Source organism: Penicillium macrosclerotiorum (assembly GCF_028827735.1).
Source record: "Penicillium macrosclerotiorum strain IBT 26536 chromosome Unknown utg000003l_segment0_segment0, whole genome shotgun sequence".
Classification (NCBI taxonomy): domain Eukaryota; kingdom Fungi; phylum Ascomycota; class Eurotiomycetes; order Eurotiales; family Aspergillaceae; genus Penicillium; species Penicillium macrosclerotiorum.
Genome location: NW_026643083.1, coordinates 884,555 through 1,776,337, shown reverse-complemented (window position 1 = coordinate 1,776,337; position 891,783 = coordinate 884,555). Strand labels below are relative to the sequence as shown.

The 891,783-nt window shown below is 49.6% G+C and overlaps 325 protein-coding genes across 325 annotated transcripts; 158 read left to right on the top strand and 167 right to left on the bottom strand.

Moving 5' to 3' along the window:
- Nucleotides 1–4,813: 4,813 nt before the first annotated feature.
- N7462_003536 (uncharacterized protein) lies at nt 4,814–5,203 on the top strand (the record flags this gene model as incomplete). The annotated part of the gene is made up of 2 exons (XM_057075262.1): nt 4,814–4,828; nt 4,946–5,203. 2 exons carry the CDS (start codon nt 4,814–4,816, stop codon nt 5,201–5,203), a joined length of 273 nt encoding a protein of 90 aa, XP_056934767.1.
- Nucleotides 5,204–7,254: 2,051 nt separating this feature from the next.
- Nucleotides 7,255–7,458, top strand: N7462_003535 (uncharacterized protein; the record flags this gene model as incomplete). Its single annotated transcript, XM_057075261.1, has 1 exon — nt 7,255–7,458. The coding sequence occupies one exon, from the start codon at nt 7,255–7,257 to the stop codon at nt 7,456–7,458; it is 204 nt and encodes a 67-aa protein (XP_056934766.1).
- A 4,525-nt stretch (nt 7,459–11,983) lies between these two features.
- N7462_003534 (putative serine/threonine protein kinase) lies at nt 11,984–13,921 on the top strand (the record flags this gene model as incomplete). The annotated part of the gene is made up of 1 exon (XM_057075260.1): nt 11,984–13,921. The coding sequence occupies one exon, from the start codon at nt 11,984–11,986 to the stop codon at nt 13,919–13,921; it is 1,938 nt and encodes a 645-aa protein (XP_056934765.1).
- Nucleotides 13,922–15,680: 1,759 nt separating this feature from the next.
- N7462_003533 (Sad1/UNC domain protein) lies at nt 15,681–18,314 on the top strand (the record flags this gene model as incomplete). The annotated part of the gene is made up of 1 exon (XM_057075259.1): nt 15,681–18,314. One exon carries the CDS (start codon nt 15,681–15,683, stop codon nt 18,312–18,314), a length of 2,634 nt encoding a protein of 877 aa, XP_056934764.1.
- Nucleotides 18,315–18,999: 685 nt separating this feature from the next.
- Nucleotides 19,000–19,474, top strand: N7462_003532 (Spo12 family protein; the record flags this gene model as incomplete). Its single annotated transcript, XM_057075258.1, has 3 exons — nt 19,000–19,163; nt 19,220–19,309; nt 19,384–19,474. The coding sequence occupies 3 exons, from the start codon at nt 19,000–19,002 to the stop codon at nt 19,472–19,474; spliced, it is 345 nt and encodes a 114-aa protein (XP_056934763.1).
- A 935-nt stretch (nt 19,475–20,409) lies between these two features.
- On the top strand, nt 20,410–22,123 carry N7462_003531 (uncharacterized protein; the record flags this gene model as incomplete). Its single annotated transcript, XM_057075257.1, has 4 exons — nt 20,410–20,484; nt 20,650–20,895; nt 20,998–21,210; nt 21,317–22,123. 4 exons carry the CDS (start codon nt 20,410–20,412, stop codon nt 22,121–22,123), a joined length of 1,341 nt encoding a protein of 446 aa, XP_056934762.1.
- Nucleotides 22,124–22,545: 422 nt separating this feature from the next.
- N7462_003530 (ribosome biogenesis GTPase LSG1) lies at nt 22,546–24,546 on the bottom strand (the record flags this gene model as incomplete). The annotated part of the gene is made up of 1 exon (XM_057075256.1): nt 22,546–24,546. One exon carries the CDS (start codon nt 24,544–24,546, stop codon nt 22,546–22,548), a length of 2,001 nt encoding a protein of 666 aa, XP_056934761.1.
- A 382-nt stretch (nt 24,547–24,928) lies between these two features.
- Nucleotides 24,929–26,486, top strand: N7462_003529 (ribosome biogenesis protein LTV1; the record flags this gene model as incomplete). The annotated part of the gene is made up of 2 exons (XM_057075255.1): nt 24,929–24,948; nt 25,013–26,486. 2 exons carry the CDS (start codon nt 24,929–24,931, stop codon nt 26,484–26,486), a joined length of 1,494 nt encoding a protein of 497 aa, XP_056934760.1.
- Nucleotides 26,487–26,657: 171 nt separating this feature from the next.
- N7462_003528 (HAD family hydrolase) lies at nt 26,658–27,395 on the bottom strand (the record flags this gene model as incomplete). The annotated part of the gene is made up of 1 exon (XM_057075254.1): nt 26,658–27,395. One exon carries the CDS (start codon nt 27,393–27,395, stop codon nt 26,658–26,660), a length of 738 nt encoding a protein of 245 aa, XP_056934759.1.
- A 395-nt stretch (nt 27,396–27,790) lies between these two features.
- N7462_003527 (CDP-diacylglycerol--glycerol-3-phosphate 3-phosphatidyltransferase) lies at nt 27,791–29,511 on the bottom strand (the record flags this gene model as incomplete). Its single annotated transcript, XM_057075253.1, has 4 exons — nt 27,791–28,790; nt 28,851–28,946; nt 29,006–29,202; nt 29,275–29,511. 4 exons carry the CDS (start codon nt 29,509–29,511, stop codon nt 27,791–27,793), a joined length of 1,530 nt encoding a protein of 509 aa, XP_056934758.1.
- A 152-nt stretch (nt 29,512–29,663) lies between these two features.
- On the top strand, nt 29,664–30,505 carry N7462_003526 (complex I NDUFA12 subunit family protein; the record flags this gene model as incomplete). Its single annotated transcript, XM_057075252.1, has 7 exons — nt 29,664–29,714; nt 29,773–29,793; nt 29,882–29,888; nt 29,946–30,026; nt 30,099–30,168; nt 30,247–30,384; nt 30,457–30,505. The coding sequence occupies 7 exons, from the start codon at nt 29,664–29,666 to the stop codon at nt 30,503–30,505; spliced, it is 417 nt and encodes a 138-aa protein (XP_056934757.1).
- A 385-nt stretch (nt 30,506–30,890) lies between these two features.
- On the bottom strand, nt 30,891–34,623 carry N7462_003525 (uncharacterized protein; the record flags this gene model as incomplete). The annotated part of the gene is made up of 5 exons (XM_057075251.1): nt 30,891–33,284; nt 33,349–33,947; nt 34,007–34,330; nt 34,402–34,525; nt 34,618–34,623. 5 exons carry the CDS (start codon nt 34,621–34,623, stop codon nt 30,891–30,893), a joined length of 3,447 nt encoding a protein of 1,148 aa, XP_056934756.1.
- A 324-nt stretch (nt 34,624–34,947) lies between these two features.
- On the top strand, nt 34,948–37,353 carry N7462_003524 (RIX1/PELP1 family protein; the record flags this gene model as incomplete). The annotated part of the gene is made up of 2 exons (XM_057075250.1): nt 34,948–35,280; nt 35,365–37,353. 2 exons carry the CDS (start codon nt 34,948–34,950, stop codon nt 37,351–37,353), a joined length of 2,322 nt encoding a protein of 773 aa, XP_056934755.1.
- Nucleotides 37,354–37,505: 152 nt separating this feature from the next.
- N7462_003523 (wax synthase family protein) lies at nt 37,506–39,146 on the bottom strand (the record flags this gene model as incomplete). Its single annotated transcript, XM_057075249.1, has 1 exon — nt 37,506–39,146. One exon carries the CDS (start codon nt 39,144–39,146, stop codon nt 37,506–37,508), a length of 1,641 nt encoding a protein of 546 aa, XP_056934754.1.
- A 3,479-nt stretch (nt 39,147–42,625) lies between these two features.
- Nucleotides 42,626–45,635, top strand: N7462_003522 (uncharacterized protein; the record flags this gene model as incomplete). Its single annotated transcript, XM_057075248.1, has 4 exons — nt 42,626–42,950; nt 43,009–43,196; nt 43,261–44,615; nt 44,672–45,635. The coding sequence occupies 4 exons, from the start codon at nt 42,626–42,628 to the stop codon at nt 45,633–45,635; spliced, it is 2,832 nt and encodes a 943-aa protein (XP_056934753.1).
- Nucleotides 45,636–45,896: 261 nt separating this feature from the next.
- N7462_003521 (uncharacterized protein) lies at nt 45,897–46,703 on the bottom strand (the record flags this gene model as incomplete). The annotated part of the gene is made up of 1 exon (XM_057075247.1): nt 45,897–46,703. One exon carries the CDS (start codon nt 46,701–46,703, stop codon nt 45,897–45,899), a length of 807 nt encoding a protein of 268 aa, XP_056934752.1.
- An 864-nt stretch (nt 46,704–47,567) lies between these two features.
- N7462_003520 (sialidase family protein) lies at nt 47,568–48,864 on the top strand (the record flags this gene model as incomplete). Its single annotated transcript, XM_057075246.1, has 4 exons — nt 47,568–48,103; nt 48,155–48,271; nt 48,329–48,377; nt 48,433–48,864. The coding sequence occupies 4 exons, from the start codon at nt 47,568–47,570 to the stop codon at nt 48,862–48,864; spliced, it is 1,134 nt and encodes a 377-aa protein (XP_056934751.1).
- Nucleotides 48,865–49,212: 348 nt separating this feature from the next.
- On the bottom strand, nt 49,213–53,536 carry N7462_003519 (uncharacterized protein; the record flags this gene model as incomplete). Its single annotated transcript, XM_057075245.1, has 7 exons — nt 49,213–49,339; nt 49,390–50,596; nt 50,650–50,835; nt 50,898–52,327; nt 52,380–52,478; nt 52,538–53,393; nt 53,491–53,536. The coding sequence occupies 7 exons, from the start codon at nt 53,534–53,536 to the stop codon at nt 49,213–49,215; spliced, it is 3,951 nt and encodes a 1,316-aa protein (XP_056934750.1).
- Nucleotides 53,537–53,931: 395 nt separating this feature from the next.
- On the top strand, nt 53,932–55,479 carry N7462_003518 (uncharacterized protein; the record flags this gene model as incomplete). The annotated part of the gene is made up of 1 exon (XM_057075244.1): nt 53,932–55,479. One exon carries the CDS (start codon nt 53,932–53,934, stop codon nt 55,477–55,479), a length of 1,548 nt encoding a protein of 515 aa, XP_056934749.1.
- Nucleotides 55,480–56,296: 817 nt separating this feature from the next.
- On the top strand, nt 56,297–57,592 carry N7462_003517 (NAD(P)/FAD-dependent oxidoreductase; the record flags this gene model as incomplete). Its single annotated transcript, XM_057075243.1, has 1 exon — nt 56,297–57,592. The coding sequence occupies one exon, from the start codon at nt 56,297–56,299 to the stop codon at nt 57,590–57,592; it is 1,296 nt and encodes a 431-aa protein (XP_056934748.1).
- A 166-nt stretch (nt 57,593–57,758) lies between these two features.
- Nucleotides 57,759–59,238, bottom strand: N7462_003516 (fungal specific transcription factor domain-containing protein; the record flags this gene model as incomplete). The annotated part of the gene is made up of 3 exons (XM_057075242.1): nt 57,759–57,944; nt 58,014–58,724; nt 58,780–59,238. 3 exons carry the CDS (start codon nt 59,236–59,238, stop codon nt 57,759–57,761), a joined length of 1,356 nt encoding a protein of 451 aa, XP_056934747.1.
- Nucleotides 59,239–60,135: 897 nt separating this feature from the next.
- N7462_003515 (putative SNF2 family helicase/ATPase) lies at nt 60,136–65,587 on the bottom strand (the record flags this gene model as incomplete). The annotated part of the gene is made up of 2 exons (XM_057075241.1): nt 60,136–62,905; nt 62,979–65,587. 2 exons carry the CDS (start codon nt 65,585–65,587, stop codon nt 60,136–60,138), a joined length of 5,379 nt encoding a protein of 1,792 aa, XP_056934746.1.
- A 453-nt stretch (nt 65,588–66,040) lies between these two features.
- On the top strand, nt 66,041–67,647 carry N7462_003514 (glutathione synthase; the record flags this gene model as incomplete). Its single annotated transcript, XM_057075240.1, has 2 exons — nt 66,041–66,342; nt 66,405–67,647. The coding sequence occupies 2 exons, from the start codon at nt 66,041–66,043 to the stop codon at nt 67,645–67,647; spliced, it is 1,545 nt and encodes a 514-aa protein (XP_056934745.1).
- Nucleotides 67,648–68,955: 1,308 nt separating this feature from the next.
- N7462_003513 (sugar porter family MFS transporter) lies at nt 68,956–71,162 on the top strand (the record flags this gene model as incomplete). The annotated part of the gene is made up of 6 exons (XM_057075239.1): nt 68,956–68,990; nt 69,054–69,077; nt 69,133–69,413; nt 69,470–69,614; nt 69,682–70,331; nt 70,399–71,162. The coding sequence occupies 6 exons, from the start codon at nt 68,956–68,958 to the stop codon at nt 71,160–71,162; spliced, it is 1,899 nt and encodes a 632-aa protein (XP_056934744.1).
- A 422-nt stretch (nt 71,163–71,584) lies between these two features.
- On the top strand, nt 71,585–72,812 carry N7462_003512 (DUF167 domain-containing protein; the record flags this gene model as incomplete). Its single annotated transcript, XM_057075238.1, has 4 exons — nt 71,585–71,803; nt 71,901–72,051; nt 72,099–72,372; nt 72,437–72,812. The coding sequence occupies 4 exons, from the start codon at nt 71,585–71,587 to the stop codon at nt 72,810–72,812; spliced, it is 1,020 nt and encodes a 339-aa protein (XP_056934743.1).
- A 718-nt stretch (nt 72,813–73,530) lies between these two features.
- Nucleotides 73,531–75,544, bottom strand: N7462_003511 (bestrophin family protein; the record flags this gene model as incomplete). The annotated part of the gene is made up of 7 exons (XM_057075237.1): nt 73,531–73,889; nt 73,972–74,145; nt 74,202–74,551; nt 74,626–74,751; nt 74,832–74,916; nt 74,998–75,145; nt 75,290–75,544. The coding sequence occupies 7 exons, from the start codon at nt 75,542–75,544 to the stop codon at nt 73,531–73,533; spliced, it is 1,497 nt and encodes a 498-aa protein (XP_056934742.1).
- Nucleotides 75,545–76,572: 1,028 nt separating this feature from the next.
- Nucleotides 76,573–78,235, bottom strand: N7462_003510 (MFS transporter; the record flags this gene model as incomplete). Its single annotated transcript, XM_057075236.1, has 2 exons — nt 76,573–77,748; nt 77,852–78,235. The coding sequence occupies 2 exons, from the start codon at nt 78,233–78,235 to the stop codon at nt 76,573–76,575; spliced, it is 1,560 nt and encodes a 519-aa protein (XP_056934741.1).
- Nucleotides 78,236–79,078: 843 nt separating this feature from the next.
- On the bottom strand, nt 79,079–80,434 carry N7462_003509 (uncharacterized protein; the record flags this gene model as incomplete). Its single annotated transcript, XM_057075235.1, has 1 exon — nt 79,079–80,434. One exon carries the CDS (start codon nt 80,432–80,434, stop codon nt 79,079–79,081), a length of 1,356 nt encoding a protein of 451 aa, XP_056934740.1.
- A 425-nt stretch (nt 80,435–80,859) lies between these two features.
- N7462_003508 (uncharacterized protein) lies at nt 80,860–81,978 on the bottom strand (the record flags this gene model as incomplete). The annotated part of the gene is made up of 1 exon (XM_057075234.1): nt 80,860–81,978. One exon carries the CDS (start codon nt 81,976–81,978, stop codon nt 80,860–80,862), a length of 1,119 nt encoding a protein of 372 aa, XP_056934739.1.
- A 367-nt stretch (nt 81,979–82,345) lies between these two features.
- On the bottom strand, nt 82,346–83,932 carry N7462_003507 (uncharacterized protein; the record flags this gene model as incomplete). The annotated part of the gene is made up of 1 exon (XM_057075233.1): nt 82,346–83,932. The coding sequence occupies one exon, from the start codon at nt 83,930–83,932 to the stop codon at nt 82,346–82,348; it is 1,587 nt and encodes a 528-aa protein (XP_056934738.1).
- A 211-nt stretch (nt 83,933–84,143) lies between these two features.
- N7462_003506 (uncharacterized protein) lies at nt 84,144–85,178 on the bottom strand (the record flags this gene model as incomplete). Its single annotated transcript, XM_057075232.1, has 1 exon — nt 84,144–85,178. One exon carries the CDS (start codon nt 85,176–85,178, stop codon nt 84,144–84,146), a length of 1,035 nt encoding a protein of 344 aa, XP_056934737.1.
- Nucleotides 85,179–85,607: 429 nt separating this feature from the next.
- N7462_003505 (uncharacterized protein) lies at nt 85,608–86,971 on the top strand (the record flags this gene model as incomplete). The annotated part of the gene is made up of 3 exons (XM_057075231.1): nt 85,608–85,694; nt 85,752–86,813; nt 86,864–86,971. 3 exons carry the CDS (start codon nt 85,608–85,610, stop codon nt 86,969–86,971), a joined length of 1,257 nt encoding a protein of 418 aa, XP_056934736.1.
- Nucleotides 86,972–87,525: 554 nt separating this feature from the next.
- On the top strand, nt 87,526–88,602 carry N7462_003504 (LLM class flavin-dependent oxidoreductase; the record flags this gene model as incomplete). The annotated part of the gene is made up of 1 exon (XM_057075230.1): nt 87,526–88,602. One exon carries the CDS (start codon nt 87,526–87,528, stop codon nt 88,600–88,602), a length of 1,077 nt encoding a protein of 358 aa, XP_056934735.1.
- A 1,294-nt stretch (nt 88,603–89,896) lies between these two features.
- N7462_003503 (C-terminal helicase domain-containing protein) lies at nt 89,897–90,820 on the bottom strand (the record flags this gene model as incomplete). Its single annotated transcript, XM_057075229.1, has 2 exons — nt 89,897–90,709; nt 90,812–90,820. 2 exons carry the CDS (start codon nt 90,818–90,820, stop codon nt 89,897–89,899), a joined length of 822 nt encoding a protein of 273 aa, XP_056934734.1.
- A 4,732-nt stretch (nt 90,821–95,552) lies between these two features.
- N7462_003502 (Zn(II)2Cys6 transcription factor) lies at nt 95,553–97,741 on the top strand (the record flags this gene model as incomplete). The annotated part of the gene is made up of 2 exons (XM_057075228.1): nt 95,553–95,707; nt 95,767–97,741. 2 exons carry the CDS (start codon nt 95,553–95,555, stop codon nt 97,739–97,741), a joined length of 2,130 nt encoding a protein of 709 aa, XP_056934733.1.
- Nucleotides 97,742–97,941: 200 nt separating this feature from the next.
- N7462_003501 (FAD-dependent oxidoreductase) lies at nt 97,942–99,291 on the bottom strand (the record flags this gene model as incomplete). Its single annotated transcript, XM_057075227.1, has 2 exons — nt 97,942–98,865; nt 98,920–99,291. 2 exons carry the CDS (start codon nt 99,289–99,291, stop codon nt 97,942–97,944), a joined length of 1,296 nt encoding a protein of 431 aa, XP_056934732.1.
- Nucleotides 99,292–99,642: 351 nt separating this feature from the next.
- N7462_003500 (alpha/beta fold hydrolase) lies at nt 99,643–100,476 on the top strand (the record flags this gene model as incomplete). The annotated part of the gene is made up of 1 exon (XM_057075226.1): nt 99,643–100,476. The coding sequence occupies one exon, from the start codon at nt 99,643–99,645 to the stop codon at nt 100,474–100,476; it is 834 nt and encodes a 277-aa protein (XP_056934731.1).
- Nucleotides 100,477–100,754: 278 nt separating this feature from the next.
- On the bottom strand, nt 100,755–102,298 carry N7462_003499 (uncharacterized protein; the record flags this gene model as incomplete). The annotated part of the gene is made up of 2 exons (XM_057075225.1): nt 100,755–101,718; nt 101,781–102,298. 2 exons carry the CDS (start codon nt 102,296–102,298, stop codon nt 100,755–100,757), a joined length of 1,482 nt encoding a protein of 493 aa, XP_056934730.1.
- A 1,151-nt stretch (nt 102,299–103,449) lies between these two features.
- N7462_003498 (uncharacterized protein) lies at nt 103,450–107,410 on the bottom strand (the record flags this gene model as incomplete). The annotated part of the gene is made up of 4 exons (XM_057075224.1): nt 103,450–105,716; nt 105,992–106,209; nt 106,270–106,318; nt 106,426–107,410. The coding sequence occupies 4 exons, from the start codon at nt 107,408–107,410 to the stop codon at nt 103,450–103,452; spliced, it is 3,519 nt and encodes a 1,172-aa protein (XP_056934729.1).
- Nucleotides 107,411–108,417: 1,007 nt separating this feature from the next.
- Nucleotides 108,418–109,758, bottom strand: N7462_003497 (carboxylesterase type B active site protein; the record flags this gene model as incomplete). Its single annotated transcript, XM_057075223.1, has 1 exon — nt 108,418–109,758. The coding sequence occupies one exon, from the start codon at nt 109,756–109,758 to the stop codon at nt 108,418–108,420; it is 1,341 nt and encodes a 446-aa protein (XP_056934728.1).
- An 867-nt stretch (nt 109,759–110,625) lies between these two features.
- Nucleotides 110,626–111,648, top strand: N7462_003496 (uncharacterized protein; the record flags this gene model as incomplete). Its single annotated transcript, XM_057075222.1, has 1 exon — nt 110,626–111,648. The coding sequence occupies one exon, from the start codon at nt 110,626–110,628 to the stop codon at nt 111,646–111,648; it is 1,023 nt and encodes a 340-aa protein (XP_056934727.1).
- Nucleotides 111,649–115,670: 4,022 nt separating this feature from the next.
- Nucleotides 115,671–117,024, top strand: N7462_003495 (uncharacterized protein; the record flags this gene model as incomplete). The annotated part of the gene is made up of 3 exons (XM_057075221.1): nt 115,671–116,173; nt 116,226–116,550; nt 116,614–117,024. 3 exons carry the CDS (start codon nt 115,671–115,673, stop codon nt 117,022–117,024), a joined length of 1,239 nt encoding a protein of 412 aa, XP_056934726.1.
- A 2,371-nt stretch (nt 117,025–119,395) lies between these two features.
- gatA (4-aminobutyrate transaminase gatA) lies at nt 119,396–121,103 on the top strand (the record flags this gene model as incomplete). Its single annotated transcript, XM_057075220.1, has 5 exons — nt 119,396–119,646; nt 119,722–119,757; nt 119,823–120,529; nt 120,574–120,984; nt 121,057–121,103. The coding sequence occupies 5 exons, from the start codon at nt 119,396–119,398 to the stop codon at nt 121,101–121,103; spliced, it is 1,452 nt and encodes a 483-aa protein (XP_056934725.1).
- A 629-nt stretch (nt 121,104–121,732) lies between these two features.
- spt4 (transcription elongation factor SPT4) lies at nt 121,733–122,240 on the bottom strand (the record flags this gene model as incomplete). The annotated part of the gene is made up of 2 exons (XM_057075219.1): nt 121,733–121,840; nt 121,899–122,240. 2 exons carry the CDS (start codon nt 122,238–122,240, stop codon nt 121,733–121,735), a joined length of 450 nt encoding a protein of 149 aa, XP_056934724.1.
- A 350-nt stretch (nt 122,241–122,590) lies between these two features.
- ppt1 (protein serine/threonine phosphatase PPT1) lies at nt 122,591–124,356 on the top strand (the record flags this gene model as incomplete). Its single annotated transcript, XM_057075218.1, has 5 exons — nt 122,591–122,740; nt 122,844–122,924; nt 123,037–123,472; nt 123,531–124,261; nt 124,321–124,356. 5 exons carry the CDS (start codon nt 122,591–122,593, stop codon nt 124,354–124,356), a joined length of 1,434 nt encoding a protein of 477 aa, XP_056934723.1.
- Nucleotides 124,357–124,791: 435 nt separating this feature from the next.
- N7462_003491 (damage-control phosphatase ARMT1 family protein) lies at nt 124,792–126,538 on the top strand (the record flags this gene model as incomplete). Its single annotated transcript, XM_057075217.1, has 6 exons — nt 124,792–124,813; nt 124,864–124,934; nt 124,990–125,120; nt 125,190–125,302; nt 125,376–126,235; nt 126,308–126,538. The coding sequence occupies 6 exons, from the start codon at nt 124,792–124,794 to the stop codon at nt 126,536–126,538; spliced, it is 1,428 nt and encodes a 475-aa protein (XP_056934722.1).
- Nucleotides 126,539–126,975: 437 nt separating this feature from the next.
- N7462_003490 (uncharacterized protein) lies at nt 126,976–129,174 on the bottom strand (the record flags this gene model as incomplete). The annotated part of the gene is made up of 1 exon (XM_057075216.1): nt 126,976–129,174. One exon carries the CDS (start codon nt 129,172–129,174, stop codon nt 126,976–126,978), a length of 2,199 nt encoding a protein of 732 aa, XP_056934721.1.
- A 2,867-nt stretch (nt 129,175–132,041) lies between these two features.
- Nucleotides 132,042–137,127, top strand: cpcC (putative protein kinase (Gcn2); the record flags this gene model as incomplete). The annotated part of the gene is made up of 7 exons (XM_057075215.1): nt 132,042–132,230; nt 132,300–134,342; nt 134,395–134,724; nt 134,778–135,780; nt 135,836–136,260; nt 136,320–136,758; nt 136,820–137,127. 7 exons carry the CDS (start codon nt 132,042–132,044, stop codon nt 137,125–137,127), a joined length of 4,737 nt encoding a protein of 1,578 aa, XP_056934720.1.
- Nucleotides 137,128–137,551: 424 nt separating this feature from the next.
- Nucleotides 137,552–139,060, bottom strand: cwc2 (active spliceosome conformation promoter CWC2; the record flags this gene model as incomplete). The annotated part of the gene is made up of 7 exons (XM_057075214.1): nt 137,552–138,022; nt 138,081–138,113; nt 138,171–138,208; nt 138,265–138,343; nt 138,414–138,465; nt 138,531–138,844; nt 138,920–139,060. The coding sequence occupies 7 exons, from the start codon at nt 139,058–139,060 to the stop codon at nt 137,552–137,554; spliced, it is 1,128 nt and encodes a 375-aa protein (XP_056934719.1).
- Nucleotides 139,061–139,744: 684 nt separating this feature from the next.
- On the top strand, nt 139,745–141,439 carry N7462_003487 (uncharacterized protein; the record flags this gene model as incomplete). Its single annotated transcript, XM_057075213.1, has 10 exons — nt 139,745–139,773; nt 139,842–139,870; nt 139,935–139,949; nt 140,006–140,030; nt 140,092–140,413; nt 140,472–140,581; nt 140,653–140,798; nt 140,857–140,914; nt 140,987–141,151; nt 141,232–141,439. 10 exons carry the CDS (start codon nt 139,745–139,747, stop codon nt 141,437–141,439), a joined length of 1,107 nt encoding a protein of 368 aa, XP_056934718.1.
- A 702-nt stretch (nt 141,440–142,141) lies between these two features.
- Nucleotides 142,142–143,335, top strand: N7462_003486 (FAD-dependent oxidoreductase; the record flags this gene model as incomplete). The annotated part of the gene is made up of 1 exon (XM_057075212.1): nt 142,142–143,335. The coding sequence occupies one exon, from the start codon at nt 142,142–142,144 to the stop codon at nt 143,333–143,335; it is 1,194 nt and encodes a 397-aa protein (XP_056934717.1).
- Nucleotides 143,336–143,569: 234 nt separating this feature from the next.
- Nucleotides 143,570–144,916, bottom strand: cpa1 (carbamoyl-phosphate synthase (glutamine-hydrolyzing) CPA1; the record flags this gene model as incomplete). Its single annotated transcript, XM_057075211.1, has 1 exon — nt 143,570–144,916. The coding sequence occupies one exon, from the start codon at nt 144,914–144,916 to the stop codon at nt 143,570–143,572; it is 1,347 nt and encodes a 448-aa protein (XP_056934716.1).
- A 1,150-nt stretch (nt 144,917–146,066) lies between these two features.
- Nucleotides 146,067–146,946, top strand: N7462_003484 (uncharacterized protein; the record flags this gene model as incomplete). The annotated part of the gene is made up of 2 exons (XM_057075210.1): nt 146,067–146,586; nt 146,705–146,946. 2 exons carry the CDS (start codon nt 146,067–146,069, stop codon nt 146,944–146,946), a joined length of 762 nt encoding a protein of 253 aa, XP_056934715.1.
- Nucleotides 146,947–147,291: 345 nt separating this feature from the next.
- N7462_003483 (putative C6 transcription factor) lies at nt 147,292–149,183 on the top strand (the record flags this gene model as incomplete). The annotated part of the gene is made up of 2 exons (XM_057075209.1): nt 147,292–147,405; nt 147,510–149,183. 2 exons carry the CDS (start codon nt 147,292–147,294, stop codon nt 149,181–149,183), a joined length of 1,788 nt encoding a protein of 595 aa, XP_056934714.1.
- Nucleotides 149,184–149,484: 301 nt separating this feature from the next.
- Nucleotides 149,485–151,347, bottom strand: N7462_003482 (uncharacterized protein; the record flags this gene model as incomplete). Its single annotated transcript, XM_057075208.1, has 5 exons — nt 149,485–150,278; nt 150,346–150,748; nt 150,840–150,918; nt 150,984–151,126; nt 151,198–151,347. 5 exons carry the CDS (start codon nt 151,345–151,347, stop codon nt 149,485–149,487), a joined length of 1,569 nt encoding a protein of 522 aa, XP_056934713.1.
- Nucleotides 151,348–151,721: 374 nt separating this feature from the next.
- Nucleotides 151,722–152,995, bottom strand: N7462_003481 (putative DnaJ domain protein Psi; the record flags this gene model as incomplete). Its single annotated transcript, XM_057075207.1, has 3 exons — nt 151,722–152,018; nt 152,078–152,739; nt 152,848–152,995. The coding sequence occupies 3 exons, from the start codon at nt 152,993–152,995 to the stop codon at nt 151,722–151,724; spliced, it is 1,107 nt and encodes a 368-aa protein (XP_056934712.1).
- A 1,211-nt stretch (nt 152,996–154,206) lies between these two features.
- cp1 (putative carboxypeptidase S1) lies at nt 154,207–155,934 on the bottom strand (the record flags this gene model as incomplete). Its single annotated transcript, XM_057075206.1, has 1 exon — nt 154,207–155,934. One exon carries the CDS (start codon nt 155,932–155,934, stop codon nt 154,207–154,209), a length of 1,728 nt encoding a protein of 575 aa, XP_056934711.1.
- A 2,057-nt stretch (nt 155,935–157,991) lies between these two features.
- Nucleotides 157,992–158,652, top strand: N7462_003479 (uncharacterized protein; the record flags this gene model as incomplete). The annotated part of the gene is given in 3 exon segments (XM_057075205.1): nt 157,992–158,058; nt 158,307–158,631; nt 158,643–158,652. 3 exon segments carry the CDS (start codon nt 157,992–157,994, stop codon nt 158,650–158,652), a joined length of 402 nt encoding a protein of 133 aa, XP_056934710.1.
- A 24-nt stretch (nt 158,653–158,676) lies between these two features.
- N7462_003478 (putative poly(ADP)-ribose polymerase PARP) lies at nt 158,677–160,282 on the top strand (the record flags this gene model as incomplete). Its single annotated transcript, XM_057075204.1, has 2 exons — nt 158,677–159,687; nt 159,755–160,282. 2 exons carry the CDS (start codon nt 158,677–158,679, stop codon nt 160,280–160,282), a joined length of 1,539 nt encoding a protein of 512 aa, XP_056934709.1.
- An 853-nt stretch (nt 160,283–161,135) lies between these two features.
- On the bottom strand, nt 161,136–163,871 carry N7462_003477 (uncharacterized protein; the record flags this gene model as incomplete). The annotated part of the gene is made up of 7 exons (XM_057075203.1): nt 161,136–161,539; nt 161,603–161,880; nt 162,144–162,290; nt 162,361–162,527; nt 162,603–162,713; nt 162,770–163,614; nt 163,664–163,871. 7 exons carry the CDS (start codon nt 163,869–163,871, stop codon nt 161,136–161,138), a joined length of 2,160 nt encoding a protein of 719 aa, XP_056934708.1.
- Nucleotides 163,872–165,104: 1,233 nt separating this feature from the next.
- On the bottom strand, nt 165,105–167,282 carry N7462_003476 (lipid-binding SYLF domain-containing protein; the record flags this gene model as incomplete). The annotated part of the gene is made up of 1 exon (XM_057075202.1): nt 165,105–167,282. The coding sequence occupies one exon, from the start codon at nt 167,280–167,282 to the stop codon at nt 165,105–165,107; it is 2,178 nt and encodes a 725-aa protein (XP_056934707.1).
- Nucleotides 167,283–169,153: 1,871 nt separating this feature from the next.
- Nucleotides 169,154–169,861, bottom strand: N7462_003475 (class I SAM-dependent methyltransferase; the record flags this gene model as incomplete). Its single annotated transcript, XM_057075201.1, has 1 exon — nt 169,154–169,861. One exon carries the CDS (start codon nt 169,859–169,861, stop codon nt 169,154–169,156), a length of 708 nt encoding a protein of 235 aa, XP_056934706.1.
- A 715-nt stretch (nt 169,862–170,576) lies between these two features.
- On the top strand, nt 170,577–171,530 carry N7462_003474 (glycoside hydrolase family 16 protein; the record flags this gene model as incomplete). The annotated part of the gene is made up of 1 exon (XM_057075200.1): nt 170,577–171,530. One exon carries the CDS (start codon nt 170,577–170,579, stop codon nt 171,528–171,530), a length of 954 nt encoding a protein of 317 aa, XP_056934705.1.
- Nucleotides 171,531–172,607: 1,077 nt separating this feature from the next.
- N7462_003473 (electron transfer flavoprotein subunit beta/FixA family protein) lies at nt 172,608–173,608 on the bottom strand (the record flags this gene model as incomplete). The annotated part of the gene is made up of 3 exons (XM_057075199.1): nt 172,608–172,690; nt 172,768–173,413; nt 173,555–173,608. 3 exons carry the CDS (start codon nt 173,606–173,608, stop codon nt 172,608–172,610), a joined length of 783 nt encoding a protein of 260 aa, XP_056934704.1.
- Nucleotides 173,609–174,078: 470 nt separating this feature from the next.
- On the bottom strand, nt 174,079–176,209 carry tah18 (NAPDH-dependent diflavin reductase; the record flags this gene model as incomplete). Its single annotated transcript, XM_057075198.1, has 4 exons — nt 174,079–175,576; nt 175,638–175,736; nt 175,797–175,972; nt 176,057–176,209. The coding sequence occupies 4 exons, from the start codon at nt 176,207–176,209 to the stop codon at nt 174,079–174,081; spliced, it is 1,926 nt and encodes a 641-aa protein (XP_056934703.1).
- A 455-nt stretch (nt 176,210–176,664) lies between these two features.
- Nucleotides 176,665–177,566, bottom strand: N7462_003471 (DNA-directed RNA polymerase III subunit C31; the record flags this gene model as incomplete). The annotated part of the gene is made up of 3 exons (XM_057075197.1): nt 176,665–177,074; nt 177,137–177,389; nt 177,462–177,566. 3 exons carry the CDS (start codon nt 177,564–177,566, stop codon nt 176,665–176,667), a joined length of 768 nt encoding a protein of 255 aa, XP_056934702.1.
- Nucleotides 177,567–178,032: 466 nt separating this feature from the next.
- N7462_003470 (uncharacterized protein) lies at nt 178,033–179,985 on the bottom strand (the record flags this gene model as incomplete). The annotated part of the gene is made up of 1 exon (XM_057075196.1): nt 178,033–179,985. One exon carries the CDS (start codon nt 179,983–179,985, stop codon nt 178,033–178,035), a length of 1,953 nt encoding a protein of 650 aa, XP_056934701.1.
- Nucleotides 179,986–180,206: 221 nt separating this feature from the next.
- On the top strand, nt 180,207–181,527 carry N7462_003469 (COP9 signalosome complex subunit 6; the record flags this gene model as incomplete). The annotated part of the gene is made up of 3 exons (XM_057075195.1): nt 180,207–180,477; nt 180,538–181,014; nt 181,082–181,527. The coding sequence occupies 3 exons, from the start codon at nt 180,207–180,209 to the stop codon at nt 181,525–181,527; spliced, it is 1,194 nt and encodes a 397-aa protein (XP_056934700.1).
- A 592-nt stretch (nt 181,528–182,119) lies between these two features.
- On the bottom strand, nt 182,120–184,019 carry N7462_003468 (OSTA/TMEM184 family protein; the record flags this gene model as incomplete). Its single annotated transcript, XM_057075194.1, has 6 exons — nt 182,120–182,899; nt 182,952–183,101; nt 183,165–183,290; nt 183,356–183,659; nt 183,761–183,911; nt 183,977–184,019. 6 exons carry the CDS (start codon nt 184,017–184,019, stop codon nt 182,120–182,122), a joined length of 1,554 nt encoding a protein of 517 aa, XP_056934699.1.
- Nucleotides 184,020–184,659: 640 nt separating this feature from the next.
- Nucleotides 184,660–186,381, bottom strand: N7462_003467 (SAP domain protein; the record flags this gene model as incomplete). The annotated part of the gene is made up of 1 exon (XM_057075193.1): nt 184,660–186,381. One exon carries the CDS (start codon nt 186,379–186,381, stop codon nt 184,660–184,662), a length of 1,722 nt encoding a protein of 573 aa, XP_056934698.1.
- Nucleotides 186,382–188,242: 1,861 nt separating this feature from the next.
- N7462_003466 (uncharacterized protein) lies at nt 188,243–188,604 on the top strand (the record flags this gene model as incomplete). The annotated part of the gene is made up of 2 exons (XM_057075192.1): nt 188,243–188,335; nt 188,512–188,604. 2 exons carry the CDS (start codon nt 188,243–188,245, stop codon nt 188,602–188,604), a joined length of 186 nt encoding a protein of 61 aa, XP_056934697.1.
- Nucleotides 188,605–188,615: 11 nt separating this feature from the next.
- On the top strand, nt 188,616–190,092 carry N7462_003465 (MFS transporter; the record flags this gene model as incomplete). The annotated part of the gene is made up of 3 exons (XM_057075191.1): nt 188,616–189,037; nt 189,246–189,468; nt 189,502–190,092. The coding sequence occupies 3 exons, from the start codon at nt 188,616–188,618 to the stop codon at nt 190,090–190,092; spliced, it is 1,236 nt and encodes a 411-aa protein (XP_056934696.1).
- Nucleotides 190,093–190,647: 555 nt separating this feature from the next.
- Nucleotides 190,648–191,956, bottom strand: N7462_003464 (ammonium transporter; the record flags this gene model as incomplete). Its single annotated transcript, XM_057075190.1, has 2 exons — nt 190,648–191,487; nt 191,540–191,956. The coding sequence occupies 2 exons, from the start codon at nt 191,954–191,956 to the stop codon at nt 190,648–190,650; spliced, it is 1,257 nt and encodes a 418-aa protein (XP_056934695.1).
- A 589-nt stretch (nt 191,957–192,545) lies between these two features.
- Nucleotides 192,546–193,694, bottom strand: N7462_003463 (uncharacterized protein; the record flags this gene model as incomplete). The annotated part of the gene is made up of 1 exon (XM_057075189.1): nt 192,546–193,694. The coding sequence occupies one exon, from the start codon at nt 193,692–193,694 to the stop codon at nt 192,546–192,548; it is 1,149 nt and encodes a 382-aa protein (XP_056934694.1).
- Nucleotides 193,695–195,619: 1,925 nt separating this feature from the next.
- N7462_003462 (putative amino acid permease) lies at nt 195,620–197,245 on the top strand (the record flags this gene model as incomplete). The annotated part of the gene is made up of 1 exon (XM_057075188.1): nt 195,620–197,245. The coding sequence occupies one exon, from the start codon at nt 195,620–195,622 to the stop codon at nt 197,243–197,245; it is 1,626 nt and encodes a 541-aa protein (XP_056934693.1).
- Nucleotides 197,246–197,582: 337 nt separating this feature from the next.
- met2 (homoserine O-acetyltransferase) lies at nt 197,583–199,117 on the top strand (the record flags this gene model as incomplete). Its single annotated transcript, XM_057075187.1, has 2 exons — nt 197,583–197,622; nt 197,682–199,117. 2 exons carry the CDS (start codon nt 197,583–197,585, stop codon nt 199,115–199,117), a joined length of 1,476 nt encoding a protein of 491 aa, XP_056934692.1.
- A 4,316-nt stretch (nt 199,118–203,433) lies between these two features.
- On the top strand, nt 203,434–204,468 carry N7462_003460 (uncharacterized protein; the record flags this gene model as incomplete). The annotated part of the gene is made up of 1 exon (XM_057075186.1): nt 203,434–204,468. The coding sequence occupies one exon, from the start codon at nt 203,434–203,436 to the stop codon at nt 204,466–204,468; it is 1,035 nt and encodes a 344-aa protein (XP_056934691.1).
- Nucleotides 204,469–206,402: 1,934 nt separating this feature from the next.
- Nucleotides 206,403–213,562, bottom strand: N7462_003459 (putative THO complex component (Rlr1); the record flags this gene model as incomplete). Its single annotated transcript, XM_057075185.1, has 2 exons — nt 206,403–208,608; nt 208,671–213,562. 2 exons carry the CDS (start codon nt 213,560–213,562, stop codon nt 206,403–206,405), a joined length of 7,098 nt encoding a protein of 2,365 aa, XP_056934690.1.
- Nucleotides 213,563–214,303: 741 nt separating this feature from the next.
- N7462_003458 (putative nucleoside-diphosphate-sugar epimerase) lies at nt 214,304–215,433 on the bottom strand (the record flags this gene model as incomplete). Its single annotated transcript, XM_057075184.1, has 3 exons — nt 214,304–215,094; nt 215,153–215,358; nt 215,411–215,433. 3 exons carry the CDS (start codon nt 215,431–215,433, stop codon nt 214,304–214,306), a joined length of 1,020 nt encoding a protein of 339 aa, XP_056934689.1.
- Nucleotides 215,434–216,796: 1,363 nt separating this feature from the next.
- N7462_003457 (GNAT family N-acetyltransferase) lies at nt 216,797–217,339 on the top strand (the record flags this gene model as incomplete). Its single annotated transcript, XM_057075183.1, has 1 exon — nt 216,797–217,339. One exon carries the CDS (start codon nt 216,797–216,799, stop codon nt 217,337–217,339), a length of 543 nt encoding a protein of 180 aa, XP_056934688.1.
- A 408-nt stretch (nt 217,340–217,747) lies between these two features.
- On the top strand, nt 217,748–218,938 carry N7462_003456 (putative proline racemase; the record flags this gene model as incomplete). Its single annotated transcript, XM_057075182.1, has 1 exon — nt 217,748–218,938. One exon carries the CDS (start codon nt 217,748–217,750, stop codon nt 218,936–218,938), a length of 1,191 nt encoding a protein of 396 aa, XP_056934687.1.
- A 1,099-nt stretch (nt 218,939–220,037) lies between these two features.
- Nucleotides 220,038–221,705, top strand: N7462_003455 (FAD-binding oxidoreductase; the record flags this gene model as incomplete). The annotated part of the gene is made up of 1 exon (XM_057075181.1): nt 220,038–221,705. The coding sequence occupies one exon, from the start codon at nt 220,038–220,040 to the stop codon at nt 221,703–221,705; it is 1,668 nt and encodes a 555-aa protein (XP_056934686.1).
- Nucleotides 221,706–222,182: 477 nt separating this feature from the next.
- Nucleotides 222,183–224,863, top strand: N7462_003454 (GAF domain-containing sensor histidine kinase; the record flags this gene model as incomplete). Its single annotated transcript, XM_057075180.1, has 2 exons — nt 222,183–222,271; nt 222,355–224,863. The coding sequence occupies 2 exons, from the start codon at nt 222,183–222,185 to the stop codon at nt 224,861–224,863; spliced, it is 2,598 nt and encodes an 865-aa protein (XP_056934685.1).
- Nucleotides 224,864–224,940: 77 nt separating this feature from the next.
- On the top strand, nt 224,941–225,921 carry N7462_003453 (response regulator; the record flags this gene model as incomplete). Its single annotated transcript, XM_057075179.1, has 4 exons — nt 224,941–225,206; nt 225,272–225,491; nt 225,546–225,654; nt 225,707–225,921. 4 exons carry the CDS (start codon nt 224,941–224,943, stop codon nt 225,919–225,921), a joined length of 810 nt encoding a protein of 269 aa, XP_056934684.1.
- Nucleotides 225,922–226,241: 320 nt separating this feature from the next.
- On the bottom strand, nt 226,242–227,221 carry N7462_003452 (class II aldolase/adducin family protein; the record flags this gene model as incomplete). Its single annotated transcript, XM_057075178.1, has 3 exons — nt 226,242–226,478; nt 226,539–226,909; nt 226,972–227,221. 3 exons carry the CDS (start codon nt 227,219–227,221, stop codon nt 226,242–226,244), a joined length of 858 nt encoding a protein of 285 aa, XP_056934683.1.
- A 1,622-nt stretch (nt 227,222–228,843) lies between these two features.
- N7462_003451 (retromer subunit VPS17) lies at nt 228,844–230,742 on the bottom strand (the record flags this gene model as incomplete). The annotated part of the gene is made up of 3 exons (XM_057075177.1): nt 228,844–229,712; nt 229,778–230,231; nt 230,311–230,742. 3 exons carry the CDS (start codon nt 230,740–230,742, stop codon nt 228,844–228,846), a joined length of 1,755 nt encoding a protein of 584 aa, XP_056934682.1.
- Nucleotides 230,743–231,200: 458 nt separating this feature from the next.
- N7462_003450 (mitochondrial elongation factor MEF2) lies at nt 231,201–233,930 on the top strand (the record flags this gene model as incomplete). Its single annotated transcript, XM_057075176.1, has 1 exon — nt 231,201–233,930. The coding sequence occupies one exon, from the start codon at nt 231,201–231,203 to the stop codon at nt 233,928–233,930; it is 2,730 nt and encodes a 909-aa protein (XP_056934681.1).
- Nucleotides 233,931–234,256: 326 nt separating this feature from the next.
- N7462_003449 (GTPase-activating protein GCS1) lies at nt 234,257–235,877 on the bottom strand (the record flags this gene model as incomplete). Its single annotated transcript, XM_057075175.1, has 4 exons — nt 234,257–234,667; nt 234,762–235,523; nt 235,659–235,727; nt 235,833–235,877. The coding sequence occupies 4 exons, from the start codon at nt 235,875–235,877 to the stop codon at nt 234,257–234,259; spliced, it is 1,287 nt and encodes a 428-aa protein (XP_056934680.1).
- Nucleotides 235,878–236,675: 798 nt separating this feature from the next.
- On the bottom strand, nt 236,676–238,001 carry N7462_003448 (RNA recognition motif domain-containing protein; the record flags this gene model as incomplete). Its single annotated transcript, XM_057075174.1, has 4 exons — nt 236,676–237,008; nt 237,072–237,290; nt 237,370–237,670; nt 237,796–238,001. 4 exons carry the CDS (start codon nt 237,999–238,001, stop codon nt 236,676–236,678), a joined length of 1,059 nt encoding a protein of 352 aa, XP_056934679.1.
- A 1,433-nt stretch (nt 238,002–239,434) lies between these two features.
- On the bottom strand, nt 239,435–240,433 carry N7462_003447 (uncharacterized protein; the record flags this gene model as incomplete). Its single annotated transcript, XM_057075173.1, has 1 exon — nt 239,435–240,433. The coding sequence occupies one exon, from the start codon at nt 240,431–240,433 to the stop codon at nt 239,435–239,437; it is 999 nt and encodes a 332-aa protein (XP_056934678.1).
- A 1,426-nt stretch (nt 240,434–241,859) lies between these two features.
- Nucleotides 241,860–243,984, top strand: N7462_003446 (DUF2985 domain-containing protein; the record flags this gene model as incomplete). The annotated part of the gene is made up of 4 exons (XM_057075172.1): nt 241,860–242,544; nt 242,628–243,020; nt 243,094–243,168; nt 243,263–243,984. The coding sequence occupies 4 exons, from the start codon at nt 241,860–241,862 to the stop codon at nt 243,982–243,984; spliced, it is 1,875 nt and encodes a 624-aa protein (XP_056934677.1).
- Nucleotides 243,985–244,616: 632 nt separating this feature from the next.
- On the bottom strand, nt 244,617–245,471 carry N7462_003445 (uncharacterized protein; the record flags this gene model as incomplete). Its single annotated transcript, XM_057075171.1, has 1 exon — nt 244,617–245,471. The coding sequence occupies one exon, from the start codon at nt 245,469–245,471 to the stop codon at nt 244,617–244,619; it is 855 nt and encodes a 284-aa protein (XP_056934676.1).
- A 3,111-nt stretch (nt 245,472–248,582) lies between these two features.
- N7462_003444 (uncharacterized protein) lies at nt 248,583–249,157 on the top strand (the record flags this gene model as incomplete). Its single annotated transcript, XM_057075170.1, has 3 exons — nt 248,583–248,907; nt 248,958–249,049; nt 249,101–249,157. 3 exons carry the CDS (start codon nt 248,583–248,585, stop codon nt 249,155–249,157), a joined length of 474 nt encoding a protein of 157 aa, XP_056934675.1.
- A 476-nt stretch (nt 249,158–249,633) lies between these two features.
- On the bottom strand, nt 249,634–250,228 carry N7462_003443 (thioredoxin family protein; the record flags this gene model as incomplete). The annotated part of the gene is made up of 3 exons (XM_057075169.1): nt 249,634–249,928; nt 250,008–250,083; nt 250,186–250,228. 3 exons carry the CDS (start codon nt 250,226–250,228, stop codon nt 249,634–249,636), a joined length of 414 nt encoding a protein of 137 aa, XP_056934674.1.
- Nucleotides 250,229–252,245: 2,017 nt separating this feature from the next.
- Nucleotides 252,246–253,868, top strand: N7462_003442 (uncharacterized protein; the record flags this gene model as incomplete). The annotated part of the gene is made up of 1 exon (XM_057075168.1): nt 252,246–253,868. One exon carries the CDS (start codon nt 252,246–252,248, stop codon nt 253,866–253,868), a length of 1,623 nt encoding a protein of 540 aa, XP_056934673.1.
- Nucleotides 253,869–254,536: 668 nt separating this feature from the next.
- Nucleotides 254,537–258,459, bottom strand: N7462_003441 (GRAM and VASt domain-containing protein; the record flags this gene model as incomplete). The annotated part of the gene is made up of 2 exons (XM_057075167.1): nt 254,537–257,954; nt 258,029–258,459. The coding sequence occupies 2 exons, from the start codon at nt 258,457–258,459 to the stop codon at nt 254,537–254,539; spliced, it is 3,849 nt and encodes a 1,282-aa protein (XP_056934672.1).
- A 1,296-nt stretch (nt 258,460–259,755) lies between these two features.
- N7462_003440 (uncharacterized protein) lies at nt 259,756–261,653 on the top strand (the record flags this gene model as incomplete). The annotated part of the gene is made up of 3 exons (XM_057075166.1): nt 259,756–259,779; nt 259,831–259,956; nt 260,046–261,653. 3 exons carry the CDS (start codon nt 259,756–259,758, stop codon nt 261,651–261,653), a joined length of 1,758 nt encoding a protein of 585 aa, XP_056934671.1.
- Nucleotides 261,654–262,936: 1,283 nt separating this feature from the next.
- Nucleotides 262,937–264,400, top strand: N7462_003439 (FAD-binding oxidoreductase; the record flags this gene model as incomplete). Its single annotated transcript, XM_057075165.1, has 1 exon — nt 262,937–264,400. The coding sequence occupies one exon, from the start codon at nt 262,937–262,939 to the stop codon at nt 264,398–264,400; it is 1,464 nt and encodes a 487-aa protein (XP_056934670.1).
- A 3,621-nt stretch (nt 264,401–268,021) lies between these two features.
- On the top strand, nt 268,022–270,265 carry N7462_003438 (uncharacterized protein; the record flags this gene model as incomplete). The annotated part of the gene is given in 5 exon segments (XM_057075164.1): nt 268,022–268,286; nt 268,351–268,729; nt 268,788–269,508; nt 269,520–269,687; nt 269,750–270,265. 5 exon segments carry the CDS (start codon nt 268,022–268,024, stop codon nt 270,263–270,265), a joined length of 2,049 nt encoding a protein of 682 aa, XP_056934669.1.
- Nucleotides 270,266–270,405: 140 nt separating this feature from the next.
- Nucleotides 270,406–273,406, bottom strand: N7462_003437 (uncharacterized protein; the record flags this gene model as incomplete). The annotated part of the gene is made up of 10 exons (XM_057075163.1): nt 270,406–271,186; nt 271,251–271,489; nt 271,581–271,878; nt 271,937–272,152; nt 272,211–272,279; nt 272,331–272,509; nt 272,582–272,689; nt 272,746–272,822; nt 272,890–272,997; nt 273,058–273,406. 10 exons carry the CDS (start codon nt 273,404–273,406, stop codon nt 270,406–270,408), a joined length of 2,424 nt encoding a protein of 807 aa, XP_056934668.1.
- A 1,144-nt stretch (nt 273,407–274,550) lies between these two features.
- N7462_003436 (DUF803 domain membrane protein) lies at nt 274,551–277,136 on the bottom strand (the record flags this gene model as incomplete). Its single annotated transcript, XM_057075162.1, has 2 exons — nt 274,551–276,085; nt 276,155–277,136. 2 exons carry the CDS (start codon nt 277,134–277,136, stop codon nt 274,551–274,553), a joined length of 2,517 nt encoding a protein of 838 aa, XP_056934667.1.
- Nucleotides 277,137–278,985: 1,849 nt separating this feature from the next.
- N7462_003435 (beta-glucosidase) lies at nt 278,986–281,596 on the top strand (the record flags this gene model as incomplete). Its single annotated transcript, XM_057075161.1, has 7 exons — nt 278,986–279,106; nt 279,165–279,194; nt 279,239–279,363; nt 279,422–279,474; nt 279,530–279,728; nt 279,815–280,227; nt 280,300–281,596. The coding sequence occupies 7 exons, from the start codon at nt 278,986–278,988 to the stop codon at nt 281,594–281,596; spliced, it is 2,238 nt and encodes a 745-aa protein (XP_056934666.1).
- Nucleotides 281,597–281,724: 128 nt separating this feature from the next.
- On the bottom strand, nt 281,725–283,500 carry N7462_003434 (WD40 repeat domain-containing protein; the record flags this gene model as incomplete). Its single annotated transcript, XM_057075160.1, has 1 exon — nt 281,725–283,500. The coding sequence occupies one exon, from the start codon at nt 283,498–283,500 to the stop codon at nt 281,725–281,727; it is 1,776 nt and encodes a 591-aa protein (XP_056934665.1).
- Nucleotides 283,501–283,912: 412 nt separating this feature from the next.
- Nucleotides 283,913–285,489, bottom strand: N7462_003433 (proteasome regulatory particle base subunit RPT2; the record flags this gene model as incomplete). The annotated part of the gene is made up of 4 exons (XM_057075159.1): nt 283,913–284,166; nt 284,227–285,295; nt 285,354–285,419; nt 285,487–285,489. 4 exons carry the CDS (start codon nt 285,487–285,489, stop codon nt 283,913–283,915), a joined length of 1,392 nt encoding a protein of 463 aa, XP_056934664.1.
- A 749-nt stretch (nt 285,490–286,238) lies between these two features.
- N7462_003432 (E2 ubiquitin-conjugating protein UBC1) lies at nt 286,239–287,065 on the top strand (the record flags this gene model as incomplete). Its single annotated transcript, XM_057075158.1, has 3 exons — nt 286,239–286,499; nt 286,557–286,834; nt 286,900–287,065. The coding sequence occupies 3 exons, from the start codon at nt 286,239–286,241 to the stop codon at nt 287,063–287,065; spliced, it is 705 nt and encodes a 234-aa protein (XP_056934663.1).
- Nucleotides 287,066–287,486: 421 nt separating this feature from the next.
- N7462_003431 (TFIIH complex kinase subunit CCL1) lies at nt 287,487–288,845 on the top strand (the record flags this gene model as incomplete). The annotated part of the gene is made up of 2 exons (XM_057075157.1): nt 287,487–287,804; nt 287,898–288,845. 2 exons carry the CDS (start codon nt 287,487–287,489, stop codon nt 288,843–288,845), a joined length of 1,266 nt encoding a protein of 421 aa, XP_056934662.1.
- Nucleotides 288,846–289,807: 962 nt separating this feature from the next.
- Nucleotides 289,808–291,785, bottom strand: N7462_003430 (ATP-binding cassette family ATPase ARB1; the record flags this gene model as incomplete). The annotated part of the gene is made up of 3 exons (XM_057075156.1): nt 289,808–291,076; nt 291,193–291,273; nt 291,312–291,785. The coding sequence occupies 3 exons, from the start codon at nt 291,783–291,785 to the stop codon at nt 289,808–289,810; spliced, it is 1,824 nt and encodes a 607-aa protein (XP_056934661.1).
- A 584-nt stretch (nt 291,786–292,369) lies between these two features.
- On the bottom strand, nt 292,370–293,323 carry N7462_003429 (HPP family protein; the record flags this gene model as incomplete). The annotated part of the gene is made up of 2 exons (XM_057075155.1): nt 292,370–292,954; nt 293,024–293,323. The coding sequence occupies 2 exons, from the start codon at nt 293,321–293,323 to the stop codon at nt 292,370–292,372; spliced, it is 885 nt and encodes a 294-aa protein (XP_056934660.1).
- A 3,601-nt stretch (nt 293,324–296,924) lies between these two features.
- On the bottom strand, nt 296,925–298,505 carry N7462_003428 (class I SAM-dependent methyltransferase; the record flags this gene model as incomplete). Its single annotated transcript, XM_057075154.1, has 9 exons — nt 296,925–296,961; nt 297,029–297,490; nt 297,549–297,704; nt 297,766–297,876; nt 297,933–297,943; nt 297,999–298,038; nt 298,093–298,103; nt 298,177–298,284; nt 298,347–298,505. 9 exons carry the CDS (start codon nt 298,503–298,505, stop codon nt 296,925–296,927), a joined length of 1,095 nt encoding a protein of 364 aa, XP_056934659.1.
- A 921-nt stretch (nt 298,506–299,426) lies between these two features.
- N7462_003427 (uncharacterized protein) lies at nt 299,427–300,844 on the bottom strand (the record flags this gene model as incomplete). Its single annotated transcript, XM_057075153.1, has 2 exons — nt 299,427–300,054; nt 300,126–300,844. 2 exons carry the CDS (start codon nt 300,842–300,844, stop codon nt 299,427–299,429), a joined length of 1,347 nt encoding a protein of 448 aa, XP_056934658.1.
- An 842-nt stretch (nt 300,845–301,686) lies between these two features.
- Nucleotides 301,687–303,392, bottom strand: N7462_003426 (serine hydrolase domain-containing protein; the record flags this gene model as incomplete). Its single annotated transcript, XM_057075152.1, has 3 exons — nt 301,687–302,041; nt 302,117–303,141; nt 303,240–303,392. The coding sequence occupies 3 exons, from the start codon at nt 303,390–303,392 to the stop codon at nt 301,687–301,689; spliced, it is 1,533 nt and encodes a 510-aa protein (XP_056934657.1).
- Nucleotides 303,393–303,876: 484 nt separating this feature from the next.
- On the bottom strand, nt 303,877–305,203 carry N7462_003425 (putative NAD binding Rossmann fold oxidoreductase; the record flags this gene model as incomplete). Its single annotated transcript, XM_057075151.1, has 4 exons — nt 303,877–304,176; nt 304,273–304,676; nt 304,746–304,841; nt 304,921–305,203. 4 exons carry the CDS (start codon nt 305,201–305,203, stop codon nt 303,877–303,879), a joined length of 1,083 nt encoding a protein of 360 aa, XP_056934656.1.
- A 532-nt stretch (nt 305,204–305,735) lies between these two features.
- Nucleotides 305,736–306,769, bottom strand: N7462_003424 (O-methyltransferase; the record flags this gene model as incomplete). Its single annotated transcript, XM_057075150.1, has 3 exons — nt 305,736–305,780; nt 305,875–306,627; nt 306,716–306,769. The coding sequence occupies 3 exons, from the start codon at nt 306,767–306,769 to the stop codon at nt 305,736–305,738; spliced, it is 852 nt and encodes a 283-aa protein (XP_056934655.1).
- Nucleotides 306,770–307,903: 1,134 nt separating this feature from the next.
- On the top strand, nt 307,904–308,165 carry N7462_003423 (uncharacterized protein; the record flags this gene model as incomplete). Its single annotated transcript, XM_057075149.1, has 2 exons — nt 307,904–308,027; nt 308,059–308,165. The coding sequence occupies 2 exons, from the start codon at nt 307,904–307,906 to the stop codon at nt 308,163–308,165; spliced, it is 231 nt and encodes a 76-aa protein (XP_056934654.1).
- Nucleotides 308,166–308,180: 15 nt separating this feature from the next.
- N7462_003422 (uncharacterized protein) lies at nt 308,181–309,557 on the top strand (the record flags this gene model as incomplete). Its single annotated transcript, XM_057075148.1, has 1 exon — nt 308,181–309,557. The coding sequence occupies one exon, from the start codon at nt 308,181–308,183 to the stop codon at nt 309,555–309,557; it is 1,377 nt and encodes a 458-aa protein (XP_056934653.1).
- A 1,173-nt stretch (nt 309,558–310,730) lies between these two features.
- On the top strand, nt 310,731–311,858 carry N7462_003421 (uncharacterized protein; the record flags this gene model as incomplete). Its single annotated transcript, XM_057075147.1, has 3 exons — nt 310,731–310,892; nt 310,979–311,343; nt 311,432–311,858. 3 exons carry the CDS (start codon nt 310,731–310,733, stop codon nt 311,856–311,858), a joined length of 954 nt encoding a protein of 317 aa, XP_056934652.1.
- Nucleotides 311,859–312,654: 796 nt separating this feature from the next.
- On the top strand, nt 312,655–313,290 carry N7462_003420 (uncharacterized protein; the record flags this gene model as incomplete). Its single annotated transcript, XM_057075146.1, has 1 exon — nt 312,655–313,290. One exon carries the CDS (start codon nt 312,655–312,657, stop codon nt 313,288–313,290), a length of 636 nt encoding a protein of 211 aa, XP_056934651.1.
- A 5,286-nt stretch (nt 313,291–318,576) lies between these two features.
- On the top strand, nt 318,577–319,545 carry N7462_003419 (uncharacterized protein; the record flags this gene model as incomplete). Its single annotated transcript, XM_057075145.1, has 2 exons — nt 318,577–318,933; nt 318,985–319,545. 2 exons carry the CDS (start codon nt 318,577–318,579, stop codon nt 319,543–319,545), a joined length of 918 nt encoding a protein of 305 aa, XP_056934650.1.
- A 982-nt stretch (nt 319,546–320,527) lies between these two features.
- Nucleotides 320,528–322,755, top strand: N7462_003418 (fungal specific transcription factor domain-containing protein; the record flags this gene model as incomplete). The annotated part of the gene is made up of 4 exons (XM_057075144.1): nt 320,528–320,543; nt 320,724–321,562; nt 321,617–322,242; nt 322,302–322,755. 4 exons carry the CDS (start codon nt 320,528–320,530, stop codon nt 322,753–322,755), a joined length of 1,935 nt encoding a protein of 644 aa, XP_056934649.1.
- A 310-nt stretch (nt 322,756–323,065) lies between these two features.
- On the bottom strand, nt 323,066–324,695 carry N7462_003417 (MFS transporter; the record flags this gene model as incomplete). The annotated part of the gene is made up of 3 exons (XM_057075143.1): nt 323,066–323,721; nt 323,788–324,328; nt 324,408–324,695. The coding sequence occupies 3 exons, from the start codon at nt 324,693–324,695 to the stop codon at nt 323,066–323,068; spliced, it is 1,485 nt and encodes a 494-aa protein (XP_056934648.1).
- A 440-nt stretch (nt 324,696–325,135) lies between these two features.
- On the bottom strand, nt 325,136–331,443 carry N7462_003416 (fatty acid synthase subunit beta; the record flags this gene model as incomplete). Its single annotated transcript, XM_057075142.1, has 5 exons — nt 325,136–325,558; nt 325,614–325,729; nt 325,791–326,156; nt 326,353–327,871; nt 327,979–331,443. The coding sequence occupies 5 exons, from the start codon at nt 331,441–331,443 to the stop codon at nt 325,136–325,138; spliced, it is 5,889 nt and encodes a 1,962-aa protein (XP_056934647.1).
- A 560-nt stretch (nt 331,444–332,003) lies between these two features.
- On the top strand, nt 332,004–333,496 carry N7462_003415 (2-methylcitrate dehydratase; the record flags this gene model as incomplete). The annotated part of the gene is made up of 2 exons (XM_057075141.1): nt 332,004–332,361; nt 332,418–333,496. Coding segments are annotated over 2 exons (1,437 nt in total), but the record flags the coding sequence as incomplete, so codon positions are not given.
- A 381-nt stretch (nt 333,497–333,877) lies between these two features.
- On the bottom strand, nt 333,878–336,385 carry N7462_003414 (Zn(II)2Cys6 transcription factor; the record flags this gene model as incomplete). The annotated part of the gene is made up of 5 exons (XM_057075140.1): nt 333,878–334,274; nt 334,525–334,991; nt 335,062–335,235; nt 335,294–336,119; nt 336,177–336,385. 5 exons carry the CDS (start codon nt 336,383–336,385, stop codon nt 333,878–333,880), a joined length of 2,073 nt encoding a protein of 690 aa, XP_056934645.1.
- Nucleotides 336,386–338,289: 1,904 nt separating this feature from the next.
- On the bottom strand, nt 338,290–339,930 carry N7462_003413 (citrate synthase; the record flags this gene model as incomplete). Its single annotated transcript, XM_057075139.1, has 5 exons — nt 338,290–338,360; nt 338,422–338,504; nt 338,570–339,325; nt 339,390–339,587; nt 339,644–339,930. The coding sequence occupies 5 exons, from the start codon at nt 339,928–339,930 to the stop codon at nt 338,290–338,292; spliced, it is 1,395 nt and encodes a 464-aa protein (XP_056934644.1).
- Nucleotides 339,931–340,474: 544 nt separating this feature from the next.
- Nucleotides 340,475–345,730, top strand: N7462_003412 (uncharacterized protein; the record flags this gene model as incomplete). The annotated part of the gene is made up of 4 exons (XM_057075138.1): nt 340,475–340,533; nt 340,585–340,611; nt 340,670–341,103; nt 341,181–345,730. The coding sequence occupies 4 exons, from the start codon at nt 340,475–340,477 to the stop codon at nt 345,728–345,730; spliced, it is 5,070 nt and encodes a 1,689-aa protein (XP_056934643.1).
- Nucleotides 345,731–346,441: 711 nt separating this feature from the next.
- Nucleotides 346,442–347,809, bottom strand: N7462_003411 (SMP-30/gluconolactonase/LRE family protein; the record flags this gene model as incomplete). The annotated part of the gene is made up of 3 exons (XM_057075137.1): nt 346,442–346,483; nt 346,562–347,046; nt 347,116–347,809. The coding sequence occupies 3 exons, from the start codon at nt 347,807–347,809 to the stop codon at nt 346,442–346,444; spliced, it is 1,221 nt and encodes a 406-aa protein (XP_056934642.1).
- A 459-nt stretch (nt 347,810–348,268) lies between these two features.
- Nucleotides 348,269–349,845, bottom strand: N7462_003410 (MmgE/PrpD family protein; the record flags this gene model as incomplete). Its single annotated transcript, XM_057075136.1, has 2 exons — nt 348,269–349,504; nt 349,567–349,845. The coding sequence occupies 2 exons, from the start codon at nt 349,843–349,845 to the stop codon at nt 348,269–348,271; spliced, it is 1,515 nt and encodes a 504-aa protein (XP_056934641.1).
- Nucleotides 349,846–350,305: 460 nt separating this feature from the next.
- N7462_003409 (TauD/TfdA dioxygenase family protein) lies at nt 350,306–351,639 on the top strand (the record flags this gene model as incomplete). Its single annotated transcript, XM_057075135.1, has 4 exons — nt 350,306–350,511; nt 350,581–350,891; nt 350,948–351,322; nt 351,392–351,639. The coding sequence occupies 4 exons, from the start codon at nt 350,306–350,308 to the stop codon at nt 351,637–351,639; spliced, it is 1,140 nt and encodes a 379-aa protein (XP_056934640.1).
- Nucleotides 351,640–352,244: 605 nt separating this feature from the next.
- On the bottom strand, nt 352,245–352,817 carry N7462_003408 (uncharacterized protein; the record flags this gene model as incomplete). Its single annotated transcript, XM_057075134.1, has 1 exon — nt 352,245–352,817. One exon carries the CDS (start codon nt 352,815–352,817, stop codon nt 352,245–352,247), a length of 573 nt encoding a protein of 190 aa, XP_056934639.1.
- Nucleotides 352,818–353,536: 719 nt separating this feature from the next.
- Nucleotides 353,537–354,082, bottom strand: N7462_003407 (uncharacterized protein; the record flags this gene model as incomplete). Its single annotated transcript, XM_057075133.1, has 2 exons — nt 353,537–353,757; nt 354,076–354,082. 2 exons carry the CDS (start codon nt 354,080–354,082, stop codon nt 353,537–353,539), a joined length of 228 nt encoding a protein of 75 aa, XP_056934638.1.
- Nucleotides 354,083–354,153: 71 nt separating this feature from the next.
- N7462_003406 (uncharacterized protein) lies at nt 354,154–354,622 on the bottom strand (the record flags this gene model as incomplete). Its single annotated transcript, XM_057075132.1, has 2 exons — nt 354,154–354,350; nt 354,418–354,622. 2 exons carry the CDS (start codon nt 354,620–354,622, stop codon nt 354,154–354,156), a joined length of 402 nt encoding a protein of 133 aa, XP_056934637.1.
- A 1,127-nt stretch (nt 354,623–355,749) lies between these two features.
- On the bottom strand, nt 355,750–356,781 carry N7462_003405 (oxidase ustYa family protein; the record flags this gene model as incomplete). Its single annotated transcript, XM_057075131.1, has 4 exons — nt 355,750–355,988; nt 356,068–356,286; nt 356,339–356,467; nt 356,538–356,781. 4 exons carry the CDS (start codon nt 356,779–356,781, stop codon nt 355,750–355,752), a joined length of 831 nt encoding a protein of 276 aa, XP_056934636.1.
- An 819-nt stretch (nt 356,782–357,600) lies between these two features.
- On the top strand, nt 357,601–358,246 carry N7462_003404 (uncharacterized protein; the record flags this gene model as incomplete). The annotated part of the gene is made up of 7 exons (XM_057075130.1): nt 357,601–357,706; nt 357,771–357,786; nt 357,849–357,907; nt 357,964–357,979; nt 358,047–358,105; nt 358,161–358,176; nt 358,231–358,246. 7 exons carry the CDS (start codon nt 357,601–357,603, stop codon nt 358,244–358,246), a joined length of 288 nt encoding a protein of 95 aa, XP_056934635.1.
- A 623-nt stretch (nt 358,247–358,869) lies between these two features.
- Nucleotides 358,870–359,735, top strand: N7462_003403 (uncharacterized protein; the record flags this gene model as incomplete). The annotated part of the gene is made up of 2 exons (XM_057075129.1): nt 358,870–359,090; nt 359,186–359,735. 2 exons carry the CDS (start codon nt 358,870–358,872, stop codon nt 359,733–359,735), a joined length of 771 nt encoding a protein of 256 aa, XP_056934634.1.
- A 382-nt stretch (nt 359,736–360,117) lies between these two features.
- Nucleotides 360,118–362,553, top strand: N7462_003402 (S53 family peptidase; the record flags this gene model as incomplete). The annotated part of the gene is made up of 9 exons (XM_057075128.1): nt 360,118–360,335; nt 360,407–360,670; nt 360,726–361,281; nt 361,332–361,516; nt 361,594–361,716; nt 361,779–361,946; nt 362,014–362,189; nt 362,252–362,426; nt 362,481–362,553. 9 exons carry the CDS (start codon nt 360,118–360,120, stop codon nt 362,551–362,553), a joined length of 1,938 nt encoding a protein of 645 aa, XP_056934633.1.
- A 2,022-nt stretch (nt 362,554–364,575) lies between these two features.
- On the bottom strand, nt 364,576–365,407 carry N7462_003401 (glycosyltransferase family 34 protein; the record flags this gene model as incomplete). The annotated part of the gene is made up of 2 exons (XM_057075127.1): nt 364,576–365,152; nt 365,214–365,407. The coding sequence occupies 2 exons, from the start codon at nt 365,405–365,407 to the stop codon at nt 364,576–364,578; spliced, it is 771 nt and encodes a 256-aa protein (XP_056934632.1).
- Nucleotides 365,408–369,921: 4,514 nt separating this feature from the next.
- Nucleotides 369,922–370,713, top strand: N7462_003400 (uncharacterized protein; the record flags this gene model as incomplete). Its single annotated transcript, XM_057075126.1, has 1 exon — nt 369,922–370,713. The coding sequence occupies one exon, from the start codon at nt 369,922–369,924 to the stop codon at nt 370,711–370,713; it is 792 nt and encodes a 263-aa protein (XP_056934631.1).
- A 350-nt stretch (nt 370,714–371,063) lies between these two features.
- Nucleotides 371,064–371,362, bottom strand: N7462_003399 (uncharacterized protein; the record flags this gene model as incomplete). The annotated part of the gene is made up of 2 exons (XM_057075125.1): nt 371,064–371,196; nt 371,247–371,362. The coding sequence occupies 2 exons, from the start codon at nt 371,360–371,362 to the stop codon at nt 371,064–371,066; spliced, it is 249 nt and encodes an 82-aa protein (XP_056934630.1).
- Nucleotides 371,363–372,734: 1,372 nt separating this feature from the next.
- N7462_003398 (peroxisomal copper amine oxidase) lies at nt 372,735–374,917 on the bottom strand (the record flags this gene model as incomplete). The annotated part of the gene is made up of 3 exons (XM_057075124.1): nt 372,735–373,081; nt 373,146–374,396; nt 374,464–374,917. 3 exons carry the CDS (start codon nt 374,915–374,917, stop codon nt 372,735–372,737), a joined length of 2,052 nt encoding a protein of 683 aa, XP_056934629.1.
- A 1,009-nt stretch (nt 374,918–375,926) lies between these two features.
- On the bottom strand, nt 375,927–377,484 carry N7462_003397 (CCR4-NOT core DEDD family RNase subunit POP2; the record flags this gene model as incomplete). Its single annotated transcript, XM_057075123.1, has 2 exons — nt 375,927–376,901; nt 377,014–377,484. The coding sequence occupies 2 exons, from the start codon at nt 377,482–377,484 to the stop codon at nt 375,927–375,929; spliced, it is 1,446 nt and encodes a 481-aa protein (XP_056934628.1).
- Nucleotides 377,485–377,699: 215 nt separating this feature from the next.
- N7462_003396 (NADH dehydrogenase [ubiquinone] 1 beta subcomplex subunit 3) lies at nt 377,700–378,031 on the top strand (the record flags this gene model as incomplete). The annotated part of the gene is made up of 2 exons (XM_057075122.1): nt 377,700–377,797; nt 377,860–378,031. The coding sequence occupies 2 exons, from the start codon at nt 377,700–377,702 to the stop codon at nt 378,029–378,031; spliced, it is 270 nt and encodes an 89-aa protein (XP_056934627.1).
- Nucleotides 378,032–378,502: 471 nt separating this feature from the next.
- On the bottom strand, nt 378,503–380,047 carry N7462_003395 (WD40 repeat domain-containing protein; the record flags this gene model as incomplete). The annotated part of the gene is made up of 1 exon (XM_057075121.1): nt 378,503–380,047. The coding sequence occupies one exon, from the start codon at nt 380,045–380,047 to the stop codon at nt 378,503–378,505; it is 1,545 nt and encodes a 514-aa protein (XP_056934626.1).
- Nucleotides 380,048–380,466: 419 nt separating this feature from the next.
- N7462_003394 (uncharacterized protein) lies at nt 380,467–381,590 on the bottom strand (the record flags this gene model as incomplete). The annotated part of the gene is made up of 3 exons (XM_057075120.1): nt 380,467–380,886; nt 380,936–381,287; nt 381,367–381,590. 3 exons carry the CDS (start codon nt 381,588–381,590, stop codon nt 380,467–380,469), a joined length of 996 nt encoding a protein of 331 aa, XP_056934625.1.
- A 971-nt stretch (nt 381,591–382,561) lies between these two features.
- N7462_003393 (uncharacterized protein) lies at nt 382,562–382,960 on the top strand (the record flags this gene model as incomplete). Its single annotated transcript, XM_057075119.1, has 1 exon — nt 382,562–382,960. The coding sequence occupies one exon, from the start codon at nt 382,562–382,564 to the stop codon at nt 382,958–382,960; it is 399 nt and encodes a 132-aa protein (XP_056934624.1).
- A 648-nt stretch (nt 382,961–383,608) lies between these two features.
- On the bottom strand, nt 383,609–385,690 carry N7462_003392 (acyl--CoA ligase; the record flags this gene model as incomplete). Its single annotated transcript, XM_057075118.1, has 6 exons — nt 383,609–383,935; nt 384,000–384,322; nt 384,380–384,542; nt 384,618–384,893; nt 384,961–385,341; nt 385,415–385,690. The coding sequence occupies 6 exons, from the start codon at nt 385,688–385,690 to the stop codon at nt 383,609–383,611; spliced, it is 1,746 nt and encodes a 581-aa protein (XP_056934623.1).
- A 2,064-nt stretch (nt 385,691–387,754) lies between these two features.
- N7462_003391 (uncharacterized protein) lies at nt 387,755–388,099 on the top strand (the record flags this gene model as incomplete). Its single annotated transcript, XM_057075117.1, has 1 exon — nt 387,755–388,099. One exon carries the CDS (start codon nt 387,755–387,757, stop codon nt 388,097–388,099), a length of 345 nt encoding a protein of 114 aa, XP_056934622.1.
- Nucleotides 388,100–388,209: 110 nt separating this feature from the next.
- On the top strand, nt 388,210–393,707 carry N7462_003390 (putative Rho guanyl nucleotide exchange factor; the record flags this gene model as incomplete). The annotated part of the gene is made up of 2 exons (XM_057075116.1): nt 388,210–392,667; nt 392,724–393,707. The coding sequence occupies 2 exons, from the start codon at nt 388,210–388,212 to the stop codon at nt 393,705–393,707; spliced, it is 5,442 nt and encodes a 1,813-aa protein (XP_056934621.1).
- A 912-nt stretch (nt 393,708–394,619) lies between these two features.
- On the bottom strand, nt 394,620–398,115 carry N7462_003389 (GTPase-activating protein; the record flags this gene model as incomplete). The annotated part of the gene is made up of 3 exons (XM_057075115.1): nt 394,620–396,849; nt 396,903–397,254; nt 397,311–398,115. 3 exons carry the CDS (start codon nt 398,113–398,115, stop codon nt 394,620–394,622), a joined length of 3,387 nt encoding a protein of 1,128 aa, XP_056934620.1.
- A 728-nt stretch (nt 398,116–398,843) lies between these two features.
- Nucleotides 398,844–400,152, bottom strand: N7462_003388 (uncharacterized protein; the record flags this gene model as incomplete). The annotated part of the gene is given in 3 exon segments (XM_057075114.1): nt 398,844–399,233; nt 399,245–399,841; nt 399,913–400,152. The coding sequence occupies 3 exon segments, from the start codon at nt 400,150–400,152 to the stop codon at nt 398,844–398,846; spliced, it is 1,227 nt and encodes a 408-aa protein (XP_056934619.1).
- A 1,693-nt stretch (nt 400,153–401,845) lies between these two features.
- Nucleotides 401,846–403,807, bottom strand: N7462_003387 (uncharacterized protein; the record flags this gene model as incomplete). Its single annotated transcript, XM_057075113.1, has 1 exon — nt 401,846–403,807. The coding sequence occupies one exon, from the start codon at nt 403,805–403,807 to the stop codon at nt 401,846–401,848; it is 1,962 nt and encodes a 653-aa protein (XP_056934618.1).
- Nucleotides 403,808–405,324: 1,517 nt separating this feature from the next.
- Nucleotides 405,325–406,659, bottom strand: N7462_003386 (Zn(II)2Cys6 transcription factor; the record flags this gene model as incomplete). Its single annotated transcript, XM_057075112.1, has 1 exon — nt 405,325–406,659. One exon carries the CDS (start codon nt 406,657–406,659, stop codon nt 405,325–405,327), a length of 1,335 nt encoding a protein of 444 aa, XP_056934617.1.
- Nucleotides 406,660–409,088: 2,429 nt separating this feature from the next.
- On the bottom strand, nt 409,089–410,030 carry N7462_003385 (glutathione S-transferase family protein; the record flags this gene model as incomplete). Its single annotated transcript, XM_057075111.1, has 3 exons — nt 409,089–409,194; nt 409,270–409,595; nt 409,674–410,030. The coding sequence occupies 3 exons, from the start codon at nt 410,028–410,030 to the stop codon at nt 409,089–409,091; spliced, it is 789 nt and encodes a 262-aa protein (XP_056934616.1).
- A 733-nt stretch (nt 410,031–410,763) lies between these two features.
- On the bottom strand, nt 410,764–412,710 carry N7462_003384 (NAD(P)/FAD-dependent oxidoreductase; the record flags this gene model as incomplete). The annotated part of the gene is made up of 4 exons (XM_057075110.1): nt 410,764–411,194; nt 411,267–412,254; nt 412,303–412,312; nt 412,583–412,710. The coding sequence occupies 4 exons, from the start codon at nt 412,708–412,710 to the stop codon at nt 410,764–410,766; spliced, it is 1,557 nt and encodes a 518-aa protein (XP_056934615.1).
- Nucleotides 412,711–414,371: 1,661 nt separating this feature from the next.
- Nucleotides 414,372–415,695, bottom strand: N7462_003383 (SDR family oxidoreductase; the record flags this gene model as incomplete). Its single annotated transcript, XM_057075109.1, has 6 exons — nt 414,372–414,496; nt 414,571–414,721; nt 414,787–414,986; nt 415,039–415,202; nt 415,296–415,554; nt 415,641–415,695. 6 exons carry the CDS (start codon nt 415,693–415,695, stop codon nt 414,372–414,374), a joined length of 954 nt encoding a protein of 317 aa, XP_056934614.1.
- Nucleotides 415,696–416,371: 676 nt separating this feature from the next.
- N7462_003382 (uncharacterized protein) lies at nt 416,372–417,053 on the top strand (the record flags this gene model as incomplete). The annotated part of the gene is made up of 2 exons (XM_057075108.1): nt 416,372–416,431; nt 416,556–417,053. 2 exons carry the CDS (start codon nt 416,372–416,374, stop codon nt 417,051–417,053), a joined length of 558 nt encoding a protein of 185 aa, XP_056934613.1.
- A 726-nt stretch (nt 417,054–417,779) lies between these two features.
- Nucleotides 417,780–419,464, top strand: N7462_003381 (cytochrome P450; the record flags this gene model as incomplete). Its single annotated transcript, XM_057075107.1, has 4 exons — nt 417,780–418,134; nt 418,200–418,400; nt 418,458–419,215; nt 419,276–419,464. The coding sequence occupies 4 exons, from the start codon at nt 417,780–417,782 to the stop codon at nt 419,462–419,464; spliced, it is 1,503 nt and encodes a 500-aa protein (XP_056934612.1).
- Nucleotides 419,465–419,529: 65 nt separating this feature from the next.
- N7462_003380 (transcription factor domain-containing protein) lies at nt 419,530–421,335 on the bottom strand (the record flags this gene model as incomplete). The annotated part of the gene is made up of 4 exons (XM_057075106.1): nt 419,530–419,856; nt 420,029–420,233; nt 420,296–420,402; nt 420,460–421,335. 4 exons carry the CDS (start codon nt 421,333–421,335, stop codon nt 419,530–419,532), a joined length of 1,515 nt encoding a protein of 504 aa, XP_056934611.1.
- Nucleotides 421,336–422,239: 904 nt separating this feature from the next.
- N7462_003379 (haloacid dehalogenase) lies at nt 422,240–422,971 on the top strand (the record flags this gene model as incomplete). The annotated part of the gene is made up of 1 exon (XM_057075105.1): nt 422,240–422,971. The coding sequence occupies one exon, from the start codon at nt 422,240–422,242 to the stop codon at nt 422,969–422,971; it is 732 nt and encodes a 243-aa protein (XP_056934610.1).
- Nucleotides 422,972–424,715: 1,744 nt separating this feature from the next.
- On the top strand, nt 424,716–425,490 carry N7462_003378 (uncharacterized protein; the record flags this gene model as incomplete). Its single annotated transcript, XM_057075104.1, has 2 exons — nt 424,716–424,806; nt 424,865–425,490. The coding sequence occupies 2 exons, from the start codon at nt 424,716–424,718 to the stop codon at nt 425,488–425,490; spliced, it is 717 nt and encodes a 238-aa protein (XP_056934609.1).
- Nucleotides 425,491–425,936: 446 nt separating this feature from the next.
- On the top strand, nt 425,937–427,276 carry N7462_003377 (glycosyltransferase family 69 protein; the record flags this gene model as incomplete). Its single annotated transcript, XM_057075103.1, has 3 exons — nt 425,937–426,518; nt 426,581–426,806; nt 426,861–427,276. 3 exons carry the CDS (start codon nt 425,937–425,939, stop codon nt 427,274–427,276), a joined length of 1,224 nt encoding a protein of 407 aa, XP_056934608.1.
- Nucleotides 427,277–427,492: 216 nt separating this feature from the next.
- On the bottom strand, nt 427,493–428,797 carry N7462_003376 (kinase-like domain-containing protein; the record flags this gene model as incomplete). Its single annotated transcript, XM_057075102.1, has 1 exon — nt 427,493–428,797. One exon carries the CDS (start codon nt 428,795–428,797, stop codon nt 427,493–427,495), a length of 1,305 nt encoding a protein of 434 aa, XP_056934607.1.
- Nucleotides 428,798–430,113: 1,316 nt separating this feature from the next.
- N7462_003375 (HPP family protein) lies at nt 430,114–430,900 on the bottom strand (the record flags this gene model as incomplete). The annotated part of the gene is made up of 2 exons (XM_057075101.1): nt 430,114–430,593; nt 430,694–430,900. The coding sequence occupies 2 exons, from the start codon at nt 430,898–430,900 to the stop codon at nt 430,114–430,116; spliced, it is 687 nt and encodes a 228-aa protein (XP_056934606.1).
- Nucleotides 430,901–432,822: 1,922 nt separating this feature from the next.
- Nucleotides 432,823–434,493, top strand: N7462_003374 (arylsulfotransferase family protein; the record flags this gene model as incomplete). The annotated part of the gene is made up of 2 exons (XM_057075100.1): nt 432,823–433,767; nt 433,828–434,493. 2 exons carry the CDS (start codon nt 432,823–432,825, stop codon nt 434,491–434,493), a joined length of 1,611 nt encoding a protein of 536 aa, XP_056934605.1.
- Nucleotides 434,494–434,886: 393 nt separating this feature from the next.
- On the bottom strand, nt 434,887–438,082 carry N7462_003373 (uncharacterized protein; the record flags this gene model as incomplete). The annotated part of the gene is made up of 4 exons (XM_057075099.1): nt 434,887–435,658; nt 435,713–437,400; nt 437,464–437,776; nt 437,835–438,082. The coding sequence occupies 4 exons, from the start codon at nt 438,080–438,082 to the stop codon at nt 434,887–434,889; spliced, it is 3,021 nt and encodes a 1,006-aa protein (XP_056934604.1).
- A 1,485-nt stretch (nt 438,083–439,567) lies between these two features.
- On the top strand, nt 439,568–441,320 carry N7462_003372 (putative amino acid permease; the record flags this gene model as incomplete). Its single annotated transcript, XM_057075098.1, has 3 exons — nt 439,568–440,735; nt 440,806–441,146; nt 441,204–441,320. 3 exons carry the CDS (start codon nt 439,568–439,570, stop codon nt 441,318–441,320), a joined length of 1,626 nt encoding a protein of 541 aa, XP_056934603.1.
- Nucleotides 441,321–441,477: 157 nt separating this feature from the next.
- N7462_003371 (homocysteine S-methyltransferase family protein) lies at nt 441,478–442,583 on the bottom strand (the record flags this gene model as incomplete). The annotated part of the gene is made up of 2 exons (XM_057075097.1): nt 441,478–441,618; nt 441,684–442,583. The coding sequence occupies 2 exons, from the start codon at nt 442,581–442,583 to the stop codon at nt 441,478–441,480; spliced, it is 1,041 nt and encodes a 346-aa protein (XP_056934602.1).
- A 600-nt stretch (nt 442,584–443,183) lies between these two features.
- On the bottom strand, nt 443,184–445,115 carry N7462_003370 (uncharacterized protein; the record flags this gene model as incomplete). Its single annotated transcript, XM_057075096.1, has 3 exons — nt 443,184–443,662; nt 443,746–444,328; nt 444,420–445,115. The coding sequence occupies 3 exons, from the start codon at nt 445,113–445,115 to the stop codon at nt 443,184–443,186; spliced, it is 1,758 nt and encodes a 585-aa protein (XP_056934601.1).
- Nucleotides 445,116–445,429: 314 nt separating this feature from the next.
- N7462_003369 (putative pyruvate carboxylase) lies at nt 445,430–447,498 on the top strand (the record flags this gene model as incomplete). Its single annotated transcript, XM_057075095.1, has 2 exons — nt 445,430–445,473; nt 445,530–447,498. 2 exons carry the CDS (start codon nt 445,430–445,432, stop codon nt 447,496–447,498), a joined length of 2,013 nt encoding a protein of 670 aa, XP_056934600.1.
- A 453-nt stretch (nt 447,499–447,951) lies between these two features.
- Nucleotides 447,952–449,328, top strand: N7462_003368 (putative inositol 5-phosphatase; the record flags this gene model as incomplete). The annotated part of the gene is made up of 1 exon (XM_057075094.1): nt 447,952–449,328. One exon carries the CDS (start codon nt 447,952–447,954, stop codon nt 449,326–449,328), a length of 1,377 nt encoding a protein of 458 aa, XP_056934599.1.
- Nucleotides 449,329–449,720: 392 nt separating this feature from the next.
- N7462_003367 (uncharacterized protein) lies at nt 449,721–450,812 on the bottom strand (the record flags this gene model as incomplete). The annotated part of the gene is made up of 2 exons (XM_057075093.1): nt 449,721–450,330; nt 450,610–450,812. 2 exons carry the CDS (start codon nt 450,810–450,812, stop codon nt 449,721–449,723), a joined length of 813 nt encoding a protein of 270 aa, XP_056934598.1.
- A 4,491-nt stretch (nt 450,813–455,303) lies between these two features.
- On the top strand, nt 455,304–455,722 carry N7462_003366 (uncharacterized protein; the record flags this gene model as incomplete). The annotated part of the gene is made up of 2 exons (XM_057075092.1): nt 455,304–455,381; nt 455,600–455,722. 2 exons carry the CDS (start codon nt 455,304–455,306, stop codon nt 455,720–455,722), a joined length of 201 nt encoding a protein of 66 aa, XP_056934597.1.
- A 4,715-nt stretch (nt 455,723–460,437) lies between these two features.
- N7462_003365 (putative RNA 3'-terminal phosphate cyclase) lies at nt 460,438–462,024 on the bottom strand (the record flags this gene model as incomplete). Its single annotated transcript, XM_057075091.1, has 1 exon — nt 460,438–462,024. One exon carries the CDS (start codon nt 462,022–462,024, stop codon nt 460,438–460,440), a length of 1,587 nt encoding a protein of 528 aa, XP_056934596.1.
- Nucleotides 462,025–462,666: 642 nt separating this feature from the next.
- N7462_003364 (uncharacterized protein) lies at nt 462,667–465,387 on the top strand (the record flags this gene model as incomplete). The annotated part of the gene is made up of 1 exon (XM_057075090.1): nt 462,667–465,387. One exon carries the CDS (start codon nt 462,667–462,669, stop codon nt 465,385–465,387), a length of 2,721 nt encoding a protein of 906 aa, XP_056934595.1.
- Nucleotides 465,388–466,746: 1,359 nt separating this feature from the next.
- Nucleotides 466,747–469,285, bottom strand: N7462_003363 (uncharacterized protein; the record flags this gene model as incomplete). Its single annotated transcript, XM_057075089.1, has 4 exons — nt 466,747–467,854; nt 467,932–468,620; nt 468,709–468,832; nt 468,891–469,285. 4 exons carry the CDS (start codon nt 469,283–469,285, stop codon nt 466,747–466,749), a joined length of 2,316 nt encoding a protein of 771 aa, XP_056934594.1.
- Nucleotides 469,286–472,181: 2,896 nt separating this feature from the next.
- N7462_003362 (BAR and SH3 domain-containing protein) lies at nt 472,182–473,915 on the bottom strand (the record flags this gene model as incomplete). Its single annotated transcript, XM_057075088.1, has 4 exons — nt 472,182–473,078; nt 473,194–473,310; nt 473,423–473,740; nt 473,802–473,915. 4 exons carry the CDS (start codon nt 473,913–473,915, stop codon nt 472,182–472,184), a joined length of 1,446 nt encoding a protein of 481 aa, XP_056934593.1.
- Nucleotides 473,916–474,985: 1,070 nt separating this feature from the next.
- Nucleotides 474,986–476,185, top strand: N7462_003361 (DNA helicase ZGRF1-like domain-containing protein; the record flags this gene model as incomplete). The annotated part of the gene is made up of 1 exon (XM_057075087.1): nt 474,986–476,185. The coding sequence occupies one exon, from the start codon at nt 474,986–474,988 to the stop codon at nt 476,183–476,185; it is 1,200 nt and encodes a 399-aa protein (XP_056934592.1).
- Nucleotides 476,186–476,844: 659 nt separating this feature from the next.
- Nucleotides 476,845–478,221, bottom strand: N7462_003360 (class I SAM-dependent methyltransferase; the record flags this gene model as incomplete). The annotated part of the gene is made up of 3 exons (XM_057075086.1): nt 476,845–477,533; nt 477,731–477,847; nt 478,137–478,221. 3 exons carry the CDS (start codon nt 478,219–478,221, stop codon nt 476,845–476,847), a joined length of 891 nt encoding a protein of 296 aa, XP_056934591.1.
- Nucleotides 478,222–479,342: 1,121 nt separating this feature from the next.
- On the bottom strand, nt 479,343–484,551 carry N7462_003359 (putative nuclear migration protein (ApsA); the record flags this gene model as incomplete). Its single annotated transcript, XM_057075085.1, has 2 exons — nt 479,343–484,016; nt 484,096–484,551. The coding sequence occupies 2 exons, from the start codon at nt 484,549–484,551 to the stop codon at nt 479,343–479,345; spliced, it is 5,130 nt and encodes a 1,709-aa protein (XP_056934590.1).
- A 1,011-nt stretch (nt 484,552–485,562) lies between these two features.
- N7462_003358 (U2-type spliceosomal complex subunit CWC24) lies at nt 485,563–486,794 on the top strand (the record flags this gene model as incomplete). The annotated part of the gene is made up of 2 exons (XM_057075084.1): nt 485,563–486,251; nt 486,326–486,794. 2 exons carry the CDS (start codon nt 485,563–485,565, stop codon nt 486,792–486,794), a joined length of 1,158 nt encoding a protein of 385 aa, XP_056934589.1.
- A 2,711-nt stretch (nt 486,795–489,505) lies between these two features.
- On the top strand, nt 489,506–490,543 carry N7462_003357 (DUF3431 domain-containing protein; the record flags this gene model as incomplete). Its single annotated transcript, XM_057075083.1, has 3 exons — nt 489,506–489,747; nt 489,816–490,436; nt 490,495–490,543. The coding sequence occupies 3 exons, from the start codon at nt 489,506–489,508 to the stop codon at nt 490,541–490,543; spliced, it is 912 nt and encodes a 303-aa protein (XP_056934588.1).
- Nucleotides 490,544–492,319: 1,776 nt separating this feature from the next.
- N7462_003356 (acetyl-CoA synthetase-like protein) lies at nt 492,320–495,572 on the bottom strand (the record flags this gene model as incomplete). Its single annotated transcript, XM_057075082.1, has 2 exons — nt 492,320–494,532; nt 494,588–495,572. The coding sequence occupies 2 exons, from the start codon at nt 495,570–495,572 to the stop codon at nt 492,320–492,322; spliced, it is 3,198 nt and encodes a 1,065-aa protein (XP_056934587.1).
- A 2,479-nt stretch (nt 495,573–498,051) lies between these two features.
- Nucleotides 498,052–499,701, top strand: N7462_003355 (uncharacterized protein; the record flags this gene model as incomplete). Its single annotated transcript, XM_057075081.1, has 1 exon — nt 498,052–499,701. One exon carries the CDS (start codon nt 498,052–498,054, stop codon nt 499,699–499,701), a length of 1,650 nt encoding a protein of 549 aa, XP_056934586.1.
- Nucleotides 499,702–500,163: 462 nt separating this feature from the next.
- On the bottom strand, nt 500,164–502,389 carry N7462_003354 (uncharacterized protein; the record flags this gene model as incomplete). The annotated part of the gene is made up of 5 exons (XM_057075080.1): nt 500,164–500,549; nt 500,606–501,056; nt 501,115–501,137; nt 501,204–502,173; nt 502,249–502,389. The coding sequence occupies 5 exons, from the start codon at nt 502,387–502,389 to the stop codon at nt 500,164–500,166; spliced, it is 1,971 nt and encodes a 656-aa protein (XP_056934585.1).
- An 822-nt stretch (nt 502,390–503,211) lies between these two features.
- Nucleotides 503,212–505,475, bottom strand: N7462_003353 (uncharacterized protein; the record flags this gene model as incomplete). Its single annotated transcript, XM_057075079.1, has 2 exons — nt 503,212–505,267; nt 505,327–505,475. 2 exons carry the CDS (start codon nt 505,473–505,475, stop codon nt 503,212–503,214), a joined length of 2,205 nt encoding a protein of 734 aa, XP_056934584.1.
- A 430-nt stretch (nt 505,476–505,905) lies between these two features.
- On the bottom strand, nt 505,906–508,129 carry akuA (uncharacterized protein; the record flags this gene model as incomplete). Its single annotated transcript, XM_057075078.1, has 5 exons — nt 505,906–506,247; nt 506,310–506,413; nt 506,471–507,317; nt 507,384–507,995; nt 508,067–508,129. 5 exons carry the CDS (start codon nt 508,127–508,129, stop codon nt 505,906–505,908), a joined length of 1,968 nt encoding a protein of 655 aa, XP_056934583.1.
- Nucleotides 508,130–508,506: 377 nt separating this feature from the next.
- Nucleotides 508,507–509,950, top strand: N7462_003351 (ferrochelatase HEM15; the record flags this gene model as incomplete). Its single annotated transcript, XM_057075077.1, has 3 exons — nt 508,507–508,752; nt 508,848–509,430; nt 509,493–509,950. 3 exons carry the CDS (start codon nt 508,507–508,509, stop codon nt 509,948–509,950), a joined length of 1,287 nt encoding a protein of 428 aa, XP_056934582.1.
- Nucleotides 509,951–510,474: 524 nt separating this feature from the next.
- Nucleotides 510,475–512,351, top strand: N7462_003350 (putative tetracycline-efflux transporter; the record flags this gene model as incomplete). Its single annotated transcript, XM_057075076.1, has 3 exons — nt 510,475–510,690; nt 510,754–512,200; nt 512,263–512,351. 3 exons carry the CDS (start codon nt 510,475–510,477, stop codon nt 512,349–512,351), a joined length of 1,752 nt encoding a protein of 583 aa, XP_056934581.1.
- A 382-nt stretch (nt 512,352–512,733) lies between these two features.
- Nucleotides 512,734–515,523, top strand: N7462_003349 (pentatricopeptide repeat protein; the record flags this gene model as incomplete). The annotated part of the gene is made up of 1 exon (XM_057075075.1): nt 512,734–515,523. The coding sequence occupies one exon, from the start codon at nt 512,734–512,736 to the stop codon at nt 515,521–515,523; it is 2,790 nt and encodes a 929-aa protein (XP_056934580.1).
- Nucleotides 515,524–515,640: 117 nt separating this feature from the next.
- Nucleotides 515,641–517,591, bottom strand: N7462_003348 (uncharacterized protein; the record flags this gene model as incomplete). The annotated part of the gene is made up of 2 exons (XM_057075074.1): nt 515,641–517,531; nt 517,584–517,591. The coding sequence occupies 2 exons, from the start codon at nt 517,589–517,591 to the stop codon at nt 515,641–515,643; spliced, it is 1,899 nt and encodes a 632-aa protein (XP_056934579.1).
- A 1,081-nt stretch (nt 517,592–518,672) lies between these two features.
- N7462_003347 (uncharacterized protein) lies at nt 518,673–520,239 on the top strand (the record flags this gene model as incomplete). Its single annotated transcript, XM_057075073.1, has 3 exons — nt 518,673–519,270; nt 519,410–519,812; nt 519,885–520,239. The coding sequence occupies 3 exons, from the start codon at nt 518,673–518,675 to the stop codon at nt 520,237–520,239; spliced, it is 1,356 nt and encodes a 451-aa protein (XP_056934578.1).
- Nucleotides 520,240–523,930: 3,691 nt separating this feature from the next.
- On the bottom strand, nt 523,931–524,917 carry N7462_003346 (NmrA/HSCARG family protein; the record flags this gene model as incomplete). Its single annotated transcript, XM_057075072.1, has 2 exons — nt 523,931–524,593; nt 524,663–524,917. The coding sequence occupies 2 exons, from the start codon at nt 524,915–524,917 to the stop codon at nt 523,931–523,933; spliced, it is 918 nt and encodes a 305-aa protein (XP_056934577.1).
- Nucleotides 524,918–529,078: 4,161 nt separating this feature from the next.
- N7462_003345 (uncharacterized protein) lies at nt 529,079–531,652 on the top strand (the record flags this gene model as incomplete). Its single annotated transcript, XM_057075071.1, has 9 exons — nt 529,079–529,187; nt 529,260–529,381; nt 529,457–529,605; nt 529,682–529,809; nt 529,864–530,727; nt 530,781–530,818; nt 530,866–531,051; nt 531,116–531,466; nt 531,518–531,652. The coding sequence occupies 9 exons, from the start codon at nt 529,079–529,081 to the stop codon at nt 531,650–531,652; spliced, it is 2,082 nt and encodes a 693-aa protein (XP_056934576.1).
- An 811-nt stretch (nt 531,653–532,463) lies between these two features.
- Nucleotides 532,464–533,303, top strand: N7462_003344 (uncharacterized protein; the record flags this gene model as incomplete). Its single annotated transcript, XM_057075070.1, has 1 exon — nt 532,464–533,303. The coding sequence occupies one exon, from the start codon at nt 532,464–532,466 to the stop codon at nt 533,301–533,303; it is 840 nt and encodes a 279-aa protein (XP_056934575.1).
- An 884-nt stretch (nt 533,304–534,187) lies between these two features.
- On the top strand, nt 534,188–535,056 carry N7462_003343 (YoaK family protein; the record flags this gene model as incomplete). The annotated part of the gene is made up of 2 exons (XM_057075069.1): nt 534,188–534,371; nt 534,452–535,056. The coding sequence occupies 2 exons, from the start codon at nt 534,188–534,190 to the stop codon at nt 535,054–535,056; spliced, it is 789 nt and encodes a 262-aa protein (XP_056934574.1).
- Nucleotides 535,057–536,252: 1,196 nt separating this feature from the next.
- On the top strand, nt 536,253–537,745 carry erg1 (squalene monooxygenase erg1; the record flags this gene model as incomplete). The annotated part of the gene is made up of 2 exons (XM_057075068.1): nt 536,253–537,417; nt 537,477–537,745. 2 exons carry the CDS (start codon nt 536,253–536,255, stop codon nt 537,743–537,745), a joined length of 1,434 nt encoding a protein of 477 aa, XP_056934573.1.
- A 1,849-nt stretch (nt 537,746–539,594) lies between these two features.
- On the bottom strand, nt 539,595–543,055 carry N7462_003341 (uncharacterized protein; the record flags this gene model as incomplete). The annotated part of the gene is made up of 3 exons (XM_057075067.1): nt 539,595–542,191; nt 542,255–542,326; nt 542,446–543,055. The coding sequence occupies 3 exons, from the start codon at nt 543,053–543,055 to the stop codon at nt 539,595–539,597; spliced, it is 3,279 nt and encodes a 1,092-aa protein (XP_056934572.1).
- A 5,406-nt stretch (nt 543,056–548,461) lies between these two features.
- N7462_003340 (Cytochrome P450 E-class group I) lies at nt 548,462–549,369 on the bottom strand (the record flags this gene model as incomplete). The annotated part of the gene is made up of 4 exons (XM_057075066.1): nt 548,462–548,623; nt 548,688–548,798; nt 548,857–549,171; nt 549,232–549,369. 4 exons carry the CDS (start codon nt 549,367–549,369, stop codon nt 548,462–548,464), a joined length of 726 nt encoding a protein of 241 aa, XP_056934571.1.
- Nucleotides 549,370–550,820: 1,451 nt separating this feature from the next.
- Nucleotides 550,821–552,381, bottom strand: N7462_003339 (Polyketide synthase enoylreductase; the record flags this gene model as incomplete). The annotated part of the gene is made up of 3 exons (XM_057075065.1): nt 550,821–551,985; nt 552,088–552,208; nt 552,360–552,381. 3 exons carry the CDS (start codon nt 552,379–552,381, stop codon nt 550,821–550,823), a joined length of 1,308 nt encoding a protein of 435 aa, XP_056934570.1.
- A 426-nt stretch (nt 552,382–552,807) lies between these two features.
- Nucleotides 552,808–553,989, bottom strand: N7462_003338 (zinc-binding alcohol dehydrogenase family protein; the record flags this gene model as incomplete). The annotated part of the gene is made up of 3 exons (XM_057075064.1): nt 552,808–553,016; nt 553,072–553,634; nt 553,694–553,989. 3 exons carry the CDS (start codon nt 553,987–553,989, stop codon nt 552,808–552,810), a joined length of 1,068 nt encoding a protein of 355 aa, XP_056934569.1.
- A 532-nt stretch (nt 553,990–554,521) lies between these two features.
- N7462_003337 (methionine adenosyltransferase) lies at nt 554,522–555,862 on the top strand (the record flags this gene model as incomplete). The annotated part of the gene is made up of 4 exons (XM_057075063.1): nt 554,522–554,955; nt 555,011–555,293; nt 555,349–555,486; nt 555,542–555,862. 4 exons carry the CDS (start codon nt 554,522–554,524, stop codon nt 555,860–555,862), a joined length of 1,176 nt encoding a protein of 391 aa, XP_056934568.1.
- A 1,143-nt stretch (nt 555,863–557,005) lies between these two features.
- Nucleotides 557,006–557,957, bottom strand: N7462_003336 (uncharacterized protein; the record flags this gene model as incomplete). Its single annotated transcript, XM_057075062.1, has 2 exons — nt 557,006–557,411; nt 557,473–557,957. 2 exons carry the CDS (start codon nt 557,955–557,957, stop codon nt 557,006–557,008), a joined length of 891 nt encoding a protein of 296 aa, XP_056934567.1.
- A 2,939-nt stretch (nt 557,958–560,896) lies between these two features.
- Nucleotides 560,897–564,706, top strand: nrps6 (putative nonribosomal peptide synthase; the record flags this gene model as incomplete). The annotated part of the gene is made up of 1 exon (XM_057075061.1): nt 560,897–564,706. One exon carries the CDS (start codon nt 560,897–560,899, stop codon nt 564,704–564,706), a length of 3,810 nt encoding a protein of 1,269 aa, XP_056934566.1.
- A 4,090-nt stretch (nt 564,707–568,796) lies between these two features.
- N7462_003334 (uncharacterized protein) lies at nt 568,797–570,711 on the top strand (the record flags this gene model as incomplete). The annotated part of the gene is made up of 6 exons (XM_057075060.1): nt 568,797–568,884; nt 568,941–569,090; nt 569,334–569,438; nt 569,521–569,745; nt 569,962–569,998; nt 570,057–570,711. 6 exons carry the CDS (start codon nt 568,797–568,799, stop codon nt 570,709–570,711), a joined length of 1,260 nt encoding a protein of 419 aa, XP_056934565.1.
- A 1,832-nt stretch (nt 570,712–572,543) lies between these two features.
- Nucleotides 572,544–574,052, bottom strand: N7462_003333 (DUF914 domain membrane protein; the record flags this gene model as incomplete). Its single annotated transcript, XM_057075059.1, has 3 exons — nt 572,544–573,397; nt 573,566–573,756; nt 573,844–574,052. The coding sequence occupies 3 exons, from the start codon at nt 574,050–574,052 to the stop codon at nt 572,544–572,546; spliced, it is 1,254 nt and encodes a 417-aa protein (XP_056934564.1).
- Nucleotides 574,053–576,133: 2,081 nt separating this feature from the next.
- N7462_003332 (uncharacterized protein) lies at nt 576,134–576,610 on the top strand (the record flags this gene model as incomplete). The annotated part of the gene is made up of 1 exon (XM_057075058.1): nt 576,134–576,610. One exon carries the CDS (start codon nt 576,134–576,136, stop codon nt 576,608–576,610), a length of 477 nt encoding a protein of 158 aa, XP_056934563.1.
- Nucleotides 576,611–576,638: 28 nt separating this feature from the next.
- Nucleotides 576,639–579,850, top strand: N7462_003331 (uncharacterized protein; the record flags this gene model as incomplete). The annotated part of the gene is made up of 6 exons (XM_057075057.1): nt 576,639–576,752; nt 577,002–577,136; nt 577,193–577,272; nt 577,350–578,524; nt 578,593–579,197; nt 579,257–579,850. 6 exons carry the CDS (start codon nt 576,639–576,641, stop codon nt 579,848–579,850), a joined length of 2,703 nt encoding a protein of 900 aa, XP_056934562.1.
- Nucleotides 579,851–581,019: 1,169 nt separating this feature from the next.
- On the top strand, nt 581,020–582,371 carry N7462_003330 (bifunctional triacylglycerol lipase/ester hydrolase; the record flags this gene model as incomplete). The annotated part of the gene is made up of 4 exons (XM_057075056.1): nt 581,020–581,613; nt 581,690–581,874; nt 582,010–582,233; nt 582,298–582,371. The coding sequence occupies 4 exons, from the start codon at nt 581,020–581,022 to the stop codon at nt 582,369–582,371; spliced, it is 1,077 nt and encodes a 358-aa protein (XP_056934561.1).
- Nucleotides 582,372–582,757: 386 nt separating this feature from the next.
- N7462_003329 (Dcp1 family protein) lies at nt 582,758–583,900 on the bottom strand (the record flags this gene model as incomplete). The annotated part of the gene is made up of 1 exon (XM_057075055.1): nt 582,758–583,900. One exon carries the CDS (start codon nt 583,898–583,900, stop codon nt 582,758–582,760), a length of 1,143 nt encoding a protein of 380 aa, XP_056934560.1.
- A 607-nt stretch (nt 583,901–584,507) lies between these two features.
- On the top strand, nt 584,508–587,756 carry N7462_003328 (phosphatase family protein; the record flags this gene model as incomplete). Its single annotated transcript, XM_057075054.1, has 1 exon — nt 584,508–587,756. One exon carries the CDS (start codon nt 584,508–584,510, stop codon nt 587,754–587,756), a length of 3,249 nt encoding a protein of 1,082 aa, XP_056934559.1.
- A 617-nt stretch (nt 587,757–588,373) lies between these two features.
- On the bottom strand, nt 588,374–589,942 carry N7462_003327 (uncharacterized protein; the record flags this gene model as incomplete). The annotated part of the gene is made up of 2 exons (XM_057075053.1): nt 588,374–589,457; nt 589,533–589,942. 2 exons carry the CDS (start codon nt 589,940–589,942, stop codon nt 588,374–588,376), a joined length of 1,494 nt encoding a protein of 497 aa, XP_056934558.1.
- Nucleotides 589,943–590,335: 393 nt separating this feature from the next.
- N7462_003326 (uncharacterized protein) lies at nt 590,336–590,543 on the top strand (the record flags this gene model as incomplete). The annotated part of the gene is made up of 2 exons (XM_057075052.1): nt 590,336–590,405; nt 590,428–590,543. The coding sequence occupies 2 exons, from the start codon at nt 590,336–590,338 to the stop codon at nt 590,541–590,543; spliced, it is 186 nt and encodes a 61-aa protein (XP_056934557.1).
- Nucleotides 590,544–591,931: 1,388 nt separating this feature from the next.
- N7462_003325 (pheromone receptor) lies at nt 591,932–593,488 on the top strand (the record flags this gene model as incomplete). Its single annotated transcript, XM_057075051.1, has 3 exons — nt 591,932–592,496; nt 592,572–593,082; nt 593,143–593,488. 3 exons carry the CDS (start codon nt 591,932–591,934, stop codon nt 593,486–593,488), a joined length of 1,422 nt encoding a protein of 473 aa, XP_056934556.1.
- A 589-nt stretch (nt 593,489–594,077) lies between these two features.
- On the bottom strand, nt 594,078–594,669 carry N7462_003324 (single-stranded DNA-binding protein; the record flags this gene model as incomplete). Its single annotated transcript, XM_057075050.1, has 3 exons — nt 594,078–594,124; nt 594,193–594,281; nt 594,380–594,669. 3 exons carry the CDS (start codon nt 594,667–594,669, stop codon nt 594,078–594,080), a joined length of 426 nt encoding a protein of 141 aa, XP_056934555.1.
- An 815-nt stretch (nt 594,670–595,484) lies between these two features.
- On the bottom strand, nt 595,485–596,593 carry N7462_003323 (Rag GTPase GTR1; the record flags this gene model as incomplete). The annotated part of the gene is made up of 2 exons (XM_057075049.1): nt 595,485–596,307; nt 596,400–596,593. 2 exons carry the CDS (start codon nt 596,591–596,593, stop codon nt 595,485–595,487), a joined length of 1,017 nt encoding a protein of 338 aa, XP_056934554.1.
- Nucleotides 596,594–597,530: 937 nt separating this feature from the next.
- N7462_003322 (URC4/urg3 family protein) lies at nt 597,531–599,343 on the bottom strand (the record flags this gene model as incomplete). The annotated part of the gene is made up of 4 exons (XM_057075048.1): nt 597,531–597,614; nt 597,676–598,271; nt 598,348–598,837; nt 599,008–599,343. The coding sequence occupies 4 exons, from the start codon at nt 599,341–599,343 to the stop codon at nt 597,531–597,533; spliced, it is 1,506 nt and encodes a 501-aa protein (XP_056934553.1).
- Nucleotides 599,344–605,700: 6,357 nt separating this feature from the next.
- N7462_003321 (AP-1 complex subunit mu) lies at nt 605,701–607,490 on the bottom strand (the record flags this gene model as incomplete). The annotated part of the gene is made up of 6 exons (XM_057075047.1): nt 605,701–605,781; nt 605,840–606,214; nt 606,288–606,777; nt 606,870–607,099; nt 607,225–607,353; nt 607,452–607,490. 6 exons carry the CDS (start codon nt 607,488–607,490, stop codon nt 605,701–605,703), a joined length of 1,344 nt encoding a protein of 447 aa, XP_056934552.1.
- Nucleotides 607,491–608,427: 937 nt separating this feature from the next.
- N7462_003320 (mitochondrial 54S ribosomal protein mL57) lies at nt 608,428–609,313 on the bottom strand (the record flags this gene model as incomplete). The annotated part of the gene is made up of 3 exons (XM_057075046.1): nt 608,428–608,583; nt 608,661–608,893; nt 608,947–609,313. The coding sequence occupies 3 exons, from the start codon at nt 609,311–609,313 to the stop codon at nt 608,428–608,430; spliced, it is 756 nt and encodes a 251-aa protein (XP_056934551.1).
- Nucleotides 609,314–611,266: 1,953 nt separating this feature from the next.
- N7462_003319 (uncharacterized protein) lies at nt 611,267–611,836 on the top strand (the record flags this gene model as incomplete). Its single annotated transcript, XM_057075045.1, has 3 exons — nt 611,267–611,468; nt 611,500–611,593; nt 611,725–611,836. The coding sequence occupies 3 exons, from the start codon at nt 611,267–611,269 to the stop codon at nt 611,834–611,836; spliced, it is 408 nt and encodes a 135-aa protein (XP_056934550.1).
- Nucleotides 611,837–612,082: 246 nt separating this feature from the next.
- N7462_003318 (uncharacterized protein) lies at nt 612,083–612,471 on the bottom strand (the record flags this gene model as incomplete). Its single annotated transcript, XM_057075044.1, has 2 exons — nt 612,083–612,382; nt 612,427–612,471. The coding sequence occupies 2 exons, from the start codon at nt 612,469–612,471 to the stop codon at nt 612,083–612,085; spliced, it is 345 nt and encodes a 114-aa protein (XP_056934549.1).
- A 520-nt stretch (nt 612,472–612,991) lies between these two features.
- N7462_003317 (uncharacterized protein) lies at nt 612,992–613,850 on the bottom strand (the record flags this gene model as incomplete). Its single annotated transcript, XM_057075043.1, has 3 exons — nt 612,992–613,427; nt 613,563–613,650; nt 613,718–613,850. 3 exons carry the CDS (start codon nt 613,848–613,850, stop codon nt 612,992–612,994), a joined length of 657 nt encoding a protein of 218 aa, XP_056934548.1.
- Nucleotides 613,851–615,060: 1,210 nt separating this feature from the next.
- Nucleotides 615,061–616,252, top strand: N7462_003316 (NAD(P)H-dependent flavin oxidoreductase; the record flags this gene model as incomplete). Its single annotated transcript, XM_057075042.1, has 4 exons — nt 615,061–615,103; nt 615,165–615,247; nt 615,320–616,048; nt 616,109–616,252. The coding sequence occupies 4 exons, from the start codon at nt 615,061–615,063 to the stop codon at nt 616,250–616,252; spliced, it is 999 nt and encodes a 332-aa protein (XP_056934547.1).
- A 1,215-nt stretch (nt 616,253–617,467) lies between these two features.
- Nucleotides 617,468–618,235, top strand: N7462_003315 (uncharacterized protein; the record flags this gene model as incomplete). Its single annotated transcript, XM_057075041.1, has 1 exon — nt 617,468–618,235. One exon carries the CDS (start codon nt 617,468–617,470, stop codon nt 618,233–618,235), a length of 768 nt encoding a protein of 255 aa, XP_056934546.1.
- A 667-nt stretch (nt 618,236–618,902) lies between these two features.
- Nucleotides 618,903–619,447, bottom strand: N7462_003314 (hydrophobin family protein; the record flags this gene model as incomplete). The annotated part of the gene is made up of 2 exons (XM_057075040.1): nt 618,903–618,959; nt 619,013–619,447. 2 exons carry the CDS (start codon nt 619,445–619,447, stop codon nt 618,903–618,905), a joined length of 492 nt encoding a protein of 163 aa, XP_056934545.1.
- A 4,192-nt stretch (nt 619,448–623,639) lies between these two features.
- Nucleotides 623,640–624,482, top strand: N7462_003313 (WW domain-containing protein; the record flags this gene model as incomplete). The annotated part of the gene is made up of 1 exon (XM_057075039.1): nt 623,640–624,482. One exon carries the CDS (start codon nt 623,640–623,642, stop codon nt 624,480–624,482), a length of 843 nt encoding a protein of 280 aa, XP_056934544.1.
- A 935-nt stretch (nt 624,483–625,417) lies between these two features.
- On the top strand, nt 625,418–626,183 carry N7462_003312 (ankyrin repeat domain-containing protein; the record flags this gene model as incomplete). Its single annotated transcript, XM_057075038.1, has 2 exons — nt 625,418–625,667; nt 625,756–626,183. 2 exons carry the CDS (start codon nt 625,418–625,420, stop codon nt 626,181–626,183), a joined length of 678 nt encoding a protein of 225 aa, XP_056934543.1.
- A 256-nt stretch (nt 626,184–626,439) lies between these two features.
- On the bottom strand, nt 626,440–628,303 carry N7462_003311 (putative ceramide glucosyltransferase; the record flags this gene model as incomplete). The annotated part of the gene is made up of 3 exons (XM_057075037.1): nt 626,440–627,180; nt 627,210–628,023; nt 628,164–628,303. 3 exons carry the CDS (start codon nt 628,301–628,303, stop codon nt 626,440–626,442), a joined length of 1,695 nt encoding a protein of 564 aa, XP_056934542.1.
- A 1,239-nt stretch (nt 628,304–629,542) lies between these two features.
- N7462_003310 (H3 histone acetyltransferase RTT109) lies at nt 629,543–631,168 on the bottom strand (the record flags this gene model as incomplete). The annotated part of the gene is made up of 1 exon (XM_057075036.1): nt 629,543–631,168. One exon carries the CDS (start codon nt 631,166–631,168, stop codon nt 629,543–629,545), a length of 1,626 nt encoding a protein of 541 aa, XP_056934541.1.
- A 1,165-nt stretch (nt 631,169–632,333) lies between these two features.
- N7462_003309 (uncharacterized protein) lies at nt 632,334–633,597 on the bottom strand (the record flags this gene model as incomplete). Its single annotated transcript, XM_057075035.1, has 6 exons — nt 632,334–632,883; nt 632,942–633,066; nt 633,124–633,185; nt 633,239–633,270; nt 633,321–633,340; nt 633,436–633,597. 6 exons carry the CDS (start codon nt 633,595–633,597, stop codon nt 632,334–632,336), a joined length of 951 nt encoding a protein of 316 aa, XP_056934540.1.
- Nucleotides 633,598–634,002: 405 nt separating this feature from the next.
- On the bottom strand, nt 634,003–637,069 carry N7462_003308 (Hid1 family protein; the record flags this gene model as incomplete). Its single annotated transcript, XM_057075034.1, has 8 exons — nt 634,003–634,518; nt 634,572–635,080; nt 635,130–635,373; nt 635,424–635,777; nt 635,834–636,076; nt 636,127–636,224; nt 636,277–636,898; nt 636,974–637,069. The coding sequence occupies 8 exons, from the start codon at nt 637,067–637,069 to the stop codon at nt 634,003–634,005; spliced, it is 2,682 nt and encodes an 893-aa protein (XP_056934539.1).
- Nucleotides 637,070–637,579: 510 nt separating this feature from the next.
- Nucleotides 637,580–638,453, bottom strand: N7462_003307 (uncharacterized protein; the record flags this gene model as incomplete). Its single annotated transcript, XM_057075033.1, has 2 exons — nt 637,580–638,159; nt 638,236–638,453. 2 exons carry the CDS (start codon nt 638,451–638,453, stop codon nt 637,580–637,582), a joined length of 798 nt encoding a protein of 265 aa, XP_056934538.1.
- A 572-nt stretch (nt 638,454–639,025) lies between these two features.
- Nucleotides 639,026–640,969, top strand: N7462_003306 (uncharacterized protein; the record flags this gene model as incomplete). Its single annotated transcript, XM_057075032.1, has 4 exons — nt 639,026–639,566; nt 639,633–640,021; nt 640,124–640,801; nt 640,877–640,969. The coding sequence occupies 4 exons, from the start codon at nt 639,026–639,028 to the stop codon at nt 640,967–640,969; spliced, it is 1,701 nt and encodes a 566-aa protein (XP_056934537.1).
- A 311-nt stretch (nt 640,970–641,280) lies between these two features.
- Nucleotides 641,281–642,439, bottom strand: N7462_003305 (uncharacterized protein; the record flags this gene model as incomplete). The annotated part of the gene is made up of 2 exons (XM_057075031.1): nt 641,281–642,269; nt 642,346–642,439. The coding sequence occupies 2 exons, from the start codon at nt 642,437–642,439 to the stop codon at nt 641,281–641,283; spliced, it is 1,083 nt and encodes a 360-aa protein (XP_056934536.1).
- Nucleotides 642,440–642,665: 226 nt separating this feature from the next.
- Nucleotides 642,666–643,476, top strand: N7462_003304 (mitochondrial 54S ribosomal protein bL19m; the record flags this gene model as incomplete). Its single annotated transcript, XM_057075030.1, has 3 exons — nt 642,666–642,861; nt 642,924–643,305; nt 643,386–643,476. The coding sequence occupies 3 exons, from the start codon at nt 642,666–642,668 to the stop codon at nt 643,474–643,476; spliced, it is 669 nt and encodes a 222-aa protein (XP_056934535.1).
- A 622-nt stretch (nt 643,477–644,098) lies between these two features.
- Nucleotides 644,099–645,184, bottom strand: N7462_003303 (uncharacterized protein; the record flags this gene model as incomplete). Its single annotated transcript, XM_057075029.1, has 1 exon — nt 644,099–645,184. The coding sequence occupies one exon, from the start codon at nt 645,182–645,184 to the stop codon at nt 644,099–644,101; it is 1,086 nt and encodes a 361-aa protein (XP_056934534.1).
- A 1,987-nt stretch (nt 645,185–647,171) lies between these two features.
- Nucleotides 647,172–649,213, bottom strand: N7462_003302 (putative MFS allantoate transporter; the record flags this gene model as incomplete). The annotated part of the gene is made up of 9 exons (XM_057075028.1): nt 647,172–647,190; nt 647,255–647,452; nt 647,505–647,598; nt 647,663–647,903; nt 647,961–648,049; nt 648,099–648,316; nt 648,373–648,639; nt 648,702–648,732; nt 648,799–649,213. 9 exons carry the CDS (start codon nt 649,211–649,213, stop codon nt 647,172–647,174), a joined length of 1,572 nt encoding a protein of 523 aa, XP_056934533.1.
- Nucleotides 649,214–650,424: 1,211 nt separating this feature from the next.
- Nucleotides 650,425–654,964, bottom strand: N7462_003301 (putative ABC transporter; the record flags this gene model as incomplete). The annotated part of the gene is made up of 3 exons (XM_057075027.1): nt 650,425–650,454; nt 650,510–654,537; nt 654,589–654,964. The coding sequence occupies 3 exons, from the start codon at nt 654,962–654,964 to the stop codon at nt 650,425–650,427; spliced, it is 4,434 nt and encodes a 1,477-aa protein (XP_056934532.1).
- Nucleotides 654,965–659,049: 4,085 nt separating this feature from the next.
- N7462_003300 (succinate:quinone oxidoreductase subunit C) lies at nt 659,050–659,484 on the top strand (the record flags this gene model as incomplete). Its single annotated transcript, XM_057075026.1, has 1 exon — nt 659,050–659,484. One exon carries the CDS (start codon nt 659,050–659,052, stop codon nt 659,482–659,484), a length of 435 nt encoding a protein of 144 aa, XP_056934531.1.
- An 827-nt stretch (nt 659,485–660,311) lies between these two features.
- Nucleotides 660,312–661,116, bottom strand: N7462_003299 (uncharacterized protein; the record flags this gene model as incomplete). The annotated part of the gene is made up of 2 exons (XM_057075025.1): nt 660,312–660,391; nt 660,465–661,116. The coding sequence occupies 2 exons, from the start codon at nt 661,114–661,116 to the stop codon at nt 660,312–660,314; spliced, it is 732 nt and encodes a 243-aa protein (XP_056934530.1).
- A 1,123-nt stretch (nt 661,117–662,239) lies between these two features.
- N7462_003298 (uncharacterized protein) lies at nt 662,240–663,020 on the bottom strand (the record flags this gene model as incomplete). The annotated part of the gene is made up of 2 exons (XM_057075024.1): nt 662,240–662,727; nt 662,792–663,020. The coding sequence occupies 2 exons, from the start codon at nt 663,018–663,020 to the stop codon at nt 662,240–662,242; spliced, it is 717 nt and encodes a 238-aa protein (XP_056934529.1).
- Nucleotides 663,021–665,443: 2,423 nt separating this feature from the next.
- N7462_003297 (cation:proton antiporter) lies at nt 665,444–667,284 on the bottom strand (the record flags this gene model as incomplete). The annotated part of the gene is made up of 3 exons (XM_057075023.1): nt 665,444–666,148; nt 666,202–666,977; nt 667,029–667,284. 3 exons carry the CDS (start codon nt 667,282–667,284, stop codon nt 665,444–665,446), a joined length of 1,737 nt encoding a protein of 578 aa, XP_056934528.1.
- A 1,015-nt stretch (nt 667,285–668,299) lies between these two features.
- On the bottom strand, nt 668,300–669,914 carry N7462_003296 (putative clock controled protein (Ccg-8); the record flags this gene model as incomplete). The annotated part of the gene is made up of 2 exons (XM_057075022.1): nt 668,300–669,528; nt 669,671–669,914. 2 exons carry the CDS (start codon nt 669,912–669,914, stop codon nt 668,300–668,302), a joined length of 1,473 nt encoding a protein of 490 aa, XP_056934527.1.
- Nucleotides 669,915–671,816: 1,902 nt separating this feature from the next.
- Nucleotides 671,817–673,154, top strand: N7462_003295 (zinc finger protein; the record flags this gene model as incomplete). The annotated part of the gene is made up of 1 exon (XM_057075021.1): nt 671,817–673,154. The coding sequence occupies one exon, from the start codon at nt 671,817–671,819 to the stop codon at nt 673,152–673,154; it is 1,338 nt and encodes a 445-aa protein (XP_056934526.1).
- Nucleotides 673,155–673,745: 591 nt separating this feature from the next.
- N7462_003294 (putative amino acid permease) lies at nt 673,746–675,635 on the bottom strand (the record flags this gene model as incomplete). Its single annotated transcript, XM_057075020.1, has 4 exons — nt 673,746–674,997; nt 675,056–675,270; nt 675,324–675,381; nt 675,436–675,635. 4 exons carry the CDS (start codon nt 675,633–675,635, stop codon nt 673,746–673,748), a joined length of 1,725 nt encoding a protein of 574 aa, XP_056934525.1.
- Nucleotides 675,636–676,396: 761 nt separating this feature from the next.
- On the bottom strand, nt 676,397–677,766 carry N7462_003293 (aromatic alcohol reductase; the record flags this gene model as incomplete). The annotated part of the gene is made up of 3 exons (XM_057075019.1): nt 676,397–676,774; nt 676,866–677,594; nt 677,680–677,766. The coding sequence occupies 3 exons, from the start codon at nt 677,764–677,766 to the stop codon at nt 676,397–676,399; spliced, it is 1,194 nt and encodes a 397-aa protein (XP_056934524.1).
- Nucleotides 677,767–681,565: 3,799 nt separating this feature from the next.
- Nucleotides 681,566–683,205, bottom strand: N7462_003292 (Major facilitator superfamily domain general substrate transporter; the record flags this gene model as incomplete). The annotated part of the gene is made up of 3 exons (XM_057075018.1): nt 681,566–681,837; nt 682,158–682,801; nt 683,036–683,205. The coding sequence occupies 3 exons, from the start codon at nt 683,203–683,205 to the stop codon at nt 681,566–681,568; spliced, it is 1,086 nt and encodes a 361-aa protein (XP_056934523.1).
- A 721-nt stretch (nt 683,206–683,926) lies between these two features.
- Nucleotides 683,927–685,244, top strand: N7462_003291 (glycoside hydrolase family 3 protein; the record flags this gene model as incomplete). Its single annotated transcript, XM_057075017.1, has 4 exons — nt 683,927–684,062; nt 684,113–684,719; nt 684,786–684,844; nt 684,910–685,244. The coding sequence occupies 4 exons, from the start codon at nt 683,927–683,929 to the stop codon at nt 685,242–685,244; spliced, it is 1,137 nt and encodes a 378-aa protein (XP_056934522.1).
- Nucleotides 685,245–685,888: 644 nt separating this feature from the next.
- On the bottom strand, nt 685,889–686,549 carry N7462_003290 (fungal specific transcription factor domain-containing protein; the record flags this gene model as incomplete). Its single annotated transcript, XM_057075016.1, has 2 exons — nt 685,889–686,401; nt 686,445–686,549. 2 exons carry the CDS (start codon nt 686,547–686,549, stop codon nt 685,889–685,891), a joined length of 618 nt encoding a protein of 205 aa, XP_056934521.1.
- A 953-nt stretch (nt 686,550–687,502) lies between these two features.
- On the top strand, nt 687,503–688,771 carry N7462_003289 (uncharacterized protein; the record flags this gene model as incomplete). The annotated part of the gene is made up of 1 exon (XM_057075015.1): nt 687,503–688,771. One exon carries the CDS (start codon nt 687,503–687,505, stop codon nt 688,769–688,771), a length of 1,269 nt encoding a protein of 422 aa, XP_056934520.1.
- Nucleotides 688,772–690,107: 1,336 nt separating this feature from the next.
- N7462_003288 (uncharacterized protein) lies at nt 690,108–690,997 on the bottom strand (the record flags this gene model as incomplete). The annotated part of the gene is made up of 2 exons (XM_057075014.1): nt 690,108–690,881; nt 690,950–690,997. 2 exons carry the CDS (start codon nt 690,995–690,997, stop codon nt 690,108–690,110), a joined length of 822 nt encoding a protein of 273 aa, XP_056934519.1.
- Nucleotides 690,998–692,975: 1,978 nt separating this feature from the next.
- N7462_003287 (uncharacterized protein) lies at nt 692,976–693,650 on the top strand (the record flags this gene model as incomplete). The annotated part of the gene is made up of 1 exon (XM_057075013.1): nt 692,976–693,650. The coding sequence occupies one exon, from the start codon at nt 692,976–692,978 to the stop codon at nt 693,648–693,650; it is 675 nt and encodes a 224-aa protein (XP_056934518.1).
- Nucleotides 693,651–694,111: 461 nt separating this feature from the next.
- Nucleotides 694,112–695,178, bottom strand: N7462_003286 (putative carbonyl reductase; the record flags this gene model as incomplete). The annotated part of the gene is made up of 3 exons (XM_057075012.1): nt 694,112–694,359; nt 694,433–694,816; nt 694,929–695,178. 3 exons carry the CDS (start codon nt 695,176–695,178, stop codon nt 694,112–694,114), a joined length of 882 nt encoding a protein of 293 aa, XP_056934517.1.
- A 360-nt stretch (nt 695,179–695,538) lies between these two features.
- Nucleotides 695,539–695,985, bottom strand: N7462_003285 (uncharacterized protein; the record flags this gene model as incomplete). Its single annotated transcript, XM_057075011.1, has 1 exon — nt 695,539–695,985. The coding sequence occupies one exon, from the start codon at nt 695,983–695,985 to the stop codon at nt 695,539–695,541; it is 447 nt and encodes a 148-aa protein (XP_056934516.1).
- Nucleotides 695,986–697,090: 1,105 nt separating this feature from the next.
- Nucleotides 697,091–699,766, top strand: N7462_003284 (uncharacterized protein; the record flags this gene model as incomplete). Its single annotated transcript, XM_057075010.1, has 1 exon — nt 697,091–699,766. The coding sequence occupies one exon, from the start codon at nt 697,091–697,093 to the stop codon at nt 699,764–699,766; it is 2,676 nt and encodes an 891-aa protein (XP_056934515.1).
- Nucleotides 699,767–700,155: 389 nt separating this feature from the next.
- N7462_003283 (Voldacs domain-containing protein) lies at nt 700,156–701,282 on the bottom strand (the record flags this gene model as incomplete). Its single annotated transcript, XM_057075009.1, has 2 exons — nt 700,156–700,849; nt 700,993–701,282. 2 exons carry the CDS (start codon nt 701,280–701,282, stop codon nt 700,156–700,158), a joined length of 984 nt encoding a protein of 327 aa, XP_056934514.1.
- Nucleotides 701,283–702,349: 1,067 nt separating this feature from the next.
- On the bottom strand, nt 702,350–702,964 carry N7462_003282 (uncharacterized protein; the record flags this gene model as incomplete). Its single annotated transcript, XM_057075008.1, has 2 exons — nt 702,350–702,873; nt 702,949–702,964. The coding sequence occupies 2 exons, from the start codon at nt 702,962–702,964 to the stop codon at nt 702,350–702,352; spliced, it is 540 nt and encodes a 179-aa protein (XP_056934513.1).
- A 1,012-nt stretch (nt 702,965–703,976) lies between these two features.
- Nucleotides 703,977–705,621, top strand: N7462_003281 (class I SAM-dependent methyltransferase; the record flags this gene model as incomplete). Its single annotated transcript, XM_057075007.1, has 11 exons — nt 703,977–704,003; nt 704,063–704,115; nt 704,171–704,227; nt 704,281–704,310; nt 704,366–704,407; nt 704,459–704,531; nt 704,592–704,632; nt 704,708–704,733; nt 704,790–704,976; nt 705,047–705,475; nt 705,543–705,621. The coding sequence occupies 11 exons, from the start codon at nt 703,977–703,979 to the stop codon at nt 705,619–705,621; spliced, it is 1,044 nt and encodes a 347-aa protein (XP_056934512.1).
- A 649-nt stretch (nt 705,622–706,270) lies between these two features.
- On the top strand, nt 706,271–706,953 carry N7462_003280 (GNAT family N-acetyltransferase; the record flags this gene model as incomplete). The annotated part of the gene is made up of 2 exons (XM_057075006.1): nt 706,271–706,422; nt 706,500–706,953. 2 exons carry the CDS (start codon nt 706,271–706,273, stop codon nt 706,951–706,953), a joined length of 606 nt encoding a protein of 201 aa, XP_056934511.1.
- Nucleotides 706,954–711,334: 4,381 nt separating this feature from the next.
- N7462_003279 (serine/threonine-protein phosphatase 2B catalytic subunit) lies at nt 711,335–713,305 on the top strand (the record flags this gene model as incomplete). The annotated part of the gene is made up of 5 exons (XM_057075005.1): nt 711,335–711,452; nt 711,524–711,855; nt 711,937–712,194; nt 712,261–713,171; nt 713,245–713,305. 5 exons carry the CDS (start codon nt 711,335–711,337, stop codon nt 713,303–713,305), a joined length of 1,680 nt encoding a protein of 559 aa, XP_056934510.1.
- A 577-nt stretch (nt 713,306–713,882) lies between these two features.
- N7462_003278 (uncharacterized protein) lies at nt 713,883–715,921 on the top strand (the record flags this gene model as incomplete). Its single annotated transcript, XM_057075004.1, has 3 exons — nt 713,883–714,261; nt 714,347–714,482; nt 714,550–715,921. 3 exons carry the CDS (start codon nt 713,883–713,885, stop codon nt 715,919–715,921), a joined length of 1,887 nt encoding a protein of 628 aa, XP_056934509.1.
- Nucleotides 715,922–717,899: 1,978 nt separating this feature from the next.
- Nucleotides 717,900–719,583, top strand: N7462_003277 (DUF1996 domain-containing protein; the record flags this gene model as incomplete). The annotated part of the gene is made up of 3 exons (XM_057075003.1): nt 717,900–718,095; nt 718,150–718,306; nt 718,380–719,583. Coding segments are annotated over 3 exons (1,557 nt in total), but the record flags the coding sequence as incomplete, so codon positions are not given.
- Nucleotides 719,584–720,973: 1,390 nt separating this feature from the next.
- N7462_003276 (uncharacterized protein) lies at nt 720,974–721,706 on the top strand (the record flags this gene model as incomplete). The annotated part of the gene is made up of 2 exons (XM_057075002.1): nt 720,974–721,397; nt 721,450–721,706. The coding sequence occupies 2 exons, from the start codon at nt 720,974–720,976 to the stop codon at nt 721,704–721,706; spliced, it is 681 nt and encodes a 226-aa protein (XP_056934507.1).
- A 990-nt stretch (nt 721,707–722,696) lies between these two features.
- Nucleotides 722,697–723,857, top strand: N7462_003275 (uncharacterized protein; the record flags this gene model as incomplete). Its single annotated transcript, XM_057075001.1, has 3 exons — nt 722,697–722,808; nt 722,863–723,020; nt 723,075–723,857. 3 exons carry the CDS (start codon nt 722,697–722,699, stop codon nt 723,855–723,857), a joined length of 1,053 nt encoding a protein of 350 aa, XP_056934506.1.
- A 41-nt stretch (nt 723,858–723,898) lies between these two features.
- On the bottom strand, nt 723,899–726,241 carry N7462_003274 (Oxoglutarate/iron-dependent dioxygenase; the record flags this gene model as incomplete). Its single annotated transcript, XM_057075000.1, has 6 exons — nt 723,899–724,597; nt 724,664–725,055; nt 725,266–725,524; nt 725,593–725,796; nt 725,867–726,114; nt 726,193–726,241. 6 exons carry the CDS (start codon nt 726,239–726,241, stop codon nt 723,899–723,901), a joined length of 1,851 nt encoding a protein of 616 aa, XP_056934505.1.
- Nucleotides 726,242–726,781: 540 nt separating this feature from the next.
- On the bottom strand, nt 726,782–727,744 carry N7462_003273 (cysteine hydrolase family protein; the record flags this gene model as incomplete). The annotated part of the gene is made up of 1 exon (XM_057074999.1): nt 726,782–727,744. The coding sequence occupies one exon, from the start codon at nt 727,742–727,744 to the stop codon at nt 726,782–726,784; it is 963 nt and encodes a 320-aa protein (XP_056934504.1).
- A 1,412-nt stretch (nt 727,745–729,156) lies between these two features.
- On the top strand, nt 729,157–731,017 carry N7462_003272 (Zn(II)2Cys6 transcription factor; the record flags this gene model as incomplete). The annotated part of the gene is made up of 2 exons (XM_057074998.1): nt 729,157–730,026; nt 730,097–731,017. 2 exons carry the CDS (start codon nt 729,157–729,159, stop codon nt 731,015–731,017), a joined length of 1,791 nt encoding a protein of 596 aa, XP_056934503.1.
- A 433-nt stretch (nt 731,018–731,450) lies between these two features.
- N7462_003271 (PP2C family serine/threonine-protein phosphatase) lies at nt 731,451–732,926 on the bottom strand (the record flags this gene model as incomplete). Its single annotated transcript, XM_057074997.1, has 1 exon — nt 731,451–732,926. The coding sequence occupies one exon, from the start codon at nt 732,924–732,926 to the stop codon at nt 731,451–731,453; it is 1,476 nt and encodes a 491-aa protein (XP_056934502.1).
- Nucleotides 732,927–734,450: 1,524 nt separating this feature from the next.
- N7462_003270 (putative amino acid permease) lies at nt 734,451–736,638 on the top strand (the record flags this gene model as incomplete). The annotated part of the gene is made up of 10 exons (XM_057074996.1): nt 734,451–734,555; nt 734,636–734,656; nt 734,705–734,768; nt 734,836–735,102; nt 735,160–735,194; nt 735,249–735,369; nt 735,423–735,766; nt 735,818–735,940; nt 735,997–736,399; nt 736,457–736,638. 10 exons carry the CDS (start codon nt 734,451–734,453, stop codon nt 736,636–736,638), a joined length of 1,665 nt encoding a protein of 554 aa, XP_056934501.1.
- A 2,138-nt stretch (nt 736,639–738,776) lies between these two features.
- On the top strand, nt 738,777–742,385 carry N7462_003269 (putative nicotinamide nucleotide transhydrogenase; the record flags this gene model as incomplete). Its single annotated transcript, XM_057074995.1, has 5 exons — nt 738,777–738,870; nt 738,948–741,833; nt 741,897–742,085; nt 742,177–742,251; nt 742,354–742,385. The coding sequence occupies 5 exons, from the start codon at nt 738,777–738,779 to the stop codon at nt 742,383–742,385; spliced, it is 3,276 nt and encodes a 1,091-aa protein (XP_056934500.1).
- Nucleotides 742,386–743,717: 1,332 nt separating this feature from the next.
- On the bottom strand, nt 743,718–745,223 carry N7462_003268 (uncharacterized protein; the record flags this gene model as incomplete). The annotated part of the gene is made up of 1 exon (XM_057074994.1): nt 743,718–745,223. One exon carries the CDS (start codon nt 745,221–745,223, stop codon nt 743,718–743,720), a length of 1,506 nt encoding a protein of 501 aa, XP_056934499.1.
- Nucleotides 745,224–750,801: 5,578 nt separating this feature from the next.
- Nucleotides 750,802–751,986, bottom strand: N7462_003267 (elongation of very long chain fatty acids protein; the record flags this gene model as incomplete). Its single annotated transcript, XM_057074993.1, has 3 exons — nt 750,802–751,145; nt 751,237–751,519; nt 751,579–751,986. 3 exons carry the CDS (start codon nt 751,984–751,986, stop codon nt 750,802–750,804), a joined length of 1,035 nt encoding a protein of 344 aa, XP_056934498.1.
- A 1,882-nt stretch (nt 751,987–753,868) lies between these two features.
- On the top strand, nt 753,869–754,720 carry N7462_003266 (cytochrome c oxidase subunit VI; the record flags this gene model as incomplete). Its single annotated transcript, XM_057074992.1, has 4 exons — nt 753,869–754,059; nt 754,225–754,270; nt 754,416–754,533; nt 754,602–754,720. 4 exons carry the CDS (start codon nt 753,869–753,871, stop codon nt 754,718–754,720), a joined length of 474 nt encoding a protein of 157 aa, XP_056934497.1.
- Nucleotides 754,721–755,546: 826 nt separating this feature from the next.
- On the bottom strand, nt 755,547–756,948 carry N7462_003265 (glycosyltransferase family 15 protein; the record flags this gene model as incomplete). The annotated part of the gene is made up of 4 exons (XM_057074991.1): nt 755,547–755,703; nt 755,770–756,388; nt 756,478–756,741; nt 756,807–756,948. The coding sequence occupies 4 exons, from the start codon at nt 756,946–756,948 to the stop codon at nt 755,547–755,549; spliced, it is 1,182 nt and encodes a 393-aa protein (XP_056934496.1).
- Nucleotides 756,949–757,191: 243 nt separating this feature from the next.
- N7462_003264 (uncharacterized protein) lies at nt 757,192–759,903 on the top strand (the record flags this gene model as incomplete). Its single annotated transcript, XM_057074990.1, has 2 exons — nt 757,192–757,266; nt 757,333–759,903. 2 exons carry the CDS (start codon nt 757,192–757,194, stop codon nt 759,901–759,903), a joined length of 2,646 nt encoding a protein of 881 aa, XP_056934495.1.
- A 364-nt stretch (nt 759,904–760,267) lies between these two features.
- Nucleotides 760,268–764,350, bottom strand: N7462_003263 (phosphoribosylformylglycinamidine synthase; the record flags this gene model as incomplete). Its single annotated transcript, XM_057074989.1, has 1 exon — nt 760,268–764,350. One exon carries the CDS (start codon nt 764,348–764,350, stop codon nt 760,268–760,270), a length of 4,083 nt encoding a protein of 1,360 aa, XP_056934494.1.
- A 2,641-nt stretch (nt 764,351–766,991) lies between these two features.
- Nucleotides 766,992–768,727, top strand: N7462_003262 (MFS transporter; the record flags this gene model as incomplete). The annotated part of the gene is made up of 3 exons (XM_057074988.1): nt 766,992–767,421; nt 767,474–768,409; nt 768,471–768,727. The coding sequence occupies 3 exons, from the start codon at nt 766,992–766,994 to the stop codon at nt 768,725–768,727; spliced, it is 1,623 nt and encodes a 540-aa protein (XP_056934493.1).
- A 591-nt stretch (nt 768,728–769,318) lies between these two features.
- N7462_003261 (putative C6 transcription factor) lies at nt 769,319–771,920 on the top strand (the record flags this gene model as incomplete). The annotated part of the gene is made up of 4 exons (XM_057074987.1): nt 769,319–770,172; nt 770,243–770,502; nt 770,559–770,784; nt 770,843–771,920. 4 exons carry the CDS (start codon nt 769,319–769,321, stop codon nt 771,918–771,920), a joined length of 2,418 nt encoding a protein of 805 aa, XP_056934492.1.
- A 340-nt stretch (nt 771,921–772,260) lies between these two features.
- N7462_003260 (fumarylacetoacetate hydrolase family protein) lies at nt 772,261–773,628 on the bottom strand (the record flags this gene model as incomplete). Its single annotated transcript, XM_057074986.1, has 3 exons — nt 772,261–772,802; nt 772,881–773,219; nt 773,283–773,628. 3 exons carry the CDS (start codon nt 773,626–773,628, stop codon nt 772,261–772,263), a joined length of 1,227 nt encoding a protein of 408 aa, XP_056934491.1.
- A 737-nt stretch (nt 773,629–774,365) lies between these two features.
- xanA (isonitrile hydratase-like protein xanA) lies at nt 774,366–775,073 on the top strand (the record flags this gene model as incomplete). The annotated part of the gene is made up of 1 exon (XM_057074985.1): nt 774,366–775,073. The coding sequence occupies one exon, from the start codon at nt 774,366–774,368 to the stop codon at nt 775,071–775,073; it is 708 nt and encodes a 235-aa protein (XP_056934490.1).
- Nucleotides 775,074–776,261: 1,188 nt separating this feature from the next.
- On the top strand, nt 776,262–778,424 carry xanB (isocyanide synthase xanB; the record flags this gene model as incomplete). Its single annotated transcript, XM_057074984.1, has 2 exons — nt 776,262–776,850; nt 776,902–778,424. 2 exons carry the CDS (start codon nt 776,262–776,264, stop codon nt 778,422–778,424), a joined length of 2,112 nt encoding a protein of 703 aa, XP_056934489.1.
- Nucleotides 778,425–779,486: 1,062 nt separating this feature from the next.
- On the top strand, nt 779,487–781,448 carry N7462_003257 (MFS general substrate transporter; the record flags this gene model as incomplete). The annotated part of the gene is made up of 4 exons (XM_057074983.1): nt 779,487–779,719; nt 779,776–780,046; nt 780,115–780,454; nt 780,517–781,448. The coding sequence occupies 4 exons, from the start codon at nt 779,487–779,489 to the stop codon at nt 781,446–781,448; spliced, it is 1,776 nt and encodes a 591-aa protein (XP_056934488.1).
- A 312-nt stretch (nt 781,449–781,760) lies between these two features.
- Nucleotides 781,761–785,278, top strand: N7462_003256 (MINDY family deubiquitinase; the record flags this gene model as incomplete). The annotated part of the gene is made up of 6 exons (XM_057074982.1): nt 781,761–781,933; nt 782,002–782,309; nt 782,401–782,884; nt 782,929–783,020; nt 783,106–784,118; nt 784,175–785,278. 6 exons carry the CDS (start codon nt 781,761–781,763, stop codon nt 785,276–785,278), a joined length of 3,174 nt encoding a protein of 1,057 aa, XP_056934487.1.
- A 965-nt stretch (nt 785,279–786,243) lies between these two features.
- N7462_003255 (putative extracellular endoglucanase) lies at nt 786,244–788,631 on the top strand (the record flags this gene model as incomplete). Its single annotated transcript, XM_057074981.1, has 8 exons — nt 786,244–786,319; nt 786,382–786,450; nt 786,502–786,867; nt 786,923–787,054; nt 787,103–787,453; nt 787,516–787,537; nt 787,595–788,399; nt 788,470–788,631. The coding sequence occupies 8 exons, from the start codon at nt 786,244–786,246 to the stop codon at nt 788,629–788,631; spliced, it is 1,983 nt and encodes a 660-aa protein (XP_056934486.1).
- Nucleotides 788,632–789,160: 529 nt separating this feature from the next.
- N7462_003254 (uncharacterized protein) lies at nt 789,161–791,897 on the bottom strand (the record flags this gene model as incomplete). Its single annotated transcript, XM_057074980.1, has 4 exons — nt 789,161–790,278; nt 790,337–791,242; nt 791,299–791,824; nt 791,889–791,897. The coding sequence occupies 4 exons, from the start codon at nt 791,895–791,897 to the stop codon at nt 789,161–789,163; spliced, it is 2,559 nt and encodes an 852-aa protein (XP_056934485.1).
- Nucleotides 791,898–794,649: 2,752 nt separating this feature from the next.
- N7462_003253 (cytochrome P450) lies at nt 794,650–796,388 on the bottom strand (the record flags this gene model as incomplete). Its single annotated transcript, XM_057074979.1, has 3 exons — nt 794,650–795,026; nt 795,078–796,230; nt 796,296–796,388. The coding sequence occupies 3 exons, from the start codon at nt 796,386–796,388 to the stop codon at nt 794,650–794,652; spliced, it is 1,623 nt and encodes a 540-aa protein (XP_056934484.1).
- Nucleotides 796,389–798,066: 1,678 nt separating this feature from the next.
- N7462_003252 (fungal specific transcription factor domain-containing protein) lies at nt 798,067–800,265 on the top strand (the record flags this gene model as incomplete). Its single annotated transcript, XM_057074978.1, has 6 exons — nt 798,067–798,098; nt 798,213–799,074; nt 799,129–799,189; nt 799,252–799,390; nt 799,451–799,511; nt 799,579–800,265. 6 exons carry the CDS (start codon nt 798,067–798,069, stop codon nt 800,263–800,265), a joined length of 1,842 nt encoding a protein of 613 aa, XP_056934483.1.
- Nucleotides 800,266–800,614: 349 nt separating this feature from the next.
- On the top strand, nt 800,615–801,713 carry N7462_003251 (uncharacterized protein; the record flags this gene model as incomplete). Its single annotated transcript, XM_057074977.1, has 2 exons — nt 800,615–801,179; nt 801,265–801,713. The coding sequence occupies 2 exons, from the start codon at nt 800,615–800,617 to the stop codon at nt 801,711–801,713; spliced, it is 1,014 nt and encodes a 337-aa protein (XP_056934482.1).
- A 340-nt stretch (nt 801,714–802,053) lies between these two features.
- On the top strand, nt 802,054–803,144 carry rad14 (DNA repair protein RAD14; the record flags this gene model as incomplete). The annotated part of the gene is made up of 2 exons (XM_057074976.1): nt 802,054–802,663; nt 802,729–803,144. The coding sequence occupies 2 exons, from the start codon at nt 802,054–802,056 to the stop codon at nt 803,142–803,144; spliced, it is 1,026 nt and encodes a 341-aa protein (XP_056934481.1).
- An 819-nt stretch (nt 803,145–803,963) lies between these two features.
- Nucleotides 803,964–804,533, bottom strand: N7462_003249 (flavodoxin family protein; the record flags this gene model as incomplete). Its single annotated transcript, XM_057074975.1, has 1 exon — nt 803,964–804,533. The coding sequence occupies one exon, from the start codon at nt 804,531–804,533 to the stop codon at nt 803,964–803,966; it is 570 nt and encodes a 189-aa protein (XP_056934480.1).
- A 590-nt stretch (nt 804,534–805,123) lies between these two features.
- Nucleotides 805,124–806,686, top strand: N7462_003248 (cytochrome P450; the record flags this gene model as incomplete). The annotated part of the gene is made up of 1 exon (XM_057074974.1): nt 805,124–806,686. One exon carries the CDS (start codon nt 805,124–805,126, stop codon nt 806,684–806,686), a length of 1,563 nt encoding a protein of 520 aa, XP_056934479.1.
- Nucleotides 806,687–808,441: 1,755 nt separating this feature from the next.
- Nucleotides 808,442–810,259, top strand: N7462_003247 (sugar porter family MFS transporter; the record flags this gene model as incomplete). Its single annotated transcript, XM_057074973.1, has 3 exons — nt 808,442–809,006; nt 809,051–809,508; nt 809,561–810,259. 3 exons carry the CDS (start codon nt 808,442–808,444, stop codon nt 810,257–810,259), a joined length of 1,722 nt encoding a protein of 573 aa, XP_056934478.1.
- Nucleotides 810,260–811,726: 1,467 nt separating this feature from the next.
- N7462_003246 (cell differentiation and development protein Fsr1) lies at nt 811,727–814,381 on the top strand (the record flags this gene model as incomplete). Its single annotated transcript, XM_057074972.1, has 4 exons — nt 811,727–811,832; nt 811,892–812,170; nt 812,239–814,062; nt 814,122–814,381. 4 exons carry the CDS (start codon nt 811,727–811,729, stop codon nt 814,379–814,381), a joined length of 2,469 nt encoding a protein of 822 aa, XP_056934477.1.
- A 1,131-nt stretch (nt 814,382–815,512) lies between these two features.
- On the bottom strand, nt 815,513–816,300 carry N7462_003245 (uncharacterized protein; the record flags this gene model as incomplete). Its single annotated transcript, XM_057074971.1, has 2 exons — nt 815,513–816,094; nt 816,190–816,300. The coding sequence occupies 2 exons, from the start codon at nt 816,298–816,300 to the stop codon at nt 815,513–815,515; spliced, it is 693 nt and encodes a 230-aa protein (XP_056934476.1).
- Nucleotides 816,301–816,586: 286 nt separating this feature from the next.
- Nucleotides 816,587–818,778, top strand: N7462_003244 (rRNA (cytosine-C5-)-methyltransferase NOP2; the record flags this gene model as incomplete). Its single annotated transcript, XM_057074970.1, has 2 exons — nt 816,587–816,802; nt 816,871–818,778. 2 exons carry the CDS (start codon nt 816,587–816,589, stop codon nt 818,776–818,778), a joined length of 2,124 nt encoding a protein of 707 aa, XP_056934475.1.
- Nucleotides 818,779–819,248: 470 nt separating this feature from the next.
- N7462_003243 (putative MATH and UCH domain protein) lies at nt 819,249–823,145 on the bottom strand (the record flags this gene model as incomplete). Its single annotated transcript, XM_057074969.1, has 5 exons — nt 819,249–819,825; nt 819,890–820,577; nt 820,642–821,395; nt 821,425–822,731; nt 822,812–823,145. 5 exons carry the CDS (start codon nt 823,143–823,145, stop codon nt 819,249–819,251), a joined length of 3,660 nt encoding a protein of 1,219 aa, XP_056934474.1.
- A 1,828-nt stretch (nt 823,146–824,973) lies between these two features.
- On the bottom strand, nt 824,974–826,160 carry N7462_003242 (deoxyhypusine synthase; the record flags this gene model as incomplete). Its single annotated transcript, XM_057074968.1, has 2 exons — nt 824,974–825,852; nt 825,951–826,160. The coding sequence occupies 2 exons, from the start codon at nt 826,158–826,160 to the stop codon at nt 824,974–824,976; spliced, it is 1,089 nt and encodes a 362-aa protein (XP_056934473.1).
- A 1,864-nt stretch (nt 826,161–828,024) lies between these two features.
- On the top strand, nt 828,025–833,981 carry N7462_003241 (MYB DNA-binding domain protein; the record flags this gene model as incomplete). The annotated part of the gene is made up of 2 exons (XM_057074967.1): nt 828,025–831,924; nt 831,987–833,981. The coding sequence occupies 2 exons, from the start codon at nt 828,025–828,027 to the stop codon at nt 833,979–833,981; spliced, it is 5,895 nt and encodes a 1,964-aa protein (XP_056934472.1).
- A 732-nt stretch (nt 833,982–834,713) lies between these two features.
- Nucleotides 834,714–836,509, bottom strand: N7462_003240 (cation diffusion facilitator family transporter; the record flags this gene model as incomplete). Its single annotated transcript, XM_057074966.1, has 4 exons — nt 834,714–835,114; nt 835,181–836,037; nt 836,097–836,147; nt 836,271–836,509. 4 exons carry the CDS (start codon nt 836,507–836,509, stop codon nt 834,714–834,716), a joined length of 1,548 nt encoding a protein of 515 aa, XP_056934471.1.
- A 501-nt stretch (nt 836,510–837,010) lies between these two features.
- Nucleotides 837,011–837,631, top strand: N7462_003239 (uncharacterized protein; the record flags this gene model as incomplete). Its single annotated transcript, XM_057074965.1, has 1 exon — nt 837,011–837,631. The coding sequence occupies one exon, from the start codon at nt 837,011–837,013 to the stop codon at nt 837,629–837,631; it is 621 nt and encodes a 206-aa protein (XP_056934470.1).
- Nucleotides 837,632–838,898: 1,267 nt separating this feature from the next.
- Nucleotides 838,899–840,545, top strand: N7462_003238 (major facilitator superfamily domain-containing protein; the record flags this gene model as incomplete). The annotated part of the gene is made up of 1 exon (XM_057074964.1): nt 838,899–840,545. One exon carries the CDS (start codon nt 838,899–838,901, stop codon nt 840,543–840,545), a length of 1,647 nt encoding a protein of 548 aa, XP_056934469.1.
- A 756-nt stretch (nt 840,546–841,301) lies between these two features.
- On the top strand, nt 841,302–843,044 carry N7462_003237 (cytochrome P450; the record flags this gene model as incomplete). The annotated part of the gene is made up of 4 exons (XM_057074963.1): nt 841,302–841,520; nt 841,588–842,221; nt 842,286–842,608; nt 842,670–843,044. 4 exons carry the CDS (start codon nt 841,302–841,304, stop codon nt 843,042–843,044), a joined length of 1,551 nt encoding a protein of 516 aa, XP_056934468.1.
- A 514-nt stretch (nt 843,045–843,558) lies between these two features.
- Nucleotides 843,559–845,899, top strand: N7462_003236 (putative C6 transcription factor; the record flags this gene model as incomplete). The annotated part of the gene is made up of 3 exons (XM_057074962.1): nt 843,559–843,671; nt 843,736–844,657; nt 844,712–845,899. 3 exons carry the CDS (start codon nt 843,559–843,561, stop codon nt 845,897–845,899), a joined length of 2,223 nt encoding a protein of 740 aa, XP_056934467.1.
- Nucleotides 845,900–846,138: 239 nt separating this feature from the next.
- N7462_003235 (DUF1445 domain protein) lies at nt 846,139–847,050 on the bottom strand (the record flags this gene model as incomplete). Its single annotated transcript, XM_057074961.1, has 2 exons — nt 846,139–846,282; nt 846,358–847,050. The coding sequence occupies 2 exons, from the start codon at nt 847,048–847,050 to the stop codon at nt 846,139–846,141; spliced, it is 837 nt and encodes a 278-aa protein (XP_056934466.1).
- A 612-nt stretch (nt 847,051–847,662) lies between these two features.
- On the top strand, nt 847,663–849,335 carry N7462_003234 (allantoate permease family MFS transporter; the record flags this gene model as incomplete). The annotated part of the gene is made up of 4 exons (XM_057074960.1): nt 847,663–847,888; nt 847,954–848,377; nt 848,432–848,834; nt 848,904–849,335. The coding sequence occupies 4 exons, from the start codon at nt 847,663–847,665 to the stop codon at nt 849,333–849,335; spliced, it is 1,485 nt and encodes a 494-aa protein (XP_056934465.1).
- Nucleotides 849,336–850,047: 712 nt separating this feature from the next.
- Nucleotides 850,048–851,376, bottom strand: N7462_003233 (putative xylosidase/arabinosidase; the record flags this gene model as incomplete). Its single annotated transcript, XM_057074959.1, has 1 exon — nt 850,048–851,376. The coding sequence occupies one exon, from the start codon at nt 851,374–851,376 to the stop codon at nt 850,048–850,050; it is 1,329 nt and encodes a 442-aa protein (XP_056934464.1).
- A 706-nt stretch (nt 851,377–852,082) lies between these two features.
- Nucleotides 852,083–853,798, top strand: N7462_003232 (putative hexose transporter; the record flags this gene model as incomplete). Its single annotated transcript, XM_057074958.1, has 4 exons — nt 852,083–852,252; nt 852,304–852,709; nt 852,762–853,393; nt 853,444–853,798. 4 exons carry the CDS (start codon nt 852,083–852,085, stop codon nt 853,796–853,798), a joined length of 1,563 nt encoding a protein of 520 aa, XP_056934463.1.
- Nucleotides 853,799–853,821: 23 nt separating this feature from the next.
- Nucleotides 853,822–855,444, bottom strand: N7462_003231 (amidohydrolase; the record flags this gene model as incomplete). Its single annotated transcript, XM_057074957.1, has 1 exon — nt 853,822–855,444. One exon carries the CDS (start codon nt 855,442–855,444, stop codon nt 853,822–853,824), a length of 1,623 nt encoding a protein of 540 aa, XP_056934462.1.
- Nucleotides 855,445–855,964: 520 nt separating this feature from the next.
- Nucleotides 855,965–856,672, bottom strand: N7462_003230 (NuoB/complex I 20 kDa subunit family protein; the record flags this gene model as incomplete). Its single annotated transcript, XM_057074956.1, has 2 exons — nt 855,965–856,415; nt 856,485–856,672. 2 exons carry the CDS (start codon nt 856,670–856,672, stop codon nt 855,965–855,967), a joined length of 639 nt encoding a protein of 212 aa, XP_056934461.1.
- A 545-nt stretch (nt 856,673–857,217) lies between these two features.
- On the top strand, nt 857,218–859,203 carry N7462_003229 (fungal specific transcription factor domain-containing protein; the record flags this gene model as incomplete). The annotated part of the gene is made up of 6 exons (XM_057074955.1): nt 857,218–857,918; nt 857,973–858,039; nt 858,096–858,285; nt 858,341–858,500; nt 858,555–858,704; nt 858,759–859,203. The coding sequence occupies 6 exons, from the start codon at nt 857,218–857,220 to the stop codon at nt 859,201–859,203; spliced, it is 1,713 nt and encodes a 570-aa protein (XP_056934460.1).
- A 3,349-nt stretch (nt 859,204–862,552) lies between these two features.
- Nucleotides 862,553–863,372, top strand: N7462_003228 (HNH endonuclease family protein; the record flags this gene model as incomplete). Its single annotated transcript, XM_057074954.1, has 4 exons — nt 862,553–862,764; nt 862,832–863,006; nt 863,066–863,204; nt 863,260–863,372. 4 exons carry the CDS (start codon nt 862,553–862,555, stop codon nt 863,370–863,372), a joined length of 639 nt encoding a protein of 212 aa, XP_056934459.1.
- Nucleotides 863,373–863,495: 123 nt separating this feature from the next.
- Nucleotides 863,496–864,746, bottom strand: N7462_003227 (fungal Zn binuclear cluster domain-containing protein; the record flags this gene model as incomplete). Its single annotated transcript, XM_057074953.1, has 3 exons — nt 863,496–864,323; nt 864,417–864,635; nt 864,672–864,746. 3 exons carry the CDS (start codon nt 864,744–864,746, stop codon nt 863,496–863,498), a joined length of 1,122 nt encoding a protein of 373 aa, XP_056934458.1.
- Nucleotides 864,747–864,766: 20 nt separating this feature from the next.
- N7462_003226 (uncharacterized protein) lies at nt 864,767–865,187 on the bottom strand (the record flags this gene model as incomplete). Its single annotated transcript, XM_057074952.1, has 2 exons — nt 864,767–864,955; nt 865,023–865,187. 2 exons carry the CDS (start codon nt 865,185–865,187, stop codon nt 864,767–864,769), a joined length of 354 nt encoding a protein of 117 aa, XP_056934457.1.
- Nucleotides 865,188–865,373: 186 nt separating this feature from the next.
- Nucleotides 865,374–866,102, bottom strand: N7462_003225 (HD domain-containing protein; the record flags this gene model as incomplete). Its single annotated transcript, XM_057074951.1, has 3 exons — nt 865,374–865,629; nt 865,691–865,904; nt 865,964–866,102. 3 exons carry the CDS (start codon nt 866,100–866,102, stop codon nt 865,374–865,376), a joined length of 609 nt encoding a protein of 202 aa, XP_056934456.1.
- Nucleotides 866,103–866,609: 507 nt separating this feature from the next.
- On the bottom strand, nt 866,610–867,588 carry N7462_003224 (phytanoyl-CoA dioxygenase family protein; the record flags this gene model as incomplete). The annotated part of the gene is made up of 3 exons (XM_057074950.1): nt 866,610–866,881; nt 866,940–867,158; nt 867,240–867,588. The coding sequence occupies 3 exons, from the start codon at nt 867,586–867,588 to the stop codon at nt 866,610–866,612; spliced, it is 840 nt and encodes a 279-aa protein (XP_056934455.1).
- Nucleotides 867,589–867,852: 264 nt separating this feature from the next.
- Nucleotides 867,853–868,185, bottom strand: N7462_003223 (uncharacterized protein; the record flags this gene model as incomplete). The annotated part of the gene is made up of 1 exon (XM_057074949.1): nt 867,853–868,185. One exon carries the CDS (start codon nt 868,183–868,185, stop codon nt 867,853–867,855), a length of 333 nt encoding a protein of 110 aa, XP_056934454.1.
- A 267-nt stretch (nt 868,186–868,452) lies between these two features.
- On the top strand, nt 868,453–870,375 carry N7462_003222 (uncharacterized protein; the record flags this gene model as incomplete). The annotated part of the gene is made up of 8 exons (XM_057074948.1): nt 868,453–868,624; nt 868,708–868,738; nt 868,802–868,996; nt 869,059–869,224; nt 869,286–869,387; nt 869,456–869,585; nt 869,651–869,763; nt 869,818–870,375. The coding sequence occupies 8 exons, from the start codon at nt 868,453–868,455 to the stop codon at nt 870,373–870,375; spliced, it is 1,467 nt and encodes a 488-aa protein (XP_056934453.1).
- A 2,450-nt stretch (nt 870,376–872,825) lies between these two features.
- N7462_003221 (Dabb family protein) lies at nt 872,826–873,132 on the top strand (the record flags this gene model as incomplete). The annotated part of the gene is made up of 2 exons (XM_057074947.1): nt 872,826–872,844; nt 872,900–873,132. The coding sequence occupies 2 exons, from the start codon at nt 872,826–872,828 to the stop codon at nt 873,130–873,132; spliced, it is 252 nt and encodes an 83-aa protein (XP_056934452.1).
- Nucleotides 873,133–873,691: 559 nt separating this feature from the next.
- Nucleotides 873,692–874,400, bottom strand: N7462_003220 (uncharacterized protein; the record flags this gene model as incomplete). Its single annotated transcript, XM_057074946.1, has 4 exons — nt 873,692–873,741; nt 873,776–873,988; nt 874,046–874,289; nt 874,341–874,400. 4 exons carry the CDS (start codon nt 874,398–874,400, stop codon nt 873,692–873,694), a joined length of 567 nt encoding a protein of 188 aa, XP_056934451.1.
- A 1,014-nt stretch (nt 874,401–875,414) lies between these two features.
- On the top strand, nt 875,415–877,155 carry trm6 (tRNA 1-methyladenosine methyltransferase subunit GCD10; the record flags this gene model as incomplete). Its single annotated transcript, XM_057074945.1, has 2 exons — nt 875,415–875,500; nt 875,574–877,155. The coding sequence occupies 2 exons, from the start codon at nt 875,415–875,417 to the stop codon at nt 877,153–877,155; spliced, it is 1,668 nt and encodes a 555-aa protein (XP_056934450.1).
- Nucleotides 877,156–877,477: 322 nt separating this feature from the next.
- N7462_003218 (actin-related protein 2/3 complex subunit 3) lies at nt 877,478–878,399 on the bottom strand (the record flags this gene model as incomplete). Its single annotated transcript, XM_057074944.1, has 6 exons — nt 877,478–877,525; nt 877,588–877,666; nt 877,737–877,849; nt 877,915–878,189; nt 878,290–878,335; nt 878,394–878,399. The coding sequence occupies 6 exons, from the start codon at nt 878,397–878,399 to the stop codon at nt 877,478–877,480; spliced, it is 567 nt and encodes a 188-aa protein (XP_056934449.1).
- Nucleotides 878,400–878,636: 237 nt separating this feature from the next.
- N7462_003217 (replication factor C subunit 3) lies at nt 878,637–880,102 on the top strand (the record flags this gene model as incomplete). Its single annotated transcript, XM_057074943.1, has 5 exons — nt 878,637–878,767; nt 878,829–878,916; nt 878,978–879,152; nt 879,225–879,608; nt 879,696–880,102. The coding sequence occupies 5 exons, from the start codon at nt 878,637–878,639 to the stop codon at nt 880,100–880,102; spliced, it is 1,185 nt and encodes a 394-aa protein (XP_056934448.1).
- Nucleotides 880,103–881,110: 1,008 nt separating this feature from the next.
- Nucleotides 881,111–882,565, top strand: N7462_003216 (uncharacterized protein; the record flags this gene model as incomplete). The annotated part of the gene is made up of 1 exon (XM_057074942.1): nt 881,111–882,565. The coding sequence occupies one exon, from the start codon at nt 881,111–881,113 to the stop codon at nt 882,563–882,565; it is 1,455 nt and encodes a 484-aa protein (XP_056934447.1).
- Nucleotides 882,566–883,028: 463 nt separating this feature from the next.
- N7462_003215 (Clr5 domain-containing protein) lies at nt 883,029–883,481 on the top strand (the record flags this gene model as incomplete). Its single annotated transcript, XM_057074941.1, has 1 exon — nt 883,029–883,481. One exon carries the CDS (start codon nt 883,029–883,031, stop codon nt 883,479–883,481), a length of 453 nt encoding a protein of 150 aa, XP_056934446.1.
- An 894-nt stretch (nt 883,482–884,375) lies between these two features.
- On the top strand, nt 884,376–886,025 carry cwc27 (putative peptidyl-prolyl cis-trans isomerase; the record flags this gene model as incomplete). The annotated part of the gene is made up of 1 exon (XM_057074940.1): nt 884,376–886,025. One exon carries the CDS (start codon nt 884,376–884,378, stop codon nt 886,023–886,025), a length of 1,650 nt encoding a protein of 549 aa, XP_056934445.1.
- A 432-nt stretch (nt 886,026–886,457) lies between these two features.
- N7462_003213 (Heat shock factor (HSF)-type DNA-binding) lies at nt 886,458–888,823 on the bottom strand (the record flags this gene model as incomplete). The annotated part of the gene is made up of 2 exons (XM_057074939.1): nt 886,458–888,288; nt 888,348–888,823. 2 exons carry the CDS (start codon nt 888,821–888,823, stop codon nt 886,458–886,460), a joined length of 2,307 nt encoding a protein of 768 aa, XP_056934444.1.
- Nucleotides 888,824–889,758: 935 nt separating this feature from the next.
- Nucleotides 889,759–890,767, bottom strand: N7462_003212 (putative aldo-keto reductase (AKR); the record flags this gene model as incomplete). The annotated part of the gene is made up of 2 exons (XM_057074938.1): nt 889,759–890,445; nt 890,528–890,767. 2 exons carry the CDS (start codon nt 890,765–890,767, stop codon nt 889,759–889,761), a joined length of 927 nt encoding a protein of 308 aa, XP_056934443.1.
- Nucleotides 890,768–891,783: the final 1,016 nt, after the last annotated feature.

The window sequence follows — 891,783 nt, the reverse complement described above, 5'->3', positions numbered from 1 at the left end:
GAGGCTATTTTCGATATATAGGCCTAAATATAGAATATTTTAAGGCTTTAAAGCCCTTCTAACCCTATCCCTATTATTCTTCCCTTTTAGTGTCTATTATTTATTAGCCTTAAAAGACTTACCTTATTATCGGGAGGAGAAAAAGGATTTAGCGTTAGGCTAAATATAAAGTATAACTAGGGAAGGAAACGTGAATATATATATTAAGTAGAAAGTTCGCTTAGCGCGAAGCGTTATAGAAAGATAGTAAATATACTAGTAGTATATCTATATAGTAACTAAGCTATAAGTAGCCTTGTTTAAGCTAATAGTCGTTTTATTCTCGTGCTGCTTACTATAGTAGTTATAAATCCCTTTTAAGCTAAGGCTTCTCCTACTATCCTCCGCGTCTATACTATATTAGTTAAAATAAAGGAACGTAGCTAAGTTAGCTAATCTAGTAAATATTTAGGTAGTAATATATATATTTATTCTATCGTTTATTTAACTATCAAGTTAGCGATTTAATATACTTAGCTATTAGAACTTTATAGATTACCTCCTCGAAAAGTCCTCTAAGAGGGCTCTATTAGCTAGATTCTTACGATATTAAGTAAGTTCTACCCGTAAGCCGATCTATATTTTAAGTATATCTTAATTTTCTTATAATAGTAATAGAAATTCCGCTTCTTAATTCCGAAGAGGGTAAAGAAATTTCTTCTCTTCTTACGTCCCTCGAAGATTTATATCTTTATATTAACTAATCTCTAGAATTTATTAATACCGAATCGAAGATAGCGAGTCTTATTACGTAGCTCTAAGATCTACCTATTAAGCTACTATCTCTTTATATTAATCTTGAAGGGGTAAACTTTTCAAGATATAGTTGTATTTCTATTTTATAAATCTATATCCTTCTACTTAATAAAACGTATCTAGTAGATATATAGACCCTATAGAAGAAGGTATTCCTACCAGAGACTTCCCCTAATAGCTAGAATCTTCTAAGTATACTAGAATCGCCTAAAATCCCTAAGGTCTTCTTTGATATTCGAAACGACTCGGATACACTATTTAGTTACTTTAATATTAAACTTGCCGGAGTTATTAACCTTTAATTAATATAACTAGCAACTAGCTTATTCCGTAGACGATATATTAGTAGCCTAGATAAATATATTAAGAGAGACGCTAGTCTTACGAGTTCTAAATATTAAATTTAGAAGGTATTAAAAGAAAGAGGATTAAAACTATTTAATCCTAAACGTAGTAGGAACTATAAAGTATTTAACGATCGCCCTCTATCGGAAGAGATAAAGGGATACTATATATATAATATCTAATACCTTTCTAGGCTCTAGGTATAATATAACTAGTAGATTTCCCCTACTTAGGCTAAGAAAGTTACTACTAAGACTATAAGTAGAGTTAATTAGTCCTAAACAGCTATATACGATATAAAAGGAGAATAGAAAAAGCTAGTACCTATAAGTTAGTAGTAGTATAGTAATTAGATTTTAATCTCTCCTAAATACTTAGTAAGAGATTTTAGTATTACTCGGTTTTCCCTTAGCTAGTATAAGAATATAAAACCTAAGCTAGCTTTTCGAAGTACGCGTACGATTTTATTCTTAAACCTATTCTATAAGCTAATATATAATAGACTTTTAGAACGCTTAAATAATAGCGATAGATAAAGTAAAAAGCGCGGATATACGTAATATATAAGATATTAGAAGAGTTATAAACCGGGATAGACCTAGTTAGAAAAGATACTAAGAGAGTAGTTAAGGAATAGAGGCGAATACGTAAGGATAGAAAACGTAGTAAGTATAGGAAAACGTAATATAAGTATAGTAGGTATATCCTAATACGCTCTATATATTCCTAAGTAACTTACTAGACTAAAAGTCTCCCTAGCGTTAAGCCTACTTTAAGTCCGCCTTATACGTAACTATAGTAATTATTTTTACTCTATTCCCCCGTTTTAAGGTATTCTCTATATTATAGGGCGTTAAGAAGAGGGAATAGTAGCTAACTATATCGGTTAAGCGGATTTCGAGAATAATTATAGAGTAAATTACTGCTTAACTCGTAATATATAATTAATTTTCGCTATATAGGACCTAGGTTTCGTACCGTTTTATAAGGGGTTTAGGGTCGATTCTTATCTAGGTCTAGACGCTTAACTTAAGACGATAATAAGGGTAGTATACGGTATTCCTAGATTAGTAATATCGTATAATTATAAGCTTTTATAAATTTAAGATACGTCGCCTAAAATAGGTTATAAAACTAGAATAATAATTTCTTTTTAATAATATAGGATTATATAATTAGGCTCTAAGAGAGTATTTTTATTTCCGATATAGAAGGCTATTTTACGCTACTATATAGTAATTATATAAATAAAAAGCTTCTTCCTAGTACTATATTAATAATTTAAATTAAATCGAAGGTTATATAGTCTAATTAATTAGCTACTTATTATTTCTGCTAGGAAAAACGCTATAACGCCTTTAAAAACCCCCCGCCCTCTAATCTAAAGTATTTTATATATAGGGATTACCTTCTTAACTTCTATAGCCTACTTTATAATATCCTCGACGAAACGTCGAGCGATACCTATTTTTATCCCCTTATTAATAAAGAATTTTAGGTCCTAGTCCTTATAAACCTACTTAAGGTCGAGACTATTATTAAGTATTATATTATATACTTACCGAAATACCGATTTAAGTATATTATTCTCGATATTTAATATCTACTACTTACTATACTACTTCACCGCTATATCTCTAGGACTAGGAATATCTAGTAAACTAGTAGATATTAGTTTAATCGCTGCCTTAGGTATCGAGATATTTAGGCCTTAGGTAGTAGACTAAGAGTGTAGGATATTAATAATATTATAAGGAGTATATAGTACCCCGTTCCTAACGATAGGACCTCCTTTAGGCTTATCTTTCCCCTATCTCTTATATCTCTCTTATTCTTCCCTATATAATTCGTCGTAGACTACTTCTAGCACGTCTTTATAGCCCTCTAAAACCTCTTCTTTCTTAATATAGGTAATAAGGCGTTTAATATAATAGGCTTTGATTAGGTAGTATTTTCTCCCTACTAGGTCTACCTAATAATAAGGGCTATATTAATATATTAACGAATCGTATCGTATTAAATTATAGACGCTACGCTAGATCGGCTTCTCGCCTAAAGAATATTCCTCTATATTAAGCTATATATCTCGCTTACTAAGTATCCTTTATATAATAGAAGATTTTCCTCTTTTCTCTCCTTTCCGGCTAATAGATTAAGAAGAATAATAATTGTCTATATAGTTGAAACTAATCTTTAGCGTAAGTTCCTTACCCTTAGATAAAAGTTCGGACTATAATAGAAACTATTTTTCGATAGTAGACTAAGTAATATTAGTATTATTAAATCGTTTCGTTAGTTTACGTTTAGTACGATTACTTATTAATATAATAATAATAGTATTATCGGGTCTTACTCGATAGTAGCGAGCGGTCTTCTATCGAAGCGCTTTCTCTAGCTTTTTCTCTAGTAATAGCTACTAGAAAGTACTAGGAGCTAAGACGATATCTTCCTCGGTATCTATAGATACTTCCCGATTATTAACTATTACTCGCTACTCTATACGATAGTAAATATAGACTAGGGGATTCTCGTTATAGGCCCTTCCCTCTTCCTACTCGTATAACGGGAGGAATCGGAGATAATATAGGCTACGCTTACTCCTAGGTTCGATACTATTCTCTTATATACCGGATAGAGATAGGCTTAGGGTAGACCGTATAGTATAGAGGCTAATATAGTAGCTAGGGGTAGGCGTATAATCCGAGTTACCTTCCTACGTTTTATATTCGATAGATTAAGATTTATAATCGAGGTAATATAGGCTTATTCTAAAAGTATTACAATCCTTAGAACGTCTATATTAGCTTACAGGATAAGCTATATAAGATTCGAGAGTAGTAATAAATACACGAATAAGACGCGCTGTAGGTAATAAGATCTACGGAGAAAAAGTAAATATCCTTCCCTACTAGGATTAGCTGTCTATAGTATATACACAGCCTTCTACGTAATAACTAGTAGGCCTATAGAGATAGACAAAAGGCTACTACGTACGGGAAGAATAAGGACAAAGTAGTAACCTAGGCAGGACTAGTAGGAAGGCGGAAAGCTAACGATCTTACTAGATCGCCGGATCTACTAAATAGTTCTAGGGGATTCGATGTATAATTACAAGATAAATATAATACGTCCTTAGAAGGGTTATAGGTATTACTAGCATAGTTCTGCCCGACTAATAGAGCGGTGACCCTAAAAAGCATTAGCGTATCCCGGATTTATTTTCCGGGAACCAAGTCTGAAGAGTGCAAGGTCAGACTGATTTCGAAAACTACTGTACACTGGACTCTGTTAGCTATAATCATGGTTAGGTCGAGGATCTCTACAGAGCATCTCACCAACGATCCAGCTGGTACTCCGTGTCCATCGATATAGATTTCCTCTAAGCGGCCCCTCCTCCCCCCTCCCCGGCAAAGCCCTCCCTTCTGCCCGTTTTCTGGTTGTCCGCAGCGTGGAGAAGATGGGCCCGGAGCTCACGGAGAGAAAAAAGAAAACTACAAACCAGAACAGAAGGCAGAGAGAAAGGTGTACCGGGGGCTGAGGTGGACGGCATACATAGCATACAACCGTGCATATTATGTCCCATCACGGACCTTACCTTATCCCACCTTGGTATCCCAGCCGGGTCGTCTGCATTGTCGAGCTCATCCCTCGGGAAAAGCCAGAGCATTGCCCGATGGACCTAGACAGCGTAATCAATTCCAGACGGGTGTTACATTAATCATTCTATTGACCTCACTTTGTATGTGACCACTCTTCATAATGTCGCTTCGGGAAATTGCTACTTTTTTTCCCGATTTTCTTCCAGACCTGCCCCAAGCCGACAGTCGTCTCCCCTTCCCCCAAGACCAAGACCATTAGGGTAAAAGAGGACTGGGGCACGAGACCCCGGCCCCCAACGTCCCAGCTTGGTCGTCAGTCCTGGCGGAAGATGAACCTAGGGGAGCCGAACGAGGCCATGGCTCTCGTGTTCCCGGCTGATAGGACGAGTCGTGAGGGGAGACCGACCAATAAAGACGAGGAGTCCCGGAAGAAAATCAACAAAAGCCTCGCTAGCGTGGAATAAACTTAAAAAAACAAGCAAGATCCAATTTCTGTCTCTTGCATCTCACACATCTACTGCCATCTGACGGAGAACGGAGAACATGGCGACGATGATATATCTCAGAATCCTCCAAGGGAGGAGACGATGGGAGGATGGCCTACCCCGTTCAGACCAAAATCCGGGGAAGGGGGTCCCCACTTTCTCTTTCTCTCTTGTCTCCGGGATGACTAGTTCTCTGTTCTGATAATATATCCGTAAAAGAAGACAGCGACCGAAGAATGTTTACGGGGTAAACAACATCGGTCAACTAGTAGTCACATACCTCAAACTTACTATACTATACGGAGCACACTAAGATAAAAGGGGAGCGGGAACGATTCCCCCTCGGGGACGCTGGCCGTCATCCTTCGGGGGGCCAGGGTAAGCAAATGATCTCATCATTATTTCCCAGGTCTCAGGGATGACGATGTCTTCTTCATTTTGCTTTTCCATTTTCTATTGGTCTTCTGTTGGTCTTCTGTTGGTTGTTGGTTTTCCATTACCTTTTTGATTACCCCCGGTCGGGTCAAGTCCAGTCTAGGGTCCCGGGGGGGGGACGGGGGGAAGAAGGAAAAGGAACCCATTACAGGAGTTTGGTCGTCGCATAGCCTATCTAATTTACCCTCCGCCCTTCTTGGGGCCCATTCATTAAAAGTCAACAATCGATAGTTTCACTCCCGGCTGGGAACGAGTGGACACAGTGGAAGGCGTCGGGGGAGTCGGAGCCAGGACGGGCGTGCGGGGTATCGTCTGGAAAATGGGCGAAAACGCGCGCCCACGGTTCGGGGAATTATGGTTATCGGGTCTCGCTATCTCGCTATCTCGCTATCTCGCTCTCTGGAGTCAACCCGTTGGACTCCGCTCCAGAAGTGATTCATCTCCTCTGTAATCTATCCCATGGGACCGTGGGTAAGTCGTTAAATAGAGTATCTTTGATTACGGATTACGGGCTACGGATTACCGGTCTCTTGGTCAAGACTCCACGACGTCGATAAAGGGCCCGGAGTCTACTTCCAGCATTCTCACTCAGACGATCCTGATAGGAGCGGGTCGGATCAGACTGAACGTCAAACCGAATCCTTGTTCCCTTCCCTCCTTCCCCTCCTCCCGTATTGGAGTATCAGATTGATTTAGGATCCAGTCCGATGTGATTCGCAACTGGGAACTCATATCAGGGTGGCCCTATCCGGGGTCACGCAAAAGAAGGTTCACTATCAGTCACACCCAAGGTCCAATCCCCAATCTCCTGGGACTGAGAGAGGTTGGCAAAGCGGGACACATCCCAACTCGTGCGGTCATCGACGATCATCATATGGGGGGCAAGTATGCAGCAACATGAGGAGAGTTTCTAAAAGGGCCGGATGGGGTTGATAACAGATGTATTCCGAGTCTACGAGTTTCCCAGGCTCACAGGCGCATGGTCTGGTCCAGTCCGAGTTCAAGAAGCAAAAAAAAAAAGTGCCCTTTTCTCCCGCGTGCAGGATACCTATCAAACTATCCAACCGGAAGTAGGCACCACAGGCCCGGCATCTCACTGCGCGGCCTCTGCTGGGCAGAATCACCGGGCGAGGCAGGGCATCGACGCATATCGGCCATGGTCTGCGTCTGGCTGCTACCAACATGCATGGAGCGCTATTGATCGGCGTCGGCCAAACTGAGAAAGAGAGAGAGTGGGAGTCGATCCATGAGAGTAGAATAGAATTTACTGTAACAGACAGCTGTCCCCACGTCCCTGCCGTTCTTCTCGTAGAGGCTGGAAGACAACGCCGACGGCCGATCAGCCCTGATCATCGCGAATTCTCCAGTCGAGAAAGTAAAGCCCTGTCCTTCCCCGCGAGGCCCCGGCAGTCGCTTTCCGTCAGAGCAGCTCATCGCGTGATGGCCGTGAAACCACCGTGGACCAGCACGATGAATCACATCCGTCCCCCATTCCCCCACCCCTTCATTTTTTCCCCCCCTTAGCTTCGGACCGCATCCATCGTGTAAACACCGGCCGCCACACGTCATGAGCAATGCTCGGGGCATAGGCCAAAATGCCTCGATCGGCTGCTGCAAGGACAAACCTTGCAGGCCACCTCACAGGAGGCGGTCAGCCCCCGAGGGAGGGGGCCAGGGCTTGGGAGCGGCTGGCCCTTCACCGCTGGATTCGAGACGGACGGATTGACCAGTTACCAAAGGGCGTCCGGTATCTGGTAGAGTGGAAGGAAGTGCAGCCCGTGTCGGGGCTGAGCGAGTAGAGGATCGGGACACACACACACACACACACACACACACACACACACACGTCTTCCGAGTGGAGAGAGAGCAAGCGGAAAGGGGGATTGGAACAGAAACTTAGTCGTGCGGGCGACAGAACTCTCTGTCGGGAGTCGTAGTTGGGAACACACTCCACACCCACCGTTGTGGTTGGGCAGAGTTTCGGTTTCTCATTTTTGGGATGAAGGTGTGGTACGTGTCATGATGGGATTTTGGAGTCGCCGTTGTGAATAGTTCGGGCGAACGTTGGACTATCAATTGAACGTGGCGGGAGTACGGAGAGGAACGCTGTATAGTAGAGCTAGGTCTATGAACATTGATTGGGAGGATCTAGTCACGATGGAGCAGCCTGACCCCCCCTCGGGAATATATTTCCTACGTGTCTATGAAATACTATACAGGGAAGGTAGGTCTCGAACTATATGTGCTGGGTTGTCGAGGCCGTCGGATATAGTGTATTCATTATGAGAGAGATATATATTCCTGGTGGTCAGATCTGATTCAAAATGTTCCAGGACGTCATCGGCAATCCTTCGCCGGGCGGGAATCCGACGAAGGATGGTATAGTTCGTGCCTGTCAAGAGAGGCAAAGAAGATGACAGGAGCTCCGTAGAAGATCATCAAAAATCCTAGGCCCCCCATCAATCTTTAACAGGGTCTCCGTATAGGTACCTCTCCACCGTCCTCGATGTTAGCACGTTGGCACGTTGGTCGTTCACGATCCTCTGTAGAGTGGGGTGTTAAGTTACAATATCAATGGATTACAGAGGACAAGGCCTCCTCTCGAGTCGACCCCGCTGCCGGCTCCAATGGACCGGATCAACATTTCAATATTATCATTCACATTTCCCATCGTCCCAGGTAAAGTGCAAAGTAAGATGCCGGCTGCCCCTGATAGCCCCCCCCGATCGGCGCTCCGTGTGGCCGCCCCCCCGCACTGGGTTTCCATTATGCCATTTTGGGATGCGACGCCTGGTGTCTCAGGATTCCGCGCGCCAAAGAAAATGCGTGGGCCGATGACTCTCGCCTTTCAACGTTAATGCCGCAGTTCGTGTAACAGACCGGGGGGAGGGCAGGGGAAGCGCCGATGTACGTGAAGTGTGGGGAAAGTGATATGAATATGCTGGACGCCCTCCCATCAGATATTTGATGTTTTGATGTGATGGGGAAATTGCTGTCTGCTGGACAACCAAGCTCGCAGGGACCATGTAGAGGAACGGAGGATAGAGTGACGAATCGGCAGACCCCTTACCCACTGCATCGAGGACGGGCGCGTAGGGGAGCGCTGCAGCTCCTGTTGTAGCACCACCAGCACCACCAGCACCAGGGGGGAGCAAGAGGAGCTAGTCCAGGATGGGATCTGACTGGGGCCAATTCATTCCGCCGATCGCATTTGTCCCATGGCGGGTCCCGTTGGTGTGCAGGAGCAGCAGGTGCAGGCACTTTCCGTCCACTGGCCTTTGCCCCCTTGACCATAGTGGGGAGGGGGGGAGGATTTGCAGGGCACACCTCGAGCGTCCAAGGTACCAAGGTACCACGGGGGAGGGAGGGCGAGCACGCAAGTACCGGCCCTGCAGGCTGCATAATCATCATAAAACACAGCGGCAAAGAAACTCCGGGGCCTGCAGTAGGGAGGTGCATGGGAGGGGGGGGGAGGAAGGGCAATGATTCCAATCAGAGAGTATCACGCCATGGTCGAACCATCGCGTCATGCACGCTGGAAATAGTGTCTCAGTGGCGGGCGGTGATTGGCGGTGGGTTGATGCAAGTGGATGGTTGCCCCAGAGTCCCGCTGCACAATCCACCGTGTTCGGCCTAGCGCGCCACCTTGATCCGTCTGCGCCCGTGACTTGTTCTGGCTTTTTGGGCGTTTGGGCTGGGCTTTTGGGAGGGAGTGTTTTGGGTCGGGTCTCTGGAGTACTCGGCACTCTCCAGTCCATGTCCTCCCCAAGTCCCAGGTACGATGAACGGCAGATCCCATCTGTTCCACTTGCCAGCAACGACGTCCTTACCCTTTTACCTATTACCTATCATCCTATCCGTAGCGCTTTGAAGTTTTGTAATTTATCCCAACTCCTTCGGGGGAGAACTCCCCACTTGTCAATGGGAGGAAACAGTCATGCGGACAGGGCATGCCGATCCATATATGAGTTGCTCAAACTTCAGACAGTCCGGAACGGGGGCACGGAGGACGGGAGAACTGAGTCCGGCGCCTGTTGACTGTCGCAGAGTACTCTGTTGGGATTCAGCGTGTGTCGTTTCATAGGTTCAGAGTCACTGCCGGTACTTCGGTACTGCGGTACCTGGTACCCATGGACCTATGTACCCGGGTACAAGAGGACCCTCGACGAACGATCTTCAGTCCAGCCGAGATCCTGAGAGATGGGGGAAAAAAAGCTATCGTACTTGCGAGAGACAGCCGGATCGTAGCACTTGGAAAGAGTCGACTCTGGCGTGACCGCAATGCGTTCGACCTCGGATGGTCCTCATTGCCGGGAAGGCTGGCGTGCTCCAAACAGTGACGCCGTCCGAGGTCATGGAATGTCTGGAAGGTTCATGAAGACGCGGATTGCGTGGCGTATCCGTAATCTACGAAAGTTACCGGACCCGGTATTGTGACGTTGGTGAGGGTTCTGTTTCCGTCTGCCTGGGCCGCCTGTTTCCGTTGACGACGGCCAATCCGACGGATGAAGCCCCAGCTTATCGTTCCCATACCATTGCGTATCCGTATGGATCCTGTTCTGGACGGGCCGGCACTGGGTATTGGTACGGTCACTGGGGTCACGGTGGTCGCTGTGGACACAGCCCATCCCCCATACTTTTGGCCTGTCCGGCCATGCCAGTGACTGACTCTCCGCGGCGGAAGCCAATGAGCCCACGGAGCCAACTACGCCCACGCCCCATGATTGGCGCCCCACCCATGACTCTGAGTCCATAACGTGCTTCCTGCTCTCCCCTGCTCCTCCTGTCTGCTCCTGTTATCGACCACTCGACCACCACCTTCTCTCCTCTTCTCTCCTCATACTTCTTCCCTTCGTTCCTCCCCTTCCCGTACTTCCCTTCCTTCTCTTCACTTCTCCGTCGCCTTCCTATCACCCTCAACTCCGACTCCTCTCTCTCTCTCCTTGCTACTCCTCTCACTCCCGACCTCCCTTCTCCTCGGGTTCCCGGCACTCTTCCTCGTCACTACATTCGCGACCGATCGCGGACGACCAACCACTCCCCTCGAGAGTTGCCATCCCGTCCCCTCCCAAGACCCGACACTCATCTTTGCTATCGTCTGGTCGCTGGTTTCTTCGACTTGGCACAACAGAACCTCGTCGAATCCGTTTCTGCTCGTTGACTCATACCGTCAAGCGGTGCCCTCTCCGGACCCACCCGTGACCTCGAGCTACTGGGAAACCACCACGTCACCCCCCTTCGTCCCGTCAATACTTAACGAAGGACTCGACTCCCCTTTCCAGTTGCGTACTTTTAAATACGTGCCTGGTGAGCATTACTGAGCGATTGGAGAGCTTCGATCGCGTGGGAATCTGGCATTGAGTACCCTCTGACGCTTCCGCCCCCTGGAACTGCAAAGGTGCTCTCTCTTTCCCCAGGATCCCATCAACTCTCCTCCCATCTCCCCTTCGTCGACTGTGATCATCTCATTGTGGTTACTGGCGGCTGCCTTCGACTCGATCCGATTCATCTCGACTCGGTTCCTTCGACTTCATCTCGCTTCACTATCAATCGGTGTACTCATGACTCATTAATCTCAACGCTTCTCTTCCTGAGTCACGGCCGATCCCCACCTTGAACCCGGTGTTCACAGGCTTCTCTTTACGTCTCTTCTTTGCGATACTTTTGTCCTTTTTTCGTCACGATCTTACGCAGCGCTTAAACCTGAAACTCCATTTTCGATTCGTCCTTTCATCAGGCCGCTTCTCAACAACTACTATCCTCTGATCATTCTTTCCACATTCTTTATCACCTTCCTTCGTCGTCTTATCCTTTTTTTTTTTTCAAGGCCCCTGCCACATTCACAAACGAAAAAAAAGACACCAAATGAGCACATAACGGTCTTTACACCTTTTCCTTGACGTCCATACCACCCTTCCCTCGGGTTATCTTGACAGCCGCGCCGACGCGCCTCTCATCTCTTTTCCTTGTCCATCATCTTATTGTTGTTCCGGTATATTTTTATGGACCTCGGAGCCGATCAGAAATCTGTCGCTGCTTGACCTGATTTCCATCTCGCTCTTATCCTCGTTTTCGCTTCGGTGGTCCCTTGTCGTTGGGATTACTGGCCTGATTGATTCTTTTCTTCCTTTCTTGACTATTAATCACACCCCCATTAGCCTGGTTGCTGTTTGGCACGCTACTCTCCGTGCTGTGTTTTGAGCGGTTCATAGATTGTTGTTCTCCTGCTGGTTGAACCTCCTCACATCACCTCATTCTTCTCTTTGCATTTCTGCTTCCCCCTCTTATCATCTTTGGTTCCCGAATCATCACTTCATTTCACACATGATGTCTGCCATGGAGTGCCTCAAGAACAACTTCGTCAAGGGCCGTCTCCTGGACGGTCGATTCCGAACCGTGGCTCCGCTCAATCACGGGTCCTTCGGAATGGTCTTTCTCGCAACAGACACAACGACCGGCCAGGATGTTGCCATCAAGTGCCTTACCAAGGCAACCTCAAATGACACGTCCGGCATCTTCCCCATCGACGACCGTTTTGAGGAACTGGAATGCCACCAACGCTTCCGCTACCATCCCAACTTGGTGAACTTGATTCACTCCTTCGAGACGGAGGCTCACATGTACCTCGTCTTGGAGTACTGCGCCAATGGGGATCTCTACGAAGCCATTCGGTTGAACCGTGGTCCTCTGGAGACCGAGCATGTGCGGGACTTCATGCTCCAGTTGCTCGACGCCGTCGAGTTCATGCACGCCAACGGCCTCTACCACCGTGACATCAAGCCGGAGAACATCTTCTTGACCCACGATGGCTCCATGAAGCTTGGTGACTTTGGTCTTGCCACCAAAGAGACTTGGTGTCACGAGGGCTGCGTCGGGAGCGACCGCTACATGGCTCCCGAACAATATGAACCGATGGCCACGGGCTACTCCCCTGCCCAGGCTGATGTCTGGTCTGTGGGTATTTGTCTGTTAAACATTTTGTTTGCTCGCAACCCTTTCGTTACACCCACGGAGTCCGACGTGCTCTTCTCGGACTACGTGCGAGACCGTCAGTCTTTGTTTGACATCTTCCCCAATATGTCTCAGGACACCTTTGAGATCCTGACTCACGCCTTGGCCATTGACCCCACCAAGCGGTCGCTGGCTGAGGTCCGCCAATGCATTCTTCGAGCGGTTTCCTTCACCACTGATGACGAGTCTCTGGATGAGTTCTGCACCGAGGACCGTGAGATTGTCACTGCCAGTGCCAACCGTGAACCCCTCCGCACTCCCTCCATCCAGAGTCCACACATCAACCAAGGCGATTCCTTCCCCTGGGCCAAGGCGTTGCAATCCAGCCCGCCACAGGCTATCCGACAGTTGTCTGCCATCCCCGATAATGAGAGCTACACCGAAGATCTATTTCCTCCCTCGGAGGCTGCTGGTTCTTCGTGGTTCTCAGTCCACCCAGACACTCCGTCGATGGCTTCGGTCTTGGACTCGGCCATGGGCGAGTCCTTCCGCTCGCTCAACCTGCTTCGCAAGCGCGAAAGCCCCTTCCTGCCTCGATCCGACCCGGTCCCAATCACTGGGTCTCTTCCCAGCCATGCTACTAAGCCCTTGCCATCTCTCTCCATGGTATTTGGTAAGAATGCGAACGATCAGATCTCCAAGAGCTGGAGTGATCTTTGGGACGAGGAGGAATCGGAGAATGAAGAATCTGCACTCCAGCAACGCCGTGAACAGAACGCTCGTAGCTGGAGCCAGGAAAGCCACGATGCCCGCTCCTCGGATACTCTGGCGGGATTGCGCGAGCCGGCCTCCGCTTCCCCACTCAAGAACATCCACGCATCGGATGTCGAACCTACCGCACCTCGTGCCATCCATGCCACTCCTCTCGACGTCGACAGTGACACTGGAACTTCCAATAGCACACCTCGTCCCGTTCGTCAATCTTCACCACCCAAGAAACCATCCAACGTCGACAAATGGGCCGAGCTGGGTGACAAGCGTCGCAACTTCAAGAGTCGTGAGCTCTTTGGTCCCCAACGCGCCGCCAACACTTGGCGACGGGACTGGGGGCTGGGCTCCTCCGGGTTCGACCAAGCACCCCGGGCTAAACGTGAGTCACCTCAGCTCGACCGTCGTCGCCGGATGTTCATGGAGAAGGATTGGCGTCGCGAAGATGTGACCAAGTCCTCTCCCATCAAGATTCCCTCATATGATGGCAGTGTCGATGAAGACCTCGATCTGGTGGGCGGATGGCATGACCTTCATCTGTAGCAATATTTCACCATTGCCTTTACCATGCCATTCAATTCACACACCCTCTCGGCTTTCCACTTTGCCTTTTTTCCTCCGTCGTTCCACACGTCCTCATTGCGCCGTTGAATTTCAGTTGGGAAAAAAGTTCAAAAAATTACCAACGATAAAGTAATTTGTTTTCTACTCTTCTTTTACCTTGGTCTTGTTTGTTTCTTTTCAGCTTGGAGTGTTTGCTGGTGCCTCATTTGCCTCGCTCTTCCAACCTTACCCTGCTCTGCCTGCCCACAGCCGCTTATCCTTTTCGCTTTCACCTTTTTTTTTTCAACACATTCTGTACTATATGGAGCTGTGGGCGATGGGCAGTGTCAGCACCAGAGCACCGGCAGAGGCACCGAGCACCAAAAAGACTAGAACGGCGGGGGAATTGTTTATGGAGGAAATTTTTCCATATTTTTATGCATACGGACTGAAAACGACCTGGGGGAAGAAACGCATCAAAAGCGGGGGGAAATTGGGAATTGGATTGCGTGATACTGGTGGCATTGGTCATTGCGAGGCGGAGGCGCCGACTGCGATATTCTGGATAACGCGGCCGTTTTTCCTGACAAGTGTACTGAACCCTGATATTATGTGTACTGTAACTAGCTTTCGTGGGACAGTCGAAAGGAAAACTGAGAACCATCCGTGAAGAATTTTTTTCCTCCGTTTATTGTAGACAATACGTTCATTACAACATTCTATGTATTTGGTAACTTCGTAGTCAAGTGTAGTAGGCACCTTGGAGTCACCTCGACGCTCTAGTGGTGAAGCTTTTCGTGCCGCTCTTACAAAGTAAGAATGCTTATGCAGCATGAGATGCAGGTTCAAAGGCTGCCCAATGTTCTGTACCTGACGGCCATGTCCTCACCTCTTTTTCTCCTTCAACCCATACCATCCTGCTGGCACAATACACAGCGATTCTCCCGTCCCTAGCCTCTCATATCCAGCCACATTGCAACCTAAACCCTAACCGATATGGCAAAACCGGGCTGCCGATGACCCAGGGAGGCTAGGCGTGGATGCACCGAGCCTTTAGCGGGCACAGTGGGGCTGGAGGAGCGGTGGGCAGCCCGTGCAGGGAGGGAAGATGCAGCACCGTCAAGGGTTACATGAGCCTCCATGCAAGATGACAGCTATATACACTGTCGCGTGCAACGCTTCCAAGGCAAAAAAAAGAAAGCGTCAACAAAGCCCTCGACTGATCTTACAAATAATAGCGTGGTTTCAACGAAGGGACAGGAATCGGCTCTTTGGCATGTTCCCCAGGGTCAATTGGCGGTGAAGAGGGCGGTGACCCCAGCTGTCACGCCCGTTGGGGATGCCACTGGTCCACTTCTCACCGGGCCAAGCTTCACATTTCGGCTCTTTCTCGACCTTTCGCACTGTTCACCCGTCGATAAAAAGCCCCGCTATTACGTCGACCTCATAACCTAAGCTCCTTTACGATCGCACCCTGGTCCATTCCTGCCCTTCCCTCTCTCCCTGACTCTGTGACCCTGCCACCTGTGGGACCGAGCCCGTTCACGACACATAACAGATAACACAGCTTGGTCGTGTTTACCGCTCATAACGACGATGTTCCATCCATAATTGCCAGTGGGATTGGAGTATCTTTTACTCAGCAAGGTCCTTCTCAATCCAGACCTCTGTGGTCTCCAACGCCCTCCTAGTCTGTGGCGAGGTCGTGTCTTAGGATATCCTCGTGGCTGGGTGAAATCGCCCAGAAGAAGCCGAAAGGATGGCCGTAGGTTGGTCATGGCCAGGCTCGATCCGAAATATTTCGATCTTCCTCGCACTGGCGGGCAGTGTGCTCGAGAACGGCGCCGCGCAGAACATTACACAACCCGCCGACACGGCGACTTCCGGGCAGACCACATGCCCAGTCAAAAGCGCGGGGGAGATTCAAGCGGCCATCTTTCAGTACCCGGTGTGTTTGGAAACGCACAGGGTCCAGGGCCAAGAGATTCCGGTGGTTTCGACGCAACATCATCTTCCTGTGGAAAATGATACGGCCCCCATTGATTCAGATTCTGTGACTGCTCCGGAGGGAACTGCAGACGCGTCGAGTGCGCAGAATGCGGACTTTGATCAGGATACAGACTCGTTACTGGATAGCTCCAGCTTTCTCTCATTTGAAGATTGGAAGAAGCAGAACCTCGCCAAGGTGGGCCAATCGGCTGAAAACGTGGGAGGCAGTAGACGCTCCGGGGCGGCCGGCAAAGAGGGCCGCCGACAGCCAGGGATCAACAATGCCTTGGACTCCTTGGGCGACGACGCGGAAATTGAGCTGGACTTTGGTGGATTTGGTGCTGAGACCCCGGAGGCGAGTCCTACAGCCTGGGGTACGCCTATTCCTTCGCAGTATGCTGACCAGATGGACGGGGCTGCGAACGGGGATGCGCGGACTCAGAGTGTGCCTCAGCCTGACGTCTCACGCCGCAAAGACGCCGGCACGACTTGCAAGGAACGTTTCAACTATGCTTCTTTTGACTGTGCGGCGACAGTGCTCAAGACGAATCCTGAGTGCAAAGGCTCATCGTCTGTCCTGGTGGAGAACAAGGATAGCTACATGTTGAACGAGTGTCGTGCCCAGAATAAGTTCCTGATTCTAGAACTCTGTGACGATATTCTGGTCGACACGGTCGTTTTGGCCAACTACGAATTTTTCAGTTCCATCTTCCATACATTCCGGGTGAGTGTATCGGATCGTTACCCGGCAAAGCCGGATCAATGGAAGGAACTGGGTGTGTATGAAGCACGGAATACCCGGGAGGTCCAAGCATTCGCGGTCGAGAATTCACTTATCTGGGCCCGGTACTTACGTATCGAGTTTCTGACACACTATGGCCATGAATTCTACTGTCCGGTCAGCCTGATCCGTGTCCATGGCACTACCATGCTGGAGGAGTACAAGCATGATGAGAGTGTTAGTCGTAACGAGCACGAAGCCATTGAGACGGTTGAGACTGCTGAGATTCCTGATTTGGAGACCGAGCAGATCGAGCCTCCGGTCCCGGAATCTATTCCAGAAAGCAAAGACTCTACCTTCGTGGAAGGAATGTGTCCAAACCCGCTAAGCGAGGTCATATCACTTCTTAAAGGTGACTTACCGCAAGCGTTGGTTGAGACCTGTGACATTCATGAAATTCTGTCGGTGGAAGACATGCTAGAGAAAGCCGCTTCGACAGGTCAAACCAGCCAGTTGTCGAATGCGAACCCAACCATTACCACTGGAGGTGCTGATCCTGCCACTCATGCTGGCTCCCCAGTTCCACCTAAAGCTCCTAAACCCGCGGATGATATTCGAAGGCCAGGTGATTCGTCCAAGATGGTGGTGGCAACCTCTGACGCCTCAGCCCCGGCCACAGAGTCTGCCCAGCAGAACTCTACCATTGAAACCCCCGGAAAATCTACGACCAATTCCAGAGAGGAGCCAAACAGTGCTCCTCCTGTCCCTCCCCCCGAGTCTGTTAGACCGACCTCCACCCAACCTCCCGCCTCCAATCCGACTACCCAAGAATCCTTCTTCAAGTCCGTCCACAAGCGGCTACAGATGCTGGAGTCCAACTCCACGCTCTCTCTTCTCTACATTGAGGAGCAGTCCCGCATCCTTCGTGATGCGTTTAACAAAGTTGAGAAACGCCAGCTTGCCAAGACCTCCACGTTCCTCGAGAATTTGAATATTACTGTGCTCAGTGAGCTTAAAGAGTTCCGCGAACAGTACGACCTTGTGTGGAAGTCAGTCGCTTTCGAATTTGAGCACCAGCGCATGCGGTATCATCAGGAAGTCCACTCTCTGAGCGGTCAATTGGGTGTGCTCGCCGACGAATTGGTCTTCCAGAAGCGTGTCACTGTGATTCAGAGTGTCATGGTCCTCTGCTGCTTTGCTTTGGTGCTCTTCTCTCGTGGCTCCGTGGGCAACTACATGGAATTCCCACGGGTTCAGCGGATGGTCGCTCGCTCCTACAGCCTACGGTCATCATCCCCCGTTTTCGTGTCCCCGTCAGCCAGTCCTGGGTCCACACGGCCAGCTTCTTCATATCGCGAGACTTCTGGGCACCGGCGGAACCTTTCGGATAGCTCATCTCAGGATAGCCCCCAAAGTCCGACGGTGGCTTATATTCCGCCGACTCCGACGTCAGATGCTTCGCAGGAGATGCAGGAACAAGGTGACAAGCCCGAGGAGCCTCGGTCACCGGACTCGATGTCCGTGCCTACGCTTGAGACACCCCAGTTTCGATCTCAAAGTACTCCGCCTGTGTTGCCGGGTCATACGATGGACCTCGAGCTGGAGCGGGAAGGGAATGACACTATCATTGCCCCCGTGGATCCTCCGATGCCGTCCTATGACGAACCCCCGCGGACGTCATGAGTAGCGCTATACTTGAAGTTTCAAAAAGGGCATGGGATTCGACATTGGCTGGTCCCAAAATTATCTCACATACCTACTCTCACCACCTGCTCTCTAGCGACGCTTCTGCATTTTGCATTCATCTTACGGTCGGAATTTATAACTCTATTGGCGTTGCCTGGGCATTGTACTCGCTTTCGATCTGGAGAGTGTACGTTTTCTACGACTGACTTACGACATGATTCCCACTGTTGTTTTAATTTTTGATCTTCTCTATCTTTGTTATTCAGTACAATTGAATTACTGTACAAGTGCCCGCTCGGTCCCCAGTCTCATTTCTCCTGAACCTAAATCCTTTGTATTTCATAATGTATCGCCCGTGCTCTCCATATCTCTAGTAAGACAAAAACAAACAGAGATCTCGCAAACATGATCTGGCATACAAAACCTGGAATGTCGATGCCAAATGCGTCATTTGTGGTGCGATATGGTGGTTGCCCGGTCAACAATCAAACCCGCATTTTTCCTTCGCCACCTGCACCAACAACACGTTTTTTCCTCTTATCCGATCAACCGTTCGAGTCACCATCTGCTTTTTCGTCCGAATTCACCTTGACATAAACAACCCTCTCAGACCTGACGTCTTTGCTGTCCCTGCCCTTCCTCTGCATCCCGTTTGGCTTTCGCATACACACATCTTCCTACAATGGACGCCTCGACAACACAAGCACAGCCCCTCGCGGACCGCCCGACCAACACACACCTCGCCAACGCAAACACCGGCGATAAGTCGGACCTGAAGGCCGCGGACCTCTCCTCCATGGAGCATCATCGCCAAATTCTGCAGGGCAAGCTTGAGAGCGGCGAAAAGTGAGTGTCTCTCGCTCCGTCGCCGAGACCGTGACAAGCTGCTAACCAAACCCTAGACAACCCTCTGCCTACGTCTCACCCTCAGACGACATCATGAGCCCGTGTACCAAGAAACTGAGTGACATCAAGGGCAAGCGCTTCAAGAAGTATGTTTCTCTCCTGCCCCTACCAAATCTGGAATCTGGATCTGGAATAATGTTCCTAACTTCCCCTTCTGCAGTGCTGGCAAGCCTCAATCGCTGTTCGCCAAGCTCGGAAAGAAGAGCTACGAGCAATCGACATCTGCATCGCAAGCTCCGGTGGCTGAGTAGCCGGTGGATATTGCGTGACCTGTTTTTGTTTTTCTCCGTTGCGAATCCGCTGTCTTGGGTGTTGGTGTTATCCTCCATCCGCCCTGCGACGGGGTCCTTGATACAAGAACCACACTGGCTATTCCACAGTACATAGCACCGGCGCTGGACGTTTTTGCTAGACTCTAGATGGTCGGTGGGTTTTGGATGCCGGTGTTCAGGAGCGGCCGAGTTGCTTCGCACTGTGGCGCATGGGGGCTCGTGGTTGTACTTTTGCTTTTCATTTTTTCCTTTGTGATGACCCGCAATGCCTTCTTCTCTTTATAACACTGGACTTTTTACTTTGTTTTTTTCTTGTCTCCTGGTCCGTGTTGATTTTTATGTGACTTCTACCATGGGAGAGGGCTTTGGTTAGGGCTTATGGACTCTTTGGGGGTGGGGGGAGAGGGGGGTTTTTGGGGTTCTGGTAATGGTAACCTCTGTATACCGGGGGATTATAGAAGAAATTGGATGACCAATGCCAAATGTACCTGTAGAGACCTTCTCGGTTATCGGGTTTACTTGATAGTTTCGTCTAGTAGTCGATTGATTCGGACACTTCGCCGAGGTTCAATGCGTACATCCCCCACGAAACACAACAGAGCCTGCAAGCCAATTCCCTTGCAGCCAATAATAACCGGGAATGTATTGATTTCTAAGCTGTAGAGAGTTCTCGATGGCCTGATCAGTCGGTCGTTTTAGGTGTTTTTGGGCGTAGCTGCCCTTTACCGGGGATGTTCTGGCCAGAGAGTTGCTAAACCGGGCGCTGGGCCGAGGCAAAAGGCTGCGGCGCTCGGCTTCTCCACAATCGCGGTGGCTTCTCCGCAATTCTCAATGGCCGGACTTATATTCAGCTTTCTCCAGCTCGAGACCCTTTCCCTCTCCCGCCACTGATTTCCCCTGAATCACTGCACAACATGTCTGCTTCTACTCGCATCCCCCCGATCGCTCAGCCCTTCGTCAGCGACCGGGCCAAGAAGACCCTTGATCTGGTACGACTTCTCTGACCTCACCCCTCGGGCTCCGGCTACGAGTGGGCAGATGTTGGATCCCTAGGCCGCATACTTGCCCCCCCTCCCCCCCTGGTCCCACCTTGCTGCCCATCTATCGTGTCATGTACAAGAAAGACTAATAGATTCTGATGCGGTGCTGTTTAGGTCGAGGAATTTGTTGAGAAAGACTGCGTCCCCGCCGACGCCGTATTCTCCGCCCAGCTCGGCGAGGGCGAAAAGCGATGGCAGACGACCCCGGCCGTGATGGAGAGCTTGAAGGTGAAGGCTAAGAAGCTGGGTCTGTGGAACATGTTCTTGCCCAAGAACCACTTCAACCAAGGTGCTGGGTTTAGCAATGTGGAGTATGGTCTGATGGCGGAGTTGCTGGGCAAGAGCAAGATTGCCTCAGAGGTGAGTTGTTGCCATGATCTAGATTCCCGATGCCCGAGGGCAGATGGGCATATGTGAAGTGAATGCCATTCTGATGCGAGTGTGATTTTCCTTCTTTTCTAGGCGACGAACAACGCTGCTCCAGATACGGGCAACATGGAGGTCCTGGCGAAGTATGGTAATGAGGCACAGAAGCGGGAATGGTTGACGCCGTTGCTGGATGGCAAGATCCGGTCTGCGTTCCTAATGACCGAGCCCGACGTGGCGTCTAGCGATGCAACCAACATCGAGTTGAATATCCGCCGCGAGGGCAATGAATATGTGCTGAATGGCTCGGTATGTCTCTGAATGATGCTCGCTCTCCTCCCCATCCCCGCAGAGCCTAGCTCGCTCAATCTATCAAAAAAAGGCTTGGGTATTAACGAGTTACCCCTGCAATTAGAAATGGTGGTCTTCTGGTGCCGGCGACCCTCGCTGCAAGATCTACCTGGTTATGGGCAAGTCGGACCCGAACAACCGCGACACCTACCGCCAGCAGTCCGTCGTGCTGGTGCCTGCTGGCTTGCCAGGAATCACCGTGCACCGCATGCTGCACGTCTATGGCTACGACGACGCCCCCCACGGCCACGGCCACATCACCTTCACCAATGTGCGCGTGCCCATCTCCAATATTGTCCTCGGCGAAGGTCGCGGCTTCGAGATCATCCAGGGCCGCCTGGGCCCCGGCCGTATCCACCATGCGATGCGCACGATCGGTGCGGCCGAGAAGGCGCTCGAGTGGATGATCGCGCGCGTCAACGACGAGAAGAAGCAGACCTTCGGCAAGCCGTTGTCCGCGCACGGCGTCATCCTTGAATGGATCGCCAAGTCACGCATCGAGGTCGACGCCGCCCGCCTGATCGTCCTCAACGCCGCCATCAAGATCGACCAGGGCGACGCCAAGTCCGCTCTTAAGGAGATCGCCCAGGCCAAGGTGCTCGTGCCGCAGACCGCGCTGACCATCATCGACCGCGCCGTTCAGGCCTACGGCGCTGCTGGCGTTTGCCAAGATACCCCGCTGGCGTACCTGTGGGCGGGCATCCGCACCCTGCGCATCGCAGACGGCCCCGACGAGGTGCATCTGCAGCAGCTGGGCCGCCGGGAGAATCGCGCCCGCAAGGACGCCATCTCGGCGAAGCTGAAGTGGCAGCAGGAGGAGTCGGATCGGTTGCTTATTGCGTCGGGGTTCAAGGCTAAGAGCCACCTGTAGAATGGGAATCGAGGATGTGGCTTAGCTGTTATACCTATATATACTATATGAAGGTCTGTCGACGGGAATGATCAAGCACTGTCACGTTTACTGCAATTAAGAATGAGATACCATGATCTACATCCACTTCCTTTCTCTATGGCGGCAAATCGTATGAGCGAAGTCTACATGTAGAAGGAATTGGATATAGGTAATTGTATATAGAAGTCAATGTATTTTCATTCCATGCTACTGAAAGCACCCCCGAAACGCCTGCAAATGTCTATCGAACCCGAATCAATGGGGGTATGCACAGAGGTATTCCATATCATCCATCCTCATAAGTCCCTCCTATTTCCAGATCCACACCGGGACAAAGAGTCAAGGGATTTAAAGCGTGATCACATAGCAAAGGCAAAAACAACAAAACCAAATAATCACTTTTAGTAGAAATCTTCGACATCCTCGCCGTTGTTGCGCTTAGCCTTTTCCCGGCGCTTGTTGCCCTTGAAATGCTTCTTGGAACCCGCGCTTCGCACCTCAGAAACGTCAACGCCGCGCTCCAGGGCGATCATCATGCGCTCCTTGCGGCCGGTCAAATTCTTCCGCATCTGCTCACCCTGCTGGGTATATTTGTGGTTGAACGGCATGTTCAAACGTCCGGCCGAGGGGCCAGTGGCAGTGCCAAAGAAGCCGCTGTCGATGTTGCGAGACCGCTGACCAGGCTCGGCAGCGTCGTTGTTGGGGCCGAATGACGCAACCTCGGAGTCTTCTTCAGCATCCAAGTCCACAATGCTTTTGGCCAGCTGGGCCTGGCGCCTTGCGGGCAGGTGGGCAATGTCGTAGAGGTCCTTGTTGAACTCCTGCGGGTCAATAGGCTCCTGACCCTCGGGCACTGGTGGCGGGTGGCAGAAGAGAAGCTTGCCGTTCACGTAGTCCTTCAGGACGTACCGAGCAGCACGAGACTCGTCAGGTTGACCCAGGCCTTGAGTCGAGAAACCACGGGCACGGGCGTAGGCCCGGAGGAGTTCACTAGCAGTGGTAATGCCCGTGCCGCCCTCCTCAATGGGACGAATCTTGATCTTCACACCGTAGACGTTCTCAATGAAATGACGGGGAATACGCTTGGCAACGAGGCCGGCGGGACCCGTGAACTCTCGCTGCTGGTCGATCGGGAGCACACCGTTGACAACCAGGTCGGCCTTGGTGGTGGCAAAGTTGGGGAACACCAGACCAGGGCAATCACAGAGCATGATCTCAGGCGAGAGATAGAGGGTCTGGAAGTGCTTGGTCTTACCGGGGGTGGCAGAGACGGACACCTTCTTTGCGCCCAGGAGGGCGTTGATAGTGCTCGACTTACCCACGTTGGGGTAACCGACCAGACCGATAGTCGTCTTCTGTTTCGGCTTCTCCTCTGAGTCTTGGGCCTGAGGGAGAGTCTCGGGCGAGTTGGCCAGGAAAAGCTCTTCCAGCTCCTCCACATCGAGAATGTGCGGGCCTAGCGATTGATCTGGGTCGACAATCTTGGAGAGGCTGTCTTCCTTGTTCTCGGATGACTCCACCTCATCCTCGCTCTTGTCCTCGACATTCATCTTCTTTGTTGATGTGACGAGGTCCTCATCATCGCTCTCGCCCTGTGACTCCTTCAGCATTTCAGCCTCCATCTTTTCCTTGGCCAGATGGGCGGAGAAGAAACGGAAGTTGATATTGTGCTTCTCAAAGTACTCAGCCCAGGCCTCTCTCTGCTGGAGAGTCAACATGTCGGCCTTGTTGACCAACAGAAGGTTCTTCTTGAGTGGGCTAATCTCCTTCACATAGTTTTCCAAGTCCTCCGAGCGAAACTGGAGCGGGTTGCGAGCGTCAACAATCTGAACCACAAGATCCGACCGTTCGATGACACGCCACAGCTGGCGCCAAACTTCCAGGTTGCGTTCAAATGGAGTCATCAACAAGTCGTGGTTTTCCTGCAGTTCCGCCAACCCACGTCGCCAATCCAACAGGCTCTCGCGCTCCATCATCTCGAGTTGTTGCGGCGTAGTATTCGAGTCCCACTTGGGTCGTCGCGGTACGGTCAACCGACCTTTGTTCTTCTGATGCTTCTTGACAGCCGTTTTTTCCTCGGACGCGGACAGAAGGTAAGGGTTCTTCTGGTCGGAATGGATGATCTTAACGTTGTTCATTTTTTCGGCAGTGAAGTCGGTTCCTGCAAGCTCGGCAGTGCTTAGGAACTCGTCAAGCGCAGCCTGTTCAGTGATAGAGCGCATCTTCACCCATGATGCTTCTTGGGCCTCATTTGTAATGTAGGTTTCACCATTCATGCCCTTTCGCGCAATGGCATTGTTGTGCGAGGCTTTCTTCTGGTTCGAGGCTTTGCCCTTGCCGAAGCGGTCATTCATGAGGCTGTTGCCCAGCCCCACGGCGTTCTTGGATTTAGCCAACACCATTTTGAATCCGTGTGTTGGGTGCGATGGTGTTTTTGGTGTTGTAGAGGGAGAATCCAACCCCGCCTGAAAAAGGGAAATCTTTTGGATTATTCAGACGGATAAGATAGCGCTGACTCAGCGGGTTCGAAGTGTGAAAATCTCAAATTTTGACCTATTCAACCATTTGGGGTTTAATTGATCTCTTATTCTCATGCTATTGGTTTATCTGACGCTCGCACATATATTTTATTCCGGTTTACTCGTTTAAATCGGGCTCTTTCAGGCGCCACATTTTGAGGACCCGAGGGGCTCAGGCATCGATAAGCCCCACGTGACCCTATCTATCCCACTTTTTTCGCTTTTTTTTGAAGCGCGACACTCAAGTCAATCATCGCACGCCAAAATGCCTCCTCGCCAGTGGATGTGAGTTATGCTGAAGACAACCCTGGCCCCAGGCGATAAATTTACTGACTTTTCCCCGTTATAGCGACAAGAAAAACGCGAGCACTTTCCAGCTCTTTCACCGCTCTCAGCATGATCCATTAATTCACGACCCCCAAGCGGACGATCGAGTCCTTCACCAAGTCTCTGGTCCTGCTCCTGTGCCTTCTGGTGCATCAACGACCTCGCAAAAACCGTCCCGAAACCTCTCTCAACTTCAGAATGAATTTGACAGTGAGCGCATTCGCCAGAACGAGGGCGAGGCAGCCAACTACGGCGTTTACTATGACGATTCTCAATATGATTACATGCAGCATCTGCGCGAACTTGGTACGGGCAGTGGAGACTCATACTTCGTGGAGGCGAAGGCTCCCAAGGGAAAGACCAAGGCTAAGGGCATGAAACTCGAAGATGCCCTACGTCAGGTCTCCTTGGACGACTCGCAAAGTGCCCACGGTAGCCAGAGTCTTTACGGTTCGGAGTATGGCGATATGCGCTCGACCGTGTCCTCATATGTTCGGAAGCCGACCTACCAGGATCAGCAGAATGTTCCCGATGCAATTGCTGGATTCCAACCCGACATGGACCCCCGTTTGCGCGAGGCTCTTGAAGCTCTGGAAGACGAAGCATTCGTCGATGACGACGACGATGATATATTTGGTGAGCTGACGAAGGGCGGAGAGGAACTGGATCAGGGCGACTGGGAAGATACGCTCTTCGATCATGATGAGGATGACGATGGATGGGAATCGGATGCTACAGAGAAGGCTCCTGTTCAGACACATACCACAGAAGCTCAGCGATACACAAATGCTGAGGCCGCGTCTGAGCAAAGTGTCACCAATGACTTGGCCCCTGGTGAAATGCCTGAGCATGATATTCCCGCTCCAGATATGCAACCAGCGGATCAAGGATGGATGCACGAATTCGCCAAGTTCAAGAAGGACGCCAAAGCTGGCAAGACGGCCGGTCCTGCTGCGCCAACAATTGCGCCATCCGAACAACGTACTCTTGCGTCTACTGTCTTTACTGCTGGTGGTACCCCTATTCGTCGGAAGAAGCGCAAGGGTGCTTTGACCAATCCCTCGGCATATTCAATGACTTCTTCCTCGTTGGCGCGTACCGATGGCCACCGGCTGTTGGACGATCGCTTCGAACGGGTTGAGGCTCTGTACTCTCTCGATGAGGAAGATGAATATGACGATAGCATGTCCATGGTCAGCGGTATGACCGGTGCTACAGGTATGACAGGCATGTCCACCGCTTCGTCTCAGGCACCCAGCTTGGTTGATGGCAACGGCGCGGCTGTTTCTCGCAGCGATTTCCACAATGTCATGGATGACTTCCTTGCCAGCTGGGATGACAACACTAGCGCCCAGGCCAAACGCAAGGGAGCCAAGAACAAGCGTGGCAAGAACGGCAACGAGGCTATCGGCATTCGTATGCTGGACGAAGTGCGCTCAGGTCTCGGGCCGGCTCGCTTTTCGGGCGCCTCTGGCAAAGTCCCCGGGAGAGCCTAGATGTATACACATGATATACATGATACGACATTGAATGGAAATTCCCCCCAGTCATGGTACGGCGTTTGGATTTGATTTTTCCCCCAATTTTTCTAGATGTTCTTTTTTGCATATCTGCAAGGGTGATATGATAGCTAGATCAAAAGTGATATTACTACTTGATACCTCACTCTATTCTGAGTTTTCAAGAATACCGTGCAATATTTCCCAAGATTTAATTCTCAGGTAATTTAAATCATCCAACTGGCTTTCTTGCCCCTCGTCGTAGAGTATCGCCAGGATGCTCTCCTTCTGTGCTGCCTGTACGTCCCGAACGGCGTTATCACCAAGAAAAACGATGTCACTTCGCTTAATTCCATACTTGTCCAATATCACTTGGAAAATGCCGTCTACCTTTGATTTTCCAATCTCATTTGTTGTCACCAAAATATCGACATAGGGCTGTAAGCCTAGTTTCTGAATAGTCCATTCCTGAGCATCGGCAGGGCCTTCAGTCACGACAATCACTTTCTTATTGAGCTGCTGAAGCTTATCCAAAATATCGAGAATACCAGCTTTGAGATTGAGGTTGCGTTCCAACGAAGACTTATAAATATCTAGGAAATTGTCGATCTGAATATCGGAGTCAATTCCGTGGGTCTGGAGAAGATGGCTAATGCGGTCACGGCGATATTCTGTCGAGGTTTTTCCATCTGTAAAAGCATTTGCAGTAGATTTCTGTAGAATTCCTTGATACGAGGCCTCCAAGACATCGATATCAATCGCATACTGGTCGTGAATGGCCTCGAAAACCGTGAGCGAGGCCTGACCAGTTGCTTTGCGGAAATCATGAAGCGTGTCGTCCAGGTCGAACCCGAACCACTTTTTGGATGCAAGCTCTGAGCGTATATCGGGAGCTAAATTATCCATGGCGATTCAATAAACTCCTTATGCTTCAGTTTCTTTTCATGAAACCGGCGAAGTTTTCGACCGGCAGAATAGTATACTGTAAAATAGAGCGTGTATTGCGTGCTCCAAATACTTTTGATCCATAAATGCAGGCATATGCACGTGATTTCGAGGTCTATGCTCTAATGCACTCTGCCACACTTGTCTCTTCATGCTGCTTCTGTAATTGCAGGCCTATTTGGATAGACTATGGTCTCTTGGCTCGATAACATGTTGGAAACTTTTGATACAATTGTTATAGAAGGGGTCGATGTGAAGACATGGAGGACAAGATGTAGTATTCTAGAAGTACAGGCGAGAGGATATCTCATGGTGTGTTTGCGTCTATATATACAATTTAAATTACATAGAGAGGATTACAGCGCACCGCCAACTTTCTCGACTATCCACATAGCGAGTCGCACATTCCAGCCGACACGTCTCTCTGTGCGCATCAAGTCTTCCCTGGAAACTGGACTAGAGTCCTTCTGAAGCCACTCAGTCTCCTCACCAAGCCTGAACTTCAGGTCTTGGTCATTTGTCACTACCAAAGCGCCAACCTCGAGGTCGAGACTGTAGCTCCGCTTGGTATAATTACTGCTACCAACGAAGGTGAGGCTAGGGTGCTCTTCACGTGGTAGGGCGATCCAGAGACCCTTAGCATGGTATGTCCACCCATCTGGAGTGCCAACTGTACCACGGCGCCATTCTTTCAGCTGAATGAAGTTTGTGGCCTGCGCAGCAGCGACGCGGTCGAGGAAGCGAGCCGAGAGATGTGTGTATGCAGCGGGCAGCATACCAGACACGCCTGGAGAGCCGTAGAAACCGTTGGCCCAAGGCGAAGCAGTCAAAACGGTGCCTTGAGTGGTGGAGGCTTTTTCGGAGGTGGTAGAAGTACTTGAGATGAGGAGGGAGGAGAGGACGGGATGGATATTGAAGTATCCGGCGGTAAAAAGCCAACGGGCTCCTGTAAATGCAGGCGACTCAGACAACATACGCAAGATGCTTGTGACAGCCGGAAATTCGGTAGATGTGTCGGGTTTCAGGAGCGGAGTGAATTGTGCAACAGGGTAGACGAAGGTTTGGCTTGATGACGACGGGAGAGCGGGTTTATTGTCGGATGCTTGTATGAGGGGGCTGAGAAAGTTTGATGCGTAAGATATGAAATCCTGAGGAGCATCCAAGGGCGAAGGAGCACCGTTGGAAGTCGGCCAGTCTAGAAGGTAGCCGGCATGGTTGTGAGGGTCTGGCAAGACCTGGAAGCTCAGGCTGCAAATCGCATGGTGAATGCGAGCATAATAATCCGTCAAGGCCTTAGAATCGAAGACATGGTACCGGTCTAGTCGGTTGGTGAAGTAGTCCTGGGAGAGATTTGCTCTGCGCAATTGATTAGCATGGTGTTTATCGTCTCCAAATATGCTGAAAGGGACTCCATACCCCGAAATGATGATTTCATCATCGATCCCATACAGCTTCATATGCTGCAAACCCCATCCTTCGTTGATACGACGAGGGATCCATTTTTTCTCAACCCTGTCAAGTTGGGGGTATGGAACATTCGAATCTCAACTCGCTCCGGACCGTATTCCGACACCAATGAACATAGTAGCGAGGCGCTAGAAGGATTTGGGGTCTCTCGGGTACCGCGTAGGGCATCGGTGAGGATCGACACTTTCAAGTCCGCATTGTCACGCAAGGCCGAAGATATAGTCTCGATGAGCTCATATTCGGATTTGCCGATATAAAGGGTCGAGAGGTAAACGCGGCGTTTGGCACTTCGGATTTTGTTCTGCGCAATCGCAAGTTAAATTTGACCTAGGAGTATGCAGAAGAAACAATGACTCATCTCAGAGAAAGATACCTTCAATGTAGAGTAGAAATTGGCCGGGGAATCCAAAATCGTAATCCGAGAGGCCGGGATCTCAAATCGGGGTGCGATGCGATCCAGCTCGATTGTGATGCTTCCGAGAGGTGACGGCGCGGAAGAAGGGGCGCTGGCACCAGCATGGGCCGAGAACTTGCGGCCGCATAGTTTGCGAGGGGCCGAAGGACGACGAGCTGCGCAGCGAAGCGCCTGGCCTCCAATGCGACCGAACATTGCTGGGTTGCGCGGGCAGGAGGATTTCTGAATCGGGAAATCTAGCCCTCCAAAGGATATGTGCAAACACTGCAAACACACGGACTTCGACCTCGCCCGGATCGCTCCTCTTGCTGGACTCTGACCTCAACCTCCTCAATTGCACCGCAAAGATGTCGACTATTCTGCGGACACTGCGCAATCTGCGCCGAATTGGCGTCAAGGTAGGTGGCTTGTCGATTCTCACCCGTGATAACCGGGGTTGCTAACGCGCTTGTGTAGGACTTTGGCCACCAGATGCAGGTATGACTTTCGCCGCAGATACACGAATACCAATCGATGAAACCCCCAGAAAACTGACAAGGACTCTTTTCCCTTCTGATTGGAATAGAACATCGGTAAGTCCTCCTGATCAGAGCTTCAGAAAGAGTTTGAAACTAACAGTGCGACGCCAGGTGATACCAAGGCTGGAACTCTTGTCGGAGTCGATCGCTTCGGAAACAAGTTTTATGAGAACATGGAGGAGGAGCTGCCTCGTAAGGCCTATCATGCGGAATTTTTGGCGCCAAAGGATACAGAATGCTAACCGGGGTTGTCTTCGTCGACAGTCCGCACACGCTGGGTCGACTACAAGGTTAACTGGCCCGAGTACCAGCCCGACCAGATTGAGCCTGGCTGGTAGGTTTTTTTTTGTCTTTTCAATTTGGGGGCGCGCTGCCATGCTGGGTAACAACATAAGCTAAACGTTTGACTTAGGCACGCCTGGATCTCCTACATGGTTGATTCTCCCCCGCACGCCGACAAGATCCTGCAGACTGGCGTCCGTACCTGGGAGCTGCCTGAGCATCGTCCCAACCCTACGCTCAGCCGTGCTGCCTTCAAGACGTACTCGACGTATGTGCGCTTAGAAAGCAATACCCAGGCCCTCAAATAGCAAGTTGAGCTTGACTAACGTTCTCGATGTAGCACCCGTCCCAAGTACTCCGCCTGGACCCCCGTTGCTGCGCCGCGGTAGACGAGTTGGTTCAACAAATAGAAAAATGAATCCAACTATCGAATTTGATCTACCCGTTTCGTCCGTTTACTTTGTTTTTCTGGACCCACAAGGTGCCCTAGTCGGGTGTCTTTGGGAGATGTATATAAAGTTGTGTGCTATGTGGTTTTATGAGAAGAGTTTAGTCCAGGAACTTCGATAAAATTTCCATTTTCAATTACTCGACACTAAAAAAGCTGATCATGCGAGCAAGTCCCTAATCCGCAGGAAACATGGTATCTCAAATGTTGAAGACGTAAACAGGGGTGAACGCGGGCGAGATCAGTGAGAGGGAAATCAAAAGTAGATACAAGAAGATAGTAAAAAAAGAAGAATGCGTCTTCGCTCTTTCGTTTATTTTTCCTTTTCAGAGAACATACAGCCCGGAGCCAATATTGGACCAGTGGCGGATTGGCCGCCGGTCCTCAAGCTCAATGCACCACCAGAGAACATCCTTCAACTTGTCAACCTGCTCGCCAGCCTCATAGGCTCGCGATAATGCGTACCAGGCTTCTGAATTATCCCACGAGCTCCCTTGCTTGGTCAATGCGGATAGGAGAGCATATGCGCGATCTCGAGCCGCTAGACGATGAAGGTGCTTAGGGTCAACATCGTGGGGAGACGGTGAGACTTCAGCAGGGGGTGGAATTTCCACATCAGGGGCCTTGAGTTCCTCAATGGAGACCGCCTTTGCTGAATTCGGCTTCGGCATTTCCGACAATAATGACACACGTGAGATGTCGAGATCCACATCGGCATTCGAAGGTTCAAGCGGGAGCTTCTGGTCCCAGACATCTAAGAGCAAATTGGCAAGACCGATGGTGGCGGTTGGATGATCGGGACACCGCAGGAGCGCATCCTCAAACAGCTTAATGGCCTGGTGAGGATTTGACTGAGCCTGAGAGAGCAGTGCTTGTTCAGCATAAACATCAGCCCAAAGCTCCTCTGAGCTCTTGGCATTGTCCCAACCGCGCTTGGTGAAGGCACGCGCCGAGGATTCAAAAGATGCAGTCAGTGTTTCCACTCGCCCGCTCTGTTTCATAGCCTCCTGGCAGGCCTCGCGGGCATCATCGAACAAAGAGGCTCGGCGATAGAGACCGGCAATGATAAGCCAAATCTTGACTAGCAGGCCAAGAGCATGTTTTTGCGACTGGGCGTAAGAGAATCTTGTAGTGGCTTTGGTAGGGGAGTCAAACCGATGGGAGAATGGGAGTCGGATATCTTGTACTGGTGGTTGGTTCTCATGACCAGCGGGAGCAGGTTGTTGCTTATGATGGATGTTATGCGCCACAGGTTGCAACGGCTGTTTTCCGGTTGGTGAATGAGCTGCTGATATTGGAGAAGAGTTGCCAGATACCGCAATGCCAACCATGTCTGGTGAGTCTGTCCCATTTGGTAGCGGAGGCTCTTGGATTCGAGGTCTCTCATTCCTGTGGAAGCTGCTGCTGCGCTTCTTCAGTTTCTTCGAGTCTGTCCTCCCTAGCGTAGAGGCGCGTTCATGACCCTGATCTTCGTCTGTGACCTGGATGGCCGGTGCATCGGTGCTACCAGTGTGAGCGTTAGGAATCGATGGCACAGGTGGTGCAACAGAAGGCTCCGCTCGACGATCTGGAAGTTGAGACATTCGACTGCGGCTGAAAATGCTGCTGCGGAAGCTCTTTGTGGTACCTGCAGAACTCTTTGGTGGAACTAGATGTTCAGTCTTGGGCTTGGTGCCTTCGCTGTCAAGGTTGAGATCACTGAACAGCGTGCCGAAGAGGCCCAGTAGCTGACCACTTTGGTTCACAGCAGCTTCAGGGCCTTCGAGAACCTCAATAAATGCGAGCTGAGTGATGCGGGTTTGAAGGATCCTCTCCTTCTCCCGACCTTGTAATCGACTGACTAAGGAACGCTTGGGGCCGCGTTCCTTGGAGTGAGATGACTGTCTCGATGATCGTCTATCTGAGCGTCGCTCATGAAGACTTTTTGGAATCAATTCTGAAGGGAACTGCTCGAATGCTGCTTCGCATGAACGCTCGGCGATATCGAATTCATTCTTTGCACTGAGTAACAGAGCGAGCAAATGCCACAATGGCACAAGGTCCCGCTCTTTGGAAAGTTCCGCAGAGGAATCGGAACAACCATGCGAAGTAAGAGCAGTTTTAACATAATTGATCGCAGCATCCAAATCGCGGTTTTCGGCAAGAACAAGAGAGAGCGTATATAGCGAAGAATAGCTCAGCTCATTACCCAGCTCAGGCGCAATGCTTTTGACTAAATACTGCACTGCCTCCCCGCGGATCTCATCTCGGGCCTCGTTCTGAGGAGTGTAGCTTGCCCAGTTTGCAAGTCCTACACCTACTGCGCGGTAAGCAGCAGCCAGAACCGTGTTGGCAATTTCTGGAGAGCTCGGAGAATGAGGGTCCTGGGTTAGCAGAAGTTTTCCATTCGCTTTGTCGTTAGCTTGACTGGTGGCCTGCTTTTTGATGTATTCTTTAATCAACCCGGTCAAGTTCTTCGCTTTTTCTGCTTCGTCGAAAGAGCCCAGACAGCTCAGTAAGGTGACGCCCTCGGAGAGAGTTTGCAGAAGAATTTCATCCCTTTCCAACTCTCCCAGCTCGGCTGATTTTTCGGCTCGCTCCTTGGCTGCAGTAACAATCTCTATGTAGGAATCGAGGGCTTGGATCGCCAAGTCAAAATCGGCCAACGCGGAATGAACGTGGAACAAACGCCGCAGGATCAGATGTGAATGATAAGTCTTGGTGGCAGCTCGATATAGAATCTATGATTATTAAATTGTCAGTCAAATAGCTAGACAAGTATGGATTTGTGTTCCTGGTACTTACGTCCAAAACATTGCGCCCGACAGCATTCTGGCCACCTTCACCAAGATCTGAGTCTTGCCAGTGGGGGCCACAGAGAACCTGCCAGTTTAAGATGACTTGCTCCACCCATGCTTCGACTTGAAAGTTGTTGGAACTGGCTGTAGGGAATTTGACTTCGCGCAGGAGCTGGTTTTCGCAGATGGACTCGACACGGCGTAGTTCGCTGGCCAGCTGGGGGCGATCCGGGCCATCGTTGGGCGCCGTGTAGATGAGATCGTCTTGGAGCACAATTGTAAGGAACGCATAATATGATTGATACATGGATTTGCGGGGGACTAAGTCAGCAGCCGGATCCTCATAAATGCCCTTGGGCGTGGGGAGACTAGCCCACAACCGAAACATCCGGAGAGCAATCTCCACGTGCCTTGGATCAGAGTACGGGGTCGTGCTCACGGCTTCATCGCTAGCCATAACAGCACCCTTTGAAAGCAATGCCTCAGTCCAGTTCAGAAACTGGGGGTTGGCACCCGCGTCCAGGTGCAAGCTACCTAGCCATGGTATGAGGGAAGCGAAGGTCTCCAAGGTCTCGTCAATTCCAGTCACAGTAAACTGTGCCATTCCTAGAAGCACAGTCATGAGCAAAGAACGCTTAGCCGCGGTTGATGGTGAATTGATATACCTTTTATAAAGCATCCCTTGACAAGACAGACTTCGGTCCAGGTAGACAGACCCTTGCCCTCATTTGTGAGCGCCTCTAATGTCGCGGCCAGGTCCTTGGGCAGACGTGCGGCTGCCAGCCCTGGTTCGTTCAAGGTCCAATGGATCCATCCCAAGCAGACCTGTGCCTGAAAGATCTCTTGCGGGGAACCGTCATTATTCTCAATGGTTGTCAGGAGGGCGGGGATGAGTTCGGGCAAATTAGGCGTCTCGCTCGACTCGGAGGATGTTTTCTTCTGGAGATATGCAACGACTCGGGATTCTGCTGTCGCGGTTTGAATGACACCTTTTGTTGGGATGGGGCCAGCGTTAGCGCAATCCAAGGGCACCGAGGGCACGGCAGTGGCGCGCACTTACACGTCCGTTGCGGTGCATGCTTGGTCACCTTGCGAATCAATTCGGGCACATCCTGCCATTTACCCTGAGCCCGCGCCTGGTCCAATGAAGCGATGTAGCGTTGTCCCTTCTCGGCGTTGCCTCCCTACCTCGCACGTGTTAGTTTGTTTATCGTCGCCGATCCAGCGAGGAACGAGGTACGAGGGCAGATGAAAAAGCAAGGGCAAGCACACTCACCGCCATGGTGATCAGGAGGGTTGCAAAGAAAGCGCGGAGAGAGATGCAGGAGGAGAACCCACCATGCGCAGTGAACAGCGCAATTCAAGGCCGCGATGATCGCCCAGGGGTGGAGAGGGCCATTACGTACCGCCGTGACGGTAATTTACCGAGGCTTCATGTGGCCCGAGCTTTCAACTGCGAAAAAAAAATACCGATAAGAACCTTCCTTCTTCTACAACGATATCGACCCTCGTTTTTTTACGATTTGCTCGTGCGCAATTGAGCGGACAGCGTTCGGAGAGGGAGACGATTACAGAAAGAGAGAGGAAGGCTCGCGACTTTGGCATCATGACTTCCACCACGTTGCGCGCTGTGACGCATCGGTTGACTACTACGCCGGTCGACCAATTGCCCTCGATCGCTTCATTCCTCGCAACTTCGTTGAGCGATTGTGCCGAGCTCCTTTCGGCGCCACTGAATCAGAAACCCGGCAAATCCGACTCCGATCATGCCGTGCAAATCCACAAGTTGAAGACTCGCTTGGCGAGCCTGCTGCAGGACCGCAGCGTCGAGGGCCGATGGACGGCGGTCATTTTGGTCAAAGCTGCCGTCGAAGCTGGGCAATGGGAAATTTTGCGGGGCTATGAACCCATTGTTCGCAGTTTGGTTGGAATTTTGGCGGTACGAAGCTCTTGTGATGCCGTATTGCATCTGGTATTCCATTCTTTTGAGAGCGCAATGGACTGATCTGGATCCCGATTCTAGAAACCCGACCCTGTTTCCACGAAAAAAATGTGTCTGATCACCTTGACTCGCATCTTCCACCTGACTTACCAGTATCCGACCCTTGTCCGAGAGATTACGACACCTCACCTACCTGGATTCATTACGGCGGCTTTGAATCTAGTGTCAAATCTGGTAAAATCGCCTTCTGGATCGACCCGGACTCCAAGGCCCAATTCTCCTTTCATGGAGACTGTCCTGCACGCCATGCTAGAATTGGTTCCCCGTCACCCTACCATCTTCCGTCCGTTTGGTCCCCAGCTTCGGTCCTTGCTTGCCGAGGTTCTAGGCTCGTCTGCGCTGGTGTATTTTCCCGAGCAAGTGCTGGATGTCTCAGAACAACTATTCGCGTCTCTCTACAAGTGCGCGCCAAAGGACAAGTCGGGTTCTGGTTGGACCGAGGATTGCAAGTCGGCTATTTTGGCCGCCCATAGGGCAGCCGACCATATTTTCCGATCGGTTGTGGAGCAATGGGAATCTGTGGATACTACTTTGGTCTCTACGCGACAAATATACAGCAAGGAATTGGCTGACGAAAGTTCTGACCCCTTGGGACTCCCCAGTTGGAGCGGAATTCATGCGGGGACCGACAAATTGATTAAAGTTTTGCACATTCTTGCTGGGTTTGTTTCCATGCCATCCACCGCCACCGTTGCCATTCCTCTCGGTCCGATCCTCGACTTGACTTCTCGACTCACGTCGGTGGTCGTTCCACCCAATGGTGAGGCTTCCCAGAATGGTGTTCAATTCAATTCTCAAATCAGCCGTGACGAGCGGGAGTTGCTTTGGGCAGAACTCCCTCGCATCCACACTGCATGCATGGACCTTTTGGCCCATGTGGCCAATGTGTTGGGAACCAGTACAATTCCCATCGCGCAGAACATTATCGATCAAGTCACCTGGGTTTTCAAAAACGAAAAGTTCAGTAGAGATGTCCGGCTGGCCACATATGACTTGCTCTCTTCTGTGGTCATCTTGAATGGACCTGGAATGACGAAGCAGAGCGTGGCTTCCGTTGCAAATGTTCTTCATGCCTGCTGCCACGACTTGTTTCCTCAAACCGGCGATTCTACGACTCCGTCCAAGTCTCAATCCGATCCCAAGTCGAAGTCTAAGGCGGGCCAAGGCACAGCAAATGCGGATTCTTTCTTGAACCCGGAGCTGCAGAAGAGTCGCCAATTCAAGGCTCAGTCAAAATTCCCTGACCTTGAACAGGCTGCGTCTGCATTCCTCCAAGCCTTCCTCGTGTCTGCTCCGGCGGAGCTTTTGGCGGCATCGATTCGCGCCGAAATTGATCGTACAATCATCTTGACCTCGGATAAGGATGCAATGCTTGCTAGCGTGCTGAACCCTGTTCCAGCCGCTAAGGGTCGTGGGGCGGGCTCTAGCATCATGCCGTTCCTCGTCCGCAGCTACTCTGATGAGATGGTAGTTGAAGCTTTGGTTCGCCCGAGAATGCCTGTCTTGATGACAGTACCGGAGCTTGATTCGTATGCTGACATGGAAGAGGAGGAAGAAGACGACGAGGTGGAGTATGAGACATCCAACGATGTTCCAAACACGGCCGAGTTCCTGAAGGGACCGGTCATGGCTCCCGTCGCAGCCCCCAAGTCTGAGGTCCCGGCAGCCCAGAATAAGCGGACCTTCTTTGAGGAGACCACAGCCGAAGTACAGGCTTCTTCTCCTGCGTCAGTAACGCAGCCTGTGCAGGTTAAGAAGGCTCGATTTGCAGAGCAGACTCAACCTGTGGTGCCCCCGCCAGCTACTCCATCTGCTAGGGTTGAAGCATCCATGGTTCCCCAACACGTCCAAGGGACTTCACAAACAGCGAAATCATCGAGTGCGCCCTCCAATTCCAAAGAAGGACCCTTGCCAGTAGATGATAGCGATGATGAGCTGCCAACCTTGAACATGGATCCGGATACTGATGATGACGATGAGGAGAACGACGATGTCACAATGGAGGATTAAAACCAAAAAGCGTTAACAAAATATGTTAAAAATGAATGAACTTTGTATTAAACCCCTTATAGAGCCATTGTGTGTTGGAATATATATACATATACCTTGACGTGAGTTTGTATCCGAAAAATGAGTCTATTGAGAATTCAAAATGTGTATGTTTATATAACCCGGATTCCACTGCCCCAGTAGGTTCCATCACTCCAGTACCCAAACCATGGCAAGTCCCAGCACCACCATCCTTTGTCTCGCGCAAGGCCGAGACCTCTAAGTGGACTTATGGGAACTGGCTCCATTAACCACAATCCGCCTCTTGCAAAGTCGTCTGCAATAAATCCACCAGAGTAGAGAAACCACATGATGACCCCGAATGCATTAGCTGTCTGTCCGAGCCACCGAGGAACGCGGGCAAGAGGCGTTCTCGGGACAATCACGCTCTTGAAGACGCTCTCCAAGAAGATGGCCATGCACTGAAGGGAAAAGAATAAAAATGGCCCCGAAAGAGGCTGAGTAGCTGTGAACTGCGTGAAACTGCCACAAGAATGAATGAAGCCGCTAAGGGCGAATGCAACGACGAGATGAACTATTCGCCTGATATGTGGCTTGTCCGAAACGCTTGTCGGAAGCAGTGACAGAACCCACCGCGCACTAGCAGTGAATCCGTATCGGAAAAGTTGGTGCCACCACCTTCCCCAACATCCGGCTAGCCCATAATTAAGAACAGGAAAGACGATGGGTCCAAAGTTGTCAGAGTAAAGCCAAGATTCATCCAGCGGAGCAGCTGTCAACCTGCGAGAAGCATTCGGGAAGGCTAGCGACAGCCCTAAGAAGCAAATGGGGTTAAATGATGTGACAAAATTGAGTGCCACATAGACGCCCGTCGCACTAAGGAAATACCGATAGAAGTTCACCAGAACAGGAAAAGGGATGAGGCAAGAGAATGGGAATGGCGGGCCCAGTTCACTCGAAACGTAGCCTCGAAAGTACGGGTCTCGCATCATTACAACCTTGAGAAAGTCTAAGAGAAGATAGGATTGTAGGCACATATAAAAGGCTGACTCGAGCGTCTTTCTGGGGCTCATGGAGGCGCCGTCATTCTCCGGGCAAATCTGGTTCGAGTCAAAGCCCAAATCCAATTGTGCATGTACTGACCGGGGAAGGGGACCTAGTCTCGGTGCTCTCCAATTCCACTCAGGACCTCGAAGGTTAAAGAGTAGCCCAGCACACCAGTCGAGACGATGTCTGAATTTCCGAGGATAAGATTGCCAATGAAATGTATTGTGGCTGCGCTGCTTTGCACAGTCTATGATTGTCGATGTACTGCGGGTCGCTTTTTTGCCACTCACAGGACTCGCCCGTTGGCCATTTGCCAAGATGGAATTCATATTTGACTTCGTATCCTCTGGCAATGAGGAGGATGTATCCGGTTCATGATCCGTCGCGGATCCTCGCTCAATTCGTTGAAAGTCACGCTCCAGGTCGGTAAACATGAAGAGAGTGGCGGTCCATACTAGCCACCACGCGGTCATCAAGCCGATCATATATCCATTCCCCCCGAGTAAAGTTCGGTGGCTTTTGAGAGTCTCAATTGAAACCCCTAGGCATACCACGAAAATGCCCGGCCGCACGTACCGGGTGGCTCTAGATCGTGGGATAATGAGGCCAATGATAGGTAGAAAGTGGAATATTAGAATATGATAAACAAAAACCGGCTTATAGATGCCCTGTCGTAGTAACACATCTAGCTCCTTTCCATGGGCCTGGACCAGATCCTTGTAGGACCCATGGCGGGGATCAGCCATTCGGGGAACGCTAATTGGGAGCTTGACACTCCGCGAAGGCGCTAAGAAATAGGAGGGAGAGCACCAATGATCTAGAGGGGATCTGTGCAGTGCATCCGGGATCCCCAAGAAAGAAAAAGAAAGAAGGAGGGCAAGAATAAAGGAAAAGAGAAAATGTACCTCTTTCTAACGGTGCCGGTGTTTCTATCTCAATACAAAGGTCAAAGTAAGGTCAAAGTAATACAGAATCACGTGACTGAATATAGACACGTGCTGTTTAGGTCAGCATGGTCTCATCATCTACGTAACTGTGCTCCTCAATAATACTATGTCGCCGTATAACTTTCATGTTATGTTACCATTATTGAAGAAAGTCATAACTCATCCCGCTACAATCTTCCCAGATATATTTGGCCATTTATAGCATGCTCTTGATTGGTTGTAAGTTTAGAGCATTCAATGCCAGGCTCCAGGCTCTTTCGGGTGAGCTCTTGTTAGGTGAAGAAAAGGCGTTTCGGCTTAGCTGCTTGAACTTTGATTGAAGAAAGAGATGCATCTCGCACGATCTTCATAGATTGTGTGTAAGCCGGCTTCCGCGGGGGTTTCGGGTTGTATTTCCATTGCTAGAAATCCATCGAACGAGAGGTAATTTCGATTGTCAGAGTTATCTACCCGTCATTCAGATTCACAGATCCAGAACCGAACATCGTCCATAAATTTTGAGTTTATTTGCAATCTTGCGACTTCAATAACCAGGCTTGGCCAGCGTGGTCGTTCCTCGTCTTGGGGGCACCAAGCATTATCGGAATGCCTAGCTTATGAACTCGACTGATAAGTCGCTGGACCGTACGATCTGAGTAGATTCTGTTCGAATTGGGGGCCCCATCGAGTAATAATCTGCGCAAACTCCGCAGCGGCACCGAAGTAGTATACGCTTTCAGGCATAATATCGATCGTCTGCAAGTTATAATCATAGGTTTTCCCATTTCCTAAGTTCACGCGGCACGCGCGCTTATCAAAGTACAGCTCGAAGGTGCGTTCAGTGACATGATCGAAAGTAATTTAACCCCGCCTCTTTATGCTCCTCGCAAATCCGGTCACAGGACTTGGCTCCTTGAAAACGAAGCATTATGAGGACTTTGGAATAGGGTGATCCAGACGGGATAGGCGTTCGAGGATATAGTTTAGGCGGTTGGAGAAGCGTCCACTATTAGTGCCTTACACCGCCCCCCCCCCAACCCTTCCGGGTTGTGGGTGCGCCACGCACAGATGCATAACCACACACAGACGCATAATTTTTCCTATTTCCCCTATCTACTACTGCATACCACTAGTATCTATAAAGAAAATATTACCTTCCTGACGTGCTTCCTCTGCTCTATCTAATGATGCCTGGGATTCCTGTGTAGGATCTGGTGGTGGTGATGTTCCATACGCTTTCTTCCACTGCTTCCTTACCCGCTTCCGCTCTGCCTCTGCTTCCTTCTCATTTCTTTTAGCAATAGAACGGTTTGCATCTCTAATAGAGAGTACCCCTGTTTTGCTAAGCGGTGTTTTAACCTGGCGCTTAGTGATTGGGCGCTGTAGTGGTTGTTGAGCTTCCCTAATCTTGCGAATAGTATCGTTCGCTAGATTTAGGTTCTCTATAGCAATCTTGTTATGATGAAATAACCGGTCAAGATTGCGTTGCTGCCTAGGTGTAAGATCTTCTTGTTGATATCTAGCAATCTTCCTTTAATTCTTCTCTAGATCCTGTATAGATCTAGGCGGCGATTTGTCGATACTAGAAGAAGATATAGGTGGTGGTGAAGGTGTTGTATGAAGCGTTGAATGAAGCGGTTGTAGATCTGGCGCTATAAGACCTAGGTGATCTTGGATAGGAAGGCTATTAATAACCTTTCTACTATCGACTGGATATATCCCACGATCTTTAAACGATTCACGAATGATTCGCTGGCTAAACGCTCTATTCCGAATATCACCGATTATTCGAAGGAACTCTGATCTTCCGATAGGGCTTCTACCCTAAAACGCGTAGTCGTTATTCGCTAAGCGGAAGTGTTGCTTATAGCTTAGAAACGGCTTACCGTCTAGCGGCTGGCAAAGATGTGTAGTATGTGGTAGGAATCCTATCGGTAGGATATTATTCTCTTCGCAAAGGTATAGGAATTCGAATGTAAGATGCGAACCGTGACCGTCGAATATTAGGATACGTTTTTCACCTGATTTCGTACGGTCGTATGTTGATTCTATAAAGAATCGAAGCTATTAAACTGCTATACTATCGGTTATCCAACCGTTTGGCGATGTAGTAATAGTAGTTCTTAGTGGTAGGTTCTCTGTTTGATTAAACCAAGATTCCATAAAGATGCCGTTGCCTTTAAAGATGAACCAGGGTTCCATCTGCCACCCGTCGGCAGCTATACACTCGATAGACGTAATATTTTCGCCTTGGTCTGGCTGAGGAAGGTCTACTATCTTCCTACTACTACTACTACTACTACTACTACTACTAGTAGTAGTAGTAGTAGTAGTAGTAGTAGTAGATATAACGTTTCTAGACCTTCCTTCGCCTGGTTGAAAGCCGCATTCATCAAAGTTATAGACTAGACGAGCAGGCGTTGTCTTCTTGATCGTTTGGGCTAGTAGATCGTACTAGTGCTGTAATGCTGCTGGATCTTCTGCTAGTATTCGCTTTGATTCCTTCGTATACTGCTTAGTAGGCCCTAATTGAAGATGTTTAGGAAGCCTATTAATAAAGCGATACGCCCACATCTTGCTAACCGACGGCTTCCCGACGCGTTGGCATGCACGATTCGCCCACGCTTCTAGTATCCTAGGAGTGATAGGCATATAGCAATCGTTCATATATTGAATCCAGCGAATCAAGGCTTCTTCTTGATAGGCTTCTAGGGCCTGTTTAGCATTGCGTTTAGCTGTATTAGGCCCTGATCCTTTTTTAACACGGCGATAGAGAGTGCTTTGATTAACACCAAATTCGCGTGCTAAACGCGCTATATTCGGCTTCTCAACGCGTGATGCAGCTAGGCAGGCCTCGGCCATACGAGATTCATCGAACTTAGGCATATTTAGATGGTGGTGTTGGATAGGGAAGCAAAAAATAGGAGATAGGAGAAAATTATGCGTCTGTGTGTGGTTATGCATCTGTGCGTGGCGCACCCACAACCCGGAAGGGTTGGGGGGGGGGTGTAAGGCACTAATAGTCCGGAACTGTTCTGGAGACGATCGTCCGCGAATCCCGGGCGGTGAATGGACGGAGGTATAGGGGCTGCGACCCACAAGAAACGACAACCAATTCGAAGCTGTTCTTTTGACCGACCAGCAGCTCGAAAGCTCCTCCACTTTGGACGATTGAATTCAGTATATTGATAGAAGGCAGTCCATCTCCGCGAGACTTCAAGATTGTTCTTAAATTTCTCATTCCCCCCCCCCCCCCCCCCCCCCCGGTGCTTTCGACTATTGTCCCAAATTGAGCAACTATGACGCAAGGGTCACGAAAGCGCAAGTTGGACGTGGACGTGGTGGGCCTGTCTGAGGACGGACGTGGCGACAGCCATCGCGGCTCCAAAGCGAACCGAACCGTGCTTCCAACTTTGCCAAGCTCCAGCGATCTGTTGAGTGTCAGTACTGACCAGAGATTTGGAGAGAACACTGAGTTTCTCCCGTTGAATCAGCTCGCACGAGTCTATGGGACAGCAGAAGAGGAGCGAGAGGAGCAAGAGGAGGAAGAGGAGGAGCGTGCTGCGGATGTGATCCAAGGAAGCCAGGACGATGATTCTTCAGGGTCTATCTCGACCCTTTACGGTAGTCTCTCACGCAATTCTGCAGTGGTGAAAGAAAGCCAGACTAAAGAACTCTCCAGGGACCATCGAGGGCACAATCGTAGGAGTTCGCTACTATAACGGTCGTGCTACTCCCGGAGAGCATGTTATCCTGAAGCGAGAGCCAGAGAATAAATACGATCGCAATGCGATTCGCGTTGATAATGTTATGGGCTCTCAAATTGGACACATCCCGCGGCAGCTCGCTGCCAAACTTGCGAGTTACATGGTGTGGCACCTTTAACCTTATGCATTCCCCGATTTCACTTGAATATGAACTGACTTGTTATCAGGATGGTAAAGACCTTTCTGCTGAAGGCATTTTGACTGGACTGATTGGCGCCTTCAACTGCCCTGTTCAACTGCGGCTTTACGGAACTGCTGATCCTGCCAAGAAAAATGCTCTCAAGAAACGGATGCAGGCAGATAGGCTACCAGTAAAAGAACTGATCGCAGCCGAGCGGGAACAACGGAGACTGGAAAAGGAACGAGAGCAAGCAGAGAAACAAGCTGCAAAAAATGCCCGTGCTATGGCACTTGGGAAAGCAGCGCAGAAATGGCAATCCAATGATAACCCCAACTTTGCGAATCTTTCTACTCCCACAGGCATGGGGGAGAATGAAAGCTTCGATGAACTCCTCAACCAAAGCCGCTTTTTCAACCCCAGAGAGATTGGTCAAGTGGTCGAAACTTTCGGGCAGAAGGAGGGCGACCTGGCCAAAATGCCAATGGCTGAATCTCCTGCTGGTCTATCCACGGAAATACTTGCATATCAAAAACAGGGATTAGCATGGATGATCGATCGAGAATCTCCTACCCTACCTGCCCCCGGATCAGATGACATTGTACAGCTATGGAGACGCAGTAGCAACGGTTTCACGAATGTCGCGACCAATTTCTCCACAGCAACTGCTCCACCACTTGCAAGCGGTGGTATCCTAGCAGACGATATGGGTCTCGGCAAGACAATTCAGATCATTTCTCTTATCATGGCCAATCCTAAACCCCACACTCCATATTCTAGCAACTCAACTCTGATCATTGCACCTCTTGGGCTAATGAGCAATTGGCGAAATCAGATTCAAGACCACACCCATCGCGAATCTGCTCCCCGTGTTTTGATCTATCACGGATCCGGCAAAAAGGAGAAGGGAAATTTGGCCAGCTATGACGTTGTGATCTCAACTTACGGAGCCCTTAGCACGGAGTTCAGCCCTGACGCGAAACAGCCGCCTGCCCAAGGAATTTTCTCCGTGCACTGGCGTCGTGTGGTTCTTGACGAAGGCCATACAATTCGGAATCCCCGATCAAAGTCTTCCCTGGCGGCCTGTGGTCTGCGTGCGGACTCTCGCTGGACTTTGACTGGGACACCAATCATCAACACTCTCAAGGACCTCTATTCCCAAATTCGATTCTTGAAGCTGACAGGTGGACTGGAGGAATTCAGCGTCTTCAACAGTGTCTTGATGCGGCCTCTCGCAACCGGAAACCCTGAAGCTCGTTTGCTTCTGGAGGCTCTCATGGGAACATTTTGCCTGCGTCGCAGAAAGGACATGGACTTCATCAACCTCCGTTTACCGATAATGACTTCTCGCATTCTTCGCATCAAGTTCCATCCACAGGAATTAGAGAAATACAGCGCCTTGCAGTATGTTTCTTGTTATCTTAAGCATTGATTACTATCAATTTCTAACTCAACTATAGGAGCGAAGCGAAAGGGGCTTTACTACAATTCAAAGACAAGGATGGCAGCTACTCGTCTCTGCTGGAAGTCATCTTGCGCCTTCGACAGGTTTGCAATCACTGGGCTTTGTGCAAAGATCGCATTAGCAGTCTCATGGATACGTTGGAAAAACATCAGGTTGTCCCTCTGACACCAGAGAATGTGAAGGCTCTTCAGGAGATGCTCCAGCTCCAGATAGAGAGCCGGGAGGTGTGCGCGATCTGTCTTGACAACTTCGAACAACCTGTCATAACAGCATGTGCTCATGCATTTTGCAAAGGCTGCATCGACCAAGTTATCGAGCGACAGCACAAATGCCCGCTCTGCCGTGCAGAGATCAAGGACTCCCAAGTACTTGTTCCTCCCGCTGCGGAGCTGGGAGAGGCTGCCGAGACACCCATAGGCGATCCCGATAAGCCTAGCAGCAAGATCGAGGCGTTGATGAAGGTTCTCACGGCACAAGGCCAGGCTTCAGGCACAAAAACGGTTGTTTTCAGCCAGTGGACCTCTTTCTTGGACCTTGTTGAGCCCCATCTCAAGCAACGAGGCATCAACTTTGTGCGCGTTGACGGCAAGATGCAGTCTGTGAAGCGCGACCGCTCGATCGATGCTTTTAGTAACGATCCGTCATGCACCGTCCTCCTCGCCAGCCTAAGCGTTTGCAGTGTGGGCCTCAATCTTGTGGCAGCGAACCAGGCCATTCTTGTCGACAGTTGGTGGGCTCCTGCGATTGAAGATCAAGCAGTGGATCGAGTTTATCGACTTGGTCAAAAGCGCGAAACCACCGTTTGGCGTCTCGTTATGGAAGACAGCATTGAGGAGCGAGTGCTTGATATCCAAGAGCGAAAACGTAAACTCATGCTCGCTGCATTTCGCGAGACAGCTAAGAAGAGACCTGAGGATCGAGCCACTCGCTTTGTTGACTTTGAAACCCTTCTGCGTTAATGGATACGAATCCTACGATTACGGCACTGTGTGTCAGTATCTTGCGGAAATTCAGGTCACTTTGGTGCTTCTGAACAATGTATGCCTGTTCCCACCCCTTTCTTGTACATTTGCTCAACCAACTTCGAGCTTCGCTCTTTCAAGTTGTAGTTCTTAGAATTCAGTAATTAATTTCTACATTAGTTTTTTTTAGTTACAACAATACCCTTTTGAGACATGTCCTGGCTGTATATTCAGGTCGAATCTGCAAGACTTTCGTTATCAACTTAATTCCGAGGATCCTTGCTGATAATGCGCTCGAGTAAATGATGTTAACCGCGAGAGCACCGCTATCTCTAGCTTGAGTTTCACGGTATAAAAGAAGCACTTGAGGACAGTCTGAGTGATGAACAGACCCATAAACTCCAGTGTCAAAAGTGTGATATCCAACACGATAATCAACAAATTGATCGCCAGAAGCTGGTACATGATGTTTGCTCGTCGGGCGCTCTGATTGGGATAAAGACGCAGCAATTTCGTCGTCTGGACAATAAATATCGTTGAGATAATAATCTCTTGCACAAAAAACACAGTGAGCTGCACCTTCTCCCACTTGTTGAAAAACGTCGGGAATTCTAGCCTGCAGGCATAGACAGCCCCGTAGGAAGCAATGATCTGAGGCACCTGCATCGCGATCGCGTCGAAGATGATCATGCCCAGAACAAAACGAAGGACTAATCTGTTCAACACAACAAGGTGAAGCCGTGAATACAGGACGAGCGACTGGCCCGTAACCATGATGCACCATCCCGCCGTGGACAACGTGACGGGGATCCAGATCGGGGCGAGGTCGAAGTATTTGAGCAGTAGGCCTAACGCGTCGGGAACAACGCCTAGAGACGCCGAAAAGAGAAGACTCCAAAAGTACAAGCCATGGTATCTCTTAAATGTAAGAAAGACAAGCACGACTAGCTCAAGGGCGCTGTACAGGGCGCATCCTAAGAGACTGGCAATTGAGGCCTGCACGGCAAAATTGTTGCCCTTATATGCTCCGACGATGCCTTCGACGGGTGATTCACAGCTGACCATGCTGAAAGCATTGTCCCGGGAGTAATAACATCAGGCGTGGCTTGTTAATTGAAAATTGAGGAGGATACATTATGTTGCATCGAGTCCAATTCTTTCAGACGACGTTCCCAAGTCGTGGGAGCATGTGACTTGCCACCCAAGGTTTGACGTTCCGTGGTAATGCGTGAAGTTTAATTGAGAGATCGTCCTCGATCTATACCAATCAAATTACAATGCAATCGGATTATTAGCAGAGTCTTGGGGACACAAAAGACTAATTATTGGAGTATCCTAGAATTGTTGGGTCGGAAGCGAGGGGGCTTGCGAGTATAAAAAAAGTACCCATAGAAAAGGCCATACCGGAGACAACATACTGTTTCTGGGGTGGACGTGTAATACCTGATCCTACTTTTTCTAGCAGGTTAGATATATTCTTCATATATTTCGCCGCTCCGGAGTCATTCATGATCCCGCCCGAAATTGAGCAAGAATTGCCGATAATTGTGGTTGTTGGCATATCGACGCTATGAAGCGCTGGGCACAAGTAGCCGAGATGAAGAGCATTAACTACTTTTCAAAGCTAGGAAGGAAAAGGTAATCTGCACCAAGACGCTGGCTTTGACTAAACTATTTTGCTTTTAGTGCAATTTTAGGCTAGCGGGGATAATGGGTATTCAAAGCGACGATTGATGGAAATTTCCCCGCAGATCCAAAATCAGGACAATCCCGGCGGGATGCCCAAGAAGCTAACCCTTGGCATCATATTGATCGAATGTATGATTTGATCAAAATTTCTGGACTATATAAGAATGCCATACTGCTGTGTGTAAGGCTCATGGATAACCCGCGTGGCCGAACTATAAACTACAAACCATCGAGATCGCCATGAAATTTACGGCCTCTCATTTCTTCACCCTCATCGGGGCTGCCACGGCAGCGAGTCTTCCCCGTTCCTCCCCTGCCCCACTCACCAACATCACCATCTTTGCTCCACCTTCCGACTATACGATTCCGCGGACTCTTTATGCCCGCAATGAGCAATTGCCAAATGGTGATCTTCTTGCAACATGGGAAAATTACTCACCAGAGCCCCCACTAGTCTATTTCCCCATCTATCGATCCAAAGACTACGGAAAGACCTGGTCGGAGATCTCAAAGGTCCAAGATACGGCAAACCACCTGGGGCTACGGTACCAACCGTTCCTTTATTACTTACCAGAGCGCATTGGTTCATTTAAAGCAGGCACACTGCTGCTTGCTGGAAACAGCATCCCGACCGATCTCTCCACCACTCAACTTGACCTATATGCGTCAGAAGATGATGGCGTGACATGGAAGTTTTTGAGTCACATTGCAGCTGGCGGAGAGGCAGTGCCTAATAATGGACTAACGCCTGTCTGGGAACCCTATTTACTTGCTCAGTAGGTCGGCATCAATTCTTCAATTTATGTGGTGGCTAATATAGTTTACAGCAACGGCAAGTTGATTTGCTACTATTCAGATCAACGTGCGAATACCACCCATGGACAAAAGCTGGTGCACCAAGTCACAACTGACTTGAAGAAGTGGGGTCCCGTCGTGGACGATGTGTAAGAATCTAGAATTATATACGCTCTTTCCTAGTTGATTACTGACGATATAAACAGTGCCTATCCAACTTATACCGACCGACCTGGAATGCCCATTGTGACCAAGGTTAGTCAAAGCGCCTTCCATTTCCAGAACTCCAATTGAAATTAATGATAATTAGCTTCCAAATGGGCAATATATTTACATATATGAATATGGGTCGTTCTTCAACACATCTACCTACTCCTTCCCACTTTACTACCGCTTGTCATCAAACCCAGAGGATTTTGCCTCGGTCGAGCACCATCAGCTAGTCGTTTCGAGTGGCACTGTCCCGACCTCTTCTCCATATGTGGTATGGACACCTTATGGGGGCAAATATGGCACCATAATCGCTAGCTCCGGTTCGCAGAGCACGCTCTTTATTAATCAGGCGCTCGGCAAAGGTGAATGGACTGAGATCGCCTCTCCAGAATCAATCAGCTACACGCGATCACTGCGGGTGCTCTCAGAGGGAGATGGAAGATATCTATTGATCAATGGGGGCGGAGTATTATCTGGAACCACTAACACAGTCTCAGCGAGTGTGATGGATTTGAAGAACTCCCTGTAAACCGGCAAGCTCAGAGTATATCCAAGGGGCCGTTTTCTATTTGATTATTTTGCTCCCCCTCACTTAATCTCAATGGCATGCCTGATCCATCTGTTCCTCTTGCGAAGATCATTACATAGATATATCAATCCAATCAATTATCAAGAATTCATACAAAATGTGGGAATATGTGAATGTGGATTTGAACCAGCCGATGTTCGCCGTCTACAGAGGCCGAGGAAGATGAACCATCATTCTGTAGAATTCATGAAGTAACTTTATTTGAGACAGAATACTAAATCAGAGGGAGAAGAATGCCAAAAATATCATCTCATCTCAAGTTCCACTGATGAGGTCTGCATTAGATCCTCAGGATGCTGCCTCGGCGGTTTGGTTAAATGTATGAACACTACCCCTCGCCTGGAAAGAAGCAAAGGAGGCCGTGGATGATTGTGCACCGTCAACTATTGGTTTGCCCCAGCCACCACCTCCGGGTCTGAATAAAATTAGCAATCATGTCCAGAAGAGTTTAAGTACGTGACTCACGTATGAATGATAACCCTCTCTCCTGGCTGGACTTGAAGTTCCATTTTCCCTCCAATGTTGATCATTCTCTCAGTCCCATCTAGCTCTTTCTTCAGATACAAGTTCATTCCGGCCTGGCCCGACTCGCCTCCTTCCAATCCATATGGTCGGTAGACTCGGCGTTCACTAAGCATCGAAACCGACAATGGCATTCGGAATTCCAACTCTCGGATCACACCGTCACCACCGCGGAATTGGCCCTGACCACCTGATCCAGTTCGGATCGAAAATTGGCGCAATATTACTGGATACCTGAGTTCATAGACTTCAGCATCTGTGATTCGCGTATTCGTCATATGGACGTGCACTCCTGAGGTGCCATTCCAGGATGGGCCTGCCCCTGATCCGCCGCAGATAGTCTCGCCAACACCAAATCCAGGCACTTCGCTGCCTGTCCTAGGATCAACGCCGCCCATGCCAAATGATATGATGTTACAACAGCCCTGAGAAGCCGCACAAGCTCCAAAAGCGCCAAGCACGACATCTGTGATACGCTGCGATGTAATGGGATTTCCTGCGCAGACAGCAGCGTGACCGGATGGGTTCAGCAATGTTCCAGGTGGAATTATCACATTTACCGGAGCGAGACAGCCCTGATTAAGAGGAATATCAACGTCAATCAGAGCCCGCAAACTGTAAATAATGGCTGAATGGGCAATGGCTTTCGGCGCGTTGAGACAGTTGAATGTCTCGCGGCCTGTGCCCGTGAAATCAAAATCGGCAGACCCGGTTTCAGGATCAATGCGAATCTCCAATTTTATTTCGGTTCCGTCATCCATAAAGTCAGAAAACCGGAGCGGTTGACCGGGATTTTGGCGCCCAATGGACTTGAGCAGCTCTCGAACAGCAACTTCGGCATTGCGCTTGATCGCATCCATATAAAAATGGACCACTTCCAGGGTGTTCTCGGCGACCAAGCCTTGTAGAAGCTGTGCACCCTTATGATTTGCGGCAATTGCAGCTTTCAGATCGGAGACATTGTCATTGTAGGTACGAGTACCGCTGCAACCGGCGTAAGCGGCTGGTTCGTCGTACAAGAATTTTTGAACTATCTCTTCATCAAAACGGCCTTCTGAAACGACTTTGAAGCCCATTGTCATGGCGCCTTCTTCATAAAGCATCTTGCTGTTTGAAGGCATAGACCCAGGGGCAATACCACCAATTTCAGCTACGCTTTGTTAGAACAAAACCTTTGCGAGAGACCTCGGATATTGGACTCACCATGATGACCACGAGATGCAACGTAGAAGATAATATCTTTGCCATCTTGATCCCAAACTGGAGTGATAATAGTGATATCGGGAAGGTGAGTGCCGCCCGCAAGGGGGTGGTTGGTTAGAATATGGTCGCCGGGCTTCAAGTCGCCCCCATATTGCTCATGCTGATATCGAACAGAATACTCCATACCTTGAAAATGTATGTTAGTATCAAAGCCAAATTTGATGTAAGTATTTTGAAGCAATACATACTTCCTAAATGAACTGGCACATTTGGAGCGTTTGCAACCAGCTTGCCGTCAGGTGAGAATACAGCACATGAAAAGTCCAGACGTTCTTTGATGTTTGTCGATACAGATGTCTTTTGGAACATGCGACTCATCTGATCAGCAACAGACATGAAGCGATGGCCAAAGATGGACAATTTAATAGGGTCCACAACGGTCGCATCATCAGCCTCTTTCTTTGATGACTTCACGTTGAGGATAACGTGCCGCGACAGAATTTTGGCTGTTGCATTGGGCTCCACAACGATCGTTTGGGTATTGTCGATGATCATTGCGGGGCCTTGAATGAAACTCCCTGGCTGGAGGTTTGCAAGAAAGAAGACTGGTGTGGTGACTTTTCCAACCCCGGCAAAGTATACAGATGAAAACTCAGCCTGCTCTTCGCTCCCCACGGGCTTGCTGGCCGTTGATTTGAGCTCTTTCTGCGGCGCCTCTGGAGTTGCAGAAGTAGCCTTACCAATTCCACGTACACGGATATCCTCAACGAGAATGCTGCGACCAGGGAATATGAAAGAGAATTCCCGTTGATGTTCTTTGACAAACTCGGCGATGAAGTCTCCATGGTACGGTTCCAGTACCATCAAGGTGTTATCAGTACCTTGGTAGCGCAGGTTAAGGTAGACTTCGTGATTGATCTGGGCCTCCTCAATCCCATCACTCTCTAGAGCTGCAGTAACTTTAGACTTTAGCGAAATAATGCGTTCAGCGATAGCTTCCATTGCTGTTTGGTCCAAAGCACCAGATGCCGGCTCCTGTGCCTCATGGACAACGTCGGCAAGAGCCATACCATATGCCGACAAAATCGAGGAATATCGATGGATAATCACTGTTCCAATGGATAAAGAGGACGCAATAGCACAGGCATGTTGCCCTCCTGCTCCGCCGAAACAAGCCAAGTTGTGGGCAGAAGTATCGTATCCACGAGCCTCGGTCAGGGCACGAATAGGCTTTGCCATGGATTCATTCGCGACCTGAATGAATCCCAAAGCAATCTCCTCAGGAGACTTCTTCTGTCCCGTTTCGGTGTTTATTTGATCAGCCAGCTCAGTAAACTTCCGACGAGTGATTTCAACATCAAGCGGTTCGTTTTCGTTAGGTCCAAAAATCCGAGGAAAGTATTCCGGCAAAAGACGCCCAAGGAACAGATTGGCATCTGTTACTGTCAAAGGACCACCTTTGCGGTAGCAAGCAGGCCCTGGATGGGCGCCGGCAGACTCAGGGCCAACAACGAATAATCCGTGGCGCCAGAATAGAATGCTACCACCACCTGCAGCGACGGTATTGATGTCCAGTTGGGGTGCCATGACTGTGACACCGGAGATAGTGTTTTCAAATGTATGCTCCAACTTCCCATCATAACGAGACACGTCGGTACTGGTACCGCCCATATCAAATCTGATGATCTCGTTAGCTGTGAATAACAGTGGTCGAAGTTAGAGCCACTTACCCAATAACTGGAGTTCGGTCATTTTCGTCAAAAGACGTTCCTGCGTACCCTACAACACCACCAGCTGGACCTGACAGGATTGCTCGCAAGCCGGTGAATCTACGATGTACTATTAGACATTTCAATCGTTTAATATCTCTCATGGGTCTGTGACTTACTTCTCAAAATTGGCCAAACCACCATCGCTCTGCATAAATTCACAACGTGTATTAGCCGAGCGTAGTCCATCCTTAAACCCGGATCGGAACCCCTGGATATAACGCTGGATAACAGGCGTTAAATAGGCGTCTGCAGTAGCTGATGCCCCCCGGGAGGTCATTTTAATCATGGGTAGCAGCTGACTCGACAATGAGATTTGTTCGAACCCAATTTCTTTTGCAATTCTTTCAATGACCAACTCATGTTCTTGAAATGTATATGAGTGTACCAAGCAAACCGCAATCGATCGATAGCCTTTAACATATAACTTTTTGAGGCTTTTCCTTGTGCTCGTCTCATCGAGAGGCTCTAGAATTCGAATCACTTCGCCACTGACGCCGCGTTTTAAACAAGGATCAGATTGAAGTGCCTTGGTTAGGCTTTCTTTGTCGGGGTTGGGATTTTGCTGGTAATCTTCTACGGTAACACGCTCCTCAATTTCCACAACATCTTCGTACAGGACATCTGGACGTTGAATATTGAGTGCAAATAGCTTTGGTCGAGACTGAGTTCCAATACGCAAAGCATCCTTGAATCCCTTGGTGATCAGAAGAGCATGACGCTCGCCCTTTCGCTCTAGTAGTGCATTTGTGGCTACAGTCGTACCCATGCGAATACTCACGTTGCGAAAGTCGGCAGTTGTAAGTTGCTGGTCGCGAGGGAAAGACTTGCCCGTCGCCTGCTCGAGAATACGACGAATGCCCTCTATGGGGGCATCTGCATAGTTGGCAGGATCCTGTGAAAGCAGTTTGACAACGATTTCCTCGTCACGACCTTCAATAATACCTAGACAATCGGTGAAGGTACCACCACGATCTTGTATCAGTTAGCAGAGTGCGCAAAGAATGAGGTTGGCAGGTTTCCATGTTTGTTCCATTTCATCGTTCATAAGAAAATGTTTGACTAAACTGACCGATGGCGATTTTGATATTTTGCCCATCCGCCCTATGAGGAGACATGGTGCGATTTGATTGATGTGATTGATGCAGCATGAGGGAGCGCGGGCCAAGGCCAGCTTTTATGCTTGCACGGAGTTTATTACTAGCAGGTCGGAACGATTTTGCTGCTAGCAATCTTGTGTGGTTTGCTCCGACAGGCTCGTTGGGGTTGAACCGGGTCCTCCGAACTTGGATGAGCGGATAGTCTGGAGAAGGTGTCTTATCTCGCTCCGACCTTCCCCTACCGCAAACCCTAAATCGAGATAACCCAGAGTATCGGGTCAAGAGTCCCCCGTTCCCTCGGGGGTTTCTATAAAAGTCACCAATTGACACTGTTCTCTGGATCACAATACCCATTTTAATTCGTATTGACTGTATTCTGCCATCTGTTTTCAACCATTGATTTCCATTTTAAGATGACGCCGGACGAGAAAAGAGCTCCCACACCAGATATCCAGCCTCCTCCGGACCAGGAGAAGTATGAATCCGGAGATATCATAGACGCAATAAATGGAGACCGTGGGAGAGATGTCGCGGCACAATTCCTCGCACGACTCGACCCTGCTATTGCAGTGACGCCCATTTCGGAAAGCGAGGCTCGACGCGTTTTATGGAAGATCGACCTCATTCTGATCCCACTCATCATGGTTACAGTCGTCTTGGCTGCGATCGATAAAGTCATTATATCTAATGCTGCAATCTACGGCATGAAAACGGACACCCATCTGACTGGCAACCAATATTCATGGGTGGGATCGATCTTCTATTTCGGGTATCTGGCCTTCGAATATCCTGCTGCACTCCTCATTCAGCGACTCCCAGTCGCCAAGCTCTATGTGGGGATGGTATCTGGATGGGCTGTGTTGATGCTTTGCACAGCGGCGACGCAGAATTTTGCAGGTTTGGCCACCGTTCGGTTCTTAATGGGCATGCTTGAGGCTTCCGTTTTTCCCATTTCCAGCATCCTGACTGTGATGTGGTGGAAAACCAGCGAGCAGCCACTCCGGGTTGCATTCTGGTTCAATCAGCTGTCATCTGTGTTCTCGGGTCTTGTCAGCTATGGGATCGGCCAGACAAATACTAGCGTGGCACCTTGGCGACTGCTCTTTCTGGTGCTGGGTGGATTTTCTCTCATCTGGGCCGCAATACTCTACGTCTTTTTACCCGACTCGCCCGTCCAGTGTTGGTATTTCTCCGATCGCGAGAGATTTGTATGCCTTGAGCGTGTGAAGAACAACAATACCGGAATGGAGGACAAAACCATCAAATGGTATCAAGTACGCGAATGCTTACTTGATCCCAAGACGTGGCTGTTAGCATTGTTCTCTCTAGCTCAAAACATTCCGAATGGCGGCCTGGTTACTTTCTCCGCTATCATTGTGACTGGGTTGGGCTATTCAAACTTGGTCACCACGGTGCTGGGCATTCCAACCGGTGTACTGGCAACTGTTTGGCAAATTCTATTAGGCTTCATCGCTGCCAATGTCCAGAATTCTCGATGCGCGATTATTGCTCTGGCGGACCTGGTACCAATGGTCTGTGCAATTTTAATGTGGAAGTTGCCTCGAGAGAACCAACATGGCTTGCTGGCAGCATACTACGTCTTCTACACCTACTGGGCACCCTATGTTCTTTCTACATCCCTTCCAATGGCTAATACTAGTGGTCATTCTAAGAAGTTGACCATGAACGCCATATTCTTCCTAGCTTACTGCACCGGCAACATCATTGGCCCTCAGGTCTTTCGCTCGGAAGAAGCTCCTTCGTATTCGCGAGGCTATGAGGGCCTACTCGCTTGTCTAGTCGTGGCAATGGCATCTATCATTGCATATGGAGTTCTATGCCGATGGGAGAACACCCGCCGTGACAGAAAGGAAGGGCCGCAGTCCCGTACTGAACTATCCGAGGGTGCATTCTCAGACCAAACGGATCACGAAAAACATGGCTTCAGGTATACATACTAGGCTATGCTTTCTATACAGATAAAATATATTTTAGCTAGTGCATTAGCCTGGGAGTTGCTAGTATTCATTTCCATGAATATACTTCTTATGAGCGCTGCCAGCTCCATATCACCATATGCCATTTGTACTCCATATGCGCAATGTAAAAGTACTGTAATCCATATAAAGTAGATTGTACAACCGGCTGCCCCTTAATATGAACAAATATTCTCCATCGTCTTTGAACTATCTACCAAGCTATTCTTGTCGAGAGAAAGATGCCGCCAAATAAGGCGGAGACCCACATAACCCTATGTCGTAACACTCTAGTCAACGTGGTAGTGGATGGTCAATACTCCCTGCCAGCGAGCTTAGTTAGTTAGACATCCATTATATCCCATTTTCACAAGCCTCTACAGGATTACACTACATTGACTATTGGACTTATTGCTTTCAAACGCGTAAGTTTTTGGCAATAATCTTGTGGCGTGTCACGGGAATGAATGGGGACAGGGGGGCGTTTTGGTAATGCGGGGAAGAAACATCATTGGGAAGGTCGGAACGAACTTCACCTCGGAGTGTCACCGACATCGCCCACGTCTTATCTGCGTTATCAAGGGATCAAGTGAAGGTCGGACCGAATGACACTAGATCTCCGAGATGTATGTCTCCACATGTCCTGGATGAGAGTGGATTGCTGCTGATATTCCTCGCTGCGCGCTCGAGGAAGCTCAGAACGAGCCCCGAGGCGTCAAAATGTCGCAATAAATAGATGTTTGTGCCGCGACTCCGGTGACGATTCAATTAAACAGACAGGAGTCCCGGTTGAGATAAGACAATGGACCAGGACACAAGAATTCTTATTGTCGGCGGTGGGTGCTTCGGCACTTCGACAGCTTATCACCTCTCGGAACGTGGCTACAAGTCCATCCGTGTGCTGGACCGGTATCCCCCACCGTCCTGTGAGGCTGCTTCGACCGATATCAGCAAGATCATCCGAAGTGATTATAATGAGCCGTTATATGCGCGCCTAGGAATCGAGTCGATTGCTGCATGGCGGTCATGGCCGATGTTCAGCGGACTATACCATGTTCCCGGCTGGATTCTGAGTGCCGCCAACTTGTCGCTGCCATTTGTTGAGGGCTCCATTGAGACATGCAAGAATCTCGGCGTCCAGGGCATAGAGATACTCACTTGCGATGAGGTCCGCTCACGTTTTCCTGTGGTGACGGGGAAGCTTGATGGTTGGAATATGAACGTCTGGAATCCGACCGCTGGCTGGGCGGCTGCAGGCCAAGCTTTGGAGTCGATGGCTAGGGCCGCACAAAAGAATGGCGTCGATTATATCTCGGGTGTTCAAGGCTATGTTCGACAATTAATCCTGGATGAGATTTCCAACGAGTGTAAAGGTGTCATCACAGCAGATGGCATTAGGCATGAGGCCGACAAAGTCATTCTTGCAGCTGGATCATGGACACCATCATTACTAGACCTCCAAGGTCAACTGATGGCGAAGGGCCATAGTGTGGCACATATTCAGCTCGATGCCACCGAGACAAAATATTATTCGACAATGCCGATTATGGACAACCTTGAGCTGGGGTATTTCTTCCCTCCTCAAGCGGATGGAATCTTCAAGATGGCACACAGCCAATTTATCACCAACATGCGGACCGACACCAGCTCCGGTATTACGACCTCGATTCCACACACATTTTTACAAGCACCGAAAGATGGCCTTCCCCTCGAAATCGAGGCCACTATGCGTCGTAACCTACGCCGAGTTCTACCTGAATTTGCAGATCGACCATTTTGCTACACTCGTCTGTGCTGGGATGCCGATACTGTTGACCGGCACTTTCTTGTGACGCCTCACCCAATTCATCAGCAGCTATTTGTTGCTGCTGGTGGATCTGCTCATGGATTCAAATTCCTTCCCGTCATTGGAAAATATGTGGCAGATATGCTGGAAGGGAAACTCGAACCTGCCATTGCGAGTAAGTGGCAGTGGCGTGCTGGACAAGAGATGTCGGCGAAGAATCTTGCCCACATGGATCCTGAGCTGGAGTTGGATGATCTTACTGGGTGGAGGGGGAGACAGCTCCGTGAGAAACTCCCTAATTCTAAACTGTAACCATGCTCAAAAAAGGTCGGAGCCTGTAATGTTTGATATTGCTCTAAATTATTATCCCAAGAGACGAATCTTAAAGAGATATATAGCTTCCATTGGCTTTGGTTTTTATATTTGTGCCGCAGACTTATTGATGCCTGCCAGGAATATTGATATAAATGCAAAATAATCATGTCAAGCTTACTTTCCAATCACCTAACATCGCCATCGCATGCTCCCATGCAAAACGGGCACCTTGCAGAGGATCATTTTCTAGATCCGGACTTCCATTCTTCTGGGGCCTTCTATCATCTGACCCCGCCAGGTCTTGCTGCCGCCAAACCATTTCAACAACTTCCATTGCAGGTGTTATGTTCTAGTGATTTAGATTAGTTATTTATCTCCCTTGGATTTGACGACCAGCAACCAAGAAGAAGGAACTTACCCCAAACCGACGGATGCTTTCTAGCTCTCCAAATAACTGTAACACAATGACCCTCTCTTCTTCCTCACGTGCACAGCACCCCGCGAGAAACAATGGCCATAGTGGCAGGACAGCAGTGCGCATCATGTTTGATTTTTTGGTTAGTATGAGCTTGAGTATCTGATCCACGTATTGGCTCTTTTCTTTGGAATCCAGGGAGGGGAGCTGGGTCGAGCTGGCTGAACCCGCCTTTGATGAGCAGGTCTCATGTAGAAGAAGGAGCGCTCCGAGTCTATTGGCTTCTGCTATCGAGGCACACTCGGTATCAGGGTCAATTTGTTCCGATGGGAGCTTCTGTTGAATTTCTTCTAGGCGGCGTTTCAGATCATAAACTCTTTGAGCGCCCATGACTTGTTGATCTCGTTCATTATGCCCGGCTAGTTCGGTCACCTGGTTGATCAAAAGGAGAAGCGAAGGGCTGAATCCCATATACGGGTCAATTGTGTCAGGAGTCTCGAGTAGGGTATCTGGCAGAACATATGCCTGGCAGGTCTCGGGATTGACCTTGAAAGCTGTACGGGCAAGAACGAGATGGAAGGCAAAGTAACGATTGAAGAAGCTTGATAGCTCCTTGCTATGATCAGAGCGACCTGGACGATTTTGTCGAGTGCGGATCAAATCTTGAAATCCATTTAGATGTGTCACCCATGATGGTCGACTATTATCTGAAATCTGATTCAGGTCAGTATTATGAAACATTTTGGAGCATGGTGAGGTGGTGCCTTACATCAAACCAACATAACATAAGAACCAGCCCTAACATCTCGTCCAGCTCTTTCTCTTCCCAAGTATCATAGTTTAAGAGACCTCTGAGGTGACTGAGCGCAAGATGATGATGCTCTAAGGCTGGAAGTCTGTACCGTGGATCGGACAGTCGAAGTGTATTCGCAGCAATGGCCAGAGTGGCATGGTATAGTCCCTCGGACTCCAGAGCCATAGGTAGAATGAGGTACCGATAAGGATTATAGTGAGCATTGTCCACCAGAGTGGAACTGCTACAAATTACGTGCTCAAAATATGACATGAGAACGGGATCATATTCTGGTCGTTGGCCACTCCTTGGAATCACGCTCAGGGACGGCGACAGCAGTCCGGCTCTTGGAGAGGTCGCAGCTAATCGATCAATCTTGGTCCCGACGCTGTTAAAATGAATCTCAAGGTCGGTAGTAGTTGTATTCAAGAACATCCATACTCTTGAAGTGCATTTCGCCTTCCCTGGAGCTCGAATCGGCTGGCTCTTCGCGTTTGACCCCTGACGGGCATTGCAGTCTCGTCTTCGGTCTGCATCGCCTCGCTTCGACCAAACTCCAACCCGACCATGGCATACCCCACGTGCTATCGACTCTTCCTGCCAAACAAGGCGAATTCCATATCCACAGGGACTATTGCTACGGGCACATCGGCGGCAGATGGGGTGTGTTTCTGGAAAATCCTAGTTAGAACTACTGGCAAGGGAATAGCGATATAACGCCGGCAGGGATCTTGAATGATTACCATCACACTTTATTCGGCGGGCACGGCATGTCCAGCAGCCTGTTCGAGCTCTTGAAATGGCAGCCATAGTGCATTATGCATGCTCGGGGAAAAAATGGATGAGCAATGGTCGGGGCAAAGAGGCTAAGCCAACGGACTGGGTTTGCGGGGAAGATAAGGGAAAGATAAGCGACTCCACGAGCGTGCAGTAGTACCTAACTTGACCCACTTACAGTAAAAAGCCCAAACTCTCTTAATGGGCATTGTTCGAGCATCCTCCTCTAGTCTTCTAGTCTTATGCAGGGACTTTTAGGATCAGTTGTATTTTTCACACAATTTGATTAATGCAGGTTAAATAAAATATGGATAGGAAAATCATGAGACCAGACTCATCACATCGGCAGAGTCCGAAATTATGCAAAGCAGGCCATAAGAATAGAGCAATTCGAAAAAAAAAAAAAAATGAAGCAAACGTCGCATAGGGGTATCACTAATACACCGGAGTTAAAAAGGGTAGAAAAGAAATAAAGAAAAGAAAATAAGAAGCACATGGTGGACTGATGTTGGAGAATTGGGAACATGCAAGGCAAACGATGTTTGCTGCGGCTTGTCAATCTCCATCGCTGATATCCATAGCAACAGATGAGGGCGTACGCAAGAGCTCTATCAGATCGGTGGGACTTGCTGGAATTGGACCAGAGACCTGCATGTTTTCGATGGAGGGGTCCGAAGATTTGTTTTGGCCAGTGCCAGGGCCAGCTTGGCAGACTGGAACTGGGTCGGAAACCTGCGTATTTTCAACGCTGGGAATCAAGATATTGGCTTGGCTGTTATCAATGGGCTTTTGGGAGTCAGAGCCATCGGGTTTGTCTTGGGAAATATTCGCTGTAGATGTGGTTTGCTTGTGACTGATTCCCTTGGGCAGTTTATCCGGAGGCAACTGAGCGGAGCTTTCCTGGCCCTTCAGCATCAAAGTCCCCTGACCAGAATATTCCACGTCATCTGTGCCGTCTAGACCAGTCTGTGGTTGAGTGGTCTGAGAAGGAGCAACTGCAGCAGTTGAGCTAGTACATGGCATCATCGAGGCTGTCTGTGGCATTCCTGGTGTGTGAAGAATAGGATCGGAGACCTCGTCCACCAGGTTAACGTAGGTGGCATCTATAGAATTGGGTTCCAGTGAAGGCAGGTCAGAAGGAATGTGGCGAGGTTTTTGGCTCACGGAGGTGGAGCTGGGTGCATAATATGTGGAATCAGATGCTGACATCTCAGGGAAAATATCACGCAGCAAAGACGTTGAACTTGGATGGTAGCTCTGCGACTGCGGCTGAGATTGGTCAAAATTGGGAGTCTCATAACCTGATGACATCTGACTCGTCGATCCACCCATCGGACTGGCATCATATGAATCGGCATATAGTGCTGGTACACCGGCGCTCTGATCATCTCCTGCATGAGAAATTTGGTAATCCTGCGGGAAATTTGACTGGTTTTGAATCAAAGTTGGCCCCTGTGGCATTCTTTGAAATCCCCACTTCATTTTATTCTGAGCCATCTCCTGTTGGAATCGAACTTGATCTGCAAGGTGTCGTCTCGTCATCTCAGCATCGTATGCTCTGCGATTGGAGCGCTTGAGCCGCTCGCATTTGAGCTCATCTTCAACAAGGCGGCTTTCTTCCTCGGTCAAGCGATCGTTTTCATTGTCCTGAATGTGGGACAATGTCGCCCTGAGAACAATCTCATTGCCGTCTCTAGCTAGGATTCTGTCCAGCACCTTTGGATCCTTCCCAAGAACATCACAATCTTGATCCTTCTCGACGTCTTTCACAGGAAAGAGATACTTTGTGTGCGTGTTACGTGTGCTCTGGCGCACGACAGTCTTCTTGTCAACCACGCGAACCGCAAGTTCTCTTTTGAATTTCGCCTGGTTGAAAATGAGCTCTTCGAATGTGCCACCGGCGATGAACCGATAAACATAGACTGGCTTCTTTTGACCAAGCCGGTAAGCACGTCCGATAGCCTGTTCTTCCCACATAGGGTTGAACAGGAAATCAAAGATGATAACGCGATTTGCCCCAAACATATTCAAGCCCACACCACCGGCGCGGGTTGAAATGAGGAGAATTTCTTCATCCGAATTGGTGTTAAAGTTTTTGGTTGCGATCTGACGGTTAGGTCCCAACATGGAGCCATCGATACGTCGATACTTGCGTGTGCCTTTTCTCAAAAAGAAGTCTAGATAGTCCATTGTAGGAAGGCTTTGAGTAAATATCAGTACCTTATCCCCAGACCTGATCGAGCGGTCTAGAATTTCATCCAGCAGAAGAATTCGATTGGATAAGCTGGCCATTTTGAGGTTGGGAAACTGGTTGAAAAGCTCTTCCATTTTGGAAAACAAATCTCTTGGGAGCCCGGCATCTTGTATGGACTGTGGAAGCACAGACTGGCCGTCTGAATCCTCAGGGATTTTCAACCGATCAAAGAGTTTCTCGCGAAAAGGATACGGATGGTTACAGCAAAGCTGCAAAATCGCAAGCCAGGACCATAATTTGGTGCTGATATCTGCGCTACCCGATAGTGTACTCTCCACGAAAAGATTGTAAGCCTCTTTTTGTAGACCAGTCAAAGGGACGACAAGCACGAATTCCGTTTTTGACGGCAAGTCTGATGCGATCACCGAAGTATCTGCGCGGAGAACCTTCGGCTGCAAGATTCCATTGAGGAGCTGCAAAGATTTCAAACTTTCTCTCTGTTGCATCATAGTACTGTCAATGTAAGACCCAGCTTGAATAGGCTCAACGAATTTCCGTTTGAAAGTTGTCAGATCTTCCAAATAACCCCTTGCAACCCACTCCACCATCTGAAAATACTCTGAGAGGTGGTTTGCAAGAGGCGAACCAGTTAAAGCAATGCGGCTTGTAGATTTGAATCGGGAGGCAACCTGAGAAATGGCAGACCTCTCGCCCTTCAGCTTGTGGGCTTCATCTGCAACGATAATATTGGGGCCTGACAACAGGCAGTCTTGAATCATTGTATGTTCCAATGGGTCAAGACAAGTGCCAATTTTTGTTGATTTGTTGAGAATAAGTATCCGCAGCATCTCGTAACTCATAATGAGAATGCCACCTTCTTCGTTCCAGGCTTTGATTGTGTCAATTCTTCCATTCATCTCAAGCTGTTTCCCACGAGAGATGATCTCTCTGATTGGTCCAAGGTGATGACCTTCTGGAAGCCAGAGAACGAACTCATCTGTCCAATTTTGCACCACTGAGGACGGACATAAGATTAAGAACTGGGGGCGATGGAACTTTTCTGGCACCTGTGCTCGGATCTGCGGGTTATTTGAGGCAGCACATGCAGCAATAGTGGCCAACAGGGCTATCCTATAGAGGAGTTAGTGAATAGGCCAAAGAATTTTCAAAATGTCTCATGGCCATTCCAAACCCACCAACTTACACCTGAAAAGTCTTGCCTAGCCCCATGACATGAGCAAGCAGACAACCTTGCTGATTATTGGCTTCGATCAGCTCTCTCCACATGAACTGAATACCTGCTAGTTGATGTGGCTTCACAAACTTCCCAAGATGCGGATGGAGATAAATGACAGGCTCTTTGAAGGTAACAGCTTGGCCATCTGGGTCGCTTGTACTCAGGCCTTGTAGTTCTCGCTCACGAAGGAGACGGTCTCTGGCTCTTTCTTGTCTTGCCTGCCGCTCTTGGGCCTCTCTCTGCATATTGCTGAGTGGTCTCGCACCGCTTGTTTTGATTTTAGACCCTTTCCCTTTCTTTTTTCGTTTTTGGGGCTTGTTCATGGAGCTGATATCACCACTAGGAGAGCTATGAGTCCCGTCCTCTTCATCGTCATCGCTTGGGAATCCTTGGGCAGTATACCACACTTCGTAAGCTAAATGTAGCCTCTTGAGCCTCCTGAAGAACTTCAGAAACATTCCTTCATCTTCAATTGCGTCAATGGTCCTTTCAAGCAAGCCACTTCCAACCCCCGCGGGCTTCAACTGGATACAGTGGTACCAGGACATAAACATAGCCGCCAGTCGCATAATCAGCGCGCTTTCGTCCTTGTCTCTATCTTGTAAGGATCGGTCGTTGCTAACCATCGCGTACAGCGCCTCCTCAACGATGTTTCTGTACTCCGGTTCTACCATATCGTGCAAGAAAACACGATATTCTTTGATCTCGTGAGACTTCAGAGTCATGAGAAGTTTGGCCAATAGGTGCATGCCATTTTTGCTGGTCTCAATTTCCTTCCAAGACATATTTCCCATCCTATCAAATAATTCGATATCGTCGTCGGCTGGTGCTGGGGTGTTGATACCATGGTTCTGGGGTGGGGGCGAATGACTTTTGTTGTTTCGCGTTGCGGAGCACTGGGACAGGTTGAGCTTTGGCATTGCCTGCCTCACGCGCATTAGATGGGTCGGATTCAACGGAGGAGTTTTTACCAGCATATCGTCCGGTACGTCAGAATCTCGGATATCTGTTTGGGTTGGGTTGAGAGGAGGTGTCTCAATTGATAATTCAACTGCCCTGTGAGAGCTGGGTTCCGGCGCCTCTGAAGGCAGGTTCGAATTTGTGTCTAGAGACTCAATGGTATCAACATCGACATCTTCAAGATCCATGAAAGGGCCATGGCCATGTGTATGTCGTCTGCTTTTGGCCACGTCTTGCTTTTCACTGTCAAGGACTCGGCGCCGCTTGTTGGAATGTAGATCAGTCTCACTGTCATCGCTCGAAGATGATTGAAAAACGGCCAACCAAGGCTGGCTTTTTACTTTCTCGGTTAGAAACTCCTCTGATGAATCATCGCCGGATCGAACATCGCTGTCAGTGGTTAATGATTGCTCGGAGGCAGTTTCTGTATCAGACCCGAGCGACTCTTCTTCTGCATCATCATCGTCGTCGTCGTCGTCGTCATCAGGGGGCTCTTTCCGAGGCCTTGGGGCTTTAGGTGGATGAGACACGGAACGCGGACACAGCGCAAGCGCCATGACAGACAGTTTCCACCTTTCATGAAATATTTGGTTGAGGGTGGTATCGAGGCTGCCACATGCCTTCTGGAAAGGGATTTTTGATCTGTGTTCGACCGATATTATTGCCTCTTTAAGCTTTTTCAACCGGCCCTCGAGATTACGAAGGTGGTCGGAACAGTCACGGTTATATGCCTCAAGAACGGCTTGGTCCCGGGTCTGGAGCCATAGCTCTCGGGCATAGGGTGCTTCTCGAGGCAGATAATTGATTCGCCACTTCTGATTTTGTTCCTCGATATATCTCGACAGGACAGATTTCCGCTCCTCGAGAGGGAGGGGGTTGTGAACCAGATAAGGGTCTTTGAGCATTGGGTTCTCTTCGAGAATTTCTTCCCAAGTCACGGCATCAAATTCACCTTCTGAGCCAGACTCTCCATATCCCGGGAGAGGTTGATCATCCTCGACCTGATACTTCTGAAGCAGTCTGTCATAGAAGGCATTCTCTTGAGACGTCAGCTCACTAGACTTATCTTCGGTGACGAAAATTGCTGAATTAGCCTGGCGTGGATGGGCTTCGTTGCTGCTACCATGTCTAGGGATTGAATTTATTTGAATCGGAGCCACTCGCTGAATTGGCTTTGAGCCTTTGGTTGAAGGGGCGGTCACTTGAGGTGATTGGGCCGAAACTCGACTCGGTGGTTCCAATGAAGCAGTGGCAGCAGTTCTATGAGACGGTGATCGGGTCGGTTCATGGAAAAATATGTTGTCAGCCTCTTGAGACTTGTCCATGGACATGCGATATTTTGCAGATTTGGCTCGCAGCCAGTCAACGGCCCTCAAAACGCTGCTACGATGGCCTAGCGCTTTGATTTGCAAGTCATCCTTGAGGGAATCTTTGTCCACGTGATACAAGAGTACCTCTCCATTAATGAAATTTTCACGAAGAGCTTGTTCAAGCTCGACAAGATTAGGGCGTAAGGAATTCGCAGACGCTGCCCAAGGTGCTGACACGGGGTCACAGAGGAAAGCCACTATTTCATCGACGTCCCAATCAATTGGATCATTATCACTGATGACCATTGTTCATTTTTGGGGGCCTAGGTTGTCAGTATTTATCGCAGCATTCAACTCAGTGCATTGCTAAACTCACCAGGTCCTGGCCCCCATTCGGAAACTCGCCTCGTTATGGCCAAGTTTGTGGTTGTGGATGGGACAGCAAGGTGAGTAAGTAGTTAGGAGAGATAATACCAGACTTTTGGGAAGGATAAATATGGATTACAGGAGCGGTGTAAAGAGATAGAGTGATGGGTTGGCGAACAAGATCTCATAAAATAAAGTTGAGCAGCTTGGGTCATAAAGCAGCTGTTTGGAAGGCGGTATGTATTCTGCTGGATATAAAAGGCGGTGATCAGGGCGGTGATGCGGGGTTCACTGCTGATAAATCAGCACCCCTCAGGGCACCAGTTCAACTTGTCTAGGGAGCTTGCACTTTTTACCTGCATTGATCAAGGACCTTGCAGCATCTGTGGGAAAATGGCTGAGTCAATCTACAACAACTATCCGCCTTCCCTGTCCACAGCCCAGCAGGAGTATCTGGTAACCACTATCAAGGACTGGGCTATCCAAAATGGATTGGCCGTTCGTCCCGCACCGAATATGCTACCGGAGGGTGCAGATCCAAATCGTGTTTTAGCAACCAATGCACCCGTGACCATTTTCCCTAGCCCGTTCCCTAGAGCGTGCTTTGAAGAGGCGCAGGCACTGCAAACTGCATACAACCAACTCTATGCCTCGATCACCTGTGATGAAAAATGGCTCGGGAAGGTCATGGAAGAGTAGGATAGCTATCACCAATTGCACATGAATGGGCTTTGAAGCTAACTTGTATCTCTTCTAGGTTGATTGGTGTTGATGACTTTGTTGCAAATTTGTGGAATACACATCTAGCAGTCCAGAAAGAGGGCTATGCGCAAACCCTTTCACTGGGTCTGTACCGATCCGACTACATGGCACATGTGACACCCAGCCATGCGCCTGCCTTGAAGCAAGTTGAATTCAATACAATTTCCTCCTCATTTGGAGGCCTTTCGGCGCTCGTGAGGTCTTTGCACACGGAACTCCTGGCATCACCACCCGGCTCTCCGATCAGTTATCCACCTCACCCCCTGCTTCAATCTGGGCCGCCGCCTGAGAATACTTCTGTGGAGACACTTTCTGGAGGATTAGCAAACGCACATAAAGCGTATGGACCATCAAAGTCCAGTCCAGAGCTTCCTTTGTGTGTACTTTTCATAGTCCAGGATGGCGAGCGGAATGTATTCGATCAACATGCGCTTCAAAAACGTCTAACAGGCCATCATAAAATCCCTGTTTTCCGAGTACCCAGCAATCATATATTCGATCACACCTCAATACCTAGTGATAACTCCTCTCGACCCTTGATTTATCGCCCTGCTCACTCTCCAGCATCCGCTTTTGAAGTCACCACAGTCTATCTTCGTGCCTACTATTCTCCTGATGAATACAAATCCAGTCGCGACTGGGAGGCGAGACTACATCTTGAGCGTTCTGCAGCAATTAAGTGCCCGAGTGTTCTTAACCAGTTAGCTGGCTGCAAGAAGGTCCAACAAGTCCTCGCAGAGCCTACAGGACTCGACCATCTATCAAAATTCCTCGGTGGCATTGATTCCACGGTGATCACAAGACTAAGAGAAACTTTTGCTCCTCAGTATGATCTTTCACCAAATGGACAAGGTCGTGATTTGGCTCTGAATCCGGAGACTGCTATGAACCATGTTCTTAAGCCCCAGCGAGAGGGTGGGGGCAACAATATCTATAAGGCTGAGATTCCAGGGTTCCTTCGATCTATACCTGAGGCAGATTGGAAGGGCTGGGTGCTTATGGAGCTCATAAACCCAACGCCAAATGCCGAGAACGTTGCTTTGCGAAATGACGGAGAAGTTTTACGCGGTAATGTGATTTCTGAACTGGGTATTTACGGCACGATCTTGTGGGACAATACAGGAAAGATTCTTCATAATGACCAAGGTGGATGGTTGTTAAGAACCAAAGGCAAAGAGGTGAATGAGGGTGGTGTAGCTGCTGGATTTTCTAGTTTAGACAGCATGGTTCTTTTCTAGTACAATAGATATAACATACTATATCCTAGAGGACAAAAAATACTTCATATCGTGAGGAGTGAAACCGATCCCAACCAGGACCTGCGTTGAGCGTATCCAGCAACCCCTCATTTACAAAGAACTGGAAAGTACCAGCGACGAAAAGATGTGGTCAGAGTTCATGGTTTTGGGAGGCTGCAGAGGTAATAGCAGTAACTATACACCAGTATGCAGCCGGTACAGATACAACTTAAATTTCCTAATCTGCTTCTTTATCGGCATCTAATATCACGTAGCTCAGCAGTCCAGTAAGTACTCAACGGTGTTGCCATCTCCGTGTTCCAGCTGTTCACACCTTGGACCTTGGGGAAAATAAGAGTGATTCACATGACTTGGGGCAGTTTCATCCTCAATGTCAGGAATTCTTCTTCCAAGTTCAAGTCAGCTTTCTTTCGTTTCTCCACTACCTTGTATTTCCTCCTTTATTCCCCTATTGGCCCACGTTCTCTGAGAAGCTCGTATTGAGTAGTCAGAATTCCTAAAAGTCGCCATGCAGTAGTTCGTCCAATGAAATATGAGGATAATGAGCCCAGACATTGCCGTTTTCCAACCATCAAGCCTTTTTCACACGCTCTCGGCTTTCCCCGCTCCTTCAATTTGGCTATAATTTAAGCCACGCACTAGTGCCGTCATATGATTCTATTGTGGGGTAATCCTCGACCTCTCTTCTATACCTTTTGCAGGTGGTGCAACACAATTCGGGCTGATTGCTTTCCGGTCTTATTCGAATGCTGACTGCGTCAGCTGAAATTGCTCTAGCCAAGCCACAATGCAAGTCCTTGTCCCCAAGACCCTTGGTTTCTGACAGATTTCTAGATAACATTTGCATTCGTCCACTCATATTTCACTAGCTCAGCAATACTCTAGTCATCAAGTCTACAGATTTATGACCGAATGAAGCTCATGCCTAGCTCCTTATTCGTCATGCCGAGGTGGCTGCTTTTTTTCTATGAAGGCCTTTTTCCCTCTTCAGAATAGTTGTAAAAATGCCTAGTCTCTGACGATAAATAGCAGACTCGTTCGGTAATCTTTGGATGTTACATATTAGTTCACACTACATCTAAATATCAGTACTGCTTTTAAAGACAAGCGCCCGGTCTCACTTACCTAGTGTGTTGTTCCATCCACTTCACTTCCTCCTCCACCATCACACTTTCACAACTTAGCAAACCACCTTTTCTCCAGTCTTTGTCTTTTCAAAATCTCTCAAAAATATTGTTCAAGATCTATTTTTTTTGAAAATAATCTGCAAGTAGATCGTCGCTCAATATGTCCGCTCGAGCCACGCGTGATGTGGTGAAGGGGTGAGCTTACACAGCAAACCCTCACCTATGTTGAGAAGCTAACACAAATTGACATGAATACAGCATGAATGAGAACCTGACGGGAGAGTCAGTATTGCGTTTCCAAATTGATGCGTTCACCATGCGCTCATAATATATCTAGGATCAAAAACCCCCTCGAAGGTATTTCCTATGATGAGTTGATGAGGGACGTAGAGGCATATGCCAATGAGAATGACCTCAATGATATTGTTCCGCTTCTAAAGAAGGGCGCTTTGGCGGGGCAGAGGCCAACAGACATAAATTCTATTGTCGAGTTGGACGAGGAGGATCGTCGAGTCCTCCATGACGAGGTGACACGTCGCTGGCATCACCCCTGGGCCTTGTATTACACGATCATCCTGAACTCCATTGCGGCTGCTATCCAGGGCTGGGATCAGACTGGTATGTGTGACATCGCTGTGGAAATCTATATACTTACTGGGTGTGTCCTTCGCTAGGCTCGAATGGTGCTAATCTGACTTTCGATATTCAATTCGGTATTCCAAACAGCTCACCCTACTGTAAAGATGAAGCCACTTGCAATCGGAACCAGTGGATTGTGGGATTTGTGAACTCCACGCCTTACATTACCATCTGTATCCTGTTAGTAGCCGCTTTCCTGTCGTCCTACATTGTTTCCTCATATTTCTAATTCTCATTATTTTTCAAGGGCCGGTTGGCTCTCAGACCCTCTCAACCACTGGCTCGGCCGAAAGGGCACTATCCTTATTGCTGCCATTTTCAGTTTGCTGGCGCCAATCGGATCCGCCCTCTCACAGCACTGGGGACAGCTTGTAGCTTGTCGTGTTCTTTTGGGCATTGGAATGGGTCTCAAAGAAGTTACGGTCCCTGTCTATTCGGCAGAAAATGCACCTACAAATATTCGAGGTGGCTTGGTTATGTCGTGGCAGCTTTGGACTGCTTTCGGGATCTTCCTCGGAACTTGTGCCAATCTTGCCGTTGCCAATGTCGGTAAAATCGCATGGCGATTACAGCTGGGATCGGCTTTCATTCCTGCAGTACCTTTGGTACTTGGAATCTGGTTCTGTCCCGAATCTCCTCGCTGGCTGATCACCAAGGGAAGACCACGCAAAGCCTATCAATCCCTCCTCCGCCTCCGGAACAGTCCTTTGCAGGCGGCGCGAGATCTTTACATGATCCATTCTCAAATTGTTGAGGAGAACAACATGCTGAAGGCCTCTGGTTTTGCCCAAACTGACAACATTTTCGTGAGATTCTTTGAGATATTTACGATTCCACGTTTGCGCCGTGCCACTCAAGCTTCTGGCATTGTGATGATTGCTCAGCAAATGTGCGGAAGTAAGTAGCATCATTTCTATATTAGGCAAAGTACAACCTTTATTGCTAACGATTTCAATCTCCATAGTCAACATCATTGCATTCTATTCGTCAACCATTTTCTCGCTAGCTGGAGCAAATAACATCCATTCTCTTTTGGCGTCCTTTGGATTTGGACTCATCAATTTTATCTTTGCATGGCCAGCAGTGTGGACAATTGATACGTTTGGTAGACGGGGCCTTCTTATCTTTACGTTTCCCAATATGTGCTGGACTCTTCTCTGTGCCGGATTCTGCTTCTGGATTCCAGAGAGCAGCAATGCACATCTGGGCATGATTGCCTTCTTTATCTATCTTTTCGACGCTTTCTACTCCCCAGGCGAAGGGCCCGTCCCCTTTACTTACTCAGCCGAAGTGTTCCCGCTCTCACATCGGGAGGTTGGCATGGCCTGGGCTGTGGCAACCAACAATTTCTGGGCTTCTGTCCTTTCACTCACCTTCCCAAGAATGGTGCGAGCCCTCACGCCTCAGGGTGCCTTTGGATTCTATGCTGCTCTCAATATTTTTGCCTTGGTTTTAATCTTCCTGTTCTTGCCTGAGACTAAACAGCGATCGCTTGAGGAGTTGGATTATGTTTTCGGGGTCCCGACTCGAACCCATGCAAAATACCAGTTGACTCAGGTGCTGCCGTGGTGGATCAAGCGGTACATTTTCCTCCACAAAGATGCTGTTTGCCCTGAGTTGTACAAGATCAGTGGATCAGATACCCTCCCACACGGTGAAGAAGTCCGTGCGTTGCAGGACGTCCTTGAGGTATCTGCAGACAAAACCCAGGAGATGGATGCGGCTTGATCTTTTTCCAACCTGGCCGAGTGGATATCTAGGGTTTCCTCTCACTCCATAGCTTTGATGCTCTCCCTTCTTTACTGTGCTATCTAGCCTTCTCGTCAACTCAGCTGGAGTCAGGTGAACTAACGTGTTTCGAGCCTTTGACTATTCAATATCATTATCAACGTTGCACTCGATCCATACTTCACCTGTTCGTACATCAATCGGTAGACTTCAGGAGAATTGAGCCCAATGGGCTGTAAGTAACACTGGCGAAATATATCGAAATATAATGACGCGAACCCCGGTCCCAATTGTGGACAAGTCCGGTTCAACCGTTGACGGCTCTCAATCCGCTGCGACCTGCCTTTAAAGAGCTTCCAAATTTCCTGAGCCTTTGACTTTGCCCGTTCTCTACCTCTCCAGTCCGCAACACTGTCAACACAATGGGTCGGACATCCCCCATATTGCGGTTAGTCGCCAACGAGTCCAAACTCAAAATCCCTACGACCTATAATCTCCACATTTCTTGCCATGTGAAACCCAATGCGTCCGCCCAGCGAACGGGTGTCACAGGAGTCGGGGCCGATAAGGTTGACGTGTCGGTGGCTGCGGCTCCCCGCGCTGGAGCAGCTAACTTGGCTGTGTCGCAAGTGTTTGCAGAGGTCTGTACGCATCTAGAATTGGTCTCTCTATTGTATTTCCAGGATTCTCTTCACTTCATAATAATTGTGAGCTCTTCTGATCAAATTTTGGCCCCAGATTTTCAAGGTCCCCAAATCGAATGTCGAGGTTATCCGGGGAACCAAGGCGCGTGAAAAGACCCTACGCATTGTAAATCTAGCGATTGGCAACAATAGCGAAGACGACTTCCTTCTACGTGTGCGACAAATATTGGTCCAAGCTGCTGCGGGTGATTCCCTGCCAAAATAGCAACAGCAGGCTGATGAGCTGGTGAAGCTCCTCAAGTCGCGACAATCATCCCGGCAACTCAATCCCGTGACGTAAAATTCCCGCTTTTCTGCAGTGCCCAACAACCTGCGCTCATCGCGAGTCCAATTACCTTACTCCCCCACCAGCCTCCAACAATGGCAGAGGTACACCCTCAAGAGTCAGAGGTGAAATCATCGTGTTCGGGCGCTTCAAAACGAAAGGCTCCCCTAGCGAGCGCCGATTCCAGCACGATCCACTTCACGTCGCGAAATTCGCCATGGACCTATCTCAAGCTCCAACTGTAAGGCATTTCCCCCTCTCCCATCCACCTCAAGAGCGAGGTTTATGACTGTATTCTACAACAGAATCCCACCGCCAAATGAATCGTCGCCTCAGCCCCTCGATCCTCTCTCGGCTCGTACTTATCTCTCCTCCGCGCTTTCGCAATTTCTGGGTCTCACAGGGACTGCGATTCCCATTGATATTTTGAAAGTCGAACCCAGATCTTCAACCTCTGCCACAGGTGTGCAGGACTCCGCTCCCGGCTCGATCGGTAGATCCAAATACGACTGCGTTTGGGTTCGTGTCCCCCGTGATGATGGTGCGGCCGTCGTTGCGGCACTCAGCTCATGGATTGGAGGCAGTGGGAGCGGCGTCAGTGTTGCTTGGAGGATTTGTGCGAAGGGCAATCACCTGGGCGCTCTGGTAGCGGGATCAGGAGCTGACCTGTTCGTTCCTTGAGGGAACGGGCTATGGTCGTACCTTCTATCTCGTCTAGGAGCCCCCCTCGGTTCCCACCCACTTTCTCCAAAAAGAAATCCGGGCCGCAAACATGGAATGAAGACACTTCAGCCATGTGATGTCCTTGAGTGGGATACATGAGCAGATCTGTTTATTTTACGGGCTCGATGAGTCGACAGCTCATAGCTAGCAGGTTGTTGAGCCCGCTAGAAGATTTGCCCGTGAAAACCACAAGATCCTTCCTCTTGCAACGTCTTGACGGTGCTCATTTCGTGAGCTACAGGTTGCCGGGAATCTCATATAGAAATCCCCTGAAATATTCAGTATTCCAAGAGCGGGGTTTGACTTCAGGATTCGGACAACAGGCATCTGAGCATCCTCTCGAGTCGTCTACACCTGCGGTTATCTTCGATACCGCTATCTACACGAGGGACAGATCGATGTCACATAGAGATGAATACAATCAAAATCTCAAGCAAAAGCCGTTTTCTTAATGCAAAACATAATCTCGGAATATTTTGGGGGGAGTGGTGCTTTTGTTTCAAAGCAGAGCCCGATGATAGAGAAATAAAAACGCCGTAACTCTTACGCTGCTGAACCCAAGTACAAAACAACCGGGTCTCGCTTAATTCGCTTGCAAATGCTCTGTCTTCTGCCGCCTTCAATGAACTTGACAAATGTCGGTGTCCAATTTAATGTTTTTGGTCGGGCTGACGCCTCAGACAGACTGCTTCGTCTCGACAGGAACGCTTGCGGCCATAGTAGAAGAATCAGACCCGGCAACCGCGGGGTTCATATCGGTCGTCACCACCTTCGCCCGCAGTGCCGCCCGGATGTCTTCTTTGCTGCGGTTGACCCACTCGGGAAAGCCGCTCTCACTGAGGGGGAAGAGGACCAGGTTATCGGGGCGAGCCATGAAGTCGTCCACGACCGGGGGTGGCGTAGCAGTAATGATGTCGATTTCGACAGCAATCTGGCGGCAGTACGTGTCGAGCGGAAGATCGTTCACGTCATGGCCGAAGGGGTTCTCAATTTCACTGCCGATGGTGGCGAGACCGATGATGATGTACGCGGCCACTGTAGAGCATACTGTTAGAGGGAGGGTTCTCTCTTTCTCTCCTATCTGTGGATTCGTCTCCGGGTTACTGGCTAGACTTACCCATGGAAGCAGGGATAGTGACCCATTCGAGGCTTTTCCAGAGCTGGAAGGGAAGGAGAAGGACATAGATCCAGGCGATCTGGGAGATAGCAATGCTGTACGCGGTCGGCAGAGGAGTATCCAGCACTCGCTCCGAGCCAGTCAAAATTTCGTTCAGCGTACTAACCATGGTGACTAAACAGCGGCGGTTAGTCTTGTCGAACAACATCGGCTCCTCTCGCGCGACTTACTCAATTGGCCCTGGTGCAGAGCGGAGGACAGCGTGCCGTTCTTCACACACGAGTCGACGTAGGCCGTCAGATGGTTCAGAACCTCCAGGGGCAAATGGCCCAGTGGCTTCTTCGAACGCTTGATCAGCTTGCGCGGGTTTGACTCGGCGAACGAGACACCCAGGTACTCTCCCGCAGCTTTCCACATCGATTTCGCTTTCGGCGAGACGACCTGGCGGTCATGGGCGTCACGGGCAAAGGTATCGAGGTGGCCCACGAGGCCGGCCAAGTCTTCGTATGCCACATCAGGCTCAAAGCGGAGCTTGTGCTTCAAAGACACGGCAAATGCCAGGATCAGGTTCATCGCAGTGCTGTCCCAGATCGTCAGCCATACATCCACAGAAGAAACAACGAGAGGCGATCCCTGTTGGCGGGTTCCACATACATCTTCCGAAGCAAGTCCACCTTACCCTCCTCGCCCTCACGCTCGCTCATATTGACCCAGATGGTACGAGCCATGTTGCGGGAGGTTTGAATCAGTTGGGCCCAGTATTTGCGCCCATCAGCCCATCTACCATTGTCAAGTCAGCTTGCTTTGTCTTGCTAACGGCAATGCCGCGGGTCCCAATTCATCGGAGAGGAACCGTTTACCTTTCGTACGCGGTAGAACTGCGGAACGACAATGCCAAACCCACCACGAAACCCAGCACGGTGAGGAGGATGTTGTTGACGCCGACTGGTATGCTCCCCGTTGGAGGGGGAGCCATCTGTCAGCGTACGGGGATCATGTCACGTTGCGGGAGGAGAAACAACTCACTGTTATGCACGAATCGGCAGATGCAAGTAATGAGCGTTGCCCAGCCGCCCACAATGACGATCGGCAGGATCATCTTGGGGGTGACGCTGCCATGCATCCGCATGAAGATAGGCCACTTTGAGTGCTTATCCATGTTCCGGGGCCCGTGCTAGATGGTCAAATGCCAATGTTAGCTCGCCTTTGCCGTTCTGGATCCGTTGGATCTAGTTCCCGGTTCCCGGGTTCCCGACTCGCGCGGTCGAATTGCGGGGGGACAGGATGAAGTATAGGGCGGGAGAGGGTTTCGACATACAAAGTACCGCTCGAGCTCGCTCGAGTCGCGTCGGTCGAGGTGGAACTGGGCATCCCGCGAGTGAGCCAGGTTCTCCATGAAGGTCGGTCGTGGGGTAAGTCGCTCGACGGAGTCCTGCTCCTTCAAGCTGTGGTGGGCGGGCTGGACATGATGGTCGGCGGCATGCCGAACATCGACCGGGACGGGGGCCGCACCGCTGCTGTCGCCCGCGGTAGGTGCCGGTGCGTCGACAACGGGGGCGTGGCCTTCGGTCATGATGGATTGCACAAAGCGAAGAAATTAGAGAGGGAGAAAAAAAGGAAAGAAAAGAGAATATGTGGAGAGAAAAAAGAAAGGAACGTCAAGATCGGGGTCGAGTCGGTGGTCTCGAGAGAATGATAATGCACCGGGATGGTATTCAACGAGAGTCGGAGAAATAAAAGAATCAAGAAGAGTTAGTGCAACGAAAGGAAATGAAACATAAACGGACGACGAGGAGAGCGAGAGAAAGAATAAGAATGACAGGAGAGAGGGGAACAGAAGAGCACAGGAAAATAGCAAAAAAAAAAACCTGGAGAAGAACCAGGGAATCTGAAACCCGGCCATGTCAGTCGGGACAGGGGGCGTTGTTTCACGGGGGTTCCTGGGCGTCCGACCAGGCCATTGGGGACGCATCCGGGCAGCCAGCGGGCATCTAGAACCCCCTAACCCCCCCGGCTGGACCGTTCGGGGGCGTCGACTCGCCGCCACTGGCGTGGACCCCTGACTTCGACTGGCTGTCACAGGCCCGCGCCGGTACAAGTGGGTCCTCAAAGCCACGCTCGAGGGAAAAAGAGTGGAGACGAATCCTGAGACGAAAGCTCCGGCCACGTACTACGGACTGGGACTACTCACACTCCTCACGCTACTCGGTCTGGCCGCTGATAATTTTAGACGATCGACGGGGTCTTGCGGATTTTAGTGCCATCGAACATGAGAACACGGGCTCGTCTATGGATTGTCTGTCCTGCAGTGCTACGATGCTGAAATGCAGTACTTCTATTTGACATAATACTCTCTGACCTCATACTTCATACTTCCCCTTCCCCCCTTTTCCCCCTGAAAGCCCGGACCCCGCCATGTTTGTTCCGCTTACACTTTTCCGTTTCGCCGATCGAATCGGCACCGCGGAGGGCCCGGGTCGACCCGTCGGAGCCTTGTTGTAGGGGCGTTGGGCGTCTGCATGGTTCATTTCCTCGTCCGGATCAGCCGCACGCCACATCCAACCCGATCTTCAGCCCGCTGACGCCCAATTTGACAGATCCCTACAGATCCACCGGGAACTTCTCGCGAATTCGCTGGCCGTATCGCGAGAACACGATGGGAATGGGAACGAAGGCTAGGGCGAGGAACCCCAGCAGTGAGTTCCCCCAGCCCAGCCCAAGTGAATCAAATAGACTCGGCCCGGCCAGCGGCAGCAGAGCACCTACCAGCGAACGCGATGTCGTGAGCGTCGCATTCGCCGACGCCGCGTAGGCCGGATAGCTGTCGATGATATATGTCTGGATGGGCAGGTAGATGCCCATCATCCCAAAGCCAAACGGCATCATCCCGATGATCGGCGCAATCCAGTGCACATCCTTATCCGTCGTCCACCCATACCAGAAAAAACTGATCGGCAAGAAACACGCATAAAAGATCATGGCCGGCAGTCGCATCTCCGGCTCGAATTTGCCATTGTTGCGCTGCGTGAGCTTCACCACGAGTTGGTCGTTGGTGAGCGCATTCGCGAGCAGACCCAGCAGGAAGCCGAGGCCGATGCCTAGATACGCGAGCCCGGCGAGGCCGGTCGAGAAGCCATACTGGTTCTTGAAGACGCTGGGGATCGTCGTGAAGAACAGATACAGCAGCCCGTAGACGACCGCCATATAGGCGGATAGGAGCAGGACGATCGGCGACTTGAAAAACAGCAGGAGCGGCCGCTTCAACCCGACCTTCAGCGAGTGGGCAACTGAAACCTTACTGGCATTGGTGTCATAGGCGCTACGCAGGTCATTCCGTCCGAGTTCCTTGGCTACCCGCTCGGTCTTACGGCGAATGAGGACTGCCGCATAAGTCTCCCGGTTGAGAATCTCGATGCCCGTCGACATCACACCACTCGCGATCATGACGACCCAGAACACCCACCGCCAGCCGATTGTTTCGCCAATGAAGCCGCCTGCAACCGGACCGGCCACGGGTCCAATCAATGGACCAAAGCTCCAGACGGCTGTTGCCATCATTCGCTGCTCAATTGGAAACAGGTCGGCGATGACTCCCGCGCCAAGCGTGAGACACCCGGCACCACCACAGCCAGCAAAAAACCGACAGACAATGAGCGTTTCGATGTTTGGCGCCAAGGCACAGCCGATCTGCCAGACTACGAAGAACCAGTTCGCGCAGCTGAGCACGATCCGCCGGCCATAAATTTCACTCAATGGGGCAAGAAGGAGAGGTCCGAACTAGGATAACATACCATCCCGCGTGTTAGCCTATTTTCGATTCTCCATTCAACCGTGCGCTGAACAACACAACAGGCATTGAAGGAGACAAGGACCAACGTACTGTATATCCGAGAAGGAAGATGCTGACACTTAGTGAAAGCACTGTCTCATTCGTGACCCCCAGATCGTTGCCGACGTAGCTCACGGCCGGCGAGAACATACTCGACGCCAGAGGCGAAACAAAGGTAATACCGCTCATCAGCGCCAGAAGGCCCCATTTCTGTCTGGAGAGGAAATTCTGAGGGTTCTCAGGGTCGTCCTGGCCATCCCAGCCCACGATCCCCTGGTCGAGATCTGTCTCGGGATACCGTTTAGTTTCCGGGATGGCTTTCTCCGGGTCGCACTCGACGGGCTGACTCGGGGCCGCTTCGTCCTTGGGTGTTCCCGGGTCGAGCGACGACTCTGCGATCGTCTTCTCCGACGGATTTTGATTGGCGGTTTCCATTATCGGCAAGTCGCACCGAATATGTGGGCCCGATTTATTTTGAGAGTCGGGTTTCGAGGTTATGTTGGGTTGGTACACTGGTATACTGATCTGTCCACAGCAGAATAAGAGACGAGAATTGCAGGATCGAGAGAATAATGGCACAGCACAAGAATGCTTACTTTATGAAGGGCTTATGCCCGTACGAAATCTGCCGCTGTAAGATTACTTTTTGATGAACAGCGCGTCGCCTTCATAAGACCGATAAGGCCGACAGATGCATAAGTGGCGCATAACATAAAAGCTCGCGCTCGGGGACTATCCTCGATTTGTGTGATTCGCCGTGGGTTCCAACCTAGTAATAATTGCATGGGCACTTAATTAAGCTCCCCCTCATGTCAGGTAATACTGTCAAATGGAGAATTCTCTACTCCGTACTTTGCGGCACGGGCTCCGGCGAAGTGCGCGAGATCGATAGGGTTTGTTCAGCAAGGGTCAATCCACGTTTCCCCGGATTCAGTGGATGCGCCCCACAAGTTAATATGTCACACAGCATAAAGTCCTGTTCGGCAGATCTCAGCATACATAATCCTCATGTTATGAGCCAAATAAAAATCTTAAAAAGCTATATAATTCCACAACCACCGCCTTGCGCGTTATCTTCCGGCATATGCCATCGCCGGAGTAGTATTTTTCAACGTCACCATGTGGATTGAATTGCACTGCGTCTGAAATAGATGATATCTACACTATGTTGTATCGTCCCAGGGCTCAACACAACCTGAAAATTTGTGGATATGTGGATAGATTTATTGCCAGGAAATTCTCCTAGGTGCGAGATATAAATCATTATAATATCCCTTGCTATATAGCAATTAACACTCCAGACCCTATCCCATCCGTAGAGGCAACCATCAAACCACATTTAAAACAAGAATTCCCTCCTTTAAGCTTCCAGATCACAGCATTCGTGCCCGTGTGGCAGCACCAGGCGCGTGCAAATACCTCACTAGATGGACCCCCCGTAGCATTCACAACCAGAATAGCCATGTTTGTGGAGCTGTCGCCTTTCTTCGAAACTTGCGCTAGCTCTTCTATACCTCGCACAGCAAAAGTATATTTCCTGGTCGCTTGTGGATCAACTCGATGTATGCCTTGGCAAGGTGGCGCAGCAACGAAGACACTGTTGGTGTAGAGGGTAAACGTAACAAAGGATCGACTGCGTAATAGACGGAAATCCAGTCGGGCAGTGTAGCTTTCAGCATCATTTGCATTTGCCTCAGTTTTTGGTTTCTTGGAGAGGCGAATGGTATGGAATGTTGCTGTTTCAGTGGATGGTGCTGGTGGCGTTGGGAGAATCCAGTCAGCACTTTGATCCGGTATGCCCAGCATTGCCGAGGGGGCTGTTTGTGCTGCTTCTCTACCCTGCACATCAACAGAAGGGGGTGAGTGACCGGATATAGAGACAGCAACGCCGTAGAGGCAATCAGGAAGCGAGGGAGAAGGACATGGCCCGACCCAGCCACCCAGAGAACGGATCTGGGGGCGTTCTGGGCTTGAGCTAAGAACAAGCGGTGCTAATACTTTGCCCAGGACGGACCGAGAATTCCAATAGGAGGCTTTGGCATATACGATGCCGTAGTTGGATAACCGCAGCTTAACAGTCATTGTTGGCAGATTGGCTTGTAGAGTCGGTGAGAGCCTATAAAGAACCCCGAGAAGAACGAGGGGGAAGCTTGCGCCCGGGAGAATCAAACCGCATATCCAATCGTGAACTCGTACATCGACTTTGAGGTCGCTAATTTTTGCTTTGCGCAGCTGATCCACTGTCTTCCTGACTTCATTTGCATGCGGCCACTGCATCTCGTCTGCAAATTTGACAATTCCATCAAGTTGTCTTCGGAGTACACCAGGTGAAACAGTATACCCTTGATCAGGTTTATCTGGTATTTCCATACTCCGAGCCCAAAGATCAGCTGCAGCCATATCATAGAGTACCCGGGCAGTAATTCCACCGAACCAGCGTCGCTCAGCTTGTTGGATGCGTAGCGTTGCCTCCCGTGCCAGAAGCATTTGACGCATGAAATCAACAAAATGGAATTTCGAGCTGGGCTGAATTTGATCATAGTAGGCAAGGGTACATATACTGCCATGGAGCTCGAGACTGGGTAAAGGGGAGCTGCTCATGCCTGCGAGCAGGTCCGTGATCTGATGTCGCATTTTCGCACCTTCATTTGGGTCAATCCAATTAAATCTAGAAACTTATCAGTCACGACGGTATTGATTCAAGCTGTGATTCGCGTTTAAAATCTTACCTACTGGGACCAACCAGGTCTCGTACTCTTTCGTGACCTTTCTCGTCTGTGAAGTAATCGCCAAGTCCGTGTTTGACTATATCCCTCCACTTCTGGTGAATAAATTCAGAGGTCAGTTGTTTTGAACCCATGGAGCCCCATATTCTCTCGACTTTCTTCTCGTCCTTTACTATTTTCTTCCATAAGGATATTTCTCTGCCAAACCCAATCAAAGACGTGGATCCGGGGGACCATCCGGCGTACTTCCGGTCAGCCTCGACGTCCGCTTCAAGTAAATCGTCCGCGATTTTGAGAATGGCCTCCGGGACAAACTGAAGAGCTTATTTGATGTTAGAATGCTATCTTCCAAGATAAAGGCAGAGGATATATATTACAGAATGCAGAGTCTGACCCCGGTTGAAGCTCGGAGGTGTCTGTGATCTCGTCCAGTCCAACAACCCACGAGAAGTATCTCAAGCAGTTGGGTTTATAGTAGGCTTTATGAATAAAAAGTGCACCTGTATCATCATACAAGTCTCTCGGTGAGACTGTGCGCACATTTGGATTTTGGGGATTATCCAACGTTGCAGTAATCAAGTTCTCTACAACAGACCCAGAAGCAGGGGTCAGTGCAGCTGAATTCACTGGACGCGTCTCCGGTGTGTCTTTGGGAGCTGGCGTGACATTTTGAACCTGGGGTATTTGTCTTTTGCCCCCGTGCTGGCTGGATGTTGACAGCATCTCCAATCTCAGACTGGCTGTCTCGGCGACTAAATCAGTCATGTCATCCGCAGCAGAGACGATATTTTGGAGTTGGGTTATGTTTTTGCTCTGCATGATGTCAGCACGCATTTGAACTCTTGTTCTATCTCCAATTGCTGGTAGTAGCGAGACCAGCGAGTCATTGATGGCCTTGATCTCAGCAAGAAGGGCTCTAAATTTCCGTTCATCACTTATGGCCCATGTAGCTTTCTTAAAGGCTGATGTGTTCTTCTGAGCAATTGCTGTACGCTCTTGGAACCGAGAATATGTTTTTTGAAATGAAGATAATAGTATCTCTCTTGTTGGCTTCTCTGTCCATGCAAGGTCTTTCTCTTTGCCTTTGGTTTCCTGTCGAGCAGCAAGGCCATATCGTCTCTGTAGTTCCTCTATATTTTCGAAGTAGTGCGTGAAGCAACTCAAAAGACCGATTATGGCTGGACGAAGTGCAGGGCTGCGGATTGAGTCGTCGAGGATGGCGAGGTCATCCTCAGTGATTTCATTCTCCGTGCATTCAGGGTCGATTTCGGTAATCCCAACTGACTCTCCCCAAACCATAAGTCGAAGTCGCTCTATTTCAACTTTCGTCTGCAGAATCTCCCTATCGACACCGTACCGTGCGGCTGAGGAGAGTGTGTCAAGAGTCTCGATACAGGTACTGAAAAGACTAGCTAGACCAATCACACCGATAGCCGTACTTGCGATCTCCATCAAAGCGAGTAAATACGAAGATCTTCTAAATTGCAGTCCCTGATGCAATGTGTCATAGACTCGAGAAAATGAGTCCTAGGAAGGCATATATTTCCAAAATATCAGCTACATGATTAAGTCTATGCCCTTGAGAATAGACGATCGTGGCGCAGCACATAAACGAGGCCGTGGCATCCGTGCCAACCATAACCCGGCTATCTAGAATTCGCACTAGATTTGATCAGGAAAAGTGTCTCGTATTGGAACGGGACGAAAATATTTCAACCACCTATAAGAGACTATGCCATTTTTCTGGATTGATTTGCATGCTTGAATTCCTAATCACCATATTGAAGATAGTATCGTAGCAAATTACTCTTTAAATCAACTATAACCCTGTGCAAATTACACATCCAATTGCAAGGCCACCTTGACTGGCAGCCTTTACAGCACACGCCAAACAAGTTCCATGCCCTCTAGCTAGGACAGCATGTTGCCCATTCTCAGAACACCAGGCTCGTGCCGCAAGCTCACATTCTCCTTGTCCAGATGCATCGATAATCAACACTCTTTTCTCATTATGAACATAGCCCGGCAACTGACTGACACTCAAGACATTTTGCAGCTTTTCATAATCTTGCTTCTGCACAGCATGTGGTCCGTCAACACATTGAGGAGCTGCAACAAAAATTGGGTTACTGTATAAGGTGAATTCGACCAGTTTATCGTTGATACGCAATTCCAGAACGGCCCGTTGCTCTGGCTCTGGCTGTTGCTGCTCATTTGTGTTCTGCAGGGTTGTCGTCGAAGCTTGTGTAGGTTCCGGCGAAGTGAGTCCTATTTTCCTGAGTTTAATCGCCTGAAACTCGACTTTGTCGGACAAATTGCGAGGCCCAAGAGGTACGACCCATTCTGAGCGGTCGTTAATTCCGCGTATCCAATCTGCTTTGGTTGAATTTTCTTCCCGACGCAAGAAAGGAGGGAACCTTCCCCCGTCTGCTGGTTGATCCCGAGGCATAAATCGGTTGAAAGCCACATCTCTCGCATGAACACGCCACCAACCGTCCGCAATTTCCTCCGTAGATGAAGCCACAGGTCTCGGAAATGGACCTGCCCAGCCATTTCCAGCTCTGACCCCCTTCATGCCACCAAGAACACGACCGAGTACACTCTTCACCCGCCAGTATGATCGATCTTGAAGGATTAGTCCTGACATATAGTACTGTGCCGACTCGAGATGCTGTATAGATGGAGTGGCTGCCACCAAGGCTGCCATTATCGTAAATACAAAGGCATTTCCAGGCAGCATCAGGCCATAGAGCCAGTCATATAGATGTCTATTGCAGTTCTCGCCCGCCAGTATCTTAGGATATGCCTCTTCCACGAGCCTACGCATCTCTCCAATTGCCGGCCATGCCATCAGCTCCGCAAAACGTACCAATCCCTCGGCCTGTTGCTCGTGTACGAGGCTGCGTATCTCAACATAGTCAGATTGCTCTTCGGGGTCGGGAAATTTGAGATCAACACCATTGATCCATCTTTCAGATGCATGCATAGCCGCAATAACTCGATTGTTCAAGTTACCAAATGCGATGTCAGATGCACGCTGCATGCGCATATGTAGTGCATTGGCTAGCAAAACTTGAAAAAGAAATATTTCAAGGCTACCCTCGGTTGACAGCGCCGTGGTACACAATGATGCTCCGTCCAAAACATCTGGAAACATTCTGCGGCGATTCAGAGTGGCCAGCAAATCCCTTACCTGATCATGTATCTCAGATCCTCCCAAGCGGGCTGGACCAAGGAGTTCATCAACCTCGCGATCTGCGGAGCGATTGTCAGGGTACCAGAATCGATCGCCTTGCAGTCGTATGCGACGTATTCTTTCACCCATTTCGGGGAGGGAGATCTCCGGTAAAGCTCCACCAGAGCTGTAGTAGTGCTCAGTGGTTGGATTGTTCTTGCGAATCCACATATTGAGCTCGGCAATATATCCATTCACAGTATTCGTTCCAGGGTACTTTCCCTCGGACAAATGATGGCTCTATGTTGATGTAAGCTAATTTCAAACTATTTATGTGATAGGGTACTCTTTTTGTACCTCTAGATCTTGTCTGCTGAAGTCGCATTGATCGTGTCTCTTTCTCGTAGACATATACATCAAAGCTGCTTCTTGATTAGAAAAATCATTCCATAGTAAGAAAAGACGACCTACACCATGCTTGATATGTTGGCTTCACATATTCTGCTTTCTTTTGTCTTTCGACCAAAAAGTCTTCCTCCTCAATACCATAGAAATGATTCTGAGCATAGTATTCACCTCCAACGACTCCCCAACAGGAGAAAATCAATGATCCCCGCAGCTCAGCTCGTTTGCTCATAGAAATTTCCATCCTCTCGAGCTGCCGAGCCATTCGGTCCACGTTTACATCAGGCATGCTATCTTCCGTGGCTTCGGTTTCTTTCGTCTCTGCCACACTCTTGGAATACTGAGATAACTCTGTTATGCGTAGACTCGCTGCCTCCACAAGTTGTTCACCTCCGGCTAAATCAGAGACCGCATCTTCAATCATCTGAAGGCCATCGATATCCGTTGAGTCGTTGATTTCAGTGGCCATGGCCACTCGTGTGTTCACGTCTACATCTGGAAACAATAGTGCTAGGCTGTCGTTAAAGCTGCGGAGGTCATCCACGAATCGTTCGAATCGCTTCTTGTCTTTGATTGCCCATCGTGCTGCAGTAACCAATGAGGACCCTTGCTGGATCAACGATGCCGATGCATGTAAATGAGCATATGTCTTCTTGAAAGTTGTGGTAATGACGTTCCTCCCACTTCCACGCAATGCAAGATCGCTTGAAGTCATCTGCTGTAGACCATATCTTCTAGTAAGCGAGCCGCTATCTTGAAAAAGCCGGAGCATGCAGTTCAAAATATCCGAAACCGCCCTAAAAATGCGCGGCTCCTTCAGTCTAGGATCTACAGTATGGGCGGATGTGTCAAGCTTTCCTGCTTTGGTACTTCGATCAGTTGGAAGATCATAAAGCCCGACCATACTTCCCCAGAGCGCCAAGCGGACACGCTCAATTCCAACCTTTGTTGCGAGTATCTCATAATCCTTGCTCAGGTTTCGCCCGCATTCGATAGCCTCGTATAACTCCAGACAAGTTTTGAAAAGCGTGAGAAGCGATGCGGCCCCAATAGTTATTCCAATTGGATCCATATCTGCCAAAAAGAAAATTCAGGGTGTTGACGGTCTTGATGCAAATGGTCAACGCAATATCATATTGGGGTTGGTTGAATTAAATCCATCTCTGCTCCCTCTGAAATTTGTGGCACCTGTAATCTCCCATTTCATTCTCTGTGCATCTCGTATTCAGTATGACTAGTCTCCAATTGGGAATGCCCAAGGCAATATGATTGGCGTGGTAATATCTCCCCTCCCGCTCAAGGACAAGCACTGCCCCCGCTCATACCCACGCCCACAGACAAGGGCTTACAGAGAGAAGAGGACAGATGCAAAAAGGCGCGCGCGGCCGAGCCTCTTTTTGATAAAACATCTATAATATATAGATCTAGTCATGTAAAATATTCGCAGGTGATTACAATAGAGTATTTTGGCTCCCCTCCATCCTCCGAGTTTTCACTCTTCATGCAGGTCTCTCTCCCGCTGGCGCTGCATCTTCGCAGTCCCCAAACGTACAATTTTTTGACAGACGAGCACTGGAAGCCTGGAGAGGTATTTTATTTCAAGCATGACAAAAGATAGTCATCAGAAGCTCAAGCATAAGAACAGAAATTCCATCGCCGCTCTCTAAATGATCTCGCCTTTATCGATGCCCATTCCGGCCGAATTCAAGCAACTGTTCTCTTCGCAGATATTCTGCGAGCCATTTTTGACCACCCGGACTGGTCGCAACTCTATGATTTCTTCAGCGCACGGTATTCCAAAGAGCAGGGACAGGTGGACTCTGCGATCCGCACCCTGCATCCGCCCAAAGAACAGTCGACATGGAAGAAGCCTACCGTCATTGCCATCAAAACGGACTGCAGCTCTGTTGGCCTGCCGAAAGACTTTCCAGCTCTCCTTGCGACAGCAGGCGAAACTTCGCGCTCGGGTTTGATGGGCCCAGATCCACAACCATGCGCCATAGGGCCGGCCATCGGCCTTGCTTTTGGCGTGGGGTCCTATATGGATCTGACGTACGCCAACCAACCGCCTGGCCATTACCCCGCGGTCCGGTATGTTGGTGATGAGTTATACGGCTTTGGACAAAAAGAGTACCAGGTTTTATCAGGGTCTTTTGCTGTAACCAAGAAAGGCGGCCGAGAGCGCTACTGGGCCGAATGGGCTCGTCTCTGGTCTATCATTGCCGAGTGGGTTTATGAGCACGACAGTGAAGCGCTGCAGCTTGGCTATATTGACCACTTCACCTACAAAAGTAGACTCACTCCTGAAGAGGAGCGCTCGTTTGATATTTTTGGCAAAATCCCCCGCAAATATCTCAAAACCTATGGCATCGCGGCTGCTGACGCCGTCCACGATGTCTTTGCTCAGCTTGCAAAAGAACCTGATTGCTTCCAGGGTATTGAGTGGGACTTTTTGGAACTAGCAGTACCTGTTGAGGTGCGCGACTCATTTTACGCTCGATTCGGTGAAAGGGGCTCCGACTTGGGAATCATTCGGCTCCAATTGAGCATCAGGATCGCTGGCCCAAGCGGGGGCTCTGGTGCATATGATGAAATCAGTCCAATGGCTCTGAAAAAATGTCCGAATACCCTCTGCGGCATGGACTGGGAGAGATGGCTGCTATCAATCGAAGGTGGAGATGTTATCGTCTTGGAGGCGATGTTCCAGGTGCGTATCTACCATTTTCTATGATCTGATCTAAGCTTACTTTCTGAAAGGCACTGTGGGCTGTTATGCTATTAAATCAACTTCCACTTGACGTCCAGATCATTGAGGCAGGGGGTCAGTTTCCGAAATATCGAGACCCGGGTAGTGTATACCTTTAGAGCCTTCTAATATGAATCAAGCTCTGGTCTTTCTTATAGTGCAATGCTAGTGTTCATAACGGACGGTAGTGCTTCACAAGCTAAATAATGAAATGCCAAATAATGAGATATTATTTACCTCATAGCGCTTTGGCTTATGCGTTCTTTTTCTTTTCTTACCAGCCGCGTAGGTCCTCTTTTGGAGGCCGCTGCGGGGTGTGTTGAGAATGGTGGAAACCTGCCTGGCCGCTCCAAGAGGGATAAACCCCACCTACCGGAGTCTTATTCTTCAATTGGAGGTTTGGGGTTCCTCCGACCGACTGTCGATTTCAAGTTGACTTTGTGAATCGCTGATTAATTCAACATGCATCCCGGTCGCTTCGTGATAAGACGCCATCGTGCGCAACCTCGCGTGATCTTAACTGAAAAGCATATAACCAAATCAGGCCATGTGCTGCTATTTGATTCTTATCTTTTTTTCAATTGATCCCAATCTTATAAATAAGCTTTCCAAGTTGCATATTTGACATCGACTCACTTGAAGCAATCTAAGCTGCAGTTACAGACTAGTCACGATGCCAACAGAATTCATCAGCGTCACGTTCCCCAACGCATCAACGGAGATCAATCCGATCCCCGATGCTAAGATTGACCCAGAATATCTCGTCCGGTATGCACGATCTCTGGATGACTATGGATTTAATTACACTTTGGTGCCTTATGATTCATCATACTTTGACCCCTTTACCATCGGCGCAACCATCGCATCCGTGACCAGAAATCTCAAAATTATCATTGCACTTCGCCCAAATACCCTGTATCCAACCGTTGCAGCAAAGGCGCTTGCAACCCTTGACCAACTGAGTAAAGGGCGAGCCGTCGTTCACTTTATTGCGGGTGGTAGCGACACAGAACAGGCGAAAGAGGGCGATTTTCTGACCAAAGACGAACGCTACGCACGCTTAGAAGAATACATTCTTATTCTGCGCCGTGCATGGGAGTCTGCAGATCCATTTGATTGGGAAGGAAATTATTATCAGTTCAAACAATTTAGCAACAAAGTCCGCCCATTCAACGGATCTATTCCGGTCTCGGTTGGTGGATCCTCCGACGAGGCGTATCGCATTGGTGGTTCACTAGCCGACATATTCGGTCTCTGGGGAGAGCCACTCAAGGAAACCAAGGAACAGATCGACCGCATTTATGCCGAGGCCGACAAGGCTGGGCGAAGTGAGAACGATCGGCCTCGAATCTGGGTTACTTTCCGTCCTATCATTGCAGAGACCGACGAGCTTGCTTGGGCAAAAGCACACCAGACGCTGGATGCACTGAACAAACATCGAGCTAACGGCCAAGGCAAAGTGCCGCCAAATGCCCCGCCGCCTCAGAATGTGGGTTCTCAGCGACTCCTCGAAATCGCTGCTCGTGGAGAAGTTCAAGATCGTGCCCTTTGGTATCCTACTGTGAGCGCGACTAATGCACGTGGAGCATCAACGGCGTTGGTCGGTTCACCACAGACAATTTCTGATTCCATTTTGGATTATGTTGCACTCGGTGCTGAACTTATCTCTATTCGCGGTTACGACAATCTTAATGATGCCATTGACTATGGGCGCTACGTATTGCCCAAAGTCCGGGAAGCCTTAAAATAGAAGGGGTTTAGGTCTGCAGAATTATAATTGTCAAATCTGCAATAAACTATTTCTCACATCTACTGCTATTCGTCTCAAAACTTGGTCTTATCTACCATTCTACTCTCCTATAGCACGATTTGGGTTATGAATAGCTATATTTACTGGGTATTCTTTGGTTTTTGATGAATTGAGGATCTCTCATTCTAGTTGCCGCCCCTTTAAATGGGGGCTCTCGGGCTCACTAAATTACTTTCATTATGAACTCGGGCTTACTGAACAGCTCAACTAATTAGACAGGAAGAATATCATAATATTCATCTCCAAATAAATACTGAAAATAAGTTCCCCCTTCACGTCCTGTTTTAGGCTCCCTTTTAAAGGTCTGAGATATTAATCAGAATCATTTCACGATCTTGTCCCTCCTGGGTCTTGTAGATCCTCCTTACATGCAAATCCCTTCTCGATATCTCGATCCATATCCGAAATCACATGCCCCGGCGATGTCACATGTTCATTGTAAAGTGGAAGATAAAGAGTATTGTCTGGGTCATTTAGTGCGCGGTTATCATTACCGCTGGCAGTGCTCGCGTTGAATAATATGGTATTAGCAGAGCCATGCCGCCGTTGAAAGTAATTGTAGCATATCTCCACAGTTCTACCGAGAATAAATGCAAGGATCCCTGCGATCGCTGCATTGAAGAATCTCACGAGCTGATTGCACTCTGGCTTATCTGATGCCATTGAAGCGAAATTGATGCTCAGGTGTATTGAAGTGGATGTAGAGGAAGACTTAGCTGTGTATGAAGATTGCAAAGCTAGAAAGAGAATTAATATAATAGACGACGTTAGAATTACGTAGTATATCAGCTTGTGTGTGATTCTTTGCTTTGCCGACGACTGATATGGCTTTGGTTGAAACCTTGGAATGTCTCAAGGATCAACCAATGATCCCGAAACGTTAGAGCTAGAGCTAGAAGTCTTATTCGCCCGATATAGACCTTGCAAGGGAGATAGAACAGACAGAATAATCCAAAACTCACTTGCAAACATTAATATGTCGTAGTGAGGAAAGGTGTCCTCATGAAATATATCACACCGGAACGGTTTGCCATGTCAGAATATAGACTCTAATTATACGACTTTTTCACCCATGATAATCGACTCAGGCTGAATGAGAAGTTCATGCTAGGGCGACTTTGTATTTGGCCGGGGAAAAAAAGAATTCTGGGAGGCCTATTTCTCTTTATTTGGTTGTGTAGTGAAGTTTTTGCTGTAATCGAGATACTGTTTATTAACAATTTGAGCTTTTCTCCTATAAACCACCTAGGAATCGCCCCTCATCGCCTCCATTAGGGAATTGAACATCTTTCTGCGCGACAATTCGCTCAGAGAGCGCGTCGTAGAATTGAGCGGCTACCTGAGGTAGAACCTTTGTGGTGTTGTTGTATTCTACCCAGCGCTGGATGGTGTGGTCCTGGAAGAAGACCCAGGCCCGCTGCGGAGCGGTTTGTCCGAGCCGGTGGATACGACCAATTGTCTGAAACAGGGAGTTGAAGTTCAGCGCAGGCTCCATTAGCACGACGCGGCTGCAGTTTGCATGCATATTCAGCCCCGTCGCACCGCAGTTGTACGTGGTCACGAGGACATTTGTTGTCGACACCTCCTTCGTAAACTGTGCAATTGCGGCGGTCCGCATCTCGCTGGGCATACCCGCGCGGATCGACACGAAGTCGAGCGACAGCGCGTCGAGGAACATCTCAACCACCCACATGGTCATTGGCCAGTGGCAGAAGATCAGGAACCGGCTGGGGGCGCCGGTAGCCTTCCAGAGGCCCTCCTGGTGGAAGAGGAGGAGCAGATACCGTAGGCGGGGACACTCGTGCGCGAGGTAGGACGCCTGCGCAATCCGGGTGGTGGGGATCCGGTCCGCGCGGTCGACGTGGCTGCGGGACCAGAACGAGCTGAAGCCGCGGTCGCCCCCTCGGCGACGAAGCGGCCGACGTCGGCGGCCAGCACGGCGCGGACGGAGCGCGCCACGAAGGTGTCCAGCTTGGGGTGGAAGGCCAGGTGGCACAGGCGGCGGAAGGTCGCCCAGTTCAGGATCGGTGAGCGCTCGGTTATTGACCTATTTTCTCACTTTGAACGACCTCTCACTTTGAACGACCTCTCACTTTGAACGACCTCTCACTTTGAACGACCTCTCACTTCGGCTTCAGCTTGCTCTCACCTTAAACATTGCCTCGCTATCAGACTCGTCCCCTTGTCACATTCATCTCAGTTTCTGCCGAGATGTCGACCGTATCATCCCCAGCAAAGGTGGCGAAGGCTAAAGTGATACGCCCACATCTTGCTAACACGCTGTTGACCAGTACCTTGACACTCGCTATTGGCCCGCGCTTCTATTATCCTAAGAGTGATAGGCATATAGCACTTGCTCATATGCTGAATGCAGAGAATCGGAGCTTCTTCTTGATAAGCTTTGAGAGCGTTCCTAACACTATATTAAGCAGTATTAGGCCTGATTAGGTACGCCAAATCCACGTGCTAAACCTGTGATGATACTGTTCTTGTGGACCATTGGCTGGACATGGTTTCCCACGGACCCTTTCTGCTCTATCTAGGACCTAAATCATGTTAGCTTTCGGTTGGAATAGAAATCCTATAGCGCTCGGGCTTACGGTTTACAGCAGCAATATTTTTCAGGACAGATATAAGATCATAAGTGGTCGGTCATCTGCGGGACATAGCTTGCCAAGAATGTCTACCTAGGTGCTTTTATATCGTATAACTGCCTAGTCCCTCTTTCATAGATTTTTGACCAAGAGCCTACATCTAAACCATCAAAACTTGAATAGGGAGAAATATAAGGTTTCACAGGATAAACAAAAAGATTCTATCGAAATATTGAAAAGGATATTTGGTTTGAGACTGAAGCAAGTCATCATCGAGACCATTCTCTTCTCAAATGGTTGGTAAACATTATCGTATTTTATTAACGTAAACTTATTCACTCGACTATAAGCGCTCACATTCATCCGGTCGAAAAGGGCCAGGAGTGTCCTGATCACCCTGGTAGTGGCCCCGGACGAACCGAGCCTGGAGGTTGGATAAGATCCATCTCACTAGATGAACACGTGTAGCGTTTCAAGGAGTAATATTGATTATTAAATAAAATCAAAGGCTTCAATCCTTTGCGTCCGAAATGGCGCTATCTGCCAGCCATCTTTTTATGAATTCGACCTTCTGATTCTGCAATTCGCTGTTGCTTCCGGATGAGCCTGAACTGCTAGAAACAGCTCCACTGTCTCTTCGAACGACACTTTCCAGCCATTCGTGATCCAAGAATGGCTTTTCTTCTCTTCTATTCGGACTCCTTCAGTGAAATAAGTCCACGAGAATAAATTGGGCATTGCAAGACTGGATAAACGATCACTGAAATTCACTTTTTCCATTAATTGTCGAGCGTGTATTTGCTTATTGTAAAAGACTGCGGAAGCTCTCTTCGCTGCCCAAGAGCGAAACCGTAGATATTGGTGATGTGGCCGCAGCTCTATAGGGCTCTGGAGAAGACAGGCGAAAGCAAGGCAGCTTAGAAGAGCGGGACCACAGTAGGACTTAATTACTTTGTTAGTGAAAGGAACAGAGAGTCGATAGAAAGGTTCATTTATATAGTATCTTACCAGCTACATTAAATTGATCATAGGAGGAATTTTCTTGACAAAGCTTGCATAAGCAACGCCTGTCATCATCGATAAAATGAGTACGGGTTTGGATGATAAGTCCCCAAAATCACGGAGCGATACCCCATTCTGACATTGCCATTGCCATGACCGATAAATCAGTCTATGGCCACAAGAAAGGTGCAGCCTTACTGGGAGGGACGTGGGCAAGATATCGACTTCGCCGAAGGGAGGATATGGACAAAGTGGTGGATCGCCATATGTTTCTGATAGAGTATCTGTCAAGAACAACAGTCGAAACTCGTCCTCCCGTGCGATCAAACCCCGATCATCAATCTTCCGTGTTTTGATAGAGTGATATTGAGAAGGATCCATGAATGATTGAGGAGATTTGGACCATACTGCCGCTTCCAGATTGATCCTGGGGATATAAGTCGCCGATACTTGAAATATTTGTGGTAAAAGACCGGAAATGGAGGCACCTATCCACAAAGAAGCCAATCTTGGTCGCCGTTCAGACATAGCCCGTATAACAGAAATAGCCCCTTTCGGCTGACGAAGCGCCGACGATATTTTCTCCATAGCAGGGTTCAGCCATTCGCTAACCAAGTTGCAAGCAATCCTTTCCTCCCAAAGTCCGCTAAATAGACAAGATGCAAGCACATCTGAAGTGGTGGAAAAGGCTATATACCGAGGTATTTCATGAAATCGGGTATTTGATCCGCATACTCCTATTCTGTTCGCCTTGGTGGGGAATCCCCTTTAAGTGGTCGAGGAAGAACTATGGGAGCACTAAATCTATTTTGCATTGGCAGGGTTATGGTGGCGGCTAATGCATAGATCAGTTGATCGAAAGCATCATGTTCCCGTGCGAAGTCGATGAGATACTGCTGTGCCTCTGCCGAAGAAGGAGGGCTGAGAATGGACATCAATTCAGAAGACTCGGTATGATGTAGTATTCGGAAAGGACTGCAGGCTAAGTGACATTCCCAGGGTGGGTAATATACACGGCCTTCTCGGGTAAAGATAGCCTGCCAACCACGACCACCTGCAAGGATCGCAGCCCACCATCTCGCTTCGGCGATTTGATCGGACCCGAAAATTAAATCAAATGAGCTTCCTGGTGTTGAACCCTGCATTGATTTTAATGGTGCGGCAAAATTGGTTTAGGTAACTTTATCTTCCTTCGTTCGCTGTCGTAATTCTATCATTCTCGCGGAGAGTATGTAAGACTAACTAAGCACTAGAATTGATAAGTAATTGCCGACTTCTTGAGATATCAGCTCCAGCCCCGGCCAATTGGATATGTAGTCATTTGAGAGGGTACAAGTCGATTGATCAGATACACCAATAAAGATTCTATGCAAATTTGTCTGCTTGGTAGTAGGTAGCTCACAATCATGATTCTCAGCTGCCTCTTTTGGAGAATTAGACCAGGTTGCATAACCTTCCAGAGCAAGCGATTTATCTCTAATAATCTCAATAACTTCAGGAGATCCCGGGATAGAAGGCGTCTGATTCAGAAGCGATTTAATATCAGCGCAAGTTGGCGGCAAGTAGGGCAGATTGCCAGTGAATAGTCTCTGCCAGCTAGACTGGGACTATGATAAGATCTCTAATGAAATAGATTTGTTAGGGCGTAGCGGATCATTTGTAGTGTGACTCATAATGGCAACGATATTTTCAAGCTCGCGAAGTCCCGAGTTAACGAGAAAAATAAAGGTTTTGCGATAAGTTGATGCGGCCTCAAGTCTTTTTGACCTAAGTAGGTTTTAGATCTAGGCAATTTAAGTATCTGCGCTCTTCATAATCTGGTCTATTTCGATTTTCTCGTACAGATCATGGATGTTGTTGATGTGAAGACGGTCAATGCTTCGCGATTTGACCAGTCCCCCTTGCAACACGTGACTAAATGCAAAACATCTCATATTGAGTGATTCTAGAAGTTGTGATGGATACAGGGGCATAAAAATTGGTATCATGTTGTTTTTTCTCGCAAATTTGATCAAATTGAGGTTTTAAATGATGACCGTGGCCTTCAAGAATCAATAATTGATATTTGCCTTGCGTATGCTTAGTCGTTGCTGAAATAAATAATTATTGTAGCCATTGTATACTGATTTCAATTAATTCTTCATCCAGTCAGTGATGTTTCGATTCGCCAATCGCTTGTGAGATCGTCAGATCAGCTTGCAATATAATTTTTGCCTTTGAAGGTTATACGTATATGGCGGAAGCAAATGTCCGGTTGCTGATATAGATTTGATTGATATGACCCAATCCCAATTTTCCGGTTGTAGAAGAGGTTTCCGACCGTATAAATCTCTGCTATTGACCACTTTAGTAATGGATATATTGCTCATTACGAATTCTGTTTCGTCAAAGTTATAGATATCCTCATTCATCAAATTATACGTTGCACTAATCGAATCACTCTGTAGGCTTGCTGGGTCTTCGTTTTGAGCACGCTGGTAGTGGTAACGCGCCGAGTATTGTGTGCAGAGTTCATATCGGCTTTGAATCCAGTATGTAACCCAGTTGATGCTAACGTTAGATAGAAACGGTCAACACGCGCTTTAGTAGAAAATTTGCCATATATGTAATCGTGGAGGGGCTTGGAGATGCACCTGGAGAATCCAGTGAGAGAATCCAATAGCAAAGCTTTGTTTTTTCTTCCAGTGTCAATTTTAGACGTGGCAATCGTGTCTCCTGGCGATTCTGAATGTTGTTGATTCGATCATGTAGTGTTGTAAGCAGCACGATCCATCCCTGCTGCTTGGCGTGGGGAGGTCGCTGAGCGATCCAGTATAGCTTCGATAGCTACCAATGCCTACGCCCACCCACAACGTAGGCAGTGTTAGTTAAATATGTTTATTTTTTACAAAAATTACTTACATATCTGCGTAGCTTGCTTGTACAATTTTTGTTCCTATTCAGTTTCATATCTTCATTAGCGAATTATGTTTTATTTTTTTGATCTGCTTGAGAAGACACGTTTCTTCCGTTCTTTACCTAGCGTTGGCTGGAAACATAGTGTATAAGTGGTATTTCCAGGCTTCATATTGACAGATCATACCCAACCAATCAGTGGCGTCCCCAAAAATACGCATTGTCCTAGCCTAATTCTCCTTATCGAAGCTCCTTTTCCATCTAATTCAAAAACGGTTAGGTTCATTCTACTCCGCAAGTCAGTTCCCCTTATCTCCAGGACCCGCCCATTCCCCGTCTGGTCTTCTCCGCCATTTCCTGCAACGTGCATTTTACAATCCAAGTCACATCACATCATTCATGCATGAGCGTCAGAGAGTGTGGCGTGCTTGTCAGCCATGTCGCCGCAAGAAAATAAAATGCGATGGACAGTCTCCATGCCAAACTTGCAGTCGGAAGCAATCAGCATGTGTCTATGAGGAGCCGAACAGCAAGACAGGGTCAGCGGATCCACTGTGTGTCTCTGGTTCATTATATATGTCGGCATTGCAGATAACTAACTACCCAGCTATAGAGATGTCATAAGGCTCGAGAATCGAATACAAATGATGGAGCAAACACTAAGGCTGCAGCTTACACGCCAGCAACAAGGGGAGAATAATCGGACTTCTGGGGCGCCAGTAGGTCGATCAGCATTTGTTCTTCATGACGGTGTGGGTTCTTGTTATACAGAAGAGCTCCAGGATGAGCAGTGTACAGGGTTGTCGGAAGCGCCGCTGCTAGCATCCCAGTCGCCTTCTTCTGAGGGTGATGACGGTAATCGAGTAGGGGGATCGGCTCTTGACGGCTCTGATACTCTGCTTGGGGAAATCCTGGATCCTGCCGCGCCTACTCCAGTCGACGTAACTCGATTACCGGAGCCACTGCTACAAGCTCTGGTTGACTCATTCTACTCCTCTTACTACCCGATATTCCCTATTATTGAGCAACATGATTTTCAATGGGAATACGATCGCTGGTCGTCCATGCGTCAAGGCGGCGATGGCGATGCCAGCAACTTTTCATTTCTATTATACGCACTGCTCGCCGTGGCAGCGTCAGCAATCCCGGCGGAGCACACGGTATTTGACCAACCTGGCCTACAATTTTATAAACGTGTAAACCTTGGAAATCTGCTTTACTCCCATGCCACCTCCAATTGTTCAGGACTGCCATTCCAGCAAGATGGGAAAAATTCCATGAACTCCGCCATCGCGCTGGGCCTTCTCAGCCTTTACCTGATCGGAGTCGGTAATGTGAGTGGTGCATGGGCCATCGCGGGTCACGCAGTTCATCTATATCAAGGCTTGGAACTGGAGGAGCTTGAAGACAATGCAGATGGAGTGCCAGATGCAGGCGAGACTTGGAGCCCATGTGGCAATGTCTGGTGGTGCTTATACATTTTAGACTGCTCTCTGTCAACGGCTCTGTCCAAGCCCTTGGCAATTTCTGATACGGAGAGTGACCTGAGATACTACGAGGAGGCAAATTGTCCCGCACTTGGGCTTGAGACCAAGACAGACCCTTGGTTCTCGGTCATTGCAAGCTTTCATGTTACCATAAGCCGCATTTACAGGTCGATAAGATGGATTCGCAAGTCCCATCGAGCCCATAATGACAAGATGTGGGATATACTTCGGGTATGCACAAAAAGGTATGATGACGAACTGGAAAATTACTATACCAAACAGGTTCTACCGAAAATGGAAGAGCCAAACAGGCAAGTGAGACCTCTAGCGCTACAAACCATTGCCGTATCATCCTATTACATCGGGATCGTTCTTCTTTACCGGACATCTATTGAGCACTCGAATGCTGCGGATCCAGAAGGATTTCTCCGCTGCGCGGAAGCCGCAGCAAACTGTATTCAGGCCACTCCAGGAGTGATTGCGCACGTGCCTATTAGCCATTTTGTGATACAGCAGAGCCGCGCTCTCTACGCCAGTACAAAAGTCCTTTTGCACTGTATGCGCCTGGCCAAAAACGTAGCGTTCAACGATAAAGCCTGGCGCGATGTCGAGGCAGGCTTTGACATGCTGTGCAAGATTGACATCCAGTGGCCCCAAATTAGGAAATACCAGCAGCTTATTGAGGGAGATATGCAGCGGACGCAGAGTGACTTCAATAAGCACAAGCTATTTCATAGATTGTTTGATCGTTATGAGCAAAAGACAGCCGGAAAGAGAGGAAGGGAACATAGTGAGGGCCATGAAGGTCGACCAAATACCAATATGGATCAAGATTGGCAATCTATGGAATACAAACCAACGCGATACAAGTTGCCACGGAACTTTGTCCGCGATGAGTCTGATTCTACTGCTTCCTCGGCACTGAACATTCTACGAAGTGAGGAGCCAGATGGCTATTCTGTGGTGAGACAGACGATGAACATTGGCGATTTTGTTCCCCTTGACCTTCCTTCCCTGTCAATGTCTCTAGAAGATTCACCGTCGGTAAATCTTTTTGATGATGCGACGTTAACGTTCTCCATTGGTCACATACACACATAGTGGAAAATACGATAAAGATATTTCCCGCCAATGATGGAATTTATAGGCATCTTGCCTGAGATATACATTTTCTTTTCTTTTTTTTGAATCGGATCTTTTGTTAGGATATTCTCGTAGTCACTTATTTCCTATACAAATTACCGATCCAGATGTCTGTAATAAAGGGACTCATATGAATGAGGTGATTATCTACCAAGACCTTAAGCAGCCAAAACAGGTTCACGCTCAAGCATCGGCTCCTGTACAGCAGCAGCCCTTCTCTGTATCAAAGGACTGTCATCATTGATCCTTTTGTAAGTATGCGCATCTAAGCACGCCTGCCGACTTTTCAGGACTGCTGGCGCTGTCCTCTCAACCATTCCCTGTGTGTAGATCTTACACGCCTCCCTCAGGTGCTCTCCAAGACCATCATATTTTGGCCTCAGAACTGGCAGAATCGCTGACAGGAGCGATTCCACATCCAAAATACCGTGGTTTGCAGCCTCGCCTCTGTACATAGTCATGGCATGCGCAGAATCACCAACTAGCACGACATGGTCTGATCCAGGGACAGTCGTCCATTGATCGCGTGGTGGCACCCAGTCTTCGAGCGATATTGTCTTTGGCTGCGCCTCTTCCGGTATGGATTGGACAATCTCATGAAATGGTTCAGCCCAGCCGCTGGCCACCCTCTTCATGAATGCCACACGGTCATGGCTATCTGCAGGAACGTCCAATGGCGCATCTTCACCTAAAAAGCCTCGGCGGTGCGGCCACGAGACGAGGATCTGGCAGTCTCGGCTATCATCACCCCGGCCGCTTGTCTCTACACTGTCCAGAAATGAAAACCAATGGGATGCATTCGTGAGTGGGTCGCCACCTTGGAAGAAAAAGGGATCTAATTTGCGCATTTTGGCGGCAAGCTCGCCGGGGTAGATAGTACTCACACCGAGAAGTCGGACCGGCAAACGGTAATTCTCGTGCATTGATGGGCTAGGAAATAGTGAAGCTCGAACGCGTGAATGGGAGCCGTCGCATCCGATAACTATCGCGCCCTCTATCATATGTGTTCCATTGGGAGTGGTGAAAGTCGCTTTCACAGTGCCATCATCTACCGGGCCAAAAGAGTCGAAGGTGTGGTTCCACTGGATGAGCAAGAACGATTAGAGTTGTTGAGTTAAGGCAATTTGCATACATACCTGGACTTCGATACCGTCCATAAGAAGTCTTCGGAACTTCTCACGGGCCATCCGAATTCTCTTACTGGGCGGCACTTGCCAAAGAGCCTCGCCGGTGCGCAAGTTGAAGAATAAAAAGTGTCCGTTCTCGCCGTTGCGGGTCGCTTCAGGGTCCACATATGCCTCTGGCAGACGATCGGAGATGTGCTGAGGTAGACATTCCATCAGCGAATTGAGGGCCCAATGGATGGTGATACCCCAGCCCTTACCCCGATACAACGGATCGGGGTCCCTCTCGTAGACAATAAAAGGGACGGAGTGCTTCTTGAGGGCTTGCGCCAGCACCAGACCTGTGATGCCTGCACCCACGATGATGACAGGCGGTTGCGACATTTTGCTTGCAGAAATCAATGAAACTCGCAAATAAGGTGCATAAATAAAACGGTACATCAAGAGCTGCACAGGACTGAATGTAGCCTTATCACTTATCACTGGGCCTCCGGATGCCGGGCCGTTGGCGGAGGTTCGGCCCGTAGAATCTAGGCCAATTCAGGTATTTCCGTACTATGCGCACTGCTTCAACTATTCAATAGGGAGAAAACGAACGGGTGGGCGGGCCGAATTAATTTCCCCCGGAAAAAAGACGTCGTGGACGGCTTTGGACATGACTGCTAGTTATATCACAGTTGATGAGACACCTACAGCTTCAATTCTCCCTAGCCACGAAGACCGCTTCTTGTCACCATGTATCTCACAAAAACGGTCAACGGTATCGAAATATGCTATGACGAGTCCGGTTATACCGACGGACCAGCGGTTGTCTTGGTATCAGGCTGGGCACACGACTTGCGTCTTTACGATGCCATGCTTCCCTACCTTGTTCGAAACCACCGGGTCATCCGTATCAACTGGCGTGGCCATGGCCAAAACCGGGACTATACAGACGACTTCGGCGTCGATGAGCAAGTCAACGACACTCTGCGCCTTTTACAGGCACTGGGAGTCGATCGATTCTACCTCGTCTCACACTCTCATGGTGGATGGCCAGCGCTAGAAATTGCGGACCAGCTGGGCAAGGACCGAGTCATTCGATTGTTGATGATCGATCAGATCATGACTCCCCCTCCGCAAGAGTTTGCAGCCGGACTAGAAGCCATGCAGATACCGGAGACCTGGCTAGCAGCACGCAAGAGCCTCTTTGAAAACTGGCTGGCAGGAAGCAATAATACAGGCGTTCAAGACCATTTGACCTATTGCATGGGTAGTTACGGACACCAGATGTGGGCGCTTTCGTGTCGCGTAATTGCAGCTGCTTACCAGACCTATGGTTCTCCAATGGATCGGATGCGAAGGATGGTCAATCCACCACCGATACGCCATGTCTTCTCTCATCCCCTCGACTCGCCCGAGTACCGCCAGATACACGACAGCTTTTCCAAGGCACATCCTTGGTTTTCATATACGGATTTAGAAGGCGAAACCCATTTTCCGAGTGTTGAGATGCCGCAGAAGGTGTGCGAGGAACTCGAACGCTTGATTGAGACTGGTGGAACACAGCGACGCAATGGCTCGCTATAAAATGTATTTGAGCTGCCCACTGTAGCTTTGAATTTAGTGAATGAAAGATCCAGTTTTGCATGTCTTGAACCAAATCATCACAAAATTCGTATTCGCTCCCGATTCCTTCTTGTCCCATATACAGCATGTTTACACCATAAGAGGCAAGCAATACAACGTAAAAGAACATCATGGTTTTCATATAACCAGAAAGACACTATTTCTACGGCTTGGATATTAAGCTTGCTAGGAAAGGCCGTCTTAAATGATTTTAAATCCTATGAAAATGAGACTTCTGCTCAGTATACGTAGACGAACGCCGGATTTTTGAGGTCGTTCAGATCCTCTTGCTCTTCTGTTGTAATCACCGACTCGACAACTTCACTCGCAAGTTGCTCGTTCCGGTTCCTCCTTGTGGATGCGTTGCGGTATGCGTATAGTAACCTGAGAAGGCCGGAAACAAGCAATGCGCCTCCTAGGACTGCAAAGAGGGTTATGGTGGCTGGCGTATATTTCGGTGCATCTTTAGCTTGAAAAGTCTGTGGTCCGATAATATTGGCGATGCTGAATCCAACCGCGATCATGGCGTTGGCTCCTATTTTCTTCGTATATCCGGCAGTGTTGGCTCCCACCCAGGAGTATATGAGCGCCATTGGGGCAACGGTGGTATTCAGGAGATAAATGCCAGCCAATTTTCCGCCTTGGTTGGATTGTGGAAGGAATGACATTAGACCTGCACCGATAAGCGCAGGTACTATGACGATAATTATGCTGATCCAGCGTGGTGTTTTCTTGAGGACGGCGTACGTGGATCCACAAGTTGCAATGATGCTGACGATTCCGGATGGCATGTTGAGTAGCGCAGATTGCTTGGAATTATATCCGAACCCTTTGATCAAAATTGCTGAGAAAGTCGTTATGACACCGCTTGGGATAACGGTCAGGATAGTAAGAAGGGACAATAACCAGACTTGCAGATCTATGAAAACTTCAAAAAGACCTTCCCTCTTGAATACCTTAAGTCCGTTTCCTGCTTGATCGAGAACCAGCATGCTTCGGAGCGATTCCTTCTCGATTTCTGTGAGAAATTTGGCCGATTCCAAAGTCGAAGGAAGGAAAATGATGACTACAAATGCAATGCAAATGTTGAAAACACCAACTACAATCATCATGATACGCCATCCGCTGAGTCCAGTCTCTGGACTATGCTGAGCTGCAAATGAGATGAGGCCTCCAATGATCTGGCCAACACCGAGACCACAGCTAGTGACATCTAGTGTTAGTATCCTATCATCATAGTAATAGCAAGATAATTGAGTACGTACTACCAGATCCCGTAGCGAGGAGCTGCGCAGCGCTTGGTGTACCAGGTAGATGTAATCAAGACCAATGCAGGCGAAATGACAGCTTCACAGGCGCCGAGCAGTATGCGAATAGCGAGTATTTGGCCGTAGGTCTGCGCCGCAGCCATGCAAGCGACTAGTATTCCCCAGCATAGTAAGTTAAACCCCAATACTTTTGCCAAAGGGAACGCTTGTAGAAGATAGCCTTGAGGTACCTCGGCCACTGCGAAACCGACGAAAAAGAGTGTTGCCATTAAGCTGAATTGATTTCCTGTCATGCCCAAATCTTCTTGTAGGCCCATGACGTCTGCGTAATTGATGAGCACTTTGTCAAGGAATTCTAAGAAGTAACAGGCGAGCATAATAGGGACAATATGCCAGTCCACTTTGCGAAGGATTGCTGAGTACTCCTTAAGATCCCGCTCCATGATCTGTATAGGGGCCCGTTTTGCTTCGTCAACCTGGGTGGATGGCAGCTTCAGATCATTAGAGGTCTCCATTTTTAATAAACGGTTGCAAAAGAATGTCAAAGGCAGTAAAATTGAGATACTATAAATGCTGCGGAAGTTCTGGATGGGAGAAGGTGATTAGGGGGTGCATCTTATCCGGAAGGCATCCGCGATCAACGCAAACCTTCGGTCCGTCTCTCCGATATTCTCTTATCAAAATCTGCCCTATCGTCGAAGTTCACTCGATCCTTTGAGACTCAAGGGATTGCGATGCTCAAGCCGACAATCGACGAATGATTTAGATGAGTGGGGACCGACCCACCCCGCCAAAAGCAATGATCCTCGGAAGGTGACGGGTGTCTGCGATCCCTCCTTGATACCGTCAAACTGTGTTTGTTAAAGAATTTTGCGCCTTTGCGCGTTGCTTCATAGCCATTAAACATCTATTTAATCAACGCAGCTCACACAAGCTCGTCTTCATCGTCCGCGGTCACCCACTTGCTTCCTCAAGCAATTTCGAGATCAGACGAAATCTTGCCTATCCGAGCTGACTAACCTGACTTACTACGACCTGTTAAAGAGGGAGAAGATTATTCCTTTGAATAGCCTTGCATAACATGCAAAGACAGAAAGAGCCGCTTTTTGAATGAGGTTATTCTGAACCGCGAACTTAAGGATGCTTGAACTCCGGAGCGGGTCCTCGAACACAGGATAATGGGGAAATCGTGGTTCTTTGAAGGGCTGATTGGGCCCGGTTATTTGGCGGTTTGAAACTGCGAATTCCGAGGTACCACCGCAGCACCGCCCGTTTCGGTAGTTTTGAAGAGCTCCTAGTGCGGCTTTAATACTACCCCATTGTTTGTGAGGCATAAGGTGCAATTGGTGAGGGATGTCCATCATGAATACTGTTGATATTTAATTAATTGAATTAATGTACTCCCTATTAGTTGATTGAATTAAACGCGCTGGTCCTTTCATTGCAAGTTCAACGAGAATCGACGGGACGAGGTGGAGCAGCAATTAACATTTAATTCGAAGCTTAAACGGGGCTGCAAACAATGCTGAAAACGGTGAACTAGTTTAAACAACACCTTTCGTAGTGAATTAGAGTGATTAAAAAGACTTGGCCAAACAACCGATCCACAGATTTTTTAAGACTCTAGATTGTATTCAGGTGCTACAATTAGGAAAACTGCAATGAACTACATCTTCTTCAGGTCATCCACAATACTTTCCCTGAGATCCAAATCCTGAGGATTAGCCACAAACTCTGCAATCAGACCCCTTGCGGAAGATGAAGAACCAAGTCCACCACAAGGCCAGAAAATCTTCTTGATTTCCTTTTTTCCCTCCCGGAGAAGCTCTTCTTTCAGATGACCATTTGAAAAGAATTTTCTAGGGTCTCCGGCGAGCCCCAAAGCCTTATCAACACGTGAAGTGAAATCGTTCCAAGTGCCCATCCATGCATTGTCTTTGATATGCACGGGCGGACCGATCAATCTTTCCCATTCCCGAGCTCTGTCAAGCAGATTGCTGAGTTTGCCCCATCTTTTCGCTTTCTCCCAGACGTCTAGCGATTTGATCAATCCAATGTCTTCATCACCCAACAGTCGGCTGACGTTTTCCGCCATTGCACGTGCTATCCGTCTCCAAACGTCCTCGCCAGCTGGCTTATATCCTTCCGTTAGGAAGATAACTGCATTAATGGAATGCTCGACAGGACGGTTCTGAACAACAGCAAACTCTGACAGCCTCCTCAGTACTGGCACATAAATTGAGCTGATCGATCTGAAGTCTAGAAGATTTTCCTGAAGTTTCTTCTCTTCGTCCGTTATTACGGTGGTGGTCTTCTCGAGGATTTCACTGTCGGTAATGATGGCAGAAACATATATCTCTTTCAACTTGACTGCCTCTGACTCCATCTGTGAAAGTGGGTTGCTTACGGGATTCCACCCACAAATGACCCCTCTGATCATTGGGAGCGAATCGCGGCGGATGTCCTCAATACAACCGTTAATATGTGCGTTGTTGTTCGTCCCGCCTGACACGTCGCAAGCACTATTTTCCTCTAAAGTTTGTCCAAGGCGAAACGCAAGGCGAAGAAGGAGAGCGTTTATTCCCCCTTCTTCGCACCCTAGTTCTAAAGCACGTAAAAGTCCCACCGCATTTGACAAGAGACGGAGTGTCTGATCACAGCATACTGGCTTTCGAAGGCAAGCATCAGTCAACCTCCATACAGTGCTAAGGAGTTCGGAGAATCTATCTTCAGAACTCTCTGACATATCCTTCAACCGGTCGCATAGTTGGCGTGACTCAATACCATCTTCGCAATAAGGCGAGAAACAGAGCAAACACACCAAACCACGCACGGCTGTGATTACTTCGACTTTTTGTGAGAGGTCAATCAATTTCCGTACGTGAGGGAGGACCTTGTCATCTAAAAGACATTGGTTTTCGAGTGCGGGCAGTTGCTTCTCTATTGGGATCGCAACGTTAAGGAGAGCTGCGGTAATTTGATGCCACTGTGATTTTTCCGCCGCAGTCATTCTGGCAAATGTCCAATAATGGACGAGCTGGGTTTTCGGACAATCATTAACCTTGGGCAACTCAAGAAAGTAATATTCGTTCACCAAAACGAGATGACTCACGGGGTGTATGGACAGACTCTTACTGTCAGATCTGCGTTTGACAAGTGAAAACTTAAGGAGCATACCGCGGGCTTCCATGAAGTCATGCTTGGAGTTCAAACATTGAACTAGTGGTGGCGGTATATCGAGTCCAGTTGTATCGAAATTGGAGATATCTCCTGAAGTTGACCAGCGCTCTCTCCTTGGGAAATGAAATTTCCTGAAGATACTTTCTGGTATGTGTTCAGAGTCCATGAAAGCAAAGAGCTGCATAAGGAAGGCCGCAGAGAGGTGGCTTTTCTTGACATATCTGAAGGATATCTCCCAAGTCTTGAGGACTGTATCATATTTATCATCAGGATATTCCATCTTGGTATTATGATAACGGTTTTTGGCAGACTTCCCGAGCAAGTAGCTCGCCTCATTTTTGAACAGATCAAGGTACTCATCTAAAGAAAGACCGCAGAAATTGATATACGCTGCAGCTTGATCGAGCGCCAGGGGAAGACGACCAAGTTTCTCAATCAGTAACTTTGCCGAGAGAATTTTGGCATCTGTTCGATTTTCCCAGAGGCTCGTACGCCGTAGAAGGAATTCACAACAGTCATCTGCAGCCATTTCAGAAACTTCGATACGGTCTCCAAGCTTTTCGGCCCCTCGGTTGCGAGTTGTCACCAAGACGAATCCTCTGGATAACTTTCTCAAGATCGACTCCAGAGTCTCTACCATGTCAGGATCGTCCAAATTGTCAACCACTAACAGCCAGGGAGCCTGGAGACCGACAAGCCAATCGACAAAAGTATGAGTCTGGGGCCGATTCCAAGGCCTGAAACTGGGAAGGTCTATCCGGGATTGAGAATAAGGATTCAAGCTATTTGATCTCCATGGCCTGAGGCTTGTGGTTATTTGAGAGAGTCGGTCAAGTGAGGAAAATAAGGATGCTTCAGTTGTAGCATCCACCCAAAAGACCCCAAAGAAACTTTGTCGATAAAGAGTTGCAAACTGGATTGCCAATTCTGTCTTGCCAACGCCTCCAAGTCCTATGAGAATAGAACGTTGAAGGGTTGGGCCATTGATGCAAGTTGAATCACGCAAGGCTCTGGCCAGCTTTTCTAACAATTTTCTTTGGCCTGTGAAGTGGGGATTGCTAGGTAGAGGAATATCAAAAAATTGATGTCGGGGTACCCTATCAAGTCCATCCTTTCGACCAAGGGGCAGCTGTACTCCCCGACCTTGGTAGTGGTCAAATGTATGTCCATGGGAATTTCTTTGCCGCGTAGGTCTATGTCGCAGATGCGGTAGTTGACTGCTGCCGCCTTTGTCTTGACCATAGTTCTGCGGTAGCTCATTAAAGAATTCTGATTGGCGGCCAGGCGTACGGTAGTTAGCCCTCACAGGAGGGTCTCCATGGGATCTCCAATTTCGATGAGGAGGTCGTATAACGCTATCACGGTTATACCTGTCACGGTACGTTCCTACGGAAAACATGTTTTAGAATACTAAGTTCCATCTTCAAAGGATTAATTCCAAGTGAAATGAGAATATACATACCAGTTTCTAGCAAGGTGTTGGCAGCTGGTGTGGTTGTCCTTGTAGAAGGCCCTGACTTCACAGACAACAGTTCTTTTGCATACGCTGCTGCCGCAGCAGCAGCATACTCTTGCCATTGTTTGTTCTTATGTGAGTCGGCATAGTCACAAATTCCTCGAATTATTAAACAAGGAAAGTGATCCATCAGTCCAGCCGCTTCCATTTCGAAGCAGAGAATGCCGAGCTCGCGCGCAAGTTGGTCTCGAGTCTTGCCATGCTTCATTACCTGGTTGCCAGACGCAATCAGGCCATAGTGGATACTAGGATAATCCGAGGCTCGACTTTCTCGAAAAACCAGTCTCTTGCGGTCACACATGTCGCACGTACTCTCCGATCTAATATGATCATAATCTGCCTCGAAGAGACGATCGTGTTCCTGGCCACGATGTGTAAACTGAGACAAGCTAGGATATCTAGCTGCTATCTGAGAAAGAAACTCTGGAATTCTGCTGTTTCCGATCTTATGCTCCGCCCTCAATTTTGAAAGCACCGTCAAAATATTTTGTGGCGGCTTGTTGAGTGTTCCGGTTCGATGAAAGCGGGCCTCTTGGATAGTTTTTCCAAGGTCGTACTGTACTACTCCGCCAAAGGTGCTAGTTGGGTTGCTGACCACAACATCACCCAGGCGGATGTCAATTTCTTTGCTGGGTGCTCCGCCTCCAATTCCCACCATTAAACCGAACCGGATCGCATGGAATGTAAAAAGCATATGCGTGGCCACCGTAGCTGTTGACGATGTTCCATAAACACCAGATGGCAGGCATGCAATGACAACATTGTGACCACATATTTCCCCAAGAGTGTAGCTGTTGTTATCAGTCTCGTGTTGTGGTAAGTTCGCATGTCTTTCATCTAGCATTGCCATGGCAGCTGTCATTTCAAGCGGCAAGGCGCAGATCCATCCGACCGTATAAGCATCATGCGAGAGTCTCTTAGCAGCGGCCATGTCACACAGCAGGACTGGAGATGCTATCAAACCCACAATATCCAGCTAGCTGGCCGAGACTGTAATCATGGTAAGACTATCAATACATAGAAGGCATGGAAATAAAGAGTGAAATCCTTTCGTTTCTTGTATCGACTTTTCCTTCGTAAAAGAAAGCGACTTTCTCCGCCAAAGGCATATATAAGTGAAAGATTCAGGGTGCTGACACGTCAGCAGCCCTTATGTTTAGGCGCTGAAAGGTTCACATGCAAGCCAGACCAATAAGGGGAGGCGAAGCTGTGAATTGCTGCTTCCGGTTAGCTTTGCCCTTTTGAGAAGAACGTATTTCACCAGTATTCCGCGCACCCTACTACTCACTACTTTTTGAAAACACTATATTTCCACCAAAACACTAGGTATTGATTCATCCTATCTACTAGGGCAATGGCTAATCTTATGCCCCTTATTACCACATGCAGAACACCGAAAAACACTCCTAGTAGTAGGCTGCTGAGCAAGCTCTATAGCATCGTTTTGAACAGCTTCAACAATAGATACTAGATAATATTATTCAACTAAGGGATAGTCGAAGTGTAGAGGAGAGAGATATATGTTAAGGAAATATTAGACGAGGAGTAATCTCTAATTAGAGGATATCTTTCTTAGTACATAATTTTTATAGGATATAGCGTCGCGTCTCCGACAGGAAGGGAATCAACTTTTATATATCCTTCGCTAAAGCAGTATCTTTTTCCTCTCTAAGAGGCTTCCTTGTATCGTATTATAGTATAGACTGTTAGCTGGTTCGCTGATCTATCTTATCCTGCCTGCATTCTTAGGTCTGCCGTAGAGCGCCCTAGTTCACTACGTAGTATCCATCCGCACCTGGTTCGCGGCCTCTCGAAACGGGGCTGTATGAACCATGGTAATAACTTCTAGTATCGAGATTACTGTAAAATGCTCTATACTCAGATTCCTAGGTCTAAATTGATAGATGTTGGAAATTTTTCAAATTACAACATCATCTTCTATTTGTGAAAAGTAAAGTGCTCGTCAATAACAAACTGCGCGGTCCCAGAATTCCTTCCTTCGGCAAACGCTACCCAGAGCTTCTTGACCTCTGAGCCAACCCGTTCCACGAGTTCTTGCGTATTTCGCCCACTCATCATTGGCGCCTCTTTCCAGTTATCCCATGTTCCAAGCAGAAAGGGCATGTCGATTGTGTGAATTGCACCGAACTGATTCTGATCGGGCGCCAGGCTAAACACGTAAAACCACGGCTGTCTACCAGCGTCCATGATCCTCCTAAAAAACTGCTCCGCTGGGTCCTGAAACCAATGCTTGGAGATGAAGCTAGCGACAGTTTTTCCCACGGGAATTACAGGTCTAGGCTTCATTTGATTGAACATGCCCTCGAACGCTCGGCCCTCGTCTTTCGTGTAGCCGATAAATATCGGCACGCGATGAATGGCAGACTCCAACCTTCCATCAAATTCCGACTTCTGCGGCAGGGGGTAATGCCCAATAATGGGCCCAAACGGTATCACTGCCATGGGAAAAGATGTCGCTGCAATCATGAGCCTTTGCTGTACCCTCAAAAGCTCCTCTATCGATGCAGTATCGTGATTTCTTGGCAGAAGATCGCCAGCCATCGACGAAAGTGCCTCGATCATTTTATGTCGGCTATCTTGGTCCATATACCTGAACGCCCATGGAGCACTCTGCAATATTACACGATGGAAAAGACCTTCAACATCATCCGAACCCAGTAGACAGAAGATTGAATCTGCACCCGCTGACTCTCCAAATAGGCAAACTCTCTTAGGATCGCCACCAAAGCATTGGATATTGTCTTGGACCCAGCGAAGTGCTGCAATTTGATCTAGAAGGCCCAGGTTGGGTGGGGCGATTCCTTCAATGGGCTGGTATCCAAATATTCCCAGTCGGTAAGTGATGTTAACGACCACTACTCCCATAGAAGCAAGCGGAGCGCCACTGTAGCAGTCAAGATCGCCCGCCCCGGACGAGTATCCACCCCCGTGTAGAAAGACCATAACAGGGATCAAGCCATCGTCCTTGGAGTGGCTAAGCGAGGGCGAGAAAACGCTGACGTGCAAGCAGGCTTCGTCCATCGTCCTTCTTGCAGCTATCGGGCCATTGATCATCTCAAGACGCGAAGGTAACTGGGGACATATCGTGGCCGGTTTTGTGCAGTCGATAATATCATCCCATTTTTGGGAAGGCCGCGGAGCCTCGAACCGTCTAGCTTCGGCATATTTCACGCCGCGAGCGATAACTAATCCTTCCCTTTGGACAGCATGGATGCAGCCATCACGAAGCTGAATTATGACCTTTAACTCGACAGCCATATTTTTTGGAGAAATGAGAGTGTGTCAATTTTATGCACTTATAGATGCGAGAGATGCGAGGACCCGGTATTTGAAGAGGGGAAGTCGTGGTAGAGAAGGCTTAAAGTGACTTTCAAAATTTCCGGTAAAAGGGCCAGCTCCGACGGAATCGATTACAATTGATCGGTCGCCCTATGTGATAAATATACAACAGGGCTAGTTATAGCCAACGGATAGAACGCTAGAGAGCTCGGATGGATCCGCTATTGGACGACGCCGCGGGGAGGGGAGGGTGTGTCAAGAGACCCAAATCAAAGCTCGGAAGTGTGCCATTGTGCCATATTTGGTCATAGAAATCTCCACCGATCAATTGAGTGCAATGCATTGGGATTTGACTGAGAGCTGGTGATATTACCAGCCTCCAAATCCTTTGCCATTCGATGGCAACTTACACATAGTAAACATAGAAATTGGGAGTAGTGCGGAATATAGGGAATTTTTCTCGGCAACTTCGAGCCGAAAATTTGGAGAGGAAGGGTCTTCAAGTAGGGCTGTGCGTTCTACTAGACTGAGCAAGATCACCGAATCTGAATGGGTGCTAAATTCTGCTGTGTCGTCGTAGGTGGACGCGCTCACTGAAAGGGGCCGCCCAGACAAACAAGCCTTGTCGAGGCGGGTAAAAGCGGATGCGACCCATTATTAGATAAGGGGTATCGCCGCACTACTACGAATCGGGTAAATGTGGCTATTTTGGGGCCGCTAGGTAAGGCTCTTCCGGATAGAAAACGTTGCTCCAAAAATCGACCCCTCACTCTCCTTGACACAAGCATTTTTCTCTCACTCACAACCCCGACCAAGTCCACATCTTTCCTTCAAATATGTGATAAAATGTACAATTTTTTCCTCGCTTTTTCTCGGACGCTTGCTTTAGCTGTACTCTCGCTTCTCTTCATTTCAGATCTATCCAATGGCAACTCATTAAACCAAAATCAGTCCTACATTCTCGGCCCGGAATACGGTACAGCCGGTTTAGAAAGTGTACGAGTCGATGCTTCCTTTGCAATAGCCACCACGATTCTACGTCCTGGGCCCATCCTTCCAGTTTGGCTTGACTATCATCTCCGCTGGGTACACCATGTCGTGATATTCATGGACGACCCAGATGAGCGGCCATTGTTTGAGAGCCTTTGTGGGAACAGACCCGTCACGCTCTTAGATGGGTCTCAAGTTGAGTCTAGGATGACGCCGGAAAGCCGCCTCATTCGACGCCAGATGGCCAATATGAGGCATGCAATCACTTATCTCATGGAGCGTGGCTACACATGGCTCATCCATATTGACCTGGATGAGTTGCTCTTTGGGCCTCTTGTCGAGTCACGCTCCTGGGCTAGTGACCTTGAGATAGGCCTCGTGACCTTCTCCAATCACGAGGCACTTCCAGTCGACTTCGAAACTTCAAATCCGTTCAAAGACTGCGTATATTTTTGGGTGAACGGGGTAGATCGCAACGCCAACTTTGCCGCCTACGGCAATGGCAAAAGTGCTGTCCGCCTCGGCCCAGGTGTCAAGCCAAAAGGACCCCACGCGTTCTCGGGCTACACTGGCCGTATCTTCACGCCCTCAGATGAAGAGGCGATGGTATTGCACTATCCGTACCCTTCGTATAACAGCTGGCTTCTCAAGTTCAACCACTACGGCCGGTTTCCTGACCACTGGTTCGGCGACCGCCGGGGCCCCAAGATCATTGACTTCATGTTGCAATCGCGGGATGTGGTCCAGATGGCGCATAAGACCAATGACTGGGTCAGTGCCAAGGCGTTTTTCTCTAAGAGAATCCTTGATACCAATTCAAGAAAAGAAGCGATAAACCAGGGCAAGATACGTCAATACACGCCATTTGCCGAATCTTGAAAACGACTGATGAAACGATAACATTATGTATATCTAGTGAACAACCAATTCATATACCGTATTTCCGATAGCGACGTCAATCCACCCTGTTGACCAAAAGGCTCGCAGGTTGATCTTTTTCTAGTTTTGCTTCAAAGCTCTTTGTGCGAAGAGATTTCTAGGCATTAAACAATGGTCTTTTTCGACTGGTCTTTCCCTTTTTGAAGCACATGCCACTAAGAAACCCAAGCAAAGTGGCAGACATGTTCTCGGTGGTAATTGGACGTGCGAAGAAGCCAATGGCGGCTATTCCTGAAAAGAGCATTCCAATTAGCAGCCTTTGTCATGACTCAACTGAAAAGTTCCTCTCTATATTTTGAAAGACCACTCTTCAGGTATCACTTAAGCGAATAGCGGAATCGGAAGGCATGAAATCTATCGACATCCTGTTGTACTTGGTACAGAGAGCTGCATTGCTGTCATGGATACATACTCACTCTGTATTTTTCTTCTCAAAATTTCTGAATGACGGGCACTGCGCTACCTTGTGGAGAGTGTTGTGGATATCGGTGTTGTAAGAACACTAGTCATCTTCCCAACAGAAGTTCGAAGCTTCCTCTTGCGTGGCCGAGGAAAAGGACTACTGCAAAGTTGAATTCTAAAACTGGAAATATATACACAGAGGCATGTCTTAGGTGCCTTGGGGAAGATATGGTCGAAGGGACTTTGACAGAAGCCAAGACCTTTACTACAACTCTGAGCCAGCTTGAATTTTCCATAAAATGGTTGAGCGATGTGTTGACAATTGCGATGCCGAACTGGGTGTTCTCTCTTCTCCTCACTTATAGCCTGCGTGTTCAATTGAATCACCATGGTCCATAATGATATTGTCTATCAATTCCTAAGAAACAGAAAGTTGACTTCCATCTCTTTGAGGTCCAGCTTTTGGCTTCAGCAACAACATATATGTTTCCGACACTTTTCCTTGAATGTGGCTCATCTCTTGATTCCATCTTTTCAGTTTTCTGTTGCATAAAAGAAATGGCCGGGATCTCAGCAAGTGCTTACTACAGGAAAATTTCTATCGGGAAAATATCCAATGATCTTGCAGCGCCCGTGATATCATGCAGGAACTCCACTCGGCTGCACTAGCCCCGTGCCCTTCAGTCCGGCATTGGCTGAAACATCAAGGCTATGCAGCGAGGATTTTTTGACCCTTTATGAATTTTAATTTCCACGGTGGCAGTCAAAGTCAAAGACTAATCATTGTGGGAATAAGCTGGGAATTCTTGGAAGCAGTTTATTGACGTCGTGTTCTACAGCGGAAACTCGCTGTGGGCTGCTTGTGTCGCGTGGAGTCGTAGATCGGGTTCACAATTGAACATCACAAGACTATTGTTTTAAATTCTCCAAATTTGCATGTCCTCTCTTCTTTCAGTGGTGCATGTAGCAAAAAGCACCAGGGGGAGCAGGCAGGGGCACAAGCCGGTGCCTGACGAGTCTCGTCAGAGCGTGTTAATTGGTTTCTAGAACAAGCGTTTGTGTTGTCTTAGCCCCTGAGATGTCTTGTTAATTGTCGCACACTGGCATAGTTTTTCTCATCTATTGCTCCCCAACTGAATCTGATTTGTTTGGTTCAACAAAGAGAACGATTTTTATTTTGGCTGACCGTTGCTGTCACATGCTAGCGCAGAGCTATGGGCGAGGACTGCCAAAGCTACCAGTTTGTCGTTCACAAATTTGAGCATTCGTTTGCTATATATTATCCTGCCCTTTTTATTTGTTCGAATGATGAGGGAACCGTATTTCTAGTTTCAATAAACTTACTGCCCAAAATTATGGATTTCAAGACTCATCTTAGACTACTGCACCAGTGCAAATCTCTTTTCGCGATATTCCCTATCCCAACTCCTAGTCATTGAACTACAGAGTCAAACATGCTTCGAGAATCAAGGATTCCAATTTGCCTTTAGTTGAAATCTTTCCAATGCTCCGTTACACACAATCTGTATCATTAACCTCCAACATAGCCTAGCCGACTGGAGAATAACGCGATAGCGGCTGCAGATCGCGGAGCCTGGTTTTCGGGTTCGATAAAATCTGCCCACTAGCTTGTAAAAGCCGTCCAAGATCTTCACAAATTGGGCCAGAAGCCAGCGGTCTACGAGTGATAGGGTTGGTTCACAATAATTTGGGGCTGTGATCGGCACCGCCCTACACTCCGGTGAGGCTCGGTCAGCCGTCCCCTTGGTCCAGTCTCCACTTAAAGAGTCGAGGCTGGCTTCGAGTAGCATTTTTGGTGCAGTCATCGGCCGAAAATAATTGGATCATCCGAGTGCTTGAATTAGCTTTGCATTATCGATGCCCACTCGAGAACAGGAATTGTTAGCAGACATGACAGTACTTTTACGCAGCACCGCTTGGGTGATGGCGGAAAGGAATCAAAAAATGGACCGCATGATAATTAGGATGCCTGGATGTATTGAATGCAGCAAAACTTATGAGATTACTCTCCAATGAAGGATTATAAAATAGTTCAGCGGGACGCGACAATACTCATGCTCTATACAGTAGCATACACATAAGTTGTCTCCGCTCGGGGGTTAAGTGTGCCACTTCTCAGTGAGAGAAATTCTCGGCTATTGTATGTGCCCCGTAAGCAGAGCATCTCCATCTACGGGAGCATTTCTTCCAGTGCGTCAAATGCAATTGTACAGCATATACGGACGACACATAGGATTCCGTGTTCTGGAATCAGAGCTACATCGTGAGGGGTAATTCCAAGCGGTTTGGAGTGGGCTGTGTTTTCCACTGTTGCGGATCCAGAAAACCGGAGAACCGCAACCGAGGGCTCGAATGTGGAGTTCGCGTCGACGGAGACAGTGACTCGTTGATTATGGCGCTGCCACCCCCGCATATTCGGTAAGGCAAATTAATTTTCATATCCTGTCGAGCAAGAGTTATAACAGTGGTTGGTCTCGCAGGTGTAACCAGAGGGTGTGAACAGAATTTACTGCATATTCGGTGCCGAGTACAGACGGTGGCCAAAAAAACCCTCAATGCCTTGAGACCTCGGCTCACGCCGCAAATTGGGGGGCTTCCCGTGGCATGGAATTCTCCGCCACCCATAAGAATGTTACAAGGATGCGACAGGGATCATTAATTTCTTGCATGGCAGAGTGTCGGTGGCCCTCATCGCGAACCAAAGAGAATCCGACTCATACTCCGTATTTCATGCGGGATGCTTTGACATTCCGTCCCTGAAGCGAAGCCAGGGGTCTGGCTGCCTGGTTTTCACAAGCTTCAACCTCCCACAGCGAATTGTATCAGATCAGTCGCGCTCCGGGTGGATCAAGTTGTTGAACTATGGGGCTTTGGATCTGCCTCTCGTCGCCCATCGGTCGCTTCAGCCCCCGCAAGTCCTCGGCCTTATTACTCCTTTTGAACTCGCGTCCATCGAAAGTGGATTTTTCTAATGCGGCCCAATGCTCGCCGCCCTCGGGCTTAGGGAAGAAACCATGGTGCGCGCGATGGAGTCGTCTGATCGACTGCCCTGACTCGTCGGACTCCAGCAGCCGTAAAGTCTCGTAAGGTTTAAAACACGAATCAATAGCCAGGACCTGGATGTCCCGGAATTTAATCTAATTCCCACGGTTCAGCTCGGTCGTCTGTTCGTCTTTACCGTATGCTCTAAATTATTGTAGTACATAGACCCTGACGAGCAACATCTAGACCATCCCCGGTTGCATCTGCATAATAATATATCTGTTCCCCGGATCCCTGGCGGGGTGGCCACATTAGAGGGCTTCTTTTCTCTTCTTTCTCGCCCTCTCCCTTAAAATACATCCCGACTTGAATTGACGATTCGGACTACAATCCCACAACATCAACATATATCACGTTCTCCGTTAATGAGGGATATGGCGCCATCTCTTTTCTGTGCTTGCTCATAAGTGAATCAATCGGAAGAGAGCCATTGACACCCGACTTCTTTTCGTCTATACAGATCGCATCTCCCGAAGACATCATCCCTCTCGGTCGCCATGCAGCTTCCCCCGCTCGCTGTTATGGCATCCTGGCCGACGCCAAACTATACCGATCCTACCACTCGCGGTCATGGAGTCCTCATCGTGAATATCATCTGCATAGGCTTGGCATTCTTGGTGGTCATGCTCCGTCTATATACCCGTCTTCGAATTACGTGCAGCGCCGGCATTGACGACATTCTCATCGTCATTGGCCTCGTGTTCGCCATTGCAATGGTGGTGATAACTTCGGTTGCTACTGAGAACTGGGGCTGGAATCGACATATCTGGGATGTTCCGACGGCCTGGCTCTCAATCGTCCAGAAGATGAATCTCGTGTTTCAGATTATGTTCTCATGGTCTTCCTCCATTACCAAGATTTCCCTATTATGGTTCTGCCGCCGACTTCTTGGGGCTGGAAAGGGCAACTTCGTGGTATTTAATTGGGCATTTATCGGCTCTATGATCTTCGTCGGGCTCTCTTGCCTGCTGTTTACATTTATCAGTATCTTCCAGTGCTCGTACGTATATTTTGTGATGAGACGGATGAAACCGTGCTAACATTGAACACAGGCCAGTCAAGGCATACTGGGATGTGGAACCAACATACCCGAATAAATGTATGGACAACGGAGCCATTGTCTTCTCTGCGAGCGTGATCAATATCTTCACCGACTTCATGGTGACTGCACTGCCTATGCCACTTATTTGGAGCCTCAAGCTTCCTGCCCGACAGCGCCTTGCCGTCATTTCGATCTTTGCCCTGGGAATTGTTGTCAACGTGGCTGGTTCCGTCCGAACCGTGTATGTTTGGAAGAGTATGGTAGTTGGGTACGACACGACATGGGTGGGATGGCCAGTACTTATCGCCGCTTCGGTGGAAATCAACCTCGGATTGGTAAGTTTTTTTCAACCTGTATCGGGGTCATAGTTATACGAGGGCTAATAAGTAAATCCATAGATTTGCTCTTCAGCCCCAGCCCTCCGCCCCTTGATCGCAACCTTCCTTCCCCGTCTCCTCAACTCCACCCAAAACATCAGTTACAACAAACGCAGCCACGGGCAGAAGCTCTGGTCCTCCACCGGTCGATCACGCACCTCCCACATGCCCGCCAATGATGCCCGCCACGGTGGCTACGAAAGCGACCGCTTTGAGATCATGCGCACCGTGGAAATGGAGAGTTGGACCGAATCGCGACTCGCACACCATGATGAAATTAATCCGGCCTATGGTGTTTCAACAAATACTCGCGCCATCTCGCCTGAAAGCATTGAAATGAAGCAGGGTGGCACGGTCTTCTCGTCCGCTGCGAGTGGAAAATCATCGAGCTCCCTACGACGAGAAGATCCGCACTTCCCAGGCCGCTACTAATTATGCGGTCGTTGCATTCGCCTGCTGCCTTCATTCTCTTTTTCTCTATGTAAATATTAAACTTGATATCCCTCATGATTTTCGACTATACTTGATTTGGATAGTAGGAGCAGAGCGGCTCTTTGTATATTTGTTTTCCTTGATGCCATGATCGCACTTCCGGGTTCATAGGTTTTAAATACCTTTACCAGCGTCTATGTTCTAATTGAAGTTTGGCTCTTTATACAATATGTCTGTCTTTCTATGTCCTGATATACGTCTCTGTCATATAGATATATATGTATATGTCCACGTTGCAATCTGATGCGCGTGGCTTGAATTTGCAGCAAATCGCTGGATAGGCAATTCAGCATCGAGGAATGATACAGCTCCGTGGTGATGTACGCCTGCATCGTCGTATCTCCAGCTCCGACAGCTGGCAGAGGTGGGCTATGCTAGAGATTAATTCAGTCATATAGCGCTCTATGACAGACACTACTTGTATATAGACTTTATTTCAGTGCGCAGGATCGCCAACCGGATATTCAAGCTTGGAAAGTAACGAAATCCTATTATTAGACCTAAGGCAAATAGCATTAAAAAGAAAAGTGTTCCTGGGTAGGGTGAGACGTTTGATTCGGCAGGGTGTTGAAGTAGAAACGACGCCAGTGGAGGAAGAATTACTGTGAAGTTCAAAAAAAATGGAAGGGCTTTTTGCGAATGAGAGACAGAAAAAATAAAAGCAAAAAAAAGGAAACGTGGTTCCAGAGGGGGTCGAACCCTCGACTTTGGCGTTATTAGCACCACACTCTAACCAACTGAGTTATGGAACCTTGTTGAAATAAGTCGACTGTTTTTGACATCATAACCTTGTTGTGAGGGTCTCTTATCAAAAATTTTCTGCAGAAAGTTTTTTTTCTCACCGCCTCATCAAAATCCTACCCCCACAAAAAGAGAAATAAAATTGCAGTCAACGTACGATTTATAGAGGCAACAAATCATTTACAGGGCAAAAATATGGACTCGCGGGGAATCGAACCCCGGACCACCCCCATGCTAAGGGGGTATTATACCACTAAACCACAAGCCCAATTGCTTGAAAGACCGTGGCTCTGGATGCTATTAGAGTGGAACCGCACATTGTCGAGGGAAGACACACCGTGCCGAGCCCCACCGAGTAAGTTTGGGTAGGCTAGGTGGGCTTCGCTTTGGGAATGTGTCTCCGACGGAAACGATTGCCGGGAGACTGTGTGCTCTCTGAGTAAGAGAAAAGGAACATTTCGACTATGGAGTAAGAAGACTCTTCAGGCAGCCAGATTGAGTTGTTGGTGGGTCGGTAGATAGTAAGTAGGGCTCAAAGTCAAGACGGACGTGAGCGTAGAAATTGCAGCACCTACTATGAATCGCTCAACTTTACTTAATTGCATGCGGCACTTGTTTTGAATATCGTACATACAAGGGAGGTATTGAGGTGTTGTCTCTTTAATCTTGACTCTGTAGGTATATTCATACGAAAGGGATGAACAGTTGTCAAGGTTGTGGTTGTTGAGTGATATATATATTTAGTACACAACTTTAAAAAGTCTTCGTCGGATGTTAGGTCTAGTGGAACCAAGAAAATAAAAGCCATGAGTACCAGAGTAATGTACCCTACTTACGAATAAAAAGTACAATAGTAACACCAACCCCGAAAATTTCCCATGAGCCTTCTTCTACCCCTTAGAAATCAAACAAGGACTGGATCACTGTCCATCAGTCCTAACCCTGACTTCAAAATCAACACCCCGATAAGCAAACCCCAGCCGCCGATAAGCGACCGATCACGATAAGCGGGCCGATGTCTGCATGACGTGTGGATTCTTCCACGTTCCCGTATTGGGAAGGACAATGATTGACCCGATTAACGGTGAGCTGTTACCACATCGAATCTCTGCTGGTCCTCTTCTCTGCTCACCTGACCCCATTGCAGACCATTGAAGCCATTGAAGGCGCCGACAACCCCGAAAACCCACTCTGCGTAGACTTTCTTAATTCGTCCAGTTCGGCGTTTCACCAACTTTAGCGGTATCTGATTGGCCGACGCCGCCGAACGCCAATCGTATCGACGCGGGGGAAGGAAAGCTCTCTGAGCTCCGCGGTGACCTGCCGATAACGAACAGTTGCACCGCTGATATAAATCGGATGCCCCGCGTTACCCATTGCTCGTGCTCTTCTTTCTTCCTACTCACACCTCAGCTACAGTCCCCAGGAACCTCAATTCCTTTGCCAATCGCCCGGGACCGTGCAAGAGAATAGCCCACCAGCTATTCCTCCCCGCCTCTACTGTTACCCTGGTCAATTGTCTCCCAACTCGGCCAAGCTTTCTCCAAAAAAAAAGCTAAAGAATCTCACAATGGCCTCCGTCCTCCGTTGCAGTCCCAAGCTGCGTATGGCGGCTCGTATGCCCGCCGCTCGTGCGCTTTCCACCACTGCGCGTCTTAACGCAGCCGAGAAGCCTTACTTCCCTAACGAGCCCACCGCCCCTTCGCTCTCGACCGCTATCCCCGGCCCCAAGAACAAGGCCGCCGCGGCCGAGCTCGATGAGGTCTTCGATGTGCGCAGCTTGAACATGCTCACTGACTACTCCGAGTCTGTCGGTAACTAGTATGGCAATCCCGCCCTTTCCCCATCCCCAGCTTAAAGGATACTCGGAATGATAACTAACGAGACCCTAAATAGTATCGCCGATCTCGATGGCAACAAGCTTCTCGATGTGTAAGTCGTGCAATGGAATTGCGTTGCTTTCATTGAAACCGTAGAGACTAATATCAACTCAATAGCTATGCCCAGATTGCCTCCATCCCAGTGGGCTATAACAACCCCCACCTCCAGCAGGTGGCTCAGTCCCCCGAGATGATCCGCGCCTTGATCAACCGTCCGGCTCTGGGTAACTTCCCCTCCGCTGACTGGTCGCACATCCTGAAGAGCGGTATCCTCCGGGCTGCTCCCAAGGGCCTGAACCAGGTCTTCACTGCCATGGCCGGCTCTGATGCCAACGAGACCGCCTACAAGGCTGCCTTCATGTACTACCGTCAGCTCCAGCGTGGTGGCCCGGAGGTTGAGTTCACTGAGGAGGAGCTGCAGTCCACCATGAACAACCAGGGTCCTGGCTCCCCTCAGCTGTCTATCCTCTCATTCAAGTCTGCCTTCCACGGCCGTCTTTTCGGCTCCCTGTCCACCACTCGCTCCAAGCCCATTCACAAGCTGGACATCCCTGCCTTCGACTGGCCCCAGGCTACTTTCCCCCAGCTGAAGTATCCTCTTGAGGACCATGTCCAGGAGAACGCCGCCGAGGAGAAGCGCTGCCTGGAGGAGGTTGAGCGCCTCATCAAGGAGTTCCACAACCCCGTCACCGCCGTGATGGTCGAGCCCATCCAGTCCGAGGGTGGTGACAACCACGCTTCACCCGCCTTCTTCCAGGGTCTCCGTGAAATCACCAAGCGTAATAACGTGCTCTTCATCGTCGACGAGGTTCAGACCGGTGTCGGTGCTACCGGCAAGTTCTGGGCCCACGACCACTGGAACCTCCAGACTCCCCCGACATGGTTACCTTCTCCAAGAAGGCCCAGACTGCCGGTTACTACTTCGGCAACCCGGCCCTACGCCCCAACAAGCCTTACCGCCAGTTCAATACCTGGATGGGTGACCCCGCCCGCGCCCTGATCTTCCGTGGCATCATTGATGAGGTTGAGCGTCTCGGCCTTGTCGAGAACACTCGCATCACCGGTGACTACCTGTACGCCGGCCTCGAGCGCCTTGCCCAGAAGTATCCCGAGCATTTCCAGAACCTGCGTGGCAAGGGCCAGGGTACATTCATCGCCTGGGATACCCCCAAGCGGGACGAGTTCCTCGCCAAGGCCAAGTCCGTCGGCGTCAACATCGGTGGCAGCGGCGCCCAGGCCGTTCGCCTGCGCCCCATGCTGGTCTTCCAGAAGCACCACGGTATGTACTCCAAAGAACCTCCTTGAAAACTCTCCTTGAGTTGAATTAGTATGCTGATTTTTTTGCTTCCAGCCGATATCCTTCTCGAGAGCATCGAGAAGATTCTCAAGCTCCTTTAATTCCCAGGCCTTTGATACCCGCCAATTGCCCGCGGGTTTTCCCATTTCCAACTTGAGTTTAATGAGCGGATTTTCTGATTTGACAGTATTTGCCTGCTACCTTTCCAGGCTCTTTCTGATATATTCTTTTTGTTTTCCCTTTGCTACGAATCACGCCACCAAAAATTGGGCCCCTGTACATCCATAGAAGTCTTCAATGCCAGTCAATTTAAAATGACAAATAAGTTTCAAAACAATTTATCCATGTAGATATCATTGATTGTGTGTTTCTGAATTTAGTAGCTGAAGAACATGAGTTGTCTTCAATCTTCAATCTTCTCTGCTCTATTTGAAGGGTCATCCGAAATGCTTGAAAAATTAAAAGACAGAAAGAAAGAAAGAAATAGAGCGCAATGCTTCCGACCAATAACTCCTGAAAGACTAGCAAAGTTTCATCATAAGATCGCATCCAGCCTGCCCACCTGACAGACAGCAATCTTTTGTGAGGGTATCCGAAAACAAGGCTGCTATTGACAGGGACGGTGTACGTCGCGGAGGCTGGATAAGAATTCAAGGGCTAATAGGCCAACTATTCCTCGTCACCGGTGCTTCCGTCTCGTCTAAAGAACAAAAAGTATTAGCCGCGTCTTTCAACGCGCCGGGCAAAAGAGTCCACTTTTGCTTTCAAGGTAAATGGGCACGTACGGAACATATTTGACACCGGAATCCTCCAAGCTGCTGATGATATAATCCGGAAGCTATAAATGGACAATTAGCTTAGAATATTTTCGCCTCGTTGTCGAAGAAACCGCTTACCGTCCCGGTCACCTTCGTTGCGTATGTGCCCGCCACGTAGTTGTCCAACCGCTGCCAGCGTGCCACCCAGCTGGCCGCGGGGTCACGGACGGAGATCAAGCCCTCAAACACCTGTGAAGTGCATTCCTGGATTGACTCATTGTTTCCACGGAGTTGGAGAATGTTCTCACAGTTGGGACAGCCGTCGCGCATGAATTTCTGTCGCAAGCCAGAGTCAGCACTAAGTATCGGGCTGCCAATTGCCTCAGGTTTTGGGGAACTCACGCTATGCTGCTGAACAACAGAGCAGACCATGCAAGCGCGGAGCATGCGCTGCTGGTTAGGAGCAACGTAGAAAGACATGTGTGGACGAGGTGGTTCCGCGAAGCTGGTGTAGTCTGAGAGAGGCGGAGGAGAGTCCGGGGATTGCGGCGGTCGAGGGTTCTGGAATCGTGCCAAGGCCCGTTGTGATCGGAAAAAAAGAACCTCCATCGGCCAGGAACCAAACTCGTCACGTTTCGCCCTTGGGTCTTTGCTTCTGCTCCCTTCTCTTCCTTTCCCTTTGCGCTCTCCTTCACCCGAAGCATTGGGTCTCTCACTCTCCTCTCTTCCAGTTGGGTTTTTTCTATTTTCAAAACCCGCTTTTCGCGCCCTTTCAAATCCCCGTCCCCTAACGCCGCTGTCTCGTGCCCCTCTACCAACGTCTCCGCGCGATGGCTTCGGACCAAGAGGCGGCCAACGCCCTCAAGCTACAAGGCAACAAGGCCTTTGCTCAGCACGACTGGCCCACTGCCATCGATTTCTACAACCAGGCGATCGAGAAATATGATAAGGAGCCGTCGTTCTTCTGCAACAGGGCTCAGGTACGTCGGTCTCTTCGTTAGGGCCCTGCCCGCCGGACTAGATTGCGGACTCAAAGTTGGATCTTTTTCAGCTAATATTGCGTTTCATGGTACCATTTGGTAGGCACAAATCAAACTTGAGGCTTTCGGATACGCCGTCGCAGATGCCACCAAAGCGCTAGAATTGGACCCGAACTATGTCAAGGTGAGTGGCCGCCACAAAAACACCTAGAAAAAGAACGAGTAGGAGGGAAAGCCTGTATTGGAAATATCAATTTGGAGTGAAGGATGCATGTTAACGCTGCATTTTGTTCCAGGCCTACTGGCGACGTGCCCTGGCCAATACCGCTATCCTCAGTTATAAGGCCGCCCTGAAGGACTTCAAGGCCGTGGTGAAACGCGAACCAGGCAATCAAAACGCCAAGCTGAAGCAGGCAGAATGCGAGAAGCTTGTGCGCCGCATAGAATTCGAGAAAGCGATTGAGGTCTCTGACCCGCCATCTGCGTTTGAAGACCTGGATATTGCCTCTATGAAAGTGGAAGATAACTATGACGGCGTGCGTCTCGGCGAGGAGATGACACAGGAGTTTATCGACGATATGATTGAACGATTCAAGAATGGCAAGAACATCCACCGCAAGTATGTGTTCCAGATCATCAAAGCTGTGAAGGATCTTGTCTATAACGAGCCCACTATGGTGGAAATTGGTGTGGATGCGGGTAAAAAATTGACGGTTTGTGGCGATACTCACGGTATTTCAACCCTCGAGACTTATTGATTCTTGCTGGAAAACCAAAGCTAATAGAACAGGCCAATTCTTTGATCTGCTGGAAATCTTCCGTCGGAATGGCAGCCCGTCCGATACCCACGCCTACCTGTTCAATGGCGACTTTGTCGACCGTGGCTCATGGTCTTGTGAAATTGCTTTGCTTCTCTACGCATATAAGTGGCTTCGACCCAACGGCTTGTTCCTCAACCGTGGTAACCACGAGACCGATGATATGAACAAGGTTTATGGTTTCGAGGGCGAGTGCAAGGCCAAGTATAACGAGCGCGTGTTTAAGGTCTTCTCTGAGTCCTTCTCAGCCTTGCCGCTGGCAACTCTGATTGGCGAGAAGTATCTTGTTCTCCACGGTGGTCTCTTCTCCGATGACAAGACAACATTGGATGACATTCGGAAACTCAACCGCCACAACCAGCGGCAACCCGGCCAGCAGGGATTGATGATGGAGATGCTTTGGACTGACCCGCAACCTCAGCCCGGCCGTGGGCCCAGCAAGCGTGGTGTTGGTCTGCAGTTTGGCCCCGATGTCACTAAGCGCTTCTGTGAGAACAATGGTCTCGACGCCATCATCCGTTCGCACGAAGTGCGCATGGAGGGCTACGAGGTTGAGCACGATGGTCGGTGTATCACGGTCTTCTCGGCCCCTAGGTACTGTGATTCGACCGAGAACAAGGGCGCATATATCAACATCGGACCAGAACTCAAGCTCGACTATGAGGTGTTTGAGGCTGTGCCGCATCCTGACATCAAGCCAATGGTAAGCTAATCTTTTTGCATCAACTTGAGTTGAAGTTATTCATGCTAATTGTTTACCAGGCCTATGCTCAGAACTCGATTTTGTCGACGATGTGATGAACCAACCAACCCAGTTGATTTGCAAGCGTGGGCGTTGTCTTTTAAAAGAGTTTAGAGGAGATCTATTGAGGAGATCTATTGTTGTATTTATGAGCATTTAATCCCCACTTGGCTTCTGTAGTTCGCTCAGGCGGCTCGCTACTCCAAAGTCCGATGGCTTTTATATACGCGCTATGGTCCAATGAAGTATTACGAACATGCTTTTTCCGACTGCAGAAGAAAGAAGAAGAAGAAGCAGAATATAGGAAGGTGTCATGCAGATCCCTCAAAAAGAATCCAGTAATCCAATCACAAAGAAAAGCGAGGCCAGCTGCGTCCACTTCTCTACACTGTTGGTATGTAGTTCCTCCGAGGCTCACCGCTTTTGTGCCCCGCGATTCCCCTCCAGGAGCTTCGGCTTCCCCAACTTTTAGTCGAACTCCACCAGACAAGATGGAATTCGATCCAAAGACTCGTAAGTCTTCTACCTAAATTGCAAGACTCGAAGAAACTAAGCCGGAGAAGCTCAATATCTTACGTCGGATCCGTCGAGCTTCGCCTCGACCTCGGCCAAAGAGCGATGGCCCGTTATCATAGTGAGCTTTGCGTCTGTCTGCCGTGGGGAGGTTCGGATTGCTGATCTGAAGAAAGACCGGTGCCATTGATGATCTCCACCGGTCTGTGGGAGCTGTGACAGATGAGGAGAAGTCAAAGGAGGGCAAGAGCATCATCGAGAAGCTTGCGGCGATGAAGTATGAGCTGCAGCATGACCGGAAATTAACGTGAGTTGCTATCGGAAAGGAATCTTTCAGTCGATACTAAGATATTAATCATGGAAATCTCAATTTTAGTCCCCTCGATGATGATGGTCATCCCGATATCGCCTCATACAACCAGGAGCTCGAGCAGCGCGGAAACCCTAGTTGGCATAGCGCAGCCTGGCTCTACGCCGAATGTTACCTCTGTATGCACACCACCTCGCATTCTTCTCGCAATCACAATAATAGATCAGCGCTGAACCGACGGATGAATACTAGACCGCCGCCTTGAAACCTTCTTCGCGCTTTCCAAGCACTGGAAGGGGTACGACGTATTCGCCCGCCAGAAGCTATCCACTTTCAAATCCTCTCGCCCTGCTGTTCTCGAGCTTGCTGCACGGTATCGTGAACTAGCACTTGAGGCCGAGTCTGGAAAAGCAATGCATGACAAATCTGCCAAGGAAATCGAAGAAGCTGAGCGGCTACTCTTTTCGGAGATGTGTGAGATCTGTCTGTGGGGCAATGCCACTGACCTGTCACTCCTTACCTCCCTCACCTATGAGGATATCCAGAAATTGCAGGGCTCAGAAGCCTGCAAGGCATCGGAGAAGAATATCCTTGTCAATGATCTCGATGCAGCATTCGAGACAATGCAGAAGGCCCGCTCCGAGAAGAAAGACGGCGAGCGCCGCGTCGATATCGTGCTCGATAATTCCGGCTTCGAGCTGTTCGTCGACCTGATCTTGGCCGGTTATCTCCTGTCCACCGGCCTAGCAACCAGTGTCATTCTGCACCCGAAGCGTCTCCCTTGGTTCGTGTCTGATGTCACGCCGAAGGACTTCTCGGATCTACTCAGCTCAATGTTCGACCCGCAAGCCTTCTACACCGCACCCGATGACTCGGGCAAGGTCCATCCCGCGCTTTCGGATAAGGAGGAAGCCGATGTGAAGTTTCTGTTCGAGCAGTGGAGCCAGTTCCATCAAGACGGAAAGCTGATCATTCGTCCGCATGCTTTCTGGACTACCCAAGGCTGCTACTGGCGCATGCCCAACGAGGCGCCGGAGCTGTTCGAAGATCTGAAGGAGAGTGAACTCGTCTTGTTCAAGGGTGACTTGAACTATCGGAAATTGACCAACGACGTGAGCATTTCCATATATCCCTTCTACCATGATTCCCTGGGTAAATACATCGATTACTAACCACTTGAACAGGCTATGTGGGACCCGACCACGCCCTTCACAACAGCCATCGGCCCAATGGGCCCAAAGTCCGGCATTCGTGTCATGGCCTTCCGCACCTGCAAGGCAGATGTAGTTGTTGGACTTCCTGCCGGCGAAGACGAGAAGCTGCGGGCCTTGCCCAACGGCGGCGGTCCCGACGCTCGCAAGTGGGCATGGGGTGGAAAGTGGGCTGTCGTGTCGTTCTCTGACGGCAAGGCCTAGGCGGCGGTGGAACAAAATGGAAGGTTTGAAGGGGATGTTGACGTTGGGGATGTAATGGCATGACCGTCTCCTTATGATATTTTGCGCCAGTATCTGATGCTGGATCATTCATAGATGGATCGAGAAGAATCCAATATATGACGAGAAGCAAGTACGCATGCCGCTTTGTTAGACGAATAGAAACTGGTCTTATAGTACAAAATTCTCGATTCGTCCATAAATTAAGTAAATCAAGACGTTTGTGGATGCATTGAAACGAAGAAATTGTATTTCCTCAGAGCTCGTTCCTTATGTGACTGGAGTCTCTGTACTATGGATGATTCCTTCACTTAAAAGGAAAAAAAGACCTCCAAGCCGCAGAATCAAAATTAAAGACAGCCTGCTGTCATTCGCTGCCAAACTAGGAAAAGGTTAAATTTGTTTCATGCAACGTGTGATCAATCTCTGTCTGCACCCAAGGAAGCTATTGTTCGACGATTCTCCTTGCCCAGCGCTTTCATTTTCTGGCTATTTTGCCTCTGGAGAATTCGCGACTGGGCCGCGGCAAGCCGCTCTGGAGACAGAAGCTCGCGATTCGGAAATTCTTTATTCACATCTGGAAGTGCGGTCCGCCGAGTAGTTCGCTCCCCACCAGCAATGGTGTAGCCAGCGTATACACCCGGTCGCGAGCTCGGACGCGCAGATATTGAGTCAAGAGTAGATTTGATGTGCGCTCGGGGACGGTGGGTGCCATGGCTGTATCCTTCAACAGTGCCACGGTCACGTCGATAGAGGGACCGGTATGTACGATTTTCGCCCGTGTTCAAGTACTTTGTAGTGTTACGCCCGAGTGATTTTAGGGCAGAGAGTTCTGGAGGCGAAGAAGGCGGCACAGGGTCCAGATTAAAGCGATGACTGCCATGCTGTGGCAGTATCTCATTCAGATAATGAGTGACCTCATCGTCGTCAGCCGGAATATCCCGCGAAGCCCGTTTCAGCTCTAATGTGGTGGCCGAGCCATGCAGGGCTGGCCGCAGTTCGCGAGATTTGGAGCGAGGACTTGGACTTGGCGGTGTCTCAATTTCCTCAGTGACTTCTTCGTCTATCTCGGGATGGTCCTGTGCGGCAAAGTCGTGCACCTGCACGCCTGTATACTCCTTGCGGGGACTGAGAGAATTTCGTTGTTGGGGTCGGAGAGTAGGAACGCTACATTCTGCAGCGGAGACCCTCGTTTTCAGGAGCTCAATTTGACTCTGCATGCGTCGACGCTCTTCATTGAAATTATTTCGCACCGTCTCTTCTGAGTCTCGGTGTTCTTGTGTTAGCTTCTTAAGGCGCTCACGGTACTCCTGGACACGTGCTTCAAGCTTGGCCTCTCTTTGCTTGAGTCTCGTTTCCTTCTCTTTGCGCCGGCCTTCATATCGGGACATTTCTTGCTTCACTCTTGCCAGAGTCTGTTTGAGCGTGTGGTTTTCCTTCTCGAGCTCCTGCGCCTTCTTTTCAGAGCTTTGGGCAAGGCTCTCGAGCTTGCCGAGGTCTAGGTGCTGGTGCTTCATTTCCTCAATCTTTGCATTAGCTCGTTTAAGTTCTTCCTGAGTTTGACGCAGCTCTTCCGAAGAATTGGTGGATTTTTCATCGAATTGTCGTTCTTTGGTGATGTCGTTGGACTTTCCTCCTTCGATAACGCCTGGATCTTCATTAAGGAGGTTGCGAAGGGATGTAACTTCTTGCTTATATTGCAGAGCCATCGTAGTCTGCTTTGCCAGGTCTTGGATTAATTGCTCCTTATTTGCTTTTGATCCTTCACCGGCAATTGTAGAGGCCAGTCGTGTCACCTGTCGCTCCATTTCAACGACCTTCTCTTCCTCCTCCTTGAGCTTATCCGCGAGTCGTAGAGCCTCTGAGTCCTTCTTGCGAGCGTATGACTTGGCGATGGACCGGTAATGGATGAGTTTCTTGATCTCACGGTTGGTGCGGACGCGATAATTGTCGAACTCTGTTTTCCAGTACTTGCCCGACTCCGAACGCGGTTCCTCCAGGTTGGTGGTGATGTCCTCCATACTTGTTTCCTCTTTCAGCTGAAGGCGCTTGGTAGGGGACTTCGAGTCAGAGGTTTCCGAGTTGCTCTTGGCCGACTCAGCATTCTTTGACGCGTTATCACGCGCATCCATTAGAGTCTGTGTAAGTTTGCTTCGTGGCTTGCCATCAGCCGAGCCCGACATCCACTGGGCGCTGAGGCTGCCCGAAGGATTCGGGGGCGTCTTCACGGCCCTGCTGGACTGGCTATCGCGTTTTCCCTCGTTGTCAACTACGCCTTCTCCAAAGGACACGGTCTTGCGCCGATTTGAGATTGTGCCGGGAGTGACGAGGATGCTCTTAGTCGGGGAGCCTGAGGGGTTGATGGTCAAATCCAACTCCAATTTCGCGTCTTCCTTCGAATCGATCGGGATAGGGTTCACAGTGTCGCTTCTACTGCGTTGGTGGCCGGGCTTCGGTTGCGATGCGGCCATTGATGTAGGCCCTGTTTCATGTTCCTCCTCTGCACCAGGCGTGCCAAAGAGTGCGCTTTTGAAGGCGTGAATCGCAAAGACGGGAGCTGGTGTTTCGGGGGCCTCCAGCACCTTGGATGTGTCTGAGCCAAAAGGTTCAATAAGCATATGAGATCAAAATATAATTTAGTCCCACAAACCTGCGGCGTCGGCCTCGTTCCCCTTTATCCAGTCCAACATCGTTGGTTTTCGTGATGCTTGATGGGTGGAGGGTTTGTTTATTGACGCGCGGGAGCTAAAAGATGAGGTGAGCGCTTATCGATAACGAGGGCCTGCTCGGACCCCGAACACGGCTTTGGATTTGATATACTTAGCAAATGCTGCCTGACTAAAGAGATGATAAGAGAGAGATCTTCGCCTGGGCGAAGTGGACGAGGGAATCAGAATGAAGACTGCGAAGGCCGTATAAATCTGGGGCAATTGCAGGTCTCTTAGCCACCCATCCCTGTCTCCCTACGAACGCCCACCAGCGCAAGCTCCACAGCCTACTTGCTTATTTCCTGCTGCAATAATGAACCGGTTCTACCTCAACTACCAGCTAGAATACCTTTTTGAGAATCCCGTGCCATTCGCATGATCGAAATTGGCCTCGCGGCTCCCTTCGTAGGCTGTGGCATCAACTCAATTTTGCGTCCCGACAGCGCATTGGCGATCTTCCAGTTTACCCGCTCCACCGCAAGATCGACTACTAATCAATAGTCTAATGGCGGTGTATGGCGTTCGGAACATTTCCATAGGACTCGCTATTCATGTGGCTTTGGATTGGACACCTCTCGATCCTAGGCTGGATGCTGCTGATTGCTGCCAGCGCTATTGTGTTCGAACATGGGGCGATTTGTTGGACGCATGGGCACCCGCAGTGGGCGCACCGTTGGCAGTATGCCCCTGCAATCACCTTGACTGGGAGCTTGATCCTTGGCGTTCTTGATCAAGCATGTGCATCTTCACAGAGGGCGAGACAAGAAATTGATTTGAAGGTCCTGGAGTGGACCATGTCTTGGACTGGAAGATCATGGCAGAATACTTGAACTGTTCAACATGGAGTGAGATGGATTTTTTCATTCTCATTTATTATCTATCCGAACTCAAGGATTAATCTTTACAATGATTACCAGTTAGTGTTAGAAAATAGAATACTCATTCATTTTGTTTTCGTGATAGGCTTCTTCTACTCAGTATTTCTCCTACTCAATGAACCAATACCAAAGAGCATGAATATGGTCTGACCTTTAAACTGATATTTTCAAACGGTTCCCCTATATGTCTTTTAATATATGTAGATATGGAAGACTCTATTAGGGATCTGGCGAGGAAATTGATCGGTGAGAGTGGAGTTGTGTTGATTGAGTGATCCCAGGGGGATATGAAGATAGCTGCTGGTATGGGTACATGCGCTCATACTCTATAGCTAACCGGCTAAGCCTTTTCTGTCGTTGACTTCCACCATGAATCTATATTGCCTCTTGAGTCCATAAATTTTGCTGGAACAGAAAATATGCCCCCTCTGGAACAAACACAACATAGGCCCCGACTTTTTCAATCTATGAAGCCCAACTTTTACCGATGAGATTTTGAAGCGTTTAACAAATATTATGAGAGGCTAGATACCTTTCACGCAATAAATTTGTCAGGAAACATAGAAAAGACTGAAAATGCTCTAGATGAAGTTGATCTCAAGTCAAGTGTTTGGAAGTTGTGCACTAACATCCCTGCTAGTGGGAGCTTAGGACGATGACCGATACCACTCAGTGATTGTAAAATCATTAAATAGAGATGACCACTTGCCTCACCTCATCACTCAGAGCTGCAAGTGGAAAGGCTGTCATTTCCAGCTTCGATTTCACAGTCCTCATGCTCTAGGTGTAAAAATAGATGCTCTCTTGGACCCACCAGACCTGTGAGGTAAAGCCCTGTGAGGTAAAGCATGTTAAAGTATACTATCATAAAAGATGACAGTTGGGAGTTCATAATTCGGATTTTTTGAAAGAGACAGAAACTTTCCAACCACCCCCCCCCAATCAACAAAAAGGAGTGAGGGTTTTTAATCATATAATAAGAGAAAAGCGATGGAAAATTGGAGACCAAGAAGAGAATATGGCATTCGATGGCCATTAAAATATATTTTAGCTATGTGCCAGGGATGAGAGTAGAATGCAGTAATTTGCGTGGGGTAAAGGCTACGGGATATTTTGTTCACCAGCTTGGCTATCTTGTCTCTGCCAGTTGTATTTAATGACTCGCTCAGTTAGGCAGAGAGTATTTTCAATGTCCATAAAAGGCCTAGGAAGAACATTGATTTTCCAGTTGGAGTGATAAATTCTCATTGAAAGCAAGGAATTTTAAAATGATTAATGGCATATTGTTGGTTGTTTTTTTGTCTTGTTTCGTATGAACCAACCGCATGCAATTATGTTTGTAGTTGCTCAGTTATTTATTGACACGCAAATAGGCCCACTACATAGAGACTAGAGCGATCCCAATTCGCTCGAAATACTCAAAATAGAACTGTTACAAATCTGTGGCTCCACGGGCTGCAGTAATGCCAATTGAATTTGGTTGGTGCCACCGACACTTTAGGGGACAACACAGCAGGCCCAATATCCACTCTTGGGCAGGGAGACTGTATACCTGATTGTATTCTGTTCCCTACCGAACAATAGAATTGTCTTAAAAGGCACGTACAAAGATATTGGACGTAATTGGAATTTATATAGAGCGTGTCAAATGCCTGTTGTTCAATTATACCTGCGCGAACGTGCCAACGGGACATCATCCCATACTAAGCAGCTCCACTCGCTATCGATAACCGATAACAAGAGGGCCCGCCAACGAGGCCTTGGTATCTGACCGCCTGTTGTGCACGAAAAAAGAACCGCGATCTCTCCCTCTTCTTCTCTCTATTTTGACTATTAAACCCGCACTCTATGTTGTACACCCAATCCCGGATGTAGGGCGACTTCGCGCCACGCCCCGCGATGTCTCCCAAACAGAGGAAGAAAGTCTCCCGTGAGAAAAAGCAAACATCTTCCGACTCGTCTTCCTTAACATCCCCCGTGATAGCGACAACCAATTACCGCGAGATTCACCTCAACGAGGTGGAAGCCCTGCGCTCTATATATGGCGAGGATTATCAAGATATCGAAACTCGCCGTTCTGCTTGGCAGGTGGGTGTCCTGCAGTCTTTGTCTTGTGCTCGGCCCTCAACCCAACTGACCTGATTTGTGACACCATAGCAATCCTCCAACGTGACCTTCAAGCTCAATCTGCGAGCCTCTTCGAATCTTAATGTGCATCTGGTGTTACAAGTAGAGCTGCCTGCCACGTATCCCAAAACCATACCCAACCTTTCCCTGGAGAACCTTAACGACCTCCGCGATGGAGCTCGCTCGCGGATTCAACAAATTATTCGCGAAAAGCCCAAAACTTTGCTTGGGAGTGAGATGATATATGAGCTGGCTGTCTCAATCCAAGATGTCTTGGAGGATGTAGCCCAAGCGCGGGAACAGGACAAGGATCTTCCCAGTCTGGAAGAGGAACGCATGGAGCAGGAAGCAGCAGCGATACACCGTGCAGCGCTTGAAAAGCAAGAGGAAATTCGGAAGCAGGAGGCCGCAAATGAAGAAGAGGAACGAGCTCTTCAGCTCATGCTTCAAGATAAGATACGGCAACGGACAAAAGCTCGAATTCTCAGACGCAAAAGTCGTACTGGTGGGATTGACTCACACGATCTGGAGGATCTCGCTGAAAATACCCCGGGAGCGATATCCTTTGATCCCCCGATAGCCGTCAATGATACCAATGAGCAGCCACTTGTGTTTTGTGCCATCCATGGAAAGACATTAGTGCGGTGCAAGCCAGGGAAAAAGACCTTCACAGTGAGACCAGTTGTCTCTGAAGGGCGCTGCAATGTTCCATTACTAGTTCTCAAGGAGATCAGCTTGAACGAGAAAGGTTCCGATACTCTAGCATTTCGGGAGCAAATGCGGACCAGCGAAGATCGACTAGAGGGCTTGAAACGACTTCGACATCCTAATCTAATCGACTTTGTGGGGTTTAAGATCATTCGCCCAGTCAGCCATTACGATTCGCCTGAAAACACTTGGACAATTCTCGCCCTATCGGAATTTGCGAACAAAGGCTCCTTGTCAGAGCTCCTCGACCTCGTGGGTACCGTTGCGGTTGAAATGTTTCGGGGCTGGATGATTCAACTTCTTGAAGCCCTGGAATTCTACCACCGGAGTGGCTTCGTCCATGGGAATATCCACTGTGGTCGGATCATGCTCTGCAGGAGTCTCTCTGGAGGAACTATCGTCAAGCTACAATCTAGTGTGGAGGAAGCTCTCCCAGACTCACCAGAAGTAAAACGTTCATTAACTACATCCAAGTCTCCGCTATGGTTACCCCCAGAGCTGACACAAGAGGGTGCATCGCCGACCATGAAGACCGACGTTTGGGATCTTGGCATCGTTCTTCTCCAGATGGCATTTGGAAAGGATGTTCTCCTTCGATACACTTCGGCCAACCAACTGATGGTGTCCATGGGTCTTTCCCCTCCCCTACAGGACTTGCTTCACGAGTTTTTCCGACCAGATCCTAGAAAACGCCCGACAGCCTTTCAACTTCAGCCTTCGGAGTTTTTCCGGGTCGATGCGCCATTGACCATGCGGGACAGATCTTCAAATTCAATATCATTGCAAAGACGTCCGCGTCTTGATTCATTCGGGGCCATGCCAGCGCTTTCGCGATATCACCAGGACTTTGACGAGGCTGGCCAATTGGGTCGAGGTGGGTTTGGACAAGTAGTCAAAGCCAGAAATAAACTCGATGGCCGCTTCTATGCCATCAAGAAGCTTTCTCAAAGTTCAGCTGCTGCATTGAAAGACACACTTTCTGAGATAATGCTTCTTTCTCGACTGAATCATCCATATGTCGTGCGATATTATACCGCCTGGCTAGAAGAAGATTTCAATTCCATCGAAGAAGAAGCTATGTCATCCACTGAAGGTGACCCTTTTGCAAGTCAGGATCACCGTGGATTTAGCACTGGTGGTCTTGATTTCATCAGCTCTAGCGGCTATCCGAAAATTGAATTTGCTGCCTCAGACAGCGATGAAGAAAATGAGGGATCTTTTTCAGTCCAGGGGCCCGGTGACACTCCTGAAACATACGGAGCGAACACGGATGAGGATTCTAAGTTTAGCCGGGCACGATCTGGCTCGTATGGCCGGCCTGTTTTGACTACGCTCTACATTCAGATGGAGTACTGTGAGAAACACGTAGGTTGCAAAAATTCCCGCCTTTGTGATTTTGTGCTAATTAGACCTGAAGACACTACGCGACTTGATCAAAAATGGCTTGTATGATGATATTGATCGATCCTGGCGTCTATTTCGACAGATTCTCGATGGGTTGAGTCATATCCATAGCCACGGCATCATTCACCGAGACCTGAAGCCTGATAACATTTTCATCGATGTTGCTAATAACCCTCGCATTGGTGATTTCGGCCTTGCTACCAGTGGTCAATTCACGACTGCTGTACGCTCTCCTGCAGCTGCAGACTTCGAAGGAAATTTTACACGAAGCCTTGGCACAACATACTATGTTGCTCCGGAGATGAAGTCGGGTTTCTCAGGACATTATAATGAGAAAGTTGACGTAAGTAATCAAAGTGTGGCTTGTGCTCGTAATTCGATATTAACGAGCGCTAGATGTATTCGCTGGGGGTCATTTTCTTCGAAATGTGCCACCCATTACCAACAGGAATGGAGCGAGACCAAACCCTGCGGGCGATCCGGGAAAAGAATCATACTCTACCAGCTACCTTTCAACAATCCGAAAAGGCTGTACAGGGTCAGATCATCGAGTCTTTGTTAAGTCACACGCCGAGCGAGCGGCCAACTGCTTCCGAACTTCTCTCCAGCGGGAAAATTCCTCTTCAAGTTGAGGAGGAGACTTTTCGAAGAGCTATTGTTCACCTGCTTTCTGACCCAAACTCCCCCGATTACAAGAAGGTTCTTTCGGCGATCTTTTCCCAGTCGCCCAAGAAATTCGAGGATATTGCCTGGGATATGGATTCCCATGCTGTACCAGCGGCAAATGAACTGCTTGTTCAAGGTCTTGTTAAGAAGAAGTTGACGTCCATATTCCGCAGACACGGCGCAGTGGAATCGACTAGACAGATGCTATTCCCAAGATCTCAGCATTATTCTGCAGGAGCAGTACGCCTGTTGGATGCATCGGGAAATCTTCTCCAGATGCCATTTGACTTAACAGTACCGAATGCTCGAGCAATTCCAAGACAGGATTCCTCACTGGAAAAGACATTTGCATTTGGTACAGTATACAGAGAATCAACCCATGGCAGTGAACCTCGCACTCATCGGGAAGTGGATTTCGATATTGTTTCTTACAACACCCTGGATTTGGCTCTGAAAGAAGCCGAGGTGATTAAAGTTCTCGACGAAATTATTGAAGAGTTCCCACCTCTTCGGTCTGCTCAAATGTGTTTCTTAGTCAACCATTCGGACTTACTTCAACTCATTATGGAATTCTGTCGCATCACACCTTCCCAAATTCCATTGGTCAAGGACGTCATTAGCAAGCTGAATGTTGGCAAATGGACCATGCAGAAAATCAGAAGTGAACTTCGGTCCCCATCAATAGGTGTTGCTTCGACATCATTAGATGACCTTGCCCGCTTCGATTTCCGAGGTATGCAACGCTCTCTTATTGTTGGTCAAGATTAAGCTAACATCCGGACTAATAGACACCCCAAAGGAAACTCTACGAAGATTGCAAACGATCATGGAGGGGTCGGAATATGCCGAGCGGATCCCTCCGATATTTGCTCGACTGAACATGCTGATGACATACCTGCAGAGTTTCGGCGTGAAGCGCAAAGTTTACATCAACCCATTGAGCAGTTTGCATGACAAATTCTACAGAGGCAGCATCCTCTTCCAGTGTGTTTTTGACAGCAAGCGACGGGACGTTTTCGCGGCAGGAGGTCGGTATGACCGATTGATTCAGGAATTTGCACCTAAAGTTCTCTCAAATCGACCTCAAGCCCATGCGGTTGGATTCAACCTTAGTTCCGACCGACTTGGTTCTTCAATGACCGAATTCCTGAATTCCAAGACCCTATTCAAAGACTCCGAGACTGGTACCGAGCTGTACTGGACAACTCGCAGGGTAAGTGATGCTTCATTGAATCCCACTTTCCCAATCCTATCTTTTACTAATCATACCAGTGTGACGTCCTTGTTGCAAGTTTTGACGCGACTGTTCTCCGCACGACTGGTGTAAAGATCATCGAAGATCTATGGGCAAACGGCATCAGTGCCGAGCTCGCCGTAGATGCCTCATCTCTCGAGGAATTGATGGCCAGATACAAGGAACACAATCACCGGTGGATTGTAATAGCAAAACAAGACAGCAAGGATCGTGGCTTTAAAGTGCGAAATTTGGTCCGAAAAGAAGAATTCGACATACGTAGCACTGAATTGGTCCCGTGGCTTCGATTCGAGGTACAAGCTCGCCACCACCGTGAAGGTACTTTTGATTCACGACAGGTTCGCCAACCAGGACAGCAAGATCCCTTGCTGTCTAACGAGAAGGCAAACGATGTACGCATTCTTGTTCCACAGCACCGCAGCAAGAAGACCAATCGTAGAAACGTTGTCGAGTCAGGTATGCAGTCATCTCTATGTTGAATCTTTGATAAAATATCTCTAATAGTCGCAAATTCTAGCTCTTTTCCGTTCCCGCGAAGTCGTCGAAAATGCACGCAATGGCCCCATCGCTGCTATCGATACCCGTGACGATGTACTTGACGCCATTCGAGATACGCGTCTTTCCGATCCTGACAGTTGGCGCACTGTTATTCAGAATGCACCATTGACAGAACGCAAATACCTGAGTCAGGTATATGAGCTTCTCACCGATCTAGCATCGGAGAATCGCATGAGCGATGGTACGGAAGCCTGCAGCAATGCTTTTATCTATAACTACCGTACTGGGTCCTGCGTTTATTATGATCTTGGGCCCAATGACCGATGAATTAACGATTACCGAGACAAAATTTTTACGGTACAAAGGGTTGTTGCTTGTTCTTTTTATTTTTGCATCTGCTTTTCGCTTTGCTTTTCTCTTGTTTGTCTGCATGGGTGGAGCTCAATTTATCTGCATTTTCGCATCAGCAGTAGGGAGGGTGGTGGGGTGGTTCTTTTCCTGTTTCAAACAAGTCTTATGTCACTCGTCTCCTCTCATGTTTTTTTTAGCCAAGTATTCGGGATGATACCCGTGACGAATACATTTATGAATGATACCAACATACATTGGAATATTCAGTATGGTTTTGCTGAAGCACAAATTGGTTTGACGCAACAAAGGCTGCAAGTGTTCATCTTTTTTTGAATGCAATCAGGTATCGCTGGTATTATACATGGAATATTTGAGAACGTCTCTAGTAGTTACTAATCACTCAATCACTGTCATCATCACTCCCGTAAGCCACAAGTGGACCTCCAGAGCTTTGGGGTGCCGCTTGCGTGGTCACATTACCACCTGCCAGTCCTCGCAGCGCTGCCACGGTAGAACTTGAAAAGATACCGCTCTCGGGTGCCGGCTCGGGCTCTGGCATAGCGGATGATCCTGCTTCAAGCATGAGCGGCTCCTCGGGCGCTTGGAGTTGAGCTGTAGGCGCGGCACTTTCCAGCTGGCGCGTGCGAGCGTGCCATACATCATCCGGGACATCATATCCATCTAGGCCAAAGCTGCCTTCGATCTTCTTCCTCTTCTTAGCTTCGGGGTCACGGCCCTCAATCTCTGCCACAAAGGCAGCAGGTAGAGCCCGTCGTACTGCTTCTGCAGCCTGCTCTTCTATTTTCCGCGCCTCACGTTTTTGTGCGAGCGGATTCGGATCCACTGTCGCCCAGCGTACATTCAAAATCTCCTAGATATGTAAATTAGACGATTGATCTTAAAGCTAAATTCATAATTGAAATATGTACCTCGTGGTCTAGACTTTGGCATGACATCGCCTCCTGAAGATTGTATTAGTTTCATGATTTCGAGGAGCGGATTATATGAACCATTCATACCTTTGCAAATTGGGCATTAGCCTCGTTTGTATAGGTAACTGGATCATCTCTGTTAGAATATAGCACTATCGGAGAAGGAACGGAGGGCACGAACTGAATGCGACGCCCTTGGCTGTGAGGACACGAATCCGATCTATAGATCCAAACTCTGCGAAATGACGAGCGGCAACTTCCTATTTATCTATGTCAGAGTGAAGAACGAAAATAAAGGGAAAGGCAGTTTGCGAAGGAAAGATAACGTACTTCGATATCGTCGGATACTGTGATTCTGCCGCAATACAGGGTACGGTTTTGCCTGATACCGGTCAGATCCAAATCCCTTGCGAAAAGCGTCATTTTCTCTGGATAGTAGCCTCATACCTTGAAAATGATCCAATTCCGGACATATCATCCTTGTAATCCTGGTGTTTTTGCCTTCCAAAGCAATCCTCGGTCGAAGGAAAGAGATCATAAACGGTGGGTAATGTGTGGCGGTACTCGCACTCCGATCCTTTCCAGCAAGAACCTCTGGCGAAGTGCAAACAGAAATAAGAGCCCGGGACTTTATCCGCGCGTGTCCATCCTGAGTCGTTTGCGATGTTCACCCTGTATGGCGCGTGGGCGTTGAGACCGTATTGCTGATCGCGCTCTCCTCCACTCCATTTGGCATACCAGATGTTAAATATATCACCCGTCTAGCGAAACCGATTAGATACAAATGATATTAGGAGTCAGGGAAGGGTTTGTGGTGGTGGTAGGAGAGAGCTTACCTGCGGTGGGGGCTGGGTTTTCACAGTTGAGGGATCGACTTGGACGCGGGCAGGACGCTTCTTGCGGCGAATGATCTTCTTCGTTTTCTTAGCTTGGACTTCGAGCTGTTGCTCTGGTTGAGCAGGCTGAGTGTCGCTCATGATTGTGTGATGATAATCAGAAGAACGAAACAGCTGCTTGCAAAAGTGAGGTTTAGCCTATCATGTGAGCTGACCGCCTGCCATGTCTGTAACACGCCAGTCCCAATTGGGGAATTTAGACTCCAGTCCCCGCAAAAAGACAGGTTAGTTTGTGGACTTATAATGATAAGATGAGATATATTGAAGTCAAGTGCTAGAGGAAATGAGATCTCAATAAATGTAGCGCATAATGCAGAAGGGAAAGAAAAAGTTTACCGCAAGGGGAAGAGGCCAGTGGGGGTTTCACCCAAGATACCGTCTCATCTTACCCGCGCATAGTCAGTTACACAGATCCTATAACCAAACATATTTCGGGAAACTAGAGTAAAGAGTTGTGAAAAGATAAGGTTCGGGCAGTGATTGAATAGTAAGAAGTTTTTGCATCTACGTCGCTGTGTCTGCTTATCTACTTCGCTGAAGAGCCCGAGACAGGCTGCGATGGCGCTTAGTCAGCCATCATTTGTCCGCCCACGAATTTGACGGAACCTTTTTGTTGGCGTTGATATTCTCAAGACGAGTACGATCCAGGTACCGAGTATCTGAACCGGTCTCGAGGAGTGTTTCTGGCCAGGGAGGGATCATAGAAAACGACGAAGGCTTGAATCGATTTCCGACTGCTTGGGTGAAGACCCTCCAACCGGCAAGATGGTGAACATTACGGAGAAGATCAAGGAGTACGGACTCCCTCCATGGCTCGGAATGCATGAATGTGTATGACGACTAACTGGACCTTGTATATTAGGATTGAGGATGAGATGCGCCGGACACAGAGTAAGTCGTGTCCTTCCCCCCAAAAAACCATCTTAGTTTTCAACCCCGCTAACATGCCCCGCAGAGAACAAGGCGACAGGTAAGTTGACGTTGTCCCATCATCAGCGACAATTGACAAATCTCACCATTCAACAGAATATCATCTGGGTCTATTGAAAGGGTTTGTCCTTGCCGGTTCCGCGAGACTGATTGGATGCTCTGGTGCTGACGACCGCATCTAGAAAGCTCGCTCGTCTGCGAGCACAGCTCCTGGAGCCAGTAGGCGGCGCTGGCTCTGGTGGTGGCGCCGGTTTCGACGTCAGCAAGAGTGGTGATGCACGTGTAGCGCTCGTCGGCTTTCCATCCGTCGGAAAGTCTACCTTTTTGTCAAAGATCACCAAGACCAAAAGTGAAGCTGCGGCTTACTCTTTCACCACCTTGACGGCTATTCCCGGTGTTCTGGAGTACGGAGGTGCCGAGATCCAGATTTTGGATTTGCCCGGTATCATCGAGGGTGCTTCAGAGGGCAAGGGACGTGGTCGACAAGTCATTTCAGCTGCTAAGGTGGGCGATTATCCTTCTCAGCTTTGCTTGAAGTTGTCTAATTATCTCGATCATCTAGACCAGTGACCTCATTTTGATGGTCCTGGATGCCACAAAACGCGCTGAACAAAGAGCGCAGCTCGAGGCCGAATTGGATGCTGTGGGAATTCGCTTGAATAAGGAGCCTCCGTACGAATTTTGCCCTAGCTTAAACCCTGACCAAACTCGTGAAGCTTCTTTGTCTAATATTATTGTCACAGGAACATCTATCTGAAAGTTAAGAAGGCCGGCGGCATGAAGATTACCTTCCAAACACCACCTAAAATCCTAGATGAGAAAATCATCTACAACGTGCTGCGCGATTATAAGATCCTCAACTGCGAAGTGTTGGTACGAGACGAGTACGGTACGTAGAACCTCCATTATAGGGGGGTTTATGCGGCTACTAAATCGTCCTTTGCTAGCCACCATTGACGACTTCATCGATGTCATCATGAAAGACCACCGGAAGTACATCCGCTGGTAAGTACCTCAGCTTTCGCACGAGATGATCAGTGTTTTCACAGAAGTACACGCTACTGACAATATACCTAGCTTGTATGTCTACAACAAGATCGACAGTGTCAGCCTCGAATTCCTTGATCAACTGGCACGTGAGCCGTACACAGCAGTGATGAGTTGCGAGCTCGATCTTGGCGTACAGGCGGTTGTGGACCGCATCTGGAAGGAGTTGCGTCTTATGCGACTCTACACGAAACGGTACGTTTATATGACAATGTCCATGTTAACCCATCGCCATTTCTTGCTATCAAGTGTGCCTAATATCATATGTTGTATAGAAAGGGAGAAGACCCCGATTTCAGCGAGGCTCTTATCGTCCGCCGAGAGTCAACAATTGAGGATGTCTGTGATCAAATTCACCGGACGCTCAAGGAAACGTTCAAGTATGCGTTGGTTTGGGGCGCAAGCGCGAGGCATGTGCCCCAGCGCGTGGGTTTGGGACATGTTGTTGCAGACGAGGATGTGGTATCTATTGTGGCCAAATAAAGACTTCTGGTGGCCCTGTTATCAATACAAGCCAAAATTGGAAAAAACAAACATTTCTATCAATCCAACATTATTTATTCTGACCGTAATTTTGCACATTTTAGAAATCAATCTCTGGCTTTTTCCGGAACTTCATATGGGTCTCTAATACTTGGCGTAGGGCGAAAATACTTCCATATTGAAACCCACGAGGGTGCTCCAAATGCTATATTTTCCATTTGTGGTAGAGGTTCCGATGTAGTTTGGGCGATGCAAAATGATTGGTCCGCCGTAAACTGGGGGCCATGAAGGCCACAGTGATTTCTTCTATACAAGCCATCTCTCCTGGAGTTAACCAATAATAGAGGATAATTCTCGCAACATGGAAACAATTAGGCTTGCATATTCGAAATAATTCCGTGGGGGCAAAATTGAATCATTTATTGCGAGGTTTTCGCTCAGTTTTCAGTCTTTGTAGGTCCATCTGCTGCAGTGCTTCTTGCTTTTTTTGTTTGCCTATTGTTTCTCGACAATTTTTATCAAAGCTGCATGAGTTTGAAGTACTTTAGAAAATACAGAACAATGGAAAGAATTCAAAAAGTATTGTATTACACCTCAACTGCAATCTTCATTCGTTTCAAGAGACCTAATGACCGAGTGGCTGATTAGGTTATTATCATCGGAGCCGGTCCAGCTGGCGTATCGGCGGCTCTTCAACTCAAAATGCAGCATAACATCTCGCCCATCGTTTATGAGATCCGTTCAAAGCCTACTACCCTTGGTGGTGCCATTGGAATACCTCCAAACGGCCTCCGACTACTCCACCGTCTCGGGGTTTTTGAGAAAATGAAACAGAAAGGCGCCGAGACTTCAGATATGGCCTTTCACTCGACCAACGGCGGCGACCTGGGCCAAATGTCTATGATTTCATGGACCAGGGACCAGATAGGTTTCGGGTATCTACGGATCAAGAGGGCCGATTTGATGGATGTGTTACTCAGCGCTGCAGAAGAAGCAGCCATACCGATTATTTACAACAAGAGTCTCTCAGGCATCACAGAAAACGATGGGAAGGTCACGGTATCTTTCTCAGATGAATCGTACAGCAGCGCAGATTTTCTTCTTGGTTGCGATGGAATCCATTCTGCTGTACGAAGACTTTGGGTAGACCCGGAGTGTGTTCCTGAGTACTCTGGAATTGCCAATATGTTCTCTCTTATTCCAACTTCCCAGCTATCTTCCGCTGCGCCTCTAAAAGATAAAGTCTGCATGACTTTGACCTCCGATGGGCTATTCGGGGTCTCGCCCGCGGACTCAAGTGAACATTTCCTGTATTGGTTCTTTTCTCGTGAAATACCTATCCCAGTATCAGGCGACATTCGCGATGGCTGGGAAGAGCGTGGCCAGAAGGAGATTGAGAGCTGCAAAGCCTTCATGCTGGATCTTTTAGGCGAAGAGCGAAGCGCCTGGATCGATGGTCTGCGGGAAATTGTGCTCAAAACCGCGACAATGAAGTTCTATCCCGTTTACAAGATACCGCCAGGCAGACCTTGGTCTAAAGGACGCTGTTTGCTCATTGGGGATGCTGCTCATGCGATGCCTCCACATGCCAGTCAGGGATATTCAATGGCTCTTGAAGATATATTCCTCTTTTCAAAGCTCCTTGGCACGAATGCCAACTCTTTGGCAGATGGATTACGAGTGTACAAGGAGAAGCGAAAGCTTCGAATAGACAAAATGTTGAAGATCGCGGAGCGAAATCGTACAATTCGGCATAAGATCTCACCTTTCCGTCTGCGAGCAATCGAAAAGGGGGTAGGAGCAGTCTTATGGGTTTACAAAATGATACATCTAGAGAAACTTGGCCTAGGGCAGAGACCACTTATTTATTGCGTGGACGATGAAGAGCTGAAGTGACGGATACTTCACTATCAAATAGTGATTCATGAATATAGATCCAGGGCACCAAGAACATATGTACTTGAGGAGAATTTGAGAATCATGAGAAATCTTTTATGCTTATGGAATAATTTCAATTGAATATACCAGAAGATTCAGGACTATGAACAGATAAATATCGAGGCAGAGAAAACCAGGAAAACCGAAATTTCAAACCAACCAATCCAAACTCCCAACCCAGCATGAGAACATTTAAGCAGCAGCGGCAGCGGCAGCGGCAACGTTCAGCATGCCAATAGTAGGCTGAACACCCACACGCTCCTTGGCCAGCAGGTCCACGAGGAGGGGGCTGGGGCGGCTGTCACGCTGGGGGTAGAGACCGGCCTGGCTGTTCTTGTACTTCTGAACGCTCTCCAGGTAGATATCGAAGAGGTAAGAGGAGTCAAGGGGACCGCCCTTGGCCTCGGGGTGGAACTGGGTGCTGAAGATGGGACGGGACTTGTGGATCATACCCTCATTGCTGGAGTCGTTGAGGTTGACGAAGTAAGGCTTCCACTCGGAGGGCAGGGTCGAAGCATCAACAGCATAACCGTGGTTCTGGCTGGTGATGTGGCAGCGACCAGTGCTCAGGTCTAGAGCCGGGATGTTGTGGGCCCGGTTACCATACTTAAGCTTGACGGTGCGGGCACCGGCAGCCAGAGCCAGCAGCTGGTGACCAAGACAGATACCGAAAATAGGCACCTGGGAAGTTTCCATCAGGCGCTGCAGATGGAAGACAGTGTCCTGGCAGTGGGTGGGGTCACCGGGGCCGTTGGAAATGAAGACACCGTCGAAGTGGTGAGCCACCTTGTGGATAGGGAAATCAAAGGGGAAGACCGTGACGCTAGCACCACGGCCAACCAGGCTCCGCAGAATGTTCTCCTTCACACCGCAGTCAATCACGGCAACGTGGGACTGGGGGTCCGCAGCGCTGATGTGGAAAGGCTGCTTGGTGCTGACCTGGCGCACCAGGTGAATCTGTTCCGGATCGGTGAAGGCCTCGTCCTCGTTGGCATCGTACTCCTCACCGACGGTGATACGGGCCAGGGAGGAGCCCTGCTCACGGAGGTAGGTGACGATAGCACGAGTGTCAACACCGGAGATGGCTGGAACACCCTCCCGCGCACACCACTCGCCCAGGCTCTCAACAGCAGTCCAGTGGCTGTACTGCTCAGCAACGTCGGCAACAACAACACCGGCCGCCTGCAGGTTGGGGGACTCAAAGTACTTGAGAAGACCGTTGCTGTCCTTCTCCGCCGACGGCACACCGTAGTTGCCAATCAGAGGCTGGGTGAAGACCAAAATCTGGCCACGGTAGGAGGGGTCGGTCAGAGACTCAGGGTATCCGACCAGAGAAGTGGTGAAGACAGCCTCGCCAGAGATGTTGGACCGAGCGCCAAAGGACTTGCCGGTGAACATGGGACCGTCACGGATGGTGAAGGTGGCGGGTTCGAGAGCGGCACGTTGACGAACAGTGGCCATGAAGCGAGCTTGAGTGGGCTTCATGGTGGCGAAGGCCGGGGCCCGAGTGGGCATGGCCTTGAACAGATTCATGAACATTTTGGGATTGATAAAGATGAAGAAATTGAGCGATGGATTGGTTGATCAATTCAGTTAATGGAAGCTTTCCAGAGGTGATCTAGTGAGGGTGAGATATTAGTATATTGAAACCACCGATAGGTCATTGACAGCTGAAAAGGCATACCCGAGATATAGTCCTGAGAAAGGAAATGATGTTAGCATCTCGCGGTCATTGGTGGTCATTTTTGGGGCAGGAACCAGTGAGAAACATACCTGGGAGGTGAAGATTGAGGGTGCCAAACACATAAGCGCGACTGTAAATTTACCAGTCAAGGAGGATGAGAAGAAAAAGGGGGTGGATTTAGCACGACATAGGTGAAGTTTTGGTATTTGCGGAGTTGGGACTTGGGGAAGAAGAGGAGAGAAGAAGCGGGCGAGAGAAGAGGTTTTCGTTGAGTCAGTGCGGGCACGTGCTTCGGGTCTCACCGACTCCGGTGTGGCCAATCAGCAATTCGGGCCGACATCGGCTGTGGATCGCGCCGATCGCTGACTCACCTGTCGACTATCTCTGCAATGTGATTCGTCAATCCCAGCAGGGATCTTATCGGGCTATTGTGATGTGCTAAGGGCATTTGGGCGTCGCCGGAGTAGCGCACACCGCCACATAGGGATTTGGTGGAGAAGCGAACCAGAAGTCGAAGGATCAGTCGCGATTGCAGGATGCTAGTCAAAATGAATGGAGGGTGCAGGTAATTTTGGTTATCAATGAGAATACACTTATTGGCTATAATATATTAATAACATTACTACTGTCGGTATGATGTACGTATACCTAAGATACGTATACCTAACCACATTCTTTGAGAGTTTATTGTTCTCTACCGTCGGGGCATTTTGGGTGGTGTGCTTGTGCTACTATGCAGTGACAAAAGACCCTTAGAGCCAATGGGCAGTTGAGTACCTACGGCTAATTCTAGTCAAACTGGGTGGAAGACTGATCGCCATGAATAAAGGAGAGATATACATGTTTATAGAATATATAATGGGGTCTAATGGCAGAACAAGGAAACCGAAACTATGAAGCCACCTATATCCTATTTCGACCAGACGATATTGCAATATTGGTCCAACCAATAAACAATTTTTTGGTCGCATTAAACGCACCCTCTAGTTTCCAGGATCATCCGCTATGATCTTCCTGCCATATCTTGCCGTGGCCCTGTCGATCGGGGCCCCAGCCGCCCTTGGTCGTGCCCTCGGCGATCCACTACAGCAATCCCTTACGGTTGAAGAGCCCGGATGCGATGGGTCTGGTTTGGTGGATCCCGATGGGCGTTGCAATGGAGACGGCATCATTCACGATCCAGCTCCGCGTGACCGGGAAGGATTTCACTTCGAGAATCCGTCCACGGACTGCAGATTCGTGTCGCAGATGCATATCTGGGATTCCTTTAAAGACCTCGAGAAGGACATGAGCAAGCTGTTTACGCTGATCCACAAAAATGTCAGCTTTACCGTTGTCGGCCACCATCCCATTGCAGGCCACTACCATGATCTACTACACTTCTACGTGAACGCTTTGCGCCGAGTCAGCGTGCTCTTCCTCGACCATGTGGACAAGTTCGAGATCCACCCTCAAGCCATCCATGGCGGCTGTAATAGCCAGTGGTCAGTACAGGAAATCAATTTTAAGGGCGTAATGAATTCTGGTAAGACGCTGGCGATGGAACACAAATCTGGGATCTTGAGGTCTACTGCCATGGAATCCGCTGCTTTTTACCTATAGATACCCTACAAGAACCCTCCGCATCTGACGAGAAGGTATAGGCGATGAATTCGACATTGTCAATGTCTGGGTTACCCGTTGGTTTAGGAAGCAGATGGTCGAGATCCGGACCTACATTGACGCGCCACGAATCATGGACGCTCTATACAAGAACGAAATCTGGTGGAATGGAACCACCGTCCGAGACAACGTCCAGTACATGCCGGGACCGGCGGGAATGCCGGATTTGAAGCAGCTCGAAGATCTAATGGGCTACCCGGATGGGCGCAAGTACGAGGAGTGAGCGACAGCGCGGCATTTTTGTGCATCGTACGTCGCACATTGTATACTTTACATTATAATGTACATCGTACAAACCAGAATCCGTGCTCGAAGGGCCATCCCCGAAAATTCGTGGCCTGGTCAACTCCTTCTAAAGTATCTTGTATCATGTAGTTGTCTTGTTTATCTCGAAGTGTTGTCAAAAATAGCCCACAGTGGACGCCAAACGCGCGCCCCCCGGCTTTTTTCGCGCTTGGCGGGGAACCTTAGCTCATAGTCTCTCATGAACCGAGTCTCGAACTCCACCCTGCAACTCCCCCACACTCCAGATTCTCGCTTTCCATAATGTGCTGACTATCTCTGTTCCATGGCCGAATCAACTCCTCGCAAGCGCTCCCGTGCAGCTTGCCTATCCTGCCAGTCCCGCAAGCGAAAATGCTCGGGCGAGCAGCCCTGCAGCACCTGCGCCCAGGCTGGCATCGTATGTCAATACAGCACGGCACCGCGTAAGAAACGAGCCAGATCCAATGATGTATATCGCCCTCCTCTACCAGCGCCAGGGGAAGGCCAGCAACCTCCAGATAGTTGGAACAACCCCCATTGCCGCACGTGCCCAGCGCAAGTGGCAGCGCTGCATCACCGGCGTCTTGCCTTCTCAACGACACCCGACGATTGAGTCAGTCCCTGGAAGCCAATTCTGGTGCCGCATTCGTTCGCAAGCTCGGCCTGCGGATCGACCCAGCACGCGCACCGCGACTGCATCTTTTCGCATGGAATGTTGGTGAGAGGCGCAAGTCACCAGCACTTGAGACATCGGGACCGACGCTGGCGCCGGTACCGCCATCGATCACCAATATCATTTCACAAGAAGAGATGAAGCGGTTGACAGCCATCTACTTTGAGAAAGTTGATCCGTGCTATGCATTTCTCGACTCAAAGACCGTCAATGAACGCATCGCAGAGCGTTGGGCTGCATTGCCATTATCAAGTGTTGTGTTGCCAGATCATCACCCAGACGATGTAGTTCTCCTTGGTATTGCAGCCTTTGGATATCTCTTTTCGCGGCGTCACATTTCCCCAACCGAGCTTCATCTTGTTGACTCAGCTCGCATCATCCTAGAAAGGAGCGTACTGGGCGCAGAGCCCCCAACCGTCGAGAATGTGACCGGCTGGGTTCTTCGCACAGCTTATCTGCGCATGACGGCATCGCCGCACGCAGCCTGGATGGCTAGCTGCACGCTCATGCACCTTATCGAGGCCGCTGGTCTTCATCTCGAAACCCCAAATTCCAATGGGCTTGTCTCATCTTCAGCCTCAGGAACCTGCCAAACCGAGAACGTTGCTAGTACCACTATTTCACAAGCAACTAAAAGCCCGGACCTACGCCGACGAATCTTCGGCATGGCCCGCCACCTCAACACCTGGACGTCTTTCGACCTCGGTCGCTCGCGCGTCACGCTAGACGGCGCACTATCCGAAATCCCAGCTACACACTCCAGTCACCCAACCGCACGTGTCGACCTCTTCCACCTCCTCCAGCTCACCGAAAGCCTCGATCCCACGGGCCCGGTACCGCAGGATCTCCACACCCTCGAATCAACACTCACCTCTGTACTCAACCTAGTCTACTCCGAGCCGTCCCTGATTCTCGTCCAATGCAATCTCATGCTCTGCATCTACCGGCGTATCCGCGCCCTCAATTTAAACGCCCACCCCCCACTGTCCACTCACCAGCTCGACCACATCCTCGGGCTCGCGGATCGCAGCCTGCGCGCCGCCTGCAAAATGGTCGCCGCTACCTGCCCCTGGCACCAGGTTGCAAATGTCCCCTTCCAGGTCGTCTGCACGCTGCTGGCGATCGACAACCGCGCCGCTCTGGGCCTTCTCCCGGACGCCATGCACACGCTGCGCACGGTTCTGACCGCCTATGATACGCCCGTCATGCGCGAGGCCTACTCCACGGCGTACCTGCTGATCGCGATGCACCAGCGCCGCAAGGAGGACGACACCCGCGCGCTGGCGGAGGTGTTGCGCGCGAACGCGGCAGCGGCACCGGAGGCTGAGATGGTGCGGCCGAAGGAGGCGGCGTCGGGGACCGAGGTGGAGGCGAAGCCGGTCGAGGGCTTGGGGCCCGTGTCTGAGGCGGAGTTGTCGTGGCTGGAGGATTTGGTCATTGACATGCCTAGTTTACAGAACTTTGATCTGGATCAGTTCCTGATGACGGATGTGCCGTGGCCACTACCTGAGATGGGCATTTGAGTGGAGTCTAGTAGTGTGGTGTGGCGTGTGTGTTTAAGTATGTGCTACGGTGGTATGAATGGTGGAAGCAGGCAAAGGCACTTTTTGGTTGAATGTGATACCCCCTTTCTGGTTCTATGGAAATGATATTGTGTATTGCGCGGGGGCGAGGTGAGAAGGTCGCCGCTCTGGAAAACGCCTTGTGGTAATGATCCATGTGATGAAATCCAAAAAACAACAAAATGATACTGATATACCCTCGAACGCCAATGAGAAAGATAGTCCCCCCTAATAAAGTCTATAAGAGCACTCCTGCAACCTCCTATTCCTTCTTATCATGAACACGCTCGTTCCGCGTAGAGCCGCGCGAGAAAGAAACCCGAAAAAGCCGCCATAGTACCCATAAGAAACCAAGGACAATGACAGCGGAGGTGCCGAGCTCGATATTTCGTGCTTGGAACAGACCGTCACTATCTTTGAGCTGCAGAACGGGGACATCGATTTTCTCGACGAGTTGCTCAGTTTGCGGATGAAGCTGGTAGAACATGGTCGACGGCGCGAACAGTTCGTCCCAGCCTAGACTGGTACGGTCAAAAGGGTTAACGCCCATCGTGGAGTCATCGTCTGGCGTGCAGGCCCAGAAAATGATGGGCCAGGGTACATGCGCGGCGCGGTATCCGGACTCAGACGGGCGCAGATATCGTAGGTGCAACGGGATGGTGGCGGTCCAGTTCGAGGCTGCGTCTGCGGGTTTGTGCTCGGGTGTGGAGAGCTCAAAGAGCCAGGTCGAGCCCCAGGCCTGCACGGCCCAATCTGGTGCCTCGAGATCCATTTCGCCGGCATGGGCGCGGAGGGCGACTAGGTTGTGAGATTGCAGGAAGAGGGGGTCGGTGGTGCCGAGTTGGTACTGATCACCGAATACAGATGATGGGAGAGTGAGGTATGTGTATAGAGCACAGGTTGCCTCTTCTGGTGCAGGTGGTCGATGAAGAGCAGAGCGTGACATGGTGATTGCCATCGTTGGGTGTAAGCCAGTTGGCTTGTTGAAGGAGACAGTATAGCTGGCTTCCATGGGGAGAGAGTGATGCCGCGATGGGAACGAGAACATTGTGGGCTCTGAATCATGTTAGATATTCGATTCTGAAGCTACCATTATAGAATCGATGGATTGCCGAGAGCTTACTTAGCTTCTTATCTTTACCGACAACAGCCAGCAAGCCGCCCATCTTGATGTCCTTGGCATGAATCGCTTGCTCTACACCCAAGAGCCCGAACTCAACCTGATCTTCATCCGAGCTCGGCTTGTGAATATCTTCCGTCCAGCCACCCGTGGGGGCGCTGGCCCATAGTCCTGTCACCCTTAATGTATGCGAAGCGTTGTCATAGTCGATGTCGACGGCGTCGGCGGTAAGGAGGGAATCTGCGCGGCCGTGGCACTCAGCACCACCAGCTTGAAGCTGGTGACAAGCCAACCGACGAATAAATGCGACAAGAGATTTGAGGCTTGGGAGCTCTGTGTAGTATTGAAGGGGGGCCGAGGCAGCGTGTATCGTCGTTGATAGAAGCGGGGGCGTAATGAAGGCGTCCTGAGCCAGGGAACATTGTCAGAAGCAGATTGGCAAAAATGGAAGAGTCAAACGAAGCGAAATGTCTTCATTTGGGTCGCTATCAATATACCTGAGGTCTGGCGCAATTCACAGCATATTGCCCCTCTTCAGTACCGAACGCCTTGCGGAGAAACGAGCACAGCCCTTGCCTGCTCATAAGATTCAGTAAATCGCTGATCCCAACTTGCTTCTCGATACCAAGCAATGAACTAACGATGACTTATCTGCTTCTAAGGGCGTGTAGTGTACATGTAAACCGGGCGAGATCCTGCTGGGGAAGGGCGGGACGGCGTCATAGGAGTGTTCGGACGCCCAGCGGAGGCGGAGTTCGTGGGATTTCTCAAGGACTGTGCGAACCTAGACGATAATAATGGAGGTTTGTGGTCAATAGACTATTTGTTGAGGTAGTTGGGAACTGTTCTTCTTACCTCCTCTGGAAGGTCGCTGAGGTCGAAGGTAATGCGGTCCTCCCGCGCCGCTTCGAGAGCGCGAACTGATAGCGTCGAAGAGGACAGGACGGCCTGGTGGGGCTCGAAGGGGCTCTCTGTACCCTGAATGAAGGTAATTCTCCGTTTCATGGCTTCAGTAAGTCAAAATGTTGGCAGGGAGTATGGAGGAGGAAGGGGAAAGGTCAAGATGTTGATTTCTCCAAGTCGAGGTGCTTCTCCGCATTCCCCGAATGGGTTTAGACTGTCTATGTACAAATTACGCTAAGCGGCTTCTCCGTCGCTTCACCGTCCACGTTAGAGTCCCATACCGCATGGATGTTGTGGTTGACTCGATTGCTGACGGAGAATAGATAAAATAGAATATAACAACATGGTAGAAGCGGGTGAATCAAAATAAAACAGAGTGTTGTTCGTTGCAGTCATTATTTACCACCCAATGAAACGCTCACACCAACGCCAAAATAAATGCCATATAGTCGATAGATCGCCGATTTTTGAGGATTTTAGGGAAGGATGTCTTTGAGGACTTCTTTGGTCTCGGAAGGGAGGCTGGTGGGAAATATGACATTCACACGTACGACCAACTCGCCCCGTTCGGTCGGCTTCTTAGAGTTTGGCATGCCCCATCCAGGGTAGTGTTCCTCATGCCCAGGCCGTGTGGGACCAGGTTTGGTGACGCGGATGGATTTTCCATCGATGGTGCGAACAATGCGCTCCCAACCAGTCAGAGCTTCCTTTAGACTAAGGTCGACGGTTTTCACGAGATTGTCGCCCTCACGCTTGAACTCTGGATGATCTATCTGTGGGACTGTTAGCTATAGCCCAGTTACTGGGTTCACGTCAGGGAGATGTTACATACCACTTTCACGATCAAGTGAATATCCTGTCGGCCGCCTTCTTCGCCGTCCCCAACATTCTTGTACTTGATCTTGGTGCCGGCGCGCATGCCGGGCTTGATGACCGCTTCCAGTGGGATTTCCTGTACGGTGCGCTTACCGCTGGCATCAAACGTCTTGCTCTTCGTGGGCACTGTCTTGGTCGTTCCTTTGAAAATCTCCTCCAAGGTCAACGGCAGTTCTTTCTCTGCCACTATCGGTTCAGGTGTCGGGGCCCGGTTCGGCTTCTGCGAGAAACCACTACTGGGACGTCCGCGGAAACCCCCGCGTCCACCCCCGAGACCACTGCCAAGCATCGAGAAGATATCATCGTCAAGACCACCCATGCCGCCGCCGCCGCCGCCACCGCCAGCCTTGGCGAACTCGCGGAAGATGTCGTCGGCATTACTGAACTGGAATCCGCTGCTACCACCAGGGCCGGTCGAGAAGTGAAATGTTCGTGCTCCGCCGCCGCTTGGCATACCACCAAACGAGAAGCCACCAGGCATGCCGCCGGGGCTGGCACCCCCTCTGCCTGAACTGGGAGATGGAGGAGGTCCGCCGCGAAGAAGAAATTCCAGGCCATACTGGTCGTAGACTTTGCGCTTCTCGGGATCGGAGAGGACTTCATAGGCTTGGGAAACATCTGTTGTGGCAGGTAATTAGAGGTTAGCTTTTGCTGTTTCACGAGGTATCATAAATGGGATGGGGTGGGGTTACTCGCAAGTCGATGGCTCGGGTGTGAGTTGCATACCTTTGAACTTCTCAGATGCCTGAGGATTATCCTTGTTCTTGTCCGGGTGATATTTGAGCGCAGCCTTGCGATAGGCTTTCTTGATCTCATCTTGAGTGGCACTGGGCTTGATGCTCAAAGCATCATAGAGCTTCGTCTCAGCCACCATCGTGCGTGTGGGATTGGTTGTGGGGGGTTAAATTAAGTTTCTGTTGTAATAGAATGGCCAACTCAGCGCGGGCGTGTAGGAGCCAAGCGCTGTTTAAGAACCAAGGGTCCTGTTCAACGAGGTCGATCAGAACTCCTGGGGAGAGTCGTCACTGTTTCTCGAATGACGTAGAAGCTTCCGCACCCGAGACAAAGCGGTCTGGGTGGTGGGGTGGTTAATGAATCGAGGGAATTAAGAAAAAGAGAAGATGGACCAGAAAGAGGCTTGGCAGGTGGAAATGCGAGCAATTTGAACTCTGGTGTCCGAAGTTTGAAGAGTGAAGTCAAGCGCGGGGAGGGAAGTACGACTTGGAACTTGACTCTGGTTGTTGGGCGCGCGCTTCAGGTGACGTCGACGGAGTCACCGAACAGGGCATGTTGGAAGCTTCGAGAACCTTCCACCCCTTGATCCGGTCGTCCAGTCCATTCACAGTAGACCGGATGCTCTTGGGGCCCTGAAATACCAAAAGATCTATTCATTCATTCTTGCGGGAGCTATGTGCGTTCTTTTGATGAGTTTCTTTACATTTTGACGCCCGCTGGTATCGCGATCCATACCATCATCAGCGGCCCGCGCCCCACCCGGCTAGTAAGAGATTATGTCTCTGGCATCTTGGCGCGCGGGGTGAGATCTACGGGCTCATGAGAGGATGGAAGAAGTATAGGGCAAGAGATGATGGAAAAAAATGTGCTGGCTGCCTTTATGAACCAATGATTCATGAGCCGATTAACCGTGGATCAACACTCAAGGGCCGAACGTGCTTGCAGATCTTGCGATCCGCGCCTTCACAATGGGCTTCACGTGCCCTTGATACCCGAACTCCTTCCATAGCAAGCATTCAATATCAACATGAGTCCTGGGATATAGATAGAAGAAGAGAACTGAATATCACAGCCGATGAGCCATTTTTCATGAGAGGCAATGCATCAAGGGCACCACCCCAAGGAGCAATTACGACAGCTTTTCATATAGAGTATCATTTAATTGGACGCGGCAAGATCGAGTTCGACTAGTATACTTTGAGATGATGTATCGTACAGATCCCATATATGCCATATATACATGTTATGCATGTACACGGATATGCCTGCTACCGTTCATGGTATCGAATCTAACTCAACAGAATGCGAGCCAAGCCAAGGTACCAGGCTTCTCCGTATTCACTATGGCCTCTACCAATCCACAACAACATGATCCTTGATCACCGCAGTATTCTTGACAACACTGGCGATTTGATCGGCTGTGCAAGAGGAACCGAGCGAGAGCACGTAACATAGCGGGTCCGGGCTCTCGGGTACCTTGTTTTTGATTTGCCACGTCGACGCCGGACCCCGGGTCGAGTACGATCCATGAGACGCTGTATCGGTTTTGCCCGTCGCCAGGTCTTTGTTAAATAGCGCACGATGGAAAATCGCGTAGGCTGTCTCAGGTTGGTACGCAGGCACCTCATGGCCTGCCTCGTAGACGCGAGTGAAAGAGAAATTACCATGCTGTCGTACCTGGCCGCCCACGTAGGAGGCATTCGTATGTAGAGGTGTATATCCCGCGGCCCGGAAAGCAGCTGCCTCGGCGTGGTTGACAGCGAGACTCACGTCCTCGCCACCGATCCAGTTACAGGCATAGTCGCGGTCGCCATATACCAGCGCAACTTTGATGCCAGAGTCCAGCACATAGGCAAGATCATCGAGGTATCCGCGGACGTCAGAGCGCGGGTAGTCGCCTGTCGATGTGAAACCATAGTAAACGCTGTCGACAGACTCGGTGAAGTTGATGGGCACACCAAGTGCGCCCTGGACCCAGTGCTGGTTCAGGAAGCCGAGGAAGTATGGAGGAGGAAACGGATCGGGATTTTTGTGGGCAATGTCGTAGTAGCCCCGGTCAGCATAGTTGGGATAAGCACCCTCCACTTGGTTGCTGCAGTACTCGTTGGCCTTTTGACAGGCCTCGTTCACAGTTGCATTATTCCCGTACATCTGAGGGTCACCGTCAGCGGACAAGGCCCGGCAGTGCTGGATCAGATCTTTGCAACCACCAGGCCGGCCCCAGGAGTGCATGGCTTGGTTGTAGACAGTCTTGTTGATGGTCTCCAGGCCGTACGTATTGCTATACGCCATCTTTGGATAAGAAGGTTCTTGCACAAGGAGGTCGACACATCCATTAATGATGCCCAGCGTGTCCAGATGGATATAGTAAGACTCGCTAGCTGCCGGGAGAGTCCCCTTTTCAATTTTCTCGTTCTGCTCCTGGAAAAATGCAGTAAAGGATGGACCGTAGCGACCGCCATAAGACTCGGTCCAAATGCTCACACGGTCATCATGCGGTTTGTACTCTGGGAATTCAGATAGCCAGGTCTGCAGAAAGGTCCACAGCGACCGAGCCGCATTTTCCGTGCTGTTAGCAGAAGCACTCTGCTCGTTGCTTGTCGTTGTGCCGACATAGAAAGTATTGTTCTGGATAGGGATTCCATGCTCCCATTTTGACACGTCCCAGCCGGCGCCGGTCTGATCGTAGGTGCCATTGGTGGGGATGTCATAGCTGAAACCGACCTGGTTGGGCTGGTCGATGTAGAGCATATTGACGTAGTTATTCCACGACCAAGGGTTGGGCTCAGTCGAATTAGAATCGGGATTTACGCGGCATGGGCCGTTCTCCTGCATGAGACCGATCATGGACGAACTCCCGGGGCCGCCGTTCATCCAGATAGACAATGGCGCATTTCTGGGATCATGACGGGCCTCGAAGAACCAAAAAAATGTATTGATGGGATAAGGCTGGTTCACCTGCACATTTCCAAGAGTTCCTGGGGGCAAATGAACATAGCCCGAGTACGACTTGACTCCTGGGGTGGTTTCGCAGATCCCCGGCTGCACCCGGATGTTAGTAGATGATTGTGCAACCATTTCTCCAACAGCATAGAGAATCAATTCTGACGGCTTGCCTCTTTATACGATATCTTAACCCCCTTCTCATGCTTGGACCAAACGACTTTGAGCCCCTCCGGAGCGGGTGGGAAGTACTGAGCCGTGGCGAGGCCAGCTAGCGCTGCAAAACGAATCCAATTGACAATGACCATTGCGGCTTGCAAAGAACACGTCGAATTGAGAGCAGAAATGAATCAATTGCCTTTCGCGACGACAGATCATATCGAATTAAGAAACATCAGCTGCCAAGACGTTTCCAGGCAGCTGTTTAGAGCAACAAAGAGGGACGACTTCGATGTAACGACAAAGAGCTGAAATTGGGGAAAGTGAGAGATGAGGTGGAGAAATGGGGGAACAGCCGACTACCGCTTCCAAACACTTGCGGGGACATGGCTCGCATCAGCATGATGAATACGATCAAACTAAAGAGTTGGTAAACTAGTTCGAGCGCTCTGTTGCTGACTGGAGTGAAATAGACTTTGGAGTCCGCAACGGCGCGGACTCCGGCTGAGGCCGATGGAGATCCGCCGATCCTGATCTGCAGAGGCCTCGCACGAGCCTTGTATTCAGCCAGTAAAGTTCGTAAGATCTATCACCTTCTAAGGCTGGCAATGAGGACTGTTCAAATAGGCATCCCCCAAGGACCTTCGTCAATGATTACTCGCTTCACTTTGTCATTTTATACCAAGCCAAATACAAAATATCAGTCTTGGTGGGTCATAAAGTCGTGCGCGATAATCTACTTCCTTCAAATCCACGTGGCTAGAAAAATTGACAGATTGCCTCCCTTAAAGTAGCTTCAAGTGGACTAAAAATTGTGATCGAATCCGAGAAGGTCTTGAACCAAGTAATTCTTATGGTGGAGTCCGTTGGGTTTCCAATCGGCCATTACTCTTCCAGCTTTCACGTCGGGCCTCGTAACCACTGAAGATCTGAGTGGACGCAACGGGCGGCTTGCCACTGGCAAGATTGTGTTTTCACCGAGCCCCAAACGGACAGACAGTTGGTTACCTGCATTTTATGTTGGCTATAGTGAGTCTTGTTAGGGAGGAATATTTTGGCGGCAATATTCACTTCAAAAAGCAGGCGCAGCGCTTCCCTGCTTCGCTTCCAACGAGGGCTTTGACAGCACCGGACTGACCCTCCTCCTTTGTCGGTGAGAACGTTTCATCAGGATAGTCACTAGGAATTGTAATTGGATGCTCAACTGCAAGAGATACCTCACTCAGAATTCACCGCAACGTACTTATAGGTGTGCCATGCAATAGCAGTTTTCTGCCACTAACCCCAGATTAGAGTATATAGCACGACTAGGAGAACTTCTCCACCTCAACCTGGCGCTCGATGCGAAAGATACTGAAAATCTGCTGATTTTGGATCACCTTGGATCAGTCCATTCGGGTTGTCGTTTCTAGAGCTCTGGACCAGAGAGAAAAAAAGGGACGGTGCCTTGATTACCGAATGCCCTCTCCCACCAAACCTCAAAATGTAGTCACACCGAGTCACAATTTTTTCGTGAGATATCTACGTGAATATGGCTCCTAGATATCTTGAAGTAGGAAAATTTGTATTCTTCAAATGGTGAATAGTGACCTATCTCACGCAAGACCTATAAAGTAGATAAGCTGATCACTTCTAGCCTTCTATAACTTGACTGGAAGAATTGAAGATCTGTTGAAGGAGCAATAAAAGCAAATAAGCCTACCTTCTAAAAATGTTCAACGTATTATTGGGAAAATAAAGAGATCTACAAGACACGCCAGAAAGAGCATTGTGGGAGAATGGCAGAAAGAATTATTTATTCATACGTTATGCTCAAATTATTTGTCCATTCAAACTTCAATATCCCCTTCATTTGCCAAGACCACATCGATACAGCTTCAACTTCATTTTTATTATCATCATCACTTCAACTTTGAGGTGAGAAAAATTTTGAGGCTCCATTCTTCAACTTGACTCTTCTAGTTTCCTCGAACATTCTTTCATGCTTCCAAGATCTTCTCGCTTTGCTGCGATTGTCTCATTGACGACGAAAAATGGTTCTCAAGGCCTTCTCTAGGCTTGTGATTACCTCCAGTGGCAGAATCCCTGGCCACACGCAAAGTATGTCTATTTCAGATTCCACCACATGCGAATATCATCATCCAAGGCATTTGAATGTTTAATTGAATTAAGGTGACATTGAGCGCCTGATCGAGGAGTGTGGAGCAAAATTTGAACAGTTCGACGTCAGCCAATGCACACACCTTATCACGACACAAAAATACCTGGATAATCCCACCATTAAAGGTATAAAGCGCACGATCATCATAATCTGGAATGTAAACCAGCTTATTCATTATTTTCAATAGTTGCACACGCTCTAGGACAGAAGAGCTGCAATATCGTGAGTATTGATTGGCTCCTCAGATCGTTCGAAAAGAACCGGGCTCTTTCTTCGAAGAGCTTTTGGCTTAGGCCAACCCAGAGCGAAGCTGAAAATGTCAGCCCTGTGACAAAAGAAGGCGACTCACAACAGAAGAAACGCAAATTTACCAGTGGCGTAGGAGATGAGAAAAGTTCGGTGGAGCGTGCGAAGGAAATGATCCAGGCCAATAGGGAGTACCTGGCTGATCGTGTGGATGAGGGATACCAAGGCGACAGTAAGAATATCCTTGGAGAATCAATAATTTGCATGTTTTCGGCAGCTCAATTTGATCAGAAACTCATCTTGTTGTGTGGATGGATGCCGACGAGACAGTCTGGGACACGACGATGATTCGAGGCAGGAACGTCTCCCAGCTGGATAAAAGTGCTCTTCATGCCGGAATTTATCGCATACAGCTTCTTTACGACATTGAAAAAAATACATGCTGCGTGTGGTATTGCCAGTCCGTTGCTGGGTCAATGGAACAGACAACCACAGTAGGCATCGGTGGCTTGAAATGGGGGAAAAGGAGATTTGAAAAATTATTCCAGGTTGCAACTTCTCTTTCGTGGGAAAATCGACGCTCTCTACCAGGTCAAAATGGTTGGATATTCATTCAATCTCCCTCCGAGTACGAAAAAACAACGTCGAATTCTGTTCAACAGCCAATCCCTACCACAGCTCAAGGTGTGCTTCGATTTCTCTTCAGCGAGAGGAAAAGAGAAATTTATCAACGTCTCATCAACTTGTTCTCAGGGCCTCGACTCAAAAAACCACAATATCAAATCAGAAGGCACACATTACAAACGGCGATTGCCATCCTTGAAAGGATACTCCGGATTTTAGCCGAGGGCACGGGGTCTAACTTGAAAGCAAATGAGAAAGAAAGCTCTAAAAAGACTGAGTTTGGGCTCGAATTCTTATGGCTTTTCTATCTTGATCTTCTGAGAGTCGACCAGATCGATCAGACATCGAACTCTGATCAATATGGCCCATGGAGAATTGATTCTACATCCCTTGGTTTCGGGTGTATAACCATGGATTCTGTTCTGAGGGAACTTCAGGATTTACGTTTCATATTGAATTTGAACACTATCAATAGAATAATCAAACAAGACTCACAACTCATGGATGAGGCACTAATGCAACGGGCCTTTCGCACTTTAGGTCTTGAGAAAATGAAACTAGGTATCCACAGTCTCTTGTCAACTTTTGAGATGGCCGCGCTCATTATCTCAATAGTTCAGGTTCACTCTCCGGAGTACAGCGCATTAACAGAGTATCTCAATGGATCTATCGGGTCAACACACCGCTTGAAATACATGGTATATTTTTTCTCTATGCGAAAAACTTGGTCTAGAAATTATCAACAGCATTAACAAGAAGCTCTAGGTCCATAGTATTTTCCGTATTCGCCGTCCTGGAGAAGAGGAGAGATTTGACAGGGAAGAAGCAAGAGATCGTCGACTTCTATGGCATGGGACCAGCAGTGACAATATCATTGGAATACTGAACCAGGGGCTCCGAGCACATTTATTTAACAAGAGCAAAAATGCCATGTTTGGCGCGGGTATCTATTTCGCGGACATGTCGAGCAAATCTGCAAGATACTGTGCATCTAGCGGCCCGGCATTTTTACTGCTTTGCGAAGTCGAACTTGGCTCTTCTCACATTATCCGCACAAGTAGCGATCGCGATGTGGCTGAAGAAAAAACAACTGTTATTGCCCACGGACAACTTCAGCATCGCCAACTGAGATCGGCGCAGTATATTCACCACAAGCTCAAGGATGTGTTGATGCCCGACATTCAAGCTGGAAAAACGTATGCTCAAGAACATAAACTCTTTTACAATGAATACATCGTTTACGACCCTTGTCAAATCCGACAGCGGTACCTGTTTCATATGGACATCTACTGAAAAAAAATTGACACGGATTCTATGGAAGCATGAGGAACAGAAATTGGAATACAAAGAATATCCTACTCTGGAGAGCTAGTTAATACAGTCAATTTTCTCCTTTTCCGTGGTAATGAATGAGGGAAAGCATAATTTTCCAGATTCGAGACCGTAAATCAAATGTGATATTCGATTTGTGCGCCTGAAATGCAGTGTTTCATTGAAAGCACTTGCTCAAAGAGTTTTCAACGCCCAGAAATGCTCAAAAGACCTGAAGTTTCACAGAGTAATCAAGGCGATGGGTACAAAACATTGGATGAGAGAACCAACCCATTGAGCTACACTCAAATGGGGTATTGAAGAAGCCGAGGAAAACATTGAAAATAGAAATAAGAAGCACTGTGGAAAAGGGAGAATACAAGGAAAGGGAGACATGAAAGGCAGAGAACCCAGAAAGGATATATTAAAGAGCTTCTGTCTAGCTTTCACACAGCCTTGATTATGAATGGAAGATCCTGAGCCGAGTGAATCTGGGAGCAAGTTTAAAGAAGTTCATACCATAAGCACAGCATGGAGACAACAAAAAACGACCTTGGGTATGCACGAGTATCTCATATTTAGCACTACGCTCATAACATATCCTAGTGGATTTGTGCCACGACACGGAAAAACTGCTCTTGGATATCTTATCTGAATAAAAATGGAGAAGTAAATCGACTGTTAAGAAAATATTACCACGGATGAATGGTTATTCAACTGAATATCTCTTCAATCGGAAGAGACCCGGGAAAAACGCGAAAGCATGTCATAGCCACAGAAACATTTGCGCGAGCCAGGGAAGTAATAAACCACATCACCGAAGAATCGGATCCATTTAGTTGCTGGTAAAGTAGTTGAAAGCCACAATAGGACCAAGATCGACTTTCTTAGCCCAGGCATCAAAGTCATAGCGCATGCGGTTCCAGTTACTCAGGTTCTGCCCGTTCGGAGGAGCATGCTGCTTCGCATCAAACCCGGCAGGCTCTTCGTACAGGAAGAAGATATAGCGGTGAGGAGAGCTGCCCGGAGGCGGAGCAGGGCCAATGTAGTTTGCGACGAAGGGACCAGTGGTAGTGAGAGAACCGGACTCGGATGCCTTGACACCAGGCTGGATCCAATGCAGGATGGGGCCAAGCACACCCCAGGAGGGGAAAGGGGCGTCGATATCCAAGTTCACAGCAAGATAGGTCTTGGATGAATCTAGACCCGAGAAGGAGAGCTCAGGCGGCGACTGGGCATCTGTATCGGGAAATTTAGTTCATGTACAAATTTGGAAATTCTGGTAGGTGAAGAGGTTCTCACCCGCTCGAGGAATATAATCTCCTGGCTGGACGTTTTTGTGAGTGCCCACACTGAGGCCGAGAATTTTGGACTTGTCTGTCTCGATAAGGGACAGAGCGGCCTTGGCTTGCACGCTGGAAGGCATTTTGATGTTCTGGTTGCACGATGTAGATGAGATGCGAGAGGTGGTGATGGGGGATGCGTTGACAAACTGAAGAAAAGTTGCGATGTGGTGGAAACCGTGCACTAACGATGGAAGGCGGAAACAAGAGGCAAGAGCGTTGAAGTTGAAGGCGAACCTGAAAGAAGTTAAGCAGGCTAAGCAACTTGAGCAATTTGAGTAACTTGAACTTTAAACTCGGAGATAAGCGGGGTTAAGTACATCTCGAGGGTTTTCACTCGACCACAACAAAGACTAATTCTAAATCGAGCCATGATTTGCTGGCAAAGTCCCTGTCTGTTTCCCCGGTTCCCGATCAGTCAACACACGTTCTGCTTGGAGCTGTCATTTCCACCTAACTCAGCATCATTCCATCACTCTGTCACAACTCCTTTCACCAACACTTGAATACTAGGGTTGCCCTCGTCGGGACAAGGCGTTCCAAAATCACGCGCAAATTCGAGATTCTTGATCGTTGTCTTATACAGCTCCAACTCAAACCGGCGGATTAGCACTGCGATAGTAATATAGAGTTCCGCGTAGGCCAGGCTGTTGATAAGTAAGTTTTAGCAAAACCCCTTTCTTGGTGCTAACTAAAGCATGTCAATATATATCTTACTTGAGTCCAACGCAAACACGACTGCCCTTGGAGAAATTAACCAGATATTTATCTAGCCGTTCACCTCTGGCAGCGGCCCGCGCCCATCTGTCTGGGTCGAAGGTATGGGGGTCAGGAAAGATATTAGGATCCATTAGAACAAAGTAGTTCATCTGGCTAATAGGATACTGCATTTAACATTGAATTAGCACCAGTCTTCCTTCAATTTCTGGGCTCGCATCTTCCTAAATTCTATCACTCACGCCTGCTGGGATAACATGGTCTTTATACACCAACGCCTCGGTCGGCGCAACACGAGGGGATCGGTTGGCAATTCCCGTGGAAAGACGCAAGGCCTCCAAAACGACATTGGTCTAATGGAATCAGTCAATATTTTGAAATTTTGATGCAGGATTGGAAACAAGAATACCAGATACGGCAGCTTTTCTAGTTCATTCCACGTCGGCTCGCTTTGAGGCGTCGGCATCACGGATTGCAGCTCTTCTCGAAGTTTTCTTCGGATGTTATCGTTGTTGAGAATATGAAAAAAACCAATGGAAAGAGAACGAGTGGTTGTTTCTGTTCCACCTATCACCATGGCGAATCCTTCATCGGTGAGGCACTCGACATCCCGTAAATGCGCCGGTCCGTTGGGAGCGACCAGCGTCCTGATTATTGAGGGACTGTCCAATCGCTTCCCTGCAAGCGCATCGATTGCCACATTGCGAATTTTGTTTTTCTGATCTTTGAGGGCAAAGGCAAATGGGCTAATCACTTTCACTGCCTCAAGCGGGAGGGCGTTCATGATGGTCTGGATAAATGGGAAGAAAAATGCGATATGCACCGATCGCAAGAGCGCACTGATACCATCCCTGATGCCTTGATTGAAATCTTCCTTCTCAAGATTGCCACTGTCGAAACCAAATCCATATTGGTGAATGATATCGGACGTTAAAGCTGAAAACCCCGCGTCTAGACTGACGACACTGTTCGACTCACATGCACGATGGAGATACTGAATGAACTTGTCCAAATACCGTTTGATGATATGCTCGTTGTTAGTGATTGCTGCTTTCGAGAAAAACTTTTCCACGGGCGCTCGGCGCTGCCGATGGACTTCTGGTGAGATGCTGCCGAACGAAGACTTATTGAGGTCAAGCCGAGTTACATGGATGAGGTCCTTCTCCCGTCGTCTGGCACTCGAGGCGTATATTTCGTCGTAATAGTCGGAATCCTTGATATGCACCTCCCGTGGGGATATGCGAATGATCGGTCCTTTATGAAAGATTAATGTTTATCGTTTGACTATTCTTCAGTCACGTACCATAGACTTTATGCAATCTTTCCACCTCCCAGATGAAGGTTCCCTGTTTGATTACATTGAAATAAAATTCATATAAAGTTGTAATGGCCGCAAGCTTTGGCCCCGGGATTTTGTGAAGAGGATGGAAATATAGTCGGTAGATACTCTTGACGACTACGTAGACGAGAAAACCACCGACTACGACCCCCCAAATTGCCGCACTAGCCATTGAGACTGTTGACAATTCGGACAAGAAAGAAAGAAATTATTGACTGATGACGGTGAGAAAGAAGATCCATAAGCTCCAGGCTGGGCTTTATGTAACTCGTCTGCTCTCACCCACATTTTTCAAATCCACCAGCAAATGACCCTTATCCTGCAGCTTAACTCCACTTGGATAATGTATTGGTGGGATCTATTTTAGACAGCGGGGAGCGGGGTTGTGATTGCGGCTTGGCAGAGTTGACTAAAGCATCGGCGTTACTTTCACTAGCCAAACTTGTCTTAGCACCTCTGCAAGTTCAAGTCAGCATCTTGATTATTGGACATTCTGAAGCCATGTGAAGGGCTGGACGGCACTTAGTGTTCGCTTAACGTGGAACCTTTTGTCGCGAGCCTTGTCCCATTGGCCTTGGCTGCCTTTCCTCATGGCTTTTTGGAGAGCATATTGGCCACCATCCATTTCGTGATACCGATATCACAGTTTATTAGGAAGGCGAAGAGGCGTCTGCCCATTGACCCTTTATGCAAAAAAACCACCCGGACAGTTGCCTGTGGCATTCTGTTGCATGTGCGTGATTAGGCTGAATTTGCTAAGTAAATTTTGAGCAATGATCTTCTCAAATCGACGGTTAGTTCAAGCATCTGATCATGGTGAAATCAATTGTAGAACAGGGTTCTTTAAAGTTCCGAAGGAATCAAACTGTATCACGTTAACAGTATTGTCCGACTAGGATCCTGGTCGGTGTGGCTGTGATATGCTTATTATGATCATCTTAACTAACTAGCTTGGCCTCGTATTTGTTGCAACCGCGACCCATTAATTCGTATCGCCACACAAGGAGGTGATTATGTGAAATCTTGAATGTATTTTTGAGTCTTAAATGAGCGGAATGCATATGCTATGCAGTATCCGAAAATGATAATGAACAAATACCCGGAATCAAGGGGGTTTATGAAGGATATCTTTCAAATGACACGCCCCCATTTCCTGAAATGCAAAACGCTAGAAGAAGAACGAATAAAACCAGCCCACGAACCCATACTTTTGTCCCAAACATGTTCCGATGCAGTGGCGGTGATGAGGCGAAGAGCGATGAGAAGAATACACATGGGGAGATATGCCCCAACTCCAAACTAGTCAAGCAAATATAGACGAGGTATCATGAGGATGTGTACAAAGAAAAAGGAATTCGTAGCCAATGCAAGTAGATCGTAAGAGCCAGAGTCAAGAGGCAGGGGCCTAGGAGGAGAGCGTCTTGGGGCTGATTTCGTCATCGCGGGCATTTGTCGACTGCGATTTGTCGATCTGCGGCGTGTCGAGATTAGGTTCATGCAGCTTTTCTTTGAGCTCTTGCAATGCTTCTTCAGGGCTGTCGGGTGCCTCCTCGGCTTGGTCAGCCTTGGACTCGTCCTTGTTCTGATCGACTAGCAGCTGCTCTTTCTCATCCTTGACGTCAGTCTCCTTTGTCGGGTCGGTGACGATCAGCAGAGACTGCTTCGAATCTGTGTCTGCGTCGATGGCTTGCAAAGTGGCCACTTCGTTCACCAATTCATCATCTTGGGTCGATTCCTCTTCCTGGTCGCCATTAGCCGAAAGGAATTCATCCTTGTCGGCAGTTATTTCGGTATCAGACTCGGCGAGGTCATCCTCATCGACAACTTCAGGAAGAACGGCACTGGTCTGAAGGGTCTTCACATTTGAGGGGTGAACAGTAGCATCATTGAAAGTCTCGAACGACTCCACGGGCTCCTGAGTCGCTTCTGTCGGCTGCGTGCTGTGGCTTGATTGAGAAAGGGCAGTTGGAGACGTCGAGTCGCGGCTGGACCCAGAGCCCCAAGTGTGACGAGGATGACGAGGAGGCAGCGCTGGCGGAGTTGGACGCTTGTTGATCGTGACCAGCTTCGCCCGTGTGAATGTGGGCGACATCCGGCGGGACTCGCTTGCATCTGTGTGTTCCTGTGCCGCGTTCTCCTGTTTTGTCATGGTCGCATTGGTGACTTCGTGAACCTCAAAATCGTCGTCAGATTCGACCGCTTCGTGCTCTTCAACATCGGCGTGTCCATCCGCTTGCTTCAAACTCTTCTCCTCACTAACCCCGTGCTTTTCGTGCTCCTCCTCTTGCTTCTCGCGCTCTTCGCCACCATGAATCGGAACTATGTCCCAGCGAGACCCATCTTCCTCCCACGGGTTCGGGGCCGGCACATCCGTCGATCCCTTAGCGCTCCGCGAGGAAGCTCGGCTTACTGAAGTGGTCGCAGTTAGCGGGGCATCATCCGTTTGAGTCCCACGATCCACGCTCATGTAGCTCTGCACACTGGCTCGCCAACTATTTCGCGGCGAGCTGTCGAGGCTACGTCGCGCGAACGTCGCGTACACAGGGCTGCTAGGATTGGGGCGGAATTCAAAGACATCAGGACTTGGCCTCACCTTAGTGCCGGCCTCCCGGATGAACAGGCCCTCCGCCTCCAACGCCTTCACACCATAAGGATCCGGGTCGTCCGAGGCTGGCACACCAAAGCCCGTCTGATCCTCGTTCAGCTCGAGGTCGCCGGGGGTCTCGCCCGGGGGTGGGATCTGGGTTTCATCCACGTCCGAGTCGCCCTGGGCGGCTTTGAGGGTTTGGAGAAGTGTGTTGATGGAGGCAGGTGGATGGCGGGCCTTGCCGGCCAGGATCTCGTGGACGGAGATCCGCTCCCCGTAGAAGCGCTCGTTCTCGTCGGTGCGCTCAATGATGATCGTGCCGTCGACGGCCACGCCGGCGTACAGCCCTTTGCTCTTCATGTAGGTCCAGATCGGAGCCTGGCGCTTGTGGACCTCGGAGTCCAGCACGCCACCCATTCCCACGGGCCCGGCGGCAACACTGACCTCGCCACCTAAGGTGCAGCGCACTTTCTTGAAGGCTTCCAGCGCTTCGATGGTGTTGATGATCACGACGCAATCATAGATATCCACGCCAGCGAGGAAGCCCACGCCCGCGGTGTGTAGCATGATGCCCGAGGGCGGACTCCATTCCCCGGTCTCGGGGACGCGCGCCATGAGCACGCCACTGCCCCCAGAGCCACTAATCCAGAGCCCGGTACGCATGGTCGTGAAGATGGCAATGCCCTTGGCGTTCTTGATCACTTGTGCGGGGATCTTCTTGATGACTCGCTGCTTGCCCTTGGGCCGGTTGATCTTGCCATTCTCATCGGTATATACTTCGGATTCGGGGGCATAAAAGCCGTCTTTGCAGAAGCTCCGCAGAATGCGGGCGGCCTTGTCGCTTTCTTTATCGATGGCCATGGGCCAGAACGCCTCCGCGCCCAATTTGTTGGATAGGCGATTGACGGGGGCGCCGAGTTTGTCGACGGTCTTCCAAGCTTTATCAAACCCCTGCTTGGAGACGCGCTTGGTCTTTTCCCATGTCGATTGAGACATGATGTCGTTCCAACCACGAGAGGAGGGGAGGCCCTTTATTTTCGACGGGGAACCAGGGAAACAAACCCAACGGGCTGATTGTCGCACCAATCTATAAGCGACACACTTATCTGACACGCGGCGCAGTTGCTGCGAACAGCATGGGACTGGAGAATGCTTCTCAACCCGATCCGGAATGTCCGAGACGATCGCCGATGGGGATTTGGCTCTTCTTGGAGGAATCCGGCGCAGATCGACAGGGTCGCCACTGGCGGAATGCGTGCGGGGAGGAATGCAACTCGCCGGACACAGGCTGGAACCACTCAATAGCGGATCACTACTCTAGAGAAGGAGGAGAAAAAGAAGACGTCAGTTTTGAAGAGTTCGGGGACAGCTATCAGTGGGCAAAATCGCAGGAAATAAAATGATGTCGGGCGCCGGTGGAGAGATGACGATGGCGACCAGTGGCGGACCAACGGGCTGGCATGAGAATGTACCCAAAACACTGGTTGGGAAAAAAAAAGCTTACCACAAACAGTGGAGGGCGCGGATCTGGAGATCGGAGAATCTATACGCACAAGAATATGTACAGGGGAGATTGGTGTGGTGAGAAAGTAATCGAGTAGGGAAATTGGTAAGCAGGGAAGTATAGAGGTTCGAAGCGGGGGGAGGAAAACTGGGAGAAGAAACGCAGGAAGGAAAAAAGACCAGGCACCAGGGCGCGAGGCATCTAAATTGGAGGATTATGTATGACATTCAACCCGATGACGGGTCTGACGGAAAGCCATCGCAGGCCCGAGTGGCGGCCTGTTGGCGTGGCCAACAGGCCAACAGACCAGCATCTCCAGCACATCCCCGGGTCCAGGGAACATGGAACGCGCGCGCGGACGTCATCATCGACTCGGGCGATCGGCACTTGTGCGACCAGCAGTTGGCACAGTCCCGCACGGATATCGACTAGTTCCGAACTAGATCCCTCTGACTCGGCTCGATTGCCGGGAATCTTCTATGTACCGTGGTGATTCCAAATCGTGGTGTGATATCGCATTCAAAAAAGCAGCAGGTTGTCAATAGTGCCAATGATGCGCGATCAGCTGAGCTTCCGAAGTCCCCGACTTGTCTCTTCTTCGACAGGACGATAGATCACAATGCCTCCGCCCCCCTCTCCACTCAGCCCCCGGCAATCACAGGCTCGCCAACCAAAAAACCGCCGCCGCGGCTGAAGATGGCCCTGCAGCGGTTTCAAGCAATACAATTCGTGCAGAAAGCCAAGCCGCAAATCTCCCACTTCACGATCTAGATGCTGTGGGGACTTAAGATTTGTATTCAATGTATTCGAGGAGGAAGAGAGGGTCCCCTAAATCTCCTCGATCTACATGATTGAGTATGGGATGTGCCGTGCCAATGAATGCGAAACATGGGTCTATACAGCAGAATTTGCACGCCGCCTCGTGATTACGGCGCATTACATGAACGGCTGGTCCAGACCCGGCCGAGGCGTATCACGTGATATAACCTTATTGCCTGATTGTGAAGGCGAGGAGGAGAAATTGGCCTGAAATGCCCATTGGGGACATCGTGGGTAAATCGTATCCGGATAGGCACTACTACTGACACGCTAGTAAATCTACAAGTAAAATAATATACGTTACTGGCGACCCCGGGTTGATTCTCATGGAGGAAGAGCCCCGTTCGAAGAAAAGCACATAACTTTTGGAAAGTACATTGACCCATGTTGAGGGAATAATGTGCTTTGAGAAGTATCGGTTGATGGAGGAATCGTCAAATATGCTTCCTTTATAACCTTTTCACCAAACAATTAGCCAGTAAAACGTCTACATGTTCCCGAGGCAAGCCAATTCGTCCGACTCGTTTTAAGCCATTTCGATTGATCATTTGATAGTAGTTTTTTTCCATATATATACAGGCCTAGCAAACCCCTCTTCGTCCCTCTCAACTCTCAGAATTTTTTCGAACCCTTGCGCGCTCAATTCATCCTCAAACGGTGGCTTAATCTGGATCGTCTTATACATCTCTCTCAATTCTTTATTTCTCTTTGAAGCTCTTGCATAATTGCTCATGGGCTGCGGCTCCACGACGAGATAACCCCCTTCATTCAGGATGCTCTGTATATGAGCAAATAACGTCAACATCGCGGAATCTCCGTTGTTCAGATGTATCCACTTCGTCACAGAGAGCAGTAGGACAACGTCAAACTTGCCCAGCGCGGTACCCGTGTACGCGGACGTATCCACGAAGTCAAAGTGCTCAAATGTGCAGGGCCCGTCTGGGTACGCCGCCTTCGCCTGGTCGATCAGCCACGGGTCGATATCGACGCCGACTGCAGCGGCCGCGCCGCAGTGCGCTATCGCCTCATAGGTCAGTTTTCCCGCGTTGCAACCTAAATCTATGACTCGCGCGTTGCGGAGAATATCTGATGGGAGAATGGAAAGACGCTCGTCCGGAACTGTGGGCGCCCGAAACTTGGCATAATATTGGTGGTAGTTTCCATGGCGCGCGGCGAGATGTGTAGCTTTGAAGCGCTCTGCATTGGAGAGTTCTGTTGTCGGGGTGGGGTGGTCATGGCATGCTTCTGCCATACTTTGGAGATAGTGCAAGCAGAGGAGCACGTGTTGGCAATGATTTTGTTTGAGTCAAAAGAAAAAAGGTGCAATGATAGAAAATATTAAGTTTCAGCACACTTGATAGACCATATACTAGGAGATTCAACGGTCTTGAATTTTTGTGATAATGCCAAAGTTTGATTGCGCTCCCGAGAGGGTTGTAGGGTTTGCATACTCTTGGTGCCTGAGGCAATAAATAGTGTAGTGGGGAAATAGCGTGGAGAGCAGTCGGGTTTGATTGAATGATTGGCTCGGTGTATGGTCGCTCCAGAATATGTATATAGCCTTTTCTCCAGACAGTCTGAATAACGCGGGTCCCGCTCATTGCCTGTTAATACCTACCACCTAGTCGGGATATCCTCTTATTTCATGGTCTATGGGAATCTGGCGATTGCTTCGCGCTTAGCAATGATGGGCCGCTGATTTTATATACCCCGAGTTTTGGTTTAGCGATGAGAGGAGGATGTGTCCACTGCTTACATCTATCCAGTCTCAGGGAAAGAGCAATATTTCCCAAAGTACGATGGTAACAAGGGATGACAAGGGGTGAAGGGGTATTATAAGGAGTTGAAGAACTCCAGAACCCCGAACTTTCGGGATATCCACAATATGACGTCAGCTTTGCTTACTGTTTTTTCCGTGTCTTCGCTACTTGTGCAACCCTAACATCCATACCGAGATCGTACCCGATATGCCATTCAGACAGGCGCTTCAGGGCATTGTCGATAAGGCAGACAAAGCCTGGGACGCAATAAGCCATCCCGCCGCTCCGCCGGTACCGTCGTACAACAAGCCTCCCCCACCGCCTATTCCAACCTCCAGCAAACCATCACTAGTTTATCAGGACCAGCACTCGCAACCCCAGATATACTGGCAGCCTAATCTTCATCCACAAGTACCGGTGTTCACCAACTTTGGTCACGAGCAGGGCCAACATGGCTGGGGCAACAACGAGGCGCAGAATTATATCGACAGCCCGCATAACTCATTCCATTCAATCCAGGGAGATGCCGTGATTGTGCGCGCTCTGATCAACCACGGGCATCCCGACCCTGCCCAGAAGTTCACCAGCGCCAGACTGTCGAGCCATCAGACTCTCAGCCGACCACGGGGCTGTCTGTCAGCTAGAATTACGGCGCCGGTGGCTCGAGGTATCTGGCCTGCCTTTTGGCTGCTGCCTAAGGACCCCTTCAAGTGGCCCGAGGATGGCGAAATCGACATAATGGAAGCGTGGAATGGCGATGCGGTCAACCACACTTGTCTGCATTGGGGCCACTTCAACGGCCAGGACTGGAACAAGCATCGAGTCCTCGAAACCCCCATCCCCAACATTTCCTCACCGGTAGGGGTGAGGTACGATTTTATCTGGGACGAGGATGAAACAACGGGCCGGGGGCGCATGGTCTGGTTGATTGATGGTAAACCTATCATGAGGGCTGAGAAGCCGCCTGGTACGAGGAAGATGAGTGAATTCAGAATCCTCATCAACATCGCTGTTGGAGGCAATGTCTGCCAGGGAAATATGCCCAGTGATGGATATTACGACACAGTGGTTCGTGAGTTGGCCATGTGGGACGCGCCGCCTGGGGGTTGGAAAGAGTTTGACAGGGCGTGGAGGGATGCCAAAGATGGCAATACCATGTAACGAAAGGAAGGAAATTAGATTGCAAAGTTAATCAACTATACCGGCATCCTATACGTTTTAACAAGAGTATCTCTGATTAGGCGAGTGCGATGAGTTGTCGTAGAGTGGTAGACTAAATTTAATCACTTAAATAACACTTCAAAGCGATGCATCTTGACTTGTAGTAGGTTGACCTCACTTTGGGCTGGCCGACATTTACGACGCACCGGAAAGCCAAAGTTGGACTGTAAATACATGAGGCGCACGTTTTACCTTTGGACAGCAGGACTCGGGCTTGATTGCTAACGGAGGAAAAAGGTGTGCAGAGGCACATTTGTCGTTATCAAGGTCAGGCAACATCTAAACTTGATAATTAAACAGCTTCTCAGACAAAAAGTCAAACGTTAGACCAAACTCAACATACATTGTATCATGAATCAATTGGATTCCATAATTTTGTCTATGGTCAAAGCCACAAAGCATCTTCTACAGGGCAGAAAAGTGTCTCGCGTAGAATCCACTCTTCCTGTGACAAGCGTCTTCAATAATTGATTATAGCAAATGAAGGATCTCACAATCATCTTGGATGCGGAGGAATTCGTCAATTCCCGAAAAGAAAAAGCTTCTCCATCATTATTGGGTGACTGCATAGCACGGATAGAAATGTCAGTACGAGATTGCATTTGACCTTCGCCATCCCCTTGTGGAACCAGAGAACTCAGGCTGGCCATACTAGCAGTGCCACTACACAGCTTCCGGTCCGTTATCGCAAGATAATCTGGGATGACTAGCCCGGTGGCAAAATCTTGATATTGAAGATGAGAACAATCACATTGATACGAAGAAATTGAGAAGGTCCCCTTCTCGGTTTTACAAGATAAATCTCTTGGTAATCTCCCTAAATTTCCATGACTATATCTTAAAAAAACTAGGGAGAAATCATCCCAAACATGCAGATATGCTATATCAGCCGAAGATATCATGAGAAAGGCGTTAGTGAGATTTAATAAGACAGAAACCAGGTCTAGCAGAACAGGTGGATGGTATAGAAACAAAGTATAAGAAAAATCATGGTAACCGCCCTCACGTGCATCGTGCTTACAGAGCACCCAGCTCCTTCAGCTTAGATACAAGGCCATCGACATCCTCGACCTTGCCGCCGCCCTTACGTGGTGGGGGCTCTGGAAAATTATGTTAGTAAGACATGAAAAACCATTGCCGCAGATATGAGGCCAAAATGATATTAGACTTGACTTACCGGTCACCTTGAGAGTCTTCAACCGGCGGGTGTCTTCCACACCAAAATCGGCCAGGGTCTTCTTCTCCAGCGGCTTCTTCTTAGCCTTCATAATGTTGGGCAGGCTAGCGTAGCGCGGCTCGTTCAGTCGCAAGTCGGTAGTGATAACCATTGGCAGTTTGGCGCGCAGAGTCTCAACACCACCGTCCACCTCATGGGTCACCTCGAGGGTGCCAGCCTCATCCTTCACCTCCACTTTGCTGGCCTGGGTGGCAGCGGGCCAACCCAGTAGGCCAGCCAACATCTGGCCGGTCTGACCCTGGTCACCGTCAATTGCCTGCTTGCCCAGCAGCACGAGGTTGATGTTCTCCTTCTCGACCACAGACTTTAGCATTTTGGCAATAGTCAGCGGCTCGGGGCCGCCGTTGGCCTCGGGAACGTCGATATGGAACGCCCGATCGGCACCCATGGCCATAGCGGTGCGCAGCACATCGGGAGCCTTGGGGCCACCGGCAGACAAAGCAAGGATGTTCTCAACCTTGAGTGGGCCCTTGCGCTCACGCAACCGAACGGCCTCCTCAATCGAGAGCTCATCGAAAGGGTTCATGGAATGCTTGACACCAGCAGTTTCGACACCGGTCTGCGCTTTGTTGATGCGAGGTTTGATCTGTGGATTCCAAGCACAATAGAGGTCAGCTTCGTACACGTATGATGAGTGACTGGGGGCAGATCAATCTATGGTGATGTCCTCGTGGGAGCTTCCGATGACCGGTCGCCTGCGCACGGTATTAGAGGGGGGATTGCTAACCGCATAGTCGATCACCCGCTTGATGGGGACCAAAATCCGCAGGCCGCTAGCCATGGTGAGAATATTGTCGTCGGTAGAATGGAACAAAATAGACCAATTCCGAGAGACGTTGAGGACAAGAGCTCAGGTCTGGAGTTGAAGAAGTTCGGCGGAGGAAAGAGTCGACTGCGGTGACGGAGTGCCAAGACCTCGAAAACGCCGACGCGGCCCGAGTGTAGCCCTCCTGGCACCACCGCTCCTGCCGAGGTTAAGCACATACAGCCTACTGTGACTAATAGCATGGCATCAAGCTATGCTTATGATGAGGGGAACTAAAGGGCCCTGGAGGCCATGTCTAGATATTCAACTTGACTCCACCACGTCATGACTTCATGTTTCTGTGTTTACTAAAGTGGTGACTTCGAGCGGTGCCCTGAGTGTTGGCAGAACACATTGTATACATATTTTTTGCCGAAAGCACATGTTAGAAAGTGTAAATGAATCAAAATAGACGACATTTATGCTTAAAACATCAATTCCAGCGTTTACCATGTCTCCTGTTTGTATCTACCACTCTTTTCCATCCCAATTAAGTATTCCTCCGCCTGGGCCCGATTATATGACTGCCCGGACAAGGGTGTACCTCCATTGGCAAAGGCTTCAATTAGAGCCTCCCGCACGGCTTGAGGCATACGACCGGACGAGCCACAAATGTACACAGATCCCTGCATGTCGTGGAGAATTCGGAAAAAAAGCCCAAAATTTTGACGAATTGAATCCTGCACATAGATCTTTTGCGGCTGATCACGCGAGAACGCTGTCAACACCTGGAGAGGAATGCGTTTGCTCAATTGTCCCCATTCCTCCTCGAAAAAGAAATCAGCTGTCTTATTCCGGCCGCCATAAACCAGGATCGTGGGTCCGACTGGCGGCTCAACACCTGGATTTTGCTCGTGGAAAGCTTGAACCAGTGCCGCCTTTTCCCAAAGCATGGAACGGAGGGGCGCAATCCCAGTTCCAGGTCCGATGAGGACGGTCGAGGCAGTGAGCTGCTGAACTGAGGAATTGAGTCCCCCCGGTTGAATTTGAATACGAAGTGTGCTGCCCGGGCGGAGGACGGACAGATATTTTGTGCAGACACCCTCTCGGATCCGTTTAATCACCGTTTGGTATTTCACAATGGCAATGAGGAGTTCAAATTGCGTCTTTCCATCAGCTGTTCGCTTGCGTTCCCCGCCACTGGCAATGCTGAATTGCCGCGCTCGAATCACTGGAAAGACGGAGACTGCATGCTGCCATGGAATTCTAACGGAGTCGAATTCGTGCAAAACCTCGAGAATGCTGCGTCGCGGTCTCGACGTGTAATCCCACAGTTCGTCGATATACTCCGGGTTTGTGAATTCAAATAGTCGTTCTTTGTGCATTGCATCATTTGTGTAATGAGCAATTGTCGAAAAAAATGATCTGCGAGGAATTGCCTTGATATCGAGGTAGTCTATGAGAAGGGAGCGTAGAGTGAGCCTAGGGTAGGAGTTAAGACCAGGTATGGGAGGCGGCGCATCTGTATCTCCAGTGGGAACAAGTGCAATCGGTTTATCTGCCTGCTCTTTCCAGCCCATGAGTTCGATCAGAATTTGTACATCGCTGGATGAAGTTTTAGGAGTGATGGCGACCATGTCGCCTGGGACATAAGAGACAGATTCCGATACCGTCAGAGATATACGTCTGACATCTTGCCAGTGGCCTTTGGGGGTGACGCGTCTATTCTCGACTAGCGTCGATGTGAGGGTATCAGGGAGTGGCCGAATATCATGGTCAAGATGCGGCAAGTCAGGGTGCTCGTTTGACTCAATGGGTGTGGTGGAATTTGAAGTTATTATCTCCGGAGCCAAAGTGATTTCACTCCCATCAACCGGTTGAAGGATCCATTTTGGTGGTAATTGAACGTCATCCGGAATTGGATGTTCACCGGCAGGCAAGGGGTGTATGTCCATCAAATGTTTTCGAAAGTCTGTCATCCATGGTATAAATGTGCCTTCGAGCCTGTCGTATGGAACTAAATGAGCCTTGCACCAGACATAGGAGATATTCGAGAAAAACCCACCCTTCGGGATGCTGTTGATCGGCTTCCCCTGTGGGATAAATATCATTTGCTCCAAGCTGCAGCAATCGCTTGTAGAGCTTCCGTACTGCCCAATTGAACCTACTGATAATGAGTATGTGACATCATACCCACAAGATTCAGCTCTCAATTCAATCATACTTTGGATACGAGCTATCCCCAAGACCAAATGTGGCAAAGTTGACGCCGTTCAAAAACGTCGGAGGAAGCTTCTTTAACAAGAGTAACTTCCAGAATGCCCGTGCATTCGCAGGGAGATCACCTTGTCCAGTTGTAGAGACAACGAATATAGTGAGGGTATATGAGAGGAGACCATCCTACAAACACACGTTTTCATATATATGAGCTATGACACACAGAACGCGACTCCGACGGCACTGGTATTGTCCAATTGTACTCACAGGCTTTGACTGATTCAACTCGGAAACATGAGTCGCGAAACGCAGCCGCTCCATTAGAGCGCCCAGTTCCTCCGCCACCTCCTGAGCGTTACCTGTCTCGGAACCATAGAGAATAAGTGCTGACCGTGGGCGGCCAGAACCGTGCTCATTCATGCTGGTCTGCGACGTTGAAGGGCGAATGCGCCGCTCCCCCACCCCACGTCTCGAATTCCCAAATTTGGCCGCGGGGCGATCTCGGCGGCTGATGTCATCAAGGCCGAGATCACCGAGATTTGAGATTCATGCAAAGAGGCTCTTCCTACTAGTGTGCTAGCGGTTGCTAGTTCTGTTCCAGTCTGAATAATTTCGTTCATAGTACATTCAAATAAAAAGCCTTGAGACATGCATAAAACTATCTAGAGAAAATGGATTTAAAATTCTCGAAGGTAAATTGAATTTCAAGAAAAAAAAAACGCCTGGACAGCTAAACACGGAGCTGTCCGATGCAGATCAGATTGGAGTGGTGTATCCAAGAGACCACAACGCTCAAATGCAGTATAAAGGAAAAAAGACCGGTAAAAGAAAGAAAATAAAACGAAGAAAAGGGGTATCTCAAATCGCCAACCGTCTCAATAGGTGTCTTCATCACCACCGCCTCCTCCGCCATCGCCAAACCCGTCATCTCCAAATTCGTCGTCACCGCCATCAAAGTATTGTTCGGCATTGTAATCACCGCCCAGTTCCTCTTCGTCATCCTCGAAGTCATCGTCGATGATCTCCTCCTCGGCATCTTCGTCGCCCTCGAGCAGTTCGCCCTCGTCAACCTCGGCATCACCCTCGTCATCGTCTCCCCCAGTGGCCCGTTTCTTGGCGGCCTCCTCCTCGGCATCATCTTCGTCATCTTCAAAGCCACGCTTCATTCCAGCGATCGCCATGTTCGTCTGGAAGCCGTCGATCGAGGCACCAGGTCGGAAGTTCGGCATGATAATCGGCCACAGCTCGCGAGGCCAGAATCTGGTTTCTTCAGGACCAGGAGATACTTGATCAGTCATATGTTCTTCGCCGCAGAATTCATACCACACTGTCCCCCAGGGCTCTTACCATAATTACGACCAATATTGGCGATCTTGGGGATTGTTCTCCGCTTTTTCTGGTACCGTCCGGAGTACGAGGGCATGCCGTGAAACGGATCAAAGTTGACGCGTGCTGCACTGCCCTTCTTTGCACTAGATGCAGAGGAATCGAGGACAGAGTAATAGGGACCCTCGTTGTTTTGTTCTCGAAGATGCCGGTAGTGGTTTACCTCAGCTTTTTCTCGCAGAGACAGAGAACGAGAAAGCGGAACGACATATGCCTATTCGAGAAGAGCGTATTAGTGACCATCACAGCAAGAGCTTGGAGCTCAAAGCAGATGAAAAAAACTTACAGGGTACAAGGGCGTAGGAGCTGTATCCGGCACGCCGCCGGGGTCAGCATCCCAAGTAAATTCAGCGCCAGGGGCGCGTTTGCCCTTTGCACCAAAGCGCGACATGGCGAACCAAGACTGATATATGGGAATAGCTCTCGGAAAGAATTATTGCTTGGCTTTCACCGCGCCATGATCGAAGAGACAGCGGAGCGAAGACATGCGTCGGGTCTAGAAAAATACCGCTGCTCCCGTTCTCACCGCCCGCTCGCCCGATTGGGGAATTAGGGTTGAGCACAACCCTACCCCGCCCCGTGGTAAGAACGCAGAGCAACCGGTTCGCGGAGGGGGAGAAATGAAGCATATATGATGAAATAAAAGCTGGAAAGGGCGAAAGAGCTGTATGAGATATTTTATCTCTGAACCCAAAATGTTGCTTTCGGTTATTATACTTCTATTCTTCCCACCAAGCATAGAAACCAGAAGATCAGTTACTCTGGAAGTGAGCGAATCAATCTACATACTAGGACTAGAACACCCCAAAATCTTTGGATTCATACTTCAATTTCACTTGATCATTTTTAAAACTTGGTCAGAGCCCGACCGCTTCAATTTGGGCGTTACCCTGTCGCATGGGACCCAAGGGACCTTCGTTGACACGCTGCCGTAGCGTTCGTAAGATATCCTCGAATCCTTCCATTTGTCCACCCATTTCCCGGAGCCGATTATAGAGGGCCACAAGAACTTCATGCTTGGAGGTAGCTACTTTCCATACTGCATTTTGGGAATCACCAGCACCACCACCTACAAATTCCGCATAGGATCGAGGTGGTTTGAAAAGGTAAGGCAACAATGTGGTCAGGGCAGGCGGGGTTAGAACTGCCCAGGGACCAGACAGAGGAAGCAGCCCGCTCGATGCAGGGGAAAGTGACCCAAGCCCTTCTTCGGATGGTAGCTGATACTTAGATGAGGTGTTAATAGTATGTGATGCGGGAGGGAGAGGTTGCCAATTTGACATGACAAAGGCCTTCATGAATGCTATTGCCGATAGCGCAGTGTCTTTCATAGCAATGAGGTCGGCAGCAGCCACAACGTCTGTCCAGAAATTTGGGTTGTGGTTGATATAGAGGAAATACAGAATGCGCGCAGCAGCGGCTTCATGGTGCCAATCAGTTGGAGTTTGACCTGAGGTGTTCAGATCCATCGAGTCAGGTATCCCAGTTCTTGCAGGCCCATGAAAAATTTTGCCCAAAATATCCAGAGCTTCGCCATTTGGCGGGCTGGTAGGAATATGCAACACTGGGTTTGCGCCATGCTTGCCTGCTTCGATGAGTAAAACTCGAGGTAGGGCGGCCAAGACTGCAAGATGACCCGTCGGGGTTTCCCCGTGTGCCCATTGTGTGGAGGGAATGGCAAGAGCCCGAGTAATGCGTGCAATAATGGCATCAAGTAGAGTTGAGGGGTTCTGCAGAAGGTGATTAGGGTACAACTCGGCATATTTAGACACATAGGCCATAATCGGGCCAGAGAGGTAGACTAGATCCACCGAATCCAAGGTTGACTCGTCAAGATAATACTGGAGCACCTTCGAATGCAGATTTTCGGCAATGAGAAAATCGAGAGCGGGAGAAGAAAAGGTTGATCTAGATTGCATACAGCTCCTAGCGATCAGGCCTGGAGCATCAATTCCCAACAATTCCCGATAAAAGTTCAGAAGAGTCATATGCAATAAGACATCACTGAGGTCAACCATCTGGCACGCCGCGAAGTGAAGAAGACTGTGGCTCTCGTATCTTGTCTCCACCTCCGGAACTTGAGATTTTGAGATGATGTCCCAGCGTAGATGACCAGCCTTCACCAAGAAGCCCAACAATCTGCCTTGGGCCACGGTCCGTTCGCGCTTCGACAACGTCCCGGGGGCATCTTCTTTCAGGCTGCACAATCCGAAAAGAAGACCGTAAACATCTCTGTCTGTAAACACTCTCCTCCACATGAGGCCCTGTCCGACGTGTCCCTCCTCGCTCGCATGATCATATTCGCCGTTTTCGAGGGGACTCGCTGAGTCGACTTCCAACAACGCCCACAGGGCATCAAGAGCGGCTTGTGCAACCGCTGTTGAAGATGTGGATAGCCATAACTCGATCAGGGATGCAACTAGAGTGGGGTCTCCAGCGACTATAGCAGCATCACTGGATGCGTGACCTGCCTTCGCCAAAAGTGATAAAGCAAGTAGGTTGACAGGCGCGGATGGGGCCTTAAAGCCAGCGATGAGATTGATGGGGGGTTCAACGGAACGAAGCTCGGTAAAGCTGAAATAACTGGTGGCCTTTATCGCGAGGGTTGTGAGAGGGGTAGGGTCCTCTTGTAGGACAGGCAGAAGGGTTGATATCAGTGATAAGAGAGTGGCGGGGACAACAGAGTCAGTGCTTTCGACGAGCTGCAGCTTCAGCCGGTCGATGAGTGCAATATCAAGGGCTGTTGAAGGATCGCCTTGAACCTTGGCAAGATGCGCCTTTACCGCATCAAAGGTAGACGGGACGGCCATCGTGGGCGTTGAGGTATCTCTCTCTCGAAAGCGATCGCGGCGAGTAAATAATCGGAGCGGAACAGCGTCCCACAAGCGGGGAAAGCTGTCGCTGGCGCCTCAGGCAGCAGGGACCCAAACACATCAAACATGACCGCATCGCTGGGCATTATTATGTCGGGGCAGCTCCCTTTTCAACTCCACATGCCTTCCACTTCCATTAATTCGCTAGAGGGCCAGTAATGATGGATACTGCACAGTCTCTCGTTTCCCGGAAGTCCTCTGACTCGGGCCTGCACATCCAGTTGCATCCGTTGGTCTTGCTCACCATATCTGACCACATTACCCGGCATACCGCACGGCAGCAACAAGGCCCGATCGTTGGGGCTCTCTTGGGTCAGCAGAATGGGCGCGAGATAACACTGGAGCATGGATTTGAATGTCCAGTTACTACTGGAACCAATAACGAAACTCTCTTGCCTACAACATGGTTTGAAGAACGGCTAAAGCAGTGTATGTCCAGCCCCTCATCGCGTATTGAATCTTGATGTTTCCTGACTAACGACTCAACAGTCAAGGACGTACATAAAGACCCGGCTCTTGATCTAGTTGGATGGTGGTCCACTGCTGCCCCCACAGGTCCCGATGCCTCATACCTTCCCTTGCATCAGCAGATCCTCCAGGACTACAATGAGTCGGCCGTGTTCCTGGCCTTCCACCCCTCACAACTTCAATCGAGGTCAAATGGAGCCAAGCTGCCATTGACGATATACGAGAGCGTGTTAGAGGGCGATGCAACTGGCGATGGATCCAAGGATATGCAGATAGATGGCGAGGAGCAAACGCAAAATATTCGGTTCCGCTCTCTTCCATACTCTGTGGAGACAGAGCAATCGGAGATGATTGGATTTGATACCATTGCCCAGGTCGCTGGGACCGCATCTCGAAGTGAGATTCCATCTCAAACAACTACGGCAAGCACGAGCCAACAGGGTGGTGTTAAGCAACAGAAGAGCTCCCAAGTCGAACTATCACAAGATGAAGAAGAATGTATATGCACCATGAATCTTCCCTATTTTATTGCTACCAATGGTTCTTTGGCTAATCAGCAGTACAGTGCTTGCAAACCTTAACACCCGACTTAATGCCATTCGTACCCTGGAATCGCGCATCTCGCTTATCAAATCATACGTTTCCTCCATCTCTGAATCAGGGAACGCCGAGGAAGATACACCCTCCTCCAAGCCTTCGCATGCCATCCTTCGCAACACCAACTCTCTCCTGTCTCATCTTTCAATCCTTTCCCCCGACGAACAGAGCAGCTTTTCCTCGGAAGTTCTCTCCCAAAGCAATGATGTTATGCTAGTTTCTCTATTAGGTCAAATGGGGGACAATGTAAAGGCAATGCGCGAACTCGGTCGCAAGTCAGCAATTATCCAATCTTCTCGCAACGCGACTATTGCACGCAAGAACCCTAGCCTTATGGCAAGTCGATTCGAAGATGAACTCTTTGCTCAGGGTATGATCCCTGGAAACGGTGACATTGCTGGGATGTATGCCTGAAGCTTGTCTAGCATAGACTCTTGAGCCTTTTATTGACGGAAGGATCGGATGGGATATTATCTGAAGGCAGGAGGCTTATTTTCCTTTCTCTGGCGTTATGAGCTCATTCCCCATTTTCACGACTCCACTAGACGAGATCACGAATCAATCAACTGCTGAAAATCTCTACGACTTTTGAATTTATTACACTAGTAACGACCTTCAAAAAAACAAGGCAAAGATAGGCGCCGTATTCATTTCTCTTCAATTCATGAACAAAAGTTACTATACAACTAGCGTTATACGCTGCACATAAGACTAAAGAAGGCATTGATAAAATGGCATGGTAATCAAGAGAAGTCTCCGAGAGACGTTCCAAAGGGTAAAAATGGGTATTCATGTCCGAAACGTGACTGGACAAAAAGGACAAGAAGGGCAAAATCCAAGAAGTAAATGAGATGAATAGAAATGGAAAGACCAGGCTTTCTTCAGACCAACTGCTGCTCATGGGTACCATTAATGCGAAACGGAAAACGGCCAAGTATCTCGAATCATTACACAGAATGGAGACCATGGTAAAATTATATGAAAACAATCATGAATGAATCATGGATCATGAATGGTGCGGACTCTCAGGGTAGGGTGGTGGGGGTTGATACGGCTCTGGCATTGGCATCGGAGCCTGCTCGCGAAGGGGCCCGTCAACAGGGTAGGAGTGATGATGCTCTGAAGCCTCATTGGACTGGTATCCAGTATTCTGGTGCTCGATATCATCATAGGGAGAGGTTCCCGTATGACCGTAATAGCGTGCTGGCTGCCCATTCAGGTAATCATCATTGTCATCATCCCAAGGGGAAGTGCCCGGCACACTTGTAGAAGACGGATTCGGCTGCGCGTGAGCCAGAAGGACCTCACCTTCCTCGCCCCCACCATAGCGCCCGCCTTGGACACCAGAAATGGTTGGACTGGCACCTTGGTAGGCGGTCCCTCCGGCGCTGATAGTCCCAGATTCGGAAGGCTGTAATCCAATAGTCTCATGGTTTACCCGATAGCTGGGGTCCAGCGTACGGTTCTTCCGACCCACAAACAGCCAGCGGGCGCTACGACCAATGGCCTTAATGAGATCGAGGGGATTCATCGCATCGACTAGCGCTTCGAGGCCCCATTTTCCGCCTTGGTAGGAAGACTTGCCATTGCCATAGAAATCAGTGATTTCGGTGCCTGGGCTATATGTGGCATAGTACTTCCAACTGAAGGCCCACAGGTGGAGAATTGAGAAAATAAACATCTCGATGTTGATCAGAAGATCAGGCAGGCCGTACTTGAGATCCGTCATCGCTATCTTTTTGGTTGCAGAGAGAGCCCCTGCCGAGACAAGCAGACTGATGAGAGTCTAGTCCTTGTAAGTGATATTTCATAGAAGCGTGGGACATGCATCAACATACTGATTGCCAGAAAGACAAGAAAATGACCAATTTGATAGAGAGAATCTTCAAAAACGGCTGATACTGCTTGATATCATCCTTTATTTGGTAGTAAAACTGAATCAAGCAGTACATTGCTATTGTAACCGAGACGGATTCGATGGCGATAACCTAGACATCCAGAGAGAAATCCCATTAGCTTTGTTGGGTCAAGATTCAGGGTGGTTAGCATACCCAGACATGCGCGAAAGCTGGGCTTAGTGACTCCTCGCAGTATCTACCGCCTGCTTGCGTAGCGACAGCCACAATGGTCATCAAAACGCGAATAACACAGTATTGATAGACGCCGACCCAAACGACCTAAAAGGTAATGATTCTTATCAGTCATGAATGCCGAATCTCAATTCAGAAAAAAGCGTCCGTACATTAAACCATGTAAGGCCGCTGCGAGGGTTCCGCCAGGCACCGCGCTGAGCGCCACAGCACTTCCATTTTTGAAACCAGCTCAAGGGCCAAAGCCAGGCTTTGGGCTGGATCCCACGGAAATAATCCTTCTGACTGTGCACATCCGGCGCAATATAATGACACATCAAGGAGAAAAAGGCGGCGATACAGAAAGCCTCGTAGCAGTTTCCGATGACCTCGAAATAAACCGAATCGTTGTAGAAAAGGATGCTGAGCCACGCGACAAGGGAGTAGATGGGTACCATCCATAGGATCCGGATGATGCTGTGACAAAGAAAGAAGACATTGTCAGTCCTGGTCTCTTTCGCGCCATCGCCGTTAAAGGGTGGCCCCCGGGAAGACCACTAATCTTGGTTCTCACTTACTGTCGCTGTTCGATGGGTTTACTGTAATGCATGGCATGGCCCATGATCAAGAAAATCGAGATCGCGCAAGCGAGCAGGGCACATACGCCACCAACGATCAGACTCAACTGGTGAAAGGAAATACCGCCATCCCAAAGATCCTCCTCGACGACTGTTGGCGGGGAACAAGTTAGTTTCACGGCCCAATGTCAACCGCCAGCAGGAAGGAACACACACTCTTTGCATGTTCTTCGGTCGCATTGCACACGGTCCAGCCCATATTGGCTGGCGTGCGAGAGTCGCGAAATCGAGCTGGGAGAGTTGAAAGGGGAGGAAGGCGGAGAGTGCTTTTTTCCCCGATTATCTTATCCGGGCCGATCAACAGGGGTCAGCCACCATCAACAATGCGGGTCAAACACTTGACAGTTGAGAGCACGAGATGAGGGAGAACAGAACAGACCCGGTGTGTGGTTGCATAATATCGGCTTTCTCAGTCGTCAGGCACCAGCCACGTTATGCCGATCGCTTTTTTTATTGCGAGTGGATTAGGAGATTTGGTTGTGGATCAGCGAAGCTTGGGGAGGCTTGTCCGTGTCGCGCCATGACTCCGCGCTAGTTTGACTGTGTTTGTGGTGTACGCCGTATTTCTTGGCCAATTATCCGGCTACTCTTGGTCAATTATTTCTTGGTCAATTATTTCAGCTAATGGCTTTGACTTGGGGGATTCACGGTTTGTAGAAAGATCCATTATTCTTCAACGCCGCATTTGTTATACATCATCACTATGGTACATGCTCTGGGGGGTTGCGATAGGCTTGCGATAGGCTGCACCGTCGAAAGCCGACCAGAGGAACTTTTGGGGGTGTGATTCGCTTGCGCCTCGTGGACTTCACCCCCGTGGATTACCGGCATGCCCGGCATTATCGGCGATGGGGACCTCCAGGCCGTCCACCGCGCCCCTGGCGCCGTTGGAGAGCTCGGGGGCCGTACTCCGGGCCAACATCCACGAAAAAGTCCTCATCTTCGAAGGTAATCCGGCGCATCTCATCACCGCCACGGCGGGGAAAGGGGCCCTTGTTCAAGAGATCGTCAAATTGGTCCAACCGTTTGTCCGCCACCGCGCGAGGAACCGGCAAGTAATACAGCTTGGGTTTAGTCGTGGTGGACTTAAATAGGTCATCAAGAGGCTTGAAGCCCTGCCCGGGACGCGACGGAGGAGCGGGTGGGGCGTTGGATGGGCGATGCTCCGCTTGGGCGACACTGCCACGCGGACCCAATGGCGGCGTCCGGGTGAACCCAGACTCGCGTGGCCGTGATGGAGCTGATCGAGAGCCAGGACCGCTCTCTTCTAGAATGGCAGTAGTTCCATCCTCGGTGGATTCATATCGCACTTCCCAACGAACGGGAGGTCCGGGTCGATTCCGGGCTGCTTCTTCCGTGCTAATCCATTCTTGAATCTGTTCGTCGGGGATGAAGTCGGCCCAGAGACTTTTTCGATTGCTCTCGTTCGGCCAAACGGTTCCATGAAGAGCCGACCGAACCCGTGCCGCAGCGGCGGTATCACCGAAGCGCACAAAGCAATGCGTTTTGATAGCATCGAGATAGAATTCCTGGATGACCTCTGGATTTGAAGGTTCCCCAGGGGCGGCTGCAAGATTGATGAGGTGATTGCGAAGCGCAGTTGGTTGAAAGGGGCGCATCAGGCCATTGATGTAGAGTGCCGCAGTTGCAGCATGGAGAGCAGGTGTGACATCCGCATCTTCCATTACAACATCTTGGGTTGACGAAGATGCGATGGGAGGAGCCGGCTCGACAGCGAAGAGTCCCCGGAAGCGAGCATCTTGTTTTGCTGGCACTGGAGCCGAAGCCTCTGCCATTTGGGCTCCTGGTGTCTCCTGTTCCTCCCGGGCGGTCTCCATTTGGGTCTCTTCATGAATCACAGGCTGATCATCCTTCACCATGTCCTTCGCGTTCTCCTCCTTCGCACGCGCTCTCTTATTCGCAATTGCCTCTGGGGTTGGTACGGGACTCTGGCTGCGGCGTTTTCGCTTCCGCTTATCTTCCAAAGCCTCTTCGATAGGCAGGGGGGTTGACAACTCAGTATTCGCTTCAGATGTCTGAAGCGCCGAGGGTACAGCGATATCTGCACTCTGTGAAATTTCAACCGCCGCAGGCTCGGCGTCTCCAGGAGTTTTCTCAGCAGGCTCTGCTGTGGTCTCGGTTGACTCCTCCAACGAAGCATTTGTTTCAGCTTTGAGCTCCTCTGATTCTCCTGGGACATTCTCCTTGGCACTGTCAACTGTATCTTTTCTATCTTGTACTTCCTCAGAGCTCCCTTTCGATGCCACTTCTGGTTGTGAGAGTTCTTGTTTTTCTGACACCTTTGTTTCACTTTCCACGGGTTGCTGCGATTCTGATGGTGATTCAGTTACTTGAGGAACAGGTTCGACAGCCGTTTCATGCGATAATTCCTTCTCAGGAGCTGCTGCTTCGGGGGGAGCTCCATCTGATTGCGACTTGGCGTCTTCCTCCGTGAGCTTGTCGATGAATTGCTGTTTTAGACGGAGGCCAGTTTGGGGAATCCCGCGTTTCTTGAGCTCTGCCTTCAGGTCCGTGACCTTCCATGACGTATAATCAGCCATCGCGCCGGAACATGAATCGCAAGTGAGTTGAGGATAGTGGGGATGGTAAGTGCGAAATGTCTGCACAGGGATTAAATCCGGGGACGCGACGGAATGCGCGCCGATGATGATGTAGGACGCTAACGATATCCGGCTAGCGTTATTCGAGCAACAGACACCAAGTCAAAATTGGCCAGTTGTCTTTTGCGCTGGTAGTGATCTTCAAATAAGATGATCACAAGGATTATGAACAGATTCTAAAAGAAAAGATTGACCAAGATTTGAATGTCATCAAATTCAAATAACTGAGATTTCCCGTTGTGCTTGCTAGCTATTTACTGCTACCGAAACCATACAAATCCTCCCGCATACGGACTAGGGAACTTCTACGGAAAGCGATCACAACCTCTTCCTGACACGGTGCTTTTCAGAGTCCAAATTAAAACCAAGAGAGGCGAACACGACGACAACTGAGATGCGGGGCGTGGTAACAATGCCATCGAACTACAAATGGGCTGCGAGCAGGTTTTCTGAGCCACAATCAAGTGTGCAGACGCTTTTCGGAATCCACATTATTGATGTTCCTCTTTAGAATGTACCCAAAATCTGGAAGATCCCGGCCTATCTAAAACGCTTGGCGATACATTTATATTTTCGGTGTGACTGAGGAGCAACCAAACTATGGTTGTAGACTTCCATATTACACACACTTTGGTACAGAAAAAGGATATCATTATAAAGACAGTTAACTACCCGAGTTGATGGGCTGAGATTAAATAGAGTATACTAGCGTCAAGACAAAATATGGGCAAAGACGACCTTCCGTTGCTCAAAAGAAGGGGTCTCTATTCCGAACAAAACCTGTCGAGGCGAGGGGGGATGAAACCAGGTCAAGACACCATAGAGTTCAATTTACAGTAGCAAACAACTCGTTGGCCATTTTGCTAGTATTTACATTTGTTTATCACATAAATCAGTCCCATAGACTGCTTTTTTATTTCCTGATTCTTGCAATCTTAGCGTTAACAGGAATATTTCCGACTTCAGCTGTCCCTCGGCCTTGTTGCGCTTCAGGGCTCTATTCCAGGTCTACATTGGGACCAAACAACACGCAGTATGTCGAACCTCCATAGTGAAACATTCCGAGCTCGCCCCCTTTTGGAACACACCGTCCTTTCCTGAGAGGGAGCTCATAACTGGATACTTTGCTGTTTCGATCGGTATCACACACACTAGACCGATAGAAGGATTGTCAACTTCGATATAGATAACGACTCTTGCACCCAGCGGTGAATTGAAGTATGCAAGGTTGTTTACTGCACCTATATTCGAAGACCCGATGGAGACAGCTGAGGATTATCCGAGGGTCCTGAGATCGTAATTATTTTCCGTAATAAATCAATGTTGCCCAAAAATATAACAGTGGAAAAGACGCGCGCCATGAAAAGTGGCAAAATCAAGAAATCATCAGCCGTACGTTGTGTAACCCGCACGAGGACGGGGCTTCATACGCTGATATTTCCTTCTGCATCCGTTTAAAACGTGCATTGGCTAAGATGACTGGTTCGTAAAAGCCGTACATACATACAGCGTGAGTTTATGCAATATGACCCACAACATTATTGTAAAAATGCATGGCGGAGGCTAGCTGAATCTTCGCCAGATCGCATTAATCAACCTCACAACTGAATCTAATCGTGCTCTCTGTTACGTAGTGTAATCATGAGGAAAGATTAATTTTTTTTTGTTTTATTTTCTGATTATTGTCGGTCTGTTCTGGTTCACGGCTGGAAAATCCCTGCCATAAACCCCATGGCTCCCCGTATCAGTGAGTCTAAGCTGTACCTAAATTTTGTTTACAGCTGTTGTTCTTTAGTTGATCATGCCTTCAAATGCGACAGAGAAACCTCGTTTCTTATATATCCGTTCCTCCGAGTCATTTATTGTGTTGACCGTTTCGGTAGCCCTCTTTGTTGTGAGCACCATTTTCATTTAGCTCTTCTCCAAATCTGGCCACCAATCTGATCTAGTAAACCAGGATGTTCTACTATATACTTTGGTAATACTTAAAGAATGAAAGAGGAAATCCCTGTCGAATGATGTTGTGGTTTCAGAGAGCTTTGGAAATTAATGAGTGTCCTTCATCCATAGATTATTCCTATTATACCGAAGGCAATCGTTGACCGTGCCGGAGTGCGACCAGAAGATGGTAAATTTGATTTCGTCAATCTACACAGGCCATGAATACTGACCCAATGACTTCTAGCGCAAAGTTGGGTTTCCATTCTTTTGGCAGTATATGGAGGGACTCTGCTTGTGGGCTCACGTATGCTTCTTACCCTGAGTGGTATCCCAGAATAATGAGCTTTCGGGCGCTAAAACTTTTCGCAGCTCTTTTTGGATACTTTGCAGACCACTGCAAGTCGCGGAGAGGCCCTTTCACAATCGGTCTTATTGCTCTAGGAATCTCGACGGTGTTTTTCATGCTGGCAAGGTCTCCGTTCACCTTCATCCTCGCAAGGGCTATCCAGGGAATTTCTGCTGCAGCAACGTGGGTAGTAGGAACTGCTTTAGTTGTTGATACTGTAAGCGAAGATCGAGTTGGAGAAGCTCTGGGCTATACGAGTATGGCTATGACAGTAGGAACACTCCTTGGTCCTACTATCGGTGGCTTAACGTGATTATCATCCCCTGGCTTGGTCCTTTAGTCCTTACTAACCTTTACCACAGATACCAAAGCTTGGGATTTATCGGTGCATTCATCGTGCCTTTGACGATTATTGCTATGGACTTCATTCTCCGTCTCTTAATGATTGAGAAATCAGGTACTTCATTTAATCAGGCATGGTGTTTCCACATTGCTAATTATCAAAAGTTGCTCGAAGGTGGGAGAAAGGCCAAATAAATGGTGAAGAGCAACCGAAATCTTCTCAAGCCGGTTCCAAACAAAGAGACGAACAGTCACCTTTGCTCGCCTCTCAAGACGCTTCCAACTCAACCGATCGTTCGAATTCACCCAATATTTTTCAACTCCTCAAAATGGGGCATATGCAACTTGCATTGCTAGCCACGGTGCTCTCTACATCTACATTCGGGGCTTTCGAGACAGTAAGACCTTACTCTTTGATAAGATCCCCATAGCTTAAGACGAACTCAAATGCTGATTCCACTTTACAGACACTTCCACTCTTTGTAATGGAGACCTACCATTGGTCAACAAGGGGAGCAGGCCTGATATTCCTAGCTCTGACACTACCGAACTTTGCTGCCGTCCCTTTCGGGAAGTTTGTGGATAAGTTTGGCGTTCGCATGATTGGTCCGGTGATATGTCTACTCACAGCCGTGGCAACCGTTTGTCTCCGCTACGTTCAGGAGAACAATTTGGCTTGCCAAATTATTCTTTGTGTGCTCTTGGCCATTGTAGGGACTATGTTCATTTTCGTGGGACTGGCCGCAATGACAGAAATTTCCTACTTGGTTGGTCATCCTGAAGATGGCTCTCTGGGTGAAAAGAAGTCCGTTTCGCAAGCTTATGCACTTTATAATATGGCATTTTCCAGTGGGCAACTTCTCGGGCCCATAGTTGGTGGGTCTATCAAGGTCAGTGCTGGTTGGGGAACAATGACCGTCGTCTTAGGGGTAATATGCGCACTGTGCAGCGTTCCCGTTGGACTTTTTGGGGAAAGATCGAAGCCAAATATTCACACAGAAAGACAAGAGAACGAATGCTGACGGCGAATTCGTCGGTAAAGGCAACTACTGATATATTAAATTTTTATTTTGCGGATTCAAAAATGCCTGTTGAGCCTTTCTACTAGAAGGGCTCTATGCCATATTTTATTAAAACTCGAGTCCTGTTTGTGTACGTCGTATTTTGCTTCTAGTTGGCTTTTTTTTCTCTCTAGCAGTCTCAATTTGGTTAACAATGAGTGCAGTGAGGTAATCAGGATGTGATTCTCTAGTTCATGACAAAGATACTTTTTGTTTAAGTAAGGACTAATGAAGATTTGGAATTTTAAATAAATATCTTTTACATCCAAAGCCAGTTCTCGAAGGACTCGATATTGAACTTATTGTTGGGGTTGAATATGCATACGTATGTCGCGACCTACCTCACAAGTATTTTAGTTCAATCGACACATGCCGGCGAATGGAGAATATTCTTCTTCTCCCGACCATTGTACCTCGTATAAAGATTCACCCATTTGGGAAGCATCCATTCCTGGGATTATATCACTAATAGAGTTAGTATCTTCAACGTTTGAGTACTCACGAATTCCATCAAACTTACCTGTCCTGCGCTAGGACCTCCAGGCCCGGAATACAATCGATCAGGGCATAAATTACATATGTTCCTGCAAAGCTCCATGTAAACCCAATCAGCGCTTCAAGAATCTGTATCCCAAGCTGCGCCCAGTGGCCGTCAAAGAAGCATCCTCCCAAAATTTCCATGGTACCATCGTAGGCAGCAACTTCTCTTCTAGCAAACAGCCCTGTTGCGATAGTTCCTATAAAGCCACCGATACAGTGTGTCGCAAAAGTGTCCCCATTGTCTACCCAGCGTAATCGAGCCGCCATCTTGGTGAACTTGATCCTCAGCGCCTGTCTGCAGATAAAAGCCCCAAAAATGCCGAAGAAAAATGCAGTGGGCAGATCAATAAACCCTGCACTTGGAGTAATCATCACCAATCCTGAAATAGCACCCATGAAAGTACTGTCGAGACTCCACTTCCCAGTTTCCCAGAACGTCATGCTGGCCCAGGTAATGGCACCTGCTGCAGCACAAAGATTTGTCGTGTAAGCAACGAAAACGCTCTTGAAGTTGAGCGCTAATGTTGTACCTGCATCAAAAGCGAGCCAGGCATTCCAGATAATTATAAGAGCCAGAAGCTGACACATACTATTGTGCGGCCTGTGGAGTTTCAGATGCTGTGGAGTACGAGTTGAAGATCGGCGGGAACGAAAGAGAGGCCACGAAAGATAGACGCTCATAGCTGTCGCGGAAGCTCCGCTACAGATATGAACTGGAGTTCCCCCGGCGAAATCAAGAACCCCAAGATTGTTTAAGAGACCATTTTCAGACCACACCATATGGGCAATAGGCTCGTAGATGAAGGTGCACCAGAGCTATGTTATCTGGTGAGCTGGAGTTTGAATATTGCCAACTAGGACGTCTTACAAAAATAAATGGGATCAAAGGAAGGATCCGTCCTCGCTCACAGGCACCACCGACGGCGATAATGCATACCGTGGCGCAGAAAATCAACTGAAATTCCGAGAACAGAATTTCGGGGATAGATCCAATCGGTTTTGCAAGGACATTAAGATGGAAAATCTTTTCGAGCCCCCCAAATACTCCGCCCGCATCTCCGTAGGCTAGTGAGTACCCTAAGATCCACCATTGGATTGAACATACTGCAATGACTAGAAGACTTGGATAGAACGATGCAAGCCCATTTCTATTGATCGAATATCCAGAATATCCCAGCCCAACAGCAGGTATAATCAACCAACAGAAAACACAGCAAATGAGAATGAAGAGGGTGTCAATTGGGGAACATTCCTTCCAATGGTCTAGAATACTGGCATTGGCCATTTTGAAAGAAAAAATTGCTGAAATGCATTAAGCAGAAATCTTCAACATTTTATGGGAGGACACAAAATGGTTGAAATATTAATAACAAGTCCGCTAGGGACATGTGCATGAGCACTAATTAACAACTATGGCTCTGTTGACGATTAGGTACATCTTTCATCCAATGAGATCGGCGCCGCATTTGCTTACCAAAATGAGCGACGCAAATCGCTCTTATCTCCAAGGTTTTCTCGGCTAGCTAATGAAAAAAGGATCTCTAAGTGAATAAGCGAAGAAAATATGAGCTGGCCATAATTGCTCTCATTCGCTGTGCTATCGAGAGATTATCTGCAAAGCAGTGGTACTCCGTTTATACTACCTATTCCTATCACTATGCTGTTGTATTGATTGTTGTCTCATCGTCGACAAAAAGGCCGTTTCTTTCCTAGAAATATTTATTCCAAATCATATGTAGGTAAAGGGGCTCAAGCCTTGCGTTCACATGCCTGACAGCCCTCTGGAGCAAGAGTACATCGCCCCTATCGCTTTGGGCCTCGAATAACCTATAACACACAGATAACATGCTATTATACAGAACATGCAGCACAAATCATCCGAAAAGTGATTCTAGCTGATTGTCGACCATAACATCCATCCAGCAAACTTCATTTTCATCATCCATTTGACGCCAAACTTCACGGACCAATTTGATAGCAGTAGAGATGGGTTTTGAGGGCAGGTTACGTTCAAAACAAGTCAATCTATCTAAGACAAATGTCCGGCTGCGCGCGACAACCACTTCAAAGGGTGATATTTCAAAGCTGAAAGAGCTCTCAAATTCCAGGCTTTGACATCGAGTGATTACCTTTGGAAACTTCAATCCTGCTGCTGAGATAATGAATACTAATGGTTGGGTGCAGCGAGTTCCAGAGCTTGGCGGAATTCTCTTTAGAAGATCAATTGTGTGAACAGCCAGTGAGATCAGCCATTTTTCGCTATCTTGATTTTCGTTGGCAGCATTCAGCAAACGGCTTTCTACAAGTTCGGGGAAAGCATTATAGAGTTGGAGTAGTCCAGCGTTCTTATAGGCCTCTGCTCCAACTTGAAAATGCCAGCTTGGGCTCATAGAATCAAGAGTATCTTGAATGTTGTCTTCACTTGGAACTGGCAGACGTGAAATTTGTTCCTCGAGTTTGATTGCTGAATCCAAAGCGCTTGGCTCTCTTCTTCGGCGCGTGAGTGCAATTACTTTGGTAAGGAGATCCTGAGCGGACTCAGCTAGTCCAGTGAATGGATGTGGAATGACTGGACAGACGGAAAGTGGTGGTGTCGGTAAGTTCTTTCTTCCAACACTTGATGAGGCTGCAGCAAGTTGACCGCCACGATTCATCTCGTTGTCTGGATCTTTACAAACTGGAGCCATTAGCATCTGCCAATAGACTAATGATTTCTCGCAAAAAGAGGTGCCTAGACTTTCCCCGTCAGACTGAGCTGATGGCAGAAGAGACAGTCTTTGAAAGACCCCCTTAGCAGTCTCAAAGTATATTAATCCTAGATCTTGCGAATCGTGCCATGCAGCGCTGAGACCTAACATGAAACATGCTAAGAATAGGGCGTGGTGGGTGGCAACGTCAGTTTTGTGCTCCAAGTTTTCAAGCTCATATCTCAAGTTTCGAATAGCTTCCCCACGCAATTGAATAGAGATAGAGGCAATGCGCGGAAGCTGATCTTTCACACAGGCCGCTGCCATGCTTTGCATTGCGAAGTATATGGAAGGGGAATGCTGCCAAGTGTAGTCGATGTAGTTTCTGAAAGGATTCTTCGGAGAATCAAAGGTAGAAAATACAGGACATATGCGGTTGAACCAGTAGCTCAGTAGGAATGTTGGACCATGTATCGGTTGATGCGCCAATGCGGATTGCCTTTTTTGAAAACCAATGGATTGAGCGGGTCTTGACACCACAGATAACGTATCAGAGTCTCCTAGGGCGCGAATTTCGGTCAAGGACAGTGAAGATGAGCTAAGGCCAAGCGAAGATGATATATCGGAGTATCTGGATGCCGATGAAGCCTCTTCAGCAGTTGCTGTGAATTCTAAGAGCTCGCAGCAAGAAAAATGTACTCCATTTGGGATTGACCTAATGTCTTCATCCGCATCGAAGCGACTGGGGAAATTATGTAAATGGTCATTTTCAACGGCTGCAATAGGATCTGCTAGGTGTGGAGGTGACAGTAGACTCGGCTGTGCCGTTGATGACACTCGAGTCGGGGGTTTCCACTCCACCACTGAAGGTGGAGATGGTAGCTGAGAATGAAATGGGCGACCAATAGAGGAAACCTCATGCTTTGAGGAAAAGCGAACATTAACCGAATACCCAGGGCAGTCCTTCTTTTTCCTCAGGCATTGTTGGCAAAAAGGCTTTCCCTCATCGCATTTAATCTGGGGATGGAGATGTGGGTCAGCTAGCATATCGATACATAAGAGGCCTTCGGGCTTGCCCCTGGGCCTGCACTCGATCCATACCTTGCGCAATTTGCATAGGTTACACCCATTCCGAGACTTTCTCCCTTTGTGTCGACTGATCATATTGGTTTGGGCAGGCTTTCTGTCCCACTGCTTGTTCTTTCTGTCTTTGCGCGCGCAGCCTTGCTTCGTGAGGAGAAGTGCCAAAGCAGTGAATGAGGGGTTAAGCAAGGCCTCTGCTCCTTCAGCTCGGGACGTGGAACTCAGTCGGCACTTCGGGCCACGGGCGAATTACTAGTGTAGGTTAGATGCCCTTCGTATATCGCTCAATCTGGCAAGAAAATGCGTCGAGGCACTCTGATTGGCCGTGATAAGACAACAATAATTGCGGGGAGGGAGATTACTGCATCAATAATATTCTAATCAATATCGATCTCAGGCCGTCATTGAACCTTGTTTAGCTCACTCACCACCTGCAGCTTTGTAGCTTCTTGTTTTTCCGTCTGCTCTATACGCACCCGCCGCCCTCGACCCCCCCGATCGCTTTCAGGCCCTCCAGGGGCAAAGACTGTATCATCGCTCTATCTTTACGATCTTGCAAGTTTTATCACAATAGGGTTGGAAATAAGATACTGCCCTGGGCTTTTTCGCCTCTGGGGTATGATCAAAAAATGGAGAATAAACAAGATAGCAGGAGCTCCGAGTTTAGCTTCACGCAACTGCTTTCTCAATCAGGTTAGCCGTGGCTTAACTTTGCTAGGCATTAGAATGCACTTCAAAGCAACTGTACTCGATCTTGCATGCTGTTTATCGCATATTTTTGCTTTTTGAAGCATATTTGGAAGTTTTGCCTATCTTAAAAAATGCTGAATGGAAAACGTCAATCACAAATCGGCTTATCGACTGGCGATCGGTCAGATTCCAAGCCCGCCCATTGTCCAAACTCTTCTCTTCGTACTCGTGCAACTTCCCAAAGCCCCGGTAGTGTGGCATGTGCAGCCAGGCATTAATTATGGTTTTCATGTCTTTTGCGCAAACCTATAAGCCCGAATCTGTCCGCTCAACATAGTTTTGCCCACTGTAATCGTTTTTCCCTATGCCAGGGAGAAATGAACCTGTGCATTCATTAACTGCTTATCCCCTAGAATAAGCTAACCTAGACATCATCGCGATCACGAACCTGAACTCCCTTGGCCACTTCCTGAGTACCGATGGACACAATGAACTCTCGTGACGCCGACGAGAAGGCTTCCGGCCTCATAGATGGGGCGCGGGGTCTTGATCGACCGGAAGCTGGGGAGATGACCACCGCGAACGAACTTGAGGAACTTGACCGTCTGGGCTACAAACAAGAGATGCGGCGTAACCGATCTGTCATCACACTTCTATTCCAGACCTTGGCTATTGCAGCAATTCCATATGGAGAAGGCGCTCCTCTCTTGAGTGCCATCTATGGTGGCGGCCCACTTTCCATCTTTGTCGGATGGATTGTGGTCTGCATTCTCGACCAATGTGTTGCAATGTCGCTGGCAGAGCTGGCGTCGCGCTATCCTACATCGGCGGGCCCGTATTATTGGACGTTCCAGCTCGCGGGCTCCAAGTCGAAGTCAACCATCTCTTTTATCAATGCCTGGGTCTGGCTTATTGGCAATTGGACCATCACTCTCTCGGTGAATTTTGGGTTCGCATCTTTGCTCTCCGCCACGATCGCCATATACCACCCAGATTGGAGCGCCAACAGCTGGCAGTTACTCCTTATCTTTTACGCAGTATGTCTCGGCTCTTTGGTGATATGTACCTTCGCCAATCGTTATCTACCCCAAGTCGATATAGCTTGCGCTACCTGGACCGCTCTGACCATTATCGTGGTTTTGGTTTGCTTATCGGTGAAGGCAGATGCGGGTCGCCATAGTGCCGCATATGCGCTGGGCCACTATGACAAGTCTTTTGCGGGCTGGGGCAGCTTCACCTTTTTCATCGGACTCCTCCCTGTTGCATATACATTCAGTGCGATTGGAATGATTTCGAGCATGGCTGAAGAGTGCTCGTCTCCTGCGACCAAAGTACCCCGTGCGATTGCACTAAGCGTCCCGGTGGGAGGCATAGCAGGGCTGTTCTTTATACTGCCGCTATGCTTTACCTTGCCACCTATGGAAGATATTATCAATAATTCTCCTGGTGCTCAGGCCCTGCCCTATATCTTCCATCGTGTGATGGGTTCTCCAGGGGGCGGGTTGGGCCTAACCTTTCTCGTCCTAATCATTACCCTGTTCTGCTCCATTAGCATTACTGTTGCAGCATCTCGCGCAACCTGGGCTGCAGCACGCGACGATGCCATTCCGCTTGCTCGGGTATGGGCGCGTGTGGATTCCCGTCTTGGTGTACCAGTCTGGGCCCTTGTGCTACTGACAGTGATCCAGATGCTTCTTGGTCTGATAAACCTAGGAAGCTCAAGTGCTTTCACTGCCTTCGTATCCGTCGGTGTCATCGCCTTGGCTGTTGCCTACGCATTTCCCATTGTGCTGAGTCTTTTGAACAAGCGTCAGCAAGTCAGCCAAGCGCCATGGAATTGTGGAAAACTGGGTGTGGGTTTTAATGTATTGGCGCTTGCATGGATTGCCTTTGAGCTTGTTCTCTTCAGCATGCCAACGGCCCTTCCTGTCACACCAGTGTCGATGAACTATGCATCGGTAGTTTTTGTTGGATTCATGGTCATATCAGCCCTGTGGTTCATGATATATGCTCGGAAACGTGAGTATTTCCCTTTGGATGGGTATTACTTCCAGAATCATACTGATGGCTTTGCAGACTACAAAGGGCCGCCGGAGTCGGAAGCTCTTGATTAGCCCCAAAGGCATCTGGAATAGGCCCTTGGATTATTGGTAGCTAGTAATATATGATGCAGCAATGTTCTTAGTGAAAAATGTCAAAGAAATGTCAAGAAACATTCTTTCTTGAAGCATTCTACGCCAACAATTATAGCCCGAGGCCCGAATAAGGTCATGTGATACACCGCCTTCGGCCGCTTAGCGGGCGGACACGCAAATGATTGGCTCGCGGTCGGAGCGGGACCGCGGGGTTCCTGACTCATTTTGGCGGGTCAAGAATATTTCAACTTCGCCTCGCCCGTCCTTCTCCTTCTCTCTCCATTCCCCAATTTCTTGGTTTCCCTTACCATTCACTATGGTTACCGAAACCAACAGTGCGCCTACTGCGCAATTCCGTCAGTCTACACCCCTTTCCCATCATCCAATTAACCCAGACGGCTACTAAATCCCGTAGAGAGAGTCGTTTCGCAGCCTGAGAACCCCTATGCTGGGTTGATTGAGGACCAGTCAATCGCCATCATCCCCTCCTTCACTCTCGAATCTGGCGTTACCCTGTACAATGTACCTGTTGCATACACTACGAGAGGCAAACTGTCGCCCACTGGTGACAATGTCCTTGTCATCTGTCACGCCCTGAGTGGGAGTGCCGACGTCGCCGATTGGTGGGGTCCCCTCCTCGGAGGTCCGGGCCAAGCCTTCGATGTCTCTCGGTTCTTTGTCGTCTGCTTGAACAGCTTGGGCAGTCCATATGGAAGTGCAAGTGCAGTCACCTACAAGGACGGTAAGCCTGAAAATGGCTACTACGGTCCGGAGTTCCCTCTCACCACTGTTCGTGACGACGTGAATATTCATAAACTGGTCTTGGATGACCTTGGCGTAAAGCAGATTGCTGCTGTCGTCGGTGGCTCCATGGGTGGCATGCTCACTCTGGAGTACTCCTTCTTTGGCAAGGATTATGTCCGTGCCATTGTTCCGATCGCGACATCTGCACGCCATTCGGCGTGGTGCATTAGTTGGGGCGAGGCCCAGCGCCAGAGCATCTACAGTGATCCAAAGTATGACGATGGATACTACCCATTCAATGACCCGCCCGCAACCGGTCTAGGTGCCGCTCGCATGTCGGCACTGCTGACCTACCGCAGTCGGAACTCATTTGAGTCCCGCTTTGGTCGCAATGTGCCGGATCCCTCCAAGCGGCAAAACATCAACGGCACGGAGAAGCTTCCCACGCCTCCCAATGAGCATTGGGCTATTCACAATGACGGTCACAAGGGCGGTCACTCATCACGCCCGGAGAGCAGACAGGAATCTCCGGTGCCACAAACCGAAGTCCAGTACATGGACCCGCAGTTCTCAGGCACCAAGACCTTCTCTGCCCCAACCCCAACCAAGCCGGACGGTCGTCCCCGTCCGCCGACCTATTTTTCGGCTCAATCCTACCTGCGTTATCAGGGTGATAAGTTTGTCAAGCGTTTTGATGCCAACTGCTATATCGCCATGACCCGCAAGCTTGACACTCATGACGTGTCAAGGCACCGTGCTAGAGCGGATGCCGAGAACCCAGTTCTTGAGGCCCTCTCTCGGATTGAGCAGCCCGCTTTGGTGCTTGGTATTGAGTCAGATGGTCTCTTTACTTTTGCCGAGCAGCAAGAGGTTGCCGCTGGCATTCCTGATTCGCGTCTCAAGCGTATAGACAGCCCTGAGGGTCACGATGCGTTCTTGCTTCAGTTTGAGCAGGTCAACCGCCACATCGTGGACTTCTTCCACGAGGTCTTGCCTGATATCATGGCCCAGACCAATGGAGATGCCGCTGCTGTCGCCAGCGTCAACAAGCTCACCAAGAGCAGCACTTTCGGCGAGGCCGAGGTGGAGGACATTACCGCATGGTAAATACCTCATCAACATGACCACACATTTTGGCGCAGTCACTTGCAGCCAACCTCCATGGTCCCCCGCGCCAGACCCTTGACTCCCTTTTTTGGGCTGTTTTTCCCCGGTGTGGGATTTCCTCTCCCCGCTGGAGTAGTATTCAGTCCCAACTGGTGCTCGTGTCTGGGCCGAGGCCATGGTGCAACAGGGGAAGTAGAGGTTGCCGTTCTTTTATCCGTTTCGCTAGTCAGGGAGATGTGCATCCAACTGCCTCTCTCGAATTTCACTTGGCCGTTCAGTATTGGACCCGCCTCGTCGAGAAGACTGCCAAAGAAGCATCCAACTGCTCTCCATCACGACCCGCCCTCCGGGTCACTTTTTATCTCCAGGAGAAACTCAACAAAGTCCTCCGAGGGTTGATGGGTCTATTTCGTACAATCCGATGACCAGCCTCGGTTTTATTTATAATCTCTCCGAGAGCTTGGTCATTCGCGCGACGAACGCGTCGCTTTTTAAATAAGCAGATATCAAAAAAAATGAAAAAAAATACAAGTCTTACCAATTTATGGGCTGTTTAGCCAGCTTACTGGACACAACTTGCTTTCTCGGACGTCGCCAGTGGTTATCGGTGGCTTTTCCAATTTGTCCAGAGCCACCGTAGGATGTAGAATGTTCTTGCGTCAAGTGGTTGCCGCTCTTGGTAATGAGATCCCGTTGCTTGGGATGCCGGGAAGGTTAATACGTATGATGCGGCCCTCCTCAGTCAGAACTGTGGAATGTACATGAGTACTCAAGAGTTGTAGGTTATGAATCCGCAGGGCTAATCACCAATTGCGCAAGGATAGATATTAGGAAAGGAATTGGATCGGTTGCCAACTTGAACCTGCATTGAAATCAAGTTCAATTCGAAACTATTCTCACGACCATCGACTGCAAGATATGATCATTTCAACAATCAACACTTATCTACAACATGATGTATATAACGTTTATAATCCACCTACCACCTAACTAAGCTCTATTCATCGAGACCACAATTCCCCTAACGTACTCCCCCTCCCAAGCTAAGATCGAATTTCTACCTTCCTTTACCGGCACCACCAGTCCCCTAGGGCCTGGCATCTGTTCAATCCCTGCCTGCGCAGCCTCTTGAAATCCGACTTGTTCAGATTTCCATCAACGATGCGCAGATGCTCTTCACCACCGCGATCAAGAAATGGGGGTCTCTGGAGCAGTTTCGCAATGCTCTCAGCGCGGGCATAGGAAGAGGGCTGCTGCTCGACGGGGGCTGCATCTAGTGGCAGCAAGTGGCGTGGGGATGGGAATTGGGCGGGGAACGTGGTTGGTTAGTTGGTTGTTAGTTGGGTTTCGCAGGACAGGCAAGTCCTCAGGGGCAAAGAAACTCTTCAGAATGCATTGTGGCAGTGCGTGGCTCGGTTTGGGCTGGGTCTGCTAGCAGGATTTGACGAGCAGTCGGGGGCAACATTGGGGCCAAACTGCAAGGGCGGATCATTGATAGTTCGTGATGATCCTTAAAAGTATCACAGTTGACGTTGTGGGGGTGTTCTATGTAGCACGAGCACTGAGCCGTGCCCTGCAAGACTTGGATGTTGTCAAACCTGGGGGAAATCGGGGATTTCTTGTGAGACTTGTCTTACTTCTATTGACAATATCCAGTATGTTCACTGTTTGCTTCGGAAGGAGTGTCTACCGGAAGCGTTTCTATGTGATGTAGTAATATTTTCAATTAATCGTAGGCAGCGTCACAAAAGTATAGAAGGTACCTACTCAGTGTAGAATCCTCTCTCTCTCTCTCTCTCTCTTTGCGCCGTTCATATCAGCAGATTTTAAATAGAGCGCTAACCATAAGCATAATCATAAACAACATAGAATGACACGTATAACCCCCCTTGCCAGTGAGAACGAGATAATGGAAGACGGCTTTCTATACTTTGTCGGAGAGAATATAGATCGTGATTAGGATTATTCTGTTCGCCTCATCATCCTTCTTCCTTCTTCTTCGGGGAAAATTGGAGCAAACCTTGCTTTCAGCTGGCTTTGTCCATCCTTGTCATGATAGTGGGCGCTGAGAGGGGCGAAACCCACCCTATCAACCCACTCGGTCCTCCACCCCTCCCACACCTGCACTTCTGCCACGCCGCCACCAATTCCAGAATTGAAACACCCTCCACGCTGGATGAGTCAGTGGCGGTTAACGCAAGAAAATGACTCGCTGAGCGCCTCTCTTCTCATACACAGTCTTCCTCCTCTTTGAGGGCTGCAGTGGGGTGGTCTTAATACTATTCAGAGAAGGAGCAAGGGCATCCGAAGAAGGATGAAGGCCCTAGGACCCTTGGGCGCCTCCCAACCAAGTTCGTTGCACGGACCGGGATGGCTGCGATAGTCTCAGAGCCTCGCGGGAGTCAACAGAATGTGACAGAGACAGTTATCGTGTGACGGCTCGCGTCCGTGCTCTGTTCTTGTCCGGCGCCTCTGTATGGGGTCCAGACCGAGGGCCAATTGCCCCCCTAAATTTTGGGGGCCAAGGCTCAACACCCTAAGCGAGCCCTTTTTCACCTTTCCGTACGGAGGCACTTCGGTTCGGTGCGGCTTTCCGTGTCTTTCGTTTCTCTAGCTTTGAATTTTTGTTGTGGTGTTTTTGATTTTGATTTTTATTTGTTTTCATTTTTTTCCCCTTTTTGCTGTGGTCCGGGTAGAGACATAGGAGATGAGTATGGGGACCCAATCCACGGATGATCAAGCCTAGACTGGGGTCGATGGGCCACGGCCTGGATTGGACCAGTGATTATCGCCCCAATAACGGGTGGGGGGGATTTTGGAGGGGGCGGGCAGTCCTTTGATATCCTGGTTTTGCTTTGATATTCCTTAGCGGTTGGGTGTAATAACCAAACTCCGTGGGTAGGGACAGGGGATTCCGGGCAGATGATTGGGGGGCTTGTGCCAGGGACCCCCCAAGGACCCCCCAATGGGTCGCCCAAATGGGCCCCGGGATGGGCCTCCTTCAGCACAAACTGGCCCAAGCTCGTCGGTCAGCCTTAACCGTGACGAGCGATCAACCCGCGGCCCTGATAGATGTGACGAACGATGCTCACTGAAGCCCGTCGCTGTTAACCGCCTATTCTTTCAAGCCCCATCCTCGCCGTGGCTAGTCTGGAAGCAGTGAAGATTGTCGATGGAACTAGCGTTCCCTTGTGCACCTGTTCCCATCTGCGGTATATTTGGGCGCCTTGGACCTGGCTATCATTCGTTCTTTTTCGATCTCCCAATCGCTCTTTATCTCTGGCCTTTGGCCACCCTCCGGTCCTATATCCGTCCCTGTTCCCATTCTTGTTCTTTTTCCATTTCCTCCCCCATTCGCTCTTCCCTCGACTACTTCCTGGAGTATCCTCTCACACTCTGGATATTCTGGACTATCAAACACCCTCTACTGGATCCTGGTTGGACGACACGAGAATCAACTCCCCCGAAACCCTAGAAAGTGACTTAGCGCAACAGACCCGACTCTCCTGTCACGCTTTCGACGAATCATTACGCTGCACTTGTCCAACCATTGATATACTCAAGTTCTAGCACGATAGTGCTGTTCGATGATACTGGTTCTCGGATCCAATGACTCAATGATTCTATGATCCTGGATGATCTACATACGCCTCGAGTGATCTTGATCTCAGACATCGCTCCACTTCCCATCGGCACCTCCTCGCATACTTCGGCCACTCTTCCATCCTTCCATTCCGTCCACCACGACACTTGCTCCTTGTTGCTGTGAGGAGCATCGTCTTTTTATTCGCCGCATCCCTCGTTTGCAGCTGACTTACCTCCCCCCCCGCTGCATACCAACGCCGTCGTTCGGTCAACGTTGGCCGCTGAGCCCATTGACTTCCCTCTGTGGAAAGATCATAACAACCGGCCACTGGCCACTTCTGAGCAAAGAATTGAAAACTCCACGAACGTGGACACTCGGGCAACGAGACAGCGACCCTCGCATTACTCGCAAATAGCTTCCCCCTCCTCCATTTTGGCCTCTAATTGGGCCTGGCGCAACCCGCCCTTCGCCACTGCATTACTTTCCTGCGAGACACATCTCTTGCGCGGAGTTTTCAACGGCACCGGCTTGGTCGTTTCGACAACATCTTCCCAGCCCCAATTCCCTCGTCCTGGGATCTCACACCTGTCTGCTCCCGGGGCGTGCTGTTCCTGTCTATTCAACTATTCAATACGTGCTACACGAGCTACAAGGGCGATTTGTCCTATCACTAATCTCGGTTCCCTCGCTTTCCAATATCTCACACCTCAAAGACCTACTCCTTTCCACGATGGAGCGCAAACTGTCGCAAAAGGCCCAAAAGATGCGCCAACGCTTCAGCTTCCGGGGTCGCACCCGGGCGGCCACCCTCACGGCGCCCAGCACCAGCACGACTACTCTCAACCACCGGCCTCGATCAGCCACCACGTCCGTCTCTCAACCCGATTGGGACTCTGTTGATACCTTGCGCTGCTATCAATTCATCGACGAGCCTGGCTACTTCCGCCCGGTCTCGCCCATTCTCGACCGCCAAACCCTGGAAGAAGACATGGAGGATGATCTGAAACACGCCTGCTCGCTGCTTGTCCAGAGCATCGACCGTGGCTTGCCCGTATGGCCCTCTGCACAGCCATCGCACCCCGACCCGCATCCATTCTCCCTGTACCGCTACCAGGGCGCCAGCCTGTCCCCACGAGCCCTAGACCTGGCCACGCCGGCCACGCCGCCCTCTCCCCTCACTCACCCTAACGCCGCCTCTGTCCCTGGTGCCCGCTTCTATGGCACCCGCCTGTCCACTTCTCCCCTCGAAGAAGACGAAAATGAGCCCCGTGGCCGTAGTCGCAGCCGCAGCGTCTCATCCATTGGCACCACCCCGCGCTCCCGCTCCTTCTCCCCCGAAATGTTCCCCTACAGTCCGCCCCTCGCCCACGCACCCTGGGCCTCCGCCGACATCCTCTTTGCCGACCAGGACCCAGAAGACCATCCGCTCGGCCCGAAAGCTCAGGATTGGCTCTCCGCGACTATGGACGTCGACACTCCCATAAAACCCGTCGTCAGCGTGGCCCCGCGCCGCTTCTACAGCACCCGCCAGCGTCACAAGCGCGTGTCGCGCGCGCACAGCCGCACCCCGAGCCTGTACGGCTCGCGCGCCTCGGTCAGCAGCGACGAGGCAGATCGCCCCGACTTCGACGTCCGCTTGTGGTCCGGCCCGGAGCGCGCATTCTACTCCGTCGCGGGGCCCGGCGAACCGCGCAAGCGCAAGCGGCGCGCATCGCATCTGTGGCGCAAATTGGCTGGGCTTGGAGGGCGGCGGCGGGTGGATTGAGCGTGTGGCGTTAGAATGATCGGACTGTTGTCCCTTTGTGCGGCGTTGTTTTTCCTTGCATTTTCCAGGTGCGCGCGGGTTTCATGGGTTTCCATGGGTTGCGGGTTACGCTTTCGTTTCCCGGCTTTTATATGTTTCCTGTTATCTGGTTCTTTTCATCATGATACCCCTCCGAATCCTGTCCTCGGCCTCCCTTGCATTTCTGCTATCTTGTCGGAGAGGGCGAGAGGATGGCTTCGGTGTCTGCTGTATATATAATATATACATATCCTCATTCTGTACTACATTCTTTGAAAAATGTATTTTTTTCTTCCCTCTCTCTTATATTTACATATCTTATATTATCTCTTACATGTCTTTCACATGTATTTTCCATCTATTCTGTCTAGGGATAGGGAGACCGATAATTCCTGTATATGTATCGCAGTCCTCGTGCGAGTGAGGCAGTGGGCGGTGCCTTTCATGGCTGTGACCGACGCAATCCCTGTTGGTTTCTGTTTCTCCGCTTATTGATATGCTTACCTTCGGGCGGGTATCCCAACAAGATCCGAGGCCACAATTGCCGACATGGAGTAATTTTTCATGCATGAAACATCTACAAAATACGTATATATACTCTCCCTTCAGATCATATCTCGAGTGACTTCAGTTGAGTCTCTCATCCAGAGTTCAGTTCACGATGGCCGAGTCTCCCCAGCACGCTCACGCTGCAACTGCATTCAGCGATCTAGTTACTCAGTGGCGTCCACAAGCAACACGACGTGTTCTGATGAGATTCAGGTGCATGCCCATTTGAAACTTCGCAAAGAACCAGGACCGGTGTGGCGTTGATTTTTCCAACCTGTATTTTAGCAGCGTTTTTTTTTTATTATTATTACCAGGAGTGGCCGTTACGGTCTAGGTAAGGGTAATTCTGTTTCACCGGCAAGCCCAAGGCAAGGAAACCTGATGGTTCCTGGCACCCTAGAACTCATTTTCCGGGACCTCCGAGTGTTGTTCTAGAATGTGCCAAGTCTGAAACACGACGTCAACTGATGATGAGTGTTAGTTAAGTTTTGGCTTACTGACGCCTGAAGCCAGGGTCTTGAAGTCGAAGTAGCTTTCCCGATTCTAATCAAGCCTTTGCGCATCGACATTGACAAATGGATGTTCGACGATTCACAAAAAAGATCATCACGGTGACAGGAGTATAACTGTTACGAGAGACCCAACTTTCACTTTGGACTCACTTCAGGTTTCTGGGACATCTTTCCCGCTCACGTTCGAAGAACTTGCCAGGATGAAACCCTACGGAGATCACGAATGCTCTCACCTCTCCATAACTCAATAGAATGCACGCTATACAGTGTCCGGGGTGGCACGCCTCATATTACATCCAGGACTACTAGCAAAGAAGACTGAACCTTCCCCAGCTCTGTTCAGAATTGATAAGATGTTTCCTTTGTATTTGTTTTGTCTGTTTCGAGTAGAAGGAAAGTGGGGCCTTAGAAAGAGCGCTTCCTCTATTCCTATGCAGATGTGGAAGCATACCGAAAAATGGTTGTATTTAGGTTGATGTTCAGCGAGAGAGAGAGAGAGAGAGCAATTGAAAAATATAGAGAAATATTTCAAGTACAGACAGCGAAGATGTACCCAGAACACCGGCCACGATGCAACATGCAATTAAAGCATGAGGTGAAGCGAGAGAAAAAAGGGAAAAAAGAAGACAAATTTAGGAAACAGGGGAATCTTCATCCGAGACACACAAAAAAAAAGAGAAGAGAGAAGAGAGAAAAGAAAAGATTAAGATGCACCCATCCACCGCAAATTGGAATCGTAACGTGCTCTCCAATGAGGACTTAGTTCTACAGCAGTCCAGGCTCATGTAGTCTTTGGATAAACTCCGTGCAGAACACACGCGCTCCTTGAGGTAGAGTTGTCTCCAGAGATGCTTCTCATGCGCCCCGCCGGGGACGCTTGATCTCACTTCCCAGCCTGGGACCACGGGGGTTACCCTCACCACCGGGATTCTCTTCGGGATTAGGACGTCCGCGTTTGCGATGCCCAGTGCCAGTACTGCCGGTGCTCTCGCGATGGTGATCGCGATCACGGCCGCGGTCGCCTCGGCGCTCACGTTCTCGGTCTCGGTTGTCGGGGCGATGGCCACGGTCTCCGCCAGGGCCCCAACGACGAGGAGTAGTGTTATTCGTCTCGTCGCCAGGTATAGGAGGAGGTGGAGGTGGCGGCGGGGGAGGTGGAGCTCCCATGGAGGTTGGAGGACGGAGACGGCCTTCATTCTCATTGGTATTGCTGGTGTTGGGGGCAGGTCCTCCCATCTCCGGCGGTCCGTCATCCCGATCTCGTCGGTCTCGGCGTCGGTTTTCTTCGCGGGTGCTGGGATTTCGGCGCAGAGCCTCGCGGGACTCACCATGACTTGGTCGGTCACGCTCTTTTTCCTCGCGACCAGGCCCGGCACTGCCGATATCACTGCGGCGGCTTCGCTCACGGTCACGACGGTCCTCGCGGCGAGGGCCAGTGCTGTTGGCATCCTCTTCGGGATTCCCGCCACGACGATCGCGCTCGCGGTCACGATCTCGATTTCGGTCACGGTTTCGGTTGTCTCGGTCGTTGGTTCGGCCTGGACGACGATTGTCGGGAGTGGAAACAGCAGCGACGTCGTCCATCAAGTCACCTCGGCCATCAGGCCGCATGCGAGAGGAACCGTCATCCTCAGAAGCGGGACCCGTGGGAGCGCGGATTGGAGCCTGGGGCGAGTCGGTATTGGACACGGTCGACTGTCGGTTGACGCCCCGTCCACGGACAGGAGGAACAGCATTTCCGCGCTCGGGAGGACCGTTAGTCTGCTGAAGCATATTGTTAATACCAGCGAACCGTTTGTCACTACGCCCGCGCTCTCCACCGGGTCCTCGAGGTCCAGATGGCTGGGCCATCCCGCTGCGGGGCCCTGAGGGAGGTGTCATAGCCATCCCAGATGCTTGTTGAGGTGTTGACTCATTGAAAAGGTTCAATCGATCAGGATGTATCCCGGAGGCATTAAGACGTTCCTCGCTAGAGCCAGGTGTTGAGGGAGGAGGCTGAGAAGGGCCACCTCGTCCGCCACCCTGACGGCCTGAGCTAGCTGCAAGCTGACGGTCGGGAGTTGGTGCTTTGCCATTGCTGAAGTTCTGTGCTGCTTGCTGTGACGAGGGATTGCGTCGACCCCGACCTCGAGGTCCAGATGGAATATCGGAAGGAGGCTCAGCCTGGCGTAATCGACCGTGGCTGGAATCCGGGCCCAGGCCCTCTCTCGGGTCTATACGAGGTCCTCTGGGAAATTCATCCTGGCGAGGACCTGGCTGAGAGAAGCTGCCAGACCGTCGGTCTTCAGGGAAACGTTCGGGACGGGTAGGCAAATCGGACACTGGTGGTGATAGACCGCGTCCAGCATAGGGGCGGCGATCCTCCTTGTCCGGTCGCATAGGTTCTCCACGACGAGGACCATCACCTGGACGACCGGGGAAGTCGGGCATGAGCTCACCACGGACAGGACCGTCCCGGCCATGGAAGGGCTCATGGCGCATACGTCCAGGTCGATCGGCTTGCCAGTCTGGATCTCGAGGAATGCGTCCTTCTCTATAGGGCGGCCCACGCATAGGATCGTCGGGTAGGGATCTCATCGCGAAGTCACGATCACGCTCGTTCAAACGTCCATGGCCTCGAGGGTCGTTCACAGGGCCATCAAAGGACCCTGCATGACGGTTACGCGGGTTGAATTCAGGAAGTCTTTCACGTCGATCATCCATGATATCGGGGCGCGGAGGAAGCCGGTTGTCATTGCTATGGCGAGGAAGACGAGCTTGTGCACGCGGGTTCACAGCCGGCGTAGAGCGCTCAGCATCTGGTCGCTTGGGAATATCGGGCTGTCGACCAGAATCAGAGGCCCGAGAGCCTGGTCGCGCGCGCTGGTCTGCACCATCAGTACTGATATCCATAGCATCGGGAGAAGTTGCCGCGTCAGTGCCTGCTGTCGGCTCGGTATGGGATGGGGTTGCCACTTTAGGCTCATCTGTTCCCTTCACAGACGCAACATCAGCCATTTTAGCATCTTCAATTTCACCATCCTCAACATCGCCTTTTTCAGATCTCGAGATTCCCATGGCACTAGTTTTGAAAAGTTAGCTTTGAATAATATTTTGGGTTCTTTCTTGGTTGAATCAACTCACATCTGAACACCCGGCTTGAACTCTGTGGCAGCACCATTCAATGGCAACGAGTCCGATGATTGCGGCTTTGGAGTGCCAGTCTGATCGACAGGCGGTTGGGATCCTGACTTGAACTGACCACCCTCCGACATGTTTTTGACCATGTTGAACTCTTGCGGGAGCATCCACTTCTTTGACCGGCGGTTGAGATCGCCGATCAACGACGCGGCAGGAATCTTTACATCGTCCCTTTCGTCATTATTGCTAAGGTCGTTGACACATTCCAGCATCTGCGTACCAATCCAGTTGACGGCAGGGAAATGCTGCACAACTGCCTTGAGAACACTAATGGCATTCCGGATATGCATGTACTCGCCACCTTTGAAACAAATTTTGAGTGCACTGAAGAGCAATCGGTGCCATTTGTAAAGAAGGCGACGGAAGTCCTCAAATTCCAAGAAGGTGACTGGTACTCCTTCAGGGTCGACGTTCTTGGCAAACCCAGGCAGGTCCTTCTTGGCACCAAATGCCTCCTTCTCATAGACAGCCTTGTCACCATGCCATCTGGTCAGATCCCGCAGAATTTCATTCAAGAATCGGCCAAGGTTATCTGCCTCCTTAGAGGTGCACAGGAAGATCAGTGCAGTGAGTCGTTGTTCGCGGAAGAGCTGGTCGATCAAACCGACAGTACGGAAGTTAGGCGTTCCGGCGCTGTGCAGGAATTTGAGCATCTTGAAACAGAAGAAAGCATCGATAGGTGAGAGAAGCAGCCGCGGAATGAAGCACTGCTCCAGCAGAGCAACATTCAAAGCATCACTTTTAAGCCGCATGCCGGCAAACCACTGGTCCTTTTCTTTCTGCAGTCGAGTTCGAGTGTGTCCATACGCATCCAGGTGAATCTTCAGCTCCGCTAGAAGTTGGTCTTGGAGCTGAACAAGCTGCTTCTTCTCACGTTCCTTCCGCTGTGTTCCAGCCATGCTGATGTCGGACCGATCACTGTTAATGGCAGTGACCCGTTTTCGAAGCCGTCCACGCTCCTCTTCGTAGTACTTTTCAGGGATGTGCACATCATAGAGAGACAACTGCCAGAAAGCTGCATAAAAATGAGGACCGACAACCTCCCAAGTCTCGGCCGGCAAGGCAGACTTTACGTTCTCAATCAGATCCTGCATGACAGGGTTGGCGACCAATGGACTAATGTTGCTGGGAATTGAAGGAACCATTGTGGGCTGGTCTTCTTTGTCGACATCCATTGAATCATCGACCGGGGTGTCTACCGATTTGGAAGGCAGCTCTTCGTCGTCTGCCACGTCCATCACGTTCTCGTCATTCCGCTGAGAGACAGGAGTGGTATTTTCGGCATTCTCAGCATTTTCCTTCGAAGATGCCTCTTCCGCCCGCCTCGATTCGTCCACATCGGCGATCTTGCGAGAAACACTAGCGCGCCTGATCCAGAAAGCAATCTCTGGTTGGATACCAAAATCCTTAATGAGAGAGACGAAGTCGGGAACAAAAGAGTCAAACTCGTCAGTAGTGAGGTTGCTGCGCAGCAAATCAAGGTACTGCGTCAGAATACGATGAATTTCGTCGAAAATATTGCCAAGAAGCTTGAGCTCCGAGGACGACTCGTTGAAGACACAAGTCAGCCGTTCCTGGGCAATTGCAACCAGTAGCTGACCTGCAAGTCGTGTGTGAGTCAATGACTTCAACAGTCGCTTGGAGGTGGTTTTCGATTCATGACGCTTGTCCAAAAGCTGGAGGATAGTTTGCGACTGAAGAACTTCGCCGCCAGCCATAGCTTGGATCTGGGCATCATTGAAGTTGGTGTCGGTAATAATCCCAGCCATCGAGCTGATCATCTGCTCCAGCACAATGAGGTCGGTAGAGTTATTTCGCCGCAACTGTTCCACGACATACTGCAGAAGAGGCGTCGGGTCCATAACAGAGTATCGCTTGAAAGTTCGGCCAGCAAATGTGGCCAGAGCATTTAACCATCGACTTGTGAGCAAACCACCCTCCTGCACGCGACTTCTACCTTTCTGGCCGAGAGAATTGATGAGAGACCAGGTTAGAATGTCGTAGCCCAAGTAGGTGAAATAGCGAGCACATTCCACGACAACCTCAATAAGGTTCTCGTAGGATTCAATTTGACTAATCGCAACGTGAATAACAATTCCGGGGTTGGCGTAGGCAATTTTTGCCAGAGAACGAGCCATGGGCCGAATGTTGGTCTTGCTCAGGCGCTTGAGAACATCCTTAGTCTCCGCTCGGGCCTGATCAAATGCTGATTTGATATCTGGGAGTCTCGATGTTTGGCCCGAATACCATTCGGCATACATGTTGTAACGAACCTCGCGAGGGAAGAAACTGATAAGATCGAATACCTCGTTCACCACGCCGGGGTTCGCCTTGGTCAAGCTGACAGCTGGCAGTAGGAGGCGTTTGCATAGATCCCGCCAGCGAGTCCTATTCCCATCTGAACTGTCATTCGCCAGACTATCTTTACCAATGCGCGCAAGCTTCGTGAGCAGAGAGGCATCCTCGCCAATTTTGTGACCCGAGAGATTGAGGAATGATGAGCATAATGCGAACACATCATCAACGGACTGGCAGACTGGAATGTTATCTGCCCAGTCGTCCCAATAGAACCGGTATGCGATTCCCTCATCAATGTCTTCCTTGTCCAGTTGTGCCCATCGCAAAGCTCGCTTCGGGGGAGGCTGAACAAGACGGAGTTGCCCCTTGGCTACACCCGCCTGGTCAGCGCTCAAAATTTGTTTCTCGCCGGGCAGACCCTCCATAGATGCCAGGGGCCGTAACTTTGAATAGACTTTGCTTAGAGAGTGATGCAGAATGCGATGGATGAACTCGGTAAGGTCAGGGTAACCATCCATCAGCCAGGGAAAACGGCTTATGATGAATAATGACTCTGGAATAGCGCCAATGGCTAAGAGACTCTTTAGAAGTAACACTTTTTGATCGGAGGGGTCAGGAAGCTCATTTTCAGATTTTGCAGTGGATTGTTTGTCGGTCTCCTGGTCTTTCGATGGTGTAGCCATTCGCGACTCCGTTTCACGAATCCGAGGAGCTGGAATTGTATCGTCGGACAGAGCCCCTGCCAGCATCAAGGCATTTATACCACCTCCGGGTCTAGCAGCCTTCTCTCTTTCGGCCTTTTCCGCCATTTTCTCGGCCTTAAGAACGTCCATGGTTTCATCGGGCCTCCATAAATGAGCATATAGATCTCGGAGAGATATGAAGCCAACTTTGATAAGTAATGCAGCCAGGAAGATGAGGTTGTTGGGAAGGGAGTCCGCCTTGGAACGAGCGGAGGAAGAATAGAACCGTAGCTTGAAACCAAGGAGTTGAGCGGCCACGCGATTACCCTTTGGTGGCAGTGTACCAGTCTCCTCAATCCAGATCCGTGTCGCTGCCTCTTCTTCGGACAAGTTGTTGGTTTCCGGGAGTGCCTGTTGCTTTTCTTTCTCAGAGAGTGGCTTGCGCCCGATCTCGAAGAAAGCCTGAATTCCCAGTTGACGTGCTCGATCCCAGAAATCACGATCACGCTGTTCATTCGATTCTGCGATTCTGACTTGCTCATCCTCTGTAGTAACCCAACCAATTGACCCTGGAAGAGCCCAGCTAGGTAGTCCTGAATTGAGCTGGGGCCCGTCAAGGGAGCGGAGAAAGTTTTCTTTGGGCCACCAAGAGCTGGCTCGCAGTAGTTTCACGAAGAACCGGTACTGCTTCACGAGCACAGCCGCGAAGACATCCAGGGTCACGTCCAGCACGCGACCAACGTCCATATCAAATGCACCGATCATCGCTTTCACCCTCTCGAAGGTATCCTCGACCACTTCGCTTGATGGAGGTTCATTGTTACTTGTAGTGAAAAGTTCAGTGAGAAGTTTGGAATATCCTTCAGACTCTTCTCGGAGCAAGTTATAGTTCGATTGTCGGTAGAGCAGGTTTGTCTGCTTGCGGATTCCCATCCGTGCAAACGTTTCCCGTACCAGGCCCAACGACTGCAGAAGAGGGGTATCAAGCTGGAGACGCATAAGTGCCGGCGGAATGGCAGTCGCAAAAACGAGTGGTTTCAGAGCAGGGTTGGACGTATCGGCGTCCGTCATAATCGAGAGAGTATCGAGGAACAACGAACGTGGGTCGAGCTCTGAAGTTGAAGCTTTCCATGTTTCACCTTCCGTTTCCATATCTTCGGACGCTGTGTCTTCACCAAGGATTTCTTTCACGGCAGTCCCTGCATTCGATGGCGGAAGTCGACCGTAGATCGCAGAGCGAATGAGTTCTTGATAAACCGCTGCCAGACGGTGGGAATCAGATTGCAGGCGAGCGGCCGCTCCTTCTTCCACGACTTGCTTTTGTCCGGAGGCTGCCCATTCTTCCACGGCGCTGTCCGTCACGTACTCGTAATTGTAAGGAGGAGGAGGGATGGCAGGAGGAGCGACGGAGGTCTCGAATTCAGGTTGTGATGGAGGTTGTTGTTGCGGCTGCGAAGCCGGAGTGTTCGGTGCCGGGGAAGGTGTCGGTTGAGCTGCTGGAGGTTCACTATTTGATTGTGAGGTCTCTGTGGCTTCTCTCGACTGGGCGCGTGGTGGAGGAGACATTGCGCTGGGTTCTCTGCGCTGCGGATTTGAAAAATTCTGCCCCTCAAAAGAGCCCCGACGAAACCCGCCTCGACTGCCTCCGCCACGGCCTGAATATCGACGTCCTCGGTTGCGGTTATCATGATCTCGTGATGGGCTTGATTGATATCCCTGTTGGACAGGATGCTGAGCCATGTTGAGCGTGCCGGGGCGATGAGGAGAAGGTCGCAACCCGTCGTTGTTGTTCGCTGAATCACCAGACCACGAGCGCTCGTTGCGCTTCCTCTTGCCGCCCTGCCCGGGGGCCATGGCGGCAGAGAATGGCCGGATTAGAAGCAGAGGGCAGAGATGGTGGTTTGTGATGAGGATCCAAGCCCATGGGAGTTGACTCTGAAGAAGTGGCGCAGGGCGATTGTCAGCAATTGAGATCAGTGAAGATGATGCGTCCCAAAGGACAGTGTATGATTAGAAGAGTCATACCAGCGACAAAAATTCATCAAGAAGAGGGTAGAGAAAGTCGCCGAGCAGTGAGTGATGGAAATTGAAGGGCAATGATGGCAGGAAGCTTGTTCGGATCCAAGATGGGTCCTGTGGTGTCCTCAGGTGTCGAGGCTCGGGTGCACTGTTTATTCGCCGGCCTCGCAACTGAACATGTATTTATGTGCTTCTTGTGAGCCCCATAGTTCGTTAATACTACTCAACTTGAATAAAGTAATATTGTAATCTGTAGTCAAATAAGATTGTCTATGCGATGAGATTGCCTTCGGTTTCAATTATGCTCTTATATGTATTAATATATATTTGAGAACAGAATAGGCTGCAGCTAGCCAGCCACTCATATCGAGACAATAATTGTCCAGGATTGTTTAGAATCCTTTCCACTTATATCATTACATAGTAGGGCCATCATAGTCATTCATTTATTAGTAAATCTATTCTCAATAAAGCAATTCTTGTCGATCAAGATTGGATTCAGGAGTCTCTGGATTTCATAACTATTCCATGGCCGTCATTAACATCCTACGTACGTACAACGAACGGATCCATATTTTAACGTTGGCTTGCCTCAAGTGCAACAATTTCGGGAATCAACTCAATCAGCTTCGGCTGCTGAGGGTTCCAGCCAAACAATTTGCGAGCACGGATGGCATGGCCACGGGAATTGGAGCCCCAAGCATAAAGACCGACCGACAAGACCTCCGTAGTCTGGGCTGCGTCGAGTGATTCGATTTCAGCGGATTGAATGAGCTTTTGTTTCAAAGCCTCCTCTGCAACTTTGCGCTGAATATCTCCCCAGACGAAAGAGCCATTCTCTGCTAGATAGTAGCCTTCGTCGTTCCAAGTGGCCTTGCCTCCTCCGGCGGCTGCCGCCTCACCTAGAGCTAGATAGACATTGCTCAGGTCTTGGACGTGAACCTGATGCCAAACATTTTCGCCCTTTCCAACCAGGAAGCCCTTGCCGCGCTTTAGGACGGCTGCAGCCAGCAGATAGGCTTGGATGCTTTTGGTATTGCTGGGGCCGCGACCGGGGCCATAAATGGTGGGTGGGCAAACAATCGCTGTGTGCACGCTTGACGGATCACGTTGACCCGCATTAATAATGATCTCGTCAACATTGCGGTGGAAAGCATCCTCGGGAAGATTGAGCAGTTCGCTGACACCCTCCCAGTCGTTGTACTCCTTGGGGCGCTCGATACCAAACGTCTTGGCACGCTGGTCCTCGACAGTGAGGATACCGGTACCCGAGGTGTGGATGATCCATACAGGATGCTCGGCCGTATGATGCTGAGCACCTTTAGCGATCGCCTCCGCTGCTGGGACGTGGTCACAGTCGGCAAAATCTAGTGATGGCTGGGTCAGTGATAAAAGACCATGGGCCAAGCAGATGAATGCGCTTACGATAGACAATATCCGCATTCTTGACCTCCTCTTCGATGATCTCCGAGGAGTCCAGGTCCCCAACGACGAGGCGGATCTGAGGGTACTTGCTCACGAGCTGAGTGGCCTTCTGCTGGCTACGCACCAAAGCAGAGAGCTGCCAATCTGGATGAGCATTGGAAATGGCGTACAAGCCATCGCCACCAATGTACCCGGTAGCACCAGTCCTGGTGATGGTCAGTCTATAAGTCCGAGATCAGGAGTGGGGGTTTTGATTACAGGAAAACTTTGGGAGGAGTCATTTCGTAAATCCGGAATGATCAAGGAGTAGTGAATGAAAGAACACGGCTTTAAATTAGCGGCTTTGAGGGATTCAAGGTAGGTTAAATGATGTACGATGCCGTTGATTTGAAATCAAACGAATACAGCAACTTGGTCCGAAATGGAGGCAAAGTGGGGGTTGTGAGGTTTGAGTGCCGAGGGGTCAGTTCTCGTACGTCACGGGCCCAAATTGACCACGGAGAGCCTCCACAGAATATCTACTCGACGGGTTTACAGATTAATGGTACCTGAAAGGTCATAGGAGAGAAAAGCATGGCATATGAGCGTTATCAGTCAAAGCCTCATTTTTGTCGTCGTTGAATGAAGTATGCCACCGAAAAAGCGCCCCGCATGATGTCAACCTCCCACTCAACAAACAGCATGTATAGAGAATGCAAGACATTAGTTGTGTTTGCATTCGCCAACCATCTTTTGAACACGAAGAACCTCGCCGGGGAACTCACTTTGAAGGTCTATAGTTGATAGACAGGACTGTCAGTTTTTGCTATCCATACGGCCGACAAGGGGTTCTTAGGTATGACCTACCAGGGTTTCAAGCGACTGCCCTAATTTGCCAGGAAGACTATGATATTCGTCGAACGGGAACTGGACACCAAACTTTAAGATGGCCCACACTCGGTCATAGTTGGTGGGTGTTTTTTAAAAGTCGTTGTAAGTTGATCTAGGGCAATCTCCAATGAATCCCAAGGGTGCCCTATCCGGATAATCGCATGATCAATATGACCTCGGTCCCCTGGGACACCGGTCGTAAGACAAGAAAGGACAAATAATAAGCTCCTGCGCGAACTTTATCGCAGGACCAAGCATATCCCATGGTAATTGGGGATCGATGATTCAATATTCCCGACAGCATCGCTTCCAGATTGCTTTTGTAATCCGATCTCTTCCCCCCCAACATGATAAAACTCATCGATGATGGGGGAAAGAGACATAGCTGGCAATTCAGATTAGGATTGTCTTATGATATTTGATAACTTTTAGTATTAAATGCAGGGCTCGAAGAGCCACAAGAACAAGGCTGTCGTGGTCCTGTCTAGCCAAGTACATAAAAATATCGCCCCACTCGGCTAGTGAACACCGCATCGGAGTCCATGGGCGCCCTTCACGCCCTTCTCAGTACATTACGCCGTAGCCGGACCGAGGGAGCCAATATTTCAAATTGCGACTGCAAAGGACACTTACTTATAGAAACTCTACTATGGGCACCGATTGATAGCATTCTTACTCTCAAAGCTCAGTGTCAGTCTGTGTTATTCCGCCAAGCATTGCATTGAACTCGCCCTACTGCTGCAAAGGGCTCCTGTTCACTTGTTTTTGCCATTGATGTCTAATTCCGGCCTCCAATTCCGACTTGCAACTCTTGCAGACGCAGAGGATATTCGTCAGCTAGTCGAATCTGCATTTCGGGCCGAAGATAGTCGAGAAGGATGGACTGCCGACATGGAAATCGGATCGCGCTTTCGTCTCGAGCTGAACCATGTCGTGGCGACGATCAGCAACCCAGACCGAGACATTCTAATCGCAAATATCGATGGGCATCTCGTGGCCTCCATTGAAATCTCCCGACGTGAAGGAAACCGTGCTCGGTTTTCCATGATCGCAGTCGATCTGAGTCACCAACAAGCGGGAGTTGGACGACAGGTTCTTGCCTTTGCCGAACAATACTGTCAAAAGACCTGGGGGGTTACAACAGGCGAATTGAATGCTCTTTCAACGCGAAAGAAACTCATTTCGTGGTACATGCGCCAGGGTTATCACAAGAATGGCAAATCAACGCCATTCCCGCGTGACAGATTTGGCGACTTGGCTTTACCAGAGGATTTACGTTTCATGGATCTTGAGAAGGATTTCTCCAGCACCGCTTGATCTTTTTTTTTTTTTGCAGTAGCGATGTATATCCTCAAGAAGTTGGATGTTTCCATAATCGGGTAGATATTTCATGCGAACTGTGATACCGTGCAATCAAGGAGAAGCATTTAAACCATAGAATCCACAGATATTGATAGAAGACATGCGAATTCTTTAGGAAAGTATCGGTCTCAGCGGGATGATTAATGGGCACCGGTTCCCGATACTCGGAAGGGCCGTCCGCGGAGAGCCCAACCAGCCCCGCGATTGTTCGGAGCCTACCACTGAGTCATAAACCCCAAACCCACTCGAAAAGAATTCAAACATTCAAAGTGGTCATATTTCTCTGTGAATCTGTGATTCAATTCTCTAGAACTACTGGAGCCTGGCTGCATATCAATTGCTATTTTGTTTCCCTCCTACACCATGGACCTGGTCCAAAAATTCGATCAACTGCCGGGCGCAGAGCCCATTCGATGCATCGACATGCATACCACTGGCGAGCCAACCCGAATCGTTTTCCAAGGTTTCCCTTCCCTCAAGGGTACTCTTCTTGAAAAGCGTGATCAAGCCAAGAACCAGTATGATCACATTCGGAAACGCATCATGTTGGAACCCCGTGGTCACTACGATATGTATGGAGCAATCATTATTCCTGAGACCGAACTGGTCCAGTCGGGCGAGGCCCACATTGGCACCCTCTTTACCCATAACGGAGGGTTCTCTACTATGTGTGGCCATGCTACGATCGCACTTGGGAGGTTCTTGGTGGATACACATGATCTCAAAGTCTTTCCTAAGCGCAAGGAGCTTCAATTTGACTCGGTAACACGTGAGGTTGCTGTGAATATACACGCTCCCTGTGGACTAGTTCGTGTGATAGTGCCAGCTACAGCCAATGGAGAGGAATCAGATCCCTCTCGCCCGGTCAGATTTCTTTCTACTCCAGCTTTCGCTGCTGCCACTAATCTAAAAATCTCTCTTCCCGAGGAAGTGTGCTGGCCTGAATTAGGCCAAAAGAAGTCTATCAATATCGATATATCATACGGCGGGGCTTTCTATGTACTAGTGGATGCTCGTGAACTTGGATTTGAAAATGGATTACAAAAAGTTGATATAAAAAAAATATCAAACGCCGCCAGCAGGCTCAAGGCCTATCTCACGACTGAACCAAGTGTTGTGCAGGCTATAAGCCACCCTGAAGATAGTCGGCTGTCATTTTTGTACTCCGTCATGGTAGTGGACACTGAAATCGGATCGCGGCCTGAAGGAGTTGATGGCGCTGAAACCGGCCTCTGCTTTTTTGCCGATGATCAGATCGATAGATCTCCCACTGGATCCTGTGTGACAGCCCGCATGGCCCTTGCCCATGCGAAAGGAATAAGACAGAAAGGCCAGAAGTGGGCCTACAATTCTCTAGTGTCAAATCATTTCCAAACAGGAAGTTTTGTCGCTACCATCACTGATGATAATGTTGCATTGGGAGAGACAGACGAAGATAGAGTTGTGGTTTGTGTCGAGGGCCAGGCATATTACACTGGAACTTCAACTTTCATTCTTGAGCAAGGTGATATAACCAGTGCCAGTGGATTTACAATGCAGGCATGTGCCGAATAGAAGATGGAAAATACAAGCCGGCGAGGGTCGCACACTATAGCTATTCAGACAGCTGTATTCATTCAGTGTTCTATCCAACTGTCCGATATTTAAGTTTGGATCCATAGATTCACCGGGAAATGAGAATGTACTACAACGGCAATAGTTGTTATTCACTTCAAATTCGGAAAGAATGCGATATCTTGTTGAATACTTGCGGTGATGTAAGTATCATAAATATGGATTACATGTAGAAAAAATGAAGCCATCCATGTCGAAGGCAAAGGCGTCGAAGGAACATTGCTTGTAGTAACCGCGCTCCCTCAAATCTCCGCGGCTGCGGCGTCCAATCACTGACGCGTCATCTAAATTTGATATCAATTATCTTGTGGCATGACATTGCGCGAAAGATACTACTTTAGAGGCAAGGAAAAGTTCAAAAAAAAGATCAGATATGGTATGCGGAAGATATCGGCAAGCGCCCTCTGTAGCATCCTTTCATCCTCGGATAGGCCAGTCGTCGGATGCACGACGAGACAGGAGAGCTCTATCCGAGATAAGAGCTTTATATAAGTTCTGCGGTCAGAGGCGGATCCTGTCTAGATAGATATCTGCCCGTGGAAAGAGCACCACACACCGTTTATAGTGTATCCCCTGGCCGTTGATAGGATATCCATTTTCGTCTCATTCCATAAGGCTGGAGGTTTTTTATACGTAGGCCTTGAACGTCGCAGTGCCCGGAGAGCCGCTGATAACTCCGCCACGCCCGTGGATTCGGGAGATCCATCGCTATTCTCAGCCAGTCGCACGCTGGCTAGCCCTCCAACAGACAGCTCCGCGGCCCCCTTTTACCTTCGAGCAGGAGGAACCACATACCAAATTAGCCCCCAAACTCGTACTAGCAAGGCTGAAAATAGCGGCCCCCTGAATCAGGATTGGAGCTTGTTTTATAACTCTGGAAAACAATTTTAAAATGGATAGAGGTCTTTTTTATTTGATTTTACATAAATTGCGGGACGTAACGCCAGCCGCCAGAATTTTCTCAAAAAGACAATAATACACTGCTTTTCGCCGATTGGGGTTCTCAATGAAGCCGGAGAGTGTCCGACTTTTAGTCGCAATGCCTCCTTTTCTGCAATCTCTAGGTATTGCCACGGCGGTATTAGCTCTGGTTATCTGGCTCCTACATCGGCCAAAATCCAGACCTGAAGGGCAAACTCAGAAGCATGAAATTCAAGCGACTCCCAACCCCTTGATTGAGAAGTTGATGGCAAACCTACCACGGAGGGTCCTTCTGCCTCATCGCGACGTGGACCTGTTTCAACGCGCTATCAGTACTTATTACGCCGCACAAGAATGTGATGTTCCCCAATCTGCAATTGTTCAGCCGTGCGACACCGTGGAGGTTTCAGAGGCGATTAAGGTCATCAAGGCCGAATTTGACCGAACTGGATCGAATCCGGATTCCGATCAAGTGACATTCGCAGTTCGAGGTGGTGGCCAAACCACACTCGCACGAGCTGCGAGTGCTGAAAGAGGCGTGTTAATCGACCTCACTCATCTACGAGAAGTGACAGTTGCGGATGACCGCGAAAGTGTAACGATTGGACCCGGAGCCCGATGGGTGGAGGTTACACAGGTTCTGGACGATATGGGACTTGGAATTGTAGGAGGAAGGAGTTGTGATGTTGGGGTGGCCGGCTTTACTTTGGGAGGTAAGCACAGACAGTCTGCAATATTTACTCTTGCACCACTGACAAGCAAGCTAGGGGGGATTTCGTTCTTCACCCCTCGATACGGGCTGGCTTGCTCAAACACAATTAGCTACGAAGTCGTTCTTGCGTCGGGAGAAATTGTTACAGCTACAGCGACTTCCCATTCCGATTTATGGCGAGCGTTAAAAGGCGGCTCGAACAATTTCGGCATTGTTACTCGTTTCACCATGCGCTGCTTTCCAAACTCAAAAATATGGGGTGGACACATTTATGCACCGAAATCCCAGTCAACGAAGGGCCTCATGCTCTTGCATGAGAACCTCAAACTAATGGACCCCAGTATTAGCGGCAAGAAGGTTGATCCGTATGCCTCGGGGCCTATTGCTTGTCTTGGATATGTCCAAACTTTGGGAATTTGGCTTTTTTCCGTGCATCTGGCCTACACTGACGTGTCGAAAGAGTCGACAGAGCTAAATAAACGCCCAGCTTTCTGGGAAAATTCGGGGTTTTTAAACCTCTGGCGATATTGGAACAATTTGAAAGTTCGAACTGTCTCGTCCGCCATCATTCAAATTGGCTCTGGAACCTTTTCTGGTAAGCGAAACTCATTTGGTACGACGACCATCAAAAACGATATAAATACAATTATCGGGGCTCGTGATATCTTCGAGGCAGCGAAAGGGTCCTTTCTGAAGGTAAAGGGTATTTTCTGGGGCATGATTATGCAGCCACTTCTTCCCTCTTGGGTCGGGAAGGGCGATCCTAATATGGCCGGAATACATGAAAATGAAGAATCACTTATTATTGTCAGCTTGTCGGTGTCATGGGTGGAAGCTAAAGACGATGAACTCGTCTATAAAGTGATACGAGAGATACTTGACCAAGTTGACGATATTGCGGCGACCAACGGTGCAGGTCACTTGTATCGCTATATCAACTACTGTGAGAAATGGCAGAAACCCCTGGAAGGATACGGCCAGGATAATTTGCAATTTCTCAGAAGTGTTAGTAAGGTATATGACCCAGACGGGCTATTCCAGAAAGGGTGTACTGGGGGATTCAAACTTGGTTAAGCCATCTTCAATCTCAAGGGCTCCAATATCTATTTTAATGATATACATAAATTTTGAAGTATAGATGTCAGTGATGATTTATTGAAAATAGTTTTTCTCTGGACTGGGGCTAACAATAGCCTTTGCAGCTTTTAGTGGGTCGGCCGGAGTGACATGACGTCAGCGAATTGCACCTGTATGAGGGCTACTGGAACTGGGATATGACCGAGGATCGTAAACCGGTTAGCCGGGCCAGAAACCATAAGCATTTCTTGTCCCTGAATATTTTATGTCATTATAAGCTCTCGATATTTAGACTTGAAAAAAGAAAACTTCTGTCCTGACATCGCCACTTGTCCCAAACTCTGAAACCACTCCTCGAAATCGTGCATAGGCACTATAGGGTAAAATTATGCTCACCACTTGAACCTGATACCCTTGATTACGTGATACTTCTTTTTTGTTTTCTTTTTTTCACCTGGATTTATTTGATCGCCCATGACATCTATCTCAAAAAGCAGCTGGGGCTCCGGCCCACGGAAATATGCCTACAACATCGACGCTGCGCGGGAACGGGAAATGCACCTGTGCTGTTCACCTTAACTCCACCCTTGTTCCCCCTTCTGCTTATTAACTGAAAACAGCTAATGCTGAAATTTATGTAACATAGTTATCTCCCATACTGGGGGTTTTCACAGTCAGAGAAGTTCGCACAACAATCAGTCGGCCGCCATCCTAATACATCACGTGACAATGTCTTGACTGTGTTTGCCCAGTTGGCGAGCCTGCGATTGAATGCAAAAAGAGCTCTGATATCTTTGTTTGACCGGACTACACAACATGTGATCGCCGAATCTACACCTTCTCTCAGTCTGCGCGGTGGCGAAAATGGTCAGGGATCAGAATCTCTATGGAGCGGCGTACAGCAGCTTCCACGCCAGAACATACCGATGTGCAACCAAGCAATGACTTTGTTTACGACTAAAGAAGTCGACATGTTTATGGTGGCAGATCTTGTGGAAGATCCACTTTTCCAGTCCCATTCATCTGTGACGGGCCCTCCCCACCATCGATTCTACGTTTCTGTTCCAATAAAAGCACCGCACTCTTATGTCATTGGCAGCGTCGCAGTTCTGGATGACAAGCCTCGCGAAGCCTTGACAGATGAACAAATTCAATTTCTCAAGGAGATGAGTGCTACTGTCATGGATCATTTGCTCTCTCAGCGAGCAATGCGGGAGGAATACCGCGAAGAGAAAATGGTCCGGGCCTTAGGCTTATTTGTCCAGGGCAAATCTGACTTAAGCGAAGGTATCAACAGCCGAGAGTACTCAGAAGATAAGTTCAATTATATCGATCAAAGACTCGACAAGCTTAAGTTGGCGGATAGTCAACAAGAAAGGCGTAGCGACTCAGGGGAGAGGGGACGGCCATCTGAAGCATTTGATGAATTTCCAGACCCACAGAAAGAGTCTCAGAGGAGCCAATCTCCCGTGCACACGTTCAAGGCCGAGGGAGAAGGCTTACGGGAGCCTAAAGAGAAGGATGGGAAAAGTCAACGACCTCGATTGTCTCCTACAACAAGCCATCTTCAGCAATCGCTCGCCCCATCCAATGTCCAGTCTGTTCTTAACCGTGCATCCTGTCTAATGGATCAAGCATTGGATGTAGAGGGAGCTATGTTCATTGATGCCACAGTTTATGCTCGGCGCAAAATGATCGGTTCGGATTATGGTGGTGGGGAGGATAGGGATGAAATCAGTTTCGATCTAACAATGGACACGGATGCTATGAGCGACGACGGAATGAACGGGCCAAAAAGCCTTGTGCTGGGATATTCAACATCTTTTGCCTCAAGCCGAGACGATAATGAGCAAGATAATCATTATGTCTCCTTGCCAGGCTCTTTCATTGGTCATTTGATCGATAGATACCCGCGCGGGAAAATATTTCATATTGAAAAGGATGGTTCGGTTGCATTGAGCTATGAGGGGCTCGCAGACGAAGTGAGCCAAACATATGCTCTAGGAGAAAGTAAAATTAGGGAAGGATCTCCAAGGGGAAAGAAGCTACAAGAAGAGACCTTAGAGATCAAGCATCTCCACGCGATTCTTCCTGAGGCTCGGTGCATAGCAATATACCCAGTATGGGACTTCCAGCGCAGTCGTTGGTTCACCGTGAATTTGGTTTGGACAAATGATCCAGGTCGTGTGCTATCTGAGCCCAAAGATTTAACATACATGGCAGCTTTCAGCAACAGTGTGATGGCAGAGGTTTCACGAATGGACCTAGAGGCTGCAGATCGCGCAAAAGGAGATTTTATTTCCTCCATCTCTCACGAACTCCGCTCGCCATTACACGGCGTCCTCGGTACCGTGGAGCTACTTCAAGAGACTACCAACTCCTACACTCAGCGAGGTTTATTGGATACCGTGCAGAGCTGTGGTCGAACTCTGCTGGATACTCTGAACCACCTGCTAGACTACGCAAAGATAAACACCCTCGGATCGTCACAAACATCAAACCATGAAGAACGAAACAATAATTCTCTCTCTCAAATGGCTACACCAGGGCCGATTCATGACGAAGACTTAGGTTCCTTGGTTCAAGAAGTAGTGGAAGGCCTCCTGGCTGGACTCGAATTCCACAGACGTGAGACTGACGCCGCCTCTGAGCCTCAGAAAAGGACTGTTTCATCTATTGAAAATGACGGCCAAAATCGTATGATCACGATCGTTGATATTGAGTGGCAGGACAGCTGGCACTATCCGGTTTACGCGGGTGCTTGGCGCCGGGTGGTGATGAATCTTTTCGGCAATGCCATGAAATATACGAAATCAGGTTTTATACGACTGGGAATGCGAAAAGACACGCTTATTGGGAAGGATGACTCCCCCGTGTCTGCAGTTCGCCTCACAATTAGCGACTCTGGCCGTGGCATGTCTCAAGATTTTCTGCTGCACCACCTCTATATTCCGTTTCTCCAAGAGGACACACAGGCTCCAGGACTTGGTGTGGGGCTTCACTTGGTCCATCAGATCGTAAAGTCACTAGGCGGTCAAATAAATTTCAACAGCGAAGTAGATCGTGGCACTGATGTCGATGTGATTCTTCCTGTCGAGACCTCAGGACCAGAGCCTCCTCCCCCTCCCCTTATCATGCCTTACGCCATAGCCTGAACGGCATGACTGTATCGTTCTTCTCAAGTAGCTTTGAGCGGGGAGATTTGGGTATTCGACCAGAAATCTTCAATAGCATGCGGAATAGTCTTAGCCAGATGGTCGCCGACTGGTTTTGCCTTCGCGTGTTGAACCCCGACGAACTTCAGTACCAAAAAGCTGATTTTCTCGTTGTTACTGAACATGAGTACCGAACGTTCTCTCAACTACCCACAGATTCCGATATCAGGAAGTTCATAAAGTCGAAGACCTCCTTTCCTCTTATTGTGCTTGGTGCGCAAGTAAGCAGCCGGAAGTTGGTCAAAGAGAATGACCGTGATCGAGCAATCTTTTTATCACAGCCGTGAGTGGTGCCCAAGGAAAACTCAAGCACTTTGAAAGCAATTAACTGATTGTTATGTGCCATAGCGTGAGTCCCAAAACACTTGCAACGGCGTTTGAATACTGCCTGGGTCAATATGGAGCGCAGAGCGATATCAATTCTGGAGATCTATCTCCCACCACAGAATCTGACAATTCTAGCCCTCAATTGGCCAATAAGGAGGAAACCAGCACAGAAGAACAGTTAGAACCAAGAGGGGATGCTAAAAATATTCTTTTGGTCGAAGATAACAACGTCAACTTGAAGGTTTGATATGTAATCCTATATGCCTGTGTTCTATGCTAAGGTTCAGTCATTTAGATCATCGAGGCATGCGTGAAGAATACTAGTTTTACGTACCGGACCGCGAGCAACGGCCTCGAAGCAGTTGAACTTTTCAAGAATGAGAGGTTTGACGCTGTCGTTATGGGTATGTAATAACGCGTTACAGGCCCATGAACTCAGTAGCTCACGAAGTTTAGATATCTCAATGCCAGTGATGGATGGTCTTTCCGCAACTCGAGAAATCAGACACCACGAAAAGACAAACAATCTCCATCGGACTTCTATCATCATTCTCACTGCTGCCCTGTCCGCAGATGTACAACGGGAGGCCAACAGGAGTGGAGTTGACAAATTCCTAACGAAGCCTACTCCACTCAAGCAACTTAGGGAGATACTCCAGAGCTTACCATGATGACAAATACCCTTGGAACATAAATCGTACGGTCATTGACGACATTATGCCTGTATAATATTTGCTATTTTTGTGGATGTATCATATTATATTTCAATCAGAGAAATTATATTGATTAAATACAAACTTTTGCCTATTGCTGACTTGAAATTAGATTTAGAATGTATAGGCGAGACGAATTCTCTACTTATACGCATATCTGCTCAGACCTGGTCGACTTTGATATATATAAAGCCTTATATCCCTTCATCCTTTCATATAATTCAATTAAGAAAATCTCAGCGTGTGCAAGATTGCTTGACTTCATGGTATTAAATAGCTTAATGTAAAAATGCACCGTTCGTCTTGGCAACGATCTCATCATAATAAGGTTGAAAAGCAAGCCATCCTTTCTCCGGACTCCCGACTTGTCTTGATGTAAACTCAGCCTCTTCATCATTGATAATCTTCCTTTGGTGGGTACTTCCTTTTTCGGCTGCGTCGACGAGAAGCTGTGCATGGCAAGTTTTATCCAAGCTTATAAACCAAAATGCAGCCTCATCAATACTTCCACCGACCTAGATATAGGGGTTAGCAAGATACAGAAAAATTGTTTCTTCGCAATATTTTCAGCGTACAGTAAGGAGACCGTGATTTTGTAATATTGCAGCTTTTCCATTACCGAGTGCTTTTGCGATTCGCTTTCCTTCCTCTCGATCGAGTACCACGCCCCCAAATTCTGAGTATACGGCGTGATTCTTGTAAAAACGGAGTGCGTCTTGAGTTATCATATCAAGTTCTCGACCAAAAGCACTGAAGGCCTTCCCATGAACTGAATGTGCGTGACAAGCAGCATTAACTTCGGGTCGGGCCTTATGGATCTCCGAGTGGATTGCGAAGGCAGCTGCATTGATAGGCTCGTCACCCTCAACAACCTCTCCGTCTTCATTTACTAAAATTAAATCTGAAACTTTGATAAGAGCAAAGTGCATTGATAACGGATTGAGCCCTGAGCACGACACTATTAGCGCATCCATCGAGCATGTCCCGCCAGAGCTAGGTAAGACGTACAAAAATGGTCGGTCAAAATCGGATCTCGAACTGAAATATGCCCCGCAACACCCTCGTCAAACCCTCTGTCGGCGAAAATGCGGAATGCTGCGGCGAGATGCTGCTTTCTATAATCCCGCTCCTCGACTAAAGTGTCGAACTTGGGGTATGACCGAATTTTGAGCTTCCTGCCATTTTTGGCTAGCCCAAGGGCGCCAGAAACAGCATTGGTATGATCTTCATTGAGCAGGACCTTAGCAGAAGGCGCCATTTTGAATGATAGGTCGATAAATCGACGATGGTTAAGAACTAAAGGTGGTGATGAGTCTGGCGGTGAAAATGTCAGGGCTTGTGGGTGCTGTTATATCTAATCTTGCTCAGTGCTATGGATATTTATCCGGGACCACGGGGGTCATGGGTTGGATTTACCGATCCCTGCTGAATTCATCATCTTGCAATTGGATCGTTTCTCTTTTGAAGGGACCGAGGTACTTTATTGGGCCGCTGACCTGCGGGGTCGGTGTATTCGGCTTGTACCCCAAGGATCCGTGCGTCTCTATATGAACATAGTAGTGCCAGAGTGGGATTTCCGACTATTAGACTGTTTGGAAAGCAAATACGTATTTATCAACTAGATTTGTCACATAACATGTTGTTACTACGCAAGCAAAGGCGCCTATCCTTATCTAAGTGCATGACAAGCGCCTATCACCGTGAGCCAAATTACGACACATCTTGGATATCATCCCCGACTACCATGCTAGCAAGCATGTTGAAAATATCATATATCGAAGATTTCAAGGTCCTAATATGTGGAAATGTTGCCTGAAGACATGCAACGCTTGAGCGATATGTCTATGGTAGCATGCCTTCCTTTGATTTTGTCTAAACACGCCACTCATGACATGGTGTCTGACTTGCTTTTTGAGTGTTGTATTTTTTTTTACGAAGAGCAAATATAGATTGCACGGCCGCAAAGCTGCATTGGCAGAATAGGTATAAACAGGGAGTCCAGTCTTGCGTAGTGCTTAACCATCTTTTTAGGAAGATCAAGTAATTGGCCAATCAATGACCACGATATAAATCTTTGATTTATAATAAAGACGAACCGAGCGTTTATAAAATCCGATGATGACCTGCTCCGCTCTTCGATGTATGAACATCCGCGCAATTCCCCAACTTCATCGCCTTCTCAACCATATTACGCGTCCTGTCTTCGATTGGAATAGGTGGAAAATGACAATGATATCCGGAGGCTGCGCTTGTAGCTACATTCGCTACTCAGCCTCAACCCCGCCTACCAAGCTCATCAACTGCCATTGCACAGAATGTCGCAAACAAGCCGGCGCACCGTATCAGACGTGGAGCGCCTTCCCCGCAGATGTCATTCAATGGAAGGTCGAGCCTACGGTGTGGAGATCAAGCGACATAGCTTCACGCACCTTCTGCCCTCGTTGTGGATCGACAATGACCATGTTATTAGACCAGGAGCCGGATCGAACTTATGTGGCCGCGGGGACACTCGATGACGCCAAAATTCACATTCCGTCCCCTAGAGAACATATTTTTCTAAAAGAAAAAGCTTCTTGGTTCCAAGTACCCGAAGATGGTGCAGATAAGTTTGACGAGTGGAACAAGAGGCCGGGGGGTATATTAGTCTCTCTCCTGGGCAGAGGACTTAACGTCGGCCGATTTTGTTTTCAAATGCACGTTTTATAAAGACAGCAGCAGACCATGGCAAATGAAGAGTATCCGAACGGATCATAAAGTTGACTCGAAGAGCTGAAGTAAAGAAATAATCGAAGACACAAACTATAATGGCATCAAAGGGGAATCACGGAATCGTGTCCAGGTTACTACATGTACAGAAATAAACGTAACCCGAAAACGTCATCAGAACGTGCTACCTGCCAGCCGGCTAGCTGCGTTGCGCGCATCAAGCCGGTCATCATCATCCTCTGCGATCGACTCGGTCTGGCTGGTAGATCGCAGGCGTCCCTGGCCAGACTCTGGGCGTCCTTCCTCGTCTGCGTCGTCATTTAATCCTGGCGCAGTGAAGCTGCCACTCATACTACGCCCCATACTATCTGGGCGACGGGCTACACCGCTCCATGCATCGCCTTTGGGGCCCTGGCTTGAGGTCAGATTTGCACGGCGCACGGCAGGGTGAGCTTCACGCCCAAGTCGACTGAGACCCCCAGAAGCATCAATGGTGCGGATATCAGGGCGAACGCTTTCCAAAGTAGCCAGAGTCCGTCTTTCTGCTTCAATTTGACGCAAAGCATACTCGCGTAAGCTGAATAGAAGGTCATTGGTAGTCCGATCGAACCACCGACGCTTTTCTTGGAGGAGATTGTTGGTCACTCGCTGGGAACGCTTGGTAAGGTATTCCTCGTGGTTTTGGGCATCCTCCAGAGCATTGATCGCCTCATCCACCTTGTCCGGACGCACTGATGAGCTAACTTTCAATCGGTCTGCTGCAGATCGTTTACTCCGAGCAAGTTGCTGGGCCTGGAGGAGTTCTCGCAACAGAATGTGGCGGTTGGTCAAGGTCTCCTTGACAATAAAAGCATCCGACGAATGGTAACTCAACGGCTCCCCCAAGGTAGTGGCCTCGGCAGTGGCCTGAACTGCGTGAAAGTCTCCAACAGTTTGTATAATTTTCCCGAGTTTGCGGTACGCCGTGCTTAGGCCAGAATGGGTCTCCTGGACGTGCATCTGGCCAAGCTTCACGCCGAAATCAGATTCAGCCAATCCAAGGCCTATGATTATCAGTCTGACTCTCTGGGACAAATATCAAAAAAGTACGAGAATTCAAATAACATACCTCGACGCGCTTTGACGACTCGGTCAACCTTGTGGCTGGAGTCCATTGATCCCAGGTAGAACATCTTCACAACCGGCCGAGCAGCTTGAAGCTCAGGGGTATCATCTGGCGGTGGCGCAAACTGCTTCAGCATTTTGCGTCGTACCCCTGTAGCAGGTTGTTTCATCCGAAGCACCGGGCTATATCCGAAATCGCTCTCCACGAACAGCACAACCTCATCATCCTGAATGAGCACCTCATTGCTCAGGATAGTGTTCAGCCAGCGCTGCATTGCAGCCTTGACCCGAATCTCATCTTCATCTGTGCCTGCCCCAGCTGGAGTGACAGGAGGTGGAACGGCGGGCACTAAGGCTTCCGGGTTGGCCGAGATCAGATGGTCGGCGAGCTTGACAAATTCCGAGTGAGTACGGCGAACATCGCGATATTGAGTGGTACGAAACTTCGGAATGTTGGTCTATATTAAGGAATTGAAAGATGTCAGCCACGGTCTTGTCGTCTATCTCTCCGTCAAGATCAGAGTAGAGGCGACTTACGTGGACATCGAAGCGGAGAATAGGATCCTTCTTGCCGGTTCTTTCAAGACCTGTAATTTTGCCTTGAATTTTGTATGCAGGGGCTGGAGGTCGAGAATTCTGTCGGATTCCAGCCTGGTGCCTTGTGGGGAGCTGTGAGTGCTGCTGATCTGCGTTTGGAGATGGCTGCGCCGCGAACTGGGGGTGCTCGTCAGGGTAGCCGGGCTCCCCTAATTGAGCGTTCTGCAGCCGCGCAGAGAGATCTGGCGATTGAGGATTAGTATCTCGGTCACCATCCGCGCGACCCGCAGTATGGTCTTGACCGGGTAACGGGGACGTCGAGATGTCGGTGTTGACGGAGGTGGGGAACGTCGTGCGGTCGGCGCGCGGAGAGCCCCAGGGCGAAGCACCCGTGGAATGGTCCGGATCATTGGAGATGGCCGAGTAGTCCATGTTGGGTGTGGGATTGGAAGGAACACTTTCAAAGAGGCCAAGGGGAGAGCTGCGAGAGTAATAGCAGGCGTCAGTATTAATGGCTGGGAGTAGACCCCCACAGTATCGGCAAGCTAGCTCCTTGACGAGCGGACGACCAGACACGTACCTGAGGCGGCTTGAAAAGGAGAGGAGGAAGTACTTTTAAATGCGCATAGCCAGTCAGAGAGCAGTCAAGAGCGGTTGCTCGTCTTCAAACCAGTCAGTCCGAATGTGGCCTTGGGGGTGTGAGGTTGAAGGGAACTGGGTTACGTATGGACGGGGGATGCGCATGCCAAGCCCGGCCAGCACCAGCTCCGAGTTCGTTTTTCCCTTCCAACTAGACTGTCTTCAGCCATTGGGGCCACAACCAAAGCCCAATGTTTTATTGCATATAATCTTATCGTGCTCTACATATTGCATGTGCACTTCCCTTGGGAATGGTCGTGTCTCAGTCGTTGCGCCTCCCTCGGCCGGGAATGCGTTGTATGGCCTCTCAGCTTTATAAGTCCCAGACCAACACCACAAGGCGACGCATTTACTCTGAAATTTCACGACTCACAAGCCAAAAGGCGCAATGCTTTTCAACGTCTGTCTCCAGATGGCAGAGTGAGACTTTGGACCGGACACGCAACATTGGTATCATTGCTCACATCGATGCCGGCAAAACTACGACCACGGAGCGTATGCTCTTCTACAGCGGGTTCACTCGCCGCATCGGTGATGTAGATGAAGGTTCAACTGTCACCGATTTCCTGCCAGCAGAGCGCGCTCGTGGTATTACGATCCAGTCCGCAGCGATTACCTTTCATTGGCCTCCAGGAGATGAAAGTGGAAGTCAGTCAAGCTCCAAAGAAGCGCTTACACCGCGCTCGGCAGTCTCGCATACTATTAACTTGATCGATACCCCTGGACATGCGGATTTTACATTTGAGGTCATGCGTTCGTTGCGTATTCTAGACGGAGCCGTCTGCATCTTGGACGGCGTTGCTGGCGTTGAAGCACAAACCGAACAAGTTTGGCACCAGGCAAGCACGTACAAAATTCCTCGAGTTATCTATGTCAACAAACTGGATCGCGATGGGGCAGCCTTTGGTCGCACCGTGCGAGAAGTGAGTTCTCGCTTGGCCGTTTATCCAGCAGTGTGCCAGATTCCTTGGTTTGAGGGTGGCAATGGATCTTTCGTCGGCGTCGCTGATGCGGTCAACCTCCAAGGACTTCGATGGAAAGAAGGCGAAGATGGCCGTTCTGTGAAAATGATGAGTCTAGAGCAATTGGATACAGAAGAGCCATCTCTGGCAAAGGAGCTTCGGAAGGCACGGATCGCATTAGTTGAACTGCTCAGTGAGCAGGACGAAACCATTGTTGAAAGGTTTTTTGAATGCGATGAAGACCACCTTGCCTTGTCGCCCATGGATATCATTGAAAGCCTTCGGCGATGCGTCCTTGACCAGTCGAGCCGGATTATTCCCGTCTTCGCCGGCGCCAGTTTCCGGAATATGGGTGTCCAGCCTTTGTTGGATGCGGTGGTGGATCTCCTGCCCAGTCCGCCAGAGGCACCGGATCCAGAAGTCAGTATTGGGGGTGTCAAGGGAGGACTTCGACGACTTCTCTCCGGCGAACTCATTATCGAGAAAAACCAGAATGCTTCTGTTCCAACGAAGGGCAAAAAGAAAAAGAAGAGTTCTCTCCAGGCCGATCCCAAAGAGGCGATCTCCAAGCTTCAAAGCTGTGCGTTGGCATTCAAGGTGGTCAATGACGCTAAGCGAGGCGTCCTGGTTTACGTGAGAGTGTATTCTGGCTCTCTCGACCGCAACAGCCTTCTCTTTAACACAAACCTGCATCTATCTGAGCGAGCACCGCGCCTGCTGAAAATGTACGCCAACGAAGCGGTGGAAGTAGACTCAATCCCAGCTGGTCACATTGGCGTTGTTGTGGGTCTCAAATACGCACGAACTGGCGATACTCTTCTATCCTATGCAGGAAACAAACCTACACCTCCCGAGCCACTAACCAGCCTTCAACTCCGTCCAATCGATGTACCTCCCCCAGTCTTCTTCACCAGCGTGGAGCCGCATAGTCTGAGCGAGGAGAAGCGAATGCAGGAATCGCTGTCCCTGCTCTTGCGAGAAGACCCCAGCCTCCATGTCAGTATGGATGAAGAATCCGGCCAAACCCTTCTCAGCGGCATGGGTGAATTGCACCTTGAGATCGCCCGTGATCGTTTGATCAATGATATGAAGGCCAAAGCATCCATGGGCCGCATTGAAATCGGATATCGAGAGTCCGGACTCGGCGCTTCGGCCGCTATCACCAAGGTATTCGACAAGGAGATCGCTGGCCGACGTGGCAAAGCAGGTTGTACCGCCGTGGTGGAACCCTGCAATGGAGAGGATGTTCCTGAAGCCGCAGACGAAGATACACTTTTTGCGGAGACCATCGAGGGAAACCAGATCATCATCCGTGCCCCGGGCTTGCAGATCGAGAGCTCCTCCAGAAGCGACGACGAGACAAGCCCATTCCTCCCACCGGGGATGGACCCGGCGTCCCTGCGTGCAGCGCTGCAGAACGGTGCCTTGGCCGCCCTCGCCCGAGGTCCCCAGTTCACGTTCCCAATGCACAACACCCGGGTAACACTCACCATCAACCCGGCCGAAGACCTCTTCGGCAACGATACCACTGCTTCTGCACTCTCCGGTGCGGCGCGCCAGGCCACATCTGCCGCGCTGCGGGACCTTCTCACCGGCCCCGGGACCGTCGTAATGGAACCGGTCATGAACGTATCCATCAGCGTCGACGAAGCCAGTCTTGGCTCCGTCGTGCATGACATTTCGTCTTCTAGGGGCGGCCACATCCTGTCTCTCGACGAGGAAGTCTCGGCCGCTGATGCCTCGTCCGAAGACTCATTGCCCCCGATTGACCCTGCCCGAGTATATGCACCCTCAGACCCTTTCGAGGGCCCCTCCGTCGGCGTGGAAATGTCGAGCTCCTCGTCCCGCCCACGCACGATCACGGCCAAGGTGCCTCTCAAGGAGATGGTTGGCTACCTCAAACACCTGCGCAGTCTCACAGGAGGCCGAGGAACGTTCGTGATGAGCGTGGACCGATTCGAGAACATGTCTGCGCAGAGACAAAAAGCCGTACTTGCGGAGCTGCGGGGCGGTTTCTGAGTCTAATTGCACGGCCACCGTACTGTACACTATTCATTATCAACACCGTTGTGTTTGACTTAATATAACTCTCTACACTGTATCAATATCAGGTCACTCTGCTGCAGTCGAATAAGAGACGATGATCAAATAGCCCCATTGCTTCCGCCATATTCTAGGCCATGAAAGCCTCATGCACAATCAATTCTTCAAAGCGAGGTATATATGACTCCAGACAGTCCAATGAGACCGGACCAGCAACGGGCACCCAAGTCAAAGCCTGGTATAGCCCAAAGACGCCAACTCAAAAACAATGCGTATAGACTATACACGGTCCACTCCCCCCTTTACCAATTCTCATCCCAGTCATCCTTGTTCTTCGTAGTAGTCGAGGCCGTCGTACCCGTCTCTCCATGGTCTATCCCACCCGAAGGGTTAGGGTCTACGGCCGCTGGTGGAGTAGATGAGTTGGCTAATGCAGAGCCAGCAGGGCCCTTCCGCATCGCAGCCGTGCCAATAACACCTGACCGGGAGCCGCTGCGCTGGTGGCCAGCTCTTTCCTGCGCCCCGATGGACGAGAAGTCATCCCAGAAATCTCTCCGCTCAGGCTCGACGCGAGTTCGTCCAGTCCGGTCCTCGTCAGTGCCCTCAACAAACCGGTTAAACGAGTCTGCGGCACCGCGCACGCCCGTCTGCAAGTTCTGTCCCCAGCTTGCAGCCTGCACGCGCGCCTGCGCCGCAAAGTCTGATTCCGCGAGCTATCATCCGCATATCTCGTTAGCCATGCCGCGCTTCGCCCGGTCTCCTCCAGGATGGACGTATGACAGAAAAGCCCTTATAGGACCTACATACCTGTTTGGCCGTAGGCTGGAGATATGCATCATTCACTTGCTTCGCACTCTTGCCCACTGTCGACGTAAACCACCCAAATCCTTTGCTCAGCGCCGCCATAGGATCCTTCTGAAACTCATCAAACGCCGGCCCACCTCCACCACCGCCCCCTCCAAACCCGCCAAAGCCTCCGAACGGCGACGACCGGCGCTCCCCCGCCGCAGGCGCAGGCATCCCGCCTCCAAACCCGGTGAACTTGCCACCTTGCGAGGGCGGCAGCGTGTCCGAGCGATTCGCATTGTCGGACCCCAGCTTCGCGAAGTACGCCTCGTTCTGCTCTTTCTTGGAGGACGGGCCTCCTCCGCGTGGACCGTCCTGCGAGCGGATTGACGACGCGGCGGGCGAGCCCGTACGGGCGCCGCCGCTCAGTGGTGTGCCGGAGCGCGAGGCGGGCGTCGCGCTGGCGTTCTTCTTCTCCTGGCCGGGGATGTATTCGCGGCCCTCGACCTTACAAGACAGGCGCTCCTTCCACTCGTCACCGGCGTCGCCCTCGTAGCGCTCTTTGATGGTGGAGTCTTCGAAGGTTCGGCCTTCGGAGATGACTGTGGAGTGGGCGTCGTAGAAGTTCTTCCAGGGCTCGTTCCCGCCAAGCTCCATGCGCTGGATCTCGGCGTGCTTGAAGGCGTCCATGGTGATGGAGCGGACGAAGGAAATATGGACGCCGAGCCCGCGGTGGGTGCCGGCGCAGTTGAGGCAAATGAAGGTTCCGAATTTGGGCGAGGCCTATATAGGGGAGAACGGTCCCCCTCATGGGGTAAGGGTTAGCATTTGGCTTGGTCTGTTGTCGTGGGACGGTTTGATTGCCTTTCGGCGGGGAGAGGTGCGGTAGTGAGGATGGGAGGGCACGAGGACTCCTACCCATTGGGGTGATGGTGCGCCGCAGTCACAGCATTTTTCGTTTCCGTTGGTCTTGGAGATCTGGAGGAGCTGGAGGGCCAGGCGAGGTCTTGCGTTAGCTCAAGTAACCGCTATGGCGTGGGCCGTCCTAGGAAGACTAAGGGAGCGCGGGGGGGGGAGAAGGGAGAGGCGTACCTTGGTCCTCGTCTCTGGATCAACTTCCCACATGCGAGACGACATGGCGACCGACTTTGTGGAGTGAAGGCGAAACAATTGGCAGAGTCCAGGTCACGGCAAAGTGACAGGGTCCAAGGATGGGGGGACTTGGGCGGACTCGGCTCCGCCTGAGGATCGGGGGACTATCTGTTTTTGGTGTGCAACGCCCCCTTTTTTGGTCAAACTGATCCACCGAGATCGCGGAGTGAAACAATGTGATATACAATCGACAATAGGGGGTAAAAGGCGAATTGGTGGGCGGGGTTGTAGTTGTAGTTCAGAGGAAGTTGAGACGAGCGACGGTATGTTTTGTCCGCTGATCGGCAAGGGTCGCCCCAAACCTTAGCGTCATCGCCCAAGTTGGCGAGGCCACCACGAAGCTTGAAGGAATCCACACCTTGGTAAATTTGCCGAGAAGAGTCACGATAGAGGATATCAACTACGAGTTACTTGGGATGTTTACAGAGAAATAGATCCCATAGGCAGATCGTCATCAGTTAGTTAAATGGGTGCTAAGATACAGTATAGAAGGCAAAGGTCGTTAAGGATGGAGGCTTCAGCAAGGAATCTGCTCTCCGGCATGGACATATTTTCCATGACATCCGTTAAAATAAAAGAAAAAGAAGAAGGTCATCACACCCTCGCCCCCACAGATTCACGCCCTCGAGGACCACTTTGTCGTATAGCTAGGAAATGTTGCAGTTGGATCCGCAGATCGCCCATGACTGTATATCCATACGACGGGCCTCTCAAGAACCCTCCAAATACCAAACAAGGCAATCAGAAAACTATCTGCGGTCGGAAAGAATTGACTGCGGATATTTAAGCAGTCTCGGTGGGAGCAGCAGGAGCGGCGTTCTCCTCAGCCGGGGGGTTGGCCTCCTCGTACTGGTCGGCCGCCGCGTTGACATCGTCCTCCTTGCCAGGGCTGTCAATCGCAACCTTGACAGCAATGGTGCGGCCATCAATCTCCTTGCCGTTCATCTCGTTAACAGCCTTGGTCTGCAGCTCTTCGGAAGCCAGGTTGACAAAGCCGAAGCCGCGGGTCTTGCGGCGCTCGTTGCGTGCCTGCAGCTTCTTGATCATGAAACGGGGGATCGGGCGCAGAGCCACCTTGGCGGAAACGGGCTGGTAGTCGGCGAAGATCTCCTTGAGCTGTAAGGGAAAGTGTCAGCAAGGGTGTTGTAACAGCTCCAAACGGATCATGGCCGAACATACCTTGTCTTCGGTCAGGTCATAGGGAAGGTTAGCAACCATGACCTTGGTCTTGGAGGGAATACCATCCTCTGGGGGACCGCGCTGCTTCTGGGGGCGAGCGCGCGGCTTGCCCTGCTGCTTAGCTCCCTCAGCATCTGCGGCCTCGTTCTCATTGGTGGTCTCAGCCAGGGGAGCCTTCTCAGCAACGCTGGCCTCGGGAGTCTCCTGGCCTTCCTGAGCCTAGAAAAGAACGGTCAGTATCGTTGAAGAAATACGACAGGACCTAATGGACCCGAAAAGAGAAAGGGGGAAGACGTACACCACGGCCACGACCGATACGGCCGCCACGGCCACGAGCACGACCACGGCCCCGACCCCGACCGCCAGTCCGCTTGCGACCCTCGTTGCCGCTGGCGCCCTCACCGCCACTGGCAGCACCCTCCTTCGCTTCCGCGGGCTCCGGCTTACGAGCCAACTGCACCGACACCTTGCGCGACAGGATCTCCTTGCCGGAGAGTCCCTCAATGGCGGCAGTAGCTTCGGCCGCAGTGGCCAGGTCCACGAACGCATAGCCAACGGGACGGTTGGTGCGGGGGTTCACCGGGATCGAGGTGCTCTCGCTATGAATCTCATCAGTCTTTTGGATCTCCATCACGAAGCTTCATATGATACGAGGGATGTCATTTTGGGGTTGGGGGCCGTGGATCTTCGGGATAGCTCCAACCGGCGGTGTCACACGACTTACATGGTGTAGCCCTTGAAGAACTCCTTAAGCTCCTCCTCGGTGGTCGCGTAGGCGAGGTTCCCAATGTACAGGCGACGGCCCTCATCCGCACTGGCAGCCGCAGCGTCGGTGGCCTGCGTGGCCGCGGGAGTGGTGCCGTTGGTGTTGGGAGTTTCGTTGATGGTGGCCGCAGCCAGGTTGTCAGTCAGAGCGTCGACGGCAGACATCTTGAAGGCGGAAATGGATACGAAAAGGTTCGGATGGATGGGAGAAAAGCTCGAACGATTGTATCGCAAACAAACCGAGGGGGATTTGTTTGTTGATAGGTGCCTTGGGAGAGGGGCGGGATGGAAAACTTGACGAGGGGGGGAGGGTGGAGGGAAGGAGCAGGGTAGCTTGGTGCCCTAGATACCGATTGAGGGGGGAAGAAGAGATGGGGATGGGGAAATCGAAAGTAGAAGTTGACTCTTGGGGAGAAGAAAGGAAAGAAGAGGTGGAAGGGAGGGAAGAAGGGAAAGGAGACGAGGCGGTGAGCCACTAGGGGGAGTCGAGTTTGGGCGGGTTTGGGCGGGTTTGGGCGGGTTTTGGGGGGGGTGGACAGTTTAGGCGGGCTCGGGGGTGCTGCTGGGGCCTCTCGGGGGGCAAGTCGAGGGGGCGATTGGGCTCTAGGCCAGCCCGAGGGGGGCAGGTGGCTGGGGGGAGAAGGCTAGTGAGACCGAGGGCTGGGGGGAGCACCTCCCAAGAGCTCGGGGCTGGCGGTGAGCGACCGGGAGCTCCCGTGGTGAGTCAACCAGTGGACAAATGCGCCTCGCCTACCCCTCGTTTGGCTTGTACTCAGTCATTTGATGTCATGATGGAGACCCGGACCCAGTTCGACGAGCTACCATGATCTTCGATGTGGCACCGATCAGGCTCCAAATACGATCCCGCACCACCGTTGTTCCTGGTTCCATTTAGTTTCGGGTTGTCTGGCAGACACACAAACAGACCGACATGGCTAATTTGACCTCCCAATACGCACTCCCGAATCGGACCAGTGTGACCAGCTTCCGCACACGCTCTGTTACTCAGAGCAACCGGTGGTGAGGATGGATCTTCCACCTCATCCGCTCCACTTTTTCTGCCCACCTTCTCCACGTCACAAGCCGGAGATCCCCATGGAACCACGCCACTCATCCACTACAACAAAGCAGATTCATAAAGTGCAACAATGACAACTACAAGCTGTTGGATTCTGAATTGTTTCAACTGCACATCATTTATAGGAATGTGATATGTCACCATCACTCATTTCATTGCGATTGGCTGCGTAAAGAAAAGAAAATGGCCTGCATTGCATGACAGGCTACTCCACCATTCACGCAGGCCCCGTACACAGAGCTCAATGCATCGGGAAAAGGAAAAAAAAAGGAAACTTTAACTCCATCTCACCATTAGATCAGAATGTCAACACCTATACTCCATGATCATTGGGATCCGCTCATCTCATGCCACCGAACCTGCATCAGTCGACCCCATACAAACCCCAAATCTCCAGCACCGCCAGAGAACAGAAATGAAATACAACTCGATAAGAGAAAAAAGAGAGGGAAAAGCAAGAGATGAAAGAAGCAGAGAAGATAAGAAATGAAACTCTTCCGGCTCTCCCATCCTGCACCTGTCACCAGAGGGACTGCTTGGCGATGTTAAGATTCGAGTCCTTCGGGATCTGCTTGAAACCCCCTTCCTTCATGAGTCGAAGGAAGTCCTCATCGGACATCGCATCTGCAGCCGAAATGGGCTCCTCGGTCAGCGGTGGGATGTGGTATCCCTCAATCCATTTGTCCACGGGGACCAAGGATCCATACCGATCGCGGCGCATTGCTCGACGCTTGGTGGATACCTTCTTGGTGACGCGGGGGATCCGGTTGAAGATGGATGGGGGAGGGCGGGCGAAGACGTGTGGCCGGCGCAGTCGAATCACTGATCGGACAGGCCTGCGGTAGGCCCGCGGCAGATAGTCCTCAAGGTTGAACGAGATATCTCCAGTCCCCGTGGTGGAGATCTGGGTGAGAGAGGATGAGTCGTTACCCACGGGGGGAGTGCGTGACTTCAGGGTAGAGGAGGAGAACTCCGGGCTTGGTGAGGAGATCGAAGAAGGGATCTCACAGGTATGCTTCTTCAATCCAGTCGGGGTGACAAGCTGTTCGAACTTGTGAGATCCGCTGGTGCTCTGGTGAGAGGAGGGAGTAGGTTTGTTCTTGACGCTCCCCACGTCATCCTCGTCGTCAGAGATGATGATGATCTCCTTCTTGTCATCTGTGCCACCTAGTTTCCCAGGGTCTCGGCTCTGGACCTGGCCATGAAGCGCCGGGTTGCTAAAGGCCTTGAAGAAAACTTGGTCGAGGATGTCCTGGATATCTTGAACCGCACACCCGTGCGCTGCGGCGAACTCAGCGAACGGGAAGTACCCCCGGATGCTGGCGGCCATGTCGATCAGCAGGCGGTCCATCTCTGTATGAGCTGGGGCCGACGCTGTCCGGACCGAGCGAGAGGTGGAGGACTCCACCGCTCGTCGCTTTCGAGGCAGGTCGACCTCAGTGTCCAGAGTTGGCCCACGCTTCCGATTTCCAGACGAGCCGACACCACCGGTGGTCTCAGTTGACTTTGTCACTGTCATGGGCATCAGTTGACGATTTGATAGATTTCATACCACACACGGAAGAGACAACTAGCAGGGTATATCACTTCTTTCTGGCAGAGTGTGAGAGCACTTACTCTTGTTTGCCATCTGGTGCATGTTTAAAACTGAATATCTGAGGCGTCAGTCTGTATTCATGTTTGATTGAAATGTGAGTGGGTACAAACACCTTCCTGACCAGCAGATGGAGACACGCGAGTTTGGGAGCAAGGGAAGAAAGTAACCCAATTGAGGATGTGCAATAGAGATGTTATAGTCCATTATGGAAGCCTCCGTTTCCACTCAGGCAACTCCCTGGGTTGGTTCTATTGTCTGATGGTGCTTGCTGGTGACTATCGTAAAGAGGACGGGAGGGCAGAGGTCATTTAGGGTCAACCACCTGGCATATTTGAGGTCCATTGTGGCCTCTAAGCACGACAGGCAAGCAGGATGTGGAAATCGTGGGTGTGATGACAATCCTAGCTGCTCCAGGTGCCCACCAAGCAGGCCTCAAGTGTTTGTTCTCATAGCTTATATCCCTACTTGGATCTGGCAATGTTCGTAAGTACCATGCTTGTACATTGAAGGGATGTGCACTACTAGGATAGACCCTAGTAAGATACATCTCTGGCGCAGGCAATACCTGTGTGTCGCGGGGTTCTTTACTTCTTTACTATACGGCCACCGCGCCCAAAGAATTCAACAAACGACATGAACCCTCTTTTCACAAGCAGAATCATCTCGGTATAATTTAGACATAGTTGAGATATTGAGATATCACGTAGCTTCCATTGTCATTGCTCGGCCTGCAATTGGGAGCTTGGGAATCTATACCCCAAACATCTAAGGGGCCGAGTTAAAAGAGGTAAAAAGAGACTAAAGCGACGTCAGTGACCCGCTTCCGACCAAGTCCGCAGTGGATTCCATAATCTTTGTCTAATCTTCGCCACGACCCTTTTCCGTTTCCCGCTAAGCTTTGTAAGGCCCCTCACAAGTTCCACTCTTCTGCTGTCGCGCTAGACAGAGTGTTGGAGGATTCATCTTCATCCCGCTTCACGGATCGTCGTGCCACCACGCGATCGACACCCGCACAGACAACTCCTTGCTCCACTATCGGTCGACCATCGTCACTGTGGAAAAAAACAAGATTCAGCCAGATCCAGCTGAGTCATCGCCACCGGGATTGGAGAACGGGAAGACTATTTGTTCCTCATTGGGTTGGAAGGTTTTTGTGCCAACCCCCAACTCTCTCAGGAACTGTCGTCCAGAGTTTTTGGCATCATCAATGGCCTAGGGGGGTTTGTGGGTTCTCTGCCCTGTGTTGTGACCCTTTGTGGCCCTTGTCAACTCTGGTATTTCTGTCTGGCCTTCTTCTTTACCCTCTCCCCTCCTCCGGAAACCGCCGCCCCATCGCCCCGTCGCCCCGATGGATCGGATTGAGCCTGTGGAGGACGCGAATGCCCGAGGAGATGCCCCAGCGCAAACATCGTCCAGGGAGCCATCCCCAGAGGCCTCGTTTTCACGACCACCACTGGCTCCGTCGCGTCCACGGGCTCTTTCCAACCGTACGCGCCGTCCCAGCATCCGGCTGTCGCGCCTCCCGTCCATCTCCTCATTGGACACCGTCAACACCCAGCACCCCCAACAGTCGCAACCTGAGACCCAACCAGGCCCTTCCCTTACCCGCCAGGTATCAATTAGATCGCCCGTGAAGGAGGAAGATGAATCATGGCAGACTGGTCGACGACGCAGCAATTCCGAGCCTCGTCCAGGGCGATGGTCCTCGCCGGACGTTCTCTCCCGGGTGGCAACTCCCTTACACATGATGCCTCTCTCTGAAGAATCTCCCCAACCCACCCCACCGGTACCCTCGTTATCAGCATTGGAGGCGGAGCCAACTCCTCTTGCGGAGCTGGAGCAACCTCCGACTGTTGTGACACGCCCGGCTTCCCGGAATGTGTTGCGACGAACGAGCCAAGCTGCCCTCAACCGATTTTCTCGCAATCGGGCGTCGACTGTCACAGGTGTGCCACCAACGCTCTCGGCACAGCAGGAACAGCAACGAGCGAATGAGTATGGCCCTCATGTGGTCGACGTGCTGGACGTGATCGGTGAGTTCCCTTTCCCCGTCCCCCGGGCGGTCGGCAATAGATTCGGTGACATCAGAACTGACCAAATCGCTGCCAATCAACAGATCCCGAGGTGTCTGCTCTCTCAACCCTCACCAATGTGCAGAACTCCCTGTTCATTCCTAATTTGGGTGGGTTCATCAACCGTATGCCCACCTACACCCTCACGCGAGCTCCTCCTTCGGATGAAGAACAAGGAACTACCAGCGATGAAGGGGAGGTCTCGGAAGATTCTAAGCTCAAGGAGCGGCCGGCCCTGGAACACTTGCGCCCCTTTTCTAGCATGTCGTCCGTGCTTGCGGAGCCGCGGTATGCCGTCCTTCCCGAAGGACATGAGTTGGAAAGCTGGACCCGTGAAGACTTTATTGAACTGAATGACCACGTCCGCCACATGCTTCACTCTCGTCGATCCAAGTTCAAACGAGCAATGCGAGGCTTCGGACAATATGTGCGGAAGCGTAAGTTTTCCTTCCCACCGGTTATACTCCTCCATTACAAAGCAAGAACCTAATTGAGTTCCCGGTATTCCAGCCCTGGGGTTTCTCGTCACCCTCTATGCGACCCTCATCACGCTGTTTGGTCTCGCATGGGTCCTTTTCTTGATCGGTATGGTTCTCCGCTCCTTTTTGGGAGGGGGGGGGGGGCTGCTTACGCCGCCTATTGCGAGATTGGCGCACCATGCTAACTGGAATTTTTCTAGGCTGGATTAATGTTGGCGGCCGACAACTATATGTCATCAATGTCATCGATAATGTCCTAGTGGCCTTGTTCGCCATCATGGGTGACGGATTAGCTCCCTTCCGAGCTGTGGATACCTACCATATGATCTATATCGCACACTATACATTCCTGACCTGGAAGATCCGTCGCAAGCGAAAACTTCCAGACCTCAAGGATAAGAATGACCTTCCTGTTCAGGGGGAAAAGGACGCGGATGTCGACTTCGGTGACACTCCCAAAGAAGACGAACATGAATACTCGGTCCTTGACGCACGTCAGCAGCTGCGGTTGATGCACCACCAGACCAAGTTCGCCAAGTCTCACACGTTCTATAAACCCCACGAAACCATGACCCATCATGCGTTCCCACTTCGCATCTTGGTGGCCATTGTTGTCTTACTGGACTGTCACTCCCTGCTGCAGATGGCTCTGGGTGCCTGTACCTGGAGTATGGAAACCCCCGGACAGCGGCCCTTCGCTCTGACTACTGTCATCCTGTGCTGTTCAATTACTTGCAACATCTCTGGTGGCGTTCTCATCATGATTGGTGACCGACGGACACGTAAGAAGGAGATCGTGGAACGCCTGTTCCGACAGCAGTTAACTGAAGAAGCGATGAAGAAGATGGAGAAGCGAAAGGTCAAGGAGGAAGAGCGTCGCAGCATGCAAGTCGATCGTCAGGAGCCCTACAATGGCACGTAAAGCATGTTGCTTTGCTTTCTTTGGCTTCTTCACGACCGTCATACGACCATCATGAATATCACTCTCAAAGGTGTAACCCGCGACACCGTGCGATGAATCTCCCTTGTTTCCGACTGTACAGTCTATTAACCCGGCCTCCTGCTCGAATATATCTTGTTCAGCGACGTTTATACACGAGCCATGGCGTTTAATCGGATCCCACCACTGCTTTGGGAACATGGCTTTTTTGCTTTAATTTCTCGACATATTGCTTTCTGATGGCTCTCTTGTTTCAATAGCTCTACACGATTCCCCTTCGGACCATTTTCTGTTGTTTGCAGTAGACCGAAGATTTTTTGCTCCTTTATTTGGATCTGAGATATGTACTACGGCTTTTGTCTTTTTTTTTGTTTGTTTGTTTCTTGCCTCATCTGGTCTCTAGTTTAATCTGTTAATCTGATACAAATTCAGAATCTAGACAATTCCAATCACACTTGCGTCAATTGAATAAATATATTGGAATACTAAGACCATAACCTCTCTATAGACCTAATGATATATCGCTAATAAACGAGACCATGCACTCTCCCACAACTCTTCAGATCATATACAAAAGGGCCGGATTAAAACAACCGAAATACTCATCGAACTACTTACTCGGTCAACATTACCCCCTCACCAACCCATCGATCCCCACCTCTTTTGACAATCTCCTCAAAGATCCACTGCCCAATCAATGGCCGCCCAACCGTATATCCAACCGCCGGTGATCCATCCGTCCCAACCCTCAACCGCCCATATCCCGAGTCCTCACCCTCGGCCGCAATTCGGTGATCCCCGCTCAAAAAACTCGGCCGTACAATCACCAGCCCACGACACAGCAGCGTCTGCTCGCGCCCCAGCTCCGCCGCCAACACCTTTTCCATCTGCTCTTTGTCTGCATGAGGCACCCCCATCATCGCATACATCGGCTTCATCAGTGTCGGCAGGTCCTTCACGCCCCGACGGATTCCCGTCGTCGAGATCACCGTTAGTCGCGGACACGCCTCTTTATACGCTGCGTATGAGGGGAACCGCGCCGCCAGCCCCCTCAGCGCCGCGAGTAGCGTCCGCGTGAACTGCTCCGTGATGTGCGGGTTTGCGATGGTGATGTGCGGCAGCGTCGGCATGCGCAAGGGTACCTTGTCGCAGGGCGACGGCTTGGTGAAGGCCATAGTGCCCGTGCCGCCCATGCCAGAGATGATGCTGGAGACCAGGGTGCAGGTTGCGCCGTCGTCGTGGACGAGCAGGGTTTGCGTCACGGCGTCGACGTCCGTCGCGTCACCTTGGACGATGTGCAAATGTTTTTCGAGCAGGGCGGGGGTCAAGCCTGGTTGTTCAAGGAGTTGAGCGGTTAGTTTGGAGGGTGTGCGCGCGAGGGCGATCACGTCGTAGCCATTGCGGAGGGTATAGGCCAGGCAGGCGTTGGCACATCCGCCAGTTGGGCCGAAGAAGGCGATGGTGGGCATCATTGTTGTATTTTGCTCTTATTGTGATATATAAGAGCTGTATCAGATTTCCGATGTGTATGTATAGATGTGAGATATGAAACGGACTAGGGTATAGGTTCACGCTAGCCGGAAAGGATGGATTCACAAGGAAACAAGGAAATTGGGGTTTTTGCAATTGATGTATGTCTGAGCGAGCAGCGATTCTGTAGCTGGCAACCTGACAGTTTTTATATCTTCTGGTCCTTGCACAAGGACACAGCCTCCCTTCGATGCGCACTGTTTGCAACTCCTCGTCCGTTCATATTGACCCATTTCCGAGGCGGCCTGATGCCCAGGCGCGCCAAACCCTATGTTTGGCCATCCTGGCTGACGAACCGAGTCAAGCTAAATAAGGCTGAGAAACGTATTTGGCAGATTTTGCGCCGCCTGCATGGCCCCCAACTGCTCTTACTTGGACCAAACCAAATATGGTTAGAGGCTGGGGGGCGGGGGAACAAGAACCCCGGGACGGAACAACTTGGGGTCGAATTGCCGCTGCCTCCTCCAGGGCTTAAAATAGCAGTTGTTTTCCGATTTATTAATGGCATCAAAGCTCCTAGTGACGTCTGTTAGTCAAATTGAGCATTAAATAATGCAGAGAAAGCTTGGTTCTCCTTGGCAAATGATCATCCAAGCTCTCTATATTTTGTTAACCTCGTCGTCTAAGAAATATATATGACTGAGGCGAGAGCTCTAGCGAGGGTGTTACAGTATAATTATGATAATAGCATAGCGTATTATTCCCCTTCTGTAGCGATAATGAAAATTCATCCTTCTAACAGCCTAGAGAGCTTGTTTCTGAGAGTGTGTTTTGTTTTTAGATCTATTTTACTCTAGTGACAGTCTAGTCTATGCAGTTCTGACGTAGATTTTCTACTGAAGCTATCACTGCGCAAGAGCTTTGATTTGTTAAAAAAAGGCCAGCTCCTGGCCATGGTCTGCGATTAGGTTGATTCGTAATGTGAATCGATCTTAGTCGGTGGCAGGGTTAAACTAGGTTGTTGGCTGCATGGTTGGCTTAGCAGTCACTCCCAGAACTACTCACTAATTGTAATTATTGGGACATAGATACTGCTTGTTCTCACATTCCAGGGGGCTTTTGGTGTCGTAAAATAACAGCCCCATCATCCCTCGGACCTTAAAGTTCCATCATTGTCTGACGCATATGATATTGAGCCTGCTGTGACTCGCAGGCTTTTGATTTTTAATTTATCTTTTCCTTTCGGGAGTTTCACCAGCACAGCACAGGCTCAGACTCTCCCAGACAATAGGTATACATCATCAATGGCACAGTCATCGAAATAAAACCATGAGGACCTTTATTCCTAAGCTATCTTTATAAGTCGACTATAAAGTCTTATTAATCTTATTCGGTTAATTATATTATCTGTACAGGGTTTACTACGGAATACTCTGCTTCGGCATTCTGAAGTGTGATAAAAGTCCTTGCCTACCTGATGATAAATTGATTGATTTATAGACAAATCGTACACATTGAATTCAAGAGTGAGAGCTCGACTGTGATTCGATACCTAGGCCAGTTGAAATCTGCTCTGATCGTCCTAGCGGGTTCCCCTATTTGGGCGCCCACTCTGTCCACTTCAATGACGAGCAACAGGTCGCGGCTTTGGAAATTTGACTTTTTTTCGAATTCAAAATATAAATATAACAGCGGTTTGATAGACATTGATTCATGATACTGAGATAATGAGAGATTTACGGCATTTGCAGTCATGAAAGGGCAGGCTATCCCGTACGAAATACCACAACCCCTAAACAAGGGGCTTCTTCCTTAGGGTACGCTACCACACCCTCTGTCTAAGGTGACTCTCGCCCTTGGGCCCCGTTCTTGTCAATTTTCGAAAGAATTGAGGAAACAGGCCTCTTATTAGTGACAAATTGGACACATGAACAGCTATAATGCGCCTGTTTTTGTTCGTGGAAGGTGGACTCAAAGCATGTACTGGAGTCATTGACAAACCCTTCGATTCAGAATCTCCCTCCCACCGATATCAATAACCCATTCTCGCCCTGTGATCGAGTCATGCTAATTATTTGAGGACGGAATTATGTAGATCAGGTCGGTCGCCCGGTGTAATGGCGAATATTCTACAATTCGACCCGTCGGCGACGCGATGGGGCAGAGATCGTCAGGAACTCCTGGAACAGCCGGATGCCCTACGATCGGGCCAGGCCACGAAGTCGAAATGGGGCTCAACATTTCTTTTTAGGAAAATGATAAGCAACTTACAGTAGATCTGAGTTGTAGAGTCTGAAGGGGGAAAGGGCCTTTCAGTCTGTGCTTCGAAGCTACAGAACCAGTGGACTGCTGTTACTCCTATCGGTAGTTGTTCTATCATAGCATAGGGAAGCGGTGGCCAGTGAAACTAATCATTATTATATTATTAGTAAAGTTAGCTATAGGAGCATCGCAAAGCGTTAGCTGGGCTCACACAAACTCTAACTCTCGAGATTGGGACATTCTTCAAGGGTTGCCATGGATAACTGTATGCTTAGATCCAAAAGTTCGAGTCTAGACGCGATAACGACTAGGAAACCCACATACGTAGTACACATGCCCAGTTCTTTCATCACTAACAAGATTCCTCTTTGAGAAAGATACCACAATCAGCCATTCATCCTGAAATGCGATATCGGTAAAGCTCGTGTGGTACGGGATAGCCTTGATGGATTCCATTAACATGCGTGGAATGCAGGGTTTGGACGCCTCTGAGAAGCGAAGGAGCCTCTGATTGCTTCACAAAATTCCGGCATTCTAAGGTCGCCAATCGATGAGCAGTAAACCCTACGAAGTCAAGCTATTGGGAAGCTGACCCTTGCCTAACAACATTCCGGTTACAAAAATGGGATCTGTGTTTTTGGAACCAACAGAGAAGATTGATGATGAGCAGACTCGCAAACAAAGCGATCTTCGAAGATAAAAGGCTGATGTTGAGTGACACAGATGACTTCCTATCACACACATTTCTCTCTCCTCTAACCTTCTCTGCCTTTTCAAACTTCCGAAAAACCCTATCTATTTTTCTTCTTTAAAGACTAAATCTTTAATACTCCCAAAAAGCGTCAAAAATGCAGTTCTCTCTGAGCGCCGTTGTTCTTGCTTTCTCCACCCTCGCTGCTGCTCTGCCCACCGAGTCCGCAGGCAATGTCCTCCAGACCCAGCAGCACGATAACATCCGCTGGAAGGTCCCCGGCGGCATGACCGTCAAGGAGGCCCAGGCCAAGTGTGGTAACCAGGCTCAGCTGTCCTGCTGCAACAAGGCTGTCTATGCTGGTGACACCACCGATGTCAACTCTGGCCTCGGCGGTGGCCTTCTGTCCAACCTGATCGGTTCTGGCTCCGGTGCTGACGGTGCTGGAATCTTCGACCAGTGCTCCAAGCTCGATGCTCAGGGTATGTTCGCCGTTTTTGCTCTCATTGTACGCTGTCTAACATGTCTCCAGTTCCCATTGCCATTGCTGTGTCCGTCCAGGACTTGCTCGACCAGCGCTGCAAGCAGAACATTGCCTGCTGTGCTGGATCTCCCTCCGGTGCCGTAAGTTACGCTTTGCTCTTTCTCTTTGAACTGCCTGCTAACACCTCACAGAGCCACGACCTCATCGGTGCTGGTCTTCCTTGCGTTGCCCTGGGTTCTATCTTGTAAGCGCTTCGCTTTGGAGTTTGGTTCTGGGGTTCAGAAGCTGGAGGCGTCCTGCGATATACCTTCATATTTAATTTCTCAGTGTCTGTTTCTGGGAGAGCTGATTGCCCCTGTGACTAGATCATAGAGGCAGTAATATCTCCGCATAATACATAATCTTCATTCGCATCTCAACATCTCCATTGTAGAACATGGTTCGCGCTGTAGTTAGCTTCATCGGTTGTCGCCCGTCGCTGTCATCAGGTGTTTCCGTACTATTTCCTATTACTGTTGAGCTCTACTTGATCAGTATTGATGTATCAAGATTTGTTTTCGGACGACTTTTTTCATTCTACTGGCCCTTGGGGAAAGCCAGAAGGAGAACATTTCCAGAATGCATTTCGTTAACGTATGTACTTTATTCTTCTTTTTAACATAATACATCGAGTCACTGGAGAGGCGCTTTCGCAGACTTCAGCTCCAATATAAGCTCATCGCGTTCACGCAGAAATATCCGCCAGTGCTGCCTTGATTGCCGGGAGATTAGCTCCCTTTATCGGCAGCCCAACCGGCTCACCGTCCTTCAACAGCACGAAAGTGGGCATAGCCGTCACGTCATACTCCATAGCGATATCCCTCATCTTATCCACATCGACTTGCAGGAAGCGGATGTTCTCGTACTGCTCGCTGAGCTCTCCGATCATGGGCGCAACCGCCTTGCAAGGGCCACACCAAGTTGCATAGAAGTCGATAAAAACGGGACCAGTCGAGCGGAGGGCTTTGAAGATGACATCGCTGTGGAGAGAAGAACCGTTAGTCCACCCATTCTCGTGTATATAGCTGCTAACTTGATTCCAAACGAGACCTAACTTACTTGTCGATATCAATGACCTTTCCGTGGGACATGATGGGCGTCGAGGCTGCGCGTCGTGACTGGTAGATGCGAAAAGCTGGTAAACCATTAGTTTGTTCGTCCTTGCATCTTGAATTTTCGCCACGTTTCAAACGCCACGGAGGACCTGGCCTCGAAAGCAAAATGTGTCGTTTCTTACCGATGAAGAGGGCAGTTATGATCAGCAAAGTGGACAGTTCCATTATTGTGGGTTGCTTGTGGAAGAGTCTGGGTGCCGGTGGAGTCTCTCCCCAATCACCCCTCTGCACGTGATCGCGAACTAACTATAATCACTGGCATACATTGCTCTACCAGCTTACAAGTTTTTTTTTTGGCAGATGAACGAAAAGAAGAAGGGAAGAATCGCTTATTAGTACAAAACATTTGAATTCTCCAGCCAAATTAATGAATTGGTCATCAATTCAGATATCGAGTCCGGCCGATCAATCCCTGGTAAATCGCGATTGATTTTAAATCCTTTGCGAGCCAGGAGCCATTCAATACATCGATAGCTGGGCCTATGTCCCTCTATTTCAAAATTGACGGGACATAACGAGATAGGCAGAGATGATGTGATGGTATCTCTCACATAGATAGCTTCCAGAGTCAACATCTTCCATTCTCCATTCACCTTCTCCAGTTTCGAAATAAATCGTGCATCAGAGGTGCAGTCGTACTCATGGCCCTCAAAATCAAACCGAGCATTCATACTACCACAAGATTCAGTCAAAGCTCTGCTATGATCCCCGCTGAAATGTATGACCATTGGAAAAATGGTGTGGGTCGAGCCGAAACATCACCTTCGAACCTAAAGCAGAGATTGATGATTAGATACTTGGTAGCTGGAAAGTAACTAGCTGCATTCGCCGTACCAAGTGATTTTAATTTTGGTCCTGGATGCGTCCGGATGATATGAATCACGTAAATTTCGCCACTGTGCTGTGTCCCTATAATACCTCTCGCGCGTAAGAAGGGACTTGGTCTGTAGTTCAGCCAATTGGCGTTGACATGCGCTGTCCATGCTGGTTTTCATTATTTTAAAGCGCTTCGAAAAGCTTAAAATGTTGTGAAAAAGCAGTCTCGATTCCATCTTCCGGATATTCTCTATCTTATATATCTGCGCAATCGTTATATGTGAGACCTAACTGTGCGGGGTTTGGTGCAAGGTGGTAGGTAGCACAGCAGTAGGACCCGCTGCATAGAATCCTTCACTCCTGAAATCTCACCTGAATCAATTATATCGAAAATTTGATATTAAGAGAAATTGAACGTGACCTGAAATGAGGTTCTTATCCTCTGATTTCCTTTTTAATTAATAAAAAAGAGAAAGGCTAAGAGAAGGAGAGAAACGGAGGGGCGTGACTAGATTCCCCAGAAAGCTCAACAGTGTATCCCTTTCCTAGTCAATCTATCTAGCGACCCTTCTCAGCATCCTCTTATTTTGTATTCTATCTATTTATCACCTTTAATTCCGATGATCATCCCTTTTTTAACGCGCTAATTTGCGATTGGCGAAGAGACTCACTGATGATAGCAGGGTTGTTTATATGAAATACTCCGGTGATAGCACTGTTGCAGCATCTTGGTTTTAGGAAATCAGAAACATAAGATCGTTCATATTTAAAAAATAAAAATAAAAATAAAAATAAAAATTAAATTCTGTTTACTTTCATTTTTAGGAGCTTAAATAGCTGAATATCGAGGAAGTGTTCACGTTGTAGTCGTGAACGAGTGTGGGGATACGTCGAGAGTTGAGGAGGCAGTTTCCTAAAAAGGTGCTTTTTTTCTTAGGAATTTCAAATGGGGCATCGGAAACAGGCAGTCTCCACTAGGTAGTGAAAATTAATTTGCACTAGACGGAGGTCTCAAATAGCCCTAAATTGTGTGGCCTATCAGAAACTGAGCGGTGATTTCATACTAATTCCAAAAGCTTCAAAGCACGGAGAAAACAGGTTGACCCTTAAGATTAAACGCAAGGTTAAAATGACCTTATCAGTCAGCTGAATTTAAAATGTAATGCTATTGGCTCTTTCATCGAGGGCTGGCATTTTTGATGATTTAGCTAGATATGTATGGCGTGGCCTTGGTATGCAAGTGGACCCTCAAAACTAGAGAGTGACGGGAGGGGGCATATAATAGTACAACCATTGATCATGATGGGAAGAAAAAGGCAAGTTCAATATTCAATACCAGTCCGCAAGTTTGCCTAGCTGACTCATAATGCGGTGCATCGACGAAGAATCGGACAAAGATGCCGACATCTATGCTCCGCCCTTGAACGATGTCGCGTCAACCCCTGTGCAGAAAGCCGATTCCACCGGCGCAATGCTGCGCCTGTCGTTATGGGTGTCTTTTGCGGCGTGGATTGCCAACTTCGATAATGGGTATACTGGGACCATCTTGATTATGCCGTCATACCGGAAGGCATTCGGCACCTGCCGTGAACTTATGAATCCTGCGACAGGTGCAATTGTTGAACATTGTTCCATCACGCCGCTTCAGCAGTCTATGATTAGCTTGAATTATCTGTTTATTGGTATCGGAGGTGGCCTGTCTGGATTGACAGGCCGATATACTGGGCGTCGGGGAAGCATCCAGATCGGATGCCTGCTGGCCATCATCGGAGCAGCTGGCATGCTTGGAACAGGTAGTCCATCAGATGGAAGTTTCCGGCACTACATGGTCTGTCGGTGTATTAGTGCCATGGGAATTGGCCAGCTCATAACCTCCGCTGTGACCTACGGCTCAGAATGCATCGTCGCTCATAAGCGCGGTCTTGCGCTTGGAATTTACAATGTCGGCTTAGCTATGGGCAACGTCGCATCTTCGGCCGTGTGTGCAGGCTCTGCGCGCCTAGAACCTGCGAATAATTGGCAGTGGAAAACTCCAATTCTGTGCCAAATTCCTCTTGGTATCATCCTCGGGGCGGGAATCTTGATGTTTCCTGAATCACCACGCTGGCTGTTGAACAATGACCCTAATCGCGAAGAAGAAGCGCGCAGGGCTTTCAGTCTTTTATATCGCATACCCGCTCACTCTGCAGAGATCACAGCCCAAATTGAAGAAGTCAAAGCCCATATTAAAGCTGAGCGCACGGCTGCTGCTTCAAGCTCCTGGCTCGATATCTACCAGAGGAACAACATCCGTCGAACTTTCACTTCTGCCCTCATCATGATTGGTCTTTCTATTACGGGTATTCAGTTCGTGCAGCCATACGCAACTACTTTCTTGAAAGGTGTTGGCATCAGCGACCCTTATATGATCAATGTCATCATTGGCCTGTGCATCCTGGGAGGATCATGTCTGGGTCCTTTCGTTGTGGAATACGGCGGACGTCGATTCGCCATTCTGACCGGGTACAGCCTCATGGCAGTGTGCATGTTGATACTTTCATCGGTCAACACAGCGCTTGGGTCAACTGAGATCTCCAAAATGGTCGTTGTCATCTTTCTCTGTTTTTGGTCATTCGTTTTCGGGGGAACGATTGCACCAAGTGCTGGCCTGGCCTCTGTGGAGATGCATAGCGTCAGGCTTCGCACGTACGGCCAAGCGAATACCACGGTGTTATATGGTATTTTCTCGTTCGGTGCGGCCTTTTGGACACCTTACATGCTGGATGCCGATTATGGTAACATGGGGCCAAACGTGGGCTACTTCTACGCCGGTGTGACCGTGTTAATCACTGTTCTGGCATATTTGTTGGTGCCCGAAACCGCTCTTTTGTCGCTGGAGCAGATTAATGATCTATTTAATTCCGGCATTCGGCCATGGCAAACCTCAATTGCACGAAATAAAGCCATTTTTCAAGCCAAGGGCCAAGAACTCACAAGTGAATTGGGCTGATGAGGTTTGCTAGAGGATATTTCAGGAAGCTATGGATGTGCTGTAAATAATATTCAAATATGTGATGTGTGATTTATGAGATTCCTAGGAGAAAATTCAATATGTGGATAATGAATATATCTATATACGTTATTTGGCGCTCGCTGAACATATTAACACTAGGACTGACACGGCACTAAAAAGCAATCCCATCCAAGACGCGTACAGGCGCTCCAGCACCAAAGTACGAAACGGCGAGTAAACTATTTTCGGACGAGGCTGTACACAGTAAGACTCACACAGGAGAAAGACAAAGAAAAGAACTTCCAGACAAGTGGTAGAGAAATGATGAATCGGACCGGCGTTCGTCAGCCGATATGGACAAAAAGTTGGCGCTCATATACATGCAATAACAAAGAAAGGCCATGACTTGGCTGGTGAGGGGAGTGAGTGAAGGACAGGAATGGATGTGATCATGGCTAGTAAAACCTAGCCTTCATCATGTTCCATAGAAAATAAAAAGATAGACAGAACGAGTAGGTAATCCAGAATAATGAGGGTAAATAAATGGAGGAGAAATCTGTCGCAAGGATGTGGTGGTAAAGGTGTGGTGGTTAAGGTGAGGTATGTAATGGAGGCGTATACCAGATCAAAAGGGAGATAAGAGAATTGTACAGATAGAAAAGTTTTCAGAGCTCGGACCGAATCGGCTCATCTGTGGGGAGGCGCTCTGTTTTGCGCTTGTTCATCATCTCCTCGAGAATATCAAGTTTTTGGCGGGTTGTACGTATCGCATGATCCATCTCCCGATCTGAGACTTGTTCTTCGCGGAGTCGCGCAACAAGCTCCTGTTCATCCCCTGCATTGAACCGAGAAGATCTGCGGCCGGTATGGAACTCTGGAGTACGGTGGTGAAGTGTTGGGAAAACCATCCCATCCATGCCAGCTCGGTCCTCTAGCCAGTTCCATAGCTCGCTTTCCTCTCGCCGCCACATTTCTTCATATGCAGCTAGCCGCTGAGGAAGGCTAAGACCAGGGCGACCGACATCGTGCGAGAGCATGGACGGAGTAGTTGGTGTTCGGAAGAATGCCATGTAAATTAAGATACTGACAAGCAAAATTGCGATGTTACCACCCCAGAGCGGCTTGAGCATACTTGTCACAGGCTCCAGGATGGGACGAATAGGGTCAAATAGGCCCCATGACTCGGCCTGTCCGGCATTGGAATCAGCGGTGGCTTTCAAAGATGCAGCTGCGATATCTTCTCCAGCTCCAGCATCGCCCTTCTTGCGTCGGCCCTTAGTCCGCCCAGCACCATTGGTGCGTCCACGGGGAACGACGCCGACCTTCAGGGATTTGACCAATTCATTACCGAATGTTGTCTGACCATCGATCGCACCCTTCTCGATGGGTCCTTTTAACCAACTCTTGCCTGTCCATTCGATGGTACATGTCATGAGAAAACGAGTTTGGTTGCCGGGGGCCCAAGTGAAAAGATACTTGGTCTTGCAGGCAAAGACGTTGCCACTGGGCACGTCGGGAGTTTGGGTGCTTAGTGTGACTAGAACGGCCTTTTCCAGATCCAAAAAGTCCAGGTTTTCGGTACTGATACATTTGGTCTGCTTGGGGCCAATAGAGCCATAGAGAGGTTTGATATATGAATATTTTCTGATTCGACTCTCGTTGGTGAGTCCCTTGGTCGTGCCTTCAAACTGCAGCTCACCCGACTTCTGATTCTCAACAAGGAATTTGGTCATGAAATCCCCCGAAGCCGGCCCAAAAACCAGGGAATAGACTTTTCCGAGAGGCGCAGGGATGATCTCATCCTTGATAACTTTTTCGTATTGTCCATTGGATTCCGTGTATTCGGTGGGTGCATGTGTGGCTGGGCCAGGGAAGTCAGGCTCTTTCGAAGTTGCAGCTTTCTCGCCATTTTTGCCATCGCCGTTGCCATTCTGGCCAGCAGCAGGTGTCGCTATGCTGGTAGACAAGCCTGACGTTTGACGGCTCAAGCCTGCACGTCCCGGTAATGATCTTTCACTTGCGTTGGCGCTAGCCCCAGCCTCGAAGAAGCTATCAGCATTGTCGCCCTCCTCATCCTCATCGTAAATCTCGTCTTCGTCAGAGACATCGCTCTCTGAATCGCTTTCTCCAACCTTCTCTGTCTTGTCGCCTGTGCCATTTGTGACTCGAGTTCCGTTTACTGAACTCTTCAGAGAAGGGTGGTTGATCTTCCAAATGTTGACCATTAGATCGTAGGTAGACTCACGGCTGAGCAAGCTTCGGAAAGTATGACGAGCGTGGAGAGTCTGAATAGCAATTGCATTCGGAAACACCATGGCTGTGTTCTCCTTTTCAATAGCTACCACTTCATCAAAGCTGATGACTAGAGTGGTGACCCATCCGAGAATGTTACTCGAGAAGCAGATGTGACCCTCAGAGATGTAAATACGACCAGCAAGAATGATCTCGCGCTGCAGCGCACAGCTATAGTCTTCGATCAGGTAATCATCTTCGGGGACACTCCGGAACAGCTGGTGAAAGTCCCTGTTGCGCTTTTTGCTTGCAACAGCAAAACCAGTGAGGCGAGGAACGCTTGCATTGACGCCAGGAGCACCGAGAGCCAGAGCACTAGCACCTATAGCACCAATTGTGGAGGCCGTCGCCCCGGACGAGCCACGGTGCCGACGGGCTAGACGACTGCGCACACTGCCACTCCTCTTAATACCGCTACCAATGTCGCCATCAAGAACACTACCGCTAGGGGGAGTTTGATCCCCTGCCATTATTCCGTCCTTGGGAAGAGAGACCATAGACTGCAGGTCCAGAACGTCGTCACCAGGAGATCCAATTGCAGTTATTTCAGAAGGCTTTTCGTAGGCCATGTTGACAGCGCGAGCCGCGCGTTGATCTTCGAGTTTTGCAGCTTCTTCATCTCGCTGGTATACGGCTGTATTCTTCCGTCTTTCAACTGGTGTTACAGGCTTTGTGACGACGACACCATCTGCAGCCGAAATCACTTCACCAGGTGGTGTGTCAATGTCCAAGTGGCTGAAGTTGAGGTCTCCAGTGCCGAGAGTTTCGACTGTGCTCGGCTTCCCATCTTCACTTTTGTTGGCCTGTTCCGACGGTCGTTCGAGCTCCTCTGAAACACCTTCTGATGAGGGACCGTCAAGGCCGGCTGATTGAGGCTGGAAGAGAGTACGGCTTCTCTGCTGAGAATTTAGAGTGTTACTCAACGAAGATGCTGCATTCTGGGCAACGGAGAACACCGAGGAAAAGAAGCCACTTTGCTGGCTCGACCCAGCCTTCGATGGTTTGGACTCTTCCAGCGGGCTTAATGTTGTCATGGACGTGGACAGTTTGCTTGGACCATGAGCTGCAGAGGCAGAGCGCACCCTTCGGTGGGAGATCATATTGCCAGACGGGCTCACGGTGATGCCCGGAGAAGATATAGAATTTCGAGACTGTATAGACTCTGGCGAGTCCGTAAAATTCTCTGACATGATCTCTGGGTTTAGAGGGCGGTGTTCCGTAGGAGTCGGCGGAGTTACCGTCGTGGATGGTGCTGGGATTGCGGTATGAGGAGGGGTGTTGGGAAGTGGGCTTGCCTCTAAGGAGCGCGGCTTGTCCTCAGTTAAATCAGTGCGGATGGGACTTGGAATTGGAGGAGGGGCTTCGGGGGTCGCCTGAACTCGTTTTGACGACAGACTACTCCGGCGACTACTGAAGAGACTCCGGCCGCTTCTACCTCCACCCGATTTGGATGACGCACGATCCAGTTCGTCATTTGCATCGTTATTCTTCTTATCGGATGAGGTAAAAGCCTCTTTGAAGCGTCTTCCAGGTGAAACACTGCGTCGCTTGCCATTAGAAACCGTTGGAACATCCAGTGTCATGCTGGATTGGGTTCCCGAAGCTGAGAGGGGTTCTCGCGGTTCGCTTGGAGCCGAATCCGATCCTGTTGCGCTGGGGTCGCTGACCGCAGATTCCACATCGGCAGGGTTGTCTATCGTGCCGGCAGTATCAACAGAGGTCGTTTTGATGAGTGGGGAGGACGAGGTGTAGAAGCCGGTATGGGAATTGTGAGAGGTGAGCGGTGGGGTTCTAGGTACCAAGAGAGAAATTAGCCATCGATGCCGGCAGTGGTGAGATGTCCAAGATAAAGTCGGTAAACGTACCTATCTGGCTCGGAATCATCGGTCAACAGATTGATGACTTCCCCTTCCGGCGGGACCGAGCTATCGTTCGATGACGGCACAGCCGAATTTCCATTCCGGGATTCGTTTGACCGGCTTTCCTGCAGGTCATGCAGATCTTGTTCCGTGACGACGCCGGGCACTGGCGGCTCATCCGCAGGTTTTGTGTCGGTCCTCTTCTTCCGCCGGCGACGTGAATTGAGGAGCTTCGAGAATCCGCTGGAGCCAGCCTGAGCGGAGTCCGGAACCTCTCCTCCCTGAGTTTTAGGCCGTTCCGAGTTCGAGTCGATCGAAGATTGGCCATTGCTCCGACCAGAGCTTTCCATCGCTTCCGACTCTGCCGATACCGTCCAGGCTCGGCGCGACCTAGTTCCGCCGACGCCTTTTAGACTAGAAGATTCAGAGTCCGCCATGGCAAAGCGTGTGGGGGGAGGGGATTTGCCCCCGGGCGGACAATGCAAAAGAATCACAGGAGACTTTGGGAGAGCGAGCACAGCATGGGGAACGAATGAGAAGGAATCGGCTGCAGCCCCGAAGAGGGCGAAGGGTGTAGACCTGAGGTGCTGGGAGGTGGTGATATTGGTGGGAGGACGGAGTGATCGAGGTAGGAGAGCCAGAGGATCTCCTGGTTTGGGTCCACTTGGCACTTTTGAGGGGAGCAGCTCCGCAAGGCCGTGGTCAGGTGCCGGTCAGGTGAGCGTATCGCTGTTCGACGCGTTAGTTTAGATGCAGCTGTTGATCGTGAATACGTACTGTAGTCACGTTCTAAGGCTTCAACCATGAGGTTCCAAAGCCGATACTTTTTTTTCCCTTTGAAATGGATTGGAGGATCCCGCTTTGCTCAACTCTATCGCTCATCGCCGAGGTTGCGCGGGTTGCACGGAGCTTTTCGTGTCTCCACTATTCAGAATGCGAATGTGACGTCTGTGGTCGCCTGCGACTGCGTTCAGGAACTACCGATTGATTTCAATAAATTAGATCCAATGATAGATAATCGACCGCCTAAGGGTATTGGGGACTGGGTAATAAAGAGAGAACATAGAAAGCATATCTACGCCATGCCAATTGACCTGGGAACTGGACAAGTTACATGGACAAGCATTTGGTTCCAGTAGTTTATAGTTTATAAATAGTACAAAAGTCTTTCTGCAGCTGCACTTTCTTCCCTAGGAATCTCCTCTTCCTACCGCTACTACTCTCTCTGCCACCCTTCTGACTATAGCTTACGATAGTAGTAGTATGAATAACTAGGACGCATTTTAATTACATTATAAGAATCTATCGAAGACCATACCAGATCGTGTGGTCGCGACTACTGGACTATGGGGATCGAAGGCTTAGTTAGTATACACGCATACGTCCGACTAGTCTTCAGATAGATAAGAACAGGAGGAGCGACTCGAATTAGAAGTTTGATACCAGTCGAATAAGAGTACTGAGCTGGAGCGAAGGAGGCCAAATCCTTCCCTCAACATCGCTGTACGGCCAATACTGCACCTGCGGCGGTACCGGTCACACTGTGGCCAGGCCCGTTGCGGGCCCATCGCGTCACGGGCGTCACTTCCTTCTACATTCTTCCCCACTTCCAGTACCTCCAGCCCTTTTAGCAACCTAACAACCCAACATCTCAACCTCAACGTCCCTCCAATCTTCCCAGCGGACCTCATTCGTGCCTCTGATGTGGCTCATGTGCCGTTGACTCTGCAATCATGGAGGCAGCTCCCCTGGCGCTGGTAAGCCGTGCTAAATTTTCCAGAGAAGCCTACTGTCCTGACGTGGCCTAGGCCCACACCCACGCGCGAAACGCAGTTCTGGAAACCCGCAAATCTAACCCGGTCGCTGCCAGCGAGGAACATGACCTGGCTGCTGGGGAGTTTGCAACGGCTGCGCAGAGCAGCTCGGATCAGGAGGTAAGTCAAGGGGATCTCCCCAGTCGTTCCATTCCTACCGGCCATGTCGGGTGATCGGGAGCTGACATCAATCGTGTGTTTCCCTCCAGGCACTCCGCACCTTACATTTGCTTGAACACCACCATAAGAGGCTGGCAGAAATCTTGAGATTTCAACATGAACATCCCTCTAGCACCGTCAGCGAAACCCCAGCCGCTACTGCCGTCCTGAAGCCATCGACTCAGCCTGCGACAACAGATGCTGGAGCCGCCAAGTTCCCGAGCCAAGATGCCCAAAATCCCACCCCAAGACTCCCAGGCGCCCCTCGATTACCTAGTCGTGAATCCTCGTCGATTGCAAGCGATCTAGCTTCCGCCCGAGGCATTCCGGCGCACCCTCGTCGTGGTTCACCGGTGTCGCCGACCCTGTCCTCACATCAAGCCGGTGCGAAGATGACCGAGGGGCCATCCCGGATCAAAAGTGGAGAGGCACGACTTCGAGAGGTTCCCGCAAAGAGTCGAAACAGTCGTGCTCCGGCAGGAAGACAACCATGGTCCCCCCCGCTGCCCAGCCATACCGAGGTCACTGCTCAGCAAGTATTGCCTCCAGATTCTGCCGAGTCAACGCATCCGAAAGCCAAGCCTGCCACTGCGGATGAACCTTTCCAGCGGTTTTATTCAACATTCGAAGGTCTGATCTCCAAGATTTCAGCCCCCCTGGCATTTGCTGGGCTGCCCTTGGGAACTGAGGACCCTACGAAGGCTACACCTCTACCCCGCAAGTCCCCCGCAGAGACTAAATTGGACCGCCACCATGCAACCTCAGACCGAGGAGCCTCTGCCAAGGAGCCGGATGTCAATCGGCTCTTTTCCCGTGCGGCACTACGATCTGTCCAGGACATGTCCGGGGCAGCAATTCCTGGAAACCCAGCGGAGTCATTTTACGTCGTCCCCACGACGGGTGGATCAATGCCGTATGCTGGGATCTTGTCGCGAGCTGAGAAAGAAGCGCGTCGAAACAGTCTAGAGGACGGTGATGATGACTTCGTCGATGCTCGAGAAACACCGCCTTCCCCGGAGGTGCGTCAAAGCACCGGTAACGCCAAGGCGCGCGCAGTACGCCGAGATGCTGCCGACAAACTTATGAGCTTGCAGAATTCAAAGACATTAGAGGAGCTGCAGATGGAAAACCAGGCTCTGAAACAACTTTCCGATACCCTTTCAAAGCGGCTACACATGTGGGAAGTAAATGCGCAGTCTTCATCGATGGCACTTCAGCAGTCTCTGAGAGCAATGCATCACCATAATGCCGGATCTCCGGAAAATCTACAGCATGTTTCGTCTGCTACAAACTCTCCCATGGCACATATGTCCGTTGCACCCGCCATGTCAGACTCGGACCCCCGTCTCAAAGAACTGGAGGAGATTGTTCGGCGCAGCGAGCAAGAGCTAGAACGTGTCGGGCGTGAGAACGATAAGCTAAAAAACGTCCTTGGACGTTATCGAGACAATTGGGAGAAATTGAAGGAAGGCGCCAAAACTCGACGTGCGAAAGGTCGAGCTAGCGACGGTCCAAGTGCCCCATCCACGCCTGCTCTGGGAACTAAGAACCCGGATTTCCCAGAACTCTCGCAGCCAGATGGTTCATCTAGCAAAGTAACCGCTCCTACTGGCTCTGGGTCAGAGCCTGAATGCAATGTGGAAACTGCTGACGCTTGAAACCCCCATGTCATTGATTGTTCTTGCTTCATTAGCTCTAGCTGCCGCAGCGTTACAGACCGAAGAATCCCACTGATTTGATATCACTAAAGCCACAATTTCAAAATGAACCGAATCATCGCGATTGCCACAGATTATTTCAGCACGTGTACGAGTCCACTATTTTTACTTTTCACCCCTTGCTATAGACAATATGCAATAGCTGTAGCACCAGCCGATACAAACAGAGCAGTGGACAGTGTGACCAAAATACTAGAGCTGGTAAGGTAGAAGTAAAAGGAGAAGTAGATAATGAGTAATGAGCTAAACATCTCTCAGATTCTTACTGATCTATAGACAAATCTATAACAAACATCGAAGAAAAAGGGCCTTGAAAATACCGGCTAAGTAAAAGGGAAGAAAGTACTAAAATAAGATTATACTATAAAGATATAACCTGTAAAGGTAGTACTTGTCATTGTCAGTGTAGTATACTATCACTTAAATGAAGAATTGAATAATTCAAGCAAGAAAACAAAGTAGCCTTGATAACATTGATGACTGAATTTCGAGGAGATCAACACGGGAGGCACGTACATCTGGGCACCCACTGTGCGGAACGTAAACTTTATGAAAGGGGGGTAGCATTGTGATTATTGGCTGCGATCGGCAACCGGGCAAGCCTTACCGCTATTAATGTCCCTTGGCTCGCCCATGGCCCTGTTTAATTACGGTCGGGCAATAGAAGTAATACTTTGTAGATAAGAAGTAATACCTTGTCGATAAGTTTAATGTGCCTCCGGAAACCATAAAATCCTGCGCCAAGTATTAGGTTCAATACGTCAAATACCACCAGCCTTTAGTAGATTATTCACTGCTCATCCCTACCGTTGCCGATGTACGCCAAGATACGGAATTGGAACTGACAGTGTTTCACGACGACTTGTGGAAATAGAGCAACAAGGTCATGGTCTCGTATCTGGCGTGTTGAAAAAGGGCACTATTGTCGGGTTCTCCGGGAAAGTTCATTGTTAGTCACAAAGTTCGGCCGCCAGGGTCCTTGGTTCATGCATATCCCGCAAAGGCTGGCGTTTGACACTCGTTTAGCCTATTAAGATGACGATCGTCACTGACCAAGCCTATTTTCGGCAAATCCTTTAAATTTGTCGTATTCCTATCGTATACACATACCGAGGACATTCCTTCTTCCAGTCTACTCACATGAATCTATGAGAGAAGGATCGGCTTATTTGAAGCCTCCCGCATCCCCTTTGCTCCAATGTATTCAAAGTCTCAAGCAAACCATGCTCCCTCTGTTGATTTCATCCCTGGCAGCTATCTGCACACCTGTTGCTGCGATAGCTGCGGGCCTATCCGCGTGTTCAAATATAACTTCACAGCTGGGCTCATCCAAAGTCAACAGCAACGAGTATAGTTCAAACTACATCGAAAGCACAGAATACTGGAACACACTTCAGGATGCATACAAACCTTCTTGTATTGTTTATCCAGAATCAGCATCAGATGTTTCCGTGGCCATCCAAGCAATTCGAGCGGCTGATAGTCGTTTCGCGATCAAGGCTGGTGGACATAACCCAAATACATTCTACTCGTCCGTCAATGAAGGTGTACTTCTGGATTTGAGTAGTATGACAAAAAAATCTTACGATCCCGATACAACACTCGCCACCTATGAGCCAGGGGGTGTTTTTGGCGACCTGTATGACTATTATGTCCAGTTCAATCGGACTGTAGTCGGTGCGCGACTAGCGGGAGTTGGGACAGGCTTGGCTCTAGGAGGTGGTATGAGCTACCTTTCTCCTCAATACGGCATGGCTTGTGATTCCTTTCGGGAGCTCGAAATTGTTCTCCCCGACGGTCAAATTGTAACCGCGTCTGAAGAATCCAACCCTGATCTATTCTTCGCATCCAGAGGGGGCGGTGGGAATGCATATGGAGTTGTGACGAAGTATACCGTCCAAAGTCGCCCAATTGGTCAGTTGTGGGCAGGAAATCTTATCTATCTTTTCTCACAGAAGGATAATGTCATTGCGGCAATTGGAGACTTCATCAAATATAATACCGATCCTAAGGCCGCCATCATCGGTACATATGAAAAGTTACCAACCCCAGATTTGAATCTGAATCTGGATGAGGCTATAATCATGTTCCTTGTCTATGATGGTCCCGATCCAGGCAATGCATTTTCGAACTTCACCAGTATACCAGCACTACTTGACACCACTGGGATTAAGACATATCCCGAAGTAGTCAATATGCCTATTCCAATGTCTACAGAGCTTTCACGAGGAAATAACATGTTCCGTGTTGGTGTCCATCGCCCAGAAAATGGGTCATATGAGAATGCTCTCAACATTTGGCGCAATTGGGCCGAGTCAAATAAGGGTAAATATGAGTTGCTTTCATTGGATTTCCAACCGGTTCCCAAAAGCCTGACGGACGCGAGCAAGGCACAAGGTGGAAATGCGATGCAAATGCCCGATGGCCCTTGGTTTTGGTTGAATTACCTCATTACGACTCCTATTGGCATGAGCGAGCCAGATTATGAGGCTGTCCAAGCTAGCTACCGGGATATGGTCGCATCAACGACCAATGCTGAAGGTCTTCCACTATTTATCAATGATGCGAATTATGATCAGAACCCCTTGCAAACATTCTCTACCTTTTCGAAATTACAGGAGATCAAGAAGAAATATGATCCTGAGAACTTTTTCGCCGAGAAGACCGGGGGCTGGTCATTTGCATAAAGTATAGTCCTTGTAACTATTTTCACTTCAAGACGGAATATTATGAATCTTGCTCTATTTTACCATTTAATTTACTAACTCCGCTCCAGTGGGCCCTTGAAGGATTTCTGAAAGGTTAAAGACAAATAGAACTTGAAAATAAAACAGAATATTGTCTTGGATATGTTTAGAAATTACTGGAAACAACGACTCGCGGAGGATATTATGTAACCGAATATTAGAATCAACGGTAGGAATTCATTTGAGGGCTGCTATTCTACATCTTTGCATACATGTGCCACCCATACTCGCGGTCATAACGTTTCTCCGAACCAACATGAGAGAATCCTTGAGACTTAGACGGATCCGGCCATTGAAAGTCATTTCCAGCCAGAATCCTTCCTTCTTACACCAATCCAAATATACATCGTAACTTTACGCTCATGTACAAGGCTCTCTTCCCCCTTTCGACCAAATCTCTTAGCGAGAAAATATGTTTTCTTTGCTTCCCCTCAAGTCGATTTTCTATTCCTATCATTTCTGGGAGGCAATGATCATCGCCCCAGGGCAATTAAAAACATTCGCTTGAAATAACTCATATTAATTCCCATTCTCAATTTTATAGGAGTGTTCCCATTTGAGTAGATTCCCTCCACTTAAAATGGCTGCTTCTAACACCTCTAATGTCAAAAAAAACCTATCTATCACTTATTGGTGCACAATATTCAAGGACAAAACTACTCCAACACCGCTGATGCAATATCTTGCAAAGCTACTTTTCGGAGAATAAAATCTCACTAGTGCAGGCCGGTGCTTGCAAATTAGTAAGACATGATATTTCTCGTCTTTATTCGTGTAGCAATCCGGTAGAAAAATGGGAAGCTTAACAATATCCAATTTGGGTTCATTTGGATTGAGGTGGCTGTGTATAACTGTCGAGCAAAGTGATTCATGATTCAGCTATCTCTTCTAACTCGAATCAATCTCCCCCTCTCATATTTGTGGCAAGCCACAGCTATAGGAGAAAATGGTGCAATTTGAGAGATGGCGAGAAAGTTTGGGGACTTTAAATTACGGACTTGATGCCTGGAGGGCTATGATTTGATAATATTTCACCAGCAATTATTCTAGGTCCAAACCATTTGATTTACATTGTCTATTAAAATGAAATTGAATGATCAAATGTCCCTTTGACACAAATCTGAAAAGAGATGAAGGACATAGTAAAGAGGTGACGAATATAACACAGTGGCATCTTCATGTTCAATCAAGTTCTTGGTCATAGCGATAACTTAAGATTGTAGCTAAAGTCTTCATAAACATACTTTTATTTATAGACGGAGCGCGCGTTATCATTTTTGGTTTACTTCAGCGGATAGACTGCCGTCACCAACTAGCAAGCTAGCTAGCCGACGTGGAACACGATCTGTGACGAACGTAATTCGCTCGATGATTGCGCGTCACCCCGGCAGTGGCTTGTTATATCGAGAGGAAAAATGCCGCCAAAAAGGTGAAGACCCACCTATTCCGATGTGCGTCCTGTCATTACAGCAATACCAGATTCCTTACTTGTTTTGTTTAGTATCCCGGGTATACTCGAAACACAGATCCATAATATGCTCGTCAACGAGGTAGGGGATATCCATCACTCCCTGACAGCCAGTCCAGATAGTTAGACGATATCACATTGAGAATCGTGTTCCATTGGATCCCACCTTTACAAATCTATACAGGTCTCCGTTATATTGAAATATTATTCAACTACTGAACCAGGGCGCTCGGAGGCAAGTCTGGCAAGCAGACAGAATGAGAAGAATCGGCGAACAAACCACCAAACCACAACACACCGCACTATGGGAGCGGCCTCCCGAAGAGGAAACAGATGCTGATTTTGGGAGAAGTGTGTAGAAGTTATTTTTCTCTATCTGAGATCTGAGGCTATATTGGTAACGACTGTGTATGGAATAACACACTATCTAATGAGAGACCGCATAGCGTAGGCTGTTTCCCCACTACATTACTTACTAGGCCGTATTGTCTGAAGACGGTCTACTCGCACCCTCGTTCTGCAATGTCCATCACCGCTGGCGGGGGTCTGGATCGCCCACAGCGGAGTACGCGGCCGAAACGGAGTACGTCATGTGGCCATTCTCCAACATGATGGCATATGATTATGAACTAAGGAAGTCTCGATTCTCTATAGCTCTTGAATCTTCTTATGTTGACATAAACTTAAGGGGTTTCTAGATAACCTTGAACCTTGGGACGCGGCTGATCATATCATTCGCCGCAGTGGAATTCGCAGTTCAAAGGCCGTTGTGGTCCCACTATACCCAATAACACCAAAGCACGTGATTCACAACGGTCAAGCTTTCGGTACTGGCGCAGCCGCGTGCCTGGAACTATATTTTAGTGCCATGTGGCTTTCCGGCCAGTGTATGTTCGCTTGGCATCCAATAACCACAGCCAGTGTCATCGAAATGAGTAGGAGAAAACTGAGCAAGAATTCGGCCTATCATACACTAAGAGTAATCTGCTAAACACCTAATTCTGTACCTCACCCTCGGTGTCATGTTATGAATGTTCGATTGAACCCTACCCGCTCGGTAGTTTACCCTAGATAGTGGACCTAGGTAGCTACGCTAAAATGAAGTCAATCGACGTAACATGTATCCACTTCGTTTACGACGCATCCGGTTGAGACCGAGACCACGACCAGGCCTTCCAAGCCTTTTGGTTTCTAGAATAAAACAAGAAAATCCCAATGACGATCCGGAAGTGGGGTCAACCCTGCTCGCTTTCCCACTGGGCAGGTTTGGCAAGGGGCTTCAAAAGCTACTGTGTGAAAGACTCTGCCAACAGTTGATCGACTCATTCCCAGAATAGATTTTTCTTTTCCTCTTAAAAAAGACAGCTCCGTAATAGAAGTCTCTTAATCATAAATCTCTGCCTGGAGTCTCAGTTGTCATCTTGGGCTCAGAAATTGAAAATAATGGTGGTCGTAGTCAAATCCCTCAACTTTAGACTGTCCTATTCTTGACCCATGCGCTGGAAAAGAAGAAGAGAACTAAGTTTAATTCTATGTCATAGAGTTCTTATTGCCAGAGACAATGCCTTTCGGCCATGCGATGCCGTATTACCGTTAATACCTACTCTGGGAGATATTCGGAAGCTGAAAGATCAGCCTTCATTCCCGAGTTCGTTCAGGTATATGCTGAATGCAAGGCAGATTCCATCCAAGACCTAAGCAATGACCTGCAGTTCCCTGCGATTTTCACTAGCATTCGAAAAGAACAGTCTTTAATAAATAGCTTGGGATACTCTTAGGTAACTTTTTGTTCGTTTCGAAGATCGGAGCTTCAATACCTGAACCCCTTCAAGACATGTTGGCTCCAGTTCAGATCTAGGCCGGATCAAAAGAAGGCAGAGAACCGAAGCAAGATCCACCTGGCCAGGCTCAATCTCAGTCCGGAGACAAAATACAGAAAATTTATAACAAAAACAAGTTTCCCATGTAAATTCACCATTACTCGTCTGCCATCTTCTTTTCCCACTTGGTCGCAATTGCGCCTTCCATTCTTTCAACCGTCACGTTCTCTAATTCAATAAGTCACTCATTATTGTTTTCATTCTACACTTTAAATGGCAAATAAAGGAAACGCCAGGCTTTCGATTGTGGAAGATGTTCCCATTCCAAGGCCACTATTGGCAACCGCAAATTTCAATTCACCGTGGGAATTCATAAAATGGGAAAAGTCTCTCCCAAAAAATGACCGAATTCTATATCAAGACGCAGCAAACCAGACACAGCAAGGAGGTCTGAAACGATCTTTCAGCCTGTCTTCTCGGAAAGTTCAAAGACCAAAGCTTGCGTCACGACCCCTAAGCAACCCTCCAGTGTCACCAAGTACGTTCATATCATTGAGGAACCAGGAACAATATAATGTTATCTAACATATCCCTATTTCTAGTATGGGGTGAATTCAAGACCCCAACCTCATTAACGCCGCGATCAGGAAGCTTTGAAAAAGAACCGATAACGCCGATTAAGAATGCAGCACTCAGCCCAACACATCTTAGCGAGACTAGTTCTCATACGTTGCATAGTCGCCAAAGCAGCATTCACGATACATATGAAAAGGCCAAAGCCAGGAGCGTTGCTCTTCATCGCAAATATTGGGTTCGGCTCGCGTTCGAATATGGTCTTTATATACTTCTCATTCTTTTCGTTTACTTTGTCTTGATTGGAGTACCGTTATGGAACGGTGCTGTGTGGTGGCTCTATTGGGTTGTTCGAAACAAGTTTGTAATCCAAGGAGGATATGCAATCACGATTGGACTCGCTGCATTGTCAGTCTCCAAAGCATTTCTTTGTCATAGTGTGTGGGATCGCTGACAAAGTCACTAGGTATGCCTTTTTGCCTCTCTTGATTCTTTTCGAAAAAGACCCCCCTGAAAAGATCGAAGACGCAGACCTCGAGCGAAGTGCCGATAATGCCGAGTCAACCGCCTTGCTCATTCCATGCTACAAGTCCGCCAATATCATTGGACCGACGCTGAAAGCGGCTTTGAAGATATTTCCACCAAAAAATATCTTTGTTATTGCGAATGGAAATTCGGAGACACCTCTCGACAATACGGAGGAGGTGTGTCGTCCGTATGGCGTCAATCATCTTTGGGTTCCAATCGGCTCTAAAATTGTAGCTCAGTTTGCTGGCTGTTATGCTGCAAAGGGATTCGAAAACGTTTTACTCATTGATGACGACTGTGCTCTCCCGCCTAACTTTCCCATCGTCAGCGATCGCCTACAGGGAAAAGTCAAATGCATTGGATATACTATAAAAAGCGTGGGTCCTAACTCCTCGAAGGGGACTTTCTGCCAGCAAGCCCAAGACTTGGAATACAAAATGTCTGGTCTCCAGAGAGCCTTTTTTGGCAAATTAGGCAGCGCCACTTTTCCCCACGGCGCAATTTCAATCTGGAACACAGAATTCCTGAAGAAAACCTTCCACGAGCATCCCGGCTTCTCCGTCTCCGAAAATTGGTTTTTTGGGGATAGTTGTCGTCGTCTCGGGGGACGCATTACCATGTGTTCGTCTGTTTTTGTTGAAACCGAGACTCCATCTTCTGTCTTTTTCAGTGGAAGTGGGAGTCGGGGTGGGTTTGGGGAGATGACTATCTTCCAGCAGCGTTTCAAGCGCTGGAATTTCTTTTTGTTGTCGGCATGTACTACGATATGAAGTATATTCTGACAAGCTGGAAACTTGGCTGGTGGGAGATAGGAGCAAAGCTCTGCGTCTTTCAAGAGGTTTGTCTCTATTTCTTGGAATTCTTCTTAGTTGAATGTTTTCACTAACTCCTTGAATAAAGGTCTACGAAACTCTTATCTATTTGCTCGCTCCGTTTGTTCTGCCTATCTCATTCATTGTGCGCCCTGGCTTCTGCGGCATGCTCCTTGGCGTTACAATCGCGATGTATATCATAAACGTCATTCTGTTCAACGAAATTCACCTTCGTCTGAAGAAAGAGCGCATTGACTGGATCGTGTTGCTTTTTTACTACACGTTTTATAAGATTGCACTGACAGTCATCAACGTTGTCAGCTGTTATTGGTCGCTGTATAAATATGCTCGGTACTTTTCCAAACGTCACCCTAAGGTGATCGAGGACCAAGAAGCGATCCAGGTTGTGCTCAGCCTTGAACAAGATGCGGAATCAATACCCGAAGAGGTTATATTGCCCTTGAATTCTGCTCCAGCAGAAACGGAGCGTGCATACAGGCGATTGACACTGACAAGGGTCGAGCCTGACCCGGACCCCAGATGGCCACTGATGGAGATGAAGCAGATCGGATCCCAAAATAAGCATGCGTCATTATGGATTTAGCAGAACATACAACTAAGTAAATAAGCATAGCATTCGATGAATGGCGTTTCAAACATCAGATATAGTATTCTCTTCAGGATCTTGGCCTCCAGTCTTTCCATACACTCAACCGAGAATTGACTTGGCCGGCTATCCCGCGCTTACTGCACAACAAAGGTAGTGTTTCCCCGAATGTCCTCCGAACTAGTACCAACAAGGACAGTGAAAGTTCCGGGTTCAACGACATACTTCATTCGAGAGTTCCATAGCCCAATGTCCTCAATTCGGATTGGAATCTTGACTGTCTTCGTCTTGCCCGCGGGAATTACGACCTTCTCAAAGCCCTTCAACTGGCGATTGGGTACCACCACGGAGGCAATGTCGTCCGAAATATAGACCTGGACCACCTCTGTTCCGTCCCGACTTGTGTCGGTATTGGTCACGTCGACACTTACGGTGATAGAATTGTCGGACGCAGAAACTTTGCTTCGATCCACACTGACGGAGCCATATTTGAAAGTGGAGTAGCTTTTGCCATAACCGAATGGGTACCACGGAAGAGGGTTGCCGAGAACATATTGGTGCCCGAACACGAGAGTCCCATTACTCATTTCATAGCCCGAGTCACCAATTGAGCGGCCCGAGTTGAGATAATCATAAAAGATCGGAAGGTCTCCGACATAGCGGGGGAAGCTAACCGACAGTTTTCCTGACGGGTTATAGTCGCCGAACAGAACGTCGGCGAGTGCATTGCCGCCTTCTTCGGAAGGATAGAACTGCTGCACCAATGCAGAGGTCGTGTTAGAGAGCCATGTATCTGTGATCGGCTTGCCGCTCGAGAGAACGACAACCGTCGGAACCCCGGTGTCGACGATAGCCCTGATGAGAGGGCCTTGGGCGCCCACCAGTGCAAGGTCGTCCTCGTCAACATGTTCACCGGTGCTAGTGAGACGTTAATTTCTGAAGGGTCGGGAACCATGGATTCCCAAGACAGTGTTTCACTCACGTAGCATTCAAACCCTGCCAGAGCTGACCTTGGTCTCGAGACCAGGTTCCAACAACTACCACGGCTACGTCGGACTTCTTGGCTGCCTCAACCGCCTCGCTAAAACCTGATTCATCGTTACTCCACCTTTCGCATCCTTGGGCATAGTTGATCTGAGCATTGTTGCCCACGGCAGCCTTGATGCCATCTAATGGGGTAACGCCTCGATACTGGCTCTGGTAAACAACGTAGTCACCGTACTACAGGACGGAAATATAGGTCAGTTCCGTTCCGTTTCAGACGAGGGTAGATATAGCCAAAAGGACCAATAGTAAAACAGGATGAACCTACGTTCATAAAGCCATGGGCCATCGGACCAATGACTGCAATGCTGCCTGACTTCTTCAGTGGCAGAGTCGCGTCATGGTTTTCCAACAAGACAATAGACTCTTTGTCCAAATCTCTTGCCAGCTGCTTGGCGTCCGCATTGTTTATCAACTTGTGCCACTGGCTCTCTGGGGCAGCAGGATAAGGGTTTTCAAAGAGACCCATCTCGAACTTGGCACGAAGCAATCTCGACACGGCCGTATTCACAGTCGAAATATCCAGCTTCCCTGACTTAACTAGCTCTGGGATCTTCTGGAAGTTACTGTATAACAATTAGTATCATCATCACAATACCCCAAGAGGGCCACTCCTATACTGACAAGGAACCACCGCCCATTTCAACATCAATGCCAGCAGTCAGAAGCTGCTCAGTTACTGACTCCATATCAAGAGGGCTGCTCTGACACATTTTGAAATAGCTACAAAGTCGGTCACTTCCACCCGCGTCAGTCATGACAAAATAGTCATAGCCCCATTCATTTCGCAGAATTTCTGTCAGCGTATGATAATCGGAAACCGCAGGGATTCCATCATATCTATTAATGATCAGTAAATAAATTCCTCGATGGGAATGCTTTGATTGGAGGCACCCACGAATGATAAGCTGCCATGATAGACCATGCACCGGCATCGATGATAGCCCGCTTAAAGGAAGGCATCCAGCTAGCGCTGTCTTAGTTTTCCGTAATTAAGCAAAGGTTAGAGGGCCCTTACGTTGTGCGCAACTCCCGCTCTCCACCATGGACTGGACCAGTATTCAGTCCCTGTTCAGGGCTACTGAATCCCACGAAGTGCTTGACCATAGCCGAGACGTTCTTGCTCTGTAGGCCCTTGACATAATTGTATCCAATCTCACCAGCGAGGTAGGGGTCTTCGGAGAAGGTTTCTTCGACCTGGAACGTCTCTTGTCAGCAAATCCGTACAGGCAGTACTATATAACTATCGAAGGGCTTAGGCCACTTTACCCGTCCATATCGCAGCTCCCGAGCCAGATCGACCACCGGTGCGAATAGTTGATTGGCACCCAAGGCTTTGGCTTCCTGGGCGATGACCTCACCCATCTTTTGCACGAGCTATAGAATTCTTGTAAGAAACGATTTTGTCAAAAGAGATGTTCTAATTGACTCACATCTCTGTTCCAAGAACAACCGTACGCAATTGGGGAATTAAATATAGTCGCATTGCCAATTAAAAAACCATGTATTCCTAGAGCATGAGGAAACTCTTTAGTACAACTATTAACACCGATTGTGGGCTTCATTGATTGTCTTACCTTCAGTCTGGACAATGGCCGGAATTCCAAGAGTGGTATTTTGAAGCAGATAATCTTGTGCCCTCTTGATGTTCTCAGAAACCCAATCCCAAGGGACGGCATATCCGACTATAATTCAATTAGGGGAGCTCAAATAACATTGCAGATGTTTAATGAACATATGCGCACCGTAAAACATGCCCGCTTTCATCTCCATGTTGGCGACTAGACCGGTGTAGTTGAAAGCTCCCGAGGTGGAGTTCATCCAATTCGTCACATCTCCTAGAATGCTAAAGGAGTTAGCGAGATCTTTCTTCCTGCTCAATCCTGAAAGATTTCGCAGGGACATGCCTTGCATCAACTGAGCCATCTTATCCTCAATTGTCATACGACCCAGCAAGTCCTTGACTCGCTTCTCCACAGGCGCATTGGCATCTTTGTAAAGCGGGGTCTTTGAATTAGAGCTCGAACTTCCAGAGACCAAGGCTGCAAAAAGCTGCGTGAGGAGCAATCCTCCCGACAGCGCGTCAATCCTCATCGTATACAATGAGGGGAGGCAATAGCTCTTCCTCTGATGACTATTCCCAAGCTAGTCCGCCTTCACGGAGATCTACAGAAACAAACCACGGGGAATCCGGGAAAACAGTAAGATCTGCTTTTTCCAAGAACCCCAACGAAGACTCAATGCTCCATATAAGAAGGCAATGTGGTCTGACAATTTCAATCAACCCCGCAGAGCGATTTCACTAGGGCTTTTTTTTGGCGGACTGCACCGCTGCCTCCAACCGCGAGAGCAAATCGGGCATTCGATCGAGATTTAGCTCGAAATCTAATGTCCGCCGGAGATGAACAATCACGGGGAACGGTCTGCCGGTAGCAGGGGGCAGCTCTTCTTACAGCTCCGAATGCAAGTTTCATGCACTAAGACGATAGGGAAACGGAGCAATGCCCCGAGGACCTAGCCGATAATAAACTTGTTTACTCCGAAGTCCTTGTGGAGATCGCGTTTCAGGAATGAGAAGCCGGCAGCGACGGCTCGTTTATGGCAATATTTCGGGCGGGGGAAGCTAAATAGCGGCTAAATGCATGTAGAGGCTGGGGCAGACTAAGACATTCATCCGAGGAGCAGTGTTGCTGGACCGCAATGCAGAACGGAGTTGAACACGACGGTATTGCAGGGGTACTTTTGTCTCCTCTTTTTCCACCTATCAAAACGCACAGTTGCCTCTCTTTTTAAGCGATCATGCAATTTGGTTGACGCCCATTGTGGTTGAGTTTAATGGGCAATTGAGAGTATGTATACTGTCAAAGAGTAGTTGTGGCTGAAGCCGAAGAAAGATAAAAGTGTATAGAAGATGCGAGTGGGGATATAAATTAAAGCGAAAGGCTTGCGACATACAACCCGCCATTCAAAATCCGTGTTGAAAAACGAAACTCGCAAGGGGAGGATATTAGATGCCTAAAAAGAAAATACCCCGCAGAATGCAATGCCAATTACAACCCAGTTATGCCAACAACGAACAAAGAAAGGACCCCGCCCGGAAAAAGCTGAGAGAAGTGAAGAAAATAGAGACATAGTAAGGGAAATGTGTATGTATAAATGGACTGAGTGACTGGGTCACTCTTCATGTACGGGCTTAGAGAAAAAAGGGGTCCTGAACTCCTCTTTCTCCTTGCCGCAATTATGCCCGAGATTGGGAGTTGGCACCAGCGCCATCATGCTGGCCATTGCCGGACTGGGCAGAAGAGCCTTGCTCATGCTGTGGAGTCGCGGTTCCTTGCGTGACTGCACCGCTATCAATATTTTGACTATTGAGGTTCTTTCTCAATGCACCGCCTAGCCACGCGAGCCCACCATTCCAAGAGTCGCTGAAGCTGCGTAGACGCGTCCCTTCTTCGTCTGGCTTGTGCGTCTGAGTGGTGTAAATTTCCGTGGCTAGTGCGGGAGTGGAACGGCGGGCCTCCGTAGGTGGCGTGCCCAGATTTGTTGCCGATTGGAGTCGAGCAGTGGCAATGGTGAGGGGAGTATCGGGGCCATCTCCGTCATCGTGCCTGCCAAGAGGTCCCAAGTCTCCATCATGATAACGAACAGTTGCGTTATCAAACGCACCTTCAAGTTGTCTGCGGCGTCCTTGTTTTCGCCTAAGGCGTTCTTTGAGAGGACTACCTTCGCCCCGTCGTAAAGATTCCGCGACAACAGCACTGAAACCGCCCGAGAGAGTAGGAAGGAGAGGGCCCGGGGAGAAACGATGAGATATGGAATTGCGCAATGCGCGTCGTGATGGTGTTTCAATGGTTGTTTGACTTCTGTCAAGAACATTGGGCTCACCAGCTGCGGCTGGTGTAGATGCTCGTCGAGGCGTAGCAATTTGGTTGTTTGGCAAGTTTTCCTCATGACCAGGGGCAGGAGGGAAACGGAGAAGAACGGTTGATTCCTGTTCAGCATCGTTTTGTACCGGAGGTGTGAAAGGGCGATAAAGCTCAGTGTCGGATTTGGGTGTCTCAAGAGGCGCATCATGAGATTCTACCCACGGATTTGACATGTGAGATGGAGGTCGCAGCGGCGATGCATGATCGGGAGTTGGACCGGAAACAGCCGACTCAGCGGTTAATGAGTCAACAGGGGAAGAAAGGGCAGCAGAGTGAGCGCCTCGGGGAGTGAGCTGATCATCATCAACCCCATCGATGCCGCGACTTAGAAGAGAGCCCGGTGGCGACTGCGTGTCAATATTGTCATCAAACTGAGTTCCGTGGAATACCTTTGGTACTCGTAGCTGCGGAGCGGGAGGAGACATATCGATCCTGTCACGGTATCTTTCCCCGTTTAACAAGCCGATGGCCTCCTCTTCATCTTCAGTTGAGAAGGTAGACTCGTCATCAGCGCGAACCCGACCGCTGGTAATAAAGTAAACCCCAAGGAAAGTCATAAAACATCCCCCAATAAACTTGCCTGCGCGGGAGGCTGACATAGACTCGAAATCACGGTAAAGGACTGCACTCCCAATGATGACTGACAGGGTAAACAGGACAAATTGCGTTGGAATTACTTGAGTGGAATCGAAACGCTGCAGAGCACGGTTGATATAGCGGATCTGCATCAAGGCGCTGGAAACGAGAATGAAGACAAGTAGATAGGTGATGGGAAACGTAATGACATGCCATAGTGTCAATGAGAGCAGGGATGAAACGCCCTTGGTTGACAATGCTGTGTATCCACCTGTTATGTGTGGTCAGCATTCCAAATTATCGTAGCATATAAACCAGCTCCCGGAGTTGTCAGACTTACCAAACAGTGCCACCAGGCCTACATCAATGAGGATTGACCGCGGGCCATATTGGAAGCTCGCCCACATGAGACCAATGATCAAAGCCATTGTGAGGCCGAAATATAGCTCAAATTCCCAGCGAGTGATCATTCGCCAGATCTCTTCAGGGCCGATCTTGTCTTCAGAAGACTTGGCGCTGAGTACAACAACAACAGCGCCGGCAATCGATATCAGCACGCCCCAGAAGTCCCGTTGCCTGAACTTCTCCTTGAGCAAGCACGGGGCAATAATGCAGTTGGATATTAACGCAACAACTCCCAGAGGAGAAACAATAGATGCCGGCGCGAAGCCATATGCCATGAAGTTGCCTGTTTCACCGAGACACATGAGAATGATGCCCACCCACCAGTAGGGAGACCGAAGATACGATTTGCGGTTCCCATAAAGCTCCGGTCGGGCAGTGGCATCGGATGTAAAAGAATCGCGCTGACTATCGCGTGACTCCAAGGCCCCATTTCTCCCTCTTGGTGGCTCATCTTCTTCATCGCGATAAGCCTGAAATTCTTGGTCTCCGTTCTGCCGACGCCGGTCGCGCGACGTTCCCCGCGAAGTAACATTATAGCCGTCGCCAACAGTCCCATATGGATTTGTAGTATCCGCCCCGGAATGGACCCGTCTCCCGTCGGCTTCCTTCTTAAGCTTCTCCTGCTCCCATTCTCGTGCGATTCGAATGTGCGCGTAGCGTTGGATGTTAAGTGCAAGCGAAATCAAGACATTGCCGATCAACGCGGTCACGATACCGATCAAGGACGACCACTCACCCTCTTTGCTGCCCTCCTCACCATTGGGATGAGGAAATGGCTGGGAAGTGGCGGTCAGGAGGGCGGACTGAGCATGAAATGAAGAAGAGGCGAGATACGGGGTTGCGGCCGAGGGAGCGATCGTCGCGGACACAAGAGAAGTAAGCAAGCCCGCCACCAGGGGCTGCTGAGAGGAGTCCATCGGGTCTCGTAGGGAGCAACACGGCGACACGAAAAGAGACAAGCACAAACGTGCGGTCGCATGCGCCGAAGGGGAATCGGCGACCCGACCGAAATCCTCCTAAGCCGTAGTATTCAGTTCGAGCTGGCTCAGATAAGGGCGGCAAGGTTGGAAATGGATACTGAGCATTTCACCACGCGACAGCCAGCATTCTGATCTGATAAGACAAGGATATCCGGATTGACCGTCACCACCAACGGCGCCTCCAGTCGCGTATTGAAGGGTGGAAGGTGGTGTGAAAGGTGAATGGAAGTCGACGGCAAGCAGCTCGCGAGCGGAGAGAAATGCTATGTCAGCAGCGACGTTCACTGATAAGTCGGTTAACCGCTCAGTCCAGAGTTACTTGACAGTTAGTCGTTTACTAGTGCCGTTTAGTGTCCTCCTTACTCCTCTCAGCACTTTCACCCTCACCCTCAGACCTCAACTGAGCCCGCACTCGACCCTCCTTTCAAGTGAGAAAGGGTGGGCAACTGCAGCTCTGTGGCAGATAGAATCATCCTGGGCCCGACATGGTCAGAGTTCCTTTGGATCGCCCTTTGTGCTATTGGTAGCTCGGGCTCATTCAGCAGTGATCGCCCGGCTGTTGGACGTCATCTAACAGCCCCCAGGAGGAGGGGCACATTCCACAGCAGCATACGCAAGGAGTGACGCCATGCACTGCTTGTTTGACCCGTGCGGTCGGACACGATACAAACTCGCCCTCGGGGCATCTCTCGGGTGGGCGCGGTCTAACATGGACAAACATGACACATAGTTCACAGTTCCTCTGTAACTGAGCACACCGTACCTGGAATCAAACGAGGAGCATAGCTATTAGTGTGTTTGACTACAGGGTAAAACATACTCTCTATCTTGATCTGCCTAGGAGAAAAGGGGGGGGGGGGTTGTGCCTGGGTCCTGTAACTGGCAAGTGGTCACTCTACTACATTCCTGTTTCACAATTCTACTTTTTACTTTGGGAACTTCTACATGATAGGAGGAAGCAGTTCTTGATTATCCTGTTGATTATCTACTTGGTGTTGGTTACAATTAGGGGCCCCATAGACTGGCCCCATCAATTCCCCACAGATTGGAAATGCCCGGGGTATGTTAATCCCGAGGGCGTCTCTGCCTATAAAGGAGGATGCTATAATAACAAGGCACCGATAAGACATTAAGATACACCCTTTTTGGGAACAGGGTGAGCTACGTGTTAGTATCAGCGCAGGTCTCTTACCGCGATGCTTCCGACGTGCCTCGCCCGGCCTTCAGGGCCGGCAGCAGGTCATGGACAAATCCACTGTGTCTCCTCGTCTTGGAGATATCCTTCAAAGTACGAGAAAAATCACGATAGCTATTTCCTAGGGAAGAAGGGGCACCGTATGGGCACGGGAATATACAAGGATCGGAGTGTTTGTCGTTTCTAAGTTCAGTCAACTTTGGTTTCCTCGGTTTTCTTGACCTTTTCTCTCCTCCGTAAGAGCGAAATCATTCCTACTACGGTTGATTTCTCAGGCCTCACCAAAACCCGAACAAGACAGTCGGAAAGCTACTCTGGGTGGCATAAATTAGTTTGTAATTTCTTCGGAATCAATATAAATTTAAGGCATCATCTAGTACTTATTGCTGATGTCGGGGCTAGACTGGGCGTTCCGTGGATCACGCAGCGCAAATGGTTCTAGTCTGAGGGGAACAAACGCTGCCGCTGCCAAAATCAGCCTACTTTTAAAAAGAGGAAGGGAGAATGAACAAGTATTTCATATTTGCGGTCGCATATCTCGTTCGAAGAAATAATTTCTTTCTCCCTCAAATCTCCCTCTCGAGTTTCATCATGAGGATTCAACCGTTGTTGATCATAGCCCTCCAGCTTTATGGGAGGGCTTTCGGAAACCCTTCATACGTCACGAGCGACACTCATTTCTACGGGCTGTCACCCCCAATTTATCCATCACGTACGGAGCTGTGTATCTCGTAAATGAGGGAAGTTGTTGCTGACCCAACAGTAGCTAGGGGAACTGGAAGAGGGGAGTGGGCTGCAGCGTACGAAAAGGCAAAAGAATTTGTCGCCAAACTAACTCTAGTAGAGAAGGTCAATTTAACTTCTGGGGCTAGCTTGGAGATTGTTAGCAATGGTTGCTCGGGAAATATCCAACCAATTGAGCGTCTGGGGTTTCCAGGCATATGTGTGACTGACGCAGGTCAGGGCATGGTAAGTCTTCGATTGTCCTATTTATTTGGATAGCACTCAGCGTCCTGGAATCTTGAAGAGAAACTCGGACTTCGTGAATGGCTGGTCCAGTGGTTTACACGTCGGGGCAAGGTATGGTGCGGTTAAAAGCCTTTGGCAGGAGATTTTATTCACACTTCTTTCTCAGCTGGAATAAAGGCCTAGCCCGCGAAAGGGCTGTTCATCTTGGGACGGAGTTCCGTGTCAAGGGCGCCAATATGATGTTGGGTCCTGTCGTTGGCCCTATGGGTCGCATAGCGACTGGTGGACGAGTGTGGGAGACTTTTTCCGTGGACCCTCACCTAGCAGGAAAGCTTGTCTATGAAACAGTATACGGCGTTCAATCTGTTGGTGTTGCAGCTTCTACAAAGGCATGGTTGACTCCCTTAAACAATTGGAGCCCTTTGTTCTGACTCATTCTGTTTCCCTGAAGCACTTCGTTGGAAATGAACAAGAGACAAACCGGATGCCATTGACGAATTCTGACGGCCAATATGTTCAATCAATATCCAGTAATATTGATGATAAAACCCTTCATGAGTATTACCTATGGCCGTTCATGGATGCTCTTGCTGCCGGTACGGCTAGTATCATGTGTAGCTACAACCGGGTTAACAACTCATACGGGTGCCAAAACAGCAAGCTCCTGAACGGGATTCTAAAAAGAGAGCTTGGTTTCCAAGGATATGTCATCTCTGACTGGACCGCACAGCATGCGGGTGTGGCAACGGCCAATGCTGGTCTAGATGTCGCCATGCCAGTCGGAGAATTCTGGATGTCAAATCTCACCAAGGCTGTAAGGAACGGAACTGTTTCAAGGTCTAGATTGAATGACATGGTGACAAGGTATTTGGCTATTATGATTTGACTTTCTATTCTGCATTTGTCAAATCTCACTGATGAATCTGCTTCTGATAGAGTCATGGCCACTTGGTACTATCTGAACCAGAATGATACAATCAAGCGTCCTGGAGTGGGTATTCCTAGGAGGCTCGATACTCCTCATACGGTGGTTAGTGCTTTGACATCAAATTCGAAAGGAACTCTCCTTCAAAGCGCCATCGAGGGTCATGTTCTAGTGAAAAATGTCAACAACGCTCTCCCTATCAAGGGACCTCGAATGATTTCTGTTTTTGGTTATGATGCTCCTGCGCCAAACACCTTAGACTTTTCTTCTGCAGTCTATACCAGCACGCCTCTCTACGTCAACTACACTATGTGGTGTGCGGATGGTTCTGGCTCAAATAATCCACCCTATATTGACGCTCCTATTGATGCCCTAAAGAGACAGGCTCGACAGGACAACACTCAAATTGCATGGGACTTCGTCTCGCAAGATCCAAGCATAGATCCCGCCACCGAAGTCTGCTTAGTCTTCATCAATGCTTATGCTATGGAAGGAGCAGACCGCAAAGGTCTCCGAGATAATTATAGCGATACCCTGGTGAGTAATGTTGCCGCCAAGTGCAACAATACTATTGTCATAGTACACAACTCTGGAATTCGGCTGGTAGACTCATTCATTGAGAACCCAAATGTCACCGCTCTTATATTCGCCCACATGCCTGGACAAGATGCCGGTCAGGCTTTGGTCAACCTATTATATGGCCTCTCTAACTCGTTCGGACGACTACCTTATACCGTAGCCAAGAAAGAGAGTGACTATGGTGGCTTGCTATATCCAGCAGAGCCACAGGGACAATACTTGCTCTTCCCTCAGTCTGATTACAAGGAAGGATCTTACGTTGACTACCGGGCATTCGACCACTGGAACATCACGCCGAGGTACGAGTTCGGATTTGGGTTAACCTACACAAGTTTCGAATACTCGAACTTGAATATCGAATTAAGCCAGAGAGAGTCACTCTCCCCGTTTCCTCCAACCTCAGAGATCCAGCAAGGTGGTAACGTGAACCTTTGGACAAACATAGCCACCATTTCAGTCACAGTGGAGAATACGGGACCAGCTGACGGTGATGAGGTGGCTCAACTGTACATAGGCATTCCCAATGCGCCTGTGCGCCAGCTCCGTGGTTTTGAGAAAGTCAGCATCGATGCTGGTAAAAGAACTCTACTCAATTTCTCTTTAACCAGGCGTGACTTGAGTGTATGGGATGCCATTCACCAAGCCTGGCACTTGCAGAGAGGCAACTACAAAGTATATGTCGGTCGATCCAGCCGTGATCTCCCTCTTGCGGGATCTTTTTCGATATAAATCGACTTTTCATTATGCATAGATCTTCTGGATTTTTTTAATGGTTCGTCGCGTCAGCCAGCAGATCAGTTAGACGGCAGATTGATAAGTCTTATTGTACAGAATTCAAAATGAAATAACATGTCGTATCACCTCCGAGCCTTTTTCTTCTCTGGTCTCTGTTCTTCTTCGTCGCTTAATTCTGCATAGATCGGCTTGGGTTGCGTCTCCTGGTAGGCCCGGGTAAAGATAGGATCTTTCTCGGCCTTTTCTGCGTATTTCAGGAGAGCCTCGCGAGGGTCTTCATCACGCATCGAGCTGAGAGGAATATTTTCCCGAATATGTTTCTCATCGGGCTGGGACTTAGCAAAGGGGGTGACTTGCGGCAAGTGTGGTCGACGCGGATCTCGAGAGCGACCAGATGCTGTTAATCCTATGGTAGGATGGCGTGCCGCAAAAGTGGCAGAGCTATAATGTGGTACACCGCTCGAGTTGACAACCACTGAATCGCCCGCGAGTCCTGAGTCCAAACCTGTGGTGAATGATGGGTTGTCATCCACATGGCGACGCTTGGGTGCCTTCGACATAACCAATGCCGCTCCTTTTTGGGACATTGTCGGATTATAGAGGACGTGGGTTTCAGAATTGGCAGAGCCTGTTAGAATTTGGTTCAATTTTTCGTGCCACAGAACAGTAATCAATGGTGATCCTGGAGTAACAGGAGTGACCAATTCTGGCTTCAGCGTAGCTGGATTGAGTATATGTAGGTGGCCAGTCTCAGAACCCACAATCACATTCGCAGAGCTTGGTGAAAATTGGATATTGGATGTGGAATACCGCGAGGTCGAGGTGTGCGTTACTGTGGTCACCGGAGTTTTGAACTTTCTTGTGTCCCACAATTTGATTGTATCATCTCCACCTCTGGTAATCACCAGACGCCCATCGGCGCTGATATCCAGCCCACTGGTCCATGTATCCCGGGCGTGTGCTTCGCGGACTTCTGCGCTAGGCCGAGTAAAAGGCCCATTGCCGCTCCACATCACTAAGCTTCCATCAAGGGCCGCCGCAACCAAAATATTCGACCCTCCTTGTTTTGGAGAGCCCCAGGCGACGGCAGTCATCTTGGTCCGACCAGCAGACCCAGCAGCTCTTGATTTATGCATTATCACCTCCTTCTGCGAGCGACCCACATTGGCATCCCAGATGCGCACTGTGCTATCAGATCCAGCTGTAGCGCATAAGTTTTCGTCAAAAGGACACCAAACACCACTAGACACCTCCGATATATGGCCCTTGGTGTTGTGAAGATCTCGCAGGTACATATCGCCTTTCACAAATTCTGTTATAGTATCACCATCGCGACTGAGAATTCTGGGTTGTGCGGTGGCAGGTACGACCAGGACATGGCTTGGAGATAGTGGATTGAACCCAACGTAATGAATGGCATGGGTGTCTTGCGCGGCAGAATGCTTCTTCACAGAGGGATCGACGGATTTAAATGCTCGGATGGTGGAGGGAGTCATGGAAGCAAAGTCGTGAAGCTTCACAGTGCAATCGGTAGAACCTGTGATCAGTCGCGCTCCGGACGGATCGACTGTCATTGTCGTCACGGCGCGCTCATGGGTTTTGAGCACCAGTTCATGCGACACGGGGAATTCATCCTCGTCGTCTGAATCATCGGAGTCATCAGAATCATCCTCGGAGTCCTCGTCGTTACTTTGAGGTTTTTCTGCTTTCTTCTCTGTCGCTGGAAGGCTAGTGGCCTCTGTTTCCAGCTTCCTTTCGCCATCTGCAGGCGATTTCGCTACTGCAACTTCAGCTCGCTTAGAACGATTGACTTGGGACTCAACGTCGACTGTTTTCTCCTGTTTCCCGAAACCGGAGGGGAAGAACTTCTTGAATGCTTCCTCATCAAACCCATCCATTTTTGAGGTGTAAATGCTGTAAATGCAATGAACTTCCGAAGAGCTTGCGCGCGGCGCCCAACTGGAGATAAGGATGCTCGTTTGCAGTGTTTGCATGTCAGCTGATAGCAGTCCGGCGCCAGTGAAGTGAAGCCCCGATAACTAGGCATACGGTTATCGAATGTAGGTTCAAGAAACCCGAACATTCAAATCAATTCCCGTTTGCATCACGTTAATTCGCGTTGGAAATGGCATCGGGGATTACTTAAATACTACAGTCATGTTACCGCTACAAGGGAAGTGCGAGTTTCAGGATTCTAGGAGTATCAATGTATGCCCTCCCCATAGATCATGGGTTCCATTAAAATACACATCTCAAGCCCAGACGAGATTGCTAGTGCAGATGCTATCCCAAGCCGAGTCGATTTCATGCTTACAAGTACAGTCCCTCGACAGGGCCACCATCCTGCTTGGTCTTCATGATGCGCTCACGAGCTGCGCGGAAGTCATCCATCTGCACCCGCATACGACGCTCACGCAGAGCCATCAAACCAGCCTCAGTACAGATCGCACGAATATCCGCGCCAGAGAGGTCATCCTTCTGGTTAATGAACTCGTCCAGATCGACATCATCGCCAAGGGACATCTTCGATGTGTGCAGAGTGAAAATCTTCTTCTTGGTGTTTTCTGGGGACGAAACAGGTCAGCGACTGGGTATCTAGACTGAATAACATTCGGTGTACTTACGGTCGGGGTTCTCGAAAAGAATCTTTCGGTCAATACGGCCAGGTCGAATAAGAGCTGGATCCAGTGTTTCGATCTTGTTGGTAGCCATGATGACCTTCACATCGCCACGGTCGTCGAATCCATCAAGCTGGTTCAGCAACTCCAGCATGGTACGCTGGATCTCCCTTTCACCGCCAGACGTAGAATCATAACGCTTGGTGCCGATGGCATCAATCTCATCGATGAAGACAATGGATGGCGCGTGCTCGGCAGCGACCTGGAAAATCTGGCGAACGAGACGCGGGCCATCACCGAGGTATTTCTGAATCAGCTCACTGCCGACAATGCGGAGGAAAGTCGCACTTGTCTGGTTCGCAACAGCCTTGGCCAGTAGCGTCTTTCCGGTTCCAGGAGCACCGTAGAGAATGACACCCTTCGGTGGCTTAATACCCATCTCCTCGTACAACTCAGGGTGTAGTAGCGGCAGCTCGACCGCCTCTCGGACTTCTTGAATCTGTGATTCCAGACCACCAATGTCGGCATAGGATTCGGTGGGGGCCTTATCCAGCTTCATCACAGACACCAAAGGATCGGATTCCTCCGTCAACACACCGACGACTGAAACGGATTTGTGATGTAACAAAATGCTAGCGCCGGGCTCGAGGAGATCCTTATCGACGAATGACATGATAGATACGTAGTATTCCGGGCCAGTGGCACTGGAAACTATCGCATGGTCATCGTCAATGAGCTCCTCCAGGTTGCCCACCCCCATGGGGCTGCCTCGCATATCATCGACACGACTCCGCTCATCTGCATTCCGATCCATCATGTCGGGGTCCTCTCGGCTGACGGGGCCCTGCGTTGCCTGGGCCTTGGCCTTGCGAAGCCGTTCCATGTTCTCGACATATTCCTCTTCTAACAATAGGTGGTCGTGGACGCGCTGCATTCGGAGGTATCGCAGTTTACACCTTGAGGTAGGGAAAATATCTGGAAGCTTCGAGGCAGTGCTGGGACCGGCGGCCTTACGCTTCTTTCGTCCAATGCGGGTCGTCGGTGGTGGAGGGGGTTCATATCTGGGCTTGTCCTTCTGCAAGAACAGTCTCAGCTCGAGTCATCCATTCAACCAGAATCAAACTGCATCATACCTTCTTGTCCTTGTCATCACGTCCATCGCCACCGGGGCCACCGCCCATATTAGACTGCTGGTTACCCTGTTCAATTATCTGTCAGCAAGGCCATCCAAAGGCAAGATATGTTCAACCAGGTCGCATCACTGACCATGTTTGTAAGCCAGCGACAGAGGCACTGTCAGGGTCTAAAGGGCAAATCTCCAAGCGAGGATGCAATCTAGCTTCGACTAGAGCTTTGTGAAGGTCTTTAGAATGCCGAGCAGAGATGGAGTTTGAAGGTTGGAAGGGATGGGCTGCCAATGCAGTTACGGTGTTGCTGCTCGGGGGTGAGCTGGGAGCTGTTGCCATCACACCACGTGACTCTGGCGCCTCAGGCCAGTGGTGCGGTCATGAGTGCCTGAGTGCCTGAGTTCGAGGCCGCGGGCTCCCACTTGTCTCCGGCAACCAGCAGAACAATTATTCAGGCCCGGCTAACAACAATTTGGGACGACTTGTTTGACAACTTTTTTGAAAGAGGTCTTGGAAGACATTACCGCCCATCGCGTTGCTTTGCCGAAGCTTGACCCAGCTTTCGGAAGCCACTCAGTTCGGCAGCTCAGCCTCATACTTCCCCTCCATTGGTAGGATCGCCGGTCGTCTAACTTGCGCACTGTCTTATCTTCTCGTTTTGGAAGATGCCTGATTGATTTCAGTATTTTTCGAGATTTCAAGGATTCAGGTTAACGGGCTTTATCCAATAGTTTGCGTCAAATACAATTCTACCGTTTCGACCGTTTCCCCGAAGCAGACTGACACGCGACATTTCCGATCAGCGCGAACCCAAGACTAGAAAGCACAAGAGCCGGCTTCTTTAGGCGGCCCTGTAGCCTTTTCTGTCTAAATTGACACTCATATCCAAGCATGGCTAGCAATCGAACTCGGCGCGTTGGCAAAGAACTGGCCGATATTCACGCCGACCCCCATTCTCAGATCAAGGCGGAACCTGTGGGCAACCAAGATGATGTGACACACCTTCGAGGATCATTCCCAGGTCCTCCTGATACCCCGTATCAAGGCGGTACATACAATATCGATATCAAAATCCCCCTAGACTACCCGTTCCGCCCCCCAGTGATGAAGTTTGAGACCAAAGTCTGGCATCCGAATGTCAGCAGCCAAACGGTGAGAAGTGAAGCCAGTGGAACTTTCAAGAGTGACTGCTGATTGTGACCGCTGCAGGGCGCCATCTGCCTCGATACTCTTTCCAGCGCATGGTCACCCGTCCTCACTATCAAATCAGCTTTGATTTCCCTCCAGTCATTGTTGAGCACGCCGGAGCCCAAAGATCCTCAAGATGCGGAGGTTGCCAATATGCTTCTTCAAAGACCGAAAGAATTCGAGCGTGTTGCGCGCGAATGGGCTGTAATTTATGCCGGTGCACCTTCGACAGGTGGCGACGGGTGTGTCGACGGAACGGCAGAGTCTCCTGTCACAATTCAAGACAATTCTTTGGCACTGTAAGTGATATACGGGACGGTGCTTCCTAGATGAAATCTGAATCCATACTGATGATGACGCTTAGGTACAATGGTTACGATCAAGCGCTGGTTGATACCTTCGGCGCCATGGGTTTCCAGGTTCCCGATATTGTCCGTGTATTTGCAGGACTTGGAATTGACCGTCAAAGCCGAACGCTCAACGATACCCAGAACGACGATGTCTGTGCACAATTGCTCGCTGGAGTTTGAGCTTGTTGGAACTTCGATTTTAAATCTCCGAAAATATCATCCAGACCACATCTAGCCCCACGATTGATAGAAACACATATGAAAATGAAATCTTTATGTAAATAATATGCATATTATTCAATATTTGATTCTGAATACCTGAGTCCTCGATCTCCCTATTGCAAGGATAAGTCGGCCTGAATGCCCAGCTGTTAGGGTTCCGCTTATCGATAAGGCCTACCAAACTCCAACGTCGACCAGCGTGCCGATCTACTCTTTCATCTTGTTCATCCTAGTTTCGAATCATCACCCTCATATCATTCCCCGGACTCTTCCTCACGCCGCTTGATCCCATTCATTGAATGACCTCCGCGACCGCATCCCCTGACGTATTCAATCGCCTTCCCCGCGGCGCGAAGCAGGGGCTTCTTTCATCGTCAACATGATCGAAGACGACATCTACCGCACTTCTTCCCAGTTCCGACTATGGTCCTACACTGAACCGTCGCTTCAGTCCCTCCGGCAGAGTACGAACGCTGTCGCAAGCGATCGTGTCCGCGCTGCACTCCGCAGAGCCCGCGAAAACCATGCATCTGCCCCATCTTCTGCGACGGGAACACCACAGCCGGGAAGCGATGTTGAGGAGAAGGATATTGAATGCCTCACACCGGAGGAAGAGCTAGTATTTGTCCGCTACTACTGTGAGAAAACCCTGGAACTAGGCGAAACATATAAGCCACCACTTCCTACGATGGTCCGAGTAAGTTTAGTCTGCCATGGCATACCACTCTGAGATTTCCAACCAAAGGAAAAAAAAAACCCCTCGGTCTCACACTTTATATACGTTATTCAGGCGACTGCTATTCAATACCTCCGCCGTTTCTATCTGACTAATTCACCAATGACATATCACCCAAAATCAATCATGGCATGCGCGCTCTTCCTCGCAACCAAGACCGACAACTATTATATGTCTCTTCGACAATTTGCAGAGGGAATTCCAGGCGACACGAGCCCGGACGATGTTATTGCTCCAGAATTCCTAATCATGCAAGGACTTCGCTTCACATTCGATGTCCGACATCCCTTCCGCGGCCTAGAGGGCGGTGTCATGGAGCTGTCTGCAATCGCACAAGGCCAAGGCGCACCAGCTCCTCACCTTCCACACCAAACCGCCGAAACCCTCAGAAAGGGTCTGCTCTCTATAGCACCTCCCCCGACCCCCTCCTCTTCCATCTCAGACCGTATCGGGCGTGCCCACGGTACATGTCGCGAATTGCTCAAATCCGCGGCCCAGATGACGGACGCCTACTTCCTTTATACCCCTTCCCAAATCTGGCTATCAGCCTTCCTCCTCGCCGACCGGCCTCTAGCCGAATTCTACCTCGACACCAAACTTGGCGGCCCCCTCGATCCAACTGCCATGGACACCGATCCTCGGTCCAACCTTCAAAACCCACTTTATGAGCTACGCAGTAAACTCATTAAAGTTTTGAACGGCTGCGCGTCACTTTTGAAATCATATAAACCGCTCTCTTCCGACCCGGACCAAATGAAGAGCCTGAAGCGCATCGCAAAGAAGCTATATCATTGCCAAAATCCCGAGAAAGCCAATATAGCGCAGAAGCGTGACTCCACCCAACCCTCCATCTCAGCAGCTGTCGACTCGGGTACCGTCACGTCTGAGAGTGAGACAGAGCGATTGGCGAAAAAGCGGAAGCTCGAGGAGGAGCGGAAACAACGGGGCGCACATGATATGTTTGGCCCCGAGTTGGTGACGGAGCGGACCAAGCATCAATAACCTGTCCTTGAACGATCCTGTTACAACGACGATTTTCCCGCCATTTTGGGTTCCAAGGGCGGACATTTGGCAGGCTACATTGAACAGAGCACCAAATGCTTGCTTCATGCGTCGCTTCAAGGCAGGCGCCTATCACATAGCCTATATAGCGTGTATGACGTCCATCTGCTTGGACTAGAGCCACCCTAAGGAGATCGTAGAAAACTTCAGGCTCAACGCCCTTGAATTGCAATTGAGTTTGTTAGAAAGCGGTGTCTTTGGAGAGGGCCGGGATTTATGAGCCCTGACTATAATTTCTCGATACCTGTTCCTCCAGTTCGCTAGTCGCGTCCAAGCAGAGATGCAAATTACAACTACAAGTCCAAAGCACACAATACGAGTAAGGAACATAGAACAGCAAGCCAGTCACGTTCATCAAAACTCAAGATCTGTAGATACATCGATATAAAATGTAGAACAGAACTAGTCATCATTCCACAGGCAGCCCTTGGATCACGGCGAGCCTCTGGGTCGACGCTACTAGACACTCTATCGGACAAGATGCATCAAAAAAATAAAAAACAATAAAAAGTAAAAAGGTAAATCCGACACAAAACTAGCATCTACTTGCTAGGCGTCGAGGGGGAATGAGGTTCATGACAGCAAGCAAGATATATAAGAGAAAGAGGAGAAAGAAAATCCAAGGGAGAACAAAAAGCAACCAAAGTAGCCCCCGCCCCTCGGCATGCTCAGATCCCAAAATTTAAATTGGGGAGCACAACGGAAGGGAGAAAGGAACAAAGGAGTGCGATGAGACCACCGGTCTAAGAAACCAACTTTTTAGCGTAGGGCGGTGCAATTTCTTCAATTCACGTCTAGCATTTCGTCGTCATCAAGATATAGGAAAAGGTGAGAGAGGGAGAGTGGGCGTGGAAGTGCGTGGTGGGAGACCAAAGCGTAGGACCATTGAAGTAACGAATGGTTTAGACAGCGCCAGCGGACACCATCTTGTCACGCAGGTACTTCTTGTACTGGCCGATGCTGCCATCCCAGCGGCGAACGGTCTTGTGCTCACACACCATGATGTCCTTGGCGATCTTGTCAAGCAGACGGAAATCGTGAGAGACGACAACGACACCACCATCGTAGGCGTTAATGGCGTCAGCCAGGGAGTCGATAGTAGGAATATCGAGACCGTTGGTCGGCTCGTCGAGCAGAATCATGTTCGGTGACTCGATGGCGAGCAGGGCGAAAACGATACGCGACTTCTGACCCTCGGACAAGGTACCCATGATGGCAGTCTGAGCCTCGCCACTGAGACCGTAACGGCCAAGCTGCTGACGCCAGTACTGGTAGTCCTGGGACTTCTCGGGGAACTTGTCGCGGACGAACTCAAGAGAGGACTTGGTCAGGTCCAGCTGCTCGGCGGAGTGCTGGCTGTACATTCCCAGCTTCAGGTGAGTGTGACGGCTGACGGTACCACCGATGGGGCTCAGCTTGCCGGTCATCAGGCGCAGCAGAGTGGACTTGCCGACACCGTTGGGGCCGACCAGAGCGGTACGAGAGTCCATATCCACACCGAAGTCGAGGTGCTCATACAGAGTGTCGGCCCATTCACCGGAGTAGGAGAAGCTGACATCGTCGAAGGACAGGACGGGAGGAGGCAGCTTCTCGACATCGGCGAAGCGGAAAGTGAAAACACGGTCAGGGATGACAGGCTGGATGAAGCCATCGGCCTCCATCTTGTCGAGAATCTTCTGACGAGACTTGGCCTGACGGACCAAGTTGGCATAGGTACCGGCAGAGGCAATAAACTTCTTAATGTGTTGAATTTCCTCCTGCTGCTTGGTGTACGCCTTCATCTGGTTGGTCTCCTGTTCGCTGCGAGTCTTGTGGTACGAGTCATAGTTACCACCGTAGTAGAGGAGCTGCTTCATACGCATGTCCAGCATGGTGGTGCAGACACCGTTCAGGAAATCCATGGAGTGAGAAACGAGGACCAGGGTGCGGTCCCACTTCTTCAGGTACTCCTCAAGCCACACACAGGCCTCGAGATCCAAATGGGCAGTGGGGTCATCGAGCAGGAGCAAGGAGGGCTTAACGAACAGAGCCTTGGCGAGGGCCACACGCATACGCCAACCACCTGACATGTCCTTGGTCATCTTGTTGATGGTGGTCTTGTTGAAACCGAGACCAGTCAGAATGAGAGAGGCACGGGTGTGGAAGGTGGAGGGGTCCATCTTGTCCATGCGCTATTGGGAACGAAGAAAACTTTAGTTTGTTGTTCGATAATTCAACCAGGAATACGTGGCGAGACGAATAAAATGCGGCACGCTGTATATGAAGGAGGGATGGGGGTTAAACTAACGTCGTACAGATCCTCAAGGATGGGGCTCTCGGGGCCCTCGCGCTCCAGGATTTCCTCGGCCTGCTTCTCCATGGCATCCAGCTGATTTTGTGCCTCACGAACAACCCACTCCAGGGCACCCTTGTCAGTAGGGGGGCACCCTCGTTGAGAAGGTACAGGTCGACGTGCTCGGGGACGGGGAACTCGCGAGCGGCAATAGCCTTGAGCAAGGTGGACTTTCCGCAGCCGTTCTCACCCAGGAGACCATACCGACGGCCGAAGGTCAGCTCGAGGGTGGAATCAGTGAACAGAACCTTGCCGTGGAACACCAGAGAGGCGGAGGTAATCTTCACGTCGCGGGAGGCGGGGAGGGACGAGAGGACACCGGTGGTGACGCGATCGGACAGACCGTGCTTGTCCATCTGTGCGGTGAGCTTCTCGACATCCTTCATCTTCGCATCGGTGGTGGCGAACTGCTCGTCTGAGGGGGTAGCGTTGCCCTCAGTATCGACAGCAGAGTCCTCGGGGGAATCCTTCTTCGAGGTCTTCTTGGTCTTCTTGTCGCCGGTTTCGGCACGCTTAGCCATACGGGCGGCCTTCGAAGCAGAAACCATGATGGCGGTGGGTATGAAAAAATAGGATGAGAAGAAGGAAGGAAGGAGGGGGAGAGGGGGAGAGGAGGAAGAGACCGTAACAAGGCCGAAGAGATTGAGGGCAAAGAAATGCAAAAAGAGACTGAAGTGGAGCGTCTGGCGGGGCGGAGAGTAGAGGGGCGAAGGCCAGTGGGGGGGGTTGGTTTTAGCAAGCCCTTATCGATTAAGGCGCTGAGACAAGGTCGAGAATCGAAACGGGATCTCTCGGACACTCGCAACTACTCGAAGAGGGGTAGGAGAGGAAGGTGAGAAGATCAGCCCAGGATTGTGTTCTCCCTCTTTTTTGACGGTGAATAAATCCAACACAAAAATTCAAACGGTGGGCCAGCGTCTGCGACTGCTGATTGGGGCTGAGACGTCACCGCACAGTCGGGCAGCGGTGGCCTGAGGTGTCGATTTGCCACCTGACTCGGCGGCTGCGGTGACTTCACTGGATGGGAATGTCGGGGTGGAATGACAAGGTCTCGTCTCATTTACATTATATACATATATCCGGGCGAGATCAGGTCCGCGCAGTGCTCCAGGTCCCGGGCTTTGCTCTGCTTTTAGATCCTTTCACTGATCCGCTCCAGCATGGCACGCTCCTCATGCGATAAATACACCCCATCGGGCACCTCGATATCCCCCCGTTGCACTACCAATCGTCGAGGAACGTCTGTCAGGCTATCCTCATAGTAACTGGACACATTAGAGCCCGCCTTGTGAGGTCCCTTCTCGTTATCATCTGTGGACTGGGCTCGGGCCAGAGGGTGTGACGTCCACCAGTACAATGGATACCGCCGCTGGATATTGTTGATGAGCAAGGCGGCCGCCTGCATCAACGTAATCCCCAGGATCATGATGGGAAAGAGAAACCAGCCCAGTCCAGCTGTCTGCGAATTCGTAACGGCCAGCAGGGCTGTCGCACCCGCCGGTGGGTGTACAGTGCCGGTTAGAAGCATCACGGCGGTGGTGAGACCACAGGCCAGCGCACCACCGAGTGACGTGTAGTTCTCTGCATGAGAACTCAACGCGAAAAGTTTGGATATTCCAACGCCCATAAAACAGGCAATCATCTGGCTGAAAAAAGCATTTCGCGGCTGTGCAAAGGGCGACTCAATGGCGCAGAACTCGATTACCGCCGCCGCTCCCTAGTTCCAGCGGGATTTACGGTCAGTGACTGCTATAAAGACGGGACTTCAGACCACCCGCATACTTACAAAGCTTCCAATAATCGCCGGTGCATTGCGTGCCTCAAAGGAAGGCACGCGGCTGGAGACCTCGGCCACCAGGGCCACGCCGCAGAAAGCTCCCACCATCGACCATAAGGCCAACAACACATTCCCCAGCGGTCTTGGGGCACTGTCTCGGTAGCCAAGGAAGTGTGCGATCGGTCGAGGAACCAGATGCCATCTCGGCGCCGGAATCCATGGGTTCACCCATCGATCGAGGTCGAAATGCCAGGATTGGATGTCCCCTAGAGACATCGATTCTGATGACGCCCGAGCCATGAAGACCATGGTATAGAAGATGTCGGCCTAGTCACACGGCGCAAGGGGAGCTCGAGGTATATTGGCGCTTCCGGTTAGGTACAGAGTACCACGGATAACCACATACCCCCAAAACCTCAGGAGGAAAGGGGAAAGTCAGCCCTATGAAGGAAGCAAGTCTGCAGAACTCATGCCGTGGGTACCAGGACCTCTTTTGTGAGCCGAATTCGCGTCCTTTCCCCCACAGTCTCGCCGTCTCTGAGCATCTCCGCGGACTCCAGCGCGACGTACCGGGCTCCAACACGGTCTTTCCATCGTCGCACTTCACCAACCAGCGCGACTGTCGTCGGTGGAGGAAGGTCTGCCAGTCATGGAATTTGTATTGAGTAACAGAAATTCCTCATTGGGTCACAGCGGCTTGGCGTTGGATGATGTCATCAATCCTGGCCCGTGGATCAGCAGCGTTTCTTTCTCGATTGACCCGAAGTATAAGAGGCAGCCCATTTATCAAAACATCGACGGTGCAGAGTGGACTCGAAACTTACTCTATCAGGCACTAATATACTGCAGATCGGAACCCGGGACTCCACGTGGCACGGAAAAAAAGAGGGCGTGAGGAATGTTCCATCCGGACATTTTACAACTTAGTACCCATCCTGCGCAATTCTCTGATCTTGATCTGGCCAGCCACACTAACAAAAGTACTCTACACGAACGGACTAAACATATTTGCACTGTTTTTCTGCGCTCGGTACACAGTATCCACCATAATCTACATGTCTCGTTTGTCCTGATCCAGATCCCTGCTTAGATACTGGCATACGATTTCCTATTTATTGCTCTTTCCACTAGCAGGATGAATATATCCCTTGCAGGCCACGTAGGCCGCACACTCATACCCATCGAATAAATTTGTAGTACAAATGTACAGCAACCGCCCCTATTCCCGTCCAAGAGTTGGCGGAACTCGCCTCCTGCTGTGCATGTGATAGGTCAGAGCGGGGCAATGAAGCAAAACATTGTGGCCGGATATGCACTTATATAGACCACATCATGTCTGACAAGTGAGGCTTTCCTATCCTAACCGGTGCCCCTTTTGTGGGGGTACTTGGGTGTAGGCTTAGGCCAGTATGGCATGCGGATATGTGAGCTCGTTCAGACGCTTCGAGTTGAGGCCCAGAAGCTTCAATATGTGCTGCTGCGTGTCAAATTCAAAGAGCTTGTTAGTTTGATTGCCGTCGACGGTCACGTCTTCTTATAGAAAGGCGCTTATAGCCCTCCAGTATCTACTAACTCAGCTGACTAATAGCTTTTAAGCTCAACACGATATATACGCGGTGAAATTGTCTACACAGCAATTGTGAAAGAGCAGCCTTTGAATATGATGGGTATACTCAAAACACCAATATACGACGTTGGCAAAATTCGATCAATATTATCAAAAATCTATAACTTTACCAAAAGCCGCATGTTCATACTTTCCTCAAAGAAAGTCATGATATTGGTCTGTAGTGATTTCCCACTACCCTCATAATCAAGCGGAGAGAGACAGAGGTCATTAGTCAATTCTGGTTTGGGAGGTGAATAAACCTTCGAATATATTTAGCGTGCGGGAGTGCTGCTTGCAATTTTTGTTGTCCTCACTGAAATACCTCTGACAATTTTATATGCGCCGCAGTCTTGGTCGCTCTCACACAGCTTGTCGATCCCATCACGGAAGTCTAAACAACCTCCCTTATAACATGAGCCATCCGAAAAAGGTAGTGATAAATTCGTGGGTCTTTTGTCTTTTTAGAATCACAAAGCTTCCCGAGCCGGTCCGCCGAATTTATTGTTCCTATGCAGGCACAAAAGCCCCTAGGGGCATTCTTCCTACCTGGACAAGCACGCATCACCCTTGCCATCTTCTGTACCACAAAAACTGTGCACACATTTGTTGGAGAGGCCTTCGCTGTTATCGACACATTGGGATAAGGCGATCTTCTCCGCCTAGAGTCGACATATCGCACCATGAATCGTCTCCCGTGCAAAGATTGTCTATACCGCGAGCTTTACATGGTAATTCTATTGCCATGTAGCTTTGCAGACATTTTTGCCGCCCTCCGTCTCGCACATGAAGTCTTCATACTTGCAAGTGCCTTTCTTAGGGGGATCACAGGATTGGCCTAATTTATCTTCGATAGCCCTCCGGCGCTCATCCTGTGAAATTCCCTTAGCTCCACATTTCCCATAGGAGCATATCTGCGTGAAACATTCTTAGTTCCTCTCCCATTTCTTCTTAGGGGCTTTGACGTTCATGCATTTATGTTTATGAGAGTCGCAGAATCTGATCAAGGAGCAATCCGAGTCACGGGAGCATTTCCCATCCTTGCTGGCTTTCATTGCGGAAAATACAGGGTCCAAATCATCCAGCAACCTTTTGCGGTTTTCAAGAAATTCGAAGCTATGTTTTAGTATTTTGATGAAATCATGACTTGTATACAGCACCCGCTCAATTTGTCTCCCAATAGTGACAACAAGGTAGCGACAACAGTGCCTCTTGTTCAGAACTCAAAGAATCTCCAACAAGATGATCATTGAATAGTTTGCCTGAAGAGCGTTGTAAATACTCTTGAACCTATGACCTCTCTAGCTTTTGATTCAACTTACTGAATGTCTTCTCATTTTGTGATTGTGCCACCGAAAAATGGAGGCAAATCAATAATAGCCCACAGAAAGCTAGTAGGCAGACCATCTTCGTAATGATGGTGTGTGTGCAATGAATAATAGATGAAGGATTAGAGACAGGGAGGTGTTTGAGCAAGAATGAAATATTGATATAAATGGGACAAAGTTCGCTACATTTTGTACTTCATTATGTCACAGATTTTCATATAGGACTCTTGACTTCGGATATAATATCAAAGCATAGTCCTCCATCTATTGAGATATTAGGAGATGATCGGCGCCAATAGCTCAGTAGGAGGTCACACCAGGTAAACATGGTTATTGTACGATCTTCAGTAGGACGTAAAAATTACTCATCGTGTTGGGATTGGCTATAGGAGGTTGTACTAATGGTTAGTTTCAACAACGTTTTCCTAGCGACAATTGCTTTCTCATTTGGATTTATGGTCTGCTCATATGGTCTCACGGGGACTCCCAAGAGTAATAGACCCGTCGAGAAGCCTCGTTGCTAGGTGAACGCTTGTGTCCTCGTATCCACATGCCTGGACGCTAATGCAACCCATGGTAGAATGGTAACCCCACTGGTTGCCACTAAACTAATAAATCTCTATCATCGAACTTGGTCCGAAACATGATCGGGGTTAGAGCTATGCCTGATGAAGTTAGAATCTAGAGGGCCGCTATCTATAGTCCTTGATTAGCTTCCTCCCTCTGCAGATTTAATGAGAGGGGAGCTAAGCATGAATTGAAGTAACAGAAGACGAGAAAGGCCAAATAGAGTAGGCGCATCATAGAAACATTGGTTCCGTACTGAGCGAGACGGCAGTGTCTCACAAAAGACTTTTTCACAACGTAAAGCAGATCGGATCGCTGTTACTTGATTGTAAAGGTGCATTGATTGCATCAGTTCTTGATCATTAATTGGTCATTAATTGGCTACTCTGGCTATTACTCGGAACAAATATTAAGAATGCAGGGGCTTTCTGCCATATACTGCAATTCTGCTCATAGTTAGCACATGAACGAAAGCCATCGGAAGGGGGTGTGGGTTGGATGGTTAAACCGTACGTTTGAACGTAAGCATGCAGCTTTTTGTCCAACAGCTCCCGCTTGACCAAAGCATTATGGATCATGGCCGCTTCCGAGCTCCATCCAAGCACCTGCGTGCACAAGCGCAGCCCGTAGGAATCGATGGCTTGCTGCAATTGCACCGTCTGGTACTTCCCCAGAGCCTTCAGAAAGGGATCGCGCGGCCAGGGCGAGAACGGCAACGCGTAGACCGACAAGTTGACATCCTCAAAGCCGGCTTCAATAAGCCAATTCTTCAGCTTATGGCAGATGTTCATCTCCCGACCGATCATTTTCCCGGCGACATCGACCGCTTGCTGCCATTCCATGATCGCCGAAGTTTCCTTGAGGGATCCATCGTCACTCTGAGCCCACACGGCACTCTCGTGCGATTCAAAATAGCCGCCAGGTTTGACGTGGTCGTAAATCCTACGGATAAATCCGGGCCAGTCGGCCACGCATCTACTCAATGTGTCAGTGTCACTGCCATTGGGATGGGAGACGAGTAGTAGGGCAATACCCTGCTAGGCATCGTGCATGAATGAAGTCAAAATGGTTCTCGTCAAACTGCCACTCAGTTTCGAAGTCCTCCACGATGAACTCGATATTTGGCGCCACCCAATTGGGCTGGATAGGGCTGATGTCATTCCCAATGACGTGGGCGCTGGGGAATTTTCTATCATCCGGGGTCAGTCTTTCTGGCATACCAAAGATGGCGGGTGGAGAATCTCATGTACTCGGCCATGTCCATAGCCCAAATGCCTGTTCCGGTACCCAGGTCAAGGATGTTTTGAGGGGAAGATTTGATAGGGGCATTATAGAGCTCCCCTTTCAGCATCATTAGCCATCTACACCGCTCTGGTTAGCCACACTCGGTCACCAGGCATGGGTTACTACAACGGACATATGGTGCGTCTGGAGGAAGAGTCAGTGGATGAATATGCCCAGGAAGTAGGGAAGCAAAACTTACGATATCCATTCGATCCTGTTCCTCCTCATCGTTGGGCATCCTAGTTTGGTCAATCTTCGCAGCTAAGAGTCTCTAGGGAGAAGTGCGAAAGTACCAATAATTTCCCTAGTCGTAGGGTCAGTCAGTGTCAGTCATTGCAGATTAGTACCAAAGGCATAGGCTGAGCACGACTACTTACGGAGCGGTTACTGCAATACCGCCGACCATTTTCATACTCATACTCGAGCACGCTTGATGACAGGGAAGTGAGATCGGACAATTCATTGTCGAACTCACTGTTGGTGTCCTACAAGATGGCGGGGATTTAATTCCCGGGTCACAATGAGCCAGGCACTCGAGTCTACATACGTCGCCAAAATCGTCGATCACAATTGGCCCGAGCACGTTGGCAGGGGTCTCGGCATTGCCAGGGGTCTCAGCGTTGACAGGGGTCTCGGCATCCGCTGGAAGTATAGATGGGGCCGGTTCGGAAGGCGCCTCGGGCGCTTGGGAGGGAGTGGAAGCCATTGCGACGGAAGGATGGAAAGATTCTAAAAAACAAGGAAAAGATCCTGGAGGAAACGCGCAGGATAAATAGATGCATTCCCCCCCCTCCCTTCACGCAGATTCGCTTGTCAACCAACGCGACACAGACGGAAGGGTTTGGCTTTGTATCCAGACTGTCGGGATCGTAGGAGATTGGAATTTTTGATGTATCACTGATGACACTTTTGGGATTCTTCGGTAACCAATGAAAATTATTCTATGCGGTCGGATATCAACTCCGTCACCCAGGTTCTTCAGTGTCTTCTCTTGGGCTCTGGCACGGGTAGTGTGGAGTAGTCACGGTGGCTTCCCCAAGGCCGTGACTATGCAGTCATATATACCTTGGACCCCCTCCTTTCCCGATGAAAACGAAGCCAGAAAAAGAAAAGATCATATCCCTGTCAGCTGAAATAGAGAATCTAGTACAATTCTTATTCCTTGGACAGATGATTCGATGATTTCTCATCAACTGGCTCCTTCCAAAACCGGTCTATGGTTCCGTAGTTTGACCCAACTTCCTAGCCTGCACTTCCGATATGGAGAAACGGGTGGGGACGAGGGTTGGCAATTAGGGGCGTGCACTCTGTATTGCGCTCTGTATTCCGGGCTGATTCCGGGCTGCAATAAAAAGAATCCAGTTCTAGCGGTTCTCGACGGGTGTCCTCCCCTGACCCTGGGGCGTCCCCCCCCTGGGCGAGACAAGCACGCCACCGTCGCAGATATCATGGATATCAAATGAACACTCAAATAAACAGACACAGAAACAACAAAATAAACAATCAAAGATACAACAAAAGAAACATGCAAGGAAACAACAAAATAATAAACAATCAAAACAACGGTTACCAGCAGAAAGAGCTTTGTGATTGGGACTGGACGCAGCGTGGACAGCCGCCCGGCAATTCAGGTATTAGCACCCCATCCAACCGACAACCTATAAGCTTCCCCCACTTCCCCAATTCCCCGAACCAGCCCGACAACATTATCTACGAAGCCGCCCTCGCCTCGTGCTATGCGCGCACGGCGATCCAATTCTTCATCCGAGGTAGAGGTACGGAAATTAACGATCTGCTCGGTCGTCATCCCCTGCAGCCGCTCCGCATCCAACCGTGTGAGAAGATTGGCTTCCCCACAGTGCCGACTCCAAGCCGCCTGCTTCACGGCCGGCGCCCAGAACTCGCCCAGCGCCGCCTCATTACGACCGCGTGCATAGCACTTGGCCAGGCCGGTCGCGGAGCCCGGGTCAAGCGCGGCATTCCACTGGGCGTAGGCGACTTCGTAGCGCTTCTCAAGCAGCCAAATGACAGGCCACGTAAGGATCCAAAGCTGCAGGATCACACAAATCCACCAGACGAACCGGTTGAGCCTCAGACGGTTGATCCAGTGCGGAGAATAGACTGTGACAGAGGAGTGGGCCAGCTTGAAGCAGAGGTTGACCGAGCCGCGGTAATTCAGTTCGCGAATATGCGACGACAGAACATTGTTCATGGCTGTGTGGTCAAACCCCGCGAGTCGGCGGCGGAGTGTGAAGCTGTAACCATAGTTTCCGGGTTAGCCATCCATCAAATACGGAGCTTGAGACGAGGCGGAGGGAGATATTACGATTTTACGGACGATGGGTCGCGGCAGAACCGCTCACACCACAATCGCAGATCAGCATCAATGTCTGGACCGCCTGACCCCTCTCGCTGGAGGCCCCCGTCCAGGTCACCATCGGCATCTGGTCCAAGAAGAGCGGCCTCGCTATCAGTGGGAAGAGCAATGGCTCCGCGCGACGAAGGAGCCTTGTAGTCGCGGGAGCGGAACATGCCACCTCGGTAGGCGAGTCTATCATCCCCATCTCGCATCACTTCGATTTGCGACCAGTTCACATCCCACCGTCTGCCCTCCTCCCATCCGGTCAACATCGTCTCTGCCAGGTCGAGCTTGAAGTCAAAGTCCGTGACAGTATTGCTCTTCTTCTCTTTCCCCTGGTTCGAGGACTCGGTATGCGTGCCCTTGACGTATAGGATCGGTCGCACAGGCAGCCTGAGTTGCCTGCGAATGATGGGGTAGAGCTCGTCGGCATTGCTGGAGAGCGCCGGTAAGAGAGTGACAACGCGTTTGCTGTGCGGCTTGACATCTCCTCCGTCAGGGAGTGCGTAGGCCGCCTCGATCAGACGGAGAGGCTGGAGGCCGCCAGCCGAGCGTGAGGTAGACGGAACATGCACGATATCAGGCTCGTCGGAGTAAGGAGGGGGGAGGTCGTCCGAATCGACAATGGAATGTAGCGAGTGCGACGAAGCCGAGTCGGGGAGATCGTCATGGGGGAGGCGGCCCATGGTTGGCCCACTCCTGCAAGAGCCGCAAAAAGTAAACAATCCAAGCCGGAAGACCCTCTCCGGATGGAATCAAAAATACTGGAAGGGGTGAGCTGGGCTGGACGCTGGTACAAGATGCTGCCGATAGCCAACCCCGGAGGTGAGAATTCCGGAGGACGTGAGATCTGAGGCTCGAGGCTCCCAACTAGCGAAAGTTCTCCGGTGGAGTCTCGAACAGGGGCCTCGGATCGATCCACAGGGTCTTGTTGTACTCCAGCCAGAACACGGTCCCCGCACGATACGCGGCATATTCATACAAGGGAAGCGAGAAAATTGGCGGTCAATATTTGATTCACAGAACCCGTCTTGATTTTCATCTGGTCAGACAGCCTGTCCCTTGAATTGGGGGGTTTCTATCGACGATAAGAATTGTAATGGGGAACCTGTCAACTCGGCAAACCCCCTGATTGGTGGGTGGGGATTGTGTAAACAGTCATTCAAAATACAGTGTCTATCGGTTGGATAGCTAGAATAACAATATTTCCACTCCCTTTGAGCATAGAATCAGTGTCCATTTCGCCATCGGTAAGGGCTGCTCAGCATTGTATTATGTAGTGGTTGGCTTTAGGTATTTGATAACCCGAGCGGCCTTTTCTGCGTGATTGGATTCAGCTTCGAGCTTCCTGAACTCAATATATTTAGTTTTCACAGTTTATTCAAGAAAAGCATATAATCGAATCGGATGCCTACCCCTAGACTAGACATGCTCTACACAGCCCCGCCACGGACCCGTGCATACCAGATCCAACCTTCCACGTTGCTTCTTGACCGCCACTCGATTCCCATGCACTCAACTTCCCCATCTACCCCCGCCGAAATTGCACGGCAGCAAAGTCGTGCACTGTGAGTGTGGGGGCGTCAACCAGATCGACGTACATGATCCAGTTCTCGCCCGAAACGTGGACAAAATCGCCTTTAATTCGAAAGTTCCCATCCGGTTGTTCTGTGACGAGTTGCGCATCATGTCTGATGCTGGGGCGTACTGGACTGGCCTCAACAGTCTTCACATCCAGGAATTTATACCCGGGATGATAGTAGAGCCCGGCATATTTTCCAAGGGGAAGCGATGGGGGAATCGTTCTGGTTGGGCGTAAAGGATACACTTTGTCGAGGCCGTCTCGGACATTATCTTTAATCTGTTGTACGGCACCCTCCCACCTAATATACCCCCCGGCGAATCGCCGATCGATTTAGAGAATACCCTAATGGCATATCTGAGATGGATCCACTTACTTCTTAGTCCAATTAAACCGGTCGAGTGGAGGCACGCCCAGTCTGGCATCGACAAGATACCAGGTCGATATTTCTGCGACCGCATTCGCTGTGAAGGCCGTATTCCCCATAACGGCCACACCCAGTTCCAAGTCGGGGAAGAAAGTGACGAGCGCTCCAAACGCATCCATTCCTCCATGGTGCGTCCAGAAGCGATGGCCCCGATACGACGACGTCTGCCACCCTTTGGCATACATAAGCGGCACGTCGTACGGCGTCGAGCTGTAGCCCTCCCCAATGACGATGCGAGGGTGTCGTATATTCTCATGTGCAGCTTTCGTCAGTGGGCTCTGCTTGTAAAGCCAGAATCGAATCCACTTTGCACAGTCGGCCGCCGACGTGATCACTGCGCCAGAGCCGGTTACTTCTTCGGTAGGCATACGCTCAAATGCCGTGTACTCCTGCTTGTCAGCATCCCAGTAATAACCCTTCGCCACATGGGTGCGCGAGGACAGGGCTTGTTCCAGGGAAAGATAGGTGTTGTTCATGCCGAGCGGCGCCCAGAGCCAGGTCCGTAGTGCATCACCCAGCCATTGGCCGGTCAAGGTCTCGGCAACATGGGAAAGCGTTGCAAACATCAGATTGCTATAGCAATAGGCTGTGCGAGGCTCATTTGCCATAGGGAGGTGTCGGAGGTTTCGCACCATCTCCCGCAAACTAATGAGCCTCCTAGGCCCGTCAAATCCGTCTGGGCGTACGTAGCGAAGGTACGCAGCATCGTGCTTCGGTATACCTGTTCGATGGCACAGCGCATCTTCGAGGGTAAGATGAGCCGTCGCCCATTCGTCCTGTAGCACAAAGTCTTCTCTGATGAGCGAGGAAATCGGGGTGCGCCAGGAGAGACGCCGGTCTTGATCGTCTTTGTATCTCCCGCTCTCAATTAAAAGGGCGAAGAGAGCGGCGACGTGGGCCTTGGTGGTGCTCCCAGCATACGACAAGGTCTCCGCTGAGAAGGGAGTCGATGGTAGCTCGGCCATCCCGAAGCCCTAGGTCACCCATGTTAACACCATACTTGAGAGGGATGTTCCATGGGATTGTGCAGCCTTGCATAGAATCACCTTGGCTGTCGACGAAACAAGCTTACTTTCGTGAATGTACTTTGTCTGTCAATGACGGCAACAGATGCACCAGGAACATGCCATGTCTCCAGTAATTCATCCACCAGCCTCGCAAATCCGGCACCCTGCGAGCTGAATTCTCCTATAAGCCCCTCTTCGGACGCACGCATAATCGTCATAGCAGGAAATCGTAAATTCGGTATATTCGAGCTGTCAAATTCAACATTCACGTCAAGTAGATTACGGTCAAGGTATCCAGTAATCCGCAAAGTGGTCTATAGACTTCGTGGGAAAGGGAAAACGCGATTCATGAAAGTAAAATAGAGGGAACGACAATCTTAGGCGACAGTCATGATATGACACCCGTTGAAGACGTGCCTAGGACTGCGGGGGTGGGGGCCAAAAAAGGCAGCGGCGCAGACTCCACTTGAAATACTGTCGAGGAGCCGAGGTTGTCGATGCGATGATGTCGTCAAAGGTGCTTGCTATATGAAAATTGAAAAAAAGAAGCCAAATTACGGTTCAGACGCCTGTCGTGGCGGTATCTGGCAGATAGAAACTGGTAGGTGTTCAATTCACTTTTCTATAGACAACTTCCGCTAATCATAATCGTCGTTTCCATTTTCGTACAGTTGAGTTCCCGGCTACATAGCATGCGTCCCCTTAAACGTCCAGGGTGCGGCCGGTGGCAGAGCTCTCGCGAGCCAGCTCGATCAGCCGAATGACCTGAGCGGCCTCGGCGCCGCTGGCAGGCAGGTCACCCTCGCCGCCGAGGGCGCGCACCAACTTGCGGTAGTACTCAGTGTAAGTGGGAGGCTCGACGGTGGGGACGATCTCCTTAACGGGCTTGTCACCCTGGATGGTGGTTAGGGTGCCATAGCGCTCGCTTGGCTCGCGGCCGTAGCCGTTGTCCTGGGGCATGATGCCCGCCTTAAGCTGGTCTTCTTGAATATCGAGGTGGAACTGCATTGGAAGAAGAATCAGAAGTTAGCAGGATGGTTCTGCGAAACCAAAAAAAAAAAGGAAAATGGTGGGGAACTGGTTAATGGTGAAACTCACCTTCTTGAAGCTACCCTTGTCACCTCGCACCCAGAAGCGCAGCTGCTCATCCTCAGGGCTGACAACGGTCGCCTTGGCGGTGACCATGGTACCGTTGGCGTAATGCAGCAGCACCGTGAAGGAGTCCTCGAAGCCAGAGCTGTTGACGGCCCGCGCGGAGCCGATGAAGGCAGTGACCCGCTTGGGCAGACCCAGCAGATGCACAGCCTGGTCCAAGAGGTGGGTGCCCAGGTCATAGATAGCAGAGCCGCCCGGAATGACCTTGTTCTTCCATTTGTGAGCATCGGCGGAGGGTTCCTCAGGGCGATGGCGGTCGAAGTGGGTTTCAAATTCGGAGATACGGCCGAGCGATCCGTTCTTCACCAGCTTCGAGAGGGTCACGAAGTCAGCATCCCAGCGACGGTCTAGAATGGAGAGGAGCTGTTAGGCAATTGTCTGCATAGGGGGGTCGAGGCTAATATATGACAACGTACTCTGGTAGACGGCGAGCTGCTTGTTGTTCTTCTTCGCAATAGCAACCAGCTCGTCGGCCTCCTTGAAAGTGGGGGTGAACGGCTTCTCGCAAACGACTATAGGACATCATTATTAGCTTTGATGCTCGTTCTGGTAGCCTTCTAGCATCTTTGAGTATCTTGAAGGGCAATTTACCGTGCTTGCCAGCCTCCAGTGCCGCCTTGCACAGAGCAAAGTGGGAGTCGGGAGCGGTGGTGATGATGACGATATCAACTGCGGAGTCCTGGAACAGCTCATCGGTGGTGCGGAAGGACTTGACACCCGGGTGATCCTTCTCCGCATCGTCATCGGGCTTCGGGGTCCGTTGCACGATCGCATAGAGCTTCAGCTCAGGGATCTGGTTGACGAAGGGAATGTGGAAGATCTTGGCGCTGAAGCCGTAGCCGACGATGCCGACATTGTAAGTCTTGGACGTCATGATGAGAATGAGATTTGAAATAGGACTTGAATCGGAGATATCCAAGAGGTGTAGGTAAAGGGCAGTGAAGTGGTGAAGCAGGGGAAGAAACTAGGCGGCCGAACTTATATAGGTTTTGCCCCCACGGATTTCGTGCGCCGATGCGGGGGAGACATGGAAGGTCCTGGCGACGGCAATGCTTGGGTTGGCTGGCACGCGCTTTGGCACGGGCGGGGCACTTGTTCCAGCGCAAAGCCCGACTGGGCCGACTCGGCCTCCCGACCCGTCGGTATTTACTTGACTTCGGCGCCCGGGATTCTGTCACCCCAGCGCGGTTTTTTGTTCCCCTTTTTTTTGGCTTGGTAATCAGACATTGTAAAGATTTCATATTCTAGATTGGCTTGGGGGGACTCGGGCTTCGTCCTGGTCTGTCGCGACGGCTAGAGCCGCTCCTCCTGCCACAATCATTCTGCGTACCCCACTCGATGTCATCATCGTCATGATCCTAAAATTCATTCGTCATGCTCATAGGCTAAGCCTCTGTACCAAAACACTATGCTTCCTGCACTCCCACGCATCGCGTCACCTCAATGGCATCCTACCACGATGAGATTAGTAAATACTGAAATATCCTATATGAAAAAAAGAAAAAGAGCGCAGAAAAGAAAAGGGCAGGGATTTCAATGACTCACTCGGTGTCCCTCAGGTTGTTGCAATGTACTCTCGTATACGAGATTGGGGTTCCCCACTGTCTCGAAGAACGGCGCATCGCCCTCGGGCATGAAGGACTTCACAGCGCGATCCCGTATGCCTTCAAAGTTGTATCCCTTGGCCGGGCCCTTCTTTGCCAGCTCGCGTTTCTGCTCAACCGTGCTGCGAACATATTCCAAGTATGGCGGGTTACCAGGGTAAAGTACATTGTCGGCAGCCAACACGGAGCCAGGTGCAATCATTCCATGGTGCTCGCACAGTTTCACGTCCGTTAAGTAGGCGGGCTTATAGTGGTCGATAAAGAGAAGCTCGATCTTCTTGACGTCGCCGCTCTTGAACAGCTTGTCGAGGGACAAGTCGCTGCGGCCGACAATGATGCGCACAAAGTCACGCAAGCCCGCCAGCTCAATGAGCATGTTGGCCACAGCGGCCCATTCGGGATTCAATTCGAGACTCAGGTAGCGCTCGCCACCGTTGCGACGGACGGCATCGCCAAAGAGGATGGCAGAGTAGCCCACGTAGCAACCCAGCTCGATCATAGTCTTGGGCTTGACTTCGTCGATCACGTCCGTCACGATCTTCCCCTTTTCTAATCCCACTGTCATCATGCGGTGACCACTGCTTTCGAATTCGTCGATGAGATCAAGCACCTTCTGCGGATGTCCTCGAATGTCATCCAAGTTTGGTTGCCCGTAGACAAAGTGAAGAAGCTGTAGCTCTTTGCTATGTTCATCCTTCACCCGTAGTCAATGTCAGTATCAGATCAAGGATCAAGTAACCTCAGTCGATGTCTATGGGGATCACAAGGGCAACCGAACGTACCACACGGTCGCCGGGCCGGGGATGCGGGGGCGGGGAGGGCCGTCTTGCAGACATCTTTAGTGCAGGAGAAGATTGTTGTCAGGAGGAAAGAGTGTCGACGAGAGATCTCAGCGAGGAATAAAGATCGAACGCGCAAGGTAACTACTGGGTGACGAGGGGCGTATGGCATTTGGCAATGCGGGCAGCCGATTATATGTTGGACCCGATTCGCGGATTGAGTCGCTCGGGGATAAACTCTTAAAGACCTGCCGTTCCGCCGAGAAGGGACGTCATTATTCAGCGAGATTCCTCGGGACTTGCGCCAGTCCTTGCGTTGAGTGGTCCCTTTTGGAGAGCTCCTTCGGACGTTGGATCGGACGTAATCATTCTGGCAATTAGCGCCGAAAACGCCGAGCGCGATCGCCTTCTCATCCGACGGCCTGAAGTTCGCAGGTCGGAAATCGAATTCCCGAAGGCCATCAGCCGAGATTGCATGCCATCAGATCAAAAATGGAAGATCGATGCTGCTGGGAGTCGGAGTCGCGGGACACCTGTCGCTATGGGTGGTGTTCTGAAGCTTGACGGGGTAGAAGAATCAAGCCAGTCCTCCGCACAGCGCTGGGATTCCGAATGGGGCGGCAGAGACATCGCCATGCTGGATCGGAACTAGTGGGGCGAAACGCTAACTGATCTATTATTCTTATTTACTAGCTCTCAAGTCTATTTTCTGTGCGGTTTCACGAAGGACTTTTGTCATTAGCCTGGTTTGGTGGGCTTCACAAAGAAGCTTGCTTTGGTTCAGTATAAATCGAGTTCGAAGGACTGGAAACAAGAAACCAAGAGGAATGAGATGTGCGAGAAATCCTTCTTGAACTATTTCCGACTCAGCTGTCACTTTCGAGATTTCTGGTTCAGACATCCGAATGTATGAACTTATACGCTTCCCAAAGTTTGGACCTACAGTGGAAAGCAGATAACGAGTACGATGGGTTGTTCTACATATGCATGTATTTGAGGATCAAGGTAAGATCATCATAGAACTCGAGGAATGGGCTTGGAGGTCCCGAGGTACTCCGGGCGATGAGAATGCGGATCGAGTATTCGCGAAATACTTGCTTTCCAGGGTCAATCGTCTGTCGATCAGAGACCAATTTCAAGAGATAATTAATACTCAAGAAGAGGGCGCTCAAAGATAATTTCGCCATTTCAATGGCTCGCCATGCTCTACAACTGAACGACACAACCTATTGGTGGCACAAGGGCATTAATCACGCCTCTGCATGCATGCGGTGGCTGGCGCCGATCGCCCCTCACTCAATCAACCTCAACTCCCGTCACTCGTTCTTTCCTCGCACATGCCACAGCTTCGCCGGCTCCTGTTGTCGCCGAAGTGGAAATCCGAGTTCAAAGCGACCCTACCTGCAAGACCTACGTTCGAGTTATCTTCGTGCGCGCTGTCTACATGGTCTAAAGGCTAGAGCTCCCAATGGCGGCCCCGGCGGTGCGACGGCTTTCCATACCCACGATGAAGACCTTCCGCGCGGCCACCTCGGCTGAGATGCTGTCTCGTGTGTTTTGGCACCTATTTCGCATCACCATATCCTTTGCCCTCTTGTTCGTCGACAATACGATCCTACTAGCAACCGCAGTGTGGGCCCGTTTGCGGGCGGCCGCAAGTCGATATCGGGCAGCACTGCCCAAGAACCAATTCTGTCCCCAAACCGTCCTCATCACTGGAGTCGGTACACCGCATGGCCTGGCCCTTGCACGCGCCTGGGATGCCGAAGGCCACCGGGTTGTCGGGGTCGATGTCGCAGATCTGGATCTTCCCGTTCGGTCGGGCGGCAGCATGTCGAATGCCCTGCTGGCATTCTATCGGGTCCCGAAGGACCATTACATCTCGGGCGTCTTGGACATCATCCATCGGGAGAAAGTCGATCTCTGGATCCCCTGCTCTCCCAAGGCCACTGCCATTGAAGACGCTACCGCCCGCCAAGTTATCGAAAGTCGAACAGCATGTCGGTGTATTGCCTTTGACGCTGACCTCACAGCACGTCTTGTACACCCGGATTCCTTCCGTCAGTTCTTGACTGACAAGGAGCTCCCAGTGCTGGAGCGTCATGAGGTCCAGTCACGAGACGCCATCCACAAGATCCTGAATCGTGCCCCGTCCAAGTCTTACCATATGCGACGACTCAGTTCCGACGCAAACGACGCCGCTGTGGTGTTGCCCAAACGCACTCTCAGTAAGACCTACTCGGAGGTGAGCGAGATTCAGATCTCCAAAGACTATCCTTGGATCCTCCAGCAACAGATCCGATTTGGTGAATTTTTTGCCGATGTGCTGGTCGTGCGGGGCCATGTCCATGCTATCAAAGTCCGGCTGGTGGAAACGCGTGCTCCTCACTGGGGCGCCTCACGTCTCGATGAAGCTCTTGCCACTGCGGTCCATCAACTCATGCAACGCTTTACGGCGAGAGGAGGGCCCCGAATGACTGGCCACTTGTCGGTGCGACTCTTGATTGACGAGGAGTTCGATGCCTCCTCGGTGCGACACGCCATCCACATCGCCGACTGTGTACCCGGGGCTCAGGCCGTTGAGAATCTACTGCGGGATGCGCGCTGCCCGGTGGCCGGGTACCTTGCGCTTCTGTCACCCGACCGCGTCGCGCCTGCTGCATGGAACGTGCCGGCGACCTTATCGCCCCCTTTCCAGCCTCGTTCGGCCTTTGTCAACCATGAACTTGTGATTGGTTTTCTCTCATGCTTTATGCCTGCGGTTCTGGTGAAGAACGCGGTTACCACTCTCGAGGCTGAACTCACCCCTTTTTTTTCTGGAGAGATCCTCGATTTTCCGCTCTAGATCCATTCCCTTGGTGGTGGCATGTTCACGTCTACCAGCCGCTACGAGAGGTCTGGTTGTTGGTGAAGGAGATTCGAGGAGCAGGATTGGCAAATGGGGTGTTAGAGGGGCGAAGCCCGAACATATGAATTACGAGCTGATGAATTACGATATATGGGCGCATGTTGTTTAGATCGTCTTCCCCCCCCCCCAGAAAGGGGTATATCAACCTGTCAGTATACCACTCCCCAGACTGATGATCTGTTGGTTGTTGGCGATCGAAGGGCTTCTTGGATTGCCGCCAATCGTCTATAGCGCTGACATGCTCCAGTCGGCTTAGCCTCCGTCTAGTCTAATATAGTCTTAAACTCTGAGTCTTATTGTCTGATAGTACTAAGTAGCCCATGGGTCCTAGAAAGTCTCTATTGATCTTTATTTCTTTTTCTGAGCTTATTTCCCCCTGCCCAATTGCGAGTTGCCGAGCCGATCCCTCGTGCGGTCGCAAATGCTGTCCTCCAGACATCGTGCCTCAATTCGGCAACTCACTCGACAATCATAAATGAACCATACGAAGAAACGTCATCGGCGCCTCCAGAAACCATTTGCCGCCGAGTAGGAGCATGCCGGATGGCTCAGAGGCCTAGTGGACTGCCGAGACTCCACGTCGTGGCTGAAGGAGCCGAAAATAGAAAACCACACGGTCGCCCGGGCGATCGCCGGGGCCTCGATCATTGAACTTCGCCTCGATCTTGACTCCTATTCTTTCGCTCTGCTGGTTCTGGTATATTTGCAATCCCCAAAATTCCACCGACTCCGCTTCCTCCGCCGAATTCCATTTCAACGACCCCACAGTCTGTCACCCCGAGACTCCCGGAGTGGTGCATAACAAGAGCCTCAAGGCTGACGTCTCAGAGCCAAGGCCCACCCGCCTGCGCGTCCCTCTGACTTGCTGGGCCTCGATTGCCCCGTTCCGTCTCGTTTCCTCTCACAACCCTTCACCTCTTCTTGCCCGACGAGACTTCCGGTTGACTCTGATTCGAAACCCCTGGCGTGCGACTCAGTTCCTCTCTAAGACCTTGTTTGTTTTCCCTGCTCGACTCTCGGAGGGGTTGAACTACCCTTGCAGCCTGCGTCTGCGCTTCTGTTCGTTGTTTTTTTTTATTTGATCGACTGCTTCATACGTTCACCATCGCCATGATACGATTTCCGCGACCGACAGGTGGTAACCTGGGGAGGACCAAGAATATTATCCATTTCGTCCAGGGCTTCATCATCTTCCTGGCATGGGCGATGACGATCGGTATCTGGACGAAGGGCGATGGCATCGACGGCCGGACCGTCTGGTACTGGGTCCTGGTGAGTCTCAATTCCGACTTCCCCCTTGCCCTTGAGGCTCCACGTCTTCCGGGGTGAGCCCTGCCGCTGACCGATTCGGGATATAGTGCTGGATCAGTGTCCCCGCGCTTGTTTACCTGGCCGCCGTGCCCATGTGGCCCCGAACCCGCCGTTTCGGAAACGTCTACGCCTTCGCTACAGTCGACATCCTCTATGCTGTTTTCTGGTTCAGTGCTTGGGTGTGTCTCGCCTCCTATGTGGCTCAAGGCAAGAGCATCGGCAAGTCAAGTAGCAGCAGCTCGGACAGCTCTAGTAGCTCCAGTAGCTCCAGCAGCTCAGATTCATCCAGCAAGATCCGCCGCGCGAGCGATTCCGATAGCAGCAGCAAGAAGGGCTGCGCCAACTGGGCCTATGGCAGCGAGACCAAGTGCAACCTGAGCACCGCCACCACCATCATCGGTGTTGTGATATTGTATGCGCAGACCCCTCCCTTCCCGCTCCAATTTCTGAGGCAAACCAGAAGGAACCGAGAAGACTAACAACCCCACCACCTTGAACAGCTTGCTCTTCGCCGTCACCGCTTGGATGTCTTTCCAAAATGTGATGCACTTCCGTCGCACCGGTACTCTTCCTGACGCCGTCTCCGATCCAACCTTCGCCGCCCAGTCCAAGGCCGCCTTCTCCTCCAACCCGGCCCATGACTTTGAGGAAGATGAGGAGGACTTCCGCTCCAGCCGTGCCGGCATGGGGGCCTCGTCTCGTAATGACGGGGACGAGGACTACGCCTTGCTCCAGCAGAGCGAGGTGGATGACATCAGCAACGCTCACTCGCAGTCTGCTATGCATGGTGCTTACGACCCGACAGCATCAACCCAAGGAAGCGTCCTCCACGACTATAACAGCACTACTGGCTACGGGGGTGCGCACGGGCAACATTACGGCGCCCCGTCCGAATACGGCTCTTCGATGAGCGGATACGGGCGGTAGATAGAATCGCATGGCGACGAGTAGGGTGGAGAACGGGATACTGTGTGTGGAAATGGTAGGGAAAAGGTGGAAGCAAATGAACGCTGGCAACGAATACCCCCCAAAAATCATCGGGTTTATCTCTCATTTTTCTTTTGCGCCCTGGACATGACCACTGAAGCGGTGTTGGTTGGCGTATACTTGTGTTTCTCTGTTTTGGTGTTGATTTCTTCTGCACGGGTTTGGCCCTTGGTTTATCTTTCTGCTGCCTGTGCTTCGACGGGTCCTTTAGAGACGACTGTTGTCTGTTGATCTACTTCTATCATGATCTAAAGATTGAATGTTAAAATGCATCTTCGAGAGATTGCATGTACATCTAGAACTCTCCTTCTTTTGCGATTTCTCGATAGTCTCTCGCCTTTGCCTTGAAATGCCGACACTTGTACTTCCGTGTCGAGCCTGGCTGTCAACTGTGACAATTCTGCCACCGCCTTCCGGGCATCTGGACAGCTTGCGATCTCCCCGGACGACGATCTCCGAATTCCTGGATTTTGCAAGCATATTCAGTCCAGGACTTCGTGCGAAAAGTATATTCATTGGAAAGTGGTTCCCTTGCTATCTACTTTCGGTATGTTTTATTTCTCTCCTGTTCGCCTCTCCGCCTCCTTTCTCTCAAACCGTCAACAATCCATATGGACTTCCGCCCATCCACACCGAGTCCGCGGCATAAGCTAATAACAACACTAGGCCCTTTCTTCCAAACCAACAACTCGGTCCCTTCAAGAGCCACCCCTCGGAGCGCTCTTCAAAATTCACAATGGCCAGCGAAATCGACATCTTCAATGAATACCCTCTCCACCTAGACCCCGCCTCCAAGGCGCTCTCTCTCCTCCCCTCCACCAGCCAAACACCCGCCCAAGCCGCCGCCATCACCACCGAATTGCAAGAACTCAACCTCCTCCACCGCAACCTCATCAGTCTCGACCCGCCCAACATTCCCCCGGCCCCGCTTCCCGTGAACCCCAAGCGCAGCGCCCAGATCACCAAACTTCGCGACAGCGGCAACGCCGCCTACCGCAAGTCCAACTACACTGAGGCTGTGCGCCTCTACACCTACGCTATCGAGATGGGCCTCTCCCGCCCGGGCTGGGAACCTGTCACCCTGGCCCGCGAGGAGCTGGCCGGCTTGTTTGGGAACCGCGCGCAGGCGCAGATGGGCCTGCAGGCGTGGCCGGAGGGCTTGGTCGATGCCAAGGCGAGCGTGGACTCGAAACCCGTGGGGAACGTCAAGGCGTGGTGGCGCCTCGCTAAGTGTCTGGCAGAGATGAACCGGTATGCGGAGGCGCGGACGTTTTTATTGAAGGGGTTGGAGATTGAGGGGCGGACGTCGGATGGTGGGAAAGAATTGTTGCAATTACTGGAGGAGGTCGATGCTGCCCTGGAGCGGTCGTGACCGGGCAAGTTGGAATGTTCTTTTCTTGATGATAGTGAAGGGCGTTGAATCATCCGATGTGGGGCTCTTTGTTATGAGCTCTATTCTCAATTCTGTTCTTCCTGTTTCTGTTTCTTTTTTTTTTTGGCATGCTGGCTAGCGGTTGGTCTCTATACCACTAGCCAGACTCGAGGATTCCCTTTTCTTGTTTCTGGCGTTCTTTGGGCGAACACATGCTTTCTCCAGTATATGCATTTAGGGTTGTACAGCTACGGCTCAATTGATTGGTTTCCCAATCTGCATCCTCTTTTATTTTATCTGATTCTTCCTACCCTATTAAATACTCTTTACCCAGCAAGCTACTGTGAATGCATGATTCTACTCTCAATCAAGTGTTTGCTGCATCTTATCTGTGTGATATATATTTTCGCAAAGCATGCGAGAAATTGATCAATCCTGATACCCAAACTGCAATCCGAACCCAGCAAAAAATATCATCAGCTCTTTTAACACTAAATAAAACCCAACTCTCTTTCCTCCTAAACATTCTCAATTACCATGATGAACAGACACAATTGAATTTGCATACGTTCAAGATTAGGACAAAAAAGAATTGGCAAAAAGGTAACTCCGATAGGGGGAATCGAACCCCCGGCTGCCGTGTGAGAGACGGCGATGTTAGCCACTACACCATATCGGACTGTGCTTGTGAAATACTCGATCTAGTTTAGATTCATAGGTTTGGGTTTAGCGTTACCTATCTTTGTGCGTTGCCGTGCGTGGCTTTATAGAACCACCCTCCCCCTCCGACTCGATTGTCCACTACTGTTTCTTCGTCTACTCCTAGCGTGCCTGTTGTTGTCTGTGCTCCGCTGAGGCATTCTTGCTATTGAACTGGATCACTGAGCTCCGACCGCCCCTGCAGATTACGCCGCTGTCGCCGCTGTCGCCGCTGTCGCCGCTTTCGCTCGTTTAGCCCGGCCCTTCCGTAGCTCCTATTATTATGCTCGAACTACGGCAGTTTTCCTCCGGGGCTACTTTATCGAGCGACAGATCGTTCTTCTTGCCTTTTTAAATGGCTATCTCAAGAGGCCACTTGAAAATATGGGTTGTATAGTATTTGCTCCTGAGCGTCTTGGGAGCTGGCCCTGCCTGATAGTATAATATCGTATGCCTAGCACCTGATTCGCTCTGCTCGTTTAATATTCTTAATACCTTCTCCTTATATAAATCTAGAATTAATCGCTTTTTTGCGTAGTAAATCTTCAACTTATGTCTTGTGTATAGTGAGGAAGTGGATATCTTCAAACTTTGATTCGAGAACTCAAGTTTTAGATTAGAGAGATATTATCTCGGAATAGAATAGAGAAATCTAGTCTTAGGGCCGATAAAGAAGCGAAAGTCTATACCTTAGAAAGAGAAGCTGCTAGCAACCGTTCGAATACTTCTATTCTTGATAATATTTAGCTAGCTAGACGGTTGTAGTAGCAGAACTTTCCCTAGCGGCTTGATTATTACCTAAAAGCGTATTTCGCCTATAAAGCCACAAGATAGCCCATATTATAGGTCTCACCCTACGCTCTGAAATATGAGATGATTAGCAAGTAGTTTACAATATGAAGCGCCTGAGGGTGGCTACGCCCTTGCAAGTCCTTACCCCCCACCCCCGCGCTAACGCTCTTGAGGCCTCAGAGCTAGTCATTCATTTTGCTAGAAGTCTGATTCAACTCTTAGACCAGCTAAGAATAGAACCTTATGCCATAGAGCTGACTGCTGGCTAGCTATATAAAGGGCACCACCTCCCCCCTTCTCCCCTAGCTGCTTATTTTCCTATTCATACCTATATTGCAGACCCCAGACCTTACATCAAGTTATTCTGACATTTGTAGCGTCTCATGGGAGCTGCATGACATGCGGAGGATGGTTCTCTGAGATGCCTATAAAGATTGTTGTCTTTCGAGGACCATTTTGACATTTGCGTCGGAATGAAGCCTTCAACTAGTAAGCCTTCAATCAAATATGTACTAAATACTACCACTAGTAATAGTAGATCGAATTAAAATGGCTGGGATACGTGGGGTCCTACGTAGGGCCGGTGACTAGTAGCCTTCGGGTGAAGCCAAGATAAGCTCTCATGTACATAATTTCTCGCACCTTAGATAGAAGTTAACTTTGTAATATCACTCACGCAAGTGCTCTTTATCGTTCATCAACCTATGATCCCTGTGAGCTTTGTAACTAGAGTGCCTAGCATAGTTGGTGTCGTGTATATTTTCCGAGAAGTGCATGTTGATAAGTATCGAAACTGGTTCGAGAGAGGTCAAGTGATAATAGAAGGTCTGTAAACGGATAGGGAAACATTGAAAGAGGAACAGAAGTATATCAACCTGGAAAGTTCCCGCAACTCGTGATGTTCGGGATTCGAGGTGGGCTTCTTGTAGGTCAGAACAGATCTACGGACGATGCGAATGAGAGCTTAAACTTGTATGGGAGGATTCTTCATCAAACGGCAAAAAGAGCCATCGTTTGGATGCAACATTCCAACGATTAAATAAATTCAAACACACGGAAAGGAGAGACCAAGAGCTGGAGTCAAAAGAAACAACGATTGCTAGTGACCCTCTATAATAAAATTTGTAGCTTCACATCGAGGTCTTCCATCCACATCTTTAGAGTCCATACTTTGCAAGGCCCCAGTCTTTCAAGCTAGAAGAGCGCACTGTCCTGATGTCGATTGAATTTCTAGACATTGAAGCTACCATGTATTCTTCTAGGTCAATGCTCGCAAGCAATAAATTATCTTCCCACGGCTAAACAAGTTCGACCAACACAAACAGCCTTCAGAGACGATTTTCTTAGGCCTAGTCAAACTCTCCTAGAGGATTCAATCTTGTTTTCCAGCTTATCGATCCGTTTCGATAACATGTGAAGCTGTCGTAGGCTAGTGTGAGCTATTGCCAGTCAAAGCGATATCAGAATTCCTGAAACTACCTAGGTACAACATACCTCAATTACATGGTATATGACAAGAATGGATAGTAGAATGAAGGTCAATGGCTCCAGAATTTGCCAGGCATCCATTTTGACAGAGTGGAAATTGAATGTGTATGAAATTCTGAGCTTGAAGAGATTTCTGGCGAGCTATAGAAGGTAGAAGGATGTAGTTGCCGATATGAAATTTGCCTTTTGAGAATGAGAGATGAAGTCATTAGAATGAGGGTACTCTTGCAATTGAAATTTTCCTTGTGAGCGATACTGGCCCGAGTCCATTTATAGAAGGAGCGGTACAGACTAGAGAGCGGCATCACTATTATGGATCGGACCTGGTAGCCAAGCCTCGTACTATGTGCAATTCTAGTATATGGAAAAGGAAAGTTTCGACTTCCGAGGTTCTTATTAAAACCTTTCAAGGGGTGACGTGACGTTTTGTCATAAATTTGAAAAATTTTAAATACGCCTATTAACATAGGGTTATGCCACATGGATAAGGCCTCTGTTGCATATTGTCTATTGATTTTGTTGGTGTGAACTTCACATGTTTCCCCTGGGAGTCAGGGATACAATATATCGAGAATAAGACCATAGTATATCTATAAGTATTTGGCCAAACTAACGGGCCTTTATTTACTTGATACTTAACTGGAGATAGGCAGGTGACTAGACTCTTAATAGAACTACTACCAATACATAACACGCTAGCTTATAATTCGAACGTATTCTAGGGTGGGAGCCAAATTAGAAGGTCGAAGTTCCTTCGAATAATCGGCGATATTCGAAACTATGTATTTAACCAACGAATTATTCGTGAATCGTTTAAAGATCCCAGAATATATCTAGTCAACAGTAGTAAGGGTATCAATAGCCCTTCTATCCAAGATAGCGTCGGGTCTACTACTATCAACACCTTCACCACCACCAATATCTTCTTCTAGTATTAAGCAATCACCACCTAGACCTATATTGGGTCTAGTGAAGAATCAAAGAAGATTAAGTGGTATCAAGAAGAAGATCCTAAACCAAGGCGGTAACAGGATCTTAACCGGTTATTCCATCATAATAAAATCGCTATAGAGAATCTTTATATATGTAACAAATAAAGCTCTCCGCAAGATTGGGGAAGCTCACCAACTACTACAACGCCCAATTAATAAGCGCCAGGTCAAAATACCGCTTAATAAAACAGACGTCCTCTCTATTAGAGATTGTAAACCGTTATGTTAATAAAAGAAACGAGAAGGAAGCAGAGGCAGAGAGGAAGCGGGCAAGGAAGCAGTGGAAGAACGCGTATAGAACATCACCACCACTAGGCCCTAAATAGAATCAAGATATAGCACTAGATTGAGCGGAGGAAGCATGCCAAGCAGGTGATATTCTCTTTATAGATATTACTGAAATTCATTGATACACAGTGGGACTAAAAGAAATGCTGTGTTGCTGTGTGGCGCAGTCACAACCTGGAAGGGTTGGGATGGGGGGAGGGGGGGGGGGGGGGGGGGGGGGTGTAAGGTACTAATATATGCGGGCATTAATTACGAGTTTTTGTGATAAGTTTGGACTGATTTTGGGTTGGTTCATATGGCGCAACACTGTTCTCCTCTTTATTGACTTTTTTCTGCACACCGGCATTGGCATAGCTCTTGCTTCCGCCGGAGGAAGCGCCTACATAGTCATTACGCCACAAATTTAGCTGCAAGGTCAATAGAGATGTTGGTTAATTGCTTGATTGATCGCGTAGCTGCTTAGCAGTTAGGGCTCACCTAGGTGAAATGGCCACGATTTTGGCTCGAAAATGCTACGAGAAATTGAGGCCATTTCACCGTCATCCCGAATTATCGAATTCTGATGTGAAAGAAAGACTGGCTCGGTTTTCAATTAACTTTACTTTGGGCGCCCGGTGCCCGAACAGTGCGTGCATGTAGATAGTACGCGCTCTTCCCCACCTCCAGATCCAACAGGACCCAAATTCCTTTGCGTTTCCTTCCCCGCTCTTGCAATTGAATCATTTTAACTGTTGACCAGAATCGTCAAAATCTCTGCCACCCCTTTTTCTTCAGCGCGAGCGGTCTGTTCCAAGATTATACGACCCTTGATAGGGTTAGCGTGATGTATTCATATCGGCACCGTGCGTGGTCCTAAACTGGCCGCATCCGGATGCATGCGATGTCAGCACAATAGAAGTTGTGACGTCAGCATAGGGCGGCATAGGGCGGGAACTCGAAGGATAGACAGAGACTCTTATCAACCTCAAAAATACAGTCCATGATCTGCTAGCAGCTCAGGCTTTGTCATAAAACCAGTAAGTTTACCATGCAGGTCACAATTATACCAGCAAGCACAAACACAGGTGCAGCGACCATAAGGTCGTTACTCTCTAAACCCGTTCAAATCCGTGGGGTCTACAGGGATCTTTCTAAAGTCCCAGCTACATTTCTTGCGCAGCCCAACTTTTCTGCCATCGAGGGTGATATTTCAAAAAAAGGCTCGTTTAGCCTTAAGGAATCTGATGCTATTCTAGCTATTATGCCTCCAGTCTTCGACGGTCAAGATCCAGTTCAACAGGCAGAAAGAGCATCATTGAACATCAAAACTGCAATCGAAATGGCTGGTGATATTAAAAAGGTTGTTCTGCTCAGCAGTGTCGGAGCTGAATTTAGCGAGGGTGTTGTATGTATCATTGAATCCCATGCACCCTACTCCTGCTGACATCGAGTACAGGGTGAAATCAAGACAAATAACAGATCAGAGGAAGTATTTCGTGGTACTGAAGTCGAACACCTTGTTTTTGTTCGATGCTCCTATTTCATGGAGAATTGGACTATCAACCTCGACCCTCTAAGAGGCCCAGATCCATACTTCTTCTCAACAATTACGCCCACAGACTATGAAATACCAATGGTCTCCATATCCGACGTCGGAGCTACTCTTGCAGAACAGCTTCTTGATTCAAAGCCACCTCCAGAAAAACCATACATAGTCGAGTTGCATGGTCCTCGGAGATATAGCCCACTTGACGCGCGAGCAGCATTCACCCGAGCTCTTGGAAAGAAAGTTGAGTTGCAGGCCATCGAAAGGGACCATCTTCACCAGTTCTACGCGCAATGTTTCCCTCCCAGCATTGTGGATTATTGGGTTGAAATGGCGGAAAGTATACTCCCAGAGGGCAAATTGGGAACAAAGTATTTGCAACAGGCACGTGCTCCTGTTATTTATGGGCATACTGACCTGGCAACTGTCATTGAGGAGAATTGCAGAGAATTCTCAGAAAGTGCTAAGTAGTAGTATGTAGTCAAGTGTAAAGATCAAGTTGTATAACTAGTGTATATCAGTATGATTATATTGTGTGACAGGTAAATCTCCAGCTTGTAGACTAGTCTGGTTAATATATTGGTTCTGATATACGGTAGCCAAAGACTTAGTCTCTGCCAATCAGCTAGGATTTCAAGCTTTTCACTCTCCTTGAGAATCAAAATCTGTTTCCCAATTGGGAAGGTCTGCTCAACGTGGTGGTATGTGGTGGTTTGATAGTTGATCCACTGATCCGATCGGCCTTTTCCTGCGTAATCAGATCCAGATCTGAGCTTCATGATTCTCTCTCTAGTCTAACTTAGAGCGGAAAAGTCATTCGATGCTTATCTCACACCCTCATGGCTAGGCTCATTCTTTTTTCTTAATGAGCTCACGCCTTATTCTGCGAAATCTTGATGCTATGCTATTGCCCGCCAAAGTCGGAATTCCTAACTTCTATCTATTTATGGAAGAAGTCTTCAACATATGTAAATGGCGATTTTGGCATTCTGCAAAGTGGATGGCGTTCATGTTGCCTGTGTTCCAACTTCATGGATCCGGACGCCTGGGAATCCAAATCGCTGCTCTGGTGTATTCAAGTGTTGAACCACATCCGCATTTTATCCGCGAAGTGTCGGAGTTGGATTACAATCCACAGAGGATGCCTGTCATAGTGGAACTCGTCAATACCGAAATATAATTTTACGTATGATTGTGTGGCGGCGGCAGTTGATCTTGTCGCTGGGATTGCGCTTCGGGGCTCGCATGCCGAGCCCCGACCACGACGAAGCAACATCCCCTCAACCATAATGAACCAGATGAATGATTACCCAGCCATCATTCGACCCCTCCCATTGCAAAAATCTCATCTCTGTTATCATCTACCCTAATCTTCCTTTCACTGCAGTATGCAGAAGACCCGGAAGCGCCCCCGTCGCAGCCCCGAAGCCGACTCCACACCTGCTTGCAATCAATGCCGGTCGCGCAAGGTCAGTCCTCTCTAGATGTAAGAATGAATCACGTCGTAATCCCGCGCACTTCAGATTCGATGCGATCGCAACCGGCCAGAATGCTCCGCGTGTTGCAAAGCTGGCGTCCTCTGTGACTTTTCTGCCTCGTTCAAAAGGACCAACCCCGCCAAACAACTGTGAGATTTCAATCAATCGCAGTATTTTTGTACAGCATAGAGCTGAGAAAGGGATCTTCCAATATCAGATTACATGACTTCTCGTCCGTCCTCAATCGGTTAGATGATGTGGACCGGTCGCTGGCGCATTTGTCGCAGCAAGTCGAGTCCTTGGCAGCAAATCGCACCCAGGCCGCATTGCCGCTTACTTTGTCCACTACTGATGATCAGAATGGCCCGGAGATAGGCAGAGATGAACGACCATCCACGGATGTGACCTCGAATTCGTTTCTTTTGAGCGAGGGGTATGGCGAGCGTCTGTATGGCTACCCCGCTGCATTGTGCCTGTTTCGCGCCTCCCAGAAGCTGCTGGCAGCAGGCTTGAATGCCAAATCCCCGCCATTGCATGGTCCGCTAGCAGAGAGTTTGACCAATACCGCCTTACGGCCCTCGCTGATGCGACATTGCGAGAAGTTTCCTTTTCAAAAGAGGTGTACCGAACAGCCGATTACCGCTGACCAAGGACCCATCACGTCGCCTCCGCAGGATGTCGTGTATTCTATACTAGATCGCTTCATGAACCACGTCAACCTCCATGTCCCCGTATTCGAGGCTGATATACTATATGACACCATTCCGGATTGTTATCAATCCAATGGTCCGCCCGTTCAGGCAGCATGGATGGTGTGTTTAAACTGTATCGTCTTGCTGACCTTGCATCTTGACGCCGGTGTGGTCCGACGATCTGGCATCCAGGTGAATGCCTGGAGCAAGCATTCCGAAGTAATTGACGACTCCTTGAAAAACTGTCATCGTGCCTTGGCAGACTTGGATGCTTTGCTACAGCCTACTATTGTCAACATTCAGGCGCTCATCATGCTGGTAAGAAATAGGACCTTATAGGTCAGTTACGAATAGTCGAGTTAACAATTACAGGCATTAGTGGCGCGAGAATTCTTTATTAACACGATATTCGAGAAGGTCTGTTCTGCAGCCTGTAAACTAGCACAATCTATGGGTCTCCACCGATCCGTTGGGATAGTGGATGATAGGGCGCTGGAAGCCCGCCAGCGACTCTTCTGGATCGTGTACAGCATGGATAAAACCCGTGTCTTCCTCGGTGGACATCCTCCCGATCTGTATCTGTTTAATACGGAGTTCCAACCCCGCCTGTCCGCCCCGGAGATGTCTGTCGAGTCACAACTCCGCTCCGCCGCGGCACATATAATGACTGTCTGGGAGGAAATCTACATTGGATTATACTCGGTGAGAGCAGTCAGAATGGGGGCAGAACATAGACATAACCAGGTGGATCGGCTGGACCATCTATGTGACAAGTACCTACCTCTGGTTCCATCGCAGGTATCCCGCGACCCCGGTCTGCGCCTGATGCAACTAGAGATCACTTACTGCTATCATGTCAGCAAAATTCTGATTCACCGCTGTCATCGGACGACAGAGGAGTGGCAGACAACCCATGAACATGCCGTGTTCGCTCTTCAGACCATCACTGATGTTTTCGAGGGGCCTGTGACACCAGGCAGCTGCGTGGTCCTGAGCCGGTAAATGCTTTCACATTTGTCACATCCCTCTCTGTTAGAAGCTGACCAATTTATGGTAGAATTTTCCAGAACTACCCGCTCGTTGCCTTTCATGACCTTTGTGTGCGATACCTGGCTGGAGACGGCTCGGACGATGTAGCGGCTATAGTCCCGCGGCTGATCAACGTCCGCCGCCAGTTAAGCTCCTTAGCACATCAAGACATACGAAGTGCATATATCACGAAACTACATCTAGGCGTTGCTTGGTGCATCGACTTAATAAGCATGATTACCAACTCGAATCAGACCTTGGAGCTAACAGCATGCCTGTTGACCCCGTCGACCAGTACCGATATGGGGGATTCTTGTCCATCTGCGTCGGCCGAGCATGACTCTAAAACTTACTGGCTGGGTGCTGGTAATACGCTGACCCAGGAGCAAGCAGCTATTTTCGAGACATTTGATTCACCTGATTTCTTCTTTGACCAGGCACTTTTTGAAGCTCTGCTCCCAGAAGGACATTTCACGACGTAGATAGCGAAGTTTGTGATGAGGCAATCTGATAAATAGTCTATTTATCACAGCCGAGGAATACTATTGTGCAAACTATATAGTATATTGAAAACGATAAGCTAGCTCGTTTAGCTGGATATTATATGATGTCTTGTATATAATGACAATAATAGGACCACTTATCACCTGCCGTAGGCCAAGCACCGGGATCCTTATATTGTTCAAAAACTGGTCACCTCGCCTACAACTGGGAGCTTGCCCGAGCCTGGTGCTTTCTATCTCCAGTGGCAATCCTTATTGGGTTTTGTGCAGTTCCCTCAGGCGCGATTTTTCAGGTTTTGTTGGCTGTCATGCGCGACCACATGCGGATCTTCTGCCCAAACAGATAAAAAATGACTGGCACTGGGATCATAGCGACAGACAGGAATGCCAAAAGACTGGTCGCCCAAGGAAAACCTAGCCGACTGTACATAGAATTGGCGAAGAGAGGAAAACCCGCCCCGAAGCAGCTTCTGACGACTGTATTCGCGGATATTGCGCTGTTTGCATATATCAGGTATACATCGACGATATATTTCAGACCCGAGATAAAGATGGCAAACATGGATGCCGACACCAACGCTGGCGCGATGATCTCCGCGCCCCATTGGATGCTAGGGCTACTTGTCCATGCGAACCAGAACAATCCGATAGGGAGCCCAACTGCGCCCACCATCATCGGAGGAAGACGTCGCTCCGGTATCACCTTTCCAGGGGTCGAAGCAACCTGGCGCGCGAATATTGTCATCGACCAAGTAACCATGCCGGCCAGGCCCAGGAGGATACCGACGAAGAGACTCAGGAAAGAGAGAGAGCCAATCTGGGGCTCCCACCCACGTTGCTCTACAAATGAGATGGGAAATCCCTCAAAGAAGAGAAATAGCAATCCGTAGAGAAAGCTCATATATAGGGTGACTAGCATCATAATGGGTTCCGTCGCAAGGAGAGCTGCACGAAGAGTGAGTATGTTTCATGAAAATGATTTAAGGGAGTCACAGGTCGTGAAGGACTTACTCCACGGGCGCACCAAATATAATTGCGCGAAGGACTTGAACGTTGTCTCGCCTTCCTCTTCCATCTTACTATGAAGTGCCCAATTTTTGGTTTGGAATCGTAGTCGTGCTGCCTTGGCAGTCAGCAGCGTGGGTGCATACGTCTCGGGCAAGCTCGCCAGCGCGAAGATGGAGAAGCTATAGGCGGCGATAATCATGATCCACATGGTCCATCGCCAGCCTAGATGGCTCTGTGTGATAAAGTTGCCGATAATAGGCCCAATGACAGGACCCACAAAGGCTGTGGCCACGAAGCAGTCTAGCGATATACCACGACTGACGGCGGTATTCCACACGTCTGTCAAAGCTCCTCCGGTCACCGCCATTGACGACGCTCCAAAAGCGCCACCGAAGAAACGTGATATCAGAATGGTATAGAAGTTTTCCGCTACTGCGATCGGAATACAGAAAGTCGAGAATAGTACGACTCCACTGAGTATAGGCCATCGCCTCCCGTACTTCTCAGACAACGGGCCGAATATCAGAGGACCGGTGACAAACCCCTATACGTGGATGAGGTCGAAGTTCAGCTTGAATATTCATGTAAAGAGATGAAGATACATCAATCCAAGGTTGGCATACCATCAAAAACATGGTGGTGGTCGTCAGAATGGCTACCTCGGAGCCAATGCGAAATTCCTTTTCCAACGATGTAAGAGCGCCACTCATGATGCTGGATCCGATGTTGACAATCAATGGTAAAACAACAAGCACCAAACTGACGAATAATTTGTACCGGGGAGACCAATTATGGGGGTTGTCCTGGTCATCTGGCCCATCCCATTCTACCACCCATGTCGGCTGGGGAGGATCAGTGCCCAGCTCGGTGTCGGGCATTGTGTCGACCTTCTCTGTACTCTTTTGCGACATATTGAGGTGGAATATGAAACATGAGTCGGGCTTCCAGGTACCTTCGCGCCTATATGTAAACAACCTGCGGAGCTCGGCTGCCGCACCCCGATGGAAATTCGCAGAGCAGGCAAATCGTCCAACCAAATACCTTCAAACCTTCTCCCCTGCAAAATTCTTTTTCTCAATATTTATTGATCGGTTATTAAGTGAGTGGGGGATATTATCTGTTACTCTGTTGTCCAAACTATGACTAGGAAGAAGATTCTAAAGTTTTGCAGGACTTTCAGGCTCATGAACCCCAGTGTATGTGCGCAAGCCAAGGGGAATTGGCAATAGTCTGAATCAGGAGCAGCAAACTGTCAGTTGTCGGTAGAACAAAATATTTGGCATACAGAGATACAGAAAGGATCGGCGAATTATCGACATTCTAAAATTGATATCTATAGTTGAACTCGAATTTAAGCGGCCAGAACCTCCGCCAGAATGGGACTGCCAGTCAACCGATGGACATCCTGAATGTACTCCGAGCTCAATGAGAATGGCTTGCCCGTGATGTTGGGAATCCACTTCCCAATCAGCCGTTGAGGGTTAACATCGCCGTTCTGGATTCGTTCCTCCAAAAAACTGCGGTAGGAAGGCACACCGGTACGTAGATGCGCCGAATGGAATGGCACGTCGATACCCTGTAGCGGTATCGTGGCTGTACCGCGTTGGAGAGTGATGGGACTGGCCAGCTGTTGGGATTCGGCAATACTCCGCAAGACGACGCCGAGACCTTCCCTTGATTGAGCGTTTTCCTCCACCTGCCGAGAAATGGATGCGCCATTTGGAGCCTTCGCGATGTAATCGAGGGTGGCCCCCAAGGCATGGAGGTTATCCAGCTGTCGGGACGGCATTAATACCTCGAACATTAAACTCGAATAGTACTTGGCTCACCGTTCCTGCGCAGACATATTGTTCACCTTCCACATTGAAGTTAACAATTTCCAGAAGTGTACCAGTTGTCGTCGTGATCATCTCCACCAGATTTTTCAAGACCTGTTCCGTAAAGACTAATAGTGACAAATTAGCAAAATTAAAACTCATTATGCAAGAACTACGCCCTTAACCTACAATTTCCGACGCGTGCGGGATTCACAGCAACCATGGAGAATTTGGTGTGTCCCTGGGAATCGCGTTCGATGGCCAATTGCATCGCGAGTCCTCGATAAAACACTACCTGGAGCAGATCCTCGAAGCGCATGAACTCAGCAAAGGATGACAGAGCGCCGTATTCTCCCAGTGAATGGCCGGCAAAGCCTGCACCCTCCTGGATGACCCCGCGATGCTTCAAGTCGGCCATGGCTGCCTGTTCGAGTAACACAATGATTGGCTGTGCGAATTGGGTGGAAAATAGCAAGCCTCGGGGATCTGAAAACGTGTATGACTTGCTCTCACTCGTCAAATCTTTGATGATAGGCTCTTTGACAACTGATCCATCTATACGGTATGTGTCTATTGTCATCGCCATATAGTTGGATCGTATCTTTCTGCCACGTTGACCTCGGAAGTACACCGTAATTGACCTAGGATTATTTTGAACAAGATCCAAAACTGACCACCCTGTGTTGCAGATGAATATAGTCAGAAAAGGTGAGAATGGAGTGTCAGAACCAGTTGTATACTTCTGACTTACCAAATTTGTCGAGCAAAAACCGATTCGCGTTGTCCCAGACCTTCCTTGCTGCCGGACTGGACCTGTATGACTCCATTCCCATACCAATGGACTGACTGCCTTGTCCAGTGAAGATGTAGACTGTGGGAGCCTGTTCCACTTCTGCCTCTGCGTGAAGGACCTGGTCCTGTGTTCGAGAGTTGACCACTGTGACGGTCAACAGAAGTCTTCCTTCAATAAGACCGAGCTGGACCACCTGTACATCCAGTTGATCGCCTGGTAAGACCATTCCGACGAATGAGCAAGACCATCGTCGGAACCGCCGGGAATCTCCATCTGCTACAGACTGTTCGACTAGAGACCGAACAGCGGCAGAAGTATACATGCCGTGGGTAATTGTACCTGGTAGCTCTGCATACTCCGCAAACAGTCCAGAGATATGAATTGGGTTGAAATCCTTGGAAAATTGACTGTAAGTCTCATTAGATAGAGGGATTTGCACGGCCTGTGCGGTGTTGAATAATTGCACGGGTTCCTTCAACATCTTGCGCTCAGCCACCGGCACTCCTTTGCGGTGCAAGAAGTCGAGTACGGGGTTTCCCTTGCAGTCAACAGCTTGGTAGAAAACTCGTCCAAATTCCTCTTTTTCGCCGTTCCATGCTTTGAGAAACACTGATCCACTGATTTTCAACCGCTCGATTGCCTGTTTGCTCCTCCAGGAAGTGGAGGTTGTAAGGTAGAAGGATAGTGTCCTCCCAACCAAATTAAGTTTGGGTGCATCCAACGAGAGCCAAGGCCTCGATCGTAGAACCTGTTCCTCCACACTTGTTGATATTGTGATCTCAATTTCAGGCTCAACAATGTTTTCAAAGCAGGCATCGAAATCAGAGTAGATGCCCTGCATGAAGAAGGAGGACGTGAGCGTTGCAACAGGGAGCCCGTTTCTCTCAATGCTTGCTTTGACCACCAACGACTTTCCCGTATTTTCAATATTTATACTCTGAATTTGAGAGCTAGACTGCAGAATATCACCCAATTGGAATGGCTTTGCTGATGGACAGTATTCGATGGAGTTACTGCGATGTACCAGTCGAAGGAGATCACCACTGATAGCGGGTATCAGAAGAGGCTTGACAAGCGCCTCCCAAGCAACAACAATTGCAACGTCCAAGGGAATAGCATTGTCTTCACTGATGTGAATATGAAGGAAGCCTAAAGCCTCACATAGCTCGTGAATCAAATCATGAGTCAGAGTGATGGGTGGTCCGGTGAATGTCGCATCGGGAGAGCTGGTATCCATTTCATAGCCGAGCCATAGATTGCTGTAAAACAATTTGATGCGAGCCTCTCTTTCATTAGTAAGCTCCTCCAGAGCTGTAGATAAACCGGTTGATATGTGTCTATACTGGATGGTCAAGGTAGCTGGCCCGGCCGTGAAGTTGCTCGGCTGGTATAGATGAAGGCTGATGATGTTGTCGACATCGGATCGGTGCAATACAGCGAGCGTATGTACATCTTTAGAATCCCTTAACACAACCTGCTGTAATCTATGATCCAGTTTGAGGGTCTCTCCTGGTTTCAAGTTGAAGATTTTCTGGAAAGGATTTTTTTGCGAACCCCGTCGCGAATAATATGAGGCTCACGCACCAGATCATGGATCCATCCAAACGAATTGGCAGCGAAAACATCCAACCAATTCGTGGTGTCACCTGGAAGAGCACAGAAGGACTGTGTACAAACAGTACTCTCATCAGCATAGTCCGGTGGGCCAAGCGAGAGCGGGGATGTAGAAGCAGGGTCCTCAGTCTTCGGGATGCGGGTCAAGTCATTCGCATAACCTTCAAGAAGCAAAGTGCTTATATGAAAGTCTGAGATGTTCTTCAAGATCTCATGTGCAGACTCATCTTGGTCGACAGAATGTCTAACTGCGACTGGACCCTGCAAAACACAGACTCGCTCAACGTCTTGATCGACAACCGCTTCAAGGTCTTCCGACTGCCAGAGTGAGTCTTTCTTGAACCAATACTCGAAATTCTCATCGAGAATGGGGATGAAATTAACAGGTTTCTGGCCTCGGGCCTTGCATCTCTGAACGAAGAAAGTTGCGTCATCTGGATGTAGTTGTCGATCGTTGCTCTTCGTGAAATGTGATGTGAATAACTCAAGAAAGCCTTTAGGGTCCTCCAGTGCATCGATGTTGAAGGAGGAGCCAGGATGAGTAGAAGCTCTACTCAGAGCGCGCAGAGCAAAATCGTGGACCAGACGCATGTATGAGCTATGGATCCAACGCTTCTGGTGGCTGACGTACATCAACTGGATCATTCTCCTCAAAACCGCCGTGTACGTCATGTCAATAAGATCAATTGGATCACCAGTCGCGTCTCGTCCAAACCATGGCTTTGCGTAGTCTCTATTGAGTCGAGATATGATGTATTCTTTCCTTCTGTTGAGCTCCTCGACCATTTTGGGGCGTGAAAGAGCAAAGACAGTCTGGTCGAGCTCAGCCCAGAGAGACACACCGCGATTAGCAATTTTGTGGATCGGCTGTCCCATTTCAGATCTAACTGTTATCACACCTCCTGCACTCCCACTGTAAGTTCGCTCCCAACCACTGTCTTCCACACCTGGTGTGTCACAGATGAGCTTTTTAACCTGTGGGCTCGTGTGAGCTTCTCGGCAGACCATAAGGCGACTACCCAGCAAAACTCCGTCGAAAGGCATCTCAGGATACCCAAAGTGCCTGGACCAAGTCCCTGAGATATACGGATATGTGTCCTCTCCAGCCCCAAAGCCACTTCCAGCAATGAGAAATATGTTTTTTCTCTTCCGGCATTCATGATATGTGGACAGAATGGGGGCGTGGAAGTCCTCGAACGAGTGATGGCCACCACCTCGCCCTCCAGTCCACTGAAGAATGATCGGAAATTCCGGGCGATCATCTGCAATTTCCAGCACGGCCATGATGGCATTGACAGAACCAGGTTTGAAAGAGATATGTTTCAAACCGATATCGTCAATATATCCCCGGGCAACGCTGAGAGAGGGAACACCGGCACCAATTGTGATCCCATCGACGGGGATGCCCTGGTGAATTAGCTTGCGAACTAAACGCGTCTGCCATGCTATGGCCTCTGGATTGACATAAATGAGATTCACAGTGATTCCACGCCCGGGAGAAATCTCGGAAGCAAGGGTTCTTATTGCATTCTCCATAGCGCTATCCGAGTAGTAGCCACCACCTGCCAGTTCAGCGTAGTATCCGGCATTCATCACTGCCGCGACAAAGTCCCATGGAGCTGTAGTCGGTGTCATACCGGCAACGAGCACCGGAGGAACTCGCAGCAGATGACTGAGCTTTGTGTGGAGGGCCAGTGTCCCATCGCGAGTCCGAAGTAATTGCGGTGCGTACTCTTTGCCCCAAGGAAGCTCATGGGATGGCAAAATCGATGAAAAGAGTTCTGCTTTTGATCCAGTGTCGCTACTAACCACGTCAGTCTCACTTCCGCATATAATGCGTTGACCATAACCCTGACGATTCTGTTTCACCAGCTCCCCCAGGCGTCCCAGGCCAAATACCACAAAGTGTGAAGTTTCAGGGTGAGACAGCACCCTAGGAAAGTCAGCAAAGCCAGTAGTGATGGCATCGACGAGAGACTCTATGATAGAGACATGTCCTCCCGAAGTGATCACTTCGCCAGTGGTTGTGTGTAGCAGGGGAATGTTTGCCTCACAAGCAGTAAAGGTCTTGTCGTGCAGCCTTTCCTTGATCTTCGAGGCCGCTTGGCTCAGATAAGGCGTATGAAAAGGGGCGCTAATAGGGAGAAATTGGTACGAGACAACAGGTTTTCGTTGGCTGAATGGGATCCTGGTTTGGTCTTCATCGGGTGAAACGACTACGTCTCGAAGAAATTTGCAAAGACCACAGAGAGAGGCCCGGGGACCCGCGACCACAAAATTAGACCTTGAGTTGGCCAGAGCGATATGAACCTGGCTGTTAAGCGGAAGGTGGGTGTTGCACTGTCGCAGAATATCGTCCAAGGCAATTTGCTCGAACCCTCTGACAGATAGCATCGGCGACGGCTGACCTTCTCCGCTCGTCACAGAGTCTTGAAGTGTATCAACCGAAATAAAAGAAGAAGGTGCATGCAGGTGACTTTCGAATCCAATCCAGAATAGTATCTCCACCGCAAGACAAGCGTTCGCGTAGAATGAGTCCCATGAGCTTGACTTGGAAACCGCTGCTGCCACCACGATCCCTTGCGAATGCCCTGATACTCCATGGAAAGATGCAGCCACTTCGCCAGGAGTTTTATTCAAGATCTGGCAAGTCACGCAGTAATGGGCTAGGTCGAGGAGCCCAATAATGGGAAAGCTCACAGGGGCTGAACCCAGGAAAGCATCGTCGGGGAGCTCTCCATTATCAGTGAGCCAGCTCTGTAGATTGATCATTCGACCCGCGAAGAACTGTTTCGTATCGGGGTGTTGACATAGCGATGTGAGTAGCGGGGTGACTCTGACAATCAGACGCCTCAAAAGATAGCGATAAGTTGTACTCAATGTTCGTAACTCCTTTACGCAGGAGGCGTTGGCCGGGCCCTGGCCTCCAAACACGACCAGAAGTTTGGAGATACCAACATGTGCGGATTGGAAGAGAGCGCTCTTTGCCGGCTTAGGAGTGCTCGATGTATATTCCACGGCCGAGAAATAATCTCCCAACGCTTGCCTTCTAGCAGCTAAGGGATCTGATGTTCCAGCAACCATGCTGTGAATATCAAAGCAAGCCATGAACTGTTCTTCAAAAGCCCGAAGGATTGTATTAGTTGTGTCGATGGAGGTGCATTGGTCCATCAAGTACCGCAAGAACCGTAGAGCTAGAGTGACTCTTGATAGGGGAACGGTATGTTCATCCTCGCCAACTGCTCGTCTCGACAGCTCCTCCAAGAAATGGATTTTGTAGGGATGAAGTATGGAAGCAACATGGGTATTTATGGGAAATGACACCACAGTCTCCCCGTATTGCAGGGAGAAAATGATTTGGGAGAACTCTATACTTGCGGGTGTGCACTCTCCAGAGGATTGAGATTGATCATTGGTTCCCCGCAGTGAAGTCATGATTGTGTTATGTCAAAAGCGCATTGAAGCCAGACAAAAGGTGAAGAACATCAAATAATAAAAAAGAAAAAACTTGGTTTGTGAAATATGGAGAGGAGTCCTGTGTAGCTTCACGATATAAGACGATAACCGGTAAGGTACACAGTTATCGCTACTCGCCCATCAGCAGGAGAATTAATGAAACCGTAAATAGATGGAGTGGCATCATTTATCCGAAATGCATGACTATTTTGAAGTTCTGGACTCCGCAACTCAATTCGAAGTAGACTTGCGTGGCCGGATACTCGGGAAACTTGGAGCAGTCGGAGCGGCGAAGCCCGAGCTGGAGCCCGGCGGCCGTCCGCCGAAGGAAGTATTCGCCGCATCAGCCCTCCTCGGGCCTTGCTTCTCAGCCTGTCTTACGTCGCAATCAGAGGTTCAATAACCTCAAAGTCTTCGATAATACTCCATTTTAATGAAAATAGCACCATGAGAACATTGAAATTCTCTAGAGGAACAGTCTCCCACATCGCTATCCCATCTTCTTTCGGGCATTGAAGAAACCTTAGTCAAAAAGCGCCATGACAATCATATCCGGCCCAGATGATAATTCAAGTCATGCCTATGATGAGATTATAGTTTCCATTGTGGATTATGTCTACAACTTCCAGATCACGGATGATAATGCTTGGCTGCGAGCCAAAGCAGCTCTGATTGACGCGCTCGGAGTCGCTTTGGAGAGCGTCCATACAAGTCCAGAGTGCGCCCAGCTCTTGGGGCCACCGCTGCCCCTTGCACCAGGCATTTCAGGTCTCTTTCGTCTACCTGGAACATCTCACCAGCTAGATATTTTGAAGGGGGCCTTTGACATGGGAACGATGATCCGGTACTTGGATCATAATGATGCATTTCCGGGCGCCGAATGGGGTCATCCTTCAGGTAGGTATTCTGTCTCCTTAATAAAAGTCAGGTATTTGCTGACCTTTGATGACCAGACAATTTGGGAGGTATCCTGGCAGCGGCGGATATCTGCAGCCAACTCGCATTTGCTCAGGGAGACTCATCACTTGAGATCTCCATGGGTCAGGTACTCTCCGCATTGATCAAAGCCTATGAAATCCAGGGCTGCTTTCAGATAGCAAATGCTTTCAACAAAGTCGGGATTGACCATGTCATCCTTGTGAAAGTGGCCTCGACCGCCGTTATCTCGTGGCTGTTGCGTCTCTCGCCAGAGCAAGCCAAAAGTGCTGTCTCCCATGCATGGATGGACGGTCACCCATTGCGGGTGTATCGACAGGCTCCGAACACAGGCCCTCGTAAAGGATGGGCAGCTGGTGATGCGTGTATGCGCGCTGTTCATTTGACATTGCTAGCCAAAGCCGGTCAACCGGGCGCTACGACAGCCTTGACGACTCCGCGGTGGGGCTTCTACGACGTATTATTCAAAGGTAAACCATTTGAATTACCACGCCCCTTTGGAACATGGGTGATCGAAACAGTCCTCTTTAAGATCAATACCGCAGAGGGACATGGCATGACGGCAATCGAAGCAGCACTTCAAACCGCTGAGACAATGAGACAGAAAGGATTAGATCCGGCTATCGACATTCGCAGCATTCATGTGCGCACACAGGAGGCTGGAATGATTATTATCAATAAGCATGGAGCGCTGCACAATCCCGCTGACCGCGATCATTGTCTACGATACATGGTAGCCGTTGTGCTACTCAAAGGGACGCAAATTGAGACGGCGGACTACCAGAATGACAGTCCATGGGCCACCGACGAGCGGATCGAGGCATTGCGCCAAAAGATTACCATGGCCGAAGACCCAGAATTTACACGCGATTATCACGATCCTAATGTTCGTAGTGTGTCAAATTCCTTGTCTGTCACATTAAATGATGGCACACAGCTTCCCGACGTGGTAGTTCCATACCCCTTGGGCCACGTTCGTCGCAAAGACACCCTCAGCCAGGTCTACAACAAAGCTAGAAAGAATCTGGGGCTCCGACTGCCAGCTGAAAGGGTGGAAAAAATCATGCTGCGGCTCGCATCCCCCGATTTTAGCTCGGTACCTGCGTGTCAATTCATCCACATGTTTCATCTTTAGCCAGGGCCGACGATTGTCTTTAGGAAGCTGGCATTCTCAAGTGAGGGAACCTAATAATGATCTCAAAAAGTAGTATATACTATGTGCATATGGCATAGACTACAGAAATTCATTATCCGAGGTGCCAAAACGTGGGTTTGGGCCGGTTCGTCATTTTAAGAGACCAGACAATGCGAATAACTTCAGTTGACAACCGTACAAAATAACCATGAGTCTAAAAGTTCTCTCTATAGGCAACATGCTATACGGTCCTGTATCTTGCCCCAACGTCGAGCCGGTTCATCTTCATCGTGACGAATGCCATACTAAGATCATCTTTTAATGCCGGACCGGGGGATTCGGCTATATTGTTCGACCGAATTCGTGGTTACCACTAGAAAGTCCACTTAGAAAAGAGTCGAAGTCAACTGCGTCTGTCGGTAAAATATGAGAGGTGGTATCTTCCGACATCAAGAACAGCCCATTGGTATCCATGAGATCTCGATTGTCGGCCTGTGCCTCATGACTCGTATTTATCTTGCCCGAATCGAGCGAGTCTCCCAAAGGGAAAGAATAAACATCCCAGAACTGGTCTCGAGCACCAGAACTGGCGGGAAAGGATCCCATTGCGTCCATTCCAAACAAATCCCCGCCGGGGCCTTGATCTGTCGACGCAGTTGTCGGTCTGGGAGATACGGCAGCTGATTGCGACTGAGCGCGGCTTCCCTCCTTCAGAGAACGAAGGCTCTCAGAAATTTGGCTACAGAGGCTAGTCACATGTCTAATTTTAGACGAATAGGACCCAACACATGCATTTGCAGCGAGACATTCTGCCTTGGATGCGAAGAACGAAATTGAATCGTAATCAGCTTGGTCATCGGAATTATGGCTTTTGACCAAATGAATATACACCTCGAGAAAGGAGAGCATAGAATAGTTGAGGCAAATACTAAAAGAATAACATGTCAGAAGAGTATACGAGCTACTTGGACATGGGACATTGAGTATACTTTTCAAATACCGTAAATCCTGATATGCCATCTCCGTGCTGATAACTCGCGCAAAGCCCCTTAAACAGAGTGAGGCTGTCCCGAGCGTGCCCCAGCCGGGACTTTCTACTCTGCGCAGTGATCATGCGACGCTGAATCAGTACCCAACAGGTGGAAAGTGCATATCTCAGCTCCATGGCACAGTATTTATTAGGAGGCGAGATAGGACCAGGGCCAGGAGGTGACAGCACATGCTCATGTTGAACGGCCCATGATCGAAGCCTCCTTCCAATCTTTTCGCCGCGGCGATTGATGGACTCTCTGCCAATACGACGCACCTCTGCCGAGTACAGATTGCGGTAGAGCTCTTCGTGGATATGAGCCAGTCGCACTCGCGCCGTGAAGTGGTCTTCGTCTGTGGGCAAGGGAACGCTGCAATCGTACGAAGGTAACAAACACGGCTTTCCTGCAATCAGCGAAGCATGTTTCTGAAAGACGATTAGACGGTTAGAGAAGAAGTAACGGAGAGTCCTCAAACAGGCCAACAGGATGACTTACATCCACAATAAAAAGGGACCAAAACAAATTCTGACGCTCAATTTCAAGATGTCCACTTGTCGTACCATGTCTAGAAATGGCATGGTGGAGGCCAATGGACTTTGATAGCTGGCATGCCTGAGCAAACAGGGTCTCAAACATTGTGAATCGAAAATATTTGAGAGCAATTAGGGCCTGTGCAAAGATTAATCACGTCATCACGAGATCGACGAATATATGGTCGAAGACTTACAAGGCTCAGTAGAGCTTGGATATTCGCCACTCGAGGTCTTAGGAGTTTTTCGAAGTTATTGTAGCATCTTTCCGCATTCAGAAGAAGATTTGAAACAAGGCCATCTTCAAGCGACCCACCACGCACAAGTCCGGACTTCCTGGAGGCGCCGAGCTTGGCAGCAAGGGTCTGGAGAAGGATATGATTGAACGAGGTAACCCACGCAAGATCCGGAAGCTCTGTATCCGCTGAATATTGCTCCTCCATGGCAGATAAGATACTTCGGGGATCGAAAATAGGTAACAATGGACAGAGGTCAGACACATAAGTATCCAAAAAGACTTCCATCAGCGCACGAGGAGGAATGCTCGGGGCAAGATCTCCTGGATTGGGTTCCAGCACAGATGGGCTTTCTTGTGCCATCATCTCAAAGAGCTTTGTTGCCTCCTCCAGTCGACAGCGAAGCGCAGAGGTGGATGATTGAAGAGCCTCATCTCTGCTATAATCTGGCAATGACGCCATGAGCTGACCACATGCGTTTTGGGCCTCTGCATATAATGTAAACATTGAGCTCAGCCCGTAGAACCGCTCGTATCCGTGTTCCCCGACAAACAGGTAGTAACGATCAGATTGAAGCTTGACCAAACTGTCATCATCGAAATGTTCAGAATCCTGCATTGCATCATCTGGTAATTCCATAGGACTAGATTCTTGACGATCATTCCAAGAAGGGGTTGACTTTTGGTGGGCTTGCATGGAGCTGGAGTTTTCCATTACAGAGAGACATCGAGAGAGGACATCCTCAATTTTGCCTAGGCGATTCCCCAGAAGTTCAACGTCATTGATCCTATGAGGGGACAAGGAAAGTCAGTGAAGCCTCCACCGAGAAGGATGAGACACATACAGCCTTTTGGTATGATTGACCCGTTTCCCCTTGTTTGAGAAACCACATGACAGATTGGACTTCTGGCAATTGGAGCACTTTGGGTATTCTTTGTTGCATTTGACCTTGCGTACCCTGCATTCATCACATGCAGGCTCGTACGACGTATGGTGCATGGTGGTCGAATTATTACTATCCTGACTGGCCTGTGCTGACTCTGGATCATTCATGATTGTTTGTACAGGTGTAAAGTGGGAAAAAGAAACGACCAAAAGCAAGTCAAAGAGGAAATGGAATAAAAAAAGAGAAGAGGCAGGCTGGCAGATAAAATTCAAGCCCCTTTGGCCCCATCTGACTTGGGTTACAGAAATATCTCCGCTGCATGAAATAGGAAAAGGCCGAAACTGAGCGAGAATGGCCCGAAATATTTAATCCTGGCAGGTGCCTTTAGACCGATTGCATGGCCCCGTATATTGTTGACAAACTCAACCAAGGGCGGGGCGGGCTAAAACGTAAGGCAAGTTGACAAGGGTCGAACTAGCATGATAACGCTCACTTCCAATGCCATTACAACATCAATTCCATAGTAAATGTTTCAAGAACATGAAGGAAGCTTTTTGGCGCGTCTAGGCACAATGTAGTCTCAAACAAGAAGTTTTTTGATCGCGGCTTGAAGGGGCCGCGGAAGAGCCTGCATGACCCGCATGCAAATCGCTCGACATCCATCCGGTAGCCAACTCCCAGGTGTCCATGTGTAAAATATAGAGACGTAGAAGCGTCGATTGGATGTCGATCTCTATGGGTCAAAGGTCAATGCTGCTGGCTTGTTGACCCACACTTCCTCAGGGCAAGCTTGATTGGCATGGCTGCAGGCGAAAGTGTGGACTTTTGGGCACGGAAAGACCCAGGTAAATCCAAGACAGGGCGTCGCGGTCCGCCGGATAGCATCCACTGGCCTCCACTCGGTACCAAAGATGAGGCATTTGCACCAAATTGATATACAGTGTTGTTCCAAAAGATTTTGTCCATGATACTTTAGATCGTCTACTTTACCGCCTAGAGTTTATAATTCGAACGCGCATATTCGCGTTTCAAAGCACAGTAATAAGCATTTGAATATTAATATTCTCTTTTGCAGTCCTCCAATCCGAAAACCCCGCGTCTAGAAAGAAAACGTAGATGGGATAAATGAGGATCTTGAGTATCAACAACGCTCACAAAAGCGTTCACCGTGCCAAGACTTTAGTGTTGGACGAAAAGTTTTATGAGATGCCACTGATACGAAGGAGTCATCATCATCTTATCAATTGTCACACTCGCGGAGGGATCACCCCTAATTTCCTTCACTAGTGAGTACCAAAGAACGTGCGTTTTTGACAAGGCCCGTGCTGGCAATCACATCTTTCTATGGTTGCATCCTCCAAGCGACCCATATCCGAATCTCGTATTCTGTGCAAAGTGAGTGGCGGAATGGCGTAGATCGAGGCCGGCTGGGTCAGCACTACCACCAGTAGAATTATCACTTGTCATAATTGACAACCCATTCATGCAAAGAAGTGGACCTTCATTGAATAACGGAAGCCTTGTACCCTACGTAGGGCAACACGTCTATTCCAAAATAGCTTGCTTGTACAGAACCCAGAACGGTTAGGCCTTATCACGACCTCGAACAGAAATGGCCCAGTTGAATACCTTCCCATTATTCATATTTAAAAGGATCTTTCTTACTTTTATCTTATTTATGTTTCCTGATATTCCAATTATTGCCTTTCATGTTGTCGTTCATATTATGGCGGGCATTCAGGACGATTCGAAAGCTTTCCAAGGGGCTCAAACTTCTTTACCTCCGTTGTACTGTACTCATTGTCGAACCCAGGCCAGTATTTTCGTACAAGAAAAACATGGCAGATAGCTCGGCTTGGCACCGAAGAATTTCTAACAACATGACTCGTCCTTTATTTCATATCAATATGGTTTGCATGAAGCGATGTCATTCTTCACGTTTACGAGAAAAGCCTGATCTCCACGTTCTAATCACGGCCCGCTTGCGTAATGATATCTTATATTTGAGTTTCCACCTTCTGATGGATCCAACGCCTAGGCTTATCTAGCGGCATTTTCCGCCATTCGCTCTTTACCCGTCCATGGTCCGATTCAAATGGCCGGTGTAAATCTGGCTAGGGCGCCAGATCCGCGCCGTTCCCGCTAGAGAATCCATTAGTGAAGGTGTCAATACGAGGAGAAACCCCACCGCTGCGTCACTCACCCATAGCCTCTCGCCAATGTGCCATGAACCCCTGGGTCCGAGCGACAAGAGAGAGCGGAAGAATGAATTCACTAGGAAAGCCCCTAAGCATAGAGATATGCAACGTCAGCTGTTGATACTTTATCATATTAGCCAAACGTCAACTCACAGGGCCTGGTATACAAGGGCCGCGAAGAGATCGGCATTGGGTCTTAATTTGCGCGTAGTGAAGTATTCGTCTTGTGATGCCACTCGATCCACTTCGAACGCAATCTTCAGCACCGGGTTGTGAGATATTTCTTCCGACAGCTCGTCCAGAATTTGGCGAATAAAGGTGAAGCGAGGGTCAGTCACTCGGTAAATTCGATGCCCGTATCCGTAGAGTCGTTCCTTGCCTGTTTTGACACGCTCGATCTTTGCTGGAATATTTTCAATGGAGCCAATTTCCTCGAAGTTCTTGTAGGCTACCTCAATGGCACCGCCGTGCAGGGGCCCATAAAGGGCTGAAAGCGCCGATATCATGCAAGAAAAAACATCTGGCAGTGATGATGCAGTTTGCAAGAAAGCTGTAGTTGAGCAGGTCATTTCATGATCTGCAATAAGCACCCAAAGTCGCTCAATTCGATCCACATAATCGGGGTTGGGTAGGCCAGTGGATTCCTCGACATGGCCCATCATGAGCAGAAAGTTCTCAATATATGAGAGACCCGGCTGCGGGGGTGTGAAAGGACGACCAACATGGTGGCAGTAAACAGCCGCTGTGACCATAGGCAGGGTAGCCATCAGCCGGATAATTTGGTCATCCACCAAAGGCATATTTCCTAAGTACAGATTTTTCGCTGCGTGAGCAGGGATAAAGTCCATTATACTTGATTGCACGGCAGACAATCCAGAAATCATCATTCCGATGATAGACGAATTTGGCCTAGAATGGTAGCCCTTGAGTATGAAGATACACTTCGTAGCCAGTGACCCAAGAGCAGACTTACGGGAATGCCCGGATAACTTTGAAAACAGATTCATCAATCAGAGGGACATTGATTAGCTTTTCGTGTAGCCCCTGGGCCTCTCCTGGAGTTGGCCAATGCCCCCAGATTAGAAGATGAGCTGTATCAATAAATTTCTTCTTGCCGACAATATCTGCAATGTCATATCCACGATATTGAATCGTGCCTTTCAAGCCGTCACTATATGTAGCTTAGTTTTTCCCCACCTTTCCTTGGAATGATACCAGTGTACATACATGAACGTAATCTTGCTTTCGCTAACGGCAGTATTGGAAAATCCCGGGTCAAAGACACGGATTCCCTGGTTCGTCTGATCTTCTGGGTGCTCCGGATCTTCAGGAGCCTTGATTTGCTTGAAAGCACTGGCATTGACGGCATTGCGCTCGATAGGAACAGAGTAGTACTGCCCAGTGCGACTGTCCACAACGTGCAAAACGGGTTGGTCTTCTTCCTCTCTTTTTACGCCATTTCCCTTCGCTGAGCCGTTGCTCACAGGTGGCTTTATTATCTCTGCAGAAGGCATAGCGTTGTAGTTTAGAACAAATGATATAGCGGTGATCGTGTTCTTAGTCACACAGTGATCGATTCATTCAAGTGGCCGGTTGAGCGGCTTTGGGCTTCGGCGCTTAATATTGCTTCGGAACTACCTCCTTCTATTGTCTTTTGGATGTATTATTCCATGTATCGTGACTCGTGAAGCACACATTGCCCATTTGCAATTGCTTGGAAGTATTTGCTTCGGAAGAGGCCCGAAGTCGGCCTTCGGCGGCCGGCTGCCGCATGAGTCGAGTACGGTTGAGTGCCCCGAGGTGCCGATGTCTCCGTCGGACAGATACGGTCCGGCAAATTCAGGAACCTCGGTCGATTCTGGAGCTGTGTCAGCATGTATGCAAGGTCTGTAAATTATTCAGAGAACACGGCTAGAGGAAGCCTGCTGCGTGATAAATTTGTATATGAGTGACAGACAGAAAACCATACACCCCGCCTGTCCATATAGGCCTGGTCGAAGTTGGGCCTGTGAATACACCCATCAAATAACCAAAATACAAATCATACATACGCCCATCATGCAGCTGGAGCAACAAGAGCGGGCGCTGGCTCGAACCCTGGTCATTGAGCTGTTGGCGTGAGTATCGCAACGACATCAGGAAAACGAATTCAGACTTACATCACCTAGATACCAATTTGCCTTTCCAGTACACTGGTAAGTATAGCGTGATGAAGAGAAAGCAAAGAAGCTTGCTGAATTGACATGGAACCAGGATCGAAACTCAAGATGAGTTCTTGTCACAACCCAATGCAGTAGAGCGATATATAGAAATAGGACCAACAAAGGTTCTGTCCACAATGGGGAAAAAGACGGCTGGCAAGAAGTACCACCAGCAGGACCAGCTGCGCTTGCTGCATCGAGAGTTTTTGTCCTATTCAGAAGATTACGCCCGTATTTGCCATGAATTCGACAGACCTCAATCTCTTGCACCAGAGGAATCACCAAAGCGGCAGATCTCCTCGACTGCATCTTCTTTGTCCTCAGTTGCCACAGATAGCCCTAGACCTGAGTCCAATTTAGTGACCTCGTCGCCCAGGGTGGCGCTAGTGGAAGATAACCTCCTCAGTGCTGGGGATATTGTCGTCGCATTGACAGCCCAGAAGCTTAAACAACCATTCGACCAGGTACCCACGGAGAAATCGATTCGTGAGTTATCTGGAGGTAAATCTGAAATAATTCAATCATCCAGTTGTTTTAAATGAATACTGATCTAAGAGCACCAGGGAAATCCACACTACAAAATGAACTTATCGGGGACTTGGTCACCGAGTTCGGCAGAACTCCGGATGGCTGTGAGGACTTTCCGCTAAATTCTCTCGGAACTTCCTTGCAGTCCAGCTTCACTGGACGCCCAGGAAAAACCATTTCTGCCCTGATATCGAAATTATTCTCGTCTAAGCTTCCTGCAGGGTGGAACCAGGCCGCCGCTCGTGCTTATGTCAAGGAGCAATGGGGGCTTGGTCCGCAGCGTCAAACGGCCATCCTATGTTTTGCTGTGACCTTGGATCCAAGAAATAGGCTTGAAAATACGCAGCAAGCTCGAGAGTTTATGGACAGCATCGTAGATCGATATAGTAAATATGCTGGAATCATCCTCAGTACTGGGGCCGATCGGACCGAGTCTCTTCATCCCACTTCAAACGCCATGGTCGACGCCAGAGCAGTGGAAAGTCTACGACAAGAGCAGCGAAGCTCATTCCAGCATCTTTATCAGGCTTTGGCAAAAATTATTCAATCTAACACGAGCGATGCCAGAGAAAGAAAGTCCCACAGCAAGAAGCTCTGGCAAGCTGCAGAGAAACAATTAGACACCTGGCGAGCAGAACTGGGAGAAGACTACTTGACGGGCATATTACCCAAGTTCGATCCCCTCCGAGCTCGAGTGTACAATTCCTGGTGGAACTGGGGACGCGTGGACATTGCTGCATGGTTATTGGAAGCCTCAACGTCTACTGAATCACCCGATGCTGATGCATCATCCACTGAGGCCCATATTTTGCGCATTTTGAACCGATCTGATGTCAGCTGCTCGAAAATTCTAGACTATGCTATCTCGCTATTGCTCGAGACCCCGTACAAGAGACTGCACAATTTGAAAACAGAGGATTGTCTCCAAAGTTGCAAAGACGCAATTCATGAAAAGCCACTGTTCCGTCACACAAGCCCGCCTTTAGAGCCGCGCACAACCGTGACATCAAAAGGTATTGTGGAGTATGAAGAGGTCCAAAGAACCATTTTCGGTCGACCAGATACATATTCTGCCCTAATGAAACGAGGCAGCCGTTTTGAATCTCCCAGTCAACAGAGACCACCATTCATACATCTGCGTCGTCAGGAAGGCTTTCACTTCACTTACAATGAGGATCTCACATTATCCTTGCTCAAGTCTTTAGACGCAGCGACTTCATATGGGGTGACTTTTGTTAGCAAGACAGTGCTGATCACCGGAGCTGGTGCGCAGTCGATCGGGGCAGAAATCGTCAAGGGCTTGTTGACGGGAGGAGCCAAAGTTATTGTAACGACCAGCCGATCCAATTATGATTTTTACCAGTCTTTGTATCGTAATTATTGTGGCCGCGACTCAGAGCTCATTGTCTTTCCGTTCAACCAGGCCAGCAAACAGGACTGTGAAATGCTTATTTCTCACTTGTATTCCGAGACATTGGGCACCGCGGGTGATATTGATTGCGTTATACCTTTTGCGGCCATCTCGGAGAACGGGCGGGAAATCGATGGGCTTGATGGTTTCTCTGAAGTCGCTCACCGGGCCATGCTAGTTAACCTACTTCGCATGTTGGGCTGTATCAAGCAACAAAAGCTCGCTCGAGGATATATTGCTAATCCTACTCATGTTATTCTCCCGCTTTCGCCAAACCATGGGACATTTGGTGGAGACGGTCTTTACTCCGAGTCAAAAATCGGCCTGGAAACCCTCTTTAACCGGTTTCAATCAGAAGGCTGGTCCGACTACTTGACTATTTGTGGCGCGGTTATCGGTTGGACTCGCGGAACAAGTCTCATGAGTGCGAACAACATTGTTGCGCAGGCGATCGAGACTCATGATGTGGTGACTTTCTCGCAATCCGAGATGGCCCTGAATATTCTGCTACTCATGACACCCGAAATCATTCAGAAATGCGAAGAGGTTCCGATCTATGCAGATCTTGGCGGTGGAATGCAACGACTGGAAGGGCTGAAGGAACTGTCTTCGGCTGCGCGCCGTAGTATCCAGTCACAGTCTCGGACAGCAAAGGCCATCGCGGCAGAGGATGAACAACAGCAGATTGTCCTGTTCGGACCACCTCCTACAGACATTGCTCCCCCTCAACGGCAGTTGGCAAACATACAAATTGGTCATGCTGAGCTGCCTGAGTATGAGAGCGTTACAGCGGGCACCCAAGTGGCTGGTGAGCTGATTGATTTGAAAAAAACAATCGTCGTGGTGGGCTACTCGGAGCTAGGACCATGGGGCAGCGCCCGCACGCGATGGGAAATGGAGCATGCCAGGGAGTTTAGCCTCGAAGGCTATGTCGAGATGGCTTGGATCATGGGGCTAGTCAAGCATCTCGACGGCGACATCCAGGGCACACCATACGTGGGCTGGGTGGATGCGAAGTCGGGGGATCCCGTTCAGGATGTTGACTTCAAGGACCGGTATGGGTCTTATATCAAAGACCATGCTGGCCTCCGGTTTATCGAGCCGGAACTATTCGATGGGTACGATCCAGCCTGCAAGGAGTTCCTGCAAGAGGTCGTGGTAGAGGAAGATCTCCCTGTCTTCCAAGCACCTGAGTCTGTCGCCCAGGCTTTCAAGCTCAAGCATGGCGATAAGGTCATTATCTCTCCAAGATCCATTGAGGAAGATGAATTTGAGGTTCAGTTTAAGTCTGGGGCGCGATTCCTAGTTCCCAGATCGCAGCCCTTCAATCGACTGGTGGCCGGACAGCTCCCTACGGGTTGGAATCCTAAAAAGTATGGTATTCCTGACGAAATCATCTCCCAAGTTGACCCAATCACTATCTACGTCTTGTGCTGCGTCACGCAGGCTATGTTGAGCGCCGGCATCAAGGACCCATATGAGCTCTATCGCCATGTGCATGTGTCCGAGATTGCCAATTGTATTGGTACGGGGGCAGGAGGCCTGTTGGCCATGAGAGGTGTCTACCGGGATCGCTATCTTGATCGCGATGTTCAAAGCGACATCCTCCAGGAATCTTTTGCCAATGCTATGGATGCTTGGGTGAACATGCTTCTTCTTGGTGCAGCCGGGCCCATCAAGTCTCCCTCGGGGACCTGTGCTACTGCTCTGGAATCGTTGGACATTGCTTGCGAGGCGATCCAGTGTGAGAAAGTCAGAGTGGCCATCGTCGGTGGGACAGACGATTTACAAGAAGAGATGTCCTACGAGTTTGCGAACATGAAAGCCACTGCCAATAGCGTCGAGGAACTTGCTCGCGGGCGGGCGCCCAGCGAAATCTCGAGGCCCACCGCAAGCTCCAGAGCCGGCTTCGTGGAGTCGGCAGGATGTGGCGTGCAGGTGTTGATGAGCGCCGAGCTCGCTCTGGAGATGGGCCTTCCAATTCAAGGAATCGTCGCCTATTCGCAGATGGCGGGCGATAAAGTCGGTCGGTCAGTGCCTGCGCCAGGAAAAGGCGTGATGACGGCCGCAAGGGAGTCCGCTTCTGGGCCTTTGTCGCCTTTACTGGATTCCCGCTTCCGCCAGAGGCATTTTGACGATTGGTTGGTTCAGATCCAGGACTGGAGGAATCTGCAGATAGAACGAGCCAGCCGGAGTGGACAGCTCTCGCCAGGCATGGTCGAGGTCATCGAGAATGCTACAGCTAATCGACTTCAGGATGCACGTAATCTTTGGGGTTTGGAATTACGGCGTCAGGATAGCGGTATCTCTCCCATTCGTGCGGCCCTGGCTGTCTGGGGTCTCGATATCGACGACATCGGTGTGGCGACGTTTCATGGCACATCGACTCAAGCAAATGACAAGAATGAATCCGAGGTCATCAATACCATGATGGATCACCTAGGACGCTCGAACGGGAACCCCATCCTCGTGGTGTGCCAGAAGCATCTGACGGGTCATCCGAAAGGCGCGGCAGGTGCCTGGATGTTCAATGGAGGACTTCAGATTCTACAGTCCGGGATCGTGCCTGGAAACAAGAATGCCGACAATGTGGACTCAAAATTAAGGAATTTTGAGCACCTAATCTACCCTGCTGAGACAATCGTCACCTCTAACATCAAAGCCTTCATGCTCACCTCCTTTGGATTTGGACAGAAGGGGGGCTTGATGCTGGGCGTGGCGCCACGATATGTTTTCGCCGCGATTGACAAGCCTCGATATGAGACCTATCGCATTAAGTGCACTAGTCGCATGGCAGCCGCTAACCGTGAGTTCATCGAGCGCCTATGTACCAATTCTCTTTGCCAAGTCAAGTCGGCGTCAGCGTGGTCACCTGAAGACGAAGCCTCGGTATTCCTCGATCCTTTCGCGCGAGTTTCTCGTATTGGGGACGAGTATGCCTTCGATGCGGGCAATCTGCATCCTGCTGAGGCCGATACACCGTCGGAGACTTGTTCGGAGACAAGTTCAGGTCGAAGGACGGCGGTCGAAATGCCATCGACCCCCAACGCGGTCGAGTTAGTCGACGGGTGTCAGAAGTGGGTGGAGAAGGCGGTTTCGATGGAGGGCGCGGCGCATGTCGGTGTTGATATCGAATCAGTAATGGCGATCAACATCGACAACGAGGTTTTTTAGAGCGCAACTACACAGAAGGTGAACAACAATACTGTCTCAGTGCGCCAAACCCCCGGCAGTCCTTTGCAGGACGGTGGGCGGCCAAGGAAGCCGTGTTCAAGAGTTTGCAATTACCCTCCAAGGGGCCAGGTGCGCCGCTCAAAGAGATCGAGATTCTCAATTCTGGCGGAATACCGACAGTGCATGTAAGTCTGTCTGTGATCCACCTTTTCAATTCCTACCAGCTAATAGGTGCGGTAAGCTTCATGGCGATGTGCGTCGATTGGCGGAGAAAAAAGGATTGCGGGGGGTGAAGTTGAGTATCAGCCACACAGACGGAATGGCTATTGCAGTTGCCGTGACAAGTGAGGATGAAGTTGATATCATCAAAATATAGATGTCCGACGTGGTGGTGGGGACGTGTTTAGATTCATCGACTGAAACCTGTTATTATAAGAGTATATACTTGATCCAATTGGATTAAAGAATTTGAGATTTTATTGCTTTTGCCTTTTTAAGAATTTTTAAATCGCGGTTGTAGATTGATCACGCAGCTACATGAATTTCCGCCACCGGAATATGGGTTTTTGGTCGGCAAGACAAAATGCTCACTGGAGAGGCTTCGAACCTGGAGGTCGAAGAGTTCATGAAGACAGTCAAACGATTGTACAGCTATAACTCGGAAAATCTATAAATCTATACAATAATTTGCCAAGTATGTAATCCGTAGCTTTAAACAAGCTCTTCAGCCGATGGTGACCCACTGACTCGAATCTATTCATTTCATAATTATCACGTATATACCGGCCCCTGCAGTGCCCATTTCACTCTCGCCACCCCTCCTATACCTACAATCCATAATTCATCGTAATTAGGCCCGACAAACTCCATGTTGACAGCCGTGAAGTTTGTCTGCACGCGAACTAAAGGCTTCCCTCGAGCGTCCAGAACGTCAACCCCATGACCCGTAGCCGTCACGAGCATTCCATTGCGAGCCACTTTGAGGCCATCTGGTGCGTATTCTAACGCCAGGTATATAGGCCGCTTGTTACCGATTGACCGACCGTCTTCACTGACATCGAAGGCATACACAGTCCTTTTTCCTGTGTTATTGTATTGAAGGCCTGGAACCGGCTGAACCTGGGGATCGATCACGGCCACCCCCGCCCCAGTGTCGGAGAGATACAGATAACGTCCGTCGGGAGAGAATGCAATTCCATTGGGTTCACTCAGTGTATCGTCCACAATGGCTACATTTCCACTGCGCGAGTCGAATCGGTAGGTCGCTGTTCCCAGCTGTGGTGCAATGTCACTGGTGTGATCCGCCCATGAGTAATCTTCTTTGCGCGTCAATGGACTTTGTCATTCGATCGATATAGAGAGGGAGTGAAAATAAAACCACATACAATTATCGGTAAACCAGATATTTCCATCTGCGTCCACGTCGACATCGTCACAAGTGTTAAAGTACCATCCGAAGTAATTATTGACTAGCGGCTGCGAATCACCTGTAATGGGATCCACCTTATACACCCCTGGCACGAAGCTGTTCCGGTCTGCGATGGAGTGATTCAAGCCTCCGGAAGAGTAGATAATGGATCCATTGCGATATCGAGCCCCTGTTGGCGCATACAGCGGGGGGTTCGTCGTTCTCTGGGCGAGACGCGGGGGTTCCGATTTCAAATCCACCACAAACTGTGGCAAAAAGCCTTGCTCCAATTGTGAGAACCACAACTCATGGGTCCGGGGCACATATACTGGGGCTTCATGAGGAGCATGAGGTATACTGAACATGTACTCGAATGTCGGCGTCTCGCCCAAGATGACAGCTGCCTGGTCTGGGTCCCAAACAAGGAAGGTGGCTTCTGAAATACTCTGGAACGAGAGATCGCCGACATTGGTCGAAGAATATGTGTCTGTATTCCCAATTTCATTATTCACCTCTCGATAGAACCCGTGTGGCAAAACAGCTCCATATCGATTGATGCAGGTGATGTCGGGGAAGGTGTACCCGCTGCAGTGGCCCGCAATGGCTGATAATGGGTTGCCAGACGACGTTGTTTGGAAAAGGAAAAATGCCGCAATTGCAAGCAAATCCATGATGAAAACGTGCTGGAGATGTGTTGTACGTTCTGTAATGAATAGCCTAATGTTCATTATCGACCGCATATATCGCTTTTTCCGCCTTCAAAGAATGGACTCCCACAGACTTTTTGTTCTTGAGCACAGAAGCCATGGCCTGTCTTCTTATTTGCCCGTCTAGACAGTCACATTCATTACTTGAAGGTCGATATACAAATTGTGGAGATTGTGGAGTTATACCCGACCTCCTCTTCGGTTCTACGTCCACCGGATGCTTCATACTTTTCGGCGGCCGAACACCGAAAGAAGGTCACCATGTCAGAATTTTTCTACGTATTTGCTGATTCCCACTGTTTCATTTTAAAAAAAAACTGGTTTATTTCAATCAAAGAAATTTTAGGCAATGACTCTACAGAAGCTACATGTCAAGGGAGTTATAGTAAATTTGGTGTCAGGGGATTGGCATTCGTTATCATCTTATTCCAAAGGATTCGGCACCACAACACTTAGTAGATTGATCAAGTCCTCGATGTCCGCTAGTTCTTCCATGCCTAGTATCGCATTCTCAATCTGGGCCTGTCGGTCAGTGCTGATCAGATTTCCTGTTAGGCGACGGAACTTCTCGAGGATCTCGGCGTTGGTGATGGGCCGGTCGACCCCTTTGGGTTGCAGCAGAGTTTGCTCAACTTGCGTACCATCCTGAAATGTGATCTTTATGATGGAGCCACAGCCAATGTTTGGTTCGTCAAGAGTCGCTGTATGAGTACAACGCGTCTTAGAGACCAGATCCCAGATCTCATCACGATTCAAATTGGGAGTTGCAAATTGCTCCAACAGCACTTGTCCATCGACTAGCTGGGAGGCGGCCACAAACGCTGTGTTCATCTGTCCTCCAGTCGCAGTCAAAGGGCGCTCTTCGGGAGCCCAGCCACAGTGATGATAGACGGCATCGCTGAGTTGGATGTGGATCTCTTTGATTTGCGCCAAATTTTCCAGGCCGCGGAGGCGGTCCGGATATTGCGCTTGCATATCTGTGAGGCACTCGATTGTGCCATGGATTCCACCACAGCAGGCATGTAGCTTTAAGCGAATCCATTCCGCCGTATGCCAGAATTGCCCCAGGTCCTTAGTAATCTCGTCGGGAAGGGTGCTCGGGGTGTGTTTCGATCCCAGTCCAAACATGGTCAGAAACCCGCCATACGGCCGCTCAAAGACCTTTTTGATTCCCTTATACCCGCTCCAGGCAAGCATTGTGCCCAAAAGTCCGTTGCGGGCGGCAAATCCGTGGTGCATGCGCTTGACCATCCCGTCATATTGGGCGGCCATCAGTCCGCTGGCTTGTGTGCAAGCTACTCCGATTGCGTTCTCAATCTGGTCTGGGGACAGCCCCAGGAGCTTGGAAGAACTCGCAGCGGCTGCAGGACCTCCAAAGATTGAGCCGCAATGCCACCCTTTTGCCAATACCTCGGTCCCGTGGAGCGCCATGCCTACGCGCGGTCCAACCTCAAACCCGACAATGGTGGCTAGGAGCAGGTCCTTTCCTACTGTGACTTGTGGATGCGTGGCATGATACTTGGCACTAACTGCGGCAGCAAACAATGATGGTATCACCACCGCTTGGGAGTGCAGAGGAGCTACGCTATGGTAGTCGTCGACCTCGCAAGCCTGGATCCATGAGCCGTTCAGGGTAGCGGCTGCAGTTGCTCCAAGGCGCTAGAGGTTCAGCATGCTGGTCAGATTATCTTTTCTGATTGATAAAAGGATCTCCATCTTACCTGCTCGTATCCAATGATTACATGTTTCCCGGGCTCTTCGAAGCTGGACAAAGCTTCGAATGCCTTCCTCGACCAGGGGACCTGGGCTCCAACCAAGGCACACGCAATTCCGTCCAGGAAGAGATATTTGGCTCGGGTGCACACCAGTTCTGGCACGTCATCCAAAGTCAAAGCACTGATCCAGGTGCAGAGCTGGCTTGTAATCCCCCCTTCTGCATTGTATGCAGCAGGCTTCATAAGGGCTGGGGAGGTCGATTCAGTCTTTGGGTTGATTGCCATAATTCCATAGGCAAGAATAGATGGACTGAGTCTAGTAGGATGAGCTTATTTGGCTCATCTCAAATTTTGCCGGGGACATGGCCTGCACAAAAGATCCTTCATTATCGCTTGTGAAATGCTTCGATGTGTCAAATGGAGCGACCGGGGCGCTTCGGACCGAGACGTTTAGACTGTTTCACGCACGGCGGCCGAACCCCGAAACTCCAAGGCTGGGCGTAGTAGACGCGGTCCAAAGAGCATCCGGAAATACAATCATCGTGCGGAGGTGAGCATTGTTACTCTTGATCTCCATGGCTGCCTCGGGATCGACTTCTAGGGCTCTTGCGGATATATAGTCAGTTCGGACGAAACCACTCATGTTCAGAAACCGTCCTCGCATTGGTTGATTTTCATCATCTAGGCACATCTCACAATCTGGGCGTCCTATAGATTGATCTTTCGTCAAGGCTTCATTTGGAAAATGACAGGACAGCAATACCCGGTGCCTATGCGGCAATCGGGCTCCCTTGACGAGTTCGAGCGGTTTGACGTGACTCCAATTCTGGGAACTGAGTTTCGTAATGTCGATGTTGCCGACTGGTTGATCAGACCTGATTCGGATCGCCTGCTGCGGGATCTTTCAATCCTCAGTATATACCCCCCTATCCCTTACAAATGCCCTGTGTGGTGATGATGGTGATAATAATGGAGGAAATGGTGGCTGACCCCTTCGACCAGTTGCTGAACGTGGTGTAGTGTTCTTTCGCGGACAGACGAACCTCACCAACGAGCGCCACAAGGAGCTAATCGACCGGATCGGGGCCCGCGGGGGAAACCCAAAGAGAATGGACTCTATGTCCATCCTTTATGGCAGATTCGCCAGGAGCCGGATCCAGAGCTCCAGCTTCTTAATCCAGAGGGAGTGATTCAAATCTACGGCAAGACAGCCAAGGGTGACAAAAAGCAGTCTGGCATCACCGAATGGCATACGGATATCTCCTTTGAGAACAACCCACCAGACTACAGCAGTCTGCGATTAACGGATCTGCCTCCAGGAGGAGGTGGAGGTAAGCTTGATCACCGATCACGAGTCGAGGGTTTTTTTCTCATCCATGGCTGCTAGACACGCTTTGGGCCTCCTCCTATGAGGTTTATGACAAACTGAGCATCCCTTATCAGAAGTTCTTCGAGAGTCTGACTGCGACCTACTCTCAGGAGGCATTGAATCAGGTGGCAGCCTCCAAGGGGACTACCATATTCCAGGGCCCTCGAGGCTCCCCTTCCAATACGGGCTCCGCTTTGAGCTCAGTGCACCCTGTGGTACGAACCCATCCCATTACTGGTTGGAAAGCAGTTTTTGCATTGGGAGTGCACTGTCATCATATCAATGATGTCACAAAACCAGAGAGTGATCAGATTTTAGAGAAGATCATCCACCTGGTGGCGCTCAATCCGGACCTGCAGGTCAGATTCCGATGGGAAAATCCCCACGACATTGGTAAGCGATCATATTATCACCTATTCCCTTAATGCTGCAGCCATCGGAGAAGCTAAGTATTTCATGCAGCGATCTGGGATAACAGAGCCGTCTACCATGCGCCGATCCAGAATCATGTGGGAAAGCGCCGTGGCTGGCGCGTTCTCTCGGTTGGAGAAAGGCCATATTTTGACCCCAACAGCGTGTCCAGGGCAGAGTACCTGTCCTCTTTGGCAGGCAAAGAAGAGCCAGTGTCTGCATCCATCGCAGAATCTCACAAGCTAGCAAATGGTAATAATGGCCATGTTGAGGCAGCTTCGAGTGTGGCTATTGAGTAACTGACAGCACTTCGCGCTTGGTCCACGAAAGCTGGAACACAACGTAAATGTCAGGAAAGCCCAAGCTTGTCTTCTGCGTTTCTTTCACTTTGATTTAGTGCCCATTATCTGTAGATCTGCCATGATTTCTTTCATTATGTTGCAGTAAAACTTTGGCTGTGCAGCCTATCCAGGCGGGCATTGTGATTCCAAATAATCACTGTCTAGAGATAGAATCTAGTGACCTAGGGCAGAATCAACCGTACAATAGCATCATCTACTCGGTCATTTCTCCATATGCCTGTCGTGTTGAATCAGAGGGCTCATAGCAGGCCTGATCTGATCAATAGATACCAGCTTTCCTAGCCGATACCGTATCCTACTATATTGCCAGATAGAGTTCAAAGTTAGGCCAAGAAGTCTGTCTTAAACGGTACGAACTCTCAAAACCCCCGCTAGAACATGTATCATTATACACCAGGGCATTATGATATGGGGTTTCTAGGGGGGTTGGATTGGTTTTATAAAGCAAAACCCTGGTCTTGATATGAATAGCAATAAGCATGATTAACAATTAGGCCCAATGCCCTCGCAGTCCACACTGCCACACTGCCATTTTACGTTTGCTATGACCTTTTTGAGCCGACTGGGTATTGGTATTCCCAGATATGATTCGCCAACTCATGCATATCCGCTTCTGTCATGACGAAATTTTGCTCCCTGGCTTCAGCCCTTGGCTCCCTCACAAAAACGTCGGAGAATTTGACCTCCAATTGGCCATTGACTTGAGGGCGGCCGAGCTGAGGATTGCGGGCAATTTCGATCGTTTGGGTCGGCGAGAGGCGCGGATTGTCGGAAAATTCCCAGCGCTCAATCAAAATCCGACCGCGGAGTACGCTGATCGTTATGGCGACATTCACAGAACTCTTCGGCTCCTCCAGCCAGAACCGCATATCCTCGATTAGCTTGGAGCGATGTTCTGACCATGCAACCTCGCCAACGAAAGTTGGCCACTTGTGTGATCGGCCACTCGGCATTTCGGATGGTGTCCACGAGATATCGGCTTTCTTGGTGCGGCTGATACCGCGGACAGTTCTGGTAGAGGTGTTGGATAGCATGGGATCGATCACTCCCCTGGCCCATGCGGTGAAGATGGTGTTGAACGCGCCGGCGGCAACAGCGTGAGCAGGGGACTCCATCTTCAATAGTGTGGACTGGTAGACATGATCATATATTTCCCAAGACAGCGTCAGTAACTTATTCCCCGAGTTTACAAAGCACTCAAGGAAGGAGCTTTCGTCAATATCCATAATGAAATAAGGGTTATACGCGCAACCGAGTGGATCTTCTTCATTCTCTAGCTTTTCATACTCTTCTTCGAAAAGCTCAACACATTCGTGATAACCCTTGTATCTATATCTGGGAGTGGAGGACGGAAGAAAATCTTGAAAAGACATTATTTCCAATGTTTTCAGATGAAGAGATGGGAATTTTCAAATGATTTTGAGCTTGCAGTGAATGAAGGGGATGGTTGTTTTGTATGACGACAAATATCGGTCATTCACAACTAACATAATCCACTAGCGGGGCGGACACCAAATGAAAAATCAAATCAAAGTCCATTAACCTAAGACTGATCTTCATTTCATGCTTCTCAGAATCATGAGGCACCTACACAAGAACTTGAAAAGAAAATTTTAAAATTAGGCATTTACTAGCTGCTTAGGGATATATGTAGGTCACTAGGCCATCATCTCTTTTGTGATTGGGGTAATTCCTAATTAGACAAGCAAAGGGTACCATCGTGCACTAGGCTTGGGTCAATTCATCTCCTAAGAGATAAATATTTATGGCCTACAGATCATATTTATTATATAGCGAGTAGTTTATCAGCCAGATGCGGAATTTATCGTGATATCTAAGCTTGCGGTTGCCCGATCGGATGACTATGGCTGTGTTTCTGTCTCTGGAGTGGAACCCTTTCCATTGCCCAAGACTTGATTTTTTCAAAGTCTCGGCATGTATGTTTTTCTTTGAACAAGGGGAATGGAACCTGATAATCCTCATTCCACTCATAGCCAAGTGGGGTCAGGTCGGCCGAGCATTGAATTCCTTGGCGAAGATAATCGATGCAATGATCTTTATCCGACAGTCAGTATCAGATCTCGGTCACCAGAACTAAGGTAGGTAGGTAGGCTGCATACCAATGTGTAGCCGAAAGAAGTAGGGGTGATCTACCCCCGGTTCATAGTAATCTGAGTCTAGGGCCCGGCGGATCGCATTCTGTTCCTTGAATAAGTTTGCTGGAATATGATTCTTTGGGATTGATACTTACTAAGCAGTGCAGCGAATGGTACAAGTCAAGGCTGTGAGAATTAATATAAGCGCAGGTCCTTTTATTCTCAGATAGAGCTATCGGCGCCTCTGACCTCACTCTGTATTTGCCGTTCTCTTGACCTTCCATTGTCCATCTCACATCTGCCGATTCTGTCACGGGAAGATCGAGGTCGAGGGCTATTATTATCATTAGGATACTCACGCAGTAGAATGGCTCAAGATCGGTATCTCACCCAGCATCAGCTCGTCCCACGCCGCGTCAATCTCAGGCGTCGGGGGCCCGACATACTGTGGTTGTTCCGGATCGATGATGCGGTGCAACTTGCCGGTCTCATTTAGCTCCAGTCCGCCGGTAAACTGTACTTGATGCAGTTGAATTTGTGGTTTCAGCGCATCTTCATTTTTTTTCTGTTAGCTTCTAGCCTTTGGAATGAGCTCTAGTGTCTTTTTCAGTAGCCATACCCAAGTCTGTTGAGAACCCATTCTCATATGTCTTGATTCTGGTGGATCGGAAGTATAAGAAAACCGACAATGATGCAAATATCACTGTCGAAACCACCCAGCTCCAGTCAGCCAGCTGGCGCTTCAGGCTTTTTGGGTCTCCGACAACTTCTCTCATGCTTTTTCTTTCGGAAAGAAATGGTTGACTCTCCTCAGCGTCATCCATCTTGCAAACGTTTTAGGCCTTTCAGGTGAGAAACTGGAACGGGATCGTGGTTTTTCTGAGCAGGTACAACGCACGTTAACCTGTTGAAATGTGCCAAAATTATCTTAAGTGAAATAGTTCAACAACAGTCAATCGCTTGATGGGTATGAATACCAGAATTATGTAAGGTATATATTTTATAACATTCGAGACAGAGTGCATGAAACCAGCTGAAACCGGAGCGATGCCTGGTAAGCACCATTATCACAAGTAGTACAGGATGGTTTATACATCCCCACTGACCCGCTCGAGTATATACTTTACAGTACAGGAAAAGATCCATATTGCCTGCTTGCTGACATGCTGATAAGCTTAGGTCTGCCTCTCGCGTGTCAATGATTCTCTTCAATATTTGGTTGGCGGCCAGAATTACGCCGCCGCGCACGGTACGAAGAGGCAGTACTGTACCTGTGGCTGTAGTTGATCTCCTTGCTTTTCTAGCGCCGGTCGGATTTCGCCCCGACTGAGAGCCCGTTGCTTACTTTGAAGCTAAATGGCCCAAATAGATTCCATGCACTAGTGAATGTAACCTTGTATCCTTGACCCCGCGTGGAGTCCTTTCGTCAAAAAAGTGAATCTAATGGATTTTCAACAAGGGCTTATCGTGTGGGGCCAATAATCTAGTACTATGGCAGTTATTAGGTTATGTACAGAATGGGACACAAGAAATAGCCTGACTTTCAACGAATTACAAAGTTAATACTGGGGCGATCATAGATCTTCTGTGGCATTATCACCTCAGAAGATAAGTATTGAAGGTTGGTCAGAACCTACGATTCATTTTCGTCCTTAAAATTGTTGAATTCAACACCAATATCACGGATGCAGCGACTAATCATCTGCAGACCCCGCAGGAATGGGTGTTGATTCTTGTTTCTGGCGCACCATTGGAGATTTATCTAGCAAAGAAAGTTTCTGTAAATTACCAGAATAAGCGCTAAACAGATTCAGGCATTGTGTCTGAATTTGAAACGCCGAGTATAGCCTATTCCGGTCAACATATCTAAACAATCTAGAAAACCGGATGCTTTCGTTCAAAGACCCCGCACTCATCCTGATATAGACCCAACATTGTCAAAATACAAGGGTCAATCAGCGTCCGGTCGAGGAAATACGATTGATCCAGGAACACGTGGCCATGTATAGTTGGAAGGTGTTTGAATGGCCCCTTGCGTGATCCAGGTCTCAATCGAGTCGGTATTGCGACATTGATGCCATGTGCTGAATTTGGGGTAAGGGGTCGGGTAGTGCTCCAGCCACTGAAACGTGTAGAGTCCGACATCACCCTGGCAGACAACAAATTGCCGAATCAGTTCAATACAGTGGTCTGTAGGGAGGGGCATAGTAAGCAGGTGTGACAATGCAGAGAAGCAATGCGGCCCAAAAAGAGATGAAGATTGTCGTACCTAGGTGCAGGCGCACCACATGCGGCAGATCCGTGAATCCATGTGACTGATTATAGTACTCGGGATATGTTGCCTTGCGGAGGAAGTTGAGGCAGTGAAGCTCATGGGTATACATATCCGATGCCATGTATCCCCCTCCTAGATCGTCGGGCAATCTCACATCATCCACTGAGCCGCCAATGCGGATCAATTCCTCTTGAGATATACCCCGCACTCGAACTAAAAGGAGCTCAGATAAGTGTTCAGGTAACATGGTTTGCTACATCCCTACCTTGGTCCACGGCCGCCCAGGCATTGTCGATCTCAGGTCGCGGGGTCCCACCGAATGGTGTGGGACTACCAACGGTACTGTTGAACCGAACAATCCTATATCCCGCATCAATTTGATTAAGTGCGGGAGCTGTAAATTCTGTTATTGACTCTGTTCTCAGAATGCAGTTTGAATGTTTGAACATGGACGTGCTACCCACAATAATAAGAATGGCGGACGAGGCATTTCCTGTCGAGATCCAGTTCGATGAACAGTCCTGCAGTAAAGCTTAAAGTAGCCAGACATATAGTAAGTACTGCATATAGCCAGCTTGGAAGATCTCTGAGAAGTTTGCGGGACTGTGCTTTTTGGGATAAGAGCTCTTCAGTCTCTTCTGTTTCGAGCGTCGGACAGTCGATATCGGAAGCTTGCTCGGAGATCTTCCGATACTCGGAAGTAGCCATTAGGGAATGAAATACTTGATACGTATAATCAGTCGGAGGGAGTCTTATTAATACTGAGAGACTTTCGTTCCGGCAGGAGCCTCCTCTGGCACAAGTATGAATTGTATGAGAAATTATCAAGGATTACTGTCTTCATTCCCCGCTCATATGAGTTAGCTAGAGCATTATCGGTGATCCTATAAATGACAGCTAACACAAATCAGGAAAATGGAGTCCTCAACAGCAGCAATACGGGGATTGATCTACTCTTGCATACTGCAATTTTTCTATTCCACAATGCTTGGGCGGATCAGGGCATACGATATAGTCTCGACGTAGGACGTGAAACCTTGACTTGCAGTGCTGATCTGACAATTTAATGTCAGCGAGAGTGTATGTTTTATGATAAAGGCGAGACAGATTGGCTAGCTACTAAGCTCGGATGATGCTAGTGATGTGACATCGGCCCATCTCATACCATCACATTCGATGCTGCACAGTAGCCAATTTAGCTGATTGCGCATACTGGGCGCCTAATACGCACAGTGTACTCTCCTGCTGGTTTAATGATGATCTGCAAATCACTTTTCACCTTGCTTGGTTTTTCCTTCTGCCTGGGAAATGTGATTACTTGTCAGCTTCCTTTTGTAACTTATGGAGCAAAGATTACCTGACCACAATTTCATGGTATTACCATGGGACCACTGGTAGTCATAATGGGTACCCAGAATATAAAGATAAGCCCTTGCTCTGTTGTTCCGGTCTATTTTAATAGATCCAACACCTGGACAACACCGTGCACACTTGACGAGAGAACATAGCCATTTGTCGGAAACCCAAATGAAGATTTCCCAGTGTATCGCTTTCTTGGCCATGGCCTCTGCTAGCCTGGCGACCCCGACTCCTGCCAAACGCGAAGCTAATGTTGACATCGAAAGCTATCCATGTAAGCTGCACCCTGACTTTATTCGGAAGAATGCATCATTACGAGCTACTGATACTCTGGACAGATGACTTTGGATTCTTGTAGGTGTATGGCTCATGTTGAGCCTAATGAAAAGTCCCTGACTTTATTATCGGCATTCTAGGGAGGAGAAAAGAGCACCAGCTGAGGAAAAGCGTGCCGTTGATATTGAGTCTTACCCTTGTATGATCTTCTGCTCATCTTCACGAAGTTTTTGAAGGCTGACGTCTTAAACACAGATGACTTTGGGTTTTTGTATGCGCAACAATCCTGAGTCCGAGAAAAAGAACTTTATTGTAAGACTCTAATAAAGAATTTCTAGAAGCGAAGAGAAACGAGATGCCGCGGAAAAGCGAAATGTCGATATTGAGTCTTATCCCTGTATGTACCCTTGAGCTCTTTTAACCCCCGAAGGCCGTGCTAACCTTTATTCCAGATGACTTTGGGTTCTTGTAGGTTCCATACTTTTTGGATTCGTTCCGTTTTGAGAGTCTAACAGTGGCTAGGGCTGAGGAAAAGTAAACAACTTCCTGGTAACCCAAGTGCCTGAGAGGATAGAGTGCCCCTGCTATGTGGGACTATATTTCGGAGGCAAGAGACTGAAAGTTGTGACCACGGATAAGATGACACCATTATGAGCAGCTTTCTTTTTGGATCTGAATGTCTGTTATAAGCACAAAGAGATTCATAAAGTACCAATATTAGCTGCCTCGGCAACATACGTATATACTATAAGCTTTTTGGCTTTTATACTCTGGCTGATTTTGAGCTACATTGGCAGTTGGCTGTAGTTGAGCTGTAATGGAAACCCTGCGGGTGTTCGGGCCTCCAATATAGATCCGATTTCTTGAATCGAGTCAAAGACCGGCCGTATTTGAAAATTCCATACTAGAAAGATTCCATGACTATTGTCACTATGATGTTTACCAAGTAGTTCCTACCCCGTCATCTAAAATGATCTTTCAATCGTATTGCGGTACACTCCTATTTAATCCCTCGCTGATGTAATAAAAAGATCAGCGCCATTGAAACATTCCAGCTGTATATAAATTAGCTCCCCTGCATCCGTGTGTCTCGGATTCCCAGTTTTTGGAGATATCACCAGCCTAAGCCTCCTCTGGGTATCAATTGGCTATAGGCAAATGATGTCCATCTGGAACATTTTCAGTGTCCTAATCGCAATATGTTGCAGTTATGGACTTCATCTTTACTCCCAAAATACAAGTCACTTGGCGCGGTGGTGGTCCAAAGAAACAGTCTGCGAGATCCTGCCCTATAAGACACAGATTGTGTCGGAAGACCCTTTGCTAGTCTACCTAGATAACTTTGTCAGCGAGGTGGAGATATCTCAACTACTTTATATTGGGTGAGCCTTAAGTTTTTGTTATTCTGCGGCACCCAATTCGGGAATTTTGCGATGTTATTACTTTTTTAATAGCTAATGATAGCCACAATCCGCAGGGAAACTTTATATTCTCCTTCAAAATTGTCAACCGGCACGAGTGGTGATGCGTATCGATCATCCCAGTCAGCAGGGCTGCCACTGTCAGAGCCTCCGGTCTCGTGCGTAGGGAGTCGGGCACTCTCCCTAATGGGATCACTCACCGAGGCCTCCGACGAGTTCGGCATCCCTCAACTAGTGACATATAAGCCTGGCCAGCAATACAAGCTCCACTATGATTGGTTTCGGGAGTCAATGCGCTACAAAGACGGTCGACTGTGCAATCGTGTTGCCAGTATCTTTGTCTTCTTGGAGGCTGACTGTACCGGAGGAGAGACATATTTTCCACGCGTTGTATCCTCGGCTTCCAGCCTGGTTTCTGAAGGCAAGGCCATTCAAAATAGCTCGTTTGAGGGAATCATGTTTAGACCAATACCAGGAAATGCGCTCTTCTGGATCAATGTTGTGGATAATGGGACTGGGGACGAGCGTGTGTTACATGGTGGTCTACCGGTGCATACCGGAACGAAAACCGGGATGAATATTTGGCCATTAAAATGTGAGCTATAGGACCGCTCGATTTGCTGTGTTGTTAGTAATTGAGACGTCGGTTTGTTCTCGTGCCGGCCCTACCACTCCAACCTTATGCCTGTTTCATCAAATGCTCCACTGCATTCCGTTTGGGGTCTAAACTGGAAGTGATTTGCAGATTTTGGGTATGCTTTACATATTACTCGAGGAAGCAGCCTGGGGAAATTAGGGCCTTGTCAGCAGTAAGCAGTAAGATCTGCAAGGGATACTAGGCAATACTAGTGTCCGTATTCAAATCAGTGCGGGTAAAACAGGTAAGATACATTTGGCCCGCCAGGATCCCCTCTTACCCGGCTTTGCTTATCTCCCATTGTTCCTCTACGCTCCTCCCAGTTTAACTGTCTCTGCTACCAGCACAACGATGTCAAGAACAAGAGTCTTTTTCTGGGTTGCACTGGCAACTGCGGTCGGCACTGTAGCACATGCTCTGCCACCTACACACGTCATTCATGAAAAACGTGATTGGATGTTCCCCGAATGGAAGTCAGTCGGTCGATCTAAATCAGACTCGCTGTTGCAGGTCCGAGTTGGACTGAAACAGAACAACCTGCACCGGGCGGGTGAGTATTTACTGGACGTGTAAGCTACGTAATACCACCATCTCTACCTGTCACAAAGACCAATCAAATTGTGTCTAAAATGTGCTAAAGGTCCCATCCTCAATCTTCAAACTACGGAAAGCATTGGTCAGCAGATCAGGTCATTGATGCCTTCGCACCCTCGGACAACACCATCATACTCGCGAGGTCGTGGCTAAATGAGTCCGGGATCAGCGACGTGCGTATCTCTTTGACTGATAATAAAGGGTGGCTAGCCTTTGTTGCTACAGCCAAAGAGCTGGAAGAATTGTTACACACTCAATATCATCAGTATCAAAACTCACAGACCGGTCAATTTGTCACTGCTTGTGAAAAGTATGTCGAGAGTCCTTAATATTTGGTCTTGAATTCCGAAAGCTAAATGAATCAGGTACCATCTCCCGCACAGCATCCAGGAGCATATTGACTATATAGAACCGGGTATCAGACTCCCAGCGTCTGGGCAGCAGCAGACGTTGTTTCGTAAACGAGACAATATCCTGATTCACGGTGCTTCAGGGCCCATGCATCTTCCTGACCCAGATGGCCCGTTCGCGCTCCAATCGCTAGGCTGTGAAAAATTAATTACGCCGGACTGCATCAGAGCTATGTACAAGGTTCCGCTTGCCACTAAGGCTCATCCTCAAAATTCTTTGGGAATATTCCAGGAAGATAACTATTTCCATGCTGAAGATCTAGATTCCTTTTTTGAGAATCAAACGACCAATATTCCTCAAGGTACTCGTCCTCTGGTGGCCACGATTGACAACACGGGTGAAGATGGAGGATCATCATCAAAATTCGGCCTCGAATCAGCTTTAGACCTTCAAGTTGCGTATCCCATTGTATACCCGCAGACGATCACAGTTTATCAGTCATATAATCACCTGGATGCTCAAAATTCATCTCGTGGTTTTCTCGACGCTTTCTTAAATGCAATTGATGGGGTAAGCTTCGTATGGTTGAATATTTTCTTCCGACTCTGATGATGAAGCAGTCAAATTGCAATTACTGTGCTTCCAAACAATGTGATGATTCCAAAATGGCTGATCCTGAATCTCTTTTTGAGCTTGACGACAAGGTATCCTGTGGCATCTACAAGCCAGCCAACGTCATTTCCATATCATATGGAGGCCCCGAGCAGAATTTTCCGGCTCCATATCAGAGACGACAGTGCAATGAGTACGTCATGTGTTTCAAATCATACTTTTTCCCTTTTTACTACCAGCTTGGGAGTTTCTGATCAGAACACCCAGCAGGTACATGAAACTCGGTCTGCAAGGGGTGTCAGTCCTCTTTGCCTCCGGTGACAACGGAGTCGCAGGCCACGACGGCTGCCTAGGCCCGAGAAAAGACATATTCAGTCCGACGTTCCCAGCCAAGTCAGTTACTTCATCTGCACAACATGGAATTTATTATTAAAAGCTAACAAAAGGTTATTTAGCTGTCCATATATAACATCTGTCGGGGGTACCAAGGTACTACCGGAACATACATCCTATGAGCCTGAGATTGCACTACACAATAGTGATGGAAAGAGCATTCTATCATCAGGTGGTGGCTTTAGCAATGTATTCCCAGCCCCTACTTACCAGGAAGCGGCTGTCTCTAGGTATATTCCCGTTTCATGCGACGAGCTTTCATTCCCTGTGGGGATACTGACTGGGTCCATTAACAAGATACTTCAGCAACTCCAATCCAGGATATCCTTTTTACGAGGGAAACTGGACATCTGGAGGCAGCTCTGGTCTGTACAATCGTCTTGGTCGGGGCTACCCCGATGTAGCTGCAGTTGCCGATAACATAGCGCTTTGGTATGAAGCCAAGTTCGGCCATACAGGCGGAACAAGTGCGAGTGAGAAACCCTAGAGGCAGCAATTGTAAGACCTTTGATTTTCTAGCTGATATGGACTGCAGGCACACCGATATTTGCGGCTATAATTAATCGTATTGTGGATGAGCGATTAGCAATTGGGAAGGGCCCCATTGGGTTCCTAAATCCGGTGCTATATGACAATGAATGGGTTCTTAATGATATAGTGATAGGGTCAAATCCAGGATGTGGAACCCAGGGATTCACAGCAGCTGTAGGGTAAGTGGATGTTGGTCTTAATTTGGCTGGATTCAATTGACTGGGGATCAATAGGTGGGATCCTGTGACGGGATTGGGTACACCAAATTACGAAAAGATGTTACATCTTTTTCTCAGCCTCCCATGATGTCCTTACAAATTGGCTTCTTGCTTTAGCAAGGTCCTCACTTCATGAACGATATGCTTCGGGATATTGTGGAACATATGTTCATGACGGGTGACTCGTCAAACGAACGACCAAGTTCATCCCAAGCCCTGGTCAAGCCATCAGCTATCATATATGGGACTTCCAGCCCAAAATAGAAGTATCTTATCACTGAAGAAAGAGCAACTCATTAGTGACCTTCTTCTTTCAGATCTTTTCTGACCACCAAAGGTGTTTTGATACTCTCCCCCATCGGCCCCGTACCAATTCGTGAGGTCCGGAAATGCCAAAATTATCTCCTTCTTTTTGATCTTTAGGGACAGTTTTCCCTGTTTACAATTCCAGCCAGATTCTGATACCACCTGGAGTAGCTGGCCATTATTGTGCATGTGCCACTAGGTTCGTATAAATGAGCTGAAGGTGGCCGTCATCATGCCGATCTTTGCTTTTCCGTGGATTATTTCCCCGATAGATGTCATCTCTAAATTGAATACTCCTTGAATGTTATGGAGGATGGGGAACTCTGAGAGCGGAACAGTTTGGCCCTGAGTAACGGAGAAATTTATCATTTTCCTCGACATGGTTCCCGTTGTACTGACTGAAGTTATTTATATCAATTAACAAATTTTTTTTAACAAATTCATTACGCAAACGACCTTTATTGGCTAGAATACATAAATTTAAGTTTATTTTATGAAGCAAAGAACAACGCATCCTTGCTATCTAGAAAAACACAATATGATAAGCAATCTGAGTTACACCCTTATTCCCATGAAAATAGAAAGACAATGGACTCAGCAGCATGCAAGCTCAAATTTCCTCCCGGTTCAATAGCTTAGATCTTACCAAGTTCCCTCTGAAACTCCATCCACCATTCCAATAATCTGATACGTAAGAAATTGAAATTCACAAGTAACTTGGGTATCGTGGTAGATCTTCGCACCCAGATCAAGCATAGACAGGGCAATCACGTTGCATTGACTAGCGAAAGCACCATTTTTTGTTTGATCTCGGTAGTGTACAAAGCTGCGGCTCCATAGATTTAGCTTGCTCTGGATCTCACCGTCAGTGACTGTTCTCGGGTCTGTTAAATATTTTTTCAGAGTTTGGAGGATCTCAGGTCGTCGTGTATCAAGGACCTGGACGTAAAGGGAGAGGGGTTTAACACCCATTGTCCTCGCCGGGCCCATTATGTACTTTTGTTTGTCTCGGTATAATAAACCAGTCTTTATGGTTTTATTTCAAAGGGGAATCTCAGTGACTTCCAAATTACCCAAGAATACTCCTGTCGCGCAGCACAGGTTCTTTACGTGGAGGCTCAACTATACTTGGAAAGGGATACAAACGGCTTTTATACTTTGATGTATCTTCACCTTTCGAGCATGAGCTTACTCACGTATTTTTGTAATATAAGATGTCAACAAAGAAATACAAGCCAGGAATATGATTTTTGATAGGTTCTTTGTCCTAACTTTCACTTTGGGAGAACAATGCCCAAGTAGTCTATACATCTCACGAGTCGAGTAAGAACGTCATTTAGTCGTTTTATTATCTAAAATAGGGAAGATAAAGTTGAAACTATTTTATAAAGCTCATGAACAATATTCCTAATGCAGGGCCCAGCAACTTCACTTAACTATAAGTCATAGCCGAATTCATAGCTAATGACGTTTAACAAGACTTGAGATTTCCAGTGCATCATTTCAAAGCCCCATTTTTTATTATTAAAGGTATTATTTTATTTCAATCCTATTATTTATCTTTCTTCATTTTTTGGATTTGTTTCAAAAGCGTTTTAAATAAACCGCATCATGATCTATACACTCCAAAGACACTTCGATGATTTCTCGGAAAGGGCATTCAACCGTCTTATACTGCCATCTTAGGTGAAATATATATACTCATTCCTTGTTAATCTTATTCTGTGTGTACTTTGCGGGGGAATTTTGGATCAAAAACATCTACTTAAGTAATATCAAGGAATATTCTCGACGGTGTCACTGGTCAAGAAGGCGGAAGATATCCTTCCTCAATAGGCGGAAGCCAAAAATCCTCCCAGAATGAGGATGTTTCCTCTATGTAACCAGTTTCTTCCACGGCCTTGTTCCACTCTGGTCTCTCTTCGGCGGAGATATCAATATATGGTTTCATACCCTTATCCAATGCTTCTCCATATATCCCCGGGAAGTGAACGAGAAGGTCTCCAGGGTGTATTCGCATATCCGGATTCAAGTGTTCAGTTATCGGTAGCTCCCCATTCTCTGACCTTCTATACGGATTGAACCACCGAGATGGACAATATGCAACAGATCGAGTAAAATACTTATTCTCGTTGATAACATTGCTCAGGGCAGATTGATCCCGAAAGGGAAGGTTGGCATTTTGATGTAGGTAGGGATAGCTGATCACGGCATTGAGTAATTTGACCGACCAAGGGTGCACACGGATAAAGAAGTTTCCATTATTTATTCCGTTCCAGTCTTTGGAAAGTAATATGTGGATTTCTGATAGATATGGAGGTGGAATGAAGGTCTCTAGAGGCAAGTTCAGATTCATCAGAACTGTATCGCTATCAAACCAACTAAAGAATTCGTATTGTTAGTATAAAGTGGTCTGTGTATCATTTCCAGGTTTAATCTCACAAGATCCACTGTAATCGCTGATCTAGGGGCTTCTCTAATTCACGGAGTATGATTGATAGGATCGCGAGAGGCTTGTTCCATACCCCATCAATGATCGGATCGCGAAGAACAGACACCGGATAATTGAGCCGGCGGCCATGTTCTTCATGAGAAACTAGTGCCTTTTCATAGATTGGGAAGTCCCCATATATCATCGTTACTTTTCCAATTATTGGTTGACTTGAGCTAGTCGCGACTGTTGGTTCTGGTGATGCGGTTGAGTGCAAGAATGTTTTCGAGACAGGCGGTTGGATCAGCACAGAGTGTGTAGGCCGACCAAGCGGTCGGGTCAACATACTAGATTGTGTCTGGACTGTAGTCGAATACGCCGTCGATGGAGCTATAAATCTCGTCAGTTTGCACTCTCAGGGCAAGTACCGGGAAACATAAGCGTGAGAGTGAGCAAATAACACACAGGATTTTGAATATACTGTGAGTATTCCCAAAGTCCCTAGCATAGCAAGAGCACTATATAGAGCAGGCTTTATCATCCTATAATATTTTTGATTGTAGGATAGATCTGACATGCTGAGAGAACTGAGAGCTTTGGAGTCCTCTCACAGCTCTCCAATAGAGTGTTGAGCCTGGTTGAAGCATGAAGATAGTATTTATAGGCAGGTTAGAATTACTCAAATACCATGTAAAGGTTGGCCTTGTTCAGAATTTGTACAAGGCGCTAATTTAGCGAATCGCTCTTCGTGGCTCGTTGGAAAGCGTAATATTGGACGCCTAGAAGTGAAAAAGCAGAACGGTGACAGCTAAAAATCCGTTACTCCATTCCGCAAGTTTGGAGCCTTTTTCCTTAAACGCATGGTGCCATGCTTTGATAATGGCCCTAAAGATATTCTCTGTAAGGTTATGGCTTTGATCAATCAACCTTATATCTAGTCTACGGAATTTTGAAGCCTTACAAGGGTTTATGGGAAGGTATCTATGCAAGAGATATAATTGTAAGCGGTTCAAAATTATCTCGGGCCTAAAGCAGAAAGTTGGCACCTTCGTATGAATACCATGGGCGCTACGGGGGCAAATCGCAGGATCGTGGGCCCCAAATCTTGGCAGGGTCCAAGGCCTCGGGCGGTTAAGAGACAGAGATTAGGTGAGACTGGGTAAAACAAAACAGGGTCCATGCGACGCTCTTAGAATTTTGTACCCGCATGTCATCTCATCTGGAAAAATCCGGGAAGCCATTTGAATCCTTGATCAATATCCGCAAGCTGTGACTAGGAATTCAAAATTACAATATCATGTGCAACGGAATGACAGCTCGAGGCAATGAATCACCCTTCAGGCCACCCGTCCTGCATGGGCCCTTTCCAGAATATACACAGATCGAGGTAGAATGGTGAGCTCTGATTGATCTATACTCATACTGACTTTCTAGCTGCAATCCCACCGGCTTCGTTAGGTATGCGGAATAGCTGCTGGTGAAATTAATAACGTTGAACCAGCAAATAACATGTAATTGTGCTCTTTATTTATGTTTTAAAATGGCGAACTGATAACGTAAGACACTTTGCCCGAGTGGTTAAGGGGCGAGACTGCTAATCTCGTTGGTTCGCCAGCCAGGGTTCGAATCCCTGAGGTGTCGTTTTTTGGAGGGTTTTTTGCCATTCAATACACTATACACCCAACCTTGCACAATATGCATGGTTTTTGTCCCTACCTTTTGATTTATTTTTTTATTTTTAAATTTTTTTTAAAATTGGAATCCGATTTTAAATGAGGAAGCGTAAAGAACGTTTTAGTGAAAGAAATCTTGGAGCTCCCGCTCGTGGCTCCACCGATAGAATGATATCCTTAGGTGTGGACGTGGGTACCACTGAAATAATCTCTAGTTACGTGTACAGATATGGTCAACTTAGAGGTTTCTAGATGGACCTTATTTTCATTCACTCATTGTACAAGTATGAAGCTAAATTATCATCATTCATGAGTCTTTGCTTGCGATAAATTTACAGCCACCTATCCAGCTTTGCTGTGTCACTACCTTCAGCCCAACAAGACAAGCGTACTACTGATTGACTTGTTGGAGCCCTTGTTTGTTCGCCTTGGTTCGTGGCCCAACATAGGTACAGAATAATGAGATAAGGTCAGTTCACTCAGTGGATTGAGAGTTTAAACGTTGGAAGATGACTCAATCCGGTTGATTGATATATGACCATACAAAATAGGCCTTCTGCGGATAGCTGATAGTAGCTGTAGTCATATAACACCGAGTCATGATCCCATCGTCGGTTGTACAACCTTCAACTTATGTCCGTATCATGGTGAATTATATATATTTGGATCCATGTATTTTGTACACAATCTACACCTGACAAGATAATTTATAACAAAGAACAATAGCTGCCACCTCAATATTTATGAAGAAAAAAACTATAAGAGAGCAATATTTTCTAGTGGAAAGCAGCAAAAAATGTTACCTATATCTTAAGCATGGAAGCAATTTCTGGATCGGCAAAAAGATCGACACCTCAGGGATTCGAACCCTGGCTGGCGAACCAACGAGATTAGCAGTCTCGCCCCTTAACCACTCGGGCAAAGTGTCTTATCTGATTTGAATATCAAGGACTTGATGTATATAAAATATTGTCAGTTAGGTCAAAAATAAGGGTCTTCGACGTGCTCCAAAGCACCTATACCGTAAAAGAATAGACAACCTACCATATAGAATTTCAGAAGGACCCTCCATAAAGAATTCGACCTTCTTGGATACCACAATAGACTATATATTCTTGATCAGAATTTCAAACTACCATTTTGTCTCCGTACAGCTGATGGTTGATTTCCTGTTTTGTAACTTCGCAGATAGTCACTCAAGCCTCTTTCACTTGTATAGTAATTTTGGGTGGCATAGATGAAGTATGTTTATCAATCGATGTTTATTGTAATCGGCATGGGTCATGCCACCTGGTATCGTAATTGAAGCTCGGTCCTAACCCTTCGGTACTCACCGGATCCCCTACCTTATTGCTCTCGCAAATATCATACAGAAACTCACACCAAATCTCGGACTATATGCAACTTACTTCTAATAAAATAGTAAAGAAATTGTAAGCTCCCCAGGAATTATCTCTTTAAAATACAGAATCCAACTTGTACGACATTATAGGGATGAAAACAAAACCTTCATTCATAAATTTGACACGCGTCCATATTGGCATTCTAGGCTTGTCTTATGCGGTAACATAGTATACAAATAATCTGGTATTATATGAGTAAAAGGGAATCGTCAGGCCGATCACTAGTTCACACGGTAAGAATTTCTATGCACGTCCAAAGCAATGTTCTTAAGCACAGCTGTCGAGGATATGTGGAATAAGCTTTTTCAAGCCTGTTGTCTAAAGAAGACTGTATATCAGATTATTTTGCTGAATTGCATCTCCCAGTCTGGGGTAATAAACTCCCCAAATATATACAACAGCGTGGAATATTTACTCATTCATCATTTTACCCATAAGGGAATACGCCTGGCGCGTGATTTCAATGTTGAGCCACAAAGACCTTATATCATATCAACGGGTGAGCGACTTAATAGCCTAGAACCCATATATCGTAGCGGATAACAGTGTATTATTTTACAGAGAACAGAATACTAGGGTACCAGATTCAATGACATTTAATTTTTGGACTACCGGCAGAAAATCCTGGCGAAGCCACGCTGTCTGATTTATTTCGGGGTTGTTATTTTTCGCGAATATACGACCTTATTCTCGTAGCAAACATTTGATTGATAAAGATAAAGTTTTGAAGTCTGTATAACGTAAGACACTTTGCCCGAGTGGTTAAGGGGCGAGACTGCTAATCTCGTTGGTTCGCCAGCCAGGGTTCGAATCCCTGAGGTGTCGTTTTTTTGGTTGTCTTCCATATTACCTTTCATTTGCAAATGGACCACAGCAAGTACTTTTTATGACTGTTCTCATGTAACCGTTGAATAAAATACCTCCATTAATAATCTAATCACCTCGCCCATGCTTTCTGAGAAATGATGGCGTTGAATGCGCCGTGGAAGTGCCGCCCATGATCTTCGCAGGAGTGTTCAGTAATCTCGAATACGAGCGCCAAGAAGCTGAGCAGCTTCAAGGTGCCGCTTTAAAATATCTAACTTTTGCTCCTACATACCATCTGATATTTGATTGCCAAGCTGTTCGAAATGGCTCCAAGGACCATAACAAAGGACTTGGTTCCTCCATCACTTGATGAAGATACCGTAGAACGTAAGCGCGTTCTCAACGTACTTGCTCAACGGAGATATCGTAATTCCATACCCCGCCCTCCACTAATGGACTCTGAGTAACTTGATCTCACAGGTAGGCGAAAGAAGGAGCGTCTGCACGAGTTGGAGACTCGTGCTAGATTCCACGAGGCATCCGGAAATACTTCAGTTGACCAAGGAAGATTCTTTGCTGCAGCCACCGCCAAATATCAAGTATCTACCAGAAGCTCTCGGGGGGACGCTTACTGCTCTGCAAGAGAAGGCCCCCCTTCTGGAGCTTCTAATGATATATTTACAATAAGGGAGATAGATGGGGACTTAAACTTGATCGAATCGTCTGGGATTGATACACACAGTCAGGAATCTAATTTGATATCTTCTGACTCGCTACGTCCCCACTCGTCAATAAAATCACCAAATGGTTTGACTTCATCTTCCAAAAAATCCACAATGGAAGAGTTATTGTCCTTAGCATGTATTAAGGAAGACGAATTATTCTGGTCTCAACTAGCTACAAGCTCTGAGCTAAATCCAGAAGCTGTCAAACCCAGCGATCTTGACAAACAACTTGCAGACGGCATCCAATGCGGCTTCACTGGTCCATTTGATGATATATCTGCAGAGCTTCAGGTCGATGATGCCCAATTCTTTACTTTCCCTGATGATCGTCTTCTTGAAGTTCCTTCTCTTACTCTTCTCAATGCTGCTGTCAAAGTGGCCCAGCGATTACGTATCGGCCAATTAATCTGGGATTTCACTGCTGTCAGTCCATTCTACACGGGGATTGATTCTAGTCCATCGACCTCATCGCTCCCATCCTTGGAAAGTAGCGTGCCAAAGTCGACTGCATCGCCAGCAAATTCAGTGGATCTGATCGATATTCCATATCATCTGCGACCCACACCAATTCAACGCCGTATTCCACACCATCCGATCATAGATTTATTGCCTTGGCCTAGTACCAGAGATAAGTTGATTCAAGTATTTCATCTTCCTGTTAATTTTCGACCGGAGAATGCTCGCGATCCTATGGGCATTCTCAGATTGGTTTATGACTTGGAGGATGATGGTGGAGAAGGCATGAGAATATTCGGCCAAGATCCTTTTGAGGAAAACATATGGGAGATAGGACAACTTGTGTTTGAAAGATGGTGGTGGGCATTTGAATTTGGAGTTATTGACAGGTGTAATCGGGCTAGGGATAGTAGGGGTGAGAGGCGGCTATCACTGGAGAAAAGCTAGCTGTGACAGTAAAATTTGTTAATTGATCAACATGAGCAAAATGCCAGACCGCGTGATCAGAATGACTATTTTAGACCTAGAAAAAAGTAGTGATCATCATTCTAAATCTCTCAGAGCACTTCCGGCCTTTAGGAGAGCCCAAATCGGAATGGAAATGCTCCAAGCCCAAACCCCTGTCCGTAGATAACTCCCAGCTTCTGACTTTACTCCCATATAGACCATTGTATACAGAAGTCGTGCACCAAGGTATTCTACTGCCATTTTATTCAAGTCTTTTGCAGGAAGCTTTGCCAAGTTTCCTGCCAACTATGAAAAAAAGTCAACATGATTGCATAAATTACGAGTCAAAGTCAACGTACCATGGCTGCAGCAAACATTGGAATCCCTTCCATAGCATTCAGGTGCGCACCACGTGCTCTTGCAAGTTTGTCCCATACATGTGATGGAATTTGCCCCTTCAAATTGGTCAGATTCCCCCGTGGGCTGCAAAAATGTTAGAGATATACGAATCTCACTTGATCTGGGGCACATACAGAATATTGGTTGACCGGCCGTGGGCATTAGCCATCATTTTAACGAGATAAAATGTATGAGGGGCAATGCCAAGGCCGTATGCCGCGATGATAGAGTGGATTGAATAATTCGACATGGTGAGGAGTTCCACGTTCAACTAGCTCAAGTTTGATTATTCAAGAGCCGTGGGAGCTTTACTGATTCAATTTCTTTATAAAGATAGATAAGTGAAGTTTTTGACCAGGATCAATGTTCATTTTTATAGAGAGCTGATATAACGTGAGGAAACATCAATAATGCCTTATCCCAAGATGGCCAAAGCACCTTGCGAAAAGATACGAGCGCTGCGACTCCGACACTACTTTGATCCAGAAGTGGGGGAAATCAAATCCAGAAATTTCACTCGCCTCGATCCTTAATTACTCAAAATGGCTCGTTTTTCGAGAAGTACTCAAAGTAGGTAAATTCTTCATGTTCACTATTCAGATACAGTCACAGCTCCGTTACAGACACGAGCATAACGCTATGGCTTCGGAACATAATACGTATCAGAGTTTCACGTTTAGGATTTATAGAAGTAGACGTATTTCGAGTAGGCTGTCCATTGACTTTGAATATTCATATTCGTAAAGATAAATGTGTTTTAGTTTTAAATGCTTAGAATGGACATAAAATGATAAGCATTTCTTCCTGCCCCCAAAAGCCAAGACTCTGTATTTCAGGCCGAACCGTCAACGGAAAATGGAAATTATTTAGACATGTCAAATGTTTCTCTAGATAAGCCCCCTGGCGAGGATATCAATCCCACGGGACCGAAAGCAGCGTGGGATGTAATCACTGGGAGCCTTGCCGAGGCTCAGACTGGACGGTCTCATACCGCTTTGCCTGGTGTTATAGCAGGTGTATCATCTGCAATGTCGCTCCATTATGAGCAGATAGTAGAATATTCTGGTTTCAACCCCCAGCTTCAGAGCTTTGCCGCGGATCAGGCAGTGCCTTTCCCTGTATCCATTACGATTCTGATACTGGAACATCATAAGAAAAAGAGGATAAGGTTAATCAAAGAATGTATACCAGGAGTCTAAGTAAGAATATGTTGTAAAGTCTGTTAACACCCAAGTCCCTTCCTCTGAGATCCCAAACACAATCTTTGCAGGTTGCTAATAGTATTGATAGCTCTTCAAACCATCCACTCAGATATATTAGGTGACGACGTCCTGATCTTTGTCCGAAAACAACCAATGTATCTACGACCTAGTTATGCTCAAATATTTGTGCGATTTGGTGGTAACGCACCATTCGAACAACACAAAGTGGATTATTTTGAGAATTTGCTCCTGAGCCCTGAAAAGTGGCGAGGGTACTTTTATCGAAAAACAATACATTTCAATTTAAAGAGAAGACATCACTATTTGAAAGCCTCAGATGATCATGGTTATATAAAAATGTACAAGAATTCCCTAATTCTCACCAATAGAATCGTGACATATGACTGTACTCGCTGGAACTCATACCAATACGCTAGATCCATCGTTCTTCTTGCAACCACAGGCACCTGCTCCCGAGGCAACTTGTGTTGGTGTCCGGGAATAGCTGGGTGGCACGTCAAGAGCGGGGTTGCGATCGAAGAAGTTTCGTGGACGAAGAAGAAGGGTCATAGGCTCAGCGGGCATGATGGGGTAGTCTTCTGGGGAGGGAAAGTGGGTCAGACCGAATGTGTGCCAGAGCACAACATCTGTGTTGTCGATTGAGCAGTTCGGACCGGCAGCTTCGATCCAAGCTGGCAGACCCGCAGAGGGCTCGCCTGAAGTCTGCGGGACGTGGCGACCTGCAGGGTGGATCTCATCATCCGAATCTGGGGATTTTGTTAGAATATTATTATTTTTCAATGGGTCTGGGATGTAGAGTGGTTTCCTTACATTTAGTGACATGCACTGCGTGGCGAGCAAATCCTGCTCGCTTCCAGACAAGACCACCTTCCTTGGGGAGAAGAGGTGGCACATCCCGACTAACAAGTTTGTAACAGACAGGCTTCTTGCTGTACGAGTTAAGTTTGTTGGTATTAGCCATTTCCCATGTGCGGCTCGTGGAGCCGTCATAGTCTGACATGGCCTCCAGCGGAGTGGTGAACTTGGTCTTCTTAGCGTAGAAAGCATTGCCGTACTTGTTTTCGGCACTGCCAACTTCGCCCGGTCCTTGTACAGCGTCGACTTGGAAAACTGTGTTATTAGGACCATCGATGTTTGGATCCACACGAAGACAGAAAAGGTGCTGGTGGTTGTGGGCATTGACACCGGGATAGACTTCAGTACCCCAGCCCTTTGTATCCTCGCCTGGATTCATGGAGTAGGTGTTTAGGATACCGGTTAACTTTATCTCTAGTTGCACAGTGCCATCTTGGTGGAAGATCCAATACACACAGTACTCATAGTTGGCGGCAGTGAAGATGTGGGAAATAATCAACTTGCGACCACGTGTGACCACGATTGACTCGTCGCGGAAGTCGGTATGCTTGAAAAGGATGCCAGCGTCCTCTTCATGGATACAAATGGCATTCTTGACAATGGTCGATGCACCAGCACGATTAACAAATGCCGCGTCCATATAGTGAATTGCGCCCTTGCAGTCACAGCCCAGAGACAAGCTGTTAGTCATGTAGCCACCGCCGTATTCACCAAGATCAAAGGCGTGTTTCCGTTGGTGAGGATGCTCCGGGTTCCCATATGGCACGACCATCTCGGCTAGTGATAAACGCCAGAAAATTGGGCGTACATTGCCCTTGTCATTGAAAGTAATGTTGTTGAGTACAATGCCTTCACGATAGTTGAAGCCAACGTGGATGTTCCAGTTTTGCCACTCGATGGTGCGACCTTTGACCTCGAATGAAACTCCCTCAGGCTGGGTAATGTGAATAGGCTTGATATCCTTGCGGAAGCCGCCATCCTTCTCAATTGCGTCTGGGTGATAGTTATTTGGGGGTGCCTTGCTGATGGGTCTCCGTACTGGGGGCACGTCGATATGGATAATCTGCTTGGTCTCGGCATTGTAGATAGGGCAGAAGTCCAAAGGATAGGTATACTGGGAGTCATCGGGATGAGGACGATAATACATAAGAGCCTGCTGCAATCGAACGCCACTTCCAAAACGCTCGTCGTAGCCAATAGTCCAAGCTAGAAATGAGACGTTAGCTAGCAAGTTCCTTGGAGGTCGAACGATAGAATCGAGCGAGACACTCACGGTCACAGTAAACCTTGTGCATATCTTGTGGTGGGATGCCAATGATGCCGCACTGCTCAATGACCTTTGGATCCTTGCGTACCACATGTTCAACTTCTTGCAGGTCTTCCATCGTGATCAGGGGCTGCACATTCGGAGTGTGCTTCCACTCCTCGATTTTGTTCTGTTTCAGATCTACCACGCCATCGTAAATTTTCCCGCCTGGCGCAATTGCAACCACGTCGGCCTTGCGGACTGGGCGAGGAGCAGTATCGGGGCTTGCCACCCAGGCCATCATTTCGACTTTGCGCGGCTCGTATAGAGTGACCGCATTGAAATTAAGCGAGCCATGCTCCTTTCGAACGATGGCTACTGCAGCATCGATCTCGGTAGTGGAAAGAGGATCCAAAGGATGTGGCAGTGGAGACGTTGCGCTGACCTGATGGGTCAACTGTTGGAGTCTGTCCAGAACCATTCCGGCGTCTTCAGTGGTGAGGATTGGGAAGAGTCGTATAGTTCAGAGCGTGCAGATCAGAGCGGCGATTCTTATCGTCCCGATAAATGGAACAAAAGGCCGAGAAAAGGGCTCGAGTCACCAACAACAAAGCGGCCAAAGAAAGAATCGACGGGAAAGATGTTTGGATAATCACAGAGTCTAGGCGGCTATAGCTATTTAAGTGTATTGCTTCTATTGCTTCTTGCCCCTCAAATGCCGGCTTTCTACCTGCAGCGATCCATCACTCAATCGATAAGAACCAGGCCGTCTTTTGCGGAGGCCGGATCCGTTGCCCCGGTTTGGTTTAGCGCAACAGACACCGGCGCCTCGACAGCGAAACGGGCAACTTAATGCTTGCGAGTTGATTAGAAGCGCGGCGGGCCCGAGCAGTTCTCGTGGCCGCAAAACGGGGGCCTGCGGGATCGCATCTCGCATCTCAATGGGGAAACCGTGTATTCCACAGAGGTCCAGCGCATAATCTATGTCATAAATCATACTAATAGCTATTACAAACTTGACGCCTCAGCTAAAAGGCAAACATCTGCTATAGTGGGTACGCTGTGAGATCAATAGAAGTATTCAATCGAAACTGGAAAATATGAAGATATCGCTGTACATAAAGACTCCCCCCCCAGTCCAGTCTACCTATAGGTTAAAAAGTATAGAGCGAGACCATGGCAAAAAGGCAAAAAAAAAGGCCCGGAAGCCCGAACGCCTCAGAGATGGATTCAGATACCAGCCAAATCGAACACTCAGAAAAACAGCAGAAAGGAAACAGACAACACCGTACACCCTCCTGGCCAACCGAAAACACCTCCCCCCAGACGCAGAGAGATCCCGACTCGACAGACGGAACCTATGCAAAAGCGACAGGCGAGAGAAGACAATGCCGAAGAGATCATAAGGAAACCAGCACAAGAGCCTCGTGCCTATGTACATGCATGATATCGTGTCAAACCGTCCCCACATCCTCCTCAATTATCTTGTCTTAGGACTTACTCGTCTGGTACGCGCCAGGGGTCGGGTAACCAGAGCCGTGATGTTGAGGGGTGTGAGCGCCGGTCCCAACATGGCCGGTGTTGGGCGTACTCGGGGTCCCAGCTGCGGAATAGATCGTGGCGCCATTCAGGTTTGGAGTCTGCTGGGCCATCTGGTAACTTAATGCCGGCATTTGGCCGTTCAAGCCCCAGATCTGTCCCGAATATTTGCTCTCGTCAATCTTCCCATTGAAAACCAGCTGGCGCATTTTCCAGTAGATTTCGCCCGTGACCAGAGAATCTGACCCGGCTTGGTGGGCGATGCCGACGCGCTTAACACCGAGTTCGTCGGCGATATCCTGCAAACCAGACTTCTGACCCAGGTTTGCCAGGATTTGTGCGGCGGCGGGGGTGAGAGGGGAATCGTTTACGGCTTGATTGCGTCCCGCGTGCTTCATGAGGTACTTAATATCATAAAGCGAGGGGAAAAAGATGTTGAGGAGTTTGTGAAACTCCTCTTCGTTCTCGGGCAAGGGAGAGCAGAGCATTATCTTCATCAAGTATCCAAAATCATAGCCGGAGTGGAAGGAGACCCAGTGGACGTCGTCCAGTAGGACGAGACCAGAGCTGATCAGCAATGAGCCAAATTCGAAGGGATCAATGCCATTTTTCTCATGCATATTGAAGTCGATTCCCGATTTAGCAAGCATAGTTGTCGAGTCCTGGGCATACATGTCTCCTTCCAACGAGAACCGGAAGTTGAACTGCCAGGTACATGGAGCGGGCACCATCGCATTTCCATATGGTTGTCCATTGGCATCGGTGGCTGTGGCAGGAGGGACCTCCCCATCTTCGTTGAACAGAGTAATTCCGAGCTGGATCATCTTCAAGAGGTCCACGTTGCATCGGAGAGTCTGGTAGTGGTAGTCGGCTTTGTTTGTGAATGATCCAATCGGGCGGGCGACGATTCCAGGAAATTCAGTATCCTTTCAAAACATCGAATCAGTAACGTATAAAGATTTAAAGAGCTGCCCATACCAAGCCAGGAAATCTCGGTCGCGTGGGTTTTCAGAAGTAGTTCGTGAGTGTGTGCCTTACCATGCTGATATATGGATATTTGTCCACCAACTGTCTTAGAACAGCCATCTCATGGGCCAAGTTATGCTTCCATACATCCCGTATCCGTGACTTGACAGCACCAGCCTTGGATTCCAGTGCTAACCGTCCGTCATGGCCCTGATGTAGTTGCTGCTGTTGCATCTGTGCTCCTCGCGCGAATCCCATTTGTGCGGCATGGCTAGCTAGTCCGGTGCCACCACCATCAGCGCCAGCACTAGCAAACCCAGCGACTGACATGCCATTTGTTACGCCGGCACTAGACAATGTGAAAGGGTTCATGTTCGTGTTGGGGTTCCCCGCGAACCCAGGGTGGCCACCGAGCGAAGGGGGAGGTAGAGCGGTATTGGCGGACTGTGCGTGAGCAGGGTGTTGGGATTGAAGGTGAGCTTGTTGTAAGGTATAGGGAGCACTTAGGCCCTGAGGCCCGTATCTGCCGGGAGGAGGGGGCATTGTGGTGGAATCGGAAGTCTGCGCATGGATGGAAGTGACAGTTTCGGCCCTCGAAAGGCGGGAGAGCTATGGCCGCCGTATCGGGTCTAGTGGCTCTGCATTCTGCCAAGCGCACCGCTCCGGCTTCACGTCCTTCGCTTTCTACGGCCTCAAGTAGCATCATTGCGCCTCCCCTTCTTTCTTCTCTCGCCTTTTTTCTCTCATTTACCGCCAAAATGCCCGCTCGCAACCCTACCGGCTTCGATATTAACCAATTTAAGGCCGCGGCCTCCCCTTTGTCCGTCTACGCTAAGCGGGATCCCTGGGCTCGCAAGTACGTTCCGCCTGACGGACCTCTGAGATGAAATTGCGACTCAATACTAAACCATATATTAGTGAGACCTGGCGTTATACTGGTCCCTTCAGCCGGTGGAACCGCTTCAAGGGCCTGTTCCCAGGTCTGGGTGTTGCGACTGTCGCCTTCACTGCCTACTGCGCATACGAGCACTTCTTCCTGAAGGACGACCACCACCACGGTGATGCCCACCACGGTGAGGGTCACCACTAAATGTGGTCATGAATCAAGATCAGATTAAAATTCCGCCGACCGACATACAATCAATAGAAAGATGAATACCCAAACCGACACAGTCGAGTCATCTCTTCTCAGTCGAAAACCAGGCCATTTGGATGGTGGCTTTTGCAGTTTTGTCTCCTCGGGGAGCTTTGTTGGGCCGACACGAGCATCTTTCTTTGTCACAAGGGGAAGTGTGGATTGCAGACGGCGCTATGGATTGATTTTGTCGGGTGTACATAGTCTATGTTCAATTACTACCAAAGTCCCTTTTTTGTTCTATTTATCGAGGCAATTATTCCAAGAGACGCCCGGTATATCCATTCAAGCATTCACTTCAAGCATTTAACTTTTTCCATTGCATTGGGGGGTAAGGTGCACAATTTCCCCTCTATAAACGTAACATGATATCATAAATCGCATCCACATGCGCGGGCAGCATAACTCTATATAATTTTAATGACTCTACTCCTCTTCAAACACCAGCGAAATGCCGTCATCACCTGCAGTGACAATTCGTTTCCCATCGAATCCTTGGACAAATCCCATGATGCCACCGGCCTGCTCACCTTCCTCGTTTTCAGCAGCACCCATATGTCCCTTCCACTCCTTCAGCAGGCCCTGTGCGGCAGCGGCAGTGCCGCCACGGGCATCCCAGCGCCGAACGACGCCATCAAGCCCGACCGAAGTGAGCAACCATGACCGTCCCTGACCAGCAGCGGTGGCAGATGCCAGAGGGCCGCGCGCGGGAGCCGCAGTCGGGGCTCGGCTCTGCAGGAACTCAACCTTGACGACCGCATTGCCCTCATGGGCTTCCCTGATATGACGGCGCACAGCAAACCGGTGGGCAGCATCATACAGTGCAATGGAGCCATCCACAGAGCCGGCAGCGAGAAGAGTCAGAGGAGGTTGCGAGAAGGATAGGGTCTCAATGCCGTCGGACTGAGCCTGGAGATCGGCCAGAATAGTACCCGCGGCAGAAGCAGTGGCTGACTGGGCACCGGTGGCCTTGCCCTTGCCAGCCGGCGCACCACCGGAAAGTCGGGGAAGACCGACAATCTTGATGTGACCTTCGGCACCACCAACCGCCGCAATACCGCCACCGGGTGAGATGGCCACAGAGTACAGCCCACCTTCTACAGCGAAACGCTGATCCTCGGCTGTCAAGCCAACAATCGCATTGGTACCGGGAGACCCGGAGATGCCTGCGGCTGCGGCGGCCCCAAAGACATCGTAAACGTAGAAGCTTCCATCCTCGGACACAGTGGCCAACATGTTGCCATCCGGCGTCCAAGCACCTGCAGTGCAGGACTCAGTGTGCTGGAAGAAAGACTGAATGATGGAGATCGGCTGAGCGGAGTCGGTAGCATCGATGCGAAAAACCCAGGCGCTACCGTCGTTGGCGCCCAATGCCACCACGTTGCGCTTTTCCTCATTGCCCTGAACGTAGGGACAGACGGCCACCCAATTAATCTCTTCCACCTCCTGGGCTTCTGCAACGAACTCCCAGGCACCGCCCTTCTTCTGGGGAGTGGAATCCATCCAGGCCCGCAGCTTGCCGTCCAGGCCGGCTGTCACCACATATTCACCCGCGGGCTCTGTAAACGCCACCGCATTGACAGTGTCAGAATGTCCGTCGAGCTTGGCCAGAGGGACGAGCGACTCGCGCTCGCGAGGCTGGGGGTTTGACTCGTAGCTTCGCGGGAGAAGAGGCTTCTCGGGAGGCGTCGAGTCAAAGATATAGGCGGTGTCATCGCCAGCACCGGTAATGACGATGTTGTTGAGGACGGGGTGCTGTGCGATGCAGAAGACGGAATCATTATGCGAATCGAAGTGGGCGGCAGAGTCGTTCTGGAATGTGATCTGTTCCTCATAGCCCGTCATGTGTTGGTCCTCCTCGTCGTCGGACTCCATAGGGTGGTCGTCATCGCGATTGAAGACTTCTTCTGCCTCGTCGGCACCCACATACACGTCCTCGTCACCCTCACGGTGCGGATCCTGGGAGGCCATTTCGAAGATGTATGTTCTGGAGCTTGTCGCGGTGCTTTGTACTGTTCGGAGTAAACGTTGCGTTCGAATAAATTCGATTTCGATTGATATTCGGTTGAAAGAGAGATCAAGATCTTGCCTCAAAGCGTATCGAGAGATGCAAGAGTAGAAATTCTCAAACTGCTTTATCAGCGTTGAAGAACCCGCAAGCTCGAGCTAGTTCTTTTTTTTCTGTCAATGTCCCCCGCTTAGAAATCCGCGATTCCCCCGCGGGAGTCAAACGCTGCAAACATACCTCCTATCAGCGCCCCGCACCGTTTATCGCCTACATCTACTTACTTAAGGAGGCTATGATGCTCGCCCTACCTGGCGTATGTCCTTTGAGATTGGTTATTTCATGGAGACTTTGAAGTAGAATAAGATAAATATAGAGCAAGAGTCTACCAAAATTTGCGCAACTCAGCTACTCCGGTTCTTATCCAGTCAACGTCGACTTCAGGCGAAATGTCGTTGTCAAATCCATGCTCGCCTTCGCAGGCTTCGAACTTCACAGTGACTTCGGGCATATGCTTTCGAAGCTCCCTTAAAAACCTTTCAGTGCCGGCAATTGGGACTGCTGAATCGCCTTTCCCATGATAAACCCAGAGAAACCGAGGCGATTTGGTTGCCCGAGCGAGGTTTTCCATCGGATAGAGCTTTGATTGTCGGCCTAGATAATCGAGATACTTGCCATTCTGGACAATACATAAGGCTAGGGGGGCCCGAGTGGACTCTTCGTTTTTCATTAGGACTCCGTCAGATGTGACAATTGGCCCATGTGGTAATTGAGCGAGGTGCTGCTCAATGATGTCCTCTGGAAGCTATAACCCTATAATTAGCCTCTCCTTTACCATTCGAGGAACCGCGTACATTTGAGACCCCGAATATTGATTTTTCATATTTCTCACTCCAGTGGCGATCACGAAGATCGACCATAGGATATGCCATAGCGACGGCCTTGATGTCTATTTCAGGATGGAGGAGCATGCTCTGGGCCGCGAGGTATCCACCTGCGCTCTGACCTGATACAAGGATTCTGTCAAAATCTGGTTGGATTTTCGACGATGGATACAGTCTCCTGAGAGTTGACCACAACTTCTGTTCCACCCATGACCAGAAGCTAGCCAAGTCGGAAAGAATGTCAAGCCCATTGGATTCTGGTAATAAGCGGTAATCTGGGGCCACAATTATCGCTTGCTCAGAAGTAGCTAGTTCAAACAGCCTGAAGCAGGAGTTAGTGCAGCTCCAACCAGAATTAAGTTATTTGTGAGTGCTTTCGATAGTCGATTCATGGTGCGTACCATGTTGGGAGCCAAGGTGAGTACAAGCGGGCCCCCCCGATCAGGAAGCCTCCGTGAAACTGCGCAATCAACGGTATTTTCTCATGAGAAGCATGCTCACTGGTCAAGAGGGTCTTGGGAATGAGAAGTGAGAGGTATATCTCATGGCTTCCGACAGTCTTGTACACGATATTTTGGATGTCAAAGTCTTTGAATGTGCTGTGATTATGGATTTGGGATGCCATTTTTGTAGGACGATTAGCTGAGCAAAGGTTCTCAGCTACAGAGTTGTAGATATGGATATTTCTTCTTCTTTCTGTGACAAGGCGACACCTTATCATGACCGAAGACCTAAAGCGACATCGGAAATGAGTTGCAGTTTGGTAAGCAAGAAGGTCAGCAAACTAACCACGTTAACGGCTAGCTTGTAGTGGAGATAAAATAATCCCGATTTGGCTTGGTCTAAAAGGCGCATATAACTAACTGATTCGGACTGGATTCATGCTACTCTTGCCCGCTCCCTACTGCAAGTCATTGGAAATACGATATCTAGCTTTCTTGGGAAATGTGACCTGTCTCTTCTTCTCAGGGTAGGGACAGGCATCAAAATCGACAAAAATCGCTCAAAAAATAACCTACGCAAGCTTTGTATCACAAGCTTTCATGAAAATAATGGAAAGATGGATAGCAAAAACTTTTCAATGGGGAGGTTTGGGTGCACGTACTGCCCTTGGTGAAGTCTTACGCACAGGATTATTCTTATTTCCTTGAATTCTCACAAGATGCAGACCTATAGGTAATGGAGCTAGATAGACTGCCTTGCTAGGGATGAATAATAATAGAAGGAAATGCTTGATCAAAGTCAATATGTGACCAATGATGATGATCGGTCGGAAGGCTATTAAGTAGTTTGATTGGCTGAGTCAAGCAGATTATTCTTTGTTCTCAAAAAGTAGTTTATCATTTGTCTTCACAAGTATCCGTTCATGATCACAAAGGCATACGGTGAAGACAAAGATATATATCTTCAGACAAAGATCAAGTTATTGGGGATGAACATACTTATAAATACCTACAGGCGATACTCTGGGCAAGATACCAAGCACTGTTCAAACTAGAACAGCTACTCCCTAGAAGTGATTATTCAGGTAAACTATATCAAGTTTGCAAATATTGCTCGCAAGGTAACTTTCTAATCGGATATCAGTTAGTTGCAATGCCGGACCCCAGACTCTATGTGGCGTTCTATCGTCCTTGGGAGGGTAATTACACCAATTGGGCCCTATACATTGATGACGAGAATGAGTCTATCATTTTCGAAGTTCTTGGACAACACCCATACTTCAAACGCAATGTGAGGTTCACTAGGCCTGAATATTCTGCGGATTTTCTGGGCAAAGAGTACGTTGGAGTTATCCGTCGTTCCGACATCCCGTATATTTGGAACATAGCAGCCTCGGTCTACGTAGACAACGAGACGGTGGAATGGGATTGCCAGGATTATGTCCTCGATATCCTTGACCGACTGGTAGATGAGTTCATTCTGAATGAGTGGGATGAAGATTACCGTGAGGCCCGACACATCCTGAAATGGAAAAGAGGCCCAATCATCTGATTTTTTCTGTTGTGTTTTAGTCGCTTTTGATACCTTGATATCTTTGCTAATCCAATTCTAGTTTTCAAAAATTTATCTAATAGTCACAACTGAGCGTACATATAGATATTTGATAAGTGCACATTGATCAGCATAGTAACCGACTATATTCCTAAATGCCGAGGCAGTTTGCGCACCATACAGATTAATAATGAACTAGCATATAGGCCTAAATTCTCTGTCTTTCTTTCCGGCCACATACTTTAAAAAAATGTAGTTGTTGTCGGCCGTTTACCCATGATACTGTTTAGCCTCAGCTCGAACGAAAGGAAGGCCCGAAGAGGTTGTGAAAGGAATAATTGATCAAAAAAAAAACAATATGAATGCATTATCGCCCATATGCCAGTTTTAATCTAGTAATGTTTCGGGATATCACAGAGTGACATTACACTGGCTTCATGAGCTACATCGACATAGCGGTAGTATGCGATGATTAGATAAATTCCAGTGTCAGTTACCGTATATCGTGCTTTGAACAAGTTAGATTGTCAGTAGGATAGTTATAGTGTATGTGTGGCAACAAGATATTCTTAAACAAGCTCGGGATAAAGATACAGCATGCTAAAGTTCTCAGAGGAAAAGGTGCGCCCGATAATTATATCAATCCGTCTAGATTTTGGCACCTGCTTTTCTCCGTGCCTCCTTCTCCTGGTCCCGAAGAAGGCGGCGCAGAATCTTTCCACTGGGGCTCTTGGGAACCGCGTTTACAAAGCGAACACCACCCTTCAGCCACTTGTGACGCGCCTTCTGTTCTTCAACGAACTTTTTGATCGACTGCTCAGTGGCTTCGTCTGTGCCTGCAGAAGGGGACTTGACCACGATCGCCTTGGGGACTTCGCCCGCAATGTCGTCGGGGACAGCAATGACGGCGCAATCGGCCACATCGGGGTGCGTGAGAATGTGGGCCTCTAGCTCAGCGGGTGCCACTTGTAGGCCCTATTCAAGAGTTAACGATCCGCGTTGATGCTCACGCCACATGTTCAAGATGAAAGTCACGAACCTTGACCTTAATCAACTCCTTGATACGGTCGACAATGAAGACATGCTCAATGCCTCGGGGGCTTTTGCGCACGACGGCTTCGTCACCGGTTCGCATCCATCCATCCTCGAATGTTTCTTTGGTGGCCTTTTCGTTGTTCAAGTACCCCAGGACTACACTGGGTGACTTGACGACCAGCTCGCCGGGGGTGTCATACGCAGTGATTTCCTGTCCCTCGGGCGACATGATGCGGGCCTCGATGCCAGGTATCAAAGATCCAGAAGAGCCAAGGAAGATGTCATGCGGTTGTGTGGAGGAGACAACAGTAGAAGTTTCCGTCAGGCCTTTAAACATCCGTAGTCAGAATTGGATACTGGGGAGAAGGCAACTATTAGTCTTACCATATCCTTGGCGAATGAGAACATTCGGATAGATCTTGAGGAATTCGGTCGCAGTCTCCATCCCAAGCGGCGCAGCGCCGGTGAACAAGATCTTCACAGAGCTGAGATCATACTTTGAACAAACCTCTTGGCTGCGCAACATGTTGATAATAATCGGTGGCACCTAGAACATATTGTAAGTAACCTTCCACAGAACAAAATTTTCCCTTGGGTATAGGAATAGAGAGTCAGAGCTGACCAGATATAGACCGGTGATCTTGAAATTCTGGATTGAGGCCAGATAAGACTTGAGCTCAAACTTGGGAAGGACCACGGCTTGATCTCCACGGTAAGGACCAGCGTGACAGATCACGACCAGGGAATAGATATGGCTTTGCGGTAGCAGGGCAAGGGCGACCTCGGACCAAATGGACTTTCCATCGCTTGGCTGAAGGGGTTGACGGTAACTTTTATCGAATGCTGTGATTTGTAGAGTGTTGGCGATGACATTTCTGTGGGAGATCATGACACCTTTCTATGAGTAGCGTTCGAGTTAGTCCTACCATTTCGGAATTCATCATTGAAGTTGTAGCATTGCATACCGGCAAGCCAGACGTTCCACTCGAATAGCACAAAAATGCAGTCCGTCGAGCACCTTCTCCAGGTCCCCACTTTAGCGGCTCTAGTGCGGGTAGGGTCTTCCCCTCTTCCGCTAGTCGCGAGATAGATTTGAACTCGGCCGGGGGCTTTGCCCCGCCGAGAAGTGGTTGCGGAACGTCAATCAGATAGATTTTGCTCCTGGGGAGGCCAGCCTGAGCGGCGCCATCCAGTGCGACAGACAGGAGCGGGACACAGGTGAACAAAGCCTTTGCGCCCGAGTCCAGAATTTGGTGCTTCAATTCCTCGGCCGAGTATGCGGCATTGGCAGGAGATATGATGCCGCCCAGTTTGTGGACACCCCAGAAAAAGGGCACAGAGTCGATCTGTAAGAGAAAGGCAGTTCGATGGTCAGTCTCTGGTAGCCTCATGCAAGTCTGGCTGCAATGTTCGCCCTACCGTATTGACGCTGAAAACCGCCAGCGTTTTGTCCCATTCCGTACCCTCGTTTGGAGCCCATCCGAATTCCTTGGCGAGACCCCGCGCAATGTGGTCGACTCGGTCCACCACCTCGCGGGACGAGTACGTCTTGCCAGTCAGACCGCATGTGAACGGGTCCCTTGAGCTGTCGTGGGCGACTCGTCCATATCGCTCATTGAGCATAAACTCGTTAATTGGAATGCTGTCGGGGATGGCCCCGAGAGGATCGAGCTTTTCGTCCGGTAAGAACACCATAGTGGTTCGAATTTGGTTGGGCGTGGGTTCGTGCGCTGTACAGATCTCCAGTCGGTAGCTCCAAGGTCATCCAAAATGTAGCAGGAAATTTCCGAGTAGTTGATAATGCGAAAGGCGACCAGTGTGTGTCTGGAGTGCGTCTGAAAATTCACGAAGTTGACCTATCAACAATGGGAGAGAAAGCGAGAGTTCGGGCGCGAGCACTTTTTAAAACCAGACGCGCGATCTGGGGAAGTTGCCGTGCGGGGAAGTCGGTAAAACTACCAGCCTACAAGGACGACGGCTGGTCACCGATTCTGAATGAGGGTAGCCGAGGGGATCGACGGCGATCGCCAATCAGTGAGTCTCGCCGGCCCTTGGGTGCACCGGTATTGTGGAGGCCAATGACGCCAGCAGGGAGACTTGTTCCTCGGATATGCTGCGACCGAGGGATTGGGATGAACCCCTGGAATGACTGTAGGGGTTAGTCGATCACTATAAGAATGCACGAACGAACCTCTGTGCCCTGCGAGCAATCCCGCCTTCTAGATAGTTCTCCCGAATAGAAATTTCTTGACCTTCTTCACCTTTGTGTACAGGTTGGAATCCCGGCTTGTTTTTCGTTTCTCTGATCGGCTACAGCTTGACCGAGGTACACAAGTGGCATAGGGTTGGACAGTGCAGCCGGTTCCGGCTCCCAAACCCTCGCTGTCACGGCCCTCACTCATTTCTAGTTGGAAAATTGCTCCATTGCGGTCGAGGCGGGACAGATCTAATTTCATTTTCTCGCACAATGGCAAGCAGGAGGCCCAAACCTCTTTGGTTGTCAGTGCTCCACGGAGGACTCTCGTGTAGGGTCGGCTGGGTATGCATATCGTGCCGAGGTGAGTGGGCGGATCCAAGCGGTCTTCGGGCTTCGGTCCTTTGGCCGTGTCAATGAGATGTCTTCGACCACTCCAAGATGTCTCTTCATGGGCAACTACATATGATAATTGATCCATATCCCGTGTTGATCTGTGGGATCGGCTGCCGTCGCATGTTTGTAGGACAAATGGGACTATCACGTGAACCATACCCGTTGACCAGACGAGGCCGATCTATACCTCGATGCCAGGCAAGATGGATGACTGCTTCAGTGGGTACGGTCTGCTTGGAAATGGTCATGTATACTTTTCAGTTCTCACACTCGTCAGATGGAACATGAAGAGTCGAATTGACGTACAGGCAAAGATCTAGGTCGTGGATGGCACTTTTCGTACCTGACATGATCGTCCTTATTCGATACTTCCCGGACACGAAGACCCTAGAATTTATTTTAGGCCGCACGATGTCAGTGGCTGATGCCCTGAGCCGCTCGGAGCCCCGACAACAGGCAGTGCACCCACTCCACCTCCATTTCCGAAGCGGATCTATACCCTCGCCCCAGCCAGTGGCGCAGCTTCTCGACTCAGCTCTCAGCCTTGTGTTGTCGAGAAATTGCCAGTGGGGCCCCTTCGTTTTGTTTTTGTATTTTGCTCTTGTGCTCTCTTGGAAAATTGTCGGCCCCCAACAATCATGTCATGTTGTGATTGACCATCCAACGTTGCCCAGGGTTTGTTGGGCAGGGATCCAGAACCGTCGGGCGAAGCCGGTCCCGCTCAAGGCTTTTTGGGTCACTTTTTCTGTTGGGTTTGTTCTCCTGAAGTGAGTTTGTGCCGGAAGTTTATACAGGCATGACTCTGGCGTGTGTCAGAGACTCCGTAATTCGTCCTGCAAATAAAGTAATACAGCCCACAGACTTGGAGGCGGGGAGCAGATCCTCCGTGGCTTAACCAAGGCAGACCAATTGCTTATCACCACAGATCAGGAGCCCGAGATGCAATCGCTAATACATTTAGAGACCCGGGGATGCTGTTTGATAGCCCTCAAGGCGTCCCCAAGTCCTCTGTACCTCTCCGTTAGTGAGCGTGGAGGAGGAGAAACAAGACAGCGAGCTTGGGCTGAGATCGAAACCAGCCAATAAGCCGGGGGGGAGGGCCTCGGGCATTATTGTAGTTGACTCGTAGCGTATGAGAATTCAGGAAAACAAAATGACGATCACAGACGATGTCAACGGTCACCAAAATAGAAGTCGACGGTCGCGCGGGCGGTGGGGAAACGACACCGTGCAAGTTTAGGGAACCTCCCAAGTCCATGGTAAACTACTCCCATCCCGCAAACCTCCCCGACCTTTGGATGTTGACTTCTTCCTACCTCCTGTTCGCCCCGTCCTCCTCTCTCCTCTCTCCTCCCTTCCTCGATTATCCCTCCCCTTCGAATCTCACATCGCACTGCGTGCTCGCTTCTCGGGGAATGCTCACAGCCCGAAGCTCCCCCGGCAGTTCGTCATCTGCCCGCCTCCACCCCCCTCATTTGGGCGACTCTGAATCGCGTGTCGACTTGGCGATCTAAACTCCTCCGCTCGACGTGGGCGAGTCCCATAAACCCACCCGAGACAGCTACCCTGAGCCTGAGACGACTGTGATCAATACCTGGTATTCCCCCTTGGTGACTCGGCAACTATGGCGCACCCAAACGGTCAACCGGCATACTACGGCCAGCCGAATAACCCCCCGGCCTCTTCTCAGCCATCCACCGGTCGCTACGACAACTATCTCACCCAGGGGATTCCAACTTCAAACCAACAGCTCCCGAGGCGAATGCCAAGCTACAATGCTGGCGATGATTCGCAGATGCTCAACGCTTCGCGGATGCACAATGCGCAAGCGACCGGTACCAACGCGCAATACTCGGTGCAAAGCAACGCACACAACAGTGTCGTGGGACAAACAGGCTATAGCGTCTCACCGGGGGCATACGATGATGACTCGTCCGGGTTTTCGCACACTTCATCCGACCAGTCGCGCATGTCGCCCACTCGTGCCTCGTCGCATACGTCCTCAAGCGTGTCCAGCCATGGGTATCGGTACCCGGTCTCCTCCAATCAACCAGCATACAACCCCCAACAATACGGGATCCCTCAATCACAAACCCAGCCCAACCTCAGTTATAATCCTTTGACATATACCGCCCCTAGCAGCAATATCACGTATTCCAATTCCGTGTCCAGTCATCAGCCATACAACCCAGCCGCATACCAGCCTGCTGCGGTGAGTGGGTTGAATTCGCCCACCCTCATGCGACGACCTAGTGAAGCCTCCCATTATGGACAAGCTCCTGCCACCCCGCAGTCGTATGGCTTCTCTCCCCAGCCTCCCCCGATCCCTCCACGTGGGCCCGACCATCCTTACGGCAGTCGTCCTGCCCCATATTTGACAACCTCTACCTCCTCTCAGCAGGTCACGACGAATGTTCCCACACCGCATCAGGCTGCGACGTCCCCGACCTCGAACTCATCAGGATCGTACATGTCTCAATCTACAAGCCGTCCTTATTTCCCGGTGGCCCGTGGCTTTGGATACGACTCGCCCTATCCGACTCCAACCCAACCCCCCGTCGCAAGCAGCAGCTATGAGGAACAACCACCAGAGCCGCCAGTGCATCAGCCACAAGGCAATGGAGTCTATGGCAAGGGACCTGGTCTTTCTCATTCGACTTCTGGCCGGGCTCTACCCACTCCACCGGTACAGCAGGACTTACCAATTCTACCCCCAAGGCGAACTGATACCCTCACCCGACATCCTCAAGCACGACCTCTTCCCGGACCACCAGTTGATTCCGAAACCGCCTCTAATGGCTTGCCAGCTTCCATTCAGACCCACAGCAATGGCGAACTAATGAAAGAGCTCGAGTCAGCAGTGATGGATACTCAGGCGACATTCAATAGACGCCATAGTTCACGAACATCACAGTACGGTTCAGCTGCAAACGTGCGACTATCACCCGATGAGCAGCATACCCATACCAACGGGAGTGTCTCTGCGGGAACTGAGTACCATGTCAATTACGATGCATACAGCGATGAAAGTGAGGCGGAGGCAGAAGCTGGCCTCGCTATGCTGCGTATGGCTGAGGAAGAGGAACAGGCTCGCCAAGACCGAGAACGAGAACGTCTTCATGACCGTGCTCGACGTGAGACTAATGCGTCTGTCCATAGTTCCCACTCCCAGGGCTCCCATATGTCAGCGAAAGGCTATTCGCCGCAGCAGTTGTCTCCACGTGCGCATTCTCCACGCGACACCTCTCCAAACTCGGATCCAAGCGAGGACAACGAGTTCATTGGTCATGACTTAGCTCTCTATGGGGGTGGCTATCAAGGGAACCTCCACTATGGAGAAGACCCGACTCGCAATTCGGGGGATTTCTCTGATCCCACAGCAAGTGGAGGATTCCAGCGCTCTCGTGACTCTGTCAGGAGCCCTAATCTTTCTCATGGCGAACGAGGGGGAGAATCGTATGACGACTATGAGCATCCTCCAATCGCTTATGAGTACGCCAATCGTTTACACCACATTCCACCAAATGCTCGGGTGGATGCTGGAGGTACTGGTGGCCTTTCTGCGCCTGGTTATTATCATCGTCGTATGAGTTTCGATTATGGCGAGGATGGTGATAGCCCTTATGAACAAACCCCAGAAGGTGATGAGTCCGGTGATGAGAGTCCGCACCGCGCGGCTCATGAAGATTTATTCTTCCATCCCGGCATGCGCCCATTGCCCCCCGCCCCCGTTGAACCCGCTGCTGGCGCCGATCTCTACAGCCATCTGATGCCTGCAGGCACGTACCGGACTCCAGAACAGGGCGAGATGCAGGTTGCCCAACAGTATAGACTCCCACCCCTGACTACATCTGTGGACTCTTATGGAGAGCCGATGCTCAGTCCATCTCAAGTTCCACGGTCGTCGTCTTTGTCGACGCCCATTGGACCCCGTACTGATCCGCCTATCAGATCGAAGACCGATGCGGACCGCGCTAAGTACAAGCAGCAGCAGGAGTTCTTGAAGCAGTTACAGCAGAAGGATCTGCCCAAGATTGACCCTGCTGAGGCGGCTGCTACTATGGCGTTGGACCTGCCGACCATCCCTGCGGGACGTCGCAAGAAGTTCAACCCTACAAAGTTGTCTTCCGAGCAATTCAAGAAGTGCACTAAGCCCTGGGCGCTGAGTTCCATTTTGGCTTGGATCAAGGATTTGAGTCAGGACGAGACAGACCTGAGAGAACAGGCCTTGGTAGATGCGATTGTGGCTCTGTTTACCCACAAGGTTCCTACGATGAACATTACGGAGGCTGAGACTCTCGCGGCTCGAGTCGTCAGCGGCATGCTGAAGGAAGAAGCTTTGGTCAAAGACGAGGAGTGGGTCAAGTTCAGCAGCGGAGAAATCTCCGGTGTTCTGTTCCAAATCACTGGTACTGGGTGCTACTCGCCGAAACTCCATGAACAAGAGATGCATATTCAAGATATCGATTCACACGGGCGGTGCTATTCTCATCACTGCATGCGGACCTTGAAGAAAGTCAACTTGAAAACCCAAATGATGGCCCCTCAGAAGAAGGTCGAAGATTGGGTGACCTTTTACAAGGTGCCCAAAGAAATATGGGAATCGCACCCGAAGAAGGAGATCGATCGTCAAAACAACCTACACGAGATTGTGACCACCGAAGACGCTTATATCGGCCAGCTGGATGTCCTGCGGGAACTTTACCGTGACCAGCTAGCCCATATGAATCCACCTATTATCCCCATCAAACGCCTGCCCAAATTTCTGGCTGACGTTTTTGGCAAGGTTGACATGGTAAAAAGAGTCAACGAGGACTATCTGTTAGCGCAGCTCAAGTACCGCCAGAAGGAACAGGGACCCTTCATCGCAGGTTTCAGCGACATCTTCCGCGAGTGGATTCGCAAGGCTAAAAATGTCTACATTGACTATGCTGCAACGTTCCCCTTTGCAAACTATTACGTTCGCAAAGAGGCTGATCGCAATCCTCAGTTCATGGCATTCTTGAATCAGGTCCGTGACCACAAGCTGTCCAACCGTCTAAGTTGGGACACTTATCTCAAGTCCCCTATTACGCGGATCCAGCGCTACACCTTACTGCTGGCTACTGTGCATAAGAACATGCCTAAGGATTCGGAGGAAAAGGCCAACCTCGCGCAGGCCATTGAAGAAATCAAGGTTGTGGCTCTCGAATGTGACAATAAAGTGGGCGAGCAGACTAAAAAGACCGACTTGATGGACCTTGCAAGCAAACTACAGTTGCGACCAGAGATGAAGAAGGAGGTGGAACTTAACCTCGATCATATGGGCCGTGAAATCATCTTCAGAGGTGACCTCCAGCGACCCGGCACGCGAACTCGATTCCTGGTCGATACACATGCAATTCTCTTTGACCACTACCTTGTCCTTGCAAAGTCGTTCACAGCACGAGATGCAACCCGCGCCATTAAATATGAACGCTACGATGTTTCAAAACTGCCCATTCCTATGGATCTTCTAGCTCTCGAGAGCACAAAAGACGACCCTGTTGTCAAATCTGCTGTCCGAGGTGTTGCGACAGTGACTCCCGCACAGGGCGGCATTGGCCCCTTAAACAATGGCGGTGCTACTGGTACCAACGGTGCTACCGCAACTCTTGATTCGAAGGACGACGGGATCCTCTACCCCTTCAAGATCAAGCATCTTGGCAAAGAAGGCACCTACACTCTCTATGCTTTCTCGGCAAGCAGCCGCGCAGACTGGTGCGAGAAGATAATCGAGGCCAAGACCAAGCATGCTGCAGCACTATTCTCGCAGAACGCCGAACCCTTCCGCCTGCGGGTGCTTGCAGACACTGCCTTCGCATACTCGGACCAAAGCAATGGCTCGAAGAGTGTCATGATAAAGGGAACCCCGCTGCATCGTGCCATAAAAGAGGTCGAGAAGAAGTTCTCCGAAACTCCAACTCGCCCTGCGCCTATTTGTAGAACCGCTGTCAACTGCGCCACTGTCTTCCAGCAACCTCCCGGTCGAATGATGTGCGCGATTGGAACTGACAATGGAGTGTACATGTCTGACCTCAGCAACCCGCGTGGTTGGTACAGGGTATGTTTTAGCTCACAATTTGCGATATTGCAGCAAGGCTAACAATTTATTCTCAGGCTATTCCCATCATACGGGTTACACAAGTCGCCGTGTTCGAGGAGTTCAACCTGTTCCTGCTTATTTCAGATCGATCTCTGATCGCATACCACCTGGATGTGGTATGCCCTGCAAGCGGTGTCACTTCTCAATCGCAAGACTCTGCCCGTCGTGCTCCACAGAAACTATCGGGTAACCGCGAAGTAGGCTTCTTTGCTGCAGGTCGCTTAAAGGATCGCTATTTGGTGCTGTACAAGAAGCGAGATGGCTTATCATCCACCTTCAAAGTTTTGGAACCTATCCTGCAAAAATCAGCCTCCAGCAAAAGCCGGTTCTTCCAGTCACGGCGCTCTCAAACCGAGTTCTTCCGCGAATATGATGAGTTCTATATTCCGGCCGAAAGCTATGGCATCAACATGTTTCACTCCTCCCTGGCAATCTCTACACATCGCGGCATTGAGGTTCTCACTTTAGACAAGAAACACTCCTGGTCTGTTCCTGACTTCCGCTCCGCCAACACCGACGCACAAGACACCCTCCACAGCATCGCCCAGCGTATCAAGGATCTTCGACCCCTCGGAATGTTCCGCCTCAGCGAAAGCGAGTTCCTGGTCGCCTACCAGGAGTGTGCGGTGTACGTCAACAAGCACGGCGACGTCTCACGTAGCGTGGTGATGGAGTTTGTCGGTAGCGCACACACAGCCTCCTTGCACGGGAAATTCCTCATCCTCTTCAACGAAGATTTCGTCGAAGTCCGAAACGCCATGAACGGCCGCTTGCGACAGGTCATTCCGGGCCACAATGTCGTGCGCCTCGACGATGGCAGCAAGTTGCCAGGTTCGCTCGGCCAAGCCACCTCTCCTGGCTCTATGAGTGGGTTCAGCTCGAATGGTGTCTCGCCCGATGCTGCTAGCCATACAGTCAAGATCTGCATGCAGCACCCGCAATACGAGCGCAGTCAGATCGTCTTAGAGTTGGTCGAGAACGAGGGACAAAAGGATTAGTTGCCCCTGCCCCTCCCCTCCTTTGGCATCAGCAATGCTGTCCAGGATTCTACATAATCCGCTTGCTCATCCTGGATATGTGGCTGCATGTTCCGCATTTGCTTTGTGGCTTCTTCTACCTTTGGAAATGGACAATCCAATCCCCTTCTTAAGGTGCCGTTGTTTTTATACCCTTGGCTTTGACGCTTTTACCTTTTTCCCAACCCCCCTTCCATTGCATATCTCCATACGCGCTTCTCGTCTCTTTCTTCCTATTCACTTCTTCATTTCATGTTTGCCTGTTCCTACATCTGTAATTTCCGGCACAAAGGCACCTACAAGTCGACTTTATCGCATGTATTAGCATTCGGCTATTCTCCTATTTCTCTTTGCTTCATGACAGTTCCCCAGAGCGCTGTTTCGATGTCATGGTTGTACATAGAAATGTCATTGTGCCATCTCACGACTCTAACGATTTTATTTTATTTTATTTTTGTTTATTTTTACTTTTATTTTTTTATTTTTTTTTTTTGCATTTTGAATGCGTGATCGATTGTTTTCCCACTGTTGTTTCTTGTGGTCTTTTGCAATGTTTTATGTGTGCCTAACAAGATCTGTTTATGCTGAGATACGTAATTAGGCTGTTCTCGCTGATTGAACGGAGTCTGTGCTATGGAGCCCTTTTATATTCGTGACTGGCATCTTCAACAATGGTGAATGCTGCAATTTTCAGTTAGATATATATGCAAGCGCTGTGTTATGAAGCAATATACCTTTCTACCTAGTCTCTGTAACAGACAAGAAAAATGTATCATCAGAAACACAAGTGTATAATTGCACATGGACATAGCTAAAGGACCAAATAAACAAAACACTCCCTCCGAGACATGGCCGCGCAGATACAAGAAAATATAGGGCTCGGGGGGGATATCATCATGATTCGAACTCAACGACCTTGCTAACAACCTCAGCATCATGCACAGATGGTGGCGAGCGCCCCGCGTGGCTGGCCTTGCTCGCGCCCAGCTCCACCTTGTCGTCCAGCAGAGACGTCTCATCTTTGGATAGAACCTCGGCCTCCGCGCCCTCAAGGAGGTCGCGGTCTGCGTCACGGACGCTGCGGCGTTCGGGGTCCGCGCCATATGCGCCGGCGCCCCAGCTGGAGATACCGCCAGCCATTGCGGCGGTGGATGTGGTACCCTGGCGGGCGGGGTAGTCGTCGTCATCATCCTCGTCGTCTTCTTCGTCGCGGCCCAGTGCGTTGCGCTCCAGCTCGCGCTGCGCGTCGTCCATGCGTTTCTTGACTTCAGCGGCCATTCGGATGCCGTCAGTGACAATATTATCGAGCACGCCGCGCAGGCCTTTGCCTGGGGGCACGATGCCGCCCGAGGCCCCGGCTACGGACACGGCGGATGTGGAGCCGGAAACAGAGGGGCGAACGCTGCCGAGATTGGAGAATGTGGTGAGATTGGAGGAGAGGGATGATGATGCGGCGAGGGAGGCTGGGTGCGGGTGATCGGAGAGATGGAAAGATTGCGGGAAGTAGGACTCGAAAAATTGTTCGAGGAGCTCATCGGCCAAGACGACCATGCGGAAGGTAGGTAGGGTGATATGAAGAGGATTGTTGGGGTCGAGAGCCGGGTTGGCTGATTCTGACTTGGGTCTGTTGTGCTCGCCGCTGCCAGATTCTGTTGCTGGAGAATCCTTGGGATTGTCGCCACCGACATCGATCAGATCTTCATCATCGCCGATAACGAATGAATCAAGCTTCTCTGCAGTCTCTGTAATACTGTCCTGCGCAGCAGCTTTCTGATTCTCCGGATGGCTAGGGTCGGCGTATTCGAAACAGCGACGGATGAAGGCGCTGACACTACCGAGAAACCGCTCATCAGTGGTGAGACGGTTTTGTTCCGCATGATCACGGTCACGGGGGTTGTTGAGATCTTCCAGAGATTGTGTAGCCGTGATAGTTCCCTCAAAGCCACGGCGAGAGAGGAAGAGGAGAGCCTCGGAGATCTTGAGGATGCCTTCACGGTCGACTTGACCGTTTCCACTGTCATCGTATAGATTGAAGAAGTAATTGATATTGTTCATGATGTCCGGCGAGCCCTTAAGACTTGCAAGGCCATTCACAACATTCTGCAGACTCAAACCCTCATCGGGATCCGTAGCCCACTTGCGATACAGGCGTTGCATGAACTCATGGTCGGCAGGCTGGCGTCGGTTCGCCCAAAGTAGCGATTTGCCGTTACCTTTCAGACTACTATAGCCTGAACCTGCTGATTCCTTTCTTGCAGGGTTGGGAGTGTCAGAGACCGCCCACTTAGAGGTGGCAGCTAGGAATTCCCGGAAAGCATCATAGTCCATGTGCGTCGGGCTGGGTCCGAGCCCAACTCGGCCAACTTCTCTGTCAGCCGGAGGACCAAGAATCGACAACCTCTCGGACTTCTTTTTCTGCTGCCGAAGTCTCTCCTCCTCAATGAGTTTCTGATGCTGTTCCCACTGGTACAGCGTCTCATAGAAACGGTCATAGATTGTGCCAAGATCATCAACACTAAGACGTTTGCTCTCAGGGCCAAGGTTGCGGATCGAAGTACGCTTGGCGAAGCTCTCAATGTTTTGGAGCACGGCATCTTTGTGCTTTTCACGCTGCTCAGTGACAGTGCTGTGGGTAATTCCCGAAAACTCTTTAAAAGCCACCACCATCAGCTCCTGGAATCTGGTGATAGCCCGAAGCTTGGGATTCTCCGATCTGGGATGTGCGGATTCGTCGAGGCGGGAAAAGTAGGATTTTAGAACAGAGATGAAAGAACCGTCATCTTGTATGTCGAGAAGCTCTTCACCGTTGATGCGAAGAATCGCAAGACCGACTTGGAATAATACCTTGGGACCCTCCAAAAAGAAAACATCCAAGACACGAAAGGCAAAGACGAGTGGCATGGAGTTGATATAGAGAGAAAGGAACCATGGCAGGGACACAACTGAAAGCTGTACATCTGATTTGGAGAGGTGCTCCCAAAGAACAGGCATCGTCTTCTCCACCAGGGATTCGAAGACCTTTTGATCAAGGAGAGTTCCATACATTGTTGTAGAATAGTAGCCTGGGAGAAGGCGATCGCAGAGCACGGAGAGCAGGAAGAATGCCTGAGATTCGGACATATATCTAGAGGAAGTTAGTATATGCATCCTTTGACATGCAAGAGACATCAAACTGACATTAACAACGCGGCCACGACAATGTTCATGGCCTGGCAATAGCCAACCTCTGCATTCGTCCAACTATAAGCTGTGAGAACTCGTCGCAATCGACCAATTCCCTCCTCACTCTGGAAACCGGGATATTCAGGGAGACTGCGGTTCAAATCCTTTTCAATTTCGTCAATGGCGAGAGATTCCTGGCCATGGAACCGAGCGAGTGTCTCTTGGTATAGTTTCGGAGATCGAATACGAAGGAAAAGGGAACCGGACGTGAGCTCCCAGACTTCTCCTCGCAAGCGGTTTGGCAGACCAACACGGATCAATTTGTGAAATGTTGGTTGTCGGACCAGAGTTGCATTTCGTCCGTTCTCTATAACAAATTATCAATGAATAGAGCTCCATTTCGAGACTCTGGAGCTGACTCACCTCGGAAATATTCACCCCAAAGACGCATTTTGCTGCGATCTCGGAGCTTACGTGCGTCACCGGGATAGCGGAATAGCATGCCCAACCCTGCATCTGGAGGCTGTCGGCCTTCGCCATCATTACCTTCCTGCCCCTTGGTCTTTGCGCCGGAGAGTAGGTATTCCGAATAAGACTCAGCGACAACGGATCGTAGGTTGTCAACCTCCTTCATGCCCTCGCGCAAGCCCTTCTTCAGACAGTCGCAAAATCGCTCGCAGGCCTGTCTGCTACCAACCAACTGCAAAATGAGACGCTGCGGCGCAAAGTTTGGTTCTTGCTGCTTGTTCAACAAACCGTTCCAGGTTGTCAACGCTAATGAGAACACATCCTTGGCGCTGTGAAGTCGCTCGACTCGACGAATGCACGCGAGAGGTAGCGTGAAACCATTTCCAGAAGGCCCAGTACCATGCGTTTGGCCAGTCCAATTGGTAGAAGAATTCAGAGTAGCTGATGGCAGGAAACTCGTTGGCTGCGTCGAGAAGCAGATAAATCGCTCGCTGAGGTGCAGGCGTCCCGTATAGCGATTCCCAGCCCGGTCGACCCGGCGAGAACCTTCTCCGGGGCTTGTAGAAGAAGTTGGAAGTGGGAGGATAAGGTCGGCGGTGATCTCTTGTAGAGGGTTCTGAGAGTCCGGCAGGCGGAACTGCTGGCGGAATAGCGAGGCCTTGGAAGGATTGTTGTCGGATGAAGAGAGGGAGGGAATGTTGAAATTTGCCGGGTCAATCAGCGATTGAGCCTTCTGAACGAAGGATGATAATGATATCATGGCTGGTAGTGGTCGATCTATACCGACCCGGCGAGCTTGTGGTGCGTGTTCTTGATGATGTAGGTGCGGAGCTAGTTAGAGCTGGGACGTGGTGCGGCGAGCCGACCAGCGCTGAAAGGGTAGATAACAACCCGTACTTGGTGTAGATAGAAGCTCCAGGGTCATTGTACAGCCTCAACCATCCTTGGCCGGCCACTTGAATGTGCAGCTCGGGAACGTGGGGATGGGGTTGTTGTTGTCGGATCGATAAGAGGGGGACGCTGGGGAGGGCCGAATGTCACGTGATTACGAGACAGAGTCGTAGTTGAACTGGAACGCTTTCGACTGTTCTTGGCTTGAATGGCTTTGAAACGGAATATTTTTGGCCAAATTATTAAAAATATACGAGAAGTTCAATCTTCATATTCATGATTCATGACCCAGATGTTGAAACCCTTTGATTACAAACTCTACAGAAATGACAGTGATTTTAAAGAAAAATTGCATTGAAGGAAATATCGCTGTACAAGCTGGACATCACAAGAGAAAGGGAAGAGAAGGTTAAAACGACATGGATCATGGAAGTGAATCAGGAAGTGAATCAAAACCCAAACTAAGCATGGCAGTTTTGTGCTTGCAGTAGGAAAAACCAAAACCCTTGTCTTGACTGACTCGGGGTATGATATCGTGGTATATGAGCCTTCTGAATGATCAGAGAGACGGGAAACGTTTCAGCTAGAACAAATTGTCTAGTTCTTGTCCATGGATGATCGGCGTACAGCATTGTGTTCGCCATACTGGGGCAGAACATCCTCAGCGTGCTCGGTCATCAGACCTTGCTTCTCACAGGCGTCACCCTCCTCCCAAGCAGCCTTGTGCTCCTGGGAGTTGGTACCGCGGTATCGTCGCCAGAGGAACACGATAGCCTGACCAACCAGCATACCGACGGCGCTAGCAGTCAGACCGGCCAGGACACCCAAAATGGCAGGCACAACGATAAAGCGCACGACGCGAGAAAAGGTGTGGGCGAAAGCGCCATGCGGGGGAGGACCCGGCGGGTGGTGGCCATGAGGGCCGTGGTGGTCGCGATGGCCCTCGCCTTTCTCGGCATCGAAGTGGCCGTGATGGTGGTGGAACTCCTTATCGAAACCCTCGGGGCCGTCGAAGTCGGGGTGTGGCGGAGGAGGGGGAAAGGCATGCCGTCGAGACCAAACTCGTCGAAGTGCTTGTGAGGACCGTGGGGACCATCGATACCCATACCCTTGGGAGGCTTGCCATGGCAGGGTTTCCGGAAGCCCTTGCCAGTCATGCCAAGCACTCGTTCCTTGGCAGCAGCGAGCAGCCCACGGATGCGGGCGAGCAGAAGCTCCCGGAGGCACTTGGCCTTACCGTTACACTTCTTCCATGACAGCTGATCGGCGGGAGGAGCGGTCTTCTCAATTTCCGTCTTGGCGATATACAGCTCACCGGTGGGGTCCTGAATTAATGTGATGGCGACAGTATCGACAGGGACAGGGTGGGTTTCCAGATCGAGAACAGTGAAGCGGACATCGAGAAGATCGGTGCCAGGAGTATCGGATGGGGATCCCAGCGGCATCACCTCCAGAGCGTAACCGACGGGCATGGGGCTTGAAGACTCGCCGTCTTCCAACTGCTGAACGGCGCGGATGGGGGTCGGGGGGACGGGAGGGAAAATCTGACGGCCGTTGGCCAGCAGGCGGTTGTCCTCGATGGAGAAATCGAGCATCTGTGATGAGGTTAGAGATCCTGGCGCTACAGTTGATGATGTCGGAATGGAGCTCTCGAGTTTCGACATACCAGCGATGATGGCTTGTCATCAGTCCAGCTGACGGTACCTTCCTCATCGACTTCGCGGAAGGGACACTCTGCGCAAGGAAGATCGATAACTGCGTGGCGGATATCCTCCAAGAGCATGGGGTGCACGTTCATGAAGCCATCTTCAACGGCTTCCACCTGGGGCTCCATCTCAGGGACGACCAGTATCGCACTGGCGCCCAGGGCAGCCGCGCCACCCAAAAGGATGGAACGGACGAACATGGTGGGTTGTATGTGTATAAAGAGCGGACGTCAGGAGACAGGGTGCAAGAATCAGAGATGGGAGAACAGAGTCATTTGAAGGGAGGCGCAATCGTTGGAGGTTGTCGTGTTGGTTAGAGGGGAAGAAAGGGAGTGGAGATGATCGTAGTGTAAAAGCGGCCGGATGGGGCGGCCAAGTGGAGCAGGTGACGCCAGCTACTGCGTGGCGCGCGTAACGATTGGCTGTGGGGCCTGCAAGTGAGGCCGGTAGGGGAGGACGAGGCATTACGCACCGATTACACAGATATTACACAGATATTACACAGCCAGCGCTGGGTAGGCTCGTATATTACGTATATTACGCATATAATACACCAGGGTTATGGGCACTTTTTACCTTTCGCCCAGCCTACTACTAATCGCACAGTGTATACGGAGTACAGAGTACTGCCTACCACAAAGACGCGTGTTGTAACTACGTAGGATCTGCAGGCCACAGCATTAATCATAGTCGCAGCAATCGACCGAGGATCTGGATCCGCAGTAGAAATCAAAAAGTGGAGGAGTCTGGGACGGTAAACATATTTTGTACTAGATTGTGCATGTAGTTGATACTTAATTATCTCTTGAATAATACCGTCTTCTCTCGACTATGGGGTTCTGAAGATGAACCGGTATCCATATTAATAGTGATTGAATTGTTTGAGATTCCTGAATGGGGGCTTAGGAAGCAGAATCAACGGATAGTTTCAAACTAAAGCGTCATGGCTGTCTTGAGCCCACGTGTGTCGGAGTTACGATAGACAGGGTTCGGCTTTCCCCAGTCGACTCGCCTTCTCAGTCGTACTATTCGACAAGCAGCGTTCCTTCGCTCGGTAATTGCCGCTTATCTGTCTGTCGTCTTCCCCATGCAGGCGAGCTAATTGCTTCGCCACCGGTATTGGCCTACAGCCCTGTCAATCGGACATGATTTGGAGACGGGCCGGCTCAAGAGGCTGTTGCTAGACTCAAGTGGGTCTAGTACGGAGTTAGATGCGTAGCAGAATAGTCTGACCACGAAGTAGTCGGAGATTCACTCCGTTTGAGGATTAGCGTCCTACGTCGAAAAAGAGACCCGAACGCGATTAGGGGCGATCGGAGAAAATAAACCTGATTCAAAACAATACGCTTATTATATATACCGATGTATGACCTAGATGATGTCTATTGATGGAATCAGGCTACCTTTGAGTCCAATTCAACTTCAGTACACCCGTCCTGACCGTGTGTTGTGGGCATTTGATGACGGTATTTATCCTCAGATATTCCAGCTTCATGAGGTTTGAATAGAAGAATAAGGGGATATTTCCTCCAAATCCTGGCTATCCTTAGAAAACCGACTGTCTATGTATTTTGAATATATTCTCATACTTGTGTAGATTATATTATATACATTTGAATTAGTTATATTATCTATAAATTATCTATAAAATCTTGTAAATCACCATCGTCCAAGCCGTACATGGTGGGAAAGTACGGGCCGCATCACCCTATCAGCGTCATTTTTTGCAGAGAACCATCAATTATGACTTCGTATGGAAACATCGCCGTAACTTCGCACAGGGGACACCACCGTGACTTTTGTACAATTACATCGTCGTTAGTTTTGTCGAAGACCATCGCCGCAACTTTCGTGGAAGATAAACTATCATTATCACTTTGGTTCGTGGGCTGTTTAACCCAAAAGGGTGCGGTCAAGACCGAGCCACTTCGTAAGTTTGTACTCCATCCACCCGACATCCGAGAAGCGCGAGTTTAAAGATCCGGACACTGAGCCGTTGTAGAGGTCATTGGAATCGATCCACTTATCATATGCATTGAGTTGTTTTAACCCCCAGAATGTCGCGGCTACCGCCGCTGTACCAGCGAGAATTGGTGCCACCCGCGTTAAGGTATCCTTGAAACGCTGTGATGGGCTCTTGTGGCTTTGAGGAGAAGAGGTCTTTGTTGTTGCTCGAGGGCTTACTGGCCAGGCACCTGGCATTTTTCTGATAAATTTCGGGACTTGAAGATAAGGGTTGGATTTGGAGAGTCTTCGCAATTTTCTGTGTTTGCGTTCATGTTTTGCATGAGATTGTGTTGGGACTTTTGGCTTGGACCGGAGTCGATATCGGAGTGCCGTGGGATCTTGGATTTCTTCGTTTGTTTGTGTCCCAAAAGATCTGAATGGCAGTAGCGGAATGTCTCTCTGCCAAGTGGGCAATTTTGGAGGTATTGAATTTGCGACCTCTGTGTGATTGGCCACTTTTTCTGGATGTCCAAGGAACCCTTTGAGGGCCGATTGAGGATATGTGGTAAAGGATGAGGGATATTCATTTGTTCTCTGGCGTTTCCTCGGAACCGGGCTCTCATCATCATGTTCTGCGATGGTATATTTCTCCGAGAACTGAACGCGCTTGCGAGGTGAGCCCAGAATGGTCTGTTGCCACGCCAGAGGCAGTGCAGAGGGGCTCGCAGATTTCAACTCCAGCTCCAACCACTCCAGCCCGGTACGCACTTGAACAATTTCAAGTGACTGCTCTTCTCGAATCAATCGAATTCCATTCTGCCCCCATTCGAATCTTTCCTCATAAGGAGGTATGTACTCCGCGCTGTCCTCGTCTTTCCCGTCATCGGAGGACCCTGGCGAGGTATTGAATGACAGATGACCCACCCCATGCCATCCCGGATTGTTGTAGATATCGGGATTTGGATGAGATGGGGGAAGGTGCAAGGCGTCGATGCCCATCCGAGCTTCAGCCACTGCGAAGTCCTCAAAGAGGGCTTGACGCTCTTGTTGCTGCCACCAATTCAACTCTGCCTCGTCCTCTTGCAATATCTTACGAGGCCCACTATTCCTGGCACTCTTTGTTGAAGATACTGGATGACGGTATTTTTCGTAGTGAAAGAAGAAGGATTCATTAGGCGTGGAGCCAAGTAAGGCTCCATCTCGCACGGTTGACAGACACGGGCGTTTTACAGGCCTCCAGCTATTGGCAACCGAGGTGCTGGAGCGTTTCTGCAAAGCGCCCTGTGAGGAGGTTGGATCGAGACGGTGTTGGGATTGCTTCACATTGGTCAGGAGGAATACTTGGCTGATGGCCTCGTTCATCAGCTGCAAATTTTCGCCTAGCCTCCTAGCCATGTTGCGAAGCTCGTCATCCTGTTGCTCTTGGGATGACTGGTGAGTTTGAAAGAAAGCTCTGAATGCAGCCCAATCATCGGCGTTGATGTAGATGGATCGTGCATAGTTAGCCATGTCTTGGCGACACTTTGCAAAAGACTCTTTGACGATTTGAGCTTCCTTCATCATCACTTGCAGCGTCAATTTGAGAGCACTGACTCTATGTTCATCCTCACTCCCCCGAAGGTTTTCGTTGGCAACTGAGGCCTGAAATAGTTCCGTTTCCATCCTGGTCGTGTACTCTTCAGTCGTTTGCCTGCGCCTGCGTTCCTCGGCCAGCTCGTGCCGAAGCTGGCTGATCTGCGTATCTTTATATTCGACATTGCTGTCGTGCAGATCCAGCAGTCGCTCAGATTCGTCGAGCCTTTCGCCGAGCCACTGCCGTTGCGCCTTCATTTCGAAGAACTTCAGCTTCAAAACCTCATGTTGGCTCTTTTCGTGTGCCAAGTCCTGTAGCACCTTGGCGCGGAGCATTGACTCGCCCGAATTGATGATGCTGGGTCTGGGCTCCGAGCCCGAGGCAGCCAAGGCATGCAGAGGGTTGAGCGGAAAACTGGAAGAGGCCGGGGGACTTGCTGGAAGCGGAATTTGAGAAGGGGAAGGAGAGCAAGATGGTGAACGGGATTCAGGAAGTGCGATACAAGAAGGAGAAGGGAAAGAAGAGACAGAAGATGAACAGGATTCGGGAAGTGCGACATGAGAGGGAGAGAGGGGAAGGAGAACGGGACTCAGGAAGTGGGATAAGAGGGGGAGATAGAGAGGGAGAGCGGGATTCAGGAAGGGGATACAGATTTAGAGAAAAAGCCGGAGAAGGAGTCCGAAGATAAAACTCAAGGTCATCCAGATCGATCTGGAAGCTTGAAGTTGGACTGCGACGTTTGGCACGAGATGAAACGCCTGAGCGTTGGCTGAGACCTCGAAGAGCACCCCGACCTGAGACTGGACGTTTTGCCTTGGAGCGAGAGGACGCCATCACGAATACAATAAGAAAATAAGAGAAGAGAGACGGGAGAAAATGAAAATGAACGTGTATCAGAGATTTTGAAGTATGAAAGCTAATATGGAAGAGTGTTTTGGAACGAGAGTGGGTGAAAGAGAGAAGAAGAGATGCGAAGGATTGGAGGGAAGTTGGAATTTTATGCGACGAGTCTCCCTAGTCTGCAATCTCAATTTTAGGCCGCGTCGAGTCAGATTGAAACGACTGCCTTTGTAAAGAGGCAGCCAAAGAATTGAGAACAATGAGGTCCTTGTGTGCAGATTGTTTCATCTCATGGCTTTGTCCATTGTCGCCCCCGATCAGAGCCTGGTTTCGACAATACCCCACGGACAAAGAATAGGCAGTTTCTTAAAATATTCCAGTCAAAATCATTCGAATAGACAGAACGGATTTGATTGGGAGAAATAAGAGCTATATCAACAATAACCTATCCAGGCCATGGTTTTGCCTCAGTCCTCACATCCCATTTTGGGATGTGATGCCTGAAAGTCACTGACAGCCGGAATGAACTTACTTGGGACCATCAGAGTAATTAGAGGACTGAAGACTAAGACGTCAATCCCGTAATCTCAAGGTGGTGCCTGTGAGGCTCCTTCGATATAGGCATTCAGGAAACTGTTGATACCTATTTATAGCACTTCCAGATCTGCAAATCTTTTACTCAAGTGCAGCTTCGAAGTACACATGAGAGTATACCATCATATTCTAGCAGCAGAGTAGAATGAGGTACTCGAGGTGACTATAGTCGCCTTGGCCCAATCCAGAGTCGCATTTTGATGAAAATATGGACGTCACTAAACTACGCCCAAGCTACCTCTCCTGGAATGTCTGTTGCTTGGACCTGGTTTATGTGTGTCTGAAGTTGCGAAGAGGAGAAGGAATGTGAAACCCAAAGAATCGAGAGGGAGACAAATCCGGAAAGTATTGGGAACTGAAACGATATTTTGGCGAAGGATATAAAAAACAAAAATACGTATGCTTATTCTCCCATCTCTTACAAATGCCATGTTCTTTCGAACACTTCATTTGTAACTAAGTTCAAGCGTGCCTTGAGTAAGTCTGCTAAAGCAGCAAGTGTGCTGGCTGACTGAGCCTGTGGATTTTCTTGGCATCGACGAGCAAACAGTATCACCACGCTTGCCAATTTTGGAAGTTCTTCAAAGGCTAGAACTGACGTTGAATAAGAATCAGCATCCATTCCCATCCCCACATCCAGACACTGCTCCATAGTCACATTCATGCAAATATCCATGGAAATAGGGAAAAAGAATGCAGGTGTCCCCCCAGGAGCGCGAGTAGCCACAAAATCCCTAGACCTGGAGTCCTGGGATAAGTGAAACAATGAGTCATATATGTCCATGATCGCCATACAAGCAGCAGCTATCAGAATAGCGACATAAGGCTTTTGGGAGCAAGGGCAGATTAAGATTGTCGCGAGTCGATTAATTGCAGATGGAGTTGTTTGCATGCGTGTTAGCCATTCGGCCACTGAGGTAATATGTAACACACCAGCGACTCTATTTCGCGAGATCTGAAGACGCCGCAAAATTTCGATAATACCTTTGACACACTCTGATTCAGAATAATTCGACCTGGGCTTCTGGATGCTCGATGGAAATTCACTCTGGCCTTGATTTCTTGTACTAGAAGCTCGGGTGCTCTTAGGTGCTAGGGGGTCATCCAACGGCATCATCGGGGTGTTTAATATCTGGTGCGAGGTATGGACCCAGTTTGAGCCATCATTTGAGGAACTTGGAAGATTGAAATATTCCAAATTGTCCAGGGGGATCTGCGATATACCGGCCGTGTCTGCTTGAATGAAAGATTCATTCAAATGCCATAACTCCTCAGTTACTGTGGCGATTGCTCTTGATCCACACTCATAGAAGATTCCAGTTGAGGATAGGTAGGGGTGGCCAAGCCAGGGTAACGGTTCGTGGCTATAGTTCGCATGTGATTCATTATCGCCTCCGTATCCCATTGGCAGTGGTAGCTGCCGCATCTGTATTCCTACAGCGGAAGGCTGAAGGCCCTGTGAATTCGAAAGTCCAAATTTATGGACGCTAGAAACTTCCGTTGGTGAAGATACTGAGGGTGGCTCGGGTGACTTGAGATTGGTGGGGAGACGGTTTGGATGTGGACGTCCTATGCGTCGTGCTGGACTGTAAAAGCACGGGTAGTCCAGCTTGCGACATCGACTGCAAATGGGTTTCTCCTTATTGCATTTCACTTTAGAGGATGAGCACATATCACAACTATCCTTCAGCTTTTGTATAGATGGCTGGCCAGACCTGCGGCTTGTCGCTGATGTAGAGGCTTTGCGGCCCATTTTGTAATGAAATCCCAAATGATTTATCCTTCGAAATGAAATGCTTGGAGAGAGGGATGATATAGTATGAGAGTTACATGGCTACCTACGCTAATAACTACTATAACTAATCATCTACTCAACTTGGAAAGGTTATGTCATAATATGAGTCTCGTCATGCATAATAAATACATTTGCTCCTATCGCTCCGACATTTGGTCCAGTTTTCTAATTTATTAAATATTTATCCCAAAAGTCTTTTGTGATACGAAGCCAAATCAAGGCCGGGATCATCCTCCGTAAACCTGCTGGCAGCGATATTAATGGAAGGCATGGTGGCCGCATGTGGAAACCTGCATGATGGAAGAATTTTGAGACAGACATCCAAAGTATATGACGGCTGAATTACGGTTAGAAGTCTCAAATTGATTGGATAATCTATAATAAAGCAAAGAATGCCAGGAACTTGGTGAAAGTCTTTTCTACAGCTCAGGGAAGCGGGCGTTCCGACAATGTAACAGGGAATGAATATCCAATTGGCGACAGGTGCGCCTACTCGGGTCTTTGAAATATCCTATATGATTGGTCCAATAGTCATTTTATGGCAATGCTGACAATTTATATAGGTTGAGGATGGAATTGCGCTATATTTGCGTTGGCTTGAAACTGAATTTTGCTTTTAACAAATTAGACCGAACAGTCAGCAAAATGTCATTTAAAGGCCGTAAATTCTTGGCAAGCCCTATCAAGGTTTCAGAATGGCCCGAGAAGGAAGATCGGGGCTTAGAAAAAAGCCCAGACATGATATTGATTGACGTAGAGTAAGGTTTGACCCTCGTAAAATGTCAGGATAGTGGTACAATCTAATCAATTTTTGCTTTCTGGGACCGATGCATCGTGATGTTACAAGGCAAAAGCCAACAGATAAAATCCAGAAAATCACCTATCATGACTGTTTAGGCAATTTTTGCTAATCAGCTTGCCATGTGGACTCTCTTGACAACCAATCGGTGCTGCATTATCCCGAGGAAACTTGCCTTTTTCGCGGGTCTTCCTCATGCAAGACACGTGATCAGCTTTCACAGTATCATCAAATTAATGCCAGACCGACGGGCAAAGAATATCCATCATGGTCTTTGGAACGGAAATTCTTGACATCGCACTTGTATGCGGTAAGATGTGGCTTTTACGGAGTGGCCGAAGTGGTTACTGTCGGGATTGGCATGTTTTTGGGCTGGTCAGAAAGCTAATTGCCACCTCCAGAGCCAACAGCCTAGTTGTCTTCAGAGGTCTGCTCACCCTCCTTAGACTTCCCCGCGTGGGGTATTACCTGAATTCAGCCGTTGGATAATTAATATATCCTACATTCTGAAGCAAATCCTGGGGCGGGACTGTTTTGTACTCAATGAACAGAATCAGGTCACCTGAATAGTCTCAATATGATACCAAATGAAACCAGAAAAGGCAGCAAAGCCATAATCAAATTTTCCAGGGATTAGAAGGAGGGAAAGGTTCTTTACATACGGCTCTAACAATAACAGAAGGGAAATGCGATGTATGATGGCCTGCCAGATTAAATTTTAGGCCCATTGGCGCAAGCTGGAAGATTGTCAGTAACAGGTCCGGCTTCAATACATATAACACTGAAAAGAAAATAAAAGAAAAAAATAGATTGAACGTACCGAATATGAAAGGCTTCTATCAACTAATATTTACAACAACCAAAAGGTTGAAATAAGCGAGCTAGTCCCATGCCTCGTGAAATCCTCTTGTAGTGCACAGTAAGTGTTTCCTGATCTTGATTTCCATGTTAACCATTCTCCAGATTACTTAAAAGCAGACCACCAGAACCTGAATTCAAGATTCAGGAATTCTGCCACGAGATGTAATAGAAAGGGTTCAAATTTATTATGGATATAGACCAGATGAAATACTATTCAGATACTGCATCCGCTCCATTTCTTCTTACCACCCATTTTCGTTCGGCTGGTCGCTTGGTGCTAGCGCATGATGCGGAGGATACATATCTTCCGATTTGTCAAACCCCATTCTCAGTCTTACCCACCACCGAGGAGGAAAGGGAATGCATTCCGGTTCAGCCAATTCATACTGGAGTATTTTATCAGCTCCCGCTATGCAGCTAAATCTTGAAAATTATCTTCTTATTGAAGAGATTAATATAGTTGAGAGTATGTATAGGTAAAGAGCAACCTTGGTGAAAATGCGACTATAGTATGATAGAGTTTTGTGGACCCTCAAAATGGTAGAGGAGTAAGAGATTGGACGGTGACTTAGAACTTTTATTCAATTGAGAAGCCTTCATGGTAATGGACCTGTGTCGCTGCCTTTTTGACATTTTATGAGCCAAATATACTTGGAGTACTAATTGCAACTCGAATCCTGAAGAGCTGAACGGCGCCTACAGCTCGCAGAAAGAATTGAAGCGCTGTTTACGATTCCCAGAGCTCATAATCAGGAAAGTATTTTTCATGGATTCGCCTAGCATAATCCATAAGGGGAGGATGGGATTTGAGAGTCTGTCTTGAATCCGGTGCACTGTAAAGTGTATTAGTATGGAAGGGAAGAGAGCACAATCACTGGGTAGAAGAAAGGGAATAGGCAACAACTTACGCCTTGCTGACCAAGTTAGATGCAATGAAACTAAACAGAACGGCGTCGCCTTCAGTGGGCTGATCACCTCCAAGCAACCAGACGGGCCCATCTCGGTCGTTTTGTTTTGCCATGATCGCTACCACATAATTGTTCATAGCCTGCCAGATATCGTGACGGAAGCCCAAAATCTCCTCAGCGCTGAATTTCAGAGTACCCTGTCCTTCCATGGCCTTTGTGGTCTTGTTGTAGACAATGTTCCCCAAAATAGTTCGGATAGGCCAAGGTAGACTGCCAAAGATCTTGGATTGCATGGCATAATAATTTAAGATCCATCGCTCATGGCCCTGATTTCTGAGAGGTTAGAAATCAAGTAGATGGGGATCGCACTGAGAAAAGTTTTAGATTAAAAAAAACTAAATTACCTGGTAAAAGTAAAGCTTTTCCTCTAACAGGGCTCTGATGGCCATATCCTGAAGCTGTTCAATTGCTGAAAGGTGAGTATTGAGATCTTCCAAATAGCCCGACTCTATGAAGGCCTTGGTTATGAGGGTGGAGTCGCCCAGGGTCTCGGCGCGACCGTCTGCGTGCTCAATCGAAATGTAGGGAATTTTCCCGCGCGGCGCTTTGAAAAGAGACCCGGCTTCAGCACGATAGGAGAGATTTCCGAAACGTAGACGAGTCTCCAATTTCACGACGAAAGGAGACCAAACGTGCTGCCCCTTATCGTCAAACCCTCGGAATACAGTGATGGCGGGGGGTGATTTGATCTTAGAAGTCATTATTGCGAGAATCGGCCGCTGGGTAAAATTCTGGAATGCTCCTGATGAAGAATATACACATGTAAGGAGAAAATGTCTTTGAAAATATCAAAAAAGAAACAAGCCATATAAGTGTGATCAGAATGATCCAAAAAGCACCTTTGTGCAGTTTTGTACTTGCGGCCCACGGGCTCTGGGTCGGGTTCTGGATTTAGAGAGGCGCAAAGCGCGATCAGCCATCGCGATCAGTTTCTCAGTCTACGACCCAACCGACTTTGATTGGATGGATTTTGACTGTTATGGAAACTCGATGGAACATAGAAGGGCTAATAATATCAAAATGGCCCCAAGGATCTCGGTGGTTCAGCGAATGCCCGCGCCGACATAAGTGGAGACATTCCCATGATTGGAGTAAACCGATGATTGCTCAGGCCACCGGGCTCTGCGGGTTTTACCAGACCCTAGCGTGATTAGCCTTTTTGATCGCCAGACAGAGACCAGTTACTTTGAAAAATATACAAACAGAACTAATGTCGTAGGCAATTCGGACAAGAGTTAATTCGGGTTGCTGTAGATCATATGGGAAATTGCGAAACGGACAGAATTCTCAGACAAAGGCGAGAGAGGGCCTATCTTAAGCTCCGTTCTAGAGCGAAATCAAAGCAAAACCCGAGATCATAAGTTCATTGGTAAAGCAAACTATCACTTTCATCTACATAAGTGTGGCCTCATCGCTCTCTCAAGGTAGTGTCGACTAGCTCGTGGTGCTGCCCATTGGTTGCTCACCATGAAACAGACCCAGGGCATCAATTTTTTTGACTTTTCGACCAGAGGGCTTTACAAGACTTAGCTGGCCCCGCTGAAGATAAACGGTTAATCCATTAATGGTTTCGACACTGAATGTATCAATATTGATAGTATCCTCAGATCGCAACATCTCGCGCGCACGGATGGTGTTCATGATTCGAGCCTCGTCGGGAGACATTGATGCCTCAAAATCGGCTCTTGTTCTTGGATGAAAGCTTTCATCATTCCGGTTGATGTTCTCAAAGTTCTCCATTTTACGGAGTACTTCCTCCTTTTGCTCTTTTGACACAGGAATGAAGGCTTTGAAGCAGAAGTTGATTGTTTCAGATATTTCCGATTCTGTGAGTTGGGCCTGGACATCACTCGTCCCTTGGATGACTGTTTGTATGAGACATTGATATTAGCCTGTCATCTATGAATATAAGCCCAAGGCAAAGGTGTCATAAATACTTGGTCGGAAGAAGGAGAAAGCACGATCAAAGGTTTCTTCGTCCCAGTCGGTTAAGACCGACTCATCCTGGTCTTTAATCTGTTTGAGAGCAGTAAGAACAACAAGAAGGAAGCGAGTGTACCCTTCTGCGACTTTCTTTGTGTGCCAGTCAGCAGCACTTTTTTCATCGCAATCACCGCGCCTAGAAGCACATATTGTCGCAGCAGCTGATAAACCGCTAGCAAATGCTAGGTGGACACCAGAGGAAAAAAATGGGTCAATAAAGCAACCTGCATCACCGACCACGCGAATATGTGGGCTGGCATAGCTTGAGGCACTGTAGGACCAATCGGAGGCAGACTTGATCTCTGAAACGAGTTCAGCACTTTTCATAAGACTTAAGATTCCTGGAACAAGCTTCAAGTTCTCTAGATAAAAATCATGAGTAGATGGCGAGCCCATTTTCTTCTTCTCTTCCATGGAAATTGCCTGGTTGCGTACAACGCCAACTGAAACAATATCTCCATGTAAAGGAATAGTCCACACCCAGCCACTAGCATCAGATAAAGCTTCGAAGAATGGCTGGTCCTCGTGAGGTCCACCCTGGTCATAGAGTTCCATATTTTTCCAGTAGCCCCAGCTAGCAATGTTTTTAAGACCTTGATTGTACCGACGATTCTTGTAGTACTTGGTACTCACTAGCCCAACACGACCACTGGCATCAACTAGGTATTCGAAAGATATCATGCCGCTCGTTCCATCTTTACGTGACCAATAGGCAGAAACTGGTCGACCTGGATTTGGATGGGAGAACTCTGCCAGTTTGATTTCCGCCGGGTCGCTCTTGTCCCATGGCTGAAACTCGAGATCACCAACTCGAACACCGTCAAATGTCTTCACGCCATGCTGTTCGGCATGCTTGAAGATCATGTGGTCAGCCTCTGACCGCACAATATTCCATGTATAGCCTTCGGGCCCCCCGCAGCCAAAAAATCCGTGACTTGAATGCTATTAGATAAAGTCGACAGCTGAATCCAGCGATGGCCATGTACTTACAAACTCGTGGCTTTGAGTTCAACTTAAACATTCCACCATTCTTCATAAAGAGTCTCAGTAAGTAAAATCTAAATTATCGGATCTATCCTGTACCTTGCGTTTAAAACCATACTTGTCAAAAGTGGAATCTAGGTCGATGAATCGCAAGAAATGGCGCATCGAGGGAAGCATACTTTCGCCGATATGGTATCTGACGGTCGATCCCATATGTCAAACAATTTTCCAGTTTATCTATTCGGAAGCGTTGCTTCCATATTCCATTTTGAATCGATTCACTTACCTGGGGAAAATGTCTGCCTCAAGTAAAACAGTGTCGATTCCCTCTCGAGCTAGACAGGTTGCAGTGTATGCTCCACCCGGACCGCCGCCGATGACCAACACCTCGCACTTCGCCGGAATTTTCGACATGATGACTTAGATAGGTTCGGCAAAAGCGAGATATAAGTTGAAGATTGAGTTTCCTAGACCTTAAACGGGGTATGCCCAAGTGTTTTATATATCACTGGTTCTCTAAATATTTCTGCCTTTGCATTTCCGTGAAATCAGCATTCAACCTTTAAAGCCCGGAGACCGAGCTCAATTAGTAGAGGACAGACATGATGGTATGAAGCCTGCCAATAGGGATCAGAATGGTACTTGACTACAGTCATGTTACGACACCGGAATCCGAAGCTTGAGCCAAGCCATTCCCGACAGTGACCCCAGATTCCGATAGTGAGTAAAATCGGTCCATACAATCATCAAATGTTCTGAGAACATCATACCGGGTGTTTTATAATGACTGAAAGAGGGGGGTCGCTTTCCGAGGTTGCCAGTGGTTGCTTCATCAAAATCACATCAACTCAGGCACCATGGCGCTCAATCCTGTCCCCCTCGTTGAATTTGTCTAGAAAGATTATCCATCGGCACAAGAAGCAAACTTAATCCATCTCAATGATGTAGAGGAGATTATGAACCGAGTTGATTCGCCAAGTTCATATTCACGCTATACATCAGTCAAATACTAAGTGAACTTCTGTTTTTAGGGAATGCTTATCTGGGCAGAAAACGCTGATTTCACACATCGTGTTGACTCATTGGCGCGGAGATCATACAGGGGGCGTCCCAGACTTGATAAAATACGATCCCGATATTGCGACTCAAATCTATAAAAATCATCCAAGCCCTGGCCAACTCCCCACCGGAGACGGCCAAGTTTTCCAGGTTGAACGTGCCCCCATCCGGGCCCTCTTCACGCTTGACCATGCAGTTGACCACATTTGTTTCCCTATGGAGGAAGACAATGCTCTCTGCGCCGGAGAAAATGCTTTGTGACACGGCAACAGCGTGGCGAAGACCTCGGCGAATATATGAGAAGCCTCAACGTCATGCGCAACCATCTGTGCGAGGTCAGGTATCCTGCCCACGGGATCAAGATCATGGACTTGCCACATACGACCTATTTGTATATGCGGCAGAGGGAATTCAGAGGGCGACAAATCTACCACGCACTGGCTAATGTTGCTTGTACGAGCCCGAATGCCAAGGGGAGTCTCACTTCTCCCGAGCTGGCCCATGTTTTGCATTGAGAGATCCCCGAGAAACCCTTGAAGAGTGCATTTGAGCCTTTCGTGACAGAGCCTTTGTGAAAAATTACCGAGGAAGGGAAAATTGGATTCGAAGTTGTCTGCGGAAGACGCAAATGGTTTTTGAACAAGCGAGTGTGGGAAGTGAATCTGGTAGCATGAAGGCTTGGATGCTATCATGTGCTACATATTCTTTTCACCCACTCGATCATTGGCATTTAGATAAATCGGATGATATACCCTTCATTATTAGGCGATTGATCTTAAAGAGAACTGTAAGCTACTGATTCAATCCATGATCTCATAATTTGTCACTGCATACGATTCCAGGAAGTGCCGGTAGTTTGATACTTGACAGGTAGTGCAGGAAGAAAATCTAGTCCCCAGATTGGAAATATGTACAGGGTTTCTTCCAAAAGAAAATCAAATTCGCATCTTGAGTATGATGAGGGATTAACTCTCTGAGTCTATTCTGTAAAACCATGGCCCATGTTCTCCACGAGTTCAAAGCTTGGACTTTTTCTTGCCGGTGACGTTGGCCACCTCCTTGCCTGATAGCAGGAAATCCGGGTACTGCAGGTTTCCCTGTGTTGCGAAACCCCCAGACATCCGCCAATTTGCTCCGTCCACTGAGATGAGATGTTAGAGATAGCCCAGAAGAATGCCGAGGATCATAGAGCGGGGCTTTCGTAAAAAAACTTACCAACAAGTGTCTGGCCAGTGACATAATTGCCGGCATCGGAGAATAGATAGATGGCAGCATCAGCAATGTCTCGAACGTGTCCAACACGACCCAGGGGTTGCGCTTTGGTGTAAGCCGCTTTGGCGTCGGATGGAAGGAGACGTTCCAATCCCTGGAAGAACCAGCCGCTTTCGTTAGTCACGCGTTCTTCAATCTAGAACCTTCGTTTCGACATACCTCAGTTTGTGCTATTGGACCGGGCGCGATGATGTTCGATGTCACCCCACGCGGACCATACTCGATGGCGACAGAGTTGGAGAGCGAGTCAATGCCGGCCTTGGCGACGGACACGTGGGTCTGGAAGGGCATGCCCCGATAGTGGAGGGTCGCGCTCACGAAGATGATTCTTCCCCCAGTGCCCAAGGGGGACAGCGCAACTGTTATTTGAATTAGAACTTGCACCACAGCAGGTAGAATTGGAAAACCAACGAGATTCCGAGTCCATGCGGTGCTTCTTGCCAGACTCAATCAGATAAGGGAGGGTCGCCTTGAGGGTGTTGTATGATCCCATAACATCGATATCCATCACTGATTTAAAGGCGTTGACGGAGAGTTGCTCAATAGAGGCCAGGAAGTTGCCTGCAGCACCCGCACTACAGAATCGCGGTGAGCATCTAGGCATGATCTTTCGTTCGGGGCGAGATGGCTGACGCCCTTGCTAGGTGAAATCTCAAAAGATTACATACATCACGTAGTCGATTGAACCGAGTTCTTTCGCGCAGCGATCGACGGCGCTCTTCAGGTCATCGAATTTCCGCACATCCACGGCACCGATACCGATGACTTTGGCACCTGGGCGGACTGTTGCAATATCTTGCGCTGCACTCTCAGTCTTCTGGACATTGCGACCGATGATACAGGCGTTGGCACCGAGGTGCACTAAAGCACGGACCTGGGCACTACAGATAGTGCCTGCACCGCCTGTACAGAAGACCACCTTGTTGTCTATGGGGAAAGTGGTGAGTTGGCGATCAGAAGCATGGCTCATCCGCAGCTCCGTAGAGCGGCGGGATCAGGGGAAGGCTCCATACTGAAGATGCCGTCCTTCCAGACATCGCTCATATACTCAGATTTATGCATCGGCATGGTTGGCGAGGGTACTTGTGGGTGAGTTCGCAGGGTGAAAGGGGCTTTGATATATGCCGGCTCGAAAGGCCCGTCGCCATTTCCCCACACCCGCGGAGCCTCGGCTCAGCGGCCCAGCGCGGATTAGGTGATCCATACATCCAAGCATAGTTAACTAGCTACACAGCAGCGCTGAGCCACGAAGAATGTACACAACAGTCCGGCCCTGTCGATCGCACTCTTCTGCCATACTCTGTCTACCATACTATATCTTCTGCGGGTTCCCTCCATTTCCAGGAAGGTACAAACTACCCGATTCTGACAATTCTAAAGCACCCTTTCAAGTAGAGAGTATTGAATAGGACTATAAGAGTATCTCATGATATTCGATTTGGTCGCATAGTCAGATCCAGCCAGAAAGAGTTCTAAGGGGATCTCACTTCTGCATATTTCTTGAGATGTACACAGAAAATGGCTGTACGGCGTGGACAACGTGGACGCTAACCCCCGGACGCTGATTGGAGGGCGCGTCGGGCACACGTCACTTAACCGGTCGCAACGGATCCAACGGACTCAAAGATTTGCAAAGGCTTGCTCGATTCTTGGACCCTCGTCGACTCCATTCGAGAGGCCATTTGACACATCCTGGGACCTCATTCACAGCCCCTGCACATCATTGACTTGCTGGACTTGCGCCATGGCGTGCCCAATCACTGTCACGAAGTTTGTCGGCACCGTCTCTCTCGGCCTGCTGACGGTAAGCACATCGCTCTCCAAGTCGCTCTACTCTCCCGATATCAGTTTGTCGCAGAGGTTGAATTAGGCGATTTGCACTCAATTATAGCAACAAGCTAAATAAAGTTCTCTTGTGAAACACATAGGGCGTTTCCTACTCGACTACTGCCATCACCATTCCCTCACTCGCGCTCCTCCCGACCTCCACCACGGCTGCTCGTTGCTTCAATGAAGTGAAGCGCCTGAACCGCAAACATGCCCTGCGACTTTCCAGCCTTGCCAATATCTGCTTCCTCTTTGCGTACTCTGTCTCCCCACCACGTCGCAAGCACCCATATCTCGTTTGGCTGTGCGTTCTGTCCACAGTAAGCTCCTATGGCCTGGACCTCTGGGCCAACCGCCACCTGGGGTTCAAGAACTGGGTCATCAGCTGCTTCAAGGACACCACTTGCATTTCCCTTGGTTGTGAGTCTTCTGCACAGAAAGATGATGATCTGGTTGTCGTCGGATCCGAGGAGGGAGTGAATGGAGAGAGTGTCCAGCGTGAGATGGCCAAGGAACGCCGCCTACAGCGCGCCCGCGCCTGGCTCGCCGGCATGGCTCTGTCCATGGGAATTGTGGGCCTATGGGGTGACAAGAAGTGAGAATTGAGCATCTTTTTTATTGTTCGTGATCTATGTGGATCGAGTTGCCAACGGGGCAACTATGTGTAATTTACTGACATCAACTGATCCCATGCTTTGTTTCCTGGCGCTCTGATGAATTCCCGGTTTTCTCTGTCTGTGATGATTTATTCTTAATTTTTGGCCATGTTTATTTTTCAAAGACATAATTTTTGCTTGATCCTATGCCTGTCAATGGCTGATTCGTATTTCTTTCTTATTGTCCTGTCTTGCCCCGGTATATCTAGATGAATCGACTGTAGACAACACCCCGTACGCTTCAATTCGCAATCCAGGCTGAAATGTACTCGGGTCTTCCGAGTAGGCCAAAAGCGTGGACCAATAACATACCTGGAATAGAAAAGACGGGGGTGTAACATTTCCCACCTGGAGTGGGGTGGGTATAGCCCGGACATAAAACGATGGGCGCACAAACTTCTGGATTAGGGAATTCAGGATTGTCGTGACACTCGGAGCCGAACACGCAGGCAGCCGCAAATGACGTTCGGGGCGGCGATGAGGGCAGTTGCGACAACGAAGAAGCCGGGGACGAAGTGGTGGTGGGGGTGGGGGCGGAGCTCCAGAATACATAGACCAAGTCCAGTCGCTTCGATAGTTCCCCGGTCGCTATTTAAACACCATGCCAACAGCCGAGAAGAGAGAATGGCGGACAAGAATTCTCGATTTCATCTTTCAACATGAATTCTTATGCCTTCATTTTGCTCCCTCTCTTTCTCCTCGGACTACAGCTCCTCCTGCGGCTCTCTCGAGCCGTCCACTCCCCCTCTTAAAGCTATCCCCGGTCCGTTTTGGGCCAGGTTTACCTCCTTATGGTATTTCAACCGGGTTCGCAAGGGGCGCTTTGAATATGAAAATATTGATCTCCATCGTCAATATGGCCCGATTGTTCGCGTCGCTCCGAACCAATACAGTATCAACGACGTATCTGCCATAAAGATTGTCTATGGAGCTGGCACTCAGTTCGCAAAGTCGGCTTGGTACGACGGTTGGAAGAATCCTGCCCAGTGGACCGTGTTTTCGGACCGCGACATCAAGAGACACGGTAAACTATCTATGAATCTCTCCTCCTCTCTTACTTTCCTAATCGGGATTCTTATACATATTAAGCCGATACTCGAAAACGATTCACGAGCCTGTACTCGATGAGCTCGCTAGTGCACTACGAACCGTTTGTCGACCACTGTGCCGATCTTTTCATTCAGCGTTTGACCGAGTTTGCGGATCAAAATCAGACCTTTAATCTCGGGCACTGGTTCCAGTGCTATGCTTTCGATGTTATAGGGAATATCACCTTTGGCGACCGCTTTGGTTAGTCATATATCGAAGAGACCGTGACCTTGCCGATCAAGTACTCATATTCTTTAGGATTCCTGGATCGAGGTGATGACATTGATGGAGCTATCGCGGCTGTGCATAAAGTAATGATGTACAGCACGCTAGTCGGTATCTATCCAGAATGGCACCCACGTCTTTTCGGCCTGCTCGGCAAATTGAAGTCGTCGGGTGCAGCTGGCAGAGCGTACATCACGAAATTTGTGCAAGAGAAGATTCGTCTCGAGGAAAAGAAAAGATCAGATGCGAAGGTTGTCGTTGCAGAGAAAGGTCAAATGCAGAACTTTTTGGAAAAGATGATGTTAGCCCGCGACAAGGATCCCGAGAAGGTGACCGACTACCATCTCTTAATCATGGGCCAGTCGAATGTGACAGCAGGATCTGATACAACTGCAATCAGCCTATCGAGTATCATGTGGTATTTACTCCAGAATCCCGAGACCCTGTGCAAGCTACGGGCAGAGATCGATGAGTTTACCGCTCAAGGCCGCTGCAGTGCCAATGTGACTTTCAAAGAGAGCCAGGATATGCCCTACTTCCAGGCCGTGATGAAAGAGGCTCTACGGATGCACAGTGCCACTGGTCTGCCTATGTGGAGAGTCGTTCCCGCGGGAGGAGCACAAATCAGTGGAGAGTTCTTCCCCGCAGGAACAATAGTCGGCGCCAACACTTGGGTTGCGCACTATGACGAACGCATCTTTCCCAATGCAAATGTCTTTAAGCCCGAGAGATGGATCGAGGCTGAAAACCATCCAGAGCAGCTCAAAGAAATGAATCAGATGTATATGCCGGTGAGTTACTTGGTGTCCCTTTCGAACCGGTCAAGATGCTAACTGCCCGCGTCCTTGTAGTTCGGTCTTGGTTCCAGAACATGTTTGGGGAAACACATTTCAATTCTTGAGATGTCCAAGTTGATTCCGCGGTTAGTGCGTGACTTCAACTTCACACCGCTGAGAAAAACATGGCAGACGGCAAACTATTGGTTTGTCAAGCCAACCGACTTTGAAGTCCAGGTTAAAGAGCGCCAGAACAAAGCTTGAGGATGAAAAAATTCGAGATAGTGCTAAAATTCTACACTGCCTATTATGTTTTGATCAAAATTGGCCTAGTTCACACCGAGATTTAATTTTCGGTACTCCATAATCAACTCGTTCACATACCCCATGTCCGTGTGATCATATCTAGGTTCAGAAACTTCCGCAGCATTATCATCCTCATCATGACTTGTTGACATAATCTTGTCTGCCATGATTCGAGCCAGCTGCCAGAATTCAGAGGCCTGTTGCAGAAACCCAACTTGCTTCCACATATTTTCGGGTGTGTCGGATAACTCAGCATCCTCTGCGACCCTTTCGTCCCAGATACGTCGCCAATTTTTCAATCCCGTCTGAATCGGAGCTAATGTTGACTCGAAGACAAGCGAATTGTGGAGCTGAAACATTAATGAATGTATTGCTGTAAAGAATCAGTGAAAGGATAGGGGACTTTGTATCGGTAGCCGTGCTGCTCTAACCTTGTATAATAGTAAATAGGTTGAGCGTGCCCAATCTCGAGTAGTCTGAAACTAGGTCATTTTCAACTGAGCTCTGGCATATTTTTCGCACAGCAGAAACTATGGACAAGCGCTTGGCCCCAAACCGACTCGACGCCCACGGCTGTAGAGCTTCGAAACAGTCATTTGCGGATTCGGCCTGAAAACAAGCCTCGGGGCAAGCAACGTCCATTTTCAGTTCTAGAACGACCATCCGAGGCGGAGAATTATGAAGTATCGTGAGAGCGGCGTCAATCAGGAAAATAAAAATAATAGTCCTACGTTTGTCAGCCCACAGTTTCAACAGGTATTCAATGGGATCTTAATGCATTGATGATACCGAATCAACTCCTCTTCCTGTGCAAATTGTCTCCACCATGACTCCGATGGCTTTTGTAGGCCTAGGTGGCGGTGAGATGCTGCTTTGGGTCCAATCCGTCTCGCAAGCTATATTAAATCAGTTCTATAGAGCTTAAGGCGGTGTTTGCAGCCTTGAAAACTCACAGCAACCATTGATACATGCCGAAATCGTCGCATTCTTGCTTGTGCCTCCTCGGTCCCCTCACGCTTCTGAAGTGAGCAAACCAAATAAGATGCTTGAATATATTGAACTCTTTCCTTCTTGGAATTTTCATCATCTTGGAACGGTTTCGCATCACTACCAAAGCATTCATTCGAGAAAACCAGCTCTTCTATGCTGTCGATCCAGGTTCTGGAGATCTCCGGTTCCTCTTTGTATGGAGACAAACATGCCCCTATCACAACCATAACGCATAATAATGGCGTAAGCACCGAGGATGTATCAAACAATGGCTTGTGAACTATTGGACAATGCGGATACCAGAGAGACCAGAAGTACTCTAGAAAACGTCGAATGTTCCGAGGCGAGAAGAAGTACGAACACAGATGCTGAACCTGGGGTGACCATTCAAGCTTGATAATCTCATCATTCTTCTTGTTTGATATCACAGATCTCATCAGCCCAACAATCTCATTTGATCTCAAGCTGAGTGGGTCTGGTGTCCATTTTATTGGGCTTTTTTGGATTTTCTTGTTCCCCGTTTTAGAAAGTTTCGTATTTAATGTTTCGTTTCGAAGCTTCCTTTCATAGGCCTCAGATATAATTTTCTGTCGTCTTGAAAATGATGCCTGGTCGGTGAAGCTTGACATCCCTTTTGTGCTCGTGAAATAAGCGAGATATTCTAGGTTCTCTGCGCGGAACATATCTGAGATACCCCCTGGCAGTATGAGAAAATCCAATGTAGAAATGTCCAGCGAAGGAGACATGTGGAGTAGTTCCTTCTCCGCCTGATTTAAAACTTGGTCAAATATCGTGGAATCGTTGCTGGTGGAATCAAAACTGAATGCGGTAGGGTCCATAGGATCGAAAGAGAATCGTTCGGAACTGCTTTGAAGTGTATCAACCGGGCCATAATAGCATTGTCTTTTAGATTTTCTGTCCAGCTTCTCATCGGTGTTCTGATCTGGCGCCGTTGCAGTGCGAGCTTTACATGTTCTCTCGTGACGACGGAGGACATCCCTGTTGTAAGGTTCAGAATCAAGACATCATCGATGCGAAAGAATATCTCACTTCCTATTGAAGGTGGACCCACAAAATTCACAGCTATGCTGCCGCGCATTACCGTCTGGCAAGGTGTCAGGGATCAGCGATCGATAAAGAGTAGAAACGCCTAGCTTACGTGAGGCAGAATGCCGTCTAAGATGTTCTAGGCGGCTAAATGTTAAAAGACATTCCGGACAGGTCTGTTCAGTGACCATTTCTTATTGGAAACTCAGAGGTACAAGCAAAAGATTTGATCCAAGATAATCGAAAGCCATATGGTGTTAATAGCCGGGGATTTCGGTTAACTCTGATCGGAAATGCCAAGGTGCGGGGAAGTGGAGAATCATCTCCAAAAAATTGTTGTTTTTTCTGTGCGTACAGTCAGGAGATAAAGGTGTTACCAATGCATATAGGTGTCTGTCTATAGATTTCTTGAGGCCCACCTATATTGGCTCTAAAGGATTTTCAAGAATGCTGATAAATAGAACAATATTTATTCGTGGTGCCCAAATATGGCTGGCCTCCCTCATTTTGGTTTGTATTTCTAATCAGCTGCATTGGTAAAAACTTGCTTATCATCCCCCAACCCCGCCTCTTTCCTTCAGGGTGCTTACTGTGCCACGAGCAAGACAAGTTGAACTGCATGAACAACTACAAATCCTCAACACTTTTCATCTCACTCTCTCCTAAATATCCGCCGCTCTATATCGAATATCCACCATGTCTATCACAAATAAAACAATAAAGGCTGTGTTTTTTGACTTCATGGGCACCTGCCTCGATTGGCATAGCAGTGTAGTTCAGGCTCTACCTGTCTCTATACCTCGCGATGTATCTTCGACCTTTGCTCTTGAATGGCGCAAAGGGTATTTTATCGAAAACAATCAGCGATTTCTTCAGGGCCTTGAGCCGGAAGACATAGATATAACCCTGGCTCGTGTTTTGGATGTCACAATTGCCAAGTTTCCACAATACAAATCATACATTGACTCGAATACGAAATCACAAATGATCCAAGCATGGCATCATCAACGCGCTTGGCCAGAGGTGCAGAATGCTATACGAGACATTCAGGAGGATCTAGGTTTGGAAACATTTGTTCACGCCAATGGTACGACCCGTCTCCAGCTTGATCTTACTCGTTCTTCGGGGTTGAGATTCAACATGCTTTTCTCGAGTCAACTACTTGGAGTCTACAAACCTAGTCCAGACGCATACCGGAAAGCATTACAACTTGTCAAACTAGAACCTGAAGAAGTGATTCTTGTTGCAGCGCATGCATATGATCTCCGGGGAGCTCAAGGCGTCGGGATGAAGACTATTTATATTCATCGATGGACGGATGACATTGATGAGGACATGTCAAAAATCAGAACCGAATTCGATGCGTTTCTGGAGGATATGAAAGACCTCCCTTTTGCCATCTCAAACATGTGTAATTATGATATTTGATACCTCCATTCATTGGGTAAACAACTTGAATAGAAGGTTCTTATTAAATAGTGATTTTCATTACTGACAGCTGTTCATTATTGAGGGCGAGAATTAGCGGGGTTGAGAGGCTTTGGCCTAAGATTCGTCGATAGTTTCTAGCACCCCGCATCGACCAAACTCCAACATCCATACAAATCCCTTAAAATTAAAATTTGTAAGCAAGTTAATTCGATTATTTTATGACTCTGTCAGGTCAGAATCTCCATGATGAATGAATCAATCCCGGAATCAGGTTCCTTCGTGATTTTGCAATCTCCCAGAGGATAGATTGACTTCAACTTGTAGATGCTGAAAATAGTGTACAAATTTCACCGAAGGGTTAATTCATCAAAATCGAGAAGAAACAATTACTTGAGGCGGTAATCCAAGAACTTAGGTTCTCATTCGCTCTATAGCGCATGATGAGTTATGGCTATCACCATGGGTTCCTTTATCCGTCCAGTCGCAGTGGTTTTCGTGATAGATTTCATAGGGTGGCGATGTAAGTGGACCTATTTTTCGAAGGCTTCGAGGACTGAGCAGATTTTAGAATGTTTAGAGGTATATAAGTTTTCCGCGATCGTCCTATTCGTCAATGTGGTAATTTGCTTTTCTGTGTTGACCGAAAGGCTTCCTAAAACCCATCTTGTGTGCAAGAATCCAAGTCCTGTCTGGCAAAATGAACTTTGTCATCAATATTTCTACTTCAATGCAACTGCGTCGGATGGTTTTCGGCCCTTTCGTCTCCTGTCATGCCCGATCATCTGGTGAGGTGGTATCTTGTATGGCTTTGGAGAAGTTTGACTTGACCATCATGGCCTATGAATCGACCACTGTATTTAGACTCCACTTATCGGAGGCTGTTTCGAGGTCTGGCTGGGTGGTGCAGGCACTGGTTGTTTTATGGTGTGATGGGCGCGGAAGAACCGTAGGATCTTGCGGCCCGATCCCCGAATAATTATGTCTTTTTCGTGGGCCATGTTTGTGGCCGAAGGCACAATCCTATAGGGCGTGATCGCACTTATTTGATCGGGTTGATTTTCGGGATGGCTACGACAGGCAGCGCGCTTCGCATTGACTAAGTCGCACTCAGCTATGCTAGTGAAAGGTATTTCGGTATTGCGGATGAACTAACCAGGGGGTATTTGAAATATTATCAGGCGGGCTATGACATTCATCATAACAACCTGGATCGGCTACAGCGGGCTGCAAAACGCGTTTGCTATCGTCAGGATTCTGGCTTTTGTGGTGCTTCGGTTGGCTATTGTAAGTGCTGACGAATTAGAGCAAAAGAATACCATACAATGCTCTTGAAGAATTGGAATGATGATTCTAGGCATATCTCAAAATGATTGCTCAGGCTCAGGCTGTGACCGCAATCTAATTCTTTGGACCCATCAGTGTAGCGAACGAGGCCAATCAATGCTGGATAGTAAATTGCAAGTAGGCATCAAATTTCGCTATTTTGTCTTGCCTAGCTATACATTCTCAAGGGTCCGACGGACCCTGCGCTAATCATAGGCGAAATGAGCGAGATTAATTAATCCAAGAACGCTAAGGATAACGCGGAGGCGTCGGAAATGAGACCCTTGGCGCGCCGCTACGAAAATCTTTGATGAGCCCCATGAAGGGTATTTGGAGCTTGAATCTCACCTTTTTATGAACTTGATTCCTCGAGAATCTTTGAACCAACATCTGGGACTTCATTACGACAGAGGGAATCATGGGAAACTTTACCATCGTGAACGGCCAAGTCTATACGCCCGGGCTGGCCATCGTCGACGCCCCACAACCCAACACCCCTCTCGGAGGAGGTGAGTTGGCCACTATGGAGAAAGGGTTACGCAAGGACAACCGAGCTGACTGGTCCAGACAACCTTCAGGTCGCCATCGACGTCTCCGGCAATGGCCAATTGTCATGGCCCCCTTCCACGCAGTCTGCCGATGCGCCAACTCGTTTGTTTGGCATCACGCTATTTTTAACCTCCGAGTCGCTATCGCACAACTTCACCATTTCCAATGGCACTGAGCCAACAAATAACAGCACTGGCTATGTCGGGCCTGTGCTCGATCTCGAGCCCTCCTCAACCGTCAAACACGTCAACTGGATCTGGCCGGAGTGCCTGGTTGGTGACGGCGACAGCAAGGGGTCGGACCGAGGCGCTTATAACATCTCCATGCATCAGTCATTCCGCTGGAATGGAACCGACTACTATACAGTGTTCGACCTACCCATCTCCGTCACCAACAGTATCCCGAAAAGTTCTGACCGGGTGGATTGCGACTCGCTCGAAAACAAACTACTGAGCGTGGCGGAGGTTCAGGAGAGTTCCGACTCGCTTCCTGGGCAGCCTTGGCTCCAGAGTGGAGTGAGCACCGGCACTAGCACTGGGTCAAGCGCGTCGGCGACCCAGACGAACACCGGCGCGGGGGTCAAAAGGGCGATGGCTCTCGCGGCCGTCGGGACCGCCTTAACAATGATTTTGCAGTTGGGATGACGCGGCTTTGTGGCTGCCAGCGCTACCCCTTTGTTTTCCTAATACCATCCTGGAGAAGAATTTAATAATATCTGCCTAGTGATTTCTTTTTATGCTTGACGCCTCGTCTCCCCGTGAGGTTCAATACAAAATATACATAATGGCCGGAGCCTGGGTCGTTCCTTCGTAACTATAGATCGAGCTGCGGCCGACGGTTGATCGCCGATCCTGTTTCGGTGGCCGGAAGTATGAAGGGCTTCGACACTGGAGTCACCCCTTGATTCGATCACTCCCTCCCAAGGCACTCGAGCCCTCTTGGATGTCTGGGCAATTCTGGGCAAATTTGAGATCTTTGCTCTCTTCTACCCGGCAGTATCCGCACCCATCATGCATCCTCGCTCCACTCCTTGAATTCTTGTGAATCAATCTCTCCACTAACCTGCCGCCTTTTGCGGCGTCCGCTCCTTATGAAACTCCCCTATTACCAACGCACTCTTCGTCGAGTGATAGCTCGAAATCGCCTTGTTCGATCTTTACTTATATTTTTCATCGTTTGGAATCTCCTCGAACTTCACCTGATCCTCCGCCGTATATCCGAAACAGACATCATCTACCGCGAAAAGCCGCGTCGGCGGGAACGAATCTATATCGCGAGTGTGAATTGGAACAATGAGATCATTTTACGGAGTCACTGGAGTAGAGCTCTTGTGGAACTTTCCTCGAAACTCGGCCCGGAGAACATCTTTATCAGCATCTATGAGAGCGGCAGCTATGACAATACCAAGGGCGCCTTGATGGAATTAGATTTGGAATTGGATCGACTTCGAGTGCCGCATAATATCACCTTGTCCCCCATCACACATGAAGACGAGATAGCCAGACCCCCAGGAGACGACGGGTGGATTGTCACTCCACGTGGAACCACGGAGCTACGACGAATCCCGTACCTATCGCGAATCCGAAACCTCAGTCTGGAGCCGTTGAAAGAGTTAGCAAAACAAGGAATCACATTCGATAAAATCCTATTTCTAAATGATGTTGTGTTTACGGTCAGTCTCCTGTTGCCGATGATGAAGAGCCAGTACTGACCAATGACGCATGGTGTATCCAGTCCAACGATATTTTTGAACTTCTAGATACCAATGACGGAGATTATGCAGCTGCCTGCTCATTGGATTTTGCAAAGCCTCCCAACTATTATGATACATTTGCTCTTCGAGATGCGGATGGCCATGAAGCCATTATGTCGACCTGGCCCTTCTTTCGGAACTCTGCATCACGATATGCCATGAAGAACCTATTACCCGTCCCAGTGGCAAGCTGCTGGAATGGCATTGGTAAGAGCAAGATTTTGAGTCTGCTACCAAGGCTCCTGACTAACAGCTATTTAGTTGCCATGCCAGCTGCTCCTTTTATTGCGAGCCCACCACTCCGGTTTCGCGGAATCCCGGATTCACTCGCCACGTCCCATGTAGAGGGTTCTGAATGCTGCTTGATTCACGCAGATAACCCATTGACGGAACAGCATGGCGTGTATCTCAACCCGCTGGTACGAGTTGGATACAGTGGTCCTGCGTATGTTGCTGTCAATCCTAATTTGAATTGGCTATCTGCGAGGTCAATCTTACAGGGCCTCTGGGTGAACCGGATAAGACGATGGACTACCTCCCCGTGGATAAAGGAGATGATAGTGCGAAGTCGTGTTGCACGCTGGGTCAAGTTATCTCCCGAAAATGAAGAACCAGGGCAATTCTGCATCATCAATGAGATGCAAGTCCTCCATCCTTGGGGATGGGATCATGTCTAACAACCAAGCTCCAATACAGAAGGGCAATATACTATATCTAGTAACTTTGAACTCAAAAGGAAATATTTTCTTTGTTTTTGCCAGACACGCAAAGCGCGTCCCAAGAATATCTGAATTCTCATGAAGAAATTCGAAGCAAAGCACCCTCCCTCGTCCTTGAAGTCGAATTCTCATCTTGGCAATTCTCCCTCTAATTCCTTCCTCGCCCATTTTCTCCTAGCTTGAACGCATCTTTTCAAAGTCAGGAAGCGCCCACTTAACCATCCACTCATACCTTAAAACTTCTTTCGCGGTAATGCGCTCAGCAGGTTGGTATGCAAGCATCGAGCGCATCAATGTGAGAAACGCATTGCGCTCCATCGGCTCAAGTGGAGTCATGTCTCGTTCTCTTCTTGGTTGCTGTATACCTAGGTCAAATCTCTGTTCCAAGGATGGGAAACAGACACGGTCCAGTGGCTTTCCGGCAAGGTCAAATTTGTAACGCCGGTTATTGTTACCCCGAGCCCATCTCGACCACCACCCAGTTGGCAGTCTTCCTAATACCGAGACTTGCTCACAAGTCACGTCATAATGGGCGGAATAGTAGCTTTTAAACAAAGGCCTCCAGCCAACAATCTCCCAGATACAGCAGGCCAACCCCCAGATGTCAGCGGAGAAGTTAAGTGGTTTGTCTGTCTCCCATCTCGCTTCAGGGGGCTCACAATGTGATGGGGCGTTGGAGCCGAACCGATTCTGAACACAAGGCATATACGCCTCTCCAAAATCTGTAAGGATGATTCTGGCCTGTGGGAGGGTGATTAAATCGCTTGTTTCTTTGAAATCGATTGGCTGAACGCAGATTGCCGGGACCCCGTGGGAGAGCGCCTGTTTATCCTCACGGATAACCTCTTTGCTTTGGGGTTCTCCAAATTTTGTGTAAAGTTCCGCGACTGGATATTTATGGATGTTGAAAGGTAGCTGAAGTAGAATATTTCTCAAGCCAAGATCGCCATGAACGTAACCTTTTTCGTGAACATGTGCCACCGCAATAACCAGTTGAGCAGCCATGGCACGGGCAACACCAAGCGGGAAAAGACCTTTGTGACTTCGAGATTTTGCGAGCTCCAAGCTTGCTCCTGCTGGCTCCATTACATAGCATGAATGCTCACCATTCGGTCCGGTCAGGTCAAACGCGTCCAGTATTGGTGGAATCATGTTGGTTCCGAGGTAAGGTATTGTGTCCCGAGAAGTCTGAACACAAACAATAATGTTCATTTCCACAGGGTTGGAATAGCCGGCGGCAACTTTGATGGCCACATAGTGGCTTGTATCTTTGTCAAATGCCAGCCATACCGTAGAGTAAGTCCCGAATCCGAGCTTATGAACGACGCGATAGCGATCTTGGATGAGATCTCCGATGTTCACTGGATGGTATCCACCCTTCCGGTATCTTGCAGGATTCTCGACTCCTACCAAATCCTCATAGTTAATCTGGTCTCCAGAGTTATTGGGTTCATTCTTGAAGAACACTCGTTTAGGCATCACAATTTTATCAGTGAGGTTGGTGTTGTTGATATTGAAGAGATGCGTGTTGGGAGTTGAGGGGGCGTGTTTCTCGAATCGAAATGTGGAGAGGATAAGCGCGGAGAACTTTGCTGAGCTGAGTGAATTGCAGTGACAAGATATTAGTGCGTGTTTATTCGGGGCATTTACTGACCTTTCTGGTTGCAAGTGCTCAGTCGCTACAAGAGCTCAGGCACGGGACATATAAATAGCCTCAGAGCATGTGCGGGGAAAGCAATCGATCTATCTTGTTGCTCCAAGATAAATCACACAAAACATACCTGAAGTCAAATGATATGCCTATTTCTTGTTTCTCAATACATAGCGTCCAACCTAGCTGTGTGATACTACAATTTTGTGCCTCTATCAAAGTTTCGAAAACAGCCTCCCTTCTAGTAAGCGGCTGTGCTTGACCTCATTCTAGATATGTGCTCAACTTATGCGTTTATTCTGCACCGATTATCTAGCTCTTTGTACAAATCAGATTGGCGATCAAAGTTTTCGAATGCTTCTGCATGATATGATCAATTCCTACCCCTTCCTCCTCGATCGACCTCCATCCATCCCAGTCATTGTCGTCCCTCACTGTACTCTTTTGTAATCCAATCTATGTCATGGTCAATTTGTATTCGTTCTTTGTATCCCTGTTTTCATGCGCAATAAATTTCTTTGTCATTGTATCTGAATTGATTATTCCCTGCTCATCGACTATTTTGACGATTTGGATAGCATCTTCGCAGATGCTCTGCTAGTTTCCTCTTGGTTTACGATCAGCAATATCAGTTAGAGGGAAGCCTGATGGCGGTAAAATAAGCATAGTTGCCTATTGTGCCAATCAGAGTGCAGGATTAAAAACGAAGCATCCTTGCAGATCGGTTATCATTTGATTACGCCACCTCCATAGCTTAGCTTATCTCGTACCTCTCACCAAAATGGAATTTCATCTTTACCACAATTCAACTTCCTTTGGTTACCAAGATCACAACAGAATAATAATAGATCTATAGATATTCTAGGCGAAAACGATGAATGGAGATGTGTGAATTCATCAAAAGGTTATATACACTACCAACAACTTATGGATTATATTTCCTTGGCATGAGCAATTTATCTAGACCCTTCGACAGAGATGAATCTATGCAATCTCTCAACGAGTGAAGAGCCTGAAATCTTTAAACCCGGCTCAAAGAGCGTCGTACCTTCCGCACCCAGAGGTAAATTGGGATCATGCACACGATATTTGATTAACTCCAAAATATATTAAATCTCACATTCAATATTATAAATATACTTTTTTATACCGAATCTTTCGGTAGCTTCTCTGACGACGTCTCCGCCGTGAGAGGCGCGGTGGGGGCGGGTTCAGGTGCTAGCTTGGGTGGCACAGGAGGCGCAATCCAAAAAACTGGGTATCGTCGACTGACATTATTCAGAAGCAGAGCACAGCACACAAGCATCGTGGATGAAAGCAGAACTACGGGGAGGTAGTACCACGAAAGCTCCCAGACTTCATCATTTGTAGCTGGTAGCAAAGCGGTCGCTCCAGCTGGGGGGTGCGTAGTCCCGGTAAGTTGCATGACCACGATGGCGATAGCAGTCGATAGTGAGGCTGCCAGCCAGCGTAGCGATTCAAATCGAGCCTGATCAGGCATCAGACTGAATAGCTTCGTCACACATATACCAACCAACGCGCTGAAGAAATGCCCGAATATCAAAGCGCGAGGTTGGGCGAGCGGGCTTTCAATTGCTCCGAAACATAGAACTGCAGACGCTCCCTATTGAGCTCAAGTCATTCAAATCAGCCATCAAGATATTCAAGATATTCCAACATTTCGCCATAAGAGACATGCAGGTAGTGTCTATGCAGAGACTTACGTATGAAGCGATGATGCCCGGCACATGGCGTGTAGTAAAGTAAGATGAATAGTTAAAGATTGCCTGGACCACTGAGAGGCCACAAAACGCTGTAATGAAGGACCATGCGGCTACCTGCCACGTTGGGAGTGGCTTTGGAGCCTCGCCACGATAGCCTAGCCAGTGGCTGATCCACCGCGGGAGGCGAGAAAGACGCGAAGGCGGCATCCAAAAAATGGCCAGACAGGCGGTGTGATTCCAGGTGTCAGAATATAGTTTTCAGTCCACCATGTGGAAAAGAAGAAGCATGAAAAGACATGAAGAAAAAGGCCCTGCGCTAGCGCTATTTCAGATGAGGAGAAAAGTTCGTGAGGAGAAATCGCGTGCGGAGAAGGGGCGGCGAGTTCCGTGGGGCGGCAATGTTTGCGGGCCGCAATGCCTTTTTGTCACGTAATAGGAACATTTCTGCTTAGCAACAGCATTTGTCCCCGCATGCCCCCTTTCGGGTTTGAGGCAAGGCATCTGTACTTACGGGTTATGCATCAGTTGACATAGAGATGTTTACTTTACTTGACAAGGATGGATTAGAGACCACACGGCGTGTTGAACCCACTCATGTAAGTGGCCCGCGAAATGAGACGAAGACATTTCAGTGAACGGAGAGTAGAGATGTTCTGCATTGGCATATTTTTGATGTTCTGATACTTGAGCCATAGCTTTGATCCGCATAGAAAAGGAAGTTAGTCAATTATAAAGAGGAGTGAGCGGGTTGAAGCTAGCCCCCTTTTACCCCCTGTTATGAGCAACGCCATCGGAGCTTTATACACACCCCATTTGGCCTATTATAAGCTGGCGATCAATAGATTTTGCGAATCAATACCCGTTATACTAGGCATAGCTTCTTTGTCACATTTAGTTATCGATTCATGCATTCTTATCAAACAATGAGGTCGCACATCGGGAACCAGGTCTTAAAGATCAAGAGTAGGTAGCCAGACTGGATAGATCTATACTGGTTCCTTGTTCGGGGGGCGATGATGGTTACATTCGTAAGGTTGATGAATTGTCCGCTAAAAAGGGAGGCTAAATAAGCTGAGCGAGTTTTAGTAGTCAGGCATGCAGGCCAGCTAGTGATCTACTTCTCAACACTTCTTTTCCAATCTGTGGGATCTGATAGACGTGAAAGAAATACACATATTCTATAATGTGTATTTCAAGGCATGATAATTGATCGGAAAGAATTTCTCACAAGAGTTGATAAAAAAGGAGGGCTGAGTGTTCGATTCAAAGACTTGTATATTCCATAGTGAAGATTCTCTTTTCTAACTGCCACCGATCTAGTTAAGCAGCCAGCCTTGGCACCCAATATCTAATCTGCAGCCGGGGTTGAATCTCCGATATTACGTGCGTGACGTTATGGTTTTATTCCCCAGGTTGCGTACCCCACTTTAACAATACTATAGTAGTTAAAGCAGCATTGCCGCCTCTGCGGAGTACATAATACTCGGCTTTTTCCTAAATTAGGTCAAGCCGAACCTCGAGCCGTCAGGCCTAAATGCAGTTGAGGGGCTCGACCCGTTTTTTCGTTGTATAGCTTTTATATTACTATTTGAGTACTTTTTGATGAAATATCTATTTTTATGATAAAAACCTTGACACAGGAAAAGTGAATGGCCGTTTGCTTTGGTCCTTGTATCCTTGGGTGGATCTTCAACTGCCGATCTTCGACCATTTGACAAGCTTTGCCGAGACTAAGCTTGATCTCATTTCATCGCGCCATGACTTCTGCTGAGCACGCAATAATAGCTTCATTTGTATCAGGGCCGCTCGTTCCCAGAAGCATTCCACTATGCAGGAACTTCCGTAGCACATCTATGAATTGAATTGTGATTGGAGACAACTAAAAGATCCCGCCGGCCTATGTCAGGGCTGTGCCAGTAAACGGCTGTATATTTAATGGCGAAATCAGTAACAGCAATGACAACATCTCTAGCTTGTCTCGCTTATACGTTGGATAATTAAAATATGGACTTTCTGACCTACGGTCGCCAGCATACAGCAGAGTCAAGAGTACTATAAAAAGGTCGGTGTCATGTTTCAAAATGTAGGTTCAAGCAAGATCACTACCTTGAGCTCTTCAGTCCATTCCAATGCACCACTGGTTATCTGCTCTCGCCTTGGGAGCTCTGGCAGTTCCCAGGCCCACACTGGCCGGTACTATTGGCACCAAACGGAGCGAGTTTTCCCTATGCGCTATCAATAATCGTCAGATCGTCCAGAATGCTAGCAGTGACATTTGGCCCTGGCAAACATACCAGTCGACCAATGTGACGCCGCCTTATATGTCGATAAACCGTACAGGTGCAGATTTAGCTTCTGGATTGCTCTTCATCGGTCAGGAGAATGACTCTGGAAGCGGCGTGAAACAGGTGTCTCCCTTCATTTTAACGGATGACAACGAATTGGTCTGGAGTGGCCCGGAGGGTGACTCGTCCAACTTCCGACAGCAGTACTGGGGAGACCAATCTGTAATCACCTTCTGGGTAGGCACGGGTAAGGCCGCATATGGCGCAGATGCAGGACGAGGCTGGGGTGAAGTGCGCATTTATAATGACGAGTACCGATTGATAAAGTCAGTTTGTTTGCAATTGAATCTCACGATGCCGACCGGAACCACTACAGATTGTGATGCCGACGTGCATGAATCCTTCATCACAGAGGACAATACCATTCTATTGACGGCGTACAACACCACCCAAGCAGACCTAACGTCGTTGGGTGGCCCTAAGGACGGATGGGTATATGACTCGATTGTCGTCGAGTTGGATCTAGAGACCAACGAGCCAGTGTTTATTTGGAGCCCGTTGGCTCATGTGGCTATCAATGAGACTCATGAAGCATATACGGGATCAGACCAGACCGACCCTTTCGATTGGTTCCACATGAACTCCATTCAGAAATGGGGCGACTACTACCTGGTCAATTCACGCCATTTATGGCGAACGTTCCTAGTGGACCGTGAGGGATCGGTGGTTTGGTCCATTGATGGAGAGAACGGCGGAGATTTTGGCAGTCTCCCAGCAAATGGAACATTTGTGAGGCTTATCACCATTCGGGATAGTATCTTTGTGAACTGACTCATATTCTTAAACCAGTCCTGGCAACATATGGCACGAATTCATAGTGTCTCCTCCACACAAGCACAGCTGAGCTATTTCGCCAACAATCTCGACACAGCTACAAGTACTGTGCCTTCTAAGGGCCTCACTTTCCTTCTTACGCTTCCCCCAAGCCTGAAGAACCCCCCAGTGCTCGTCACCGACTTCTATGACCACCTATATCCTGTTTCGTCCGCTGCTGAGGGCTCCTTCTTTTCGCTGCCTAACGGCAATACGCTTATGGGCTATGGTGATGAGCCATACATCAAAGAATACGGGCCATCAGGCGATGTTCGCTGGTCAGCCCAATTTGCAGGCTATGACTTGGGCCAGAGTTACCGCGTATACAAACAAGAGTGGCATGCTACACCCTCCACTCGGCCAAGCCTGGTAGTAACCACGGCCCTTGCGGAAGACAACCTGAGTCAATGTGCAGGTAGCTCGTCGCGCTTGCGCGGTTACGTCAGCTGGAATGGAGCTACTGATGTCGACAAGTACCAGGTCTATGCCGGAAAAAGTAGCAATTCTCTTAAGTCATTGGGACAAATTGATAAGAAGGGATTCGAGACCAAATTTTCTCTTCCCGAGGACGTTAGTGTCGTTCAGGTTGCTGCCATCCAGGCCGGCAAAGTTGTACGAAAGTCCAACATTGCACATGTCTAGACTGAGAAATCACAGTCTCTGCTAAAAGAATAGAATCAAAAAATGCCACTTCCGTTCATGATCTATCATTATCCGGTTGATATTATCCTGTTGATTTTGGTATTTCCCTCGCTATCCAATCCCTCATACTTTCTCGCAAGGAATCAGCTTCTCTATTCCCAGGTAGAAAAAAAGGGGAAAGAACGCATAAAATCTATAACAAAATCACTCTACTTTGATTATGTCTACACAACTTCATTCTCTTGGGAAAGCCTTTCCTTCCATTCTAGAAGACTTCCTCTCAAGATTAATGCGCCTATGCCGGCCTCTATTCGTTGACGGATACAGTATTCCCTCCCTTAATGGGCTTGATATATTCCAAATATTGGGGTATTATTTGTACTCCTTGTAATATCATACATTTAAATCATTCACCAGTTCTCGGCTCACGATATGTGATTCGCCAAGTGTACCCTTCATCACAAGCACCAGGTCATCCACCGCGCCCAAAAACTTCAAATAAGAGCTCACAGCGACGCAGAAGCGGCGGTAATTCTCATCGCGAATCAGATCCTTACTGAGAGAAATTTCAACTTGGTGAGCCTGCCAAAACTCGAAACAACGCTTCAGCAGAGGCGTTGGAAGAACTTCGGGTAGGGGATCTCCGGTCTTCAAAGCCTGTTCCACAATACCCAGAACTGCCATGACATCACCGATGTTTCTGTGATCAAGAAGCCCGGCCCGGCTTGCAAGTCTGTGTTGGAGATCCTCGGGTAAGGATGCTGACAGATACAGCAAGCGGCCAATGTTCTGATTGAGCTCTTGGCAGAGAGACTTGACTTGTGTCAGAGTATTACTATCAAAAGGTGAGCTGGAAAACTCAAGACGAAGCAAGGCCACGGGCCCGTCAAGCGCGGTGAGGATTTCGGCAAGGTCAAGGGCAAGCTGCTCGGCCACCAGACCTTCATCTCGGCCGGGCTGGCCCCAACAGGTTAAAAGCAATGCGTAATGATCTGAGAGAGATCGGATAGAGTTTGACAAAGATTTACAGATATGGCGTGCGGCGGATGGAGGCCGAGGGAATATCTGAACAACAAGAGCTGCTGCAGATCCTACCAACACCAGCACGAGTCGTCGCCAGAAAACGCTATATCCTTCCCCGGGATTTCCATAGGATGGAATGTGTCTATACGCTGTCCGTTAGTTCCATCCTGCGTATATTCAATGTAGATCAACTCACGTATCGTCATAGCTATATCCAATTACCAGAATGCAAGTTGCGCCGCCCATCATCGTAGCCTGCAGCAATGCAGGGGGAGCAAAGACACGGCCCCACATGAGAAGAAGAATGACAACAGCCATGATGGCCGCCAGGCCATAGGGATTGCCAGGTCCATTACCTGATCCAATATACCAGGCGACCAAGCCAGCAACACCGCCAACAACTGTTCCCACGGCGCGGGAGACAATCGAGAGTGTAAAATCCGACATGTATACCACTATTGTGGTTTGGCCCATTATCAAAGCCCACAGTCCCTTCTCTCGATAATAAAAGCCAGCGCTAGAAGGAATAACTGCAGGAATGGCCAGAGCGACGGTCACAATTACCAAACGCAAGGCATACATGCCCCCGGCGCTAATAAGCGAATGGTAAGAGGCAAGAAGAATCCGTCCCAGGCCGCTGCGCTTTTTGACTCGATATCCCCGACTGATGCGAAGACTCTGTTGTGCTGCCTTAGACTGTGCCTCCACCATGTCTGGATCAACTTCAGGAGACTGAGCTGCAATGACAGGCGCGACAGCACTCCTGTGGAGCACCCAATCGAATGCATACCGCAGTCCGCGAGGAAACCAAAGTCGGACCGACTGGCGTTCTTTCATAAGGGCGGCAACTTGAGCAAGAACTGTTTTCCAGGAGTCTGCGACACCCAGTACCTGTTCCTCAAAAACCATGCCGAATGTAATCCCGCGCAGCTTGTGCATTGTAGAGTCGTCGATATCCTTCAATTTGCCGGACTCGTCAAAAATGTGTTCATTGACATGAATCAGTCGCTCAGTTGTTTCCGAGGCAAATGTAGCCCGCAGACCTTGGAGCGTCTCCAAGGCAGTCTGGCTACGTTCACCAAGCTCAGTCAGCTGTTCCTTCGATGAACGACCAAACCAGCGAGTCGAATTGATAGCATGAATACAGTCAGCGACAAGTATGCTCGCGTCCTGGCAGGCTGGCAGGATTTTCTTGCAGGGCTCTCGAAGGGCTTCTATCGTTTCTAATCGAGTAGTATCGTGTTCGGGGCTTTTCAAAGCTTCAATCATGCGCACACTCTCCATCAGTTGGCGCATACCGACCTCTCGAGGGCGCTTCTTTTCGTCGATTTCCGCGGTCAAAATCTGTTCACTACTTGCAGTGAGAGCGTGTAATTTTTCGAGTTTCTGTTGTCCTCCGACACGGGAAATGTGGAAATCAAGCAGGGACAAGGTACTGAGCGAAGCTTGGCGAATGGGTTCCTTCAGGCTTTTGACGTCGTCTGCATTCCACCGACAAATTGAAAAGTCCAACTGTAAAAAGCCAAGCGCCGGTTCAATTTTCTTGTAGGCGCCGATCGTTTTGAGTTTCAATTTGTTGAGGTCCTTTAGTTCCAGGGGCTCATTCGCGATCAAACTCGCCACTGTCGCGTCCAAGGGGCCCTTAAGTAGTCGCACCACTCCTTCCATGCCGTCGAGCACGACGTGCGACGTCGATGTCGGAAAGAACAAGATCTGGCAAGCCAGCCCAATACCTATTCCGATCGCTGCCGGCTCGATCAACACCTTGGGCATGGTTCCATTGAAAGATGGAAGCAGCGGTCCGATGGTCAAGAAGAGGTCCAGGATGATGGTGCCGAAAATCTGCATCAAGGCGAATTTGGGATTCTTAGCCCGTACGCGAGCCTGGATGGGTCAGTCCACGTAGTTCTCCATTAGGAATTACGGGGCGAGCCAGCGGAATCTTACGAGTAAATAGATCAAAAAGCAAATGAGACAAAAGTAAACAGCCGTTACACGAGCATCCAGCATAAAGCCCTCGTAGACGAGCACTTGTTCAACGGTCGCAAGGGACTGACCCGTGGAATTCGAGATACTGTAGGCTCGCTGGCCTAGTGCCTGGAGTTTGGCCTGGGTGTCTGCCGCAGGTCGGGCTGCCAGGGCTGCCTTCATGGCAATGACACCCCAGGCCCAGCCCAAGGCCATCCCAAAGATAAGGGTCAGCATTCCGAGGAAGAAGATAAAGACGATACCTGTCGGAGGCACCATGAACAGCACCAGCCTGTTGACCCGATTAGATGATGTGTTGCTGCCATCTTTTTCGGGAAAGGGACACTCACGTCGCAAAGAAGGTGGCCGTCCCGATTGTGCGCAGCGACGGGCCGATGAAGATCAACAGCGATGCGACCCATGCGGCGACCGAGCATCGGAAATACACTTTAAGGTCGCGTGCATTGAAATGATCCAGCCATCCGGGCAGCTTTCGTCTCTTAGAGGCCGGCGACTCCTTAGCCGGCACGAAGGACTGCTCCGTGCTTGTGGTCGGCGAGCCGCCATTGAGGGCCTCGTCTCGGGCGGGTTCGGACATAAGCTTAAGCTTAATCGCGCCGATTCAAACGGATCAGGCGAGCGCAACGCGGTAGATTCGCCAATGCCCTTCAAGCGCACGTTGATGGCGTGCCGTGAGGTTGCGCAGGGGGAAGAAATGTATATAACATTCTTTATGAGAAAAAAAGGGCGCGCCTGAAACGGGGGGAAACTTAAAGTATGAGCTGATGTAATTTGTTTTGAGTTCTACCCGCCATTGGCGATTGATCGGCACCATTGATACAATTATTGGTGTTTATTGGTTTATGGGGGGTCATGAAAACAAGCTTGGGTCGGCACTGACTCGTCCTCCAGCTCTTCTATCCATTAGAAGGCCTGAAATGCGTGGGATCGCCGCTAGACCTGCTCTAGTAGGATTGGGCTCTTGGCATTTCCACGGTCATTGTTTTATGAAATGGGCCTGGACGGAAGAGTTATGCACCCACCGAGACAGTTCTTTTTTATGCCAATCACGTGTGTAGTAAAGAGAAGAGCCATAATTATACGTGATCGGTTTTTCTTTCCTGTATACGAATTCAGATTTTCTGCACTAGGAACCTGCAGGTTGATGCTAAACTTACGGAAGATGACTTATGCCACAATCTATTTCTTTTTCTCTTTATTGACCAGGGTCTCCAACTATGCTCAAAACAGTATCTTATTTTTCGGAAGGAGTCACGCAACATAATCCTACTACCCACACTACCTACAGGCACTCCTTACTCTCTACTTACTCTCTACTCCTTCTACGGGCTCCACGGGGTCTCCAGATTCCCAACCGGAAGTTTCCAACGGCCAAGAAGCTCCAGCCTCGGCCTGTGGCCAACCTCATATTTCAATTGGGGGGCGGAGGGGGAGAACGCTTGGCGGGGCGATAGATGGGGCTATAGTTTAACCCGGGGCGGCGAAATAATCGACGAATCAACGAATCAACGAATTGAAAGCCAACTCTGCAAACTCTGTGGATTTTGCTCACGCTAGTGAAAATTGAAACATCATCTAACCCACCATCTCGACAATGCTCCGAGAATCTTCCATCAAAGCACACGAGCAACCCCGCATGAACCTGGGAGACCGACAGACCGAGATCTCCAACTCCGCCAGTCAGCCCAAAAAAAGTACAACACTGAGTGGCTGGGGACTCTACCAATTCGGGCCGATGTCGCCCCTTTGCCTCCAGAAAAGCTTGTTCACCCAAGAAAAATTGACTTGCCTTTCTCCGAGAAGTGGAGATTTGAGTCCCCATTGATCCAATCAGTCTCCGATGTGTGGGACCATTCCACGGTGCAAACCCGAGCACTGGAAGTCGTGATTGACGTGCTTAAAGGTTTCGGAAGGCAAATCACGATAAAAGTGGTTGTTCCCACATGGGTCGCGTCAAGAAATCTTTCGTCTTAACAGATCGGTACATGGGGAAAGATAACTAGGTGACTCGGCTCAGCTCCCTCCGATCACCAGATCTCCCCTTCGACATACTTTACCAGCCATGGCGGCGGAAAAGTCCACTCAGCCCGATGTCGCGGCCCTCAACGAGTATGATGCCAATCCCAAGGACGAGCTGCAGATCAATGTCGGCGGTCGTGGTGCTACCCAGCGCCGCCTGCGGAACTACCAGGTCACCATGATCGGCTTCTGCAGTGGCATCGGCACCGGTCTGTTCGTCGGGACGGGCTCAGCCTACGCCAAAGCTGGGCCCGCGGGTCTGCTGCTGGCGTATATTATCGTCGGCGCGGTGTTGTGGTGTGTGATGCAGAGCATCGCCGAGCTGGCGACACTGCTGCCTACTGCGGGCTCGTTTCCGCACTGGGCCACACGGTTCATCGACCCGGCTGTCGGTTTCTCGCTAGCCATCTCGTACGGATACTGCTATACCATCGCAATTGCCTCTGAAGTTTCAGCCGCTGCGGTGATCGTTTCATATTGGACAGCTCTCACGCCAGCCGTGGTCATCACGGTTGGTTTGGTCCTGATCCTGATCATCAACCTGATGAGCGTGCGATTCTACGGCGAAACTGAGGTCATCGGAGGTGCCATCAAGATTCTGTGTTTCTTGGGCTTGGTTATTGTGTCCATTGTCATCACCGCAGGCGGCGGTCCGAATCATGAGACCATCGGCTTCCGTTTCTGGCATGACCCCGGCCCATGGACGAACTATAACGGCATCACAGGGCCTACCGGCCATTTCCTCGGTTTCTTGTCCTCCTTCGTGAATGCCTCCTTCAGCTTCATCGGTGTCGAGACCGTCGTCATCACCGCCGCCGAGTCCGTCGATCCGCACCGTGCCATCCCCAAGGCCGCCCGCCGTGTCACCTACCGCATTGGATTCTTTTATATCCTTGGCGCCCTCCTCATCGGCATCATTGTCGATCCTAGAAACAGCGCCCTCGTCTCCGGTTCCGATAATGCCAATAGCTCGCCCTTCGTCATCGCCATCAAGGAAGCCGGCATCAGCGCTCTTCCATCTATTGTCAACGCTTGTATCCTCGTTGCTGCTTGGTCAGCCGGTAACTCCTATTGCTGGGTTGGATCCCGCATGATTGTGGCCATGACAACAGATCGCCAATTGCCTCAGATCTTCGGCCGTGTGGATAAGAAAGGAGTGCCCTATGTTGCCGTCATCGCCTCCTGGCTGTTTGGACCCCTGGCGTATCTGAGTACGTTGAATCATGTCTTCCACCCGTCCGCATTTCACAAGTTGGAATTCGCTTAGCTAACACGTTGCAGGTCTTGGATCAGGCGGTGCTTCTCAGGCCTTTACATGGCTTCTCAATCTAAGCACTGTCGCTGGATTGATTGCGTGGGCCACCTTGTCCTTCTGCTACATTCGCTTCCATGCCGCCATGAAAGCACAGGGTGTTTCTCGAGACTCGCTTCCCTGGAAGGCGCCATTCCAGCCATATGCTGCTTGGGTTGGATTCATTGGCTCCACCATCATCACCCTTGTTGCAGGTTTCCCTGTCTTTTTGAAGGGGAATTGGAGCGCTTCAGACTTTGTCGCATCGTACGTCGGCATTCCTATCTTCATTGTGCCGATCATAGGCTGGAAGCTCTGGCACCGAACCAAGGTTAGTTTCCCATGATTAAATAACACCTCTTGATTTCTGCTAACATTTCTTTTTAAGTTTGAACGCGCTGCCACGATCGATCTTTGGTCTGGCCGTCTTCAGGATGGCGAAATTATGCCTCACAAGAACCCACACAACACGCTTTGGGGCAAATTCATTGACTGGCTCATCTAGATTCTTGTTGAATTTGTATATAATAGCATCTTGCATCTTGCATATGATGGCTCCAAGCCATCCTGGGTGTATATATAGATATATATTGGTATTGCCTGTGTTTTTTTTTTCATCCAGTTGTTGCGTAGTCAAGAAATATTTTGATAAAGTGAAAATATCACTGGGTTGAAAACTGTTGTCGAAGGTTGCCAATATCGCGATGAGATGCCTTGCAACATCCGCCCACTAAAAAGGATTCGAAGGGGCCGTTTTTACTGGCATCATTGACAATCTGAGCCAGTTGAATTTCCCACGAGCGCTGATTCACGGTCAGCATGATCATATTGAATTATGGAAACCCGCAACAAGACTACTCATACGTACCGTGTCTCTGTTGCCGCTTTTGTTGAAATCATCCGGCTTCTCCCATGTCTGCGTCGTGGTGTTGTAAACCTCGCCGTTTGTACCATCCGGGTACAGAACTAGACTCGGGACTATAGCGACCTGACCAGAGGTCACTGCCTCATTAACACAGGTACCAAAGTTGCTGATCAGTCCCGAGAGCTTATGGAGCTTGGTACAATTCATCCCAATACCCCACGGAGTACGCCCATTCTCCATAGGCGTGATGGCAGCCTGGACTACCTGTTCGATTGAACTACCATCCGGCAAGAGGTCATCCTCGCGAGGGAACACACAAGCAATCCAAAACGGCGTCGTGATTCCCGAATCATGGATGGCCCTCCTCACGGCACGAATTTCGTCAAGCCGAGGCAGCGTCTCGAACGCAACATACTGTACCCGACTAAGCAAGTTCCCGTCCGCGGCCAGGAAAAGCCGCAGCCGCTCCAGATGCCACTGGTACAGAGACTCCTCGCTTTCATGTGCGGTATCATAAGCCCCGCTGTACTCCTGTCCGGGGATCATGCACGCCCCATAGGGACCCAGGCTCAGCGCGATCTTGGCACTATCGCGGACCTTGGCTCGCTCTGCGACGTCCACTGCAATCTGCAGGTACTTGCCCATGGCAGTAACTGGGATGCCATTGGGAAACTCCGTGGTCTTTGTGCGCGCAAAGCCCTCGGACGAGACTTGATAGGTCGCTGTGAGAAGCACATCCACACCTGCAGTGCCGAAGTCCTGCTGGCAGGCTTGCAGCGTGGCCGAGTCGGAGACGAGCATGTGAGAGGACCAGAGTGGAGTTGTAGTGCTATCAAACTTCACCCCGTACTGGTCCTGGAGAGACGTGCCAAGGCCGCCATCTAAAATTTGTACAGAGACCATCGTGAGTTTAGGGTATTGATGATCATATGTGTAGTGGGGAGTTGGGCTTTGATTAATAGTAGGCGATGATCATTCCTGTTCCGCTCGGTGCAGTTACATAATCCGCCGCCTCCCGATCACGCCAATCATGTCTCCAGCCGAGGATCTCCCGTGACGTTAAAGAAAAATATACCTAAAATATAAGATCTGCGCCTCGCTTGAAATTCTTCACAAGCATTATTTCCTTAAACACACGGAGAGGGGGATACCATCTATGCTTAAGGCGCGCGAACTCAAGCCATCAGGAATCTTCTTAAAAATCATGATCGGTGCTCAAGGCAGACAATTAGGAGGACGATATTTTTGGCAAGTGGCTATAAATAAGACAAATATTCCTTCTCTACGTAGCAAGCAAGATTTAGAATTCAAATTTTTGTCTAATAGTCAGCTATAAAATTTTGATATATACTACCATGAGACAACATTTGCGGGCACAACTCATGGATTTCATCTTGAAGGTAGACATTGAAATCACCGAATGACTTTCAGCTCCATATTTATATTATTTAAAAACATTGTATCAGCATCAAAAATTGATTATCAGCAGACAGCCAGCCATACTTAAGCAAACGAGGGCTGTATCTTGCCACAGGCCCTGTCAGCCAGTCTCTCCCGCATAAGCACATCGTAGACATGCGCTGCCCACGAACAGCAAACCTGTCTCGTGGCCTTTGGATCAATAATCTCCTCCACGCCAAATGCGTTCGCAGTCCGCACCGGATTCATAAGTCGCAGATACTCCTCTTCTAATTCTTTATACCTCTCTTCTTTCTTGCCCACTTTTTCGGCCTCCCGTAGCTCATGTCTGTGGCCAACTTCGATTCCGCCATCCAGCGGTAGAGAGCCCCATTGACCAGAGGGCCATGCGACTTGCATCACGGGGTCTCGACTTCCTATCATAATGCCTCCAGCAACACCGTACACACGGCGAGTGACTACATTGAATATCGGAACAGTGGTTGTATAGTATGTTTTGGCTAGCTCAACACCCCAGCGCATAGTTGCCGTACGTTCTGCAACGGTGCCGATAGCATACCCGGCTGAAGAATGTTGTTAAAATAAGGAACAGAGAATGGAAGTGAGAGGGAAAGAAATGGCATGAGATAATGAGAGCAACACTTACGAACGTCAAGGAACTGCAAAATTGGCAGATTCATCACGTCGCACATCTTTAGCAGCCGAGTAAGCTTTTGACTGCCGGCTGCATCGAGGGCACCGCCATTGACTTCGCAATTAAGCGAAATCACGCCGATAGGACGTCCACCAAGACGTGCCAATCCGCCAATAGCAGTCCGGCCCCAAAGTGCACCAATTTCGAACCAAGACCCTTGATCCACAACAGAAGCAATAATAGTCCGCGGGTTATACATGCGCGCCTGCCGGCGTGGGATGATGCTCCGGAGAGAGATATCCTCTCGGTCCTCTGCATCATTGCAAGGGACGACCGGCGGAGCTTCGCTCCCACAGTTAGGCAAATAGCTCAGAACAGTGCGTATTTGTTCGAAACATTCAGCCTCATTGGCTGCTAGGTTGTCGATCGTGCCGTTCGTGCAGTGCACCATGGGTCCGCCCAAGTCCTGGAAGTCTAGTCCTTCTTCAAAAGTCGCACCCTCCACAACCTTGGGACCAGCATTGAAAAGAGATCCGATGTCAGCAGCCATGACGGAAAAATGGCATGAGACGACTCTTGCAGCACCGAGCCCAATCTAAAGAGATCAGATTAGTATATATACACCGATATAGACCCGGAAGAGAGCGAGGACTCTATAGCCTTGAAAAAGACCATCACAAACGTACAGCCGGTCCAACAACCGCTCCTAGGTTCGGAATCCCCATATTCAACTGCTTAATGACTGACATAAACGGCGTCACATGTGGCAAATAGCTCCAGCCTTCCTTCCGAATCGTGGTCACGCTGCCCCCTCCCGAGCTTCCATCAACCAGCTTGACCACCGGCAGCCGCAATGCAATCGCCAATTTCTCCATATAGATAGTCTTGCCCGAGCTCGCTCCATCCGCATGTCCGGATCGGATACTAAAGTCATCTGCTGTAAGCAGAACCTTTCGGCCGCGAAGCAGGCCCGTTCCCTGGACATTGTTACTCGGCACGAACGATACGGGCGTCTCGCGCCTCGGCGCGGTCTTCTTCCAAGTCACTGTGCCTGACACGGACCCAATCTCGGTGAATGAGCCTGGGTCAAGAAGCTGCTCGATGCGCTCGCGCACCCACAACTTTCCGGCTTGCTTCTGGCGCACGTACCCACGGTGGTTGGGGTCCGGGCTGGCGGCGATAGCACGCAGGCTGGCTATTTGGCCCAGCACATCGGAGTGGTCTGCGGGCAATCGATTTTCGGCAGACTTGGTCTTTTTTGTGCTTGTTTGGGGTGTCTCTGTGGGTGGAGTGATATGTGACGAGACCTGGTGCAGGCGCTGGACGACTTGGTCAGAGCCATTTTGAGGCGGGCCTTTAGCATCAGTATTATTCTTTGCCATTGTCCCGATGTTTGGAATTGCGTCAATTCTTTATCGCAGGTTATTAACAGGGAGTTTGGTGATTAGAAAGATAGTCGAGTTTGAAGGGATTGGGGTTGGTGAGGGGGCGATGGGACCATCCGAGGACCGAGGGTGATCGCTGTCAAGCTGTGAGAATAATTCAAAACCCGCCGAACAGGACTAATTGACAAACATCATCCAATTAAAGATCTTGTCTACGTCTCTGCTCCTATATTTGCCTTGCGACATATTCCCATCTTGTGTGCTCTTTGCTCTTATCCTTGTTTGTCTTTCCCCGGATTCCCCGCGCCCCCATGTCGTCCCCGCATTCGATTAAGCGGCTGTTGGTCGCCAACAGGTACAAGCTTTTCCCCTGGCCACATACCCCAACAAGAGACTAACCAGGCGTTCCAGAGGTGAAATCGCCGTCCGCATATTCAATGCTGCCAGGGAATTACCTGAGTCTATCGAGACATTCGCTCTTTACACACCTGATGACCGGTCTCACTGTGATCTAGGGCACCCGCAACACGCAATTGAAATTCCCTCAGCTGCATCCTATCTAGATATCTCACTTCTTGTGGACCTTGCCCGACGGCACTCCATTGATGCGGTGCACCCAGGATATGGCTTCCTCAGCGAGAGCGCGGAGTTCGCGCACCGTATGTGGACCGATGCTGGGGCTGTGGTAATCGGCCCAGGACCAGAGAACCTGGCGCGGACGGGCGACAAACTACAAGCAAAGCAGTTAGCTCAGCAATGCGGCGTTCCGGTCTTGCAGGCCATGAGCCAGCCAACATCTCAGGTGGAAAAGGCGCACTCCTTCGCGATGCAGGTTGGCTTTCCGGTGATGATTAAGGCGGTTGATGGAGGGGGCGGACGAGGCATTCGTCTTGTTCGGGAAGAAGGTGAACTAGAGAACAGTATTCAGCGGGCAATCGGCGAGTCCCCCTCTCGCACTGTATTTGTCGAAAAGGCTGCTGTCGATGGATTCCATCATGTTGAGATCCAAGTCATCGGCGATGGTACGGGCCAAGTACGACATCTGTGGGAAAGGGATTGCAGCGTGCAGCGACGATTCCAGAAGGTGGTGGAATGTGCACCTGCATTGATGAACGACAGGGCCTTGATCGGCCGAGTGATTGATTCGGCCTTGAAGATGGCTAGCGAGATTCGCTATCTGTCTTTGGGAACATTCGAGTTTCTCGTCAGTGAAAGCAAGTCGAAATTCTATTTCTTGGAGGTCAACCCGCGGCTGCAAGTGGAACACACGATCACCGAATCTATCAGCGGCATTGACCTAGTTCAGACACAGCTCCTCCTCGCCCAAGGCTGGTCCTTCCAGGACCTTGGTTTGGGGTCAGAGGTCAACGCGTCAGCGCTCCCTCCCGCAAACAGTTTCTCTATTCAGCTTCGACTCTGCGCCGAGGATCCTGGCAACAACTTTGCATTAAGCATCGGCAAAGTCACCGAATTTACCGTTCCCAGCGGCCATGGGGTCCGGGTTGACACAAACATCGATGGCACCGGAGCCTCCCCGCTAATAGTGGGCTCTAATTTCGACAATCTTCTCGCCAAGATCATCGTGACGGCGTCCTCCTGGGCCGCCACGGTTCGCAAAGCCCAGCGCGTGCTGGCGGACGCTCGTATCGCCGGCGTGAAGACCAATATCAATCTACTGCGGGGCATCGTGGGGCACCCCGATTTCATGACAGGCCATATTGACACGCAATGGCTAGGCAACCAACTTAAAGAGGTACACCAGCTGGGTGAGCGCATCTCTCACAGTCTCCAGAGCCAAGCTGGACCCGCCGGCTCGGCGCCTCAGTCGATCCCGTCAAGTGGGCTGCCATCGTCAAACCTTTTATTCCGCCGAGGGGACGCGTGGTCGATTACGCTACAACCTCTCGACAACGGGAAGCCAGCCGGTGCGGCCCCCATCGTGCACCATCTGAAGCTATCGCGCATCCTGCGGAACGAGTTCCCCACTTCGTTGGCGGCAGAAATCATGTATACTACGCCAGCGTCGACGACGGGCGTCTCGTATCGTATGCAGTTGGATACGACCTCCACCGCGGCATCAGCACTCATGTCCTCGTCACATCGACGAGGAGATCCAAATAACCCCAGCCACATCATCCTTCCCTTATCGGGTAAATTGATGGAAATTCTGGTTACGGAGGGGGATCGCGTGGCTGAGAACCAGGTGTTGGCGTTTGTAAAGCAGATGAAGATGGAGCTAGAAGTGCGAAGCCCGCGCGCGGGAGTGGTCCATTGGGTGCATGAGATGGAAGATGACGAGGAAGATGTGGCAGAGGGCATGTTGCTGGTCGAATTGAAGGCGCCGCACCAAGAAGCGGATCAGGTGCGAGGGAAGCTATGAGAGAAAGAAAGCTGTGTCGTTAAACATGCTAGATACCTTTCATTGCACTGGTTGAGTGGAGGAAGATGAATGTTCTTCCGCTGGCGCAGGTATAACGATATACTATATATTTTCACTACTGGATATTTGCCAGAGAAGATCATATTACATTGCTCTTCACCTCTTTACATCAACTAGCATCATTGGTCTAGTGGTAGAATTCGTCGTTGCCATCGACGAGGCCCGTGTTCGATTCACGGATGATGCAGATTTCTTTTTTGTCGGTTCCGACTGATCTCTGTGAAAAGAGCTGGAGATTTTTTTAGCCCGTCCGGCTCGGATTGTGTGTATCGCCTTATCGAAGGCTCCACTGATACGCACGTGGCTCCGCATTCCACGACGTCACCGCTCAGCTCTTCCCCTCCAATTCCCCGGATCTCGATCCCATTACCACCACCTCCGGATGCCCCAAGAATGGAGGATCTCAACCTTTACATTCTGACGGCCAATTGCGCGCGGAATTTGATTGACGTTGACTTGTTCGCAGACCACTTCTTCGATGTGCTTTCCACATCCAGCGAACAACAGCTCGATGCCCCGGAGCTAATCGTGCTCTCCTTGCAAGAGCTGGCGCCCATCGCATACTCGTTTCTGGGCGGATCTTATCTCCTTCCATACTTTGACGCATTCACCAATACGGTCAAGAAGGCCACCGCCAAACAATGGAATGAGTCATACGTCAATCTAGTCAAGGACCACACGGGCATGACGGGCCTGATGGTCTTTGCGCGCGCCGATGTCACGGACAAGATCGCCTGGGTGGATACGGCCCATGTTGGGTTCGGCATGCAGGAGATGGGAAATAAAGGTGCGGTCGGAGCACGATTGGGGTATGTCGTGGACGAGCGTCCCTCGAAGACGGTGGACCTGACTTTCGTCGCGGCCCATCTGGCGCCAATGGAGAATGCACTGGCGCAACGGAACCTGGATTGGCAGAGTATCGTCGAGCGGCTGGTCTTCTCGCATGGCGATGCCGCGCTCCCCAAAGCTCTGGAGAGACAAAGCTCAACCCCCGACGAGAGCACTGCACTGCTGAGGGACCACGAGGCGACACATCACACCGCGGGCAGCCAGACGGCTCTCTTTGCGTCCCACTCCTATGTCTTCCTCGCCGGCGATCTCAACTACCGTACCTCAAACATCGGTCCTCTCAAGGGTGATGCGGCACGGTTCCCCCAGCGTGATGCCCCTCGCACCAGCTCGGCACACTACTGCCACCTCCTCCAAGATGATCAGCTGCGACGCGAGATGCAGCATGGCCGGGTCTTCCACGGCCTCTCCGAAGCCCCGATCGACTTCCCTCCGACTTACAAGTACTCCAGCGCCGCGCAAGCAGCCGCGCGCGTCGCCCTCACGAACCCCGACGCTGCCCCTGTGGAGTGGAAGTGGTCGAGCCACCGCTGGCCGAGCTGGTGCGATCGCATCCTCTATCTTGACCCCGCGGCCCCGGCCGATGGTGCTGGATCTGGCAAGGTCACCATCAAACCCCGCGTGTACGACGCTCTGCCGCTGTTCCCCCACTCCGATCACCGCCCTGTCGCATTGGCAGTGTCCGTGCCGCTGACGCCTGGCAACGCGTCAGGGTCGCATCTTATGACCAACGCGAGCGTCGCGGCTCCATTTGCAATCGATCCCAGCTGGCAGTCTCGGCGCGACGCAGCGCGGCGGAAGGAGATTATTGTTGGTGCACTGGCGTTCCTAGGGTTGACCTGGGAGGGCAATGGGATGCTCCTCGCGTCGGTGCTGGGGCTTGTTGGCGCGTGGGTGGTTCTGCGGTCGATGTGGACGTAACGACTTTGTGGAATGCTTTGTCCCTTTCTAATTGCATGTATAGCGGGGAGGGGGGGTTTTCAGTTTCGGGATTACAATGATATACTTTGGCTTAGGACAAGCGCAATGATATCCAGGCTTCAACGTTTCTAACCCAGGCCATATTCCTTTGCCAGTCTCTATGTTCTTTGGTCGGCTCACAAAGAGTGGCCTAATTTGTTCCCAGATACTCCCTCATGCCTCTGTTTGAATCAGACCAGAGCCTCGGACCAGGGTCAAGGGCCGCCTTGGTCTCGCGGTTAGATGTCGGAAACCACTTGAACTGCTCCCCAGCTCGACGTCAGCCGTCAGCCGTCAGCCTCGTCTGCAACCCCTCCTGGGCTTGCATCCTATGCCACCGTCCTATCAGATCCTCAAAAGAAAAACACAAGCCCCTCCCGTAAACCTCCAATCAGCCTAATGGACTCTCCCCCAGCCCCAACGCATCCCGGCCCCGCCCATTTCAAAATCAGGGTTTCGGCATTAACAGACCTAGAAAAGACCCCGAAAAGGGAGGGGGAAAACAGGTCAAGAAGGGACACAGCTACGATCGGCGATAGCCCAGGCCAGCCCAGGCCAGCCCCAGCCGTATCAAGGTTTGCAACTGCCTCGTTCTTCCCTGCTTCGGATCTCGATCTGCCCAGGGCCAGCGGACTGGACTGGGTCCGAGGCAAAAAGAAGGTCACGCCCGCTATGAAAAGACAGTCACATGAGCCGCCCCAAACGGTCTGGATGCAGGACGCCATCGCGGCCACACGACGCCGGTGGCTGGTCGCGGCCCGGATGAGGTCACCGGTGCTCGGCGGACCCGGCAAAGCTGTCTTGTTCTCCTCCTGGCGAGTTTCTCTGTTCCTCTGGGCTCCGGGGCCTCGGCGCTCGGAGGTTACTGAGTGTACTGAGACGCTGAGGGCTGGAGCCTGACCCTCTGGGAAAGGGAGGGAGGTTGCAGGCGCCGAATCCTGCGTTGCAAGAGGCGCCTGCAGTCTGATGAGACAATGAGACGTAGAATGCTGGCGAGCTTTTGTTTTTCCCTAGTTTTGTTTTTTTTATTCTATTTTATTTTCCTTCTTTCATTTTCTGTCTCTTTTCTTGGACAAAATTGGTGGGGATTCGGGACTTGCAGGGTGAGAGGCATTTTGTCCGGCAGATGAAGTCATGGACCATTGAGACTATTCCGATTCTGATTCCTTGCGTCCTATCTTGCTTGTGCTGCTCTTCGCGGGTGCTTCTTTCGTCCCGCGGCTGTAATTGTCCGGTCTCTACCGGATGCCGTCTGACGACGAAAAACCGAAACCCATGTCACGGCGTGACGGGTGGAGAGCGTAGCCAAAGTACTCGTTTCGATACCCAGCGGCTCTCCGGCATGCCCACGGCTTCTCCCGCTTCGACAGAGCTTCTAGTTCCTGGGCTTTGGTGTCGCTAACCGGGTGCGCCTTGCCTACCCGGGGCTTTGCTGGGCTGGGCATCTCCGGGAGAGTTAGCGGTTAGTGCCTGGCCCGGGTCTGGTCCATGGTCCATGATCCATGATCCACACGTTTTGGACGGACCGCGGCATCCGAGAGATGCAAGGAGGCCTTGGACACCGAACATATCCACGCTGGGTCTGGCGTTAGAGTTATGGTGGGATTGCTGGGAATGAGATGGGTCAAGCAGGAGCTGGAAATGATTCTATGGAGATTATGGATAGTCATGGTACATAGGACATGGTACCTAGGGATACATCGCGTATCTCCTGGTCCCTAGTTACCAACTCACGAATGACGGCCGATGACCTCGGATGGAGAAAGAGAAAGAGAGAGAGAGAGAGAGAGAGAGAGAGAGAGAGAGAAAAAGCGAACGAGCCCAAAAGCCATCAAAAAAAAGTGTAAAATAGAATAAAATAAAGGATCCCAACCGAAACCCAAATTCCCCCTAAACTTAAAAAATCAAACCCACGCCAATCCAGTTTTATCTTGACTTGACACCAGAAGATGTGAGCTGCGAATCCGCTCGTCTTCCGCCTGGTCAGCCCTGCACAACAGTACGACCTGCTTCAATTAATTGTCAACTTGCAGCGACCACCTGAGCCCGTCAACTGACCCTCTTCATCTCCCTAAACCAGGCTGTACGACACGCGGCGCTGACGAAACTGTCATTTGGGCTAAATTCGCCTGGAAACCCGGGTACTCGGGGGCTGAAGGGCCGGCGAGCCCGCGAGAAACATGCAACGCAATATGTCGCGAAGGAGTCGGATGAGTATCCTTGGACGTGTCTCACGAGGGCGCTATTGGAGTCGAGCTTCTATAGATCGTAGGCCCGAATCGAGCAGAGAGCCTTGAATGGATCCCCCAACTCCGAGTCGGATTCAGTCAAAATCGTGACGATCATGATGGGAGCAACATTGATCCTACGTATTTTGCACATCTGTCTACACTAATTCTGTGACTCTCTTTGTCCCCACTGTTTTATAGCATCCCTCTGTCTGGCTCGCGGCCGGGTTTTTTCTCTTCTTTTTCTATCCGGAACGGCGGAGTCTGGCTCCACTAGCCTCCACTAGAACAGCAGCGCGAGTTGCCGCGTCGGCTTGGAAGAAAGCGCGTCTGCCAGCATGTGCCAAGGGCAGAGGACGGGATCGGAGGGAAGAGAAATATTCCATTAATGATCAATACTTGGTCACTAATGACAAGGGCCAGGCTCTCAAACGACGGGCATCGGCCGGACGCGAGGGGCACAGACGACCGAAGTATGTACAGACAAGACGTACAACGTCGCACTCCAAGCAAGCTTAGTACAAGCTGCAAACCCAGGAACCTTTGAGAATAATGGACATGATCACCAGGGGAGAGGGGGGAGAGGGCCGAAAGCTAGGAGGACCACTTTGGGGAAAATAAGAAAAGAAAAGAAAAGAAAGAAACAGACGGAAAAAGGAAGAAAAAAAGACAGCTTTTGGTTGAGCTCGGAAACGCGCAGCCTGCTATTGGCGCCGCGCTCGATCGGAGCCAAAAGCTGCCAAACCGAAGACCTGAGCCCAAGACCCAAGCCCGAACAGCTCCAGACCCAATTTGAAACAGATCCGAACGAGGCGATCTAGAAAATCGTGGAGTGGGCATGCAGTGGAGCATTTCCAGAAATTCGAGAACCCTGCCCGACTAGCAATTCCCTGGCACGGGATCAGGAGTCCAGACCTACCTGCCAAGCACTTCGGGCGGCGACAGGCGATTGGGTCAAGAGTCGATGTCAAGAGGAGGGAGAAGGGAAGGGGGCAGAAAAAAAGTCTGAAGAGTAATTATCGAGTAAACTATGGGCGGGAAGCTTCCTAGGATACGGGGAATATCCACCCGATCGGGTTGTTGGACCTCAACTCGAAACAGAGGAATGGCAGGTGGCGATGATGAGAGGGGCTCATGAAAGCTAGAGGAAACGAGGGAATGGGGAAAGGGGGTCTAGGAAGTTTCATTTACGACAAGTAATCATTCTGAGAATCACATTCTGGGGATGGTTGGTTAGGTAGAAAAAAAAAAGGGGGCGGGCGCAAAGGAGGCTCGCTGCGCTCTTACTGACTCCCGCTGAATACGAACAATCGGGGGCCCGTGAAAGCCCCAATAACGAACCCCCCGGCGGTCGAACCTGCCAGACAACACCCCAAGCGCCCAAGGGAGTGTGCCGGCGGTTGGGGCCAGCAGGGCGACTGAAAGACCTTCTAATACCTCGCAATATATGGAGAATAAATCTATGTCCATAGTCATCATTTTATTGTCCATAAAGTCCATAGTGATACTTTTACATGGATAAAGCCTTAGCCTTAGGGGTACAGCGATATGAGGATACGACGAAGACAACAAAGTGTGATTATGCCCCCGGCCACTCAATCTGAAGGGGTGGTTGGACATTTCGAGCCGCCCAGCTGCTCCACCTGGCCCTGCAATCAGCCTGGGACTGCGAGTCATTCCATGACGATCGGGATGCATGAGGCCGACGCATTCCTTGACTCTTCTACTTCTTTTCCTTTCTCTCATGCCGTACCCCCGAGGTCAAAATGATTGGCCTGTCATCTTCCCCGATCCCATCCCTTCCGTGAACTTCTCCTCTTGTGCATGCCTCTCCTGCCCCTCTCCCCATCTACATCGTGCGTCGTGCATCCTGCATGGATGACCGGCATCGTGAAGCAGATCAGATACCCGCAGTGCCGGGTCAGGGAGCACCAAAGAAAGGGGTGTGGAATGCGATCGACCGATCTGCTGCATATCCTATGGGGAGCAGCGAGAGCATATGTGGTGGCTGTCAATTCATCAACAGATACAGAACCCAGAATGCGATCTACAGTGTGCAACTATACGGAGTAGGACTTACGACCCAGATGGGTACCTCACCTGATCATCCAGTCATCATTACATGATGATTACGATTAGGATTACTATAGACTATACATTTCCAGTCTCCAATCCAATTGGGCTAGGTACAGCACCCGAGCTAGAGATGGGCCGTCAAGGGCCTGGCTTCAGGTAAACAGAAGCTGCTGGTCCGTGGAGGTCTGGCCTTTGGATCGGAAACTCTGGCGGATGGATCAGAATGACCGGCCTATCCCCATCGGCACAAGTAGAGCTGTCAAAGAGAAGCGCCAGAAGAAAAAAGAAAGGCAATAATAACAATAGTGGATTCTGGAGCCCGCCGATTGACCGGGAGGGCCCAATCATCCACCTGATTCCATTGTTAGGTGCAGGGTCCCGAGCAAGGCAGATTTGGCCGGTCAGAGACAGATTAAATCCGTAGTTCCAGAAGCTGAATGGATGATACGAGGTGAAAGATACAGAAACAAAACACCACCACCTTGGAGATTATAGTGTTTGTGTTCTTGTGAATGATCTATGGTTTCTTCTATCCCGAGCGTAGAGGACCATAGATTTGCAAGATCAAAACAGAATTCAGCCCAGGATAGCGTGAGTTTGTGCCTGCCATTGTACCTGGCTCTATTGCCTACCACGCCTGATATGAGGGATTGAGAATTGAGAGTGAGGGGAGCTGTGGATGAATCTACGATATTAGGGGGGGGGAGATAATACGTTGTGTTGCTGGGCACGGTTTGTAATTTAAAATGACAGTTACCATACCGCGGTCCCACTCGTTAGTACAGATGGAACAGATGGAACAATAATGGAAAAAAATGGAAAAACCTGGTGGAACAACCCCAGTCCCGAACAAACGGCGCCGTTCTGGTACCCGTAACAATGGAACCCTAACCACTCTAGCCCTCCTTTTTTTTTTTTTTTTTTTTTTTGCCTGTTTCCCGTATTTCCTGTCTGATGATGATGATTCGGGTCATTTTGATTTTTGGGGGGAGGAATTTTGTAATTTTTATGATTTTCCTTTTTTTCCCTTTCTCCAGTCGAGCTGGATATAAACCCCCTTCGTGCCCCAGCGCCCTCCTAGAGACCAAACCCCCTTCTCTCGCAACGAAACCGCCTTTACCTTTTTGGCGCCTCGCCCTTGCAGCGACACTTCTTTCCCCCCAAGACCACAACCAAGCAACCCTTGGGCCCAGTCACTAAGCCCAACTTTCCCCCTCCCAAAACCATCCGCCGAATCGCAAACCCCTCTCCGACGTCATCGGGCTTTTTTCTCAGAGTCTTCACTAGTTCCCTAGTTGGCTAGTTCACTAGTTCACTAGTTTCACACTGGTTTATCTCCGACGCCCTTTTTAAAGTTCACGCCTAGCTTCATTCCATTCTTCTATTCTTCCACGAGTCCACTCCTCCCTTCCTCGCTGTTGATCTCTCTCAACGTGAAACTTCTTCTCAACTGTCCGACTTCAACTCATTTGACCTTCAACTCGACCACACTTTCCAACCTTCCATTCTGGCTCAACTTTCCCCCGGGGAATCAGATAAACCCTCGTCATTCTCACGATCTAAAATCTCCGAGTTTCTGCGTCTTCTCCCCGCGCTTTTACCTCGATCTACACGATATTTACCTTTCACACTATGTTCTCCTGCGCCAACTATCCCCGTGGTTGCCGAGGTCGGGCCAACCGCGACGGTGAAAAGTGCTCTGACTGCAAGGTAAGTCCCCCTTCACTTCCCAGGCGTTCGTACCAACACTCTTTACGAGTCGGGATCCCTGGATTGTTGGCGAGGACTTGTTTGGGTCCGTCTCCCAGACAAGGCCGTCCAAAGTACTTCCAAAGTACGTCCAACGCTTCCTGACTCGCAAGGGTGATTTCGTCCGGCCTTACTTCTACCTTGCATATACACATATGCTAATAAGACCGGTCTCACAGCAACTAAACCTCCGACGTCCATCATCTGCTTCACCGTTTGCACAGCCTCGCGACTACAAGCGGGTGCTGCCCTCGGAGATGCTGCGTGACTCCGCCTTCAAGGTGTCAGACCTCGAGCTGTAAATGGGACGCACGAGCCCTTAGCCGGAATGGCCCGGGAAAAAAACAACACAACAGCAGTCGTTCGGACACCGAGCATACTGTACCAGGCTGGGCCTGGTCTGCATCTCCGGGCTGAATCCCCACGTTTTCCTCTCCGTCTCATTTGCATCGCCGGGAGTTTTGTTTATTTTTGATCACACCATTACGATGGCGGCCGTCTCGTTCTCGCCCATGTCTTTCACCAATCATTTTCTCTCTCTATTTTTTTTTTCATTTGCGTTCTGCTGGACTTTAATGGCTGCAGATCGGATGATCAACCCCCATCTCGCATCACCTTCTTGACTGAGATGGCCTGATCTCCAACATCTGTCTTTTTTTGTGTCGCATTCCAGCCACAGCAGCGCATCCCTCTTTCCACTCGCTCGTCTCTTATATGGGGCTATGCGGAGCAGAGTCGGTCTTTTGCATGGAGGATAGAACAACATTGCATCGATACCACCCGAAACTCATGGATCTGCCACTGGCGGGCAGTGGCGCACATGGGGAAACCCGCTGATTACGGTCGATCGGCGATCTGACCTCGTTCCTCGTTATTTTGTTTTTGCGTCAACGTCTTTCCTATGTCGATTTCCCAATCGGTTTCTTCCTCTTCTTTTTCTTGTGCCTCTTTGCCTGTCCGTTCTATGATATTTTTAGTCTCTTTTTTTCTTCTCTGCCCGTGTCTTCTTGTCTGCCCTGTCCTCGGTGACGGCAGTCTGCGATGCCATACCCATATATGCCTCCCCATTTGTTACTCGCGTTTTAATGCGTCCGACCGATTGTGCCCATGACCTTTCTTCCCCCGTTCGCTCGCTGTTTCAGTTAGCTTTTGCTTAGTTAGATACCTCATCGCATTGAACTTACGCTGATCTCACCACCTCTAAGACTGCTTCCTTTCCGTTGGTATCCGATCTTCATAATCAGGCATCCGTAATCCGATTCCTAATCTGCCCACCTGCATCTCCCAGGCGGCCCCCCCTCAGCTCATGCGACGTTCCCGAAATCAGCCCCTCCCCTCATCCGAGCCCACTCCCAGTCACGAGCAGACGCCCGTTTCACAGCCATGTGTCTAGAACCGCCCATTGCCGGGGCAGGGCACTCTTTGCCCCCCCCCAATCCACCCGCGTGCCCGTGGATCGGAAGATCGGAACTATATCACGAGCCGCACAAGAGCCCCCAAGCCTTGCTTTGGTTCCGATGCACGCTGCATCCTGCGGACCCCTCTTGCCCCTCAGGTCTAGAGGCTCCGTTGTGACATCGTCCTTACACATTACAGGCAGGCGATCTATGATCTATGTAGATTATTGGTGGCAGTAGATCCTGAATGGTATTCTCTATATTGTCCCACTTGCATGGGTGTATTGAATATTGAACAGACGAGGTACGTTCTATACAATGCGTGGACTTCTCATCCCTGTATCACCTCTTGCAATCCTGTCATCGTCCTGGTAAAACCGCCCATGCACTCGCATCCGTGTGATCGGCAAGGCGCTGCGTGGGACCGGCTTGTTCCTTCGGCACTCGGTACCTCCGAACACGATTGGGAAGGGGGGAGGTTGGGGGGGGGGGAGGGGGAAGGATGACTCAATCTTGGTGCGATAGCTAAACTATAGGTTGTTTTGCGCGTCCTCCCCAGAAGCAATTGGCAAAGCAAGAGCTGATCGCAGGGTGTGCGAAGTCGAGGCCTGTTCCTATTTCTGTCTCTGCTTGTTTCAAATACTTCGAGTTAAGGTGTCTCACACGGGTTTGACGTCGCAGAGTGCGACAGACTGAATCAAGCGGGCTTCAAGGGGGGGTTCTGGACCGCTGTGATCGCCCTTCCCTCCCCCAGTCTCCGGGCTCCTCGGGTGCGTTAGGGGCGACGGGCGGTGGACATGGGGCTCTAACACGGCCACATGGCAACCTTGTTCAACCCGATCCCGATCCCCCTGCAGCGGCTGTATGCACGATGACAGGGAACAAAAAGGAGCGGGAGGACATAGATACCTTTGTGGAATCCATCAGGCAGAATCGAATTTTGCTGATCTGCCAGCGTATCGAGACCTACTATTCAATTTTCTCGATTTTCATCCTTCACTGGTGTGTATCCACTACTCCGTACTTCGTCCACCCAACCCATCCCGCGGCCCCGCTGGAAAATCCTTTAGGCTTCTTCTTTTTCTGGCTTTGCGCTTTCTTGTCCGCAATGCCCAACGGCATCAGATCGCTTCCTGCGGCCCGGCTGAGCCACTGTGACGCACGGGACCAACATTGCGAGGCCAGCTCGTTGGCTGGGAACCCTTTGCACGGTTAGGTCCACTTGCCCGTCCTGACGGGAGGTCCTGGGCTCGAGACGAGTTGGCAGGTTTTCTCTCTCTATCTCTCTCTCTCTTTCTTTATTCCTCTGTGTGTGTGTGCCTGTGTCTGTTTGTCTGTCTTTTCCTCCGCCTGCTGTGTGCGGGATGGACATAGGAAAATAGAGCCGGGGACCAGCGCACGCCAACCACTAAGCTGGGAAAAGCCCGATCGCTTCTCCAAACTCGGCCGTCGGAACCCACTTAGCCATAATTATTGGTCGCGGACACGGGATTCACTGTTAATTCACTGTTAGTGCGAAGGGCGGGTGGATCCATTGATTCATAGGTGATGGAGTTTGTCGGAGGTGTATGGTTATGGTTATGGTTGATACGAGCAACTGCGGAAGAATCCATGTTCACCCTTGGATTGGAATGTTGTGTATACTCTGTGTGGTAGAGTACAGAGAAGCGCGAGGAGGGAAGGGAAGAGAGAACCCGACTCTCGCACAGTAGTATTTGGTATAATATGGTACGCCCAAAGCAAATACTGTGTTTGACAGGAACAGTGGCGTCCCAGCCACTCGTGGGCAGAACGATTCTATCATGTCACTCACATGGCTTAGCCCCCCATCAATCACGAATCTGAGCTCTCAAGAAATAAACAACGGAAGACTCTGCTTCAGTATTGCTACCTGAAGCTCAAAATGAAAAGCAATCATATTTCACTAAGTCGCGCAGCGCCCCAATTTTTATTTCAATTTTTTTTTTCTGTTGAAAAACAAAAACAAAAACAAAAACAAATTAATGTCTGAAAGAGGACCCCCCACCGTTCTAACGCACATCTCAAGAACGTGTGGCTGCTCGGGACTCGGGGCGCTGATCCCGTGTGATGTAGAACATCCTCGAACAACAAAATCCCTGTCGAGTCGTCGGTGTTTGGCTTCTGGTGACCGGTGGGACCCTATGGTGTTCGCCGTTCGCCAAACAGGCGAACTGAGACCGACGGCTCCAGCGGTCTGAACGGCCTCACATGTGGATAATCCCCCTTTTTTTCCCCCTGCTGTTTTCGAGCTTAAGGGCCCGCTCAGCCACAGATCATTGTGTTCGCTGTTTCAGGGTGGGCTGTGGGGGGTGTGGTTGGTGGGGATCCACTGCCTTCTTCAGGGGAGTCGGGCTGGTTCAAGGCCGATCGGTGGATGTTGGGTGGCAGAGGTGGCAGAGGTGGCAGAGATGGACCGGTTTGGTTGGGTGGTCAGGCAAGAAGGGGGCGCGTTGGGCTAGGACGGTGTGGCTTGAGAGTTTCTGATTGACAGATCGTGGGCTAGTCTGACCAGGTACGGGCGTTTGGGGATGTGCAATTGGGTTTGTTTTGATATGCGGGTTGAGATGGGTTCCAGTGGGGAGGGTTTGGTTCCCGTTCATAGGTCCGGTGGATGGTTTTGGTATTTCCACTCTGACGCCGCTGTTACGCTGTTACAGCCAAACCTGGCTTGCGAGGGATGTTGACTCCGCGATATTTGGGCTAGTCAAACTCGGTCTTCCTTGCTCTGTTGGGCTGTCCACTCATACGAATCATAATCCGAGAAAAATAACCGGAACGAACTCCTTCCTTCGAAAGATGTCTCACTGCCCAACCCGGATTAGGAACTAACATCTCAACAGGGATAGCTCCCAAATGGAGCTCCTACCATGCATTTGTTATAAAAAAAAAACCATTGTGGTTTTTGGTTGCCTATCCCGACGCCCTGACGTTGTGTTGTGCAGCATATAGTCAGGGGTCCGTGGTTTGAGCAAAGCTAAGAGATGTCTCCTGATCTTGGACCTAATGCAGAATTCCCTGATAGACTAGCTTCTCGCTGTCCTGTTGCCAATTTTTCACGTCAATGGGTCATTGCGCATTCGCGTCGAGATCTCAGTCATACCCGTGGCCATGGCCCTGGGCTCTCGCTTGTCTGGGCAGGCGAAACGACCGTGTTTCCATTCGTACCATCTTCCTATTGGTCTCCACGAGACGAAGACTTCTAAGAATGGAGTCGATTGCCACGGACCAGGACTCCTGTAATTTCGGGCTGGAAGTATTCGTAGCTGAAATCAAGCGAGCAACCTGACATCTGGTGATCGGCCCCCCTTTTTTGAGATATGACAGGGGTGGGCCTGGCCTGACACTCGACCCGACACTTGACGTCTCGGAGAATTTTTCTGGTGGTGGGGGTCGCCGATAGTAGATTGATTTCTGGTTCGGATTTCTTTCCGGTGCTTAGGATTGTTTGGGAGTGATTGATTGCATTAAATAATGGGCTGGCAATTAAAACGTGGCAAAGCTGTACCGAGCGCTCTCGTCGCTTGCAAATGCTCAATTGCATGAAATAAAGAAGCACCCACAATTCCCCTGGATACCTTCCAGTTAATCTCGGGCAAGATTTAATTCTTGGGCTCCGCGGCCAGCATCTCCCGACACACCCACTGCGCAGTCTGGGTGTGGAGAGTCCAATGTCGCCGATCTTCCTGGTTCCAGTTCTTCTCACTTACAGCAGGACTCAGTGGGCTCCGCGGAATGTAACCAAGAGCCTCAAACACCACAACCTGATCCCGCATATATTGGTCCAAACATGACCGTCTTCCCGCCGGTGACTCCGGGCTTGGTGCTGTCTGTGTGGTCAGGTCGCCGGAAAGTTCGTTTACAAACCCGTGCACGCAGTCTTCGATCAGATCCGAGACCCTCGACAAATTTGCTTCAGTGCTCACTTTCTTAGCAGGTGGTCCCTGGCCCTTCTTGTACTTTTGGTGCTTTCCGAGTTTCCTTTTGAACGGCTTCTGGCTTTTATGCTCTCCCAAGAGTAGATCGTGGCCAATTCGGAATCCGGATGATGTGTGGGCTACAATCAACAGATATTGTTGACTGAAAGATGATGTCGTCTCCGATGTATGGATTCTAATGGGTACATGGGAAACCCCATTTTCAGTCTCTATATCAAGGTCTTGCTTCATAGTAGTGTCATAAGGTGCAGAATGGGATGCAAATATCGACGGTTCCAGCTCCTTAATGGCTTGACGCAACCTACGGGAGGTCTCTCGCTCGATATACTGCCGGACAGTCCAAGTCTCTCCTGTGGTGCTTTCCGGGGCGAGAATAACATCCGGCGCAAGTACGGTGACCTCAATGCGGGTGACTTGACCGCGCTCATAATTCATGAGATCGATCGATGGGAAACGGCCAAGAGCCGGCGCCACCATTGTGTTTGATTGCCTCCCTTCATCGGACATTGTCTGCCCATTCGTCTTCTTCGTTACGTTTTCCCCAGCCGCAAGAGGGTGGATCAGAAAGCTGACGGTACCCATTTTAACCTCTCCCGTTGACCATCCACGTCTCTGCAACCTGATTGAAAGAGGCGGCAGACCTAGTCGGATGAAGTTCGGGACCATGACCTGGGACGCGTAGTCATAGGAGGGCGAGTTTGTGCCATTTGTCCCACCAGTGATGTTCACTTTGATACACTCCGTACATGCTCGCGACCCCACATGTAACAAGTACGGGTATAATGCCTGGAAAACGAGAAAGACAGAGCCTGGTGTCGGTAACCGAATATTGTATTCCGACTGCACGGACAAGTTAGAGAGAGACACGAGAGGTACAGCCCCGGCTGTGTAGGCCAGTTCTGAACAGTCCAGGGGTTTCCCGCCCGGCATATCTGACACAGCTGGTGGTGAGAAAGTCAGGCATTGCGATCCTACTCGCCCATCAGAGACGATGCTCCGGCTGATCTCGGCCAACAGCTTGACCGCTGCAGCATGTGATGCCTTGAGACCCGTCTTGCCTCCCCGATTTCCGCGAACATGGTTGATTGTCACCGCACGGCCAGTCAATACGGATAGAGTCAGCGCATTTCGAACCAACTGGCCTCCTCCCTCCAGAGTTCGTCCGTCCAGGTGGACATGGTGGGCAGGTGTTGCAGGTGGGGAAGCGGCTCCACCTGAGGCTAAAAGCTGAGGCCCCGGGGAAGTCGCCATTTCCAATGGCCACTGTAGTCAGTACCTGGTCGAGCTATAGAGATCTTGAATATTATCTGAACCTGCAGCTTTGGGTTTTGATGCTCCTTTTATATGCAAACTTGACTCAATTTCTTCTTCTGCATGTTGTGTTGACGCACTGTGAGCAGCTGTTGAGTCAGGTTGCAGGCTGTGCAGTGACTCACAGCCCAACCCGCATTGAGACGCCGGTCGATCTTAACTGTCAATCACAGATGCATCGGGACTGAATATGAGGTATCTCAAACTCGAAAGTAGGATTCTCCTGAAGTTTAATATTTCAGGCGGTAATGAAAACGACAGCGATCTCGTGATCCTGAAATCTCGTGATCGAGAGTTGATGTCGCTGTTTCTCTGGGCAGGAACGACTGGCCCTCTTATTTATACAGATCCAACTCCATTAAGCGCCTTGTCCATTTGACCCACCTTCTATCCTGCTCTGTTGATATACAGCTCGTGCCTTCCCTCGCTGTGATGTTGGGTTTGTGGCCATGGAAACCACCAGCTGTGGCCAGGCTGAAAGGCTTCGGTTGAAGCTTGAGCTTCTCCAGCTCTTGGATTTATCTCCTCTCTTCTTCTATAACCTTTCTATTGTATTCCCAGTACAGCGCATACTTTCACAACATGTTTTCCACATTCAATACACGAGACCGTCTCAAAAAATCCATGTCCACTCGTTCAATGCGAAGAACTCGTCGTGCTCCAGAGCCCGAGCCGGTCAATGCTGAGCTTGCCAGAGCACAGGCAACTGCTGCTGCCTCCCGTGCCATGCGCTCGAGTGGTTCGTCAACAGAATCCCAGCCCTACGACCGATTAGGTGGCCCAGCACATTTTGCCATACCCGGGAGACGGCCCCATTCAAGCCTCCAAAGTACTGAAGACAGTCTACCCGTTCGAACAGGATCAGCTATGTGTCCAGTGACACCTTGCCAGTCAAGGGAAAGAAACGAGACCAGTATACCCCATCCCTTGCAAGACTGCGTTGCACTGCCCCCGATCAACGAGTTCAGGGCCCTTGATGGACGCGACAGTTCAGTCCCCTCATCGTATCGCCGATTGCGTAAGGCAAAATCCATGTTCTCTACGAGAGCTCGACCCTCGCACGTCACGTATGGAGCAACATCAATACCTTCACGAGAACCCTTTGATCCGGAGCACAGCCCAGAGTTTCAGTTGCCTCGCACTCTACGGCCCTCAATATCATTCATACGATCTCATCGTCAAACCCCACGAGCGATCCGGCATGCAAAGAGCCAGGATGCTGCTATCCAACTCGCTCGCAACCAATTCCTCGACGAGGCAGGTGGACTGGGATCTCAACCCCGGCGCTCCTCATTTTTCTCCCGTCGCAAAAGAGAGCATCGGCCTTTTCGGAAAACGTTCCGTACTACAAGTGATACTGGCTTGGGCCTGGCTTCCCTTTCAGAGCACGATTCAGCGATGCGAAGCCGCAGCAGGTCTCGAACGATTTCAGCGTCCATCAAAAATGGACTCATGCGTGTATTTGGGCTGTCCAGGCCCCCGGGGCCGCCATCCGAGTCTCCATTCGAGACAGAGAATATTATCGCTCCAGAGGGCAGCATCGCAAATGAAGAGCTCACATCCAAAAAGGTGGAAGATAGTATGGATCTGCAGTATGTCATTTCCAGCGACCAGCAAAATGCCCAAGTTTCTCCGAGCCGCCATAGCCTTTGTACGTCCAACTCGCGCGTCACTAGCTGGGCAGATTCCACAATCGCCAATACTATCATGACTCGAAATATAGGGCATCGTCAATCACTATCTTTGATCGACGAGCATGGAGACATTAACAAGCAACTTCCTCGTGTGCCTGAAAGTGATAATGCTCGACAGCAGACACCCTCATGCAATCAAGTAACTGATGCCTTGGGCAAGGGCGTGAGTGGTCAAGGTTTGGATACTTGGGCTGACAGCCATGACTTGTACTCGGCATTGATGCGACGAATTGGACGACAGACTACGAACAGTTCTGAAGAGAAGGTCGTCTTTGGCACCGTTCCAGAGCATCGCGTGATTCCGGAGCGCACCTCGTCTGTATATTTCCACCAAAGCAGACGTACCATTCGTCACGTCCCCAGTCAGGATTCTTCAACCCCCAGGTCCTTCACGACGGCGCGTGTCGGGGACTCCCTCTCGCCACATAAACGCAATGTCTATCCGCTGAAGTACACCCCATCAAAGGTCGCTCAGTACGCATCGGCTCCGGATAGCAAGCCACCGAGCAACGCTCTGGATGAAAGAACACTCCGTTTGGGCTATGTTATTGGCGAAGATTCTGACGGCGATGATACTGGAAGTGTTGTTATTGCCCGGCATGAGGGATCTAAATGCAGCACAGTTTCCCCGAGCGTCTACTCTCGAACCACCACCGGTAATACACCAACCAAAAGTTCAGATGACAGTATACCTAGCCTTCTTGGTGAAACTGGAACTGCAACTATATTTGCTTCTCACCGTACAGCCTACATTTCACCTGCTCGTGCTAATGATTCTCCCCGTGTCGAGAGTCGAGGACAGCCCAGTGCTGATTGGCAACACTGGATGAGCGCACAGATTGAGAGAATCGAGAAAGTGACACCGACCCGAGAACATGTGCGTGAAGACGCACAATGTCACACCGATGATGACGAAATTTTTATGGGCATCTTACGACGATCTCCTTCTGTACTTTCCCCTAACTTGACCGGTCTCTCAGTTGCGCCGGACTCCGCAAATTACGTCGATGAGTCTCTCTTGGCTGTGGAGCCCCAATCTTCAACACAAAACAACTTTTCTCGTCCATTCAGTCGATCATCTAGTATTCGAACCACTATTATTCTTCCTACAATTGATCCTGAAACGGTGACAAAGAACTTGCCTCCTTTACCTGATGAGGACACTACAACGGCATTTGCACCGGACGCTCCATCGATATCATACCCGGCCCAAGCTGACCAGATTCTCTCGCCAATGCGTATGAGATCTTCAAATCTGCACTCCGTTCCAGATTCTCCCACCCCTCGCCGAACTGGTGCTGAAAGGCCACAAAAGCGCGTTTGGACTCAAGAGCAGTACCGGCGCTATTCATCCCGCCGCCCCATTGCAAATGTAAAGTCCAACTCGTTCCGGTCTATGAGAAGCTACCGTGACATGGAGACCTTCAACAATGAGAATAGCCAGCAGCTGAATGAGCACGATGCGATGATGGATGAGTACCACACGCTCCATGGTTCGCATTCTACGATGTCTAGTAAGCGCATGGTGGAGATGTTCTTGGATAGCCGGCGCCGTCAGATCGGACGGGAGGTGTCTGAGAATACCGCTGCAGGTGAAGCGTTCATTTGAAGCATTTCTGTTGTGAGAAAGACTTCTTTGCTGTGCTTGTTTGAGTCTAAACCTGGAGAGAATGTCGAATTGGTGTTCGTGGATACCACCATTAAATATATTGTTCCCCTGGTCACTCATTTCCGGAATGTTGTCCGTAAGGACGGCGACTATGTTTTCCATCCCGAACAGTTTGTAGTCAAATAAATATGTCTTATGATCCAGCTCTCAATGAAAAATAATTTGCAAAGCCAAAAAAAACCAGATACTTTAGAAGAGATAACAAAAGTTGCGGACGCAAAAAAGAACTCTCCCTCGGGGAATCGAACCCCGGTCTCCCGCGCTTATCGGTGTTAATGACAAGCGGAAATCATGACCACTAGACCAAGGAAGATGCGTTAGTCGAGTTACTGCTCGACCACTTGGTGCTGGTTGATGTGAGGGATTGCCATCTCAAATATATTTAGCTAAAACCAAAAATCCCGGAGACGGCAATTCAACTTGTCCTCGCAACAACGCTTGGACATTGGAGCTTGGGGATCACTATTGTCGGCAACCTGCCTGGAATCATTTTTCGATATTTATTAATAGCGATAAAGTCTCATGGAAGTCTCATAGCCCTCAGAACCTTCTTAAAAAGTATCAACATATTAAAAAGGTTCGAACTTCACATCAAAGCTCCATTATATGTGCATTACAAGTCACACTCAACACTCTCACCTTTATCATTCTCTCAGAGACATTTTGTAGGCTGTCATTCGACCATCACCATACGAATGTCCTGACGACTGAATATTCCAATGTCCCACGAGAGAATAAAGTTGCTTAGTCATACCTGGGAATGTAACTATAGCAGTCCTGATGTGATAGGAAGATGAAAATAGCTTAACGCTATAACATGTATCCAGTATGAATCGAGTTAATAATTACCGATGATAAGCATTTGATAATGATTGGCAAGTCACCAATAGTGATTTAAACGTGTAGGGAGCTTAACTTTTCAGATAATCAGACAAAGATTTGAGAAAGATAAGGGTTCTTGTTTGTAAAAGGTCTATATGCCTGCCCGAGTTCAACGAACAGACCAAATCATAGTCACACTGTGTGATTTCACTGCTACGGTAATTCGCCAAATAGACGGTTAGTTTAGTTTAGGGTATAGATTTAGGTTTATATGTCTATAAAGCCTCAAACAAGCATGGATCTCACGTCGGCCAGCCCACCCTATTTCCTGTTGATTTAGTTAGCATAATGATAGTATTCCTCGAGATAGAATCCGTGCGACGTGAGTTACATGGTCTGGGTCAAATGAACCTAAGAAGTAGCTCGGAAACCGACATGGTATAATTGATATAGATATGTGGAGAACATGACCAGAGCCTAGAGCTCCGTGTCAAATTCAAAAGCAAACTTCTCGCCTTGTCGCGAGAGAATTTGCATACAGACAAGCCAGGCTCGTCCAGAGTTAGGATCTTTGATGGATATCTCTCGAAGCCATCTGAGGGCTTTGCCAATTTTGCTGATGAGAGTTGTAGCGTCTGGAGATCCAGGTTCGGTACACACAATGAGTTGCGTGAGAATCACTGTCATAGATTGCATTACGTAGTGTAGTACACACCACCAAGGTGAGATTCCATACAGCCAGGCCGCATCGGGGGTGCTTGGGAGCAAATCCAGCATCTTACATGCCATTTGCACACATATTAATGCCATGTTGCTACAGAAAGTGCTCGGGGGATTGGTGGCAGAGGTTTCGTAGGCGATGCGACGGAGGCAGGGTTGGGATATAGCGATCTTCGTAGTATAGAAGCGGAAAGCGAGATCAGCACGTTGTCGAATGAAAGGGTCAGTGGCGTCAAGTTTCGTGAAATTAAACTCCTCAGGGAGACGCGAGAGCCAGTTTTCGGCGTTATTGTTGAGGCCTGACATTGTACTCTCCTTCTCGACCCAGGACCACCTTGTTTCCCCAGGAGCATACAGAGAAACAAGGACCCGTCTCAAAAGACAATCCAGATGAAGGCCATAGAGAAATGACAGAGAGATGTTGGGAGTAATATTTTTCTTGATATCCCATTGTGTCTTCCCAGGTTCTTTTCCTTTCCGCGAGACTGTCTCCATGATGGGACTTTGATTCGTCCAGGGTTCATTCGTCCCATCCACAGTCTCGCCACTGCCGTCAATAGTCCCAGGTAGGAGAGAGTTCACCAAACTGTTTCGAATACTTAGGTTGTCAATAATTTGGACAATTTCCTGGAGCCCGAAGTCCTCCTCAGGGTAGGGGATTGGTAAGGGGGTAGTGCAGAAGGCCGCCTCGGTACTAGGTGGGCGACCGGTTCGTACGCAAAGTACTGTATCCAGCATGCATAATGCCCACCACACGCGGTACCGGGTCTCTTTAGAGATTTTAGTGACAGTCTCTGCTGCATTGCGGAGGTTGAGGCCCATGGCCACTGCGGATCGAACTGCAATTCCGGTAATTCGCCATGATCTAGCAAAGCGGAAGATGATCCATTAGAATAGTAAACTAGCCATCAAGGAACTGGGAACAGAAAAACAAAACCGTACCGGTTGACTTGGAAGTTAGATAGAAGGTAGAACGCAGTTAGTCCTTCAACTTGGACTTGCTGCAGGTTGGGATGATCGATAAGAGCGACATCCTGCATACTCAAACGCCACGCTCTCGCAAAATATGTGTGATGGTCATCGCTATGTCCCTCATCCTTGTTGGTAACGAGCAATTGGAACTTGGACGCGATGGCAAATACTAAATTAAGTACAGCAACCCACCGCGTTCTAGGTCGCGCGTCCGGATCTTCGTAGAATGATCGAAATTGAAGCAGAAAAATGTTCTTTCCTATGATAGGAAAAGCATGATGTACAGCTTGGAAATAGGTTTTCACAAGTTGGTCAGCAATATGCCAGGGAGGCCGCTGAGAAAGGTCGACATTATCAAGCTTCGAGAGTTGAGCGTCGTCCTGGAAATAATTCAGGGATGAAATGGAGTCAGAACGCTGATCCGGGCTCTCACAGGTGAGTATTGGACAATTATCATGATGGTCCAAGAAGCGTTTGAGCTTATACAACCATGTTACCTCCGAGTGATCGCCTATAAAACCCATTGCCTGGACCTTTCCACTTCGGTTGAAATCCTCTGCCGTGTAGTCTGTAGTCACCAAAGGGTATTGAGAAAGGTCTTTGTCATGAGGAGCGGAAGGCACCTGTAGATGGCTATAGCTAGATCGATTTCCACCGGTCTTGATTAACTTGGCGAGTTAGGGACAGGATAAGGAGACGCGGGTTCCAGATATAAGAAAGGGTGTATGGAAGGGCTTTGAATCTCACAGTCAATAAACGGTAACCGAGGGTCTGGTCAACAAGCTGCCTCGACGCCTCGTCGAGTCTCGGGTATAATTTTCGTATCAAAGTTTCATAGGTGTTAATCTGAGCAGAAGCGTCATCTAGTTGCCTATGCAAGGTTCTTGATTAGTGCCGACCATGAATGAGTTGTTTTGTTTCCCACGAACTTGCGGATCTTTTCGTGCTTTCGGTCGGCGTAGGAACACGGTATCCCAGCCTCCTGGCAGCGATGGCAGGAGGGGCGATGGCCGCTACATTTTGCCTTGAGCTCATGGCAATTAACACACGCACGGCTGACACGGCCTGTGCTGGTCGAGTTGAAGAAATGTTTAGCTCGAGGGATAGGAACTTTAGGATTTATGGACTGTTCGCCGAGCCTTAAGTTGGATCCAGGATAGCCCTCGGGTAAAGACACAAGGTCGGTATTTCGCAATAAGCCGGAACCAGCAGACTGGGTAAACCCAGAAGCGGGCCGCTCCGGCTCGATGGGATCCAACTCATTACCCAGAGCGTCGGTAGCGTAGCCAAGATGAGACATATCGAGGGGAGTATTTGCCGTCATCTTGTTGTGTGTGATGAAAGCCTTCCACAGCTTCTAGCTGTGGGGGGAAGGTGCATAGATGTGCCGGTTGAGTCTAGTGACATTTGGGATGAAGTGCACGAGCCCTAGAGAAGCCCTAACCGAGGCTTCATTCTTTTCGACGGGTTCAGCTATCTCGAGGACCTGCACTAATATACGTAAAGAGCAATACCATGCCGGGATATCGCCAGATTTCAGCAGTGGGTCCGTGCCAGCAAAAGCGGTTCGCTGTGGTTGCTGGACATAGATTCCGAGCAACTTTGCCACTCGATCCCGGGCCGCCAGGACCCAACATAATTCGTGAAAGTCGTACTTGAAAACTCCATATTTGCTTCTATCGGCACCAATGTGAGCAGTCAACAAACCAGCATCGTTTGCCATGTGTGTGTTTGATAGATGCTGTCTGTCTCATATCGTAAATTCACATCTACTATACACAAACAGAATAGGGTGGTGGGATTTGTCTCTTTATATTCTAAGCGTTTATAGACTGTACTCTAGAAAAGTGCTGAGGGACTTGCCAAGCGTTGAATCTCATTTTTTGAATTTAGTGAGACTGTCCCCACTGTATCCGACGAAGGCCAGGCCGGGAGAGGATTCCACAGACATGCAGCCAAGTCTGTCATCAACCGTATGTTTTGGTACAGTATCTTTTTCGAAGACGAAAAAGGGGGTAGCCTATTAGAAAGCAAGCTAAGACGTCGTTGCGCCCCAAAACTGCAAGAAAGTCCTGTCACATCTTGAGAGCAATAGCAATTCGCTCGGCGTTCATATTGGCATAGGCCCTAGTTGTCTAGTATTCCCATGCATTAGCGTAGTCCTGGGAAACATAGACAATTTCCGTTGGTTATTGTGCCATTCTTCTGGGGTTTATATTCTATTCTTTTTTCTTGCCTTGACCAAGAGCGCAGCAGCAGCTTGTTCCATCTGGGATTGGGGCCCCATTCAGAAAGGGGCGTCTCGGAGCAGCGGAGTTGTCGTTCCGATCCATTCCAAGTTGTGACAGACTGTAATTTCAGGAGGTTTCATTGTTTTTGCTCCCGAAAGCCTGAAATCTGAATTTTCAACCTTCGTTTTCATGATGATCACTGTGCATCACTCATATGGGGCTCGACGATTCGACAATAGCGCTCATTAACAACTTGCACGACAACAATGGTGGAAAGCTATCGGAGGAGCCCAAGATGTTTGGTCATCGTTAATGGAGCTGGGGACACCTCGTGCAGGCAAGAAAAATCGAGCATGATTACGATAAGTTGATCATTTTTTATATTCCGAGATTTATATTCTCAACCCAGAACAAGGTCTGAGCAGTGATGGCGCGGCTTTAACTAACCACCGCATAGAGGATTTTTTAGTCTCTACCGCGACAAATCTCCATTCCTTAAATCGACTGCGAAAGACAAAGGAGGGCTGGATGCGGATTGGGCGGCAACAATGGCCATGTTTGGATAAAATCTTGAGGTGGTTTCAATCGAAAGCCCTAGGAACTTACGCCATTCGAAACTTTCGTTATGACCGCAAACAGCTTGAAGCAAAGGTGATCTACCGACGACCGGCCTGCGAACACGCCCAACCCAACGCCTCTGCATGACAAGAATGTTAATCTCATCCGAGAAGTCGCATAATATATTCGTTATCTCTCGCTACCTTTTCTGTTTGAGACTGAGCGGTTGCTTTGGGAGAATATGGCCTCTCTGTCTTGCAATGACAAGCCGGTTGGCAAGATTAGGGATAAGTCAATGTGGCAACATCGTCGTGACGTTGCTCTTACGGTGCGACTAGACGAAACATTGAACAGAACTGGGCCAGGAAATGGCTCTGGTCTCGGACATCCTGCTGAGATGTGAAGTTGCTAAGTTATGGTTGGAGGTGATACTGTGACTTCGATGTTGCTCGATCCCGGAATTCCCCCTGTTTATAATGTGGGGACAGCTCGTTTCCCCACGGATTCTTCTACCGCCTCCAATAAGGTTCACGGTGTCCCTGGGACGGCAAAAGGGAGTTTCAGGCGTTGCAACCGTCAGATCGAGCTGGATTGGTCATCATCACGACATGTGTTGACATTGCGAGTGAATACGAGCTTGATGTGGCGGGATTTTGAAGCAGTGTGGTTTCTATACTGTTTAGTTTTGTAGGAAAGAAAGAGCCTCGCAAGGTTCGCCTCATCAAGGGCCAACACGGGACTGCGAAATACTAGACCAAGACCAGCTGGAGGGCTGGTTATATTCAGGAGATACTCGCCAGTATCCTGCTTTGACGAGTGTGGTAGAAGCAACAGACGCAATCGGAACTATTGGGAACACATTCCACTGATTCCGGAAGTCGGTTCAGTCCGATTTGTTATTTAAAATACCGTGATCAAATGCAATCATTAATGGTTCACATGAAATCTTCTGCGCAAGCGGTCTATGGTCCTCTCAGATGGAGGCTCTTCCAATGCAGAGATATCCACGAAGTCTACACCCCAAAATCAAGGTGCTGCCAGTAGATATTTGAAGAATATACAATGCAGATTCATGTGCCGTCTACTTGAATCCTCCAATATAACGCACACCAGACATATATGTACCTTCTCACTTCAGAATCCAAAGACATAGTATTCGCAGCAACCAGTATTCAATTAAATCCTAATCCCTCTCGCTCATTATCTGCATCCTCCGTCATACTCAAAAGCAGTATAAAACACAAAAAATGCATCATGAATGGTCGTCACGTTAATTTAAATGTGCACACCACCCCTTCCACCTCGAAGCCTTGCTGAAATTTTGCCTTGACATCAATTTGCTTTTCTTTCCAAAGGCTCAAATTGCCCCTATCTCCACGGCAAAGAATTTTCCTTACATCATTTGCCAGCTTAATAAACCCAACCTCTTCCTTACTCGACATAATTCGCAGGGAACTGCCCCCGTACCCCTCGCAGCTCCCCTTCCCACCAGTCATCTGTACTCTCTGTCCTCTGCACCACCTGGATCCGGTCACCCTCCCGGAAACAGAGATCCCCATGGCCCTGTCCATCGAAATCATACAGTGCCGTGACAAACTTCATGCTTGGCCGTGGCGGGGGTGGAGGCTTCTTTTTCTTCGTCGCCGCCAGCGCCAAAGCGTCTGGGCCAAACGATGACGCCACGACTGGGGCCCCGTTGCCCCGGTCCAGCCGGAAATGATCGATTTTCGGGCCAGCCGGGGAGAACTGAACACCGGTTGGCGGCGCAGGCGCCGGCGCGGCAAAGTTCGGCACGGGCGGCGTGTAGGAGCCGCCGGCACTGGAGAGCGGCGGTGTGCTGGAGGAGCTGCCGATCGAAATGGGTGGTGTCATGATGGAAGAGGCCGGGGAGGGTGGGGGTAGCTCAGTGGCGCAAGGCTTCGGCATGGGCGGCGGCAGGGAGTACTTGCTGCTGGCAGCGCTGCGAATAGAGATGCTGCTAGTCGTGCGACTGCTGATGGAGGGGCGTTTGGAGGGGGATTGGGGGCTGGGATCAGGTGCTTGGGCAAGACGCAGGGCTTTGCCATGCGCCAGGCAGCTGAGGCTTTCGATATCAGCTTGGGCGGGCTTGTGGGCGAGGTCGAAGTCGTGGATTATATGATCCATGGGTGGAGGTGGAGAGGGGAAGCCTTCTTCTTCGCAATAACCGACGAGTACGGTGTAGTAATGGGCAAGCATACGGTTCTGAATTTCGATTTGTGCGCGCAAGATGTAGGGGGAGAGAGAGAAGAGGAGGGAGATTAGGGTTGGGAGGCGTCGGAGGAGGTCGTCATCGGCGGCTTGGTAGGCCTGGAGATTGAAATATTTAGTAAATTGGAATGTTAAGGTAATGTCAAGTTTTAATGATAGACATCGTGTTATATCAGGATAAGAGAGAAGGAGAGAAAGAGATTGATGGATATACCTCTTTAGCTGTGGAGAGGTCGAGCTCTGCCTTGGCGAGATTGACATTTTCACGGTCGGTTCGTTTAGTCTTGTGGATGAGGCTGTCAACTTTGCTTTGATAACGCTCGAAATCAGACTATTTGACCGATAAAGATAAAGTATGATTAGCTTCATCATTCAATTGATCGATCGTGATATGTTATAGTCCCAAGGGGGGTGTTTTCCTCCGCTGGGGAGTTGATTGGTACCTTTTTATCGTTCCGCTTCTTGATTGTTTTCTTCATTGGCGCCAGGTAACTCTTCGCTGTTTCTGCAGGCCGGGACATGCGATCCTCGACCAGGTTGAGCTCTTGCGTGAGCTCGCCGCGTAGTTCATCGTTTTCACGGCGGAACTTGTTGGTGCGGGCGAGCATCGCGGGGTCGGTCTCCACTGGGATGTGGCGGGGAGGTGTCTCGGACGATCCGGCGATGGGTGCATAGAGACCATCAAACTCGTCGGCCATGCGACTTTGGAAGGTGGCAATGGATATCCAGGCATCGCGCCAGGCTTTGGTCGACTCGATTATCTATGGTATATGGATTCAGTTTCATAACCTCTCGCAATGGCCAAGAAACGATGCTGCCTACCTTGGTCAACAACATATCGGCATCTTCAAAATCTTTTAATAGAACCGCCACCTGGCTGTCATCAGCGGTTCGCTTGGTGGTCATACGACCGAAGCGTCTTTGCATGGACTGCATGTTGAATCCGAGGTGTTTCCAGAATCACAAACAGAGCATTTGGTTGGAAATGGTTGAAACGGGATTGATCCCTAGTTTAGCTTGAAAAGTCACCCGCCTACTGGAGCACAGAATAGGCGTTGGAAGAGAGATATCAATTGAAACAAGCTTCTTATGTGATGGAGTGGACCAGCCGTCAGCAATACGAAGGGAAGAGAGAAAAAGGGAGGAGGGTAGAAGAGGAAGTACGTCTTCCCCTCCGATTTGCGCCTGCAGCTCCTCGAATGACACAGAGCGCACGGCCCCGGCGTGTTTCAGCCTCTGGGTTGCGGCTCTCGGGCTAACCACCTCCACTTGGCAGGACGTGGGCAAGCCGATCAGGGATTGAGTATTGCAACATGGGTCAAAACTGCCTTGCGAAGTCACTCCACCGAGGGAGTGATGGGCAGTGGACAGCCACGGCTAGTGGAGAGTCCAGACAAATCAGCGCGAAGGAAAGGAAACGGGTTGCAGATGAAGTGCAGGGCAATGCCGTGTGGGGGCCGAGCAACCTTGGGGCAGCCATGGCCAATGCCTGCCATGAAGGATTGAACATAGTTTCAAGAGAAGAGATCATCGGGTTCATCCTTCATCCTTCATCCCATTTAAGGATTGTGCAGGAGGCCAAGGCGAAGTCAAATGAAGACTGACTATTTATTTATAGCCCCGTCTGGGATACCGCCTGGTCCCCTGATGGACGTAAGGCTTCATCGGACGATATTCGTGCATCTGCTTAGTTGCGTAACAAAAGATCCAGCGCCTTAGCTGAATTATGATGACAATCTGAACTGGGCAATCATGATATCTCGCTCATGTCATTGAGTCTCTCAATCTCCAAATTCAAGCGAAGCTAAAGTAAATGTAACTCTACAACTCGGAGTTTCCCTAAGCCCGATACGCCTATCGCTTATCGCTTATCGTCCCCATGGTGCCTCTCCGCCTCGCACCTCGTCCGTTACCATCCACCTCATCCTGACACGGTGCTCTTGCCCCACCGGCTCTGGCATGTGTGAGGGGGCTATACTATGTTCAAAAAATTCTATTGATCTACAATGTCTGCTCCAGCATCCTCCACACCGCGAGGCACTGCCCCAAACGCCTCCCAGATTACCGCGTCCGTGATCAAGTTCCGCTGCCTCTATACCCACGACCTCCGTCGCAAGTCCAAACGCTGGCAAGATGGCTACCTCCGCTATCACGCCTTCAACAGGCGCATAATGGTCTATGATGACCAAGGGAACTACATTGGCGATCACCACTGGCGGTCCGCGGATGAGGTGCAGGATGGCGATGAGCTTGAGCTGGACATGGGCGCGTTGATTCAGGTCGGTGAACGCATGAGCACGACACAGGCCGATATTTCAAACCTGTTTGACAAGAAAAAGTCCATTCAGGGGTCACCGACCTCGACTAGCTCCACCTCTCTGTTTCAGGGACCATCGCGTACCTCAACGCCCGTTCGCTCATCTGGCTCATCACAGACTTTTCGCTCCTTGAATGACCTTCTCGGTATCAAGAAAACACAAATTGGGCGTTTGATCTCGCCTTACGAAGAACGTCACCCACCGGCCCCATCGCCAGATACACCAGAATCTTCAGAACGAGCGCTCAAGCGACAGAAAGTATCTTCTTTCGCAAGGCATCCAGACGAAAGGGGTACCTTTACTAAGAGAACATCCCAGGCCGAGGTGGTGGACTTGACGGAAGCGGATGGGCTCTCTGCGAGGCAGACCCAGAATCATCTTCCAACAAAAGAGATACACAGGGTTCAGAAAGAGTCCGCGTCGAAGGCGCAGTCTGGTGCAGGCAAATCGAGAGACACCGAAGAAACCCCAGGATCCTCGAAGGTTGATCCTCCGGTCTTCAAAAAGCCTGCTGTACCAACTCCACCAGACCCAAGCAATCAGGTCACAGAGGCAGCCACTTCAACAAAAAAGCCAACCACAACTACAACGACCAGGGATGCACCGTTCGAACTAGGTGCTCGCAATGCCCGGCACCCCTTACCTGCCAACCCTCCAAGACAAAGCTCGGAAAATGGTCCTTTAAATGCGCCAATTAAGACCTTGCGAATGGTTTCTGGAAAGCCTAGGCGAAAATTAATGTACAGCGCGTTGATCCCAACTGATACATCACAGAAGTCGACACCAAAATCCTCCTTCTCATCACCTACTAGCCGAAGTCAACCATTATCAGATCCCTTGGAGTCGCAGTCAGTACGTACTTGGCAAGTACCCAATTTCAGAGGCTAACCAAAAATTTTCAGACCCTCCAAGGCCCCTCTTCAGGAGATCGAGTCAACGAATGCCGAATTTATGCCATCTGACTCCACTCAATTTATTCTAGAGGAGATGATCGACGATGCAGCTCTTGGATCTGAACGCCGTCAAGGAGCTCGAAAATTGCCCATTACTTCTCGAAATCCAGTTGCTGATCGACAACCTCCATCTTTACCACGACATTCTTCAACAAGAAGACCCCTGGACGCTCCCCTCCGTAAATCATTATCCGATCCATCTGCTTTGAGAACCCTCCCATCAAAACCTACTCTCACCCGGAGCGTGCTGAGCGACACGCCAGAACTTCCAGAAGAACACGAAGAAGGCCCCTGGACGTCCGAGGCGCTGGATCTATTTGATTTCTGGCCTCCAGGGCGCCCAAAGCCCAATTGATTCGACTAAAATTGCGCCTCACAACTTTTCATTTTTGCACCAGGCATATTATATACCCCAATCTACATTAACCGAGCGTGACGATGTACATTCTTCGACTGATTCACATTGTATTCTGTCAAACAACTATGATACCCAACGACTTATCCATAGCGAAATACTCATACAAAGCACTTATTACTCCAAATCAAAAAAAAATTCGCAATAATTAAACCTGCTCTATCTTCTCTACACTCAATCTATGCACTCTTTTTCACCAAAGCACCCGAGATATACGGCAAAGGTGACCACCAAAACGACCTCTCCAGCGACATACTCTCCCACCCACCATCTTCATCTGCCGCTGCCCTCAGCGCCCCCTCTGTATCCCGATCCAGGCAACAATCACCAACAAAAAACCACCACCCAAGCAGCATATACACGCCCTGCATCACCCGTGCAGCCAGCGACCCCTTTGCCGCCTGCCACGGATTCACTACATGCTCCGTAACAAGCACCCGCCCACCCGGCTTCAGCAACGCGTACAGCTCGCGCGCCGTGCGTTCCATCTCAGGCACGGAACAGAGCACCCGCACGCATAGGATCGTATCGAACACCCCGCTCGCCTGGTCTACGCCCGCAGCCTGCAGCGCGGGTACCAGCTCCGCTGCAGAAGCGCCGCACGGCAAGATGTGGTACTTGGCGTCCAGGCCTTCGGATGCGGCCTTAGCGCGCAGCGTGGCATGCAGACCCACGCAGGGCTCGGCACCGTAGATGGCGCTAATGGCAGGCGAACGCAGGAGGGGCATTTGGGTTCCTGTGCCGGGGCCGATGTCGAGGACAACGCCGGAGGCGGTGCTCAGGAGCGGGGGAATTAGATCCGAGGAGCTTGCGGGGGTAGCCGCAACCTCATCCCCTGCAGATGGAGGTGGTTGGTCTTCTCGGGGTGCTAGGGAGGGGGATCGAAGACTTAGCGTTCTTGGTTATTTTGGTAAGAAGGTGAAGGGCAGAATTGCATAGTTTGTTGGCGCGAGGAGAGAGTAGAATGAGGGACAAGGAAAATATGCTTGAATGTTTCTAGAACACATCGAATACAGAATGTGTCCCAAAATCAGCATTTTTGGACAGGCTGGGTGCTGAACTCACCGGAAAATGCAATCCAGAATCGACCAAATGCTTCGTCACGTAGGCGGTGGGTTTGCGTGAGGGGAGCGAGAACCTGGCCTCTCTGGAAGACTGCCTCGGTGCAGGCGCGAATGTAATCTGTATGCGAGATTAGCGGTGCTTTAGAATGTGAGGCTCTGGATTTATGCTGTTCTATAATATGAAGGCGAAAGTGAAACGGTTCAACAAAATGACGGTACGGAGGTCAATATCAAATAACTTCATGCGGGGAAGAAATGATGATCTCGTGTGTGAAGTAGAGAAGAGAACTCATGGGGTCAACAGGCCAATACAAAGTGGAGTCTAGGTGGAAAACCAATCTTGAATCCAAATATAGCCCGGAGGAACTAAGAAGTGCGGTAAAGGACATCTTGTCCGTAGCACGTACAGGGTATGGCCATTGCCATGATCTGCGCTGGGTCAAAGAGGACTGCCATTCGTTGAGCAAATGGTGGGGGAGATTCGGAAGACATGGTACATGGTATATTAGAAGCTTCAAAGATTAAGTGAAGGGTGCCAGTTGGAGGAGGAAATAAACAAAGTATGAGGAGGGACGTGGGAGATAAGGTGTAAGAGAAGAAGATCTATGTCGGTAGGAAAGTTAGGGCGGAGGGAGATTATGGCCTGAGGTGTCGATAGGTTGCGGATTCCGGGAAGGGAATGATCCGGAGAGGCCAGCGGGCATCTGGAGTATATATGTGTATTGTCTTCCAAGACTTTTAATTTACTGTATAAAACAATTTGATGCCTCATCTGAGACCAGTCTCATGGCTCAGTAAACTTTGGTATATAGACTGGCTATCCCGCAGGAGGAATAATAATAAGGTATATCAACCCAACTAGCTTTGAATTACTGGTCACACCGACATCAAAATTCTCATTATAGCTAACTACGACTTAGGGCCAAATGATGAATGAAGTCAAGCACATGCACAGACTAAGATCTTGTAGGGTTCACATTTAGTGTGCATGTAGAGCACTAACACAAGGCGAACACAATCACATACAATGAGTGGAAGGTAATAAGGGCAGATGATGGAAGTGGAGGATGCATAGGAATTATCAACAGAGGCAAGGTAGGAGAAGAAACGTATAATGAAAAGGATTTGGTCCGACTGGAACGTGGCTGAACGAAAGAAGAACATTGACAGCACTGAGAATAGAAAAAGGAAGGACGGAGAGAGATAGGAGAGAGAGAAATCAGCCAAGTGTTGGGCTGTAAACGAAGTCTTGGAAAGATGGAACGGAATGAGAGTGGTCGAGTAGTAGTGTTTGAAGTGAAGTAGAGTAGGGGGAGGTTTGAGAGGGACAATGCTTTGCTTCGGAAATTTCAAGTGTTTTCCAAGCAAAGAAAGGCTCTCAAGTCATCCAAAGTGGTGTGTCAAGAAGAATAAGTCAGCTGCTGACTGCGCCATTTATATCAAAGACATCAAAGCGGCAAAGAAGCAGCAGCAGAATGAGGGTGTTTGTTAGACAAGGGGGAAGAAGATAATGAGACTCGTGGCAATTATACGAGCAATGCAAGCCATCTTGGTTTGAGGAACCAGCCTGCAAACTCGAAAAAACCGATTCAAATCCAATGCAACGTTGCTTTTTAATGGTGCGAGTGGGTACGGTCAACTCTGGGGCTATATCGACTGGTGCGCGAGAGCGAACCCACATCATGTTTACCGTCACAGCAAGCGCGTACATTCTCAAGCCGATCTTCATCATCGAGCTCCTGTGCCAAGTTTTCCATGCTATGTTGGTCACGGAGACTCTCATTATGAACGCTTGATGCCTGGCCGTGACGTCCCTTCAAACTGGCGATCGACCCACGAATTGAACTGTTCAGGATCGAGCTGAGGCGGGACGAAGACCTCGGAGGCTCGTCGGGGACTTGCAGGGTGGAATTTGGGCCTGGGGAGCTGAGCGCAGGTGATGCGCGGCCCGGGGTTCCACCAGTCGAGCGCATGGACATGGCTGACGCTGCACGCTGCTGCTTGGGCGCTTGACGAACAGTACGGCTGTTGTGTGACGCAAGCGACATGCGTGCCGTCTGCCGAGAGGACGACCGGAAGCCAGGGTTGAACTCATCGATATCATCCAAGGTCACGCTATTGTCGTGATCTTCGCAGTTGTCATTAGTTTCCCGCAGAAGAAGATATGACAAGGCGTTGAACCAGGTCTCATGTCTTTGGCTGGTAGTGGCTGTGAATCGTACGCGCCGGCCGGGGCTAACAACCTCCAAGCTGCGGCAGTGGAGACCCGGAGGGTATGGGTTGTCGTCTGCAACGACCCGAACTGCCTCAATCGGTACGCTCTTAGTCCGGACCTGGGTTTTTCCAACAGTCTGTGGGTCTTGTTCGCTCCAGTATAGTGTACGAGTATACGGGTGGACCCAGAAATAACGTCGATGGCGAGTTGAGGACATGTCTGAAGATCCAGTCTTGCGAGTATACTTCCACAAGAATTCACCAATCATGGTCTGGGTAATAGCCTGGATCATGCGGGGATCTGTACCAGGTCCGTATCCCTGAGGCATAGGACCAGCATAGGGGTTCATATTGAAGCGCTCCTCAAGCTCAGACGCGAATGACGATACCGAGGATCGTCTTGACATCTGGCTTTGACTTCCCTTCCGCATACGGGCTTGCGTAGAAACGGTTCTGGTAGAGCCAGGGCGGTTCATTTGTTCGTTGGGGGTTCGTGGAGCAGCTTGGACATTGATGCGGTATGCAGAGGCAGGTGCAAGAGGCGGGCCCATCACAGTTGGAGACGGCGGAGGCATATCAATCGATTTCTTCTCAGCAGCTGCAATGGCCTCACGGTGGTCGACTGGCAATGGCGGATGAAGACTGAATGCGGATGCTTGGCTGGCAGAACTATCAGGTCGGCGTTGACTCGATGCATTCGACTTGGCCGACTGGGGTTGCAAGCGAGATTTGACCTTAGGAGTGGCAAAAGGCGACGAGGCTGCCGAAGCCCCGGCGACTGCCGCAATGGCTCCGGCGGTGGCCATGTCTCTTATCTGACTTGTTGGTCTGTTATCTGCCGAAGAGACTGGACGAGCAGAATCTCGATCCATCAAGATTTGGTCAATCTGTCTCGCGGAGAGAATCGTTTGTGAGCCCTGGTCCATGCTGACAGAGCTTGGTTGCTGTCTTCCTGAGTGAGGGAGAGCATTGCCAGAAATGTCGCTCAAAGCCAACCCTGTACTTGTGCGCCGCTCGCTGGTGGTTGTGCTGGCACGGCTGCGTGTAATTCTGGTGGCTGTGTCTTCGTAGACAGCCACAGCTGAACCAACGGGCTTTGGCTCCTCTGTCGGATCTGTCTGGACAGCAAGGTCAATCATAGAAGGAATGACATGCGGTACGGACTTGGTCGGCTGAGTCTCCACGGAATGCAAGATGGAGATCGAGGGACTAGCGAGAGGGGCAGCTTCAATCAGCTTAGGGGCAATTGGTTCCGTGAATGCCGGGTCCAACCACGAGATTGAGAGCTCTGGAGGTACCGGTTCAGGTGCAGGCTCGCGGATCACCTCACGGATTACAATAGGCTCCGGTAATGGGGCAGGTTCTGGCAAGCGAGCCTCAACAGGCTCCGTGGATGTGGGGTTCAACCACGAGATTGAAAGCTCTGGAGGTACCGGCTCAGGTGCAGGCTCGCGGATCACCTCGCGGATCACAACAGGCTCCGGCACTGGGACAGGTTCTGGCAAGCGAGCCTCAACAGGCTCCGTAGAAGTGGGATTCAACCACGAGATCGAAAGCTCAGGAGGTACCGGCTCAGGTGCAGGCTCGCGGATCACCTCACGAATCACAATGGGCTCTGGCACGGGTGCGGGCTCTGGGAGATGAGGCTTCACAGGCTCCGTTTGCTGAGCAGAAATAATTGACAGCCCCAAGTCGGGCAGAATAACTTCCTTGGCCACAATCTCAGGTTCAGGTTCGGGAACTCGGGCCTGAACAGGCTCAGTGGAATAGGTGAAAAGAGACGACAAAGAAATTTCAGGAAGCTCTCGCACGGGCTCTGACTCGGGAATGACAGCCATGACGGGCTCAGTTGATAGCGAGGAAATTGAAGAGAATCCCAAATCAAGAATTTCTGGAGCAGGAACCTCATGCTTCACAGGAGAAGTGACACTTCCAGGAACAAAAGTTACACCTAGTTCAGGCCACTTGGGTGCTGTTGGAACGGTTTCTTGGAAGGAGATTATAGCTACTCCCATCTCCGCTGGTTCTGCTTGCGTTCCGGCTTCAACGTGCTGGACATCAACAGAACGCTCGTCCCAGACCATCTTCGGTGGTGTGGGCACGTTAGCCAAGTGGTCGCCGTCCGCCGTGGGGGGCTTCAACGGCGTCCACTGTGTTCCAGAGCTGACCAGTTTCGGTGTCTGCTCAACATTCGTGGCGATTTCCTGCTCCGGACTCTGAGATCTCTGAGGAGTAGTTGGGGAATTGGTAAGAATAGCACCGGTGAGAACACCGGCAGCACCGGCACCAGCAACCGTCGCGATGGAGGTGCTAGGTTCCCATGGGTCAGTCATCACACCGGAATCAACCATGACTGGCCGAGGCACTACATCCAGATTGACTTCCGAAGGCCGACGGGAGTCAGACACAGGGCCCATTCGTGGGGTCGATGTCTGAGACACAGCACCATCCTCTTCATCCTCTTCCTCGCCTCCTTCCAGCTCGGCAAGCTCAGCAAATAGACTCTGACCTTCCTGAGCCATTGGCTGTTCTTCAAAGCTGGGCGCAGGGGAATTACGTGCACTGGACGGACGGCTATAGGAAGCCATTGGAGCTTCTCCAGACGGGCGAATCCGCCTAAGAACACTGCGCTTGGATCGCACACGACGCGACATGTGAGTCTGACTGGGAGAGGGGAAGCTTCCATCTGTCTCCTCATCGTCGGTCGACGCAGAAGCTGTGCTGTGGAAGGAAGAACGATCGCGTGCCTTCGCCATCATCAAAGAGGAAACCCGGTTGCGAGGAGTGGTTTGGACATTGTTCTCAGTCTCAGTTAGGTCGGCGGAATCATCACTGCTGTCATCGGCCATGCTCTCGACGCCTGTCTGGAATGCCTCGCTCTCAGTTGCTGTGGCCCGCTCGTTCGCAGTCTCAAATCCATCCTCGGCTTCGGTGGCAGTCTGGTAGACATCACTAGGCTCGTCTGGCGAACGAGCGCCAGGCCGACCTTGAGCTGCAATTGCCATCACCGAGCGACTTGGGCTGATCTGCCCAGCATTATCCTCCCAATCGGTATCGTGAAGCTCAACAAACGACTTTTCCTTACGACCAGCGCCTAGTAGATCAGGGCGGGCTGGTTTGCGGAAAGATGTGTCCTTAGTCTTCAGACGCTTAGTTGACCCATTGGGAGCAGCGGTCTCGCGACGACGCTGCTCAACCTCATCCCGGGCTTCTTGAAGCATGCGCTTAAGCTCAATCTTCTCAGTTTTCTCCCGATGAATGGTGCTCTTGAGGTTCTGGATCATACGGTGCGCATGGCCCAAGGAACTCTTCAGGGTTTCCGATTCAAGATGGCCATGTCGCGGTGTAAACTTGTTGGGGGACGGAGGAGGGGAATTGTCGGGCGTGTTTTGCTCCTGCTCATCGTCGTCATTGTCATCTGGAAGATCACGAGTGCCTTGTCCTTCATATTGTCGGATACGCATAGCCACCGCTTTTGCCAGCTCTTGATTCTGGCCCGTCAGTTCCTCAAGCTTTTTCTGAAGAGCAAGTTTCTCTGCGTCACCAGCCGTCAGGTTACGGCGCAAAAGATGAACTTCAGCATCATTTGCTTTCTGTGCGATAGACTGTTCCTCCAACAGCTTGGAATTGGCTTGTCTCAATTCTTCCAGTTCCCGCTCGACAGCCGTCTTCTCCGAGTTCGACGCACTCAGACTAGTGTTAAGCCGCTTCTCACGCTCCGTGGCATCCTTGACGGCAGCCATGAGCTCATGGGTCTGGGTCTCCAGAGCCCAGTTCTCATCTTTATAACGTTGTTCGCTATCATCAAGAGTTCGAATTCTTTGAGCATACCCTTCTGCCTCGAGTTCGAGTCGCGATTTCTCGAGGTTAACAGATTTGAGGGACTCCTCTCGCTCGGCAAGAAGCGCCTGCAATTGACGGACTTGAGCAAGCAGGGAGGTAGAGATCTCTGTGGCGAATTCGATATCGTGGACTCGGCTGGATGGTTGGTTGCGCTGTTTACGGGATGGGACGCTGACTTTGCTGGGAGAATTGGTCGCTTGGCTAGCGAAGAGAGCAGGGCTGATGGGAGACTAGATCAAGTGCGTTAGATTTTCCGCACATGGAATAGTTTAAGGGAAGGCGAGGGGCACGAGATCATCCAGAACGAACCTTCTGGTCAAAGCTCGGGGTGCCCAATTGAGTATCCTCGGAGCCTCCTGCCAGTCGTTTGGGGGCCAGAAATGCGCGTGCGCTCTCTCGTCCGATCTCATTATATTCTTGTTCGAGGTCGGCGAGCCGCTGCCGCAATTCCGGTCCCATTTCCCCCTCATCCTGCTGGCGTTCAACCTCCTTGAGCTGCTCGGTCAGTTCCCGCTGCTGGTCAATGAGTGCGGTGCCTAGCTTGGACGCCTCCTCAAGCCGGCGCTCGGTCTCTGCCAGGTGAGCCTCGAGCGCTCGCTTCGCTTGTGCCGGTGATGAGGCATTGAGACTGAACAGCTGCGTATCAAAGGAGGAGTACCGGTGAGATTCGCGAGGAGCAGTTGCAGCCTGGCTGGAATTGGAAACGAACGGATCTTCCATCATGGAGGCAAGGGTGCTATTCGCCCCGGCGTTAGATGCCGTCATCCTCTGGGAGGGGCGTAGGGCCTCGGTCGGCGTCTGAATCCCCTAGAGGTGAGGATACAGCGGCCGATGAGACGTTAAGGAAATGGCGCGTCGTCTGCTTGTCTATGACTCAAGTATTTCAGTTCACGCGAGCATCGTTCGAGTCGCCGAGAATCCAATCGCGCTAAGGTGTCTCCTTTCGCAGAGCGAATGAGTGAGCCGACCAGCGACCACGAAGTTGTCAAGATTCCCACGTGCGAAATTCGGATGCGATGGAGATCGGGAAAGGTAGCAGGACAGGGCGTCGCCCGATGCGAACGGGGGAAGGGAAATGGAACCCGCGAGATCAGTGAATCAGTAAGATCCCGGACCGGCGAGATTCTTGGCCAGGTATACGCGCGGAATCGTGATGCTGTCGCCAACCATAACACACGGCGATCTGCAGGAATTATCACCCAACCGGATGTCGCTCGACTCGGTGGGCCCCGTCCTCGTGGGAGTCAAATACGACAAAAGAAAAGAAAGAAAGAAGAAAACCAAAGACGGAATGAGCAGAGGAAACCAAAAAAAAATTGAAAATGAAGACCAAGGGAACGTCGAGAGTGAGATGGTGGATGTGCGTGATTAGGTGGAGGAGGAGGATTGCAAGTGAAGTGGGCGAGACTCGGGCGGGGAGAAAAGGGAGGCCAGCAAGGCGCTGCTGGTACCAATTGGCACCGGTGTTTGAGATCGCGACCGTGGGGAGATCGTGACCCTCGGGAAGGGCTACAGGCGAAATACTGGATGCTGGAGACTGACTATTTCAGGGTACGACAGAGGGGGATCGTCGAGGGGTACTTGGGGGGCTACAGATATTGATTATTATTATTGTATCGTGCAGATTGGCATCTGCACGTCCGAGACCTTGTATCGCTTCACGGTAAACAAGGTCGACGTCTCCGATTCGTTTGCGCTTGTTGTTGTTTTCTTTTCCCAACGCGTTCGGTTTGCATACTTTACATCTTTTGCATCTTTTGCATGATTTGGTAAGCGATGCTCTCGCGGATCGGCTTAGTCATCTCTGGTGATTTCGAGAGTCTTCTTGATCGAGGCATGTTGGATCTGAGAGCTTCAAATCACTGCGCCCAGCTCTCTCCTGCTCTTCTCTATCATCAAACCCCTCCAGATATGGCCGATGAAACCAGTACATTAGACGCTGTTCCCCAGTTCGGCTTTAAAAAACGCGCGAAGGGCAAGGCCAGCTTTCGCAAGAAGCCCGCCACTCCCCCGCCAGCCTCGGATTCCGGCTCCGATTTTACATCCTCCGATGACGAAGCAGGACGTCGCATCAAGCGGCGCAAGAACGTTTCTGTCACAGCCTCCTCCCTTGCAAATGCGACCACAAAGACCACCAACGAAGAACCGGCGAGCGTAGGTCCAGTTGCCATCACCAGCAGCAATGACGCCACAAAACAATCCAATTGGTACGATGAAGAAGACTTGAGTGCAAAGAACCTGCTTGGATCTACTCGAGCACGCCCACAACCATCAGCATCCGCCACCTCGGTGTCTACGTCCGACGGCACCTACAAAGGTGCCGCCAACTACCAGTCCTTTATTCAGAAGAATCCAGATGCGCCGACAAAACAATTCGGTCCTGTCAAAGCTCCCACCAATATCCGAACTGTCACTACAATTGATTTCGCTCCGGACGTTTGCAAGGATTATAAACAAACTGGATAGTGAGTCATTCGTCGTGGCCTTTCTCTTTCTCTTACTTCTATACCTGTGCTAACATATGAATGCTGGAAAATAGCTGCGGATTCGGTGATTCATGTATATATTTGCATGAACGGACCGATTATAAGCAAGGGTGGGAGCTCGATCGCGAGTGGGAAGTCGAGACTAAGGGCAAGAAACAGGCTGGACGGGTGGTGTCGCAACGAAAGGGTGCGGGTCACATGGCTGAAGGGGACGACGATGACGATGACGAGCTCCTCGAAAACATCCCTTTCGCCTGCATCATCTGTCGCAAACCATACCAGACCCCCATCATCACAAAGTGCGGCCACTACTTTTGTGAGGCTTGCGCGTTGCAACGGTACCGGAAGAACCCCTCCTGTGCAGCATGCGGTGCGGGCACGGGTGGGGTGTTCAATACGGCGAAAAAGCTCAATGTCTTCCTGGACAAGAAGCGGGAGCGTGCGCGAAAGCGACGGGAAAAGGCGATTGCGGAGGGCAAGGACGTCAGCGAAGAAGAAGAGGAGAAGGATGGAAGCGATTGAACTACATCTAGACAGGTAGTGTTCCCGGGTCAACCGGCAGCTGGACTGCGTGAGGGTCCACCGGGAAGTTACGATTATAAAAAGACTTTGTATATATGATGAACATTGAGTGCGTCAAATGCGTTCCATTAAATGTCTATTGCTTCATGAAACGCTTTCATCCTTGAGTTCATGAATGGTGCCTAATATCACCTATTGCATTCCAAAATCAGGTCACAGACTCTACATATTTCTCTTCCAATCAAGTACAGTATCATATAATAATATGGGTAAAAAAAACATCACACCTAATGTTGGAAAAGACAGTCGATCTCGATGTCGAATTCTCCCTGTCTGTAGTCTGGTTGTAATATTAATTTACCAATGGCCTGTATGAAGATAGCCCCCAATTTTCACATGCACATGCATTCATAGATGAGGTTTTGGTCGTATCAGCTTTGGGCATGTTCAATAATGTTGGAGATTATGCTGCTGGGGGGCCCAGGGCATGCTGGCAGCGAGAGATATATTTAGTTGGGGGTTGCGACCGCCAACCAACAATTTCTCACGATTCATGAAACGCCAACAATTTGGAAATAGCCAGGGTTAGAATCAGAGATCGAGATAGGTCAACCCGATCTTGTTGATATTAGTTACGTCGCCAAATGCTTCGGAGGCCTAGATGGCGCTCTCGTACGCTGTAAAGGTTGTGACGGGCTCATAGCCGATCTTCTTGCCGACATTGAGCCGATCTGCTTCGGCCCCCTAGAGCCAACTCGGACTTCAGCCGGACTTCACCTTGACATCAAGCCGTCGACTTTCTCCCGGCCCCTCTGTCCCCAATCTGGTCACCAGTCCTGAGCAATGCTGATGCGAGGCGTCCAGTGTATTCCATACCCCGGCCAACCAAGAATGGTTAATGACATTATGTGGTTGCGCTGAACTAGCTCCGCATTGATATGATGCTGTTCTAAGGAGTGTTGGAGGGTCTATAATCCGGACTCTTCAGGCGCGCAAGGCTACTGTTGGCTCCCAATCAACTTGGCCTGGGGCGCATAGCGCAGTCCCAGTGTTGAATGCCCAGGTACTCCGTACCCGACTGACCGGGGGGATCCTATGGGTTCCTCTACGCCGTACGTTGCAACTGGGAGAAACGGAGACAGAGCAAGGACTGACGCAATAAAATTGCAGATCGGCAAAGTCTCGAGGTTTCGTTGCCCTGAAGAGACCTTGTTTCCCCGTGGGTCCTGGTGGTTCTCTGCGAAAGAATCGAATCGTTGCGAATCGTTGCCCGATTGCGTGTGAAGGAGATTGAAGGAACCAACCACATGACTCGTCCTAGGACTTCCCCAATCTGCCATCCCTTGGCGCTTCGCAATGGCGCAAAAGAGCGAGGAGCGGCGTGGCCTTTAGCTTCCCACGACTACTGTCGCGTTAATCAGGGTGGATCTGCTCTCTTGTCATCGCCACAATCCACTCAGCACCTCATTCGACACCGCTCTACGGCTCATGGAGGAGGGTCTGCTAACCTAAACGGGACACATGGGGCCAGTAACAAGCCGCCCAACGTTAGGAACAGGGACCAGGGACCAGGCACCCATTCGATTGTGTTTGCCTACGCGAGACACCAACTCGAAAACCCCCAAAACCCCCAAACCCCAAACCAACAACCCATGGGATATGCAATTAACCAATAGTACCAACAGGCCGGTTGGAGCTTACGTACTCCGGCGGCACTTCCTTTTGGCCCAGGACGTCGTCAGAAGGCCGCTCAGCGCCACGTGCGACCCATGGTACTTCTCACTCATTGCCACGCCAAGTAGTCAAACCTTCACCCCCAGCCAGGGAATGGGGACTTATTCCCTACAGAGGACGTTCCGACCCCTTTGGAAAATAAGCTGTCAACCTTACACAACCCTGGGCCCGAAGCCCTACTTTTCTTGCTCGACAGAATTGCATCTAGTTTTACTGCGACAACAGTAGAAAAGGTTGCTAAAAGCTGCTCCTAGGTGATAGGATAATGGGCCGCGGGAGGCGCTACGACCCTCTCTTCCCCCTCCAACCCCCGAGCCAAGCTTTTACTGCCATGGGCCAGAGCGGGCGGTCTGTCGCCCCAATATACCCCCCCCTCCAAAACTCCCCTGAATCGCCTCCCAGCGGCCAATGACGTGAACGAATAATGTCACTCTAAGTTGGACGCGGCTTAGGCTTCCCGCTAGATTGATGATGGTCGAAGGGAAAAAAGCGAGAAGCATGGGCCTTCTTGCCGCCCCCCCCATGATGAGGGTCCTGCCCTCTGCTCTTAAGCCAACCATCTTTTCCCTCCAGATCTTGTAGGAAGATATTTACTCCCCCGGCCCTTCTCCGTACTCATTTACACTTTGGTCAACCAGCTTCTACGCTTGCCCCGTTCTCCACTGTACCGTTCTCTTAGCGTCGTGGCCACTGGGGCAATAAACTAGTCGTTGATCGTCTCCTCTCCTCGACTGGGACTTTCTTGTTTCATTCTCTCCTTTCCTGTCCGCTACATCCTACGATAGGGACGATTTATAGGGGTCTTCTTTCGATACCTATCCTTTTTCCGTTCAAAGACTTGAATTGCAACTAGGGCCTTTTTTTTTTTTTTTTTCTTTCAAATGGCTTACTGGTCTTTTTCTCGGTGAACTTAGATTGGCACACACGGGGCTCCGCTTAAGGGTTTCCCCTTGAACATCTGATTTTCGGTATTGAAGATGAAAGGAGGGTTGCGCTTCGCATTATGCGCGGGGTTACTTCTGCTCTTCTCCCTTTTCCTGCTGGAGGCCCATATCCAAGATATCTGTAACCAGTACCGCGCAGGCGCATACTTGGTAAACTGGCTGGACCGCAGTAGGCCCTCGCGCCCACCTCTAAGCTATGAAGTGGGCGACAAGGTGATTGTCATGGCCAGGTTGGAGGAGGAGAATATCGATTGGGTGGAGGAAGAACTTCCCGAGTAAGTGTCAGGATTGCCATCTGATCGTGGCGACATTCAATCCACTAATTCAAGTCTTCGCCGAATAGCTGGCAGCGGGCACTTTATGTCGTCAACCCTTCATCCGAAACTCGCGCCAACGACCAGATTCTCACGACCCCTTTGAACAAAGGCCACGAGGCTATGGCCTATCTCACCTATGTTATCGATCACTACTACGTCCTTCCATCCACAATCGCCTTTCTCCATGCGCATAGGTCGGGATTCCTTCTGGCATGGCATGTCGATGCGCCCCTCCACGACAATGTCCTCGCCATGCGCGCGTTGCAACTCGACTTTGTCCAGCAAAATGGCTACGTTAACCTGCGCTGCAACTGGAACCCGGGCTGCAAGGAAGGGCATCGCTTCAATCGACATGTCACTAACCAGGTCTGGTCGGATATCTTTTATGGAACGAGCACGCCACCACTAAACGTCTCCTCGCCATATGAGCAAGAATCAGCAACACAAGAATACTTGCGCAAGCCTGATCAGATAGCTGCCGCATGCTGCGCACAGTTTGCTGTCTCGCGCAGCCAGGTGCAGCGTCGGCCACGGGATGACTATGTCAAGTTCCGGCAGTGGCTCATCGACACTGAGTTGAACGATGCCTCGTCAGGACGAGTAATGGAGTTTTTATGGCATATAATTTTCGGCATGGGCTCGATCTAGTAAGTCACACGCAGAGAGACTGTGTGCGACTCTTGACTAACCGATTCTCCTCTTTAGCTGTCCTGATGAACAACTCTGCTACTGTCAAGTTTATGGAAATTGCTGAGCGCTACCCGCAGCCACTTTATGCCCTTACCTGCCTTAATGCGAATGCTCGTGATATTATACCCGACAAGAGCGCCGCTTTGAACGTCAAGCTTCTCAATCTTGCCATTACTGTTCACATTTGCCGCCGTTTTCGATACCCATTGTGTTGAGCTGGGCTCTATTTTTTCATCAATTTTCTGCATCGTCGTCATTGGCCAGAGATACCAGTTTTTACGATTGATTTGGAAGATGCGACGATATATTCACTTTGTGCTTGGTGTTGGGGGAAAAATTCACTTTTTGATGTCCTTCGGTGCTGCTGATGCAGCATTCGGGACTAAGTCTCATTAATTTACATAGATCACAGTCCCCTTACTGATAATGCTTGGCCGCTTGAATGGATAGAATTTTTTATTTTTCATTCCTATTCCATCTCCCATTTCTTAGACAGAATCGGAGACAAGGGTGTTCCTATCTAGATAAGAATCGCTGTATTGCTCTTTCTAACAAGAAACCTGTTAGTTAGCCTGCGCACCATCTCTTTTTTCATCCACCAGCTGTCTTTCAGCCCCATGGGCTTGGACCTGATACAAAGTAGGTCTTAATTATGGCTGACGATCTGCCTGTAACCTTGATTGGGACATACTTTCAAACAAACCAAGGCTTCTACCCTGCAGCTCGTACAAATGCTATGGTCGGGTCTGGCCAAACATGGCAGTTCCAAGCGCACCTCGATCATTCTGTTTTACTGCTATCTAGTATAGCTGTATGAAACAGGTGGCAGCCATACACACCGTGCGATAAGTTAAGTCTTCGCAATAAGAGTGTAACCATCGCAGCCTGAGAGTTTCTGAAGCTTTCATTCTCCTACAAGTATACGGTGTCAAGGCCATTCTGCCGATCACTCCCTTTTTAAACGTTGACTATTATCATCGCACTTCTTTTCGGTGCCTCTGTCAGTTATACCTCCAAGTTCGCAAGCGGCTCCGTTCTCGTTATCAGCCCAGACTGTCGAGGTCTTAAAGTCGACAAAAGCTTCTAGAATTTGAATCCTTTGAACACGAAGACACTTAGATACTGTAGTGGGGAAAGAGCCTGCGATAGGCTACAATTCTAATCGAGTGATCTTTTCCCCGTACACTGTCATTATAGATATAGCTATACATCTCAGATAGAAAGAAACATACTTCTACACACTCTTTTGCCAAACAGCATCTACGTATTTCATTTTTGAGGAGCCCTTCTACTACCGCGGTGTGTGATTGGTTTGGTTGTTGGCTCGCTGATCCTTCTCTTCCAGTCTGCATGCCAGACTTGCCGTTGAGCGTCCTGGTTCAATACTTACAATGCGGCCACGTATGTCCGTCAATGTTACTAACAGAATTAAACAGGCGGCAGCTGTGGAACATTTGTCCACCTATACTTACTCAATCCTTGCGGATTCTCTGGGGTCATCCAATGACCGGTAGCATTTTTCTCCAGCCTTAATATATTTATACCCCTAATTAGAATTCTTACGCCTATTCTTATTTTAGTCTAACACTTAAAATAAGCTTAAGAGTAAGCTTTTCTTAGATAATTTTAGGTGTATCTTTTTCTTCTCAATTCTATCTTCTTTAATCCAGTACCGCTTCCGGCCTAGGAGAATGTGGTCCTTCCTATCTATATTTAAAAACTCTGCTTATTTTAGCTCTAGGGCTTCCTTCTAATCCCTTTGAAAGTGGGTTTGCGCTAAGCATGGAAAAGACTTTGTTTGGGTGTCTAAAATACCAACGGGCCATTACCAATATACCATTTAGAACTGCCACTGCTCACACCACCTCTTCATTAACTCTGCCGTCACCGGCCCCATTCGCCGCATCGTCTCGCTCGCCTGTCCCGTTCGTTCCGTAGCAAAGCCTGCACTAGCAGTCTCGCCGTTTGTCGCCTTCGTAGACGCAAAACGATACGTATCTAGAAGCTTCACGCCCGGATTCTTTTCCAGATCCACCTCACCAACTGCGCTTTTCTCTAACGCATTCACCCACTCTTCCAAGCTCACAACGCGCTGAATCCTGCTTCCATAGAAATCCGTTATCGCGGGGACAATAACCCCCTTCCAGTCTGGAAGGTTCGGATTCACCGCGTGAAAGTACCCGCCATTGCCATCTTGGCCAGTAGTGACCTCCAAAACAACACCCGCAATGTCCTCCACAGGCGCCCATCCCAAACTACCTAGCACTCCAAGCTCGCCCGGCAGAAGACCTAGGGATAGTGAGCTCCGAATAAGACTCGGAAGCCACTCACGTGGGTTCCATTGACCCTGTTCGGCCCGGGGACCGGCGATCTGGCCCACGCGGACGATATTCCGTGGCACTAACGATTCTGTCGCTGCCGTATCGAGTATCAGGCTTGCGGCAAGCTTCGATTGGCCGTAGCCCATCTGGGAGGCGTAGGTGAAGTCTGAAAGAGGTTGTTCGGGAATGAGACCTGGCTCGGGCCATCTCTCGACCGAGCTGATGGACGAAACAAACGTGATAGGGATATTTTTGACGGCGGCAGCGGCGAAGTCGATGAGATGTCGGACACCACAAAGGTGTGGTTCGAAGGACGCGATAGATTGATTGAAGTCTACGGGCCAGGCGTTGTGAATTATGCGGTCGACTGTACTCGCGAGGCAAATAGCGATCTCTTCGGGCAGGTTGAATGTAGCTGAGGAGGAGAGGTCGACGGTTAAGAATTCGACACGGGATGGTGGGAAGTCGGTGCAAAGGCCGCGAGCGCTGCTTGTAGCGAGCTGGCGCTCGCGTGCGTCGGGCGTTCGGTTGAAGCAGTAAATTTTTGTGATGTTCTGGTTTGCAATGGCGAAGTCAAGAAGGTAGCAGCCTAGAGTTCCAGTTGTGCCAGTGATGATAATGGTTTGGTTTGTGGCCGCGGGAAGTGGTTTCTTGGGGTTAGGTGGAGGGAGGTTCTGCGTGTATCTTTCGACAAGGGCTGAGCATAGGGCCAGAGTGTCGGTCTCAGTGCTTGTAAGGGCAGTTCCCTTAGAACTAGATCCTGCTAGAGAATTGATGAAGGAACTGAGCTGGGTGATGGTTGGGTAATTATAGATACTCCTCGCCTCAATGGTCTCCTTGACACTAGCGCTCAACACCCGTGTCAGCTGGAGAACCTGCAGCGAGTCGACGCCCGCAGCAAAGAAATCATCATCACCCCCCAGTGCAGGCAAATTCAGCGTCAATTGCACCAAATTCCGGATTCCCTCCGCAAGAGCTGTATCTGAGCTGAAATCGAGCTCCATGCCTGCGGCTGGGACGCTGTTGGTATCGGAGCTGGATTCAAAGATGCGGCGAACGTCGTCTGCGTAGAGCTTTACAGCCATGGCACGCTGGATTGTGCCCTTGCCAGCCCGTGGAAACGGTCGTGCTGGGTCAGACAAAAAGACATAGTCACGCAAGATGCGACCATGCGCGACAGTCTCCTCATTGATCTTCTCGATAACCGGCCAAACATCGTCGAGGAACCGCTGCTTCTCCCCCTCATTTACCGGATAATGCGCCGGCTCAATCAGCAGCGCAGCATGGAACTGTCCCGAACCCACAACTTGCGCACCTAGGACCCCCGGATGTCCGATCACCGCTCCTTCTATAGTCGTGGGGTTGAGTTTCTCGCCGGTGGAGAAAACGATAATGTCGTCGGCGCGACCCACGTAGGTCCAGTGGTTTGGTAAAGTCGGATGCGGGCGATAGAGGTCGCTTGTGCTGTATTCGTCTAGTTCAGGAAAGACGTAAAAGCAACCCTGCAGTCCTGGATGTTTCTTCTGCCTAATGAAGACTTGCTCATATGTGTCTTCGCCAAAGGGCCGCCACTCGATACCCAACAACTCTGACGGGACGATGAACCACTCCCAGAGGGATGAGTCTGGCTGCGTGTAGTATGGCATATAGATGTACTCGGTAGCCCCGATGGCGTTGACTAGCTTGATTTCGTTGCTGAGCAGTGCGGCCGCTGCAGCGGGCGCGATTGGGCCTGCATATAGGGCTAAGTTAGGATCGGCACGCACTTAAATGTTTTGCTCACGCACCTCCTCCAAAGGCCACAACCTGCAACTTCTTCATCTCGTCGAGCGCTGCTTGTGAACGTGACATCTGCTCTAGGATCGCTGGGGGCAGGACTGTATACGTCGCGCCGGAATTCTGCAACCACTCAACCACGTTATCCCCCGTGAGCGGAACCGACGGATCGCGAAATATAACCGGAGTGCTGTAGTAAATGCCCGACAAAACTGTGGGCATAATTCCCGCGGTATGGAACAGAGGACAGGTGCAGAGGTACCGCGGATTATCGAATTTCGCCCATGTCGGCAACCATGGCATGTTCCCATTGTACTCGGGAACATAGCGATGCAGGTCGTTCAGGGCCAGCTTGCCCTGGGGAATTATGACTGGCTTGGGTAGACCCGTGCTACCGCTCGTATGAAGTACCACAAACGGGTCCCATTCGGCCTCGGCGAAGGTCTTTGTATACGGGAATGGGGCGACCGGCGTGGTCACCCACTGTTCCCAGGGAGGGATTGTGATGCTCTTCATCCCAGACCGTCCGGCGACCCACGGCCTGACCATCGATGCCAGCGTCTGGTCATGGTATAAGAGATTGCAATCCGTCTTGTCAAACAGGTTCACCTGAGCCTCGACAGAATTCCGTGGCGAGATGAACAGAGCCTTATACCCGGCCTTGATTGCGCCCATGATAAAGAGCACGTAGCGCGGGTCTTCAAGCCCGATGTATGCAATTGTGGGAAAAGTACCAGGCGTTGGCACTCCAGCCTGCTCGATCAGCAGGTGAGCTATGTAGTTGACGGCGTTGGCGACTTGCGCCCAGCTCACAGGCTTCCAGCCGTCAAGGGGGTTGCCATGCGTCCGGGGGACGGACAAGCATTCGACGTCTGGCGTCGCGATAGCCGTTGCGTCGATGACATGGGGCATTAGGCGCTTCCCACACTCGCCCCCATGGAGCGGGTGATTGTCCGAGTCTGTGATCGTACCGAAGACGTTCATGTTCTTGGTCATCGTGTACGATGCGTCGCTATTGCGACTTACGAGCTCGCCCATTTCTGCGATGCTATTGACTTTCACTATTGAATGCGGAGATCCCCCCTATTATATCCTCTAGACGCCCTATGCCCCATCGTATCCTCTAGACGTCCTGTGTCCGCACTTACGAGTCTCGGTTCTGCTACGGCGACTCCGTGTTCTGTCTATGCCAGTTGAAGCAAAGTGGCTCCCGGAAATTCCGGTTCAGCCCCGCCATCGGACTGTCAAACTGGTGTTTGGGCACGGCGACGGACCAATCGGTGTTAGCCTGGCCAAATATGTCGCTTGTGGCGTTGCTGAGAACCACCAGCTCAGGCTCACGGGGCGAAAATAACTGGGCAGCCAAAGCATCTCGATTTACTAGTGAGAGTGGCAGGTGTTTTGGAGATGGAAATAGCCGACCACAGGCATTTCCATTTGATTATTAGTCGAAGAATCTGATGCAGCGCAGAGTGTTCCCTCGTTTGCTTCGGCCTAACCATATGTAATTTTCTCATCTAATTCATTTGGCAATACTTAAGTCAAAAATGTAAATCTAGAAGCGACTTAATAAGTCTAGTTAAGGATAATTTTCCTAGTCATGGTATTATGAGAAAATTAAAATATTTGAGAAAGTGTATCTATGGTTTGTGTCAGTGAAATTCTACGATAACTAGTGAACCAGGGCGCTCTACGGCAAGCCTGAGAAAACAGGCAGGATGAGATAGGTCGGCGAATAGACCAACAAACCACCACACACCACGATAGAGGAAGCCTCCCAAAAGGGAAAGCAGAAGCAGATGAAGCGAAGAGAGCGTGAAAGTTGATTCTCTCCCTATCGGAGATGCGAAGCTATCTCCTGTAAAGGCTGTGTCCTAGGAAAGATATACTCCAATCAGAGACATCACTATTGTTGGCCATTTCCCCACTGCACTAGTTAGTTACTTAGTTAACTAACTAATGATCCGTCCACTTCATTAACTAAAGCAAGCGTCATGCCCTTAATAGCATAACGCTGAAATGCGCGATGTTCGACAGGGTGCTATAGAGGGGTCTTACCTCTCAGACGAATATAAGAGCCTGATAGCGAGAGCCGAAATTCGAGATGAGTTACATCTAGAGTGGACTCAGGATGGTCATCCAGTGTCCTCCGTTCAGTTTCATTGGTCATATCCTAAAGTCTATGGCCAGCTGAGCCCTTAGCATACCGGGTACGTGTAAACCCTTTCTACTCAAGCAGCTGCACACTAGACCAAAAATATATTGATAGAGTGAACGAAATTATACAAATGTTTACCAGGTAGCCCAATGAGCTTATTCTCCATTTGATCTGTCTCTCTTAAAACAGGCGCGTCAATTCCGAAACCACGATCGACGAATGATATCAAAGCTCATCATGCTCGGAAAGTGCCCCCCTGTGAGATCTGTTATTCATTAAATCATAAGAATTCTCAAGATCTGGTTCAAATTGCAATACTTACGTTGGTCCTGGTTGGGAACTTGGCGCCTCGCTCTCATGGATTGCCGAACTGGTGTTTCCCCCAAAACTTTCCGAGCTGAAGGAGAAAGATTTTGTTGGCTTTGAAATTCTTCCTTTGGGTTTGAGACAGGATGAAGGAGCTGATGTACACGTCAAATCACAACCTGGTCCACAACTTTTGGTAGAAGTAATCTGTGAAGGATTCAGCGGCGCCTGCATACCCCGGAAACCCAGGGCAAGGGTGGCCCCCAGAAGGCCAAGAGCCATACAAATCATGAATAGTCGCATGGTCAAGAGTGTTCACGTTTAAATAACGGAAGCCAAATACCGTATCTGAGAAGACTGATATGAAGTTCGTAGTTCCTTATTCTTAAGTAGAATTTGCTCTCCTGTTGAAGCATTGCTTCCTACGCCCGACGAATCCGTTTTCGGTTGCTTCTAGTATTTACAGATGAAGGTCTCTTTTGAACTTCGATTTCCTCTCCGAAAGCGAAGGCTATTGAGAAAAATTCACGCAGATTTCAAAATTTTGTTTCCGAATTCAAACCTCGTTCTATGTTCTTTCGGGCAATCTCTTTTCGCCCGGGTAAAATAGCTATCCCTGGATTCAATTTACGCACATTCCTTCTCTTGGTCTGGTATAGAAAGAATATGTCAGCCTGGGCCCCTTGCGCGCCAAGTCGCGGATATCTTGCATTTGGATTGAGCCTAGCCCAAAATCCCGCCGGCTGATCAATTGGAAGCCTAAATACTTATTAGCCATATAAATAGGGGGTGTAACTGTTGTAATTAGTGGGCTTATTTTGATCAGACTTTATACAGCTAGGCCTTTGAATGTCAAGGCTTAAAGTGCTAGTCCAGGTCGCTCTTAATGTGCGAAGCTTTTCTCTATATTCATTGATTGATCACTTCATGAAAGCGAGGCACAATAAGCTAATAAAGGTACACAGACACGAATTGCATCAACGAGAATTTAGCCCCTGAAATCTAGAAACAATGCCTTCAACCAAAATTGCAGCCGCTACTCGAAATGGCGATGACTTTCGACTATTTGATAAAACATCTGACACTATATTAAGGACTCGTGACCTCTGCACACTTGGCCTTGGTCTTGGCTGTATCCTGTCCCTGACGCTTATACTGACAGGGTCGTTGATAATAAATGCCAAAGGCGTCAAGGCACCGGTAAATCTTACGAGACTGGAGTTCATGAGCAACTTCTACTCCCACTTTTACCGCCCCGGAGACTCGATTCCAACATTTCAACGTATTTGCCAACTTCCTAAGGGAATTTCTGTGCTGTTGACTCTGTTGTTAAATCTTCTCGTTACCGCGGTCCTTGACTCAATTAATTATATCCAAGCTATGACTCTCAGATGGACCCTCTTCCATGAAAATCGAATGAAATTCAACTCAAAGATCCGATTACTGACGTGCTCTAAGAGTAATGGCCCAAATAGCTGGTATTTTAACATAATATCTGGCATTGCGCTGGCAATTTCTCATGGAGCAATGTCATCGATCATGAGGGATGCGAATATTGAAGGTCGTCTGGAGAAAGGAGATTTTCACAAAGTTTCATCCTCTTCAAATTTCGTTATTTTCAACCTCATCGCTATCATCGCTTTAGGAGTTGGAATTCTTATTCAAGTCTGCATTTCTACATATAGTCTGCTATACAAAGGCATGGTTCTGACATGGAGTAACAATCTCCTTGCAAACGCGACGGCTCTACATCAAGCTCAAGGATCCCAAGTCAAAGATTCTGTAATGCTTCCAGCCATCAAATCACAAGACTCCATGCTCAAGGTTGCACCACAGATTTGGGTTACTCGTTATTTGATGTGGGGACTTTGTGGAATCTTCAGCATCTGGTCTCTTGGACAAGGGATATTTGTTCATCTTAATGACTACCCGATGCATAGTAAAATTAAGTGGGACCCTTCTCCGTTGCGCTACTGGAAGTTCTACGGTGCCATGTGGACGAACTTTTACAGTATATCTGATACTGATAATCTAACAGCCTTATTGGGCCTTCTTGTTCAAGTCATATTGCAATCGTTCCTCGCATTCGCCTTACACTGCCTGGAGCTGTTGTTCAATCTATCACGCGATGAAGCCGTATGGCGCAACATGGAGACAGTTGGGTCAAGCCCAAATCCTTCTGCCATCTCCAACTTGAGCCGATATGGTTTCATGCTTACCTTCATCAAAGCCAGCATCCACTGGATTTTCGGTTATGCCTTATCGGCAGACTTGACATTCAATATCTCTCTTCTTCCAATAATAGCTCTAGCCGTGGTATTCATGCTCCTGACCGGTTACACGGAGTACATGATTAGGACAAATCCCAAAGGGAGTATTCCCACGACATACGGAAATTTTCAAGGGGTTCTGGGTTTAGTGGATGAATGGAATCACCCGCGGTTATTCTGGGGAGATAAGGGCGAACTTGGACCGGGATTACGGCGCGCTGGCACGGCTGGGGAGGCATTGCCTGATTTACAATCCGGCAAACTTTATTGTTGCTTTCAGGGAATCGAATATGAGAGAGATAAAAGAATTCTCAATTTGAAGGAGGATTATATATCCCAGCAGGATCCTGATTTAGCGATTGAGGTGGGAATAGAGTCGACAAGCTTGTGATTGCGATCAATCTATCAGGATTAAACGTCATGTTGTGAAGTTTCCAAGAATTTTGTCTCCGATTTAGATAAGGAATAATCTATTCCACAAAGCATGGATTCTCCATTATCTTCTGAATCCATAATATTGTTTTAAATGAGGTACTTTAGGTACTTCTTATAAGTACTGTAGTGGGGAAATGGCCAATACTAGGGAGGTCTCTGATTGGAGGATATCTTTCTTGTACCCAGTCTTTACAGGATATAGCTTTGCATCTCCGATAGGGAGAGAATCAACTTTCACGCTCTCTTCGCTTCATCTGCTTCTGCTTTCCCTTTTGGGAGGCTTCCTCTACCGTGGTGTGTGGTGGTTTGTTGGTCTATTCGCCGACCTATCTCATCCTGCCTGTTTTCTCAGGCTTGCCGTAGAGCGACCTGGTTCAGTACTTAGATTATTAAAGCTTGTTAATATGCGATAGATAACCTATAATTCTCTGATACACTGCTTTAGATATTCCTCCACTCGTGCAATATCTTCAAGTCGAGCAACCACTCCAACATAGCCGTCAGGCCTAATGACAGCCAAGGCACCCCTTGCCGGATCAACACCATATATAGAATATGCATCATCAAGGGCCGAGCCGTCATGGAAACGCATTTCGGCATGCTGTTTCACGCATGCAGGGATATCGTCCCACTCGAAATGTCGGTGCAGGCTTGGATGCAGAACAATCTGTTCTATGACAGAAACAGGAAACTTGGCTGCCAGGAGTGCGATCGCCTCGAGTGCCTGTGCAGAGGCGCTGTTCCTATCCAACAGATCATTTGAGGCTAGACACAAGATTCGGAAGCGGCCCGTAGAAAGAATATCTAATCCCTGTTAGTATTTATCTACCATTCTCATCTGCGTCAAAAATGCAACTTACCATCGTGAATATTGCGTTTCGCGCCGTCGGCGTGCCGCAATACCTGAACGTTCAATAGTCTTCGACCAGGCCGGAGTATACCAGAGAGATAGTCTGCGCCCTTCACAGGGTATGCTTCATCGTTCAAATCGTCACGAACCACAAATGTGCCTTGGGGGTACTCCACGCCGCAACCGCTCGTGAAGCCATTGCCGAGCTTGAAGGCCTGCTGAAACTCTTCTTGACTAAGTCCCTCTGTTGCTCCAATTTTCCCAGAGAACATTGTGGAAAATTTCCGATCGAACTCAATGAGTTGACGGGCAACCTCATGTCTTTCTGTCTGGTAGCTCTCAAGTAGGGCATTTGAAGTGCCTGCGCCTGTAGGTTGCGGCACGAGTCCATTGACGTGGTATATGAGCTTCCAGGCTAAGTTGTAGGAGTCCATCATGGAGACATTCATTCCTTGCCCGGCCTAAGAATTGAAACCATTGTAAGATTTTCTGTGATTAGAAGGGGTGACCTGATCTTACCTTAGGGCTATGAGTATGGCAAGCTATGCATTCAAGCTGTTAGCATCTAACCGACTTTTACATAATTCGTTGATAATGGATGAAGTTACCATCTCCAACAATAAACACGCGTGGAACTCCCTTAGTGTCTTTAACAATAAACTCCGGAGAGACTCGCTGGCCAATTTGATATGCAGCCCACCAGTCGACAACCCCATCTTTCGGACGAATATAGTATGGCTGCAATGCATCGGCTGCTTGCTTTAATATGCCTTCCTGGGTAATCTTGCTTCTCCGCTGCCGTGAATCCTCAGACTTCGCATCTGGCCCATCGTTGGAGAGTTGGTCGTCCTCTGGAGCCACACTTTCAGGGACATGAACGTACAATCGAGTGAGATATTCTCCCGAGGAGATTCTTTCCCGCGGAATGATCATCACTGAACCAGCCGGAGAGTGAATAGCGCAACGCCGCCGGATGTCGGGGAAATCGGTGTCAGCAACAAGATCGATTACACCCCAAATATGATCCAGCGATTCGCCTTCTAATTTGAGCCCCATGCACCGACGAACGACGGAATGTGCGCCATCTGCACCGACGAGATGCTTCGTGCGCACTGTTTTTTCCTGACCATATGTGTTCATGGTAACCAGCACCGGAAAATCTGCGTCTCCGCTCTCGTCAATTCGTACGTCAACTAGCGTGGTGTTCCGTAGGACACCTTTTTCTGAGTATCGAAGTAGATCAGTCTCCATAATCCGTTCAATTCGACCCTGGTGAATGGTCGCTTCATAGCTAAACCGTGCTGGAGCAAGGACCTCCGGGACGACAGCAGTGCGCTCGATGATTTTAGCTGCATTATCTGACTGGTTCCAAAATGCAAATTGCCACATATGACAGGCCTCGTTCTCGATCTCGTCGGAGATGCCAAGGGTCTTGAAGACTTCTAAGGTGCGCGGCTGGACGCCGTCCGCTTGGCCGGATTTCAGCGTGCTCGGTTTGGCGTCGATACATAGAAGAGAAGTATCGTTGAGTCCATAGCGAGCAAGGAGGAGATGAAGCATTAGTCCAGCAGGACCGGCCTATTATTTGCAAATTGATATGGTCAGCAGAAGTCGTGTCTGATTGGCCCTTCTTTAAGATCCTTTGGTACATACTCCGACTATGACCACCTCATACTTTTCCTCAATGCTTTTGCTAAATGAAAATGGAGGAGACAGCCGGGGCAACGGAGGCGCGAAAGTTGGTAGAACCCGTAGGTTTCGAGAGGAAAGTGAATGCTCTGTAAAGACAGGCATCTTGCTCAATTGACACGCGTATGAAAGGAACAGGAAAGGAAAGAAAAGGAAGGAAAGGGTAATTTGGATAATTGACCCATTCTCTAGAGCCTTTTATGCTATTTATATTATCTCTTTCCCACTATTCTAATTTGGTGCCCTCGGTTGTGTCGTCTCTTTCATAATATGGGGTAGGGCCTCCCCACGAAGCTGGAGTGGCGGGGAAGGTGGGGATTTTGTATGCATTAGTCCATTATTCACAATTAATGAAGAGGGGTACAAGACGGTGCCTGCCAGGCGGAATTAAGGCATGGTTCATTTGACCCGGGCATCATCATTGTGGTCCCTGCATTAACTTCCACCAGAAACTCGAAAAATGCGAGAGAAATACTTGCTTTGGCGTAATATTAGCATGCACAAAAGAAAATTGGAATATGTATGGATCTTATTTCCAATAAAGAGGCGAAAAGGCAGCTTGAGAGACAAATGCTGCTCTTGATTGTGGCGAACAACGGGAAATGAAACGGAAGCTGGTGTCCCACGAGAGTGGAGCTTCACCCCGCAAGATCTGTAAAGCGGTTGCGGGGTGTCTAGAACGCCAGTGAATAACCATGGAATTGATAATGATTCAGCCCAAAACAACCAGATCCCAGGCATTTTAGATGTAATTTTGTCTAAAATAATTATTGGCGTAGTATGAGTCGTGTTGGTGCTTATTCGGCTTACACCTGGCCCCACCAAGACTAGAGCTGCAATCCAGTATCTCAATCCATATACTAGAGAGGGAACGTGACCAAACGAAAGATTGATTGGCTCGATATGAAGTTATTGATTATTTTGAGCTCATCCTGCAGCATAAGCTCCATTTCCATTTTCCAATGTCGTAGATAGCACATTGGCAAATGCCTGGGATATCCCCCATCGTCCACCCCGCTGCAACAAATCAATTAAGCGATATAAATGGTCCAAGTCTATTGGAACAGGGCGATTCAAATTTTGTATATGCTCTTGAAAGATAGCAACTCGAGAAGGTCCATCTCCGAGCAGTTTGATCTCCGGGGAGGTAAAAGCCTCTGCACTCACTATATGCTTCGGCGCGTAATGACCAACACAAGAATAGGTCAAGGCTGCTGCGAATAAAGCCCGAGGAACATGGATAGCTGGCTCAGAAGAGATGCTCATTGATTCAAGATACTCTGTAATCAGTGCTGCATGCAACAGGCAGCGACTGGCATTGAACGACAATGCCCATTCGCGGACTGGAGTCGATGCTTCGAGACTGGCTTTGTGGCCGTCTCGGCCAATAGCTTGCTCTAGCAGATCTAGATCGGCGTATAGTGAAATGAATATAGAATGCCAAAGGACTGGTAGGCAGAAAGCATCCTGGCCAGATGTATGATATGTCTGCCACCATTCAATTAGAAGATTTGAAATTTCCTGGCAAGTGATATGATCGAACTCTTGGGACTGCTTAGAGTCAATGAGACGAGCACTGATACTCTCAAGGATACTGTATGCGGTAAACCGAGAGTTTAGAGCGGTTTTTGGAAATGGGTCTGCAGGTCGTGGTAACCGAGGATAGGTCATTTCTGCAGACTGCTCCTGGTGTGCCTGGCGGTATAGTATGGCCCATCTCGATGCCGTAGGAGCGGAAAATAATGCATCGGATTCTAGACGGGGGTACTGACGGAATCTATGGCTCCTAATTGGCTGGTGATGTAGAAGTGTTGCGAGCTCGGCATCGTGAATGTTGAGTGCCACTTGCACTCTCGCTCGCTGCTCGATATCAATCCATCGTTGCCAACTTTCCTCAACATGATTTTGATCTGATAGATCATGGGGCCGCTGACACAAAGAACTGAGCCTATTTGCTTCACGAGCCCATGCTACTACAGTTCCATGTAAAACATCTGCCAGAACGAGATACTTGGGTTTCCCTGCCAGAATAGCGTAGGTCTGTCCCAGAATGGCGGCTTGTACCATCGAGAATGCATCTGGTCGGCTTTGCGAAAGAAATGACTCCCAAGAAGCCAGTATAGCCTTGTTGAGCCTTTCAAATATTCGCTCACCTTGCATGGCGGCATGTGAAGAGCCCACGAACAAGCTGCCGATTGAGCATATCGACAGAAAGAGCAAGGAATTTTCTGCCGTTGGGTGGAAAGATGGCGTGTGGATGACTGGAAGCAACGGATGAAACCGATGGAAATAAAGCTTTGCAAAGAGATTCAGCTGCTCTGACGTTGGTAGTGCCTCGTCCTCCATTCGAGGACGAAGTTTCTGAGAGAGGCCTGCCCGATATGATTCATTTGTGTTGGTTTGACTTGGCCAATTTGAAACCGATAATACAGATCCTCGACTTGGGTGAGGCTCTTGAGTTGGCGACATATGGGTAAACCATTGTCGTTTGACAGACTCATCCCCAGAATCTGTGGTATTAGGCTCTGACGAAGAACCCTGAACGGGCGAAAATATCCGTTGCGCTCCGACTGGTGCATTAGGAGCAGGAAGGGCACTTGGAATTTGCGCCCACTCTGAAATCGTGGATGTAATGGAAAAGTCCAGTGCACTAACGTCGAAGTCTTCTTCCAGGAACCATGTTCCAGACTCCGAAACTGAGCGTGTATCTCCTAGCATCTCATTCTGCCCCGGTATTGCTGCCAATGGCGCGAAGCTTACACCGTTATTTGGAGCAATATTACTCATTTCAGAATCAATGGCATGCTGAGAACTTGAGTCTATTACAGAGACAGGTGAAATGCCGGACAGTTGTTGCGACGTTTCAGCGGCTGAAGCAGGCGTGAGCAATGCTGAGTCGGTCGCCAGCTCTCCCTTTGAGGCAACAGAAAAGCCCTGTTCTTTCTGATCGTCATGATTTCTTTGGTGTCGTCTGAGCACATCACTAGAGAGTAGTGATAATAGTGAGCACCGTAGTCAACTACAGACAGTAGGCAATCTCACCTTCGGGAATATAATCTGCCACATATGGAACATTGAAACGGCCGTTCTTTGGTATGACCGCGAATATGCCTCGTGAGATGCTCTTTTTTGGAAAATGTCTTATTGCACATGTAACATCTGCGATCTTCTCGCGCTCGGACACTAGTCATATCGCTGGCCCAGGAAAAATTCGGGGATGAGAGGCGGTCTGGCTGTGCGCTTCGTCGACGTGTGTAATCGGCACCCTTTTGAAAACTAGCAAATCATATGAGACTGATTTTCCTGGGGACAGCTGAAGAGCTCAAGAGTGATGAAGTTGATCCGTACCATTCTCAGCATCCGAGAGTTGGATCCCCATGAAAAATCCACCCCGGGGATTTCCCCACATGCCCCACATGTAGTTTGCTTCAGCAGTTTAGTCAACGCTGACGTACTCGGCTCGAAATGGACGCACGAGTTAATTACGGCAGTCCGCATGTTCAAACGTAATCGGAATGAATAGAGAAAACAAAATAATACACACGATAATACCCAATAGCCGATAATCATTAATCTGTTATGCTACAAGATAAAAGGCAAACAAAAGAAATCCTGTCTTGTTCAGGACTTTTGCTCGAAGAATTGCTCGACTTGGTCTACAAGATCAGCCTTCTTTCCAGCCGTGGAGCGGCCGTGCGCGGTCAAAAATTCCTTGAGCACCGGCATTGTGAGCTTTGAGACAATCCCTTTGTCATAAAATCGTCGAACTTCATCATCAATATTGCCTGCGCCATCTTCGACCTTCACCCGCTTTGCCGGAGGATCTCCCGCTTTGTCACCATCCACACGTTCCTTTGGACCTCGTTTGACCAGAGTGGACTTTGTAGCAGCCGTGCCACCGAATATTTTGTTGAATTGAGTGTCAAGTTCCTCAGACCAGGCAAGGACGTAGTCTCCAGCGCGCTGGTGTGATGTTAGTAATCAAGTCTTTGCATGGGAAAGTTATCAGCATCAAAGCAACCCACCTTATCAATTTGCCGGTAGCGTGGAATGGTCTTATCCTCTGGGGTTCCGGGGTAGTCTTCGTCCAAGGCAAGAGCCTGTAGAATACGATAGTGCCATTGAAGCGCTATAAGGTCATTAGTTTCTATCTGGGTTACAGAGATGAATGCTGGAAGGAACAAACCAGGATTTGCATATTTCTGAGGATCATAAACGCCGTTCGGTAGTTGCAGTTGTTCAATGACTGCGCGCATTGCGTCAATTAAGGAGTCTGGGGCCACGTTCATGGTCGATTCTGGGTTCTGTCGCACATCATCCGCAAAAGGAAGAGGAAGAATCCACATTCCAGGAGGGACTTTTTGTACACCATTCTCGTCGACTTTTTCCACTCCGGCAATCATGGCGGCTAGTACGGGGGTGGCGTTCCTGCGAGGAATAAACCACACCAAGGCGAGCTTTTCGTCCCGGAGGAGTTTTTGTTGCAATGCGGAGAATACGCGGGTTGATCCCACATAATCTTCCTCAGAGGGGTAAATGAAAGAAGGTTGCTTGACGCTTGCCCAGATGGGTAGGGCAGACAGTGGTTTGAAGCCGATGATGCGGATGATGGGATCTCCAAAATTCCTTAGTGCTTGCTGTTCTTCGGTTGTGAAAGCTACTTGTTCCCCTCCAAATTTATATGCCTTTCGGATTTCAGACTTCTCTACCTCGTGAGCTGTGTCGTCTGCCATTTGGGTAGTGATGCCCTTGACGATCTGAGGCGTTTCTCCACCGAGCCAGACATAGCAGCTCCGCGCGGGTTCTTGTCGTTTCAGCAATAGGTATCCGTTGACTGAAACCTTGAAGTTGGGTCCGATTTCCAAAGGAACGTTTGAAAAGAGTGACCGCCTTGGAACAGATCTAGAATTAATACTTGACAAGAGACTATTGAGCAACGAAATTCCGTCTCCTTTGACTGTCGAGGTGTTCGTGTCCGGCTGCAGATAGGCCGGAGCTTCGCCATCTGTAGGGGAGGTTTTGTATATGATATCCTGGCGTTGTCAGCGATCTTCTGATTCCGTGATTCTCTAGAAATCAAGTACGACGAAGCAACCTACATCATAGAACTTGGAGGTATCGAATTTATGGTCTGGCCGAGAGATGGGAAATAGTTCAATCGAGACACCCAAATCATACAAGTCTCTTGCTCGAACGGTTGCCGCAGATTGAGCTGACTTGCTGTTACCATGAGGATTGTCGTCGTCAGTCACAATAAAGAGCCGTCGGGACAGAAAATTGGGAGATCTGGAGGTGAAGATCTGGTTGGCGCAAAACAGTACATTGGCCATCGATACACGTTCGTCAGAGGGTTGCAAGATCTGTCGAGCCACTTCCTCATCCTCTACCAGGGACCGCAAGTCTTTCACTTCTTGTGCCGAGGGAACGTTAAGGTCGGAAAAAAGGTAGCAATGGGGGTATGAGAGGCCGGCACTGCTTTTGCCATCGTCGCCATAGAATTTGGATGACTGGGTTCCATACAAGAGCACCCCTATCATGTCACGGGGATTGGATATGATACGCTGCTGCATCAAATGGTAGGCGCACTTGAGCGCGGCTGAGGTAGGGGATTCTTCACCAGGTTTCTTAGGATCCGATGAGGCACGGGGATTCAGCATGGAGCTGCTAACATCGATCGCGAAGAGAACCGCATCCTTGACGGCCCGAAAACTCTACGTGTTATATTAAGGTCAAAATCGCGGTCTTTATGTTCATTGATAGCGGACAGGTGATAGTTGCTCACGGTGTCATCCACTTCATCCTCCTCAATATTCTCTTCATCTCGCGCATAGCCATGGTCAGCCATGTTGCCGAATCTCTCTCACGATTTCTCATAGGAGCTTGAGATGTCAAAGAAAGAGAATTCGTACTACCCCAGGGCCAGCCTTTGCGTCATCGGAGCTGCTGCCTTGAGACGCGACTGACGCGGGGGCGACGCGAAGGTCATGTGACGGGGCGAGACTCAATTGCTGACTCCCGCAGCGTGGTGATTGGTCATTCGACCGCGGTCCGTAAAGCTTTCCGAGGCCGAATTCCAAGGCCGACCTGGGAATCTGGGAATCTGGCCCTTTGCCTGCCTCGCAACCTTTCTACCCTCCGGTCGACCTCTGATTGATATCGGGAACTGGCATTGTTTAACCCAACATCTGTTCTACACTGCCAGCTTTTCAAACTTTGCTAGCCATGGCATTCCGCAGCCCTTTCGCTATTCCCCGACGGATATGGAGCACCGCCGCCACCTCCGCAGTGCGACCAATAAGTCGCGGCTGTATGGTGATTAATGATTCTCAGAAATGCGGTCTAGCTACAGCAATTCCGCCCGTGATGCAAGATGCGACAGGTGCGAAAGGACCGACTGCGATGGTCTTTCTAAACATGGGCGGTCCATCAACAACAGACGAGGTGGAGGATTTTCTGAGCAGGTTATTTGTACGTTGAGCATTCTCATCAATTTGTGTGGATGCCACATTATGATCTCGCCCTGGGATGTACGGCTAATATGGACGTCGGACGTATTGCTACAGGCCGATGCTGACTTGATCCCCTTGGGTCGCTTTCAATCCTATCTCGGACCTCTCATCGCACGTCGACGAACCCCCAAAATTCAGCAGCAATACTCGGATATTGGTGGCGGCTCGCCCATTCGCAAATGGTCTGAATATCAATGTGCGGAGATGTGTAAGATTTTGGATAAAATTTCTCCGGAGACGGCGCCACACAAGCCTTACGTTGCCTTTCGCTATGCGGCGCCCTTGACAGAGATTATGTATAACCAACTGTTGGCGGATGGATTCGGCAATGGGAAAGGAGGCCGTGCGGTCGCCTTCACACAGTATCCGCAATATTCCTGTTCCACTACAGGCAGCTCCCTCAATGAACTATGGAAGTGGCGCACTCGCCTAGAGGGCAAGCGTGGCAATGGAGATGCTGACTCCGCGGGTGCCATTCAGTGGAGTGTCATCGATCGATGGCCTTCCCACCCCGGCTTGGTAGAGGCATTTGCCCAGAACATCGAGGCTCAGCTAAAGACCTATCCTGAGGAGAAGCGGGACCAGGTGGTATTGCTGTTTTCTGCCCATAGCTTGCCAATGGATGTGGTCAACCGAGGTACGTTGAGAAGCCCCCAAGCAGGGAAACGATTTCTAACATCTATGTCTTTGACGCTGCAGGTGATCCTTATCCCGCCGAAGTTGCCGCCACCGTCCACGCTGTGATGCAGCGACTGAAATTCAGCAACCCTTACCGCTTGTGTTGGCAATCCCAGGTGGGCCCCAAGGCTTGGCTTGGAGCTCAGACTAGTGATACTGTGATGGAATATGTCAAGCGTGGCCAGTCTGATTTGATCCTTGTGCCGATCGCATTCACCAGCGACCACATCGAGACCCTATACGAGCTGGATCTAGAGGTTATGCATGAGGCCAATAGCCCCGGTGTTAAGCGCGCGGAGAGCTTGAACGGAAATCCGGTTTTCATCCAGGCTCTGGCCGATATTGCTCGCGAGCATTTGCAGAAAGGGGAGCCCTGCTCGCCGCAAATGACTCTGCGCTGCCAGGGCTGTAAGAGTGACCGATGCCTGGAGCAGAAGAAATTCTTTGCGGGGAAGCAGCTCGCTTCTATGGTGCTGTAAGAGTCAAGGTAATAAATAACGTTTAGGATTTGGGCTCTGATTTGCGTACCTTGTTCTCTTGTATACTGGGATGCCCAGAGTTTCGCGATCGCATGTACATATCATTTGGGTGAGGATTAGCGGAGTTTGCCAGGCTGTGATTTTAATCGGGTCTTTGTACAAAAGATAGCTTTAGGTCCAAAATTAGACTGTCATCCACTTAGGGGGTTTGCTCCGTCCATTCCGTTGTCATACACCAGTGGTATCGGGACTGGTGTAGTACCTCCAATCATTTGGTCGTATCTCGGGCTTCCGACTGGGCCAGAAACGTTGGGACTAAGGCCGCGGGCGATTATCAATCCCCCGCGACCCGAAGCCTGTTTTTGCTTGATAAGACAGGGAGAGGTCACCATTTCTCCCGCCCTCAATCCCGAAACCCGGCCTAATCCCTGCCCCGGGTAATATTCGCAGAAAGCAGTGCGTGGTTGGTTCCTTATATACCATGCTCTGGGGGGTTTCGTGCGATTGACACCATATCTCCCATCATGGAGAACGAAGAACTGTTTGCGGGCGAACCCGCCCTTGACGCGCAGCAACAAGCCTTGAGCAGTCGTCGCATCGCAGCGGCGTCCAAAGCACCCCCCCTGCAGATCCATTCGGAACCGTTGCTGGCCAACGATTCGGAGACCGATTCATGGCAGCTGCAGGATGAACGACGACCTGACGACTTCGACGACCGCTCCCGATGGCGAAGACCTCATGTGAGTGATTCTTCTGTGTCTTGCCCGCATATCCCTCGGGCCGCTTATCTGATCATGGGGTAGATTTGGTGGCTTCTGCCCTTTGGCTTGCTCTTTACACTGGGATTCGGAGGGCTCGCAGTGCCCAAGATTAATTTGATTATGTCCCTGATTTGCCGCGACTATTTTGTCGAGAAGACTGCCCAGGATCCCACGTTCACTTATCTCCCCGTCATCTTCGGAGAGGACAACTCCCAGTGTCGCTTGCCGGAAATACAGTCTCTCGTCGCCAAATTTCAGCTTTATCTGAATCTTGTTACAGGAATCATTTCTGCATTGGTCAGTCCTCGGATGGGTCATCTATCTGATCGCTATGGTAGAACGAAGATCATCGCGCTGGGCGCAATGGGCGCTGTTCTCAACGAATCGATTACCGTCATTGTCGCCTCGTGGCCCGAATATATGTCGGTCAACATGCTCCTAGTCGGAGCTGTCTTCGATGGGCTGGGAGGCTCATTCACCACTGCACAAGCCTTGATCCATTCATATGCCTCTGATTGCACACCCCCGGACCGACGAAGTGTGGCCTTTGGACTATTCCATGGTGCCTTGTTCTTTGGGATCGCGGTCGGTCCGAGTGGTGCTGCATATTTGATCCAGAAAACGGGAGGCACTCTGATTGTATTCTACGTTGGATTGACTTTACATTTCGTCTTCTGTCTCTCCCTGTACTTTATCGTTCCGGAGTCTCTTTCCAAGGCGCGACAATTAGCTGCTCGCAGTCAGCACCGGGCAAAAACGGCCGATTCAAACCGGACCAGCTGGTATCAGTCTTTGAACCCCATGAACCTGATCACACCTTTGAAGATTCTTCTCCCCGCTGTTGGCCGACCGAGTGTCCTGTTTCCGAACCGCCGTGGAGCCAGCCCGGCGCTTCGACGGAATATCGTCCTGTTGGCTGCGATAGACACCGCTGCGTTTGGCGTTGCGATGGGCACGGTGCAGGTGATCATCATCTACGCCGAGTACATGTTTAACTGGGGCAATGTGGAATCCAGTCTTTTCGTCTCGATCATCAACGTGGTTCGCGTTGTCAATCTTTTCCTGGTTCTCCCGATCGTGGCTCGGCTCTTCCGCACTCCAGTTGAAAATGATGATACCATCCGCGGATCTGACATGTTGGATGTTGTTTTGATACGTTTGTCGATTGTTTTTGATATCCTTGGATACGTTGGTTATGCCCTGTCATGGCACCCGTCCGTCATGATCCTTTCGGGCATTGTCGCCTCGCTCGGCGGGATGGGATCACCAACCTTGCAGTCCTCGCTCACCAAGCATGTCCCACAAGAACGTATTGGGCAAATGCTTGGTGCTACAGGCCTGTTGCATGCCCTTGCCCGAGTTGTTGCGCCTACTATCTTCAATCTGATCTATAGTATGACTGTCGCAACTTATCCACCCGCGGTTTTTGTTTGTTTAGCAGCTGTGTTCGGTATTGCTTTCTTATTGAGTCTACTGATTAGACCGCATGGTAAGTTTATAGACTCGATGACATGTTTTTGTTTCGGATCACACCGGCTAATTGTTCACCAGTTACTCTCGAAGACGAGCCGGATTTGGATACAACTGTGGAGGCGAATTATGGTGGAGAAAGTGAGCAGGACCATTTGCTGCTCGGATAATTTTTTGGTTTATAGCAAACCTTAGACATTTGAATGATATTCATACTGCAATAATCTTTAAGCTCCTGAGGATATTAGTCCACCCTGTATGGCCCCATACTCCACGCGGTTGGATCATCTGATCCGATCGGTAATAGTTCGGCGGGCGGAACGGCCCCAACACGCAGTTTGGTGATTTGCCGAAAAAGTAGTCTGCCCGAGTTTCTCCTGCACTCTCAAGCTTCAATTGCTCCACTGCTATATCTCTTCCCCTTCCCCGACTTAAACAGTAGCGAGCATTCGCAATACGCCGCATATCACTCATTCATTTCAATTTACCGCTGCGGAGTCGCTGATGGACGACTGGTGAGTTTTGGCGTGATCCGCGGGCAGCGCTCTCACCATGTTCGCCAAAGCCGCAAATTCGACTCCGGCCGTGCCCTCACGCAATGCACTTCGAGTTCTTCGGCAGTTGGCCTTCGCTGGGTCAACAGTAGGCAGCTTCTGCACCCTGGCAGTTATCACCTACGATTCCCACCGCCGAGTCCGCGTCGCCGAGCAGATCATCGAGAACAAGCGCATCTTGCACACGTCAGCTCCAAACTACGATGCAACAGCTTCTGCTCAACGCCTGGCCACAATGATGGAGGCAGCAGAAGCGGGGGAGTTCATGGGTCTAGCGTCTTTAAAGGACCGAAAACCGCGGCGGGCTGGGGATGCGGAGGTGCCTCTTACCGAAAACACCAACCCAACCGATCCATTGCGGCCACGAGCCCGCAGCCTACCGAAATGGGCACAATCTGGGCCACGAGAATTATCGGCTCGGAGGACCCCGGACCGCCTTGATGAGATAGCTGCTCGTGCTCGAAACCGAGTGGCCCTTGCTCGAGAGGCGAAGGAGGCTTCGGAGGCACGCGCAGCGGGAGACATTCCACTCGAGGATAAGGTGTGCGACTTGCTCAAGGAGGACCGTGAAATTGAGGCTGCCACTCTCTTTATAAAACATACACAGCCAGAAACCGATGAACGGGTTCCAGTCTCATTGGAACGGCAAGATCTTATGCGTACCCTTTTCGTCGCTAATTGTGTGAAGGGAAACATCTTCTTGGCCCGGGCTCTTTTCGAACATATGGAAAAAGTGAGCGAAGTAGATGAAGAAATTTGGAGCACTATGATGCACCTGCTCGCGAAGGAAGGACATATCGAATCCGTCGGTGCTATTTTCGAAAGACATCAGGCTAAATTCACCGTTCCGAACTACATGCTCGAAGTTGTTCTCCGATGTTTGCTCGAGTCGAGGAGATTGAGTGGTGCTAAGTTCTTATTCTATGCTCGAATCAAACACGACGCGGGCGGTGGTCTCTGTGGCACTTACCTCGATGGTTTGTGGAAGAAAACTCGCAAGATCGATCTGATCAACGCTGAATTCCATCAAATACTAAGCGCACTGGAAGAATTGGAGCTGCGACCTACTGAGAAGATTTTCAACCCCTTGGTCAAAGCTTATACGGAGGCTGGAAATTTCGAAGAGGCCGAAGCCTTGGTTGCTGATATGGCGGCAAAATTTGGAGTCAAGCCTGGATGCCGTACGTTTGGGCTCCTTGTATACAGCAGGGCTCTGACATGCGATTGGGAGGCTGTCATGAATGGACTGCATGAAATGCATGAACTGGGCTTCACGACTGATCATAGACAATTCGCTCGAGTCTTTGACCGTGTTTTGCTCGAATATTACCCAGTTCACTCTGGTCCGCAGATTCTTGATTTCGTGATGACCTGTCTCAATCAGTTCAACATACGACCTGATCGCGTTTTACATCGACATATTCTTGAAGCCCTCATCGAACGAGGCGACCCATCTGCCATTAGCCAAATCACCCGATTGGCTGAAGAGCACAAATGGAATACTGGCTTTGACCAGCATGACTTGATCAGAACCCTGGAGGCTCGCCGGATATCTATGCAAGGTACACCCGTGGGATTCTGGCGGATGCTGCAAGCAGCCAAGAAACAGTATGGAATGGCGACCAGCAGTCGGCGTCTCATGGGACATAGCGCAGATTACTATTCCTTGGAAGATGGGGCGCTGCGGCCGAATCGCAAGGCTAGTGAAACTTACCCTCAGACCGTGAACAGGCTTGTGGACAAAAGAAAATCAATGGCTGTCCACATGCCATTACACAAACGACAAGAGCACTACATCCATGCCGGAAAATTTACCAAGGCTATTAAGGATTTTAACAAGGCAAATAAATCTGGGCACCACATCAAAGCGATTCACATTAAGTTAGCTGTCATCGCAAAGATTCTCAACAACGGCCTGGGAAGCCTGGAAGACGCACAGAAGACAATCAAGGACGAATGGCACTACTGGTCCAGAGTTCCTACGATCCAAAATAACCCACGCTTCCCTCAATTTGTTCCGATTTTTTTCCAACAGATTTTGCAGATTGAAAGAAACAGCATTCGCGAGGCGGCCCTGCTCAAGATGGCATTGTTCGAATTCTACAATATCTGCGACGATGCATCTCATCTTAATGTCAAAAATCACGCTGCTGTGTCCTTGGCGCGGAATTTGATCTCCCAGAGACGTCCCAGGATCGCAAGCCAAGTTCTTATGGCACTCTATCAATCCAAGTGGCGAAAGATCTATGACTTTGACCAAGTGCTCATTAAGATACTTCTCCGTGCTTTCGCCAATTTTGGTGATGCCAGAGGCGTTTGGTGGTGTCTACTCACCGTAATTTCTCGAAAGGAGATTGTTCTTCCTGAGTTTGTTGTCGAGGCAAAACGCCTGATGCCTACGCTGGAGGGGAAGCTGCACGATCAATCTCCAGGGTCCGAGCACTCGCATAACCTGGCCGTCTTAAGAAAAGTCTTAATTGTTCTGGAACAGAAGGCTTCCGGTCTCGGAAACTGGGCGACTATCCATTCGGCTCCTGATCTCAAAGCACAAGGCCGAGCCAAACCTGCTTCCCGGTCATTAAAAGAGCAGAAGCTTTTACCGTCCGCGTCTGTCGCAGAAGTGGCGAGGAGCTTTGACGAGGAGATGGAAATGGATTTCTTGGTGTCCCGCAAGCCAGTTCAGCGGAGTGCATTGGGAAGAATTTGGGACGAGCACCGCATGGTGACGGCGTCCCGCCTGCAGCCCGAGGATCCTCAATACCCCCATGCGAGATCCGAGGCGCAATAGTTGCTACACCGGCCACTAAATGCTAATGTATATATCCTGTACAAAGTGTATATTATCTTCAAGTCATTGAACGATTGTATTTCAAACGTGCTTCGTGATTCTAAAAACTGCTATCTATTAGAGGCCATTCCAACAAAACGACTTCTCTATTGTATGACTTCTGGAAGCAATCACCATGTTCGCATCACTCCGAATATCGACATCATACTGCCTAGCCCTTACAACCCATGTCCCTTGCTCCGGATCCCACTCACTGAAAGCATATTTATCCAAAACGATATCGACGATTCGTTCTTCACCCGCACCCACAAAGACTTTTTGAAAGCCTTTCAGCACACCATCCACATAGACCTGAATCACCTCTCGACCTCGGACAGAACCAGTGTTGATGACCGTTGCTGTCGCAGTGATGCACAGAGACGAAGCACTAGAGTTATTTTTCAAAGCAAAGTCCTCCACTCTGAATTGGGTGTATGAGAGTCCCCAACCAAAGGGGAACAATGGTGATGGCTTGTTTCTTGCACGATAACCCATTTCGAGTCGTTCTTCGTAACGAATTTTCATTTGCTGATCAGTGGGAAAGTTCCCAAAAGAAGGAGTGTCTTCAATTTGCCGTGGAAAAGTCACTGGAAGCTTGCCAGAGGGGTTGCTATCGCCGCTAAGTATATCCACAAGCGCATTTCCAACTTCCTGACCGGCATACCAGCATTGAAGAATGGAATCAACCTCGTCAACCCAGGGCATTGCAATTGGGGAGCCCGTCTGGTTTATCAAGATGGACTTTTGAGCTGCACCGGCGACAAGTTGAACTAGCTTATCCTGCGGAGGCGACAATGATAGCGAGGAGCGATCGAAAGATTCGGATTCGTACTCTTTGTTATTCGCGGTAAAGACAATAGAAATATCACTCTTAGAGGCCAAATCTGTGACATCTTGCTCAATAGGGCTATTCAAGTTCTCATAGAAACCCGCACGAGTGGCTTGCGGAGTGATCTTGAAGATTGGCGATGGGATGGGCGCCGTTGTAGACAGGGTGTCAATTGTCACTTCATAAGCACAGCCAGCCTTCATATGGAGGTCAGCTCGCACTTCGTAGTCACCAGGTTGCATGACATATTCCACTCGACAGTCCTCAAATCCGCAATGTTCCAGGATGACTTCATCTCCCACGCGAAGCACAGTTTTCCCGCATGCTGTGACTCCGAAAGTGTGAGTACCCGTTGTTTCAGGCGATATAGTGAATTTCATGCGGCTGCAGTGCTTCGGCTCGAGTTGTGAAATGCGGGATTCAATGACAAGGGTCTCAGTGGCTTCAAGAATCTCGTGATATATTTGGTTCTCAAACGTCCAGCCATTATACCAATAGCAATCCACCCCAGGTTGTCCGTTGCTTGGAGCTGTCATCCTTGAAAGAGGTGCTGAGGGAATCTTCTTAAAGATCGGAACACCATGATGGTGTTGGATGTTTTCTTTGCCAAATTTCCTCTCCAGAGCTTCAAGAGGCGAAACAACATAGGAAGGGGTCAGTGATGCACTGCCGCCTCCATGAATGATTGGGGCGGCCGCTGGAGAACCGAAAACTGCGATCCTGAGATTTTTGGATGATGAAATTGGTAGAAGATTATTCTCATTTTTGAGAAGAACAATTCCTTCGGTCGCTATTTCTCGAACAAGGGTTGCAGTTTCATCGTTCTTGACGATATCCTCTTCTGCGCTTGCTTCGCTTCTCATTCCGACTTTTTTTGCCAGCCTGACAACATCCTTGGCCAAGTTATCAATTTGAGATTCTGTAATCTGACCCTTTTCAACTGCCTTGAAAAGATAATCACCGCGGAATCGAGCTGGACCAGGAAGCTCGAGGGCAACGCCGGCGATCACGGAGGGAACAGTCGAGTAGATGCCCTCAAAGTCGGAAACTATGGTGCCTTGGAACCCCCATTCTTTACGAAGGAGGCCTTGTAGCAATTCTTCGTTCTCAGACATAAAGACACCGTTTACAAGATTGTATCTTTCAAATCAATCAGTATTTGATACACAAGTAATGTTGTTGAGTTCCTCACGAAGTCATGATTGCCCATGGACTAGATCTGCACATCAGAAGTTGAAATGACAGGGCATAGAGCTCCCGTAGAGACTTTTCATCAACGATTGTATTTGAGGTTTTGCGATTCGTTTCGCATTCATTTCCAATAAAATGCTTGGGACAAGCTGAGACTCCTTCTGACTGAATTCCATTCACGAAACCGGCGCCGAGTAATCCAGACACGAGCGGGTCTTCGGAGTAGGCCTCGAAATTTCTTCCTCCTTTGTCAAGTAAGCCTATCTTTGCCCGTCAAGTTTAAAAAGGAAAAAGATCTACCTAAAGGTGACCGATGCAGATTTACAGTCGGCCCAAGCAAAAGGCCAATGCTTTTTGCATTGCATTCTTTCCCGATGACCCTCCCCATCTTGAATGCTAGATCGGGGTTGAATGTTGACCCCACGCATGCAGCACAAGGAAAACAAGTCGATTTAGTTGATGCATGAATAGATTCTCCTCGTACACCGTTAGGACCATCACTATACTGTTGAAGACATCAGTATTTTCTCATTTATAGATCCAAACTTCTTTGTTACCTTGATAGGCTTGATATCGAACTCGGTCAAGCCAGCGGTTCTCCAGTACGACTTTCCTGCAAGAAGAGAAATTTTCTCCTTCAGTGAAAGAAGTTCAACATAATTTTCAGTAGCCATACTTTGCGACCTTAGAAAATGTAAACTTTGATAAATCCCGAGTCATTCTTTTATAGAAATGTTGTCCACGACCGTTTTAGGAAGTGTCCAATCCCGGAATATCCGAGTGTCCACCGTCCATTGTCCACTTTCCCCCATGTTTATGCTCACCCCAGACCTTCCCCAGATTTCCCAAGCATATCATGGAGACATATATAAAAGTAACCCTTGTCAACAGTGGACATTCTTCTGATATTCTCTCGCTTGTAAGCAAGAGCATTGAGCATTATGAGCGAAGACTGCAACAAGCCAGGTGCTTCCCACCTTGAGGGAGGGGAACCTGAGTTTCTCCAACTTGATCAAAGCTTGAGCCTCAGAGAAGTTTGTCGGCGACATGGAAAAGCTCTTTTCATTTGTGAGTCCGCAGGAGCCATCTAATGCCAGCGTTTCTATCTAACCCGTGCTGTCTTCCAGGTAGCATCTCGTTCACCTCCGCTGTCCTTTTCGGTTACGACACCATAGTCAATGGTGCTTCTATCTCAATGCCAGCTTTTATTCTATACTTTGGCGAAAAAAATGCATCCGGGGCATACCTGCCATCTCTTTGGACTGCGCTCTGGACGGCCATGTCTTCCCTTGCGCAAGCTCTTGCTGCCACGGGAACTGGGTTTTTGGCCGATCGAATAGGCCGCAAATGGTCCGGTTGCCTCGCAGGAATTATATCACTAGCAGGCGCTTCCGTGCAATACACAGCTGAAACGCGCAGTGCTCTGTTGGGTGGAAAAATTGTCTCAGGGCTGGGGATTGGCATGGCCATGGCTGCCGGCACAACCTATGCCTCTGAGTTGGTTTCGCCGAGACTCGTCCCACCCGTTCAACAGGCTTTGGTGATCTTTATCCTCATTATGCAGGCTGTAGCCATGGGCGTGATTCGTATTTTTGTACCTGATGTTTCAGAGCATGCGTTTCGCACGGTCTTTGCAATTCAATGGGGGTGGGAGGGCTTGTCGCACTTGCTTATGCTTTGGCCCCCGAGTGAGTAGCCCTGCGTTATTGTCCCTTGTCAGCATGTTGATTCCTTTTAGGTCGCCTGTCTATTGCATTATGAAAGGCCGAAAAGAAGATGCACATAAGCTATTTTTATGGCTTTACGATGATAATAATCACCGAGAAGAGCGCTATAACCATCTCGTCAAAACCATCGAAGAAGAAAGCGCCCAGAGGGAGACAAACAAAGCCGGATACATTGAATGTTTCCAAGGAACGAATTTGAAAAGAACATTAACTATGATGTTTCTTTTCGGTATTGTGAATCTTGGCGGCGCCCCGTTCCTGTCGCAGTCCATTTACTTCTTGATATCTGTGGGCTTGCCTTCCATCCACGTATTTGATATTTCAGTCGGGGGATTTGCGCTCGCAATCGTCATCATCATTGCCAGTGGAGCCCTGTTGAAGAATGTGCGGCGCCATCGTATACTCTTTTGGGGCACAGTCATCAACTTCTTGTTCAATATTGTGATAGGAGCTTTGTATTATGGACACGGAGATGGCCCAAAATGGGCTATTGCGATTTTGATGTAAGACACCCATGACTGATACATACCCAACCAGGCAGTCATTTGAACAAAGCTGAAACTAATCGCTTCTAGGAACCTCTTAATCTCTCTACAGGCGAGTTTTATGCAAGCTACTGGCTGGTCAATTGCGGCAGAGATTTCTAGCTATCGGCTTCGTGCCAAGTCAATGTCCCTGGGAATGATGTCGCAGACATTCACTACATGGCTCTTCACATTTGTTGTGCCATATATGTACAATGTGGATTCGGGTAATCTTGGGGCGCGAACTGGATTTATTTTCGCTGGGATTACGGTATTGCTTCTCTGGGGCGTTTATGCCCTTGTTCCAGACACCACAGGTCTCTCGACCGAGGATCTGGATAATTTCTACGAGGCAAAGGTGCCGGCCCGCAAATTTGCAAGCCATAAAATGGCATTAAATTCCTGATTCGCAATATTCAGTTAATTAATTTGGAACGAAATTTCCATTGACTTCTCTTTCCGACTTTCATATAGTGAGAGGGTGTTTCTCCATGTAACTCATTCTCGAATGAGGCATAATATCCATTTTGATTCTTTATAGCGAACGTTATCAATGTAATTTTCGGGGTCCATAGTAGTGGAAGGTCACAAATGAGTAGCTAATAAGATTGGCAAAATGAAGATAATACATAAATGAGGTACTCTGCTAGCGGTTAAAGTCCAGTATTGATAAATGCCTTACCTCTATGAAATAGGAGCAGTGCCATGTTTAACGATGCACTCCATGGGGCCATTTGACTGAGTATATCTGCGACAGCATATAAAATGATGTTCGTTTTGGATTCCTCAGAATGAACCAAGTCCTCATTTGCCTTCCAAGCTAATATTTCCTTCACCGTAGTAGAGAACTTGTCCGAGCCAACAAATTCCTCACTTTTCTGTAGAAGCAAAGCCGCTTGATCTTGATTAGATGAATTCACCAAAGTCCAGACAAACACACCACTCAGAAAACAGTCAATGATATTTGGCGGCTCTATAATCCTCGAATCTGTTTGCAGAACAGGTTCATTGAAGTTAGATTGGATGAAACTCATCTTTTCAAGGCATTTTATCAACATGGCCCCGGCTTCATTTGGGTGGGCTCCAAGAATTCTGTATGTAAGTTCCATTGCAGGAATGACTCCAGAGGGCCCGGATTTTCCCAATGCATTCTGTAGATCTAGAATTGGGACATGAAGCATGAGATTTCCGAGTTGAAGATGAGCCAGCCCAATCTTGTGAAAATGCCCTGAAGCAGGGAAGACAACTATATCAGCCGCAGGGGCCGTAGAATAGGCCTGTTCCCAAGCGAGAAGCATTTCTTGAATGATATCAGCAAAGTTTAATGTTAATTAAGATGAAATTACAAAGTTCCTTACTCGTTATATGGGTTCTTCTCTTTGCCAATGAGTATAATACTTCTTGTACCGGCTCCGAAGGATTCTGGTCACCAGACCGAGATTGAAAAGTGCATCTAGTCCGTAGTTGGTCATAGTGTTTCTGGATCTCCTGGCTCACCGCATGGCTGGGTGGAACTGTGTGGGAGGCAGAACCAGTGATGTCTTCGGGACTTTGCCAAATGTCAGAGTCGAGGACTGCTTCTGAAACCATAGTTACTTGCTGAGAGAACTCAAAGACTTGTACCAATATTGTTATGAGTACGATATATCGAGTCCAAGAATTGAGTCCTATTGAATTGGAAAATGATGTTTGCGCAACAGGAATATCCGAAAATGCATCGAAAGCACTTCCAAGGTTGAGAGGTCCGAGGAATGGACTAATAGCCGAGGAAAATGTTCTGCCAGGAGGGACTAAAGCTGAGCCAAGTAAGCTTTTCCAGCGATGGGCAGTTGTCGCATGCCAGAATTCCTCATCACAAGGACATTCAATGCCCATAAACTCCGCCATATTGAGCGACGATGGCAGGTATAGCAGGCATGGAAACATGCAGTCAAGGCTATAGATCACCCATGAGAGTCTTCTTTTACTCTCGATCAGAGCCCAGTGTTTCCACTGAACATCCAAGCTGTGAAATTGAGTTCTGTGTGACCTATAAATAGGACCAAGCCACGACAGCTGAAGGTGACGGCAATAGGTAATGACTGTTCCCCTTAGGCTCTCCGAAAGCTCAAAGAGCCTTTTGTTGCCACACCATAGGCCAGAATAACAGATCAGAGTCAAAGCGTAGACAAACATCGGGTCTCGCATCAGATTATTATTCAATTCCATTGCAAACTGGGCGCTCAGTCTTGCAACGTCGATCAAGACAATTGAGAAACGACATGTATGCCGCTCCCGACTGTAGATTGCCCCTATCGCTATCATCGCAGCGAGAAGAGCATCCGGTAGGTCATCGCATGAACGGAGTGATGGGCGATGAATCACTGCCATTTGATGCTCAAAGTATTGAAAGAATAGACGAATAAACACATTGGCAATATGCAAATCGGGCAAAGGTAGGAAATGAAAATCGAGGCCCCTCAGGGCTGGTTCCCGCAAAAAAGACTTTAGCCTCTCGTACCGAGTCTCAGAAATGTCAAACCGATTATGATGGCTCTGGACCAACGGATGGGATTTCTCCATTTGGATGGGCTTCGCTGAAGTGATAGCTTGGGAATCGGGATTCCACCTATACGGCCATCTATCCTCTTCGGAAGCTTCATTAGGTGGCGATCGCGAACGGACTGTTGGCGAAACATCTTCCATGTCCAGTGAATTTGTATCATGATTTGTATTATGCCTCGGTGGGTTATTGCTGAGGTTCCCCATCAATGACCCGGTTCCTTCCATAAATGGTGGTAAGACTGGCTCCAACAGGGCTGAAACCAAATCATCGTCAAACCACATGTTCTCGAAATTTCCCGCATTCGTCATCCAGGATGGTGTCTGATCATGGTAAGTGCTATTACTTGTGGGAGGTCGCGATAGACCTTCTGTTTCTGATTGAGAATGAAGTCTTTGACTACCGGGAAATATCGAGGTATCCGTCATGAGCCTCTCACTGACTTGATGCTGTGCAGTACGCTCATGGTACATATATGACGAAGGCAGATGATTTTGTTGATTGCCGAGCTGGCTGACTTCATGTGTATTGAATAACAAAGCAGGCCTAGAGTGTGATGCTGTATTGGGAGTATTTGGAGATGTCGGGGACGAATCCCCTCTAGAAGAACGCTTGGCTTTGTGAATTTCCTCATGTCGCTGGCGCACATCACTTCTTGTGAATTCTTTCCCACACACAGAACAAGTATGCAATTTCCCAGGTTTGTCTAGAATCGAAGACCGAATTAGAATCAAAAATTAGGAAAGATTATGTTCGGCATACGTATTCGCGCATGTCGCGCTAAATTTTCACGACGTGAGAATTCCTTGGGGCAATGGGAGCATCGAAACCGAGTAGTCAAATCTGGTTTTGTCTCCGGGGACGGCATTGGCTCGACTGTCAAAGGTGGACAATGGACATTGCTGAGTTCAATAGGACTGAGCGCGGGGTCAATTTAAGGCTGGGCAAGATTTAGACTGGTTTTGGTTAGTAAGTAAAGAAGCAACCTAGCAGAGGATATTTTAGCCGGTGGCGGATTTCTTTGGTTTTCTCTTTGCCGACCCCGTGGGGATCGGGCTATATCACCCCGACCGGGATATCCGAGAAAGTAAACAGGGCAATCGAGCCGCCTGGTTTAATCTGAATCGATAAACTATGAATCTAATAATGAGAAGTATATTTCTGCGAAGGCGATATTGAAGGTACATGACATATTGCTCCCGTCTATCTATCCTAGTGTACTAACCCGATTTCACTTTTTTATCATACAGATCAGCAAAATTAAGATTCAAATGGACTTGCGCCTGAATCCTTTTGAGAAGTAGCAAGACACTCGGGAAAAAGCTACTGCCCAAATGAAACACTTGCTCCCTAGCCTTCTCTCCTATCTTTCCGACTCAACCGTTGAGGGCTCCCAAATCTGCCAACTAAATTAACATCTCATATTTAGCTGCAGTGGTAAGAGCAAAATAAGTAGCGGTATCATAGTATTAACAGCAGTATAAAAAGGCCTTCCATTATTGCCTCAATGTCAAAAGATACAACTGGATATTATACAAGTTTGCAGGGCTAAAGACTATTTCTGTGTTCTGAAGCCGCTGTCCTCCTCGAGCCAAGTTGGAAAGTTCTTCAAAGCCGGGTTCATCTTTTTCAATTCTGAAATATTCGCGCCATATCCAGTGTCGTAGAACCACTGGAACATGTAGCCAAGGTCTTTCATCATCCACATCAAGAGTCGAGCCACAAATCCAAAAGTCAAAGGGACCTTTTTGCCAGTCTTTTCTTCGAAGATCTTACTCATTTCGTCAAAAGTGAGCTCATCACCAGCCAAGGAAAGACATTGGTTCTTATATCGGTCTGGAAACATGAAGGCCTGTCCGCCAAAGAAGCCGATGTCATTCACTGAAATGACCTGTAGTGGCTTTTGTTTGAGAGCGACCGTCCAGCAAGTAGCGAAGACTTTGCCGAGAAAATCCGGGGTAAAATTCTCGAGAAATGCGACTGGCCGAAGAATTGTCCAGGACATTTCGGTACCTTTCGTCACTTCAATTAAATGTTGTTCAATGCGGTGCTTGCTGATAAAATGAGGAATGGGCGTGGGGTTGTTGATTGATGCCTCTCCGCCACGATCTACCGAGGTGTATACGAAATGCTTGATATTGTGCTTGAGGGCAGCATCAACAAGACCTTTGCCTTGTTTTTCTTCGGCATCTTGGTGAGATCCACCTGGAACAGGAGCCTTTAATCACGTTAGTGAGCCAGGATGTCGGAGAGTAATTCCTCAATCTCAAAACTGTGCATTCCATACCTGAACACTGAAGACTCCCCAGATGGGCCGAGAAGAGACCTTATGAGCATTTGCAAAGATGGTTTCGGGATCATCCAAATCTCCTTCAACCAAATGGATCGTGGGAGATTTCGCCTGGAGTTTCTGGGCTCCTTTGGAGGACCTATCTCGAGTGACAGCAAGTATTTCAACGTCTGCCCCTGCTTTGAGCAAGGCGTCAACCACACTTCCGCCTTGTTTACCGGTTGCGCCGGTTATAAGGATAACTTGGGCCATATTGGGGCCTCTGTAACCTTAGTGATAGGGATAGAATAGAATGATATTGAGGCACAGAATTTAATCTTTAGTATTCAGGTCTTTGCCAGATTATTTAAGAGATACGTAATGCAACCCTACGTATGCTAACTATTAATAATCGACTTCTTGATGTTAGTTAGTTACTCATTCTCGGGCTTGATTTCAACTCCGAGCTCCACTTGTTGACTTCTATTCGCTCAACCAGTGGCAATGCTTTTTAAAGTTCGCTTATGTACTCCGTATTTTCGGCCTCTCGGGCTACCAATGACCCAAAAATTCTCAAAAGGACCTGGGTTAATAAATAGTCCAGTTTTGGCGGAAGCAGTTTTTGCATTTTCTGAAAGTTTAAACTTAGTATCCAAGTTTGACCAATAAGGTCGTAAAGAAGCAGTCCAAGATATTAACCAATGCTTCACAAGCAGAGTCCTGATTCAACCTCCCCGTGAGGCTTGCGAACCACCGGGAGTACCTCGGGGTCACAAAGTCTTTGAAAGCAGATATATTATTGTAGAGCAGGGGGAGCTAGGCCTCCACGCCTTGTTCCTAAGGCACGTTCCTCTGCATATTTTGACAACAGAAAGATTCATCCGGCGTACTAATAGATTTCCATACTTTTGCTACCAAGCACAGTTTTTAAAATAAAACATGACATCACATGAAAAATACTATCCAGAATGCAAAGGTATTAATACCTAACGCTGATTAATCAATCGTGCCTTTCAGATCCAAATAGCTTTGGCTTCTACGAGAATGTAGAGCGACCTGAAACACGCCGGAGGAATCTCCGCTCGGAATAATTCGATAGTGTAACAACATCAACGCGAAGTAGTTTCCCAATTCCAATGAACACATGTTCCTCGCCTAGGCTGTAAAATTATGGAGAAAAAAAATTTGTTTCCATTAAAAGGTCCAACCTCGCAGATTATACGCTCTCTTTAGACTTGCCCCTCGTCTTTCACAACTATGCAGACAGCACTTTACTTACCTATTGCTAGCAGATCTCTGGAAAGTTTCAGTTCAAGTCACTTTCTGCTAATTATTGAGCGGTATCAATAGCTATTTGAGCAGATAACAGAAACTGTAGCCAACGAGGATACAAAAGAGCTTTAAATCGTGATAATATTAATACGATGTCGGTATAGTCGAAAGGCCTACCCTAATTGACTAAAAGTAGTAGATAACACTATAGTGCTTTAAGCGTGATATAGGTGTAATTCTTATAATAGCGATATACTACTTAAAAGTCTCGGTAAGGTCTAAATTCTACTAAATTATTCGAGATAAAGATAGAGAACTATTTAATCTAACTTAATAGACCGAAGACTGGATATAGAGAATATACCGGGTTTCTTATAAATATCTAGGAAGATTAAGGCTATAAATATAATAAAATATACTACTAGATCTACTATTAGGTAAAATATACTATCCTACTCTATAGTATTAGTTATAATATCTTAGTAGGTCTTAATAATATTCTACTAGTTCAAAAGCTATTCCTCTCCCTAGCACCTTAAGTAGTCTATTATAGAAAATAGTAATTTTAATATTAGTAATATTAAAACTATATTTAATCTTAGATAATAATTTATATTAGACTTATTTAAAAATATATTACGTCTTAGATTAAACTAGCCGGATAGAAGAGTAAGACGTATTACGGGTAAGTAATATCCTAGATTAAAGAGGCACTAGGGGGATCTATTATAGGATTAAAATAAACAAAGTCGTAAAGTAAGGCTAGCCTAGCGCGTAATAGCTATAGTAACAATATAGATATTTCTAAGATATATTTCGGAGTTAGAAATAATAACTAGTATAATCTCCTATAGCTTCGAGGTATTAGATAGCAAAAAAGCTCCTTAGTTTCCCTAGTAGGAGGCGACTAGTCTAGCACTAAAGAGGTATTAGTTAACTAATTATTAATTAAAAATAGTATTCTAGAAGAGATATTTGAATATAAGTCGAGGCGGTAAATAAACTACTATAACGCCCGCTACTCTTGAAGAACTTCGTAGCTGAGAGTTTTCTATTCTGGATAGAGCTCCCTGAGATTCTTAAGTCGGTCAAGCCCTATCCGGTAAGCTATGCGGGTCAATCTTCCAATTCGCATCCAAGATTGATTCCTAGGAAACTGATAGAATTCGTTAAATGCTAAAATGCATGATTTTCGAAACTGATCTAATGATGGAGAGTCACCGATAAGGTCAATTTCCAGCATACTTGAGCTTAATAATTGATCAATTTGAGCATCCAGAGTAGAGCTATCCGAAGAGGCATTATCGATATGGAATGTAAAGTCGGTAAGCTTTGCTGTAATGGTGACCATGGTAGACACGAGCTCTTGGCTGCTTCGGGAGTTTTCATAATCTCGAAAGAATCCCTCTCTAGAAAATATCGGATTTGCATCCACCAAGATGTCAAAGAACGCTACGACACTTTAGTATCATTGGTCAGCCAATGTTTCAATCAACCAAATGAGCACTCGTACAGTTGCTTTTCTTTGTCTTGAGTCAAATTGAGCTGCGCAGAAGAGTGACTGATACTGCTTGTACTTGGTGAAGATATCGAACAAGGTGTGGTGGCCACCGCAGGATGGATTGTGGGGGTTACTTTATTCCCTTGCAGCTGAGCGTCCGAGATACTTTGATTCTGTGCCGATTCGCGGTTATCTGAAAAATATCAGCTTCTTATACATGGCCTTCAATGCTCGTGATTGAGTTGCTGAAATAGGACGAATTCGGGATAACTTACTCCGAGACTGTCGGGGTCGGGATGAAAGCAAAGTTCGCCGTGAACATCGCACTGGGCCAGGTTTGCGCCGAATTGAAGTTTAGCTACATGTCTCTCCGTGTTTAAAGCATGTAGAGCAGGTACGTTGATTCTGATCTCCAAGAAACATGAGCAGAATTTAGTGGATCCATTATTTAGTGGAGGTAGGGTTGCGGTAATACACGTCGTTTTCTTCCTGAACAAGTCATTAGCGACCAGGTAAGCAAAAGAGATAGGGGCACTGACCTCATACACCTATCACAGACCCTTAAGGGCCTACTAGTTGGAGACTGCGGAATCAAACTGCTGGTAGCCATATGCAGGACTGTTGAGAACGACAAGTCTCTTGGTTAGTCGGAATGTTGAGGCCTATCATACGTATGATATTCCAGGGCGGACTAAAGGTCTTCCAAATCCTCCGGGAAATCTTCCGGGAAATCCGCCGAAAAGGAGGCGGAGCCGCTGAAATATGTATATCCTTCTCGTTTTATGACCCTCTCGGTTATCGAATGCAATTCCTGGACCGCTGAGCTGACGTTTCTTTTGTATAGAAGGCTGAGTCAATCGGTGGTTTTTTGATTTGCATGTCGGATCGACTGGGAGATGTAAGTTGAGGGCTTCGATCAGGTGACCCAACGCCGTTCTTATTGAGTAGTGCTTTTAGCAAGTACGTAATAATACGTAGATTTAGAGTGGTAATCCTGACGAGATTTTACGTTTTCAGATCACTAATTGGGGATGGTGGTCAAGTTAATCTCAATACTTTCGCACTTGATTGGTTGTGTTGATGTGCAATGATATAGATCAAGGTTAACCCAGTGTCTTTTTAAATATTTTCTATGTAAGTTGAATCCTCAAAGTCAAGATTTGAGAATGCCTGCAGCCAAGCCGTTTTGGGTGGCGGGAATTTTTTTGGAAAAAAGCTGCTAATCACCAAATGCAACCCTTCGTTCTAAGCCAATCGTCCTGCCATTCATAAAATCATAAGCATGAATCAGAAGCTTTTAGCAATCAAATCTCTTTCTTGTGATAGAGACGTTGTTTCGACAACATGTGGCGGAGCTGTTGTTTCGACCTCATGTGACGAAGACGTTATTTCGACTTCACTCCCTCTCGATCCTCGGCTTTGTCCCTCCAATTTCTTCGGTCCAAAATTTTTTTCTCGCAAATCCTTGAGTACTGACTCAAAGCTTTTTCTTCGCTGGCATTTCTTAGGTGCTTGGTGTTCGAAATTATCCCCCGTGGTCGCGTCGGAGCAAAAGCGTCCCTCCTTTCATCGCTTGTGCTAACTGCTAACACTGACTTCTTCCTTTAGGCCTCTAATCCCCTCAACTGGTACTTGATCTCTCTTACGGCCTTCCCCTCATCATGACACCTGTCACAAGAGGTATGAAAGCTCGAAACGATGAGCCTCCAACAAAGAAGGCTCGTCTGTCAAATGACGTTGGGCATGCAACGAAGAATGCCGAAGAGCAAGGTATGGTATCTGAACTATTGATCACTATTCATTCTATGCAATGAGTCTGACTTTGAAATACGGAATAAGTAGAACGACTAGATTTGGTCTCTTCGGTGAATGATCTAGTAGAGAAACTCTACATAAACCCCGCCACTATTGATGCGGCACCGCTGCTTAGCAAATTTCATGGATCTCCCCCAGCATGGGCTCACGTATGCAACCAAACCCCCAAATTGTTCTATGATATTCATGTTTTCAATGCCTTAATTTTCTGATTCGGAATCCAGACACGCACAAATTTATGCGAATCCTGCCCACGGTTCAAAGCTGTCCAGGGTGCTGCTTATACAAATCAGAATAAGCTCATCGGATTTCTGATAGATAAAGACTCTGGTGAACGGGCGTACGCAGATCATGAAATCATCATCACCAGAGCGTTAGTCTTGAGAATTTTATTGTTACATGGCAGATTGAACGGTTCATCAATAGATTTATGTGCTAATTCAAAACAGGGGTGGGGGCTATAAGAAGAATAGCGAGGGCAACATGGTCTTGCATAAAGATCAAGAAGAGAATGGAAGAGTCGGTAATTATCTCTTCGCCGGTCTGGCTTCGAAGGACCCGGTTTTTGTTGTCATGGGTAAGTTAGAGGGCCCGCGATATCAAGGTATGTGAATAGCTGACCGAATCTCAGGGAACCAAAATGAACTCCTCCACGCCACCCTTCCATACCGCTACAATGTCATGGCCTTCTTCGTGGTGACAGACGTCTGGTATGAAAAGTCGGGGAAGTATGCGGGGCTGAAGTTGCGCCTGCAGAAGGTTGATCTTGCAACCACAAGCTGGTGGGCACGGCCCTCTGCTTCAATGTCGAATACATCTGATTCCCCATCTTGGGATCATATCAACTTTGATCTCAAGCCTGAAACTTATAAATGCACCACTTGCAAGAAAGAAAGCCCTCGTATATACAACGAAGGCTGGATCTGTCTCCAACGGAAATGTCGAGATTTCTGGAAGATCAATGGCGCCGAGCCACCTGCAACACTCACCTACCATGCTTCTTTCTTGAGCTATCGCCTTCACACAAAGTCAATTGCCAGTCATATTTTCCCCATCAACACAGCCGTCAATGCCCCTCGCCTTGTTGAAGATGCAGTAGCTCTCTTTGAACGAACAAAAGGGCTGACGACCAAAGACGCACGGCGCGGTATTGTGTGTCCCAGATGCCAAATGTGTCAGTCACGCACGTTCTGGGAAGGCTGGAAATGCGACTGTGGATTTGAACAAATGGCACCAATGAAGCCAATTTCTATTAACTCAATCTCGAGTCAAAACGATCGGACGTTTGCCAATGGTGGAATTGAACACCACATCAATGATGGGGTGTTCAAGCCGTACCGTGTAATTTCCTACGTCATCCCCAACATCGGCTCCATCACACATTTCATCTCCAATGACAACATAAATGCATGTGTAGGTGGGCCCAATGAGTTGCTGAGCAGCCTTCACAGAGCTGAGCTTGGTCTTGAGCGACACCTCGTGGGTCAGGCAAGGGGTAAGTCTTGTGAAGGTATTGGACGAAGGATCTCTAAATTAATGCCCGGGCAGTTGCTGGAACTTTGACCGGCCACTTTGCCGTGAACTATGTGAGCCTCTACATATATATATGAAGAATATCCATTGATAGAGTCAGGGTACCCCGTATAAATATATTGTTTCTGTCGACTCCAAGGCATTCAAAGATGCCAGCGATGATCTCATGAAATGCTTAGGCCGTTTGTCCTGGGCGACTGAGAAAGCAGTTGTCCACGCTGGGCATCTGTACCGGGCTCCGAATGAGTTGCTGGTCCTTGGATATTTTGAAGGGATGAAGATCGGGGTGAGTGTTCTTCCTTTTATCAATATCTCGCTCTTCCTTGTTGTTTCTCTAACCTAGACAATAGTACCATGATGATGGTGAAAGCACCCTGGGCCCAACAATTGCAACCCTCTCCTTAGGTGGAAAGTCCAAAATGACGCTTCGCATGAAGTACGGTGACTACTTTGGTCTCTCTCGTATAGGGTGCCCCATTAAAAACGATGCCATTCTGGAGGGGTGCAAGGCGCGGGAGCTGCGCCAGAGTTTGAAGCGAAGGCTGGAAAAAGACAACTCCGCCCACAGTCGTGAGCTGTATGATACAGAGCGGCGCCAACGTCTCCATGCCAAGGGGGAGCCCCCCGTGGAGATATCCATGGACCTGCGGCATGGAGACCTGGTTGTGATGCACGGAGAACTGCTGCAGAAGCATTATGAGGTGAATTTCCATCCATAGGAACAAGAAACTTCGGATGTCTAATTGATATAGCATGCCGTTACCTCTCAGTCGACCCTTCGCTACGCTTTGACGGCGCGATTTGTCAAGACTGACAACATGTCAGCTGCCGAGTGCGAAAAAGGCGAGTTCAAGCTGAAGGAGCATCAGATTTACAAAGGAAATTGAGCGGAGGCGTTCTCGGTTGCGGTTCAGGATTCAAAGTGTATCTGTTTGGTGAAATCCACATATCTCTAGGGCTGGGTGGTTGCTTCAACTTGAATTTGATGGCGTTGCTGGAGCTTGCAAGAGAGGATGGATGGGCAAAAGGAGACATTATACTTGGAAATTATCTCTATATCTTCATCCAGCCACAATATATAGTAATCTTTATTGGCTGTTTCTCTCTTTCCCTTCTCCACTCCCATCCCCGCATTACCATCTATTTAATCTTGTTTTGGGTTATCCGTGAGCAAGCCTGTCTAGCGATCGGTATATGTATTTTTTTGGTCACAAGTTCAACCGCATTGAAAGTACTGTTTCGCTGTCTTGAAAATTGGTAGATCATGAGCTGGGAGAAGTCGTACCATCTACATTCGGATTCCTAAAACAGAGTACGCGAGCACACCTCCCTTTCGTAATCTGCGAGACCTCATTTGCGTCGCCAAACCCTTCACGTGACTGGACCCCGGCCTCGGAGGTTTCCCGCATCTTATCGTGGCCTGTCGTGCCTTATCGACGCACGGCTGGCACCGTCGTCGGCCTCACCCGAGCACTCGGCCAACCCCGCGGGAAATTCCCAGTGGATCGGAGAAGGCGGGAGAATGGCAATTTAAGCTCGCCATTCTTTTTCTCTCTCTCAATTTGGCCTCTGCTGCGCACTTACCGAATATCTGTTGCACCATCCTGCTCAACATCCCAAGTCTAAAGCAACATATTGTGCTACCGATCTCGGCGGGACTCATCTGGATACTACTGCGTTTACCTATCTCCTCCCACCATGGGCAACGACAAGAAAGTCGGTGCTTATTATGCACCCACGGGTGGTCTGCCCCCTCAGACTCAGCTCCTCACCGATCGCGCCATGTTCACTGAAGCTTATACAGTCATTCCCAAGGGCTGTTTCAGTGACATCGTGACGAGCTTCCTGCCCTTCTGGGATAAGACGCGACTGTGGGTCATTGCCCGGCCATTGTCGGGCTTTGCTGAAACCTTCTCGCAATACATTATGGAAGTGCAGGCGGGAGGTGGTAGTGACCGTGCCGAGTTGGACGACAGTGCTGAAGGTGTCCTTTTTGTGGTCGAGGGCGAAGTGACTGTTACCGTCGCTGGCCAGGCGCACACCCTCACAGAGGGCGGCTACGCTTTTCTGCCACCGAAGAGCGGCTGGACGCTCCGCAACAACGGCGCAGCCACTGCCCGTTTTCACTGGGTTCGCAAGGCGTATGAGTATGTGGATGGACTCGATGCGCCCGAGCCGCTTTTCCTTAACGAGAACGAGATCACGCCCACTGCGATGCCGGACACCAACGGTGCCTGGGCAACCACACGCTTTGTGGACCCGAGCGACCTCCGCCATGATATGCATGTCACCATCGTGACTTTCGAGCCAGGCGGTGTCATCCCCTTTGCCGAAACCCATGTCATGGAACACGGACTTTATGTATTGGAAGGCAAAGCCGTGTACCGCCTGAACCAGGACTGGGTAGAAGTTGAGGCTGGTGACTTTATGTGGCTGCGAGCCTTCTGCCCACAGGCCTGTTACGCAGGTGGCCCTGGAAAATTCCGCTACCTGCTCTACAAGGACGTCAACCGCCACATGAAGCTGTCCCGATTGTAAATGGGCGCCATCGCACCGCCACAGCCCCCCCAGAGCAAGGATAATAAAACCGCCAGGGCCGAGAGCAAACTGCTTAGAGTCGGAACACCGTGAAAGTGCTGGCAGTGAGGTTTGAGAAACTCACTCCATCTCCACGAAAATAACTTGAGGCTTAGCTGATTTCACAAGAAAATGTATATACTGACGACTGAAACGCATTATTTTACGTCTTGCTAAATTAAAATTCTTCTCATTATTTCTTCTCAACCGCTTCGCAACAAAATGCCAATGGTGAATACAAGAAAACAGATTGGTCCTCAAATTTTCCCTTTTTTTGGAACCAAATATCCCCATGATAACTAATCGCTTGGATACCCAAAAGCTGATGTTTCTTTTCCCGGATGTCTTGAAAATGACCTCCTGAGCATCTCTGACCTTGTCCATCTCGAGAAAGTCCAGACGCCACCCTTCCATGCTAGTTGCTCAAATCCCTCATACAAGAAGTGAAGATCAGATTTTAATTGACAATTTCTCTCATATTATTGGGCATCAACATAGAAAAAATCTAAGTAGAAATGATAAGAGGGCACTTCGCCCTGATCTCTTGTCAATTGAGTAAAATTATCCATCTTCATTGAAGACAGGCGATCAAAACACCTGCGATATTTCCTTATGTAATACCAGGAGCTGTTCGAGCAGGGAAGTACAAAGTACCGATGGCGCAATTGCTATACGGAGAGTTTCGCGGTAGGCCGCTATTCGCTTCCGTACCCCCCATTGAAACCGAGTCACTAGGTGCGGAGCTACATGCCTTCAAAAGATCTCACCATCCTCAACCAGATGGACCTCAGAAATCTTGATATTTGAAACAAAGCCTGTATCGAGAGCAATATTTTACGAACATAATGCTGCCTGGCCATGAAGTTCACGCACCCGCGGCCAAGGACAAACGGAGCCCTACCCAGCGATGGCAAGAAAACCTAAGCTGCATGCATGCGGATTTGATTTGCCTGTTGCTTTGCTTTCTTACCGGATTGTGCGATAGCAGTGCCTACAATGCTTGGTCATGCTTCTTGGGTATGCAAACAGGTATGCGATATAGCTTCCGATGCATAAGGGAACTCGAAAGTAGATGGGAAAGTAGCCGACGACTAACATCACTGAAATAGGAAATACGGTGTTTCTGGGTCTAGGTGTCTCAAATCAGCCAAGCAACAAGCCTTGGGGCTGGTTAAAGTCACTTGTCTCGATCTGCTCTTTCTTTGTCGGGGCTATTATTTTTGCGACCACGATGCGCAAAATCGGCGCCTTGCGCCGAGGAACCCTGTTTATGTCGTTCCTGGTGCAATCTATTCTCATTATCATTGCCGCGGCGCTGATCCAGGCTGATCTTATTCCACACACATCTGCGGATGCTTCCCTCGCCGGGGGCCGGCTGTTTCTGGAGTTGATCCCTGTCGCATTGTTGGCTTTCCAGTCGGCAGGCGGAATGGCCTGTAGTCGCGCTCTGGGTTATAATGAAATCCCAACAGTTGTCCTGACAAGTGTTTATTTTGATATTGCTTCTGATGTCAAAATAACTCAGAAACTTACCACCAATGCCAAGCGGAACCGCCGAATCGGCGGGGTTGTGTCTTTGCTGATAGGAGCGATTGTCGGAGGCTGGCTCAGCCGATCAAGTGGCGGCATGACATCTGCATTATGGATGGCAGCTGGCTTTAAACTCATTGCTGCGTTTGGTTGGCTGTTCTGGAAGGCTGCCACCCCTTCATGATGTATCTAGATGTAGGTTTGGGCTGTGTCAATATAATGCTGGGTATTGTTGTAAATGAATCCCTCAAATGTTATTGTTGATGGGACTTACATTCAGTTCTTCCTCAGCACTTCATATTACAACCTCATTTGACATTATATGCTTAGACAAGTAGACCTTATTGATTCATTACCTCATTAGCCATAATCAGTTCCACTCCTATCATTAGTCTTTTGATCTCCCTATTTGAACCAAGAATATTGTTTAAAGGTGCTCAAGTTGCTTGCCAGCATAAATATTGTAGTCACAGAGGTTCATTACGCTGATAGATAAACCACAAGCAAGAATTTCGGTGCTACATAAAATACTGAATGGATCTTACAAGCTTATTTAAATGTAGCCTAGCCTCCTAGATCTATGATCCACGTAAGATGTTGTCTTGGCCGGAATTAATATTGAACCAGGGAGGCTTGCAGCTAGGTGCGACAAGGGAAATAGGCCGGTCAGATGAACAAACCAACCACTAAGTCACACCACACCACAGCTTTGAGCAGGCCTTTCCAATGGGGAAACAGAATTTAACTTGGAATCGAGTGGAACAGGGATCATTCAAACGAGACTATATCTGTAATGATAGTGAGCAAGAGTCAATCCACAAATCAAGTTGTCGGCCGAGGAGGCGATTTCTTCCTTGAAATATCTAGGCTAATATTAGTGAGGCAATCAAATTAAAGAAGATCAATTATCACCTCTCTATCAGGATCTAGTTGCTGTTGTAGCCGAATCTCTCTTGTTACGAACGCAGAGCCAAGTCTCAAGACGTTCACTAAATTAATGCGAGTACAGCAGAAATGTTGAAAGAAAATAATCTCCAAATTTCTCAATATTCCAAAGTTGCAAAGAACCGCCCAGTTTGAACTCTGTAACCAGAAATCCGACGTGAAATGGTATAGCCTACGACGATCCAATCAATGGCCGAGATTTTCAACTGGCGGGCAAAAGGCGGAGAGGCTCAACGTTTAGACTTTCACATGTCACGCCACGCCCCTTTCTAGCAAATCGATCAGCCCATACTTTTTTCCCAATTCCAACTTCCCACCAGCGCTCACGGATTCCTGCTTATAAGCCTCGAAGGAATGCCTTTGCGGCCAAGGCCGCCCTGATTACAGTCGAATTTCCATTTTCTTTCCTCCATATCGCCTCCAACCTCCCCCACCATGGCCTCCGTTCTCAATGGCCATGTTACAAAATCCCAACAAGCGGCCCAGCGCCGCCTCGACCACCACGAAGCTGACGTCGTGATCATCGGTGCGGGCGTTCTGGGTTGCGCACTTGCTGTGGCATTGGGAAGACAGGGTCGCAGCGTTATCTTGCTAGAAGCCTCGCTTAAAGAGCCCGATCGCATCGTCGGAGAGCTGCTTCAACCCGGAGGTGTCAATGCGCTGGAACAGCTGGGGCTGAGGGATTGTTTGGAGGGCATCGATGCGATCGATGTCACCGGGTACTATGTCTCATACGGTGGAAGTCCGGTTGAAATGGAGTACCCTAAGGAAACCCCGTCCGCCGCGCGGCCCATTGGTCGAGCTTTCCACCATGGTCGGTTCGTGATGAAATTGCGCGAGGCAGCTCTGGCCTGCCCGAACGTGACGGTGATCGAGACAAAGGCGACGGGACTGGTAACGTCAACGCATACTCAGCAAGTGCTTGGAGTCGAGTGTGTCACAAAGGATTTGAAGGACTGTTATTTCGCGCAGCTCACTGTCGTCGCCAACGGGTACGCTTCCAAATTGCGCAAGGCGCACCACCCGCACACGCCCAAGTCCCGATCCAAGTTTTGGGGAATGGAAATGATCGACGCCCAACTTCCTTCGCCCAAGCACGGCCATGTTATTCTCAGTACCAACCTCCCTCCAACCCTTATGTACCAGATCGGCACCCACGAGACGCGAGTCCTTGTAGATATCCCCGATAACCTTCCCTCCGCGTCGGTGAAGAACGGTGGTGTAAAGGGACACTTGCGTAACGTGGTTCTTCCCTCGCTCCCCAAAGAGTCACAGCCAGCGTTTGAGGCTGCCCTGGAAAAGGGCCAGCTTCGCTCTATGCCGAACTCTTTCCTTCCTGCCTCGGCCAACAAAACACCTGGTATGATGTTATTGGGAGATGCGCTGAACATGCGGCATCCACTGACCGGCGGCGGAATGACTGTGGCGCTGAATGATGTCTGCTACATCCGCGATCTTCTCAGCCCTGAGCGCGTGCCAGACTTGGGAGACACCACGCTTGTGATAAAGCAACTCTCTCGCTTCCACTGGATGCGTAAAAATTCCTCATCCGTGATCAATATTCTGGCGCAGGCCCTCTATATGCTATTCGCTGCTGATGGTACGTCTCTTCAATTCTCTCGCGTCTGTCGATTCCCACTAACTGTGTCTATTAAAAAGACGTAAATCTTCGTGCTCTCCAGCGTGGCTGTTTCCGCTACTTCGAACTTGGTATGGTCGACGGACCTGTCGGACTTCTCGGAGGTCTAATCAAACAACCACTCGTCCTCTTCTCCCATTTCTTCACCGTGGCCTTCGTCTCCATCTGGGTTCTCTTCCGCGACACTCCCCTAAAACACCTAATCCTCTTCCCATATCGGTCTATCATGGTCTTCTGGACCGCCTGTGTTGTAATCTTTCCATTCATCTTTGCTGAAATTTGGAGTTGATATGACCTGGTATGCGTGGATCTCATCCAACTTTTCTAGAAGGATGGGACCAAGGTCAGTTTCCATTTCTTTTGTCTTCTCACGAACTGAACATATTATTGCGGCTTGTTTCCTCAGCGGCGGGTGATAGTTGTATTTCGCATCCCCCCCCCCTTTCACTTTCTGTTACACCTAACTATTTTATGTGATTTAATATCTCTGGGTTCCCGCCCTTTCCTTTTACAAGACGCAAAATGCCGATCAAAGCTGCCCTGCTGAATACCCTTGAACTCGTCGAGTTGATGACCTGGTTTTTCTCGGGATTGCATTTGAAACGCAGATGTACTATAAACAATCTATGACAGCCACAAAAAAGCCGTCATTTCCGGGATAGATGGTGCAATATAAATACATTCCAAATCCCCATCCAGTCAGATTCAAAATAAATAAAATTTCGATCATAGTTAAAGTAGTAGTCGGAGAACAGACGCATCTGCAATAGAATTTAACACCATGCCTGGTAGGAGCCAATTTCTCAAACAAACAAATTTGAGAAATACAGATAAATAGGCTTAGGTTTACCACGCATTCGCTACCCTCTGATCCTGTTTGCCACGTATGTGACACGGCCTATGGCGGCAAACAAGACGTTGATTGCGTAATGGGCGATACGACATGACTCCCGGGTTATAAAGACCGTGCCTGCATTCCTTCCCCTTCTGACAAGACACCCCTTTCTCGCTATATACGTATATTTTCCCCTGACTAGTACTAAATTCATATCACAGATGCAGGACACTTATCTGAACGCCCAATCCTATCCCCAAGGCCCGTCCCATCACAGCAGAACTCAAATCGTGATAGGAATCAGCAATTTTCCTAGCCCATTGCAAAGACTCCAAGTCAATTAGGGTTTATATATTTTCTACAGGAACAAGTACTTGAGAGCCTTTTTGAATATTTTTTTGTATTATTCTCATTGACAAGACAAGCTGCTATCCTCTTTTATACAAAACCGAAAGAAACAAGACCAGGGCAGCAACACCATAAGAATCTCTCTCACAACCACAAACAAACACTCCTTCAGAACCGGTCCCGCTTTTCAGAAGATCAAAACATCACAAGGAATATGCAGACAGTGGGAAAAAAAGAAGCCCGGAGGTCTAGCATGGAAATCAGAACAGCCGTACCATATCATATCGTCCACAGAAAGAAAAAAGAGAGGGCAAAGCAACAAGGGAAATAAGAACTCCAAATAGCTTGCAAGGCAGGGGAAGAAACGGACTCCATGCAGGCATTGTTATTGTGGCTTCATAGAAGAGGTTCCGGGAAAGGACAGGGAAATGTGTTTTAATCGAAGATGAAGAAGATGAGCGTTAGTGAGGCGGAGGCAGAACGAGATCAGTGACAGCCAGCCAAAACGGGAAATTTCAAGCCCCCTGCTCAAAAACAGAACGCAACGCAAAAGCTCGCACAACAATGACAATGGCAATGATGATGGTTATGGTGATGATGAATGGATTTGAATGCTGCGCATATGCCCCACCTCCTGTCGCCCCAGACACCAAAAGACAACGATGGAAATAGAATGAAGAACAAGGCGGAAAAAAGAGATACATTTGAGATAGACATGGAAACAGTCGTTTGGATTTGGCGAGGCCGACATTTATATCGACAGAGCCAAGGGTGGACATTGTGATGTCCGAAGATTTCATTTATCGAGGATATGATTTTGAGTTTCGGATATAGTTTATTGTGAAGACCTCTGCTTTGGTGCATTTTGGGATTTGGTATCGAGACGCGATAAAAGAGATGCTTTCAGCAGACAGTTTTGATAGTCCTGGTACATCAACTCTGATACCTGTTTTTCTTATCCGCCTTTACGCAGAGACTCATCAGCAGGCAATGGCTCGGGACCATTGGCTATACTTCGGTGTTCGGCAGACGATTTAGGATTCCTGCGATTCTTCTTTGTGGTTGTGGTCTGCCATCCACCATGGTGGCCATCAGGTCCCCCGTTCGTTGCCGCTCCAGGCTTGTTCCCAGTGTTGGAGGAATTGTGGGGGGCATCGTGTGAGCCTTTTGCCTTCGTTTTGCGGCTGTGGTTGCGACTGAGGCCGTTCACCTCCCCGTTTGCCCGCCCTCGTTTAGATTTTCCAGAAGACGCATTGGCTGTGGAAGAGGCCTTCCCCCCCGATGGAGGGTTTCTAGGGTGGGCAGGCTCTTTGACTGGTCCGTGATGGGTGGGGCCATTCTTATCCCGGTCTGAGTTGGCCTTGGCCGAAGATTGAGACTGAGCCAGTTTCTCGGCGTTCGACAAATGGAGGTTTTGCAATCGGCTTGCGAGAAGCTCCGGTTGTCCGTTCACCTTTTCGGACAATGGATCAACACCATTCGGACTGCTTTGCTTTTGCGATTCAAATGGCGGCCGAGTGAATACAGGCTGCTGCTCCATGTCAAAGGGGCCCGGATCCTGGAAATCCTGGGAAAGTGAATCAGAGAAGCTAGCAGGTGTAAGGGTGTTGTGATCATCCGAGGTCGACGTGTAGTGCGCAACTGCTGTATATGTGTCGATCAAATCCGATGTGTACTGCTGGCGATTCTCGCTCGGTGGTACCGAGCCATCCACAATCAAAGGACCCCTATTTGAAGACGGTGCAGGCCGTGGAGCCGGACGCTGCTGGCCTGACACAGAGGGCCTTGGTCCTGGAGTGGGCGTTTGCTCTGACCGGGTGCTCAATCCCTCGGACGAAAACCCGTTCGACCGATAATCCTGCTGGGAAGAGACAAAAGGCGCATAGCCATTCGGTAGCGCTAATCCCATAGGCGTTGTTAAAGAGACCATTGAGTTCTGTTGATAGAGCTGTAACTGCTGCGGGGTTATATAATAACCCAGTAGTTCCTGGGCCCGACTTTCATCTAATGAATCAGATCGTGACCCATTGCTGGGAAGGCTGTTTGATGGCATTGCACTTTCATCTCCGCTACCTTCTCCGCCCTCTGATGGCTCAGGAACAGGTCGTTGTTTGGAACCAAATGACGTCTCCAGCGGTTGCGGGATTGTATAGAGAGGTGTGAAGGTTTGGAGAGGGGAGTTTTGAGGTCGAGCGGGTTGTGAGTGCGCACGAAGAGACCCTTTCGGTGAGCCATTCACAACAGAAGACCGGCGGGGATTGCGACGAAGATCAGGCATGGCGGTGGTGGCGGAGGGTGATGGTGGGTTTGTGGTGCTCCCTTGGGTGCCAGCAGCACTGACGGAAGCATAGGTAGGACTCGGATAAAAGAATTGTTGCCGACCGGACGGTGTAAGCGGTGGATGGCTCACTGTCCCTGATCTTGATCGAGAGTTTTCATCCACCGAGTATTCCTGTTGCTGGGGCATAGGGAATTGGATGAAAGGCTGGCGCAGAAACACGGGCGGGGGCCTCCCGGTAATCAAGGCTTGATTGTGCAGCTGCATCCTCAGCTCTTGCTCCTGGGCCTGGAGAAGCTGGATCTGTTGGTACAATTGATCGTGCAACATGCTCTGGGCTTGTTGTTGCGCATGCAACGATAGTTCAGAGGCATTTGTGGCATTTGGTTGCCGGAAAGCACTGCCCTTGTTCCCCGTGTTGGAAGTCCGACGACCGCCGGCGAACCCTCCTCTGGAAAACTGGTTGGCATAGCGTCCTCCACGCCCACCCCGACTTCCCCTCGTCGGAAGAGAAGGCGTGATGATGGGCCTCGGCTGGGGTGGAGGCCGCTCCCATGTCCGCTCTTCTTCGGGCGGGAACTCGAACTCAGCACAGCAATTAGTCAAGTCGCCCTCAGATGCATACTTGAATGCTCTCCGCAACTCCAGATGGAGACCACGGAACGAAGTATCATCAGCCGTGTTGCCCAAATTTCTTGAGTTGTTGAACGGCTCTTCAACACAGAGACGATTGTTGACCGACAGATGCCAGCCCTTGCCCTCCTTTGAGATCAGCTTTCCTTCGCGCACAGAAATGACGTTTTTCTCGTAATTAAGCCCATGGCCATAGTATCGAAAGAACTCGAAAAAAAGCTCTCCAACCGACTGTTTGTTTTTCCGACCATATTGCGACAAGGACTCGAGGTCATCATCAAAGGAATAGACCAACCCGTCTGGGGTAGCTCGTTTTTTATGTGGACGGGCCTGTAAACTCGGTAGGATGGGCGGATTTCGAGTTTGCAAGAAATTGACAATGAGGCAGATCCAGGTATAGGAACTTAAGGTGCCACCGAGGGCGGCATCGTTGAGGATCCGTCGTTTGGTCCAGTACTTGACGCTCATTGCCAATGGCCGAACCCGATCATCAATTTCGACATAAGTCCGGATCATTCGAGTATTTTCCAAAGCCAGAGTATTGTTCACATTCATATCGCAAGCCAGTTTCAGCTCTGGGTCCCAAATTTTCACAATTGGAACTTTTGCATGCGAGACGCAAACTACGCGTTCCATCCCATCTATTCACAGTAGGTCGTCAGCTTTGCCTCGGGAGTTCCAAGTACGTTGTATCAATCCCTTACGTTTCGCCAAAACCTCTGCCAGCAGGCAGACATGCTCCAACTCTTTGAAATCTGTCGTAATACAGATATCCACTGTTCCAGTCAGCACGATGTTCGGCTTCCACTTTCGTTGCTCTCTTTTGGGGCGGGGAGGGTGGAGAGGCTTTCAGTCCCAAAGGAGCTCCTTTCCGTCCCAAAATTCTCTCACATACCATCTGATTCACTAGAGCAAAGCTTATTCCCCGACGATCCAAAGACATGGGCCTTGATCTCGTGGCCAGGCCACTGGTCGTTAAATAGCTTCTCCAATTTCCGAACCAACTGCCGTCGTCGATCGTCACTTTCGGCAGACGGTAATAACCGATCGTAGAGCTCCATAATATCTGTCGTCAATCTCCGCTCCTCATCAGCTTCCAGTTTCTTTTTCAACCCATCCTTTTCCTCCGGTAATATATCGGCGCCCAGACTATACGGTATTCGTCTTCGAAAATAAGCCATGGCGGTTTCATATTTACAGCCGCCGAGTGGTATCCTGGCGGAGGGAGGTAGGTGGGTGGCCTCGGAATGGGTTGATCGGGGAGATGTGCTTCCACGGGCGGGGGATGGCGACCGAGAATGGAAGGAGAGGTTGCGCGCATGTTGGTAGGGAGTGGACGGGAGGGAGTTTGATTGCTGCGAGTTCAATGGAGGCCGAGCGGGGATCTCGGACACGTCGGACGGCGACATCCATGCCATCGTGGGGGGAAGCTGATCCGACGCTATCGGTGAGAGGTCACCACGGACGTGGGAACGATTCGCATTCCCATCGATGTTTGGGACCATATAGTAATTTCCAACACCACCTCTTGTGCAGTCGGGCTCGGCGACTCAGCAACTCGGCAACTCGATCAAGAGCGAAGACGAAAGAAAAAAAAATACCACGCTCCCACCACAACTCAGGACAGGTCCCTTGGGGGTTCCTCAAAATATCAAACTGGCCCAAGGCAGAACCTCAACCAGACCGAAGGGTGGGAGGAGCAGGAACGGTCTGGGGGTGGTGGTGGTGGGGGAGGACAATCTCTGTTCGTTCCAGAGAGGGGGAGGTATCCGCTGGCCGGTGGCCGCCAATCGATTCAGGCCGAAGTTTACAAAGAGGGCTTTGCGTTTCGAGTCGACGTTGTGAGAGTTGGTTGGTGGATTGCAAGGCTAGCGACGTTGAGTGGAGGAGGAATCAATCGCCCTCTCACTCACACTCTTTTTCCCACTGTAGTAACAAAATTCGGGAGAGAATTTGTAGACGAAGGGATGTTCCCGGCACGCCGATTTCAAACGAGAGAAAACGAATGTCAAAAGAAAAGAAGGAAAATAATCTTTTTTAGAAAAAAATAAAACAAGGTCAACCAGGAGCTTGTAGCAAAAGGAATCGGCGGGCAAACGGGGTTCGAGTCGGTTCGGAGGAAGCGGGCGATCTGAGCCCAAGCCCACCACGAAAAGGGGAGAACGTGGAAAGTTGAGGGGTTCGGAGTCGAGAATACGAAGGAACCAACCGGGGTTCCGATTGAGAAGAAAAGCCGGGGAGTGAAAGGAGGAGAGAGTCGTCGTCGAGGAGGAGTGGAGGAGTGGAGAGTGGAGAGAGCGTGTTGGTGAGGTTGAACGTGAAGGTCTCGGCAGCCCCTGGCGGCGGTAAAGACGCCGACCGCCAACGAGGTCAACCGCCGACCTCGACAACAACCCAACTCGTTGCTGGACGCTCGTGCCTTGTCTTGTCTTACCTGGCCTCTTTTTTTCTTTCAATTGCAACTTAACTGCAACTAACTGCACCTGCTCTAGAACTGGACTCGATCTGACTTGATCTCCCCAGAGACCGGACAGAATCCCCTCACTGGCGGGGATTGACCTGAAAGACACAGACTATAAGAGGAACACGATGATACAAAAATGAACAAATCAGGTTCCGCTGATGCGAGGCCCTGCTCAGCCCAAATACGAAAGGGCGCCTAAGACGAGACGCAGACTCCATCATCTCCGCCCACGGTCTCGGCGAGTGTTCTCGGGCTAGCCGGTCTTCTCTTCTACCTGCGACAATGGGTCCTTCCAAACGAGGACCTGCCACGTCCCTGGAACCAGTTCCGATCCTGATCACTGGATGACCAGGAGGCCGTCAACTCATTCTTCTGCTCGGTCTGCTCGGAGGCTCGACGTGTCTTTGTTCCTGCGCGTGTCCACAGTCCACAGTCCGCAGCTCTGTTCATTCTCCCCCAATCAACAGTCGAGGTATGGGGTTCCGACTCCCCGCAGACATTCTCAATTCCCCTTTTTTTCCCCATCTCTCCTATATATCTCGTACGCCCCTGTACGCTCCATAGTCTCCAGACGACCCTTTCTCCTGCATTCAATGAATCACCGGCCAAAAATATAACTAGTGTGCCGATAGCCCCAGGATGCGCCGAGCTCGGCCATGCAGGTACCATAAGGGGCATCATCCTATTGCATAGTACTTGTATATTAAGTCCCATCGGGAAAGCCAATGGCGGCGGAGGAGCTATATCCCCCTCTTGTCCTCCTCCTCTCGGCTTACCCCCTTTTTGGCTGCGTAGCCAAAAATCCCACGGTCAAGATCGTCCCTCCCCGCGATCCTACGCGTCCTCGCACACGTGTTCAGCAATATCCACAAGTACTATAACCCAATCTGGTCTCCTGGTCCAACAGTCCAACAGGAACCAATTCATTCAGGGATGAACCTGGCGTCATAGGATCCTAGAGGACTATGAATAGAATGCGATGAATGGGGCGTACAACCATCTCTTTCGCCTATCGGTCTCGTGTATCATAGGTCGTCTTATCCCAATGGTGTTCCCATCTCTTGCAACCACCTTTCTCTTGCGTTCTCGTTCCCTCCTTTGCGTCCTCTTTTCCCTACTTGGACTAGTCTTTCATGTCTGCCAGCTCCTTTGTCTTAACGCCCATGATCCACCGCCATTCTATAGTTTTGCCTCGCTTCTTCGCAGCACCACCCCATACCGACCGTCCCACACCCTGGCTTTGTCTCTTTCTCTACTCTCCCTTCTTCCACCGGACCCGTTTGGCGGGAGAGACTAGCTATTCCGGGTACGGTTGGTTTTCTTTACACCCAACATTGCCAACCTCCCTCCCTTCGGGCGCTTGTATAGATAAGGGAGGATTCTCTGGGTGCTATGCGCCACTCGCGTCCCCCCTACCCTTTCCTTCCGTTCTCTCTGGTGATGTTGAACTCTTTGTCGGCCATGCAAAGGCAAAATTCCTCTCCCTGAATCAAGCTTCAAGCTGAGTGGTTGTACCGCAGAAGACCGATCTAGCCCTCCCTTTTTCTCTCGCGTCCGAGTCCTCCCCAAACTAATTGTACTGATTACCATGAAGATGGTTAGCACAGTGATCGGCTCCGGCCCGAACTCTACTTTGTAGTGATACACAAACGGAGGGTTTTGGGGAGGGGACCTCTCTGGACCAGTCGACAGGTTCTGTGTCGCCTCACGAGCGCCGAGTAGATTGTCTGGGGAAATCCCGGCGCAAAATGTGTTCTGACTCTATGATTCTTAGGTCAGGCATAGGATCGGTTAAGCCTTATTATGTAGTGAACTTGCCTGGCTAGGTTGGAGCTTTGGGTCTATTTGCATATGTACCAAGAACAGTAAGTATAACAAGATGGCCACACTCATGATGTCTCCTCGCTGGACGATTCACTTTCATAATCAAGGTCCAAAATTGCTAGTTGTCTCATACTATATCTCGCCCAGGCTTTCCCTTCCCATGTTGGTGCGCATCCCTCGCCGCTTTTGAGCCACAGAATGACCCCTCGGTAGAATTGAGCACGCTTGCCCGCCTGGGGAAGGGCTGATTATATAAGGTCGAATTCGCGGGGGCGAACCCACTACTGGCAGCAACGCAGCTGCCTCGATTGTGTGTATCGTAGTGATTAGAGTCCTGTTGGGCTCTACGCTAGATATATGATCCCTGGGTTTGCACCACAGATATATCAGTATTTTTTTGGATGATGATGAGAGCTTAGCTACTATTTTTAACATAAGAATGTATCGTCATGCATATTCCCATTTTGGATTTTTATCTGTTGGGCAATCAAATGACCATCACGGCCCAAGACTCTTTTTTATATGTGAGCATGACCGAACGTATTAAGAAGTGTAAACTGAAAAGTCAATATCATAACTAGCTGTGAAATTGAAGACTTGGCAGTGATGATAAAGTGTCACTTTTACCCCTTTCATAAAACATCCTTGTATATAGTAACGCTTTCCGGTTATCAGCTATGTGGGCTGAGGAAGCGAGTATAGCTAGTTGTCATAAGGACTGCGCCGGACGTTGTGCTCTTAAAAAGTAGAGCTTGGAAACTTCTACCAGTCCAGAGATAGTAATCTCTCGTATTCATTTGGGTTCATTATCGAGGTTTGTTCATTAAACGCCTACGAGTCATGTCTAAGACTAAAGTCTTCCATCTCGCAACGGCCACAATGCGCGTAATCTGCACATCTTGGTTTTTCCTGGGCTGGTGTTTTTTGCACCTAGATCATGAGCGGTGTATTTAGTGTTTTTATTGGCTCATAGTCTGATCTCTCAAGCGCTCGAGCTGCAAGCACAATACGTACAGTCAACGTCGAAGAAACGCCTCCCTTCGAAAAGACACGCATAATTTTCCCAGCTCGTACTCGATACCACACTCACCTGATGTGAATATATCCATAACTGGAGGGATTTCGTATGGGCATTCACTTGAAGGATTCATGTAATACAAGATTCGACAATTTTTGAAGATAAATTTAAAACGAGTGACTTGAATACATTGATCATTCCGAACACTCAACGATTGGTGACCCTGCGATGTTGAATCGGTGGAAATTCGTCAGGAATCAAAAAACAATGAGACAAAAAGAAAATTCTGAGCCAAGCCAATCGAGTCAGCGGACGATATGTTAAATATGTCCTACCAAGGATATTGTCCTTGGCGCCTTATACTGAGATACACCAGGAGTATTGGAAATTTGCGAACCGTAGGAGACATCTAGGACAAATTGATTCTGCAAAATATTCTATTTCAAGTGCCGGATCACAACTTACGGTATATCCAGTCAGCATCAGGTCGACATGAAGAATGATATTGAAAAGATGCCTATATTTATTAAAAACAAGTATATATTCACCGTCGTGTATTCACTAATGGTATTCCGTTGGGATTAAGAACCTCGCCAGAGGGAGAATGAACCCGCTATGGAGGCCCGTATTACTGCTGTAGAGACGGAACGGGATCTGGCCTGGGGCCGCGCTACTGATGTGTAGCCTTCGCGGACCAGGTAGAGCGACTCCGTATCCTATCAGAGGGATGAAATGCTACTCTACTCATTGTGCCGCTTACCCCGCCGATACCTTTAGTTCTGAAATTGCCCATCCTGTCGAAGCCGAAACTGTTCAGGAAATTCGCCGGCTATTACCCTACGTCCAACATCTAGGTACTGGCTTTCTTTCATCCTTCGTCGCCAGTCCATATAGTATTTGATTTGTCAACCAGTTATCTGAGGCTATGAGGCTGGATTCTGCTGAAGAACTCATGATTTGTCAAAACCCATCGCAGGGTCAGATTGGGAGTTTTCTTACTGCTCCCGTGTCTGATCTGGGGGTACGTATGAGCAGAACAATCCACTCAACTACTTCTAAAGCAGGGTTGGTCTCTCTCCCCTCCCTGCCTGTGCGCTTCTTTGAGATCTGCCCAGATTGCATGCGTCTTACGTGTCTAAGTATCTTGATTGTTGTGTCCCCGCGTGAATTTGTCGAACGACAGGCTTGACTTGAAAGTTTACGTTGTACAATATATTTCCAAACTGTTTTAGGTTGATTCATTACCGCTTCATCAGGTCCCTTCCAATTCTTCAAATATAATTGGTTACTAGGCAAAACACCAATGAGGCAAAGCTTTTAATCAACCCTTGGCTGAAGTGTTGCTCTCAATGGTCGACCGGTGTAATGGATAGAGGCATATGCTTTATATTTCATATCCTCCTCGCTGCGTTTTCGTCCAAGGTGTCAGAAAATCAGACCTCAACATTGAATAAGTTAAGATATGGCAAGTCACTTACGTTGTCTCGTACAGTGAAACCTCATACTTGCGAAATACAGCTGCGAATGCTGTGGAGATTTCCATATATGATATGCTAAATTGACCTGTGAGTAGGTTTTGAATCGCAGTGTCGAGTCGAAGATTACTCACTTTGAGGCAGGACACATTCTGCGTCCCTTTGAAAATGGAACGAAGGCTCTCTCAAGTTGAGGATCATCTGTTGCCCATCGCTCCGGGTCAAACTTTTCGGGCTCTGGAAAAACGGTCGGATCCATGTGAACATAGAAGGAAGAGGTGGCAACGATGGTCTAAAGAGCCAAAGACGGTTATCTTCTGTTATGGCCAGCCATGATCGCTCTGCAATGCACATACCTTAGGCGGAATGAAATTCCCATCAATCGTAGCACCGTTGGCTGTAACCACACGAGGCATACCGGAAATAACACCATGCGTGCAACGGAGACTTTCTTTGACTACACCTCTCTAATAAAGGTTTAGAGACTTGTTTGATATGTTTTGATCCTGTAGATGCAACACTCACCAAATAGGGAAGCTTTCGAAGAATTTCGTAGTCTGGAATAGGACCTGCCGGATCTTCCCAAACCTGCTTGAGTTCTTCATACAACGTCTGCTGGGATTTAAGATCTTGGGCCAGGTGGAATGTTCCGTAAGGTAGCACGTTGGAGATGTCGAGAACTCCCCCATGCATAACTCCAATTGCTTCATCCAAGAGAGCCGACTCTGGGAGGGGTGCGCCATTTCTTGAGCTCCCTGGTTTCGTCATGTTGCCAATAAGAGTTGCTCGGTTCTTCAATTCGGGCGACGAAAGGTTAACGTGAAGGAGATTGGTCATTAACTATGCAAACATTAGACTACTACGGGCATCGCGTATGGGAGGCAAACAAAAGAGAGATACCTCGGTCATAACGTTCCGTTGCTCGTAGCCAAACTTAAGATAAGAGGGAAGATAAGTGGCGATGTCGTGAAAGTAGATGGTCAATGGGAAGTTTCTCATAAGCCACATCGTCCAGTCAAAGCTGTAATATGTAGACATTGAGAGTGAATTACGAAATTCCCCGTTTTCGAGCCCTCGAAGATTTTCGGGGATGACAGCAAATATAAAATAATTGATGATATCCAAAGCGAGGCCACGGTATCCCAAAGCCAGCTCAACGGGCTTATCAAGCTCCACGTTAGATTGCAATAGGTCACAGAATCGTTGCACCTATAAAGAGTCAGCTTTCCTATCCAATTCCAGAAAGCGATCAATTTGTACCTGAGTACGAATTACATCTTGAACATCGTCAAGATGACTGCGAGAAAAGAGCGGGGACATGAGCTTCCATCGCGCACTGTGTTCCTCTGCTTCAAGTCTGAATGACGAGTCAGGCAGCCCAAGATGATGGTAGAATTCTTGATCTTTGACTGTCTTGTTCTGAGGAGAGAAAATATCATGGAATGCTTGAGGGTTGCGAAAGTGTAGCTGGACAAGAAGTCGGTCAATAGTTCGGTGACTTTGTATGAGAGACGGCACGCACAGTGTTCGGTGTAATTCGGACCACGGGACCTATAGTTGATAGTCAATACTTGAGGCCGTAGCACTTTGCATAAAATTTAAACTGAATGAAGAGAGCATACCATATACTTCGTGAAGGTGCGTCAATTGCTCCACCAACCGACCATCTCTCCAAGTTTGGTGATAAGCTCTATATAAAGAAGAAACGGCTGCGAGTCTGGGGCCAGGGTATTTAGACAGCGGATGAAGGTAGAGTCTGTAAAAGACTAGAGTCACAAATAAAAGGGAGATAAATATGGCAATTTCCCCTTTGAATTTCAATAAGGCGAATGGAAAATCCATCGTCGTCCCTTCTAGTAGAGTAGAGCTGTTGCTGAGAGTACAACAATCAACAGATGAAAGTGCGGGAATAAGTCAGCCAAAATAGACCCTTTCAGTCACATCAATTCTCAGCTCGCTAATTCGCGCTAGGGGTTTTCTCCCTTTATTTTTACTCCGGCACTGAGCTTTTTTCACATTGTGTCGTCATTAAATCGGACGCTCAGATAACTGCAGGTGACGGTGGAGCGAATTAATTAAATTACGCTGGTAAAAACCGAACCATTACATCGATATCCACTTCAGCGGGTACGTATAGAACAATTAGCACCGAACAAAGCCGGACGAATTAATACTTGGCGTAGCAAAATACATAGCCTCGACAACTTTTTAGAAAAAGTTATTAACAGTACGAAGAACTTTCAATTTCTCTAGTGTTCTCAATACGAATAATACGAAAAATATATGATAATAGTTATTATTGTACCATGAGAAGATTGCCTGATTTAATGTTCGGAGATTCTGGCAACGTGATCAAAAGATTCAAGGGGGGATTTCGGAAAAATGAAGTTCTCAGCGAGCGCAATGCAACTAGTAAGTCATAGCTTTTGAGCAGAAACTGGAGTGATGTTTCGAGAACTAGCTCTCCATTACGATAGAGGAGACGGCATTTAGGAGACATATAAGTGCTGGAATGAAGATTGATCAGTAACAGTTGAAAGTTGTAGGGCAGCAAGCTTACCCATTATCAAGTTCATGTAAAAATATCCAGCAATATCCACGAGAGAACCACAGAGGAAAGGTCCAAGCATCAATCCGAGGCTGAAGGAGACCCCGTATAAGGAGGAAACGCGAGAGGACCCCCCATGAGCTCCGAAGACCTGCGGGTTTTTGGCTTGAAGATCCTTGGTTATAGCTAAGATTCTGGTCAGCACATCATTCGAACTAATAACGAGGATCAGATAGACAGTGTATGTACCTGACATTTGTTGGCCACCCGAACCGCGGACCAAACAAAGAGCAAGGCCGATTGCAGATAGGGAAGCCAGATAGATGGGCTTTCCGTAAGCTTCATTACTAGCCCATGGGAATTGAGGGTCTCCAGGAATTCCCAGAATGAGAAATAATGGAGTTAGGATGACCCAGCCGCAGATAGTAGCTGATCGAACACCAGTTCGATCTCGAAGCGACCCCGCCACAGGACCCAATAGGATGGCAGGAATTTGTAGGCAGAGAAACATCATACCAGCAGGCAAGCTGTACCAACCAAAAGCCTTCCGTACATGTAGAGGAAGGGTCGTATCAAACCCGGCAACAATTGCTGAGGTTGTCAAGCTGTTTGCGAGACTACAAAGAACCCTGGGATCGCGAAGCATAATGTAATAAAAACCGCCAGTTAAAGAAGTATTTGACTCTTCAGCTCCTGAGCTCTCGGGACCTGGCTCAACATCAGCCGCAGCAGACAATAAGGAGGTAGTCTCATCATGGGCGACTCTCTCAACCGGGGATACGGAAGACGACGACTCATCCGGTACTGGCTGCTTAGAAAGATCAATCATCAGAAGACGAAAGACCATGTCTAAGATAAGAACCGCCATGGGTACAGACCAGGCTGGCCAATATCCGGTTAGCTCGAGTAGAACACCGCCGATCATAGGTCCTCCAATGACGCCGGTAGACGCAAAAGACCTGGCGGCTCCCATGACCTTTCCCATGTGTTCTTTGCTCGTTATATCAGTCAACGTAGCAAGGGCAATGACCCATGTGGCACATCCCGCAATACCTTGGATTACTCGTCCTAGGAAGAGCGCCCAGACTGCAATTCCATCCGTGGGGCTATCGGTTAGTCTAATTTCACACAACTATGGGAATTGAAGACAGTGGGTCGAAATCGTACGTGAAGGAGTGCTCGCAACGAGGATTGTGCCTATCAGACACCCAGTCAGCGCTACGAGTAGCGGCGTCTTCTTGCTGGACGTCTTGTCTGCGAAGTGGCCAATTATAGGACCGGCGATCAAAGAAGCAAGACCATGAATGGTCAGTAGCGCAGTGGTTAGTCCTTGGGTATGTGAAGAATCTATATGCAAACGCCCTTCCAGCATGTATCCTAGGATGGGAACGATAAAACCGAATAGGAAAGTTTCTAGATAGATAATTTCTGGTAAGCATAGCACACCATTTAGATATGAAGAGCAACCACGATGGCTTACCAGCGAACAAGGCAATGTACATAGAGGAAACGACAAAGAAATTTGATGAGCGCAAGCCATAGGCAAAGGCCTGGGGCCATCAATGCTGGCCATCTTGAGTTGCAAAAACAACGAAAGTATGAAGCTGATGGCAAAGTTGACGTCGATAAGGCGGCTACAACGTAAGTTAGTTCCGGATACGGCGAGGCGAGGCAAGTCGAGATGGGAATGAATATCATCGAAAATTTTGCAACTCTGGGTCTCATGATCCTCTTTTCACTATGAATTCAACTAATCGTGAATATTTGGTATCCACTTTCACTCAAAGTAGTATCTGGTTTGTGTATACGTCACTAAGTACTGTGTATGAGGTTTTATTAATACGGCGGTGAACGAAAGTATAGAGACATGTATGGTAATTTTGCTAAAATATCAAAGGTGGGGATGAGAAAAATCGTCATTGTCGATTTCATGGTGATTCCCCCAGAGTCACCACAGCCTTTTGGGCGTTCATGCCTTGGCGCACTCGATCCAGTGCCAGCTGAACAGATCCCAGTCCGTGGCCCACCACCAGAGGCTCCGGTGTCGCTTGGAATATTTTCTTCGCCAATGCCTCGGGGAGGAAATCCCGGTACACAGCTTTACAGACATCATTCTCCACTATAGTTCCCGCGAGCACTAACCACGAATTAATTGGGGTTGAGGTTATCAAAATTAGTGGAGTCACACTTACCAGCTTTCGCGTCGATGCTGTGAAGCACCACTCCATCTGGAATTGGATTTGTCAAAACGACTTTTTTATCTTGCTTCAACGTGTGTACAATGTTCACACACATCTGTACCGTTTGCCGCTTCGAGATTGCATCAAAAACACCCACAAAATCGGTACCACCCAGAGTTTGGGCGATGTCTTCTACCACGGAGTCACTGCGATAATCAAACACCTTGGATGCACCAAGACGCAGGCATTGGTCATGGTTCTGTGGGCTGGCGGTTGCCAAAACCTCGTAGCCTGACGCCTTGGCTAGTTGGATTGCACAGCTGCCCACACTCGACGCACCGCCCCACACCAGGAGGGTCTTACCAGACGGCTCGGGATTCAAAGAGGGATATTGAAGATGAAGATCTTCTTCTTGGTATAACCCGGCAGCAGCAGTCGAAAGTGCGCAAGGAAGAACAGAGCCTTGTGCGAATGAGATCTCGGCGGGTAAGGGGCAGGTTAAGCTCGAGAGCAGAGCCGTGTAGTGTTGAAATCCGGCATGTCGAGTGAGACTGCTATCCATTCCAAAAGCATGTCTGCAAGTAAAGGTTGTCAGTCACCTGTATAAAATATCGTGGACAATGTGAGACCAAACCCGATCACGCGCTGGCCAACTGCCACGTCAGTGACATTCGAGCCGACTTCTACCACTTCACCCGCGACGTCAACACCAAAAATATTCGGATAGGTGATATAGTCCAGGAATGCGGTGTCCTGCAGCATGTAGTCACATGGGTTAACTGCAACAGCGTAGTTTTTTACCACCACCTCATTTGCGTCGGGGGTAGGGTAGGGTGCCTCTTTCACGACGAATGGCTTGGACTTGGGGGCAAGTGCCCAAGCAGCCTGATTTTCAGGCAGCCTGCTCATTTGGTCATTTTCACCTGTCATGCTTGCAATTCTTCAAGAGACAAATGGATAAAAAAAATAAGATCAAAATGCTGCGAGATCTACCGGATCAGTCTGAGATCAAGTATAGCTTCTTTGCTTGGATCAACAATTTTTTTACGAGATCTAAATTCCCACTTCTACAAATTAGGATTAGATCTTCCTCATGGCTTTTTTTTCGATAGTAAAAGACCGACTAGAAATTCGGGAACAAGCCCCGGCGGGTGGTGAAGAGTAAGGTACTCCGCATAATGGACAATACCATGTTTTCTGTAATCGTATTGAAGACTTACAGCCAAATACAGCCACAGGCTCCGACTTTTGTTATGTATTGTTATTTTTTTTCGTTTGTTGCAATGACTATGACCAGCATCGACTGTACATAATTGTTAGAATCAAAATACATAAGGCGAACTCCTCACCCATATATGAGATACTCCAGCCGAATCCTGTTCTCCTTCATCGACCCTTTTATTTATTCCTCCGCGGCCTTCGAATTTGCTTATAGGGTTCTATGATACGAAATTCTATCACTATGTTACTTACTACCGAGCCTACCGAGTCAACCTTTCTTTTTACCTCCGAGTCTGTCGGCGAAGGGCACCCTGATAAAGTTTGCGATCAGATCGCAGATGCCATTCTCGATGCGTGTTTACAACAAGATCCTCTCTCAAAAGTCGCCATTGAAGCCGCCGCTCGTCCCGGCCTGATATTCGTATTCGGTGTTCTGGACACTCAGGCCCAAATCGACATTGAAGCCATTGTACGTGTGGTCCTTAAGGATATTGGATATGAAAGCCCTGAGCAGGAACTTGACTACAAAACCTGCCAAGTGATGGACCATGTTGAGCGCCGAGCTGCTCCAGATTTTGCTGCGCCATCAGTCTTTCTGAGTCCCACAGATACCGAAGCAGCTGGAGATCAGGGTATAATCTTTGGCTATGCATCTAATGAAACTTCTCAATCGCTGTACGCATCAAAACTCAAGTTATTATTCTCATAACAAATTTTCTGATTACACCAGGCCATTGACTATCGATCTGTCGCATCGTATTACTCGACAAATGAAAGCTGCTCGTCTGGATGGGACTCTGCCCTGGTTACTCCCAGACACCAAGACACAAGTCACTGTCGAGTATGTCAGGCGCAAAAATGGTGAAATCAACCCATTGCGAGTACACACCATTGTGCTCACAGCACAACATACAAAGGATGTTACGGTTGAGGAGTTGCGTCAGGAGGTCTTTGAGAAGGTTATCTGCAAAGCCGTTCCCGCGAAATTTCTAGATGAGCAGACCGCTTACCACGTAGGTCTACCCTGGATTGCTGATTCAATTCTCAAAACTAAACTTGAGGTATTAGATTCAACCTACTGGAGACTTGGGGGTGACTCCCTCTGGCAAATTTGCCGGTGTCACGGGCCGAAAGATCGTGGTCGATACATACGGCGGATGGGGAGCCCATGGTGGCGGTGCCTTTTCCGGTAAAGATTATCGTCAGGTACGATGATTTTGTCCTCCAATGCCATGAAAGGCAGATTCTTACAGATTCCCAGGTCGATCGCTCCGCAGCATACATGGCACGATGGATTGCGAAGTCAATCATTCATGCCGGTCTCGCAGACCGGTGTCTCATTCAGCTGTCGTACTCGATCGGCATTTCCGAGCCTCTGAGTATTTTTGTCGAGACCTACGGCACAGGCAAGACAACTGATCTGCAATTGGAACGAATCGTATCGGAGAACTTTGACATGCGACCTGCTTCCATTGCGAAAAAATTGGGGTTGACAAGCCCCATTTACTATCAGACATCCAAGAATGGCCATTTTACCAACCCAGGATTTCCATGGGAGAAGCCCAAGGATCTGGTCTTGTAGTGCTGGAAATGACATTTTCATCTGAACTCAAACAAGAAGTAATTCAAATTTTGATTATCTAAATGATAAAATATGATCATTTTGCCTTTATGTCAAACTCGCAGATTCATATGCAAAAAAGCCTACGGCTATTTCGGCCTTGCTCAGTGATTCATGTTTTGTATGATCAGTGTACTAAAAAGAAATGGAATTTTCCTTTAGACCTGCGCTCAAGGCTCGTCTTCAAGCCATACCCGACTCCTGTAGATTTCTCGTCATCCCATACTTGACAAATAGAACCCTCTAGGCCCACAATTTTCATGCCGATCGATGCACTAAACAGAATCTGGGGCCCACATAGAACTCAAGTTGCCCCTTGATACAAGTGAGCCGCCAGGCTCTTGGCCCGGTTTTTGCTAGGTTTCAATCCAAGGGTGGCTGGAGTAACGAAAGAAATTATGGGGCGGGGCGGCCCGACCAAACTACATCGATGAACCGCCAGATCCGATCCTGCTTGTTATTTCCCGATCTTTACTAGGGTAAATTAAACCAATAGGTGCCCATATACGGAGTACTCCATCAAAGGTCGTGCCAATTTTTCCACACTAGAGTAACTTGGGCACCTCTTCCGATACGGTGTGGCTTCATTGTTGTCAATCATGCCTGTCTTGGTCGTGACAGTGGAACTGGTCCTAATTCGGTCTGTCATTCTAGTGGATCAATTTTCTCCACTTCTTCAACTGTGTTTTTTTTTCAGCCAAGAAATTCCCAAGCCAGAGCTTAGAGGTCAGATCTCTACATCAGCCTGCAAAATCAGACGATCCTTATTTGGTAACGAAAATATGATACCGTCCACAAGCATGATGCTTGCCAAAGAATATGAAGGGTCTTCTATAGGTTGTGGTCACCCAGATAACTGGCCACGGAACGCATTTGATTTGGCCTTTGGATGAGAAGTAGCTGATATAGTTAGGGGCACAGAACTCTCCTGGTCAACGCCTATCGATTTGGATGAGCTCCTCTTTCACCTCACTGCACTATACTGTTAATGCTGATGGGATTGAAATAAATTAAAATAGGTTTCCAATTCTCAGCAGTGTCGCAACTGAGCAAGTTCCAAGGTGTACTTTCATTTTAGAGCCCAAAAGATGATCCCTTGCTGAATCAAACACTCGATAAAGGCCCCAAAAATGCGTCTTCAATTGAACCAAAACCTTCTTTCATACCTTTGGAGATCACGTCGACTGCCAATTTCTTCAAGTTTTCATGCTCCTGCGATCGGGGCCGATCGGATATTTCAACCCCAAAAATAATCTGCCGGAAAAAGAGTATCCATACCCCAGTGAGGATCAAGGCGTCTGCAATTAAGTCCGCACTCAGTTTTCGGTATCCCCGAACAAAACCTTGAAGCAACGTTTTAAAAGAAGGGCCTCCACTCAAACAATGCTGGATGTAGATGATTCCCATCATGTTGGCAAAGTCGTGTAGCTGATTTTCATACGTAATAGTCTCCCAGTCAATAACTGTGAGCTCTGTGCCAGTAGGCAAGTTGTTGTATTGAATCAAAATACTTTTCATCTACGTCAGTATGGAGCTAGAACTCTTGGGCATGGAATAATAGTGTGACATACTTTCTTGGAGAGAAATCGCCATGGATTACACCTTGCACTCGTCGGTCATTCTTGTTCAGAGTCATAAAAACTGCTTGCCGAAGAATTTCATCGTCACACTGATTGACCACCGATTCATATAGAGGGTTGGCATCCTTGCAGTGAAGGTCCTCATTGCGACGAAGCTTCTCCATAAGATCCTCATCGATATGTCCTCGGCCCCAAGCATGAAATATTTCAAGCCATTGCCCAATAGCCTCGCCAATAGAAGTGATTTTTTCTTGGACATGGGGCTCTGACGGGGGCGACAGGAGAAACATCTTCAAAAGCTGACTGTTGACTCTGTCCTCCACAAGCTGGATACCGAATTCGGGAATAGAATGATAGAGATATGGGATTTTCACCATGACCCCACTATTCACACCATACTTGAAGTCACCCGATGTCTTGATCATCTCCAAGAAACCCACCTCAGCAGCCTGTAGATCAGTTTGAATATGAGTCATCTCAATTGGAGGATTTGAAAAGAAGGGAGATGGACATACGAATCGAGATTCTTCTAAGCATTGCCTAATTACCACGCTATTGCTTCCATCTGGCAGCGGATTGAGCAAAAATCCTCGGCAAATACAATTCACATTGCCGCCTGTCAATCGTTCAACTTTGGAGCAAGCATAGGGGGCAGAAGCTAAGACTTCAATCAATCGAGCCTCTTCCATATTTTCGTGGGAGGTACTCGTTTTGCCAGAATTATTTCTCAGCGGTGCAGCTGAAAATAGTGAGGATAGGCAGTTCAAGTTCAAATTGATTTCACGGTAACAAGTCAGCTGATCTGCGTCCGAATCAGGTTAGTGACTACGTACTCTCCTTCAGCTCGCAGCTCATATGTCATCTGCCTTTTACTTGACATTGTTTCTCCGTTAATTGTTATATCCGATTCAATGTAGTGACTTCATGTTCGTAGTCATAATACATCCAAGAAAACCATGTGACAGTGTCCATGAAGTGAGATCTCAAGAGACTACACAATTTCGTTCGACATTGGGAATTCAGACAGCTGTAGCGTATCCTAGTATGAAAATGTGTAGATACTGTTCTTCGGGATTTTGGTCATCAATTTTTTTTTTTTTTTTTTAAAAAAGGGGCATATTGCATACAATAGTACAAGTGCTGATATATATTTATACACTTTGATCTTGCTATATCACATACGAAAGCACTCGGATGCCTAGTTTGGCATTCTTAGATCACAGGGCTTGATGCATAAAAAGGAGAAAAATGCCACGAGATTTAGAAATTACTGTAATTACTGAGGAATCTGTGGGTTTGAAACACGACATCCGGACTGGGGGAAATACACGTGGTGAATGGTGTAAATCGGCAGGTCCGATCACACTCGAGTGAAGATCGGCCAATTCATGAGGATAACCAAAGAGAATCAAGGGGACCCAGGCTTAATTGGCTGGTCTCATTCCAACTGACTAGGACGATGCAGCAACTCTAAGATCGCTTAAAATGTTACATCCGAGATTCCCTAAATTGAATAAATTTCGTAAAAAGTGTCCTTTGATGTCATTGAAAACCTCGGTAGTTGACCGTGAAAGTTGGGCCCGAGTCTAACAGCTGAAGGTGATTGAATGGGAAGGTGGTCACGAAATTACGTCGAAAACCCTCATTGAGGGCTGAACCTCAGCTCCGGCAGTATGTCGATCGCTCCTGCATCGAGCATTTTCGGGTCCCCTAGAAAACTATATTTTCCTCAATATGCCGTAGGTGACAACCGAAATGTCTGTTGGGACGGAGCTAGCCTATTCGCTTTCAGCCATCGATCTCTCGATCAGAGCCGACGAACCTGATCTGCATGCAATACACAACTACTCCACATTGTCCTGTCTGCAACCTGTAGATACCCGTATGTAACTTAGCTTATCCGTGTACTTTTCATGCGTAAGTAAGTATTTGCGTAATATTTTCAGTATTTTTGTGTAAGAAATTTGAAAACAAAATGGTGTGGGGGGGACGGCCAGCAAAGCATGCCTAACCCCACTAAGCGTAAATCGAACTGTGGAGTTGTTTGGGCAGGGTCCCTTGCCTTTCCGTCCCTGCATGACCGATCGGATCGGGTGCGAATTTTCCGGTAGCCAGCTTTACCCATACTAAAGCTGGAGCTTCAGAAACATGAATATTTCGATTTTCAAAAGATCCACAGCTGTAAAAATGAGCTAGTTGGAGAAAATTTCAGAACGTGCGAGCTTCCTGACCAGAAAGCCCTTGATAGCCTTTAGCCGCGTTGAGAGTTAAGAGAAAACAACGTATGCACTGCTCAAGCCATAACACTATATGAAAATGGCCCGCACTAAGCCAAGAAGGTCCGAATCAGTCTTGTATAGACCACCAATACAGCCTACTTGCGAATCATCTACATTCTTAGTTGGATTTTGATTGACGTAGGCATACGCGAAACCTAAATAAACAATTGAGATGAATGGGACAGAAGAAGGGAAAATATTTAGCGAGATCTATTTCAAAATTTCCATGACGGATCCAGAGCTTAAAGACAAAGGTGGATTGAATTAGGCTTCCAAAGATGACAAAAACAAATTCATATCCAAGATGAATGCCAAGTACCCCGAAACTATCAACCATATGCTACGGTATAGGTCTGCTGAGCTACTGAGGGAGCCAATTTTTGTTTAGACTACGGAAGTGTTGAGAAAGCCGGCACTTGTCTAGGCCATATTCCTCAAATGTTTATTTCACATGAGACCCGCTACCGAGATTCGAGTAACCGACCTAGAAAATAGCTCCAGAACTGGGGAATCTCCCCTGCTCCAGAGATAAAATACGTAATGAGAGCGACCTAGAGACGAGCTAGCCCAAGCTGAGTGCTATTAATAAGCGGACCAAGTGAGAGAAGCCTGACAATATACAACGCATCTGTGAAACCAAAAATAATCAATATGCTGGTTTGTAAAAAGACAGAGTACTACGTACTCCTTGGCAAGATTTGCCTAGACCACAAGAGTTGACCCTGGGAAGTGGGCCTGCAGGAACCGGATTCTTTCGAAGAAGGACCTGGTGGAGGTCTAATCGTTAGCAAAGAACTTGAAAGCTGAGGGTGAATCATGAAATCACTTCCAGGCTTTCCAGCAGATCCACTTTCTGTAGCTGAAGGAAATCAGCTGAACTGCGGACCCGTGTTTCAATGGCTTCCCGCTAACTACTATAGTGGAAATACGCGTGTATACACGATTGAGATACGGCGGTATGTATGTGTACTGTAATTATGTATCGTTAAACGGAGTACCTGTGTAAATTAGTGTACTACTAAATAGGCCTCGGGCATAACACCGACGGCAAGTGAACTCGAAGATCGGTGTCAACCACGCGAAAATCAGAGTATCTTGCTTTGACAGTAGGAGTATGTCATAAAGAGAGAGGAACAATGTCGCACAAAATGAGAAGTGTTCCCGATTTTCACCCCGAAAGCTTTCCAGTAGCACTGCCACCATTCAATGGTGACCAAAGCTCGGCGAAAGATCGAATTAATCTGGTTATTGACAACTGCAATAATTCTCTGGGGGATGGCAGGTTTACCAAAGCTTTGACACTGGCATGGGGAATTGTGCTGGTCCACTATACCAGTTCAAACGATGTGCTATTTGGCATTGCACGGCCACCCTACTCTGGTCTGCAGCCATGTGCTTTGAGACTCCGACCAGAGGATTCCATCACGGCGGCATTTGACCAAGTCCAGGATTCTATCACTGCAACATATGATGCAGTTCAAGATACGGGCACCCTCAAAAACATTCTCCAGATCGTAGAGGATGGGGAACAACCCTTCGAAGAGTTAGACAGCACATGTCCTCTTCAAATACATGTTCGAATTCGGCCAAATGCTATCGAAATTCACGCACTGTTTGACGGAAAAGTTTTGGAAACCGAACTGATGAAAATGATCTTGTTCCAGCTCCGTCATGTCTATACTAGCATCACAAAGATGTCACAAGCGTCTCTTGGTGACATTCAAGGGAACAGCATTGAAGGCATCGAGAAGATCCTTCAGTGGAATGCTCAGGCTATTCCGCAACGTGATGAGAGACTGGCTCATCATATAATCGAGCAAAGATGCCGGGAACAACCATCAGCCCCCGCAATCTGTGCATGGGATGGTACGCTGACTTACGGCCAACTGGATCAGCAGGCCACCAACATGGCTGCTCGGTTAGTCGCCGCCGGGGTGGGCCCGAATCGATTTGTTGGCCTGCTTATGGAGAAATCTATGTGGACGACGGTGGCCATATATGCCATCTTGAAAGCCGGCGGATGTTTCTATCTCATGGATGCTTCACATCCCGTCCAACGGCTCGTTTTGATGATTCACAAAACTCAAGCACGGCTCATATTGGCCTCATCCAAGCATGAAGCATTGGCGAAGAAGCTCGAACTTCCCACCTGGATAGTTCCTCGTGATTTTGAAGAAGAAAAACTACCTCCTGCGCAACCGCAACAATTCGCAACTGTCCCTGCCGATAGCATGATGTACGCCGGCTTTACCTCTGGTTCGACAGGGGAACCAAAAGGATTTGTGATGAATCATGCGGCATTTTCGAGTGGTCTAGAGACCTATTGTCAGCAGTCCAGCCTGTCAACTCAGTCTCGTGTGCTACAATATGCCTCCTATGCTTTCATCGTCAGTCTCATAGACCAGATTGCCCCTCTTACAAGGGGTTCTTGCATCTGTGTACCGTCTGAGCAGATGCTTCAAGACGACTTACTAGGAGCCATTCGCGAACATAATGCAAACTGGGCCAAGCTGACTCCGTCGGTTCTTCGGCTCCTAGATCCAGCAGATCTCTCGGGGGTGAAGACCTTGGCCATTGTCGGTGAAACCATACCTGTGAATGAGCTGGAAAGGTGGCAGCATCGTGGCATACAACTCCTGTCTCTTTACGGACAGTCAGAGAACTCCAAGTGCTGCTCGTTTGCCGATCGCAACGAGCCCGGCTGTGACGTTCGCCAGTACAACCGACCACACTGTGCCATTCCGTGGGTAGTCAATCCCCATAATCCAGACATCTTGATGCCAATTGGTGCAGAGGGTGAGCTGCTACTTGAAGGCCCATGCGTAAGTGATGGGTATCTGGATAATCCAGAGCAAAATCGGATGACATTCATACACGCTCCAGCTTGGCTGAAGTCGATCCGACCAGATAGCCATACCCGACTATTGAAGACTGGTGATCTCGTCAAATACAACCCAAATGATGGGACCTTGTACCTGGTGGGCCGTAAAGGAACCCAGGTTAAGATTCGAGGCCAGCGAATCGAACTTGCTGAGATTGAACACCACCTGTGCCCTTTATTCAACACTAAAGACCCGGCAGTAGTAGATGTGATTATTCCATCGGATGATACATCCCAAAATCCCTTACTGGTTGCCTTTGTACCTGTTGGAGACCAACAATCCATGCTCAAGCGAGACGGTCTGGTCGAAAATCTTTTCGCGTGTCCCACCCCTGCTTTCCGTCAAGAAGCCCGAAAGGCCTTGTCAACCCTTCATGAGGCCCTCCCTAGCTATCTAACCCCACAGGCCATTGTGGCTATTGCAGCCTTACCACAGACCGCTACCGGGAAGCTGAATCGACGAATGCTGCGTGAGGCAGCTTCCAGCCTGTCTCGTAAGGATCTGCTGGCGTACACCACTCATGACGTTGTTCACCAAGACCCAGTCACTCCGTTGGAAATTGTACTTCAAGAAACGTGCTCAAGGGTGCTTAATCTGCCATCGAGAACAATCGGAATGCAGTCCAATTTCTTCGACCTCGGCGGAAACTCCATCACCGCTCGAGAACTGGTGACCAAATGCCGGCAGAGAGGTCTTTACATTACGGTAGCTGATCTATTCCGATCTTCCTCTTTGTTGACCCTTGCCAGGTGCCATAAAGATAACGACGTCTCTGTACCTGTCGAGGCTTCTGATCCATTCAAGTCAATTCGGGATAAATTCCTCGCCAATCTCCCTGCTACTTTAATAGCGGATCAGATTGAGGATGCTTTCCCAACACTCGAGGAACAACACATCCTGGCTTCGACACACATGCTCGACTATCATATATATGAATTGAAAGGCCCTGTGGATATATCTCAACTTCGTCGTGCCTGCCAAGCGCTCGTTGACAAGCATACCATCTTGCGGTCGATTTTTGTTCCTTTCCAAGAGGAAATCATGCAGGTCATTCTACACCATGTGAATGTACCATTTTCTATCGAATGTCCACAGGATATGACTGCCGACATGTGGACGAAGTCGTTTTGCGAGGCCGAGCTGAAAAAGACCTATTGTGCAGATGAGCCCCGAGTCGAATTCAAGCTGGTTCAAGGTTCACAAGACGACACCATTCTGATTATCAGGCTTCTACATGCGCAATACGATGCCGTAGGTCTTCAGAAGATGGTACTTGATCTGTGGTCTGGATATCAAGACCAAGCTATTCATATCGAATCAGATTTTGCCGCATATGCGAGAGAATGCGTCCGACAAAGAACCCCCGAAGCATACCAATTCTGGAGAGGCCTACTCGAGAACGCACAAGTCACCCCGGCTCCCTTCTCCAATATCCCGGTGGCACGGGAGGAAAACGTCTGCTTTGAGCGGGAGATGCCTTTGCCTACGCCCCCTGCCGGGCGGACTATGGCTACAGTTGTCAAGGTGGCATGGGCAACAGTTCTGCAAGAATGGACTGGCTGCTCTGACGTTGTCTTTGGTCAATTAATAGCCGCACGCAATCTCCTTCTTCCTGGTGTCGACGAAATCTTAGGCCCCTGCATCAACACGATTCCAGTGCGAGTTCACCAGACGCTGGAGTCTGCGGGTCCTCATGATCTCCTCCAGGACGTGCAGTCTGAGCATGCTGAAGGCATCAGCTTTGAGACCATTGGGTGGGATGAAATGGTGCAGGGTTGTACCATGTGGCCACGAGGAACAAAACCAGGCTCGGTGATTGCGTTCCAAAACTTCAACAGAAGCCCCCAAACGCAGTTTGGACCGGTGAGCTGTCGAAAGAGCACACAATTTTTCAATCTCCCTCCTGAGGATACTGTTTGGCTGCTTGTCTATCCTAGCAGCACCACTGCGTGTTTTGCGCTTGAGGCTTCCAACGCAGTTCTCCGACAGGACGAGGCAGACGCTCTACTGAAACGGTTTTGTGAAGTCCTGGAGGAGATCTGCAATAGTTCTCAGAGACCCTGAGCCGTCTTTTTCTCGAACCCTTCTGCAAACTCAAATTGAAAAATCTATGCTTCTATATAGATCAGAGAATACGATGGAGTCGACTAAAGATTAATATTAGCACATTCTCCAGCGGACGCGTTCTGGCACTCTCCCTCAAGACACTACATGACGTCCGTATGAACTTCTAGACGAATTAGACTTTCAATTTCTCTTGGCTTTTATCTCTTCTTTTAGGTACTGCTGCCCGTCGACCCCGATAGCACGATATCCACAAGACAGTCTTGAAATTTGATCACAGCAAAGCCAGGCGATTACTGACCGCTGAAGTCAGTCAGCGTGCAATTATAGAAGAAGAGTCACTCCATAGCTCTTTGCGAGGCCCGGGCCCGTCCTAGTGCATCACCTCCCATCAACTTACTACTCCGATACATTCTCCGTCACATGATGCAGGCCGCCGTGCTGACATCTACTCGGGAGTCGGGAGGTAAAAGCGGCGGCAAAGCATCAACAACGGGGGCTCCATCCATAAGATAATAAATGAACAATAAGAATAGATCTTAAATTTACTCCGAACGACGGGGGCCCCGCGATCACGATCCCGCACGGCACTCGGATTCTATTTTTTTTCTTTCCGTACATCTACTGCTGTCGCTGTCGCTGCCGACACCTCAATAGCTGAGGCGAAGGCCCTATTAGTGCATAGGAGATGGATGTTTGGGCGCACCTCTTGACCTCGACATGCTCCTTCTTGTTAGGGTCAGCGGGCCCCGTCTTTGGGGCGGCTGTATGAAGCTGTATGAGGCTAATGGCACATTCTGTATAATCCGAAAGGAGGGGGGACACGGACGTAGCGGAATTATCGCAGCTGTTGCCCACAAAGAGGCCCCACTGTGACACTCCTGAATTGGCCGATAGTTCTTATGAGCACGGGCCAGGCGTGGGGAAATCGGGTGAGACGGTCGACGATGATTGAACATTTGTCGACTTCCTCGCTGGGCTATTGTGGCGAGGGAGTATTGAGCAACGATCATTCGACAGCGGGGGATACGGGAAAAACAAGGAGGCGAAGAGGATGAGGATGTATAGAAGAAGTCACCCAGGAAGAGGAGGACTCAGGCTGCTATGGGGGTTTACCCTGCCATTCCTCCTCATGAGGGGCCGCGTGGAGAAGGCTGAAGCGTTTTTGTTCCCAGTACTTCGAGGGAGGGGCAACGAGGGGCATAGGTCAGCCACTGAGACCGTGAGCAGCCTCGCAGATGTCTTCGGTCAGTGGCCAGGGGGGGGGGGGCACCGTGATGCAGTACATGCTTTGTACGAGACACGAGATGGAAAGGCAGACGCCCGGGAGTTATGCAGGCAAGACGACAGTGCGTCCTGTCCTGCCGGGGACCCTATGTGGGCTCGTGGATCTCATGGAGGTCATGCCTTCTACTGGTACATCCGCAGTACGGGAGGAGCAGGGTAGAAGGGATGTACCGGAGATGTATCTTGGAAGTACATGCTTTTTGGACCGTCATTCGCATGTGCCGGGCAGGCTGCATGCACCGAGTGCAGGGTACAGGAAGGTACATTGCAGTACGGAAGTGGTGAGGAGCACGCTCATCTCGTACGGAGCCAGCGCGGTCTCGATGATGCCGGTAGAGTTCTGGGTCAATGTGCCCTCGAGACAGTGGGGGTAAAAAAAAATAGCAATACTAGCCATCTACAGCGACTTTCGTGAGAATGCGATGGAAGCGGCGCCGGGACTCCTTCGGCCAATAAGTTAGAGCGCCCTATGGTTACTATCGATACTCTCGTTAGGCTGGCTCCACTGCGAAAGTATGTATGAATGTATGGAGATGAAGCTGCCTTCCCCTGGTCCTCGACTCGGCAAGTGATTCCAGCTTTTCAGCTTCTAACCGGGCGGGAGATGCTGGCCAAATTGACGGGAAATAGAGATCGAATAAGTGTTCCAATCGAAGCCGGAAGAGTGGGGATAGCGGCCCCTTTCTGGCAAGGTACTCGGAACAATGCCAATGTTTGTTGAGCCGCGGGGTAACGGGAATTGATCGAGCAGTTCTCCGAATCGAGGGGGAGCCATATATGATGATCTAGGGATTTTGGGATGCGATCATGGTTTGATAGTCGTGGAACAGAGTATTAATAGCCGGCATGATCTCTCTACTGTTCATCTACTGTCCATCTACACCGTCCTCCATGCCCTGAAATCTGTATGCTGTACTCAATCACCCTGGTTCCTCGGACTCGGGCGTTCGTCAGTCCCACCATACTTGCATGAGGGCTCTCGGACTGACCCCGATCGTGCTGGGCACGATGACATCAGTTCGCGCACGCTCTCCCCTCACTTTGACCGTCCTCGGATCCTTGGTCTGTTCTGGAGGTCCTGCTGTACCCGGAAGGGAGAGAAGTCGGCCGGAAATCCGGGACCAGAGCGAATCAGTGATTGAGTGCTTGAGTTGGGGGGGGGACGTTGGATGCTAGTCGACGCTTAGGCACACCGGTCTCTGTCCAATCTCCGGTGGCCGGCCCCGGTCAAAGGCCCAATGGGGGCGACCGGGAATTGCCGCGCCTGGAACGCTGGGATTTGATGACAGAGGACAGGAGGGGGGGGGGGGCCCGGCGAGTGGAGGATGGAGTTATGTAGGGTGTACGGAGTCCGTCGAGTACTAGGCTGACACTGGTACAGAGATAATAGGTACAATCAGTACAATAGGTTACAATGGATACAATTGGTTCTGGGATTCTTCCTGGTGGACTATCATACACATGCCCTCTTATTTAATAGGCGAGGACCACGGAAGACTGCGAGACTCCAGGGTTTCGTGCACTGGATTCCAGCTCCGTTCAGTTGATTTCCACAAAAAAAAAAAAAATAGCGAGGGCTCCACTCCAAGCGAAATGAGACCGAACCAAAATCCCTCAAAAGCAAAAAGGAACCCGCCGAAAATAGCCCTGATCAATAATAACACCTAATCAGAATCATCAATCCTCAGGCTAACTGCTTCTCCTTGTCCCACTGTGCAACTTGGATGGTCTCACGATGCGCATCAATTATCCCCAATCTCTTGCCCATACTTCGCGATCTATATATACTCTATACTCCATACACCCACAACCTCCTCTCCGTGTTTCTCTGGACTCCGACTAGCTCCTGTAATCTGTAATGCCTGGATGCACTCGAATTCCCAAATAAATATCTCGATTTCTTTCCCCTTGGACTTCCCCTTTCCTCGCTGGGCGGCTGGTCCTCGGTCCGCATCTCAATCTCCCCTCTGCTGGTGTACTTCGGACGCGGCAGTCTGGCACTCTTGTCACTCTTGTCACGCTGTCCCGCTGTCCCGCTGCCACTAGGTCACTTGGTCACTTGGTCGCTATGTAACTATGTAACTCCGCAACTCCGCAACTCTGTACCTACTTTGTCCTTGGCCTAGTGTGTCCGTTCAACCGGTCCTTAGTCAAGTGCTGCTAGAACGTCCTCCGAAGCCTGGACCCTCCCTCCTTTTTCCCTTCGGACTTTCTCCTCCGCTCATCCAACTGTTGACTGTTGACTCGTGGGAGTTGTGCCAATCTTCGAGGTAAGCAGCACTGCTTGTCTATGTTTTGCTAGTTCGTTCTACATATTTATCCTCCCACCCTCCCCCAATCACCTCCTGTCAGTCCGATCTCGTTCTTGATCCGAAGCCTGGAATTATCAATTTCCCCCTCCTCTTCCCCCCCGAAATACCCATCCCGCCCCGAACCCGCCGAGCCGGGGCGTTCTGTTCTGACAAACGAGGAGAGGGGGGGGGGAAGAAAGAGACCCACGGCCACTTTTTTTCCCACCCAAACTCCATCCGCTTCGTGTCCGCTTCGTGTTGCATTTCCAGTTGCATCTCAAGTTGCGCGAGCTTTGTTCTTCTTTTTCTTCCTTTCTTTTTTGTCCCTCTTTCTTCGTGTCTTGTGGTTTGGGTGCTGGGATCTCACTTTTTTTTCCTTCTCGCCAGCACCGGACGGATCATCTCGCTCGCCGCCTTTGCCCGCCCCAAAAACCCACACAATCGCCGAAACCCCCTGAACCGTCGCGACCTTTCTCGTCCCTCCCTCTTCAACCAGGCCTCAGGACTCGACCATGTCCTCCTACTACGAACCTCAGGGTTGGCAGGCTCCGGCTGCCCGCCAGGCCTCGTGGGAACAACCGGTGCCGCCCTCCCGGTCAGGTATGGATTTGCCCTCAACACCTTGCATCGCCCGACACTCACTGATCTTGTTCCAGGCTCGAGCTCCGTCTCCCAGCGCGAGGATAGCCCGGCCTTTTCCTCCCAGTTTGACGGTACGCAATCCCGATCTCTTTCCTTTCTTCTGCCCTCTTTCCCCCCTGATGTCTCCGGTGGTCCGACGGTCTTCAACGCTTCGGTTCAAATTGGTTCGTTGCTCGGCCGAAACAAGCTGGGAGAAAAAAAAAAAACCTAGGTGCTGGGCACACGATCATCCCCTCAAGGCCGAGGACGAACATACAATGATTTTCAACAAGACTGTTGCGCTCCAATGGGCAAATTCCGGACAATTTCTTACCCTCCCCCCCCTCCTTCTACCGCCCGTGATCGCTTTGGCTTCGAATCTTGTAGGATGTGATTGTGCTGACGATGGGTCCTTGGTCGGAAAATAGAGGTTGATCGCGCGATCGACAATCTGGTCAAGAGCGGCAAGCTGTGGAATGCTCCTCGCCGGGACTCGATGCCCATGATGATGGGCCGTCCCTACCCCGAGTACGGTAGGTGGTCACTCTCCCATCGTCGACGGTATTGAAATCCTTCCTCTCGACCCATTCCTGACTCGAAGACTCGATCGTGCAGACCCTCGCATGGGCGGTTCCGGTGGCCCCCAGCGTCACCATTCGATCAGCGAGTTCGAGGGCTCTCGAGCGCACCCGTCCGGCAATGTACAGGGCTTCTATGCCTCGCAGCGGTACCAGGGACGCCCGAATGAAGTAGAGCAGATGATGCAGGCGAAGCGTCGGATGGCGGCACAGCGTGAACGGGAGCTCCGCAACTACCATCAGGAGCAGCAGTACAACCGAAGTACGTGGTAGCCTGTGATTTTTTTTTTTTTCTTTCTCCTCGTGTTGCTATATCCCCCCGTCATTTTCCTCTTTTCTCTGCATCTATGTATCGGTCGGCCCTGTATAATATATTGGTTTGCCTCTTGTTCCAAATCCTTCTTTTCTCCTTCTCTCTCGTTTTTTCTTTCTTTGAAAGGTCTCGGTTTTTAATACGTGATTTTTGCTCTCTCCAAAGGCCTCCTTGCCGAAATGTCCGCCAGCAAGTCCGATCGGTCCGTCAGTCCCGCAGCCATGAGCGAAGAAGGCCGCCGCGAACTGCTGGCCCGCCAGCACCGTGCTCTTTACGGCAACGAGAGTCCCGCCTTCTTCCCCCCCTGGTCCGCTCTCCGATGACAACTCCCGCTCCGAGAGCCAGGCTACCGGCACGCCCTCGTCGGCGGGCGTCCGCGGCGCTTCCCCCCGTGGCGTTGATCCATTCGGCCTCACCCAGGCTTCCGGCGCCTCCGCGGACGGCGTGCAGTCTCCGACCCGCGCTAATAGCACCTCATCGCCTAGCTCCGCTATTAACGCTGGTTTCTCCGAGCAGCCCGTCACCTCGACCTCCTCGCCTGGCGCCGACTCGCCCTCCTCCCGGCAGGCCCCCTCCAAGCCCGGCGCCGGTCCCATTGGCTCTGTAGGCCCTATCGGCTCTCGTCCGCTCCCCGGCCAAGCGACTGCCGTGGCCGCCGCGGCCAACCCGGCCCTGAACAAACCTCGTGCAACGACCCCTTTGCCCTCCCCTCTCGGCTTCGGGTTCACTTCCGGCGAAGCAGCTACTGGCGCGGGCAATGAGCGTTCCACATCAGCTGCCTCCAACCCGGCCGTGGCCGCCTCGGCCAACGGCCCGGGTCCCAAGGACGGTGGCGTGGGGCTAGGCTGGAGCAACGGCAGCGGCGTCTGGGGCTCCAAGAGCGGATTGGGTGTGCAGGCCTCGGTCTGGGGCTGAGGCTGATCCTTTTGTCTCTCATCTCGTCTCTTCTGTCCGCTCTTTTGACCCCGAATTCGGCGCAACAGTCACCTGGCATGCATTTCCACTCTGGCGGTGGTGAGGGTTGTTGGTGGGGGTGTTCGTTTCTCTGCGCTCTTCTTATCCTGCGGCGTTCCGAGAAAAATTCGGCTTTCTTTTTCCACATTGCGTTGGGGTGAACTTACGGGGTTCTTACTGTTTTGCTGCGTCTTTTTTTGATCTCCCTTTCTCTGCTCTTATTTTTTGGGACCCAAGCACTGCGCAGCCGCTTACGGTACATATACATGGAAGGGCACAAGGGTCGAAGTGATGAGTGGTGAGTGTGTCGGCGATTATCGCCTCGCCTGGCATTACATTGCGTTGTCAGATTCTGTCGCATCCTCATTCTTCATTTCCCTGTCCTGCCTTTTATCTTATACTTGTCTTTTTTTTCTCTTGCCTGCGAGATCTAGGGTTGGTTCATTCTCGTCTTGTTTCTGGTCTTCTGGTCTCTATTCTGGGGGTTTTTCCTTCTTGTTATTTTTCGGTTTGGATTCACCGAGCTGGCTTGGGCGGACGACGGAGCTATTTTGTTGTGACCTGCGAGGGCTGACTGGGCGGGTTTGGACTTGGGCTTTGGGCTATTTATTTTCTTTTCGTTTCCTGGAGTCGGTTCTCCCTGGTTGCTGGGCTTACTGGTTGTTTGTCTCTTTTCGTCTCCTTTTTATCTTCTTTTTCCATCGTTCCGGAGCAAACAAAAAACTATCTGTCTACATAACTGGTTCACGACTTTGGCGAAATTTGTTCCTCTTTTCCCTCCTCTTGGGGGTTCTCTCTCCTGTGTCGTCGGTATCGGTTTCCGTGTTACTGTGCTTTTTGCCTGGGAAATTGCCCTGTGGCCTGGTTGATGGAACCTCGGGGTTCGGCGGGCTGGATTATTGGGTTATGTCTTTCTATCTTGGTGCGCTAGGCGGAAGAGACTGAATCCATCGGGGCCTCTCATCTCTGGCGGGCTTCACCCCGGTTTCGTCTCTCGGTGTTTGATTATCTGATCCGATTTCATCATCTCGTGGAGGAGTTTGGATATGAATGCAATTTGGGGCTTGACGGGGGGTGAAATTCCCACCTGCTATGACTAGATCGTTTACATATCTTGGGTGCTCTTTTATTTTGGTCCTCTCGTGCCCACTGTAAATTTGAGTAGAGGAGCAGAAGGGCAAAATTAGTCGTGTACTTTGCCGGGGTTGAACTATTTCAGATGAATGTTGCACCCGGATCATAGGGCATGGATCTAGTGATACGTGTAGTCAGATTAATATCAATTTGGAATTATCCATTGAGATGGACAGGGCCATTCGTTTGAGTATACATATCACAATGCCGATTGTCATTCGTATAAATCACTCATGGATAAAGTATCTCTCGTAATGGTAACTAGCAACGTTTCAAACATTCGTCAAAGTCAGATAAAATAAAATTAAGCATTAACACATGCGTCAGGGCCCCGCTCCCTCTCCCTCCCTCCCTCTCCCCCGATCGTATCACCAGCTGCAGTTGGAGAAGCAGGGAGAGTCAGCGGGTGTCACGTCCGCGTCCCACCTCCGAAAACCACCCTCTAACCTCGTCTAGAACCCCCGACCATCTCTCCCGGGTTTTATATGTGCGTGTATGTGGAACCCCTGATTATATACTGCTCGGCGCGCGCATCCCTTTGCTCGGTATCCGTCCTCGTCATGTACAAGATGGTCAGAACGAACCTCCGGGAGGGAACAGGGAAAAAAGGTAAATCAAGAATTGAACATCGTCTCAATACCACACCCCCGAGCTCATCTCTAGACAGCGCTCGTGCTTGCTGTGGCTGGACGCGCCGAATTCTGCTCGTCGTGCTGCGCAGCTGCCTCGGGCACAGCATGCTCGATGCGCTGCTTCGCCGTGAACAAGCCTGCAACGCCTTGCTCCTGGTTCACGCCAAGCCATGGCTTCCGGGCCTCGGCAAGGGCGCGCCGTCCGAGATAGTAGATCAGCTGGCCGATGATGATGAGGACGAAGGCGATGGGGTACATCCAGTGGATGTGGTAGTGGAAGACCTTGATACCAATGCACACGCCCCAGAAGTTCATGGTCAGCATGGAGATGTTGAAGAACGCGGCCGATGACAGTCGGAACAGCAGCGGCGCCAGGCAGTAGAACAGGGTGAGGCACAGCGTAAAGCCGGTCAGGTAGCCGCCAACCTTGCCGTCCCAGGTCGAGGTTACGTAGTTGCTGCGCTCGAAGATGGCGCTCTGCACGCCGTCGATGATCACGCCGTATAGCGACAGCTGGCCAAGCACTTCGTAGACGGGCTTTTTGCTGACGAAATATTCTTCGGCGGTGTTGGTGAGACCGTAGAAGGAAGCGCCGAGCAGTGCGAACAGGTCACCCTTGAGCTGGTGGCCGCTGGAGACGTCGCCGCCGTTGGTGCCGGTGATGTGGTCGGAGGCGATGAGGATGCCCATTCCGCCGATGCAGATCACGATTCCGAGGATCTGTGTGAAGTGGTAGCGCACCTTGAGAAAGAGGAAGGAGATGATGACGACCACGACGATGGCCCAGAAGTTGATGAGCTGGGCGCTGAGCATGGTGGTGTATTGATATGCCAGCACAATGAAGTAGTTGCCCTCGACGTCGCAGAACGCGAGAATGATATCTGTGTAGAGAAGAGAGAAGGTGAGTTGACTATACAATTGATCTGGTATATGCTGGCAAAAAAAAAAAAAAAAGGAGAGAGAGAGAGAGAGGAGATGCGGGAACCTGAGCTGAGGGTCACATACGCGAGAGAACGAGCAAGAAGAGAGAGGGGGAGGGGGATCCTTACATTTCCAGCCGTCACGGTAGATCACTCGGAGCCAGCCCATGAAGCCGTAACGGTATATCGTATAAGGAGTGAAAATAAGCGTCAAGAGAAGGTAGTTAAGCATCACCTGAAACGTGGGGATCGCCCAGTTCTCATTGCCGAGGAGAGTGGTAAAGGTGCTTGTGGCGGTATTGGCAATGGCGAGCAGTTGTCTGGAGGATCGTCAGTCTGGATTCTCTGGACTCCTTCATCTGACGGGGAGTATAACTCTAGCCCGCGACAAAGGCATAAAAACGTACCCCAGCACAAGAATGATGTAGAACTCCTTCGTCTTGAAGAACGCCAGGAAGCCCTTCTTCTCGTTGTCGACCTTGTCGGCCGGCGCAGCGACGCTCTCCTCGACTGCGGGGTCGACGACCACTGCAGTATCGTTCTTGGGCACGGAGGCCGAGGAATGATCCATGGCGTCGGCCGTCTGGACAATGACCTGATCCTTAGAGTCGGACATGGCGAATAGTCGATGCGACAAGGTCCAAGAAAGAAAAGTCCGTTGTTGCGGGGAAAGCTTCGATACGGGAGATCAAGGCCGTTTGCGGGTTCTTTTTCGTCAAGATGACCGCTGTACCGGACAGTCGCAGTGTCGATCGAGGGTGGGTCGTCAATAAGGAGCTTTACAGCCAACAACGAGCGCAAAACTCCCAGAAGTCGCTCGTTTTTGGGGCGGTTCACCGAGACAGGTGGGGGGTGAGGAGGAAGAAAGGCAAAAACATGGCGAGAAAAAAAATAGCGAGAGAGTCTGGAACCTTTCCCGATCGGGCGTCGATAAGAATCCGCCACGAGATTTTTGTTCGCTTCGTGGTTGTTCCCGTCCCAGGCCTTTGGCGTGAGGGCCTTGTGCCAATCAGAAGCAGCGGGACGGGAAGAAGTGGAGTATGGGCCCCCACCGAGGAGTCGGGAGTATATCTCTTGTCACTGGATCTTGATCTCTCTCGTCTTCGCATCTGGGGGAGAGTGGAGGTCTTTGGGGGATGGAATTCAAGATACCATACTATCAGTCAGTGCCCTCGGAAATTGATCACGATGTATGTTCTCACATTACTTTGTGAACCCCAATCACAACACGTTCTGGAAATGGAGACCCTCGCTGCCCGCATTACTTTCCCCCGACCATTCAGAGCAGACGAAGTGATGACACGGAAGTAGTTAAAATATCCAAGAAGATACCTTTTACCAAGTTTAGTGAGTCCAGACTTACACTGCAGCATGCCCGCTCTGACGGGATCCCAACAGGACTTTAGTTTGCAGCGAGAAAAACAGTTCAAATCTCAGCCTTATTTACGGTTGCTATAGATTTGAAACTATCAGCATTTTTGGGGGGGAATTCTAAGAAATGCACTTGTATCGATCGTGCAAGCTGCGACGCGATTTATTGTGTTCCCTTTTGGCGTCTGTATATACTAGAGGGACTTGCAGCCAAAAACATCGTCGCTGAGCGAGCCAGATTCGGTTGAAACAAAGTAGGTGATGTGACTATATTGGCCCTGACTGGACACATCGTTTATAGTGAATCCGACTTTCGGAAATAATATCATCAGACTGCAAGGAGTCGTCGATACCCGGTCGAAATCGGATTTCTGACTGCTACCGAAGCTAAAGGGTGCTGAATCGCTCACTCTAGCCGGCCCAACTCCCGTTGAGTCGTCGGCCGATCGTTTCCGGTTTGTCACATCCCCTTATGGAGAGGAATATTCTTATCAAGAACCAACCCTGTGGAGCTGGACAGGTTCCGCGATCCGATTTGGGCAGGGGATCGGAGGTGTAGAGAAGGTGGGGCTGTTGGTCGGGGAGTTTGGGTACCGCGGCCGGGGATCACGTTGGGCGGGCCTACCGAAGGCGGGTGGAAGCTTCGACGAAGGCTTAAAATGGCCCAATAGTGCCTGGCCAGCAAGTAGGCTTCCTTCTCCCTCCTGCCCTCCTGCGCTTCCTTCGCTTCCTTCTCTTCCTCCTTTCCTCCCTTCCTCCCTTCCTCCCTTCCTCCCTTTCTCTGGCCTTCTCGCCCTGGACGTAGAAATGAAGAGAACGGGCAGAGAAAGGGAGAAAGGAATGAGCGCGAATCGCATTCTGCCTATATCTGCTGTTACTATATATTCGTCTGGTTGGTAGCGATCTTTGCTAGGTTGAACCGGTACAGGTGTGGCGATCTATGCTATGTGCTTCCACCGGCACCGGAAGAACGTCGCATCCCTGGTTTCTGCCATAGTAGATGACGATATCATAAGGGGGTCACACTGAGGTCCCCCGTAGTCACTGCAATCCATGATACTGAAATCCCATTGTCCATGTACTATATCCGTATGTCTGGCAGGCAATGCAGATGGCCCGAAGATCCCCCCATTTCCCGGATGATTCGAGATCGAGTGGACCGAAGCACGCAACAAAGAATCAATGACTATCGATGTATGCCAATCTACCAGGTCCCTGATGCAATGTATGGGCAGGTATATGAGATTCCGCAGTCTGCATTGAGGGGAGGAGGTATCCAGAAATGACCGTATGGGTCATGACACATGACACTCGCGACAAACGACCATGCAGGTACTTGCCCCGGTCTTGTATTTCCGTACAAACAGGTACTGGTCAGCCCGGACAGCGACACCCGAGCAGCAGGACTCGTACCGGACCCTGACGAGCTTAAGCGTGGTCCAGCGCCAAAACGCAGACACTGTCTTCCTGAGGACACTCAGGAACTGGCCGAGGCCAGAGTGGATCCCTCCCCCCCCCCAAAGGGAGCCTGAGCTTTTCCCAATCTTTCCAATCTTTCCATTACATTGTTCCCCCCCTTCCACCGCGATCGTCATCCCGCCCTCCGCAGACTTTGACTCTTTCATCATCTCCACTCCCTTCCAACCACACCACCTTTCCACCTTCTTCCACCTTCCTCCTCCTCACTCTCTCGTCTCATTCCACCGATCCAACCGCCGCGGCCTCCCGCCCCCGATCCCCTCTCGATCCGCCCTTTCGGCCTCACCTCCCGGCGCACACTCATTCTGGAGAGGCCCGGAGTGACGTGCTCGTCCCCTTTCCCTGCCGGATCATGGCGCTGGACCTACAGCCGCCCGACGGTCGCAAACGGGTCAAGGTCTACGAGCTGAGAGATAATGACTGGTTCGATCGCGGTACTGGCTTCTGTACCGGACAGATCCTCGGGGTAAGACATCCGCCCGTCCCTTTTGGCGTTGCGTGTCTGCGATTTCGGCTCGGGTCGCATGCGCGACCTGCTCCTCTGATAGCGCTGTCTCTTCGCGCCCGGCTTCCACCCCGGGCGCATGAGTCAAGCCGGGCCATCCAATCCGCAACTCACCCATCTCATCTTGTCCTCGAGAGGAAGATAGAAATAAAGAGCTACACCTTGTGGGAACCAAGACTGATTTTGTTTTCTTTTTTCGCGACCGAATAGGAAGAACCACGAATATATGTCGAATCAGAGGATCAACCGAATCGCGTGCTGCTGGAAACCAAGATTTCCAAGGACGATGGCTATCAAAAACAGCAAGGTTTCTGTCCCACCCTCTCCCGACCCCCGGGCGTTTCTGTATGACTCGCCGAGGAAAAAAGATGTTGTGGGCTGACTCTATGACGCGATCAGAGACGTTGATCGTCTGGACCGAACAGAATGGCACGGATATGGCGCTGAGTTTTCAGGAAGCAGAGGGATGCGCGGTGATCTGGTGGGTGCTTGAAAAAACACGCCTCCCCTCCCCCTCCTGGGACCTGGCCCGGAAACTGACGACCTTGACACCTCTAGGGACTTTGTCAACACCGTCCAGCAACATCTCAGCTTGGCCGCGGCCGACGACGCTCTCTCCGATGATCTCGAGAGCTACCAATCGATCGTCCTACCCGCCCCGGAACTAGGCAACTTACCCGAGATCGAACAGATTGTCCGAGCAGCCAGCATGACCCAAGCCGGTCGCGACGCGTTGTCCAAGTTCATCATCCGCGACGAATACATCAGCAAACTGGTGCCCCTGGTCACCATGGCGGAGGATCTGGAGAGTCTGGATGACCTGCATCGCCTCTGCAACATCATGAAGTCCCTGATTCTGCTCAACGACAACACTATTATTGAGACCGTCGTCGCCGATAGGATCATCCTTGGGGTCGTTGGGGCTCTGGAATATGACCCCGAATTCCCCGCACACAAAGCCAACCACCGGCAATACCTCGATGACAAGTCGCGCTACAAGGAGGTCGTTCCTATCAAGGACCAATTGATCCGCCGTAAGATCCGGAGCACCTGGCGCTTGCAGTACCTGAAAGACGTGGTGCTGGCCCGCATCCTGGATGATCCGACTTTCTCCGTGCTCAACTCCCTGATTTTCTTCAACCAGATGGAAATCGTGAACCATATCCAATCGAACGGCCCTTTCCTCCGAGAGCTTTTCTCGGTCTTTGACCCGAGAAACGCCGATGCCAAACGCAAAGATGATGCCGTCCAATTCCTCCACCAGTGCGCTGCTATTGCGAAGAATCTCCAAGCTCCGTCGCGGGCTCAGCTGTTTGCCAACTTCATCAGCCATGGCTTGTTTGCAGTCATTGCATTTGCGGTCAAGCACCCAAACCCCGCGATGCGCACCACTGGAATCGATATTCTGGTGGCCCTCCTAGACCACGACCCCGTCATGATGCGTGGTTATATGCTGAAAGCCGTGAACGAAAAGAAGACCCCCCTCACAGACACCCTGATTGATCTACTCCACCAAGAAAGCGATCTTGGCGTCAAAAACCAACTTGCCGATGCGATCAAGATTCTCCTTGACCCCCAGATACCCCTGCAGGACCCGCTCGCCCGGGCTGGCCCCGATTATTTCAAAGTCCGCTCATCCAATCTTCTCTCTGATGCATTCGTCCAACAGCACTTCGATGAATCTTCCAAAAGGCTCTTCCATCCTCTCAAGCAGCTTGCTAACCGTCCTTCTCGTGAGTTCAATGCATCCCCTTTCCTCCAGTATGCAAATTATTTGAACTAATTCGTTCTGTGGCTGTAGTCAATGACATGACATTTCAAGAAGTCACCCTTTACTCACATCTTGTTGATATTCTCACCTTTTTCGTCCGTCAACACCTCTTCCGCACACGCAATGCTATCCACAGCGAAGCCCTTGCGCCTTTAGTCGCCCAACTGCTTAAGGCCCCCCAGAAACATCTGAAGCTGGTTGCACTCAAGTTCTTCCGAACCTTGATTAGCCTCCAGGACACCTTCTACCAACATATCATGACTCACAATAATACATTTGGCTTGATTCTGGACATTGTCCTCGAGACTATGCCTCGTGATAACCTTCTGAACTCCGCCTGCCTGGAGCTTTTCGAGTTCATTAAACGGGAAAATATCAAACCTTTCATTCAGCACGTCGTGGAAAAGTACCGCGAGAAACTCGAGCTGATCACATACGTTGACACCTTCCAAAATTTGACCCTACGCTACGACCAAATGCAGGGCTATGGTGCCGAGGCCGATTCCACGCTGTTCAGCCAAGATGATTCCGGTACACCCCAACGGATGCATTTGAACGGCCAGCGCTGGCAGGGCGTCAAGGAAATGGATGCTGCGGAAGAAGATTATTTCAATACGTCTGATGACGATGATGAGGTAAGTATATTCTTGCATGTGAACAGCCATTATAACCAAGTGTCTAACATCGATTCCAGTGGCAACACGATAATGGTGCGGTAGGTGCAGTGGGACTGCCCAACGGCTCTGCGTCTCCGGTCGTTAAGCCGCTGGTTGACTACCCGGATGACGACGAGGAGGATGCAATGGACACCAAGCCTGAAGACTCCTCTGATCAATCGGCCGGAGCTCCGCCATTGACTGTGGGTGATATCCAAGTCGACCCAACCCCGACTCCGGAACCTGTCGCACCTGCATCACCAACAGCCCAGACACCACCTGAACGCCTTTCGGAGAAGCGTCGCCGCGAAGAAGAGGATGAAGATGAGCTGGTCAAGCTCGCTGCAGGACCAAAACGCCGGAGTTCGACTAGTAGCAACTCCAGCGCGGGAATCTTGAACCGCAAGAAAACTCTTTCGATTGGCTCAATAGGCTCTGTTGAGAAGGGCGCTAGTGCTGGCGTGCTTGACAATGTCACAAGCAGTGCCCCGCCTAAACGAATCGCCATCAACATCGGGCCTACGGTGAAACACACCACACAAGATACAGATGTATCATGCAGCGATACAGTCACGGGTGAAAGCAACGAGAAAGAGAATAGAGACTGCAGCCAAGCCGACGAGGATAGATAATTTCCATTGCATGAATCTTTTGTTTCGTGCAGTCGGGCTCTGGTCCCTGACCCTCCCGGTCTTACAAACCTCATGCTAGTTCTGTTGCCCTCCAACCATCCTTCTTTCTCTACTTTTCACCAACCTGTTGTTTTGACGAGCTAGATACCAGACGCAGTGTGGGGTGTTTTGCTCCCTTGTGTCAACTGTTTCCGATTTCTTTATTCTTTCACTCCATGAGCCCTGCAATGCCGATTTTGCTGCTGTGCTGTGCTGCGCTTTGGCGACTTGATTGCTTTCCTCTCCCCTCAAATCCTTTTACACACTGTCTTCCTAACTTTTCTCCATCCCATTCTGAATCTTGAAACCAGGTGCTTCGCGGTGGTCCCTCATACTTGTGGTGTTGTACTTTCTTCTTCTTTTTCTTCTTCTTCCGCTATTATCATTTTGGATGGTCCGACCCTGGGAATGAATAATGTACATTGCGTTGCGCTCTGCTCTGCCGGCGTCTCTGGGCAAATGGATGCATTGGATCCGGCTGAGGCCGGGTTGCCAACTTCTCTCATCTTTTTTCTTCTTGTTTCTTCTTTATCGCCCATTTTCCCATTTTTGCCTCGTACTTTTTTCTTCTTTCGAGGTGCGCTTCAGGGATGTTTCTGCAGTATGCGGTGTTAGAGCCCTAAATCTGGGGGCGTGTCCAGGGATGAATGGTGCTATGGGATCGGTTGGACTGGGGCCTGGAGTCAGGATCTGGTGCAATACATCTGCATTTTTTCTAGTCCTTTGTGTCTTGCTGTAGCTTTGGAGTGGCTTGTTGTGTAGTCTGTAAATGTGGTCGAGGAGATGGAGTTTAATATCCGACAGTGAGCCCGGCCCACGCATAACTAAGCGTGCAGGCTCGGAGCTCGGCTGGCACGGGGTCCACATGACGATCCTCCACTTCAACGTGCACCCAACATCATTCAAAACATACATAGCTTGCAGGGCACATGGCCCAGCGCAAGGGATACTATACCCCACACCCAGTAGGTGGTATCTAAGTCCATACACGTATTATAGTGTTTACAAGACCTAATGCCATACCACAGATAACCTCAATCCCTACGATCTGGCCCATTCATTTGTCCCAAGAAGCACCACGCAAGCGCATCTAGATCAGCAGGCCCCTTTGGCTTGAAATTTCATATACTATGAATGCACAAATTACCCAAAACACTTTCTGCACATACACAGGCTCCCAAGGAGAAGTGCCACATACAACCATCTTCTTCATTTCTGGCAACCCTGGCCTGGTTAGCTACTATCATCCATTCCTATCGCTGCTGGGCCAGCACCTTTCACCCGCCCAAGAAGAACAAAAAAATGGAAAACATGATACAGAGAAATCAGCCTCGTCTTCTCCTTCAATTCAAATCTATGGATGCAGCCTAGGCGGTTTCGAGGTCAACCCCGAATCCACTTCACAGAAACTCTATAACTTGGAAGATCAGATCCAGTTTGTTCATAACAAGCTTGAAACCTTGATGGTCACAAACAAACATGCTTCTACCAGCGCCAATGGCACACCCAAACCTTCGCCTGCATCAAAGCATAAGGTAATCCTCATCGGCCACTCCGTCGGCGCATACATCGCCATGGAGATTCTCCGACGCCACCGCGAGGCCGACTCAGCCCCCGAATCCCAAGCTCAGAATACCAGCTCAGATTTCGATATCATCGGCGGTGCAATGCTCTTTCCAACGGTCATGCACATCGCCGCCTCACCCTCCGGGCAGAAATTAACTGTAGGCCCTCCTCCGCTCAACCAGCCCGACCACAACCCCCTTCGCTAACACTCTCTCCTCTTTTCGTTTTCTCCAGCGCCTTCTATCCGTAATCCCCAGTCTAGCCCTTATAGTCGGCCTCTTCGCTCGTCTCCTCGTTCAGGTCCTTCCCACCGCGGTGCTCAAAGCCGCTATCAAGCTCGTTATGCACGATCCGCCCGCCCATGCCCTCGATGCAACCGCCACGTTTCTCAGCGGCTGCGGCCACGTTCAACAAGCTCTGTACGTGCTCTTCCTTACTCTTCCGTCCTTTTGTTTTGCTCTCTCTCTCTCTCTCTTTTTTTTGCTCTGCTTGTCCTACACATTAGCCATGCATTCTTCGCACCTTCGATCTGACTGTGCACTGTATCGCACCAGACATATGGCCGCCGATGAAATGCGCACCATCACATCGGACAAGTGGACCGACGACGTCTGGGGTGTGGCGCACACACGCGAGCCGCTAACCAAGTTGTTCTTCTACTTCGGGCGTGGGGATCACTGGGTTGCAGAAGAGACACGGGAGGAGATTATTGCGTTGCGGGGGCATGGTCCGCGCATGGTGGTTTGCGAGGAGGGTCTGCCGCATGCGTTCTGTCTGAGTGAGTTATTTTCTGGTGTGGGTGTTTCTAAAATATGCTGCTGATCTTGGGGTTTTTGTTGAAGAACATAGTGATTTTATGGCTCGGAAGGTGGCCGGAATGATTGGTGAGATTGTTGGGGGTGGAGAGTTTGTATAGATGGCTTACTGGGCTTGTTGGATGTGTCTGGTTCAGGAGTGTTCCCTTCTCTCTCTTTGAGATATAGAAAAGCGCAAATAGAAGTAGAATATTTGGATTTAGATGCCATCGGTGCGATGCTGATTACAACGGGTATCTCAAGCGATAGAACGCCCCTCCCTTTTCTCCCCGTTCACACTACTCGCAGTCCGGACTCAGACAAAGGCGAAGAGAAATAACGGAGAAGAAAATGCAAAGCCAAGTCAATGGATGTATCCGAGAGGCTAACGACCAAGTCATGCGCCGTGGAAGTGATATGCTCTTAAAAACAAAAACTAGAGGTCCGGACGTGAACTCAACCCCGGATCTTGAACCCGAAAAACAATCATGACAATGCCGAATGCCGTCTAGGCCTCGGGACCATTGCCTTGGTATGCAAGTCCTGCACGCCGGAACAGGGCGCCTAGTACATCTGCTTGAGCCTGCGGTGGGACAGGCGGTTGAAATTGAGGTTGTTGCTGCTGCGGTGGATATTGTTGGGCTTGTGGGGGCGCCATTCCCGGGTAGCCCTGCGGTTGCTGGTGCTGCGGCTGATACTGGTACTGCTGCGGCAGTTGCTGATACTGTTGAGGCTCTGGGTATTGTTGCTGTTGCTGCTGCTGTTGTTTTTGTTGTTGTTGTTGTTGTTGTTGCTGCTGCTGCTCCATGGGAGGAAGATGGTGCGCCCGCACACTCCACTCATCATCATGTGCCCGCTGCTGGCCAAATAGCTCCTTAAGCGATATCTGGCGACCCATCGGCACACCACCCTGACCCTCCTGCGGCGGCGGAGCCTGCGTGTCCGCAGTCGCTGCAGCAACATACATCCCATTCTGGCGCATAGCTTCGACTCGCTCACGCGCAATCTTCAAGCTCTGGCCGCCGTGGGCGGCGCACTCGCAAATCATCTGCGCGTTAATGGTGCGTGCCTGGGCGGTGGAGTTGGGAGCCGGCTCGGAGTAGATCCAGAGGCCGTAGATGATCACACCATTTGAGGCGGCACCATTAGGGCGGGTGGCTGTGCCGTTCGTATCCTTTTGGGTGTCGGCCGGCTTGTCCGCCTTCAAGATCACGAACTCGTCGGTCACCTCCACATTGGCGCCGTCGGTGAGAGGCAAATCGAAGTTGTTGAGCCCACGACGGTTCAGTACAAATGCTGTGTATCGCTCCTCGCCCAGGCTGCCCTGTGTCAACTGGCAGACGAAGAGTGTCCCCTCGACGCCATGCTTTTCCCATTGTGTGGTCGTCGGGCTGAAGAAGTATACCACCACATATTGGGCGAGTGAGAGGACTGAAGTGATCGACGGGTTATGACGGCGGAGGACGGAGAGGTTGACCTCTTCGTTGGATCGTGGGGGTGGGATGGGTGTCTGTTCTTGGAGATCGGAATAGTAGGCGGCATCCGATTCATAGTCGGTGAGGGGGAGGTGGGCGGTGGGATTAGGAATATGGTTCTGAGTCTGGTTGTTATTGTGATTATTATTTGATCGCCGGGGTTTTCGAGCGCTCATGATGGGTGCGATGGAGCGCCAGAGGGTGCGCGAAGAGGTGTAGAGGTGGGTAGAAGAGGTTGGGAGGTTTTTGGCCGCCGATTGCGGGTTGCGGGTTGCGGGCAGCTGATGAGCTCCCGTCGCATATCGTCATCGTTGGCCGCACCGCCTCCCGCCTTCTTTAACAACCGCCTCGGTGGCACACATTCCTCCACTCCCCGTGCTGGCTGCTGTTCTTCATAAGATCAACTAATCTAACGCTCTTCTCTCGCTGCTTAAAATGCTCCGCTAAACCTATATGATGCTGATATCTGTGATCCGAACCTTACCGCGCTAAGCTCCGAAGTGATATCACTGATTCCTCGAACACCGACCTTACACAATTGGTCTTCGCAGAACGACCTGTTCTCCTCAATATTCCTGCATTACGACTCTACAACAAGCAAGCGATATTGCTCTCTCCTTCGGCTGGGAATTGAGAACCTCATATAAGCGCCCCGAAGAGCGGTAAGGCGCGTCTCTATAGAACCGGAGCATATAAAACCCGTCGCATTCACCATCCGAGCCTTTCCGAGCCATGCGAATATCCTTATTTTTTCATTGACCCTGAATTTCCATCTCATTTTCAATGTCTGTTAGAGACCCTCCCCCGGCCTCGCCTGCCGGGCCAGACCCGAGGGAGCATGCGTCTGAGGAGGTGGAGAACACCGACAACCCGACTCTAGATCTGTCATCACTGTCGCGCGCCGTGAAAGCCAGAAAGGCGGAATATACTCGACGGCGGACGATTCGAGTCAAGGTTGGTACGTGGAACGTGGCCGCCATCTCCGGTACCGAGAAAGATGTCGGGAAATGGTTCGTTCAAGGCCAGGGGGTATGCGAGAAGTTTTCGGGCTTCAAAGGCACACAGTTTAAGAAGAATGTGACCACAGATGGCAATTCTTCTCCAAGTAATGAGGAAGAAAGACAGCGTGAAGGGAACACCGCGGCGCCATTCCAGTGTAGCCCCGAGGAAGTTGATCTCTATGTCCTTGGCCTGCAGGAGGTTGTGGATGTTTCTTCACCAGCGGAAGCTCTCCGGCCATATACTGATGCAGGACCCGCAAATAGGTGGAAAGAAGCCGTTCACAAAGCACTCCCTCCGGGATATCAACTTGTCTCGGAAGTCCAGCTCATTGGACTATTACTGGTCATCTATGCATCCCCGGCAATCAGAGAAAGCGTCTCATCCGTTAGCAGCACCTACGTTGGGACGGGACTGATGGGTTATATGGGGAATAAAGGTGGTGTTGCAACACGCCTGGTCCTTGGAGAGACTACGCGGTTGGTCTTTGTGAACTGCCATTTGGCTGCAGGATCGGACAAAGGAAGTCTGGAACGGCGCAACTGGGATGCGTCCCAGATCGCGTCGCGTGCGAAATTCGATCCAGTGGATTCTGAAGACCCGGAACAAGGCGATGCATTTGACAGTATTGGCGATGAGGATTTCGCATTCTGGTTTGGGGATCTTAACTACCGGCTGGACGATATCCCTGGCGATGATGTGCGCTCCGTCTTGGCACGACACACAGTGAATGCCTACGATACTGCTCGTCAAGAAAGGCAAACCACACCTGCTAGTCGCCGTGAATCATGCGGAGATTCCTCGGATCGAGCTCCGTCATCACCAACATTTCTGACAGGAGAAGAGAAACCTGAGCCTGTTACCGACGAAGAAATCGACCCTCATAACGATCCTGCATCCTTGCAGACCACGATTACATCTTTGATTGTCCATGATCAGCTGCGAATACAACAGAAGAAGGGAACAGCCTTCCACAAAGGATGGAACGAGGGTCAGATTTCCTTCTTGCCAACTTACAAATATGACGTTGGAAGCGTAGCGATGTTTGATTCCAGTGAGAAACATCGTGGTCCTAGCTGGTGTGATCGAATCCTTTATCGCACTCGCCGCGACAAGCTTAAGCATGAGCAGCTGGACCGGGAAATGGAAGAGGTGCGCAAAAGAGACAAGGAAATGGAAGCCCGTGGGTTTGATAAGGCAGTTGCTGATGACAATGTCCTGTTCGATTACGACCCGGAGGTTGATGGTTTCGACGGTGCCGCAGGAGGGGAGGAGTATATCTCAGATGAAGATCGCGCAGATGAGTCTTCGCTTGCCTCTGAAGACACTTCTGAGGATCCCATCCGCCTGGATCACTATGTTTCACATCAAGGGATCTTATCTTCAGACCATAAGCCCTTGGATGCCATCTTTACACTCACTTTTGATGCCGTCAATCCTAGTCTCAAGGCCAAGGTCCATCAAGAAGTCGTCCGGGAATTAGACAAGGCTGAGAATGAGGCCCGACCTGGCCTGACGGTCGTAGTAGACACACATACCGATGGAAATCGTTCAAACCAGGACCCAAATGCCGTGGATTTCGGTCAAGTTCCTTTCGACGTGCCGATTCACCGCACCTTGACCGTTGCCAACACAGGTGGTTCTCCGGCCACATTCTCATTTGCTGAGCGCTCTAGCCTAACCGATGATACCACCGAAAACCCTTCTTGGCTCGATATCCATGTCGAAAAGCCTTCAGAGAATAACCCCTCAGATAAGACAACTGCACCGGCCTGCGATCATACTCTACTCCCCGGAGAAGTGGCCAACGTTGATGTCACGGCGCATGTTCGGCGCATCGAGCATGTTCGTCTGCTCAATCTGAAAAAAGTCAAGCTGGAAGAAATTCTGGTCCTCCATGTGGATTGCGGCCGTGACCACTTCATCCCTGTTTCTGGTAATTGGTTGCCAACCTGCTTTGGTTGTAGCGTGGATGAATTGACCCGCATGCCTGAGGATGGAGCCCGCAGTCTTTCAACCGACGGAGTATCCCACCCATCAATGAGTGCCACAGAAGTTCGGCTTTCGGCACCAAGAGAACTTTTTCGACTGACCGAGTCAATCTCGGAATTGGCCGAACGTGCTGTCGCGGAATGGAGCATGACCAACAGCGAGACCGAAGAAAAAGAAGCGCCCTGGATGAAGGATCCAGCTGGCACTGCCTGGCCCTTCCAGCCCGATACTTGGACCCTGACTGATCCCTATGAGCGAGCGCCTCTTTTAGCCGCAGTTCGCGAATCCCTCGACACAAACTACTCTCTATCAAGCATTTTCAAGCCCGAAATTCCTTCTCTCCACCGTCTTGAAATCCTCTCAGAAACCATACTCACCTTCCTCAACTCCCTCAGTGATGGGATCGTCACAGCATCTACTTGGGAAGCAATGGAGCAGCAAATGATCTCCCGCGAGAAGTCTAAAGCCCCGCCCCGGTCTTGGGAAGAGATCCAAGCCTGGGTCCTCGAAAGCTTGGCATACTCACCTGCTCACAGCGTCTCCTTTACCTTCGTCACTTTCATGCTGGCCCGAATTGCCAACGAAGTAGCGCCGGTCCCATCGGCTTCTCAGCTTCCGTCAAGTTCATCGCCCTCCAAAGGCCAAAAATCATCAACTTTGGACGCCAAAAAGGCCCAGGACCAGGACCAGGGTCTGACACAATCAGGCTCTCAAGCCTCACTACCACCAACGCCAGCCTCTGCTGCTGCTTTCATCTCCGCGGGAAGCTTCCGCCGCAAGCCACGCTCGCCAGCCTCCTCCACCGGGTCTGATGCATCTGCAAGCGGTGCACCCAGTAATGCGCCCGCTGTGGCGCGCCGACAAGCTGTTGAGGCGGCCCTAGCTTCTATCTTTGCGCGGGTACTCATCTCGGCGGCCGTGCCGGTCCCAGGGAAGGACAAGGAGCGCCGAGCATCCGATGAGCGGCGAAAGAGCATTATCGAGCCATTCCTGAAGATGATTGGGGTCGATGAGCGTGGCCCGTCCGGTGGAAGGGCCTAGAATAGTAAAGTCATTATATGGGCTCAATGTGAAATCAAGACGGGAGGCACAGGACATTTGAGGTGTAAAGTTTGTATGCCTGGTCTGAAGCGTCGGTAGCCCCTGTTGAGGATTGAGTGCGTTGGGTTTTGTTGTATACTTGAACCAGTATAGGTCTCATAGACTTTGCCTTCTGCTCTCCTCTCTGTCACGGGGTTATATCTGCTCTGTTTGCGTTACTTTTCTTGTTTATATTTGGATCATGCTTTTTTCAATATTTGTCATCGTCAAAATGAGGTATTTGTCGCGAGTGTTCTTGGTAGATAACGTTATTTATAGACTTGTCCAGTGGTCATGAGCCAGAACAAATTCGGTTCATTAGTGTCTTGTAGAGGAGGCGAGAAAGAAAAGTATATATACAATAAAAATATCCTGCATCTTGCACCCGATTCCTGACCATATCGTTCCTGCACTGAATTATTGAAAAAGAGAAAGAAAGAAGCGGGTATAAATACTGTCAAAATATTCCCGAGCGATCTAGACCAAAGAGAAGAAGAAAATTCCGAAAGAATGCTCATGTCACATAAAAAAGAAGCTGTTTCATACCACACCAAGCATGTATACATGTATAGCCAAGCTTAGTGAGATGCACCCCATGCAGACTCAAACGACTGGTGCTGCTGTTGGGTAAGCGACGGCAAAGCCGGCGCTTTGGACATTGGTGCAGATTGGGGGGAGAGCTTAGACCCAATACCCGATCTGGCTTTGCCTTTGCTAGATTTTGAGCGCAATGGGGTCGGATGTCGACGACCTAGTAGTCGCTGTGCAGCAAGTAAGCAGCTACTTGCGATGCGGCCAGGGAGATTAAGGATAGATAACGCGAGTTGTGCAGGCACAACGATGCATGCACAGACCCAGTCAAAAAGTATGAATGCGTAACTTTGGCGGCGTGATGCACTAGATCGCTGCACAGCTGCGGCGAGGGCGATCGCGTCGCGAGTTTGTGCTTCAAGCCGCTGGAAACGGGTGTCAGCTTGGAGAGTGGCGAGGGCGGTGCGTTTTTCGTAGCGGCGAACAGCGCGGTTGAGGGCTTCGATGTCCGGATTCAGGGCCTTTCGAGATTCATCAACGGCCTGGGCGATTATAGATGGAACGTCGTTGGCTTCTGGAGATGGAGGTTGGTCGGCCTTCGGTGCAGAGGATGCGGCAAGGCGAGCAGCAGCAGCCTCAGCAACATGCGCTTCCAATTCTTCGAGGCGCTTGGTGAGATCCTGGAGCTTTTCTGGATTCAAGTCCTCGCTGTGGATTGATGCTACGATGTGTTGGAGGTGGAGAGTGCGCGCTTGGACGAGTTTGAGAAGGTGCGCAAAGGGGCGGACCTCGGACGCCAGCAGGAAGATGGTCAAGTTGTAATTTGAGACAAGGCCCTCGGACGGCCGAGATAAACTGGATCGAATAGCGTGTAGGAGCCATGTGCCAACCACAGGGAAGATAAAGCATGATGCAAGAGCGACGAGTTCGTGGATCTGGAGTTCTCTGATGGCTTGGGCTTCTACAGATACCCGTGGGTGCTTTTGAGGCTGCTGCGAGTCTCTCTGCGAGTCTCCCTGCGCGTCGACTGCTTCTTCATTCTGGTCCATCTCATTATCAATTATCCCTTCAACAGCCGGGTCAAACTTCCCGTCCTTGCGCTGAATTGCTTGTGCGGAACGATACCAGTCCCTGCAGTATGTTGTCAGCTTTGAGCGAGTATATCTCTACTACTTCTCATTCTTCCAAGGGTTCGCATGCACGTACCATGGTAGCCGGACAGACCAATTTAGAAATATCGCCGCAAGCACCAATAAGGTCATATCAGTCACGAATGAGCTTCCATCTTGAAAGAACACCCCGGCGATTGCGGGCAACAGCGCCAGGCCCAGCGGCGCTGAGTGCCAGTGGGATTCTTCAGTCGCAACATGGGCCTGGTCTTTCTGCGCGACCCGTGGAAGAAACAGATCATCTGTCGAAGATCGGATTGAGTTACGTGCCTCAGAGAGCGAGTCTGACAGAGTCGAGTTGCGTCGTTGTGCCCAGTCTGAGGAAGGGCCGTCTATGAAAGTTGCGGCGCGCCCGGGGAGGCCCCGGCGGCGGAGTGATGAGGCGGATGGGCCCGTAGTGCGGGGCGACAGTGTGGAGGGCGGAGGCGAGGAAGGCCGATCAGCCATGATGAGCCGGAAATGCGAGGTATATTTAACATCCGACACGGTGTCGGGCAAGCAGCAGTTCGTCTGAAGCTGTGGAGGGGTTCGTTGGAGTTGGGCAGCTGCAGTGTCGTCGGGGCTATTGGTAAGGGACTCCAGCCGAGGCTGATCGGCAGGTTGCAGCTTGTTCGGTGGCGTCGTCACTGGCGTCACGGCTCGCCGGTCACGTTGCTTCTTCGCCAACTGCGCACTCTTTCCTGTTTCCACTTTCCATCGTATTTTTTATCCCGACTTGGCTCGACTCGACTCTTCAACTAGCCTGGTTATCAATTTCCGGAGCCAATTGGAACCCGAGTCCCCACTAGACGCATGGCCCCCGTCCATTTGCCAACAGTGAAACCTGCTGCTGCTGCCTCCATGGCGGTAGAATCTGTAGGACTCACCGATCTGGCTGCAATTGCAATTTTGGGCGGCCACTGGTTGGCTGGTAAGTCTTCTCTTCTCGATAGCTCAGGATAACTCCGATTATCATCGTCTGCCTGAAATGGAAGGCCTCTATATGGGCCATGGAAGGCTAGGGAAAGGACCTCTTGGTCAATCACCTCGAAGGGTGGGCAAACAGTAAAGTGTTAAAAGAACCATTACGAGGACAGAATTATCCGGGTGCCCTCTACTGATTCTTGATCCGCTATTATAATCAACAAGCGGTGAACTCAGCTGTTATCTTTTTTAAGCCTCCATGAACCCTGCATTCTCCTCGTCTGCTCATATAGTTCGCGCGTTTCTAGATCCTGTCAGCCTCGTATATCATGATGTTGTCAAAGAGTCAGAATCATGCACCCGGACGGCCAGCGCGTGTGTGATTTCTTTGGCTGCTATCTGATGCAAGGTTTTAAACTTCCAATAAACACATACCGAATAGTCTCCTCGAGTTTATTCGACTTTCTTACAATTATTAGGACTGACATATGTCATTCAGCCCAGAACACTCGTACAGATATCGTGGAAATATATACGTATATATGTCAGCCGCGCTCCATGCTCTGGATCGGCCTCAAACTTCGTATTTCCGCATGAAAGAAAGGGAGTTCTTTGATTCCATCTGAGCTAGTGACCCCGAAAGTGGATCCGAGTAACTCTATTGCGCTATGCACCAATCGAGCTGTGTTCCCCAGACTTCCGATTTCCCAAAAACGTGGACAACAGACCGGCCGACCAGGAGCGACTTTCTGACCGGGCCAGCTAAGACCCACTTTTCACTACTTTATTTCATGATTTTGATCTCATCTGAGCTTATGAAAAAGGCATCCCATTTAGAGAGAGGGAGCAAGGTAGAGAGTTGTAAGGCAGTCCCCTCCCCTGTGTCAGGTGATAGAAGTGGCTTCAGCCCGGCCCACCTTTTGTCACCCAAAACAGGCCTGCATAGATCCTATGGACCCCTCAATCTGGTCTAGCGTCTGATCTTTAGTCCGGTTGATTGGGCCGATTCGAATTCTAGGCTCAGCTCTTCACCTTTCACGCCCCTAATCCTCGTTTGAAATGCTGTGCCTGTTTGATTCAATAGGCTGCTCTTGCCTGCTTCAGTGGCCATGTTCTGCTGTTGTCGCAAAACGAGGGTCTTAGGGTTGATGCCTCACACCGAAGTGAAACTCTGCCTACGCGGCACTGTCACAGTCTCCTTCTTCTTGTGAGAATATGTCTCGAGATCCAGGCTGTTTCTCGTCTATTCAGGTCGTTTTAGCTTCCTCGGTGTCTCTGGAGCTCCTGCTGCCAGGCGGCGTGCTCTTCACCGTTACCCCTGGGAATTGCCAGCCTGACATAAAGCAATATACTAACGAAGGATGAGCCTGGCTCATTCTCTATAAATGAGAGGAAGCTTGTCTCTCAGAGAATTTCTCTTCTCAACCTCATCTGTAGAAAAAGAACCATGAAACCATCGAGCAAGGAGATACCCACCTTCTGACACATCGAGGAACAACCAACCCGCTCTCGCCATATCACATTAACCTGATCATGGACGAAATCAACCTCAACAAGCGCTATGCGACGGCAGTGGTCCTCCCTGTGTTATCATCTTTCGCCATAGTTGTTTGCATCACGCCGCTCATTCTTCATGCGAAGAACCGCAACCTCCCCGCCTCGAGTCTCATCGGCTGGACTATTGTTCTCAACCTATTCAACATCATCAACGCTCTCATCTGGCCCACGGACAGTGTGAGCTCGTGGTGGAGTGGTGCTGGTCTTTGTGACATTGAAATCAAGATCATGGTAGGTTCATATGTCGCCTACCCGGGCTGCCTCATTGGCATTTTCCGGGGTCTTGCAATCGTCCTTGATACTAGCTGCGCTACAATGGTGCCGACAAGAAGCCAGCGTTGGCGCAATAGATCCATTGAGCTGCTCGTCTGTGTTGTCGGTCCAATTATCGCGATGATCACACATGTCGTGTGGCAAAAGTCGCGCTATCTACTCTTCGCCATTTCGGGATGCGTAAATAACTTTGACGAAAGCTGGGTAAGCTTTGTGTTGGCTTTCATGTGGCCACCGATTCTTTGCTTAATTGCTGCATACTATTGCTGTATGTCAAACAACCCCCTTCCCCCCGGTTTTCCCTTTCGTGGCCCACAGCTGACATTGGCTGACTGGTTCTCAGGCCTCGTCCTTTTTCGCGTTCACAAGTATCGAAGCGACTTCGGATTTATCCTGAGATCTGCCAATAGCAAAATGAGCAAGTCGGGTTTCCTGCGACTCCTTGCTCTCGCTTGCACCATGCTGTTAGCTATTTTACCCGTCGAAGGATACGTTCTCTACGTAAACATCAAGGCCTCACTACCGTGGCATCGCTACTCATGGGCCATGATGCATGGTCCGCGGTGGGATATTATTATCAAATACCCAGCCCAAGGAGTGGTTTTCTTCGACCGCTGGAGCCCCGTTGCCGCAGGGTTTTTGTTGTTCATTTTTTTCGGATTTGGTCGCGATGCTACTCGCATCTACCGAACATTCTTCCGTTGCCTTGGCTTTGGATACTGTTTCCCCAACGCTCTTCGGCTGGCAGACTCTCGAACAACTGCTCCGTCGACCACGCACAACTCCGCGACTCTGGTGGGAACAACCGTGAGCCGAGCAAAGCTCCTATTCAACTGGAAGAAGCGATCTTCTAGGTATGTGGGATTGTATAACCGTTCCTTCTTCAGAAAAAAGCTGACGACAACGCTGAGTAGTGGTCGGCACAATGGTACTATATCACAATTTACCAGCGGTAGCTATGATCTCGAGAAGGGTAGATCATCGTATAACCCTTCAGGCGGTAGCGATACGCGCAAACGCCGTAGGATTTTCAGTTCACTTCCCTTCTTCAGAAAGAAAAGATCTGTTCGTCGCCATGATGAAGACACCCTTCTGGAAGATCTATCTGGCCCGGCACCCACTGTCTGCACCAACGCTTGGGCCGGAACAAGCCAGAGTCGACCCAGCAGCGAGATCCCGCCCGAGCCGAGTTCAACCCAGCATGTGGACATCATTCGGGTCAAGCAGGTTCTAAGCCAGAATAGCGAGGTCCAGATTTAGTTGTGCCTGTGTTGATTGGCGTCATGAACCAACCAACCCCATTCTCTTTTCCCCTGAATTATTGTGCACCCGTGATTACCGTGGATTAATTAATAATTACTAGAGATTCCTAGTTAGACATGGACTGATTTAGCACGGTCCAATGTATATTAGTTGTCTCTAGTTTCAAGATTTTTTGTTCCCTTTTCAAATATGAAAGTCGATGCTGTCTGTAATTGCATTGCTCCGCATTTTCAGTAGGATAATCGCGAACCCTCGACTGCAGATGGCCAGATTGGTTGCGAAGCCTCAATCCGGCTAATACAAGGCAGAAAACACATAACCAGGAGAACGGAGTGTATTCAGGGTATACTAGTACAATAGATTCACAGAGCAAAATAAACACGAGGTCATTCATTCCCTCTCGTCCGGAGAAGAGACCATGCCAAGCCACGAACAACCATGCGCAGCCCAGCCAGAACAAAACCACCACCAACCTAACCGTCTAAAGCCGTCCGCCTCTCCCAAAAGAACTCCCGACGCGGCCGGTTCATAGCGTCGATAGGTATTATATGAACGTGAGTAAAGCATTCAATTCAATTTACACCGTTTACTGCTCCTCGATGTTGGCGGGGCGACTGAGGATCTCGAGCGAGCCTGCCGGATTGTCAGTTTTTTTTTTTTTGCCAGCAATTGGGCCAGGTGTGGATGCCAGGAGCACTTACGCTGGATAATGTTCAGGGAGGACTGCTTCTTGCCGTCGGCATCCTCGTAGACGCGCAAGCTGGCATCACCTTCCACGTAGACGAGGGTACTATAAATCAAAAAGAACCGATGTTAGCAATTATAACGAGGCACCAATTCACAGAGGCACATCAGTGATTTAAGTCGAGCCCCGGATTTATTACATACCCCTTGGGCAGGCTCATGATGAAATCCCGCTGAGGGCCCTCGGGCGTGAAGCTTGAAACGCGGAACCAGCTGGTCTGGCGGTTGTCCTTGGGCCCATACGAGCTACCAACAGCATACTTGATGACGTCTTGGCCGGATGAGGTGGCGTGGAGCTCGGGCTCATGGGCCAGACGGCCGGTGACGATCATGCGGGCAATGGAGCGCGAGGCGGACGAGCTGAAGCCGCGCGACGCCTGGGCGGCGTTGTTGGCCAGGCGCAGCGAGGGACGCAGAGAGGCAAAGGCGGACATTATGAAGTTGAATAGGATGGGATTGCAAGGTGTTGAAAGGTAAGGTTCGTCAGGTGGGCTGTCGGATGGAGACCGGGGAATTGGCGTTCAGGGGATTCGCGGTTGCGGTTGACGTCGACGCGGACCGCGCGCGTGGGGTGGTCATGTGATTGTGACCGGATCGGGACGTTATTGACGATATAGTCAACTCACTACCTTGCAAGATGTGAATCAATGGCGACGATACCTCCTAATGCCTACCTGAATAGCCTAGAAGACCGCACTTGTCAAGGTACACATGGGGTTCTTTTCTTTGCCTACAGCCGCCATTTCATTACGAGAAACTCCAGGTTGGCCACGAAGATTTCTTTCAAACCCCTGTGGGCTAGTTTGCGGGTGAGGAGTGTAGCTAGTGAAAGCAGCGATGGTGGGGTTTTTGTTGATAATAATACTACCTGTTCAACCACAGTATATCATTCAACTACTAGCTCCCTAACTAGAAAAGCAATGGCATAAATCGAAAAGCAATAGGGAACGAGTGAGGAAATATTTGCACAAGGCTAAGTAGGGTATCTCGGCTCTCGGTAAGACCAGAAAGAATATGAGACAGAAGAGGATAAGAGAAAGAAGAAAATAGAAGAAATGCATTGATCTTCGTACCGCAACGCCGTTGAGTATCAGCGCTCGTAAGTGGGAAAACTTTTCTGCCCTCAAAAATTGTGAACCAACCTCGCCAAAAGGGAAAAAAAAAGAAAAACCATGCTGGTTGTACATGACATGAACATCAGAACGCTTCAAAACAGACAGAGACCAGTGGGAAATTGTTCACTTGCCCTTCATGCTTGGGCAGAGATTCCATTCTCAGCGTGGTCATCGGGCGTCTCGGGAGGCGGTAGGGGAAATCCGTCTGTTCGGCCACCGGCGGCGGCTTTAGAGAAGCCCTCGCGCGCGAGCATGGTGTTCAAGACGGCGCAGTTGTAGGCAGCCTCGCCGGGCGGGACAACGAGGAAGATATATGTGTTATCGGTGAAGCGGCCGAGAAAAATGTTGAATTGGGGGGTTTTGGTGTGCATGACAACGAAGCCGGCTGAAGCAGGGGTGGTGAGGGTGTTGCGGGCGGCGCAATGTTTAAAGGCTTTCATAATATTGGACAGGCGTTCATGGCGGTCGTAGATCGGGTTCAGGTCACCCACATCCGAAGTGACGGATGTGACGGTGAGGAAAGTTGAGCGCTCGAAGAGAATGACCTCTTCTGCGTTGATCTTCTTCGCAAAAGCACTGAGGAACCGCTCGATGACCGTCAGGTTCGGGATTAGCTTGTGCACGATCCCCGCCCAGGCTTTGTATAGTGACTGGTCCCAGATGCTACTGCCGAAGGTATCAACGCGGAAATGCTCGGAGCGAGAGCGGATTAGTGCTGATCGTTCCTCGTAGATGCGCTGCCGGTGCTCTGCCTGAATCAAGTCCATCTTATGCACGAGGCAGAAGACATATGCATTAGGGCTGAATTCACGAAGTGCTTCAATAATTGCATTATACGTGTCTAGGTCGCGGTCGACTTCACGGGATTCGATGTCGAACACATATATCATGACGGCAACGTCAGAGAAGATGTTGCCGCGCTGAGAGGCGAGGTAGGTTTCCATAAAGGCATCTTGTCTGGAGAATGATGGCGGCAGTCCACCCGGTCAGTCATGCAATACTCCCGAAATCCTTGGAAGACAAGAGAAAGGAGTAAAAGCGGCGCTTACCCTCCACAATCCCACAGGTTGAGGGTCAGATTACCCATAAACTTGACATGACTGTGCTCCACATCAATTGTGGCGCCGAGACGGCGAACATCTTTGGCGACATAGTTGCTGAAGATGATAGAACGCATAGACGACTTCCCAGAGCCGCTTTTGCCCATAAGCAGGACCTTCCTCTTCTTTTTGCGGGCGTCCATGCTGTCGATCGGGGTAGCTGCTGAGCTCGGATGCCCCGCAGGAGCGGGGGCCAACTCGAGTTGTTCTGAGAGACGCGCCTCTAAATTGATAAGGATACCAAGAGGTTCAGGTCGTTATGTGGCCTGGCTTCACTAGTCAAATTGCATTGTTCGGTCTTATCAAAGGAATTGGGGGACGAGAGGAGGGAGAGAGGAGTTGTGTAGCTCCAGCCTTCAGATGCGGAGTGACGGATCAACCTCGCCCCGGTGAATACCCACGTGACCAGGGTTTGACTGAGATTGGCGTTAATCGGGATGAGGTCATTGGCTTGATCAAAGCGCGTTTGCTTTCAAGGTAATATAGTATTAATTCAACCACTTAAATTTTCTTTTTCTTCGTCTTCAGCGATCCCCATTCGACCAGGCCAGCGATTTGGACCAGTTGGTTTCATAGGTGAGGTAGCGGGATGACGACATAGTTCAGGCATACAGTGGGGATGAAATTGGGGTCATAACATTCCCCGTACATTCAGATACTTTTAACATCCAAATTTTCAGAAAAACAAGGTCATAATGATTTTGAAGTAGTAGTAAAGACAAGTTGAAAAATTGACCTCAGTCAGGTATCAGGAAATGGTATCCGAAAAGGAAACACAGACACGAGCCACAACGGCACGCTATGCATGCGAAAGGCCTCAATCGGAGCATGAAGAGGATGGAAGGAAAGAGGCCAAAAACCGAGATATCCAGCCAAAAAGAAAAAAAAATAACATATCAAAAAGAGGTCAATAGGAAGAAAATTGGGGCAAAAAAGAAAACAAAGAATTGAAGGGATCAAATAAAAGGTCGTCATCAATGTTCATAAGGACGGGCACCAATCTGTGGAGAGGGAAATCAAAATCATGGAATTGGTGCCCGCCAGATATTCAATCGTCCATTAAATCGTCCATACAGGGCATTAGAAGACCGTCCCGTCCGAACGGATCATGATGGGTGGCTCTTTGGTGTTGGGCCTTGACACTTCGGCGATTTCGCGACCACCCTAAAATCAGTTATTAGAACACGAACTACTGTAAGAACCACAAGAGACAAAAGTTACGAACCTTCCATGTTCCCGCTTCGAGCATCTGTGCCAAGGTCAATTGCTCTTCCGAGTCGGTCAGTCCCAGCTGGGAGTTCACCTCGTCAAGCAAGTCGTCCAAGAAGCCCACCGTGGCAGCGCGCCATTCCACAATGACGTCGTCATCTGTAGAGAACAAGGGGACCACCTCCATATTAGGCTGTCCCTTGATCTGCGCATTCTCCCTGAAAGCCTGGAGCCCGCGTTCCGTATCGTCCGGTTTTAGGCTCAGCAAGCCCATGTCGATCAACAGACCACCATTACGATATTCCGGAAGCCCCGTCAACAGGTCACTGCCCGCAAAGTGGATCTGCATTAACTTGGACATGGGCACCATGATTGAGTAGCAAAGCCACTGGGTCAGTTTATGGAAAGGAATGATGCTTTCCCAAGGCTGCGCAGGCGGGGATCGAGGCAAGTCAGAGCATTCCCAGGCGTCGCCGATAGAGATACCGTCGATCTGCGTCCGCGACGGAGGCCAAATGGATGAGAAACCATCCATAAGAACCGTCCAGAGGGTGGTAATTGGGACGATGGGGACGGATGAGGCGAGTGTTGACGGGTGGGAGAGAAGATAGTCTGTTCATGGCGAAGCTCCGGAGTCAGCCTCATATGCCAAACGGAGAGATCGATTGAGAAGAGCACAAAAGCTTACCTAGCATGTTACCCGGTCGAGCATCGACTCCGAAAAAGTCCTGATGGTTTAGCGCTTCCGACAAACGCACCAACAACCCCGCACGTCCCTCAATGCCGGCGAGTGGATTTTGTTCCGAATGTTGCATCCCTTTGGCCAGCTTCTCGATCGTGACTTTCTTCAGGCCGGCCCCATCGACCTGGCATGGCTCGGTGGGATCACTGCTGAACAATCCGGACTTGAACATTTCGAGACTGGCAACGGCCAGACCCTCGCTGCGCGAGTACACCTTGCCGGACTCCTTGGATTTATACGACCACTTGGTGCCCGCACCTGCATCGAGCAGGACAGATACCACGAAGAGGTCGATCAAGCGCCGCGTGCGCTCTTGTTGATCAATGGTGCTGGGCCAGGACTGCAGGAGCTGATTGATGCGCGGCCTGCCGCCCACATCGAAATGTTGCCAGCGGCCATGTGGGGGGATATTTTCATAATCTGGAGCATGATCTCGCTGTATATAAATTGCGTTAGTTTGTTTTCCAGCAAGCGAAAATGCAACATAAAAATGACGAAGGTTATTTATGATCCCGAGCGTGCTCCTCGGATCTTCTACATGTTGTCGGGAGTACAAAGGTGTAATTGGTGATTTGACAGTTGACGAAATTGATCGCTATGATTTACCTTAATGATTGAAACGACATACGAAGCCGTGGCCTGAAATTTCGACATATCGACGTCAAAATGGCGGAGTTGGTTACGCTTGGCCTGATTGAGGACGATGGTAGCGCGCTCGCGCACGGCGTGAATGCTTCGGAGATACGCGGCGGGGTCCAGTGCCGGGTCGGGGGGTCGAGCGATGGGCATCTCGGGGATGGACGCCGGCAAGCCACTGCCCTTGTAGCCGGGAGATCGGAGCGACGTGTTGGAAGTGCGGGCACTGTTGACAGAGACAAATGACTCCTGCTCGTCCCTGTCACTCTGGACGGAGATTTTCGAGTTGCGCTTGAAGATGCCCATGGCGGTTTCTCGGGGGCGCGCTCTTGCGCGAGGCTGCGCGGTATGAGTCGGTCGTGTCGGATTACTCTTTTCTTCTCGTCTCTGGTGCTGGAAGAATTCAAAGTGGAAATAGGACAGTCACAAGGAGGTGGCGATGCAGCAAAACTAGATCAACTAGCACCCGGCGAGTTCACAAGAGAGCCCGAGAGCTTGGAGGGAAGAGTTGGAGAGCTGGGGGGGGGGGTTCGAGGTCAGTGTTGAAGGCGAACGAGGCCACTTCGGCGCCTCTTGGTTTTATTCGGCCTCGCCCAGGTCAATCGCTCGAGCTGGTTTAGTAAATAGATAATTCCATGAATTGTTTTTTTTTCTCCTCCTTCCCAAAGCTTCGAAATCGCAATAATACTCCTAATAAAATAAATATTACAGTATTATTATTATTAACCACTAAGCGGGGCCGGTCGGTGGCCGGGCTCTTCACAATCTCCACGGTTTAGAGCGAATCTAGCTCGCTAGCCCCATCCAGGCTTCAGAAAGTGGGGAGGTCAAGACACAAGGGCCAGGACCGAGGAATAAATGAATTGGATATCGCCAGAATGTCGTCAGAAAAAGGCCAGGCTAGCTTGTTTGAAGAGTGAAGCAGCCAGAAAAGAAGGGCAAATGTAGCCGAAAAGGAGACTGTAAAGTTGAGCAGAAACTCGCGACCCCAATGATCCCCCTGGATGCAAAATAAGGAAAGAGAAGAAGAGGGGGAAGAACGAATAAGGACCCCAAACGATAGACAGTTCTACGATCACCCAGTAAGCAGGGAAAAGAGATCAGAGGGGGACTACTCCAGAGAAACGGCCAGGTTCCAAGTAGTACACACTTGCTACTGGACTGCTGTACGGCCCCAAACGAGGTGGCCGTGGCTTGGAACCCGGTTGATTATGGTGAATTGTATTGTTCTATTCAAGTACTCAAGTCGACCGGGCGAATCGTGGAGACCCGACCATGATGGCATATCTAAGAATCTGAATCTTCCCATGAGACGGGACTCGATGGCTGCTTCGGTTCCGGTGACTCTCACGACCAAGGATGCTCGGCGAAAGTCGAATAATGGAGTCGAATCGGGTCAAAATAATGATGAGACCGGTAGACCGCGCGAGGTCCGGAAGACAGGAAGCCCCTCCACTCGCGACCCGAAATCAGGTCGGTTCTACCGATCGGATTCTAGGGGGACCGCATCCACGCGAGCTAAGGCCCAACATGGTATCTGGGTATACGATCAGGATCATCGGAATTTGGGGGGGGGGGGGGGTCAGCAAAACCAACAACCACGGTTGGTGCTGTGGTTGGCCCTTTCAAGGGTACAAGAGCACAACAGAACTGCATGTATGGACGGAGAGTAATTGTACGAGGGGGAGAGAGAGGGGGGCTGCTTTGCTCTGTACATACGTGTATAGATCACTAGTGCGAGAGGCACTCAATCAGACCTGCTCCGGAAAAGGGGATAAGGCGATGAACCCCCCCCCCCCTCCCTCCCTCCCTTTTCCCCTCTTCTGTAGCCTGACACTACGATGTACGGGGTATATCGCATGAGAGTCAGTCGTCTTGCACTTTCATTCAAGATTCAAGCCTAGGGCCCATCCGCGACGTGGGAACTGGAACCAGAGAGGGCTCTCGACGCACGGACGGAACAGGGATGCGGGCCATCTGGTAGGTGTGGTTCCCTGGGCACCCTCAATACTCCGTACTCCGGACGGAGTACGGCGACACCTATAGGCGTCAAGGGATTATTGCATTGCCCACAGGATTTTTGGGGTGGCGGCCCCCGACCAGGGCCATTCTGGGTCCTGCTCGCCTGGCCCGCCCTAACCCTGAATCTAGATCATGCGATGTGCGATGCCCCTCGGTGAACCAGGGAAACCGACGGGTTTAGTGCGTTTAGCTGGCTCGGTTTCTGATTATGGTTCACCGTGAACAACGAACTAAATAGCGAGGGAAAATAACCATAGGTCCGAAATAGAATTCATCTGCACAGGAGCATTCAAGGTGGGTTGTCGTTCATCTCCAGGCTCGAGGTGGCGTCAGGACTACCGACCTATACATCGACACCTACCACGTACGACTCCGAAAGCGCGAGCACGAGGACAAGAGCATATCACACAATGGATTCACATAAGATGTTGTCGCCGTCGGATTGGATTAACTCCTCGCGACTCGTGGGGTTTCACATGCTTAACGAGAGCAAAATGTCCGAAGTCCGGAGAATCGAGAGGTACGGAATTAATTCAGTGGATTGGATGACCCAACCGGATCATGCACAATCCCCCCCCCCTTCCCTCCCCAGCATGGTCATGTCTTCGTCCTGCGTCTATGCCGCGCAGGGTAAGAACTCAGAATGATTTGCGGGTTCTAGAGGCCGTAGAATAACCGGGCAACTGGTCCGATCGGTGCCATGGCCCCGTACTGGCTCTGCCCCAGCGGACGTGGTCCCCAAGTCAGGACTAGCATCGGAGGGCCGAATGCAAGGGACGAGTGTCAATTCACGCTTCCCTTTGTCTCATCGAAGCGCGGGTGAACTGGGCGAACTGGGCGAACTCTAGTCCATCGTACCACTTCATCGCGACAGCCGATCTTGGCTCGGGATCGTCCATCCACGGAACGACGTCCATGGTCCGCCGGTGAGTACTGCGTACTGCATATAACACAAGGGATCATAATATTTATCCCCTGATACCGTTCCTACATGAGAAAATCCTCGCCACCTAGCTAACCATATTGAATAAATTAAATCGGTCTAGATCGCTCGCCGACTGCACACGAGGCTTGTTAGAATAGTGGACAGTGCGGGAATATTCGCCGAAGGATTCGAGCGGTTGCTCCCCCATTAGCGATCAACCGCTTCTTTCACGGCGCAAGCTCGAGAAGGAATAGCAAATCGTACACGGCGACCAGGGAGAGGAGCCAGAGAAACACGGCCCCTCGCAAGGACCAACAAGTGATCATCGCACCCGACCTCAAGAGGGTCTGGTAATCTCCGCCGTTGCGGGCACCCCTACTCCCCGGTCACCAACCACGCCAGCAACCGAGCCAAGGGACCCAGCTAACGCGGGAAGCACGGGCCTGGCCATACTGTTGGGTCGGCGGTTTCAAGTTACACGTTCGAAGGCCCCGTTAACGTCCAGGGATGCTTGACCTGTCATTTCCGGAAAGCAAGGGAAGAGTGGTGAAAGGAAGGTTCCAAGACAGGAGAGCCATGAACATGACACAACGGGCGAAAGTATAATATCGCCTATCACCTACATTATCTCTCCATACGTGATAAAGTTTCCTATCCTGGTTTCTCTTTCTCAAGGTCGGTTTCTGGGTCCTCGATTAGACGGGCAGCTGCAAGCTGTCGTAATAATGCAGAGGGTCCATGGCCATCGCTCTCTTGTTTCTCGGCCAGGGGCAACATGGTCAACAGTACCGCAGCGTGGTCCACCGACGCACCTGGGTTTCTCATTCGTTACCGCGCGGCTTTTCTACCCGAAGGCTCCGCTATTGTTGTCAGAAAAGCGGAGATCTGGATTTTTTTTTTCCTTTTTTTTTCCGCTGAAAGCCGTGTTCTCCATTCCCTCCGCCTTGCCGACGGTGCGCGCCGCGAAAAAAAAAAAGAGCAAATATTTCAATAGGTATGTAGAAGCAGGAAGAGCAGCAATGGTTAGTGCTATCGTGGTGGTCAATCGTCATAGCGGTGTCTTGCAGTTTATAGTTCCTGGTCCCGCCTCCACCTGAAGAGTTTGTTCATGAGATCATAGAGATTGTTTATACCGTGTAGTAACTTGTAACTTAGGAGGGAAAAAAACCAACATAGAGTCCCCTTAGCTCGCATATACCGTCACATCCTGACGTGTCGGCGTACACGCTGACCGTTCAATGTGGCTGTCCTTTTGCCAGCCACAGGCCCCATCAGCTAACGTCTCTTGCTCGATGTAATGCGACTACGCACCGAATCGGAACATGGAGTCCTCCATTCCGTAGTCCATTGTCGTCGAAGACCCGTCGAGTGTACACCTATGTCATAGCAACGGGAAATAAAAGTGGATACTATACATCACAGAGGGAGTTGGTCTGCATCCTCATTTGTAAAGACAAGGGCAAATGCTGTTGGCCCGATTTACCGCCCCAGGAGACTGAGGGTAGCTCTGCCCTCGCACGGTTCGTTTACCCAGATATCGTCGACGGGGAGAACCGCCGCGGCAGCTCCACCCTCATCCATGGAAAGCTATCCAGGCTATTTGTGTCTGGCCTCGTATTATCGATTAACTCCCGACCGATGTCAACCTTCAGCTTTCACGGGCCACTCACATTGGATTGCACTGCACTGCCTGCCGTCTCAGGCAGGCGGACACGGCTAATTAGTCTTATTTGGCCAACTCTAATGCGCCCGTCTCGGAACTTTCGCGAGTCTCACAGCGCCCTGACCTTCTCCCTCCGCACAAAAATGGTGTTTTTGACGACTGTGCCAATCCTCCAAATAGAAGAGCTATATATATATATCTATATAGATATTCACGGGTGAAAGCTTGCCGACCGATCGGGCTGCTCTGAACCATGGTCGTGGGTGCTCGGGATTCGCGCTATCTTCATATCCAGTAAATGCTTTGCCCCTGCCGCCTATGCTAACCCAGACAGAGCACCTCCAAGACAATTTGCTCTCAGATCCCCATGATCTGGGGTGTTTAGGGTTTGCGGTTACGTGTACTTCGCCAAAGCCTTCTTATTCCGCTCATTGTATTTTTTTTAAGTAAGATCAGGACTTGTTAAGTTGGCCGGAAAGGTCTTAACTTTCAGAGATACGTACTTCAGCTTGTTCATGGAGAAACTGCACAATTAAAGTTCATGGTCGACATAAGGAGGGAGAGTGGAGCTCATATACAGGTGGTTTTCCTGTTTTAAAAATCGAATTATGAATATATCGTCTTCCCTGCAGGCACAAATCCTGAAGCGCCGAGGACTACCACAGTGGGTATTTTTGGTAGGTCCGATCTGCTAGTGAAGCCACATCAACCTCGGGTCCTATGTACACATGATAAACTCTGTACAATATCTGCTGAGACTGTATTAGCTTTTAATGAAGACCCGCGGCTATCAGGTAGACTTGTGTTCTCCGAACTCACGGGGGTTGCCAAATAAACCTCAGGTCTTATGAGCTACTAAATTAAGTGATTTTTGTGAATGTCTCGCAGCGTCTATCCCAGCCTTTGTTATGGGAACCCTAAATCCCTTCATATATCACAAGGATGATTCCCATGATTTTTTTTTCATTCAGTGCCCCTGTTCCACATGCTCTGTAACCCTTGCCTCTTGTGTATCGAATGTAAGTCATTTAATGCTCACGCTAAAGTGCCGAGAGGCTGCAATTGCCTCCCCAGAAACGGGCACAGCTTCAGACTAATTATTTGAGAGACAAATGAGCCCACCTCACTTGCTCAGCACTCCGGGAAAATCAATGCTGCAGCTCAAACCATTGCTCATTGCATAGATGCCAAGCAGACTCCAGAGAGGTTTCCTACTTCAATTAATATTGCATATGTTCTTGCATAGCTCTTGGATATTGATACCGATACTGGTGGCAATAGAGGGAGTATGAAAGACCTAGTAGCAGCAAAAGGCATTCTGAAAGGGGTTCAATTTAAAGGTACGGTATACTACTTTGGCATACTGATAGGGTAATCCCCGGAGGCACGTGTCGAGTTTTAGCAATAAAGCATGGTAAAGGCCATCATGACAACTCTCGGTGATCGACCCTCCATGCTTGAGAGTATTTCTTCAGAGAAATCAGATTCTGAAGCCCTTCGCCACCTGACTTTTGAATGCATATAGCCTCTTTGTCGATAATAAGAACACCAGTTTTGCATATAATTACTAAATAAAGCCTTTCTCCATGCCAGATGTTTGAGGCATATGTGAACTTGACCATTACCCCGAGGTCCTTCTTAATGTCCCAAAGTTAGCAACCTGGCGAGGGGCCTTGAAACCCCTCTGGGCATTGAGATCAGGTAGGCGCGCGAAAGTCAACAACTTGGGGGTAAGTCAGAAAGATTACAATATTTCATGCAGCTTTGATTTCCACGATGAAAACTTCCAAGCTACCCTAGTAGCCAATCCATTCAGTCTATATTTCACGCCAGTGGTACTTACAAATTACACAAAGACCAGGACAAGCAAACGTCAGGATTGAATTATCTATCGGACCGGCCGGCCTCGACGGCAGCGCAAAAATATAAAGCCTGGTGGAAGGGGAGATCCAAGGAATTGGAAATGGCAGAAGGATGAAGAAGGGCGAAATAAAGTGTGTGAAAAAAAGGCTGTACAAATCAATCATGCAGGAATGAACTAACACCCTTTGCCTTATTGGACATCTGGCATGCGAACGGCGATATCGCCGGATTGTGTGATGTATCGGACCCAAGGAAGGGAGGGGTATTGGAGCTGTTGGAGGCCAGTCAATCATGGGTATGATTTGTCGTAGTAGGGAGCAGTGACATACCTTAGGCTCGGTGATCTTGAGGTACCGCACCTGAATGCCAGATGTGGTGAAGTAGGGGATCTCAAACTTGACGTTGATGGGCCGCTTCGCCTTGCCAGTTGCACCAGCACCGCCCATGCTGCCTCCAAAACCACCGGTCATACCACCGCCGTGCTCGTCGTCGCCCTTCACAGATGGAAGACCCAATTCCGCTCGCATGAGGAACTCTTTGCCTCCACCGAACTGTTTGATCTTCCAAATAATCGCCGACTTTTCGGGAGCATAGTGCACAGTGCCAATATTGGTCCGGAACCGGGGAGAATCAGCATCTTCGGGGACTGGGACCAGAATTTCGACATTGTTGGCGGTGCTACGGCGCTTGAATTGGGCCTTGGCCTGCATTTCCGAGGTATGAGTAAGAGAAAGTGGAAAATAGAGAGTTGTGGAAGGGGGGGGGGGGCAATCTTACCTTGAGCATGTATTCAATTCGTGATCCCGAGTGCGACTCCACCAGGCACTCAACCCAAATCAGAGGCTTCACCTGGGTGTTCAAACGATAGCTCATAAGCTCGAATTCACCATCCGGAGGAATAAAGCTGATAGTTCGGTCATTTTCGAATCGGGATAGTCGCACACACTGGTGGAACTTGACGTCTTCCATCTCGACAGCCTTGCCCCGCGTCGCGCGGCCCGTGGTCTCAAACATGGCTTTGTCGTTTAGGCCCAATCGTAATTCGGGCATGCCACTTAGATAACATTTCATTTTGATGGCACCCAGGATCTCAGATCGCAAGACGTTCCCGTTTGCCGACACCAGTAGGTTGAGAGACTCGACCACATCCAGAAAAACCTCATTTTTGCGGTAACGAATACCTTCGCTTCGCCAAGAGACGGCGTTTGTAACGGCGATGGGCGGCCGTGCTTGGACTTCGAGCTTGTGGGATTCTTGAGTAATGTATCTGTGTTGGAAGGGAAGACCCACAGATTAGTGAACTGCGATCGTAAAACCGACACGTGCCCTGGGCTTTCAAGCATCGAAAGGACGGCTTACTCTTGTAGGATTTTGCTTTCAGTTGTTTGTGGGTATCCAAAGTCCATCATCTCGTCTAGCAACTCGTAGATGATGACGAAGTTGTCTCGGATACTCTCCTCCTCCAGGACCTTGAAGTATTCGGTGAAGACCTCCACAAGTTTGTGGAGGAAGAGGAGAATCTCGGTGGCATTTGTGTTTCGCTTGGTCAGGGCGAGAATGTAGAGGTTGCTGTGGCGGATATAAAGGTACTGAAGATCGAGACCCCGTTTCGCGTCAGTTGGGCTCCGGCCGCGCACACACAATAAAAGGAGGGGAATAGGGACAGATGCAGGACGTCCGGGCGTGGGCCGGATGGAACAGGAGCAGAACGTACGTTAATTCCCTCGTGGGAGAAACAAGGAGGCACAGCTGATGATTCTTCTTCTGCTTCGCTCAGTAGGATAGGGAACTTCTCGACGGCGGACATAGGGATGTCTCCGCGATAATTACGGGCCAGAAGGGTCTGTACGGCGTGTCAGCGGTGTCCCCCGCATACAATGGGTGGTGGCCGCATGGGGAGGTTGCGTCGTCTGGCCAATTCGCGCTATCGGTTACACCCACCTTGCCCTTCAGGTCGAGGAAGAAGAGAGCAGACGCCATGGCGTGTCAATGGGAGATGGCGGTTGTTGGAGTAGAGGAGCGGTCGAGAGTGGATTATCTGGTCTCAGGGTCGGAGGCGGGAGGTCGATTTGACAACAAGCCGCATGCTGCAATCTACTGCAACATGATCAATGCGAAACGGTCGAGAATATTGAAGATTAGAAAAAAGAGCTGAAGCGATGATTGACGAAGCAAGAGAGGGACTCGTCGCAGGAAGTAGCAAGCAGCCAGGCCCGACGGTCGAAGCAAGTCGAGAAACAAGTCGCCCGCAGTTGAGTGGAGCATTTCCCAAAGCGGACTAGCGTGGCTGGCGGCCAAATAAAAATCTCTTCGCGAGCTTCTTCCCTTCGGATTTTCTTTCTTTCTTCAACGCTCTCAATAGACAGTGCAAGACAGTATAAAGTCCTTGTGGCTTTCTGCGGCTACCAACATTCTGTTGGACCAGTTGTCAGTTCTCCATTGCTAAACTTGCGATACAGAGTTGCGAAGACTAGGCATCGTAAAGAGGGTTCCATAAGAGCTGGCCGTGTATTTTGCTCTGTTACGCGGGCGGTGTCAGAGGAACCGTACATTCCCTTCTGAAGTCTTTGACTGATTCAATTTGAGTCGAGAAGGAATTCAGTGGACTTGGATTGTCCGAGTATGTCCGAGTTCTAATGCCTATATGAAAGGCCTGAGTTGACTGGAGAAGTTCTCAGAGGTGTGGTATTTTGCAAAGATAGCCAGAAAAAACAAGCAATCAACATCAATATGAAAAAGAGACAGCCCTCACAGGGAGCAGTAATAATAATACATGTACAATCGGCGGCGATCGAACAAGGTTATGCCCAGTCCAGTTCAGCCGCTCGTCAATCCCCCCGTCTTGACGGGAAATATATCAAACGCCATGAAAATGCTGCGGAGGGTCCAGTCGTCAGCCCGGCAGGTTTTTCCTTGTTCATGAAACCGTCTTGAGTCCCAGCGGCTCGAGTATCCGCTCCTGAGCCACCTTATTGGCAACATCTCCGCCCTTTTGTAAAGAGATTGCTCCGATAACCGCATACATGGTGTGTGACAAAACGAGTTCAAGACCGGATGTCTTGAGATCATCGGGCTATAAATCAGAAGCAGAAGGTCAGCAAATTAGACACGACGAGATATACATATTAACCCGGGGCTACATCATCGAACCTTGCGCGGAGTCCATCGAATGATCTTGGGCATATCGTATTTCTGAGCCAGTTCCGCAAGCTTCGATCGATCGGTCAAGAAGCTCTTAGTGCTCCGGGAGAGATTTTGTAGGCCATCGAGAGCCGGGTGGGTGAACGGCGTGCGACCATGTTCATCTTGCTTAGCCGGAGCGCTCGCAGCCCCAGAGCTCTGCACCAGGGCTAGAGAGGCCTGCAATTGAACGATGCGTTTTCCTATATACCATATAAGTGGCCGGAATACCAACCAGATAGGCTTATATGCATACCTAGGAAGGCCAGGCGGTCATTGAATCCACGGCGTCCTTGATCAAAACTCTTGTGGGTGACTGCCAACCACTTCAGCTCGTCCGAGAGAACCTTGTCACCGTCATTGCCAAGCATACGGATGTAGAATTGGTCGAGGAGAGCTGGGTCTGAATTAACGTGGAAAGCAGGACGCTGCGCATGAAGCCGGAGGCTAAAGGGCGCCTTTGCGCGCGGCGGCGTGTAGGACCATCGGGGTTGGTCTGCTTCGGCGGTTGGGGTGTCCGGAGCCGAGGCGAAAGGGCGGCGTGGGATCAAAGTCGCCAAAGGGGCCACTTTCGGTGCAGCACAGGCGGTCCTGACCGCTCGAGTAGAAAGATTAGAAGCCATGAGGGGGATCGGAAATTTGATCTGCGGAAACGGGTGCCAGTCCGGAGGTGAGGAAAGAATTCGGCTTCGGCGGTGTGATACTGCCGCATTGGTTTCCCCGATCTGTTGACAGGACTATGTTTTTGGGAGCACTGGACTATTCTCGATCTGAGAAAACAACCCTGCACTTGACACAGATCGACTTTTCGAGGTCGTGAGTCCAAGCGGAAATACTCTGCACCTTTGATTGCCCGTGGGTCGACATGCAAACCGACGGGGGTGCATCCGTCAGCGGTCTTCACCGCTGCTGTGTTTAATGGCTGCTGTTTTAAATGGCTGCTGCTCTTTTTGTGCTGTCGGTTGCCCTGGACAGTGTCAACTCTGGAATAATCAATTGACTTATCTAGTATTTGGATGGGGAGAGCACAATATTTCTTTCTCACCATTGGCTGTGGATATTTGATGAAGATCCGGAACTTTCTCATGCTTCAGGTGCATGTATAATCGTTTTGTATAATGACTCACATTCGCTCGGCATGGCTTGCTGAGGTACCTCTAGCGGTCAAGTATTCACGAGAATAAATGATTGATCAGAAATTTCTGATTCCACATACCGCTGTTCGAATGTGCCCATGATGAATGCAGTCGATTGCTCGTTGCATCTGGGGGCCCCTGGAGTCTCTTCTCTACACAATCTGCAGTGGTCCTGTACGATTGATTTGATATTTCAACAGTTGACGAGTATAGAATCCAACGCTGCATGCTCCCTTCGCTTGGGACTGACTCACAATATCTCTTACCAGGGCTAGCATCCGGGAAAAACCAGACTGTGCCTTGTCATATGTCTAACAACATCCTCTCTGGACAACATGACTATACAACAAGCCTGTCCAGGCAACTCTATGTTTCTTCAACCCCTCATCGCAAAGGTCCGAGACCACTGTCAGGTAACCTTGTCCGGCACTTTGACTGGATAGCACAGGCAATACAAAGCTACCCTGGAGTGGCGCAAGCGGTGTCTAAGGTCCAAGCGCGGCCCAACCACCAGGCGCTCAGGTCTCTAACCGCTGCCAAGAGATGACACAAGATCTGAAAGTAGTAGGGTTCTAGATGGCCCTCTGAGGCGAAAGTTCAGGAGAATATTCGGCGGCCTTCGATGAGTGGGAGGGCTTCCCATAAAACCCTGCACGAAAGCGGGATGACATTCCCCCAAGGCTTCGGCCGAGCTGCGACGGCCAGTTGAACAAGATCGACTAATGCGGAGCACGGCCGATTATGAGACTGCTTGATGTCGCTGGCACGGATATTGGCAGCCGTGGAGCCGGTCGAGGCATAATGGTTGGCTCGAAGCGCCCCCTTGTCTCCCGCTGCAGAAAAACGGCCCTGTTGTGTTCTGTAGTACCCGGAAAGCTCCCTTTTTTTTCTCTCTCTCTGGTTAAGGTAACATATTTGGTTTGTTGCACGGCGGAAAGCACAGAATGTATATCCACGTGTGCCGAGCTCTGGCGTTGTTTGTGTCTTCAACTATACTTTCCTCCCCTCGCGCCGGGCATATCCCCTGTCTGTCCCGATTGGTTCTTGTAGGAACAGTTATCCTAACAGATTTTATAATTCTATCTTGAAGGGGGATCATTGTGTAACATTATGATGAGAAAACTCGATAATACATGATTAAATGGGAGAAGCCATCGCTATCTATCTATTAACTTTTCATCCAGTATGAGCTGAGCAGAAATAAACGCCTGCAAGCTACACCATCGATGACATATATATATATATATATATATCGATGCGCTAAAGTTCATTTTCAAATGGCTCAAATCGTCTATTAATCATCTAGTAATAGCGAATTTGTCCAACATTATCTGTTCCACTCTCGAATGGCGAGGTCTTGCGGTTAGTAGCCGCCGCGGAAGGTATCCCACAAGCGTCCTGGCGGCCACAAGACCTACTGAGCCTCCCACTGCGACGAAGATGATCGCTGCAGGAAGCCGGAAGCTGACATTTCAGACCGCTGGTGTCACTTTACTGGAATCTGCAGCCTCTCGGGAAAAAATGGTCTGGGAAAAGGATCATCAGCCCCAGGGTCGAGCGCAAAAAGAAAAGAAGCTAGGTTGTGTATTCTCCGTCACTCGATTGGCCAATAAAGCCGAGCTTTACAGGAAAGATCTTGATGGTCTTCTCTTCTTTTTAGTCCCTTAGAACAGCATTTGCAGGTATGGAGCACAACTGCGGCGATGGTGCCCAGGAGGTGCTCGAAGTGGCGGGTGTGACGGCTCCGTCCAACGATTTATACATCAAGTCCTTTCCATCGGGCCCTTGCAGGACCATTTGCCGAGAACAAATTCTCAGACTCAGCGTTTGGAAAGCCACATCCACTCATGACCTGTTGACAGTGCAAGGTTTAGTGTCATGTCAAGTTTTCCAAACAGCCTCCGTGCTGCTCGTGATTGGGATGTCCGACAGGATGGCGGTGTACGACTTGGTGTGAGCGAGTCTCCAAAGACTCCGATTGCTCTGCAGCAAGTTTCCAAGAACTATTAAATGGAAGGTCTCGACTGGCTTGGATGAACTGTCTCCCTCTTTCTTTTCCATCCCACTTTTGAGCTTACTCTCCCATTTGCTGGCACTGTTTGTTCGTATCCTGCTGTCTCTCACTCAAACAGACTATTCTCAAACAGTACAAGACTTCGATCCAATTTCTTCATCTAATTAAATCTTTCGCTTGATATCTTTATTTCTATTCGCTCGTTCCAAAATACAAAAGGATGGCCCGCTTTACTATTTATATTACTCCTTCTGGCCACGGAGCCACCTGCTCATCGTCAATTCACGTCGCTTGTATCTGCCCTGGGGGAATGCCTGCCAGTGATCATTCGGTGCAGGATCCTCCTTCTCCACGGCCATTGCCCCTGAATCCACCTCCAAGCCCGGCTTAAATGCATTGGATGGTCGTGGTCGAATTTTCTTTTCTGGCGTTGAGAAAAAGCAAGCGAAGTAAGTCTCACGAACCTGTAGCGTCCTCGCTGACTTATCACGAAGAGTATCCGTTCTAACATGATACAGAAACCATTCCAAAACACCCAATTGCTGGTGAGCCAGCAATCTATTGAGGCATGGTTAGAAAAGCTCACATTTTGATATCCCCTGTCGCTGTGGTCCTCATTCGCATCTATCATTTCGATTGTGGTAACCAAGGACCCAAGGGGAGAGAGTATTTTGGATGTTCAACATTGGAGCTGGACTGGACAGGACTGGGCCGGGCTTTTGGAGTTATAAGGGTTCTCAAATCTATTTGTTTTTTTTTCGGACTGGAATTACCTAGATTGAAAGTTGAATGGCGACAGACTACTACTCGCGCTCCAAGAATTTTCTTTCAGAGATGTGCATTTGATTTTAACAGTTATCAGGAGTCTTTTTTTAATGAAAACAGCGAGTTCTCCAAAAGAGGGAGGTAGAGGCAATCTTTACCCCTGGTTGTGGCAGCGTTGGCGAAGATACACCCAGACTACTGTCCCACCTAGGATGAGGATCGAGACACAGTGTAAGAAAATAGATAAACAAAGTAAAAGGTAGAAGGACGAAGAAACTGCGCCTTTTCAGCTCACGCCACTGGACCGGGTTTCATGTGTAGATTGTTCGACCAAAATCACTTTAATAACACAAGGGAGCAAAAACTCAGGAGGTATGCGGGTAAAATCACAGGAAAGCAAGAGCGAGGGCGCTGGTGACGCTGAGGCCAATCACAGTCCAGCCGGACTTGATGATGGCGGAGTTGCTCAGGCCACGGCCCAGATCCCAGGTCAGGTGGCGCACGCCGTTCATGCAGTGATAGGTAAAGGGCAGGGCCAGAGTAGCCTTCAGCGCAACCTTGGCGGCAATGGGGAGTGCAGCCATGGCAGCAACCATGGAAGCGGACTCCAGGTGCCATCCGAGGGTGGGAGATGCGAGGTAAGCGGTGGCCCACAGATAGAGGGTGCCGGAGAGGGCGACACCGGTGATACGGTGCAGGGAGGAGCCAATCCAGCCGATCTGGGGGCGGTAGATGGCAAGGTGAGGAGAGACCGGGCGGTTAAGACGCTGCTTCACCAGGATCTGATGGGGGTCCTCAGTGTTCGGAGAAGAGGTAACGGCTCTATATCAGGAGGGGGATTGGAAGGTTAGTTTCGGTTGAGCGGCAATTGCGGGTGACGTATAGGATCGTGAGGTGTTCAGGCGGCGGACAGCTATGGTGTTTATAAGATGGCCACCCCAATTGAGAGAGACTGACCTCTTCTGGAAACCCTGACCAAGGGCAACGGCGGCCGGGGAGGCGCGCATCATCGACCACTGCTTGGCGAGCGGCTGCTGGACGGCAACTGTGTACCGGAACGGATTGTCAGCGCGATTGACATTTTGGAACGGGATGAGCAGGAAGAAACGTACGCCGCCGCATAGATTGTTGAGCGACCTTCTGGGAGAACATGATGTCGTCGTCGCCGTCGAGTTCTTGATCGATGTTGAAGAGAAGAATCCCGTCGCGAGCAATCGGAACGGACAACCTCGGGTTCCCAGTCATCACGGGATTGCCGGCCGGGAGCCAATGGCGGCCTCTGCGATTACACCCGGAAGATCCTTCTTCCCGGGGTCTCGGGTCACGTTTCGAAATGTCACATGACCATGTCTCGCTTGTTCCCACAGCGCTTTTGTTTCCCATCGTTGCGGGAGCTTCTTCTTTTCCTTCACGAGTCTCTGCTCGCGTCGATGTACCGGGTTTACTCTCGGAGTGACCTGGGATGAAGTTGACGTGTTTAGCACCCTCTGATTTCGGCATTCTGTCGCGATCACCGAGGGACCTCGAGACTCGCAGAAGGAGACTCCCGTCGTTAATCGCCCATTTGTCTCTTCCCATGAGCCGGATGGGTTTCATATCAGGGTTACATATCATTTCACACACCCCGTAGCGTGGACTATCGTGGATCTTGGTATTGGATACCAGCTCCGGAGGTTTACTTGTAGTCGTGGCCTTCCAATCGCCCACCATCACTTGCGCCCGGTGGAAGTTATCTTCGTAGACAAGAGCGAGCTCCAGAGCTTCCCCGAGCAGTTTTGTGAGTGCTCTTTACCTTCTCTCCTGTCTATACTGGCGCAGAGTTGTATGTATCCGACCGACAGTATCTTCAACTATAACTGCGCGGAGGACATGGTATATCTTCTACAGGAGATCGAGTGGAGAGTCCGCGAACAGTCCCTACATGTTTGGAGATGTTTGGCGTGGGAAAACGAAGTGCTTAATACGCCGAGAGGCCATCACATGCGGGTAGCCCTGGTCAACTGGTCAACTGGCGAGTGAACCCCCTCGAAGGGCGACCGCTTCCTTCAAAAGGAAGTGTCTGTCGTTTAATAGATTCTCATGAAGTGTTATTGAACATTGAGCATTGCTCGGGCCCCGATCGCCGCCTAGGCGTATCATTCGTCCGGCAACGAGTTAATCGACTAATCGACTAATCGACTTAACCTTGCTCAAAGATGCCTGGCCGTTGTGGCCGAACCTCGGCAACTCCAGACTTTCCCCACAGCAGAGGTCCGCGGCAAGATGGGGTTGCTCGGTGCTTTTTATAATCACCTGGGCCCAAGTTGCCCGGCACGCCTTGGCTTTGGTTTCCCCTTTCATTATATACCTTCGTCGCCTTCGTGCTTCTGTTCTGTGTCTTCCGCATATAAATCACCCCACCGCAGCACCGTTTCTCTTTCAGCCTCCGCCATAACCCCTTCCGCCCTCCACCAGGATGCCTTTCAACACTGCCTTGACCCGCAAGCTGGGCATTCGTGGTAAGTCAAGGCTAGATACTGAGATGTATATGCTTCATGCTCTGACACTGCCTGGTAACAGTGCCCGTCGTGCAGGGTGGAATGCAGTGGGTGGGATACGCCGAGCTGGCCTCGGCCGTCAGCAACGCCGGTGGCCTGGGTCTGGTACGTACCAGCTTTCACAAGTGCTGTTCCCCCGGCTGAATCACTACGAACCTCTAATCGTCTGGGATCTAGCTCACTGCTCTCACTCAACCAACCCCCGAAGACCTGCGCAAGGAAATCCGACGATGCCGCGAAATGACCAAATACCCCTTCGGTGTCAACTTGACCCTCCTTCCCGCGATGGTGCCTCCCGACTATGGCGCATACGCCCAAGTCATTATCGATGAAGGTATCAAGATCGTCGAGACCGCCGGCAATAACCCGGGCCCGGTTATCAAACAGCTGAAGAAGGCCGGCATCATCATTCTCCACAAGTGCACCACCATCCGCCACGCCAAGTCCGCCGTGAAGCTAGGCGTGGATTTCCTGTCCATCGATGGATTCGAATGTGCCGGCCATGTCGGCGAGCACGACATCACTAACTTCATTCTCTTGAGCCGTGCGCGCCAGGACCTTGGTGTGCCCTTCATTGCTTCTGGAGGCTTCGCGGACGGTCAGGGTCTGGCCGCGGCGCTGGCTCTTGGTGCTGAGGGTATCAACATGGGAACTCGATTCATGAGTACCGTCGAAGCTCCCATTCACCAGAAGATCAAGGAGACCATCGTCAACGCCCAGGAGACCGACACGGCCCTGGTTCTGCGCCGGTGGAAGAACACCTCCCGCCTGTTTGCCAACAAGGTTACCCAGGAAGCATTGAAGATCGAAAAAGAGAGCACAACTGGTGACTTTAGCGAAGTTGGCCCTTACGTGAGTGGCAAGCGTGGTCGTCAGGTCTTCCTGAACGGCGACCCTGACTATGGTGTAAGTTATTCCCCTGTGCCGCTCATCTTTGGAACGCTGGTTCTGACTATCACCTAATAGGTATGGACTGCTGGCCAGGTCATTGGTCTGATTCACGATATCCCGACTTGCAAGGTCTTGCTTGACCGCATTGAGAAAGAGGCCCTGGAGGCCATGAACAGGACCCAGTCTCTATACACCCCGGCTCCTGCCAGCAAGCTGTGAGGCGATTTGATCGGGGGAACGGTCTCAATCTTTGGTTATTTTCTGATGATTCCTTATGGTTTAAAGATGCAATAGAGCGCATAGTAGAACATCGTATTGACCGCCATATGCAACTATCTGCAATCTCTAGCATCACGACTCGTCTCTGTTGACACTGTACTTAGCTACCATGCAATTTTTATTTTCCTACCAATCTCCCCCAACAACCAAATATACTAGCTTCCTTTACCTCAGAAAGCCCGGCTATCTTCTTTAGGTTCCCGGTAATGTCTGCGCGGGGATCAACACCGATTTTCAGAAGATTCCTGGCGATTTTCATTTGGTGGCTTGGGCTGGTCAGTGCGCGGCATTCTCGGAGCTGCATTCTCCAGCTTTGGGTTTAGACGCACCGTAATTCTACTGTGCGGCTGGAGATCCCCCCCAGACATTCCGAGGTCCAGTATTTCCAACCTCAACGAAATATCCTAAGTGTCGCCAGCAGGTTTTACACATACCATTGATACTGAATATCGAGTTCTCGCACAGGATACATGGTGTGAGATCCTTGACTTTAGTTCGTGTCAAACCCTAAGGGGGAGCGGGGACATCCTTGCATGCACCCTTGAGGATCTTCTGGAGAATGTACCAGGCCGGGTCTTCCCCATTGGACTTGTTTTGACCGGCCTCACAGATTTGTGCTAGAAAACTGCACGCTTGCGATTGGTAGTAATCAAAACTTCTGCAACTTTTCTCCCTTGAAAGCCCAATATGCATTGGTGACTCGTCGTGGCGCATCTGGTCTGCTTGCAGGTAAATCCTGCAAATAAAGCAGTTTTCAATTCGAGTTTTTCGATTTGAAAGCTGGAAACGCAGATTGGGATTCTGATAAAGTAGATAAAGGCACAGAAATAGTCTGTCCAGCCATGAGTTGTACTCCAACCCTCCCTCGTGATAGTTTCTTCATCTCAAAGATCGACCATCACACTGCAGGCACTAGCCCAGACCTTATTATCAATATCTGCATAGGCCTAGTTAGTAGCGTTATAATTCAAATCACACCGCGAGCAGAACGTACATAACATACATAGGGTGCAGATGTAAAATGCAGTTCCACTCAGGATCCCCCTTGCCCCAGATCCAACGCCCCAGACTTGGTTTATCAACTATACATCCCCACCACCCACTACCCACAGGACACCACTGAATCAATCACCAATTACACCAGCTGTCTAGATCATGGGTTTCATTGCATCTGTAGCCCGCTGCGTGCGAGACAACAGGCTCTCGCGGAGATTGTCCAATGCGAAACCACAACGTCTCGACGATGATGTGAATGATTTGATCAAAACTACCTCCCAATCGGCGTCCCTTGCTCCAGCAGAGAGCATCGCATCGGTCTCGACGGCAGTCCACCACTCCTCTCAGGAACCTGTTGTCCCGACCGAGTCCCCGGCTCACCAGAAACAGCTGAACCCATTCGAATTGAATATCCACACCCTCTTTGACGAGGTCGATACGCTGGACCCGGCCACAAGCCGCGCCATCAGGGCATTGTCCATGCCTGAATACCCGGTTCTCAAGCTCGACACGATACAGTCGCCGTTTGATACACCGGCGAAGACATTGGGGGATCCTATTGATACGGGTGATGATATGAAGCGGAAAAAGAGTATCGGTAGTCAGCCCAAAAAGAGCCGGGAGGGGAAAAGGCAAAAGATTGAACAAGATCTCCCGACGGAAAATACAAAGTCGATGTCGAGGATACGAAGGTCTATGGCCAGTCTGCTTAAACGGCGCTCGCTGAGGAGCTCTAAGTCACCACCATCGTTGAGAACGTTGCGCAACCCCCACTCGCCGAAGTGGCTTGATGGGGCGAGTGTATCGGGAGAAGACGTTAGGGCTGATGAAAAAAGAGAAGAGAAGTGGCTTGAAGCAAACGGTTTGAGTAATGAAAAAGACAAATTGACCTTTTGGAATGGACAGGGACGTGGGGGACTATGGTAAATGGATTGATTTTTACAAGCGATATAGAAAGTTTCATGTACATATGCATATTAAGCAATGTAAGCAACAGAAGCTGTTGAAATTTTCCACGACATCCAACTTGTCCATGTATTGACCCAAAAAAGTGGTTTTTTTTTCTTGAATAAAAAACCTCCATTCCCTGGGTGACGATATACAATGTTTTATTCTAAACGACACACATCTAATTTTCAAGGGCGGAGTAACAGAGTCGCAACAAACTGCTCTGGTGCCTAGAGCAATAAGGTTCTACAAGCTAAGAAAGGAAAATAGTAAGGCAAAATCTAAATGCATTAAACATATTTATGCGAAAGAATCCAAGGCCAGACAGCAGCTGACCTATGGTTCCAGTGCATCATAACAAGAAGCAAGAGTAACCAGCCAAAAACATCAACGTAAAAGCAAAAACAGTCTTCTTTCTCCGAGAGGTGCCACACGACACAATTAATGATACACGGGCAACGAGAAATAACAGCTCGTTCAACTATTCAAAACAATTGCCAGAGACGCCTGTCTTCCATCCCCGAGAACCGATAACAATCCGCGCTTGCGTTCATGTCCATACCCGCGAGAACCCGAAAGGGTCTCAGACAAGCCGACGTGGTGACCAGTGCTTCTCGCAAAATGCCAAGAAAACATAGTAGAACGTTTAGAGAATGGAGCCGAGGGCAACGCAGGGGAGGCCAACACCGACCAGGTCCGAGTTCTGTGTTTGTTAGCATGAATCGATAATTGGGTAGGTCTCATATGGGCACTTACGGCGCTGGAGGGAGAGTTCTGGCAGCAGGCAATGTTCTGCTTGCACTTCTGGTTGACCAGATCCTGGATGGGGATGGCAATGAGGATGGGGATCTGGAGATCCAGCTTGGAGCACTGGTCGAAGAGACCCAGGCCGTCAGCACCGGAGCCAGCACCGATCAGGTTGCTGAGGGTGCCGCCGAGCATGCCGGAGTTGACATCGGTGGTGTCACCGGCGTAGGTGGCCTTGTTGCAGCAAGAAAGCTGAGCCTGGTCACCGCACTTGGCCTGAGCCTGCTTGACAGTCATGTTGTCAGGGACAGGGAAGCGGACATCGGTGTTGCCCTTGTTGTTGACGCCGTTGGCGTTGCCAACACCACCAGCGGAGGGGCCGACGGGAGGCAGGGCAGCGACGGTGGCAGCGAGGCCGAGAACAGCGGACAGAGTGAACTTCATTGTGTCTGTGGGGTTGGACTTGAACGAGAAGGTCTCGGAGAGAAAGTAGAGAGAAGTAGAAGACTGTACTTCGAATGAAAGGCTTAAAGAGAGTGATGATGAAGAGAAGATTAGGACGATGAGCAGACACTCTTTTATACATCTCCCCTGGCGGTCTGAGAGTCGACCTTGATCCACCATTCACCAGCATCATCACTTGTTTGTTTCGTCCTGTTGCACTGTAATCTCCCCTCCCTCTCCCCGGAATGCGACCTACAGGGAAAGCGAAGGGGGGGATCACTCCACTTCCTAGGGCGCGGTGGGCCAAAGAACGCTCCCTCCCAGGCCTCCTGGTATGGATCTACCAGGGTCGTGATGGACAGCTCTGGTGAACTGCACGCGACTGAATCGCCCTGGCATTCCTGACTCGTGAAGAGAAACCCTGTCTGGCAGGCCCACCAGCACTCATCCGGCCGTCCAACTGCGATCTCCGATGGTTCATATTTGATGCCGATCGATTGGACCCGGCCCATGGACTGACTGTGATGGAAGACTAGAAAACTATCAGCATGGGAGATGAAGAAACTATCAGCATGAGTTCATACTATTATCCCGGTGGTGATATCGCTGTAGGCTATACTGGCTACATTGCAGCGTGTCGATGTTTATCATAGTCACGTTTTGACGATGAGATGCAACCTCTCGCCCACTCTAAACCAAGCCTAAAGATCATACTTCAATTGCAGTGGGTCTCGAGGCCTTCTGTTCCTGACCTAAACACCGCTCCACTTGGAGCCCGAATGGCCCCGAATGCTCTCGATGCTGCAGTCATGGGCCCTTGCCCTGCAGCGGTGCGGGCACTAAGGCATGTAGCCGACCTGCGACAAAAACAAAGTCCATAGCAGAGACTGTCCTAGGCGCACCAAGGGCTATGGTCTTCCCTCAAGACGGTGGAGTTCGTGACGTATGGGAGATTAAATGCAAGGGATTGCGTCTGCTAGCCACTAAGCGGAGCCAGTCCATAGGGAGCCCTCCGGAAAGACGCCCTTCATTGTTTTGCGCCCCTGGGGCACGAGAAAGAATTGGACATCGCAATGCTGTGGGATCATATTCCTTCTCATGGAAAAAGCTCCCGTTATGCTCCACGATCGGATTATGTGAATCTAGTCCTAGAACCCATGCCCTAAAGTAGGGCTAGCTATGGGCATTGATCTGCCTAGTATCCATACCTACAATAGTAGTGCGTGCTTTCGGTGTCTCCTCACCATTATACTGTAGGGATTTGCCCTCGCCGCTCTATTTCATCCCCTTGTTCTACTGGCCAAGCAATCCGAGCCCCCTTTCCCTTCCTGTCTCGTCATCCCTATACCATCTTCCATCCCAAAAATCTTGCATAGGCCTCTCAGTAATTATTACGCATCTTCAAGAACTCCTTCTAGGCTTTTTGCCGGAATGATCTAGAATGCAAATAATCTAGAACCATGCATATCACATTTCAATACCCAGAATCACCTGCGCAAAATATGCGACCTTGTTGTTGGTGATGGCTAGATCGATGACTCAACTGATTTTTTTGTGACAGTATTGGATCTCTCAGTTATCAGCAATGAGACCTCTGTATCTGATTATATCTCTATGATCCAGGATTCGACCCAACAAAAGCTACTCCTTGTATAGACAAATCACCTTCCGGTAGAGGGTATTACTTTAATTTACAGATGACCCTATGAGATTATATGTGATATATTAAGTTACATCGTAGCCGAGCATATTCAATTGTGTTGTAAGCCTATTTGAGCTTATGACTAAATGTCCAGTAAGCTCACTACTATACATGACCTCAACCGGATAGAATTCATATTAGTACCTCTATATTGTCCATTGATCAATAATAATATTTTCTTTGAGAACAAAACACACAAAAAGTCCTTTTGGGACACAATTGCTTTATTTTATATATTGATACATTTATTTTCTGTGCGTAAGTGGTGCATTGATAGATGCGTATATCTCGGTGAACCACCAAATCGTGTTGATATATATATTCGAGTATTGTCTCCCACAATTATTGGTACTTGTGCAAGTAGAACTACAACATATAGACAGAATCTTTCTATTAAACTTAACTACAAAATCAAATTTTCTAGAAACTCAATTTTTGTTATGGTTGCAATGTTTTATCTTGTGCATTGGGTCTGTATCGTCATTCGCAGTCGAGCTGTTCTGGAAAGCAAGTCGCGGTCGAACGCACAATGCCACACCCCAGAACTAATTTTGCATTGTTTGGTCGTGCAGATCAGATACCTATTTCATACATTCTTCTCAAGAATAGCCCGATGGTTTACATTCCAACACGTCCCATGAGTGCCATGTGCTGGCCCTTAGAACATTTTCCCGGCTCTCGAATCTCTTACTATTGGCCAATTCAGCTCTCTGCTTCCTGATGCTTTCTTTCGGTCACTGACTAATGATGACATAGTCTTCTTCTGGCATTGACACTGGTCAGCAGGAGTTATCTATGGAGCTAATAATGCACATCCAAATTACTTGCCATGCCATTGGTTTCGAAGTCATCTGATAGGCAATAATGCACGGTTTCGCACAATCCAATTGTCTACTATCTTCGAGCCGAACAGACCGGAGAAAAATAATTGGTGTCCCGTGGCTGTCAGCTCCGGTGACCTTGACCTTGTGTCTCTCCGCCTCCTGAGTCTTCTTCACCTTGACGATTAAGTGTAGTCCTAAGATGAGTGAAGGGATGATTATATCCCCCCCCCCCCCCCATAATTTTGGTCATTAACATATCTGTCTCTGCAAATACCCGAGGGTGAGCAAGCTCATACACATGTGCTGTAGATTGCACATGGCGAGCTTCGCACCTTTCCTCAGATTGGAATTATATCGGCAGGGGTGAAGTTTACCGAGAACCCTATAACGAGGCAATAATTCGCGAGTCCCGCGTCTCCTTAGGGGAAGTCCCGACTCTGCCTAAGAATATTTCCTCCAAAATCCATGACACTATCAATTTAAGGCTCTCCACAGAAAGAGCACTTGTGACCTGTACAGTGGCCATAGATTTCACTTTCGTAAGTTGAGACGATGAAGTTTTGGCTCTTCTTGATCTGTCTAGCCAGGGCATCGACCTTGCGGTCAACTGCGGCAAGGGACTCGCGCCGCTCTTTTGCGACAGCTTTGGGGGCTGTGTCAGCCAATACTTGTCATATTTTGGTGATAAATTGACTCCAAGTTAGGGCATATCTTGTTGAATCCCGGAGAAAAGGCAATTTATGATTGAATGGCGAATGAGACGCAAGATTTTGATGATCAATTATACTTGAGACGTAAACATGCTCCCATGATGGATATACGAAGATAGTAGTTCTGAGGGTAGTGAGATTCAGAAGAAAGAAAGAGGGGGAACTCATTACAGAAAGATAAATGAATACAAGGCATGAGGTTAAAGCTTGTTTCTTGAGACTCTTCAGGGATTCCGCAGGACGCAGAGAGTAAACACCGCACTGACCACCAATATTAGCGACAACATCTACACGCTAACATCGAATCTGGGAGTTCTTCATATACATTGGTTTAATATATATCGTGTTTATCAAATACTTGCTGCTGACAATAATGAAAGCTATGTTGGTCCTTCGTTCCATGATTCTATGAACCCAATGAAGGAAGGGGGAAGGACAATTCTATAAAATCCTGGCAGAGTTTATCATTCTTAGCCCCAAAGACCGAGTAATTGACAAATATGAGAAGAAGGTATAATAGAAAGAGATATATCCTATAGCTGGTAAACATTCAATCTATGAAAGAGCTGAAGGTGACAAATTTGGGATTTGAACTTGGAAAATAAAGTGATGAACCGACTTGCCAAATTCTTTGTACGGGTGCTTACATGCTGGAGCTTGAATGAAGGCCGTCCAGAATCATTATTCACGATCTCACCATTCTTGATACTTAAAAATACCAACAAAGACATTCTATGTAGATTCCCTCCGCACTCGATGTACTTTCATCTTGACGGGGCTCTGAAGCTGTGCCAACCAAACAACACCAAGCTTCTTTGGGACTAGGGCGGTGAGGCCAAGCTGTCCCAGCGACTCACAGATTCTCCTCGAGTCCTATGCGCCGATGAGCTAGTGCATTACCTCTTACCGATCCTGGACAAGAGACTCGGTTGGGAAACACAGTACTAACTCTCAAGATGTCTGATCTGCCACAGGCCCCTGTGGCTTCCCAGGAAGAGCGTCCGGATTCTTCGCCCGAGGGATCGTCGCAGACTGGCGCCGCAGAGACGGAAGAAGCCAGGACAGAGACCAGAGACCACAAACACGAAAGCCGAGAAAGCCAAGAGCAGGAAGAGAAAGCTCAGAAGGAAGGAGGAGAAGAGCGACAACCGGAAGATGACGACGAGCGAACCGCCGCCACTGCGCCGCCTCTCCCGGACGAGGTCCCTCCACCACTCCCTGACGAAGCTCCGCCAGGCCCCTCGGAGGACGATGGATGGGAGCCCGTGTGGGATGGGAATGCTCAGGCATACTACTTTTACAACCGCTTCACTAAGATGTCTCAGTGGGAGAACCCTCGTGTTCCAGATGCATCCGCCACAGCTCCTGGCACAGACGGCGACGCCCGCAACCAAGAAACTCCGCAGAAAAAGGAACCTGTGCTTGGAGGCTACAACCCTGCGATCCACGGCGACTATGACCCGACCGCTCCGTATGCCCAGCAATACGAGGAACAAGCGCCAGATGCGGACGCGTCTGCTGACCCAGCGGCTGCGTACAGCGCCTCCGGCGCGTTCAACCGGTTTACCGGCCGTTGGCAGGCCGAGTCGATCAATCCCGAAAACTATAATGACGAGAATAAGTCTCGTCGACAGATGAATGCTTTTTTCGATGTCGATGCCGCAGCGAATAGCCATGACGGTCGGAGTCTTCGTGCGGAGCGGAGCGCAAAGAAGCTAAGCAAGAAAGAACTGAAGATGTTCAAGGAGAAGCGTCGAGAGAAGAAGGAAGAGAAACGCAGGGCGTGGCTGCGGGATTAGATGGCCCTGGACAGGGATTCTATTCGTCTGGTCCAAACCTGCTCAGGCATCCTCTCCTTCTGTCGCATACTGGGACATCATTTGCATCTTGGGACTTTTGAGATACCACTCACACGGGGTGTGGGACTATGGGGCGTTCGTGGCTCATTTTTCTTCCTGGGCTTCTCTTTCACATCGTTTTTCCTTTCTTTTTTATTCTTCTTTATGTGCATAGAGGCACCTGCGCGCTACTGATATCAGACGCCCTTTGTCGAGCACCAGCTGTACTATTATCTTCACATAAAGCGCTAGCTATGCAGCTTGATCCCAGAACCTGGTCATATTGTCTTTGATGCTTTCCGAGCTTGTATTGGTCTGAAGTCCATCTTCGCAATTATCTACTCTAGAAAGTGTAGGGAGGAATAGACATGTCTGATCTCATCGACGACCCCACCATCCAGTCATGTGACCCGCGATATCAAAGTTTCTTCGGCGACAGTTGGTTTTGCAGTCACCAGGATCTACACGACCAGAAACAAACACAGAGGTAGGAAATGCTGTTGAGTTGAATGCACCTATTGTCTATACATGCTAGAGGGCCACAACGATCCGGGGCTGCGCCGTCAATCTGGCCGGCTAAAATTCCATTCGATCGATGCGCTTATCGGCCTACTGCACTTAAAAAAATTACCTATCCTAGCTGCATATTCGAGATTTGAAGACCGCACATAGTCGAGATCGGACTTTGTATCTTGCTAATTTTTTGCGGGAGATTTTTTGTTGTTATATTATATTTGGAGTCCTTCGCTAACCACCCCGCTAGGCATATCAAATTCTGTGCGGCCATAAAATAAGGCCCACTACCACCAATTCGCGTGGAAAAAGACAGATATCTTGCCACAAGAGCTCAGATCTCACTAGAAACTCCCATTTTCAGATCTCTCGGGGTGCATAACATGTCTCCCCCCACCCAGACGTCCAAGCCGGCAGTGCCTATTGCGCTCTCCGCCGATGCCATTGACGACCTCATCTACGACTCCCGAGCCGGAGATCTCGAGGCTCTGACTACCGACATTACCAGCTTGGCTGCCCAACACAGCTGCTCTGAGGATAGGATCGTTGCATCTGCCATCGACATGGAAGATGAGAGCGAAGGCGGCACCGGCTCTTGTGTGCTCCACTTCCCTGCTGCGAATGGCAACAGCGGTATGTTTCCATTCCTCCAAAATCTCAATTTTGCGTCATTTCATACACACATGAGCAAGTGTTTGCGTGCACAGCTAACAGGGTCTAGAAATCCTGAACTTCCTGCTTCAAAAACTCTCTACCGCAGACGCTGCTCTGCGTACGGCGTTCGTCAACCACCGCAACCACTCCGGCAACACACCGCTGCATTGGGCTGCGCTCAACACGCACTTGGAATGTGTCAAGGCACTCGTCGAGGCCGGCGCTGATGTTACCATCAAAAATGATGCGGGCCACGATGCCGTGTTCTTGGCTGAGCGCGCTGCCTGGTCTGCCTCTGCAGAAGAGGTTGATGAGAACGAGGATGAGACCCAAGAGATTGAGATGACTGTTGGCGAGCCCGAGGGCCAGGGTGAGGGCGAACAGCAGCCTGCCGGGGAAATGTCTGCAGGCAGACAAGTGGTTGAGTGGCTGCTCAGCTCGGAGAAAGCGGCTGCGTTGGAAAGTAGTGCTACCGAGGGCGAGGGGTCGGCGTGAGACTACTATGTGGGACGATAAACGTGAAAAGGATTAAATTTTTATAGACAAAAGCAACACGATTCTTATGTTCGAGTATATCTGGTATCAGAAAACGAGAATCGTAAAGTTATCATTGGTACCCGAGAGACAGTTTTGATATTTCCGTTGGCTAAGTCTAGATGCATGTCGTTTGAGAACTCTATATCGCTTGATCTAATATACAGCACATACCGGTTGATACTTTTTGTATACAGGTGAGATGAGTATCAGCATCTCAATCACAGCGGACTTTTCCCGTCCGCCCATCACTGCTCTGCTGTGGTGATATTGGGAACCAGTCCACAACGGATCCGGTAGAATACGAGCCTTCCGAAGGCATCGTTTTATCAGGGTCGATTTCTCGGACTTTCGCATCAAACCCAACCTTGAAGCGACGGTCCCTCCAGACAACAGTGACGCCACCGTAGACGGCCAGAATCCAAATCGGAAGGGCGAGCAATTCTCGACCCAGCCACGCAGCAAACCATGATAAGAAAGACCGGCGGGTGGCTCTAGAAGAGCTACGGACCGGTTGCGCAAAGGCTGGGGTGTTATCATCTACCTCAATGGCCTTGGCAGAATGCAGTTTGATGTATAGAGTCCAGTCAACAAGGATCCAGAGTGCAATGCTTACTGCAAAAAAGGCGAAGAAAGATGCCCATGTTGACAAGGCGGATGCGTACGAAAAGCCTTTTTGTTCGAGGTATGGCGCCAGTGCAGTGGTGATGCCCCAGGCACCGTAGATGGAACAGACAAAAGACTCAGTGCCGGGCTCCACAAGCGTTGCAAGGAGAACGGTGAACTTTCGGACACGAAGCCAACGTACTCGACGGGCGATATAGCCTCGCGCACTCATGTTGGCGACAGGCTGGATAGCAAGATCCCCAAAGACCATAGCATGCTTGCCCCAGTGCTCACCCAAGTCTTTCTCCTCGCGGACTTTCTTCCGCCAAAGAAGGTCGCCGATTAAGTGATCCTCGCAGATATTGTCTGAAAAAAGTCGACTCCAGGGTGGCGGAACACAGGATCTTTCGGCGACGGGGTCGTGAGGTAGTTTAGGTGGGAGCGGCGGAACATATTTGACTTGCCCACAATACAGGGTGCAATCAGAACCGTGTTGATAGCCGTGTACATTTTAGCATGCGACGAGGAGAGAAACAATTCCTCAAGGCGACCACCGCCTGTTGGGAGTATGCTTGTCAATCCGTCTTCCGGTCGACGAGATGACCACTCGGGCTGTTCAGATTGGGGATTGGTAGCATCGGGACGAGCATCTAGGAGTGCTCGACGCTCGTGTTTGAGGTTGTTTTCGCCAGTGACATCCACAGCCACAGGAAGATGATGCACAAACTTGAACTTCTTCCCTGGGGTAGCTCCTGTTCCACATAGTCGATCCACCATACGACCACAAACTCCCGTTCCAACCCATACATTGCAGTCTATAATCCAAATGATGTCTCCCTTGGCTTCACGGTAGGCCCGACTCATGTTACGAATCTTTGGATTTGGACCAAGGGCATAGGCATCGGGACCACCGCTCTGTAGGAGGGGATCCTCTTCTTCAATATATAATTGCGAATCAACATCCGGAAAGTCGGTAAGGAGCTTGCAGAGGGTTGGATAGGCTGGGTCGTCGCGCGTGGCCACGCACAGACACACAGTGAGCTTGTCGCGGGGATAGTCCTGGCGAAAGGTGGCAGCTAGACAGTCATACAAATGAGGTTCGAGGCCCTTTACGGGGCGAATTGCGGTGACATGGGGGGCGTCCGGGTTGTTGGCAAGTAGCGAGCGTCGGGGTTGTCGTAAGAAGTATCTCCATCTAAAGTCCATGCAATTAATCCACTCGTTAGCCACAGCCACGAACCCCATAACAGACAGCGCTAGTGTCCCCCGCGTGCCTGTGCTCATAAGCGCAGAGAAACACAATGGTAAGTTAAACACACTCGGCTCAGATCATACATTTGGAAATACCCCAGGGTGCAGACGGCCAGCACAACAATGTACCAGATCAGGCCGACCCAACCCACCGCGACAGACACGGGCATAGCGCCATCAGAGACGGGCAACTCGAAGAGATACGAGGCGGATGGCTCAAGCATGAGACACAGAGGGAGGGCGACTGCCAAAAGAGAAGGACATTCTAGGATGAAGAGAGAGAAATCCCTCGTGGGTGGTTGGGTGGTTGGGTGGTTCGGAGGGTGGAGTCGCGCGAGGGCATCGCCAGCTCGGAAGCCACGGGTGGGTTTCGTTTTTGCCGGCGGCACCGCCTCACTTCCTTCGGGTGTCTTGCGCGTACAGTGGTTTTTTATTCTAGGATTACTATTTATGCTGCTTTGCACTTATGCCAAACTGGCAAATTGATTATATACGACCTACTGACCACCTGTTCTACCCAAAGTTAGGTCCGGTCCCGCGTTTGGAATGGTTTATCTTCCTGCAATCGTGGCCCTGACATAGTGAGTTGCTGTTCCATGGTGCCTGGCTTCGTGTATCCGTTGGATACAATGGCACCTGAACCGACTTTGAGCCTCTTGATAGTCTAAATTTGTCCGCCAATGGTAGTTTTTTATGTTTCATCAAGATAAACATGGATAATGTCTTAATAATTGCACCCATATCCTATGCCTCCCGATCCCTCATGATTGCCATCGTTCAAGGAGTATGAGCCCCTAGACTGTGCAGAATCCGACAGTGCCAACTTTCATTCGTAATTTTAGAGCATCGTTGGCTCTTTTATATTCCTTCTACTCTCCTCAATAGTGCATATTGGAATCCTAAGCCTTGGAGAATATAAGAGGTCATTGAAGAGGTCGCTCTCTGAAAGTGTTCCAGACAGTGCTTCAAAAACAACCCGCAGATCCTCAGTTTTGCATGGAAAACTTTCGGTTTCTCGGTCGAACAATTACTATCTGCATATGTGTGAACCAAGACCCTGAAAGACCTGAGTGCCGAAGGATATTACCCCGACAGCATTTCCCGCCATTGGATGCGGATCACCCATGATGATCAAAACCAGGAAACATGCCGATCATTTAGCAAAATATCCAGAATGAGGTTCGCCCCTCTTTTATGGATAAAAATAGCTAAGTTGAACGGCTGGCCGACATATTAGATGATCTGGCATGGGGTGACCTACTCTATGATTGAGCTGAGCAAGCGGAGCAGGCTTGGTAGACCTTCACAAGAAAATTTGATAACATGTATAGATTAGGTGGCAAAAGGATACTAAGATCAAGATCAATCCGCTTAAATAGGATCTATAAATAACGCTGAAGACAAATTTCCTTAAGAACTCCGGAGCCAGAACCAGTAAGTCATCCTACCTAACTCCAAATGGATCATATTTTCTTTTTCTTCCGCACTAACCCTGCACTTAGCACATTGACTGCAACAGGCTGGGACGGTGTTGATTGTATCTCGTCGGCTCCGCGTGGTTGGGCAATGATAGCTTCATTTGAACCCTTTGTCTCACCTCCACTAGCTGATTTTTTTCGTTTGCGAACTAATCCGATATCAAGGGTGTTTGTTTCGGCTGAATAAGTGGTAGTATTTTCCAACTTCCGGGTTCCGACAACCCTTTTACCCCAGGTCAGTTGATCGGCGAGGGAGGCGACCTGGTCAATATAGTCTTTGGTACTAGCGACAATTTCGCTTTCATCATAGAAATGATCGAGAACACAATCCATCATCTTCTTATATTCTGCTTCATTGAACACGACATTTCCACGTCCAGCTTCGGGCCAGTAGAAGGGAATTATCTCGTTTGACTGAAGCTCTGTTGACGATGCAACTGGTGGATGGTCAAAATGAGGTGGTGTCACAGCCTGAGGTTCAGGAATCTCTGCAGAATGTTCTCCGCTCAGCTTAGGCGCATCCGTTGGCAACTTGTCACCGCTGTCTGTAGAAGTGAACACATGTACGCCATTATCAATCTTATCGGATGGGACGGCGCTCATAATTCGGCTAGCCATGGTAGTCGAATTCATCAAGCCGGGCGGGTTCACCACGAGCCACAGGAACCCTACCAGCCGACCAGCAGAACATTCCTGACGGAAAGACATCATTTCCCAGAACTGATCTAGTGACCTGACACTTCTCCAGAGGCCAGTGCTGGGGGGCGCATCTTGACCTTCAGCAGATTCAGGGAGCTCATCATCTAGGTCGATCAGGAAACGAGTCTTGGGATCGTCAGGAAGCCGGGGAATGAGACAACGAGGTGGAGCTGATGGATCATGACACATTTGATTCACAGGGTAGCTGGAAAGCCATCGTGGACGATCCTGGCCATCCGACTTGGCCGTTAGCGGGAAGAAATTGCGTGTTTCAAAGCGGTCGCACCCAGGGACAATCAAGTAGGCGGTTGCAGAGGCCTTCGCTGATTCGGCTCCCTGATGCATGAGTTTCGAGTCTTTTGAAACAGATTCAGGCTCATGATCGCGGAGAATTGGATCCACTGCACGACACCACCATTTAATTAGGCCCCGGTCATCGAGGACGTGCTTCTCCGCATTGTCGATACTGCCGGGGAACAAGTACTGGTTTTGGGCGCGTGCAAACAGTGAGACCACCAGACGCACACCTGGGCGCTGATGGGTCTGCACAAGAAAGGAAAGGAAAGTATTTGAGATCAGCCTTAGCACCGAGACCTTTTGTCCCACTTTGAGGAGGTGCAGGAAGCCGGTCGAGTCGGCCTTAGAGACGAAAATAGTGGTGAGGTGGGCCGTGTTATAGACCAGAACTTCCATCCCAAAGACAATGATCTCCCCACCATTGACTTTTGGAGAATCGATTGAGACTGTTAGAAAGTGATTTTCACAGAAAGTTGCTTCTGGTTCCCGACCAGGCGCAGCAGCAAAGAGGGCCGTTGAAGGGGCTGGTGTTGAAGACACATGACGGACGGTAAGTTCGACACCAGTAGGGAGCGCTTTGGCCAAAAGATCTCCCAGATCACCATCAGATGCCATTATGTTCTTGCGCCCTGTGGGATTTGGCCTTGAATGAGGTTGTAATGCACAGCCGCGCACCTCGACGGCGCTGTGATTTTGCCCTGTCGTCGTAGGTCACGTGCCAGAACCAACATATGGGGCATTTGTTTGCAGTATCATTGACGACAATTCGGAGCAGGTTTTGTAGCCTAGCAAATATAGCGAATCAAGTGAAAATCAAATTAAATTCTCAACATATATCTTTGTATTATGTCCCGCCAAATGGTGGCACAAACAAGAAAGGTTGCATGGTGCCGATGTTCTGCAACTATAGCAGACATCTAACCAGATTGTGATATAGCTCTTAACTTGGTGGCGTTGAAGATCTCAAATGATAAAAGAATATGTTGATATTTTCCTTGATATTGGCTTCATTGATATTACAAGTAAACTCTTACTCTTTTCTGACATTGCGCGACTGATATGGATGGCCTCTCTCCTACCTCAAACATCTCTCTTTCTCCTTCCAACTTCCACAAATGCTCGACAACCTCTCTGGGCGCTACACCAGATCAATCAAAAAGCCTTCAAATAGTGAAATAGGTATGGAATAAAGGGATGAGACATGGCATTATAATAAATATCTGACATAGTACAGAACCACAAACGAGTTGCTTCCCCAATTAGGCTTCTGATGATGCGAGAGGAGCCAGCATATGATGGCAAGTGAAAGAACCATCTCAGATCAGATTTCAACTCTTAATCTATGAACCAAGTGAAGATAAATGTGCTGATGAGAATGCGATGAACAGACGCCGAAATTCCCGAGCGCTGCACTCAGATCCAGGTTTATTACAGTTGCGGTCACTCCCTGGGTGGAGAGTTCATCAAATGTCGACGCCACATGCGTCGGGAAGATGAACGCTGCTCAAACAGATACATAGTTTATGTGGAAGGCAAGAGATCATCCCACAAGTGTCGTCTCTGCTTGCGATCGGCATAGGCAGAAGACAAGATCAGACTGGGGCTTTGAGACATATGATGCTGGCGTACGGCGTTTGCAGGGTGAAACTAACTTGGAAATGGGCACTCCTACCAGATATTGCGAGCAAACAGGAGATTGAAGGGGTGCAAGTGGTAATATGATCTATTGAAACTCAAAGGCTCACACTCATTAAAGTAAAGTTGGTATTTTTGCGGACGCCTAGAAGTATGCAGTGACAGCATCCAGATCATCTGCATTGAGGAGGGTGACCCCCTCACGTAGCAGTGTTCTCCAAACCAAGTTTCTTTGGCGAACTGGCCAGTTGGGAGTGTTCCAGTAGCGTGCACCGATGCCACGACTTTTTGCCATTGCAATTTGCTCGCGAAGCCTGTTTAGCTGCTTCTCGTTGAGAATGGGGTCTGTATCAAGTTCAATTACACCGACTGCTTTATCAAAGTCGGTTGATGCGATAGGAGAGACAAGGCCCGTGATACTAGCATATTTTGGATCTTTGAGCTCTGCAAGAGGTGCGTCAAAGAAATAGTCACGGTCTGGAACAGGAGCAACCATATCCAATGGAGTATCGCCCGTTCCAATGATCGTCACAGGCCCAGTGGTCAGTGTCTTGCCACCCCTGAGTGTTGTGAGATACCCCTTCTCACGAAGAGGTTCTAGAGCCTCAATGACAGCTTGGAATGTCTCATGTCCAGATGTTTTCACATCAATGAAGAAGTATAGTGTTTGGTCAGGGACGGTGTCCCAAACGCCACTGGAGGAATGTGAGTTAGCCGCAGTGTTTGGCAAGCTATTCCATGGTTGAAACAAACTTTTTGGTAGGTGAAGTTACAAAGGGGCTCTTGGGATTTTGCCACTCCAAGATTTCTAAGATCGGGTTGATATAGAGAGCTTCTAGGGTACGTTCGTGTGTCAAAGCAGATTGGTCATGACCGACCTAGAACCGTCAAAAAGTCTTCAAGAATATCAAATCGAAAAACATTTGAACACGTACATAAAGGGTGCCATTGTATAGCCACACATCGGCTTCGGTAGAAGTGCAGCCTTTTGATAGCCCTATGGCAGCCAAGTCAATGCAAAATTCATGCACAAACATTTCCAATGCATACCGGTATAGAAGGGCTTTTCTCTCCAATAATCGCTGACGGGTAATGAGAAGAAAGAACTTTCGCATAAAAATAGGTTGCTTACTTATGGGAATGCACCGGGATCTGGAGGCATGGTCTTAATCAAACTTCCCAAGCGAGTCATCGAATCCAGGGGGCAACGATGGTCAATGAGTCGAAAAAAGGATGCATTGACTTACTGGGAGCAGATCACGGGTAACATCAGTCGGATACCCATAATCCTTGCTGCCATGCGTATTCTTAAGGATACTTTGCAGACTGGATGTGATGGAGCCGATCACCGGGTCTGCGCCCGACAGCGCTGTAACCACGGCAATCAACCAGACAATAGGATATATCATGGCACCAATGGGGTTGGAACTAATTGAGATATAAAGACATATGGAGAGGATTGTATCCGCAGCCAGAATTGGTCTGAGTCGTTGAAGGGATGAACGGCCTCCCCGGTCGGATTGAGGCGGTATCCGCCGGCTGCACGTGGCTTTCATAATAAGCGCTTTTACCTGACTAGAAAGCAATCACCAACATTATGATGCTGACATGGACTGTTCGTACAAATATTTTCTAAAAGAATTAATAATTTTTAACTTATTTGAGTAAGACTCGTGATGCAATAAACGCCTTCCAGGTATCGATACATCGAAAAGATCAAATGATGGAAAATTGGGAAAAAGAAGTCCCCTCTCGAGTGCGATGGCGCGCAAGTATTCTATGTACGTAGTTGACCTCCTGCCTATGCTATACCCCTAGACTTCCCTTACACTTGGTGAATGACCACCCGAAGACTCCTGGGAAATTGAGTTGCGGCCTCGGAGGCTGAGATTGCCAATGCGTTGGACCAGATTGCTACCAACAGCATCCACTGCACCCTTGGGGGCCAGTAGAGTTGGGCCCTGGGCAGCAGCTTCCTGCACCCTGAATAACTTAATTGCAGTGCCGTTCCAAACACCTACAGTACCAGGAGTAGCACCGGCTGCAGAGCCAACTACCATTTCGCTGGAGAAAATGAAGCCCCAAAGCAGCGACTCATACCAGCCCATAGACAGCGCAGACCATTCAAAAGACTGGGCGCGAACTGGGGTTGGCTCAGAGACAATACTCTTGACCTGGGGCTCATCCGCAAACGACGGAAGATTGTGGATTAATGTGCGAGCTTCGGGGCTGGCCGTAGATTGAAGGGCGGCCTCGGGAATATGAGGCGCAATGGCGGAAATGAGGGTGAGGATAGTATGAAGTGGAAGCTCCGGAAGCCACGATTCAAGCTGGGATATATAATTAGTAACTCTGCTATCAATGGACACCTATCAGGACTTACCCATGCCACGGTTGGAGTGAATCCACAAGACGACCCGGTGAATAGAGCAGACATGCTGGTTTGGCTAGTCATGCTGTTCTGGCGGGAGAAGGATGGGCGTCCTGCGGGCATCTTGCCGCGTGCTTTCTCAGATATACCTCGGGCCTGGGAGTTAGTCTCATCTGTCGTTGATGCGAATGAGGGTCTGCGGGAGGTCTGAGCGGATGGAGAGGACTGTGACGGTGTTTGTGCCCCTCCATCTTCTCCTTCCTCATCAGAATCATCATCGCCAATGGCAAATGCACTGTTTTCTTCTGGGATGCGGGTCAAAGGGGATCGAGCACCCGAAGGCGCATGCAGATCTTCTTCAGAATGAGAAAGTGTTGGGCTGGATATCATATCAGCATCACCAGCCTTGCGTTTCTCCCTTTGACGCTCAATTTCCTGTTGGCCGCTTTCAAGAGTAAATGTGCGAACAGCCTCGAAACGCTCCTTGTACTTTAAAATTGAGTAAACAAGATATGGATTTTCTGTGACTATTAGTAGTTGAACCAACAAGAAAATCGGTTGGGAACCCACCATTAAATCCGTGTTCGAGAATAGTGTTGATAAAGTCAAGTAGCGATGCAAGAAGGGTGTGATTGGTTTCGTTGGCCAGCAAAAAGCTTGGAGCAGACATGGAAGAGAAAAGCTGAATAACTTTGGAGCACGCCGTAGGAGAAACATGCTTTATGTGAGGCGCCACATTATTCAAAATCATGAGAAGGGCAGGATAAGCGGTATCGAGTTTGCCTTTGCTTGTGGTCATGAGAGTGTGAATTGACTGTAGAAGTTAGGATATATGCCATATTTCTTGAGGGTTGCAGGACAAACCATGATGAGGTAGTCAGCATAGCTGCCTCGGAATTTGAGGAGTCGAATCGATGGTGGTAAGGTCTCCTGTGCTTCGAACTTCATGTTGAGACTTTTTCCAAAATTTGGCTCTGCACTCATCGTTTGCAAAATGAAAATACAAAGTCGAACGACGCCTTGTTTAGATGGGTCCATTCTGTATTCCATAGCATAGAAGTAACAGAGGATGAGGAAATCGTGAGAGCGGTTGGAGTCGATGATAAAAGAGCGGAACCGCTTGTTACATTGCAAGGCCTCCCAAAAGAGAATCAATATCTCAGGTGCCCATTTCACAGATCGCTGGCTTCCAGGAAGATAGGAGCTTGTCGCCTGCATCTGTCTCTTATCAATATCTTTTAATCTGCCCCATATGCCTAGGAAAGAACACGTACCGGTTGGTTTAGGATCCTTGTCATGCCATCAACAAGAAACTGGAAATCTTGAGGTCTGTGCAATCTGCCGAAGTAATGGCGGTAATAGTTTTTGGGAGGAACTCCACGCCCGTCCTCTGGAATGGGATAAAGGAGAAGTACAAGGAGAAGCTGTAAGCAGTAGATCACCAACATTTGCTTAGAATCCTTCCAGACAACATGATCATAAGGAACTCTCCAAGCTGCAGGATTATATTTCATCGCCTTCGTCAAATTAGCATCTCACAAGAATTTTGATCCTTAAATTGACATACCGTGTTCAGGAGAGAGCAGAGGAGAGTCAATACAGACTGCTTGTCCTGGCAGGTGGTTATATAAGTGATAGCTTTGACACCCTGCACGGGAAGTGTATCTGGAAAATTCAGCGAGAGTGATCACAATAATTCAAGATTGAGTAGACATACTCGAAGGCAGATACATTGCCTTTCCGGTCATTGTCAGCAGCAGTCGCAGGACCTCGCACCGGTTATTCTCCAGGGTCTTATTTGACCCCATTGCAGTGTTGCAACCGACTCCGCTCTGCCATATCGAGTAAGAAACCTTGCTCTTCGCAGTGGGAAGCACCGGTATGCTGAAGTCAGCGAAGAATAGCAGGTCTAGCAAAGTGTCAATCAGCTCTTCTGCAAGAGGCTTGACATCTTCGTATTCCTCCCCACGAGGAGAGTTTCGTTGTTGTCCATCCTCGGCCTGCGAATCGTCAAACAGGATCTCTCCAGAAATCTGTGCTTGTCGAGTCTTCTTCTTGCGACGTGACCAGAAGAACTTGTCGTCCCAATCTTCCAGGTGTTCTGCTTCATAGACAAAGGGGAGGAGTCGAGTGAGGATGCGGATGCAGTTGAGGGCATCGCTTTCGGGAGCAAGATCGGGATCTGGGAACGAAGGGTGGTTTTTCAAAATGATCAGACGAGATGAAACCGATAGTAGCAATGTTTCGAAATTAGTCAAGGCTTGGTCGCGCGTTCGGCGGATGTCAGCCGGGGTGAACAGGCTGAAGACGTCCTCTGTAGACTCTGGGAGCTCCCAGAACTGAATAGAATGTCAGATACCATGGCATCATCGACTCATCTTTAAAGCTGATATCCTGTGAAGAGGCCAACTTACCCGTGTCCAGTAAGGGTCGTCTGCGGGGATCTCCTTCTCTTCTGACAGGCGGAAGATGCCCTGCTTGAAGACAAGTTTGGACTCCGAGGCCCCCATTGCTGAAGAGACAAGTCGCCCACAGCGAGGGCTTCAGATAGGCTACTTAGTGTTGAGAACCAAGGTTTAGCGAAAACCACGCTGCAAGTTGTTGCCGTGTGCCGTGTGCCGTGTGCCGTTGGTGTTGCGGTTGTTCCTGGGTGCGGAGTCCCGATCTTAAACGCGGGCGTTGACCTGCCGCGCCGCCCAAACACATGATGTAGGGAGTACGAGAGCCGCCATGCGCCGACAACTCATCGGCTGTTTGCCTCATCACATTCTGCTTTCTTTGTTCCATGATCATGCTAATTTGATATATTACCAACCTCCTTAGGATTTTGAAAGTTTTTAGAAATACTTTATCGAATCATGGTCTACCAGTTGGGCACCAGCGGTGATCGAACTATTGGCGGAGAGCTCCCAAAGAACCTGATTTTACTAATGCAGTATTCGAATTCATTATAAAGGATCGCTAAACCCGTTACAAACTCCATGACGCGCAACCAATGAGAGAAACAAATAAAAAAGGAATCAGAGGGCACCATTGCTAGCAGACAGCCTTCGGCTTCTCTCATAGAGCCACTTGTTGCTCAGACCGAGGCTCCTACGCTTGCCTGCAAGAGGAGAAGGAGTACTGGGTCCAATACTGGACTCTCCAAATGAGTTGCTCCGAACAAGAGGGGAGGAGGACCCAATGCTCTGTCTCCGCCCGGAATCTCTGCCTCCATTAGAGATGGCTTTGTGAAACAATGGGCTTGAAGCAGGCGAAAAAGGAGTACCCGAAGAGACACGGCGATCAGAAAAGGTCGGGGTTGTAGACAATGGAGAGCTGGTGTGCCGACTTGCACTAATGGGGCTTGCCTTTCGCGAGGTAGACAGACGGTAGCGGGGCGGCGTAACATAGGTTGTTCCAGGAGTAGCAGGAGGAGTGGCTGTTGGGTCCAGGCCCAGGAGGGCACGCTGGGTGGGGGTGAGGGGAATATCGGAGAGGTTGTCTTTGCGCTTGAAGAGAGGGAGCACAGCGAGGAGAATGTTTGTAGTGAAGAGGAGTTGAATGAAAAGTAGCGGCAGCTGTTGATAGAAGGGATCATTGCCGAACAAGTAACGCACACTGGAGGATTGCGCCAGTCAGTAACCGCTTTGAACACAACTTGACGCTGGGGTTCGAGGAGGCTGTGTGAACATACTAAGATTTGAGGGTGCCGCCAAACACCCACGTCAACACCAAGGAGATACCATTCCAGATAACACTGCGAAGGTTCTTATCACCAAAAGTAGCAGCATTTTGGCGTCTGACAATCTCGTTAAGTTGGGGATGGCGCCATTTTCCTGGAGTCCCTGACCCCCCAGAGGCGGGAGTCGCGGGCGCAGCCTTGGGAGTAGACGGAAGAGATTTTGAGGCCATTGGTCGCCAGGAAGATAACAAAAGGGAGGAAATTGTGTCTAAAGAGCAACAAATACAAATAGGGGAACTGCAGACTGTCAGTTACTTGGGCCGTTTGGGGAGGGGGAAAAGAGTCAGAGCACGAGGGGAGAAGTCTTACCTTTGGGTCAAAACGAGCGGGCACTTACCTGGGCGGGGGTCGAGGGGGGGGGGGAGATGAGGAGCTTTACAGAAACATTGGTTCTGTGGAGAGAGGGGTTGCCGTTCAAAGAGTCATGGCTCAGGAGCTTGTTTTGAAAGTCGCAAGAGGATGGGATCACCGAAGAAACAGGCGCTGCGCGCGTCAAGTTTAGACGCCGGTTTTATGGTTGACCCGAGAGCCGCTCCGTCAGCCTCCCGGGGAACCCCTCAAACGTCATTGTGTCTGGAACTGTTGACACTCGACAATCCAGAAGTCCGTGGCTATCGAAGCTTGTGACTAGAAGAAGCGATCTCTTACAAAGACTGGCCGGGCTGAATACTGTCGATAAAGCCACGACTCCGTCAACACTCCCGCCATCTGAAAGCGAACAATCATACTATTAGCCGCCGAAATGGCCGACCAGACTCCCATTCTGGAGAAGCTCGATGCCGCTATCACCGATATGCTGGCGGACTGGAATATCTACACGACGTTTTTTGCCGCAGCTCTTATTTCATTTGCTATCTACTCCATTGTATCGTCCAAAGATCCCGATGTTCATCAATTCCTTCTTGCTCGCCAATCTACAGCTTCTCCTATTCGGCAATCGGGCGAGTCAGCAACCTATCGCAGTTTAGAAACCCCTTATGGCTTTCCCCTTCGACAGGGATTGAACGTGAAGGATGCTGAAGCTCCCAAATGGACTGCGGGTCGCCGGGGCGACCTTCGAGATATCTGGAAGGCTGCCGTTCGGGGTGCGTTGAACGCCGATGGCTCTGTATCTGGCAAGCAGGGCAAGATCTATACTGTGCTGGGGAGGAATGCTGTTGAGCACTCCCTATCTCAAGCAACTCAGGAAATCAATGTAATCGGTCGATTCCTACACAGATCAGAGGTCAAGACTGTTGCTGTATGCCTGACCGACTCTATTGAACTCCTGGCCGCTATCTTCGGTATGTAACCCTTGAATGACTTGACGACCAGAAACTAGTCCATATATTGACATTTTTCAATCTAAGCGGGTGCATTTTATGGATTCAACACTGTGATTATACCCCATAACCTTGCTCCCGAAACGCTGTCTGCTCATCTACAAGCATCCAAAGCCGATGCTCTGATTGCCGAGGCCGGTTCAATCGATTTATCCACAGTGAGCAAAGGTAACTCTCAGCTATCACTTCTTCTCTGGGTCGTCAAGTATGGAAATCGGCACATGGACTGGCATGAGGTTCCCGAGGATGTCAAAGGTACTCTGAAAGTTACTGTTTGGCACGAGTTGCTTGAGGAAGGCAAGGATCTGGCTAGCCTAGATGTCCCTGAATACGACCCGACCACTCCGACCCCGGGTATCAGCACTGTTTGGCCTTCCGAGTCCAACTCTGGCGAGTTCATTAATTTCCAATCCGAGGTAAGCCATATGCTTTTTCCCCACCGACAATGTCTTGGCTTCTTTCAAGATCTGGTCACATTCCATCATGGCTTGATAGAAAGATCCTCACATTTTTTCTAGAACATCGTGGCCGCTGTCGCTGCTTTGGGCTCTGCGCTGCCTCGGAGTGAACGTTTCTCTCCGTCTGACCTTGTTCTCTCAATCGACTCTCTCTCTCGGTCTTACCCACTTTGCCAGATATTGAATGCCTTGTTCTCAAATGCCTCGGTGGCCCTCAACTCTGTCGCTGGTGAAAATGTCGACTTTGGCCTGGCTACAGTTGGTGTGTCTCCTACTGTTATCGTTGCGTCCTCTCGCACTATGGTAGAGTATCATGACCGCGTCATGAAGCCTCATGCCGGTCCGGTTTCTTCCTTCGGTCATTGGGTCCAGTCTCGAACTCTGGATGCAGGAAAGATGCCTTCCAAGAACATTTTCAGTCAACTTGCCCGAATCGGACCGACCGTCGAGCTTTCTTTGGACAAGTTGCGTCTAATTTGCATTTCACACCGCGTTGACGCCGATTCCTCAGTTCGCCATACCTCAGAGCAATTGACAGATCTTCGCGTTTTTACCGGCGCGCGTGTTGTATATGCACTTACCGGTCCTGGCATTGCTGGTGCGATTGCTCAAACCAACGTCTTTGATTACAGACGCCTCGATGGATCCAGCCACTTTGGATCACCATTGAGCAGTACTGAAATCACTCTAACTGGCATCGCTGAGAGTCAGACATTGGATACCCTCCCAGAGGGTCAGGTATGTCCCAAAACGGGGACTAACTTGCGTCCCCACCCCTAGAGTGCCCAGACATACTGACATGGTACTCGATAGATTACGGTTACTGGCCCGGCTGTTGTTAACGGAAAAGTTACTCTCTCTTCTCACGCCCGCATTAGTGGCGATAACACCGTAGAGCTTTGCTAAGGAATATATCCACTTGCTCTTTCTGGGTAGTAATGAGCAACTTCTGTACCATGAGCGTTCTGCATTCTACTCTTTTCGGCTATATCGCAGTTGGAAAAGAAAGTCACTCGACGGGATCAATGAACTGTCTTCCCTAGTGAATATTTGAATAGTTAGCACAAAGCGGGGTTGGTGATGCCAAAAAGGTTCCATTAAGTTTGAAATACAAAGGTCGGCTCCAGAAATGTTGTGACAAAAAGTAATAATATACACATGCTTGAAGGTCTTCCAAATAAATCCAATAGATAAACACAAGACTCTATACGGATCCTTTAAGCGCTCAACAATGACTGTGCGAGGTCGAAATAGGCCTTGGTTTGCTTCTGAGCCTCGGGTGAGAATGCATCCACCTGCTTTTGCAGGGTCTCCTTTGCCTCGGCCAGGCAGGTCGTTACTGCCGAATGAAGATCCTTGTCAACAGCGAGTCCGTGGATTGAAAGACTCTGACGTAATCCATTGTAGACAGGGGCCAGCTCCTGAATCCGTTTGACTGCTTCATGGCGGTCCTCGGTAGCGACCTCCTTGGAGAAGTAGGACCAAGAGGCGACGAGCTTTCGTGCGTAGTTCAGGACTTCATTGGTCTCGTCCTTGGCACCAAACTCATTGATAGCACGGCTTGCGCTGAGTTCAAGTAATGTGCCAATTACGAAAGGCTGGTGCTTTACATTCTCCGCCTTTGCGCCTATTTCTTGGAGCACAGGGTCTTGGTCCATCAGGTCAACAGCCTGTCTTGTCGTATTGAAAGCTTTGGTTACCGCATCACCCTTGTATCCTGCCTGCTCCGCGGCAAGGTGAATCTGGTAGAAAAGCGAGCGCACGACACCCATGGATCGGAGGTGCAAACCGGTGTGACTTCCCTGCCGGGCACATTCAAGAATAAGAGAAAGTTTCCCAGCAGCGCCAGCTCGACGGACAAGTTGTTCCCATCGATCCTGGCCAATTCGAAAACCAGCCGCATGCAGACCAGACAAGAAGGGGAGAAGGTTCTTCCACTCGTTCATGGACATCATGAGTTGCAGGGCCGCAAATGCATCCCGTTTGGTTGGTGTTTCAGTTATCTTCATCGGTCGAAAAGTATATTCCTCATTTTCGCTGATTTTAACAGTGATAGGTTCCTCAGTCAGTCTTTGCGCATGCTTTTCCTTGAACATGCTTTGGCGTTGGCGTTTCGGAAGACCCGCTGGAATAAATCTGTCGTTCCGGAACCTGTCAAGCAGCTTGTCCAGTTCGGGGGATGAGGTTGGAGTAAAAGTCGGAATCGCTGTATTAAAGAAATGGGTTATTAGCAGCCTTTCAAAAAAGAAAGGAGAAAAGCTGTAAGCAAGGTCATGCTTTACCTGTTCTCGATGCGTAATTGCGGGTTTGGGATGTGATCGACCGGCGCATTGTGCTTGAGAATCGGGAAAGACTTCCCATGACAGCTTGAGCCATGATGGGCGACGATAAATACAGTAACACAAAGACCAGACCGAGCAGTAATGAGACTCCAAGGAATTGAGGGTCCTTTTCGCAGCGCACGAGCAAAACGCGAGAAGATGGTGAAGGCGGAGAAGAAGCTGGATTTCGAACAAATTCAGGGCTTGGCGGAAATTCTGCCGGTTTGCTCCATCCAAAACTCGTCCCCGACTTTCTCATCTTGCCTTCACTCATCACAACCATGGCGGCGTTACCAGCAATGCGGCAGCTGGGCTGCTTGAGATCAATGATCAAACCTCAAGGGGCTATTCAGCAACAACTAGGTCGTCGATTCATTACAACTCGCTACTCCCAGCGCCCCGAGCGCGTTCCCCTCCCTCCAACCCTCCCCCAGCAATTCCTGTCACAATTACCAGCTCGCATGCAGCCTCAGAATGGTAGGTGTTTCACCGGACATTTCTCTTTTGCTACGTGTATTGACCAAAACAATTGATTACAGCACCCAAACCGATTAAGGTCTATCCTGCTCCTCCCTCCGTTCGTGCTGTATGCAAGGACCCAATCGCAAAGGTCACCGAGTCGCAATTGGAGACCCTGGACCCTAAGGGTGATCGCAAAGCCCTGTTTGATTACCGCCGGAATCCCCGCAGTATCAAGCCCGGCGATATTGTCCGAGTCACGTTCAAGAACGGTGACCCATTCAACGGTGTTGTCTTGAGCATTAGGCTGCGCGGCATCGACACTTCATTCCTCCTTCGCAACGAACTGACTCGCGTTGCCGTCGAAATGTCGGTCAAAGTTTTCAATCCCAACGTCCAGAGCGTGGAGATCGTCCAGCGGGCACAGCGCAAGATCCGCCGCGCAAGACTGTACTACATGCGGTTCGTCTACCTGACCATACGCCCTGCATTGCATCTTTTATAAATAATTTAGTGATTACTGACTTTCATAATCCCAACAGGTCTCGCAAGCACGACCGTCGCAGTGTGGAGAACGTTGTGGCTGCCTACGTCCGCCAGAAGAGAGCTTTCTTAGGTGGTGGCAAACGGTGATTGTACGATGTTCCTGCATGGTTCCTTTAGCACATATTTCAAGATGTATTATTATCTGTTCATATTAAATCAGTTCCGAGCATAGTCATAAACCATATTTGGCTTCATGTGTTCGCGTGAACAAATCTCGCATCTTAGACTCGAAGAAGAAGTGGTTGGTTTATGTCCAAATCCAGATGCGGGGAGGACTCTGGAGGAAGAATGATTGTATCTTTCCTTCCTGAGCTTTTTGAAGAGCACTCTCGTATAACCCGAGAAAGTCCTTAGGGTGGTTCATTTTTAATCATCAAGGTACTCGAGAAAGAGACATTTAATAGAGTCTCATTGGGGAGCCACCAGACATCTCGAGATCTGGCGACAGGTGTCTCGTCGCAAGGTATCATATTCTTGATAAGCGTTGACTCAGTGTGTTTGGTGGAGAGCGAGGCTCCAGGCTACATACTTTCATATAATTTGTAGTTGTGCTCTCATGAAGGAAAAAACAGAAACTGTTCATGTACTTGACGTCAATTCTAAACTAGATATAAACGCAGTCATAATGGAAGCTTTGTACTTCGCCCTTTCTCATGTTTCGCCATGAGTACCATATTAATATCCATCTGATTAGCTACTTCAATTGCGCTCAAACGGTCAAACGTCGGGCCTTGAGGTACTCGTAGTCCTCCATTGAGTCACGGGTTTGCTTTTCAAGAAGCTGAGCAACCTCATCCCCAAACTCGACCTTCCACTTTGCTACCTCCGCATCAATATTAATGTTGGCAGGGGCTTTGTCCTTTATTATGCCCGATGAGGCCTCAAGAGTACCCAGCAAGATCTCAGCAGCCTTTCGGTGCTCCTCTTTTTTGGCGGCATCAGCATTTGCGTCGGGAGCGGCCCAGTTGAGGGACTTCTTCACATCATCTTTGCCGCCCCACTCAAACTTCAGAGAGTCCTTATCAAGGCCTGTCTGTTCACAGAACTTGATCAACACTTCAGGGCTGTGGATGAGGTCGTGAGCGTCCACTACGGGCGGCGGGATCGGCACATCAGGCTGCTCCATGCTCCAATCGTACAACTTGCGAGTCCAGCGCATGCTCATATTGGCCATGGATGCACCGGCAATGCCGTCTTCGTCAATATATCCTTGATCCTTGACTTTTATCATAGCCCGGTAGAAGGAGGGACAGCTGAGAGCGGGGTGTCTGATGATAAATGCGAGCTGCCATGATCTCAGGTACTCGTCGGATAGGACGGTCTCATTTGACGGAGAATAAGTTTGGGATGGGCCGTATGATTTAGGGATATTGCATCGGAGAGATTTCCAGAACTCTGGGTCATCATAGCCACTCATCATCTTGTAAAGAGATGCCGGGTTATAGATCCAGAAGGCATGCTCTTTTGCGAACATGATCTTCTTTTCCTTCTGCGCTTCTTCAGTCCAATCTTCCCAAGACTGAAAACACTCCTGGAAGAGCTGTTGCACGCGGCTTTTTTCTTCCTCCGTCCATTGCTCACCCGGCTTGGACAGCATGTCATTTTGTGCCGCGGCGACGAATGCGGGATAGAAAAAATAACCCCCCTGGGGGCTAGTGAGCACCTTGGGCTGTTTATAGACATCCAAGACCTTCAAAAGAAGATTGCTAGCTGTTCGTGGAATGCTGACAAGCAAAACACGGCGGGGATACACTGTGGGGGCGACATTGGCTTGAGTGGCGTCTGACACCGTCATGGTGGATGGAATTGGGATCGAGGGAACTCAAAAATAAGCTTAACTGTATAGACAGCAATAAGCATGCAAGAAAATGGTGACAGACTGGGGGCAGATGGCGTGATTAAATATCCGAGATCAACAATTTCTATTTACACTAGAGCCTTTGGGGTGTTTGCTGCTTCAGAGCTTCTCTGCTTCGGACTTTGCCTGACAAGGTGCGCCCGAGAGAGCCCAGCTAAAATGAGTCGAAGGCAGCCCTGGCCAATTGTTTCTTGAGAAACAAAGACTTGTTCGGCTCGGATTCAGGTCCTGCAGATCTCCATTGGGGCGGTGGAGCGAGCAAACTTCACTATAGCTTCTCACTGGGTGCAGCCGTTCGATCTGCGTTTACGCGAGCGTTCTAGAGAAATGGGGGGTGCATAGTTTCGGAGCTTCGGGCTGTCAGTTTTCCGAAGAATACGGTGTGGTCCCGATTTGTGTCGATAGTGATAGCCCTATTTAGGTTCCCTGTTCATTACATGGCAAGGATCTATCTTCGCTATCATAGGCATTCATTGCGGTCACGGGTTCCCACGGGCCGCTGTTCGGACAGTCGGACGCATAATGGACCCGATAGCTTATAAGGTGAGGTATCAGCTTCCTCACAATTTCCACCGAGCAAGTTTCAGGACGATGCATCACAGCCACTGCGTGGGACATCGCCGATTATTCCGTCGGGCCATCCATCCAGCTCTCATTGTCAACCTTGCTCAGGTTTCTTCTTACAGTACCAACACGTCTAGTGACCATTACGCATGGTATCTCTCTCACGGAACCTTCTGTAAAAAAAAGTTGATCAATCAAACGCCATACTGTCCACCCTTGCAGGTGAAGTAGCAGTGAGAATGACATCCCACCTTTGCATGCTCCGGGTGGAGATTTGCGGGAAATCTTTTCGAGGATCCACTATGACCACGTTGGCTTGTCTGGATAGGCAAATCACAGCGTATGTACTAATCATACTATTATTCTACATAAAACGATACGCTTGGAGAAACAGTCGCGTCCGAAGACACATCCTTAATTCATCTATGAAGGATTTATAGCCCTCAAAGTTCACTAATGAGTAAAGTCCGCCCCGCCATGGCCCCGTGGCCTCTGCATTCACGGGCGTCGAGCTTCAACTCCAGTGAAAATGAACTGGGGAGAAAATAAGATAACGGTTGTGGCTACTATCTAAACAATATTCTGTCTTTATCGGTCTTCCGTAATACCATGCAGTTCCAATCTTATTTGTTTTTACATTTTTTCGTTATTTTTTTTTCTGAGAAAAATAGCATTTGGAGCCGGCTTATCTAAGTATGTTGGCTTGGCTTTGGGTGAGGTTCCAATGATATAGCACGTAGCCGATTCCATTGAACTGCCTTGACTATGTCCTAAGCAAGAATCAAGGATATTTCTAGGGTACTAGAATTCTAACATTTACATCTCAGGGGTGATAAAAAAGTCTCTTTAAGCACCAGCGAGAGAGCATGAGTGATTATATCCATGATACCTCTTTTTTAGACCGAGTTCTTTGTTTCAAGGTGCTTTGTATCATAAAGAGGAACAGGGATGGTAGAAATGCCAATTCCTTATCAGTAATCGTTATTTGATTACTAGGATCTTCTACGAAAAAAGGGTTCCCCAAGGATCATTATTTTTTCAGGGTTACTATGTTGCTGGTTCCTACTGAGAGCTTCAGCTTTGTGGCTACAATCATCCTTTCTCCTTAATTAGTGTGACTTTGTCACGAGAAGAATGAATCATTATACTTGAAATCAAGACGAAGTTGAGATAGAGCTGTAAATTGAAAATGGGAAATCACTGGAATGCCATTCAGACGGCCTTCTACGGCTGATGCTGATCAAAATGTTGGGCCTTCTTCTCTCAGTTAACATGTTCCGAGGGGAAATTCAAATTTCCCGATCTCAATTATCCCGTAGACATTTACGTTATTACTGATTCTCATGCCGCATTTCCATAATCAGTAGATATAACGGAAGCTAGGTGAAAAAGTCAATGTAAGCTGCTAGCAATCTATGGAAGTTGGAGAAAAATTCTACTTACTTCAAGTTCTCTCGATCAGTCAAATCCAAAAATGCAGTTGAATCCAGGTCTCTTCCTGCAAGTCCTCCTTCCATTTGCGACTGGATACGATCACGTTTCTTGTTTTCCCAACGCAAAAGCAGGCCGAGAATGGATATTAAGACAGCTTCGATCAGATGCGAGACGATCATTGACCAAATACCAAGCTCGTATGTTGGCCTATATAATATTCAGTAAGAGCAGCATAGGTAATCATGATATGGGATCATACGATTGATCTGTCTTATAAAAGAACGGCCCTGCAATATTGCCGGTGCAGTATCCGAGGAAGAGGACGGCGTTGGTGACAACCTTCTTGGTATGGCCTTGATTAGATAATTATCGTCAGCAAAATGAAACGCTCTCAATCGTCAAAGCTATAAATCTTACCTGCTGTGTTCGCAATCTGCATGCTCAATATCAAAACGAACGCAGCATTGTATGGGCCCGTCAAATAGTAGCAGATCAAGCGACCAACAGTTCGGTCAACAGGCACAAACCGGAGTCCAAATGCTCCACAAAGATTGGGAATAAGAAATATCAGAACAAATATACAGCGTCTATTCTCAAAGCGATCGTTGAGATACACGCATGTGAGGATTGATAGAGCGATAAGTACACCATAAGGAATCTGAGAATAGCCAGTTGTTAGTGGAAAGCAGATTCATATTAAGACCGGCATACTCACCTGCATCAGTGTTGTCACCAAGGTGGAAAATCCAAATCCTTTTATAATAATAGTTCCAAAGTTGCTTATACCACCATTAGGGATATTGCCTGTTTTTTGGTCAGTGAACATGTAATAGCAGGGTTGATGACCACTCACAAACGGCACCCAAAATGAAGAACATATATAGCTTGTAATCTAAGAATGCCTCCAGAATTTGATATGGCTTTAGGTGTTTATTCTCAACGCCGGTTTGGTTCTCTCGGATGCGTTCGACGGCTGTTCGTCGTTCCCTCTTCGTAAGGCCTGGGGCTGTAACAGGTGAATCAGGGAGAAAGATGAACATAATGATGCCCCAGGTTGAGCAAAGAGCGCCACTAAAACTGATCAGCAAATTTAATTCATAGGAGCACAGTTGAAGGAGTCATATTACATCACGATAAACTCGTATTTCCATGATGGGAGAGCACCTCGAATGTGACCAATTCCATAGCCAAGCAAGCCACCCAAGGCAATGCCAATGCCATTTGCAGTGTACCATAACCCAATACGAACTGGTTGCTCACGCCGTGTATACCACATGCTAGTTATTAACATGAATGCTGGGTCGGAACATGCTTCTGCGGCACCACCAAGAGCTCGGAGAACGGCGAGAGTTTCGAAACTGTTGCACGCGGCTTGGATCATTAGGAAGACGCCCCTGTATTCCACACGTTAGTATAAAAACAGGATTCAACTATAAGTAAGCATATGGAAACTTGCCACATAAAAATATTTGCTCCCAGATATTTCCCTATCAAAATATTCCAAGTCAGGGCTCGCAATCATTCTGGGGGTGGGGGTAAGTAGGTTGGGCTACCGATTGGCAGGCGTTGCATTAGAAAATTCGTCGGAAATGCCCAGGCAAGGAAGCCAAAGTAGAAAATACTACTCAGCCAGTTGTACTGAGTTCCATGAAGTTTGAGATCATCGCGGATGCCAAATATAGCTGCGTAGCTCAAGGTTGTCTTGTCGATGTAAAAGAAGGCGTAACAGACAGCCAGGTAGGGGAGAATCATGAAGTCAATTTTCCACAATATTTTTCTTGCCTCCGCAGGGTCAACCTCCTCGTGAAGCTCATCCGGGTCGTTGAATAGAGCCATCGCAGTATCTCCATCCGCTGATTTGACGGCCTTCCATTTCGATGAAGACGCGTTGTTCTCCGCATGGGAAATAGTCGGGGCATCAAGAATATCCGCCTTGGATGGCTCTCCGGCCGGTGGATTGTTCGCCATATTTTATAGCTCAAATATGCCGTCAAAATATGCGTGAGATCAAGCAGTGGGAAGTTGATGAGCATGTAACCGTAATCGCAAAATGGGAAGCCTAGAAGGAATCAACCGCATAGGAGTCAATCTCAATTCTCGAACGAAAATAAAATTTCCGACACCAGGGGGGTCTTTGAAGTATATGTCTGCAGAATGGCACCAACTTAATCCCTACGGCCGCCCCTCAAAGATTGATTCATTTCGAACGAAAAGGGAGTTTCCATCCCCGCAAATAGGAGAAATCAAGTGACCCACTCAATAGATAAAACAATACGTTCGAACTGCGGGGAAGACCCAGAGGCATCCCCACGTTGGCTCAGAAGAGTCGTTTCCCTCGAAGATCCGGAAAGCGATGGTCTTGGCTGACGACTGTCACAATCGGATTTGCACCGTGTCTGGTCTGGGATGGGCGTTTTTCTACAAAGCTGACACAAAGCTGACTCCAACATTGGTGAGGTATCCAGCCGGAGATTTAGCCACAGATTCTATTCTCCCTCGAAATAGAGAGCGCGAGTTGTCAGTTTCTCGGAAGAAGTCCGAACACGATTGCGCTTTGTCGCAAGCCAGCGACGTAACATGGGGGTGATGGACGCATGCTTCTTATGGTGACTGATCTTTGTGCTCGGTTATAGGTAGGTAGTGCCTCGGGTGGCCGATCGCGCACGGTGACTAGTGACCCCAACCTGCCCCATGGAGATAAGCGGCGTGGGGGTCGTGAAGAGAATCCGGGGTCCATGTGCGGAGAACAACAGCTCACTCGGGCTGGGCTCGTATAGACTCGACGAGTCACTTGAGACGGCAAGTGGGTCGATCAGATAGGATGCCGTTGTTGAAAAGGATTTATCAGACCTTCTGGAATCCCTATCCAACAGCCACCTAATGGGACAACACGCTCAATAAGAAAGGCCCTCGGATCTCGGACGGCTTGCAAACACCTCGAGTGGCGCAGTGGAGGATATTTAGCCATGAATTACATTTGTACTTCGAATATTGCAGACGCCTATTGTCACTGCACTAAATATACCCCCCGATGAAACAGTATGCACGGTATCCCTGAACGTATAACTTTTTTTCCACTCAATTTTGCTTTAGGGTCTGTCACTGGTTTGAAGTTTCAATTCTCTCTTCGAAGCCCGAAATAAGAAAGAGGATACTTTTGGCAATTTGCACAGTCCTATTTACCTCCGATTGAAGTTCAAAAATCGAGACTGTTCCATCAGATATTAGTACTAATTCAATGCTGGCTTCGCAATGTTGACTTACCGCCAAGAAGAGAATAATGAGATTTGATGCTACATAGGCGAGAAATATGCCCAGGTCTCTCCATCGATGGCCGAAGTTCATACTGAAAGGCTCGTAGAACTGATCCCCAATCTTATACGCGCAGTACTTGCACGCTTGAGTCCCATTCTCCAAAAGGTAACCTGCTCCTCCCCGATCAAAGAATGCTTGCATATACTCGCCACAGGTTTGGTTTGCTGGTGCTTCAAAACTGTTGTATTCAGCTGCAGAACAGGTCACATCCCGTCCGTGTAGTTCGGTGACAACCATGCCGCCAATCAGGCGAGTAAACGGATCAAGCTGGTACAACCAAGCTCGCCAGAACTTAGGCATTTGTGGCTTAGGGATGGCAACACCACAGAATAGAGAGAAAATGATGGAGATTGGAGGATTGAGCTGTGATGCGATGAAGCTGTTAGGTGTCAGAGCTGAAATCATTTGACCAAGAGTTACTGCGAAAATTTCCGTGATAAGGACCATAAAGAATTGATATCCGGCGCGACTACTTGCAGACTGGAATGCTGGGATGTAGTAGAGAGGCAGAAAGAAGCACACGGCACATAGAACACTGTACGGCAACTCGGCAAGGACCATGGACAGTGAGAAAGCGAATTGACTGTATGTTTTGGATGCTGATTCGCGGTAGAAGATCAGTCGTGAAAAATCATAGCGTGGCTCGACCTGTTGCAGAATTATAGCGGGGAGGACGGTGACGTTGAAAAGGACGAAAATGCGGTATTGAAGAGAGGAGCGAGAGTCATCAAGGTTCCTGAATGCCAAGCCGGTTATGACTGATATAACAACATGTGTGAAAAGCCGAGTGAAGCCGTAGTTTCTGGAGCGCCAGAAAGAGAGATGGGTTCGCCGCCCAACAACTTTGATTTGATGCCAAAGAGGCGACGCATATTCTTTCTCAATGGGCGCATTGTTGTCAGATGTAAATTGTCGGGCAGCCTCGGCACGTTGCCCTTTGATTTGTACGATATCTTTCTTCAGAGTCTCCAGTTCTGGCGAACTTCTCCAAATGTCTCCCCAATCACGATCACCGATTCGCCGTGTTTGCCCAGCGCCGATCGCATCCAGCATCCATTCAGCCGGGTTGGCATCAAGAGGGCAGTCGGCACCATAGCGGCGAAAATATTCCAGAAGAATTCGGGAATCAGAGCCAATGTCGCCGAAATAAACACATTCGCCTCCTCTCTGGAGCAACAGGAGGCGATCAAAGTTTTCAAAAAGCGCTGAGTTGGGCTGATGAATAGTACAGAGAATAGCTTGACCAGCAGCGGCAAGTTTCTTAAGGAATCGCACAATGTTGAATGCCGACTGGCTATCCAAACCAGATGTCGGCTCGTCGAGAAACAGTAAAAGTTGAGGCTTGGCTGCCAACTCAACTCCAATCGTGACTCGCTTTCTCTCTTCGACCGAGAGGCCGGTCTCGGGAGTTCCAATAATGGCATCGGCCAGATTTTCGAGCTCGAGAAGACTGATGATTTCCTCAACATACTCATATTTATCGGCCTGGGGTGTTTCATAGGGCTGGCGGAGAATAGCGGAAAAGCGTAATGCTTCTCTTACAGTTACCATGGGTTCGTGGACATCCAACTGCTCTGCATAAGATGTTCCTCTCTGGAACGAAGTGCCGGGGAGCTTTCCATCTACCAGGATATCCCCACTAACGACTCCGATGTTTTTCCGCGCAGCTAGAACATCCAATAGAGTTGTTTTGCCTGCTCCCGATGCTCCCATCAAAGCGGTCAACTTTCCGGGCTCAACATATCCATAGACGGAATTCAGAAGCTTTCGGGTTCCCGAGGGAACCGGCACTTCGTACGAAACATCCTCCCAAGTGAAGACGGACCTTGATGTGATATTTAACTTGGTTCCAGTATCCACGGACTTTGACTGCCGGTTGGCTTTCTTTTTTTCCAATGCCTCGTTGAGTTTTTTTCGCTCGCTGTTTTCTTTCTGGAAGAAAGTGATTGTCTTACCACCGGCGCCGAACTGAATTGTTTCACCAAAGTAGAGGTTTGTTGCCAGAAAACCGGCTATGAGAGCAATCATGATACCGAAATTTCGCCACAAGTCTTCTTTGAAATAGCTGAAAGTGGTCGAAAGATAGCTCGAACCGGGAATAATTGCCGATCCGGCCTCCCCGCCTGCGAGAGTGCACGCTTGGTGAGCAATGTCATCGTATCCAGTGCCACTGGGAACCAACTGCGACTCGGAGCAAGTCATGGTGAGACGACTGAACTCGTTCACCATCAGAGCGGCAAATCCTAGGCCAAAGGGATTGATGTAATAAATCCATCTTAACCACACCTGGGCGCCTGACCACTGAATCAGATAACCAGAGGTCAGGACAAAAAGTGTGATGATGACTGAGGCGAACTTCATGGCATAGTCAAAATCGGGACAGAGACATCCAATTGTTCTGAAAACCACCGTCATGCAGATATAGCCAGTGAGGACAATGAGAACAAAGGTAAAGAATGCACCGGCGTCCAACGCCAAACCACACATGAAGTACACAATAATGGCAAAAATAAGAATTCTCGCTATTGCAAATGTTGTATCGACAAGGATTTGGGCGATGAACAGTGCGCTTGGTCGGTAGAACGTGAATGATCGATGTTTATTGATAATTGAACGACCCATCATCGTGGAAGCAAGTTCCGCGAAGGCTTGGAAGCCATTGAAAAGCATGCTGATGAAGAGCAGACCACCTCTAGTAAAGGCACCGGCACTTGTCTTGGGTTGTTTTAGCCATACAGTGCCTAGAATTATTGCAATTCCGGTAGAGGTAATCCAGGATACTGTGAGAGCGAATTTGTCTTGCCACTTTATGAGGAACTGCCTGCGCAGTAACGCCCAAATTTGTAGATGCAGCGGAATCGAGTAGACGGATGACTTTGGCGTATACTTGCGTTTAGCCTCTTGGTTGGCGATTTCGAAATCATCGTAGATCTGCTTTTGATGTTCGATCTGTGCTCGATAAGCCTGCATCTCTTCATCGAGCTGCTTGCTGTATTCGGAATTGACGAATGCATGCGCTAGGGCCTGCGGGGTGGACGGCACATCAGCCGCGCTTCTTCCATCCTTGAATTCTCTTTCAAAAGGGTCTGTGCATCCTGTTAAGTAGTCCGGAGTGGTCTGCCGAGGCTTTTCTCGGAAGCCAAGCCCCTCGAAGTAGGACCTAGCCTTGTCTGTCGGGCCGAAGAATACCTGTCGGCCACTATCAATCACAAGCACTTTATCGAATTGCTTGTAGATGTTCTCGGATGCCTGGTAGAGGGACACAAACGTGGTCGTTTTGTAAATATTCGTTTGAATTCGGAGAGATTTCGCGAAATCAAGAGCGGTTGAAGCATCCAAGCCACGCGTGCTGTTGTCCCAACCGAGCACAGCACTGGAAGTGATCATCATCTCCGCGATACTGACCCGTCTTCTCTCTCCGCCACTCACGCCCCGGATGAATTGGTTTCCAATCACGGTGTTTGCCGTGTGCTCAATATTGAACATTCGAAGAAGCATATTCGTGACTTTTTCCTTGAACTCGGCTTTTGACACGCCATGCGGGCGTTTTCCTGGGGTCTTGGTGTCTAGCGCAAAACCAAGAGTTTGCTTAACGGTTAACGTAGGCTGATGGATATCATCTTCTTGATTGTAAACCGCCTCCCCGCGAAACCGTTTGCAAAATTCATCGTATGACCATTGACCATAAAGAACCTCGCCATCGACCGCGGTATATCCAACGCGCTGGTTGGCAATGACTTTCAAAAATGTGGTGCATCCAGACCCAGGTCTTCCTAGTACCAATACCATCTCTCCTGGTTTAGCCAGGCCACGAAATCCCTCTAAGATATTGAACTCCTTTCCTTGATTGCCATATCCAAGCATATTCATGATGGTCTCGGGGACATTGAAGAAGTCGACAATGGCATCAGGGAATGTCTTTATAAAGGTTTTCATGCCGCCGATTCCTCTCACAGAAAGGTCCTTCCAAATCACACCTATATCACATAATCAGCACATAAATCACCGTGCTTTCCGTGAATACATACCGATATGCTTGTCTTTGATTCCCGCTTCCTTCTCTGCATTTCGATTTCCTCGCAGCGTAGCTTCCAGATCCCATGGCTCGTCCGAGTCCGCAGAGCTTCCCGCTTTTTCCACATCCTCGGCAGCAGCAGCGGGTTTTGACGCTCGAGACGCTTGCTTCGATAATTGACGGGCTTGGTGCGAAATGCTAGAAAATTGTCTATTCATTTCCGAGAACGCATACTCGGCCTTCTCAACATCAACGCCGGTTTGCGACATGGTCATTCCCTGTGGGTTGGAGATACGGATTTCTTCCCGTTGGCCTTCATAGCTGGTGGTCCGAAGAGAATCGGTGTCCGAATTTGTGCTCACATCTCCCGCAGGGGGCTTCTCCTCCATGATTTCGGTGTTCAAAACGAGTATTATTAGGGGGCTTTGTTTGAGGTGCGACACTATTTCACAAGTTGCTCCGCGTCTCCGAGCTTCTTCAGCGGACTTCACCCCCAGCACCTGTTGCAGCTTCTCGGTCTAGACTGTAGCTCTAGATAGCCTGTGTAGATAAACCTCAATCCGTACCAAAGTTCAATCCGATCGAAACAGAAAAAGGTGGGAAGATCTGAAGGTTCCTTCTGATTTGGTTGTTCCGATGAAGCCCCCGAGATTTAAAGGAAGGCAAAGATCCAGGCAGAGAAGGGAAACGCGTTGACGCTAAGGAAGCCAGGCTAGACCTGTACCTCGACTAACCCCTAAATCCATGTAAATCTCTACCATGTCACACTTTCATTCAGTGCCCACTTCGGCCCCGCCTCGACAAGGATTCAGCGCCCCCAGGTGGGGGAGTTTGCTATATTTCCATATGTGAAACCAAAGCCTAGGAAGTAGCGGTGATGGACCAAAGTCCTGATCGGAGGGTTGATCATGACTCATTGTGTCGGAGTCCCGACGTGTCCGTTTTTGCTCCATGCAGGACGGTTGGACACAATGCAGCATCGACGCGGTAAAAACCCCGAGCGAGGGAGTGGGGAGTGGGGAACGCGGTGTCCTGAGACGGTAAGTTCCGATGGCGGATTCTCCGAGAGCAAACTCGGGTCAGCCGTTCACTAATACCAGCACCCTTTCCTATGGAGAGGTTGGGCGTGTGTGTTCACCTCGGACCCATGTTGACTGGGGTTGGTGCGCGGGTCCGGGGTCCCGACATGTCGTAACAGCATGACAGGGGAAATCGAATCTATGTGGGACAAACACTCGCTAGAGGGGGTATTCCCGTGGGGAGGCATCGCTCGGGGTGCGCGGCCCCCAGAACTTGGCTAAATAGGAACGGGGACTCCGTAATCCTGGTGGAGCCCTAGCGTCGTCCAGCTCTGCCTCTTTGCCCATTGTGGTCAATTAATAATCAAGCCTTGTGTGATCAAATCAAAGCATTCCTTGGGCCTGGTTTGCAGGAATGTTGTCGGAATTATCAGCGCAGGGTGGAATAAAAGCCGTCATTTCATGAATGGTTCCCTGGTTGCTACCCCGGAATCCAGAGCCCCACATCTGAAGGTGGGCAGGGTTCGGAGGCATTTGCGAATAGAGACCTAAGTATATGTATATATTGCAGCCTGGTCAAAGTACTATCAGTCATCATATGTTCGTTAGTGTGCATCTTGATATCCTGATGGGTTAACTCCGCCAAGAAAGCTCAGAGAAATATGGACGTAGATCAAATCAAGAGTGGAAAGAGGACTAGTCTGCAATGGTTCCCGAGGACAACCAGGTCTACTGGTGCAAATAACAATGTGATTGTCGTTTCTCATATCGTATTTGAATATTAACATGTAGTTAAACCTCCTTTTTGTAGTTCCCACTCAAGAAGCCCTTGGGCGAAGGAGATATCGGGTAATGTGAATCGTCGTGGGTCACTGTCTTCACGGAACTTTCTTGGGACGGGGTCGCATCAAGAGCCAAGAGTGGTTGAACAAGCAGCCGCTCAAGATCTTGATCATGTAGGTCTGGGGTCGGAAGTATCAACTCCTTGCAACACATCAAGATTCCTGTATATGTGCCGATACAGAAAAAAAAGTGAAGAACCCGGCGAACTCCATCTACATGGAAGGGAGATCGGGTGGCCGATTTTAATTTTAGGAGCCAGAAAATCTTCATGATGACTGGCATTATTGTCAGAGCAACATAGAAAACGCTTGAGAAAAGCAAGAAAAGAGCCGCGGGCTTTCAGAGCAACATTAGCCCCATTAGAATCTTGTGTACCAAAAATGAGTCGGAACTGAACAGTGGAAAAACATACTCTCAATGCGGAGTGTGCCTTTTTCATTTCCCTAACCACGAGGAAAACGAAGGCGAATACTTCCCATGAAGCCATCATATGCAAACAGAGGCAAAAGAGGTTGAAATAGACCCGTGTCTGAGTGCGCGCAACCCATTCTTTTGTAGATGTGTCTCCTTTCACCCAATGGATATACCCAGATAGATATGAAAGATAGAACCCCATATTCACAAATGAAAACGTGAATACCAAACAAAGAAAACCACCATTAGCAGCTTTGAGACAGTGGTATCTCTTCCCGGTTCCTAAGACAGGTTCTGAGAAGTGTAGAATGGTTTTTTGAAACACGTAGAATAATGCACAAAATGTCAGGGTGTCAATAAGTTCAATAAACAGCGGCCCTAGACAATAATAAGGCTTTACCAGTGTTAATTGAAGCTCAAAAAACTCCTGTACAGACTGGATAACCTCGGAACTACACAAAATATTCGAGATTAATGCCTATGATCTTGAGAAATGACTCAAAAACCATCGCAACTCACGCTATGTAGGTTGATAATATTCCCGGGAGAGCCCATAATGGAAGTACCTCCAAACCATTTCTTGTCTGTTTTTGGACGTAATAAATAGCATTTGAAAATGCTAGAAGAACGAAGAGGGCTGTGACTTCACAAAAGAGTCCAACGATATAGAGACTCCTCCATCCTGTTTCAGACTCCACCTTCAAATTAATTCTCCAGTCGTTCCTTAGTGGTGCTTTCATGCTCTGGAAATTTGAAAGAGACAAAAAGAAACCCCAATAGAAGAAATGAGGCTTTGAGAAAATAAGATTTCAGCTCTCAAATATACTATCAACAACATTAAAAGAGAGGCTCTCATTTATTCTCAGGGTACAGTGGGACGGCTGTGCAAACGCGGGGGCCAAGATTCGTCGTTGGTCAGATCTGTCCAACTGGGGCTGTATTAGCGGCAGTGCAAATACCACTAAGCATGGGGCCGAAATTTCCAGGAATCTTTGCCCATGGAAGGATAATCATTGGTACTTTTTCGCCTGCTTCTCCACTTGGAAGCGCAGGGTCTTACTGTTTTCTGCTATTTTCTCACAGGGCAAATGCAACATGGCTATTCTCGCGCATTGAAATTACACTGATAGTCTAAGTCCATCCGCGGCTCCCTGGAAGAAAGATATTTCCTCAATGATGCCGAGGCTTGGCTGTCAAGGCTTGGATCTAAACGAAGGAAGCTTGTTCTTTCGACTTGTTTAGATAAAATCAAGCTAGGGGAAAATATATGGTGGCTGTGACGTTCTCTTGAATCCGAGCACTACCAAAAAAGAGTCTGGGCCATACTCTAGCATTGTGATGTACTAGTATGGCGAGCTATCACCTACCATTCCCTCCGCTCAAAAAAGAAGCTTTAGTTCTTGGGGAGATCATAAACATCGATCCGACTAATAACTTGAGAAATATAGCCCTTCAGGTTAGAGATCAGCCAATGTGGCTAATCTGAGCCCGTGGCTAGCATGACAACATACGTGAATTTTTTGACAGGAGGTAGGCCTAAAGAGGTGACTTACTCTTCTACTGGAGTTTCAGTAGCGCTGCTCATGTGAAATGCTCCGAGCCATGCCCATTAGGTCTAATTAACTCCTAGTCTTGCCTGCTGCACTGGTATATTGAGATGTAGATTCCCAACGAGAATCGCGTTCAACCTCAAGGAAATACCTCTGCACAAGTCTTTCCCTCAATGACCTTGGAGTTGACTGGAAGGATAAATTCTTTATTTTATGAAAGTCAAGGGGCAAAATGGGGGTAACAGAAACTATTCTAAGTGGGTACTTTTTCTCCGGTGGGTGTTTTCCAGTGCGGGTGTTTTCCGGCTAGGCAGAACTACATCTGTACACACCGAAATCAGCTTTCATTCTTGTACCGGTTCCCACGAGACATAACGAACAACTAATTTTTACGGTTGACTCTATAGGTTAGTCAAAGACATATATTGGACTTTGACTCGCCATTAATCGTATACTCGAATCTTTTCAGCCATGTCAACGATCATTCGGGGTCTGTCTGGGAACGCTAGACCAGCAAGAGTCCAACAACTCAGTTTCCACCGTGTCCTTGCCAGGTTTGAGCAACATTCAAGATTTTAGAATATATGAATAACCAGTAACCAATTTTCATATAGGAGATATGCATCGACGCAGAGAATTACCACTCAAATGGCCCAAGATCGCCTAGCAGCTCAACGTCGCAATCGCCCAGTCTCTCCTGCCATGACGGTCTACAAATGGACTTACGAGTCGTCCGTATCCGCACTTCAGAGAATTACTGGAATATTGCTTTCAGGAGGGCTCTATGGGTTCGCAACCTTATATCTTTTGGCTCCCGCCATTGGATTCCAATTGGATTCAGAATCCATGATTGCCGCGTTTGGCGCACTGCCTGTTACAATCAAGACAGCTTTGAAGTTCGGTATTGCAATGCCTTTCACATACCATGGATTCAATGGTTTCAAGCACCTTATATGGGATACGGGCCGATTGTTAAGCAAGACCACGAATGGAAAAGCTTCCTGGGCAGTACTGGCATGCAGTGTAAGCGCATCTTTGATGCTGACCTTCGTCAATTTCGAATCATATCCAGAGGAAAATTAGCTCCTAGCTCCGGCGCCTTAATTTTGAAGCATACAGGAGAGGTCTTGAAGATATTTATTCTTCGCCTTGAGCTGATGGCAAAATTTTATGTACAGATACCATTGTTTCTCTAGCAACTTCATCGGATTTTGACAGTGGTGTTTGCAGCAAATGTCTTGCGAAGACCCACAAATCCTTCGCATGAGTCATGAAACCTGCCCGATATATTTGTTCCTTCGTCAATAGAGGTTTTAGATACTCCCATAGAGACATCCATCTCATAAGAGCGCGCTCAATTTGACCGTTCGCATCACCTGTATGGCAGAGACTCGAGCGCAATCCAAAGATGATTGGATGGAATGCTCCATTCCAATTAGGCTGGGTGCTCAGAGGCAAGGTAAAATGCGATAGGAGACTTACCGGACACAATTATAAAAAGAGTAAATATGTTCAGGTTTTGAAAACGGGCATCTTTGGTCCCTTCCCATGTCTCAGAGAGCAGCTCACGTATGAAGTGGCATAAAGAAGGTGGCCGTTCAAACTTTCTCTCGTTTGTTGCCCACAATTTCCAGGTCTTGTCGTCCGAGATATCAATTCCATAATCCTCGGCCGGGAGATCAAAATCCAGTTCAGTGGATGCAAATATTGGAGGATTGTTAAAAAACATAACAAAATAGCCATCCATTAAACATATCGAAGCCATCATCCTACAAACTCGCGGTCAATGGTCAGTAACCGATTTTGAAGGGTCATAATATAGCTTGCTAACCTGATGCACATTTCATTTCTAATAAATTGAGTCCGGTCCAATGACGCATCTTGGTTATGCCATCGATTTTTGACCCGCGTTAAGTGTGTAGCCCGTGCAACCGATACCAGAGCCGGATATCTTTGGACTCGAATACGACGTCTCGTTTCTCTTCTGGGACTGGAGAGTTGGATCAGAATGATCAGAATCGAGGCTTGAACAATTTCGATCTCATTCAAATCGAGCCCATTACCCTGCAACTCTCTCCTGCCGTACATGAGGCGTATAAAAGCAGGGCTGTCGAGAACTGCAACCTCTGCAATTTCACCGTATCCTGTAGCCTGGGATCTCAAGGTGTCAGATAAACCACAATTTGCACCCATGAGAAATATCGACAAAAGTAAAGGCGTAGAGACGACTTCCAGGTTGAAAGTGGACTTCAAAACAATCCGAGACCGAGGGCGGACTGTGTGGTCGAAGTATGCCATAATGCAGTCATGGATATTCTCTTGATTGAAGAGTTCTCGAGCGTGATCAATATCGAAATCTTCGGAAATGTCAGGTTTCGAGGAGTATGTAGTCGCCAGACAGTCCAATATCCTAATCGCGGCCGCGTGTCGTTTATCTGGATCCTCCAGCCCGATTGGTAACGGTGAGTCTTGGGAGGGGGCACTGGTTGATAAAGAGCCAAAGAATATGTTCCACGAATCTTCAGAGAACAATTCATCTCTGCTAGCTTGTAATTCAAGACTTGGCAAGTTAGCATCGGAGCTTCTGCGGCAATCCTCTTTGGTCGCGAGATCAGAAAGGACCTGGTTCACATTCCCTGGGTGAATTTCACTTGAGGCCGAATAATTCAACAAGAATGGTACAGATACTCTCTCGGGTCTCTGTGGCACCTGCATTGATGTTTTTTGCTTGCTTTGACAGCGGATTGAGACCCCAGAGGCTCTAGATCTGAGGTCCACAGGCTCCTTGGAGTGGCCTTTCAGACGGTTATATGAGCAAAGTAAATTGTGTGCATGGCACGTATGGCATGGTATGTCACCATCACATGTTGTTTTATTTTTCACACAAAGATCACATGCCTTGGGTCGACGGCCAGGTTTGCTGGCACGAGGTTTAGGGTGGCTGCCAATAAGGGTGCAGCTCCGGTAGTGTCTACGAAGTGTATCACTAGTCAAATCAGCTATAGCAGTACCACAGTATACTGTGATTAGCTGACTAACTTTCGAGAGTATTTACGACCGCAGAATTCGCATGAAACTTGAGCTTGAAGGTTATCTAGAACAGAATGTTAGTGTTCAGGGAGAATAGAAAGGGCGCTTTTTTTACAAGTTACAAGGCTCGACCATACTTACGGGATGCTCTATGTCGACGTAGATGTTCCCTAGTAGAAAACACATGACCGCACATGTCGCATGTGTAGTGCGAACTTGACATCTTGTATTCATCAGAGCCAGTGCGTTCCTTGTTCATCAGCAGCTCGGGTTTATTTGAGGCGAAAGCCATCCGTTGGCGGTGAGCCGAAAGGAGGGGCCTCGTATCTGCCGTCTCTGGGAGGTCGAGCATGAACCGAACATTCTGGTTCATATTTCCTCTCATGAGTCACGCAGTTTATCTCCTCTCTTTGAAAATACGATTACTGTGATAAATTTGCTCTTCTACAGCTTTGATGTTCCTTGTAAAGCCGATGTCGAGCGATATTTGAGCATCGTCATCAATCATGTTTGAGCGAATTGTGGATATATACATCGCGTCATGAGCTTCTAGCTGACCCGAATTACCCGGTAATATCGGATAAAATGCAAAACCCAAGAGTAAATTAATTTATCGTTGTCTTATTATTGTCATAAAGGAGTGGTCATACGGTTGATATCTCATATCGTATTATAAACATCAATTCACAGTCGGAGACCGATGGCGTGAATTGCTCGCAACTAACATTCCGAATATGGTCATCCTTCGTCGATCATAGCAGAATCGACGGGAAAGCCATGGATGGGGTGAAAAGTCTCAGGACTGAGTCTAAAAGGCCACCATCAAGCTGGCCATGGCAACAAACGAAGCGGCCCAGCGAGCCAAGCTCATGTCGGGGGCAGAGATACCCGCGCCACTATAAGCAGCGACCGAGCTTGCAGCGCTAGAGGCGGACGAGCTAGCAGTTGATGCAACTGGGGTCGAGGTTACTGGCGATGCAGACCGAGCAGGGCTAGTGGGAATGACCGGGTAGGAGGTCGGGCTAGCAATGGGCGGCGGGGTTGAAACAGCGGCAACAGAGGATGTCACAGCGGAGGAGGCAGCAGCAGCAGCACAAGAGTCACTAGTCAACTCAATGCTCACGCACTGCGACACGGAAGTGCTGTTGGTGGTGTAGACGTTACGTCCATCATTCTCGCCAGTCTCGCAAGCAATGAAGGCGGAGCTACCATCGAACTTAAGCAACCCGGAAGAGGTCAACGAGAAGCCAGAGGTGCCAGTAGCCCCTTCATCACACTGAAATTGGGTGGCCTCCGCTAGAAACCAATGTCAGTCAATATTCTGATGATATCCCAGTGTCATTGAACAAGCTATACTCACAAGTAATAATGCATCCACGGCCTTCACTGTCGGTAATAATTGAGTTCGATAGACAGAACTCAGCAGCCGACAGGCTGTCATCGCCGACACGGACCTGACCGTCACTCAGCTGGCCAAGTGTGCCAGATGCACCACCGGAGGCAGTCAGTTCGAAGCAGCAGCTGTCACTGCGACCAACTAGAGCATTGGCCCCAGCCACCAGGGCAGCGATAGCAATGGTGCTCTTCATGATGTTCTATCAATGTTCTATACAAGAATAAAATTGACAAAGAGTCTCACGAGCGAGTGTTATCAGTGTTGTTTCGAAACGAAGGTTTGCGGCCAGAGATGAGTAGACGAACTGGTGAGTATCAACTGAGAATTTGATACCCTTTCAGGGGTTTAAGTAGCCACTCAAGCAATGTTGACCTCTTGACTCGGCTTTTGAAAACAAAAATAAAATAAAATAAATAAAAAAAGACTTACGCATCATTCACGGTGGCTACGAAAACAGGTATTGGGCAATCTTCGATGATGATTCGGGCTCGCCGTTTGATTTGGAGGGATCTATCAACCCGATGATCCTTTCAATTGGCCCACCCCTCTGATTGCTCGCCAGTTGCAGGCATTAATCGCATATCAATGGCAGATATGGGTTAGTAGCGGGGAACTTCCCACCGTGGTGCGGGACGCGTGTCCAAAGATTAGATCCCTGTCATAGAGACGCATTCAACAAGGATATCATCACCTCGAAAGATACCTGGAGGCCTCATACGAACACATTGAAGAGATAGAAACCGGCATTTAGATCCAACGTCCGATCACATCAAGAAGTAGTTGCTCGGCAATGTTGGCTACATGGTGTCAATGGAAACTCAACGCCTATGACATCTGCGATCAGCGAGTGGGTTTATGAGCCCTAATGCTCTTTGAACAGCTTTGGGGCCAAGAACGCCACCGCCAAGTTTACTGCATCCCCCAGTTAATAGCCCCACACTGTCTAGACAAAAGGCTGCATTAGGGTCGTTGGGAATTCAGGAACACAATGACCAAGGTATACTCTCTCTTTCCTTGACCACCTCAGATTTGAGTTAATTCTGACTTGGATAAAGTCCCAAAGGGCATTTTTGATTACGTTCATATGTTCATCAAATTCGCACTTCAATTGCTTGTGTATCTGCAATGCGGGCTGCCCTGCCATTTCGAGCTCCGCTTTACATGGACCAAGTGCGGGCCGCGTCATTCTGCGCTTAGCCTTAGCGTTCCATCTCCACCATTTCCTCGCCGACGAGCCACGCAACAGGTTTTCAACCATTAAGCGATTTCTTTATTATTGTGAGAGACGTTTTCTAATTAAAGTACACCCAAAATGTGATGTCATACCCCATAACTTCATTACGATACGGACTTGATTACATGGCCCGTAGTTCTCGTTCATCATCGCCCGACTCTTCTCCAAATGTCGCTTATGCTGTTTGGCCGTGGGCTCATGGATGCAAGCTATCTGGACTTCGTTCATTAAAAATAATTTTCATCTATATTCAGAGTCAACCACGATGCTTGTATTGATAATTTTGCTCTGAACACCTACATAATATACAATGGGATGATGTTCACATTGAGCCTTGCAGTGATTTTCAGAGACACGTATACATCTCAACCCAAATAATTGTCCGACGGGGTGGGAACTAAATTGATATCCAGTTTATCACCAGAATTATCATCATTGCTTGAGTTGCTAGGGTTTAGACAAGAAAATACTGGGATTGAATCTGGGAAACGCGCTGCCCTTGAGACGTGGAAAGCTCACCAGTCTCGTCTTCGCGCAAGAAAGCCATCAGTGAGCACTCTTGCTCTTCCACAGTATACAAAGACAGCATTATCAAATACAGACTGGATGATTATACTAATCAGCAACTACCTCCTTTGTCCACACTCTCATACCTTCCTCTCAAAACCTCAAAGAGCTGGGAGCGGTCGCCTCCAGGGCCCCCACATTAACCACATGAATCAGCGACTAGAAAGCCTCACATCCTATTAAGTTTTACCTAGGAACTTTCCGTCCAGGAAGTCTATGTCCAGTTCTTTCCTTCTCGGGCGTAACACAATGGAGCGCCATCGTTGGCGCTCGATACGTCCAGCAGTAGTGATGGTCACAAAATGACTAGTTGCCAGAAAAGAAGCATGGGAATGCATTTTTTCTGGCTCCCAATACAAAATAGAATATCAGTAGTATGAAAAGTCAATGAGTGAGTGCTTTTATATTTTGTATGTTATAAAGTACTACTTTATATATCTATAGAAGAAGTTATTGACGGGGATCCCCCGACAGTTGTACGATGGTCTACAAAAAGTTATATAAAGTTTTCAAGCACCGCTATAGGATATGAACGGGAGTTACCGATCAACACGCAAGGATGAAGGAAATGTACTGTATTTCTTAGCGCACGTATATATAGGTACGGTAAAGGGAGGCCAAATTTTGGATGCCAACTTCAACGAACGCCGGCTATAGGTTCCTGTGCTTCCCAAGTCCGCAGCTGTGATCGACTGGTAATTTGAATATTGCAACTTCTAAACTTGTGCAAATTTCTAATGATGCCATTAATGATTTTTCGTGAAATAAAAGTCTCTAGAGTATATCAAGGTCGGCAATCGCTGACGTGCGCACATCTAGATCCCCCAAACACCCAGTGGATCTGGGCCATCGTTTCCGCGCGTCATCTGTAACTTCTTCACTCGCTTCACAAGGCTCCCAACGCAGATCGGCCCGACCAATGTACAAATAGAAATTCCCCAAACTACGACAAGATAAATTTCTGAGATGCCGGCCGAGGATCCAGTTGCGAATATGCCTTGGCTTTGTGCAAGTGATGCAACAAGATACCCAACCTCCCCTCGCGCAACCATTGCCAGGCCGAGGATGGATGACGAGTAGAGCGATTTTGGTTTGGGAGGAAAAGCCATGGCGGAGCGCACTGACGACTTCGCTGTTGGTTGTTGTTCTTCCTGAGGATTACTAGCAGCAAGACTTTCCCCAGGTGAAGGCCCGCCGGCGGGACCCTTTTCCCCTTGGGCTGCTCCTTGGTCACTCGGAAGGTTTATTCGGGCTGAGTATCTTCCAGGAGAATGGATAGAGGGTGCAGAATTTGCTTCTTGTTTTTCCTGTCGCTTCGAAGGAAGGCAAAATAGCCGAATACCAGAAAATGTTCTTCCGAGGCCCAGGATAAAACTAGACACGGGGCGTAGCGAAAAGCGGACAAGCCATAAACCTGTAATCATCTTCCCAAAAACCATAAGGACAGCATAGATGATTCCGCGCCATATTACACTTCCCCTGAACATCTCTGTTATTGGGATCGCAAATCCGATGGATGCCTATATGAAAGGTCAGCAAAGGCACAAAAGCAGCAGTCATCTAGAACACTGACGAAGAATAATGGGATGAGGATTCGATTTGCTGGCTGTCGATAGTATTTCTCGTAGACATCTTGACCCGTTGGCAATTTCGTGGTCTCACAAGCTGGTAGCTCTATTGGTACGTTATTCGAAGAACAGGAACCTGTCGACAAACTGTTGGGTGCAATAGCACTATCTGGATTCTTATGCTCTATGAGCAAGCCATCGAACCAAGAGACTATTACACCTGTGAGGTAAGCAGCGAAGAGACTCGATGTGCCTGCATATGTGGCTCCAGCCACAAACCCCACAAGAAAGACTGTATGAGCAATAAACGCAAATTGGGGAGTCCCAGTGGCATCCGGTAGTTTGGACCTGAAGGGGGTAATTCTTTTGGCTATTGGTTGGAGGATGCAGGCACAAAGCAAGAAAACGCCCACTGCAAACCCGATAGAAACAAAAATAGGTCGTATAACCGTGGAAACACCAAATGACGAACCACTACCGCCAAGATTCGAGATGATTTGAACCATCACGAGCCCGACAACGTCATCGAGCATTGCCGCACTGGTGGTCACCGTGCCTAGCCGGGTAGCGATCAAGTCTGTTGTCGATAGGATCGTCAAGGTCGTCCCGAGGCTAGTGGCACTGAGAGCTGCACCGGCAGCAAATGCCTGCAAAGAAGTCGCTCCAACCAATTCCTTGAGGATGAAGGATAAACCCATCGGGACACAAATTCCTGTGATCGCAACACAGAGCGAAACGATTAAGTTTGCCTTGACGGCTTTGATAGATGTTGCGAGACCTCCTATTGAAATGTGAATGTGCTAATCTATCTCGAAGCGCGGAAATTTCTTACCTTCGTACACAAGCATAATCAGGCCTAGATATCCCAATTGCTGGATAACAGCTTCTGTCTCGCTACCCAGCCATTTTGCCCCCGGTGTGCCCCATAGAATGCCAATAAATAACTGTCCAATCAGCCCACAATACAAGAACTTGTCAAGACAGACGTTCACAAGGTTCAAGGCTACAAGGAATCCGGCATGGTTCAGCACGGTTGCTATTGGTGGCTCATGATACGCAAAAGCGGCGTTCGATCCGTCGCCAGCCATTTCAAGGCAGCTTTCAAGCCATGGATTTTGAGCAGGCCCCAGATATATGAAAAGAGGATAAAATGAAGAATTGATGGAAATCGACCGGAGAGATGTATGAAGTGCGATGGACTCGAATGGGAACTGTGAGGAAATGACTATGATGATTAAGCGCTTGGCGGTCCTTTCAGCCCGGATTTGACCAAGTTCAAGTCATTCGCAGTAGCCACGATCTAAGCCTTGGATGCTTCGAGCCCCACAAGGGAAGCAAACTCGAGTCTTGATGTATACTGATGTTAGTGAAGTATTTGTTGCCCGAGGCCCGTCTCTAATATTCTCCCAATCAAGAACCTCTAATTTGATTCAGTATACCTAAACCACCGCTACTATACGATCTGGTAGTCTTGAATGGATATTTTCGGAAATTATAAATAGCACTTAACTTTCTAGGCTTCCTACGCCGTGCGCGATCATGAAGCTTCTACAAAACATTGTTAGAATGATATTATATATTAGTATTGGTAACAAGAAGCTGGGTTATTGGGAGTTGGAAAGATGAAGTCCATTATGAGGGAATAATGATAGGCTAAGGGTGACGATATTGCCACGAGGTAACAAGTATTGACAGGATGCAGCAGTAGGCATGGTGAAAGATCTGGCGACCAGAGGAGCTCAAATAACCCACTAAATCCAATACCTATGGTAGGAAATCTACACCATAACAACAGTGGCTGTTATCTAGTGATGGGCGGCTAGGTTGACTTTCGGTATCTATAAATATGAAATTCATCTAACCTAGGCCGAAAATGGTGGACACAGAGATATCAAGATCAGGCACCTTCAAACTCAGCTGATTGCAGACTAAGGAATCAAATAGATGGTTCAAGGAAAGAAAGAGTGTTAGGTTAACAGATAAGGGATATCAATCGTAAAGAGATGTTCGAAAAAGGCCATAAATCGAGACAAAGAAAGGAAAGGGGAAAACACAGAATACATAATGAAAGAGAGAGGAGCCCTTCCAACAGTCGATTCCAGATCAGACCTTCTCGATTCCAGTCATCTGAACATCCTCCTGGGGTGTACTTTCCGTGACAAAGGGTTGCTTGATATCCATGCCGTATGGTTGAGCGTCCGGCGGTGGAAGGGGTTGGTTTTGATTCTCCGCATCCGGCGCGGATTTTTCGGGGCGCTTGCGTCCCAGACGTTCACACCAGTGCTCAGCACTGACGAGGGTGTCGTTGACGACACCGCTGACTTGACCCAAAATATCGAGTCCTTCGTTCGCCAGTACCAATATTCGGTGAGCGCCGACGGTGGCATCTGATGCAGCAGCGGGCGAATCGGCTGGGGGCTGCGATGTGCTCGCTATCTGGAATCGGTGTGGCAAAGATGTCAAGTGTCGTCGGACTAGATGACGGGCGTTCTCCGGCAAGGCCCCTCCGGCGTATTTGGACACCACATCCACCACTTGTTTCAAGGTGGAGAGAACGTCTGCCTTGACGGCTTGAATGCGCTGGGTAAGCAGAGATGCGTTCTCGGGGCTATCGGTGTTTCCTCTACTCTCTAAGTCGCCTTGCTCAGATTGTCGCTTGTGATTCTCCCATTCGGTCAAGGCATTTTGGAGGGCGACAATAGCTCTTCCGAGCCGACCATTCGCCCAACGCAGCCATGTCAAACAATATTGGAGGCTGCGGAGAGACTCTTCACTCATCGCCACTCCTAGTCCCGATGTCGAGATGACTAGGCGGCTCTGCCAGGTAGCTGGGGTCTGTCGCCCCGGTTTCTCCTCGTAGCGGGGAGATCGCATCTCGTCATACGGAGGCAGGGTCTCGGCCATTGACAGGTCCGAGGAGCTGCGCGTGCGTGCTGGTGTCATGGCTGTTTCTTCCGGGCTTTGGTCGCCATTAACTGTCGGCGGGGCCGCCTCGGCGTTCACCTTGCGACGCTTGCTTGCGTGTTTCTCGGCCGTGGATTCGCGCCGCTGCAGCGCCCAGCGCAAACCGCTCTCGACGCCCGTCTTGCGGCCGACTGTCCCGACAGTATTTGCGACTGGCGAACCGATGTTGCGCTCGATGAACTCCGCGCCAGACTTGAAACGGGCCGAGTACGACTTGGACGTGGTATATGCGGAAACGGACCCGTTGATGGCGGAAGAAATCAGCGGGTGGGATGAGGTTAACAGTGATAGCAACGGCTCTGGCTGCGTCGGCTCAGATTGCGCGGCAGGTAAACTTTGTCGCGCTGCTCGAGGGGATTGACCGAAATCTGCAAGATCAAGAATTAGCTGAACGGATCCTGGGTTGCACCCAACGTAGGGTCAATCATTGCTCGTGGGCGGTTCCAGCGAAAGACGCTTCTGAGAAGCTTTGGAAGCGGAGATGAAGGGATGGGGAGAACTCCGACGGACCAGAGCGAAGACCCTCGAGTGCTTGAGCAGCCTCGAGGTCATCCATGGAAAGTACGCTGGCGGCTCGGCGAGTACGATCCTCAGCGGTTTGGGAGTCGAGGTCCATCACGGTGGGATGGGCATTATGTAGGGTCTGGAGAGCCACGATCGAGGAAGGAGGGGGCGCGGTGGGATAGGACGGCAGTTGCGAAGTCGCTTCGTCGTCTGTGGCGACAGTCCCTTTAGTCACTTTGGCCGCATCCATGGCGGGTCGGAAAGAGGAAGGGCCTTTCACGTGAAGACGTCAAGGTCAATTCACCTCTCCTTGCTTATGTAACAGGCCCGGTCACGGTCATTTACGTCGGTTTACCACATCATCCCGACGCTGATTGGCACTCCCAGCACTGGGCCCAGCCCATCCACCACAGATTGAGAGATGGACTACCCAATACGGCCGACTTATGCGAGCGGTATCGAAGATACCGTGTTGTCCATGTGGTCCGTCTTGCCGGCCCCCTTCACATGCTGTCCCAACAAAACCTTACGCCGAACCATTGCCGGTCAAGCCTCCGTGCTCCTTACTCGATTTGGCGACCAAGAACAATGAGACGCAGCGGAAATGTTCAACCGGAAGCTTCCACGATCCTACATCGTCCCTGTCGAATATCAGATCCGCGCATCCCTACTTGTCCGAGTATGCCGGATGTGGCCGCGCGAAACCCGAAAAAGTATCCTGTACATAGAGTCCAGACTCCAGACTCCGTCCAGCAGCAGAGTTCGGATCACAGCCCCTACCGTTCATGCGGATCGACCCAGCAGGAAACGCTGCCCTCGGGGATTGATCCACAGGAGTTTTCCCGTGGAGAGAGAGGCTGAAATCTTCCTCCAATACTCCCAAATCGCCCCAATAAACAGACGGAGTTCATCCTGGCAATTGGGCTGACTCTGCCGCGTTGCGTCACATGCCAGCTGTCACCACGCCTTCCGAGCAGGGTGTTCTGTTTGACCTCCGTGTCTCGTAGTCATAGGCATGATTGGAATCAGTAGACCCCCTGTCACTACTATTAGAAATATCTCATGCAGCAACATGTAGGGGACAGAGTCGCGAGAGACCACCATCAAGAAAACATCGACCACGCGGACCGTAAGCCCCCCGCGTAGATTATGATTGCCGAAGGTGAACCAGTGCCGCACCAGCCGCCGGCGCATGTGAACGGGCCCCCGAAGTGGAGAGGACGCTTTCTCCAACGGCCCCATGGGGGTAAGCTAACGAGGCTGTTCCACGCCAAAGCCGACGTGACGGGCTGTTAGTGCCCGGAAAGGGAGGCAAGAAATACTCAATTGGGTGCGCTGATTGGATTCTTGTCGGGCCCTATCAATGGCGAACTATGTGAACCGGAGGGAAATGGAGGCGGTTCGGGCACATCTACACCGGATAATGTTTGGCAATTTTTGGCCGTCCTTTTCCGTTCTAGTGCTCACTCCTCGCCGCTTTTGCTCCCTGAGTCGAATTGAGCAGGCCTTTTGAGGAGTCGACGCTGGTGGTGTCGCATCACGTGGTGATAAGAAGTATACCATTGTGAGAGAACAAGATGAAGAATTACCGGAGAAATCACGATGGCTGAGGCAATGAATAATCTGGTATGGCAGAATGTTGTATTGAGTAGCTGCTACCCCTTCAATATCCCCATAGTTATTTTGCGATCTCAAAAGGGCCCTGCTATCCCACCCATCCTGCTGCCTGATGGCATACCGAACCCAAGAGCCTACCAGACTTCTACACTCATTCGGCTACTAGTCCTGTTCCGACACCTCCAGCTACATAGAGCATCCAGACAGCTTCATCCTTCTCTTGCTCTCTCTCACGTTCTCCCCACAAAAATCCTCTGCCTGCTGCTCGATCCTCTTCTTCCTTCTTCCTCTCCCTCTCCATTTCATTCTTTTTCTTATCCTCTCGAACCTCACCTTCTCTTGACAGAACTCCTCTTCATCCCCCATTTTATCACAAAATTGCTGTGATCAGTATGGTTTTCTGTCGCTCTCGGTAGACATCTTCCTCATTCGATTCCAACTCGTTGAGAAAGGAGGTGATTCCGTCCAAGATCTGCTTTCTTGTCTCTTGCTTAGTTCCTTGATCTAGATTGAGAGACCCCTCTCGTTCTCCAGTATGGAGCACCCACGTCGTTCTGCCCAAATGGAGAACTCGCCGGTCTCGCTCGGCTCTTCTTTGCGTGCTGATATCAACCTAACCAACCAACTTTCTGCACTTCTGGACCGGGCACATGATGACGCTGTAATCCGACAACTGAGTCTAGATGACTCTTTATCCGCAGAACATATTCTTCTCAGAGTTCTCACTCCAGACTCAGGTACAAGTACAACCTCTTCCTTCGCGCATTTCCAGCAAAGTCAACAAGCTCTCACTTCAGTTGGCTATCGTGTGATCGGATTCGGGCAGTGCGGTCTTGTTCTTGAGCGACCTGGACAAAAGTACGTGCTGAAAATTGCCAAACCATCATATGAAGACACTTTGTGGGATGACTTTGAGGCGCATTTCAATGTGCGACGAGCTTTTGACCTGGAGCAGAACAAAAACATCGAATGTCGTGTTCCCCAACTCTTCTCTTACGTTTCAAAGGACAACCAAAAGTGGTGGCAGGAGAATATTCCTTTTTTCCCAGCTGTTCATGAATCAGTCCCGCTTCCAGCCATGGCTTTGGTCAGTCAGCGAATTCTCCCATTACCAAAAGTTGGACGGCAAGCTCTGATCGATAAATACTGTCCAGAGCCATCTCGTGCCCTTGCGGCCTTGAATGACAAGAACCGTGATTGTCTAGCTCGTGTTTACTTGGGCCGGCGCCGCCTCCTCGATACCCTGTCTGCAAACTTCACATTACGCAACTTCAACCTCCATCTAGACCAAATGGTCGAGCTGAAACTTCCCGTCAAATACTTTGCGAGTGCAATGGGTGAAGCTCTGGCAGTTATTCATTGGTCCGCGCATGTGGATGGGTATGATATTGAATTTGTCCTAGGAAGTGAAGGCGACACTACCTACTCACACGGTCTTTCCGTTTCGATCAGACCTGAGTTCACTCCACAGCGCTTAGCCACCATGCAGCGACACACCGATATCGAGTCCCTGATGACAGTCAACTTCAAGCGGCGAACAATACGTTTATGGGTACTGGACTTTAATCTATGTCATATCTGGGATGAGATGGCTGCCTTGAACAATCCCGAGGGGCTTTTCTCGCATCTTGTCACGTCCTTTTTCGAAAATGATCCGTATTATCCTCTGCCGCTTATGGAACACGATTTAGACCAGGAGCTATGGGAGATATTTAGGGCAAAGTACCTTGAAAAAGCGGGGCTGATTTTGCACGAAAGCAATGCTGATTCCCGACTGGCTAACCTCCCCCCGAAGTTCATCGATGGTTGTGTTCTGAGAGAGAGAGAGAATCTACTACAGGGTTGTGGCCATGGTTATCGTCAAACAAAGTAGTACTTAGGTTCGAAATTGAATATCGCTAGTATTGCTGTTGCTCGAAAGTTTGTCTATTCAGATGTTTCAAGTTCTAGAATTTGACGCCTCGCACCATTGCACCAGTTAAATACAGTCCCTATCGCCGTTGATCACCTCTGAAAGCGCACTCGGTGGGCGTTGCAGGGTGGTCGCAGAAAGCATCTTGGCCGAAGGTCGGATTCTAGACGAGGCAAACAGACCCTATGAGTAAAAAAGCAAGAATACTAGCCACTGATCCTGTCCAATGTGCCTCACGAGCGGGTTGCATGACAGGCAACAAACGGTTGATCTGGGCTGATCTCGTTTGATTAGCGCCCACGGGGCCGACTGCGCTGCAGTTATCGGTTGCTAGTTGACGATGCTTCTTGGAACAAAGTCTTGATAGGATTGGGTAAAGAGGTGACAGGAGGTGCGCAGGTACTCGCTAGAAAAGAAGAAGCCTTTTTTTACCAGTTGATGTGAAAAGAACAGCATCCGGCGACCTGGCTAGGAGTAGATCGAGAGAGAAATATATATATATTAAGAGAAAGTGACGGGACCACAACCAAAGGATATCAAACCCAACTGTTTCTATTCCTGGAGAATCTCCTCCAATTCCACAACTGCCCGTCGATGGTCCGGCCTGTCCGTCAAAAGATCTGCTTTCTTTGGATCCACATGCTTACTCTTGAGCGCAACTTTGTAACCGACGTACAAGACCAAGTAAATGGGAACGCCGATATACGAAGCCACAAAGGACTTGTAATCAAATCGCTGTTTGCCAGTGTCGAAGGAGAAGGCATTGAAGATCATAGTCGTAGAAATGAAGAGGCAGAGTGTCAGCGCCAGCCAAGTGCCTGGAAGGCCAAATCGAGCCTTGAAAATGAGGGCATCATCAGGGATTCCCTGGGCTCTGCGGGCCCGTACAAAGGATACATGGGTGATAAGGATGGAAATCCAGGTCAAGAGACCCAACATGGTGACCATGTCGACAAAGTAGCCGAATATCATGGTTGAGTCGTGCGAGACATTTAGGTAAGCCAAGGTTGCCAGGGATGAAGAGATGCCCAAGGCGTAGAACGGGACGCCCCTGCGGTTGATACGGGACAAGAAAATGGGTGCCCGGCGCTTGATAGAGAGGTCTGAGAGGGCCTTTGTTGCTAAGTACAGGTCATAGTTCGCAATGGAAAGAATAAACAGCAGTATACATCCATTTAACAAATCGGGCACGACAGCGATGCCAGCCAAATACACTGCAACGACAAATGGCGAGGCAGCGGCGTTCCTCGCCGCATTTTTGTAGAAGGCCAATGATATCGAATCATGAGGGACAAGCATACCGAGAAGAGTGACGCCTAGTAAGTGGAAGACCAGGATCCGGTAGAAGGTGTGCTTGATTGCCCTTGATATCGCCTTTTGTACCGTCGGACACCGAGCAACAATGCCCGATCGTTCACTGCCAATGTACGCAAAAGTGGCCGAGGACATGGTACCGCAGGTATAAAACAGTTTTTCAATCATTCGATTGCTTCGGCGATGAACAAACGCCCCAGGGCGCTTCCAATATCGGAATCCGCGAACCTCCCGGTCTGGTCCCCCTCCCAACGCAAGAACCAAAGACAGTATCATGAGAGCGCTCATAATGAGAAGCTTGAAGGACGACACAAAGTATTCAACCTGACTGGGGATTCTGTGGTGAATGTAGTTGAGAGTAGTGATCACCAAAAGAAAGATCGTAATCCAAACGCCGGGATTGACTCGCTCTGCGTCCAACCAATATGAGATGACCAAGGCGGCCGCTGTCAATTGATTTGGTGTCACAATAGCATACTTTAACCAATATCTGTACTCATTATATTAGCAATTCAATCCGAGATAAGTGTTCAGTCAATGCCACGCACATCCAACCAAGGCTGAAGCCCAAGGCAGGGTCACAAAACCGCACGGCCTGGTCTGCCACTGTGTACGGCCTCGGCAGCCAAGCGGCAACCTCTCCCAGCGCAGACAGTACCAAATAGACCGCAAATCCAACAACTGTATACGAGATCATTAGGGCAGCGGGCTGTGGTGCGTCAATATAGGGATCCAGCTCCGGGGATGATGACTTACGCCGCTCCTGCGCCGTGTCAGTGTAGTTCAAAGAAGCCAAAATATAGTGGGGCATCTCACATTGTCAACGCTCTCCCAGTTCCAATCATCAACCCCGTTCCGATTGCGGATCCAATTGCTGCATGGAAATTAGAGCTCGTAGAAAACACAAGGAATATGAGAAAGTAGGGACGGACTGATGACGCCAACTTGTCGTGGGGTCAACGATTCGTAGATATCCACAAAACCTGTCGCGACAGACTCCTTCGGCTTCGCTGTCGAGGAATTTGATGGCTGAAGACCCGTTGGGGTTGCTGGATCGGGACATGCTGGTGGATCGGGATTTCCATTTGAAGACCGGGTTCTTCGCCCGTGGTGTTGAGGGTCCTGCATTGTACAGGAGAAAGGACGAACGAGGCCAGTCCGTTCATTTAACGAAAAGCACGATCAATTTCATTGTAACTTGAAATAAGTCCGAGGATGGGTTAGTATTTACATGTAAATCACGACGCAAGGCATGAAGGTAGATGCACGACTGAATACGCAGGAGCGAGTACGTGGGAAAGAACAACCCGAACTAAGAAAAGCAAGTGAAGTAGTAGGAGGGCAAGAATTGACGAGTGGAAGAGGAAAAAAAATTGAAACTTGGCATATTCATGATGAATAGATGAATAGGGATTTCTTCTATATGCAAAAAGAGAAAGAGGACTACCTCCGCAGAGGCCAGTCAAAACAAGCGCGTATGAAACAGTGCAGAGCAACGATGAAACATCCTAGGTTAAATGTAATGCCAGCATCTCTATCATGGCCACGTCAAAAGAGACCGTGGAAGACGGTCCTCGGTGACCAGCATCTATGTTTGCCTGTTGATTGTTCGAAGCCGTATAATTCACAAACGCCTGAAGTCGGAAGAAACGCCCGAATATGAACCAGCACGGGAAGGCCGCTCCGTTTCTCAGCAAAGGGCCGGGCAGAGCGGGGTGAGATATCATGGAAAATAGAAGAAAGGATTTAGAAAGGGTTTTTTAGGATCAAAGTGGCAGAGGAGAGGAAGAGAGCGCAAGGGGTATGGCGGGCGGGCATCACCAGGAAGGCTTCCGTCCCGGTCGCTCCTTGGGATGAGGGGCTAGATAAACGGGAAGTGTGTCGTCAAATCATCTCGACATGAGCGAGTCGCTAGACTCAGTACGTGGGAAAATGCGAGTGTAAAGCGAATCGCTAGACTCGGTGCGCGGGAAGTGTCGCTGGTGCTTGCGGGAAATGACACGATCTTGGTAGACACCCTTGGCGGTGCCACGTACAACGGACTCGAGGTATTCGCGGAAGTCGGTCGGCTTGAACTCGGGATAAAGTTCGGTGGTCAGGTGGTAACCGAGATACTTGGCGTACTCTGGGTTGTTGTCGCCACGGATGCCCCACGAGTATTGGTATTCGGCAAGATAACGGGGGATGAACTTGATCGGGTCGAACGGGTAGGTTTCACTGGCTTGTCGGGCCGCGAGGACTCGGCTGCAGATAGTCTCTTCGGGGACCTGTGCTCCGAGAAAAACACGGCTTCGTTAGCCCATGCATCGGGAATTTTGGAAAGGACAAAGGATCCTAGTTCGCTGATCTAACACCTACATAGTTGCGATCCACCTTCTCCTCGCTAATTTCCTCCATCAGGTTGTAGATCTGGTTTTGTGTTGAGACCAGGTTGTAGGCGAGCACCTTCTTGTTAAGGGTCCGTGGGTCCCGGATGATCATGGCCATGTAGCGACCAATATCCCGCAAGTCCGTCAGCGCCGTGGGGACATTTCCATCGCCGATAATCTCGTCGTTGCCAGAGGTCATGGCATAATCGACTCGGCCAGAGTTCAGGCGTGGGTAGCAGAGCTGGTACCACCAGCCGACATCGACGATGGTGTATGGGAGCCACATCTGGCGGATCTGGTTGTAAACAATCTCTTTCTGTAATACGCGGAAATACGTTGTTAGCGACAGCTGCTCTCCATGAAACGCCTCCTCGACAAAATCTGAAAACCACATCACACCACTCAACCACCAGGGAAAGCAGGCCGATCCTACCTCGTCACGAAGCCACATCACTCCACCAGGGGGTGCCACGGTGATGAAGCCACAGGGAATGAATCGCTTGACTCCGGTCTTCTTTGCAGCTTTGGCGAGCGGAATTTGATCCTGCTGCTCAGCAGGCCCGACGCAGCTAATGACTACATCGATCTCGGCCAGCGCTTCGATGAGGTGCTCCTCCGAAGCCTTGAGATCACATTTCCGGATGTGGATTCCGCGCTCCAGCAACTTGACGATGGCGGGTTTCTGGAGAGAGGTTGGGCGGACAAGAGCGATGACTTCCTGAAAACGACCCCACAATGGGCATTGTTAGCAAATTGGGCGAATTGCTATAATTCCTGGGGAAGGGGGATGGCGTTTGGCGTACAAAGTGACCATCCTCGAGTAGACCGTTGGCGATGGATCCTCCGGTTTCACCCGCTGCGCCGACCAACAATACTTTGATCTTCTCCATGTTGGCGGGCGTTATGAGGCGATTTTTTTTGCAAGCGATCGATGGGCAGAGGTAAAGTGGTGGACAAAAGTGGACAGAAGTGGTGGATGGGTAGAGTTGACAAAGAAATGTCGAGAGGCGGAGTCGAGAATCAAGCAGGAAGAGAAGTTGGAAGAGGAACAGGATTCAGGAGCGACGTTATAAGTTCACCGTGTGCCCACCCACGGATGGGTTGCTACCCACTTGTCTCCCATCCGGAGCGCTGGTGGGTCGAAGAGTGGATGTATGTTCCCCTCGTTTGAGGGGAGATTTTTCGCGGCGGTTCGGTCGGGTTTGCGGACGTCATGGGCTCTCGGATCTTGACTACTCGACTAGACTCCTCGATCCCTTCTGGACTTCTCCAGATGCATGTAATATCGTCTATCGTGCCCATCTACGTTACTTCTCGCCCTCCTGCTTCCGACCGTTCAGGGTTTGGTGATTTTTTTTCGCCTCCTTCACGGGTCGGTCGGGACCAGAGCCCTAACCAGACTCGGAGTCGCCCTTACGTCATGTCACACGGCTTCCCGTGAGCGTGGATGGTCATGGTCATGATGATGTTGGAGCCCTGCCCTTTCTCCAGCCACGCGAGGGCGACTCTTCGAGGCGCAGCATCAGTTGACATAGTTGACACAGTTGATGCCTCCACGCCTTTATGTGGTCCCATCCTGCATATAGCTCATATAGCTCCAGGTCGGATCGCCCGTTTCAGTAAGCCCCCCGTTGGGGACTATCCAGTAATAGTCTGCCGCACGGAAGTCATGGACGTCGGGAACCAACTCGGCCCTCCCCTTCTGGTGATCGCATCGGACAATCCCAGTTCCCCTCGTGCAGAATTCTCATCGACCAGCATTCTCGACTTCCCCCACGTCAGCGATCTTCAGATCTGCGGGCCTTGGACAGAAGAGCCAAGTTCGGCCCAGCGACGCTTGGTCGGGTTGTGACGAAATGGGACCGGGATCTCTTAGTCATCGCTCTTCCTAGCGGTGATTGGCGGCTTTTCGTCTCCAAAACGGAGATGCCCGTCCACACTTGACTCTTCGGGCGCCAATCAACGACATGCCGGCCTCTGGCTGTCCATGGGAATTGAGTGGTTGGTTGGAAGGGGGCTCGGGGGAGAAGAAGACATGGATCAAAATCCGAGATGACCAGCCGCCTTACCTAGCCCTGCTAGAAAGATCTGACGTTCGATGGACAAATCGGAGTCCATAAGATTCAAGCCAGGGACCAGGGCAGGAGGAGATGGCCAGCCACAACCGCAACGGGGCGCGGGAGATCGGTGCCTGGGCGCAACACAAGCGATGACCCTGACCATCGCCGTGACCCCGAGCACCTGCCTCCTGAATGGTCTAGTCACTAGCCGCCTGCAATATGCAACCTGCACTTCGACAATACCCCGAGTTCACCATCCCGGATTTTCACGGGCAACTACCCCCCTTGTCCCCCCAGTATTGGAGGGGGAGGGGGGAGGTGGGGTTCTGGTCGGAGCGAAAGTTGGAATTCCCGCTCAATCGAGTAGGCAGGGGTGAAGATCTCCGCCGCCCAACTTGGAATCATCCTTGGAATGCAGGGCTTTCAGCGGCGTGAGAGCGGCGGGATAACCCAGTGAGATAGACTTTTTGACATCCGTTCCCCCGCAAAGTCATGTGGGATTCCCCGGGACACTGATCACCGAAATTTGGCCCAAAATCATAACGAAGTTGGGAGAGCGGTCACTTCCCTCTCGCCCTTGTCAATTGGAAACCGTGCACGCGCTGCACTAGCGACTAGGAAAACGAAAACTGGGTAGGCTAGCAATGATCACCCAACAGAGGAAGAGCTTGGCGAAAAAGGAAGGCAATGGAAATGGTGAATGTAGCCCCGACCCGAAGAGAATTCCGAGAATTTAGGAACTTGGTGAGATCAAATGAAGTCAAGAGGTAAGGCCCCATGCTCTCGGAGTCCCGTGTTCCCAAAGTCCCGTGCTCTACATATCAAATCGCCGCGTCCCTAGGAACGTGAGACCTCGACATTTAATTTTAATTGGGAAATTAAATTTGTAACTGTGGGTCACACTGATGGCCGAACGTGAAGTGCATCGCGTGAATAAACGCAAATAATACTATCAAGCACTTTTTTGGTCAGATCCGAGGCTCAATTCCCATCGTCCGTCCCCATCTTTTCGCCCGGCTTCCAAAGATCACTAGTTCTCGGCCTTCCATTCAAACTGCTACATCACAGGTTGTTGAAAGCTGTGAGCCGCAATATGGCCTAGGTGCAGTACCTGTCGTGGCAGCGCTGATTTTAAAAATAAGTTAGTAATCTGAATATGAAGTATCATAGATACCGATGGCCAAAAAAGGGCCTACTTGTCGGCAGTCCTCGCCTAAATGCCTCCGATAGCATTCCTATGAATAGGATAGAATTGTTAAACTAGACTCGTGGGTATTTGGTAACACATCTTATTTCACACATACACTCATGCATTCATAATAACGATCTCGGCATCGGGACTCCTCCGGCGGGAGAATGACTATTTTGGGGTCCTCAGGCGGAGCAGCAATGGCTAATGTGGCAAAGAGGAAGACAAGAACAGCCAGGGGACGCATTGTAGATCTGAGTTAGAGTCGAACAGATTTATGAGTGCAGGTCTGTCTTGGTGGGTGCAAGGATTTGGAATGGAAAAACGGTGGTGGCCAAATGAGTTCGTGCGAGCTTTTATATACAGTCTGTGTTCTTCTACAAGCCGGTTCGTCGTGCAAATATGGCCTTGAAGCATACCAGCGTAGCATCAACAGCTTCAAGCGATCATATTACTGACAGCATTATTAGGTAATAGACGGTAGGATCTCGTTTCACGAGAATGTCAGCGAGCCTCAAATCTACCTATCACAGGCCCAGTCGTAGCTGTTGTGTGGGGTATTCAACTCTAGAGTCATGATTTTTGGGTAACCAAGCTCCTGTAACTTTCCCTAAGTATTGACGAATGGGCGCGACACGGAATAGTGCGTTGTACCATACGCAAAACTATAAAATCGTTCGAGCCTTGTCCTTCATCAGTATGAAGTAGCAAATCGCAAATACTTTTCGGACCTACTGGGCATGCTATTCTAGATAATTGTCTATAAGTTGAACTCTAGAGGATCCAGGATTATTGGAAATAGAATGCCTGGTAGCTTAAACAAAATATTGAACCAGGGCGCTCGTCGGCAAGCCTGACATGCTGTTACCACATGATAGTATCATCACTAATAGCTTATTATTATTCGCTTATAGTAATAGAACTTCATCTTCACATCTTCCCAGAACACAGCTTGCTATTACCAAACTGTGTTTCTAAGCCCGGTACACGAGTACGCCCAGTCCCAGTGATAGAAATCGCCCCTCGCAAGATGTCCGCATCCTCCAGACAGAGTTGAGTATTGAATACTGATTTGACGATGTATTGCGTGACTCGGAGAGTGGGGTATAACATTCGAACTGAAACCCAATGGCCTCTGCTGCTTTCAGAAATATCCAGATTTTGAAAATCGGTGTGTTAAAATCGGTGTTTTCAAACACCCAGGTGCCATGACTGCACCATTTGGAGGTGGATAGCTTAGGGCGTGTTCAAGAAGCATTTTGAGAGGTCTTATATAAATCCCCAGGCCAATATTTTTATTAGTCGAATGTTTGTCTGAGCTTGAATATTTTCTATTGTATTTTTAATTTATGTTTACTTAAAACATTTGAAGGAACACGAGGAGTTGGAAAGCCCAGATCCAGATCCATCTAGCCTATGTATATGCCGACAGGAGGCCGCTCAGATCGACTCCTCGTGTTCAGTCAAAGAATCAACTTTGTCTGCCCGTACGCCTTTCGCGATCTCCACAGGATCCCTGACTAAAGCATCATCGCCATCGAAAAGCACGGCAATCTGCTCTAAGCTATAGCCCTTTGTCTCGGGGTAATAGAAGAACGCAGTAGCGCCGAACACCAGCAACACAGCGACGAACACAAAGTAGTACTTCCAACTGATAGCTGCCATGGCAATTGGGTTGACAAACGTATTGAAGAACATGCCGACGATTGTGGCTACCCATGTAACAGTCAAACCACGGGATCGAAGACGGAAAGGCCAGATTTCGCAAGGGTATGAGGTGAGGAAGGGGGTTCTGAGGAGAACCAGTCAATTAGAGGGTATCAATCAGTGGAAAAATCGCGAATGGAAACTCACAATGCTATAGTATCCGGCGAAGAAGATGAATAGGAACGGAATCACTGCGCCACCCATGGCAGGACACGGGTTGGTCTTGTATGCCACTGAAAGGCCAGTGACCAGCACATAGCTCACGAACATGATAGCAGCAGAGCTGAGGAACAGCGGACGGCGTCCCAGTCGATCGATCAGGTACGCGCCAAGGCAGCAAAGAGGAGATCCCAGACCTGGAGACAGGCTGAGATGAGGGTCTGATCGCGGACTTTAGTCACGCCTACAGAGTCCAGGATCAAGGATAGATAATATGAAATGACACCGTTTCCAACCCACTGGGCAAATAGACCCAGACTGATGGAGATCATCAAGCGGTGGCGGTTACCAGGGGTCTTGACCATTTCAAGATAGCTGCCGTTCTGGTTCGCTTCTTGTTCCGCACGAATAGTCGAGATGATCTCCTGGAACTCATAGTTGACGAGTGCCGAGCTCGAATCACCGTTCGCGTGGTACTGTGTAAGGATATTGCGCGCTTCATCTTCGCGTCCCACCGAGACGAGCCATCGAGGGCTTTCGGGGGCAAGGAGGAATCCTGGAAGTCCGACGAGTGGCACCAGGACTTGGAGAATAGAAGGCAGTCGCCATGCCCAGGAGGAGTCATATGTTCGGGAGGCGAATACGACGAACGCAGCGACAGTTCCTCCAACATACCAGCCAGACATAAAAAGGCCATTGAGGATACCACGGTGGGTAGGGTAGGCAATCTCATTGATGAGCAGAGGGACGGCGTTACCGAAAAGAGCAGAGGCACCACCCAGGAACAATCTAGCGAGAAGGAAGGACGTGCTGTTCGGTGCCGCTGTCTGGAGAGCAACACCCAGGGCTAGGAAGTCGTATCCGACGTACACGCCAGGCTTGCGGCCCTACTTGTTAGCGATCCAAGAGGCGCTAGGGTATCCCACGCCGCAGCCTAGCTAGTAAATAGCGTTGATCCATCCAAGCTAGGCGCTGGTGGGATTATCCATGAATGCCTTCCATTGGTCAAGGGCTTCGAGACCGTTCATCAACGATTCATCATACCCATTGGCCGATGAGTACATCATCAGGAAGAAGATGATGAAGTTGAGATGCAGAAGGTGACGCTGCTTGTACCATGGCGCGGCATCCTGAGGAAGTACAGCTGCAAGGGGATCATCTTCGATTGGAGAGGGGGTGCTCTCGGCATCAGGCTTATTCAACTTCAACCCCATGGTGAGCACTAGCAAGAATGAAAAATAAGAACAAACTATGAAATCGAAAGTCGCACCCGAAAACGACAAGGGATCAGCAAGGGTTTATGTACAAGTCATATTTGTACGCCACCTTTGCCCGATCACACTTTATGTTCGTCTCTGGCTTCCGATCTTTTTTCATGGCCCGAATGTCGTTTTGCCGGGAACGTGTATAGGCGAAAGCTTCACCAAGGGGAGAATTCTAGGGCCAGATGAGACGACTGGTAATTGAACCTATAGAATCGATCATCCTGTCGGAACTTCGTCACTCCATGATCAGGTGGTCGTCCGAATCCTGTACTCCACGAGTCAACAGGAAGTTTGCAGAAGGAATCTGTGGGGATATGGGGACTGGGGTCGGTCGCTTTCGGCATGGAGGACATCGGATTGCCGGCATAGACACGGAGAAACGGAGAAACGGAGACGGAGAAATCGCTTCAATGTGGTTCAGAACTTGCCGTTCAATCAATTCGCTGCTTGAAGTGGAGACTTCCCCGTGTCTCGCCGATATACTAGAACTCGACTCAATTCACGAGGGGAATTTCGGGGTAAAATCTGACCGCGCGAGATGAGACGTGGGGAATGAGACGACACGACGAAAATGTTGACCGGCTGAAAATGTCTAGTTCCCGGGATCTTGTTGGGAAGGTCTCCTGCTGCCAACTTGTCTCTTGAAAATACTCTCAGGCAGAACTTGAATATGACAGAGACACCACAGACGATGCAGGACACCGTCCCAGGCGCGATTGATAGCGCATTCGCAGAGATTGCGAACCCTGATATCGAAAAATTGCTCAAACAGCTGACACAAGAGGAGAAGGTTGCTCTTCTGAGTAGTAAGTTGGATCTATCACTGCAGATACAGCCCTAATTGATATGGAAATAGGTGAGGACTTTTGGCACACAGTTCCCATTCCTCGACTTAAAATCCCGTCCATCCGCCTTTCTGATGGACCAAATGGTGTTCGCGGAACGCACTTCTTCAGTAGTGTTCCTGCAGCCTGTCTGCCATGTGGAACGGCCGTTGGAGCGACATTCGACCGAGACCTTGCACTGCAAGTGGGACATCTACTCGCAGCAGAGGCAAAGGCCAAAGGTGCGCATGTCATCTTGGGCCCTACCATAAATATTGCGCGAGGACCGTTGGGTGGTCGCGGTTTCGAGTCGTACTCCGAGGATCCCCTGTTGTCTGGTATTCTTGCTGGTCACTACTGTAAGGGGTTGAAAGAGCGAAACATCAGCGCTACGCTCAAATATTTTGTCTGCAATGATCAAGAGCATGATCGCATGGCTGTTAACTCGATCGTCACTGATCGTGCCTTGAGAGAGATTTACCTGCTCCCTTTTATGATTGCTATTGGTCTAGGTGATCCCAACGCTATTATGACCGCGTATAACAAGGTGAATGGTATTCATGCCGCTGAGCACCCGGATCTTCTACAAAAGATCCTGCGCGATGAATGGAAGTGGGATGGCCTGTTGATGAGCGACTGGTATGTGTTGTATCTTGACATTCCTCGACGAAGGTACTCGACACTAGCATACAGCTTCTTCCATAGGTTCGGAACATACAGCACCTCTGAAGCCGTCAACGCCGGTCTCGATCTCGAAATGCCAGGTCAGCCAAGATGGCGCGGCTCAGCCCTCAGCCACGCAATCACATCCAACAAGTCTAATCCCAAGCTGCTTTGAATGCGCGCGTTCGAGCAGTACTGAAGCTCATTCAAAAGTCAAGCAAATCAGGCATTCCCCAGCGAGCCCCAGAGACACGGTTAAACCGGGCGAAGGATAGAGCTCTCCTACGAAAAATTGCCTCGGAAGCTATTGTCCTGATGAAAAATGAGGGAAATGTTCTTCCACTAGACAAGACCAAGAAGGTTGCCGTCATTGGACCAAATGCCAAGATAGCGGCCTACTGTGGTGGTGGCAGCGCTGCCTTGAACCCTTACTACACAGTCACAGCCTTTAAAGGCATTTTACAGACTGCTGCTGCGGGTGTCGAGTTCTGGCCAGCCTAGTTCTTGTTGGTGGGCTTGCGCTGCTTCCAGTTGGTCCATAATCAGGCTTTGGAGCCAGAGATGCGTGACGTGGATGTTTACTCGCATGGACGCGAAGGCGGGCAGGGATTCAGGTGAAGGGCAACATCGTGCTGACACTTCATTACTCCTGTGCTGTTCTTCGCTGGATATCAACGATTGCAAGGATCCAGGGATATCATCAAGTAAATGCCTGAGGTTCTCTAGACGCCCCTGAAAATATGCCGCCTGGAGCTGTGGGTTATGCGCACGGATACAAGGACATGGTTCCTGTGCAGGTACAGGACAGGGGGATCTTATCGCAGTCCAAAAAACGCGCGAGTGAAGAATGAAGCCCGTCGTCAGACACATTGGTTCATCAGCCTCGGGCATGAACACCTCATGTTCAAATATCGATTCATCGGCAACTTCCAGTGGCATCAAGTCATCTGGACGAATAGAATGCAGCGTAATGGGATCCAAATAGGTCAGTCGTTCCCCATGAAGATTCTGCAGCGTAGCATGGCTAGCTAGTATCAGTATCAGAACCAAAAGCTCTGCAATGCATCCACTCACACGTAACAATAAAACACCAACCAAAACCCTTTCTTCCTCAACTGCGTCTCGATACAGTTCAATCCCCTGTACTACGCTATCCTATGTAAATTCAATGACCGGGCCAACTGAAAAGCCTCCACGCTCAACATACGCGACCAATTATGGTCGCCAAGCTGCAAAAACGCCGCGAAGAACAGGTACGAAATGGCAAACTTTTGAAAATTCATTTTATCGTAGTATGTCGACTCGCGCAAATTCACAACCTTCCTATGACATAAGTGAACCATTTCTTTCCGCGATGATAACCTCAGGGGTGGATTATGCGCTTTATAAGCTTGGAAGCTGCTCGGCATCGTGGCCACGACCAGCGCGGCGATGGCAACTGTTACGGCTGCAAAGGACTCATCCCGCTGGTTGACATCCTGAAGGGAACTCTTGAAAGAAGGTCTATGTACCACAGGAACAAGGGGGTAATTATGCTGCAGATAAACCTGCATGATGACCTCAAAGAGACCTCGATCGCAAATATCATCTGTCCAGTATTGATGAACAGGCTCGGCCTCTGGCACCGGTGTGTGATTCGTCCTGGCCTGATCAGAAAGCTTTTTTCACAAAGAAAAAAGATATCTTATGCACATAACTTACCGCTTCTTCGGCCCGCGTGTTTTGCATGGCGAGACAAACGTGCACGCCAGATTTCACCTCTCGCATCGCTGACACCGGGACGAGGCGCGGCGAGGAAGAAGACATTTCACTTTACGCTGTCGGCAGATGTCACAGGCATGCGTTGAGAGATCTACGCGGGGGCGAGCGGCCTGGGCCATACTGGCTATTGGCCATGTACCGAACAGCGCGTGAATTGAATCTAGTTCGAGACTTCGAGTTGCAGTCGCGGAAGTCAGTTCGCCAAGACAACCAATCAGATCCACTTACATACTTCGGATCAGAAGCACTTGAGATCACGAACCTTACATGTCATGATAATCTTAAATGCCCAGGGTGTTCGTCAATATATATGTTCTCCAGAACTCAGAAATCACAATTTCGCATCCCGTTTCCAACATCATCACCCGAAAAGCGATAGGCAACCTCCTCAAGTCTTTTTCATCCCGTAATGCTTTCCAGATTGAATAATGCACAAGTTTCACTTATCTATCCTATTCATAGTTACCGAACTCGGTCCAATTTCGCCGAGATCATATCTCAAATTACAGAAATGGCTAGGAGTGCTCTTGCGAACGCTTCGGAAAAGCCACGTGATTGGTTGGCTTCCTTAGCCTGAGGCAACTAATTTCGATCCTTGTTCACCAATTGGAAAGCCACCTGGTAACTCAACCTGAAGACCTATCACTACGGGGAATTCGTGAAATGTTTTCAATTCGATCACACGCCTAGTGCTTTCAATTAAGAAGCTCAACTGAGCTCTCTTGATTTCGGGGGGCGTCAATAACAACGGCAAAGTCATTTTCGGTCCGAGTAGCAACCCTAAAGTCCCGAGCCGGCCAAAGCCGGTGATGGCCATTTCTGGTCATCCAATACGTCACTCGAAGAGGCCGTAAAATGGACAAACAATCATACCTTTTTTTGGTACATGTGGTCTTTTATAAGGAATGGTAATATCCACCTCGTGAACTCTCCACTCATTTGTGAGGATTGATGTCGACCTTTCTCCGGCCTCGACTCGGCTGTACACTACTACCACCATGAAAACTGATAATTCTGGCACCATCATCGAAAAACATCGGCCAGATCTCACATCTTACGAGGGCATCTATCGTGATATACATGTATCACCGGAGCTGTCCGGGGACGAGAAGCAAACATCAAGCTTAGTGGAAAACCATCTCAGGGGTCTGGGGTTCGAGGTTCATGCAAACATCGGGGGCTTCGGGGTTGCCGGAGTTCTGCGTAATGGGCCAGGCGCCACTATATTACTCCGGGCGGACATGGATGCCTTGCCCATGAAAGAGAAGACAGGACTGCCCTATGCAAGCAAACGAGTGGCCAAAGACACAGATGGGAGTGAACGACCCGTGGCGCACGCCTGTGGGCATGATTTCCACATCGTGAGCTTGATGGCTAGTGCAGCTCTACTTTGTTCAGCTCGCGAAGAATGGACAGGTACCTTAATTTGCGTGTTCCAGCCCGCCGAAGAAACACTGTCGGGAGCACAGGCAATGGTTGACGACGGCCTATTTGATAAGATTCCGAAACCGGATCTGGTCCTCGCTCAGCATGTAATGTGCATGAGAGCCGGCCAAGTGAGCGTCCGCAGCGGTCACCTTCTGACTGCTGCCGACTCGTTTGAAGTTCGGATTACTGGACGGGGTGGTCACTCGTCTGCCCCTCACGCCTGTATTGACGCAGTCGTCATCGGCGCTGCGGTTGTGTCTCGCCTGCAGACCATCGTGAGTCGCGAGGTTAATCCCTACGACTTGGCAATTGTCTCGTGTGGAAGCATCAACGCAGGCTACAACGCTAATATTATACCGGACGAGTGTATCATCCGAATTAATGTGAGGACCTACAACCCCAGGACGCGTCAGCGCGTGATCGAGTCAATCAAGCGCATAATTCAAGCAGAATGTATGGCCTCGGGTGCCACTCAGGAGCCTACAATCAAGTCCATCACATCGGCTCCTGCTACAATCAATGATGATAAAGTTGCCACCACTCTGAAGCAAGTACTTGGCTCCTTCTTCCAGAAGAATTTCGTTGAGAGTGAGCCAGCCACTGCAAGCGAGGACTTCTCTCTCTTGGCCGTCGCAGCGGACGCTCCCTATGTTATGTGGACGTTTGGCGGCATCGAGGAAAAAACCTGGGACGATGCGATTGAAAGGGATTCTCTTCATGAGCTGGCCGGCAATCACTCCCCTTACTTTGCTCCGGTGCTGCAACCAACCTTGAAAACGGGAGTAGACGCCATGTCCATCAGCGCCTTACACTTTCTGCAAAACCGTTCTTCAGCTTGAAGCCCGGCCGACAAGAGTTCTTTCACATGATTACCTTATACCAGCTAACGGGCGACCAAGCCGAGCAGAAAGTGGCAACGTTTTATAGAAAGATAGAAGGTCAAACAGATTCAGAATCTCAATATATCATGGTTAAATAGAGAAAGAAAAATTTCAGATCGTCGGTCTATCCATTTCAGGTCAGAAGTATATAAGGTGATCAACATCAGGCGAATTTGACATCGAGAAACATGAGAGAACCAACTAGATGATCTCATATACACTTGAATAAAACCTGGATTCTGTGCATATCAGCGCCAGGGATATAAGGAAATGTAAACAAATTACTGGAGCAAGCAGCAAGATTTTGCGGACGGCTTGTAGGTAAATGACGTAGTATTGGGCCGCTAGAGGGGCCACTGGAGTTTGGGTTCGGTTGCAAAGATCTGAATCCTTCGGCCTTCGTCTCGCAGCAGCCTCAGTCAAGTCAAAGAAACAACCTCAAAATAAACATGCGCAGATGTGCCGGAGACTGTGTGACGGCAGCAAGGCAATCCCAAGGCATATCAGCCAAAGCCATATGAATAAGCAACCCCTATTCTAACACCACCTGCAAATTAAGCTTGATCTACGTTAGGGTCCCGGGAGCCTGGGCTGCCCAGGGTAGTCTGCTCAGCAGGTTCACGATTGCGAAACAGATCATCAAAAACGGAACCAATGCTGTCACCCCCTCAGAAGGCGCTCGTGACCCAGCTCGACACCGAATACATTATGGTGTCAATAAGCGTTGCTATAATGGTTGTGCTCTCGGTAGGGAGTGCTGCTCGCCTACCCACTGCGGGAGATTGGGCGGAGGAACGGTAAAATTAGTTAGTAATTGTTCTTAGTAGATCTAATGCTACAAACAGAGTCCTGAGATGGATTTCATGAGGGAAATGTCATTAATAGGTATGCTCTTTATTAAGGAGGGGCAGAGAATCATAAAATTAGACACGTTAGAGCGTGACCGTGATTCAAGCAGTCTTTCACATGAAGTATAGAGTTCACTACGAACCGGAACTCAAACTACGCCCAGCCTGGATGTCTAATTCAAGAGAGAGAGAGAGAGAGAGAGAGAGAGAGAGAGAGAGAGAGAGAGAGATTAATAATCCCAAAGTCACATCCAGGTGTCATTTCGTTCAGGGTATCAAAGTTAGCATGTGAAAGGGGAAAGAGGGCTAGACCGGCCCCTCGTACAACAGAAAACACAAAACCAGAATGGTAACGGATGCCGATCAGACCAGCTGCTGACACCACAACCCCTTCGTCTCATTATGTCATCCGAAGGAGAAATTTAAAAAGGCAGAACCAAAGAAATTTAGAACCCAATGCTCCGAGCAATTCGCTCAGGCCGCAGACTTGGCTCAGAGTTCGCGCCCCATGGGAGCTCTCTCACATTCCAGAGCTCCCCACGGCAGTATACGCGGACGGTGATTGTTAGCCCTTGCTTTAGCTGCAACATCTCGCGTTGGCGGCGCCGTTCAGCCATGATGATGGCCCAGCGCGCCCGAACCTCCTCCAGACGCTTGCGTCGCGCGGGCGACGCCCGTTTCCACATCAGCGTCTGATGCAGCATCTCGAGGCTCTGGTCGCCGGGCCAGCCGGCGTGACGACAGGAATCGGGCCAGGTCTTTTCGAGATTGACGGGCCGCATGCTGTCGAGGTCGTTCATCTTCCACTGCCAGTGGCGTAGCTGTTGCATGTCATCAGCGTTACGGCAGAGCGCGAGCACACCGCGACGGGCGAGGTGGTGTTGGCGGATATGGAAGTCTACTTGGTAATGGGCGAAGAGCACGGCCACTTCGGGGTCAATGTCTTTGTTTTCCTCGATTAGGGTGTTGAGGGTTTGTTCGACCCTGCTGTAGTAACACTCTCGTTGTGCTGGGGAGATGCGTTTCCAGAAGGATAGTTCTTCGCATTGAGATTGAGTATCGAGAGGAGAAATATTGTCATCGCGGGTGTGGTGACAACGAAAGAATGGAGGGTAGCAATTTGTATTGTATGCACCCTTGTCAATGTCGGCTTTCATGCTACTTTGAGTCACAGCGATTTGACACTTGGTGCACTTGAATGCTTCGTCCAGAGCTTCAAGCTGGTAAAAGAATCAGCTTCCGACTTTAGAACATTATAGAATTTCCAAACAATGCGCGGGGTACATACTATGTCGGTGTCTGGAGCCCTGGTGTCCAGCGATTCGGAATCTTTCATAGTTGTGGAGAGGGAAGTAGTAGTAGTAGAAGAAGTAGTAGTATAAGTACTTGACATGGTGCAAGCAGAAAGCAAGTGAAATGTGAGGCTTCGAGCTCTCAGAGTGTTCTTATCACGATCAAGCAAGGTGAATTATGTCGCGAGTAGATGTCGTATCCAGCTGAGGGCTGCCAATGTTGAACAATCTCGCAGTGTGGTTGATCCACTCCATTGGGGGCCTATCTTGCCTTAAAATATCGCAGGGCGCCTGCACTAGAATGATTGTTCTATGTCAGCTTGACTGGCATGTGCATCCAGCTTTTGTGAGGAATAACTTACCCTTTGCGAACAAAGGCTCTTTGGGTTTGGAGCCGGATCTAGAGCGGGGGAGCTTAGATCTCCTTCCGAAATGCGCTTCAACAAAGTGCGAGTCTTTCCTTTGTATGCAGCAAAGAGATCAGAATAGACGGTCGGGCAGGATCGCCCTCCCCATTATAAACCCCATCAACAAGATTCCGATTGCAAGCCATCGCCGATCAACTGACATCCGAGCGTGGGCGGTCATCTGTTTAATATACCCCCAACCGTAGCCCGGGAGCGTGACACGGTCACTAGGTTTCATTCGACGTTGCGAAGTCTTGTTTTTCCCACGCACCAACGCGAGTTGTTGGCCCCGAAAATAGCATTCGGCAATACAGGAAATCGAGGAAACCGATTCCTAGGAATGTTTTGTTTGGTTCATTTTCCTGAAGATTTGAAATATCCTTGGTGGCTGATTTAATGCTCAATAGGCTTTGTGGCGGGACTCGCCTTTTGTGTCGGGGAGCGGGCAACCTGGACCGCGCTTCGCGCCAAAGCTCTCATACTTCATCCATGGTTGGGCTCCGACCGGTATTTCTAGATCAAGACCCTCACATGTAGACTCTCCTAGACAGAGCGTTATTATCATTGGCTGAGCGTGATACTCTCGAATCATATCCTATATGGTATACTTCTCGTCTTTCGCATTATTTCAAATCCTGTTCCCTTCTTGGAAACAGTTAGGGGAGCAGTAGGGAAACCCCCGATCCCCGATCGCCATCTCCGAGAATACTTGATTATTCGCATTGAAAGTGATCTATCCTTGGTCAGAGCACCTGGCGCAATTTGGGCAGAAGCATTCATAGAACCGGCTGTTGCTGCCATACGTCATATTGCTGTAGTGAAAGTGTACATGTAGAGAAAGAGAAAGAGAAATCCTTCACTGCTTCTGGACGTGGCATTTCTTGCTTCATTCCTTGGCAGCTGTTGAAAGCGACTGCGGTGTCCCAGAATCATAGATCTGGGCTTACTTGGTCGTCTCGAACAATGAAGAATATCGTGTAAATACTGAACCCTTCTATTTCTTCCGATTGAGGCCAGTCTGCGATCGCTGGTAATTTCAGTTTGTATCGGCATCGGTAGTATATCGATCTCAAATATCAGGCTCGCTTACAGGGCCAAGAAGCTCGTCTCGATTGGCAAGGTCCTTTTGAAATGTTTTGAATCAAACATGTTGGACTCGATGGATCTCGACCATCTGCTATCTAAAGGCCGGCATTGCTCGAGAGACATGGATCATTCCTTGAGGCAATTATAAGGCCATAAAACATCGTACACATGTGGCCCATCATTAAGCGAACGATGATAATCACTATGAATTAACCGGTCTCGACGTTCAATATCCGACAAACTCGCAAGCACTCTATCTGCTCCTCCAGGACCGAGTAAAGATGCAAGATTTGACCCGACTCGGGTGATGTGAGCTTGCGTCCCATCGTCCTGTCGGATGATAAGGGGGCTCCCCAGACGACCGTTCATCGCCAGGCCGATGAGGCTTCCATCCCGTAAAGGCTGCCTGGTCTGGTGGAATGTGAAAACGATAGTTTGCCTGACTTGTCAGCCTCTTGCACCTCCACGCCACATTCTCTACTTGATCTTCAGAAGCCAATCGGCATCTAGCCGAAACAGCCAGCCCGTCATGGCCGAGAAAGCCTCCCTGCTCTTCCCGATCATCTGCATCGTCATCTCCTTCTTGCTGGTCACCTACCTTCACCGCCGGTCCCTCTCCCAGCTTCTGCAATGTACCTGGCGCTGCATCCAGGATCTGCAGCCCAGCTCAACCCACCAGCTCTATCAGTGGGCCCGCCGATTCTATCCTTCCCATGACCATGCCGTCGACCACATCAGATGCGAAACCAGGCTGTCTGGCATGACATTCCCATCTGACGTTCGCCAGTGCGACCTCCAGCAAAAATCCCCAGAGCGAGGTCAGGTCCCCTTGGAGTCCAAGTCTGGATTCTACGAGTCCTATGAAGCGGACATGAGCAGCTCCAGCCTCGGCAGCGTGAGTATCCTCTCACTTGACTCTGGCTCCGAAGATCGTGGTCAGGACCCGTTCTCTTCCGCCAGCGACCCCCGCGTATCTTCCCCGCACTGTCCATCATGGCGGTTTGACGTCTATGGCCGGGAGATCGTCGATGTATTTCCGCGGCTGCCGCCCCTCCCAGCCTGGGAGCGCGACCTTCAGCAGCGTATTCTCCACGGAATAGGTCCGGGCGCATGGCTTGACCGGCTTGTTGACTGGATTGTACAGCGCATCCTGGATGCGGAGGAGAAACACGGTGACGCCGGTGTTAAACCCAACAGCCCGTGAGAACAAGTCGATGTATGGAAGCATGCTAAGAGGGGGGCACCATCTTGGGAAAGGACGTTTGATTGGGCGGGCTTATCGTTGAGGGACAGGCATGATGAGGGGGCGTGTTGGTGGCGTAAGGCGCCTCCTTAGCTTGTTCGGTGAAATAGGAAGACTTTTCCATCGGCCTTGCAACTAGATAGGGTCGATCGGCTTTATGTTGAGAAGTGGAGGGTCAAGGAAGCCAGAGAGGAAGGGGGCAACGGTCTAGTCTAGAGACCTGCCCTGCATCAGAGCAATGTTTTCTATTCATCTACTAGATTCGCTGTTCTCATTCGTTTCCCCTTTTTCCTCCTTAAGTCATCATTCATGACAATCAAGGCCTGCTTAACGAAAAGGTTGAAAAAAAAAAAATAGCAAGAGTTTACTCCGAAGAATGAAATGAACAAGCAAAGACGTCTAGTCTAACTCTTGTCTTTGATTTATGGGGCGCAGTAGCCGCCATCGACGACAATGTCTGCGCCGGTCGTGTAGCTGGACGCATCTGAAGCGAGGTAGAGATATGCGCCCTTTAACTCGTGGGCCTGGCCCTCACGGCCCATGGGGATTTTGTCCCGCCAGATCTTCTTGGTGTCCTCTGGGACGAAGTTGGAGATTTCGGTAGCGATGTAGCCGGGGGAAACCGTGTTGGCTCGGGCGAAGCGGACCCATTCCACAGAGAGGGATTTACCTGTGAGGATATTAGCGGGGACATGGAGGAAGGATGCGGGCAAGCTGGGGAAATAGTAGGGCCGGGCACGTACAGAGGTGGACAACGGCAGATTTAGCGGCGTTGTAGGCCGCTTGCATCTGGGGGAAATTGACGATATGACCACTCATGGAGGCGGTGGCCACAAAGCTACCGTAGGTGAAGTTGGACAGCTTGTTGCCGTTGATATCGGTGCCCTCCTCCTTCTGGCGCCGCCAATGGGCGGCCGCAGCTCGCGCGCAGTAGAAGGTGCCGTCCAGGTCGACGGCGACGACATCCCGATAGTGCTCAACCGGCCCGTCGACCATGGCGCCCTTAGTCCATGGAATACCGGCATTCGCAATCACGACATCCAGACGACCGTTGAAGTCCTTGACAACGGTGTCTACCGCCACCTTGACTGCTGCCGCGTCCGTAATCTGAACTTGATAGGCTTTGGCTATAAGGAAAATCGCATCTCGCGTTAGTTGATTCCACCAGTAATATCAACAGTAACGAAAGCTTACGATCGTTCTTTGTTTGAAGGGAAGACAAAGAACATGGCTACATACTCTGAACGCCGTACTTCTCAGCAATCTCGGCGGCCCTCTCCACGCACTTGACATTGCTGTTATACCACATGGCGACATTCGCACCCGCCTCAGCAAGGCCCTGGGCAACGGCGAGACCAATGCCTGCTCCCGCACCAGTGACGATAGCCGTCTTTCCTTTAAGGGAGAACATGCTCATCAAGCTCGGGTGCTCGGGGGCAACACTGTTGTTGTGGACGAAGAGTCCATTTTGAACTGGGTTGGCAGCCATCGTGACGGAAGAGATGTCGTAAGTTGATCAGATAGGAGGGGAAGAAGCAGGAAGATTCAAAGAAATCAGGACGTTCGTTGGCGGCGGGGTAGGTCTCATTAAATATAGCTCCGGAGGGGCCTATTCTGGAGGGGAAAGCAAACCCCTCGAAAAGGTAAGACGGTGAGCGATGCGCTGGGGGTACCAGACAACATGACGCGCCTGGGCCATGGTGGGGGGCAGCTTTGGCTTTCTCTGCATCCTCGGTGATGGCGACTGGCTCCCGTGGGCAATGACGCTATGTGCCCCGGAATACAGCGCGCGAGCGGGTCGCGGTTGGCGGAGAAGTGGGATGCCGGATCGAGTATTGGACACATCACATCACCGTTCTTTCTCTCGTGGGCCATGGAATGTAGGGTGGTTTTCTCTTGTCAACCAAGCCTGGAGTATCTGTCCAGCTTCCGTGATATTGCCAGCATCAACCACCGGGTTCTCAGAAGGTATTATGTATATTGGGCTCGCTCGTGTACATGGGACCCAGACTGGGTCCTCACTTGGAGACGGGGCTTGCAGACGGGGGGACTCGACCTGCTTGGCCTCAGCAAGGGGGTGAGTGAGGGCTTTCCTGATCAGTTCCAGTTGGTGGCAGCTGCTGCCAGTATTTCGGTCGATGATTCTGGTTGCCAGGAGTTCAAGGTAAACAAACAGTCCGTAGAATCCGTAGAGATCGTATGGTCGAGTCCACAGTATGCCGAAAGCCGAGGACCCACGGCGGGCGACTGTCACCCCATCCGTAGACGCGTGTGGGTGCTTGGGTGGATCAGCCATCTCGCTCCCGGGGGTGTTCTCCCCGAAGCAAGGTCTTCGGGATAGTTAGCCGGACAAGCCGGGTGCTAGTTGCAAGTCGTTCATTCTTTCAATTGAACAAGTTGAGTCAATTGAAGACAATCAAAAACTCTGGAGTTGCTGAAGGATAGGAAGTTGCGAGGGGGAAAAGTTGGGAGGTTCAGCAAGAAAAGCAGAGAACCCCGTGCCCAAGCCATCAACGTCACCCGTTCAACCCAGTCCAAACCGCAATGAGCTCGAACATGAGTCCCGGGGAACTCATGAGCAATCAATGGAAGGCTCTAATGAGTGTCGAAATTATGATTGCGACGTCTCAATATCTGCTCCCTTCTGACTCCAGGATATTCGTGGGCGCCTTCCGGGAGATCGGCCGAGATTTCACCGGTCTTAGTGATCTATGAAGACCGCAACAATCTCAACACGGAATAGGAATCATGATCTCCCTCCCAGCCATCTGAAAATCGGAAAATAAAGCTTGGATGCATGCGACCGGCGTCATGCCGTACAAGCAGGTCTCTACTCTCCCCAGCTATGAAGTCGAGGGACAAATACAGATTTTAATTACGGACTCACTTGATCAAGTGCTTTGAACGGCCAATCATGATTTGACAGGAATTGGCGGACTCGATTTCCATTCCTATCTTCTGCACACTGTTCTGGTGACCGTCTCAATGCACAAGCTTTATATCTGGAGTATGCGAAGTGCCATGAACACCGATGGCAGGGGTGGGGATACAGTGTGGCCGCCAACATTCCACGCCTCCGTGGTGATGCAGTCGCATTCCGGAGCCCTCACCAGAGTGTTCAAAACAAATGAAGGGCCTCAAGCGGGAATGTCAGCCGCGACGCACCTGACACAATCTCTTTTGCTCCTTGGATGTCCGTTTCTTTGCTTCGTGTTCGCACCATCCAAGCCTACCGCGTTGCCGTTGGAGAAAAGACCCCAACAATTCAAGTATACAAGTCGTGAGAAATATTCACGGGCAACCTGAAGCGGATGAGCGACTGATCGCCTTCTTCCTCGCGGATTACGCGCCCCCGGACTCATTATCAACACGGCCAGAGCTTCAACGCCAACCAGGAGGCTATGCTGGGGCTCAGCGCGGTGGTTGCCATCGCCGCCTCCGGCGCGGCCATATTCGTTGTTTTTTCAACCGTCGCCATCGTTGTCTGGGTTCGATTTCGCAAAGAGCGCCATGCACTGAGAGTTCTTCGTCTCAGCCAAGGACAAAATACTCGCAGCATCCAGACTTTCACGGGGGATACATTGACCGAACTATCTCACCACGAAGGAACTGTGCTGCGAGCCCATGGGCAGCTCCCATATGGTAAACCCTCAGAATGGGGTCAACTAGAATCTCGAGAGACTCTACTGCGGCCTAAGACTGGATCTGAATCATCATGGCCTCTAGTCGACAAGGCTCGGTCCTTGCGCAACTCTATTCGCAGAACGCGGTCCAAGAGATTCTCTAGATCCTCCCACCACAAACGGATGGCTTCGATGGCCACGGTCAGTGAAATATCTCCCAGTCCTACGAGCAGTACAAGAGAAGATATTCCCCTATCAGCCGTGGAAGGCATCCTAGAATTGCCAGCCGAACGGACACCACGCCAGACCCCAGAAATCCCTCGGGAAGAAGAAGGCTTTCACCTGGGCATGCGTCCAATGTCTCCAGCCTCCGCTTGGCCACCCCCAGCTGCCGTTCAACGCGACCGCTCAGGGTTGTTCCCGGTCTTGGAGGATGGGGTTTCGCAAGACCTGTTTGATCCACCCCCGAGGATCTTCGAGGAATCACCTACGCGAATGCGAGGTGGAAGTATCGCGAGTCAGACGCCAGGAATGGCGCCCGAGAAACCAATTCCTCCCCCTCCAGCAGCAGCATATCCACCGGACCGTATTAGCTACCTGCGGAATGATTCTGTAATGCGACTGTCCTCAATGAGCCTCGACACGACAAATAGCTCCATTCTGGACGACGGTCGGAATGGGCTAAGATCCATTGAAACCGATATCACGTCGCCCAATTTTCCATCTGGCGGCACGTTTGTGCCCTACAGTGCCAATGACGTCGGCGTCAAGAACGGCCGTCGAAGCTTCATTGCTGCCAATACTTCTGTACCTCCAATGCACAACTTCCCCGTTCGGTCTTCTTCAACTGCGGAAGGCCGCAGGAAGGTGTCTGGAGGACAAATGTCCCCCCGGCGAAGCATGACTACAACATCTCGCAACCCGAGCAATGCTAGTAATCGTTCCAGTGGCTTTCCTCGTCGAAGCGAATCTTTATCATCCAATCCGCCTCAGAGACATGCTTCCTTACGCAGTGGCACTCCACTAGCACTAGGCGATAGTCAAAACTTTCATACCCATAGTCGGCAATCTTCCTCCGGCTCGCAGGTGGCCTATATGTCCCACTTTAGCCAGGTTCAACCACCGCCAATGTACGAGCCTGAACAAAGGGAGAATGACCCTTTTTACGGCGGTTCGCCTCATTCCAATGGAACCTTGTTTTCCATTGGCTCCCCAGGGCCATCTACCTCGTACGCACCGCAAAGCCCAATGCAACGCTCCAGCCTGTCCCTCAAGGGATCCCTTCCATCTGCACTCAAAGGAGGCAATTCGCAACGGAAAGGCCATCGCCGCCAGAACTGTGTGCGTATCTCGATACATCCACCAATGACATTTGGCAGTTCTACCTTCTCGCCCACAGTTGAAGAGGAGACAGAAGATGTCGATGCGATGGAAGAAGTGGATCTACGTGAGAGCGCCATTAATAGGACCAATTCGCTGTCCTCCAAACCTGGCTCTAATTCCAACACCACGTCACCTTTGCCATTATCAAAACGGGGTAGTCGGCGCACAAAACCCGCGATCTCAGCCCCGAGCTCTCTTGGACCTCTCGCGGAAGAGCCGCAATCGGCCTACAATAGCGGTCCATGTAAAAAGAGGAAGCACGCTCCTGCTGATACGGCAAACAGCACCCCTCTTCTCAATAAAGATCAACATTTACCCGGCCTTCTGACGTCAATCCCTCCCACAGCAGAGGTCAACCTGTCTCATACGCCATCACCTGAGCGAACAATGCCTGTTTGGTCAATCTCCGAAGTCCCGTCCCCTGTCTACGACAACTCGCCTAGTAATGGTAGTCCCCGACGGACAGCTGTTAAAGGGCCTCGTAGCCAGCCAGGCAAGCCTGTGCGCAGCAATTCCACCCGCGTGGCTGAGCCCAAGCCGATGGAGCCATTGAGTATGGAACTATCCAATGGTCTACCTTTTATCACCGGGACTCAGGGTAGTGACTGGCGCAAGTCAACAGACTCACTACGCCGCACCTCGACAGATGCCAGTCGATCCTACAGGCGAACCGGCGACTCCCAGGGCTCCTTCGCGAGTGCCCTGGGGCCTGTGGTGTCTGCCAACTCCCCCATATACAGCACCAAGAGCTCTACTGTGCGCGACCGGGTCACAATATGGGAAGACGCCAACCGCAGCGCATCACCGCCGAAGCTGCCTCATGCTCGTCTGCAAGGGTACAACTTTCCAGAAACCGCCACATCCCCAACAAATGTCAAGAATAGCATTCCTCGGTCACTATCGAAGAATGGCACCCGCTCTCCCATGCGCATGTCTAGCCAACGAGGTCCTACCACGCCGACTACTGCTCGGCGCGGCATGACAACTCCCACTGGAAAAGGCCTTGGAATTGGCGTTGGAATCACTACGCCGGCGAGTCTATACGACGGCGATGGTTTTCTGAGAGAATAATTGCCTTAATTTCTCCCTTGTTCTCCCTTCCACGGCGGTTCTTTGTCAATTTTGAAGCGGTGGTGATATGTACCCTCTATTCATGATGTTTTGTTCAAAAGCCTTATACCTTTTTTTTTATTCCTTCCTTTCTTTTCTCATTTCCTTCGTTTCTTCCACTCTCTTTTCAACTCTTCACGCGAAGAATTTGGCTACTTCTGCCTTCCCCCTTTGATGTGTAACGTGTGTGTTTCGATATCCATCCTCTAGGTAGTCATAATTAGAAATGAATGTCTCTATTCTGATATCTGAAATATTTTGGTAGATTTGAAGCAATATCATCATGAGTTTTCCACATGCTCCGGACTCCCTGTCACCTTGTGTATCCGTCCATGTCTTATGTATAGCGTCTAATCAGTCCTCTGCCACTTCGTCATCTCGTCCTCTCCCTCCTGCTCCTCCTCGGCATCGTTCTCCTCGCGCGCCCTCACCGTCCCAGCTCCAGGGCCCAAAGCCGGAAATGATGGCGGCTCGCCCTCAGCAATCCAATTCCCCTCCTCGTCAAAATACTCATGCATGTTATCTGCTGTAATCCATCCTGAGCTGCCCTCCACCGGCGGCGGCAGATCTCCATTCGTCGATCCAATCGCCTCCTGCCCGAGCTGGTACAGCGCATACCCATGGTCCTCGACCGACATGAACTTCGCGTCCTCCTCGTCGTCCTCGTCACCCGGCTCCACGGGATCCGGATGCAGATTCGAGCATGCCGACATTGCGTTGTACAGCAGCTGTGCCGGCGCCTCCTGCGGCTCGTCGCTCAGGTCTTGTAGCGCCCGCTCTTCCGCCGTCCCCTCCACTGCTGCGCTCGTCTCCGTGTTGCCACCTGCAGCTTCGTCCTCGCTCGGCGGCACTACCGTTATCGTAATGCACTCCTCCTCGTCATCCTCAGACGGCGCCGTTGGTATCGCAATTTGCATGTAGAGCCCCTGCACCTCCGTGGCATCGCCGCCAGGCACGCGCAGACGTTGGATCGCATGCAGCGAGATCGATGGGTAAGGAATCGAGACGCCGGTTGAGGCAGAGGGCGAAAAGAGAAGGAGTTTTCTAGATGGATCGCGCGGCCGATTAGTTCGTCTCACGAAGCATAGTTCTTCAATTGCTGTACACTGCGAAGGCCCAGCTCGCAAGGGCCTGATCTTTGGAGCTAGAGGGGAATAAGCTCATGGGAACAAAAATGCCGTACTCACTCAGACGTCACCCAGGTATCCACGCCCTCAATAGCGATCTCAACGCTCTCTTCATCCTCGGTATCCTGCGGCGCGGCCGCAGCGTTACCGTTTGTGGAGGCGCGCTCGCCGCGTAGGGCATTCAGGGCTGGGTTGGCGACCAGGTCACGCTCAAGAATGACGACCTTGCAGCGCTGGCTGTGGTAGTGGAGCACCGGAGGGCCGTTGACGAACGAGGCTGGTGTGCGAGATTGGTGCTCCGCGATGGTGACATAGGTCGATGTCTCGGGGGGCGTTTGGAGGACCTCCATTGCTTTTTTCTGGAGCTCGTGGTTATGAGTGGGTACGATGTGCGAAGGGGTTGAGGGTTGAGAGTATGACCCTGCGTTTTGGGGTCGTGAAGGTGCGAAAAGGCGGCGGGAGCTCCGGGCGGAGGGCGATTAGAGATAGAGAGATACTTTCCCATGGTACTCGCTCCGCTGCTTTCGGTTGTCAGCTTCCAATATCGGGTATAATATGTGTATTTTTAGAAAAGGGAATCTCATTCTTATGCTTTATTAATAATAGATATGATTGACTCGTTGTTTTGATATATTAGAAAGCTACTATAGACATCGACCGACAAGGCTGCAGCCGTAAATATATGTTTCACCGCGTCTTAGATATAGCTACGTATATGGGCGGGGGACCCATTCGCATCTAGGGCCATGCAGCAGCTTCTCGTACTTCTTTATGGCCGAGGAACGGAGAGAATCTGATACCGATATCTAGTTTATAGATCAATAGCGACGTCAACCTTGGAACTTCAAGTGCTATCTATTAGATCAGCTTCTACACTGTGAAGATGATGATGTAGTTTCCCCGAAGGGAGCGAAGGGCCACATGCATTTTATTGGAATGCAGGAACAGTGGGCACTGTCATACTCGCGGGTAAAAGATTTTTGAGAATGCCGCACATTCCAGAGAGGGTCACGTAGTAGCGTAAAACGCAGACACCACACAGTTCAGAATGCCTTGACGATGACACTCCTGTTGCCTGCGCACTCCTGTCACTTGTGCACTTGGACCCTGCTTGGCCTCTTGCCCCCAACACTGAGGCGACCTATCAACTGTTTCTGCTGCTTATTCACATTGATCTTTTGTTTGTTTGGTTTTTTTTTCATTCCTCAAAGGGCTCAGTGTAGCAGAACACCCTGGAAAGGATTTTCCCGTTGGTGCTCCTGAGTTGAGATTTGTGGTATCCAAAAACAAGCCGATCGAAGTATCGGGGAGGTAGACCCAGTCTAGAATTCAGTCGGACTTGCTAACTGGGAAGCGTGTGTTGCTTTGTCGAATAGCTGCCGGCGTCAGTGCCCGGAACTCTTGTATCCCTATAAGGTTACTTCACACCCAGCCCACCAAATGCTCGATCAAGTTCTTCTTCTCCATCCCGGGGCATTATTGCAGGCAAAATTGCCGATCCCTCATCGGCTGAGGAGCTATCCAACAGGCTTGTCCCAGCTTCGCCCCTAGGGCCCTGAAGCCCAGCAGCTCGGCTCGGTTGTAGTAGCTTCTCTTCACGGTCTAGCCACCCGGGCGCAACGCGGCGCTTCTCAGCCAGCTCACGCTGCTGGATAGATTCTTCCCATGCCTTGATAGCTTCTGTGGCGTTGCTCTGGGTCTTCTTCAGGTGCTGTTCGAGGGATTGGCAGGCAGCCAAGATCTCATCTGGGTGAGCTGCATGTTCACCATTCGAGGAAACGACATAACGAGCTTTATTATCAGGGTTGACTGGATCGACCGTCACTGACGGCGGGAGGGTCGAGGAGACTGATTTGTAGGTGTAGGGAAGGGTGACAGAGGTGGGGAGACTGATGAAAGGCGAGACAGTCAAAGGGACCTGGGCTAGCAGGAGATGAGGACCTATGAATTGTAATATTGTCAGTATTCCTAGAAGCTAAAGGACTGCTCTATGGTTCTCAGCGATCAGATACTCACGGTACGAGTCATACATGGCTGAAGAAATAAGAGGGTGCTCTGCAGCCCAATGGATGTAAAGGGCGGGGTGTTCACAATGCGGAGACGGAGCCGATGCTCACCGCCCGCGAGCCGAGGCCTTCAGGCGAGAAAGTAACAAACACGCAAGACTCGAGACATTCAAACAATCACATCCACCTCCTGCACTGGAACCATTGCGACGAAGCCGTTTTTGCGGCGGTCTTGCAGCCGTCCCAAGTGGGGTCCCGCAACCGGAAGCACATCCCGCAGCAAGTGGCTCGACAGCGCCCGCGACTGTTGCTGTTCATGGACTAGAGGCCGGCTTGCCCCGGCCGACTAACCAATGCCAGCGTCGTTCCCTGTCTTTCTGCATGGTCTTTGACTATCTAGAAGTTTGGTTTGCGGCCTGCACAGCCGTTTGATCTGCCTTTTGCTGGATATATTTTAAAGTCCCCCCACGAGCTGCGGGCGGCCATGTGCATGCACCAAAGAGCGTTTCTACAGGACAGGACATACCCAAATTTCAATCTGCAATGGCATACTCTTTCCCTCAGGCCAGAAAACCCCTCGAAGGATCAGATCCAGGCCGAATAGCCCGCTGTGGCCCGACGGTCTTTTTGCTGTTCCAGTCTAGTTTGAACCCGCGGTTCCACTTTGAAACCCAAGAACAAAGAACATTCGTGGCAGTCCTGAATCCTTGCTTGACCAGATAATCCCCCAATGCACGACCGGCATTAGCTACACATCATTCGTTTTCCCAGCCGGATCTTTCGCTAGCCAGTGGTCTTGTCTGAGGAATACCATAATCCCTGTAGCTCATGGCATGCGGGGCATGCCGTTAGTCAACGTCGTGCCGTGAGGCTAGGAATTGGAAAGTTGCATTTCCTTATATAGCCATTATTGCCAATTAGTTCCTCTCTCTCTCTCTCTCTCTCCCCCTTTTCTGATCGGGGTTCTCCCAATGCAACCGTATTCAAGTCATTCTACGAACTTTCTCCAGTAAACTATCCATCCACGTTCTATCAATCATGACGCTGGACGAACAGATTACCCCTGTCCGTGCGCCCCTGTCTCGAATCCAAATGCTACGTTATCATCAGCTGATGCCTGATAGGATCCGGATTTGCATCTGTCGAAAGACATCACAGATCCCGATGATTGGCAATCGTATGTGGACACTGAAAGGTTATTTATTTGTGATGAGGTCTAAGATGAGAATTAGGGAGACCACCTCGCTTGCCTCGACGATCTGCAAAGGTCTTCTTGAAAATGGTCGAAGGTAGAGAAATTATTCAAACTCGCTCCCGAGGAAAAAGCTGATCAGATAATGAGATACCAAACCCTGAGGGCTACAGACTCTCAGTGAGTAGATCTACGCTCAGGTACCAGCCCGAGAGATTTGTATTGACCCATTCAGTGTTCCATCCGATGACCAGATGTTTGAGACTTATGAACTTTCGTAAGCAATGAAACCATCTTCCTTGCCCCGATGGGTTGCTAATATCGACAGGCACTTGCTTGCGTTCATCATAGATTCTCACCTTCCAAACCCTCTGTTTCAAGCGCCAGTGAAAACACCGAAGGTTTGTTGAGCTTGGTACCAGATGAATAGCTCTGTAACAGTGCATCACTAATTCGGATAGAACATTCTTGATATCGGAACTGGAAAGGGTTCATGGGCCATGTATGTGCTCGTAAACCATCCTGTCGAGCCTGTTTCTTTTCTTTCCTTTTTCTTATGTGGCTAATTAATTCACAGTGATGTTGCCGACATGTTTCCGGAAGGTAAGTGTCTGATTGCTATGATGGTTTCTGGTTTCCACATTTTTTAACTCCTCTAGCAACTGTCCGTGGTGTGGATCTCTTCCCACCCCCGGTCACTTGGCTTCCACCAAACTGCGTCTTAGAGGTGGACGATATTCTTCAACCGTGGACCTGGCGTGAGCCTTTTGATTTGGTTCATCTGCGGCTGCTTGACTCTGCATTTACGCCCGAGGAAACCGACCTCGTGTATAAGCAATGTTTTGAGTGGGTCTTTCTCAATAATCTCTCTTCAAAGGAAAAAGCAAGATGCTAACATTCGTATTCATTCCTCCAGACATATTCGACCTGGCGGATGGATCGAGCAGCTCGAGATGAGCTCTTTTGTCGACTGCGACGATGGAAGTATGCCTGAGGATAGTATCCTCAGAGGCTGGGGTCCTAGATTCACCCTCGCCGCCGACAAAGCAAACAGACCCCTTGGTATCATGCGAACTTTCCGTGAGTCCATTGAGAAGGCTGGGTTTGTAGATGTCCATATCAAAGATTACAAGTGGCCCATCGGCCCCTGGGCCAAGGACAAGCAGTTGAAAGAGGTGGGCGCGGTCAATTTCCGACACTGGCAGACTGGAATGGAGGGGTACGGCATGTGGCTATTGACCAAGTTTGGCGACCCTGTGCCCTGGACCAAGGAAGAAGTACAGGTCTATGTGGCTAAGATGCGGAAGGAATTGTCTAACCCTCGCATCCATGTTTATCAAAAGGCGTAAGTATCTTGCCTTACTTGATTGCTTCAGATGATAGGCGACGATTTGAGCTAACTGATCCCAAAGGAGAAGAATCTGGGCTAGAAAGCCTCTCGAAGGCGAGAAGGTTAAAAAAGAGGAAGAGGAGATTAAACAGGAGAAATAAGAGAGACCAGAGGCGGATAAGAGATTGGAATTAAAAAAGCCTTGGTTCTAGACCTTCCATTACCAGGTGCGATGATTGAAACGTGACACCTGTAATCGGCATATTTACTTGCACTGCTTTTCTTTGCGATTGGGGACCGCAAGCTATGCCTGGTACTTCATTTTTGAGTGGAGATTTGTATTGCTCATGATTCAGATCCTTTCCATGAAAATGCTTAGTGAAAGGCATCTTTGGACGCCACTACTTGACTTCCATTCCAAGGGCAACCCATCCTGTGTACAACCTGTCGATCATTATTGTCGGAAAATATTTCCATAGCTATAGTGAAGTAGGCCATTGATGACATAATATTCTGCCGTGTATCAACAATAGAGTTACTAGTCAACTCGCCTGTTTCCTGAGGCACGCGTGTAGTCTTTTGAAGCTGAAAATTTACTAAATGCACCAAGATGAGAGGCGGACACCCCTGGAATATAACGAGTATCCTCAATTTACGTATCTTGAGCGCTACAAACTGACATAATCAATCGGCGGCAGGCGGAAGGATAGGCGGTAGAAAAATGATGAGGGCCTGGCCTGGTGTTGGTGTAACCTTGGCTGAGATTGTCATCTGTCTGTTCGAAGCAACCAAAGAAAAAAGAATCTCGCCATGGAACTACTTCCGCGCCAAGCTCTTAATGTCATTATACCACCCCTGGCACCGTCCATTGAGAGTGATCGGTTACGCCTTCGTCCGGTTACTGAGTCTGACCTTCCTGGTCTCTTTGCCATTCGCTCTCGCCCAGAGGTTGCCAAATCAAAGTAAGTAATGAGCTTGGAATGCTTTTTATTTGGCACGCAGACTATATACGTCGATTTCTGTATGCTGATCTCTCCAGCTACCCCAAAACACCCTTCAAATCCATCCAAGAAACCCGCGAGTGGGTATCAAGCAAAGTATTCACAGAGGGAAATTCCGATATAGTTGGGCGTTCTTTTAATTTTGTGATTCTGGACAAGTCTATTCCCGAGAATCAGGAACAGATCATTGGATATGTGAGCGTCAACTGTGTTGTTCCGTGCCCTGAAATCGGATATTCGCTTCTTCCCGAGGCCTGGGGCCAGGGATATGCGACGGAGGCACTTAAACTGATGTTAAAGCTTTGGTGGGACCTGCCTCGACGTACGTGGGGCGATGATCCCAACGACGAAGTCGAGAAAATCTATGCCATAAGTGAGCAAACAAATGTTGGAAGTTGTTGTGTTCTCAGAAAGTGCGGATTCGAGATTGAGAAAGAAGCTCGATTTGAGACCACTGAGCTCTATGTGTGGGGTTTGAAGAAGCCAGTCTGATGTTGCGACCTCATTCTATCAATTGATCTCGAATGGGAAAACCGGAAGAGAACTGTAACTATAATGAACTGTAAAGAGCTAAGTTATAATTCTAAGTATGAGTCTATATCTCTTCGATCAAGGAACCGGACTTGTTTATTGAAATCATGCAACGGGGAGTGGTACAGCATGAAGTCCCTACAGAGTTGCATGACAAACCCCTTCATCGAGCATGATGATGATCTAGGTTTTGACCCCATCTAGGCATTAGTCAGGCTTCAAACATAAATGATTGTTGATGTCGAGTTGTGACGGATAAGCTGACATTGTGGCAGGCTTTCTTTCACCCTCTCAATGGGACCGACGGCTTTGAAGTAACTGAGTTAAAAGTTTTCCTTTTCTGTGTTTCCTTGTTGTCAATGATGAGGTTACAAAGAAGTCATAGATACTACTTCTCCTGCGGTTATTTTTTTTTGATGTAAACCAATGATGACACCTAGGAGTTGAAAGCTTGAGAGCACGACCTTATGGGGAAGTAATTATGAGAACTTTTCGGTCTCCCTTGTGACACAACCTAATGACATTAAATGATCACCCGATCTCGGTGCTGTTTTTCAGATTTCGATGCTCTTGGGAGGCCCGAGAGAACCATACACCATCCGACAGCTTCGCGGTTGAAAGACAATAAAGCCATTCGCCCCGATGATGGTTACACCCGCAATCTGATGCGTATTTCTTCAACAGATATTGAGACAGGGGTGATATGAACGTGTGGACGATTTTCATTGACACCTTAATTTTGCCTAAGATCCATGATATCACATGCCTTGCACAAGGTTTCTACGGGGAAACACTAATCCTTTTCCTAGCGCTTTTATGACAGTTCGAGGGTAGTATCAGCTTACATACTTTTGACATTGTACACCTTGGTCCTTCAGGAGCGTTCCAAGACCAGTTCCTTGATCTTTATAAATATGTGCCTTAATCTTCGGCATTCAGACTTTCAAATCCATAATTAGAAAGACAGGTGCCTGCTGAAAAGAACTCATCTTTATTATATTTCAAGACCAGTGGAAATTCGAGTCAAAATGATTGGCAAACTCATTCTGTCTGCGAGCCTCCTCTTTGCAGGAACTCAGGCCCAACAAGCTGCCAATTGTGAATATCAGTCTTTGAAGTGTGGCTCAGTGCTCCTTGCTGCTCCTTACAGTGCGTATACGTCCATTCTCTAATCCATGAAAGTTTCTTCCGTCCAATCAAGATATCTGATATCATGGGTACCAGGCTATACCACCTCACAGCTTATAGCTGCTGTCAATGATACCCTCTCTATTCCAGTTCTCTCTGTAGCCCAAATTTCGCAGACACTATTCCACTGTACAGATATTCTGGGAACTATCACTGGAAACTCTTATTGCTTTGCTGGTTGCGACACCAAGCCCGGCACAAGAAACGACCAATGCGTCCTGTAAGGACTGTGTGAGGAAATATCAGAAAACTCCAACTTTTTGATGGAAGATATAAATAGTCTGCTGCTTGATGTAGTGCGAAAGTTGATAGCTGAATGTGGACATCCAATGCTTTTTCATTCCTTTGCTGGGTGTGCATCATGAATACTCCATTTATGTTCTTGGCCAGAATGAAATTTGAGGATATTTCTCCAAATAAGAAAGCATAATCCTTCATACGTAATTAGATTCGGGCTTATTCTTGTCGTTTCATGACAGATAATACCAAAAACAATTATGTGCTCTTACTTATTATTACTATATTTCAGGCATGGCGCGATGACAAACGACATCACAATAGCTCTATATATACTTATTGTTTTTAAAAGATAGAGTAATTGGTACATGTATGGTAGATATTATGGTTAATGCATACTTAAAACGAACCGAGATCGGAGGTAGATTCGGTCACTGCTTCCCTGTGGAATAGCCGAGAAAGCTAGTTCAGTAGATACAAATATTTTATTGAAAATAACTTATTTTATGACAAAGGAGAGAAGATTTTTCGACTTGGCAGTGATATCCTTCCATCAAGAGGACTCTTCCTCCCTTTCAGTCTTTTTTGACTTCCTTTTTCTTTTTCTTTTTAAACAACCAGATTAGAAAGGCGTCGGTAACGCCATCGTAGCTGGGCCCATTCCAGTGCAGTTATTACCAAAGCACCAGGTTTGACATTGCCGAACACATGAAATTGGAGGAGGCCCAATAGTTGTTGTAACGGTCACCGTAGTAGTGCTTGTCCCGCCTCCCGGTGGGGGGCATGTCCCATTCGAGGATATTTGACACTGATCATCCACGGTTGAGTTTTGAGAATCAAGGCATCCATTGATACAAAATGAGTTTCCAGTTATATTGCCGAGTATGTCCAAACAATGAAAAACAACTTGGGGCAGTTGTTCCGCACTCAGTGGAGGGATAGAAGGTGTCTTGTTTACCGCGAGTGTTAACTCGGTTAGATTGTATCCTGCCAGTGATTTGTTAGTGAATGCAAATAGAGACGAATACGATCATACCCCTCAATTCTGGGAATAATCATTTCTTTTTGGAACAGTCTAATGCCCACCATATGTTGATATCAATGTATAGCCACACTTTTCCGATAAATAGATACATGGCCTCGTGAAGGCCTCGATTCTATGATAAAGAGCCGAGGGCAGGAGAACAACTGCTAGCCAGTGCAACTGGCGCATTTTGAGGCGAGCGAAAAATGCAGGGCTATTTGCTATTTCAAGGAAAGAGCAGAGCCGACGATTTTGAGTCGAGGCATAGAACTTGAATAGTTGGTATATAGCATTATGATGTTGTTTTCTCGGCGAGGGGAAGTATTTTCAACGGCATAGCGACATAAGCTTTGCGCCATTTTCTATCCGTAAATGGATACAGATTGCTATGGTCCCAGCGTCCTACATGGATAATGCAACCTTAAGGCATGATTTGACCAAGATGGTGCCGTTGTAACTCCCGGGACTCTACTTCTATTGGGGGATTGGTGACCGATGAATCTTGTTCACCCTGAACATGCGCGGGAAATATCTGGCCCGATAAACCGTTGACAGATTGGCGACGAGATTCGAGGTAGGAAACTATTCAATATAGATGGATCGGGTCGTCTTTTTCACGGGCTGGGTTCACATCCAAGCCTCTTGTGCTCCCAATCGCCCTTTCGAATGTTCTCTCTCCGTCGTCAGGGCCATCCTTCGGCTGTCCCACCTATGACCCCACTGTCTACTTACAATTCAGTAGTCGACAGCTGGACGTTTAGCTTAGAAATCTCGATTGGTCTTGTGCTAGGCTTCGGGCTCGCTCATATGCAAGGCGCACTATGGTATTGAGAGCCAGAGGGCTCGGACCAATGCAGGCTGTCCTTTTTGGGTAACTCGCACGGATAGCAAGCTTTAGACCTTAGGTGGTTTTCTCGGTTCAATGTCTATCATATCGACTGGTTGTTCGCAACCAGCTCAGTCCATTCCAGTCCTCAGCCTAGGTACTGTATACCACCGCCAGTGTGAATGGATTTGGCCCAGCGCAGCTCCTTGAATCTACATGGCTTGTCTCTACCGCTCATTGTAGGTAGCATGGAGGGCATTGCTCTTGGCACTACGAAAGTCCAGTGGTGATGGTTCTTGGATGAAGGTGATCATTATCATCGAAGATAGTTAGTATTCAAGGGACAGCCAGTCGTTGACATACATTCTGGAAGGTATTTTCCCTCTAGCGGGTACAGATCTCCTTTTCAGCACTTCCAACAGAAACAAAAAAGATCGCAAAAAACGAAACGAGTGAGCGAAACCTCCAAACTTTCAGGGACCGGGCGTTTGTGGCCTCGGAATCCAGGCACCAATTACGCGATGGCCCAGTGAGGCTGATGCCCAACTCCCCAACTGGTTCTACGCATTTGGTCCAATTGTGTGGGATCGCAGGCAATTTGATTGCCGTCTCCAAAGCCCTACACGATCCTAGCGCAGGCCTTAGCGTATTGCCGAGGCTGGTCCGATCGGATCGTGCTGGTGTTGCTGCGAAGTGGACGGAGCACAAGAGGAGACGAAGCCAGCATGAACAGCGGCTAGTTAAGCCCAGCCCGCTTATCCAATTTGTTTCTCTTTTTCCCAACTTCAACACATCAAACCCTCTCCACACGCGACCTTCCCACCCCCTTTTTCTTGTCCTCCAACTCGTCGCTCAAGGTCGATTCGTCTCCCGATCTCCATAGGGATCTTCATCAGTCCTATCTTTCCCACCCCCTCTGGGAAATCCTTCCCGCCTGCGCTGAATCCACCCCGCCTCAGCTCCGCGCGGTTGAAACCCCCTCCTCCCTCCTCGTCCCTCCCCTCTCTCCGTACTCCGTCTGATTGCCCAAATTTTCCCCGGGATCTGAACTCATTCAGACGGACACCATGGATCGAACTCTTGCGCGCGCAGTGACCGAAAAGAAGCCGGTCCCCGAGATCGACTTCACGCTGCACACCATGGAGGATGGCATGCAGGTGTCGACAACGGAACGGGTTGTCAAAGGTAATCCTCACGGCTGTCCACTGGCGATATCCTGTCACAATTTGACCACTGACCTTGGCCTGATCATGCAGAGGTCCAAGCGCCGGCTCTAAGCACCCCTCCCGATGATATGTTTTGGTCTCCCGAAGACCCGTCCAAGCCCAATCTCCAATATCTGAAGCAGCACCTCTATCGCGAAGGTCGTCTCACAGAAGAGCAGGCGCTGTGGATCATCCATGCCGGGTCGGAGATTTTGCGATCGGAGCCCAATCTCCTGGAAATGGATGCCCCCATCACGGTTTGCGGTGATGTTCATGGACAGTATTATGATTTGATGAAGCTGTTTGAAGTGGGCGGCGATCCGTCCGAGACACGGTATCTCTTTTTGGGCGACTATGTTGACCGTGGCTATTTTAGTATTGAGGTATGTTCTGCATCTGCCGTGGGATTATCAGATGGAATGCTCCGAATCTTCAGTAATCTAACGTATTCCTCTCTCTCCCAGTGCGTTTTGTATCTTTGGGCCTTGAAGATCTGGTACCCAGACTCTCTTTGGTTGCTGCGAGGTAACCATGAATGTCGCCACTTGACCGATTACTTTACCTTCAAGCTGGAATGTAAACACAAATATAGTGAACGGATTTACGAGGCTTGTATTGAGTCCTTCTGTTGCCTGCCGCTGGCGGCAGTCATGAATAAGCAGTTTCTCTGCATTCACGGCGGTCTCAGCCCGGAGCTGCACACCCTCGAAGATATTAAGGCGGTAGGTCATTCCAACACAGTGTTCCACGATGAGCTCATGCGCTGTGGCTAACCTATTTTCGCATAGATTGATCGATTCCGTGAACCCCCAACTCATGGTCTGATGTGTGACATTCTTTGGGCTGATCCTCTGGAGGAATTTGGCCAGGAAAAGACCGGCGATTTCTTTATCCACAACAGCGTCCGTGGTTGCTCCTATTTCTTCTCCTATCCTGCAGCATGTGCCTTCTTGGAGAAAAACAATCTGCTCTCTATCATCCGAGCCCACGAAGCGCAGGATGCCGGTTACCGCATGTACCGGAAGACTCGTACGACCGGTTTCCCGAGTGTGATGACCATCTTCAGTGCTCCCAACTATCTCGATGTCTACAACAACAAGGCCGCAGTTCTCAAATATGAGAACAACGTCATGAACATTCGTCAATTTAACTGCACTCCCCACCCGTACTGGCTGCCAAACTTCATGGATGTCTTTACTTGGTCTCTGCCCTTCGTTGGTGAGAAGATCACCGATATGCTCATCGCCATTCTCAACACCTGCTCGAAAGAGGAACTGGAAGAGGACGACACCCCCTCCTCTGTATCACCGACTGGCCCCGTCTCCCCTCCTTTGCCCATGGATACCGAGTCCAGCGAATTCAAGCGCCGTGCCATTAAGAACAAGATTCTTGCCATTGGTCGTCTCTCTCGTGTCTTCCAGGTGCTTCGTGAACAGTCAGAGAGTGTAACTGAGCTGAAGACTGCGGCTGGCGGTCGTCTTCCGGCTGGAACTCTCATGCTGGGTGCGGAGGGCATCAAGCAGGCTATCCACAACTTTGAGGACGCCCGAAAGGTCGACCTGCAGAACGAGCGCCTGCCTCCTAGCCAGGAGGAGGTGTTTAAAAAGAGCGAAGAGGACCACCGTGCTGCGATGGAGCGTGCCGAGCACGAGGCTGCTAACGATGCCGGGCTTGCCACTATTGCTCGACGAATCTCCATGTAAGAAAGACTATCCTCCCCCTTCTTTTCAAACTACATATCCACGACACAGCTACTAACCCGGTTTTAATAGGTCCGCCGGTTCGGGTCGCAATCGTCGCCCACGCGAGGCACGAGACACCCGGGAAGCCTAGAAGGGCCTTGGTATTGAATTGAGTTAAGATTACGACCCCACGATCTGTGTATTCCCTGCTTGCTGCCCTCCAGCGCACACGGCCTTCTCGCCACGATATGATCGATACGATACCCTATCTATCTGCTTGATCCCACTCTATTGCCTGGTTATCTACTACGTGGATCTACAATAATAGCAGCGGTCGGACAGGATGTCTGTTTAAATTTGTTTTTTTTTGTTGGACTTGTGGTGTCATGGGCGTAGTAGATGTTCCCACTGTAGCCAGCTGCACCTCATAGTTCGCGATACACGGCGCAAGAAAAAAAATAGCATGTAATGATGGTGACAGATTGTCCTGACTTCACTTTAAGTGCGTCGCCTACTGAAATTTGTATTCTTCAAATGTAATTGCATGATATTAGCATGTTTGGTATCTATTTACTGTGTCCATCCGCCAAAACCCTGGCAGCCGGTGGAGCAGCGCCAAGCCCGATTGCCCGCCCTCCGGTTCCCGACCTCGCCTCTTCTTCAACCCTGCGCACCAGGTCAAGACTCGGCGGTCGCATCTCCAGCTGATCCCCCCACAACGTGCTGCAATGCCTTCCAGACTCCGCAATGCGCTCCCCCGGAGCCTGTCGCGGCCGCTGGATAGCGCCGGTGTGTTCTACTGTCCGTCCTGCGCCACCTGGCGACGGACACTCTCGACGCGTGCGAGCAGCACCACGACGGGCATTGATGGTATCGAACATGCGCGCCGGAATCTTCGTCTCCTGGACCATGCCCAAACAATCGCGATTCGACCATTCACAACATCTCCTGCTATCAATCCATCGAAGACCGTCCCTCCGCGGTTCAAGGAGCTCTATGATGCTCTAAATAGTGTGAAAGACGGGGCAATTGAGCAAGTTAGCGTGAGTCGCTTGCAGCTTGCTCTGCGCGGGTTGGAGTCTGAACAACCGCTTGTGCGAGTTGCCGGTATGTTATATCTCATTCAAGGCACTGCCATGTCGTATTTGTTCGTTGGAGACCAAAAGAGCTAATTATTGCTTGTGAAATTTAGTCTTAGGATTAGATAACGCGGATTCAGCGCGCAAACTGGTTCGACTGCTTCTCGCCGATCCGTTGGGCCCACGCGAAAGCTGGGAAGATATCTTGGAGGGCTATGAATCCGATCCATCGCGCGGACTCCTGATTCGGTATGACACCAATGTGCTGTTGACAAAGATACTAAGACACGTGCTGACGATCCCTATGGCATTATAGCTATGGCGAAATCTCTGAGTCTATTCCTAATGATCTCTTGCCGACTATTGCGATCCGATCCCCCATTTTGAAAAAGGGCAGCATCGAGATTCTGGTCAGCTCCCTTGGCTCGGAAGCTGGCAGCAACGGCGCTACGCTCTCCTCCGACACATTCCTGGTGCCCAATGTTACTATTCAAACTTCGCACTCGGGCCGAAAAAACGTTGTGCGATATCCCGTGCACCGCAGTATCGTGTGTGGGAGTGGTGTGGATGGCCTTCTGGCCTTCAGCACCTTGATGGGCCGGTCAGACCTGAAGAACGAGGTAGCCTCGGTACGAGGTGCGATCGAACTCTCTGTCCAAGATGACACAGGCAGCAGCGATCGGCTATCCTTCGTCGACATCAATCGTGCAGGTTTGGCCTTGGATAAGATTCGTGAATCTGTACAAAATGCTTCTGAATATGAACGTGGGTGGAATGGCAGTGGCGTGCAGCCTGTTATTGACTGGCTTGCATCGTTATCTCAGTCCACCAGTGAACAAGCACTCAACCCCGCTTTGGTTCCGCTGTTCGATTCCTTACTCGACGCCGCTGATCGCGGTCTAGCTGAACGGGATGCCAAAGCAATTCAAGACCAAACGACTGGCATCGTTCCGGACGCAGTCCGCGCCCAGCTTGAGAGCGGGGTCACATCCTGGGCTGAGCAGGCTCACTCAGAACTTCGTAGCTCCCTCGAAGCAGGTTTCGCCAGCCCGCGGTGGCGCGGCCTCGCATGGTGGAAACTTTTCTGGCGGGTTGACGATGTAAGCATGATTACTTCCGAAATCCTGGAGAAGCGCTTCCTCCGTTGCGCCGAGCGGGAAGTCATCTGGACATCCGGCAAGTACCAGCAGGCTGGCCTGCTGGATGAGCGTACTGCTTCTGTCGCGACAGCGTCCCCGTCAGACACTGCCCCTGCCAAGTCTACTCCACCACCTTGGCCAACCCAGATCTCCGACATGCGCACAAAGCTACTCACCACCACCGTGCCTTCTCTCCAAGCCCTCGCCCAGAGCCTGGTGCTCTTCAGTATCTCTACTACCACCCTCACCTCCGCCCTATCTGCTCTCACTTACGTGTCCATCCCATCCGCTTCAATTTACGAATCATGTACTCTGGCCGCGGTTGGTCTCATCTACTCCATGCGTCGCCAACAAAAAAAATGGGATGCTGCCCGTGACTTCTGGGAAGAAGAGGTCCGTGATGAGGGCCGCACGTCTTTGCGTGAAACAGAAGCTCTCCTGCGCAAGATTGTGCGTGATGGTGGCAGGGATGCTGAAGATGTGACCGACCACCGTGCACGCGACGCTATCTCCCGCGCTCGCAAGGCTCTGGAGAAGGTCCGGTCTTAAGCGAGCTGCCTCCGTAGAGTACATGTCCCTGTATATTATTTATTGTCATTTTAGCATAGACGTCGCTTTAGATGTACAATCTACTCTGCTATGTACGACAAACCCCAATCTTTGCTAGGCAGATAGGCTAAAATTTTAGCATCATGGTGGGACGTCCACCGCAGCGTAATGGGGAACAAGCTTTGCCTCTTGGCCGGCATTGTTTCAGTGTCATCGGCATGTGCCCGATACGTGATGGATCTGAAGCACACGGGGCTCCTCCGTAAGGCACAAGTTGTGTCTTATTTCTGGTAAGATATCAAACAGTGGTGGCATGGGATGATGGTATATGATTGGTTCCCATGTCTCGGCGACTCAGGACGACTTTTTTTTCACACGATCGGGACATTTTGTAGAGATCCCCACAGCCTCGTCCAAATACTATCTATGGTGGTTGAGATGCGTGCTTACTGTGAGAGCATCCAGAGGATTCAAGGCCAAGTATATTTCTGCCCGCCCGCTCGAACCGCCCAGTGTATATACGTCTCCCTTCTCCTGCTAAGCGAAATTGTCGTTGGAGCCACGCGCTCATCTTGAATACGAATCTCTGTCCAATATAAGCATCTTACTCATGCGATTGCTTGCCAGCCCCATCAATTCAGACCAAGACCCCCGTTAATTTTTTGGCCGTTTCATCATGCGCCCGGCTGCCCAATCCCAACACACAGCGTGGGGACCGCCCGAGACGGTGGAGGTAGGACTAACGGGCAATCAGGCACAGGAACAAGCGGTTCGTTTCAACGTTCGCTCCCGATAGCACAAACGGTGGAAACACTCGCTCTTACTGGAGTTGTTGCGCACTGGCCTACGCCCTCATAGTCCCGTCCGGAAAGTCCACTCCCAGCCCCTGCCTCCTATCATCCCCTGGGCCTTGGTCCCTTGGCAGTGTCTGCGGAAATCACCACGAGATCCGCTGGATCGGCCCCGGGGTGGGCTACTCCTTTCAATCTAATTCCCGGATGAACCCAATCGTGAGTCGGTTTCGACCCGGTCCGCCTGTTCAGTTGGTGGAGGGGGGTATGAGTCGTGGAGGGGCGGAGGGGCCTAATATCTGATGATCAAGGGATTGGTCAACTCATTTGACCCCCAAAGGACCAAGCGATGTCGAAGGAGAAGGGGCTCTGGTTGGCGATTCAGCAGTACTTGATTCCCTTGTTCTGCCCCAGGCCCGTTCCTGTTCCTTCTGGCCTGTTGTCGGTTTTTTCGCTTCCCAATCACAATCGCTACTTAGCCCTATCTCAGGGTATCCTGTCGTTCGTTTTGCTCCTGAGAGCCTTTGGTCGCTCCTTTTTTCGTTCAACTTCAATTCTGTCATTTCAGGTTGATCCTAGCTCCTATTTTTCTCTGAAAACCGAGGTCATATTCTCCCAAAACTCTCGCTATAGGCGGAAGTGCTCCCAACGGCCCCCGGAGGAATATAGATTCAATAAGGGCCTTTCTCCTAACACCGGGATCGCTGTTTACTTATTTACGTCACTGAAAACGCGTTTTTCAATCAATTGGTACGTGGTATGCTGCGATCGCCTTATTTTGCGATCCTGTTCCCCGTTCGTTCACCTGTGGCCCAGAGATGTAAGCCGCGAAGCAAGGGGACCATTCTTCTCCCTAAAGGGGGCGTCCACTTTGATCTCCCATGTTCTCAAATCAGATCCCTTAGGATCTTGAGATGACGATTGATTGGACATTTGGAATCCCACTTTGCAATATCCCCGCCCTGTCTCCAGATACACCAATTTTCATAAACGACGCATGGCACTTCCACTCAAACTGACCTCCTATATAGCACGTCTTCCGTCGACTTTTTACAATCTTGTCTTTTGATACATTTTGATAGCGCTTGTCGCGTTAGACCGGTTGATTCGGTCCTCCTGGCGAGTCTTTGGCGATCATCTGTTGCTCGCGGATTTGGTCCCATCCTTGATATTCCGACCTGTGAGCGCGACGCGACTTTACCGCCGCAATGCAGGACATTCGTTTGACAGCCGCTCTGGCAGCCTGCTTTTCTATCTTTCCAGTGCTCACCAATGCATTCTGGCGTCTTCCCTGCCGCGGGCGAACTGGTGTCGCCCGGTTGGATCCTATCGTGGATCCAGGGGAGATTTCTTCTCATGTGCATGCAATCCATGGAGGAGGGAGTTCGTGCACCGAATCGGACATTTGATCTATATTTACTGACTTCATATGCGCAGATTTTGGTATGAGTGCGGATATGGATACTCTACTGGAGTCTAGCTGCACGTCTTGCGCTGTGACGCAGGACCTGTCGGCTTACTGGACACCTGCATTGTACTTTATGCACACCAATGGCAGCGCCGAATTGGTCGAACAGGTTGGAGGCATGCTAGCGTAAGTTGATTACCCCCCACCCTTTTCTCTCTTCCTTCTTTGTGGGTTTATGCTCACTCTCCTGGCATTGTAGCTACTATCTTCTCTATGGCGAGAATATCACCGCATTTCCCAATAACTTCCGGATGCTGGCCGGCGATCCCTTCCAGCGCAACTTTACCTGGCCTGTTCCTGATCCTCCAAAATCTTCATGGTCCGGTGCCCAGGTTTCTCAGAAAGCCCTGCGCCAGAAAGCTTTAGGATTCAATTGCTTGAACTATGCTGCTGCTGCCGAGGCCTCTCTTTACCGGCATTACATGCCGAACAAAACCTATCTCGACGAACATTGCACTGATGGTCTCCGCTTGGAGCTCATGTTTCCTTCATGCTGGAATGGCAAGGATGTTGACTCTGACGACCACAAATCCCACGTTGCGTACCCTGACCTGGTTATGACCGGCACCTGCCCCGAGGGATATGAGACACAACTTGTTTCACTCTTTTACGAGACCATCTGGAATACATATGCCTTCAAGGATGTGGACGGTTACTTTGCGTTGGCTAATGGAGACCCTACTGGGTATGGATATCATGGCGATTTCATGTATGGCTGGGAGGAGGGTGTGCTGCAAGACGCTGTTGATACTTGCACTAGTGCCACCGGCGAGGTCGACGACTGCGGAGTCTTCGATATACAGACCGAAACAAAGGAACGTGAATGCTTTTTCGATATGCCAGAGGCCCTCGAGTCTGAGAACGTCGAAATGCATGCCAATGGACTCCCTGGAGATATGGCCATTCAGTGGGGACCAGCTTACGCCACGATGGGGTCGTCATCTTCCTCTGCAACAACCACTTCCTCGGCGTGGATTAGTCTCCCGACCATCTCTCTGCCGACTGTCTCAGTTAGTATCTCGATTGACACCGGCAATGTTCTGGGTAAAGCCGATGCCTTGGACACTGCTACGACGACTTCTACGTCCACTTCGACTTCTTCACCAACCCCAACTCCGACGACATCTATCTCGGTCGACTCGATCACTGAGGAGATTATCTACCTTGAACAGGACATCATTGTCATGATCGATGAGAACGGCACTCCATACGCCACTCAGACTGGCGAGCAACGCACCGTATCATCAGCAACCACAACGGCCAAGACAACCTCCACTGTCATTTCATATGTCGAAAGAGACACCATTCCAGAGCTCCCTGAAAAACGGGATCGTCTGGCTAACCATGTAAGGAGACACGCCCATAACCAACACCGGCATCTGCATAACGGGCATGCCCTTTGAGATAGTGTCTCCTGGGCTGAGGCAGAAATAGCTCACGCTGAGCGTTGCTGTTTCCATTGAAAAATGGCCTGACATGCCGGGTGCGGTTGCAGTTTCATCGGCTTTCTCAAACCGTTAGACCATGATTCGGCTTATTTCTTTCATGTACATGGTTTCTTTCTTGTATGTATTGAATGCCCTCCCCATCAGGGATAGGGCATTTTGTAGTGATCATATTGTCCTTCTGTGAGAAGATTTTGAATCTATACAGGTTATGACCTGTTCAGTTGCCTGGTCCCTGTGTTTGAATGGACTTATGTGTAATCATCAGAGTTTGTTGAGTATAGCTGAAGATGAGAGCAAATTGGTGAGATAGGTAATGGAGGGTTCGTGGGACTGCATCATGTTGTCTTAAAGTATCTGAGGTCTGGCCCGGGATTTTGGTATTCTACTCTGAGACAAAAGTTGCTTCATACGACCAAACACATCATATGGCGTTGTATAGTAAGATATAAGCCAGGCCAGCCTATTTATTTGTACCCCCTGTCGTGAAACCTCACAGTTGGGCAGATGAGACACAGCCTAGACCTGACCATGCGGTACAGGTGCTTGTCTGTCAGAAAATATGATCGATAGCGACCTGCCACTGCGACGCTTGATCCCATAAATTTGGAATTTTGTGAGGCTGTAAGACCTTGACCTTCTATTAACTCAGAAGAGCGGCAAACCAGAATAGAAAACCCAGCAACGTGTCACAGCATGCCCCCTTGAGATCTCTTCAATCTCTTCAACAAACCTTCTTGTGTGTGACATACTATTTGTGGTTGTTTGTTGTAAATTGAGCTTCCTCCAATAGAATAATTCTTGGGCCTATTTATCAATCAGACTGTCACATCACTGGCAGGGGTACCGCGGAAAGTGCCGAGCCTTGCTCGCCCTGCAGTAGTCTTCACAGCCCAGTAAGCTCAGCATGGATTTCTGGTCGAGAATATACTGTCAATACTATTTCCCCTGCTATATTCTGCCTCCCTTCTACTTTCATTTTCGTACACACAACGGTTATCGCGGGATGATTATGACTCCACTTTCCGCCACGCAAATAGGTTACATGAGAAGTGGATCTGGCCACCGAGTGCTATGAGCTAGCATGGGCTGCTGTGTATGTCTGAGCTATGGAAATTTTTTATGCAAATCTACCACCTACCATGAAGCCATCATGGATGGCTAGGATGGAACTATATACAGGGTTCAAGCTGGCCTCAACTAAGGACATTGAATGCAACACAAGCATATAAGACAAGAGAGCCAGCCGCGAAAATAAGATCTTTCAGAACAGAAAAACAAGCAAAATTGCATTATCATATTACGCAAGTTCAAAATCCACCCAAACGAAGATCCTTCATCTGCAGACATGGCCAATTCATTGTTGGCTGTTATCATCTCGTTCTCCTACCTCGTTGGCACAATGGGGTTTCCGCGTGAGACAGCGATTGATGGACAAGGACAGCCGCTCATCACGTCCGTCCAACCCCAAGCTCCCGCGGTCACTGAAGCTGCTGCGCTGCGCTGTTCTGATGGGGCAACCATTTTACATACAACGGACTGTACCATGGGAACCTCAACTTCTTACTGTTTTAAACCACAGCCTCCAATCAAATGCGAAGCAGGCTTTTTCCCCTCGGTTTGGCATCCAGATCACTGCATGGAGCTGTCCACCTGTTTTCCAATTGATGCAGACTGGATTATAACCGAATGCTCAAACGGCGCGTTTGCTTCATCGACCAAAACACTTTACAATGGCCACCTAGCTGGAGGATACTCAACAGTGATCAGATGTATGACAATTTTCTTAACATCGTAATATTTTCAAAGCTAACATATGTTTAGCCATTTCCTGCGCTTGTCCCTCAGATCAATGGTATAGCATGGCAGTTATAGATGGAGGGGTCGAAACATTCTGCATGCCATACCAGTCTTGCCCACCTGGAATGACGACTTCAATTAGCACCAATCAGTACTGTGCAACCGCTCCAGCGGGAGTTTGTGCTGATATTGCGACTGAGGTTTCTAAATGTGAGTGTGCGGGTGCGCTCACTCCTATTTATCCAGATGAACCTGGCGCGACTGCGATAGGCTGCGAGTAGTCGAACCATGATTCATAGCAAGCAGCTAGCTGGTGTCACGGAAGCAGAATTTCTACGACGCTTTTGTGTGTTGACGAAGAATGGGAATATCTATGCGCGGAGAAAAGAGATGGCTGTGCTTCGATAATTACCTAATGTTTAATACGAATAATTATTTCGTGGTCTTAAATGATGTAAGATCGTGATCCTTTCCATATAGAGTCAATACTAGTAGAAACTTCAATTTAAGACCGTTTCTTCTCCTCTTTATGAAAATCATGATGTATGTCTTTGTACATCCGGGTCTATGTCTATTGCATGGCTATGTGATATTGAAAAGGCCTTGTGAATTGATAGAAAGATAAGCCTAGGACACTGGAAATTTCAGTTTCTGGATTTCTCCTCTTGCAAATGCTCTTGCACCCCGGAGTTAATGGGAATACTATGGAAAAGCATGGATGCCTGCGGGGAAATAACCCTTTAAAAAGACACGCCAACGTGGAGAATGCCTCATCTCCGTGCTTAGTCTCATTCTGCCATCTACTCAATGCAACCTTGCTCAATAAGAATTCTGCTGAGATAGCTACTGTGGATAAAGCCGGTGTCCTTCACCGGGATAGCACTATTGCTATGATTGACAGCGTCGTACCTTGATCGGTCATCCTGTTAGTCAAAGAGGTTCCATTTGTTTCTCTCAATTAGCCTAAAGGGCCCGGTGCCCCACCAATCCATCTCCGTAGACGCCACCAACTGTGAAGCCACACTGGCGGCGTCCCAATAGGGGAATCGGGCGACTATCCCATCCGAACAGACCCCTGTGTCAACCCTGGTGTGTGCCGTCTGTACCCCGCATCGGCCCGGCTTTGGCAACAGTTACATAAAGCTCCGATTCTTGATTTCCCGCTCGAATTGCACCATTTCTCAAGACCAATTTTCTTTCGACTGCATCTTTTCTCCCTCTCACCTTCATCTCTCCTCGTCTCCTCAAAATAGAATTTTACCTCCGCCATTATGTCTGAAACCCTCCCTGAGATGCAATACCGCCACCTCGGCCGAACCGGTTTGAAGGTTTCTGTGATCTCGTTGGGAAGCTGGCTCACATACGGTGGCCATGTTGGAAATGGTAGGAAGGGACAATCCCATTCGAGATTTAAACCCAACGGATGTTAATTTACAGCAGAAATTGCATTCGACTGTATGAAGGCTGCATATGATGCCGGTGTCAACTTTTTCGATACCGCCGAGGTCTACTCGGGGGGTCAATCGGAGATTGTGCTCGGTGAGGCGATCAAGAAGTTTGGATGGAAACAGAACGACTTGGTTATTTCTACCAAGGTTCGCATCTTCTTGAAGAGTTAGACATATATGGGTTTGGCTGACTCCAATCAGATCTACTGGGGCAAAGCCAACAGTGCCAATCCCAACAAGCCGCTTAATAACAACGGTCTTTCACGGAAACATATCATCGAGGGAATGAACTTATCCCTCAAGCGCCTCGATCTTCCATATGTGGATATTGTTTACGCCCATCGCCCAGATCGCGATACGCCGATGGAGGAGGTTGTGCGCGGCTTCAACTACCTAATTAATACTGGCAAAGCATTCTACTGGGGAACCTCTGAGTGGTCCGCCAGTGAAATTGCAGATGCGTGGCGAATTGCCGACAGACTGGGCCTCGTTGGTCCCGTTGTAGAGCAGCCACAATATAACCTTATCGTGCGCGAGCGCGTGGAGAAGGAGTATCGCTGGCTCTATGAGGCTCATGGCCTAGGCCTCACTGTTTTCTCACCTCTCAAGGGCGGCGTCCTAACTGGAAAGTACAACAACACCGAGGCCCCACCACCAGGATCGCGCCTGGCTGAGTCCGAGGATGGATATGTGAAGAGCTTGCGTAAGACCGTCGGCGATGATACCTGGAAGCGGCAGTTGGCGCAAGTTGCTGCTCTCCAGCCTATTGCCGAAGAGCTCGGTATCAGCACAGCTCAGCTTTCTCTGGCTTGGATCTTGAAGAACCCCAACATTTCCTCTATGATCATTGGTGCATCACGCCCGGAGCAAGTCCGCGACAATGTGCGTGCGTTGGCTCTGGTGGACAAGTTGACCGATGAGGTCATTGAGAAGATCGAGAAGGCTGTCGGCAATCGCCCGGCTGAGGAGATTAGAAGGTTTTAAAAGGTTTTAGAGTAACCCCTTATATTTGTGGAACTATAATCTCAATATGAATCTTGGTTATCATCATTCACGTATTTTTCAAAGACGGACGCATAGAACTTTCGTCCAACGGTCCTATGGCTCCGAATCTTCGTTCGCAGCTGACACTCTCCCCATGTATCATATTTCCCGCGCAGAAATGCGGAATCAATATGAGAGCTGGGATCTCTCTCTACTAATAATGCCTGGTCGCTCAGGTAGATCTTCAGCGTTTCTAGTGCTTCATCCTTCGTAAGATTCCGCCGAACACCCTGGAAGAATGGAACACTATATCGCTCAAATGGCCCGGAAAGGACACGGTGCGTCGTCGCTTTGCAAAAGCCATGGGTCACAACTTCAAATGCCTGCCCGATATTTACAACAAAGGTGTCTTCAATAATGGGGACATCGATCCATTCTCCACTTTTGTTCAGCACTTGCAGCCCCTTCACGTGCGGTGGAGATGCTTGCAAGAGGAAGGTCCACCATCCCGATGAGTCTTTGTGGGGACCTACGCCCTGTCCAATGGAATTGGAGGGAAACTCTGATGGGGGATAGTGAACGATTTTTAGCCGATGTTGATCAGAGATTAATGAAAGCAAGCTCTCTGTCGGTACGTCGAGAGCTTCAGCAACGAGAGCCAAGAACCGTTCTCCCAGTTGCGTCATCTCATGAATATATCTCTCGATAACCGAACGCTCAGTCGAATCGCCGGTCGGCCACTGGTAAGCAAAGATTAGACTTCAAGCTGGACTGCAAAAGAGCGATATTCGGGGAAATGAGGGTACTTGATTAGGCCCCTTCAGTCTTTCATAGAGAGGCTGTCCTTCTTTCCAGTCGTCCGTGAACTCGGTCGCAAATTCAAACTGCTCGCGTCTGTCTTCGAGTCCTGCTGTTGTCTCCGAGCCCACATGACTGAAACCAAGAAAATGAGGCGAATTTTGCAAGTCTACTTCATCTTTGGCTGCCTGGTCTAGCTGAAATAGATGAGGCAGTATTTGCTTCAGGTCGGCTATCGCCTCCTGTGGCACCCCATGATTTGATATATAGAGAAAGCCAACATGAGTCAAGACATAGCGAAGCTGCTCTAGCAGACCGAGTCGCGCAGTGGGGAAATTGGCGAGAGAGAGGTCGATGACTGGGATGGATCGGAAATCGGAAGCCATAATTATGGCCAGCACTGGCAGTGGCACTTTAGCTAAGAAACTCGGTCTCAACTTTATGGAGGTTCTCCACACAATAACCGGAAACTTGTTAATGACGAATACGAATGGCGCGACCCGCCCCGACTGCGGGGCGGGGTCCGGTCTGTCTAATGGCTCACTATTTACTCCGACTCGGATATGGGGACTTCTTCTTCGCGGTAATATTGAACAATATTCTTAGATACATTTTCCACCATCTACAACCATCTCGGTTCCATTAATAAAGCTGCCTTCGTCACTGGCAAGGTAAAGGCACATGTTGGCAATGTCATCCGCCTCAGTGAGACGACCCAGCGGCACATTGCCGATGAATTTCTGTCGGTTCTCCGGGGTATCTTCCATGCCCGTGAACATGGAAAATAGACCCGTTCCGGAAAGAAGAGGTGCAACGCTATTTACCCGGATGTTGTGGGGACCATACTCGGCCGCAAGACCCTTGGTAGCCTGAGGGAGTGAAGTGTCAGTAACTCAGATATTGGGTCCAGATCGGTTCGACGATGGAATGTACTCACGTTTGTAACTGCGCCTTTGGAGGCATTGTACCACACCAGACCAGGGCGAGGGCGAGAGGCGCCAGTGGAGGAGATGTTGATCATCGAACCGCCTGTTCCCTGGTCGATGAAACGAGGCATGACAACTTTGCCGGCCAGGTATATGCTTTTCACATTGACTTTGAATACCCGCTCCCACTCGTCCTCGGTGACTTCAACTGTAGGCTGTTTGAGTGTCAGTAATAGCATTCCCGGAGTTCTCCTGACGCTCTCTTCAAAGGCATAAACCCCTTACTTTGTTGCGGTAGGTAGTTCCCGCATTGTTAACCAAGATGTCCAGCCTTCCAAACTTGGAAAACGCGAGCTCCACGATTGTCTTCCATTCGGCCTCTTGTGTAACATCCATGCGCTGGAAGATCAGGTTCGCGGGGTTCTGCGAGGCGACCTTCTCACCACCTTCGGCGTTGATATCGGCAACAATAACTCTAGCTCCCTCTTCGCCAAAGCGACGGGCAATAGCAGCTCCAAATCCGGAGCCACCCCCTAGAAGGAAAAGAAAAGAGATCCAACATTAGCCTGGATACGATACTGAATAACTCAATTGCGCGAGTGGCTTCTTACCGGTGACAATAGCGACCTTGCCTTGTAGCCTTGATCCTTGGATGGACATGATTGTAGATAGTCTGACGAAATTGAATTTGAAAAGGAAGTGCAATGAGAGTCCAGCTTCTGGCTATCAGCGAAAACGTAAGCTTAAATGCGCAAACAGCAAGGAGGGGCAAGTACGAGGATCGGCATGACTTCCGTGGTTTTCCCCGCATTGCATCCAGCCGATAAAGCCGTTTTCCGACAGGCACTGGTTTATTGGTGGTCTCATGCTTGTGTCACTCGTTGTAAGACGCCTAATGAATTGTACTGTTGCCTACACTGTGTAAAATTCATGTTTTATGGGCAGAACAGGTAGATTGATGATCCAGGTCTACAAAGGGACCGCGGGTGAGGTCAGTCTGGCTTTATGACGGCCAGAAAGACTATTTGCCAAATGCGATTTGCATACGTTCGAATTATAGCTTGTTCTTTTAAATCTAGTTTCTTCAGAATGAGTGCATTACTGGTATATATTACAAAGAGTCTCCAGATCATGATTGCACATTTTGACCTTGTTAGCTCTCATGGCAACGTGTATCTTAGTGACAGCTGCTCTAAAGTCCTAAAATCTATTGCGATTGTCGGCTGCAGTTGAAGCATTTTGCAACGCTTCACAGGTTGTGACAAACCCCCAGCAGTTGGTTATATTCCATTCCCAGACCTCATTTGCTCCAAATGGTGTTCCAGTTGTGGCTGCATCACGGAGCAGAATGCAATCGTATCCTTTACTAAAGGCATCCATCAATGTACCACCGACACACTGATCGGTATTCACCCCTCCGAAGAGAAGTGTTGTGATACCTTCTCGTTCTAAAAACTTCTCCAAGTCTGAGCCTGGAATACAAAGCCCTGAGGTTCGGTTCTTGTAAATCAACACGTCCGATTTGGACCCTTGCAGGGTACTAGTTTGCTGACTACCAGCCTGATATGCTCTTTCCAGGGGTTCATAAAGACCGGCATTCCAGGATCCGCGCATCAATACTCGTCCACCTTGTACAGTCTGGTTATCTCCCAAATCAACCGTGCCGAGTTCAGTCCCAAGGCCTCTGTAAAGTGCAGGATTCTTTGTTCGAATCATGTTCGGTACTGTAGGGATAGGCTTCTCAAGGTCACCCTGTTTGACTGTGGAAGATGCGGCAGTATAGTTCCCAAATGTTCTCATAACCGCAGGTGGCATGGTATTCAAATCGCATTCTGTCAGACCCCAGGATAGCCAGACGATCTGTATGCCATGTGCTCGCGCAGCCGGAATCCCCATATCGAGGAGCGCTTGCGCGGCTGCTTCTGCTGCGGTAGGCTCTTGTTTGACAGATCGAGGCCGGACAGCTGGAGATAAGAAGAAATTCTGCATGTCCACAATTAATAGGGCAGTCTTCTCTGGGTTCAAACAAAGCGTGCTGGTGGATGTCTGGAGCGTGATCAGGTTATTCGAGCTCGAAGCTCGGGAGAGATCGATTAGATCGTTGTCGGTATCATAATCCCAGAAATTGGTGGCATCATTGCCGATCCTTGTCACGGTGGCCATTGTCGTTATGAGAAATTCATGAACTGAGTGTCAATTGGAATGGGAACAGGGCTATGTATTTATCGGATCAAAGGAGGGAGGGGGAGAGAGTTCGGCTGGACCTTTTGACCCCTCATCCCCGCAGTTCCACCAGATTACGGAGTCATAGTCCCTTATAGCAATCTTGAATGTTGCATGCTCTGATAGAGTCTTACAGATGCCAGACCTCGACAACGAAGTAGATCCTTTGTGCTTAGTATCCACTTGAGGCTTCTAAGCCCGAAGTAGTCTGCCCTAAATGCATCGCATTTGTCATTTATCAACCCCTGTTGGTGGCCCCAGGACTCGGGGTTAGAGTTATTTCCCTGGCCCATCGTCAGCATCTCAGGCACCTGAAACCCTCGGAGGCTTGAGGAAACTTTGGCCACCACTGAGAATCCTGTTTGGCCGCACTGATGCTTCCGTATCGCGTCGCATGTGCGCACCGAGACTGGGTTTCGGGCCACATCCTAGGTACTTGTACTTGTTTGGGTGAAAGCGATGTGGGTTTGGAGACTAGCTTGCATATTGCTGCTTGCACAGGGCCTTAGCCATGTCTGCGAGACGATTCTCGTGAGCAAATCTAGCAGGATGGAGATTGGTCAACCAAGGCCTTGATCCAATAATCATCCTTCCATTTCCAAACATGGTTCTCGTCGTGATCGCCGGGCATCCTCCAGGTGGCCCCCAAATCGCGCGGGAGCTGCGGGTGGACTCGAAAGCTGATCGGCGCCCGTTTACGTTGGAGCCAGCAATCATCATTTAGCATTTTAGCCGGCTCCAGGCCGCCGAATCAGACCATCACTGCGATCGCGCTCCCGCCTGAAGCGCGGATTTTCGTGTTTCTTGAATCAAGTGGCGTCCGAGAGGCGATCTCACTGGAGCTGGAAGAGTGGAGAGTCCCGAGCACATGTCGTCGTACGTGCATCGTGCATGGGTAATCTCCTGGAGGACTATATAGCTCGGCGCATCCGCGTCGAAAATGCGGAGTGGTCGAGAATCGCAGGTCCAGAGTATCGCAAGTGGTGCCCAGCTTTGTGGCCCCCAAATCAAATCCTCAAACTCCCCCTCTTCGTCGCCTTGGATAAACTCAGCTTGCCCTAAGCCCGACTTGACGCCCAACTTACCCTCAACCGCCAACCAACCGCCGTCAACCGCCAATCGCCAAACCGCCCAACCACGAAACTTCCGCCCGCACGCTAGTTTCTCAGCCTTGTCGCTTTTTCATCCTTCACCGACTCTAGCATCCTTCATTTATATACCCCCATCGCAGGATTTCTTGTCTCTCATAGTGTCGCAACCCTCATCCTCGCATCCTCCTGCCCGCAATGCATTGATTCTTGACCGCGTCTCTTCATGTCTCGACCCCACATCTTGCTTCCTTCCCTCCCCTCATGGAGATTCGCACTAAGGGTGCCCCATTGACGACCAAATCGTCGCCCGAGTCGTCATTCCCTTCTCATTCTCCGTCAGAGTCGTCGCAGCCATCTCGTCCGCCACTGCAACAAGAACAGCCCACCGCCACCCCACCCCGCAAGCGCGTCCGCCGTTGGCACCATCGAGGTTTCACTGGCTGTTCGACCTGCCGCCGGCGCCATGTGCGCTGCGACGAGGCCTCGCCGGCCTGCAATAACTGTGTGCGCTTAGGACTCGAGTGTGATGGTACCCAGGGCCGGATGACCTTCAAGGTCTACGGACCCTCGCAAACCCAGGAAACCCCCAAGGCCCCTGGAAGGCGAAAGAAGGGCACCAGTAGCCCGGAGTCCTCAGGGGAATCCTCGTCTGCGGGTACCACCGCGTACAGAGAGGACGGGGATGAGAAGGACGATGTCTGCGAGGGCGTGATTGTCTCACCAACAACGGTGGCGCCACCCTCAATCCAAATTCGCTTTCAGAAGCCCCTCTCTCCGGCAAACCTCGTTGCGGCGTCGATGCAATCGACCAGCGAACGCTATTTCACCCACTTCATCGACCAGGTCTCGACTCTTCTCATTATATACGACAATTCCATGAACACCAACCCGTATCGCAGCTATTTCCCCGATTTTGCGCGCTCAAGTCCGTCCATGGTGGGCGCGATGCAGGCCCTGGGTGCTTTACATTTGGCAAACACTTCGGTCGGACCACAGCGCAATCTCCATTTCCAACAAGCTATGGGCAAATACGGGGAGGTGGTTAAGTTATTCAGGGACCGATATGCACAGCCAAGTCAACACCTGGGTATGGCGGACTTTGCGACCTGTCTGTTGCTATGTCTTTTCGAGGTTGGTGCCCTATTTTTGATTTGAAAAGCAGATCGTGTGAGGGTTCTCAATATTGATCAATTATCTGTAGATGATGGATTCGCAGCACCAAAATTGGGCCGTGCATCTCAAAGGCGCGCGCGAGATCTACAACCTCCTCTTCTATCCCCACACGGGCAGCTCCGCCCGCGAAGTCCAACGGGTTGCCGAAACAAATCACCCCCTCCGATCATTCTTGGTCTCCCTCCTTTCATACCTCGATGTGGCAGGCGCGTGCGCGACTCCAGGTGGCACAGTTGTCGACGGAAGCTATTGGAAGACCCTAGGCGGCGGGTGGGAATATAATCTCGGGACACCAAGCTTGTCTTCATCGTCGACCCCAGATGACCCACGACTGATCGAACTGCGGCAGGCGTGGTCCAGCATGATGGAGGTCCAGGCGGCGATTAGCACCTTTGCCCGGGACAAACAGTGGATGTCGCCAAACCATCAAGATATGGTTTACAAGGAGATATTTCACCGATTGGTCGTCTGGCGTGCGAGTACACCGATCAGTCTGCAGCTTCTCGGGGACATGGACTTGGACGATGAGTCCCTTCGTCGGTTCCCGTATCCCGATATGCTGGAGTATGTGGGCTGTGTCGAGGCCTATGAGAAAGCGACCTTTGTCCATTTGCACCAAGTCGCTGGAGCTGGTCGGCCCAACTGGATCACCGACCGTACATATCTGGACATGCTTATTACCCGCATTTTGACCTTAATCCGTAATCTATCCAAGGATGTCGGTCAATTGGCGATTCTATGGCCTCTTTTTATCGCCGGTCAAGAGACTCGAAAACAAGAGGAGCAACGATATGTTCGCCAGACCATGGAAGAATTGAAACGGTTCGGCTTCAAGAATGTGGATAAGGGTCTGGAGCTACTAGAGAAAGTCTGGTTCAAGCGGCGCGCTTTTCCAGAAGGTTGGACTGAAACCTTGGATGAAATCCAATCGAACATTCTTCTGCCATGATTGATCCACGCCGGGCCATGAAAACCAGAGAAATGCGTGAATTACTGACTTGTGGACGTCTTGATTGTTGTCTGGCGTCTCAAGGTTTGACATTGCGGGTTTCCAACTCTTCTTGCTTGCTTCATCCCTTAACCCTTTTATGCGACTACGATCTAGACATTTTCTTCAGTCCGTCCCATTTTCATGGACATTTTGAACACCGATGGAGGAGATCCCTTCGACAGCATAATAAGTCGCGCTACTGTGACTCTGTCATCTCCTTGGACATGCTGGACTACTGTGCATCCAGCCTCTGCATATACCTCTTTGCATCCCATTATGATTACGACAATGAATAGCACCTGGATATCTCCATACCCCCACATAACTTAAAGAGACATGATTCTCGAGAATTTACAAGCTGAGGGCGCTATCATAGACCTGTGATCGCTCTTCATTTTTTCACATCTGCAATATTAAAGAATACCACCTGCACTGTTGTATCGTCTCGTAGACGCCGGGAGGATGGGTAGCTGGAGGCAAGTCGGCCTGCGATCAACTCGTGATGATTTCCGCCGATGGAGTTACGCAACAGATGCACGGCGGCATTGTTGTCTTGGACTGTTGTCCTCTCCTCCATGAATTTCCAACGCTCCCCTTCGACTAACTGACCAAAGTCGACGGGTCGATAATTTGGTTCAGTGTTATGACCCGGACGAGCTGTCTCCGATTCCATCCATTTCCCCACTAGATCAACTGCTTGCTGACTCGAGATCATATCCCACAATCCATCAGTTGCCATGATCAAGAATGACGGAGTCGCGGGGTCCACTCGTGTGCTGGTCACAACGGGTTCCGCTGTGAGGTACGGCGGCGTTTGAACGTCATACCTCGGCGGCAGAAGTCCTGGGCCGTTAAATCGCTGCTGCATGTCCTTCTGGAAATGCAAGGGCCATTTCCATTGGCAATCGCCAAAGGCGCGTGAGACCATGAGCCCGAGCACTCGTCCATCTTTCACGATTCCGTCTTCACCAGGATGCTCCTCATAAACCCTCGCGATCTCTTCTTCATTGTTTCCAGTCTGGTCTACTGACAAGGGCATTGCTACCCATCTGCCATCTGGTTGTCTCTGCCCCAGAACTGCTCTTGAATCGCCAGTGCAGGCCACATGTAGCGTGCTCGTCTGGGGTTCGTATATTGACAGCAGCGCGCATGAACCTGCGTAAGCGGGCGCCAGTTTCTGGAGCTTCTCTGGCAGTGAATCGTCACTCCGGCACGTATCTGGTGCTGTTTTGACAATAGAGTTGTCGAGATCCACAAACCCCTTTCTAATAGCGCGCTGTACTACTTCTTCGGTAAAGGGATGTTGATTTGGCGGTAGCATGTTCTTGGCTTGGATAAGGCTATGTCGGACGAAAGGTAAGAGCTGCCTTTCTAGCAATTCCGCTGTTTGACAGCCCAGGTGTCCGTCAAAGACACCCCAGGCCATCCATTGGCTGTCTTCATCCCACGGGGATGGAAATTTCCCATGTGTGAAGCGGTCCTCACACGGGCTATTAGAAGCCAATTGAGCGCCATCGTACCTGTAGACGCCCGCAATGCGCCTGACTTGGTATGAATAGGCCCCCTTCGATATTATTCGCGTAATTTGATCTTGCGAAGGCCCGGGCTCCACTGACCAGTGCTTGGCTGGCGGACCATCTAAGTGTGGCACGTCGTCGCGTGCTGTATCGTCATCAGTGCTCGTAGATATCCACCAAATGCCGGGCGTAGTAATCAAACTGGCTGCTGCGATATATTTTGTCAATTGTGAGGATGACCTGGACTCAGATGTAGATCCCTTGGAGGAGTAGGAGTTCTTGGTTCCTGTCCGTAGAATCGATTTTACGGACACGCGTAGACGTGTCCGAGCCGGGCCACCGAGCAGCATTAGAATTGTTGCGCAAGTAGCAATGGATCTTGTCAATTCACGCAATCATGAAATTTGCCCCAATGTCTATCAGAGGTATGAAGGTGTTTTGCGGGTTCCCCCTGGGTTTGCGTTGAGATCGCGAAGATCGGCACGCCTGGTCCAGCATGTCTCGCCATCACGTGCGACCTTTGTGTCCACACAAGTCTTAGAATCTTGGAACTTTGCATTTGACATTGAGCGATCTTATTGCAATGTCTTTTCATCCGGTCTTCTGGAGTCGAGCTAGAACTCCGATGTCAACCATTTCTGCATTGAAACGTGAGTTGATGAGATTGAGATGCCTTTACAAAGCCATTTCGCTGCTCACCAATGTATCCATGTCCCCAAGTTCAATAGTCCTACAGTTTTTTCTGCAATATGCTCTTCCGTATCGGTGACTTTATATCCAGAACCTCATTCATATACAACTGAGTCACTAGCCTATGACCCAACAAGGGCCTTCTTTGAGGACTATGCACCTGATCACGACTAGGCTTCCAACGCGGGGCCCGAAGTGGAGCTCGGCCAACCGGTTTGTAGTGGATGCATCCCAAGCATCCACCGCGAATCATGTTTTTGCTTCCCCCCAAATTCCCTTGCCTACATAGCAGTCGCACCGCGCGTATCCTCAACCTTGGAAGGTGGGCCTAGACGAGAGAGCAATACTCATAGACAAAATCCGGATGATACCTGAAGCAATAAACATCGCGACTTGCTCGACCATCACGGACCATCACGGACCATCACGCAGTTCTCACCCAGATCCTCTGCCTCGCACGATCCCCCACTTCGACGGGCCTGTCCGTGCTTTTGTCCTGCTCCTCATCGGGCTAAACACGGGTCTCGGCTGGAACCAAGCGGGACGAACGGGGGAAAAAACTTGCCCCAGAAGCTTTTGCGGACGAGACAGCTCCGAGCTTTGAGTCGGGACCTGAAAATCGGAAGCGCTGGTGATTTCTTTTTGTTCGCGCCGTTCTAACCGGACTCAACATCATTCTATAACGACGATTCGTCTGTCTATTTCCAATTTTCTGGTTTTTTTTGTTCTTCACGGGAGACTATCAACGTCGGTCGCTCTTCTTTTGCCGCGTCGTCTCATATCCCCGAATTACGGGCGGGCCGAGAGACCACCACTAAAACTCTTGATCTTCGATTCATCTTCTTCGAGATCCAGCAAGCCAAGATTCCTTTTGCCTTCCCCGAAAAGCGTGTGATTGACTAGCGCAATCCTCCGTAATCTTCCCGCGGTGGGGTCCGCTGGTTCGCCGGTTCCTAGCTTGCTGACCGAAAACGCAAAACGGCGCATCCAGAATTCAGGGCCAAAACTTAATTGGGGGAAATTTTTCTCTGTTCTCTGGGTTCTTCTCCCGTGGAGTTTATTGAGCTTTTCGACAGCATAGAAGAGCCTGAAGACCTTGTTTTTTGGGGGTGCTTTTTGTATCTGTTTCTTTCTCGTCGCGCTGCTTCTGCGAGTTGAAATCTCCCTCAGCCTCCACCACAGACATGGCGCATGAGCACGAGGATCTCGTTGTCGGTCAAAATGACCTGGTTGCCGACGGAGAGGGCGATAGAGCCTCGACTGAATCGAAGGACGACGCAGCTTTGCTGGTAAGTAGTCGCCGGTCTTGCTGGGTTCAAGCTGGTTTGTCTTGGTTCAGATTTGATCTTATGCTGACTCCATGCCATAGCGAACCATGGGCTACAAGCCGGTAGGTCATACATCCCATATCTGATCTTGGAGATCAACAGACTCATAGAGATCCCACGCACAGGTATTGCATCGCACATATACATTCTTTGAGAATTTTGCCACAACCTTCGGTGCGTTTGAGTGTCCCATGCTTTTTTCCCACCTGCTTTCATTAAGTCATTTCTAATCGAATCATAGCCGCCCTCTATTTCGTTGGAGGAGTGCGTGTTACGTACAGCACTGGCATTGCTGCCGGTGGAAACTTGGCCTATTGGACCAGCTATTTAGTTACCATGGTGTTTACGTTCATCACGGCCGCCGTCATCGCCGAAGTATGCTCTGCATCACCTTCGGCTGGTTCGATCTATCTTTGGGCTGCCGAAGCCGGTGGTCCGCGCTTTGGTCGGCTGCTTGGCTTCGTCGTGGCTTGGTGGAGTACCACTGCTTGGACGACCTTCTGCGCAAGTATGCCACTCGATCCTTTTATCGGGCTGTAATATTCCATGCTGACTTGCACACTAGGTAACACTCAATCTGCCGTCAACTACATGCTTGCTGTAAGCCGCGGCCCTTGGCTACCTTGACTTTGCCCATGCTGATATGATCTATAGGAGCTCACCGTCTTTGACGTTGATTTCCCAAAAGACACCGATAGCGTCAAATTCCGTGCGGTCCAGTGGATCTGCACAGAGGTTATGCTCGCACTGGCTGCTTTGCTGAACTTTATGCCTCGTATGCCGAACTATCACCTGCTTTTCATACTGCTCATCGCTGACCAGCTACAGCTCGTTACTTCAAAATGGTTTTCTGGGTCTCAGCCGGCTTCGTCATGCTTGACTTCTTTCTCAACCTTATCTGGCTCCCGATTGGTACTGCTAACACCTGGGGTTTCCGCTCGACCCACGAGGCTTTCATGACCACCTACAATGGAACAGGTGCTCCGGCTGGTTGGAATTGGTGCCTTTCTTACCTGGCGACAGCTGGTATCTTGATCGGATTTGATGCCTCGGGCCATGTTGCCGAGGAAACTAAGAATGCTTCTGTGACTGCGGCTCGTGGCATCTTCTGGAGTACTGTTGCGAGCGGATTTGGTGGTCTCGCTACCATTATTCTGTTCCTGTTCTGCGCTGTAAGTCCAATTCAATTGCAGTGTAACTACATAATGCTGACCTCTCTATAGCCAACTGCAGACAACCTGATGCAATATGGCTCCCCTCAGCCCTTTGTCCCACTCTACGCTGCTGTTCTGGGCAAAGGTGGTCACGTATTCATGAATATTATCTGTATTGTTGCTCTATGGCTGGTAAGAATACTTTCGACTCTGGCTTATGTCTGCTCAAATCCTCTAATCAGTCATAGAACACTGCCATCGCTATTATTGCCGCATCCCGTCTCGTCTTTGCGGTCGCCCGTGATGGTGTCCTTCCCTTTTCCGGCTGGGTCTCTAAAGTGCACAATGGCCAGCCTCGCAATGCAGTCATTGTCGTCTGGGGTGTTGCGGCTCTAATCACCTGCACCATTCTCCCGTCTAATGTCGCTTTCACGTCTCTCGTCTCGGCCGCAGGTGTCCCCAGCGCCGCAGCTTATGGCCTCATCTGTTTGGGACGACTGCTATGTACCTCGGAACGCTTCCCAACGCCCAAATGGAGCCTAGGCCGGTGGAGCAAGCCATTCCAGTTCATTAGCGTCCTGTGGAATGGATGGGTTGTTGCCATCCTCTTCTCGCCGTATGAGTGGCCTGTCACTGGACAAACTCTCAATTGTAAGTCGATTTAACTCTTTTTTTTTCAGCCGGTCTAGTTCTAACTCATGACCTCAGATGCTCCCATCATCATGGGTGGGGTGACTATCCTCGCACTGATCTCCTATTTTGTTATGCCTGAGAGCGCCTGGCTTCCGAGAGACCGAATCACCCATTTCATCGATAGTAAGGGCGCTACTGAAACCGTGCAGGAAATTGGCACTTCGCAAGAAGTAGTGTCGGGTCCCCACCACAGTTGATGTTCTTTCGGGCAAGTCATAATACGTCCTGATTAGAAGGATATCTGCACGTAGGATCTATATCCTATATTTGCATTGAAAAAGTACCGTTTGAAATGGCTCGGCCTGTTTCTAGTTTTTCTCTCTTTCCGGCGTGATATATACATACATTATTGTTTATATATAAGTTACCTCATTAGACATACACTGTCTTGTCTCACATATGATGTCATGATTCACAACAGTCTACAAGACGTTTCAGGTTTGTCAATCCATCTATTCTTTCACCTGAATTCTCCATTTCACCAAATTTGTCTAAAGATTTTCGCCTATGCCGCTCATTTTCTTAATGAATGCAATGGCGTGGTGGGCAATGAGGACCCGCGCAATGGTGAATATATCACATGATCAGGACTAGATGTCATAAAGCGATGTTGTTCCTCGTCTATTTCCAAGAAATTGAACTTTTTTTAGAGTATCATTTTATTGAAAAGGGGAGGTTCTGATCAACTAGTAGCTCCCGAGCAGACTAGCGGCAAGTCGCTCTCATGGTGTCTCCCGACTTGCCGCTAGTCTCTAAGTCTTTTGTGAGACCTTCATCGGGATCGAATCTACTTAAATAAGCTAGAATGTATATATATACAGTTTAACTTCCTAAGGCGGTATTTTACTATAAAATCAGCCACAGTGATTAGCTTTATGATTTTGCGTCCAATGTCGCCATCGAGTGCCGCGGTCTTATGGTTAGCCTGCGCGATTGACCATTTAGCCGTTGTAAATTCGATAAGAGGTGTCTGGACCTTTCAATATCAGGGATTCAATTGTGGCCAATATCACCAGATGCTCATATAGAGATCTGAATGGATGAGAAACCAAGTCATAATTCTTTTTTTTATGGTGCGAATTTGAATCTGAGGTAGTACACCGAGTCGGCTGCTTAATTCCCCTTATTATTACCCTGATCTTCGCAGTGCGACATCGATGTGCAGGACGCATGCATGCATGTTGCGGCACTAGGTTATGTCAACTTCAGTAGCTAGCTGCTCTTCATCCATCGTATGCCTGAAGAAATCATTCAGAGTATTTTGAAAGCGCGGAAAGTCGTTCAAGAAGACTCTTGGCGAAAGAGTCGACCGATTTCGGCACTAATGTATCTGCTTTAACGAAGGCGTTAGCCGTCAAGGCTACTTACTTGGTCTCTCGAAGAGCTGTCTTTTCGTAGCGTCATATCTTGTCTGCTACTTGTGGCGGCGTACATAGTCCAAATTCGATGCCTCACCGGCCACCCTTGCCATATGTTGACCGCGCTCCATCTATCTGAGAGCGTTGGCCCCCAATGAGGATAGTTCGCGAGCCTCGCTCAATAGTGGCGATTTACGGAGTCTCGGCTCTTCCGGATGACCCTTGGCTGGCCGTTTCGGAGGAAAATGCCTGCGGGGAAGACGCGGGGGTAGAACATGACCCCTGGTCATGGCCGGCCACCGGCGGATCGGGCATGTTTGAGCGACGATATAATGAACCGGTAGAGTGCAAAAACCGTGAGACTGCGAGGGAACCCTCGGAGCTCTATCTTGACGTCTTGACAGGCCAGAATCGTCCATTAGCCATGAAGATGAGTATATCTCCCGTGGCCTCTACGTCGGCGACTTGATAGCGTCGAACATCACGGTGGAGCACCCGCACGGGCGATCCGGCAGCTCCACCGTCCCCGCGGGGGCGGGGGAGTTCGAGGGCCAGTTAAAGAGCTCATTAAAGGTGTGGCGCCGCGTACAGAACCGGGGAAATCTCTCACCGCAGTTCCCCCAATAGATTCGCCATGAGCTAGTCAATGCGATGCTTGGGCCAGTCGGTCATGTAGGCTACAACAAATAAAAGTATACTACGAATAATCACCAGAACTAGAAAAGGCAAGAGGGAAAACGCCCCAGCCCCAAGACGTCCACCGTTTCATCGCATGGTGGGAGTCGAGTAACAAGTCGCAGGGACCAAACGAGACCAAACGAGGGACACGCGCCCACTTTACCCGAGCGGCCTCTTGGTCTTCCTTCCCCCTTCTCTTTCACTTTCTCTTTCACCTCCTCTCTTTCTTTTCTCGCCTTGGCTCTTCACTCCAGGACACATTCCTTTCCCATGCGTCTGGACTCGTCCGATTGTCCACCATGAGTGTTCCGCTACCCTTGCGGTCGGCTCTGGCGCCGTGTCTTGCGGCGCCCAGTGTTCGCGCGGGGAAACCGTTCCTGATGACGCACTCCGGTAAGCGGCGCTTGGTGACGGCGCACACGACACTTCCATATTGCAACCCACGGGACTAATATTCGACGCTCAAGCAGTTTCACACGTTCGTCGACTAGCATTTATCACTCCTTCTCAGCGAAAACTGCCTCTCGCTCGCCCACAATGGCCTCTCGTCTGCAAGCGAAGTGCGACAACCTCCCCAGCTCCGGCTTCGGAGCCCGTCCCGGTAACACCCTACTCGGCATTGACAGTGGGTGTGCCTCGCGAAACACACCCCAGTGAGCGCCGGGTCGCAATCACGCCGCAAAATGTGACCATGCTCTTGAAGAAGGGCTTTTCGCAGGTCCTGGTCGAACGCGGCGCCGGAGAAGGCGCCCAACTGCTCGACCATGTCTACGAAAAGGCCGGGGCCAAGATAGTCGACCGGGACGCGGTCTATTCCGAGAGCGATATCGTCCTCAAAGTCCGTGGTCCTCAGATCGACGGGCCCTTCAATGAGGTCCAGGCGCTCCGCAAAGGCTCCACTGTAATTTCGTTTTTGTATCCGGCTCAGAACAAGCAGATTGTAGATGCCCTTGCAGCGCGCGGTGTGACCTCGTTCGCGATGGATCGCATTCCACGGATTTCTCGGGCCCAGGTGTTTGACGCTCTGAGCTCCATGGCCAACATTGCTGGTTATAAAGCGGTTCTAGAAGCATCGAACCATTTCGGTCGCTTCTTAACCGGTCAGGTTACTGCTGCAGGAAAGATTCCCCCAAGTAAGGTGCTCGTGATCGGAGCCGGTGTAGCTGGTTTGAGTGCAATCGCCTCGGCCCGGCGTATGGGCGCGATCGTCCGTGGCTTCGACACTCGTCCGGCTGTCCGCGAACAGGTTCAATCGTTAGGTGCAGAATTCATTGAGGTCGACTTCCAGGAAGATGGCGCTGGCCAGGGCGGATACGCCAAGGAAATGTCCAAGGAATTCATCGAGGCTGAGATGAAACTGTTTATGGAGCAAGCTCGCGAGGTCGACATCATCATCACGACAGCATTGATTCCCGGACGACCTGCGCCAAAATTGATCACAAAGGAGATGGTGGCTGCAATGAAACCAGGCTCCGTCATTGTAGATCTTGCCGCAGAAGCTGGTGGTAATTGCGAAGCAACTGTTCCTGGGGAGCTTGCCAGCTACAAGGACGTTACGATCATCGGTTACACGGACCTGCCTTCTCGTCTGCCTACTCAATCCTCGACTTTATACTCCAACAATATCATCAAGCTGCTATTGTCCATGACTCCCCAAGAAAAGTCCTTCGGCATTGATTTCAATGATGAGGTTGTGCGTGGTTCTATTGTTACTCAGGATGGCGAAGTTATTCCACCTGCTGCTCCTCCCGCTCCTCCGCCCACTCCCAAGCCTGAAGCCCAGACAGCGGCAGCAAAGGAAGAGGTTGTTGCACTCACACCCTGGCAAAAGGCAACTCGGGATGTTGCTACAGTCACTGGAGCCATGGGCACCACACTCGCTCTTGGCAAGTTAACTGGCCCTATCTTCATGAGTAACATGATGACCTTCGGTCTTGCTGGCTTGGTTGGTTATCGCGCTGTGTGGGGTGTAGCCCCCGCTCTGCACTCGCCTTTGATGAGTGTTACCAACGCTATCTCTGGCATGGTTGGTATCGGTGGTATGTTCGTCATGGGCGGTGGCTATACACCAACCACTTTGCCCGAATACCTCGGCGCAGCCTCGGTCCTGCTGGCCTTCGTCAATGTTTCCGGAGGATTCGTGGTGACGAAGCGTATGCTCGATATGTTCAAGCGGCCCACCGATCCTCCGGAGTATCCGTGGCTGTACGCCATTCCCGGTGCTGTGTTCGGCGGCGGTTTCCTTTGGGCTGCAACTTCCGGAATGGCTGGTCTAGTTCAGGCCGGTTACCTCGTCAGCACCATCCTGTGTATGAGCTCAATCTCCGCACTCGCTTCACAACAGACCGCTCGTCGTGGAAATATCTTCGGTATTCTAGGTGTGGTATCTGGTATTCTCGCCTCGCTGGCAGCAGTTGGCTTCGACCCTGAAACACTCACTCAATTTGCTGCTGTTGCTGGTACTGGTGCTCTTGTTGGAGGCTTGATCGGTCGTCGCATCACCCCCACCGGCCTTCCCCAGACCGTCGCTGCTTTGCACTCAGTTGTTGGTCTCGCGGCTGTCTTGACCAGTATCGGCAGCGTGATGGTTGACGTGGCTGACATTTCAACTCTGCACTTGGTGACCGCGTACATGGGCGTTCTTATTGGCGGTGTTACTTTCACTGGCTCAATTGTGGCATTCCTCAAGCTCGCCGGTCGTATGTCTTCCAGACCAACAATTCTTCCTGGTCGTCACGTTATCAACTCAACGCTGCTGGGTAGCAACATAGCGACTATGGGCGCATTTGTGACCATGGCCCCCGCGAACCCAGGTATTGCAGCGGCCTGTTTAGGTGCAAATACGCTTCTGAGCTTCTTGAAGGGCTATACCACGACTGCGGCCATCGGTGGAGCTGACATGCCCGTTGTCATTACCGTGCTGAACGCGTACTCAGGTTTCGCTCTCGTGGCTGAAGGCCTGATGCTCAATAACCCTCTCCTCACCAGCGTTGGCTCCCTTATCGGTGTCAGCGGTTCCATTCTGTCGTACATCATGTGTGTTGCCATGAACCGATCTCTTACCAATGTCCTTTTCGGTGGCATCTCCGCGCCCGCACAGAGCCAGAAGAAGATAGAGGGTGAAGTCACACAGACAAGCATCGACGATACAGTGGAGGCGCTGTCTGGTGCTGAGAATGTCATCATCATCGTAGGCTACGGCATGGCTGTTGCCAAGGCGCAGTACGCACTCGCCGAGATTGTTTCCATGCTCCGCGCTCGCGGTGTAAATGTCCGCTTTGCCATCCACCCTGTTGCTGGCCGTATGCCAGGACAATGCAATGTGCTCTTGGCTGAAGCGTCTGTGCCGTATGACAGTAAGTTCCCCTTACCTAAAAAATGATTTCCGCGTCAGCAGTTTACTCACACTCGCCGGCCAGTCGTCCTGGAAATGGACGAGATCAACGACGACTTCAACGACACGGACGTCACCCTTGTCATTGGCGCCAACGATACCGTCAACCCCATCGCTCTAGAACCTGATTCCCCCATCTCCGGCATGCCCGTCCTGCACGCGTGGAAGAGTAAGGAAGTGATTGTCATGAAGCGGGGCATGGCAAGTGGATATGGTAAGTCCTTCATTTAGCCTATATTAATTGCTAAGCTATGCCCTCGTGGCTTCTTCCAGAATGGACTAGTATGCTAACTTATTGTGTACAGCGGATGTTCCCAACCCCATGTTTTTCATGCCCGGCACTAGAATGCTTTTCGGGGATGCAAAGACTTCTTGCGATGGTACGTTGTCTCACTTTTTTCCCCCTCGTCCTCATCTCGTCTCATAGGTTTGACGTGGGGGTTCGCGGCCCGTCGACTAATGTGGATTCTTCTTTCGTGTAGCCATCAAAGCCGCCCTGGAGGCACGGAAATAGGTGTCGGAGAAGGTATCGCCCCGTCTTCCGAGAATGAGATGTTCTAGTGCTGTTCAACAATTCAACAGTTCCAGTGCTTTCTCCGCTTTTGATTGTTGAGCTGCTTTTACTCTATATTCTCTTTTTTTCTCCCCCTTTCCTTTTCTCTGTCTCTTGCTTGTTCCACGCTGTCCGCTTCGGTGTGCTCGCTTGTGATCTTGCAATATACCATGCTGCTCCCACAATTGTGATCCCCGGCCTGTTCCCCGATCTTAGATCAGAGACATTGAACTCCACCAATTGAATTTTATTTTCAACTACATCTATAGAATACGGGACAAGAGCACTGCCAAGAAATTGCGGGTTCGCTTGCTATCCAACCAGGCCGAACAACACCCCATTTACAAGACGTATGTCCCTTCACAATTAACCATGATACTCATTATTGTTCCGTTCGTCGAAAATGAAAATTTATCTGCCGCCGTTCGTCGACAACAGGTTTAAGATGCTCTTTGTAGAATGCAAGACGACAATGATCGACCAGATTAGACTCGACAGCACACCAGATAACCAAGAAAAGAGAGTACCATTGCTACAAAGCATTTCTTTAACATGGAAGTAACTATCACGTAGGTATACCAAACTTCCTCCACGAAACATCCACGCATTGTCACAAGCCACATTATTCAATCTTGGTATCATCAACGATCATGCAGACTGCTCCATTCGAGGCAACCAGAACATTCACTGGAAAAGTCAATGGCAAACCCATGATCCTGGTGTAATTCCTGCTGGATCGGCTAAAATCACCCAGAAATAAATGAACTCGATGTGGGGGGCCAAGGGAGCGGACGAGGGGACGGTTAACAGATCTAACAGATTCTCGCGGAGCCGTGCGGGCCCACCGAAAACGGGGCTAACAAAGACATAGTAGGCGGTGTCCGTGTCAAAATTGCTACAGTAGGATGGTTCCCGCCGGTATCCAGAGAAGAAGAAATAGCAAGTAAGCCAAAGGTGATGGGAATGATGATAAGTAGTTGAGAAAAAGGTAGCGCCTAGCTCCAGGAGGATCCAGAACAATTTTGGTAGCGAAGCCGGAAAACATGAGCCTAGAAACAGAGTATACCCCAGGGGAGAAAAAACAACAATTAACCACCGAACAGAGACAGAAAATACCTCATAACCAGTAGGCAGGATAGAAACGAGATAGCCCCCCCCCAAAGTAAACAAAAAACCCCCAAACAACATATTCCGCTGCCATGACCCACAAAAAAGACATTAACAAATTAGATTAGAGCCAAAGGAATAATGTGGAAAAAAGGCGTCAGGGTCTCGAAGCGAGATTCTGCTGAACTAAGCCTTGGTAAATGCCTTCTTTCCCAGTTTCAGCCCCATGAACCCCCGCCCAGTCGGTACAGAGCTATTATGCCGTGCGTGACGACGCTGGCTCGGCTTGCGCACCACGTGGGAGTCATGATTGATCATGTTCAGGGAGCTCTGGCTGGCCGCGGCTGGAAGTGGGACAGTATCCATCTCGGAGCGCAGGCTGCTCATGGAGTGGATACTAGAGGAGGCAGAGTGTTTGCGAGTCATGCGGCGCATCATGGGAGAGCGCTGTGCCAGAATGTTCGACATGCTGTAGCCGGTCCCTGTGTGGCTGCGCTTAGTAGATGGGTGTGGAATGGGTGGAGACGAGGCTGACGATGCCGGGCTGCAAGTGCGCGAGAGGGAGGAACCCACTTCGCCCTGGTAGTCTGGAATATATCCCAGACGCGGGTCGTCGGCTAGGAGGGGTGAAGTGGGTCGTGAAAGAGAAGACGGGACACTGCTGTTACTGTTGGTGCGAATAGAAGCTGGACGCCGGGCTGGATCGGTTGGTCGTCGAGAGCGTGCGCTTGCAAGCCCTGGGAAGGGCTTCTCCGAGCCCGATGTGCGTGGACGGGCACGGTACATTGACTGCGGCCGCATTTGTGGGGACGGAGGGAAATATGGGAGCACAGGGATCTCAGAGACACGATTGATAGTAGCCCGGTGGGTGATTCGAGGCGTATCCTCGCTCGTCGGCGATGTAGCCGGCGTCGTTCTGGAGGACTCTTCATCCACAACCGACTTGTCACTGTCCTGGTCCTTTAACGCTGAGGGCTTGCGTTCGGTCAGCGGCGGTACTTCAACGCCATTTTCGAATCTTCCGTCGAAGATGCGTGAGTCCCGGTCACGAGTATTCCCCCGTGTTCGAGAACGACTTGGTCGAGATCGAGCAACCTTCGATCGGGTACTCAGGGAATTAATGAAGACCAATGCTGGCCGAGTCGGCGGCTCCATCAATGTGATCTTCTTCGCAACATGGATCTCCGCATGCTCCACTGAAAAGATCGAGGACGGTGACGATGAACGAGACCTGGCACTTTGGCTCGGTGGGCCATTCGGAGCAACGTATATGGTGGGCTGCAAGAAGAGACTGGATGCCAGAGGGTCGGGACTATCTGGCGAGGGAAGTTCCAGAACCATTTCCTGCTCGGGGTCAAAGACATAGGCATCTCCATCAAAGGTGGCATCACTGCTCCGCTTAACCGTGTCCATAGACACCGGCCGCTGTCTTTTCGCCCCGCGATAGGGCGCCAACAGCTGCTCGTCCCGGTCCGAATCCGGATCCATATGCGAGTTTTCGTCGGCACTCAAGTCGGAATCAAAAGCCCCCGCGGCTCGCTGAGAACCCACTAGAGAGGGGACGAAATCATGTCCGCCTGCATCGGACTCGGATACATCCTCCTCGTCGGATTCGTATCGTTTTTGCAGACTCCGGAGACTTTGTCGGCTCAGGCGGTGCAGAGAGAGAACGGTGGTCGTGGACTCATACATCTTAGACAAGCGTTCACAGAGAGAATAGTGGGAAGTCGATCCTGTTAAGGGTCATTCGGGATGGAGATCCGACTGTTCCAGACAGGCAATTGAAAGAAGCCAAGAGCACGACAAGAGAGGAGCCAGAGCAGACCAGATGAGCCAAGTGTCGTCGTTCACAGAAGAGAGTCGTAAGGCGAAGAAGCAAATGGTCCTTGAGAATGGTCCCCGAAAAAGAAAAGGGAGTTGTAGAAGTAGAAGTAGAAGCAGGAGAAGGAGAAGGAGAAATAGACGTAATGCCGAGAGGAAACCAGTCCTCAACGTGCTTCAAGGCCTTTGATGTCAAATACCGCCAGCGTCGTCGTCGGTAGTCCTGGAGATCCGGGAGTGTGAAGAGTCTAGTGCATGGAAGGTCCAACCCAAGACACAAAAACAGCCCACTTGAGACGTCGGCAACAGGTCTTTAAAGTCAAGTGGAACCGCCGAGAATGGATGGTCCGTGGACTCGGACGCGCAGGGTCAGGGCAGGATATGGGACAGGGACAGGATAGACAGGACGGACAGGACGGACAGGACGGACAGGACGGACAGGACGGACAGGACGGACAGGACGGACAGGACGGACAGGACGGACAGGACGAGAGCAGGGGAGCCGCCCTGGCCTGTCAAGGTTAGAAGTATGAAGAAATAGAAACCAGGTCCCACTTTGTGGAATCCACCGGGAAAGATGAAGAAGAGGGGAAATCGACCTTTTTTGAGCGATCAATCCCTGTCCACGTGTACGTGTCCAAGGACTGTTCAGGCACTGCACCCTATACAAGGCGCTGGGCAGCGTCTGTACAGGTACCTGACTCTGTATGGCGGGGACTAGCGGCGGCCAAGTACTCTGTACTCCGCCTGCGGGAGGGTCCTATCGTTTCCACGAATATTTGAATTTTGAATTAAAACTATACATACAGGGAGTATACCGTATCTGCCAGATCCGGCATGACCCTTTCCTTTTTCTGATTCCTCCTTGACTTGCTTCTTCTTCCTTTTTTACTGCCCCCCACCCCCTGGCACTCTCTTCGTAGTGGTTTTTATTGGCGTAATGGCTTGCTCCTGCAGGAGGACCCCAGCACGGCCCTAGATTGGCCGGACGCGCCCGGCTAGTGAACCCTCCGGAGCGCGAAGCAGCGTGATTGGAGACTACTGACCCTTGCATTCGGGATTGAGGTCGACTGGAGGGACCAGTTTGCCAGATGCTCCAGAGCCTGGCTTTAGGCCGTTTCATCATCCGGCGACACACCCCGTGTCGTGAGGCTGGGGCCATGATGGTAGTATCGAAAACAATATTATTCCGCGCTTCTTTGACAATCAGGGGGAGCCACACAAGAACGCCCCCTCTCTTCCCCCTCGACGCTGGTTCAAATCAAACTCTCCCCAAAAAGGGCGTGTTCTGTAACGCCGGAGAAAAATCTGATAGATCATCGTGAGCTGTCGTTGGCTGTGGTCCATGCGCCCAACGCTGGGGCTGCAGCAAGTCAGGTTGAGGAGGCAGGACGAAAACATAAACAAGGAACAAGGCCACTGGGGCTGGGGGGCTTGACGAGCCAGTCATAGGCGGTTTATGCCTGTGAGGCCCAGCCAGTCAGCACTGGCAGAGAGGGGCCGCCGCAGGGACTGGCGGTGGCAGCTAGATTGCCTGGATGGGGATGCCATTACATACGCGGGTTAAGGGAGAAGGGGGGGGACAGGAGAACAAGTGAATAGGAGAGTAGGAGAGCAGACAATCCAAAGCCACAAAGCGAAAAGAACCTGAAAACTGCACAAGGGTCGAAAGCTGGGGCTGTACAGAACTCAACCTAGGAACCCTACGACACTCATACAAAGCATGATAGGAAGGATAGAAAGGATAGGGCGACAGGGAGGGAGAGGAAGGAAGTTGCAGCGTGTTCAATCGTTGTTCGGAGTCATCATTGTAAGAATAACCGAGTGGTGCAGTACGCCCATTCCAAGTCATGTCAAGCTGCCAAGTAGGATGTTCTATCTACTGACTCCGTCCCCAAAGCCAACACGGCGTATACCAAGCCGATTTGTTGCGAAACCCTCCTTTGGCTCTAGTTTGCGAGCGCCGCCACCAAAACAACTTCCCAACTCTTTCAACCTTTTCGTTCCATATTTCCAACCCGTTCCAATCTTCCAGTCTTCCAAAACCGTTCCAATAGTATTCGATTCCACCGGCAAGAATGTACGAAAGATCGGTCCACCCGACCGTTCCTTTCGAAGCGCCCGCAGTGGAGCGTGCCAGTGGGGCCAGTGCAACTCTCCAAGCTAATTGTCCGCATGGCCATTATTTTCAGACGGCCTTCCCCCCGCCAGCCACGTCCTCAGGGCTGCCTTGGACCATTTGGAAATCCCCTAGGTAATTGCCAAGTTTAGCCGCCGCTCCAGAATGGTGGGGCCTCAGGTCTAACTCAAACACGCTACCACGAACTCCCCGGGGCGCCGTGTCTGACCTCGAAACACAAACCCGTCGGCGATCACGCTCGGTGGGACCCGGTAGCTTGCTACCGAAATACGAGTCCGACCCAATATTGGGATCCTTGCGAAGTGTACTCTTTTACCGTTCATCAGGGATGCCAGGGGCACGAGCGAGGCGCCGAACATATTGCGGGTAAACGACCAGGGTCGTAAGTTAATGTTTCTTGTTTATGCCGGAGAATTGGTCAATTGCTGGTATTCTTCAGGTCGAATCAGGGATCCTGAAGTCCTCTCCTACCTTGATGGATGTGCACTAGGCAGAGCACGGGGCAGAGAAGATCCCTCAGGACTGGACGGAGTATAATTTTCACCCTGTCGGTCTCTAGCCCTAATAGGCCAAGGGCAACACGCAATGCGAGAGGAACTCTAAAGGGATACTGCATATCAGGGGGGGGTAGGTATGAGAAAGGAGAAATCCTACTGTCCATCTGATGTCAGAAGTCAACTAAGTCCGTGTGTACCTTGCGGAGTATGGAAGTATGAAAGTAATGAAGTATGCAGTACATAGTACATAGTGCCCTACCGATCTAGACCTTGGTTGACCGGTTCAAACTCCTCAAAACGCTCATGCTTTTTCCCTTCGACAGGGAGCATTCTGTGCCCTTTGTTCGCTCCCTCGAAGGGACATTTGAACAAGGCCAGTCTGAAGATCCGGAGGGAAACAAGTCTCCTCCTTCACCGCACCAGCAGGATGAAAATGACCGTCATGCGTCTTCCTGTAGATCCCATGCGCTATTGTCCATCCCAAACTCACCTACTTGCAGCCTTTCCCTAAACGAAGCAGGAACGAATGCCAATGCAGAATGCTCCTCCTTGCATTCAAGAAGTCCCCACGAATCGGCGAATTCTTCATGCACTCTTCCTTCCCAACTCCCCACTGGGTCTAAGCTTCCAGCGTCTTGTCACGCTATTGTTTCGATTATTTATAGCCTCCAGAACATCTATCACCTGCAGTCCACCCACTAGATCATCATCGTCGCATGTCAAACGCCATTGTCATTCCCAGCGTCCTACCCCGTTGCGGAGGACCCTCTTCAGGCAAGGTTGTCCGGAGCTAATGACCCATCAGCGATGCCGCCGCTGGACTTCAATGTCCAAGCTCCTGCTGACAGCTTCCACTTTGCTCGAACCGGTTACAGTAGCCGCTGCCATGATGCAATAATTGCCAATTCCGCCAGAATGTCAGTCCACCTCGGTATCTGAATCCATAAGAAAAAGACCTGGTGGTGGGTATGAGGCAACGAGGGCGCCCTCTGTTTGTCTCCTTCACCGACCTTTGAAACTCGCCCGGTCATGATAACAAGAAACATGCTAAGAATTGTATTTCGCGCCACGCGCCACGCTCCACGCTTGTGAGTCGTGGGCTCAAATTCGGCAGACGGTCAGATTTCTATCAGGGCTGTATGAGTTTGAGGACTGAGCAATTGCAGAATCTGCGTGATTCTCTCACATGCAATCCATTCTCTCGACTTCGGCGATCTCATGGCGTATTACGGTCCAACAGCAAGGTGCTTACCCAGCCTCTTCTTCTTTTCTTCTATCTTGCACTTCCTGTCCTCTGGGCGACCGATCAATTGATCTGTCAGGTTCCCCAGCCTTTCACGGCAGCGTTCAATACTCCGTACTAGTGAATCGGTGGATCGATGGTCATTATCAGTTGGACTATTGAAGATTGCCCGTTACGCATGGCCTCCTGGTTGAGGGCTGGCGGGTCAATGATCGACCTGTCACCACAGGCTCCACTATTGTTCGATGCACGGAGTCCTCCAAAAACCGCTTAAGGCAGATGGTTAATTGTCTGCACCGTGCTTCGGATGGGGACCAGCCTCCGACGCCCGCCATCTTCAAAATGGCTGGGGGGGGCGGGGATTCAGTGATTGACTGGCCCTGCAGCACGTCCACGCTGCTTGCACTGGAGGTTGGCAGACTTGACCTTCAATATGCTGGCTATATAACGATCGTCGCGATTTACCAACATGCCGAGATGCCGATATGCCGACTCTCGACCTGTCAGTTCGTGGCATTATTTGTGCTCCGTTGCACAAGCCATCTGCACCGATCTACACCCCAGTCCGTACCTGCATCGCATGGAACCCGCCGGATGTGATGCAGCATATTAGACTTGACGTGGACCTCGTTTCCCCCTCAACGTCGGAGTGTTTGTGTTGATGTCAGGTCGCGAACTGTCCGAGAAGCTGCCAAATGAATCCCCCAAGAATCACCATTTTCGGCCGAGCCTTGGCTTTTCTCCGGTTCTGCTCGATAGCCGAAGCAGCTTGCTGCAAGAGCTATCGGCAAGACTTGCAGGAGAATGTCTGGGTCCTGTGAATGTACTCGGAGATCTTCATTGTAATGCGGACTGCAGCCATGCACCAGGTTCATCTACTTGCTTTTTGTTTGGACCTTGCAAAGCCAACTAGAACCATGCTTTCAGGTTACGGTCCAGGTCCAGGATATAATAGAATACGAAAGAGCAAATGAAACTCACGTAAGTGATTACATTTAGCATGATATGTGAAACTAGCATCTATAAGTACTTTACTAACAAATAGAATCAGAAAGATGCAACCGCAAAAAAAAAGAAAAAGAAAAAGGGAGCCTGCCACCAGCAGACTGCGGGTTGATAACAACAAACATGAACAGAAGAAGATGACATTATAAAATACAACCGGGAAACAAGGGATCTGCCCGACAGTCCACTCCCGGGTGAAAAGAAAAGCCAGAAAAAATGCCTTCGCCTCCTTCCATGTCCTCGCAGTTTTCTCTCGTCGCAAACACCAGGTCCATGCCGCATCGATCCACCAGACCGTCGAGAGCCTGGCCTCATGAAAGATCATTCATTAAAACGAATATAAAGTGAACCACCACTGAGCAATCACACAGCTCATTCTGCTCGTTTTCCCTTGTGTTCGAGTCGCAATATGTTCGAGGAATTTTTCGAAGATTTCGTCATCGGAAGATGATGTTGGTTTCGCAAACACTTCAGATCTCACCTGGGATGTTACCCACCCATCGCACTTCCACGAGCCCAAAGTGAGGAATATCAAACACCTTCACTTCGAATGGCTCTCGCCATTTACGCCTTGCGGGAGCGAGTGACGGGACCGTTGGAGCGGCCAGTCGCGGTGGCAGTGCCGTTGGAGCCCTTGGCGCTGCCATTGCTCTGGGCAGCGGGAGAGGGAACCTCGAAGTTCTTCATGTCGATCAAAGACTTGCGGCCGGTGTTGCTGCGCGGGCGGCCGACCTTGGTCTCCTTCTTGTAGGTGGCGATGTAGAAGGAAATGAAGAGAAGCAAGTACGATGTGATGATACCAATACCAGCAAAGGCAGCGAACTCCTCTCCGGCGCACTTACCCATGTTGGGGGCCCATGGGAAGTAGGTGGAGGAGAAGTAGGTGTAGGACGCAAAGTAGATGAAGCCTAATTTTTTTAGCATGCTCGTTAGCCTGGGTTCGCCTTTTACATCGCTGCTTTTCGATTCAGAAGAATTGAATAATATATCATCACTTACCGAGATCAATGACGAATTGAATAATCTGCAGCATGGTGATATACTTCTTCCACCAGATACGGATACCGCGAGCACTCTGGAAGTAGTACCAGTACATCACAACATGGACCAGCAGGTTGATAGTGATGGGAACCCATTGCACAGCAGTCAGACCGATGAGCTGGGTGTAGCACAGAAGGGCGGTGGCACCGTGGTGATAGGTGTGGAGGAAGGTCAGGGGCTTCTTCTTGAGGAACAGGAAGACGGTGTCCAGAAGCTCAACGTATTTGTTGACATAGTTGAGCTATACGAGCGATATGTCAGTCGCGTGAATATCGAGAATTTGAGTCTGATACGACTTACGTAGTAGAGAATGATGAGTGGCTGAGTCCATCCACCATTGTGGTCACAGATGGAGTAGAAGACACCGTGGCGCACGAGAGTCGGGAGGAGCTGCTCAATGAATAGGGCCAGCAGGATGGCGCTGATGGCAGTCAGGAGGAAATTGTGGATCATGAACAGAGTGTTGAGCTTGAAGGCCGGTAGCTTCTTCATGACCTCACGACCACCGAAGATGATAATATAGTAGGTAACCAGGATGGTCGCGGTGTCCCTAAAGGTGGACAGAGGGGTGACGCCCTCAACGAACTTGAACTCGGAGGCCGGGTAACCCATCACCTTCTCGTAGGCCTGATCGAAGATGGGCCACAGGTGGACACCAAAGGGTCGATCCAGGGTCGGGAGGGGCACATTCTGAAGGAACTCAGCCATGATGAACCGGGGGGTTGTCCAAACGGGACAGGTGGAAGAACTCTGTCACGGAGGGGAATCAAAAACAACCCGAGGGGAGGGAATTGTAGGTTAGCTTCTCAGGCCACAGGTCGCCGATATGCGAACAAGTAGTAGAGCCCAAGAGAAAGCAAAGGGCGAAAGGAATGGAAAGGACCGACGTTGAAGAAGGAAGAAAAGGGAGGAAGAGCCGTGTTACTTTTTGCGTCCCCGGCGCGTCCGTTGAGCGCCAAATGCGGTCTAGCGCTGCCGTAAAAGGGGGAAAAATCGCCAGCCGTGGCTTCCGAGGGTCCTGGGGTACTTCTACTCCTGTTCACAAAGGCCGAACCAGATCTTCAATCGATAAGTTTGAAGTAAAAGGATCCAATTTGTGTTCTTATTGATTTGACCCGCTCTTTAATTCATAATATCTGCCTCATGGTGGTGCAAAAGGATTGGGGATGAATGTTGAGGACTGATGTTTTCAGGTACCCGCTTAACTTTCACATGCGGCGGGCATAATCAAAGGCGGCCTGACTGGGCAAGGCGAAATATACTAGTCGTCACTAGTAGTTAGTTATACATCGGCCCAATCCATTTGCATCCCAAGGAGCGATTTCAAATCATGCTTCAATTGCGGCCAGGTGGTACTTGTATTTGGCGATGCCTAGCAGGACCCAAATTCTTGATCGAATGGGAAATCTACCGACTCCCCTCCGGCTAGTCTGCGTGGTTACAGCTGAATGCCACGGGACTAAGGGGTGTGCCATCCACCAAGGTCTAATCATAAGTCCGCTTGCCGAGGTTGTAACACCAATTAGGCCAAGGGCTCTCTACTAGAGTTGTTGTTGTCTATTTGTAGGAGAAGAAAGGTGAAGTACGTCTTCATGGATTGCGGTTAATTACATCGAGATCGAGCTCTATGGATTTAGTGTACTTTGCAAACATCCGGGCCTCGTCAGCCACCACCATAATTGAACACTCACTTTTCGATGTAATACTACGTAGTAGATTACAAGGGATAATGTACCAATGGCTTGCTTTCTGAATCTTCGTATTATTTGGTAAGATCTCAAATATTGGCCCCCTAGGTTCCTTTCCAACTCTTCACTGCCTTTGCAGTCTATCATTGTGAACGTCTGGTCACACGCTCTACATTAGATAAGAAATATACACAAATCACTTCTAACAAATTGTGCACATTCCACAAAGCATATCTTTAGAAAGCTCGTCTTCAAATTTGTTCTGTCTCATATCCATCATTTTCACCGTCCTATACTTGTTAACCTTGTATATGAATGAAAGGAAGTTGACTCGAAATTTAGGAATGTGAATCTATTCGGGTCATACTTATTGGGCTGTTTGTCTTATTATCTTGGTTTTCATGCCGTTTGAGATGTTCTCTACTCTCATTTCTTCAACAACTACACCTCGAGTATTTCCGGATATATATCTCCTCGGTAGCAAAATGTAACATCATCACATTGTTCTCTACGGTGACTTCATATACAAGATTTAAGATGAGATAATATTTTCCGACACAAACCATTCCTCTACGTCTTCTGATTTTGATCGACTACCCCAAACCCAGACCTCCGAATCCTGCGTGCAATAGAGATGCTAAACACTCTCCCGCCAATGACACGCACTTTGAAGCATGACGCTCGACTGCCGCCAATCAACGATAAGCGTTTGCGATCAAACGGGCCACATCGGGTGATGACTCAGCACGTGGCCTAATATTTTATGCCTCAGGCCGCGAAACCACACCACCCGCAAAATCCAGCCGGGTACACGACACTTCGTCCTCCTCCCTTCCCCGTCTCCATCCAATTCCCCCTCACCACCCGCTCTCCATTGATTCGGCCTCGCACTCTGCTCCGAAATGTCGTCTCTGTCTATCTTCCGCATTGCGACGCGCGCCGTCCGCCCTTCCAGCTTCGTCCGAGCTCCGATCGTTCGCTCGCGGATGCAGACCCCGATGACTCTGGCCGCCGTCCGCGCCCACAACTTCGGCACCACTTCCAAGCTCCTCTCCGGCCACGAGGATGAGACATATGAGGAGTTCTCTGCCAGGTACGATTGTCCCATGGGGCCTTGGCCTCGGCAGCTGTCTGAGGAAGGAAGAGAAGAGGAACGGGGTGCTCCGGCTCTCCGCTCTCAGCGCTACCCGGGTCTTGCTTTGTTGTTCTTCAAAGTCATGTTTGAACTTTTTTGACTGACCATGCTTTTCAACGGTAGATTCGAGAAGGAATTTGATGGTGTGCAGGACGTTTTCGAGCTCCAGGTAAGATCCAATTGTCATATCTCCCGGGAGATGACGGACCCCCCATTGCGATATCTCCCGTCAATTTCAACCTAGCTTCAATTGCACCCTTTGTCGTACTGCCAGATTTGAGAGACCTTTGACTGACCAGCGACCTTCCATCTAGCGCAACCTGAACAACTGCTTCGCCTATGATCTCGTCCCCTCCGTTGAGGTTCTCACTGCTGCCCTGAAGGCCGCCCGCCGTGTCAACGACTTCCCCACTGCCGTTCGTGTGTTCGAGGGTATGCGCAAACCAAAACTTACTCCTGCCTCCTGCTATTGAATCAATACACTAAAACATCACTTACAGGCATCAAGGCCAAGGTCGAGAACCAGGAACAGTACAAGCAATACCTTGAGCAGCTCGAGGGTCTGCGCCAGGAGCTGGGTGTTGCTCTTCGGGAAGAGCTGTACCCCCAGGAGGAGTAGATTAGCGTCCATTGTGTTGTTTTCCCACCTTTCCCTCCCATCAATTTTCTCTCCTCCCCCTATCAGTTGTTTACCCACTGCCCATGATCACTGCCGCGGTCGATCACGCATTTCCTTTTGGCTGGGGTGCTCAGACCGGGTAGAAGAGAAAGCTGTATACATACTTTAGAGATCTCTTGTGTTGTTAGTACTGCCGTTGTCTGGAAAAGGTTCTTGTGTGCCTTGATTGGTGCTTAATCTATCTTCCTCTCTTGTTCAGCACTTGCGCCTCTCGTATTTCTGTATAACCCCTACGGATATCCACTCTTTGGCCATGTCTTGCTTTGCCTCTGACTTTGGTCCTGTATGGGTACGGCTAAAGATGTACAAAGAAAAACATGCATGTTCAATCTATTCACCCCCGTCTTTTTATGAGTAGATAAGTCTCGCTTACGAACTAGGCGACTGGAAGGCTCACCTAGATGAATCGAGATATGGCTCGTTCTTGAAGAAAATAAGATATTGAAAACCTCAGAAAATTGACAATGTGCGGTCAAATATAAGTACAGAGAAAGCTAGATCCGTCGAAGCTTTGGAGAAGCTACAGCGGCCAGAAGCGTGTTTTGTGAGAAGGAGTAGAGGACAGTGAGAATAAAAGGAAACAAAATGAAAGGAGAAAAAAAAGGACAGAATTTCATCAATAGGTAAGAGTCCGCTCAAACGCCAGTTACCAAACCACTGAGTTGTTGGAAATATACTCATCGGGAATGCAGAAAGGGGATGCAAGATGTATCGGTTTCATGAAATAACAGGCGACAGTCGTAGATCGCTTGTCGTGATATAGCACTTAGTGTGTACCGACATATTTGAAGTATGTCGGGCGGCAATCTTCCTTGGCAAGGAAGGGGGCGCCAGAATAGAACTGACCGGGTGTGCAGCCGGAACACTTGGGTGAATTGGGACAGTTGAAGTAGGGGATATGATTGTACCCAATGTCGCGGAACCTGAGAAGTCATTAGTGATGGGGTTTATGGAGGAAGGTAAAATAGAGGAATAGGCGGAATACATACCAGTGCACATTGGCGGCATCCGCGAACAAACCGATACCAAGAGAATGCACAGGTGCATCACCCCAGCGCTCATAGAAGAAACCACCGGCACGATCCAAATGTTGGAAATAAGCCTCGTACTTGTCGCCACGGAAGAAATCAAGGTCACCGATCTCGAAGTTGGACCAGAAGTGGCAGGTGGAGTATCCGCTAGCACCCGAGGTATGCTCGGGACGGACCTGGTCATCCACAATCCACTCCCACATGTTATTATCACTCAGGTAGGAGGGATTCGCGGCCAGGAACTTGCGGGTCTCCGGCCAGAGAGTCTTGATTGTTTGCGGGGCATCGTAGAGGTTAATGGTGAAGCCGTAGGTTTTATTGTTGTCCTCCATATAGCGGAACACATCGTAGTCGACATTGCAGAAGAATTGAACATTGGGCTCAATGCGCCAGTAGTAACGGTACTTCTCCAGGGCAGGGTGCTTATAGAACATCCCGCTGTTCCAACGGCACATCTGATGGTAGGATATCTTCGAGGCGTACTGGATGTTTTCTTCCTCCAAAATCTGAGCGGACTCACGGAAGAGGTCCATGCTGATCCAATCAGGGACATCCCAGTGCTCCTTGGGTACTAGCTCTGTAATGAAAGTGACGGTCAGCCTTGTTCCTCGGTTCTCAAGCAGGGCGACTAATTTGAGAATTGAAAAAGATTTGCCTTGTCCGTACCATACTGAATCTTGGCCTTGGTGACGGCCTGAGTCTTCTGTTTGAACTCCTCGGTGAATGGCTTGTCATTGAAGAAGATGTAGGGGTAGTTGAACTTGTTGTTCCATGTGCGTTCGAGATCAGCCATGGTGCTAAGCAACTGGTGCAGTTCCTCGTTGCGAACGAGGGAGATGAGGGCGGCATTGGTGCGGGCCGAATTTTCGCTCTCCGGCTTATAGTCGTGATCTTCGGCTCGCCATAGATTCCCTTCTGGTTCTCCCGTGGCTATTATTGCGCTGGCGTCAGTATGATTTCCGCGATCGCAAACAAGTGCGCGAGTGGCAACGAACGATCTAATAGAGGGTCTCGAGTCATGCCATGGACCAGCTTGGAGGTCTGCTTTTCAGCACCCTGGTTCATCTGAAAGACCAGGAAAAGAGTCAAGAGAATGCATGCTGCGCCCAGCATGCGAATCGGACGTGCGATCGCCATTGTGTTGAGTTGGAGGTGAAAGGGGCAGAGTGTCCAGAAGCCCCCGAAACATTGCATTTCAGCACTACCCGCCTTGTCCCTTTATGGACTAGCGCCCGCACACCGCGCGTCCAGTTGGCTTCCGCGCGGCGTCTCCATCAAGTTGACGCATATTAATACTTGATGGAACTCAATAATAACGGCAATTGAGAACCTTTTGTCTGGAACAACGAACGGTCTGGCCTGATTCCCTGCAGATCTACCATGGCGCCGGCGACTGTGGGCTCACTCACCGAGGAGTTGATCACTGCCCTCGTTGGAGTCTTGCCGGCCCAAAAAGTAATGATTCGCATCTGCAATCGTTTGGTGTTTTTGATAAAACCTGGTCGCTAATAGTTATTTTAGAAGTCTCCGCACTTTGAGACACTCAAAAGTCGCGTAGGAGAACTACTACGTCCCGGGGTTCATGGGCGAACTGATCAATTTGCAGTGGCCCGCCAGCTGGATGGCCTGCAGGAGAAGTTCCAGGTGCTGGATCGTGATGACTTGGCTGTGGCTCTTCGCAATCGGCTTGCAGAGTTAGAGACACATGATAATTCCTGGCACCCCGAAATTCTGAGCTTGCTCCTGCAATTATCGGATCGCCCAGCTCATCTGTCTAAAGTTGAACGGCTGGAGACACTGGTACCGATTGCGCCTGCTGAAGAAGCGACGCTATCATGGGCAGATATCGATGCTCATGGAACTGCCTTCAGCGATGAGGACATTTGGGAAGAAGTGGACTTTGCTGCCGGCTCTTCGGATGACGACTTCTCTTCAATAACTAGCGAGGTATCCATTCCTCCGCAAACCGTCACCGAGGCACACATTACCCCGGAAGTAGAATACGTTATGCCAAACGAAATCTTTATCCCCGACAGAGATGAAGGACTCATTGAATCCTTGGGTAAATCCCAATTTTGGAATCCCAAAGTTCACACCTCAGCCATTCAAAAAGATGGACATGCATCTCAAGTCATCACCGAACTGCAGCTCGCGCGAGAAACGATTTTCATGCTACGAGGTCTCCCAACATCCATATTTTGGCGGTTTGATGGAGAAATTGAAGTGGATCAAAGATATACACTTGACCATTCATCTAGCGTGGCGCTCTCATTCATTTTACAGTCCTTCACTCAAATTGGCATTAAGTTTGACGCAGTGAGACGCTTTACGGATACACCTCAGGATTTGCCTTATATGCAGACTTTCTGCAGAGGTATTGAAGACCACCTGCGTGAGTTTGATGGATTTTTGTCTCAAATAGAAAGGGACTATCTATCTGCTGGCTCGACGGTCAGCATCCTCCAACTGCTTGATAGTGTGCGCCAGCGCTCCAATGATCTACTGCTTCTATCGGATTTGATATCCAAACTGGGATCGAACTCGACTGAACCAATGCGGTGCCTCAATTTATTATATGATTTGGTCTGCATGATGGAGGCGCTTGGCAATGATTCTTCATGCCAAATCATTGCTACTCTTTTCTTCTCTTGCTTCAAAACTTATACACAATCTATTCAGCTATGGATGGAGACGGGTCAAGTCGATCCTTCAGATACGGCATTCTTTGTGCGCAAGAATCAAGAAAATGGTGACCTAAGAACGCTTTGGCATGACTGGTTCATGTTAGATGAAGGTCTCGACAAACAGAAAATCCCACGTTTTTTGGAAGCTGGCATCCGCAGAGTGTTCAATATCGGCAAGAGCATGGTCTTCTTACGTCATTTGAATGCATTGCCAGATCTCTCGGAATCTGCTCTAAAGTCCGACACCATGCTTGACAAGATGGGTTCCTTGACATTGTCGTCTTCACTGTCGCTTCCTTTCTCTGCCTTAGTGGAGACTGCTTTCAACCGGCTGGTTGATGCTAATCATTCTATTAGCGCAGGTCTCCTCCGAACGGAACTTGATGAACAATGCGGCCTGTGGGCTTCACTCGACGCTCTGCAACATACCTATCTGGCTCAAGACTTGGGTATCCTCAGTGTGATTGATGCTAAGATTTTTGAGTTAATGGACCGAGGTCGATCGTGGGATGATAAGTTCCTTCTGACCGAGGTTACGAGGTCGGCGTTTGGAACAAAGCCCTGTATCGACCTCTCAAGGCTGGTGGTACGATCAGATAGATCCTCCACTCATGATTCCCAGGATCTCACCCGCACAGTCAGAATACTTGAAACTATTTCAATTGACTATGTACTTCCATGGCCTGTTGCGAACCTCATAACACGAGATGCTATCCGGTCTTACCGACAAATTGCAACATTCCTGATGCAGATCAGAAGGTCAAAATATGCTGTTGTGAAACGACGTATACGAGATGCTCGAAAAGCCTTGGGAGATGACAGACTCGATACTCTTGTTTACGCCCTGCATCATCATCTCCTCTGGTTCCTTGATATCATCTACGCACACCTTACGCATCTTGTCATTTCTACCGCAAATCAGTCATTAATTTCCGCTCTGTCCAGTGCCCCGGATGTTGACGCTATGATCGCCGCTCATCGATGCTATATGTCTTCTCTGGAAGATCAGTGTCTTCTATCCGACAATCTTTCACCAATCCGAGAAGCAATTATTAATCTTCTAGACCTCTGTATTCACTTTGCAGACTTGCAAGCGGTGCATGCTGCCGAGAATGACCTCGTCAAACAGGGTGATGTTGGTGAATTGGACGTATTTCGAAGAAGAAATAATGAAGATTCCGACTATGATTCCGACGAGGAAGACGATTTTGAACACGAGCACACTCTGACAGTGTCATTCCGAGAGTCTTCCTACGAATATCAAATGCGAGATCTAAAGCGCAGATTCGATCACCTCATTACCTTCGTTGCCGATGGCCTCAAAGGTGTTGCTCGCGCGGATGGTCTACCTAGCTGGAACATCTTGGCAGAAAAATTAGATTGGCGGAAAGGGTGGCAGAAAATCTAAAAAAAAAAAAAAAAAAAAAAAAAACATTCAAACGAATGTCGATGGGTCTGGCGTTGCTCATTACTGATGATACCTGGCTGGAAAACTGGCTCTTGATGATTTAATGCAATTACGAGACATGTAACCCACAACTCATGAGACGAAATGAAATGAGAACTTTAAAATAATTGTGATTGCATTTTGGTATACCTACCTAATGTGTTTCATCTAAAAGCACCGTCTACGACCTTGTAGGTCGTAATATTCCTTCTGTTTCATGAATGCTTTTTCAAAAAGATGATTTCGAAACCTTCCACTCCAAGATCGTCATAAAATAACAAAAATACAGCCAAAAAAAATGCGAGAAAATGGTGCAAGTACCAATTTAACCAACCCAGCGTCTGGCGCTAAAGAAGATACGACCCCAGGGGCCGAGGTCACCCCACTCCTCAGCATTCGGAGGCAGGTAGCTTGCAATTCCACCCATGACGGTACGTTCAGGGTGAGGCATGATGGCCAAGACACGGCCGTCAGGGCTACGCACACCGGCGATACCCTCAGGGCTGCCGTTGGGGTTGAAGGGGTAACGCATGGTCGGCTTGAGGGTGGCATTGTCGACGTAGCGAACGGGAGCGAGACCCTCGCGCACAAAGTCAGTGGCGGTGGTGCCTGGAGTACCGGCGAATGAAGCGCGACCCTCGCCGTGGGCGACGGCAATGGGAAGCGAGGTACCGTCCATGCCGTGGAAGAAAACGCTGGGGCGTGATGGGTCAGGATCCGCAATGCGAACCATGCACACACGACCCTCGTACTGCTCACTGGTGTTGCGCTCAAAGCTGGGCCAGTTTCCAGCGCCGGGAATCAGCTCCTTGACACGCGACAGGAACTGGCAACCGTTGCACACACCCAGCGCAAAAGTGTCAGGACGTTCAAAGAAGGCCTGGAATTCTTTCCGGGTGTTATCGTGGAGCAGGACAGACTTGGCCCAACCTTGACCAGCACCGAGGACGTCTCCATACGAGAAGCCACCGCAGGCGGCGAGACCGGCGAAGCTAGCCAGCGAGACACGACCAGAGATGATGTCGGTCATGTGCACGTCAACTGCAGAGAAGCCGGCGGCGTTAAATGCAAAGGCCATCTCAGCCTGGCTGTTAACACCTTGCTCACGGAGAATGGCAACACGGGGCTTGTTGCTGAATGGAGAGTACTGAGAAAGGCTGGTCATGATAGGCAGACCGCGGTCCTTGGGGTCAAAAGTAGGATTCCAGGATAGACCGGGGTTAGCGTCGTCAAGGAGGTTCTCAAATTCCTGTTCGGCACATTCGGGGTTGTCACGGATCTTCTGCATGTGGTAAGAGGTCTTGGACCAGGTCTGTTGAAGGTTGGACCGAGTTTCACGATACACCAGGGAGGCCTTGTGATAGATGGTGAGATTCTGCTTCTTCTTCTCCGATACACGACCGATCTTGTGGATCAGGCCTGGAGGAGGACCGCAGGTGGCGAAACAAGAGCGGAACTGAATCTCGTGCTCCTTACGGACCTGGAAGACAGCACCCAGTTCCTCATTGAAGAGAGACTCGATGATATCTTGAGTCTGGAAGGAGGAACAGATGTTGTCAAGCATAACCTCCACACCGCAACGGCCAGCGAACATCATCTCGGCCAGGGTGGTCAAAAGACCACCATCAGAACGGTCGTGATAGGCCAGGACGATGCCGGCTTCCTGAAGTTGCTGAGTAGCGTCGAAGAAATCGCGGAAGAGGTCGACGTCGTGGACATCGGGACACTCGGTGCCAACCTCATTGAAGACCTGAGCAAGGGCCGAACCACCAAGAGTCTTGCGGCCGAAGGAAAGGTCAACAAACATGAGAACAGTCTCGCCAACATCCTCAAGACTGCGGAGGGCCGGAGTCCAGGTCTTGCGGAAGTCATTGACGGGAGCGAAAGAGGAGATGACAAGCGACATTGGCGCAGTGACTTCTTTGGCTTCGTTGGAGGCCTCATCCTTCCACTTCATCTTCATAGACATAGAGTCTTTTCCAACAGGAATACTGATTCCAAGTTTAGGGCACAGATCCAGACCAATGGCCTCAACAGCCTCATAGATAGCTGCGCCCTCACCAGGGTGGCTGCTAGCAGACATCCAGTTGGCAGACAGCTTAACACGGCTGAGGCGGTCAACCAAGTCAGATGCGGCAATGTTCATAAGAGACTCAGCGACGGCCATGCGAGCGGAAGCAGCAGGAGAGATCAAGGCCAGAGTAGGCTTCTCGCCCATGGCCATAGCTTCACCGCTCTTGACGCCTTGAAGTAGGGAGGTAGCAGTAACGGAGACATCGGAAACGGGGGTCTGCCACTTGCCAACCATCTGGTCACGGGCCGTTAGACCTCCAACGGTACGGTCGCCAATGGTGATGAGGAAGGACTTTGAGCCAACAGCAGGGAGGGAGAGCACTCGGTTGACTGCCTCGCTAACAATCTCCACCCTGGAGGAAAGGGAAGGCAAGTACTTGGCGAGGCTGGAGTCCACAGCAGGTAGCGTCAATTTGCGGGAATCCACGGTCCGGGTCATGCGAGGCGGCTTGCCGAACAAGACAGAGAGGGGCAGGTCAATGGGAGCCGGATAGTCCTTGGACTCCCGGTCAAGCAGGATGAGTCTCTTCTCCTCCTCCGAAGTGCCGCCTCCACGGCCGACAACGGAGAATCCGCAGCGTTCACGCTGGGCGATGGCAGTAAATTTGTTAATTCCATCTTCGCCAACAGCCAAGACATAACGCTCCTGAGCCTCACAGCACCAAATCTGCATAGGGCTCATGCTGCGGTCGGCACTATCAACTTCGCGAAGCTCGAACTTCGCTCCCAGACCGGAGTCGTGGATCAGCTCAGGAAGAGCGTTAGAGAGACCACCAGCACCAACGTCATGAATAAACTTGATGGGGTTGTTGTTACCCATCGCCACACAGGCGTTGATAACCTCTTGAGCTCTTCGCTGAACCTCGGCATTGCCTCGCTGAACACTGGCGAAGTCAAGATCCGCTGAGCCCTCACCGGAGGCGATACTCGAGGCAGCACCTCCACCAAGGCCAATAAGCATGGCAGGGCCACCCAGGACAACGAGGTAAGACCCGGGCTTAACAATGTCGGGGTTCTTCAGGGCATGCTGGGGTCGGACAGTACCGACACCACCAGCAATCATGATAGGCTTGTGGTATCCTCTCACTTCCTTTTGACCATTGCCAATGTCGATCTCAGTAGTCAGAGTACGGAAATAACCAGCGGTGCAAGGGCGGCCAAATTCGTTGTTGAATGCTGCACTGCCAATGGGCGCTTCCAGCATGATGTCCAGACTGCTTGCAATGTGGTTTGGTTTGCCCACATCCAGTTCCCAAGGTTGACGGTGTCCGGGAATCAGGAGATCAGACACACAATAACCGGCAAGACCAGCCTTGGGGCGTGAGCCACGGCCAACTGCACCTTCGTCACGAATCTCACCACCGGAGCCAGTGGCAGCACCCGGATAAGGAGAAACGGCGGTGGGATGGTTGTGAGTTTCAACCTTGGCCAAAAAATTCACAAGTTCCTTGGTATGGTTCCATTCTCCAGTGGTGGAATCAGGAGCCCAGAAAGCAGCCTCAGAGCCCTCCAGCACGGCGGCATTATCGCTGTAGGCGCTGACAGTGTACTCGGGGTTCTTCTTGTGGGTGTTTCGGATCATGGCAAAAAGACTGTTGGGCATCTGCTTGCCATCAATGACCCAGGAAGCATTGAATTGTTTATGGCGACAATGTTCCGAATTGACTTGAGCGAACATGAACAACTCCACATCAGTCGGATCACGAGCAATAGCGCCGTTGGGGCCATATGCTTCAGCCAAGTATTCGATCTCCGAGTCGTCCAGGGCGAGGCCCAATTCCTTGTTCGCCTCCTGCAAAACCTGCTTGGGGGTCTTGTCACCACCCTGCAAAGAGATGGTCTTTAGAGGTTGGGGGGCGTGCTCGGAAAACATGAGGTGAAGGTCGGGTTCGTCGGTGCTGATGATTTGAGTCATCCGATCGTGAAGGAGGTCCATGTAGCCAGTTTTATAGTCCTCGGTGCTCCTGCGAAGGCATGAGATTTTCATACCCCGCTCAATACGTTTGACGGAGTGACGGAGGCCACAGACGTGCGAAATACCGGTGGCCTGCGAGCTCCATGGCGAGATGGTTCCGGTTCGGGGGAAGACGTAGAAGGTATCGAATTGGCCATCGTCGGACGTGAAAGTAGGCGGGATGTCATTGATATCCCCGTAGCGCAGCAGTTGCTCGAGCACTGACTGCTGTGACTCGTTCAGAGGTTGAGAGTTGTGCACATAATGAATCCATTGGGCGCGGACATCCTGCACACCAAGGCTCTCCGCAATAGCGCGTCCCCGCGAACGAGAGAACGCCACAGAGCCCGGGATGGCGAGGAAAGAGTCAGTGGAAGCCATCGTAAAGAATGGAATTCTCCCGATGGATTGCGTTAAATTCGGTTCGGACCAAGCCTCCCTCGGGAAAAAGGAGGTGGAGTGGCTCGGATGCCTCTCAAAATGACTTGAGCAAGAAACCCCGCGATGACTCCCTCAACTTTTTTTCAGAAAAAATGAGTGGCCCCGCCCTAGGCCGATTGCGGCGGGCCTTATCGGGACCATGTCACGTGGTGATTGGGCGGCATTGTATCTGGGAGGAACAATAGAAGACTTGGATTCAGCCAACGAAGAGGTGTGATTCTTTATATGGGATTCAATTTAAGAGATTGATCCTAACGAGAATAATTCCGAAGTCGAATCTTGGAATGGTAAAGAGCCTGCCTGGGGTTTAAGCTACCTAGTGGCTGAAAGCTTATTGTTATTGGTCTTGCCGGGGGCTAAAGCGGGATTATCTGGCAGCGGTTGTGAGGCTTTGGAATTTTAGTTCTTTAGCTGGTCGAGCATTTCTTGCCTTAATTATATAGACCTTTAGCATTCTATATATTGCAAGGATAAGTTAATAGTCTCATATTACAGTATATCATTTCTACTTTGGAAGTGGCCCCTGACTGCTGGTATGGGACTTGTGAGCAAAGAAGCGTCTCGAGTCACCTACGGAACTCCTTTTGGCCATAGCCCAATTTCTTGACTAAGCAAATATTAACGTGCTAGCACAAACAAACCATCGCTCATTTCGTTTATTAGACGGAGTGTACATCATCGAGATGAACTTTGTTCAGCTTCCCTGACGGAACCAGCAGTAGCAGGCAACGAGGAACTTGTCGACCCCATTTTGACGCGTGCTGGTGACGTAGAAAGCGTCACTTGCTCTAATTTTCAGACTGGACACATAGCAATCTTTGAAGCTGTGAGCCAAAGCAGTATTAAATGGCCAAGCATCTTCTGGAGCATGGGCCGACCCAAATATACCGACCAGGCAGGGTAAGAGGCTTTCTTTCTGGCTTGCTGTGCACCGGCAGTGCATATGGTTGACCGAGTGTTTGCTTCAGAGTGGTGTCGACCCCGATCTTGGAACACGACTAGAATGCCGCTGTCTGTAGCCGTGCAATTCAAAGATACACGTATGACTGAGTTGTTATTCGAACTTGGACCTGAAGTCGACATCCCAGGTCTCTGCTTTTCGCCCGAGCATGATTGTCCATCAATGACACCGCTCGATTGCGCTATGAAAGGTAAGAAATACGATTCAGCTAAACTATTACTCGATTACGGGGGGCAAATACAAATATCCCCGAATGGAAGGGACAAACCATGCTTGTGAGAGCCATACCTAGGATGGATCTTACATATATAAAGATCATGCTAAAAGGCGGGGCCGATCCAAATGGCCCATCGACACACGAGCGAATCCCGTTGTTTATTGCAATCATGAGGAATGCTAAAGCCTTAGTAAAATTGTTCCTTGAACATGGAGCAGATCCTAACGCATAAGTCAGGTTCATTTCAATGCTATCTTGGGCCGTCCAAAAAGGATTTATTGAGCTGGTAAAGATTCTCCGTTACCACAGGGCAATAGAGTCTATAAAAATGCAACGATATCTGGGTGGCTTCTAGTAATGGCAACATGATGAGCCACTTTCGGGACGGAAAAGACATCTAACTTGGATTGACGGCATTTAGCTCATCTACCACAAGACCGAACTATACAATGCTCACTTTATTCACTCAGTGAGCCACATTATTCCTATGTAGAAATCGCTCTATGCAATCATCGTTAATGCATTCGGTCTAGAACACACGAGGATTTTCTTATCTCGCCTCCAATCTTGGCAGAAAACCAACCCAAATTGCCTATTCGGGAAAGAAGAAGGTAGTCGTTTCCGAAATAAGAAAGACGCTCCGAAGGGGAAATTGGGTCTGAGCCACGGGTAGCGGACAGATCCACTGCCACGAGGAACATACTTTGAATTATCAAGAGGATTGAATTCTCATAAGGCAGAATGAAGAAACAGGTTCCACTCAGTGCTTTGAATGATGGAATGGACCTTCAGCTGAGAGAGCAGTACAGCTCATGGGAATGCGGCCATACCTTATCGGTGGAGCGCCTCTAAAAAAGAAAAACCCAATTATTGAACGATACAGACGCAATCAGAATTTTAGAATTCCCCATTCCTCCTCTAAACCCATTCTCGAATTCCAGCTTGGACAGGCTCCTACTCAAACCCTCCAAATTGAGAATGAGTGGCCAAACGTCCAGCTAAAAGACGTAGCATATCAAAATTCAAGAAGAGCTATGGGCCGTTCCCCGGTTCCTTCGACGCATATTTCCTCTCTCGGCTAGCGCCACACTACCCATTCGGGCAACTCAGTGCCTAGTGGAGCAAAGCGCCCCGATGGCACGACTACAAGGACTATACATGCACTGGCGAAGGTGATCCACTGGTTTTCCCTGCGGCATGTCCCTCCCGTATAGTCAAAAATTTCAAATTTTGGGGCCCCCAAGTCCATGGTCATGCAATATAAGAATGTGGCATGCCCTCCAGGGGTCTGCCTCCCTAGAGCAAGGGTCATCGCAGCTGTCACACCTCTCCTCTATTTTTGGGATTGAGCACACCGACATATCACCCTTGACTGAACAATAGGTCTGTCCTATAATTACAATATGGAGACCCCTCATTCACCGCAGACCCGCACCAACGACTCCAGCCGGACAGTCTCGCTGGGGTCGGGCCCCGGAGAAATGGACTATATCGATCTGCCTGTCCGTGAATTGAATGATGGAGCCGATCTTCGAGAATACATTACCGAAACACGAGCTGGTGAAATCATCAAGCCAATCAAGTCGAACGTTACGGGCCAAATGGAGGACTGGAAATTGGTCACCTTTACTATTGATGACCCCGAAAATCCTAAGAATTGGTCCAAGTTGTACAAATGGTACTGCACTATGGTTGTCGCCTTTACCTGCTTCGTTGTCGCCTTTGCCAGCAGTGTTATTACCGCCGACTTAGAGGGTCCCATGGAGAGCTTTGGGGTCGCTCGCGAAGTCAGTCTTGTCGTGGTAACCGTTTTTGTCATTGGGTTCGGAGTTGGTAAGTCACGCAATCCTCCAGAACCGTCGCTTTTGCTAACCAAAGTCACAAGGACCCATGGTATTTGCTCCAATGTCAGAAATGTTTGGCCGGCGTCCAGTGTATGCCGTTACTCTGCTGATCGCTGTGATATTTGTCATTCCTTGCGCTGTCGCAAAGAATATTGGTACTTTGATTGTCTGTCGCTTGATTGATGGTATTGCATTCAGTGCACCCATGACACTGGTTGGCGGTACCCTTGCCGATCTCTGGAGGAATGAAGAGCGAGGTGTTCCAATGGCAGCTTTCAGCGCTGCCCCTTTCCTTGGCCCTGCCATTGGCCCTCTTGCAGGAGGTTTTCTTGGTGACAACTGCGGTTGGAGATGGCTCTACTGGCTGCAATTGATTCTGTCTTTTGTTGCTTGGGTCCTAATCACGTTCACCGTCCCCGAAACGTATGCGCCAATTCTGCTGCAGAAACGAGCCGCAAAACTGCGCAAGACTGAAAACGACCCCAAATATACCACCGAGACTGAGCTTGACCCTCGTCCTCTGGGCCAGAAGCTGCGCATTTTCCTTTTCCGCCCCTTCCAGCTCCTCTTCCTTGAGCCAATTGTCTTCTTCATTGCAATTTACATGTCCGTCCTCTATGGATTGCTGTACATGTTCTTCGTTGCGTACCCTATTGTCTACCAAGGTGGTAAAGGCTGGAGCGCCTCGATGACTGGCTTGATGTTCATTCCTCTGGCCATTGGCGTGCTTATGAGTGCGGCTTGCGCTCCATTTGTCAACAAGAATTACCTCAAGATTTCGGCACAATGTGGTGGGAAGCCGCCAGCAGAAAAACGTCTGATCCCCATGATGTGGTCGTGCTGGCTCATTCCTATTGGTCTTTTCATTTTTGCGTGGACCTCATACCCTTCGATCCACTGGTTTGGCCCAGCTATCGGTGGATGGCCCGTTGGATTCGGTTTTATTTTCCTGTATAACTCGGCAAACAATTATCTTGGTGAGTACATATCTTCTACTTGTATAGTCTTTGATGAAACCCATTCTGACCTTTCTCACAGTCGATACCTATCAGCATCAAGCTGCTTCGGCTTTGGCTGCCAAGACTTTTCTTCGATCCATGTGGGGTGCTTCTACAGTTTTGTTCACTGAGCAGATGTATGACCGCCTGGGCTACCAATGGGCAAGCTCACTCCTTGCTTTTATCGCTCTGGCTTGCTGTGCCATTCCCTATGTCTTCTATTTTAAGGGCGAGGCCATCCGTCGCTTCTCTAAGTATGCTTTTAGCGATGACGAGGAGAAGGCTGTTAAGGCCTAGTTGACTGAAGGAGTCGGAGACCGAGCATTCTCTTTGTTTGAATATTCTAAGAAGATGCCGGCCTGTTAATTGCGTAATATTGTGCTCGAGATTCCCCAACATTTGCTTTGTTGTTTATGTTTTTTATTTACATGATACTATGATCATGGCTTTGATGATATTAACATGCATTGCTAAACGGATAAAATAATTACACATACCAAGAAATTTAATCATATTTGACTTTTGCTATCAAATATTCACTCATCTACATTCCCGTACTTTTCTTATCGAGCGGGCTTCCGCATCTGGACACCCCACGTCACGTGCACGGCAGATAAGACCGCCGGAGATGCGCTTTCAGCTTTCACGTCGTTTCTACATCGAACACAATTGTCTGCCCACGATGCGAGCCTTATTGAAATGATGCGCCCATGCAGACTCCATGATTTATGATTTGACAATAGAGATCATACCAGCTTCTGCATCCTCAAGTCGATCCCTTTGTCTAATCTAAGGTGTTAAACGGTCGCGTTTGAGCCTAGGATTGACCGCCGTGCACGATAGCGTAACGAAGGCCATACTGAGCTTGGGAAGAACAACCGAAGCACAATGACGTCGCCCTACCATACCTCGACATCTTTCTCGCCGTCCGATATGGCCGCCGCGCCGAACAGATCTGTTTCCGATCTGCCACAAGCGCAAGTTGACGCTATCATTCGGACAAAGCGCAAAGCGCGGGAGCCCAAAGCCTGTTACCCATGTCACGCGCGAAAGGTTAAATGCGATCGTAACCTACCATGCGATGGTTGTGTCAAGCGCGATCATGCAGATCTCTGTTCCTACGAACGACCGTCCAAGAAACGCCCGCAGGCCTTCCACGAGAGCCCTGTTGGCGGTGCATCAGCAAGCTCGGCATTAGAACAGCCCGCTCTTTACAGTCACGATGATAATTCGACACACGTTAATTCCGAACCTATTCCCGCGTACTCCAATCGGGCAAATGGCGTAAGCTCGGGGGGCCGTGTGTCCATCGCGCGGGAGGAATGGGATAATGTGCGCAACCGACTCCGGGAAATGGAATCCACCATTTCGTCACTGCGTGTGGGACTCGAGCGTGCTGAAGAGGGGCCGGCTGTGGCACTGGAAACCGGGAGTGTGCAGAGCGGGGACACGAGTTCCCGATCCAAAGGCAACTCTCCAGAACGCGAAGGTATACACGCTGCAAATACTCTTGGCAAAGGCACGGTTCATCTGGGATCGCGCTCAGTCTTGGCTTACATTTTGAACAACAAGTCGGGTTCGGATCAGTTGCAGGCCCTTTTGGAAGGAGGTATACTACCCAAGTTGGGTCTGGACAACGAATCTGCCACTTATCCATTTGTTGACCTATGGTCATCCGATATGTCAACATTTGACATCAGTGCTGTATGCAGCGCCCTACCGACTGATCAGCAATGTAGAGAGTGAGTTTTGTTTCCGCCCCGGAAAGCTTTGGTGACCTGTTTATCTAATGTTTAAACTCTTTGCAAACAGATTCTTCTTTTGCTATAAAGATATTGCAGGAGCTATCTATCCTGTTCTTGAAGATATTCATGAATTTGAGAATAGTCTGAGGCTCCTTTTGCAGAACAGAACAGCCTCCGGAGGAGTCTATCGAGAGGATGCCAACGAAGCGCAGAATCCTTTCGGAGTGAGCATTGCTTATCTGGGTCTACTGTTTGCTGTTTTGGCATCAGGCTGCCAGTCATCCGACCTTGGAAGCAAAGAACGAGAGCTTACATCTCAAGTCTATGGTACATCTAGTCTCGTTCGTAATACTTGTTCAATTTACTAATATTCTAAATCGCAGTGTGTTGTTCTTACCAATGCCTTCGCATGACCAACTTTTTGTCTCAGCCGACCATTGAGGCAATTCAAACACTCCTTGTTATTGGAAATGTCTTGTCTTACAATATGAACCCCGGAATCTCATATGTTCTACTGGGCATGACCCTTCGCATGGGGCTAGCACTGGGGTTGCACGTTGAATCAAGCAGATTTTCGCCATTGGAGCGGTACCGTAGACGACATGTCTGGTAAGGCCTCTCAAAGCCGCGGATTATTGATTGAAATTCTTGTACTGATTCTTTTCAGGTGGTCCATGGCTTGGCAAGACAGCCATTTTTCTCTTTCCTACGATCGACCTTCCACTACTGCAGTCAGTCAGCCAGACATTGCATACCGTGAAGGCTCGAAGCCAGGCGATCTGTCGTACTTTGAAACCCTCTGTCGTGTAATATCTCTCGCTCTTGAGGTTGTGCGCATTCGGATGCTCAGCCCACATTCGCAAATGAGCTTCGAATCCATTCAAGGGTATAAGGAAAGAATCAAGAGGATCATGGTTGAAGCAAAGCCTCACTTGCGAGATGCGAAGTGGTGCTCTAGTTCGCCAGAGCATCTTGAACGAGTTGTGCTCAAATTACACTCGTCATACATCTCGTCGGAACTCTGCCGACCATCGCTCAAGCCATCTGTTGACTCGAATGATCCTGATACCTCAAGCATGCGTGGGGACTGTGTATCAAACCTCATGACGACTGTCGAAGCTTATATCGAAATGCACAACATCAGCTCCCATGCATCACGATCATGGATCGCCTTGCAACGAGCTATCAGCTCAGCTTTTCTTCTTGCAGTGATCGAGGAAGCAAAATCTGAACCGAAAGTTTGGATTCTTTTGCGCCAACTAGAGAGCATAATTGCTCAACGTGCTAGTAACGAGCGCGCATATGATACTGAGGATGTTACTGGCACCGCGAGCGCCATGACTTCCCCTCCTCAAGGCATGGGAAGCTATGACCCAATCACTGGGGCTTTGAACTCGTCTAGCATGGATCCGACTTCGCCTGCAGTGACTGCAGATAATCAGACGCAATGGGCCAAATCTTTGGCCAAAACACATCGAGCGCTACAGAAGCTTCTCAATGCCTTTGGAAATCATCAAACGCGTGGATCTGCTGGACGTAGTCCGGCATATATTCAGTCTAATCCGAATGCGACAGCCGCATCAGCATCAACGGCTGTATTTGTTCCTCCTGTTTCGACGGCGATGACTCCTAGTGTTGGATCCCTTCCACCTCCTACCCCGGAAAGCTCTGGTAGTGGTGAATGGACAATTCCTAACATCTTGGATCGCGCACAAGAGTATATTCATCCGCCGCTATGGGGCTAAAGCGACAACAATGTCGGTGTATAAACACCTAGAACATTTTCTGCTTCAGCGTTGATTTGGTGCATTTACTGGCGTCAACTAAGTTCTTTTAAAATATGGACCTAAAATTAGGGTGCTCTATGGGGTTGGCGTGAATAAGTGGGATCTTTCTGGGTGGTTCCATTTTGAGACATTGTCTTTAAAACTGTCTATAATTTCTTGCCCAATCTTGAGGATAATTTGTGCATTTATAACATCACACCCGTCAAAGGTAGTGAGTGAGTGTATCAGTATAATTGAGGGCGCTTCTCTTTTCAGAATCCCGGCATCAGCCCAATTGATCAGATCAACATGGGGATTATTAGCTCAGTGCTGCCTTTAATTCACCTACGCATTCACCAAACCCAACCCCAGAATCGTATCCCCCAGCGACGGCGGTCATGCGAACGACATCCCCATCTAGTAAGTAGTGCCTCTTTGAACCGTCGGAAAGCGTTATCGGCTCCTTGCCAGCTTTGGTGATTTCTAAGAGACATCCATAATTTCCATCAGTCGGTCCACTAACCGTGCCCGTAGCCAAAATATCTCCAGTTTGTAGATCGGCACCACTGCTGGCGAGATGTGCAGCCATTTGTCTGCCACTCCAATGCAAGTCTTGGGCCTTGGATTCGCTGATCGTTGTCACTTGGCCACCAGCAAGCAACTCCACTTTCAAATTGATAGCATAGCCAGATTGAATGACATCTTCGAGGTGACCAGCCAGGGCGACCTCGTGCCTAGGGCCCGGGGTTCTAAATGACTCTAGGGCATCCAAAGTAACTACCCAGGGAGAGATGCTTGTTCCAAATGCCTTACCATTCAGTGGTCCAAGAGGCACCATCTCACAGCCTTGAATATCCCGAGCTAAAGATAAAAAATTCGGTTAGTATCTCATGCGATACGAACGCTACGCTTATTCTCCGGCTGAGAATGAATACTCACAACTCCAATCATTCAAGATCACCAGCCCAAAGATATGCTCCTCGGCATCTTTTGCATTCAATCCCTGTAAGGAAGAGACACGTTTACCCACAATGAATCCAATCTCAAGTTCATAATCCATTGCCTTTGATGGACCGTAAATGATGGGCTTTCTGTCTGATGGGGCGGTGCGATCAAAGAAATGGCCGTGCGGCCGAACGATTGGGGTCCCCGAGACGTAGATGGTACTCGCTCTGCCGTTATACCCGGTTGGGAAATTGAAGAAGCCGGGTGGCGGTGTTTCATCATTGAGAATTGCTCTTCCTGCATTCCGCACATGGTGTAGGCTACATGAAAAGTCTGCGAAACATGATTAGCCCTATCTTCCCTGCTGGTCGGCAAAAGGCGGTGCTGGTGACGTACCTGTAAACCCGCCCACAGTGACTGGCAAATGTAGAGTGACTGTGCTAACATCCTCGGTGAAACCCGCTGGCAAGGGCGTAGCCAGTTCAGCTTGTAGCACAGTGCGGACCTCACGTTGTGTCGACTTGGGCAGCGCAGCGTACTCATTTAGACTCGATTTGTCAAAAATCCCTTTAGGCAAGCTGGCAATCTGAGCAAATATACCTGCCCGCTGTAGGTCTGCCAGAAAAATAACATTGTTCTCTAGTCGAGTAACACATTGTGGTTCCGGATGTGTTTCGGACGAAGCGATACCAAATGGAATGTTGGCAATAGAGAAGTGGCGTTTATACTCAGGGGAGGTCATAGTGGCGTCTATGAAGTCAAGTTAGATTGGGCAAGTCTCTCAAAACTCATAACAGATAATCCGCATCTAAGGTTTTTTTTTTTTACAAAGACCCTTACGTTGGAGACACATTTGTACACCCGCAAGCCTCTGTATCCCCCCCCCCCCCCCACTCGCCGAATACGGAGTTGTGGGGAGATCGGCTGGAGCCCACATCCCGATGACCGAGTCCGGTGCTAATTTTTACTCGATTTCTATTAAATAAATACCGCAGAGTAACGGCTAGCTTCGGATCTGCATTCAAAATACGGTCGTATGATCCTAGTTACCAGTTGAAGAACAAGGTACAAGGAATCGACCCTTGCCTCTCCAGTGTCTTAGCCACCCACACCGCTGGCGCGCCCTGTCCTCCTTTACAAATATAGACAACTATGGAGTTTCATCGAAGGAATTGGTCGGTGTAAATAGAAGGCCTGGAAAGGTTACACAGCGTCGGGCTATAACCCGTTAGAAGTCAGCTGTAATCTGATATTCACCGTCGAGTTAAATTCTACCGCTAAAGGCTAACGCACACTGACTGGGCAAAAGATGAGTATGAACCTAGCAATTTCAAACTTCCCATTGTTTTATCCTGAGCTATTTCTAAACTCCCATTTTGTGATCTCCTTCTACAAGCGCCTACCTCAACAGCCGGGACATCTCGCGTCGTCTTTCATAACAATAAACCGCAATTTACTGCTTTATCGAGAAGCTAGACGATGTCGGCCACGCCTGAGAATCAATACTACCGGGTGGGGGTTCTTCTCTTTCAAGGCACGGATATTCTTGATTTCACAGGCCCGATGGAGGTTCTGTCTCATGTTTCCCATAATCGGAATCCGGATGCTCCAGACCGGATGTTCGAATTTCAAACTTTTGCTCGGGAATCGACCATACGGGCGGCAAACATTCTGACACTGAGTGTGGACACTCTTTTGGAGGATGCGCTGAAGGCAATCTCCGAATACGATATTCTAATTGTTCCAGGAGGCCCACCTTCGACAGTTCAGCCACTGCTTGAAGGGAATTCCCTAGAAATAGAAATAATCCGCAAGTTTGCGAGTCTACCTCGATCACCTTCCGAACGCCCACGTGTGCTTTTTTCGGTTTGCACCGGCGCCTTTCTACTCGGTGCCGCAGGCGTTCTCTCCGGTTTGACTGTTACTACACATCACCGAGCTGTTGATACCCTTCGGGACATATGTGTTCAATTCGGAGACAAGAACGAGACCCCGGCAAATGTAGTGCACAAGCGCTACGTTGATGGTGGATACCTCAAGGGAGATGCGGTGCAAGTCATTACAGCTGGTGGGGTTAGCTCTGGTCTTGATGCCAGCTTTCATATTGTGCGTCAGCTATCAAGTCCAGAGATGGCTGCGTTTGTGTCTCGGGTGATGGAGTATGATTGGACTGATTTGGGAAGGTGAGCTTGAACCCATCTGAGTAGTTACATCTAGAGATCAGTAACTGTAACGGTGGAGCGGGATATCAGGGAGATGGTTTAGATCTTCGGAAGAAGATAGTTTCAACGAACAACTTTGGAAGCCTTGTATATTAGTTCCACCCTGTCAATAAATCGAGTTTCACTGGATGAAAAAGATCCGTGGTAGATCGTAGAATAGTACAATAATATGATCTGTGAGACAATATGCAATGAAAGGTGTAGTGATGCTCGACCTCAAAGTCCATCATTGATCCTGGCCCTCCAACTCTCCATAATTCTCCAGTAAGTGTGCCACACTGCACCAAATTTCTCACGTGTCAAGGATCAAGATATATGAGGTTTCACTCAGTGCCCAGTGGACTACGTATAATTTGCGTTTAACTTCTCTTTTAGCTTTCCATAGTCTTTGAAATAGCTCGAAAGAATGCGTGTCGGCCCGGATACGAGCGGGACAGGGATTCTTCAAGCTTTTATCCAAAGTATTGTCAGAGCTCCGTTGAAGGGGTTGTACATAACTGCAAATCTCGTCATCGGGAGATGCGGTCATTGGACAAAATTTCAGCGAAATAATTCATGAGACATATTTTATTCTCCATTGCTACTCAATATCATGCGAGCTTTGCTGACACCTAGATCACACATTCAATGATGTTCTCCCCTCTCTTGCTTTTCTTGATCTACTAAGCAGTAAAACCGCACAATGAAAAAGGTTTAGCAAGCATGGTTGATCAATCTAGTTTTCTTTATAGACATAATATCTTCGTAAGCTCGAGTCCCAAACTACCAGTGGGAGCTTTGATCTCACTCTAGTAGGGACGTCAATAGGCCCCAAGTGGTACAGAACCAAGGGACTGGTGCCCAAAAAGCTTCTGGATTCAGCCCACTCCCGGTATCTGAGTCCGCATGAACAAATACAGTCATCCAGCTGAATGGAACTCGGCGCCGGTATGATCTCTGGAAGGATCTCTGACTATCGCCATTTATGTCGGCTATATATTACCGCCGAACTCAGGTAGGACTTAAGAGTCGCACCTTTAGCATTTGAAATCTCAACAACAAAAGGAACAAAAGTATTCCTCATTCTATTCTACCATCTCATTATATTTGAACATATTGATTTTGATCGAAGGGATACAGTGCATTGGTGTGACCCCGTTCGACTTCGGTTACGATGATTGCCCCTGAGCCCGTTGCGGATACCGCCCCAGTCCTATACTCCCAGAAAATCACCCGGATTGGAATTGATCATTCTAGCCAGGCCGGTGATGCCGATCGCAGCCTAATTGATGTTGCCACTGTAGATTTGGCACCAATGTCCGAATCTGACAGTCCCGCTCCCTCCATGATTACCGCAAACGGCAATGGCTCTACAAAACAAGGACAAAATCTAATCAGCAACAGGACTTCATCTAGTTTATCCTTCGATGCTGTATCAAACGATCGCGAAATGGCTGTTGAGATATTAAAAATTATTGAACGGTATGGTGTTGACTATGAGAAGAATGGGGCTTCCTGGAAGGGGCTCGAGTCGTTCGTCCCCACAGTGATCGAGCGGGTCAAGCGCCAGGAACCGATTCGCATGATCCTTCCTGCTTTTCCATTCAAGTCTCCCAATGCGCGCGACAAAGTACTGGGCACAATGCCCGACTTTGGTGAGGAATTGGCGCTTGCTCATCTGAATGGGCTATGCGAGAATATTCGTCAGGTCTACAAGCCCGGTGCCGATGTATATATCAGTTCCGATGGACTGGTATATAATGGTGGGTCTACAACCAATCCTTCTATCTATCTTATCTAATTTCTTTTGCAAGATATTCTCGGCGTCCCTGACGAAACTGTTTGGGACTATGGAGAGAAGTTGCGGCAGATGGCCGTTGAGAAGGGCCTCCACCATGTGAAATTCATTCGACTATTCGAACTCTTGGAGCACCCTTGGTTCCAGACCACCAGCCCAGAAGCTGCTAAGGCATTCTATCTGGCCCATGCTAGCTGTCTGCGTCGCGAGCTTATGTTTGTCTTCGGCGACCCAAACTTCAACGCAGATGAAGCGATCAAAACAGATAACGACACCTGCCTCACTTATCGTGGGTATATTAAATTCTTGACAAAAGATCTTGCACATCAAGACGATACCCAGACATTGTCAAAGAGAGCAAGAGAAAAGCAAGTGGCGCAGATTGCCCGCCAGATGATTATTCGGGGCAAAATGTTTGCTGCGGCCATCAAAGCTAACCGCGGTGATTATGTTCGCCTGTCTATCCACGAATCTGCTGGGGAGAAGAAGCTTTCTGTATCACTTGTCCCTCAGATCCGTGGTGCTCTTGGATTTACTCCGTGGCATGCTTCTGTGGCTATCGGTCTGGATGGCTCCTACCGTACTGTTCATGCGGAAGATGTACGTGATACACACGATCTGATCTATAAGAATGGCCAGCCATACTTCTTCCGTGAAAAGTCAGAGATTTTTGACTGGGCGGAGAATGGACTAGCCGTTAAATTCGAGCATCTCTACCCGTGCGGTGTCATCATACGTCCAGCAGATATCGATCATGTTAATCCCCCACCATCTATCAGTGCCATACCCATGCATAAAGTTCGCAAAATTTCCAACATTATGTCACCAGTTGTTCTACGCGGGTTTACAGAGACCCTCAAGGAAGATTTATATGTCGAAGCTGGGTCGCAGCTAGGCGCTATTCTTCCGTGGAGCTTTGGCATTATCCAGAAAGTACGTGACGCCGGTCGTTCGGACAAGCTGGGAAACAACGTCACTTCGAATGAAGCCATGCCTATGCATTTTGACGGGATGTTCAAATTTGAAGAGGTTACCGACCCGGAAACTGGAGAGAAGAAGAAAGTTCAGCGTCCACCTGGCTACCAATTTTTCACTTGCCCAGCAACCGCCCCCAAAGGGAGTGGATATACCTTGTTCGCCAGTTCACGCCTCTTCTTCCGATATCTCCCTCTTCCATGGACTGCAGAGCGCCTACAGAATATTACCTGGGCCATGGATAACGACGGATTTTGGGATGCGAAGCTCAAAAACCTCCCACTGATCGTGAAACACCCCGTTTCCGGGCTTCCCTGCGTGCGCTGGCATCAGCCATGGGATTCTACGAAGACTAAATTCTCAACCTGTGATGTCAAAATTGAAAATGATGATGCTAGCTTGATCAAAGTCATTGACCAGGTCACGTACGATCAGCGTGTCTGTTTGCGATTCGAATGGGAGAAGGGTGATTTGTTGATTAGTGACAATACGTCCATGCTACACACTCGCACCGGGTATATTAGCGACTGTGATCGAGAATTATGGCGCATTCATTTTGACTAGAAAGATATCGGTGTACACCCTGAGGTCGACGTCCCTTCGTTTTTATATGCTTGGCTTTTCTTGGGTCTCAGTCACTCGTTGCCTGGTCACAATACATCTCATTTTAGGTAGCCAAATTGTGACGACAATTTCTCAAAGTAAGATAAGTGTTCCTGTCATGATCTCACTGGTAATATAATTGATGAAAGGCGATCCCGGTATCTTCCTCTGCCTCTGCTCCTCGTTTGTTTCCACGTCGCCGCCCCTTTTGTGTTGACCACCATGGCCCCAAATTCCAACTTTCCTGATCTACTTCCGAACCCCTTGAATTAGTTTAGTGCTCAAAAATGCCAAGCGCCAAGCACCAGGTGCCAAGTGCCAAGCGTTGGAATTTCGTGATGCCCGCCGAACCCGCCCCAATCATGCCCGGAAGGTTCATAGCGAGAGGAAATGCCGCACGCTCATGAGAACACACCGCGAAGGGGGGGGGAAAATAATTGAAGTGAGCTGTAGAATGAATCCATCAATAGACCTGAAACATGTTTATTTCAGCTACGATGGCCAGGTGCGAGCTTCTGTGTGGAGCTTGAACTCCCCTCCATGCATCATAGTGAGACACGAGGCACATGGGAAGTTTAATTTGCTAAGACCATGTCTCGTCCCATGCTCGGACTCTGAAAACACACGCATGAGTGGAATGGTACGATTTAGTGCAACTTAGAACTGGTAAAGTGGAGTGCAGCCGGCGAGATTTTTTTATCTGATAATCAATCTCGCATTGCCGACGCCACTGCTCCTTGCTCCCGCCAGACATGTTGTGCCAATCCTTTCACTAGACCCAGCACGACGCTTGGCAGCAGCGGATTGGATACTTTTTTAGTTAATTCCACGAGACGATCCTGGCCATCGCGTTCTCGTCTTTCTCCGATGTCGCCTACCCGTCGCTTAGGGTTGCAATTGTTCATGCTTGGGGCCAGATCCCTTCATATAATTACCGCACGAGGGTAAGCATCTGAGGTAGAAGCTTCCAAAAAATATTTGCTATTCCCCTTCTCTGCAAGATCGGCGTCATCACCTGAGGTGATGTGGTTCAAAAACTCAAATGATCGGCCATCGGCCGGCGAGAATGAGATTGAAAGCGCCAGGAGTACAACCCTCAACCCTGATGCCAAAGAGGCGGAGGAGGCCATGACCCAGCATGATGCCAGAAGCCTTGAGGACGAAGTTCCAACTGAGGATGCTCAGGCTGGCGTTCAGGGCATTGAGGCGATCACTCTGTCATGGTCGCGGTCATCCCTGATCGTTGTATATCTCTCGTAAGAATTTGCATTTGATGATTGGCAATTCTCGGGATACTAACTTGTTCAAACAGCATGTTTTCACTATACATGGTGAACGCCTTCCGCCAGTCGATCACAGGCAATCTCTACGCGTATATCACGAGTGACTTTTCCCAGCACTCTCTGATCCCTGTTATCAGTATTGTTACAGGTGTTATGGGAGCGGCTTGCAATATGCCCATTGCCAAAATGTTGAATTTGTGGGATCGTGCGCATGGCTTCATCTTTTTGATGGTCCTGTCAATCATTGGCACGATTCTGAGCGCAACGTGCAAGAATATTGCAGTTTACTGCGCCGGAGAGGTAGGACTCGATTCTTCCCATCCATTGCTAGCCGCATAGTATCCCTAATTTTTGTTCCCACTTTGAAGGTTTTCTCGACAGTCGGATTTACCGGAATGATCTATGCGGTGGACGTTTTGACCGCAGACACGTCGAAAGTGTCCCACCGAGGTATGGCGTTTGCCTTCACTTCATCACCTTATATTGTCACTGCGTTTGCTGGCCCTAAGGCTGCTGAGAAGTTTAATGATATCAATTGGCGCTGGGGATACGGGTGTTGGGCCATTCTCGTGCCCTTTGTCGCCGCTCCGCTGTACATCTGTATGCAGCTTGGCAAACGAGACGCAAAAAAGAAGGGAATCTGGGTGGAGCGGAAGAGCGGCCGTACTTTCTATCAGAGCCTCATCTATTATTTGATCGAATTCGACGGTAAGGCTCTCTATGTCCTCTGACCTTTCCATCAATCTCCAATTCTAATCCCATCCAATCAGTTCTTGGCGTGGTGCTTCTGGCGGGTGGACTTGTGGTTTTCCTTCTTCCTTTCTCCATAGCAACCTCCGTCAAGGACGAGTGGAGGTCCGGATCGATTATTGCCATGCTGGTGGTCGGATTCGTGATCCTGATTGTGTTCGCGCTGGTGGAGCGATTCGTGGCTCCCAAACCATTTGTCCCCTTCCGGTTGCTCACGTCTCGCACGGTTGTCGGAGCTTGCTTGATTGACCTGACGTACCAGATCGCTTATTATTGCTGGAACAGCTATTTCACCTCTTACCTTCAAGTCGTCTACGGCCTCAGCGTTTCCACTGCCGGCTACATCACGGGGATCTTCGACATCGTCTCTGCTTTCTGGCTATTGGGGGTTGGCTACTTGATGTATAAGACTGCGCGCTTCAGGTGGCTTTTACTTATTGCTGTTCCCATGTATATCCTCTTCGTTGGCCTCCTGATCTACTTCCGTCGACCGGGTACCAACATTGGGTATATTGTCATGTGCGAGATTTTTATTGCACTCAGTGGCGGCACCATGATTCTGTGCCAGCAGGTGGCTGTCACCTCCGTCTCGGCCCATAATGATGTCGCGGCTATTCTGGCCGTGTTGAGTCTCTTCGGAAACGTCGGTGGTGCAATTGGCAACAGCATTTCCGGTGCGGTGTGGACGAACACTCTCCCGCAATCGCTCAAGAGACTGCTCCCGGACTCGGCCAAGGCAGATTGGCAAACCATCTACGATGATATCACAGTGCAACTGAGCTACCCCATGGGCAGTGCGGTGCGAACGGCGATCATCGACGCCTATGCGGATACGCAGACCAAGATGATCATTGCCGGCACCGCAGTGATGGCGTTGTCCCTGATCTGGATGCTTTTGGTGCGAGATATCAAGCTGACCGATGTAAAACAAGTGAAGGGCTTGCTTTTCTAAGAACGATGTCCGGCGACATCCTGTGCCTTTGCTGGATGCCTTCAGTTGGGAAATACCATGAGTATAATAATATACATCGTCTCCGCACCCGGTTTTATTTTCATTTTTGGCTTTCACCCCCATCTCTGCTAGTACATGGACCAGGGAAGCGCCTAGCTTTGTCATATAGTCTAATGTAAGAAGATCAGGCTTTCCTGCCAGCAGAAATACCAATTGATGAGAGGTTCCAACGGCGAAAGCTCTGTAATCTATAGAATCTGTCCTGTCCACAAGACAGAACGCATGTCCGATCGATTTCAATCTGAAATCTAGATGATGGTCGAGGAAAAGAAATTGAAGCTCCTCCACGAGTCCCATACCTGTCAATTCAAGGATATTCCCCAGGTTCCCCCTTGCTGCGTCTACGTCTCAAGTCCAGCCCCGGCTCGCCCGTTGAACCTCCACGGCGATCGACGGTCGCAGACGCCCCGTATTACACAGGGGACGTATTGGTGGGTCTCGGTACCGTGTACACATGGCCTGTAGGGTGCATGATGAGTGTAAAATACGATAGAATACCGTCTCCGACCGTCGCTAACGGGCCTGTACCGATACCCCGGACGACCCAGACGAATCGCGGGCTGGGCGACTTTGCAGATCATCGGAGCCTCCTGGAACCGGGCGCAAGGCGGTTTGAGGACGCCCAGGGCAGACGCCTGGAGAGGATCGTCCACCACTCCTCTACCAACTTTCCAGTCCTGATCCAACATTTGATCTCCTCTAGAGCCACTCCTGTGACCCAGATCCCGAGAGCCTGTGAGCCTGTGAGCCCAACACGAGCGCGACCGGCTGGGGCTGCGTTCCGATCGACGCGGGCGGCTAGTGAGCTAGCTGCGCCTGCTGCCTTGTGATTGCTACCTAGGCCGACGACGACGACACCCGTGCTGAGCCACCTAACCTCCTAAATTCCGAGGGTACATCATCTCTCCGTCCCGTTTCTCTCTCTTCGGCTCCTCTACTTTCTTCATGGTGCTTCGCAAGCCTCCGCCGCCGCGCCTGGAGAACCTCAACAAGTGGAATGCCCGTCCAGTTACCCCAGCTTCCCCGTCATCCGCCTCGTCCTCCCATCGCCAGGCTCGCCTGACTCGAGCTCCCTCCGAGGACTCGATCTACTCCCCCGATCTCAATACCTCCCCAGCATTCGATCTGATGCCACTCGAAGAGGCCCAGAGGTCCCCGGTGGGGTCTCCCACCAGCCACCCGCCAAATTCATGGCCCGAGAATGTCGGGGATCGAGCGAACACGGACCACTCGGTCCCCTTTGAAGGCTCGTCCTACCCAGATGGCCCAGATCACAAAAAGGAATGGCTCCCCCGTCACTGGTGGCAGGTCGGCAAGATTCAGTGGAGAGTGTTGAGCAACGGCCCGCCAGAAAACCCATCCCCTCGATGGGGGAGGTCCCGGTGCAATTGCAGTCAAATAATCCGTTCTTGAAACCGAGACCGACAGAGTCAGGACAGAACTTGGGGGACCAGAACCAGTGGGCGGACAGTCATTCGTATACGACCACGAGTAGCGACCCGTTGAGTCAGAGTAGGTACTCCGTATGATACTTTGAATTTCCTCTCTGTCGCCCTTCCTTTGCGTCTTCTGATCTTGCCCGCTAATTCACCGGTAGCGGAAGGGTACATTCCTATGACGGCACGCCTGTCATTATTAGATTCCTCCGAGCACGAGTCGCCATGGGCAGATCGCGGAAACCCTCACTCGCAAGCGCCACACTCATTTACCAACGAAACACCACCTCCGGTACCATCCCCGTGGGCCGACAGTGAGCCTCATCTAGAATCGCAGCACTCGCACTCGCTCAATCCGCCCTCTGAAATCTCCCCGTGGGGATCCCAGCATTCGATTAAGATCTCGGCTCCGCAGGAAATTTTTCTACAAGGGGGACAATTCAACCCATATGCCCCTGCTGTAGTTGTCCAGCCATCTGGCGATCCAGATGAGAATGCATATGGTCTACGGCCATCGGATAACCCAGGGCGACTTGGATCAGATGCTGGTATCAATACACCATCCATGATGTCCTATGCGACGTCGGCCACCTCGCATGAATTAATCGATTTGGACGCTCCCAGTGCCACTGGTATGGAAACCGGGTCCCAACAGGTCCCGTCATCGGGATACTCTCCGCACACCCACGATACAAAGAGCGCAAAGTCTCTGTTGGACACCCAGGAGACCCCTGCACAATCATCGCCATTTGCTTCAAATGACAATGCGCAGGACCAAGCGCCGCCTGTGGAGAGCATCAAGCTCTCCCCTGCCGAGGCGGCAAGGCAGCAAGAACAGCGAGCGGAAACTTATTCGATTCGGCAGATCAATTGGCAAGACAAAATGGGCACTTTAATCCAGGCGCCCATCTTGATTCAAAATAAGAATGGCCCTTGTCCATTGCTTGCTTTGATCAATGCCCTTGTCCTGCGCGCCGACCCGAAGGCGCAGTCGCCAATCGTTAGATCATTGCGAACCCGCGAACAAATTTCATTGGGATTGTTAATAGAGGCACTCTTCGAGGAATTAACCACCTGTCTTGGACCAGATGAGGAATTCCCGGACATCGAAGCTCTCACACAGTTTTTAACCATGCTGCATACCGGCATGAATGTCAATCCTCGTCTTGTTCTGGTGAGAACTGCTTTTTTCCCCGGCCGATCTCATTAGAAAATTAACCTTCTATATAGGAATCTGTTGACTCCTTGGGCAAATTCATGCAAACCGGAGATCTACGTCTGTATAGTACATTCGGCGTTCCTTTGGTTCATGGGTGGCTGGCTTCCTGGTCTAGCCCGGTTCATACAGCCATGACACGGACTGCTCAATATCATGAAGATATTCAACTTTTACCATTCAAGAAACAAGAGCTCGAAGATCGGGTGATTCGAGGTGATTCTTTGGGGTTTGAAGAGGATCAGAAGATGGCAGACATTCAAGCGATCCAAGAATTTGTGGATATCGAGAATGCAACTCAATTGAGTCCCTTTGGCTTGACCCAATTAACGACACAACTATCGCCAGGCTCCGTTTCTATTCTGTTCCGCAACGACCATTTCTCTACTCTTTACAAGCATCCTCAATCGCACCAACTCTACTCTCTGGTCACCGATGCCGGTTATGCTAACCACGCTGAGGTGGTCTGGGAATCTCTTGTTGATGTGACTGGATTCAATTCAGAGTTCCTTTCTGGTGACTTCCGCGCTGTTGGCCATGGTCCTTCTGGCTCAGAGGGGCCGACCAGTCCAACGGGCCCGGTCGGCCCACGCACCTCAAGCGTTGCTGCGAGTGGTACTTCTGGTGCAGAGCAAAGTACCCAAGGACCTTTATCGGCTCAAGAACAAAGTGACGCAGACTATGCCTATGCACTTTCCCTTCAGTTCCAAGAAGAAGAACAACGAGAACGAACTGGTAATCAGCAGACAGCGAACAGGGATTCCACATCTAACGACTCAGTGCCCGCTCCCACTAGCGGTCGTTCTGCTCGAACGAGTAATCCTCCAAATCGCACCTCCACAACTGGCCTCCGTCCTCGCCAGACCAATAATGAAGTTGACCCTGACGATCCGAATGCCCCTCCGCCTCCATACGAACAGACAGCGAGCGGTCCGCATCCACGATACTCTCCGGCAACGAGAAGGACACCGCCTTCTCAACCCCAGTCGCAATTTGATGACTTTGACCAATATACCAGTAATAATCGATACACACGAAATCGATATTCCCAACAGCCGGTAAATGTCAACCGGTATAGTACTGATCGGGGGAGAAACAAAGACTGCATCATGATGTGAAGAAAACATAATATGATGAGGAGAATCTCTAGCCCCCTGTTTTTTCGCCCTCTCAGGCATGGCCACAACGACTCGATGAATGCAACGAAACAATGTACCTATATAGATGATATGCAGCGCATCCATACTCAATTTTGGTGTTCTTATACTCGATTTCGATGGTTATTTTTTCTCCTCTTTTATTAGGTCTATTTTCTACTTTGTTAACTCTAGCTCCTTTCTAGCTTGCTTGCACCCTGAGATCTCGTTTAGAGGGTGACCTGGATAATAATGCCACAATAGTTATAAATGATTCAAAAATTCCATAACTGCCTTTCTCTCACTAGAATTTCAAATAATGCTGCGTTTCTCGATTCTCCACGGTGCCATAAATTCCAACACGGAGCCTCTCCGTGCAACTTGCCTCTGGGGGGAACGGATGTGTACAATCCTGCAAAAGCGGGGAAACTCACTCTGCAGAACCATCGGGGTTTCTGCAGGAAATGTTTCGCATCTCGTCAAGGCTAATTTATTTCGGTGGGTCCAGGGAAATGGAAGGGCTCTACTCGCGTACGTTTTATTGGCGGGTTTACTCGAACTCCACGCCTCGTCACAGGCCAAGCCCTCAACTCATATTCTTCAAGGAGAAATGATACCACGGTGATAGGTAATATATCGATGTGCCTGAATTATTCATGTATAGTCTAATATTCCTTTTCAATATGACTGTAATTTCCTAATTTCCATAAACTGCTCCGTGCTGTGCGGGCATGCTGCCTTCTCAACACCGAGGCATTAAATATTGGAGCTAGTGATGTCCGTATTTTTCTTGGCCTAAGCGTTTCAAATCCCTGATGAGGTTCATTTTATCTGCCTTTCTAAACATTATATAATTGATTCTGGTGTCTCGATCAGCTCGAGACTGAATTTTGCCAACCTATTCAGACCTGTCTTGTGAACTCGTAATTACGACTGGCTAATTCGTCATGTTATTCCTGGCGACAGCTATCATTGCAGCGTCCATTGGGACTGTTCAAGCACAGGTTGGAGGTTACGGGCAATGTACGTACACAATCTAGGCAGTCTTTCTTTTCAAAATCCAGAGACGTTAACCCGTACGTCAGGCGGAGGTAGCGGCTACTCGGGAAGTACATCTTGCACATCAGGATATTATTGTACCTCTCAGAATCCTTGTAAGAACCTCTAGAAGTCTTTTGTGCTTTAGGTTTCTAAACATTCAGAAGATTATTATCAATGTGTTCCGGGCACAGCTACTGCCACCACTACCAGCACGACCAAGTCAACGTCGTCTACCACTAAAGCGACAACTACTACGACTAAGGGCACAACAACTGTGTCTGCAACAACCCTGACCACCACAACAAAAACGGCAAGCCAGACTTCTACATCTGCAGCGACGGCAGCCACCTGTACAGGAACATTTAGCGCAATTTCTGCCTCTGATTTCGTTGCGAATCTTCACCCAGGCTGGAACTTAGGAAACACCCTCGACGCAACTCCAGACGAGGGGTCCTGGAATAATGCGGCTGTTGTTGCATCCACCTTTAGCGTTGTTAAAGAGGCTGGCTTTAAAAGCGTTCGCATTCCTGGTATGTGAAACCGCTCAGGCTATGTACTATCAAAACAGGTGTTGACAAGCCTTAGTGACCTATGCGTATCACTTCACTGGAAGCTCCCCTGACTGGACCATTGATCCAGACTGGCTCCAACGTGTCTCAGATGTGGTTGACATGGTCACTTCCCTTGGACTATATGCGATTGTCGATGCACACCATGGTATGTAACCTTTCTGGGACATTAATGCCCGCTACTGACCAGAAACAGATTCTTGGATCTGGGCCGATGTCACTGCCTCAGGCGCCAATATCACAATGATCGAAGAAAAGTTCTATAGGCTATGGTATCAGGTTGGCACTAAATTAGCTTGCAAGTCAAGTCTAGTCGCCTTTGAGCCTATTAATGAGCCACCGTGTAACGACGCTGATGATGGAGCCGAAATCAACAACCTTAACAAGATTTTCTTACAAGCAATCAATGATGCTGGTGGATTCAACTCCCAGAGAGTTGTCACACTGGTTGGGGGAGGCGAGGACAGTATCAAGACCTCAGAGTGGTTTGTGGCACCGTCTGGATTTAGTAATCCATATGCTATTCAGTTCCACTACTATAGCCCCTGTGAGTAAATCGAAATCCCAGTCGCCATTCATAATCCAATATGGGTTCTTACTTTTTCGCAGATGACTTCATTTTCAGCGCTTGGTAACCCCCTCTCTAGAAACGCCCCAGAGATATCTCATCCTACTGACACTTTTTTAGGGGCAAAACTATATGGGGATCTGACGCCGACAAGGCCACCGTTCTGTCCGATTTTACTTTGTTACGAAACAATTTTACCAATGTTCCCATCCTTTTGGGTGAATACGATGCTTCACCTACTAACACGGAGCCAGCTGCCCGCTGGAAATATGTGGACTATCTCATTCGCAGCGCCCTTGGGCTGGACATTTCTTGTGTCTTATGGGATAACGGGCTAGATCATCTTGATCGAAATGCGGGAACTTGGAGGGACCCAAATTCTATCTCAATGATTGTTGACTCAACCGCATCAACCGCGAACAGTTTGCCTGACAGTACTGAAGATTCATCAGCAACATCGCAATGGTCATCGGCTTATATCTTCCATCAATATGGCACTAGTGTGTCAGCTCAATCTCTCCCATTCATCTTCAACGGGAACACATTAACTTCTATCAGCGACTCAAGTGGCTCCACATTGACATCGGGAACAGACTATTCTGTTTCAGGATCAAACATCACCTTCACTGCATCGTACCTGTCAAAACATGTCTCATCCACGACCTCTCCTGGTGTGATAGCCAACTTGACACTCAAGTTCTCTGGAGGTGCTTCATCACCTGTAGTGCAACTTGTGCAGTGGAAAGCACCTACACTTTCATCCACTACAGCGGTAGCTTCCTCAGTCTCTGGGTCTGATCTTTACATTCCGATAACATGGGGTGGCCTTTCCACGATTGCTGCCGTCAAAGCCGTAACCACCAGCGGGACATATCTGGTGGATGACTGGACGGTATACCTGGGCAATCTTCAACAGGCTAGAACGGTAAGTGCACCTCTCTCCCTCTTCTTCAATATCGAGATAAGAAAAAAGACTAAGATAAATGTGGCTGTAGACCTATAGCAGTCAATATAACTGGGACAGTTCAGATGTCATTATCACATCTTCGGCAATTAGCTCGGTCATCTCGGCTGGGGTATCAACCGTGTTTACTTTCGAATTTTATCCACGTACTGGTGTCACTGGGAATGCTGTGAACTTTACTCTAACTGTATGAAAGCGGTAGGAGGTAGTTGGTGGGCTATGTTTGCTTGGTTGGGCTCACTGATCTTTTCTTCCTTCTAATCATTCCATTTTGTTCGCGGCTATATCTATGGTCGAGTACCTCAATTTGAGGTTGGTCGACAGCCATATTGTACCAAGCAGAAGTGACCAGGGACAAATGCAAGTACTTCATATGAAAGGATCTCAAAGGCCATCATTAAGGTATCTGTTGTTGGAAGTGTCAGTTGTGTAGAGCGGTCTAGAGGTGTGGCTTAGAGGCGAGCATGGGATTTAGTTTGACAGAAGACCTCCTGAATGCCAAGTGAATATGAAAACTTTTTCTATTTATCGCAAAGCGAGGTGTTCAGAACACTCGTGTTTTTTCATCGCTCTACCTCCTTTACATGATAGGTATTTCGCAATACACAGCCAAAGAGTAAATAAGAGCAGGACGCACGGGCCTTATTATACAAGGATGCTGATTGTTCATCCAATTTCGTCATTCTTGTGGTATCATATCATTAGACAAAAAGACAAGTTGATCAATACAGAACCTTCAATTCTCGAATGGGAAGAGAGGGATCATACTTGTCCCACACGATCTTATTCTTTTCGTTAAGGTGGGCCCCTTCGTCAGTAATGCTGATGACGGGATCGGTCTCCAGGACCTCATGCCGGCTAAAGCCCCACCGATCACGGGGAATCCAAACTGTTGGCGTGGAAGAGGCAATACACGGCTCGAAGTAAGCGGTGCGCATCTCCTCTTCCGAATAGTTGACCGCGGTTACATTCTTGCGTACTTTCCGGCGGATGGCAGCAAAGTCTTGGTAAACATTCGGGTGGAACCAGGACCAGAATGCTAAGAATCGCGATCGGCGGTTATCATTAATTTCAGCAACAGCATCCTCTTTCTCCATAAGAAGCTCTTCTTCTACGTCCAGGGAGCGTGGCAGGAAGCTGTTCAGAGGTTCCAATGCCTCGTTGAGGGAAAGGTGTGCTAGCACGGTGCCAATGGTGAATAAAGCCATGATGACAACAGGGCCGATCGCGCCCTTAATTGCAAAAAGACCAATCATGCAAACGTCGGCCAAGTAAAGGCCTGTCAAAAGATGTTGCAGGGCACGGGGGTAAACTAGACCCTTAGTGTCGATCTCAATATCGTACACAAAGAAGAAATTATAGCGATAGGCCTGGTAGACGAGGTACAGGCCAAAGAAGGCAAAGCCCAAGATCAAAGGTGCAATACACGAGTATGTGAGTGCTATCACTCCCATATTCGTAAAGACTGGGAAGACATTGCCCCAGCTCAGACTGCCAAGTTCCGCCCATCGTCGGAACAGCCGACGTGGAGAATAGGCAAAGAAAGTGGTGACAAACTTGAAAATCAGGGCACTGGCAATCTGAACTAGAGCCATTGAGCTCATACTGAGACCCTGGAGAAGGAAGTAAGAAATGTAAAAGTTGGTTGCTTTAGGCAGGTTCTGGGCTAAGAGATCCTTGGCGGATAAAGGATTCTTAATGATTTGTGCCGTGGCAGCGGACGCAGCCGATGTTAAGGTCGTCACCAAAAACACCTGAACTACCTGAAATACGAAATGCGCGCTCTGGGTGAAGAGTTCTACCCGGGCCAACGATGGTACTCCGGCGCGTCTTGCGCAGACTAGATTGGAAAGAGTGAGTAAAGTGAAGAAAAAATTGACTAAAAGGGGTGTACGTACTTCGACAGATTATCGGAACCAGAGCCATGAGAGCTACAAGTGCAGCGGAGGGCAATAATCCTTCGATTGCGCCCTTGATGAAATCGGGCAGGTGAAGGATAAACTTGAGAGGGGTGATAATTTTGCAGAGATAGGTAATGTTAGAAATAGTCCCAACAAGAGCAGCAGGGAAGGACCAGAAGATAACTAGGGCTCCAAGTCCTCCCTGAACGGCGAATTTTCGAATAATACGTTGCCACCAGCTGAGGTTTAAGGCGGACCAGACAATCTCTTGGGGAGAGATACCAATGAAACGAGGGGTCATATGGAATGGTTGATGGTGAGATAGAGTCTGCAGGGCAATTTGGGCGTCAGACTGTGTTGCGAATTGAACAAACATGGCCGAGAGTTGTTTGACATCGCCGTCTTGATGTTTCTTTTGAAGCGCCTCCACGTCCTTGGTGAGTCTTGCCAGCTCCGACCGATACCAGTGGATTGAATCAACTTTTTGGCCAAAAAGCTTCAATCGATGGGTGGGACGCTTGACTTTGTGGGACCATCCCGGATTGCTAGACTCGCAGTCAAGACAGGTGTCTGAGGAAAACTCGCCATTTTTGACGGCCTTTTGGCGTCTTTTGTTCGCTCTTCGTATAAACTTTGTTTCGGCAGCCTCCAGTTTGAAGGCCATTTTGTCTCGCTCATCCACCAACTTTTCAAGTTTTTTGCAGTCTGAGGTGATCCAAATCCGTTCAATCGAATCCCCAAATACATGTCGTAATTTTGTCTCATTCTTATAGGCCTCCGGGACAGACATGAAGAGTACCGTTCGCGACGAGATACGGGAAGCGTATGCAGGGGAGTTTAGATAGGCTTGACGCAGGTTGGCGTAGTAGAGACTCTCCCGGGTCACGATATAAAACACGAAAGCTGAGATCAAATTAGCCTTTGCAACAGCGGTTCAAGAGCGGCTGGGAGGCTCTTACTAAAAAATATCAGAGCAACCACCACATTGGCATAGTACCGTTTTGGATTAGCGACGTTGCTAAAGCTAAGGATGTCAAGCTGGGTGTTTCCATTCCCACCTGTTGCATGGATTGGTAGCAGGATCGGCCATGTGATCAGACAACCAAAGGCACAGATCGCGCACAGAACTCGCAGGAAGCGAAGAAATAGGTATCCATCAAGCGATGAGTGGTGTAGTACGTGGTTGTCTTCAATTTTAAAGAATGTTCCAAACCAGTTCACCCAGCCTGAAGGCAGTTCCGGACTCCGTTGATGCTCATGGATATCGGGTACGTGAGATCTGGGCGCATACCAACGTCGTTGGGTTCGTCGAAAGATAAGAAAGAGTCCGAACCAGAAAGCAGCGTAAATCAATGCGGGTAGTAAGGTCATCATCAGGGCCGACGCCGACGAACTACTGCTGCCGGTGAGGCCGCTAACCACTTCACTGGACGTGGTTGACGCATCTCCTCGGGAGGAACCGACATTGGGGTCGCTATTTGGGTCCTAGAGATCATGATCTGTCAGTATGTCACTCGTAAAAAATGAGTAGGTAATATTTTGCACTCACGACCGACATGATTCCGTGCGGGTGCCCGGTTCCTGATTCCTACAAGCGTAGCAGGCGTCGGGGAGCCGCGATTAAAAGATGAGATATGAGCCGAGTGACCATGAAGAAGACAGGCTCTGCCCCATAATTTCTCCGTCACAAAAAGTATGACGGCCCGCTTTCTCCCTTCAAAGTATTTGGCATGTGGTCCCGCCTTTGAGACCTGTCACCCGGAATGAGATTGGCATAGTTCTAGCTCACGCGTCGAGCGAGCGCTGATAGGCTGGTCGCATTGTGCCAAAGCCTCGGAACGCGATAGTTTGCCGATCCCATAGTTTGTACGCCACACCACAGTCGGTCGCGAACACAATGCACGCTGCAAGACCCAAACAGCCGAGACTGTTGGATGCCAGTGCCCCCTTCCCGCAAGGGAGGATGCTTTTTTCCTTGTCTTAGCCTCTGGGTCACTTCTTCCGCTGATCTGGGGAAGACCATTTCGCCATGTTCCAGTTGTTCCCAGCCGTCCAAAAAGGCCTTCGGGGGGAACCACTAAGCATGCGGATCCCGAAGGAAGGAAACTATTGGGTGGAGACACGCCGATCGAGACCATGGATCGAGGGTTCTCCCCTGAACCGCATGGATGGTGGTGGGGGCTCGGCCGGCGCCCGTGCTTCTGTCTCTCATTTTCTCACGGACGTGTGAATCCATAACTTTGGCGTGACGCGCATTGGCATGTTCGCGTTGCACCTGTTTCGAATCTCCACAGTTTTCAACGTAAGTGCTTGCTGTATTCGGTAGAGATGGGCAGATGGACGTCCAGTTCGAGTCGTAGAATATCATTCTTCACGTCTTCACACGGACCTGATCGTCCCTTTGTACAACCTTCCATGAGCCAGTATCTCATTCAGTAGGGCTGACTTGGTTTGAGAGAAGGTTTCCTGATACTGTCATTGGTTACCGTCGCGCTCGCGTTCTTGGTCCATTCCCCTTCAACAGGCGCCGTTTGTTCCCATGGGCGGTTGACATCTTCATCGAGCATCGAAGCAAGGGGGTATCCATTGGGTACGAGCGGTCCTGGCTGGAGAGGCTGGAAGTCGGTGGAGTGTTGCAGCGCAGTTTCCCATACAAGCTGACCAGTTGGAGGCACTGTCAGCCTTGCGCCGGTTCTCGACCAGATGCGGGGAGGCTGAACCAGGTTGGCACTGCATGAACGACGCGTGTTGCTCTGATCTCGAGGCTGACCTGTCTGGCCGCGGTCGCTAGACTGGTGGAGTCAGTCATATCTAGCTGGTTCAGAGCCACACGTGCTGGTGGAATAATGTGAGATCGTGGTGTGACAGCATCAGAGGATCCGCAAGCAGATGGGACAAAGCAAATTCAAAGAGACAAGAAACCAGGAGACATGCAAAGCACCATGCATGATTGCACTGCCAAGAATTCTGTCTGGATGCAATCAGCCGTGAATGGAAGGCTACGGGTACATTGCTGCAAGTTTTTTCGTCCAAGACAGTTTGTTCTTCGCGGATGTTTGTTCCTTCAAATGTGACCAATGCGACCGTTCACCGTCTCGCCATGATTACCTGCAGTAGGAACTTGGAATATTCATTGTAGAACCTGCATGGACAGTGGTAAAAAATATTTGCTTTGGTCGGAAAGATTTTGAGCTGTTTAAATCCAGGCTCACGAATGCGAAGTGTGGTATCCTATGCAGAGAGCCTGGTAGGCCGACGTGCCTGTTTTGTCAAGGGCCTTTCCTTCGTAGCCACCATGATGCTATAGAACCGACTTTATTACATTCTTCCTCCCAAGGAGCTATGAGCTACCGTTGTAAAACGCGGTCTAATCGTACTCGTGCCTGGCAATGATAGTGGCTAACTAGAGCCTGCATAAGTCTCCAGACTGAATTTCTATGCATGGGATTGCGATTGATTCTGGAATGTGCTTGTATGTACAACCAACCTATGGGGCATATGCCGCCTTGTACATATTCCATTTAATATATTTCGGTGACTCTTCAGTCAGCCTTCAATGAAGCTACTTTCTGCGCTTCCTTGAATGTCACCGCCTGGAGAATGTCGAATCTTCCCATCGTCGGGCCGGCGAGCTGTCTACCAATCGGCAGCTTTACCCCGGGTAGATTGGGGGCCCATCCAAACCTGCATGGCACACTCAAGGCGGAATACCTGGTAATATTGAAAGGTGAAGTATTTTTCGTGGCTCCAATCGCCGCCTGCAGCTTCTCCATGACGCTAGAACTGTGGGTTCTTGGTATTTGCCTGCACCTTGGGATGTGGCATGGCCATAGTTGGCGCGGATGGGGTCACGAGAATGTCGAAGCGGTCATACTCAGCTCGCAGCTCAAACAGCTTTCGATGCGTTTTTGCCTTTAATTTGGGCACAATTTTCTTGGAGAGAGGGGCAAAGTTTGAAATAAGTAGGATGAAGCAAATAAGTACAGTTTTCTTCTACCACTGGAGAAGTGGGGAAACCTAATCTAGACCTGTCGGACCGCCCGAACAGCCGATTTTCGTGGGCAGTAGGAGTTTGCTCCAGTTGAACGATTCGGGGTTTTATGGTTTATATGGATTTCACAAAATTCTGTAATTAGATAAGATTGGAAAAGGTTAAATTCATCCAGACCAAATTAACGGTGTGTACGCTCTCTTTCGGGGGTAGACAGCGCTATTTTAGGTCAACGTAAAGTTTTTATCAATTCGGTCATTCAAACTATATGTATTGGATGACAAAAAGAGCTCAGGATTGTGATAAAAATTCATTATCCTCACTCCTTATAATGCTCATTGGTCCGAAGGCTAGCCAAACTCAAGCATTCTCCAGTTATGGCTTCATCTCTGGGAATCAGCTTAACTTTGAAATCCTTTGGGATGGCCACGAGAGCGGTCTTGAATTGATTGTACTCAACATAGTCCGTATTCGGTGGGCTCTCGTCGCTCGCAACAATCTTGTATGAAGAAATCAACCGAAGAAGAGCGCAGTAGAGCAATCTTGAAGCGATAAATTGCCCGGAGCACGCACGAGAGCCAGATCCAAAACTCAAGTGTGGAAGGCCGCTTCCCTCGACCTCGACTGGAGGATCAATCGACTTAAGCCACCTTTCTGGGTCAAATTTCCCCCCAGTCGGACCAAAATGGTCAGTGTCTATTTCATTGTATCAGATGACGTGTAGGCGAACCCGGAGAGAAAACTTACCATGGTTGCCGGCCTGAGCGTTGATCAAGATCATAGTCTTGGGTGGGATAATTGCTCCATTCCAGTTCACCTCGGTTACCGTTTTCCTTGGTAGACTCATGGCACTGACTGTGTAGTATCTTCCAGCCTCCTTGATAATGGCATTCAGATATGGCACTTTTTCTTCGGAGATACAGCTGGTCCAAGCTTCACGATTATCAGGATAGTATCTTTTAATGTCCTCGTAAGCACGATCCTGCCATATCTGTCCTTCAGGAGTTGAGAGAGAGCCAATGCACGAAGTCAGTGTCCCTGGTATGGTCTCAAACCCACCAGAAACCAGGGACAAGCAAATGGAAGAGACTTCTACCCCGGTGAGTTTTGTCTCTTCGTCTTTCAAGATAGCGGCCGAAATACAAGGTTTATCGGTACCTTTATTGATCATAGCTCGGACTTTGTCTAGGAGCAGATTAAGATAAGCGTCTCGGCGATCACGAAGTTCCTTAGACCGAGCATTCTTCTGATTATTTGGAAGGTAGCGGAGGGCGGGAATATAGTCTTGCAAATTCTCAGATGCACTTCGAAGAAGCGAAATTGCAGATCCAACGTGGAGAATCTCCCGTAGCAGGTCATCGTAGACAGCATCCATACGGATACCGTAGCAAAGGGTCAATGTTGTATTGAGGGCAAATCGTTGGATATAGGGTCGGACATTAAGCTCAAGAGCCCCATTTTGACTATCACGATGTATATCACGGACAATACAGTAGCTCTCCAAATCAAACATTGGGTGATAATTGCGTAACGCAGGTCTTCCCAAAGCCGTACCAGCAGCCTTTCGCTTCTTCTTGCAGGAATCGTCCCATGGCGAGGAGCCGATCGTAAATCCTTGAGTGCTGCTGACCACTCCATGGAAGGTGTATAGCTTCGGTCGGTCAATAATAGCATTTTGATGACCGAGAAGCATCTTTCGACAGTCATCAAACGAGTTGACCACGACAGCCCGGGTATTGCCAAGCTTAATCTGAAAGACCGAGTGGCCATACTCCCTCCACCAGCGCTCACAAACGCTCGCATGATCATCACCAAGCTTCAGAAGATGACCAAATACTGGAACCGCTCCAGGAATTTCTGGCAAGCCTTTTATATGGGAAATATCGGTTGTCAGTGTCCACTGTCGAAGTTTCAAGTTAACATGGTGCCATAGTGGCGAAGAGGATAAGTTATGCCAAAACCCACTTTCCAAATCAGATAAAAGAGCACTGGAATCACTCCTAAAAAGCATATCCAATTGACAGCACCCAAAATGCTCGCCTCATTCTCTAAGCCCATTTTGATGATGTATATGAACCTTTTGTTGTTCAAAAACAATGAGAAAAGGATACACGACTCGGCTCAGGGTTAACTTGAGATTGACCTGGATTAAAAATTGAAGAAAACTATTCTCTGTCTGAATAACAGTTTGATGATCGGAAAATATGGATATGCCTACGTGAGATCGTAAGCTCGCCTGCCGCAACTGATCCAATGACCGCGCTGTCGGACCGTCCGACACCTGTGTGTCACATCCCGATAAGCGCATCACGTACGGCCCATGGGAGGAAGATAAGGAACGGGACTGGCGATTTCGTGAGCTTAAAAAAAGCTGGAAATATGACTTGAATTTCAAACTTGAAATAGTATCTTTCTGTCAAGTTAAATGTCAAGTTAAATGCGAATCTTTATGTTATTCCATACAGTTGTCGGAGAGTCCGACAGACAAGTGTTCAGAGCCTAGGTTCTATGTACATACGTACTACAATTTACAAGCAACTCGGTCTCTCTTGTCACATACACTCATTTAGAATGCCTTGATATATTTCGAGGCTTCAAATATTGCCCTCCCTTTTTCTCCGCCACAAAATGAAGGTCTGGGGCTCTCGAACTCCAATCGTGGCGCGAGCAGGGCGCCCCCTCCTCCGATCGGCCCAGATTTTATTCTATGCTTCGTTCATATCGGCATGTTGCGTCCATAAATCCAAGGTAAATATCCTGAAGTCAAGATATCGTAGAGTTTTCTTTTCTTTCACGTTTGAGGCTTTGTGAAAAATTCTGTCAATTCTGCGCAAGACAGCTGCCGAATTTTGGTACGAACGTTGACGGTAAATGAGCCGTCACAATTTTTCACGACACCTTCATAAGCACCACCTAAGGACATGACTGTAATTTCGGGGACGTAGATAATGTGATAAGTGGAAGGTTGCACAACACAGACATGCGAGTACCGGGTCGGGGCCCCGCGCTCATCGGGGTTGAGCAGAAAGGATTACCTGTTAACCGATATGACTGTACTTCCACTGAGAGAAATATATCTTTTTGAGAATGCAGATATACTCATACGCAAACAATTTTCTCTCTAGAATTATGTCTATCCCTATTTAGGGATGCTATACGACAGACCGACTATTCGACCTTGCCGAAAGGACCCTTGGAATGGATCGCCTTTGAGGATGAACATTGGGAATTCAAACACATAAATGGAAAACTCCTCAAGTTCCGTGTTTTTCTCTCTTTAATTCTCGAATTAACAGAAGCTATGAGGTTTAATATAACCTTCTGTGCTGTCACCAATCCTTGGCCTCCCATTTGACAGCACGGCTGGCCACTTTGCTCTCCCCGCACGGTGGAGCCAAAGAAACACTCTTTAGATTGGTGACTATCGCTTACATAGAGCTATTGTGATATGCATTATGAAAATAGCGGCCAATATTTCTGAAATAGGGTATCGCTTGATTAAATTAGAGGAAAGAGGCGCGGTAATGAGATAAGAATCAAGATTCTGTATCAAGATCGAAGCGACGGCAGAGAACGAAGCGGAAGGTGGAGGCTTCCGGCCTTATCTTTCCCCGCTACATACTGGTTTCCCTCTTCCTCCTTCATGTTAAATGATGTCGAACCCTCCTGCACGAGCGGAGAGCTCTTGCAAACGATGCTATCGACGGAAGAAACGCTGCGATAGGACTTTACCCCAATGTTTGGCGTGTCGACACGCAAAAGTCTCATGTAGTTTTCTTGATGATGAAGCTAACATCGCATCATATCCGATTAGGTATGAGATTCGACTGCGGGGAATACTCCAATCCAACGATGCACATGAAGACGGCTGACAGGCCATAGTTACGTGCGTGGCCTGGAACGGCGTATCGCAGAACTCGAACAGCAGCTTGCATCATCAACGCCACAAAATTCTCAAAATAATGATTTCAAAACAAACCCTTTGGATCAAGGGACAGACTACTCTCTGGCAAACGAAATCTTGAATCCGGAATATCTGGCAAATCAGTCACCCCAAGCCCAGACAACGAAGAGTTCCTTACAAGGGCGTGAAGTCTTGCATATCTCACCTTTCTTGAACGCCCCTAGCCCTGCAACTGAGAATCTTGCTGATGAGTTGAGGCTTCTCTCATTGGAAGCAGCTGCCGAACGATACCTTGGTTCTTCATCGGGTCTGTCATTTGCCAAATTGACTCAAACAGTTCTCCAGCGTCTCTCTCCAGACCAGGATGACTTCATCTTTAATGAGCCAGATAGCGATTTCACGGCAAGCTTTGACTTTGATCTAGATTTGACGGAAAATCTCAACCCACTGCTCCCTGAACAGGTTCCTTCATTGACGCAGCCTCCACCTTCGAGCCCTCTATTTAGCAATCCGGGAACAGATAATTTTGAAGGCTCTATTAGCCTTGAGTTGCTCCAACCCACTCACATAAATTCCCTTCTGGAATTTTATTTTGCCCATTCTCACACACTATATCCATTCGTCAGAAAAATTGAATTTGAATCAGTATTATGGAGAATATATGCGGATTCATTAGATGCCCTCGCTCAGTCACCGATATGGCAATTCCGAATCTGGATGGTTCTCGCAATAGGGTCGACAACATATTGTTCTGTCTCTTTGATGGATGAAACTGAGTCCATCCAATTTTTCAAGAAGGCCATGACTTATTTCGAAGGAGCCATGGGATGTGGTGATCTGGTGAGAATTGTTTGTGAGTTATGGGCCAAACGGTTGGGCTAACATTTGGACAAGGCTGGCCTGGAGGTACTGATGCTACAAGTATCCTATTCCTTTTTCAACAAAAATGGACCTAGTACGTTAAAAAAGAAACACCTTTCAATGTCCTTGTTCTCAGAAATTTTAACTTTAGTGCAGATACATGGTTTCTGGTCGGTGTAGCGGCACGAATGGCAACTGGAATGGGACTTCATACCTCGGACGCATATGAGTTTCTTACCGCCGACATGGCTGAACAACAAAAGCGTGTCTTCTTTTCTCTCTACATGATGGATCGGTAAGTTTAAACATTAGTGGTCCATATGAGAGATCAAAATCTTCTGACTTATATTTGAAGTGTTGTGTCTTTAGCTCTAGGGCGGCCTTTTGCCATCCAAGATGATGATATCACTGCTGAGGTTCGTGGGCTCCACTTCTTTTTCTAAAACATATATTAGAAACTTTCTGACTGATATCAATCTCTAGTCTTTTGTAGACGCTGACGATGCGAATATCAACCCAAATGGAATTCTTGTCGTGAACACACTTGAACCGTCCACAATGGCTGTACCTCTTCACATTCTAGAGCTCCGACGAATAGCCAGCGATATTGGAAGCCGAGTTCATTCGCAGAAGTATGCCATTAACATAACCTCAGAAGCACGAGAAGATATCTTTAAGGACCTGCACCGGCGACTTATTGAATGGCGTCGCAACATGCCATTTCCTTTACCAGACCTCCAGTCCAAGGTACCTCATCTATGCACCAGCTGGTTCGATTTCAATTATTATACCCATATCAACATGCTCTATCGACCATCGCCGCTTAGTCCCACTCCTGATATGTCAACATTGAAATTACTTGCTGAAGCTTCTGGCATGGCGATCCGCCAAGCAATCAATTTGCATCGACAACGGCGATTTGCGTTCAACTGGCTCAACTTGGTGGCCGTCTTTAATTCGATTCTTTCTTTGATGTATTCTTCGACAGCCAATATGGAAAATCATTCTTTAGTTTTGGATCATACACGAGCCATGAATGATTTCGAACTGGCTGTAGAGTTATTGGAAGCCTTTCGCAGAAAGTTTCCTTCTGCGAAGAAAATCCAAGGCATGGTCCAAAGGGTCTCAGTCAAGTTAAAATTGCACTCAATGCCTCCAATTGGTTTCTGAAGTTTCAATCGATATGAAATAAATACCGTGTCCTTCAACCGATCTTTTTGTATGCTGTGGAGAGTAACATCACTGTAAATCCCAGTAATTCGCCTGGGCCAGAAGAGATTTTTGATTATTCTACTTTCTTATATTCAATACATTTGAAGTTAGAATGATCATGAGCATTTTTCTGAATTTCTCTTCCATTTTATTCTTAAGAAAGTAGATAAATTTGTAAACAATGTTGAATAGGCGGTGTCAGTCGACCGGTGGGGAAGGCCAGTGGGGCGGCAAAAAAAGGGTCACAAGGTAAACACCATTGGGATTCATCTTCTCCGCAACCTTGAAAGAGGCGCCAATCAGCCCCATGGACACGAACGCGAAGAAGCAGGCCAGCTTTGAAACTTCATTCGAAGCCAAGCAACCATTTCCGCCATTGCTAGATGATCCTGCCTCTCCAGAAGAGGGACCGGAGAGCTATGCGGAGGATGAGAGCGTCACCTCGCCTGGCTATGAAGAGGTCGAGGTCGAAGATGATGCCGACTTCCAATCGCACTACTCGTTAGAACCGCAATCCTTGTCCGACTCCGAGTCAGATGATTCAGACGATGAGATTGGGAGACATCATCCCTTCCGCCAGTCCACCAGCTCGCTTCATGGACCCAATGCCTTTGCGCCTCCTTTTTACAATCGACCACCCACGCCGCTCCCCCCCTCGCCCTCATTGACATCGCTACTTCGTCCACCATTCTCTACAACTACCTCGCGCCCAACTACACCAGATAGCTCGGACGTCGAAACACCTAACGATACTGAGGCTGCCGTAGCCAAGTCAGCCCGTCGCGCAACCACTGTCCCACGCGCCAGTCCCAAAGTGCCAACCTACGAATACTATGGGTTCGTACTGTATTTGGCGTCCTCGCTAGCTTTCTGTGAGATTTACACTAGCAACTGGCCCCAAGAGGGCTGCAAGCTTGCAGCTGAACTGTTTACCGTGTCTGTGCTAATTAGAAACAGTGATTTATCTCCTCTGGTCATACCTGCCCTCGCCATTCCTACACCAACTCGGTATCTACTATTACCCCAACCGATGGTGGTCCCTCGCAATTCCATCCTGGATTGTGATGTCCATGGTTTATATCTACATCGCCCTCGCCTCCTACAATACCGGTTACCTTACCCTCCCCATGAATAGCATTGAGAGCATTGTGGACGAGGTTGCAAACGTGGCAGTCATCGATGGGAAGGCGAGACGGCGACCAGGAGGAGCCACCAAGATGAAACCTGGCGCAACATCGTATCAAATCATGGGGCCGCAGAACCGCAAGGTCAATTGGCGAGAAATTTGGAGTGAGGGCACCGATGCCGTCATGGATATCCCAGTTGGCGGTGTATGCGAGGTTCTATATGGGCAAGAGCGCGATGAGGATGGAGCACTCGTGAGCTCTTTATCTGCAGACTCGTAGCTGATGTTCAATCGAAAGCGCGTTGATCTAAATACTCAAATTACGTGTGGGGTGTGCATACCTCGATCACGTGCCGATAAGCCACCACCATCGGCGCGTTTCCTTCATGTCTCTCTTTCTTCCTCCGGCGATCAAGTGGCGAGCAACCCCTTCGCAGTTTTGGCAAAGATGTCGACGGACCGCCCCTCGACCCCTCCTCGACAGGATGCTCTCGGACCAGGGCAGCTCTCTCGCAGCCCCCTCACCCCGGAGCAGAAACGAAAGATTGTAAGGACTTGAATCCGCGAAATGACATTGCGCGCTTCCCATCCGCTAATACAAGTCTCAGGAAGTCAACCGCATGAAAGCCAAGGCTCTTCGCGAACAACGTGAAGCAGAACTAGCTCGACTTTCGGACCCGACCAAGCCATCTCGCTCCTCACATCCAACCCAAGGAGTCAAACGCTCCCATGGCACAATGACCGCAGTCAATCCACCCCCGCCCTCCATACGAGATGCTCGTACCAATGCGCCCGCGTCAGACCGTCCACTCGACGAGATTAGACCCGCCCGCAACTTTACTCGATATGTCGACTACGACTTCAGCAAAATGACCGACACCAAGGGCGGGTTCCTGACTCATGAGGACGATCCGTTCAACAAAGCATTAAATGTCTTGGATGAAAAAGAGGCTCAAAAGCCGTCAAATATGACGCAAAAAGAATGGGAAAGGCAACAACTACTGGACTCCTTACGGCGGAATCGTGAGGGGCCTTTCGAGCCAGGTTTGAGTGTCTTGGATGATAAAAGCAAGCAAAAAGTCTGCCGCGAGTGCGGCAGTCTGGAAATTGACTGGAAATGGGAGGAGATGCTCCGATGCTGTATTTGCCATTCTTGCAAAGAGAAGTACCCAGAGAAATATAGTCTGTTGACAAAAACCGAGGCAAAGGAGGACTATCTTTTAACTGATCGTGAGTGTTTTCTCTGCAGCTTAAGCACATCTATTTGGTATTTACTGATCGTTTTGGGACAATAGCGGAACTGCGAGATGAGGAACTTCTCCCTCGTCTCGAAAAGCCAAACCCACATAAAGCAACATGGAACAACATGATGTTATATCTTCGCTATCAAGTCGAAGAATACGCATTCTCCGCGAAGAAATGGGGCTCATCTGAAGCACTGGATGCAGAGTTCGAACGGCGGGAGATCGATAAAAAGAGACGACGAGAGGCAAAATTCAAGACTAAACTACAGGACTTGAAAAAGCGAACTCGTGTTGAAGCCTACCGTCGCAATCGACAGGGGGCTTCTGGTGGTGAATTCGGCGATGATCTGAACAGGAATCGGAAGCATGTTCATCAGTGGGGGCGTACTGTGGACAATCCGGAGACCGGCATTGGCGTGAAAACGTGTGTCGACTGCGGAATGGAGGTGGAGGAACTGGAATTTTAATGAAATATACCATAATATTCTTTTAATAGCTTATATTATATGACGACAAACACGATTGATGATCAACTTTTAATCAGGCTTCATGATCTCGCGATTGTGGTTAATGAAACAAACATTTGGCCACGTTTTATGCAGTCTTCCATCTCGACAAAAAGCAAAGTGGTTCTGGAATTCTTTTCTAACGTACCTAGTTTCAAAGCAAAGATGATGGTTATCTTGTTGCAGCGAAACCCATTCCTACAGGAGCGATGTTTATGTCCATCAAAAAAGATCACGATGGAGCTTTTCTCTACTTTTTGCATTCTCACAGTATGTAATATTAAACACCAGGTCCTGGAATAGGGCTAGGAATTAAGCTATGTTTTGACATAAATTCACGATATGGGTCTGATGCTGTAGCTCTTCCTGCAATTCGCACCAGCAACAAAAGTCCCTACCACCTGCCAAGTCCCTGCCAAGTCCAGCTGAAATCTCAAATATTCTCGAGATGTTGAGATATTTCAACTGCTCTCTGCTTCTCTTCGATGACAATCTGGATCTCTGGTCAAGTCGACTATCACCCGGCTTAGTGTGCCATGCGTGAGGTCCACCGTTAGCGAACATGGATTCGACTTCTTCAAGAGTCTTGTCACAAATCTCGGGATACATGAAGAAGGAAGATATTGCCGCAAACATGCAGAGAACACCGAAGAGCATGAAGAGTCCAAAATCAAGAGCACGAAAGGCTGGGGGAATGAAAACTCCTAAGGCAAAATTGAAGGCCAGTTTCCGATCGTAGTAATCCCCGTGGCCGTTGCTCTGGTTCCCAGGGACCGAATCTCAGCGACATAAACCCAGCTCACAGGTGCTGAAATGAAATAATAGACCATGATGAGAAGGTATGAGAAAGGCAGGTCGATACACTGCCTTTTGCTCATGAAGATTGAGCTCATTCTTGAGGATTTCTTCGCAGCCCGGTCTCCACTTTAGGAAGGCGTTCTCAGTGTCACCATTGGCATCGTCTCCTCGGCCAGCCGACCCATAACGAACAGCTCCCAGTCTCTGCAGAGTCAAGTCGACATGGTCGGCCACGCGATTAAACAACCGGTATTTGGAATTTCCGAGACCGAAAATGATATAGCGAAGGTTTTCCAGTTTGGTGCCACTCTTCTCGAACTTTTCAAGGGACGTCCAGAGACCATTTGTATTGTCTGGCGGCTCACCGTCTCCATAGGTAGATAATATAAACCCACAGGGCGTGTTTTTCTGGAGCTCGACGAGATGAAGATGATCGTAGTCACTCAAGTCGGCCGCGAGGGCTTGAATGTTGAACCTGTCACGCAGGCTTTTTGCAACCCTCCTGGCGAGCATCTCCGCTCTTCCACTTTGGCTGCCCCAGAAGATGACCATTTGAAGTTGCTGAGTCTGTAAGCACCAGCGGGTCTGACCGGGGATATGAACTTACTCGATCGGAAATCTCTTGTTGGATATTCCTGGTTCTTTTCTCAATCTCGGCTTCGGCTCCCGGCTTGGTCGATACTTGTGGAATCTGATACCAGAAGGATTCCGGTATGTTGTTCCATCCCGCAAGATACTTTGCCCACAGTTTGTGGGTCAGAATTAAACATAGTAGAATCACGGCAGCGACACTGTCCAGAGCCGTTAGCTCCAGCAGCCGGTAATCGTGATCAGGGAGTTTGAGGTCAATATCCATGCTGATGTTCACACAGCTTGGTCACCAACTCTAGTAGCCGCTCTTTCTTATGCTTCACGCTCCTGTTCAAGCCAAAGGCTAAAACGAAAATGACCATTTCGGGACTCGCCAAACTAGGCAACTTTGGTCCGCGCCCAAGATTTTCCCAATAGCTTGATCCACCTCAGATCGGCACGGTCTCTCTTCCAGATGCGGGAAACTCTCAAAACTGCATAAAGAGTGATATAAAGCTGTAGGCAATGGCTGGGCGCTCATGGTCACAAACACCTTGGGGTAGTCTGCAAAGATGCTCTTCTTTACCGTCTCCATTGGCTTGGCTATTCTTTTAGTCATCCTGGTCGTGCTGAAGCACATTTATCGTTATGTGTCCGACCCGAAGGGGCTTCGACGATTCCCAGGGATGACGTTCTTTGCTCTATTCACGAATATCCCATGCATGCTCTATTCCACTGAAGGTCGGCGATTTATGGCAATTCATGACGCCCACCAACGACTGGGACCTATAGTCCGCGTCGGACCGAACTCCGTGTCCTTCAATGACGTAGCTGCTGTCAAAGACATATATGGTCATGGATCACCTGTTCGGAAAGGCGAGTTCTATGATACACTCGCCGGAAGTCATCGCCATCTTGCTGATGTCTCCGACCGAGACGAGCATTCCCGCAAAAGAAGGGTTCTGGCGGGTGCCTATTCTCAAGCAGCTCTAGAGAACTGGGAGCACATCGTGGCCGAGAGAACTGCTGCACTTGTCAAGCAATACGATCGTCTCTGCCTTGAAACCCATTATCATGCGACTCTTCATGCGAGCCCGGGAATGGAGGGCGCCTCTCGAAAGGGATACATCAACCATCGCCATTGGATGATCCTCTTCGCGCAGGACGCAATCGCCCAGATTGGTCTGACTGCCGATTTAAAGATGCTCGAAACTGGGAACTATATCGTTACAATCAGAGACCTCAATGGCAAGCTAGACACATTCAGCTACCGTGAAGCTCTTTGGCGATCACATCTTATCCAAAACAGACTCGTCTGGTCACCAGCCTGGTTCAAATGGCTTACATATGTGACCGGTTGGCATCCGTATTGGGCAGACCACAATAGATATACCAATTTATGTGTGTATCTCGTTCAGCAACAGCTGAAGCGCTACCTAGCCGGCGAAAAAATCGATGATCCTCTCAGGTATATCTTTGAGGATAAATACGGCAACTCCAACAATTACCCTATCGGTGAGATGGTTGCAGAAACCAGTATCATGTTAAATGCTGGCTCAGATACGACGGGGATTGCGTTAACAAATGTTCTGTATTGGCTCCTAAAGAATCCAACTTGCCTCGCCAAGTTACGCGCCGAGATTGACTCCGTCCTGGACGAGGATGAAGCTGTTGTGCCATATGATAAAATCAAACACTTACCTTACTTGCGGGCATGCCTTGATGAGAGTCTGCGGCTTACTCCGCCCAATACTATGAGCGTGAATCGACTTACACCTCCAGAGGGTATGTCAATCATGGGTCACTTGATCGCAGGAAATACAACGGTACATGCACCGCCGTACGCCATGCACAGGAACGCAGATGTCTTCCCAGATCCCGAGTCCTTCGACCCAGAAAGATGGGTTGGAGAGAAGGCGAAAGCCCTTCAGCCGTACTTTATTACCTTCAGTGCGGGTGCAAGGGGCTGCATCGGACGAAACATTACATATCTAGAGCAGACTGTAGCATTGGCAAGCATGATAAATCGCTATGAATTTGAACTGCCCAGTAATGACTGGGTCCTTTCGCAAAAGGAGGCATTTACATGTTCACCCGGGGATATGCCTGTCCGGATTCGCATGAGGCGACTGTGAATATTTGATAACCTAGCACGAATAAATATTTCTATTGCCATTTGTATCATTGATCTCTTCTAGTTCCTTGCATGTTAATTCACAGCTCGAAATACACGGGCTTATGCAAACTTAATAAGAAGTATCTATCAAAGACTGCTGAATAAAGCGATGATGTTGATGGTGGATCATGTCTCATGTGGATAGACAGGTAATCCGCTCTTTGTAAAAGTATAACATTCTCTAGGGAGGATATTTCTTGCGAAATAAAAAATACCCAGGTAACTGGTTACCTTGAACTGTTGGCTAATTAAACCAGGCGACAATACGAATCTTATTGGAGGAAGCAGGAACACAGAGCTGAGCAGCGCAGCTGCTCTCCTAACTTTTCGGCTCATCCTAGCCGCACTTTTTCTTGTCAGATATACGTATATTCCTGACACTAACTCCTCTCTATATTGTTCATCCCATGGTGCCCCAAACATGACACACTCTACTGCCATCACAGGTTTATCCTATTGAACAATCTAGGTGAAATATAAAATATGTGCTTGCGAGAATTGATAACAAAGAGGATGAGAATAATGTCCACGTTTTTCGGAGCATGGTACAATAGGCTTAGCGCACCGAAGGGGAAGAGATATCAGAAGCCCTCTTTTGGATGTGCTATGTCAAGTTCAGACGATGTAACTTTATGTTCCCCGCATGTCTATTGATTCCCTACAAATACCAATTCGGCATACCCAACAATGTTTTCAAGATCAGCAATGTACCGTACGTAAATGCAAAGATTGAACGCGCTTGTCTAAACCATATCCGCTTTGAAAAGGACAACTTTGATCCTATTTTGATACATATCATGACAAAGTATTTGTTGGAGACAGCACTGAAATAGGTAATTATGGTAGACAGTCGGACCCACATGACGCACTCTGATCGTATCCACATCCCAATAAAGGCAGTTTTGGTCCCAGAAAGGAAACCTTCCTTGTACGAACAGAGTACCGAAGGCACATAGAGGAAGACGCGCATACCGATATGACATGCTCTATCTAGCTGCCACTTTCAAGCTATAGCCATGGAAAAAAAGTGTACAGGCAACTTCAGTATCTTCGGTGTCTGGCCGACACTAATGGATAGCAAAAGATACCCCAATCCGTCAACAGAGCGGGTTTGTTTGATGAGGTGTGTGGGGTTAATATTCGTTGGCTCTAACCTTAACTTTGACAGCATCATGAGCTACTACTTCATTATTTATATCGTAGGAAATCTTGAATATAGCAACAGAGGTTTCATGTCGATTGGGAGACAGAGCAAGAAAATAGTCTTACATCCAACCTTCACTCTGATCTTGTATATAGACTGCAGTGTGACGTAGTCATGCGGAGCAAATATAATCCACAGTAGCGTTAAGGAATGCACGGTAAGGATGGAATATCAACTTCGGATACCACTGATGACGATAATAGGTTGAAACGAAGCTCCTAAGTTTACCCCACAAAGTGAGCCACATATCAGATTACCCCAGCTCCCCCGGACTGGGGTGTGTGGAGCCCATTCCATCCCCACCGCGATAACCACGCTCTAGCACATGTGCAGGCAGCAGATTACCCTACCTAACAAGCTGTGTGTGAAGGTATCGCTGCTTGTTTCTGTGTATAAATTGAGGACGCCTCTTTCCAACTTTTCACCTTCCGTCTTTCAGAATTCATTTTTTAAACGCTCTCTTCAACGCACTCACATTTTATGAGACCGAGATCTTGGTTATCGCCAACCATGAGTCAAGTTAATAACGGTCAAGTCAATGACACAGCATTACAATACCGGAGGGTCGCTGGCACTGCAACTGGTTTCCGAGGGCTGATCAAGAACTTCCGGGTGTTTGCTATCACTTGCTTTGCATGCATCGGCGGTCTTCTTTATGGATATAACCAGGGAGTCTTCTCTGGCATACTGACTATGCCATCCTTCGCAGCGCACATGGGTGACTATGTCACAAATAGTATTAAGAAAGGCTGGTTGACTTCCATCTTGGAATTGGGCGCCTGGATCAGAGCGATATATTCGGGCTTCCTGGCCGAGGCGTTCTCTCGGAAGTATGCTATTATTTTGAGCACCTCAATATTTATCATAGGAGTGGTCATTCAAGCGACTGCTATTCGGGTTGGACCTCAAGCAATTCTGGGCAGTCGCTTCGTGACTGGGATGGGTATTGGCTCTTTGTCCGTGGTTGTACCGATATACGTGGCCGAGTGCGCTCCGCCCGAGTCTCGTGGATTATTGCTCGGTGTACAGCAGTTTGCCATTGAGTTTGGCGTTATGATTTCATTCTGGCTTGTAAGTTGTCCTCTCTTCGAACATAGATGGTGCTTATCACATGACCAGGACTACGGTACTCACTTCATTGGAGGTACTGGCCCTTCACAAGAAGAGAGGCTGCATGGCTCGTCCCGCTCACCTTGCAACTCGGTCCAGCACTGGTTCTCCTTGTCGGGATGATTTTCATGCCATTGACACCCCGATGGCTTGTCCACCACAACCGGGAAACCGAAGCTCGTCAAGTGCTGGCTCAACTGAGATCCTCTAAGCTTGACGGCCATGTGGTCGAGCTGGAATTTTTGGAAATCAAATCCCAGTCCTTGTTCGAGAAGCGCACGGTAGAGGAACAATTTCCGCTTCTTACAAAAATATCGTGGAGTAACACGTTGAAACTTCAATTTGTCGCCATTGGGAGCCTGTTTCGGACCGAAGCGATGTTCAAGAGAGTTGTGGTCGCTACAGTGACGATGTTCTTTTCCCAGTGGCGGGCATCAATGCAATTTTGTATTATGCCCCAAATGTCAGTGTTGTCGTCGTTCTACTCTGATAACTAATGACTGAGACTGACGTACACAGATATTCGGTGCACTTGGCATGTCGTCCAACACCACCTCTCTCCTGGCTACTGGCGTGATTGGCATAGTCATGCTAGTCGCTACAATCCCCACCTTAATTTGGATTGATAAAATTGGCCGCAAACCAATCCTGACTTTGGGGGCCCTCGGAATGGCATTTTGTCATTTAGCTATAGCTGTTATCTTTGCGCGGAACGAATCCAATTGGGCATCGCAACAAGCCTCTGCCTGGGCGTGTGTAGTTCTTGTTTGGGTGTATGTCGCGTTCTTTGGCTGGTCATGGGGTCCATGCGAATGGATCCTCGTTGCAGAGATCTGGCCACTTTCCGCAAGGCCCTATGGTGTGGCGATCGCTACGTCCACTAATTGGATGAATAACTTTATTGTCGGACAAGTGACACCCGATTTGATCGCCAATATCCGATACGGGACATTCATCATATTCGGCATCTTAATTGCCGTGGATGGCGGATTTATCTTCTTCTTCACGCCTGAGACAAGCAAACTCACCCTCGAGGAAATGGATCTGGTATTTGGAAGTTCGGGAGTGGCTGCTGCAGATAATGAGCGAATGCTCACGATCAATCGTGAGATAGGACTTGATCAAACTGTCAACGAACTCTTGAGACGTGCCTCCGTCGCAGAGAAGGAAACTTCGGTGGAAGAGCGTGAACACGCTGAACCAGTTGAAGTCAAATGATGGGCAGCAGTGATTTGAATTTTGTATTGCTGTTGATGAATTAACCTTGATTATCAGTAATAACCTGTATGAAACACAATCAGGACTGGTACCATTTTGTATCCCATTGGAGGTCCATAGTAGATGTCGAGAGGATGGAACGGTAACTTACCGCCAGGACAAAATGATTACAGCTTTTCAAAGCGAGCTGAATTGATATGAACTTATATATATGGGTAGAACTAGAAAAAACTATGCTGTGACCGTAAGGTAGCCCTTTGGGACGTTGTGGTTAATTTTGTCTTCGATATACAAATTGTTGTGGGTGTGCCGAGCGAGAGCTAACCCCGACGAACGGAGGACCAACCCGCGGGGCCTCCCGAGGCCACATCGACAAACATTCAGGGGACCACCGATTTCTCAGTGGAGGATTTTCAGCCTAGGGTGACCAAAATCCCAAAAAGCCCCACCCGCCAGGCATTATGTGGTCTATATAGGTGCATATAGGTACATAAACTGGAAGCAGGATGGAGAAGGATGAGGCGACCATTCTGATATGGATTATGAGAGATCTCAGGCTTAGTTTGAACAAGGCTGTCTGATTAGAAAATAAGATTCATTTTAGTTCTAAACTGGCTGCTGCTGAGTGGTCTCTGCTTGTCTAGTTGAACAGATTTAGGCTCAAACTGGCCGGAGATATATTTTGGAAAATTGCTGATTTGTCTGTACAAGTTTTGTATAGTTAGGCACCCAACCGGCTCAATGGCTCTTCATGGAAACCTCTTGAATTAAGCCCATTCATATTCATAAAAAATGTCAATGATAAGCGAGAATATCAGACTTAACTTTTTCAGTCTAAATATACCAGGGTGAAACTATTACATCCCAGGGTTGCGCTTCTCGCTGTTCGGCAAAGCGGTGAGCTTTTTGGAGCCTGATATTTCAGGCGTCAAAGAAGGCCAGTCTCGCCCTTCCAAGCTTCTCAACCGTCAAAGACGCCTCGATCCCTAACAATCCCTTCATAATCCCCTTCTTTGGGCTTCACTTTCCAATCTCAGGCCTTTCTAATACTCACTTTTACTTTCGCGTTCCTTGGGCTCCTCCCAGTGGGAACCGTCTGCTCTTATTCTATTAATCCTGATCCAGCAGGCGGTCAGCTCCCCGTGAAGCCCCCGAAAAGCCACCCAAACTCCATAACAAACGAACGCACGCCCGCGACACTCTTGCAGTCAATCATTGACCTCGTTCCCTCTCATCTTACTCGGGTTCCAATCCCCATATACTGGCCGACACGGCGTGGAACGGGCTTCCTCTGCTGTTGTCACCCCCTGGGGAATTGAACTCGCTTACTGTGGAGCGGATACGACGGGGGTCAGGAGAGAACGAGCTACTCTCACAGCGCTTTCGATCTACGGCGGAACTGCTTCATTTTTGTTTTCCAAATTGGCCGATTTCGACATAGATACATCCTGAGGTTTTAACGTGTTTATGGCCTGGCAATCACCTTCCTCGTCGGGTGTCGGAGGCATGTCGGGAGTGATGGGTGATGCCTCGAACGGCGGGCACCCGCAGGGGACGGAATACACGCTGCAGGGTGGGTGTGCGCTGCTTGTTTCTCTATCCGAATGCAACTGACTGTGTTCTATGAATAAGGTGTGATGCGTTTCCTCCAGACTGAGTGGCATCGTCACGAGCGCGACCGCAACGCCTGGGAGATCGAACGCGCCGAGATGAAGTCGCGCATTAGCCGCTTGGAAGGAGAACTGCGAACCAGCAAGCGCCTGCACGAATCGTTAGGTAAACATGTCCGCCTAATGGAGACGGCTTTGAAGAAAGAGCGAGAGAAGGTGAAGAAGATATCGAACAATGAGTCTGTTGAAGACCTTAAAGATCCCAAGGATCTTGCGCGTGAGAATGTCAATTTCTTGAAAGGTATTTGGAATATTTGGAACTCTAAGCCTTGGTTCATTTCTTGTGCGTTGACTGACTCCGTGTTCTAGAGCAACGCCCTCCATCGAAAGTGAGTTCGGATGTAAACCAGGAGGGCTTGGCTCACCCTGATTCACAAGAATTCATTCAAGAAGATGAACGTGAGAAGTCAAGGGTGTACCTCTCCAAGTGTGCACAAGAGATCGCTTACCACGTTATCCCTACATCTCACCCGGCCCCGGACCTCAGTGATCCCGACCTCTCGAGTCATCTCTATGGAAACCAACAATTGTCGCAGCAGAATCTGGAGGAAGCCTATCTCCAACAGCAACGACAGAAAGCAAACCATATGATTTCCCGAGAGGTAGTGCTTCCGAATAATCAGTCCTTAGGCCCTCAGTACGCGGAGAATGCAGCTATGCCTGGTGCCCAAAATCAGTACGGCCAGGCCCCGATCCCGATTGAGAGGCGCCAGATCGAGCAACAACCTCCTGCAGCTATTGACAATCGGAAACAAGCCTTTGACCAAGAGATGATCGATGACCGTGCAGTTGGACAGCATTCAACATTTGATAGCCAACGGCCACAGGTGGCTGTTAAGGATTTTCAATCGCAAAAGATGGCCGAGGAGGCCGCGGAGGATATGGACGGATGGAACTTTGACGAGCCCTCCGAATCGGAAACTGTCGCTGATCCAATTCCTCCCCATCGTCCTGATACCGATGCTTTCCCCAATGCCAATTTCCGTTCCAAGTCGCCATCTCGTGGCGGATCTCTCTCGCATCGACGAAAGAGTTCTGGTTCTCGACGAAAGAGCGACAGCGGTGTTGAGTCTAGAAACATGACTGCTGGACAACAGGAGGCTAACTTTAATGTTCGATTCGCGCTAAGAGGCCATCTTGATGTAATCCGTTCTGTGATTTTTACCGGCGGTGGCAGTCCTTCGGAACCTGAAATTTGCACGTGCAGTGATGATGGAACTATCAAGCGATGGATCATCCCAGCAACTTACGGGAATTTTGGAGCGCACGGTCCGAGCTCAAGCAACGATTTGGACATTACTAGTTACTTTACCCACCGCGGGCACGTCGGACCAGTCACTTCGTTGGCTGCTTACTCACCCTCACAGAACATCTCCAACGGTGGTCGAGCTTTAGGCGATGGATGGGTGTTTTCTGGCGGGCAAGACGCCAGTGTGCGAGTATGGGAACGTGGTCGTGTTGATCCCAAAGCTACCTTGGATGGACACACAGACGCTGTTTGGGGACTTTGCGTACTTCCAGGAACGGCTGGCTCTGTCTTTGGTGACTCATGTAGTCATTACGGAGGCCCAGATCGCATTTTATTGGCATCTGGCGCAGCAGATGGTCGTATATTGATCTGGGCTGTTAGTGCTCCACCTCTTGTTTCTTCGCCCCAAGCGGGTTCACGCCGACAGGGTGGAAGCCGACGTGCCAACTCAATCTCATCTGGCTCTAACTTCCCATCGTCTCCGCAGCCTAGCGTTGCCACATCTACTCCATTCCATTATACCCTTGTTCATCATATCGTTCGCACCGATTCTCCGTCCCCAACCTGTATCAGCCCTCTGTCCCAAGCTGGTGTGAACTTCGTGGTTTCTTATACCGATGCCTCAATTCTTGTCTACGACACACGAACCGGCGAAGAGATTGTTGGTATGGCCAGCCTTGAAACTTACGATGGTACTCCCTCGACTGGTGTGAATTCTGTGGTTGCCACAACCGTGGGATTTGACGGCTCCGCAAGCCTGGACCCCAGCCGCACTATGGCGGACGAAGAAGTGGTTCACGGAGCTACTGGTTCAAGCAGTGTAGAGGGTGTGATCATCAGCGGATACGAAGACCGGTATATTCGTTTCTTTGATGCCAACAGCGGTATGTGAATGTTGTTATGATATCTCTTGTTGTTCTGTAAGCTGATCTTTCTATTCCAGGTCAATGCACGTACACAATGCTGGCTCACCCAGCTGCCATTGCCTCACTCTCTCTATCTCCAGATGGCCGTGAGCTAGTGTCAGCTGGTCACGATGCCAGCTTGCGTTTCTGGAACCTCGAGAAGCGTAGTTGTACTCAGGAACTGACCAGCCACCGTTTGATGCGTGGCGAGGGTGTCTGCGCCGTCGTCTGGAGCCGTGATGGACGATGGGTTGTTAGCGGCGGCGGAGATGGCGTGGTTAAGGTCTTCTCCAGATAATCCGACCAGACGATGAGACGACTGCTTTCTATGACCTTTCTCTTCTCCCCTGATCCTATTTCTTCTGCTTTCTCTCGCCGTCCGCATTTTTTCGGTCTTCTCGCCGTGATATGATCCCATGAACCGGATGAGCGATTTGCCGGACTAGTTCTTTCGAGCATTTGCAATGGTGTCTCATCCAGCTGCTGGTATATGGTACTTTTCTATGTGGTTTTCTTTCTCTTCTACATGTGTACTTTTCACCTTGACGCTGATAATATGCTGTCTTTGCGATAATTCCCTGGCGTACATTTTTGATCATGTGTTTCGTTGCATCTCCCTCGATGCATTTGTTCTTTGCTTCGCATGACTGGTGTCCCATTCGATATGGCCCTGTCCCGTGTGGATATCTTTGCTTTTGGTCCTTTGCACCTCTGTTCCCTTGGCTCTTACAGATATGATACTACGGAGCTTTTGTACCTTCGGGCCGGTGTCTCAGAGGCTCGGCTACTGCATTCTGGATATTCGTGTCTGTTCTCAAGGCTCCTAGGCGACGCCTTCCAGGCTGAGCGCTCTCAAGCGCCCATTTGTGTATAATATCGAAATCAATATCCACAGTCCCCTATCCCTTAAAAAGAGCGTGGGTAGATTTGATACCTTGATGTTAAATGGCACGTGAAATACGTTTTCAAGAATGGACATTTATTCCCTGCATTTCCATTCTCGGGAGCCGTCGTCATCGAGTTAATATTTGTTCAGGCATGATACTTGATGCATGTGGTATTTGCTGTTCCTGCCTTGCTACTGTGTTCGTATGCTTATGCTCGATATTTACTCCTGTTATTTCTATTATCGCTCTTACTGAAATGTCCGTTATGCCCTCTCGAATAGAAAATCGTAATGAAACCTTCGAATATCTTAGAAAGACCATGGTTTCGTAGAGTGGAGACACGTGATTCATTAGTTATGGAAATGACGCTTCCCAGTTTATGAGTGGCTATCTTAGGAATGCTTCCACATGAATGGAAAGTTCTTTAACCGTGTTGAATAGATATACAGCGAGGCTTGGTCATTAAAAAAGTGATCCACAAGACTGACTGCGAATCCCACATGACACCCTTACAATCCCCTGGGTCAAAAGAATGACCTCTTTCATTGAGTTGAACTCCAAACTTCCTTAAAGAGGGCATGTAGCCGCTTCGCCTCTGCTTCGTCCTTCAGCCGCTGTTCCAGATATCCCTGTAGATCGTTCCAGAAAGCCTCTGTCCGCACCACTTCTGCACCACTTGGACCAATAGCCGCCTTTTGTGGCGGGGTATTTTGTGTTTCTGTGGCCTCTGGTTGGGATTCTGAGAGCTCCACGGCTTTGGCACCCCCAAGGATCATTACTCCAAACTCAACCTCCTTGCCTCCTGCCAACATCCCTGGCTCATCAGCCAATATCTCTGCCATAGTTTTTCCGGTACCCGGTACAGGCTTCCGCTGGTACAGAATCTTGATCTTGTCCAGCGCAATGGGGTTGCCGGAGGCATCGGTGACGCGCTCCCGTACGGCATCCTTCAGATCCTGAACAGATGTGGTCGACAGGGGGGCATTGGGAAGAGAGAAATCGAGGGCGGGGTTGCGGCTGGATTTGATCCTGACAGTGATTGACTTGGACGAGCCCGGTGCTTGTGTTTTCTTTACTTTCTTGGGCATCTCCGGGTGCGGGGCTTGGAGATGAGGGAGGATGTACTGTTAAATATGGGATAGGCAAGTAATTAGCGACATGCTCCTGCAATTAAGCTTTGATAATGAAAAAAAATGGAACGTCATCTAAAGAAACTCACAGGCACACGCAACCCAACTTGCTCCGGGTCGAAGACATGGTCAGCTCGGATCTTGATAGGTCTGGAGTCCAGCGTGGAGAGGAAAGTTTTGGTGAATGAAAGCTCCGACATGATTCCTGAATATGCAGAAAATGTGCGCGAGAAAGCGACTGCCGAAGAAGGGATCCAAACGAGTGCTAGGAAGCTGATAAACAAGAGGTGCACGGCGTGGTCCTCCAAGCGGCGACGTGGGATGGATCTTAATGCCTTAAATGTAAGGCATCAAACAACTGCAAAGATCCTGCTCACCGCCTTTCAGCTCCCGTTTACTGCCAGAGTTCACCGCTACCGAGAAAAAAAGACTAAAAAAAAGTTGCAAGCAAACTTGCAAACCACTCACCCAAACACAACCGTCGTTATGGGTAAAGGACGTCGCATGAAGAAGCAGGGCCCCCCGGCCCCGCTAGATGAATCGAAGATTACCATTCTGAAGAAGCGCAAGGCCGCCGAGGCCGAGTCAGCCCCTAAGGCCGTCGCGGCCAAGAAGCGCCGGCGATCCGATGCCGATGAAGAGGTCGTTACCAAGAAGGACGTCTCGAAGAAGAAGAAGTCTAATGGTGCTACTGCCAATGGTGTCATGAAGGAGGAGAAGAAGAAGCTCGGAGAAAAAAGAAGCCCGTGCCAATGGACTCCGACTCGGAGGATGAAGATATGGAGGAACTGGAGGACGAGTTTGAAGATTTAGATGGAGTCAGTGATGGATCATTGGACAGTCAAGATCTTGAGCGACTGTCTGATCTAGAGGGTGATGATGACTCAGTTCTTGACTCCGACGAGGAGGGCCACGCCCGCGAAGCCATGTTCTCAGATGACGAGGATCTGTCTGACGCCGAAGAGAAATTGACTGCTGCCAATATCGAAGGACTCTCACGGAAATTGGATGCTGCGCGGCAGCTTGAGGAGGAAGAGGCTGAGGCCGAGTTACAGGACGCTGCTATGCAGACTAACATCGCTGGCGACCAACCCGACGTGTTCGCCGATCAGACCCAGCAAGGCCTCGCGCCCGATCTGCAGCTTCTGCGCCAACGTATCACCGATACCATCCGCATCCTGGGCGACTTGAAGAGTCTTGGTCAGCCGGACAAGTCTCGTGCCGAGTACATTGATCTCCTGCTTAATGATATTTGCACCTACTACGGCTATACTCGATTCTTGGCTGAGAAGCTGTTCAACCTGTTCACTCCTATGGAAGCATTCGCCTTCTTCGAGGCCAATGAAACCCCTCGCCCTGTTGTTATCCGTACCAACACCCTCCGAACCAACCGCCGCTCTCTTGCTCAGGCTTTGATCAACCGTGGTGTCGTCCTCGAGCCCGTTGGAAAGTGGTCCAAGGTTGGTCTGCAGGTTTTCGAGTCTCCTGTCCCCCTTGGTGCCACCCCCGAGTACTTGGCCGGTCATTATATTCTTCAAGCTGCCTCATCTTTCCTACCCGTCATGGCCCTGGCACCCCAGCCCAACGAGCGGGTTCTCGATATGGCCTCCGCTCCCGGTGGTAAGACGACCTACATGTCCGCCTTGATGCGCAACACTGGCTGCGTGATCGCCAACGATGCCAGCAAGCCCCGTGCCAAGGGTTTGATTGGTAACATTCACCGTCTCGGCTGCAAGAACACCATTGTTACTCACATGGACGCCCGTACTGCTTTCCCCAAGGCTATGGGCGGATTCGATCGTGTGCTTCTCGACGCTCCCTGCACCGGTACCGGTGTTATCTCCAAGGATCCTGGTGTGAAGACCTCGAAGGATGAGCGTGATTTCTTGGCTATTCCCCATATGCAGCGTCAGCTGCTACTGGCTGCCATCGACTCCGTGGACCACTCGTCGAAGACTGGCGGCTACGTCGTTTACTCGACCTGCAGTGTCACCGTTGAAGAGAACGAGGCCGTGGTGCAGTATGTGCTGCGCAAGCGCCCCAACGTGAAGATTGTCGACACCGGGCTCGGCGATTTCGGTAGCCCCGGCTTCATCAGCTACATGGGCAAGAAGTTCGATGCCAAGATGGCTCTCACCCGCCGCTACTTCCCGCACCGTGAAAACGTCGACGGTTTCTATGTTTGCAAGCTCAAGAAGACTGGCCCAACCCCCGTCGCCCAGTCCACTGACGATGCAGCCGCCAGCCAAGACAAGCCTCGCCGTGCTAGCTCCCAGGGAGCTTCTACCGACGATGAGTCCTACGACAAGACCCCGATTGTGGACGAGGATGGTGACGGTATGGACTTCGAGGGAGGCAACTTCGGGCCATTCGAGGAGAACGAGGATGCCGACCGCATCGCGCGCGCCGAGCGCAACCGCCTGCGTCGTAAGGGTATCAATCCCAAGGCAGTTCTGAACAAGCCCAAGAAGACCAAGGGCGAGGCGGTAACCGCCAAGTCCGCCGACCCGGCCGAGGCTGCCAAGACGGAAGTTGAGGCTGAGGCTCCCAAGAAGGCCTCCAAGGAGGACAAGGTCGAGAAGAAGACGGCCAAGAAGGACGTCAAGAAGGAAGTGAAGAAGGACGTCAAGAAGGACGTCAAGAAGGAGAAGAAATCACCCAAGAAGACAAGCAAATGATCTTTTGACGACATGTGAGCGTCTTTCACTTGTGTATCTATAGCTCTGGCCAGTGGAAACAAAAAGCATCTTCTTTGGTGGGTGGACGGCGCATTGGACATATACCTTGTTTTATTTTCATATTTTCTCAATATTAAACTGTTTCATATGGCACGTGCAAAGATTTCGATCCCAGAATGTAATGAATCAATCAATATGGTCTATGCAGCTATGTCCAGAATATAATGAGAAACAGAAAAAATGAAGCCAATAATACCATCATCGTCACTCCCCAAATCCCCCACACACCCTTGCAGTTTCGCTAACAATCAAAGAATGACACCACATGTAGCTCCGTCCAGAAATGAATTGCCAAAAAAGCCCAAGAAACATAACCCAAAACTCTATGCATATGTATAAAACCAATGTACCTGAAAAGGTACTCAAAACTCCAACATGCTATGAACGGATCTATAAAGGCATGTCTAGATCTAAGTTCTGTAAATCTTGATCACGCTCTTGATGGTCTTGCGACAGATCGGGCACAGATCCACCTGCTTAGCGCAAGTGACGCACGAGCAGACGTGGCCACAGTCGCAGAAGACCGCATCCTGCTCTTCTGAGTAGCAGATCTGGCACAAATCCATTTCCTCGTCTGCGACTTCCCAGTAGCTGATACCCTTGCCGTGCCGCTTGCCGTCTTTGTAGCCACCAACGTACTTGTTGCCGGTCTTCTTCTCGATGTATGTTCCTTGTCCGTGTCGAACATCCTCGACCCAATCGCCGTCGTAGGTGTCGCCGGTCGGATATTCCATCTTGCCTTGGCCCTGGCGTCGTCCGAAGACAAAATCTCCTTCGTAGACAGCGCCTGTGCCAGTGTAATGTTTACCCTTTCCGTGGTAGTAGCCTTTCAGGAACTGGCCGCTGTAGAAGTCGCTGGTGAAAGTGGCTTCGGCAGTCTTGGTGCCAGTGAACCCTTGGATGGGGTGTTGACGCGACTCGGCCCACAGATACTGCACCAGGCGATCTGGGCTGGAGAAAAGACCGGAAGCACCGAGGCTGGATCGTCTGCGTCAAGTCAGAATGCATAGTCTATAAATGTAGAGAACTAACAGGTTCACCATTAACTTACTTATCTTTGCTCAGCTTGTCTCCAACAATGATGCAAGATCCATGCGGAACGACAACATTCATGAAATTTTCCGCTGGGGAAACAGTGGTCACCGTGGTGGCATCCACCCGCTTCCACATAAGGAAGTCCCGCCGAATAGGCCACTGGAGGTGCTTTCGAATTGAAGCTTTGACATTCGCTTCCAGCTTGGAAAAGAACGAGCCAACAGTTCGAAGGACTTGGTCATCTGCGTCAAAGACCTGAATAAAATAGTACACATGGCCGACGGGCAGAGTGACTTGAGGTTCGACAGAACCTCCAACTGCAGAGCCTGACGCATTAGGTTCCAGTTGGTTAGAAGAAGGCGAAGTGCTCTGTTGATTAGAAGAACTTGTCTCGGCCGTGCCAGAGTTGACTATCTCAGTAGCCTGGTTATGTTGTCCTCCGGTTTCTACGGGCACAACATCGGCTTCTGGTGCCGAAGTCGCCAAAGCTGGGTCTTCACTGCTGGAGTTAGGCCCATCGACGAGCCCAGGAATGACACCAGAAGTAACATTCACAGAGGAGCTAGCAACAGCATCTCCATCAGCCACCGGTGGCGAAGGTTCTGGAGTTTCCGAGCCTGATCGTTCAACAATGGACTCTTCAGGCTTGTCCTCGGTGGTGGTTGGCGACGGGGGGTCAGGGATGGCGAAGAACTTGGCATCATCTGAACGACAGAGATTAGTCAAAATATTCACATACTCGTGATTGAAAAATGGGATATTGCTTACCTCCTGAGATTGTCTCCATCCAGAACCGCATCGTGCTACCAGACGGATCCAAGGGGACATTTAGATCGGTGATCAGATCAAATGCCAGCGCAGACCCACACTGGGCACGAGTATGTCCGATATGCCAAAGACGAACCCGTTCGGGCCCAACCACCTCATCTCCGGCCGACTTCCACATGGAAATCTTCTTGCGAAGTTCAGCAATACGAGATGAACGAGGCAAGGTTATATACAAGACATTGTTGGCAGCTTTGGCATGTGACATGAGATCGTAGGTATCGAAAAGACTGCCCAGTCTATTGTAATCAGTTGCTGAATAAATTTCGACCTGCACATCGTTCTTTTCGGTCTTTCGATTGTTGGGCTGGTACAAGCCAGTTTCGTAATACTGCTTCAACGTTTCCGGGACCTCCCACGGTCCTTGAGGACCGGGAAGTAGCTCTGAAACCATATCATTGCGAACATACATGACCACAACGGGTACATCGTGGCCCTTTTTGTGATCCACGGTCTCAGAGGGTTTGATTCCTAGATGAGGACCCATAGCGGTCTTCTGAGTGAGACATTCCACGCGGTTGTCACTTCCGTCATCGAAGGCCAGCCACTTGGATCCCGGGCCAGCTGGACGTAGAATGCTGAAGAACTTGCCAGAGGTGCGACGGCCACGGTGAACCACATAGCCGTAGAGAACATACTTGCTGCCCTGTCCATCGATCACCCAGGGTGCCAAGTCCAATTCCTCATCCAGGTCAACCTTATTGAACAGTAGCTGCCAACGCATACCCTTGTCCAGAACATGACGGCCAAGCTCAATGTGCAGGATGGGGGAAGAGACCACCGACCGGGCTGGGCATCGAGATATTCTTTCATAGCTTGTCCAGTTGACTGATAATGCTCGGCGGAAACACAAATGCGGGAGTTGAAGTCTGTTGGCAGAGTATTCACCTTTTCAGCATCACCAGCCGCTGCGAGGGAACGCGGCGAGGGACTGTCGAATAGCTTGGCCAGCTCCGTGCCCGCATCCGTGCCAGCCAATTCGAGCTCCAAATTTCGACGCAGGCGTTCCCAAAATTCAGAAACGTCACCTGAAAATTCGCGAAGGTTGCGCAGGGTCATGGTCACCGCGTCGGTGTCGACATACTTCAGCGACTGCGTGCGACACCGTAACTGCCAGAGCAACTTCTGGAGTGCATCACACAACGGCTTTGGTTTCACGTCACAGTTCGTGAGGTGCTCTAAGACATCGACGTTCTGTATGATCTTGCAGAAAGGGGCAATGTGCAGCCAGGACGCCAATCCGGCGACCTCTGCGCTGTGGTTGATGACGGAGTCGCCCAAAGGACGATAGCCTGTCAAGGCAAGGCTGTCCCACGTGGGTTCTGAATCACTGGGATGCCACCACAGGGAGCGAGTTGGGTCATCAATCACTCGGACATAAGCGTCGAATGCAAGTGTGTCATTGTTCAACAAGGCCCGGTGCTGGCCCCGCCGCCGCTGATGAATCTGATCCCAGGGACCATGGAAATAAGTCCATCCCCAGTCCAAGTTGTGAGGGTTGAATTGATGACAGGAGGACTGCATCCACCCGGTCCGAGGCTCCTCTGGATTGTACACAATGACTCCAATCTGCGCTGCGACTCGCCACGGGTCAGAGCTTGTCTCTAGTGCAATCTGGGGTGCCACTGGGGCGGTAGCATAGCGGGACTTGTATTCTTCGAGCCACGTCGCCGCATCATTGGTTTTTGGAATTTTCACATCCACATCTGGGGTGATGTCGTTGAGTTTGGCCTCGGAAGGCCCCCGGCGGACAGAAAATTCAGTGTCGGGAAGCTCTTCGTCCGGATCAGGCATCGTGGGCGAGCATTCAATGTAAACACTCAGAGAGCCAACATTGTTCCCGCGTGGATAGAATTTGATCCGCCACCAATAACCGCCAATGTATGCCGCTGGGGAGCGCATGATCTTGGCTCGATTGGGTGCCTCGGGGGTGCCCCGGATGCCCTTGACCTTCCAAGTGAGGCGTGCCTTCTCCATAGGGACGTATTCGGGATCATCCAAGTCCCGGAAAAAGTTACTTTCCCAGTAGGGGTCTAAATGGAGGTACAATGTCAGGTTCTCTCGAACAATCTGGGTGCCTGTGGGGGGACGTTTCGGAGACACATGAACTTACGATCGCACGCGCTGTAATCACCATCGGTCCCTTCAATATCCTTCAGCTCATCGGCATTTGGGGTGCTGGTATCCTCCTCGAATTCGGCCCAGTATGCATGCTCTATGGGTTCTGAGGGCTCGACAGGCTCGACGGGCGTGGTGGTGATCGTGGGTGGCAGGGTTGACACCTGGGAATGTGACTCTGAGGTGGGAGTTTCCGGGGATTCGAAGCTTGTAGGCTCTGAGGATACCTGGGGAACATTTTGAGTACCAGTAGCCCCAACGGTGTTGTCCGTAGTTGTCACAGAGACCGATCCCCGACGGGTGGCCACTGGGTCCTGAGAGGAATCCATTGGGGAGCACGGCGGTCGAAGTCACCCTTTCAATTCTCGGTCCGAAGTGGGAAATCCAGAGACGAGACCTCTTTCCCAAATCTTTTCTCGCTCTTGATTGATCTTGCGGTAGCAGGGAGGCGGCAACGTGGGCCTTCGACCACGGCGGACGTCAGGTGAAAGAGCGGCGTGATAAGGGTGTCGTCTCCGATACGCAAAGGATTGGGGGCAAGAACGACGTATATAACGAAAGCGTGAAAGGGCGAGAGAGGAGAGGGACAGAAAGGAGAGAAAAAGTAAAGAGAAAGAGAGGGGAAGAGAGACAGGAATACAGAAGGTAGGGAAAGAAAAAAAAAGACGATAAGGAAAAGGCGAGACGAAAGTCCGGGGGGATTCGCTGGGGACCCAACAGTGGGTCCGGGTCCACGTTGGCCCGGATTCTTGTCCTGTCCACATCCGCACTTCCTGGGCACGATTTGAGCCCTTTGACAGTGTCAGCATGGCGAGAGAATTTCGAATCGGCCTCTTTTTTCGTCGATTTGCCCCTCCTATGGCCTGGCGCCAGGAAAATCTCGCGCCTCGTGGTCGAGATGACTCGATGTTTCCGACTATAGGATCACATTGTATAGGGCGAACCGCTGAGCCCTATAGAAACCGGTCACTATACTCCTCTTCGCCATGGGATCCCTCCAACTGACTCACTCCCTAGCGTTGTCGGCCACATATCATTCGGGTATCAGCATAATGGGTAGAGTCATCACCTGCTACTTGCACCAAGTCCTTCGAGAGCAAGTCGCGGTGAACATCCCCCCCCCGATCGACGAGTGGATCCGGGCTCCACCCATCAGGGCAGCCAACCTTAAATCAGCACAGTCGCGCTACAAAGTACGCATGTGCACCCAATGCAGAGATGGCCTATTCGGCCCTGACCACCCGATACCTTTCGTGCCAATCTATGTGATTTCTTCTATCTCGAATATCATTGTCTGGAATAGCTGTCCTATCATTCATCCGGTCGGGTCCATGGTGCCGCCAGGCAACGTGCCCAACATCCGGTCGGCACAGGGCTCGGCTGTTTCGGCGAGGCATTTCGATTTTTCAGTTCGCCACCTCCGATCGGCTTTCCCTTTCCCCTTCCTTTCCCCATCCGCTTTGCCACTCAGCGGAACCGCCCTCCCCTCGCCCTGTAGCGTTCTGGCTTATCTCATCTGCCGGGCCCCGCTGATCACGGACTCGACTTCTATTGGCAATGCGGACTGGAGGATATAGTGCGGAATATGGGAGAATCATACGAAGTACCCAGTGTGGGCAAGGAGAAGAGAGTCCTGACTCCGCTGTTTTGTTGGGGCGTCCCGAGGCGCCGGTCGCGCACAAGGCGGCTGGCGTCAACTGGTCCGGCACTGGGCGCCGGACCGCGTCAGGCGAGCACCTCAGGATACCAGCCGTGTCCTTCTATTTCCTGCCGTTCACACTAGCACTGGCCTCAAATCAACTCGAAAAGGCCCTGTCCCCGTGGCCTGTGATTTGAAAAGGAACAGTGGTAGTTCTCGCATCACGAGGACCCGCCACGCTTCCCTTGAGGCTTGACAACAGACCAGACCCAACGTACCTCTCGACGATTCCTCCATGAGAACAGGCACAGTGACATGTACAGGTACCCCAGTCATAGCCCGCTCTCCGCTCTCGGACTCCCGGATGACCCGAGAATGCGGGACCTTGCATTTCGAACATGATTTGCGCGGCCCTCGATTAGGTCGAACTCATATCGACGCGCACCCTCCACCCCTCCTTCCCCTCCTACTCCAGTTCGGTCGTCAGTCCCGCTACGGACAGCAGTCTTCCCCCCGCCTCAATTCTGCGAAGGCTCCGCCCGTGCAAATGAGGCAGCCACAATGAGGGGAAAGGCCACCGTCGCCTCGGCGTAGACCTTGACCGCCTGCGCATCGGTCTTAATTTTGCCCCAGCTCACGGCCTCGTCAGGACGGGCCCCTGCATCACTGCCATCAAATTCCTGGGCCGTGTTCACATACACGGCATGTTCAGCCCCGTTGCGCATCAGACACGCGTTGGCAATGTGGTGCTTCACCACTCCACCACCCAGGATAATCATCCCCGCTCGCGCCGCCCGTACGGCCATCGTGTTGATTCGCCGCACATCATCCACAATATCCACCCGGAGCCGCTGGGGCGAGGATTTGAAGGTATGGAAGTAGAGCATGTCACCCAGCGAGCCGTCAGTCAAGGCCGGGCAGAAGACAGGGATGTTGTTTCGGGCGGCCCAGTACAGCACCGAATCTTCGTTGTTGATCTCCCGGCCCAGACGCTCGGTAATGCGGCTCGGGGTCCAGTGCAGCTCGTCCTCCTCGTCCCCAGTGTCCAGGGCCTTGCGCTTGGCAGCCTCTTGTTCTTCCAGCATCCGGTCTAAGATCGGGACTACCCAGTCTTCAAAGGCGCAGTAGTTATTGTTCGGCACCAGCAGGTTACCGATCCGGTTGAGACCCTTGGCCCGCAACCCGGCTCCGGGCGTGCTGAACGAGCCCATGTAGGTCGGAGCCAGGCACTTAATCAGATCCTCCTCGACGCCGCCAGCCGTGGTGACGATCGCTGACACGTGGTTGTGCTTGACGAGGTATCGGAGGGTATCACGAAGCCCGGAGGAGATGAGGTTGGAGGTGAAGCCGAGGAAGATGGTGGTCTTTTTACCGGTTTCAGGTTCACGATAGGCACGCTAAGGACAGAGCATCAATTTATCAGTCTTTTCCAGTATTTCTATCCAGTGTCTTGAGAGGGAGGGAAAATGTAGAGAGAAGACGACTCATATCTTACCATTTCGTTAATGATCCGGGCGGCCTCCGCCACCGCACTTCCCTGGAACCCGGTAGAGGTCAGGTTGTCGACTAGCTCGGCCACAGTGATATCACGGCCCTGGAACTTATCGAAGTCCACTCCTTTGACCTCCTGGGTTCCCTCTGGAATCGGCTCAGATGCGACCAGGACCGAGGTCGTCGCCGAGGTGGGGGGTGCCGAGGTCGTCATGGTGGGATTCGAGTTTTTCTGGAAACGTAAGGAGGAGAGGGGAGAATGGCCAAATGGATGATGTGACAAAGCTAATCAGACAGACCCAGTGGGAATACCAGTCATCAATTGGGATTTGGTGGAGTGTTGTTGTGATTCTGCGCCGGTGGGAGAGAGGGAGGATGTATACCTATTTTTTTTGGCGGGGGATATGCGGCCGTTATCGTCAGGCACCAATTCAGTTTTTGCCTCAGGTCATCAACCTTTGACTTACAAATATTCAGCCAATAGAATTGCATACGTCATGTGAAAAGAAGCATGGTATCATGTGTCTGGGAAGACTGTTAAGAAATTTTCACGTATGAAAAGGACTCTGTAAGTTGAAATCCGATTTAGAAATTTCTCTTTCATATTCTCCCTGAAACGAAATTTTAAACCTTTTTGTAAAGACAAGAACTCCCGCGTCGAAGAAAAACTCGAGCCCTGCAATTGCCTTGAAGATAAGAAATGCTATATATAACGAGACCTTCCAGGGTTCCATGCGAGACTTTGGTAGCAGTGGCACTTTCCAGTATATCTGGCAAGTAAAGTGTGGCACATATTTCCTTTGGGGTCTTCAAATCAGCAATGCTTCAACCATAATCGACTGCACCAACAAAGTCTATATGAATGTCAAGCCCTCCATTATTTCGAGGCAGCCAGGGGAATGTGATACATATAGATATCAACGGCATCAGCATCAAAAAAATCTATGTATCAGTGGCGACCTCTGGAGAAAGGGGATGCGAAAGATGTTATCTATATTTAGAAGGATGCTGTGAAGGCAACCAATCCAAAAGTTGAAAGCGATTTTCTCTCTCTCTCTCAAGACTTTAAACCTAATTGTAAATCGCTGGTACTCCAGGAGTATAATACTTGGTGCGGTGTATCAGGGGCGATCTCTTATTTGGAGATTATCTTCTCCTGATCACTTCCAGTCCATCATCGTACACTCAATTCATATCACAATGGCTCAGTATTCATTCACCATTATCTTTCAGAGCCATAGTAATCGTATAGGGAGCTAGCACATGTAAGTATTGGCGACAGGTTGTGTACATGCTCTAGTCAAATGGAAGTCTCACTCGCCAAATTTACCGACTACCATATATATACTATCAGCGGCTTAGGAAATGAGCACTTTGGATGAATGCCACCAATATACGTGCATATATTGTACTCTGCGCAGTAGAGTATACATAGTTGTATACAGTGGAACGTGCTGCATTGTTTTGAATTTTACAGCAAATGGAGGCTTCTGACCCCAGCTTTTTTCCCAGCTGCTGATCCGTGTTGATTCATCCTCTCGTGCCGCCTCCACTCACAAGTCTAGACCCGCCCGCTTGCAGGTTGCACGGGCCCCACCGTCCCTTTTTTCACGGTGCAGAGCGCCAAAAAGGTTGGCCTTCGATCCTTCGATTCCTCGGGGTTTCCTTTTCTCCTCTCCCGCCCCTGATTCTTCTTCGTCACGGTTTGACACCCTCCATCCGGGGTCGGCGAACGATCTCAACGACTTTCCTTAGTATCCCTGTTTACCTATTGACCATCGGTCTGTTCCTTGCTTCTCGCCTCTCGCCTCTCCTTTCTATTCCTCCATCTTTCTTTTCCCCGACCCTGGCCCGATCGGGCCATCTTCACGTGGTCCGTGCGATAGGTCACGTGTACCCCGTTCGATTTGAAGGTGAGGTATGCTCGAGTGGTTCGCAGGCTTTGGGCTCTGGCTTCCTGCACTTGTGCTTTTGATCTCTTCTATCCTCCCTCCCCCCACCACTACTATTTTTCCGCTTCAGTGCCCACTAACACTGTTCTCCTGCACCAGGTCATTCTTCCATAGCATGACCTGGTAATGTCTTCGCGATTCCCCCCTTCGTCCGGGTTTAATTCCCGCGACCGTTCTCCTCAGCGCTTCGGGGATCGTCGACCACCAGCCGGCGCCCGTGGCCCCGACGACAGTCCCTCCTTTGGCCGAGAACCGCCGCGTGGCCCTCGGGCCCTGGTCGATTCCCCAGGGCGAGGTGCTCCGTTCGGGGGTCGAGGCCGGGGTGGCTATGGCCGAGGCGATGGCCGAGGTGACTTTCGAGACCGAGATCGAGACATACGAGACATACGAGACCCACGAGACCGCGATTTTCGGGACTCCCGCGACAATAGGGATCTTCGGGATGGCCCACCATTTCGCCGTGACATGGACCGCGACTGGAATCGTCGCGATCGAGACTTCGATCCGCGCGAGAGCTCTCGGATAGGAGGGTTTGGGCGCGGCCGCTCACGATCACCGACTCGTGACTTTCGCGATTTGCGAGACCCCCCCGGCCGCGATTTTGATATGGTGCGCATGCGACGTAATTCTCGGGATAGTATCCTCTCTGCTTCGTCAGGAGGTCCGGACGGACCCCCTTCGAGCGGTGGTCACCCACGCGGTGGTGGCTCAATGCGTGGCCGCGGTCGTGGTGACTGGGAAGGAGGTCGCGGTCGCGGTCGCCCTCCATACCTCGATGACCGAGAGCCATTCCGACGCCGCAGCCGATCGCGTGACGCATGGAGGGATCGCGGGCGAGATCGTCTCCTAGATCGCGACAGAGATCGAGATCCGGACCGAGACCGACTTGCAGACCGTGATCGATTGCCAGACCGCGACCGTATCCTGGACCGGGACCGAGATCGGGACTCTGTGCGTGATAGGGAGCGCGATCGTGATATGGACCGACGCGACCGATTTGACCGACGGGAGGATTGGGATAGTCGTCGTCCCGATCGTGATGACCGAGACCGCCCACTAGAGTCGTGGAAACGTGAACGTCCTCCCAGCCGAGCCGAGAACCGCGGCGCTCCAGGATCTACAACGGCACCAGCCCCTCATGTTGCATCCTCTTCGACCGTGCCTTCCCTACCCGAGCGGGTGCCCGATCAACCTCCAGTTGACTTGAATCGGAAGGCCTCCGTCGTGTCTGGCCCGTCGATGACGGACAGTCGACGCGATAGCGACCGTCCAGAACCGGTCTCTCTCCGCGCCGAGGCTCCCAAGGATTTGGGACCTACCGATCACCAGTCACCTCCGTCTGCGCCTCAAGTTCCTGCCTTTGGCTCTGTCGCAGCTCCCATCCTCGCTGTGCCAACGGCCAAGGGCTCACACGAAGAACGGACACCCAACGACCCCTCCACTCAGACAGATAAAGATCGAAATGAGAGACCTCGTCGCCCATCTGTTCAACCTCCAGCGGGCCCCAAAGCTGAAAGAGGCCAGTCACTGCAACCCACCGACTCCCGTGGCCATGCCTCAGATGCTAGTCAACCGCCAGAAGAGCCGGCCCCTACTGCAAGGCCCTCCGTGCATCTCTCTGACCGATCCGCGCCTACGGCGCCAGCTGCGATGACGAAACAAGATTCAGTTTCTGGAGTCGCGGATGCGCCGATTTCAGCGAAACCCACTTCGGTGACCACGTCACCTACCTTTGCACGACTCCCTCCGCCAGCCCCTCGAGCACTCTCCCGAGATCCGTCCATCTCTCCGCGAATGCAATCGTCGACCATCCCGACTGGACCTCGCGCATACCAGCAACGCCTCAGTTCATCACCGCGTGGAGTTGCAAATAAAGGAATCCGCCCATGGTCACGCTCCAGCTTCGGACGCGCACCATCAATATCGAGTGTGCCGCCTAAGAGAGAGCCCGATGATCTTGCTGACAACCTTCCTTCGAATGACCGACCGCCTCATGATGTCCAACCTGGATCTCCAACTTTGCCGGATGAGCTGGAGAGCACCGATAATGTATCAGCTGAGAATATCAAAGCCATTTCTCCTAGTACTGCCACATCCATGAAGCTTGCTATTCGCAGCAGCCCACCACCAGTGCCTTCCGTGGAGGCCGAGCATGAAGCAGGACCCGAGGAATCGAAGACTCAGAAAACTGACAATGACACCTCTGCCCCGATCCCTGATTTCACTGGATCAAGTGATGAAGAAGATGAAGAGAATGTGGTTTTCAACCAAGAGTATCTGGAGGAACGAAAACGGATTTTTGAAAAGGATATGCAAGCCCTTCGATCTGAGATGCCGCCGTCGCCTTTGGAAGACCCCAATATTGTTTCACTTTTGCTAAGAATTCAAATGCTTGGCAAGATCGCTCATGAAGACGAGGTTGCCGAACAAGAATCCATACCTTTCCCTTCTGTGGAAGAGGCAGATGCTTCTCCTCCCACAAACAATGAGCGTACTGTTTCATTTGCTCCAACAGTGCTTGACCGCAAATCGGAGCCAATTCCCCTCACTGTTGTTCCGCCTATTGTTCCGCGTGATGACATTACAGTGGATGGGTTACCCTTCCTGCAATCCGGCCCACCTACCCCTATCTCTGATATGGAAGTGTGTCATGAAAACGATTCTATACAGAAACGCCGCAAGGATGTGTTTCGTGATGAACTTTCAAGGAGACAGAAGGAGGTCTCTAGGAAAAATGCAGCTCTCAAGGAAGAATACATGTCATACTATAAGCCCTGGCGGTTGGCTGTGTGGGAACTAGATCGTTCCAAAGAGAAGAAGCCCATGACACCAGGCCCTGCCTCGCCCCCGGCCCCCCCACCTCCTGCTACCCCAGCATCGATCCCCGAGGGACGTGAAGGGAGGCGATATAAAGGAAATAGCGAACTCGACTTCTTGAATGCGTTGAAGGCATCCGAAATTTCTGCCCAAGAGGAGCTCGAACGTCGGCGCACGAAAATGGCAACTGCCCGGCCCGATCTTGCTCGGGAAGCAATTATTCCGGACATGCTGGAGCTCCGAGAGGAGAAAGCTCACATTTACAAGGATGTGAACAACACGATTGATCCCAGCCAGGCTATGGAGGTCTTCGGCTTTCTGCCACCGCCCAATGACTTTACTAAGGAGGAACATGTTATCTTTACGGACGCTTTCATGGCCCACCCGAAGAAATGGGGCAAGATTGCGGAAGCTTTGCCTGGACGGGATTTCCAGCAGTGTATCATTCACTATTATCTTACCAAGGAAGAGATCAAATACAAGGCGAAGCTCAACAAACGATGGAGTCGCCGAGGCCGAGGAAAACCACGGTCTACCCGACCCAAATCAAATGCCCTTATTGCAGACTTGGGTGTGGTCAAGCCAGACTTCGATGGCGAGGAAGAGCCGCCTGCTGTTACGGACACAGGTCGCCCACGACGGGCAGCAGCCCCCACTTTTGGCGGCGAGTCAAATGAGGCCGAGGGTGCTGCCGCAGGTCGCCGTGGACAGACCGCTAAGGACGGTGAGCCCACCGACAAGGCTCCTGCTCGACGGGGTGGACGCACTGCAGGTCCCCGCGCCCAACGACGCGCCAAACCCGCCGCTCAACAAGATCCCAAAGTCCAAGCCCCACCGCCGCCGCCGATTAATCCACCTCTTGCTGCCCTCCCTCCAAACATGGATATTGGTGTGGATGGGTTGGTAGAAGCCGGTCTTCTGCCCCAAGAGCGAGAAATAGTTGTGGAAAAAGAAGTCCAGCCGGCCCCGCCCATCCCGCGTCCGCGAGCGGGGCGTGGCGGAAGGGCGAAGGAGGGCATGTATGTCTTCGAATCTACGGAAGCCGAGCCCGCCATAGCTCTTAAGCAGTCTGAGACTGGGTATGGGTCTCTACAGCCGACAAGCTATTGGTCGGTACCTGAGCAACGCGATTTTCCCCGTCTGTTGGCACATTTTGGTCGCGACTTTGAAGGCATCTCCAATTTCATGAAAACGAAGACGACAGTAATGGTGAGGATTCTGCTTTTGCTCATTGACTACTAGAACCAGACGCTAACGTGGCCGGCAAACAGGTCAAAAATTACTACCAGCGACGTCTTGACTCGGGCCACAAGGACTTTGAGGAGATTGTGCTGATCGCCGAAGATAAGAAATCTCGCGGTGAGCCCACTGGCGCTCTTCCTGTTCCTAGCGTTGCCCCAAAGCGACGCTATGAAGCGACTCCATCTGCCATTGTCCCTCGGCCTCTGGCTCCTCATGGCGAAATGATATCTGATGGAGACGAAGGGCGGTACTCCGCCAAGGGCAAGGCTCTTGCTATGTCACCTCAGCCTGTGCCACTTCAAGGGAGGCCGCTATCTGAGAACGAGCGTGCCTCTAATCGCTACCCGCCTTTGGCGCAAGCTTCCACTGCCGCATCGGTACCTCCGGTGGCTGCCCCTCTGGGGGACGAAGCTTCCAGGGCGATGCGGGGACAACCTGGGCGGATCTCTGGTCCTCGTTTAGGGTATTTTACGGACGAGCGCCGCGATTCATTGGTGCTGACACACTCTGGCGCACGTGTACAAGAGATGCAAATGCCTTCGCGCCATTCCGGGGCAGCTGGCATGCCTCCGGACTTAGCTCGAATGGATCCTCTCTCCGCTCAGCCTTATATGGCTGGACAACCACCTCCTCCGAATTTACCGCCCTCTCATTCCCGCCATCCAAGCCTCACACAGGCCCCAGGTTCACCCACGCAGCTCTCGCGACCCGAGCTTGAGGTTTCCTCTGTCCACCGAGATCCCTTCGCGCAGAGACAATACTATCCTCTTTCTAGCCAGCCAGCTGGAATGTCTCAATCACCTCGTCCGGTTTTGTCACCAGTGAAAGATGTACCCCGCCCCAGCGCGACTCCGGCTCCTGAATCTCGTCATGTCCCTGCCAAACGATCCAATATCATGAGCATCTTAAACGATGAGCCGGAGGAGCCCCAGCCACGAAAGCGATTCGCCAGTGAAGCACCCCTCGGATCATCTTCCAGTTCAGCCGCTTCAAGGTCCGTTTACCAACCTGGCGGCCCAACTCGCCCAGAAGATTCGCTTATATCTGGTGCCACGCCGAAACCATCCAGTTATGGCCAGCCGGGCTCATATCAAGCACCGGCACGTGGTTACGCTGACTATGGTGCTTATGGACCTCCCCCAAGTGGCTCTGGCCCTTCTGCCAACAATGATTGGATGGCCCGTTTTGACCCTCGAGCCCAACAAGCAGGCCCACCGGCCCCATCACAACCACAGCCACCTCAGAATGCACGTACGGCATTGAGTGCCCAAGGATCCTACTCGCACTATGTACCTGCCCCGCCACAGCCTGCTGGAGCGCTGAACGGCCTTCCTGTGCCATCCCCCGCTCCGACTCCGCCACCAGCTGCTTCTCAGAGACCAGCCTACCCCAATGTCTTTTCGCAGGCGGCCCCTACCCAGCAGGCTGCGGCAACGAGTTCTCGTGATATGCCATCACAACCACCTGTGTATCGGCCTGTGTCACCTCCACCACGAGTTGGTAGCACTGCTTACGCTTCACGGCAAGAACAACCCGCACCGGCTCAGTCCTCGACCAATATCTTCGGAATCCCCCCTCGTCAGCCAGGCACGCAGTCTTCATACTCCCCTGCTACACCATCTACGCCATCCTCAGCCCAACCTCATAGCCAGAGTTACCAGCAACATGTTCAGACTCTGGTCAATGGTGCCCACCAGTCCCACCGTTCTACTCCCGTGAACTTGGCTGGTGGCCCACAATACGGACACAGCACTCCGCCGCCCCAAGCACAGGCTAGTCGGTCAATGCCGTCATTAGCACCCATGGGCCGCTCGTACACCCCGCCATCTGCACTCCATCCTGGTGCCATGGGCTACGCACCACCTCCGCCGTCTGCTGGAGCGATGCCACCGCTTCACCAGCGACCCACTGGGCCGGGTGCACTCGGCGAACCTTCCTCCACGCCAACTCATCACCGTGTCTACAGCCAAGGCTCCGCTCAAGGGGGCCTGCCGGGCCCATTACATCCACCACAGCCACGGTAATGAGAAATTGAACGGGTGAATCTGCCAGTGATGGCCTGATTTGACAAAGCATCTTGTTTGGTTGAATGTACATACGGATGTGCGGCTTTGTGTTGTGATCACCTTTTGTCCAAGATCTCGCCTCAGGGCTATTTTGGACTCTTGTTTGATTGTTTTATCTGTACAATTAGATGAATGAATTGATGTATGCCATATTTTATATTAGCCTTCTATCCGTGATAACTGTTAGATCAATATGTGTTCTGTTGAGGCAAGCCCTGCTGTCTTTGATCTAAAGTCTTCACTTCTGAGATAATTTCCCACTGGTAAATAGGTCGTATCGAAAGGCCAAATTGCGACCAGCCCCGAAATACGATCAAGAGGAAACTAGCTATTTTCAAATGTGATAAGCTAGATTTTTTGCCAGTGGTCTGTTGATATTGATAGTAATGAAGTGTGCGAACTACAAGTGATCAAGTCTAGGAACATACAGCGTCACTTGTCGCCGACAAGAATGCTTCATTCACATTGCCTCCCTTTATCTTCATATCATTCTCTAAACGCTCCTCTAGATAGTAGTCTATAAATATCAATTTGTGACGTGAAACGAGTGCAATGCAGTGACCGACTTCAAAGCAGCTGGTCCACCTGATTTGAAGAGCGCAGGAACAAGATTGTACGAATGACCAAAAGCACCGAGAATGCAGTGTGATGTAGTATCATCCGTGCACACGAGACCTGCTGTTGAATGATCTAGCGGTCCATCTGATTCATGTGGCTCGGAAGATTCCACGGGTCATAGTCTAGATGGACAAAAGCACGGTCGACGGTGGGCACGCTCTCAAGGATGTACTGCAGACTCTCCCCGACGTCGTGACTGTCACGCAAACTGGTCTGTTCGTCCACCACCAGATCGACCTCAACATTGAGCTTATCCCCGGCGTAGTACGCCTTGAGGTCCTGGATCTTCTGAATCACTCTGGAGAAGCGCATTGTCATGTAAAGAAGGATGTTATGGTCGGTGGGCGAAGCGGCTGCACCGGTTAGACGCCAGATGTACTCGCTTGCAGTCTGGCCCCAGTTCCACATGATGTAGATGGACAGACAGAGGCCTCCAAGGGGATCCAAGAACCACAAGTGTGCGAATCCACCAACTGGAATACGGTAGCATTAGTGGATCGTGAAACCAGATTCAGGATGCAGGGGCAATATGTACATACCCAGTGGGAAGATTATGCTAAATATGTTGAACACGACGTCGGTCATCGCATCTTGAGCGAGGAGTTGTACACTCGGGCTCGGAATAAGGCGGCACCAGATCCAGCACAGAAGTTTGAGAATGACCGTCCCGGCCATCAGTGCGATCGACGGCACTGACAGCTCAACAACGGTATGATCGTCCCCTATCAGCTGGTTAAAAGACGATAGCCCGACCTGGAAGAAGGACGTGACCATGATCACGGAGAAGACTAGGACGCTCAGTGGCTCGAGTCGGCGCCGACTGATTGGATAGCGGCTGCGGTCCTGGCGGCGGATCAAGGTGGTCGTGACCCAGATGATCACTGTGCTGAGGAAGTCTAAAACACCGTCCACCAGACCCGCCAGCATCGACATGGAGCTTGTCATGACGATGATGGCGACCTTAGATCCGAGGAGGATCACGTTGGCTGCGAAGTTGATCCGGATGGCCCAATTGACGAGGCGCTCCTCCGTTTCCGGGGACAGGCCTCCGTGGGACTCGACGTCCGGGAGGGCATGGTGATGGCAGTGGTTCTCGGCCACGGGTGAGAGCAGAGGTGCTGTTTCATCTGGGATTCGGTACAGATTGTGCGGAGTACGCTTGATCCGGCCCGCTTTGGTGTTTACAGGTGCAGTCTCGCTAGGAGTATAGTCATCTTGATCATCTTGGTCATCGTGGTGATGATGATGATGATGATGATGATGGGCGGCGTACACGTCGAAGTGATGGCAGTCGGCGTAGTCTTCGATTAAATTATGTGGCAGTGATGAGTCCAGCAATCGGTCAATATACAGATACTGGGAGATCATTTCATTGGTCCGTTCGTAGTATTGTCGGCTATTGCGGGTTAGAACCAGCAACGGACCAGACGACGAGAAGCAGAATGGCTGACGTACATCGGCTTGCGCAGACCTTTCAATGACTCGGGAGACCGATAGTAGCGCTGCCTATTTCTCCAGTTAGTCTTTTGAACTAGGGATCTCGTTATAGTTTCTTTTCCGTTGTTGATACCCAGGCTCTGCTGGCGCTACTCTCTTTTCTAGGCTTCAGATGATGAATATGATACGCACCATTCATATCGGGGATTACTTTGTCCAATTAACAGAGAACCACGGCGCAGAAATGTCGGAGGCTCTAGATTCGTCTCTTCATCGCACAAGGCCACACTGGAGGCGCGGCTGGGCAGGAGAGACAAGATGCGTTGGCCTCTGGTCGAGAGAATCTCCCGTTCTGGCTCCAGGCTGGGCCGACGGGGCAGCAGCCGTGGGGAACCAGGAGGGGAAGTTAATGGCAGTGGATGTGACGCCATGAACCTGATATTAGATGGCAGAGGGGTGCAAGGAAAGACTGTTTTGAAATTGATATTTCGGAGATGGCTTAATGACTGAACTAATACAATGAGTGAATGGCGGCAACGTGAACGCGCCGGCGCTTGGCTTGGAATGACACCTGAAATAATAGGCCGACAGGCACCGTAGTTGGACCAACCAAAAGTTAACCAAGGTACAATTAACTATTTTGATCGATTGATAGGAGCACTTATAGGTTTCTACCTTTTCAGGATCAAAGAGTCCGATTAAGCAAGTACTAGAACTGAATGCTTGACATTGCATTCAGCCGCATGGCTGCATGAGGTAACACATCGCCCTCGATCGAGAGGGAAAAGAACGGGGGGCGCAGCACGACTCCACAGTCGCGTTCGGCGGAAACAACAGACAACTCAGGGTGCACCTGACGGACCCCTTATGGACATTGGACATTAGATGATATCTTGAACGTTGCACTCTGCAATTGGAGCGCACCCACGAAAATGGCAGCGTCGGACGCCCAGCCGGATGTCCAAATGTCCTCATCACGCGAGGCCAACATCGCCTTCATCTCCGGTCCCATTGACAGTGGTCCCAACGAAGTCTACTTCCATACTCACTACGCACATCGCATCCGTGAAGCAGCGGAAAAAGGGCATGATTTCGTGATTGGTCCTATCCCAACTGGCATTGACGCTGATGCCCTGGCCTACCTCCTCGCCTACCCCGTCGCGCCCAGTCGAATCACCATCTTCGTCACTCCCGCGGAGGAAGGTATGTGGGGAAATCGATTTCGCCGCTTATCAATCAATCTACATGTTGTCGAAGGGCAGATGACTCGCGAACGCGATGCCGCCATGACCCAGGCGAGTACTTATGATATCCTGCGGGTGCGCACTCCAGGAGAAGCGCAGGCGTTTTTTGGGGGCGGGGCCCGGAGGGGATATGTGACTAACACAGAGCGGAACTGGAAGCGCCGGTGCGGAGTGGCGGAGGATCAAGAAGTCAGCGCCGAAGAGATCAATCGGTCGATGGGCTATCCAGCGTCCGACAGCATGGCATTGCCAGATGAACCCAAATTTGGGATTCGGCAAAAGCTGAAGCGTGCCATGAGGCGTCACTAACCTGGGCGTATATTGTATTTAAGGGCTGAAGGAGGCGGCGAGACCACCATTGTTAGCAAATGGATTACGGGTACTTCCGTCTTGTATCTGTTCTCTACTTTTATTATTATTATTATTTTTACCAGCCTGGAAACCAAACGAACCCAAAGCAATGACGTCACTTCCGGGCCGCTGGACTGCTTTCCAACTGGAATGGCAGTCAATGTACACGATGTGCACTTCCAAGACAGGGACTTGACGGGGATCGACACGCAGAAGCCTGAATAGGGCTATAGGTCTAGGATTTGGCGCAGCAAGAGGTCGAACCGCAGGGATAGTGGCCGGACTGGCAACCATAGATGATGAGCGATGGGGCCTGCTATAGACCATCCAATTCGCGGGCAAGATAATCAGTCGGGGAAACTCTGAGATCGTCCTCCTACTGCAGATGTATCAAGACTGAGCAACCGGTTTTCAGACCCAGCGGTTGCTTACAACAACAGGGGACTGACATCACCTCGAGGTCACGACAAGCTTGAATGAACCGATTCGGCTGGCAGCCGCCGGCATGTCCGTTTTGGGACAACCGATAGGCGCGCTCTGCTCCCCAGATTGGGCCATGCTTGATGCCCGTACCAATCCAAATAGCCCATTGCATCTAGAATGATGTCGGGAGTGGGGACACTTGGCGTACAGAACTATTCGTTTTCAGCCATATGATGCCAGTAGAAAAGACTGCAAGAAATGAGCTCGGAAATATCAGATGCAAGATGGAATGGGCACAGCATATGAAAAAGAGCATGCCAGGATGGAGTTACGGGGGGGGGGGGGGGGGGGGCATTGCTTCCGGGGAGGTGGTCGTAGTGGAATTGCGATCTATAGAATCCCCAGACCCTGTCAGTTTCACATGAGTCAATTCCCCGTCTCCGAAGGATGCGAACCAACCGCCGCGATTACGTCGAGCGGAGAAACCAATGCGACAAGATGGGATGATGACAACAGATATAAACCCTATCAGCTTCCCTACATCAAGTCCGAATCGAAGAATCTTCACATTATTCTATGGCCCCGTTGATTTCCCGTGCCGTTTTATCTCATGCAAAGTGTTATCTTTGATAAATCCAGATGAGCGGGTCCTCCCCACTCTCCCCCGGATTCTTGTGAAGCATATCTCTACCATATTTCTCCAAAATACTGTCGAGCCTTCTGCATCCTTCCTTCCTTCGTTCTTCTTAGGCAATTCCGGGAGCTCATATTAGCAAATCCCAGACCAGAGCTGTCGACCATAATGGCTTTTGAAAAGGCCGACTCTTCTTTCAAAGATGAGAAGTTTCCTTCTAGAAATAACCCTGCTCTGAGCCCAAATCGTCTCCCTGCAGAGATCCATGCTGAGGATGCAGCAGAGGTCGACAAGGAAAGTGGAGTGTCATCACCGTCTGAGAAGGTCCGGTCGGATGGAAAGCGAGAATTGACCGAAGCCGACTGTTATGACAAACTCGGCTTCAGCTTCCCATGGTACAAGCGATGGACTATTATTACAGTCATCTTCACAGTCCAGATGTCGATGAACTTTAACAGCAGCGTCTATCCTAATGCCGTCACACCGCTATCAGAGCACTTTCATATCAGCGAGCAAGCCGCGCGGGTGGGCCAGATGATTTTCCTTGTCACGTACGCCTTTGGCTGTGAGCTCTGGGCACCGTGGAGCGAAGAATTCGGCCGGTGGCCTATCATGCAGCTCAGTCTGTTCTGTGTCAATGTTTGGCAAATTCCCTGTGCACTTGCTCCGAATTTTGGCACAATCGTTGTCTGTCGGGCTCTGGGTGGCTTGAGCTCGGCCGGTGGCTCAGTCACTCTCGGAATGACCGCTGATATGTGGGAGCCGGATGACCAGGGCTTTGCAGTCGCCTATGTGGTCCTATCTTCCGTCGGGGGAACGACCATTGGGCCGATCTTTGGCGGTATGATTCAGCAGTGGCTGGATTGGCGCTGGAACTTTTGGATCCAGTTGATTTTTGGAGGCGTGACCCAGCTCGCCCATTTCTTTTTAGTCTCCGAGACTCGAGCAACGATCCTGATCGATCGGGAGGCGAAGCGACGTCGGAAGACCGGTGAGGATCCGAACGTCTACGGACCAAACGAGCTCAAAAAGCCTCGGTTGAGCGGAAAGGAGATCCTGGCGGTTTGGCGTCGACCGTTTGAGATGTTCCTGCGAGAACCAATTGTGCTCTTTTTGTCACTGCTGTCTGGTTTTTCCGACGCCCTGATCTTCACCTGCATCGAGTCCTTTACTTTGGTCTTTAAGCAGTGGGGGTTCAACGCTCTCAAGATTGGCCTTTGTTTCATTGCCATCGTCGTAGGCTACTTGGTCGCCTACGCCGTCTTTCTTCCCGACATTACGCGACAGCGTCGTATTCGACAGAAGCAAGGAAACGCCGCGCGTATCGCAGAGCGCCGGCTGCTGCTCCTATTATTTATCGCACCCCTCGAAACCATCGGTCTCTTTGGGTTTGCATGGACCTCCATGGGTCCCGAGTATACTCATTGGATCGTTCCCTTGGTATTCGTCTTCTTGATTGCCATTGCCAACTACGGTATTTACATGGCAACCATTGACTATATGGTCGCTGCCTATGGGCCTTACTCAGCTTCTGCAACGGGCGGAAATGGCTTCGCACGCGACTTCCTAGCTGGGCTCTCCGCGATGTACGCGACTCCAATGTATAGCAACATTGGAGGCAAGTTCCACTTGCAGTGGGCGAGTACCATCCTGGCATGTCTTGCTATCTTTGTCACCATCCCTATTTACATCTTTTACTGGAATGGCCCTCAGATTCGTGCCAGTAGCAAGTTTGCCCAGACTCTAGAGGCCGATCGTCTACGCGGTGCCAGTCGCCGGGCGAGCCACGTGAGCGCCAGTCCACTAGGGGCGTGATTGTATTTGGTCGAATGTATTATACTGGACGGAAAGAGGTTTTGTCTTTTGCTTGTACATCTTGGGGCCATCAATTTGGGCCATAGTTGTACCGCTGGGATTTTGGCCTCTCCTTTGCACGGGCGTCTTGGCATTTGTATATAGTATACCTCATAAGTTGACAATATTTCTTCTTTTCTTTTCTTCTTTTCTAGCTAATTTCGACTACCTAGTTACGTGGCCCTTTATTTTCAGATCCGATCTTCTCTGGCATGAATACCTGACGCACATAGATTGCATTGTATTGCAAAGCCTTCCTCTACACATACGGGACGGCAGGTCGTTGATTCCGCGATCCCCCCAGAGGAAGCGACCATACAACGGGCTTCATTTTTCCGACAGGCAGAAAGCACAAGAACCGGCATAAGTGGCAACTAGCCGGTCAGAGTGGTTTCCTGACGGGGTTCTGCGCATATCATCGTGCAACCTCGATGCTCTCCGAGGTCCATTTACAACCGGGGACGGAACGCTCATTCCGCACCAGAGTGGAGACCTATGCCGCCGACCGATGATTTTGCAACGCCGCTGAATGGTCGACTTTGTACAAGAGGATGGGGAAGTGGGTTTGAGTGGAGGGACGAGTGGATCTTGCCATCCCCGGCGATAGCCAGACTTGCAGAGCCAGCCGGAAATAGAGCCGTCCAGCTTGCGCGATAAATGAGGCTGCGTGCCCCTCATTTGTGACGAAAACCGCGCAGAGTCCAGCAACAGGCCACCATGACGCTCCAAACGCTTGCTATCGCCGTCGTTACGGTCGTATACTTGATCATCCGCTATTTGAACCGCACCGACGTGCCTAAGATCAAAGGGCTGCCTGAGATCCCTGGTGTTCCTCTGTTCGGCAATCTTCTACAACTGGGCGACCAACATGCTACAGTAGCTGGGAAATGGGCTAAGAAGTTCGGGCCAGTGTTCCAGGTGCGCATGGGAAACAAGGTACGTACCTCGAACACAGAGAGACCACGACCTCAAAACTGAGCTGATTAATGTATCAAATGCGTAGCGAATTGTATTTGCCAATAGCTTCGACTCGGTGCGGCAGCTGTGGATCAAGGATCAGTCGGCTCTTATCTCGCGGCCGACTTTCCACACCTTCCACAGTGTCGTTTCGAGCTCCCAGGGTTTCACTATCGGCACATCCCCTTGGGATGAATCCTGCAAACGCCGTCGCAAGGCGGCTGCGACCGCACTCAACCGTCCTGCCGTGCAGTCATACATGCCTATTATTGACCTCGAAGCCAACTCCAGCATTAAGGAGTTGTATCGCGATAGCAAGAACGGCACGATTGACATCAACCCCACCGCATACTTCCAACGCTTTGCCCTCAATACTAGTTTGACTCTGAACTATGGTTTCCGTATTGAAGGAAATGTGGATGACCAGCTATTGAAAGAGATCGTCGATGTGGAGCGTGGCGTGTCCAATTTCCGCAGCACCTCGAACAATTGGCAAGACTATATCCCATTGCTGCGCATTTTCCCCAAGATGAACAACGAAGCGGAGGAATTCCGAGCTCGTCGCGATAAATACCTCACTTTCCTTCTTGACATGCTTAAGGACCGCATCGCGAAAGGCACTGACAAGCCATGCATCACGGGTAACATTATCAAGGATCCTGAAGCCAAGTTGAATGACGGTTTGTTTATCCCATCAAAACTACCTAGAAAAACAATAGACAATAGCGGGCTGACCATTCAAAGCGGAGGTCAAATCGATCTGTCTGACCATGGTGTCGGCTGGCCTGGATACTGTTCCTGGTAATTTGATCATGGGTATTGCGTACTTGGCATCCGAGGATGGCATCCGGATTCAGAAGAAGGCCTACGAGGAAATCATGCAAGTTTACCCTAACGGGGATGCCTGGGAAAAGTGTCTGGTGGAAGAAAAGGTTCCCTACGTGACTGCCTTGGTCAAGGAGACTTTACGGTTCTGGACCGTTATCCCCATCTGCCTTCCCCGAGAGAGCACCAAAGACATCGTGTGGAATGGAACCACAATTCCCGCTGGCACAACTTTCTTTATGGTAAGCTTTCAACGTCCTCGGTGCTATAACAGTCCCTGTATGTGATTCCTGACGTCAACAGAATGCATGGGCCGCCGACTACGACGAGGACCACTTTAAACAAGCGGACAAGTTCATCCCGGAGCGCTACCTTGAGCTCGGTGATGGTTCTGGCACCCCTCATTATGGATATGGCGCTGGGTCGCGCATGTGTGCTGGCTCCCACCTGGCGAACCGTGAACTTTACACGGCTTTCATTCGCCTGATCACGGCATTCGAGATGCACCCGCCTAAGCAATCAAGCGACCGTGCCGTTTTGAATGCGATCGAGTGCAATGCTATCCCCACTGCCTTGACAACTGAGCCAAAGCCATTCAAGGTTAGTTTCATTCCACGAGATGCCAAGAAGCTTGAGCAGTGGATTTCCGAGAGCGATGAGCGAACAAAGGATCTGTGATCATCTGGTTATGATTGCAATTTGACGACTTTCTGCATTCTATTGCTTTTTGTTGGACTTTTAGGTGAGAGCCTATTGGAATTGTATATCACAATTTTGGGGATTAGAAGAAGTATCATAGCCCGTCGAAAACAAATTGGCACATAGGGCATTTGTAAAATTCACTGGAAATCGGGGAGGTCGAAATGATCCTGGCTGCCTTGACGCATGAGATTTTGAATGAGATATTCCACACTTACATGATCCCTTCAAAGTGATGAAAGAAACCAGTAATGACTCGCCAGTAAAACGTAAAAGGCTCGGTGGAGTCCTCCATGACCAACGTTGCGGTTTCCATTCGACACCGCGTGAAGAACCAAGCGCCGCGATCGTGCCAAGTCTGGGGTCTTTCTGGGGCTGCGGAATCCCCCGCACCCGTTCCTCTTCCTCCTTTCCACTCTCGTACCCCCTGGTGTCCTTCCGGCTTGCCATCCAATAACTCAGCCGGCACTAATCCCTCATTGAGTTATTGGATATGGAAAACTTGCAGCCACCGATACCTCAGGGCTGGGAGGAGCCGCCGTCTGCAGAACAGTCGCTGGAAGAGCGACCACAGAAGAAACGCCGCAAGTACATCGCGCTAGCTTGGTACCTTACCCGGTCTCCCAACTCATGATTCAGAATCGCTTTTTATTGACATTTCACTTGGTAGCAATGAATGCAAGCGTCGAAAAATCAAGTGCAATGGGGAAACGCCTTGCCAGCGATGTGGCCGGCTGCGTGTCGAGTGCATTTACGTCGAAAACCCTCGGCCTCTCAACATGAGCGAGGCGGAGTACGCTGTTTCACAACCTGGAATCCTTGGATCATTCACTGATGAAAACAATATTTCTAGGAATTTCGAGCGACTTTTTGACCAAATGAAATCGATGCAAGACCAGATCGCCTCGCTGTCGGCTACGGTCCGGTCGATGGCGCACAATGAAACCTCACCCATCGGGGTTGGCAGGGCTCGCTCAAGTGTCACCGGTCCCGTAACAGGCTCCTACGGACTCATTCCAGCACAACGTCCGCTCCGACGGGTGTCTACGTTCACGAAAAATCCATTCCAGGGCCCGACAACCTCTGCTTTCAGTTTTGACTTGGCAAAATCCAGTCTACAGAGACGAGGAATTGTAGAGCGAACTGATCCCAGCGATGACGCCGAGGGCGATTTAACTCAGGAGCCGTCGCCCTTGGCCTCTCCATCCGCGCCAGACCGTGAATTCGACCTTCGTCAAGCGGTTGACCCCCTATGGTCCCTCCCGAAAAGCGAAGCGGTGCGACTGTGTAAGGTCTATGAAGAGGAGATGGGCATTATGTACCCGGTATTGGAGCTGCCTCAGCTTCTAGAGCAGGTGGATTCGCTGTATGGGTTGATGCATAGCGCTGTTGAGCCGGGCATAAAACCTAACGGCCAGGTGGACAAGGACGATATCTATATTCTCAGGTTGGTGTTCGCATGCGCCTTGACAGCCGAGGCGAGCGGACGTAGCGAAAAGGCTATTGCGCTGTTTGACAGTGTGCGGGAAGTCCAGGATAATTGTGTTTGGGGCCCACCCGAGATCAAAAACATCATCTTTCTGACTCTTGTTGTAAGTAGCCACGACAAACCAAAAACCGATTTGATCAAGCTGACTGGGCAATAGTCCATATTCTACTTTCAGATGGATGAAGAAACCCTGGCTTGGCGAACCATTGGCATTGTAGAACGCATGTGCCTCGAAAAGGGCCTTCACCGACGAGAAACCCTCAATCAGCCTGCGATAATCAGTGCCGGGAGAGATCGTGTATTACGACTCTTTTGGTCGATCTATATCCTTGACATGCGTTGGAGCTTTGGCACAGGAATGCCATTCTCACTAGAGGACACAGACATCGACCCTTGGCTTCCAGAGCCCGAAGAAAAGACCCCGTACTTGCGCGTCATGATCCGGTACAGTCGGATTGCGGCCAAAGTCTGGAAATTCATTTCGGCGTTCAATAATACAAACGAGATCAAGAAAGACGAGATGAATTATTTGGACTGGCAAGTCTTACGCTGGGTAGACGATATTCCTGACGAGTTGCGCCTCAACCAGCTCAACGCCTCCGGTTCCAATGGAGCCCCCGAAGATCCTCGAAGTCTACAACGTCTTCGGGCATTGTTGTATCTACGAGCTAATCAGCTACGTATGCTTATTCACCGTCCAGTCCTGCACACAGCTGGTCATATTATGCGCTCTCCGGATGAGTCAGAGGTTGTTGTGACTATCGCGAAAGATACTATTCGATTCATCACTCAGCTCAACGAAACATCGGACATCTACCAGTTACAGCAGGTCGCATTTAACTGGTTCCTGGTATCTGCTCTGGCTGTTCTATTTCTGGCCGTCTCACAAGCTCCGACCCAATTTAGTGGGTCTTGCAAAGAAGAGTTCTACTGGGCTCTGGAGCTGGTGAAGGGATTTTCAACCAAATCATACATTTCGAGGCGGCTCTGGAAATCTATCCGTAGCCTTCGCAAGCTGGGCCCACAGCTCGGGCTAGGGGTACAGAAAGGCAAACCACCTAATTCAAGTGGTGCTGAGACTGGCCAGCAAGACTCCTCCCAGGTCCATGAATCTCCCATTCAAGGTCCAGGGTCGAGTACAAATAGCCAGACCCCTCTGGATGGAGCTCAGATGACACAGGAACTGATGGAGTGGTTTGAAGCGGTTGGTAACCTTGAGGATCAAATTATGGGAGTTGGAACAGGTCCAGTACCCGAGGATGCCTCATGGCAACAGATGCCCAATGGTTCGTTCATGTTTGACTATGGCGCAGAGCTGTCGAGTGTGATGAAAGATTGTTTTTAGGCACAAGACGCTAGATGCTAGATAATAGATTCTAGGAGGTGCGGCTCGTCCGTTCTTGGCCCTAAATAATGAACGATCATGCATTGGCTATGGTGCCTTCCACTGGCGTCTATGAGATATTGTTGTCTGAGGCAGTAAGACGATTTCTTGTCCGTTTTCAATGAGTAACAAATGACCTTCAGGACCTCTTATATGGAATGAATGTACTATGACCCAAATCTCAAATGGCCCACCTCCCCTCAGAAGCTCCCTGGTCGTAGCTTTGATAAATCGGCAGAGGTCCAGTCAGTGACTAGCATATGCCCTGGCTCATGAGCAAAGACAAGTCCGTCTATTTGATGACCGGCTGCCTCAACCGCCATTTGCGGAGTCACACCGCATGCCTACAGAGATTTCTAGTGAGAATTACCGAATGGCTGGCGCTCTGATACCGAAAATATGATCTAGATGGAACCTACCCAAAATACGGGAACCTCCCCTTCCTTGAACACCTGTGGATCTCCAAAGTCGGGCGTGTCAATGTTGACAATTCCCAGCTGCTTGGCTCCATCCCAGCCCCAAGCCACGGGCTCGCCGTGGGTGGAAAGATACGGACGTGTGACTTCTCGTACACGGTCGATCTGGTCTAGTTGATATGGACGCATTGAGACAATGCAATTGGCCCCAGTGAAAATTCCCGCTGGCAATAGAGGAATATTCGATCGATACATTGCGACAATGGTGTTGGTCTGCTGGTGTCGGGGTTGTAAACCAGCGGCCGTGAGTGCATCTTCGAACGAGAACGAGCATCCTATCAAGAATCCCACATGGCTGGACTTCCATACATCAAGCAGATCTTGACGAGTCTCCAAATACTTCCCACCTTGATATACTCGATATCGCGGGAAATCGGTTCGAATGTCAAAATCGGCAGACTGAATGCAGGCCGCGGGCTCGATAGAACGGGCATCGCCTGGGATAATGGTCTTGCCTAACAAGGGACACGAAACGGGATTCCGGAGGCACAGATCATGGAAATCGACCGCATATCGCGCTGGTAATACCAATAGATTAGCTTGCAGATATCCTGGTGCGATTCCAGCTGTGTTGGTCAATCGGTTCGCGCGACATAACAATCGTGCCTCTTGCGCTGTGACGACAATGCTGCCCATGATGTACTGTTCGTCAAAGAAAAGATATTTCGATGAACTGAAGTATAGGTTGGATCCCCAAGCTCATTCAAGCGACCTGATGCCTGATAGCCTCGGATATCCTTGTCTAATCTCCAAATATGGATCCACAGTACTCATTTCATCCTATCGGGTTCCACTTGCCGATGGTCTGGGGAAGTCGGAGCTTCTCCGCGCCAACCGGAATGACAAGTTGGCCAATCACCAATGGCGACGAGCGGGATAGAGAATGGCCTGCCTCAATTAGCAAAGATCCACAGTGATAGACGGGAGGCGTCAGGAGTCCGAGGTGGTAAACCAGCAATCAGATTTCTCGTGGCCCCGTTCTATCATGAAGCCCATCGGGCCGATGCCCCATCCCTGCCAATCCGTGTGGTTTGGATGGCCAGAGATAGGAAGGGATCCTCACCCCCTCCCTCCACCTCTGCTATCTTGCAGCTTCTTGGCTTGTGGCGGGGCGGCGTCAAGGTTATCGTATGAGATAATCGGAAACCTTGCTTTGCTTATAGCCATATAGTACGGCTTTTCCATCCTGGTTTGTCCATCCGTCTTCATATACCTATTCCTATCATTGAGGCACAACGACCTGTCATCATGGACACTGACAGTCACCGTGATGGGGTGGTCGAATTGGAACCGACATTGTCGGTTCAGAAAGACCAAGATCACGATGGGACACATGAAACATTGGCTGGAGAAGCTCTTGATGTGGTGTTGGACCCGAGACTGGAACAAAAATTGCTCGTCAAGCTGGATATGGCATTTGTACCTATCATCATGCTTACCTATTTGTCATGCTTTTTGGATCGCTCTAACATCGGTACGAAATGCGTAGCTAGAGATCCTGTCAACTGAATGTGAAATCGTTAGCTAATAGAAGCACAGGAAATGTGAAGGTTGCCAACATGCCGGAAGATATCAATGCCTCTGATAGCCAGTTTTCCACTGCCGTGTCCATCTTCTATGTCACTTATGTGTTATTCGAGTCACCGTGGGCAGTCCTCATGAAGAAACTCACTCCCCGAAATATCCTTACGGGCCTTTGCATTGTGTGGTCGCTGACCACTATTTTCACGGGGTTCATCGAGTCAGTGGGTTCGTTGTATGCCACGCGGCTAATTCTCGGGGCCTGTGAAGCGGGTTTGTTTCCATGCCTGAACCTCTACTTGACCATGGTTTACCGCCGAGAGGAACAAGCGAAGCGAGTATCTTACTTGATGAGCTGTGCGGCTATTTCGGGCGCCGTTGGCGGTCTACTGGCCTACGCACTCTTGCATATGGACGGGATCGGAGGCAAAGCGGGCTGGAGGTAGGTTTCCTCTAATGATGAGTCTCTCCCTTACTTTGACTGACTCATTCTTAGGTGGGTTTATATTATTGAAGGTCTCTTCAGTGCTGTCTGTGCCATTCTCATCTGGTTTGGACTGCCGAATAATCCAGCCGAAGCCTATTTCCTCAACGAGGAAGAGAAATGGATGATGCGCGTGCGCAACGAGCAGCGTCGTAAGTATCTGGGGAGCGGAGAATTCAGCTGGGAAGAAATGCGCATTGCTCTGGGGGACCCGAAACTTTTCTTGTCGGGCCTTATTCAGTTCTGCCAAGATATCCTTCTGTATGGATTCAGCACCTTCCTGCCGACCATCTTGGAAGGAATGGGGTATAACTCTCTCATGAGCAATGTGTTGACTGTCCCCGTCTACATCTGGGCTGCGGTTGTTTTCATCACGGTGGCCTTCTGCTCAGACCGTTATTCAAAGTTTGCATCGGTAAGTTGATAAAATACGTATATATGCTTGAAAGTATGCTTGAAAGTACGCAACACTGACAGTCTTCAGTTCATTTTCATCGCGAACATATTCGGTATTATCGGCTACATTTTGTTGCTTGCAGTGAAGAACACCTCTGTGCAATATTTCGCAACATTCTTGATCGGCATTGCAACATATACTGGTGTTGGCCTCAATGTGGCCTGGCTAAACGTGAACATTGCTCCACATTATCGACGCGCTTTGGAGATCGGATTGCAACAGACGATGGGCAACTGCGCAGGTATTGTCGCGGGCCAAATATATCGCAAATCGCCATATGTACTTGGGAACGCATTTTCTCTTGGCTCACTAGTCATCGCCCAAGGGGCGGTGAGTTGTCTAGGATTTTACTTGAGGCGCGAAAACAAGATCAAGGATGAGATTATAGGCAGCGATCGGGAAGATACCCGGCGTGTTCGGACAGGCGACAGGGCCCTTGATTTCAAGTACCATTATTGAAGGGTATCCACGTGCTGAGGCGGAAGAGCTTCCAGTTATTCGTCGCAATACTTTCTCTAAAAATGGAATGAAACAAAAGTATAAACTAGTCATTGATTGCCTAGATCCAAGTTGCGATTGGGTGGCGAACCGTGGGACGAAGAGCTGATCTTGCGGAATGACGCACACGACACGGCGCACGTATAGATCGGGGACTGGTACCGAATGGTACAAAATCATTGAGATATCGCGCAGAAGATCTAAAATTTGTTCTCCCAAATCTCCCTTATTGGACATTGCTATGATCTACTATCTCAGAGGTAACTAAACTAGTCACCGTCTCGGCCAATTTTCTCGAATATCCCGCTACACTACACGACGGCGAAATACGCAAACCACCTCAGCGTCATTTCTTGGACGTGATCGAATAATGGGTCTTTGCATGTCATTTCCTCGCCATCGCCGGCATCCGATGATGGGAATGGGCGGCGGATGGGGGCCACCTCCTCGGCATCATTATGGAGGTGGAATGGGATACGGCGGCGGATGGGGAGGGCATCCCGGGGGTGGTTGGGGAGGCGGGTACGGGCGAGCGTCGGGCTTCGGTGGGCCCCGACCGGGATGTGGCCCAGGTGGTGGATTTGGCGGCGGTGGCAGGCGTGGGCGACGATGGTAAATGGGATTTCTGTACAGTGATATCCTGGGTGATCGTGGAAAGAACCATCAAGGCGCCCTATAACGGCAACTCAACATTCGAGACTTCAACATCCACGACAAAATCCGAGAATTCGACTTCAACATCTTCACCAGTTGCAAACAACCCAATCACCGGGCCGGTAAAGTCGAAGTCTGTCATTACTGCTGTATCGACCTTCTGCATGCATTCTGAGCCTCCTTGACCATCTTCGAAGACGAAACTGAGGGTTTCCTCCGTGTAAATGATTTTTAATGTTATGTATTCGTCCAATGAAGTCTTTTGCACGAGATTTTTTTGATATGATTGTGCTCGGTTCATTCCCTCAAAGATAACACTTTGCTCTTCGAAATCCGCGGTGATGCTTAAGAAGCGATGCTCATCCTTATAGAGCGCCAACCCTGCTCGAACGTGCCGTGTCGCACGAGGATTCGCCAATATAACGGTTGCGATCCCAACAAGCTTTCGTTGTCTCTGGCCAACAAAAGTGACAGCTCGATGAACCTCATCGAGCCCAGCAGGACTAGCACGGATCTTAATCCGGTTATCGGACATGTGATAATCTTCTAGATTCGGATCTCTCAAGTACACCCATGAAACTTCAGGTGACAGGTATAGAGAGTTCGAATTGATGACCGACGGAGACCCCCGAGAGGCCACGACACCCTTGATAACAGGCCATTCATTACTTTCCCATTCGGCGGCGGCCAGGAATGTCTCCCGGCCCATGATAGACCGTCCTTCTAATAATCGCACTCCGATCATGACCACCCACCATCGCCCTTGTTGATCTTGGAATAAGTCACCATGACCTGTATTCTGGACATATTGGGTTGTTCCATATGCAGTGTACAGCGGGTTCTTAGAATGACTTTCGAAAGGGCCCCAAACGCTCTTTGACCGAGCTATACTGAGCATATGGTGACGAAAGGTGCCCCCTTCAGCACACAGAAGATAATACCAGCCGTCCTTCTTGTAGATATGGGGCCCTTCGGTATATTTCTTCGCCCAACCAGTCCAGATGAGTGCTGGCTCTGTAAGTATTTTCCCAGTTTCGATGTCAATTTCCAGGTTGAAAATCTCGAAATCCGGACCTGTCTTGCAGAGTTGTACGTATACTCTGTCGTCGTCAAATAGTAAAGAGGGGTCTATACCTGGAAATGGGAAAATAATAGGATCGGACCATTCCCCTGAAAGGATGTTTTTGGTGTGAATGATGAACTGTTCACTATACTCATCCCCGATATTGGAGGAATTGTGAATAATATTTGTACAGATGATATAGGTGACACCGTCGTGATGGCGAATGGTCGGAGCGTAGAGCCCACCCGTGCCAACCATCATTGTCCCATCATCCCATGGGTGCATCCAGGTCCTCGCTTTGTACAAGGAAAGCTGCGCTGGTCGATTGATAGCATTTCCTGCACGATTCTAATTATTATCGCGTTCTTTTCTCGTCTGGGACATTGTATTATTACCAATATGAGTCCATGTCTTTAAATCCGGCGATGAGTAAATCGGAAGACCTGGAAATAAATGAAAACTAGAGTTGACTAGGAAGAATGTGCCATCTATCAAGCATATCGATGGGTCGGGCGCGAAGCCAGGAATTATTGGGTTACTGTGTTCCGTGTCCATGTTTGGCAGTGCAAATGTTTCCGCCGCAAATCCTTTCGAAGGATGCGAAATCATCAAGTGTTCTTTCCAGGCTATTTGAATCCTTGTGGCGTCGAGCCATTTGCCCGTTGAGACACGGTCGTTCATCCGTGTATAGCAGGCTAAACGATGCGTTGGCTGATTACCCCACATCTTTACAGGAGTATAGGCTAAAATATGAACTTGGTAAGGAATTTACAGCAACTTGATCCTGTGATGGTCTTTGTCTCCGGAAAAATTCAAAAATCGAAGTCGGTCAGTTCCACTACTTATTATTGCCTGGTTCCACTGCTGTTGTAGATAGGGAAACTTTGGAGGCAACCGCCCCATGACAAAATTGGACCCAGACTAGTCTTTTGATATCGTTGAAGACAAAAAGAAGAGAACTGTACATACAAATCGGAATACTCATTTCCCAATGGCCCACGATTCTAAGCTCCTCGAGCCACCAAAAGGCCAATATTTTTTGGCTGGACGGACTTTTCAGCGGGTTAAATGGTGGAAAAGACCCAACATGCGCCTTTTATACTTCTATATTGCGGTTCTAATCGCGACTAATACGGCCAATGGATTCGATAACTCCATGATGTAAGTATTTTAATTTGGATGCCCGACAGTCGCTCCTGCTGAACCACTCAGGAATGGGCTACAATCGTTATCCTACTGGCAGGATTACTTCAATCATCCCAAAGGACCAACCCTCGGCTTGTTTAACTGTGTCATGAGTGCCGGAGCTCTAACTGGCCTCGTGTTCCTACCTTATATGCTAGATCATTTCGGACGCAAGCCGTGTATAGTCTTTGGTTCTTTCTTCATGCTCCTTGGAGTGGCGTTGCAGTCAGGGTCTATAAATTTCTCGATGTTTGTAGGGGCAAGATATATTCTTGGGTTTGGAGATATCATTGTCATCTGTACAGCACCACTTCTCATTACGGAAATTGCACCAGCCCAAGATCGAGCTATTCTGGTCACGATAGCTGGTGCGACATACCATTCTGGTGCTTTCATCGCGGCGTGGACCACATATGGAACGCTGAAGATTAAAGTGAGTTAACCTTCTTGTGGGTAATTATAGATTTTGCTAACAAACAGATAAGAACGAATGGTCGTGGAGAGCACCTAGTCTAATTCAAGGACTATTCACGTTGCTTATGCTGGCAGTGGTGTGGTGGATTCCAGAGAGTCCAAGATATTACATCTCAAAGGACCAGCCAGAGAAAGGACTGCAAATTCTAGCCCACTACCACGCGGAAGGAAATGAAGATGACGAAGTAGTTCAACTTGAGTACATAGAGATCACGACAGCAATTGCCATGGAAAGGAATTCTGAACACTCGAGTTCATTTCTGGACTTTCTGCGCACCCCAGGGAACCGCAAAAGAACATTGATTATCATTACTTTCGGTCTTTTCGCCCAGTGGTCAGGAAACGGATTAGTTTCCTACTACTTGAACCTAATCATGGATAGTATCGGTATCACTGATCCCAACAAGCAGCTGTTGATCAATGGTGCTCTCACTTCCTTCAGTCTCGTTACAAATGTTTTCTTCAGCTTTTTTGTTGACCGATGGGGGCGAAGACCTATCATGATTGTAAGCTCCGCAGGGATGCTAGCTTCTTTCGTGGTCTGGACAGCCCTTTCAGCACGATACGACATACATGCCAGTCCGAGCCTGGGATCAGGAGTGTTGGGCATGATTTTCATCTATTACCTCTTCTATAATCTGAAGTTAGTTCCTCTTTCTTACTCCAGTTGGGGTCCTTGACTGACAGGTTTAGGTCGGGTTTGATCGCAAGCTATACCACAGAAATTCTGCCATACAGCATGCGAGCAAAGGGCTATACAATTATGGAATTTGCTATGTATATTGCGTTGTTCTTCAATCAGTACGTCAATCCGATCGCTCTAAATAACATCCACTGGCGCTATTATATCTTCTATTGCTGCTTCCTGGCAGTGGAGATTGTCGTCATTTGGGTGTTTTATGTGGAAACACGTTATGTGCCGTTGGAAGAGATCACCAAGTTGTTCGATGGCGAAGACGTTGTTGCAGCAACAAACGTGGAGATGGAAAAGGCAATTGAATCAGGCAAGGGATTCACGACGGCTGTTCACATTGAGCAGGCGAATTGACCGGTTCAAATGCGGGAGACAAATCAAACACCGTCAGCAATATCAAACACTTTTTCACCTTTGTACCAAGTTTGACAGACTTGGGCTTCTAGCAATTTATCAGGATTCCAATTCATATCAATTATCACGAAATCAGCTTGTAGGCCTGGCCTTAAGCTTCCAGTCCACGAATCGGCAAACCCCGCAAAGGCCGCCCCCGATGTAGCTGCAGAGACCGCGGTGGCAAGAGGGAGAGCAAATTGAGCATTAACTGTCTCAGTCATGGTAGGTTCAAGAGCTGAACGGCGTGTAGTAGCATTGTAAAGGTTTGGCAAAGGCAGATGCTTTGCGGTAGGTGCATCGGTACCAAATACTAAGGGTGCACCACTGTCGGCAAAGTCCCGGTAGGCAAATGCTCGATTGCAGCGGTGTTCGCCAATAAGCCCTTGCCACGCGCCGAATGTAGCCGGGTCCGAATGAACCGGCTGAACCGAAGCAATAATACCGAGATCTCCTAGTCGCTTGGCATCTTCAGGCGTTGTGAGTTCAAGGTGCTCGATACGATGGCGACAGTCGCGAAGATTTTGGACTTCAGAAAGACAATTGATGGCATCACGGACCGTCCGGTCGCCTATGGCATGAAGGGCACACTGCAAACCAGAATTCGTGGCTCGTTGTACGGCCTCTTTCATGGCTGGTGCAGGCCAGATCGGTTCAACCAGATCTGTAAGGCCACCATAAGGCTGGAGCAGGCCTGCAGTGCAACCATCCACCGTTCCATCACATATGAGTTTAATTCCATTGATCCGTAATGCGGGGGAATTGGCAGAGTTGTAGTCTTTGTGCAATTCAATTGCTCGATCGATGACACGATGAAACTCCGCATGATCACGAGTATACGGGATCAACCAATGGGCCCCGATATGCAAAGGGGGATCACCATATCGATTGCGATACAAATTCAACGCTTCCCAGTTCATCTCGTCCATGGCCATGTCGACTAGGCCGGTGTACCCAGCCCTACGATGGGCCGACAATGCTGCCTCAATCGCTGCTATCCTTTTCTCTGCTGACGCAGCCTGATTCAAGAACGGCCAGACGACATTAAATTGCACCGCCTCGTCCACCAAACCAGATGGTCGGCCATCCGGAAGGCGATGAATGGTGCCTCCTGGTGGGTCGGACATTGAATCTACCTGAAGCTCCCTGATTGCGGCACTATTGCACCAAGTCGAGTGCAGATCGAGGGATTCAATATAGATCGGTCGAGGATCTAGATCATCTATCGCAGATGCCAGAGCTGTACCGCCAGTGACAACTTGCAGCCATCCGCGGCAGAGGATTCGCGGCTCGGAAGGATTTTGTGCAGCGTAAGACTTGATTGCATCGCGGATCTCACTCAGCGACTTGCACTGCAGGAGATCTAGCTTCTGCAAGGATAAGCCGAAGTTGAGAATGTGTACATGGCCATCAATAAACCCAGGAAGGATGGCCCGACCGTTCAAGTCGACGGTGGTCCCTTTCAATTGAGCCTGGCGAACCCGCTCGTCATTGACGGAGCCCACGTACAAAATCTGGGACCCGTCAATCACTAGGGATGAGGCAAAGCTATTACCCGAGGACTCTGGGTGAAATACGCGCCCATTGGTAAATACGGTGACCGGCATGATGGCGAGGAGGACTGGAGCAAGGAAGACCCTGGTCGCGTGGGTGCCCGCGTTGGCGGCAGAAAATAGCCCGCGGGGTTCAACGGTGACGTAGCCGCGTTCGCCGAGGCGGAGAGAATCTCGAGCGATAGGGGCAGTTATCTTAACCAATTGTGCCCCATAAATACATATTAAAAACTAATTAATGTCCGAAATTGAAAAATTGGTATCTCCCACCCCCGAAACGTCGGTGATATCCCTTCAGAAGATGTTTCAAGTGGTGTTCGTCGTTGCTGATCGACCTCCACATTCTTATATAGTAAAAGGAAAACCTGGGGTCCTCATCCGAAAATATGTCAATAGATCGACCGGTAGAGCACACTGATATCATTCGTGTACTGTAGCTGAGCATCCATATAGAGCAGGATGAACATGATTGCGATCATGAAGTTTGTATAGATTTTCCGCCACGATTTCCTGGTGAAAAGCCAAGTATATATTTTGAATAGAATATACAAGATTGACAGACAATACCCTTCAATCAGCGCCTATACCACATTCGCGTCACCTGTGTCCTCCGCATCTTTTTCTGAAGGAGAAAAAGACCCTGCAGAAGAGCCTCTGCAGTTGGTGGACATCCAGGCACATAGATGTCGACAGGCACAATGCGGTCTACGCCCCGTACCACACTGTAGCTGTAGTGATAGTATCCTCCACCATTGGCGCAACTACCCATGCTAATCACCCATCGCGGTTCCGGCATTTGATCATATAATAGCCTCAATGCTGGAGCCATCTTGTTGACAACTGTACCGGCCACGATCATGACATCCGCTTGTCGGGGCGAAGCACGGAAGATAATACCCAGTCGATCCTGGTCGTAACGCGGCATTGACGTATGCATCATTTCAATTCCACAGCATGCAAGACCGAACGATAGAGGCCATAGCGATCCTTGTCGCCCCCAGTTCACCAAATCGTCCGCCTTTGCCCTAATCAACGTCAGAAGGTCAGCACTGAATCAAACGAGGTGCTGCTTCACCATCCAGTATCGAACATACAGAAGGTATCCTGCCGTTCCAGTTTTCTGCGGTTTCTCCGACACAGACTTTGATATAGTGGCCCGATGATTGGAAGGTGTGCTTAAGTGTCGCATCATCGGGATCGGCTTGGACGAGGAGACACCCAATTGCCCCTTCCATGGATTTGAGCGATGAAGGATGGGCCAATAACCTGAACTCAAAGACATGATGCTTAATCAAAACAAAAGAGAGAAAAACAAAAGTCAAATATTTAAAAAGTCTCTCTTTTTCCTTTTGGGGGTTCACTTATTTCTCCCAAATGCTACTGGTGAACATCCAATCACACGGGAGAGTGTACATTTCATCCAATCACCTGGGTTTAAATTCGGCGACTTGGTGGGTACCACTTCTCCAACTTCGCCGAACCCAGGACGTTGAGTTCACACAACAGTCAAGCAACTACTCCTGTCGTAACAAACATATGCCTCGCAGAAGCGCAGCAGTCAAGGTCGCCTGCTGTTTCTGCCATGAACGACGGGTCAAATGCGACCGCCGCGAAGGTGTAGCATGTTCTAATTGCCGGAATGCCCGGCTCGTGTGTGAACCTATTATTTCCCGGCGTGGACGGTAAAACCCACGAAGCGAGCTCTTCATATTGAATGTTTGGTATTGACATAGGTCTAGAAAACGAAAACTTCCTATATTACCGATTGGAGCTGGTTCACAGAATTCTCTGTGTGTCCCATTCCACAACATCCCATATGGAGGAGTGATGACTTCGAGTCCATCCTTGGGCACCCATCATGATCGCAGTGACAGGGAGCCGCTGCAGCAAAGCCAATATTTTCCAGCTCGCGAACCTGGTGGCAAGGTACCATACGTTGGAGATTCTTCGAATCTCAACTACTTGATCCAACAATTTGGAAATCCCTTTGAGGGAACGTCCGATGCGCCCCCACTCCAAGACCGTCTCCAAGGCGCCATGCTGGCCCGGATGGGCAGCTCTACGGCCCAAGAAATTGAGAGATTCCACGCATCTACTAAAGAAAACCTTGTAAATCAAGGAGCATTTGATCTACCATCACAGGAGACTAGCAAAGCTCTTCTCGATGCTTACTTTAATTACTCACTTGCTGCGCTACCCATTCTAGATAAGTCAAGGTTTCTTGTCAGCCTCACAGATGGTACCTTTTCGCACTTACTATTGAACGCAGTCTACATCGCGGCCACCACTTACTGTGCGGACTCTGTGATTGCTGATGGTGGATTTGCGTCCAGATACTCAGCGAGCCTCACTTTTTACCGGCGAGCAAAATTGCTTTATGATGCTGGATATGAAACCGATGCGATCAAAATGATACAGGCCACATTCCTCATGTGCCATTGGTGGAGTGGACTTCTAGAGCACAAAGACCCTTGGTACTGGCTTGGTATCTCTGCAGGGATAGCACAGGCTTTGGGAATGAATCAAGCGTGGGTCTTATCGTTTCCCTAGCACGGACAAATTAGACTGACACAATACTCTAGGAAATCATATCTTCACCTTGAAGAAAAAGATCGCAAAATATGGCGAAGGCTGTGGTGGATGGTTTATGTCAGTTTATGCGTGGAATGTTTCGAGCCTGTGATCTGCCTAACATTCTGGACTAGGCCATGGACATTAACTTGTCTATGCTTCTCGATCGCCCACCTCATGTACAAGGGAGACTTTGCAATGTTGACACTCTCTCAGAGACAGACTTCGAAGGGCTTGATGAGAATATTGAGTCAGAAAAGGTTGGCCAAACTCTTAGTGAGGCAAATATGTTTGCAGTGAATGCTGTTCAGCTGGCTCGCACAGGTAAAATATCCATATTTCCGCTTTAAAATCCCCTATAATCCTGATGACTTTATAGTGGATCGATATTTCACTATCAAACTTGACCAAGGTACTGGACACTCTCAGGACATTTGTTTAGAACAGATTTCGTTGTGGTGGTCATCACTTTCGCCGACATTCCGATCATTGTCAACGAAGAGTAGCACATGGGCAGTCTTAACTGAGATCTTATACCAGTATGATAATCACATTGGAAAGGCCTCTTCGCGATATAAATGCTAAATTTCTAGGGAATACCGGCTACTTTTGCATCGGAGCAATCCAAGATTTTCTCAGAACATAGGATCAGATACTCCGACGTTTGAGATATGTACAGCGATATCACACTTGCTGGAAATCATTATGACGAATGATTTAGTATACGCCGCTGCAGCCAGCATGTACGTTTCCTGAATGATATCGCTTCAAGTCTGTCACGCTAAAGTCCTTTTCAGAATCGCCCCCGTGCTGTCGGTGCTCTCGATTTACATAGCCAATATTCATCGAGGGGATAGCGGTATCCGGCTCATTTCAGAGCATCGCGCTCATTTCTGTATGGCGATACTTGACAAGTTGCAAGATAGATTGCCGGTGGTTGGCGCCTTCTTTCCGATCTATGAGGCCCTTCTCAGCCGGAAGAGAGGGCGAGATTCTTCGAAGGACCTACCAACAGGATCCCCGATACTACATAGCCGTCCCCAAGCTGAGACTCGCAGCAGTCTTGCTAATCTTGGACCAGCTGGAGGCTTGTTTGACCAAATTCTGCAGGACAACACGAACGCATCGTTCTCCTTTTCACTTCCTTTCGGCAGCCTATTTGAAGATATCTTTATGGGCTCACCTTCTCAGCCTACATCTTTCAATGAAGATGAAACGTCTTGTTCTTATAAATATCCCTGATTATGGCACATGACTTCCATCCAAGTGGTTTTGTTCTCAAGTAAATGCAAAGCACCATCAATTGGTCAAATATCTTTGAGTGTGAAGAGTGGCACAAATGTAGTATTAATACGTGATAGGTACGGCGGAAAGTGACGCTTTTGGGTCAAATTCTGCAAGTTCACGGAGATTTGGAAATAAATCTGTATATAATACACATGATTAGTATAGTTGCACGACTGTGTATTATTGTCCAAATTTTTAAACGCATCTGAGCCTCAACTTATGTGTTGCAACATATGTGTCAGACTTCTTTCTGTTCCTATGTATCAAGAAAAGAAATTCCTACAATAGACTGGCATTCTATATTCCGTAGATAATTCGGACCGATATCGGAATATCCAAGATCCGAAGTTCGTAATTAATAGTGGATCGGAGGCCTTCCGTTGCTCCATTGCCGTTGCCTCTTGAGGGAACCTGATCTTATGATCGCTATCACATTCTTTGCAGTGTCATCACTGTTTCCTTCACTCCATGCTTTCAATACCCCTGACAAAGGCATCGGGGCAGTCACTAGCTTATCGAAGCCTCAAATGAGCTCGCCGTAGAACCGGAGGGACATGGCGGGAGATGCAACCCCATCTTCGGTTACAGCCATCCCTGGCAAAGCTTACCGACAGGCACGACGTCGGCCAGCTCATTTGCGCACTAAGACTGGCTGCTTAACGTGTAAGTTATAGTGCTTTTCATCTTCCCATGCGAACTGTAACGAGACTTTGGGCTAGTTATCGTGAGAACCGGCCCTCGTTCTTAATCATAAAGACGCTTTGAATTATATAAACCGTGCTGAGACAGAATAAGGCCGAAGACGAAAAAAAAAGTGTGATGAAACTCCATTACAATGTCTCAGTTGTACTCAACGAAATTTGAGTTGCGTTTGGAATATTCCAGATAGTCCAGGGCCTGGCCATTCTGGCTCAAGAAACAGCTCATCCGATGACGGCTTCAGTGATGGCAACGAGAGCGTTGAACATGGATCAGACCGAAGTCCAGGTAGCGCAATACTTCTACCAAAACAGCTGAAGTCAGTGCCATCGAGTTCTCCCAATAGCTCTATTACCTTGATGGGTTCCTCAGAATCGCTTTCCCTGAAGAAATGGTCTCGAGATGAACCTTCTTTCCCCAGACTCGCGGATGACTTCCATACATTGCTTGGCCTAGGACTCCCTGCTCGCTTGCCAGATTCTTCCGCAATAACTAGGGAAAGCCGACCTCTTTTTGATTTTTTGAGATCTACGTTTCTTCCCCAGTTAATCCGACCTGCAGCCAATGGCCTAATAAGCGATGCTTTGAGCAAAGAAACATTAACGTTGGCCTTTGAAAACCCATTCTGCATGCATGCCTTGCTAGCCTGTTGTGGGGCGGAGATACCAAAAACAGGATTTAATCGACTGGCTCGCTTTCACTATACCCAAGCTGTTGCAGGATTGAGGAGCTTTTTGAACGAAGAGAACCTTCCATCTAGATGGCTGGTCGCTATGCTGACTATTATGATGCTGTGTATATACGAGGTCAGTGACATAATCAAAATGGTAGTGTAACGATATCCTAACATGCGTGAATTGAAAAGAGATCTAAACCCCGCGAGTCTCCTGGGATCAGCATACATCTCGCAGGTGCGGCACGGTTGATTCAACTCCATTCCCACGCCTATATAAGCAATTCCCAAATCACTATCTCCACAATGAATAAGGCCATGCATCGATTGGCTTGTGAGTCTTTCATCTTTCACGTGGCAACTAGTCTTCCTTTCCGAGATACGGGAAACTCTTTTGCTGAAATTGAAGTTTCCCTTTCAATGGCCGAAGAGGCCATTCACCAACACTTCCTACCGGAGCTGTTCACACATCCAGATTCACCGGTTCTTGGAATCCCACCTCAGGTATTCCGATGCATTTACAAGGTTTATCGGTTATACCAGGCATCATACCAAGAAAATATCGATTTTGAGACTTGCCAGCAACTTGATCTCGACCTTCGTCGATGGAACGATTGCTTAGAGTCATCCCTGCAGGGCACTCTAAACGCAGTAGCAGATTGGGATAATAAGAACGATAACACACGGACCACTCTCCCACAATGGCAAACCAAAGCACTGCGCCAAACTGCCTTCATTGGACCGAGACTATATATTATCGGTTGTCGGATCCTGGTACATCGCATGTCTTTTGCTGCATCTAACCAAGAATTCAATATACTCATCCAAGAAGGAATGAAAGTGGTCCTGCAGCTTCAACCATCGAAAGACTACTTTGCTGATTATTACTGCTGGCCTCTGCTTACGATTGGAAGGAGCTTAACGCAACCATCCGATCGGGAGATTCTTCTTAATCAAGTCCTTGCTTTTTGGAGATTTACAAATAACGGCACCATGAGGCGGCTTGCTAATATGCTTCAAAATTATTGGCAATCATATGGTCCGATGTCATTAACAACAGAAGCACAGTTGGGAGGGTATTATTCTAGTGATTGTGAAACTGAGGAGGAAAAGCGTGCATTTTAGCGTATTGGCACCACAATCCCCCGGGTATTCCATTCAAATACTTTCAAAAGAAATGACAGAAGATCAAGCCTCTCCCTAATCAGGCCAAAATTCTAAATCTGGTAATCTATCTTTGCTTAGTATATACGTTCCTTGGAGATACTTGGGAAAATAGGACACTAATCTCCATTAGAGGACCAACTGAGCAACATTGACCTAGGAGGTTCTCTTTTGGGCACGTAGAATACTATACACCAGTTTCATAATCTGCTGCCATCATGTAAGCTATTACTATTCACTAATCATTCTAATCCCTTACTCAATTTTTCTTGCGGCAGTCTCGTATACTTACGTGCATAACTGTCCCATTATTCGTCACTTTGGACCATGTCCGACCCCTCAACCATCCACACAGAGCTCAAGTTTCATGCAGGTGGTATCTGTAGATTCAGGGACAGGCGATCGAATTGAACAGCTGCCAATCGCACAGCCCAGATTGCCCACTTGCAAGGCGATATGAACCCCGTTTTGCAGCGCCAAGCAAACAGCCAAGACCTGGGCGCGACCGATGTTACTCTGCATCAGAACCCGAAACAAGCAACTCCCGGCCGTTCAGGGTCTCGAAATGCGGAATCCCGTCGGGATACTCCAGCGCATAACACTATATAGAGTTCTTGACTCCCGTTCTCATATCAGGGGAAAGTGGAAGTATTTACACTTTCACATTCCTCCTTGGGGCTTGAAAATCGTTGGCTGGTATTTTACCTCATATCTTCCACCACCTAAAGGAAGCCGAAGCACACCATACAGTTTGAGCAGTCAATAATAATGGGCTTCTTTCAGATGAAAAAGGCCCTAGTGAGCCTGATAATAGTTCATCCCATCCTGATTGCCAGCTTGCCTTTGCCTGAACCTACGCCACCAGATATTCCCTCTGCTTCAACCGCCAAGAGTGAGCTGGCGTCGCTCACAGTTGCAGCCCAGGGTTCACAGGATGGGTATTCTCGTGACAAGTTCCCACACTGGATTACGCAGAATGGGTGAATCTTCCATTTTCCTTCATGTCTCTTGTGTCGACCAAGAAGGTATTAATCGAAAACTTTGTAGGAGCTGTGATACGCGTGATGTTGTCCTCAAGCGCGATGGAACCAACGTAGTACAAAGCTCTAGCGGTTGCACCACGACCAGTGGCACATGGGTCTCCCCGTATGATGGAGCGACGTGGACTCAATCGAGCGATGTGGACATTGACCATCTTGTTCCGCTCTCAAATGCGTGGAAGGTACCTAGCCTCTTTCGATAATTTTTTTGGCTATGTGCAGTGCTGATAATCGAGAGTAGTCCGGTGCCTCCGAGTGGACAACCGCTCAACGGCAGTCTTTCGCCAATGATCTCACACATCCGCAGTTACTGGCTGTGACTGACAATGTTAACGAATCAAAGGGTGACAAGGGGCCTGAGGAATGGAAGCCGCCGCTGGGTAAGAATATGATTGACTTTCACCGTGCTACAATTGTCAAGCTAATGAGAAGTAGAATCATATTATTGCACCTACGCGGAGATGTGGGTCCAAGTCAAGACCTACTATAAACTGACCATTACTTCGGACGAAAAGGCCGCCCTTTCTGAGATGCTAGATACTTGTTAAAGTCTGGATATTGCAAGATTTGGCTATATTTGATCACAGGATCACGGCGGTCCCTGCAATTTGATCTTGCAAAGAAATTAGTAGAACGAAACAAAGCGTACTAGTCATCCCGAATTCATCACATCATGTTGTTCCATTCAATAGCGCCTGCAGCCCCATAGTCCTGTATCGCCGACAATCACCGGTCTCAGAATCTCTTTCACAGGGCCAGATATTTTGAAGTCTTCGCAAAACCCATACCGCCTGGCCTCCAGATTGTGCCGTGGTTAAATGCGATATCGACTTCTGCATCAGGTCTTTCTCGCACGGACGGTAGGCCACAGCCCCCAAAATAGTCAACGGCCAGAGGAGAAAGCTCGTGAAATGAGAACTTGTATCCAAAAGAGGAATAAGTTGAGAGGCTTGTTCAAAACAGGCCTCGATCACTCTCTCGATCTCCTCGGGGAATAGGAAAGGGTTCATTTTTGAAAGCAAAATTTCCATAGCTAGAACAAATAGAGTTTCCACGACCTCTTCACTTGCTCGCATACAGTCGGCCCAGTAGCGGAATTGATGGTTCAGCTGGTTCCACTTGAATATTTCGCTGTCATTCAACGCATATGAGATACGAGCCAGCTTGGTGATATCTGCAATCAAGATAAAGAATTTGTACGGCACATGAAGAATAGGCTGTGTTGCCACGGCCGACTGTGTCTCTGCCAAGCTGCCGTGTGTCGGATCAGAGAAGTAGAGATGCAATTTGGAAGCTTCATGCGAGTCAGATAGTACATCAAGGGATGGTTCAAATATCATCATCAATGATGCGTGATATACGAAAGACTCCACGCATATTCGATCGAATACCGCAGGCGCCTGAGGGCACCTTGGCCATCGCGGGCGACGGTTCGTAAGGATGGCACTTGAAGCCATGACATGCGGTCTGACATTGGGCGGAACATCTTTTCGAGAGTTCTAGAGTTGGGTTAATTTCCATCATTGTCTTCTTCTGCTATGAGGACACCGAAATATGCAGGAGGGAAGATAGCTTAGTTGGTAGGTGCCTACCTCAAACACGGACAGTGTGACTACCGTCGCCAGAAGAGCATCTTCTATAATGAGTTCCTTTCGGGAGAGGACCTCCTGCAGGCCCTGAATGGTTTGAATATAGCTCTCTATTGCTCGATGGACCGGCCAGCCCGACGGTGAAGCCAGCTCCATCCCTGCGACCGATACCAAGGCACCCATCAGGGGGTAAAATTCCAGGGCCAGTTGAAGCATATAGTTCTGGTCCATATACCTTGAAAGTGATCTTTTTCTTACCATCCGTGGAAGGACTTTGGAAGCAAAATACCGATAGAGATAGCAGTGTTCTTGGAGTTGAAATGGCGGTGGCATGGAGACTGGCGGCGGCAACTCTATATCAAACAGTCCCAGCCCTGAGTGTGAAGGACGATATAAGGATGGCTGAACTGAGCTCTGAAGTCGTCGGGTTCTACGTCCATCTGTGACTTCCATGCCAGACGGCCATTCACAGTGGAGGCCATTCCGGGCGCAGCCAGTGCACCGTGGGCGCGACTCGTCGCACTTCTTGCGGCGTTTCCGACCTTGAAATGGTTAATCACAATGACAATGTCAGTCTATGGCCATGAAAGCCTTGCTCACATTGCATACAGCCGGTTCTAGTCCGGAGCTTAGCCGTCGAGACTGTCGCCATTTCGCAGCGGCATGGAAACGAGAGGGGGAATTCAAGTGCGGGGATTGGCCGAACTCTTGGGTCGGCCTCGGTCCGTGTTCAATGGCCACCTTGACAAGATAGCAGATGGCCGAAGAGGACATATATCGGAATCGTAAAAAAAACATATTCTGCTCCATATCTGAGTCTGATTGTGCATGTATGAACACCGAATACAAGCTGGCAAAGAGTACATATAAACGAATTGGACCTTAGACAGTAATGAAAAGAAATACAGCCAGCTGCCCATTACAACAGTAATTTCATGATTTTTCTCTCAAGTCAGTTTCCTACAGCGATGTCTCGTGTGTCAAGTGGGCAGTAATCATGTCCAAATAAGTTCGCGCGCGTGGGGTGGTGTCTTCTACACCCTCCAACTTGGCTGCATCGTCCCACAGCCTGAGCGAAACCATTGACTCCCGGAGCGGGTCTCGTTCAAATTCTTCCAGCTCAGATCCTTGAAACGGACCTCCTTGAAAGGCCAAGGAACGTTGTGAAGCTGAGGATAAAGAGTCGTAGTATGCACGATTGATGGCAGTAAGGTATCTACACATAAATTTGTCAGGTCTACCATCAAACACGGTTTCGGGACTGCAAGGGGAAGCACCTTTTGGCTGCAACATGACTGTTTACAAGCTTGCAGACTGTTTGACTGAATCCCAAGGATTGAAGGTATGCAGCGCCAATGGCCTCGTGGCCTACACGGCCCACGTTCTCCGTACTTCCCCGAAGATTCATGCGAACCTCCTTAGTTGATTCCAAGGGAATGATTTGGCCAATGTCATGGAGCAGAGCTGCAATCACCAGCTCATCATCAGCACCTATGGGATAAAATTTTAGCATCAATGCTATATAAACTTGCAACGAACCAAAATCCTACCAGATTTCTGGGCCTGATGAGCTGCCTGCAAACAGTGCTCTAGTTGGCTGATGGACTCGCCAATATAGTCGCCCTGGCCATACTGCTCCAGAGCACTCACTAGCCTGTCGGCCTTAGTGGATGGCGATAGTGACTCCATTATGACAGAAGAAGACACGGAGACAAGTTCAAAATTGAGGACAGTGGAAAATTTGAAGTCAACTATCGAAATGGGCAAAAGCCAGAAGACTTAACAAGAATTTAGCGAAAGAGAAAAAAATGAGCGGGGAGGGGGAATCCCGCCCTTTTATGTACTGGAGGTTCCAAACTCCCGGCCTTTTGTACGTGAACCACACTATGGATCAGACAAACTTGGATGAAATTGAATTTATGGTCCTTCATACATCCGAGATTTCATATTCCTGACAATCTTAGCTTCTTCCAAATTCTACTTCTGTAAACCGAGCTTCTTTTAAACATATAATCAAAAAGACTTCTATTTCTTCATTGTCATCTATTTTTACATGTCTCCCTCTGGCCGGTGTGGTATCAATAGCCTAGCACTGCCTACATTGGGAATAATGAAATTTCCTCTTTCCCTTTCTTTTCTCCTCCAGCTTCTTCTACTTTTTTTTGCTAGCTATGGTGATTATATCTCAAAGAAAACCTAAACTGCCGGCACAGCTTGTGCCTTGGCGTTCGGATCTACTGTCAACATAGGGGTGCCAAAGGCGTAACGCACTCGCCCCGCCTCATACGACTCGCCCTGCTTTCGCATATGGGTCGCCGGCCACAGCTTTTGCCGGTCTTCATAGTACTGATCATGCAGATCTCCCTCAGCGGCACAGTTGTAAGTCGCGTAGATGGCGCGACGGGCCTTGGAGCTGGTGTTGGCACCGCTGCGATGGGCCAAATAGGATCCGAAGACCAAGATATCACCTAGCGTTCAGAACCTCAGTCTCATTTTCCAACCTACGATATGAATGAAGTGACTTACCTGGCTGGAGATCACAGGGGGTCCAAGTTTGACTCTTGACCCAGGCGGGTTCAATGCAACGATCCTCGCCTAGAGGCACCTCCATGCGGTGGCTGCCGTTGACCACTTCCAGGCCGCCGTTAGCCGCGTTCATCGTATCCACGGCGGCTAAGATCGTCAAGTGTTTGATGTTCTTGACGTGAGTGTATGCGTTGGCATCAATATGCGGGTCAAAGCCGCCTGATGAAATTGAAAATATAGTGAGTAAGAAGGCTCACAAAGTGGGTCCGAGGAGTATGTTCGATATTGGCTTCCACTCACCACTTCCAGCAAGCTTGTAGTTGATCTTTTCCTTGAACAACAGCATGTCCTCGCCCGCTAGCTGCTGCAACGTACTCGTCGCACGCTGGCCACGAAGAAAACTGTCGAATCCCAGGTGGCTGTTGGCGAAGTTCTCTGTTCGGCACAAGACCCGGTCGCCTTGACCATTGACCTCCTCATACGGCATCCAGGGCACTCCGGGGGTCCGCGGCAAGTCATGCACCTCCTGGGCCCATTGCTGCAGGAGCTCGACCTCGTCGCCTTTGAAGAACCCGGGCACGAGCAGATAGCCGCGCTCCTGGAAGCTCTGGAGCTGCTCGGCGGTCAATGCGTAGTGGTAGTTGTCCATGCTGCAGACAGAAACCCAATCAAGTCCAAGAATGGGGAGAAAAAAAGAATGCAGATATGGAATATAAAACAACCAAGGAGAGAAGAGGGGAATGGAGGGAGGAACGTGCTGGTGGGATTGGCATCTGTCGTTGCTTGCGTTTTATAGATCCTCAAATGGCGCTTATCGCCGGGTCCCTCGTGCCATTCACAGAGTCATCGACACTCTCGCGCTTCGCACCGAGATCCCCACCTCAGGGACGGCCCCGTGCACGGATGGAGTTGTTTAGTTGTTTAGCCAGTTTAAGGCCTCTTTATAGTTCCCTGGATGGATCGGGCTCGTCTGAATGGTCAGCAGCCAGTGGTAACGCCGGGTTATCAGCACATGGGCCAAATGATTGGCGCTGCGCTGCCGGACCGGTCCCCGCTGTGGATCCCGCTCTGAGGCGTCCTCTCGCTGCGGAGAGTGAAGAGTTTGGAGAATCAGATACTGCAACGCGCAAGAAAAGAAGGATTCGGTCGGAACTTCCCGGCCATCATCGCCATGTGCGCCGCTCTGTACCTCGATGGTCCCGGCATGCCTGTCGCGCCGAGCCTCGACCTGCTCCTCTGGATCCATAGTGGAACCCGTTGACACTCGCACTTCGCACCGACGATCGTTATCGCTGCTGGCGTGCATGCAGCCTCGTCTATCATTGGATCAATCTGCATACAAAGCCCCGAGGGGTTGCATCTAGACAGAAGCTGTCGGGGATGGCAGCGTGGACATACAAATTGTAGCTTCCTCCGAGACCAGGACGATCTCAAAATCTCCGCAGGCTGTTCTTCTTCCTCTGTCCTCCGTCCTCTCCTTTCTGCTGCTCTCCACCTTCAACGTGCCGGCAAGATGGAAGCTTCACCAAGCGATTCCGTCATGAAGATGGAAAGGGACAAGGGACAGCATGCCGAAGAGAACTGGGATCTCGAAGAGACTCAGCCCGAGAAGAAACGCTCTGGAGTTCTCAATGTTGTCGTTTCTGGCCTGGCGCTCTTCAGCGATGGCTACAATGCCCAGATTAGTATGTCTTGTTCTTGAAACAAAATGCAAAAAAAGCTCCATTGCTGCGACAATTGAATCAATCAATCTAACTTGCTTTTATAGTTGGCTATATGGAGCCGCTCTTTTCGGTCCTGTGAGTGTTTGGTTTCGGGTGCTGTCGTTACATTGGACCTCTATTAACAGATCCCTTCAATAGTTACATGAGCGGCATGTCCTCAACCATCAAATCGCGCCTGTCAAACTCCTACCTCATTGGAGAGATCTTTGGCATGCTTTTTTTCGGTGTCCTCATCGACCGCATTGGCCGTCGGACTGGTGTCATTGCCGCAACAGCCTTCTTGATCCTGGGTATCGTGCTGGCCACCGCAGCGCACGGGAAATCTGAACTTGGGTATGCGGCCCCTCTTTGACGATTTGTTTCAAAAAATGAACTCTAATCTTGACAAACTTTAGAATGTTCTGGATGATGATTGTTGCACGAGGTATCGCAGGCTTTGGTGCCGGCGGAGAATATCCCGTTTGCGCCACAAGTGCCACCGAGGCCGCAGACGAGACGACACAGCTGCGCAAGCGTCGTGGTTTCTTGGTAGCAATGACCACTGACTTCGCTGTGGATCTGGTACGTACTGTAGAACCTCCACGGGCAAGTTTTTCAATATTGACAAATCGAAATTAAATAGGGATTCGTCGCGGCAGGTATAGTGGCCCTCATTGTCTTGGCCTGCTATAATCAACAGAGCACAGAGGGGGTCTGGAGAATTACTTTCGGCCTGGGAATTGTGGTAAGTATACTCAGCAGCCCAGATTGCAGGAAAATCTTAACCCCGAATCTCTGCTAATCGTACAATAGCTCCCGATTTCCATCTGCTTTTTCCGTATCCGCATGATAAACTCTACTCAATACAAGAAGCATGCCATCAAGTCGCATTACCCTTACTGGCTAGTCCTCAAGCGTTATTGGAAGCCCATGCTTGGTACATGTAAGTTTTATGCTCGCTCTCAACCTTTTTAAATGCTTGAACTGACCTAATTTGACGAACTAAAGCTTTGGCGTGGTTTTGTTATGACTTTGTGACCTACCCGTTTGGTCTGTTTTCCTCGACAATTGTCGAGCAACTGAACCCGAACAACACAACAGTTCAAAATATTGGATATGGAGTATGTCTCTTTCTAATTGGAGTAAAATCTGTCTCACTAACATTTTATTTGTAGACTGTGATTAACTGCTTCTATCTCCCTGGCTGCATCTTGGGCGGACTCCTCATGGACCGCATTGGTCGCAAGCAGAACATGACTCTTGGCTTCATGCTGTGGGCAATCTGGGGCTTTATCCTGGGTGGTGCCTTGCAACCTATCCAAAGCGTCTTCCCTCTCTTTGTCGTGATGTACGGCATCTTCCAGGCCCTTGGTGAGATGGGACCTGGCGTTTCTACGTTCCTTTGCGCCGCAGAATCATTTCCAACTCCCCTTCGCGGCCATTTCCTTGGATTTGCAGCTGCCGTCGGCAAAGCCGGTGCCTCCATTGGCACGGAAGTTTTCACCCCGATCCAGAACTCCTTTGACAGCACAGCAAAGGGCCAGCAGGCTGTCTTTTTGATTGGCTCCGCCTTCACCGTCGTCGGTGGCCTTATTGCCTGGTTCTTGATTCCGGATATGTCCCGGGAGCTGGAGACCGAGGATGCTCGTTTCAAGGCTTACCTCGAGGAGCATGGATATGACATTAGTCTCTACGGCGAGGCCTTGGTCGTCAATCAACGGAGCTCTTCTTGAGTATCCACTCGGGCGCTAAAAGAATGTGTATTTTTTCAGTAGAAATTGATTTTTTTTCTAGTAAGAACTCCCCTTGCTTCAAGTCGAACGTATTCCTTTTTGTTCGTAATAGTCATGGCCGGAGTAGTAGTCGTCGAACCCCAAGAAGGCTCAAAAAGGAAATTGATAATACCCCACAAAGAGACTGGAAGTGAATTCTGCGCTGTTTGAGTGTCGGGGATGATTTGGAACGTGAAAGTTAACTGTTACAGACTAGGCAAAGATGCGACTGTATGATCCAGGTATGCTATTGTGGCTCAGGCTGGCCACCAGGAGGGGCAAACAGAGATCTTGGGGGACTGAAGAAAATTGACTTAGAGACGCTCAAAGATTGCTAGATATCAACAAGAAGATCTTACACCGCGACAGCAACGCAATCTTGATCACCTATTTCATCATAACAAGATTGCTATAGAGAATCTCCAGATAGCAAGTAACATAGTTCGCAAGATTAGGGAAGCTCAACAAACACTACAGCGCCCAATCACTAGGCGCCAGGTCAAAACACCGCTTAGCAAGACAGGAGCGCTCTCTATTAGAAATGCGAATCGTTCTATTACCAAGAGAAAAGATAAGGAAGCAGAGGCAGAGCGGAAGCGGTTGAGGAAGCAGTGGAAGAAAGCGTATGGAACATCACCACCGCCAGATCCTACACAGAATCAAGATATAGCACTAGAAAGAGTAGAGAAAGCACGCCAAGAAGTGAATATTTTCTTTGTAGATATATAAGGGACAACTAGTAAGTAATAGGGTGGTGAGAAGAATCCGAAAAGACTTTGTGAATCGAAAAGACTGTGGCACACCCACAACCCAAAGGGGTGGGGGGTGTAAGGCACTAATAGTACCTGGAGGTAAGTGATACTGGTCCTCTCAAACATCGCAGCTCACAAACCAGAAAGCCTAATGCAAATCATGGGGTGTGCTTTTTGGTTTAAGATGGCTGGCAATTCTCTCTGACTCGGTAACTTGGAAGGAGATTTAATGTGTGCACACCACAAGCAGCACCTTTTTTCCTGGCCCATTGGAGAAAAATGCCTCCAGAATCTCACCTTAGTAAAGGTTCTCGCCTATTTAGGTTTTCCCTATACCATAAATGTAAATTCAAAGGTTGAGATTGATATTGGTTTCCATCTGCTATATTGTTTCTGCATCTCCAAAGCCACCTCGGCTATGTCTCGTAGCCTGGCTTGCACCAATATAGGTCTTCAACAATGAGCTCGGGAAAAGAAAATAGACTTCTCGGGATCAAGTAAATGATTAACTCTTCTAAGCTAATGAATGCAACCTAACCCGCGGCGTAATGGCTATGTAGGCGCCTTTTGTAACGGAAGCAAGAGCTATGTTGTTCGAGTACTACATGCAAGGTAGTAGCCTGCTGGTTAGATAAGGAAAGAATAAATATCAATATTGAATCGGTATTGAATCAAGGAATAAAAAGGGTACTATATTCCCATGTCTATCCATAGGTCCCAGAGCTGGTAAAGAGACTTCAGGCAAGAGAAGGGAATGTCTAGCCCTTCATTCATTACGGCCGTCTTTGACTACTCCATACTTTGTCTTGAGGTTAGAGTGCTCGTAAGGTGTGGTATTGACGCGTAGATGCGCCACCTGTCACTCGTAGTATAGTTGTGCCAATGCAAGGTGATGATGTTAATATAGTAGGATACTATATGAGCTTATGAAGGTAGGGCCTAGTGGTATACGAGGATTCATTTGATGCTGTCTAACTATGTGAACTATCTGGCAAGGTGTCTGAAATATCTCCTACCTCGATGACTAGTGTGTCATGGCGCGATGTTCCGAGTCTACGCGGGATACCTTATAAAACTAGCGAGGAATTGAGCATTCTTGTAATGGCGGGACGCACAGGGAAATATGGGGGTCCCAGCATAATCGGTGGCTTCTTGTCTACATGTAACACTAGGCAAGGAACCAGATAGATTAATGATATAGAGAAATAATAGTGTATACGGAGATCAGGATAGCTCTTGAGGAGATTCAGATAAGGGAGATGGTATTTTTTTTCTCTTTTCTATTTGACTGGAGGTTTCGATAAACAGTGGTGAATAAATATTTCAACAATGTAAATGCGATGTGGACGAATCGGATCCCATCTGAGGCTAACTCAACCTGTAGCTTTAATGGTGGATTCATCGTCCTCAAAAGAGATATCCCTTACACAAGTATCCCTTGCGTCAGAATTCCTCGAAGCAAACTACATTTTCCCTTTCAATATGAGCCCTTTGATAACCCACATAATCTTTCAGCAGTCCCCCGAATGATGTACCTTCTTTGTATTGGTCTAAATTAGTTTATCATTTTTCTAGTCATAAAAAGACTCTTCACGGTGATCGATTTTCTTTCTCTTTTCATCACATCCACTTTAAACGCATATTTCCTCTACAGTCAAAATGACCATCGTTCATATAGGTAAGAATTTAAGCATTGAATCCAGATTACTTAGCTTATATGAATCATTATCAAGTCCTATTCAAGTTTATCCCCGGTGTTACCGAACAGCATAAGTCGGCATTTGTTACAGAGCTCAAGAAGCTCAAAGAATTACCCTGTGTCAAGGATAATCGACTCCTCGTTGGGGGTCCCTCTATAACTACGCCAATCCAGAGAAGTAACGGTTATGAATTTGCGTTAGTCAGCTATCATGACAATCGGGCGGCACTTGAGCAATACCAGTCCTGCAAGGAACACGTCCAGTGAGTTTTCTTTAAGGGAAAATCAAAAGCATCCTCCGCCTGAAATGCTAATCTTGAATAAGTGTCTCGGCAACCTATCTTTATCCATCCTTTGTTGAGAATATTTCTATCTTTGATTTTGTTGTTGATCCAGAGGATGCTTATATGTGCTTTTGAAGAACAACTTTGACGGCACTTCATGGTGAGAATAAACAGGACATATAGAAGTTGTTACTAGGGTATAAAAGCTAATTTTCCCTAAAATCCCTTGCCTATCGCGACGCAATGGTTATGACCATACCACACTGGGCCTTCTTGATACTCTAGGCCTTTTTCCTCCCCCACTATCCATTCTCCACCTCTTGGAATGCATTTCTGAGAAGGATGTGGCCAATAATTTGCACAAAGTGAATTATTGAGAGATTCAATAGTATCCACCAATTGCCTTGCTTTAATGAATTTGACATCACCGTATATGTGATTTCCTTGATTGGAGGAAATTCCCTCGTTTATGAAACGAGCAATAGTCACATGGGCTGTCGGGACTATATAGCGCGCCCGAATCGGCGTTCCAGTATCGGCGGTCATATCATAGAGATCACGCCGAAGATGGTGATAGGTGTATCGGTCGTCGCTTTTTGGGCGTAAAGGATCAGCAGACGGCTCACCGGCCGCAGGAACAAAAGTCAAAGCCAATCCAGACCGGTCGTAACTGATCAGTGGCTTGACCAGCCTTGTTCGATGAGAAAGCGTATAGTCAATAATCTGAGGCAACATTTCCTTCAATGAAACATGTATTTCCTTGAGTTCTGCCACGGTTAAGCAAGTCCCAATCTCTAGGGCTGTCATGTGAAGATTTTCTTTAGGAACTAGCCAAAGGTCTAAATACCCGTCAGTTGACACCTGATATTCAGATGCACACATCTTAATAATCTTACCTGACGCATATTTGAAAAGACTTCTTTGTATCATCTCGATCAAGTCCAAAATTGAACGAGTAGGTCTGGCCCATATGATGGCATTGTTTCGTGGATCAACATAGCTAGGATCGAATGATGGTCCTTCAAGCTTCATCAGAATAGGATCCAGGTGCCATCCCGAGAAGCTACTGTCGAGAATCAGTGCCTTTTGCTCTGCATTTCTGGTGGCGCGATGCATATGATAAAGCGCTTGGAGATGGACCTCCAGCCGATTGTTAGTCTTTGACAATGCGGTGCATTGTGCCTGTCTTACCGAACTGTTATTGGTCTCTTTCAATACGGCATTGAAAGGATTCTCAATAAGCTGAGACATGTTTGATGTGATCAGATTTCGGCCTTTATCGTCCCAGCCATCGGACAGTGGCCCCTTTATGTGAGATTCTCCGGTACTCCAATGGATGTCCACAGAGTGATCGTTCCTTTGGTATGTAATTAATCTTTCGTCAACAAATAGACCAATGTCACCCATACAAACGATCAGTCTTGGAGACTGCGGGCTTACGCTTCTTTCTGACCAAAATCCATGCCTCCTTGCATATACATGTCTCAGAGTATAAGAAGATTTCCAAGCTTGAGATAAGAATGCTGTGCTACATCGAGGGTGATTCCTAAGAAGAAAATGCAGCAGTATGGAATGCTCTACATACGGGAGTTCTTGGAGTGCTAAACTACTAACTTTACCAATCTTTGATACAGTTTGGGCGTACATTAAACTTTCATTACTTCATAAACCTGTGATTTTTAGTGTATTTAAATGATTGTTCATCTCGTATGCAGTATTTTTTCCCTTTTAAAAAACCTTGCTCTGGCGTCGTTGGAAAGCAGGGATTGCTGCCATAAATTTGAGGCTTCGCTTCCTGATTTCCACATAGAGGGTAGGAAGTGCCTATCTCTAGGGGGCATATTGAGCAGGAGAAGGATTTGAATATCACGAAGACCTATAGACTTTATATAGTATCCCGAGCATACTCGGAACCCCAGCGCTGTAACACGCTAGTTAGCGAGGTAGGAGATAATTCAACACTCCCTGCTAGCAATCTTAGATAATTTGACATTATCACAATGATAATTGCATACCATTCAGTCCCACCTTTGCAAGTTCATGCAGTATCCTACTACATTTACGTTTAGTTTTCGCTCTAGGTATTTGTAGCGAATGGAATATCGCTACGCGCGATGTGGGGCATGCGGCACACGATGATTGGTAAGTGATCGCCAAGAAAAGTTGCCGGGAATCTTTTTTGAGCTTCGACTCGTTCGCTTCAGTTCACTTCCACGAGATCGGAACTTATTGACGGTGAGAGAGGTCTGCGACCTTTAAGACACCATGCATTCATCTATCCGCCCGAACCAGTTCGTGGTGATTCAATTGCCCTCGGATCAGACCCGAATTGTCAAGTTGGTTCCCGATACGTAAGTTTCTCCTGGAGCCTCAAGGCAGTCTCGTGTGACAAGGATCCTGAGCCTAGATTGACCTCATTTATAGCAAAATTCAACTGGGAAGATATGGTGGCTTTGCCACTAATCAGGTTATCGGCCGTCCCTTCTACCTGACCTTCGAGATACTCGACACCCCCGAAGAGGATGGCTACCAGTTGCGCGTCGTCTCCGCCACCGAGCTGCATGCCGAAACCCTGATTGAAGAGGCCGAGGCGGATGCAGAAGGCGACGATACGGAATCGGGAGAGGGGACCCCGATGCGTACCAATCGTGAAGTCATCGACACCCGCGCAACCCAGCAGCTAACTCTCGAGGAAATTGAGGAGCTGAAGAGAGAATCGACGGGGGCAGGCAAGGACATCGTCGCGAAGCTCATGCAATCGCATACCGCTATCGACCAGAAGACTGCGTTTTCACTCGCGAAATACACTTTGCGAAAGCGCAAGAAGTACTTGCGGAGATTTACCATCCTGCCTATGGACGTTGGTATCCTAGCCAACTACCTGCTGGAGCAACGCGATGCGGGAAGGACTATGGAGCTGCGGGATGAGCACATCGGCCTGCTGGGATGCTTAGGCAATGTGCATCATGGCGGCGAGTCTACATTCGATCCGCTCCCCGATTTTCGACCGAACGGCCGATACTACGTCATTGATGAAACCGGCGGTCTAATTGTGGCCGCGATGGCAGAGCGCATGGGAATCTTATACCCGGAAGACGAAGAGGAAGAAGAGATCAATGAGACTGAAGAGTCCCAGGATGCAAATGAAGACAAGGAGACCATGGAGGAGACTCCAGCACGGCCGAGTCGGCGCTCTCGCGTACGCCAAATGTCAGCATCGGGAAACACGATCACGCTCGTCCACGCATACTCACAACCGAACCTGACCCTTTTGAAATACTTCGGCTTCGACATTAACAACCCTGACGAAACTCATCCGCTTTTCACCCATCTGAAAACAATTTCGTGGTTACAAATCTTAGATCCTACCGCGGACCCAATCATATCTAGCGAACCTCCTACTCTGTCTCCGGTTGAGCTAGCTGAGCTAAAGCCCAGCAAGCGCAGTACATACTTCTTCAAGCGTAACCGCTGGGAGCGGGCTCGGAACGTGACAGACGAGGCTCGCGCAGGCAACTTCGACGGTCTCGTCGTTGCCACTCTTCTTGAACCTGCCGGCATCATGAAAAACCTGGTCCCGCTGCTCTCAGGATCCGCCTCAGTCGCCGTCTACTCCCCAACCATCGAACCTCTGGTCGAGCTCGCAGATCTGTACTCCACTGCACGACGTACAGCATTCCTCCAGCGTAAGCGAGAGATTGAGTCGGAAGACGGCAGTGTCGAGTCGAAAGATCTCTCTCCGCTCCTTGACGAGTTCAAACTTGACCCGACCCTTGTCCTGCAGCCCACATTACACAGAACTCGCGTTCGCCCATGGCAAGTATTACCGGGCCGGACGCACCCTCTCATGATGGGACGCGGTGGTGCCGAGGGCTACCTCTTTCACGGTATCCGGGTCATTCCTACCTCTGCGCGCATCGAAGCCGCAGGCACTTTTCGGAAACGGCGCAAGGTAGAATCGACTTCCACGCCTGCCAGTGATAAAGACGTCGAGATGGCATCCTAGAGGTCAACAGCGGACTATTGATATCCCACAACAAAAAAAAAGATAGACTTGTACGAATATAATGATCCACAACTTGTGTACAAACACCACGGTACGGTCCTGTATAGTTCGGCGCGCTAGGAATCGCCCGTTAGAGCATTTGGATTTTCGATTCATTGTAAAGGTTACAAAGGAGCATAACTGCTGCCCGATGACCCGCTCTGGCAGCTACAGGGTCTTTACAACATCGCCTTTGATAACGCCACGTAATCGGGAGAGGGAAAGCAAAAAGGTCCATTCATGCGCTGAATTTAAAGAAAAAATATACAACCGCCGTGACAGTTTACAGGCTCTTGCCCATGAACTTCCTCTTCGTAAAGCTAAGCCAAAACTGCGAGGAGGTCAGTCGTCGATTCAAGTTAGGCTACGTGAGACGGTTTGATCAGAACGTACCTTCGAAGGTCCCTCTCCGCCGGGGTATAATCTAGCATGTAGCCGCACAGCAACCTCCTGTCGCACCTGAGAAATATATCTGATAGAAAAGGGACATTAGTGCGAAGTTCTGCATAGGAAGATACAAGGAGAAGAATAGGTTGACGTACGCCCGCAAGCTCTCCGCATCCTGGCGGTCGCGTGGGGGTTCGAATGCCTGATTGAGCGGGAAGGACACATCGCCCGGGATGGCAAAGTTGTCGAGGGCGGCATTAATCAAAGCCTAATTAGGTATCGTATTAGTTTCCTACTGTCTCGACATTTTGGCATGGCGTCCGGCAATTGTACCTTCTCGGCCTCGCGAGCAGTCATCGTCGGCTTGACCTTCCCGAGGCACTCGCTGACGAACAGGGTTCCGTAGATGAGCATGCGGTCGGCTGGACCATTAATCTCAAAATTGCGGAACAGGACGTTGGCACGGAAGAGCGACAGGATCTCATCGACGCAATCGTAGGACTCGCTTTCCGGCGAGACATCAATGTCGGGGGTGTCGGCGGGAAGCGGAGGAAGAGTGTAGGCGGGGCCACGAGTGCGAGTGCGGAGGGGCAAGATAGGGAAGTTTCCTGAAATGAAGAAACGGGATGTCAATGTCCAATCTTGATAGGGCAGCACCGTATGTCGCATAGAGGGGTGAGGGGTGTAGCTGTTGGCGGGGCAGCATACCTATCACAGGAACATCGCGGTCCTCCAAGAAGATGGAGTGATATGCCTGGATGAGACGAGTCAGTTAAGCAAAGATGTTTCGGTCAGAGTATCTCAAGACATACCGGCATGGTGGATGGATCGGCGGGCAATGAATTGTCTCTGGGGGATGCAGAGACAATGAGGTTGCGGAGCGGGCTGGAGTTTAGGCAGGGGAGGATGTCATCGGTGGAGCGGCCCCAGCTCCCGTTGATTTTCCGCCCCGAGATTCTCTTTACGCGCGGAAACGCGTCGAGCTTTCTTTTTCGCGATCAACGTCTAGACTCTTTCCCTCTATCTTCTTACGCCCCCGATATACACCATCCACCATGTCAGACTATGAGGACGAGATGGAGGTGGATGCGCCATCTAAGGATGTTCAATTCAGCTCCGATAATGCTAGTGGAAAGAGGAGGACGGCGGCCGATCTCCCCGTCGCAGCTCAAGACAACCTTCCTTGGTCAGTGAGCAGCACAAACACGAGGATGAGTTAGGGGCAGATACTAACCCTCTCTGTCCAGGGTCGAGAAATATCGCCCCAACAGCCTAGATGATGTCTCCGGCCATCAAGATATCCTAGCCACAATCAATCGATTTGTCGACGCCCATGTACATCACGACCAGACTGGACCTGAAATACTAAGATAAAAGCTAATGGCAATCTGAACAGCGTCTACCTCACCTTCTTCTCTACGGACCCCCCGGTACCGGCAAAACTTCAACTATTCTTGCCTTAGCACGACGGATATATGGCCAAAAAAACATGCGACAAATGGTGTTGGAGCTGAATGCCAGTGATGACCGTGGCATTGATGTTGTACGAGAACAGATCAAAACCTTTGCCAGTGCGTTCCCTCTTCCGAAAAAGACAATATATATCGAAGGGTGATTGACTGAGACTGTTTGACACTGGACAGGCACAAAACAGATCTTCTCCATGGCCCCGCAGTCTAGCGGCAGCTCCTCTCTCGCGGGCTTCAAGCTGATCATCCTTGATGAGGCCGATGCCATGACCTCGACCGCCCAGATGGCGCTCCGCCGCATCATGGAGAAATACACTGCCAACACCCGATTCTGTATTATTGCCAACTATACCCACAAGCTCTCCCCGGCACTGCTCTCCCGATGTACCCGATTCCGATTCAGTCCCCTCAAGCCGGCCGACATTCGAGTGCTCGTTGACCAGGTGATTGAGAAGGAGAACGTTCGCATTCAATCGGAGGCGGTTGATAGTCTGGTGACGCTAAGCAAGGGCGACATGCGTAGGGCGCTGAACGTCCTCCAAGCCTGTCATGCTAGCAGTGGGTCCCTCCCCCGTGTAACCTTGATTGCTTTTGCCATCTAGCCAAGAGCGGATATGTTAACTATGAATTTTGTATCAACATCAGGTATTCCCCTCCCGATGCGAGATGCGCCAAATGTGCCCCGGCCGGAGCCCGAGACGATTACGAATGCCACCATTTACGACTGCATTGCCGCGCCGCACCCGGCTGATATCCAACAGATCATGACGACCATCCTCTCCACGAGTGACGTAACCTCGTGCCTCAACACCGTCAACACGCTGAAGGCGACCAAAGGTCTAGCCTTAGCAGATATTCTGTCGGCGCTAGCCGATCAACTACAACAACTCGAGGTACCAGCACAGACACGAATCACCTGGTTAGAAGGGCTGGCGGAGATCGAGTGGCGTCTCTCCGGCGGCGGATCCGAAGCCGTGCAGACTGGCGGGATGGTGGGCGTGGTTCGGAATGGCTGTGAATTGATGGGTGACAAAGGCATCCCAGTAGCGTGAATAATGACAGTCACAATGATCATGAAGCTTTTCCCTCTTTCTTCGTTATTCTTTTTTTCTCGGGGGAATTCACCCCGGTTTTCGGGTGCAGTCTGCAGGGTCTGTAGAAACGCGATTGCGCGTCTCAAATTGGCAAAAGGTCATTTGAGGTGGAAATCTCCATGATTTTCTGACTTTCCTGGCCTCTGAGCCAGACATTTAAACTCGATCGGCGCGAAATGGCATGCCGATGCGGCGATGCGGAGAAGCGGCAACACCTGCCCGTCCCAGTCCATTCCCGTCGTCCTCAATCTTACCCTCTCGATTTGCTTGGCCTGCGTGTTGTAAAATCCGACGATGATCTTAGTGCTATCGCGGGTCTTTTCATTGGTCGGATTGTGGAGGCCAACAGGGTCTTAGGGTTCTGCTCCACTTGCAACTTTCCGGCCTGTTACGGCCATTGGACATCGTCGACTAAACTAATCTTGTTATCGCGAAGCTCCTGGCAATTTCTAATTAGCTAATAGGATGTCCTTGGAGGCATGTCCTTTCTCCGCGCACCTCCTCGGACTTGGGCCTGGCTTGGTCTGCAGTAGCCTATGTGCTCGCCCACTGCGGGATAGTCTGCATCGTCCTGGCCGTGGAGAGTCGTGAGGAGCGGGGTCCCGTCACCTCCACAATGTCGGCCCTCTCCGTCAATCCCCGAGCTTCAACCGCCCCAATTCCCCAATCATATCCTCCATTGACCCAGTGTCGCCTCCCCTTGCCAGATGCTCACTCCCGGACACGAGGGCCCGGCCACCCATCCCGAAGGCGTTGGCCGGTTCGGCGGGAGAGTGCATCGACTCGCCCGCCACTAGGCGTAGCCAAAGGATGTCTCCGCAGGTGAGCGATGTCACAGCATAAGTAGTTGCGCTCGCGCTGCTGCTGTTGCGAGCAAGGGTTTGGCGGATTCTCTACCTTTTCAGTGCCTCGCATCCTGGTGGTCTGCGCTTCGACCGATTCTTTGGGTATCAACTCTCTGCCATCATGCGCTCCTCCATCCAGTCCGGTCTGCTACTGGCTGCATCCCTCTCGACCTCGATCGTCGAGGCAGAGCGAGTGCTTGGCGCATTCATTTTTGCCCGCCACGGGGATCGCACAGCCAAAGTATTTGGAAACACTGAATTAACCGATCTCGGCTACTCCGAGGTCTATACCGCCGGCGACTTCTATCATGACCGATACATTAATTCGAGTTCAGAGAAGCACATTGAGGGCATCGCCTCCGAGATCGTCGTGGCTAAGCAGATCAGTGCCAGTGCCCCCGATGATGCTGTGCTCCAAAACTCGGCTACTGGCTTCCTCCAGGGTGTTTATCCCCCGGCGGGAAGTGATGCCAACACCACGCTGGGGAACAGCACCGTCGTGATGTCTCCCTTGAACGGGTACCAGCTGATCCAGTTGACCACCACCACCTCTGGGTCTGACAGCGAGGACGCAACCTGGCTACAAGGCTCTAGTGACTGCCAGAAGGCGACCATCAGCAGCAACAACTACTACACCTCCGACTCCTACAACTCATTGTTGAAGTCCACCGAGGACTTCTATCAGTCGTTGTCATCCATGCTTAACACCACCTTCACTTCCTCGCAGATGACCTTTAAGAATGCTTACACCATCTTTGACTATCTCAACGTTGGCATCATTCACAACACCACCGAGGAGTTCGCCGGTGGCGAATATCCATCCAACGAGGAGTTCGACCAGATTTTCCAGCTGGCTAGCAACCAGCAATGGAACCTGGCCTACAACGAGTCGGATACCGCTCGTGCTGTTGACGGTGCCGTCCTTGCCGGCGAGATCCTCTCAGGTCTGAACACCACCATCGCTTCGGGTGGTGAGAAGTCTAAGCTGAACGTTCAGTTCGGCTCCTACGGCACCTTTATGTCCTTCTTCGGCCTGGCACAGCTGCCCGCTGCTTCGGTCAACTTCACTGGAATTCCCGACTATGCCTCCTCAATGGTTCTGGAGCTCGTCACTGACAACGAAGACACCGATTTCCCCTCTGAGAGCGACATCAATGTGCGCTTCATGTTCCACAATGGCACTCTGACCGGCTCTGACGAGCCCACCGTCTATCCGCTGTTCGGCCAGTCTAATAAGCTCCTCTCTTGGTCCGACTTCAAGTCCAGCATGGAGAAGTTTGCCGTCACTTCGGATGATGAGTGGTGCAATTTATGCGGCAACACTGATGGCAAATGCGCATCCTCCACGGCCAGCACCAACAGCTCCGACTCTTCGAGTGGCTCCGGCTCCGGCTCCGGCTCTGGGGGTATGTCGCGTGCCGTCGCCGGTGTCATCGGTGCTATGGTCACTCTTGCAGTTATCCTCGGCCTGGAGGCTCTCTTCTTCCTGGTCGGTGGATTCCGCATCATCAAGCGCCGCAGCGGTGTTCCTGAGATGGCCACCTCAGCTGGTGTGACTGGTGATAAGAAGGCTTAAATACGATGGTGTATGATTTGCCAAGCGTAGTCAATGAATAGTGCGTACGTCCGTATAGGATTGGTCGCGCAATTTGGTATCTCCTAAGCGAGGTAATATCTCCCAGTTGAGACTTGATTTGTTTTAGTGTCACGAGTCCACGGATAAATAGGTTTCCTAATAATCAGAGATTCCCCTTCTTCCTTTCTTTCTCCAGTTTTGGCTGTATTTGCTTGGGCTAAATACACTTTTGTCTTGCATAGATAGAGCAATCCATCTCTTGTCGTTCTCGAGGAAGAATAGATTGAATGAACTAGAGAGAACCTTTGTAGTTATACTCCGCCCACGCTAAACGAATACGAGACGCCGCCGTGGAGAGACTGACCGACTGACCATCCCGCAGATTTCACCGCCTTTTCCCGCACTTCGACTCTCTCCTCGGCTTCTCCTTTCTCCTCTTCCCCACATGCAATTCCTCTCAGCCATGCCGCGCCAACAGATCAACCTCGAGCCCTATCGGGACGAGATCATCACGTTGTTTCAACACGGCATCAGTAGTGACTCTATCAGCCGCACTCTTGAGAGCCGGTATAGCATTCAAGTCAAAGAAAGAACTATCCAGTCTCGGCTGCGCAAGTGGGGTATTCGCAAACGCAGTCGGACCACGACAGCGGATGAGGTGCTCCACGCGCGGATCAAGGTGCTCTTTGTGCAAGATAAGCTTACCGATAAGGCAATGTTGAAGCTGTTGCGGCAAGATGGCTATGATATCTCCGAGCGCACCTTGCGCCGACTGCGGTTCCAACTGGGGCTTCATGCGAGGACGACTTTTGAGCAGGATCGGGATTCTGGACCGGTTCCAGGCCCGATCCCTGTGCCTATGCCTATAACCATGTCTGTCTCGGTGCTGGCAGCAAAGGATGCTCAGGTATCATGACATTGTCTTCTCCCTGAGCATCCCAATGCACCATATATCTCATGATGCATTGTCTGTATGGCCGGCTATTCTACTATCCTCGTTCGAGTTCAGCACCAATCATCGCCCAACCACCCTTATGCGACATACCCATGCCACAGTCAAGAGTTTCTCTTTTTCCCTACGCGACAACTCAAGGCTCTTATACACTAGGGCCGCTAGTAGTAAGTTCTCACGTTCTATGCGGCTGGCTCTCGCTATGATTTGAACGCTGGCAAAAGCAACTGCCCTGCCGTACAATTGAGAGCCAGATCTCATCAGCCCTAGACAAACTTATTGACTGGGACATGTGGCAGTATCAATGCGTCAAAAGCGTCTTTCATTCTCAGTGTCGTTGTATAGCTTGAGCTGGACGAACCATCACGACGTTCTCACGATGCTAAGCATTTCAACCTTGCAATCTGGTGCTGGACATCAGACCAATCCCTTCCCCTTGCAGCAAACCGCTCGCGACAGTATAGACGAGTCAACCTCGACCTTTTTTTCTTCTCGCCGACTCCTACATGCATCCTATTATTCTCTTGCCGAAAGCGACACCCATCCAAGCGATATTGACCTTCCCATGGATTTTTTTTGCATAGACAGCCAATTGACCTGGATTCATCTACCGTATTCTTGTATATATATCAGTCTTAAACTTTTCAATCTATGCATGTGTATCATGTTTTCTTTTTTTGGCAATGGAATCGACTACCGTAGCGATGCTCTAAGGTAAACACACCACGTGACATGACGTCCACTTTTATCGGAGACAGCAACTTTACTCCGACGAGAGCATGCGATTGACTTGAACGCCATCCAACCTTTTGTTGACGGGCCCCGTGGCTCGGTCATTCTCTCCCCTGTCTCTCCATAATGTCCACTCAATATGCCAGCGAGCCCAACCCCACCGCGCTAGCAACGCTGAACACCACCGTTGGACCGATCCACATCGCCCTGTTCGCGAACCAGGCTCCTCTCACCTGCAAGAACTTCCTTCAGCATTGCAAGGACAACTATTACACTGGCACGATATTCCACCGCATCGCATCAGACTTCGTCATCCAAGGCGGTGATCCTACGGGCACCGGCGCTGGCGGTACTTCCATCTATGAGTATCCCGAATTCGAGTATGACCCCGAGGCGCGCGATCCGAACGAGCGGGTAGTTTTGCGGGATGAGATTCACAGTCGGCTGCGCTTCAACCGGCGCGGACTGGTTGGCATGGCGAAAAGTGAGGACGGGTCATATGGAAGCCAATTCTTCATCACGCTCGCCAACACTGATCGCGAATTGACGGGACAGTGCACGTTATTCGGACGATTAGAAGGCGATAGTATCTTCAACGTGCTGAAAATCGCCGACGCAGAGCGTGTAGAAGGCACTGAACGGCCTGTATACCCGGTTAAAGTGACTTCCTGTGAGATTGGAGAATTGGGACCGCTTGCTGGCAAGTTGAAAGACCGGAAGACGACCACCTCGACCGCAGCTGGGGGCGAGAAGGCCGCGCCGAAGAAAAAGAAAAAGGCTGCGAAGGGCGGGAAAGTCCTACTCAGTTTCGGTGATGACGAGGGCGACGAGGGCATGCCCATTCGGCCAGCGAAGCCCAAGTTCAACACCAAGCTTGTGGCGGACGTGCCTGGTGGGATCAGCGAGACGCCTAAACAGCCACGGTCACAAACAAGCGAGTCTATACAGCCACGCAAACGGCCGCACTCGCCATCCCCACACCGATCTCCCTCCCCAGAGCGCAAGCAGCGCCGCAAGACCCCCGATCCCCAGACTCAGCTTCCTCTCCGAGATCCGGAATCGCCCTCCCGCTCCTCAACTCCTGGCTCTCCTCCGCCCAAGGAGTCCAAGCTATCTCGCACCAATGCTGAGATTGCCTCGCTCAAGGCATCCATGCGCCGCAACGTGGATATGGGACCCGCCGACACGGGACGCAAGAAGTCCGCCCTCGAAGCCATGATCCCCAAGACCGCGACAAGAGCCCGCAAACGCCCACCACCTGGATCAAGCACCGGTTCCAGTGCTGGTCCACGGAGCGCAGCCGAGCGAGACGCATTAAAAGTTTTCAACGCCTTCAAAGCGAAGCTCGAGGGTGCAGATTTCGCACCGTCACAAGCACAAGCACATACGGATCGGGACGCCGGGAAGCGCCCCGCACAGGATCAAGATGCGGACGAAGACGAAGAGGCTCAGCTCTGCGACCTGCATTTCATTGCGAACTGCCAGTCGTGTAAGTCCTGGAGTGACCCGGACGCGGCGGCGCCCGACGAAACAGATGCCAACGACCAGGGCTGGCTCACGCATCAGCTGCGATTTGGCAAGGATACGCTAGGCAAGGATCTCAAGTGGAAACAGCAGCACCGAGAGGATGTCGATTCGTTGATGGTCATCGATCCACGCGAGAAAGAGAAGGAATTGGCTGGTGGCCGGAAGCGTGGTCTGCAGCGAGACCGGGAGAGGGAGAGGAAACGCGAACGAGCGGGCGAGTTGGAATGGGAGAGAGACCGACAACGATAGAGGTGGCGAATTGACAGGAACTCTTACGGGTAGGCGGACGAGCAAGCGCGAAGAAGGGGGATCTGATACCCTGTTTTACCATCATGGTTACAAATGGCACGATCTATTACAACATCAACCTACATAGTGTACTTGGAATAGTCCACTTATAAAAGAGGCGTTGTCTTCTACGGACCAAGAAAAATGGAACGGGAGCAATAGATCGTATACCAGTATGCTGCAAGGCAATCAGCCCATTTAAGAAACTTTAATTGAATATCATCATGGGTCATGTCATGAGGTTTTTACAATCCAGACCTCGCTGCCACCCAAGCCCGAGAGAGAAAACAACAACCCTATGAACAAAAACAACGCCTGAGGTATCTCCGTAGAATCTTTTATAGGGGCTTCTTCTTGGCTCCCTTCTCTGCCCAAGACCAGCCTAGGGCATGATCAGGCCCTTTTGCGCCGCTTCGCGCTTCCACCATCATCAGGCTCGTCAACGGCTGCGGGGCTGGTGGCCTCGCTATCTGTCAACTGCTCCACAATACGGCCCGAGTCGGCACCGTAGCCTGAGCCGTCAAAGCCGTAGTTGTACGCCGAGTGATCTTGGCCTTGGTTGGAGCTATCAAAAAGGTCACCGTCGGCAGGGATATGATCAAAGTCGAAGAGGTCGTTGGTGTCGCCGTCGTCCAGCTGAGTAGCACCGATATTGTCATGGTTGGTCGTGCCCGAGCCGGGGCCGTGCCCAGAGTGGTCATCTACCACAGGTTTTTTGTCGTCGTGGTGCGAGTCGCCCAAATCGGTGAAGTAGTCATTATTGAAGATCTGGTCCAGGTCGAGCGGCGGGGGTGGCACATTGCCGTCGCTGTCCAGGCCGGGTATGGCGCCCGTTGGACTGAGCGGTTGGAGAAGGTTAGTCAGGTTCTGAACGGAGCGATCCTGCTCGGCCTGCATTTTGACCAGATTATCAATTTCCTGGCGAGTATTGGCTAGGCGGCCGGAATAGTTGTGGGGCATCGGAGGAGGGTGGGGTGTGACCAGAGCACTATTCGAAGCCGCCGAGCCACTCGGATCTCCAGTCTCGTTGGCCATGAGTCGAAGCATATCAGCTCGCTGGTTTGGTGTGAGAGGGACGTTGCCACCAGAGGTTTCGAGAGAAGAAAGGACGTTGGGGAACTCGGAGAAGCTGGTGGGAACGCCATTGCGCGCATTCGAATTCTGAATGACGGACATGATATCTCGCTGCGGGAAGCTATCATCAGTCTGCTGTCCCGACGAAACATTCATTGACTCCTGTCGTGGGCTGCTGTCGAGAACCTCCTCCACATGACCATGTTGAGTCGCACTAGGCTGACGAGTATGGCCACGAGATCGAGTGTCGTAGTGGCCACTGGCCGCAGGAGACAGGGTGGTTGCCCGGTTAGAATCGTCCGTGGATGGCGGTGCCTTCAAGAGGAGCGGCTGCTTCTTCATGGTTCGTTGTCCAGTGGGGCTACTCATGTTGGCCAGAGGGTTGAATGAAAAGTCATCCCCCATATCAACAATGTTACCCTGGTCTCCAGAAATGGCTCCAGCAAATGAATTAGCGAGGTTCTGGGTTCCTTCTTGACCTTGCAAACTGCGATTGTACACCGTTGCGAGAAACGTAAGAATCGCGTTGATCGAATTCTCGTGGCGGGTGTGTTGTTCCTGGAAATTGGCTGCTTGAGCGTAGAGTTGCTCATGCTCTTTCCGCAGCCTGGTAATCGTGTTCGAAATTATCTGTTGCTGCTGACGAATGGCTTGCAGCTCTCGATACACTCCGGAAAGCTGGTCTTTTTGCATGGAGGTATCAGTCAAAAGTGATAGTTGTCGAGGTCGCGCACGCTCGTCGCGAGAAGTTGCTATGCCCTCGTCACCATAATCCTCCATCTCATTCTCATCCGCGTCTTCAGTCTTCACACGAGGGCCACTTTTGCTACCCTTGCTGCTATGACCAGCGGCATTCTTCGGTTTGGAGATCAACCACAGCAGGTCTGGATGGCCCCGTTTAAAGTATGGGTTGGCATACTCGGAGGGGCTCTTGTTCTTGCGCTCGCTTGCGCGCATTGAGTTGTCTGATAATCCCACCTTCTTGTGAAATCCATACATGTTCAATTGTCGAACGAACGAAGCGTAGTTATTGTGTTTGAACAGCTCCGGGATGAGAGTCCTTGCAAATTCATCTTCGTCCAAGACAATGAATGAATTACCATCATCAGACCAACGGATCAGTTCCGTATTCTTCGATTCGTCCAAAAAGCTGTAATCCAATGTTAGCGAATTTGTTCCAATATTCAACTTGTATAGATAGCAACGTACCTGCTCAGCTTCTGCACGAATGGTGGGATTTGTTTCCTCTTCGCTTGCGCCTCTCTCTTCGCAGTCAAAGCCCGCTGATATAGCTCCTCCAGAGACTCACCCCAGGCGCCCTCTCCAGGGTTTTGCCCTGAATTTTGGTCCGGGTAGGTTGCAGGGGATTGCTCGTACCCACGGTTGCGGCTGACCAGCTGGTTTGGCTGTTGGCGACGCGTCAATTGATTTGAGGTCCCCCCATTCGAGCCAGACGAGTCTTGATTTCCTGTATACGATGCCGGGATATATGTGGACGGATCAGCGTAGGAGGATGGGTTGACGGTATTGGTAGAAGGATTCTGTCCCCATTGGAGGAACTGGTCATTCGAGAGTTGAGAGTTGGGGTTGGAGGGCTGATAGTTCGGTACTGCGCCCATCTGAGGGTGTCCGGCAGGGGCTGTGCCTGGGGCGGGTCTTTTTCGAGTCATGCCTTGAGAGCTCATGGTGTATTTGGAGTATTCCGTTAGGTCTCGATTGAGGTCGGATGGGTATCGCGATGTGGGTTGCAAGTGGGAAACTTGCAAGTGTCAGGTCCGCGCGCAAATATTTATGGGTGTTGTCGTCCAGGCTGCCAGAGTGTTCACTATCCCTAGTGACTTCAGGCTGCCAGTGACAATGCAAATGATCGGTCGTGAAAGTCGTCGCAAGAATTTCGAGTCACGCAAAAAAGTTGGATGGACCTGCAAGTCGGACAAACGACTGGCCGAATCCGGTACTCAACCTCGAACAATCCAAAGTACAGGGCTTTGAACTCGGTCGGGCTGCTCAGGCTATAATCAGGCACAGGTAGACCGAGTAAGGCTCAACAGTGATCTGAGATGGCCCGCTGCGAGGCACACCACAATCAACAGCTGCGGGAAGAGTTCGACATTCAGAATGGCTGGAAAAGCGCCAGCAAAAGGAACGTGTCAATATACTCACGACTTCGACTCTAACAACGGACTGCGAGGCGAATGTGATGAGGAGCGGGGATGGATAGCGCGCACAGGAGGAGAACGAGGAAATATGAATCGCTTGGCGACGATGAGGTCAATTCGGGCGGAGCAACGCAGTGATTGGCACATGGGGCGCTGACTCAGCAGAGTGCGGTGTGTCCATGACACGACGTCGACGCGATTCAGCCTCGCAGTGTCGCAAAGAGAGTCGGATAAAAGAGTAGATCGTCTAAATGAGACAGAGATTGAGTTATTTACAAGATACGCAGTATTGTATACATGATGGCGACTGTTTTTGGTGGGGTGGTTGTTAGAGATGCAACGATCAGGAGAACAACGCAGATCATATATATACCTGCATCGAGTCACTTATATCATCCTAATATTGGCGGACACATGGCGGTACATGTAAATGTACATGCACTTCCAAACTATCAACTGATTTAAGGATTTGGATCCCCAATTACCGCCCGAAACCCTGCCAACAACTCCTCCCATTGAACCCGGTATCTCCGACTAAACTCTTCCACTTTCAACGGAGCAGCGAGATCCTCGAGCATGCGACTTTGGTTCTTCGTACCATTAAGGACTACTATGTTGCCCAGTCCCATGACAAGAGTGTATAACGAGGCCGCAGGGGTAATCTGGAGTAGATTGGCGAGTTTCTGTACGGGGCCAGACTGCACTAGCTCTGGATTCGCCGTCAAGGTCCAGAAACTCTGATAGATGATTTGATGCTCGCCACAAAAGATCCGGAGATCTTTGTCAAACAGAGTGTCCTCATAGAACCGATTCTGTACCACCGCCGGCTTCACCGTCAATGCGGAGGTAAACAGCGCTTCCAAGAGAGGCAACGAGCAATTTGAGAGACCCAGGTTGCGGATGCGATGCGGCACATAGGTCTCCAATGCTCGCCAGGCTTCCAGGGTCTGGTTGAGGGTAGGCAGGGGGGAATGCAGAACCACCGTGTCAAGGTAAGCAACATCTGCACTCTGCGCACCCGCATGGGGGCGGAGATTATGCAGGGATGACCTGACCGATGCATGGACCTGGTCCGTCACCGATGCCTGGGGGTCATACGGCATATTTTCCGGATCCTGCGCCGACAGTGGGCTAAATTTGGTTTGGACCTGGGTGAGCGAGCACTTTAGCCAAGACCATCCATCACATCCTGGTTGATTGGTTACTGACATAGAGATCCTCTCGACATACTAGCCCATCTGCAATCGCCCTGCGGATTCCATCCCCGACTAGAGCCTCTTGATAATGACGAGGCTGTGCAGCTGTATCAATGGCCCGGAAGCCGGTGTTGATTGCCGTGTAGACAAGATCCGCCGTGCGGTCTCTCTTCCAAGCTGTTCCGTACAGAAAGACGGGCAGCAGCGTGGCAGTGGACTCACTAGCAGCACGCAGGCAGTACCGTTCCCACATATTGCTCACAGCCCGAGCCATGATGTCTACATGGAAAGGGGTGTAGTGGATGAGCAAAAAGTTCCGAAGCTGCGGGGTTCGCGAGATCCTTAGTAAGGGAAATCGAACCAAGTTGCGGTGACATCACGCTAGTCGCAGAACATAGCAAGGATATGTATCCATTCCTACCAGATATCTTACCAAGAGAAGGCACAGATAGATCGAAGCCCGAGATCCCATTGACAGAGAATCCTCTCCAGTTTCGGGGGTTTAGAGGGAACGTTACTTGTACAGAGCCATTAGGAACGTCATGCGCTCTCCGACGTGGATTGGAACTACGGTTCCGTGCAATCAGCCGATCAAAGGTGAACGAAAATAGGGTGTGCAATGATGCTGTCACAAAATGCGGAAGCCTAAAAGAAATTCTGCAACCCCGTCTATTTATATACCCCGGGAGTTGGGGTGGAGCAGATCGAACGGGAGTTCTAGGGACGGGCGATGTCTCAGCATGTCAGAATCTCAGCACCTCGACGAAGACCCTGTCGTGAAGTCGGGCATAACCGCTGACATGCACATGTATCCATCCGCTTCCAGGAGCTTGTCCTTTCTATGCACCTGTTTTTTCGTACAACGGTCTCTCTGGACGGATGAGATGGGCGGAACGAGCGGCCCCACAGGGTGGCTTAGATGAATATCTGCGGGCATCTCTCTTGGCAACTATACCACCGCCATCTATGTGCAGAACGCAGTAATCCCTTCCAACTCCCCCCCCCCGCCCCTCTCCGCATAGACGGTTCAATTCGAATGGAGAAGGGTATTACTATCCCTTGGCGGGGCCTGAGCTCCGGTGTTGATCAACCAGGCAGCGGCTTTTTCACCTTGAGCATTGGCTCTTTCCCTGTCGATCGGTGGAAACTCCATATTTTAGATTGACTTCGCTTCTATACACAGTATTCTCATTGCCAGGGTCCGTCTTTGGAGGCTCAGCAACCCATTAGCTCCATCTGAGTTCCTGGATATCGGCGAACTGCGCCGGGAATGAGGGACCAGTCGGTCTA